The 1153433-nt window shown below is 37.8% G+C and overlaps 22 protein-coding genes, 2 long non-coding RNA genes and 1 other non-coding gene across 38 annotated transcripts in view; 10 read left to right on the top strand and 15 right to left on the bottom strand.

Annotated features, from left to right (window-relative positions):
• The window catches only part of LOC125232870 (lysM and putative peptidoglycan-binding domain-containing protein 2), a 37150-nt gene extending 1325 nt beyond the window's left edge, over positions 1-35825 (top strand). The window contains exons 3-5 of one of the 2 annotated variants that reach the window (XM_048138683.1): positions 30736-30883; positions 31031-31104; positions 35470-35825. In XM_048138683.1, the coding sequence (XP_047994640.1) occupies positions 30736-30883; positions 31031-31087 (205 nt within the window). In that variant the 3' untranslated portion in view covers positions 31088-31104; positions 35470-35825. Of the gene's footprint in view, positions 1-30735; positions 30958-31030; positions 31105-35469 lie in introns of both variants that reach the window. The other variant, XM_048138682.1, reaches the window with a different exon arrangement.
• On the bottom strand, positions 1497-3699 carry LOC125232868. Its single transcript, XM_048138680.1, has 2 exons — positions 2613-3699; positions 1497-2049 (listed from the first exon to the last, which is right to left on the bottom strand). Exons 1-2 carry the CDS (start codon positions 3451-3453, stop codon positions 1634-1636), a joined length of 1257 nt encoding a protein of 418 aa, XP_047994637.1. The 5' UTR covers positions 3454-3699; the 3' UTR covers positions 1497-1633.
• A 6697-nt stretch (positions 35826-42522) lies between the features above and the next one.
• LOC125232867 lies at positions 42523-81237 on the bottom strand. Of its 5 annotated transcripts, XM_048138678.1 has the most exons (19): positions 80455-80617; positions 70951-71087; positions 65889-66093; positions 64195-64359; positions 63459-63652; positions 62613-62709; positions 62169-62417; positions 61637-61817; positions 56378-56483; positions 55626-55798; positions 54661-54815; positions 54168-54368; positions 53641-53785; positions 53205-53406; positions 52544-52679; positions 46392-46518; positions 45311-45446; positions 44623-44749; positions 44210-44350 (listed from the first exon to the last, which is right to left on the bottom strand). In XM_048138678.1, exons 1-18 carry the CDS (start codon positions 80590-80592, stop codon positions 44668-44670), a joined length of 2829 nt encoding a protein of 942 aa, XP_047994635.1. In that variant the 5' UTR covers positions 80593-80617; the 3' UTR covers positions 44210-44350; positions 44623-44667. The 5 variants fall into 5 exon arrangements, with proteins under 5 accessions (XP_047994634.1, XP_047994633.1, XP_047994632.1 ...); XM_048138677.1 differs by lacking the exons at positions 44623-44749; positions 80455-80617 and adding an exon at positions 81163-81237 and having other exon boundaries at positions 42523-44350; XM_048138676.1 differs by lacking the exon at positions 44623-44749 and having other exon boundaries at positions 42523-44350; positions 55626-55753.
• A 252-nt stretch (positions 81238-81489) lies between these two features.
• On the bottom strand, positions 81490-639459 carry LOC125232731 (fibropellin-1-like). The gene is made up of 9 exons (XM_048138489.1): positions 639300-639459; positions 343677-344043; positions 98500-98699; positions 97265-97366; positions 94033-94115; positions 89319-89396; positions 88641-88717; positions 82992-83056; positions 81490-81682 (listed from the first exon to the last, which is right to left on the bottom strand). Coding segments are annotated over exons 1-9 (1167 nt in total). The 5' UTR covers positions 639302-639459.
• On the top strand, positions 202648-212451 carry LOC125232874. The gene is made up of 3 exons (XR_007177800.1): positions 202648-203015; positions 203270-203449; positions 212104-212451. It is a non-coding gene; the product is annotated as an uncharacterized LOC125232874 (long non-coding RNA).
• Positions 295848-295921, bottom strand: Trnas-cga. The gene has a single exon. It is a non-coding gene; the product is annotated as a tRNA-Ser (tRNA).
• On the bottom strand, positions 371618-372316 carry LOC125232875. Its single transcript, XR_007177801.1, has 2 exons — positions 372252-372316; positions 371618-371794 (listed from the first exon to the last, which is right to left on the bottom strand). It is a non-coding gene; the product is annotated as an uncharacterized LOC125232875 (long non-coding RNA).
• Positions 528743-589066, bottom strand: LOC125232732. The gene is made up of 3 exons (XM_048138490.1): positions 588728-589066; positions 587594-588644; positions 528743-528756 (listed from the first exon to the last, which is right to left on the bottom strand). Exons 1-3 carry the CDS (start codon positions 589064-589066, stop codon positions 528743-528745), a joined length of 1404 nt encoding a protein of 467 aa, XP_047994447.1.
• A 37592-nt stretch (positions 639460-677051) lies between the features above and the next one.
• On the bottom strand, positions 677052-683161 carry LOC125232695 (mucin-2-like). 2 transcript variants are annotated; one of them, XM_048138450.1, is made up of 2 exons: positions 682981-683161; positions 677052-678847 (listed from the first exon to the last, which is right to left on the bottom strand). In XM_048138450.1, exons 1-2 carry the CDS (start codon positions 683003-683005, stop codon positions 677310-677312), a joined length of 1563 nt encoding a protein of 520 aa, XP_047994407.1. In that variant the 5' UTR covers positions 683006-683161; the 3' UTR covers positions 677052-677309. The 2 variants fall into 2 exon arrangements, with proteins under 2 accessions (XP_047994407.1, XP_047994408.1); XM_048138451.1 differs by lacking the exon at positions 682981-683161 and adding an exon at positions 679811-679948.
• A 1281-nt stretch (positions 683162-684442) lies between these two features.
• On the bottom strand, positions 684443-686351 carry LOC125232807 (39S ribosomal protein L40, mitochondrial). Its single transcript, XM_048138588.1, has 5 exons — positions 686230-686351; positions 686058-686147; positions 685785-685955; positions 685046-685244; positions 684443-684603 (listed from the first exon to the last, which is right to left on the bottom strand). Exons 1-5 carry the CDS (start codon positions 686262-686264, stop codon positions 684487-684489), a joined length of 612 nt encoding a protein of 203 aa, XP_047994545.1. The 5' UTR covers positions 686265-686351; the 3' UTR covers positions 684443-684486.
• A 12437-nt stretch (positions 686352-698788) lies between these two features.
• Positions 698789-706225, top strand: LOC125232608 (glucose-dependent insulinotropic receptor-like). Of its 2 annotated transcripts, XM_048138339.1 has the most exons (5): positions 698789-699483; positions 700787-700921; positions 702014-702163; positions 702610-702696; positions 705368-706225. In XM_048138339.1, exons 1-5 carry the CDS (start codon positions 699213-699215, stop codon positions 706126-706128), a joined length of 1404 nt encoding a protein of 467 aa, XP_047994296.1. In that variant the 5' UTR covers positions 698789-699212; the 3' UTR covers positions 706129-706225. The 2 variants fall into 2 exon arrangements, with proteins under 2 accessions (XP_047994296.1, XP_047994297.1); XM_048138340.1 differs by lacking the exon at positions 702610-702696.
• Positions 706226-706670: 445 nt separating this feature from the next.
• LOC125232609 (carboxypeptidase B-like) lies at positions 706671-710165 on the top strand. The gene is made up of 6 exons (XM_048138341.1): positions 706671-706819; positions 707177-707386; positions 707726-707825; positions 708339-708650; positions 709160-709430; positions 709795-710165. Exons 1-6 carry the CDS (start codon positions 706749-706751, stop codon positions 710100-710102), a joined length of 1272 nt encoding a protein of 423 aa, XP_047994298.1. The 5' UTR covers positions 706671-706748; the 3' UTR covers positions 710103-710165.
• A 1422-nt stretch (positions 710166-711587) lies between these two features.
• Positions 711588-759717, top strand: LOC125232351 (autophagy-related protein 2 homolog A). Of its 3 annotated transcripts, none has more exons than XM_048137980.1 (40): positions 711588-711867; positions 712290-712373; positions 712983-714292; positions 715049-715217; positions 715564-715704; positions 717024-717126; positions 717549-718133; positions 718568-718722; positions 719646-719801; positions 719942-720027; positions 720285-720439; positions 720749-720924; positions 721385-721502; positions 722175-722339; positions 723776-723950; positions 724400-724500; positions 725011-725216; positions 726210-726333; positions 726849-726997; positions 727487-727668; positions 728480-728630; positions 729869-730053; positions 730499-730683; positions 731137-731398; positions 732365-732554; positions 732888-732989; positions 733313-733563; positions 734175-734383; positions 734845-734979; positions 735307-735499; positions 735895-736062; positions 736545-736704; positions 737214-737381; positions 737869-738040; positions 738600-738746; positions 738893-739020; positions 748628-748782; positions 749545-749709; positions 756119-756325; positions 757082-759717. In XM_048137980.1, exons 3-39 carry the CDS (start codon positions 714125-714127, stop codon positions 756317-756319), a joined length of 6441 nt encoding a protein of 2146 aa, XP_047993937.1. In that variant the 5' UTR covers positions 711588-711867; positions 712290-712373; positions 712983-714124; the 3' UTR covers positions 756320-756325; positions 757082-759717. The 3 variants fall into 3 exon arrangements, with proteins under 3 accessions (XP_047993937.1, XP_047993935.1, XP_047993936.1); XM_048137978.1 differs by having other exon boundaries at positions 711589-711867; positions 732882-732989; XM_048137979.1 differs by having other exon boundaries at positions 711589-711867; positions 719649-719801; positions 732882-732989.
• A 225-nt stretch (positions 759718-759942) lies between these two features.
• LOC125232618 (28S ribosomal protein S5, mitochondrial) lies at positions 759943-762934 on the bottom strand. Its single transcript, XM_048138358.1, has 7 exons — positions 762685-762934; positions 762385-762604; positions 762001-762134; positions 761828-761922; positions 761543-761678; positions 760593-760792; positions 759943-760351 (listed from the first exon to the last, which is right to left on the bottom strand). The coding sequence occupies exons 1-7, from the start codon at positions 762836-762838 to the stop codon at positions 759995-759997; spliced, it is 1296 nt and encodes a 431-aa protein (XP_047994315.1). The 5' UTR covers positions 762839-762934; the 3' UTR covers positions 759943-759994.
• Positions 762935-763073: 139 nt separating this feature from the next.
• LOC125232619 (zinc finger protein-like 1) lies at positions 763074-766977 on the top strand. The gene is made up of 6 exons (XM_048138359.1): positions 763074-763331; positions 763563-763674; positions 764054-764247; positions 765714-765921; positions 766181-766301; positions 766624-766977. The coding sequence occupies exons 1-6, from the start codon at positions 763230-763232 to the stop codon at positions 766805-766807; spliced, it is 921 nt and encodes a 306-aa protein (XP_047994316.1). The 5' UTR covers positions 763074-763229; the 3' UTR covers positions 766808-766977.
• A 5-nt stretch (positions 766978-766982) lies between these two features.
• On the bottom strand, positions 766983-769075 carry LOC125232616 (tubulin--tyrosine ligase-like protein 12). The gene has a single exon (XM_048138357.1). The coding sequence runs from the start codon at positions 768909-768911 to the stop codon at positions 767070-767072; it is 1842 nt and encodes a 613-aa protein (XP_047994314.1). The 5' UTR covers positions 768912-769075; the 3' UTR covers positions 766983-767069.
• A 1951-nt stretch (positions 769076-771026) lies between these two features.
• LOC125232382 (DDB1- and CUL4-associated factor 5) lies at positions 771027-813516 on the bottom strand. Its single transcript, XM_048138023.1, has 15 exons — positions 813237-813516; positions 812342-812499; positions 811777-811936; positions 811025-811154; positions 810783-810945; positions 810108-810231; positions 809807-809925; positions 809561-809686; positions 808861-809065; positions 775256-775364; positions 774617-774740; positions 773106-773237; positions 772324-772432; positions 772089-772184; positions 771027-771970 (listed from the first exon to the last, which is right to left on the bottom strand). Exons 1-15 carry the CDS (start codon positions 813424-813426, stop codon positions 771315-771317), a joined length of 2601 nt encoding a protein of 866 aa, XP_047993980.1. The 5' UTR covers positions 813427-813516; the 3' UTR covers positions 771027-771314.
• A 283-nt stretch (positions 813517-813799) lies between these two features.
• LOC125232911 (RRP15-like protein) lies at positions 813800-818912 on the top strand. The gene is made up of 5 exons (XM_048138747.1): positions 813800-813834; positions 816477-816595; positions 816672-817030; positions 817508-817827; positions 818806-818912. Exons 2-5 carry the CDS (start codon positions 816550-816552, stop codon positions 818864-818866), a joined length of 786 nt encoding a protein of 261 aa, XP_047994704.1. The 5' UTR covers positions 813800-813834; positions 816477-816549; the 3' UTR covers positions 818867-818912.
• Positions 818913-818986: 74 nt separating this feature from the next.
• Positions 818987-821861, bottom strand: LOC125232910 (RAB6A-GEF complex partner protein 2). The gene is made up of 6 exons (XM_048138746.1): positions 821537-821861; positions 821240-821445; positions 820704-820984; positions 820168-820320; positions 819726-819912; positions 818987-819641 (listed from the first exon to the last, which is right to left on the bottom strand). Exons 1-6 carry the CDS (start codon positions 821656-821658, stop codon positions 819433-819435), a joined length of 1158 nt encoding a protein of 385 aa, XP_047994703.1. The 5' UTR covers positions 821659-821861; the 3' UTR covers positions 818987-819432.
• Positions 821862-824439: 2578 nt separating this feature from the next.
• LOC125232628 lies at positions 824440-829555 on the top strand. 2 transcript variants are annotated; one of them, XM_048138374.1, is made up of 8 exons: positions 824440-824596; positions 824671-824853; positions 824973-825203; positions 825912-826052; positions 827046-827166; positions 827234-827378; positions 827457-827513; positions 827771-829555. In XM_048138374.1, exons 1-8 carry the CDS (start codon positions 824483-824485, stop codon positions 829362-829364), a joined length of 2586 nt encoding a protein of 861 aa, XP_047994331.1. In that variant the 5' UTR covers positions 824440-824482; the 3' UTR covers positions 829365-829555. The 2 variants fall into 2 exon arrangements, with proteins under 2 accessions (XP_047994331.1, XP_047994332.1); XM_048138375.1 differs by having other exon boundaries at positions 827046-827151.
• A 4804-nt stretch (positions 829556-834359) lies between these two features.
• Positions 834360-854604, bottom strand: LOC125232733 (F-box only protein 11). Its single transcript, XM_048138492.1, has 14 exons — positions 854224-854604; positions 851293-851533; positions 850465-850632; positions 849761-849965; positions 848608-848950; positions 842190-842308; positions 841340-841477; positions 840464-840790; positions 839785-839979; positions 839048-839353; positions 838415-838595; positions 836849-836996; positions 836556-836654; positions 834360-836128 (listed from the first exon to the last, which is right to left on the bottom strand). Exons 1-14 carry the CDS (start codon positions 854318-854320, stop codon positions 835999-836001), a joined length of 2697 nt encoding a protein of 898 aa, XP_047994449.1. The 5' UTR covers positions 854321-854604; the 3' UTR covers positions 834360-835998.
• Positions 854605-855008: 404 nt separating this feature from the next.
• Positions 855009-860973, top strand: LOC125232520 (CAAX prenyl protease 2). Its single transcript, XM_048138221.1, has 6 exons — positions 855009-855205; positions 855280-855524; positions 855656-855823; positions 857712-857780; positions 858312-858374; positions 858473-860973. The coding sequence occupies exons 1-6, from the start codon at positions 855090-855092 to the stop codon at positions 858673-858675; spliced, it is 864 nt and encodes a 287-aa protein (XP_047994178.1). The 5' UTR covers positions 855009-855089; the 3' UTR covers positions 858676-860973.
• Positions 860974-863124: 2151 nt separating this feature from the next.
• LOC125232465 (BTB/POZ domain-containing protein KCTD3) lies at positions 863125-887372 on the bottom strand. The gene is made up of 13 exons (XM_048138144.1): positions 887216-887372; positions 886244-886557; positions 883087-883246; positions 881834-881910; positions 881596-881689; positions 880813-881030; positions 872616-872828; positions 871125-871241; positions 869784-869923; positions 867832-868006; positions 867143-867239; positions 866591-866778; positions 863125-865715 (listed from the first exon to the last, which is right to left on the bottom strand). The coding sequence occupies exons 1-13, from the start codon at positions 887260-887262 to the stop codon at positions 865579-865581; spliced, it is 1977 nt and encodes a 658-aa protein (XP_047994101.1). The 5' UTR covers positions 887263-887372; the 3' UTR covers positions 863125-865578.
• Positions 887373-887844: 472 nt separating this feature from the next.
• LOC125232607 (dolichyl-diphosphooligosaccharide--protein glycosyltransferase subunit STT3B) lies at positions 887845-909721 on the top strand. Of its 4 annotated transcripts, XM_048138334.1 has the most exons (16): positions 887845-888132; positions 888213-888431; positions 888647-888890; positions 890237-890435; positions 893123-893220; positions 893609-893682; positions 895328-895506; positions 896797-896981; positions 901086-901276; positions 901917-902019; positions 902421-902663; positions 903425-903522; positions 904564-904692; positions 906012-906096; positions 907643-907672; positions 908311-909721. In XM_048138334.1, exons 1-16 carry the CDS (start codon positions 887951-887953, stop codon positions 908386-908388), a joined length of 2337 nt encoding a protein of 778 aa, XP_047994291.1. In that variant the 5' UTR covers positions 887845-887950; the 3' UTR covers positions 908389-909721. The 4 variants fall into 4 exon arrangements, with proteins under 4 accessions (XP_047994291.1, XP_047994295.1, XP_047994292.1 ...); XM_048138338.1 differs by lacking the exon at positions 893609-893682 and having other exon boundaries at positions 893123-893294; XM_048138335.1 differs by lacking the exon at positions 907643-907672.
• Positions 909722-912991: 3270 nt separating this feature from the next.
• The window catches only part of LOC125232734 (mucin-12), a 321469-nt gene continuing 81027 nt past the window's right edge, over positions 912992-1153433 (bottom strand). The window contains exons 3-22 of the mRNA XM_048138493.1: positions 1148990-1149044; positions 1063736-1063961; positions 1012901-1013005; positions 990427-990575; positions 958006-958124; positions 953165-953295; positions 952156-952200; positions 949554-949660; positions 946428-946580; positions 922944-923156; positions 922638-922767; positions 922268-922527; positions 921596-922171; positions 921276-921512; positions 920453-920654; positions 919738-919923; positions 918801-919039; positions 918078-918194; positions 917926-917993; positions 912992-917151 (exon numbers count right to left, since the gene is read on the bottom strand). Coding sequence (XP_047994450.1) covers positions 916983-917151; positions 917926-917993; positions 918078-918194; positions 918801-919039; positions 919738-919923; positions 920453-920654; positions 921276-921512; positions 921596-922171; positions 922268-922527; positions 922638-922767; positions 922944-923156; positions 946428-946580; positions 949554-949660; positions 952156-952200; positions 953165-953295; positions 958006-958124; positions 990427-990575; positions 1012901-1013005; positions 1063736-1063961; positions 1148990-1149007 — 3450 coding nt within the window. The 5' untranslated portion in view covers positions 1149008-1149044 and the 3' untranslated portion in view covers positions 912992-916982. The remainder of the gene's footprint in view (positions 917152-917925; positions 917994-918077; positions 918195-918800; positions 919040-919737; positions 919924-920452; positions 920655-921275; positions 921513-921595; positions 922172-922267; positions 922528-922637; positions 922768-922943; positions 923157-946427; positions 946581-949553; positions 949661-952155; positions 952201-953164; positions 953296-958005; positions 958125-990426; positions 990576-1012900; positions 1013006-1063735; positions 1063962-1148989; positions 1149045-1153433) is intronic.

The raw sequence follows: 1153433 nt of genomic DNA on the forward strand, positions 1-1153433 counted from the left end.
AGGGCTCCCACTTTGTGGTAACCTTGGCCCACAAGTCATTCGGCATGTGGTAAACATGGTTACTTCAGCCCCACTTTAAGTTGGCTGCTTTCTGAGCAACATCAAAAGTAAAAAATATATTAAAATTTCCTCCAATCATCATGCTCCTTGTGTTATCCCAGCATTTGCCACGGCTCATGGGAGCCTGGGGTCCACTTTGACAACTAATCCCAAGTTTTGGCGTAGGCACTAGTTTTTACGAAAGCTACTGCCATCTGACCTTCCAACCCTAAGGGTAAACTAGACCTTATTGGAATTAGTCCAGTTTCCTCACAATGTTTTCCTTCACTGAAAAGCGACTGGCGAATATCAAATGACAATTATTAAAATATTCTGCAATATAACAAGTAATTCTTCTACTTCAACTTAACTCTGTAATATATTACATAGTGCTTGTGTAAATAATTCAGAACTACTCTGATACCGCAGTGTGTAGGTGCTGATAACAGCTTTATTTGACTTTTGGCGGCTATTTACACTGCAAGATAATTTTATCTAACTGCCTAGTATTACCAAACACATTATTAAAATAAATTGTGTTCGCACATTCACTTACACTATTTATGTTAGGATGGAAAATTAATTATGTCAAATTTTCCTTTTTTCATTAAAGTTTTTATTGCCAACTTTTGACAAGCAACTAAAACTCTACTATCTATCTATTAAGCCCCTTTTTTTGAATTCGAGTATATTTCTTAATTCAATGTGCCACTTGACAAAGGCCTTCTCTAGCTCGTTTCATTGTCTGGTCTGGCAGACAGATCTCTCATGTTTGTTCCCGCTGTGAGTTTGAGTCCCCATCTTGTTCAAGGTTTCTTTTGGCCCCTTTTTTCTGAATTAGAGTATATCTCTTATTTCAATGTGCCACTTGACAAAGGCCTCCTCTAGCTCTTTCCATTGTCTGGTCTGGTCTGTCTCTCCAGTTTGTTCCTGCTGTGAGTTTGAGTTCCCATCATGTTCAAGGTTTCTTTTGGCCCCGTGTGCAACCTCTAGGTTACTAACTAAAACTTAACTAGTAAGTAATTCTAACAAACCATAACACAATTACTTTGCATTATTGTCTTATCATCTTCACAATGATTTGCTTTATATCAATTAATAAACCAAGGCTAATTATAATTTACAGTTTATGGTAATTGAAAGCCCACATAAAATCATATGGGCTCTGTATCACATATGAGTCTTTATGAATTAGGTAGGTCAATTAATTAAGTAGGCTTTTTATAATATCCTATTCACAATCAAATTATCTTCATAAACTCGTCTCCCTTTTCTAGCTGTTAAAGTTAGTGTTTACATGATATCTTGCTGCGATAGTTGTGCAGGATTCGGTGGTCTCCAGGGTCCATTCAATGAAGACGTTTATTTTATAATTTTAAATATACGTTTATTACGTAAAATGACTCGATATAAATATAAATATTAAATGCAACGAGTAAGGTGTTAATCGCGCCGTATAGAGATGCGAATGGACGCCACAGAATGAGCGCGGAGAGGGGCTGCGCGGGAGTTGCAGTCATAGCGCCGCTAGATGTCGCTACGTGATGCGTGAACATGCCCCCGGCCTTGGGAGCACCAGCTCCCAAAATGGTCTTCATTCGTTGTGGTCTGCCGGCTCGGATAGCAGCGGGCAGATCTTTGAAAAGCTGCGTCGTATCGTCCCTGTCGCCGTGAGTATGTCGGCGACACGGTTCACGCCGTCGCCTCCGGGATATAGACGCGTGACTCGGCCTAACCGCCATTTGAGAGGAGGCAGGTTATCGTCTTTGATTAGGACGAGGCTGTTTAAGGCTATGTCGTCCTTCTTCGTCTTCCACTTGGTTCGTCGCTGGAGTTCCGCAACGTACTCCTTGGCCCACCGACGCCAAAAGTGTTGACGGAGGGCTTCGACCCTGGCGTAGCGAGACAGGCGGGATGGCTCCTCGTCCGTCAGGTCCTCGCTGGCAGGGCAGGTCAGCGGCCGACCAATTAGGAAATGAGCAGGCGTGAGTGGGTTTAGGTCAGTAGGATCTGTGGACAAGGGTGAAATGGGCCGGGAATTCATAATGGCTTCGGTCTGTATTAAAAACGAGTTGAATTCCTGGTAAGTTAGCCTAGCATTACCTACTACCCGTTTTAAATGGAATTTACACCCTTTTATTCCCGCTTCCCATAATCCACCGAAATGGGGGGAATAGGGGGGGATGAAACTGAATTTAATGCCATCATTAGCAGCAAAATCGACTATTTCCTTCGAATTATTATTTAAAAATGTGGAAAATTCTTTTTCAGCCCCGACAAAACATTTTCCATTATCGGAATAAATTATATGAGGCTTTCCTCGTCTACTAATAAAACGTTTAAGCGCTAATAAATAATCTTCAGTGGAAAGACTCGTAACAAGTTCCAAATGAACGGCTCGTGTGACCATACATATGAACAAACAAATATACGATTTAATCAGCTGAGCTCCTCTCCCTTTCGATTAAGTATGAAAATTGGCCCGCCATAATCAACAGCTGTGCGAATAAATGGAAAACCAGGCTCTAAACGATCTAGAATAAGATTACCCATGATAGGACTAAGTACTTTACCTTTCATTCGAATACAGGTAACGCATTCTCGAACGATTTTCCTTGCCAAATTTCGCGCACCTAACGGCCACCAACATTCACGCAAAGTAGATAAGAGTAGCTGCGGTCCGCCGTGCAGCAGCCGCTTGTGTTCATATTTGAATAACAACACCGTCAACCTATGTTTACTGCACAATAACACGGGATGTTTTTTGTTATAATCGAAACTTGTTGAATTACACAATCTACCACCGACTCTAATCACTTGTAACTTATAACGATCGTCTAAAAACACGTTAAGACCGGAGATACGATTATATTGTTTACTATTCGTCTTAAGCGGTTTATTTTTAAGTAAACAATCATACACGTCCGGAAATGATTGCATCTGTGCGAATCTAACTAGCATACGCCGTGATGCCTCCAACTCGTCCACTGATAGCGGACCGGTTTGGCGGAGTTGTTTACGCTCAGAGTTAGTGCGTGAGTTTAATATAAAGCGGAGTACATATGCACCGATCCGAATTAATTTTAAGTAAGATGAACATTTGTCGAAATTAAATAATTCATTTTGCTGAGTGCAAACTAAACTCACCGCGGTCGATCGTAACTCGGGCAAATCTGCGATAGTCGTATTTTGACTTATATTGTCATTAATAAAATTCGAATTTGAGTCATGCAAAAATGTGGGACCGTTCCACCATAAATTGCAATCAATTAAGTTATCTAAAGAAACGCCTCTAGACAATAAATCACTAGGATTTTCTTCGCTTCTCACATGGAACCATGTCGCATTACCGGTTAAATCGTTTATTTGTGTAACACGGTTTTGAACGAAAGGCTTCAGTAGATGCGGAGACATACCTAACCACGAAATCACTATAGTTGAGTCACTCCAGAAGTAAACTTTAGTGAACACTAACCTTAAGGAATCTGTTATTTTCTTATAAAGCTTAGCAGCAACGAGCGCGCCTGACAGTTCAAGTTTTGGAATCGTCAACGATTTCAGGGGTGAGACTTTGCTTTTCGCACACAATAATCTGACAGTGACATCTGACCCTTCATCATACGTCCGAATATAAGCGCACGCGCCGTATGCATGCAACGATGCATCTGAGAAAAGGGATCATCCACATATTACGTCACACCAAATTTCAGGTTTTTGGACCCCTCCCCCCCCCATGTCACGCTTTTTTGTATCCCTTTAACAGGGATTGTCACATTTAGTATGACCCCCCCCCTCCCCCTTACACTGTGACGTAATATATGGATGACGCCAAATATGCAATTCCGTGTGTGCAGTGTGCACGCCCCTTACATGACGCGGAATTCGTAAATCGTTTAAACGGCTTAATGTATTTATGAAATTGTTCCACATCGATGTAATGTCATCAGGGACCGGAGTGTCCCAATCAATACGACTTAACCACAATTTTTGTAGTAAAATTTTGGAAATGATCACCGCTGGCGATAGAAGGCCTAACGGATCGTAAATCTGTGAAATAATCGATAACATTATTCGTTTATTTAAAAATGACGTGTTAGGTAAGGGATCGATTTTTGTGGTATAATACAATTCATCGCGTGTATTATCCCAACCTACCCCTAAGGTTTTGTTCTGGGTGTGCTCGCCTACAAAATGCTCCCGGGACTTTTCCTGCGGAACGTCACAATTAAAGGTCCATTTACGTAAAGGAAAGCATCCTGATTGCAGAACGTTATACGTTTTCTGACATATGTCAAGTAAATTCTGAAAATCATCATCTCCCGTAATTAAATCGTCTACGAATATATCTTGGTTAATGACGCGCGCGATGACGTCATCACCACATTCCAACGCTAACTGTCGTATACAGCGTTGACTTAAATATGGCGCACTAGTTTGCCCATATGTAACCGTATTGAGTTCATAAACGTGTAATGGATCGGTAGGTTTTTCACGCCAGAGAATCATTTGCAAGGATCTCTGATCTGGTTGGATCAAAACCTGCCGAAACATTTTCTCCACGTCAGCACAAGCAACGTATTTGTATTGACGGAAACGCAACAAAATAGCAAATATATCGTTTTGAAGTGCTGGACCCGGCAGCTGTATGCTATTTAACGATTTATTTGTGGTAGTGGGGGCCGCCCCACTATACACGACGCGCAATTTTGTAGTGGCACTCCCCTCCCTAAAGACACCATGGTGGGGATGGAAGTAATTTGGAGTACCATAATCGGCGACACGAGTCATGTGACCCATATTTTCGTATTCTCGCATGAAGTCACAGTATAAACGTTTATATTCCGGCAAACGCTCTAATTTACGTTCTAAGGATAAAAACCGATTTTTCGCTAACGTATAAGAATCGCCCAACGTATCAGCTGATTCTCTTAGCGGCATTCGGACGGAGAACCGACCGTCCTCTTCACGTTTAGTCGTATTGATAAAAAGTTCCTCACATTTCTGCTCGTCAGATGTAAGAACATTATCTACCTGAGGAATATCCTCAATCTCCCAAAACCGTTTAAGTTGAGAGTCAATCGATTGGATAAAATAACAATGGACTTGATTATTAATGCGCAAGTTCCGTTTATTAATCGGACCAGATACCAACCAACCGAATTTCGAATTTATTAAGTACGGCCCTGTCGGTAATCGAATCCTTTCACCGTCTAAAAGATCCCAAAATATTTCAGAACCGATAAGTATATCGATCTCTGAAGGCACGTTAAAATTGGGATCGGCTAACTGAACATTGTCAGGAACACGTATAATATCTAAATCGATGTAAGTCGAGGGCAAACTGGCTGTTACGCGCTTCAAGACAAAACACGATAAAGACATGGAATAATCCGAATTTTTAGACCTAATAGTTACGTCACATAACTGATTTGTCTGTGTAACTATTTCACCAACACCGGTGAGTTGAACAGTGGACTGTATAGGTTTAACGTTTAATTTATTACGTAACGCTTCAGTTATAAAACAATGTTCGCTCCCATTGTCTAAAAACGCACGACACGTATGGAACTGATTGTTCGCATCGGCTACTTCTATTAACGCAGTAGTAAGTAGGCGCTGGGGAACGAACCGACTACTTTCCGCGCTGTCTACGCACTCAGCTGTAGGCGCGCGGTCAGCTGATACACAATAGCTATGAGAAGATGTACTCGGCACTGATAACGGCGCGCTGTGTGCAGGCGCACTCGACGGCCTCACGCACACATCGTCATTGCCAGTGCTATCGATATGCAATAAACTATTATGTTTTTGTTGACATTGTTTGCACGGACCGAATATACATTCATTTAAGGAATGTCCATCGCGTAAACAATTTTTACATAAGGTTTTATTTTGAATTAAATTTAACCTATCTTGGACAGATAAATTTAAAAACTTAGCACACGTATAAAGTGCATGATTTTCGTTACACATCGCGCAGTTTCGGAAACGTTTATTATTGAACGGCTTTGATTTATTAGTATTAACAGTAGCAGAGACACAACTAACTATTTGTGTAGGTTTATTGGACGTGTAATTAGGCTTAGTACTAACCGCGGTCGGTGCCTTAGAATGATTCGAGTTTATCATTTCTAACGTATCCGCCCGGTTTCTGAGAAACGATAAGAGATCTTCCAGCTTAAGTTTCTTAGACTCATTATTGATCGACTTATCCGAGATAGACCCTATGTGAGATTCCCACTTACGCTCCGTGGTCGTATCGAGTTTTGACACTATTAAATGAATAATTAACGTATCCCACGAATCGGTAGGTTCATCTAACGTTTTTAAAGCGCGTAAATTACGTAACACGGTGTCTATAAGTTTACGTATCTGAGTCGATGATTCTTGTTTTAAGGCTGAAATATTAAACAACGATTTAATATGATTATGTACTAAAAGCCTAGGGTTATGAAAGCGAATCTCAAGCAATTCCCATGCTTGAATGTAGTTGGCCGCCGTGAATTCTAACGCACTAATTACTTGTAACGCACTACCACTTAACGACGATCGAAGGTAATGAAACTTTTGAATCGCGTCGAGATCAGAGTGTTTATGTATCATTGTTTCATAAGAATGTTTAAATTCGAGCCAACGATCATACGAACCGTCGAATGAGGGCAATTTGATTTCGGGTAGTTTAATTTTTTTTTTTTTAATCTTATTTTTGTCGAGGCTTTGGACACTCTGGGTGAACATGTCAGCCTCATGGGTGCTTACAAATCTCCCTACTGAAGGGAGAGATCTATAAAGTGGTATACACTGATTGCCTTGTCTGACATTGGCTCTGCCAACCAGCAATTGATCTGTCCATTGTGCATGGAGCCCGAGCCACCAAAAATTCTATTCCTCAAGTCCAAGTTCCGGACACAGTCCAACAACACATGAGACAGGTCATCAGTCTTCTGGCAGTCTAAACACAGTGAGGATGGCTTAACACCCATCATACACAGAAACTTGTTTGTAGGAATGTGCCCAGACCGGACTCGGAAAGCTGAGACTAACACTTTTCTAGCGAGATTGGCAGAGTCAAACCAGGGAATCCATAAGGGTCTAGCTTGAATAGTTCTGTACCAGATTCCTACACCCTTTGACAGCGATTGTTCTCCAAAATGGTATTCCCATTTTTGTAAACTCCTTTTTTTAATACTGGGAATTACTTCACTTGAGTATGGTTTAGAATCTAGTACAGAACCATCCATTACAGCGGTCTTAGCAAGCTTATCTACATTCTCGTTTCCGGCTAGACCTATGTGGGAAGGAATCCACTGTAATCTGACCACCCTATCATTGCAAGCAAACTCATTAATCAACTGGAGAGCTTCATATGCAATAGGCATGCCTCTTTGTCCATGAACACAACGGTTAAGGTGTTGAAGTGCACTCTTTGAGTCAGATAGTATTACAACGGGAGTACTATTAGCTAGATTATTTGCATAAGACAACGCCTCTTTAATAGCTACAAGTTCAGCTCGCATAATGCACGCGTCATCATGCAGCTTCCACATGAGTGAAACATTGCACTGAGGATCAAACAGAGCTGCTCCAACACCCTGTACACATCTCGAACCATCAGTGTATAATTTATAGAATTGATCATACTGCTCAGTAAGCATTCTCAATGTAGAATTTTTCAACGCCTCATTCTGATGGTGCCGTTTAGGAACATCAATATAATCAATTCTATCAATCACACATGACCTAATGTCGATCGAGGATACCCACGTATTCAGAGAGTACATATCCAATTTGTCAGAGTGATGTACAGGTAGATGATTCCATTCATCATATATGTTTGCCAACAAAGGAAAATTTGTATCACTAAATAGACTTCGTTTAGTCAAAATGTTCTGTAACGCTAATATAATGGGGCAACTTGTTTTAGATCTTATTCTTAGTAAAAATCTACAACCTAACCAATATCGCCGCACAGACAAGGGAGGAATGGAGAGTTCACTTTCCATAGCTATAATAGGCGTGCTACGTATGAAGCCTCCGCACACGCGTAAAGCTCTGTTTTGTAAAATATCAAGTTTCTTCAAATGAGAGAAGGCACAGCTTCCATAAATGAAACTACCATAGTCCAGACGACTTCTTAAGAGCGATATATAAAGGCGCCTAAGATGTTTAGGGTGAACTCCCCAAGACCTGCCCGCTAGAACCTTTAAAATATTAATATGTTTGTAATTTCTTTCACAAAGCTCCTTTATATGAAGCCCCCATCTCAGAGATGAATCAAGCCATAATCCTAAATACTTAACTCTACGAACAACCTCGAGAGGCTTGCCATTAACAACTATATTAACATTAACATCTTTTCGTGATCTTTTAAAAACACATGTTTTTGATTTAGTCTCAGATAGATGTAAGCCTACTTTTTCTAAACAATCAACCAAACATTCAATAGAAAGTTGAAGAGCATTAACTGTATCTAAAGTCCGCCCATTATCTACTGTTTTATACAATACAAAATCATCAGCGTATTGTGAAATACAAACATTATTAATACTATTACCTATCTTCCTAGTTGCAATATTAAATAAGAGAGGCGATATGGGATCTCCTTGGGCTAATCCTTGGTGTGTATGTCTAATTAAAAGGTTATCTTTACAATTTTGAAGAATTCTACAGCGTCTATCAGAAAGAAAATTCCATAAATATTTACATATCCTTTCACCTATGCCTACACTTTGTAAAATGTCAATTAATGAGCTTATATTTATGTTGTTATATGCATTATCAATGTCGATAAAACAAGCAACAGTAGGTTGTTTTTTAGAAAATCCTTGCTGAATATCAGTAGTAAGCAAAACTAAATTATCTAAACAAGACTGGGACCGTCTAAAACCAGTGGATGAGCTGGGAAGGAGACCTCGACTTTCAACGAACCATTCAATTCTCTTCATAAGTATCAGATGTAAGATTTTACACGGACAAGACATTAAAGAAATCGGACGTAATGAAGATGATAATCCAGGGTCCCTCCCCGGTTTAAGTATAGGAACTATTTGAATATCTCTCCACTGATCCGGGACAACACCAGTCTGCATTATGAGATTAAATATTTTTAACAACATTAATTTACCATTGTTTGAAAGGTTATAAATCATAGAATAGGAAATGTTATCAACGCCTGGGGAAGTATCCTTCTTTTTTAAACAGTTTAGTAATTCAGTGAGAGAAATTGGAATTTCTAAAACAGAAGTTTGTCCACAAGAAAAAGACGGGTCTGGTTCAGCAACACTATCCGGGGTTAATGATCGAAGCAAAATTCTAGCGTTGTCTGGGTCAACTCCAGCGCGGCCTGCAGAGTTTCCCTTCATCCACCTCATTTTCCTCCACATGTTGGTAGCCGATGATTCTTGGTCGATGCTAGTGCAGAAGTCTTTCCACGCCTTCGAGCTAGCTTTTTTAATGAGCTCATTGGCTTTTGACACCTTAGTTTGCCAGCAAGAAAGATTTAATGGAGTGGGATTACGTCGCAGCTTTGCCAGGGCGAGACGTCTTTCTGCTACTGCTTTGGATATTTCTGGGTTCCAATAATGTTTAGGTCTAAATTTTGATGAAGGGTCCTCACTTATTTTGATCCAAGGAATATGTTTATCAGCTAGTGATTGGATGTTATTCAAAAATAAATCATAACTAGTTTGAACATCATCACACACTGAAGTATCAAACACTATTTCTGCTTCTTTATTGTACTCCACCCAATTAGCCTCCTTATAGTTCCTCTTCTTGATAAAATTTTTAGAGCGCATATATCCACAGTTCATCTTTACTATCACGTGATCACTGCCTAAATTTTCATTACATGTTTGCCAGGTAACATTAGTAGCAATGTCTGTTGAAGCGAATGAGATGTCAGGTGAAGAAGTCTGCAGACTGCCATTAACCCATTTAATGCGAGTGTGCGAACCGTCGTTCAGGCATACAAAATCATTTTCAAACATAGCTTTGTAGACAGATTCTCCTCTTCGGTCAGACTTAGATGACCATAGCGCATGATGAGCATTCATATCACCTATGATTAAACATTCTGACTTAACAAAACTGAAGATCGAGTCCCAATCATGTTGATTAGTAGATGTGGAAGGAGGGCAATATATCGATATAATATGTTTAAGGCCAGGAATATTAAATATTTCAATAATCATTACTTGCATGTCACAATTAGTTATATTGTAAGGCCTATGTGAGAATTTTATTGATCTATGTATGATGGCACACAAGCCGCCATAAGAATCGTGCCTGTCTGCTCTTACTACGTTATAACCACTAAACTTTAGAATAGTTTGAGTAGAAAGCCAGGTCTCACTTACAAAAGCCATATGGATTTTATTTTGTAATAATAAAAGTTCAAAGTCACGAGCTTTAGGTTTTAAACTGTTAGCATTCCATTGGTATATACTTATCAAATCCTTTTGGGCGTTACTATCCATTATTTTGATTTTCAAATAGCTTTAACAACATCTCTATAGTGAAAAATTTCTGAACATACTTCTTAACCTCACTCCAGATAAATTCCATAAATAGCTTTACTTTATTTTCAAGATCTCCCTCGCTTGCAATTGCTTCTTTTATCTTGTCTAGAAATCTATCAATTAATGACTTTCTTTCTTTGCGAGTCCTTCGAGATTGCTGAACTGGGGCTGCGTCATTTGAAGGAACAATACTTTCTGTATCAGATGATTCATCAACACTCATATTATATTTCTCCTTTCTTCTCGATTTACGTTGTTTTTTGTCACTTAGCTTTTTATTTTTGCTTTCAATTTTCTTCTTCTGAGGTGCACTTTCTTCTATTTCTATCTCAGGGTGCTCTCCTTCCAAATGTATGTTACTGACACCAGAAGCTCCAGCACATACATTTCTATAAGCGGAATTCAAGGATTCCCCGGTTGAATTCGGTAGCGAGGCTTGACTAGCCTGGAAGACACTAGTTATAACAGTCTTCTGTTTTTTTCTTCGTTAATTTTCTGTAAAGCTACTTTATATGTGCAACTATTTACTCCCATGAATATGCGAATGGATCTCTCTCTGAGGAACGCGGGACATAAACTTTTCATCAAAGATAAATGGTTTCCCTTGCAGTTCACACATTGGAACTTCTTTGTTTCACAATTTTCGTGTTTTTCTCCGCATTTAGGACAGATTTGTGCCTTGGATGGACAAAACTTACTGACATGCCCAAAGCGCCAACATCTCGAACACTGCGTAACCGGGTACTTATACGAGTCTACCGCCATTCGACATCCATACGCCTTAACATAAGGGGGCAGAACTGACCCTCGAAAGCAAATACGCACGGTTTCACTTTTTACCCACTTGCCTTGCCCATCTCTTTTATTTAATCGTTTGACGGCTAAGATCTCTGCATCTGAATCACACACTAAAATATCTTTGAGGTCCTTTTCATCAACATCAAAGTCTATGTCTCTGACTACCCCGTAGCAGAATGGCAACTCATTAGTATTTCTACAAATCCAATCATCTTTCTTCGCAACGTCACTTTCCAAAAATTTGCTTGCGTTAATGTCGCTATCAAATCTGATCAGTAATTTGTACGGACTTTTATAAATTACTCTTAAGACGCCCTGCACATTATGACTCGATAAAAACTTTGCAAACCCCAGCTGTTTCGGGAGCACTTCTTTGGAGTTAACGGAAATCTCATAGACAATATCGTCGGACTTTGGCTGAGGGCTAATCGAAGGGGGTGAGCGACGTACATCTCTACGTTTATTCCTAGATACGACCGTATAACCCTCATCATCCTCATCACCCCTATCTCCGTCTCTAATCGTCTCTTATCGCCTCGAAGCTCCGCAGCGTCTATCTCGCGCTCCTGAGCGTGATTGTTACCGTAACTCATATCTCCGTCATCCCACTGCAAGTCCATCTCCCCATCTCCGCGAAGGGAGCCCTCGGAGCCCAAAATAACCTTCCTGATTGATTCTGGGGACATCCCAGCCGGCCCGGGGCCGGGGTTCTCCTCCCGATCACTCATATTCAAAAATGAGGGTAGTTTTAAAAACCCCTCCACGAATATAAACCACGAATTAACTTAGTTTTTCACGTATTATCAATACTAAAGACATTATAATCACTTTGTACACACTCAGAGTTGTATCACTCGCTGTAAATCACTAAAAATCGGTATTACAAACAAGTAAACAAAGGAATGCGTCCGAACGTAATGGCAGCGCACGCCAGACTCAAACGAATTTTTGATTAAGGATGCATAATTTGAAAGAGATCTTACAGAAGTTTAAATCCGATATACAATGCAGTTATGTATGTTTAGTATTTTTACTAGGGTCTTATTTATGTCACTGTTTGATAACGTGATTTGTTTGGTTGTAAAGTTTACACGTAAAGCTTAAACAACCTTATTAATCAATAATACTTTATTTAATAATCAATAATATAATAAGACATAGCTATCCTATCCCTAACAAACTTCGTTTCGTTGCGTGGATGAATACATACTTAGTATTAAGTTAAGTACCTACCATATTTGATTGAGTTAACTATGCGTGAACCTTATAGCAACGGGATAGGGTCCAATAAAGGTAGGTTTTAAAGTGTGTTGTTGTTGGTATTTATTATGCTATTTTATCCTTGGAATACTACTGGATCCATATTTGTAGCTTTCGTGTGATTCATCATAATTATATGATAACTGCATGAAGTATTAAAACTAGGAACAAACAACAATTCTAAATAATTATTTGCGAATATATATCAATTACTTACTAGCTTTTGCCCGCGGCTTCGCTCGCGTTAGAAAGAGAAAAAAGTAGCCTATGTCACTCTCCATCCCTTCAACTATCTCCACTTAAAAAATCACGTCAATTCGTCGCTCCGTTTTGCCGTGAAAGACGGACAAACAAACAGACACACACACTTTCCCATTTATAATATTAGTATGGATTAGTATGGATATAGTAAGTATATTTATTTATATTTGCATTTATTTATATTTATGTATTTTATGAAGTTAATCAGTTGTTTTCGATTATTCTACCATTGTCATTTTTCCTTCTCCTTGCACCATTTTTACATGTCTCTGTTTAGCTCGATGGTTGACTGGTAGAGAATGCCATTAGGCATTAAGTCCGCCATTTGTACATTTTTGTTTTATTTGTGCAATAAAGTTTAAATAAATAAATTCTGTCAACTATAAAATGTGTTGTGTTTAGATCTTGAACACCAAGCTCGCTTAGCTACGCTGCTGACTGTATCACTCACTATATAGTATAAAACAAATTCGATTCCTGCTGTCTTTCCCTATGTATATCTTTAAAACTACGCAACGGCTGATTCGGTTTTTTAATACATACATACATATATGTATCCCATGAAGGGGTAGGCAGAGCACATGAAACTACTCAAGTTTCAGTGCCACTCTTGGCAAATAAGGGGTTGACAGAAAAAGAAACTGTGACATTGCAATGACAGGTTGCCAGCCTCTCGCCTACGCCACAATTTAACCCATATCCCACAGTCGCCTTCTACGACACCCGCGGGAAGAAAGGGGGTGGTGAAATTCTTAACCCATCGGGCGGGCGATTTAATAGATAGAGAAATTCATTTATGTACAGTCGAGTTCATTAATATGTGTACATTTCTTCACCTTAAATCGTTGCAATAAGGTGAAAAAAGTACATATATTTATGAACTTGACTGTACTAATTGACCCTGCGAAACCGGCGGGTCATAGTCATAATCAGGGACCGGAACCGCTTACCATAACCGGGGTTTTTCATAGGCTTATTTTAGAAGTTGTTTTAAAAACCCCAACCATAATGGTAACCTTTTGTAAGGGTGACTGTTTGATAGGGTAAGCCTATCTGATACAGTTAACTTAAATAACCTCTAACGAAAACCAAACCCAGTCTTAAAGGTTACCCTATCATTTTAATTATTAAACCGTTTAAGCAACTTTAATCTCTGCGCACATTGAAATTCAACTTATTATTGAATAACCATAGCGAGTACAAGCTCATACGTATCGTCTCTAAACAAGTTTATGTCGATTCAAATAACGTAGTTTTATGTCGATTCAAACAATATTGGACTTTAAAACCTTACACTAAAATTTAAAACATAACTGACCTGAATTATCATAGTGTGTTTTGACATTGAATGCATTCGTAGCGCGCGCCGGGTCGTTCTATTGTTTATCTATCTTACCTGTGCGTTTCCGAACAAGCTTTTTAAAGATCAACCTTTTGTTTGGCCGTCGGACCATCTCACCAAAGACGCTCATACTCGAGAGCAAATTTTAGTAAAGAACTAACTAAAAAAAATATTGTAAAAGAACAAAGCAAATAATTATATCGATATCTTACGATTAGATAATTGAAAACATCTTCTCAATTGGGCTTTGTTAAAAATGTCAAAATAGCTATTTATGCAACAAGTGCGGAAAGTAGGTGATTTCTGATGAGTGTCATATAAGCCGATACGAGTCGGAATTTCGGAAATCATCTTTGCGCACATGTTTCAAAGTTTTCAAACAATGCTTTACTTTGCATTGTGCGAGTAAATAAAAAAACATAATAAGACAAAATACTTTAGTAATTATTAAAATTAAAAGTTATGTTAGTACAATTTTCGAATTTGAAAGACATTGGTTTTATGGGACTTATAATAGTAAAGTTCAAAATAAAATAAAAAATTGAATTTTAAAAAGCACTAGTGCGGAAAAGTATTACTTTCCACACGATTTTTATGGGACTGATAGTGAAGTTAAAGTTAAGTTTAACTTCACTATCAGTCCCAGTCATCAGTTAAGTTAAAGTTAAAAGCAAAATAAAAAAAAATGTTAAAAGCACCAGTGAATATTGTGGAAAAGTACCTACTTCTTTCCGCACAATTTTGCTTCATAGAAAACGCACTTTTCGAGCACATACATTCTAATAGCTATTTTTATGGGACTAATAGTGAAGTTCAAAATTTAAAGAAAAATGAAAAGTAAAAAGCACTAGTGCGGAAAAGTACTTTCCGCACGATTTTGCTTCATAGAAAACGCACTTTTCGAGCACATACAGTGCTATTTTTATGGGACTGATAGAGAAGTAACAAATTAAAAAAAAGTAAAAAGCACTAGTACGGAAAAGTACTACTTTCCGCACGATTTTTCTGGGATAGACAGTGAAGTTCAAAATTTAAAAAAAAATTAAAAGTAAAAAGCACTAGTGACTAGTGCGGAAAAGTAGGTACTACTATCCGCACAATTTTGCTTCATAGAATACGCACTTTTCAAACACATACATTGTAATAGCTATTTTTATGGGACTGATAGTGAAGTCCTAAATAAAATAAAAAATTAAAAGTAAAAAGTACCAGTGCCGAAAAGTACTCTACTTTCCGCACGATCTTACTTTATAGAAAACGCACTTTTGTAATAGCTATTTTTATGGGACTGATAGTGAAGTTCAAAATTAAAAGTAAAAAACACTAGTGCGGAAAAGTACTACTTTCCGCACGATTTTCCGGGGACGGATAGTGAAGTTCAAAATGTAAAAAAAAAGAAAAGTAAAAAGCACTAGTGTGGAAAAGTATTACTTTCCGCACGATTTTGTTTCATAGGAAACGCACTTCTCGAGCACACATACATTATAATAGCTATTTTTATGAGACTCATAGCGAAGTTCATAATAAAAAAAAAATTAAAGTAAAAAGCACTAGTTTGAAAAAGTACTACTTTCTACACGATTTTTCTGGGACGTATAGTAAAGTTCAAAATTTAAAAACATTTGAAAAGTAAAAAGCGCTAGTGCGGAAAAGTACTACTTTCCGCACAATGTTGCTACATATAAATCGCACTTTCCGAGCACATACATTATAATAGCTATTTTTACGGGACTGATAGCGAAGTTCATAATTTAAAAAAAAAGTAAAAAACCCTAGTGCGAAAATGTACAACTTTCCGAACGATTTTTCTGGGACGGATGGTGGCCTTCAAAATTTAAATAAAATTGGAATGTAAAAAACACTAGTGCGGAAAAGTACTACTTTCCGCATGATTTTGTTTTATAGAAAACGCACTTTTCGAGCACATACATTGTTATAGCTATTTTTATGGGAGTGATGGTGAAGTTCAAAATTTAAAGTAAAAAGAACTAGTGTGGAAAAGTACTACTTTAAAAGTACCTACTACTTGCTGCACGATTTTGCTTCGTAAAAAACGTACTTTTTGAGCACATGCATTGTAAACGCACTTTTTGAGCACATGCATTGTTATAGTTATTTTTATGAGACTGATAGTGAAGTTCAAAATAAATAAAAATTAAAAGTAAAAAACCGGCCAAGAGCGTGTCGGGCCACGCTCAGTGTAGGGTTCCGTAGTTTTCCGTATTTTTCTCAAAAACTACTGAACCTATCAAGTTCAAAACAATTTTCCTAGAAAGTTTTTATAAAGTTCTACATTTGTGATTTTTTCATATTTTTTAAACATATGGTTCAAAAGTTAGAGGGGGGAAGCATTTTTTTCCTTTAGGAGCGATTATTTCCAAAAATATTAATATTATCAAAAAACGATCTTAGTAAACCCTTATTCATTTTTAAATACCTATCTAAAAACATATCATACGTTGGGGTTGGAATAAAAAAAAATTCAGCCCCCACTTTACATGTAGGGGGGGTACCCCAATAAAACATTTTTTTCCATTTTTTATTTTTGAACTTTGTTGGCGTGATTAATATACATATTGGTACCAAATTTCACCTGTCTAGTGCTAACGGTTACTGAGATTATCCGCGGACGGACGGACGGACGGACGGACCGACGGACCGACGGACGGACGGACGGACGGACGGACGGACGGACAGACAGACAGACATGGCGAAACTATAAGGGTTCCTAGTTGACTACGGAACCCTAAAAGTAGGTACAAAACCTTGCTTGCTGTAAAAACCTACTTCATTTTATTCCCTTATAATATACTGATGAGTACGAGTAGGTCAATAATTGTACTATCAAATACAGAAACTAAATGACGTACATGTCAAATGGTAATAACTACGCAAATTCGAGTGCATGCAACTGAGACAAGCTCTATCTATAGCAAACCAGTTTCAATGTAGAAAGACAACAAGGAACGGATAAAGCTTACCATAACTCAATGAAAACAGGTTTTAAAAACCCTATCGCGATAGGGTTTCGGAGTTAACTTAGTTAGTAGTTATGGTAACCTCATAGTAACAGATTCAATAAGCTTACCGTTTTAAAAGGTTACCTTTAAAAAAGCTTACCGTTTTATTTAGTAAGAAAATTGATTGGGTAAGCAAATTGATGAAGTTAAGCCTAAAAAGGGGTTTTCCGGTCCCTGGTCATAATAGATTATGTAGGTACTTTCTGAGACTCCAATAAAACACTGATAACCGGTGCGGGTGCCGACTACTGCGCCAAGTTTACTTCAGTGAGTTGGCGCCTTATCAAATACCTTGAACGGGCCAGTCAATAATCCAATAGGTCATTTTTAACTTGCGAACTTACTATTAGAGCTGGTTAAAGGGTTGATCTTCGTGCAACTCATTTTTAACCCCAGACGCAAAAACGACGGGGTGTTATAAGTTTGACCTGTCTGTCTGTGTGTGTGTCTGTCTGTGGCATCGTAACTCCCGAACGGATGAACCGATTTAGATTTAGTTTTTTGTCTGAAAGCTGAGTTAGTCGGGAGTGTTCTTAGCCATGTTTCATGAAGATCGGTCCACTACGTCGCGGTCGGGGGCTTTTTCAAAATTTTTATTTTGTGGTTAGGTTATTGATGCTTTATAGTCAGAGATCGGAAAAATTTGCGACATTGCTCGCAATAATGTGGACATGTCTCCAAAATAAATCAAATAATTAATCATTTAATCAATTTCTTACTTGACATATAATTTGATTCCTAGTCAATAAATACAAAAGTTTGTTAAAGTGTAGATTTATTTAACTAGTTCGTCTAGTTCTCTAGATATAAAACCTCCGTGGATTCACTTTTTCTTAATATATATATTTTGACATTGATAGTATTCAAATTACAGTCGTATTTGTCGTACCTACCTAAATTACGTACGTACCATACCTAATCGGCAGCAAATTTAAAAAATGGCATTTTCTTTACTGGTGAGTACCTAATATCGCCAGTTTAAAAACGAATTAAGCTTAGTGGCGAAAATTGAATTTAATATAATACGACGTGAAAATGGTACGTATGCGTATTTACCTATACTATATATATGGATGTAAATTCAAACAACTATGCAGATACTAAATCCCGATTTTGAGGTTATCGCCCACAACTTAGAACAGAAAATAACTCTGAATTATACTGGAATAATATTCCTATTAAAGTACTTAAAGTTTGCCCCATTAACATCAGTGCATTGCGAGCGGAGTTTTTCAGCACTTAAGTACTGCTGACTGCTGAAATTTGGAAAAAATACTGATTATTTTCTTTAATAAATCTATATTTTTACAACACACTTTTGTATTTATTGACTAGGAATCAAATTATATGTCAAGTAAGAAATTGATTAAATGATTAATTATTTGATTAATTTTGGAGACATGTCCACATTATTGCGAGCAATGTCTCAAATTTTTCCGATCTCTGTTTATAGTAGACCTCTACACAAAACAGGTCTAAATATGCAAGCATGTGTCAACACTTAATATACCACCGCGAGCTATACTGATATTTCTAACTGTGATTGTCTATAACCACAAAATTAAAATTTTGAAAAAACCCCCGACCGCGACATCATAGACCGATTTTCATGAAACATGGCTAAGAAACACTCCCGACTAACTCAGCTTTCAGACAAAAAAAACTAAATCTAAATCGGTTCATCCGTTCGGGAGCTACGATGCCACAGACAGACAGGCTAACAGACAGACAGACAGACAGACACACACACACAGACAGTCACGTCAAACTTGTAACACCCCGTCGTTTTTGCGTCGGGGGTTAAAAATGAACTGGCAAAAAGCTACGATAGTTACTATTTCATACTTTTACACACAAGAGTGTTTTTGATTGCAAGAAAAAACTTTCAGATAAAAAATGGCAACGCACCCATTCAAGATACCAAATAAGCATTTAAGTAAATAACCACTTTGTTGCACAGAGTGACGAGAGGTCGTTAACATGTCGGTCTCGTCACGTGATAAACTAAATCATCTTTGTTGACGTTGCTTCATGCAGACTTCTATTGTTACTCGTTAGACAGATAACCAGATAATAAGATAAGAGCGTACTGCGTTGCATGGCTAAGTAGGTATGTATTTAATGCACGACCGCTCTGGCCTAGCGCGTAGTGACCCTGCATGCTACGCCTCGGTCCCTGGTTCGAATCCCAGTACCTAAAGGCATTTATTTGTGTGATTAGCACAGATATTATAGTAAGTATTTAGTAGTGTGTATATTATATAAATCGTTGTCTGAGTACCTGCAACACGAGCCTTGAGCTTTACCGTGGGACTCGGTCAATCTGTGTAAGAATGTCCTATAATATTTATTTATTTACTAGCGTTTGCCCGCGGCTTCGCTCGCGTTAGAAAGAGACAAAAAGTAGCCTATGTCACTCTCCATCCCTTCAACTATCTCCACCTAAAAATCACGTCAATTCGTCGCTCCGTTTTGCCGTGAAAGACGGACAAACAAACAGACACACACACTTTCCCATTTATAATATTAATAAGTAAGTATTTATTGTGTCAAACGTGTCATAGTGACTTTTCTTAATCTGTGAAAGACATTTATTAGTTTAGTTTTCAAGAAAAAAATGCATTCGTCGTTTTTGTTAGTTGCTAAACTTGCTATTAGTGTGTATATACAGGGTATTAGCAACATAGATCTACGGCATCGCAACAGCAAAGTAGGTATAGGTACATACGTTGCTTTGGAAACACGCTTGTTAGAAAATGTATGGAAAATACCTAAACAGGTGTCGGAATAAGGTATTACCAATACCAACGCCTCGCCTAAGTTGACACGCGCTTCCTCCACTAAGCTAGCTCTAGATACGTATAGCTTATTATTATCACGCTTCTGTGCAGGTACATGTTTGATAATGTATAATGTCTATGATTTTAATGACAAGGACACTTAGGACAGTCAGATGGAGTTCCCCGAGTAATTATTGTAAATATTTAATTAAATGTGAGTGTGTTTAGTAAAACAGCCCACTTTGTCGGTTACCATTAAGGCGAGATTTACTTGTATCTTTATATTAATAAACTGACAAAGCGGCTTTGTAGTAGACGTGTGCGCCGATTATAAAACGATCGGCGGCGGCGTTTGCCAAAAAATCGGCGGCGGCGGCGTATTTTCGGCGTGAAATTGGCGTGACCGTGATTTTATGTTTCTTATATAAAAATCATTTATTTGTTATTATTCTTGAAATATTGATCAATACAGGTGTACTACGTATATTTTTATATAAACTATGAGTTAAATAACACATGGAAATGAACACGGAATAGGAAAAAATACTTTCGAGTAGGTATACGCTAATAATTATCCTTTGCTGGCACAAAACCTTTTTTGATCAATGTTGCCTTTCATTTAAGGATTCCTTCTTTAAATGTTCATGAATCTACAAGCAACTCTTTCATTATGATGAGCTTAGTGATGATAATGGGAAACCTGTAAATTGGGTCTCTCAATTAAGTTTTCCATTGGCACTGTAAGAAGATTCATATCATCAACATAACAGCGACTACTTTGCAGAATGTTACACTACTTCTCTTCTACTGCTACTGAACGATATTATTATATACTAGCTTTTGCCCGCGGCTTCGCTCGCGTTAGAAAGAGACAAAAAGTAGCCTACGTCACTCTCCATCCCTTCAACTATCTCCACTTAAAAAATCACGACAATTCGTTGCTCCGTTTTGCCGTGAAAGACGGATAAACAAACAGACACACACACTTTCCCATTTATAATATTAGTATGGATTATAACCCTAAGGGCTACCAGTAATCCAGCATGAATGTAGTTTGAACCGAACATTTAATTTCAACCTTTATGCTTGTATTTGCGAAATGATTTGGAGGTCAGGGAAAAACTTGGCACCAAGAAAAAAATCAAAAAGTATTTAAAAAATAATATGATTTCTTGGGTTGACCACATCCATGACAGCAAAGATCGATTCCCGGTAGTGATTTTAAGGCAACTTAAAATTATCACTTTAGACTTTTCATTACAAGTATAGTACCTGGCCTCCATCCCAGTGATTGCTAATGAGAGATGTCAGAGATATCTTCATGCTCTAGCTGACCTTAATTTATCCGGCCCAAAATCGTAAATGCGGAAAAATCCATATTTTTTTCACATTGCGTGCCCTACCCACATATTCCAGAATGGCGAAGGGGGTCGGGAATAAATTTAGTTATTGTGATTCAGATTAACTGGAAAGTTGCACCACAATGTTACCATATACAACATTCATAATTTGCTTTTGCTAGGGCGATGTGAAAACGACAAAGACAAAGTTACGTCGCTGTCCAAATTCTAAGTATCTATCCGACAATCCAAAGCGGAGTTCCTCATAAAGCCAATGGCGCATAACGTCACATATTTAGAGGCGCAATTTTGTATGAGTCAAAGGAGCATAGAAGGATAATAAGCGTGACGATGAGAGAACATCAAAACACTTGGAAACCTAAAGGCATGTAGTGGCAAAACACCTAAATGGGCAATGGGCATCCCGACCTGAAAACAAAGAAAAAATTTCGCGCTCGCTACGCTCGCGTTTTGTATTTTCCATTTCATCAATTTTTATTCCCTTTATTTTTCGTTAAAGTTTCATGAAATTTAAGATTTTTTTGGAAAGTTTCCGCAACTTGCACATAACTATTCTGCTCTGATAGACTAGGTACTCCATTTTGTTTCCTATGTTATGTACATAATAACTACCTACTATCAGCCCCAGGGACGTATAAAAGGGGAAAAAATTTCACGCTCGCTGCGCTCGCGATTTTTTTTTCTGCCGTAGATTACCCAAGGGCGCCGAAACTCAAACTCGCTCTACTCTGATAGAGTGCACTGGTATAACCAAAAGTAAATGGCGATAACTACCAAACTACAGATTTCGTTAATTTTAGTTTTATAAAACCAGAAATTAAAGTTTGATAGTTAACATAAAGATAAAAAAAAAACCGTAGGTATAAAAGTATGAACTGCCTTGCAAATTTTACTATTTCGTAGAAAACAAACATATTCCAGAAAAAAAAAATCTGTGACAGACGGACAGACAGACGCACGAGTGATCGAGTGATAGTAAAAACTTATTTTTTTTCAGGTTTTTTTTTTTCAAGACAAAAAATTTGGTCAGGGAAATTTTCTTAAATGGTCATGGAAAGTCAGGGAAAAGTCAGGGAATTTTTTTTGGGTTTAGTAGTGGACACCCTGAAAGCGATTTATTCCATATTAACCTGGGTCATTGTTTTAAAGCCATTTGATATGTTTTGTTTTTCTTTTGATTCACTTGCAAAAATAACAAATTTTGTAGTGAATGCAAAATTAATTCTGAGAGAGTGGAGTGATTTAAAGATATTTTCGAACTCCCTTCTCTTCTAGTTAACTACTGTTTTGTGGTGGTGCCTAGTCGAGTATACGCTTTAGTAATAGAGGCGCGTGTTCCGGTATTTATGAGCACCTTGCCTTTCTGATGGCAAATGTACCTAACTACGAGTACTACTACATATTGTTATCTATAAAGTAAGACAAACTTGAACTTCTCTGCAATCTTCACTAAAATTCAAACTATTTTAATAATACTCCCAACCCAACTCCCAAACTTATCGTGTCGTAAATCGATTGCGATAAAAAAATAATAACATTCTCCTCGGACACGGGATGCGGTTATCATAAAAACTGTTTGCGAAACGCCACTGGACTTAGTTAAAGTTTGTTGAACCCATCTCACGTGCTTCTATTGTTTGCCTTTTTAATACCGGCCAGATCTTTTTAATCGCTTAGAAATAGACCGACGCGTTCCGTTGCTGAAAAAACATAGACTTTGGACTCGGAATGGTGACATTGGTGGCCGCAGATGATATGACATGACTTAGTTTCATACCTTCACATAAATTGTTAATTATTTACTTAGATGACATTTTGCATTTCTAATTTTTACGAGTATATCCGATTATAATTATTTCACATGATAGTCGGAATTATAATATCTATACTTACCTATATTTTTATAAAGATGTAGATCGCTAATATTTTATTAATAAAATTTGCTCCTTTATCCTCTGTGGCGAGGCAGGCATCGCGTAATAAACGATGTAACGTCAGGCCGTCCTTTTCGCACTATTTGTAAGTGCGATAGGGACGCACTGATGCGATGAAGTTTATTGAATCTACGCTCGCAGAATCGGGTGTCCTACTGTCTGTCATCGTTCAATATTTTCTGGTCACAATTCACATAAACATTTTGGCAAGCCACAGCTGAAAGGATTTTCAAATCATCAGTTGATTATGTGGTTGCATTGTGCCATTGCCATAATTATACACATAGAATGACAAAGCGTGTGTGAATAGTTCAACACGCTGGTTTTATTATCTGCCCGTTATCAGGATCGTGATGTGGTGCACGTTAATTTATCGCTAGATCGTCAGCTCATTACACAAATCGAATGTCTCATATTCATACGGCTGATAAGGGTTTATGTAATAATGAATCTATAATACCCATTTATTCAAATTAAGAAAGCGTGTATTTAGCGTTCATGGCAAGAAAAAATATTATAACGGAAAGGAAAAATACTACACGGTGCTCATGAGGAAGCGCTAACATTTTAACACTGTATTTCTAATTTAATTTAAAGAAAAAAAAATGTCACTTAAACTTTTTTGAAATCACCTTATTTCAGAGTAATTATTAGTAAAAAAAACAGTGTGACTTTCTGTGATACATTACGACTGACAGTCACATCGATTCAGGTGGACCCTAATATGAGACCATATGATAATAATCCTATCAATAATATAAACTTGTCCTTCTATGAGAAAAATACATACATACATATAATCACGCCTGTATCCAAGCATTAAGATTGGCATAGCATAACTCAGCTTTCAGACAAAAAAAACTAAATCTAAATCGGTTCACCCGTTCGGGAGCTACGATGCCACAGACAGACACACACACAGACAGACAAGCAGACAGACAGACAGACAGACAGACAGACAGACAGACAGACAGACGGACAGACAGACACGTCAAACTTATAACAAGGTTCAAGTGTTTGTGTATGTGATTTTAATGTTAACCAAATGGGTCTTTTGTTACCTGATGTAATAAATAAATTAAATTAAATTAAATTATAACACCCCTTCGTTTTTGCGTCGGGGGTTAAAAAACAAAAGCAGTAATTAATCATAATCATTGACATTTTTGTCTTAGCGACAGTCGTAGGCTACCTTTTGTTTTCACAGACACTGTTTTTCGTTTACTGTAAATAATATAACCTAACCACAAAATTAAAATTTTGAAAAAACCCCCGACCGCGACATAGTGGACCGATTTTCATGAAACATGGCTAAGAACACTCCCGACTAACTCAGCTTTCAAACAAAAAAAACTAAATCGAAATCGGTTCACCCGTTCGGGAGCTACGGTGCCACAGACAGACACACACACAGACAAACAGACAGACAGACAGACAGACAGACAGACAGACAGACAGACAGACAGACAGACAGACAGACAGACAGACGGACAGACAGACACGTCAAACTTATAACACCCCTTCGTTTTTGCGTCGGGGGTTAAAAATAATTCCTACTTAATAATATGACCGTAGTCGATTATAGTGGGCGTCATTCGTCACGCCATCCTAACATCTAGGGATTCATCTGTATGAATGCCTGTGCATTTAAACCGCTGTATTATCTAGCCTAGCCAAATTAATGGCGGAGACGGTACTAATGTAAATGTAGGTCAGCCGAGGGGGCGTCGCTAGTCCGTGCCAACCGACGCTAGGTTCAAATGTCATATGACGTTTGTAAAGATTGCATTTAAAGTTTAGACAACATGTACATAAGTCAAATAATCAATCAAAATACGGTTGTACTCACGTTATTATATCGCTATTGCTGCGACATGTTTATGTTGGTGTTGATTATTTGAATATGTCTCACGAAAGTTAACGTGTATATGTACATAAATCATTTTTTTTTCTTCCCAATGATTTTTTTCGGTGTGAAATAAGACTGCTACAATGCCATTTTAGGTACTGAAGAGCTTTTTTTACTGACTCATCGAGACAATGCAAAAATCCCAAACACAAGTAGATTGAAATAATTAATTGAAATACGGTTGTACTCACGTTATTATATCGCTATTGCTGTCTATGTCTGCGGAGTTTAGCCGTCGAAAAGGAACCTTTAGGCATGGAAAGTCACATGAAAAGTTGTCGTAACTTAATAATAGATGGCGCTGCATTCGAAAATCTTGACTGATAACTCTATACCATACTATTCAATATACTCTATGGTGAGTACAACCGTATTTCAATTAATTATTTGAATATGTCTCACGAAAGTTTAACGTGTACAAGTAGATTGCGTTGTTTTATCTCAGTTCCCAGGATATCCTGTATTTATTCTTGAGATTTCATCATTATATTGTACTGTCACCCGATTTAACATGTATTCGAAACTCATCTCCATCGGCAATCGGGAAATAAAATTAAATAAGTCAAATATAACATGCGTTACTCCCAGCTCGGTCATCAGTGGATTTCGCTTTTTCTGTAGTGTATGGGATTTATTTCAGATTGTCCTTTCTATGTTTTGACTAAAAAAGAAGTTACTTATTTCATAAAATCTTCCTTGGGTTTACCGGAAGCTGTCACGCACACGGGTAAAAGTTTGATCATTTAAGGCCATTATGGAAATGCGTATTTGTTACATATATATTTGGATTTTATCGCTCAACCTCGAGTATTATACATATTATATTTAGTTGGTCTGTACGATCATTGTTGTAGATAAGTTGGGTTGAAGGGCAATTAATATAAGAAAATTGCGCGCAAATAAGTATATGAATTTAAGAATTATCTGTAGTAAACTAATTTGAAAATTGCCGACTATATAGCTGACTTTATAGAGATGCTCTGAGCTGAGCGAGGATCAGTACACCATTGATTGTTTCATTCACAAAGACTCGTGGTCTGGTTTGTAATATCTAAATTTGCACTTCATTGTCAATGGTACGATCTTTATGACATCACATCAAATATGTAAGTGCCATGTATTATGCGTAAAGATGTATTTGACTTAAAGTAATGTTCATAATTTTATTTCGGTACGAGATTTTAAGAAGCGTTCATTTTAATATAAACAGGATGTTCCCTGACATTGATTGATAAGTAAACACTCTGATTATGATTGTAAACGAAGAGCTCTCAACTCCCAACCTTGCCGGAAAGCTCTTGAAATATTTCTGGAGTTCACTTTAGGGATAATTTGAATAACATTTCGATGATTCCTGAAATAATTTAATTTTGGACTTCCGAGTCATGCGTGTTGATGTTGAACCAATATATTTCAATAGTTGGGGGCCACTGGATTTTTTGTGAATACTAAGCTTTATAAGTTGTACGAAGAAGTTTTTACTCGTAGCTTTCAAACTAAGGGAACCCAGAGATCAGTACACTGGCCGGTATCAGCCTCTAAGCCATTGGCCACTGAAAAGCCGGACGATAAAGGTCGGTCAGTTCGGCGCTATCACTTTTTGCTATTAACTGCTGACTGTTCGTTATTGTCTGCCAAAGTACCTAATGCCCACTGGACTCCTTTACCTTTTTCAATTAACCGACAAGCTGAAGTCCGGCCAACTTAATCCGTGGCCTACAGATTAAGTAGTATGAAAACTTGGTTGCAAATATTTGTTAGATACTTTGATGTCATGGATCTGCTAATATGTATTTCATTTATAAATCTAACATTTAAAAGTATCGCGTTTTGAACACAAACATTATTGTAATTGGGTCTATTGTGAATTTATAAGTAAATACTTATCTTTACGAGAAAACATCAAACAAGTTACCAAACCAGACCATTAGTTACGTCTATATTAATGCCATATTGCTCGGACACAAATACATTTAAGACGATACAGGAGGGGTCAATTCTCCATACAAACGCTCTCGACTTTTTGCTCCCGGGTTTTTGAAGATAGAGAGACAGATTATTATTATTTTTATCTGTGTCGGACCGTTTTGATTTTTATTTGATATTCTTATTTTCAAAGACGCTAAAGTCCATCAAAAATTTCCAAAAACGGCCTTATTGAATATGGCGCAAAAAAATAACATTCAAAATTGGTAACAATTAGCCAAAAAAACTAAACGGTCCGATACAGATTATTTCATTGTTATTCAGATTCTCAATTTTCGTTACGATTGATTGAGTTTTGAAGGGGGAAACAGTCGAGAGCGGAACCTCGATTTTAAAGATTTTTTCGCAATATCTTTTATTCTTTTAACTGAGTTTTTCTGAATGGACATTTTTTTTGATAAATCTAGTTAATAACACTAGTATATTTAACTAATTCCGAAATTGAAAGGGGGACTCCTTTCCATTCGCTCCTGTAGCGTCTGAAGTATGAATAACATTATGTACACATTTCGTTTGCTTCGTCATAACGAGCGAGGTAGGTATAAACAAATACTTCCGATTATATGTAACAAGTCTGTAGTTGTAAGCAAACGAAATCACGAGGTCTTGACGTCACTCTGCCGTAACAGCTGAAATATAACTCGAACGCGGACAAACTGAACGTATTGACATTATGTTATTAATTGTTAATATATCATCGCTTAAATAAAGAACAGAAAAGGTATTATCTCTGAAGCATACGTGTACAATGGCGGAAACTGATCGTTTACCTTAAACGATTCAATTTCCAACCTTAGTCTATAGTTAGTAGAGTGGAAGTAAGCTTTTGTTACCTGCAGCGGACGTCGTGAATGGAAAATTTGCCATTTGTATGGGGTTCGCTAAAAATACTTTATTTGTCCGCCACTTTAATGTATTCCTTCAGACCCTTCTTGTGAATTAATAATTGTCCTTAATGCGAAGGAGGAGCATTTTAACCTGTAAACATACAGCTTCACGAGGAAAAACATTGGACTATGTATATCCCTTTTATAACACATTCTACCTAACCAGAGATATTGGTACAATGTGTATACCTTCGTATACGAAGCTATTAAGTGGGCTATTGGTATGACTCATGCGTTGGGTGACTTGCGGAATATTGTTAATAATATGGGGTTAACTCTCTCGACGCTTCTACTAAGTACTAGGGCTTGCAATATCGGACGATTTTCAATTCCGGAACTGGTTTTCGAGATTGGACTTCAGTTCCGGAATTCCGGAACTAGTTCCGGAATTGAACAATTTTTTTTTGTTTTGTTTTCTAGTGGATTTCTGATGAAATAATACAATTTTAAATTGAAATTTATTATTAATCGACGTTTAAGACAATAACTCCGTACCTGAAAGGCATATAACACTGCAATTTTCATTTTAGCAATTTTACAGGAGAGTCCATCTTGTATCAAAATCGGTCTTGCGAAGTATTTCGCACAACAGCAAACGATACAAACGAGGTTTTAGTGCCAGATTTGTGATAGTAGTTAACATTAAAGTAAATATATTTAGCATTATTATTTAATAGTATTTGACACGTCATTCAGTAATAAAAACTACATATTTTAGAGAAAACTAAATAAAACTACCCCAAATACAGTGTTTTCCTTCTGAACTTATTTCATATTTGAGGATTTACAGCAATATGGACGAGGACAATTAATCTAATAAAAACAAAGGTTTTAAATGCATATGCATCGATTGTCCACCGAAATAATGTAAAAGTAATAATTTACAATAATGGCACAACGTCTTATTCACATAAATGTAATAAAATAAATATTGAATTACCTGTATCAGACTCGAGGCCCAAAAAGTCAGACTTCCTGATTTATACCTAGAGGTACATGTACATGTACACCTTGAATTTTTGTAAATATATACTTATAGTATACTTTTCATATCCACCATTTTCCATACATTGCAGTAAAGTCCACCAGTTTAGTAAAATATGCACACGTCCTTGTTAAAAGTGTATAAGTAACTACGACGTTATGCTTGTGAATGAATGTAATACCAAATATTACGATTTGCATCTGAATTTAAGTTCGCAAAACCAGAAAGTGACAATGGTTAATATTAGCGGGTTAACATTTTAAATTACACTATCTCGCTCTAACTAGCCCCTTTGGCCATAAAATAGGGTACTACCTGAGTCCGAGCGGTGTCTAACTTATGAATTTACATATTTCTTATATATTCTGTGGTAATTTTGTAAAATAACCGGGCTGATATTACACGTTTACATCTAAAAATGTATATTTTTTCGATTCCGGAATTTTCGAGATTATGTGTTTCAATTCCGGAACTGTAATATCGGAAAAATTGTCCGAAATTCCGGAATTTCGAGATTCCGGAATTCCGGAATGCAAGCCCTACTAAGTACATATGCTTTTTTTTAAATAAAAAAACCGGCCAAGAGCGTGTCGGGCCACGCTCAGTGTAGGGTTCCGTAGTTTTTCGTTTTTTCTCAAAAACTACTGAACCTATCAAGTTCTAAATAATTTTCCTAGAAAGTTTTTATAAAGTTCTAATTTTGTGATTTTTTTCATATTTTTTAAACATATGGTTCAAAAGTTAGAGGGGGGGGACGCACTTTTTTTTCCTTTAGGAGCGATTATTTCCGAAAATATTAATATTATCAAAAAACGATCTTAGTAAACCCGTATTAATTTTTAAATACCTATCCAACAATATATCACACGTTGAGGTTGGAATGAAAAAAAATATCAGCCCCCACTTTACATGTAGAGGGGGTACCCTAATAAAATATTTTTTTCCATTTTTTATTTTTGCACTTTGTTGGCGTGATTGATATACATATTGGTACCAAATTTCAGCTTTCTAGTGCTAACGGTTACTGAGATTATCCGCGGACGGACGGACGGACGGACGGACGGACGGACAGACAGACATGGCGAAACTATAAGGGTTCCTAGTTGACTACGGAACCCTAAAAATGAAGCATAACGAAATGAAATTGACTTTAGTATACAAAAGATTTGGTTATAGAATGATTTAATTTTTTAATGATATTACCTAAATAAATACTTATCACTTTTTCGATAAAAAAAATCCTTCCATTGACCTAAATAGGAAAGAACTGAAGGATAAAATAAGTAACCCAATGCGATACGATTAAATTACATCCTGATGATAGGGAATTTTATATTTATACCTTTGAGCAGTGTTTCCTCATGTAACATCATACGTATTTCAGATCAATAAGCGAAAATTCAAATTCGATGAAGTTCTGCCGGCGAACTGTTGCAATTTATACTCTTCGATCTAAAATGAAGTATGTAGTTCGTTAAGCCTTTATAAGGCAGAGGGAATCTATTTCCCGGTGTGTCTAAGAAAAAAATATTAAAGTGTTGTCAGAAATTCTTTTGAATTAAATATTGAGGGTTCAATTATTTCTGACATAAGGACTTTTCAGTACAGTCCATATAAAAATAGTTTCTAACTATACCACCTATCACTTTCCAGATTCGTGAAGGAGCTTGAAGATGGTTTCGTGCGGCACCGGCCGACGGCGCGACTGCGTCAGTCGGCGTCGCTCGGCGCCTCGAGTTCCTACAACGAGATCATCCCGCCGCCGCTGCCGCCGCCGCCGCAGCTGACGCAGGGGCGCAGGGTCGACACGTCACTGAAGAGGCTGGAGAGAACGCACGACGACCTGTTCCAGTTGTAGCGGTCGAGACAGCGCAGGTAACTGTTAGTGTTTAGCTTGTACAGCGAGATCATCCCGCCGCCGCCGCCGCAGCTGACGCAGGGCCGCAGGGTCGACACGTCACTGAAGAGGCTGGAGAGAACGCACGACGACCTGTTCCAGTTGTAGCGGTCGAGACAGCGCAGGTAACTGTTAGTGTTTAGCTTGTACAACGAGATCATCCCGCCGCCTAATATGGAATTACTATGAAATACTGAGGAGTGACGTTCTCTTTGACTTATTAAATAGAAATTACGTTTAAACATAACCACTGTCCATATTTTTCTTCTAATTATGTGGTGCTTTATTTCGTACACTGCATAAAACATTTTAAAAGTATAGGAAACTAGTTTATTGTCAGGTCTGAATTTTCCCATCGATTGCTAGAAGCGGTCACGTTGGTGACGTCATCATTTCTCCAAACAACTTAGTTGAAGACGATATTGTGATGTCCTTTAGCAATGAGTCATATATTTGCGACGCGCGATCTGATATCGGCTATAAGTTAATTTGTAAACACACTACTGTTCTTTTTTGTAAACAATGGCCCTTCAATTTCAACAGTGTTTGTCTGTTTTTACATTTGGAATGACTTGCTATAGATATTAGATGTAGAATTTTTTATACGAGAGCGACGTGATGAAACCATAATATGAATATCTGCAATTCTGCATACCTGCTAAACCTAGATAGGTATGTACAGCCGTGAACACTGGGCAAGGAGCCAGAAAAATCTGGACACGCCTCTATTGTCAAGGCGTTAAGTATGATTCGATACTTTTGAGCCTTTCTGCAGCTCCGATATGTAAGGTGTTAACAAATTAGTCACGGATATTTTAAGGGACGTTAATTAACATCAAAACAATTAACTTTCACTAAAAATTTCAACATAATTTTCATATGATTTTTTGTTTTCATTTACCGAACAAAAAAAAAACATTTATTTTCTAAATAACCACCCCCTATCATGTAATTACCTGTCAAGATGATTAACACTGTCTGTCATGTCTCGTTAACAGTGTCTAAAGACGTCTCATTTAATTATCTTATTCACAGGGTGTTTTAACGTTGCAAATTTGTTTCCTAGTTTTCTCCAAAAAACATAATAGTAAGGCGGCGGAATTGAAAAAAGTCGTCTAGTTTTGAAGTTGATGTGACTGGAGAGTATACTGCTGACAAGTGGTATCGTTGTGATCGGTATACTTTACTGAGTACGAAATAATGACTTGTCGCATTCTCAGACTGTGGGGGGGTTAACTATGACGTCACAAAGATCGCGGTCCCGGGTTTCAATTTTTTGCCAATTTGTCTAGAACCCTTTATCCAATTTTAAAAAATGGGGTGTCGACTGAAAGCGTATAACATCCTGATTATGATTTCTTATATGTGAAAAGTATAGTTTTGTTAGTTATTTTTTAATTAACAATAATGCAAAAAATACTTTTACTTTTTACTTACTTTTACTTTTACTACTCAAAAAGGCAATGAAAACGGCCACTTAGCTAAAAAATATGTTATGTAAATCATTTAGCTACATTATTAAGCTATCTGTTGCTTTTAAAATTTCTACGATCGGATAATAAATAATCAAACTACAAGAACATACCTGTAGGCGGGGAGTACCGCTTGACACGCGTTCCCATACATTCGGCGTCTACCAAATTACACCTCGCGCAAAATTCGTTTCAAGCAGATATACCTCTAATCTTATTCATCGTAACCTATCAATATTGATATCATTTGAAAGTACAATTAAAGACCTTTAAGAAACAATGTCAACCATTTTCTTAAAATCAATAATCGCCAGTCTACGGTGGTTACAAAAAAAAAAGCGGGGATGCAATTTGACTGGTTCCCTAGGTTCGATACCCTAGACGAGTTTAAAAGGGGAGGTAAAGGTGACATATGGGTTGTTCTCTGGCCTGAAAGCTGCACAGGGGGCCAGAGGAGGAAAAACTAGGGTTTAAGTTTAGTTTTAAGTTAGTTTTTCTTTTATTTGTTGATTTTATTGTGTTTAATATTTTTGTAATTTTATCAAGAATACACGCTGGTTTTTTTTGTCAAAATGCCCTTTTTTATGAGAAATGCGATGAATTTCATGGCATTTTCCGATAGAGACTAAAATTTACTTTCAAATAAGGTCACATAGTCATACTTTTACTTATATAATATTAGGGTAATAGCCCCGGCGGAGTAGTGCAAGCGGGACAGCAGTGTAGCAATCCACTGGTTCCTCAGTGCCACACATAGTCTTACGAGGGTCCCTGAGCGCCTTGCTCTCTAATATGTGGGTCAACCAAATACTGCTTCAACGCAAACGATTGAGATGTGTGATTTTTTTGATACTGAGTGTATTTGCAGGAGCTGCATGTACTTAACAAGTGTATCCCAACAACTATTTCATATTTATAACGCATTATTAATAATAAATATGCTCTTAATGTTATCTTGACTTCTGTTGAATAATTATGTTTTGAGAAAAGTGGCTAAAAGTGATGATTATAATTACTAAAACATTATAGGTAACTTCATTTTAGTGATTTAATGTGTATAACGACCGAAGTCCAATCGTTTTGATTTTACGATTACTTTTTAATACCTACTGGGTCAAAAAACCGCACCTTTAAGTCGTTTTTCAAATGGTATTACTTGGTATTACCCTTAATATTATATAAGTAAAAGTATGACTATGTGGCCTTATTTGAAAGTTAATTTTAGTCTCTATCGGAAAATGCCATGAAATTCATCACATTTCTCATAAAAAAGGGAATTTTCAGCAAAAGAAACCAACGTGTATAGGGATAAAATTACAAAAAAATAAACACAATAAAATCAACAAATAAAAGAAAAAATAACTTAAAACTAAACTTAAACCCTAGTTTTTTCTCCCCTGACCTTCTGTGTAGCTTTTAGGCCAGAGAACAACCCATATGTCACCTTTACCTCCCCTTTTAAACTCGTCTAGGGTATCAAACCTAGGAAACCAGTCAAATTGCATACCCACTTTTTTCCTTTGTAACCACCGCAGACTGGCGATTATTGATTTTAAGAAAATGATTGACATTGTTTCTTAAAGTACTTTAATTGTACTTTCAAATGATACCAATATTGATAGGTTACGATGAATAAGATTAGAGGTATATCTGCTTGAAACGAATTTTGCGCGAGGTGTAATTTGGTAGACGCCGAATGTATGGGAACGCGTGTCAAGCGGTACTCCCCGCCTACAGGTATGTGCTTGTAGTTTGCTTATTTATTATCCGATCGTAGAAATTTCAAAAGCAACAGATAGCTTAATAATGTAGTTAAATGATTTATATAACATATTTTTTAGCTAAGTGGCCGTTTTCATTGCCTTTTTGAGTCACAAAAATCAAAAAAGAGAGTAAAAAAAAAGTATTTTTTGCATTATTGTTAATTAAAAAATAACTAACAAAACTATACTTTTCACATATAAGAAATCATAATCAGGATGTTATACGCTTTCAGTCGACACCCCATTTTTAGGGTTCCGTAGCCAAAATGGCAAAAACGGAACCCTTATAGTTTCGTCATGTCCGTCTGTCCGTCTGTCCGTCTGTCCGTCTGTCCGTCTGTCACAGCCGATTTACTCGGAAACTATAAGTACTACAGTGATGAAATTTGATGGGAATATGTGTTGTATGAACCGCTACAAAATTATGACACTAAATAGTAAAAAAGAATTGGGGGTGGGGCCCCCATACATGTAACTGAGGGATGAAAATTTTTTTTTCGATGTACATACCCGTGTGGGGTATCAATGGAAAGGTCTTTTAAAATGATATAAAGTTTTCTAAAAAACATTTTTCTTAAAGTGAACGGTTTTTGAGATATCAGCTCTCAAAGTCGTAAAAAGTATGTCCCCCCCCTCTATTTTTATAACTACGGGGTATAAAATTCTAAAAAAAATAGAGGTGATGCATGCTAATTAACTCTTTCAACGATTTTTGGTTTGATCAAAGTATCTCTTATAGTTTTTGAGATAGGTTGATTTAACTGTAATTTTGGCAGGTGTATAAATTGACATAATAAGTTTATTATATTTGCTGCTACGGAACCCTTTGTGCGCGAGCCCGACTCGCACTTGGCCGGTTTTTCAAAATTGGATAAGGGGTTCTAGACAAATTGGCAAAAAATTGAAACCCGGGACCGCGATCTTTGTGACGTCATAGTTAACCCCCCCACAGTCTGAGAATGCGACAAGTCATTATTTCGTACTCAGTAAAGTCTACCGATCACAACGATACCACTTGTCAGCAGTATACTCTCCAGTCACATCAACTTTTTCCGAGACCCTCTCGCCGCTCTACTATAACAAAACCTATGATATTATACATAATTATACTCCAGGAGCGGAGTACCATCAGCCGTAAAAATATCCTTGACTAATTTGTTAACACCTTATATAGTTGACTGTATTACACTATTATGTAAAAACCTACAACCGTCCACAATTCTACCCATAAAGTATATCTTCATATATTTTCCAGATATGCGCGTTTCCAATGAGCCAGCGTCACGCCGTCCCGCGGCGTCGCGTGACGTCATCGTTGAGCGTCACGAACATGCTCGGTGAGTTGCACGTGTCAACGTCGAGTGATATTAGATATAACGAATAATATCAAATTATGATCTGTTACATAATGGACGTTGTGAGTTACGGACTATTGTGATGTGGCGTTCTGTATGCTTCAGCACGTTCATTATCAGCAGGGCCCGTAACATTCATGCCGATGACATCAATTTGACGTCACGCTGCATAAAGGTGATTCAAATAATTTTATTGTAATAATTAATCATTATTCATCAATCAATTTAATCATGTACAAATGACTTCAAAAGTGGGATACTCATACGTGAAATAATTAATACCTACTTGATACGTGAAACGAAAAGGAAACAATTTTGTTTTGTTTTTATAATTTATTGAAATATGGTAACAAAACTATTTAAGAAACGGTATGTATAAAAATAAACAAATAATTTAATTTACTATTCACGTATCAAGTAGGTATTAATTATTTTACGTATGAATAAATTAGTATTGAGTCATGATTAAAATGATTGATTTATAATGATTAATTATTAAATAAAACTCTTGAATCACCTATATGCAGCGTGACGTCATATATATGTCATCAGCATGAAAGTTACGGGCCCTGATTATCAGCGATGTACGATGTAACTTATACATTTTACTGTAAAAAATCCATCTGATGTTTTACGATACGACATCGTAACCCGGAAAATACCCTAATTTGCGTAACGAAATAGATTTGGATTATTTAAAAGTGAAGTTTATGAATACCTACTTCATAAATTTACTTACCTATTATGATTTTCATTAATACGTTACGATAAGACCTTCGCAAAATGTTTTATATTTAATTATTTATACTATTTACATGTAAGTTATATTCGTGTATTCTTAGGAAATACCTGTCCTATAGTAACATTTTCTATGGACACTGAATTAAAGTTGAGATTAAGCATAAAATGTGAATGATAATAAGTTGTGATTTGTGATCATTTGTATTTTTATTCAGTTTAGGTTTGTGAGAGACTCTTTGTTTTAAACGAAATTTGATATCTTATCGGGTTCAAGAGAAATGCATCATTATTTTTTATTCTAAAGTTGACAGGGTCCCATTTTTTATCACTTCTAGCCATATAGTCAATACGCAGTGTGACATTCATTACACATTCATACTTATGAATAAAATTACATTATCAAGTAATATGAAAAAAATATTGTGATGCTACAGCCATTTAATGATTCACGCCGAAGTTCTATTACCTATTTACAGAAATGTTAACCCACATTAACCGAAGATGAAGCATAACAAGTGTTTTTTTTAAATTTGTTTATATACTTAAAGTACCCATACTATGGTACTTCTTAAATGACCAGTAACAAAATAAAACTTGTATATTGTAAAAAAAAACTGGTTTTCAACAAGTGATAATTTACCTAGCTATGATTATTTAGTATTTTATTATATGCCTGCGCACTCCGTCAGTTAACGTAAATATATAATATAGTTACATATATTATATTCAATAACGGGTAGTTTTATGTAACCTACATATAATATCTAAAGTCCCACAACATTTTGTTTAATAATTGTTGTATTATATTGTAAATGTTATTACACTGTTAAATGTACATATTTATTAACTGTACTGTAAATAGTAAATGTGAAATCATAAACTCTATTCATACGAGGCAGGAGATATTATGTTCAATTTCGCAAGGAAATTTCAGAAAGTTCTTGAAAACATTTTAATAATGTACAGTACTGCTCAAAAGTTTAAGTTCATCCTTTGATTTCGATACAAATCGATGTTAAACGTAAGTAAATTGTTTCTGAAACAAATTTCGAACTGCGAAAAACTATTGCTCCAAAGCAGTAAATTGTACTGAAAACAAGGAGTGAACCATTGAACTACTATGTACTACGTACTAGAAATGACAACTCGAACATATTCTGTGCGCCGACTGGCAGCGGCGGCAGCGCGAGGCGCATGCGCGTGAAGCGAACCGTGTCATAGAGTAAGACTTGACCACCTAGACGCGACACTTTTAGTGTAGACCTTTGTTTTATACTTTGTGTGTGAAATACTAAGTAGTTTATTTTTAGCACTATTGTACATTGTGTTATATTTAATTTCTACTCAGTGAAATAAAAATAAGTAATTGTTTTTTTCATAAATTTTAATTTCCTTTGAATAAAATTAGTTTTGTAAGTTTCTGTCGCTCAGAATAATAATCGCGCCATTCACCTTGTTTTACCTCCCTTAAACACCGGTTGCATTAAATACTTTAATACTATTTCAGTTTTGGTGTCACTATTTTTCGTCAATAATGAGAATTATAATTCAGTAATAATTCAAAATCATGCTTATTGTATAATATTATCGACTAAAATTCGTATTAGAACCGTGTAATATTCAAAACTATAAATTGAAATAAATATTTTTATATTATATATTGAAAACAGAATATGATCACAATTATTATACCTTATTACCTACATGTCATGTCTGCGCGATTCATCTATGATTCCAGTTGTCAAAATGGCGGCCATAGCATCGCGTTTAAGGAGCCCGTCCCTTCATTATAATAATTACTTAAATTAAGTTAGATCAAAATAGCTTGTCTACTAACCGATGAAATGTGACACCGTCACTTTTATTAGATTTTCTCGTATGACTTCAACAGTATCTTATAGCACAGGAAGGCATTTTTTCATTTTATTTGTGTGCAGTCAGAGACAACCTCCTCCCACCACGCGCAGAGACTGACTGAGGCAACATAAGTCCACTGGACTTATGCTTGTGGCGCAAACTTTTTGTTCGCCGTGTCCTCTCTAGTACATTATACCTCAATGGGAGTGAACAAAATTTTTTGACCGGTAGTGTAGTTGACTGCAAAGACGTAGGCAAAACTCCAAACATCATATTTCCATTGTCAATAATACCTATAAATCTTTTTTTTGTTATACAGTATGGAATAGCTAAGGGTAATGAACTCTTTACTGTAAACACTGTCATGTCTATCATTAGATTCAGTCGAAAATTACCCTAACTGTTGAATAATAGGCTAGTTTCCTGTAATTAAAACAAAATATTTTATGCAGTGCACGAAATAAAGCACCCCGAAAAAAGAAGAAATATATGAACAATAGTTATGTTTAAACATAATTTATATTTAATAAGTCAAAGAGAAAGATATAAAGTAAATGAGTTGACCGTGACGTCACTCCTCAGTATTTCATAGTAATTCCATATTACCAAATTATTTTGACAGTTCTTAAAAAGAAGCTGATTTAACTAGTAGGAAACTAGCCTATTATAAAATGAAGTAGGAATACATTTCAGGTACGATGCCTTCTCATACGCGAGGGTAATAGTGTTTTAGTTTCCATAAGATTTTATAAAGATACTCGTAAAAAGTATACATAGGTATGTATAGAAAGTTATTAACATTAATAGAAAAGAAATGAAGTACTGAATAGATAACTAATATAAGAGATACCCACTTCCAATTATGGCTTGGAATGCTGTCTGGATTGTGTTAACTTTTATAATTATCAATGTGATGTAAGATGTAACAAGTAGGTAATATACTTCGCAGTCGTTATTAGTGTACTAGTTATTATGACAGCCAATGTCCATGCTTACTCGTTACTTTCATTTATAATAACATAGTTTTTATTAAAGTTTAGCCTACTGTGGGTAGTGACAATTTATAGAACGAGATAATATTTTAATTTCATATCACATTTTGTTAAAATTGTATCCAAAACTGCAGGAATGCTGAGAACCTAAAACACAACTGTAATTAATCTCTATCGAGTGTCTTACATAAAGTAATGATAACAATTCAGTTGCAGTTATTTATCCGCGTAACGGTTAGATATTAGATAGAAATGTAGGTATTTAAATAAATATATAGGTATGTTATACACGTTGTATGCAATAAGGCACTAAACTTTGGTGTGATTTACATTAGATGTCTTTAGTGAAAATAATTGTACGTATGAGTGTTTGTATATATGATGTTGTGGCTATATGTTCACGAGTTATGTACATTTTTGTTTATTATTATTTTATGTATGCATATCACTATATATTAACCCCTTAAATTGCTAAATTTATTAATACTTACATATAAGCATTCATGCATGCACTGATTATTAATTACCTAATAGATGTTTTATCATGAAATAGTATTTTTAAATAAATTATGTGGCAGTGACGAAGTGTAGATACAGTTACGATATATATCCGTGCACGAAACGTACCTTCAAGCTTTTTGGGGCTCAAACATCTTAGTGGGTGGGTCCGATATAAATACCTACAGTGCTGTTATAATATCTAGAAAATAAGTCTAGATCTTACATAAATCAATTGACAATATAAACTCCGATTTTAATCAAAAACTTCAAATATTTATGTAAAAAAGCGAGGATAACATTTGTTACAAAGTTATTCAAGCCAAAGATAATATATATTTCCCTAGTTAGCTAATGCAGGACAGCAAAATAATGTATGAACGTGCCTAGTACATTTATATCAACTTGTACCTAGTTACACCTAAACTGCCTGATATTTATTGTCACAAGCCACAAAATACCTTTAGTATTCAAATAATCGAAAGGTAATGTTTTAAAACGAAATATGTAAATAACATATACTTACCAAGGATTTGATTCATTTCGGTATTGGCATTTTTATAGCTAAGATTTTAGTGGAATTGTAATTTTGATTCAAAGATTCTGCTTGCCTCTCACTCAGCAGCAATATACCCGGGTGGTTTTGGAGTGTTAATCCAGAATAGCAACGATGAGCTCACACTAAACAGTTTTCCTCAAACACGAAATTCTCCGGCGTGATGTATATTTTGTCAAACATGGCTATTTTAATACATTTTTGACATTTGGTAATAGTTACAGTATTGTCTGAAGAAGTTATTAAATTTGTCCTTATTAGGACATTTGCGGACATTTGCTTTTGAAAGGGAACCATCTCAAACGCGTAGTTCTCTCAATATTAAAGGTCAATGTGGGTAAACAGTGTATTAGGGAAGATCATCTACAAACTCTATATTATAGAGCACCCTTATTTTCTGACTGGTTCTGAGGTACCTAAACACGGGTAAGGTAGGTCTTGCCAAATGACGGTTTTCCCGACACTAAAATTATAAGCCAGTTTTCGCCACATTGCCTTATTCACTTTTTTGTATTCACTTGCGCTGTTTGGATATTGTGTGTTTCGATGTGTGTGCAAGTCTTGAAATTTCAGTGCCTTGTGATAGTAATAACTTCCAGCTTATTGTAGTGTGTAGCAGCTAATTATCCATAAATTATAAACAATATCATTTTGTTTATTAAAGTATTTTGTTGTCTATGAATTCGCTCTCAACTGTGTTTCCTTTCGAAGCAGAGTTCCACTTTGCCGTTGACATAAGGATTAAGGACGCTTTGGGAGGTTATTCGTATAAAGTTTCAAGCCTTTGTCTTAACTTTGACACATGATTTTCTTATGTAAAATACCAGAGTAAAATTCTGAGCATAATGTCAATTTGATAGAGGGTCGTAATCATTATTGTATTTACAGTAAACGGCGATAAAGAATGCACATCGGTTTTTCGTCTTCGTAGAGCGTTGTCTCTTTCTTGCTTATGTCACGTTAATTGTCTCTTTCCAAAGGCCGATGTGCATTCTTTATCGCCGCTTACCGTACATACTGCTCATTTATATGGCCTCTTAGAGTCTAGGTGGTCACTTGTTCTTGAATCCGCCTCCTAGATGTCTGGAACACGGAACTATGTTCTAAAATATGAATAGTCATGTTTGTATTCCTACTTCTATAAAAAATAGTGTCCAAGTAAGTTATTCACAAAATTTTGTTAATGCACAATCCGAAGTTAATATAATATTGTTAAATTAGTAAGGAAATGTAAAAAATCGATGTATTTATTAATGACGAACAATGTTATAAGTTTTATTTGCCTGGTAATATAATTTAGCTATTGTTTGTAAATTGTATCTGCTTACGTTAATTTATGCTAGTTGAGCTTTAAATAAAACATATTTTATTACACGTTTTATAAGAGTTTTATTGCCACAAGCCTCGAAAAACCTTCCAATAAAACAACAAAATTGTATTGTATTGTTTGTAAATTGTATCTGCTTACGTTAATTTATGCTAGTTGAGCTTTAAATAAAACATATTTTATTACACGTTTTATAAGAGTTTTATTGCCACAAGCCTCGAAAAACCTTCCAATAAAACAACAAAATTCAGTTGTAAAAAATTTATTGTAAATAAAAATATATTGTATGTACCCAATTTAACATAAAATATAATTCGTTTAGATATCTTAAATTACCTATTCTACTTTAAACACATTTATTAAGTAATTGATGTACGTATCTATATTTACAACGAAGAGATAAGGTACAATTGTTGAATTGTATAAGACCTATTAAGAATTAAGTAATTTATAATATCATCACATTAATCAAGGTGGGTGATCAACAATAACATAATTGGAATAACTAATTTAAGATTAGTGTTGTGCACGAAAATCACATAAAATACCACAGAAAGTAAAACATAAGTTATTAAATGGGTGACACAAAACATGAATTGTTTACAATTATGCTAGCTACATTAGACACACACGTCTTTAAATTAAGATAAAACTTTGATACGAAATTCATATGTTAAAATTATTATTATAATTCGGCAAGTTTGCATGGGATTATAAAGCTAATTTAGCTTTATACTGGGATAAGGGCAAGATAATGATGATGAGCTTTTTATTTTTTTAGGGCTATCAACTAAATGAACATTATTTCAGTTAGGCCGACATTCTTGCATGCGACTTATATTGACCGGGATATAGACCGTGATTACCTTTTTGATTTTTATCGAGCTCCCGATATTTCGACGCAAATCAAAAAGGTAATCACGGTCTATATCCCGGTCAATATAAGTCTAATGAAAATAACCGTGAATCATTCAAAACTCTTATTCTTGCATGCGTCAAGTACATTAGACCGACAGCCCAGACAGGAGGGACAACTTACCTACATGTTCATTCCCCTCTACCCATGACAAGTATAAAACTATTATTATAAAAAACTCAGTCGGGAAGGAAAAATTACATTCTACTTTTGTTGGCTTTCTTCTGTTTTTGGATTCACCAACACGTAGCGTTCATCAGGCTACATCTCCCCTAAGCAGTTATCGCCCAGGAAATACGACTAACGAAATAATATTACACGTAACATTTTAGGACGATTGGGCTTATATAATTTAAGTAAAATAGTCGATAAGTTAAAACAATTAGCGTTAAATACAACCTAAAAATGATGTTCACATCCTTCTCTTGTGATTACGTATCAAAATGATAAATTCGCGTAAGTACATCCTAAATTATTATAATTTTATCACATTCGTTATAATGATATATCTACTCATATAAATAGGTATATATTAAATTAAATACTGACACGGAAAATTATTAAATATGGTCTTTTATAAAGCTAAATTGTGTAAGTAATTGTATAAATAACCCATTTGAGATTACTGATCACAATATGTTTAAATTATGCTAACATCCTTATCGTACACTTTAGAATTTGACTAGTTACATACTTGATCGCTTATTATAAAAAGACGCACTGAGAGCTCCAAACTATCGTAGCTATGCTTCGAAAGCTGAACCAGATGGCACTAAATGGATCCATATACGAAGTACTTGTTCACAGTGAATTGTGAAATAGTGACAGCGCAATCTGATTAAGCTATCAAAAGCCATGCCAGCGCAAGCGCGGATCCAGCTTCGTGCCCAGGCCCCAGGGGGGGGTCACGTGGTCTATTTGTATGGCCAACCTAGGCTCCAGAGGAGGTCATGACCCCCCCCCCCCTGGATCCGCGCATGTGCCAGCGATACATAACCTCACTTCTCCTCCTATTATTCACCTCTTTGGGCCTTCTGATACTTATTCGTTTACACTCCCGGGTTCTGTATAAATACCAAGTTTACAAAAAAGAATAATATAAATCGCATGCACAATGTTTCATGAATCATGATACAACTCTGTTTATTGATACAACTTTATTTATAAAACACTTTTAATATGTACACATTATCCTAGTGGCATGTTGCACCCCTGTTTCCATGTTATTCGTTTACTTACATGGCTAAAAGTCTACCGCCTAACGACTCACTCCGTACCCTACGTGGGGGCCTCCTCGATTTGGTCAAGTATTACATTAACGCTAGCGTCCTGTGTTCTATTTAATAAAAAATCCAAATCATCAGATATCTTATTCAACATTCGGTCCGTCTCGGGGGAATCGTAGGCTTTATTCCACTCTCTGTTCACCTGCTCGATGTCGGACTTGGACTTCGGCTCGTCCTTCAACACTTCCATGGAGGGGAGGGATATACTGGACGTGAATTCTTGATTTTTACTAGATTTTTTTAGGCAGCTCTTGATAGGCGGGGAGGGTATTTTGGAGACGTCCGGGTTGGACTGAACACAGAGGGTGCAGTTCTCTTTGGCGGTGTCGAATCGTTTTTCGGTGTAGGGCTCGAAGTCGACGGAGCAGGTGAGGAGGGGAGCGGGGGGGTCCTGCGGCGGGAGGGACGCGGCGTCGAGCACGCCGAGCTCCAGGCACACGCGCGCCAGGTACTCGGACTGCCCCTGCGCGTGCGCGGCGTGCGGCGCGCGCGGGATGAGGTCGCACACGGCGCGCGAGTGTCGCTCGTAGCGGTGCGGGCTCAGCACCGTCTCCTTGTACTCCACGCAGCGCACGATGTCTGCGCGGCTGTCCGGAATCGACTGCCGCCTGTCACATGCAAACATCACTTGAGTGGACTAGTAAAGTTTACTCCAGAGATTAAAATATGAAAAATTATTTGAAAAAAGGGGTGATCAAACACAATGAACATAATTAAGGTGTTAATGCATGAATTAGGAATATCAACAGGATCTGCAAATGTACGTGGATAAGGTTACATCGTCAGTAGGTATAATTCAGAGCGGGATTTTCTGTTAGGCACAAAAGCATGGAATGCCATCGGGCTGTGATCGGAAGGTGGATTAGGTTGAGCTACTCACTAGAAGACGACCGCTGCAACGCCCAATCGCAGATATATTCATTTCTTAGCGACGGGCCGGTTGCAAGAGATATCGGGATGTGGAACTCTTAGAGGGAGGTCTTTGCTCAGCGGTAAGATGACGCAGGCTAAGTAAACAAAATAAAGTAATTTCAACAAAAACTCCACTAGTAATTATGATGAAATCAATGTTAAGAAAATAAAACATGATGTTGAAAGCTATAACTAGAATGATAGTTAAATTAGAACAACAATTGTATCACAAATGATGTAATTGCAGGTGCCTGTAGAGGCTAAGGTTGCTGAGCTGATGTTACCTCAGGCTCCCCAAATGAACCAAAACTAGGCATTATTTAATACCGATTTACGGCTATCTAAGAGAATATTGAAAACTGACATTGCTCGAACTGCTGTTAAGATTCAAAGGGTTATCATATGCTTCTAAGTCTAGTCCAATGTCTCACTTCGTCGCTTCCATAACGACTTGCTTGTAATTTACATGTGTACGAAAAGTCTGTCGTCCGGATGCTTCCTTCTAGCAAGCGACAAAGTGGGACTTTTTGTTTATAGGCATATGACCAGGGACGGGTCCATGCACCATTCCAAGTGCTTAGGTGTTTAAATTTAGGCTTGTCAAGTGACACATGTTGAATATGTTAATAAAAGTAGTGTAGATACTCGTATCGTACCGGTGCAGTCTCGTAGGCGTGTCTAGGCCGGGCGCGGGCGCGCGCCAGTACCCGCCGGGCGACGAGGGCGTCGGCGAAGACTCTAAAGTCCCCACACCGCCGCGGCTCTCTACCTCTCCCCCTTGTTTTATATACACTGGAAGAGAAAAGATCACGTAAAAATACATTTATTGATTTTTAAGAGACTAGACAAGTCAATAAATATCCATACTTAACACTTTCGCTACCAAGAACCCGACTGTCGGGTACACCGCTCGTAGAAGCGTAGCCGATTACATGGGTTTCCCCGTATGTAGCGAAAATGTCGTAGCGCCGCGTAGAGCCCGGTTTCGAAAGTGTTAATATTGTAATGGGAAAGTGTTTAGTCCGTCTTTCACGGCAAAACGGAGCGACGAATTGACGTGATTTTTTAAGTGCGAGATAGTTGAAAGGATGGAGAGTGACATACGCTACTTTTTTCACTTTCTAACCGGACAACCGGTCTGGGGCAGTCGGTAGCGACCCTGCCTGCTGCGCCGCGGTCCCGGGTTCGAATCCCGGTAAGGGCATTTATTTGTGTGATGAACACAGATATTTGTTCCTGAGTCATGGATGTTTTCTATGTATATAAGTATTTATATATTATATATATCGTTGTCTGAGTACCCACAACACAAGCCTTCTTGAGCTTACCGTGGGCCTCAGTCAATCTGTGTAAGAATGTCCTATAATATTTATTTATTTATTTAACCCCCTTCCCTAAAATAGGGGATGGAAGTTTGTGTGGAGCATGCCGCAATTTCGTAGGTATATTACGGCTCAGCCACGACATTGGTCTAAGCGCGACAGCGGTGAGCGGCGGCCATACATTGGAGCGAGACACAGCGATGGGGATTTCATTCGCACGTATGGCTGCCGCTCACCGCTGCCGCGCTTAGACCAATGTCGTGGCTGGGCCGTTATAAGGCCTTGGTCGTTCACAACCGCCATGGATTCGTCGTGCGAGTCGTGCGACTCGTCCGCCATATCTCTGCATGGCGTGTTAGTAAATGTTCGAGAGCGGTCGTTGTAAAATAGATTGTGTCCTGTATTAGATACTTACAACTAAGCGACGTGTCGCCGGCGGGCGAATCTTGCCATTCCCGCGGCTCGCTCATGGAGAGTGCTCGCCTTACTGACCGTAGACACTCCTCGTCTCGGATTACGTAACATATTAACATAGCTACGCCCTGGAACAGAAAAAAAAAGACTATTTTATTAAACTTTTGACCGCTTCTAATTTTACACCTAGCCTTGCTCGTATCGCCGCCGCCGGTAGTAGGTACGGAATCTTATTTATTAGACTTCGGCGAAATAAGCTGTTTTATATATCGGACTACGGCGGATAAAGGGTTAATAAAAATCAACATCACTTAAATAAATAAGTATTATTTGTGCCGTTTGTATATCCGAGGTCTTATATAGAGAGAGTACGTCGTAGACGTCGCATCGGACCGATAGATGGCGCCATCGTTCGTTGTAAGTCGCTCCGGCGTCACACCGCCGCGATGTTGGTAGTCCCGTTTTCCCCACCTGCAACATAAGGCTCCTACGCGCCCCGGCCCGCCACCAGCCACCCTCATTGTTTCGTCGAACGCCGAAGTGACCGGTTGTCGCGTATTCCGTTCGAACATTTTTACAGCATGGTGTCTCGAAATTAATCTTTTAGTTTCTATTTCCTTGTTACTCCTGGTCAAACCAGAGTTATTCGTGTTTTTATTTAAAAAGTGGCTTATAACGTTTCGGAATTATGAAATTTTTCAATTTCAATTTTCACCGTCAATTCTTTCTTCCCTTTTAATTTACGCTCGTTCTTCTTGAATAATGAGATATATTATGCCTCGCTAGCGATCATTATTCGTCTTTCGGGGTTCTCACGATAGAAATGAACGAGCGGTGCTTTATGATTCTACCCACTTTTTTGTAAGAAAGTTCCATGCTGCAAAAATCGTTACCGTTAATCAGTTTTCTTTTTAAACTATTCGCATTTCCGAGACTAAAGTAGGAAGTGTTATCCGCGTATTAAAAGTTTCGCGCGAGAATATAAGCGGTAACGTAGGTAAGTTGCTCCGCCGGGGACCACGTGCTCCGGGGACCACGTGCTTCGCGACCGCGGGCTGCGCGACCTGCGGGCTGCGGCGGCGGCGGCGGCGGCGGAGGGCGCGGTGGAGGAATACCGCGCTCCAAAGAGGTTTGAATTTCTCCGACGAATGGGTGAGCAGATTCATATTATTTTAGAAAGAACATGTTCGGTTTCCGATTCGGTGCGGAGGCCCCAAGCCACGTGTCGGCGCCGGAACTTACTGTAGCGCTGCGATAGCGCCACTGACCGCGGCAGTGTTGTCCGCCGCGTCGGCGCCGCCGAAGTTGCGTAGAAGTTGCCTCCTCGTTAACGATGGCCATCTCTGCGGTGCCGCTGAACAACGTTGTGGCCGCCACATAGGCGTCGCGTGCGACGCTGTAAGTATGTCTGCTGCTGCCCCGACGCGAGCGCCGCGCCGTTAGTGATCTGTCGTCAATATGCAGGCTATCAGCGCGGCCACCTTCTGCCCCCGCCACAACGCCGCGAGCCTGCTGAAGCTGTCCACCAATATCGCTGGCCGCCACGCTTATGCTGGCGCCTCGATGGTGATGCAGAGCGTGCGTCTGCCTTGACAACGCCGAGAGCCTGCTGAAGCTGTCCACCAATATCGCTGGCCGCCACGCTTATGCTGGCGCCTCGATGGTGATGCAGAGCGTGCGTCTGCCTTGACAACGCCGAGAGCCTGCTGAAGCTGTCCACCAATATCGCTGGCCGCCACGCTTATGCTGGCGCCTCGATGGTGATGCAGAGCGTTCGTCTGCCGTGACAACGCCGCGATCCTGCTGAAGCTGTCCACCAGTATCGCTGGCCGCCACGCTTATGCTGGCGCCTCGATGGTGATGCAGAGCGTGCGTCTGCCTTGACAACGCCGAGAGCCTGCTGAAGCTGTCCACCAATATCGCTGGCCGCCACGCTTATGCTGGCGCCTCGATGGTGATGCAGAGCGTTCGTCTGCCATGACAACGCCGCGATCCTGCTGAAGCTGTCCACCAGTATCGCTGGCCGCCACGCTTATGCTGGCGCCTCGATGGTGATGCAGAGCGTGCGTCTGCCTTGACAACGCCGCGAGCCTGCTGAAGCTGTCCACCAATATCGCTGGCCGCCACGCTTATGCTGGCGCCTCGATGGTGATGCAGAGCGTTCGTCTGCCGTGACAACGCCGCGATCCTGCTGACTGTCCACCAGTATCGCTGGCCGCCACGGTTATGCTGGCGCCTCGATGGTAATGCAGAGCGTGCGTCAGCCCTGACAACGCCGCGATCCTGCTGTAGCTGTCCACCAGTATCGCTGGCCGCCACGCTTATGCTGGCGCCTCGATGGTGATGCAACGAGCTCATCTGCCGTGACAACGCCGCGATCCTGCTGAAGCTGTCCACCAGTATCGCTGGCCGCCACGCTTATGCTGGCGCCTCGATGGTGATGCAGCGCGCTCATCTGCCGTGAAAACGCCGCGACCCTGCTGAAGCTGTCCACCAGTATCGCTGGCCGCCACGCTTATGCTGGCGCCTCGATGGTGATGCAGAGCGTTCGTCTGCCGTGACAAGCCTCAGTGGTGATGCGGAGCGTAATACTGTTAACCGCTGCACAGGCGTCGCAATCCTTCTGCTGCGTCTGCCGTGACATCGCCGCAAGCTACTTGAAGTTTTCCACCGGTGTCGTCGGCCGACACGCTGATGCTGGCGCCTTGATGTCGCCTCGATCGCACGAGGTAAGATTGCAGACGCGGCGACCTTCATCGCGCCACCGAGCGCAATACTGCGGCTGCCGCGAAGGCGTCGCTAATTTTCCTGCCGAGTCTGCCGTGACGACGCCGCGAACTCTGTTGATGCTGTTCACCGATGTAGCTGACTGTCATGCTGGCGCCGGTGCCTCCCGCGCTGACGGCGGTGACCTCGAGAGGGCCACCGAGCACGATACTGCGTGACGCGACAGGGGCATCGAAGACGCCTTTCGAGCTGACGACGGCCGTCTCAATCTCACCGCCGAACGTAACATCGTCTGCTGCAGTGACAAGCTGGTAAGATTGCTGATGTGGTCCCTTGGTACTGCTAAACGCCGCTATCAGCTGACATCCCGTACACTATGGTATCCACTCTTCTCTTTCCAGTTCCCGTGAAGTACTTCGACAGTATTTACACTCTATTTTGACCAATGACTCCTCCGTCGCCGAAGTGAGAACAGATAAATTCTAAAGATGCTACGTCCTAACGTGGCTTGGCCACCCATAGTTGAACGAGGTAAGACGTCAATAACCGGACGAGGAGCCGCACTGCTGCGAGGGTGTCCTGACGATGTTCGCGAGCTATCTAATCGGAGAGGCGCCTCGCGAGACGACCCTGTGATTCCTGTACGTCGCTCATTGTGTAGTTCAAAGACATCGTAAAGGTTTGCGGAATTAAAAAAAAAAAAAAACTCTTTCAGAATGTCCAGATCTGAATTCGAGCCAGCGTGCTGCATCCTGAGCGTGCGTCTGTTTACCGGGCGGACACCAAAACCGATCGGTAATCTGGCCGCGGGGGTTCCAAGTACACGACGATTTCCCGGAGGCTTGTGGCGCCCCCTGTCCATTCGAGAGATTAACTTATTCGCCGAGCCTCTAATAAACAAATTGGGAAAAATAAACCCGCTTCGCCTTAGTGAACTTGAGATTCCAGCTCAAAGCGAAAGGGGCCAGGAACTCAGGAGGACTTCAGTAGTTATCATCTGGCTCGACTATACTGAATTAATATAGAGCTTGATTCGATCGTAGAACCTGATTTCATCAATTTCACAACTTTCGTAGTCTACAGAGGGAGGTTGGTTTCCAGCATTACCTCGTACAGCTGCCGATAGCTGTAGGCCAATCGCTCCTGTTTTGCTTGCATTTGCAGCCCGATAAGACCTTAAATAATCGGAATATTGTACAAAGTAAAGCTCTTCCGATGGAAAATAATCTTCAACAGGCGGTGGCGCTGGCGACTGAAGTGACATGCAGCCGGATTAAGGTTCGCATAGCACTATATGCTATGCACAGTTCGGTTGTATGTTATGTTATGCTGTACGATGGCAGGACTACATCTCTTCGGTTACGAGTAACTACGACAGTAACTGCTGACTCCAACAGACTGTCGTACGAGGTCAGTATGCACCCCTGGGAGCCAAGTAAGTGACCTTCGGTGACCTCGCCTTCTTCTGCTTCGCCCGTCATCGTACCTCTTCGTCTGCGAGAGCCCTGCATTACGCCGTACAACGGTACGTATTAAGCCTCCGCCACACATAAAGCGCATTCCGCTTCGCTAACGCTACGCTATCAGCGCGCTGAATGCGCGCGCATTCCGCTCGCGTCCCGCGCGCGTTGCGCTCGCAATCCGCGCTCGTTAGTTCCCGCTAGTGCCCACTGGGCGCAACGCCAGCGTTTGTGCGGTGCACCGCCATTATTGCGCTCCGCCTACGCTCTCAAAGCGCGCATGTGTGGCGGTGTTTTAATTCACCCCTTGACCTGCTACCACGACGTGTTCAGCAACCACCAGCGATGCGACACGGACGTCACCTCTCAGTCTACACTGTCGACCTTCATTGCACGAAGTAGAAATCCGTCGCATCGGGTTTTGGATTAGGTAATGGATTACCCTAAGAGTCAATGACTGACTTGAAGAAATCGACTGATACCTCCGTCCAGTGTAGTAGCAATCGACAGCGCTCGTACTTTTCATCTTCTAGGCTAGTTTTACCGAGCGATCAGTATCCTCAAATGCCCTCACTAAAAAGAGTTCAGAGTTCAGGAGTCTCGCTTGTAACCGCGCTCGCTTGACGCGAAATAGTCTGATCGAAAATACCAGTATCGTAACAAATAGCCCTCGGGCGCGTGAGTGATGACCTTTTTCTGTGTTTGATATGGACGTAAGACGTTGGACTTTAAATAGTCATATCAAAGCTAATATTGATTTAGATAATTTTTACGAAGGGTTGACAAAAACAGTATCAATTACGTTACCCTGCTACAGTACAGATAGTTACACTACTTTTACAGTTAATTTCCACACTTTGTGTCTGAAATTGGGTTTATAATAACCTGATAAAATAACGTGTCTGTTAATAATAAAAGTGTATCTAAGGTTTTTGTATCTTGTTCAAGTCAGCCTCGCCTACAATGTATAATAATGTCATTTCTCTAACTATTCGCTGACTAAAGCTAAACGTCATCACGAAAATCTCTTTAGGCGTTTCTGGCACCGAGATATTCGCGGATCGAAGGCGATTTCGACTGATACATCTGTCAAATCGGTTCAACAACCGATTCACTTATTCTTCTATGCTATGCCAATAGGGCTACCAAAGGCTTGCGCGCCAGCTGACTCGCCACCAGGAGATAATAAACAGGTCTCTATATAAGACCTCGGATATACAAACGGCACAAATAATATAAAAATTTTACCTTCCAATAAAATTGTTATTATTTTGCCTGGTATATCCGAGGTCTGAGTGATGCCTTCCTGGTAGGCTTAATATACCGTCGGCACTTCTCCTCAACAATGAGGGTGGCTGGTGGCGGGCCGGGGCGCGTAGGAGCCTTATGTTGCAGGTGGGGAAAACGGGACTACCAACATCGCGGCGGTGTGACGCCGGAGCGACTTACAACGAACGATGGCGCCATCTATCGGTCCGATGCGACGTCTACGACGTACTCTCTCTATATAAGACCTCGGATATACCAGGCAAAATAATAACAATTTTATTGGAAGGTAAAATTTTTATATTATAAGGGCAGATTTTCCCTACATATGCTAATTTTTCGCGAGTGTTGAAATTACGCGTCAAAAACTTACACAACACACAATTTCTCATGTGATTCACGGTGGTCATGATCCTTCAGCTCTTGAGAAAAGTTAAATAAAGAAGTTTTTTATGTTTCAAATCTTATTGCAATGAAATAAAGTGAGTGTGGCAAGTACAAACTCAGAGGTAGACAGGGGAGGAATAGGCTAATTTTTTATAGACTAACCCCGTATTCATAAACCTTCGCTAAACTTGTCAAACCGATAAAGTTCGTTTGTCCCTTTCCGATGTATTGGTGTGATATAAAGGGACAAACGAACTTTATTGGCTTGATAACTTAACGTTTATAAATACGGGTAAGAAGAATCGGTACGTACATTGGCAAGAGCCGCGGCAGAAAGCGCAGCAACGTGCGAAATGCGGCGCTCGCCCGGCTGCGCGTACGCCACGCCCGCCGCCTGCGCCGCTGAAGTGGTTAACAGCAACGCTAGCGTGTGACGAACCACGCGCGTCCTGAAATAAAGCACACATTTTTCAGTAATAAGTAAATAGAGATCGGACAACTGCGCGTAATTCTAATAATATAAGGTTCATTATTCAGAAAACGTTATACCTACATAATGACGCCGAACTGTTCGATCTCTAGTAATAAAGGAAGAAGAAGCATAAAAACGTTTGGTGGTGCAAGATATGAAACTATATTCTGCCTATACCTAGCTGTTATACAAGTATGTATAATAGGTGCCGGTGACATTTCACGTGAAACAGGTAAAATAAGAGTATCCTACGTTAAGTAGGCAGACTGCCGCGCCACGCCGGGCACACAGCTTGCATTGCCATGCACAGTTATACAGTCATGCCACATCTTAACCACACGACGAAGTGAAAATAGTACTGACCGGCAGCGGCAGCGCGAGGCATAATAAATTAATAAAGCAAGCAGCGCACAACCGGCCGCGCACACAGCTTGCGCCGCCGCACCCAGTTGTCATGGCGCGCCACCTCTTATCCACATAATGAAGGCAAACAAGTACTGACCGGTCAGCGAGGTAGCTCCGTCGCTCCGCAGGAACCTTATGCGTGATAGTGCGTAACCGCAACGCTGCGCACACAGCCAGCGCCAGGCACAGCAAAGCGAGTAACGCGCAACCGGCCGCGCATACAGCCTGTGCCGCCGCGCCTAGTTGTAAAGGCGCGCCACCCCATAATCGCGCTGTCAGCCACGCTAGAGTGCACACGCCTGGAAATATAAATAATTAAGGTAAGGAGTATTTTTCGTAATATTTAACTCCTCATGCGGCAGATGCTTTGAATGGGATGTTCTAATCCAACTCGTGCGTGCGACGCAAGTCAAATTTACGATGTAAAACTTGCTGAGCCGAAGATACACGCCGCACAGCGAGAAATTTTCAGATATTGTTATGTCACTTCATAATGTCTATACGGATGAAATTCAATGTTCAAGATGGATTACCTGCTAGTAGTCCCACGGACGGCGCGCGTTGCTGACGGCCGGCCAACTCGGCTTGCAGCAGCAGCGGCTGTGCGCACAGCGCGGCGCAGCCGGCACACCAGCACGCCGCGCACACCCATCCCAATGCGCCTGGGCAGGCTTCCTCCTGAAAAAGGTATATGTTTAAATCTCGCGCCTTGTCATTAAAAGGAACTGGCAAAAATAAAACGAAAGCAGATTCTGATTCTGACAAGAGCGCTGCTAGGAGTGCCTTCACCAGGCAGCCGTGTCTTCCTTTTTGAAACTAGCCCCAGTGTGCGTGGCCGAATGCGCAAACGCTCACGATAATATACGCTGAATAGATACGCTGTTTCGTAGCTATCTATTTCTATCGCTCTTGCGTATTTGCGCGACAGAGCTAGACTGCATTCCTGTCGGCGTCTGGCGTCGACGATTGCCATTCGGCTACGCCGGCCGGACTTGTAGTGCTCCCGGCGAGATCAACTGTGATCTTCACTATGCCACGGAGATCTCCATTAAATACGAACCTCTCTGGTATCGCACTCGAGCAGCGTTAATAGCGCTGCGGAATGTGTTCCAGCTGTTGCTGCCTTGAGCAGCACGGGCAGCCGCGCCTTCCTTCCCGATGCTAGTCCTAATACTTGTAGTGCTGCCGCTACCAAGCACATGGCGCCACCGAGGCCGACTGTGATCTTCACTATGCCACGGAGATCTTTCTCAACGTCAGTCTGAAATTGATAGAAGGGAAAAAGTCATAAAAATTAGCTGCTTTTCTTTTATGACAAGCAAAAGGAGTAAAAGGACACAACAGCCATGATGAATGAGTCTAAATTCTGATGCATTAAGTAATATTTGACCAGTGAGCATCAGCTCACTCTCTCATCATCGAGCATCAGCTTACGATTAACGCGCGTCCGCCGCGCGTTTTATCAAAAACGAGGAGTGTATTGAGGGCGGACGCGCGTTAATCGTCCGCTGATAGAGATGTTGCTGGTCTTGAAGAAAATAAGGGTTACTTACTAGAGTAGACCTAGCGACCGTGAACAAGGCGTAAGTGCCCAGCCCTCGACAGCGGCACGTCACATGCGTGGGCTCGGTGACTCGCACCTCGCACGCTTTTGTGCTCCAAGCGCGTGGCTCTTCTATCGTGCGTACGCCGCAGGCCAGCTTCGATGCTGATAAAGAAAACGGAAAGTTAAGTAAATTTAAAGCGTTTGTGGTTTCGGAGAAACTTGGCTGTGTAAAAATTATGCGATTATATTAGGTTGATCTTGGAAACATCAGAGATCAACTTCATCAAAACAAAGATAAATATTAGCAAAAGGATCGAGTATTACCTACAGAGAGTTACTGTCAAAGTAAAACGTGTAATCACAGTGCATAGACTGCCATCTCTCGACACAAGCTTAAAACTTTTGAACCTCAGTTTTGACAATTTGGCCCATATTATTAGCTTGATATGTGTTAAAATGTCAAATATTAATATTAGCGCCATCTAGCCGAGCGTCCCCCGAAGGTGTATCGCCATCTAGGTCTCCGTACCTTTTTCTGTATGGTTTTGAGGTACGTATTTTCTTAGAATTTATCTGTCTATACGAAGTTACATATGGCTTTGATATTAGCTATCGATTCTAGACCAGGATCCCTGCCAAGCCAATAAAATAATCTCTCTCTTGTATCTGCTTACAGTGCTTACTAATATGAGATAGTTAAGGGTCCATTTCAACGGTACGAGAACTTGCATTCGAGTTTTATTACATTACGGTATTTGACGGCTGTGCAAAATTGTTTGTAACCTCAACATCCCGCAATGTAAATAAAATCGCATGCGAATTCACAAGCCGCGTAAATCAGGCCTTACGGTTGTGTTCCGGTCTCTACGAAGCGTATCGCACTCCATTTCTGTCACACTCTTGACAGCAGACGCGCTACGTCAGCCTTAGACACCCCTCGAGACATGATAATGACATTCCTGCCTGACTCACCGACGGCACTGTAGTTGTGCACATGCGTGAAGAGCAGCGTGACGGTGACGGGCGACGCGCGGTCGACGCCGGCGCCCCACAGCTGCGTCTGCGCCGACGCCACGAGGAACTCCATCTCGCGGCCGCTCCTACAAGTAGACCCGCTACAACTGCGCCCGGACACCGAGTTATTACTAGTAAATCATAAAAAAAATAATGTAATTATCAATTAAAATGCAACATGCAACATAAAAAATTAATATGTAAGGTATGATTTGTAGGTATAATTTGTAACAACGTGTATAAATAATCAAGATAGGCATCAACGAAAACGTAAACGAAGTCTTAGAACATTGAGAAGACTATGGTTACCTCCTCTCCTATACCAAAGAGTTAAGGATAGTTAGTTCAGGTTCAGTGCCGGTTGGAGCTCCTAGCGATTAATTTTCTGTGGAAAGCTTAACGTGATCACCGGGTAGACTGACATAAGTGACATAGAAAATTAAGCGTTGCAAGTTCCGGCTCTGATTCTTTATTAAAATCTGTTTGTGTAGACTCAAGACTAGTCGTTAAAAAAAAACAAAAGTCAAGGTTTTGCGTCACACACCTACTCGAGCTGTTAAATTTATGGTAGGTACTTACAAGGTTTTAATTTTTTAATAATTCATTAAAAACTTTATTCCTTAAACCAATAAGTAGGTAGGTATCAAATAACTCTTTGGTATTTTAGGTTCGTATATTGTAATAAAATGTTAGGTATAACTACAACTTACTTGAATTCAATAGATCTGCCCAACGAAGGCAGTCGAGTGCCAAGGTTGTGATATTGAATTGCTATAACCGACGCATTCCCGTTCCTTTCCGCCAGCTCTACGCCAACTGAAATAAAAAATTAATAGTTTAAAAAACACTATAAAACACGCTTTTATAAATGCACGTAAAAGCTAAAAATAAATTATGGATCGTTCAAAATGTCTCTATTTGTGAGCTGAAGCTTAAAAACTATGTGCTTTTAATTATAATATTTGATTGTAAAAGCGTGGGGCGCTGGAACAGGAAAGACGTTTTGTATAACTTGCTGATAAATCAAATTATGCTATGTTACGGGAAGGAGGTTACACAGATTGACGCGCTAACTGGAGTTGCAGCATGACTAGTAGGTTCTACATTAAACAGTCAAATTAATTAAAAGTCAGTGTTCAAAGTAGGTACCAGTTTGTCGAACTCAGACAAAATATGCGCTAGTAGCGAGGAGAGTCGAGGTCGACAGTCACCGACACTTAGAACGCCGCTTTTTTTCCGGTAATCAAAGTACAAAAGGGGAAAGTGTCTACAGTGACAGGATGCAGAGTTCTTGTTCGTGGACGAGATATCTTTGGTTCTTTTTGGTAACCCTTAGGCGGCATATGTAAACGTTATGTTCTTATGCAACTTCATTCGCCAGGAAGTTCGGATTAGTATTTGTTTACAAGAAAGACTTTCCTGTTCCAGCGCCCCACGCTTTTACAATCAAATATTATAATTAAAAGCACATAGTTTTTAAGCTTCAGCTCACAAATAGAGACATTTTGAACGATCCATAATTTATTTTTAGCTTTTACGTGCATTTATAAAAGCGTGTTTTATAGTGTTTTTTAAACTATTAATTTATTTTATACTTTTTAGTAATTAATAATGAAATACTTTTAACATTTATACATAAATTTATTTCAAGTAGGCGGATTTTACATGCCATTTGTGGCTTAACGTGTACTTATTGCTAATTGCTACTTAATAATAACCAGCGGCTACCTTCTTATTACGGTATTATCATAAAAATGTTTATACCTAGTAAGTTATCCGTAAAAGATAGACCCCTTTTATTTGCTCTTAAGGGTCACAGGAAAACCATTACCCAACTTATTTTAAATACAACGTTGATCTTTCTTTTATGCGGGGGGCTTCGCCCCCCGAGTCCCCCTTTGTTTGCTCTGAAAGGTCACAAGAAAACGCTAACCCAACTTATTTTAAATACTACGTTAATCTTTCTTTTATGCGGGGGGCTTCGCCCCCCGAGCCTCCCTTTGTTTGCTCTTAAAGGTCACAAGAAAACGCTAACTCAACTTATTCTAAATACTACGTTAATCTTTCTTTCATGCGGGGGGCTTCGCCCCCCGAGGCCCCCTTTTCTTTACTCTTAAGGATCACAAGAAAACTTTTTTTTTGTTTTTTTTTTCGTGGGAAATGCGTTTACGCATACCGCCGGGTCTGAGGTGGTGGGCGACCCGGTCGGTTATATGGGGCTCGAGGCTGTAAAGAGTCCCCCCTACCCACTAAACCCCACGGTGTCCATCCGCGGCCCCGCAGCGGCCATCCTGGATCAGAATCCCTCGCAGGTCGGGCCATGAGCCGACCGGTCCTCACTGTGGGAGCGCTTCCTGGACACAAGGGTCGCACTCTCCAACTCGAGAGCCAGCGTATTGGGCGGGGGCGCTCTCATGCATCCCTCGCCCGCTGGCTGTCTTTAGGGTGGCAGGTTCCGCTCGTGAGCGGCACGTCTGCGACCTATGCATCACAAGAAAACCTTAACCCAACTTATTTTAAATACAAAGTTGATCTTTCTTTTATGCAGGGGGCTTCGCCCCCCGAGCGCCCCTTTGTTTGCTCTGAAAGGTCACAAGAAAACGCTATCCCAACTTATTTTAAATACTACGTTAATCTTTCTTTTATGCGGGGGGCTTCGCCCCCCAAGCCCCCCTTTGTTTGCTCTTAAAGCTCACAAGAAAACGCTAACCCAACTGATCTTAAATACTACGTTGATCTTTCTTTCATGCGGGGGGCTTCGCCCCCCGAGCCCCCCTTTGTTTGCTCTTAAAGCTCACAAGAAAACGCTAACCCAACTGATCTTAAATACTATGTTGATCTTTCTTTCATGCGGGGGCTTCGTCCCCGAGCCCCCTTTGTTTGCTCTTAAAGGTCACAAGAAAACGCTAACCCAACTTATTCTAAATACTACGTTGATCTTTCTTTCATGCGGGGCTTCGCCCCCGAGCCCCCTTTGTTTGCTCTTAAAGATCACAAGAAAACGCTAACCCAACTTATTCTAAATACTACGTTGATCTTTCTTTCATGCGGGGGGCTTCGCCCCCGAGCCCCCTTTGTTTGCTCTTAAAGGTCACAAGAAAACGCTAACCCAACTGATCTAAAATACTACACTGATCTTTCTTTCATGCGGGGGCTTCGCCCCCGAGCCCCCTTTGTTTGCTCTTAAAGCTCACAAGAAAACGCTAACCCAACTGATCTTAAATACTACGTTGATCTTTCTTTCATGCGGGGGCTTCGTCCCCCGAGCCCCCCTTTGTTTGCTCTTAAAGGTCACAAGAAAACGCTAACCCAACTTATTTTAAATACAACGTTGATATTTCTTTTATGCGGCGGGCTTCGCCCCCCGAGACCCCCTTTGTTTGCTCTTAAAGGTCACAAGAAAACGCTAACCCAACTTATCTTAAATACTACGTTGATCTTTCCTTCATGCGGGGGGCTTCGCCCCCCGAGCCCCCCTTTGTTTGCTCTTAAAGCTCACAAGAAAACGCTAACCCAACTGATCTTAAATACTACGTTGATCTTTCTTTCATGCGGGGGGCTTCGCCCCCCTAGCCCCCCTTTGTTTGCTCTTAAAGCTCACAAGAAAACGCTAACCCAACTGATCTTAAATACTATGTTGATCTTTCTTTCATGCGGGGGCTTCGTCCCCGAGCCCCCTTTGTTTGCTCTTAAAGGTCACAAGAAAACGCTAACCCAACTTATTCTAAATACTACGTTGATCTTTCTTTCATGCGGGGGCTTCGCCCCCGAGCCCCCTTTGTTTGCTCTTAAAGATCACAAGAAAACGCTAACCCAACTTATTCTAAATACTACGTTGATCTTTCTTTCATGCGGGGGCTTCGCCCCGAGCCCCCTTTGTTTGCTCTTAAAGGTCACAAGAAAACGCTAACCCAACTGATCTAAAATACTACACTGATCTTTCTTTCATGCGGGGGGCTTCGCCCCCCGAGCCCCCCTTTGTTTGCTCTTAAAGCTCACAAGAAAACGCTAACCCAACTGATCTTAAATACTACGTTGATCTTTCTTTCATGCGGGGGGCTTCGTCCCCCGAGCCCCCCTTTGTTTGCTCTTAAAGGTCACAAGAAAACGCTAACCCAACTTATTTTAAATACAACGTTGATATTTCTTTTATGCGGCGGGCTTCGCCCCCCGAGACCCCCTTTGTTTACTCTGAAAGGTCACAAGAAAACGCTTACTCAACTTATCTTAAATACTACGTTGATCTTTCCTTCATGCGGGGGGCTTCGCCCCCCGAGCCCCCCTTTGTTTGCTCTTAAAGGTCACAAGAAAACGCTAACCCAACTTATCTTAAATACTACGTTGATCTTTCTTTCATGCGGGGGCTTCGCCCCCGAGCCCCCCTTTGTTTGCTCTGAAAGGTCACAAGAAAACGCTATCCCAACTTATTTTAAATACTACGTTAATCTTTCTTTTATGCGGGGGCTTCGCCCCCGAGCCCCCTTTGTTTGCTCTTAAAGGTCACAAGAAAACGCTAACCCAACTTATCTTAAATACTACGTTGATCTTTCTTTCATGCGGGGGCTTCGCCCCGAGCCCCCTTTGTTTGCTCTGAAAGGTCACAAGAAAACGCTATCCCTACTTATTCTAAATACTACGTTGATCTTTCTTTCATGCGGGGGCTTCGCCCCCGAGCCCCCCTTTTCTTTGCTCTTAAGGATCACAAGAAAACCTTAACCCAACTTATTTTAAATACAACGTTTATCTTTCTTTCTTGCGGGGGGCTTCGCCCCCCGAGCCCCCCTTTGTTTGTTCTGAAAGGTCACAAGAAAACGCTAACCCAACTTTTTTTAAATACTACGTTGATCTTTCTTTTATGCTTCCCCCTCGAGCCCCCCCCCCCCCCTTTTTCTGTTCTTATCTTCCGGCACCATCATCAGGCCTTGAAACCTAATCGTAGTCATAGTTCATTACAAGACTTTTCTAAGAAGCCCAAAAACAGCTATGATACGATGTTCCATCATGTAGTTCCAGTTCATATCTTCCGACTCCATCATCAGACCTTGAAACCTAATCGTAGTCAAAGTTCATTACAAGACTTTTCTAAGAAGCCCAAAAACAGCTATGATACGATGTTCCATCATGTAGTTCCAGTTCATATCTTCCGGCTCCATCATCAGACCTTGAAACCTAATCGTAGTCAAAGTTCATTACAAGACTTTTCTAAGAAGCCCAAAAACAGCTATGACACGATGTTCCATCATGTAGTTCCAGCTCATATCTTCCGGCTCCATCATCAGACCTTGAAACCTAATTGTAGTCAAAGTTCGTTACAAGACTTTCCTAAGAAGCCCAAAAACAGCTATGATACGATGTTCCATCATGTAGTTCCAGTTCATATCTTCCGGCTCCATCATCAGACCTTGAAACCTAATCGTAGTCAAAGTTCATTACAAGAGTTTTCTAAGAAACCCAAAAACAGCTATGATACGATGTTCCATCATGTAGTTCCAGTTCATATCTTTCGGCTTCATCATCAGACCTTGAAACCTAATTGTAGTCAAAGTTCATTACAAGACTTTTCTAAGAAACCCAAAAACGGCTATGATACCATGTTCCATCATGTAGTTCCAGTTCATATCTTCCGACTCCATCATCAGATCAGCTCAACAGTACCATATTATTGTATTGTCATCGGAACTACATATAGCTGCCAATTTTCATTACGCTACGATCCTTGGAAGATGGTTAAATTAGCCTCCGCAGATTCCATTACATAGTTAGTTACATACACGACGACCTAATAAAAGCGTGTTAAAAATAATGTTAAGTGCCTTTTAGCTCCCTAAAAAATTGGAAGAATACAACATACTTAGATTTTTCAATTTTCCCCGCGTCCAACATTCGTCCCTGGTTATCGTAGTCTGTTGTCATGCTTACTCGTACAAGAATTACAAATACATTGTATACTGAGATAATAGTATAAATACCTGAAGCGAGTAGCCATTCCTCCGTACCGCTGCGCTCCGCATGCATCTTGAAATGCGCCGCATTATCTTCCAAAACGGGCTTAGTTTTCACGGAGAAATGATCGAAATGGTGGAGATGCAGGTCGTGATTGTCTCGCATGCCTGCAGCGTCTGCGATGGCGTTTTGAAGCTCGTATATTTTCTGGAATACAATGGTTAAGACGATTTAAATGCGGTAAGTGCGGTGTCTGCTGGTTTTAATGCAGAGTTTGAACTGAACAGGGTACTTATAACCTGTGTTGAGTTAAGAATAGGGCATGTCTTTGTTGAATGACATCGTTTACGGACAAAAATATTTTCGTAAGCCGTTATAGAGATCGGCGATTGCCTTGTCTGCATTCAAAATAACACTTTAAGTTCTCGCGCTTTGTACACATATTTTAAGTCACATACAGGTCGAACGCGATTAATTAACATTATTTTACCAAAAAGAGAATCAGATTTCAAAAACCTTCACTATCGTTACATGCCGGATGTACTGCGTTGAACTTACCTCTTCATCTAAAAAAGTATCTGGATGCTTCAAAAGCGTATCGTATATCTTCAGCAAATGTGGCACGCTCTCCGTTCGGTCCCTCGGCTTGCCGGCGGCAGAGAGCAGGTAGTACAGCATTTGTCGGGAGTGCTGCAAGGGGAGGGTGCCTTCGCCTGGGTGGGAGGGGAGGGAGCGGAGCACCGCCCCGTACTGGCGAGCTACATCGGACACGTTTTCCCAGGAGTAGCCGTGGTATATCAGGCTGAACTGAAATCAATATATGGGTTATAGTTATAACAAAATAATCGCAGACGATCTATAGTGTAACATTCAACATTCGAGAAGCGCATTTTCTGGTAACTTAATAGGCCGAAGACTTAGACAGAAACCAATGAAATTATTTTGTATTCAGTATACAAAATGTTGAAAGTTTTTATAATATCGTCTATTAAGAAATCATACCTGTTCGTAAATGTTCTTCAATGAATCGGCAACACACCCGGAGAAGTCAGGCAATAGCCATTTTACTCCATGCTGGCCAGCCTTTGGCTCGCAAAATCTGTAACAACCAAGACATACCTAATTGAAGTTCTTACCTTACCTACGCACTTAGTTAGGTACAAGAAGCTTAGTTACACTGAATATAATAGGCAACTTTTATTTGGACCTGTCCTGTCGTTTAAAATGGTTAATAAGTAAAATAAAAGTGCAAACAGCATCTTTAAAAAGTTGTATAAAATTTTCTCGCGACAATTAATGTGTTTGTTGCTTGCGCTCAGTTGGAAACAAGCCAGGTTAATATAAAATCACACAAAAATTTCAACTTAAAACACAAACTAAAGTAGGCAAACCGTGCGTTGTTAGAAAACATCTTGCGATTCAAAGTCAACAAGTTAACTTTTGAGTTTTCTATATAATTTTTCGTATTTTTAGATTTCTACCTCAATTTTTTTTAAATACCGTCTGACAGCTTACCCGCCCAGCTTAAAAATACTGGACTCTAGTGATTCTGCCTGCTTATCAGTCATCACTGTATGTCCGGGCAGAGGAAATTTATGCGACCGAAGTGCTCATAGGCTAGCGCTGTCCCTTGGGCTTCACCGCTTTGTCATTCGGATGCATATGGATCTTCAATGTATATCGAATACTGCAGGACTAGCGCATGATTGGCGCGAGATTTTGCTAATACAATTAGAAAAAAGACGTATCGCGCTAATACGGAAGAGCGATTGATATATTTATTGTAGCTAGAATAACGATGTGGTAAGCGTTTGTGCACTTGGCTGCGTAACCTGCTAGTTTATTTACCTAGTAGTTTCCCCGCTATGCCCAGGCGGGCACACGGCCGAGGCGTGCGCCCCCGGGGCGGTCCTCGGCCATCGCAGCCCGTGAGAAGCCTCCGCCTCGCAGGCCTCGTCACTTGGACTCAGCACCCACATGGTGACTCCTTTGGAATTGGTCCCTGCTACCGATGATACTTGGCAGTTATATTGGCCCGATTTCTGAAAGGTAACTTGTGGTAAGAAAATGTAACGCACGAATAATTTCAAAAAGACTCATTCGAAATAAAATAATTATTCGTAACTATATGTTAAATATTCTTTATTTCAGGTGGAGAATCAGACAGCCGAAATTTATTGGAATATTTAAAAAAGAAAATCGTAGCTTATTTCTAGTAACGGTAATTTTATCACGAATTTTGATAGATATTAGACGGTTAATACAGTCGTTCTGACAAAATTAACTAAAAACATATTTTTTTTACTAAATATACCTAAACATTTAAGATCAATAGTATCAATACGGATAAGTGTGTCAGGCGAAGTATCTCAAACTTTCAAATTTTGCCTGTTTAAATAATGATCAGTGATTATTGAAAGTTCATTACCACTCAACACGACCATCAAAGTGTATGAAGTCGTATTAAACACCTGTAACAATAAGTAGAAAGAAGCAAGACACACTCCACTCCTACCTCACCTCTGGATAGCACACTTACCCAAATTGGCCTTACCTATTTCCAAAACTAGTTTTGTCAGCTCACCTGAACATCGTAAAGCTTGAGCACGCTGCCGGCCGGGTAAAGGTCTTCCCAGACCTCGCGACCGGGCACCATGGGCAGCAGATTCTTGCCCAGAGCCCAGCTGAAGCCGAGAACTCCGTGCATTCGCCCCGCCACGGCCAGGCAAGTTATGCTCACGTTATCACCCTTAGAAAGAGAAAAATATCAATTTAACTATTAAAAGAACTCGTTTTGTCTCATTTGCATGAGAATTTAAAGAACGTAGCGTCTGTTCTAACCAGACATCGGTCAGTTGGGCGTCATTTGTATGACGATTTCGGAATAATGAACCTTATGTTGTTAGAATGACGCCCAGGGTACGTAGCCGAATGGCATTAACGCTCACGAAACGAAACGCTCGTAGATATCTATATCTATAGCTCATGCGTATTGGCACGATAGAGCCAGACTATCTTTCGCGGCGTTCCGTTTTTGTTTCGCGTTGCAGAAATGCCATTCGGCTACGGCACCAGTTGTCCGATCTCTGGTCCTGATGCACGCTAAATTCGAATTTCGAACGTTCCAAAGGCCATAGAATGTAGATAGACTACAACCGAACTGTTGCACTACAACGTCGATGTGCAGTCGACTCAATAACGCTCGATAATAAAGTGCAACTGCCAACTTGTAAATAAATAAACGAATATCCATTTGTGTCATTTTTAAAAGTGGTAAGTACATCGTAGAAGCGCTCCTGCGAATGAGGCGGGGAAACCATAGAGTATATTGAATAGTATGGTATAGAGTTATCAGTCAAGATTTTCGAATGCAGCGCCATCTATTATTAAGTTACGACAACTTTTCATGTGACTTTTCATGCCTAAAGGTTACTTTTAAAACATAAAGCATGTGGACCCTTTAAACATGGAACGCCACATTTTTATGACGGGAATTCTAATTAGGTCATTCATCAATCAGTCACATTAATAAATTTTTGAACGCTAACCTTTTTGCCAAAAAAGAGGACATTATTAATATTTACAATTTAATACATGTGATTAGTTAATTACTGTAATTAGCCATAGAATGCCGTTCGCTAGTTTGCGGGTGGTACAGCGACGTCTAGCGAAAATTTTGGACATCGAAAAATACTTATACATTTTACGAAAACAAGTCATTACCCAGTTTGCGGACGTAACAGTGACATCTAGCGAACAACTTGCACTACGGCATATAATTGATTTTCACGCCCTCCATCGTTAATTTTCCTAAACATATCGAAAGTACATGGGATTTACTATTTCCTTTGACTGAAAACACCGTGGGGAAAACCATTCATTCGGCCATTACATCCTTACAAAGTTAAACAAAAGAAGGACTCAATTCAAAATCAACGGACGAAGTCCGGCTCGAATCTAACTAAAGAGGAAATGGAATCCATTAGGTGATTAGAATTAATTAATCTATTACTTAGAAGTTAGCAACAGTCACATGAATCAACAGTCATTTATCACCTTAGATACAGCACTTATACGAGTTTTATGTTTCTACCGTGAGTTTATGATTGACGTTTAAAAAATTTACTCAACATCATTAACGTCACGAAAAATGACATTAATTGTAACATCCCCATACTTCCATACTTAATATTATAAATGGGAAAGTGTGTGTGTATGCTTGTTTGTCCGTCTTTCACAGCAAAACGGAGCGACGAATTGACGTGATTTTTAGTATACCTTATTAACAGTAAGTGCAGTAGGCAGTAGCCTGATATCAGGTGGCTTCAGCACGTGCAGCTCTAACGCTCGGCACCGCCTGCGCCCAGCGTCATCTGCAGAACACGACCAGCGGCCGCTGTCAGGAGTTTTTGCCTCTGTGATGCCCAGTACCGACATGCGACGCCCTAACGCGTCCTCAGCTACCGTTCTGGTCCAAATGTCCCTGGAAAATATCATAGAATTATTTTGATTGCCAATCTTAGGTATAGGCAAGATAAGTAAGAATGCGAGTAATACAAAATTATAACCACAAATTATAATAAGTTTTTTTGCAAAAAATTCATTTTTGGCACAAGCTTTTATCGCCGACTGTACCTCTTTCTCCATCATCAGATCGGCTCCATGATACCATAATATTGCATTGTCACGTGATTTACATATGTGTGCAAAATTTCAGCTCAATCGGAAACCGGGAAGTGGGTCAAATTTAGCTTCTACGTTTTGACCCAAATTAACATACTAACAAGGCAAGTAGAATAAAAGCTTGTAATAAAAAGGGGGAGTGTCGGTATCAGCGTGTGATTTTTAGGGTTCCGTACCAAAAAGGTACAACAGGCCCCGTAGCCGAATGGCATTTCTCCGACGCCAAACGAAAGCGATACGCCGCTGGCTCTGTCGCGCCAATACGCAAGCGCGATAGAGATAGATATCTACTAGCGCTTCGTTTCGTGAGCGTTTCGTGAGCGATTGTGCCATTCGGCTAGCCACCCAGGAACCCTTATGGTGCGACTCTGTCCGTCTGTCTGTCCGTCTGTCACATTCCTAAATATCTCGAGAACTACTAATGCTATCAACTTGAAATTTGGAATAGTTGTGAACATTGTAAACCTCTACAAATAGAAAGTATAATTTTTTTAAATATATTAATTTTAATTGTAGAAAATGGCCAAAATGAAAGGGGGCAAACTGTAAATTTCAAGTTACTAGGTCAAGTGGGGTATCGTTGGAAAGAGCTCAAATTGAACGTAAATAAACTATTTTTTATAATTTTTTTGTTGTGGAAAAAAAAAGAATTTTGAAGGAAAATGTAAAAAAAAAATACCGTTCCCCCCTTATCTCCGAAGTTTACCAACGAAAAATTATGAAAATTTTAGTAAACATTGGTTTTATGCTATATATTACAGGAAAAATATAATCGTGTTTGTATTTTGAATACTTTTTTTTTAATTCACAAAAAACTTTTCAGATTTTTACTTTCAATTTACCCACCCTTGCGGATATATATCGTACTTAAAATTAATACGAGATGTTACGTAAACCATCTTCTGTCCAATAAAGTAAAAACTGTTTAAATCGGTTAACATTATAAAGAATTATCCCTGAAAAACCAGGTCGCGCAAATTAGTTAGCAAATTGACCGGGAGATGGCGCTATATACTATAATACTCATTAGTGCCTATACTTTTGTCTTCTAGTCAAGTCATTAGAGTTATATGAATATATGAGATTATTTTTACTAGGTAGTTTGAAAGAAAGTTTGTACGGAACCCTCGGTGGGCGAGTCCGACTCGCACTTGGCCGGTTTTTTTTATTATAGACCTCGCGGGTTCTCATCATTTAGTTTTTAGGAAATGTTATTTGATATTTGCCAGACGCTTTTCGGTGATGGAGCACGTCGTAAGGAAACCGGACGGAAATGATTGAAAGGTCACATCGCTTTAATAAAAACAACTGCCTGTAATTCTTAAGATTTCTTGCTAAGCGTGGGATCCGGTTCCTATAAGTTGTTGTAAATAAAAAGAAAAAAAAAAACTTCTAAAACTATCTACAAAACAAGCGTGCGTTGAGATCAAAAATTGTATTCCTTTTGTAAAGTTTGTATCCTATATTATATTTTATATAACTCCGTATAGACAGATAGTCTAAGAAAAAAACGTACCTCAGTACCATACAGAAAAAGGTACGGTGGCCTAGATGGCATTACACCTTTGGGGTACGCTCACCTAGATGGCGCTAATATTAATATTTGACATTTTAAAACATATCAAGCTAAGAATATGCCAAATTGTCAAAACTGGTTCAAAAGTTAAGCCTGTGCCAAGAGATGGCAGTCTATGCACTGTGATTACACATTTCACTTCGACAGTAGATCCTACCGACTGCGCCATGTCAACATACGTTTTATGGGTGTTGTGGACTAGAAACGTAAGGAAGGTCATCCAGACCCAAGTCTGGACTAATAAAAAAATGTTCTGGCTAGGATACGCAAGGAAAATGAAAAGGCTATATTTTAAAATGTGCTGCATAAATGAATTCGGGGAAACAATAGAATGCTCGTCCTTTTATTAACGCTTGTCTTATTTTAAGTTTTCAGAATTCGGTTTATTGTTGAGTATCGTATTCATTAATAAAGAGCCTCATCAAGGCAAGGCAAAAGCTTTCATCATATTACCGCATCTAGAGGTAGGTATAGTCATAAATTAAATATAACAAGATCATACCATCCCATACATTAAAATGCGACCGCCTACGAACGCGCTTACACTCCACCACACATAGATGGCGCCACAAAAAATGCCTCGTTGCCACCGATTATTTGTAGATTGGCATTAAGTGTCAATTCCGAGCCGTAAATCTATGTCAAAAGTGACACTTAACGCCATCTACAAGTATAATCGAAAGCTACAAGACGTAGCACGTAAGCTAGAAGGTGGAGTGTAAGCGCGGTCTAAGGCGGTCGCATTTTAATGTATGGGATGGTATGATCTTGTTATATTTAATTTATGGTATAGTCAACATCACAGCTGTGACTACAGAAAAAGTGATAAAAATATGTATACAGAACTTTATTACCTGTACATTGAGGTGTGTATAGATATTTTTGGCACTTTGTCTGTAGTCACAGCTGTGTTGTTGACTGTAATAATGTAATAAATTAATATTCTTATTTGACGTAGTTCGCATCAAGCCGACGGTTTTTCGGGGAACTGTGCCAAAACATTATGTTTAAATATAATATACAGATTACTTAAGCGAAAACGGGCATCCTTAAGTGTCTAATTAAGTAATTCTAATTCCTTAATTTTCCGCTCATTGTGAATGTAGAGAGTCGTTGTGAGTATAAATGTTACAAGCGAGCTACGAAATGGAATTTCCTGCTACGCAACACGGCGTAGCAAAAGTAGAACCGAATGTATGTAAATAATTATGTATTGTTTTTCATTTTCTGGCATCGGTAGAACAGTCAAGTGCAAAAATGGTATCGAAAACGCTCTTATTACTTAGGACAGATGCTATGGGACAGGTTTTTGAGTAAGATGTGTACACCCAAATTTTTACACTCCAGATCCAAGGCCAGAACCTTTTCACAATAAACGCCCGAGTAACATATAAGCCAAATAAAGCACGGTGTCAATAAGACATGGTTCTAGAGAGGCCTGATCAAATTACTTAACCGTACATAAAATTGCTTTAAACGAGACCTCATGCTATTACCTAATTCATGGAAAACGCTTACGAATATTCTGTTAAAATTACAAATAAGTAACTGGTGTTAGTGGCATCTAAATTTAACTCGTATGCCGCTCCATATGTGATGATGTATTTTATCATATAAAAAGCTTCATTAAAATCTTATACTTTTAAACGAGCAATTCTTGTATATTTATTTATTTATATATACCGACGATCTCGGAAACCGCTCTAACGATTTCGCTGAAATTTGTTATGTGGGGGTTTTCGGGGGTAAAAAATCGATCTAGCGTAGCCTTAGATCCCGGAAAACGCGAATTTTCGGTTTTTCTTTCACGTTAGTAAACGTAAAATATGGTCGTTAATTTCGCCGCGCGCGCATCGATTCCGCTTAGCTCAGTCGTACGAGGTCGGTCTAATGTACGCAGATAGATCGTTGGTGTCAGGGTTTCGAATCCCGGCCAGAAATTAAGTTTTTGTTTTTTGTCTTTTTTTTGTTTTTGTATTTATAAGAGTTTTTTTTTAATCTAAAGACGTGATATATTAAAATAGAACCGAGCAAAGCTCGGTCGCCCAGATATTTTAAATAATTTCTAATATATCAGTACCTACGAGTAGGAACTATATAAATCATCTATTCTGCGGTGTCTATGATTCTGTGTACGCACTTAGCATATGTATTTATAATTTTGCAGTAAATTAGCTGGAGACAACATTTCCATATGTAATTAAAATTCTCGCTTTGACATTTGCAAATGAAACTACGTGAATAGGTCTTAGAGATGAGATAACAACATTAAGTTTATGAGGCTCATCACAAAACAAGTATGAGTAGGTAATTACCATTTTATAACACTTAAATAAATACTCATTATACACCGTGTTTTTGTTGTTTTCCGTTAAATTCGACACGTAGCTAGGTTCATTATCAGAAACCACCCTGTAGGTATATCAGTTTTAGTTAAATTCGCAAAAAAAAACTTTTTCATCATTTTCATACATAATAAATGAATTTATTAGTGTGAATCCCTTCAGAATAACATTCAAGTTAGTGTCAAGTGATTGACGGCACACGTGTTCAGTAATTATCTTTATTTTTTTAATAACTCGATAACCGTAAGAGTTAAGACCCTAGTTTTTTAGAGAAATTAATTGTATTTGATCTAAAAAACCTTCCCTTAAAGTTAACGGACTTCAATAAAAACAGGGTGTATACATACTGTATACTTGTCAGTATCATTCATTACTGACAATATGTAACGTTTTTGATTTTTGTAGGTAAACTTTGACTCAGGCAATGTTTTATTGCCATATATCATATTAATAGAAACTTTACACATATCTAAATAATTGGGAATCACAACACAACACAAATCTTGGGATTAGTTGTCAAAGCGGACCCCAGGCTCCCATGAGCCTTGGCAAATGCCGGGATAACGCAAGGAGGATGATGATGACACATATCTAAATAATTATCTTATCTCATCCCGTGCTTAGACTGCATATTTTCAATTGTTACCATTTCTGAATACGTTGACGTGTAACTGTATTCTTGTTGAATAAATTATTTGTATTAAAATTATCTTATTGCTGTAACATATCAATTTACCTGGTAGTTCCATTGAAGTTGACTTTGACGCCGTCTTTGTACCAAGTGAAGGCAATGTCAGGGGATCCGTAGGCCATACAGCTGAGGATGAACTCCGAACCCTCCCATACTTCGGGCCGCTGGTTCATTATTAAAGCCTGCAACAATATAGTATATTTTAAATTCAATAATCCCTTGTTTATTTAATTATGTAAAGTGTAGGCAATATTAATACTATAATACTTGCAGGTTAACCACGAAATCGGGATTAACTATTGTTTCAAACATTTTGTTAAATCGGTCGCTGGCAGTTGACGGATCCGAAATTCTAACCAGGTTTAATTTTTGATGTTTACTAAATTCGCCAGCCATCCGAAAACGAAATAGGTACAAATAGGCTACTAGTCAAATCAGCTTCTTTTTAAGAACTGTCAAAATGAATTTGAACGACTTGCTAATATAAAATTTATATGAAATCGAATTGAGTGACGTCACGGTCAACTCAGTTACTTTATATATTTCTACCAGACTTATCAAATAGAAATTGGATTTAAAAATAATTTCTGTCCATGTTTTTCTGATGCTTTATTTCATTCATGGTATAAAATATATTATTTTAACTACAGTCAGGTTCCCTATTGTTTATTAAAAACACTTCAACTAAACGCATGAAAAGCCACGAGGCTATTTCCTTTCATTATTTAAGTTTCCGTTGGAGTTTTCTCTTTTAAAAGATTGTCACGTCTTTTGGTTAGTCCCCGTACAGATGAACAAGTTGCGGAAAACTTCCTGAAACTTGGAAATATTCTCGGAAAGGCCCCGGATGTCAATGTTGTCTGGGAAAAATAGTTTCGCGATCTTGGATTAAAAGTTTAAACTTGTAGCATAAAATAGCTAAAGGTTTTCCAATACTAGTATTAAAGTATAACCTGTAGAATAGGAACATAATTTACCTAGGTAAATTGCTAGCAATGGGAATAGTATTTTATGCAACAGGCGTTTAAAGTAGGTCAAAATAGACGAGGGGCGTGGGTAACAATTTGAGGCGAAGCCGAAAATAGTTATTAAGACGCCACGAGTATTTTTTGACTCAGTTAAACACCGTTTCATACAATACTTTTTCTACGACCATGCACTTAGTTTTTAATAGTTTTCTTGAATAACTTTCGTGAAATTCACACTGTTTCCTGTATTTTAACGCAAAGGTTTGCACTGTCAGCTCAGCTGCCCAAAGCCTTTGGGGAATAGACTTATGTAGGGTTTTAAAGATTTTATGCACGACCCTGTAAATGACGAATAACAGTTCGGGAGTAGAAAAAAAATATAAAAGCCTTAGTATGAAAGGTGATGTATGTAGGTGCAGCAAAGAGCCTACTATTATACTAATAATGTAAGTACATGTAGATATGAGTGCTATTATCCTCCCTGTTTATTTCCTCAATCATAATTTAAATAATAAGGTATCCACCGCGTCTTCACACAGGCTTACATTATTCCTCATTTACATTTCGCACAAAACAAGCTCATAATAATAATGTTCGCCGAGAAAGCGTGAATTTACGTGCCCATTTAAAAGGTTAGAGGGAGAAGATGTTACTCCACTATTAGTATAATAAGGAAGGTGCTAAGTCAGGGTAACGAGAAGTAGCCGCTGCTAAGAATGGCTGGCTGGCGAAACGCCAACTATTGCTAGAAAATGCACATTTCAAATAATTAAACTTTGCCCGACAGCAATGAACCTAAGTCAGCTACTAGATTTTAATTAGACAGAATTTTAAACGCTTATTTTCGCTTGGAATCAAAAGAAATATCGGTTCAGTTAATCGGCTCAGTGATTTCTTATTGATGTGCACGCAATCTCGAGATTAGTTTCTGCTGATTACAGAAATGCTATGCTAGCATAATTACGCTAGTAGATACATGTAGCATTGTAGCATGGTTCAATTACGTGTTCAGACATGCAGAACGAGTGCATCTTCGATCTTTAAAATCATATTTTGATTTGCTATTTTATTGGATTACTCAACCAATGTGGGGGTGCATCTTAAAATAATTACATCATGAATTCACTTACATGAGAATAGGCGAGACGAATAAAAAAAACTAATTAGTCACTCAGTTAGATTATCAAAGTATTTTAGACACGTATTTTTTTTCTAGTAAACGATAAATGACGACGGTACAGTGCGTTGAAATTTCGCGTGACGTCACGCCTAGGTACAATTTTTACTTAGAAGTGACGTCACAAGCCACTCCGGAACTTTGATGCTCTATATCTTTGTATTTTTTCATTAATTAGAAAGCAAAAAATATACGTTCAGTATGTTTGGATGATCTAACTGACGGACTGAACAGAATGCCATTTTTTGTATATGAGTATGTATATGAAGTTAGTGTTAGCTTGCAGTATCTAACAATGAAGTTAAACACTTGCGAGCAATATCTAATTTTTAAACTTTTAACGTGTTTCGTTCCAAAGATTGCGCGTTGAGATAACACTCCAAGGAAGCTGTATTGTTTATGAATTCCTTTACGACTTCTGGTACAAAGTTATTTATTATATTTCAAATGTATTTAATTAGGCGCGAGATCCGAGAGCTCACATTAATGTTCAAACTTTGAATCAAAAACCTACCTAGTGACCACAAAAGAGCCTGAGTGCTCGTTAAAATAATAACATGTATTCCCCTTTCGAAATTACCCGAGCATTTCTGTCATTCGGAATTACCCTAATGCACCTTAATTCATAAACTGAAATAGATATCATACTCGTTTGCGGGCCCTTAGAGTTGGTCAAAGGCGCCTAGCGTTATCTTTAACATACACCGTGTACATCTACACACGTTGAGATACATAGAGATAAGATACATACGTCGGGTACCACGGCGGGCGGGGTGGTCTAGTGGTAAGAACGTTAGCCGCGTAATCCGAAGACCCGGGTTCGATTCCCGGCTCGGCCACCAGTAGGCCTTGTCGTTTTTTCTTTCGTGTATGATATCTATTTCAGTTTATAATTTATTTATAGTAGCGGGACTACTTGAAAAACAACAAATCAAAAAAACGTTTAATAAAATAATTTGATTTGTTCCCGGTTGTAAGTATTAATTCCTATTTTAAATACATACACAATACACATTAGATGACAAGATGACCCAGTAATGCGTTAGTTCTTCTTCTTCCTAGCGTTATACCGGCCTCGGCTATTGAGCGCCAGAGGTCCGCTTTGGCAACTAATCTCAAAATTTGACTTATAACTACACTAGTTTTTAACCCCCGACGCAAAAACGACGGGGTGTTATAAGTTTGACGTGTCTGTCTGTCTGGTTTTTTTTTGTCTGAAAGCTAAGTTAGTCGGGAGTGTTCTTAGCTATGTTTCATGAAAATCGGTCTACTATGTCGCAGTCGGGGGTTTTTTCAAAGTGTAAACTATGCCTTATTACTTAGGATTAGTCCGGTTTCATCACCAAAAAGCGACTGACAAATATCATATTACATTTCGGACATAAGTTCCGATAATCTCATTCCTATGAGCCGGGGGTTTGAAGGCTTTGTCAGTTATAACTAAATATAGTAGTCTATCTCCGTCTGTTTAGAAATCCACTTTCGATGTTCCAATCTAATCCAGGTTAAACAAGCTTACCGTGCTCGTAGCGGGTACCGCTTGTTTGTTGAGCTGTTTGTGTTAGCTCAAATTTAACTTTTGTTTGAAGATGGACTACTCTAACTCAGTCTACTCTGGTGATGCGCTCATCGCGTTGAAGACAAATGTAATTACTTGAACATGCCTTACTGGGGACGAGTCTTACATCACTGATGTCATACGTCCTGAGGAGTATGTGTACAGACAGCATTAATGGTAGCGGATAAAATACCGCACAAAAGTATCTGACATCATGAATAACTGTTTTAAATATAGATGAATAGTCCTCAGTCGGAAATGTCAAATAAAAAAAAAAACGTGTAGCGTGAATAATCCTCCTTCCTCTTCTACTTGCTACTATTATGGGGAAATATGTAATTACAGATTCATAATATGATCTCTTATTTTCCAAAAAATATGTAAGGTGCATTAGGGTAACTCCGAAAGTCGTCTAATTTATAAAGTCGCACAAAAATCACCATTATTTCCTTCATATCAAGATTCCCCTTACGGAATTACCAGAGCATTTCCGTCATTCGGAATTACCCTAATGCACCTTATTTCAGAACAGTAGTCAATATCACTCTGAGAGTCACTTGCAGATCTCTCTTTATTAACCTACGCAATCTAACATCACCATCTTTGTACATACTGTTATTCGACCCAAGAGTTTATGGAAGGCAGAAAAACATAATATTAACTTACTTATTAGGTTATCTTTTACTTAGTTGAACCCTACTTTACAATATGTATCATCATCCTCCTTGCGTTATCCCGGCATTTGCCACGGCTCATGGGAGCCTGGGGTCCGCTTTGACAACTAATCCCAAGATTTGGTGTAGGCACTAGTTTTTACGAAAGCGACTGCCATCTGACCTTCCAACCCGACGGGTAAACTAGACCTTATTGGAATTAGTCCGGTTTCCTCACGATGTTTTCCTTCACCGAAAAGCGACTGGCAAATATCAAATGACATTTCGCACATAAATACACACACAAAAAAACACGGTAAGCACAATTTAGCTACAAATATCGATCTTATGTGCATAAATATAAGTTTCTTAGTTAAGTTCTAGGTAGTATATCCTAGTTATAATAAGAACATTGTTATACCCCACCGGGGCCATGTGAAACTTTTTATATGTACATGTAACACCTATTACATACCATGGTTCCCAATAAAGGTTTACTGGCTTTAGTTATTTTTCTTTTGTATAGACACACATCTCTTTTCTTTTAGCGATTACAGTATGGTAGTTACTTCTCAAGCGTTATTTGATACGGTACTTTGCTGACTGTACAGAAATTAGTGACACATACACAATAGACACAAAGAGGAGATATTACTCAGTTCATAACAATGGGTACAAACGTACTGATGGCCGCGCTAACATTGAAATATCTAAGTATATCTAAGTTATCTGCCTCTCGCTAGAATAAAAAATAGTTATTTGTTTTACAAAGGGGCTAACTTGTTGTTTAACCGCACGTGCCAATATTGATACCCGAGCAAGCAAAAGATTACAATATTGAACCGCGAGCGTAGCTAGTCGAACAAAAAGTGGAATCTTGAGCGTTGCAAGGGTTTCAAGGCACGAAGGTTAAACAAACTTTGCCCCGAGTGAAACACAAAATTTTTCACCACACCAACACGAACAAAATACTGACTATAAAACATCAAAGTAAATCAAATCCATCAATTTATTCAATAAAGAATCAAAAACATCATACATACATACATACATACAATCACGCCTGTATCCCATAAAGGGGTAGGCGGAACACATGAAACTACTAAAGCTTCAGTGCCACTCTTGGCAAATAAGGGGTTGAAAGAAAACGAAACTGTGACATTGCAGTGACAGGTTGTCAGCCTTTCGCATACGCCACAATTTAACCCGTTTTTTATCAAAAACATCATTTATAGGTAAATTCTACCAGCCACATTAAGACATCAAGTTAAAATTTGTATGAAATTACTTTGCACTCTAGTGGATACAGTGCAATTTTGCTATCTGTTTTCGAATAGCAAAGAGAGCCTTTACCAGTTGGGGTGGTGAAAAATATATTTTGTGCTCCAAAAACCCGACGCAGAGTCGGACTAAACGATTTTGATCGCTTCGTGTTATACGTAATAGCTATAGGATTATAATTACGACTATTTTCCCAATTTTTGGATGACAACCAAACTTCACACAGTACAGGTCAATTCACAAGAGCTGGCACGAATGGAACGAATGTTTGAATGAAAATATGCATGTGTGTGACAGATTAACCAATAAAATGGTGGCTCTTGACAGTTACGACTGTATACCAATACAGGTGTCACTCACACAATCAAAGTTTCGTTCGTTCCATTCGTGCCAGCTCTTGTGAATTGACCTGTACCTAATGGCACCATACTGAGCGGTTGGTCAGTATTAAGCGGAGTCATATAAACGGATTCTACTGTATACTGAATAGATGTATGCAGGTGACAGCCAATCAATGTATTGTCATGTTTCAGATTAGCTTGTTATTACAACTACGAGATGTCCCATTGTGTTGATAACTAACATACATCCCAATAATCTCTTGCTAGTGTGGCGGGCCATTAGCGGAGATGATGGACACAGTATTATCCCACATTGTTCGGTTACAATAGTGTTCTTAGAATATACAGCGTGAAATAAAAAGGACTGTTAAAACTTTGCATAGCGACTTTTGGGGTCATAATGAACAACTTTTATTATAGCCATTACGGGACCAATGCTGAAATCGCAAAAAAAAAATGGTTGTTCCATAGAAATGAACGCCATCATGACGCGCCATCAGTCGAAATGTATGAAACCGCCAAATTTTTTTTCCGATTTCAGAATTGGTGCCATAATAAAAGTTGTTCATTATGACCCCAAAAATCACCATGCAAAGTTTGAATGGTCCTTTTGTTATTTCACCGTGTAGAATACAACAGACGTAAGCAGGATTAACTCACACTTAGTTAGGTATCATAATGATAAAATTGTCGCTATTAATAATAGGTCCGGTTTTTTATCCATAGCCCAGTATTTAGTCCATCACTTTCATCAAAATAGACCAGTTCATTTTAGATTCCATTAACTCTCAAATAGTCCTTACACCTGGCGGGTGTTGCCTATGCGTGCGTCCCATGATACGGGCAAGGGCAACATCCGCTCGGTGTACCCCTTACATTTCATTAAAGTGTCGAAAGGGCCTCTACGCGTTGGCTTCGGCCCCGCGCACGCCTCCCAAAGGTCCGGAACACCATTGTTCCGTGATGGGAGAGACATACAAAGGTTAATATGTATTAATCAGGTGCAGCACATAATAGTTTTCCATCGTATTTTCTCAGAAACGTTCGTATTTGTCGTGCTAGTTCGGTCAACGTCAGTACCTACTTGAAACTGAGTTTCCGTGAAAATACCAAGGAAAAACACTTCGCACACATCTGTACGTATTTACTTTATATACTTTTAAGAAAAAAATATGATACCGTGGAAAAGCGATACTCTTTCCGCAATAGTATTCGTATTTTCACGTATAAATACATATATAAAGAGGCGTGAGTGCAGGTACTGTAATTTGTGTTTAAGCTACTAATAAAAACTTTTATTTTCAGCAAAGTCAAACAACCGCAAGTTTCTTCTTTTGTTTACTTTTTGCAGTAAGAGTTTCTCTACAATTAAGGTCACCGTAAAAGACTTAGAACAACAATAACAACGCTATGAACATAAACAGTTACAAGCAGACATCGTCTAAGCTGAAAGCTAAGGTACTTGCGTCTTTCCCTCCTAATACTTGGGTGAATATTCTTGGTACCTAACTGATCATATCATGGAATATTATAATACTTCTAAATGACGTACAGAGCATATGAAACTGCTTAAGCTTCAGTGCCACTTTTGGCAAAGAAAACATACTGATGGTGATGATATTGCAGTGATAGGTAGCTAGCCCATCGCACACACCCATATCCCATAGTCGACTTCTACGAGTTCAACGACACTCACGGGAAAATAGAAATCTGCTATTAAAAGGACTTGATTTAGCGATTTGCGTCCAGTGTGTACTTTACTGCCGTAACGTGTCACGCTGTACCATTCCCAGTGTTAAAACAGCCCATTTTCAAAATGGCACCTCGTAAAAGATCACATTAGAAACGATCTAAGTTCCCTCGAAGACTATTTCCGAGGAAAAGTTGGACCATTTCTTGTGTTGGTAGCTTAATTTGCAGCAAAGTTTGGGGCTTGGGCCATCGATTAAGAAAGGCACTACTTAGACGACGTGGCTGCTTAAAAGTATGTACGTATACAGTTTTTAGGGTTCCGTACTTCAAAAAGGAAAAACGGAACCCTTACAGGATCACTCGTGCGTCTGTCTGTCCGTCTGTCACAGCCAATTTTCTCCGAAACTATTGAACCGATTATTTTGAAATTTACACACACACATATGTAAACCTGTGACTCAAAGACATACCTACATGTAATTTAAATTAAGAAAATTTAAATATAGGGGCCACCTTTGTGGGGTAAAAGTGAAAATTAACAATCAACGTTTTTTGAACTATATTGTGGAACGAGTTTGAATATTACACATAAATTCATTTCTGTTTTAATTGTTCAAAGTCTCGATTATTCGCAAGAATGACTTAAGTTCCTTCAAAAAAGGAGGCACGTAAGCCCTTCTTGTGGTGTGCGGAACACTTGCAACGCGAGTACAACTCGCACTTGGCCGGTTTTTTACAACACAGTTGATATAGAATTGAGTAGTCAATACCACTTGATTCCCAATTTCTCTCACTCGTATTAAACTAGCATTTCACCATTTGGCATAGATTTGCCATTGGCGAATTCGAGCGCTCAGAATTCAACGACAAATAAAACACATTTTTAAATAATCAATGTTAAACCTTCCAAATCGTTCTTGATCTAAAATCGTTTAAGCATTATGATAATGAGAACGTTTCGACGATAACGTCGAAAGATCATAAGATTGATGTTAAAATTCACCGACCGCCGATCATCAAAATTCGGGCTGCGCGGGTGAAATTACGGCGGGTCTTTGGCCTTTACTTAATTTATATAAATTCTGACGGCGAAATTTAGAATTCTGTTTAAAGAATTTAGTTATCTCATTTGAGTTTATAAATAACGGTTTGAAGCTTTGAAATTAGGTAACTACCTAAGTATTCACTAAGCCGACCTTTTCACACAGCGTTGTTGTGATGTCCTCCGCTACTTTTATAAAGAACTTTAAATGTAAAAGTCTTAAAATTGTATTAATCATAATGGGGTCGGCCCGGTTGAGCTGAGGCCCTGTCATATATCGCGGTATCCCTTTCGAAGGTTTTGAAAGGCTTTGATAACCAAACCCATTGCTAGCTAAAATCCATTCATTTGGCGCTTTATAAGACGGGTAAGCCCTTTCTTAAGGGGTAACCCCTTGAATGGGTATTGATTAATCGTTAAAGAAAGCTCATTTTATTAAAAAAAAATTGCTTAGTTTTTAAACTGAAGACAGAATTCCAACGCGTTGACAGCACCGAATTAGGAAGGGGTTGCCCATTTGTTTAAGCGGTGTCCCGTAACGGTATTTAATGGGTCATCAATGTCATCATCCTTAGTGCGTTTTCACATTATCCGATCCGATATCGGATGTCGGACCGATATCCCATACATTACAGGCGCCATTTTGGATTTTTTTTATTGAAATCCTTCCGACATCCGATATCGGATCGGATAATGTGAAAACGGACTTACGGGATAAGGGTGACTCATTCCCGTTTTGACAGTTTAAACCCTATTAGAACTCACGTTCCCGCCTGTTCCCCACATGCTCAGCGCCATCTATGCAAACCTTTAACAGTTGTTAACCCTAGAACTCACGTGTAGTGTCAACGCGGGTTGCATGTCGAAGTTGAGTAGACGCAGGCGGCCGGCGCGTGACCTGGCCCCTGCTAGACCTGCCAGCGCGGCTTTAACCGCACCCGCTTCGCGCCGCGCGCCCCACACGCTCAGCGCCATCTATGCACACCTTTAACAGTTGCTAACCCTAGAACTCACGTGTAGTGTTAACGCGGGTTGCATGTCGAAGTTCAGTAGACGCAGGCGGCCGGCGCGTGACCTGGCCCCTGCTAGACCTGCTAGCGCGGCTTTGACCGCACCCGCTTCGCGCCGCGCGCCCCACACGCTCAGCGCCATCTATGCACACCTTTAACAGTTGCTAACCCTAGAACTCACGTGTAGTGTTAACGCGGGTTGCATGTCGAAGTTCAGTAGACGCAGGCGGCCGGCGCGTGACCTGGCCCCTGATAGACCTGCCAGCGCGGCTTTAACCGCACCCGCTTAACGCCGCGCGCCCCACACGCTCAGCGCCATCTATGCACACCTTTAACAGTTGTTAACCCTAGAACTCACGTGTAGTGTCATCGCGGGTTGCATGTCGAAGTTGAGTAGACGCAGGCGGCCGGCGCGTGACCTGGCCCCTGCTAGACCTGCCAGCGCGGCTTTGACCGCACCCGCCTCGCGCCGCGCACGCCACACGCCCAGCGCCATCTATGCAAACCTTTAACAGTTGCTAACCCTAGAACTCACGTGTAGTGTCAACGCGGGTTGCATGTCGAAGTTCAGTAGACGCAGGCGGCCGGCGCGTGACCTGGCCCCTGCTAAACCTGCAAGCGCGGCTTTGACCGCACCCGCCTCGCGCCGCGCACCCCACACGCTCAGCGCCATCTATGCACACCTTTAACAGTTGCTAACCCTAGAACTCACGTGTAGTGTTAACGCGGGTTGCATGTCGAAGTTCAGTAGACGCAGGCGGCCGGCGCGTGACCTGGCCCCTGCTAGACCTGCTAGCGCGGCTTTGACCGCACCCGCTTCGCGCCGCGCGCCCCACACGCTCAGCGCCATCTATGCACACCTTTAACAGTTGCTAACCCTAGAACTCACGTGTAGTGTCAACGCGGGTTGCATGTCGAAGTTCAGTAGATGCAGGCGGCCGGCGCGTGACCTGGCCCCTGCTAGACCTGCTAGCGCGGCTTTGACCGCACCCGCTTCGCGCCGCGCGCCCCACACGCGAAGCCACACAGTGCGTGCGCCGGTTGAGTCCGCGGAACTGAAATCATAGTGTTAATGTTAATATTAGGAGAACACCATAACTCGGAAAACATATAAAAACTAAAACTGCGGGATTTTCCAGATATGATAGCTATATAATTTCTACGTATGATAGCAAAGGTCTGGCAAAAGCTGTATTTTTTCAGGAATAGAAACTGCAGTACTGTAGGTACTTACTACGTGTACCGTGACGTTGATGATGCTGATTTAGTTTTAATGTTGTATTAAAAAAAAGTGGTCCATTCCATTTTAACCCTTAAATGCATGGTGATGTATATATGCGTCATATATTTGATGGCCCGTGGCTCGATATGTAGCTATCCAAAACCTCATTTATTGCTTAATTATTATTCATTATTTATTATTATTTAATATACAACTAAATAAATTAAATAATATAATGATTTACTATTTATTATTTAAGGATTAAGATGAAATGGCGGAAATGTGTGAAAAAACAGGACGATGGCGATTTTTAGTATGTGATTTAGGCAGATTTTTTCGGAGTTAGTAATTAGTTTATGTTTAAACATTTTATCATAAAGGTTTCACAAATAGTGTACCTTTTTAATAGTAGTCATTATTTATTTTTAAATAAAACTTACCAATTACGATATATTTGTATAAATAAGATTTGGCCTATTTAACTTCTAACACTGATTTTGTATAAAAATCGATCTTAAATATTTTTTTTATTATTTTTCCCAGAGTCAGAGAACCATTGTCTATCACATATATTAATATCTCGTTAAAATAAAAATTCATGCATTTAAGGGTTACTCGGTAATTCTTTAAAAAATAATCTAAAATAAAATAAGATTACTTTAGACTATTTTATTGGCTTCCTCATGAATTTACGACATAAAAGCTTTTCAATGTAGTTAAGCGAATATCTTTTTTAATTACGCTTAATTGACTTAATTAATACCCTTGAAGAAACGAAATTGTGAAACGGAATTCCTATTAGAAGCATCCGCATTAATATGGACAGGAAGAGACGTTTGTTGTTAAATGTACAGACGCCATCAGATATATCGGGGCGGCAAGGTGCTCATAAATATCTGAACATGCCTAAATTCTCGAGGCGATAGATATTTTTGCGCGCCTCGGCCGTTTAGATGTAGCTGATGGCGTTCATGGCAGGACCTCAAGACGGTTTCATTCTCGACCGAGTAAGGATTGGAATCCTGCCAAGGCCTTGTGTTTGAACATGTCCTTTGCATTTAATTAAAATTGGGATTCAAATTAAGCAGCTTTGTGCCCGAAATTTCATTAACATTGTATCTTTGTAATAGAATAGCACTTACCTTATATTTAAAATCTCAATTTCGGCTTCCAGGGTGATATTTGATAGTTTCAAGTGGCTCGTTATCTGAAAATATATCGAGGTAGTATCATTTGCTTAATAGATTGTAAACATAGATTAAAATGAACAAGTATTAGAGGACATCTAAACGTATCCACCTAGTCCTAAACTAAGGAAAACTTATTCTTTACTCATTTCAGTTTTTAAAATTAAATGGCTTCAGACCATTGGGACTATTTTGCCAGTGTCAAGGTAATATGAGCTAATATTAATTAGTGATTTTGGTACGGTAAGTAAGTACGGTGAATTAGCACTTGTAAATTGATAGCCAGACTTTACAAGAGTACCTCCGCCTTACAGAAGACCGCAGCCAAATAGCACTAGACCCTACTCATAGTGTTGTGTTCCTGCCGGTGAGTAAGGCTGCCAGAGCTCAACGAGGGTGCGGTGTGCTGATGACAGGAGGACTTACGGAACTAACTTGTTCCGTCTATTGTCCTTTGAGTCGTCGGCAACCCGAACCCTCCTTGGAACTTGTACACTCCTTTTTGCTGTGTACTTAACACAGCAAAAGGGAGTGTACAAGTTTCTAATGGGGTGGCAACGCGCATGTGACACTGTTTGAGTTGCAGGCGTCCATAGGTTACGGTGACCGCTTTACATCAGGCGGACCGTATACTTGTTTGTCACCGACGTAGTATAAAAAAAAGAGCACGTGGACTACCGGCCGTTGACGACAAAAAAGTGGCTAAACGCGTTTCGAGATTAATTCTTCATCAGTTTCTCACTACCACATTAGTTTACTGCCAATGAGCAATAGAAAAAGGAATTATTCACGAGGCGATACCACTAAGATGGCGCTCGAACCGGAAGTCCTATTCTTTACTCATTGGTATGGTTGTTACGAACGACAGACACATAATATAAAAATATGCATTTCGTCACTATTTAAAAAAAATACTTGTATCTTCGTCTGTCAATGAAAAGAACATTGTAGTAAGTATGTATGGAATGCATATAGACTTACTGCGTTTTAACTTTGAGGAGTAGCGCGAGATACGAGATTTTTTCAAAGTAGTGACGATATGTAGGTACAAGTCCGCGTCTGTAGAATTAATTTATCATTCAGAAATATTTGTAAAATAAACACTTCTCACGAACGTTATAGTGTACATGAATGTTAAATTACAATTTATGTGACTTGATATAAATTTTATTTGTAAAACCGTAAATAAGCGCATAAAATACATAGATACATACATATAATCACGCTTGTATCCCATAAAGGGGTAGGCAGAGCATATGAACTACTAAGTTTCAGTGCCACTCTGGGCAAAAAGGGGTTGAAAGAAATCCAAATTGTGACATTGCAGTGAAAGTCGCCAGCCTCTCGCCTACGCCACAATTTAACCCACGCATAAAATAAAACGTTATTTAATAATCGGTTTATAAAATTACAAGGCTTGAGTGCATATTTATTGAAGCATAATAAACAGAACATATTTTCAAAAGGAATCAATGAGCCAATTGCCCTTGAATGAACCAAGAAAGTTTTTTGAAGAACAGCCAAATGCGAAACAAAATAACAATGCTGATTTGCATGAGCCATAAAACCGTTCAAGGGCAGAGGGAATCCTCCGAGCAATTTACTTGTGAAATTCAGAGGGCGAGAACGGCCGTCCGGTCGATGCGGAATGATTTGCAAGCTAACTCTACGATTTACTGTGTTTCCTGCATATTATTTATTAAATGTGCCTATTTCACTACTGGTCAAATCAGTTTCTTTTTATCACTACCTACTAAGGACTTTATATGAAACATTAGACCATTACCAAAGAGGATCGAGTATTATAGAGGGTTACTGTCAAAGTAAAATGTGAAATCACAGTGCATCAGACTGCCATCTCTTGACACAGGCTAAAAACTTTTGAACCTCAGTTTTGACAATTTGGCCCATATTCTTAGTTTGAAGTGCGTTAAAATGTTATTATTATTATTAGCGCCATCTAGCTGAGCGTACTCCAAAGGTGTAATGCCATCTAGGCCACCGTACCTTTTTCTGTATGGTACTGAGGTACGTTTTTAGGGTTCCGTAGTCAACTAGGAACCCTTATAGTTTCGCCATGTCTGTCTGTCCGTCCGTCCGTCCGTCCGTCCGTCCGTCCGTCCGCGGATAATCTCAGTAACCGTTAGCACTAGAAAGCTGAAATTTGGTACCAATATGTATATTAATCACGCCAACAAAGTGCAAAAATAAAAAATGGAAAAAAATGTTTTATTAGGGTACCCCCCCTACATGTAAAGTGGGGGCTGATATTTTTTTTCATTCCAATCCCAACGTGTGATATATTGTTGGATAGGTATTTAAAAATGAATAAGGATTTACTAAGATCGTTTTTTGATAATATTAGTATTTTCGGAAATAATCGCTCCTAAAGGAAAAAAAAAGTGCGTCCCCCCCCTCTAACTTTTGAACCATATGTTTAAAAAATATGAAAAAAATCACAAAAGTAGAACTTCATAAAGACTTTCTAGGAAAATTGTTTTGAACTTGATAGATTTTGTAGTTTTTGAGAAAAATACGGAAAACTACGGAACCCTACACTGAGCGTGGCCCGACACGCTCTTGGCCGGTTTTTTTCTTAGACTTTATCTGTCTATACGGAGTTATGTATGTCTTTGACCATTACACAATAACGTCACCGTCAAATTATTTTCTCTACACATACTTACTTATTTTTATTATACAGGTTGGCCTAAAAATACGTTGACAAACGTTTGTATTATTATTTTTCTGTTTTTACACGAATGATTGTCCTGCAAATTAAAATGTGAAACCTTAATAATTTTTGACCAAATAAATCAGATCGTTTTCAAAATATCCTCCTTTGGCTTAGAAGTACAAATGCAAATATTAGAACAAAAAATTACCGATATACCGCTGCACCTCTAGTATGGCATTCGTCTGACTTATTGCACGTATAGCTTGTAAAATATCTTAATTTTTGTAATCAATAATCGGGCTAGGGCTTTCAGATTATATAGATTATCACTACATAGTATAAAACAAAGTCGCTTTCTTTGTCCCTATGTCCCTATGTCCTTATGTATGCTTAAATCTTTAAAACTACGCAACGGATTTTAATGTGGTTTTTTTTAATAGATAGAGTGATTCTAGAGGAAGGTTTACATGTAGGTATAGTACCCGTGCGAAGCCGGGGCGGGTCGCTAGTTATTTATAGTTTTAAGTTGAAATTACCTGTTAAGTAGGCTGAAACGTATCGAGTTTATGAATTTGGAAAAAATATCTTTTCACAATTTTATTGGTCTTCGATATTTTGGTTTATTTCAACATTTCCCTATTCTTTGTCAATGTAATTTTGGGCCGACCTGTATATTTATGTAGACACATATATCTTTTTGTTTAGCGGTTACAGAACTTTTGAAGCGTTGTTCGATCCGCCACTTTCAATGCTGACTGTACTATCAGCCGCAAAAGTGCATGGAGAAATTATGAATGAATTCATTGATAAATTCACCATGCACTTTTGCAGCTGATAGTACTCTGTTGTGTAATGGTGTTACCAATTTACTCTCCACGTTTAAAAATAAATCTGTAACGGATAAAGTACATAGGTACAAAAATTAATGTTAAATTTGATCAGAACCGCAATGCAATCGAACGTGACAGAACGTGACCTATAAGTAAATAAATTAAATGAGTGATGCAGCTTTGTGTTAGACATTCCAATGAATATGTATGTCCATGTAACGTGGAGTGCACACATCAATTTCATTTAAAGTAATCGGATATGAATAAATGCGTGCAAATGCACATTGATTTATGTTCAAATTATCATTCATTAAGGGCACATCGCCGTTTAACGTTAATATTTGGAATAATGGAAAGTGTGTAAGGTGAAAGTGGTAGTGCTCGACCCGTTAATTCCCAAAATATGACACATTTATTTGGCAACGGCTTCGCACGGGTGTTATATAGGTAGATAGATAGATAGATAGAATACTTTTTATTGGCACACCTCAGCAAGAGATACAGAAAAAAGATACAGCGGAGACAAAGCAAATGATTATAAATAGAGGCAGACAACAGGCGGTCTTATCGCTAAAGAGCGATCTCTACCAGACAACCTTTGGGTAGCGGAAATAAAAAAAACATAATCAGAAAGAGTAGGTGCTTCGAAATGAAAAATCATACTTATTCTAATTTCCAACACACAAATTGAATAAACATACACATATAAGAGAATATAAATAGACTTACATAAACATACTTAAATAGTAATATACAGCAAGACAGATATATAGTAACAAACCAACAATATACAGCAATCATACCAACCACAGAGTAAAAATAGCAATACGATCACTAAGGGAGAGATAAATAATGTTCTTTAAGCATTTTTTTAAAAACAGAAATAGATTGAGCCCGTCTAATGCCCGGAGGTAGAGAGTTCCAGAGTCGAACAGCTTTGAAAGTAAAAGAGGAGTTGTAAAATTTTGAAGAAGAAGATGGGACAGACAAAAGTAGACTGCGGGACAACCTTACAGAATTAAGGTAACTAAAACGCGCCTTGAGATACTGGGGAGTTGTAGGAAGAAATAAAATGCAATACAAGAGGGACAAGATATGAAGGTTACGACGATAGCGAATAGGGAGCCACTTGAGCTGTGAGCGAAAGTGAGAAACATGGTCATACTTGCGTAACCCAAATATGAACCGAATGCAAATATTTTGGATGCGCTCAAGTTTATTTAGTTGGTCCTCCGTTAGGTCAAGATATGAAACGTCAGCATAGTCTATGATTGGGAGAAGGAGAGTTTGGGCAAGCGCAATTTTGGTCGGAATAGGTAGAAAATTTCGCAGTCTCCTGAGGGAACATGCTGAAACAATCATCCTCCTGCTTACTTCGCCTTAGGTATATGTAAATCTCCCTCTTGAATCACTATATCTCTTTAAAATAAGGACAGACATACTTCAAGTAGTGGAATGCTTTGTTTTATATCATGTAGTGATAATTTAAAATTGCAAGTGGCATCTTTCGAGACACTGTCGAGCACTGGTACCTACTTTTTAACCCCCGACGCAAAAACGACGGGGTGTTATACCTAAGTCTGTCTGTCTCCCGAACGGGTGAACCGATTTCGATTTAGTTTTTTTTGTTTGTAAGCTGAGTTAGTCGGGAGTGTTCTTAGCCATGTTTCATGAAAATCGGTCCACTATGTCGCGGTCGGGGGTTTTTTCAAAATTTTAATTTTGTGGTTAGGTAAGCATTTTACCATAAGCATTTTGTAAGTTTTGTATAACCATATAATTATGTATAAGTCTATAGGTATTTTAAAAGCATTTTTAACCCCCGACGCAAAAACGACGGGGTGTTAGAAGTTTGAAGTGTCTGTCTGTCTGTCTGTTTGTCTGGCTGTGTGTGTGTCTGTCTGTGGCATCGTAGCTCCCGAACGGATGAACCGATTTAGATTTAGTTGTTTTTGTCTGAACGCTGAGTTAGTCGGGAGTGTTCTTAGCCATGTATCATGAAAATCGGTCCACTATGTCGCGGTCGGGGGTTTTTTCAAAATTTTAATTTTGTGGTTATTAGGTTAGTTACAATGCAGCTATGAAAAGAAATAGTACCTGTTTAACTATTTCTTGAGATATGTCACTATCCGTTTGGTCCGCAATTTGCAGTTTTGTTTCAAATCTCGCCAAATCTGAAATAAAGATTAATTTTATACTAATTTATATTAGGCACATACATAGGCACACACATATAAAGTTGTAATTATTTAAGTTATATAACCGAGCTCATATAACCCGGTAACCTTCAAATCTAGGGTGAACAGGGTACGTAGTCGAATGGCACAAACGCTCACGAAACGAAACGCTCGTAGATATCTATCGATCTTGCGTATTGGCGCGACAGAGCCAGACTACCTTTCGCGGCGTTTCGTTTTAGTTTCGCGTCGCAGAAATGCCATTCAGCTACGGTACCAGACATCTTCTGGGCGAGCTCACTCCATCGTAGGCCACATCTCTGCCTTTTGCTAGTCTGTGGCAATATTTATAAAAAAAATCCAAGAATACTAACTGCCTAAGCTGTCACCTTAGCCTAACTCTTGCAACTCCAGAGATGTTACGTACGCAGCCGGTGCATTGCTTTACTTAGGTACCTACATAAGTAGGTACACAGCTATACTACAGGGTCAAAGATCACATCGTTATCTCATTTTTAATTCAGTATACTAAACTTTACAACTTTACAAATGTATTCAGGCCTCAGTGTAACTAAAAAATGGAGAAAATATTTCTTACTGGAATCCGAGTCCTTGGGATCGCAATCGCAGTTCCGACCCTCTTTACAGCTCTCTGAGCATTCTTCTATTCCGCACACTGTAAAAAAGCAATTTCAGGTTAAAGAAAATAGGTTAATGTTTTGGAGATAGGTAGTAGAAACGTAGGTCGGGTGTTGGTTACATAATATCCTTAATTTTAAAACAACATCTGAATACGCTCGCGCGGCCATACATAACACAGCGCGCATTGTGCTTTGAAAACGCTCGCAATCTGCTCCGTCCGGCGCACCGCCATCATTGCGCTACGCTAACGCTGCTCTTTCAAAACGCGGATGTGTGAACGAGCTTTAAGAGTTCGACACGAGACAGAGGCCGAATATTTTTTATGCTGTAAGAAAACTCGCCCCTTTCCTCTTTGCAGCACATCGTATAAGATAATTAACGAAGTGTTAAAATGTTTAATCGTCTTCGCAGTTCACTTCGGCATTGCACCTGTTGGCGCACCTAGCAGAGTTATGATATCGCAGTTTCAACTAGTGCAAGGAGTTCATTATTTTAGCACTGTGCTTGTTTTTCGGATACAGTTAACGCTGACTTTTTACGTTAAGCATCCAAAATGGCTGAAACATAACCCTTAGTTTCGTCATGTCCATTGTCCGTCTATCAGTATGTAAGTAACAGTCAGTTTGTATACTTGGAAACAATGGAAACTGTAAAAATATATTTAAATATATAAATAAATATTAGGGACACCTTACACAGATCAACTTAGCCCCAAACTAAGCAAAGCTTGTACTATGGGTGCTAAGCGACGATATACATACTTAAATAAATAAATACGTCCAATGGACGCTGCTTAACCCATCATATTATTGATGTTAGAGGCCATTGATGATGATGCCTTATATAGGTATATAGAAAACATCCATGACTCAGGAAAAAATATCTGTGCTCATCACACAAATAAACAAAATTAACAAACATTATATTATAAGTTTTATATAACAAAAGTGTATTAAAAAAAATCAAGAGGAAAATGGGGACTGATTTTGTATGGAGAAGGCTGCCACTATCCTCTGTGCAGCACAGCGTACAAGACAATGAACGAAGTGTTAAAATGGTTAATCGTCTTCGTTCACTTCGGCATTGCACCTGTTGGCGCACCTAGGACAGTTATGATATCGCAGTTTCAACTAGTGCAAGGAGTTCATTATTTTAGCACTGTGCTTGTTTTTCGGATACAGTTAACGCTGACTTTTTACGTTAAGCATCCAAAATGGCTGAAACATAACCCTTAGTTTCGTCATGTTCATTGTCCGTCTATCAGTATGTAAGTAACAGTCAGTTTGTATACTTGGAAACAATGGAAACTGTAAAATAATATTTAAATATATAAATAAATATTAGGGACACCTTACACAGATCAACTTAGCCCCAAACTAAGCAAAGCTTGTACTATGGGTGCTAAGCGACGATATACATACTTAAATAAATAAATACGTCTAATGGACGCTGCTTAACCCATCATATTATTGATGTTAGAGGCCATTGATGAGGATGCCTTATATAGGTACATAGAAAACATCCATGACTCAGGAAAAAATATCTGTGCTCATCACACAAATAAACAAAATGAACAAACATTATAAGTTTTATATAACAAAAGTGTATTAAAAAAAATCAAGAGGAAAATGGGGACTGACTTTGTATGGAGAAGGCTGCCACTATCCTCTGTGCAGCACAAGACAATGAACGAAGTGTTAAAATGGTTAATCGTCTTCGTTCACTTCGGCATTGCACCTGTTGGCGCACCTAGGAGAGTTATGATATCGCAGTTTCAACTAGTGCAAGGAGTTCATTATTTTAGCACTGTGCCTTGTTTGCTTTGGGATTCGTTTGGTGCTGACTTTTTGTTTTTTGGCACCAGGAAAGAAAACTGAAAATTGTGGCCACGGTTTGACACAACCTTAATGTGAGCATTCACTGGGCATTACACAATGAACGAGATTTTTTTTTATGTTTTGTAATATGCCTTTTATACAGTGTGTTACCACCACCCGGACCTTTGAAAAAAAAAACAATAATAATACAGCCGTTTAGCAATCGTTTGCGCATATTTAAGCAAATCATAGTTATTTAAATTAACTGAAAAAAGATTTTCCCGAATTCCCAACATTCAATGTAACGCGTGCACTTCTTAATTGTCATTACTCACATCGCTCATACTTATGAGCTGGCATTGCCCTCACTTGACAAGTGTGTGTGCTATACATTGCTGGCAATAAAAAATTGTTAGATCCAAACTATTATAAATGGGAAAGTGTGTGTGTCTGTTTGTTTGTCCGTCTTTCACGGTTAAACGGAGCGACGGATTGACATGATTTTTTAAGTGGTGATAGTTGAAGGGATGGAAAGTGACATAGGCTACTTTTTTTCTCTTCCTAACCCCCCACTTCTCTAAAATGGGGGGTGGAAGTTTGTATGGAGCATTCCGCGGTTGTCCAATTTAACGCGGGCAAAGCTGCGGGCATAAGCTAGTACTAGTAGCTTATAAAGTAATTTTTTTTAATTATTAAGTAAATTCAGGGCGACACAGACGCCTATGGAAGGACCTAGTCTCAATCAGGATGACATGACGTCACGATCCTCATCACTGAGGAAACGACTAAAGAAGAAGGAGAAGAAATTAAGGGCATGGTTAAGTTAAATACCTATGTAAGATTACGTTTTAAAAAAGCCCACTTGTTGGTAACATACTGTATAATATTGTACATTAGAGCAACCTTGTAGGCTTGTAGGTTCGTGTTTTAAATGTATATACATTCTTTAGGTCTCAATTTGACGACCGGTCTGGCGCAGTTGGTAGTGGCCCTGCCTGCTAAGCCGCGGTCCTGGGTTTGAATCCCGGTAAGGGCAATTATTTGTGTGATGAACACAGATATTTGTTCCTGAGTCATGGATGTTTTCTATGTATATAAGTATGTAAATATGTATATAAGTAAGTATATCGTCGCCTAGCACCCATAGTACAAGCTTTGCTTGGGGCTAGGTTGATCTGTGTAAGCTGTCCCCCAATATTTAAAAAAAAAAAGATAACTGTCAAATATGTGATCACTGATCTTACAAAGTCCGCTAGACAAAAAAGTTACATGTAGACAGTACGCCTAACTATAAATATCATCAAGTACTAGTACATAATTTACACTATATAGGTAAGTATCTTGCAGGTTTACGAGTACCTAGATAGTGAATATATAGTCACCAATTAGAATCCATCCATGAACTACCTGCAGTGCTACATAAACAAGGATGAAAATAAAAATATAGTTTAATAAACAGCAGCTTTATATTAACAATGTTTTGTTCCACAAACGCGAAACCCCAGCTGCGATCTCAGTAATTTATGAAGGGTCGTGCGGTTATTTTTGAGCGGCACTTGGCAAAAAGTACACAGAGTTAGAAACCACACAAGTGGAACCGTTAACGAGAACAAATTGTTTTATAGCTGTAAGCCTGTAAGCTTTGTTTGCCTATAACACGGAGGAAAGAGTAGGGCTGCCAATGTTGCCATAATCATTGTCTTTCGACTTTCACGAGGTCTTTTATTTCGTACTTGATTAAAAAAATGTATTTTTACATTTTATCTTTTTCTGTACGAGTATAAGGTGGTTCAAGTAAATAAAAATCTGAAATAATTACTTAAGTATCGAATCTTCTACGTGATTTAGTAACTAGTCAAGCATTATTAATTTAATTATTTATTGATAAAATACAAAGTAACTTAGGTATATGCTAATCTTAGAAGGCACGAAATACAGTGGTTACAAATGAGCATGCATGTTTAATTATTTACCTATACTACCCAATATATACATCCATACTAATATTATAAATGGGAAAGTGGTTGTAGTAGTAGTAGTAAACACTTTATTGTACAGAACAAATTACATGTACAGAGAATAATTATAACGGTTATGTACAAAGGCGAGCTTATCCCTTTAAGGGATCTCTTCCAGCTAACCTTAGAATAACTGAGAGAGGAAAATAGATGATAGACAAACAACTAAAGTGCATCGTGTGCAAAGTGTGTGTGTCTGTTTGTTTGTCCGTCTTTCACGGCAAAACGGAGCGACAAATGGACGTGATTTTATGTGGAGATAGTTGAAGGGATGGAGAGTGACATAGGCTACTTTTGGTCTCTTTCTAACGCGAGCAAAGCCGCGGGAAAAAGCTAGTACTTCTATAAAGTAAAGTCGTTCACCCATATTATTGTATTTTTTTTTACAAGAAAGCGCCAATCATTGGATGTGGCTAAATTATATTATAATTTAATATAATATACATATATGAAATTTACATTACTAATGAGTAAATCCACACTGAGAGAAAATACAACCAGTTTTCATGTTCGTTCAACAAGTTTTTTGGTTAAAATAGCGCCTACGTGCTCTTTGGTTCAAACAACAAGCTACTTGTCATTTGAATCGGCAATATATTTGAATCAACAAGTCGATTTTATACGTTTGGCTGATTCAAACGGATAAACCGCAACAAGTCGAACTTGTTAAATTCACAATGCAAATTTCTCTCAGTGCATGTTCATTGAAAAGCCTAACGGGGCGTGTAAATGCGCTTACTTGTGACAACCCTTCAGAAGAATCGGTGTAGGTTAACCACAAATTCTGTTGAGGAACATATAATTAATTGTACCCACAATGTAGGGTAACACATACCTGGTGCGGAATTTTGAGATTCACAAAAATCGCCGGTGAAGCCCGGCGTACACGCGCAGCTTACTGCAGCCGGCCCCATTTGACTGCGGACATATAGTATTAAATATATTATAAGAACATAATAGTAAACAAAAAAAAAAAACACAAATCTATTAACAAATTATAACTAGGGAGGAGCCCGGAATGTAATCGAAAAAATATTAAAACATCCATCTGCAGGGCATGCTTATCACTTATAGACGTGGATAAGACACCTGCCACTCTCACACTGACATACGTGACGGATACTTTATCTTTTACCACGTAGATGTAAACGTGAAACTCACCACGTAGATGAGTAATAAAATTGCAAGCATCATAGGGCCGCTGGGCTCTCGGCCTACTAGTAAACTGAATTAAAAACCAATCATGCCCAAATAAACCGATTATATCTCAAAATAATACAATTATTTCTCAAGCCCCGACTGCTATATTCACAATTAGTTGCATAAAATATCGAAAATAATAATACGCATCGCAAATGTTTAGGTACATACTTAATTACGAGTTTACGAGTTCGTGTTATATTTTCAACACGAATGAGACTTGGTTTTACATCTACATAAAAAGAAGAGCAGCAACAATGATTTAAATCTCGGACGCGTAGGTTTTGAGCTGCAATCTTTTGCAGGCGCGTGTAGGTATACTCAGGGTACGTAGCCGAATGGCACAAACGCTCACGAAACGAAACGCTCGAAGACATCTAATCTATCTCTATCGCTCTTGCGTATTGGCAAGACAGAGCCAGACTATCTGTCGCGGCGTTTCGTTTTTGGTTCGTGTCGCAAAAATGCCATTCGGCTACGGCACCTGGCCCCGTAGCCGAATGGCATTTCTCCGACGCCAAACGAAAGCGATACGCCGCTGGCTCTGTCGCGCCAATCCGCAAGCGCGATAGAGATAGATATCTACTAGCGCTTCGTTTCGTGAGCGTTTCGTGAGCGATTGTGCCATTCGGCTAGCCACCCAGGCCCCGTAGCCGAATGGCATTTCTCCGACGCCAAACGAAAGCGATACGCCGCTGGCTCTGTCGCGCCAATACGCAAGCGCGATAGAGATAGATATCTACTAGCGCTTCGTTTCGTGAGCGTTTCGTGAGCGATTGTGCCATTCGGCTAGCCACTCTGTTTATGTTGTAAGCATAGATTTAGAATTGTTAAACTAGATTGTGGAATTACATTTTTTACCATACTAAATTGAACCTTATTACTGAGACAGAAAGGTGATCGTATCAGACTAGCGAAAACGGTCCACATGAGAGGGCATTGTTTGGGCTGGTGTCCCTCTCGCACGTGTACGTGGTCTAATGGAATGGTAAAGTAGCGTGGTAGGAGTTGTACATTACATATGTACATCACTGGCATAAATATGTGATGATTTATGGTTTCTATACCTTGTCACATTAACGTCTTGTTTGAAATATTATACGAAATTGTCAAACGATTAAAAGCGTTAAGATACAGAAATCATCTCTTATTTATGCCGGTGACTGTACTACATCTACATCCAAGGATTGCCCAAACGACATACAGCTGCATAACATATTTTTTAAGGCATACAAGCCATACAACATTACTGGAGAACTTAGCTTTGCCTTTTCTATTACAAAGAGAGAAAAATATTTGGCAGCTCAATTGGTTAAGAGTAGTTAGTTGCCCTGTGTGCAAAATAAAAAAAATAACGTTGGTTCCAGAAGCGTATTTTTTCTTCAGTCCTCGCTGGGCTAAGCCATGTACTTGCTCGTAGTTTACTATAAAAATTTGTTGTCTAAGCGAAATTTATAGCGTCAGATCTAAATAGAGAATTTTGATTGGTATTTCGTAATACCTTTGTTCCGGCTGTTGTACGGGTTTGTACCTTTATTTAATTACTTGAGGTCGGTAAGACAAAATTGATAAACTGAATTAACATTGTTAATGAGGTTACCATAGTAGTAGTATTTTTATCTGTATATTACCTGACTTTATAACTTCTTATATTATTTTATTGTTATATTCAAACTAGGATTTCGATATATTTTAAAGAGTTGGCAAATAATTATAATTTCATTATTTTGATGCCAATAAATCAAAGATTTTATAATTAAAAAATACCCTTAATTGGGTATTAGTAGATTTAGTAGAAACTTTGAAACTTGACTGGTATCCCCAATGTATAACAGTGATGACGTCACTGAATAATGTTGACATTGTCAGTAAGTGCGAGAGGGACACCAGCCCAAACAATGACCTCTCATGTGGACACACTTTTTGACCTAACTACTCATTCTGGTTTAACTGTAATTCTGTGGTTGTAAGTAAATAATGTGAAGGCATAATTTTATTGCGTCTCTTGTGTTTGCTCGTTGAAGTCGAATTTTATTGATATTAAGAATCGTTAATCAATAGCCTCAAGTAAGATTTAAAGCATCACGTAAGACTTACCTACGTGATGCTTTTAGTGGTTTTAGTGTGATATTAATTAGTAACATTTAAGTTTTGAATCATATAATAATCAAGGGTAAGAATTATAATTCGACTCAAGTAATTAACTGATAGCCAAGTTTACAATAAGTAAAACATAGGTACAGTCAAGTGTAAAAATATGGGTGCGTACAACTTATCAAAAATATGTCCCATAGCACTTTATGTTGGCGGAATAAGGTCTCGGTACATATTTTTGAGCGGATACAATCGATACGTATTTTTGCACTTGACTGTACATAATATTATGATCAAGTTTGCAAAGTTTTCCTCTCATACTGACGTAGGTATCGTACTCCGACAAACAAACAACAAAACGACAACCGCCTGACAAATTCTACAGTTCGATTACTCAACTCGCTACGTTTAATAACATCCAACTCAATTATTCATTGTCAGTTGAACAATTGGCAAAACTCAAGCAACGCTCGGAGACGCCGCTATGAAGTTCTCCGGCGTTGACGCCCCCGAGACTCAGCATAAAATGTAGTCTAAATAGGACGGAACCACTTCAGAATAATATGCATTTAACTTGTAACGAGCGAAAGTTTCTCAACAAATATCGAGGTTCCCGCGAAATAGCGCCGCGGTCCGCGCGGAATTCGTTATACTGAGGAAATTGCACAACATTAAAGGAAACGAGCGACCGCTTCTCGTTTAAATGAATGCAGTGAGAAAACGGAAATGTATAATTCAGGGCACCGAGACAGTAGTTATTAAATGTATGTTACCTGCAGGTTCCGCCGTTTTTGCACATGTTGGTCCGCGGGCAGAGGGGGCCGACACCGCAGTCCGCACCGGAGTAGCCCTCGAAACACGCGCAGAAAAACTCCCTGCCGAGCGGAAAATATTGCGAGCTGAGCAATAAATTTGGTAAAATACCCGCGTTGAAATGCCCGCTGCGACGCGATATGAGAGAGCACATTTTAACCGTGCACGAATTTGTAAACAGTGAATGATGCCACTATATTCCCGCCACTAGATCAGGGTGCGTGTCATCGGCTCGTGGCCGTTTTGTTCGGCTTCGCACTAAATTTTCACACTCTATTGATCGCGATAATAGGTTTTCGAGTGGGAATTTCGCTGAAATATTTGTATCCTTTAAAACTGCCGATTTATTCCAGTGATTTTATGCCTACCTACTGCGAAAAATATTGACCTATTTTTTCATCCCTGATATGCCATTTAGGAAAAGTATTTATCGGGTTTGTAACTGTCTATAACATAATTATACTTCAAACACGAAAAAACAGATTACGGCTTACGGCTACTCGTAACTTAATATCTAGGAATTAAGATGGTTACTCTCATTTCAAGAAACTGGAGTCAGAGTTAGCTTCTCAATTAATTATCTCTCAGCTCGTCTGCTTCATTTTCAGAATAGTGTTATTAGAGCAAGTGCTTCTGGCAACTTATACAATCGGTTAGTAGGATTATCCTATTAGTTATCTTGAACTAAATTACTTTAACTTCAGTACTGCTAAACTTCAGAATGGTTTTATTTCTGTCTCCATTCATCGACTCACGCACAATTTTTTTCAGCAACTCTCATGGCCAACAGAGCTCTGTGACAAATTTAATTTAATTATTTTAAAATTAACATACAATTTCTTTGTATAAACAGTGATATTACTTAATCTACCAACATGATAAGTTATGTTATGTCCATATTATGGAGAGCACTCTCTTATGGGAGGAACAGTTGTAAAAGTACCGAACTATAAATAACAGTTGCAGACGAGGTCAGATTGTCTTAGACCAACTTGTACCAATCTCTTAACCCAGGGTTAGAGGGCTAACCCTCCATTTTCGTTGGTGCAAGTGGCCCATATTGGTCATGGCTTGGATAGCAATGTCTTAGCGCAGTTAGCAAAGGAGCAGGCCAAGCGGCTCGGCGAATCCATGAGTGGTGTATGCCACATGATTCAATATTGGATCCGAACACCGACAGAGGTAACCAGCTCACCTGTAGTCATGACTCGCGTAGCAGTGCCCAAGAAGACGGCACTCGATAGCGCTGCAGGAGTGTGGTCCCGGCGAGTCTGCAGGGCCACGTATGGCGTATGTCATGTTGAACCCGAACACAGACAGCAGCCCTAGAGCCCGCAGCTGCGTTCCCTCCAGCCTGTTCAGCTTAAGCTCCACTACGAGGACTGGGCTGTTGATCTGAAACAAAAATAAGTTTTGGTTATTATTTATTTTATCCAACATCTTATAGATTCTACGATGTACAAATGTTAGCGCGATGTAGGATATTATCCGGTTGTAACAGCGCTATCTACCAGGATATTGGGTAAACTCATCAAAGTTTTTTTTTTTTGATATGGGTTTCACTGAGCCGGCGGTTAAACGCCCTTTGCTCGATAATTGGGCTGGGCTCCTATGCACACAAATAGGGCTAAAACAACAGTTTTAACATCTTATAGATTCTACGATGCACAAACGTTAGCGCGATGTAGGATATTCTCCGGTTGTAACAGCGCCATCTACCAGGATATTGGGTAAACTCATCAAAGTGGAACAATTTTTAACATCTTATAGTTTGTACGATGCACAAACGTTAGCGCGATGTAGGATATTCTCCGGTTGTAACAGCGCCATCTACCAGGATATAGGGCAAACTCATCATAGTACTACAACAATTTTAACATCTTATAGATTCTACGATACACAAACGTTAGCGCGATGTAGGATATTCTCCGGTTGTAACAGCGTCATCTTCCAGGATATTGGGTAAACCCATCAAAATACAACAATTTTAACATGGTAAGTAAGAAAGGAGGAGGAAAAATACAGAATGGAAGAATAGAAAACTCATTAACCCTTCGAGTCCCAGCGACATCATATGATGTCAGTAAAATATAAGTAAATACATATAGATGCTTGGGGCTCGAAGGGTTAAAGTATAAGTTTAACATCTTATAGATTCTACGATGTACAAACGTTAGCGCGATGTAGGATAATCTCCGGTTGTAACAGCGCCATCTACCAGGATATTGGGTAAACTCATCGAAGTAGAACAATTTTTAAAATCTTGTAGTTTAACTACGATGCACGCACAAACGTTAGCGCGATGTAGGATATTCTCCAGATGTAACAACGCCATCTACCAGGATATTTTATAAACTCATCAAAGTATAAGCCAACTTCCTATTCTTCTAAAACCAGTGACATAAAGTTAATTCCTCGTGTATAGGGCAAAAAATTGTGTTTCACTCGTTGGCAAAATTTGCTTATCTTTTGTGCCTTGAAACCTTCGTAACTCGCAACGCTCAAGAACTTTCACTTTTCGAACTCGCTACGCTCGGGCATCATTTGAACATATATTAGCACTAGATGTTAAACAACTAACCCTTGTAAAACAAATAACTATTATTAATATTGTGTGACAATCATGGCGTAGGGATGTGACGACCCCATCGCCCATTGGTTTTACCAGTGCAATCAGTCAACGCAGGGCAGCTTGTGGCGAGCTGTTGGGGAACAGCGACCCCACGTACCTGAGTGCTCCTGGGGAGTTCTGTTACCCGTAAGGCGGGTGGGTGGGACAGTACTCTCTACCTCTGGCTTGCCTTGGCTGGCCGTCCAGAGTGGATTCGTTAGGGCTACATGCCCCAGGGGTGGAAGTGAAAATTTGCATAAGACGCGAGTTGGTACAGTGGCTTAACAGCCACTGGGCAGAAAGCGGTGTACACCTCTCGACACCCTTGAGTTCTCACACCGGTGTTGCCCTTGAGCCATCTTGGATGTCGCTTTTTGTGGGGGCCCATCTTGTGGGGACGAGTCACCGTCTGCCGGAAATAAAATTGGATACCGTTTTATTAGGCAGGCGTCCGGTTTTTTATCCATAGCCCAGTATTTAGTCCATCACTTTCATCAAAATAAACCAGTTCATTTTAGATTCCATTAACTCTCAAATAGTCCTTACACCCTGGCGGGTGTTGCCTCTGCGTGTGTCCCATGATACGGGCAAGGGCAACATCCGCTCGGTGTACCCCTTACATTTCATTAAAGTGTCGAAAGGGCCTCTACGCGTTGGCTTCGGCCCCGCGCACGCCTCCCAAAGGTCCGGAATACCATTGTTCCGTGATGGGAAAGACATACAAAATATTATGATTGTCACACAATAAATGCTTATCGAGTACTAATTAGATGAACAATAAAGATCACGTAGCGAATAAAGAACTCAACAAAACACTGTTTGTGTAAAATACACATGAGAGACACGAAAGTTTTCCGTTCCTTCCTTATTCAAATCAGAGCTTTCCGGTAAGCTTCAGCACTAAGAAAGTAAGGGAACATAAGTCCGCGCCGGACTCTAAGAAATGTGCTGTCGAATTATTTATGAAGTTATTCCTTCAGCTGTCTCCTGGCGACTTCTCAACTAAGAATTACGGACTTCCAAGTAAATGGGATTTGGCCGTCATCCAAAAACACAAATTATTGTTTTTTCTTTCCCTCCGCTAGCTGTAAGGCGAGCTGTATAAGTAGCTTCGTTAGTAGAATAATGTGACGTAACGAGTTACCATTTACGTCGCTTCTGTCGACACTGTTCCGCTTTTATGTTTTTTCCTGTGATTGTAAGGGAGCGACTGTCATTTCATCCAACCTAAGGAAAATAAAATGAAAAATCGTCCCATTTGCCGTTTATGATTTTATTAGGAGGGACGTGAAAGAGCCGGTTTCTTTCTTTAATTGAGGTAAAATCTGCGTTGTAAAAAATGACAACTGGTTTTGAAGTTAATTGTATTACGAAATTAATGAAAATATTACGCAAAGGCTGTCAAGGCGTCAACGCTTTTAGTTTCCCACGCTACCTGCGCCCTGCGCATAACTAAGTAGGTACTCGTAATTTTGATAATTTTGATTTCGTAAAAAGCGGTCAACAACTCTAGCAGTATATCAATACATTCAGCAAATCTTACAGATACTTGACTCAAAACAATATGCCATAGGAATATTACTCGATATGATAAAGGCATACGATAAAGTGCAATATAATATCCTGCTATCAAAATTGTATGGTATAGGAATACGTGGAAATGCGCACAAATGGCTTGCGACATATTTACGGAACAGAGAACAACTTGTAGAGCTGGAGCATTTTGATTTCGAATCGGGTGAAATAAAAAACATACAGTCCGACTTAAGAACAACAAACGCATCAATACCGCAGGGAAGTGTTATCGGTTGTCTCCTTTTTCTAGTTTATATCAACGACTTACCAAAAATCATTGAAAATCATTGCGTACTTTTTGCCGACGATATCTCTATCTTAACACCTTATAACAACACTTCCGACCTAAATTCTGAAATAAACAACATCTTAACAAAAGTAACCAAGTGGCTAACCGACCACAACTTAGAAATAAACTTTTCAAAAACTAAACTTATGTCATTTCATCCACATCAAAAAGATCCCCTAAACATATCATACAGCTATAATAATACCCCATTGGAAGTTGTTGATGAATTTACATTACTCGGGATAGTAAATAGATAAGCACATCTGCTGGAAACCACATATAAAAAATATTAAGAGTAAAATATCAAAATTTGTTTACGCCTTGAAAGAAATTAAAAAAACGACCGACTTCACAACTGCACTTCAGACCTATTACTCATATGCCTATAACTGGTTAAGCTACGGTGTAATTTTATGGGCAAATAGTACGGACGCACCGAGCCTATTTATTCTTCAAAAAAAACTTACCCGAATTTTAGTTAATGATCAAGAAATGAACAGCTGCAAACCCTACTTTAGAGAACATAATATTCTAACTCTTCCTTCTATTTATATTCTAGAAATGTGCAAATTCGTTAGGAACTACCCCGGACTATATACTAAACGGGAAGATGTAACAAAAAACCGTTCTATGCGTTACAAAAACAGACTTTTACTTCCAGCGTCAAAATTGAAGATGTTTTCAACTGGTCCCTTTGTCATGTCAATAAAAATATATAATAAATTGCCAGACAAAATAAAAGAGGAAACTACTGAAACAGCGTTTCTCCGCAAACTGAAAAATTTACTAATTAGCAAATGTTATTATACTTTAAATGAATATTTAAATGATGAATTTAGCGATATTTAGAAATATTATAGCAATGTACAAATTTATACTTAAGTCTAATTATAAGTGCCTTTCTCACTATATCTTGCTGCGCCCAACAGGGTACATAATGCGATCTGTATAAATATTATATGCCAACTGTGTAACCATTATGTGCAATAAATGATTGAGTATTGAGATTGAGTATTGAGTATAATTGGATTGAACAATTCCAATAGGATAATCCGGGTTCTATTTCTATTCCGGGTTCTATTTCTAACAGTAGACGTAATCATTAGATCAAATTAATCCTTATACAGGGTGAAATCGGATACGTGACCAGAAGTGGCATGACATAATCGAGCAATTAAGTGAGATTCCAATAACATACTCGTAGGTTAGCAGATGATTAGATGCAGTATGCTTAATTTTATAATTTGCATCATCAACTAATATTATGTAAACAGTTTGGTACTTCTACAATAAAATATACGATTGTTCACCTCACCGATATATATGCCTCAAGTGTCGACAGCGTTAGTGGCATAACTATAGGAGGGTGAGACTTTCAATTGGGAGGAATCTGATTTTAAAATAGGGCAACCAAAATTTGGGAAACAACTAAGAACAAAATTAGCATTTGTGTCTTGTTACTATTAATAAATTTCTAATTACGTCTCGTTACATTTTGGAAACAGATATATTATTATTCAAAATACCCAGATCCAGAATTAAAAAAAGGTGAACTAAAAAAACATGACCTTCGTAGATTCATTGTGGGATTTCGTACATTCACAATCAGATCAATGTTTTTATTAAGATTGATGTAAAGTTTCACATGCATAATATTTAGTGGAAGCTTTTAAACATGTACTGCTTCAATAACGTCACGCGTCATCTAAAGGTGCAAGTCTATTTACAAAACTATATAAAACCCAATGGGCTTGTTACTGGTAAAAGTGGTAACTCTCTGTGAAAAATTGAGTAACGCATTTGAACGCTCCAATCGCGACAGCACGGTGGCTTAATTTATCAAAGAAAATTGACAGTGGCATTGTCTGTTTCTGCAACTTGCATTTTACAATAGGGAAAATTACCTACGGCAATATTCTGTCGACAGAGTGCAGCACGGGTGTGTAATGATTGGTATAACTTTTTTTCATATAGTAACATTTGATATAACAACATTTGGTATATATTTAAAGGATATAATCACTCATTTGACATAATTAACATTTGGTATAACCACAAAATATCTACTTTTATTTTGTATAATCTTTATTTCGTATAACACTTATTTATAATAACCGTTATATGGTATAACTATCTATTGATATACGACTAGTATAATATAACTAGCAAACAGTATAAAACATTTCATGAGCTAATTTTATTCTTTTTTGAAGGGATCACAGTTCTAACCTAACCTAACCTACTTTTCTGATAGCAGTACATATGTTTAAGGGTCACAGTTCTAACCTAACCTATTTTTCTGGTAGCAGCGCGTTGTGTGTAGGGATCACAGTTCTAACCTAATTTACTTTTCTGGTAAATGATGGATTTAATTTATTGTACAATTTTTTTTTGTTCTAACTGTGTTTAGAAAGAATTTGTGTTATATAATTTATTTATTATAGGAAATAACCATTATACTCAAAGTATGTTATGATAAATGTTATTCGAAAAAATGATCATTATATTAAATAAGAATTATACAATTTGTTAGTATATTATTTGTTTATTATGTTTTAATAATTATATGAAATGGTCGGCACTGAAGCTTTAGTAGTTTCATGTGCTCTGCCTACCCCTTTATCGGATACAGGCGTGATTGTATGTATGTATGTATGTATGTATGAAATGGTCGTTATAACGACTAAAATTATATCAAAAAAAGTTATATCGATCGATACGCACCCGTGCAGCACTAACACACATACTAAACCATGGAAAAACTCTTACTACTTTTACATACAGTTTTTTGGTAGCTTAAACAGTTTTTTGAGACATTTTCGCTATGAAAATGACGCATCAAATAACTTTGCTTTTAAAAAAATCACTTTGCTTTTAAAAAATCTACCGTGAACCACGTTCAATATGTTGTTTTTCTTTTGGCACATTTTTCATGTTCAAATTTACTTGTGCGACAAAGGGACAGCTCGTTGAACACGATTCTCATTAGTATCCTGATAATTTGCTTTCTCTGTGTCGACTTTTAAATATGTACATAATAGAATATATAGCACAACTTTATTTTTCACAACAGGAATAATGAGAGCGCTTAAATTACTCAAAAGGGTAAGAAGAGCAAGTGATAAGTTACGCTGCATGTGCCATGCTCGCATATCATCGAGTCAAAGTAGTTGCTATAATTACCAAAGTTACCGCAAGTCGCGATGACGCAGCTTATGCCTAAGCAAGATGCCGAAACAATTTGTACGAATTATCCTCTTTGGTGTACATAATGGCGTAAGCCCGGCGATTCCTTTATTGCGAAGTGCGTACCCATATGAAATTATCCGATTTAGTTTAGGCTGGTAAACTTGAGAGGCTTACGAAGTTTATCCGATATAAGTGGGTGGTAAAATATTTCCAGCGTGTAATAGATATTTATAAGTGAATAAATGGGACAATCTGTAAAAATCAATCCAAATAGTTTCAGAGTACCTAAGCTAATGAGCTTTTTTATACTAAGGTTTTTTTATACTATAATTAAATTATACAATTTAGTCACAAATTACTGTCGATCTCGATTTCTTTCGACAAAAAAATTAATTGACAGCCAAGCTGTGGCCAAGCTTATATCATATTATATATGTACAAGTACGTTAAAGTAGGTTTTGTACATACATAAGTAAAACATTTTGTACATTTTTGTCATCCTGATCTACTAAGTTATAAATATTTAATCGGGGTCGAAATAATTTCTCTATTCTACTATACCTAGATTTCACAGAAACTGTTACTAAAATTATAATTAATGTATGTTATGCTGCAGTACACTTTTTAGGTCGAAAGCCGATGAGAAAATTGCGAAAGCTCCGTGTTGAAGCCAAGTCCAAGGTAAGGATTAAGATAATATTGTGCAAAAATGGTTGGGCTTACGTTGAAAGAGGACGACCTGTGAAATCGCCTTTTAATACAAATGTTGGCCTGATTTTCCTCCCTGAACATCAAACATTATTGCAAATGTTTTGAAATAATGTTATTATTGTGGTGACGGGTGAAGAATTTCACCACCCCCTTTCTTCCCGTGGGTGTCGTAGAAGTCGACTGTGGGACATGGGTTAAATTGTGGCGTAGGCGAGAGGCTGGCAACCTGTCACTGCAATGTCACAATTTGGATTTCTTTCAACCCCTTTTTGTCAAGAGTGGCACTGAAACTTAGTAGTTCAAGTGCTTTGCCTACCCCTTTATGGGATACAGGCAGCGATTGTTAATATACCTAGATGTCTAAAGAGTTTGTTTACAAAAAGAATATGCCGTACTGTTTTGTAATATCATGTGCTAGTCGTTCCAACAAATACGGAGAAAAATATGGGATTAAGTTTCATGTCTAATTTGGCGAGGATTATAAATATCATAATTATTTCGATTTATTTTGTACGAGCTATTTTTGTATGGGGATGATGTTATGCAATATTTTTAATAGCCATTGGTATTTAAAAACTTTCATTTTTGTATAATTTTATTCGGAGCGTTTCTCCCCGGCACTGTTTTACTAATTAAATGCCTACAATATGCCGGTAGATATTACTAAATTCTCATTTCTATGCTACTGGCATAAGTCAATTTTTTATTCCAATGCCAGCGGTATAGGGATATGAAGTTTTTAAACACATCTGCCAAGCAAGTGTGGTTGCGCGATAAATGATAAAACATCTGACCGTCCCCCCTAAATATATAGTGCGATAGGGACGGCCAGATGTTTTATTATTTATCGCGCCACCATGCTTGCCTGCCTGCTGTGTGGCCGACATAGGCCAGTAAACTTGTTTAAACACATGTACGTGTCAGTGGCATAGGAGTTCGATTATTTTGATCACAGACCTTGTGTCACCGGCATAGTGGTTTAAATGGCCAATCTGAACACATTCGTGGACACGTATGGTATAGCATACGCGTAGTCATTTGTTTCTTTTGGTCTATGATAGATGACGTGACTATTAAGCGTCCCTGAACGTGTTAATTTAGAAGGTTGTAGAATAGAAATAGACGTGACCTGTGGTCCGGTGTCAGTACGGCGTATTATGATTTTGGAAGCACTTTTCGGCTGACATTTTGTTTGAAAGTAGTGTTCTATGTTATTATCTTTCGGTGGCGACATCTAAGTAATTACATATTTAAGGGCCGGTTTTTCAGTCGCCAGATAAATATATCTACCAGATAAAGCTATCACTATCCTTTTCATCACACGTGTAAATGACAATGACAGCTAACATTTATCTGTCAGATATTATTTATCTGGCGATTGAAAAACCAGCCCTAAAAAGGTAAAATTTATAAAATGAAAGCCTGCGTTGAACACCTGTTACCAATAGATGGCAATTGACAACAACCTGAACGTGACTATACATTGATATACAGATATAAATTGAATTTATCTAGCCATAAAAATACTTATTATAGCGGAATACGTATACGACATAATTAATATTTTCATATGTAGGTTGTTACTTCATAACAACAAATTAATTATGTAGTTATTTTTTAATTTGCATAAAATTAAAATTATTTTTGCTTGGTTCTTTAATGTATGACATAAACTCATCCCTTTTCGTGTCAAATTTTAGTCAAATATGAACCGCGAATTCTTAGCTGCCAGTACGTACAGCAAGAAGGTTATTAGCCGAATAAAATCGCTGATTGGTAGTTAGTGACATTATATGCATTTCGGCTACACTTATCTGTGTGCATTAGTATAAAAGAGATGACTATTGTTTTGTTTACCAGTTTTGATTACAGGGCCTGTAAACGTATTGTCTTGTGTAAATGTAGGCGTAAATGTGTATGTGTGCTAAACGGTGCCAAGAATTTGAACGGTAATGTTCTTAAAGGCGGCTTCCATGTTTATCTTACTTCGTTGGATACAGGAGTGATTATATTTATGTATGTATGTATTGTATGTATGTTATGTATAACAACTGTAATAATAAAAACAAACCTTTGACTAGCCAGCTTGGAATCACTTGTACAGTCATGTCTAGGTCTACTAAATTGTCTGATAATGAAAAAATATGCGTAGGTATAAAGTTGCTCAAAAATATGTCCCACATACGAACTATCGACTATTCCATAATATCAACATCTAAGGAGGAAACGGAGGTCTACGCTTGTGTGTAGAATCTGTCGTCTCCTTTCCTCTTAAGCTGCCAACGATTAACATTCCTCACCTGGAAATGTACCGGTAAGCCCGGCTTAACGTGATTTATAATATTACTAGCCGCAGCTGCGAGGAGTCATTCTTTTTCTATATCAATCAAATAGCAGGTTTCATATGTTTTTTGCTGGAGATATAAGTACCTACCTAAATTGTACAATATATGGTATGGAACGTTTAGTCTACTTGAGAGCTGATACAAATGGATTGAAACATGAATTTCCAACCCAGAGAGCTAACTAAGCCTTATTGGGATTAGGCTGTTCACCAAAAAGCGACCGGTTAATATCATATGCCATTTCGTATCCCAAAAACTCATTGGTAAAAGTTGGAGATGAAATTGCAACTGATTGAACGGATTGAAAGTCACACACTATTGTGCTTACGTGAGATTAGTATTATTATATTATATTAAAGCGAGAGATAACATACACTAGAGAATTTTCAGCGGGTACCACGGCGGTCGAGGTGGCGTAGAGGTAATCACGTCAGCCGCGATAGCTGGAGGCCCAGGTTCGATTCCCGGCTTCGCCATGAATGGAATCAGTCGCTTTTTCTTTGGTATATGATATCTATTTCAGTTTATAAGGAAAAGCAAGGTCAAAAAACAATCAACCTTACCCCAAAAAAGATTAGCACAGCAAACAACCGGGGTGCTTCAAATGTGAATTATATTCGAAGCCAAATGAAGCGCCGGCACGATAATGGCCGAAAGCGGTCTGACGCGAAATTGCGGCTCCTCTTTGCATTTATAGCACCGAAAATGAAAGATCGCGGATGAAAAATAGAAGGTGAATACCCGGGAGTTAGCTTTGCGTGGACTGCTGGAGTTATTAGATTCCAATACCAGAATTATATTGAAATAATAGTGTTTCCAGAACATTCAGTGGTTTCAGTTTTATCTTTCAGCTTCTTTCAAGGGAATGTGGTAAATAAATGGAAGCCTGACCTGAGCGAAATTTTAAAAGAATATATAGGTAATTATATTATGCAATCTAATTATAGTTAAAAGACACATGTTTAAAAACCTATATCTTGCTATGGGTGTTCAGCACACATACATCATATAAATTTTAGGCCCAAAATCAAATTTACTGAACATTATTCTTTAACGACACGTTAGCTAAGGCCAGTGCGGGCAAGACCGGTATTTGAAATAAAACTCGACAGTTAAAGTAGTCCGGAGTAATCCGCATCGTCCTAACAAATATTATATTATTTTTACAAAGCTGTTATAATACTTTATCTTGTATCTTAACTTTATTAGCTCTAATAGATCAGATATATAGAATAGAATTTAGGCTTTGTGAGGACAACTAAAAACAGCAATAAGTAAATGTCCAATGTCAAAATGAAAAGCAAGAGATTACGCAACTTTTGTAGCCCGGGGCTCGTCTCGTAGTTCCAGAAAAGGTTAATAATGTTTCACCTCCGTCTACTACTTGTATTAATTAAGGTAGTATTTAATTAACAAGCGTCCGTTCCGGCGGCTGACATAGCACTTCCTGACCTTTGGCTAAATTCGGAAACATTATTTCCACTCAAAATGTTTCACCCGTATTTTTCTTTTACTTCTTAATTCTTTACTTCTTACGAAGCACGCCAAGGTGTTTGGTGGAAAGAAGGATTGTAGGTAATACAGATATCAAACTTCAGAATAGAACGGAATTATTATTGAAGATCAGAAAATGAAACATTCTTGAAATATTATTGATTATAAACTGAAATAAATGTCATATACAAAGAAAAAATGACCAAGGCCTCCAAGTGTCCGATGCTGGATTCGAACCAGCGTACTCCGTTATAGCCACGGATGCTTCAAACCACTCGGCCAACCGGTCACGGCGGCAAGGGTCGAAATTTTCAAGTATATGACACAATTACCGAAGGCTTAAGGCGCCCCCTGCCATCTCTGAGGTAGAACCGGAACTAGTTCGACCTCCTAACTGAATCAAACCATGTGATTACGAGTTAGCGAAGAGAGATGGCGCCACCATATAGTTAAATAATAGTAGTGTGTCTACTAAAAACACAAATTAAAATATTTCCTATGAAATAATTTAATTTGGTCTTAGAGTGATATTATTGATTTTCTTTTAAACGAATGTTAGGTATACACCTCTCTAATATGCTCAAGGATAAATGATCTACATATTGCTTATACCTGGGTACATTATATATATTTAATTCTATATTTATAGTTTGTATGTAAGTTTATATTATAAGCTATATGTGTATGTGTACTTGTGTATTATATATTATATATATAGTATAATATATATCTTTTCTATGGAATTAGTTACATGGGTAATTTGATTTGTGTTTCATGCCACATCTCTAAATTTACAATCCTGCACTATCTAAAGTTTCTGTTTGATGCAATGGTTGACTGGTAGAGAATGCCTTAAGGCATTAAGTCCGCCATTTGTACAATTTTGAGTAGTGCAATAAAGTTTAAATAAATAATAAATAAATACTTTTAAGCTTTTACATGCGTAGACTTACATAAGCATAACACATTAATTAGGTTCTTATATGTCAGTAATTTGGAATTTGGATCAATTCTGTTAAATTGTTACCTTTAGCCAAATCAATCTATGTAACAAAAATAGAATAGAATAGAAATCATTTTTTCAGGCAACACATCAATAGGTACAAAATTCTATTCAATATACTCTATGGGTAAAAATAACACATAGGATAAAAAGTTGCACAAAGTAAAAAGTAGTGATAACGATGTGAGGCCTAAAATGGTCTCCGCACAGCATTGCAGCTGACACGGCTAGCGTCGTCAACGGCGCTGGTTTTCTGTGGAGTCAGATGACGGATGGATACCAGAATTTCCAATTTAAGTTTCATGAGTCAATCATAAATACAGTATTACAATATAGGACACATTTAACCACGTTTGCATCCCGCGGCCACGACACGAAATTATATAGAGGCAGTTTTTGTGTGCGCTTCGCAATGGCTATTCATTACTGCGCCCGCTTTGCGGATGTTAACGAGCGTGCACAAATACGAAACGCTTCATTTTCATAAAGAATTAAAACGCTTCAGCTGAGCTTTCGGGGCTGCGATAACCGGGCTGTACTAACGACCTGGCGGACTTTAATATCCTACTTTTATCTTATTCGGTGATCCTTAATATATACGCCGGTTGAAATATTTACCTAAAAACGCACAGTATAATTTATAGGTAATGCTAAGGTTAGCTAGGTTAATTTTACCCGTTTGAAACTTTTACCACCCCTTTTCCTCCCGTGTATTAGTGTTTCATTTTTCGAATCATTCGCTTGCTTGGGTATCTATAATTAGCACGAGCGGTTAAACATCAACTTTGCCCCGTTGTGAAACAATTAACTATTTTTTTTTCAACCCCTTAATTGCTATGAGTGGAGTGGCTCTGAAACGTGTTTCATGTGTTCTGCTTACCGTTTTGGGTAAGTTTATGTTATGTTTTATTTAAATATACTATAATATGTCTCGGCAGTTTATTGTTTTCTTTTTCCAACAGACCAATCGAAGCAGTTTTTTCCTGCGACTCTGACAAAATGAAAGAATTGTTTTGCAAATTAATTCGTGAAGCAATTTTAGAGGGTCTCAAAACTCCAGTTTTCCACGAAATTGAGTTTGTTGTCACTTTACTGACAATAAAACTTTTTAAAACGTGCGACTTTTAAATTGAAACCCAAACGAACGTAAATTCTTATTGTACAGTTTTACGTGTAAGAGCCGGATTAAGAAGAAAACTTTATGTAGAGAAAAATTATCGTAACCATATTTCATAAATTATTTTTACACATGAAATGGCAAGATACTTGAATTTGAGAATCGTATAGTTACGAGGAATAAGTGATTCGTCAAAAAATACCAAATTTTGGTATACCTACGCTTTCCTCTCTGACTGGACTGCTATAGCATCAAAGCAATTTTTACAAACCCAAAAAAATTACTCAAGATTTTTTTATTACAGCTTTTTTACGGCCATTTTTGTCCACAAGAGAGGAAAAGTATTTGAAAAAAAAAAAAAAATTGTTTCTTTAGCATGCTGAAGTGAGTGTTTTGAATTTTACTTATCTAATACGCGCTGGTACTGTTTGTTCATACTACGTCCTTGGGTTTACAGTTAACATCTAGTTTCCTCGTGTTGGCGTGGTAACGAAAATGTGTGTTCGCTCAGTGGTAAAATTTATTTCTCTTGCATTGAAACCATTGCGCTTTTTAGGGTTCCGTAGCCAAAATGGCAAAAACGGAACCCTTATAGTTTCGTCATGTCCGTCTGTCCGTCTGTCCGTCTGTCCGTCTGTCCGTCTGTCACAGCCGATTTACTCGGAAACTATAAGTACTACGGTGATGAAATTTGATGGGAATATGTGTTGTATGAACCGCTACAAAATTATGACACTAAATAGTAAAAAAAAGAATTGGGGGTGGGGCCCCCATACATGTAACTGAGGGATGAAAATTTTTTTTCGATGTACATACCCGTGTGGGGTATCAATGGAAAGGTCTTTTAAAATGATATAAAGTTTTCTAAAAAACATTTTTCTTAAAGTGAACGGTTTTTGAGATATCAGCTCTCAAAGTCGTAAAAAGTATGTCCCCCCCCCTCTATTTTTATAACTACGGGGTATAAAATTCTAAAAAAAATAGAGGTGATGCATGCTAATTAACTCTTTCAACGATTTTTGGTTTGATCAAAGTATCTCTTATAGTTTTTGAGATAGGTTGATTTAACTGTAATTTTGGTTAAGTTATTGGTTTATTATATTTGCTGCTACGGAACCCTTTGTGCGCGAGCCCGACTCGCACTTGGCCGGTTTTTCAAATATAGTTTTCTGTGTACGAGTAGCTCAGTAGCAACTATAATATAAAGTGCATTAGGGTAATCCCGAATGACAGAAATGCTCGAGTAATTTCGAAAGGGGAACCTTGATATTATGGAAATAATGGTGATTTTTATGCGACTTTCGTAATTACCCTAATGCACCTTACTTTGTTTAAGTATAATCGCAGAAAATTTGTACCTTTTGGATTTCGTAACGAAACTGAAAAGTAACGAAAGTGATGAATTTTGTAACGAAACTGATAAAATAAAAGCGTCCTGGCAGGCAATTATGGTCGCGCGATAAATGATAAAACATCTGGCCGTCCCTATCGCACTTACTAATAGTGCGATAGGGACGGCCTGATATTTTATCGTCTATCGCGCGACCATGCTACCCGTGCTGACTATGAAATAAATCAATATGGAAAAAAAATAATTCTCAGTTTCGTGACGTAACGAAATTATTAATTATCGAACCAACTATGTCACGCTCTGTGTTCTATCAACCAAACTTATTAAAAGTAAATGAACAAGATCCAAGTTAAATAAATGTCTGAGCCGAGATTACCCAAATTGAATTCTACGACAAACAAGCTTTCTCAGTTATTAGAAAATATTTATGCTTATTCACTCTGAGATGAAGAGTCTAGAACTCTAGATCTAATTTGATTCACTGCCAAGTTCTGAGCTGCATGTGATTTGATTAAAATTCAAAATTGAATGAAAGGTATACTTTTAGAACTAAGTATATGAAACTTAATTAAAATAGTTTGGTCAAATAATAAGTTATTTTAGATAGTTGCCTTCATTAGTGTGTGTCCTTAGTGTTGTTAGGTAATATAGCAAAAAATTCACTCTAATGATTCTGTTTTTGTTAATGAATAATGTTGAAAGTATTTTGGTATCTGGTATACTAGTCTGCCTATTTACCTATAATTTGTATATTTTTAATTAGGGTTGTGCCTGCTCGTTCACTGAAAAGATCGCTCCCAACTAGAACGATCTCCGAAGTGTATTAGTTCGTTCTTTTAGGACATTTAGTACAGTAGTACACCGAGAGAGCGAGAGACAAATTGTCCATAATGGCGTACAGTAACGCTCGCTCGTAATAGCCGAGAGTTGATCGGCCGTTTTCGCGCGCTCTCAGTCCGAGTCAGTCGGTTTGAGTTCGGTTGCGGTTGGATCACACGGATCGCTTTGCTGTCATTGTCATTGTCACTCCTTGACTCTTCGCTCCTTTCGCTCCCATTCTGTTGCGCGTGTGTGAGTGTACTAAATGTACTAGAGAGCAGAATCATTTGGGAGTAGTTCGGTCTAGTTCAGTGCAGGGAATCGTGTCTTTTGTACTTAATAGTACAAAAGACACTTAATAGTACTAATGTACATGTCCTACACAAGCCTATTTTTAATGTTAAAGGGCAAAGGGTGAATATCGCTGTATTAAAAGACGGAATCATCTTTGAAACAAACGCTATTACTAATATATCTTAAGTGTTATGTTATTACCTAAACTACAAATAATATTATATGAGCTATGTCTGAAATAAACAAATTTTTATTTTATTTTATAACTAAAGGCAAAGTTTAACGTCTATATTTTGACACCAATTTTATATTGCTTGTAATATTATAATATTTATAATAAATTGGTGCGAGTGAGACATACTGCAATGTTAACAATTCAAAGGCAGATTTGAAAAACTAGAATGCCGTTCACCATGTAAGTGCACTGGCAAAATGCTGATTGTATAAAACTGACGGTTGCTGGCCCGACGCCAGACACCGCTTGTTATATCCACGGTTCACTGAGCCCGTCCCTGTTCACAACCAATATAAATGTGACCACGATATCCATTACAAGTATAAGTAGACAGGGATCACATGTGTTCTGGTTTTGTGATGCTCTCTGGAAGGAATTACAGACTGGTTAATCTATGCCCCGTTGCCTCACATTTAAACTCGTGTTGAGGCTTGTATGTCGAATATACTCCTTGGCTATGAGTAGCCGCTCTGATTCCGGAAAATGGTAAATATATCTGGAAAATATTATTCCAAATGGAAATTCAGTACAGAAATATTCTTGTTTTGTTTTCAGAAACAACAGAAAGGTCTTTAATGGTTCAAGTTCAATGAGTGTCTAGGCATGTCACTGTCATTCATACATGTCATTCATATAGAGAGAGAATAAACTATCATCTTCTCGCTCTCACGTATGAAATTATTTATCTGTGTAATGCAAGTGCAATGGAACTACTAGGGTGGCACCACCTTTAAGAGTGCCTCCTCATTAACATCGTTTACTGCTTCGTCCACACATGCCTACGAGTAGTAAGAGTATACGAACACCCTTTAAGTATGAACAACCATAATATTATCTCGATATTTACTTTATAACAAAAAAGAGATTTGAGAGAGAGAGAGAGAGAGAGAGAGAGAGAGAGAGAGTGAGAGAGAGAGAGAGAGAGAGAGTTAAGAACGCCCTTTCCCGGCTTTCCCTATTACGTAGTCTTAGTAAATTCGGGCATTTTCCAAGTAAATTCCAAGTATTTTAATTTACTTTATATTTATAACACCCTAGACGTTCCTTTTTCAAAGAGAGCTTTGCCAAACTTATCTTATCTTTTATCTCATCAAAGTGAAGCTGGCTGAAAATTTCTGTAAATTACGTCCCAATCGACCTCATAATCGGAGCTGCGGGCTTTAAAAGGTCTTTTATTGTTTCTACTCTCGCAAATAATTTAACAAATTGACCCCAAATTATTTAACTGAACAAATGAATGAACGAGAACACGGTGAGGCGAAGTGTGATAATCGGATTTAGAGTAAATCGGTTGATTAAAAACATTTTCGTTGGTTGGGTAAACTTCATTTGCTATCGACCATCATTCGATGCGATTCGAAACAAATTGTGTAAAGAAAAATTTAGCTGTGTGCTATTATTAGTTCATAAAAATAAATAAATAATTTAGAAAGAAGCGTTCATAGGTAGTATCTTTGTAAAAATAAATATGAATTTAGATAGTTTCCACTTTTTACGCGTGTCTAATATACCTAAAACATTTGACGAATAACTAAGCCATTTTTTTCAAAGTTGTCCATGTCCACCCCACTTTTTTTATAACATATTTTTTTACGCGATTCATACTCAGAATCGCGAGGTCTTTCGATCCTGATAGGAGAAAAAAAATGTCCCAAGATTTCCATATATTTTTCAGACCTTCCATACCGTTACCGCCATACAAAATGTACGAAAAAATGGTAACGGAATGGGAAAAAAACCTTAGGACACTTTTTTTCTCCTATTAGGATTGAAAGAGCTCGCGATTCTGAGTGGAAACCACATAAAAAATTCCAAATACAAAAAAAGTGGCGTGGACAACTTTGAAAAAATGGCCCAACTAATAAGTGGTGTTGGAACACTTTTCACTTTTCAGTCCGGTTTGCTATCCTTCCAACCCTAAAGAACTAAATTTAGATTTTACGGGCTGACAATGAAGAACGGCCGTTAATTATGTAAAAGGTAACTAAGAGGGTAAGGGTAAGCTACATTACGTAAGGTTTTGTAGGTCTAGAACTTTGGTACTAGTTATTCTACGCGTTTACGTAATGTCGAACTACATATGTAATTGCGTAGTTATACGCCCACGCAGTACCTACGTATTTTAGAATATACTTAACATACCGATGTCAATATATAATTTGGGGTTACGAAAAGTTTCGTGATCCTGCTGTTAAATGTCGAGGAGAATTTTTAGCAAGGTACAGCGGGACAATTTCGATTCGCAATTGCAACTACACACACACTATTACTGTCACAATTTGGATTTCTTTCAACCCCATTTTTGGCACTGAAACTTAGTAGTCCATGTGCTCTGCCTACCCCTTTATGGGATGCAGGCGTGATTATATATATACGTATGTATGTAATTGCAACTAATCCATTTTTTCCTTGTTTGCATTATTACATAGAGTGTCCAGGCCAACCGGTTATATTTATGGCACGCGTGTTTAGTGGATACATGTGGAACTTAACTTAAATACCTAGGAGATCCTCTGAACTTACATAAGCTAAGTAAATACGCAGCCGACTGGGTGAAAAACTTAGATATTAACTTGTAACAAAAAATTCTAATCGATGTCATACGAAAAAAAAAGTCGAGATTGCTCCGCTGTACCTCAAATAATAGCTAAATTGTATGCAATTCCGTGCTCTCACTCGTTATGCTTTTTTCAGATTATGAATTCTTCAGATTGATCTGATTCAGACTGTGTAAGGTCGGCCTTAGTCCGTTTTCACATTATCCGATCCGGCATCGGATGTAGGAAGGATTTCAAAGGAAAAAAAATCAAAGATGGCGGTCCTACATACGATATCGGATCGGATAATGTGAAAACGCATTTACGCTATCCAGTTGGCCTAGCACATGATTGCCGCGAGAGTATGCCGCCGCGAGATAGACTACTTGTCCTTATGTCATTAATACAGTTAGAAGAAGACCTGTGATCTATCTCGCGGCGACATACTCTCGCGGCAATCATGTGCTAGACCTACAGTAACGTAATTCTAAAACGTCAAAGATTGGTGTAAGCGGCTCTAGAACTTCTCTAAAACAGTGTGTGAGTACGTGTGTGTTGTGTGTGCATGTGTGTGCTCCATCGTACAGAGTGTCCAACACATGTCGCCGCCAACAAATTAGCTAATTACGTTTTAACAGGTTTCGGGACGGAAGCGTTTCCCCTTTAAGAGGATACGGTAGCGAAAATGCTAAAATGGAAAGGAGCCCCCTTTCAACTTGGGAATTTTAGTTAAATATACAAGTGTTATTAACTAGATTTATCGAAAAAAAATTGTCCATTAAGAACAACTCAGTCAAAAGATATTTCAAAAAAATCTTTAAAATCGAGGTTCCGCTCTCGACTCTTTCCTCCTTCAAAACTTAATCAATCGGAACGAAATTTGAGAATCTGAATAACAATGAAATAATCTATGTCGGACCGTTTAGCTTTTTTGGTTAATTGTTACCATTCATGAGTATCACACCTTTTTTTGCGCCACAATGAAAAAGGCCGTTTTTGGAAATTTTTGATTGGCTCTAGAGTCTTTAAAAAGCAGAATATCAAAAAAATCAAAACGGTCCGACACAGATAAAAATAATAACAATCTGTATTGAAAAAATCATTGCTCTATCTTCAAAAACCAGAGAGGAAATAGTCGAGAGCGTTTGTATGGAGAATTGACCCCTACCGTATCGTCTTAACACCGCAGATTGAATCCGCGTTAAGTAAAGAATTAAACTTTGCTTACGTGTGTCATAGGGTAAACAGGGGCTGGTAATTGATGGTAAACTCCGAGAAACGTGTAATGACGGCTTTTATTTTGAATCAATTATGGACAGTCTTCGCTGTCCGGAGGTTTTCTGGAGGCTTATAATATAAATCTACTTATTGTTTACTGTTGCCTAGATCTGTTTATATTGTGGTAACGACGCGGGTAAAAATACGTGATCCTGAAACCGCTCTTAGCTTTTACATTTACGAGTATTTATGTCATTTAGTTTATGCTATGATTTATTAAATTAAATTGTCTTTTTGTATACCTAAAGAATACCTAAAATATTAAATTTACAACTTATACTTAGTCGATAGGAACCTATGTGATAACATAGGTTTTAGGTCAGTAGGTACTTCATCACCGATAAAAACCACAAATTCTAAGAATATCGAAGTTCAGACACAAACATTTACTTAGGTACACTTCTCAATACATTTTCAATCTCCCAACATAAACATCTTTACATTTACATCGGAGATAATCGTTGGCCGGGCTCTCGACGAAGTAAGTAGTTGGCCAAATGGAATTGGAATAATCAAGGCGGCCAAAGTAGCCCCCAATATTGGATTAAGTAATCAATTCGCTCATTTCGCGGTGAATAACGATATAAAGGAAAACAAATAAAAAACGGGGAGGTATTAGAAATTCAAATCAGTGGATGGAATTGTGTGAGTATTTGTTTGATTTGATAGCCTGTTTAAATATATCGCGAGTTGATGATGAAAGACTGTGTAGGCTTTTGTTTAACAAGTTGTATTTGTCATGCTACTCCAGTCAACCTCAAAGCCTCTATCTTGAGACATGGATCATTATCAATATTAAATTATTTTTTTCCCCTCACTAGCTCGGAAACACGTGTTTTATCCTTTAATACCAGCGGGTAAAAACGCATTTTATCCACTAGTGGGTAAAGTAATTTGACCTTGAATACAGTCAAATTAACTGCTTTAAAATTGATAAAAGTAGGTGAATCTAGTAATGGAGATGATTTACCACCTGTGGAAGTACTGGAAGCAGTGATAAACGCATTTTTTGCGTCGTAGTTTCCTCGCTATAGTGAGGGGAAAAGTTTTGTGTTACACTCGGGTGCAAATGTATTTTACTTCTCGTGTATTGAAAAAGTCGCTAAGTTCAGGATTCTATTCTTGAAACACTCGCTTCGCTCGTGGTTCAACTATAGAAACCTTTCACTAGCTCGTTTTTCAATTCCACACTCGGCGTTAAAATACAACTTTGCCGGCCCTTGTATAACAAATAACTATTACCTGAATCTTGCATTAAAAAATAAACTTTATAGCGTTCGAGTTTGTTCTTTCAAAGTTAGCAAGTTAGCAAGTTAATCTTAAGATTTTAGTTTCAAAGTTTCATTTTTCTATTTAGTTAGGAACCCACTCCCATTTAATCTTAAAGTCAAACGGGACTCAATATAGGTACAGTCGAGTTCAAAAACATATCTATACAAGCCTACATGCATAATGATACATGTATCTGACAATGACAATAAGGCTGTAAATACACATATGTCGTCACTAATTAAAGGTGTTGAATTTACACTAATATTCAAAGTCTACACATATGTATCCCATAAACACACACCTACATACAGCTTGGCAAAAAAAAAGTAGAAATACATCGTAGACATCGTAGTGCAGTTACGTTTTCTCATATTGTTATTGATTTGAATGGGACGCCGCAGCTACAATAATGACATTTTTTAAATAAATGAATAAATACTATAGGACAATCTTCCACTCCAAGTCCCACGGTAAGCTCAAGAAGGCTTGTGTTGTGGGTACTTAGACACAATATACAAATACTCCAAATCTAATCCTAATCCAAATAAATCTAATTCTCAATTCCTTAATAATATTCTTAATTTCTACTCTCTTTTGCCACACTGTAGTTACTACAATACATTTATCTCTTCATTGACACAAAAAGATAATAGTTTTTTTCAAACTATTGATGACTTGGAATGGTTTGTACGTTAAAGATGTTTGTGAACTCGACTGTACATCGGGAAGTTGGTCGTAAAGCCGCTGGTTTGCGGGTGCCATCTTAAAACTGCGGCCATCGGTCTTAATCCAAAGCTTAAAATGTTTCTCCGCGATGCTCAAATTTGTATCGCTAAAGATATTTTCACTTGCCTTTTTGTACGAGATTAGGGATTTGAATCTTAAACGATCCATTTAAGAATGTTATTTCTCTTTTGTAATATAAAGGAGCTTTGTTAAATCTTAAGTCCTAGTATTTTTTGGGATTTAAAGCACTTGTCAATACCACACGTCAACGGAAAACAACCGTGGGTATCTTTTTCTTGCTTTGTAACTAGTGAAGAACGGTAGTCGCGTGAACTAATCTATTTAATTTGTAAGATAACGCAACGTCTGCGAGGACCTTTATTTAAATGTGTTAATCTAGTGAGAAGCATTCAGAGTGGGGCCTATTCACTCACGCCTAGCGACGCCACTGGAGAATAGCGTTGAGAGATATAATCTTTAATCATACACACATAATCTCAAGCCTGTATTCCCCAAACAGGTAAGAAAAGCACATAAAACTGCTGGTTCAGTGCCACTCGTAGTAATTAAAGGGTTGAAAGAAGACGAAATCGTCAAATTGCAGTGACAGGTTGCCACTACTATTGAACAGTGAACGAATAAAACTGAACCATATCCGACAGAAGACTTCTAAATTGACGACCGTCGACCGGTCTGGCTCAGTCGGTATTGACCCTGCCTGCTAAGCCGCGGTCCTGGGTTCGAATCCCTCGATGTTTTCTATGTATATACGTATGTAATTATCTACCTAAGAATGTATATTGTCGCTTAGCACCCATAATACAAGCTTTGCTTAGTTTAGGTCTAAGTTCTGTGTAAGGTGTCCCCAATATTTAATTTTATTTATTTATTTAAATAGGACTGCCAGGGTACAAAATGGGGTGAATTTTTTAAACCGTCGTAGGGCTAGAATAAAATAGCGTTCAATTTTAGCTAGCGTAAATCATTAATAAATATTCCAGCTTTCTTTTCCACTGAAAAGTTCAGAATATAATCGAAATTTCTATAATAATGCTTATATATTTTTAAATTAAAAATTAATAGGTTTCAGAAATGTATTTCTCGACCGAATGGCTTGGAACCACTTCACTCGCAATAGTTGCAATTCGCAAGGCGCCCTAGAGAGTTGGCAGTTGCCAATGAATAGAACCGTTTCTCGGCGCCACTTTTCAATAATACATAGGTGTTTTATTGGAACTGAGAAGTTAACTTGACATGAACTCCGATACTAGAGTACAGGTAAGAGTTGTTGAAGTATAAAATATAAATCGGTCAAGTATTCGTCATAGTTTGGAGTTGAAATTGTACATATTGTTGTGAAAATATACCTATGACTTAATTTCAAACTGATATACAAGACAGCGCTGGAATATGAATTAATTATCCTAAATTGATTTCAACATTTTTTAATTTGTTGCTATAAAATGAATAGAATAATAATGGTGTTATTAATAAATAAAAAAGCCTGAATTAACTATTAATACGACTTTACCTATCATATTTCATTATGTATTTTTATAAAATTATATTATACATACATACAATCACGCCTGTATCCCATAAAGGGGTAGGCAGAGCACATGCACTACTCAAGTTTCAGTGCCACTCTTGGCAAAAAGGGGTTGAAAGAAAACGAAAATTGTGACATTGCAGTGACAGGTTGCCAGCCTCTCGCCTACGCCACAATTTAACCCCTATCCCACTGTCGACTTCTACGACACCCACGGGAAGAAAGGGGGTGGTGAAATTTCTTAACCCGTCACCACACGGGCATATATATGTATATATTATATTATAATATTTTAACTAAAACAGGCGTAATTATTTAATGAATAAGGGGGCAGGTGTTTTAGGCAAAAGGGTAGGCTAACTTACAGGTCAATTCACAAGAGCTGGCACGAATGGAACGAATGTTTGAATGAAAATATGCATGTGTGTGACAGATTAACCAATAAAATGGTGGCTCTTGACAGTTACGACTGTATACCAATACAGGTGTCACTCACACAATCAAAGTTTCGTTCGTTCCATTCGTGCCAGCTCTTGTGAATTGACCTGTACATGGGTACTAACTTTGTTACAAATACAAGCTGGACGTGAGATTGACATGTCCTTAACGCTTAGGTATATTACTTTAGCTAATTAAACTGATTATGATTAAGCCATGAAAACACTGGTCTGTAAATAATAATTATGTATAGTTGACTTATTGCTTATTGGACATATATTATGGCATACGTGTTTCGTGGACACATAATCACCTATTTTACTTGAAATTATTTCGGTCAATTCAAATTACAGACAGGATATCCGCAATTTCCTAAAATAAAACAGTGAACCAAGAAGTGTTTACACAATGTAAAACGCCCTTGTACCCTTGGAGATGGAGAAGTTGTTTGTGTTTATATTTCAGGACAGGTTCGGTGTAAAGCAATTAAGTCTTTTCCCTTTAGGTAAATATTTGAGGTGTACTTACCTCGCTGCCTCTTCAGGAATAAGTCTACAAGAATGATCTATTCAAGGGTAAGAGTTTTGAATGATTCACGGTTAGTTTCATAAGACTTACATTATGTTGACATGGAGAGTGACAAAGGGGCTAACGCACAAACTACAGCTGTTTGTCAATAAGTCCCTCCGGTCGATCCTCCGTATCTTCTGGCCGAAGACCATAAGGAATGAGGATTTGTGGAGTGTATGCCGACAACCTCCGATCGCACAGGAAGTGGCTCAGCGGAAATGGAGATGGATCGGTCATACCCTTCGAAGAGGAGCTACCACCAGCGCCAGTATCGCGTTTGAGTGGCGGCCTCAAGGAGGAAAGCGAGCCAGCAAACGCCCCGTACACACCTGGAGGCGGAGTGTTGAGAATGAGCTGAGGGAATATGGACTGAGCTGGAACGAGGCCAAGGCGGTGGCTCAAGATAGAAAGGCGTGGAAGGCACGTGACACCCATTGAGTTGCAGGCGTCCATAGGTTACGGTGACCGCTTTCCATCAGGCGGGCTGTATACCTGTTTGCCACCGACGTGGTATAAAAAAAAAACCGGCCAAGAGCGTGTCGGGCCACGCTCAGTGTAGGGTTCCGTAGTTTTCCGTATTTTTCTCAAAAACTACTAAACTTATCAAGTTCAAAACAATTTTCCTAGAAAGTCCTTATAAAGTTCTACTTTTGTGATTTTTTTCATATTTTTTAAACATACGGTTCAAAAGTTAGAGGGGGGGGGACGCACTTTTTTTTCCTTTGGGAGCGATTATTTCCGAAAATACAAATATTATCAAAAAACCATCTTAGTAAACCCTTATTCATTTTTAAATACCTATCCAACAATATATCACACGTTGGGGTTGGAATGAAAAAAAATATCAGCCCCCACTTTACATGTAGGGGGGGTACCCTAATAAAACATTTTTTTCCAGTTTTTATTTTTGCACTTTGTTGGCGTGATTGAAATACATATTGGTACCAAATTTCAGCTTTCTAGTGCTAACGGTTACTGAGATTATCCGCGGACGGACGGACGGACGGACGGACAGACGGACGGACGGACGGACGGACGGACAGACAGACATGGCGAAACTATAAGGGTTCCTAGTTAACTACGGAACCCTAAAAAGGATCTTGTGGAGGCCCTATGCACCTATGGGGTGCCCTAGGACGATCAACAACAACAACAACATTATGTTGACCGGGATGTAGACCTTTTTATTTTTGGTTGAGCTCCCGCGACTACGATGCATGTAACTGCGTCAAAATATCAAAAACGACAAAAAAAAGAAAATAGTTATCATTGTCTACATAAAAGTTTCTTACAGAGCACTTGCATCGTTAAAAGTGACCTTAGTAAATTGATTTTCATGAGTGCATGACTAGGTATGTGACTAACATGAGTTTTTAATATCTAAACATGCACATGCACTACTAATAATTCTAGTAAGTAACAGGTAGCTGGTATTATTTATTGCTTCTAAAATAAATAACTTGCCTAAGCGTATTCTAAAAAATGCAGGCGTATCAAACGATGTTAGGTAAACATTTGGACATAAAAATTACAAACTCTACTTCAATTCATTTTGTCCCGAAAATGTTACTAGGTAAAATACCTACAGATTTAAACGATTGCGAAGTTAAATTTTTATTGTGTTTTAGTTTGCATTTCCCCGAAATTCGTAACAATGGGCCATTTTACTTCGTTTGAAGCTGTAATATGCCCAAAAAACTAGTATCGTACGTTCCAATCTAAAAAGTTCCTGTTTCTGCAAAATTACGGTTATTATTTCTACCTATCTTCCTATAGGTATATGAATATTTACCCCAAACGTTTAAAATAATCCTAGAGTAAACTACAAACCAAATTCAGAAAGCCAGCCAAATTGTCCAAATCTCTGGAAACTTGTTTATCTCGCTCATAACTCCTTTTTAGGGTTCCGTAGTCAACTAGGAACCCTTATAGTTTCGCCATGTCTGTCTGTCCGTCCGTCCGTCCGTCCGTCCGTCCGTCCGTCCGTCCGTCCGTCCGCGGATAATCTCAGTAACCGTAAGCACTAGAAAGCTGAAATTTGGTACCCATACGTATATCAATCACGCCAACAAAGTGCAAAAATAAAAAAACCGGTCAAGAGCGTGTCGGGCCACGCTCAGTGTAGGGTTCCGTAGTTTTCCGTATTTTTCTCAAAAACTACTAAACCTATCAAGTTCAAAACAATTTTCCTAGAAAGTTTATATAAAGTTCTACTTTTGTGATTTTTTTCACATTTTTTAAACATATGGTTCAAAAGTTAGAGGGGGGGGGACGCACTTTTTTTTCCTTTAGGAGCGATTATTTCCGAAAATATTAATATTATCAAAAAACGATCTTAGGAAACCCTTATTTATTTTTAAATACCTATCCAACAATATATCACACGTTGGGGTTGGAATGAAAAAAAATATCAGCCCCCACTTTACATGTAGGGGGGGTACCCTAATAAAACATTTTTTTCCATTTTTTATTTTTGCACTTTGTTGGCGTGATTGATATACATATTGGTACAAAATTTCAGCTTTCTAGTGCTTACGGTTACTGAGATTATCCGCGGACGGACGGACGGACGGACGGACGGACGGACGGACAGACAGACATGGCGAAACTATAAGGGTTCCTAGTTGACTACGGAACCCTAAAAATGGAAAAAAAATGTTTTATTAGGGTACCCCCCCTACATCTAAAGTGGGGGCTGATATTTTTTTTCATTCCAACCCCAACGTGTGATATATCGTTGGATAGGTATTTAAAAATGAATAAGGGTTTACTAAAACCGTTTTTTGATAATATTAATATTTTCGGAAATAATCGCTCCTAAAGGAAAAAAAGTGCGTCCCCCCCTCTAACTTTTGAACCATATGTTTAAAAAATATGAAAAAAATCACAAAAATAGAACTTTATAAAGACTTTCTAAGAAAATTGTTTTGAACTTGATAGGTTCAGTAGTTTTTGAGAAAAATACGAAAAACTACGGAACCCTACACTGAGCGTGGCCCGACACGCTCTTGGCCGGTTTTTTTACTCCTTAAACGTGACAAGGGCAGGACTAGTTTCAGATGCGTACCATTTTCAGCCACGGAGTGTTTAAGTATTTAAGACTTAAGTGGGTCTAAGCTTGCTCCGACTGGCCTCTCAGGAACCAGGTAGCACGGATTATGCGAGAGTGAGATGTTAGTGTACCTTAACACCGTAACTGATGTAACATGGAGTGTTTCCGAAAATGTATAGATCAATATACACCGTGTTTTTTTTTTGTTTTCCGATAAATTCGACACGTAGCTAGATTCATTATCAGGAACCAACCTGTATATCACTTTTAGTTAAATTCGCAAAAAAATTTTTTTTATCATTTTCATACATAAGAAAAGAATTTATTAGTGTGAGAGACTCTTAAGGTGGCTCGCTTTCAATACAAAAAACATCTACCATTTATTTAGTCACCGCACACTACAACTAAATAAAAATATGCGCATACATCTACTATACATTATCCATCGTCGCAGTATTGAACGAAATACATTGTTTCATACAGAAATCATGGACAAATCCATGTGAATTTTTTATTAATTTTACGTAAATGTGCGTGCCAAATTGTGTGTACAGACACAGAGCCGTCATATTTCGCGCATTTTTAGTTGACATTGTCATCAGTGACACTTGGCTCTTGACAAGTAATTATTTAAAGATATTGGTTTACTTAACTCAAGCAGACTCAGAAATAATGACGCATTTTGTCAATAAAGATACATATCGTGTATTTCGACACTGCTAGTGTAAATCGAAATGGCGTCTCGGTCAAACGCATTGACTATGAAGCAGAAGATCTCGAGTTCCATTCCGGAGTCTTTTTTTAATCATTTGAACTTTTTTTGGATTTATTAAGTTTTTTTTTTATATTTTTAATAGGATAAATGTTCTATTAAAAACCGGCCAAGAGCGTGTCGGGCCACGCTCAGTGTAGGGTTCCGTAGTTTTCCGTATTTTTCTCAAAAACTACTGAACCTATCAAGTTCAAAACAATTTTCCTAGAAAGTCTTTATAAAGTTCTACTTTTGTGATTTTTTTCATATTTTTTAAACATATGGTTCAAAAGTTAGAGGGGGGGGACGCACTTTTTTTTCCTTTAGGAGCGATTATTTCCGAAAATATTAATATTATCAAAAAACGATTTTAGTAAACCCTTATTCATTTTTAAATACCTATCCAACAATATATCACACGTTGGGGTTGGAATGAAAAAAATATCAGCCCCCACTTTACATGTAGGGGGGGTACCCTAATAAAACATTTTTTTCCATTTTTTATTTTTGCACTTTGTTGGCGTTATTGATATACGTATTGGTACCAAATTTCAGCTTTCTAGTGCTTACGGTTACTGAGATTATCCGCGGACGGACGGACGGACGGACGGACGGACGGACGGACGGACGGACGGACGGACGGACGGACGGACGGACGGACAGACAGACATGGCGAAACTATAAGGGTTCCTTAGTTGACTACGGAACCCTAAAAAAGACTCTTACTATATTTCTTTACTATTTTTTATTTTCATACAAAAATACAACACAATCTTTATTGTGCCTTTGTTGATAAAATAAAATATTACACGTCAGATCAGGTACATACATAGGTCATAATGTGGGCATAGTATTAGTAATGTGCTGACTTCCTTACATTTACTGAGCTAGTTGACCTATGTTATTGTTGTGTGAATGTTTTTCTTCAACAACTAAATAGTTATATATATGAATATGTATGTAGGTATGTGGGTAGCTTTTGCACATTGTAATTTTTCCTCAGTCACCCGTTGAGCTCAGAGACCACGAACGCTGTAGTGTTCGAAACGTAGGTATGAATTGTAAATTCATTATACACGATTTAATCCGTTTTCATAGTTTTTATTTCATGAGTAACTATCGCGGTAACTGAAGACAATATTAACTAAATGGTTACAAATAATAATTATCATCAATATAATCTGGTCCAGGCAGGCCATTATGGTCGCGCGATAAATGATAAAACATCTGGCCGTCCCTATAATCGCACTTACTAATAGTGCGAGAGGGACGGCCTGATATTTTATCGTCTATCGCGCGACCATGCTAGCCGTGCTGTACTAGCTTTTGCCCGCGGCTTCGCTTGCGTTAGAAAGAGACAAAAGTAGCATATGTCACTCTCCATCCCTTCAACTATCTCCACTTAAAAAACATGTCAATCCGTCGCTTCGTTTGGCCGTGAAAGACGGACAAACAAACAAACAAACACACATTATCTTTGGTGAAACAACGAATTCTTCCACTTCAGATTATAGAGTAACCAGCTTTTCCCATTTATAATAAACTAGGTTTTGACCGCGGCTTCGCTCCCGTAAGAAAGAGACAAAAGGTAGCCTATGTCACTCTCCATCCCTTCAACTAAATCCCCTTAAATAATCACGTCAATTCGTCGCCCCGGTTTTGCCGTGAAAGACGGACAAACAAACAGACACACACCCATTCTTATTTGTAATTTTAGTATGGATTTGACATTATTATTTATATTTAAATAATTATATTCGTATAGCCTAATTTCGTCGGTAACAGCGTGTTATATAATGGCGTCGTTGGTGAACAGTCGCCTGTCACGCCGTGAAACTGCGTTCGAGTTCGAATCCCGGGATTCTATAAACTTTTTGTATTTTTTTTGGATATAAATTTCGTATTTTTTATTGACCGAGCAAGAATGGAGAGCCGAAGGTATCAATTTTATCTTAGAGAACATATTGATTTTTTTATTGTCATTTTGATTTTCTATTTATTAAGTTGAGATATAAAACACAACTTTTAATACCCTCGCTAAATATAATATATTCTCGAAATTACTCCTTAGATAAAAAAAGTCCACTTGAGTTTTTAAAGCACTACGATACTCAGTTAACTATTGCATTTTCATTTACTAATTTAAGATTTCAAAAGCGATTTGAATACCCTTGCTCCATCGAAAATAAACAATTAGAAAAAAAAATCATTCGAATCGTACTTTAGAAACTAAAATTTATCTATACTTTTTGGAATTTTTTAAAATATCAGATTAGGATAATTATGTTAGAAATTCTGAGTTCGACGAACCCAAAAATTATTACCATGTAAGAGAATAGGTTTTTAATATTTTTTGTGGAAAACGCTCAGTACATATACATTTATGTATAAATAATAAAACAAAAAATAGTGTCTCATAGTGTTGTGTTCCTGCCGGTGAGTAAGGCTGCCAGAGCTCAACGAGGGTGCGGGGTGCTGACGACGGGAGGACTTACGGAACTAATTTGTTCCGTCTATTGTCCTTTGAGTCGTCGGCAACCCAAACCCTCCTTTGAACTTGTACACTCTCTAATGGGGCGGCAACGCGCATGCGACACTCTTTGAGTTGCAGGCGTCCATAGGTTACGATGACCGCTTTCCATCAGGCGGACCGTATGCTTGTTTGCCACCGATGTAGTATTAAAAAAAAAAGAGAAAAAGTCCTGGATTCGAACCCAGTACTTCCATGCAAATCATGCGATAACACGTATTTACCGCAAGGCTATTTAAACAAGCTGTCGCCGCGTGAAATTATCGACTAGAAAGAATACAAAAACACTATTTTTATGTGTGAGTGGTACTTAAAAATAGTGTAAAATAGTAAATTTATCTACATTAAGGGGATTAACGTTACAATGAGAAGTTGAATGTATGTTGTAATACGTCAATTTTAATATTAAATGTTCGCGAAGCATAATTGAAAGTATATAAATGCCTGTACGACTCCACAAAAAAATAAGACCGGTAATTTGCAGATTAACGCCATCTAACGCAGCCTGAGCTTCGGGTAACCTAGGCGAGCCACCTTAAGAATAACATTCAAGTTAGTGTCAAGTGATTGACGGACGACGGCACATGTCAAAATAAATAACATTAGGAAGTGGTAAAGGCTGTCACACACGTGTTCAGTAATTATTTTTATTTTTTTAATAACTAGGTCACCGTAAGATTTAAGGCGCTAGTTTCTTAGAGAAATTAATTGTATTTGATCTAAAGAACCTTCCCTTAAACGGAATTCAATGAAAATAGGGTGTATATATACTTTTATTGTTTGATTATGATTAATATAGAGATTTGTAGTTGCAAATAATGTAAACAAACCAATTTACTCTACAATATGTCGTACCTAAAATACGCACATAATCTGTATCCATACTTAGGCCGTTTTCACATTATACGATCCGATATCGGATGTCGGAAGGATTTCAATGGAAAAAATCCAAGATGGCAACTGTAATGGCTGTAATATGGGATATCGGATCGCATAATGTGAAAACGCGCTAATATTATAAATGGGAAAGTGTGTGTGTCTTTTTATTTGTACGTCTTTCACGGCTAAATTGAGCGACGAATTGTCGTGATTTTTTAAGTGGAGATAATTTCTTTATTTCTTTATTTCATTGTAGTCATGTGCATGATACAGTAGGTGTTACAAGTATATATAGGTAGGTACATGACGCCCTGTAAGGACACACAAATTGAAGGGACGGAGAGTGACATAGGCTACTTTTTGTCTCTTTCTAACGCGGGCAAAGGCTAGTTTATAATATATCAAAAATGTTTTACCAATTTGTTTCTCCATACATTCGTAGACCACCTTATGAACTGTTTATAATATTCGTGAGTTACGACGATAGGAATGTTGGTACCTAAGACACAAAGATATGAATATTATCCAGAAGACTGGTCTGATGACTTTAAAATCCAATACCCCGCAATAAAAGACAGGCCGCCACTACAAAGTCTCTTCCGTCAATTTGGCTGCAGAAATAAATTGCTTGGGCAAGTGCAAGCGGCAGTAAGTCCGTGCTAGACCGGTATTAGACGGGGATTGTGCCCGCAGGCCGCAACAACTGTATACTTGTAGGTAAAAGTGCAGCTTTGTGACTGTTCGCTTGTTTTTGGACTCTGGTCAACGATTATCATCCTCCTTGCGTCATCCCGGCATTTGCCACGGCTCATGGGAGCCTGGGGTCCGCTTCGACAACTAATCCCAGAATTTGGCGTAGGCACTAGTTTTTACGAAAGCGACTGCCATCTGACCTTCCAACCCGAAGGGTAAACTAGACCGTATTGGAATTAATCCGGTTTCCTCACGATGTTTTCCGTCACCGAAAAGCGACTGGCAAATATCAAATTACATTACGCACCACACCGCTAGGCTACCAGCGCTTCTGGTCAACGATATTAATTTAAATAGATTAGGCATCTCGTACGATGCCGGTCGAGCATTTTCTCAGCAACTCAACGACAATTCCACTGTGCGACGTGTGACCGCATTTTCAAAACCAAGGATGGGTTTGCGAGCCACATCAGAGCACTATTATCCGAACAATAATTGTTGAAGGAGTCGCTTTTGTCAGATATGTCAAGGATATATGAATACTGTGCAAGCCGCGACACGATTATACGTGCTTAGCGTCAATCAAAGATTTTGACGGATCACCATTTGTGGACTCTTATATGTATGTAGCAAGTCTTTACGAAGTAGGTATACAGGTATGTCTATGACTTTAGACATTAGTTAGTCAAGTAATTTCCAGTAACTACTTTTGAATCAGAAAATGCACTTTTGTGGAATTTCTATGTGGATGTACTCGTATTTTGTCATCCGTGCTACTTAGTAATATAATTCTTATCTTAGGTTGACTGGAAGAGATCCCATTAAGGGATGTGTCTCTTTTGTTTTCTTTATGTACAATAAAGCTTATAAATACGTACATAACGTTGAAAAAGATCTCCCAGGCGGTTTATACTAAAAACAAAACACAAAACAGACTTGTGATGATTTATGTAGGAGTAAAATAGTTATGAATTCGGCCAAATCAAATTGTTTGCATATAGATGAACGAGAAATAGGGTGAAAATGAATATTTTCCAATTCTAGTTTCATTGCGCTTTTATTCATTTTTGTTTTATTTACGAGGTGGTGCGATGAAGGGTGACGTGAATTTCTGTACGTGAATTTTCGTTCTCCCGTCTCGAATTCCGCTACTCACAACACAGCTAGTTTGCAAGAATGCATGGTAATTAACTGTAAATCTAGGCGTTAACATTTCAGAAATAGTCTGAATTCATGCCACGTTAGAGTCAGGCCAAGTTAAGTTGCAACGACGTCGTAAATTCACCGGAGTTTGACGTTTAAAATAACAATATCTGGGCAACCGAGCTTCGCTCGGTTCTGTTTCGTATCCTTGACATGTGTCGCCATCTAGTTCAAAAATGAATAGTACCTACATCGAGCGAAAGAATTCTCAGCCTTAACAACACAACTACTCCACACGAGATGGCGCGCATTTCGCCACAAAAACTCAAATAGTGTATTTTCTATTCGTTTTAGCCTTGACCTGTGTCGCCATCTAGTGTTTGCAATAAATAGTACTTACATCGACCGAAAGAATTCTGTCTTAACAGTATAACTACTGCACACGAGATGGCGCGCGAAGAAAAACGCATGAAAACTCGAAAATTCGCGTTTTCCGGGACCTAAGGATAAGTTAGACCGATTTTTCACCCCCAAAAACCCCCACATAACAAATTTCTGCGAAATCGTTAGAGCGGTTTCCGAGATCGTCAGTGTAAATAAATATATATATAAATAAATAAATAAATAAATAAATAAATATACAAGAATTGCTCGTTTAAAAGTATAAGATATATGTGTACCGGCGAGGTTGTCTAAATTACTCAAAATCGCTTATAACTTTCCTTGGTATGACTAACTATACGCGTATCATCGCCCTTGCGTTATCCCAGCATTTGCCACGGCTCATGGGAGCCTGGGATCCGCTGTGACAACTAATCCCAAGATTTGACCTAGGCACTAGTTTTACGAAAGCGACTGCCATCTGACCTTCCAACCCAAAGGGTAATTAGGCCTTATTGGAATTAGTCCGGTTTCCTCACGATGTTTTCCTTCACCGAAAAGCGACTGGCAAAAAATATCAAATGACATTAAGCACATAAGTTCGGAAACTCATTGGTAGGAGCCGGGATTCGAACCCGCGACCTCCGGATTGAATTAAGTCACACGCTCTTACCGCTAGGCCACCAGCGTTTATTGTTGTCCAGTCTTTTTATTGACTCTAGTATTTGAAATATACCTAAACTCCACGTGCGGCTGAAAGCCAAAACGGTACGCTAGGTATTTTCTAACATCAAAGCTAGCTCTTTTTGCTAGAAATGTACAGTCAGCGACAAAAGTATTAATACATCCGAAGTGCTAGAAATATGTACTGTACACGACCTTAATATACAGGAAATATATGCCTGTGTATACCAGTGGCGGGGCGTGAAAATTTTCGTTGGTAAAGCCGGAGGGGTTTTGGCATCTGTTTTGAATGGACTTATACAGATACTAAAGAATTTTAGGGAACCCGTTGGGAATCGAGTTGTATCGACGCTCCGCCACTGGTGTATACATCATTTTGCACTCTGGCTGTAAACGTTTGTTGGTGACTGTACTCACCAAGAAAATGCCGACGGCTCAAAGTCAAAACATACCTATAGCATGAAAATAAATTCTATAGCTATTTTGTTATGATTTATGATGTGATAGGCATACGTTGATAAAATACTAAATATATTCTAAAAGTCTTGATAAATTGATATCGTTAACAGCCGAGCGGCGACAAATAACAATTTCGTGCATCTATGTACCTACTAGCTTAAGAACCTATCCGGTGTCTAAAATCCGAGCGCTCGACGTTCTTAATAAAGCTCCATGTAAATAAGGATTAAAATCCTTTTATCTCTCGCTCGATAAGCGTCAAGCAGCACAATACGCTGATAATATTCCCAAATTTCTACATCGTCTCTTACCAATGGAAATCCAGCCTTGTTCTAACAGTATCAAGTTTAAATATTCCGTTAATATTCAGTCATTAAACTGAGGTTGCTACAGTTACATAGGTAGACATTGTGATGCTTTGAAAAGTTACGGAATAAGAAAGGCTTGGTTAGGGAAGAGATTTTCGCGAAGCTCAATTACAAGGGGTCACGTGGGAAATCGGGGGAATCGTGGAACATATAAAATGTCACCGACGGGAGCGCCTATTCTGTTAGCGGCAAATTAGAATTACAAGCGTCACTTTGATTCTTAAGACGACTGAACAGTTCGTTATTAAGTAATTTTCTGTCGCATATAGTTTAGTTTTATAGTATCTATTGCAGGTACACTGAGATGCGCAGAAATTGCATGGAGAAATTATAAATAAATTCACTTTTGCAGCTCACTATAGAAAAGACTGTACCCGGCGGGGTCTAACAAGTAATTCATTGATAATATTACTATTAATTTAAAAATAGTTTAGTAATACCTAATCAATTATGTGAAAATACCATTGGACCTTATTAAAAGAAAAAAAAAAACTTGTTATAAAACACGTAATGGTATCCATTTTATTTGTACAAAATAGACTTGGCTATGTTAGTCGTGACCCAAATGTACAAGACTCATGGCGTAGTGACCGGAATAATATACAATTTTTCCTTCTTATCACGCCCGTTTAAACTCGAGTTTACCCTTTCAATCTGAGCGCCATTTTATATTGACAACTTTGCAAAAGCCTATGGAGCTGCTAGGAATTTGAAATGTGTAGGTACAGTCAACCAATTTGAACCATAGGCCACTGTAGAACCTTTGCACAGTAAATGTAAATGTGACTTCTTATGGCAAATAGAACACGGTTTAAAAGAGACAGGGTTCTAGAGTGGCCTAGGATTCAAATTGGTTGACCGTACATATAGTCCGACTAAAAAGAGTAGAATTTGAAAAGTGGCAACATCGTAGTGTCATCCCTTTCAATTCAATACGTGTGAGTGAAGGGGACGACACTACGATGGTGTTTTAATTTCTAGTCGTTTTGGTCCAGGCTGTAGTTACACATGTTACCAAAAATTTTATTATTATTACAAGCCTATATTGTGTCCCACTGCTGGGCAAAGGCCTCCCCCTTAGATTTCCACTCGTCCCGGTTCTGGGCGATCTCCGGCCAGTTGTTGAGATACACGTCCAGGTCATCCCGCCATCTCCGCCTGGGCCTGCCAGATCCTCGTCCGTTTTGCGGCATCCATAATACCATCCGTTACCAAAAATACCAAGTAAAATAAATAGACAAAAAATGTTTAGACAAACTAATTGCCCGCCCAAAGATGTTAAGTACATAATATATTGTACAGTCCTTGATAATAGTTATTTGTTATACAAGGGGGCAAAGTTGTATTTTAACGCCGAGTGTGGAATTGTTGATTTGAATAGTTGAACCACGAGCGAAGCGAGTGGTTCGAGAAAAGAATCCTGAACTTGCGAGTTTTTTAACACACGAGAAGTAAAACACATTTGCACCCGAGTGTCACACAAAACTTTTCCCGTCACTATAGCGAGGAAAATACAACGCAAAAAATGCGTTTATCACTGCTTCTAGTAGTTCCACAGGTGGTAAATCATCTTTATTACTAGATTCACCTACTTTTACCAATTTTAAAGCAGTTTATTTGACTTTATTCAAGGTTAAATTACTTTACCCACTAGTGGATAAAATGCGTTTTTACCCGTTGGTATTAAAGGACAAAACACGTGTTTCCGAGCTAGTGAGGGGAAAAGATACTTATTATTATTTCATGCCTATGTTTAACTCGGTTTGTTTGTAATTACCTATACCTATATATTCGGGTAATTCAAATTACAGGCCCATATTCGATTGAGCTGAACTTCTCATACATAGGTAATCATGTAAGTTGTTGGGCGATACGACGATCAGCGACAATGAATAAACGACAAAGGACTACTCCTTTGAATTGTCAAAATTGTTCTGTAATTAAACAATGTCAACAATGTGTTCTGGTTTCTTAGAATCATCCCGATTAGGAATAGTTGCCTTATTATAAATTAAATTCGGAAACGTGACATATTGTTAACGTGGAAGAGATCGCTCTTTAGCGATAAGACCGCCTCTTGTTTTACCTCTTAATTTGTTGTTTATACTTGCTATGTTGTTTCGTGTATTGAGGTGTGCAATAAAGAGTATTTGTATATTGTTAACGTTTCGGTAAACCCTATTTGTGTTGGATTTTGAACAGCACTCAGCGCTGAATAAATGTTTAAATACGAAGTAATGGGAGAAAGATATCATAGGTACCTAATATAATAGCTAATAGCAAGGATTATTCATATAGGATTTACATACCTCATACTAAGACTCGTACCTCGATTTTTTAGCGCCACCTATTAAATACTATCATTAACTAAACTGATGATGCCTATAAATTTATTTTTTTCGAAATGTGTATTGACGTGATATCATGATTAAAATAAAGAAATATGTAATTTGTTCTTATAAAACATAAAAACACGCAAAAATATTTGGGGAAAATATGATTTTGACCACTTTCAGGCTGCGAAAAGCGCCATCTAGTTTTAAGCCTAAAAGGCCCATACATTTCAGTGGTGCGCTTTTTTGTATGGGCTGTGTCAGGCCAGTATTAAATCGTATTTGTTAATAGCTGGTATTAATTCTCAAAATGTTGCCTACTACAGTGTCTGTTGTTCAGCAACTACCTATCAACTTATTTTTTAATGCGACAATTAAATTTAAATACATATTTTTGATAAGTTACTGATAACAGGAGATTGATACAAGCTCACTTAAGCACAATCATAACAGACGAGTACAAAATTGACGAGGCAGCGCAGTTGCCATGGAAGAAGAAACCAACTTCCTTGCTGAGATAAGGAAAACATAAATATACACACATACGTGTGAATGAAGATAGTTATGTATGTATGTTTGTATCGTGTGTTACTATTTACTACGGAGCCAATTTTGTTTATTGAGGTGACTCAGTAAAGTTTGGTTATTTGAGGTGAATGAGATGACATGACCTTAAACGAATACTTACTACATTTTGATATGTTCTTTAGCAAAACTCAGAAATCTTGTCAAGTATTCAGGTGTAAAAAGAAATCAAACTTTCTTTTGATTGCATAATAGGCAAATTTCCTACTAGTCAAATCAGCTTCTTTTTAAGAATTGTCAAAACGATTTGCTAATATAGAATTACATACTATGAAATACTGAGGAGTGACATCTTTCTCTTCGACTTATTAAATAGAAATTATGTTTAAAAATAACTAATGTCCATATTTTTCTTCTAATTATGTGGTGTTTCATTTCACGCACTGCATAAAATATTTTATTTTAAGTGTAGGAAACTAGCCTATTATGATTGACTTTGAGTTTGCTGCAACAAAATATGAACTTAATCTAAAGTGAGCTTTCGTAAGAGAACATGATGAATTTTACTTTTTGGCTTATTCATTTCATATAAGGGCATTTTCAGAAATAGGGACCCAAAATCAGTGACAGTTGTTAACAAAAAATAACTCTAATTATGTCAATTTTGTGACGACAATTAAGAATAAAATTTGTCTAAAAACCAAATTTGTTCATGTCCTAAAAGTAGATTATTGCTTATAGTTTATGTAATTAACACAAAATAAGTATTTTTATTGAAATTTCATGCTTAATTGTCCTCACAAAACTGACATAGACTTAATTTTTGTTAACAACTTTCACTAATTTTGTGTCCCAATTTTTGAAAATGCCCATAATTATATATACATGAACATATTTACATATATAATAAAAGAAACTAAGACTAAACTTAAAAGCTAGCTAATGTCTAAAATAGGCCCTTGCGGCATTGTACCAAGGATACTGGCGTCATTTCCTCGATGTATCGCAATGCTGATACGTTGTGCGAGGAAGCCGCCAGCTTCGGTCATTACATGAAGTTGTATAGATATTGCCTCAGCAGTATCACGGAAGCTGAAGTTTTCGCCCAATTTACGGTATCTACCTGAGACAGGCTTGTGCGACGGTATCCAAAGGCTTATTCGGCACACAACTGCAAAGAAAATTGTACGTGGTTCTCTATATCATTCCCAGTCACTTGCTATTTAGTATGTAAATATCACTGTTTAAAGACCGGAAAATATGAGACACCAAGTAAAGCTCTCCAAATAAGATCGTGCCAGATATATTTGCGGCCTTCGTTTTATAATATAGTATTATTGCTGGACTGCCTGAATACTATATTTATTGATGTTAAATTCCCTATTTATAATAGGTAATATAAAATACTAACTTATTTACTCATCATCATCCTCATTGCGTTATCCCGGCATTTGCCACGCTTATTTACTATGTTATTTAATTTGTATTTATCCATACTAATATTATAAATGGGAAAGTGTTTGTGTCTGTTTGTTTGTCCGTCTTTCACGGCAAAACGGAGCGACGAATTGACGTGATTTTTTAAGTGGAGATAGTTGAAGGTTTTTATTTAGTTATTATTTTCCATTTTAAACTGCAATTAGTTATACACGCCCCATTTCATTTCCAAAAACTAAATAACTCTCCACTTTTCCGAAATTGGGACCACACAATCAAAATAAAATAATGGGTTTAGGTACTGACGATTCGCCAAAAAACGCCATTTCACAGCGCCAATTCCCAAATTATCATTTCCCAAATAAACGTTTGGCAAAACAACTTATCGCAAATTGACATTTAGCAAAACTTTTTTGGCAAGTATTTGTTTCCCAAAATATTTACTTGGTCAAATCTTATTTTACCAAATATTATTTAGTCAAATGTATTGTTAGGCAAAATTTCCATTTCCCAATATATTGGCGCACTAGAAATTTGTTTGTTGATTTTATACTTTGTGTCCAAGATTTGTGTGAAATAATGTGTATGTCGTTGTCGTACTTTTTTTTCCTCCTGCTGCAAATGTCAAGGATGACATTTTCACTTACATGTCCGGATACATTTTATTAAAAAGAAACCTGACGTTTTCAAGACCATTATGTTCTATTAATTTTTAATTACATTAAAAAGTCATTTCCGGTTTGCTCACTGTCAACCTAACACGCTCCTCCTCGCTTCGCTCGTCGTCGCACCTAAACTGACTCTGTCACACACGAGTTTTCTATTACAATACTAATAAAATTATTACATTACATTTATGCCTTATAATATTTATTGTCAAACGTGGTTTTGCATGGTATAATTTGAAGAAACATTTTTTGACAAAAAAAATAGTTGACAAAATAATTTAGTCCAGTAATTAATTTGACAAAAATAAAGGTGAGCAAACTTTTCTTGTCCAGCTGAAGCACTTGGGAATAAAACAGTAAAAAAGTTTGGGAAATTATAATTTGACAGATTTTAAGTTTGTCAAATGTTAATATGGGTAGTTGGCAAAATTTGTTTGAGAAATGAAATTTGACAAAAAAATCTTCGGTAAATTGAAATGCAAATGCCTAAATATTTTCGAAATTTGTGATGTGATATTTTGACCAAACATGTTTTTGGGATATAAGTTTTGCCATTAAAAACTTTTGCGAAATAAAGTTTTGTCTAAATAAAATTTGACTAAGTAAAATTGTGCCAAATGATAATTTGACCAAACAAATTCATTGCGAAACATACCTTTGCCAAACAATAATTTGGGAAATGAAACTTTTGCGATATGATTATTGGGAAATGAAATTTGATGAAACGTTTTTCGGCGAAACGGCAGGACACCAAAATAATGGTATGTCCATGAGTATAAAACCGGTACAGAATAGGCCCTCGGGGCTCTACGTACTACCTTCCATGTAGGCTTGTGTCGTTCACGAACTATGAACTGTTAGGAATAAAATCCCATCAATGACCGAAATGAACTGAATCTTTCCGTGGTCTGTGAATCGGTCTTTGCTCATTTAGTTCAGTATAGGATCGGCGAGCGCGAGCGGTTTGGATCGAGAGAACGAATGTGACTGCGCCGACCGAGAGCGAGAGCTACTTAGCAGAGCAACAAAAAAAGTCAAGTTTTCATATTAAACTTCGGTTACTTACAACCTTTCGGCCCGGAAAGTTTCTATCTGTAGACTATTCGTATCATTTTGACACTATTCGGTCCCATTCGTTCTGATCTTTCTGACCGCAGTGGTCGCTGGTCTGGCTGAACTAAATGAGCAAAAGACCTAAAAGAGCGAACTAGTTCGTGGGAGCGATTGAACGAGATCGGAGCGCTCCGATCAACGAACGAAACGGCACAAGCCTACTTCCATGCAAATATGAGCTGACTAGAATTAACATACGAATTACAAATATAACTGATTCTAGACAACATTCCCCTTATGTACACATACATACATGAATTCTCATGTGTGCGTGCGAGTATTGACTCGCGACAGCTAGCGAGTACCTAAGTTCATTGTTAATTATGTTTCCATTCCAAGCTAAACCTAAACAAAATTGCAATGTAAACAAAATCAACCCCCAAAAGGCTAGGTAAACCAGTTGAAGGGTAAATTGAAAGATTAAAAACCGGTCAAGTGCAAGTCGGACTCGCTCACCGAGGGTTCCGTACAAAAAATAAAATAAAATAAAATAAAAACATTTATTGCAGACCACTGATCCATAGAATATATTAGTAACAATTTTAACTTACAAACTATGTTAGTAGATTCATAATAATTATCATACACGCTCACAAGAAAACCCACACACATTACACACACACACACACTCTTACTTAGCCTTGCCGATGGCAACTTCCACCCAGTATTTAATTATGGGGCAGTCGTAGTTCCCAGACAGTACTCTGAGGAGGCTATTGCTGCTGCCACGCACTCGCCTAAGCAACGATCCAACACGCTTGCGTCTGATTGCGAAAAAGTCGTCAGTTCGCACTTCGGCAAACATGCCGGACGCACTACAATGCTTCGGCAGCCGCAAGAGCATCCTCAGAATATTGTTATACTGCACTCTCAGTGCGTTATATGCCCTCTGGGTAAACGCTACCCACAGGCTGCAAGTGTAGAACGTTTGACAGTAGGCTTTAAAAAGCGTCAACTTGACCTGTTCATTACACTTTGCAAACCTGCGGGCAAGCATATTGCCACGCACTGCACAAACTTTCAATAGTTGAATCATCAAAATGTTATTCATAGAACTCTACGTGTCTACAGACAGGACTAAATCCCTCAAGACTTGATTTCCCACATAACAAGTAATATTTTAATATACAATTTTATTGTTGAACAACGTCCAAATAAAATCAAGACTATTCGACTTCAATAGTTTACGACTTACGACATGTCGCAAGGACGCTCCAACCGACCTCATTATATCAGGAAAAACGCGATGTAGGAAATGAGCGTTCAACGTACAGCGACATCTATCGGCAAATTGAGTAAAATAATGCGCGCGAGCTAGTATGACCGCTTTTAACCATTTTGTCTCTATTTGAAAGCAGGTAATTTCATTGCTATTTTGTTAGTAATACAATAAACAACCGCAAGGGTGTTTAAATTGAAAGTGTAAATCTGAAAGGTTTTTTATAAAAAAAAAAGTTTTCAAGATACGTGTACCATTTTATTTTTCCTGTAATATTCATTATAATAACCATGTTTGGTGAAAATTAAAATAAAAAAAAATTATGTTAGTAAACTTCGGAGATAAGGGAAAAATGTTTTTTGAAGGAAATTGAAAAATACCGCCCTTTTTCAATTTCCTTCAAAAAACATTTTTTTCCACGACCAAAAAATTATAAGAAATAGTTTTGATATGTAAAGTTTGAGCTCTTTCTAACGATACCCCACTTGACCTAGTTACTTGAAATTTACAGTTTGCCCCCTTATCATTTTGGCCATTTTCTGTAATTAATATTAATAATTTAAAAAAAAAATACTTTCAATTTGTAGAGGTTAACTATGTTCATAAGTATTCCAAATTTCAAATCGATAGCCTAAGTAGTTCTCGAGATATTTAATAATGTGACAGACAGACAGACAGACAGACGGACAGAGCGGCGCCTAAGGGTTCCTTTTGTACCTTTTTGGTACGGAACCCTAAAAATGACCAAATAAGGAGTTTAAATACAGCAGGTTGGTGAGTAACAGATCCCCGCTTGGTTTAGTGTTTGGTTGGTTAACCTACAAATTTTGTAAGTACCCAAAAATTTACAAATTATTTGTTTACGTTTTTTAGCTCGCTATACATAAAAAGTGTGTGTTATGATGTCGAAGTTATCTATAAATTGATTTGGCAAAGCAAACGGACTCGCAACAAAATTCATGGTTATCTCGGTTTTGGCGTTTGGTGATTGATTGTGCGGAGGGCCCGCGTTATGATAAGTTATATTTAAAGTGTGAGTATTAGTAAGCACGCTCGAGTTTCTCGAGACATTAAAGTCTCGAGTTTTTTTTGCTGTCATGAAATTAGTAGATTATGTTATGTCTCCAGGTGCCGTAGCCGAATGGTATTTCTCCGATGCGAAACGAAAACGAAACGCCGCAAAAGGTAGTCTGGCACTGTCGCGCCAATACGCAAGAGCGATAGAGATAGATACTTATCTACGAGCGTTTCGTTTCGTGAGCGTTTGTGCCATTCGGCTACGCACCCTGGGAGCTAAATTATAGATATAGGCTGAGGGCGTACTTACGTTGAATCCTATCATAATCTAAGCCAAGGATCATATTCATATTCATTTATTCATAAAACTAATAATTTTACATGTCAAAGTTAAAGTTAAATTATCATAATTAGGGTCCTTTTATAGAATTTCAAGAATAAAGTGGGATTCTACAATTGAATCCTGAGCGTAGTGAGGGATTCGAGCATATTTTCCACTGAAATGCCACTTTGATCCAACCAGGCCCCGTAGCCGAATGGCATTTCTCCGACGCCAAACGAAAGCGATACGCCGCTGGCTCTGTCGCGCCAATACGCAAGCGCGATAGAGATAGATATCTACTAGCGCTTCGTTTCGTGAGCGTTTCGTGAGCGATTGTGCCATTCGGCTAGCCACCCAGGCAAGAAAGAAACAGAAAACAAAAAAATGTTTCAGAATGGTGAGACCACAATGAGGAGGCACACTCAAAGGTTATGACAGATGGCGCCACCCTATTAGTCCATGCGTGAGAGCGAGAAGATGATATGTGTTTTCTCTCTCTCAGATATGAATGACAGTGACATGCTGAGACACTTGCACAGGCGCCGCCTGACGGGATAAAATGTCAGTGTGCCTCCTCATTTCAAAAGCTTACAGAAGCTCATTTTAAATTACGAATATCACACCAAGAAACAGCAAATACTTAGTCTGTTTAACATAAAAATAACATGGAAATCGAAAATACGCTCCTTACTATTTCAATGTTTCAACCTTCCACTTATCTTATCGCTAACGACTCGAGCAACTCGAGTTTCGCTAGTCACATCTCGAACTGCACGGTTATCGTTCGTCCCATCTCTACGAGGGGTCATCAATAACGCTGAGATCAAGCAAACAGCGCTTGATAGAGTTGTCATCGAGGCTGCGCGATGAAAGGTAAAGGATTTGGCGTGAGTAATGCGATCTGTTGACTCAGCAACACTGGTCGCCAAAGGAAGATATGAGTACAAGCTTTTGCCCGCGGCTTCGAAAATTGAAAATTGCGGAATGCTCCATACAAACTTCCACCCCCCCCCCTCATTTTAGGGAAGTAGCGTGTTAGAAAGAGACAAAAAGTAGCCTATGTAGTGATATAGGCCGAGAGTGATCCATCCCTTCAAGTATCTTCACTTAAAAAAAATACGTCGATTTGTCGCTCCGTTTTGCCGTGAAAGACGGATAACAAACAGATACACACACCACACACCACACACTTTCCCGTTTATAATATTAATATGAGTATGAGTAGTTTTTCAATATTTCTAAGCTAGTTTTAGATTCTTTCACGCTTTCTGTTTTGGTCCGGTGGCGGTTACAACAATTCCGTTTTTTGATATGCACATACACATGCATACAAAATCACGCCTGTATTGCCAAAAGAGGTAGGCAGAGCAAATGAAACTGCTCATGTTTCAGTGCAACTCGTCCACGGTACAATTTAAATGTATGTACTTTATCGCCACTCGTTTCAATGTTCCTCGTTTTCTTTTCTGTCAATGGTTCTGTGCAATAGATGCGAACAAAATCATGTTTTAAATTTGATATGATGCCTCGACTAGAAACTAGAATGCCTTTTTTCATAAGTTAAATTTCATACAGCAACAGCATGCTCAGAATACGCAGGTGGATAATAAACCTGCATTATGAAACTGCTGCATTGTTAAATACGATATTCCTGAACAGTGATTATAGCGTACACGTACCTACAGATATACATGTATATAATATGCTACGTGGTGCAGCATTAATATAATACGTCAGAAACCTAACTTCCTAGCATATTCGACTAGATACTGATATATAAATACCTATAGGTATGTACATTATTTTTGTCTAAATAAATAACAAACTTTCCAAATAAAATATTTGCGTATTGAAACTACGAAAACTGAATAGTTAATTTAAATCTAAATTAGGTCCTTGAGGTTGAGGCGTTTTACATACCAAGGCTTAGGCCTCTCGGAATTTCCTCTGTTAGATGAAATATAATCTGAACTGTTTTGATATAAGTACAAGTTATTCGAGAGATCGGGTCAAATTATATTTTCTCAACCATATATAAAATAAGTACTGGATTTCCAAAAACAGACGTAAAATGTACATTAATAAATAAATAATACATAAATATTGGGGGTCATCTTACACAGATCAACCTAGCCTCAAACTAAGCAAAGCTTGTACTATGGGTGCTAGGTGACGATACCTATACAGAAAACATTTGCTTTTCAGAAAAAAATATCTGTGCTCATCACACAAATACGAGTAAATGCTCTTACGGGGATTCGAACCCAGGACCGCGGCGTAGCAGGCAGGGTCAGGCGACGATATATAGGCGAAATAGCTACGAGTATAATACTTACATTTAGCAGTTACCTCAGCACCCGTTTTACTAACGGTCTCTAACCGTTTTCGTTAATAGACTAGCTTTGCCTAACCTAGCACTTTCGTACCTGTACAGCTGTACAGTGTACACCCAAGTACTAATAAGCGGAGTCTCCAGTTTTCCAGCACTATCGAGCCATTACGGCCTGGCTGTTTCCATTACGGGCCATTGTCCCTCACGGAGGCACTGGCAGCTTTGTGTATTGTCTGTAGTGCTGTCCGCCTTTAGGTACGGTTCTCTGAAAACAAACACCCGCAGTGATGAGCACTGGACCGCAGATTGCTAAATTGGGAATTTGCTATTCCATGCTTTTTGCTTTCTTTTCTTTTTACCTGACTATTGTATAGATGTATAACCTGTAGAAATAAACGTGAACGTTGCTACTTCAAGTTTTGATACTATTCCTAGACCGTTTGAAGTTTTGATCATTTAATTGCAAGTGTCAACACTTTTTTACAACAAATATCAAACCAGATATCAACACATAACCACACATAACCTTAAATTTAGTACTCAACTGTGAACTAAAGAGGTAGAAATTTTCAAATACTTATAATATGTCTATGATCAATCTGTGATGTTCTCAAGTGTCATTAATCTTTGGTCATCATTAGTGGGTCATTATTAACATTCTGTCATGGTTCTGTCATCCTTGTTAGTAAATTGCACAATTCAATGGTTATTTTTATTTTGTGACTGATAAATATGTATAAATAAGCAGTTCCGCTATTTTACTCCTAATTAATGATATTTTTGGGAAATTATTTATGTGTTCCACAACGGTTGCTCTATTCTTTTTCATATTTGCGTTATGTGAAGCCAAGCAACCACTGAATGAAAACAAGTATCTTTCTTCCCTGAAAGGCACAGCGTATAGAAACCATGCGTTAATCCGTGGTGTCCCCAAAGATTTCGATGATTTAGCGATATTTAAGACATTTGAAAAATTTTACAACGTCACATTTTGGAAGAAACCAACTTTGGTTGATAATCCAGTGGAGTTTAGTGTAAGTCCTGGTGACTTAGGTGAACTCTACAGGAACACAGCGAGACAGCCTATTCGTCTCACGACGTTGACGAGAAATATACAAAGGTATTTATTATAATAAAATAATGTAGGTAATAAAGGTAGGTGTAGGACCTGTGTGGTGACGGGTTAAGAACTTCACCACCCCCTTTCTTCCCGTGGGTGTCGTAGAAGGCGACTGTGGGATATGGGTTAAATTGTGGCGTAGGCGAGAGGCTGGCAACCTGTCACTGCAATGTCACAGTTTCGTTTTCTTTCAACCCCTTATTTGCCAAGAGTGGCACTGAAGCTTTAGTAGCTTCATGTGTTCTGCCTACCCCTTTATGGGATACAGGCGTGATTGTATGTATGTATGTAAATGTAGGTGCTTTTACTAAGAGCTACGTATTTATGAACATCATCGGCTCGTTAAATACCATTTATGTTTTGCAGGGTTCGTAGCAAAATACACAAACGCTTATGATTATATCGATATCGTAGCTAGCTAGCGTTCTTCCGTAGTAGCGAGACCGAGCCCTAGACTGGGTTTCGATTGGCGCCCAGCGTCAACAACTGTCATTTCGGCTAAACCGGCAGTGCGGTTCTACAAAGTAGCCGTGGGCAACCAATTGTCCAGAGCACAACTCGGTATACGAGCGTAAGTCTCTGCTTAGATTTAAAGGCTCAATGCTGCTTGTGAGTTTGGGAACATTCTCGATTCATACAGCGTGTCTTTGACTACGATAGACACGACTTTGTAAGAAATATCTATTCTCCCCTGCTCGTAACGTTGTCACCCCAGTCCCGTACTAGATATTGCTGTTCCAGTGAGTTCGATAAACAAACGGTGCGGCCATATATCAGAGGAACTATAGAGTCATTCAATTGGCACACTTACTACCGCCTTGACGACATCTACGATTGGCTAAAGGACCTAAGAGACCGATATCCGGACGAAGTCCGACTGCGTACTATTGGGAAGAGTTATGAGAACCGGACGATATTGGCCGTCAAGCTTGCGTTGAGGGGATCTATAAGGAGGTAACAATATTTTTTCTTGCTCTTGTAGGATCTTGTTAGTGAAGTGGGCTACCTAATGATTCTCCGACAATTTTTTAGCCGATTATTGATTCGCCGACAACGATTCGCCGAATGCCATTTAGCCGAATAATCAAACTATCGCTGTCACTTTTGGTCGAATAACGTTACGTAGAATCTTGGTTCGCATACAGTTCAGTTCGCTTCTGTGCAAATTATCCGAACTATTATTGGACATTTTTCATTTAGCAAAGTATGTTATTTAGTAGTATGTTCGTTTAGGCCACGTTTAGTCGAATAACGTTTCACATTTTATACATTGTTAAAATATTTTCGGACGAATAAATTATCGCTGTTGTAAAAAAATTACGCACTTAATAGACACTTTTTTTCTTACGTACATACATACATATAATCACGCCTGTAGCCCATAAAGGGGTAGCTAGAGCACATTAACTACTAAGTTTCAGTGCCACTCTTGGCAAAAAGTACTTAGTTGAAAGAAGTCCAGATTGTGACATTGCAGTGGCAACGCCACAATTTAACCCATACCCCACAGTCGACTTCTACGACACCCACGGGAAGAAGGGGGGGGGGGGTTAAACAATGTATAAAGTGTAATTCTTTTCGTTGCGGGAATAATTTACATATACTGGCAACATTATGTTCTTGAAAAAATTTTATGAGTTGAAAACAACAATACATAATAATTTGCTACAATTACTCCTTAGAATCAGAACATGATGAGTAATATAAATAAGTAAATGAAATAAATGTGAATTAATGTTATAAACGATCTAATAACCAGATTTTTGAATCCGCAGAACACTTTGTACGCAAATTCCAGGCTCCAGTAACTCACAAAAAAAAATGATCACTCGACCTATTGTGTTTCGACAAATTTTGTGTCGGCCAATTTTTACAATTACTAAATGATTATTCGTCGAAAAGTAAATCAGCGTATCAAATTTCTGCCTACCGACTCCGTTTACGAACGAATATTATGCGAAATGAGAATCTTCCAATCGTTATTCGGCCATAACAGACGTCGGCGAATCGTTGTCGGCGTAACGAAAATCGGCGTATTTTATTTCGGAATATCAATCGGGCACCAGTGAAGTGACATCTAGGTGCGATTTTCTTTGGCTTTTTCCTTGACTTGGTCCATGTATGTCCTTCTTGTATTTCCTCTCTTCTATCTTTTTGCAACTTTATATTATATGAAGGTCTTGATTTTGGTCGCGTTGTAACAGGTAACCCTTGGTTTCTTGCAGATCCAAGGTTATAGTCGAAGGGGGTTGTCATGGTAACGAGTGGATATCTCCAGCGTTTGTAACCTACATGTTAAATACATTGCTGAATATGAAAAAGTATGAAAACGATGAATTGGAGACTATCGCCCTCATGTATTCCTGGGTTTTCATCCCTGTGATGAACCCAGACGGATATGAGTACGCGCATATAACAGTGAGTATGTAATTATTTGTAAAAGCGTTCCTATAGTTCTTAAAATAGTAAAGTTGTAATATGTAGTAAATAATTAAAAATATAAGACTTAATGTCCGACCGGCCTGGCTCAGTCGGTAGTGACCCTGCCTGCCGCAGTCCTGGGTTTGTATCCCGGTAAGGGTATTTATTTGTGTGATGAGCACAGATATTTGTTCCTGAGTCAAGGATGTTTTATTTATTTATTTATTTATTTCAACTTTATTGCACAAATTATCAATAAAAAGTACAAATGGCGGACTTAACGCCTTAAGGCATTCTCTCGATGTTTTCTATGTATATAAGTATGTATTCATCTATTTAAGTATGTATATCGTCGCGTAGCTGTGCTTAGTTTGGGGCTAAGTTGATCTGTGTAAGGTGTCCCCAATATTTATTTATTTATTTATTTTATTTTGTAAAGAGCGTACCTGTAGTTCTTAAAATAGTGAAATTGTAATAGGTAATTAAAAATATAAGACTTAATATTCTAAATATTGTACTTTGTATGGAAAATCGACCGCTCTCTTAATTGATCTTCTTTTTAGGATCGATTGTGGAGAAAGAATCGCCGTGGCGACGGCGTTGATTTAAACAGGAATTTTGGTATAGGTTTCGGAGGTAAGTAAAGCTAGCTTTAACTTATAAAACGATAATCTTATGTTGCCTTTACACCATCGGCAATGATGGTACAGTCACCTGCATAAATAAGTGATGGTTTCTGTATCTTGTCACTTTTAATCGTTTGATATTTCAAACACGACGTTAATGTGACAAGGTATAGAAATCATCACATTATTATGCCAGTGACTGTACAGCATAGACTGGGCGTCGATTCTATAGTCTGAGTACATGAACAATCATGGCCGCAAAATTCTTAGATGTCTCCTGCGCTCCATTGTCAGAATGATGAGCAACTATAGGCCATCAAACGCTTTACATAATAGGGATCGGGTTCGTCCATCACGGTCAAAGGTGTAAAGGAACCATAAATATGTTTTATTTTTATTTATAGCGTCATAATATAAAGCCTATCCAGCGGGCCTGTGTGTGGCCTGTGTGTAAGGTTTTATATGACTAGTGTGATATAAAACCTTACACGTCATTGCGTCTTCTTCCCACCCTTTAGTAAGTGTGAAAAAAAAACGCACCGATAAGCTGTATCACAGTAGTGTGTCACACTAGACCCACAGGAATATAATTTCATAACCTTTAAGTTGGTTTGCATTTTCTGATTTGTATTTTTTTTCCTCTACTAAACAGCTCACTGTCCAGACATGTCAATGACTAGAAGCCGCGAGTACTGTGGCGAAAATCCTTTCTCTGAGCCAGAAACAGAAGCCGTGTCTGTGTTTATAAAAGAAAGCGATAACTTGGAGTATTACCTGTCATTCCACTCCTTCGGACAGAATATTATTTTGCCTTACTCTTTAAGTATAGAGCATAAAGAGAACTATGATTTAGTGGTAAGTTACTAGTATTATGTTATGATATAGTTTGAATGTGCTTAAATTTTATTGGCGCTTTTTTGCATGGGAGCTAAAAAGAGCTGACGATCATTTTATTTAAATCTTTTCTGCTTGAGTAATACCTTAGAAAAATAAATAAATAGCATATAGTCCACATGTTCCGCTTTGGATTTTAGTTAACACAATAACTGCACATCAGAATTATAAAATGTTTGTTTAATAAGAAAATTATCTTTATGTGAACAAACAATTTTAAAGGTGGTAGTAATATATTTCAGTGCTAAATTTTTCACTAAGCGGGATCCCTACAAAAGTTTAACAAATAAGGACCACCCTAACATATATGAATATTAGATTTTTGATAAGGGAACGAAAACAAAGCTATTCAAATCCCCTCCTGTCTGCATCTTTTGGCAAACGAAGATACCACATATAGATAGAATGCAGGGAAATTATCGCACTACTAGAAAATTCTGTTATTTTCAGAACAAGAAGGCCCAGGCTGTTGCAAATCGAATATATGATAAACATGATATAACGTATAATGTTGGCAATAATTACGAGGTGGAGGGTACGTTGGGACCCAAAATTAGTGACATCTGTTAACAAAAATTAACTCGATGTCAGTTTTGTGACGACAATTAAGAATAAAATTTGTATAAAAATCAGCTTTTTTCATGTTCTAAATGTAAATTATTTCTTATAGTTCACATAATGAAAATACTCAAAACCAATATTTTTATTGAAATTTCATGCTTAATTGGACGGTGTTATGGAATAGCGAACTAAGCGCCAAAATCCGAAAAAAAAGTTATGAATGCAGTTCGGATATAAATGTGATAATCTATAGTATTGATTATTTCTTTGTTGAAAAATCATGCTTACAGCCTTATTTTAAGGGGTAGAATCAAGCGACACGTTAAAATTTGTATGGCCCTGTGTACTAACTCGTTACGTAAAAACGAATTGAACGCCAAATTTACTTTTACAAATTATAATAAGCGTATATTCTAAATCGCAAAATCGAGTTAAACGCCATAAAGATGTTATTAATTCGTTTTGGTTTAAAGTTTTGATGATTTATAAACGCAATATCGATTTAACCGCCCTATTGGTGTCGTTTAATTCGTTGTTACATATTTGAAATTGCAGGATATTTCGCTTAATGAGAACTAAGTATCAAGAGGTTTTGTTATATCATAATATCTTATGTGTGTAATCCTGGCTAGTACTAATGAATTATTATTAGTTACAATGCCAATTTTGCCATATATGCTGATTTTTTTGACATTTATTAAAAAAAGTTGATTGCAGAACAAAACTAAATTGTTAGACGGATTAGTCCTAATCATTGTGGAGGAAAACATTGTTGTTAATTTATTTACAATAGCACTATTTACTCAAATATATGGAATTTTATTTTATTCCAGTATTCACTTTACCTCTAACAATTTGCATTAAAGAATCAAGCGACAAAATATGTCTCATAGTACGCTACGGCGAAATAAATTAACCTCATCGCAGTATTAGTTCAATAAAGAATCAAGCGGAAAAACGTTAATAACTTCGAAACTTGAATAGGTATGGTGTTATTTTTTTTATCAATTTAAATTATGAACACTTTTATAGGTTCAATGTCAAAATTAACTTTTTTGCTTTATAAATGAACTTACAACAACTGATTCAAATTTCAAATCTTTCTAGCTCATTTTCTCGATTTCAACTAACTGTCGCTTGATCGCTTATTCCATAACACTGTCCAATTGTCGTCACAAAACTGACATTGAGTTAATTTTTGTTAACAACTTTCACTAACGGGTCCCAATTTTTGAAAATGCTCGTAGATGTAAAATAATTATTTTAACGTGTATAAAATGGTTGCGAAGGTGTACATTTATGCACTTATCTGAGTAGTGTATGTAGTATGTCATATATTATTAGGTTATTATTAAATATATTTTGTTGTTTTTTATTAATCTTTATTATTTATGCTTTTAACTTGTAATTTATTCTCGAGGATACCTGGCATCGGGAACAAGCAGCGACTGGGTAAAGAGAGCTTTGAACATACCGTGAGTGTTAAGCCAATGTTTACTAACAGAACGTATAGTAGATTAAACAAACAATTACAAACTCGTTGTTCCCCGACATATGTTAGATTTTCTGCAGTGAAAGCTGTTCTTTGTATAAGTAAAGCTGATGCTGTTCTAAAAACAGCAAATTTTTTGTACTGGGGCGTTTTGCCTCATGTTTTTTAAATAACACAAATAAAGATAAAGATCCCTTTCACTAAAGATGTTCATTATTTTTGGCAAAGAGGATCGAGTATTATAGAGAGTTACTGTCAAAGTAAAATGTGTAATCTTAGTGCATAGACTGCCATCTCTCGACACAGGCTTAAAACTTTTGAACCTCAGTTTTGACAATTTGGCCCATATTGTTAGCTTGATATGTGTTAAAATGTCAAATATTAATATTTATTTATTATTTATTTATTTAAACTTTATTGCACAGTAAAAAAAATGTACAAAAGGCGAACTTAATGCCAGAAGGCATTCTCTACCAGCTAACCTTTGGGCCAAACAGAGATCTATAAGAGCTTAATAGGTGCAGGAAATGTCGCAATGACGAGAAATGGAATACCTACTAAATAACCATAAATGATTAATAATAATATTAGCGCCATCTAGCCGAGCGTTCCCCAAAGGTGTAACGCCATCTAGGCCACCGTACCTCTTTCTATATGGCTTTGTGGTACGTTTTTTTCTTAGACTTTATCCGTCTATACGGAGTACATATGTCTTTGTTTTTGGTAAGTTTATATATGAATGAATCCACCGGACTTAATCGCGGAACACTTAGGTATAGATACGTTTATATTCTCCTCGACGTTTTGGCACGACACTATCTCTCTGGTGACAAGCAGGCTAGCGGGGAGTTGTAAATATCAACATTCAACATCTTCTAACTAACTGTAGGTGAGCAATACCCGTTAAGTTTGTACATTTGGATCACGTCTCCGATTTGGATAAAAATTGGTAGGCTGATAGAGTCCATGATGCTGAGCAAGATCCACTAGGTTTCCCAAAATGTCCACAAAAAAGGAAGGTTTCATACAAACTACATAGGACATTTTGGGAAACCCAGTGGATCTTGCGCAGCATCATGAACTCTATCAGCCTACCAATTTTTATCAAAATCGGAGACGTATTGCTCAGGTACAGTCACCGGCATAAATAAGTGATGATAATAAATTATCTGTACCTTATCGCTTTAAATCGTTTGACAATTTCGTATGATATTTAAAACAAGACGTTAATGTGACAAGGTATAGAAATCATCACATATTTATGCCGGTGACTGTACGAGGTGTTTAGGGAAATTTCCATACAAAAAAATTTGTTAGTGCTAAATTCGGTAACAGGCGGTTGGGTGCAACCGATCCTTAGTCCTGAGACAAAAAGTAGCCTATGTCACTCTCCATCCCTTCAAGTACCTATCTCCTCTTAAAAAATCACGACAATTCGTCGCTCTGGTTTGCCGTGAAAGACGGACAAACAAACAGACACTCACACTTTCCCATTTATAATATTAGTATGGATTATGATTTATAAATGAATTCTGAAGCTTTTTACAATTCGCTATAACATGACAGGCACTAACAGTGTAATAAATACAAACCTGTGCAATTCCCGAAAAGTTTGTACATTTGGATCACGTCTCCGATTTTGATAAAAATTGGTAGGCTGATAAAGTCCGTTATGATGAGCAAGATCCACTAGGTTTCCCAAAATGTCCTTTGTAGTTTATATGAAACCTTCCTTTTTTGTTACCAGATTTCTATACATTTTCGGTAACAAAAAAGGAAAGTTTCATACAATCAACCTAGGATTTTGGGAAACCTAGTGGATCTAGCTCAGCATCATGGACTCTATCAGTCCACCAATTTACAAATCGGAGACGTGATCCAAATGTACAAACTTATCGGGAATTGCTGACCTATGTTTCAGTTACGTGGTGACCATTCAACTTCCCGACACGGGCGTCCACGGCTACGCATTGCCCTCCGACCAGATCCTTCCCTCCTGCCAGGCGGCAATGGACGGGTTGCTGCTGTTTTTCGATCCGGAGACAGAGAAATACTTCAGAAGCGGCAATATAAATGCGCAAGAGAATCTTATTTGTGTCACAGTTATCGTTCTTTGTAACGTGTACCTTTTTTTCATGTACAAAGCCCATTATTTTTACTTGAACGTCATGTAATTATATGTTGCTTTATGAAACATGTAAATTATGTGTTGGTTCATTTTACAATTATTTTCTCACTTTAAGTCCCGTTATAGAAACACCGATTACAATATAGATACATTTATTGAACGCCTCAACATAATGTACCTGTACAAAAGAAGGAACTCATTCATGATGATGATGATAATGTGATCCTGTAATCCCTCACTAGGGACATAGGGCTGGCTCTTAGAAGAATCTTCCACTTTTCACGATCCTATATATGTAAAAAAAATCTGTAGCCCTAGTTTTCTGACCTGGTTTCCTGTTCTAATATCTCAAAGTTCATCTGTAGTGTTATGTACACTCCTACAGTATATTGTTCCCCGAATACACCATCCTCATACATTCCATCACGCAAATATTCTACAAATCTCCACAAGTGTGGATACTATGGACAAAAGAATATAATACTGCCGTAGAACACTCTGGAACCATTTTCGTTCGTTGACATTCCTGCGTGTTGGTCTTTTAGTACCGTTTCCCAAAAACATCCCAATTCGTAACTGGCTTCAAATTGGGACTTTCTCATTAACGATTTGTAACCACGTTTGGTAACCGGCTTCGAAACGGGTCCCGTGTTGTAGCTGGTTACAAAATGAGACTAAATCATTACCGATTCGTAGCCATGGTTGGCAACCGTCATAAATACACGATTAATTCGAATAATGCTGGTTCGCTCTGTCCGTATATACACCGTCCTAGCTTTGATTTGGTAGAAACTCCGATCGGTAAATCGGGCCCAATACGTAACCAGCTACATATAGGGAATTTTGTATTCCCGTTCTGTAGCCAGTTACAAAACTTAGTTACCAAACAGCACTACTCTGGCCCAATACGTAACAGGCTACAAAATGGGAATCAAGATCAAAGAGTAGTATAATATATATATCAAGATTCCCGCTTTGTAGCCGGTTACGAAATTTTGACTACCAAACGGTACTAAACCGTTTTCAAAGTAAATCACGTGCTTTTATTTGCAAACTTCTTTAAGTAAAAAATAAATAAATACAAACGCATAATGTCTATGTACTTATGACAGCGTCAAATTGCGTGTAAATTAGAAGGTTGAGAAAGTTTGTTTAGAAATTAATATTTTTTTTCCTTTGTGTTTCGTACGTTCCTAAAATTAATACGTGATGTATCTTACAACTGCTTTCTACTTTACTTTCTTATTCATTATAGAATGCTACAGCAAATCTTATAGAAATCATGCGTTGCTCCGTACCATTCCTTATGATGAATCGGAGTTGATATTTTATAAGACACTGGAGAAGACCTATAATGTTACGTGGTGGAAGGAACCTACGCAAGTTCAGAGTACGGTGGAGTTTAGCATTGGCCCTCGGAACTTAGCTCAGCTGTACAGAGATACGGAGAAGATGAGCGTTCGCTTCATTATTGTAATCAGGGATTTGCAGGGGTACGCTAACGGATATGTTTACCTGGCCGTATATTATCAATATCTACCTAATTAACTCTTGTTTATCAACGTCTCAGAATATAGCAATCTAATAGTAGTTATATTTGCTCAGCTATCGTAACCTACCTAATTTGTTTAAAAAGGAGTTGGACCCCTTTACTCGCCCCTAGACCTACCCCTTACCCTTACCCTTGGCCCCTTTACACCCTACTCATAGTGTCGTCTTCCTGTCGGTGAGTAAGGCTGCCAGAGCTCAACGAAGGTGCGGTGTGCTGGAGACGGAAGGACATACGTACGGAACTAATTTGTTCCGTCTATTGTCCTTTGAGTCGTCGGCAACCGGAACCCTCCTTAGAACTTGTACACTCCTTTTTGCTGTGTACCTACTTAACACACACTCCTTGTGTACAACTTTATAATAGCTCCTTGAATTGCAGGCGTCCTTAGGTTACGGTGACCGCTTTCCATCAGACGGACCGTATGCTTGTTTCCACCAACGCAGTTAAAAAACTTGATATTGAATTTGATGTGATTAGCAATGAAAGTATTAATATTGTGCTTGTTCCTTTCAGTGCCTTCGATAAACAGAAGGCCGCTCCATACTTCAGGCGTAACATGCAATCCTTCAACTGGCACAGCTACTATCGTTTCGACGACATCAATTCGTGGCTCAAAGACATCAGTGCGCACCACCCCGACGAGGTGCAGCTAGGTCGCGTGGGACTCACCCACGAAAACAGAATCATTTATTCTGCAAGACTCACGTTAAAGGGGTCTAAAAGAAGGTAAAGTAATGCAAATTATGAACTGTCTAAAGCTACCCTAGAAAACCGGAGCTGGACTACTTATTACTGATTTCAAAATTGTAATTAATTGAAAAATTATACATTTAACTAGGCCATATTTTTTTTTATATTGGGTCCTGTATTATTCCCAAATTTACTTAATCTTTACTCTTTTTTTATCTCTTTCTTTCTTTGACTGGTACAGAATGCCATGTAGCATTAAGTCCGCCTTTTGTAACTGTATATTTTTACTGTGCAATAAAGTTTAAATAAATAAATAAATAAATCTTTGGACATTCATTTGGAACACTTTTTTTGCGAGTAGCAATCAAATATTAACTTTAAATTATAAAATGTAAATATATAAATAGATGAAGGTACATATAAACTATAAGAAAATACATACGTACATACATACATATAATCACGCCTGTATCCCATGAAGGGGTAGGCAGAGCACATGAAACTACTCAAGTTTCAGTGCCACTCTAGGCAAATAAGGGGTTGAGAGAAAACGAACCTGGGACATTGCAGTGACAGGTTGCCAGCCTCTCGCCTACGCTACCATTTAACCCATATCCCACAGTCGCCTTCTACGACACCCACGGGAAGAAAGGGGGTGGTGAAATTCTTAACCCGTCACCACACGGGAAAGAAAATACAACTCTAAAACTGAAATATAAAAACGAAATTATATTTGCACTATTCACTTATAATTGTTCATACTACATCATCGTATTTATATTGTACTTTCATAAGGTGTTTTGCAAATATTTTAAACGGGTTACTCACGTTTTAATTATGTCGGAATAACTCGCTTAAAATATTGTAAATATGTTTTGAGTCTCATGGGAATTTTATAGTTAGTTAAAATCAAATAAGTGTGCTTTATTTTTTTTATTTGTCGTTTAATATTGGTACATATTTACAGATCCAAAGTGATAGTGGAAGGAGGTTGCCATGCACGAGAGTGGCTATCACCAGCAGCAGTAACTTACCTTTTATACACATTATTGAACGCCAAGAGATATAACGACCCTGAGCTGGAACATATCGCCAATACGTACATTTGGATTTTTATCCCTGTCATGAACCCAGATGGATATGAATATAGTCATACAACGGTAAATATTAGCATTAGAGATGGGCCGAATATTCGGTAAATATTCGGTATTCGGCATATTCGCCAAGTTTTTCAATGTTCGTATTCGGCCGAATAATTCGGTTGCATTGCCGAATATTTACCGAATAAACAAAGTAAATAACTAATGAGGATCTCACGTATTCCGTTGGATAATAAGCTCCTTTTTTAGTAGCTTTCTAAAGAACTAATAAAAAGAGATAATTAATTACCCATGCGTCAAAATGTAAATACAATTGTTTTGTAAAAAAGTTAAAAAACCGTAGTTTGAGAGTTGAGAAGAGTTCAGAGTTGTTTTAACTAACTTTTATTTATCCACTAAAGCATAATTAATAAGCACATCGTTGTAGTAACATATGTAACCATTATGTCAATCATTTAATAGTTTTAACTTAACATCCGCGCTTAACAGCCGCTTTAAAAATATGGCGTAACCGAATATTCGGCCGAATGTTCGGTTCGGTAAGAGCTGAACCGAATGTTCGGCCGAATATTCGTATTCGGCAAAGTCCATATTCGGCCCATCTCTAATTAGCATATTATTATACAAGGAATGCCAATGTGGCGACCCGGATCAGACAGTACACCACATTGTCTTTGAGTGCCCCATCACCAAATTTAGCGGAGAATTGGCAGATCTTAAGACCTTGTCGACGACTGCAATCGAGTATCTGCAGTCTGACTTTTTAAACATTTAAAAGTAGAGAAACGATATATGCCATACGATAAATAAATAAATAAGGGCAGACAATAGGAAATTCGCCGCGGGTATATACGAGAGAACGACACGATTATTTTGACTTAATAATATTGCATAATATTGTCTACGGTTACCACGATAGTTACTCATGAAATAAAACTGTATGTCACCCGTTGACCACAAATGCTGTAAAGTGTTCGAAATATCGGGATAAATTGTAAATTCATTATACGCGATATAATCCGTTTCCATAGTTTTATTTCATGATTATTTCATATTCATGGTATTTGTGATCAGTTTAGTTAAACCACTGTTTTGTTGTAACTATTATAGATTTTCATGCTGATTTCAGGATCGTTTATGGAGAAAAAATCGCCGTCCTGGCGGTGGAGTTGACTTAAATCGAAACTACGGTATTGCATTTGGAAGTAAGCATCATTCATTGTTTAACGCAAGTATTCATTATTTCAGTAGTACCTAATATATATTAGAGTCGACATAGTTTTTTATCTTAATCGACTTATGCCTCGGTCGTATATAATATACATATATCTACTTATGTTTGAAAGTGTTCGGATGTGGTCCTTCTCAGCCACGCGGCGCGTAGCGGGTACATGTTGGTGGGCGAAAATGACCACTTCCGAATATTTTCGAACTTAGCATAAAGTTTTTTAGGTTTAGAAAGAACAACCTAGGCCTTATAAAAAAAGTATTTTTAGGGTTCCGTAGTCAACTAGGAACCCTTATAGGTTCGCCATGTCTGTCTGTCCGTCCGTCCGCGGATAATCTCAGTAACCGTTAGCACTAGAAAGCTGAAATTTGGTACCAACATGTATATGAATCACGCCGACAAAGTGGTAAAATAAAAAGTGGAAAAAATGTTTTGTTAGGGTACATGTAAAGTGGGGAATGATTTTTTTTTTCCATTCTAACCCCAACGTGTGATATATTGTTGGATAGGTATTTAAAAAAGAATAAGGGTTTACTAAAATCGTTTTTTGTTAATATTAATACTTTTGGAAATAATCGCTCCTAAAGGAAAAAAAGTGCGTCCCCCCCCTCTAACTTTTGAACCATATGTTTAAAAAATATGTAAAAAATCGCAAAAGTAGAACTTTATTAAGACTTTCTAGGAAAATTATTTTGAACTTGATAGGTTCAGTAGTTTTTGAGAAAAATACGGAAAACTACGGAACCCTACACTGAGCGTGGCCCGACACGCTCTTGGCCGGTTTTTTAAGTATTAAATTAATATAATTTGTAATACTAACAATAAAACAAGTAAGCAAGTAAGTAAGTAAAGTAGGTAAGTAAGTAAGAAAGTGTAAGTGTTCTTTACATATCCCGCACCTTTTTTGGTCTTCTCTGTTTGGCCTAAAGGTTGACATTAAGTCCGCCTTTTGTAACTGTATATTTTTACTGTGCAATAAAGTTTAAATAAATAAATAAATAAAACCCTTCCAGCTCACGGTTCAAGCAGACATCCAAGCAGCGACAAATATTGTGGCGACGATGCTTTTTCCGAACCCGAGACAGCTTCAATGGCAATGTTAGCGAGAGAACATAGACATAAATTAGAGTACTACTTCTCCTTCCACTCATATGGCCAGTTTTTGATCATACCTTACACGCATTTGAAAGAACACGAGGACAATTTTGACCAAGTGGTAAGCTACTTTTCATTCATTCATTTCATGACGACCGGCCTATAGAGCACAAGCCCCGGATCCGCCAGACCTTTCTAATTTTCTCAAGGATGAAAGTTGGGGATAATGTAGAGTAAAAAATGGCCGTCGGGCCGAACTAGCTAATATGCAGATATTAAACGTCGATACGAAAAGAACTATACATTATCCTATAGTTTAATCCTTGAGAAAATGAGGTCTGGCGGCTCTGGGTTCCTCTAGTGGTAGTACTAGTGGTAACCCTGCCTGTTAAGATAATGGTCCCAGTAAGGACATTTATTTGAGTGATAAGAGATATTTGATCTTGAGTCATGGGTGTTTTCTATGTATACTAATATCATTGTCTGATTATCCACAACACAAGCTTTCTTGAGCATAAGGCCGTGTTCACATGATCCGATCCGATATCGGATGTCGGAAGGATTTCAATGGCAAAAATCCAAGATGGCGCATGTAATGTAGGTATGGGATATCAGTCCGACATCCGATATCGGATCGGATAATGTGAAAACGCACTAATGTGGGACTTAGTAAATTCAGTCCTAAAATATCTGTTTATTGTTCATTTATTTCGTCCTTTCATGGATAGAGTGTTGTGAGTTTTATTTACCTATATTTGAGTTGATAGTTTTTGGGTTTTAAAGGTATAATATAGTAATGACATTTTTTTAGAAACATTTGACAGATAAAGCAATTGAGCGAATGAAGAGGAATCACGGGGTTGTGTATAAATCTGGCACTTGCCACGAAACCATAGGCAAGTAATATACAATATTAACAATCATTTTAACAATAGGTATTTCAACTAAACCAAAGAGGATAGAGTATTATAGAGAGTTACTGTCAAAGTAAAATGTGTACCTAATCACAGTGCATAGACTACCATTTCTCGATACAAGCTTAGAACTTTTAAAAATACATTTTGTCAATTTGGAACATAGTCTTAGCTTGATATGTGTTAAAATGTCAAATACTGATATTAGCGCCATCTAGCCGAGCCTCCCCCAAAGGTGTAACGACATCTACGCCACCGTACCTTTTCTTCTATTAAGCTAGGAACATACTACGCGGACGTCCGTCGTAAATCGACCGCGACCGCGACCGATCAGTGTGCACGGAACAAAACATCCAGCGAGCCAGATTTCGATCGGACGTCCATGCGCTCAAGGCCACGTCCACGTCCGTCGACCGATAGTTTGCACGGTTATATGTAATTTCATTGTCCAGATTCCCGTCCGCGGTCGATTTACGACGGACGTCCGCGTAGTATGTTCCTAGCTTTATGGTTCTGATGTACGTTTTTTTTCTTAGACTGTAGTTGTCCGGAGGAAACATATAATATATGATGAGTATATTATACTCTGTCAAACAAGTCTGTCAGTAAATAAGAACAAAGAAAACTATAGGTATCCTTTTCTCTAGCACCCTAAAGAAAAGGATGCATATAGTTTTCTTTGTTCTTATTTACTGAAAGACTTGTTTGACAGAGTATATAATTCCGTATAGGAATTATACAGCGTGTGTATTCCATACGGGCGAATATCTTAGTAACGATTAGTATCGGACCTAAGAAGCCTAACTACTTGTTTTTTTTTTAATAGATGAAATACTTTTTTTCATATATAATAATTCAGCACGCAATGTATTACGTCCACATCAATTAGCGTACCTACCTAAACGTCACTACGACATGACGTTTATGTCAACGTATGAAGTTGGACGGAGTACATTGCTGCTTGGTCAGATTTAAAAAAATAATTACTCTTAATTAAAAACACTTTTTAACAAAATGATTATTGTACACGATTCGTATGATCAGATACTATAACTGGATACATTATTCGCCCGTATGGAATCCACACGCTGTATATGTTTTTGACTAAACTAAAAAATATTTTTTTAGGATACTTAGCTTCTGGAACGAGTAGCGACTGGGTGAAAAAAGCTTTAAATGTTTCGTAAGTATGCAAGTTCATACCTATTATTTTGCTTTACCTGTCAGTGCACTTTATTTCAGGGAAATTCCTCTCCGAATTACGATGTATTTTGAAATTATTTATTTAGATAAAAAGTTAATCGTAATCTTTGAGATCTGCTTTTACATCGCTGTATGCGTTAAGTGTCAATTCCGTAGTTTTTTGGTTCACAAGCCATTTCGCCATACAACAGGACGTAGTTAAGCAAAAACGTTCGCGATTAAGGCCCGATTTTAAATATATCATCCATAGTAATATTATAACAAGAACATATAAATAAGGTTCAAAGACACTGCCGTCGTGAGACGAAGTAGGTACGCAAACGCATGTTAGTTGTAAGTTGCATTGTGGTTTGTGGTAAACAACTTAATTAAGGTAAAATATGTTTGAGAGCGCACTATTCGCCAACAAACTGGTTCCAGTTTGGCGAAAAGAAAAAAAAGTAATACATTAGTGTAGTAATAAATAAATAAATAAATATAAATGGGAGTGTGTGTGTGTTTGTTTGTTTGTCTTGTCCGTCTTTCACGGCAAAACGGAGCGATGAATTAACGTGATTTTTTAAGTTGAAGGGATGGAGAGTGACATTGACTACTGTTTGTCTCTTTCTAAGGCGAGCGAAGCCGCGGGAAAAAGCTAGTGTGTAGTAATCGTGAAATTTGAAACCAGTGTTTGGCTTTATTACAGTTATGTTATGACAATTGAGCTCCCCGACACGGGGTCCCACGGTTACGCGCTGCCGCCGGGGCGGATCATGCCCGCCTGCCAGGCGATCCTAGACGGCCTGCTAGAGGTCCTCGAGCCACAGACTAAAAGATTCCTGAGATTTCACGAGAGCGCCGCATGGAAAAGTAGACTGTGTGTTAAAGTTATATTTTTTGGTAATGTGTTTGTGTATATTATGAGACGCGCAGTAAATGGTTTGTATTAAAACTTTACGCTGTTTTTATTTTTGTTAGCTAGTTTTGACGAAATAAGATCAGTTTTTGTCTCTCTTGAAAGTGAAAGTAAGTAATTACTTTTAAAACTTAGTTTGGCTGCCAATAATGACCCTTAACTGGAAATTACCGTCTAATGCGAACCCCATAACTTAATAATGTAAAAAATTTCAAGGTGAGTACAGTTTGCGTGGGACCAATGAGTCCGCTCCACGTAGGCAAATTTCAACGTTCGTTCATTTCTAGTTTCGAAATACATTACATAATATACGCCCACATAGATGTATGGGATGGTCAATGAAGTTATAGAGGGAAATACTTGGAACACAGATTTTTACTGCGTAACATTGCTCTGAATAGGTAGAAAAACATTCCGTATTTCAAAAATTGCACAGATATCCCAAAGTTACTGAGTCAAAAACTGTATTCCAAGCATTTCCCTCTAAAGCCCCAGGTTCGGTTTTCATAGGAAAATTCAGGATCGACTGCAGCCATACTTGTCGAAATACTCATGATGTTTGGTTTACGATAATTTGAGGATAAAAGTTTATTTTTTGTTATCAATTTGGCATTTTATATAAAAAAAACTAAGTGAAACTCAGATTCAAGAGCCCAAAAAACAAGGGACAAAAAATGGTCCCAAAATTTTCTATTATTTTGCATACTTACTTTCCACTTTGTAACCGCTGTACAAAATGTTTAAAAAATGGTAACGTAACGTAACGAAATGGAAAAATTAAATTTGCGACAGTTTTTTTTACCTATTACGATCGAAACACGGACTCGTGATTCTGAGTAGGAAAAACATTAACCCTTAAATGCATGGTGATGCATCATATATTTGATGGCCCGTGGCTCGATATGTAGCTATCCAAAATCACATTTAGTACTTAGTTATTATTCATTATTTATTATGCAATTAAATGAAGTAAATAATATAATGATTTACTATTTATTATTTAAGGATTAAGATGAAATGGCGGAAAAGTGTGAAAAAACAGGACGATGGCGATTTTTAGTATGTGAATTAGGCTGATTTTTTCGGAGTTAGTAATTAGTTTATGTTTAAACATTTTATCATAAAGGTTTCACAAATAGTGTACCTTTTTAATACTAGTAATTTTTTTTAAGTAAAACTTACCAATTACGATATATTTAAATAAATAAAATTTGGCCTATTTAACTTCTAACACTGATTTAGTATAAAAATCGATCTTAATTTTTTTTTTATTATTTATCCCAGAGTTAGAAAACCATTTTCTATCACATATATTGATATCTCATTAAAAGGAAAATTCATGCATTTAAGGGTTAAATTTACCTATTAAGGAAAAAAAAAGTTTTTGAATCTTTTTTCGCGAGAATGCCCATCGCAGTGATCTCTTCGTTGATCGTTGGCGCGATAGAGCCAGTCGAGTATCGTTCGCCACGAAGCGTTCACTTTTGTACGGTTGGCTAAATAAATAGAAGGCCAGCGACGCCAGCGTGCGTAGCCGAATGCACAAACGCTTACGATAATATCTGTTTCGTAGCTATCTATCTCTATAGCTCTTGTGTATTGGCGCGACAGACCTAGACTGCATTTCTGTCGGCGTATGGCGTCGACGATTGCCATTCAGCTACGCCGGCTGTTAGGGTAGATTCGTTGCCAAGCCGGACCCAAGGCCCATGAGTCATGGCCATAAGCGGGAAAACGCAAGGAAGATGATGATGTAGAGAAAAGATAAGTATAAATTTATGATAAAACTAGCTTTTTCCACGGCTTCGCTCGCGTTATATTCGAAAATGGGTTAGAAAGAGACAAAAAGTAGCCTATGTCACTCTCCATCCCTTCAACTATCTCTACTTAAAAAATCACGCCAATTCGCCGCACCGTTTCGGCGTGAAAGAGGGACAAACAAATTGACACACACACTTTCCCATTTATAATATTAGTATGGATATAAAGTTAGATCACACTTTACTCGTACCTATGGCTAGATTTTCTGCAGAGAGATTACTTTTTACATCGATAATTCGATACTTGATCGGTACTAAACGATTATAATTATAAGATACTCTATGTCATAAAACAAAACATATCTTTGGCAATTACAAACTATTTCTAAGAACTATTTGATGGCTGTCATGTTATGTCAAAACCAGAGTATTTGTATCGTTTTGCTTGTGATAAATGATAATTTATTTTAATTTGAATATAATTTCCTTTATAAAGTCAAAGCCAGATTGAAAAAAATACTGTATTGTAAGTAGGTAAGTGATACAATTTAATGTTATAGATATATAATAATTATTTGTAGTGATTGGACAATATTTGCTCCGCAAGCATCTTCTGACAGAAGAATTCAAATAATGTTCACCATCAACGTATATATAATTATATATATTAGTCTATCTTTATATAAATTTATATAAGTATTAGTATTCAACCTTAGTTTTGTAGGGCCTGGCCGGACTGCCATGGTAAAATCGCCCCTGGCTAAATATGAAATATTGATATGCAGGATTATTCGTATTATTACTACATGTACTACTACTGAATATTATGCCTCAAACTATTTCCGTTTATGAAAAAAATTAAAAAAAAGAAATTTTGATTTTTATTTTTTTCTTTAAAACCGCGTATCCGATTGACTTGTTCTTTGGATATTTTATAGATATATTAGGGATACATCAATTAAAAAAAAATGAACTTCCTGACTTTTTGTTAAGCATTTTTTTTTTTTTTTTAATTTATGTTTTAAATAAATTTTTTTTACCACATACGAGTTAGCGACACCTACTATATTTTCATATAATAATCGCGATTTTATACTCTATTACATATATTTTTATCAAAAATATTAGTTTGGATCAACAATGTCAAAATAACTTATTTATGTATTATTACCCTTTAGTACTTAGTACGTTGCTCCTGGAAAGTGATGTATGAAAATTTTGGCATAATTAATGGAAGATTTTTTTTTAATTGGGATATGTACATTATAGGCCGAAGTTATTTTTCATCAACCCTCCCTACCCCTCCCCCTCTGCGTCACCCCTTTACCCTCCCTTAAAGAGCCCAAAATGCAGTTTTTCTAAATTATTGACAAAACCGTTGAAGATACAGAAAAAACGTGTAGCAACGAAATAATCCTTAATAAATTTACTACAAATCTCTCATTAACACTTTAGTGCTAGCTCTTATAGTTTTCGCGTGATCCGTCACGAAAGTTGGTCCTTGCTGCAATTTTCTTTAAAGAATATTAAAGTGTTCTCCCAAAATGCTTACGAAATCGTCGAAATTTGTTTGATACGACTAAAATATTGTAAACTCATGACTATAATTAAATTAAGGGGATAAATCACTACCATGGATGGGACTTGAACTCACGGCTTCTGAATAGAAACTCGAGGGCTCTACCAACTGAGCCACCAAAAGCTCATCTCTAGTTAGCGAATCTTTCAGCTTTCTACTATATGAATCAATGGTACCCCTAGCGTTATTTATCTATCATATCTATCAATCTAGAGGCCGTGAGTTCAAGTCCCGCCCATGGTAGTGATTTTTTCCCCTGAAATTAATTCTTGAGTTTATAATATTTTAGTACTATCAAACCGATGATTTCGTAAACATATAAGGAGAAAACTTTTCATTCATTAAAGAAAATTGAAGAAAGGAGCAACTTTCGTGACGGATTGCGCGAAAACTATAAGTGCTAGCACTAAAGTGTTTATGAGAGATTTGTAGTAAATTTATTAAGGATTACTTCGTTCCTACACGCTTTTTCTGTATCTTAATCGGTTTTGTCAGAAATCGAGAAAAATCGCATTTTCGGCTCTTTAAGGGGGGTAGATGGGTGACGCAGAGGGGAGGGGTGGGGAGGGTTGATGAAAAATAACTTCGGCCTATAATGTACATATCACAATTTAAAAAAAATCTTCCATTAATTATGCCAAAATTTTCATACATCACTTTCCAGGAGCAACGTACTAAGTACTAAAGGGTAATAATACATAAATAACTTATTTTGACATTGTTGATCCAAACTAATATTTTTGATAAAAATATATGTAATAGAGTATAAAATCGCGATTATTATATGAAAATATAGTAGGTGTCGCTAACTCGTATGTGGTAAAAAAAAAAATTTTAAACATAAATTTAAAAAAAAATGTACTTAACAAAAAGTCAGGAAGTTAATTTTTTTTTAATTGATGTATCCTTAATATATCTATAAAATATCCAAAGAACAAGTTAATCGGATACGCGGTTTTAAAGAAAAAAATAAAAAACAAAATTTCTTTTTTTTTATTTTTTTCATAAACGGAAATAGTTTGAGGCATAATATTCAGTAGTAGTACATGTAGTAACAATACGAATAATCCTGCATATCAATATTTCATATTTAGCCAGGGGCGATTTTACCATGGCAGTCCGGCCAGGCCCTTTATGTTTGATGTCACGATTACATTTGTCTCTGTTAGCTATTATTTCTCCTGCATCAACATATAAGTATATGTCTCTATTTAACCCAATGGTTGACTGGTAGAGAATGCCTCTTGGCATTAAGTCCGCCATTTGTACATGTTTCTTTGGTTGTGCAATAAAGTTTAAATGAATAAATAAATAAATATTCGTGGCAGATTAAAAACAAAGTGCAGTGCAGTGTTGGATTTTTATACTACAAATACTAGTACCTACGGAAAAATAAATATTTAATGGGTGAAATTTATACAAAATATTTTATACACCACAACGTTATGTATTATTGTACATAATTATTTACGTACTTAAAGTGAGCGAAAACGAACATCCAGGACTAAGTGACTAAATTTAACGAGCTACTAGCGAAAGGCTTAAGTAAAAACACATTTGTTTATATGTACAAATAGTTAGCTTCTAAATAGCATCCATACTAATATTATAAATGGGAAAGTGTGTGTGTCTGTTTGTTTGTCCGTCTTTCACGGCAAAACGGAGCGATGAATTGACGTGAGTTTTAAAGTGGAGATAGTTGAAGGGATGGAGAGTGACATAGGCTACCTCTTGTCTCTTTCTAACGCGAGCGTCGCGCGCAAAAGCTAGTACTTTATAAAATAATCTAGTCGCATAACAAAACAAGGAATTAAAATTTTAAATCAGTAAAGTTACAGAAATATTTTTTTATTTTCAAATATGAGTCGCCGTGGATTTGGAGAGCGGCCAACTGGAGACATGCATTAAACTTGCATACAACCACTGACAGCTCGCTCTTGCACTCACATAAATAATGCCACGTCCACCATCGCTAGGGGCGCCACGACTGGTTTAGTAATAGAAATAAGTTTTTTTCCTCAAAAAAAATATTTTTGGCACAAGCTTTTATCGCCGACTGTACTTTTCTTTCAACAGCCATCTACGGCTCTCCGAGACGTTTCTAAAAACCCCTTACTCGATGGCGATACGACGTTTCATAACAGAGTTCCTATGACCACCTTTCTGCTTCATCGTCAGATCAGCTCCATGATACCATAATATTGCATGGCCACATGATTTACATATGTGTGCAAAATTTCAGCTCAATCGGAAACCGGGAAGTTGGTCAAATTTAGCTTCTACGTTTTGACGCACACTAACATACTAACAAGGCAAGTTGAATGAAAGCTTGTAAAAATATCTAACTGAAATAAATATTATATGTGCAGAGAAAATACGACCAAAGCCTCCAGGCCCCGTAGCCGAATGGCATTTCTCCGACGCCAAACGAAAGCGATACGCCGCTGGCTCTGTCGCGCCAATACGCAAGCGCGATAGAGATAGATATCTACTAGCGCTTCGTTTCGTGAGCGTTTCGTGAGCGATTGTGCCATTCGGCTAGCCACCCAGAACTAATTCAAACCAGCGCGTCGCCGTCCAAGCAAGAAAAATTCCAAGGATAGTCAAATTAGTCAATTCTATTCAATTCACCGAAGGATTCCCAAAATCTTGTGGCGCTTGCTGTCCATACCTAAGGTAGAATTAATTTGCTTTGTTCCTAAAATAATATAAAAAATAAACCGATACAGCGTAATACCATCTTCTTCTCTTCAACCTTGCCCTCTGCCGCATTGTCTTTCACTGACTCTGTGTGAGCCCTCTCGCTACACTACTCCGATAACTCTGGGTCCTGAAACGGCGGCACCTATTCGATTTAGGGCGACCATTATTCCTTTTGCCTGGGACTTTGCATATGATGTAAACCATGTGAGCGTGCGTAGCCGAATGCACAAACGCTCACGAAACGAAACGCTCGCAGATATCTATCTCTATCGCTCTTGCGTATTGGCGTGACAGAGCCAGACTACCTTTCGCGGCGTTTCGTTTTCGTTTCGCGTCGTAGAAATGCCATTCGGCTACGGGGCCAGGCCTCCTAAAGATATGCTCTATCCAATACCATTTGCGAATTGTGTCTATTTGTGTCACCCGAATGCAAGGAGATTCTACAGTCCGGTTATTCTGTTATTACTTGATTCGGGGCCTTTAGACAAGTCCTTTATGCTTGCGTATCGTAGTTATTTCTCTCTAACGCTCTTGTTTATTTGTGCGACATAGCATTTGAGTACCGTTCGCCATGGATCCTGAGCAAATGGCCACGTGTCCACGACTCCCTTTGTGATATCAGAGTAGGATGGACGGCTTGGACGATCTTTGACTCATTGCGTCTACAGTAGTCTCTTACTGCCTCATCTTAGTCCTCACGACACAGGCTTGACCTAGTGTGAAGACTACTGTTAAACTAATATATTGTAATGTATAATAATTTGTATCTCAAACCCACTTGTGTAAATCTTGCTTGCTCCAATTGTCAATAAAGAAATTTTGTATTTTTTTTGTATTATTCAGTATAGATCCGGTATCGTGTTTGATACAACTTGTTGAAAAAAATATTTGGCGACCGCATTAGGTGAACGACGCAGTGTCATTTCGCCTTAAATCTTAAAATAATTTCACGTCTGTCCCACTTTGGAATAACCGGAATCATATTCCATTCCGATTCCTCAACTTTGAAAGCAGGATTGTTATACAATTATACCGATTTTGTTTCAGCCGGTATAAAATTTTTTGCTGTCGAGATACAGCCCTATTCGTGGGATATGTGCTCGCAGAAATGATATCCGTTAAAAAGCGGGTTACGCGAGTTGACGCGCTAGACAAACGAGAATTCGATTTACCAGAGAAAGAACCGTTCTTTTTTACATGTTAACTTATTTTACAGCCGTTCTTGCACTTCGTAACATTCATGAATGGATACTACATTTATCCGTTTAAATTGGTTTAACTCTTTTGTTATTTATTTCTTCGCAAATGTTAAATGTAAATTCTAGTAACGAAGTGTACATCAAAAACTTACAAACATTAATATAATTATCAAAAGTGGAATAGAAGTAAGTAAAGGGTCTTATTCTAATTCTTATGACTCTCTAAAAGCACAGTATAATAAAGAGTACTATCTTACAGTATGGCCACTCCCGCTCCCCGCTGAAACTGCCGCCCGCCTCTCGGTTACCTCACTGTTACCGTATGTCAAAAACGCGAACAGGCAACTTGTCATATTTCACTCATACAAGCATAGTACGCGTTCACCTCACCTATACGAGCTTAGACTGTGTGCTAGGAACGCGCCTCTTTCATGTATTTGATCGCCAGTGAAGGCCGCCGAGGTGTGAAGCATTATACAGTCTCTAAAAATTGCCATTATGACACTATGTTACGATGTCGACATTTGGGATTAAATTAATCACTTACGAAAACAAACGAGAAACAAACTAGAAAGCTTTATTAGTTAATAACTAAATTTTCTGTCAACAGTGCACTGGATATGTACCTAACAGTAAATGTTCTAATTTATTTAACCATGTGCTAAAATATAATTCCAATTCCGGACTAGTATGCATTACGATAATGAAAGCTCCGCGGTTAAGGGTCTCGGAAGATATCAGAGGGCCAACCGCGAAAACATTTTGCAGTCATCTTTCTCTTTCACTCCAATTAAGGCTTACATAATGTAGCATTACATTTAGAATACAGGATAGCATTCATCGAGATAAGGGAAAAGTGTGGACTGAATGAAGATGTAGTGACAAAAATTTTGAAAGGCTGCTAAAGAGTGTTTGAATGACTTTCTCTGATCAACCCGGGGAAACTCAAAGCAAGGCTAGATTAAGGGTAACTTAAAGCGAGCTTTTAGAGGAATGTTATGAAATTGAAATAAGCGGAAATTTGCGGCCTACCCTCTGGGAAACGGGCGTAATATGTGTATGTATGTGCAAGCAACAAAAACTTGATTATCGGCTAGATCGCATTAATATATAAGTAAATATTTGACAATTTTAACACATATCGAGTATTTGAATCAAATTGTAAAAAACTGAGTTTAAACAGCAGTTCTCTGAAAGCTTGTATAAAAATTAAGGAAAAAGTTAAAGCATTTGTTTTTATTTTGTTACCAAGATTTATTTCATGAATTGAGATTTTAGTAAGTTTTATTGCGTCATCAAGGTTCTCTAGTATCTATATTTTCTTAATTATAACAATTATCCTGTTTATATCTTACGAAAGCCGACTTAGGGCATCAAACCGGCATCAAACCGTCTGTCACCGTTAAAGTGTTCGTAAAATTTTATTGTATGGGAAGTTCCATAGACGTCTGCTGTGTCAAATGTGGTTGTTGCAACTGGCCCTTATATTACTAAATGCTGGTAACAAAATAGGATCAATTAAAATTTTAAATAGTTTAAGTTAAGTTTAAGTTAGTTTAAAATAGTTTAAGTTAAGTTTTAATCCTGTCCACAAAAATACAAAAAAACATGCAAAAACTAAGTGGTAACAAGAGAAGTACAAATTTAGAAGGGAAGGGAACACTCGATTCTCATTGATATGTGTATTTGTAAGTATTGTGGTAGTGAAAGATACTTGTAATTCACTAAGTTCGGTATTCGCGGTAAGCCCCTAGTAAGTTCCAGGTATCTATACGTGTTCGAATTGATTCCAGCACTCGGCCCGCCCCGGCGAGATATGCATGGTAATTAATATTCATTACGGCTAAGCTCAGACTGGTTGGAATAGTTCACATGTAAGACGGTGAACCGTGGAATAGAACTGAGCGAGCAGTGAAAACATAAGACACGTTTAATTAAGGAATTTGGTGTCATCGTGATATTAATTTAAGTACGTCGCCCTAAGAAAAATATCTTACGTGAAATACCTCACCTACACTTTACTGAAGAATCATTAGTTATCTTTGCCTTAATTTGCTGCTGTGTATATTATGTTACGTATATATGTATGTGTGTATGCTTTTATGTATGTATTAATACTTATATGTGTATATTTGTGTAAATGATATTTTATTTTTACTATTGGTGTATATAATTATTTAACTTAGTGTATGTGTAATTTTCCTATTCCTTTAATTATTTCTTGCACAACCATTTTCAAAATGTCTATTCTTTATTTCCTGCTACCCTAAGGTTGTCTGGTAGAGATCGCTTACAGCGATAAGACCGCCTGTTGCTACCTATATATGTTTAATGTCTGCTATTTGAAATCTGTTATCCTTGTGGTGCAATAAAGAATATTTTTTTACTTACTTACTTACTTAGTTACCTCTGTAGTCGTGAAATACCCAGTAGGTATAACCAAGGACGATTTATAAAGAATTAACAAACTTCATACCTCAATCGACCCTCCATTTGTTATTGCCATCATACAAAATTCTTTTTCTCAAAATGTATAATTTAACACATCAACATGTACATCATGATATCAAAATGAAGAAATATGTCGTTTGTTCTTAAAATAAATTAAAAAGACGCAAAAATATTAGTAAACATTTAATTTTTCCCACTTCCAGGCTGTGAAACAGCGCCATCTAGTTTTATCCATGAATCGTGGGCCATTTCAGAGGTACATTTTGTTGTATGAGATTGTCAGTCCCGGTATATATTGTTATGGTCAAACTTTAACATGTTTCAGTCAATAAATATTGAGGTTAAAAGTAAGATATTTATAAAATGTAAGTGTCATATAAAATGAAGACTTTATATTTGATATTATATTTAAGTTCACACCAGACCTAGAAATACCACTTTAATGTACACAAAAAGATTTCGTAGCGAAGTAAAAGTTGGAAACAATGCTACAAGCTACGACGTAGCACTCGTAGCAACGTGCACTTGAACATTTAAAAACGTAGGTTCGTACTAATATACAGGATTTACAAATATTATAAGTTATATTATATATTATTTATAGTACGTTATAATTTTATCGAGAAATAGGGGCAAACTGATTACGTGATTATTGATTAGGCACAGGACTTTTCGTAGACTTTCTGCAACAAAATAAAACTCCCTGAAAATTAAAACTTGTGGCACGTGCCAAGAAAAAAAATGCAATTTATCTTCTTCCTACGCAGCTAATTCTATTTATGGAACTAAATATTAAATATTAGGTATAGGACATTCTTACACAGATTGACTTAGTCCCACGGTAAGCACAAGAAGGCTTGTGTTGTGGGTACTCAGACAACGATATATACATATAATATACAAATACTTATACATAGAAAACATCCATGACTCAGGAACAAATATCTGTGCTCATCACACAAATAAATGGCCTTACCGGGATTCGAACCCGGGACCGCGGCTTAGCAGGCAGGGTCACTACCCGCTAGGCCCGACCTGTCGTCGAAAGTTAAAGTTGCAATATTAACATGAGACGATGTTACTCGCTCTACGCATTTGTTTCCTGTCCAGCGCCCACCGACTAAAGAATTAGGCCTTTTCAGAAATTGAGACTCAATTTTTGAAAATGCCTATTTGTACACGTAATAGCCACTGTACCAACCGTTTGTTGATGTAGACAGCCTCCTGGCCAGTCTTGATCCGTCCTAAGAAGCCCAGTAATAAACAGACGCTGTCTTAATGGGAATACCCGAATGAAGGGCAGCGTTTGAATTCGTACAGGAGCCGCTACCATGTGTTTGTGTTGTTCTAGAATACCTACGAAAACGTTAACTCAACTTTTTCAAAAAAGAGTAGAACTTAAAAAGTGGCAACATAGCCCATCCATTTCTTATTTTTGCATTTTTTAAATTGATTGATGATTAAAATTGATTGTGGACAAACCAAACAGCGCCTCCAAACGGCGGTTACTTGAACCAAACTCTCTCTCTGTTTCTTTAAGAATAAGCCTCCGTAGCTTTACGTGTTCTAATCTGTTCCTGTCATTTCCTATTTTACTTCTGTCCCTGTTTTAGTTCTGTATGTTCCTTTTCTATTCTATTTTTATCCTGGTTATTTCTTTACTTTCCTTCAAATATGACATAGGTTCATTTTCTGCGACGTACACACTATGCACTATCGAGTCACGTATTCTAAAAATTGTAAGACTTATAGTAGAAGCTATGATAAGCTTGTATCCTATGCCCTTCACTTAATTAAGATTTCAAGTGCTCATTTTGATATCATGAGATATAAAGTTATTTAGTTGATTTATATTAATTTAGCATTTAGTTTTATTATCATTGCTTCTAAACTTACTTTTATTAGCAGAACTACCTAATTATTTGCTTATTAATATTTAAATAGCTTTTTCAATAACATCTCTGAAAGTAACGCAAAAAGATTGTATTTCAAGACTTTATTCCCGTCAGTTTAGTCAAACAAATTTCTCTCTCTCTATATATATATATATATATATACAACTTTCCAGTATTCAAAGCTGTACAAAAATAAACATTTACTTTGAAATATTTCAAACGATGAACAAATAACATCAAGTTCCCAAAACCGAATGTGTTTGCTTCGCCGATGTGTCCACAAGGTTGAATGTGCTTCAAATATTTCCATACGCGAAATCAAATGTGATGGGATTATTAATTACCCTAGTTTGTGTTTAATGTTTACCAAAGTACGTAATTCGGATTGAATTTAGATGAATCCCCAGTTTATTGTAGTTTATCAAATGTAGTGTGGATTTAAACCGTCTGTGTTATCTAATGCTTATTACATAATTGTAGTAAAACATATTGACATATCTTGTCAAAAAAGTGCAGGCCGTTTTTCGAGACATGCGTCGCTTAATGACATTATCCGTCGGTCCCTTGCAACCATCAATGTGCCTGCTCTCCTTGAGCCGACTGGCATAATCAGAGATGATGGCAAGAGGCCTGATGGAGTGTCCTTGGTCCCTTGGAGTATGGGTCCATGTTAGTGTGGGATGCTACCTGCGTAGACACATTGGCACCGTCTCACCTCTAACGGACCAAGATAAAAGCGGGCGCAGCGGCAGAAAGTGCCGAAATTTTGAAACGTAATAAATACAAAAGTCTTGGCAAAGAATACCTTTTTGTACCCTTTGGTGTAGAAACTCTAGGTCCATGGGGCCCCAGCGCGAACAAGTTGTTCACAGAAATCGCGAAGCGTCTGGTTGAGGTAACTGGTGACCGAAGAGCTGGCGACTTCCTCGCTCAACGTATCAGCATTGCGATACAGCGAGGAAATGTCGCCAGTATCCTTGGTACAATGCCTCAAGGGCCTATTTTAGACATTAGCTAGCTTTTAAGTTTAGTCTTAGTTTCTTATATAATTATGTAAATATGTTCATGTAAATAAAGAGTTATGTCATTGTAGTAAATAAACGTCATTAATACGAGTAAATTGTATTTACATTCCCTGTAGGCATTTCCATGATCAATGTGATATGTATTTCATGCTTTTACCTCTTGCCGCGATTTTGTCCACGTAGAATTAGTAGTATTATCACTATACCTAGATATTTTTCTGGCACGAACGAAGTGACACTAGTCACTTCCTTCCTATATTTAGTTCATCGATAACTTACATAATAATAATAATGTGCCATTAATTATGCTTGCATTTATGTGTGTGTTTTATACAAATGTCACATGTTTGAAAATGAATGGACAATAATAACAAAACGAACCATATTTTAATAGTTTACATAATTTCTTACATGACTATTCAAGATATTATTAGGGGTAATTAATAACCTTATGTAAGGCTATATATCGATAAAAGAATTGTCGATGTTTTTATTTTGTCAAGCACTAACAACTTGACGTTCGTGCCAGAATAATATCTAGGTATAATTATATCTTTTATAATAAATTAAATCTTTTGCTATGTTACATAAAAAGAGTACTTAAATATACTTTCATCCGGATCGGAGAGGGTTTTCTGAACTCGTTTTGTCGCCAGGCGGTGCTACTGAGGCGTCAGATATTTCTGACAGCAATCATCAAAATGCACCAATCATATTAAATCGACATGTGATTATGTGATCGGTGAATTTTGAAGTTTTCTGTCAGAAAGACTTGGCGCCTTAGAAGCGCCGGCTGGATAAAAACACTGGAGAAAAACCTCATTCGAACGAATATTTGTAATAGGTATGAATTAAAAGGTGTCTCAGTGGCAAAAGGGACGAATCTTCAAACTAAACGTTAGACAAAATCAGGACAAGTTCTAATCAGTCAGAGAATTTTGCTATTCATCCTTTCGCAGCAACGACAAGAAATACAAATTGGGTATCAAAATCGTAAAACACAATAAATTGAAGCCAAATTAGACATTGCCTGTCATCATAACCAATTCAAATATTTCAAATACACAGTAATCCTTCGAGACCATTGAAACCTTTACATTTCCAGCAGGAATATTCTCAAGAACATAACGTCTTAAACGACTATAGAGTCTTCAGATTCATTAGCGTTGATCTTTTGGAGGACGTCCTGTCACGTCTTCCTTGCAGCGGAATTAAACCTGCTGATTTTACCTTCGCCTCTCAAAGCAGTTATTTGGTATGCAACAGAATTCCGAGCGGCAATTTTTCAATCAAAGGAACGCGATGAGTATTGAAATGAGTATTTGTACTTGCTCCAAAATACTTGGTTGGTTTACTTTAAATTTGAACATTAAGTAGTTATATGCTTTAGGTAGCGACTTAAAGGAAGGAAGGTCTGAAGAAACAGTTACTTAAATCCAATAGCGATAAGTAAAACATTTCAAACTTAACTCAAATGCAGAACGTTATAATAATTCGCATTATCTTTTTAAATAGCTACTGTTTTAATCACTTTGATATTATGATAAAGCATATCATACACATCCACCACGCAATCGGATCGGATAGGACTAAAGTATTAAAGCTCGACTTTTTATCAACCTTGCATAAATGAAATTGATGAATTTCGCGTACTCCCTACTAGTCCCTACCTATACAATCCATACTAATATTATAAATGGGAAAGTGTGTGTGTCTGTTTGTTTGTCCGTCCTTCACGGCAAAACGGAGCGGCGGATTGACGTGATTTTTTTAAGTGGAGATAGTTGAAGGGATTGAGAGTGACATAGGCTACTTTTTGTCTCTTTCTAACGCGAGCGAAGCCGCGGGCAAAAGCTAGTAGTATATAGTTTTAAAAATTCGTTAGTACCCAATACCCATTGTCGCATATAGGTTAAGTTATGTCTCTATTTTTATTCTTTGTCGTGTTTTATTTTGCTTTTGTGTTGTATTTTTGTGCCTGTTGTATTGTCTTTTGTGTGTCTTAGCATGTACTAATAAAACTACCCCTGCATGCTACTAATTTTAATAATATAGAATAAGTTAATCATAAAAACTAACACTGTATCATGATTGGTTATTTGGATTAATAAATACATTCGCGATGTGTAGCGCGCGAAGTGAAAGGGGCGGAGCTACACGGCATGGAGGGGCGCGCTGTTACATAAGCACCCACGCCGCCTCCGCTCCCTCATTCCGCTCACTACGCTCACGAGCATAACATCTTAACATGTCTTTACCTTACTAACCCTGGTAGCCCTGGTAACCCTGGTAGCCTTGGTATTGGTAGCATGGTAATTGGTACGAGGTTCCGGTCAGCGCGTCTACAAGCTTCTACGCCGGTCAACGAGCGCAGTCCTGCACTCCACAGTGGTCCTTCGAGAGCCGGATCAGAAAAAAGAAACAAGTACGCGCTGACGCCTTGAGGTTGTCCCACCTCGGCTCAGTATCCTCACCTTACCTTTACCAGCTTGCTGGTCGGATCGTGCTGCGTTGTAGGCTCGTCCTCCGCTCACGTATCCTGGCAACTTTAGTTGCATGCGTCACATGGTGACGTCATCACGCCGCTTTCGAACGTAATAGGCATTGCACCTCGCCATTACGGGAGATTCGGCGCATCGTGGGATCTACGCTTAGGGGTGTCGACGCTGCGTTCTGTAGCGTCCGCACATAGGCGATAGGTAGGTCAGTGATAGTTAGGGACCCCCGCGTGTGCTAAAAAGAAGACAGCAAGAGTACGAGAAGAAAAAGATGTCCGAAGCAGGAAGAAACCTTCGTCCCCGCAATAAACCGGGCACGGCTGCCCCCGCGTCGTCAAATCCGACTCCGTCGTCGGGTCTCACCACCTCGGCGGAGACAAATACGTGGAGCAAAGGCACCGGCGGCAACCCAGACGAAGAGCGTATAGTCAGTGATAGCGAATCCGTAGAATTCGACCACACGGTTAGGAGTCGTGAAGGCACATTGGTCGGGCAACCAATCGCGAGTAAAAGCCGCGCCGCGCCCGCGAAAGGTAGTCGCGCCGCGTCCGCGAAAGGTAGTCGCGCCGCGTCCGCGAAAGGTAGTTGCGCCGCGTCGCAAAGGGATAGTAAGTTAGCAGTTCTAATGGCCGAGCTCGAAGTTCGTAAAGCCGCCTTGGTTGTTGCTCAGAGGCAGAACGAAACCGCACAGATTAAGTTGCAGATTGCGCAATGTGAAGCGCAATCTGACTGTGCGAGCGTTTCGTCGGCTGCTCACGAGCGCACCAAGAGTTGGGTAGAACGACAGGCTAGGCATACGGAGCTCGCGAAAACCGAGAATGTCATTCCCGCGCCGACTAGCAAAATGGAAGTTAAGCCCGAGCGTCCTAAACCGTACGGTAGTCATTTCGCGCCGATAGTCCACAAACCTCCTGAGTTGCCTAGCTTCGACGGCAACGTAACAGAATGGATAGCTTTCCGCGCGGAATTCAACGACACTTCGCCTATGTTCAGTGACGTAAACAACGTGAGTAGGATTAGGCGTGCTCTCAAAGGAGACGCACGAACGGCAGTGAAATCGATTATGTATACTGTTCAAGACCCGCGAGTGATAATGGACGCGTTAGAGCGTCAGTTCGGCGATCCGGACGAAATAGTGTTAACCGAATTGCATAGTGTTAAGCGTATGCCACGTTTGGCAGAAGACAATAGTAACATTGCGTCGTTCGCCGCGCACGTAGCAAACGCCGTGGCTACAATAAAATCACTCGGGCAGGACAAGTATCTACACGCGCCGGAATTGGTCAATAAAATAGTTGACAAATTAAGTTTAATAGTGCGATATGAGTGGTCGAAATACAGACGTGCTAATCCCAGTTCCCCAGACCTCGTCGCGGTCTCTGAGTTTTTAAACGAGATTAGCATAGCCGCGAAGCGCATTATCCGTAAACCGACGCATAAACTGAGAACCGCCGTGCATACGGTTTTATATGAGCACGAGCCTAGGGCATCTGGGCGTCGAGCCCCCGAATACACGCGCGATATCAGTACCGGTTCGGAAGAATCTCGCGACGCACGTCCGCGTACGTACGATAGAAAAAGTCATGCTAAAGTAAACCCGCCTATAGTAGCTCAAGTGAAGCACCGCGAACATAAAAAAAAACCCGTGGTCGCTTCATCGAAGCCTAAGACGTACAACTCCACCCCCGTCGCGCAAAGTCACGCTTGCGCCATATGCGCTAGTAGTGAGCACAAAAACGTGTCGTGCCCTAAGCTTATCGCGGCCTCGGTGGCAGAACGTTGGGAATTAGTTAGGAGCTCGAAGCTCTGCTTTAGGTGTTTAGACTTGACTCACCGTCGACCTGTTAAATGCAAATACGTCGCGTGTGGTGTAAACCAATGCGAAGCGGGTCATCATAAGTTACTACACGGACTGAGCGCGGTCGCCCCCGCGAACGGTAGTAATAGGACGGGAGCAATTAATACTATCTCGTGCGCGCACACGTATTTAAAAGTCATTCCTGTAGAGGTATCTGGGCCGTTAGGCACAGTGCAAACCCTCGCGCTACTAGACGAAGGCGCGGAAATGACGTTAATTTTACACGAAACCGCTGATAAAATCGCACCACGGGTCAGAGGTCAACCTCTCGACATCACGGGCGTAGGCGGTGTAGTGAGCGATCAAGATTCGTATACTATGCAGGTCGCTATTCGAGGCTTTTGTAGTCGTCATATGGAAATCATGGAGGCCGTTACGATTAGTACGTTCGGAGTAGGCGTGCAATGCGTTCCGCGTAGTACGGTCGACAAGTGCGATCACTTGAAGGAAATCGCAGACGAGCTGTGGTATCCGCCCGCGAAGCCTACTATTTTGATAGGACAGGATAATTGGCATCTAATTATCACGCGGCAGATTATTAGCGGACCGCCACATCTTCCCGTAGCTAGTCTCACGCGATTAGGCTGGGTTTTGCACGGACCAGATAAGACGACCCGCGCCGCGGTACATTTCGTAGGGCACGCTAGGCCTAAGACCGCGGACGACGAAGCCGTCGAATTAATGAAGCAGCATTTCGATATCGAGGCGTTAGGCGTGTCAAAGCAGCTGCCTAGGGCCGACCCGGATCAACGCGCGTTAGATATTTTAAGGGCAACGTGCGAAAAGATACCGGGGAGAATAGGTATCGAGCGGGACTATTATGGCGGAGCGATGACGAAACTCTCCCAGACAATCGCGCGCAGGCGTTAAAACGGTTATATAGTTTAGAACGAAAATTAGACCGCGACGCGAATCTTAAAGCCGAGTATTCGAAGCACATGAACAATTTGCTAGAGAAAGGCTACGCGGAGAAAATGGACTCGCCCCCGCCCCCCGACTCGCCCCGGGCATGGTATCTCGCGCATTTCCCGGTTTTTCATCCGCAACGTGGAAAAATGCGTCTAGTTTGGGACGCAGCGGCTATGGCCTACGGCAGGTCATTAAATAGCGCGTTACTGGCCGGGCCAGACTTGTTAGAGTCGCTATTCGGAGTATTGGTTCGCTTCCGCGAGGGAAAAATCGCGGTAATAGCGGACGTTAAAGAAATGTTTCTCCAGATCGAGATTGTGGAACAGGATCGGGACGCTTTACGTTTCGTTTTTAGGGGGGAGGACCGCGACGGACCGCCGCAGGAATATAGAATGAAAAGGCTAATATTCGGCTCAGCGTCGTCACCTACCACCGCGCTGTATGTAAAAAACGAAAACGCGAAAGAACATAGTGCAGAGTTTCCGATCGCTGCGGAGAAAACGATCAAAAATACGTATATGGATGACATGTTGATAGCACTCGACATGAGCGAACAGGAAGCTAGGCGCGTTGTGAACGATGTTTACGAACTGAACATGCGCGCGTCGTTTGAACTTCGAGGTTTCGCGTCGAATCATCCGGAGGTAATCGCGGACGTAGTCAACAGTAAGGAGGAGACTACGGTCATAGGCGCTAGCGATAGCGAACGCACGCTAGGCTTAAAGTGGAATCATAAACGCGATACGTTAGGGTTTAACGTGAATTTTAGGAACACGCCCGAAAACGTACTCGACGGCCGCGAATTACCCACAAAAAGGCAGGTCACGAGTAGTGCGATGTCCATATTCGACCCCATAGGTTACATTAGCCCCATATCAGTGCTAGGTAAAGCGTTAATGCAAGAGATATGGCGCACTGGGATCGGTTGGGACACGCCCATTCCCGTTACGCTCGCGCCCGCCTGGCGTTCGTTTATAGAAAACGTACAGCAGTTAAAACAGCTCGAAATTCCTAGACACGTACCCGCGTACAACCGCGAAGCGCACATGCATGTATTTTGCGACGCTAGTGAAAAATATACGCCGCGGCCGTGTATCTGGTTAGCATAACGCCCGAGGGAGAGCGTACGTCCGCGTTAGTAGCCGCAAAGGCCCGCGTCGCGCCTCTTCGCGTAGTTAGCATTCCACGAATGGAATTACAGAGCTGTGTGCTAGCCACGCGTCTAGCAGATACGATAATAAAAGAGTCGGACTACGTAATTAAGGAAAAATATTTTTGGTCAGACTCGAAGACGGCACTCGCTTGGATTCGCTCAGACCCGCGTAAATATAAGACGTACGTCGCTCATAGGTTAGCTGAGATAGAAAACACTACCACCCCCGCTAACTGGCGATGGGTGCCTAGTGCCGCTAACGTAGCGGACGACGCCACTCGGGGCGTCCCGGCGCATTTTGGGGCCGACCACCGGTGGTTCGTTGGGCCAGAATTCATACGGAAAAGCGAGTCTTATTGGCCGGTAGAAAAAACGCTCGCGCCTGTCGCAGACACGGGCGAAGAGCGCGCAGCGAAAGTAGTTTGCTCGCTAGGCGTTACTAGGAAAACGTTCGACTACCTACCAGATATAAATAGGTTTCCGCGTTTTAAACGTTTAGTTAGAGTCACTGCTCTCGTTCTGGTTGCCGCTGAGGCTTTCAAAGCCTTATTGCTCAAAAAGAAAACGGAAACAGAAATGAACAATGAACATATCAGACTGGCGGAGATATTGCTCATTCGTCGGAGTCAGCACGCGTCATTCCCGGAGGAAATTAAGTTGCTGGAAACTGGGCGCGCGCTACCTAAGAAATCACCGCTGCACAAGGTCGCTGTGAAGCTGGATAAAAACGGGATCATCACTCTGAACGCGAGGATCGACAAAGACGTCCACATCCCAGTGCTGCACGCGAAGGAAGATTTCACGAATTTGCTGATATATCATTTTCACGCTCTGTACAATCACGGCAACCACTCAACCGTCATTAACGAGCTGAAACAGAGATATTATATTATCGGGCTGCGCGGCACAATACGATATATTACAAACAAGTGCCAATGGTGTCGGACCTATAAAGGGACTACCCTCAAAGTTCCCGTAGGCGACTTACCAGCAGAGAGGCTCCAGGCGAATCAACCGCCATTCACTGCCGCCGCCGTCGATTTGTTCGGCCCGATGAATATTACAATAGGCCGCCGCCGCGAAAAGAGATGGGGAGTGTTGTTCACTTGCCTCACAACTCGAGCTGTACATCTAGAGCTTGCCGCCTCCTTATCGGCATCCTCCATGATACTATCACTAAGAAGAATGATAGCTCGACGCGGCGCGCCTACAGTTCTGTACTCGGACAACGCCACTAACTTTTACGGCGCCGAGAGAGAACTAGCGGAAGCTAAGAGAACACTGCCTGACAGCCTGAAGCCCTTCCTGTCCGAACGCGAGATGACCTGGAAGAAGATTCCACCTGGAAACCCCTCAGCAGGCGGCGCGTGGGAGCGCCTGGTGGGCAGTGTTAAGACCGCTTTAAAAGTGACACTGAAAGAAAGAGCTCCTCATGAAGAAGTTCTGCACACGCTGTTGCTAGAAGCCGAGCATATAGTCAACTCGAGACCGCTGACGCCAGTGAACCCAGACCTCGACGACGAAGCTCTGACGCCGAACCACTTTCTCATCGGCCGTTCGAGCGCCCTGTCGCCGCTAGGCGTGTTCACCGACTCCGTGTTGACCCTATCGTCATGGAAAACAGCTCAGAACTTGGCCGATCACTTTTGGAGGCGCTGGATAAAGGAATACCGGCCCAGCTTACTCCCTCGGTCGAGCGCTCATCAGCAGGTGCACAAGCTACACGAAGGAGACATAGTGATAGTGGCCGACGGCTCTATGCCCCGCGGAACTTGGCCTAGAGGTGTAATCACACAACTCTTTCCCGGCCCTGATGGCCACGTAAGAGTAGCCATAGTTCGTACCCGCGCAGGAGAAGTACGTCGCCCAGTTTCCAGGCTTATTCCCATATGCTCTGTCCACTCAGACGGTGTTAGCACACGCGGGGGAGATTGTCGCATATAGGTTAAGTTATGTCTCTATTTTTATTCTTTGTCGTGTTTTATTTTGCTTTTGTGTTGTATTTTTGTGCCTGTTGTATTGTCTTTTGTGTGTCTTAGCATGTACTAATAAAACTACCCCTGCATGCTACTAATTTTAATAATATAGAATAAGTTAATCATAAAAACTAACACTGTATCATGATTGGTTATTTGGATTAATAAATACATTCGCGATGTGTAGCGCGCGAAGTGAAAGGGGCGGAGCTACACGGCATGGAGGGGCGCGCTGTTACATAAGCACCCACGCCGCCTCCGCTCCCTCATTCCGCTCACTACGCTCACGAGCATAACATCTTAACATGTCTTTACCTTACTAACCCTGGTAGCCCTGGTAACCCTGGTAGCCTTGGTATTGGTAGCATGGTAATTGGTACGAGGTTCCGGTCAGCGCGTCTACAAGCTTCTACGCCGGTCAACGAGCGCAGTCCTGCACTCCACACCCATATATCCTGGTTTGCAATACGTAAAGTATTTATACTAGCGAGTAACGTATCTACTCATACTCGACCGGCAAGCAAAGATACGATTAAGTCAATATACCAGGGGGGTTACCATGACGTGCTAAAGCCATTCAGTTTAGGTTGAGAGAGAGGAACGGAGCTATGTAACTGCTATAGCTGTGTCCCTTTCTCTCAACCTAAACTGAACGTCTTTAGTACGTCATGGTAAGCCCCCAGTAAGCGGATTGGAGTATATCCCGCGGGATCGGATGTGATTAAAAGCTTATGCCTATCAACTGCGACCCGCATGACGATTGAAAAACGCGAATGCACATGCCAGGGTACGTAGACTAAACGCTCACGATAATATCTGTTTCGTAGCTATCTATCTTTATCGCTCATGCGTATTGGCGCGACAGAGCCAGACTGCCTTTCTGTCGGCGTCTGGCGTCGACGATTGCCATTCAGCTACGCCGGCAGGGGTGGAGAATGAGAGAGTTATCAGTTGGAAAAATTGGCAGGAACATAAGTATCAAATCATGGTGAGTGTTAGTCAGTTCGTTACAAATCTTAAAATACATAGGCTTAATAGGGGCTCGTTTAGATATTGTCATCATCCTCCTTGCGTTATCCCGGCACTTTGCCGCAGCTCATGGGAGCCTGGGGTCCGCTGTGTCTACTAATCCCAATATTTGGCGTAGGCACTAGTTTTACGAAAGCGACTGCCATCTGACCTTTCAACCCAAAGGGTAACTAGGCCTTATTGGAACCAGTCCGGTCTCCTCACGATGTTTTTCTTCACCGAAAAGCGACTGGCAAATATCCAATGATATTTCGCACATAAGTTCCGAAAAACTCATTGGTACGAGCCGGGGTTCGAACCCGCGACAATAAAGGGCAATAAAATATCATTGCAAAACCTAGTTGTATAGGGAACTTGACTGTAGTTAAAATATTTTATACCATGCACGAAATAAAGCATCAGATAATTATAAGAAAAACATGGATAGAAGTTAATTTTAAATCCAATTTCTATTTAATGAGTCAGGTAGAAATCTAGAAATATATAAAGTAACTGAGTTGACCATGACGTCACTCAATTCGATTTCATATAAATTCCATATTAGCAAGTCATTCAAATTCGTTTTGACAGTTCTTAAAAAGAAGCTGATTTAACTAGGAGGCAAGTAGCCTATTATTTCTGTGGAAACTTATTTTTAGTCACGTATCGTATGACGTCCGGTCTGGCTCAGTCGGTAGTGACCCTGCCTGCTAAGCCGCGGTCCTGGGTTCGAATCCCGGTAAGGGCATTTATTTGTATGATGAGCACAGATATTTTTTCCTGAGTCATGGATGTTTTCTATGTATATAAGTATGTATTTATCTATTTAAGTATGTATATCGTCGCTTAGCACCCATAGTACAAGCATTGCTTAGTTTGGGGCTAAATTGATCTGTGTACCTTACACCTACGTCCTTAATATTTATTATTTATTTTTTATTATTATCCATCTTTTCGTTTGTACATAAAAACGAGTAGTACAACAAAAAAATAAAACACTTAAAATAGCCTATTAACTATTAGTATTATATCATATCAATTCACAGGAGAAATAGTTTTCGGATATCAAATGCTCGATATTGAGGCATATTTGCGTTGTAACCAGAAAATGTGTGCAGTGATTTGACCAATGGACTGTCTCGGCCCGTCTCTGCCGCTGTCGCGGCGGGTGGTTACGGTTCAAGAGAATCGTCATGGAAAACGTTTGGTCGTTTGACATCTAACTAGCCTCGTAGTGACGTATTGGAAGCTTGCACTGTGATTGACTTTATGCTAGTGTTAGGTTAGGTTAGGTTAGGTTAGGTTAGGTTAGGTTAGGTTAGGTTAGGTTAGGTTAGTCCGTCCATTAATTTCATTACATACGTGACGTGTTTTTGAGGAATTTTGACGCTCCTTCCCCTTTGCGAATTATGAGTAATTATGTTGAATTTTATGCGTTTAATATTTATAACAAAACCAGCGCTGATAGCCTAGCGGTAAAAGTTTCAATCCGGAGGTCGCGGGTTCGAAAACCCTCGTCTCGTACCAATGACTTTTTCGGAATTTATTGTGCGAAATGTTATTTGATATTTGCCAGTGGCTTTTCGGTGAAGAAAAACATCGTGAGGAAACCGGATTAATTCACATAAGGCCTAGTTACCATTCGGGTTGGAAGGTCAGATGGCAGTTGCTTTCGTAAAGCTAGTGCCTACGCCAAATCTGGGGATTAGTTGTCAAAGCGGACCTCAGGCTCCCATGAGCCGTGGCAAATGCCGAAATAACGCAAGGAGGATGAGGATGATTTATAACAAAACAATTTCCTGGGTCTTTCCAATCACAGAAACCTTTGCCAACCAACCAACCGAAACTAACAAGTAGAGGCTCTTTTGATACTTAAATGCCGGTAAACCGTAAAATGTCGGTGTAAACCGAGCGGATGCTGCCCTTGCTCGTGTCATGGGACGTGACGTACAGAGAGGCAGCACGCGCCAAGGTGTAAAATGAACTAGACTATTATAACTTTTATGAAATGTAATACTCGTAGCTGCCTTGCCCGTGTTATGGACGCACACAGAGGCAGCAGCCGTCAGGGTGTAAAAATCACTATTATATTAAAGCAATGGGTCTAAAGACAACGGAAACGTATTAATAGAGAGATATGTATGTCACTCAAACCTGAGTAAATAATTTAATATTTCAAACGCAGTCCTCCAACCTCTCTCATGCCTAATATTTTTTGAGATCCGAACCCTGCCCTCTTAGTGATGCTTGAAGGAATAATATTGGGTTGGCACAAAAGTAATGAGACACTTGGTTTGCGTTTTATATTTTTTATTATTATTACAATACAAAAAGCTTAGTCGATGATGTAATCACCATTAGCATCTATGACTTCTTGCCAACGATCCAGCAAAGTTTGGATGCCTTTCGCCCAGAACTCTGATGGCTGTGCCTCGAAAAAGTTGTTCAACTCCACCTGTACATCATGGAAATCATTGAATTGTTTACCCCGCAAATGACGTTTCAGGGCTCTAAACAAATGAAAGTCTGATGGTGCGAGGTCTGAAGAATAAGGTGGGTGGGGTATCATCTCCGAGCCTAAGTTTTGCAGCTGTTGGCGAACGGTAGATGCGACATGAGGTCGAGCGTTATCATGTAGTAAAATTACAATGGCTCGTCTTCGTCGTTTTTTCTTGATAGCAGAAGATAGTTCGGTGAGCTGTGTTGAATATTTGTTAGCGTTTACAGTTTTATTGTGTAATAGTTCATGAAACAGCATGCCTTGCGAGTCCCAGAAACAACAAAGCAAAACTTTTAAGCGGTTCTTTTGACTCAGCTTCGGTTGAGTTGGTGGCGTTTCTTCTCGAGGCAGCCAAAAAGCACGACGTGTATCGTTCTCATAATAAATTCATGATTCATCTCCAGTAACCAGATCAGTCAAAAACTCTTTACGTCGGGGTCGCAGCAAAAGTGATTGACAGATGGCGACACGGACTGCACGACTGGCGTCGGTAAGGATGTACGGTACCCATCGAGCCAAAACTTTTCGATACCCAAGCTCATGCAGATGGTATTCCACAGCGTGGTGACTGCAGTTAAGTGTTTCCGCTAATTCACGAGTAGTAGCATCAGGATTCGACTGTAGTTCGCGGCGTAAATCGTCATCATTGAATGCAGGTGGTCGCCCTGAGCGTGACTGACTTTCAAGGCTCCTGTCTCCTGATTTAAAACGGTCAAACCATCTGGACACCGTGGCATGGCTTGTACTTCCAGCGCCCAATGCAGTGTTGATATTGTCAGCCGCAGCCCGCGCACTGTGGCCTAACAAGTACTCGTATAAGTAAAGTGTTCGAACTTGTCGCTCGTCCATTTTATTTCAATCTAACTAAACCAATCACGAGGGCGGCTTTATATACCCTCACATTAGAAGTACCTAGAATGTTCTACAACATACTAGAATATTATCGAAAACAATTAACTTAAGAAAGGAAATATATAGAGTTTTGTAGAGTGTGTCATTACTTTTGTGCCAATGCCAACCCAATACATTAAATATAACCTTACTTTATATTGCCCTTCCTCTAGTACTTACCTACTTATTATTTATTTTCCTGTTCCAATCGATAAACTATTCATTTATGATAGATAAATGAATAAAAGTCTATTTGGCTTACATCACATATTATAAACATATATTCTGTCGATTCGGGCTGTAATTTGATGGCAACAAAGCCTTCCCGCCTCGGTTCGTCTACAATGGCAATAATTCGGCCCGACGCCCATACAATTTCTTCGTAGAGAGCCCACATTGTTCGCCGTCGAAATCAATTACTTATACACAAACGTATGTAATAAGCTCGTTTATTGTTATGTACCAATTTAGTATATATGTATTAATAAGACGGGTCTACTAAACATGATATATGTATTAGTTTGGTCTACTGTACCAAAGAGAATCGAGTATATAGAGAATTACTATCAAAGTAATATGTAAATACCTAGTCAGTGCACAGACTGACATCTCTCGACACAGTATAACATAGTTTTGACAATTTGGCTCATATTCTTACAGATGTAGTAAGTGCGAAAAGGGTTTCCTTCGTTTTTTTCCGGAAATATTCGTATTTGTCATGCTAGTTCAGTCAATGTCAGTATATCTTGTACTGAGACTGACTGAAATAGCATGACACGTTCGTACGTTTCCATAACAATACGAAGGCAAATCTGTAATTTGATATGTGTTAAATTTGTCAATTATTAATACGAGCATTAGCGCCATTTAACCGCGAATCAACCACAGGTGTAACGCCATCTAGATGACCATACATTAGGTTTTGTTTTAGACTGTTGCAGAGTTTGCCTGTAGGTGTTATTAGTGGAAATTCCATTCGAAAATATATGTGACGCAATAAAACGTAAACGTATCGGTGAGCCTTATTTTGTATCGAATGTTGAAGAGCGCGAAAAGAGGAACGTTTTGAAAACAACTACCTACGCAGACTACTTGCCGTCAGGTAATTCATTATGTACCTATACGCTTCGACATCGATTCGACGTAGCCTAGGTACACAAAATCAGTGGCTCCCCTGATGTAATGTTGCTTATATCTATGGAAAGCGATGACTGCTTCCCATCAGGCGGCTCGTCTGCTGGTTTGCTGCCTATATCATATAAAATAAGAGGTATTTCGAGATAAAAATACCAACATTTGTATTCAAAATACGAAGCAAGATATTTAATGATCATCAGTCTCTATTACCGAAGTGAAGAATAGGTAATTTCACGTGGGTAATGTAATGGCCCGACGACATGACATCTCGAGACATTATTTTATTCACAAGATACATATCTGCCTATTAAATTGCTTCCTTTGAAACAATACCCTGAATCCATCATCATTATTATGACATACTTACATGGAGACAGCGTCACGCTCGCTATTTTCAATTTTCAACGATTAAGAATACGATAGACGCGACAGTTGCTCACAGGTTAGTTTTTTCATTATGATTATTAATAAGTAACGCATCGCAAGTAACAGGTTATTAATTTGCGATATTTATTCGTTTGTAGTGAGTATACCTAGATATTTGCCGTGGCACTGGATCTTGAGTAGTTTTATGTGCTCTGCCTACCCCGTTTAGGGAATATAGACTTTAATTTATGTGTATAACATTATACACTGGTCAAAAAGAGAAATAAAAAAACAAAGTGTGATGTAAAGCTGCATTTTTGGTATGTTATTTGGGGTCCTTGGGGGAATGTAGGACTATATTTTGCAAGCAAAAAAATGGTGTGCTAACTTGGTAATTTAAAAAAAAAGTAAAAAAATCAGTCTTTTTTTGGTTTCTGCCGTTTTATTAAAAAAACTATGCATTTTTGGTCAAAAGTTGCTTTGTAATGTTGAAAGCGCATTAAATTCCAAACAGTTTGACATCTTTTTTATCAATGTCCGTCAAATATTTTTTGAGATATGAAGCGTCAAAAGAAGACCATTTTTCCCCTTTCTATGAAAATATTCGTTTTGCTAATATTTTGAGACAGATATCAGCAAAACAACTCAGGCTATTACATAAATTGTAAAATAAAAATGTAGAAAATTTCACTAGCTTTCATTTAAGACCAAAAGAGTGCGAGTTATTTAAAAAAATAGGATTATATCATAAGTCTAGTATAACTGGATCAGAAATAATCGGTGGATGGTAATGGCCAAATGGGATAGTTTACATATATTTACAAGAGGCGTAGCGGAGAACGAATTATTATTATTTGGGGGCTGTTATAGTATTACTCAGATACATATTTGCGTATATCAAATCAACATTCATTTAGTAAGTTAAGTTTACGGTCAGAAAGACCTCAGGATCGCCGCTTGGCGGAAAAAAATATTTACGAGTAGAAAACCCTCATTAATTGAATCAGATTGTTCCGAAATTGTTCTTGTACCATAGAGGAATAAGTAAGGGAAGAGTTGTAACTCCATACATCAGTAAATGCGAGTTATTTGTAGTGACATCTATCGTCATTCACTCGTCAATCACGCGCCAACTAGCGTAAATTATCAGTACTGCTACTCGACACACAGTGCGATGAAAACCCGATCTAGGTGGACAATATTATTTAAGCCTCAAAACCGACTCTAGTAGGTCATATTATGATGTCAAAATAGAAATTAAATGAAAGAAATTACAAATTCACATTAAAATTAAAAAACCAGTATAAGCTGACCTATTGGTACTAAGAATTACTACACGCGTGAAGGCCAATTTATATTGGTCATTATTTTAGGCAGTACAAATGTAGTTTTTGACACACATTTTATATTCATATTATTTTTCACAGCACTATGAAGTAAATAAAACAACACTAATAATTTATGCGGTTTATTAGGTAAGTACCTTACTCTGAATCGCTAAAACTAGGCAAATTAACGTCACGTAAACTGTCTTCATTTCGTACTTTTCTAATTAAGTCCAAAATTGTGGAATAAGATAAGCTAATAGAAGCTGCCATTTTCTTTTTTATTTCGGTGGCCACTGCAGGTGTTTGGGTAACAGATTTTATTATATTTGCTGCGTCACGATGACCAGATAACCTCGTAGATATTACGTCGGCAGCAATTCCTAATTCTTTGTCATTACAAGATTGCACTAAGTGTTCTACGCGTCTTTTTTTGGTTTTAAATGAAGCATCATTAAAATCGATTCTTGGCCGACCAGGTCCAGAAGTCTGGGGAGGATCACATCCAAATGAAGACGTAGAAGGTTGTATATAATATTGAATTGTAAACTTAAGCTCTTCACTAGTTAGCCATCCAACACCTAATGGTAGTGCTTCGAATACTTCTTGTTTTCTCTCGCAAGCAACCCACTTTTCTAATAATTTCCCAGAAATACGAGCTATATTTCTCTTGACATTTCTTAGTGAATCTGGCGTGACTCTGCTCAAATCAAATTTAATTGAAAAATAATCGAAAAGACGGTTAATTTTATCCTTTTTAGCGTGTCTTAACCATTCTTCATAAAACTCCCTCCTAGGTACGGATAGTTCGATCTCTAAAAAAAAGTCAGACTCGCATCAGATCGCAGTTTCTATCATGCATCAAACGAAAGAACATTAAAAACTCTATCATTAAAAAAAAATCCAGCCCGGGGGCAAGGGGGGGGGGCATCCTTTTCCTTGTCTATGAAACACGAAACTCATGCAAAAAAATTGGAATTTTTTACGTTAAAGTTGATTTTTATTGGCAAAGGAATATCCGTTTTTAACAATTAATATTTTAAAATGTAGTCCTTACCATTTACTTCACGATCCATGACTAAAAGTAGCACGATCTGATTGATACTTATTATAAAATATTGATAAGCGAAGAGCAGTAAAACGCACGATTTCACTATCGATGTCAGTGTTTCGGTTCGCTTCGACATTATTTATTAATTTTATGAGGGTAGTAGGACAAAACTATTACTGGAATCATTCCTTCTAGGATGTTGGCTATCGCTATAGCCACCACAGATAATGAAATAGCGTGACCCTTTTTGTCCACCTAGATCGGGGTTTCATCGCACTGTGCGACACTAGGTGCCGACAGTATTGCGACCGCCAAAAATGTAATATTAAAACAGTTTACACCTTATATTATAAGCTGAAGTAATTGAAAGCAAAGTACTGATTAATACTATTGTAATATTAGCTAAAAATTGTTAAGCAATAGACTTTTTGTTCGTCGTGACGTCTATTGACAAGTAGCAGTACTGATAATTTACGCTAGTTGGCGCGTAATTGACGAGTGAATGACGATAGATGTCACTACATATAACGCGCATTTACTGATGTATGGAGTTACAACTCTTCCCTTACTTATTTCCTCTATGCTTGTACGGACTGGTTTTTAAAGCATATCACTGAGGGCCAATAACATCGATGTAATCTCACGAGCGTTGTCGTGGACGTGCCTGAATCATAGTATTCTCCGTTTAACGAAATATCAGTACATAGTACTTATGTGTTGTATTGCACGCGCAGGTCTCTCACCGCCGCGCAGGTGTAGTCGGACCATAACTCGACAGTATACACGCTTGTACAAAAACTGAGGAACAGCTGTCTTTTTACGCTGTCACTACATTTGGCGAATCTTCTAGCCAACATGTTTGCCCTTACTGCGGTGGCTCGCCTGTGCCTTTCTATGTCCTCCTGGTCTTTTAAACTGGACAACAAGATGTGGCCAAGATATTTGACTTCGTGTACTCTCCGCAATTGAACTCCATCAAGCAAAAGAGGTGGTACATGCGTGGGCATATGTGCTGCCTCCATGAGCATAAATTCAGACTTGTCCGGATTGTATCTCATGTTATGCTGGCTGGGCGTATCTCTCGCATTCTGCAAGTAACTTACGCATAGCTCCCACAGATGGTGCTAGTAGGACCATATCGTCTCCATATGCGATGTGATTTATCATTTGCCCATTGATGGAGCAGCCAACCTCGGTACTGGTCAAAGCCTGCGACAGCCCATCCATGTACACGCTGAAGAGAGCCGGAGACATACTGCCTCTTTGTCTCACGCCACAGATTAGCCCGCTGGCTGTGGACAGAGTTGACTTCCATCTTACTACGTTCTTCTGCTGGGAATACCACTTCTCCAGTATCTTAATAATTGGCGTGGGCGCTTTCCGTTCCCGTACTTTATTCCACAGCAATTGATGGTCAAATACAACTCAAGTGGACTTTCTATCACTACAGGAGTTGTGCCATCAAGATGCAGGACCAGGACCCTCAAAAAGGAAAAAGTAAAATGTAACTAATTCTGTTTTATCTTTCTAATTTACTAAACTTCAAAATTTTACTGTATTTTATTTCTTCATTAGTAATAGTCAAATCGATGCAAAGTTAGCTGAGACAATTTTTTCAGATAAACGTATATCAAAGAAAGTTAGATCGAATAGATAGCACTTTCAACCTAAAACTTTTAGCGTAAACTATTTTACCTTAACCAATTTACCAGACTCTTGGCTTCTCTATTTATAGATTTTTTTTTGTTTACCAAAGTAACTATTCGTCTTACTGACCTTTATTTGCACTAAAACTAAAGCAAAATAAATTTTATACAATGTTATATTGCAATATATATCATATCATGAAGTATTTTGCAGATATTTGTCTAAAAATATTGGCAAAACGCTACATTTTATAAATGCGTCAAAAATTAACCTTTTTTGACGCTTCTTATCTCGAAAACTATTTGACGGACATTGATAAAAAAGATGTCAAACTGTTTGAAATTTAATGCGCTTTCAACATTACAAAGCAACTTTTGACCAAAAACACATAGTTTTTTAATAAAAAAATAAAAACCAAAAACAGTCGGATTTTTTTACTTTTTTTTTTAAATTACGAAGTTAGCACACTTTTTTTTTTGCTTGCAAAATATAGTCTAACATTCCCCCAAGGACTCCAAATAACATACCAAAAATCCAGCTTTACATCACACTTTGTGTTTTTAGCCGATTTTCATGTAAGATTTGACCGGTGTATTAATGTTTATACAAATATCACATGTTTGAAAATAAATGGACAATAATAATAAAACGAACAATATTTTAATAATTTGCATAAGCTCTTACATTATTATTCAAGATTTTAGAGGTTATTAAAGCATTTGACTACGTTGACCACAAAATACTACTGGACAAATTGTATTTATACGGTGTTAGAGGCAATGTGTACAATCTGATTAAATCATACCTTACAGGTCGAACACAGCGCACTAATATAACAAGAATATCTACTCACACTAAAACCGAATTAGACTTTCTCTCTGATGAAAAAACAGTTGCGCACGGAGTGCCACAAGGTAGTATTTTGGGCCCCTTACTTTTTCTAGTATACATAAATGACCTTCCAGGAGCTATCATACATCCGACAGTCCTGTATGCGGATGATTTCACGGTAGTGCTTACACAAAAAAATCAAATAATTAGCTGCCTTGAATCAATAGTACATTGGCTAGAGAAAAATAACTTGAAAATTAATTTGCAAAAAACCACAATAATGAGTTTTAGCCAAAGAAAAACGGAGGATAGCGCTACTGTAGTATTTAAAGATACAAACATCTCAATCACACATAGTACTAAGTTCTTAGGACTACTCATAGACGATAAAATGAATTGGGCGACTCATACTGATAGTCTCTGTAACAAACTAATGAAATATTCGTATACCCTATATATGCTTAGTAAAACTGTAAATCGCGATGCTGTTATGTCTGCCTATCACGGCTATGTATCTTCTGCACTACGATACGGTATCATTTTCTGGGGGAACTCTAGCCAAGCCGACGATGTTCTCAAAGCACAAAAACGATGCGTAAGATCGATCTGTAAGTTGAGATATAATGCCAGCTGCCGACCACACTTTAAGCAACTACACCTACTAACTGTGCCTGCTTTATACATTTTAGAGACAGTATTGTTTGTACGAAAAAATTTACACCTTTACACACGTGTTGCAAGCGTAAGACATTGTGATAAACTTTACCCTGTTCCTGGCAAATCAGCTCTTTTCCAGAAGAGCATTTTCTCAATGGCGCCGAAAATCTATAACGGTTTGCCTAAATCATTAAGGTTGGTAAATGATGAAGTCGTTTTTAAGAAATTGTTAATTAAGTTTTTGCATGAGCACTGTTTTTATTCAATGAAGGAATTTTTTAATATTAAGGAATGACTTTTATGACAACGATTATTCAAATTAATTACTTGATATAATATTACCTAATTTAATTATTTATTTTGACCTCAGATAATTTTATAACTTTAATTTTGTATTGTAAATATGATGTAAATAGTTTTGTAAATATTAATGTTTTAATTTAGGTAGGTATTTTTATAATTTGCATGCCATATGGGTCAATGCACTGATACCATGTATATATTTCCACCATTATACTATGATGTACGTGCTAAAATGCAAATAAAAGTTTTGAAGTTTGAAGTTTGAAGTTTATTATTAGGGGTAATTATTAAGCTTATGTAAGACTATTTTATCGATAAAAGGATTGTTGATGTATTTATTTTGTCAAGAACTTACAACTTGACGTTCGTGCCAGAAAAAAACATCTAGGTATAGAAGTGAGATAGAAAGTTCTGGTTTCCTTTGCCAATTAATAATATACGTACCTACATGTTATACGTATGTACATACATACATACATTCACACCTGCAACTGCATTCTTAATAGGGCACATGAAGTTGCTTAAGTTTCATTACCATTCTTAGCAATTATCAGATAGAAACCGAAGTTGTGATATCGCGTGGCAGGTTGCCAGCTCACGCCCACATCACAATTGAACCCCAGAGTCGACTTCAACGACACCCATGAGAGGAAAGGGGGCTGTGAAATTCTTAGCCCGTTACAAAAAATAGTAAAAATTTCAAATAATTCTACGTTAGCTACAGCAATTTCTTTTATAATTTTCGCGAAAAAATAATCAAAAACTTTGTTTTTCTAAAATAGGTAGGTAAATTCAATGTTTTTTCTACTCACAATTACGAGCCCTTTTCATCCTACTAGGCGGAAAAAAGCGTCTCAAATTTATTTTTTCCACTTCGTTACCATTTTTCAAACACTTTGTACAGCGGTAACAAAGTGGAAAGTATGCAAAATAATCATTTTGGGACCATTTTCTTGTCTCTTGTTTTTTGTCCTAGATCGAAAGGTCTCGTGATTCTGAGTAAGCAAAACATAAAATTTACCTACCTTATAAGAAGAAAATTTTTTGGTGATTGTTCTCGCGAAGAAGATATTGAATCTAGCCTGAATTTCATCTACGCTGTCATAATATTTCAGTTGCCATTCGAGACGCGGCGAAAATTGCACTCCAATGTGAATTGAATAGGAGTAAAATAAATAAGACTTAAGGTTCCATATCGTGTGGTGCAGCTGACTCGACTACCTGGCTACGAGTTCCTACTGAACACCGAGCTCTCGTCTTCAAGCATAGGTACGGTCAACCAATTCGAATCATGGGCCACTCTAGAACCCTGTCTTATTGACACCGTGCATTATTGGCCATAAAGGTTCAACCACCACCTTGCATGGCTAACTTTCCAATGACCATGTGCGAAGAGAGTAAGTTTCTAGGGTTCCTGATCGACAATACTCTAAATTGGAAGTGCCATGTAGACAATCTTTGTGATCGGTTGGGTGGTGCGTCGTTTGCGTTGAGAAAACTGAGGCCTCTTATTTCGGCAGAAGCCTTAAAGCAGGTGTACTTTGCGCATTTCCATTCTATCATGGCATACGGCTCACTGCTCTGGGGCAATTCTACTGATGCAAAAAGAGTCCTTATAATGCAGAAACGCGCAATACGTACACTTGCCGGTGTAAAAGACAGGTACCCTTGTAGAGAGCTCTTCGGTTCTCAACGTATAATGACGCACTACTCACAATATCTGTTCGACGTACTGCTGTATGTTAGACATAATATATCCCAATTTGCACGCATAGACTTTCCGGGCAAACAGCTTCGATCTACAGGCCGTCTGAGAACAGTCCCCCGTCGCATGGCACTTTCAAGAAAGAACCCTCGAGTCATAAAAGTCACTTTTGACGTTGACTGTGAAAAGGTTCTACAGTGACCTAGGATTCAAATTGGTTGACTGTAGCAATAGCCTTTTCACAATAGTGACAATTGTACCCAACAGTGGCACTCGCCGTTCATTAACTGAGTCGACGCTGAGTAACAATGTTACTTATCAACCCAGAAATACCACAGGCTTGTCATTGTTAAGACATTGACGCTTCTTAACAATGATAATACCCGCTAAACACCTGTGGGCTATTCCACCGTGGTATTAGCCCACAGGTGTTTAGCGGGCATTATGGAAATTATGTCAGATTGATAATGATAATGCTATAACATATAGATAATGCTTTCTTAAATGATGCGATAACACCGATAACCCAAAATGAATTTTGTACTCCAAGATAAGACACGCCACTTTGCTCGGTTTTGAGCGGTATCGCGCTAGCTTTCTCCAACGCTTGAGCTCACGGAGGTCTACCTCCATTCTATCCGCACATATTGATTATAATGAAATGAACTAAAAAACCGATTAGGTAGGGAGGGCGGATAATATTATTATCAAAATCACTAAATAACATCATTTTGAAATTGAATCTTAGGCCTGATTTAGACGGCGTGCTAACTGGCACGTGATTTTAGTTACATTGCTGGCTGTTGAGGTTACATACAAATTATGCACATCCATCAAATACCGCAATGTAATAAAACTCGTATGCGAGTTCTCGTACCGTCTAATTGGGCCCTTAGTTTGATTGACTTTTTTCCTTGTTAGTACAGTACATTTTGGGTGCGGGAATGAATTCGTGTATCTCTGTTTATAGTTACTTGAATTAATTTACACAAAATTAAACTACGTAACTGTCTCCAAATGTACCTAGAAATGGTAAAATAACATCTGTCTTTTATTGTTTTCACCATGTTTGGGCTAGTATAAATCATTCCAGCTCCCAAAAAAAAAAAAATGACATAGTTACTTGGTTTTCATTTGTGATTACTGACGTTACGTTTTGTAATTATTATAATATTTTCTATTGTAGAGTTGAACAGAAAGAATGTTTTTGTACAATCGAGTTCATAAATATGTGTAGGTACATTTCTTCAGCTTAACTGGATGCAATAAGGTGAAAAAATGCGCACATATTTATGAACTCGACTGTACAATGTGTACATACCTACCGATAAATATGATGGTCATCAGTAAGAATAAATGCATGCTCGTCTTTTCAAAATTGACCTTATTATATTTTTTTACCCAGGTCTCAGGTGGATAGTGCACACTGTGGCGGCGAATCTGCGTCAGCTTTAAGTCAGTGACTGGCAGTAGGCTGCGCAAGATCGGGACAGGTGGCGTGCTCTCATTTCGGAGGCCAAGATTCACTTTGGATCACTGAGCTAAAACAGTAAGTTATTTTTCCCCTCACTAGCTCGGAAACACGTGTTTTGTCCTTTAATACCAGCGGGTAAAAACGCATTTTATCCACTTGTGGGTAAAGTAATTTGACCTTGAATAAAGTCAAATGAACTGCTTTAAAATTGATAAAAGTAGGTGAATCTAGTAATAAAGATGATTTACCACCTGTGGAACTACTGGAAGCAGTGATAAACGCATTTTTTGCGTTGTAGTTTCCTCGCTATAGTGAGGGGAAAAGTTTTGTGTTACACTCGGGTGCAAATGTATTTTACTTCTCGTGTGTTAAAAAACTCGCAAGTTCAAGATTCTATTCTCGAACCACTCGCTTCGCTCGTGGTTCAACTATAGAATCCTTTCACTTGCTCGTTTTTAAATTCCACACTCGGCGTTAAACTACAACTTTGCCCCCTTGTATAACAAATAACTATTTTTTTCTAGAGTTGAACACATGGCTAGCATCGGGAACAACAGTCCTTGAGGCCAGGCTGATTTATTGCTTTAAACATTGGTCGGGTGCACTTTGCATACATTGTGATCTACTTAAAGATATGTGAGCTTCTATTATTAATGCGATGGTACTTGGAATATTCTCCAACACCTGTGGGAATAGTTCTATTAAAAATCGTTTTACATGATTATTTACTGTTCAGAAACGTGTACTGAAAGAAATATAAAAAAATAAGTAAGGATAGAGTGCTCAATAACGATAATTAACAAAGATTGTCTGAGTCCCACGGTAAGCTTAAGAAGGCTTGGGTTGCGGTCAATCTATGAGATCATCGAACCAAAACCATCATTATATTTGACATTTAGTAGGTATTATTACTTAAAAAAAGTAACTAAATTGTGTTGCACTGCGGCGCAACGGCCTACCCTTTCTTCCTCCACTCATCACGGTTTGATGCCTGCTCTCGCCTGTAAAATACGAGGTCGTCCCGCCATCTCTTTATTATTCTACCTCTGCCCCGGCTAATTTACGGTAACCATTCAGTACCTATTATAGTTACTTTGTCTCACCGTTCCGGGTGCATTCGGCAAACATGCCCTGTCCAATCTCACTTGAGCTTGGCTGCCATTTAATTTCAGAAAATGTTTTAAGTTATTTTAATTTTGATAATAGTTTCTGTACAACTTACAGCAGACCTGACGCAAATGACTCCGGTCATGTTGAGTTTCTAATATTATTTTGTGATTAGTCTAAAAAAATACAGTCTGTATTAGAATAGTATTACCAAAAAATATTTACCGTTGCTTACTAAACCCTATCTGATATTGACTGCACGCACGCTCTGTATATATACGAGTAGGTATATTGATTACTTTAAAAGTCCCACAGGTTTTACATAGCTTTCATTTAAAAAAAACTCGTTGTAATGGACAAAGTTCGCTGAATGGCAATATGTTGATAGAAAGCAACTGTGGTGATGTGTTTTTGTTAAATTCAAAGTCCATTTTGATTATTATGTTTAGGTATAGTTATCAAGTACCTATGTGATTCAACGTAGTAATATTATTATATTAAATTACTAAATTAAACACAGGTTCTTAATCTATGTTCCTGGAATTTAAAGGAAGAATTTGTGTGTGGAAAATCCGTGAGGATCGAACATACGAGTATTAAAAATATTTTTGGGTTCGTTAATCATTAAAAAGATTCTCGGAAATGGATCGAAACATGCCGAGCGTTATTTTGATCTAAAAATCCGCTAAAAAGTTCCGCGAGTAATCCGCTTAAAATATTTTAAGAACATTTATTTGTGTGATGTAAACCGATATTTGTTTATATTATGATTTGTGGCACTTTTATATGTATGCCTATACTGGGCGACGACATTATTATTTTATTAAATTATATACCTCATGGTACAAACTAGCTATGTTTATTTTGGATCTAAGCTGATAGGTCCCCCGATGCGGCTATTTTTCTTGTTCTAATGCAAAGTATTAAAATATGGAAGAAAATACTAAGTCTAAACCCGATGTGACATCGATATTTACATTTAATTTCTTTTTAAACTTATGTACCACAATTGCAGTTCTGGACTAAAGTTAAAAGGTTTACGGCAACTTTATTCACTGCTGGTATTTACAGTAACTTTTCCAAACTGTTGCTGGTCTTTGGCGAAAAATATGCACCTGCACTTAAGTACCTCGGCTTCGTGTTACATAAAATGGAATATTTATAGTTGTAAGCCATTTTTTTAAACATAACACAGGCATTATGGAAAATCAATGGCGGGCTTACCCCAGTGTAAACGCTATAGCTATAGATGTGTATTTTCTGGGAATGATTTTGAAGGGTTTGATGAATTACCTGAAAAAAAAAACAATACAATATTAGCAGGCATATTATATTTCGACACTATGAAAAATAAATCGAAGCGTGGGCTCCTGATAAAACCTGTTATGTCGTTCATTAAACCAGTATCGCGTACATATTTTATGTACGGTTCAGCACGGTATAATTTATCAATTTATTTAAGATTTTATATACTGTGCAAGAATATGCAAGAATAAGAAAGAATACTAACTGTCACTGTCGCACTAATATGGAAGCGATAGAGATAAACAAAGCATTTCGTTGTCGAAGCGATAGCGATTGTGAGTCTAGTGACCCGGCCCGTTCATACAGGTAACATCGAGAGACGCCGTTAACGCAAATAGAGGCATATAAATTATAAACCAATATCCGCTCCAGTGCAAGGAGACTGCACAAAACAACAATAAATTTGAAAGATATGGCCGGAATTTTCACGCGGATAAATTTGGAATGGGAGGTTGAACAATATGCGATGTATTTTAGTGCGGGACCACAATGGCGGGTGAATATTGGGAGTTCCGCTGGCGTACGTTAGCACTTGTGTACGTGCGCCATATTGCCGTGTGTTCTGGTGAGCTGTTCCTTCCGTCAATGGATAATTGGAAAGCTATTCTGTACTTAATAGTTATGCAACGCCTAGCTGTATTCATGGTATATGTTGCTGATATTTCGAAGCAGTAATGTAACGTAACTTTGAATTAACACGTTAATACTTGGTTTAAACTCAATTTCAAAACTTTTATTTCTGCCAATAAATTACAGGTGCTACTATTATTCGTTGCTGATTTTGTGGACTTTCTATGTTCGAGTCAAAGTAGTTTCAACGTCTGCTAACGTATGATATTCCATAACATTACGTGTACTTTTTGTGACAGCCTGCGCTATCCTCTACTTTACGGAGGCTGCATAGCGAATTGAAAGATAAATGTGTATTCACTGTACATTGGCAGTTTTATTGTAACATTATTTGGTCTCCTTATAAAAAAAAATACTGCAATAGTACATTACGATACAAGTGCGTAAAAAAGGAAGTTCGATAAGAGTGGCGATAAATTAAAACACGACCGAAGGGAGTGTTTTAAATCGACAAGAGTTACGAATTTCCTTTTCGCACGTGTGTCGTACGACGTTTTTCAGTACAGATGAGCCTCCGAAGTTTCGACCTGGCATATAATGAACCACTTCTCGCACTAGTGCGTAAAAAAACACCATCTGTACTGAAAAATATAATACGCAGTATAAGTATGTCGCTTCAATAATAAAACGTCCAGGTTGTACTTAATAGTACATAATAGTTTCCTATCCTCGAAGACAATGTGTCGCGTACCACTCCAACAGGGCGACCGCGGGGTGAGGTGACAGCGGGGAGCAGCCATCTTCGGGATGGACTTGCTTACTAGCCACCGCGGCCATGACTCGGCTCTTTACATTTATGTATACTTTTTATAATTAAAATCATAGTAACAATTCTTTGGAGTTCATATTCAAGCATCCACAACCCGGATAGCCCCTCAACATTGGTCTTCGAGCCTCCAAATCAAGAATCAGCGAGTAACTACGAATTAACTGTCCAGCCAACGTGTCCGTGCATCGCCATTGTCACAGCGCAGTTAACGATTCGAAATTACAAGCTAATTACGTCGAGTTCGCCGCAAGAAACAAGATAAGTCCACTAAAAATACCTACTACAAGAAGGGATCTACAAGCCTATATGGACGGATTTAAGGAAACGCAAGCCCAGGATTACTAGAAACCAGCTAAGTTCCCAATCAACTCCCTTTCTTACATTAGTGCCTACTTAGGTATCATACCTACTATAGAAACTAGATTACAAACTAAATCTTAACTTAACTTCATAACAAACAGTGTATTTAATATAAATCCTCATAAGGCGCAGCTATAGATATCTACTTAGCCATCGTTATCTAGTGCCAGCTGCAGCTAACGGTAAAAAATCACATGTTTACGCCGTCAGTACTAGTTGCCGGCTTATCGAAATAACAAGTAAATTAAATCAAATTCAGTGCCTATTGTGATTAAAGTGCAGTTATCTCAATATTTAGTGCATAAAACAAGTACATTACGTGTTTTTTCAACAGATATACTAGTACACAAAGATATTAGGACCTAACGAGTACATAGTGCTAATTATCTTAACTAAAACTACGAATTACAAGTAAGTGTTGTTTACATTCATTTCCTGTTGGTTGTTTTGCATTGCAGTGTCGTTTTTAAACGTAAAAAATGACTGAAGCCATTCTAAAAGAAAATATTAAGCGTCGTGGTACCTGTAAGGCTCAGTTGACTAACTTTAATACCTATTTGAGTGAATTACCAGAAAAATTAACTCCTCATCAAAGGTTTGAGCTCGAGCTGCGTATTTCGAGGTTGGAATTAGTGTTTAACGACTTCCATGACGTGCAATTACAGATCGAATGTGCCCATGAAGAAGCTGCCGAGCAATACTCCCAGCGGAATACTTTCGAGGCAACGTACTACAGCAGCATCGCTCGCGCCCAGCTCCTGCTGAGCGAGGCGGAGGGTCCTGCAGGCAGGAGTAGTAAGTCACCACCAGCCGATATGCAGGTGACGGATATGAAGCGCACAAAGGTAAAATTGCCTGAAATCAATCTAAGTAAGTTTGATGGTACGTACAGTCAATGGTTGGAGTTTCGTGACATGTATGAATCTATGATCCATAATGATACTAGCTTATCCGATATTACGAAGTTTCATTACCTACGATCTTACTTAGAAGGCAGTGCTTTACTAGTTATTAAATCGATCGAATTTAGTGCTTCGAACTATCAAATCGCATGGGAGCTTGTGTGTGACAGGTACAATAACAAACGTTTACTCATTTCTAATCACGTTAAAGCGTTATTTAACGTATTTTCCGTACAAAAAGATACAGCCTTTCAGTTACGCAGGTTAATTGATACTTTCATAAAAAACCTAAAGTCCTTACAAATATTACAAGAACCAGTTGATAAGTGGGACACATTATTGACTTATATCGTGTGTACCAAGCTCGACAGCCAAACATTATTTGAGTGGGAAAAATACAAATTAACGTTAGAGGGCGATTCTAACACATTTGACGACTTAGTCAAATTTGTTAGGATGCGAGCCGATTTACTAGAAACTATCGAGCAAAGAAATGTTAGACAAGAGAAGCCGCGAGCCTTGGTCACTTATGATTCGCCTACTAAGACGAATACTATTAATAACAATACTAAATCGTGTCCCGTATGCAATTCGAGCGTTCACAATATTTATAATTGCAAAGCGTTTCTAGATTTGAGTGCACAAGATAGGGAGGACAAGGCCCTGGGTTTAAATTTGTGCCTCAATTGTTTACGTCACGGGCATCCTACTAAAAAATGTCGTTTGAGCCCGTGCAGAGTTTGCAGGAAAAAACACAACACTATTTTGCATACAACTAAACCGTCTGCGAGCGATAACAGTGTACCTAGTACGAGTACCGCGGTACCTAGCACCAGCGGCATCGCACTGCCTGCGACGGCCGCGGCCCCTCCCCCTGCGCCCGCGCCGGTAGTGGGGACGTTTATCGACAAAAAGAGGCCAAACCTTCTTTTTCTTGACCAAAGCATGAAACTTGGCACAGTTGTTCCTTATATCAAAATAAGCCGATTAAGATCGGGAGCCTTCGGGAGCCTCCCCCTGGGGCTCGGGAGGGGGTCAAAGTACCGCTTCACCCGGCTTGCTTTGAAAAATTCTAACATAGCCCGTTTAGTTCATAGGTCATGTTTGGTATCGTTTTCGAGTAAATCAATAACGTAGAATTCATTTTTGGTACTAAAATTATGATTTAATGGTAAATAAAATAAAAAAAAATTAAAGTTTGAAATTTTCATCTACGATTTACAAATTCAAGTCATCATAAATGTCAAACTGTTTGCTTTTTCTACAAATAAAAAATATGATATGAAAGCCTATTTAATATAGGTTATGAATAATATAACTTTTACCCACCTTTACTAACGTTAAGTTTCATAAAAAAAACTTTAAGCCGCGCGGCGTCGGGACGCCGCGAGCGTAATTTTAAAATACCTTTATTTTAAAAAACTCTATTGGAACCCGTTTAGCTATTAGGTCATATTTAGTACCGTTTTCGAGTAAATTAATAACCTAGAATTTAGTTTTGGTACTAAAATGACCATTTAATGTTTTAACATAAAAATAAAAATAAATCATTTTCTGTGAGTTGCAAATTCAAGTCACGATAAATGTCAAACGGTTTGCTTTTTCTATAAATATAAAAATATGATATTAAAGCCTATTCACAAAGGATAGTACGCGTTCACCTACGCGAGCTTAGACTGTCTGCGGGGAACGCGCCTCTTTCATATATTTGATCGCCAGTGTCAGAGGTGTGTTAATGCATAAATAGAAAAAGATTCATTATTATTGACGTGTCGACAACGGCAACACTCGGGTCGGACCACACGATCTAAAGACCGACTGTACCTGTTATTTATTCATTGTAGTGAATCCTGAAAGAAATTTATATAATAGTATTTTATACAATCGTGATATAATACAAAACTTTTCAGTCGAGTACCATGTGTAGTACGGTACGAGAGTGAAAAGCTTAATTATATCACTATTGTATACAATACTTTTTCTACGAGTCATCATCTTCATCATCAATGGACGGAAATATCACCATTCATGCAAGTTAAAATTAATGTCAATAGAGTCGTTCACCGTTGTATCAACATCGAATTACCTAGCAACCAATTGTTTGTAATAACCGTCTCTGATTGGCCGATAACGCGATAGATAAAAAAAATGTGTTTCAGATGCAGGAAAATTTGCCAGGTATCGCAAATTAGTATAGAAATTGTATGAAGTTCTATTTTTGAAATTATTATAGTTAACTAAAGTCAATTATAATGAGCTTATTATAATTGAGTCGGAACTGCCATAGAGTATCCAACACTGAAAAGTTAGCACTTATAGTTTAGTCTGTGGTGTCCTAATTGACAGATTACTCATACTCATACTCATACTATACATTCCCTTCACAAAAACATAGCTGGGTACATATGGAACTGCATAAAAAAGGCTCTACCCTCTTTATGCAGTTGCATCGGTTTTTGCAACCTGATTTACATTTACATCTTGTAACTTCTAAGCATATACTGGCCACTTCAGTGTTGTCTGACCAGTGTGGTACCCATTCGTCTCCTTCTTCCTTCCATCCCCAAGAAGACGGACTTGGCAAATTTTGGTGTGGCACCAACGCCAACGCCTGACTCCAAACAAGAACGCCCTGAGTCCCATTTCTCAAAACTGAAAGTTACAAGTTACAAGCGGAAGTCTCTTTCCAACTTGTCATATTAGACATTGACAACCAGTTGAAAACTGTAACTTGTAGCTTCGAGAAATGGGCCCCTGGTACACTGTGCGCAGTATATGCTGATCCAAGGCAGCCTCTGAAGGAGGTATGTTCTCCAATTGTCGATCTTTGTTGGTACCTAAAGAGGTAGGTACTTCGACCACTCATTCACCGTTGCGCAACGACTTGGTCTGAAACAATATGTGCATTATCATTTTAGAGTCTACAACTATCAAATTACAACTTTTTGGTGGATCACGTAACCTTCAGTATTACCCACTTACGTTACGTATCATAGAAAATTATTACAAACTTTAGTAGAATCTGATTTGCCTCTGATATTGCTCCATCTTGTAATAGTTTGACACCTTGAGTGGCCTGGCTAAGCTTCAAAGCCAAAAGAAAACGTTTCTAGATTAAACATAGTATGGGATAGGTACGATAAACGCAGCTTGAAACGATCAACAAGGGAGAAACATGGCCACCCAAGGCTTCAAACTATTACGAGATGGAGCAATATCATAGATAGGCTAATCAGATTCTACTAAAGTTTGTAATTATTTTGTATGATAGGTAAGTGTGTAATAGTGAAGGTGATCCACCAAAATGTTGTAATTTGATAGTTGCAGAATCTGTTTAAATAAAATGACAATGCACATATTGTTTCAGATCAAGGGTCCTTACGCAACAGTGAATGAGTGCTGGAAGAACCTCTTTACTAGAAAAGATTACACTTGGAGAACATACCTCCTTCCGAGGCTGCCTTACTTCATCATATACTGCCATTTGTCTAAGACTGGGGCTAAAGACATGCCAACCACACCCTTGCTGCCGACGCATTAGGACACCACGGACTCCACTGTCAGTCTATTGCTGGCCGAATTTTGTGACACACTGCACTTAACGATTTAATCCGCAAGGCTCTCGGCACAGCGAACATGCCGACAACCCTCGAACCTGTCGGCTTGTCAGCAGCAGACGGAAAGCGGCCTGATGGTTGCTTGCTTTTGCCTTGGTTTCTGGGACGACCCTTGGCGTGGGGCGTGACCTGTGTGGATACCTTGGCTCCGTCCAACGTCTAACGCTCGGCCCAGAAACCAGAGACTGCTGCTGCAAAACGCCCAGTTTAAACGCGCAATTATGCATTTTAAAAAACAACTACATATTTGCGGCAATTGCATTTGAAACATTTGGACCATGGTCATCAGACACCAAGCAGTTCGTGAAGGAAGTTTCCACCAAACTTGTCTGGGTGTTTGGTGACATAAGAGAAAAAGCAAACGGTTGACATTTTTGTTGACTTGAATTTGCAAATTATAGATGATTTTTTTTTAATTTATTTACAATTAAATTATAATTGTAGTACCAAAAATAAATTCTTTGTTATTAATTTACTCGAAAACTATATCAAACATGACCTAATAGCTAAACCGGGTCTAATAGAGTTTTTAAAATAGAGGTATTTTAAAATTACGCTCGCGGCGTCCCGACGCCGCGCGTCTTAAAGTAATTTTTTAGTGGAACTTAACGTTTGTGAAGGTGAATAAAAGTTATATTTTTTATAATCTATATTAAATAGGCTTTCTTATCATATTTTTTATTTATAGAAAAAGCAAACAGTTTGTCATTTATGATGACTTGAATTTGTAAATCATGGATGAAAATTTCAAATTTTTAAATTTTTTTTAATTTTACTTACCATTAAATTATAATTTTAGTACCAAAAATGAATTCTACGTTATTGATTTACTCTAAAACGATATCAAACATGACCTAATAGCTAAACGGGGTCTAATAGAGTTTCTAAAATAAAGGCATTTTAAAATTACGCTCGCGGCGTACCGACGCCGCGCGTCTTAAAGTATTTTTTTTGTGGAACTTAACGTTAGTAAAGGTGGATAAAAGTTATATTTTTTATAATCTATATTAAATAGGCTATCATGTCATATTTTTTATTTATAGAAAAAGCAAACAGTTTGTCATTTATGATGACTTGAATTTGTAAATCATGGATGAAAATTTCAAATTTTTTAATTTTTTTTATTTTATTTACCATTAAATGATAATTTTAGTACTGAAAACGAATTCTACGTTATTGATTTACTCGAAAACGATACCAAACATGACCTATTAACTAAACGGGGTAAGTTAGAATTTTTCAAACCAAGCCGGGTGAAGCGGTACTTTGACCCCCCCTCCCGGACCACAGGGGGGAGGCTCCCGAAGGCTCCCGATCTTAATCGGCTTATTTTGATATAAGGAACAACTGTGCCAAGTTTCATGCTTTGGTCAAAAAATTTAAGGTTTTTCAATAAACTCCCCAACTACGGCCGCGCCCGCGCCGGCCGCGCCCGCGCCTGCTGGCCGGGCGGGCGGCGCGGCCGGCGCGTCTGCGCCGGTCGGACTTGTTTGCGCCGAGGACGAGGAGCCGGAAGGGGTATTGACGACCGCTATAGTTGACGTGCGAGCTGCAAACTCTAATATTTATCCCGTGCGTATTATGCTTGATTGTGGTAGTACTTCTAATTTTATTACTGAAAGGTTGTGCAAACAGTTGAATTTGGAAACAAAAGACGTTTTTATTTCAATTACAGGACTAAACGAACATGAATCTATTTTAAATAAAACTTGCACGGTTGACATAAAATCAAAATACAATGATTAATCCATGGAACTAAAATGTACCGTCATACCTGTAATAACTAGGCCCTGGCCATGCGAACCTATTGACTTTGAAGCCTTCAATATACCCAAAAACATCACGTTGGCAGATCCCACTTTTTACGAAAAATCAAATATTGACCTTTTACTAGGAAACAAGGTGTTTTGGGGTTTATTGGGCTCAGAACAAATCGAATTAGATAATACAAATTTAATTTTGCATGAAACCAAATTTGGTTGGGTTCTAGGCGGTTCAGTACCAGGCATGGCGGACATATGCGGGTTTGCACACGCACAAACTATTACAAATGTACAATTACAAGATAAAAATAACATGGAAAACTGCACTATACAAAAACAATTAGCGCGCTTTTGGGAACTAGATTCTATAAAAAATGATTTTACCTCCTTGAGTGTCGAAGAAATGGAATGTGAACAAAGTTTTGTACAAAACACGACACGTTTACCTGACGGTCGATTTTTACTTACCATTCCACTCAAGGAGTCGCCTAGCCTATTAGGTGATAGCTACTGTTTAGCAAAACAAAGATTTCTTTCTTTAGAAAATAAATTACAAAGAGATCCTATTTTAAAACAATCGTACACAAAGTTTATTCATGAATATATACAATTAGGTCACATGAGTGAATCACATTACGATAGGTCGCAAATTACCTATTTTGCGCCACATTTTGCCGTGTTGAAAAGCGACAGTATTACTAGCAAGTTAAGAGTCGTTTTTGACTGTTCAGCAAAGTCGTCATCTGGCTATTCCTTTAATGATTTGCAGAAAGTAGGCCCTACTATACAAGATGATTTGTTTTCAATTTTAATGCGTTTTAGACAACATGACGTGGCCTTGACTGCAGATGTGGCTAAAATGTACCGCCAGTGCAACGTCGTTGAATCACAACGGCCTCTGCAACAAATATTGTGGAGGGACGACCCCTCCCAGCCTATAAAAACATTTCAATTAAATACCGTGACTTATGGTACATCGTCAGCGGCTTTCTTGGCCGTCCGCTGTTTGCGGCAATTATCGATTGAATGCGATGATCCCGTTATTAAAGAAATTATAGCTAGGGACTTTTACGTTGATGACCTTATATCCGGGTGCTCCTCAACAGAGAGCGCCACTAGGATCTACACAAAACTTACAGAAACCTTGAATAGTGCTTGTTTTCCACTTCGAAAATGGAGATCAAACGACACTAGCGTGCTCCAAAATATAGCTAATGACAAGACTGATGGCGCCGAAGGAAACCTGGACCTATGTCCTGAGCATAGTTCCAAGGTTTTAGGCATTACATGGAACAGCGTATCCGATAACTTGTGCATCACAACCAATGTAGACCTGAAAGGCTCTGTCACTAAGCGAAACATTTTGTCAACTATTTCTAAAATATTTGACCCTTTGGGTCTAGTAGCACCTACTATTTTAGAAGCCAAGGTCATGATGCAGAAGTTGTGGTTGCACCAGTTGTCGTGGGACACAGCTGTCCCTGACGAGATACGAGATGTTTGGCAAGCATTTGTACTTACGTTGCACAATCTTAACGAAGTACAAGTCCCCAGACACGCTATTTGTCACGGTCCTGTCAATTTACAACTACATATTTTCGTAGATGCGTCTGAAGCAGCCTATGGCGCTTGCGCATACGTGCGCTCCGTGAACGAGAACAACGAAGTAGCTGTCAACTTGCTGTGCTCAAAGGGGAAAGTGGCCCCACTAAAACCACTAACTACCCCTCGATTGGAATTATGCGCAGCCCTACAAGGTTCTAGGTTGCTAGACAAAATTTTGAATTCTATGAGACTACAATTTGACAGCTGCTTTCTGTGGTCTGACTCAACTATTGTACTAGGTTGGTTGAGTATGCATCCAAGTAAGTTGCAAACATTTATTCGTAACAGAATTGCCGAGATACAGTCCACTTGTGCTAACCATACTTGGAGACATGTTCCAACCAACGAAAATCCCGCAGACCACATTTCACGTGGATTGACAGCCAACGAAATAGTGCACAACAAGTTATGGTGGAACGGTCCACAATTTTTATCACAGCCAGAGCACGCATGGCCTCAACTAAAATTAAAATTAAATACTAATAACTTACCAGAAGTTAAAACTCAAAACACATGCCTGGTAGTCAATTCTGGCACTGATGAGCCGTTTCCCTTCAGTAAATTCTCAGACTTGAAGCGCATGCAACGTATCTTTGCTTACATGGCGCGATTCATTCATAACGCGCGCTTTAAGAATGATAAGAGAAGCGGCCCACTCAGCGCTGAGGAATTAGACTATGCGCTAAAAAAGTTAATACTAATATCACAAAAGGAATCGTTTCCTACAGAATATGACAAGTTAAAATCGGGAACTTCCATTAAAAAATCTACGATTTCGTCACTGAACCCGTACATAGACACAAACGACCTTGACTTAATTAGGGTAGGTGGCAGATTGTCGAATTCGGATTACGAATATGATAAGGTTCATCCGATTCTACTAAGCAAAAATCATCGTATAACTAAATTGTTATTCGAATGTCAACACAAAGCTCTCATGCACGCCGGTCCCCAGCACTTGCTTTATTCAATCAGGGAACGGTATTGGCCTATTGGGGGCGCGGTATCGCGAGGTCGATTTCACACCAATGTGTGACTTGCCGTCGTTTTGGTGGTCGTACCGTAACTCCAATCATGGGCAACCTACCCAAACAAAGACTTCAACCGGGCTCTCCTTTTTAGAAGTCAATGTTGACTACGCGGGGCCTGTAATGATGGCCAATCGCAGAGGGCGTGGTTGTCGTCTCATAAAGGCCTACATTTGTATCTTTGTGTGCTGCAAAACCAAGGCCATACATATCGAGCTGGTGGGCGACCTGAGCACAGCTAACTTTATTGCCGCTCTCAAGAGGTTTATTGCTCGCAGAGGGAAACCTTTAGATATTTTTTGCGACAATGGCTCAAATTTTGTAGGCGCTGCTAATGAGCTCAAATCTTTTATTGCACAAAATGCTACTCACATTTCTGACGCTATAACCTCAGAATCAATAAATTTTCATTTTTTGCCTCCACATGCGCCACACTTCGGTGGATTACACGAAGCCGGTGTTCGCTCTATAAAACATCATTTACGCCGCGTACTAGGATCGGCTAATCTAGTTTATGAGGATTTGTATTCAACACTGACTTACATTGAGGCACTTTTAAATTCCCGACCCTTGACCCCACTTAGCTCGGACCAAAATGACTTATTGCCACTCACACCTGGCCACTTCATCATCGGGCGAAGTATGACGGCGATCCCAGAAGAAGACCTTACTTCACGCACCAGATTAGTGGACAGATACCAGAAGATTCAACAGCTTCGCCAGCACTTCTGGGCACGTTGGCAACTAGAATATATAAGTGAGCTTCAGATCCGAACTAAATGGAGGCAGTCGACGAACGGGCAACTAGAGATTGGGACCCTCGTCGTTATCAAAGATAAGCAACAACCTCCAATAAAATGGCTCCTAGGGAGAATACAACGAGTCTTCCCAGGGCGCGACGGCGTTACCAGAGTCGCAGAGATTCAAACTACCACTGGATTGCTGCGCAGAGACTTTACCAAGATCTGCCCCTTACCCGTGGACACTACAGTTGAAGACGACACTTCAAGGTCCGCCGGCACGTCGCGTACCACTCCAACAGGGCGACCGCGGGGTGAGGTGACAGCGGGGAGCAGCCATCTTCGGGATGGACTTGCTTACTAGCCACCGCGGCCATGACTCGGCTCTTTACATTTATGTATACTTTTTATAATTAAAATCATAGTAACAATTCTTTGGAGTTCATATTCAAGCATCCACAACCCGGATAGCCCCTCAACACAATGTGTGAGAGTCCCTCGGGCAAGTTCCCGCGCACGTATTGTACACAAGAAGCGAAGTTTGGTTCCTGACTGGAACACAAACATCGGCCTTTAATCCGAAATCGATCAGTCTGGCAAAGACCGGTTAACTTCTAGTTAACTCTCAATAATGATTTGTTGTTCGTCAAACAAGAAATAAACACGCCGAGGCTGTTAGACCAAAGCCTACACTAAAATTATACCCACGGCAAGTAAAGTGAAGAGGGGAAAGGTGACCAGTGAATCAATTATTGAAGCCAACAGAAGTATCATTGAGCAGCAGCAGTGATATTAACGAATGTCGCGTAATTGACTTATTGTATAGCATACCTATCATTGACAGTTTGCTGAGACGTGAGTATTTTCGTGACCGCAGCTGCGAGGTAAAAAAAAATTAAAATACATCGTAGTCTGCTCTTAAACTTTTATTATAAACCGTGTTTTTATTGAATTCCGTTAAGTTCGGCATATAGTTAGGTCCATAATAGGAAATAGAATAGCATAGTTAGATTTTTTTAATTTGTAAGTTTTTTATGAAAAGTACCATACACCTGCGATAGATGTTACATCAATTGCTGTTAAGAGACAGGCTTTGTGTGAGTGTGAGTTAATTGTAAAGCCCCATTTCTCAACAGCAATTGAAGTAACATGTTTCGCAGTTGTATGTTTTTTTTTTTAGAAAAAAATACAAATTTAAGAAATCTAACTATGTCATTCTGTTTCCTATAATGGACCTAACTATATGTCGAAGTTAACGGAATTCAATAAAACACGGTGTATTTAAAATGTCAATTGCATATTTCCAAGACGTATCTTCTTTAACATTTTTTACAATAATTTCTAAATTTATCGAATGAAAATCACACATAATACAGTTTATCCAGACAGGTGTCCAACAGTCTGCTATTCAGCACAGGAGTATTCAAACAATGTCGCGCCTAGTGCATTCAGATTGAACTTCCTATTGCATGAACGGGGTCACAGATCTATAACAATTTCAATTTCAATTCCGTATCCGTCGTTAGGTACATAGCGGGGCAAAGCCATTCAACTGAAACATTGATATCTAATATGTCGTAAATGCCATAATAATTATTGTCAATTAGAATTGAACCTTGCATCTCCTTGGAAGATGCGACGAGTTATTTTGCAAAGATATTCTTTATATGTGTAAATAGTGCCCCTTAACACGTTTACGGGCGGCTAGTGACGTCATCTGTCATAGATCAAAGGAAACAAATGACTACGTCTACGACATACATGTCCACGAATGTGGTAACATGTTTCGCTGTTTTATGTCATAAATATTCCTTGATGCATGTATATCTGTCGGCCTAGACAAGGCGATAATTGACGCTACGTGGCGATTGAAATGCCGTCTCCCTCTATCGCGCCAGGCCCCGTAGCCGAATGGTATTTCTACGACGCGAAACGAACACGAAACGCCGCGAAAGTCTGTCTCTGTCGCGCCAATACGCAAGAGCGATAGAGATAGATATAGATTTCGTTTCGTGAGCGTTTCGCTCGGCTACGCACGCAGTATAGAAGACCAATAAGGAGAGCTAGCAACGAAGGTTTAGGAAGCGTAAACGATTGTGATTGGCTAGGTACCCTGCTGTATTTTTTAACCCCCGACGCAAAAACGAAGGGGTGTTATAAGTATGACGTGTATGTCTGTCTGTCTGTTTTTTTTTTTATAGAGGTAGAAAAATACAACGTATCGTCAGGCTTACGCCCGGTATGTCGGACTCAGGTGTTCAATACCGACTAAAAAACCTCCTCTTTCTCCGGCCTCTGTTTTCCCCGCGGCATCCACCGTTAGGCATTACTTCGTGGGGAGAGGATCAAGCTCTTGGCTCTACCTTCATGTATTCGAAGTCGCTGCTTCCTTCCTCCGTGCTCTCTGTCTTTCGGTAGTGCGTAGGTCCAGAAGTACGTTAGTTACAAAAGTGTTCGTCGCATCCCAGGCAGTTTTTGATGACACCATTGCTCTGTCTGTCTGTCTGTCTGTTTGTCTGTCTGTCTGCGTGTGTGTCTGTCTGTGGCATCGTAGCTCTCGAACGGGTGAACCGATTTAGATTTCGTTTTTTTTGTCTGAAAGCTGAGTTAGTCGGGAGTGTTCTTAGCCATGTTTCATGAAAAATTATTGTGCATAAATCTTTGTTAGATTCCATACAGTTTCAAATCTTACCTACTTAAAAATTTCAATGTTTCATGCTATATTTAATCTTGAAATTACATTCAATTTTAATAGATAACTAGGTACTAAAAATACCCAGATGGCCTAAGAGATAACCACCATGTGGGATGTCAAGTTGGCGATAATTGTCCTGGTAATCGTTTCAGATAATTCAGATCACGATGTAAAATATATAAATAGAAAAGATAGATAATGATATAATTGCAGAAACATTTATTGTTTATAGATAACTAGTTTTCGCCAGCGGCTTCGCTCGCTATAAATTCGAAAATTGCGGAATGTTCAATACAAACTTCCACCCTACATTTTAGGGAGGTGGGGAGTTAGAAAGAGGCAAAAAGTAGCCTATGTCACTCTCCATCCCTTCAACTATCTCCACTCAAAAAAATCACGTCGATTCGTCGCTTCGTTTAGCCGTGAATGACGGACAAACAAACAGACACACACACTTTTCCATTTATAGTATTAGTATGGATTAATAGGTAACTGTGGAATGAATTGTCGCCTGCGGTATTTCCGGACCGATGCGACCTTCAAATCTTCAAGAAAAGAGCGTACACCTATCTTAAAGGCCGGCAACGCACCTCCAACACCTCTGGTGTTTCGGGTGTCCATGGGCGGCGGTGATCGCTTACCATCAGGCAACCTGTCTGCTCGTTTGCCTCCTATCCCATAAAAAAAATTGAATTATTATTAGAAAGAAAGAAAAATATTTTATTTGCAAGCACACATCAACATAAAAAAATACCAACAAACAACAAAATAAAGCTCAAGCTCAGCATTGAGTCTGCAACGGTGATTTTCAGCTTGCTCCTTGTTGGTGAAAACCGACCATATTCACATAATATACAATTAATTAGATTTCTAATAAACGAGGAGTAGGTATTCAATAGTCTGGAATACTCGTATAAGTTTTGAAAAGTTTTACCCCCTAAAATGTACTTTATAAATTTCAATGAATATTAAATTCGCAACACCTCCGCGATCCTGACATTGAAAAAGTTCAAATTGATTTTAGATTAAAATCGTTTAAGCTCTGATGAAAGAATAATAAATTAATGATTATACGACTTAAATTTTACTGTGTAAATTTTGAACTTTTGTAATCAGAAATCTCTTTTAATTATTATTAAAACCTTTCTTTATTCATTATTCGACGATATTTTAAGTACGTACAGAATTATTTTCCGCCCCCGTGATTTCATCAGCCCCTTTCCTCCTGTGGGTGTCGTAAAGATCAACTGTGGGATATGGGTTAAATTGTGGTGTGGGCATTGAGATGGCAACCTGTCACTGTAACTTGTTTCTTTTGTCCCTTTAATTGCTGTAAGTGGCACTGAAACTTGAGCAGTTCTATGTGCTATGCCTACCCCTTTGGGAATACAGACGCGATTCATATGTAGAATCGCTTTTACCCGTAATTTTTGGCTGAAATCAAGTTAATATTGGTATGAATTTGTTAACGCACTTATGCTACAACAAACTTCTCAACCCAACTGTAAGTTAACAATCGATTTGGCTGCTAACATTGAATGGTTTAAATATTACCTATTTGCAGATAAAATAAACACATATTTCACAATTAATAATGGTAATTATAATAACGCGCAGAGAGGGCTTTCTAGAGTGAAGTTTAACATAAGGTAAAGGTGAAGATGGTAAAGTATTGAAATGTGAATATTATATTAAACATCAAAATCCGGTTTGTGCCTTTGCTTACTTAACAGATTTTCACTCGGTACCATAATATTTGTTAAAAGTCTTTTATTTTATTCAAATTTCAGCAATCAGTTCTTTTATGCCATGAAAATTTTACTGCTCTCTGCGAATCCGAATGTATTATAAAAATCTCTCTGCGGTAGAAACCCAGGCATTTTAAATGTTCCTGAATTTAATATGTCGGTTGTACAGTGGGAAAAAATGCTCATAATATATTGTCTGTATGCCTAACAAAAACAGCTTAGAAAGTTGTACGAAAACATAGCATATTTGAAAATTAATTAGTTTTAGCCAATGATTTATGAATATGAATTTTATGGGTTAGTAAATGATATGATCACAAAATAATCCCATTAGGTCCATATAGATGGTTTCTTTGGCCCACATTGTTGTCTAGACACGACTTTTAATTTATGGTTTGACTACAAGTCTGAACGTTATTGATATGCATTAAAAGTAAATAGTTTCCGTTAGATATATGACAATAAAATTGAAAACAAGGGTCCGTTTAAAATTTATTTATATAAGTGGTTAAAAATATTCCGGGCTTAGGCAGGGAAATTGCACGACAGAACGTAATGTAAGTGATGAAATACGCGCCTGTTTTATTTAATGCAATGCATGCATTATTATAACATTTTAATAGTTCAATTTCTTAATATAGTATATTATATAACGGTAACGTTATGAAGACTATAAAAGTTGAGTACCGCGGTTAGGCCACGAAGGCTTGCCGAGTGGCCTAAGTAAGGTACGAGACTTTTATAGCCTTCATAATGTTACGATTGTATACTATACTTTTTCTACGACAGCCACATACATACTTATTCAAGAATAATAAAATGGGTTAGTTACTTACTTCATATAATGAATGGGAATATTTGTGTGGATCGTCGTAGCATTGAGTATTCTGTCCACAAAATGTTGATGGTGAGATATTGTTGCACAATTCTTCAAAATATGCCAACAATGCGATTTCAGAGAAAGTTGAAACATTTTTTTGCAATTTCCATGTCATAAAACAATCATAACATTTTTGCTACGCTGTATCCGACTTTTCAGGTAACAAATTGTCAGTCACTTTGAGCGCCATAGCCTCAATTTCTTGGGGAGTATATTGTTTACCAGAATCACTCATAATTACTTAAGTTTTTGCACAACGTCGACTTAAAATAAAGTATAAAACACTAAAATAGTTCAAATATTTTTTAAAAAGTTTACAAATGCGGGAACCAATAATGCACAGCCAGAGAATGCTCAACCCAAGAATTTACGACCCAGGAATTGGCGTCCATGATGTACGAGAGTTCTTGGGCCGTGAATTGATGGGTTGGGCATTCTCGGGCTGTACACGTTTGGTCCGGGCGATAATTCGAAGCCATTTTTTTTACAGGGCGGCAGTATTGTACGACCCCGTAATTCGCGTCCAAAAAAGTGGACGCCGATTTTGGGCTGTACATTTCTGGGTCGTACATTAACCGAACTCTTCATGCCATAGACAAGGGAAATAGAAAATAAGCCGGTTTTCAATTACGAAAAATGTGGTTGCGTTCAAGAATATTTAAATGTCAAATGTAAAATTATTTGATAAACTTATGATTTTTACCTTTGTTTTGCAATATCTAATATGTAAAACGCATTTCAGTTTATTTTTTCATCTTGATTTAAATTATGAACCTAAATATTATATTATTTATTAAGAGTTATTTATTATTGCAAATGAAAACATACCTGATAAATGGAAGTTGTACTTTTAAAAATAAACTTACAGAACTCCTATATTCATATGAATACTGCTCAGCAGTTATCATATGAACCTATAGACAAATAGACTTTTCTATCGTTACTCAAATGAACTTAATTTGGATACCGCTGACAATAATCTAATTGACAGATTTAAGTGCTGGAGTAGAAAAAATTATTTATGTCATCAATGTCATCATCATAAATAAATACCATGATTATGAAATGTATTATACAATATAAAATTTGAAACGAAATTACGATTCAGTTATTTACAAATATTAAGAACCTCCGCGTCACAAACAAATGAAATAGTCACACCAAAACACGCAATGTACAAGCAGTAGTACCTAGTCACTTACGTTACATTTACTAGGAAATACATGTTATATAACCCGGATAAAATTTCAATTTCCTGGTAGTTAAATGCTAAGTTCAGTGTACTATTTCCCACTGTCCCAGATTTGGGATTGGTACGCAGCACAGCGTCCCTGGAGTCGCGACATGCGGCTAATTTACGACGTCATAACTAACTCAAGGCCGACGGGTCTCTGTATCGCTATTTGAGCCTTATTAGGCCCCCGTTTGGCCACTATATACATTTATCTTATTTACTCGTACTGGCATTAGTGTAGGTTGACAAGACAAATTGTATAAAATATATAAAATACATACATACCATACCTGTATCCCATAAAAGGGTAGGCAATGAAACTACGCAAGTTTCAGTGCCACTCTTGGCAATGAAGGGGTTGAAAGAAGACATCCATGGGAAGAAATGGGGTGGTGAAATTCGTAACCCACAAATATGTGGCATCCTCTACTGTTACGCCCACTATAGCTATTCTATGGCTCAAATAATATACTTATAATAATGTATGGATCCAATTTATGAGTGTGCACGGCAAAAGTCCCACTTGGTCGATTGTTATAAAATAGCTTTGTCAGTTTATTCATATAAAGATACAAGTGAATCTCGCCTTAATGATAACCGACAAAGTGGGACGTTTTACTAAACACACTCACATTTTGTGATATGGGTATTTTATTAAGGGTCACTTGTACCATCGTAAATGGAGGGTTAACCCAAATTTAACCCACCATTTTATATGGGATTTGACAGTCGACAGATCACTAACCTTGAGTTAAGCGGGTGGTGCAAGTGGCCCTTAGGTATACTATTATGGGCTTTTAATATGAAAATATGTTTTTTTAACTGCCTTAAACAACGAGAATAACCTAATTTCATTCTTTGCATCAAATAAACCTCCAGACCAAGACAGCTTTAACTATTGCCAATATACGCAGTAGCAATTTCACACGTCGTCTTTTCGCGAAAAGAAAACCCCAGTCTCTTTTAATCCTTATTCATGTGGGATCAAAGTGTATAATGGCTGAAACGTGGGCTTTATTTTTGCTAAATTCACATTCTCTCTGGATCATAAAACGAGTTTACTGCCGAAGGACAGGCCGTCGCTGCCCACTAAATGATTGTCAGATGGCAATAAAACGAGAGAAATAAGTAACGCGCTAGGGAAACAGTAAACACGTTGGTAAGGCCCTGTTATTTCATTTGTCGAAACATTGTTACGTGGGTATTTTATTGAGAGATTTTCGCGGAAACGATTCGTTTAACGAAATAACATCGACAGGTAAATTAAATAATTATATTTATGATTCTGATGTCTCAATTCTACACAGATTGAATCTAATATCAAAAACATATGTAACTCCGTATAGACATATAAAACTTTGGTTGATTCTGGGTTAGATGGCGCTAATATTAATAATTTGACAATTTTAACACATATCAAGTTAAAGGATATGGACTAAATATGGTCCAAATTGTCAAAACTGAGATTCAAAAGTTTTAATCCTGTGTTGAGAGATGGCAGTCTATGCACTGTGACTACACCTTTTTACTTTAACAGTAATTTTCTATGTGTATAAATCGATCCTCTTTGCTAATATCTAAGAAAGATATAGGTAAGAGTTTTCAATGATTCACGGTTATTTTCCGTGATCATGATGCATGCAACTGCGTCGAAATATCGGGAGCTCGACAAAAATCAAAAAGGTAATCACGGTCTATATCCCGGTCAATATAAGTCTAATGAAGATATAGGTAGTTGAATTTATAAATCGTTGTCATGTATTCGACTTCATCATCATTTTTGTCATGTGTCACGTCAGCCGCGTTAGCTGGAGACCCGGGTTCTATTCCCGGCTTCGCCACCAGTAGGCTTGATCGCTTTTTATTTAGTGTATGGTATCTATTTCAGTTTGCTCATTTCATTATACGCATTTATATCATTTTAAGAAAAACTCAAACAAAAACACGGCAAAAAAGCTACTTTGTCTTCGTTAAAACTGTAATGTAATAATGAAAGGCATCCTGACTAAAAATCTCTTATCAAAATCCACCCGCCGGTCTTAAATATCCTTGCCTGTCGAATAAACCATTTAATTCAGTTACAAATATTGCGTTTAAAGCGTTCGCGTTTTCGCGTTCTCGTTTATACTTAAGGCTGTATGTAGACTAAACGCGAGCGCGGTGCGGAGAGCGGCGCCGCAGGCGGAATCTGTCAGTTTAATCGCTGTTGTCTAAAACAGGTCCATTCAAGTCTCTGTAAGTCTGTACTCGTTGGTTACACTACGGTGTTTTCAGTCAAAGGATAAAGTAATTCCGATGTACTTAGGATATGTTTAGGAAAGTCAACGATAGAGGGCGTGCAAAACAATTATAATGCCGTAGTGCAAGTTGTTCGTTAGATGTCACTGTTACCCGCAAACTGGCTAACAGCTTGTTGTCGTAAAATGTATAAGTACTCTGGTCAGTTTTATTTATGTACAAGTTTTCGCTAGATGTCGTTCTACCACCCGCAAACTAGCGAACGACTTTCTACGGTTAATTAAATATAATTAAATTGTAAATTTTATTATTATCATCTTATTTCGGCAAATAAGTTTGCGTTCAAATAGTAACCTATTATTCATGTGACTGATGGTTGGTATGTGGCGTTCCATGTTTAAAGGGTCCATGCTTTATGTGCTATAAGGTACCTTTAGGCATTGAAAGTCAAGTCAAGTCAAAGTTGTCGTAAATTAATAATAGATGGCGCTGCATTCGAAAACCTTGACTGATAACTCTATACCATACAATTCAATTATACTCTATGGGTTACGCTTTCTGGGGCCCATTTCTCAAAACTGTAAGTTACAAGTTACAAGCGGAAGTCTCTTTCCAACTTGTCATATTAGACATTGACAACCACTTGTAAATTGTACCTTGTAGCTTCGAGAAATGGGCCCCAGATCGTGCCGCGCGAATACCGCTTGCCACTTTCGCGCTTGCAAACAGGCCGCAGCCTAAAACCATTTCCGAGCTTAAGTAAACATTTTATTATATTTTCGACATGTTGAAAATACATATTCGTATTACGTATGCATTTAGGTAATTAGTGTCGTTTCTGGCGAAACTAAAACGAAAGTTTTGGTCATATTCGAGACTGCAACCAAAACTTATGGCCACAAGTTATGAAGTGAAGTGCATCAGAACACGTCAGTTTGTATATGCATATTGCTTGCCATACTGTTCTTTGAAAGTACCTATAAGCTTTTCATACAATCGCATGATCTTTCAAATGACGAGTTCTAAATGGAAATTGCTGGCAAATTGGGCTTTGCTGCGATACAACTTGCTAATTAAGTGGGTTGCTGGTGATGTCATTTTGATTCATGCGTCTAGATCAGATTAATAGTCCACCATTAATAGGACTTAATGAGTTCACGATATGGACTTATAGAATAAAATAGAATAATGAATTATTCGTAGGCAATAAACAACTTTCGAGACATACAGATAAAATATGAAGAGCCACGAAATGGCCTCACCTCAGCATATGCTGGCGACTTCCAGCGCTGGTCTTATGTGTTTAGAACTTATTCATCACAGTGCTACTTCTGTTTCGATGTGAATTTAATTTTTTTTTTCTTAATTCAAAACAAGTACAGTCAACCAATTGGAACCTCTTCTACAGTGACATAGTTCTACAGTGGCCTAGCACTGTAGATGATGTTATAAATCATATTGTATGAGATCTCTTACTGCTTGTCATTTTGAGATGTTTGTAAAGTGGCCTAGGTTTCCAATTGGTTGACTGTACCTACGCTTGAGAACAGCATGAAACACTATAAAAATCAATAAACTAATAAAGTTATATAAGTATGAAAAAACTATCTTAAGGTATTTTGGCAGCATCTTTTAAATAGGCTGACTTGACTGAGCTGATAAACCAACTTACAAATTGTGTACAAATATTAATTCAATCAAAAATATTCCTATAAGTGAAAGTGCAAAATAAAACAGCATCTTTAAGAATAACACTCCTTAGTCCTTATGTTCACACTTACTTTACATATTTACAGGTAAAAAAAAAAGTGACAAGTATCTTTGCATCTCCAATTTGTTGATTGATTTGATTGCATTTAATAAATTCAATACACAGTAATATTATCATTATACAGATTTAAACATTTCTTGCCGACGAGCACTAAAATTCTACTCATGCAGGCTCTTGTGCTTCCAATCGTTGATTATAGTGATGTGTGCCTTACTAATCTTTCACAAGGACTCTTAGACAGGTTAGATAGACTTCTAAATAGTTGCATAAGGTTTATCTTTGGCCTCCGCAAGTACGATCATATCTCCATCTATCGCCGGAAACTTAATTGGTTCCGAATACGGGACAGCAGGAGCGTCAGAGTGCTGTGTATGCTGTACAGTATACTAAATGACCCAGCAATACCTGAGTACCTGCGGTCTAAATTTCAGTTTGTCACCGCACAGCCGGGCCGTGAGCTCCGTTCCTCCCGGAAACTCATTTTGTCAGTGCCTCTCTATCGCTCCGGATCTATGTCCAACTCTTTCACTATGCATGCGATTCGTCTTTGGAACGATCTCCCTCTGGACATAAGGCAAAGTCAGACCAAGTCTCTGTTTAAGATCAAGTTGCGCAGACATCTTTTAGAAAAGTCTCATAACTAAGAGTCGTAATAATTATAAGGCAGATATATATATTTATTTATGTATATATAATGTTATATGTATACGTATGTATATTTATGTGTATTTGTAAGTAGGTATCTATATTATTTTAAGTATGTATATATTTTTAATATATATAATAGTAATAGTAGTTATTTAGTAGGTAGTCCATTTCTCGTCATTGCGACATTTCCTGCAAAGCTCTTATAGATCTCTGTTTGGCCCAAAGGTAAGCTGGTAGAGAATGCCTTCTGGCATTAAGTTCGCCTTTTGTACATTTTTTTACAGTGAAATAAAGTTTAAATAAATAATATTGAGCGATCAACACTTTCACATTGTTCATATTTCTCTGTGGATCTGTAGATATATTTGATTTTCAATGGATGCTTATTAGATCCCGGAAGACATAGCTCATAATGAAGTTAAGTCACGCGGCGCGCTCCAGCTTTAAATAAGGTTCCCCCATAAATATTTTCTAAGATAATACGTACACGTATTTTGTACAGTGATAAATTTTATTGGTAAAGTTAGTTGCACCGCAGCCCGCAGAGGAATAAATTTAACATTTATTCAGCACGCGTTCTGCCACGAAAGTGAAACTTCGGCTTGAGATAAAACTTAGTAAGTCAAAAATTAATGTTTTGAGGTTTTTCGTCTGTGCCAGCCTGGGTGTTGCTTGGCTATAGAATGTCTTTTCATCACAGAAAAAGTATAATACTAGGTTACTGTACCTAAACTTATTTTTTTATTATTTATTAGCCAGGTTCATTGCTCGATTCAGGATTTTTTTAAATCGGGCTATACATCAATTCAAACATAAAAATCGACGGTATCTTTTGATAAAAGTTATCTAGTGTGTCATACACTACTCCTTCACAATATTAAGAACTAGCTTTTGCCTGTGGCTTCGCTTGCGTTAGAAAGAGACAAAAAGTAGCCTATGTCACTCTCCATCCCTTCAACTATCTCCACTTAAGAAATAACGTCAATTCGTCGCTCCGTTTTGCCGTGATAGACGGACAACCAAACAGACACACACACTTTCCCATTTAAAATATTAGTATGGATTGATTACTGAATAATGATTAGGTAACTTAAATTATCCATAAGGTTGTCTGGTAGAGACCGCTTACAGCGATAAGACCGCCTGTTGCTACCTGTATGTTAAATGTAATTCTGTTATTTGTAAATCTGTTATCTTTGTGGTCCAATAAAGAATATTTACATATACTTATTATCTCAAATATATGGCATTATACATCAACATCGCCTGCGTGCGTAGCCGAATGCAAAAACGCTCACAAAACGCTCGCAAAATGAAATGCTCGTAGATATCTATCTCTATCGCTCTTGTGTATTGACGCGACGGAGTCAGACTACCTTTCGCGGCGTTTTGTTTTCGTTTCGCGTCGTAGAAACACCATTCGGCTACGGGGCCGGGAGTGTGTACTCTCCCTTCATCCTATTAAATTAGGAAAATAATTGTTATTCAGTTATACCGCAGGACCAAAACTTGTTCGGCTTCAAATTCATTGTTTTGTTATGACTCTAAATTTAACTCCTGTATTGTTATTTACTAACTTTTAATACGTTGAATTAATTTGGTCGAGTTGAATAAATCTAGAGTTGTTTTATGGCGGACTCGTGTCTCTGAATAGAATTGCTCGTGTTGTTTGTGGCGTCTGTCATATTTATTAACGTGCGAGTGATTTACTGTGAGAATGGGTCTTTTAGTATTATTATTTGTTTATGTATCTACACCACAGATTATTAATAAGTTACTAACGTAACAGATACTTCACTTGCCCGCAAACACGACACGACAAATACCTACGTTTTATTGAACTAATACTAATAAGTTACAACGTAAAACTCAGAAGAACAGTAGGTACGTGCCACGCGACTACACAGGCGGGCGCCTCCTGGCGCCTCTCGGCCACTTGTTACCTCGAGGCAACTGCTAGCTGGCGAGCGAGTGACGTAGGCCTGTCTACACTGTGAAATACTGGTCAGCTTTCAATCCAGTTTAGCTTTCAAACTAATAAATAAAATAAAAATAATAAAATAAAAATCATTTATTCATGTACCAAAAATAGCAGTTATAAACAGGCCATAAACTATATTAACACAAAAATAGGCTTCACCATGTCCGTGCCTGAACTAGGGAGATCCTGTATCTCAGGCAGAAAAAATAACTTACAAACTAAAACAGGAAAATTATTTGATAATATCATGTGCATTGCATAGGTATTCAACTAAAAAATAAATAAGTTACATTACAGATTTATAAATAGAGTAGGTACCTACTTAAAACTATCATAATTCTAAAAGTACAGCAAAAAAAGATGGTAAGCCATATGTAACACTTATTGCTTATTAGCATTTTAATGAGTCAACAGTTGCACTTTATCGCATCAGCGTAAGGATACATAGGTAGGTGTATTTATTTGTAAACATTAAGTATAATACCTGATTTAAACGGCGTGCGAAGTCGCATGTGATTTTAGTTACATTGCGGGCTGTTGAGGTTAAATACAATTTTGCACAGCAATCAATACCGAATTGTAAAACTCGTATGCGAGTTCTCGTACCGACTAAATGGGCCCTAAATTGTGGAAGACGAGGAGACGTGTTAGAGTTATTCAAGTAATCTCACAGAGCTTAGTCAAATTTGTTTGCAGACTAAACAGCAGGTCATTCTGTGGTGTCGTGAATACCTGTGCTAACTCGGAGTATGTGATAGCGATGAATAAGATATCGATAATGTCAATTTCAATTTATTTCATTTGCTTATTGAAAAGTTTTTGATTAGGTACTATAAAGAGGTTATATATCTCATATTATATGTCATCGTGTATGGAAATATCCGTTAGCTATCTATGTAATTGCAATGAAAAATATTATGAAAGGTGTATTTTACTTAGATAAAAAAATAATAATGCACGCTTTAATTTATTTACATTACTTGCTTATTTTTTATATTTTCGCATTCAAATGATTTAAGTATACTCAAGGTACAGCTAGGTAAAAAATAAAAGAAATGGTTTATATTTTTTAAATCTGAATGTGCCTCCGAATCGATTACACGCATATTGGAAGCCATTTTATGTTGAAAATATTTTTTTAAGATCATCCGAGTATTTGTATTGGAAGAAAGGATGAAATCTCGTCAGTACAAACAGCCGGGAGGCTTCCGCGAGATTCAGAGGACTTGTTAAATTGAAAAAGCAATATTTATTACCAATATTCTTTTTGAGGATTATGTACCTGATATAAATATGATGTAGAACTATAATATTAATAATCCATACTAATATTATAAATGGGAAAGTGTGTGTGTCTGTTTGTTTGTCCGTCTTTCATGACAAAACGGAGCGACAAATTGACGTGATTTTTTAAGTGCACTTAAATAGAAATTCCATACAATAAATATCATAAACTAAGCAATTAAAAAGAAAACGAAAAATCTAAGTCTAAAGAGGGCCCCTGAGGCATAGTGCCCAGGATGCTGGCAGCATTTCCTCGCTGAATTACAATACTTATACGTTGAGCGAGGAAGCTGCCAGCTCTTTTGTCCCCCGTAGTATCAGTCAGCCGCTTCGCCAAGTCTTTGTATAAAATCTGGGCGCCAATTTTTTAGTTCCTATTTTTATTGGTTTACTACATTAAGCCGTAAATGATGACAACCATCACTATTCGAATTTTTTTCTTATTGAATTTATCTTGTTTTTCTCTTTATGGATCTCGTTTAATAAAGTTTCTTAATAATACCTATAAATAAATGATTTCTACTTGAACGAAATAATTACATTTTAACTATAAAACTCCCGTGAGACTCATACATATTTAAAAATAAAATTAATTAATTTAATATTTAGCAAGCGCCCGCAGTATGCGTCGCGCTCTCGACATGTAAAGGCGGGGTGTCGCTACTCTTGAGAAAGGCTCTCGAAATTGAGCCGAAACATGTCGAACGCTATATCGACTTAATATGTGAGTAACCCGCTTAAAATATTTTTAAATATAGAAATAATTACATATTTTCATTGAAAAAATAAATACATTTACAGCGACTCTCATTTTTTAAAGTAAGCTAGGCCACGTTGTAAGGTCCATTCTGAGCATCCGTCCTAGTACCAGAAGACTTCATAATAATTCACGAACCCAACTTTTTCGTTCGTTCAGTTCAGTTCGTACATTGAGGATGCCTGTAACAAGTATCGTCTATACTGTAAAAGATTTTAGGTTCCTAATTTTCACCACCCTCTTTCATCCCGATGGGCTAGCAACCTGTCACTTCAATATCACATTTTCGTTATCTTTTAATTACTATTAGTGGTACTGTAGCTTAAGCATTTTCATTATGTGCTCTGCATTCAACAGTCCCTTTTTAGGGTTCCGTAGTCAACTAACCCTTATAGTTTCGCCATGTCTATCTGTTAGGACCAGAAAGCTCTGGTACCAATATGTATATCAATCACGCCGACAAAGTGCAAAAAAATGTTTTATTAGGGTACCCCCCCCCCTAAACCTAAAGTAGGGAGTATTTTTTTTTCATTTCAACCCTAACATGTGATATATATCACTTTATATAAGAGATAGATATCACTTTTTCTTTCCTCATATTTTCGGAAATAATTGCTCTTTGAAAAAATGTGTCCCCCCCCCTCTAACTTTTGAACCACAACTTTAAAAAATATGAATAAAATCTCAAAAGTAAACCTTTATAAAGACTTTTTAGGAAAATTATTTTGAACTTGATAGATTGTACAGTTTTTGAAAAAAAATACGGTAAACTACGGAACCCTACACTGAGCGTGGCCCGACACGCTCTTGGCCGGTTTTTTAGGCTTTATCTTCTATTTCTATTATGGGACACAGGCGTGATTATATGTATGTATGTATGTATGTATCTTCTATTTTGTTCAGTCGACAATGCGATGTTGTGTTTATTAGAATATAACAATAGTAGAAAAATACTTGTTGAAATTCCGAAGTCTCCATAAACCTGATAAAAATAAAACTTCATAATGAATAACTATTCCGAGATTATTTTACCGCGATACATTCGCGAACATTCTTTTGTTTGTCGCGTGGTGGGGCGAACAATGGCGTGAAACTTTAATTGGGTTCATAGCGACGACGCCGCTAAGTTTTCACAGGAAACTCGTTATCCGATCCGCGCTTCATAAAACGCGGTATGGTTCAAAAAATACATTTAACGTTACGTAACGAGATATAGTAATCTGTGTTGAGTTTGATTATAATTTTTATTTTAGTGAGTGCATTGTGTGAAGTAAAGCAAACATATTTGAAATGTGTGTCGTAAATAGTACATGCTATTAGGTATGTGTTGTTTGTCATTGCATGTTGATTTTGTATTGCATTTGTGAGGCTAAAATACGTATGATACCACTTTGTGTACGGGTATGTACGGGTTTGTGTACGGGTGTATTTAGAGGTGTAGATTATAAATTATATATATATTTTTTATATTTTGCTACTTACTTAAAGATTTGATGATACATTATGAATCTAATTAATTCCACTTAAGTAATACTAATATTACCTACTTATGATCTAACATAATATTTATTGACATCTTTTTAATCCGCTACAGGAGCGAAAATGCTAAAATGGAAAGGAGCCCCTTCTTCTTCTTTCGATTGGGAATTTCAGTTAAATATACTAGTGTTATTAACTAGATTTTATCGAAAAAAAGATTGTCCATTCAGAATAACTGAGTTAAAAGATATTGCGAAAAAATCTTTAAAATCGAGGTTCCGCTCTCGACTGTTTCCTCCTTCAAAACTTAATCAATCGTAACGGAGAATCTGAATAACAATGAAATAATCTGTGTAGGGCCGTTTAGTTTTTTTTGGCTAATTGGCACCAATTTTGAATACCACACCTTTTTTTGCGTCAAAATCAATAAGGCTGTTGTTGGAAATTTTTGATGGGCTCTAGCGTCTTTAAAAATAGGAATACCACCAAAAATTCAAAACGGTTCGATACAGATAAAAATGATAATAATCTGTGTTGAAAAAAATGCTCTATCTTCAAAAACCAGGGAGGAAATGGTCGAGAACGTTTGTATACAGAATTGACCCCTCCTGTATAGTCTTAAATAGATTGTGTCATTCGGGTGAACGCACTCTACTAGCTTATATCGTCATGTTGAGTTTGTTTTGACAACTCTGCACGTCATTGTGACTGACAATAATAGTACATTACATCAGAGGCCGGGAAAATGAGGATTTCCGGCCAAGTGGGTATATACGGCCGAGCGAGCGTGCGAGCGAGGCCGGATAGGGATACGAGGCCGGGAATCCGTTTTCACGCCGAGGCATGTATAGTGCTTTTCTCAAACATACAATGAAATAAAAAAAAATGCTCTAAAGGACAATATTTTATAAAAAAAAGTTACTTTGCAGGCCTAGGCCTAAAAAATAATATGAAATCCCTTTACAGTTCTCTCGAGTTGTTGCGCCCAAAACGCGATACTTCCCAGCCCATTTTAAGGAACGTAAAGACAATATTTCATTGCATGTTTGAGAAAAGTATAATTATCACAAAGGAATCTCATCGAGTGTGCGTGATCTCCACAACTTGGCTATGATGATCCCAGGATGAAAAAGAAACGTTTCGTATAGTAAATGAGTTGTAGGGCAAGTTTTCGTAGCGGCTTGTTATTAGTTAGAGTATTTGTTAGCTGGAATCTGGCAGATGAAGCAATTTTACTCTTCTACTTCCTAAAGTAAGGATGGCAGGATAAGTAGGATGAATATGTATTTTTAGTTTATTTATACTGTCAATATTATATGACTGTATTGTAGCAAGTAGAGAGCAAATCAGGGTACTTAGCCGAATGGCACTAACGCTCACGATACGAAACGCTCGTAGATATCTATATCTATTGCTCTTGCGTATTGGCGCGACAGAGCCAGACTACCTTTCGCGGCGTTTCGTTTTCGTTTCGCGTCGTAGAAATATGCCATTCGGCTACGGGGCCGGATTTCATGTCAAAATTTGTTTGATTGATGATTTATCTTATTGAATAATATTTAGCGCTGATACCACGCAGATACAGACGGACTGCTACACAACGCAACTAAACATTTTATGGGAACTACACGCCGACGTTGCAGTTTGTCTGTAACCCTTAAAAAAAAATATAGTACAGATGGTGTTTTTTTTACGCACTAGTGCGAGAAGTTCATTATATGCCACGTCGAAATTTCGGAGGGCTATCTGTACTGAAAAACGTCGTACGATACACGTGCGAAAAGGAAATTCGTAGCTCCCTTCGGTCGTGTTTTAATTTATCGCCACTCGTTTTGAACTTCCTTTTGTTACGCACTTGTATCATAAATTGTACTATTATAAAGGAAAGTTAATTGCATAGGATTATTACTATTCTGAATGACAGTAAACTTTTTTGCGTGTATTATTTTAAGCTAGGCGTCCACATGTCCGTATCGTACTCATCGGACGCATCGCTTCGCATTGGCTAGTCTGTGGCCAAGAGTAAGCCCATTTATAATTTAAAAAAAAATCATTCACATATTGTGGTACGTGCGACACGGAGCGCAGCAGTGGACGCACTTGTGTGACGTTCTTTAAAAAATTAAGTATATGCTTCATATTCTTCATAAACTACCAGCAACACGGAATTAGTAGAATCAACATTCAAGCTTATCGCGTATTGCATATTTAAACCGATTGAAAGATAATTGTATCACCACACGCGACACAAAATGTGTCTGCACTAAACCGGGTTTCACACTAAGGTAAAAATTTCTCATTAACGGTTTTTTAACTTTGCCTCAGTCTGTAGCATGCGGGCATTTGCGGCGTTGCTCCTCCAAGTGTGAAATGCAATTTTTAGCCGGTCGTCGATCACGGGCTGGGCAGCTAACTGCATGCCGATGCAGCGAAATGCATCCCGGTTAAAGTGTACATACGAGAACCTATGTTACCCTATTAATGCATTTTTAGTGCAAAACGTTTTCCGTATCCCATCAATGGAAACCAATTTTCAAAGTTAAAAAGTAAGTTCTCTGTGGAAATTAGCATTGAAACGGATTTTTCAGACGATTATTCTTAAAGTGCTATGTAGAAAAAATTGTGATTAAGTAATATTAGTGATGACTAGTTTATACCTGACCACAAAATTAAAATTTTGAAAAAACCCCCGACATAACTAGTGGACCGATTTTCATGAAACAAAGCTAAGAACACTCCCGACTAATTCAGCTTTCAAACTAAAAAAACTAAATCTAAATCGGTTCATCCGTTCGGGAGCTACGATGCCATAGACAGACAGACAAATAGAGAGACAGACAGACAGACACGTCAAACTTATAACACGTCGTCGTTTTTGCGTCGAGGATTAAAAATGAACATGAATGACATAAAAAAACATGTTTTATATACAAATACAGCAAAAATGAGTTAATTAATGTTAGCTTAGGCAGTTTTTATTCAAATATTTCATAATACTTTCATTCTAACGTTTTTTACATTCTAAACTTTGTATGGTAATATTTGATTTGTGTGTGGCATGGCATGTGCCTTAGGCTTATTCCTGGTAGGATACTAATCAATTTGCAATCAAAACATGTTGTTTTCCCTTAACATTGTTGAGTTTGTAGTATTATGATAATTACCTAGTGGTAGGTACGTGGAGGTTGGACACCTACATAAAATGGTTAAATACATTACAAGTAACTTTACTAGGATAGGCACCTTCAATTTTTTATTCCGGATAAGTAAAGGTATTAATAATTTTTAAGAAAAAAAAAAACCGTCGCCTTTCGGGTTCTGGTGAAAGCTACTTGCGAATGTTGGATTATGTAGAAATGTGTAAGTATTTTTTAAAACTGCTTTTAATGCTTTAATTATTAGATGGAAACACAAATGAATATACGTATAACGTTAAGGTTTGAGGAGTTTCCTCAATTCCTCATGAATCCGATTATATTATAAGAAATCGAAGCTTGACAAACTTTGACTTCAAAACATATGCTTAACAAACATAACTAAATAAATGTCACTGTTCTGAACTTAAATGCATGCTTTTCTTACAAACATACCAAAGTCACTATGAGTGTGCCGTTCAGGTTTGAGGAGTTTGGTTCTGGCCATCATCAGCAGTTCCACTGCACCAAATGTCACTGTTCTGGACGAAAGTGCATGCTGTTCTTATAAAAATACCAAAGTCACTATAAGTATGCCGTTCAGATTTGAGGAGTTCGGTTCTGACCATCATCAGAAATTCCACTGCACCAAATGTCACTGTTCTGGATGAAAGTGCATGCTGTTCTTATAAAAATGGCAAAGTCACTATAAGCGTGCCGTTCAGATTTGAGGAGTTTGGTTCTGGCCATCATCAGCAGTTCCACTGCACCAAATGTCACTGTTCTGAACGAAAGTGCATGATGTTCTTATAAAAATACCAAAGTCACTATAAGCGTGCCGTTCAGATTTGAGGAGTTCGGTTCTGACCATCATCAGAAATTCCACTGCACCAAATGTCACTGTTCTGGACGAAAGTGCATGCTGTTCTTATAAAAATGGCAAAGTCACTATAAGCGTGCCGTTCAGATTTGAGGAGTTTGGTTCTGGCCATCATCAGCAGTTCCACTGCACCAAATGTCACTGTTCTGGACGAAAGTGCATGCTGTTCTTATAAAAATACCAAAGTCACTATAAGCGTGCCGTTCAGATTTGAGGAGTTCGGTTCTGACCATCATCAGAAATTCCACTGCACCAAATGTCACTGTTCTGTACGAAAGTGCATGCTGTTCGTATAAAAATACCCAAGTCACTATAAGCGTGCCGTTCAGATTTGAAGAGTTCCGTTCTGGCCATCATCAGCAGTTCCACTGCACCAAATGTCACTGTTCCGTACCTAAATGCATGCTGTTCCTTTATTAACACAAAAATCACCATATGTATGCCTTTCAGATTTGAGGAGTTCCCTCGATTTCTCCAGGATCCCATCATCAGAACTGGGTTCTGAGAAAAATGGGACCAATCTGTATGTATATACATTCAATCAAAAAAAAAATTTTCAAAATCGGTCCAGGAACGACGGAGATATCGAGGAACAAACATAAAAAATAAAAAAAAATAAAAACATACAGACGACTTGATAACCGTCCTTCTTGAGATATTAGGCGACGGTTAAAAAACTAAGAAGTACGCTGACTCAATAAACCATTCAACTGATATGGGAATGAAATTGTGGTCTCCATGATATACTTTCAATCATTTCGTTGAACTTCGCAATAAGTTGATAAATCAAACAATTTCGAGTAAGTATAATAATTTTCGGCGAATATTTTTAGCCCTCCCTCGTTATTAAACGTTTTCCTAAGCGGGCTCACTGTTTGTAAGAAGTTATTTAATACTCGCTACTCAGAACTGTGTTATTTGTTAACCAATTTCAAATGGCTTTTATTTTTATTGAAATCATAAGTACCTAATTAATTACAATTACATTGTTTCTGCCCGATTGAATTTGTAGTTGTTCGATCTACTTAAGATACGGTACTGTTCTATTAGTGTCAAAACGAGTAGTGTGATTTCTTCAACATAACCTTCTTACTAATTATCAGTGTTAAAATTAAACTGGCAAATTTTGAAACCGGTCGTCAGGAGGATAAAACGTAATTTTTGACATTGAGTAACTTATATTTTTTGTGCATGGGGAGTTTTCCACCTTGCAATTACTTATTCCTCAGTTACTATTGACTGCAAAGGTTTTCAAATGTCAGGACGTATTACTAATTACTACTAATTGATAATGAAAACACACCTCGGACACTGGCGATCAAATATATGAAAGAAGCGCGTTCCTAGCTCACAGTCTAAGCTCGTGTAGGTGAAGGCGTACTATGCTTGTATGAGTGAATTATGACAGGTCGACTGTTCGCTTTTTTGACAGGCGGTAACTGTGAGGTAACCGAGAGGGGGTGGGCGGCACTTTCAGCGGGGAGCGGGAGTGACCATACTGTACGATAGTACTCTTTATTATACTAAATAAATAATAATAAATAAATAAATATTATAGGACATTCTTACACAGATTGACTGAGGCCCACGGTAAGCTCAAGAAGGCTTGTGTTGTGATACTGTGATGAAAATTAACTGTAATCAGTTTCCATAATGTGAAATCGTGATTTCTCCGTAATTTAATATTCCATAGATGCATTATCATATTCCCAAGCTCGGTAGTCCCACGTCAGCTGCGCTTCCGGCCCTGGCGGGTAATTAAGAAGCCTGTAAATGCAACATGCTCGCGGAATAATCCGGCACGTTAGCCATCAGTTTCACGCGCGGCTACGGCTGCGAATTATGGCTACACAATGAACTTCCAAACTAGCGCCTTTTGTTTATGTGACTATTAGGTGCTTGGTTTTGACGCTATGGCTTGGTTCTGACGCTATTGCTTGCGTTGACGCTATTAGGAAAGTGATGGAGCGCATTGTTCAGATTTCCTTCTCAGTCACTCTTATTCCGTTTCAGCCAACTAAAGCACCATTCTAAATTTACGGAAGTATACATTCTGAGGTGTTCCACTTGCGCTATGATATGGTGGGGTTCTTCCAGAAGCAGGTATTTAGAGTTCTCAAAGATCGGCAACGTATAAGTGTGGCTCCGCTGATGTTGCTTATGTCCATGGGCGGTGATGACTGCTTCCCATCAGGCGGCTTGTCTGCTCGTTTGCTGCCTATATATATAGTATATATAAAAGTACAGTAAATCCCCGGTAAAGCAGAATTTCTCTCAGAAAGTAAAGTTTCACGGTAATTAATGTCATTGTCATTATTTATAATGATGTTGTTCTCGTTGGCACTTCCGGTTGATTATTCGACTTCTGAAAACCAGCTAAATGTACAGATAATAATATTATATTGAAATATTAAAATTCAACCTATATTCAGGGAAACATTAAGTTCGAATATAAAGTGTATAATCGGATTAAATCGGTATTGATTTTATTTATCCAGTTAGCAAACCATTATTTTATTATATTGCATGCTCCATTTCCATGTACTAAAATTAAAATAAAAGGAAATTAATATTTAATATGATCTTCGGTTAGCGCAATAGGTCATTAGCTAGGTACTCGTGAGATAAAACCGTGGAAACGGATTATATTGCGTACCTATAATGAATGACACATTACGACATTTCGATTTTTATATTATAAATCGGCTTAATTTAATTTGAAATTTAGTTAGGTTGGAGTTTGATGATTTGATAAATATAAATAAATATAAATAATTATAATACCTCTATAATATAATACAGATACTGTACTGTATGGGTACGTACAAGTATTGTTTATACCTAATGATTCGTAATGAAATAAATATCATGAGTTAAACACAATAATGTTTTTTTTTAAATTTATTTTGTTATAAATAAATAGATAATAAATAAATAAATACATTTTGTTATAAGAAAATAGACTTACAGTAAAGTTTTAATCTGCCAAACTGCACAGCATTTTGTTGGCAGAAAACTTATTCTACCCTTGAACAACTTCTTTTGTATTTCATATAATGATAATGATAAAATAATACGTAATTTAAACATGCAAGTATGTCCTACCCAAGGTATCCAAGCACTAATCTTATAAAAGCAAAACTAAACAAACAACTTTAATCAGGTATTCTGTTGGGTTCGAAGTAAAAAAAGAATTTTTCACCTCACTAGCTCGGAAAGGACTTTTTTATTCTTTAAAAACAGATAGCAAAATCGCATTTTATCCACAAGAGTGCAAAGAATATTTGAAATCCGAACGTGTCATTAATTACTTTTTTAAATATAAATTCTTGTAAAGGCATCTCCCAGACGGGACAATTTTCTCCCTGTGCTTAAATTGTCTTAACAAATCATGTGATGAGAACGAATAATTTCATATAGAATTGTATCCGACTAAAAACACTAAATTCAAACAATTTTATAACATGATTTTATCATAAAACACTTGAAATCGTGCAAAAAATTGTATTTTTGACTTTTCCACTGTACTTATTCAGAACGCACCTTAAGTAACATTGCAATCTCAAAACGCGTGAAACGGAACGCACCCAAATAGATTTTTTCACCACACCAACTGGTAAAGGCTTTCTTTGCTATCCAAAAACAGATAGCAAAATTGCATTTTATCCACAAGGGGGCAAAGTAATTTCATACAAATTTTAACTCGATGTATTAATCTGGCTGCTAGATTTTACCTATTAATGATGATTTTGAATCATAAATATTGAATAAATTGATGGATTTGATTTATTTTGATGTTTTATAGTCAGTATTTTGTTCGTGTTGGTGTGGTGAAAAATTTTGTGTTTCACTCGGTGGCAAAGTTTGTTTAACCTTCGTGCCTTGATACCCTCGCAACGCTCAAGATTCCACTTTTTGTTCGACTAGCTACGCTCGCGGTTCAATATTGGAATCTTTCGCTTGCTCAGGTATCAATATTGGCACGTGCGGTTAAACAGCTACTTTGCCCCCTTGTAAAACAAATAACTATTCTTCTTGATTCTTAATTTGAAACTTTTGTGGTGTCGGTGGGTGCATAGTGGAAATTGTAATAAACGCAAATTAACTTATTTCTGTGCAATTATGTTCCAGTTATTTTTAACCCCCGACGCAAAAACGAAGGGGTGTTATAAGTTTGACGTGTCTGTCTGTGTGTATGTCTGTCTGTCTGTTTGTCTGTCTGTCTGTCTGTCTGTCTGTCTGTCTGTGTGTGTGTGTGTGTGTGTGTGTGTGTGTGTGTGTCTGACTATGGCATTGTAGCTCTCGAACGGATGAACCGATTTTGATTTAGTTTTTTTGTCTGAAAGCTGAGTTAGTCGGGAGTGTTCTTAGCCATGTTTCATTAAAATCGGTCCACTATATCGCGGTCGGGGGTTTTTTCAAAATTTTAATTTTGTGGTTATATTGCGTGTTTCCTCGGTTTAGTGAGGTGAAAAGTTATGTGTTACACACGGGATGCAAAGTTATTTTACCTCGTGTGTATTGCAACACTCTCTACGCTCAGGATTCTATTTTTGAACTACTCGCTTCGCTCAGGATTCTATTTTCGAACCACTCGCTTCGCTCGTGGTTCAACCATAGAATCCATTCGCTAGCTCGTAGTTCAACCCTAGAATCCATTCGCTAGTTCGTGTTGCAATTCCACACTCGGTTAAAATACAACTTTGCTCCCTTGTATAACAAATAACTATTGAATCTTTTTTTGTAAACACCACTTTTGACATGTTTTTGCACGATCTTAACTGATCTGGTACTTTATTTAGAATCGTGGGCACTAAGTATTTTCGAGTACGTTTTCCATAATAGTTACAGACTTTAGGTACAAACAATCTGCGATGAAATATCGTAGAATTATAAGGAATAAATTTCATTTCATTAAGTTTGTTTCTTTTATTGTAATTATTTAATCTGACTTATCATCTTACTAAATCAATTTTGACTAAGGTACAGCGGGGCAAATCCCGACAGCGGGGCAAATGTAACTAGTCCATTTTTTAAATTATTACACTATTTAGTTGAGTCTACATGTATCCACTGAACACGCGTGCCGTATAACGTAACCAGTGGACACTCTAATTAATAATGCAAACATTGTAAAACATGAAAAAAATGGATCAGTTGCATTTGCCCTCCAGTCGAAATTGTCCCGCCGTACCTTACTAAAGCTTTGTGTGTTCTATCCATGGTGATGAATAATGTTTGTTTACTGATATTAATCAGGCGTCCGGTCTGGTCTAGCGCGTAGTGATCCTGCCTGCTAAGCCGCAGTCCTGGGTTCGAATCCCGGTAAGGGCATTTATTTATTTATTTAAACTTTATAGCACAAAACATACCTACACAAAAATGTACAAATGGCGGACTTAATGCCAAAAGGCATTCTCTATCAAAATGAAATAACCAACATTCTAGAGGCCCCAACTACATTCATGAACGTAGTTCTAAGGCTATTTCAAATGACAGGGGAGGACAGTTTTCACTCCCTTGTTGCGATAAATAAAGGAGATAGTGTCCCGTCTGCATTATCGTGCGAAGTAACAAGGTGCGAGTCTCACCTCGTTTGCGTAGTCTATGTTATCGGGATTGTGTCAATCTACAAATGAGACAGGTCTTCGCATATTTGCGGAACCATTATTGTGTGCAAAAATAGTGCTTTAGTTTTGCTAGTACCTACTAATCAGTTTTCTGATTTGATTTGCTTTGTTTTGTTCGAAGTTTTTATTCAAATATAGTAATTGTTTTCGAATTAAATGAAATTGCTCTGACATATGTACAGACAGATGGATTTTTGTCATTTTTACTACAAAACGGTCAATAGGGTTTTAGTTAGCATAATAAAATTAATATACTACGACAAAATCCACTCTTATCTTTGAAATGTCAATACGGTTTGTTACTATGGAATTCATATGAAATACAATGCAGTGACGTCATAGTAGTGACTGTCGATTGTTTCATACAATTTATAAAATGTATCTAAAATTAAACGCTGCAATATTTTATTAATCTTCTAGTGCCTTATTTCATATTTGGTGTGAAATTATTTATTTTTAGTCAAATACTCTATTTTGCACAAGCAGACATATCTACGTCGTCGGAATTCCTCTGAAATCCTCCGTTTTGTTTGTATTTCAGTTGGCTACTGCTATTAGCTCTGTGTTGTTTGTACGTGTGTTGACTACATAGTCAATTATAGTGTACGTCCTTGTTTAGCTGTATCATGCTAACATTTCTCGGTAACTAGGAACTTATCTGGTTCGGGAGTATTCACTTGTGCATTGACGCTTGCAGTTTATGTTTCTAAAAATGAAATAAATATGCCAAAAAAATAAAACTTGACGAAAGTAACGCATATAACATTAACTGTGTTCATCCTTTTGGTCTCTGTGTGTTTTTTTCTAGTGGGTACTAGATATGGGGATATAGCATAATAGGGGTAAAGGGTTAAAGAGCATTTTCAGAATTTGGGACCCCCCAATTAGCGTAAATTACAGTAAACAGTTGTACAAAAATTAACTCAATCAGTTTAGTGACGATAATTATTAAGTATGAAATTCAAATAAAAATATTATTTTATTTTTGTTTTAATTACATAAACTTTAAGCGATAATCTATATTGAGGATGTGAAAAAAGTAAATTTTTAGACAGATTTTATGCTTAATTATCGTCACAAAACTGACAGCGAGTTAATTCTTGTTAACAACTTATGCTAATTGGGTGGACCCAAATTCTGAAAATGTCCTAAAACACAATAATATAACAAGTAGAATGGTAACCTTCTTTAGTAACCTTTTACTTAGTAGCCCTTTCCAAGTTCCCTTGGCAGATCGTGAGTTCTTTTGACAAGCGGTTTGCGATTGGCTATATTTCAGTCAGTTACAGTTCAGGCAGGTAAGCACGGGCGCGTGATAAACGATAAAATACCAGGCCGTCCCTATCGAACTTATAAATGGTGCGAAAAGGACAAAACAAGCTCGAGTTTAGCAGCCGTATACCAAAAATATGTTAGGAGAAAAATCGATCAATAAATACGCTAACATGGAGATATTATTTATACCACATATCTATAAGATTGATGTCATAAATAAAATTGTGTCTTTGTTCAGTACGTTATATTAATTGCACTCTATTAGGTTCTTAATTGGCTAATTTTGCCAAATAGCGTAATTTCTGAGCACAAAAGAAGCTTACTAAGTAAATAAACTTCTCAAAGTGACCCAAACTTGCTCGAAACGTACTAGAAACTCCTCGAATATATTTAAAACCCGCCATCCGTCACGGGGCGGTCGCCGTCGTCCACCATCTCTCACAAGCGTTAACATTTGTTTCCATCCCCTTGCAGCATCGGTGTAAATCGCCCATTCTTATTCGAAAGGGGCCCCTACCCGTTATATGGACTTTTGTATGGGCATGCCTTCCTTTGCGTAAGAATGGGCTTTGTTCCTATTTTGTGTATTTTGCGAGCCTTGTTTCTAAATGACCGAGACGTTTTGTAGCACTTACTAATTTTCAGATTGTACTGATCCACACACACTTGTAGCTGGACGCTCCTATTGCGCAATACACGCGCATCATTTCAATGGTTGTGTACATGCGAACGATAAGCGAGCGCGATCGCGCACGCACACAACGATAAATAGCGGGAACGCCTCGCCTCGTTTCCGAGAAAAATGTCTCACTGAGTGAATCGTTTTGTACACCGTTCATTGCGGCGCAAAACACTACACTGTTTACAATATGTTCCTTGTGTAGCCGCAATGTATAATTAACGTTTTAAAGCACAAGCAAACGTAAGGTTACATGGTACAACTCGGAGTATTACGTTGAATTCGTGTTTTATGTGAAATAAAAGGAAATAAATAGTATTTACCTATGAAATGTTATCCTATCGGCTTGGAAATTATTCAGGTCACTGCGATGTTTGCAAGTTATTATTGCACACTTCGGCATTTTGGATAAAACTCGTTTTTCGTCGGTGAACAGCGCGCGTGTACACTCGATGACAGCGGACGGCGAACTGGCGGCGGTGTAGGCCCAATGGGCCTACATCTGCGACCAGGCCGCGCGCGCCTCTCTATAGAATTTTTTCCTCTGAGCGCACAGGCCTATTTTTATAGTGCTGATAGGATGATGTCGAAAATGGCTCGAAGATTTTAAGTCGTTCAAATATGAAGCATACAAACAGTACCTAAGGTCACCGGAATTTTTGCGTCTGATCGGGTTAAATGCGTCTTTTTAAGATACATTCTTAACGGAACATTTTAGAACTATTGCAACTGTTTTTGTTCGAAGTATGGTCACCAAATTTGTATTTGGCTATTATAGTTCTAATAATTAATATTCCATTAAGAAAATATCTTCAAAAGATGCAATTACTCTTTCAGACGCAAGTATTTATCCCTGTTGATCTTAGTCAGTTAAATAAAAAATCAGTTTTAACCTAAATACCACACTGATAAAGGAACAACTACTCACTTCTTCAACCAGACATAACAAACAGCATACCCACCTAATTTGCAAACCCAGCTAGTAACGACCCCAATAAACTCATGATGAATGTTGCGGTAACCCCATTTTGTCAGGGCAAGTAAGCCTGTTCCGATTGGTGAAAGTTTTCAGGAATTAAGCTAAGTCTATCCTATTATCATAATAACGTTAAAGGCATCTTGGTTGTTGATCCACGTATATTTTCGGGACGTACGAGGACTTAGGCATTAAAATTCTAAACTTTTCTTTTCTAACTACCTTAACTGTAGCCTATAATTATGGCGTCTATGGTGATTAAGACTAGTGATAATAACTTAAAGAACTCCGTAAACAATGCTTTCACTTTTACATTTTCATAACATATCGCTTAGTCTACGGGCAGGGCCACTACTTTAATTCACACTTGAAGTACTCGTAGAGTTCTTATTTAATAAATGCATTAGTAACTTAATGTTAATAATCCATATGTTTAAATATAAACATATAGATTTTTTCCTTTTTTATTGTGGAACTTACCACTTTATAAATCGCAAATTATAAATGTAGACACCTTGGATTGCCGGTCCAATGCGTTACCAATTGCGCCAGCCGACAATCCGTCCATGACTGCGAATTTAACCATTGCGACTGTGATGCACGACTAAAGGTATAAGTAACTTCATAGGTAATGCCAGAAATGATAAAGTACAAAGCGATGCCTTTCACTCATTAAAGCAGCAAACACTCACGTCTCAGAATAGCTTATAATTTTTCACTTCCACGCATACGTTCTCGTTTTCAATTAGTGCGCCGTGAGTTATGGACCTGGGCGGTACAATTTGTTTCCCACCGCCTCCAGCTCCGTTTTTAATTTTAAATGCTACCCTTTACTTTTAATACAACATTCCCCTGGAATTATTTATAAAGAAAACAAGAACATCGCTTCCTAGCAAATTCCGAGCTGCTTTCTTGCTACTTAACCAGTTTCAAACGAAGGTAATGGTTGCTTACCGAAGATGATAAGTAAATCTACCCCATTCTAATTGGTATATTTATTATTTTGAAACATTATTCAAGAAGGCAACTTTCTTATACAATATTTATATGTCTCATAATTTGCTGGCCATACATTGTGAAACGCCGTGGACCCTCAAAAACGATTTGTCAGAGAGAAATTGAATAAAAAACGCTTCATTTTGCTTATCACAAAATTTTAAACTGCAAATTCGTCTTAAATCAATTAATTAAGGTTCCTCAACCTTTAAATGCATAGTGATGTACATATGCATCATGCATTTTTTACTCTATTGACAGCACATCAAAATTCAAATTCGAATAAATCTTTGTCAAGGCCATGCATTTAAGGGTTATTCAAAAGAGCTAATCGTTGTAGATGGTATACCTACGGAATGTGATATTCCACGCCAAAAAGGTCCTCATCATTTGCAATGCGGACGAATTTGTGTTAACATTTCAGTTGTACAAAGTCCTTATTGCCAAGGACCGCCACAAATATCTGCGAGCAATTGTAGTGTTTTGAGGTGAAGCCATTCTGTCGGATTACCTTCCCAGCCTAGCAGAAATGACAACCGTTGACGCTGCGTGGCGATCGACACGCCGTCCTCTGTCACGCCACTACATAAGAGTGATAGGGAAAGCTAGCTACTCGTACGATACGCTTACGAAACGTGACGTTGTTACCCTGATTTGTAAGATTTTGCCTTTGTCGGTCGCTTCGGGGAATAACCGTATAAATAAACCCACGAGATAGCCTATGGCGTATGAATATTGTTTCTTTTTGTTAGGTTTTATTGTTTAGTGGAACGACCGAAATTTTATCGCCATGATATCTGAAATGAGGGTATTTTTTGTGTATATTGGGTTTCATGAAGGTTCGTAACGGTATCAAAATTAGGTATTTCATTTTTTTTAAAGTACATGAGAAAAGAGCAAGTTACAATATTGATATTTTTACTGAATTTATTACCTTAGTTTGACTCTAATTAATGCAAAATAAAATAAAACTATGGAAACGGATTAAATCGCCTATAATTAATTTAAAATTCATCACGACGACGATGACGATGTCAAGCACCGTCGGCAAAGGTCTGCAGTCTCTGAACATGTCATGGATAAAGTCAATCATGCTATAAAGTTTGACAAGCCTGAGAGTTCTTGCTAAGGAGAAGCGATATATACCCAGAATGTTGCGAGAGGCCATTGAGATCAAGAAATATCCAAACATTAATAGAGAGGATGGCTTTACTTTACCACCGGCTTGGGATCCAGTAGTACATCTGATAATGGAACAAGCACGACGATGGCTGTGAGGCATTTGTTTTGTATGGTGTTGGACATTTGCAGTTTGTTTTTGTCAATTTTGTGTAGATTAATAGGTTAATTATTTTTTAACATAGTAATGGTAAATTTTTTGAATATTGTATAACTAGCTTTATTAATAGTGTCTGAACCTGCCTTAAAAATCTATATTATTTGTGGTCATGGTTCGTTAATATTTCTTGTGTGTGGGTAGCTTTTGCAAATTTTAATTTTTCCTCAGTCACCCGTTGACCACGAACGCTGTAAAGAGTTCGAAACGTCGGGATGAATTTTAAATTCATTATACGCGATTTAATCCGTTTCCATAGTTTTATTTCATGAGTAACTATCGCGGTAACCGAAGACAATATAATGCAAAGATGTATGATAATGACATTAATGACAAGATGACAATCGACGTGTAGGGTAAACTCGCCTCATTCGGCGACACGCATAATTCGGTGAAACAGCCAAAAATCGTCTTTCGGAATAGTGCTTCAAAGCTTGTATCACCGAATTAGGCGTGTCACCGGATAAGGCGAGTTTAACCTACTTTCGGTAGCAAACATCATTCCAATACATCCGTGGCCACACAGCTAATAAAATATTCGAGTATATAAACCGGCAGAAACGAAACCCCATTTTCATCATTTAAATAGTTCTCCATCCGTCAACCTGTCAAGATCTCTTTTAGGCGACAATGACCGCCGGCCACACGTCTTGTCAGCCGGGAGTTTACAGTTGAATCATTGTCAGGATATTTCAGCAGGGCGATTCCATGCTTGGCGCGACAGTACCTCACTCGCGAGATAGACTACCCGTCCTTTTTTACCTGTACCACTTAGAGCGAGACGGGTGGAGTGTGGAAAGATGTCGTGTCCATCATGTGATTGCCCTGCAGCTGTCCTAATCCGCGGGCTGTTGTCACTGCGGTCGCTGGGCGCGAGTGATAGGGCGACGTTAGCTTATGACAATACGAGCACCGCAATTACATTTCCGTTTAATTTTACCTTTCCCTGGACTACACTAGTGGTACTAGGGGCCCGTTTCTCGAAAGGTCCAAGCCTTGTATTACAAGTGCGCGAATTGTCAAATCGTATGGGTTGTCATGGAAACACACTTGTAATAAGAACATCATGCATTTAAGTTCAGAACAGTAACATTTGATGCAGTGGAACTGCTGACGATGATCAGAACGGAACTCCTTAACAACGCATAGCTCTTGTTAGATTTCTGAACGTATCAAATGCATGCTGTTCTTTTAAAAATACCAAAGTCACTAAAAGTATACATACATACATACATACAATCACGCCTGTATCCCATGGAGGGGTAGGCAGAGCACATGAAACTACTGAAGTTTCAGTGCCACTTTTGGCAAATAAGGGGTTGACAGAAAACGAAACTGTGACATTGCAGTGACAGGTTGCCAGCCTCTCGCCTACGCCACAATTTAACCCATATCCCACAGTCGCCTTCTACGACACCCACACCGACACTAAAAGTATGCCGTTCTGATTTAAGGATTGAGGAACTCCTCTCTCATGCATGATGTTATTATAAAAATACCAAAGTCATAATAAGTGTGCCGTTCAGATTGGAGGAGTTCCGTTCTGGTAATCATCAGCAGTTACACTGCACGAAATTTCACTGTTCTGAACGTAAATGCATGATGTTCTTATAAAAATACCAAAGTCATAAGTGTGTGCCGTTCAGATTTGAAGAGTTCCGTTCTGATCACCATCAGCAGTTGAAATGCACCAAATGTCACTGTTCTGAACGTAAATGCATGCTGTTCTTATAAAAACACAAAAATCACTAAATCTATGCCTTTAAGATTTGAGGAGATCCCTTGACTTCTCCAGGATCCCATCATCAGAACTGGGTTTTGGGCTAACCTGTCCTATTTTTTTTATTTTTTTTAATAAATAAATATATTTATTTGCTGTAAATGTAGTACTAGCTAATTTTTCTTAAGTTATAACAATAATTTTATTTTTCAATTCTTAACGATAAAACAGAGGGAGAAATGAAGACAGTAAGCTAGGCCCACCATAAATAAATCAAATATCGTTTAGCAACTTAGGTGCAACATGAAAAACAAAATTAAAATTCATAAAGATACGTCTATAAAAGGAGATTAAACATTAAAATTAGAAAAGAGATATTCAAGTAAATTAGAAGGTATAAAGAATGTCAGAGTTTTTAGATGTCAATAGGTACAAAAATTCAGATTAATCAATTTAAAACACCCGACTTGGTGCCAATGGGACCATCTCGGGTATAACCCGTTCGATTAAAAACAAAATTTGAAAATCGGTTCACGAGTCTCGGAGATATCGAGTAACATACATACAAAAAAAAAACCTTCAGTCGAATTGAGAACCTTCTCCTTTTTTTGAAGTCGGTTAAAAAAACATTATTTTGTTATAAAATCGTTATTTTTGTATGAAAAGGTGCAACGATTTTTTCAGAAACGATTAACACGTCCCTACATTACACGGAAATGATATACGATTTGCCCTAGCCTAGTCGCTAAGAGCAAGAAGAAGTATTGCATAGATTTCATCGAGGGAACCGGCCCCTTCCCCTTCTCTTTGTGGGGAGTAGTCACGTGCGATTTCATGACTATTGGGCTAAATCGGATCAGTTTGACCCAAGGAACAATTTTGCCAAGCAGCATCGCCACAGGCAAAAAAGCCAAGTCGCTGGCCTTACTTATCCTACTGGTCACCATTCACCAAACACAAATATGGCAAAGGGAAAATGAGCATAGTTTGAAAATTATAAGTTCTAGCTATATACTTCTAAAGACAATATTGTAGAGAATTTTATAGAGAATATATATAGGTTTTGATGAAAATATAAAAAAAACTGAATACAGGGATACAAAAGTGGGGGGAAGGAGGGGAAATATTGACACCTCGGCGTGTTTCTACTTCTATTTTTTCTTATAACCCTATAAACTATACATGCCAAGTTTCATGCTTTCTGCCAGACGCGACTATACATTCATACTAATTCTCCGTTTCTGCCCCGCACTAACAGTAATTCCGTATTAGCAAATCGTTTTGACAGTTCATATAAAAGCTGATTTGACTACTAGGAAACTAGCCTATTACATCTGGGGCTTGGACTGCATGCACAGTGATCTGCAAAAGTGCATGGCGAGTTTCATTCATAATTTATGTGTACAGTCAACCAATTGGAACCCTAGGCCACTCTACACCCATGTCAAAATGACGAGCAGTAAGAGATTTCTTACAATCTGATTTATAACGTCACTATGACATAGTTCTACAGTGGCCTAGGATTCCAATTGGTTGACTGTACATATATATATATATATATATATATAGTACACTGTAGATTTTTGCCATAATAGATTCGTAGATTTTAAAAGATGTATTAATATTTTCGTTTTTATTTCCATATTAAAGTCAATTTTTAATACTACTGAGTATTGCGGCTTTTTGAGCAGGGTTTGACAAGTATTGGTGATTCTAGGTGGCGATGTTGTACGAAGAATGGGGCTTGGTAAGTACCTAACTAGCTTTTTCTTATTATAAGCAAGGACGATTATAAAGGACCAGCAGAGTCCATATTAAATACCGTACCCCGTTGGCAGCCGTAAATCTATGTCGCTAGATGTCACTAAGAGTGTCATTTGAATAAAAATGTCGTTTTTTTTTAAAAATACGCACGCGGTAGTTCAACGGCATTACAAGTGATACAGTGAAAAGTATATAGATGACGCTAGGGGCCCGTGTCATGTTTCAGTCCCTGTTTACAACGCAAGCCATCGTTCTTATTTTGAATTATGACAATCATGCAAAAGAGTACCATACTGTCAAACTTTCTATCTCTTTCATTTTGAGCGTGACGTCAATGATTAGTAATATTACTTTCAATATATTTAAAATTTAGATTTTAATGAGGCCATTTCGAACGGTGTTTATGATAGATATCATGTTGACAATCAATCTCCTGACCGTCTCGCTCACACCAATCCTATCCTATATTTGAACGAGTGTGACCGAAACAGTTGAGTATTATTGAAGATTTTTGAATGTCTAAAATCTTATTGGTAGTTGTCGAAAACCCGCTTTTTCCATAAAGTGTTGGCGCGACGTCATCGTCAAGTGGGTGATGGTGATAGGCGTACGAGCAAGTACGCGTTGGATGGTCGACTACTATGCGCGGCGGTTTTTACGCGTACTTACGGTGACACACAATCGAAAAAGGTCGTCGAGCCATAAGTACACATACTTGTTCGTATCGTACGTCTACGAGTATCATCCACTTCAGACTGCGTTTCGATCGGCGTTTAGCGTCAATGATTATCAGCTCGGCTTCATGGCTTTACGAACCTTAGCTCGGACCATCGAATATGAAACTTATAAACTTCTTTATACACAAGGGTATAAAGAAGTTTATAACCAGGTGCTCCATGACACCATTGCACCAATCTGTCGCCAGCACCGCTACACTTCAACGGCCAGGTCACACAACATCCATACTTCCATACTAAATTATAAATGGGAAAGTGTGTGTGTCTGTTTATTTGTCCATCTTTCACGGCAAAACGGAGCGACGTATTGACGTGATTTTGTGGAGATAGTTGAAGGGATGGAAAGTGACATAGGCTACTTTTTGTCTCTTTTTATATCCCCCCACTTCCTTAGAATGGAGGATGGAAGTTTGTGGAGAGATTTTAGAATTTAACGCGAGCGAAGTCGCGGGCAAAGGCTAGTTAACTATAATAATAAAGAAATCGCAGTAAGGAACTTTATGTAGATTTCATTACTTTTTAGAGATAAACAAGCAGCTCCATCGAGACGGCTATTTTTTACAGAATGTTTTTGGTGGGATATACATAGGAATAGGTATATAACACTAACAAGGTATCTATTGTCTTAGTCCGTTTTCACATTATCCGATCCGATATCGGATGTCGGAAGGATTTAAATGGAAAAAATCCAAGATAGCGCCTGTAATGTATGGGGTATCAGTCCTACATCCGATATCGGATCGGATAATGTGAAAACGCATTTAGTCTCATTAATTATTACTTATGTCAGAGTTTCACTAATTTTTTTTTTTATTCATTTATTATCTCAGTTTAGGTTTATACGATTACCAAACGAGTAGTATACGAGTAGAAAATATATTACCAAAACAATACAAACTATCATTAATTTATTATAAAAACGTAGTCCAAAGTGCCACACCTAGTCGGCCAGTGCATGGCCTACGCTGCCGATGGTTAGGGTGCTCGGAGTGACATACAAGAAACGCTGAACTATCCGCGTTCTGTCCAAGACGAAGCCTGACCGACGAAGCTAGCAAGTCTCTCTACATGTTAGCTGAAATACTGTCAAACCGTTCACTGTGATTACTCAGATTATTATAAGCAAAATGATCTTCGAATGAACTTTCTGGACAATTGAGATGCATGGGCGCAGTCGAAACCAGCTCGCCCCTTCAGCCGTGTCCCGTTGAAAATCGGAAAGATTCTTTTCCTTAGCACATTTAATGTTTACAAATTGGATTCGCCTTCTGTCACCTAAACTGGTAAATTTATGTATGAGGTCATTGGTCATACAATTATTAATTTATACAGTTATTAATTCTGTATCTCTACTCGCATTGCTGCTGCGATTCTAAAATATATAATATCCATATTATGAATATTCAATAAATCATACAATGACATTTGTGATGTGACATGGATGTCACATCTGTTGGCACAATGATTGCGTTTTGTTGAACGTATTTGAGCTCAACATATAGGTTTATTATCACTAAGTATATTATATTAATGAACAACGAAACGGATGTGACATTTTCCTAGTCCACCAACGTCATCTAGTCATTTTATTTGGCAATAATTAGACAACATGCGAACAAACTTAGCCAGCGAAGCGATCACAACTACGTCGAGGCCGACCAAAAAATATAATTTGTAAAAATTGTGTTTTGAGCCAATATTTCGATATTAAAATAAAGTTTTTTGATAGTTATTCATAGTATAATATAAAAACAAGTAAAAATATGGGTGAAAATATGTTTTTTTCCACTCCCGGGTTACGAAACAACGCCATCTAGTTTTAAAGCAAAAATGGTCCTTGTTATAAGTAAGCGATTTGCGTAAATACAATTGAGGTAATTTTTCACGAAATTGGGTACGCATAACATCATACTTTTTTGTATGGGCTATATCAGTCTAGTATTAAATGGTCCTTGCCTCGCATTCACCAGGCACAATGCCAGTACTGACACCATTTTTAGTGCCCGTATTTCACTACTTTAAGAAGTAATCATCATCATTTTATCAATTCAGCCATTAATGGCCCACTGCTGAGCATAGGCCTCCTTTCGTGTACGCCACTTCTCCCGGTCCTGGGCTAATCTCATCCAGAAGTGCCACAGTTTTTCATTCACCCATCGAGCCAACGGATGCCAGGCGCTTCTTACATCCGATAGCAGCCACCATTCGGTCAACATTTTGGTCCACCTGCCATCACTTTAAGAAGTAATATACAGTAAATCAATGCTTAGAACTAATATTGTCTTTACATTAACGCGTGGTTATATAGCGTGTATATCACAGATGTCATATATATACCATAGATCAAGCAAACGTAAGTATCTACTCAGCGTGTCAAATGAACTCAGTGAAATCCACTGAGTTGTCCGTCTTTACTCGCAGCTTGCAGCTTTCGGGCGTCAATTTTTGTAAGTTGAAGTCAACCAAAACATAAAAATGCCTCGTTACGTGATATTCAATTGCAACAACACAAAAATTATGAACAATCAAGAGCCTGAGACATATTTAAAATTACAGGCAAGAATCAACTTCAGTACAAAATTTGACACGCTCGGCCCCTATACAAATATATGAATTTGTTTCTTCTATCTAAATTAAGTTCTGTGGTGTATATTGACATTCTTCCACCCCCTTACTTTATCAGCGTATAAACATCCAAATTCATCACTGTAAACATAAACACACCAATTTAATTAAAATCTCCCGTCAACTTCCCGTGACAGGATCACATTACGCAACGCCGTTTGCGAGCCAAGTTTGCCAACCACTCGCAATCGCATCCCATCACAATGGCAAAGTTACGGAGACTTGGCGCAAAGTTGCCCGGTTATAATAGATACAGAAGTTGGCTCGGACGTGACGTGACTGGCGTATCGTCAGATCGTCAAGCCGTCTGTTTATCCCGAGTCTAGCTCGCAGTGTATTATCGCGGTTTGGCCCACTTACAGAGAGGCCGCTTTATGTTGATATAGCTACTGGAAAATACTGAAACTGTGCGTATCTGTGCTTTATACGGATTGCATCTTAAATGTACGTAATTGTGCAATGCCTATCGCGTTTGAATTTGCCACTATACTCTGGCAAACAAGTCTGTCAGTAAATAAGAACAAAGAAAACTATATGCATCCTTTTCTTTAAGGTGCTAGATTTGAGATTGTTTGACAGAGTTTAGATGCGCTGTTGGCGCGTGAGGTCCAAAAAACTACTACTACTACTTGGCCGGCTTCGTGACATAAATTATATATTTTCTTAATTTACCTGTTGAAAAGTGATCTTGTTCGTAAAATTATCGCAAATATGGATTATTTGACGATGAATGTGAACGCTTTGAAAGCGGAATTAAGAAAACGAGGCGCAAAAATATGATGATAAGTGATTGATAATTAATAACTAGATATTATTCCCCTTTCTTCCCGTGGGTCTCGTAGAAGTCGACTGTGGGATATGGGTTAAATTGTGGCGTAGGCGAGAGGCGGCGTCGATCTATAAATCGCCTTTAATTTAGACCTTACTCAACAGTGGCGCCAACTGGTGAGCAAAAAAACGATAGTCCCCATTGCAAGGTATTGAATTAGATCCTAAAGATCTCCTGTTTCCTATGGTATAGTTATTGTATGGATTTATTCGAATAAGGTGCCTTTTTTGGCACGCTGTGTGGGACTCGCCGTGTAACCGTGATTGGAAAACAGTTGAAAAGTTATAATTTTAGGTAGAGGTAAAAATAAAACAAGAATATTCCATCAACATTTTTAGAAAATTCCTCTACTTCAGTTCGGTATATTTATGGTTTTGGTTAGATAAGATAAGACAGAGGAAACCCAGAGACTAGAAAGTCTGGGTACCTAGCCAACATCACTGTCGTTTACGCTAATATCGTTACCGTTTTATCATAGCTAGTTCTCTTATCTCTCTTCCGTATTTTGTCGCGATAGAACTTGCTACGATAACGCTATTAGCGTTCCTAATCGCTTGTAACTTTAGCTAGCTAAGGGGTATTTAGATACCCTGTGTGCGTAGCGGAATGCATAAACGCTAAAATCGTTCTGTATCGCTCTTACGTATTGGCGCGACAGAGTCAGACTGCATTTCTGTCGACGTCTGGCGTCGACGATTGCCATTCGGCTACGCCGCTTGTTATCGCATTGGCGGATTCTCTGATCGTAGTCACTTCCCCCTATGAAACATTGAAATCAGCTACGAGCGTAGTGCTACGAAACCGTTGTCAGCGAATGCGTTATGCTACGTCAGTTGCTTCGTAGCACTTTGTCAATGCAGATCGCATAAACCAGTGATGCCTGTATAGGGTTGCAAAAAAACGTTTTTTTTTCTGGCTTGAAAAAAAAACAGTCTTTTTTTCTGGATTATGTTTTTTTTTAAGTACGAAATCTCAAAATTAATACTTTTATACGGTTTTTTAGACTTAATGTTACCTATTAAACAAATTTAATCAAATAATTTTAATTTCTGGTCTTATAAAAGTAACATTTACGAAATCTGTAGTTGGTAGTTATCACTATTTACTGTTGGCAGCACCACCACCTATCCGCGCTGCACGCTGCATCGGGGATTTCCCAATAAACGTTTGTAGAGGTATACTGAATGTTAATCGAATTAAAATGTACGTTATTGTCATTGAAACACGTTACAACTCACGAAAAATCGTTATTGTTGAATTATTTGTTCATCTGAAAAAAAAAAACCATATTTAGAAAGAAAAACAAGGGTGCTCGGTTTTTCATGTTTTTTTTCATAATTCTGAAAAAAAAAGCATTTGCTTTTTTTTCTATTTGCAACCCTATGCCTGTAGCAATGCTACAGAGATGTAAAGCTCGTTTCCTAGGATACCGAGTTTCCGAGTACGAAGTATGGAAATGGCCGTTATATGACATGGCTATTCTAGAAAATCAGACCTGTTGACTGTTGACCAGACCAAACCAGGCTGTTAAGCCATACTATAGAATCTAGGCCAGTGTCAAAAGTGACGTTTTTGGTTCAAGAACAAAAAGTGGGTAAAGGACTAATATGTTACTAAAACATTTTAGGGAGTGAAAACTCATTCTTAGTTGAAATCATACTTTCTAAAAATAGGTTAAGTAGTTGTTTTTTTTATAGTCTTGTTATGCAGAGAGGAAATGACCCCTGAGTTTTATGGCTTATCTACTTCTACTTTTATTTTACACGAATTTTACACGTTGAGTGGAAGCAGCGAGGGGGGTCTTTGCCCAGCAGTGGGACACTAAATCAGGCATCACCATAGCAACTGGTAAGGGCTTTCTTATCTTAGGCTTATTCAAGACAAATTGACATTTAAATGATGAGTTTAAATCATAAATGTAAAAAAAAGACGAATTAGATTTAACCGGATCTTTTACAAATAATATTTTCCTCCTGTTGGTCTGGTGAATAGATATGTTTGTGTTCCTGCGTGCCCTGAAACCCTAGCAACGCTCAAATTTCCACATTCTGTACCACTCGTTACGCTCACATTTCAATATTGGAATAATTCTCTTGCTCGGGTATCAATATTCGCACGTGTGGGGTTAACAAGTTTGCCCCCTTGAAAAACAAATAACTACCTCTATGTATACGTATTAACTACATTGAAACATGAACATGTAAATTGAAGATTAGCCTTAAGTTCAATAGAGTTTGACCCAATTCTATAGTAGGATAATACGGACTTAAGTTTAGTCCCTTCGATGAACACAATAAAAGTTTCGACAGAGATATTAAGCCTATTGTTATCAACAATTCCTGCAATCTAGACAAAGGCTTTAGGTGACTGAACGTGATTGTCTTTGACCCAAACTTCTTCTGATATCTGTGTTTGGAAGATATGATTATTTATTTAAGTACAGTCGACTACAAAGAGATGTATCCACTTTTTCACCTTATTGAATTGTAATGAGGTGAAAAAGTGGATACATCTCTTTGTAGTCGACTGTACATAGTACGGTCCTACGCGTTCAGATGTTTCGGAGCGGCCAAATTTTGGCTGGAAATTTCCAGTGTCGAGATACTTTTGAACAGCTCGGCCGCTCATATCGTCGACTATATATTATATGGCTACTACGGACTTATTATTCGGTTTTTGAATATGCTATAGAGTTGGCTGCCGGCCACCAAACTTTTATTATTTAGTATGTAGTCGTTCGGGTTGGTTTATTTAATTAATCGATAGTTTTATTATTTACTTATATTATCAAAAGATTGATTTTTTATGTACTTGGGCATTTTCAGAATTTGGGACACCCCAATTAGGTTTCGTGACGATAATAATTAAGCATGCAATTTCTATAAAAATATTATGTTTGTGTTAATAACATAATCTTTAAGTGATAATCTACATTAATAATGTGAAAAAAGTAAATTATTAGACAGATTTTATGCTTGACTGTCGTTACAAAACTGACAGCGAGTTAATTTTTGTTAACAACTTTCGTTAATTGGGCTGTCCCAAATTCTGAAAATTCCCACTTACAATAATGTAAACCCACTCTGCTATTTGTTGTTATAATGAAATTACTGTAGTTTTCACTAGATTTTGATTAGATATTGTATTTAGATACAAATTTAAAGTTATTAAAGAGAAAATTAGATTTAATGTTGTGATCGACAAGTCGTAATAAAAACGAACCAATAAAGATTATATCAGCAATTCCCGTCAACTGTATACTTTTAATTTTGATGCTTTCCTTTACATACTGGTTCAAGTTTCCCACCAAGTCTCCCGGACTCCCCCTAACTTTTAATTAGGTAGTTGTTGCAGTTGCTTGTCGGTTTTTAGGGTTCCGTAGTCAACTAGGAACCCTTATAGTTTCGCCATGTCTTTCCGTCCGTGCGCGGATAATCTCTGTGATCGTTAGCATTAGAAAGCTGAAATTTGGTATCAATATGTATAATTGTGTATCTCAACCACGCCGACAAAGTGGTAAAATAAAAAGTGGAAAAAATGTTTACCTACATGTAAAGTGGGGACTGATTTTTTGTTTTCATTCCAACCCCAACGTGTGCTATATTGTTGGATAGGTATTTAAAAATGAATAGGGGTTTGCTAAAATCTTTTTTTGTAGAAATTAGTATTTTCGGTAATAATCCCTCCTAAAATAAAATAAAGTGCCCCCCCCCCCTCTAACTTTTAAACCATAATTATGTTTAAAAAATATGAAAAAAACACAAAAGTAAGAACTTTATAAAGACTTTCTAGGAAAATTGTTTTGAACTGGATAGGTTGAGTAGTTTTTGAGAAAAATACGGGAAAATACGGAACCCTTACACTGAGCGTGGCCCGACACGCTCTTGGCCGGTTTTTTTAATTGGTACATCATCCTATTTTGTATCCACAAACCATTATTATAGCAAAAGCTGTTCTATCGTGAGCGTCAGAATGGCGGGTGTACATCAAGCAATCCTGGTGTGGTATACGTCAGGAGTTAGTGCTAGCAATGTGCCAAATGTGCGCCAAAATTCGAGCAATGTGCTCTTTGAACTCCAGAGATATTTAAGAAATTAATGACACCCGCCATTCTGACGTCAGGTTGGCGGGTGTACTTCCAGTTCTAGCTAATGGCTGCTTACTCGAGGGTGAAAGTACTGCCTAAGGTTAGTGCTCGCAATGTGCTTCCACATGTATGAAACACACACTAATTCAGAGAGCCGTTGAAGAGTAATATGGGATTGAATAAATATATCTATAACGCCTGCTGAAATAAAATAGCAATGTTCATTGCCTGCAATGCAGCATTAACATTCAGGCGCTTTTCACAAAAAAGTGATACTTATAGATATATTTATTCAATCCCATATTACTCTTCAACGGCTCTCTGAATTAGTGTGTGTTTCATACATGTGGAAGCACATTGCTAGCACTAACCTTAGGCAGTACTTTCACCCTCGAGTAAGCAGCCATTAGCTAGAACTGGAAGTACACCCGCCAACCTGACGTCAGAATGGCGGGTGTCATTAATTTCTTAAATATTTCTGGAGTTCAAAGAGCACATTGCTCAAATTTTGGCGCACATTTGGCACATTGCTAGCACTAACTCCTGACGTATACGACACCAGGATTGCTTGATGTACACCCGCCATTCTGACGCTCACGTTCTATCAGCTACAATTATTTGTACTGAATAGTTGACAAGGCTACTTACACAAATGCGGCTTTCATCATTACGTAGTAATAGTGGTCGAAACTGGCCAACGTTTTGCGGCCGCAGAATACTGATGCGCCAGGCAATCCGGCTCTATTCATCATAATATGGCTACCGATTATGGGGCGTTGGCACATGCCATTAATACTAATAAATAAATAAATATAAATAAATATTGGGGACACCTTACACAGATCAACTTAGCCCCAAACTAAGCAAAGCTTGTACTATGGGTGCAAAGCGACGATATACATACTTAAATATATAAATACATACTTTTATACATAGAAAACATCCATGACCCAGGAACAAATATCTGTGCTCATCACACAAATACATGCCCTTACCGGGATACGAACCCAGGACCGAGCATAGGACCAGCATCATAGGTTGATGAAGTATTAATATTACATTATGTTATCACTTATCATACATGTAAATAACACTGTTCGGTTTCGATGTTGGTGCCGCCCTTCCTCACATAGATTAAAATCAATATTTTATAGATATTTTATATACCCACTTTTTCTGTGTAATTTTGTCCTATAAAAGCTGTTGAGTTTCATAATACATTATGTTATAACAGAAAATGTGTAATATATTGAAAAAGAAATAAAATGATGCCACAAAGTAATTTAATGTGAAACGCCAATCGTTCAGAATCATGACAATTAAAATTATAATTTTTGTAGTTATGCTCTCTATATACCATACTACGAGTACTTCAACCAATTTACACAAAATCTTAATAAAAAATATACCTAAGCCTCCCGAAAGTATTACTCTATTTATTTATATTATGTAGGTGAAATAGGCTATAGTTCCCTATACTTAAAATAATAGTTATTTGTTTTACAAGGGGGCAAAATAGTTGTTTAACCGCACGTGCCACTATTGATACCCGAGCAAGCGAAAGATTCCAAAAAGTGGAATCTTGAGCGTTGCGAGGGTTTCAAGGCACGAAGGTTAAACAAACTTTGCCACCGAGTGAAACACAATTTTTTTCACCACGCCAACACGAACAAAATATTGACTATAAAACATTAAATTAAATCAAATCCATCACTTTATTCAATATTTATGGTTCAAAATCATCATTTATAGGTAAATTCTACTAGCCATCAAGTTACAATTTGTATGGAATTATTTTGCACTCTTGTGGGTAAAATGCAATTTTGCTACCTGTTTTCGAATAGCAAAGTAAGCCGTTACCAGTTGGTGTGGTGAAATAGTACATTACGATACAAGTGCGTAAAAAAGGAAGTTCGAAACGAGTGGCGATAAATTAAAACACGACCGAAGGGAGTGTTATCGACACGAGTTACGAATTTCCTTTTCGCACGTGTATCGTACGACGTTTTTCAGTACAGATGGCCATCCGAAGTTTCGACCTGACATATAATGAACCACTTCTCGCACTAGTGCGTAAAAAAAACACCATCTGTACTGAAAAATATTGCCTATATAATATAAATATAAACTCATGCCGATTTAAAACACTCCCTTCGGTCGTGTTTTAATTTATCGCCACTCGTTTCGAACTTCCTTTTTTACGCACTTGTATCGTAATGTACTATTATGCAGTGCACGAAATAAAGCACCACATAATTCGAAGAAAAATATGACAAATGTGAAGATGTGAATTATTTGTTTTGCTTTTATAAACTCTGTTATCACTAGTTTTTGTAAATATAAATAAAGTATTGTAATAGAAAAAAAAAATATGGACAGTAGTTATGTTTAAACATAATTTCTATTTAATAAGTCAAAGAGAAAGATAAAAAGTAAATAAATTGACCATGACGTCACTCCTCAGTATTTCATAGTAATATTAGCAAATCGTTTTCACAGTTCTTAAAAAGAAGTTGATTTGACTAGTAGGAAACTAGCCTATAGTGACAATGCTAATGATGATAGAGATATAGGAGTATCATAGTAATTTATATGCATGCTACTTGAAATAGTAGGCACTAATAGTTTAGAACCAAAACGTATGCAATTTTCCAGCTCACTGTACGTTTGTTGTAATTAACATAACGTCGGAAATTATTATGAAACTAAGAATATTATCTTCTTCTAATACTACTTTCCGCTGCTGTGAACTTCTAACAAGTTGTAGTTGATTTCAATCCTAGCGAATATATTGTATGTTTCGCTCAGAGTGCGCGATGATTTGAGATATTCAAATGCGTGTCGGGTGTGCTCTTTAAATTCATACAAAGAAGAAGATTATTCCGCGTATTTCTATTTTACGGAAGAGTTTTTACTCAACTTGCTTGTACAACTTTAATATAGCTGCAATGGACTGTTCTAACGAACTGTTCTAAAAATTGGAATTTATTTTCGGGCTTTACGGTAGAAATATGCTATAAAAATGTAATCAGGTTAAGATCTCGTGATTATGGTTGCCAAACCATATTTTATTGAAACATCTTCTTATCTTTGTCAAATGTTTAGGATTGTTTTATTTTAGCAAACTAAATATTATAATGTAGACGATCATACATAAACTTTTTGATGTTACTGCAGGTACAGTGAATACTCGTATTAGATACCTACCTAATAGTAGAGGATGAAGGAACGCACTAAAAGTGTCTGACATCCTTTATGTAAAGATATATTTCAAACTATTTATGTAAAGATCTGTACAGTTCACCATCAGAAGTATCACAGTCTTAACATTCTGTATAAAATAAAAATTGACGCACATTTCCTTTCACTTAGAGGTTACAAATTGAAATTACACATCTGAAGTGTTTGATTGGCTTTTTTGATGCTGACAGTACTCTAGTTTAATCCGTCTTCTTTCTGAACATGATATCTTGAGGTTGTTGTCTCACCGTTGAATTTGGGCAATGTGGGTATGCGGAAAAGTATGTAAACACAAACAACGAGTATGGTGTTCATGGTAATGCGTTATTATGAGGATGTGTTAGTTTAGGTTAGTTGAGTTTACTAGCGTATCTTGCTTATACGTCGACCATGTTTATTTTAAGTCTTAACTAAGCTACTTATTTATTTTTCTGTTTTTGTGTCAAATACATCCTGTCTGGGTTTCTTCTAGTTTGAGTTGGTGTACTTAACTGATTCATCTGGTTATGTGAGCATTTTCTGCAGTTACTTATATATTTTTAGCGTTTGTTTATTGTTTTTAGCTATTTCTAAAATAGTAAGAGACCGATCTCAAGAAATCCATAGGTACTAATATTATAAATGTTAAAGTGTGTGTGTCTGTTTGTTTGTCCGTTTTTCACGGCAAAACGGAGCGACGAATTGACATGATTTTTAAGTGGAGATAGTTGAAGGGTTGGAAAGTGACATAGGCTACTTTTTGTCTCTTTCTAACGCGAGCGAAGCCGCGGGCAAAAGCTATATATTTTGCGGGGAATGTTACCGGCACTAGATTTGATAATCCAAGTCAACCAAGAAACCTAGCAGCAATATTTATTATTAATAGAATAATCTTTATTGGCACACCTCAGCAGTGGAGAGAAAACAAATGATTAGAAATATATGCAGACTTCGGCCTCCCCAGAATTAAATATTCCAAATGTCCATCCTTTTCATCCAGTAAATACTAAATTCACGCGAGTAAAGCTGATTCGAATGGATCCAGTTGATTCACTAAAGCCGTTTCATTGTCGGCAAATCTAGCTCGCTGAAGTGCAAACGAACTATTAGGTACAGCTGTTTTGACATTCAAATCACGCAATCGTCGCGGTCAGATAGAAAATGGAGCGCCATTGTATGCTTTCGAATATCTTTTAACATCGCTATTTTTGAAAAGGCATTTTTCTTCTCCGCTTGGAAGGAACAAAGTGACAGTTTTTCACTCTAAAAGGTAAGAAAAGTACGTACAACCTAGGTAGGGTAACCATGTTTTGACCATAATAACACAGGATTTAAGAAAACAATGTTATTAATGATTACTAACTAGTTTAACAACACGCCACGTAACTTAGTGTTTAGCAGTAGGAAGACGAGTTTGAAAAACATGTTTTGTATAACGTTCATTGAAACACCCTATATATATTGATTTAAACTAAGACGATTTGCACTAATAATTTTAGAACTAAACAGGACTTATGTAATTGCGTAACCACTTACATTTATGTTTGATCCGACGTTTCGAACATCACATTATGTTCGTGGTCACGGGTACACTGGCGAGAAATTGTATATTATAATATTTCGCTGTTATAATATTTTGAGCAAAATTATAAATAGCCCAAATGAAATTTCGCAATATGGCGTGTAGTCAATGTAGTCAGGCTTTACAAATACTTATATATATAGAAAACATCTATCCAAATAAATAAAATAGTGACACAACTAAATAAGCTTTCTAAATTACCTAGACCACTCAAAAAGCTTTCTGGCCTAATCGTGGCACTCTATCGGAAAGTTATTTATTTTACTTAACTATTCTTTTACTTTATTATTTTAGAGTTACCCTCATGTTACTTCATTTGATCCTATAATCGGATAATAGAGTAACACTTAAACCTGCCTACCGTAAGTTGTTATAGCGGATTACAACAGTCAACGCTATTATGAACATTAATTAATCGGCTCGTTGAACTTTGCCGATGAAAACCCTCCCATGTAAAATAACATTCTAACTTAGAATGTAAATTTAAATATTTGCCAAATGTTGGGTATAATAGCAAACGGAAACATATATTGAAAATAAATATTTATATGTCAACTTTCTATACATTAGGTATATAATTGTATAATAATATGCGTATGAGAACTTGGGACTAATCACTAAGTAGACATTTCGTGATTCACACAACGGTTAAGTTAGTGGCGCTTATATTAAAAATTGCAAATGAAAATATTTCACTATACATGACGCGGGAATGATAATTTGTACGATATCAATTAGGTTTAGTATAATTAACTTAAAAAAAATGATTAAAGTAATTCATTCTTCTTCTTCTCTGTTAACCTCTGCTGGGGTGTAGGGCTCGAATCATATTTCTTCATTTACTCCGGTCTTGGGCAGTTTGGGTAACCTCCTCCCAACACATCCCTAACACGCTGAGCTTCATTAATTCATTACTTAAGTTTTAAATTACTGAATGAAAAAGTGTTATAGTACCTACTAAAAAAGTAGAAAATAATTTGACATAGACAAATAATCCCTACAAAAAAATCTGTGCATACGGATCATCGTTCACCACGTTAAGTATACAGTAGCGCTTATTTACTATGCTTTATTTTATGTAAAAAAAAAGAGTAGTCACATAAGTGGTACGGTACTGTTTGTTGGCCTGCTACCATTGCATCAAAGTACCTGAAAAGAAAAGAAACATTAAAATTTGTCAGGGGAAATTTTCTGTTAGCATGCTTAGAAATAACCTTTAGACCTAATATCCGGCCTACGGCTGAAATGGGCCACCCAGTGGTAGCCAGAGGCAACTGAAATATTACCTACGTAATTTAAAGTACTTAGATCACACTATAAAGTATTTTTTGCAAACATTCTTAAACGGCATTTCATATTATTTTTGCATTTGACTTTAGACAATAGTCTAACAATTTTCTCAACGTTAAGTTGTCGCTCAAATCGAGAGGTATGGCTATGGAAGAAAAGGGTGGAGGCCTTTGCCCAGCAGTGGGAGACAATAGGCTAATCCATACTAATATTATAAATGGGAAAGTGTGTGTGCCTGTTTGTTTGTCCTTCTTTCACGGCAAAACGGAGCGACGAATTGACGTGATTTTTTAAGTGGAGATAGTTGAAGGGATGGAGAGTGACATAGGCTACTTTTTGTCTCTTTATAACCTCCCACTTCCCTAAAATAGGGGATAGAAGTTTGTATAGAGCATTCTGCAATTTAACGTGAGCGAAGCCGCGGGCAAAAGCTAATAGGCTCATAAATCTCATAATAATAGTATTTAGATAGGTATTTAAGCTGTTTGTTTCCATCAATTACTGTATCTTGGGTTTATTGGAATTAGAGTACTGAGTTGTCAGTAAACGAAGAAAACTTATCTCGAAACCATAAAGAAAAATGTATGGTCTTAAGGGTCACCCCACATCTAGCGTCTCGCGAGCGTCGCGTCGGGCCAACTGTATGGAAAAAGACGTCGCGTCGACGCGACGTCGACGCGGCGTCAGGCTTTGCCCATACAGTTGGCCCGTCGCGACGCTCGCGAGATGCTAGATGTGGGGGGACCCTAAATAGCGCCATATCGTCACTACTTTGAAAAAATCTCGTATCTCACGCTGCTCCTCAAAGTTAAAACGCAGTAAGTCTATATGCATTCCATACATACTTACTACAATTTTCTTTTCATTGACAGACGAAGATACAAGTTTTTTTAAAAGTAGTGACGATATCTTTTTGGTTGAAGCTCAGTTAGATGGCGGTAATCTTATACTTTTAAACGAGCAATTCTTGTATATTTATTTATTTATTTATATATACCGACGATCTCGGAAACCGCTCTAACGATTTCGCTGAAATTTGTTATGTGGGGGTTTTCGGGGGTGAAAAATCGATCTAGCGTAGCCTTAGATCCCGGAAAACGCGAATTTTCGAGTTTTCATGAGTTTTTCTTTCGCGTTAGTAAACGTAAAATATGGTCGTTAATTTCGCCGCGCGCGCATCGATTCCGCTTAGCTCAGTCGTACGAGGTCGGTCTAATGTACGCAGATAGATCGTAAGTGTCAGGGTTTCGAATCCCGGCCAGAAATTAAGTTTTTGTTTTTTGTCATTTTTTTTTGTTTTTGTATTTATAAGAGTTTTTTTTATCTAAAGACGTGATATATTAAAATAGAACCGAGCGAAACTCGGTCGCCCAGATATTATTCATATTAAGTATAACGATTTTAATATATATCAGATAAATGGTTCAAGTTGTCAAAACTGGAGGTTCTAATGTCTTAACCCTGTGTCAAGAGATGGAAGTGCACTTTACAAAAAAATTTACTTTTACAAAAATCTTCTATCCATTCCTTTTTATTTGAATATTTATCTGTGGCATGGTAGAGAAAAAAAAATGTTTACATCATAACATTCAGCTCTTTTTATTACAAGATTAAACTATATACAAAAGCTCAAATTGACAATGGAATAGTGGGATTGCAGTGAATGAAACTTTAGTTTGTTCAGAGTTTTGGCTGAATCAGAATTCAGAAGTAACACGCTTCGGTTCTGGCCTGAAGGATAGTTAGAAGCTATTTTCATCCTTTTGTACTGGACCGAGTTTTATCCCGTTAGGCTTTTAGAGTCAGTCAGTAACTAGAGCAGTTAAAAAACTATTGTGTAAATTTTACAAAATTTTAAATGATTTTCAAAGAACGTTTGATGTTGAAAATCGGTAATTTAAGTATATGTTATTTTTATTTAAATGAGTCGAACACGATTATAATTACATTAGGATAAAAGTGAAACAATGTTAATTGATCACGTTTAATCGTAAGTGTATTCTATTATGGGTATAAAACGAGAGAATTTAAAATTTTATGTTGCTATTTCTAGTGTTATGTTGTTATTTGACGACCGGTTTGGCCTAGTCGTTAGTGACCCTGCCTGCTACGCCGCGGTCCCGGGTTCGAATCCCGGTAAGGGCATTTATTTGTGTGATGAGCACAGATATTTGTTCCTGAGTCATGGATGTTTTCTATGTATTTAAGTATTTGTGAGTGTCACTCACGTCCCACTTTGTCGATTGCTATAAAGCCGGTTTGTCAGTTTATTCATATCAAGATACAAGTAAATCTCGCCTTAATGGTAGCTGACAAAGTGGGACGTTTTACTAAACACACTCACATTTGTATATGTATTATGTATATCGTTGTCTGAGTACCCATAACACAAGCCTTCTTGAGCTTACCGTGGGACAGTCAATCTGTGTAAGAATGTCCTATAATATTTATTTATTTATTTCTACGATTTCTCAACAATTAATTGATTTTACTATTTTTGTTATCCTCAATAAGTGTAGTGTGACATAAGCTATTTATAATATAATTTAAACGTCGACAAGTTCACTTCTAGATGGGACATGCAATAAATCAAGTCATTGGTTTTCCATGAATAAATTATTCCATGTTAGATCAAAAAACCTTCAAGTCAGCGAGGAAGTTAGCTCTGGGAGTTAGTGCCTTTATAAAGGTACGTGTAATACTATATTGACATCACAAGGGAGCAAAATTACTTATCTATGGCTAGGGCGCACACATTGAACCTTAAACGGAGCAAGGGATTCTATAATTGAATTGAATTTGCCTGTGTGGTGACGGGTTAAGAATTTCACCACCCCCTTCCTTCCCGTGGGTGTCGTAGAAGGCGACTATGGGATATGGGTTAAATTGTGGCGTAGGCGAGAGGCTGGGAACCTGTCACTGCAATGTCACAGTTTCGCTTTCTTTCAACCCCTTATTTGCCAAGAGTGGCACTAAAGCTTTAGTAGTTTCATGTGTTCTGCCTATCCCTTTATGGGATACAGGCGTGATTGTATGTATGTAATCTTTAGTGTAATGAGGATAAAACACGCCTAAAAGCACACAACGCAATCATAAAGCAGTCAATTCACTTTACGCTAATTTCTACTACCTTACTCTAATTACGGAAGATAGACCCTTAGGGTGCCTTAAAGTTGTACCTCCTGAATGTTTTGTGAATCTTTGGTTATTAAAACCGACGGCCACGGCATGCAAATGTGGACCAGACCCAGCTCAACCCCCATCCAGCTCCAATTTTATTATTATGGCCACATCACCCAGCGAACCTTCTTTCACATGCAAATCTAGCCATTATACAGTATCCTTAAAGTCCATAACGGACGTTTCATGTTATAGTCCCATTCTAACATGAAGGTTCATCGTTTTGTATAAATAAGCGAGTAAAGAGGGCGTGTACGAAAAAAAATCATAAATTCGTTTCTCGGTCATATCCGTAACGAGATCTGAGGGAAATGTGCTAACCGCATATACCGCCTAGCCGAAGGAATGGACTCTCTAAAAAAGGACTTTGTGGACGTAAAAACGGCTCACTCGTGAATCGTCCTTTATCTCAAAAGAGCCCAGTTAGAGTTAAAACTCGGAGGTGGGGCACCTTTTTGCGCGGGGTTTACACTGATATGTACCTAAGCCCCGCACCCCGTTCATCAAAAGGGGGGCATTTAAATCAATTTACAAAGAGTTCCTTATTTATGATCCATACTAATAATATAAATGGGAAAGTCTGTGTGTCTGTTTGTTTGTCCGTCTTTCACGGCAAAACGGAGCGACGAATTGACGTGATTTTTTAAGTGGAGATAGTTGAAGGGATGGAGAGTGACATAGGCTACTTTTTGTCTCTTTCTAACGCGAGCGAAGCCGCGGGCAAAAGCTAGTATTAAATAAATGTGTTATTTAAATTAAAAAAATAGTTTCAATGGGTCCATTGATATAACTTACGTATACCTACAATCTCTCAAGGTTCAGTCACACAGTTCTAACAAGCATAAGCATCTGATGTTATATTTACTTCTACTGTCGTACTACACAAGTAAATGTAGGTAATTATTATTTTATTTAAAAATTTCCAGCTGATCTATTTACTTGTCAAGTTGTCACAATTTTATACTCTTTTGTTTATTTAGGTACTAAGTATCCAATTCATAATTTTATGTTCAGATCCAAAATAAACTCTAAATTTAACACCCGAAAGTCGTAAATCAACACTCGCTGTAAAAGGGCCACTCCATAAATAACGTGGGCCTTTCAGAGGACAATGTACTGTAGCTATTGCTCCCCGGGGGTACGGTTTTAAGAATGCGTCATTGTTGGGTGGAATGACGCTGTTGGGATCTTGGGTCAGTTAATGCGAATGATGCCCAGGTGCCTTTGATGCTTTTAAATCTTTTGATATGGTTCTTTAGGCGTTTCATTATGCATGAGGTGATCGCTGTTGAATGGTACGGTGGATTTTCTTTGGTAAACATTTACCTGAAAATTTGACTTGCTAGTGAAAATAATTGAAACAGGCATTTTATGTAGAAAATTCGTAGGATATTTAGTACATATTGGGATTTTTTTAAAGGAAAAATAGACGCTTACAAATTGTTTTGTTTCATTAGGCTACCATAAAATCATAAAAGTAAAAATACATACCACGTTAGTAACACAGATACTCACTAGGTGTCGCTACGTGACAATATACCATACCCATGGGTGTTGTGGATACCTGCAAAAATGTAAAAAAATAGGTATGGTAGCCTACACGGGTTTAGCCAAAGTCTAGCCTTGCATGCTGTATGATTTGAACATGAAACAAAACAATTTGTAAGCTTCTATTTTTCCTTTAAAAAAATCCCAATAAATATGTACTAAATATCCTACGAATTGTCTACATAAAATGCCTGTTTCAATTATTTTCACTACCATATTTTCCGACAGAAATTCTGTGCAGCGCAACCAAAGAGTTCTGGTAAAAACTGTTAGTTTCGGTAAGAACAAAACGCATTTTCACGTCAGTTTTCCCCAAAAATTACTAGCGAAGTAAGAGAAGCGTGTTCGTTATAGTTTCACCGCGTCTAATGTGGTATAAGTATACTTTACCGAAAAAAAATTTTTGATCAAATTAATTCATGAACGAAGTTGTCCAAAATATGTTTTCACAACACGCATAAAACACAAATGAAGTAATTAATTAATATCACATTAATCACCGAGGACAATAAACTCGTAAATTACAGCAGCATATAACTGTCAAACGCAGAGCCAATATCTTCATCACAAACTCCAACTAATACGCAGATACCGTGGCAACTGTGACAAAGATGGCTCAAGTTGACACGGAGCGATATGAAGCCGAGTGTACCCTTGTCATGTGACGTCACTCATACGGCAGACGTGTCATCCCCATCGCATACCGAGCTCTGGAAGGTATTAGGCTTAAATTAACCAGTTATGTTTGGACACCTTGAGATTAGATACATCTAAGCGCTGTAGGATCATCCGATTGGTTTTGAAAGCGAGACAAAAACTCGACAAGCGATTGGAATCCCCTCGCAGATCACTCTGACAAACGAGCGGATCTAACTTGCTGGAATATTCAATAATATGGATTGCATGGATAAACAATGTAAGCTAATTTGATTAAAACCGGACAAGTTAAAACGACAAATAATTTTTGGGACAGGCTGGCTGTTAATTACAACTTTGAGACAGATGTCAAAACATTACCTTGACAAATTCCTACGGATGGACAAATTTAAACAAAACAACTTAATGCACTGGCAAGACATAAACATCTCCCCATCCATCATCACCATCATCTTACCTTTTTTGTTTTCAATCATCGAACTGGTAAATGATGTACCTACGGCATTCCAACTTAATGTACACAAACTATATGAATATTATTAAGTATATAGTGTTTCAGTGTTTAGGAATAAGGCCTAGTTACCCTTCGGATTGGAAGGTCAGATGGCAGTCGCTTTCGTAAAACTAGTGTCTACGCCAAATCTTGGGATTAGTTGTCAAAGCGGACCCCAGGCTCCCATGAGCCGTGGCAAATGCCAGGATAACGCAAGAAGGATGATGATATGTTTAGAAATAATACTTATACTTCGACGAAATAATGCCCCATTTTTTAACTAAACTATTGTAGTTTGACTATAAAACTTCCGTGAGACTCAGACATATTAAAAATAGTACATTACGATAGGCCTATACCCGAACAGGGGCCATGTCTTAGGGTCCCCCCACATCTAGCGTCTCGCGAACGTCGTCGCCTCTCCAACGCCCGCGCGGCGTCGACGCCGCGCTCCCGCAGCGCCGACGCGACGTTGCGGCGCCTCTCGAACGTCGACGTCGCAGTGGCGTCCGCGCGGCGTCGACGTCGCAGTGGCGTCGACGCCGCGCCAACGCCGCGCACGCGCAGCGCCGCCGCGATGCCAGCGGCTACCAACGTCCAGCTAGGGCTTCCAAAACCGGGATCCCAGTATCTCGGGATTTTTGGGGTAGATTTCAAAACCGATATTTAATTTTGTAATCGGAATCCCGGTATTTTTAGTAACTAACTAATCAAAAACCTTAAATTTCTGCATCATGACGGTCGCTAGACGCGTAAATATTGCTTTTTGCTCTCGTTTCTTCGACACATTCTCTGTTTAGTGTTTTTACAATATTTCTATGAAATGACAGTTTTTCCGATGAAGAGGAAGCAATACGTCAAACGTAGTTGATACAACACAGGCCACAGACCCTCTGTAAACAAGTTGATGCACCTACATTATAGAAATAACTTTTCAAAAAATTTGTTAAGGCATACGAACTAACGTATAAGCTACTTTTGATTTACTGCCACTGACGTCGAGGAGGCGCGGCGCTAACGCGGCGTCGACGCCGCGCGGACGTCACTGCGACGTCGACGTTCGAGAGGCGCCGCAACGTCGCGTCGGCGCTGCGGAAGCGCGGCGGCGACGCCGCGCGGGCGTTGGAGAGGCGACGACGTTCGCGAGACGCTAGATGTGGGGGGACCCATAACCACGTTTTTAGATTGAAATATTTACAGATTGTTAAAACTTATTTTAAGTAATGGAAATAAAGGCTATGTTATGTTATGTTATGTACATTACGATACAAGTGCGTAAAAAAGGAAGTTCGAAACGAGTGGCGATAAATTAAAACACGACCGAAGGGAGTGTTTTAAATCGACACGAGTTAGGAATTTCCTTTTCGCACGAGTGTCGTACGACGTTTTTCAGTACAGATGAGCCTCCGAAGTTTCGACCTGGCATATAATGAACCACTTCTCGCACTAGTGCGTAAAAAAACACCATTTGTACTGAAATAGTACATTACGATACAAGTGCGTAAAAATGGAAGTTCGAAACGAGTGGCGATAAATTAAAACACGAAAAAAATATTTTCAGTACAGATGGTGTTTATTTTACGCACTAGTGCGAGAAGTGGTTCATTATTTGGTTTGACGACCGGTCTGGCGCAGTCGGTAGTGACCCTGCCTGCTACGCCGCGGTCCCGGGTTCGAATCCCGGTAAGGGCATTTATTTGTGTGATGAGCACAGATATTTCTTCCTGAGTCATGGATGTTTTCTATGTATATAAGTATTTATATATTATATATATCGTTGTCTGAGTACCCACAACACAAGCCTTCTTGAGCTTACCGTGGGCCTCAGTCAATCTGTGTAAGAATGTCCTATAATATTTATTTATTTATTTATTTATTTATATAACAGGTCGAAACTTCGGAGGCTCATCTGTACTGAAAAACGTCGTACGATACACGTGCGAAAAGGAAATTCGCAACTCGTGTCGATTTAAAACACTCCCTTCGATCGTGTTTTAATTTATCGCCACTCGTTTCGGACTTCCTTTTTTACGCACTTGTATCGTAATGTACTATTTTAGCGGGTTACTCACGTATTAAATCGATATAACGCTCGACATGTTTCGTTTCATTTTCTGGAGGACCTATTTAATAAACTATAATATTATTAATTAGTATTTTTAAATTAGTTTTACATGTACCGAGGTCTTTTGAATAAACTTGAGAATTGTAAAAAAAAAAGTATAATAAATTATAGACTCAAAAATATAAATGAAACTTGACCAATAATGTAAAGAATCGATCGCTATAAAGTTTTCTTAATTCAACGGACTAAAAATAAAAAAGGTATATGATTCAAAGATCAACCAAAGTATCTAGTTAATTTTCTTTACATCCGGGCAGCTGGCATCTGTTTATTAAAACAAGGGCAATTTTGATATTGCCTCAGAGTCCTCTATTAATCTGGGAATATCCTTTGATGTAGAAGTACTGTAGTGCAGAGATGAACAAAAACGATTGAAACGTAGCGCCGGTGTATCGGAAAAGTTTTATTAAGAGAAGGCATACACATCCCTGCTTGAGCGACTGTCGTTATTGAAATATGTGAGCCAGAGGAGCTCAATAGCTCGAATTTCAATTTTAATATTAAGCCCAGACTTTGATCTGGGCGTATTATTAAACAATGTTTTAATAAAACACGCGGCGCGTGTATAATCTTGTATAAATTTGGTAAGATGTTTATAAAAATAGGTTTTTAATACAATCTTAAATATAAACCAAATTTTGTACTCATATTACAACTATGTTTTAGTACATTCTTAATTATGACGTGCCTACTAAACCTTAACCTTGCTAGGGACAAGGTTGACAAAAAATCCTCAATTCAATCTTCATCGTCATTGTGCAGTACTGAAAAAGATGTTGAATATTGATCCTATAATATTAAAATTGTTATAAAAAAATGTGCGTGCCTAAATCTGTTTAATTTGTCGAAAACGTATTGACATACTATAAAAACATTCTTAAAATTAATCAAACCGCCTTCGTACATACAAAGCGGACCAGTTCAGTTCATAACTGACTATAAATAAGTTCTCGCCAATCATCTCAGCTAATCGCTGAGATAATCTAATTCACTAATTAAATTATTTTTAAACGCGTTAATGAAATAATTGCCCGTATAAATTAATAACAAGAAGGCTAAGCTAAATTAGGCTAAGTAAGCGAGATTAAGCGATAATAGCTAAATTTACTTTTCCTATAAAAGTTATACGAGTTACGTCTTTTTGTTAGACCAGAGTTACACATTTCTTTGATTGCGGACTATACAGCGCGTAAACGTAATAAGGGCGATAAATGAAACCAGGCGTATAATTCAATATTGTTATCATTAATTAAGAGGTGTTTTTGATTTACTCTTAATTTTCACCCCATAATGAATTTTTGAAAAAAATCTCAGCAGCAATGTACTGTAAACGTGGTTGCGATGACAATCAATGACAACTGTCAACGAGCGTTTAACGGGAGTGTGTTTGCATTACGTTGCGGGCCAAATTAATTTGTATGAATAAAAAAAATATTTCAATTTTAAGTAAAAGTTATCTAATTACATTTTATACGTCCTATACTCACCACCGTTAAGAGGTTCGCCCGTATAAGTTTACACCCTGTAGAGGTTACGAATACGAATGGATCGTGTAAATGGGCCTTTAAAGTTTTGTGAGTTCGAAAGTTGGGTTTATAGTTAAATTTGGGTTCCGTAATGAAGGTCCGGGCACCGTGAGACCGGATGGCTCTGGACCGCGCTTTTGTCTCCGGCCACTCAACGGAATGTTCCGTTTTAATGACTTATGGCCCTTTCCCTGAGAACTGAATGTGCGGCACAAAACGCTTAAAGAGCAGGGTGGCTAGCCGAATGGCACAATCGCTCACGAAACGCTCACGAAACGAAGCGCTAGTAGATATCTATCTCTATCGCGCTTGCGTATTGGCGCGACAGAGCCAGCGGCGTATCGCTTTCGTTTGGCGTCGGAGAAATGCCATTCGGCTACGGGGCCTGAAGTGTGCGAAACAGAAGCTGCCTCGTATATGAACGTTCCATGTGTGCAAAAGTGACAGACAAATGCGAAAACGTGACCATTTTAATAATCGGAATTTTAAATATAAAAGTTGTGTTTAAATTATAGGATACAGTGAGTGATTTCCATGTCATTAAATTGTTAGAATAGCAAATAATTCACGTAATCCATACTAATATTATAAATGGGAAAGTGTGTGTGTCTGTTTGTTTGTCCGTCTTTTACGGCAAAACGGAGCGACGAATTGACGTGATTTTTTAGGTGGAGATAGTTGAAGAGATGGAGAGTGACATAGGCTACTTTTTGTCTCTTTCTAACGCGAGCGAAGCCGCGGGCAAAAGCTAGTAATATATAATTTTCTGATTTTAGTAGTTCCAGTAAGGCCCACTTGCACCAACCACTTAACTCAGAGTTAGTGGGCTGTCATCTGTCAAATTCCATATAAAATGGAGAAAACGAAAATGGACTCCATTTTCGTTGGTTCAAGTGGCCCTAAGACAAGTAAATATATAGTACCTATATTCCCAGGAGACTATTGGCCTCGTTAAAGTTGATAAATAGTGACCTTGCCTACTAAGCCGATGGTCTTGGGTGTGAATCCTTGTAAGGAATTTCTTTGTGTGACGAGGATATATTTGTTTCTGAGTCATAGATATATCCTATGTACTAAAATATTTGTATATTATGTACACATATATCGTTGTCTGAGCACCCACAGCGTAAAGTCTTCTTGAGCTTACCGTAGGACTTAGGCAGTCTGTGCAAGGATGACCTATAAATAAGTTTATTATTGATTTATAAATTACCTATTATTTCCCAAAAACACATTTGTGCATACAGTATTTTTTTGGCATCTAAAAATGTATTGCTTGTAAAAATTCTAAATTCACCCAATGACAAGAACCACAGACATACAGTAGCTGAAAATAATCTATCACAATTTTTCGGACACATTTGCATTTGCATGATTATTTCATTAATTTTAAGAAACGGCTATTGCGATATCGATGAAATTTTCAATATAGGTGATGAATAATATTATTTGGGCAACTTCAGGTTCATTTTTAAAACAATTCGTATGCCCGAGTAAAATAATGATGTGGTGTAATTTTCATACCAACGACTTCTGAGATTGATAAATCCATCCATCTAGATATTATAATTATTTTTAGTAGGAATCGCTATTTTGTGTTTTTAAATAAGAAGTTCAATATTAGTAACAGTCGTAGTATACGATCGGTGTATGTAAAGTCTAATCCGCATCAGGCTCTCATGGCTGCCCACTGCCCACGGGCCACGTGCAGTGGGTCCTTAGTGCATTTTCACATTATCCGATCCGATATCGGATGTCGTATCGATATCCCATACATTACAGGCGCCATCTTGGATTGTTTCATTGAAATCCTTCCGACATCCGATATCGGATCGGATAATATGAAAACGGAGAGACTCGTAAGTATTCAAATACGTATTTGTAATGATGATCCAATAGTCGTATACTTGATATAAAAGTCTAATTTTAAGAATATTAATATAAACAGTATATGATATATTTTTTCCGCTACTGTAGTTAACAGTAGTAGATATGGCAACGGATAGTAGATGGGGCGGATACCGGATATCGGAATATTTTGATGAAGACAAAAATTGTAGCTTTGATAGATAGATCGCATTAAGTAATTTTCCATTTTGAACTCGAAAGCAATTTCCTGAGTTTTGATTGGCATTTAGTAGGGTCAGTAAAATACGAAGTTTTTCGTTAAACATCTGACGAAGTACGTCATCTGGCCTCTCCAACTAATTTAAAAGTCGGTTTTTGGAGCAAAATTGAAAAGTGAAAGTTGAAAATACTTTTTTAAAAGTGGAATATTACTGGTTGCCAGTTTCTACACAGTATCTATGAGGAAGATATTACGAATCGTTTTTAATAAAATGGTATTATATTTGATGTAAGTAAAGTGAGTAAATATTTTTTATTGTACCACAAAGATAACCTGGGCACCTTTGCACCTGAGAGGGTCCGGAATGAGTTTTGTGAATAGGGTTATATTTTATAATAATGTTAGTTTTAATAGTATTATGTTAATTAGTATTTTTTTAAGATAGTTTTACATGTACCGATGTCTTTTGAATAAAGTTGTTTATTTATTTTAAGATAACATATTTACAAATACCAGAATGACATGAAACATACAGGTAGCCACAGGCGGACTTATCGCTGTAAGCGATCTCTACCAGACAACCTTAGGGTAGCAGGAAATAAAGAATAGAAATTATGAAAATTATGCATTTACCTAATAATACCTTTTATTTTTTTAAATAATCGATGGAATCAGGCGTTACTTTGCGGAAATCCATGTTAATCGTAAACTAGAACTTTCCTTTGCTAATCCGCGAATAGATAACGTGCAAGTCAATCAGTGCTAACCTGTTATAATTACTTGCGTATTTTTTACATGCAATTAATTTTTCCACCCTCCCACCGCAAAAATAAAAATAAATACGCAAATAAATATAACAACTCACCACCAAAAATACAAAACTCAACACGTGTTTCGCCTCTCTACGAGGCATCCTCAGGAGCTGATGTTGACGGTCCGAAGTCCCGCAACTGAATGATCGTCCCCAGAATGGTCGGCCATATTTATACTTTGTCCACCCCCCCCTACCAAGCAAGTTAGATGGAAAAATTCGTAATAACGGCGATGACGCAACATTCAACTGCTCATTAAGGATTACCCCCCTATTGTTGTACCTAATTATCTCCAACTGTTTGTTTGAGTTTTGTATTTTTGGTGGTGGGTTGTTATATTTATTTGCGTATTTATTTTTATTTTTGCGGTGGGAGGGTGGGAAAATTAATTGCATGTAAAAAATACGCAAGTAATTATAACAGGTTAGCATTGATTGACTTGCACGTTATCTATTCGCGGATTAGCAAAGGAAAGTTCTAGTTTACGATTTTATTTTTTTATCAGATATGGCTTCATTGTTTACATGAATAAATAATTTAATGGAAATTATGTTTTGTTTTAAAACTGCTAGTTTATTAGAATTGATTATTATTTATGAAAATGGATAAAGCGCGTAGTCACTAATACAAATACCTACTTATATTAATTTTATTTTCCAGAGATTAGCTCAAAAAACGTTACGGAATTTATAAATAAACGTAACCTAAAGTCATTTACCTACCTTTAGTCTAATACTAATAATTCAATACAAGTAGATAAGGTGCACGGTCCAATTTCGACTGGGGGGCCATTTCAACTAATCGAAATATTTTCCATGTAAATATTACACACTACTTTAAAGCGCGGAAAATGTTTCGATTACCTATATGAAATTGTCCAGGAGGGCGATTTTTGAATCTCGTATACGGGATTTTGTCACTAAAATATCGGTTGAAAACGGTGACTTGCCTATTATTTTCAGTGACAATTTTCTGAATTCAAACGCGTGAGACTCAAAAATCGGCCCGCAGGTGCATCTTAATTCTTAGTAGTGTCTTCAGATATATCTACTTATATTTTAACAGTCGTTATATTGTTTAACCAATCCCCACAAAAAGTGCTCTAAAACGGAACCCCCAATAGTTAGCATAATCATAAAGCAGTGTATACGTAAGTGACAGCCGCAAGAGCGTCTTGGCACCGGCCGCCGGAAGCCGCGCGGGCCTCCAGAATGCGCGCACTTAAACTTCATGCTGGCTGCTTTTATACTTCTGCCACATTATGCTCCTCGCGCTGCCGCGATGTTGTCCTGTCCGGCCACATACTGCCCTACTCGCGCGATTATCGCACTAGGTTGTTGCCGGCCCTTTGACTCGCGCCAAAAAACCGACAAAATAGGGAGCGGTGGGCATGACGAGGAGCATGACGAGCGGCATGACGAGTAGCGCGGCCACACTATGCCTCTGCCTACTTCCCTCGCTACTTCCCACGCCGCTCGTCGAGTGTGCCTGCTGCTACTTCTATGAGGTTTGACGTTTAATACGATAGGCACTCGATAATATAAACGTTACGATACATTTACATGTAATTTTTGGTTTCATTTATTACTTCAATAACATTTAATATCAAAACAATAAAAACATTAAAACTAAACCATCCATCGTAGGCCACGTCTTTGCCTTTGTATAGATAAACGACTTGTTTATTGCCTTACTAAATTAGCCTTGCCTTACTCTTATATTTCTTTGACTTTCCGGGTAGGCATAATTTTGAAGTTACATATTTTAGACAATAAAACTACAAATTGAACGCGTTTTAAGTGCATTAGTAGTACTAGACAGGAATAACGATTATTAAATTACTACATTACATACATAATGCACGAATAATCTGACTGCCCCTATTTTATTTTAATTTTTTGCGGAACCATATTTAACTCGATGTTCGAGTTCGAAACACGAATCAAGTTTATTGTTAACTATTTAGTGTTCGTCCTAGGAATATCTATTTATTGAAGAACAATTGATTAAGGATGAAAAACTAGTATATCTTCGGAGGTGTAAGAAGCGTAGATATATAAATACAAAAGTTAAGTTCAGCAAACGGATTTCTCAGATAGACGGTCTTCCCGACACTGACTTTACTCGTAAATCGTTGTAGCTATTATTTCAACTACCAAGAGAACTGGTGGAAATGGGTAGTAAACCCAAAAGTATTTTAAAATAAATACATATATACGTACCTTTGTATATAAGTATGATACAGACGTATACTTCAAATGTAGAACTGATGTTTCTTTCGAATGTTCTCATATTCTTGGGACAGGTTTTGAATTTTATTTTATAAATAAGAAAACATTAAGACGGAAATATCTTTGCAAGCTTCTAAACTTTGATTAACTTTGTTTACTTTAATTTGGTTTACCAAATTTTACTTGTACTTTTGGTAACCCATGACATTTGGCAGAATCACGGAGAAATTTAAGTAAATATGTATTAGTACAACCGGATCTATCTCTAATAACAACAAGGATATAAAATTATAAAATAAGGGTCGGTGCCTGAAAACATTAAGGAAGTTTAGGGGAGTTGAAATTATAAATGGTAGACCTCTTAACATTAAGGTGGCAAAGTCTGGAAATTGTTAGAAAAAATGTGAGTAAGATAACAAAAGTTAATTAAATATGCTAATATTTCACCATTTGTTATGTGCATTAATATACCTAATGTACATTACCCACAGATCTCCCAGCACAGTAATAAAAAAACTTATAACAAAACTCCATCCTACAATAAACGAGATTTTTAGTATGCCTTAGTTTGGTCCCTCTCTTTTCTACCAGAAAATAAATCATTCTCTATGGCTCTCTGTGTCACACCTCGTGCACATTTCTTCCTAGATATATATTCAATTTACCCTTTTAGGATACGAAGAAATATTCCCGGAATGGGTCGAATACGGTTTTATCACTTAAAAATGCGAAAGCTACTGGCCCAGAGATAAGCCTGGGCAGACCTCGGCATCATTAGCTAGTATGGTGTAAGTTCAACTCGCTTGTTACAAACTTAAGTCGTTTTAAAACACGTATGTCCGTATCAGGTAATCTTTATTAAATATGGACCCAGCGAACGAATTACCCTGCATGAAATTTATTATTCACGTCCTGTAAAGGATTAACATCCTTTTAAGGCCGTATCTTGCTTTACTTTAGCGTAAATGGTTCAGCCGGTTGGACCGTTTTGCGGCACGTGCATTGTAAACTTTCGTGTGTAATCTTTCACATAGTAGGTACTAAATTGGGAAATTAATTATTATTGAAAATGTATCATCTCAAAGTTATGGACAAATTCCTCGTGTTGTTGTTGATAGTTAAGTAACATATAAAAATCTAAAAGTCAGTCAAAGTCAGTAGAAAATGAAAGAGATATTCTAAATAATGTGTTCATGAATAATCTAGAGGAAACCTCAAGCTGAGCAATATTCGTTTGGCAAATTTTGAGAACAACTAATGTCTTGATTTTATTACAGTGTGTCCAGTAGATCACTCTAGTTAATAATGTAAACATGTAGAATATTTCGACTACCTAGTTGAAATAACCCCATAGGCCCCTGTGCCTCAGATGCTTCTCCTAATCAAAATCCATGTAAACAACTTGCACCAATTATCTCACAATGCAGAAAGATCAACTAGCGTGTCTGCAAGCTAACTTGTTTAACTTTTGATCGAGTACGCCTCATAAGTACATGTTGATTACGAGGTTACGTATCCCATTAAACTTTGTTATATGAAATAACTTATCTTGTACACGATGAGCTACGCAAAACTTAGTTATTACACGGAACGGACAAGAACTTACTAAGCATTGATTAATATAAGTCAGGATATTGGTGCTAACTCATACGTAGGTACTAGATAGAACTTGCTTGGAAGGTCAAATTAGTACTTTGTTTCTACCCGTACACATATAACTCACTGTTTGATTGATTCTGGAATAAATTAATATGGCTTCTTTATCGTCACTTGTATTACATTATTATACAGATACTTTTATCTAAATTGTTGTATATTTTTTGTGGAAATCGAATAGGTATGTAAATAGTCTAAAATATTTACAACGATCTTAACAAAAAACTTTCACCGCAAGGAAGTCTTATTTTACACTCCATCGCCAGCTGCAGCGAATAAAGTGCCTGTCACTTTTGATAATAAAAATTGGGACATTTCTCGTTCAGTTGAACGAAGATTTCTTTAATGTAAAATACCCTATAATGGACGGTGATGCCATTATGGACAAAAAAACACAAATCCTTAAAAATAAGTATCTAAAATTAGTTTCTAAAAACTGACGGCAATGTAACATAAACTAGAGTTGTAGAGCTATTTAATTTTGAAGTTTCAATTAATTCGGTTATTTCTGAAGGATTTGGCGGCAAGGTAAAATTTACAAGTTTACTGAAAAAAATATCAAGACGAATTCTTGATGTTGCTAAGAGAGTTGTGTTCATGTATAAATTCATAAAAAAATAATACTCGGTGTAAACTTGAATGAGTTTTACTTACCGCATTAAGCATGAAACAAGGTATAAAACATACTAATTTGTTGCTCGAAATATATAAAGAAATAGCGTTATTTTGCGAGTGTCCATTACTGGAACCGGAAAACTGCGTACCTCCTATGATGGATAAGGAACAATTTAGAAAACCAAAATTTACAAGAAACAATCCTATGTTAAAATAACCCAAACTAATTTTATTTATGGCATATAAAATTGACTCATTCAGTATCAGTTGGCTTTAAAAGTAAAATTTTAAACTTATTTCACTGTCCATAATGGGGGATCCATTACTGGAGAACTGCCGTCCATAATTGGAGAAAAAACACCTACTTAGTTTTAATTTGTTAACTATGAAGAAACCAATAGGAGTATCTATTCTGCAATACGCTTGAAATGTAAAAGAAGGATAGGACATTCAAGATTTAATACGCTTAGCGGTAGAATTTTTATATTTGTCAGTGAAATATCAAAAACAGGCGAATATTTTTCTTAAACTGTCCATGATTGGGTCCGTTACCTTAGGAGCATTTACCTGTTTCAGAATCCGACCGCTAGTAAGCTATTTATGACTATTGCTTTGCTTCTAGTTTAATAAGTTCGTCCATATCATTATTCTGTTTATATTCCGTTGTCAGACAACCAACTCACAGTACAGTACAAGAAACTCAAATAAAATAACTAAATAAGTGTTCATATAAATCTCGTTCAAATTCGTCGAAAACTATGACATAATTTCCATAATCCCTATATAATCTTATCTCATTATTCTCATTAACATGTCAGGTAATTGTAATGTATATCTGATATGCTATTGCATAATAATCCGAACTACGTCGCATACGCAATGCAATAATGCTAATTGAATAAAGTCACACTAATCCCATATATTCTCAATGCAATAAAAGTATAGAGGGAAAGAGTCTTCTTTCACTTCTCATGAAACGTCTAATGGAATTAGGTCCGGGATACATTCATGTCGCGGGATAAACGCAGTTTCGTATTTGGAGCGCATTTCTGCCCTTTTATTGGACTATGCAGAGATTCATGCATGTTTACAACCGTAGGTACACTCCAATCAATTAGGAGAGTAGTTTTTAGTATAGTAGCAGTCACAAAATTGCTTTCAATCTAAGAATTTGGTTAGAAATAGTAAATTCGTATACGCTTGCATATACATCACGTGAGACAGTATATACGATTGTGTTTATAAGTAGGTAGGTACAAGACAGTGCGTACGATGCGGTACGTAATTGATGGATTTGATTTATTTTGATGTTTTATAGTCAGTATTTTGTTCGTGTTGGCGTGTTGAAAAATGTTGTGTTTCACTCGGTGGCAAAGTTTGTTTAACCTTCGTGCCGTGATACCCTCGCAATCCTCAAGATTCTTTCGCTTGCTCGGGCATCAATATTGGCTCGTGCGGTTAATCAACAACTTTGCCCCCTTGTAAAGTAAAACAACTATTTTGGTCCACGGTGAAATGGATAGAACAAGAGATTTGATTATAATCGTGTGAGCCGTCTTCACTGAATTCACAGACAGAGTGTGGTTACCATGAGTTTTTAATACGTTGTTTGAAATCGTAAAAATCACGAATTTTGTAATAGGTAGTATGTTATTTTTGGTTCTATTATAGTAACCGTTTACTTTCTCTAAATAATGAATGTAATTTTCCTTGACGTTTATAATTACATATGTATTATCAAGTAATGCATAAAACTCATGGTAGCCCCATTCAATTGAGTAGTCTGTAGGTAATTGTAATATTCTAGACTACATGTTTCATAAGTTTTCAGTTCATAATATATGGTATTTTTTCTTCGAAACTGAAATAGTATTTTATGCAACAGGCGTTTAAAGGAGGTCAAAAAATTGGGGCGAAGCCGAAAATTGTTATTAAGACGCCACGAGTATTTTTGACTCAGTTAAACACCGTTGCATACAATACTTTTTCTACGACCATGCACTTACTTTTTAATAGTTTTCTAGAATAACTTTCGTGAAATTCGCACTGTTCCCTGTATTTTGACTTGTCCTCTGTAATGATCCTGCACTCGGGTGGGTGCGCAGGACGCCGGGCGGGGGCGGGCATCTTTTATGTAGGGTTTTAACGATCTCTATGCACGACCCTGTAAATGACGAATAACAGTTCGGGAGTAGAAAAAACGTTTTATGATACACGTGTGAAGAGAGAGAATTCGTAGCTCGTGTCAATTCCACGTGTATAGTTTGTGTTTTAATTTATAGCCACTCGTTTTGATTTTCCTCTTTTCCGCTTGCTTGTATCGTAATGTACTATTACTGTCGTTAGCGCTCGTCGTTGACCGGTCTAGTATTATAATTCGATTGTGCATGGCGGACGCTTTTGTCAGCGCAATAAGCCGAGTGGTCGTTTTCCTAAAAGCCTATAGAAGTTGTGGTTATTCGACCCGTTATGTTATTGCGGTAAGCTTAAATCGAGATTTAAAATGTACCAGCATAATAGTATGTAACTAAAATGTTAAAGAGACATCTATTATGAAATTCTAAAATCAATAAATGTTCTATTTATTTACATCTAAATTTGCACACCTATTTAAACTAAGATTAGTCATATATCTTGCTTAAATGTAAAATAGGCCCTGAAGACATTGGCATTTTACATAAGCGATGTTCTATTCTATTGTAATATTTTAATACAGTGATATTTTATATATATGTTTGTATAGTTTATATGTAAATAAAAATTAAATAATTCACATATCAATTCAAACACCCCATATAACTAATTGAAATAAAAATAACTTACTAATGTAATTGCTTACATACCTAACTATTTAATTATTATCAGTAAGTATTCTCTTCGTTTTAAAAATACTGGACTTCTCGTAATATTTTGGTTCCCGCTTAGTAGATACGAATTTCCGAGAGGTCATAAATTAATACGTCGTCGGCTAATCCCGCTAACAGCTACTTCTGACTGAGTCACAGTAGATGATGTTAAACAGTACGATGTGGGATAATTTATATTTTCTTCATTTATAAAAGTATCGTATTAAATCTTGAATGACTTTATGTGAATGATCACTTCGGAAAGACAAGAATGACTGTGACAAACCGAAGCGAGCAGACAATAACTTAAACTTGAGAAAGTAAACTACAACTTTTAAAATAAATCTCGTTTATTATGGCTGTCTATTATAAGTAAAACGGCACGTGTTACTTACCTGGATAAAATGATGCGTTTTATTTAACCGGTCATTGATTAAATTAGGATACTATATAAAAAATATAATATTAAAAACAAAATCCTTGCAAATGCGTAGAGTACCAAATACGGTTACCTACTGAGTGTCGGAGGTTTACATTGCAAAACCAGAATTGAGAGAGAAGCATAAAATTTAGTATTTAGAACCGCAATCGTATAATATTTTAGGCATCTATATATTGATATTTATATATCCATCGTTGGCCACGTCTTTGCCTTTGGCTAGTCTGAGGCCAAGAGTAAGCCCATGTTTAGTATAAAAAAAAAACATTATTTTATATGTTTTAGTCCATGAATACTATTAATAATCTGTGTAGTGCTATCACTGTCACTGAATGTAATATCAGTGCGACTGAGCGACTCGGTGACGGACGTTTTTATAGCGCATCCAATTGTGACAACAATGGCGCCACGGTTTCGTGCAAGCGCTTGCTTTTTCAGCCGACTGTAGCAGATGGTATTTGCTTATTATTTATGGTTTACTTCATTTAAACAATACAATAATCTAATCACAAACACGAGGTTTCTTTAGGGGCGAAATGAGTATTTAACGGAAATGTTAGAAACGTCGAACTTTAAATATGCGTCAAGATATGTCAATAACAGCTCTAATAATGTATTGATTGGATATTCTAAAATTAAGTTTAATCTCTATCGTATTTAAACTAATTTTCGACAGAGGTTATCATAATTAAAGAATGAACCGCGCCGTGAGTTATATGGCGACTTAAGTCAATAGTTAGGTGTTTAGAGTTACTGTCTACAATGTGTGTAATGCTATTACTATCACGGTCACTGAATGTAATGTGACTGACTGATGCGGTGACGGACGCTTTTATAGCGCACAACAATGACGCCGCGGTTTCGTGAGAGCGCTTGCTTTTTCAGCCGACAGTGGCAGACGGGGATTTTGACGAATGTGGTTGAGTATTTGTTTTAATTATTTATGGTTTCGTTCATTTATACTGTATGAGAATTAAGTCACAAACAAGCAAGGCTTTTTCAATGGGTGAAATTAATGGTTGCAAATGGAAATCTTTAGGAAACTAACGGCGCGATGCTAATTTCAATATGTTTATATGCGACAAAAAGGAGCCTACAATATGGATTATCTCTTCTTTTCACTTATTACATGGAAATTTATTTTGTCGATTTTCAGTTCATCGAGAACATGCAAACAAACAGACACAGAGGCAGGCGCGACGGGCAGTTTATCTTATAAGGTGTAGCGATAGAAATAAAAATAATTGAACAATTTTTGTCCAATTGCAATTGCAACTATTACTTTCAAATAGTGTGTGGCAGGTCTAGTGGATTTACCAAAAGTTTTAGATTTGTTAATGGACAATTGCAATGTTCCACAAAAAGCATTCTCCCATTTTTTACCTAAAATAAAATCTATTTTTCGAGCGGTCGAATATTCTGGTAAAGTGTCGACGAGTCGGGCTGTAAAATTTTATGCGATCGCAAATTGTCCCATTTTGGTCTCTAACGTCCAACGACTAAATGCCGGCTATCCGACTATTGAATAAAATGTAGAATTTATGCCTCCGGTGTGGGAGTGCAATGGACTAGTGGTGTAGTGCCTTATAAAAAACGAGCCAATTTTTATATCCGATTTGGGGTCACGGGATTTATTGCGTCGAAATTGCCGAAGACAAATGCTGCGGGTCAGGTCGATTTCGAGACTCAACAAGTTTAGTATTGCTTGGCTGGGTCATTCGATGTCTATCACTGCGAAAGGTAAATTTAATGTTGAATAATTTTATTTTAATGTCATTTAAATTGGGTTTGTAAAAAAAAAACAATATTATTTATACACCTAATTACAAATAACTACTACTTTTTTAAAGTCTGGCGAGTTTTATGAATTACTCGTAAAGTAACAAAAGATTGTAAAATATTTTACAATTTTTGTTTAACTATCACCTTTAAGAAATTTGAAATCAGCCAGTAGGCTACCTAACTAAATAACTTTTCGTACAACTATATGCTTAAACTTTTTACGGCTTAACTAGCGAAATGTTGTTCGTGAATCATTAGCAAGACATGTTCTGACGAGGGACGTCATTCGACATTTCTGAAATGTATGTTTCAGACATACAACAGATATTAAGTTTATTATAAACATGGAAAGTAGACTACTTGAAATGAATATATAATATTACATGAAAGTAATTCGGGATATCTATATCTACTGGACCCTCATCATTAAAATCTATGTACAGAATGTGCATAAATATACCTACCTACAGTTTAATAATTAAAGTAATCATACACCGGTTTTACATTCTTATAATTCATACAAAGTTATACAATAAGCAATAATAATACCTAAAAATCGCTTTGTCCTTAATCTAAGACGCTTAATTTTAAAAATATTAAGAGAAATAAAATACGTTTAGCAAGATTTATGAACAGGGAATGGCAGTTTCGTATTAAACGAGAACGTTTTAGTCCCGACTCTAATTGAAAATGGTCGAAAGACGTGTGCGCCATAAGAAATAGCCTTAAATGTGCTGTGTTCAAAGAAAGTTAGTCCAAGGCAAGAGATGCGGCAAAATTATGATTTTAGAATACAGCAATCTCTGTTTTCCTCTTTAAGTCTACACAGTTTGGACTTGTTAACCTTTAAGCTTTGATATTAAAGAAAAAAATCGAACCCGCATCAACCGCAGACAGGACGGCCGCTCTTAAGTCGATACGATACAGGACAATTCTCCATACAAACGCTCTCGACTATTTCCTCCCTGGTTTTTGAAGATATAGCAATGGTTTTTTCAACACAGATTATTATTATTATTTTTGTCTGTGTCGGACCGTTTTGATTTTTTTGCTATTTTTATTTTAAAAGACGCTAAAGCCAATCAAACATTTCTAAAAACAGCCTTTTTCAATATGGCTTAAAAAACTCAAGATCGGTAACAATTAGCCAGAAAATCTAAACGGTCCGACACAGATTATTTCATTGTTATTCATATTCTCAAATTTCGTTTCGTTTAAATAAGTTTTGAAGGAGTAAACAGTCGAGAGCAGAACCTCGATTTTAAAGATTTTTTCGCAATATCTTTTAACTGAGTTGTTCTTAATGGACATTCTTTTTTCGATAAATCTAGTTAATAACACTAGTATATTTAACTGAAATTCCCAAATTGAAAGGGGGATTCCTTTCCATTTTAGCATTTTCGCTCCCGTAGCGTCTAAACCAATTGACCTACGGAAGCTGTGCGGGACTCTAGCTAATGTTTCCATTTCTTTCTGTGTGCATAAACACCTTTGGGGTGATATAGAGACATTGAAAATCAAGCGTGGTTTTAACCTTTAGTTAAATTATTTGTTATATTAATGGTAATATAAATGATTAATTATTTAAGAGTTTTAAGATGGCTTGTGAAATCCAAGTAAAATATCTCTCAAATCACATAGTAAACAGTAGAATCTTATTTCTCATGGCTTGAGACCTCAGGGACCCCTGACAAGCGCTGACCCGCGTCACACGCACACGACACAAAATATATCGTGCCGCTACAAATCCGTACCTATAGAAAACGACTAACATTCTCGACTAAAAGGTGACGTTTCTAGAGCAATTACACGTCCACGAGTATGCAAACTATTTCGAGGTTTGGCGTAGGTATTTATTCTGAATTTTTCTTTATATAATACCACTATTATTTTATGCAACTGGCGTTTAAGTGAGGTAAAAAAAGACGAGTGGCGTGAGTAACAATTAGAGGCGAAGCCGAAAATTGTAAATAAAGACGCCACGAGTATTTTTTGACTCAGTTAAACACCGTTGCATACAATACTTTTTCTACGACCATGCACTTACTTTTTAATAGTTTTCTAAATAGAATCACTTTCGTGAAATTCTCACTGTTTCCTGTATTTTGACTTGTCGGCCTCCCCTTTGCTCCTGCCTCACTCTGTCGCTCGCACTCCCCCGCGCCGCCGCCAGCCCCCGGCGCCCCGCGCACCCACGCTATATCCCTTAAAGGCTTCCTAACAATGCTTTAAGAGCTATATCGTATCCGTGGGTGCGCGGGGCGCAGAGCCCCGGCTGACATCTTTTATGTAGGGTTTTAAAGATCTATGCAATACACTGTAAATGACGTATAACACTACGGGAGTAGAAAAAACATCTTATCCTTTAGCTTCCTTAGCTATTTATGATATGTATGTATACATACAAGCTATTTACAATTTAATTTCATACAGCGATTTGAATAGTATTAAAAATAAGTGCTCCACCGTAGACCGCATCATCACTTTATACCATCAGGTGTATTTTACGCACTAGTGCGAGAAGTTATTAATTTTTTGTCAGGTCGAAACTTCGGAGGGCCATCTGTACTGAAAAACGTCGTACGATAGGTACACGTGCGAAAAGGAAATTTGTAACTCGTGTCGATTTAAACTCCATTCGGTCGTGTTTTAATTTATCGCCACTCGTTGCAAACTTCCATTTTTTCGCACTTGTTTCGTAATGTACTATTTTATTGCCACCGATGAAACACAACATTTTTCACCTTCCCAACACGTGTTAAATATTAACTGTAAAACATGAAACTAAATCAAATACATCAATTGAATTATCATTTATGATTCAAAATCATCATATTATAAACGTTATATCTACCAGTCAGCTTTAAGCATTGAAGTTAACATTCGTATTTCGTAGATATGAAATTACTTTACACTCTTGTGGATAAAATGCAATATCCTCATCAGTTTCCAAAGTATCAATAGAGCCTTTACCAGAGGTGTGGTGAACGTTACATTCACAGCTTTCTTTTTGTTTTCTCGGCATTATTTGAACGAGTAAATAAGTCTTACTCCGCGCGTTAGTGCCGGTTTTATCGGCAATAACTTCTCAATCGGCGGTTCTGTACTCTATTCCCGGCGGGGGGCTGATAATTTCCACGGACAAAGTATTATGTGATGTAGCAATACAGTAGAAGAGCTTAAGCAGTACTTGAACGTAATTTAAGAGTGTCCGGTAGTTATCTACCGAGATACTGAAAAAGTAAGCATGGACTTGTCTCTTTCATGGACACTGTGAAAAAAAATATTAAAATTTCTTATCAATTCAGAATAAAAACTTATCAAATAAATCATCTTCCTTGCGTTATCCCGGCATTTTCCACGGCTCATGGGAGCCTGGGGTCCACTTTGACAACTAATCCCAAGATTTGGCGTAGGCACTAGTTTTACGAAAGCGACTGCCATCTGACCTTCCAACCCGAAGGGTAACTAGGCCTTATTGGAATTAGTCCGGTTTCCCCACGATGTTTTCCTTCACCGAAAAGCGACTGGCAAATATCAAATGATATTTCGCACATAAGTTTCGAAATACTCATTGGGGTACGAGCCGGGGTTCGAACCCGCGACCTCCGGATCGTAAGTCGCACGCTCTTACCTCTAGGCCACCAGCGCTTATTAGATAAAAAAAAACTTATCAAATAAATATATGTATATATTTATATTCTTTATAAAAATTAAGGAGGACCTGTATCTGTAAGAGAACGGTTACTTTACTAAAACTAAAATTAAAATCACCCCTAACGTTCTCGCTATAGAGTTACGTATTTAAAACTCATGTTAGCCACGCTGTTTTCTATAATCATATTTTACACCACGTAATAAGTTAGCTGTTTCGTAAATCTGTATCGTACGTCCCCGCTGCGAGGAATTTAGAACTTCATCCAGTTATTGCTCTCTAGTTTATGAAGTTCCCAGGCTACTCAACCGGGTGCTTTATATAAAATCAGGCTACGGAAAACCTCAGGTGAATGGAGGAAACGTATGAAATTACAGCTAAATAAATTATAGATGTTTAATAGTAGACTTTGATTTGAATTTTACCTGCTGCAAATTTTATACGAGCTAGACAGTATTTTATTAATATGTTTCCTTACCTAATAACCAAGAGTAGTAAATTCAGAAATTATATATGATTATGTACGTTCCTACACCTTCTAATTAATTGTACACACCTTCCCTCACCTCCTAACCTAACCTTCCTTCACATTCTAATTATTGTTGTTGTTGTGTATTGTTGTTGTGTTGTTGTTGTATTCTAAGTAATTGTACATCTCTAATTAATTGTAGTAGAGTTATACTTTAGTTAGAACTTAGAATTAGTAGTACTTATCAATTGTAATTTCAATTCAATTTTAAATATTTTCTAAATATGTACACGTGACGTGTAAAAGTGCCCCTGTGACCTACTTGCTGAATAAATTATTTTGATTTTGATTTTAATAGTTTTTTTATAACTGTTTGATTGAAATGGAAATAACCCACTGTATCCTCTAAATACATTTTTTCTAGTTAAAAATCCGATTGATCCGTAAACTTATTTAAATTTAGATGGTCGCTAGCGGTCGCTATCGGGCTCAAAATTACCACTTTTTCTGATTTGTAGTCTGCCTCTTTTGTACTCGTGTGATGTTCATATCCGTGGCAACATCTCTTTCGCACACTTCAGTTGTCTTTGTGTAAGCGAAATTATGTCTGTGGAAAAACAAGAGAGAAGCTAAATTTTCATTTAAAAAATGTAACGAGGACAAAAGGGCCCTGTTATTTTCTGGTTAATACCAATATGGGAATAGACTTATCTAAAGAATCTAGCTTGTATGGGGTTAATTATATTAAAAAAAAACCGGCCAAGTGCGAGTCGGTTTCGCCCACCGAGGGTTCTGTACAAACTTTCAATAGTTGAATCATCAATATAATTCTACAGACTTGACTAGATCCCTCAAGACTCAATGTCCCTCATAACAAGTAATATTTAATATACAATTTTATTTAGACAACGTCTAAAGAAAATCAAGACAATTTGAATTCAATAGTTTATGACATATCGTAAGGACGCTCCTGACTCGACCTTAAAATCTTAAAACCGCGATGTAGGTAATGAGCATTCATCCTACAGCGACATCTATCGGCAACTTGAAGTGATTATATGCAGTGACGTCAATGTCATCGGAATGAAAGTTACGGGCCTTGATGATAAACAATAAAGCTAGCATATTAAACGGCCATGTGTGATAGCGAGGCTGGTAGCGAACGAGTTATACGGGCTACCTAAATGCCGCCAATTGAAACTTTTCTTGTTTTGCGGAGTTTGCGCGGGAAAAGTTGTTCGGCATTCCATGCCCCGCGGTCAGGGGCTATAACACGTATAGGTATGCCCTTATACCACGGAACTGCTATTTTAAATTGAAACCTGCGTATTATAAAGTAACCGATATAGCCCTCCAAATCGCTAAACTTAAGTGGCAGTGGGCGGGGCACATTGCACGTAGAACCGATGGCCGTTGGGGCGGAAAGGTTCTCGAGTGGCGACCGCGTACCGGAAGGCGAAGCGTGGGTAGGCTCCCAACAAGGTGGACTGATGACCTGGTGAAGGTCACAGGAGTCCGCTGGATGCGGGTGGCGCAAGACAGGTCATTGTGGCAATCTTTGGGGGAGGCCTATGTCCAGCAGTGGACGTCTTTCGGCTGATATGATGATGATGATGATGATGATGTATTATAATCTACAACCACAATACAAGCCTTCTTGAGCTTACCGTGGGGCTCAGTCAATCTGTGTAAAAATGTCCTATATATAAAATGTCTACCTACTATGTACAAGGTGCCTGACCGATATAAGGCCCACCTTATTTATTTTAAACACAAAAATAAAACTATGGAAACGGATTAAATCGCGTATAATGAATTTAAAATACATCCCGACGTTTCGAACTCTTTACAGCGTTCGTGGTCAACGGGTGACTGAGGAAAAATTAAAATGTGCAAAAGCTACCCACATAGTTTCCATAGTTTTATTTCATGAGTAACTATCGCGGTAACCGAAGACAATATTACAAAAATAAACTTAATTTTTTTTGAGAAAACGACAGCAATATTGTTTAAACTAAATATCGACAGTATTAATTCTAATAACATCTTTGGCTTACAAAACAATATTTGATATTAATACATAATTGTCACGGTTTTTGTAAAAAAAACGTATCTTTTAAAAATGGGCTTTGTTAGGCACCGGGCCTTGTAAATGTATTTTGTTGTGTTATACCGTTGTAACGTTGTCTGAGTACCCTCAACACAAGCCTTCTTGAGATTACCGTGCGACTTAGTCAATATGTGTACAAGGATGTCCGGAAATTAAATTATTTCTATAAACAATTCCTTGGGTAGATGTAGCTTAGATAATAAGCTAATTTATAATCTTTTCAGTGTTTTCAGCTTTTTTTCTACTAATTTAATCTGGTTTACCAGGTTGTAATATAGGGAGAGAATATTTGAATTATTATTGAATTTTCTGATAGATAAATATCAGCAGTCCGTGTTTGTATTTTAAAGTAAAATTAACTAATTTCACTAAATATTGTTCCTTTAGTCATCTAAATGATTCTCAAATAAACTTCTTATATTTTTACCTTGGTTACTACAAACGTATCAAAACCAACTCAGTCAAACAACACACAAACCAGTCATATACATTTCTAGATTTTTATTCCGATTTGCACTCCCTTTGTCACCAAAATATGGCCCGCCCAAACAACAGGCTATTCATACAGCCCCAAAGGCAGCGACAGTCAACAATAGTGTCAGTTCATTAAAAGAGCAGTCCGCACGCCCCAACGCTTTCCATCAACGACGTGCCGGCAAGTGCCAGCTAGGTCCAATTGCTAGCGAATCAGCCGCCAACTTTTTACTCCGCCGGTAAAATATTAGAATGTTTTTTAAAAGCAGACCAAAGATTCGCCTCCTCTCTTTTGTATGGAACAATGGAACTAAGCACAATACCTGGTATCGTACCGGGATTTATACGTAAACGAAAAGTTTCAAAATAAATTGCTTGTTAAAAGTGAACGTTAAAAATGCAGAACGAATTCTTGAAAAACGTTGTCTGCAATATTGCTCGTAGCAAATTAGCCCTGTAGCTTTTATAAGTATTTTATAATATGTATTATATTTAAAGCTTTTCTACAGATACGTTTCTAAAAGGAGCATACATAGTGGAATTCATTTTTAGTAAATTAAACATTGTGTTGGGATGGTTAACTAGCACGTGTAGTCGTGTATTGAAACCGATTATATTGTATACATATTTCCCCACAAAACAATTAATAGGTCCCTTAAATTGTACGTAGACGTATCTATTCTCATATTAAAGTACCTACTACTAATGTTACTATCATGTAGATACAGTAATAATACTGAGGATTATAAAGGATATGTAGCCAGTGGGTGGGAATAATGTAGACACGATATCATTTTAAAAACGAGTATTTTTAACCCCCGACGCAAAAACGAAGGGGTGTTATAAGTTTGACGTGTCTGTCTGTCTGTCTGTCTGTCTGTCTGTCTGTCTGTCTGTCTGTCTGTCTGTCTGTCTGTCTGTCTGTCTGTCTGTTTGTCTGTGTGTGTGTCTGTCTGTGGCATCGTAGCTCTCGAACGGATGAACCGATTTTGATTTAGTTTTTTTTGTTTGAAAGCTGAATTAGTCGGGAGTGTTCTTAGCCATGTTTGATGGTAATCGGTCCACTATGTCGGAGGTTTTTCAAAATTTTAATTAGTTTTTTTTTTTAATAAAAAAAAATTACAATGGTATGTGGCTGATTCTTAGCGGCCCGAAATGTATTACAAAAACACCTAAATACTATTTTTTTCAGCCTTCTAGCTCAAAAAATAAAGATTTTACACCCGGGTTAGATTTTTTGAAAAAAATTTTATCCAAATCGGTCCAAAAAATGTCTAAATATACGGAAATATAAAATTCGTGTGGCACTATTGTGCCACCGAAAGCCCAAATCTGAAGTCCATTTTGGTCTATCTCTTATCGTTTCCGAGATATAACGTCTTGAAAGTACGAAATGTACTAAACTTCTACTATTTGTTTGTGAAATCGTTGCTATCACATTCCATCAGGCGCTCATGACTAAATTGTATGGAAGAGTCGAAATCCGACTCGCACTTGACCAATTATCGTAGAAAGTTGTGTTTCGACGTAAAACGATGAGGTGTTATAAGTTTGACGTGTCTATCTGTCTGTGTGTGTGTGTGTGTGTGTGTGTGTGTGTGTGTGTGTGTGTGTGTGTGTGTGTGTGTGTGTGTGTGTGTGTGTGTGTATGTGTGTGTCTGTCTGTGGCATCGCATCGTGTCGTAGCTCCTGAACGGATCTACCGATTTTGATTAATTTTTTTGTTTATAAAAGGTGAATTAGTCGAGTGTTTTTATTTATATTAGCTGTAGGTGAGGGCCTTTCTTCCCGTGGGAGAAGGCGACTGTGGGATGTGGGTTAAATTGTGGCGTAGGCGAGAGGCTGGCAACCTGTCACTGCAATGTCACAGTTTCGTTTTCTTTCAACCCCTTATTTGCCAACAGTGGCACTGAAACCTGAGTAGTTTCATGTGCTCTGCCTACCCCTTCATGGGACACAGGCGTGATTGTATGTATATGTAGCTGTAGGTGATGGCCGCTGGTCCAAGATGGTCGCCGCCACAAAAAAAAATATTTATTTATTATGGATTACAGAGGCAAGCATGATCGCGCGATAAATGATAAAACCAGCAGGGTTAGCACATGATTGCCGCGAGAGTATGTCACCGCGAGATAGACTACCGGTTCTTATGTCATTAATACAATTACGACAAAGACGTGTCATCTCATCTATCTCGCGGCGACATACTCTCGCGGCAATCATGTGCTAGGCCTAAAGGGGCGGCTCATTCTGCGATTCTATCGCCGCGCTACATGTATATGGCGGCGGCCGCGAGTTTCGCGGCCCGTTCACTGGTGACGACCTTCACGCGGCGCAATAGAATTCTATGTCGGCTGCTCGCGTGCGGTCTGTTTGTTAATTATGTAGGTAAGAATTTAGAATGGCGGCATTTTATGAACATCAAAGGAGTGAGCCTTCAGTATTTGTACTATTATATTCTGTGATATTCGTACTATTAGTAAGTGCGAAAAGGACGGCCTGGCGCGACCATGCTATCGGTGTTGATTTTTAACCGCCGCCTCAAATCTCAAAGGAAGGGGTTCTCAATTCGTCTGTATTTTATTTTTTTATGTTTGTTCCTCGATATCTCCGTCGCTACTGGACCGATTTTGAATTTTTTTTTTGATAGTATATGAATACAGATTGGTCCCATTTTTCTCAGAACCCAGTTCTGATGATGGGATCCTGGAGAAATCGAGAGAACTCCTCAAATCTGAAAGGCATACATATGGTGATTTTTGTGTTTTTAAAGGAATGGCATGCATTTACTTACGGAACAGTGACATTTGGTGCAGTGGAACTGCTGATGATGGTCAGAACGGAACTCCTCAAATCTGAACGGCACGCTTATAGTGACTTTGGTATTTTTATAAGATCAGCATGCCCTTACGTCCAGAACAGTGACATTTGGTGCACTGGAACTTCTGATGATGGTCAGATCGGAACTCCTCAAATTTGAACGGCACGCTTATAGTGACTTTGGTATTTTTATAAGAACAGCATGCACTTACGTCCAGATCAGTGACATTTGGTGCAGTGGAACTCCTGATGTTGATCAGAACGGAACTCCTCAGATCTGAACGGCACGCTTATAGTGACTTTAGTATTTTTATAAAAACAGCATGCACTTACCTCTAGAACATCTTGAACGTAAAAAATGTAGGTAAGTACTTAACATACAATTCGGTACTTGAATTCCAAAACACATTATATGACAAAAGAAAGAGCCCCCTACAAAAAGAAAGAAATAAAAACCTTAAATTATAAATTTAAAAAACCCCCGACACAAAAAAAGGTGAATTAAATAAAAAATTAAATAAAAAAAGGGTGAAAAAAACTAAAAGTGCGAGCTTTCAAAAAGTAATAAAATAACTAAATAAGTAGCTCTAGGAATACCTACCTTCCTACTTACGAAATACCTACCTTCTTCTTCTTAGGAATATCTACCTACCTTCTACCTTCTTACGAAATACGTAAGATGAAAACCTAACTACGAAATTCTTGAACGTAAAAATTTTGGTACTTAAACATAAAATTACTTGAATTCTTAAACACAAGAAATATGACAAAATAAATTATTAATTATTATTCTCTTTATTGATTTCCATTATTAATTAATGGTAAAGTGTTGTCGCGTCGGGGGACCGCTCTTTGCCTGTCTAACTTGAAACTTAAAAACTAAATATTTACACAGCTAAACTAACTTAATAAATGTTTAACAAAAAATTCACTAGGTACATACATTAAACTAACTACCTGAACATGAACAATGTAACTATACAACCAAAATGTCAAAGGAAGTATTAGAATTACAAGTAACGTATATGTTTACAACCAAACAAACTAGATAAGTGCTGAGCAAAAATTTCAACACCCAATCTTAAAATAAGACTCTAAAGACTGCATCGGAAACACAACCGTCAACGACGTCTGCCCTCGCGCTAATATTGAGAGCGGTCCCCCGACGCGACAACACTTTACCATTAATTAATAATGGAAATCAATAAAGAGAATAATAATTAATAATTTATTTTGTCATATTTCTTGTGTTTAAGAATTCAAGTAATTTTATGTTTAAGTACCAAAATTTTTACGTTCAAGAATTTCGTAGTTAGGTTTTCATCTTACGTATTTCGTAAGAAGGTAGAAGGTAGGTAGATATTCCTAAGAAGAAGAAGGTAGGTATTTCGTAAGTAGGAAGGTAGGTATTCCTAGAGCTACTTATTTAGTTATTTTATTACTTTTTGAAAGCTCGCACTTTTAGTTTTTTTCACCCTTTTTTTATTTAATTTTTAATTTAATTCACCTTTTTTGATTTTGGATATGAACATAGAAATAATTTGTCCTTAATAAGTTTTCGTGTAGAAATAACCATGTGGAGCTCAAACAATAAAAAAAAATTTTTTTTGGACCACCCTATTGTATATTTGTTTAAATATTGATGTTATAAAGTAAGCGCTATTATTCTATTTAAACTGCTGTTACCAGATCAAAGTAAAGTCAAACTTACTTGAAAATTACACGAATGAAGGCATTTTTATAAAGCTTTCAAGCATGCTAGGAAACACGTATATAACACGTGCCAGAAAATCATTATTATACAACTGAATTACTTTGTATACATACAGCGCGTAAACGTAATAAGGGCGATAAATGAAACCAGGCGTATAATTCAATATTGTTATCATTAATTAAGAGGTGTTTCTGATTTACTCTTAATTTTCACCCCATAATGAATTTTTGAAAAAAATCTCAGCAGCAATGTACTGTAAATGTGGTTGCGATGACAATCAATGACAACTGTCAACGAGCGTTTAACGGGAGTGTGTTTGCATTACGTTGCGGGCCGAATTAATTTGTATGGATAAAAAAATATTTCAATTTTAAGTAAAAGTTATCTAATTACATTTTATACGTCCTATACTCACCACCGTTAAGAGGTTCGCCCGTATTAGGTTTATACCCTGTATAATCAATAAAGATAAGTCATAAGTGTTAAGAAAATATCACGTTCAATAAATGTAACAATTTTCTCACGTTCAACCAATATAAAACTACTTACTGTTATTTTGTCCGTGCGTCGAGTGCGGTCAGACAAGCGGCTTCAAGTTTAATTGGAACGAACTATATTTGCCAAGTCATGTGTGCTTCAAAGGAAATTTAGTGGAAAACTAATTATACACATTCTAGTCGCTGAGGTTCACTGAGGCCAATTTTAACTTTTAATCCTGTACCAAAAATGAGAAATATTAATATAACGAGCGTGCATTTCGTTCGTCTTGTTTTATTAGCGGATAGGCTATAAATTAAGAAGAGCGAGCCAAACGTATGACCAAAATTAGGTAATACTTCATTATAAACTGAAATAGATACCATACACTAAAGAAAAAGCGATCAAGCCCACTGGTGGCGAAGCCGGGAATCGAACCCGGGTCTCCAGCTATCGCGGCTGACGTGTTCGACCGCTACACCACCCCGACCGCCGAGGTACCCGTCGAAATGTCTCTAGTGTATGTTATCTCTGAAGGCTAGGCGCCTTTGACCAACTCTAAGGGCGAGCAATTTGTGCTTGCACCTCCTATATGAATCCTTTTGCAGGATTACGATATAGCGAGAGAGATGGTGCTGCCATCTATCGATGTAGGGAACAAATCAAATTATTTAAAAAAAAAAAATTAATAAAAATGAAAATGAGAACGTGGAAATGAGAGCGTTAAGAAGCATGGCTGGTGTAAAGTTGAGTGATAGGATCAGAAATAGCGTGATAAGAGAGAAGTGTGGAGTGGATGTAGATGTGGTGACAAAGATTGAGATGGGTATGTTAAGGTGGTTTGGGCATGTAGAGAGGATGGATGAGAGGAGATTAACGAAGAAAGTATATGAAAAAGGAGTGAAAGGGTCAGTTGGTAGTGGAAGACCTAGGCGAACTTTTCTTGATCAAATCGGGGAAATATTGCAAAAAGGCCAGGTCAGAAGTACTCGAAACCGACGAGCGTGTATGAGAAACGTTATGAAAGTGTGTGAAGCGAAAGTGGTTTGTCAGGATCGTAGTAAATGGAAATCCGTGATCTCTGCCTACCCCTCTGGGAAACAGGCGTGATTGTATGTATGTATGTATGTATGTATGTAAAAATTTAATGAAATAATTTGATTTGTTCCCTACATTAATACTTCATTGTTACAAAACATTGTAGTAGCAAAATAAATATGTGGTCTATCTATTTTTCACGATCACGATCACAACACAATGCCCCCAAGTCGTATTGTGCCCGTAGGATGACTTGCAAATAAAAAGTTTCATACTTAAAAAGCTTTTACAATACCGAAGGTGAAACTTCAGGATACAGTTTAAAATACATCAGGCGAGCTATTCGTGAAATCCCTTTGCAGATACAAAGCCGGTCAAGCCTTAATACCTCTACTTTCTCCAAGAGGGCGCACTGTAGGAGAAAATATACGTCAGTTAGATCCTTCTTTACAAAGAGTTGGTACCTATTTCGTTTGTATTGGCCTCGGAGCTAAACCCTCCTACGCGACGGATGTCTCGATTTTATTCGGACGCTCTGTGAGAATGCCTTTCGTATCCCATTTCTCTTTTTCGAGAAACATTCTCAGGAGATTGAAAACACAATTGTGTTTCAGATACGCGTTGCACATACGTGTGAAATGATTCCCTTTGGCGAGTTTAAAATATTTACAGACAAATGTGTTGTTGCTTGTTTGTATAAATGAAAACAAATCCATATTTGTTTTTACATCCATATGCATATAACAGCCATCAGCAGTTTATCAATGACTTTCTTTCTTTTATATAATACACGTAATGGTACTTCTTCGTTTGACTCTAACGCAAGTTCCATTATAACTTACTTCTGGTTTAGCTTCCTTAACTTTGGTTTCATATTTTTTTCTGCTGTACGCTTTTTTATATCTTTTATTCGATTTTTTCTTTCATCCGATTTTTTCGCAACATTCAGATCCGTATTTGCTTTCCAAGGTTTATTCCGCGAGAAACTTTTCAGGATTGCTTTGGCTGACGTTTGATCATGCAAATTATTGCTGGCTATATAAATTTATAGGAGGCGAAGTTGTTAAATATGAGGGCGGACATCTACATCGAGCCAACTTACAAAGTAAGACAGTTCGGAATAGTAATTTATGGCCTGCTCTTCGATATCCAGTTGGATTGTCCCGTTTACTCTTGGGTTTAAGCTGTGACCCGCTAAATTGATGCGCGGATTCTTACAAAACTGGTTTATGTCAGTGGTTTACTGGTTTAAGTTTAGAGGCTACATTAAATGTAAATCTTGAAGACGGAAATGGCATAGTATATTTTCTGTATAAGTATGAAAGTAACACGGCTATGTTTAAGTTGCAATTGTTGCAACTCCTCTGAGCAAGTCGAAAAGTACCTACGCGAATATCATTTAGTTACTTTACTGCAGTTTTATGATAGGTCGTGCCATGGGTCAATTTCATTTTGTAGGAAAATGATGAACGTGATATTAAACTACCACAGCTTGCCATAAATTCACCGCCCATAAATGCACTATCAGGAATAAATTACAGCTTAAAATCCTAAGCTATAAGTGCGGTGTTATTCATTTAATATCTGTGGCGTCACGGCGCGTCAGTGAAAATTAAAACACTTTGTAGTTTTAATTAATACCAAAAATAAATGTAAATTATATAAATCAACGTAGTGCTATTAATATGCCCGAGTATGTTTAAGCCACAGAACCCTAAACAAGTCGCGCTCAAGTTTACCGCCGGCTATGAAACTTTTCTTTTATCTTCTTTATTTAGTTTCAGTACAGCATGTCCTATCATTTATTTATTGTTGCTTTTAACTTCCGCCTTCTAAGGATGACCGCTTTCTGTATAGAAATAGATTTCACAAGGGTTTGTCAAGGGACCTTTAAGTTTAAATTAGTAGTTTGTAAGCGACATTTTATGTCTGTCGCTCTCACAGGGGAAGATACCGTAAACTCTTTGCGTTTGTTACAAAGTTTTTGTATCCACGAGCTTTGTTGCATGCAAATATATTAATTATTTCAATTTAACTATTTACCTACGTTGACATGTCATTACTTAAATTAATGCGCTGTGAAATGTTAAATGTTATGTCATTTACGATATTCGATATATTAAATGAGTTTTTCGGAACTGCGTGCGTATCCGAACGTACAAACGCCCACGAAACGAAACGCTCATAGAGATATAACTCTATCGCTCTTGCGTATTGGCGCGACAGAGCCAGACTACCTTTTGCGGCGTTTCGTTTTCGTTTCGCGTCGTAGACATGCCATTCGGCTACGGGGCCGGATATACAAATGATATTGAGTTTACCTTGTGGACCAGAAGGTCAGAGGGCAGTCAGTTTCGTATAGATTTGTGCCTAATGTGCCAATTCTAAGGATCAATGGCCAAGTGAACCGGGGTTCCCAGAGCCGTATAAAACCGGGATGACACAAGGGTGACGATGATTTTTCATGAAGGTACCCCTAATTACCTTCAATTTCAATTTATTGCATCAAATTAACACTTATAGTTGAACCTTACGTGCTAATTAGTTTTGTATTTCTTAAGATCTAACATGCAATATACGAAACAGTGACGTGAAATAGTTCATCAATGAAATAAATATTAAATTCAATTTCAATAAAACACATTAGGTACATTCGAATTTAGATGTCATTTAAATTAAACAGATTCTGAGAATAAAATTAATAATTGATATAAATGTAAAGGAAATGAAATAAATTGATTAAATGCATAGCAATATAATTTCGTTCGGAAAAGTCAAAATATTCAAATAAAAGTAATTGAAAATAAAATAAAATAAAAACAAAAGTTCATTCGAATTATATCAAAATAGCGGAAAATGTCCGAGTGGTCACAATCATTAATTCAAAGAGTTAAATTTTTATACTTCTCCATGCCATACTTTCCTATTAAACATAGGCGTCTGATCAAACTTTACAGAATGATATCATAGTACATTACAGCAGAGGCCGGGAAAATGAGGATTTCCGGCCAAGTGGGTATGATTTCCGGCCGGTTAGGGATACGAAGCCGGGAATCCGTTTTCACGCCGAGGCATGTATAGTGCTTTTCTCAAACATACAATGAAATAAAAAAAATGCTCTAAAGGACAATATTTTATAAAAAAAAGTTACTTTGCAGGCCTATGCCTGAAAAATAATATGAAATCCCTTGACAGTCCTCTCGAGTTGTTGCGCCCAAAAAGCGATACTTCCCAGCCCATTTTAAGGAACGTAAAGACAATATTTCATTGCATGTTTGAGAAAAGTATATTTGCACTTCAACATTGTATTTACCTGCTTAGCGAGTAGCTAAGTTACTGGGAACTAATGGGATGAAAGCCATTTAGCCGAGTTCGTTAGTGAACCTTATCTTCTTGCATAACATTGCCTTCCTCCGTCGACTATCACTTAAATACTTAGTCGTCTTTGATCTTGTAGTGTTTGTTCATTCCACACTTTGTCGGAGAATATCAGTGTGCGTAGCCGAATGGACAAACGCTCACGAAACGCTCACGATAATATATTTTTCGTAGTTAAGTATCTATCTCTATCACTCTTGCGTATTGGCGCGACAGAGCCAGACTACCTATCTGCGGCGTTTCGCGTCGCAGAAATACCATTCGGCTACGTGGAGGAGAACCATTTTCGGGATATGTTCGCCTAATATAGGTTTTAAGGTTCGGTAGCTGAAATGACAGTGTTATGTAACGGAAAACCTTTAGTCTCGTTACGTCAGTATGTCACAGCAAATTACTCGGAAACTATAAGATATACCTATTTTAACGATGAAACGTAAGCGTGTTTTATACGCCGCATAATGAAATATGTATGTCATTTCAGGTAGAGACACGTAATTTACGTCAAAATAAGCGCTGGTGGCCTAACGGTAAGAACGTGTGACTTTCAATCCGGAGGTCGCGGGTTCGAACCCCGGCTCGTACCAATTAGTTTTACGGAACTTATGCCAATCGCTTTTCGGTTAAGGAAAACATCGTGAGGAAACCGGACTAATTCCAATAAAACCTAGTTGCCCTTTGGGTTGGAAGGTCATACGGCAGTCGCTTTCGTAAAACTAGTTCCTACGCCAAATCTTGTCACAGGACCCCAGGCTCCCATGAGCCGCGGCAAATGCCGGAATAACGCAAGGAGGATGAGGTATTGTACATTTTGAGGGACAACGCACATGTTAAATAAATCCACTTGGATTCCTATTTATATGACGAGGGTTAATAAATACAGGAATTTAATCCATAGCTACATGAGTTTATAATTCCGCCGGACGACCGATCTGGCGCAGTCGGTAGTGACCCTGCCTGTTGCGCCGCGGTCCCGGGTTCGAATCCCGGTAAAGGCATTTCTTTGTGTGATGAGCACAGATATTTGTTCCTGAGTCATGGATGTTTTCTATGTATATAAGTATTTATATATTATATATATCGTTGTCTGAGTACCCACAAGTCCCACAACACAAGCCTTCTTGAGCTTACCGTGGGCTTCAGTCAATCTGTGTAAGAATGTCCTATAATATTTATTTATTTAATTACTACTTACTGTGATAAGATAAGATAAACGCTGAGCGGACGAAACCGCGTATAAATCAACTTCAGAACTTTACTGCATAACAAGTATTAAAAACTTAGCGATGCTTCAGCTTGAAAGAGTCTTTTATTCCATTTAAAAGCCAGGACTTATTTGTAGCTGTAGTATAAACTTAGTTACTTCGGACACTTTCATAATGAAATTAATGAGCATGGTCAAGTTTTCTTGATGAAAATTCCATTTTAAAATAACATTATCATTACCTACTCTTTCCAAACATAAATTAGTGGTATTTTCTAGGCTGGAATTGATTTTTAAAAGTTTACTGGAAAGATATTTAGGTACTTAATGTAAGATCATTTTATGAGATTTTTCACAATAGGCTACTTGACCCTTTTTCAAAGTATATCTTATATTATTAATTACTGTCTAATTAAACGAAAAAAAAATAGTACCATATTTTATTACGACTTAAAAAGCCGCAAAAAATTATTTAAAGTTTACTTTTACGTGATCAGGCAAAAACAACATCAGCCATATTAATCTATACAATATCTATGACATGACGTCAGTATATTTAGAAAAAAATATTTCACATTGTCACACCCGTCAACGACTATGAATTTTAATACAATAGAGGTTGCTTCTATGGAGATCAGATTACTACCTATAATTTCCATAGTTGATCTGAATTATGTGACGTCACTCAATTGGCCAACACCGTTTTCAGAGTCCATAATTTAAAAAAAAACATACACACATCTTTAATTAAAAATACGCAGTCATCACGCACTTTTAATGCCCGCAAGCTATATATATATATTGATTTCTTAAGTCAAATACTACAGAAAACAATAACTTGATGTGCTAAATTCGATACGAGTCTGTAGCCTATTCTCGGCTAGATGGCGTTTACGCTCAGCTTTATCTTCCTGATAATGAAACCGAGTTTATTTGCCGACTTTGCTTATTTGTAGGGGTTAAGCATTTTATGTACCTACCTACAATATTGTGATAGTATGCATCAATAAAATTAAGTATTCGGTATTCAAATGCTTAGCCCGATTATAGCTAAAGTTCAAAGCTTGTTGATTCAAAATATTATGTTGTTCATAAAATATGTACTTACGAAAAATATACCTTTAAATAGAATTAGTAACATGCGTATCTTGTTAGCACCTAGGTACTTAACAAATAAAATAAAACGGACAAATTTGTAAAATACATCATGTGGACAAAGATTATTGAATGAATTGAGCAATTGAAATATGCCTATTTGAGCAAATAAGTGTACTTAATCGTTTCACTACTAAATTTCCTTCAATATCTAGCCTCTGAACCCATAAAACGTGTTTTATTACACACGACTGGCAAATTGTTAAATGATTCGTGTATAAAATAGTCAAACATACTCATAAAAGCGGAGATTTCTTTCAGAACGGTCGTTTCATGCACGGAAGGTGCCACTTTAGCGTATCATAAAACTCCTACCGACAGCATTTTCTCATGCGTCAGGAACTCGTTGCGTCCTGCCTACTTTGTGATCTTTTTGCTATGGAGCAGGAATTCCCATCCTTACTGTTTTTGCGATTAAGTAGGTAATGAATCCGGGACGTGTGTTAGCTATTACCTGAAAAAAAAAGAAAGTATAAAATCATATGACGATTCTAATCTGATAATTATACATATTCTTGTCTTTCACTAAGACTCGTGCTTTGATTCTTAGAATAATAGATTAGGTATTTATATGTATTACTTTATAATTAGGTGCGATCTATAAATAAGTACCTGTGGCCTTTTTCACAACAGTGACAATCGCCTGACAGTGACACTTCGCCTTTCAACAAGGAAATATTAACGCTGAGTAACAATGTTACTAGTTTATCAACCCAGACATAGGCACAGAATTGTCAGTGTCAAGTTGTTAATGTCACTGTTGTGGAGTAGCCCACTGATGGACAAAACAGAAACGGATGTTGCAATAAAATGTGTCTATCATAATATTTAAGACGATCGTATGTCAACTGTCAACTGATTATATTATACTTTCAGTAGGTAATTGGATTCTGACTATCCTAGATTCCTATCAAAACCAAAATAAGCCGGATAAAGGATCTGTCTGTAATGAGATTGATTCTCGAGAATCGGAAACCTACAAAGTGCTATTAAACAGTAACTACCGCTTACTAAGTTAGGGCCTTACTGTATCGGGATACCTAGAATACTTAATCAATATACGGTTGTACTAACATTATTATAATAAAAAAAAAAAAAAAAAAATGGTTTATTTATCGCGACGGACGGAGTCTAGCCGCCAGAAGTACTTATGCCTGAGGACTGTGACGATGGGCCTCCTAAATGACTCGAAACATGTCGCAAAAGTCGCGATTTCTTTCCATTTATTGTAAACTAGCTTTTTCGTAGGGGGTCAGAAAGAGACAAAAGGTAGCCTATATCACTCTCCATCCCTTCAACTATCTCCACTTAAAAAAATCATGTCAATACATCGCTTTGTTTTACCGTGAAAGAAGGACAAACAAACAGACACACACTTTCCCATTTATAATATAAATATATATGTATAATATATATTAATATATTAAGTATGGATAACAGCGTGCGTAGCCGAATGGCATAAACGCTCACGAAACGAAACGCTCGTAGATATTTATCTCTATCGCCCTTGCGTATTGGCGCGACAGAGCCAGACTACTTTATTTCGCGGCATTTCGTTTTCGTTTCGCGTCGTAGAAATGCCATTTGGCTACGAGACCAGGAATACGAGCAAGAAAAACAATTGTGACGTTACATAAAAACATAGTCTACCCTAATAAAAAAGCAGTATGAAATATTGAATCGCTTATTTTGTTATCTAGATAATCGAATCTTTCAAAACCGTTCCTAAGCCAGTTATAATATTAATACGAAACCTTAACTTACCTACCGGCATTCTACTTAGCCTGCGGTAAAATTTCATTACCGTCCGAGCAAGGCGGGCCGGTTAACAAGTTTATTATTAACCTGACTGCCGTCACGGTGGCTTTTTTTCTTTCTTCATTTCCCCTTGGAAATAGAGGAATCTTCGCTGTTTGCTAAGACAATTGGAAGTTTCTGTCAACGGTGAAGTTTGTTTGATGCGCCTGGCCTCTAGTCATAGTTATAAATAATCTTAATTACTATACCTTACCGCGGTTGTTTTATGAGATTATTGCGATGGATCAAAGGAATAAGGTAGGGCAAATGACACAATGACATAAGGTACAGCGGGGCAAATCCCGACTGTTGGGCAATTGTGACTGATCCATTTTTTCCCTTATTAGACTATTAGGTTCAGTTGCACATGTATCCACTGAAAGGCGTGCCATATATAGCCCAGCAATTCCCGTCAATTTTGTACAATGCCACTTCAGCAAATTTTAATTGATCCTATTTTGTTACCAACATTTAGTGATATAATTCGACTTTCGTAAGATATATACAGGATAATTGTTATAATTAAGAAAATATAGATACTAGAGAACCTTAATGACGAAATAAAACTTAATAAAATCTCAATTCATCAACAAAATCTTGGTAACAAAATAGGAATTAATAAAAACAAATTTAACTTTTCCTTTAATTTTTGTACAAAGTTGACGGGAATTGCTGAGCCAGTGAACACTCTAATTAATAATGCAAAGATTGGGAAAAAAGAAACATGGGAAAAATGGATCAATTTTCTTTGCCCCCCCCCCCCCCCCCCAGTCGAAATGGCCCCGCTGTACCTTATTGTAATTTTTCATAATTCAAAAGAGCGTATGTTCAGGTATTACGAGAGATTAGCAGCAGTTTCTTTAAAATTGCTTTTTTTTAGACTTTCATACGCAGACTCACGCTTGTATGGAAATTTATTTCTGAAATAAATGATATTTAGTTTAATTTAATTTAATTTCTAAAAAGGGTAGTCAGAACACATGAAACTTTCAGTGCCACTCATAAATTATGAACTTGAAAGGAAACGAAATTGTGGCATTGCAGTGACATCTTCTTCTTCTTCTTCGTCGAAACCTCATGACTGAGGGTCGTGACCACCATAAGTCGCTGTACGTTGCAGTGCTCTCCACTCAGGACGATCTTTTGCCTTCCTAAAGGAGGATTGTAGTGACATAGTTGCCAGCCCATCGCCCACGCCATAAATTTAATGAACATTTTCACAGTTGACTTTTAAGACACCCACAAGAGGAAAAGGGGTTGTGAAGTTCGAAAGCGCGTCGGACTTAATTAAAAACAAAATAATCAAAGAAAATAATTCCAAAAATAAACGTACGCATTTTTAAACATAATCCATACTAATATTATAAATGGGAAAGTGTGTGTGTCTGTTTGTTTGTCCGTCTTTCACGGCAAAACGGAGTGACGTATTGACGTGATTTTTTAAGTGGAGATAGTTGAAGGGATGGAGAGTGACATAGGCTACTTTTTGTCTTTTTCTAACGCGAGCAAAGCCGCGGGCAAAGGCTAGTTATGTTTATAAACAAAATAACGTGCCAATATTCCAATAAATGTCTGGAAACATTTTACGTAGCAGCCACTTCATAATCATGAACTGTTATAGGGATGTCTTTCCCATCACGGAACAATGGTATTCCGGACCTTTGGGAGGCGTGCGCGGGGCCGAAGCCAACACGTAGAGGCCCTTTTGACACTTTAATGAAATGTAAGGGGTACACCGAGCGGATGTTGCCCTTGCCCGTATCATGGGACACACGCAGAGGCAACACCCGCCAGGGTGTAAGGACTATTTGAGAGTTAATGGAATCTAAAATGAACTGGTCTATTTTGATGAAAGTGATGGACTAAATACTGGGCTATGGATAAAAAACCGGACGCCTGCCTAATAAAACGGTATCCAATTTTATTTCCGGCAGACGGTGACTCGTCCCCACAAGATGGGCCCCCACAAAAAGCGACATCCAAGATGGCTCAAGGGCAACACCGGTGTGAGAACTCAAGGGTGTCGAGAGGTGTACACCGCTTTCTGCCCAGTGGCTGTGAAGCCACTGCACCAACTCGCGTCTTATGCAAATTTTCACTTCCACCCCTCGGGCATGTAGCCCTAACGACTCCACTCTGGACGGCCAGCCAAGGCAAGCCAGAGGTAGAGAGTACTGTCCCACCCACCCGCCTTACGGGTAACAGAACTCCCCAGGAGCACTCGGGTACGTGGGGTCGCTGTTCCCCAACAGCTCGCCACAAGCTGCCCTGCGTTGACTGATTGCACTGGTAAAACCAATGGGCGATGGGGTCGTCACATCCCTACGCCTTTATAGGGATTATTATTATATCATTCGACGGGTATAATTTGAGGTAATAGGGAATTCGATAATTATTTAAGTGTCGTTAAACTGCTCGAAAATATTGAAAAACGTAAATTAGTGGAAAATTATTTATTGATAACAAGGCCTGTTAACTCTCTTAGTAAGATAAGACACCTTGTAATGCGCATGTAGTAATCGATTGCTAATCCGTGTATACCAGGAATAAAATTTTTTTTTTTTCTCCTAACTGTTATTACTTAAGTCCGGCCTCCCGGCTTTAGTTAATAACCTTCTTTGTGCAACCTATTTCTAGCTTTCTGTTCACTGATATTTTGATGATATGTGTCTATGTCGATATATGAAAATTTATTGAAAATTGTTATTATCGCTGTGTATTTCTTTTCATGTGAAAATTATAATAGGAGTTCACAGCAAATCTGTAAATTCCACATTATTACACAATACAATGTATCAATGGTTGTTGAAGGTTCGCTTCGCTGAGGAAGTGTCATGCTAATCTAGCTAGAACTAAAACTGTGAAGGAAATAGTAAATTAGCAATGGAAGATTCATGGGAGATGTAGTTAAGCTTTCACGTGAAACGTGTAGTGTTGCGGAAAGTTCTATTTCGTTATTTGTATTAGCGAAATATTTTGCTTAATACTCTTTAAATAAAGTGGCAGATTATAACGTTCGGTGCTTCGGTGTATGTCTAACTAAAACATGTATTTATGAATAATGAAACATGTAAACATAAATAATTTGCCTTTTATTTCATTACAGCAAACACTAAAGTAACCCACAAATTATGTTTATCGATAGAATTAGGTCTGATTTAGACGGCGTGCGAACTCGCATGCGATTCTAGTTACATTGCGGGCTGTTGAGGTTACATACAATTTTGCACATCCATCAAAAACCGCAATGTAATAAAACTCGTATGCCAGTTCTCGTACCGTCTAAATGGGCCCTTAGTGGTAGGCTTGTGTCGTTCACGAACTATGAACTGTTAGGAATAAAATCCCATCAATGACCGAAATGAACTGAATCTTTCCGTGGTCTGAGAATCGGTCTTTGCTCATTTAGTTCAGTATAGGATCGGCGAGCGCGAGCGGTTTGGATCGAGAACGAATGTGTGACTGCGTCGACCGAGAGCGAGAGCTATTTAGCAGAGCAACAAAAAAAGTCAAGTTTTCATATTAAACTTCGGTTACTTACAACCTTTCGGCCCGGAATGTTACTATCTGTGGACTATTCGTATCATTTTGACACTATTCGGTCCCATTCGTTCTGATCTTTCCGACCGCAGTGGTCGCTGGTCTGGCTGAACTAAATGAGCAAAAGACCTAAAAGAGCGAACTAGTTCGTGGGAGCGATTGAACGAGATCGGCGCGCTCCGATCAACGAACGAAACGGCACAAGCCTACTTAGTGGCGGAACCACGGGCGGATCCAGCTTCGTGTCCAGGGAGGGGTCACATGGTGATTTGTACCAAGGCGTGTATCGTGCGTAAAAAAGGAAGTTCGAAACGAGTGGCGATAAATTAAAACACGACCGGAGTGTTTTAAATCGACACGAGTTAAGAATGTCCTTTTCGCACGTGATCGTACGTCGTTTTTCAGTACAGGCCCCGTAGCCGAATGGCATTTCTCCGACGCCAAACGAAAGCGATACGCCGCTGGCTCTGTCGCGCCAATACGCAAGCGCGATAGAGATAGATATCTACTAGCGCTTCGTTTCGTGAGCGTTTGTGCCATTCGGCTAGCCACCCAGATGAGCCTCTGAAGTTTCGACCTGGCATATAATGAACCACTTCTCCCACTAGTGCGTAAAAAAAAAACACCAGCTGTACTGAAAAAAATATTTTTATAATCTAAATTTATTTTTCATTTCTCATACATAAATCTTGCTTAATAAACTACAGGGTTTATAAGCCTTCTGATTGTTTCTCATAAAGAGCAATCTTACGGCATCCTATAGTGCAGCGTCGTACTTTTGCTATAATGGGATACTTATCGTGCTTGGCCGAGGCATTACATTGTCATATTTATGTTAATATACCCAAGCTGCGTCCAAGTCCCGGCAAGTATAACTTTTTCATATCCCCTATTGCTATGTGTTGGTGCAATTGGCAAGAGTCGGGGTGGCTTGAATACTACGTGTATTGTCGCAAAATCGCCTCAAGACATTAGACACAAAACGCCAATTACGTAAGGAAAGACCTAAGCCCTCCTACGTGTATACATACAACACGGCTGGTCAAATATATATATATATATATATTGTATTGTACTATCTACTCTCGCACTATGGAATTTTATGAAGTTGGAAGGTTTCTTTTTTATCAAATTCTATTGATGTGATGTTGATTGATATGCTCCTTACTTTAGCCCGTTCTCACCAGTGCTATGGCGTCACATAGCACATTTCTATTGGAAAGGCATCCTTTGGACAAGCGAGATGATACTTTTTAGTGTCTTTTGACACTTCCTTAACGCTCCCAAGTTCCAAAAAAGTTCAAGTTGATTCATATATTTTTTTGGTAAAAACATACTCTATTTCTCCGCATTTAGGTAAAACAAGTAGAATATATAGGTATATTAAGAGCGGCAGGTTCACAAAGTGTCCACTTACAAGCAAGTGGATGCTATTCTAGAAAATACCCAGTACCATTCCAGGAAATTCGAACTACGCTTTTGCGACGGTTAGCGGCGATTATACAATTTTTAGTTCACCCGCTCAACCGCTGCTTCAGCAATAACCCTAAGCTTCATCATTATCAATTTAACTTTTAATTGCCCCTTGCTGAACATAGTGAGAATAGGCTTCTCTTCGTGTAGTTCTTTTATCCCGGTCCTGGGCTACACTCGTCCAAAAGTGCGTCGCAATTTTACGGATGTTGATCACCCTACGAGCCAATTTTACAGCAGGGCTAGCATATTATTGGTGACACAGATCAACGTAGATCACACATCTTTTTTCTAATTGTAGTAATGACAGTCATAAGGATGAGTTCCTAGTCTATGTCGCTGCGACATAATCTCGCATGAATCTTGTACTAGCTTTACTACCCTGGGTCATATACAGATCACTCGAGTACAGGTCTGAGATATAAAAGAAAAATCTTTTGCTCTAACAATTTAACCCGATAATTTCCCGCTATTGCCACTCTTTTGAACCGTCGTCGTTCTCGGCCGTATCCCCCGGGGGCGCGGATGTTGAATTTTAAATGGAAAACTTAAATACGGCAATCGGAAACTTTCAAACAATAAGTAATGGATACTCTCTTAGTTTCAACCAACTTCTGGCAGTATGCGTAGTGGATATACATATATTTTCATTTTATTTGCTGCGGTCCGCGACTTTATCTCTCTATAAGTAGCAGTGAAATAATTTAAATAACAATTCGCAATGAAATTATATATCAAATTAATATCAAGCTAAGCTTTTTAAAGTTTGAATGTTAGTTGGTCTGTCTGTGTAAATGTCCGTAGTTCATTTTTATAATTTGGTGACCAGGCAGGCAATTATGGTCGCGCGATAAATGATAAAACATCTGGCCGTCCCTATCGCACTTACTGATAGTGCGATAGGGACGGCCTGACATTTTATCGTCTATCGCGCGACCATGCTACCCGTGCAGGTAGGCAATCATGGTCACGCGATAAATGATATTAACCTCAGGCCGTCCTTTTCCCACCATTTGTAAGTGCGATAGGGACGCACCGATGCGATAAAATTCATCGACCTAGTGTGCTACGCCCGCTGTATGTAAAGTTATTTATGATGAATCCCATAGAAATCAAACTACAGAGAGTGAAAACCAATAAAAGTGTTTAGTGCTGCGTGTATCAATTTAACGAATGAACTCCTTAAGTATTTCAAAACTATAATAAGTAATATTTAATTTACAAAAATAACATTTTTTGATACACAAATATTTATAACAGTCTGAGACCCAACTAGGCCGAGTAACTAAACTTCGTTCAAACAGATTTTGATGTAGTTTTCACTTAATTTTACTTTATGGATATTTCTGATTCCGTTGGCTGAAAGTTAAATAATTAGCTAGCAGAAGTTTCCAGAACGGTAGTTAAATATATAACGATAACTTAGGCCGAATAATTAACGAATAAGTAAATATCTTCGGATAGTTTTTAAGTGGTTATTAACACTTCCTCCATGTAGTGTAAATTAAATGCGAAAATGTAACATAAACCTCATTTTAGTATGGGTTTATTAACAGTACTACCCTATGTGGGATGCTTTAGGAACGGAGCATCATCAATATCATCATAGATAGATAGATAGATAGATAGATTTTTTTCATTCCAGCCCCAACGTGTGATATATTGTTGGATAGGTATTTAAAAATGAATAAGGGTTTACTAAGATCGTTTTTTGATAATATTAATATCTTCGGAAATAATCGCTCCTAAAGGAAAAAAAAGTGCGTCCCTCCCCCTCTAACTTTTGAACCATATATGTTTAAAAAATATGAAAAAAATCATAAAAGTAGAACATTATAAGGACTTTCTAGGAAAATTGTTTTAACTTGTTAGGTTTAGTAGTTTTTGAGAAAAATACGGAAAACTACGGAACCCTACACTGAGCGTGGCCCGACACGCTCTTGGCCGGTTTTTTAGGGTTCCGTAGTCAACTAGGAACCCTTATAGTTTCGCCATGTCTGTCTGTCCGTCCGTCCGTCCGTCCGCGGATAATCTCAGTAACCGTTAGCACTAGAAAGCTGAAATTTGGTACCAATATGTATATCAATCATGCCAACAAAGTGCAAAAATAAAAAATGGAAAAAAATGTATTATTAGGGTACCCCCCCCCCTACATGTAAAATGGGGGCTGATATTTTTTTCATTCCAACCTCAACGTGTGATATATTGTTGGATAGGTATTTAAAAATTAATAAGGGTTTACAAAGATCGTTTTTTGATAATATTAATATTTTCGGAAATAATCGCTCCTAAAGGAAAAAAAAGTGCGTCCCCCCCCTCTAACTTTTGAACCATAAGTTTAAAAAATATGAAAAAAATCACGAAAGTAGAACTTTATGAAGACTTTCTAGGAAAATTATTTTGAAATTGATAGGTTCAGTAGTTTTTGAGAAAAATACGGAAAACTACGGAACCCTACACTGAGCGTGGCCCGACACGCTCTTGGCCAGTTTTTTATTTAGGGATTCGCCACACGGTACGTTCGCGGCTGAAGATTGTAATCTTTCGCTTGCTTGTGTTTCAAAGGATCAATACCTATATCGGCACAACAACTTTGCTCCTTGTAAAACAAATAAAATATTACTTTATATCGCTAAGATGAAAAAAAGAACAAGTGTTTTTATCACCAAGCACCTATTTATTGGCGTATGGCGTACCGCCCTCCGGAAAAGAACCAAAATTGTTTTTCCTTGTTTGGGAAACTAGATAAATCATAGTTTTTCTTGTTCCTCGGCAACCCATTAGAGGAGCAACAGAACTTTCTTCATGTGGCTCTTATAAAACAAGAAGTTGTTGACTTGGCGACGTGAATGTTAACTGACAAATGTTTTCAACCTAATTAAGAGGACTCTCAAATGCAGTAAGAAAACTAACTTATATAATTATACTTTATATTTTAAAAAAATCTGTTGGCATAGTGAATAAAAACACTTGTATAACTTTATAATCATATCAAATACCTATTAAATATAACAGGGCAAAGTTGAAGTTGTAGGTATATTTCTTATAAACGGCATTATCACCACTCGATTAGAACAATGTTAATAAGATGTCTTAACGAGTTGTTTTTTTTTTTAATCTGGCCAGTGATTGACCTTAGTCGCACCTGATGGAAAGTGACGACAAGGTCGAGGTTGTAGCTCACTGGTTCAGTAATAGCCTATTCACTCTTGACTTGAATTCATCCAGATTGTATTCGCCCGGGAATACCATTTCGTTTTGGATTAAGTGTCTATTTTGGCATTGTTTGATTAATAAGATGTCAGTGTGTTGTCTTAGAAATATTGTTTAATCGGGCAGTAATTGCGTAAGACAAGTCCAACCATTTTCCTTGTTGATTTCTATACGTTCATCACAAAAACAATACGTGTTATAAAAGGGTACAACGCGTCACAAACAACAAATATTGCAATGTAACAACAACGCAAACGACAACACAAATAAAAACAATAAATCGCTGTCGACGTCGCCAGTATTGAAGGATTTTGTTTGTAGTGGCGATGCGAACGTGACAATCAAGTTATAAGCCCTTCGGTCCAATTCGAATATTAAAATACGTGAAATCTTAGATCTAGATACGATATCGGTATTTTCAAAGCGACGTTTCTTATTTGAAGAAAAATAATTTTTGATACTGACAATATTTCCGAAAGATATCGTGTCTAGAGCTAATATATGAGAGATTTTGGAGTTCGAATTGAGCCGCAAGTTCAGTCAATACAAGTTAAATTCCAAACTTAGTTAGGCAGGTTACGATGGAATTATAGCAATAGACGTGGGAGCTGACCCAAATAATAATTTTCCGATTGATCAATTTGATAGTTTGCCTTATAGGTATTTGTATACGAGTAGTTCATACGTTCGTGGATATGTCAGATACTGGTGTGCTTATGTAGCTTTTCAAGTAAGACGGTTAGATCGAAAATACTTTATTAACAAACGTGACTTGAAAAAAAAAATACTGCCCTTTTAAAAAAAAAACGAATGTTATTACTTACATACATACATACATACAATCACGCCTGTATCCAATGGAGGGGTAGGCAGAGCACATGAAACTACTCAAGTTTCAGTGCCACTTTTGGCAAATAAGGGGTTGACAGAAAACGAAACTGTGACATTACTTGATACTTTATTGAATGTTTTGTTTTTTAAAAAACAAATATCATAAATCTCTTTAATTTTTCTTTTAAGTTTTAACGTTTAAAGCTTAAATGTTAATATTCCTGATAAAAACTTTATAAACTCTGTACGTAAATATTAACTAGAAGTAACCTGATCAATCATATTTAACTTTGTTATTTAATGAAAAGTTAAATTTGAAAATAAATCTGAATGTTACTCAATTCTTTACTGTGAATACAATATGAAACAGCAACAAAAACCTTTATAGATAAAGAGTATTCGCAACCTAAAAGAATAATGGGCTATTGTTTCATTTGTTGGGAGATCAGTGTCATCCTCGGCTAACATAACACGTACAACGGACGTTACCACAACTGTATGATATACATTATTAATAAAGATTTTTTTTCTAGCCTATAATTGTGTCTCACTGCTGGGCAAAGGTCTTCCCTTTCTTCCGCCACCCATCACGATTTGCCGCCTGCTCCGGCCAGTCGCTGCAAAATGCATCAAGGTCATTTCGCCATATTTTCTTTGGCCTACCTCTGCCCCGGCTAATCGGTGGTGTCCAGTCGGTAGCCAATTTGGCCCACCGCTCTGGACACATTCGGCGAAAAAGAAAAATAGACAATAAAAATATTCATCGTAGATTGAAGGAGTAATATTCGTAAACCGTCCACATCTATTAACGTATGTACAGTAAACGGCCGTAAAAAATGCACATTGCACATGCAAAATGCACATCGGTTTTTCGTCTTCGTAGAGCGTTGTCTCTTTCTTGCTTATGTGACGTTAATTGGCTCTTTCCAAAGACCGTTATGCATTCTTTATGGCCGTTTATTTTACTTACTACAACATTATACCCGTGTAGTCAAGCGTTAAAAATTTCACAACCCCCAGTCGTAGAAGTCGACTGTAATGTAAAGTATAGGTACATTTATCGTGTGGGCGATATAGTACGTTTATCCCACGCTTTCTATTCCACTTTTTATTTAGTTATTTAGGAAAAACTAATGAGCAAACGAGCTCAAGAACTTTTACCACTAACTCCGAGCATGTTTGCAACATCGCAGCCTGTAGAAGTTTTATAAAACCTTACTCGATAGCTTAAACGGTCACGGATGATAATGTTTGTTATTTTTTGTTCGGCACCGATAGCATGGTCGCGCGATAAACGATAAAACATCAGGCGGTCCCTATCGCACTTACAAGTAATTGCCTGTCTGGTAAGTACAGCTTTTGGGGAGCTATTCACATACACTATACAATTTATGTCATTTTCCGTGACTTCTTTACTCTATCGAATAAAGTATTCTAAAACTACTGGCTCAGTCTGCGTGCTATTTGGTTGGAGCGAAAAATTAACTAACTTTTATGTGTGTTACATACAACCTTTACGAGCATCTGAATGTAATCTTGTTTTCAGAGGGTTGTATCTTGGGTAGTTCCTGTGATTGCAGTTACCAGTCAATGCAAATAAGTAAACAATTTATTAAAGAAAGATGATATTGATGATAGACCGAGCTAAGTCGAAGTTAAAGATACTGGCGGTTAAGATTGCGGTTAAATACGATACGCTTACGAAGTGTAAGCAATTGTGACGTTGGCTAGGTAGGCCCCTTTAGTTTCTGTCGTTTTAAACTACCTACCGTTTTTCTTAAGCAAAAAAGGCCTGTAAATTGTTTTCCGGAATTCATAAAACTCCCGCAGTTTCCGAGTTTTGTGCCTGCAAATTTAGCTTCCGCGTTAAGTAACTTTGTTTTACATTTTATTTATTTTCCTACTGTTTGAGGACTTTCGTCTTTTTTTAAGAGCTGGTAAATTATATATCTTTGGTAAAAGCAAAGACATATATAACTCCGTATAGATAAAATCTAAGAAAAAAACGTACCTCAGTACCATACAGAGAAAGGAACGGTGGGCTAGATGGCATTACACCTTTGGGGTACGCTCAGCCAGGTGGCGCTAATATTAATATTTGACATTTTCACACATATCGAGCTAAGAATAAGGCACAAATAGTCAAAACTTAGGTTCAAAAGTTTTAAGCCTGTGTCAAGAGATGGCAGTCTATGCACTGTGATTACACATTTTGCTCCGACAGTAACTCTGTATAATACTCGATCCTCTTTGGTAAAAATATTGTTTTTATAGTAAAGTCAAAAAGGAAAGGTTTCCTTGTATTTTTGTTAATGGTATAATAGGTTTCGTGGGGTGTCGAAACTGGGCGAGTTGAGTTTTTCTCTTACTCACTACTTTAATTAAAAGAAACACTCGGAGCGGCCCTTAACCTTAAGATATTATTACCTATAAAGGAAGCTAACCAAAAGTAGGGAGCTTTGGCGACTCGTCTCTCAGTTTTAAAAATGTAAACAGATAATTTCAGAACTGTTTCAAATATTATTAAACATTCTAAGGGCTTATTATGTACAAGGAGGTATACGAAAATTATATAGCCTAATTATATTTTTAACATTATTTATTAGATATCCACTAGTAGGTACTAGTAAATCTTGGGATTAGTTGTCAAAGCGGACCCCAGGCTCCCATGAGCCGTGGCAAATGCCGGGATAACGCAAGGAGGATGATGAATTGATGATTATGATCCATTAGTAGGTACTAGACTATTAGAACACATTTTTACGATTTGTAACAGGGTAAAGTCACATCTCGGACACTGGCGATCAAATATATGAAAGAGGCGCGTTCCTAGCACACATTCTAAGCTCGTATAGGTGAACGCGTACCATGCTTGTATGAGTGAGATATGACAGGTCGACTGTTCGCATTTTTGACAGGCGGTAACTGTGAGGTAACCGAGAGGGGGTGGGCGGCACTCTCAGCGGGGAGCAGGAGTGGCCATACTGTACGATAGTACTCTTTATTATACTGTGGTTAAGTAGAAAAATAAATATGCGATTACCAAAGTTGGTTAAAATTATTTTTTCATGTCTTCAGAGAAATACGCTGTTTTTAAACCTTTCGGTTTTCCCATGACTTAACATACACTGAACAAGTGAACACTGAAGTAAAATTATTTACGACTAGCCACCCGCCCCGGCTTTGCACGGGTACTATACCTACATGTAAACCTTCCTCGGAAATCACTCTATCGATTAAAAAAAACCGCATCAAAATCCGTTGCGTAGTTTTAAAGATTTAAGCATACATAGGGACATAGGGACAGAGAAAGCGACTTTGTTTTATACTATGTAGTGATAGTGATGATGATGAACATAATTGTATAAATTTTCTGACGCGATTCTAGAAACTTGAACACAGTAAAAAGAAATCTGATAAAGTTACAGTAAACTGCTATAATAATCAAGCAAATTTTCTAAAACATTGTACTATACCTATTCTCATGGGCATGGTACAACGTTTCAATTTTGTAAATTATTTCTGAACTTCGCGAGAACTTTCGTTTGAGAAATTAAAACTTTTAGTGAAGCCAGACTTTTTAATATAATCTTGTATATTTTCTTTATTGCTTTATTTGTTTTCGTCTGATTGTTAAATCTTAGTCGTCAAATTAAATACCTGTCAGTGTCATGTGAACACGAAACTATCAAATATTTTGTGTTTCATATTAATTAATTTCGATTGAATAATTTTGGTGTTGTTTTATATGAATTACAGGTTTAACATTGTCGTTTACAGATGTAGTTATGGCATACAATAATAATGTTGGATAAAATTCAATAAAATGATGCTCATGAGTAATGTAAACTTTTCGATTTATCACAAATTTCAGTTAAGCAGGTAATAAAAAAACATATTACAAGAAAATTAATACATAGGTATTTTGTTTTACGATTAAATAACTTCTATAAAAGGTAAATGCGAGCAAAAAGGCCCACACAATGAATTTAAAATTAATAAATCAAAACAAATTATTATTGTAACGAAATAGTTATTTGTTATACAAGGGGGCAAAGTTGTATTTTAACGCCGAGTGTGGAATTGAAAAACGAGCAAGTGAAAGGATTCTATAGTTGAACCACGAGCGAAGCGAGTGGTTCGAGAATAGAATCCTGAACTTGCGAGTTTTTTAACACACGAGAAGTAAAATACATTTGCACCCGAGTGTAACACGAAACTTTTCCCCTCACTGTAGCGAGGAAACTACAACGCAAAAAATGCGTTTATCACTGCTTCCAGTAGTTCCACAGGTGGTAAATCATCTTTATTACTAGATTTACCTACTTTAATCAATTTTAAAGCAGTTAATTTGACTTTATTCAAGGTCAAATTACTTTACCCACTAGTGGAAAAAATGCGTTTTTACCCGCTGGTATTAAAGGACAAAACACGTGTTTCCGAGCTAGTGAGGGGAAAATTATCTTACTTAAAATGTACTTACTTACCTACTAATTATTGTGTATGAATTCACCTGACATCCGAAAAATGCTTCACTATTCCATCCATTTCAAGTCATTTATCTGAACACCGTCATAAATTTATAACAGCGCTCAAAAGCCCTGAGGATATTTCCATAATTGGTCGAAGCATCGCGACGTATGAATGCGAGAAGTGATAGGAATTTCCATGTCAATGCTTCTCGTGCCCTTTGCAGTGACTTCAAACGAACGCGTGGCGGTGACAAACGGGAAAAGTCCTATTCGAACTTACAGTTGACTTAAATATTATTAAATCAACGTGTACATAAATGATTGGGGGATAGATGATGCTACGCGAGTGATAAGATCCGTAACAGATTTTAAATGTAAACAGAGCTTGATATTATGGAGTTTTGACTTCCGGTTCGAGCGCCATCTTAGCGGTCTCGTGTCGTGAATAATTTCTGATAGCTTACTATGCGGTAAACTAATGCTGTATTAGTGAGAAGCTGATAAAGAATAAAATTAATCTCGAAACGCGTTTAGCCACTTTTTTGTAAAAAATTAGCTATCAATTTACAAGTGCTAACTCACCGTACACTGTTGTACTTACCAAACGTCGTCATTGGCAAAATCCACCTCGGAAAAAAGACCGAGGAGTAAAAGCCATTAATAAAAATAAAATAAAATTATGGAGTTTTCCAAATAAAAACTTACTGTATTTATACATAATCAACAGGTTTCTTTTAAGATGTTATGATAAGTAGATATCATTAATAAAAACTGGCCTAAAAGTGTCTGGCCAATGGCCATGCGCAAATTACGCAATGCGGTTTACAATGATATCCATGCGTAAATATAGTTTTTTTGCGTAATATCAAAAACCGATCTGTCGATTTTATTCGCCATTAGTTTTCCTTGAAAACTTTTCCCTTGTTTTATTTCCATTTATAACACACAAACGTCACAAACTACTCACACCACAAATTATTAAAGGTTTAACTGAAATTCTGCTACGAAATTTTTTTTTTATTTCGTTATAAACAAAGAAAAATTACAACAAAGTTTTGTACTTATCTGCCAAACTGCACAGCAGTTTGTTGGCAGAAAATTATTCTACCCTCCACCATTTATGTTGAACCACTTATTTTGTATTTCATACGATGATAAAAAAGTATGTAATTTAAACATTTCAATAATGCTTAAATCAATTTTACTCAAAAACCCGACGTTGCTTTTCCTTGTTTGGTAAAAACAATTGCCAAAATGTTAGGTAACATAATTGAATTTAATTGCGTCGTAACAAATTCAAATTCTTTTTTCAATCTTGATATTAAATTTGTCCCTGCCAAGAGAACAATTATAGCTTCCTACTGAATACGTTTAATTTCTCGCAAACACGTTGAGCGCGGAACGTGACAGGAATGGACTTTGGAAATCCGCGTGATATTACACTCTAAGCTCGGTTCCTGTTACCTCGTATTAAGCTAGTTATTTAATAATTTTCATTGAAAGAACTTCAAAAGCACTACTTAGACGGCTACCTAGAAATAACGAGTTTATAGATGTTAAACTTTCATGAGACATATTCATATATTTAATCAATATACGGTTGTACTCACGTTATTATATCGCGAAATATTTCGGGTCATTCAGGAGACCCGTCCTCAGGCATACAACGCACACACACACACACACACACACAGGTTATTATGTCGCAACAGTTTTAATAAAAATTAGTTAGTACCTAATAATAAGCATCCACTAAAATAGTAACTACAGCGAAAACAGTTAAATAATAAAACACAAGAGCAATGACCGATGTTAAGCATAAAATAATGTATCGAAGTTTAACACGGAAAATTCTGTTAAGCATTATTTTATTTTTCAACCGCAAACTGCAGTGTGCCGTCTGATTTTGACTACTGCAACTAAAAATAATAGTTGCTTCATCGATTCAGTTGTGAAAAGTTTATTGATGTTAGGGTAAAGCGCTCGCGAGCGTCATTTCTTGCAGGAGAATTTGTATTTGCCTAATGCAAGACAGTGTTTTTACCCCCTTGGCACATAAGGATACTGGGGCCCCTATGACCATAGCAATAGGCCCCCCTATACTATGGTGAAACAGGTCACAGCACAGCAAGCGTTTGACAAACTTACACAGGTAGGTACACTTTCATACATCATCCTTCGATTTGGGGTAGCTACTTACCGACGTTCTTTAAATACTAAACATAACGTGTTCTTAATTTACATTAACAATTGTTACCCCGCTGTTACAAAAGCATCTCGGTCTAAAAGCATCCGAGAAGTCGCCAAATGTCGCCAGAGTTTGCATTTTTAACGCGTGCAGACCAAGGCATTACGGCGCATACATTATGCACACATGGACTTGCCAGTCACTAGACTCCAGTAGCTCAGTCGGGCCTGACTGAATACAAAGTGGGGGTGACTTGCTGTTACTCGCTTTAACTTACATTTTACGCCTTCAGTGTTTGCGAATGGTTGTTATAAATATTTATCGGTAGTAAATTAAGTATACAGCACTGGTTGTTAATATTATGCAGTACGTTAGGATTTTTTACAATATGGATACAAAGTGAAATGGAAAAAAAATGCTACTTGGGGACGTTTCCTTATGAGAAATATGCGTTTAAATTGGAACTAGGAAAAAAATACAATTTTTAATATTTTCCGATTTCGCTGTACCCGTGTAAGCTGAAAACTCGGGTTCGATAATTCGTTAACTGGCTCGGCCACCGGTACACTTGGTCGCATATTTTTTAGTATATGGTATAAATTTCAGCAAAGAGGATCGTATAGACTTACTGTCAAACTAAAACGTGTAATCACAGTGCAAAGACTGCCATCTTTGTACACAAGCTTAAAACTTTTGAACCTCAGTTTTGACAATTTGGCCCATATTGTTAGTTTGATGTTAAAATGTCAAATAGAGCCATCTAGCCGAGCGTTCTCCAAAGGTGCAGTGCCATCTAGGCCACCGTACCTTTTTCTCTATGGCTTTGAGGTACGTTTTTTTCTTAGACTTTATCCGACTATACGGAGTTACATATTTATGTCTTTGATTTCAGTTAATGATGTGCGTTGAAATTATTAAGCAGTACCGGTATCTTCTAGATTATATAAACCAAAGGTTTGGCGTCATCTAAACCAGTATTAATAGCCTTCATGTTTCCTATCAATATCATTTACTTGTGCATAATATGAAAAAAATCATCAAAATTAAAAGCGAGGCAATTTTGTTCAAACGAAACTGTTAAATACCCACGTTTTTCACTTTGTGAATGAACAGTTTTAGGTTTAATTATTCTTGAAGTTGGCCTTTATTGTTTAGCCTATGTATTTTTTATTTCATTTATTGAATTCATAAATCGGTGAATGGGCTGTTATATCTGACAGACATAAATGATTAAAATAAGTACTAGAATAACTTTTTGATGTTTTAGACTACGTTTTTCAATAGCGTACATGTCATGGAAAATTGCATTTATTGTATGGACAGCTCTACACACACTGGTCGAACGCAATTAATTAACATTATTTTACCTTTTTTTCAATGTTTCGGCCAGGTTGCACTGGTCGTGGTCGTGCTTGGAAAAAAAGGTAAAATTATGTTAACTAATCGCGTTCAACTTTTGTGTGACTTTAAATATGCGTACAAAGCGCTAGAACTTCGTGTTATATAATCTAATAACGAATACCTACGACAAAATGTTACAAATAAATAGTAGAATTGTGAGTGTTATCCAGCTTTACGCATTTAATATAAATTGAATCAAAATTCAATTTGTAAATTAGCGGGATGCGTGAGTGGGTGTTAATCTATAATTTCTGATCTAAATTCGACATGCATACATTAGTACACATTAATGAATTATTAACTAGTCACTGATAAAGTCGCAGTTAAACCAAAGCATTTAACATCAGTTGACTTTTGTTACACGGAACTTTTGTTTTTGTTAGCAAACGCTAGTAAAGGTGTACCCTTGTTTCGCCGACAAACTTTTCATCGAATATCATTTCATCGACAACAAACCATCGAAAGTTTAGTTCGAGTAAAATTGTTTCGAGTAATTTTGTTTCAACTACTATTTATTTAAAAATTTCTTAGTTATTATAAACACGATTCAACTAATATTTTTTCATCGCTGATTCGTTTCAAAGTACTTCAAATAACAGAACTACAAAACATCGCAATTCATTTATTCGACGTATTATTACAAAACTTTATCATTTGTACTAGAAATTTAAACATGTTTTTATTCTAGGAAACTTCAAAATTGTCGATTTTATTATGGCACATAAATACGTCTATAATAAAACTATGATCATTGGCTTACATCCTATGTTAGAGTAGGTTTAGGTTAGGTTAGAACTGTAACCCTACACTACGACAAATGGCTTTAAAGTAAGTAGGTTTAGGTTAGGTTAGAACTTTGACCACACACAAAAACAAACAGCTTATACAGTAGGTTTAGGTTAGGTTAAACCTGCAATCACAAAGAAGCAAACATATTACAGAGTAGGTCTAGGTTAGGTTAGAACTGCGACCACACAAAAATAAACAGTTTACGGATTAGGTTTAGGTTAGGTTAGAACTGTGATCACACAGAAACAAACGGCTTACAGAGTAGGTTTAGGTTAGGTTAGAACTGCGACCCTACACAACAACGAACCGCTTTTAAAGTAGGTTTAGGTTAGGTTATAATTGTGACCAGACACAAAAACAAACAGTCTTCAAATTGTACGATTTTAGAAAAATTCACATTGGAAATAATATTATGCCTAATAAATGGTATTTAATGTAAAACAGAACGAAATGAAAAAACACGAAACGAAACACCACGATGTAAAGTATACTCGGAATAACTTATCTACGAAATAAAAGTCTACGGTTTGATTTTACTTGTATCGATTATTCTACGATATGAACTGTCGATGAAATGAAATTATTTGAAACGTTGTCTTTGAAATAATATTCGAACAAGTGTCTGTCGGCGATTCAAAGGTTCGGTCGGAGAGGCTTACATTTTAATTAAGAATAAAAACCGATATTCAACTCGATTTATGTATAATCTCGCATTTAAATAATACACTGTCTGTCGCAACAGCGCAGTGGTTTTAACAGCGTATTCCAAATCACTTTAAAAGGCTAAAATATTATATACCTAATTGGTTATGGATTCAGCCTAGAGTCAGAGTTATTAACATTATAAAATATATTTTTTTTTGCTATTTCTCAGCACATACTAGGTTTTTGACATCGATGATGCGATTATAAGACATATTCTAATTATTCTAAAAGACATGTTTTAAGAATAAGAAATCATTTTATGCGCAAGTTTAAAATTTTTTACATTAAAATTAGAAGTTTGTTATTACAGAAATTTCCGTAAACTCATAAAAAAATATCTTACTTTCGACCACAGAAATGCTCAGTTAAATATTTTAGGCTCCTCGGGTCACACCGTGTATCACAGACGTGATAGTTTCCTTTTTATGTATATACCAAAAGGGTTTATTCGAAAGCATTCAGTTTGTCGCTTCGTATTAAAGAGGCCTTTGATGTTTGCTGGCTCGCGGCGTTCGGCGGCCCGACTGTAGAACAAGCTACTCGTTTAGATTTCAACAGATCTGAAGAAACAAGCAGTTAAGCCTCCGCCACACATGAGCGTTTTTGAGAGCGTGGCGTGAGCGGGGCGCGGCGCTGGCGGTACGATCTCATCGCGCCCCGCTCACGACACGCTCTCAAAAGTCTTAAAACGCTCATGTGTGGCGGAGGCTTTATAGTAAATGTTCTACTTGGTACAAGGAATTCGTACAGCAAAATATACGCAGGAGGAAAATTGGAGAATGCTGCTTTATTTAAAAATGCTTAAGTTTTTTTCCTCTTAATATGCCCAATGCCCGCTAATACAAAATATATTTAAAAAAAATCTATTATTTATTATTTTTCAGCGTTCGGAATACGCGTATTATATTGTACTATTTCATAGATTACGATTGCTTAAAACAACTTTGTACACTGTGCACCGACCACTAAGACAATCATCGAGCTGGCATTGAGTCGTGTTCATAACCAGAACAAATTGTTTGTCTATGTTTTCCTCCATCTTGCTTACTCGCAATTTTTTTTATGAAATATGCAGCAAACGAGTAGACGAGCCGCCTGATGGGAAACAGTCATGGCCGCCCATGGACATAAGCAACATCAGGGGAGTCACTTATGCGTTGCCGACCTTTGAGAACCCTAAGTAAATACCTGCATCTTAAAGAAGTGAGGTGTTCCCCTTTTGCTGTGACATGGGGGTCATAGCAAAAGGGGAACACCTCAGAAGGTAGCTCATTTCACAACTTGCATGTTCTGGGCAAAAACGAGCGAGAGGCCGATTCTTCTTCATATTTTACAAATCTGGCCACATTTCACTTAAACTTAAACTTAAATAAATCACTGATTATATCAAGCTTCCTCAGGACACGGAATTTGTAAACGCCAACTCATCTGTTTCAGCCGAATCCCCGTCTCTATCCACAGAGAACTCCTGAACATTTCCGATAACAAACTAACATCTAGACAACAAATTAGCTCTCGCTCCAAAACCGTGCTCTAAACTTGTAAACTCAAGCTTTGTATAACGACAAGGTACATAGCCGACGTCACAACCGCTTACGCTTAAGCGTATAGTAGCTGACCTCTCTCTAGCGCTCTTGTGTAGTGACGCATCTGAGCCAGACTCCGTTTCGATTTCCACGTAGCGTAACTATAGCGTCACTTTGGCTAGATCGGTAGATTACAAAATGTTGATCATGTGCTCATAAAGTGGAAGTTTCTGAACACTACACTTTTCCGCTTTCAGATTTAAGCTACGCTGAGCAAAGACAGATGGATAACTTTACAACTTTGGCTATATTTACAGAGTACTCGATAGGGCTTGCTCCACACTTTGCAATTAGTCTTTGAGTTATGCGCGAGTTTAGTAAAGTTGAAGCGAAGTTCACACAAAATCGGATTAAGATGTGTTGTAGAAAGATGAAGAATGCATTTTCTAATTCAACATGAAGCACATTTTAGAATAGTTCTCCTTGTGGTGCTATTCTTTGTTAATACCTAATGTTCGCTTAGCACTCAGCTTCACTTCTTTTGTGTGTTTATTCCTTTTGGTTTATAGAAGATCTTACTTGCTTAGTGTTTCATTGCTTAAGGCTCATCTAAACAACTCAATAGCAACAACAGTTAGGTAACTGTGAGTTTTAATTTTTGACTACTCGGTACTCGATATGTGTGTTACGTTTGTCCAATCCCTATCAGGATTTATAATACGTAAGCCTTCGTTATAATACCTATATCATGCCTGAGCATTTCTTTTTTATTTTGATTTTTTTAGGGAATTTTAGGTCAATTGTAATCAGAATCACGAGTACTTTCAATCTCACTGGGAGACAAAAAGTGTCCCAGAATTTCCATACATTTTTGTTACTTTCCTCTTTTGTTACCCCAAACAACATGTATGGAAAATGGTAACAAAATAAGAAACAATCGTATGGGTCAATTTTTTTTACTACTAGGATTGAAAAAGCTTGTGATTCTGAGTGGAAGTACCATATACATTTTTTAAATATCACATTTCATAAAAGTGGCGAAAAAAAAAATAGCTCGCATATGAATAATACCTATTGCTTACAATTTAAATTCAAAGTAACAAACGTTAAGGCGATCTCTTTAAAAGTCACTCCAGCTCTGTTTCCTATTCTTAGCCCGCCGTAAAGAGTCACTAGGACGGGTGTTATCTCGAATCTCGCTGTGCAGCCTCTCGTCGATCGACAACTGGACTTGAATACGATTACGGATTCTTTCTACAAAGCGTTTTGTAGTTGTTTCCTTTGGATTTATACCTTATAAATAATGAATATCGTCTAAGCTTTGTAGATCTCAAAATATTTTATTTAAAGTCACCAGACCCGTCTAGTGTGAAATCAAATGTGTAAATTAACATGACCCATTCCCCGGTTATCCAACTATAACTAGTTAAGCAAAACTTTCAGGCCAATCCATGGGTTTTGATATTTCGCAATTTGCATGCATTGCAGACGTTATCAAATATCCACTTTATAGTACGGATGAGGAAGATACCCATAATAACTCAGTTAAATAGCGCGTGGGACAAAATCCTTTGAATACTAGCCGTATTTAGAAAAGTACCTATGAGTGCAATAGTTATTTCCTATACAAAGTAAAAAAGAAGGGCAAGTATGTTAGGTAAATTTAAAGTGTTTTGAACGCGAATTACCTATTCTAAACGCTGATATACTAATAATAAGGCTTACAACTTAATTTAACTCAGTATTTTTTTCGCTGTATTTCAATATTGATACGTCCTAACTGCGGGGAAGTCGCCACGTGTATTGTACAAAGTTTTACAGCACCTACATAAATTACGGCCCTTTAAATTTTCCACATCATACGTATGGCTAAAATTTAGCCAAAATTATTTTACTTTGAGTAAGCTTCTGGTTAATACCTTAATACCTATGTGTTTACCTGAAACTGCGTTTCTTGACCTCCATAATTATGTTAAGCTGCTCGTTAATGCCTGTTCCCAGAAAATACACAGTGAGTAAAACCTAACAAATCATATCGATAACAAACTGAGATTAAATTCAAAACAACAGACATAATTCATAAACAGAAATAACAATAGGTTATTTATTTCGCACCAAGCATGAAAGAATCAGAAAATAAAATTAATATAAACATAGAAAGCAATTAGTTTTAGATAAACATTTTATTTTATAAATAGTACAGAATTATAAAGAATAAACCCCCCTTATTCATAAATGTACACTAAAGTTATCAGCCGATAAAGTTTGTTTGTCCCTTTCCGACGTATTGGTGTTTTAGAAAGGGATAAACAAACTCTATCGGCTTGATAACTTTAGTGAACGTTTATGAGTAAGGGGGTAAGTAATTAAGTAACTTAACGGTCACATCCGTAATGTTATTGCATTGGACGTATTTCGTATAAATAATAGTAACGAAAAAAGAGCGGATTTGAATGGTAGTCAAGCTTTCGCAGCATTTATCCTTATTATTTTATTTCATTACTAGCTTTTGCCCGCGGCTTCGCACGCGTTAGAAAGAGACAAAAAGTAGCCTATGTCACTCTCCATCCCTTCAACTATCTCCACTTAAAATATCACGTCAATTCGTCGCTCCGTTAGGCCGTGAAAGACGGACAAACAGACACACACACTTTCCCATTTATAATATTAGTATGGATACTGTAGGCTGCGAAACTGAAAAGTATCTTATAGGCTATGTTAAGGTATGTGCAAGTATCTGATATGGATTTTATGTCGATTTTCATTAGTCTGTTATCTTCAAAGAGGCTATAAATTGAAATATAAACCCTCAGTGAAAAGCCCAGGGGCCTCGTCACTTAACTCAATTTCTCTTCTTTTATGCAATGAAATAGGCACTACTTAACTTGTCAAATTGTTATTATTTCCGTACATCAAAATTATTTTGGAATCTGAAACCATCTACCGACAGGGTTTCAGGTTCTTTATTTTGGTAGTATGTTTTGCTTATAAAAGAACACTTGTTTTTTTATTTGTTTTATTTGTACAAAGCCCATTCAAAAAAGCGCACCCCTGAAATGTATGGAACTTTTAGGCTTAAAACTAGATGGCGCTATTTCACAGCCTGGAAATGGCCAAAATCATATTTTACCCAAATATTTTTGTGTGTTTTTATTTTTTATAAGAACAAATGACATGCTTCTTTATTTTGATATCATGATATCACGGCAATATACATTGTGAAAAAAATAAAATTGTAGGCATCATCAGTGTAGTTATGATAGTATTTAATAGATGGCGCTAAAAATGGAGGTACGATTCTAAGTACGAAGATTGTAAAACCTATTGATATTATGATTATTAATTAATATTGCCAATAAACTTCAGCAATTTCATATGGTATGCCTACTCCCATTGGGCATAAATTCGTTAGTTAATGTGTATAGGTATGTAACCTAATGTTACACAATATAAATGAATTTCGTGGCTTGTAAATATTCTTCTATATTATTATTTTTTAGTAATAAATGGGCTCACTCGTGAGTGCCATGGCCACAGACTAGCCGAGGCAAAGATGTGGCCTAAGATGCAGCGAGCTTGCCCAGAAGGTGTCCATACAGGCATCCTTTATTATTGCTAGTTTTAAGTACAACACTAAATTTTTCTGGGCTACATAATTACAAAATCGTTGTTTTACGGTGAGAAATAAGGATCAACATTTACGAGAAATAGACGCGCTAAATGTGAATTTAAAGGGGTTCGATGGAATCGACCTTTTTGATGACATCGGGTACATGTATATTACCGGGAAGGGTGCAAACAATGGGCACACGTCAGCCCGGAGCACTGAAACTTGACTGATGGCAGTTGTAGCACAGAATATATAATAGTACAAGTACAGAAGGCCCACTGCTTTGATGTTCAAGAAATGCCGCCCTTTTAAATGCCTACAAAATTCTAACAAAGAAACGAGCCGCACGTGCGCAGCGTCGGACGATAGGGTTGCCTATGGATTAAAAAGAATTAATACTCAGATAAAATGTTATTCTATTAAGCCTTGGGTACTTTTTAGATACAGTATATACAGTATTTATATATTTTTGTTTGGGCCCCAACATCACAAGCCTTATTGAATTTTTCCGTGGGACTTAATCATTAGTAGATCTGTGTAAGATTGTCCTATTTTATCCATGATGTCTATTTAACTAAGCATTATTAGCCATTCCACATGCGGACATCGCATATGAACCTTAAAAAAAACTCGCGACGTAAAGCAACAATAGAAAGTGTGAACGTGCGTTCCGTGAGAACGCGCGCCAACCCTGATTAGGCCGCGAACTCGCGGCCGCCGGCATGTACTTGTAGCGCGGCGATAGAATCGCGGAGTGAGCCGCCCCTGGTTGTAGTCAATATCCCGATCGGGCGATTCCGGTTCGGTTCGGCTAGTATTGCTCCGTAGCAATTATTAATGTTAATACAACTGGAGCTGGACATAACTTTGCGTGCGTTACCCACAAATAAGATAATTACTTGATTTTTGATAACCCTAGTCGAAAGGGATAGTGCTATGCATTAGAAAGGGACTACGCATTCATCGATTCAATCGGTCGGTAATCTTTCAATTTTTTCGCCTGGCAGACTGTGCGTTAAGATCCGCAACTACCGCAGTTACATTTTAAACAAAATCGCATCAGTCTAAGATGTGTTTTAAATCGTTTAGGTCATCATCATCATCGATTGCCTCTAAGAGTGAATGTACTAAACTTAATCCATCAATAATATGATGGATTAAGTTTAGTACATTCACTTAATATAACACAGCAACTAAGCACATTTAGCATATTAGACATTAATCCTCTTTGGTATTAAATAATATTAGCATGAACATGTATCCTACGTAAACAACTTACAATAAGCGTTCAGAGTACACAATTTTGGGCTCTGACTCTGTACTTAATATCTTCGTAGTTCAATAGGCTCTCGTTTATCAATATAAATGAAAATAAAAATGTATTTAAGGCACGCCAGTTTGCTGTCTCACGGCTCAGCCAGCCTAGCCGAGTTAACAATAGTTAACGCTACCACAGTATAAACCAGTAATAAGTGTAATAACTCTTCTAACAAACGTACGCCGCGCGGGGTGCACACAAGCGCGTCGTGTACGTACGCAGCACATGCAAGCGGATTTGGATATACGTGGATAACAATAATATGCATAATGATATTTTTCGTGTTTTCTAACCGATATAATGTGGTATTATTGTACTAATAATTATAGTTAATAGTATTAAATAACACACTGCATCCCACTGGCTTTATGTCTTACTCTTTTCGCGTGCATGTAGCGCGCCTTTGGAACGGCCTTCCTCTACATATTTTAATGCTCCAAATAAGTTCGCTTTTAAGAAATCTGTACGTTCTTTCTTTGCTGGTAGAATGAAGGATTCCTAGTTGTTTTTATATATGTATGTGTGTATGTATTTTTAGAAATATATATTTAGGTTTAGTAGTATCGTATACATAGTAATATAGTATAGTATATAATTATAGTAATATCACCGCCCACAATATCTCTGCTTTGCCTAAAGGTTGACTGGTAGAGAATGCTGTCTGGCATTAAGTCCGCCTTTTGTACTATAAGTTTTTCTTTCTTTGTGTACAATAAAGATTAAATAAATAAATAAATAAATAACAACATCTTACTTTGGACGATGTCGAATAACATTTATAGTAATTTTGTTCAACCACGTGCCGAATCGTTTTTCGCGAAAATGCCCAGCTACCATACCTTTACGAAGCGTAGGTAAACCATCGTGACGTTGGCTAGGCACCTGCTGTCTCAGGGCTCAGACTGTTGCCGAATAACAATTTTATATTTTATTACTCTAGTGACGAGTCTGCGCTCAAAAAATTGTTTGCATATAAATTTATTTTCCCTTAGGTGATTCATTGTGAAACTGTTTTAGACATTTCTGTAAACATTTTCAAGCACTATAAAATGGGAATGTTTTCAACCACAATTTGCATATAATTACTGAGTTATTTAGGGTTCACTTACCTTCGGTTGGATGGCGACAAGTGTATATTTGAATTTTCGTAACATTTCGTAAATTACCATGCTTAGGTAATTTCATATTTTCATAGATCGCAAACAAAACTCATCATTAACCTCTTTGCGTTATCCCGGCATTTGCCACGGCTCATTGGAGCCGCTTTGACAACTAATCCCAAGATTTGGCGTAGGCACTAGTTTTTACGAAAGCGACTGCCATCTGGCCTTCTAACCCGAAGGGTAAACTAGACCTTATTGGAATTAGTCCGGTTTCCTCACGATGTTTTCCTTCACCGAAAAGCGACTGGCAAATATCAAATGAGATTTCGCACATAAATTCCGAAAAACTTATTGGTGCGAGCCGGGGTTCGAACCCGCGACCTCCGGAACGAAAGTCGCACCGCTACTGCTAGGCTACCAGCGCTTCAAACTCATATTAATACTTAATAGGGGAGACAGGGGCTTGTTTTAACAAAATTTAAACATCTGATCATATCTCCTTAAGTTATAAACTTAACGTTAATATTTTTGTCCCTATATGACAGGAATTTATTCACCTTTCATATTTAAATACAAAATACCCCTCGATTTGCTTGGTTTTGCAAGTAGACGCGATTTTTTTTAAAAAGTCGGCGGTTAATATTTACCCCGTTTTTGGGGCAAATATTAACAATGAAGGGGTAAAAATTAACATTTGATGTGACATTTGGTTTGCTGTTTAAAGTTAGGTTTTTTTTTAAATAAAACAGTGTGTTATGTTTATAATCATTATTTTAATGTTCTGTTCTCATATTAATAACTCAAAAATGCAAATAAAATGAGACTTCCTCTTAGAAAATAATTAATATTTCTACCAAAAGTTAATCAATCAGTCTTACAAAAGTTTAATTTTGTAACATTGTTACAATATGTCTCTTAGGTCCACTTGCACCAACCACTTAACTCAGGGTTAGTGGGCTGTCATCTGTCAAATTCCATATAAAATGGGGGGTTAACCCTCGGGTTAACCCACCATTTTCGTTGGTGCAAGTGGCCCTTAATATCACAAGTAGTGCTTAAAATTAAACAGTCAAGTTATTCTTAAATATTAATCTGACTCATGGATCAATATTACCTAACCATTTAAAGTTCTAACATACCATATGAGTACCTATGCTTTATAAGTAAAAACAAAACATATATTGAGATCATATCTCACTCAAACTTAGGTACATTCTAACTAATTTTTGTATAATCAGTTTAAACTGATGACACAATAATAACAACATAATAATATACTAATAGTAATAACATAATAATAACCGGTTAATACTTACCCCCACATTCTGTTAGTACTTGCCCCATAGGCACTTTTTACACAAAATAAATTATAAAAAAATAACTACGCATAAATTTGACAAAACAACAAGATGATGTATTGGTTCATTAAATAAACTATTTATGCATAATAATCCGGAATCAGTAAACAAATTAATTAAAACTCAAATCAAAAAAATCGTAACGTAAAAATGAACACTCACCTGCGTTTTTGACCCCATGTACCACAACTTCACAACGCGGCGGCCAGTGGGCAACTGACGAGTCGCGACACGTTCGCGAGTCTCACGCGAAGTTATAACCTTGAAATTGGTACCCTGTCGTGTATAGTTTAGGAGCTAGATGCTTGTTAATACCTACCCCCGTTAAAACAAGCCCCTGTCTCCCCTACCTACATATTTAAATACATAGTATTCATACACTACGGGCATCGGCGTAGGTATATTAGCAAATTAAAGCCACGTGAATTGACTGCACAATTAAATTTCCGATATCCGTTCATTCGATGTATGGTCAACCAATTTGAATCCTAGGCCAGTATAGAACCCTGTCTTATTGATACCTTGCTTTATTTTCCTTAGAAATCCCTTTAACGTTTGCTGTGAAAGGGTTCTACAGTGGCTTAGGATCTAAATGGGTTGACTGTACATACTGCGTGTACTTACTCCGTATTAGTTAGGTACACTCTATTACGTATTCATTACACTATTGCGTTCAAGAGCCGTCATTTAAGGGAAATGTGTACAAATGATCGCTTGAGGTAAAATTATCCCCTGTCGTTTTAAAATTAGCTTGCATTTATCCCAATTACTTGGGGTCGGCGCAGCATGTCTTTTTCTTCCATACCTCTGTATTGGACGTCATCTGATGAGATGAGTCATTATATATTCAAATGACAGATGAGTCCTTTGCATTCGTTTCATAGCATCTCTCACATAGTCCATCCACCTTTTCTTCGGCTTTCCTCTCCCACTTCCTTCCTATGTGTATTGTGCCATCTACACCGTGTCCAATAAGTTTGAATACAGCACAAATAGCCAATAAAACAAAATGAACAAATAGTTCCTACATTATTATTATATTTTATGAATGGCACTCTTATTTACTACATTCACAACAAATGTTTTGGAATAACTCCAGCATTAACTTGTTTACCAGCCTCAAACGCTTCTCAAACGGATCACACGCGGCACGCACCGTTTTCTTCACATTTCATCCCAAATACTCTCAATAATCTTTTTGAAATGATCTAGGTTTATGATTTTATAAAAATTTAGTCTTCAAAGCATGTATGACCATACAAAGTAGTCTAATACGCCTAAACCTGGAGGCCTGGGTGGCCACTCATGTTTCGGATAAAAAACTGCCAAATTAGTCTGAAACTACGCTAGAATACCATTTGCCGAATGTGCTGGAGGTGCGTCTTGTTGGGACACATGATACTCATTCCCAAGCATCCTTTTTAACTTTAAGGCATTTTTTTCTCCAAAACCTTGGTTTTAAAGAAAAAAACGTTGATTTTAACGCTTTTATCTGTAAGTACTGAAGGTAGTTTACCTCGCTTACATACTGCATCCCACACCTGGGCCGATGGTGAGCTCTGGAACCTAGGCACATTTTTCTAGTTGCCCGGAACGTTATCTATCCTCGGTACCCATAATAGTTTATTTTGGACACGTGGCGTCTGTTTTATCACATACAGATTCTGCTTATAAAAAATAACTCGTCACCTGCGTGCCGAGCAAGTATTTTGTTGGCACTTTACCTCTTTGTTTTTCTTAGACACTTCGGAAATTTCATGAACTTTGTGCTTGTATTTTATTAAAAGGAATATACTCCTCAGTTTAAATAAGAATTTGATGGCCTGTGATCCCTATATCTTTAGAACTGAGGTAAAATGTGAGTATTCGGACTTATTGGACACGGTGTATGTAAATATAATAATAAAATAACGCCTGCCCCATGACCACATCAGATGACTCATTTTATACACGTCTTGTCGATGTACTCTCCTGTATCTACAGATAAAATGATAGATACATTTTTGGCTGTAGTATGGATATGATTGAGATAAATAGTCATGTTAGTCTAAGTACTGTTCTGGTACCCAAAGGTATAATAACAGTACAAAGGTAAAACATAGATGAAAAAACTTATTTAATAAAAATAATATGATTTCTTTTCAAGATCCTAATATCAGGTTCAGAACAGACTATCGATATTTATAATAAAACTTGGCGGTCGTTAAAAAATATCTTATTATTATCGTGAAAGGTGATTGAGATTCTGAGCACGTTTTACCGGGCCCGCGAGCCCTAACTGAGGCAAAAAGACCGCCCGCAGAATGCCGAAGGAATGCGTAATACCGGGAACTTTTCGAATAGACACGCGATACTGTCCTCGAGTATTACCGGTATTATAGAATATGGATTACTGCTAATTGGTTTTGTATCGGTACTTGAATAATTAATTAATATTACTATTCATTCGCTAAACGGAATTATTGAATTGGTCATCCGATATTTTCATTTTGTGCTATCAATTATATTATACTAGCTTTTGCCCGCAGCTTCGCTCGCTTTAAATTCGAAAATTGTGGAATGCTCCATACAAACTTCCACCCCCCATTTTAGAGAAGTGGGGGTTATAAAGAGACAAAAGGTAGCCTATGTCACTCTCCACCCCTTCTACTATCTCCACTTGAAAAATCACGTCAATTCGTCGCTCCGTTTTGCCGTGAAAGACGAACAAACAAACAGACACACATACTTTCCCATTTATGATATTAGTATGGATCTATGGATTATATCCAATATGCGTCCATGAATGTCCTTATCGTATACCTATTGTAATTATACATATATTGTCTATTTATTTTATTTAAATACTTATTCACTGCATACGTTTAAGAAATGTAAACCTAAGCTTTATCAGTCGAAAGTGAGGCTAAAAGGCTAAGCATTGAAATTCGTCTATCAATTCGTATTCACTGTTGCAACAGCGTTGTTCAAAGCTGGTTTTCATAGTCTCGGGTGAAATCCTATCAACGCTCGCTGAACGGTCGGCGCGGTACCTATACCTACCCATCTGCCCGTGCTATTGATAAACGTCAGGGCGTAAAACACGCCAGACTTAATCTCAGCATTCAAATATTGACGATGCCTGTGCAAAATATCGGCTAGCTAGCCCGATAGAATAAAACACAGTCCATCTGCGTGACGTTTGCAAATGATTGAACCAGTCTTTTTCGACATGTTCGTATTTGAATAACAATTTTAGAAACAATAGTTTCCGTATTTGTTTTAGTTATTTGGATGACAATGACATCAAACTCTGTTATGCGTTTTTCATTAATATCGTTCTGTTTTATCGATCTAGGCTACATAAACTTGGTCAATAACTGAGGTTTAAATTAAAAACTCTCTGCAGTCAGATTAGCAAGGCAGGGAACAGACTGTTACTGCGACACAGTCATGATCAACTCACGCATACTCCTACCATTTATATCTCCAAAATATGTAATGTCCAAAATATGTAAATATGTAACCGTATATTATACCTATTATAAATTATTATATTTTTTTATTTATAATTCTAGAGAATGCCTGAAGGCGTTAAGTCCGCCAATTTTACTTTTTTTTGTGTGCAATAAAGTTTAAAATACTGGTCTCGCCGGAAGAGGCGGGACCATTTCGTGGTAAACATGACATATTTTAGTTTCTTATCTTATTTTTTTTTTGTAATTATGAATTACTTATGTAAATAATGTATGTGTTTACCATGAATAAACTATTGAATCTGAATCTGAATCTAAAATAAAAAAATAATTCTCATAATTATCATGCCATTGTATGACGTCATTGTAAACGTTTTATTGACGTAGCTTTATTCATTATAAAAGAAAATGTTGGATTTGAATTTTGATCGAGCCTACTCTACCTACATATACCTTTCTACTATAGTTACATCAGAAAAATCTACAAAGAAATCTACTAAGACACTTTAAGCTTCGTGCAAGAATTTTGCCAAGCAATATAAAGAGAATGTACTAAACACTTCCCCAACGGAAACCTCCGCAGACTACATCGAAATAAAACGCTTAGGTCCCACTGAAATTTGCCAGTGCAAAAGAAAAGCGTAGACCACCAAAGAGCCGTTCAAGTCGTAAATGCCCTAGAAGCCTACATTCCGGGCATTAATATCCTATTCGACCGATGTTATGCTTTCCCACTTCCTGGAGAGCTTCCTCCCTTTTTCCCAGGCCCTCGTTGTGGGAAATTACCAATGCTCTGTGCATTTCTCAATTATTTTTGTAATAGCCTTGTTTTCCTCTTGGAGTCCTGCAATATTGATATGGATTCTATGTTCCCGCTTGTTTCCAGTTCAATTTATACGAGAGATTTTCTTTTAAATCTATTATGGGTGGACGACCGGTCTGGCCTAGCGCGTACTGACCCTGCCTGCTAAGCCGCGGTCCCGGGTTCGAATCCCGGTAAGGGCATTTATTTTTGTGATGAGGATGAGCAGAGATATTTGTTACTGAGTCACGGATGTTTTCTATGTATATAAGTATGTATTTATCTATTTAAGTAAGTATATCGTCGCCTAGCACCCATAGTACAAGCTTTGCTTAACTAGTTTGGGGCTAGGTTAATCTGTGTAAGGTGTCCCCCAATACTATTTATTTATTGCCTGGTGTTCACTTTTCATTGCATTTATTGGAGTAAATACCTATTTGGTATCTTATGTTGTTGTAGTTAAATTAACAATTCTAAGGTTAAACTAGTCATTACATTAATTATAAAAATCTAGAAAGACATGATTAAAAAATTTTAATGGAGGACAGATTTTTATCCGGATATGGTGAAACGAAAAGGGATCCTAGTATAGTATTTTTCTGCTTTGCCCAAAGGGACTTGTAGATATAGAGAATGCCTTATGGCTTTAAGTTCGTCTATTGTCATTGTGTTTCTTTTTTTTAAGAAATATTTATTTGGAACTTTATTTAAACAGCGGTAATGAACAAGTTTTAAAGAGAGAAATGCGTAATATTCATCATGTGTTTCATTGCCTTGAACTACTCGGATTAAAATTTTGTAACATTGTCTGTTTTTGCATATAGGTTTTTTGTTTAAAATAAAAAAAATACGTTTATAAAATATGGTGGTTATGTCGGTGTAAAATTGGGGTCACAATCTCTCATAGAAAAATTAAGTTATGACTTTTGGTTCGTAACTAAAACGTAAAAAAACTGGCTTTCTGGAAAGAAAATAATTTGGACTGAAATGTAAGTTGAAAGCCTTTTCTAGGACCCTGTATACGTAATGGTAATTATGCCTCCACTTCCGAGTTTATGAAAGCCTTGATGCTATTCATAACATCCCATTTTTGCTGTCTTAAAAACGCGGGCAACTTTAATTTTCCGCCCATGTGCGTGACTTTTTATAAACTAATTTTCATTGAAATTGATATTCAAAAAATGGTACCTACTTTCTTAGTAATTGAAAAAATGTTCCCTTCTATAAATGAGACAGTATTTTGCATATAGTAATTAAAAAAGCAAGTTTCGAATTCTAAGTACTTAAAATATTGTTGCGTAGTTTCACAATATCATATTTCAAGCTGTTGCATTATAAATGCATGGAAAAATATTGCAAAAGTTGGTGCTGGGAACAATTTATATACAAAGAAAATTGCGGCGGAAGATAAAGCAGCGGATGTGATGTTTACAAAATCGCTGTTGAAGTCAACTGTAATGAATACCTCCTCCCTCTTCTAGTCATCCCCAACCTTAAGTTAGGATTTTACAATTTATGTTTATAAAAGTTTACTATAGTTAACTATACACATCAGGAACAATAAAAAATATTTAGAAAACAAAGTATTTAATGTTTCAAATAGTAAGCCTAGTAATTTAACAATTTATCTTACAACTTCAAATTCATATTGTATTTATTTAAACTTTAAAACCGAAATAAATTACACATATGAAAGAAAAAGTGACCAAGTCCTCTGGTGCCTGAGGACTTGGTCACTTTTTCTTTCATATGTGTAATTTATTTCGGTTTTAATTTATATACATAGTAGTGTGACTACTTTAAGACAGCACAAGTTGAAATATTTTCAATAGATTATAATTTAACTTGTGTTCATTAGTATTTAAACTTTATTGCACAATTGGAAAAAAAAGTACAAATGGCGGACTTAATGCCTTAAGGAATTTTCTACCAGTCAACCATAGGGCCAAACAGAAATTCGCGAATGTGGGTGCAGTGAGAAATATAAATTTAGAAAGCATGACAACTATTGACAAGTATAGCAATAATTTTTACAATCGATATAATACGTTCATATCATTACACATATACATACTTATACACAAATATAAATACAAATATACATACAAATAATATATTATAAACATTCATCATCAATGGCCTACAACATCAATAATATGATGGGTTAAGCAGCGTCCATTAGATTGCGGCACTTCCGCAAGTGGCTAGTGAGCCCAATGCGAGAGCGGCAGCCGCGACCGCAAAGCTGACAGGAGAATGTGGCCGTGTCCAGTGACATAGGTTGGTTAGCGCGCTGGTGTCTTAATTCTCGCCTAGAGTGAAGAAGGTCAAACCATGCTTGGTCGTGTGCAACTACTCCTTCACCCAGGGTCTTCCTCCAGTGGTCGCGGTCCTCCGCCTCCATTTCCCAGTCGATAGGATTGATCCGGAAGGACAACATATCACGCTTCGCACTGTCCTTAAAACGAAGCATGGGTCGCCCAACCGATCGTTTAGCATACGCTACTTCGCTCAGGAGAGTCTTACGTGGCAAACGAGAGGGCTCCATCCTGTGCACGTGCCCCAACCAGCGTAGCCGTCTCTGTTTCAAGACTGCTGTAATACTAGGTAAACGTGCGATGCTAAGTACCCTCTCGTTTGTGACTCGATCCTTCCACGTGATGTTCATGATTCTCCGCAGGCAACGCATGTGAAAGTTGTTCAATTTCCGTTCCTGCTTGGCATACGACGTCCAAGTCTCAGCACCGTACAAGAGTATGGACAAGATACATGTCTGGTAAACAATCATTTTTGTATTCATGGTTAGATGTTTATTGTCCCATACTCTTGCACAGAGCCTCCCAAACATAGTGGATGCCTTGCCGATGCGAATATTAATCTCCGCGTCCAGCGAGAGATTATTGGCCACGGTTGATCCTAGGTAACAGAAATTTTCTACAACTTCCAGAGGCAGATCATCCAACTGTATTGCTGGGTCTCGATTCATGCCTTGTGCCATGACGACAGTTTTTTTGGCATTAATCGACATGGAAAACAATTTGCAAGCTGCGTTAAATTTATCTACCATACTCTGAAGCTCCTCCGGTGACGTAGCAACGAAGGCGGCGTCGTCAGCAAATAGCAAACTGTCAACATACAAATCCTCACGGTATTTTTTGGATTTTAAAAGTGAAATGTTAAACAGTTTACCATCTGACCTGGTGTGCAGATGTATGCCTTGAGTGGTATCCCCAAAGGCAACTTTCAGGAGTACGGAGAAAAAGATTCCAAACAATGTTGGCGCCAACACACAGCCCTGCCTTACTCCTCTACGCATTTCAAAGGGAGCCGACGTGTTACGGTTGTATACAACAGAGCCTTTCATACCCAGGTGAAAGAGTCGGATTAGGTGTAAGAGTTTTTGAGGACAGCCAATACTTTGTAGCACTGCATACAATCCTTCTCTACTCACCGTATCAAAGGCTTTGTTTAAGTCGACAAATGCAACCAGAAAAGGAGTTTTCTGCTCTCTACATTTCTCTTGGAGCTGACGCAACGAGAAAATCATGTCAGTGGTTGAGCGGTTTGCACGAAAACCACACTGAGACTCAGGATACACGCGATCTGCTAGTTTCTGTAGACGGGCCAGGATGATACGGCCTAGCAATTTACCAACAATGCTCAACAAAGAGATACCGCGGTATGAGTTACAGTTGCCGCGGTCACCCTTTCCTTTGTAAAGTGTTATAATGTTGGCATCGCGCATATCCTGGGGTATAAATTCCTCGTTCCAGCACTTAACGAAAAAATTGAAAAGGAAAGGAGCCACACATTTCAATTTAACAATTTCAGCGAGAGTACCATCACTACCCGGGCTTTTACCCACCTTTAGTTGGTTGACAGCGAATTGGAACTCGGCAATGGTAGGAATAACATCAAGTTCACTCCATATGGGCAATTTTGGTAATGAGAGAATTGCATCTTGATGTATTCCAACGGGTTCGGAGTAGAGTTGCGTGTAGTGTTCCACCCAGCGATCAAGTTGACGGTCTGGGTCGAGTATGACAGTACCGTCTGCCTGCTTGAGAAGAGCTGATTTTAAAGGAACAGGACCCAAAGCTTTCTTTATGCCCGAATAAACGCCAGCGAAATTCCCCGTAGCTGCACTTGCTTGTATACTTTTGCATAATTCAAGAAAATAATTGTTAGCAAAGTAGCGGGTATTCCGCTGCAGAACGGATTTGGCTTCGGCTAACTTGTCACGCGTTCCGTCGTTAGGACTAAGGCGATGGCGCAGTGCTGCATCTCGTTTGGCGTCCAGAAATGGCTGAAGATGTTCAATATTTTCTTGGAACCAGTCGTGTTTTGATGGTTTGACGTAACCGAACGCCTCTGCTGCAGTATCAGTGAGAAGACCTTTTAATTTAGTCCACTCCTGACTGGCGTTCATGTCTGTATTCCAAGAAGATTTTTGCTTGCGTACAAGTTCGCTGTAGGATTCAACCATTTCTATCGACCTGGATGTTGGCACCTTTAACTTCTTACGACCTGCGGTACGAGATGAATGAATTTTTTGGCAGTAAATGCGGCTTTAGTTATTACAAGAGAATGGTCTGTGTCGCAATCTGCGGAATGGAATGAGCGTGTGTGGAGTATATCAGAAAGATCTTTTTTGCGGCTAAGAATGACGTCCAACTGGTGCCAGTGACCGGATCGTGGGTGTTTCCACGAGACTTTGCGCATAAATTTGCCCTTGAAGTAGGTATTAGTGACACAGAGCAAATTTTGAGAACAGAACTCCAGTAAACGCTGTCCATTCTCGTTAATGTTGCCAACGCCGTGACAGCCCATGCATTCTGGCCAAAATGTGTGTGATTGGCCTACTCGAGCATTAAAGTCACCCAAGATCAGTAGGCGGTCTCCTTTGCGAACTTGACGGACAGTTTCTTCTAGTTGTTCGTAGAAACGATCTTTTGATTCCGGAGAGGAGGTAAGTGTTGGGGCGTAGGCAGCGATTAATGTAATAAAGCCGCTATTCGTGTTAATGCGACATATCATAATGCGCTCTGATATACCTCTGGGGGTTTCTATGGCATGTAGCAGCTCATTCTTTATTGCAAAGCCAACTCCGTGTTGTCGTGACTCGGCGGAATCTCTTCCCTTCCAGTAAAATGTGTAATTTGATTCGCGTAGGGACCCCTCATCAGGCAATCGTGTCTCTTGCAATGAAGCTATCTCCACATTCAACCTTGACAATTCTGCGTCTATAACTGCGGTTTTACGAAGATTTTGCTCGTAATTTAAGCTTCCATCGGTGGTCGGAAAGCCTGTCCTCATTGTACGGACATTCCATGTTCCCAGGCGCATGGATTGGCGAATTTGGCTTGGTTTGTTGGTTTTCTTGATAGCAGGTGAGATGATTAACGGCACCAACTATCTAGCTAAGCTATTGCTCCTACCACCCATTAGAAGCAAGTTAGTACCGAGACGGACAAGTACCTAACTGGCCGGGGGCTGCCCAGCTTAAAGCGGGCGATAACTTGTCAATGGGCCTTCGATGGACCCTCCCACTGTCGAGAGTGACCCCTGGCGTCCGCACTAACGCCTATTTGTTTGGACTTAGCACCGGTAACTGCCACTCTCCGTGTTGTTTTCCACTCAGCAAGCTAAAGTGGGTGAAGTGACCTCTCCACGGACGCTACGTCGCCTGGGACGCAATTAAGTAATGCGGGCATGCCCAAAACCCACATCACTCTCTCGACCTTGCCGACTGAACCCACAGGAAAGACATAGTCAGTACGTGTGGAGCTGGTTCGGTTGCAGGTGCATAACAGCTGGCACCGAGCCGGGTTTGTTCCAAGTTTTCCTTCTCTGTAGCTATCTCTTCCGTTAATCAGCAGGAGGACCACGAGCAGGCGAGACTAGTTGGGACACCAAGATGTAATTTGTGTCCCCCCTCCCAAGATAATATAATACCATATGTATAATAAACATTATACATATGGTATTATATTATCACATCTTGTACAAATTTGGTACACATTAGTAAAGTTTTAGTAATAACATCGATAACTTTGAATGAAAAGTATTTTGACTTAGCTTTTATAACTCAACGTGAAAGTTTATTCGGAGTTATTTTAATAACTCTTTACTGTCGCACCTTTGTCACTAAAATAAAGCCAATAAACCTTTTTGCAGAGATTGACACCTGTCAATGTCTAAATCCTTATTGTTATGGCTTGACTGGTTTAATCCACACATCTAGTAATTAAGATGATTTACCACCTGTGGAACTACTGGAAGCAGTGATAAACGCATTTTTTTGCGTTGTAGTTTCCTCGCTATAGTGAGGGGAAAAGTTTTGTGTTACACTCGGGTGCAAATGTATTTTACTTCTCGTGTGTTAAAAAACTCGCAAGTTCAGGATTCTATTCTCGAACCACTCGCTTCGTTCGTGGTTCAACTATAGAATCCTTTCACTTGCTCGTTTTTCAATTCCACACTCGGCGTTAAAATACAACTTTGCCCCCTTGTATAACAAATAACTATTACAACGTATGAGTGAAAAAGAACACTTGGTAGTCACCAGGGGACCGATTTTTGAATCTCGAACGCATGAATTCGTCGTTCGAAAGTCACGCAAGCATTACGTCGTTTTCCACAGACTTTCGAACGGCGAATTCATGCGTTCGAGATTCAAAAATCAGTCCCCAGAGCCGAGCTTTTTGCCATCCTCTTTCCTTCCGTGCGTGTCGTAAAAGTTACGTGTCGTAGTAGTAGTAAGTGGGATCTAGGTTCCGGACGGATCTGTCTCTAAGCATACGAGGGGTTAAGAATACAGGCGTGAGTTCATGCATGTGTGTGTATTCGAAGTGCATCATTAACATACGCATCTCGTTTTCCTGTACACATCTCAGAGTAAATAATCTCGCGATATATTCTCATTGCGGCCGTACAGTCAGCGATAAACTCGTTACGTTGAAAAATTACACTAATGTAGTACCATATTAACGCCCCTTCCACGGGCCCTTAACCCCAAGACACCGTTATTTCCCCGCCTCATAATAAAGATCAATGTCGTACTTTGCAGGATAACATATTTGTCCTACCAGGGGCCTACCGCGAACACAAAAATGTATAAATTGCTCTTTAAAAGCGTATTTTAGAGATATATCTGTAAAACTGTACCAGCAATTTGTGCAATTAGGCGCTTGCGGTAGGGTCAAAACTTATACAGATTACATGATAGTATATTACCTAATTAGCTAATTGGTCTCCCCTAGTAAGTCCCCTAGCCTACCGTAAGAAACCGAAAGGAAGGTGTTGCGATAAGTGAATTTACTTGCGTGATAAACAAATATTCGTTCGCAAGTTATGACACCCATGGGTGTCATGACTCAAGTTTCTATTTATTTATACTACAACTACTTAGGTCGACCGTAGATCTGTGTAATATGTTTGTTTATGTGTTTATTTTATTCGAAAATATATTATGGAAAATGTACCTAGGCTAGGTACTGCCAGTAAATTCTAATTAACACAAGTCAAATTATATTCTATTGAAAATATTTCAACTTGTGCTATCTTAAAGTAGTCACACTACTATATGTATTTAAATTAAAACAAAAATAAATTACCTACACATATGAAAGAAAAAGTGACCAAGGCCTCCATTGCGTGAGGCTGTAACCGAACCAGCGTACTTTGCAATCGCGGGAGATGCCTGTTTCCGCTCGGCCACCCAAGTCACAGCTGCTGAGGTCGAAATTATCTCTCATATGAGTAATCTATACAAGGACTCGTAGCGCCCTCTGACCATCCCTAGGGTAGAACGGTACGGTTCTTGCCCCCCATGTGAACCAAACTCAATTTAATTTACTACAGTAAATGTTATCTACTTAAGAGAAGACTTACCTGAAGCCATTTCACCCTGGTGATGTTCTCCTCCGTCACCGTAAACGCTCGCCTCTCCCCGGCCTTGTACGACTCATCGTAGTACAGGTACTCCGTGAACGTCAGCCCAGTAGTCGTGTACTGCTGCGTGAAGTATATCGATATAGTCCCCGTGTCGTTCAACCGCTCGATCACCCACTTGCACTTGATCGGCGTCGCGAAGGCGTTGGGGAAGTTCGGAGTATGAATGACGCCCGAGGAACCTATTAGCCCTCGAATGTGTCCCCCGCATGTTTGAGGGCCTTGGTGTTCTCGGTCTTTTTCGGAGTAGACGGTGGGTACTAGAGAGCTGATGAGTATGATGCTGAGGAGTCGGTTGATGGTTAGCCTGAAACAAGAGAAACACGATATAAGCACACCTCGGACACTGGCGATCAAGTATATGAAAGAGGCGCGTTCCTTAGCACACAATCTAAGTAATCCCGTGTAGGTGAATGCGTACTATGCTTGTAAGAGTGAAATATTACAGGTCGACGGTTCGCGTTTTTGACAGGCGGTAACTGTGAGGTAACCGAGAGGGGGTGAGCGGCACTTTTAGCGGGGAGCGGGAGTGGCCATAATGTGTGATATAAGTTTCCTAGCCGGTGAAGCATATTTATTATGAAACAGCAGCATATTTATTATGAGCAGTTCATAATAAAAAGTTTTACAAAAACGCCAAAAGCCCATGAATAATAAGCACCTCGTTCTTACCAATTCAAAACCGTAGCAGAATCATTTCCCCGTTAAGTACATCTGTTCTACGTTAATATTTAAACGCCCAAGGGGCCTTTCCTTCATATTCTACTGAAACTATAGATATACTGAAACCTAAGTATTTCGTACCTTTTAAGTTGACAGCGACTTTGACAGCCCCGCGCCGTGCAAATGTTATTTTTAGACATCAAAAATCTGACTGATTGAAATTATACCCTTGGATAGGCGGGGCGAGCCAACTTGGCTTAATGTGATAAACTTGATTCAACGTGTGTCAATTAATGGGACAGTGTCAAGCACTGTTATGAGTAGTTAGGCTGATTTGAAGAAATCTTGTCCACAGATTAAATATATACCTACAAAAAATCTTATAGGTATGCTTTTTAAGTAGGCAATTGTATTTAAGATCGAGATACTGTATGCCTCAATTGGAATAATGTATAGTCATTCTTCCGTACGTAGTCAATAACAAATATGTGCTCGGGAGAACAATTCGATAGAAACTTTAAGCCTAACGACCCATATTTTACTAAACGCTAGACGGCCGTCAGATCCTTTGCCAAATTGTTACAAATTGAATCAATGTCTACGGAATACGTGCACTAAACGGTTTGATTATTTTGTGACTCCGTTGTAGGATATTGTTGTTTACTTTGTGTTACGTAAAACTACAGAAGCTTAAATGTTTCAAATGGAGGCAGTAGATATACAGGGTGGAAAAATCGAATGCCACATGGATGGCAACTACCTTAAATATTGTAAATAGCACATTTTGTGTAAGGGAGACTTTCCTTTGTTTAAAAAAAAAAAAAAAATTCTGCATTTAAGGATTTATGAAAAATCACTTGCCTCAGTCGGGACTCGAACCGGTCAAATGTGACAAAAAATAACGTGCCAAATAATGTGCCAAATTTCCATGGCCTTACGTTATTCTGATTGTATTTGTTATTTAGAGAAAAATGAACCTTATCAGTAACCCTTTCAATCTGCATCATAAAATACGGCACGTTATTTATTATATATTTACAATATTTAAGGTAGTTGCCATTGATGTGGCATTCGATTTTTCCACACTGTATAATGGACGTTGTTTAAGGAAAATAATTCAATCCACAAAAAATACAATTTACTTGAAACTTTCCCAAACTTTATGAAAAAAACCGTCCAAGAGCGTGTCGGGCCACGCTCAGTGTAGGGTTCCGTAGTTTTTCGTATTTTTCTCAAAAACTACTGAAGTTATCAAGTTCAAAACAATTTTCCTAGAAAGTCTTTATAAAGTTCTACTTTTGTGATTTTTTTCATATTTTTTAAACATATGGTTCAAAAGTTAGAGGGGGTGGACGCACTTTTTTTTCCTTTAGGAGCGATTATTTCCGAAAATATTAATATTATCAAAAAACGATCTTAGTAAAACCTTATTCATTTTTAAATACCTATCCAACAATATATCACACGTTGGGGTTGGAATGAAAAAAAATATCAGCCCCCACTTTACATGTAGGGGGGGTACCCTAATAAAACATTTTTTTCCATTTTTTATTTTTGCACTTTGTTGGCGTGATTGATATACATATTGGTACTGGGTGGACGGACGGACTGACGGACTGACGGACAGACAGACATGGCGAAACTATAAGGGTTCCTAGTTGACTACGGAACCCTAAAAAGGTCATTCATTTCATTTGTTATTTTTAGAGGATGGGTTATTTTTGCTAAATTGTCCCATTGTAACTGTATCTACACTATAATTTGTAAAATAAATGTCCCATTGTAACTGTATCTACAGAGAAGTAAGTACAGTAAACTTAATTAAATTATTTTCAAGCAGAAACGTCTGCAGACGATATAAATTTATTACAATTTTAAAGCTGACCTTTAGCGTCATATTTTAGTTTTAAGTATTATGTTGTACTTACTCGTAACTTCCCAGAATCTGTCATCGCAATAGAATATTTGTAAAATGTATCGTTTGATTTTAGAAGATTATTTTTTCATCTTGGCTAAACACCTAAATATAACTTGCAACTCTATTCACTTAAAATGTTGACACTAGCCGGTTACCAGGTAGTTAAACTAACAAGGGACATACCCACAAAAGTAAATTCCAACTTCATATTTCACACACAAAAACTTTTCAGCGGCTCAGTTTACAAATAAGTATTGTACAGCGGGGCAAATCTGGACTGGGGGACAATTGTACCTAATCCACTTTTTCGATTATTACACTATTGAGTTCAACATGTATCCACTGAACACGCCTACCATATATATCCGGTGGACACTCTATTTAATAATGCAAACATTGTAAAACATGGAAAAAAATGGACCGGTTACATTTGCCCCCCCGTCGAGATTTGGCGTGCTGTACCTTAAGTAGAAACACGCAACCGACCGACATGCATGCTCGCGTAATAAACGATAAGTAGGTATAACGTCAGGCCGTCCTTTTTTCACTATTTGTAAGTGCGATAGGGACGCACCGATGCGGTAAAACTTTATCGAACTAGTGTGCTGCGCCCGCTGGTTTCCAAATCTGCGTAAAACAAATAACAGTCGGCAAGGAGTTGTTCGTAATCTAAGCAAATAAATTGGTAGTTTCGTTCGAGTCTGATTACCTTGGCGCGGTGAACCGCTGCGGTGTGGTTTCATTAGCGCTCGCGGTTGCCTATCCTTAGGTGTGCCTACACCCTCGGAGTGGCGGTAAGAATAATGTATGGTTTTAGTATAGTACAGGTTTATTCTAGTTAAAAGCGTAGTTAAAATCAAATTCTAGAAATTACTTTGGTATTCCGGGACCCCCTTTACGGGATTAGCACTTGAATTGATTAGCACTTGATTCACTTGAGCACTTGGCTCGTTCACTATTCGTGGATTAGCAAAGTAATTTTTGGAATTTGATTATCCATTCCCGCATAGCCTGCTCCATCGATCTAATAAAAATGTTAAAAATATACGTAGTTACTATAAAACAAAAAGTTCAAAAACCGTAACACATTCCTAAAAATCTTTATTTTTCAAACGTAACCTAAAGTATAACAAGCAGTTTCTAAATAGTGAGAGTTTTGAATGATTCACGGTTATTTTCATTAGACTTGTATTGACCGGTCTATATACCGTGATTACCTTTTTGATTTTTGTGGAGCTCTCGATATTTCGACGAAGTTACATGCATATTTTTTGTGATCATGATGTGATTTCTGCCATTTTGCCATTGAATACAGGTTGACAGCGTAATGTAAATATAGGGCCATACTAACCTAATCTGATACCCTAGCCACGATTTTAATTCCTGGCTTTACTCACAAAGCCCAAATAGCGCAATATGCATCCAAGTCACTCGCCATCATGTTAAGTCCCTGCCAGGTGGCTTGGGTTTGACGAAGGTGCTGCCCTTCCCTTTTGGCCATTGTTTGTTTCAATATTATTTGTAATATCTGGACAAAGGATGATCTATATTTATACTTGTAGCATAATAGTAACTACTGGGTGCCATTGGCAAGTGAAGTCAAGAAGACACCAAAATTACCATCGATTCGTTAGAATCTGCTTCCAAACTACGCTCTAATGACGTAATCCTGAAAGTTTCTTATCCAACTTCGTCAGAAATCACTAGAGATGCAACGAATAGTTGTTTGGCCGGATACCGGATACCAAATATTCGGCCCAACCATCGGCCGAATATTCGGTATCCGGCCGCCGAATATTCGGACAGCAGAATTTTACCTATAATACCTACAATTTAAGCAGGGAGCGGGCGCGTCGTGCAAGTTTTGACTTGTTTCGTAGTAGTGAACTTCGCGCGGAGTCCGTTTTTGTTTAAATGTTTATTTTTTAATAATAAAGTTTTGTAAATGTTTTTTTTTTACATTGAATATGTCTACCCCAAAATCATTCAATCAAAAATAGCACATCCGGTATCCGGCCGGATAGGACGTCATCATCCGGTATCCGGCCGAATATTAAAATAAGGGCCGAATAGGCCGGATACCGAATAGTAACCGAATATTCGGTGCATCTCTAGAAATCACATTACATAGTTTAGCTTGGTGCTCGGCGTTTCAACAAACGTTGAACTGCGGAATCGTGGGGAACCCTAACAAAGCCCCGAAGGCGTTTTCATATTGGACGCAGAGTTCAGGCCGTGTTATGAACTGTTCGTCCATAGTAAGCTCACATGGTTATGGAGAAATGTGTAACGTTATAGTGTGTTAATGTATGTAAGTTGATCACAGTATAGCTAATGATATACTTAGCTATATTTCTATTGGCAGAAGGGGGAAAATTCCTTCATGGGGAGGCATAGAATGTGACAGACAGAAATGCAGTCAAATGCTTTTGATCTGAAACATTAATAATATATCTTATATTAAAGTAGTTAATGGCATACCTATACATTACTACTAAAAATAAAATAATAATCAAAAGATATTCTATATAATAGTATATTTTTTAGATAGGTATGGTTCTAGTTTTTATCTTATTAAAGAAACATGTAGTTAAATAAGGTTTATTATATTTTAATGATTTGTAAATACTTGTATTAACTTCTTAACTTAAGTATTACAATATCGTTATTATGTTGCGTCGTTAAGTGAGTAAGAACATAGTTTTCCTGGTACTTCAGTTATTCAAAGACTGTAGTAAAATGTAATAAATGGAATGCGAATGTCAATATAAGTGATGACATCACATAGACGTGATTCACGTGACAACTGCTGGCACTTTTTCACTGCAATATCTTTTCAATATTTCCTGACCTGTAAGCACGTAAAGTGAATAAAATTTTGGAACTTAGTTTTTGCGCCATTTTTTTTCACAATCTCCTTGTGAAGGGAATTTTAACATTTAGAATATTGATTGTTAGTTTCTTTTGTCTTATTCTAAATGAATAAAAAAAAATACAATACTCACTACAGTGACAAATGGACTCACACAAAATAACACTTACATTTTTTTCAGAATTAGAGCGGCGTAGCTTTATTTGACGTTCATATGCTCATTGTAATATGCCTACTTGAAAAATAAATATTTCTTTTTCTATTTGTCATAATTATTTACCATTATTAAATGGTACCAAATGCTAATAGAATTAAGCGTCTACATCAAATAGTAAATCAGTTAAAATAGTTAACAGATTTTGACGAACGCTATCGGTCTGTGGGTTTTTTGGAACCGTTTCTTTTTTCGAATAACTAATTCACCGATTACCTTTCGGCGAACTCGTAATCTATGGAATATAAATATATAACGTACTTATTTTAATATTATTATTTATTTATCTTATTATTTGTACTTATAGCTTTGTGTATGTCAACACGCAATAAATGCGTTTTCAGTATTGTTTTTGATACCTGAAACAAAGCCAACATTACATGTGCAGTGTTAGCGCTTACCTCCCTGTAATAATACTGGCGTCGTCGAGTGTAAACAGTTTTAGTTTCTTTTTATTCTTGGGTCGTCTTCTTCAAAGGAAATATTTTTCTAAAGTTATTTGTTCTATGTAACGAGTTTTATTTAGCAGAGCGAGTCAGAGTAAGAGTGCATAATTTTCTCTGCGAATATTACTTCTTTGTATATCTAGTTAGCGCACTTCATTATGATTGACATTATTTTCTGACTATTCATAATTAAACTCATTTGGCTTGATATATCAATGTTGCATATGAAAACAATAAGAAGAAAGACTCATATTAAATAGTATTTATAATTCAAGAGGCTTTATGTTTATTAACCTTCATTTTGTTCTACGAGCAATGAACACGACTATTTCATTGTATACTTTTATCGAAACTATGTCAGCCATTACTCACTCCAACCCACTGCACCCACAAATGCACCTAACTTCACAACAAAACTGAAGCCCGCCCTCGGCCCATTTGTCTGTAGAACAATGTGGATAATTTAAGCAGATACGCGGCCGGAAAAATATGCAGGCTGCAACGAAATCTCACGTTCCTGCTATATTGCACTTCATAGAGAGCCGGAAAATAAAATATATTTCGCGTTAATATATTGTGCACCATTTTAATGTTGAGAGATATTCAAAATTGTACGCTTTTATGTGTGACATTTTTTGGTTCGGGATTCTACTGTGATAGTTTTAACCAAGTTTTAACGAATAATTGCTTCTCTGCTAACGGGAAGTCACATTCTGATTGTGCGATAAAACAACTACCTATTATTATTTTTTTCATAAATCTCTGAAACCTTTTCAACGTTTGATTTTTTTAGTTATAATTTATTTCGGCAAAGTATACTCTAGAAAAACTTGAATAATCAGTTAAAAATTAGATAACTAAGATTAAAAGCTTTTTTTTTACTGTAACATATGTACTTCTAAAAAATACACACTGTACCGAACTGTTACAATACCTACATCCTTCTCTCCAAAGAAACTCAATTTACTGATGGCTCGGTTACACACATTAGAAATGCAATGTGATTTAGAGTACTCACTGGTCCTAATGGTTGGTCCATAGTTGTATTCGTATTTTAAAGTATCAACTGAGACATTAAAGTATTGGTTGCACAGATAGTGCACTCACATTTTGTGGATTTATCTAAATTTTCTCGCATCACATTTCTCGCATTTTTGTCACAGTTTCGTTTTCTTTCAACCCCTTATTTGCCAAGAGTGGCACTGAAGCTTTAGCAGTTTCATGTGTTCTGCCTACCCCTTTATGGGATACAGGCGTGATTGTATGTATGTTTCTCGCATTCTGAAGTCATTTGTATCGCATTTAAGTGTTAACAATTTAATTGGTTTATCAGTACATTAATTCTGCGACCTCTGCGTACCTACATGAAATTATCAAATAATATTTAAGCTAAAGGAGGGAAAACATACAAAAAAATAATTAAATATATGTTATCTTGGAGTCGGGAATTAGTTACTAACATTCCCGATAAGTACTAGTGGTAATAAATTTTGACATAGGTTTTTTTTATTGAAACTTACTTTTTACAATGTGTTGCTTGACACTTTTTGGCATCTATCAAGAAAAATCATCTTGATTAGTTTGTTTTTTAAGTATAAAACTTGGCGAAATCCGTTTAAGTTTATACGATATCTTAGTCTTGAAATGTGATCAGGAGTACGCTCTTGAAATTGTTCGGTTTCCTCATGTCACACTGTATATAAATCGAAATAGTGGTTGTTGGCACAAAATGACTGAATAGCAAGCTCATTTCGATGCCCGTACCTGCTCGCCAGTGCTGTTGGTTTAGGATCGCTGTTTTGATACGGCGATTGTTTTCGAGAGCATGCGTTTGGCAGGTTTGCATAAACATCGGTTAGCTTCCGTTCCATAAAAATTGTTAGTTGAGGATTTATATTGGTCTGGTTGTATCCTCTATTGGTTGGGGTCTGTGAAATATCAATGTGAATTTGCAGCACGTGTTCGCGTAAAGTTTTTAATTTGAAATTATGTTCGCACTACAGTATACCTACACAAAATTGACAATAATGACAAACATAATTGTACTTACACATGTTTTGTAAAATTTTAGTCCCAATTACTTATTCTTTATTTACGTGAACATATTTACATAATTATATAAGAAACTAAGACTAAACTTAAAAGCTAGCTAAAGTCTAAAATATGCCCGTTAGTTAGGACGAATTATCTGCCAAGTGGGTCATGAATCAGTTGGTTCGATAGTACCAAGGATACTGGCGACATTTCCTTGCTGTATCGCAATGCTGATACGTTGTGCGAGGAAGTCGCCAGTTCAATCATTCATTAATTTTAGTAGTTCTTAATCATTTATGTGACTGTGTATGTAGCTCACCATTTATTTAGTATTAATGTTAAAACAGATACCTCATACAATTTAAATTTCCTCATAAACAAAAAAAATACTGGCAATCGGCTGACGGTCGAGGGACTCCAAGCACAATTTTTTACGTTGTGCCAGGGGCGGCTCACTCCGCGATTCTATCGCCGCGCTACAAGTACATGCTAGCGGCCGCGAGTTCGCGGCCTAATCAGGGGTGGCGCGCATTCTCATGGAACACGTTCGCACATTCTAATTGTTACTTTACGTCGCGAGTTTCTTTAAGTTTCATATGCGATGTCCGCGTGTGGAATGGCTAATAAAGCTTAGTTAAATAGACATCATGAATAAAATAGCACAATCTTACATAGATCTACTATTGATTGAGTCGCACGGAAAAGTTCAATAAGGCTTGTGATGTTGGGACTTAAACAAAAATATATAAATACTGTATATATACCTAGAAAGTACCCAAGACATGAATATAATAGTATAACATTTTATCCAAATATTAATTCGTTTTAATCTATAGGCAACCCTATCGTCCAACACTGCGCACGTGCGGCTCGTTTCTTTGTTAGAATTTTGTAGGCATTTAAAAAAGCGGCATTTCGTGAACATCAAAGCAGTGGGCCTTCTGTACTTGTACTATTATATATTCTGTGGTTGTGCGAGGAAGTCGCTAGTTCTTCATTCATTTTAGTAGTTCTTAATCGTTTATGTGACTGTGTTATATGTAGCTCACCATTTATTTAGTATTAATGATAAAACAGATACCTCATACAATTTAAACTTCCTCATAAACAAAAAAAAAATACTGGCAATCGGTTGACGGTCGAGGGACTCCACGCATATTTTTTTAAATATTTTATGATTATTTTGTATTTATGACGCATTTTATGTCTTCAATTATTACATGATGTGTCTACATTATATTTTTCATTATCAAAGCAATTAAGTTTAATGAGTTTACTGCAAGCTTGTGAGCGACAATGTGGTACCCTAGTAGGTAAACTTTGACTGTATTTTTTTCGTAGAGCTATTTTGAATTTAAACTATTTTTTTGCTATTTCGAGTTAAGTAATTAACAAAATCAGGTATATCTCGGAATCCAAAAGCGACAACGTGGTAACCTAGCCATGAAAACGACACAAATGGTAGCAAGGTAATAATCTCTAAGCGACATAAGCGTCGCTGGTACTTACCTTTACCCGTAAGTTCCGTAACAAATAATCTTACAAAGTAGCTAAAAGTCTTGTCAGCTCATATTTTCTTAAGCAGGATCTCAACTAACTCAGCAGAAAGTTCAATCTTGAACTATTAATGTGGACCTTAGATAGTCTGAACAGTTTCAGGCTGCAACTTTGTGGATCCCATTTATCTTCCTACCAATTCACGAAGAGTTTCGAGTTAAATTGAACTAGAAATCTGTTTGCAAATCAGTATGCTGTTCGCACTCTATGAAGGTAACGAGTAGTTGAAACATTTAGTGTTCATAAATGATGAAGTATGGGTATGTTAAGTGTTATGTAAAACTACAGGTTGTTTCAATGAACGTAATACAAAATAAGTGATTCCGGCTCCGACGAAGAATATACTGCATGCATCTAGGTCTTAAAATTCTACGTAATTAAATTTTGCTAATTTTCTAACAAAATAAATCAATTCTCTCATTGTGACGTCATGGCACGTCAGTTATCAAGGTGTTGATTATTGTGACAGGTAACATGTCAGAATGCATTTTATTCATAAAATATCAGTCTAGATATGCTGCCGCTCTGTCGGTCTGTTTACAATTAAAAACCAATGATTAAGTAATTATTGGACACATTACTAGCTAACCGCTCATTACTAAGTTGAATTAAAACCAGAGTTTTTTTTATTATTATTATTATTATTATTTCGTTTTAGACAGGCAGCTGATGCTGGTACGTCTAAATCATAGTTCACTTTGCACGATTTCACTACTTAGATAGTTTGTCTAGTCTATTTTTAAATTGACACATTTTTATTTGATTGTCTATTTTTATTTTTATTCACAGTAAATAATTCTTGGTATGTACAGTACAGTTACAGCGGCTACGGCACAGTTAAAGGATAATTCAGGAAGAAAAATTGAAATTAAACATATGAAATAAATTAATATCCATATAGCGACCTAAAATTTATCACGCAAGCACGAAAAGTAAATATTGTATAAACAGGTCCTGTGCTGACGCAAATTACAAAGTGTCACCATGGTACATTACATCGTGGCTTTAAGTGGTAGGTACACCTTTACCACGGGCCTATCTCCCTTCTATATTCACCCGTAACGGCGAAGCGGCGGCAATACGTGTCAACAATGATACAGGTCAACTGGAAGTTACATATTGGACAGTTCACCGCTACATGGGAATTTATGTATAGTTAGTAGGGTAGTTCAAAAAATATGTTTTTTTTTTTTTCTGTTTCCACAGGGCTTTTTTTACTGGACATAGCGACCCCTATGATTTGACGACTTTTAAGTTTTCATATAAAATTTCAACATTTTGGTACACAATAGTAAAAAATCTAGAGCATATAGAAAATAGGCATTTTATCTTCGATGATAACATATTATTGGACTTTATTTTTTGTGCGATGTTGATGGACTAGGTTGAACCTGTAGCCTGAAAAGTCAACAATAAACTGTTTTTAGCCAATTTTTGTGCATTTTTTAGCATTTTGATGTCTAAAAACACTAAATGTCACTTGAATTCCAAAATAAGTCTTGCTTGCATTGCTCCGGTCATATTTGCTGATTTTACAAATTGAAAATTTTCGACTTCCATACTAAATGGGCTCCTATTTGCAAATCATAGCAACCGCTAAATGAGCCAATAAGAAGCAAATTTTTGGTACATATCATTTTTGATCATAATGGAACAAGAAAAAACCTGTGGAGCGAAAATAAAAAACCTTTTTTTTCTCCATACATTCGTGAACCACCCTAATAGTTAAGTATATGACTAGCATTTTACCACAACCTATGAATAAGTAAAACGACACATATAATTATACAATCGAGATAGTAAAAAAGCGTTGGTGCAAACGGCTCATTGAAATATTTTAGTGGAATTTTTCTACGAAACATCATTTTTGATAATCGCTTTTCGGCGAAGGAAAATAATCTTGAAAGATGCCGTTGGCCGGAAATCTAAATATAACTTAGTTTACCCTCTGAGTGGGCAGGTCGGATGGCAGTCTCTTTCGTAAAACTGGTGCTTACGTTAATTTCTGGAATTCGTTTATAACTGGATCTCAGGGTCCAATGAGAGACGCCTAAATGCTGAGATAACACACGGAAGAAGATATTGTCTACTATACTAAGTAATGAATCGCATATCTATCACACTTGATATTATTTTAATTTTCACCCATTTGATCTACAATTGTAAGAGTAATTATTTATTAATGCCTTATATTTTGATTTATCTTACTGTTATTTATGATGAAAGTATTAAAGAATATCAATTGACTCATACTAGTCACTGGTTTCCGCCATGTTGGATTGTTATAAAAATGGCGGACATACGGTGACGGTGGCCAGTTCGAGTACAGACGAGTTGTAGTGAAGAAGTCTTGAATTATTTATTGTAAATTGGTTGTTAATATGTTTGTTATAAGCGAATAAAGTAAAGTGATGGTACAAGTAATAGTTTTCATCATCAACCCGGTAATGTCCCCAACAGGTCAGAAATGGGACGAAACAAGAATCTGTAAAGATTTTTGCCACGCCACACGAACGTAAGGTTTTCTTTCCTTTGGTTTTTTTTTTGTGGAAGTACCATTATCTTACTTTACGATACGTGCACTGAAATTGTTATGGTAAGTGAGACATTTATTTTTCTTTCTTTGGCGTTGTAGAACTGGTTTGATAATCTACCGTCATGACTATATTGCAAAATCTGATGGAATAAAATAATTGTGGTAAATTATATCAATAGATCAATAATACGCATAAAACAAAAGTATAATTCATAAAACGTGCAGTAGTCATTCACTTCTCATTATTTAACATTATTGTTAAAAAAAAAGATGTCATCATTACATTTACTTACCCTCAGTACTGTGTATTATTAAAAGTTATAACGATTTCTTATTTTTATGAATCCAAAATGGAACACAACTTGTTCAGAAAATTGCATATTATTTTACACATTAAGCGCTACGATATGCTGCAGCGGTCAATTTGTGACAGTATGCCTTTAAGAAATCGTGGAGTTATGAGTAAACTGGCACTTTGTCAATAGGAATAAACTCTTGATTAAACGATTTTTCCTTTGTATTAGCAATGCCTCGAGTTGTTAAAAACGGCTAACAAAATTTTGCTTCAAATTCACATCTCGGTTTTTGAAAAGTGGTGACATTTATTATACCAGTAAGAAAATAATCATGGGTCAAATACTTGTTACTTAATTATGATACATATTCGAACTTATCAGATTATACAGATCTGGAATACAATTTAAAATAAATATTGAATTATATAAGCTGTGTAAAAATATGTAATCATAAAATATTCTAATATTGCAATTTCTTGAGTCAAGGGACACAATATTGGTAAAAAAAAATATGTAGGTATACATATAATGACATGTTGATTTTAGTTCAAATTGAAAATTATAATACAGGGTTACTTGATATTTGATGCGTTAAGTACGATATTGATCATAGTATTTTTAATGTATACAAAAGTCATTTCCATCTGACACGTGGCATAATGCCGGACCGTGCCCAAATCCTGGACTAAGTTTTTAAATACTTTGTGTGAATCGAATCCATTACATTAATCGTTAAATCGAAGTTGTGTCACTGTCATTCAATTCTGTCACTGAATTTAAAATTTAATGAAATTAACTTTATTGTATTAAAAGGCCGGATTGTAATATCCATCTGTTTTAATAATGTGACTTCTTATTGTAAAAAGGAAGTCTTAAGCTTAACCGTAACTAGAAAATTAAAGTTTTGCTATGTTTAATCTGATTGGCAAGAACATGATTGAATGTTACCATATAACGTTAATTTCCAATCAAACTAAGTTCTAAATCTTCATCTGTGAAGCATATGTTGTACGTCAAGTCGTTTTAAAAAACATGTTTATCGTTATAGCAGTGGTATCGTTACAGCAGTTGTCAATCTATAACAACAATCTAATAATATGATCGTTATCATTTCTTTTAAAAAAGTTTGGTCACCTCTGGTTGTTCGTGAAATCATTTTCGGATATACGAGTAGTAACTCGTTATAAAACAAAAATGATTTTCCTTATATGATCAATCATCATTAGTATAAATCTCAAATATTTTAACTGTGTTATAGATTTTACAAAGTTTAATTCCATGAAAATTGAAGTGCTTGGTCTCCTCTTGCTTGTTGACGGCAGGCAAAAGGTTACATTTATTATTACTATTCTACAATGGCCAGTGATGGCGCAAGTATCTGATCAATGTATATCAAATCATTCTTCGTATATTACCATGATGATCATGGGTATGTATTCGATGGGAAATCGACAACTAATGTATAATGCTGTGAATTTAATCAATGATATCATTGTTTGTTTCTGAAATAACACTAATTCAATATTAATTGCGATGATGATTTATATATTGCAATGGTGATAATTCAGGCAAATGAGATGACATCACTTCACAATTGGAGTCATATGTCTTCATATGTAGTCATATGTAGAGTCATATGTAGATGTCATACGTATAGTCATATGTAGAGTCATATGTAGAGTCACATGTAGAGTCATATGTAGAGTCATATGTAGAGTCATATGTAGAGTCATATGTAGAGTCAGATGTAGAGTCAGATGTAGAGTCAGATGTAGAGTCAGATGTAGAGTCAGATGTAGAGTCAGATGTAGAGTCAGATGTAGAGTCAGATGTAGAGTCAGATGTAGAGTCAGATGTAGAGTCAGATGTAGAGTCAGATGTAGAGTCAGATGTAGAGTCAGATGTAGAGTCAGATGTAGAGTCAGATGTAGAGTCAGATGTAGAGTCAGATGTAGAGTCAGATGTAGAGTCAGATGTAGAGTCAGATGTAGAGTCAGATGTAGAGTCAGATGTAGAGTCAGATGTAGAGTCAGATGTAGAGTCAGATGTAGAGTCAGATGTAGAGTCAGTCATTATCAAGAGTTATATTAATAGGTGTATTAATCATGTCGGTCAATATGTAGAGTTGGTCAAAATCATGTAAAAGAACGGTCAATATGTAGAGTTGGTGATACTCATGTAACAGAACGGTCAATATGTCGAGTTGGTCATAATCATGTAAAAGAACGGTCAATATGTAAGTTGGTCATAATCATGTAAAAGAACGGTTAATATGTAGAGTTGGTCATGATCAATTGATCATGTAATAAGTAATAACGCGTGAATAATAAAATTCGTCCGTAGTTACAGTACACTTTTTGTACGTTTGACTATTTTGATCACAGTACAAGGTATAATATGTAGATTTGGTCATAACTCATAATCACGTAATAAGTAATAACGCGTGAATAATAAAATATTTTGATCGTAGTACAAGGTATACAATTAACGCTATTATGGTACTTATTGGTAGATATCAACAAGGAGGATACCTATGGCACAATGTAACATGTATCTTATGGAATCAATGTTTGATGCACGTGGACGGACGTGTTAGTGTAAAGCACGTGGATGAACGTGCGAGTCTTTTAAGCGCGTGGATGGACGTGCGAGTATTTTAAGCGCGTGGATGAACGTGCGACTTTTGAAGCGCGTAGATGTACGTGCGAAGCTTTTAATTTTAATACACGTTGATGAACGTGCTAACGTTTAATTTTAATCTTAATAAATAATACATTAAACAATAATATAAGTAGTAGAATTCTTACTGATATAAGCAATCGATTCAAAATAATCAACCAAAAATAATATTCTAATATTTCATTACACGCCTTACGTTAACAATCGGGATATGTAGTTGGGAAAACTTAAATAAAATGTTAATCAATTACAGATAATTTGAGGCGCAATGCCATGTTCATGAGTGCTTTTATTATTTGAGTTAAAAATTTTACTATGTTCATAAATACCTACAAAAGCATCTAAAAAAAAAATTGTTTTATCAATGACATTATGAGAGTATATGCGTTATGTGATTTTAGTAACACGGAAAACCAACCTATTATTAGACGGACACGTAATCTCGCTTGCCCGTATTATATAAAAATTATTACCTTAATGATATGATAGATCATTTTGTTGACTTCCAATGAAAAAAAGATCTTCGTAAGTTCGATATTATTCAAGGCGATATAATGTGTTATTTAATTTAAAAAAAATAAAGGGTAACTATATATAATATTAATTGAACACAAGTACATCGCTATAATGCATGCATAAATTCTGGTCTCATGGCTTATAATATATATGCAGTTCTTGGTTTTTCTTCAGAAAGCTTAAATCGCTCAAACTACATTGCGATGATGTTTCATAAAGCGGTTATTAATTAGTTTTATTCACATTATACCGCGAATATCGCTGCATTAGATAAGTTTTGATTTATTTATTTCATTAATATAAAAGTACACTTCAATCTTTAATAATTTATATTATGATCGACAATGTCAAACATTACAATTATGGCGACTTTTTGATTGGTTAAGTAAATACATTTTTTTTCTGTTTTGGCTACCCGTATCTAGTTATTTATGTGTAATATAACCTTGGGTGCTCATTCTCAAAAATAAAGTAACAAAGAACATTATGTTTTAAATTATTATGCTTGAATCAGAAGTAACAATAAATTTGAATAACATACGCAACTTATACTTATTACTTAGCATATTTTGTTGGTGATATATTTGGTACATACTAAAAGTCAAGTACATATACCTCGTATCGGTTATGAAGAGACCTATCCAAGTATCTGTTATGACTCTTTGTAAGACAAATATTCTGCGATATACTTACATTCGTTAAGAATAATATAAAAGGTTCAATGTATAAACCCATTTCATAGATATCAGGAATAAAATTAAAATTTAGAAACCCAACATAATATTCATTGTCTAAATTCGCAATAGCCTTTCATGGAAAATAAAGTTATACTTGATGTATATGTGGATAGACCTCTTGATAATTATATGAAAAGCCCACAGCTTGAAAGCAGTACGAATAATGATTATTCATATACCTTATCTATGTCATTGCAGCCACATTGCTTATGTATATAATATCTAACGGCTGTCGCTATAATAAATAGCAATTCGAATAGCAATAGAAACATGTGACAATCATATTAACTTGTTGACAAAAATGAATTTCAAAAGTTCTTTGACAAAACCTTATTTTTACTACACCGTGTTTCACTTAACACTAAAAACCTGAAAACAGTTTGTTCAGAATCGAGAGTAGAATCGATTGAGCTATATCTTGATGGGGGTAATATTTTTATTTAAATTAGTATTATTAGTTATTTTTTTACGTGCCCATTCTATTGTACTCGTAATACAACATTGTGTATATCGCATTGCTAGAGGTTGCTTACTTTTTTTTTTTAGTATTTAGGGGTATTAATACTGGCTGGTTACATGGACGATTATTTTTTCCGCTACTAGTTTGACGTTGTTTGTCAGTTCAATCTTAATGTTTATCATAAGACATAACAAATTCAACTCTTACCTAATTACAACCTTGTCATTTTGAATATTGAGTTTATTTGCTTACTGCGATTACCTGTCCAATTTGAAGTTTACTGTGACAAAGCTTTAAAGTGTTTTACAGTGACATCTTAGCTGTCTATTGGTAAACCTTATGTCGTTGCAGTAACGTACACAAATAAATAGTCTTATGGTTTATGATGGTAGTTAGCAATTATTTTATTGACTGTAGAGCTAAAAGTCAAGTAGAGCTGTACATAAATCTAAAAATTCAATTTAAAAAAAAGTAACCATCAGAATAAAAGATGAATACTCTAGATGAGTTTAAAAAAATAAAAATCAGTTGGGGTGTCTGAGGTTTTGAGTGATACCGGAAACATCGTGTATAATCAGAAATACAGATCAATTTAATTCCACTTATATGGGCCTATAACCTAAATAAAATAACTTGGAATTAACTTACATTAATTATATCCCCAATATATAAAGAAGTTTTCTATTTCGACATACTATTGCATCAATCTTAACTAGAACCTAAAAAAAGTAATAATGATAACAGAATAAAAAAAAATAAAGACGTACACCGTGAACCATAGTCGTATTTGCGATGGTGCTTAAATAGTTGTTAAATATAATATGTATAATACGTTACAAATGGTAAATAAATATTTAGGCACGATATTTCATTAATCACGGATTATTTGAGTATTTAAAGATTCTGCAGATGTGTATACTGCATAAATCAGAAAAATCTTAAATATAATTACTCAGTATAGCGATATATTAATAAGTGACGACAATAATTTATTTAATCATCACATTGGCATCACGACTATCAATACATTGTGACTTATTAAATTGATTACCGAACCATAATAATTTTACCATAATTTCGAAGACAGTCGAAATTTTATGTTTCTAAAGAAAGTGTTGCAAGTTTCAGATCAAGGACCCAGGAGCGTCCAGGTGAAAGGGCCAGGGTCTGGTATTCATTTACCACCCAGGAGTGCCCAGGTGAGAGGGTCGGGGTGTAGATTCACTTCCGACCCAGGAGTGCCCAGGAGAGAGGGTCAGGGTAAAGATACCTCTTTCGATCGTCGACTGAGTCCTTAAATGCTGGCATGGTATGCGAGCTTGCGTCTGGCGGCGCAATATCCAGCGTCCATGATGAGCAGCTGCGGCAGCAGGCTGACAGAGCTTGGGTGGCCCATGATGCTATTGCCCCGTAGCGGCACGGGAATTCCGTTCAATCATGTGATGAGGTGGTGATATCATAAAATCGTGTAAATATGTTCTTTTTGCTTATGTTTCGCGAGTGAAGTGTGCAGTGAAGTGTTGCATTGTTTACTGAAATATGTTTATAACTTGTGAATGCCTTCTAATTAATTTAATCATCATAATTTAATTGGATGTAATGAATTCAATTGGATGTAATGAATTTAATTAAATGTAATGAATTTAATTGGATCGCAATAATTTAAATCGAAGTAAATCTTATTCATATATTTATTTTTCACAGGCCTATGTCTGATTAATGCTCTTTCTTTACACTTGATAAGGTTTATAGAAATATTTAAAAATCCATTTTTAGTATACGTAAGTTATAGTTTTATTATAATTGAGAATTACTTTTCCATAAATAAATAATATTTTGCTAATATCAGTCTTACAGCATATCGTAATTATGTGGTAAAGGTATCGGTATGAAGTGTTATATGTTTTGTATTTCTATTGTTTAAGAATTATTTCAAATGCATATTATACTACACTTTTTTTGTTGTATAAACTGGTATTGTCTTTCTTTTGAATTATTTCACATTAAGCTTTGGCGAAGGGTCTCGCCTCGAACAGGATGGCCGAGCTGTAAGAGTAATTATTTATTAATGCCTTATATTTTGATTTATCTTACTGTTATTTATGATGAAAGTATTAAAGAATATCAATTGACTCATACTAGTCACTGGTTTCCGCCATGTTGGATTGTTATAAAAATGGCGGACATACGGTGACGGTGGCCAGTTCGAGTACAGACGAGTTGTAGTGAAGAAGTCTTGAATTATTTATTGTAAATTGGTTGTTAATATGTTTGTTATAAGCGAATAAAGTAAAGTGATGGTACAAGTAATAGTTTTCATCATCAACCCGGTAATGTCCCCAACACAATGTATCTATCCTTTATTTCCATCAAGCATGGTGGCATTATAGATGGGGAAAGATCAGCTTCCGTAAAACTGTCCAATATTGCCCGGGAGAATGAATGTCGCTATTCATCACAATATCTATCAAGAGCCAAACGGGACTGCTGTAAACTGTTAGAGTTGTGAGAAATATTATTGAATTTTTGTAGTAGAATGGATATAAGGTACAGCGGGGCAAATTCCGACTGGTGGGCAATTGTAACTGATCCATTTTTTCCCTTATTACACTATTAAGTAAAGTTCCACATGTATCCACTGAACACGTGTGCCATATATAACCAGTGGACACTCTAATTAATAATACAAACATCATTAAACATGGCCCAAGTCGAAATTGTCCCGCTTTACCTAAGGTCTAGTTTTTTTTTTGGAAAGTCGTATAATTTCATTTCATGGACAATTGCTCATTTTTGACAGGTTTTGGTACTTTTGTAATAGAATTGTAGTCTGTATACCTAGTTACAAAATTAAAAACTGGAACTCAATTTATTGTTTCTGAGACACACAGACGTTTTTTTTAAATTAATAGTTATCAGTAAAGTAACGTTTAGCCACTTCCAGTAAAATGCAATAGTGAAATCATGTAGAAGGAGGCCTCATATTTATTTACCCCGACAGCGGCATGCGAGTGACGTACAAAGTTAGGCACCATCACTTGATTCACTGCGGATATTCTTGACGCAAATAATTCAACTTTGTGATATTAAGAAACGTTCGAAGTGACTTTGAAAAAATAATGTCAGAATAAACTTTGAGTGTGGAACTAGTTAAGGGGATAAAAGTTTCATTAATACATTGTTACGGCACAGTTTTAGTTATCATAATACGAATAAGGTGCAGGGAGCAATCCTAACTGAAAACACACTAGGTTGCATTTATTAAGAGTGCAAGATATAGAAGTGTCTTTGAAAGAGAAGTAAGAGTAGAAAAGTGATTTCAAGTTAAAAGGAGTATGAAAGTTTGTATCGAGTCGGGATCAAATTTCGTTTGAAGTAATATCAATATCAGGAAATAAATCTACGCGAAGTAATGGGCGACAGCTTATAGAATATGTTTGCATATCTCTCAAATGAAATGATTTTAAATACCCAGAACAAAATGACAGTAAATGCTGTACAGTATGTATATAAATGAGTGATATTTACATTGTTTTATTAAACTTCACGGATTTGGATCCCATTAAAAAAAAAGAGATTTTAAGCAAAAGCCATTTCTGCTATGTAAATACATAATGCTACTTCTAGTTCCGACAGATAATTCCTATTAGGGTCTCGTCTTGTCCAAGCCGTATCTCTTATTTAATAGCTTGCTCTTCTAAAGAAATAAGTTAAGCAATAACAAAAACCGGCCAAGAGCGTGTCGGGCCACGCTCAGTGTAGGGTTCCGTAGTTTTCCGTATTTTTCTCAAAAACTACTGAACCTATCAAGTTCAAAATAATTTTCCTAGAAAGTCTTTATAAAGTTCTACTTTTGTGATTTTTTTCATATTTTTTAAACATATGGTTCAAAAGTTAGAGGGGGGGGGACGCACTTTTTTTTCCTTTAGGAGCGATTATTTCCGAAAATATAAATATTATCAAAAAACGATCTTAGCAAACCCTTATTCATTTTTAAATACCTATCCAACAATATATCACACGTTAGGGTTGGAATGAAAAAAAAAATCAGCCCCCACTTTACATGTAGGGGGGTACCTAATAAAACATTTTTTTCCATTTTTATTTTTGCACTTTGTCGGCGTGATTCATATACATATTGGTACCAAATTTCAGGTTTCTAGTGCTAACGGTTACTGAGATTATCCGCGGACGGACGGACGGACGGACGGACGGACGGACGGACGGACGGACGGACGGACGGACAGACAGACATGGCGAAACTATAAGGGTTCCTAGTTGACTACGGAACCCTAAAAATTGTCCATACTCGAAACAAAATGAATGCGGTAAAATATGTTAGAAGCTTTTATTCTTACAAAATTTTATATTACCGTTGGATATTTCATTCGTCCCGAACTATATGACAGCGAAGAATTGTAGACAACAATAATAAAACAAGTTATTTGCCAGTGGGGGCGCATTGAAATGATATATTGTTATTACGAACAAAGAAATAATCACCATTTATTTTTTAAGACCGACTCGTTGAACATTCATGTTGCATATTGGGACATTGGGAGGCATAGGGTGTTTGGTTTTGTTAGCGAATTTCAACATATGATATAGGTGGATTAAAACAATCCGTATAAAAACGAAATTTATTTTCCAAAAGGTTCCAAATCACACCATACAATTATATAATCTCACGCTTTGTATTCCCAAACGGGCTAGGAAGAGAACACAAAATTGATCAAGTATCAGTGTCACTCTTGGCTAATAAAGGGTTTAAAGAAAAATAAATTCAGATATTGCAGTGACAGGTTGCCAGCCCAGCTCTTTCATTCATTACAATGAAACCTATACCCCACAGTCGACTTTACGCCAGCCATGGAAGAAAAAAGATTATGCTAAAATGCTTAACCCCTCACCACATAGGACCAAATATACTTACAAAAGAAACGCCCATGACTCAGAAACAAATGTCTACGCTCATCACACAAATAAATGTCCATAACCCGAGACAGGCGGCCTAACAGGCAGGATCACTATCCACTAGGCTAATAGTCCTGTCGTCAAAGAAAGAAAGTAAGGACCGCAAATGCCTTGAAATCCAGGAAATATCTCAAGCATATGTAACTTTTCTATTACACTGTATTTTATTATTCCTTCAGCAATGTCGCCATCTAAGAAAAGCGGAAAACGTAAAATGTATGTAGACATACACGGGCATAAATCTTAACTCTATTACTCTCTCGGGATAACAATATGCAGACCCGGAGAATAATGTAGAACACGGCATAGAAATGTTGCAAGTTTCACCAACTTCTGCGTCACACGTGTGTGTAAAAAAAATAAACTTTAGTACTGTGGCCGGTTTTGTTAAATTACCTACTTAAATAATATACGTATACTCTTATTGCAATTTTTATAATAACTTTGCGTGCGTCCAGTGACACATTGAGACGGACAAGGGCATCATCCGCTCGGTGTACCCCTCACATTTCATTAGTGTGTGTGTGTAAAAAATTGTAGACAGCAGTTGCCTATTTTTTTTAGATACAAGTTTTGTTTTATCAAATCGCACAATAGTATGTACTAAGATTAGCTAAGTCGATCGTCACTACCGTGACATCATTAGATTATATTATGTTTCATATAAATTCCATTGTAAAGTATCCTTTTGACAGTGACCAATTAAATCAGAGCCTTTATTTAAAGGCTCTGATTTAATTGGTTATCAAATAAATATTACATGCGTTAACATTCATGACTCAGGAACAAATATTTGTACAAATGAATGCTTCATATGGGAGGGTACTAGGTCACGAGGCCAGAGCGGTATCCAAAATACAACACATTGGAAAACAGTATGCAGCAAAGAATTGATTGAATAGCCTATTTCCCGAAGGCCAATAACACTGATATGGCCAATTAAGAGGGAATTGGTCAATTTGTTTTGGACATCATTGTAACTGCCCATCTGTCATGCGAGCCGTGAAAAAGTTCTGACATCAATCAACGACATCGTACAATTATTGGGGTTCCGTTCTTCAAATTGTAAGAAAACTTCTTGATATTAATCAAAATATATGTAGTCGCCAATATATTATACCCAATAAACTCTTAAAATGTATATATGTATGAAAGTAAATATAGTAGACTGACAAAATGGCAGACAATATATTATTTCCTTTTTGATACGACCTAAAGCAAAAGCATGACTTTAAAGGACGTCTCGGTGGATTTTTGTGTCTTTGAAAAGTTGCAATTACTTTGTAGGTACCTAATTCCTTGGTTTCAGCTGTTATACTATTATGTATGTGTGTACATTTAAATTTGTAGGTATGTATGCTTTATTATTCATAAAAGAAACAAAAGAGATACAGTTACAGAGTCAATAACATACGAAGTAACGATGAAGCTATGTTCAAAAGAACCCAACAGAAATAATAAGAAATGTGACTTGCTTGATGATTTTATAATCACTATGCAACGGAATACCCTAGACGAAGTATCTAGCCTGTATAAACATTTTTTGGTATCTTAAGAAATTGTTTAATATTAGGTATCCTCTTGGTAGTTTACTAACTTAACTCATCATCTACACGGTTGTGTACTTTTTTTTATACCACGTCGGTGGCAATTGTATGTAAAAAACATAAAAACACTTACAAAAAACTTGGTATTTAAGTATGTACCTACAACATAATAGCGAGACAAAGCCCAAGCAACAGCGGGCAGTGTCTAAGCTGACGCACATTGTTCAATACATGTTCATATTACATATATTATAAGTAAGACCAAAAACATCCATGCATTCACGATTCAAATCATTAATATCGTCCACGGTTATATGGTTTTTTGCTTTGAAATTACGGCGATACACCCAAAAAGTGCATTTACAACGACATCAGCGATGTCAAACCCCGGTCCACAAAATAAGGTCTGTTAGAAGAAAAAGCATTTGAAATATTGGCGTCTGGAAGGAAATAAATCAGTGACCGTGTATTTGTACTTATCTTACACTTTTTGGGGAAAATACAAACGTATTTTTGGTGCGTTTCCTTGGCTTTTTTTGGAAAAGCAAAGGTGATCTTTCATTTTAAAAATAGATGAAAGAATGTGTCGGCGATCAAAATCACAAATTTTAAGGAAAATACCTCTATATATAGTGTTTATTTTATTTAGAGATAATTTTATTATTTATGTACACAAAAGGCACCCTTTCTTAATTTTGATATAACTAAAAACAATATCGCGTTTTACGGAATTTGTGTCACTTAATAAAAATATTTTTCTCAAAAGTAAGTAAGTAATAAATATTGATACTGTGACGCCTAATCCCAGTGACGAAAGGCTACGCGACGTCTTGATGTGATAAGTAAATAAGTCTTATAATATAAAAGTCATGTGTTACAAAACAGGAAAGTAATCATAGGAATTATTTGTTGTTTTTTACATTGCTATTCCGATATTATACGATATGTTGGTTTAATAACTTTTGAAGAATGTGTATAGTTACTTACTAGTAGTAATAACAGATAAATCACACAGGTTGCCAAATGTACTTTATTTCTTGCTATTGAATATTGGAAGTAGGAATTCATTTCTCCGCTCCTCCATACATTACGGGCGGATAACCTGGGTGGCTAGCCGAATGGCACAATCGCTCACGAAACGCTCACGAAACGAAGCGCTAGTTTATCTCTATCGCGCTTGCGTATTGGCGCGACAGAGCCAGCGGCGTATCGCTTTCGTTTGGCGTCGGAGAAATGCCATTCGGCTACGGGGCCTGATCAACCATTCAGGCCGTTTGTATCATGCGAATGTGTATATGTATAGAAGAAACTCTAGAAATTGTATGTCTGAATATAGTTACCTATTTACATTATGTACGAGCGTTGTTAGTTACATTACGCTATGATTAACGATTATGTATACAATTTATAAATTAGGTAATTATACACTTGACTAAATGCAATAACGTGAAGTCAAATTAATAAATTGAATAACGTGCTTTCCCTTTACGTTTTGGTTTATTGTCGAGCTCCCGATATTTCGACACAGTTATATTTTATATAAAAGTCTGATGAAACTATTATGTATGAGTCCTCGTTACTTGAAATAAATGAATTTTAATTTTTTTTTTAATTAACCGTGAATTTGCTAAAATTCTCTATGGAATTCAACAGAATACGGGATTACACAGGTTAAGTACCGGTAAACATACCTATATGAGTAAATAAGTCTGGCTCAGAATAAGCTGGGCTCACACACAAATATTTTACCATTCATATGCCTACTACAAATATATGCAAATGAAGGGTGACTTCCCAATATCTTTAAAAAGAAAGCTCATGGACATGTGCATTCTCCCCATCCTGACCTACGGAGCACAGACTTGGTCTTTGACAAAAGTTCAGAAATCCGCCCTCAAGGTCTGTCAGCGTGCCATGGAGCGTAGTATACTCGGCGTGAAGTTGACCGATCGCCTCAGAAACACTGTACTACGCTCCAAAACACGGATAACTGACGTAGCTGAAACAGCCGCCAAGCTTAAGTGGGACTGGGCAGGGCACGTTTGTCGTATGCCGGATGACATGTGGGCTAAAGCGACAACCAATTGGGTCCCACCAAATCGAACCCGGGGTCGCGGAAAGCCTCGACGGCGTTGGCGAGATGACCTTGACGCTTTTGATGAGAACTGGTGGGAAACGGGTCAGGACCGGGATACGTGGAAAGCGAAGAGGGAGGCCTTTGCCCGGCAGTGGGACACTCTAGGCTCATATAAATAATAATAATGCCTACTACACAAGGATTTTTATTTAATTGTAGTAATTTTCATTAACCATTGCCACTGTCATGTTGCACATGCACAAGATACATTATGGTATTTTAAGAATACGTTAAACTCATTAAGTTTCAAGGAGAAAGTACAACTTTTTATAGATTTTTGATAATTAAATTAATATGCGAGTAATACGGACAGGAGAAGTAATTTTAAAAATGGAGTTCGATTCGTCATTAGAGCTGAGAATTCCTAAAAAAGCATTGTACCATCCATCTTTAGCTGTGTAAACTCGAGGTTTCCCTTGGGGCGTCAAATGTGATCCATTCTTCCTTCGTATAGGGCAATCTCCGGAGGCGGCAAACACAGGATCAAGTTTTCACTTTGCCTTCGCATTTCGCAGTACCGTGAGATTCCTTTGCCTCCTTAAAATTAATGGCATGAAAATGCTTTAGTAGGAATGGGAGCCTGAGCTTCCTTTTACGCTTTAGCGTAACATTGCCAGGGTACCTAGCAAACGTTAGAATCACTTTCGCTTCGTAAGCGTGTCGTAGCTAGGTCTCCCTATCGCCCTACTGCGCACGACAGAGCCATACTGCGTTTCGGTCGTTACGTAGCCTCAACGATTGTCACTTCGCGTAAGCCAGCAGGCAAGAGCTGGACGATTTTAATTAAGTTTATTAACTATTTAGCACTCCGGCTGCATAATAAACAGGACGTTTGGAAACATACTAGAATATTTACGTAACTAATGCGGAAATTTAGTGCAACTGCAACAAAATCGACTAGGACAACCTCTAGTTATTGTTACAATGTTCTATCTCTTTTGAACTAAAACTCATGTAGACAACGTGATATCATCATCATTGTGATTGTCATCATCTGAATTTTAACTGCACTCGGACAACTGCGCTCTTCCGAATTTTGGGCAACTGCACACAATTCGCAAGAGCGATAGATAGATATATACAAAACCAAATTGACTACGCACTTTGTTTAGGAAAGTTATACCGTGTCTTAAGAAACAAAGAAATTTCCTGAAAACCCGAGACACAAGTGTACAAGTACCAAAACATAACGAAGAAAACAATGAAAATGTGATATCCAATCCAAGATTCATAATATTTATTCCCGAAATTAACAATTATTTTTCTTGTTATTGACAGAAAGGTAAACACTTATTATGTTTACCTATTTGATCATCTCATGTACTCGTGTTCTTACTCTTTCATACACCTAGAAGTCAAATTTAGGTAAATAGGAAGGTACAGTCAGCACCAAAAGTATCAGATCAACCAATGTTTCAGAAGTACCTAACTACAAATCTGTAACCGCTAAACAAAAAGAGATATATGTGTCTACAAATGCAAATAAAAATTTGCCTATGTTTAGAAAAGTTATTCAGGTTGTCAGATACTTTTGGTGCGTTGTTTTATCCGGTACTATTAATGCTGACTATATCTGATGAGTATTAGTTGCCTGTGAAAAAGTTCAGTCAGCTCAGCTATAAGGAAAACACACAGATTGCACTAAAAATATTTGTTTGCCAAAAACTTATATAAATACTATTCACAGTAGATCAATATTCAGTGTCTTTATTTAATAAATATTCAATTTCACAAAGCCTTTTTAGACGCCGACGCTCCGGGCTACTGAAATCGATTCCGGGAATCGTTTTGAGAGTTGATTTCAAACATTACAATAAATAAGTAAGTAGGTATTAAATAATTATACACATTTCGGCAGTTCAAATGGTAGGCAACAGTAGGAATTCAATTATTTTCTTAGAATGAGCCTATTTTGTATTGGCGTTAATTTGACGTGAAAAAAATAGAAAACTAGAGGTAAGGTGGATGTACCACTGCTCGACAGGTTAAGGGAAAATATTTATGTGTTTCGTGATATTACGATAATTTACCCATCTATACAAAACATATCCATCTTTTTTGGGAGATGTGACCTTTAACTTTGTTAAATGCAATTAGTTTCATACAGTGATAATATAAAAAAATCTCAAAATTAAATAAAACATAAGTCAATACGCTTGTCCGAATAACTGACAGGTGCTTTTGCTGGCAGTCCTAATAGATGACATCTAAGTATGATTCAGGAAAAACAGTAAAAAACAAGTGTTTTGGGTTAAAATTTACTACAAAATTAAATAATTTAATAAAAAAAACGTATTCTGTTGATAACATTTACTTTTTACGTGTTACATTTATGTAATAAAATATGTAATTTACATTTATGTAATTTCTTTGCTGCCGAGGCGATGGACGAACCCCTTAACACATCTTCTATGGCCTTTTCTAAGTCTTCTTGAGAATATCTCTTCCACTGACCTTTATCAGGCGGCATTTCTGAAAATATACCCAAAGTTTTGTGAAAAATTACATGTCAAGCACTACCCAAAGAAATTATACAGATTTCACTACATTTAACGAGAAAACATATCAATAAAACCGTAAAAGATATACAAAAAACTGTCTATGTGCATGTAATTTGTTTTTTTCAGTAAAGTTAATGTGACTTACAGAAAAATATGCTGATAATATGAAACTGTAAACGATTCGTTTTGGCTACTTTAATCGTGATATCTGAAAAAACGGCTCGACAAACATTGGGACTTGGAAAATAACGTAACAGTCCCAATAAATGCCAGCCGTGTCGAGTTTTAGACTTGCGACGGTTTTCAGTCCTAATAAATGACACGCTTGTTTATCACAGTAACAATGAACGAAATCGACATTTAATTACTTAAATATCTTCCCGCACATTCTAGCACCAACACAATTATAGAATATGTTCACAACTTACCGTGAAAGTATTTCAAATAAGTCAGCAAATACGAGCAAAGCTTTACCAAATCGCTAACAAAATTGAGAGATTGATTGCTCATGACAATGTCATCACATATATTATTCATTAATTGAAAAAAGTTTCTATATTTTATAATATGGCGTATGAAATGTGAAGGCTACAAACATTTCTCATCTAATAAATCTAATTGCGATGAATGTAACGGTAATTTTATCTTATTAATCGCTATTTAAACCATGGGTGACGAGTACTAGTACCGCGTCGAGCACTAGTACATCCACCTTACTGCCGGTGGTTTCTTTGTCAAAAACCTCGGTAAGTAATTGAAATACGGAACGTTCATAAAATATTTCTATTAATAATTAATATTTAACATGATTGTGTTTTTAGTAACGCACCACTTGTTTCCAAGTCTTGTATAAAGTGTTTAAACCGAATTAAATCAAATCAAGTTAGGTTTGACATAGTCACTTAAGATTTACTAAATAACTTTCATTATTTTAATGGAAAATAAATCTGAATCCCGACCACATAGAATTACATACAATTCATCTATTCTTACCTTACATATAAACTATTTCTAATCATGTGTGTGTAATGTTGATAAAGATTTATTTAACTGGATTGCAAATATACGTGTTTATTACTATAAATTATACACGAGCCACACACGCAAGAATCAAATTATGAACTTATCAGATCATTTCATATTCGTGAGAGAAATCTTTCTTATCTTATAGCTCATAAATTGGGATTGTTTGTCAAACCACCGAAATTCAGAATATGAGTTCATATTGAGATTGATGGTACTATGTAATCTTGGTTTGACCTGCAACTAAGGCCGTTCGGAAATGTTTATCTCTGCAACACAAGAGCATGCCATTTGCGGTCTTGAGCATTACATCGCGCTAGCTGTCACCGACGCTGAGCACACGGAGGTCAACCTCCACTCTATCCACCTAACGGTATTTCGGGTGCCCCATAGTACACCTACAGCGTCAACGTCCATTTGGTCTATCCAAGTAAGCCCTAACTACCTAACTACCTTGACTAACTTGAGGATGGAACCTGGGATCTCCTGCATCATAGGCAATCAATTGACCGAGAGGCCATTTCGACTTACAAGCCCTAATTGACTGTGCGATCTTCATCTAACCTTTCAAGGTAGCTAACAAAAGATGATACAGTGCAGTCTAAAAGTGATTGTGTGGCAGTCGTGCACGAACGTCGCACGGTCGAGTAGACCGCAGAAAGGCTGACTACACAACAGCGTGTCAGTCGCTTTCGTCTCTCCGCAACGGATATTCGTGACATCACGACACATCCGTTGCGGCCGGCATGTAAACAAACAGTAGGTTTAGTAGGCAGTAAACTCTTTATTACTCTCAAGTGGGAATGGGCCGGTCATATTTGTCGCAGAGATGACGATCGATGGGGCCGGCAAGTATTGCTGTGGAGACCTAGACTGGGAAGCCGAGATGACGGGAAACCACGAGCCAGATGGTCGGACCATATCAAAAAGACGGCAGGGCCGACCTGGCACAGAACCGCCGCTTATAGAACAGAATGGAAATCCATGAAAGAGGCATATTATGTTCAGCAGTGGACGCAAATATGCTGAGAAGAAACTCTTAATTACTACGACTTAAAGCAACCACTTCAAGTATACATGGGTTAGGAATCTAAAACGAAATTAGGTTTATGAAATGAAACAGTTAGGTATAGGCAAGGTTGAATATCAACCAAATCTCCTGGGATAAAGCAAACATGTGATAACTACCTACATGCATTCAGAACCATCTTAATGTATTAAGACGATTTACAGCTTTCAAAGGAATCTAATTTGACGAAATATTTTTTTTTACATTGTGTTATCACCGATTGAAAACCGTTTTAAAACAACAACAAAATATTGATAACAATCTCCAGAATATTTTGAAATATTTTTATATCTTCCCATTTTGTTTGTAAGAGCGCTGTACTCGGTGCTGTCCGCAAGTATCGAGTGTCCCTCCGGAGTACGACGTATCTTCGATGGCAGTAAGCTTTCAAAGAGCGGGCGTCAGTAACTATACTTATTAAATATGTCATCCTTGTTGCAAAGTGTATGTCCTTGATAAAACATTTATTTATCGCATGCCATTATTTGAGGTATTTCTTTCCCATCACTTTAATCATATTGTAGGGGTACAACGAGCAGATATTGCCCTTGCCCTTGTCATGGGACGCACGCAGAAGCAGCACCTGCCAGGGTGTAAGGTCTATTTGTGAATGTGTTTAGTAAAACGTCCCACTTTGTTGCTTGCCGTAAATCTGACAAAACTGACTTTATAGCAATCGACAAAGTGGGACGTTTTACTAAACACACACACATTTAAGAGTTAATTGAATCAATCATTACTGGAAAAGCGATGGACTAGGGTATAAAATAATAAATAAAATAAAAAAGCCTTTTATTATAATTGCAAGTAGGTATTACATTTTTTTTTACATTAATTTTAGTTTAATTATGCTGATGCATTAGACCCTTAATGGGTGAAGGCCTCCTCCATCGATTTCCACATGTCCCTATCTTGGGCAATTTGGATCCAGTTTGGGCCAACAGATGTTTAATGTCTTCGTCCCATCTTGTGTATGGTCTGCCGCTGCTACGTTTGCCTAGAGGGCCACACCATCTTGTGACTTCCGCTGTCCACCTGTCATCCGTGAGTCGTGCCACATGGCCAGCCCATCTGGGACCGATTTTTGAACCTCACGGCGTTCGAATTCAGAAAATTGTCACCGAAATTGCCTACTATTTTCAGTGACAATTTTCTGAATTCGAACGCCGTGAGATTCAAAAATCGGCCCCCAGAATTTTAAACTTTTTGCATAGCTCAGGGCATCTATATTTTTCGTTATGCTTCTTATTTTTGTATGTCGCATTTTCTGTGTTTTTTTTTTTTAGAATACTGCGTTCCATGGCCCTTTGACGAGTAATTATTTTGTTAGAAGATTTATTCGTGAGTTTTCAAGATTGACTCCCGTACGTTAGGCATGGCAGTATGCATGAGTCCATTTGGATCTTTTTTTTCATGCTGGCTATATAAGTAGACATGTTGCTCTTTAGTATTTCCTTGAAGCTCCAGAACTTGTTTCAGGCCAGTCTTGATCTTCTTTCTATCTCTAGCTCGTTGTTGTTACTATTGAAACTAATTTGCTTTCCCAGATACAGATAGATATACTCTTCTACGTACTCCACTGGGTTATTTCCAAGAGTTATGGTGTCCTTGATGCTGTTAGTCATTATTTTTGTTGTTTGGACTAGGGTATAAGATAAAAAAAACCAGACGGCTGACACACGGTGACTCCCTTCACAAGATAAATAAATAAATAAATATTGGAGACATCTTACACAGATCAACTTAGCCCCAAACAAAGCAAAGCTTGTATTATGGGTGCTAAGCGACGATATACATACTTAAATATATATAAATACATACTTATATACATAGAAAACATCCATGACTCACATCATACACATAGTACACACAAACAGCGCCATCTATGATGGCTCAAGGGCATTTATAATTGCTGGGTGATAATTTAATGCAGACGACAATTATGATCTGTAGGTACACACCGCATTCGCCTCTGATTGCTCAGGTAGGCGAATAGAGTGACCGTAGATTACTTGCACAGCTCTCAGCTTGGTAACAGTGCGATACGCATATTTGTATCATGTAGGTACGACTAAAAATATTTAATAAATTACGAATAAGTATAATACAAAACGATATAAGTGTTAAGGTTTACAAAATATATAAGATTTATTCTGCGAGTCAGGACTTCATATCATTTATGTAATCCATACTAATATTATAAATGGGAAAGTGTGTGTGTCTGTTTGTTTGTCCGTCTTTCACGGCAAATCGGAGCAACGATTAACGTGATTTTTTAAATGGAGATAGTTGAAGGGATGGAGAGTGAAGTGACATATTCTACTGTTTGTCTCTTTCTAACCCCCCATTTCTCTAAAACGGGGGGTGGAAGTTTGTATGGAGCATTCCGCAATTTTCAAATTTAACGCGAGCGAAGCCGCGGGCATAAGCTAGTTTATAATAGATGTAATGTATAGATCTAGTGCAAAATGTTTTTCCATCGTATTTTAACGGAAACGCACGAATGTGTGATGCTAAATACTTTAGCCAAACTCAGTATTTTAGTATTGACGTAGACTGACTGAAATACCATGACATTTACGAATGTTTCCGAGATAAGACATATAATAAATAAATAAATATTGGGGACACCTTACACAGATCAACTTAGCCCCAAACTATGTAAGCAAAATTTTGTACTATGGGTGCTAAGCGACGATATACATACTTAAAAAATATATGACTATAACAGGAACACGTATCTGTGCTCATCACACAAATAAATGCCCTTATCGGGATTCGAACCCAGGACCGCGGCTCAGCAGGCAGGGTCACTACCGACTGAGCCAGACCGGTCGTAATGGAAAACTATTATGCAATACATCTGTAACATAATCACTTTTACATGCGGCTGACAATTGGCCATCAGTCACACTAATTTACTAAAGATCTGAGCTTTAGTTCAGACGCTTTGGTTAATAAATCTAGATCAATTTTATCATATCACCTAAGATCACTAGTAGGTCTAAATTTAATTTGGTATACTGTGCTTGGACAAATACAATGTGGCGACCACAACTGTGGCTGTCTTGTACTGTATATCAAGCGTGGTCTAATCATGGATTAAATAGTGACGCTACTGGTGTTTACTTCAGTCAACACATACAGTCGCTTCCACTTACATTTACTCACTTACATGGACAATAATATCTTTAAATTTGTTTTTTATCATGCAGAAACGTCTGCGAGCGATATTACATATTTTTAAATTAAAGGAAAAATGTAAAAATTCACACCTCCGGCAGGACTCGAACCTGCGACCTTTGGCCTTGCCGGGGCATCCGTGGCGCAGTTGGAAGCGCGATGGCCCCGGCAAGGCCAGAGGTCGCAGGTTCGAGTCCTGCCGGAGGTGTGAATTTTTCCATTTTTCCTTTAATTTAAAAATAAATAATATCTAAACACGCTCTATTCACTCTAATGCTTATATAATAGGCAGGCTTATATAGCAGGCAATAGGGAGTTCAGGCAGGCAAGCATGGTCCCTATCGCACTTACAAATAGTGCCAGATGTTTTATCTTTTTTTTTTTTTTATTCTTACACAGATTGACTGAGGCCCACGGTAAGCTCAAGAAGGCTTGTGTTGTGGGTACTCAGACAACGATATATATAATATACAAATACTTATATACATAGAAAACATCCATGACTCAGGAACAAATATCTGTGCTCATCACACAAATAAATGCCCTTACCGAGATTCGAACCCGGGACCGCGGCGCAGCAGGCAGGGTCACTACCGACTGCGCCAGACCGGTCGTCATTTAACGCGTAACCATACTTGCCTGCCTCGGGTTAAGTGTAAAGATGTAACTGAATGCGACTAATGTTACGTCAAAATTTCTGAATAACTTATGTCAACCGTAAAGTGCGTGTTCACATTATCCGATCCGATATCAGATGTATGACCGATATCCCATACATTACAGGCGCCGTCTTGGATTTTTTCCATTCAAATCTTTCTGACATCCGATATCGGATGGGATAATGTGAAAATAGACTTAAGTGGACGACCTTTCTCTGCACAAAAGAAGTCCCCATTTACCCCTGGATATTGTAATAAGTTTTGCTTTGGTTTGACATTTTTGTCAATAGACTGTCATACATATTAGACGTTTCCAAAAATGATTTCGATTTTTTCTATACATAAGCAAAGATAATGGATATAGTAGATGGATCCATCCCATACATTAAAATGCGACCGCCTAAGAACGAGCATACACTACACCACACATAGATGGCGCCGCAAAAAAATGCCTTGTTGCCATCGATTATTTGTAGATTGGCGTTAATTGTCACTTTCGAGCCATAAATCTATGTCAAAAGTGACACTTAACGCCATCTACAAGTATAATCGAAAGTTACAAGACATTTTTTTGGTGGCGACATCTATGCGTGGTGTACCTAGTGTATGCGCGTTCTTAGGTGGTCACATTTTAATGTATGGGATGGTATGATCTTCTTATAAGTATTTAATTTATGACATAAGTCACAACTTGTGATTCAGGTTACTAGGTATAAATAACCTAACCACAAAATTAAAATTTTGAAAAAAACCCCGATATAGTTGTATACATAGCTGGGTGGCTAGCCGAATGGCACAATCGCTCACGAAACGCTCACGAAACGAAGCGCTAGTAGATATCTATCTCTATCGCGCTTGCGTATTGGCGCGACAGAGCCAGCGGCGTATCGCTTTCGTTTGGCGTCGGAGAAATGCCATTCGGCTACGGGGCCAGGGCACCGTTAATCAAATAGTTAACTTCGATAATCGCTAATCCGTTACTATAAAAGTTAACTTCGTTAATCGTTAAAGCGATACATTTCAACAAATTTAACGGAAGTTAAAGTTAATCGATAATCCGTTAATCGTGATAAAAAATAATTTTACTGTAGCTATATAGTTGCATCAGTTATCAACTACTAAGTTTTTGGGTAAGTTTATTATGTTATTGTAAAAGACCGAAGATCGTCAAAATCTCTTGAAAAATCCCAGCTGCCAATTGGTAAAAGCGAAATATTTATAAATATTGTTCACTTTGGACTTATATCGACGTTGTTTTGGCAAGTCCAAGGTTTTACCTTGGAGCCGTAGGTATTGGGTAGGTTCCTCGGATTAAGACACCTCTAATCGAAGTTGTGATCCACGGTAACTTGGTAGATAGCGCGGCACGCTGAACTCTGGCTCTGGCTTGATGCGTCGGTTGCGCGATTTATGTGCCATACGTTGTGCCTGATGATTTACATTCTGTTTCGCAGTTAGTGATGGGTGCAGTAGGACTAATAAACTTTAGCAGGTCTCGAACAAGTGATCCAAAGGCACCAATTGATATGTAGACTGTGAATTTTCGGGAAAATCCTAGGTTTCGCCGTACTCCGGGCTTTTACAGGTAGCGGTCAGAGCAAGTTTTACTCGGCGCGTGCGGAACTGGATTAACGATTAACGGACTCGAAGAAATGTAACGGAAGTTAACGAATCCGTTAACATTTTTTAAAGTTAACTTAAAAGTTAATCCGTTAACCAAAATGTTAACTTCGTTAATTAACGATTAACGGATTAACGAGTTAATGCCCAGCTATGGTTGTATATTGTTAATACCATGTACCTGAATTATTTCTTAACAATATTAATTATTGGAATCCAGCCGTTCAGAGAAAATCTCAATATCAAGAATCTTCGCGTTTACTTTTCCGACTCCCAAAGTAAATTTGTGCTATCCCTGGCCAGGCAGATGAATAATATACTCCTTGATTAATTCCAGCCTTTGATATGGGTCCAAGAAGTGTTGAATGCTGAAATGAAGCGGAACTTTGCAACAGCCATTTAATGGGGCAGTAAATAACATAAACACAGCTTGTTTGCAGTCAGTTTAAAGTATCTCGACTGGCGGGTACTTTCAAGAAATGGAAATTTTATCCATGTTTCACATTATTTACTAGAGTTCCGATAATGTCCAGTGGACACGTAATTAACAATGTAAAACATGAAAAAAAAAAACCGGCCAAGAGCGTGTCGGGCCACGCTCAGTGTAGGGTTCCGTTTTCTCAAAAACTACTGAACCTATCAAGTTCAAAACAATTTTCCTAGAAAGTCTTTATAAAGTTCTACTTTTGTGATTTTTTTCATATTTTTTAAACATATGGTTCAAAAGTTAGAGGGGAGAGGACGCACTTTTTTTTCCTTTAGGAGCGATTATTTCAGAAAATATTAATATTATCAAAAAACGATCTTAGTAAACCCTTATTCATTTTTAAATACCTATCCAACAATATATCATACGTTGGGGTTGGAATGAAAAAAAATATCGGCCCCCACTTTACATGTAGGGGGGTACCCTAATAAAACTTTTTTTCCATTTTTTATTTTTGCACTTTGTTGGCGTGATTGATATACATATTGTTACCAAATTTTAGCTTTCTAGTGCTTACGGTTACTGAGATTATCCGCGGACGGACGGACGGACGGACAGACAGACATGTCGAAACTATAAGGGTTCCTAGTTGACTACGGAACCCTAAAAATTACCCCCAAGTTGAGTTGCGAACCAAATACCAAACGAACACCTCTTATATACAACCTAACCACAAATTAAAATTTTGAAAACACCCCCAACATAGTGGACCGATTTTCATGAAACTTGGCTAATGAACACTCCCGACTAACTCAGCTTTCAACAAAAAAAAAATTAAATCTAAATCGGTTCATCCGTTCGGGAGCTACGATGCCACAGACAGACATACACACAGACAGAAAGACACGTCAAACTTAGTACACCCCGTCGTTTTTGCGTCGGGGATTAAAATTTGATTCATAATAATATTTTTTTGATACATTTGTATGTATATGTAATTGTTAGCGTATGTATTATATCTTACGTGAACCTATACTATACCTATACTTATAAAGGAGGATGGGCAGTTTTGTATGGACACTGGCCTAAAAACCAATAATGACAAATCATATGTCATTTGAAAGGTTTTTCATATTCTACAAATTTTTGTATGGCGGGAAATCTTAATTCGCTGTGTGAAACAAGTTATGGCAAAAAAAAAAACATTCCATCAATAAGTATTTTTTTACTGTTATAGGGTTTTTGTTCTGTACAACGGTTTTTAAACGTGTTATCATATAAATAAACATAAGAAAACAACTAAATATCGATATGCCATCAAATAATGACCACTATTTTTCAAGCAAAAGGTTCATCAATTATGAGCCGTGTTAAGTGCCCAGCTGGAGGAATAAATAGTTCGTGTCTTCCTGCACCAAGGTACCAAACTATTTATTATTTTTTATTATTATTTATTATTTAAACTATTTTTATGCAGCGATAACTTTTTTCACACAAAGATTTGGGATTACCTGTCATAGTAAAAGTTTTAGAACTTAGAATAAGCTATCCAGTGACATATCGCATGTCCTTATTGGTCAATAGGCCAATTAGCCCACCCTCCTTTACGTGTGGAGGAAATTAACGTATAAGTCTTCTAATTTTTTTTATACCACGTCGGTGGCAAACAGGTATACGGCCAGCCTGATGGAAAGCGGTCACCGTAACCTATGGACGCCTGCAACTCAAGAAAACATTTTTGAAGTCTATAAAAAAGGCCACATTTTAGCAGAGTTTGTCATTGTACAACCCAGAAACAAATCGGTATAAAGACCAACTTTTTTTTTTTTTTTTTATACTACGTCGGTGGCAAACAAGTATACGGCCCGCCTGATGTAAAGCGGTCACCGTAACCTATGGACGCCTGCAACTCAAACAGTGTCACATGCGCGTTGCCACCCCATTAGAAACTTGTACATTCCCTTTTGCTGTGTTAAGTACACAGCAAAAAGGAGTGTACAAGTTCTAAGGAGGGTTCGGGTTGCCGACGACTCAAAGGACAATAAACGGAACAAGTTAGTTCCGTAAGTCCTCCCGTCATCAGCACACCGCACCCTCGTTGAGCTCTGGCAGCCTTACTCACCGGCAGGAACACAACTTTATTTATATTTATGTGGTTATTAATTTTCAATACATAAGTACAAAAGCTGATATTACCAAGGCCGTTTTTTTTATAAAAAGTACAAGAAAGTGCGTTGGTACCGGCATTAATTTTAGCTATTCTCAGAAATCGTGAGGCAATTCTAATAGTGCTGATCTATACACGTGGAGTAGGCAAAGTAGGTACTGTCTTACCTAAGCTAACATTATTATGAAGATCGTTTATATTTGGTTGAATATACCAACTTGTGTCTGTGTACCTAATCTATTTATCTATGTCAGCCTTTACAGGATCGCGTTCACTAAGTAAGTTCTCGGAATCGAATCTCAGTAATGCTTTCTGCATTTATTATGAAACTGGGTACATTGGCAACGCATATAATTGAATTTACCATTCATAGTAAATGTATAGAATGCGATTTTTTGCGATTCGATTCGGCGAGGCTAGTGGACGCTAGCCTTAAAGCGCCTCGTATCCTCGGACATAGTTCATAGTTAAGAGCGCTATGACAAAATATGGCGATATATTGTAAAATTCGCAATATTCAACGATAAAATTGTACATTTTACCCATACTAAAAGACAGTAAAAGTACTTGTTTCAGTTAGAACATGTTATTAACCGTAGGTTAAACAAAAAACATATGAAAGAAAAAGCTTATTCAATTGGTAATGATTTTTTTTCTGATGCCCGTTTAGGAAAAACCGCGTGAAGCACTGATTTCGGAGCTCTTACTATGTACAATTTGATAAGCTCACTCTCATAAATGCGGTAAATTTAAGTTCCTAATATCTTGTACTTTAGGCCCATTAAACAATATTTATCATTTAATCCTTTGAAATTGAGAAATTGAGAGTAAAACGAACTCAATTTTGTCTTGAAAATATATCGAAACAAGTGATCATTTCTCCGAAAATCTACATGTTATCGAAGTTATTTTAGTATATAAATAATCTGCACAATCTGCTTAAATTTCTGTTTTCCAGTTGTCGTTATAATATTTTATAATGATTTTTTGCCAATTTTTTGAAAACTAGCCTTCCTGTCGCTATTTTACCGGCGACGGACGCCTGCGATTTCAGTGCCGCGTCGGAGCTCGTGGAGGTCAGACGTATGTCGCTTCGCTCTCCGAGTTTTCATCGCGAATGTCGAGAATATTTATCGTTGTGTGGGTCGGACACCTTGTTTATACACGGGCTATCCTCGCATTGTGTGTGTGTAAACAGCGACCAACGAATTTGATCCTAGATCCGTAAATATTTGCTTTTGTAATATTTTGTTATGTTTGAATGTTAAAGTATATTACAACGTTATGATGATAAATATGTGAAAATTACAATACGGTCAAGATGATAAGACACATCAAGATGGTACTCGGGATCTGATGATGGAGCCAGAAGGTGGTCACCAGTACCAGTGAACCATGTAAGTAAACCACCTCGTGTTTAGGCTCGTTGGGTTCGTCTCAACAAGAGCTTTGACAAGAGGTGGTACTCAGGGTCTGATGATGGAGCCAGATGGTGGTCACCAGTACCAATGAACCATATGACTATACCACTTCGTGTTTGGGGTCATTGGGTTCGTCTCAACAATACCTTTGACAGGAGGTGGTACTGTAAGAGAGTCGGCCTATCAGTGGAGAGCATCCAAACATTTAAACAACGCTTTGAATCAATATTTTTTTATATTTTAGGAGCTAAGTACAACCGTTCACTCTCAATCGCTGCTTCTATATGAATGCCCCTTTGAAGTGTCTGTTTTCCTTGACGTTCTTATACTGTTCCAATTTTAAATCAGGGACTGCCAGTCAGCGACCATGACTGCTGTAAAAGGTTTCATTCTGAATGCGAAACCTCTTACATATCCCTCCCCCTTATGTTAGAAGCAGCCATTGTTCACAATACTACACCCTATCCTATCCTATTCTACCCTAACTACCGGTTGGCCCTACCTAAGCCAGGCCCCCCTACACACAAAAAAATCTCCTAACACCCAATAGTGACAGCCTCATTCAAGGTAGCCAACATCTAACGCTCTTTGCGTGGTTGCCTAGTCCACGGTTGAGACCGCCATAATTTGGATAGTTGGACTATAGCCAAGGTCCTCGCAAATTAGTCAGATATGGACTATGGTTAGGAAAACCAATGGCAAAAACCTAACCCCTGCCCATCGACTAAACCCTTTTATTTTGAACTTTCTGACAGCTAATTGTCTGTGGCCATGACTAGATGACATTGACATGACAGCTGTTAGCAAATTCTCCTAACTTCAAGTAAAAAAACAAGGCAAAACGTTTATTTCACATGAAAAAACATAATAAATTTTGAAGATGCCGATTCTTGTTGGCGGTGGCGTTGAAGTGGGGGCTTCTCATGGCCGCCAATCTTCCCGCCGCGCCGGTTGCGAAGTGAAGTGGAGCCCGAAGGGCTCATGAAGATTGCTACAGCTGTAGTGTGCTGCACGTTGGTGATGACGACGAAGTGGGGGTTGCATATGACCGCCAGCCATCCCGCCACACCGTGAGCAGCTGGATCATCTGGTCATCTAGTCGGCCTTGTCTTGATACATGTAAAAGAAATGTGTATGAACGTTGTTCTTTGTAGTCAGGAAATTATAAGGGTGTTGTGACATATTACTCTATAACTTTAAACGATTGTATCTATTTATTAAATATTTACAGTTTGGGGTGTGTTTTATTCCACAGTTTACATATTTTCATATAACTTAACCTTATTGGTAGCTATAGGAAAACATTATGGAATAAATAAGCCTATCAAATAGTTTTTATTCTAATATAAACATTGCATAAATAATACATGTTATATATTGCGCCAAAATAATTAGTTCTATGTGGTTATTTACAAATAATTATCCTTTTTAATATTAGGGATAGGCAAATGACATTTTCTGTCACAAGTCGTTTTTCCTTTGAAATAATGTACATTTTAGTTCACAAATCACAATTATTCCGTAAGTTCTACAATATAATGTATAATTAAAAGATTGAAACTAACTTTACGTTGCCTATCTAATGTAACCTACATATCTAGGAAGATTTACTGCATATGTGTATGATTAAGTATATAGGTATGATGGAGCTGATGTTCACGCAATTTGCGTCGACGCCCATGGTCACCGAAGAGGAGTCGTAGAGTTTCTTGAACAACACAATCTTGAGCGCCCGTTGCTCTGTTGAATGTCTCGCATTCCATTTTTACGTCAATTCTGCACAGCTATATTTTAACTACGGAATGGGTGATAATGAGTATTAGATAATAAGAAATATATCACCCGGAATAGCTCTTCGTATTGGCGACGATGGTCACTTTGTTTTCCTTCTTCTTAAAGCGCGTTTGGCTTATCGCTTGGCATGTGCTTCCTCGCGCTGTGAGGTCGGGGTTCGTTGTCTGAAAACTCTGAAACCGAAACTAGGGGAAACTTTCAGACGTTAGTGCCTCCACCATGTAAGAGAGTCGGCCTATCAGTGGAGAGCATCCAAACATTTAAACAACGCTTTGAATCAATATTTTTTTATATTTTAGGAGCTAAGTACAACCGTTCACTCTCAATCGCTGCTTCTATATGAATGCCCCTTTGAAGTGTCTGTTTTCCTATGTAAGAGAGTCGGCCTATCAGTGGAGAGCATCCAAACATTTAAACAACGCTTTGAATCAATATTTTTTTATATTTTAGGAGCTAAGTACAACCGTTCACTCTCAATCGCTGCTTCTATATGAATGCCCCTTTGAAGTGTCTGTTTTCCTTGACGTTCTTATACTGTTCCAATTTTAAATCAGGGACTGCCAGTCAGCGACCATGACTGCTGTAAAAGGTTTCATTCTGAATGCGAAACCTCTTACAGTACTCAGGGTCTGATGATGGAGCCAGATGGTGGTCACCAGTACCAATGAACCATATGACTAAACCACTTCGTGTATAGGCTCAATGGGATCGTCTCAATAAGATCTTTGACAAGAGGTGGTACTCAGGGTCTGATAATGGAGCCAGATGGTGGTCACCAGTACCGATGAACCATGGAACTAAACCAATTCGTGTTTAGGCTCATTGGAATCGTCTCAATAAGATCTTTGACAAGAGGTGGTACTCAGGATCTGATGATGGAGACAGATGGTGGTCACCAGTACCAATGAACCATGGAACTGAGCCACTTCGTGTGTAGGCTCGTTGGACTCGTTTCAACAAGACCTTTGACAAGAGGTGGTACTCAGGGTCTGATGATGGAGACAGATGGTGGTCACCAGTACCAGTGAACCATGTAAGTAAACCACCTCGTGTTTAGGCTCGTTGGGTTCGTCTCAACAAGACCTTTGACAAGAGGTGGTACTCAGGATCTGATGATGGAGCCAGATGGTGGTCACCAGTACCAATGAACCATATGACTATACCACTTCGTGTTTGGGGTCATTGGGTTCGTCTCAACAATACCTTTGACAGGAGGTGGTACTCAGGGTCTGATGATGGAGCCAGATGGTGGTCACCAGTACCAATGAACCATATGACTAAACTACTTCGTGTATAGGCTCAATGGGATCGTCTCAATAAGATCTTTGACAAGAGGTGGTACTCAGGGTCTGATAATGGAGCCAGATGGTGGTCACCAAAAAATCAACTCGCATATGTGAATAACATAAAAAAACACGAAGTGGTTAGTCATATGGTTCATTGGTATTGGTGACCACCATCTGGCTCCATCATCAGACCCTAAGTACCACCTTTTATCAAAGGTCTTGTTGAGACGAACCCAACGAGCATAAACACGAAGTCGTTTAGTCACATGGTTCATTAGTACCTGGTGACCACCATCTGGCTCCATCATCAGACCCTGAGTACCACCTTGAAGTAATTAGAATTGTATTTGACATATTTTATCATCATATTAATATATACTTGTTCAGTACAGATAGTGTTTTTTTTACGCACTAGTGCGAGAAGTGGTTCATTATATGCCAGGTCGAAACTTTGAAGGCTCATCTGTACTGAAAAACGTCGTACGATACACGTGCAAAAAGGAAATTCGTAACTCGTGTCGATTTCAAACACTCCCTTCGGTCGTGTTTTAATTTATCGCCACTCGTTTCGAACTTCCTTTTTTACGCACTTGTATCGTAATGTACTATTTCAGTACAGATGGTGTTTTTTTTACGCACTAGTGCGAGAAGTGGTTCATTATATGCCAGGTCGAAACTTCGGAGGGTCATCTGTACTGAAAAACGTCGTACGATACGCGTGCAAAAAGGAAATTCGTAACTCGTGTCGATTTAAAACACTCCCTTCGGTCGTGTTTTAATTTATCGCCACTCGTTTCGAACTTCCTTTTTTACGCACTTGTATCGTAATGTACTATACTCTAATACTTATCATATAACAAAAGCAAATATTTGGGATGGGATCTACTTAAATATAATCATAGTTTATAATTATTACTTTAAATTTTAAATAAATTTTAACATAATTAATATTATTTTGCGCTATATTCTAGTATTTTCGTACAAAATAATGTTTATTAGAAATCAAAAGTTTATATCGAGATAGTAGATTGTGGTTGTTATCAAAATTCCATAGGAAGGATCAAGATTGTTTTGCCCATTATTGTAGTGCGAGCGAGTGATAAGACGTGCTAGAAAGGGTCGGCATATTGGGCTCGCGCGGCGGGTAAAATACCTAATTTCGCCCGACGCCGAAATGTTATAACGCTCTTAATTAGTTCATATCCAGTTCTCGCCAGTTTTGCATATCTAATAGGAGAATCGAAATTTACTTAAAACTTTTTTTTCTTCATCGCTAAGAAAGCAGATGTCGTCCTTATTCTTGCCCTACATTCTCACGGCAGTATAATGGCAAATTATTCCCAAGGGTAATTTTATTAATGATAGTTAGTTAAAGTTCACTGACCTCAATGACTACTATCGCGATCCCTTATAACCTCTAGTTTACTTCGCAAACCTGACAGAGCTGGCCGCTATTGAAAATTTATTTTCAAGGTATGCAAACGAAATTTTTTTAGTCTAGGGTGCAGAGTTAAGTAACAAAAACCTTTAAGGAGGCGCACAGCAACAGATAGCAAGAAAAGCTACACGGACCATGGGCAGGGTTTGTGATAATTTATCAGGCTCTGCATAGTCTGCGTTTTGCACAAAACAGCGATAATTTAATTGAGCTATTCGGGTGACTTATCTCAGTTAGGCTGCAAGGCACTAGAAACGTGTTTAGAATAATACCGTATTTTGTATAAGGTTTTTAGTAATTTGTATTATCCTGTACGTTTTTATTAACACGAGAAGATAAGTGATATTTTCAAGTAAAAGGTACCACATTGTCGAAGGAAGGAGAACGGATATATCATTTTTGAAGTCTATAAAAAAGGCCTCATTTTAGCAATTGACGGCTTTTCCTCTAGTTTGTCATTGTACAGCCCAGAAATAAATCGGTATAAAGACCAACTTTATTTATATTTATGTAGTTATTAATTTTCAATATATCAGTACAAAAACGGATATTACCAAGGCCGTTTTTCTATAAAAAGTACAAGAAAGTGCGTTGGTACCGGCATTAATTTTAGCTATTCTCAGAAATTGTGAGGCAATTCATCTACACGTGGAGTAGGCAAAGTAGGTACTGTCTTACCTAAGCTAACATTATCATGAAGATCGTTTATATTTGGTTGAATATACCCTTGTGTCTGTGTATCTAATCTATTTATCTATGTCAGCCTTTACAGGATCATGAATACTAATAAGTTACTACGTAAAACTCAGAAGAATAGTAGGCACGTGCCACGTGACTACACAGGCGGGCGCTTGGCGCCCCTCGGCTACTTGTTCATTCGAATGAACGGCTAGCGTGTAGGTAAATACTTAACGCGCGACTGCGAGCGAGTGACGTAGGCCTGCCCACACACACTCGTAGATGGGCGTTTCTATTGGGCCTTTGCGTAATACAGGCGCATCATTTCGTGTACATGTGTCAGTTTGAGCACATGCAAACGACCAGCGAGTCTTGTCACGACACAACGACAACTGTATGCTAAGTGAGTTTAGAATTGCGACACGTCCGCCGGCGCCTTTTCTGCTCTCTAGTACCATACACTGTGAGGGTGCAACAAACAATAATTTTCTCTCTTTCACACAAGTCTATGGGTCAACTGTTTTTGTGAAAAAGTAGCTTGTAAAAAATATGTATCATCTTAAATCTTTTAGGGTCATTAAACTAGTCCTATTTGAGCGGACCTTTTATTTAAGTACGTTTGGAGAACATGATATTGTCTCTGAATGAATATTAAACAATTCTCTTTTAGGTAGAAGCCCGAACCTTCTTATGTTATTCATGATGTACCTAATAGTTAACAAACATTTTGTTCTTATGAATCATCAGTCAGATCATGTATGTATAATATACAGGATGAAATCAAATTGGTAATACAAAATAATATTTTCTGAATCTATTCATGACTACGATCAACTTTTACTTTGGGACATATCGAATTCGGCAGAAAAAAAGTGCAAATGTATGGAGAAATGGATACATATTAATGAATCACAGTAAAAGTTGGTTTCATAATTTGTACCGAGATGTAGATTTTGAAGTGATGATTGTTTTCGAAGACGGTCCCGTAGTAAAAGTTGGCTGTGGTCATGAGTAGATCCATCAGAAAATATTATTGTGTATTACCAATTTGATTTCAACCTGTATAATACAGCTATTTAAGCCACTTATTATTTAGTAGTAGGTACATATACCTAGGTGTAGTAAGAAAGATAAAACATTCACGGGACATAAAATATTGAGGTATTAGAAATACCTTTTATACTTTGTCACACAAATTCAAATCATAAATATTTTTGATGCTCCCAAACAAAACACTATTCTATAATCAGATGCCATTTTTCTCTACTATTTGATATTACCTCCAGCTCAATTATATGGCTTCAAAACAGCACGCTTCTCTAAAATTAACTGGATCAGAGCCCGATTTGTATGCAAATCTATATCGAAATGATTTATCTAAACGAGATCGTGTTAAAATGTTATTTGCTGTCGATAAATTATTTGATAAATTGCAAATGGCCGACTCGCTGGCGGGAATTTGATTTCCTTACTCGTTACAGCGTTGGTATGCTGGAAATCGTGCAACCTGACTTACAGACTGCAGAGAATAAATCAATCTTCGAGCAGAATATACCTGTCTGCCATATGCCTCATGTGAGAGCCTGCTTTAAGGCCCATTTATACGATGCGAGAACTCGCATCGCATGCGAGTTTCATTACCATGGGGTATTTTATTGGTCTGCTGAATGTAATACATATTATGTAACTTCAACAGTTCGCTATGTAACTGAAATCACGTTCGACTATAAATGGGTCATTGTCGTCATTGACAAGAAATGAGATGCAAATCCTAAATCAGAAGAATCCCCACTTTTGATATGGGAATTTTTATATAAAAATAAATACTCATCGCACTGACAACAGTACCTCGTAAAAATAACGCGATAATGACAACTAAGGTGAAAAATATTGCGTAAAACTCGCGTTCGCGCGCGGCGCGTTCTCTAAAATAAAGATTTCGTACTACCTTTTCAGTTGAAAATCCAATCTGTATGTGATATAGTGAACGTACCGAGTGCTACTTTTTCTGCAGTTATTTTTCATTGGTGATGATTTACGTGAGCTCCTGTCATTTGTTACACAGACCTTACAAGTGAACGAGTAGTGTTAACTATTCTATGACGTCACAATCGGTTGCGCTTGGTAAGCGTTTCTTAGCTAGTTCATATCGCTTTTCTGTAGTGACATGACTGAGCCAGGGGGCAGATTTTTGAGTCTCACGCATTCGAATTCAGAAAATTGTCACTGAAAATAATAAGCAAGTCACCGGTTTCAACCGGTATTTTAGTGACAAAATCCCGTATGTGAGATTCAAAAATTGTCCCCCTGGTCGCGTCGATGGTCACGTAGCGTCAACGATTGTCGCCGATACATCTCGTTATGCTGCATCAACACATTACAGGGTTGGGCAGGTTAACTGTCCTAGTTTAAAAGTGGTATAAAAATTTAAACACACGATAATGTGACAAATAGTGCTATGATTTTTATTTATAACATTCTATATTTTAATTTCCTATGCTACATACTATATTTTCTTTTCTTTAACTTGAATAATTTTAGGCATTTTGTTGTAGAAGGAGTTTGACCCGGCACGCTCGACCTCATCTGCTATGACATGCCATTAACGACTACCCGACCCCAGAATATACAAATTTTTAGCCTTTTGCCATCTCAATAAAACCACAGAATATATAATAGTACAAGTACAGAAGGCCCACTGCTTTGAAGTTCACGAAATGCCGCCTTTTTAAATGCCTACAAAATGATTACAAAGAAACGAGCCGCACGTGCGCAGCGTCGGACGTTAGGGTTGCCTATGGATTAAAAAAATTAATACTCAAATAAAATGTTATATATTCAAGTCTTGGGTACTTTCTAGGTATATATACAGTATTTATATATTTTTGTTTAAGTCCCAACATCACAAGCCTGATTGAACGTTTCCGTGGGGCATAAATGACATAATCAATAGTAGATCTGTGTAAGATTGTCCTATTTTATTCATGATGTTTATTTAACTAAGCATTATTAGCCATTCCACACGCGGATATCGCATATGAACCTTTAAAGAAACTCGCGTCGTATAGTAACAATAGAAAGTGCGAACGTGCGTTCCGTGAGAATGCGAGCCACCCCTGATTAGGCCGCGAACTCGCGGCCGCCCGCATGTACTTGTAGCGCGGCGATGAAATCGCGGAGTGAGCCGCCCCTGATAAAACTATGCATCTATTTGTATATGAATATATTAATAGTTATCATTAGACTTATATTGACCGGGATATAGACCGTGATTACCTTTTTGATTTTTGTCGAGCTCCCGATATTTCGACGCAGTTGCATGCATCATGATCACGGAAAACTGACGAAGGCGGGTGGATGTTAAAGTTGTATAGACAGCGCGCGATCTACCCTCCTTCGCGCGCGTCGGCTGCGTTCACTTTCAGCGTTACCACTGGTCGCGTTCACACTCGATGGTCTGTCCAAACACACTACACTCACAGTGTCACTACGTTTGTTCAATTCTGACTTCACCGGTTTTTTACACAAACAAATCACTGGATTCCATACATTAGATAGTTTGAAGCCATCCTCACGATTGAAATTTTTATATTTGTGAATCTCAATGGCTTCTCTTACCAATCTCGGTATGTAGTGGCGTTCCGTCGAAATTACCTTAGGACTATGCAACTCGATCCAATGATTTGCACCCGACTCAATGAGATGTTGAGCAATAGCAGACTTGCGAGTATCGTTCTTTTTGACTGCAGCAATGTGTTCTTTAATTCTGCAGACAATAGTGCGCTTGGTCTGCCCTATGTAAGAACTACCACAACTGCACTCAACTTTGTACACACCAGGTTTTTCCAGAGGAAAATTGTCCTTAGGTGACCGCAAGAACTGTGCAATTTTCCTGTGTGGGGTGAAGATAGTTTTTACAGAGTAATTGAGAGATTGGAAATATCGGGAGCTCGACAAAAATCAAAAAGGTAATCACGGTCTATAGACCGGATATATCCCGGTCAATATAAGTCTAATGAAAATAACCGTGAATCATTCAAAACTCTTAATAGTTATCGGTTGCGTGAAGATGCGTAGCGTACTTTACAAGATAAAATATCAGCCTAAAAATTTCGACGAAAATGGCACTTTTCCTCATGAAGATATGCTCTGACCGAGTTTCTCTTTTGAATACGTTTGTGGCTAAAATATCTTCGTTTCTATTCCTTAATATAACTGCACCATACCTACTCAACATCAGTCTGACATTTGTTGAACTCCTGAAATTGAAATGCATTTTCTTAGGAAAATGGCCATCGTGCCGCGTAAATAGCGTTTTGTATATGCCCTTATATTTTCTAAAGAAACAGCGTACATACATAAATTATCCTTTCTATTCAGGTCCTTTAGTTCATGGTTATTTTTCAGTATGCAAAACGTTGTCCCCTCTTCATTTATATTATGTTATTGAATATTTTATAATTTTAGGCACAATTTTGTATGAATCGCCCATGACTATTTGTAGTTACTTTACTGACACAACCATCCATCCAATTCCTATAAAATGGTTACTTTATTTCACAAGTGAAAGACTCCTATAAACGATTTTTGGTATGCAGTATCAAAGCAGTACCGGATATTTTTTTTTTCAGTTAGTTGAATATCTCGTTCAATCCGCAATGTTCGCAGTTAAGTTTTCCTGTTATAAAAGAATAATAAAACAAACTGTAACGGGATTAAATTGACGATTTAAAATGATAGACATGGAATAAAAATCAGTTATATTTAAATAGATATCGACATGTATTACAATAGGACACTTATTGTGCCCAACCCTATATAAGAGTTTTGAATGGTTCACGGTTATTTTCATTAGACATGGGATATAGACCGTGATTACCTTTTTGATTTTTTGATTTCGCGAATCTTTGCGAATTTTTGAAATCGCGCGCTGTCTACGCAACTTTGACATCCTCCCGCCTTCTTCAGTTTTACGTGATCATGATGCATGCAACTGCGTCAAAATATCAAGAGCTCGAGAAAAATCAAAAAGGTAATCACAGTCTAGGTATATCCTGGTCAATTAAGTCTAACACAATATGTGCCATTTGGCAACCATTCATGGCGTCACTCTCATTTTTTCGGGATAGTGAGAGATACCATCATGAATATTTACCAAAATCTAATATGGTGATAACAGAATTGGGACACATTATTCTTTCCATTATATATTGAATAAAAAAAGATTTGGCGAACAAAAAATTTTTTTTTAACATTTTTGTTTTTCGGCGTGCCGATTCTGAAGTAACATATTGACACAAATTATAGGTACTTATAATGAGTTGGTATTACTTTAAACAAACAGGTTGGTAAGTCCCAAGGTTTTTCAATCATCGCATTATAAATGTTCTAAACAAAATAACTTTAACCAACATTCTCCTACCAAAAGTAAAAGTCACTTTGAAAGTCATTTGGTTAGTTAACAGAGACATCAACGTTACGCCGCAAAAATCTATGTAACTTCCCATACATTTTTTTGCGAAAGCTTTAATGGTTGCAACCGACCTCAAGTTTTTATAATATGTTTTCTAAGTGCCTTTTTAAAACAACTTTCCTATTACCTACCTAGAAACTAAAACTAAACTGTATTTCAACATAAACACGATGAAAACTACCGTGAAATATATGCTAAGAGTACAAAAGGTACTTTTCCTCTCAGAACTTTGTGCATAGCTAAACACAGGACGGTGTGATCGAAAGCTGAATGTAGTACGCAAACTGGATTACGTGCTTTGAAATGACTTGAGGATAGGCTTTGATTGAATGAATGAGTGAATAAAGCTTTATTATATTCCATACAGATAATTTTTACATAAATAATTTGAGTTTTTTTTTAACTAACATGCTATATTGTACATAACAAAAAATTACGTTAATTAAATTTATTGATAAGTATTAATTATTATATTTTTTTAGAGAAAATCATTCGATTATAAATTAGTAACACATTTGAATAACAGCATGCAACATATTTTATTTATATTATATGTGATATTTCAATTGGCTATGTATTTTGTTATAGGTCAACATTATAATTATGTATATGCTAATTGTTATTCTTTTTAATATGTGTGGACCCCTTTCGGGTAAAAGCCTCCTCCAAAACGTCCAGGTTGCTCTATCCTTTGCTACCTCTAACCAGCCTTTGCCCGCCACTGCCTCTATTTCGTCGGCCCACCTAGCGCGTGGGCGGGCTCTCGCTCTAGTGCCTCTAGGCCCGGTCCACTCTACTGCTCTTTTGGTCCACCTATCGTCGTTGTATCTTGCTACATGATCGGCCCCCTTCCATTTTCTCTGCAGGCAAAATGTTAGAGCGTCGCAAAGCTTGGTTTTATTACATATGTCCGTGTTCTTGACTTTGTCCTTTAATTTTATATTTAGGTAGCTTCTTTTCATTCTCCTCTGTGTAGTCTGGATTTTATTTTGGGTCTTTCCATCTTAAGTCCAAGTTTGACAGCCATAGGGATATTATTAGATTTAAGTACTTCTTTATGTGACCAATACTTCTTCCACGTTATGGTTATTCTTCTGTCCACTTCTTCTGCATTTCTCTCTTTTTTAAACGAGATTTGTCTGCCCAGATAGACGTAGCTTTCTACATATTACGTAGACGCGTTATGAAGTAATTAAATAAATTGCGAATTTAGCGCGGGTCGGCCGCGTTGGCGATTTGACACGATGGATCTCTCCAAACCGAGTCAACCCATTGTGAACGAGTTCCTCGCCTTCCTGCAGCTAAAACACAAGCTGTTGCGGGAAGGAAAGATGGATGCGGCTGCTGCTATGCAGATAAGTTCTCGTGCGTCGAGTTTTACCATCGAGGACATCTGCCAAGCGAAGCAAGTGCTGTGCCAGTCCCTGGGGATCGTCGGCACATATGTACCTCACCGGAGAGGTGATGAAACCGGGGAGAAGACCCTTCAAGATATTAAGAAGATCCTGAAGGAGAATGAAGACCGGATTCCGGAGTTTTTAGCGACGGATACCATCCTGACATCGCGTGAGCCGGATCAAGTCGACGTTCGCTGCTTGGAAAAGGAAATCGTGGCCCTTAAATCAAGTTTAGCGGAAGTTAAAATTAAGTTTGAAGCGAGCCTGACAACAATAGCCGAATTACGCAACGAAATTGCTACTTGGCGGAATGCCCCAATTCGGACGGCTGATTCAAATATTAATATGGACATAAATCGGCCTGACACAAGTGTTCGGTCGGTCAGTCTGCGCAATGCTGACACGGTAAAAAGTGCAGCACGTGTCGCCGCTCCGCGCGCGCCCCCCCTACGCGCGCGCCCGCCCCCGGTAAACTCGACACTACGTCAGCGTGCTTATGCTGATGTTGTGGGTCAGCCTCGAACAGCTGACCGGGTCAAGGCACCTACTAAGGTGCGTGATGAACGGGCCCCACTCAAGAAGTCCTCCAGCGTCAGTGTGGATAAGGAGGGATTCACACTGGTGGAAAGAAAAAACAAGACTCGTAGGGCGCCTTGAAAGACTGTGTGTGGCACTGCAGAGCCGGTTAATTCTGGTCTACGGGTCGCAACACCGAGTAGGGCGCTGTATGTGTCTCGCCTGCACTACTCCGCTGTGGCAGACGAGGTGGTGGACTACGTTCGCCGGAAGACTGGCTACACGCTGAGGGTGCAACAGCTGCAGTCGCGTCACTACGTGCACTTCAGCTCGTTCGTTGTGCGCGTGCCGCGGCCGCTGCAGTACACCATCGCGAGCGCAGACTTCTGGCCGAAAGGTGTGGTTTTTCGGCGGTTCCGGGGCAACCTGCCGAATCCTACACCGGGGCAAACGACGCAACGGAGCCACGCTGTTACGTCATCGCCCAAATCAATTGTTTAGTTGTAAACTTTTATTGTTTGTTTTTCTTCATGTCCTTATTTACTTACTGTTTTTTATTATTTAAGTTTCATGACGCATTGGATTTATCTGTAATGTCATTGAAATATGCTTTAAAATAAATAAATAAATAAATATTCAACAGACATGTTGTTTATCACTATTCGGGCTTGAAAATGGTTAGTAATGATTTTTGTCTTTTTTAGATTCATTTCCAGCCCAATTTTTGTACTAGCTCTATGTAATTAAGTCGTTAATCATAAGCTGTAATTGATCCGAGCTCTCTGAGAAAAGAATTATATCATCGGCAAACCTGAGGTGACTTAGATAATTTTCGTTCAAGTTAATGGCTAGGCTAGACCATGGTAGGTTTTGCATAATATGTTGAAGTAACAGTTTCGGAGAGATTGGATCGCCTTGTCTGACGCCTCTATTTATGCTGATTGTTTTTCCTGTTCTGTCCAGTCTAACTCTGCTAGTGCTGTTGGTATAGATGTTTTTTAGAATATTAATATACTTTTCGTTTATATTCAGTGTTCTCAGTGCTTCCCAAATGGCGTTGTGAGATATAGAGTGAAATGCTTTTTTATAATCAATTAAAGCTAGATATAAAGGTCTACGGAACTCTAGGTATTTCTCTATCATCAGATTTACTACTTGAATATGATCTGTTGTGTTGTATCCACTTCTGAAACCGGCCTGTTCAATGGGTTGGTGTGCGTCAATGTTCGGGCAAATTCTTGTAAGCACTCAGGATGCAAATAATTTGTATAGGCATGGCATGAGGCTTATCGGTCGGTAATTCTCTATGTCTGCTGGGTCGCCTTTTTTGTATAGCAAGGTGATTTCTGATTTTGTCCATAAGTGTGGCACAGTTTCTTCGGTTAATATTTTATTAAAAAGGATCGTGATAGGTGTTAATAAAAGTGTTTTGCCAAATTTTATACATTCATTCGTGATACCATCTGGCCCTGGGCTTTTTTCTGACTTGAGTTTATTTATATGTTTCAGGATTTCAACTTCAGAGAATTTCTCAATGTTTGATGAATTCTTGCATTGCGTTTCAACAGTGGATGATGGTGACGACTCTGGTTGACTATAAAGTTTTGTATAGAAGTCCTATTGTATAGAAGTAGCTATATTTATAATGTTTAGTCGAGAACTAGTTTTTGTAGTGATGGTATCCATTTCTTTGTTTTGTTTAATTCTTTGTAGGCTTTTTTCGTCGATCTCGATTTGTCTAAGTGTCTCTATGGTAAGAGTTCGGTGTAAGTCAAAAAAGGCTTTGATTACTGTTTTCTTTATCAGAAACAGAAAGATACAAGGGTAGTGGAAGACCTAAGAAAAGATGGACGGACTGTGTGAAGAATGATATGAGAGTGAAAGGTTTAATATGGAAATGACGGCTGATTAGAGAGGAATGGAAGACGATCTGCTGCGCCGACCCAAAACAATGGGAAAAGGGCAAGTAAATGATGATGATTGATGATGAAACACACAGGTAGGTACATAAGTTCACGTACGTTAATTATTTCCAAAAGCATTTTTCTCGATTTGAGCCGACCCCACCTAAAGTAGGATGAAGCAAGGATGAAGAAGAAAAGGCTTTTCTAGCCATAAATTATGTTTATAAATATCCGATTCGAAGGACCAAAAATTTGAGGATGCGGAAGAACTTACTGAATAAGGTGATCTGTTTCGCCCCTTGACCGAGTGTCTTCACTGGTTTGGTTTTACATTATTTGATTGGGATCCCTGTAGTAATTTTCTTTATTCTTCTTATTGTATCGAGGTTCCTGTTTTTTTTATACAGTATTTTCTTTATTTTGAATTATAATATTCTCAATATGTACGTGATCAGTTTTCTTTCTATATTGACTTTGACTTATATGCCACTTCAATTTTTATTTTTACACCTTGTCGAAAACACCTAACAAGGAGATCAGAATCCGTCAGAATATATTTTACAAAAGAGTTTTGAATTGAGGTGCAAACAGTCCCCTAATACAAGCTTCTGAAAACGCATAGGACCGGATCGATTAGCATAAAAAAAGTTGTCAAGGTGAGCTCATTCTCGCACCCTGTAATATATTCATAGAACTGCGTCAAATTATTTTAAAATTATATCTTCATCCACTTACAGTTCAGCGACTGATAATTTATGCTTACTCGCTTGGGAAACTTGTTAGCTTAACCTTCTTAAATTTCAGACAAATACCCTCAAAGACCCTCAAACGAACTGAATAAATCATATCCCTTATTTATGTATCCAACAAACTTTCTCTGGAATTTATTTACATTGAAAATTTTTCGACAGAAAGAAATTGCTCCACGTCTCTATATTTTTTATTTCAACTAACTTAAAAAAATTAAGTTGTTATTTTTGTTGGTTGATCTTTCAACAATTTGAATTCGTGATTTTCAATATAGTTAGGTATTTATATACCTATAGGTAAACTTATACCGCATAGTTAATATTTATTTATACCTATATATACCTATGAATAACAAATAATTAAAACTATTATAGACACCAGTTAAAACTTAAAAATAAATGACTACCTATGTTACATTCCCATTTCCGGCTCTCACCGGACCCAAAAGTGCCAAAGATGCGTTATAGCCGCATTGCACAGCCGGCGATATTTGTTGGACCAGGGGGCCGATTTTTGAGTCTCACTGTCACTAAAATACCGGTTGGAAACGATGAATTGCCTACTATTTTCAGTCAAAATTTTCTGAATTCGAACGCCGTGAGACTCAAAAATCGGCCCCCTGGCCACATATAGCCGAATGGCATTTCAACGACGCGAAACGAAAACGAAACGCCACGAAAGGTAGTCTGGCTCTGCCGTGCCAATACGCAAGAGCGATAGAGATAGATATCTACAAGCGTTTCGTTTTTTGAGCGTTTCGTGAGCATTTGTACCATTCGGCTACGGGGCCAGGTAAGAGCTAGCACGGGGGTCGTTGCTCTCTGTCTCGTAAACGCCGCCCCAAAGCTCCAATTAGTACCTCCACACACCAAGGCCCTGCCGTTTCAATGGCGACCGGAACAAAATCGTAATCCGATGCCAAGTTGAAACTGAAATAAATTGAAAATTAACCGATGAGTCGATGATTTTGATTTATAAAAATAAAAAATAAGAATAGTTTAATTACAAGAAATATTCTGAATAACATTGGTCAATAACCTGCGGCTCCACAGTAGGCTAAGCCTGGGATGCCATCTTTCATAACATCTAGAAAGAGATATTCATGTATTAATTATCCGTTAATGTTCATATTAAATACATCACTAAGCTTTAACGCTTGAACTTAGTTCATAAAAGATTTAACAAATACTCATTAACGGTGACTATTAAACGTGGCTTTGTGATTCAACGTGATGATAATATAACGTTAATTAAGTCTAGACTTCGAGTAGGTAAACAAGTATTTTAATTTAGATTTTCGATTTCAAGTGTTATAAGAGATATTTACTTAATAATTTTTATTCCCAATAAAAATATAGGTATTACGACCCGGCCACGACATTGGTCTAAGTTAACTGCTTAAATTGAACCATGGTTACCGAATACTACCTATGTAGTTATCACAGAGCCACCTTGAAGAAGCTAGTTCAGATTACGTTGGTGGAGAGTTGGTAGGGCTGGGTAGTAGGGAGGACGACATCTGGAAATTGCGGGTTACAACTGGATGAGACTAGCTCAGGACCGGGACAAGTGGCGTACTATAAGAGAGGTATTGCTTAGCAGTGGGCGATAGAGGGCTGATATGATAATGATGGCAATGATGGATAGTGAGAGTATTTGTGTCTTTGCATGTCTAAAAGGTATACGCTGCAAAGCGCACATAAATCCATAATCTTTGGTACATTTTTACGAATCATTATGACATTTCTAAAAAGACACCGAGTCGTCTATAGTAGAAAAAATCGCAGTTTGTAACAACAACAATAAAGCACTAAATACACCTGCGTAAAATAAAGCGTGTCACGCAAAGTTACTGTTCCGCTAATCAAATTGTCAACGCAAGACAGCGAAATCGCGACAGCTATAAAGATAACTCGAGGAAAGAGCAAACATTACACTGTGTTGCGACCGGCTTTATACCTACCCTCTTTATCTGTCAAAACTTTCGTTTAGGAATAAAAAGGGATAAAACAATTTAAATTTGTTTCACGAATAAGTTGTAAATATAAAACTTGTCGACTTGAACGTTGAGTCATTGCTGTTACTAAATCAGCTTTAGTATTTGTCATAAGTTTTTGTAGAAAATAATTTACCTAACCGAAACGAAATAATACAATTTGTCTTTTTTATGGTTTTAGGTACCTAAATGTTAGTCGAAAATAGGTTTCATGCTGGCTGTAACCTAATTACCTACTCAGATTTTTAGATCAAAGTGATAGCCGTCGCTGAGCTTAGGCAAACTTAATGCGTACTCAATATACCCATCCTGTTTGATGTCCACTTATTTTCTTAAAAAGCATTAGCATACCTACTGGTTAAAATTTCAATAATGTAAACTTAATTAATTAACTTCAAAAATATTATAATATTACAGGTAATGTGCGTTAAAAATTACTGATGGCGACGCGGTGAGCGACGGGCATTAATATCTCATTTCATTCTAGAAACATAAGACATGGGTACCTAGTACCTACTTGGGTAGGTTTATAATTATTAGTCGACTAAATTAGTCGTAAGTTTAGTAGATTACTATTAAGATTGCTGCCTGTCTTAATGAAAGCTTGTGTTTTATTTCGAAGGTTAGATTGAATCTTTATATATACTCGACATAATCGACCTCCTCCGAACTCCATCAATCTTGAGTCAAAATACGGCACACCCGTGCTTTAACGGACCATTAAATTTGATAAGTGGGCCAATCAAAATTTATATGTAACTCGCGTACCTATAGCACATTCTATAAAGGCAATATAATTTTAGTAGATAAGGTTATATATCAATTTCAAAAAATATTTAATAAAATAATTTGATTTGTTCCCTAGTTGTATAGATGGCAGCACCATCTCTCTAGCTATACCGCAATCCTGTAAAGGATTCGTATAGGAGGTGCAAGCACACTTTGCTGGGCCTTAGAATTGGTCAAAGGCGCCTAGAGCTTTATCAGAGAAATTTCGCCGAGTACCACGGCGGGCGGGTGGCCTATTGGTAAGGACGTTAGCCGCGTAAGTTGAAGACCCGGGTTCGATTCCCGCCTCGGCCTCCAGTGGGCCTTGTCGTTTTTTCTTTCGTGTATGATATCTATTTCAGTTTATAATTTCAAAACTCTTAGAAGAATAATTATGATATTTAGAAAATTGCAAAGTTAACAGAGTATTTATTTATTATTGGAATGAAAACTGAAGGAGCTTTTTTCAGTAAGTACCAAAATATTAATTAATGCCATTGGGAATTTTCACGAAAAAATATTGTAAACCTTTTTTTACCAAAATAGGTGAATTTAATGTTTTTCCTACTCAGAATCACGAGCCCTTTTTCGATCCTACTAGGTAAAAAAAGCGTCCTAAATATATTTTTTCCACTTCGTTACCATTTTTCAAATACTTTGTACAGCGGTTACAAAGTGGAAAGTATGCAAAATAATAGAAAATTTTGGGACCATTTTTTTGTCTCTTGTTTTTTGTTCTAGTTCGAAAGGGCTTGTGATTCTGAGTAGAAAAAACATAAAATTTACCTACCTTAAAAAAAATATTTTTGGTGATTGTTCTCGCGAAAATGGCCCATTGTAATTGCAGTTCCAGGACAAAAACCGTAAGTTTCATGATTATTTTCTGAATATTCGTCCTTTAGAGAATGAAATGGGTCACAATTCGCAACGCTACGGAGTGAAAGAGCCAGCACGTGCATCATAATAGTGGCTTTTACGCAACAAATACTCCGGTCCTTTCTGAGGCTAAAAGTCTAAAAATGCCTTATCTCAGCCGCACATAAACCTCCTGCGAATCGAATTTCAATAGAGATCGTAAAAGCTTTCTTCACAGAATCGATTTGTGTCCTTACTCAACTATAAAGACGAACCAACATAAAATGAAAAGGTTCCTGATCTACATCGCGCTGCATAAACAACTCACGGCTCAATTTGTTTTATACCCTTTAAAGATCTATGTCGTAAAAGTCAGCTGAGTCTCCGAGAGATCACAAGTTGACTTGTGTTCCATAGTAACGACCCTTATTTGCTATATTATAAAAATACCAAATCTGTCTTTTTATTTTGAGCTTATTCCACCATCCCCATTCTACCAGGACTTTTAGACGCACAGCCGGTTTCCACCCTCACTTGGTAAATATGCCACTAATTCGCACGTAGCACTTTGCTTCTTCTTTTCTTACACGCACTGCCAAGGAGTAGAACCCATGCAGCAACTTTCAAATCAGTGAATAGGGCGAGCTCGTCCATTCTATCGTAGGTCACGTCTTTGCCTCGGCTAGTCTGTGGTCCTGAGTAAGTCCATTTATAATAATACCTATTAAAAGAATGATAGCAAAGGTGTAGCAAAGCTTAGCGTTCCATTTATGAATATGCAACCTTAACAATAAGTAATAGGTATCTAATAGGCAATTTGAGCTTCTATTATGAGAGCTACACAGCGCGTCGCATAATACGGTATAATTTATACTATAAATCACGGTAAGATTAAATAAGTGTCTGGAGCCGACAGATGTGTCGTATTGCCGTCGTGACTTGCGTCCTGAGCAGAAATTAGCAAATGTTAGACATATCTGGCTATATTTAAGTAAGATATAATTTATTCGATAGGTAATTTTATTTATTACACACGTTATTGCACGAGTAAAATAAAATCTGGTGCTTTTTGTGCTCGTAAACTAGAACATTCCTTTGCTTTTTGTGCTTATTTGTCATTGTCATGTGACAAATAAATATTTACCTGGTTTCTCTTTTATTGATGACCAAAGTATTTTATAGAACTAGAACAATAAATTTACGAGTTTCTAAGGTAATATACAATCATAAAAATACCTATCAATAAAATTATTATGGACGTTCATAAACTTTACCATTACTTTAGCAAACAACAATAAAATAAATTTGAATGATAAATTCGTTTAGTAGTAAAAACAATAAAAGAGGTTTATAAGGACTAGGTTTAAAAATCCAGAGTCATCATTTGCTTACCCTCGATCCCAATAACTTCTATCTGTCGCTATCGGACGTGATCTCATTCTTCACTTGCATTCGTTTCATATCATATCTCACCCGAAGAATGGTGGATGGACTCCTTTTCTTCGGTTTTCCTCTCTCATTTCCTCCCTGGGTTAAATTGTGGCGTAGGCGAGAGGCTGGCAACCTGTCACTGCAATGTCACAGTTTCGTTTTCTTTCAACCCCTTATTTGCCAAGAGTGGCACTGAAACCTGAGTAGTTTCATGTGTTCTGCCTACCCCTTCATGGGACATAGGCGTGATTGTATGTATGTATGTATGTACTTCATCCCTCCCCATTCATTCGTATCTAATACTTGTCTCATAACATAATTTTCATCCTTCCGTACCACATGACCATCTTGCGCTAAGCGGGACTTTTTATGTTACGGGTTTAAAAATCTATAGTCTGATAAAAATTATATATACGGCCAAATAAAGGTAAGGTCAACATTCGGCTACCGTGAAAACATAATATTTACATAAGTGCTCACTATATCCATGAATAAAATGCCTCGAAATGTCTGATTTTCATGTGATGTTTTAAGACGTAAATAATATGGCTTATCTACTAAATAATATTGTTTTTGTTATAAATTGCTTGTTTTTGTAAAGCTTGTAGTATGCCAATATAGAAATACCTGAATAATATATTATCTTCACTAACGCCCACGTCACCTACGGCTTGCTTTACATTTACATAATAAGTGTTCTTTTGGGCAATAAAGTTTAAATAAATAAATAAATACTAATTTCCACAAGCTTTCCAGTAAAATAATTCTTCCTGTGACAATTTATCTTAACAGACATTTTTTATCACGTCTATTCCTCTAGAAATATAACGTCAAGCTAATAAAAATAAGACAACATAATTCAGCTATTGACTTTTAAATTAAGGCCAACCAAAAGAGACTTGAAAGAAACTGTCATCGGCGCCATGATTCGACGAGGGAGGTATAAGTACCTTTTTACATAAACATCTCTTCAATTTCACGCGGTGCTCTCACCAGTGAAGTGACAATCGTTGAAGCTACAGCAATCAAAACGCAGTCCGGCTCTGTCACGCCACTTCTGAAGAGGGATAGGGACGGCTAGTTACAGATACGCTTACGAAGCGTAAGTGATTGTGACGTTGGCTAAGTACCCAGGCTCTCGGCATTTCCCTCAAACATGACAGACCCATATCACGTTGAAACAGACAAATTGAGGCTTTTATCGAATATTTTGACCGAATGGAATGAAATATGGAAGGTCAATAAAAATATATTGCGTCACATATAGAGAGGTTTTCCTCTGTTTTCTTTTACTGTTATTAAAATATGCATTGAGCATTGCGAGGTTAATACCGAATGATACCTAAATGTTTTCTATAAATACATTATTACTTTATTTGTAGGTGCGGTCTTGTAAAAAACATGTTGGCAAAATTACTGAAAGTTATAATTTTATTTTAAGAGTATAAAGAAACGGTCTGTGTATTTTTGAATACGCTTTAAAGGACTTACAGCTTTTGAAACAGGAAATCAATATCTTAAAATATTTTTTCTACTCCCGTACTGTTATTCGTGAGTTACAAGGTCGTGCATAGAACTTTAAAACCCTACATAAAAGATGTCAGGACAAGTCTATCTAGTCTATACCCTGAAAACATTTAGTAGCAGTAGCACGATATAGCTGTTACAGTTCAGTAAATACATTGCTACCAACTTAACAAACCAATTCGCAGAGTCGAGACTCCTTCGTTTTCTGCTGCGTTCATTGGCGACGCGTCGAATCGCATTCAAATGTATGAGAACTCGATTCAACTCGGCTCGATTCGTCTTAGTGGCCAGGCTTCAAAGAACCATACCATAGACAGTTTTATTTTCATGTTTGCACTCAAACTGCATATTAAAAATGGTAGGCGGTCCACTAGATAACTAAAGATGACTGAAAGTAGGTATTTGTTGATTTATAATTTTCTTTCAAAATAAGTGCTTGGTCGTAGAAAGTATTGTATGCAACGGTGTTTAACTGAGTCAAAAATGCTCGTGGCGTCTTTATTAACAATTTTCGGCTTCGCCTCAAATTGTTACCCACGCCACTCACCTTTTTTGACCTCTTTTAACCACCAGTTGCATAAAATACTATTATTATAGGAAGCAACAAAATGAAACCTATACTATTTTTATTAAAAAATTACAATTTTAATGTCGAGTTATAGCTTGAAATTCTTGAAAAGTTGCCACTGTAAGAGCACGTTTCGCCAATGAGACACTACGTGACTCGTGGTCAGTGGACGTCGCCTTCACGAATGTGACTGCTCTTATATACCTCAAAATACCTACATTATATACTTCATTTTACCTTAGAAAATCCAACGACTATGAAATTCATTTTAGCAGACCCCCGTGCTAATAAAATCACAATTTCTGTAATAAAGGAAAAAAATGTCGCCCGAAGCGGAATTTTTTCAATTTTTCTTTTTTAAGGTAGATCCATATCAAATATCACTTTTGCAAACTTTGGCCATTACCGTAGGTAAGTTATGGAACACTTATAGATGTCGGATCCCATCGGCTTGTCTCATTTGGAGCTGAGTAGGACGTCGGAACTGAACGTAAAATGCGGTTGACTAATCCAATGGACACGTTGATGCGACGCATATAATCTACTTCTTAATTTTAGTTGTCTTTCACTTTTTTTGTTTTTGATCCTTTCTCCTTTTCTTAAGGATTTTCTGGAATTAATCCCATTCAGGGACAAACTCGCCTTTTGCACATATACCTACTCATAAATATGTTTATTTCGTTTTATATTACTTATTCTGTGTAAATTGTTTCAGTGCAATGAAGTGACATACACACCTAAAAATTATATATCAAAACTTGTAAAATTTGAAGGTAGTTTCCTCTTGCGGTGACGGGTTTATAATTTTTCTAGGTTAGGAGCCTGTTATTGAAATTTTAGCAGTTTCATGTACTATGCGTCAGTTTATAATTATAACTGTATTTATGTATGTTGTTATAGTGTGCAATAAAATGGCAATACACACGTACAACTTATATGTATATAAAAGCTCGTAAAAAAGTAGGCGGGCAATGTAATAATGGGCATATATTTTTCCCCAACCAAATGCCTGTTCTTAACCACGTTTAGCTCGCTCACATCATGTCCCTAACAACGGAATGTTATTACACTATCTCGCTAGGCACTGATTGATGCGGGGCTGGCCTATTGTTCGCAAGACCTGTATAAACGGGAGTTACAACGTGATTTATTCAGAGTCTGAAGCTTATCAGTTTGCCTGTTCGACGTTTGGTTGAATGGGAATGACGGTTGGCTTTTCAAAAGTGGCAGATGCGACACACTGTTAAGTGACTTTTTTATGTAAACAGTTTTGTCATAATAATGAATTCATGTCATTATGTTGAAATTGAAGGGAAATATTGCAAAAAGGCCAGGTCAGAAGTACTCGAAACCGACGAGCGTGTATGAGAAACGTTATGAAAGTGTGTGAAGCGAAAGTGGTTTGTCAGGATCGTAGTAAATGGAAATCCGTGATCTCTGCCTACCCCTCTGGGAAACAGGCGTGATTGTATGTATGTACAAATAAAATGACACTTGGACAACCCACCACGAGTCATTCCAGGTGCAAAGGACTTCATACTCTAACTGCATTGCCGTGTTGGATCGCCACGCCATCGACCGTCTGCACTAGGAACGACCCGGTGGAGCGGAGTTTCCAGCCGGCGCTCCTAAAAGCGACTCCCTAGTTCCAAAAAGAAGGACCGGGCCTCCGAATACCAACTACTAATACCAACTCCGAATACCATCTATTCGTAAAGTATATTATCTGAGTATCCAAAATACTAGCCTTCTTGTGCTTACCAAGGGTAAACCCCACGGTTTCCCAACTCCATTGACTAAGATCACTGATCACCTATGGTCAATCTGTGTAAGAATGTCCTATAATATTATTTATTTAATAGCGTAACTCGAACGACTCAGTTGATGAGATTGGTATTTCAGATACGTATTTATACCTTGGGAAACTTCTTTGCATCAGCTTAATAAGCAATTTATTTTTCTAACAGAAAGTCTGAGAGAACATACTACTTCGGCCCGGATATTACTGAACTAGGAACTTATTTCCAAGAAAATGAATGAGTAGTTATACTGACTTTAGTTAATAGTAATATCTGGGCGACCGAGCGTAGCTCGGTTCTATTTTTAACCCCCGACGCAAAAACGACAGGGCGATAAGTTTGACGTGTCCGTCTGTCCGTCTGTCCGTCTGTCCGTCTGTCCGTCTGTCCGTCTGTCCGTCCGTCCGTCCGTCCGTCTGTCCGTACGTCCGTCGGTCCGTCGGTCCGTCCGTCCGTCCGTCCGTCCGTCCGTCCATCCGTCCGTCCGTCTGTCCGTCTGTCCGTCTGTCCATCTGTCCGTCTGTCCGTCTGTCCGTCTGTCTGTCTGTCTGTGTGTCTGTGTGTCTGTCTGTGTGTCTGTCTGTGGCATCGTAGGTCCCGAACGGATGAACCGATTTGGATTTAGTTTTTTTTTGTCGGGAGTGTTCTTAGCCACGTTTCATGAAAATCGGTCTACTACGGTCGGGGGTTTTTTCAAAATTTTAATTTTGTGCTTAGGATATATTATGTCGTCTTTAGAAAAAAAAAACTCTTACAAATACAAAAAAAAAGCTTTATTTCTGGCCGGGATTCGAAATCCTGACACCCGCCGCGATGTGCTTGCGAACATTAGACCGACCTCTTACGACTCAGCTACGCTCAGCCGATGCGCGGTCGGCGAAATTAACGACCATATTTTGCGTTTACTAACGCGAAATAAAAACGCATGAAAACTCGAAAATTTGCGTTTTCCGGGACCTCAGACTAAGCTAGATCGATTTTTCACCTCCGAAAACCCCCACATAACAAATTTAAGCGAAATCGTTAGAGCGGTTTCCGAGATCGTCGATATGTATTGTAAGAATTGCTCGTTTAAAGGTATAAGATTTTAATCATATAGTTTCGATTTTTTATACCTACTTACATTAGTTTTTTTATGCGTTTAGTGTAATGAAACTCATGGACGTGGTGACAGCGGACATGTAAGAGAACAATCTCACACCTTAGGATGACGAACACCGGGCAAAGTGGAGAAGATTGAGCAGGAAAACGTACCTACATGAGGCCATGAAGCACCTTTTAATCTTGATTTTTAACCGCCGACGCAAAAACGACGGGGTGTTATAAGTTTGACGTGTCTGTCTGTCTGTCTGTGTGTGTGTCTGTCTGTGGCATCGTAGCTCCCGAACGGATGAACCGGTTTAGATTTTTTTGTCTGAAAGCTGAGTTAGTCGGGAGTGTTCTTAGCCATGTTTCTTGAAAATCGGTCTACTATGTCGCGGTCGGGGGTTTTTTCAAAATTTTAATTGTGTGGTTAAGTTATTAATTGTTGTGTCAGGACCATACTACAATTTTGAACTTCAATGAATTTTAGATGGGTAATATGGGCAAAATGTTAAATTGACCTAGACTAAAAGTTAAATTGGCCAAAATAACGATGTAATACATATTTCCAATTGTAGCGGGGGTGCGCGCGGGGAGAGAAGGGAAAGCCGAAATGACGTGAGAGGTGTGTATTATGTACAATAACACGTACGATACAAGCTTATAACTCAGAACGAAGACGAGTTCCCCAGCCAGTTAGAGAGAGAGAGAGAACTGGAGCGGAAGCACGTTTAGGATAGTCCTCAATAATAGCGCGTACGCGTAGTTCCCAGAGGGAAGCAGGGGGCTATTATGTCGGAATTTGTATTCCTATGATTCGATACATAGCAAGTCTCAAGCGGCGAGCCTAACCAAATCGGGAAAAATCTTAACACCGCGATCTACGAATTCTATGGGATCTTGACAGCGCCATCTAGCGGGTTTTTTGGTAACTAAATCGGTGTCGCCGCTCGGCGCTGGCTGGTGTAGTTTTTTGGTGGTGTTACACAATCTAATAATCTTATTACCGTTTACCTATTAAACCTAGGCGAACAATGTTGCAAATATTCGTTAACATAATTGCTTACAAGCTAGCTAATTTAGATCAGCCCCGGATTTCCTGTGCAATTAATCTAGCTTGTTACATTGCGCGCTGCGTGATGCACTATGTGCTAACGATGCATGCGAGGCCCGCGATGTATCGAGCTGCAATCCATCAGCTAAGAGCCAGGCGATCCCGTTGGGAGACAAATTGCCGATGTGTGTCGCTTATGCCTGCTGTAGCGTTGTATCGATAGGACTTTTATGGATGTTTATTGCTTGTAATTGTGATATTTAAACATAGAATAACTTGTTATATTATTTGTTGTTGACTTAAAGTGCCTTAACAATATAAAAACTTAATAACAATATAAAATACATCAATCATAATTAAGAATAAGCCATGAAGCATTCTCTGCCTGTCAACAAAGGTTTAAGCCAAAGATACACTAGGGGACAAATGTCCCACGACATGTGTCGGCGACATGTCAAGCGAAGCCGGCCGATTTCGCCTGACATATCTGGCGACATCGCGCGACTTATATCCGCAGCGATGTCTAACGAAGTCGTGCGACTTCGCCTGACATATCTGGCGACATCGCGCGACACCCGATGTCACTGCCCACACGTGTCGCGCGATGTTGCCAGACATATCGAGCGAAGTCCGGCAACGTCGCGTTACATCACCCGATGTCACTGGCGACACGTGTCGCGCGATGTCGCCAGACATGTCGAGCGAAGTCTGACAACGTCGCGCTACTTCACCCGACGTCGCTGGCGACACGTGTCGTGGGACATTAAATTTGTCCCCTAGTGTATCCTTGGCTTTACATTTACGATTATCATTCAAAATGTGTTTGATTATCTATGACTAGATTTGAATACCTAGGCGATAAATGATTAACAGCTTCAAAGGTTTATTTGAATAATTTTTTTAAATTATATTTTATAACAGCCAATACTAATAAATACAGAAAAGGCTTGGCTACATGACTAAAGGGTCCTTATGTTTCGAATGGATTAATGTATGTAAGAATATGGTATGAAAACGCATAACGCAACGCAAACGCTTACTATCTGTGGCCCAAACTACAAGTACACTGCAATTTTTTTTCGCTGGTTATTTAGTGCATGCTAAGATTTTCTTACTTGTTTTAACTAACCGCTTACACGTTGGTAAGTTGTAGCAAAAACTGTGTACGATTACACATAACTAGTAGATACGTGACAAAGCATCTAATCTTAAAAAAGTCTACCCAGAAGCATTGAGTTTATTGCGCAGTACATCCGTGCCTGTAAAACTGGGACAAACTATGAATAAGAAATGAATTACTTTGGTTTTGATATCTAAAATATTCTACACTCCGTGGCGTTTCGCGTGAGCGGAGTCTGAACGTGCTCGTTACAGTAGGTATCTCTTATTTTTATCCGTGTAAGCAGAACCGAAAGAAAATTATTGTTTTTGCGGACTATAGGTATATTATTATCTCAGAAGGAAGTGTACTTGTTTCTGATCTAGTAAAGTGCTTAAAGCTCGGCCACACATGCGCATTTTGGGAGCCTAGGAGGAGCGTTAGCGTAGCGCAATGATATCGGAGCGCAATGAGTCTTCTACGATGGATTTGAGATGCATCGTAACTTTTATTTATAGAAATTATCGTTGTTTTACTAAACACTTAGTTTGTCCGTTATTCCGGGATACAATTTTGGCATGGCTTTAAATCCGGGAGTCGTTGTACGTAATTACGGAATATCTTTAAAGTCCACGTTGTTAAAGCATATGTAAAAATATGAATTAAATATATTGTTTACATAAATATATAATGCACATATCGTTTTGATAGATGCTTATACAGAGTGTATTTTTTATAATTGGCAATGTTTTGATGAGCTGGGATGGGATGGCAAATATGATATTATTACGGCAGTCAAAACAAAGGCTATATTAAAAGACAAACAAGATGTTTTCTTAGAATATTGGAAGATTATATAAGAATTATACTCATAACATCGAAATAAATAACCTTTGTGCTTTAATTTTATGAAATAAAACAAAAATGTCGATGCCACACTCCAATATTTTTCACGTATTCCTCAACAAGTATGCATTTCTAACTCAATAAAATTATGAGATTAAAATCTAAAAAATATATGTACCGTAATTACGTCACTATAATGTGTAATCTTTATGTATTTACATCAAATATATGAATATAAATACTAAACCATAAATAGCAATAAAACATAAAAACCGTGCGTGTGCGTGTGCGTGTGCGTGTGTAATATTAAGATCTAAGTTTATTATTTATTACTAAAAATTATAGAGAGACTTAATGCTGTTAGGAAAAGTTTAAACTAAAGTATTTTGCATAAAAGCGGGTTTATTTTTGAATCTGCTGTATAATATAATTTCAGTGGATTTATACGAAATTTTATCAAACGGATTCAGGCGTCCAACGAAACATAATTATTATACAATAAAACAATTAGGTTAAATTCCCAATAATTGGAATTTTAACCCAATAATCCCCCTGTCAATAACTGGTCACCTAGGACTAAAAATGAACACTGTATGTATGTATACCTATTTGTAAACATGCATAACGTGGTCAATAATAGAAATTTCATGCATAACGTGGTCAATAATAGAAATTTCATGTAAAAACGCACTTTGTTTACAGACCAACATAATTATGTGTTAGTATACGGTGGCCATATATTATATTAGATGTCAATCGTTTACTGGCAATTTACTCCAAGTACGTAATTGTTAAGAATTACCTTTGTAATATTTTCCATTTTATTTTGCTAAGTATAACGCATAGACAAGGCGTATTGGCGTGGTGTGGCAGTCTGCGTCGGGATACCATCGGCATCGGGCGAGCTCAATGAAAATGCTCCTCGTTACGGAGCGAAACACGTCGATCTATATTCGACAATTTTACGTGAGTGACCCGATTTTACATGTTTAATATGTCAGTGTCGCACGGTAGCTTTGTTATTAAAAGACGTACAGTTTACTTATTGTATTGTGTAACTGCCACTAGGTACTAAGTACCTAAGTCATGTCATGACAGCGTGGATGCGCTAGCCTAATATATTGCCATATTACACTTCTCAGTAAATTGTCCAAATTAATGGTCTACTCTCCGCAAGTGATGCATCAATGGGGAAGCGACGGCATTCAAGAGCGGTACATATTATCGTTAAGGGGCTTATACCGCGCCATTCACGATGTCGCGTGCTTTAACTCGTATTATTAAGTTATACAATGTTGGATTTAATACTTCTGACGTCATCGGCAATGACACGGCTAAACTTGCTTATTGTATTTTTAAATAAGTGACTAATACGAGAAATGCACTCTACTTTTGTACAATCCCAGAGTATGTATATCCATAATTAGTTTAACTATATTATGTTTTACAGACATTAAATAATAATTATAGATACGGACCCGTTAAAGTGGGACTTTAAAAACCAAGTTTTTCATTACCTTTATAATTCTATTCGTATAGAACATTGTGTAGATTTTAATTAAATAAATCGTGTTAGTGTCAAAACTATAATCAAAATTTTCTATTGGATATCGCATAACGATGAAAGTATTAAAAGGGGAGCCGTCGCTTATTCCTATAAGTATGTACCGTAGAATTGACTCAGATTATTAATAACTTTCGAAATGGCGTGACTTCAAACTATTTATTAATGTACGTACACAATCCTGAATTGTTACAAAAAGCATCTGGCCAAGCTCTCTGGAACAGCTCGCCGCAAAGATCCATTAACTAGACGTCTTGAGACCATTCTTCGCAGACCCCGCCTTTTGCGTCACATCTCGCCGCTTGGCGGGATTCATACAAAATGTTCAAATGCGCTCTGGGGCTAATTGTTACACTGTTTCTTTGGATCAAAGACTCTTTGTTGTATTTCTTGGAAGCTTACTAAGGAATCTGCCACGTCTTATAGCAAATAAACACTGCTACAGTTTATTGATTCCCAGTAAGCTATCGGGAGATATTTTTAAATATCTTCAACACTTGCAACACCTGAGTTATATAAATAATATAAAAAATAGACATAAATTATAGGATATTCTTACACAGATTGACTAAGTCCCACGGTAAGCTAATTTTTTTTTGTGTTGTGGGTTCTCACTACTAAGACAACGATGTGTAAAAGTGTACATTGTAATAAGCCTACAAAAAATGGAATAGAAACTTTAAGAGAAACCCTAGGGTTATAGTTTTCATTTTACCTTATTCCAGCTAATAGCAATATCTGAGTCCGAGTTGAAACCCTTTGTTCCATTAGGTTATACACTATACAGGGGTTACAGTTTTACCGCAAAAGGATTTTCAATCATATTTTAGAAGAAATACTAAGAACGTGTACAGTGAGTACAAGAAGGATTGACAATGACTGAAGAGGCTTGACAAATACGAACGTTTCCGAGAAAATAGGATGGGAACACTACATCTGTAAACAGTCGCATAGTCGCAAAGAGAATGGATATGTCTGCTTTCGTGAAACAATCTCAGAACGATGGGACAGATCCCTCAGCGTGGTAATGGGCTGACTAAGATCGAAAACTGTAATTTCTATAATCCACAAGCATGTGTATCCATGATTCGCGCCATAAATGTAACTCCTTCAAAAACTTCTTCGGCCTAAACGACGGCGCAGCCCTACCCAATCCTTCCTCTACCTGACATAGTCACTGATAATAGTCCCTGTCTTGTGTGATACCTATGTATTGTCTGTTTGTAACTATCTTTTTGTAAATAAATGATTATTTTTAACTGTATTATTATTAAAGTGGAATTTGTAGTTATAATGGGTATTTATTGCCATCGTTCAGCACAGGATTAAAACTTTTTGATCATCAGTTTTGATAATTTGTCCAATTTTCTTTACCTGACCCTTTAGCACAACTTGCCTTGTCGCGCGCGAGTCCACACGTCAAGCGCGACTTCAAGTATGGACTCGCGCGCGACAAGGCAAGTTGTGCTAGAGGGGCTGATATGTCTTAAAATAGTAAAATATACAGGGTTGGGCAGATTAACTGTCCTGTTGTAATACATGTCATTATCTATTTAAATAAAACTGATTTTTATTCCCTGTGTATCATTTTAAATCGACAATTTAATCCCCTTCACGGATTCTAAAAGACACTTCCATTACAGTCTGTTCAATAATTTTTATAACAAAATTGAAAAGTATTACAGTTGGAAAATTTGACAGCGAACATTGCGGATTGGGCGAGATATTCAACTAACTGAAAAAAGTTAATATCCAGTATTATTGCTTTGATATTGTACTTATATACCAAAAATCGTTTATAGGAGTCTTTTTCTTCTGAAATAAAGTAAAGATTTTGTAGGAATTGGATGGTTTGTGTCAGTAAAGCAGCTAGGTACAAATAACCATGGGCGATTTATACAAAATTGTGCTTAAAATTATAAAATATTCAATAACATAATATAATTGAAGAGGGGACAACATTTTGCATACTGGAAAATAACCGTGAACTAAGGGACCTAAACATAAAGGATAATTTATGTATGTAGGTACGCTGTTTCTTTAAAAATTGTGAGGACTAGATACAAAATGCTATTTACGCGGCACGTTGAACATTTTGCAAAGAAAATGCACTTCAATTTCAGGAGTTCAACAAATGTCAGACTGATGTTGAGTATGGTGTTATATTAAGGGATAAAAACGAAGATATTTTAGCCATACATTTATTCAAAAGAGAAACTCAGTCAGACCACATCTTCATGAGGAAAAGTGCCATTTTCGTCGAAATTTTTAGGCTGATATTTTACCTTGAATGAAACGTACGCTACGCATCTTTAGGTAACTGATAACTATTAATATTTTCATAGAAAAATAAATGCAAAATTTTATTGAGATGCTAAAAGGCTTTTGGCATTTATTTTGGGGTCGGGTAGTCAAGTATTGCATGACTTAGCAGATGAGGTCGTGCGTGCCGGGTCAAACTCTTTCTACAGCAAATTGCCTAAAATTATGCAAGTTAAAGAAAAGCAAATAAAATATATTACATAACACATTAAAATATAGACTGTTATAAATATAAATCATAGCACTACTTTTCACATTATAGTGTTTTTAAAATTTTATACCACTTTTTAACTAGGACAGTTATTCTGCCCAACCCTGTAATTAGTGTCACCGTCTAACCGATACCTAATATACCTAATTGATGCCCCTTTTTAGGGTTCCGTAGTCAACTAGGAACCCTTATAGTTTCGCCATGTCTGTCTGTCCGTCCGTCCGTCCGTCCGTCCGTCCGTCCGTCCGTCCGTCCGTCCGCGGATAATCTCAGTAACCGTTAGCACTAGAAAGCTGAAATTTGGTACCAATATGTAAATCAATCACGCCAACAAAGTGCAAAAATAAAAAATGGAAAAAAATGTTTTATTAGGGTACCCCCCCTACATGTAAAGTGGGGGCTGATATTTTTTTTCAATCCAACCCCAACGTGTGATATATTGTTGGATAGGTATTTAAAAATGAATAAGGGTTTACTAAGATCGTTTTTTGATAATATTAATATTTTCGGAAATAATCGCTCTTAAAGGAAAAAAAAAGTGCGTCCCCCCTCTAACTTTTGAACCATATGTTTAAAAATATGAAAAAAATCACAAAAGTAGAACTTTATAAATACTTTCTAGGAAAATTGTTTTGAACTTGATAGGTTTAGTAGTTTTTTAGAAAAATACGGAAAACTACGGAACCCTACACTGAGCGTGGCCCGACACGCTCTTGGCCGGTTTTTAGACTATTTATCTTACACAGAGTTAAAATTATCTTTGGTGTAACTTTAGTTCAATATCAATCTCGCTTTAAAACAGCATTCCAAGGACGATTTTCCCTCATATAATATCCTGGAATATGTTTGTCTAGTAGGCCTCGCTAACGCCCCGGTACCATTTACATAATTCAACCATTCAGATACCTAAATAAACATATTACCTCCAGCTTTGGTACCGACACGGTCTTAATACACATTTCCCTTTATTTGCGCACGGATCATTGTGGTACGGTTAATACAGGTGCAATGAACATCTAAGAAACCAACTTCATTTTACTTGATGGAATGTGATAGTGATATTCTTTTTTTCTTGACTAGGAATGTCGTTACGCTATTCTATTATGAGTAACGTAACCCTTTGCACGGTGCGAGAACTCGCATCCGAGTTTAATTACATCAAAGATCATAAGTATTAACATTATGCGCCCAACCCGGGTGTCATGTACTGACTACCTCCTACTAACACCTTCTGTAATGCATATGACTTTAATGTTAAATAAATAAAATGGAATACATATATAACTTCTATAGACAAGTCTAAGAAAAAACCGAACCTCGAAACAGTCAAGAAAAGTATCGTCTAAATCAACACATTTTTTTACTCTCGGCTAGATGGCGCTAGCTTGATAGGAGCCAAATCACGCATCTTCATAATGGTGCTCCCACACTGTCTGTTATAAATATTATATAACACGGTGTGACGTTCTTAACAGCCAGTGTAGGACCACCAGAAGATTGATATTACGGCCATTACACTATGATCGTAACATGTTTCAAATTACAAAGAAGCCGTCTTTTTTTAAGAGCGAGTAAAGCACGATTGACGGTCTTTAATAACGTGTCATGTTACTCGTCGTAGGCAACCTAGTTAAGGCTCAGTGCTCAGAGAGGGGTGGGGTCTTAAGCACACATTACTTATGTTCTAAAAATATTAGCTTTAGCCTTGGCTAGTCTGTGGCCAAGAGTAAGCTCATTTATAATTAAAAATAATACCTTATTTATTTTATTTATTAAAAATACACACAAAAGTTAACAGTATTTCACCAAAGCACTTATGTGGTAATATAATTATGTACATGTTAAATTGGCATAAATAAAAGCAAACACACTTAAAAGAAATTTGCATTCACAGATTGATTATACATAAATATGTTCGATAATTTTATTTTCTTTCTTTTGATCTTTATTTGTTTTTAATTTACCGAATAAAATAACCGGAAAATATTACCTTTTCAAATAAATTTCACATGCGGCGCGTTCATTAAGTTTTCTGTGAAAACAACGACTTGTATGTACTGCGTTTATCAATATTATGAAATATACTCCGTTACCCAAAGTGTTTAAACCAGAAATCTTTGCCTGGCAGATAGAACGTAACTATAGATTTATTATACCTATAACTACGAATTACTAAAACATTACTTTGAAGCAGCTTCCATTATAGTTAAATTACCTACGTTTGTAACGAATATGAGCGGTAACCGATTCATAAGTACTTCGTTAAACTCTATATAACGAGGGCTCTTACCTACATACCCGGAACGTCATCGATGGTCATTTTCCTATTGTGCGACTCAGTCCTTTGTTCAAACAAGCCACTTTTGATTCCAAAGAGAAAATTAAGTACTTTTTACTTTTGCTTCACTTCACTTATTATTTGGTTTAAGTGGGGCGCTCAAACAAACTATGAAAGGTATAAATTTATTTCGGAGTGTAAAATTAGAGCGTTAAGGAGAAACTAGATCGTTTTGGTAAGTAAAGTGTAAACTTTGATATTACTTAGGTCTTAGGCCGTTTTCACATTATCCGATCCGATATCGGGTGTCGGACCGACATCCTACATCCTATAAACGCTTCCGATAGTGTCGGATGTCGGTACGATAAAACGCTTTGTTCCAAATCAATGAAGTATAATTTTGTATCAAAAAATATTTTTAAAAAGTTTTATATTTAATAATTATAAGCACTATATTTCAAATATTTTATTGTAAAATTAAAATAACGAGCATAAAAATACTCAAGAGTGGCAAGTGAAATAAATACTTATAATTTTACATTTAACTATATCTACTTAAAGATGAAAACATTAGTATCCGCAATTCGGACCGATGAATTACAATCTTTTTTTTTTTCAACAAAAATTAATCATTAACAGCAGCTGTTTAATAGACGCCATTTTTGTCACGCACACTACTACAAACGTAAATCTACATTATATACACACACACACAAATATTATCGGCCGACAGCTGGCGGCTGGCGGGGGGGTCCGGCATGCCAAAAATGTCGGAAGCGTCCTGCCGATATCGGCAGTTCGATGGTGCCTCGGACAAAAACTGTTGTAGGAGAGTGCCATCTGCATTAAATCCGCAATTTTTGCATTTTATATCGTTTTTTTAGTAATAATGATCTATTAAATACATAAATAAAGACCTGGAAGCGCATAAAACTTACATTTTACATCCTTCCTACATCCGATATCGGATCGGATAATGTGAAAACGGCCTACTTCGTTTTGTATTCCGTTTTGTTAGACATTTTATGAATTAATTTATTGATCAAAGTGAGGGCTTACGGTTGATTTTCATAATGGTGATGGCGTTTTTATAAAATGTAACTTACGGCCGAGACAGCCAGGGAAGGGAGGCGCATGAACTCTTCCGAGAGATCGGAAAGCGCCTGGGATAAAACAAAAGATCCCCGTTCTGAGTCATGGCTTGTCCAACATGTCTCCATCGCCATACAGCGGGGTAACGCTGCTAGCGTGATAGGCGCCTTTGGACCCAGCATGGCACAGAACGGGTTCTTTTAGGTTTATAAGTATACTAGCTTTTGCCCGCGGCTTCGCTCGCATTAGAAAGAGACAAAATGTAGCCTATGTCACTCTTCATCCCTTCAACTGTCTCCACTTAAAAAATCGCGTCAATTCGTCGCTCCGTTTTGCTGTGAAAGACAGATAAACAAACAGACATACACACTTTCCCATTTATAATATTAGTATGGTTATTGGTTATAGTTTATAAGCTGAAATAGAGACCATACACTAAATAAAAAGTGATCAAGCCCACTATATATGGTTCATTTTTTAATTTTATAATTGTATGTGAACTTGCACGTGAATGCAATAAAATATATATAATTAAAAAAATAACTTACTAATTATTATGCAGTTAACTGCGCACATAAAATAATAGCAACCTTATTTTTTATTTTAGTGCTTCACCTTCTAAAGACCAAACACTTGATTTTTTTTTTTTAAGGAACGAATATCACGAGTATCGTCTAAGAAGTTAAAAGAGAAATTCCTCATAGAGGTATTTATATTTTTTACATCCATTTTATGTAATAAAATATTTTTTAACACTAGTCTGGCTACTTCATCTTTAAAAAATATAGCTATCACGAATTATAAACAAAGCAAATTCAAAGATAATTTAATAGTATCACTATAACAACAGCAACAAAGGTATACTCGGCCCACAATGCAACTGAAGTGCATTGGAGTCACTGAACAATTCACTAGGGACCTGTGCCGTGTTGTTTGCTGGCTGAAATCAACTTAATTCACTTTACTTTATTTCAAGAGGCAAAACAAGAAGATAATATCTTATTGCGTTGTATTTCTAGTTAATAACAACTGATTAAAAAAACGTTTTCTCAAACATGCAATGAAATATTGTCTTTACGTTCCTTAAAATGGGCTGGGAAGTATCGCTTTTTGGGCGCAACAACTCGAGAGGACTGTAAAGGGATTTCATATTATTTTTCAGGCCTAGGCCTGCAAAGTAACTTTTATTTATAAAATATTGTCCTTTAGAGCATTTTTTTTTTATTTCATTGTATGTTTGAGAAAAGCACTATACATGCCTCGGCGTGAAAACGTGAATCCCACTATATACACCCACCCACTACCCACCACCCAAACCACTACCCACCCATATATACCCACTTGGCCGGAAATCCTCATTTTCCCGGCCTCTGATGTAATGTACTAATAATTTACAATACTAAGCATACATTATTGCAGAGGCCGGGAAACGGCCTTTTGTGGATGAGACTCATCCACAATGCGAATTCGTGTGAATTGCAATTTTCGCTGAGGCAAATAGAGTAGTTCCTCAAAACATGTTACCCGTTTTCTTGTCATCAATTGTTATTTTAGATAATTTGATAACATACTTCAGTTTCTAAGATCATCACGCAATACCTTAGTCTGGATACATTTTATCTGTAGTTGTGACATTTAGAGTCATTTGCACCTCTAATAGTACATTACTACAGAGGCCGGGACAAAGGGGGTTGCCGGCCGAAGACATATAGACGGCCGGATAGGTCTGAGGCGGGCAACCCCATTTCCCGCCGAGGTATGTATATAATAGTGCATTTCTCAAACATGGTATGAAATAAATAAAGTCTACTGAAAATAGTAACTTTGGATGGCTGTATCTCCTAAACGGTGCATCGTAGCGCAAAAATAATCGAATTTTCGTTCCACTTTGATACCCCGTATACGCTTATAAAACAACAAAAAGTTAAAAAAAAATTAAAAAAAAACGAAAAATTTTTTTTTTGTATGAAAACGCACCCAAAATCAAATATTGTCTAGGGCCCGTACCAGTTGCAGTCGGCACGTCTATAAAGCCCCTTATAGTTTTTTTTAATTGGCTAAATACCTGGATGTTATGTCACAATTATCTGTGTTTGGAAATTAAAAAAGAGGACTTTGCCGGCCTTGGCCTGCAAGGTTTGTATGAAATTCCATTATCTATCAATCGTCCTAGCCGCACCTGCAACGTCATACTTCGCTGCCAATTATAAGGCACATAACATCAATATTTCATACCATGTTTGAGAAAAGTAATTTTAGACTTTTTTTGTATTTGTACTTTTTATATTTAGTGTAGTTCTTAGTTGTAATTCGACATTTAGATGATTTAGAGACCTTGTACATCTCTAATTAATTCTAGTAGAGTTATACTTTAGTTTGAACTTAGAATTAGTAGTACTATTCAGTTGTAATTTCAATTTAATTTTAAATATTTTCTAAATATGTACATGTGACGTGTAAAAGTGCCCCTGTGGCCTATTTGCTAAATAAATTATTTTGATTTGATTTGATTTTGGATATGTCGTTAAAAGGTAAAAACTTAAAAAGACAATCCAGTAAAATTATTTCGTTTACTATAACAGAATTGTTGTTGTTTTTTGTTTGTTTTTTATTTGACTATAAAAACAGAACTTCCTATTCTAGTTTTGCAACAATAAAATAGGTAAACATTTCCGAGTGTATCGGAAGTAAAAAGCATTCCTTGCTCAGATTTGTGGCATGTATATAAATAAAATAGCGCCCGTAATTTCACATAAACCATCTTATATCAATACAAGCAAGCCTGTATCAAATAACACAGGTAGCATCAAAGTCAAGTTATCGGTAAATTTAGGCCAAGATAGAATATTTAACCCCGTCGAGAACGAAATTCAACCGACGGCCAAGTTTTCAATCCCACGGGATCAGAACTCCTTAACTCGAGATTCCGCCCCTTGACCGCTGCCACGGCATTCGGTTTTCCTTACAGGTGTTATGGACTAAACCTCTTTGAATTACTTCTAAGTAGAACCAACTTTTCAACTTGGAATTAATTGGCCGTCGTCGACTTTCACGGTCTAGTTTCAAGGAAAGTTCAATCCTCTTTGATGTCACATTTTTCATTTTTCACCGAACACTAGGTACCTATTTTTAATACGTAATGCGAATTAAATTTTTAAAATTTATTTGCATTGCAATCAATGGCGAATACCCTAATCCCGAAAATTTTACCAATGTCTAAACATCTACAACAAATAAGTATACATTCATAACTAAGGACAAAATATTTTATTTCATGATGTCAATTTAATGGACCTTCAATGTTAAAAAAAAAACACAAATATAATAATCAGCGTTGCAAACATATGTTATTTATATTATTTATTCATATAGCGCAGTGAAGTATAAATTACCTGTTCAAAATATTTCAAACGTCACAGATTCATTTCATGAGAAATATACCTTAAATTTTATTTTCAGCTATGATGTATTTTTTTGCTAAGTTTTAAGTCAGCTAAATAAATAGACATTTATTTTATCTATTATTGTATACTTTATTGTATATTTAGTACTGAGACTGTCTGATGAAGAAAATGTCTAATTTCCCATGCATCGTAGGTACCTTGTCTGCGTCACGGAACCCAATGTCATATTTGTAAGTTGTAACGCCTTATAATATTTTGTTAAATCAAATAAGTTTTAGCATGCACCCTACAAGGTCACCGAGCCTTACTAGGACTATTTAAGATTGGCAGATATTTTTTTCAGTTAATCGAATATGTAATATAATACGACTAGGGAACAAATCAAATTATTTTGTTGAATATTTTTTTTTGATTTGTTCTTTTTTCCAAGTAGTCACACTACTATACAGGGTGTCCCAAGACCATGGGACATGAAGGGAAAGTACCTAAAATATCACAGATAGGATATATTGCTGAAAGAAGACTTTATTTTATTTTTAAAACTTGGTAAAACTGCATTCAAAAAAAAATTTTTTTTTTTTTTTTTTTTTAATGTATGGACAAATTTTAAGGCTAAGGAGTCTGCCATGTAAAATGTTAAAATTCATGGTCTTCCTTTTATCTCCGACACTATGTTATTTAGAGAAAGATAATCTTTATGATGAAGCCTATCGATCGGTATGACAAAATTACAGGATGTTTTTTTTTTCTCGTGTAGCGGGTTTGATTCCCGGTTTAACCATGTAATTATTTAAAAATCTATGAATGGAGTTTTACTTAGTTTTAAAAATAAAATAAAGTCTTCTTGTAGCAAAATACCCTATCTACGATATTTAAGGTACTTTCCGTTCATGTCCCATAGTCTTGGGACACCCTGTATATAAATTATAAATTCAAATAGATATCATACACGAAAGAAAAAACGACAAGGCCCACTGGTGGCCGAGCCGGGAATCGAACCCGGGTCTTCGGGTCGGGTTAGCCGCGTAAGCTGAAGACCCGGGTTCGATTCCCGGCTCGGCCACCAGTGGGCCTTGTCGTTTTTTCTTTCGTGTATGATATCTATTTGAATTTATAATGTAATATAATAATTAAGTAATAGATTCATTTATCAAAAAAAAAATGTTTATTAATAGAATATGGCTGACAGTATTTTACATACGACTCGAATTTTTGTTCATTGCTTTCGTGAGGTACAGTCAGCCAAAAAAGTGGTTTAACCACTTTTCGATCGTATGTGTTTGAAATAGAGTCGAAAAGTGGTAAACCACTTTCTTGGCTGACTGTACCTTATGCTTGTAAAAGCAGTAAGTAGTAATACACTTTATTGTACAAAAATAAGAATACATAATAACAGGAAAGAAAAAGGACACACACATTTGTACAAAGGCGAACGTATCTCATTAAGGGATTTCTTCCAGTTAACCTTAGAGCAGTTAAAGGAGAATTGGAGACGGTAGACTTTCCTAAGCTAAGCCTATACCTAACCTACAAACTATGCTTGCTTGTATAATGTACACACTTACCTAACGTAATCTAGCTACACCCACTGGATCGCGCTAATTTACCCTATTCCTCTACCCAATTAGCTCGAAATATTTTGAACTAATTTCTTAGCAGGTGCAATTAATGTGAAGTTAATTAATTCTCCTTCTATTCCAGCCCTTCGCGTTTGAAATTCAGTTGTGTTTATGAAACATAGTGCCTTGTAATTATACAGATAATTATAACCCGGACCTTAAACTAATACGGTTTGCGTTTTACTAAAAACACGTTTAGGTACAGCATGATTATAATTTTCATGGTTTATCTGTTTGTCACAACAAATCTGTTGATATACCTATCAATAAATAAATAATCAAAATACCATTTTATTTGTTGAAAAGATACGCCAACGAGTCATTAAATGTGCTCAACAGGTGCTTAAGTTGAGCAAAAAAATCTTAAGTAGTAACAACATGTGCCTCTCCCTTACTGGTGAAATATGAAATATCATAGAGGAACAAATTAACTTGCTCTTATAAGTGCACACGGCTGCCAATCATTTCGATAAGTATTTATACGTCGTGTACGATTTAAAGGTTGAACACGCCAAAAATGGGGCACACTTAAATGTTTATTATAAAAAAAATATAATAAATAAATAAAAGATGTTTGATTCAAATATGAGCAAATTTAATGTATTTTTCTCAAACATGGTATGAAATATTGATGTTATGTGCCTTATAATTGGCAGCGAAGTATGACGTTGCAGGTGCGGCTAGGACGATTGATAGATAATGGAATTTCATACAAACCTTGCAGGCCAAGGCCGGCAAAGTCCTTTTTTTTAATTTCCAAACACAGATAATTGTGACATAACATCCAGGTATTTAGCCAATTAAAAAAAAAACTATAAGGGGCTTTATAGACGTGCCGACTGCAACTGGTACGGGCCCTAGGCAATATTTGATTTTGGGTGCGTTTTCATACAAAAAAAAATATTTTTCGTTTTTTTTTTGAATTTTTTTTAACTTTTGTTTTTTTATAAGCGTATACGGGGAATCAAAGGGGAACGAAAATTCGATTATTTTTGCGCTACGACGCACCGTTTAGGAGATACAGCCATCCAAAGTTACTATTTTCAGTAGACTTTATTTATTTCATACCATGTTTGAGAAAAGCACTATACATACCTCGGCGGGAAATGGGGTTGCCCGCCTCAGACCTATCCTATGTCTATATGTCTTCGGCCGGCAACCCCCTTTGTCCCGGCCTCTGTAGTAATGTACTATTAAATGCAAACCATAATTAGTCAAGGTTTCTCGACGAATAAGCCCTCGATCGTAGTTTTCTTCGAACACGACTCATAAGGGCCTGGCCACATGGGCGCGTTGCGGCGACGCACCGCAAAAATTCTGCGTTGCGTTGCCGCGCCGCCAGTTTTTGCGGCAGGAAATCTGCGGCGCGGCACCGCGACGCAAGAACTCGCGGTGCGTCGACGCACCGCAAAAACTCGCGGCGCGGCACCGCAACGCAGAATTTTTGCGGCGCGTCGCCGCGCCGCCAAAACTGGCGGTGTGTCACCGCTGCTCGCAATTGTGAACTGTTGTGTTCGAATTAAATTTCGTGTCGTTTATATTTAACCCTTCTTTACTTGGTGATGGATTTTTTTCCAAGCATCACAAACATTGAATCAATAGTAGATTTAGTACAGTTTTTCACGATAAAATACTAAGCAATATTCGAATTTTTCAATATGCTATTAAAAATCATCTTTTTTTAGTTACGTTGTTTCATATTAAAAAAATGTTAATATATTTTTTTCATTATTTTTCCAGTTCTCAGCATATTGTTCGAATTAAATTTCGTGTCGTTTATATTTAACCCTTCTTTACTTGGTGATGGATTTTTTTCCAAGCATCACAAACATTGAATCAATAGTAGATTTAGTACAGTTTTTCACGATAAAATACTAAGCAATATTCGAATTTTTCAATATGCTATTAAAAATCATCTTTTTTTAGTTACGTTGTTTCATAATTAAGGGTTTATTGACATTTATGGAGTGCCTCTCTAATATAAATTTCTGCAATGGGTACATCGATGGGTAGATTTAAATAATAACATTTTTAACCCCCGACGCAAAAAACGAAGGGGTGTTATAAGTTTGACGTGTCTGTCTGTCTGTCTGTCTATCTGTCTGTCTGTCTGTTTGTCTGTCTGTCTGTCTGTCTGTGTGTGTTTGTCTGTCTGTGGCATCGTAGCTCCCAAACGGATGAACCGATTTAGATTGATTTTTTTTGTCTGAAAGCTGAGTTAGTCGGGAGTGTTCTTAGCCATGTTTCATGAAAATCGGTACACTATGTCGGGGTCGGGGTTTTTTTTTTCAAAATTTAATGAAATAAATAATTTTATGACTTTTATGTAATTCCCAAAAGATTTGACAATTTGTAAATACATAGGTAAAGAAAATATTCGTTCTAATTCTATCTGAATATGACGATAGGTACCTACGTTAAAAATAGAAGAATTCGTGAAAATAAAATTACGCACTATTATGGACTATGGACGGAAATCTGGCAGGATTTTGGAGTCAACCTCAGGTCTGCAAGCTGGCAGCTGGGGAGCGGGGCTAAATCGACAATCGATTATATTTTTAAGACGATACAGGACGGTTCAATTTCCATACCAACGCTCTCGACTATTTCCTCCCTGGTTTTTGAAGGTAGACTGATTTTTTCAACACAGATTATTCTATAAATTGAAATAGACATCATACACGAAATAAAAAACGACAAGGCCCAAGGCAACAATTAGTGCTTGCACCTCCTATCTCCTTTGCAGCATTACGATATAGCGAAAGACTATTTTTAACCCCCGACGCGAAAACGAAGGGGTGTTATAAGTTTGACGTGTCTGTCTGTCTATTTGTCTGTTTGTCTGTCTGTGTGTGTGTGTGTCTGTGGCAACGTAGTTCCCGAACGGATGAACCGATTTAAATTTAGTTTTTTTGTCTGAAAGCTGAGTTAGTCGGGAGTGTTCTTAGCCATGTTTCATGAAAATCGGTCCACTATGTCGCGGTCGGGAGTTTTTTCAAAATTTTAATTTTGTTGTTAGGTTATTAAATAACAAACCAAAAAAATATTCAATAAAATAATTTGATTTGTTCCCAGTCAGATTGTTATTAATTATTAATCTTATCTGTGTTGGAACGTTTCGATATTTTTATTTTTAAAGACGCTCGGGTCAATCAAAAATTTCCAAAAACGGCCGTTTTCATTATGGCGCAAAAAAAGTGATACTCAAGATTGGTAACAATTAGCCAAAAAACCTAAACGGTACGACATAGATTTGATGAAAAACGCGTGGCCTGTGCCTTTAAAAAAGTAAAACAGAAAAACGTACGTCGTTTTCGTACGTGTTTTCGCTACGATCAATATGCAAATGAATAATTTAGTAGGCAAGTTTTATTTAAATCGATTAAATCGTATCGTCGTGGCTTGCAGCTAAAAATAATGTTCAACTGGAAAAACCTAGGTACGTTTTTTCGCTAGAATCTACATTTTAGTAGGAAAATTTCTTAAAAATAGATTAAAATTAAACTGGTACAGATTTTTTTAATTATCCCGTTATAGTGCCCTATTGCTGGGCAAAGGCCTTTCCCCTTGATTTCCTTAACTCCCTCTGGTGTTATTTTTCCGGCCATGCAGTCACTCATAAAGGCGTCCAAGTCGTCTCACCATGCATGCGACAGACCAGACGTGGCATGCACAAATACACTTCAGCATGGCGGTTTTCTTCCCTACTTACTTTAATATGTCATTTCTGTCGTAGATCAATTTTAGCTGTAGACCACCTTTAACGACTAACTTACGAAAAACTAAAAAATGTTTACAACATGTCGGTGTGTACCTTAAACAAACCATGAAAAAAAAAACCGCCTCCTAAAAATAAGCGCGTTAGAAAACACGGAGAAAAAAGAAAAAATAATTTTACATTGCAATAATATTGATGATTAGATTTCCTACCTAAACCTTTGAAATCAGATTTCTTAAGACGATACGATACAGGTCAGTTCTCCATACACACGCTCTCGACTATTTCCTCCTTGGTTTTTGAAGATAGAGCAATGATTTTTTCGATACAGATTATTATTATTTTTATCTGAGTCGGACTGTTTTGATATTTTTTGCTATTCTTATTTTAAAAGATGCTAGATCCAATGAAAAATTTCTAAAAACGGCATTTTTCAATATGGCTCGAAAAAGGGATACTCAAGATCGGTAACAATTGTCCAAAAAATCTAAACGGTCCGACACAGATTATTTCATTTTTATTCAGATTCTCAAATTTCGTTCCGTTTAAATAAGTTTTGAAGGAGGAAAAGAGAGCGGAACCTCGATTTCAAAGATTTTTTCGCAATATCTTTTAACTGAGTTGTTCTTAATGGTTTTTTTTTCGATAAATCTAGTTAATACAACTAGTATATTTAACTAAAATTCCCAAATTGAAAGGGGGACTCCTTTCCATTTTAGCATTTTCGGTCCCGTAGCGTCTTAATGTATTGCAATAATCAAAACATCCAAATTATAGACTAATCAATTATTTTTGTTAGTAATTAAATTCCGTTAGGCCGTTTTCACATTATCCGATCCGATATCGGATGTCGTAAGGATTTCAATGGAAAAAATACAAGATGGCGCCTGTAATGTATGGGATATCGGTCCTACATCCGATATCGGATCGGATAATGTGAAAACGCACTTACGATTCATTAAGTTTTGAAGGAGGAAACAGTCGAGAGCGGAACCTCGATTATAAAGATTTTTTTCGCAATATCTTTTAACTGAGTTGTTCTGAATGGACAATTTTTTTTGATAAATCTAGTTAATAACACTAGTATATTTAACTTAAATTCCCAAATTGAAAGGGCTCCCTTTCCTTTCCATTTTCGCTCCTGTAGCGTCTTAAATACCTAAAAGTACTTAAACACCTAAAAGTACTTAAATACCTAAAAGAACAACCAGCGCATCGTGTCATCACGCACGCACACAATGGTAGCTTAGCTAACAACTGCGACACGGCCGGCCGCCGCGGCACGTTGCCGTATCGTGCAAATGCCACATTGAGCGGTGTAGGGTTGCCAACCGTAGGTAGTATACACAAAGACAGGAAAAATGCTCTGAGGAAAATGATATGATATATAGTCACAGATGTCATATATACCATAGATCAAGCAAACGTATCTACTTAGCGTGTCAAATGAACTCAGTGAAATCCACTGAGTTGTCCGTCTTTACTCGCAGCTTGCAGCTTTCGGGCGTCAATTTTTAGGGTTCCGTAGCCAACTAGGAACCCTTATAGTTTCGCCATGTCTGTCTGTCTGTCCGTCCGTCCGTCCGTCCGTCCGTCCGTCCGCGGATAACCTCAGTAACCGTAAGCACTAGAAAGCTGAAATTTGGTACCAATATGTATATCAATCACACCAACAAAGTGCAAAAATAAGGTATTTAAAAATGAATAAGGGTTTACTAAGATCGGTTTTTGATAATATTAATATCTTCGGGAATAATCGCTCCTAAAGGAAAAAAGAGTGCGTCCCCCCCCTCTAACTTTTGAACCATATGTTTAAAAAATATGAAAAAAATTACAAAAGTAGAACTTTATAAAGACTTTCTAGGAAAATTGTTTTGAACTTGATAGGTTCAGTAGTTTTTGAGAAAAATACGAAAAACTACGGAACCCTACACTGAGCGTGGCCCGACACGCTCTTGGCCGGTTTTGTAAGTTGAAGTCAACCAAAACATAAAAAATGCCTCGTTACGTGATATTCAATTGCAACAACACAAAAATTATGAACAATCAAGAGCCTGAGACATATTTAAAATTACAGGCAAAAATCAACTTCAGTACAAAATTTGACACGCTCGGCCCCTATACAAATATATGAATTTGTTTCTTCTATCTAAATTAAGTTCTGTGTATATAGTATTGTAAGTAATATATTATTTTGGTTAAGCGTACTGTAATTATTTTTAATTTCTGTACCATTTTTTTTGTAGGTACTGTACTGCACACAATTACACCATCATATTTAAAATAGACACCTAACTTAGATAAGTACTCGACACCGATAGCAATAAGAAGCTGCAGGGCAATCATGGTCGCGTGATAAATGATAAAACATCGGGCCGTCCCTATCGCACTTACAAATAGTGCGATAGGGACGGCCTGATATTTTTATCATTTATCGCGCGACCATAATTGCCTGCCTGCTGTCTATAAGGCTGTCCTTTCGTCCTTCGTCCACATTAGAGATGGGCCGAATATTCGGTAAATATTCGGTATTCGGCATATTTAGTTAATTCCAGCATCTCCAGAGGTCCGACAGGTTTTCTAAATATATATTGTTTTTTTTATTCGAGGTGAGATTTTAAAGACCAGTTCTTCGAAACTTGCTAATTGCTATTGTCATTCTGAAATATTCTTTGAACTTCACTTCACTTGTCTTTAATGCCGCATATTTCCTTTCAAAATGAGTTCCGTCATTATTCATTTTATATATATATGGGTTGACCCAGCATCTTCTTTTCGTCTCCTTTTTTTTTAAGCGCCTCCGTAATACGAGCAAGAGCAAGTTCTGCACTGTGTATAGTAAAAGTTATCGAGGCGCGGCGACGCACCGCCAGTTTTGGCGGCGCGGCGACGCGCCGCAAAAATTCTGCGTTGCGGTGCCGCGCCGCGTGTTTTTGCGGTGCGTCGCCGCACCGCGAGTTCTTGCGTCGCGGTGCCGCGCCGCAGATTTCCTGCCGCAAAAACTGGCGGCGCGGCAACGCAACGCAGAATTTTTGCGGTGCGTCGCCGCAACGCGCCCATGTGGCCAGGCCCTAAGAGTTTGCACCATCACGTCAGGATACCTCTTTGTCGCCAGGTCCACAGTTTTCGCCGCTCCTCCGCGGAATTAACCTCCCCGCCTCTCTTTTTAAGAAACCCTTTCATTATACTCCAATATTCCTCGATAGGCCGGAGTTCTAGGCAATTTAGTGGATAGCTATATTTCGGTACCACGGCTACACCATTTGCTTTGTGCCACTCCATGACAGGTTTGGCGTAGTAACACCTGGCAAGGTCTGGCCAAGATAAAGGCCAGGAGTGGTGTTTCTTAATAAACGGAAGTAATCGCTTTTGTAAGCACTTTTTTTGATAGATGCTGCCCTTTATTGTTCCGGTAGTGACAAAAGAGCAGCTTCTTTTCCCGCAACTGCTATATGCCTGCCAAAGTAGGTATTTTTTTTGGAAACTTAGATCTTTTTTTATTTGACAGTCTTTGGGAGCCTCTGTGCTACTTTTGCTAGTATAAAACTCTTGGCCAGGGATTTCTTAGAAATCGGATTTTATGTAAGTTTCACCATCCATCAGAACGCAGTCAAATTTTGTTAATAAATTTTCGTATAGTTTCTCAATCGAGTTTCTGCTGCTGATTTCTGTCTTATATTCCGATCTGGTGCCATTTTGTGCTTTAAAACTTCTTAGCCCTGCTCTACGTTTCACCTTTTGAACATACGATTGGGACATCTTTACTTTTTAGCCACGTCACGAGGTAACATCATACAATTTGAAGCAAATATCCTTAAGATACGTTCCTTCTTTTTTTTATCCTTTATACTCTGCAACCCACCAATTCCTGGCTTTCGTTCTAAAGTTAGGCGTTCCCGAAACCTTTTCAATACGCAACAAACAGTGGATTGTGGAAATTTTAATCTTTTACCCACATCCCTGTAGCTGAGTTTTGGATTTTTTGTGTTTTCGTGCAAAATAAGTTCACGTTGTTTCAGTTGCCTGTTCGATATCGCTACATATATAAATCTTTCACAAAAGTAACTGATATATTTAAAAACTATACTTTTTTACGATTTATTTGGCATCAAAAAAAATTCTATACTTTTATTATAACGAAGCAGCAAATGAATTTAATATGCCTCAGTTTTGGCGTGTTCAACCTTTATTTCGCAAGATCCGCTGTGAAAGAAAGAACTTATATTTTTCGGTTCGGTCAATGGCAAGCTTTTATTATTTCGTATACGGGAAACATGTGCCATTTTAAAGCTATACCATTCACTATAAGTAACATTAAAAACACAGCCTGTTAGAGAATCTGTTATTTAGTCATTATCCGTCCGCTATTGTTCTTTATTTGTTACATCCTGAAATAAAAAAAATAAAAAAGGACCAAGTACTTCAGGCGTATGAGCATGGTCTCGCTATAAATAATAAAATATTAGGCCGTCCCTACCGCACTTACAAATACCTAGTGCAATAGGGACGGCCTGATGTTTTATCATAATTTATCGCGCGACTATGCTTGCCTGCCAGGATCACTTAAACTTATGTACAGATGTAGTGCACAAGGCTTTCCTTCATAATTTTTCGTGAATGTTCTTAGTTTTCATACTAGTTCAGTCAATGTCAGTACATCATGACACGTTCGTACGTCTCCGTGACAATACAAAGGCAAATCTTTTCGCAGTACATCTGTAAGCAGTTGCAATATTATTTGCGCATTGGACGTCGCTGACGTCAAGTAATCGGAGCATTCCCCCGCCGAATGAGGGTATAAGAATGAGGGTCAAGAATGTGATTGGTTTCATGGCACAGTTGGCACCGAGTGTTACAAACAGCGGTGACGATGTGTTTCTGCGAGTAAGGTTTATTTGAGTTAGTAGGAAATGAATAAACAAATAATCGGGTTCTGATTTTTCAACCCTCATTCACTTTTGTACAGTTAAGTGTATCAATATTGGTGTACACAAGTTGGTCAAAAATATGTCACATAGCTATTAATTCGTCAACATAAGAGCTATGAGGCATATTTTGACCAACTTTTGTATGTCCATATTTTTACACTTACTTGAGTATACACGTGGTGTACACTTAATCGTCTGGAATAGCAGTCCAAAAAATCGTAGCAAAGTAGCAAGATCAGGTGTCGCTGCCGGAGCCGAATGGCATTTCTGCGACGCGAAACGAAAACGAAACGCCGCGAAAGGTAGTCTGGCTCTGTCGCGCCAATACGCAAGAGCGATAGAGATAGATATCTACGAGCGTTTCGTTTCGTGAGCGTTTGTGCCATTCGGCGGGGCCAGAGAACGAAAAGTTTGTGTCAGACTATTACATAGATTATTTTGGTTTGGAAGTATAATTATAATTAAAGATCGTTATCAAGGTGCACTTTTCGTGGCAAATGGTACGGTTGGCAAAAAAAAACAAATACTTACAATTATACTTTAAATACATATTCACTTTGTTCTTAACTACAAAATAAATGCTTTCCTTCTTAGGATTATACCTCTACGGTACAGTCAAGTGTAAAAATACGTATCGAAATAATCGTCTCATAAATATGGTACTACGCTCTTATTACACCGGACTAAGATGCTATAGGACATATTTTTGAGTAAGATGTGTACACCCATATTTTTACACTTGACTGTACAAAGCTTTTTCCAACCAACTATATATTTTTAAAACAATATACGTCAAATTATGTCGTTATATTATATTATTTTAATCCAAATAATCAAATGCACTCTAGATACAACTATCTAAAATTGTTATTCAAGTAGTTCAAGTCAAAAGTAATGCGCGAAGCCAAATCTGTTGAACAAATTTTAGTTATTTATTCAATGTATTTTAGATAAGTAATTATAAATATGTATATATTTCATAATTTGTCAAGTATATGGGCCATTTTTATTTTCAAAGTTGTCCCCACTTTTTTTTGGATTTGGAAATTTGTATGTGGTTTTCACTTAGAATCGCGAGCTCTTTCAATTATAATAGTAGAAAAAAGTGTCCCCAATTTTTTTTTCCATTCCGTTACCATTTTTTTATACATTTTGTATGGCGGTAACGGAATGGAAGGTTCGAAAAAATGTATGGAAATGGGACTTGGGACATTTTTTTTCTCCTATCAGGATCGAATAAGAGCTTGCGATTCTGAGTATTAATCGCGTAAAAAATACCCATGTTACAGAATAAGTGGGGTGGACAACTTTGAAAAAAATGGTCCATATAATGTTTCAAATACTTGTGTATTTGTTTTTTGTCAACCATACTCTGCCACCGATACAGCACGCTGATAACGATCTTTAATTATAATATACCAGATAATTAGTGCAAATAGACTTATTTCCTGTAGTATTGCTTATAGTTGTCACTGGTAAAATGAAATTGCGTGGATAGAATTGAATACATCGAGAGATACTTTCTTACTTAAAACTTAAGTACATTATGATAGCCAAATAGGGAACTTGACTGTTCACAAAAAAAAAATTATTCCTTGCACGAAATAAAGCATCAGATAAGAAAAACATGGACTGAAGTTATTTTGTAATCCAATTTATATTTAATAGTCAAGTATAATCAATAGTCAGGTGTAGTCAATTTATATTTAATAGTCAGGTAAGTAGAGATAAGAAAAACATGGACTGAAGTTATTATTAAATACTCTCAGTTATTGTTTTATTTTATTAGCAAAAACACATACAAAATATACAACAAAAACCTCAGACATCATAAATACAATTAAAACTCAACCTAAAATTAAAACTAAATATAAAATACCTCCCCTAATTCGCCTCCCTCTGGCATGGTCACCAGGACACTCGCAGCGTTTCCTCTCTGCGCCGCCAGACTCAGTTTAATGAGTCAGGTAGAAACATATAAAGTAACTGAGTTGACCGTGACGTCACTCAATTCGATTTCATTTTAATTCCATATTAGCAAGTCGTCCAAATTCGTTTTGACAGTTCTTAAAAAGAAGCTGCCGGTCTATCATGCTTCCAATTTTATCACTTATCCACGCGGATAAGACAACTGTCACTCTCACGGGTCTATATTAATTCGCATAACTGAATACTCCTAATATGAATTGGCATACCGTTTATTACGCATAATGTTTAACCTTTAAGCGGGCGCGTGGTGTCCAATTGACCGCACACAACACATTTTTGTTCCAAGTATCGTTACTTTTTATGGCATGAACTTCCTATTCCTAATAGCTTGTCTTTGTTTAATTGTTCTTAAAATAAACTGCTTACGTCCCTTCCTGGAACCCCCTGTGGGGCACAATTTGTAATTGTTTTAATGTCGGCGCAGACGTCGAAAGAACGCCACGCGCCAGTCGTTTAAAAGGCGACGCGCGACGCACAATGCGAGGTATTCTTGTTTGCAATATCATTCAATAAAGCTTGTAATCGAATCGAAAGTAAGTAAATCTTCGACCTGAATGCTGCATACGACCTGCATTAGTGAATCTAACCAACTAAAAAGAAAAAAGTGCGTACTAGTGTTTTTTCTTATAAAAATGACTTGTCGGCCGTTATGTGATAGTGCAATACTGGCGCAAATCGAACTAGAAGATAATGTTGTAAAGGTGTGAACTGTGCCCTACAAACTCACGCGACATTTATTTGAAAATTTGCAATGTTATCTTGACGAAAAAACTGATTCTGAAGAATATTTTGATGTTAATTATTTGATCTCGTAAAGCCAAATTAATTTGTTATTTTACTTATTTGCTTTTTATTGCTGCGGCTTGATGACGGACAAAGATATTTTATAGAATTTTATTTAGAGGTGTTGTGTCGCCAAAGTTACTTTCTAATTCGAAGAAAATCCGAGGTGCCCATGTCCGTTAATTTTATTATTAGTTTTCATCCAAGTTATAGTTTTTTTTTTAACTTATTGAGTCCTTATAATAAATGTATCTATGTACAAAAAAATAAATTAGTATTAATTAATTTGTGTTTTAAATCGCTAAAATATCCCATCGGTCTTTAAGGTTACGCGCGACCGCTGCCATTATATCTGGCCGCGCGCCCGCTTGAAGGTTAATACGCATATCATTATTTCGCATAACAGATTTCGTATAATGCTAATGCGCATAATGTAAATTGTTATAACGATGAATTGGTATAAGTATAATAAGCATTACTTTGTTTCGTAGAATGTTTAAATGGCATACAAGAAAACACTTATGAAAAACGAAAAAACTTAATAAGTAATGTATAAATAAAATAAAGACTCCTTAACTCAAATAATCCTTTTAATTTAAGATTAGCAGATAAGTTCATAAATGCATGTATGTTTCTTAAAAATAAACAGTTTTTTTTAATAATGCAAACATTGTAAAACATGGAAAAAGTTGACCAGTTAAATTTGCCCCCGACTCGAGATTTGCCCCGCTGTACCTTACTTACCCCTATTTTTTTCATGCTTAATAAGTGAAACAGTATAAAATTAAACACTCAAAATCGAGCGCTCGATATTGGAAAATCAGCCTCTGATTTATCCAATCGCTTTCTCCATACAGTTGTATGGCAATTCATTTTAGGATAATTAAAGTTATACGAAATAATAGTATGCAAATTTCAATTATGCAGATTCATTGTTATGCGAAATAAGAATTATGCATTTTTAATATTATGCTTATTCAATGTTATGAACAATTATGTTATGCCAAATCTGTTATGCGAATTCAAATTATGCGAATTAATGATAGGCGAAATAGAGGGCACCCCACTCTCACACTGACACACTTGCCAAAGCGTGACGGATGCTTTATCCACGTGGATAAATGATAAAATTGGAAGCATGATACGCCGGCTGATTTGACTAGGAGGCAAGTGGCCTATAGATCACTTGTTTTTTATACTTTGACACACAACATTATTTTATTATTTCCTGGGACTTTATTGTTATTCATTCTAACTTCTTGTTTCACAAACAGCATTAAGTAATTTGTTTTTCTCTAGAAATATTATAGCCAGCACTTCCTGAAAAGGAAATTTAATTACTTGACTAAATTTAGTCGACTCACTGTACTGTACTGTACTGTACTGTGACTACACCAGCCAGCAGTTACTGCTGCAAGGACGCAGAGGCGCTGGTCCTAACAGAGAGGGAGGGACGGGAGGCTCCTCGAGCTTGCTCAAATGCACGTACCGGCACGATACAGGCCGCCGGTCAGAGGCGTATGCTGGGTGTGCTAACAACCTCCGTCCTGGTGAACCTGTACCGATTCAGGACGCGCCTTCGGGCCTACTCGTGTATTCCGCCCGTCGTCTGCCGCCCTGGCATGTCCGGCTGACCCTCCTGCCCGAGACACCGGTGAGCCAATAATACGGGTGGGGAATGTGGGGCGTTTGCAGTCAGGATGGGGATCGACGGGAGTAGAAGAACCAGACCGAATACTAGCATCGTGCCCAGTGTAGGGAAGATGGATAGATATGTGTGTAAATATATACGAAGGGATGGCGACTGCGGTTAAACTGTTTCCCGGTTTTTTTTTTAATGTTGAGATTGATTGTTTGTATCCAAAGCCATTGTAGTTGAGTTTTCTGTAACTCCGACGAACCCATATTATCCCTCTTTCTCGTAATTCTTCCAAGGAGTCTCCCTGAGTGTAGTAAATACTTGTCGATTGCCACAACACATAACTATATGGTAACTAAATAAATTACACTGAAAATTCAGTAAATATTTTCACTCTAATAACTGCTTTCGCTGTAAGATAAAACTGAGGCAATATAACACGATTTTAGTCTAGTATTTATTTTTATTTTTATTGACAGTACTACTTTCTTCGACCGGCTATGCAGCCTCACGTCATTCTTGGTGATATGAAGAGACAGGGTATATAATATCTGCGAAGAGGGTTCCGCTGCTCTGCTGAGCATTCTTGGGATACTGGGTTATTTTTCTGTTTATAGTTTCGTTTCATGTCATTCTTTCAGGACCCGGTGTATTTCTTCTTGTTCTTGGCAGACGACGAACACGGGAGGTAGCAGAAAGAACAATTTGAGTGTCCTTCATCTATGAGTAGACTTGGCGACATAAGAGTTCCAGTAACTTGTATCTACTGTTGGCTAAGTGCAGCGTAATGTTGGTGGTTGTAGTTGTAGACCGCTAACAGTTCGAAAATTTGCCATGAACGGTGATGACGCGTCCGCTGATGTGATAGATGAATGACGTTTTGAAGCGCAGTTCCTCTTGAAAAAACAGTTTCTTCTAGTTCGTGGACGACAACCAAGTTTTAAGTCCTTACTTTCATGATTCATTCAACCACTACACATTAGACACTCGTGCACAAGTTCGCTTAAAGAAAGCACAATAATAAAACAACGATAGATTACGTGGTATTAGTCACTCAAAATAACTTAATAATCACCTTACAGCTACTGTTTCGTCACATTCACATGTACCACACCCCAAGACACTCGATCTCGGCCATGTGTCGTTTTAGGTACCTAGAACTTAGAGAGTAAATATAAATACATTTTTGGGGCTGGTTTAGCCTGCTCTGGCAAAAATAGTTATTTGTTATACAAGGGGGCAAAGTTGTATTTTAACGCCGAGTGTGGAATTGAAAAACGAGCAAGTGAAAGGATTCTATAGTTGAACCACGAGCGAAGCGAGTGGTTCGAGAATAGAATCCTGAACTTGCGAGTTTTTTAACACACGAGAAGTAAAATACATTTGCACCCGAGTGTAACACAAAACTTTTCCCCTCACTATTAGCGAGGAAACTACAACGCAAAAAAATGCGTTTATCACTGCTTCCAGTAGTTCCACAGGTGGTAAATCATCTTAATTACTAGATTCACCTACTTTTATCAATTTTAAAGCAGTTAATTTGACTTTATTCAAGGTCAAATTACTTTACCCACTAGTGGATAAAATGCGTTTTTACCCGCTGGTATTAAAAGACAAAACACGTGTTTCCGAGCTAGTGAGGGGAAAAAGCTATTTATACAATAAAGCTATGTTATTTTTCTAGTAGGTAGCGTGGGTTCGACTGCCATATGGTCCGATGGGCCTTTTGTCTTAGTCATAAATTTGCGTCTGCAGAGATTTGAAGAGACATTTGGATGACCCTATTCTCAATAGAGTATTGCGTTTATCTTTTATGACACTTGACCGTGTTTGGCCGAATAGCGGTGGCTGGAGGCCAGATGTGTGCAATGTGCACGCCTTTACGAGGAAACTGTCTTGTTTTTTTTTTTTAAAGTAATTTATCCTTTTCTTTACTGGGTAGTTATTGGCTTTTTATGAGTTGGGATTGCAATATGTTATGTTGTCAAAGTTACCCTGATTATTCCAGAGAAAAATCCTCTTTTTTGGTTCTCAAATAATTTTGTCTTATATTTCCGGCTAGCAATGTATCTTCGGGGAATTAATGGGTTGAGTAAGTACCTAAAGGGGTGTTATGTACATATGACTTTATAATGTGAACTTAGTATGTACATTATTATATGTTTTTCGAACTATGATATTTCGTTGCAGTCCTTCGTTATAACGGTACTAATAATATGATAATATATATTATTTAGCGCAAAGAAATAGTAGACTAAATGTTTTGCAACTGGCCAACTAAACATCGCTATCGGAATTGAGACCAACGTGCCTTCTTAAGTCTACGTTCCTGTGATCCTATCTAGTGTGTACCGTAACTTTCATTCTAGGGACACAATTAACTAATATAAACTACTACGTAGCTTGCTTTTGATACCCAGGCTATCGAGGTTGCGTTATGGAGATGCAGTTGAGTTGAGGCTAGGTACCTCGTATGTGACCTGTCTTCCCTACCTATAAAGAATGTTATAGAAACGTCGTGGCTATCACTCAATGGCTCTGCGAGTCAACCCCTTAATTCAAATTGATCAAATGAGGCGTTATTTAATGTAACTTAAGATTAGATTAATTAGGACTATAAGATTAATTTAAATATAACTGAAATGGGCCGCGTGACCGGCTCTTTCAAGTAAATGTCATATATGTATAACCGCGTCTTGAGCCGATGCGGGGCTCTAGATTTGAAATCTAAGTTAAACTAACGGGCGTGTGATTAGATTGGTGTGACATGTATGCTTTGTGGTGTGCTTATTAAATAGTAAAAATATGGTCATAGTATATAATTTAGGCACAGTGTGTAGTATAAGATTAAAATAGGCATATATAATTGCAATCCCCTGATGATAAAAGAGTATTAACGTGACCGCAGCTTTGAGTCCCCGTGCTGACTCATGGGGGATATGAGTACCTAGGTGCGTTGGAGGCTTAACCAACTCTTAAGTTTGGTTCCCAAAACCAAACATAGTCCAAACGATATACTTTGGAGCACCGGTATTAGCACTAAGGCTTTACAGAGATGGAACGAGCTCACCAATTTGGTCGCGGTGAAGGTGTGGGTGACAGCTGGGCTGAGCTGCCGCTGCTCCTCGACGTTGGGTCGTAGACACCGGGCCCGGGTTAGGCGAGGGCGAGAGCCACCGGCACTGGCACCCGCTTGGCTTGAGTCGCTATTTAGTACACCTAAACATTATTTGATCTAACACTGTCTCTAAAACTGTTTGCAACTGTCACTGTAAGTATGTACACACACTTCACACTCGTAAACTCATACTGCGGATTGTCTTTGTGGTTGCTGCTGGGTGTTTTTGGTCTCTCACTGTCTCTAGAAGTTGGATAAATATTAAAACACACGGCACACTCGTGACGCGAAAACTACAAACAACATAAACACACTAGGTATAGGAACGGATCGTAGGCCGCGGTCAGTCGGTTACCACCCGTAGAGTCGTCGCGGGCTCTTTTGTTTTGACCGGAGTTTTACAACCCTTGAGGGACAATTGCGCTCGCAGGGATGCGTCCGTTCACCACGGCGTCCCAAACGAGACTCCTCAAATTTAATTACTTGACTAAATTTAGTCGACTCAATGTTTTTATTCCGGCCACAATTCCCCGCCAAGACGCAGAAGATACACAATGAGAAAGTCATTCATCAACATTATCTCGGTAGCATGGAACTTGGCTTTAAGTTGCCAACAGTCTATGTTTTATATTCCCATTTCTAAAGTCCAGCTACGGCGGTCAAGCAAACCAGTGGCCGTATCATGGTCGTGTTTTTGTGCTTTGTCATATTAGCATGTGTTACTTTCACACTTACATACTTGTTAGAACGTGACAGGATAATGGTCACAAATGACAGCCGTCCATCTTAGCCCTGGTAGTATAATGGTTACCTCAAAATTCTTACACCGGACATGTACCAACCGTCCATAAAATACTTTGTAATAAAATTGACGAATCTTTTTGTTACCTGGAACTGTTAAAAGATCTAGGTGAGCAAGCACACTTGATAAGACTTTGGATATCGTCTGTATCGCATACGATACTGAATAAAATATAATAGAATTTATTCGTGAACACAAGATTAATTACACATTACAACACAAACGGAAAGGAATGATGTGCCACGAAATGGCCTCAGCTCATACTGCATTCATAGAGAAAAATATATTAAACATAATATAACCTTATCTAAATAATCTTTCATCAAGAATACCATATACTGAAAGAGATGGATACACCTACTGTAGGTACTCCATCTTCAAACAGTACCGTGGTACATACCGGTTTTTCTCTTCAACATTATGAAAATTATAGGAATATTTGGTGAGCAACTGACTATCAGTCTTATACGAGGCACACGTCACAAATTTAAACCTGCAGCGAAACTGTTGGGTTTTGATAACGGAGCAGCCATTCCCAACTTCAGCTAATTGAGCTAATGAATGCGAAGATGTGAATTATTTGTTTTGTTTTTATGATCTGTCTACTCTGTTATCACTAGTTTTTATCAGTTTTATATTGTCATAATGGAAAAGTAGTGCGATGATGACTATACATAACCTTCATCTATGGCTTCTACAATGTATGGTTGCATGTTTTCAGTAATGGAGGCTTATGCGATATGGCAATTAAGAGAATATTGACCGTATAAGGGATCAAAAAGGGCCAAATGGGATTTCGGCGTCCGGCTCGCAAACTATTGTTATCGCTTCTCAATTATGTACAAATAGAATGGATTAGGGCTTGTTTTAATTGCCTGGGTTCGAAATTGTCAATGATAAAAAAACAATTACATTAGTCCCTTTATTAAATTTATACTTGTCAGATTTCAATAAAACTGGGTAACTTTTAAGCAGGAATTTAATTTCCCCTTGAGTTACGAGAATACCATAATATTGTTCTGACTCAGAAGCAGAAACCCCTTTTAAAGTGATATTTGCTAAATGAACGACTGCTCTTTTCCTTGTTTAAAATCGTATGGCGTCAAATTAGTTCCAACACACAACATCCGATAAACAAAACCTACAACAAAATAAAGCCAGTCCATTAATACTCGAATTAATGTTATGAAAGTCAAAACACATCATGACATGTGTACGGATAAACATGTCGCGCGATTGCGGCGTCGGTATTCCAGGGGCTGCAGCCAAGAATACAACTGTTGAAGGCCCGTAGCGTATCGTAGTTGGGCCATTTTTCTTTCAAAGTTATCCCCTCCTACTTTTTTTTTGGATTTGGAAATTTTTATGTGGTTTCCACTCAGAATCGCGAGCTCTTTCAATTCTAATAGGAGAAAAAAAGTGTCCCAAGAATTTTTTCCCATTCTGTTACCATTTTTTCATACATTTTGTATGGCATGTGTACCTAAATGCATTTCCCCAACGTAAAAAAAAGGGGCTTATACGCTCATATTCCTCGGACCGATATCCCATATACTACAGCCGCCATCTTTGATTTTTGCCTTTGAAATTCTTCCTACATCCGATATCGGATCGGATAATGTGAAAACGCACTTGAACTTACTGCAGCAGAGCCAGTTGCGTTTGGCAGCGAATGTCAACTGTTGTCTCAAATTACTACTAAATAAATAAAACTAAATTATAACTAAATAACTACTTAAAAACAAACCTATAATAAATAATACTAATTAAATAATTAGTAAATAATAAAAATAGAACCCAATTATGCCGCCCACCCCCTCTCGGTTACCTCACTGTTACCACCTGTCGAAAACGCGAACAGTCGACCTGTCATATCTTACTCATATTAGTATTTGATAGATGTTTTTTCTTTTTATAATTGGGTTCTATTTTTATTATTTTCTAATTATTTAATTAGTATTATTTATTACGAATATAAATTTATTGATAAGTAGTTATTTAGTTATAATTTAGTTTTATTTATTTGTAAGATTTTAATCTAAATGTTTTTAGTATGTTTTAATGACTGTGATGAATTTAAATTTTAAATAATTTTATTAATAAACTGTAGTCTTGGCTACAGGCCGTGAGAGCTCGACGCTATAATTGCATTCCGTGAAGTGCATCGAGAAATCACGCCGCACTGCCTCGAACGCGTAAGGAACGTAAAAGTACGTCTCGGAGTGAGACTTCGTATGATTAAGACAGGAACCAATTATATTGCCTTAAGTTCTCAGAGCGCGCAAATTATTGTTATTTTAAGTGTAATGATATTTTTTTCTTGATTTCTTATCGATTTGACGAAGAAAAAGCGATTGATTTCATCAGAAACTTGTCTTGTATCACTAACAGATCTAATTCATCAATTAATTAAGTTAAGCTGACATTTCAATTAGAGTAAAGCGTCTCACAAACTAAACTTTCCGTTTTTTATAAACTTACAAATACTGCTACAAGTTTTGCTACGAAATTATTACAAACTGGTTACGTCGTAGCAACTTTCGTAGCACATACAAATTTGGTGGCCAACTCAACGCAACAGTTTTATGTGCTGTGCCTACCACTGCACCTTTTGAAAACAGGCGTCGATTTACTTTATGTATTTTTCTTCTATTATTTCCCTGTACAGTCAACCAATCTGAATCCTAGGCCACTGTAGAACCCTTTCACAGTAAAAGTCAAACTGACTTCTATAGCAAATAAAGCACGGTCTCAATACGACAGGGTTCTAGAGTGGCCTAGGATTCTAATTGGTTGACTGTACGTTTATTTCCTATAATTTGTTTTCAGTGTTTGATTTTATAAATCCTCTCTAAGTACTAGGAGGATTAGTATTTATCCTCTCTAAATAAATAGAGCAGTATACCTAATGCCAATATAGAAGAGTTTGGCCTAAATACCTAAATCCGGAGCAAAGTTACCCTTCTAATAGAAATGTGTACATTGGCCTCGTAATCTAGCTTTGGCTAAAGTAAATGGCTGTATTTGATTAGTATCAAAAGCTGGCGAACCAACGTATATGTTACGAGTATGTGGTTTACGGAGCAGTTACCTTATATATAAAGGGATACATTAAATGGGATACATGAACGGTTTTAGAGTATACTTTATACAATTGTACCTATCTTATAACTTCAAGTACAGTTTTAGGCATCTGATTAGACCTACAAAATACCTAGAGGAACCCATGCTACTCATTCATTTATCATCAATAATAATAATTTGACAAAACTACTCGTCCTATATGCATTCTGGATATAGCAGGTAGGATAAATTTAGGCAACCATAATATCGAAAAGCCTAAATAATCTCACGTGGTTCCTCCTTTATCCACAATTCTTTACAGAAATACGCCTTCCAAAGGAAATCATTGTATTGCCAGGCTCAGAAGGCTTCTCATAAAATGCTACTCAGTTACCAGATTTTATTCAAACGTTTTCGTACGCGCAGAAAATATTTTTACAATAAATAATATGAAAACGTCTCATACTTCTCCGACTGAATTCCAAGGTAGCCTAGAAACGAAAAATGTGCTATTTTCAATAAATATCGGTGAACTTTTGAAACACCTTTCACATCAGTCATTTTAACTACTACAATAAAGTTTAGTTATTCTAACATACACACAGATAGGTCAACTCACGCGTCTATTCCGAAAAGGGATAGGCAGAGCACATGCTCAAGATTCAGTGCCACTGTTCGCAATTAAATGGTTCAAAGAAAAATAAATTGTGACATTACAGTGACAGGTTGCCAACCCATCGCCTACACCACAATAGAACCCACCCTTAACAAGTGACGTAATGTAAACGCGCCCTTGACAAGTGACGTAATAAGTGTTGTGTGCAATCCTGCTTTTGACAAAAGTAACATAGTGGGTAGCTCCGATCTCGCCACGGTGACGTCGCCCGCGCCGCCGACCCCCCCTGCGCCTGTCCTCAGCAGCCGCGCGCACCGAGCAAGCGCCCGCAGTATGCGTCGCGCTCTCGACATGTAAAGGCGGGGTGTCGCTACTCTTGAGAAAGGCTCTCGAAATTGAGCCGAAACATGTCGAACGCTATATCGACTTAATACGTGAGTAACCCGCTTAAAATATTTTTTAAATATGTATGAGTCTAACGGGAGTTTTATAGTTAAAAGAACCCAGTCTGTCCACGGTCGACTTCTGCGACACCGACATAAGATACCAACCCCCAGTGGGTGGTGAAATTCTCAACCCATCACCACACAGGATCTTTCTAATACTTGTAGGTATTTCCTAAAATCGACTGCGAATACCTACGCGTAAAAAGTCTGTGCTCCTTTTATCTGACTACATTAGAAGGATATTTTATTTATGTGGGTCGGGACCCCTGTCCTTCGCAGAACCGATTAAGGTGATCCAAGTATTCGTTATTGCTGGCCTGTAGAGTTTCGTATGTTATATTATTACAGAAGGTCAAGTTTATCGTTCTTAAGTTGTATAAGCTAAGAAATGTGACTTTTTTTGTATACTACGCAGTAAACCGTGTCGGTGATTCGCATGTTTACACAGACAAAGAAATTTCGAGACTAAATGGGAAGCCAGATACAAGTAGCAAGCACTCTTACGAGTACATATAATATCGTTTACGTATTCTGTTTTACGTGATACAGCGCAACGGGTGTGAGCTAGTCCGATAGTTTTTCAGGTTATGGATTATTAAGATTCAATTTTGAAAAAAAAAAAAACCCGACATAGTGGACCGATTTCCATCAAACATGGCTCAGCAGTTCTCGAAAAGTTTGTACAAAAATTAAGGAAAAAGTTAAATTTGTTTTTATTAATTCCTATTTTGTTACCAAAATTTTGTTGATGAATTGAGATTTTATTTAGTTTTATTTCGTCATTAAGGTTCTCTAGTATCTATATTTTCTTAATTATAACAATTAACCTGTATATATCTTACGAAAGTCGACTTATATTACTAAATGTTGGTAACGAAATAGGATCAATTAAAATTTGCTGATGTGGCTATGTACAAAGTTGCCGGGAACTGCTCGGCTAATAATCAGTGATCGGAACTATGGGAGCAAAACTTTAACATAACTTGCCAAGTGGACATTTTAGAGTACTTACAGCGATGAAAATATTAATATCCTTGTAGTAATGTATTAGAAATCTTGGATTCAGGTATAGAATCAAATTTAACACTGATCTGAAAATAATAATCTTGGTTTTATTTTAATTTTATGTCAGCTCTAATGTTTTGTTAGTTTTGCTCCCATAGTTCCGATCACTGCTAATAATACTCCCGACTAATTCAGGAGGGTCATGTGTACTGTAAAACGTTGCACAACTTTACTGGTACTCGTGTGAATAGGTATGTTATTTTATATTTTGATTCAATACTGGTTTTTTTTTGCTAGCCTGTACCTAATGGTGTCCCACTGCTGGGCAAAGGCCTCTCCCTTGACCTCCATGACTCCCAGTTTAGTGCCTCTTCCGGCCAGTGCAATACTGTTACTTGTATTTAATTGTTATCTATCTTTTGGTATATGTAAAAGAGTAGCTTTTTCTCTTATTCTTTTATAGAACAATTATAATCTACGGAATCCTTCGCTAACACGTCATTTTCAAAAGTTTCAAAACTCGCTTTATCTCTGTCTCGGTCTTCACATCTTACTGCTGGAAAACATTTTTATGAAGTAATCGGTTTTTTAGCTATATTAGAAATTCATGCAACATAGCCTCTACGATGACTCTATAATGTTTTAGAATACGTTACAGGATAGCGTAAATGTCACGGGAAATGTAGGTAAATGTTGGTTGTAATATAAATACAACAGCTGGAAGTCGCCAGCAATATGCTGAGGTGAGGCCATTTCGTGGCACTTTATTACTATTCTATGTCAGTGTAAAATTGTTTACTATCTGTGTGCTTTCGAATAAAAAATATTCTATTCTATTTTATTTAACAGGCCCCGTAGCCGAATGGCATTTTTGCGAAGCGAAACGCCACCGAAACGCCGCAGAAAGGTAGCCTGGCTTTGACGCGCCAATATGCAAGAGCTATAGAGATAGATAGCTACGAAAGAGATATTATCGTGAGCGTTTTGTGAGCGTTTGTGCATTCGGCTACGCACACAGGTCCTTTTTGTTATTGAACTTTTATTTTGTAATTACATTGAATATTACTGCGATGCGCCTGACGTTGCAAGCTCCGTAGCGTATATTAAGTCATCTCTTTCTCTCTCTATGTTGCATTAATACGGAAGAACGATAGGGAAAGATAACTACAATACGTAACGGAACGTGTACATACGATTGGCCCCTTGTCTACGCGCTAAGGAGTTAGTACTATACTTCCTGCTCTTCTTTAGATTATTATTATTCTGTCTTATGATTATGACTAGTCTGTACATGTATGTATAATTGTATAGTATGGATAATGAGGCGGTAGGTATATATAATTTATTTTGTGCCTCCCCTCCCTCCGTTGTTGTTAGTATATTTGTATACTGTTAATAAATTTAAATAAATAAGTATAACGTTGGTAAAAATAATTCCTTGTAAGACTGAACATGACACTGCGGGCAACCAATTGCACGCAACCAATTTCAGTTCAACACAAAAACGTGATTCCTGTAACAGTAAATTGGCAGCACTTAATGTCTTAAGTGATTTAAATCACCGCGCCGCAAACGCTTTGCGAGCGCAATCACTGCGAATGAGTTACTTAGCATTGTAAGACAAAGAAAGTCCACTACTAACAAGTAGACTAATTGAGATGACCTTGTTATGAGTATGATCAAAAACATATATAACTCCGTATAGACCGATAAAGTCTAAGAAAAAAACGTACCTCAGTACCATACAGAAAAAGGTACGGTGGCCTAGATGGCATTACACCTTTGGGGTACGCTCAGCTAGATGGTGCTAATATTAATATTTGATTTAACACATATAGCTAAGAATATGGACCAAATTGTCAAAACATAGGTTCAAAAGTTTTAAGCCTGTGTCAAGAGATGGCAGTATATGCACTGTGATTACACATTTTACTTCGACAGTAACTCTCTATAATACTCGATCCTCTTTGGTATGACTAAATTTATCGTAAGTGTGTCATAAACTTGATTAAATAGTAAATCACATAATGCCAAATTTATTAACATAATATTAAAAATGAAATAAACCAGTTGGTAACCGGGTTGGTGACGGGTGGTATTCGTAAAGACGTTTGCCGCGTAAGCTCTAGCCTCTGCCGTCGATGGACTTGGTGACGTTTTCTTTAACGTATGCCTTTCCAACCGAATAAGTGCTTTTTCACATTATCCGATCCGATATCGGATGTCGGACCGATATCCTATACATTACAGGCGCCATTTTGGATTTGTTCTATTGAAATTTTATTCTTCCGACATCCGATATCGGATCGGATAATGTGCAAACGGTCTATTTAGAGGTTTGCTAAATAAATTTTGAATTTTAATAACATATGTTAATATTGACAATTATATGTTAACAACCCGCTAAAAACCTCACGATCGTATCAGCTCGGGTGTAAAAGGGTATGATATGTGTTTCATAAATTAAAAACTAAAATTGCTCCCAATGAAAATACGTCTAAATGAGCAACGGCAACAGGCCAAAGATACAAGCATCATTCACTATTTTGACGCGCAACTAGGACGTATTTTAAAAATTCCAGCCTTGTTCAGGTTTCCAGTGGTATCAATTCATGTTATGAATCATATCGGAAACACTTTGTAAAAAAATACCTAATACGTTACTTTGTTAATCAAAACACATACGCATAGTGATTTTCCCTTCAATTTAATTTAATTTTGGATATTATATGAATGAACTGCTTCATATGTATTCTGTAGCATAGCTCGCATCAAAGGAGCCTCAGTAACAGTTCTGTGCCGTCACGGGATTTTTCAGTGCCTCTTTGGTTTTGTCCGCTGCCGCTTTGCAATGGTAATCTTAGACGCTTTTTCTCACGTAAGCGGCATTTTTATGAATATGGATCGGTTTATGCTAGTTTTCATTGCATTCATCTTTTCATTTGCACCGCTAAGGTTTAAGGTTCAGTTGTATCAACCTAATTATATCATGGTTTGTTAAGTAGTAATTTTTTTTTAATATTTGGTTTTTACTTGTTTTGTTTAGGATATGAAGAAATGATAAGTTTAAATACTGATAATCAAAAACCTAGAAGATTTCTTTGCTAATCCGCGAATAGATAACGTGCTAGACAATAGTCAATCTGTGCTAAAAAATCAGGCCTGATTCCATCGATTATTTCAAATTTATAATTTGATTATGAATTACTAATACTAGTCTATAAAAAAACTGGCCATGGCTTTATTTTAAAACTCTTCCCTTGAAACCAATGATCCGTAAATTAATCTAACATGCCTTTATACAGATATCGAATAATATCGATATAACTGACATCAAACGTATATTCAATATTCTTACACAATAAATAAACACACGTTGGATCCAAATGGTAATATAACTTTACATAACAAACAAAACCTTATATGTTGCTGGTGATTGATGATATCAAGGGTCCACGGCAAAAACAGCACTCTCTGAGCGGCTACGAAAAAATGGACCCAGATTCGTGTCATTTCATATCAAGGTTAGCGAAGCTCATTTTCTATTTCTACTGGATTAGATTCGTCTTTTCTATGAAATATTGCTGATATTGTGATAACTCATTTAGCCATTTAGCTATTTCATGTAGTCCGTAGTCAATCAACAAAGTTAAAGTATAATTTTTTTCATTAAATGACACAAGGAAGTTTTCAGGATAATAATATGTGTACCTATTTACACATTTTCACTTGACGAATCTCATGACTTCATGAGCCAAAAGTCGTACAGATGAAAGATATATTTTTAAACAAGCAGGTAATTCAATTGAGCATGCCTAGTAAGCAATCATGCGTAATCGGTATCGCAGGCTTCATCGGTTCATTAACGCCTATGCGAATCTGGTTCAAAACGTGATACACGTGGGTAATCCCATGTGTATGCATATTGCATAATAACATAGCTGGGGATAGTTAATGATGAGTCACTTAAATTGAAATCTGCCGTTAATATGGCGTTGATAAGTGATACGCGGTTCGGGAGATTTAGCATCCACTGTGCTCAAAATGTACTACTTACATATTTTCAATCAAAAGAGTACTTATTAAATATTTAATTTAGTTACACAACAAGTTAAACATGTAGTAGAAGGCTTTGAAGCGAATAAAGCTTTACTATTTATAAACCGTGTGCGAAATCTTGTTTTACCATTGTTACCCGGCAATAGGATTAACTACGAAAAAACGAAACAAAAAGGTCCGAATCGAAGAGCAACAAAAACTTGAAAGCCAATTCTAATTGTATTTTACACATATCTTTAAACATTGAATGATGTCATTCGGATATCTTGCATTTCGCTTGCACTTAATCGTAGCTAAATTGGTGTGGGCAAGACGCACGATGTCTCAATGACATCTTTCTGCTATCGTTCTGATGTCGATGCACGTTTGGATTGGCCTATCGGGCAATTACACAGCCGCGTTTGTGGACATCGCTCGTACCAGTTGGTTACACTAAACGAACTACAATTTATTGCTCCATTTAGCAAAGCTATTGTTTGTACCTTTGACATACTTACAACGGTATTTTCAAATGTGGGACCATGGCAGCCATTCCAAGACAAGTTGGCAATGATATCCTCGATGGTAAACATGCTACATATTTAAAACATAAAGCTTCGATGGAACAGGCACAGGCAGGCTATCAAAGTTGTTGCCAACACTTCTTAGTCTGACACTAACTGTATTTTACATTCGTAAAAATTTAACATTAATCTGAGAAACATTTTTGTATGTACATACTTACTAATACATAGATATTTATCGGACAAGATTTACAAAATACCATTGTTTTTACTCCCTTTCTATAACCGACATTGTACATTGTACGTAAACAAAGGTTGAAGATGAAAGTAGCCCGAACACGACTTAGCCCGCTTACCTGAAACAAAACAGAAAATAATTATCACACCGATATGCAAATTAAATGGCAATTAAAATGTAAGTGGTAAATAATGTTGCGCCTTTGAAAAGTTCAGGGAAGGGTTCGCATTTAAGAAGTTGCGACCCAGATGCCGCGTCTATTTAATTGACTTTATGTTTGAGTTCCTTCTGAGCGTAATTAATGACCACGCTTGGCAAAGTTGCTTCAACCTCTAAATAGATTTTAGGGAAGGCTGTAAGACGTGGGAGCTAGCGAGAGTGGCGAGGGCAGAGGTCGGGACAGTAATGAGTTCCTTAGAACGCTACTGCATGAGGTAGAGCCGTGAAGCTTCGGCGCTGATTCATTTAGTGAGCGTTGAAACATTATGCTAAAATAAATATTTCGATTATTACTTACTCGGACTTAAAATACCTATACTATATATTGGGTTGGTAAGAAAGTAATGAGCGAATCATAACCAATATTGTAATTTTTATTTAATTTATTATTTTAATCATTTATCAAAAATATAACGGCCTTCGTTATCTACTACTTGTCTCCATCGTTCTGGTAAAGAATGAATAGCATCGGCGAAGAAGTTCTTAGGTTTAGATTAAAAAAACTCAGCTATGTACTGTCGTAGATGGGCTTGATCATCGAACTTTTTTTCATTCAAGGCATTGCTTAGCGATCTGAACTATGCGTAATCCGTAGGTGCCAAGTCTGGAGAGTACGGTGGATGAGGTATCACTTTCCAACCTAGCTCCAATAGCTTTAGCCGAGTCACTTTTGCAATGTGTGGGCGAGCATTGTCGTGTAAGAAAAAAACTTTAGCATGCTGTGGACGATTCTGACAGATTTTTTGGTTTAAATTTTCAAGCTGATCACAGTATACTGATGCGGTAACAGTCATTCCACTTGGTAGGAGTTCCCAGTGAATAATACCATGAATATCCCACCAAACGGACAGCATAACTTTTTTCGGGTGAGGCTCTGTTTTTGGTGCCTCTACTCCTTTTTCGTTTGGAGCTAGCCACTGACGCTTGCGTGTATGATTTATATATAAGACCCATTTTTCATCTCCAGTGATAAGATGGTCCAACTAGTTGAATGTGCGGCGAAAAGACAGAAGTTGTATGCAGATATCGGCACGGCGGTTTAGTTGATCTCTATCAAGTTCGTGCGGTATCCAAACACTGTATTTGTAGTTTTTTCCCAACTCGTGTAAATGTGTTTCTATGGTGACATGAGAGCAGCCTAACTCGGTAGCAAGAGTACGACTCGTTAGCCTCGGATCTCCTTCAATTAAGGTTTTTAATTTGGCTACATCAATCTTCACCGGTCGACCAGACTTAGGTTGATCTGATAATGAAAAGTCGCCACTACGAAACCGCTGGAACCATCGTTTCGCCGTGGCCTCAGACACAACTTCAGGAGCAACACGCTGACATATATTACGCACTGCTTCGGCGGCTGAATGGCCAGACTGAAATTCATATAGTAAGCAATGCCTTACATGCACTTTTAATTCGTCCATTTTCTTCCTTATATTAGCTCGGCGACAGCTAGTGAATGACTGACGAGAAACTGTGCGACTCGCCCTTTATATACTTTCGACCATAGAAGATTCTAGAACTCTCTCAAAAATTTTATGTGGATTTCAATCGATCGCTCATTACTTTTTTACCAACCCAATATTTCATATATTCTTGGTATTCTAAAAAACCTTTCATTCTTTAAACTTTGACCAAGACACACCAAGACAATCTTAATGAGTGCATGCATTTCTGGAGTGAAAGGCCAGATACTTATCAATTTCATAAATAAAAACTAAAAGCAATGTTAATCATCTATGATTGGAATGAGATCTCAAAGCGAACCTTAGACTTCATCCACATGGAATTTTACAATTTTTTTTCACTCTTTGATGTTTGCTCAGATATTCAATAATTCTATACTCGAAATTTGTAAGCTATCTAGTATCTACACGAATCGACACGTTTATACGCCTATTTTAAACTTAATTTCATAAAATAAAACCATGATGTACTATTAATAAGTTACTTACAAAATAATTTCTTAACTTGTACGCGTTCCTAAATGTTTCTTATAAATTTTAAATGTGGGAGTACCTATTGAAATGCGAAAACACGGAGTAATTAAACTTATTTTAAGGAGCATCAATTAATAATCCAAACTTATTTATTAATTAAAATGCTACGAAAATCTTTGAAGAAAAGAAAATTCGCTAATTTGGTTTGTGTTTGGACTTAAATTGTTTACATAAGTATTCTAAAAGCATTTGCGTTAAGTAATGTATATTTATTAAGTAAATATTTAGTACTTTCTGCAAGAACTATGTAGGTATATTGTATAATTATGACCGCCATCTGGCCATCCAAATTAGAGGAGAAACTAGACTTTATTGAGATAAATTCAGTGTATATTTAAATCATTATATATGTAGATTTAAATTCGCATGCTTGTACCGCCGCTAGCCCGAGAAGCTTGGATTAACACTATCTTCGAGGACCATGTGACACCGAAGACTGAACTGTAGCACTGAAGAGCCCGACTTCTCTCATGAACAGGTGCCGTCAGAAACTTAATCACTAATATTAGTGTAGATAGACCCACAAACCCCTATACGAAGACTACATAGAAAGACGTTTAGGATAGCCACCCCCAAAAAATATGTGACTAAAATGTTAACGCCTCCGTTTTTTATTTTCCTATGAAACAAAATATTACCTATTCCAAGCTCCGTTTGAACGTAAATAAAAAACACTTTAGGCAAAAATACTTAGCATAAACTTTTTAATTATTCCGTTTGAGTTAATACTACAGTGGCACGTAAAAGTTTTTATTAGGCCGTTGGTTTTTACGCTGCGGGGACGGTGCTTGTGTCGAGAGCTCAAATATATACAAATGTAACATTAAATATTAATGTTAAGCACTTAAGTATGTTTTAACATAAATTTTACTGCGAACGCATTCCAACAAAATGTATTAAAAGCTAGATTGTTTTCAGTCATAGTGTAGATTGATTACCTATTTATATGTACACAAAACAAGAAATAAATGATGCATATTTATGGCCATTTACGCTTAAACTGATAACGAGCCGATTCGAGACGTAGGAAAATAGAGTAGACCTTTATTATGAGTTTATTTTCAATAATTTTCACCATCATTCTACGCAACAAAGGTCATACGCAGATAGAATAAAGCCTCCGCCACACATAAAGCGTTTTGATAGCGTAGTGTTAGCGGAGCGCAATGATAGCGGTGCACCGGACGAACTTTGGCGTTCCGATCGCCAGCCGCGCGCATTCCGCTCGCAATCCGCGCTCGTTAGTAGTTCCCACCGGCGTCCGCTGGGCGCAACGCCAGCTATCATTGCGCTCCGCTAACGCTCCGCCAACGCTCTCGAAACGCGCATGTGTGGCCGAGCTTTAAATATACATATACCTATAGATAGGTAAAAGCAGTCAAGAACCTGCAGTTTTTGTATTAAACAATGGCTCATACAAGTGTCTTTAACATAGTGACTTTAATGCACTCAAACTCAGACGTTGACTGCAGAATTTGCATTATTCCTTGACGCACGGATGAAGATTTAAAGCTTTTAGTTTCTCAGTTTACTGCTTAGGCGAGAGTTCTAACACAGTTCTAAACAGACTTCTCTATCACTACACCTTATAAAACAAAGTCCTGAGTCTGTGTGTCTGTGTGTTTGTTTGAATGTTCTTAATAATCACTACCTCTGCACTTTACAGAACCAGCGTGCATAGCCTAATGCACAAACGATCACGAATCGAAACGTTTGTAGATACAAGGACGTATATAAGGGGGGGGGGGGATTTCAGGGGGTTCAAACCCCCCCCTTAGGCAGGGCCGGATTAAGGGTAGAGCGAGTGGAGCGGCCGCTCTAGGCGCCACATGGTAAGGGGGCGCCAAAATCGAGAATATGGAAAAATCCATACAAATAATTATACGTTGCGTGGGCGCGCATATACCACAAAATGGCGAGAGGATTCGGAAATTAATCCACCTATTGAAAATCTAGATTTGTAATTCAGATTAAGTGGAAAGTTGCACCATATTGCCATTCATAAGGGCGCTGTTGCTAGGGCGCCGTAAAAGGAGGATTCTAGCCCTTGACGAACCACATTGTGCGGCGAATGGCAAAGTTACGTCGCTATCCAAATGCAAAAATATGAGTCTACCCGATAGTCCAAAGCGGAGTTCCTCATAAAGCCAAAGACGCAAAACGTCTCAGGGAGGCGCAATTTTGTGAGTCGCAGCAGATGGTGCTCAGATCACTTAGTGACCGGCCACACCAGAGCGTCGCGTGTCTCGGGGCGCGCAACGGACGTCCGCGCTACGCCACCTGAGTGTAATTCAAAAAACGTCTCCTCAGTACATTTTGTATAGGAAGGACGTAAGACGCGCCCCAGGTGGCGTGGCGGCGGCGTGGCGCGCGCCGCGCCGCTTGGCGGACGTCCGTTGCGCGCCCCGAGACACGCGACGCTCTGATGTGACGCTATTGTCAGTTAACTAATTTTAAGAAGAAAAATAAGAAGAAAAGTTTTATCATTATTAATTAAATGTTCGAGACCTCTTTTTATCCGGTTGAGTTCATGACCCGGACCCCCCCCCCCCCCCCCTTAGACTTTCTATATATACGTGCTTGTGTAGATATCTATCTCTATCGCTGTTGCGCATTGGCGCGACAGAGCCAGACTACCTTTCGCGGCGTTTCGTTTTCGTTTCGCGTCGCAGAAATGCCATTCGGCTACGGCACCTGGTGTTTCGCCGCTTCCGTCTGTGTGTTTGTTTGTTTCTTTGTTTATATGTTTGCGATGAACTGAAAGACTTCCAGTTTTTACCTACATATGAAAAGGATGATTCGCGAGGAAGGTTAAGGCCTACAGTTTGTTAAGGTTTAGTGTGAATTGGTTGAACCATAATGACAACACGTATTTAAGTCGGAAAGAATCAAGCTGGCCAAAAACTTAAACGAAAACGCTCTTCTAGCCGCTTGTAATTATATCATGTACTTATGGTGAAATTGACTTGTCTACAAAAAAGTCTGCGATGGCACCTTTAAAAAAACTTACTAAATCCATGTTCATTCTTTTCTCTCAGTGCAAAGTCGGGTCGGGTCGCTAGTAAATACACAAACAAAACTGCGGAAATGTCTCGGCATGTTCACACGAGCGAAGTCTGTTAACCTCTTTGCAGCACTTAATTTCAAAGAGAGTTCCCACCCGAAACTACCTGAAAGCTGCGAACACGTGCATATAATTATGCTGTGCTGTGTGTTTAGTGCATTCAAGAGCAAGTCACACGTAGGTACATAATTAACTGTCAAATTTCGCATTTCTCGTGCCTTCGATTTTTTTAAAGAGGACAGACAGGAGAGACAAAAATTTGTTGTACAGTTACCTTTTTCTTTTTTTCGAATTTTCAATATGTGTCATGGCCACGGGCAAGTAAAGATAGCGATATAAATAACTCGAGGTCTACCTTATGACTGCGTTTTATATATTGCATAAATAATCTATGGACTGCGAGGCTCTTTAAAGTTTTGCTTTCAATTTTAAGCCGTAGCTATAAATAATTGCGTGTTCAATGAAAACGTCAGCCTAAGACGTATAACTTCGCTAAACCCTAATACATAACAGAAAAACCGTGATACAAAGCGCAACAATACAAGAGCAATTTTCGAGTTTAGCCCACCACAAGAGCATAAATCAGTCTAGGAGTGAAAAAGCACGGGAAGAATTCACGATGTGAAACGAATTGCTGAATGGTCAGTCGAGAAGGTTCTGCAATTCGAGCGTGTTCTTTTTGTTAACTTTATTTATTATCGGGTTTATTAATATTGAAGATTTTTTAAATATACATGTGAAAGAAGGACACGCCCATATAACCATAATCGGTCGCCGTTCCTACGCAAATCCTCCTATTTTGTGTACACACAGGTCTTCGGGTCTCAATGCTTAGTCGCAGTACGGTCGACGTTTAGTCGCGGCGACCCAAATGGGGACGATTGGTAACAGGCACAAATGGTCACAGAAGTGACAGAAGTGTGCACTACGCGTGCACACATTGTTACCGTTTGGCGACTACTTTCCCAAAATCATTCGTTCATTTCATTCTTTTCAAATGGCGACTGTCAGAGACGTCAAAGTAAAAAAGAAATAAAATCATTTGACATTAAAATGTAATGGCGTAAGAATTTGTTAAAGATAAATATTGTTTGCATTTGTAATATAATGTGGGCTAATTACCATGGCCAATTAAATTGCTCGAGTGATTTCATAAAATAAGTCTAAATTTATCAACGCGCCATCAATTTACCTCAGTTTAACCAGTAATAATATTATTGACTACTCGGTGTTTGCGTGTTATGTATATTGATTGGTGAAGTTTTAGTGCTCCGGTGCATATACTATACTGAAATAATAAAAATAATGCCTAGAAAACCAATAAAGTTGTTAAAATATGGATTAAGACGGTAATATTCCATGTAAAAAACAGTCGCCAAACGGTCACCAAACGGTCGACAACCGGTCGCAAAATGGTCGCAGCGTACACGCGTGACCGAAAGCAGTGAATATTTATTATATTTTCAAAATGGCTTCTTGTATTAATTTTTTCCAGGTATCCTCAAACTTTATAAACAATTAAATATGCCGTCGTACTCAGTTGCCCTCACTAAAGAAGATTAAAAAAAATTGTAACTTGCGTACCGAGCTGCTGGGTTGTAAAGGATCGGGGATCATATTATTATGGTCTTCTATAGAGCAACTAGTATTTTGCGGCATTTCACAATTGACACTTGTTGAAGTAGTCTTCATTAATATTACTATCAACATTCATTTCAGCGATCTGTACTTCTTTTGTCAAGATTTTTGTATAGATAAGTGTCTACAAATTTGTAATGTTAAAGAGACATAAATAAAACGTAGTAGAGTAAATAATGTGTTTTTTTTGTAACCCAAACAAAATACTTGTAGATACGAGTGCGGAAAAGAGGAAAATCGATACGAGTAGCGATAAATTAATACACGTACGAAGGGAGTGTTTTAAATCGACACGAGTTGTGAATGTCCTTTTCGCACGTGTATCGTACGACGATTTTCAGTACCTAAATCTAAGCTAAGAGTTTCGACCAGACAAGAAATGAATCATTGCTTGATTTGCTCGCACTACTGCGTTAAAAAAAGCAGCATCTGTACTGAAAAAAACTATCATTGCGCAACAGAAATTCTATTAATATCACAGTAAATACTCTATTTCATTTGATTCCTACTTTTATTGTGTAAACTTTATATATTTTTTAATTCTTATTGATAAAAATGAAGTGTAGTGTTGCTTTACACTGTAAAGCAACACTACACTTCATTTTTATCAATAAGAATTAAAAAATATATATTTAATACATTAAGTAACTATAAAGTAAATCGCGTATAATGAATTTTAAATTCATTATACGCGATTTAATCCGTTTCCATAGTTTTATTTCATAACTATAAAGTGCTTATCTATTTGTATTATCATTCTGCACTTTTCTTAACTTTCCCACATTTCTATAAAATGTCGAAGAGTGTTTAAATGGTCGTCGTCGTTTATTATTATTTAATTCGCTCATATTTAAATGATTCAAAGCAACCAGTCCACAACTTCACAAGACAGTTTGAGAAACCTTCGTATTTCAGATTGTCATTTGCGGATACAGTGGTTTAGGAGCAGTTCGGTAATCAGACCTACACATGTGTGTACAAATTCTGTCAATGTCACTGTCAGAAACCGTTCTGACAGTGACAATGACAGCCACAAATTCGTCCACATGTTGTTACCGTTATGTGTGCAAACGTCGACTAATAAAGTGTCGTTAAAAGTCATTCTGACAGTGACATTGACAGCCACAAATTCGTACACATTTTGTTACCGTAACGAGTGCACACGACGACTACATTTTGTTATTGTATCAATACGGTCGCATTGTTTGCACGACGTTACCACGCGTTATGTCACATTTGACAGTTAGTTACTGATTTGAAGATTTTGCGACTGAAATGGTTGTATGGGCGCTGTAGAAGAAATATATACATTGCGCCGACTATACAAATGACAGGGGCAAGGGCAAACAAAATGGTGATGATACGAGATTTCAACTATCACGAATATTAGACATATTTAAAATTGAAAACGGGACTTAATCACGTATAATTAATTTTGCTCTGAGACTACGGGATAATGCCGTCATTGGAACATCGGAGGTTACTTAGTGTTAGAAACATAGTTATACTTAATTAAGTCCCGTTTGCTATTTTAAATAAATACCTATAGTGCTACTTTTTGCATAGCTACGTACATATTTACCCCTCAGATTTTGTTTATTTAGGTATTCAATTTCATTCAAATTTATACGGTATCTTTGGTAACAAATACCAATAAATAAAATATTTATACAATTTGTTGCATAATAGTAATTTATACAATCGTGATATAATACAAAGCTTTTCAGTCGAGTACCATGTTTAGGCCACGAAGCTTGCTGAGTGGCCTAATAGTACGGTACGAGAGTGAAAAGCTTAATTATATCACTATTTTCATGATAACTACAAAACTTTTGCATTTATATTGTTTGCGTCCTTTTAAACTTATTCATAAAATCCACCCTTACAAATCTATTTGTGAGAAATAACATTCAAAGCACTATTTGTCCATTAAAATGGACAAGAGAGCTCAGATGAAGTTATAATCTATTCGATTAAAATTGTTTGAATAGCAAAGAGGGCCAATTAGGAATTGAAACCGAGAGGCTCGTTATAAATTTAAATCGCTGAAATGTTCGGTGGAGAAGGAAATATTTGACTCATCTATATATAGATGGTGAAATGAAATTTCAAAGGATAAATATTAAGTCGCGTTTAGTACAAAACGCTCCTAATTTTGGATTATTTACTTTCCTTTATGTTACTAATTTGTGTCTCTTAATTTATAAATTATAATGATCAAGGTGAATAATATTTAATTTAGCATATTAAGCTCACATAACATTTACTTAAGTAGAGCAATGTCTGATATCTTCTTAATTTTATGTACCAACATTCATTTGTAAAAGGTACCTGGAGACTCTGAAATAGACTGAATTTTAAATACTTTTTCAGTACAGATGGTGTTTTTTATACCCACTAGTGCGAGAAGTGGTTCATTATATGCCAGGTCGAAACTTTGAAGGCTCATCTGTACTGAAAAACTTCGTACGATACACGTGCGAAAAGGAAATTCGTAACTCGTGCCTTTTTTACGCACTTGTATCGTAATGTACTATAAAACGTTTGCCGGGAAAAACAAAATACATTTCTTAGAATGAAGACAATTTTTTCTACGGACGGACGGACGGTTTTCTACGGAATAAACAAGAGTAAAATCAAATTTCACTATTTGGCTTGTGCGTGACTGCAACTCTGCCTGGCGAATATTATGTTGGCAGATGACAAACATTATGACGCTCTCGTTTCTTGGAATATCATAATATTTTACCCGCGTCGTGTGCTGTATTCAGCCCATCACAAAGCAGCAGAACTCACAACACACCTACTTATTATAAATACGTACAGTCAGCCAAACTACTTATTAGCTTCATTACATAGTACATAACAAAGTCGCTTTTGATAGTTTTTAATGACTCACGATTATTTTCATATCTTTCAAAAACCGGCCAAGAGCGTGTCGGGCCACGCTCAGTGTAGGGTTCCGTAGTTTTCCGTATTTTTCTCAAAAACTACTGAACCTATCAAGTTCAAAACAATTTTCCTAGAAAGTATTTATAAAGTTCTACTTTTGTGATTTTTTTTTCATATTTTTTAAACATATGGTTCAAAAGTTAGAGGGGGGGGACGCACTTTTTTTTCCTTTAGGAGCGATTATTTCCGAGAATATTAATATTATCAAAAAACGATCTTAGTAAACCCTTATTCATTTTTTATTACCTATCCAACAATATATCACACGTTGGGTTTGGAAAAAAAAAAATATCAGCCCCCACTTTACATGTAGGGGTGGTACCCTAATAAAACGTTTTTTTCCATTTTTTATTTTTGCACTTTGTTGGCGTGATTAATATACATATTGGTACCAAATTTCAGCTTTCTAGTGCTAACGGTTACTGAGATTATCCGCGGACGGACGGACGGACAGACAGACATGGCGAAACTATAAGGGTTCCTAGTTGACTACGGAACCCTAAAAAGGTAATAATGGTCTATATCCCGGCCAATATAAGTCTAAAGTCGCTTTTCACCGTCGGTCCTCAATTTTTCTGCCATTGGTCCAAATTTTAGAAATCTAGTTCGCGCATTATCTTATCCCCGGGTAGGGAGGGAGGTAAATCCGGATAAGCAAATAATACAATAAATGGGTTCGTTTGCTGTAAGTGACAATTTCCTAGTTCCGGGTAGCGCCGCGTTATTGCGGGTTAGGGACTTATTCAATTCCATTATAACAGATTAGTTTACTCTGTGGCATTATTGTGTATGAAGACATGTTCTTTATAAACTTTATTTCACTTTATTTTTTTTTCTTTAACGTTAACTTTTGTGGTCTCGTGGCTGTCGTGAGAGTTTACGACTAAGTCATAATTAATATAACTCTTAATGTTTTACTAACTTCCATTCAGAATTGGTCACGCTTTTTCATATTCTTTAAAACTTTGGTCACACCTCGGACACTGGCGATCAAATATATGAGAGGCGCGTTCCTAGCAAACAGTCTAAGCTCGTGTAGGTGAACGCTGAATATGCTCGTATGGGTGAAATATGACAGGTCGACTGTTCGCGATTTTGGCAGGCGGTAAATGTGAGGTAACCGAGAGGCACCCCGGGCGGCACTTTCAGCGGGCGGGAGTGGCCATACTGTACGATTGTACTCTTTATTATACTGTGCTTTAGTACTCGATACGTAGGCCAATTGTACTCAGAATCAGGAGTACTTTCAATCTCACTGGGAGACAAAAAGTGTTTCAGAATTTCCATACATTTTTGTTACCCCCTACAACATGTACGGAAAATGGTAACAAAATAAGAGAATCGTATGGGACAATTTTCTTAACTACTAGGATTGAAAAAACTAGTGATTCTGAGTAGAAATAGCATTTTTTTTAAATCAAAAATATCATATTTCATAAAAGTGACGAAAAAAAAGAGATGCTCAAGTATAGGCTTCTGTATGTTTGTGTTAATCATATGGAGTCTAATAAAATTATTCCCAACGGCCACTACTAGCTTGGCGGCTGACATTAAATTAGATTACGTGTATTTTTAACAATCATTTCATAACAATCATCTCTTTGATGAATGCTGCCAATCAAATAGCAATGTGACGAATTTAACATTCGAAATGTAAAAACAACATTGTATTGGTATGTAGTTCTTCTCCACTGCCGGCCTATCCGAATTACAGTCAGACGTTAGACACCGATCAAAACACAGTCTAGCTTTGTCGCGCCAATATGGAAGAGCCATAATGATAGCTATGGTAACGTTATTATCGTAAGCGTTTGTACATTTGACTACGTATACTCTGGGTGCGTAGTCAAATAGCAATCATCGCCAGAAATGCAGTCTTGTTCTGTCGCGCCAATGTAGAGCGATAGGGATAGATAGCTACAAAATGATGAAAGATGTTATCTCGACTCTTGGCTGCCAATAGTTTCGTCTGTGAAATGTAATAATTCCACCAATGGTCTTAAGCTTCCCAAGGGATGCGGTCAGTTCTAATCTTAACAGTCTCTCCCTTCGATAAATCCGAATGTTAATGATTTATTGATAACGATAACTAAGTAAATTTTCGGATCAAAGTATACATAACAAGCTTAAACTTATAACTAGACGTTTTAAACTTATAGAGTCAATGAAAGTGAAACTTTCGTGAGACATATTTAAAATACTAATAAGGAGAGTTCTGCATGGAGCATGGAGTGTAGCCACCGCGAGCACTCATGTCATACCTGATGAAGAATCGCCAATTGATTCAAAATATGTCGTCAATAGAGATAAAAGAAACGTACCTATGCGAAACCATGCTTTTCCGTATTTAGAATACATTTTCTTTTTTATTACTTAGAGTAAATTATAATCAGCAGTTCGAGATCCTAAGCCAATAAAATAAATAAATCATAGTATAGTAGGTAATTATATTGTCTTTCGGAAATCTGTACTTATAAATATTTGTTTGCGCGACAGTAATAATTAAATTATGTCCCAAGAATAAAAATAAAGTCATCGCAATCTATCCGCGGCTACAATAAATAAGTTTATCGATGTATCCAGACGATTAGTTAATTCCAGTCTCGCAGTTGCCAAATAGTCTGTCTCCGCACCCACCGTCTCAGGACCTCTAGCCAAAATTACAATCGGAGACGCTATGGGGCAAATGATACGCAACTGGCTCCGTCGCACCAATACGGAAGAGCGATAGCAGTGGTCGGACACTGCGAGGGCGATTCTGGTATCGTTTGGTCACACCTCGGACAATGGCGATCAAGTATTTGGGCATTTTCAGAATTTGGGACCCAAAATTAGCGTAAGCAAAACTTAACACAGCAAAAGGGAATGTACAAGCTTCTAATGGGGTGGCAACGCGCATGTGCCACTATTTGAGTTGCAGGCATTCATAGGTTACGGTGACCGCTTTCCATCAGGCGGACCGTATGCTTCTTTGCCACCGACGTAGTACAAAAAAAAGTTGTTAACAAAACTTAACTCGCTGTCAGTTTTGTGACGACAATTAAGCATAAAATTTGTCTAAAAATGATTTTTTTTTCACGTTCTGAATGTAGATTATCGCTTAAAGTTTATGTAATTAACACAAAAACAATAATTATTTTTATTGAAATTTCATGCTTAATTCTCGTCACAAAACTGACATCGAGTTAATTTTTGTTAACAACTTACGCTAATTTTGGGTCCCAAATCCTTGATTTTGACAACACTAAGTATTCGAAAGGCATACTTAGTACATTAGAAAGGAACACAATTCGACTCAACTGCTATCCAATTTTTATACGGTAGTATTATTAAGTAGCGATAGGAGATAAATACGATACGATACGGTGCGCCAACGATTGTACTCTTGGCTAAAGGGCGAGATAGCGCATTGGCGTCTCTCCAGCTACTAACTTGGAGCCTAAACGCTCCAATGGCCTGGGTGGCCGCTAACAATTTTCTAATGAGAATTTTCCGTGGGAAATAGTTTTAAGCGAGGTTTAAGATTTAATAGGTTAGAAGATAAAAGAAATGAACGAGTTATACAGACTATACCTTTTTTTTTCTATTTAACTATGTATTTTCATCTTGCTCGAAATATTATCTCAGTGATAATAGACTTCGTATATGTCTACGTATTTATGCTTTAACACTTTGCTTAGTTAATGTTTATGCTAATGTCACAAGTAGTCAAACTGTTTGTGGTCCGAATGACCCCAAACCGCGTTAAAAAGCACATTCCTAAATGAATACCGATGTAATCTAAACCACACTGGGAATAAAAGTGCAAAACTGATTTGAAACAGATTTTTGTTCTGAAATTCGGATTCAGTCGAAAACAGAACCCCTCAGGATTGAGTCCCTCGTGATTAATTGTAGGAACTTCATAATTAATCCCATTAATTAACAATGGAGATCAATCTGTCACAATGAATGTTCAGAATAACGTTATTTCACTGAGTTCAGTTTGTTTGTTACGATGACGCGACACCAACCAGTGATGAAGAGCAGATTGTTATTTGTTATGTAGATAATTGGCTTTTCCTCGAGGGATTTAATTAGGACCCTTCTTTTAATTGACAGGACGGTAAGGATATTTTTTTTTATTATTTATTATATGTCGGATGCATCCGGAGAGATGAGCCAAGGTAGTGACCGAATGGGCGCCACAAATTGCCAGAGGCCGAGGTAGACGAAAGAGGAGTGGCGGAAAGACCTGGACTCATTCTGTGGCGGCTGGCGAGAGCATGCACAGAGCCGTGACGAGTGGCGGAAAACAGGGGAGGCCTTTACCCAGCAGTGGGACACATTATAGGCTATATAAAAAATATTTTGAATGCAATCAGTCACAAATTACATCGAAATAAATATAAAGTAAAAGAATATTCTTGGTAACAAAATTAAGCTGATTTTGAAAAACCCTGTCCCTGTCGATGACGAAGATTCCAAAGCTCGACTAGATTGGGGTGTGTTAGTGCGTTTTCACACTATCCGATCACGTAGGAAGGATTTCAAAAGCAAAAATCACAGATAGCGGCTTAAATATAAGGGATATCCATCCTAGATCCGATATCGGATCGGATAATGTGAAACCGCAATTAAGGTCGGCAACACGCAAGTACCAGTTCTGAAGAATGCTTTACTATCAGGCGGGTCCTAAACTTATTTGCTAACGACGGCGAAGTTTAAAACAAAACAAAAGGCATGCTCATAGAGCACACATACACTTTGTATGTTACATGTAAGTACACCTGAGGTGTATATCTCATCAATCAATCTTTGATTGTATTAAATATTCTTATTCTAATAAAAATATGTAGGCAAACAATTCTTATATATATTTTCCTCTATACATATGTAATGTGAGGTGGCCAAGAAATGCTATCTCACTCAAGCATTTGAGAGTGCTTGAGCATGAAGTGCCTACATATGTACTATATTTCATTAGCAAGCGGCAGCGAGTATTTTATAAGAGCTTTATTTTATATGCACATGTCACAATCTTCAAGCTACTAGAGTGGGTGTCCCTCAGAATAACCGTGCGCTAGTTCTTGAGATTTTTTTTTTTACGTTAAGGTAGGTATACATATTTCGTTATCCGTAATTAGCCCTTACTCTATTAAATTTATATATTGAATTTTTAAACGATAACGTTGTTAGCTGCCAAATTAATCAATGTGTGAAACTAAGAATTTCAAAATCCATATTACTACAGATTGAGATGCGTTAATTGCGTACGGGTAAAATCCTAAAACTGCTGTATTTATACAAGGACTATTATGTACTTACAGACGTTGTTTGTGTTCTAAATTAAATAATAACATTTACAGACATATTAACCATGTGTAAATCTAAATATATAAAAGAAGAAGCTGACTGACTGACTGACTGACTGACTGACTGACTGACTGACTGACTGACATATCAACGCACAGCCGAAACCGCTGGTCCTAGAGATTTCAAATTTGGCAGGTAGGTTCCTTATATAGTGTAGAGGAGCACTAAGAAAGGATTTTCCAAAATTCACCTCCTAAGGGGGTCGAATGGGGGTTCAAAGTTTGTATGGGGAAACAAGATTAGTTTGACTATTTTATTCGAAACTTCACAGGAAGATTCCTTAAGACATATGATTGAATACGTGTTTCAGGTTTTTTGAAAATTTAACCCCTAAAAGGGTGAAAAGGGGGTGATAAAGTAAAAAAATCAATATGGGTATCGTTTTTATGGTTTATCGGGTCGCTGATCACGATAAATACAACGTTTTAAAAATCTAATGAGGCGGAAGTGAAATATCATCTCCTCTGTTGTGGTGCAAAAGGGTTTAAATATCAAAAAAATAATGACTGACGGACATATCAAAGCACAGCCGAAACCACTGGTCCTAGAGATTTTAAATTTGGCACGTAGGTTCCTTATGTAGTGTAGAGGAGCGCTAAGAAAGGATTTTCCAAAATTCACCTCCTAAGGGGGTCACATGGGGGTTCAAAGTTTGTATGGGGAAACAAGATTAGTTTGACTATTTTATTCGAAACTTCACAGGAAGATTCCTTAAGACATATGACTTAATACGTGTTTCAGATTTTTTGAAAATTTTACCCCTAAAAGGGTCAAAAGGGGTTAATAAAGTCAAAAAACCAATATGGGTATCGTTTTTATGGTTTATCGGGTCGCTGATCACGATAAATACAACGTTTTTTAAATCTAACGAGGCGGAAGTGAAATACCTTCTCCCCTGTTGTGGTGCAATGGGGTTTAAATATAAAAAAATATATAGACTGACGGACATATCAACGCACAGCTGAAACCGCTGGTCCTAGAGATGTCAAATTTGGCACGTTGGTTCCTTATATAGTGTAAAGGAGCACTAAGAAAGGATTTTTCAAAATTCGCCTCCTAACGGGGTCAAATGGGGGTTCAAAGTTTGTATGGGGAAACAAGATTAGTTTGACTATTTTATTCGAAACTTCACAGGAAGATTCCTTAAGACATATGATTGAATACGTGTTTCAAGTTTTTTAAAAATGTACCATTTAAAAGGGTGAAAAGGGGTGATAATGTCAAAAAACCAATATGGGTATCGTTTTTATGGTTTATCGGGTCGCTGATCACGATAAATACAACGTTTTTAAAATCTGACGTGGCGGAAGTGAAATACCTTTTCCCCTGTTGTGGTGCAATGGGGTTTAAATATCGAAAATAGCCATATGGATTTCTTTTTTATGTTTACTTCTGGTTCAAGAGATTTCAAATTACACGTAAGTTCCTTAGAAGAGCACTAAGAAAGGATTTTTCAAAATTCACCGCCTAACATGATAATTTGACAGGGACAGGAACAGGGACGGGGCGGGGCGGGGCGGGACGGGACGAGACGGGAGGGGACGAGCCGGAACAGGGATAAGGGTAGGGATAGGGATAGGTATAGTAATAGGGATAGGGATAGGGATAGGGATAGGGATAGGGATAGGGATAGGGATAGGGATAGGGATAGGGATAGGGATAGGGATAGGGATAGGGATAGGGATAGGGATAGGGATAGGGATAGGGATAGGGATAGGGATAGGGATAGGGATAGGGATAGGGATAGGGATAGGGATAGGGATAGGGATAGGGATAGGGATAGGGATAGGGATAGGGATAGGGATAGGGATAGGATAGGGATAGGGATAGGGATAGGGATAGGGATAGGGATAGGGATAGGGATAGGGATAGGGATAGGGATAGGGCTAGGGATAGGGATAGGGATAGGGATAGGGATAGGGATAGGGATAGGGATAGGGATAGGGATAGGGATAGGGATAGGGATAGGGATAGGGATAGAAATAGGGATAGGGGAGGGACGGGGACGGGGAATATATATGGTAAGCGTGTTCAGTGGATACATGTAGAAGTATAATGCCCCGCTGCACCTTAATCGAAATAATTGCGGACAAATGTACCTACATAGAAACCTACGGATCCAAATGAAAATCTTATTTTTTGTAAACGTTTGAATAAGAATACTTTTATTACGCGGGCGAAGCCGCGGGTAAAAGCTAGTAATCTATATTTTACTACAAATGCAGCAGCAGATATTGTTTACATGCTAATAAACCCCTATTAAACTCAACACCGAAACTGCGCACAAATACCATAATTAAAGCCAGTAAATTTGAAATCATAATCAAGCTCAATTTTCCGCTCGGCGCCCCACCGTGCGCACACGCTGTGCGGACGTCCACGTCCGGTTGCCGCAACCAATTTGCCGATATTTGAGACTCCCTGCTAATAGAAGTGAGGTCCGACCCTTATTTGAATAATTTCCATTACGTACGTTTAGGGTCCTTATGTTGATTTAAAATTAATAGCTCAAATATTTATGTTAAGGTTTGATTGTTTTATATGGAGCGTGAAGTGGGGTAATTATTTGTACTGTTCTCAAGCTTATAATGTGGCTTTTTAACATGTTTTTTTCTATGAATATACGAGCACGTTTCATCTTTTTTCTTAGTAAGGACACACTTTGTCGTCTAAAATACTCATTAAAAGGCTGTGGATTCAAAATAGCCCCCCGACTACCCAAATAACCCCAAATACCCCCTCTTAGTAGCCCAAAATAACCCCTCAAATGCCTAGTACCGTATCCGTCAGAGACAATTTGGACTTTGTTTGAAAATTCTAACGTTAGACGATCTTTTGCTGTAAATAGCCTATTGTAAGACCTTGTGTAACACATGATTACAAATGCAATAAATGAATTATTAATTATGAATTATGAATTATTAATTCCTTAGAAAATTTTGGACATCGGCATTCTACGGGTTGATTAGATTTACCGTACAGGAATATCCTTGGATTTAGCTTTATTTAGTTGTCTATAGGGATTGCAATCCGGTCCGGCGGATCCGGTAATCCGGCCGGATCCGGTGCCTTTTTCATGCCACCGGATCCGGTGAAAATCGCCGGATCCGGTACCGGATCCGGTAATGTAACACGATATGTTAAAATAGTGCAAAAAAAATAATTTTACGGCAACATTTGAACGTCGCTCAACTGATGATTGCAATCCGGTCTGATTTCCAATCAAAAAATATTTTAGTACGTATGTTCTTTGCATTAGAAGGCGGTTTGGAAATCAAATAATGTGCTCAAGTAACGCGTTACACTTTCCGTTTTGGAACCCGTAGTGAAATCTGTGGGATTGTTTGTTGGGATACATAATGTGGAGTGGTGAAGAGTGACAAAGAGCCATGGTCTGAGGTCGATCCTTCGCGTTTTCTGGCCAGACACTATCCAAAATCGAGACCTATGGAGTATATAGCAGCTAACTGCAATACAAAAAGGAACATGGATGGCACACTATTCAAAGAGGGGAACGAATGAAGTCGAGAATGCAAGTCGTGGCTCCGAGCGCCCTGGAAACTCATGGAAGCGGTCCGTTGAGGATGGACTACGAGCGACCGGGTCGAGCTGGAGCGAGACCACAAGGATAGCTGAAGATAGGAAGGCGTGGCGCAAGCTCGTGAAGGCCCTTTGCACCTCTGTGCTGACGTAGGACTTCAAGAACAACAACATGTTTTCAGCATAATATGAGAAGTATGAGAGCATATTGCTACGAGAATAATAAAATTCAAAGCTTAAAAATGAACATTTATAAAAGGTAACCAGTAAGATTGTTGATTCAGCAATAGCAAATAATACTAAGGTCAATTACTCTTGCTGGCTTTAATTTAGTTAACTGTAGTTTTTCTTAACCGATACTGGATATTTTTATAGAGACTGAGAAAAGGTTAACGCTGACTTTTAATAGTTATGCTTAATATTTTATGATTGTGATACTTTTTTTTGTTCTTCTTTTCATGTGAGTAAAGTTAACTGTAAAATAACACAATAAAGGTTTTTTTTAATACTGATCTCATAACGCATGTATGTTTTTGTAGGTATGTTATAATGTGCGCTCTTTATCGTATCTTAAAAGCTCTATAGGTATTACTATAGAGCTTTTTAACTAATTTAACATTAACATTTAACATTTAACATTGGACAAAATTAATTTAACATTAACATTTAACATTGGACAAAAATCTACAATGGAGTCCTCATATAAAGAAACTAGCAAGCAAATTAAGTTCAGCCGCATACGCCGTTAGGAGAATCAGGCAACTGACTAATGTTGAGACAGCTCGCCTAGTGTATCATAGTTATTTTCACAGTGTAATGTCATACGGTATTCTGGTTTGGGGCAAAGCAGCTGACATACAGACTATCTTTGTATTACAAAAGAGAGCCATTCGTTCTATTTACAACTTAGGAACACGTGAATCAGTAAGAGAACTCTTCAAAGAAATTAATATCTTAACTGTAGCTTCCCAATACATTTATGATAGTATAATTTATGTTGTTAAGAATTTAGACTGTTTCACTAAGAATTCTGATATCCATAATTATAACACTAGAAACAAAAATAAGCTTGCCATAAAGAAGTTTCGTGTCCGTAAAGTACAGAAGTCATTTGTTGGGCAATGCATTCATTTTTATAATAAGTTACCTGACACTGCTTTGAGATTACCCCTCCCAGCTCTTAAGAACTACTTAAAAAAATCATTGATGTTAAAGGCTTATTACAGAGTCGAGGACTATTTGACAGACAAACATGCATGGCCCGAACCAGAAACTACAAAAAACGAATAGCAATTAAAATAATTGTATTATGTATAGAGGACACAGTTCAGATAAGAAAGCACATCAAATATTTTATATTTTATGTTGTGTAGGTAAATTACATATTTAATGATATTGAGATTCATATTATCTTTTTCTTCTATGACAATTTGATATGTTTTCTCTGAAGAAGAACGACGTATTATTAAGCAATAATATAATTTATTGAAATTGATTTCCATAGAGTACCTAGTCTGTTCATATTCTTTGATGAATACTTTTGCATGTTAAATTATATGTTGTTATTTAATGCATGTTAATTATAAGATGTAATGTTTTAAAAAGAAGTTGCCCGCCGAGTTTCTTGCCGGTCCCATAGTGGATACCCCCCTCCCAACTGAGGGGGGACTGAAATCTTCTCGAGGCTGAGGCGTAGGGTTAGAGCCGGCGTAGCTTTATTTGACGTTCATATGCGCATTGTAATATGCCTACTTGAAAAATAAATATTTCATTTTCATTTCATTTTCATTTCATTTTCATTTCATTTTCATTTCATTTTCATTTACTGTAAAACGTTACACTAATAATAATTTTCTTATCCTATCAAAGTTTCAAAAGAACGAAATAATTTGATTTGCGATTGATTATTAATAGGAAAATTTTACTTGTTAACTGGTAAACAAGTTGATTTCTAAGCCTTTATACTGTTAGTTTATTAATCGTGATGCAAAATACCATCATACTTGTCATATTATGGTGAAAACATGCAAAAAAAGGCACTCTTTGGGTACTTTTAGTCCTCAAGGCCAATCCGGCCGGATCCGGCCGGATCCGGCCGGATCCGCCGGATTGGGGCCGAAATCCGGCCGTATCCGGCCGGATTGGGAATCAGACCGGATTGCAATCCCTAGTTGTCTATAAAGAAAATAAAGGTTTGAAAATAGCACCGTAATTAACCTGAACGATCTAAAGAAGGTACTCGTACTATAATTATCATCAGTGCAATACAAAAAATAGCAAAAAATCGTTTTCAGAATAAGAATCGCTTAAGTTTCGTAAGCGTTTCGTAGTAGATAGTAGTAGCTCTCCCTATCACTCTCCTGTAGTGATGCGACAGAGCGAGATTCCATTTCGATCGACCCACAATAAACAAAAATATACGGACCATTAGAAATCACCTTTTCTTATAAAAAGTATTCCCTATTTTTCTTACTCGATAAAAATAAACGTTTGATGTTTTCTCCTTCCAAAATTACAAGCCATATTTGAATTTGTATTGGTAATAATGACACGGAAATTGTTAATTATATAACGCTGAATTAATGACGATAACAAAGGCTGACAGAGCTGTATTTACTACCTTCTGTAGATTATTGCTTATTGGAAATTGCAGGCCTTTCCAAAAGCATTAATTAAGCTACTTCAAAGTCATTGCGACTCCAATAGTAACTTTTTTGGCCTCTGTATCACAATATTCACAATTACGTGCTGCGTAGATGGCATTAACCTATGCGTATTTACCTAGTACAATCCTATGTAAGGTACAGCGGGCCAAATCTCGACTGGGGGGCAAATGTAACCGGTCCATTTTTTCCATGTTTTACAATGTTTGCAGTACTTATTAAATAGTGTCCACCGGTTGTATATGGTAGGCGTGTTCAGTGCATACATATACATAAAACTCAAAATATAAATAGATATATACTCAAAAAATATATGTATACTCTCGAGATTTACGGGCATTTTCAGAATTTGAGACCCCCCAATTAGCGTAAGTTGTTAACAAAAATTAACTCGCTGTCAGTTTTGTGACGACAATTAAACATAAATTCTGTCTATAAGTTTACTTTTTTTTTACATTCTGAATGTAGACTATCGCTTAAAGTTGATGTAATTAACACAAAAACAATATTTTTATAGAAATTTCATGCTTCATTATCATCAAAAAACTGACATTGAGTTAATTTTTGTTAACAACTTACGCTAATTGGGGGGTCCCAAATTCTAAAAATGCCCCTACATATTATTTATTGACATAAAAATATAATGTACCTAAAGGTAAAAAGCTAGGTACACATATTGATTTAAACTAACACGATCTTCACTCATATTATTAAATTAAAACGGGACTTAACCGCGTAAAATTTACGTTTTATATTTAACCCGACGTTTCGGACATGACATTACGTCCGTGGTCACGGGTAGACTGGCTGGGAGTTGTATCAACATCTTCTAGCTGTACGAGTTTTTCGAACTACCCGCACTTGATTGTCATCAGTCACTTTTACGCTAGGGTTGCCACTCTGCCTACATATAACACTCACGACATCCGATGGTATGGGACGGGAAGTTTTCTCACGTTTACACTTGCTAATCACTGGATTCCACGAAGATGAAATCCCTTGCCCTTCATTTAAAATGAAAATTAAATTTAATTTCAATCAATCGAGAGCGGAACCTCGATCTAAAAGATTTTTTCGCAATATCTTTTAACTGAGATGTTCTGAATGGACATTTTTTTTTCGTTAAGTCTGGTTTATAACACTAGTATATTTAACTAAAATTCCAAAATAAAAAGGGGGGTTCCTTTCCATTTAAGCGTTTTCGTTCCTGTAGCGTCTTAAAAGAAATTAATATTAAAGTATGACGTCTAATGAAAAAACACGTTAAAATTCCTTAGTCTTTTGCTACTCGTAGTACTACAAAGGTTCGGTTGTTAATTGAAATACAAATTCCTGTTAACTACTCAGCATTTGATTCACTGATCCTTTGTTCGCTAAATAAATATCGCATCGCTTATACCTTTGTCAGTACTGTAATGTTCGTATAATGGGGTTTGCAAAATTATTCCGATTATTTCGTCCGCGTGGGAGTTAAATTGATCTGCTCATGCATTACCTAACAAGTTATTGTTAGTAATAAACTTTATTTGTTTGTTGTATGTATATAATCCTCTTATATTAGGGCCCGTGTGGTGACGGGTTAAGAATTTCACCACCCCCTTCCTTCCCGTGGGTGTCGTAGAAGGCGACTGTGGGATGTGGGTTAAATTGTGGCGTAGGCGAGAGGCTGGCAACCTGTCACTGCAATGTCACTATTTCGTTTTCTTTCAACCCCTTATTTGCCAAGAGTGGCACTGAAGCTTTAGTAGTTTCATGTGTTCTGCCTACCCTTTTATGGGATACAGGCGTGATTGTATGTATGTATGTATGTATGTATGTATGTATGTAGGTAGTGTAGAATACATATTTGTGATACTATTTCTGACTTTAACACCCGAAATTCAGGCCCGTTACGCTTTTGGCTCTAGTTACATCATATTCCTCCTCGCGTTATCCCGGCATTCGCCACAGCTCGTGAGAGTCTGGGGTCCAAATTTGGCGTAGATACTAGTTTTACGAAAGCGACTGCCATCTGACCTTCCAACCCGAAGGGTAACTAGACTATTGGGATTAATCCGGTTTCCTCGCGATTGGCTCTATTTAGTTATGGATCAGATATCAGTGTGAAAAGGACGTGTTTTTACAAGAAACCGTCATTGCTTGCGCTTGCGGTCACGCGTTAAGTACCTATAGTACCTACCCGCTAGCAGTTGCCTCGAGGTAACAAGTGGCCGAGCGGCGCCACGCGCCCGCCAGTGTGGTCACGTGGCACGTACTATCAGCTAAGCAACTAAAGTACATGGCGAATTTATCAATGAATTTATTCATAATTTCTTCATGCAATTTGCAGCTCACTGTACGTCCTATTCTTCTGGATTTTACGTGGTAACTTATTAGTACATATTAGTTAAATAAAGCGTAAGTATTTGTCGTTTTGCGTGCAAGTGAAGGATCTGTTACGTTAGTAACTTGTTAATGATCTGTGCTGGTACACACACATATGACTATCCTCAGTGCCAGCGCGTGCTACGCGGCACAAGCGTAGCCGATAACATAGTGTTATGACCTTATGACATATTTGTTAAGCGAAAAGCGCCCACAAACAAAAAAGTCGATATCGAGTCATTATTAAAATCTCATTTGTTGAATCACACACATCGCGTCAAAGCATTTGATTCAGTTCCCAATTTATCGACCCTTGCTCTGGGGATTATGATTGGATTTTGAAATTGGCCACTATATTCAGCAGTAGGTACATTCTATCTCGGAAAATTACGGTGTTCAACTTGTATAATCACAATCCGGTTTAACGGGAGCAAAAATACCCTTACATTTTTTTAATAGTTACAGCAGAAAATCGACTTGAACTAAACGTTATTGTTAAGTCGAAACCGGTTTTTCACACAAACGTTTTTTGCTCACTGGATATTGACGTAATTTTTTTTATATGTATATTATATTGTTACAGACGAAAACTTAAAACATTGTTACAGATTTTGATGATTTTGTTTGATTTTTGCATGTTTTGTTTATTCTAAAATATCTATAAAACGGATAAGTACAATGTTTGAACTCATAACGTAATAATATCATTAAGAGTTCTAAACAAAAGAATACCAACTTACTCGTGTCCAATGGAGAAACTTATTTTATTCACGCACTATTATTTAACATCCAACTAAATACAATGTTATATACTCGTAATATAATTATATTATTTGTAATGTATTTCATATTGGTATCATACACTCGTTTATACTTAACTACTGGAAGCCACAAATTGAAAATGCCACAGTTGCATTTACATTCATATATGTCGTTTTTAGCTGGTATCTTGATATATCAACTGACTCTATATCAACTGACTATAGAGTCAGAAAAGTTTTAAATGCCTTTATCCGCAAAAGGAAATGTAATTTATAACAACATTACTAGTTTTAAACTGCCACATTACGTTAAGTAACGTAAATAACCTGTAGCAAAATTCGATTTTGTGAACACAAAACACTTCAAACAACTTCTAAAATCACAATTTACTTTTAATCTCAAAATGGCACTAAAATTTCAACTCGAATATTTCCTCCTAAATTCGGTCGCTCGAAACAATCAGCATCGAAAAATCTCCATACACTATCCCATTCAATTAACCCCGCCTTGCGGAGAGCTACGTTCTGTATAATAAAACTGCCTTTGCCGCGGTCAAGCCTTTGTTTAATTTCCGGGGCAGTAATTGCCGAGAAGTTCCCGGGGTCGTAAAATGCGGGATCGGATTCGCACGACAATTGAGGGATACGAGAGCTTGAGGGGCCCAGGCTCTCTAGCCAAGTGCACCTTTGACACTCCTTAAGGTATCGTACTTATCACTCTCTATCGCTCTTCTGTATTATCGCGTTGGAATCAATTGCGTATTGTTCGCTACTGAGCGTCAAAGATGCCACGTTTGGCTAGAGACCCAGGGATGTAGGATTTAGGTATTATGTAAACATGAGTGGTAATTGAACAACGCGGTCCAGTCGCCCGCGGTTTCCTGTGGGTAAATGAATTTGAGTTAACTATTGTGAACGGGCCGTAGGGCAACCGTTTGAAAGGTTGGAACCGATATCCGGCGGTTGTGCTACTCAATAAGATACATCATAGCAATGGATGACTTTGAGTTGTAATGTGCTTTCATTCACAAACAGGCTGGTGGGCGAACAAGGGTTATATAATAAATAAATAAATAAATAAATAAATAAATAAATAAATAAATAAATAAATAAATATTATAGGACATTCTTACACATATTGACTGAGGCCCACGGTATGCTTAAGAAGGCTTGTGTTGTGGGTACTCAGACAACGATATATATAATATATAAATACTTATATACATATAAAACATCCATGACTCAGGAACAAATATCTGTGCTCATCACACAAATAAATGCCCTTACCGGGATTCGAACCCGGGACCGCGGCGTAGCAGGCAGGGTCACTACCGACTGCGCCAGACCGGTCATCAATATTGATCAAATATTTAATTAATAGACAATAAAGTATAAGATAAGTGAATGTAAAATATTTACAACAATGTATTTCTTAAATAAATTAAAATATGAACAGTCGACTACAAAGAGATGTATCCATTTTTTTCATCTTATTAGAATGCAATAAGATGAAAAATTGGATACACCTCTTTGTAGTCGAATGTACATATAACCATAGGAATAGGGTGTCAAAGAACTGTCAAATGTTTAATATCACACGTGCGACGAAAAGGAACAATTTCAAGTATAATTGAGAAATCGGAAATTAATAAATTATACATCTCATTGGTTTTAACGCCTATTGCAGACGATTTATGGTGTAATATTCGAGAAGCACCTTTTCTGATGACGTATTAGAATGGCGCTCTCGTATCAAAAGCAGCGTCAAAGACTTTGAAGACGCCCGTCTCATTGAGCTTGATACGAAGCGTCAGATACGGAAATCTCGGCCGAAACCCTCCTATAATTACACCTACAATGGTTCTGGTCAACTTTACTGCCCCACGTGCGACAGAATTTTCAAGACCAAGTTCGGCTTTGCAAGCCATATCCGAGCACACGCTCGTAACGTAAGTAGCTAGGGTCGCCGTTGCCGATTACGGCATGGATAGCTATAGACCGATGCGAGACCGAAATAGTCTACCGCAGAACTGACAAGAGAAGTTTGCGGAAATCGGCGCTGAAACACCTTGACGTCGCTTCCGTCTCTTATCAGCGAGTGCAGCAAACCTTGACTCATCACAAATTTTGCGATCCTCCACAATGCATTTGCTCCACTCCGTTCGTTGTTCTATTATATATACTGATTATGTAAATTTGCATTACTAACGTTTTAATCGAAATGGAAATCACCCACTGTATCCTCTAAATACATCGTTTTGTACCGAAAAGTCTGATTAATCCGATAACTTAAATTGAGATGGCCGCTGGCAGCCGCTATCGAAGTCAAATATGGTCGCGATTTCTGATTTGGTCAGTCTCTTTTGCACTCATGGAATGTTCATATAAGTGACAGCTTCTCTTTAGAATTAGAATACTTCAGCTGTTTCTTAACATTTAACCCCTCGTATGTTTAGACACGGATCCGTGCGTGGGAATTTGGGTCACTATTTCAATGATCAAAATTGACAGGCCGCATACGAGGGGTTAAGAAATGATACTTACAGCTGTGTGCAAAATAATAGCAAAATAAGAAAATTAAAACTATGCTAAGGGAAAACAATAATTTAAAATCAATGAGGAGGCACACTCAAAGGTTATGACAGATGGCGCCACCCTATGGCATACGTGAGAGCGAGAAGATGATATGTTTTCTCTCTCTCACACATATGAATGACAGTGACATGCCTAGACACTTGCACAAGCGCCGCCTGGCGGGATAAAATTTCAGTGTGCCTCCTCATTAATTTGGAATTTCCTTTATTATTGTTTTACTTGAGTAGGTACTTTATTGTTTTCCCTTAGTTTTTATTTTCTTATTGACTGCTATTATTTTGCACACAGCTGTAGGTCAGTTTGTATAACTGACCGATATTATTTGTTTGCTAAAAAACCTTTTTCTCTGTTTACAGTCGTGTAACTTTATATTTTTTGGTGTTCAACTGACTCTCACCGAAACTGAATGAATAGTGAATATCACGTCAAAAAAATAAAGCAAATATTACAGGTACGAGGATTTAAGCAATTGGTTCCGTTCGAACAAATTCAGTGATATTATAAATTCCCTCACGATACGTCCACAACTCCACACGGGAGCCGTATGCAAAGCTAAATTGGTTTTTCCCTTTGGCTTTTTGCTCACGCCGGATGCTTTTTTTCGATTGCATCGTAAATATCGGCGGTTTTGAATGAAATTCATGAAAAGGTGAGCACAGCTTATGTTAGCCCGTTTGTGTTATTACTTTTCGGTTGAAGTGCGTGTTGTATCGGTATGCGATACACGCAAATAGTTAACATTCTGGTTTTAGTAAACGAACACTGCAATAGTTAAAATAGTCCATAGATATACAGCAGAATATAAGTACATGAATTGAATTATTTAAGTGCTTAAATACCGTTCACCTCATATTTGGAGTTTGGACATGAATTTTAAGTAATATTACGTTTATCTAAATTACAGTTTATGATACTTACTTTTATTTCATTATTGAGGTCGCGGGTTCAAACCCCGGTTCAAACTAATAAGTTTTTCGAAACTTATGTGCGAAATGTCATTTGATATTTTCCAGTCGCTTTTCGGTGAAGGAAAATGTGGTGAGGAAACCGGACTAATTCCAATAAGGCCTTAGTTACCTTTCGGGTTGGAAGATCTGATGGCATTCGCTTTCGTAAAACTTAGTGCCTATGCCAAATCTTGGGAGTAGTTACCAAAGCGGACCCCAGGCTCCCATGAGCCGTGGCAAATGCCGGGATAACGCAACAAGTATGATGATGATACTTTCATTTTATTTCTACTTTTGAGACTACTCTAAATATGTGTAGTCAGTGATAATTGTTAATCGTTTATTTAAATTAAAAGTTGTTATAATATATAATCAACATAAATTAAAACATAACATCAAAATAATCTTATAAGTAGGTGACATCTCTGCCCGCCAATTTATATTACTTCAGGGAAATAGGTAAGGTCTTACCGCTTCCTGATAATTGTCGTAACCGGCTTTTATCGCCTCATATAGGGGAGAGAAACGAATGTGATAATAAAACAACTTGTATTTAATATTTATCTTATTAGAATTTATCATTTAACCTAAATACTTACTTAAATATATTACTCATATGCTATTAATTAATGAGTTTACAACATTCAGTCATAGTTTCCGTGTTATACAATTCAATTTTATCATCCCTAGTTACAAAAGAACACGGTAAAATTACAATTATGGGCCATATTTTATTTAGTTTTGGACGTAAACTTAAATAATCTATGACAACAGGCCAAAATATATTATTGTATGTATAGCAATGTATGTACAGAAAATTAGTAATTAAAACAAATAGCTACTTCAAACAACGCGATAGACAAACTACATTTATAATCAACTTGGCTCATTGTAAATAACCCGACACCCTCGGAACTTGTTCCGAACTGCAAGTTTCAGCGTTCTCTCGAGCCTTTCTTGAGGTTCTTACGGATTGTGTAAACAGAAGCCTTCATTGAAGAAGTTGGCTTTAGGAATACCAAAGAAAGAATTTAAATCCAGTCAGAGGATGACGTCGGAAGGAAAATGGAACAACCATAAGTTTTCATAAAAATCTAATTATTTCCTAGAATCGAGTCATCGATACTAAACTGGGATCCCCTGCAAAAGTAGATTAAATATATTTGAGTATATAATGAATGAAGAGAATATTTTCATATTTGCCGTTTTCAGCTCGCGCGTAAAATATTGCCTCTTGTGAAATTACCAACATAAGCTCATTTATTGGTTTGATTATTCAAACTTTATGTATATATATGTACTAACCCATACAAAAAAGTTTGATTAGACTTATATTGACCGGGATATAGACCGTGATTACCTTTAATAATAAAATAAACTTTTTAACAAAAAATAAAACCGCCTTCAAAAATAAGCGCGTTACAAAACACGGAGAAACTAAAAAGCCAAAAATAATAAACCTTTCAATTCAGATTTCTTATCGTATTGCAATAAGCTAAACATCCAAATTATAAACAAATCAATTATTTTTGTAGTCGGTACCAGACCTGTTCGTCGCCTTGCTATTGCCTGTTTGCCCCACCCAACCATACACAGGCTGGTACCGACTCCAAAAATAATTGATTTGTTTATAATTTGGATGTTTAGCTTATTGCAATACGATAAGAAATCTGAATTGAAAGGTTTATTATTTTTGGCTTTTTAGTTTCTCCGTGTTTTGTAACGCGCTTATTTTTGAAGGCGGTTTTATTTTTTGTTAAAAAGTTTATTTATTTGTTGATTTTTAGTGGTTCCTAGTGATATTATATGTATCAGTCCGAATACATGTACAGTAGTGAAAGAATTATCCTTTAACTCCTAACCATTGATGAGTTGACCTTCCATCATCAGCTCAGTTGATTTTTAGTGGTTCCTAGTGATATTATATGTATCAGTCCGAATACATGTACAGTAGTGAAAGAATTATCCTTAAACTCCTAACCATTGAGGAGTTGACCTTCCATCATCAGCTCAGCCACATAAAATTATTACCATCAGACGTATATACTGGTGTACCTTTGAAAAATAGACTAAAAACATTACATGTGCCTATAACATTTGAAGAGTTCCCTCGATTTCTCCAGGATCCCATCATCAGACCCTGACTTGGTGCCAATGGGACCATCTCGGGGTTATACCGGTTCGATCAAAAAAAAAATTTTGAAATTCGGTCCACGATTCTCGGAGATATCGAGTAACATACATACAAAAAAATAATAAAAAAAAAAAAAACATTCAGTCGAATTGAGAACCTCCTCCTTTTTTGAAGTCGGTTAAAAATTTAATTGTCAATATAAGTCTAATGAAAATAACCGTGAATCATTCAAAACTCTTAAAAAGTTTGATGTTGAAGAGTAGGTACATGTTGCAACTGTTTTACATACGTATACTTCCTTCCTCCTTCCTTTTTCCTTTTGTCATGTAATTAAATGCGAACCTCAACTTTTGATGCTGGCTGTACGCTTCTCATAAAAATGTAAACTTTAAATGTCTCAAGAGATATTTATCTATCTGCCGGTTGTATTGGAATGGAATTTTGTTACGACTACTAATCATCATCCTCCTTGTGTTATCCCACGCATTTTCCTCGGCTCATGGGAGCATGGGGTTCGCTCTGACAACTAATTCCAAGATTTGGCGTAGGCACTATTTTTACGAAAGCGACTGCCATCTGACCTTCCAAACCCGAAGGGTAACTAGGCCTTATTGGAGTTAGTCCGGTTTCCTCACGATGTTTTCCTTCACCGAAAAGCGACTGGCAAATATCAAATGACATTTCGCACATATGTTCCGAAAAACCCATTGGTACGAGCCGGGGTTCGAACCCGCAACCTCCGGATCGAAAGTCGCACGCTCTTACCGCTAGGCCACCAGCGCTTTTGTTACGACTACTAATAATCTAAATAAAATGTATTTTGTTTTTATGCTCATTTTGTCTTTGTCCCGCGAAATTTGAAACATCTACTTCGGATATGTTTGCGGGTATTATCATAATAATTATAAATAAAAACCTTATTCCTACATTCAGCACTTTCGTAAGCCTAGGTATATATTTTCAAATCATATTAAAAAAACCAAGGGCGGCTCACTCCGTGATTCTTTCGAGCTACAAGGCCTACAAGTACCTATACAGTGGCCCATACAGTGTCCCTTCGCGCCGAGTTCTATCAGGGGCGGCTCACTCCGCGATTTTATCGCCGAGCTACAAGTATATGCAGGCGGCCGCGAGTTCGCGGCCTACTCAGGGGTGGCGCGCGTTCTCACGGAACGCACATTCGCACTTTCTAATGTTACTTTATGTCGCGAGGTGTTTTTAGGTTCATAAGCGATGTCTAATAAAATAAATACCATAGATAATTCTTGCACAGATCTACAATTGATTAAGTCCCCCGGAAAAGTTGAATAAGGCTTGTGATGTTGGAACTTAAACAAAAATATATAAATATTGTACATATACTTTAAAAGTACCCAAGATTTGAATATAATAGTATAACATTTTATCTGAGTATTAATTCGTTTTAATACATAATTATATAACCCTATAGCCGGTCGCCACGCACGTGCGGCTCATTTCTTTGTAAGAATTTTGTAGGCATTTAAAAAGGCGGCATTTCGGGAACATCAAACCAGAAAGCGTTCTGTATTTGTACTATTATTTATATTCTGTGGTTCTATTACGACTCAATGTCGGCTGCTCGGGATACGGTCCGCTTGTAAATATATGGGTAAGAATCATGAAAGGCGCCATTGTGTGAACATCAAAGCAGTGAGCCTTTTGTACTTGTACAATTATGTATACTGTGATAAAACGGCTATTAGGTTATTTATATTTACGCCAGTGCGTTAGGAAAAAACACGCGGAGACGCCCCATTGCCCGGCCAAACACCCGAAAAGCCACTGACGCGTTGGGCTCAATTATTCCGGGAACGGTTGGATCGAATGCTGGCGGCCTAGCTGAATGACAATCGTTGACGCTAGACGCCGATCGAAACGCAGTCTGGCTCTGTCACGCCAATACGGAAGCGTGATAAGGATAGCTAGCTACGATGAAAATATTATCGTAAGCGTTTGTGCATTTAGTTACGTATACCCTGAGCCGTTCACGGCGTTTGCCCTGACGATTACCGAATTCTCGAAGGGTCACTGATGCCTTAGACAAATAATTAGGCGCAGAGTGCTCACTTAATATGTATAGCAGCATTACACTTACTACAATGTAACCATGTAGTTTTTTCTTTATTTTTCCATACCAGTATTAAATGAGGAGTGTCTTTTCAAAGGGACTTATTTCTATAAATCAACAAGGGTTATTTCTCTAGGAAGACATAGATAAAAATAACCTCTGTTGACGTATAGAAATAAGTCCTTTTGAATAGACGCTACTTAAATGCAGATCGAATTACCACAAACACTTTAAACCGATTTTTCTCAAAACTTTTTTTTAGGCGTACTTTGACACTTAGAACTCGTACATCTCTAACATCTCTTATTAATCATAGTAGCTTTGTACTTTGTATAATTTATTGAAATTAATTTCCATAGACTACCTATAGTCTGTTTTTTTTTTGATGAATACTTTTGCATGTTAAATCTTATCTCGTTTTTTAATGCATGTTAATTATAAGATGTAATGTTTTGAAAAGTGGCCCGCCGAGTTTCTTGCCGGTCCCACAGTGGATACTCCCCTCCAACTGAGGGGAGACTGAAATCTTCTCGAGGCTGAGGCGTAGGTTTAGAGCCGGCGTAGCTTTATTTGACGTTCATATATTATGCGCATTGTAATATGCCTACTTGGAAATAGTTATTTGTTATACAAGGGGGCAAAGTTGTATTTTAACGCCGAGTGTGGAATTGAAAAACGAGCAAGTGAAAGGATTCTACAGTTGAACCACGAGCGAAGCGAGTGGTTCGAGAATAGAATGCTGAACTTGCGAGTTTTTTAACACACGAGAAGTAAAATACATTTGCTCCCGAGTGTAACACAAAACTTTTCCCCTCACTATAGCGAGGAAACTACCTACAACGCAAAAAATGCGTTTATCACTGCTTCCAGTAGTTCCACAGGTGGTAAATCATCTTTATTACTAGATTCACCTACTTTTATCAATTTTAAAGCAATTAATTTGACTTTATTCAAGGTCAAATTACTTTACCCACTAGTGGATAAAATGCGTTTTTACCCGCTGGTATTAAAGGACAAAACACGTGTTTCCGAGTAGGGCTTCCAAATACCGGACATTCTCCAATACCGGTATTCATTCCGGTATTGGCGATTTCAATACCGGGATCCCGGGATCCCGGTATTGAAATCAGGAAAATATAAAAACCAAGTAATTTGCTTAAAATAACAAATTTTATTCAAAATCTCGTTTGTTAATTTTCATGCGTATTATACTACAGCAGAATCTTGCTAATCCGACTTACAATTCTTACAAATGGGTCAAATCGATTACATTTCCAACTTAAAAAGTTTCGATTTTGACCCAAAACGGTTTTTCAAACTTATGTGGCCAAGTCGGCTCAACTTTTATTGTTTTTAAGTATACCTACATAGTTCAAACGGCTACGCCCTGTGCTCTTTATTTTTGTTGTGAGTGGGACTGAGGACGCAGTATAAAATCAAGCGGGAAAGAGCGCCAGATCTGTACTCAGGTGATTCTGTAAGTTAGATATCGCCTCCAGATCGGACATTTTGCAAGAAGATGCGGCCATAGCAAACCATGTTTTTTGCCAAATCGTTCTCTTTAAGCTCGTGCGGAATAGAACCTTTTACATTTTAATAATAACAGGCCTTTGCATCTATAACAGACGATTCAAGCAGCATCCTTGCGATTCGTGGCCGTATAGCCCAATTCAAGAGAGGATCCCTCGTCCGCACACACGGCAGGTGTATGCTCCCCCAGATGGGCGGGGGTTAGAGGCCTGCTCGTGACGCCTCATGCGTTTATCATTCAAGGAGAAAAACCAGGCATTGGCGTGCTTGGATTGACCGTCATGGATAACACGGCGCCACGTGGGTCGGTTCTCGGCCAGTCGTTGCCACTGGTTGCATGGAATATCAAATGTGACTATGTCACGCTTCACGCAATCTTTAAAGCGCAGCATTGGCCGTCCGACCGGTCTCTTTGCATCTGCAACCTCTTCCAGCAGGATTTGACGCGGCAAACGAGTCCGCTCCATTCGATACACATGCCCGAGCCACCTCAGTCGCCTCTTCTTTAATATGGCTATGATACTAGGAAGCTGTGTCTCATTCATGCAGTGTTACATTTTATAGTCGGTGTTCATGGTATAATTGTACTGTAGATTTAACTATAATATCAGTATCACTTTATTAAATAATAAGCATTAAGAGCATTTCTCGATTACACACAGTCTATAGTTTCATCATTGACTTTTGAAATTAGAACATGAGATGATTTTTTTAAACACATTGTAATCAATATCTATGGTACAATTTAGTGGTATTTTTGTTTTTCGTGGCGCTAGAGGCGCTAAAGCACTAATAAAATAAATCCACCAAATCATTCAATAATTAGCCAAGAATCCGCACGAAGCGCTTTGCTTCTTCTTTTCTTATGCGCACTGCCAAGGAGTGGAATTCCTTGCCGGCGGCTATATTTCCGAGCTCATATAACCCGGCAACCTTCAAATCAAGAGTGAACAGGCATCTTCTGGGCGAGCTCACTCCATCGATATATTTATGAGAATATTATGTATGTACATAAAAACATTTGTAATTTTAAGAAAAACTGTGATGTACATAATATAAATACTAGAAATAAACATAAACTCGCGGTGCCCTTCACACGGCTCTGTAAAATTAAAAAATCATTCATGGGTAATTGTGTTCGATTTTATAATAAACTTCCGAATCATATTACTGACTTGTCAATTAATAAATTTAAGAATCATGTAAAGCGTGTACTCATTTCCAAAGCTTATTATACAACACAAGACTACATGAATGATAAAACAACGTGGGATTAATTGTTATTCGAAATGGTTTCTTATTTTTACGTTTATTATTATTATTATTGTTGATGAAATTAATATTGTATTTTTTTGGACATTGGATTTTTCCTAGAAATATTCTAGACATGTATTTTTATATATACATATACCTAATTATATATTTTTTGTTTAACGATTATTTTTATATGAAATTGTATATTATAGACTCAATATTATTATGAACAATAATTTACAACAATAAATTGCTCTGATAATTAGGTTAGATTAAGATCATAATATATATGTAATGAACTATTCATAAGAGCTTGTAACTAGGCCTACATGAATAAAGATATTTTGAATTGAATTGAATTGAATCGTAGGCCACGTCTTTGACTCTGCTTTGGCTAGTCTGTGGCCAAGAGTAAGCCCATTTATAAAAAAAAAGCTAAATTGTCCGACATAGATTATTAAAAATCACATTAAGAAATAATCTATGGAATCACACATTACTTTGCGGAAATCCATGATAATCAAAATCAAAAAGATTACTTCGCGGAATAGGAACACTTCATTTACGTATAAGAAAAGTAATTTTCCTCATTTTGATAGTTGAGTAGTGAGTTCCCTATTTCGTTACTATCGGGAATGTTACGGCAAAGTTTTCAGCTAGAGTTCAACACACTAACGCACACGTACAACAGTGAAAATAGAGTAGCTACGGTATACGTTAGTTCGTTTGCATTAACCAATATAGATGCATCAAGGCGATTTGTTTACAGAGGATCTATGGCCTATTACAACTACGTTTGACGTGTTGCTTTTCTGTCACACTTACGTGCGAAGTCACAAGTGCGACAAATGTGTCAAAAACTGTTCGCGGCAGACCCTCCTCAATGAATGCTTTTGACGCGTAACTTTAATTCTTTATCTGGGTAATCATCGAAAAAACTATCATTTTCATACAAATCTTGCAAAAACACCAAACAGAGAATGTGTCAAATCGAGAAAAGAGAGCAACAAGCAAGATTTACGCGTGTAGTGACCATCATGATGCAGAAATTTTACGTTTTTGATGAGTAATTTACGTTAATTTGGCATAATTTGTTAGTTTTTAAAAATACCGGGATCCCGGTATTGCTAAATTAAATACCGGTATTGAAATGGGCCCAAAAAAAGGCGGGATCCCGGGATCCCGAGATACCGGGATCCCGGTATTGGAAGCCCTATTTCCGAGCTAGTGAGGGGAAAAATAAATATTTCATTATTTCATTTCATTTCAACTATGTTTTTTGAGTTACAGTAGATAGGTGTGACATGGCAGCTTTGCCCTGCTCACAAAAGCTTTTGAAGTTTGCCGTAGTACCCATTAACATCGTTTGATAAATAAAAAAGGTAGCTTGAATGAATGAAAGGTAGCTTGAGGGAATGTACAAGTTTCTGATGGGGTGGCAACGCGCATGTGACACTCTTTGAGTTGCAGGCGTCCATAGGTTACGGTGACCGCTTTCCATCAGGCGGACCGTATGCTTGTTTGCCACCGACGTAGTATTAAAAAAAAAAAAGCTTAATAATATCAAGGTAAATACAACATACGTCCAATACGAGGTTTCTTCTTTATTACTATATGAATTATTATATATTGAACGATATCATATAAGTATCGCCTTTGAGGTTTATAATAACAACAAAAACATCTGCTGGTTTTCATCTTAAAAATTGGTTCGTAAAAAGATAAAAATATTGATTTCTGGATACATCATGTACAATTGTACATTTATCATGTTCAATGTATAAATAGATGTCTACTTATATAAAAGTTGTTCGATTTAGACTATAGAGCCTTATGGATTAACCTTATTTGTATCCTTTGAAACTTAATGAGCCTCGTTATTTCAGTTAAATTATGAAAAATAAGATCAAGTAACTCAATTATACTATTTTAATTTTGCTGTAGTCTAGTCAACAGTGCATCACCTTTTGTAAGCAAGAGAAAGGGGTTTGCCCAACCGTGGGAAGTATAGCCTTATTATTTTATCCAATTCGCTGCTACCCCTAGCGAAAATAAATAAATTCATAAAGTATCATCACACAAATTACAGTAAAGTCTAAACTTCTAAAGTCATATTTGTTTATCCTCCTAATCTTAGCTTTTTTTTACAAAATATCAAAACAAAAAAGCTTAGCAACGACGTCACCCTTAATCCACGGAAGCCTCGTGAAAAATTTACGAATTACTCTCCCCGACAAATTGCTTACGCTTATTTCCTGTTGAAAATCAGAATCAGAATTAATTACTGTACTCTGTGTAACGAATTGTATTTGCCGAGTGGAGCTAGAATTATTTAAGCGACATAGCGCAGTATAAACACAATCAGCCTGATATCAATGCTTACATAATATATGTATACGCACCCATTTATTTTTTTATTTCAGTCATGGCAAACCACCCCTGAGATGGAAATATGACACCTGCCAACAAGCTGGCGAGAACTGGTTGCAGATGGCAATATTGGCAATGGACCGACAGGCATGGAGAAATGGAGAGGAGGCTATGTCCGAAGACGGGCGCTGTAAAGGCTGCTATAGACAGATAGATAGAATTAAATAATCGAATATCGTTCGAATCCCGGTAAGGGCATTTATTTTGTATGATGAGCACAGATGTTTGTTCCTGAGTCATGGATGTTTTCTATGTATAAAAGTATGTATTTATCTATTTAAGTATGTATAATTGTATATCGTCGCTTAGCACCCATAGTACAAGCTTTGCTTAGTTTGGGGCTAAGTTGATCTGTGTAAGGTGTCCCCAATATTTATTATTATATATTTCCTTTATTTATTTTGCTTCTTAGGTTAAGCTTTTTATAATATGAATATAAAAGTAAAATACAAAAACACATACAAAACAATATAAAAAACATATAAACACATTATAAAAAACTTAACCTAGGGTGCCGCCAGCAGCGGGGCAGGGCCCAAGCTGCCGGTGGTTAGGGCTGCAGAGAGAGGAACCGTCGGACTATCCGCGCCGTGTCCAAGATCACCGCCTTCTGCATCTGGCCCTTGATCCAGCCACCTAGCGAGAGTCTCTTAAGATGTTGGTCGAGACTCTTCGCTATGAGACCGTTCGCTGAAACGACTATCGGAACAATGATCGTTGAATCAACATCCCACATGGCGGTTATCTCGTGAGCCAAGTCTAGGTACTTACTGGACTTGTCCTCCTCGGCTTTCACGAGATTCTCATCATGGGGGATGGTGATGTCAACGAGCACGGCCCGGCGTTGCGGTCGATCTATTATCACAATGTCAGGCTTATTGGCTACAATAGTCCTGTCAGTGATAATAGATCGATCCCAATAGAGCGTGGCACGACCATTGTCAAGAACTGGCGCAGGCAAGTACTTGTAGTACGGTACTTCGCGGTCCACAAGGCCGTATTGAAGAGCAAGTTGCTGGTGAATAATCCTGGCTACGAGATTATGTCTGTGCAGGTACTCGCCGTTAGCAAGATGAGAACAACCGGAAATAATATGCCTGAGTGACTCTCCGGGACGGCGGCATGCCCGACAAATGTCGACCGTACCGTCCTTCAGGATATATTTCCGGTAGTTGTTCGTCATCATGACTTCGTCCGCAATTGCACAGGCAAAACCCTCGGTTTCTCCGAAGAGGTCCCCGAATCGTAACCAGTTCACCGATGCGAGCAGGTCTACATCGGGTCCCGTAAGGGCCTTGTAGAACCGCCCGTGTAGCTGCTTGCTCTCCCATACCGCCTTGCGGTCCGCAGTACTTAGTACCACAGGTTTGCGCCAGTTCTCTTTCGCCAAGGAGAGCGGCGTGAGGTTTCCGTCAACTGCCACCACATCACGATGCATCCCACACTCGTTGTTAAGGAAGTAATTCCTGAGATTGTACACCTCACGGTTGTGGAGATCTTTGGCGTTTAGGAAGCCTCGACCTCCGCACTTCCGTGGGATGTACAATCTCATAACAGACGAGCGCGGGTGTAACATACGATGTGTGGTAAGCAGTGAACGGACCCTCCGATCCAGGGCGTCCAGCTCAGTCTGGGTCCACCGTAGTATGCCAAAGGAGTATGTGAGTAGAGGCATTACCCAGGCGTTAAAGGCGCGCACTTTGTTGCCTCCTGAAAAAAGACTGTTAAGGACTTTTGTGAGCCGACTGAAGAAGCGCTCCTTCACCGACCGTCTAATGCCAACATCCTCAATACCCAACGACTGTGACATACCAAGGTACTTATAGGTTTCTGATTCAGAGATAGATCTGAACGACATCGTCTCAGAAAGTTGTAAATTTTCTGAATTTACAACCTCCCCCCGCTGTACATGCATAACCGCATACTTATCGACACCAAACTCCATTCTGATGGCGGTACTGAAAACTTCTGTGGTTTTCAATAGCACCATCAGGTCTTGGGTGTTCGGTGCAAATAGTTTGAGATCGTCCATGTACAGAAGGTGAGAGATGACTTCACCCTCTCTCCGAAGCCGGCAACCTAGCCCAGAATCCTTCAGGAGCGTGCTGAGGGGATTCAGAGCTAGGCAGAACCATAATGGACTCAAACTGTCACCCTGGAATATTCCTCGCTCAATCTTTATGAAGTCCTGCGGGCCAGGGGGGTCATCCCTGCCTCCTGGTTGACGAAGGACTGTGGTCCACTGCCTCATACATGCAGCCAGGAGGGATATTAATGCATCAAGTTTATACAGCTCCAATACCCTTCTCAGCCATGAATGAGGCACCGAATCATAGGCCTTCTTATAGTCAATCCAAGCGGCCGAGATGGCTCCCCTGTTCCGCCGAACTTGTTGGCAGATGGTCATGTCTATGAGGAGGAGCTCTTTAGTACCACGGGACCCAACCCTACATCCATTTTGAGCGGGAGCCAGAATGTTGTTAGCGACAATATGCGCGTTAATTTTTGCTCTCAAAATGGATGTAAGGAGCTTGTAAAGTGTAGGCAAGCACGTAATGGGTCTGTAGTTTTTTGCTTCCGTGGTACTGCCGGACTTATAGAGCAGGAAAGTAACACCAGTTGTTAGGGAAGGTGGGAGAGAACCAAGATCGAGGGCTTGTTGAAATTGCGTTGCCAAACGCGAGTGCGAGCATCGAAACCATTTTAGCCAGAAGTTGTGCAATCCGTCCGGTCCAGGACTTTTCCAGTTCTGGGCCGTACGGGTAGCACAACTTACGTCGTCGGGGCTGATGGTGATAGCCCCCATAGGCTCGATGTTCTCGCACTCACGTTCGACAACGGTCATCCACTCGCCCTCCGTGTGCTCAACGGGCACCGACCAGATGCTACGCCAGAAATCAGACATGGCAGTAGCATCCGGTAGCCGCACGTCGGACACACGAGGGTCGGTTTCCTCCCACCCTCGGTATACTTTCCTTTGGTCGCTTTGAAAAAGACGATTCTGCTGGAATCGGTCCACACGCTTTCTGTAGCGGCGAATACGGCTTGCCCATGCATAGACTTTCTGCTTATTATATATTATTATTATTATTTGATGGTGCTCTCACACTGGGCTCTTATATAATATTTATACTTATAACATGCAGTGTGGGAGCACCGTTAGGTTTGGAATGAATTAAGCACAATAAATACTGCTTACACTAATCCACTAAAGTTACGTACCTACTCGAGAAGATTCAAACTTATTTTGGACTCCGCATCAGCAGATTTGAAACATCTAATTTAATAAAACAAAACCTAAAATGCTGCGCAAACATTACTTATAAATTATCTAAAAGCTACAACAACATTCGTATCAAAAGCATCACGTCTTTTCCGTTGCCTTTTCGCACTTTTTGGTATGACATAAATGAACTCGAGTAGAAGCAAACGTTAACTTCGCATTTTCACCTTTACCAGTTTGTTTGCTATCCATACTAATATTATAAATAGGAAAGTGTGTGTGTCTGTTTGTTTGTTCGTCTTTCACGGCAAAACGGAGCGACAAATTGACGTGATTTTTTAAGCGGAGATAGTTGAAGGGATGGAGAGTGAGATAGGCTATTTGTTGTCTCTTTCTAACGCGAGCAAAGCCACGGGCAAAAGCTAGTATTCTATATTTGAATAACAAGGTAACTGAGAAAAAATAAACATACTTTCACACATCGCAAAAAGCAAACCTGGCGCTTGTTTGGAGACAATAACACATGACAATATGACACCCACTATGTGATACAGAGTTCATAATAACGAAAGAATTCCAATTAACCCTCGAATATAATTTGTTTTATCGAACAACGGGATCTGTACTCTCTTTGGTTGAAGAACATTTGTATCCTGATGATCCAGTACTGTGAGCTCTTTAAAAATGCAGAGAAGTGAGTGAGCGAAACAAGAAATTGGACGAAAGGTTTAGACTAAAGCAGTTCAGGGTATGTACCCGAATGACACAAACGTTCTCGACACTCTCACTGTTATACCTATTTCGTACCATGAAACCTCTTCGGCTGGTTAAGAAAGAATTGTATGTCATGTCCTACTTGTCACACTGTCATTCAATTCAAATATTTTAAACATTAAGTACCTATGTCATTATTTATACAGAAGAACGAATACACAAAACTCACGAAACGAGACGCTCGTAGATATCTATTTATCTCTATCGCTCTTGCGTATTGGCACGACAGAGCCAGACTACCTTTCGTGGCGTTTCGTTTTCGCTTCGCGTTGCAGAAATGCCATTCGGCTACGGCACCAGTTTATGTTGAGAGAAAGAGACAGTGCTATATCAGTTATATATCCCTTACCCCCGACTCCATGGCCATACAGCGGGTTGACCCCTCGTATGCGGCCCGTCAATTTTGATCACTAAAATACTGACCTTGACATGTAAAACAATAGATATAAATTCCCACGCACGGATCCGTGTCTAAGCATACGAGGGGTTAACGCTGCAGTGCTGGTGTGATGGGGGCCTCCAGCTGGCACAGAATGGGTTTCATTAGGCTAATAGTTAAACACTTAAATTAAGATTTAATTTTATTTCAAATTTCAAAATAAATACAATAAAAAAACCTAAATTAAAACTAAACCCAAAACCCATACAATAAAAACAAAATACGAGTAGATCGTGATCAGCAGCGCAGGCTTCGTTAAGTGGGCAAATCAAATTAGCTACAGGCTTTGTCAACTATATAAAAACGAAATAATCCGAAACAGGCTTTGTCAAACTTAAACACTAAATAACCTAGGGTATGGTGCCACCCCGGACCGCAGCTTCCCAAAAAGTTCCCATAACACTGGCCGCGTTACCCCGTTGAACAGCCAGGGAAATTTGTTGGACCAGGTACGATCCGCAACGAAGATCGCAACCCCTGCCTCTAAGCCTCCGACCCAATTCCCACACAAACTCCTTAGCCTCCGCACCCCAAGGCTAAGATTACATAATGCGAAATATTATAAAAATGAAAGAAGCAGAAAGGAATTGTAGCAAGTGGAAATTTGTGGGTCCAGCCTTCGTCTCCGGGAAACAGGCGTGACTTAGGTAGGTACGTACTTTTGTGTGTTAGTTTCAATTATAATGCAAGTGACTCTTTCAAGTGATCGTTATTCCAGTATATTTTGCTCATAGGTACATTCTTCATGGAAGTGAGAAGTAGACACTAACTCAGCGCGAGAGAGACAGACTGACCACTTTTGAAATGTGGACGTGGAGAAGTATAGAAAGGATAAGCTGGAAAGACAGAAAAACAAATAAACAAGTATTGGAGCAAGTCGGGGAGAAGAGATCTCTGCTAATAACAATTGAAAAGAGAAGGGGAAACATGATGGGGGCCCTGATACGGCACGATACTTACATAAAATCAATAATCGAAGGGCGAATAGAAAAGAGGAGAGGCAGGGGAAGACCGAGGCGTGCGTTTTTAGACCAACTTAAAGAGAAGACCAACGTAGTGACGTATCAGGACCTCAAAAAAGCGGCAGAGAAAAGAACGGAATGGCGCTTACTCCACAGACAAGAGCCTGGCTCTTAAATAATATGATAATGATGATGATATACTTTAACTAGATCATATTAAGCGAATACTCGCTAGAAGATAGGAATACAAAGCCAGAAGTGATAGTTCATTAACTCTGCGTCGATCCGATACTGTGTAGCGTCAACAAAATAATTGCAAGCGAATGATTTTGCAACCAATATAAAAGCGTGTAAATCATTTTTATTGGCGCGCCGTTTATAGTACCTATTGCGTATGGCAAGTTTAGTTAATCGTATGAGATTTATGAATATGGCGTGTTTTGACTAGCGTAAATATTGGGACTAAGAGGCTAAATGAATTTAAAGTTATTAATTAACTCATTTTATCATACGTATAAACATTAATTAAATGTCACATACAAAGAAAAAGTGACCAAGGCCTCCAAGTGTTCCGAGCTGGAATCGAACAAGCATACTCCGTTTACCGGACGGATGCCTGAACCACCGGCCAACGGTACACGAAAGCACGGGTCGGAATTTGTATATGACATTTATTTAAGACGATACTGTAGGGGTCAATTCTCCATACAAACGCTCTCGACTATTTCCTCCCTGGTTTTTGAAGATAGAGCAATGATTTTTTCAACACAGATTGTTATTATTTTTATCTGTGTCGGACCGTTTTGATTTTTTTGATATTCTGCTTTTTAAAGATTCTAGAGCCAATCAAAAATTTCCAAAAACGGCCTTTTTCATTGTGGCGCAAAAAAAGGTGTGATACTCAAAATTGGTAACAATTAACCAAAAAAGCTAAACGGTCCGACATAGATTATTTCATTGTTATTCAGATTCTCAAATTTCGTTCCAATTGATTAAGTTTTGAAGGAGGAAAGAGTCGAGAGCGGAACCTCGATTTTAAGGATTTTTTTGAAATATCTTTTGACTGAGTTGTTCTTAATGGACAATTTTTTTTCGATAAATCTAGTTAATGACACTTGTATATTTAACTAAAATTCCCAAGTTGAAAGGGGGGCTCCTTTCCATTTTAGCATTTTCGCTACCGTATCCTCTTAATGTTTATAACATAATAAGTACTGTGACTACCTAAAAATACAAGTCATAATAATTTCTATGAAAATAATTTAATTTGTTCTTAAGAGTACCTATCATACGTAAGGTAACGAACCCAATCATGGACAGTTTAAGAAAAAATTTCGTCTGTTTTTGATATTTCACTGATAAGTGTAAAAATTCTACCGCTAAGCGTGTTAAATCTTGAATGACCTATCCTTCTTTCACATTTCTAGCGTATTGCAGAATAGATTTTCCTATTGGTTTCTTCATAGTTAACAAATTAAAACTAGGTGTTTTTTCTCCAATTATGGACGGCTGTTCTCCAGTAATGGATCCCCCATTATGGACAGTGAAATACATACATACATACATACATACAATCACGCCTGTATCCCATAAAGGGGTAGGCAGAACACATGAAACTACTAAAGCTTCAGTGCCACTCTTGGCAAATAAGGGGTTGAAAGAAAACCCAGTAATGGATCCCCCATTATGGACAGTGAAATAAGTATAAAATTTTACTTTTAAAGCCAATTGATACTCAATGAGTCAATTTTATATACCATAAATAAGATTAGTTTGGGTTATTTTAACATAGGATTGTTTCTTTTAAATTTTGGTTTTGTAAATTGTTCCTTATCCATCATAGGAGGTACGCAGTTTTTCGGGTCCAGTAATGGACACTCGCAAAATAACGCTATTTCTTTATATCTTTGGAGCAACAAACTAGTATGTTTTATACCTTATCTCATGCTTAATGCAACAAGTAAAACTCATTCAAGTTTACACCGAGTATTATTTTTTTATTATTTTATACATGAACTCAACTCTCTTAGCAACATTACTAAGAATTCGTCTTGATATTTTTTTCAGTAAACTGGTGAATTTTATCTTGTCGCCAAATCCTTCAGAAATAACCGAATTGATTGAAACTTCAAAATTAAACAACTCTATAACTCTAGTTTATGGTACATAGCCGTCAGTTTTTAGAAACTAATTTTAGATACTTATTTTTAAGGATTTGTGTTTTTTTGTCCATAATGGCATCACCGTCCATTATGGGGTATTTTACCTTATAGTTACTAAAACGTTAGTTTCCTTTATGTATAAGGACATTCTGATTTTTTTATTCTCCTTTGAAGTCATCACCATCATCAAGAGGAATGTAAAAATTGTCGAAATATGTACAAATATGTGTAAATAATATCACGTTTATCTAAGAAGTCAAGCTCCATTCTATCATTTTGCCTAGCTAACATCACTGCCTTATTTTAAATATTTTCCTTTCCATATTATAAAATATTTGAATTTTATCATACGTCGTCGGTACAATATGCTGTTCGATATTTACGAGTACGAGTATACAAAGATACAAGACCCAAAGAAGCTTACGAACCCAATTCAAAGTTTGAGACTTGGCAAATATTAGCTCCAGATATGATATGGATGTAATATACATATACAGTGTGTTACCACCACCCGGACCTTCATTAAAACCAATAATAATACAGTCTTTTAGCAATCGTTTGCGCATACCAGCAAATCATAGTTGCTTAGATTAACTTTTTTTTTAATTATTAGTTAAATTAAGGGCATCGTTAAGTTAAATAACTATGTAAGATTACGTTCCTTTAAAAAAGAGCCCACTTGTTGGTAACACACTGTATGACAATGTCAGAAGTGACAGTTTAGTTTGAAGGAGCGTCGAATTTGTAGACAGATTGCTTTGCGAGACAGTTTTTATTATATCTTCCAAGTCCAAGCATGTATACATTAATATAGATAAGCTTTAGACAGACATATAAATTGACATTTCAACATACAATCTTAAAAATGATAAAACTACTAAAATAAACAGCGTGTAATTAAAAAGGGGCACGACTCAGCATAATGTTTAAATTCTTTCAAAGCCATTGTATTTTATGCATCCATGTTGCAACCTAGATACCTAGTTAACTCCACGTTCATATTTCATTCAGGTCCATTATTTTGCTGTCGGTACAGCGGCGACGCGAAAACATATCAGAGTGTAAATCTTAATTGAACCGGATGACGCTCGCTCATCACACTCTAAGTTCTAACTCATCATCGCAAACTTTGGTAAGAACACTGGATTTTATAGTACTTAAATTGTGTTTTAATTTCGTAGAGGTAAACCTGTGTTTAATCCTGGTAGAGTTTGTAAGACATTTGTCATTTATCACGGATTACCTACAAATGAAACGCCTTGTGGTGACGGAGTAAGAATTTCACCACCCCTTTTCTTTGCTCGGATGTCATAGAAGTCGATTGGGGGATTTGGATCCAAATCCGTTTGCGGTGTGAGCTATGGACTAGCAACCTCTCACTACCGCATCACAATTGCGTTTTCTTTTAACCCCTGAACTGCTAAGAGTGACACTTAAACTTGAGCAGTTTCATGTGCTCTGCCGACCCCTTATGGGAATACAGGCGTGAGTTTATATTATTAGTATGTATACATGAAACTTGTCTAATCATCAAATTATGGGAATACGAGTTCAATCTAATTTTTTTTACGTTCCAATTCTGTTTGCAATGCCATCAGGAATATAGTAAATATTTTTTGTGCATTTCTAATAAAAATATTCGGTGCGGTACTTATTTTTAGTCTCAATTCAATCAGAATATATTGAAATATTTTTTGTTAGTAAAATATGCGTGCAATTAAAATAATAGTCGTACGACCCCAATCCAAAGTTGCTTACGTCACAACGCCAAAACAATTTTATTGACGAAGTTTGTTTTACGGGTAGCGAATGTATATAGTTCGCTATAATTCCGCTGGAGAATTTTACGGCCTCTGGCTACACCCCAGATTACAACCCTCTAGCCAAAATTACAATCATTAAGAATACGTGGCGAACGCTATAATACGCTTCTGGCTCTATCGCACTAGTACTGAAAATCGATAGAGAGAGAGATATAACTACAATATGCCATGGAATGTCAACGGTTGTCCTCTTGGCTACAAACTGTACACGAACTCAGATAACGTATCGTTGTAGTTGAAAGTACAGTTTTGCTTCAAACAATGTAAACCCACCGCAATAGTGAAGGCCATATGATCCGGGATAGATTTGATATGTGTAGCTTTCCTGTAGAGAAGGATCCATTTGCTTCATACCTTTTATACTTATATAATAATTTCTGTCGTAGTTTCATAGAGAAAAGACCTTACATAACTTGAAACTTAAGAACTCTTTTGTTGTGAAGGTACTTTAGTTTCGAGCAAGGTACCTAATTTGCAAGCAACACCTGCTGGAAAGCAAACGAATCGAGGGTTATGAAACAAACCCGTCCCTGGCCCCGTAGCCGAATGGCATTTCTCCGACGCCAAACGAAAGCGATACGCCGCTGGCTCTGTCGCGCCAATACGCAAGCGCGATAGAGATAGATATCTACTAGCGCTTCGTTTCGTGAGCGTTTCGTGAGCGATTGTGCCATTCGGCTAGCCACCCAGGCCCCGTAGCCGAATGGCATTTCTCCGACGCCAAACGAAAGCGATACGCCGCTGGCTCTGTCGCGCCAATACGCAAGCGCGATAGAGATAGATATCTACCAGCGCTTCGTTTCGTGAGCGTTTCGTGAGCGATTGTGCCATTCGGCTAGCCACCCAGATGTAGTTTCGGCATAATAGGCTAGTTTCCTGTCAAACGATTTGCTAATATGGAATTACTATGAAATACTGAGGAGTGACGTCACGGTCAATTCATTTACTTTATATCTTTCTCTTTAAGTTATTAATAGAAATTATGTTTAAACATAACTACTGACCATAGTCTTCTTCTAATTGTGTGGTGCCTTATTTCGTGCACTTCATAAAATATTTTATTTTAAGTATAGGTAACTAGCCTATTCATTCTAATGATACCTAGTTAAAAATTGTAATATTTTACGTAAATGCAGAGGCTAGTTTCCTATAGTTAAAATAAAATATTTCATGCAGTGCACGAAATAAAACACCACATAATTAGAAGAAAAATATGGACAGTACTTATGTTTAAACATAATTTCTATTTAATAAGTCAAAGAGAAAGATATAAAGTAAATGAATTGACTGTGACGTCACTCCTCAGTATTTCATAGTAAATCAATATTAGCAAATCGTTTTGACAGTTCTTAAAAAGAAGCTGATTTGACTAGTAGGAATCTAGCCTTCTGCCCATAAAAAGGTGCTAAACGTCAAAAAGCAAGTTACAAATCATCTCTCTGAATAAATTATTTTTATCTTGCGGCTAACCGCATCAACATTAACGTCTCCAAGACAACTATAAAACTGGACTAGTTGACCACGTGACCACATTACTTCCTTAATTGCTCGTATAGGCCGCAGGGAGACCCTAAAATGTTGTGAATTACCCCGCACTAAGTGTTATTCAGTTATTTACGATATGGTTTGCCCACCCTACCCATTAACGCGGTCTCGTTAGTCCTGCAAACAAAATCTGTGAATATTTAACATGTTTGCATACAAGGATTAGAAAATAGTCCGTTATGATACAAGTACGTAAAGGGGAAATTGGAAACGAGTGACGATAAATTAATAATTCAAATCGACAAGAGTTACTAATTCCCTCTTCGCACATGTATCGTAAGTACGACATTTTTCAGTAGTCCTCTGATGTTTCGACTTGATAAGAAATGTACTACTTTGCGAACTAGTGCGTGAAAAAACACCACATGTACAGAAAAAGATTGCAAATCACTTAAATGTAAGTACATTTTCAGAACACTGCTTTTTTTACGCTCCAGTGCGAGAAGTGGTTAGTCAGGCCGAAACTTCGGAGGGCCATATGATACCGAAAAACGTCGTACGATACAAGTACGAAAAGGAAACTTCTTTTTTCGGCACTTGTATCGTAATGAACTATTTCGCATGACCATTTCAGAAAGTGAGTTTCCATCCGGATCGAAGTTATTTATTTACCTCTACCAGCTGTCCCTATTAGTGCGACAGGGAGATGTACCTAAGTACGATACGCTAATACTTACCTACAGAGAGCGAATGATTGGCAACTTGTCTACGCGCCCTGGAGTTTCCTTGTTTCATCCATATTATAATATGTTCCACGTGTTTAGTTCCTATCACGTGTTTCAGATTTATTCGGTGTGATATTAAATATAGTTATAATTGTACCGTTCGGTCGGTCCCTTCGCACATATAATCCTGCTGTAGGTACTGTATGTACTGGGTTAGCACATGATTGGTGCGAGAGTATCTCGCCGCGAGATAGACTACCCGTCCTTATGTCATTAATACGATTAGAAGAAGACGTGTGATCTATCTAGCGGTGACAACACCAATCGCACCAATTATGTGCGAAGAGTGCTGTGTGCATTTAATTTATATCGATATTCCGTATTACTTAGTACTAGTCTTGAGTTTTTATTATAGGACTTTATTATTTAGGAAGTACATACTCGTATCTACTTACTACAGAAGACATAGAATATTTATTCAATTAATTAATACTTAAAAAAAAAAACAATCGTTTATGAACATAACCTACTTACAAAATAAAACTTAAAGAAATAAACTAAAACTACCTAAAAATAGAACTTAAAATAATAAACTAAAACTACCTAAAAATAGAACTTAAAATAATAAACTAAAACTACCTAAAAATAAAACCTAAAATAATAAACCTTGCCCACGTGGCAAGGTACCCATCACGCAGGCAGCATTCCCGCGCTGTATTGCGATTGCAATCTTTTGCGCGAGAAAACTGCCCGCGCGAGGGTTAGTTTGTTTGCTACTGAGCGTTAGCGATTGACGACTTTTTTACGAGCCAGATGCACTATGTGTCACTTTGTGTTACGACGCATCTGACCGCGACAGCACCTGGGCCCGTAGCCGAATGACATTTCTGCGACGCGAAACGCCACTGAAACGCCGCAGAAATGTAGTCTAGCTATGTCGCGCCAATACGCAAGAGCGATAGAGATAGATAGCTACGAAAGAGACATTATCGTGAGCATTTCGTGAGCGTTTGTGCATTCGGCTACGCACACTGAAAAGACACCTGTCAGTATTACGTAATCTGTTTGTCAACATGTATGCATTGCGGTCGAGCGACGCCGTGTGTTTATGCGTGGTCGCTTCAGACAACATGTAGTACATCAGTCACCGGCAATCATATCGCACAAAAAGAAGCCTGCGTAAATAAAGATAAAGATAAATTTATATCATAGAAAAATGTCTAATATTAAAACAATCACAATACTCTTAAATAATGCTTAAACTGACATGCTCTTGTAACTCTATAAATAAGAATGTGTTAGATATTTTTGCGTCTTTCTTTTTGTTCGATATTTTTGCCAGTGACTGTACAAGGAAACAGCAATCAATACTATTACAGGATTTGTTAGATGGGCTTCCCAAACGCTTTAATTCCTTGCAGCTAATTTTCTTTTCGCATTTTTTCCCGAAAGCGATTATCCTAGTCCATATTTTCTTCGGCAGCTTATTTTTACAGTCGCTTAGCTTCTGTTTCCGATATTTTTTTGGTCCGAATTTGAACCTGCAGGTTATTTGTGAATTCTTTTTTTTTTCTTTGTTTTGTTTTTTCCGTGTGTTTTTTTTTATCCGTAGCTATATTTCTTAGTAGTTTTTTCCCCACTGTTGTATTGTTACCGTGTGTTTTTTTTTATCCGTGGCTGTATTTCTTAATAGTTTTTTCCCACTGTCGTATTTTTTCCTATTGGGTACCTTGTTGTTTGTAAACCGATTGACGTACTGATAAGATATAGTTATTTGTTATACAAGGGGGCAAAGTTGTATTTTAACGCCGAGTGTGGAATTGAAAAACGAGCAAGTGAAAGGATTCTATAGTTGAACCACGAGCGAAGCGAGTGGTTCGAGAATAGAATCCTGAACTTGCGAGTTTTTTAACACACGAGAAGTAAAATACATTTGCACCCGAGTGTAACACAATTTTTTTCCCCTCACTATAGCGAGGAAACTACAACGCAAAAAATGCGTTTATCACTGCTTCCAGTAATTCCACAGGTGGTAAATCATCTTTATTACTAGATTCACCTACTTTTATCAATTTTAAAGCAGTTAATTTGACTTTATTCAAGGTCAAATTTATTTACCCACTAATGGATAAAATGCGTTTTTACCCGCTGGTATTAAAGGACAAAACACGTGTTTCCGAGCTAGTGAGGGGAAAAATCATTGACTCAACTAGTCACCAAAAAGCTGGCACTTCCTCGCACAAAGTACGTATTGTTAACGGTCATGAATAATGAGCTTTCGTGAAAGTATAGGTTAGGTTAAAACTGCGACCCCCTGGGAAATGAAACTGCTTGGAAAGTAGGTCAGGTTAGAACTGTGACCCCCCTGAAAAATGAAACTACTATCAGAAAGTAGGTTAGGTTAGGATAGAACTGTGACCCCCACAAAATGAAACTGCTTGGAAAGTAGGCTAGATTAGGTTAGAACTGTGACCCCCTGGAAAAGGAAACTACTTGGAAAGTAGGTTAGGTTAGGTTAGAACTGTGACCCCCTACAAAATGAAACTGCTTGGAAAGTAGGTTAGGTTAGAACTATGACCCCCCACAAAATGAAACTGCTATCAGCATAGATTTAGAATTATTAAACTAGATTGTGGAATCACATTTTTTGCCATACTAAATTGAACCTTATCACTGAGACAGAAAGGTGATCGTATCAGACTAGCGAAAACGGTCCACATGAGAGGGCATTGTTTGGGCTGGTGTCCCTCTCGCACGTGTGGCCAGTGTTAATGAGGTTACCATAGTAGTAGTATTTTTATCTGTATATTACCTGACTTTATAACTTCTTATATTATTTTAGTGTTATATTCAAACTAGGGTTTCGATATATTTCAAAGAATTGGAAAATAATTATAATGTAATTATTTTGATGCCAATAAATCAAAGATTTGTATAATTAAAAAATATGTTCAAATGGGTATTAGTAGATTTGGTAGTAACTTTGAAAATTGACTGGTATCCCCAATGTATGACAGTGATGACGTCACTGAATAATGTTGACATTGTCAGTAAGTGCGAGAGGGACACCAGCCCAAACAATGACCTCTCATGTGGACACACTTTTTGACCTAACTACTCATTCTGGTTTAACTGTAATTCTGTGGCTATCAGAAGATAGGTTAGGTTAGGTTAGACATGTGACCCCTCTAGAAAATGAAACTGATATCAGAAAGTAGCAGAGATGTTAAAAAATAGGTAGTGCAATGTATTTAAATACAAAATGCAAATACTTTGGTTTTATACCTATTTCAAATAAAAATACAAAATAGTTTTACAAAAAGGTATTTGAAATACAAAATGGAAAATAGGTATTTTCAAAATACCTTTATTCAAATAAAATACTTTTTTGACGTAAGGTAAAGCTTTTATTTTAAAGATGTGTTTAAAACACAGAATCACTAGAGAGCCCAGAAACCTGGCTCCTTCCTGGCTCTATAAAATTAACACGACAAAAAGTGAAGCCAAAACGGACTGTATCCATGTCTTTTACCTAATATTATAAAAATCGAATGAAAGAGTTACATTACATGTATGAAATATGAAAAAAAAAACCTAAAATAATAGTACTTAATATTAATTAAGCATACATTACAGCTGTATTAGGTATATGGATTTTCCCCGATTTTTCGATGTTCACGGTCAGGGTGCTTTGGGATCTTGCAAAAATCGCTTACTATTTATTGAACCTTAATTAATATACGAACCACTATGTTGGCAGCACTGAAAATAAGTGTGTTTTTGTAAAACATTAAATTAAGCCCTTCCGAACGTGTTGTCCCGGTCACCTACATAACTTAGGCAGACAAAGAAAAAATAGAATACGCGCTCGGTACCATCTATCTTACGTCAAAAAGTGACAAAAAGCATTTTGTATTTTGAAGTGGTAGAAAATGCTAAATACTTGTACTAAAAAGTATTTCAAATAAAACCCAAATAATTTTCGATAAAAGTATTTAAATACCAAATACAAAATAGGTATTTTGTATTTTTATTTGAAATGCTTTTATTTCAAATCGTTAACATCTCTGGAAAGTAGGTAGAAAATGTAACTGATATCAGGATAATTTTCTTGTGGCGTTTGAATATTCTATTAAATAATATTAGTGCACTGAATCATATTATTCAGTTAATTAATATAGCAATAATTGCTTATGGTGTTTGGATATTCTACTAAACCATATTATTGACTGAGAGCCCAGAGCCGCCAGACCTTGCTCATTTTCTCAAGGATGAAACTTTGGGATAATGTAGAGTTCGTATCGACGTTTAACGTCTGCATATTACCTAGTTCAGCTCATTTTTTTGCTATAAGTTTTTTTTTAACACTAACTTTGCCTAAATTCTCAAGGCTGATTTTTATATGTGTTAGAAAAGACTGTAAGGATTTGATAATTATCATTTACTGACCATTTCCGCCGGTCGTAACTTTTACCAGACACTTGAAAGTCTCTCTAACTTACCCTAATTTTCTCAAGCTACGGCCGGCGCAAATGGTTAGTAAATAATGATTATCAATTGCTATTACATATATTTTCTAACACATATATAAAAATCAACCTTGAGAATTTAAGGAAAGTTAGTGTTTTTCAAGAAAACATTATAGAAAAAAAATGGCCGACTGGCCGAATTAGGTAATATGCAGACATTAAACGTCGATACGAACTCTACATTATCCCAAAGTTTCATCCTTGAGAAAATGAGGAAGGTCTGGCGGCTCTGGGCTCTTAGTCCATTAGGGTAAACATAAACAACCAGTAGGTATGTCATACAATTTTTATGGAAAACAAATCATTCGGGCAAATTAAATTCAGGCAAGTTTGATTCGGGCATATGAATAATTATTATGTTATACATACAGAGTGTATTTTGATAGCGTGTCAGTAAGGGCAGCAATGAGATTCCGTGAAAATGGTCTAAGGAGACCTTCCATCGATTTCTAATTGATGAGAAATGGCATTTACAGATTTTGGAAAAAACATACAGAGTGCGAGAAAAAGGGCATACAATTTTTTTTTTTACTCCAATCGATCTCATTCCTATTCAGGATCGAAAGCTTGTATGGGACAAAAAAAATTCCGGCTAGAAAAGTCACAAATCGCGAATAACATTTCCCATACAATTTGTATGATATTTTTTTATTCACATGGTGTTTTTTAATGCCAATCGATTCCATTCCCATTCATATGGGAAAAGTTATTCGCGATTTGTGACTTTTCTAGCCGGAATTTTTATTGGTCCCATACAAGATTTTGATCCTGTATAGGAATGGAATCGATTGCCGTCAAAATATTTTTTTTGCCAAAAATGCCCTTTTTCTCTCACCCTGTATGTTTTTTCCAAAATCTGTAAATGGCATTTTTCACCAATTTGAAATCGAGGGAAGGTCTCTTTAGACCATTTTCACGTAGGACCACGGGATCTTATAGCTGCCCTTATTAACCCGCTATCAAAATACACCCTGTATAACTGACGGACAAACAATAGACAATCATGAATTTATATGTATTATTCAAACGTGTTCACACAATTTCAAGAGATTTGGTAACTACTTGCAACGGCAGTGAGTGAAATTCGTAATTTGAGTTTTTTTCTTTTAAGTCCGACTTACGCTTGACTGTAAATTTCTAATAGGTTTTCCTGTAATCTATAGATTGAATGATATCTCGTGTATCTGTTTTACGCTAAGTAGTTTCGGAGATAAGGGGGGAAATGGTATTTTCTTAAATTACTACAAAATTTGACTTGACTAAAAATTATTTAAAAAAAATATATTTGAAAATATATAAAAAGCTCTTTCATATGTAACATAATATAGCAAAAAAATTGCTACAGGAAAATATGCTAGGTATACAGTAATAAACCGAATAGGGAAAACCAAGTTTGTAAACAAATACGAGCATGTTAAAAATAGTTTTAGGGAAATAATGCAAGAAAAAATATACTAAAAAATAATAAAACGAATGTGAAAAAATCCGTTTGTGAACAAATGCGATCATAGAAGTCGCTACCGAGAAATAGTAATAGGTACAGGGGAATTAAAAAAGTGGGAAATTTTGCGACTGTGAATAATGGCGAAAAGAAAATTAGCTGCAAGGAATAACTGCGTTTGGGAAGCCCATCTAACAAATCCCATTTTACGATTACTCCCGACCACTTCCGATTTCACCCGAAAACCGAAGGCCCTTGATATCTTACGGGCTGTATGTACCTTAACATGCTGTCCAGAACCATTGCCGTGAGTTTTTGACGTGTTAGAATACAGAAATAGTGCATTACGAATTAGGCCGTTTTCACATTATCCGATCCGATATCAGATGTCGGAAGGATTTCAATAGAAAAAATCCAAGATGGCGCCTGTAATGTATGGGTTATCGGTCTGACATCCGATATCGGATCGGATAATGTGAAAACGCACTTACGATACTAGTGCGGAAAAAAGGAAATTATTTTTTGCACATTTTTAAGTACAGATGGCCCTCCGAAGTTTCGACCTGACATATAATGAACCACTTCTCGCACTAGTGCGTAAAAACCATCTGTACTGAAAATATTTATGGAGAACTAAGAGCTATTTATGGAGAAGTAAGAAACAAAAATTGCATACATTTTCCGTATTTACGTTTACGGTATCGCGAAACACACACAGCCCGCAGGAGTATATATAGGCTTTGTAGCAATATTACAAACAGGATTCACGTAGAATCAGGTTTCACCTGTTTCCGAAAACCATAACACATGATCGTATGTCAATGAGAATCGAGTATACGAATATTTGACGACCGGTCTGGCGCAGTCGGTAGTGGCCCTGCCTGCTACACCGCGGTCCCGGGTTCGAATCCCGGTAAGGGCATTTATTTGTGTGATGAACACTGATATTTGTTCCTGAGTCATGGATGTTTTCTATGTATATAAGTATTTATATATTATATATATCATTGCCTGAGTACCCACAACACAAGCCTTCTTGAGCTTACCGTGGGCCTCAGTCAATCTGTGTAAGAATGTCCTATAATATTAAAAAAAAAAAAAAAAAAAAATACGCATTGTGCTATATTTCACATTATTTTGAACGGTTTCTGGTAGAGCATTGTTATGCAGATGTGTCTCGCTGGTACCGAATCTCAAGATATCCTGAGCCTCTACTACGATTTTTTCATTTATGTTCTTTTTTGAGGTTGAGTCAACGTCAATATTTCTTTGTTGAACAGGTTATGAAAGGCGAAGTGTCACTGTCGGGCGACAATTGACACTATGGTCACATCTCGGACACTGGCGATCAAATATATGATAGAAGCGCGTTCCTAGCACACATTCTAAGCTCGTGTACATGACTTACCGTACGTACCATGCTTGTATGAGTGAAATATGACAGGTCGACTGTTCGCATTTTTGACAGGCGGTAACTGTAAGGTAACCGAGAGTGCGCGGCACTTTCAGCGGGGAGAGGGAGTGGCCATACTGTACGATAGTACTCTTTATTATACTGTGCTATGGTGAAACAAGCCACAGGAGGAGATACCGGGATGATAATATATGGACGTGTATCTGAGCAGCTGGCCAGAGGTCGCTAATAACCGGGACGAGTGGAAATTTGACGGGGTGGTATTTTTGGTTTCTAGTAAAAACCATAGAGTATATTGAATAGTATGGTTTCGAGTTATCAGATTTTCGAATGCAGCGCCATCTATTATTAAGTTACGACAACTTTTCATGTGACTCTCCAAGCCTAAAGATTCCTAATGGCACATAAAGTATGTGGACCCTTTAAACATGGAACGCCTCATATCTATGGAGGGATTTTTAAATAGGTTGGATGTAATCATTCATCAAACAGGCACATAAATAACTATTTCTACACGGACTTATTTGCCAGATAACATGCATGGCATTAATAAAATTTACAATTTGATTACATATAACAAACCATAGAATGTCATTCGCTAGTTTGCAGGTGGTACAGCGACATCTAGCGAAAAATTTGGACATCAAAAAATACTTATACATTTTACGACAACAAGTCATTACCCAGTTTGCGGGGGTAACAGTGACATCTAGCGAACAACTTGCACTAAGGCATATTGTTTTTCACGCCTATCGTTGAGTTTCCTAAACATATCCTAAGTACATCGGATTTACTATTTCCTTTGACTGAAAACACCGTATAAGAAACCGTTTGGACGCGCATTGTTCTCTTTCTTTATTCAATTTAATGTAAATTTCTGTGACGTTTACTCTATCGAGTTACATGTTTTAAATCAATACCTAACTCGTGGTAGTCGTCTGAAGTGGGTAACGCAATACCATGTTCGTATTCTCGCCTCGAATCGGAAAACGATTGCCTGGACTTTTTACGATTGCCAAACCAAATTAGATATCCGAAATATCTGCGAAAACAGTATTTAGAACACGCTTGAATGCTTTTTATTTGACGTGAATAAACAAACAGTCAATATTTTATTCCAAAAATTCAGTAGTAATATACTTAGGTATATAAGGGATGTTGCGTCTGATCTCATTTTTATAAAGAAACTGAAGTGTTTCCTAACCCAGAAAGCATTTTATTCGATTAAAGAATTCATGGAAGGGTAGTTCCTATTGTTATCTTACACCCTGACGTATTGGAATATAGCTACAATAAGAAATGTTCAATGTTTAAAATGATAACTAATTTTATTTTTAAATTTTACTGTACACATTTCTGACATACCTACTAATACTAATTATTATTGTTTAATTCCTAAGTACTATGAATGTGTGAAACCATGACAATGTATGATTAATACATATAAAGAATATGAATATGAATATTGCATAATGGGCATATTTTTATTTTGTTGTCGATTTCACTTTTTTATTTCTGGAAATTTTTGCACTTTTTCTGCTCAGAATCATGAGTCGATTCTAATAGGAGACAAAAAATGTCCCAAAATTTCCATACATTTTGTTGCCTTCTTCTGAGTTACGATCAAACAAGTTCTATGAGAAATTGTGGGTGCGTATCGATCGATATAACTTTTTTTGATATATTTTTAGTCGTTATAACGATCATTTGATATAATTATTGAATCATATAACAACAAATAATAAACTAACAAATTGTATAATTCTTATTTAATATAGTGATCATTTTTTCGAAAAACATTTATTATAACATACTTTGAGTATAATGCTTATCTTATACTTTTAAACGAGCAATTCTTGTATATTTATTTATTTATTTATTTATTTATATATTTATTTATTTACACTGACGATCTCGGAAACCGCTCTAACGATTTCGCAGAAATTTGTTATGTGGGGGTTTTTGGGGGTGAAAAATCGGTCTAACTTATCCTTAGGTCATTTTTCGAGTTTTCATGCGTTTTTCTTCGCGCGCCATCTCGTGTGCAGTAGTTGTACTGTTAAGACAGAATTCTTTTGGTCGATGTAAGTACTATTTATTGCAAGCACTAGATGGCGACACAAGTCAAGGCTAAAACGAATTGAAAATACACTATTTGAGTTTTTGTGGCGAAATGCGCGCCATCTCGTGTGGAGTAGTTGTGTTGTTAAGGCTGAGAATTCTTTCGCTCGATGTAGGTACTTTTCATTTTTGAACTAGATGGCGACACATGTCAAGGATACGAACAGAACCGAGCGAAGCTCGGTTGCCCAGATATTTTCCGATAATGATGTGAGACATTTTTTTCTCATTCGGAATCGAAAGAGCTCGTGGTTCTGAGCAGAAAACGTAAAAAAAATCCCACATTTGAAAAAAAGATAAAACAGACAAGAAAATAAAAATCTTCCCTAATATGCTCTATATTAAATAAATAAGTCGCTTTTCGGTGGAGGAAAACATCGTGAGGAAACCGGACTAATTCCAATAAGGTCTAGTTTACCCTTCGGGTTGGAAGGTCGGATGGCAGTCGCTTTCGTAAAACTAGTGCCTACGCCAAATCTTGGGATTAGTTGTCAATGCGGACCCCAGGCTCCCATGAGCCGTGGCACATGCCGGGATAACGCAAGGAGGATGATGATGCTCTTAAATAAATACTACCGCAATTTCGTTTTCTTTCATCCGTGGCACTGAAACTTCAGCAGTTTCATGTGCTTTTCCTATCTATTACAGGCGTCAGTCTATGTGTGTCCGTAAATAATAGATTTCATTTTGATGACTATATAATAAAATCAATAATTAACTACGAACAGAATAGTACATTACGATACAAGTGCGTAAAAAAGGAAGTTCGAAACGAGTGGCGATAAATTAAAACACGACCGAAGGGAGTGTTTTAAATCGACACGAGTTACGAATTTCCTTTTCGCACGTGTATCGTACGACGTTTTTCAGTACAGATGAGCCTCCGAAGTTTCGACCTGGCTTATAATGAACCACTTCTCGCACTAGTGCGTAAAAAAGACACCATCTGTACTGAAAAGATAATATTTAATTCATTGTTACAATTCGTTTAAGTAAAGTTATTGTTTAATTTGATTCAATTGAAACTCGAGTTAAACACGAAAGTCAAATGAATTAGACATCAAAGTTCTCTTTATTTTAGCTTTCGATAAAATGACATTTGTTGCCAAAGTAATGTACTTTGATCGAGAGTTTAAACTAAGTACGTAATTGAAGAAACTTGTACGAGAGAAGCGAGCCATGAATGATCTCTCTGAGCATCTGTCACTGGTAACTTGATGTTTGTGATTCAGTAATTATCTACGCTTGTCTGCCTAAAGGGGCTTGAGTCGGATTTGCTAGGTATTTTGAGGGACCTTGTATACTATAAAGGTATATTTCAGGATGGAGGATACAGCAGGATATATGAAGACTTCAAAGTATGAAATTGTCTCAGTTTAGGTATTAGATTTAGTAAAATATTCAAGTATACGGAGACGGTTGTATCTACTATGTTAATATGTCACGATTGGCGACATGTTTCGGTTGATTCTTGTAATGCAATTATTGATTCTACAATTATTGTCTCTTGAGCATTTCTTTTTCTTTTTGCCAATAAAAAAAATTATTTATATTCTTATTTATTTATTTTTATTCTTAGGCCTTGTAGTAAGTTACACACGACGTTTCTCATCACACTAGCAAAATAAAATATGTAAAACAAAAACAAAATGTAACTGTGGTACTTATTAATAAAAACAAATCTTTAACTTCCCAGGGAAAAATCTTTTTATATAACTGTATGCCTGCGTACAACTGTACACTTGGCAAGTGACTTGCTCAGCAAGTGTCACTTGCTGAGCAAGTCTGATGAATAAAAAAATATGTTACCGTGCAATGAATGTTTAAATAGTCAAGCCACTTTTTAATAACGAACGGCAGTTATACAACATTCTAATAGTAGGTTTAAGTGTTCTACGAGAATCGATAGATCATGAATATTTGCTGGTACATAATACCTCGGGTATTAAAGCAATCATTGGCTCCGAAGCTATTCCTAAGCCTTTATGTACTACGCAGTCACAAAAATATTCAATACAACGCTCTCTTTTTCGCACTCTCAGTTACTGAACGGGCAAGAAAGAGACAAGTATTTGTTAAGATTTTCAGCCACCAAATGGCAATTTATCGTAAAAGCAAGGGCGCTATTAATAATTCTTATGAAATAAATCCTACGCAGTCTTTATCAACTCCGCGCTGTGCGTGAAAGAAAATAAAATAGGGTAATTTATTAGTGATTTTCACGAAGTCGTTGTTTAATTGTCAGCTTTGAAAAGTACGACATTTTTAATGCGTCATATTTTTTTACTAAACACAAAACATGTTACCACCGTGATCAAAGTGATTTGTTCGCCGAGACCTGAATACCTACTAGAACTATATTTTTTAATCATCACGAATTTACTTAACACGAGTCAAATTATATTCTATTGAAAATATTTCGACTAGTGCTATCTTAAAGTAGTGACACTATTATACATATAAATTAAAACCGAAATAAATTACACATATGAAAGAAAAACACTCACTGTTGGTCATTTTTTCTTTCATATGTGTAATTTATTTCGGTTTTAATATTATATTCCTCGGTAATAAATAAATCTGATTTCGCCGAAATTTGCAAGCTTCCATAACGTCATGTTTCGTTTGCTATGAATGAAGAAATTACACAAGCAAGGGAAGGTAATACAACATCAAAGGTAAAAGTTTGCAAAGTGGAAAAACGCCGACGCTCATAGCGGTAGAACCGTAGACATAGAAAAGAATATAGACGGTTGGTTTAGAAGAAGGATCGAAATAACCTTTTGCCATCCTGTACACCCTCATGAAACATAACATATACAGAAAGACATAAGATCCCCCACGCTACTCGGTGAATCAGTACCATGGTACCGCTTTTCACTCTCCGATATGAAAATTATATGAATTTTTCGAGAACTCACTGGCTATCAGTCATATTACCTATTGTCGAAAAATGGTGTTATGATGACGTCACAATTCCGTCATCTAGGGGTGTACAATCTATGGATGGAACCAGGTCAGACGGCTGGGAGTCGAGTCGCGGCCGAACGCTGAAATTTTGGCTACTTCCTTTCAAAACCTCCTATCCTACTTTATTGGAAAAGCGAAAAGTAACCTTAACAGTGAAGGTATTGGGGTTAAACGTGTTAAAACAATTATTAAAGAAGATGCTGTTTTATGAGCAGAATAGATTTGAAAACCGAATATTACATGGACAGACGTAGCAATATTCCATAAATAATGTTTGTGCAGTACAGTAATTGTTTAATTTAGTTTATTTATCTGCCAATACAATGTACACAATTAACTAATTTATTTATTCCTTGAATCTTTATTGCACAAAAGAAAAAATCTTACAGTACAAGTTGCAATTAATGCTTTAAGGCATTCACTACCAGTCAATCTCGAGGCTAAGTAGAGAGATTTAATTACTAATTTGAGGACCTATTTATTGGTGGCATGAAAATGAAAATCTCATTACAGGACATTACCTACATAGATGTTGCAAGTCGGGATTAGGATAGACGCTAAAGCTTTATTTAATAATTTATAAATTTATTGCTGTTTTAGTAACGGCCAGTACTAACTGTCCGATTTCATGAATCCGTTATTTAGTAGCAACATAACTCATATAAATTGCTTATTCTCATTCTCATGGTCTATATAGTATGTCAACAGCATATAACTTGTGTTTATGGTCTCGTAAAGCAAGCTTAGGACGTAATAGTGTGTCGTCACTTCGAGTCCTCGAGGCTAAACTGAGTTATTTAGTCACATATAGGTCGAACGCGATTAATTAACATTATTTTACCTTTTTTCCACAACGTTTTGGCCAGGTTGCACTGGCCGTGGTCCCGGAAGACTGACGTCCCAGCAAAGTGTCACCGGAGACGTAAACACCACAAAACTACCCGATATTAGTTTATATAAATGTCCGGGGTAGACAAATAAATATAATCTACCCACTTTTAGTTAATGTTTATTTCCCACCGCACGACACACAGCACTCACAACATCCGCGCACTGGCCGGAACGTTGGGAAAAAAATGAAATGAAATATTTTATTTCAGATAGGTGTCTATATTTAAACAAAATATTAGTGGATCAAAACAATGAAAATAAAAATTAAAAAATTATAAAATAAAACATCTTACGCTAGTGTTAATAGAAAACATAATGCTCATTGGATCTAACATGCATTGACATCCAATGAGTAATAAGAGGGCTATCAACCCTTTCTGCGATCACCCTCAGAAGAGTGTTGGTGCTGTCCACAACAACAAAGGTAAAATATTGTTAATTAATCGCGTTCGACCTGTATATGACTTAAAATATGTGTACAAAGCGCGAGAACTTAACTTGTTACATTCCAAACTGAGTTGTTGTGTAAAACCGCATTCTGAAACAATGCGATCACTTCGCTTATTTAGTGTTGCACTATAAAACCGCTCTTTTGTGGGGATAGCTTCAAATTTATTTTCACCACCCTCTTTCTTCCCGTGAGTGTCTTAGAAGTCGATTGTGGGTAACCCATATCCTACAATCGACTAGTGAACCTATCACTGCAATATAAGAATTTAGTATTGTTTCAACCCTCTATATGCTAAAAATGGCACTAAAAGTTGAGAAATTTCATCATCATCAGCGTACTCTTTTTTGAGAACTCAGGCGCTTTTGTCTTGTGCTCTAGTGATGAATTGTAGTTTATATGACATGAGCCTTCATTTATATAATATGTAGATTAATAAGATATTGTTTGCAAAAGTCTACCATATTTAATATCGATATCGAGTAGCGTATTTATTGAGGTTAATAGGCACCTAATTCTCTTCAATACATACGAGTAGATTATCTTTTAATTTATTACTAATAGCCTATCTGGTGTCCCACTGCTGGGCAAAGGCCTCCCCCATGGATCTCCATCTGTCACGGTATTAAGCAATCTCTGGCCAGTCGTCATGATATGCGTCTAGGTCATCCCGCCATCTCCGCCGGGTCTGCCAGATCCTCGCCCGTCTTGCGGCACCCAAATCGTGGAAATTTTTGCCCACCTCTGTGGGTGCATGCGACAGACATGGCCGGCCCAGTCCCATTTAAGCATGGCGGTCTTAACCCCAACATCAGTAATGCCTGTTTTGGAGCGCAGCGTAGAGTTGCGGATATCTTTTAATATACTATTATAAACCACAAGTACATGGATTGCTTACGAATTCATAAAAGTTTCAAAATTATGCATGAATAAAAGACTCGAACTCAATTTGACGGTTACTCAAACATACAGGTCCCAAAAATTAATTAAGTTTTACGGTGTGATAAAATTTTATTATTACATACAACAAATGATAATGTAACTCCGTATGCGATGAATAAAGCCTAGGACAACAAATTGCCTCAAGAAAAAACACCAAAATATCTCAAGAAAAAACACTTGGCGCTACAACTGTGGCAGATCGTCGGTAAGATAGTGACCCTGATTATTTATTTAACAATTTTAGACATACCTATCAGGTAAAGAGATACCAATGGGTCAAATTGTCAAAATTGATATACTAAAACTTTTAGCCTTGTTTCAAATGGTGGTAATAAATGAACTGTGATTGGGTTTTTCTTTGGTTTCACCACGTGCGTAGGAAATAACCCACCCTAACTAAAAGTCCAACAACCAGGCCCCGTAGCCGAATGGCATTTCTCCGACGCCAAACGAAAGCGATACGCCGCTGGCTCTGTCGCGCCAATACGCAAGCGCGATAGAGATAGATATCTACTAACGCTTCGTTTCGTGAGCGTTTCGTGAGCGATTGTGCCATTCGGCTAGCCACCCTGGTCTGGCAATCGCACTGTCTTCTGACCTCACGGTTCTAATACGCTATACAATAAATACAATACAATACAATACAATACTCTTTATTGCACACCTCACATAGTTTACAAGTAATACACAAGAAACAAAACAAATTAAACAGAGGTAACAACAGGCGGTCTTATCGCTGAAGAGCGATCTCTTCCAGACAACCTTTGGGTACTGGAGTTTATATAATCAGAATATATGGTAGGTGGCTCTAAAAATATGAGAAGTAGAATTTAAATACAACCAAACAACACAAAACACTCATTCAAATAGACATACATAAATAAGTATAACCATAAACATACATAAACATACACACATAAATATATATATAAAAAGGTTTATATTCATAGAGAAACAAACAACTCTAAAATCTAAGGAAGGGAAAGATAGTATTCTTTAAGGTTTGATTTAAACGAGGCAATAGATTGAGAACGTCTTAACTCAACAGGGAGAGAGTTCCACAGTCGAATAGCTTGGAAAGTAAATGAACGATTATAAAATTAAATACTGAAATAAAATAAAAACACAGTCAATATCCTCTATACTCATTCTCTTTACCCACTCATATTGTATTCAGTTTAACGATGAAAAATATCTTCGCGCACAGATGGGACCCGCGGGAGAGGAATTACCGCCGCTGTTCCTTGGGGTTACCAAATCTTATACAAACATCCGCTAGGTGTCGGTAAATATGTGTGTAGCAATAAATATGGATTGGTTTTGATCGGCTTTAGATTACACAGTTCTATGCAAAGTATGTATAAAAAAAACCGGCCAAGAGCGTGTCGGGCCACGCTCAGTGTAGGGTTCCGTAGTTTTCCATATTTTTCTCAAAAACTACTGAACCTATCAAGTTCAAAACAATTTTCCTAGAAAGTGTTTATAAAGTTCTACTTTTGTGATGTTTTTCATATTTTTAAACATATGGTTCAAAAGTTAGAGGTGGGGGGACGCACTTTTTTTTCCTTTAGAAGCGATTATTTCCAAAAATATTTATATTATCAAAAAACCATCTTAGTAAACCCTTATTCATTTTTAAATACCTATCCAACAATATATCACACGTTGGGGTTGGAATGAAAAAAAAATATCAGCCCCCACTTTACATGTAGGGGGGGTACCCTAATAAAACATTTTTTTCAATTTTTTATTTTTGCACTTTGTTGGCGTGATTGATATACATATTTGTACCAAATTTCAGCTTTCTAGTGCTTACGGTTACTGAGATTATCCGCGGACGGACGGACGGACGGACAGACAGACATGGCGAAACTATAAGGGTTCCTAATTGACTACGGAACCCTAAAAAGTATTACTAGTTTTTGCCCGAGGCTTCGCTCACGTTAGAAAGAGACAAAAAGTAGCCTATGTCACTCTCCATCCCTTCAACTATCTGAACTTAAAAAATCACGACAATTCGTAGCACCGTTTTGCCGTGAAGGACGAACAAACAAACAGACAAACACACTTTCCATTTTATAATATTAGTATGGATTAATGCTTCGTCGTGGTAAACGAGCATACGGCCCGTCTGGTGGTAAGCAATCAGCAGCAAACAGAGGCGTAATATTTATGCGCGTTGCCACCCTGTCTCCGTACCTTAGCCTGGATTCTTGTAACTGTAGGTACTCAGTCGCAGGGACACAATTCACATAATATTATGTGTTTATTGTTCAGGCCCTTTTTTTACAATAAGTAAAACTAAAGTTATTTCAATCCAATATTAGAAATAATCCTTCGAAATAATGTTTTATTTTTGTAACAAAAAATTTTAACCTTGAAAATAACAGTTTCGTATTTATTTTACGATGAAACTAAGCTTCACATTTAAATTCCAGTGATTAGCGACGATTTGTTTAACTAACCAAACGGATGTCAATCGAATTATAATGAATACGAGATTAAAATAAACGTTGTACCTATGTATTAAGTCGATACAGGAGGGGTCAATTCTCCATACAAACGCTCTCGACTATTTCCTCCCTGGTTTTTGATGATAGAGCAATGATTTTTTCAGCACAGATTATTATTATTTTTATCTGTGTGGGACCGTTTTGATTTTTTGATATTATTTATGATATTTCTTATTTTTAAAAACGCTAAAGCCCATCAAAAATTTTCAAAAACGGCCTTATTGATTATGGCGCAAAAAAAGACGTGGTATTCAAAATTGGTAATAATTAGCCAAAAAAACTAAACAGTCCGACACAGATTATTTCATTGTTATTCAGATTGTCAAATTTCGTTACGATTCATTAAGTTTTGAAGGAGGAAACAATCGAGAGCGGAACCTCGATTTTAAAGATTTTTTCGCAATATCTTTTAACTGAGTTGTTCTGAATGGACAAATGTTTCGATAAATCTGGTTAATAACACGAGTATATATGTAACTGAAATTCCCAGATTAAAAGGGGCTGCTCCTTTCCAATTTTTTCTTTTAATTACGCGCTTCGATTTTGGACCAGGCGGTCTAGCACATCTTCTCGCGCGCGAGTCCATACATCTAGCGCGATTAGAAGTAGAACGCAACGCACCAAACGCAAGTTACTCTTCACATATAATGATCCCAAAATAATCGTTTAAAGGAAACATCTTTGCCCAATTAAAATAATAATAGGTAGGTACTTAATTCAGTCGGCAATTAAATTTAAACAGGAACCGTACCTTTTTAGAGCCATGAGCGTATAAACAGGACTGTCTTTAGAACACTCCATTCATTGTCATAATCCAAGCAATTAGTATTTTGCTATTTTCGCTTGAGAAAAGGAGGCTTTGTTTAGTTGAGAGGTTTTAAATAGATTAGCAAGGCATGAGCGAAAAATTTTACTGATTTCTTTAGGTGTCCTGTAGGTACCCAAGTTTAAAATTACTCGAAAGCGATTAAAAACTTTGATAAAGCCATTGTTTCTTCTACAAACAAAACACAACAAGCAGCTGCATTTTATTTCATTCAAGTTCAACCTAATTCCACTAAGCACTGGTTACCAATCCCCGTCCATAAACAAGCCTGGTCATATTTTATTAAGACTTAAAGTACCCTCATACGAAGTATTCGGTCCTCCGGCGTGGAAGCCGGAAAAATGGTCCCCTCTATATCACATGGGACAATTTAGAGTTGCCGAACTAAATTTATATCATTGCTCATTGAATATTTGGAATACCTATCTGCTTTTATGTAGTTTAAAACGAGACAAGTTTTACAGATTGTTTTGTTGAAAAGAAGTATTTGTTCAAAAGTAAAAACCAATTTGAGTCTGTCGTTCTTTAGCCTTAATTGGTCATCATAAGGAGTCTATTTCCCATGCTATTTTAAACTTTATCTAGGTATCTTTATCTATCTTCGAGACTGGACCGGCATTCCAGTAAGTCGCAGATTCGAGTTCTGCCGAAGGTGTGATTTTTCAATTTTTTCATTAATTTAAAATGATCTTTGACATGTTTCAAAATTAACTAGTTTCTGATATCCTTATGCCTAATTGAGGGTTAACACAGGGTGTATACACACCCTGAGAGGTCGACCGTACTGGATACGATGTAATAGTATGGGGTTATCAAGGGCCTCCGGAGGTGGTGGTTTTGTATTTTGTATTTAGTGGTATGCGTAATTCATTTTTCCCCTTAAACAAAAAAAGTGTATACGCACTGTTCAAAGACCTCCTCCTCCTCCTGTTCTGTTTTCGAGGTCCATCGCTCAACTGGTAAAGAGCTATGCACGAATTTCAGAAATTGCGGGTACAAGTCCCGACGGAAGCGTAATTTTTTAAATTTTTCCTTTTAATATAAAATATGTCAACGACAAAACAGTATATTTCATTGCAATAAACTGCTATTATAAAATTAATAATCGTTAAATACCTACTCGTAACCACCAAATTAGGTACAAACTTGAACATTGAATATGACCACTGAAACGATACATCTACAGAGCAAATCATATTGTACACAATACCTATACGATTCAGTATTTGCGAAACGTAATTTCATTCGCACGATGTAAACGGGCGTGAAATGGGTCGGAACAAATATCGGCAAATTATTATACGTTTAGAGCATTTTCAAGCACCGCTGCAAGCTAAAAGGCGCTTTCACCTTAATGTAGAACAAGTTGGATAGTTTCAAATACAGTCCTTTTAGTTTTTTTTTACTTTACTAATAGGCAACTTGACCCTTTTTTAGGGTTCCGTAGTCAACTAGGAACCCTTATAGTTTCGCCATTTCCGTCCGTCCGTCCGTCCGCGGATAATCTCAGTAACCGTAAGCACTAGAAAGCTGAAATTTGGTACTAATATGTATATCAATCACGCCAACAAAGTGCAAAAATAAAAAATGGAAAAAAATGTTTTATTAGGGTACCCCCCCTACATGTAAAGTGGGGGCTGATATTTTTTTTCATTCCAACCTCAACGTGTGATATATTGTTAGATAGGTATTTAAAAATAAATAAGGGTTTACTAAGATCGTTTTTTGATAATATTAATATTTTCGGAAATAATCGCTCCTAAAGGAAAAAAAAGTGCGTCCCCCCCCCTCTAACTTTTGAACCATATGTTTAAAAAATATGAAAAAAATCACAAAAGTAGAACTTTATAAAGACTTTCTAGGAAAATTGTTTTTAACTTGATAGGTTCAGTAGTTTTTGAGAAAAATACGAAAAACTACGGAACCCTACACTGAGCGTGGCCCGACACGCTCTTGGCCGGTTTTTAAGTCTATTTTATATTATTTATTACTGTCCAATTAACCGAAAAAAATACTACCATATTTTATTACGACTTGAAAACCACAAAAACACATTTATAAAATTTACTTTAACTTAATTAGGCACAAACATCATTAGCCATGTTAATCTATAGATTGTCTTGCGCATGACGTAAATCGAATTGAGCACAATTTTGTCTGACATTTAAGTTATGAGGCATAAAGTTCATCATGTCAGTGATAGACTCGGCATGAAGTTAAGTTAGGTTCTATGACTTCACTACACGTCTGACAGCGTTTTCGGTGGCCAAAGTTAAAATAAATATTACACACATTTTTAATCGAAAATACGTAGCCACCATACACTTTTAATACTCAAAATCTAATAAAAATTGGTTTCTTATGTCAAATAGTACAGGAAACAATAATTTCTTGTGCCAAATTCGATAAGAGTCACTAGACTCAATACTGACTCAGACTACTAAGCCTATTGAGTATCACAAATAGGAGTATGTTCCCATATTTGAGACAAAAAATATATTTGTTAGGATTAATAATATGTATGTAGCTATAGTTGTAGCGTATACCCTGTTTACGCCGTGTTATTATATCTATAAGTACCTACATAGTTATGTATGCATGTATAGCGCACCCTGCGCACCAATAAACTTCAGTTAGCTACCGACCGTGTGCGTGTATCATTCTCCGAGTCCTAACCTCAAACCTAACAGTGACGACGATGGCTAAAATTTCGGTTGGCGTGTTAAGCACATTTAACCACGAAACTCACGATTGGGTTATTTATAAAGATCGGTTGGAACAGTGGTTCGTCGCGAATGACATTGCAGGAGAAACAGAGGACGACAAGTCAGCGGGCGCAAAACGGCGTGCCATACTCCTCAGCAGCTTAGCCGAATGCACGTATAAGCTGTTAAGAGATCTTGCTTTGCCAAAGGAACTGGGGAACCTCAGCTACGCTGATGTCGTGCTTTTGTTGGATGGCCACTTCAAACCAAAAATATGTGGATTTGCTGAGCGTAATAGCTTCTACAGCGCCATGCAGTCCGCTAATGAAACCTTCTCGGATTGGGCGGCCAGAGTACGAGGGTTGGCACTACATTGTGGTTTCTCGGCATCGACGCTCGACGATACCCTTCGTGACCGATTTGTTTTAGGCATGGTTCAGGGACCAGAACGAGACAAGCTCTTCACTGAGGCGATGTCTAGCCTCACGTTTTCCAGCGCTTTGCAAACGGCGGAAAATGTTCGAAGCGCCCGAAAAGGCGCACGTGCTGGCGCAACCGGGGCCTCGGGCTCCAGCGCCGCCGACAACGAGCTTGGCGTATACAAGATGGCGGCCAGCAGGGCGCCCGCCTCGGCAGGCGCGCGGCTCACCGGATCTACTGGCGCCTCGTGCACAATCTGCGGCTACCGTGGACATTCGGCATCAGATTGCAGATTTGCTAACTCAATTTGTGATAAGTGCGGTTCTAAAGAGCATCTTAAACGCGTGTGTCGTAAAAAGTTACCAAACAAAAAAATTAATTTTGTCGAATGTTGCTTGGACAGTGGTGATGAAGAAGGTAAGCATCTTCTATTCAATATTCGCACTTATAAGGGTGAACCTATGCGAGAACATGTTTTAGTTAATGAGATGCGTATTAATTTCGAAATAGATACGGGATCAGGCATTACGGCCGTGTCAGATAAGTTTTATTTTAAACATTTTGCATCCATACCGTGGTCCAAGCCCCCCACGATATTGAGAAGTTACGACGACAAAATTATCGAAACTTTAGGTGTGTTAAGGCTACCATTTCATTACAACAACCAAACAAATGATATAGACATTTATGTTGTAAAGAATGGAGGTGATCCAATATTAGGTCGCGACTTTGTATCTGCATTTAATTTACAGATGTGCCCAATTCCTAAAAATGATTTGCATTCAGTCGATAAAGTAGGTAACGACACCGATTTAGTAGGTATGTTCAGTGGCCAATATCCGCACTTGTTCTCAGATAAGTTGGGATGTTGTAAGGATGTAGTAAGTAGTACATCTTAACCTAAAACCGGACAGCAAACCGGTTTATTTCAAAGCGCGACCGCTTCCTTTTGCTATTCGTGACAAAGTGGAATCAGAACTGAACCGTCTTGTTCAGTTAGGTATTTTACAGCCAGTAACGTATTCGGAATATGCTAGCCCTATTGTGCCAGTCTTAAAACAAAGTGGCAAAGTACGCATTTGTGCAGACTTTTCGGTATCAATTAATAAGCAACTTTTAATAGACAAATACCCGTTACCCCGTATAGAGGAGTTATTCTCAAAGCTACACGGCGGTCAACAATTCTCAAAGTTAGATCTTTCAAATGCATACAATCAGTTGCGGTTAAGTGAAGACTCGCAAAAGTACACTTGTATTAACACGCATAAGGACTTATTTACCTACTCGCGGCTTGTATTTGGACTGGCCAGTGCGCCCGCCATATTTCAACGTTCCTTAGAAACCATTCTCGCGGGCCTCGAAGTATGTATTTTTTTGGATGACATTCTGGTAACTGGTCGTAATAGGGCGGAGCACTTGCAGCGGTTAAATGAAGTGTTCAAAAGGCTACAGGAAGCTGGGTTGGTGTTACAAAAAGACAAGTGTTCATTCTTCCAAGATTCAGTTTCGTATTTAGGTTACGATATTGATAAAAATGGCTTACATAAATCGCCAGATAAGGTAAAAGCCATACTTGAAGCGAAAATTCCACAAAACATATCCGAGTTAAAATCTTTTTTAGGTTTAGTAAACTATTACAGACATTTTGTGAAAAACGCATCATCAATTTTAAGTCCTTTACATACACTTTTACAGAAAAATACGAAATGGTCTTGGACGAGCGAACACGATGATGCGGTGTCTAACATAAAACATCAACTGGCTTCAGATGTCACATTAGCGCATTTTAATCCAAAAGCGAAGTTATTTTTAACAGTAGACGCGTCCCCTACAGGCTTGGGGGCCATTTTGAGCCTTATTAATGATAATGGGATCGAGCAACCCATATCATTTATGTCAAGGTCGTTAACGAATGCTGAAAAGAGGTATAGTCAGATTAGCAAAGAAGCGACAAGCATCGTTTTCGGAATACGTAAGTTCCATCATTATTTGTACGGCCGTGATGAGCCGTTTGTACTTAGGACCGATCACAAACCTCTTCTCAGCATTTTCCGGCCAGATAAGGGAGTTCCGGAAGTGTCGGCCAACCGCCTGCAGCGGTATGCTTTATTTTTATCAGCATACAATTACAAAATTGAATATGTTACCAGTGCGCGAAACACAGCTGATTTCCTCAGTCGTTCAGTGAGCGCGAGCGAGACCAATGTCATTGACGCCACCGCGAGCGAGCGAGATGAGGTAATTGACCGAGCCTCCTATCTCCAATTCATAACGGACGGCGATGTACCTATATCTATAGATAGTGTTTACGAAGCGACGCGCACTGATAACATACTCTCACAGGTGACAAATTACGTAATGAACGGTTGGCCTAATAAAGTAAGGGATTGCAAATTGCAACCTTATTATATATGTCGTTTAGAGTTATCTGTTGAACGAGGTTGTGTAGTTAGAGGTTCTAGGTTGGTCATTCCTGAAACTCTTCAAAATAAAATTATTGATGAGTTACACAGGGGCCACTTAGGTATGAATAAAATGAAGGCAGAGGCTCGACTGCGGTTTTGGTGGCCCGGCATGGCGGCCGACATCGAGCGGCGCGCGGCCGGCTGCGCGCAGTGCGTGAGCGTGCGCCCCGCGCCGCCGCGCGCGCCGCTCGCGCCCTGGCCATATCCACCAGAAGCGTTCCATCGCGTTCATATGGACATTTTGGGCCCTGCGCATGGGAAATACTTCCTAATCATTGTAGACGCACACTCTAAATGGGTGGAGTGTTTCGATGTATCAGTATCGTACAGTAGTCGCGTAATAATTGAGAAAGTTTGCGAAACTATGTCTAGATTTGGTATTTTCCGCAACATTTAATAATTGCACAGATAACGGTACTTCGTTTGTATCTAAGGAATTTGAGCACTTCTGTAGAATAAATGGTATAGAACACATCACCACTCCCACTTATAGACCAGCCAGCAATGGTCAAGCGGAGATTTATTGTAAGCAGCTTAAACTAGCATTAAATAAAATAATATCTTCTGGCACACACTTACGTAATATTAACGTGAAAATACAAGAGTACTTATTTATGTACAGAAATTCAAAACACACATCAACAAACATGTCTCCCGCAGAGGTTCTCTTTGGGCGTAAATTGCGAAGTCGTTTAGACTGGTTACAGCTGGCGCAGCCGTCCTCATCACCACTGTCTGACGCAGCGATCGCTGATAACGTGTCGCGCCAACAGGCCTTGCAGACTAAATATTACGATGGTAACAGAAGTGTCCAATTTTGTATCGGTGAAACTGTGTTAGTTAAAGTTTATAAAAATCAAAAATCATACTGGACAATAGGAGTTGTAATTAAACAAATAGGTAAAACCATGTATATTGTGAAATTAGACAATAACAAAACGCTAAAAAAACATATTGATCAATTACAAAAGTATAAAGGGGAGGAGATAAGTGAAGAACGATCCGTGGCAGAACGAACACCCCCTCCAGCTCTTTGATTGAAGATCATGAGAACGAGCCTGACATGTTACAGGCTCTCCTATGGCCACCGTCAGGTCTCCAGCAGGCAACTCCAGCACCCGAACCGGGCCCTCCGCGAGAACGCCAAGAAGCGCAACCATCAGGCACTGCTCAACGGGAATCCTCGCCACCTCTTGATTCACTTACTACCGGCGGCAGTGACACTGACGGCCGTGCGACGTCAGGAACTGACGAGCCAGCCAGGTTGCCCTCGCCGACGCCGACGCCAGGACAGAGCCTGACGGACGGTTCGGCTCCGCAGGAAGATGTTCAGGCCGATACCGAGCCAGAAATATCCCACGTAAATACGAGGCCTCGGAGACCCTTTAATTTTGGCGATTACTTTTGAATTTAGTGTAAGGGAATGTTAGGATTAATAATATGTATGTAGCTATAGTTGTAGCGTATACCCTGTTTACGCCGTGTTATTATATCTATAAGTACCTACATAGTTATGTATGCATGTATAGCGCACCCTGCGCACCAATATACTTCAGTTAGCTACCGACCGTGTGCGTGTATCATTCTCCGAGTCCTAACCTCAAACCTAACAATATTGTAAATAATTGTAGATCTTCTTCTTGTTTACAGTTTAGGTAAGTACCTTTTTTTAACGACACGATGTCTTATAACAAAATCTTTGATCAAATTCGCGGAATAATTCACAAAATGTACCGATATTGCAAGTTGATTTTCTAAAGGAGTGATTTTGAAAACAATACCATCGACTCCTTAGTCAGAATCAGTCAATACGATAAATAATGCAGAAATAAATTTGATTCCTTGTATTCTTTGTGAGGTAAGTCACAAAGGAGAATTTGTTTCTTGTCGAGTTGACTTCGCCACGCGTTGATTGAAAACTTTTTCAATCATCGCGTGACAGTTGATGTAGCAGACTTTAGTCAAAACGATAAGAAAAAGAAGTAAAGTTTTATTTTATATGAATGGTAACATCTGTCAAAGAAATGGTTTAACAAACAATTACACATCTTGATTAACAACTACAAATTAACAAATTTTGATAGATACAAATTCTTGATTTATTTTATAGAAGTCCAAGAAACAAAACACCCCTAAAAACTTTTGAAATGATAGATGAGCTCGGCAGTGATAGGTTTCTAGACCTTTACCCCTACTATAATTGAGACTTCTATGATACGGGAAGAAATTCTTAGCCCTCGGGCCTCGACACACAGGCTTACTCATGTCATCATTTTAATAAAAGATTCAAATCGGATCTAGATTAGAATAAATATACCTATTTATCTAAGTAACGCTTGAGTGTCAACATTTCTTCTAATAAAGCCATTACATATTTTATGTGATTTATTACCATTACGAGTAGGTACATTTTTCAACAATTCAGCCTTTTCGAGATTGCACAAGCTGTGTTCAAACGGTAAAAAAATATATATTTATTATTTATTCAAATGCTGGCTAATGTATAGTAAAAACATCACGTTCTGCAGGGCAATCATGGTCGCGCGATAAATGATAAAACATCGGGCCGTCCCTATCGCACTTACAAATAGTGTGATAGGGACGGCCTGATGTTTTATCATTTATCGAGCGACCATAATTGCCCGCCTGCACTAATATCATTTAATATATAGTATCTAGTATATACCAATGTAACATGGATCTACTTCATAACAAAACAGGTCAAAAAATATCAGAATACGGCCGTCCTGTAAGCCTTTTGCACTGGTGACGGGACTGATTGGTTCGCGAGCTCGAGTCGATAGCCGCTATTTGCTCTGATTTCTGGATGGAGGCCAGACTCCACTGCCAGCCACTAAGTGCGTCGTGAGATTTTACCATGCTTCTTATAAAACTAATCACTTGAAAAGCTCTTTGACGTTCAATTGCTTTTGGTGAGAGGGTACCGCATTGGCAGTTTCTATTGTTTTTGTCTGCGAAGTTAATTCCACAAATTCGATTTAACTGAGTCACTTAAAATATATCGGAAACTTAAGTGTATAAACTTTTGGGTTTGTTACCTTAATATCTACCTATACGTAATTTCTTAAACGCCTGGGTCATATAATGGAGATCATAATATGGCTCGCACTGGCAAAAACTTTTCAGATCAGACAGCGTGATATGTTCAATTATCAATGAAATATTATTTATTCAAATAGGCTTACGATAAGCACTTTTCAATAGTTAACAGTGTACAATTTTCATCTTAGTCAACAATGTACAATTATCATCTTGAAAATTCTGTAAGTGCAAAAAGGACTTTACTGACGCAATATACCATATCGCACTAGCGATAGCGTTCTAGGCCCGCCAATGTAGATCCAAGCCTTAGCCTTATACTCGCCCTTTCTCTACAAGCCCTAGTCAAAGTATGCGACTTGGTATTTTCGTTACTACACGAACTAACTACCTATTTATTGTATTTGCAGAAAAATAGTGAACAGTGTAAGCTAGCATGGCAACCCAACCAATGTTACGATAGCTCAGTACCGTAGGCAACACAAATTTCGCATTGATAAAACTTTTTAAGCTCTTTTAAAATAGCATAGAAAACTTAAAAGTCTGGTTATTCAGCACTATACTCGGCCGATCTTATTTAATACAACATTTTACCCTAAACAACTGAGTGTTAAAGTTTACGAGTTTTGGAGTAGGTCCAGTAGACCCCCATATCGGCTGCCAAGCAGTTCCCTTCGTAAAGTTGTCAAATTTTAAAATACAAGCCAAAATGACACGGAATCTATTTTATGAAAGTGCGGCCGCGCGTATCTTGGAAAGCTCTTTGTAACTTAGCCACGTATTTAGGAGAATATAGAACCAGCCTGACCCAGTATTATAGTTAGTTTAAGGATGTCTAGCAAGCTAGACTCTTTGGAGTTTTCCTTTGTCTTCTGTAAAGCTAGCTTAATATATACGTTGGATATATACAGAGTTGCATTTTTTTATGTACTTTTACGTATTTTCCCCAATTTTATATATTTTTCCCCTCACTAGCTCGGAAACACGTGTTTTGTCCTTTAATACCAGCGGGTAAAAACGCATTTTATCCACTAGTGGGTAAAGTAATTTGACCTTGAATAAAGTCAAATTAACTGCTTTAAAATTGATAAAAGTAGGTAAATCTAGTAATAAAGATGATTTACCACCTGTGGAACTACTGGAAGCAGTGATAAACGCATTTTTTGCGTTATAGTTTCCTCGCTATAGTGAGGGGAAAAGTTTTGTGTTACACTCGGGTGCAAATGTATTTTACTTCTCGTGTGTTAAAAAACTCGCAAGTTCAGGATTCTATTCTCGAACAGTGGTTCGAGAATAGAATCCTGAACTTGCACCTGAACAGTGGTGGTGGGCGAAGCGAGTGCGCTTCGCTCGTGGTTCAACTATAGAATCCTTTCACTTGCTCGTTTTTAAATTCCACACTCGGCGTTAAAATACAACTTTGCCCCCTTGTATAACAAATAACTATTCCTTTCGTAACGATAACAACGTAGTAGCGAAGCCAATCGTTAGCAATTATTATAATTAATTGTCTACCAACAAATATAGAAAGTCAACTCGAATATTAGACAGGATGAAATAAAATAAAAGTATGAGAACGGATTTTACCGCGTATAATGAATTTATAATACATCCCGAAGTTTCGAACTTTTTACAGCGTTCATTGGTCACCGGGAGACAAGTTTTATTTCATGAGTAACTATCGCGCTTACCGAAGACAATAATTATTATGAGGATGAAATAGTTAAAAAAGAGAATGTTTACGTACTCTGACTTGTAAAAAATCCAAACAACTTGCCGTGCGCGTTAATGTGTGTAATTAACTTAAGTCGTCTGCCGGAAACATTATGATTTCTTACCTGAAACAAGATAAAGCACACAGTTAATTAAAACTTTGCACGCGTCTTCATGTAAATATTAGACTTTCTGTTGTATGTATTGGGTTGGTAAGAAAGTAATGAGCGAATCATAACCAATATTGTAATTTTTATTTAATTTATTATTTTAATCATTTATCAAAAATATAACGGCCTTCGTTATCTACTACTTGTCTCCATCGTTCTGGTAAAGAATGAATAGCATCGGCGAAGAAGTTCTTAGGTTTAGATTAAAAAAACTCAGCTATGTACTGTCGTAGATGGGCTTGATCATCGAACTTTTTTTCATTCAAGGCATTGCTTAGCGATCTGAACAATGCGTAATCCGTAGGTGCCAAGTCTGGAGAGTACGGTGAATGAGGTATCACTTTCCAACCTAGCTCCAATAGCTTTAGCCGAGTTACTTTTGCAATGTGTGGGCGAGCATTGTCGTGTAAGAAAAAAACTTTAGCATTCTGTGGACGATTCTGACAGATTTTTTGGTTTAAATTTTCAAGCTGATTACAGTATACTGATGCGGTAACAGTCATTCCACTTGGTAGGAGTTCCCAGTGAATAATACCATGAATATCCCACATCCCACCAAACGGACAGCATAACTTTTTTCGGGTGAGGCTCTGTTTTTGGTGCCTCTATTCCTTTTTCGTTTGGAGCTAGCCACTGACGTTTGCGTGTGTGATTTATATATAAGACCCATTTTTCATCTCCAGTGATAAGATGGTCCAACCAGTTGAATTTGCGGCGAAAAGACAGAAGTTGTATGCAGATATCGGCACGGCGGTTTAGTTGATCTCTATCAAGTTCGTGCGGTATCCAAACACTGTATTTGTAGTTTTTTCCCAACTCGTGTAAATGTGTTTCTATGGTGACATGAGAGCAGCCTAACTCGGTAGCAAGAGTACGACTCGTTAGCCTCGGATCTCCTTCAATTAAGGTTTTTAATTTGGCTACATCAATCTTCACCGGTCGACCAGACTTAGGTTGATCTGATAATGAAAAGTCGCCACTACGAAACCGCTGGAACCATCGTTTCGCCGTGGCCTCAGACACAACTTCAGGAGCAACACGCTGACATATATTACGCACTGCTTCGGCGGCTGAATGGCCAGACTGAAATTCATATAGTAAGCAATGCCTTACATGCACTTTTAATTCGTCCATTTTCTTCCTTATATTAGCTCGGCGACAGCTAGTGAATGACTGACGAGAAACTGTGCGACTCGCCCTTTATATACTTTCGACCATAGAAGATTCTAGAACTCTCTCAAAAATTTTATGTGGAATTCAATCGATCGCTCATTACTTTCTTACCAACCCAATATTATACATGTGCGGGTATCAACCGTTACATACATAACAGGGAATTATAAACATCAACAATATCAACATGTACTTGCTTAGTTACGAAATAGTACATTTCGTTATAAGTGCGAGAAGTGGCAAATCTCGGGACGAGTGAAGAATGACATTCTCGCACGTGTGACGAACGACGTTTTTTAATACAGTTGCGAAAAAACACTACTACAACGAAATAAAACAATCCGAACTATCAATTTTCGCATGGACATTGACGGATTAATTTGACAATTCAAAGGCGTATTTATGAAGCTTTTAAACTTGCGTGCATATTTTCGAGTTTGCTAATCATCTAAGATAATTTATTTCATTGAGTACCATAAAAACATAAACATTTACGATTTGGGACGATTGTTTAATGTACAACTACCTACATTTTAATTTAATCGATCCATTTATGCCCCGACGTATTGCAAATAACGTAAAATAATTATGACAAATCGCGTAACATATTGAGGTTTTTGAACGTGCATTAAGTTAAAACATGGTAGACGCCTCTACTTTGACAGTAGAAGACTCGTTTCGTTCCAATCATGTTCTGTTTACACGACTCATTATGACCGGTTTTTTCAAAGTATAAACCATTTTCATAAATTTTGTTTAGTATGACTAAAAGTAAACAATTACATATGAAATATGAACGTTTTAAATATTAATCACTTAGTAGTATGTTTGTAGTTTTATTCCGTCGTAGTAAACTAGACTTATATGAAAACAGCTCGGTAAGTAGTCGTAAAATGGAACGTATACTTTTTACGCACTAGTTCGTAAAATACAACTTCTCGCACGCTAAACAGCCAAAAAACGGGCACTTTTTGAGCAACTGTATTAAAAATGTATTTTTGTTTACGTGGGGTCGAAACTCGTTCATAAAGGATCGTTATTGTGCACGAGAGAATTTCAACCATTTTTAAACAAGAAACCAAACTTATTAGGGAGCTTTTTTTATAGCCTAATATAATGTGTCCCACTGCTGGGCAGGAAGCACAAAGAAGGAAACTATTTAATAAATAAATATTAATAATTTCCCATAGTTATTTGTATACGCATAACAAGGTCATCTAATACTATAAAAGCAACAGGATGATTAAACTGGCTGAAATATTTTTGCAAATAACCTTAACCCCCTTTTAGTCGGTTCAAGAACGATTGTTTTTTGCTGTATTTTTGAGCAACCGATCGGTTTCACTTTACTTTCTTTGTACTTACCTACCTAGTTGGCAATGTACTAGTACCAGATTCAAGTTATTGAGCCGTCAAAACATTCTAAATTATTTAATATTATGATATAAATAAATCAAATCAAATCGAGCATCTTATTTCTACGTCACATCTTGTTTCATTTCATTCTGTATTCGAGTCGTCCTTCTACTTAGCGAACTTTTCTCTGTCGTGATTTTATCTCCACATAATATTTTCATTTCCCGAAAGAGTCTTCGTCCAGCGTCGTTCTCTCACAACGGCTGCTTGGTCGACTAAAAAGATACACGATATAAAACTTCACCCTTTCTATAAGTTTATGGAGATCTTCCATTATTTACATTCCCTGGGCTTTTAAAAGAAACATTAATTTTAAAGAAAAGTAATTTCTCTATAGCTGTGGGTAGGTACGCGCTTTTAAGCGGCTTTGTAAAGAAATAATGAACTCATCAAAAAGTTTTTTAAAGTTATGCTACTGTCTATCAGTATCGTTTATTATATAAATAAATAAAAAAGGGAAAGTGATTGATTCTAGCCGTGAACAGCTAAACGAGCAGAGTGTCCCCCAAGGAAGGATTTCTAACCCTGAGGACACTCTTTGCTTAATAATAGTTCTCGATATTTTTCTCGAATTATTTAGCATAATATAAAGTGTTCAGGATATTACTTAAGTCTCATATTTCCCACAAATATTATTGCAATTTTAGACCGCTCAGGCAGGCAATTATGGTCGCGCGATAAATGATAAAACATCTGGCCGTCCCTATCGCACTTACTAATAGTGCGATAGGGACGGCCTGATATTTTATCGTCTATCGCGCGACCATGCTACCCGTGCAGATCGCACTATTTTCTATATAATGTACACAAACTCCCTGAAGGCACGCGCCTCCATTTCCGATCGGAACTCGTCATCACCGACACCGCGGCACCGATTTGTGAAACTTGGTCTGCGATCTGTATGACCTGATTGAAAATAGTTTATCAGACTCACAACATATGTAAATTACATATAGGTATCTACTACCTACTACCTGTGTTAGCCACCTTCGTTGCCACAATATATTTGAGTATAGCCTAAGGCACTGGTCCCACCACTAGCTAGTAAAGCGATGAGCTATCGGCTATTTATGCGACAAAAGATAGTCGTTGCCGTGTAAACAAAAGAAAGAGATGTATTATAGCTGAGCGATGAACTATAAAATAGTCAATAGCTCAGCTATAATACATCTCTTTCTTTTGTTTACACGGCAACGACTATCTTTTGTCGCACAAATAGCCGATAACTCATAGTTTGCTAGCTCGCCGTGGGACCAGTGCCTTAGTATGTTTTTTTTTTTAATAATTGATGAGGTAATAAAATTAGAATGATGCATGCAATCCAAATTTGGTTATTGCTAAAGCTTTAAGGAAGAGATGCATTAAAGGGATAAGCTCGCCTTTGCACATAGCCATTATAATTATTCACTGTACTCGTAATTTGACAGATCTCAACGGAAGACAAAATGCTGAGGGGATACCTTTTCAGTGACGTTATTACAATACCTATTAATGTGTATCATAGACGTAAGGAATATTGTTCACGTCCTGAATAAAATTATTTTCTTTCTTTCTTTCTTTCTAATTTGTTCTGTGCAATAAAGTGTTTACTACTACTACTACTACTAAGTAGGCATCCATACTAATATTATAAATGGGAAAGTGTGTGTGTGTGTGTGTGTGTGTCTGTTTGTTTGTTCGTCTTTCACGGCAAAACGGAGCGACGAAATGACGTGGAGTGGAAGTGGATAGGCGAGCGAAGCCGCAGGCAAAAGCTAGTAATAAATAAAAATAACAAGCATTTAAACGCTTCATAAAATGTATCCGTTAAAACGAGCTAAGTCTAAAAAGTTAAGTGTGTTTGTTTTAAACTCTTTAGAGCTAACTTATGAATGTTAAAATAGAGAGATAACGCAAAATGTATGTACTTAACTGTGGTTTTTGTAACTATCGGGGGCGCTGTTCACTTTCTCCATACAATTAATATCTTTTTCCGGGACTTTCAGCTATCAATGAACGTATTCTAAAACATCAATAACTTATAGGGATAGAGCAATCGTCTATAACAGGTATACACAAAAATACTATACGCAATGAACTATATTATATATGACCTTCTCCGATACTTAAACCAATCTTTCAATGCGTATGGGTCAATTTTCCTTCGATTTTATCAGCAAAGCTTTAACCTGTGACTGGCAGAATGGCCGTGGTTTTTCAATTCGGCGCCGGGCCCCAAAAAAGAGTCATTTGGAGAGTTCTTTATTATCTTGAGCGATCCAGGACATCTCTCAGCCATTAATAATGAGCGAGGGACAGGAGGCTTTCGGCTGCACGACAAATTTCCTGAACGACTTGGAACACCTCATTATTTTCAATGAAGACGCGAATTTGCGTTTATCTTGCTGTCAAGTAGAGTACGTTTTGAATAGTGTAGTTGCTGCCACTTTGAGACTCGTTCTTTGACGGGAATTTTCTTTGATTAAAATGACTAGGTATTTTTTTTTTACGTATTACCGACTGATTGTATTCTAACGCAAGAGTAAATACATGCCTAAAATTGTATTCTATAGCCTCGTGAGATCCAGGGCAATAATACCAATAAAATAAAATAAAAATGTTGTGCTTTTGAATTCAGAACTTTCTTTAGCATGCTATGTTTTTAGGGTTCCGTACCAAAAAGGTACAACAGGAACCCTTATGGTGCGACTCTGTCCGTCTGTCTGTCCGTCTGTCACATTCCTAAATATCTCGAGAACTACTAATGCTATCAACTTGAAATTTGGAATAGTTATGAACATTGTAAACCTCTACAAATAGAAAGTATATTTTTTTAAATATATTAATTTTAATTGTAGAAAATGGCCAAAATGAAAGGGGGGCAAACTGTAAATTTCAAGTTACTAGGTCAAGTGGGGTATCGTTGGAAAGAGCTCAAATTGAACGTAAATAAGCTATTTTTTATAATTTTTTTGTTGTGGAAAAAAAAAGAATTTTGAAGGAAAATGTAAAAAAAAAATACCGTTCCCCCCCCTTATCTCCGAAGTTTACCAACGAAAAATTATGAAAATTTTAGTAAACATTGGTTTTATGCTAAATATTACAGGAAAAATATAATCGTGTTTGTATTTTTAATACTTTTTTTTTAATTCACAAAAAACTTTTCAGATTTTTACTTTCAATTTACCCACCCTTGCGGATGTATATCGTACTTCAAATTAATACGAGATGTTACGTAAACCATCTTCTGTCCAATAAAGTAAAAACTGTTTAAATCGGTTAACATTATAAAGAATTATCCCTAAAAAACCAAGTCGCGCAAATTACTTAGCAAATTGACCGGGAGATGGCGCTATACACAATAATACTCATTAGTGCCTATACTTTTGTCTTCTAGTCATTAGAGTTATATGAAAATATGAGATTATTTTTACTAGGTAGTTTGAAAGAAAGTTTGTACGGAACCCTCGGTGGGCGAGTCCGACTCGCACTTGGCCGGTTTTTTTTTTGAATAAGGGGCGACTTATATATTACTATAGGACCTAAATCAATGAATGAGGTGATGAAAAAATATTAACGTAATTATAGGCGGCTGCGTCAGCTTAAGTCAATGCCTGGCAAGAGGCTGCGCAGGATCGAATCAGTGGCGTGCTCTCCTTTTAGAGATCAAGTTTCACTTTGGATCACTGAGCCAAAATATAGTTAGTTAGTTATAGCCTACAGCGATTTAGTTATTACTAAATCTCCAAACATTATTACTGTTATAAACGCAGCTTCTATTTTAGAGCCGTTTTAGGTACGTACTATAATAACACGCTTTAAAATGACACGAGTATATCGAATATCAAGCAAAGGTAGTTTTGCATTCCGCGCACGTTTCCCGCCTCAAACTATTTGCGAAAACGTTTTAAAGCAAAGACAGACGGCGGTCAATTTAGTGCGTTGCTTGTTAGCTCACCGGTTTAATTTAGTTTACTTTTAGATACAGAAACTGGTCACCTAATTTACGTATTATGTTTCACTAGCTTTTTCCCGCGGCTTCGCCCGCGTCGTAGTCTATTTTCCCATACAAATTTTGGACCTCCATTTCACCCCCTTAGGAGTTGAATTTTGAAAAATCCTTTTTTCGTGCTCCTCTACTTCTTCTAAAGACCCTTCGTCAAATTTGGAATCTCTAGTTTCGGCTGTGATTTTATATGTCAATGATTCAGTTTGTTCTTTTATATATTTAGATAGAAGATAAGTAGATAGTTGGGTGACAGATAGATACTGATCATAAACTAGGTTCAGGAAAACGTCTGTCAGTTTAATATCATAACCATAATTTAAATCCAGTTTATAAATCACAATATTCACAGGCTTATAGTCGTAAAAGGCCATATAGTTTGAGATTCACATACGTAAATTCATTCATGCACCACACTGTTAAAACACCAAGATCTTATTGTGTTGCCAAATCTAACGAATTCATTCCTTAGCAGAATGACGAAGCAAATCGCTTCATACGAGCAAATGTTATGCGGACAACGCAAGGGTATCTTCCCACGCAACGCCAACGTTTGAAATTGGAACGATGGAATAAATTCATGCGATTGCTGCTCTCTGATTCGCACTCTCTAGTGTGTATGTGTGTGTGTAGGTACCCTTGAGCTTTTAATGTGTTACTCGATATAGAACGTCAAGGAAATTGTATGTAATTTTTGTTATTCTTGGTTCTTGTAAGTTATGTAAGTAACCTTTTGAGAAAGCTCAGTTTCTCAATTTGAAGTAAATAAATACCGCAAAACAAGCAATTTTTTTTACAACGAAATTTTTTCATGATTTTATTTCATCTTTCAAATATTTTGTCACTGATTCTTTGGTTGTATTTAAGTAAGTTTAATAAATATTAATTTAATACATACATGCATACAGAACTTTATCTTTATTTGATTTTTTAAACATATGTACTTATATCTAGTACCCTGACTCTGTGTTTTCGAGCTTTTGTGTCGCCTACCTATAGAAAAGCTGTGTTAACGCTCTTTCAAGTACAAAATAAAAATACGCAGCAATTGCTATAAAAATTCTCACCCCAGATGGAGCGGTCTGTTCATTAGTCTCCATTAGTTAGGAATCCTTTGTTCTTTCCGGCCAATATAAACACTCATTTTTTGTAACCTTCTGTAAAAAGTCTAGATAAGTAATTAACTACAGCGTGTCTGAGGCTAAGAGAATCGCTCGAAAATGAGCCTTTTTTGGTGTTTTATAAAAAAGGAAAATAAATTTGAACTATGTAGGTACTAATGTATGTACTACGCGTGTAATGTGTAATGTAAATCTAATACGGGCGAATCTTTTAACGATGCTTAGTATAGGATATAAGAACTGTACCTACAATAATTAATCTTTTAAATAGGTACCTACTTAGAACTAAAATTAAAATTTGATTTAAAGGTAGGTACAATATAAGTCAGCCCGCAATGTAATCCAAACACAGTTGAATGTTGATTTCGATTGAAATCAGACATTTCCCTCACAATTAAATTTATTCCTGCTTACAATGATCAAATAAATAAATGATTGCTCACACCGGTTATAAAACTATAAGTAATAATTATTTTTATTGATTGCTGTAGAATGCTGGTCTGGGACATAAAAATAGAAATTCACTGTTGACCGCAACCGCAATGGAAATCAAAACTTTTTATAGCTACGATTAGTTGTAACGAGACTGAAGCGAAACCTGGGAAACGAATGGAAGGTGCAAAAAACGCAAATAATAAAATATGTTCTCGTTAGCGAGTTCACTCAACAAGAGTTTCATAATTGAATGCAATAACTGTAAATAGGACAACTTTGAAGAAACAATGGTATAATGATTATGTAATTAGTCATAGTTTTACAAAATAATTTTACTTTTTAAAAGAGAAAAGGGGACCGCGGTATCGTGACGTCACCTAACAGCTTTTCTTTACATTTCCTCATTTTTATTTAATTTAATCTCAATATTCAAAAATTTAAATGCATTAGTAGTGTAGATGGTTCCTATAAAAAGCCACACGAAAACGATCATAATTTAGAAAACTACTACCAGAATATCTTTGTCAATAAATATATAATATACAATAAGTCTCTAATTCACGCCAATATTATTGAGCTTCATTTAAAATAATTATGTAAATCTTGTTGTTGAACTTTTTATAACAATTAGGTAATATAATAATTCACTCACTTGTCAAAAACTTCACAAGTGCCCATCTCCAACCAATCCAAGCATAGCGTAACCATAAGTCATTCCAAAATCTTTTTTTCATAGGTTTTTTTTAAAATAATGTATTCCTAAACTGGTGTTATTGTGATCGAACGTAGGAGTCGTAGGATCATGTTCTTTTATAACTTACCTAATATTTTCTCCGACTCAATCATGTAGAGCTACGCATCGAAAGAGCTTTAAGCCGTCCTTAAAGAATTTCATATCCCTCTCCTCACATTTCCATACTTAACATATCTCAGTAGGTGTATTAAGTTGCCGACCTCATTTCGGCTCGCATTCTTTTGAGGCGTAGGTTCCCTCAAAGTATTTTAATTAGAAAGGCATGTACTTTCGTCAGTAACCACCACAGTAGCTTGGTACGGTTAGCATCAAAAGTACCTAGCGGATAAAATAACGCAACACACGTATTTGACATCTTGGCAGGCAAGTATGTTCGCGCGATAAATGATAAAACATCTGGCTGTCCCTATCACACTTACAAATAGATGTTTCATCATTTATCGCGCGACCATACTTGCCTGCATAAACAACTTTTCTAAATATAGATAACTAGCTTTCGCCCGCAGCTTCACACGCATTAAGTTCAAAAATTGCGGAATGCTCCATAAAAACTTCCACCCCCCATTTCAGGGACTTGGGGGGTTAGAAAGAGACAAAAAGTAGTCTATGTCACTCTCCATGTCTTTGACTATATCCACTTAAAAAATCACGTCAATTCGTCGCTCCGTTTTGCCGTGAAAGATGGACAAACAAATAGACACACACACTTTCCCACTTATAATATTAGTATGGATTCTGTACAGTTCGCAGCCTACACCTGCGCCTACGCCTGTATTACACCTGTCATTACAATATAAAGCTACATTTTCACTTAGTGTACTTATCAGTTCTGAGCGAGCATTCGTTCGTTCGTGCGCATATAAAAACACTTGACTTCCATACTTTTATCGGTGCACAAACGAACGGATGCTCGCTCAGAACTGTTCAGAACACTAAGTGAAAACGCAGCTTAACATATTAATTTTCTTTAAACCTTTTAATTGCCAAGAGTAGCACTGAAACTTATGCAGTTTCATGTGCGTGTGTTTAATTTTTATGTCTTTATTTAGCGATTACAAAATGCTGATCCGCCACTTTTGGTGCTGACTGTACCTAATGAAAAATGAACTACAGAAGCGAGAAGCCACTGAACGAGTTAACTTACATAATATTCAAAGAGAAAATAGTTTCAGAAAATGTTTTCCTGAAGATTTTAGCATTTTTTGTACACTTCCTGGGACGATTAAGTTAAGCTGCTAATACCCAAAGGATGGAATTTAAAAAAATGTCTGGAAAATATTGAGATTGTGGAAAGTTTTTAATTTGAAAATAGCTGTTTTATTAATAATATTTACATGTAGACACTCGTATTACTTAAATCACAAATGATAGTAATCTTATAGATAACTTTAGTCGTTTTAGTTGCTTAATTTACATGTAAGTATTTAAATGATAGTAATCTTATAGATAACTTTAGTCGTTTTAGTTACTTAATTTACATGTAAGTATTTATTTGTATGTATTTACATGTAATAAGTAGAAATAAATACACTAAAATATTTACTTTTTTTACCTACAGCAAGCTGTACGAAGTACATTTTATAATATTATTATTATTTGTTTCTCCGTCTTTAAACTCTCGGGTCTTATTATTAGCCCACATTGTCCCACTGTTCTTAAGTGGGATATTTTATAATATGTAGTTAAAAAAACATATTTGCCTAATAAGAATTTACCTACTTGTCTAACACCATATTAATTTTAATCAATGCAGCCAGTAATCCGTAAATTAATAGGAAATTGCATAGGTATGGTCAAAGCGATAACCTAACTTACTGCAGTGGCGTGGTGGATCCAGAGTTTATGGTAGAGCTTAAGAAAAGTAGGTACTTGAATTAGTACAATTCCCCTTCTGACCGAAACCTATTCAGATTCCGATTTTGAATTTGGGACTTTTTGCATTTCTACTGAAATCCAAAACTTGATATTAATTTAATTGTACTTATAGTCTTCGAGGTTTTAGTAAATAAATCGTAACTGTATTAATTATTCACCTTTAGAAACGACTACCTGCTGCTACTCGGTCAAAAGCACAAGCAATAGGTGTAGCATAAAACACCTTTCAAAAATCATCTTTAACTTCCGTCAAACCTAAGTAACCGGAGATTACTTAATCTCCGACCACAAAAACAAAAGAACCCTAGGAATAAAATGGCGTAATTTACAAAATAAAAACATCACCAGACTCCGCGTAACCTTAGCTTTTTGACGGGACTTAACAAGCCTCCCAGACGTACGCCGCATTGTTGCATTAAAAGAAAATCTCGCGTTAATTAAAATTCTCCAAGACGAGCGCCTATAACCCTCCCACCGCCTGCTCCCGCGGCGCCAACTCAAATATCTGAACCCCGCACTCATTCCTGTGGCCCTGGTAGGGGTGAACACTTGCTAATTTGTACTAGGGCTTTAAAAAGCAAAAATACTGAACGCAGAGAAAAGTCAATGTTTGGTAACATTGACTTTTCTCTGCGTTTAGTATTTTTGCTGTTTAACAAGTTTTTTAGATCTCCCCAACAAGACAGTTCTGGAGATTTTCAAGCTTAGATTAGCACGAATAAATTACAATTCAATCCGGCAATCTTTTCTCTTGGAACTACCCGTCATGGCAACTGTCATTAACGTTATTACTTACAAACTTAAAATCAGATTAATTTAACTATGATTTATTTGTTATTTGATATGAAACTCCAAGCCCTAAACATTAAATAAATGTCATATACAAAGAAAAAGTGACCAAAGCCTCCAGTGCTCCGAGCTGGAATCGAACCAGCGTACTCCGCTTACCGGGCGAATGCCAGAACCACTCGGCTATCGGTCCACGAAAGCAAGGGTCGAAATTTCTAAGTATATGACATTTCCGAAGGCTCGTGGCGCCCTCTGGCCATCCCTGAGGTAGAACAGTATGGTTCGACCTCCTAGCCGAATCAACTCAGGTGATTACAAGCTAGCTGTTCTACCTCAGGGATGGCCAGAGGGCGCCACGAGCCTTCGGAAATGTCATATACTTAGAAATTTCGACCCTTGCTTTCGTGGACCGATAGCCGAGTGGTTCTGGCATTCGCCCGGTAAGCGGAGTACGCTGGTTCGATTCCAGCTCGGAGCACTGGAGGCTTTGGTCACTTTTTCTTTGTATATGACATTTATTTAATGTTTAGAACATAATAGTAGTGTTACTACTTAAAATAACAAGTTAAAATATTTTCTATGAAAGTAATTTAATTTGTTCTTAGACTCCAAGCCCTAATTAATTTGCGCAGCTAAACAGTGCGTTTACATTTGTGAAAGTTGATTTTACCTACTCAAAGGCTATGGAAGTAACTCAAAAGGTAAAAATCGTATTTGCGATGAATATTTTAAAATAGCGTAATTGTTCCTTGAAAGAATTGGCAGTTGTTTGCTTGTTATATTCTGGGCTTGACAGTTTGACGTTTCAAATATGAATATTTCACTGTTTCCGATTTCGCAAGATTCTGCTTAACCTTTAGTAATCTTCAACTGTTACTGGTCTATGGAACTTGTTCTGTAGATGTTTTTTACATTAATCTTTGACAATATTTTCATTAAAAAAATTGTGCAAGCTTTATATTTTACAATACCATTAGGAAACCCAGGTGGGTTGTGACAGGGGCGAGTTGTGACAAAGTCAATTTTGGCAACTTATTAACCATCAGCAAGTTCGCAATAGCGCACGTTTGCAAGCCCAAAACTTGAATTAATAATCCTGTTAGGCCCACTTGCACCAACCATTTAACTCAGGGTTAGTGGGCCCTTATCTGTCAAATTCCATATAAAATGGTCTGCTAATCCTCGGGTTGGGTATGGAGGGTCCATTTTCGTTGGCGCAAGTGGCCCTTAGTGCCAAGTGCCTAGTTAATGTCAAGTCACCAAAAATCGACGTTGTCACAACTCTCCTCTGTCACAACTCACCTCGGTCTTTCCTAAACATTCTTCAACAAACAGCTATCAGACATTTTACTGATCAAATAACATGATACAAAAGTATTTACATACTTCGAGTATTTCCGATCCGTATACTCAAGCCATTAGTATAAAAAACAGGGTCGCCTTAACATTCACCCCACCCGGAATTTGCATTCATTGCGTCGCAAAACTTTTCGCAATGTGTGCTCTGGATTTTTCTACGGCCTACTTAAATACCTTACATTTAATATTTTGTACTTGGCAGACACAGAGAAGCAAAAGAGGGAAGGGAAGAATATGTAACTACGTTCGAGATAAGTAAAGCAAAGTGTAATAAGTGTAATTGCAAAGAAATCATCGCTCAATTGAAAGAAAGAAAATAATTTATTCAGGATGTTAACAAGATTCCTTATGTCTATTTATGATACACATTTATTAATAGGTATTGATATTAACGTCACTGAAAAGGTCTCCCCAGCATTTTGTCAAGTTACCTACCAGGTATTTTGCCGCTGGTCTTCCGTGGATTTGCTTGGACCTGTCCAAGCGATCACGTCAGTACATATATTAAAACCAAAAAATCGTAACTAGTTCTTTCTATCGCCTAAATTCGGTAGAGCAATAGAGTGAGCTAGCTAACGATACACTAACGAAGCTTTTTTAAGCGGTTGTGACGTTGTCTCGGTACCCAGGGTGGCCACTTGGCCAGGGTGCATATACAAGTTTCCAATCGGTAACGCTCCGTAGCATATTAATATCATAGTTATTTTATTTTTCTATCGCTCATCCATATCTTCATAATCTTCAGGACAGAGTCAGTTGAGTTTTGATCGCCACTTAGTGTCAACGACTGTTTCGGATAGGTCGTCTAGTTTAGCCGCCTGTTATGTACATTTAGGTTATATGGAGAACTAGCTTTTGCCCCCGGCTTCGCTCGAGTTAGAAAGAGACAAAAAGTAGCCTATGTCACTCTCCATCCCCTCAACTATCTACCTACTTAAAAAATCACGTCAGTTCGTGGCTCGGTTTTGTCGTGAAAGACGGATAAACAAATAGACACACACTTTCCCATTTATAATATTAGTATGGATAAACGATTCTCGTGCAATCTATTATATAAACATTCGTTGCTTTCTTTTTATCAATAAAACGAATGATAAAACTTTATAAGAACAACATTAGCACAAATGCGGAGCGGCGATGTCGTCTTGCTCTAATTACTCGTAAAAGTCGTAAATCATATTAAGTACAATGAATAAAAACAAGTTATCTATTTATTTGTGATCTTCCATTACATTTTTCTGCGAAATTGCATGGAGAATTTATGAATGAATTCATTCGTAAATTTGCCATGTACTTATGCAACTCACTGTACTTGGTTAAAGCTCAAAATATAAGCATACCTACCTAGCGTAAGGCCATTTGTAGTTTCTATAGACACTCTAAAAGTTTACTAAGCACAGCGATTGTGCCTATATGAGTTCGTTGACTAAGCAGGATTATTATAAGGCAAACAAGGTGTATCATTAAATCATTACGTCTCATGCACATACATTGCTTTCGTGAATCACTTCAATCAATAAATCCAACAATCATTAACAATTAATTAATCGAAAAACAAAGTTAAAACGTTCATTTACAAGTGTAAGCCTCACAAAAACCTAAAACAATACGGCAGTAATTCAGTTAGTTCATTTGCATTCCGCACGGACCCGCAACGCTTGTGCTGGCTCGCACTGTTCGCTTCGCACCCTAACTCTCAAATTAGTTTCGTTTTACACTCACCAATTCTACAATGGTTACAATTAAACTTTTTTCAATAGTATGTAGTTTTTATACAGACATAACGAACGTATTCAGGCGAAATGTGCAATTAGAATGTGCAATAAAAAGTAAAGACCTCTAATGCAAATTTAATGCGAGTACATATGGCTATTCAGTTTTTTGTTTCCGATGTAGGTAGTTCTTGTATTTAAAATTTCAATTATAATTTTCTGTGTTATAAAATAGAAAAAATAAGAAGTTATTATTTTAATAATACATGCATATACACAAATAACAAAAACAAATAAACATTACTGAATTGATATTATTTATTATAAAGTAGCAAAAATTGCACGAGAGTTTTTCACACGCTTTAAAGCCGTAAGTAGACAATCGAGAACGGACAAAAGGACTCCATGATTAAGCCGAATCTCTTATTATCGCGGACATAACGAAGGTTTTGTCCTCGCTACGATTGTGCCACCTCGTTCAGCCTTCGGCTATAAGTGGGGTTCCATATCTAAAGGGCCCTCTGCTTCCTGTGTGGCATACGGGAGAAAGAATCTTTTTATAGTTTTAATTTAATTTCATAATGTATTTCTAACAGTTAACAAAGGGTTAGTACGTACCTAATTGGAAACATTTGACCCTAAAACTTATCCTAAAAAGCTACCACTGTAGGTTATAGGGAAATGAAGTTTTGTACAGTAGCATTAACGGACAATCAGGCCTGTCAGTTATCATGACATTGCGACTATCGCGCCCCTGGCGCACCAAAAATGAAGAGTTTTTGTTGGATTTTTTTTGATAGAAAGGACCTTATTGCTGTTGAGGAATACGGACCTTTCAGACGTGGTAAGCCACATATCTCGCCCTTCAGAAAATCGTTTTGGCGACGTCGATAACAATCCGGCTGGTTCGTGTTTTTCCTGCACGCGTCGCTAAGGAGACAATCGCTTATGCTACGACAACGAAACGTATCTATCATTCTTTCATGTAGCGTGACAGTTAGTAACTTATTAGTAACCGTGGTGACAGTGACAGTTACGTTTCGTCCGCTAGTTCACGATTTGCATGTTGGCTAAAATGTTCGAAATCTGTCTAATCAATTCGGGGCATGGGCAGTGCCTTTATTTTAGAATAGTAATTTCATGTGCATCTGAAATTTGTAGGTTGAATAGAAAATTTATTATCTAACCACTATGTTCATGGCATAATTACCTATTCTTAATAGTTTCTTAGGTGTTACATTAGAATGTAACAGATGGAGTCCTTTGAACGAAACCCCGTTGTTACAAAAGTTGCCGTTGACCATTATTTGAGCAATATCACGGTAAATGACGTTACCAGCGCGATATTGCTTCATATGGGACAAATTGCCAGTGGCTTTATTCGACATGCACATCAAATTTTGCATCATTGAAAAACAAAATTTATATTTAGCATTTTGGTTGACTGAAAGAGAATGTGTTTAGGCATTAAGGACGCGGCAGACGCCATTTGTATTTCTTTCTTTATAGTACAGTTACATAGCATAAAATTAAAATAGTAGAAATAAAAAAAGTAAAAAAAACACCTAAAACAGTTGATTTTATCAAGTCTTGATTCGATTAACTGTAGAACCGAAACGCATCGATTTAATTGCGCTCCCATGGTTTTCAATTAATTTCTATATACTATTTTTTTAATGACATTGTTAGATAATTTAGATTTGTAGAATACTAGCCATATGTTTAAGTTATTTATTATTATGTAATTGCGTACTAACAACAATGATCTCAGTTGGTCCAAATGAAATTGAAATTGAAAAGAAAAAACAAACTTGTCTCCTGAGGATTACTGATCTCTAATTTTAATGGGTCATTATAGCAAGTTGATTAGTAACGAATTATTTCAACATCAACTAAAAATCAACACGAAAGTTGGCATGTCGAATAAAGCCCCAACAAAGTACGGTACGGCAATTACAGTTACGGTTCCCGGTAATACTGTCAGCCATGTTCCTGTAAAGCGATTTCGTCGTGTTTGTCAACTTTTGCAGTATATGACTGCACACATTGAGCAATTTTAGAAGGACAGAGAAAGCGATTAAATCAGATTAGAAACTAAATATTAGAGAAACAGTTTCTTTATAAGGTGTCACATAATCTTTGGATAGTCATCTTATTGAAGTGTATAAAATCCTGAATGGACACTATGACCTCGAAGACTTCAAATCTGTACTTAAAAGAGACACTAATACCCGACTGAGAGGGCACCACTTAAAGCTACAAAAACTCTGCATGTCAAACAACAACCCACATACCTAGACACTTCTTTGCTAACAGAGTAGTCAGCTAGTCACGCCTTGGCACAAGCTACCAGAGGAAGTAGTCTCAGCACCCAACATCAACAGTTTTAAGAACAAATTAGACAAACATAATAATACGAGATAAACCTAGGAAAAGATATCAGGATACAGGCCATATCAGTTGTTTTTTCAACTGCCTGCCTGAATTAAATAAATAAATAAATAAAATAATATTTATGACACGGGACGGAGACGATGTGTACATACACATCGTCTCCGTCCCGCCCCGTTTCGTTCTAGCCCCGGTAACCCATAATTCTACATTTTCACCATTTTTCTTCCTTCTTCCGTCAATGTTGAGGATCGCGACCACAAGTAGTGTGTCTCCATTGAACGCGGTCATAAGCCATGTAGACTCCACGGTATAGGCTGCCGCCAGTCGACTTCTTCACACAGTCAGACCATCTCTTACCATTTTCACCATAATCACACGACGAAAATGTAGACTGCGTTTTGACATTATAAACTGACTACGTTTAATAATTTCATGGGTGTATTTATTACAGTATATGTTTCCCAGTTTATTCAGTAATTTGCATATTACGCGGTATTACGCGTGTCACAATCGCGACTCGGAGTTCCGCAGCGCAGAAATATCGCAGCCTAATCACTGGCTTGAGAAGTCGCTTTAAATTATACGCATACATTTATAAAACGTAAATGAAGTACGATATATTCTCCCGCCAATTAATTAACATAATTTACACAAGCGATTTTATGCTAAATTCTAAGAAGGTTGTTCATATTTCTACGTTTTCATACGATTATTTCCGCTAGGATCATGCGATATTCTCATTAAAAATAACTTATTTCCATTGGAATAAAACTAATAACATTTTACTATCACTACTTTGCAAAGGTATTAATAAACTTTTCCCAACATTGTGCCATGGCTTATAAGAGCTGGGGGGTCTGATTTGGCAACTGAACCCCAATTTTTTGCGTAAGTAGTCTTTAGTTTTATGAAAGCAATTGCCCTTTGATCTTCCATACCAAATAGCAAACTAGGCCTAATCCGGTTTCAAATAAGTTCTCAATAACGCACCAGGATTTGATCCCTTCCGTAGAGACCTCCGTATTCGTGTTCTCTTAGCGGTAGGGCACCAACACTTCTTAATAAACTTATTTTGTTACTTAAGAGGCCTAAATCTTAACTGCTATAAGAAAACAGAATCTCAAGATGGTCGCCTGAAGGCTAGGCGTGTTTTGAAACATTTTACACGAGCCCAACTCAAAACAATAAGGAAAAGTTTGTTTTACTCCATTTTCCCACAGAACCTCGACTTAAACCTCCTCGGTGTTCTCGTCATTCCATCAATTCTGTTTCATTTATTCAGTTGTCAAATTCTATTTCCTTTATTCATTTGAATATCAACTTATAATTTGTCCCGTACTTATACAAATAAAAGTACAAAGTAATTGTGTAAGAGAGAGGACCTCCGATGCTCGTGCGGGCTCGTACTGTGCAAAGGTTGTCCATTGCCATCCAACGTGGCAATGAGGCAAGTTTGATGGGCACCTTTGCACCCGATACAGCTCATGGAGGTCTTTTTGATTAGTTTATATATTTTAATTTAGTTTGTTATCCGAATGTCAGATTTCTGTATGAGTATATTAATATTTTCATGTCTGCATTAAATAATATCAATTTAGTACTTGTTTTGATAAAGTATTGCACCTACACTACCTACAGTGCCGATCAATAAATTTATTCCATTTGCCGCTTCTACGGTGGACACTGGACAGCCACAAAATATACGCCATGGAAGCGGGTTGAACGGCCTGTGCTGAGGCTCATTATAAATAGATTTCATTGGCCGCGCTTCATATTCGCAAGTCGACTGAATAGATGCAATTTATAAATGCGGTCGCATCATGCGACTAACCCAATGCAACGGAAATAATCTAGTTAATTTAGGACGAATGCGGTCACTGCTAAAATATGTTGTAAATTCAATTGGATTGCTCCGTATATTGTGATGTTTACTGTTAGGCACTGGTCCCACCGCGAGCTAGTAAGCTATGAGCTATCGGCTATAAAAACGAACAAAAGATAAGCACTCCCGTGCAAATAAAAGAGACACGGCGATGTTTATAGTTACTCGCCCAGCGGTGAGCTATCAATATCGCCGTGTCTCTTTTATTTGCACGGGAGTGCTTATCTTTTGTTCGTTTTTATAGCCGATAGCTCATAGCTTACTAGCTCGCGGTGGGACCAGTGCCTTAGTATACTGCTCATAATGATCGTAACTCAGCAGGTTTTCACGTAAGTATTTATTAAATTATAAAATAATTAATAATATAAAATTTAATTGTGTTGCTACAAAAACGACTACAACTCCTTGTTAAACAGATAGATCTTTATGAAGCGAGATTGAAACATTTTTTCAGTGAGAAGTGGCTCATTATACTATGTCAGGTCGAAGCTTCGGATCCCATCTGTACTGAAAAACGTCGTACGGAACAAGTGCGAAAAGGAAATTCGTAACTCCCTTCGATCGTGTTTTAATTTATCGCCTCTTGCTTCGAACTTACTTTTTTGCGCACTTGTATATTGTGATTCTGTGTATGTTTGTTGACTTCGCAAACTCCTATGATACCGCGATTTCGAAAAATTTAATAAGTAAATTAAATGAGTTGATAAAAAAGATATCATCAAGCCTGTTCGAAAACAATCTTGAGGATTAATTTTTATATGTTCTCGATTTTTAAATGCTAATGAAGCAAAAACATTTACAATGGCAAAGGCACTACAAATGTTTACATTATTCACTTAACACTTTCGAAACCGGGCTCTACGCGGCGCTACGACATTTTCGCTACATACGGGTTTCCCCATGTAATCGGCTACGCTTCTACGAGCGGTGTGCCCGACAGTCGGGTTCTTGGTAGCGAAAGTGTTAACAGATCTTCATAAAAATTACAGTTAAACAATATAGTATAATGTATGCAGTCATCAATGTCACCATGTTATTTATGAAAACTGTGCAGGAACTATACTTACCTACAAGTGGACAGTTCGACACCTAATATCAAAAAGTATGTTAACACATAAGAACAAAGTTAATACATAGATAATATTTTATATTCATTAGACTTATATTGACCGGGATATAGACCGTGATTACCTTTTTTTGATTTTTGTCGAGCTCCCGATATTTCGACGCAGTTGCATGCATCATGATCACGGAAAACTGACGAAGGCGGAGAATTTCCGTGATCATGATGCATGCAACTGCGTCGAAATATCGGGAGCTCGACAAAAATCAAAAAGGTAATCACGGTCTATATCCCGGTCAATATAAGTCTAATGAAAATAACCGTGAATCATTCAAAACTCTTATTTTATATTCATTATCTGAAAACTGTTTGTATTGAAATTGTTACAAGTCGACGCCGAATGTTAAATAGTATGAGCTTGTGAGCTCATCAACATCATCTTAAAAATGTTTTATGTTTGTCTGCACTCGCGGCACTCGGTCACATTAGCATTTAGCCGCGGCATGCCTTTTGGTGTCAACTATATTTAACCCATTACCTTGAGACCTGACCTTATACAAGCGGCCCTACACAAATAGTACACAAATAGATACTCATAACGATCTGTTATTGAAATTAATAGTTACGAAGACAGGGGACTAATCATAGTAACGTAGTCCTAATATTCTTCCTATTATTCGAAAAACTGCGGGGCATTTGCCAGAACCGCGATAAGTGGCGTACACGAAGGGAGGCCTATGCTCAGCAGTGTGCGATTAATGGTTAGAATGATGATGATGATGATGAATATTCTTCCCTGGATATTAACATTATGAAATATATTTGTTACACGATTTGGTATTTTTGATCATAGCATTCCAGCTAATTATGCGCCATTTTTATAGTCCAGGCAGACAAGCATTGGTCGTTGTCGCGTGACCATGCTTGACTGCCAGGTCTTTCCACCATCTCAGTTCTGGCTTACCTCGGGTAACTCACTACTAATTTTATTTTGAGAAGTAGGAGTTTATCACATGCTGGAATATAAACTGTAATAGATATTGTATACATAAGAATAGACGAAATTGACAAATTACTCCGAAAGTTGTTATTAGGTGGCTACAAATCTAAGTCTATCTATTAATATTTTCAGTTATATAAATATAATAAATAAATAAATAAATATTGGGGACACCTTACACAGAACAACTTAGCCCCAAACTAAGCAAAGCTTGTACTATTGGTGCTAAGCGACGATATACATACTTAAATATATAAATACATACTTATATACATAGAAAACATCCATGACTCAGGGACAAATATCTGTGCTCATCACACAAATAAATGCCCTTACCGGGATTCGAACTCAGGACCGCGGCTCAGCAGGCAGGGTCACTACCGACTGAGCCAGACCGGTCGTCATCAATCATCAGTTGTTAACAATTCTACAATATTTCTATTAATTTAATTTATTTAATTTTAATTAATATTCTGTAATGTTGGTGTGTAAAAGTGCCCCTGTGGCATATTTGCTGAATAAATGATTTACATACACAAAGCTCTTAATGAATATGAAATTTTGGATGCCGTCCCATTTCATGTTTTTTTTTTCATATTTCATTTAGACGTTTTTTATAACATTTCTTTTCACTGACGTGAATAATATTAGAATTCTAAGAAGAAAAATATAAAAATTCAAATAACTTTATTTATACATTGGTATGGAGCCCTTCTTGAAAATAGCTTGTCAAAGTATAATTCATCAAACAATTTTCACTCAATATTGAGAGACGTACTATCCATATTCGAACGAGGGGATCATTAACAAAATTAAAAAAAAAAAGTTGTTCCATAAATTGTTTTTTCCGTGGAATATTTCAGTTTTATTGCGCGAAGTTTCCGACTAACGATGTTTTCGGCAGATCTCCCCATCGACTTGAATTTTTCGTACCCTTTGCATAAATCTTTTGCACACTTTTACGGCGTTAAAATGTGAAGAACAAAATCGAAAATCTCACACTATATTATCAATTCAAAACAACTTGTATTTTATTTTACCAGAACCAAATACAAATTCCAAATACATTAGACAATCTTAACATTTCCACGTTCAATCTTCCTTGTTGTTCATGCAATAGCGAGAATCATTGCGAGCGCGAACAAGAGCTTGAATACATAATACAACGAACTTTCTTTTGAGATTATCCTTCTCAAGTTCTCATAAAATGTCTCAATCGAGGCATTCCGTTTTAAAATTCGAAACACTACTGAATCGGTAACAGAGTGTTGGCAGTCCAGCCGGCCTAGGCGAAATGACAACCGTCGACAATACGTGGCGATCGAATCGTAGTCTGGCTCTATCGCGGCATTTCAGAAGGGCGATATTAGAGCTAGGTACGATACACTTACGAAGCGTAAGCGATTGTAATATTGGCTAGGTAACTAGTCCTATTCAACCGTTTCAAAGTCGGAACTGATCAGGAAAATGTTGTTTCCAGTTTCTTTTGACGAAGTTTTTGAGCAAATGAATTTAGAAGCCGGATGCGATGTTCAAAGTCAAAACTTTAATGCCTTTTATCGGGATCTTCATTTGATAAGATTTCTGCTCCATTTCACATCGAGTTTTAATTAAAGTATACGTGCTGCTTAGTATTTATGATCCATGCGAGCTATTTTCCACGTTGTATTTAACATTTTTGTAAAACTTGAATGTAAGGAATGGAATTACATTTTATTTAATTGATACTTACTGTTTGAGCTACCGCCTTTAGAATTTTTCATCCGTATTATTCGCATGTTTTTATTTAAAGATTCCTACAGGAAAAAAACCTCTTTAGGTATATGTTTAGAAAGCAGGCTTTAGGGACGTCGCAACACCACAGGCAATCAATCAAAACGAACTTGGCTGAGAAGTCTTTGAGGAATTACCTAAGTATATCTGTCAAATCAATTTTACGTTCAACGGAACCTTTTTAGGGTTCCGTAGTCAACTAGGAACCCTTATAGTTTCGCCATGTCTGTCTGTCCGTCCGTCCGTCCGTCCGTCCGTCCGTCCGTCCGTCCGTCCGTCCGTCCGTCCGCGGATAATCTCAGTAACCGTTAGCACTAGAAAGCTGAAATTTGGTACCAATATGTATATTAATCACGCCAACAAAGTGCAAAAATAAAAAATGGAAAAAAATGTTTTATTAGGGTACCCCCCCTACATGTAAAGTGGGGGCTGATATTTTTTTTCATTCCAACCCCAAAGTGTGATATATTGTTGGATAGGTATTTAAAAATGAATAAGGGTTTATTAAGATCGTTTTTTGATAATATTAATATTTTCGGAAATAATCGCTCCTAAAGGAAAATAAAATGCGTCCCCCCCCCTCTCACTTTTGAACCATATGTTTAAAAAATATGAAAAAAATCACAAAAGTAGAACATTATAAGGACTTTCTAGGAAAATTGTTTTGAACTTGATAGGTTCAGTAGTTTTTGAGAAAAATACGGAAAACTACGGAACCCTACACTGAGCGTGGCCCGACACGCTCTTGGCCGGTTTTTATTAGATTAAAACTGAGATATGCATCTCACTTCACCTACAGCATACCTACCAATATAATATGCAGTTTCCAGTTCAGGATTTCGGCGATAGCACTATATTGCCGTCTTGCTCAATTCAAGCTTGAGCAATTAATTCCCAATTGAGATCTCATTACGCTGCAGTTCAGTTCCTAATTATTGCGATAAGGGAGAAACACGTACGATGCACCTACACAACAGGGTGCGTAGCCGAATGGCACAAACGCTCACGAAACGAAACGCTCGTAGATATCTATCTCTATCGCTCTTGCGTATTGGCGCGACAGAGCCAGACCAACTTTCGCGGGGCCCGACACGCTCTTGGCCGGTTTTATTTGTTATTATTTTAGGAATTCAATAAATATTTAAGACTTAATCAAAAATACAAGTATCAGCCTAGGACAGTCATTTCCCACATTTAAATTAATTCTAAGCTTGATAGCATCAATTGTAGACGTTACTACTTGTTAAAAACTTTTCGTAGTTTTAGGGTTTCGTACCTCAGAATGGGAAGCGGAACGCTTATAGCATCACCCGTGCGTCTGTCTGGCTGTACGTGACAGTCAATCTAAACTTAATACAACTAGTGGCTCTATGATTTTAATTCTCAATATTAATCAAGCAAATCAATTTCTTTCGATTAAGGAAATAGAAAAAGGCCCGCGGCACCTTATTTTTTCGCACACTACTTATTTTAGGAGAGAGAGTGTAGGTTGCAAAACTTATTGAGTACGATCTGCATGTCCGCTTCACACAATACTACTAAGGGTTGATATAACACGCTGCATTTATTACATTTTGACACGTATGTTTGCCAAACAAAAATGTGTTGTTCTGGCTACGCATACAGTTCCCTTGTTAATAAATATTGAAATATTGCAATGACAAATGTCTCATCTGTGCCAAAATAAACTCGTTATAGAAGACGTTGACATTTTACATTCGCACATTTTACAACATTTGCCGAGTGAGCTTATAATTTAAATTAAATAATGTATACAGTGTTTGTTTGACTTCTCTGTTATTTTATGTTACATATTGCTCAGCGGTTATCACCATAGCGTTAAAATAGAGACACGAGAAAATAATTTAAGAGTCAGCGAACCTAGCCGCCGGCGTCGTGAAATTTCAAATGTTTTTGTTATTGTGTATATTTTGTTAGTCTTCAACGCAAGACCGGCTTGCGTTGCAGGCCATGCAGAATACCCAAGACCTTTAATTATTATTTTTTATTCAAACTTTAGGTATTCCAAATTGTATGCTGGTTTTACCCCACTGACCTGTATGTTTACGTAAATGTTTATAGGTACTGATTGTGAGACTGGAGGCTGACTGGAGATACGACCGAAAGGCATGACATGATCTGGTGTCGGAGCCCAAGACGTTGTGTCGCCGTAAGAACTCATTTATATGCGGCGAAATTTTTTTTTTAATGATAAAGGCAGCAAACGAACAGTCTAGCCGCCTGATAGGAAGCAGCAATCGCCGCCCATGGACATAAAGCAACATCAGGGGAGCCACTTATGCGTTGCCCACCTCTGGTAACGCTGAATACCTGCTTCTTGAAGAACCGCATGTCATAGCGCAAGGGAAACACCTCAGAAGGTAGCTCCTTCCGCGACTTACGCATTCAAATAAAAAAATACATTGATTGATTGATGGGTAAAAACGAGCATGTCAAAAAAGTGAGGATAATACATATACTTATAAATAAATATTGGAACACCTTAAACAAATCAACTTAGCCCCAAACTAAGCAAAGCTTATGCTATGGGTGCTAACTGACGATATACATACTTAAATAGTTAAGTACATACTTATATAACTACATAGAAAACGTCCATGACTCAGGAACAAATATCTGTGCTAATCACACAAATAATTGCCCTTAACGGGATTCGAACCCAGGACCGCGGTTCAACAGGCAGGGTCACTACCGACTAAGCCAGACCGGTCGTCATGGATGATCGTCGAGGATGAATAGAAAACGCATACAAGTTTTATTACATTGTGGTGTTAGTTTTGTGTACTGAATAAAATTATTTGACACCGCAATAGTCCACCATGTAACTAAAATCGCATGCGAGATGTCGCGCCGTCTGAAATAGCCTTAATAAGTAATGTTTGCTTTTCTTACTTATATAGAATCAGGTCTTATGGTGAATTTACTGCTTATGAATTGTAATAACGGTTATTATTTGCAGTTAAAGGTTTATTGCTCGCTTAGAGCACGATAAAGCGCTATACTATGTATGTGTTTATTAGTGATACAAAGTAAGATTCGGCTGTCACATCAAAGTAAAAGGCCCAGGGTGGCTAGCCGAATGGCACAATCGCTCACGAAACGCTCACGAAACGAAGCGCTAGTAGATATCTATCTCTATCGCGCTTGCGTATTGGCGCGACAGAGCCAGCGGCGTATCGCTTTCGTTTGGCGTCGGAGAAATGCCATTCGGCTACGGGGCCTACGCTATTTTGTATTTTGAGAACGTTGTGCCGACATTGCTTAATTAATATTGTTAAATTGTTCCTTATTACTAAACGAGAAAAACTTGGATAGACACGTGCACAAAAATAATACGATCAAAGAGAGTAAATCGGCACGAGTTCCGAATTACCTATTATTAGTTCTTAGGGAAAAATTTTTTCATAACATTTGACGGTTACTTTGTAAAATGAAATATGAAATCAAAATTAAATACAATTTAATTAAAGAGAAGTCGATTACAACTATAATATTTATATTCTATTAATTAATAATTTATTTTTTGCCCGTGTGGTGACGGGTTAAGAATTTCACCACCCCCTTTCTTCCCGTGTGGTCGTTGAAGGCAACTGTGGGATATGGGTTAAATTGTGGCGTAGGGGAGAGGTTGGCAACCTGTCACTGCAATGTCACAGTTTAATTTGCTTTCAACCCCTTATTTGCCAAGAGTGGCACTGAAACGAGTAGTTTAATGTGCTCTGCCTACCCCTTCATGGGATACAGGCGTGATTGTACGTACGTATGTATATTATTTTCTAGATAAGTAATGCGCATTATCGCACTAGTGCGGTAATGTAGCACCATAGATATATAATGTAGGTACTATAAAAACACAATACGATACAAATTTGGAAAAGAGGAAGTGCGAAACTAGTGGCGATAAAATTAAAACACGACCGAACGGAGCGAGTTACGAATTTCCTGTTCGCACGTGTATCGTTCGACGTTTTTACATTATGCTATGGCCTTTTAAGTTTTAACATAACAAGTAATGTGCTACTTTGCAGACTAATGCGGGAAAAATCACCATATTAAGTATGTACACTGAGAGAAAATACAACCAGTTTTCATGTTCGTTCAACAAGTTTTTTGGTTAAAATAGCGCCTACGTGCTCTTTGGTTCAAACAACAAGCTACTTGTCATTTGAATCAGCAATATATTTGAATCAACAAGTCGATTTTATAAAAACAACCTGACACATATTGTTTTAAACATACGTTTGGCTGATTCAAACGGATAAACCGCAACAAGTCGAACTTGTTAAATTCACAATGCAAATTTCTCTCAGTGTACTGTAAACTGATTCGCGGTTATTTTCATTACAGACTTATATTGACCGGGATATAGACTGTGATTAGGAACCTTTTTATTTTTTGTCGAGCTCCCGATATTTCGACGCAGTTGCATGCATCATGATCACGGAAAACTGAAGAAGGCGGCTGGCGGGCGGATATCAAAATTGCGTAGACAAAGTCAAAAAGGTAATCAGTAATCACGATTTATATTATTATATCCCGCTCAATATAAGTCTACTTACAGGCGTCCATAGGTTGCGGTAACCGCTTTCCATCAGGCGCGGTATATAAAAAAAAACTTTATTTCAGTGTTATAAAATAAAATAAATTTAAAATAAATTTAAAAATAGAAAAAATAAAAAAATAATTAAAAAACCTTTTATTTCTGGTAATAAATAACTTATTATAATCTAACATTCCTGTTATGTTACACCAGAACCCTCATTTTGAGGTATAGGCCTCTTCCAGCTGGCTCCATTTGATGCGGTCTTGGGCTACCCATATCCAGTTGATCTCTGCTACCTTAACCAACTCGTCTTTCCAACGTGCTTGGCCGGCTCCTTATTTTTTTCCATCTGGACCCCTCCAAGCCAGCTCTTCAGTGTTATATCGAGGTATTAAATTTGAAGCGACACAAGTCACACATGCTACAAACAGTGAAACTGTGAGGAAAGTTTGGCAATTTACATTTAAAAGGATGCGTCCGCACTCGTTAGCTCGCGCGAACAAAATGTAGTCGAAATTAACGACATTAGCAGTTAAACATTCGTAGTTTCGCATTTACATTTTCGGTCATTAAGGCATTACCGTGTGTGCCATTGGAAATCTAATGCAAATTGTGTAACTCGAAACTATCGCATGGGATAAGGGACAAAGTGCTGTGGTAACTTTAAATGGTAAGTTGAAATATAGGTGATGTTCCGATTCCCGCGTCAAAGTCGTGCTGCTGTCTGAAATTGACATTTGCGTTCATAATAAAGTCGACAGTAGTGAGGCAAATGGTGTATCTGCGGTCGAGAATCGAACTGATACTTTTGGCTTACAACTATTACCCGATATAAGTACCTACCTATGTATATTCATAGTACTTACTTATCAATGATTTAAAAAATAATTATCTGATGTATAACGATAAACGATGAGATGTGCCTCCTTACAACAATTATAATCAGCATCAAGAGTTTTGAATGATTCACGGTTATTTTCATTAGACTTATATTGACCGGGATATAGACCGTGATTACCTTTTTGATTTTTGTCGAGCTCGACAAAAATAATATCCATTTTCATGATAACTAATGAATTATGGAGTTACTTTTATCTTGGAATATAATCACTTCATGTTTTAATGCATGAATACCATGTTTTCATTTCAAAGAATTTCTCATTTATGAGAAAATGTGTAATTTCATAATAATAAATGTTGATATGACACGCTCTTGAACAATTCATACATTACGATAACTCACGCATTGTTGTTATTCACATCTTATAGTACAGTCGAGTTCGTTTAAAAGACGTGAATAAAAATATCTGTACGATTTTACAATATTTTTGTTTACGTAAATGTGTACGGAATCGAATGCGCAGTTTTCTTGTGTCGATCAAAAAGCACAAAGGAGCTGATTAAGATACTCTTCACACAAACACAAACGTCGACACGCTAATGGCGTGTTCAAAGCGTTAGCATGGATTGTCAAACATTACAATCTCTTTGGGGGCTCGCACAAAAATCAGTGCGTGTATTTTTCGCGATATGCAGATTCGCGACGCGCAACTCGCAGCCCATCAGCCGAATCTGTTACTGCGGCTAGTGATGGGCAACTCAAGCATAGAATCGATAACATTTTTATATGTAGGAGTATATTTATGATAAGAGTTTTAAATGATTCACGGTTAGTTTCATAAGACTTATATTGACCGGGATAAAAACCGTGATTACCTTTTTGATTTTTATTGAGGTCCCGATTTTTCGACACAATTGCATGCATCCTGATCACGGGAAACTGAAGACGGTGAGTGGATGTAAAAAAGGTAATCACGGTTTATTTATATCCCGGTCAATATAAGTCATATTTATGACGTTGTACATCACATCCCCATTCTCATGGGTGCCGTAGAAGTTAACTGTGGGACCATATTAGTTCAGTTATGGTTTAGGCAGGCTAGCAACCTGTCACAATAATATCACGATTCCGTTTTCTTTAAACACTTTCTTTCAAGTGGTCTACCTACCCCTTATGTAAGTAGGTACATGATAATGATTAACTGATAAAGATGATACATGTAGTAAAGAAAAAGTGGAGACCCCTGAAACCCATAATTTGTCAATAAGTAAATGTACCTATATATTATTTTTTTTTTTTACTTTCAGGTATTTTACTAATATCATAGATATCATGTTTTGACATTAATTTCGACATCGTTAAATAAAATCCGCTACACTACTCTCATTCCAATTTACATATTAATTCAGCGACCAGTCTGTGTCAATTTTTTTAACCCATTCAACTCATAATCATTATTTCCCATCCCTATTCGCAAATGCTGGCCTAGCAAAATGAATGCTGCTACATTTCTACACTTTATGGGCAAAAGCCACCGTAAATGCTACGTTAAGCCTCAAACATGTTTTTTTATCTGTTGATACACACATATTTACTACAAAAAGTAAGTATACTTCATCAAAATAATATCAAAATCAGTAAAAAAAACCGGCCAAGTGCGAGTCGGACTCGCCCACCGAGGGTTCCGTACAAACTTTCAATGGTTAAAATAACCATACTACTCATACTCATATTCATTTATTCATTCAACGCCATTTTACACGTCAAGATTTGATTTAAAAAAATAATATTCATACAACAATAATACTTCTTAGAGAATAAATAGACAGAAGATTGAAATTACAAAAAGTTAGGCAATATTCACATAAAAAATGCACAAAAATATTTTTCTAATTAGGTAATAAAAAAATTGTCATAAGTGTAGAACGGGTGCTCGACCAGCCAATTTTTTAAGCGATAGGTAGTTAAAATTCGACACACTAGGCGCTTCAACCACATATTGCGGCAATTTATTATAGACGGCAGGGTCCATCACATGTGTTAATTTGACCGTAAATTGGATTTCGCCAATTTACGGTCGATACCTACTAACTTTCCGGCATTTCGAATGTTGTACTTGGAACACATGTTCTTAGTTTTGTCACAGAATATATGTATAATAGTACAAGTACAGAAGGCTCACTCCTTTGATGTTCACAAAATGACGCTATTCTAAATTCTTACCTACATTAACAAACGGACCGCACGCGAGCAGCCAACATTGAATTTTTCCCCTCACTAGCTCGGAAACACGTGTTTTGTCCTTTAATACCAGCGGGTAAGAACGCATTTTATCCACTAGTGCTTTAAAATTGATAAAAGTAGGTGAATCTAGTAATAAAGATCATTTACCACCTGTGGAACTACTGGAAGCAGTGATAAAAGAAAATCTTGTTTTAAGGCATTCTCTACTATGTTGATCTTTCTTTTATGCGGGGGGCTTCGCCCCCCGAGCCCTCCTTTATATGCTCTTGAGGGTCTCAAGAAAACCCTATCCCAACTTATTTTAAATACTACGTTGATCTTTCTTTTATGCGGGGGGCTTCGCCCTCGAGCCCCCCTTATTCATGCTCTTCAGGGTCACAAGAAAACCCTATCCCAACTTACTTTAAATACTACGTTGATGTTTATTTTATGCGGAGGGCTTCGCCCCCGAGCCCCCTTTATTTCCTCTTAAGGGTCTCAAGAAAACCCTATCCCAACTTATTTTAAATACTATGTTGATCTTTTTTTTGTGGGGAGCTTCGCCCCCGAGCCCCTCTTTACTTGCTCTTAAGGGTCACAAGAAAACCCTATCCCAATTTATTTTAAATACTACGTTGATCTTTTTTTTTGCGGGGGCTTCGCCCCCGAGCCCCCCTTTATTTCCTCTGGAGGGTCACAAGAAAACCTTAACCCAACTTATTTTAAATACTACGTTGATCAGTCTTTTTTGTGGGGGGCTTCGATCGCCCCTGAGCCCCCCTTTACTTGCTCTTAAGGGTCTCAAGAAAACCCTATCCCAACTTATTTTAAATACTGCCTTGATCTTTTTAGTAGTTCCAGTTTTCATATCTTCCGGCTCCATCATCAGACCTTGAAACCTAATCGTAGTCAAAGTTCATTACAAGACTTTTCTAAGAAACGCAAAAACAGCTATGATACGATGTTACATCATGTAGTTCCAGTTCATATCTTCCGGCTTCATCATCAGACCTTGAAACCTTATCGTAGACAAAGTTCATTTCAAGACTTTTCTAAGAAACCCAAAAACTGCTATGATACGATGTTCCATCATGTAGTTCCAGTTCATATCTTCCGGCTCCATCATCAGACCTTGAAACCTAATCGTAGTCAAAGTTCATTACAAGACTTTTCTAAGAAACCCAAAAACAGCTATGATACGATGTTCCATCATGTAGTTCCAGTTCATATCTTCCGGCTCCATCATCAGATCAGTTCAACAGTACCATATTATTGTACTGTCATCAGAACTACATACAGCTGCCAATTATCATTACGCTACGATCCTTGGAAGATGGTTAAATTAGCCTCCGTAGATTCCATTACATAGTTACATACACGACGACCTAATAAAAGCGTGTTAATATTAATATTAGCGCCATCTAGCTGAGCCCTTCTTCTGTGTGGTACTGAGGTAAGTACGTTTTATTCTTAGACTTTATCTGTCTATACGGAGTTATATATGTCTTTGACTAGAAGTATAGGTACTCTAATGAGTATTATTGTATTTAGCGCCGTCTCTCGGCAAAATTTACTAAGTAATTTACGCGACTTGAGACTTGTGCGAAAGTCACATGAAAAGTTGTCGAAACTAATAATAGATGGCGCTGCATTTAAATTTCTTGACTGATAACTCTAATACTAAATTGAATATACTCTAAGGTAGAGCAGAGTCTAATACCTCCGCTTTACAAAAGACCGCAATCAAGTAGCACTAGACTTTACTCATTGTTGTGTTCCTGCCGGTGAGTAAGGCAGCCAGAGCTCAACGAGGGTGCGGTACTCCTTCCTTCCTTCCCCCTCCTTCCTTCGGTCCTTTGAGTCGTCGGCACCCAGGCCCCTTCTAAGTACAGGTTTGTACAAGTTTCTAATGAGTCGAGTCGGCAACGCACATGTGCCACTCCTTGAGTGGCAGGCGTCCATATGTAACAGTCACCGCTTTCCATCAGGCGGACCGTATGCATGTTTGCCACCTACGTGGTACAAAAAAAAAACTATCGACGAATTCATCTTAAACATTAAAAACTAAATCAAAATCGATTGATTCGTTCGGGAGCTATGATGCCAGACAGACATGTCAAGCGTCAAACCTATTATTATTATAATATTTTTGCGTTGGTGGTTAAAAACAAGAAACCTCCTTCAAAACTATAATAAAACACAACTTTCTATGAAAATCGGTAAAGTGCGAGTCGGATTTCGACATTTCCATACAAAAATGTCATGAGCGCCTGACGACATGTGATGGCAACGTGTACACTAGATTTGTACTTTAAAGATTTTGCGTATATTTTGGAAACTATAAGAGATAGAGCAAATAGACTTCAGATTTTGGTTGTCGGTGGCACAATTTTTTTGTTTTCGTATATATACACCATTTTTTGGACCTATTAGGGCAATATTATGGTCAGTGCAGTTCTAAACAGTCGTAAGCGCCTCTTTTTTAGTAGGAACTTAAGTCATTTTGGCAAATGCTTAAAATTTTTAACAATTTCTAAACAGAAATGAATTTCTTTCTACCTGTCCATGGCGCTCACAAAATTTCAAAACATTTAGTAAGTACTTGCAGCGGCAGTGAGTGAAAAATCTCAATTTGAGTTTTTTTCACTTAACTCCGACTTACGCTTGACTGTAGATTTCCAATAGGTTTTCCTGTAATCTACAGGTAGAGGGCTATCTCGTGTATTTTTTTGAAAATTTTACGCTAAGTAGTTTCGGAGATAAGGGGGGGGGGGGAATGGTCATTTTTTGCTTATTTTCTTAAATTACTTCTAAATTACCAAAATAAAAACTATAAAAAAAATTTATTTCAGATGCTTATAAAATGCTCTTTCATTTGATATGTAGCACAATATAGTTCTAATAACTTAGATTTTTAATTTTCAATTTTACCCCCCAAAAGTGGCCCCTATGATTAAATTTCGTTTAATTTCATTTAATTATATTACATGTCCGTCTTTGGGCCACTTGTTTACATACGTGTGCCAAATTTCAAGTAAATCGGTCTAGTAGTTTCGGAGAAATCGGCTGTGACAGAGGGACAGACAGACACGCGAGTGATCCTATAAGGGTTCCGTTTTTCCTCTTTGAGGTACGGAACCCTAAAAAATAAGATTCGAAGAGGACTCTTTAGCGGTTGCTGTACCGGATGACATTGTAATATTGTGTTTAGGTAATATAATTCTAAAAAAATCTACTTTAACCGTATCACTGCAGGCACTGTCACTGTAAAAAGTGTAAAATAAGTGATGGGTTGAGATATTCCAATCATGACATAATGCGACGGCAAACGTCATCACGAAGGACTTGATGATTGATGATGATGTGCATCTAAGCAACCACAATACTCATAACGCCACAACACAAGAGTAATGAAGCATCAGTTGCCATCCGGAAATCACTTGCTCTAAATTACTCACATAGTCGTAGCCCCTACAGAAATACCGTGCTTTAATTAGATTAAAAGATATAGGTATCTCCCGAAAGTTAACTCTCAGCGTTGCACCACTTATTGTACCTTTTTATAAAAGTAGTTCTTAGATTGTATATTTTTTATCTCACAAATAACAACGATCGCATAACTCCCCCTACGCATCAGAAAGCTTACAAGAAACAAATAAAACAGGAAAAATACTCCTGCCTCATGTCATAAAATTTAAAGACGAGCATACACGATTTTTGCATAATCCAGGGGGGTATTGCTTGGCGCATTCTTATAAGTGAAGGCGTCCTTAAGGCAAACAAGCTGTCATGATTGATGGCCGTGTTTATGGTGCGTTACGCTATAAAGTTGTTCAGCGCACAGCTGTTCGGGGTCCAACGGGAGCACTGGGTACGGTGGATATCTAGACAAAATTCACAATCGGTTGTGCTTCATAAGCGTTTCGTAGCTAGCCTCTCCTTATCACTCTTCTGTAGTGGTGTAGTGCTTTTCGATCGCCACGTAGCGTCAATGATTGCCACTCCGGCTAGGCTGGCTGGTATCACCTACCGCACCTTATGAGAAATCTAACGTGCTTAAATAAGTACTTTCTTAGGGTTTGGGTACAGTTCATTATTGATCGTCGCAGTTCATTTATTGATCGTCGCTAAAAACTTGAAAAGTTATGATCCAAACTGGGCATGTTCTAAAGTGTACTGACTTTAGTCTAGTCGTTATTTTCGCACTGATAAATTTTCCTGAGTCATCGTGTTGAGGTTCCCATAAACAGAAAATAACTCGTTTTCAAGTCATTCGCTGATTAGTGGAACCTCAACACGGATACACGGATGAACAGTAAACGCAGAGACAACTTAATTTGCAACTGAAAACTATTTTTGTTTCAAATGCTGGATAATATTCTATGCCAATATAAAAATGTGTTTGTGTTTATTCGACTAACTGTTGTTTAAGCTGTACCACCGGTGCGGCGTCGCCAGAGACGCATTTTAGTCGCACGGTAAATATGTGTCTTATTTATTACTAAAGGATTAGATGAAGATAAAGGATAGCAGTGGTAGAATGTATCTTAAAGTCAACACACGGCAACGATTGTTTACATGTTATAAAGAAATGAAATGGCACTGCTTTTCTTAAATATTGGTGCATCACAAATATAAGTGTATGAAATAAACTATAAACATCTTCTCTTTATCTGACTTATGTGGGAAAACAATACTTATCAGCAGAATACTCTTACTTGGTCAGTAAATATAATACAAATGACCATTGTATTATGACCATGACTGGCAGAAGGGCATCCCTTTGGCCGTGGTGACATATAGCTGATATTTACTACTTGATGATCATAATATTAATTGGTATATTTTATTTGCTTCTGATTAGCAGAAACGTCTGCAATCGATGCCACTTAGGCTTAGAATAAATTTAAAAGTGGAAAATGTCTGCCTTGGGTGAGACCCCAAGGCACCCAAGGCAGGCATTTTCCACTTTTAAAATGCCATAAATTTGTGGAAATAATTCACCTGGCGCCGTAGCCGAATGGCATTTCTACGACGCGAAACGAAAACGAAACACCGCGAAAGTTAGTCTGGCTCTGTCGCGCCAATACGCAAGAGTGATAGAGATAGGTATCTACGAGCGTTCGTGCATTCGGCTATGCACGCTGTATTGCAATATATTTTTATGAAATAAATAAATCTAAATCTATAATTACAGTCGTCGTCACACATGAATTCGACGCTTCGCACTTCGCAACGGCTTGCTACGCCTCTTGGGACTAATATATTTAGCCTAGAAAACGTATGTCCTATAACTCTAATATAAATTATCTCCGTGGCTCTTAGCAGTTCACAGACTGAATTTAAAATCAGGCCCATGCAAAACACGTCCAAGTACTTAATTCAGGGGCTCTTCTTTATGAGCGAACACGCCCCTGTGGGCCATTCTGCCCGCCCGCGGAATTGAGTACGTTCCCTTTAATATTAACTACAGTCCCACGAAACAGACTGTCCATTTGTAGAACAAGCGTGGAACGTTTTATGAGTGCCTATGTAATAGATATATGTATAGCTGTTTTCTTAATGAATGAGCTCGCTAGTATATGGAAAAGACAATACTTAAAAGTATATTGTTATTTAACAACGAGATGTTTTTTTTTCTGAGTTGATGCGGCTTAGGACTTTTCGTAGCAAGCCGTGGTTCTAAAATCCTTGGAGCCGCCATTATGTGAAATTTTAGAATTCAAAAGCAAAAAAAAAATTTGCAAATTTGCCAAGAGTGGCCCTGAAGCTTAAGTAATTTTATGTGCTCTGCCTACCCCTTTATGGGATACAGGCGTGATTGTATGTATGTTTGTATGTAAAAGCAAATTGCCTGTATTCAGAAATTTTATTCACATTCAAATTTAGATCGTTTTATTCACAAGAAAGAATTATATTTGCAATTGGAGTTTATCGATCAGTCATTTGTTTCGTTTCAAATATCGAACGTATTAAAAGTGAACTGACAGTCAATCACTAGTTGATGTTACCTCTTACCCGAATTTAGGCTTCACTTGGATCTAGATAAAGTTATTTGTGCAACTGTACATAATTAAGCATTAATTAATTATTATTTAAAAAAAAAGCGCTGGTGGCCTAGCGGTAAGAGCGTGCGACTTTCAATCTGGAGGTCGCGAGTTCGAATCCCGGCTCGTACCAATGAGTTTTTAGGAACTTATGTGCGAAATGTCATTTGATTTGATAGTCGCTTTTCGGCGAAGGAAAACATCGTTAGGAAACCGGACTAATTCCAATAAGGCCTAGTTACCCTTCGAGTTGGAAGGTCAGATGGCAGTCGCTTTCGTAAAAACTAGTGCCTACGCCAAATCTTGTGATTAGTTGTCAAAGCGGACCCCAGGCTCTTATGAGCCGTGGCAAATTCCGGGATGACGCAAGGAGGATGATGACATAATTAAGCATTAAACACTAGTGTTGTTTTATGAAACGAGCCGAAAGCCGCGTCTGTTTGTTTTAATAATGAATGTTTTAATACCAAATTATGTCCTCATTATGCACTGTCACATAAATAACTATTCCCTTTATCCAGAATTGTCATTAAAACATTCAGAGTGTCCCCGCGCTAATGCTAGTTTGAATTAACGCGTTAACGTCGTTAACTAGTTACGGGGTGATAATGCGATAAGTTGCGCGATAAATTTGATGCATCGCCTGGGTTTATGGCTACAGGCGGATGGTTAATTGACACGGCTTACCGTAGATTTTCATTAAAACTATTATTTTAGTGATAACATTTCATACCTAAGTTAATTATAGGCATTACAGACATCGATCAAAATATAAGACTATGAAATACCATGTACACCCTGTTTTTATTGAATTCCGTTAACTTTAAGGGAAGGTTCTTTAGATCAAATACAATTAATTTTTTGGTATTATTATATAGGATTATAATAAAATGTACTAATAAATAGTTATTAGTTAAAATGAACTACGTTCGATTGAAATGAACTAGGTAACGTTGTGACAGTATGTATAAATATTTATATTTAATATGACATCATACTGTTGCACTTTGACTTTGACTTCGAAAAATTTTCATATGTCGACTCCACGGATTTTAGAACCACGGTATGCCATAAAAAGTCCTAAGCCTAAATAACTTCTTACACGCTTACATAAAAGAAGATTCGTTTATTGCCACAACACTGAGCGAACACAAAAATATAAGTAAAATCTATCTATTTTCTAACACGTGTGATGACGGGTTAAAAATTTCACCCCCCTTTTTCCTCACGTGAGTGTCGTAGAAATCGACTTCGGGACATGGGCATATCAAAGCCTCCTAAGTAAACTGAGACAAGTGCAAAATCATGATTTTACAGGAGAGCCGTTCAAAGTAACATTAACTAACGTAAGTATTTGTTCACGTAATAACATAAAAAATCGGATTTGTTTTAACGAAATCAATGAGAGTACTTGATCCAGTGTACGAGTATTTTAGCGTAGGTACTTGGTCCGGTATTCGTCAAGTAAAAAACTTTTTTTACGTTAAAATTTGATTTAAAGTAGAATGTTACGATTTATTTATTATAAAAACTTTTAAAAGTTAGGATATACTCGTAATTTTAACTTAGGCCTTTATTAGCATTTTTTACCTCGTTTCCGAGGCATGTTGGTTAGTTGTATCAGTATTCCACACTTTTTTTACCTCCCTCCATGTTAACTGCACGACGTACAGTGGTGAAAGTGACTTGTCTCAGTAAACACTGTTCAATGTTAAAAAAATATGTCTTTATTTACATGAACATATTTACATAATTATATAAGAAACTAAGACTAAACTTAAAAGCTAGCTAATGTCTAAAATAGGCCCTTGAGGCATTGTGCCAAGGATACTGGCGACATTTCCTCGCTGTATCGCAATGCTGATACGTTGAGCGAGGAAGTCGCCAGCTCTTCGGTCACCAGTTACCTCAACCAGACGCTTCGCGATTTCTGTGAACAACTTGTTCGCGCTGGGGCCCCATGGACCTAGAGTTTCTACACCAAAGGGTACAAAAAGGTATTCTTTGCCAAGACTTTTGTATTTATTACGTTTCAAAATTTCGGCACTTTCTGCCGCTGCGCCCGCTTTTATCTTGGTCCGTTGGAGGTGAGACGGTGCCAATGTGTCTACGCAGGTAGCATCCCACACTAACATTCGTCCCATACTCCAAGGGACCAAGGACACTCCATCAGGCCTCTTGCCATCATCTCTGATTATGCCAGTCGGCTCAAGGAGAGCAGGCACATTGATGGTTGCAAGGGACCGACGGATAATGTCATTAAGCGACGCATGTCTCGAAAAACGGCCTGCACTTTTTTGACAAGATAATCCATGGTGTCCCAGTCGGTCCACGTCCGTGCCACAAGAGCATATGTGTGGCGTACACACCGAAACCCCAAGTCGCAGGCCAATCGCCAGTCTAAGGGAGGTCGGATCCAAGAAAGTACCAGTGTTTGGTGAGGGATGGGCATGTAGCCAGTAACCGGCTTCCCGGGCTCCGACCGCCAAAAGCCTCGCGTGTTCTGGACCTGTGAAGTTGTTTAGAAGAGTATTGTAAGCTAAATCACAATAAATATTATCCCAACTCCTTTGTGATTTTGGATTGTCTGGAAAGTTTTTGCCTGGGCAGGCAATTTTGAAAGCATTTCTGGCATCCTCAAAGCCCGCAATCTCATAGTTTGTGGGCAAAGCCCTTAAGATATTTCCTATGAGATTTGACGCGCCATGAGTAGATGCCAAAAAGGCTGGGGAAGCGACACTGGTAATTTTGCGAATACCTAAACCACCAAACCGAATAGGAAGGGATGCTTGAGACCAGGAGGCCTCACTCAGATGAATATTTAGGATTGTCTCTAAACTAATTTTGATTAAATCATCTATGGGTGACAGTAAATTTTGATGTTTCCAGAAAGGACAGCAACGGAGCACATATGTAAATTTAGGGACAAAAAGACAGAATTTAAGAATTACGAGAGCATAATGAGGGCTAATTTCGAGTAACCGATCAGTGTGACTTTTGAATTTAGATATGGAATTAGAAACGTAACCGGGAAAAGATTCTTCAAATACGGGAGAACCCAGGAGGCTAAGGGAATACTTGTCTACTATTTTGATATTGGGGGCCAGAACGTCAAATTTTGGTTTAAAATCAGTGAACGTATAAGAAGGCTTTTGAATAAAAAGTTCACATTTGCTGAAATTCAGCTCTAGACCAATAAGTTCGAAACTGCTTTTTATGTAAGACAAATCAGAAAGTACAGTATTCACGTCGCCTCCTAGGGTACCGTCATCTAAATACCAAACATTGAATTTTGATTTTAAGTTTTTAATTATTGGATTTATCGCCAAACTGAAAATAGCTGGGCCGAGAGGGTCACCTTGCTGACAGCCAACTTCAGATGAAATTTCGTGTGTCTTATAATATGTTAGTTGCATCAGTATACGTCACTTTATTTCCAAAACTAATGGGAATTTAAGCAAGAAATTTCCGAGGAAGGTATTATTATGCTGTTGGCGATGTGAGCTAACAAAGTAACAACCTGTCACAGCAATATAACAATTTCGTTTCCTTTCAACTTTCAACCCGTAATTTGCTAAGGGTGGCACTGAAACCTGATCAGTTCCATGAGCTCTGCGTTCATGTATAATATTTCATACCCAAGTTAATGGCATAATAATGACTTTACTCAAATATTAGGACGTTGAAATAACAAATAGGAATTCCTCTTATCTACTCTTCCTACAAAAACCGAAGTTTGCCAGCTGTTCAGGGTCGAATCGCGTTGTCCCTCCCTTCGCTCTATTATTTAGGCTTGTCAATAATCATTTTGGTAATTAACAAGTCTACAGAGTGGGGCCTGTAACAAAGGCGAAGAATTGAACTCTAGGCTATTCTCCTTATACTGATCAACATTTGTTCGACGACTTTTAAAAATAACTTGTATTTTGATTTTTATCACCTTTGAAAGTTTTTTCTAAGAGGTAATGTATTGCGATTTCTGTTAAGTCTAAAGTGTGACAGACAACGTCAATGACAACAATAATGGCGTACATTGAAGCTAATATTTATTTTGTATGAAAAATTAAAAATTTAAAGACTTCATAATTTTTAAAAGTCACTGAACAAATGTTGATCAGTATAAGGAGAATAGCCTACAGTTCAATTCTTCGCCTTTGTTACAGGTCCCACTCTGTATAGCACACGTAGGTAAAGTACCATCAAGTTGATTCAAACCTATAATTATTGTTACGTAGCAATGCAGCCGAACGTTGCCGGAATCACCCGATCGGGAGAGTATCTTAACACTGCTATAAGCCGGCAGTTTTCTAGTTTTCGCATAGTCCCGTGAAAGTTCATGTCAGGCCGCCGTTTTATTGATTCTCGATTCGGTTGAGTGCCACTTGAAGGGTTAAAAGCGGTATTCACAAACACTTGTCAAGTATAACAAGCCCTTTATATTTTATAGTTTGTCCTTATCAATCATTTACTTTGTGTTTGTGGGAAAGGTATAATATTGAACAGCGGTTTGTTTATTCAATATTTAGATAATCAAGACATACTTCACATTATTTTGAAGACATTTTCATTTTTACATTTTCTTAGTTTACTTTGGCGCAAAATCTTTCGAACCTAGCTACAGAAGGAATGATAGAAATGCTTTATATGAATTCTCATTCCATGAAACATAGAAAAGAATAGAATAATATATTTATTGCAGAAACCATCTACAACACAACCACTAACCAGCAACAAAGTTTTCAAGAAATATAATCAAATGACCTCTCCAGAAACCCATTCCTTAAACAATGTAAATTTGCGTAGTAACGCAGAGATTACGTCGAAACCAGGATTTGCGGTTATAGAATTAATATTACATTGCCCATAAGAACTTCTACTCTAGTAAGAATGCTCCATTTTGCCGATTTACATAAATTTGTATAATAAAGGTAAATTTTCCTGTTACGTAGACAACATTTACATAATTCCGTTAAATCGAATTTAAGAGCGTGGATTATTTTGTCCATTACAAGATTAACTTGAATGCAATAATTGAATTATTTGCAATGTTTCCGCGTATCTTTATAAATTGAAAACACAATTTATCATTGTTTAAAAATAAATTAACAGTAAAACGGTTCTGTAGAGAATAAATATGTAATTATTCTAGAATGTAATTGTTTGTAATACTACCGAAGGTAGTGTTTTAAAACGACACGAGTTATGAATTTCCTATTTGCACTTGTATCGTGTGTGTGTCTGACGATTTCCGAAGTTTTGGTCTTTTGAAGTTTCGACATATGCATTAGGCACATAAAGTTGGTACCACTTATCGGAAAATACAATATTTTATACGTGAACCTTCATAGCGAGCGAACTTGACCCTTAGTCGCGTTTCTCAGTGGGGGGACGACAATCTGGTCAAGTTCAATGCCACCAAAACGCAGGCGTGTCTGTTTTCGGCAAAACGGAGTCCGTTCGATCTGACTCCTTACTTTCCGGGGTGCATCTGTACCTATTACCGGCAGCCTAGAACTCCTCGATGTGGAGTTGAGTTCAGTCCTCAACTTTGGCACCTTCATTGAGTCTAAAGCACAAACTACGGCCAGAAAGCTGGGCATCCTAAATAAGGTGAAGCGATACTTCACACCTGGACAGCTTCTAAAACTCTATAAAGCCCAAGTCCGATCCTGTATGGAGTATTGCAGCCACCTGTGGGACGGCTCAGCCAAAAACCAACTCGCTGCTTTGGACTCAGTGGAGCGCAGAGCCAGGAGGATGATTGGCGACAAGAAGCTAACGGCCAAGCTACAGTCTTTGGCCCATCGGCGGAAAGTCGCTAGTCTGTCGGTGTTTTACAGGTTGCACTTCGGGGAGTGTGCTCAAGAGCTACACGAACTTATTCCACCGTCCCCATTCTACCATCGGACTCTTAGACGCACGGCCGGTCTCCATCCTTACTTGGTGGATATTCCACGAATCCGCACGAAGCGCTTTGCTTCTTCTTTTCTTATGCCCACTGCCAAGGAGTGGAATTCCTTGCCGGCGGCTATATTTCCGAGCTCATATAACCCGGCAACCTTCAAATCAAGAGTGAACAGGCATCTTCTGGGCGAGCTCACTCCATCGTAGGCCACGTCTTTGCCTTTGGCTAGTCTGTGGTCAAGAGTAAGCCCATTTATAATAATAAAAAAAAAATATTTTATTTATTCTTATAAAGCTATAAGCTAATATACTTACATACGTACCAATTTAGTGCTTTCTGGTGTGTGGGACTATAGCTAAAGCTAAAGTAAAGACCGGACTAAATTCTTTATAGTATAACTCTGAAAACTATATAAAACACGTAATACATTTTAAGTATTTCATTACTGCACATTATAGGGATCTCTAAATTATACTTGAACGGATAAAAGGAAATTATTAACCAAACTTAATTTATTACTATTGATTAAAGTGAATTAATAGCCAACCCTTTGTCAATCGCAATTGTCAAATTCGTGTACAAAACAAAGTTGAATTGCCTTACGTTACGAATAATGACTACTGAAGGTATCGTCTTAGATTTGATCGTCCTTTTCGTATCCTGTCAAGCATGCTATTAAGTTATATTTTCTGATTATAAAACTGTTTAATTGTAGAAAATAATCATACTGTGTAATTGTAAAGGCCGACATCATCGCTAAGAGATAAAGGGCTTTTTACCCTAATAAAAATACAAAATTTTTTAAATTCGTCCCATTCTGATTTTGTCACCTATTCTGCATTCACTGTCGTCAGTAGTCTTTGATAGTATTGAGTGTTTGCCTTTATCTTAATTCGTTTCAGTCGTTAGTGATGAATGGGTGACGAAAGAAGATTGGGTCGAATTACAGAACTTGACTGAAACCGAATTAAACGTTCTAAAACGCTAACCTATTGAAGATAATGTTGATGTACCTAACTGTTGAAAGCTGCACTCAGGGTATTTACTTACGTTAGTAACTTATTCTTAAAAATGAATATGAAAATGAAATATTTATTTTTCAAATAGGCCTATTACAATGCGCATATTAATCTGTGGCATTACATCGATCAAGCCACAAGGCCATAAAGATTACTCACAATCAACTTTTCAAAGATGTTGAATTTGAATACAGCACAATTAATACGTAAAGTACGTATGTATTTGGGGTTTTATTACAGCATCCGCCCCCAAGGACGGAATTTTTAATTTATTCCCGTCTCAAGATTTCACGTCTAGCCAGAAAGGCGAATTCCGAAATAAAAGTCAGAATCCAATTTAATCCAAATTTGTAGATAGGTTTGGTTTATTAAATTTTTATCTTTGAGCCGGATTATAGGGCACACGACTTAAAAGACTCAAATTATAAATTATTACGTATTATTAGTAAGCATTCTGCCTTCTTTTTAGAGTTCCGTAAGGTAAGCTACGCTGTCTGGCCGACCGTTTGTCCATATGTCTGACAGTACCTAAGCTCTATCTCAAAAAGGGCAATAGGTATATATACGATAGATAGATATAGATAGATATACAACTGTTCAAAGTCAGTTGGTATAGTTAAATTAAAATGGAAATCACGAAATAACAACGAATCATTTGATATTATGTATAATTTATGAATTATGCCTACTTATATTACTTATATATAAGAGTACGGGGTGTATTTCTTTTAGTTAAGTTAAATTATGGTAATTCATTAAAATAAATAAAATTAAAGGGCTCCCTTAAAAGGCCTTTTATTGTGTCTCTATTGAAGGCCACAGCAACACATATGACTTACTTAGATTTAAATTAACAAATTTTGAAAAAATCTGCTACATAGTACGGAACCATCGGGGCCGACTCGACTCTGTCTTTTTCTGGGCCGGTTTTTCATTCATTCATTTAAATTCTTGTGATATTGTATTTACCTGGAACAAAAAATACACATGTAAGACATAGTCATTTAATAAACATACATATTGAACATGAACATCTCTCAACCTATAAGCACAAGGTTACGAGTATTGGGTAGGTATGTTACATCTTTTGTACAACGCAAATATTACAAAAAAGGTGCTAATATACATCAACAAATTACAAAAGCAAGCAATGTATTATAATATGTAGTACCTACATATTATAATACATTGAGGACAATGAAGATCTACTGTTTTATAAGCACTATGTAAAACAACATTACATAGTGCTTATAAAACAGTAGATCTTCATTGTCCTCATTCCAATGTTATAATGTGGCTTCGAATTAACTTAACCTAAAAATTAACCTATGTACTTTTCTAGTGGGGAGAGAAGCCTTAAACGTGTACCCCTCCAAAAACAAATAAGTGGCCCGCAACGGCAGGTGATACAACCTTATCATCCGTATTATCCGGATCGGTTGTCAATAAAGAAAATATGGGTAGGGAATATATAGGTAATTATAGATATAACGTATCTGCTATTTGTCTTATTTTAGGCAAAACATACGTAACAATATGATCGAGTTCATAAATATGTATACATTTCTTTACCGTAAGTGCATTTTCACATTATCCGATCCGATATTGGATTAGATGTCGGAAGGATTTCAATGGAAAAAATTAAATATGGCGCCTGTAATGTATGGAATATCGGTCCTACATCCAATATCGGATCGGATAATTTGAAAACGCACTCTCGTTGCAATAAGGTGAAAAAATGTACATATATTTTATGAACTTGACCGTAACTCATGTCGATTAGTCTAAATAAAATTAGCATGTCAATTAATGAAACAGTACCCTAATATTTTTATGCATTGTCCTGTAGCCTTTAAAATAATTCATGATCACTAAAGAGAGAGAGAGAAGCATATTGATTTATCGGCAACTAAGCATTTTTATCTACTTAACAGGTGGCGTCAAAAAAATTCCTTGAATGTTGTGTAATCACATTCCTTTCTTCTGTCTTAACTCTTAATCATCTCCATTTATAAACGACAAGTTCGTGACCGGACTTGCTTATTCATCTTATTACAATTGTTTACCTACTGATTCTGTCTCAACTCGCTACACGTGGAGGTGTTTGCTTTGGATCCTGTGTCATTACCATATCTGCGCCGTATTCCACTCAGCCCATTGAGATATCTGCAAATATGTGTGTTGTGTGCTACCCCTTCCTTCCACAGCCGTGGAAAATAGTACTCTATACCGTGGGAATCAAGTACTATATTCTCTGTGTACACAGTCGAGTATCGAAATAATTATTACAAGAGCGTATTCGGACAGATCGAGATGAAGACAGAAATGGGTTAATTACCATTAATGTAACGGCACTGACTCGGGCAACTCTCGTTAGTGTTAAGCGGGCGTATTAGTCCGTGATGTGACGCGATAATGCTTGGACAATACAATAGTATAGTCAGCAATAGTGGGATGAAACAATACTGCAGTCATAAAGTATTCCTTCTTCCTCTTACCCTTATGTGGGGTCGGTACTTGTTTTCTCTTTCATTCTCCCCTTCTAAAAATAGAAATATTTCTTCTTCTAGATACCTACTTTAGTAGGTATCTGTCACTTTTGAATACTTTCCCAAATAGAGACAGATACCTTTATGTCTATAGTTTACGTACAAAAGTATTTATCATAATGTCATATTGTCACTACTTTTAAAAAACTTGTATCTTCGTCTGTCAATGAAAAGAAAATTGTAGTAAGTATGTATGGAATGCATATAGACTTACTGCGTTTTAACTTTGAGGAGCAGCGTGAGATACGAGATTTTTTAAAAGTAGTGACGATAGGTTGTTCTTAATACCTATGTTGGTGAGTTTTTACTAGAATGAATTCTTGTCGCCTTGTTTGACCCGCTACTTTTTATGCAGAGTAACACTGATGGTGATGACTTCGGGGTCATACGATAGTACTCTTTACATTGTACACCAATGTCATGTTCCAGAGTCTAGGCATTTCCTTTCGACGATGTAGCTCGAACCCAAGTAAGTACCTCTATACACTAAGAGCAAAAATGATGACGTAACGTGGCTGTATTGTCTATAGTCGTAAACTCTCGGAAGGAAATAAAACAATGAGCATTATTGTAACTTTACCTACTTCAATGTTTATTCTTAAACAAAGTCAGTATACCACCTACAACTACATATATGTATGTTACGAAGTACTTAAGTATGTATATTGAAAAGACAAAATGAATAAAACTGTAAACATCCCATGGGCTGTCCCGTACAAATGCATTGAGTAAGTAAGTATAATATTTCGTGTGTTGCGATTTTTTTTCGGAAGTTAATGCAGGTAAATTTTCTGTATATAATTAATTATATTCTGCACAATGCCTTAGATCAAGATACTCTTACACGGGACAACGGTAGACTATTTCTCAACTGCCGAAGAAGTACTAAGTATCGTTATTATTTACAAAATATATAACTTGACATTTTTAGGTATAACAAGAAAACAAGTAATTATAATTATCGTAAACAAGCAAACACAAATTACTTAACTTTGTTCCATTTCCTATTTCCGTAAACAGTAAATACACTTTTTTTAGTAAATTAGAGATGAAAGCGGAGTTGTTTAAGCAAAGTTATTTTGGAAACTGTTGCTCAGTGAAAATTATTGATGGAGAAATAAGGTACTTGTACCTACACTTTTTAATAAACATTGTGACTGAATCTCAAAATAAGCATTTATATTTAGCCTTCATGATTACACCGTGTTTCACTTAACACTAAAAACCTGAAAACCGTTTGTTCAGAATCGAGAGTAGAATCGATTGAGCTATATCTTGATGGGGGTAATATTTTTATTTAAATTAGTATGATTAGTTATTTTTTACGCGCCTATTCTATTGTATTCGTAATACAACATTGTGTATATCGCATTGCTAGAGGTTGTTTACCTTTTTCAGTATTTGGGAGTATTAATACTGGCTGGTTACTTGGACGATTATTTTTTCCGCTACAAGTTTGACGTTGTTTGTCAGTTTAATCTTAATGTTTATCATAAGTCATAACAAATTAAACTCGTACGTAATTACAACCTTGTCATTTTGAATATTGGATTTAAATTTGCTTACTGCAATTACCTGTCCAATCTGAAATTGACTGTGACAAAGCTTTAAAGCGTGCTTTAAAGTGTTTTACAGTGACATCTTAGCTGTCTATTGGTAAACCTTATGTCGTTGCAGTAACGTACACAAATAAATAGTTTTATGGTTTATGATGGTAGTTAGCAATTATTTTATTGAGTGTAGAGCTAAAAGTCAAGTAGAGCTGTTCAGAAAATTAAAAATTCAATTTAAAAAAAAGTAACCATCAGATTAAAAGATGGATGCTCTAGATGAGTTTAAAAAAATAAAAATCAGTTGGGGTGTCTGAGGTTTTTTAGTGATACCGGAAACACGTTGTATATTATTCTTAAACAAGTTAATACTTATTGTAATTCCTAAGTCTAAATCTATAAAAATACCAACCTAATAGGCTAATAACAGCTTATTTACTACGCGCGGAGTTGCGAATTCGCTGTTCTAATGGCACTTAAATATTCTTTGTGCCAATTTCTACTTTTTTGAGCATTTTAAAGATCAGAACGACAGAATAATTATATTATATAGGTACCTTCCTTCTTTAGAATTAAGTATTTACAAGAACTGAGCAGGAGAGAAAAACATCCGGAAAAGCAAAAGTATTTTTGGCCACGCTGAAATGAAGACCTTCGCCAACAGTTGGTCATTCAAAAAAAATCATTATACGCGAATATGCGAATAGGCGCGCTCAAGAATATAGTGCGTATCCAAGATGGCAATTATTCGCCCCGTGGCTAACAGTACGGTTGTCCCTCACTATCATCCTTCCACATAAATGCTACATAAGCTTTGGCGTTTCGGTCGCTACGGAAAGTAGGCGATTGACATCTTGGCTAGACACCTTTTGCTGTGGGTGTGTGAATGGGTACGACAGCTTGTAATTTATTAATGAGATAGTTGGAAGTTCTAAAGTTGCAGATATTTTAATACTTGCCTGAAAGTTGATAAATTATGGCACGCTTATATTGCTTATGTTGCATCACATTACTAATTAGTTATGTTTGTAGCTTGGTGATTCATACGTAGATAATTTGAGTTATCTGACTGTGCACACAAAATTACGCGTGTCAATGCTGCTATTCTATATACGGTTGTTATGTAATAAGACAGCATTAGATTTTTAGATATCGTTTTTAATTTAATGATTCCCAGCAAGCTGCAAAACTTATTCGTACCAATATGTACCTATTGTATAGGTTATAATTAATAATGTGTTAAAGTCAAGTGGTATAAGTAGGTAATCCGAGCTGCTAGCCTTGAAAATCGCAGTTCAATGTAAAAGAACTTAGCTTCCCTTGGCTCGCTCGTTCGATAAACACAAAAATAGGTCATTTTGTTTTCGTTCCTTGCCAAAATATTTCGTGTTGCCTCAACGCCTTCGTTCGTGCACAAGAGCTTCCTCTTGTGCCCGGTAGTGTACAGTCGAGGTCATGAATATATGTACATTTTTCCGCCTTATTCCAATAGGTTAAGGTGCAGAAATGTACACATACTTATGAACTCGACTGTACATAGGCTTATTTACGATTTATTTTCTTACTATCACACACAAATAGGTTGAATGATGTTTAACATCCGGTTTAGATGCACAGTATACAGCCTGTAAACATAATACGTTCGATAAATGAAACCAGGCATATAGTTTTCTTATTAACTGGGACGTGTTTTTGACTTAATCTTAATTTTTACACCATAACGTTTTTTTTTAATTTCCCAGCAGCAATGTAACTGCAAACGTGGTTACGTTGACAATCAATGACAACAACTGTCAACGAGCGTTTAACGCGAGTGTGTAAATGCCTATAAATATCATTCAAAAAAATAGTTGAAATTGTACACTGGACTTCATCAAGAATGGATGATGTTACATAAGTTTTACTTAATTATGAAGGTGACGGGTGACGCGTCCCCTTAAAACCATAATCATATATTCACCAAGATATTACGGGTTGGCCCACCTACGGCATGTCTTCCGGGTGAATGTATTAGACTACTCTATTAGAGGAGTGTACCAAACTCCGTTAACACAATAGTAACATTGGGACCCATGTCACGTACCTACCCCAAGTCGCATCTTGCTTATCGGTATTCTCTATAGAGTAGGTATAGATTAGTAGAAATTGATAGTCCGGCAAATTCATGTCCAATGAGGACCAATTAATACATTTTATAAATTACTTTCTTATATGCCTGTGTGGTGACGGGTTAAGAATTTCACCACCCCCTTTTTTCCCGTGGGTGTCGTAGAAGTCGACTGTGGGATATGGGATAAATTGCGGAAAGAAAGTCACATAATGTTTAGCTCTTTCCAAGCGGACTCTAAAAATAAAATAATTGAGATTAAATATACACTACTATAATACACGTCCCACATCTGGGCAAGTGGGCACATGCCTCCTCTCACGCATGAGATCAGACTCTATTAAAACTGAGAAATTATTTCGACAGTTATTTAATCATATTCAGTAACTTAGTAATAAGATCACTGCCTAGAGAAAAGTTTCAAAAGTTTCTCAGTGTTCGATCAGGATTCTTTAGAATAAAGATAAAAAGATCTCATCGGACAATCATTGGATTATACAAACTTAAGTTTCGAGTAGTTTTTTAAAAACGTTGTTGGCTTTATTTACTAGGGTACTCAATTAGGGATAGTTTTTTCCTGTAACTTTCTTCCTAGCGCCCGCTGAAGCGGAATTGAATTTCGTTTTGACTTTTTTTCCAAAACTTTATGCCCGCCGGGTGCCGATTTGAAATTCCCAATGCTTTCGGCTCCTACGAAAATATCGAAGGAGCGAAGTTTTAACTACCAAATTCAAGTTTGCCTTACGATTTAATAAATGCGGTCAATTTACTGCTAATAGTTATCATTAAATACAAAAACTTATTAAGTTGTTTCTACAAAATTGATTGACCTAAATATTCAACACCATGAATTCCTTAAATTTTTATTTTAAATAAATAAATCGTCACTACTTTTAAAAAATCTCGTATCTCACGCTGCTCCTCAAGGTTAAAACGCAGTAAGTCTATGTGCATTCCATACATACTTACTACAATTTTCTTTTCATTGACAGACGAAGATACACATTTTTTTTAAAGTAGTGACGAAATTATTATGCCTTTTGAAAGCTGAAACTGTATATAAGAATAACATATTCATTTAAACTTTATTTCAATAAAAAAAATGTACGAATGGCGGACTTAATGCCTAATGGCATTCTCTACCAGCCAACCATCAGTCATTTAAGAAGTTGTACCTAACTCATTAAATTTGTAGCAACAAAAAGATGGTTACCTCTTGCGTCACAAGGCAAAGTTCACTAGATCAAATTAGATACAATAACAACTCAGAAATCGTAGGTATTTCATCTTCCAATAGGTAAGTCAGTCCTGGCCCCGTAGCCAAATGGCATTTCCGCGACGCGAAACGAAAACGAAACGCCGCGAAAGGTGGTTAGGCCCCGTAGCCGAATGGCATTTCTCCGACGCCAAACGAAAGCGATACGCCGCTGGCTCTGTCGCGCCAATACGCAAGCGCGATAGAGATAGATATACTAGCGCTTCGTTTCGTGAGCGTTTCGTGAGCGATTGTGCCATTCGGCTAGCCACCCTGGCTCTGTCACGCCAATACGCAAGAGCGATAGAGATAGATATCTACGAGTGTTTCGTTTCGTGAGCGTTTGTGCCATTCGGCTACGCACCCTGTTGTGTAGGTGCATCGTACGTGTTTCTCCCTAATCGCAATAATTAGGAACTGAACTGCAGCGTAATGAGATCTCAATTAGGAATTAATTGCTCAAGCTTGAATTGAGCAAGACGGCAATATAGTGCTATCGCCGAAATCCTGAACTGGAAACTGCATATTATATTGGTAGGTACGCTGTAGGTGAATTGAGAAGCATATCTCAGTTTTAGTCTAATAAAAACCGGCCAAGAGCGTGTCGGGCCACGCTCAGTGTAGGGTTCCGTAGTTTTCCGTATTTTTCTCAAAAACTACTGAACCTATCAAGTTCAAATCAATTTTCCTAGAAAGTCTTTATAAAGTTCTACTTTTGTGATTTTTTTCATATTTTTTATTTAAACATATGGTTCAAAAGTTAGAGGGGGGACATACACTTTTTTTTCCTTTAGGAGCGATTATTTCCGAAAATATTAATATTATCAAAAAACGATTATAGTAAACCCTTATTCATTTTTAAATACCTATCCAACAATATATCACACGTTGGGGTTGGAATGAAAAAAAAATCAGTCCCCACTTTACATGTAGCCCCAATGCAAGCAATGTAAAGTGGGGACTGATTTTTTTTTCATTACTATGCCCTAACAAAACATTTTTTTCCACTTTTTATTTTACCACTTTGTCGGCGTGATTGATATCCATATTGGTACCAAATTTCAGTTTTCTAGTGCTCACGGTTACTGAGATTATCCACGGACGGACGGACGGACGGACGTTACGTAGTTGACTACGGTACCCTAAAAAAAGAGTGTTGCCGGTAATTAAAACTGTCGTCGTCTCTTCCAAATCAATATGTGTGAGAAAACGGGACAAGTTGATGCCACTTTTAAAATTATACCGCTTTTTGCCACGCTTAAAAGCTTAATAAAAGCTGTGTATATGTACGAGTATATACACCGTGTTTTTTTTTTTGTTTTCCGTCAAGTACGACACGTTGTTAAATTCATTATCAGCAACCATCCTGTATATCACTTCTAGTAAAATTCGAAAAAAAAAATTTCATCGTTTTCATACATAATAAATGAATTAATCAGTGTGAGAGACCCTTTAGGATAACACTCAAGTTAGTGTCAAGTGATTGACGACACGTCAAAACAAATAACCTTAGGAAGTGGTAAAGGATGTCACACACGTGTTCAGTAGGTAAATATTTTTATTTTTTTAATAACTCGGTAACCGTAAGAGTTAATGCGCTAGTCTCATAGAGAAATTAATTGTATTTGATCTTGTAGATGCGGCAGGGTAAATAATATGCACTGAATAACTTGAATGTAGTGCGGTTTATTATTTACTACACATCAACAAAATATTATAGGAGAAATGAGATTAATAACATTGAGAAGAAAATTAAATATATCTATCTGTTTGACATGGATAAAAGTCAACAACGGTATCCTAGATACCGTAAGAACCGACTGCGCCTGCGGGCGGCTATCTATATAATAAAAAGGTCGGTCTGTCCGCGAGTAATAAAATTTAAATGTAGACTAAAATTTTGATACATTATTTGTTGTGCCGAATTACTTAACTACGGAAATTTACAAAAGGTTATTATAAAAATACAAATTATATACAAGAGGTAAATTCCGACCCCACATTCTAAAGAACCTTCCCTTAAAGTTTACGGAATGCAATAAAAACACGATATAATATTATATACTACAAAGTTAAATTAATATTTGAATATGTTAATTTCAGGATGGTAACAGAGATTACTCGAAATAAATGAAACATTTCAACTTTGATACACTCGAAGCGTACCGCGTGACAGAACGTCGATTAAATCAACGTTGATTGTAAGCAAACAAAAACAATAATTAAATGCTATCTATTACCGAGGGAAATTCAACCGCCTGGTAAATCATTAATAAATATTGCCTCGTCGAGCAGCATCTCGTTCATCAATAATCAGATAAAATTATATGCGAATGGTAGTATACGGCGCACCTGAACCGCGACCCAAACAATCCATACTAATATTATAAATGGGGAAGTGTGTGTGTCTGTTTGTTTATCCGTCTTTAACGGCAAAACAGAGCGACAAATTAACGTGATTTTTTGGAGGGATGGAGAGTGACATAGGCTACTTTTTAGGGTTCCGTAGTCAACTAGGAACCCTTATAGTTTCGCCATGTCTGTCTGTCCGTCCGTCCGTCCGTCCGTCCGTCCGTCCGTCCGTCCGTCCGTCCGTCCGTCCGTCCGTCCGTCCGTCCGTCCGTCCGTCCGTCCGTCCGTCCGTCCGCGGATAATCTCAGTAACCGTTAGCACTAGAAAGCTGAAATTTGGTACCAATATGTATATCAGTCACGCCGACAAAGTGCAAAAATAAAAAATGGAAAAAAATGTTTTATTAGGGTACCCCCCTTACATGTAAAGTGGGGGGCTGATTTTTTTTTCATTCCAACCCTAACGTGTGATATATTGTTGGATAGGTATTTAAAAATAAATAAGGGTTTGCTAAGATCGTTTTTTGATAATATTTATATTTTCGGAAATAATCGCTCCTAAAGAAAAAAAAAAGTGCGTCCCCCCCCTCTAACTTTTGAACCATATGTTTAAAAAATATGAAAAAAATTACAAAAGTAGAACTTTATAAAGACTTTCTAGGAAAATTGTTTTGAACTTGATAGGTTCAGTAGTTTTTGAGAAAAATACGGAAAACTACGGAACCCTACACTGAGCGTGGCCCGACACGCTCTTGGCCGGTTTTTGTTTCTTTCTAACGCGAGCGAAGCCGCGGGCAAAAGCTAGTTTCATATAAACGACAAACAAAAGATATGCCGGCCTATTATGCTTCCAATTTTATCACTTACGCCGTGTCTTGCGTGGGCGACCGTCGCGCGACCGTCGCCGTCGCGTCTCATACTTCCATATCGATAAGGTTTGATTTCGTATGCGTCGCATCGCCATAAGACATCTGTCACTCTCACACTGACCCACGTGCCAAAGCGTGACGGATACTTTATCCACATAGATAAGTGATAAAATTGGAACCATAATACGCCGGCTGGAACGGCTTGTATTTTTTTGCTATTTTTGAATGTATTTTCACATAAAAAGTAAATGTTTTTCGTAACACAGGCACTTAAAATGAGTACAAATCCTCATTTTCGAAGGGCCTTCTCACTTTTTGACATCGATCAAAGAGGATAGTGACTCATAATGCTCCATAATGGCATCAACGCCGTTAAAAAGGCCTTTTGTACTGAGTAACAATACGATTTTTTTTTTCAATTGGTAATAACTCTGAAACTAGGCGATATCCAGAAAAGTTTATACCTATGACATAATAGTCTCTAAATGTGGTCAGGAATACACTGTTAAAATGTTTCGGGTTATTCAGGCCCACGGTGTATAGAAGTTGATTAGTTTGAAGAGTACAAGCTACAGTAAAAAAAATTGCGTGTATTGCAGGCCACACCCGTTATACAATTACAATTTTTCCGGTTCCCCGGGGACACATTATCTTTGATTTCTAACTCAATAAAAAAACCTACAGGAATTAATACAGGTGAGTGATTCTCAATGAGCTGTATAAATACATGAAACTCGTTCCACTTTGCTCCGGTCCCTGTATAAAATTACTGTTTTGTCCGATACATTTGTCTCTAATTGTGAAATTCTGTATCGAAATGCCGAACGCAAATTTATAATGAAAATGAAAATGAAATGAAAATGAAATATTTATTTTTCAAGTAGGCATATTACAATGCGCATATGAACGTCAAATAAAGCTACGCCGGCTCTAACCCTACGCCTCAGCCTCGAGAAGATTTCAGTCCCCCCTCAGTTGGGAGGGGGGTATCCACTATGGGACCGGCAAGAAACTCGGCGGGCAACTTCTTTTCAAAACATTACATCTTATAATTAACATGCATTAAATAACAACATACAATTTAACATGCAAAAGTATTCATCAAAGAATATGAACAGACTAGGTACTCTATGGAAATCAATTTCAATAAATTATATTATTGCTTAATAATACGTCGTTCTTCTTCAGAGAAAACATATCAAATTGTCATAGAAGAAAAAGATAATATGAATCTCAATATCATTAAATATGTAATTTACCTACACAACATAAAATATAAACGTATACGTTTTGGACATTTGTTTTCGTTTCTGTACCTAAGAGTACTGTATTTGACTGTACCTATTTCATTTTGAAATCTGACTACAGGCGGTTTAGCACAACTTTCGTTGTCGCGCGCGAGTCCATACATCAAGCGCGACGTCAAGCAAGTATCGACACTATCGACTCGTGGGCGAAAGCGCAAGTTGTAGGTACTAGACCGCCAGATATTGATTTGTTTTATTAGGGCAATTTGCACATTCCAAGATTAGCTAATTTTTAAAATCAGTTATTTAAACTATGTTAACATAGTTACACATTTTCTGTTTCGGGTGTCCATGGGCGGCAGTGATCGCTTACCATCAAGCGACCTGTCTGCTCGTCTTCTATTTCATACAAAAAGTGAGATAAGCGGCAAACGAGCAGACATGTCAAGTGTTCACCGACGCCCATGGACACCCAAAACACCAGAACGGTTGGCACGCTCTTTTCTTCCTTACAACAGCCTATATCTGCCCGTTGATATATGTAAGTACATCTTTATGTATTTCAATTGCACTCTGTCTTTACTAGCTATGTTTTACCAATAAGGCGAGTGACTGCAATAAACTTGGCAATAAATACTGTTGTTAACGTCTGTTTTAATAGACTATGTTTAAACGACTACGTATACGTATGGCGAAAAAAGGATACCATAAAACGTTACAGTACAGCAGTAAAACTACTATGCAGCAATGAAATAGTTATTTGTTATACAAGAGTGAAAAGTTGTATTTTAACGCCGAGTGTGGAATTGAAACACACGAGAAGTAAAAATACATTTGCACCCGAGTGTAACACAAAACTTTTCTCCTCACTATAGCGAGGAAACTACAACGCAAAAAATGCGTTTATCACTGCTTCCAGTAATTCCACAGGTGGTAAATCATCTTCATTACTAGATTCACCTACTTTTATCAATTTTAAAGCAGTTAATTTGACTATATTCAAGGTCAAATTACTTTACCCACTAGTGGATAAAATGCGTTTTACCCGCCGGTATTAAAGGATAAAACACGTGTTTCCGAGCTAGTGAGGGGAAAACTAAATTACAACACATTTTTAATCGCTTAGTGTAAGGCCTGAGTGCACGCTCATATCGGCGCGCATGTCAAACAATCGAAGCTCATACAATGCTCACAAGTGTCCTGAGTCGACGCAATCGTAGGGTGGACGCGTGCTCGCCCGCCTCGCTGCACGCCCCGCCGAACGCTCCGCTCCGAGTGTTTACTGTGAGGCCTGGCCCCGTAGCCGAATGGCATTTCTCCGACGCCAAACGAAAGCGATACGCCGCTGGCTCTGTCGCGCCAATACGCAAGCGCGATAGAGATAGATATCTACTAGCGCTTCGTTTCGTGAGCGTTTCGTGAGCGATTGTGCCATTCGGCTAGCCACCCTGGGGTCCGTTTCTCGAAAGGTACAAGCCTTGTATTACAAGTTCGCGAACTGTCAATTCGTATGGGTTGTCATGGAAACACACTTTTAATACAAGGCTTGTACCTTTCGAGAAACGGGCCCCTGAGTCTCGGTGCGGAGCGTTTGGCGCCCAATATAAGCGTGCACTCAGGCCCTAGACTTAATACTCGAGCGAACACTTGGTGTTCTTTTCTTTTTTTCCGCAGACAACTAATCACTTATCGAGACTATGTAACAACCCCCAGCACAATGACCTTCTTAAACGCATCATCAGATCAGCATCATATCATCATCAAACCCGAAAATCAGAAAGTACTTAGGTCAAACTTAACTTCCATGATTTAACCCACACTAACCTTTTTTTTTGTTTGTTTAGGGGGGGGGAAATGCAATTACGCATACCACTTGGGTCCGTCCCCACACCCAAGTGGTGGTTGGGTGCGGGGACGGACCCAAGTGGTTATGTGGGACTCCTTGTTAAGGGCTAATGAGGTCTCAAGTCTACCCACTAAACGACCCCCCAAACCCACACTAACCTACTTTACTCTAACAGGGCAATTTATTTGTTTTCTCACCTTACTTTAAAATTACTTTTCACATTTCTTTATTTATTTAACTGTAACGTGATCTGGGTACCGGCAGAATATCAGTGCCTCACTCGAAAGGGTGAAGCGTATAGCTGAGTCGGAACCCTTTTGTTTTTGCTGCAATGCACACAGTGTTGGTAAGTAAGCATTTTTTTTTATGTTGTGTACGTAATTTTAAGTCAAATGTATGTTTTTTTTTGTGTTTCTGTGTTGCATTTGTAATTGTGTGTTATTGCAGCATTCAAATAAAGCTTTCATCATCATCATCATCATCATCATCATTTATATAAAACCTTATAACAATGCAAGGTCGATGTTTGTCAGACCTTTTCCCATTTGAAATGAAATGGAAAGAGGATTATTATCGCTTGATTTAAACACTTACCCATTTTATGTTTAAAAACCATTGATTTGGAGCTAATGCTTTTGGCTATTTTATTTAGAGCGACGCATTTTTCACTAGGGATTAAATGTACTGCGATAACGTTTAGCGCTGCGGTACCCACGCATTAATGCCACAGCACGGGTCTTTTCCCGTTTGCACGTCATGATATATATGCTGTTAAAATGTAACCAACAAACAAACAGGTACATTCTAACTTACTTCTGATATGGAATGACATCTAAGTGATGTCATTTTGCTGGCTAGTGCAATGTGTGGTACCCGATATATTCCACGACTCTTCTCTATCGAAACAGACTATGTCATGTATCTCGCTAATAGTTGTTTTTGCTTGAATTGATCCGAGAGACGCGGGACAACTGTACAAAATGATTCAAAATATTCTGTTTATACCTACTTTCATATTGACCGGACTGTCTATTTATTTATTTATATGCACGAATTTCAAAACCCATGAAAAATTAAAAACATACAGTAGGAAAAAAATCTTAATAGTTTTTAAGTTTCCTATTCTACAACACGTAGTTCTGATAAGAAATAGGTAATGGTCGTGATAGGTATGCCAAAGTTGGATAAGATAAGATAAGATAAGATAAAGTTTATTGGTAACATACAGGTACACGTCAATTACATTATAAATCAATACAATATAAATTATTCCAGGTATCACAAACAGTACAATAGTAATGTTTTTTTTTTTAATACAATTTTCAATAAGTACTTAATCGAAATTAGTTAATGTTTGTAGTATTACAAGGTCAGTGGCAGTTGCATAATTTCGTTATAAGTATAAAAGGTTTTAGAGATCAGCCACGATTCAAGTCTATTTTTAAAGGTTCGGGGAGACGATGCATGTCTTATGTTTTCTGGGAGGCGGTTGTATATCGCAGGGCCGGAGACGTATACAGAGTGTTCCGACTTTGAGAGTTTATGAAGCGGTGGCACTAGACGGTCTTTATGTGCATTGCTTCGTAAGTTATGAGAGGCCACTATGCCTTTACGTTTAAATGCATTAATATGTTTGTAGGTAAAGGTAGCAATTTGAAGGATAACCAGGCTTGGTAGTGTTAAAATACGAAGGTCTTTGAAGTGGTCGCGAGCTGATTCGTCACTGCGAATACCAACAATGCCTCGCACAGCACGCTTCTGCATTCGAAAGGCACGGTCGAAATCCGCCGCACGACCCCATAGCTCAGTGCCGTATGAAAGTATCGAATGCACGGTGGCGAAATAACATGATCTGACCACGTATCTGCTGGCCGTCGAAGCAAGGCGTCGCAGTGCGTAGCATGCTTGACCTAGTCGCGCACATAAGGCATCGATGTGGTCCCGCCAACACAATGAGCTGTCCAGTACAAAGCCGAGTAGTTTGGTCGTCATGACTTGCTGAATGTTGGTGTTCCCTTCGTGGATCTTGAGGTCAGAGCTAGGGTGGCCATTTAGGCTTACTCGTAGAAAGCAGGTTTTTTCTGTATTCAACGATAAACCGTTTTGCGCAAACCAAATATACAATTTATGTACGGTGTCATTCAGGGCCTCTTCCAGTAGTTGTTCGTTCGGGGCTGTGGTCACTACGGTCACATCGTCAGCGTACATAAACACTTCGGTACCTTCAAGGGCACCCGGTAAGTCGTTAAGAAGTACTGTGAACAGTGTATTCGACAGACAGGAGCCCTGTGGGACCCCCATTATGCTACGTTGCTCTGCAGACCGTACTCTCCCTCGATCCCCCACCACTGTCTGGGTTCTGTTCCTCATAAAGGACACTAGGACCTTGAGCGCGGGTCCACGGAAGCCATAGTGATCCAGCTTGGCCTCGACGAGATTGTGGTCAGCAGTATCGAAGGCGCGCAACAGGTCGCAGCACAGCACGGCCGCCAGCCGCCCGGCCTCACGCGCCCTCATCACGGCCCAGATTACCTCGCGCACCAAGTCCGTCGAGTTGCAACCTCTTTGGTACGCGTACTGCCGATCCGATATCACGTTTTGAGATAGCCAGAAGGACAATAAGCGCTGGTTGAGACCGACTTCCATTACTTTACTCAAAGCTGGTACTAAAGAGATTGGACGGTACGACTTACCAGCACTTTTTTGTCCCTTCCCTTTATACAAGGGCGCTATCTTCACCTTTTAAGAGGTTCCGGGTAAGTGCCATTTTTAATGCAAATGTTAAACAGATACGATAACGGATGGCTAATAATCGGACTAACAAACTTAAGAATGCTCGGTGACAGTTCGTATATATCCTGGCTATTTTTTGGCGCTATTTCAACCTGCATTATTTTCGCTACTTCACCAGGGGTAAACGGTTGAAATCGTATCGAGCGGTCCAGCGGCGGTGCCCGGGCGCCGAGCGCGGCCAGCGCGGCGCGCACGTCGGCGCGCGGCGCGCCGCACGCCGCCGCCGCGCCCACGAACTCCGCGTTCAGCGCGTCCGCCACCTCCTGCTTGCTCGTCACCGGGACACCGTTACACACCTTTATCAATTCGGTGAAGTCTAAAGGTTCGCTAGGTTTTCTAGCGAGCTCCCTGTTTATCACGTTCCACATCGACTTACTTTTGTTATCATTGTTGTTAATTAGATTGTCATAATACTCCGTGCGTTTAGATTTAAGTTTCTCGCTATAAGTAATTAATAAGTTTTCCGCAAAACATGATAACTTAACTGAGTCCGGAAATTTATTTTTTAGGTCCATTACGTCAAAAAGTAGGCACTTAGTGGTAAAATAAAATGTCGGTATCGACCCACGAGTTAACTCTCATATTAAACTTACTCTTCTTCATTGGAAAGCAAATATTAAATTTGCAAGTGTATAAGAGCGTCGAGGCAGTATCTCGGGCTCGCATGACACCGTCTTTTTTATACCGGTTACCTGTGCACAGTGGTCACTGAGGAACGTTATCGCTCTGTGCACGGACACACGGTCGCGGCAGATGTTATGGTACGCGTGATCTAAAAGTGTCGATGACGTCGGGGTAATGCGAGTGGGGAAATTAACCTGTTGAATAAAATTATTTGCGTCTATAATGTCTATTAACGATTTTTTGTAATTTGAGTCGTTTAACAGATCTATGTTTATGTCGCCGACTACAAGCGCGAAGTGACCATTATCGTTTATCTTGGTCAATAAATCTTCGAATAACTTGAGGAAGACTGAGTGACTGGTTTTGTTTGAGTGATAGATCCCGATTATTAATAAATTTTCATCTACTAGACTAATAGCACTCACTTCAAACAATTGCTGCTGCGACATATCGGAGTACTCTGCTACATGGACAGCTCGAATACCCTGTTTAACGAATATACAACTGCCTCCGTGTTCAATAGTTGGCCTACAATAGTGTGACACTAAATTATAATTATTTAAGCTAACAGACGTGATCTCATAATCACGGAGCCAATGCTCGGTAATAACTAGTACGTCACATTTTAACTCGTTTGTTAATAAAACTTCGAGCTTCTTCGTTTTATTGCCGAGGCTCATGATATTCTGATGACAAACGGTTAGCGTCGGTGTAGCCGTCCTTGGTGTTCGTGTGTCTCGGGGCGGCGGCGGCGCGGGGGCTACGGGTCGCGCGGGGCGAGCGCCTCGCTCGCCCGGCGCTCGGCCGAAACCACTCGCTAACTTCCACGCCGGCCGGCCAGTTCTCAGCTGTCATAAAATAGTCAAAACAGCTGACGGGAACACTTACGGCGAAAGATGCATAGTGGTTATGCTTCAATTTCAGTTTTTCTACGTGGTAGTTTGCATAATTTTTTTCTTAAGCATGTACGACGTGACTGCCTCAGGAGTAGTATTTGTTTTAAAGAAGCAAAAAGTGTGAATTTTTTTACTTCGCTCTGTGGTCTCGAGTTCGTTATCTATAGGCCCCGTACCCGTGACTGCAGTTCTCTTTACCGGGCGTTTGTTGCGTTTTTTATTACTAGCTATCTTCCATGGCTCCATACTGAATGTGTCAGTGCCATCAGTGGATACCTCGGCTTCTCCAGGTGTATAGTGGTGTGTTGCCGCAGGCGGGTCATTCTGCAAGCTGCAGGTGTTGTCAATAACAGCTGTAAGAGTGGGAATATTTACATCGGCGGCGGGGGCGCGGGGTACCGGCTCGGTGGTATCGCTGCTGGCGGGGGCGGCGGGGGGAGGTAGCTTTGCCGAGTGCGCAGGCGCAGCGCTTGCTTTCGTCGTTGGAGCCGGCGCCGCGGGCAGAGATACCCTCTTCGTTGGTTTCGATTAGTTTTTCGGAATTCATGTGCGAAATGTCATTTGATATTTGCCAGTCGTTTTTCGGTGAAGGAAAACATCGTGAGGAAATCGGACTAATTCCAATAAGGTCTAGTTTACCCTTCGGGTTGGAAGGTCAGATGGCAGTCGCTTTCGTAAAAACTAGTGCCTACGCCAAATCTGGGATTAGTTGTCAAAGCGGACCCCAGGCTCCCATGAGCCGTGGCAAATGCCGGGATAACGCAAGGAGGATGATTGCAAGCTTTCTGATTATAATTAATTAGAGATGGATTTTAATATAATTTTAATATAATATACCTCGGGCTATTTTCTAAAATTTTTATTTTTGGGTTGATATTGTCATGTAGGTAATTTCAGCTTATGCTGGTTAGGTTTATGCAAGTCGTGGAGTATCCTAATATCAGGATTCAGGATACAATTGTTAGTATAAATAGGTAAATATTCTAAATATGCATATAATCATAAAACGATATTTATAAGCATAAGTATTTTTAGTTAAGGCTTTTTTTTTGACATGTATTTTAAATACTATTAATTTAAAAAGTGATACAACAAATTTAAATTACATTCTTTAAGCATAAGTAATTAAAATATACTGCAAGTTTCAAACATACAATACAATACCCAACCGGAGGTCCCTAGACTATTATCTTCCGGGGTCCTAAGTAAACAACAATCTATTTGAGCAAACACAAGGAACAATTTTATTTAAATCAGTACAATCTCAGTTGTAACCAATTATTAACATAAAGTACCACCACCAAGAGTTTTTGACATTTAGAATACGTTACGCATGTAATCTGTGGGCCATTTGGGGGCGCCGTCCACTTTCTCCATACAATGATTGTTATTTTCCGTAATTTTAAGCTATATCGAGTAACGTTCTTATTAAAGACATTCTATGTGTGCAAAAACGGTGTCTCTATTAAAAAAATATATATTTATTAACAATTATTTATATATATATTAAGAAAAGATTTAAAATTGAATTGAAATTATAATTGATAATACAATTTTAAGTTCTAACAAAAGTATAACTCTACTGCAATTAATAACAGATGTATAAGATCTATAAATGTGAGTGTGCACGGGAAAACGTCCCACTTTGTCGATTGCTATAAAGCCGCTTTGTCAGTTTATTCATATAAAGCTACAAGTAAATCGCGCCTTAATGTTAACCGACAAAGTGGGACGTTTTACTAAACACACTCACAGATGTCGAATTAGTACAACTAAGAATTACAATTACTTTAGAGGTGCAAATGACTCTAAATGTCACAACTAAAGATGAAATCTGATGAGCTTAATCTAATTCTCCTTAGAGATGTACAGGGTCTCCAAGAGTTAAAATCATATGATTAAAATATTCACTTATAGAAAAGAAACATACGAGAACCGATCAAAGTGTCCTAATGTAATATAAATCAGAATTAAAGTTACTTATTATAGCCCCAGTAAGCTTAAACAGACCGGTCTTCATAGACAGCACCCGTTAAGAGGATACGGTAGCGCAAAAGCTAAAATGGAAAGGAGCCCTCCTTTCAACTTGGGAATTTCAGTTAAATATACAAGATATAGATTTATAGAAAAAGAATTGTCCATTAAGAACAACTCAGTCAAAACATATTTCAAGAAAATCTTTAAAATCGAGGTCCCGCTCTCGACTCTTTCCTCCTTCAAAACTTAATCAATCGGAACGAAATTTGAGAATCTGAATAACAATGAAATAATCTATGTCGGACCGTTTAGCTTTTTTGGTTAATTGTTACCAATCTTGAGTATCACACCTTTTTTGCGCCACAATGAAAATGGCCGTTTTTGGAAATTTTTGATTGGCTGTAGCGTCTATAAAAAGCAGAATATCAAAAAAATCAAAACGGTCCAACACAGATAAAAATAATAACAATCTGTGTTGAAAAAATCATTGCTCTATCTTCAAAAACCAGGGAGGAAATAGTCGAGAGCGTTTGTATGGAGAATTGACCCCTACCGTATCGTCTTAACGAGTACGACGTGTATCTCAGCATATTGGTTTCCATAAAGTCTTAAGTCATAATCTATAGTTTGTCCACATTTTCGTTAGTCATAAATGTCATAATTTGGTTTTTCTCAGAAATGCGTAACTTTTCAGGATTGTCATAAGTAAAACAAACCTAACCTAATCTTAAAGAAAGCCCTAAAAAGTTATGATAATCTGGCAATCAGCACATTATGACTTTCAATCATTATGTCAAACAAAGGGATCCGGGGAAAACGAGACGACGACACGACGATGACTTTTTAATGTCTATAGTATTTTTCACCTTAGATGAGTTCGGAGACACTTCCAAAAATTCTGATTTACCTACGCATACTATGTTCGCAAAATATTTTTGAAAAAATTATACTTTGACGAAAAATAATAATAAATGTTTGAAAACTATACTTTTTTAAATATATTGCATTAATCGTAAACTAGAACTTTCCTTTGCTAATCCGCGAATAGGTAACGTGCAAGTCAATCAGTGCTAACCTGTTATAATTACTTGCGTATTTTTTACATGCAATTAATTTTCCCACCCTCCCAACGCAAAAATAAAAATAAATACGCAAATAAATATAACAACCCACCACCAAAAATACAAAACTCGACACGTGTTTCGCCTCTCTACGAGGCATCCTCAGGAGCTGATGTTGACGGTCCGAAGTCCCGCAACTGACTGATCGTCCCCAGAATGGTCGGCCATATTTATACTTTGTCCACCCCCCCTACCAAGCAAGTTAGATGGAAAAATTCGTAATAACGGCGATGACGCAACATTCAACTGCTCATTAAGGATTAACCCCCTATTGTTGTACCTAATTATCTCCAACTGTTCTAGAACCCCCAAACGCAGCCCTTTCTCACATACATGTAAAACATCAAAAGAATGATTCTCTGATACAGTATGGTCACTCTCTATCAAATGCTTTGCAAAATTGGATCTCTCTGGATGGTTGTGCCTGTATGATGCCATATGCTCCTTATACCTAGTAGTGAAATTGCGGCCCGTTTGGCCCACGTACACTTTGTTACAAACATCACAGCTCAACTTATAAACCCCGATTTTTTCCCTTTTTCGATCCTATCTTTGCCGTTACAAAGCTTGGAGTGCAAAGTGTTATTTGTCCTAAAGGCCACAGGAATGCCGTTTGACTTCAAAATCTTATAAATGTCCTCTGACACTTTGCCAACATAAGTAATGCTCGCTTGACACCTCTTAACCGGTTCAGAAGGACGTGCCGCATACAACATATTGTTAACCATAACCATTCGCTTCTTTCTGATGATGCCATCAACGATTGATTTATCATAACCGTTCGAAACTGCCAAGTGGTAAATATTGTCCAATTCGGCTCGATAGTGTTCTTCAGAAAGAGGCACAGACAACATCCTATGCACATAACAGTGAAAAGCGGCCAACCTATGCTGCCAAGGGTGTGTAGAAGAAGCTGGTATAACTGTATCAGTATGTGTAGGCTTGCGGTAAATTTGAAATTGATGGCCATTATTAACTCTAGTAATGGTCAAATCTAGAAAATTCAATGACTTGTCTTGCTCTAGTTCCTTCTTAAACTTGATCTTTGGATGTTTACTATTAAGCCCAGTAACAAATTCATCCAGCAGGTCCATACTCCCCGTCCAACAAATAATCAAATCATCTACGTATCTGAAGTAATACAATATATTATCATTCCCTGCAATATGCTGGTTCTCAAAGTGGTCCATAAAGATATCCGCCATTAAAGGACTCAGTGGAGAACCCATGGCTAAACCATCACTTTGCAAATAATACTGTCCCCCGAATCTAAAATAATTATGTTTCATACATATAGCAGTTAGATCTATCAACTCATCTACCTCCCCTGGATGTAAACGTTGCTTTTCAAAAAGGTCCCTTAGAATATCTAAAGTCTCCCCATACGGCACATTCGTAAACAAACTATCTACATCCAACGAAAGCAAGACAGCATTATCTGGAATAATAATATCTTTGATCTTTTCTATTAACTGCAAACTATTCCTCAAACAAAACTTCGGCCGGAACTGAGACTTTTCTCTAATAATGTGATTCAACCTCTTAGCTAGATTATAAGTTGGTGCACCCAAATATGAGACCACTGGACGAACTGGAATGTTATCCTTATGAATCTTAGGTAGCCCATAAAGAATAGGAGCTCGTGGATTCATTGGCACAACCATGCTCTTCTGATGTTCAGTTTCAAAAACAAACATAGAGTTCTTAATTGCCTGTCTCAGATCTTTCTGGAATCCTGGAGTTGGGTCTCTCCGCAAACTCGAAAAGCCATCACCTTGAATCAGATCAAGAACTTTCTGATTATAACTTCCTTTCTCCATAATAACAATGCAATTTCCTTTGTCTGCTTTCGAAACTACCAAATCATTTTCTCGCACTTTCTGTTGAATAGTTCTCAGTGCCAAACCATCAGAACTAAATCCACCACCCTGTGCCGGAACAGTACTCTTAATAACATTGGCCACCATGGTCTTGGTATCTAAATCACCACGGCCCCGCACTATCGCAACCTCTGAATCCACAGCCAAATTCTCTAACGTCCCCTGAGTTATTTTTGGCTGGAAATTATATTTCAACCCTTTTCCTAAAAGCTCTACTTCATTCTCCGAAAACTCCACATCAGTTAAATTTTTCACACGAGGATGGAAGTCATGGTGAGGTGTTGGTTCCGTTTCCCTACCCCTCAAAAACGAACTCGAACTCGACTCCGTTAACCTACGCAATTTGTTTAGCTGAGTAGTATACATCTCATGTGCAAGTTCAGAAGCAAAGTATCTCGCCTTTTGGTCTAGGATATCAAACTCGAGATTATGCAACTTAAATGAGAGTTCAGAATACAACACTTTAAGATGCAGTTTCAAATTATCTCTAACCGAAAACCAATGGCGAGATTCTTCGTTCAACCAAATTCTCTGAGCCCTACTAACAGCCAACTTAGCAGCCCTCGAATTGCTACTACAACGCAACTGGTCTCATATTTGGGTGCACCAACTTATAATCTAGCTAAGAGGTTGAATCACATTATTAGAGAAAAGTCTCAGTTCCGGCCAAAGTTTTGTTTGAGGAATAGTTTGCAGTTAATAGAAAAGATCAAAGATATTATTATTCCAGATAATGCTGTCTTGCTTTCGTTGGATGTAGATAGTTTGTTTACGAATGTGCCGTATGGGGAGACTTTAGATATTCTAAGGGACCTTTTTGAAAAGCAACGTTTACATCCAGGGGAGGTAGATGAGTTGATAGATCTAACTGCTATATGTATGAAACATAATTATTTTAGATTCGGGGGACAGTATTATTTGCAAAGTGATGGTTTAGCCATGGGTTCTCCACTGAGTCCTTTAATGGCGGATATCTTTATGGACCACTTTGAGAACCAGCATATTGCAGGGAATGATAATATATTGTATTACTTCAGATACGTAGATGATTTGATTATTTGTTGGACGGGGAGTATGGACCTGCTGGATGAATTTGTTACTGGGCTTAATAGTAAACATCCAAAGATCAAGTTTAAGAAGGAACTAGAGCAAGACAAGTCATTGAATTTTCTAGATTTGACCATTACTAGAGTTAATAATGGCCATCAATTTCAAATTTACCGCAAGCCTACACATACTGATACAGTTATACCAGCTTCTTCCACACACCCTTGGCAGCATAGGTTGGCCGCTTTTCACTGTTATGTGCATAGGATGTTGTCTGTGCCTCTTTCTGAAGAACACTATCGAGCCGAATTGGACAATATTTACCACTTGGCAGTTTCGAACGGTTATGATAAATCAATCGTTGATGGCATCATCAGAAAGAAGCGAATGGTTATGGTTAACAATATGTTGTATGCGGCACGTCCTTCTGAACCGGTTAAGAGGTGTCAAGCGAGCATTACTTATGTTGGCAAAGTGTCAGAGGACATTTATAAGATTTTGAAGTCAAACGGCATTCCTGTGGCCTTTAGGACAAATAACACTTTGCACTCCAAGCTTTGTAACGGCAAAGATAGGATCGAAAAAGGGAAAAAATCGGGGGTTTATAAGTTGAGCTGTGATGTTTGTAACAAAGTGTACGTGGGCCAAACGGGCCGCAATTTCACTACTAGGTATAAGGAGCATATGGCATCATACAGGCACAACCATCCAGAGAGATCCAATTTTGCAAAGCATTTGATAGAGAGTGACCATACTGTATCAGAGAATCATTCTTTTGATGTTTTACATGTATGTGAGAAAGGGCTGCGTTTGGGGGTTCTAGAACAGTTGGAGATAATTAGGTACAACAATAGGGGGTTAATCCTTAATGAGCAGTTGAATGTTGCGTCATCGCCGTTATTACGAATTTTTCCATCTAACTTGCTTGGTAGGGGGGGGGTGGACAAAGTATAAATATGGCCGACCATTCTGGGGACGATCAGTCAGTTGCGGGACTTCGGACCGTCAACATCAGCTCCTGAGGATGCCTCGTAGAGAGGCGAAACACGTGTCGAGTTTTGTATTTTTGGTGGTGGGTTGTTATATTTATTTGCGTATTTATTTTTATTTTTGCGGTGGGAAAATTAATTGCATGTAAAAAATACGCAAGTAATTATAACAGGTTAGCACTGATTGACTTGCACGTTATCTATTCGCGGATTAGCAAAGGAAAGTTCTAGTTTACGATTAACATGGATTTCCGCAAAGTAACGCCTGATTCCATCGATTATATATTGCATTATCAGTGCTTATTGAATAGATTCCATCGAATACGAGAAAAAAATGATGTTAAGTAGGTACTTTTAAATAAACAATGTATGAAACGGATCATCCGCCCTTAGTACCAATTTTCCATTTCATGCATTGCGTTATTTAAAAATAATATTATTTTTCTCCCATATTTGATGAAATTTAGTTAATAAATAGATCTTCATAATGCAATATAATAAATTTTCACCACACCAACTGGTAACGGCTCTCTTTGCTATTCGAAAACAGATAGCAAAATTGCATTTTATCCACATGAGTGCAAAGTAATTTCATACAAATTTTAACTTGATGTCTTAAGCTGGCTGGTAGATTTTACCTATAAATGATAATTTTGAATCATAAATATTGAATAAATTGATGGATTTGATTTAGTTTGATGTTTTATAGCCAGTAGGTATTTTGTTGGTGTTGGTGTACTAAGTGAAAAATTTTGAGTTTCACTCGGTGGCAAAGAGGATACGGTAGCGAAAATGCTAAAATGGAAAGGAGCCGCCCTTTCAACTTGGAAATTTTAGTTAAATATACAAGTGTTATTAACTAGATTTATCGAAAAAAAATTGTCCATTAAGAACAACTCAGTCAAAAGATATTTCAAAAAAATCTTTAAAATCGAGGTTCCGCTCTCAACTCTTTCCTCCTTCAAAACTTAATCAATCGGAACGAAATTTGAGAATCTGAATAACAATGAAATAAATATATGTTAGCTTTTTTGGTTAATTGTTACCAATCTTGAGTACCACACCTTTTTTTGCGCCACAATGAAAAAGGCCGTTTTTGGAATTTTTTTATTGGCTCTAGAGTCTTTAAAAAGCAGAATATCAAAAAAATCAAAACGATCCGACACAGATAAAAATAATAACAATCTGTGTTGATAAACTCATTGCTCTATCTTCAAAAACCAGGGAGGAAATAGTCGAGAACGTTTGTATGGAGAATTGACACCTACCGTATCGTCTTAACCTTCGTGCCTTGAAACCCTCGCCACGCTCAAGATTCCACTTTTTGAACCACTCGCTATGCTCGCGGTTCAATACTAGAATCTTTCGCTTGGTCGGGTATCAATATTGGCACGTGCGGTTAAACAACAACTTTGCCTCCTTGTAAAACAAATAAAATAACTATTAGTTCGCAAGAATATTTAGCGAACATAGTATGCGTAATTCAGAATTTTTGGAAGTGTCACCGAACTCATCTACGGTGAAAAATATATAGGTACTCCTTTTGCCAGTACTTTTGCTAGCACATGATTGAGGCGAGAGTATGTCGCCGCGAGATAGATGACATGTCTTCTTCTAAATGTATTAATGACCCAGTCTATCTCGCGGCGACATACTCTCGCGGCAATCATGTGTTAGGCCTACAGGCTAGGTATGTAGTACTAGTTTGAATAATTGAGTTACACGTTTCCTTTTACGGTGTCCGATCTTAGAATGTATACGTCTGAGATGGTCTCTGCTGCAGTAATCACTTGTTTGCATGTGAATGGAGTCACACGTGCGATGCTGTGTGTGTGACATTGGATATAATAATAACATACACGTGGTTCTAAATCTGGCGAGTTGCAACGGCTCGCGTGAAATACGGACAACATTATTAAATATTGTTACAGCTGATAAAGCTACGTTTTGAACGATACACGGTGGCTGGCAGACCCGGTACAGTGAGCTGCAAAATTTAATGCAGAAATAATGAATGAATTTATTGGTAAATTCGCCATGTACTTTTGCAGCTGATAGTACCATCAGTTTTCGACGTTTTAGAATAAGTGCGTTACTTAAAAGCATAAATATGACGGAAAATTACATTTTTAATACAGTTGCTCAAAAAGTGCCCGTTTTTTGGCTGTTTAGCGTGCGAGAAGTTGTATTTTACGAACTAGTGCGTAAAAAGTATATACGTTCCATTTTACGACTACTTACGGAGCTGTTTTCATATTAGTCTAGTTTACTAAGACAGAATAAAACTATAAACACACTATTAAGTGATTAATATTTAAAACGTTAATATTTCGTATGTAATTGTTTACTTTTAGTCATATTAAACATAATTTATAAAATGGTTTATACTTTGAAAAATCGGTCATAATGAGTCGTGTAAACAGAACATGATTGGAACGAAACGCGTCTTCCACTGTCAAAGTAGAGGCGTCTACCATGTTTTAACTTAATGCACGTTCAAAAACCTCAATATGTTACGCGATTTGTCATAATTATTTTACGTTATTTGCAATACGTCGGGGCAAAAATGGATCGATTAAATTAAGATGTAGTTGTACATTAAACAATCGTCCCAAATCGTAAATGTTTATGTTTTTATGGCACCCAATGAAATAAATTATTTTAGATGAATAGCAAACTCGAAAATATGCACGCAAGTTTAAAAGCTTCAAAAATACGCCTTTGAATTGTCAAATAATCCGTCAATGTCCATGGGAAAATTGATAGTTCGAATTGTTTTATTTCGTTGTAAGTAGTAGTGTTTTTTCGCAACTGTATTAAAAAACGTCGTTCGTCACACGTGCGAGAATGTCATTCTTCTCGCACTTATAACGAAATGTACTATTTTAGTATGGAAATTGTTAACAACGATTCTTTACAATGGGTGTATAATTGTAGGTTCTACGGTTACTTACTACATAAATAGAATTAAAAATACAAAATTATAATTTTCCATTCATTATCTAAGCTTAGCTGAAAGAGCTCCCTTACAGGAATGAGGTCATCTTCGCACTTAAATATAATGTACATTTTGTGTATTTTATACTACAAAAAAAATAATACTGCTAGGTAGGGTAAACTCGCCTCATTCGGTGACACGCCTAATACCACAGAATATATAATAGTACACTAATACGGTGATACAAGCTTTGAAGCACTATTCCGAAAGACGATTGTTTTACCGAATTAGGCGTGTCACCGAATGAGGCGAGTTTATCCCAAGTACATACTCTTTGTTACGCAGTTGAACCCTACACCTCTTCGTCTAAATTTTTCATTCTAGTGCATCCATCCATCCAACCTGTGTGTGAGCCGAGCAGTCCTCAATCACCACATATTTCCCAGAAGGCAACAAACACGGCGAACAATGGAGAGGCTAGGTGAGCCGTGCCATTAGTAAAGGTACTATTCTAAATCTAAATATATATAACTCAGCAACAAAAAACTAAATCTAAATCGGTTCATCCGTTCGGGAGCTACGATGCCACAGGCAGACACACACACACAGACAGATAGACAGACAGACAAATAGACAGACACGTCAAACTTATAACACCCCGTCGTTTTTGCTTCGGGGGTTAAAAACTGACTGACTGACTGACGTTGATATGTCAGTCAGTCATCAGATATATCAATGCACAGCCGAAACCGCCGATCCTATATATTCCAAATTTAACACGTAGGTTTCTTATAAGGTGTAAAGGAGCACTAAGAAAGGATTTTTCAAAATTCACCCCCTAAGGTGGTGAAATAGGGGTCCAGAGTTTGTATGGGAAAACAAGTTTAGTTTGAATATTTTATTCGAAACATCACATGGCCATTCCTAAACAGCATTCCAATCAAGCAAAAACTTTTTGATATGTTTTCAGATAAAAAGCGTATGAAAAAAACGTAGTAAAAAATGTAGTAAGCGTAGTTCCTGTTAGCTTGCTTTTGTGCGCGATCTAATAATGTATTGTATTCGTTTTAGGTAATTCAGTTAATCTTGAACAGTAAATACGCGCAGAAAATAAAGCTGTGTTTATTTTGTACTCCGAACCACGGTGTTTTCAGTCAAAGGAAATAGTAAATCCCATGTACTTAGGATATGTTTAGGAAACTCAAGAGCGTGAAAAACAATTATACGCCGTAGTGCAAGTTGTTCGCTAGATGTCACTGTTACCTCCGCGAACTGGCTAACGACTTGTTGACGTAAAATGTAAGTATTTTTAATGTTCTAATTTTTCGCTAGATGTCGCTGTACCACTTGCAAACTAGCGAACAACATTCTTTGGTTAATTATATATAATTAAATGGTAAATTTTATTATTTTCATCTTTTTTGGCAAGTAAGTCCGTGTGGTAATCGTTATTTAAGTGACTGATTGGTGGATGATTAAACCAAACCTATTTAAAAATCCCGCCGTAAATAAGTAGCGTTCTATTTTTAAAGGGTCCACATGCTTCATATGTTATAAAGAACCTTTAGGACTGGAAAGCCACATGAAAAGTTGTCGTAACTTAATAATAGATGGTGCTGCATTCGAAAATCTTGATTAATATCTCTATACCATACTATTCAATAATTACACTCTATGCTCCGAACATCCTCCACGCCTATTTGTGCATGATACCTCTTTTTTTGCTGTAGCTGTGTTGGTTTCTCAATAAGTACTAATGTACAGTGACAGGCAAAAGTGTATGGCGAATTTATTAATACGTTCGTTTCATAATTTGAAGAAATTATGAAACGAACTTATTAATAAATTTTGCAGCTCGCTGTACCTACCTTACAACAACACTGGCGCTTTGGTACATCGTGGCGACGCATAATATTGGATCGTCTTCGTCCATTTCATAACATACATACATTCATACAATCACGCCTGTATCCCATAAAGGGGTAGGCAGAACACATGAAACTACTAAAGCTTCAGTGCCACTCTTGGCAAATAAGGAGTTGAAAGAAAACGAAACTGTGACATTGCAGTGACAGGTTGCCAGCTTCTCGCCTACGCCACAATTTAACCCATATCCCATAGTCGCCTTCTACGACACCCACGGGAAGAAAGGGGGTGGTGAAATTCTTAACCCGTCACCACACAGGCATAACTTATATTCATAATAGCGAAAGCGCCAACCATTATAGGGTTCCTTTACCAAAGGAACGCCACAGGTGGAGCCATGTGAGCAGACTTATCAGTGAATCTACTTCCAGATTTTGAAGTGGGACACTTTCGTGTAACTAAATTCTTAAAACGAGATACTTAGTACAGTCAATACAATATAGTCGAATTAAGAAGTATTATTTAAGTACGGTATCATTCTTTTTTTAAGGAATTGTTACAGAAAGTATGATGCTGACTGTACAGTACCTATGTCAGATTATTGAAACAACGCGAAGTTTAAGAATGTCAACAACTGTCTCGTAATTTTATATTCCCTAATTTAGTTTATATTTTATTCTTTTTTGATGCGATTCGCTATGCTTTGTTTATAATAATTATTTTGTTATGTAACATTACAACTGTTTACAGCTATTACTCGTAGCAGCAATAAAATTAAATTTCACGTGCCTCACGTACCGCGCTACCTGGAAATGTACAACATTTACTAATATCAAATACCAAGAATTAAAATACACGAACTATAACTAAAATTTTGAACCAATATCCAAAATTGCAGATTTGTTCATACTCATAGACTATTAATTAATTGTTACTACGAACCGCAAATATTGTATTTTAACTATAAACATATATTATATTATTTTTGGATTAAAAGTCACCTTGATTGAAATGTACATATTAGGTACCCATACAGTACTATATAGGTACAGTTACATTTTGTTTCATAGTGATTACACTTTTACAATGTAAAATGTGTAATCACATTGCATAGACTGCCATGTCTCGACACAAGCTTAAAACTTTTGAATATGGAGATTAGAAATATAAAGAGCGAAAGCTTTAAGTATCAGATGTGCATATATAAAATCATAGATAGGTGGCGCAGCAAACGCTGCTGCATAAGGGTTTGACAATTTCTTAGCCTTTTCGGTAGTGACCCCGCCTACGGAGCAAGAGGTCCCGGGTTCAAATCCTGATGAGACCTTTTTTATTTTTTTCTACAAATATTTTTCTTGAATAATTTTTTTTTGTCCAAAAATATTTTGTTTTGTTACAACTTTTCGAAATTTCATTCGCAAGACTTACAACATTACCTAAGAATCCTAAGATGGGGCAAACAATGTAAAAGGGCTTAAGTTAACATTTGTATGAATAAAATAATAAATAAACACAAATAAAATACACAAAAAGAAAATTAATGTATAAAAAAAACAAAAAGCAAAAATATCGCTGTCAGAATCGAACCCGAGAACATCTGCGTACGAAGCCAGCGCACTACCACGGGACTACGTCTTGACTTGCTCAGTCTGATGAAATCAACCTAGAGAAAAGAATGTCTAATGTCATGTCACATCCCTGATCATTGAGCGAGACATGCGCTCCAAGTGGAGAGATTTGTAACTGCAATTACAAGGCCTCAGCCGGTCATTTTTGCGATTGTTGTGCTCTATTCTCCCTGCTTTTGAACCTCAATTTTGACAATTTGGCCCATATTGTTAGCATGATATGTGTTAAAATGTCAAATATTAATATTAGCGCCATCTAGCCGAGCGTTCCCCAAAGGTATAACGCCATATAGGCCACCGTACCTTTTTCTCTAGTTGAGGTTCGTTTTTTTCTTAGACTTTATCCGTATATACGGAGTTATATGTCTTTGCAATAATATAGTTTATATAAGCTACATGATCTCACCCCAGAAGATGCTGAAAATCGGGAAAAGTGGAGATTGAGCCGGAAAGCAGCACTTGGCTGGCAAACGAATGTAAAAGTTTCAAACCTTTTTGTTGGCAACGTGCGTGACAAAGTAGAGCTGATTACCACAAATACGAGTACATGTCATCTTATGGACATGTGCGACGTTTCGCTAGCGGCGGCCATTAGACTTAATTTAGCACAATTAAATTGAATTATTTAATAATATATGGAAAAGACGATAAATGGGGGCAGCACCAGTCGTGCACGTAATAGGCCGTCTCTATTTGTAACTTACAAATTGTGACTTAAGTTATCACGTTAAACAGGTAGATACTCAGTAGTGTAAACAAATATATTTGCAATTTAGTCTGTAAACAAAGTACTTCAGGTTATTGTCGGTCATGTGAGTAACATCATGTATGTACTACAGGATGATTCAGGAGACGTGATCAAACTAGTGTATTTAGTAAGTAAGAAGCAACTGTTTGTACTAGTATTTTTGAGATTAACGTTAGTTTAAACTTCACTGGTCATAAGTATTAATTTATTTACAAATTTTTGGTCACCCTTCAATATTACTTATATACTTCCGTCAAGTCATGGTTGCTGTTTACCATCAGGCGGGCCGTATGCTTGTTTGGCACCGACGTAGTATAAAGACATTTCATTAATCCGGCAACCTTCAAATCAAGACTGAACAGGCATCTTCTGTGCGAGCTCACTCCATCGTAGGCCACGTCTTTGCCTTTGGCTAGTCTGTGGCCAAGACTAAGCCTATTTTATTATAATAAAAAATATATATTAAGCACTGCTAAAAGCAGCTTTATGTTTATTAATTGATTGTTGTACGATGTCCATAATTAAAGATAATTTGACGATTTGATTAATTTTGACGAGCGATCTGGCGCAGTCGGTAGTGACCCTGCCTGCTCGATGGTCGTGGATTCGAAGCCCGTCTCTTGAATCACTCTGTACAACGCCACATGCAAAGTGTACTATTTATAATTGATACCGTACGTTTGCATTCCATTTATGTGTCATGCAATTTATTGATACAAACTCATTGAAACCCTGCAGCTGGATAACTAACCTTATGCCTCATTAAAAAAATCTTAGTGGAAACGGATAGTCTGAGTGGAAATTTCCACGACTCATTTCTTTTCTATCCGCAGAGACTCTAATGCTCAGGTTTTCTAGGATAACAACGCTGTCATACAATGTGTAAATCTAATATGGGCGAATGTATTATCGGTGGTTAGTTATAGTTAAGACATAATAAATTTAATTATTTAACTTTTATTCAAAATTGAAATTTAGATTTCATCCATAGAAAATAATTCGGCCGGCAATGTAATTTATGTAATGCAAACACACTCGCGTTAAACACTTGTTGACATTTAGTTACTTGTTGCATATCGCAGTAATGTCATTAACTGTCATCGCAAATATGTTTACAGTACATTGCAGGTGAGAAAAAATAAAAAATATTATCAAGAGCCTGCGATGTCCCATGTGCAAAGGCCTCCCCCCGTTTTTTCCATTCCTCCCGGTTTTGTGCAGTCCTCGGCCATTCTTTCAAAAAGGAGTCCAACTCGTTCCGCCATCGCATACGTGGTCTGCCGGGTCCCCGTTTTGGCCTGGGTTGTCACTCTATGGTAATCTTGGCCCATAGCTCGTTCGGCATTCGGGAGACATGACCGGCCCAGTCCCACTTCAGCTTTGCCGCTTTCCGAACTCTGTCTACCTACTATTTTTGTTTTGGAGCGCAGCGTGGTGGTCCGGATACGATCCATTAACTTTACACCTTATTTGCTGCGCTCCATAGCTCGCTGACGAACCCCGACTTTGGATTGGACCTCTGACTCGCAGTCAAAGACCAAGCTTGTGCACTATTAATTATGGATTAATTATGGACCAAATCGCATCAGGCAAGCGCAATGTAGGACGCCCACTCCTCCGCTTTAAGGACTGTGTAAAGCGCGATATGGTAGCTTTTAACATAGATTTTAACTCGTGGGAAGACCTAGCAGCAAACCGCGTCGAGTGGAGGGCCAGCCTTTTAAGAGGTCGTGAAACCCATGACAGGTCCTGGTTTCAAAACTTAGCTCGAAAACGGGCAATAAGGCATAACGAGGATCGCGCTCGTGTAGAGATAGAGACTAATTCTAGTTTTATTTGTGACAGATGTGGTAGGTTATGCAGATCACGCATCGGGTTATATAGCCACAAGCGCCGCTGTCCCTAGATCTGAGACGCTGCTTAAATCATCTGTAAAGATGTACAAGGCCTGATGATGAATTATGGAGTGAAAATTAAGAGTCACTTAAAAATACATATTAATTAATGATAACACTAATGAATCCTATGTCTGGTTTAATTTATCGCCCGTGTCAGGCCTACATACTGTATATCGGCCGTTTCCATACTTTGTACTAGTATCTGATATATCGCTATCCTAGGAAACCAGAACTTAAATAATATTAGATTTGAACTAAATGAATACTAAAATATGCTACTGATGAATAAACAAAAGCAAAAATTTGAATGCAACTTCAATGTTCTTTTTCAAAAAATATTGGTTTAGAACACATATTTGCTAAATGCGGAAAACATGTTATTTCGCAGTATTTTCACACGGAAAACATGTTATTTCGCAGCGATCCAATAAAATACCTACTAATATTCATAGTGACATCAAAAGCCACTATAATTTACTTTCATTTTTTTTTCAAAACATATCGTCACTACTTTTTTCATAATTACTTTCCTGTTTCTGTTTCCTTAACCAAAATTATCCTCAAAGATACCTATTATGGAGGTTGTGTTTCAGCCTACGTAAACATGGAAAAGTAATATCATTTTAATGATATCATAATTTCTTTCAACCTGATAATTGCTAGAACCATAGATTAAATATAAGAAGATCATGCGACCGCTCAAATGCGACCGCCTAAGAACGCGCATAGACTACACCACACATAGATGGCGCCACAAAAAAATGTCTTGTAGCTTTCGATTAATACTTGTAGATGGCGTTAAGTGTCACTTTTGACATAGATTTATGGCTCGAAAGTGACATTTAACGCCAATCTACAAATAATCGATGGCAACAAGGAATTTTCTTGTGGCGCCATCTATGTGTGGTGTAGTATATGCGCGTTCTTAGGCCGTTTTCACATTATCCGATCCGATATCGGATGTAGGACCGACATCCTACACCCGATAAACGCTTCCGATAGTGTCGGATGTCGGTCCGATAAAACGCATTGTTCCAAATCAATGAAGTATGATTTTGTATCAAAAAATATTTTTAATTTTTTTTATATTTAATAATTATACGCACTACATTTCAAATTTTTTATTGTAAAATTTAAATAACGATCATAAAAATACTCAAGAGTAGCAGCTAAAATAAATAATTTAACTATTATCTACTAAAAGATGAAAAAAATAGTATCCGCAATTACAATCTTTTTTTTTTTCAACAGAAATTCATCATTAACAGCCTGTTTAATAGACGCCATTTTTGTCACGCACACTACTACAAACGTATACCTACATTATATACGCACACATACAAATATTATCGGCCGACAGCTGGCGGGGGGTCCGGCATGCCAAAAATGTCGGAAGCGTCCTGCCGCTATCGGCAGTTCGATGGTGCCTCGGACAAAAATTGTCGTAAGATAGTGCCATCTGGATTAAATCCGCAATTGTTGCGTTTTATATCGTTTTTTAGTAATAATGATCTATCAAATACATAAATAAAGACCTGGAAGCGCATAAATCTTACATTTTACATCCTTCCTACATCCGATATCGGATCGGATAATGTGAAAACGACCTTAGGCGGTCGCATTTGAATGTATGGGATGGTATGATCTTCTTATATTTAATCTATGCTAGAACTTGTGCCGTGCAAATTTTACAATAATTACTTACATTCTAACATGCATCTGTTCTATAAATATTTACATCGGTGCGTCCCTATCGCACTTACAGATAGTGCGAAAAGGACAGCCTGACGTTGTATCGTTTATCACGCGACCGTGAGGCAGACAAGCCTGATTTAAGTCAGTTAACTATGTATAAGTTACTAGACTGTGAACTGTATTGTATAATTTGTATATCTTCGCGACATGCTTAGAAAATACATAAGTTACGCATACTTACTTAAATAGATATTCAAAACATTAGCATAGCCCAGTCACGATGTTCTTAATCGCCAAAGAGAAATAAAATATAAATTATAGTAGATACCGTTCGTAAGAACTTCAGCGTATTTAATGTAACTAGAAAAGTGTTTGTTTTGGCCGCCAGTTATTGGCCTGCGCACTTTATGAATGTAGCTACTACGTAATTGGATATAGGTAATACTTGCCGAGTCGAGGTAGGTCATGGGCCTAAAGCCTCCGCTACACGTAAAGCGTTTTGATAGCTTAGCGTTAGCGAAGCGAAATGCGCGCGCATTTCGCTCGCAATCCGCGCTCGCTTGTCAGCGTCCGGCGCACCGCTATCATTGCGCTACGTATGTGTGGCCGAGCTTTAATAGCAGATACAAGACACGAGTCATTCATAGATAAAGGTATCACTATATTCACTGTATAACTATTTAAATATGTCGGTTAATTTATTTATCTTGACTTAAGTGTATACAGTTGAGTGCCGATTTAAAACATTAAAAGGTTAACTTATATGCTTTAATACATACTTTTTTTTAATACCACGTCAGTGGCAAACAGGTATACGGCCCACCCGATGGGAAGCGCTCACCGTAACCTATGGACGCCTGCAACTCAAGTGGTGTCACATGCGCGTTGCTGACCCATTAGAAACTTGTACACTCCTTTTTTGAAGAACCCCATACTGTAGTTCATCGGGAATACCTCGACAGGGAGCTCACTTATATTTAATACAAGCTCGCATGTTAGGTATACAGCTTTTAAAATGTTTAAAAGAGATTTCGTTTACCTCTCAGTCAATAACTTTGTTATTTAGCTAACAAAAAAATAAAACGTTTGTGAAACTTGATCTCTGAATCTACTAAAACCATCTGGAAAATTGAAAACTCCGTCTGTGTATAAAACTTAAGCGCTGTCCAACAATATAGTTTAGGTATAATATTATGCTGAAGAGAATAAACTGAGCTACTTAAGTTTGTTAAACCACCCTATTGTAGCATCTCCCCATCTTCTATATCGGCGTTAGTACAAGTTTGAGTAGCCAGAACTTGGTTCTGTTCAATTTCGTTGCGTGAAATAAATGCAACTGTTTTTAGTCTAGACGAAAAGTTGCTTAAGATATACAATTAAGTGAAAATAGGCAATTTAGAGCCATTAGTATTCTACGCTGTGCTGAACTGAAAAAGTAATAATAAGAAATACTTAATTATCTTAGTAATTTAGAAGACTTCAAAGCAGTTGATAAACTTTCGGGTATTGATGACACTGGTATTATTAAAAACTCTGTTTAAACAAAGAGTCGTGATTGACACCTATATACTTTCGAATAAATAAATATTATGGGACATTCTTAGACAGATTTTAAGCCTGGAAAGCTGGTTTTTACGTACATTATTACGTACTTTTCATACTGCCTCAAAAGCACTATCGTGTGCGCCTATACCACCGCAAATTGATGACGTCACGCACACGCTCAAGTCGATCACTTGATCAGCCGATTCGAGCGATTTTTTTTTACTGTAATGCACCGCCGCCGCGCGCTCGATGTCCACAATTTAAGTGTTTTGGATCACGTACCTACAGTGTACAGTGCGATTAAAATCAGTTAACGATTCGGCTTTTACCCTTCGGCTTCGGCTCTTATCGGGATCGCATAAGTGCGAGCAAGATAGATATAAAACCCGAATCGTTAACTGATGTTAATCGTACTGTATCATCTATTCACCTAAAATATTCTATGTTATAAATGACACCCTGTAATGATAGTCGTATCACAGTCGTATGCTTTATTTAAAGTTACTAATTATAAATCCACGAATAGTCACCATTAGCAGTATTTCGGTAAGTATTCCACTCGCTCTGCGGTCATTTCCGCAAAACGTTAATCCGCACTTACGCAAGCGTTTGATCCAAGTTTATCAGATAATCCCAAGTTAACGAACTTAGTCGTCGTTATGCGTTCAATACGTGTATTTTGTTTCTTTCTGTAATGAGCGAAGTTGGAACATGTTTGTTGATGAGGACGTAATTAGTTTGTTTTTTGGAAAAGTTTGTTTTTAGGAAAATAATAGTTGTGCCGTTTGGAGATTTCGTGCCAAGTGGAGTCCATATGTACAGGGCATAAATATGTGATGATTTCTATACCTTGTCACATTTACGTCTTATTTGAAATGTCATACGATATTGTCAAACGATTAAAAGCAACAAGGTATAGAAATCATCACTCACTTATGCCGGTGACTGTACATGACTGTTCAGACTTCCTATTTTTTATGCCAATATGTTTTGATTTACATTGTTATGTATAATTGACATAATTTTAGTTGTTTGTCGCGCTTATAGGTACATTACAATACAATACTGTTTATTGCACACCTCACATTCGTTTACAGGTAACAACAGGCGGCAATATCACTTAAGTACATACTCTTCCAGACAACCTTTGTACATAATGTTCATTGCATCTTAGAATAAATTGTAAGGAGAGCTAAAAATCAAAAGATCATAACACAAGCTATTACAAGTAGCTGAACAAATGTTCATCCTGTAATGCGCTGCACAATATTGTTTTGTTTTAATAAAAACAAAAGAAGCAAATACACTATAAAAGGTCACTTTCATAAACTGTCTAGAATATCACACAAATCAACTAGTAGGTAACTATTACTAACGCCGTGTCTTGCGTGGGCGACGGTCGCGCGACCGTCGGCGTCGCGTCTCATACTTCCATATCGATAAGGTTTGATTTCGTATGCGTCGCATCGCCGTCGCGCGACCATCGCGCGACCGTCGCCCACGCAAGCCACGGCGTAAGGGCCGGTTGAATCAAACCATCTGTCACCGTTAAAGCCTTCGTTAAATTTTATTGTATGGGAAGTTCTATAGACGTCTGCTGCGTGACGATGATGTGTCTGTCAAATGTGGTTGATCCAACTGGCCCTAAGATACGTAGTGCGGTCCATGAGTTCTTAGCCTCTCATAGAAATAATATAGATGATCGGCTGATACTTTAATGACATGTTCAGACAAGTCTTGTAGTATTTACTGTGTTGAGTTTCAACTTGTTACGATTGCTATTTTATTTGCGAGACAACTTAATTAGAGTGTTGTCGAGTAGTTTTTGAAAATGTCTAAAATCGAATATCGCGCCGTAATAAAGTTTTTAACTAAAGAAGGTGTAACGCCAACGCAAATAAAATACGGTGACTCCTGCCCATCTTACGCAACAATAAAGAACTGGTCTAAACTGTTTCGTTGGGGGAGGGAATCTTTGGAAGATGACCCACGTGAAGGAGGCCCCGTTATGGCGACTACTACAGAAAATATTCATTTTGTGGAAAATATTGTTCTAAGTGATCGTCGACTAAAAACAAAGGAAATTGCAGCACAGACTGGGCTTTCGAAAACAAGTGTTCTTAGGATCCTTCACAACCATTTAAACATGACAAAAATTAGTGCAAGATGGGTACCGCGGATTCTTAGTGTGGTTCAGAAGCAGCGACGTGTTGAGTGTTGTGAAGAATTTTTAGAACTTTGCCGTGAAGACCAGAAAGCAGTTATACAATCCATTGTTACGGGTGACGAAACTATGATACTTTACTATGATCCAACATCCAAAAGGGATTCAATGGAGTGGCACAGAAAGGGAGTACCGGCACCAAAAAAAGCTAAGGTCACTCAAAGCAGTAAGAAACTCATGGCTACAATTTTTTGGGATTGCGAAGGAATTCTCCTTATTGATTTCAAGGAACGTAATACCGTGGTAAACTCAGCGTACTATAGCGAGTTATTACGCCAGTTGCGTCAGAAAATTCTTGAAAAACGGCGAGGGAAGATGAGTCGAGGGGTGCGATTACTGCACGACAACTCTCCAGTCCACACGGCTGCGGTTTCGAAGGCCACTATTAAGGAATGTGGGTTCACTGAGATTAATCACCCGCCCTATAGTCCTGACCTGGCCCCCTCAGACTAATTTTTGTTTTCAAAATTGAAATCAGATCTAAGAGAAAAAAGATTTAATAATGATGAAGAAATTAAGCAGGCTGTTTGCGACCATTTTGAGGGGAAGGATTCGGTCTATTTTTATAGCGGCATAGAAGCATTAATTAAACGTTCTGAAAAATGTGTTGCAATAAAGGGAGAATATATTGAAAAATAATACGAGTTTCTTTTAATTTCCATTTCTCCTTCTATGTTAGGCTAAAAACTCATGGACCGCACTACGTAGGTACTAAAATAACTGTGCAAGTACGACAGCGACGTAAAAAGTACAATAGAATAGAAAGCATAAGATATGAAGAAGTAAATTCAATATATTATATGCTTTCTAATCATAACTTTGCATACTTAACTATAACTTTTATTACCTAGAAGCGTCCGCTTTTAGTATTTATTTGTTACCTATTATAGAAGATTGCCTTTCAATTCTTTAATAGTATTAGTAATTACACAATATTGACTCGACCAACCAGAATAATTATACATCCTAGTTTCGTAGTGCATATAAGCAAAAACAAAGTAAGACACAAAAACACTGGTATAGAAATTAATATTCCACGTAAATCATTTATGTAGATGACCATTTTACAAGGTATTACTTTCAGAATAAGAGCTTTGGATCGCTAAAATTCTCATTATACTGAATTTGAAAGTATCTAGCGGAAGCTCGCCCTTTCTCAAAAAGTATATAACTCCTTAATTACGTCTTTCGTCGACGTTTTGCTTCGACAGAGAAGGTATTTTCAGCAAAATTGTGTTTTGCCAACCCTATCCTCGTGTTTTGGTAATTTACTGGAAAATGAAATTGATTTCTCATAGGCTTGTGTCGTTCACGAACTATGAACTGTTAGGAATAAAATCCCATCAATGACCGAAATGAACTGAATCTTTCCGTGGTCTGAGAATCGGTCTTTGCTCATTTAGTTCAGTATAGGATCGGCGAGCGCGAGCGGTTTGGATCGAGAACGAATGTGTGACTGCGCCGACCGAGAGCAAGAGCTACTTAGCAGAGCAACAAAAAAAGTCAAGTTTTCATATTAAATTTCGGTTACTTACAACCTTTCGGCCCGGAATGTTACTATCTGTGGACTATTTGTATAATTTTGACACTATTCGGTCCCATTCGTTCTGATCTTTCCGACCGCAGTGGTCGCTGGTCTGGCTGAACTAAATGAGCAAAAGACCTAAAAGAGCGAACTAGTTCATGGGAGCGATTGAACGAGATCGGAGCGCTCCGATCAACGAACGAACGGCACAAGCCTAATTTCTCATTTCGCATGAATGTTCTGTCAAGATGCTTATTGGATTATGTCTCAGTGATGTTCGTAGCGGAAAATTTGGCTTTAGGTTGGCAACGAATTGAATACAAACATTTTCATTTAAGGGCTTTTTGGACCCTAGCTGTACGCGCACTGAATTTAGATAGGTATTGTAGATAATTCGCTGAGCCAATAGGTTTTTTTTTTCACCAACAAATTGTTTATTGTGTTAATTTACCAATTATACTTATGTATTACACTTATTGCGATTTGACGACCGGTCTGGCTCAGTCGGTAGTGACCCTGCCTGCTGAGCCGCGGTCCTGGGTTCGAGTCCCGGTAAGGGCATTTATTTGTGTGATGAGCACAGATATTTGTTCCTGAGTCATGATGTTTTCTATGTATATAAGTATGTGTTTTCTATGTATCTATGTAAGTATGTATATCGTCGCTTAGCACCCATAGTACAAGCTTTGCTTAGTTTGGGGCTAGGTTGATCTGTGTAAGGTGTCCCCAATATTTATTTATTTATTATTTATTATTGCTTGATTATGTTTCATTCTTTGTTGCTCAAACCTTAAGTGTACGAGTAAATCACCAAAAATATTTACAACGGTTGAGTTAGGCAATACGGACCCTCGTGCCGGCAGCTTTCTCGCACAAAGAATTGCTATTGCAATACAGCACGGGAATACTGCCTGCGTGATGGGCACCCTGCCGAGGGGCCAGGGGCTAGAGGGTGGTTTTTAGATTTTTATTTTTTAGATAAGTATTGTTTAGGTTTTTCTCTTCTTAATAGTATATCTAACACATATTTATATTATTAACTTATGCCCTATTTAATTTTAATGATTAAATTTACTAATAAAATTTACACCATATTCTAGACATTCTAGCCGTCTGAGTAATTTAATAATTCATCTAATCATAGCGTGTCTCTACAAACATAAATGCAGAAAATAATAGTTATTCACACTATTCCAAATGCACTGATGTAATATTCATGAATCATGCCCATCAAAACTAAATATTTTCTTTTAATGACACTTCTTATTACCACTAATGATTTTTCGGCGAGCTAAATAAAATTTGTGGACACAACAGCTTGCTATGTTTTAGAAAATGGGAAAATTTTCAGTTTAGAAGACATTAGAACTTTTTAAATAAAAAAACTAGTTATTTGTGTGTTTGGAGCAGTAGAGTAAATCAAGCGAAATATGAAGTCGACCGTTCGGCAGTGTTCGGGAAGCGTCCGGGTTACGCACGGAAGTTACACGCTTCGCAGAATTCCAATAAACAAGAAAGAAAATATAGCTTTTTCTCATCTCATGATGACCAAACAATTAAAGCGGAAAATGTTACTGGGAAAACATTTTACCATGAAAACCCGTTTTAAGTGAAAACACATTTCCCCTAGTCAATAACAGGTTTAAATTGCTAAGAAAATTAGCCACCGTAGTTTAAAAGGCACAATATAAGATATAAAATATCGATTTTTAAACTTTATTCAATAAAACTTCTTTCCATTTTGTCAAAAATACTAAGCGATCGAAAGATACGTACGACAACGAGCGAAGAGAGGAGGTGCGTGTTTGGTTGAAAGTCAACATACAGCGTGCAAGAAGCGTGCAAGCGTCCTAATTGTATTTAAGATTTTCGTTACTTTTTAAAAGCACAATAGTCACCATAACTTGTCATTATTTAGAGGTAGGTTTCCTATGAGGGTATATTAAAATAAGTTATATATGTATATAATGTATCGCTTAACTTAAACGACTATGATTAGAAACGCAGATATACTCGATTACTCGCATATTCATTGTTAAAATATAAAAAGAAATCAATTACTTAATTTTGATATCGATAAATAAAATCACGCACAAAAACTAGACATGCCAACATTTTTCATCGTTGTGAGTGCTAGCTTTTGTCAGGCTGACAAAAAATGAGTGAGAGAAAATTGATTTTGGCCCCAACCCTGCATTATGGCATCAATTGCGTCGGTTGTCTCAACAGCCTGCCGCGCGGCTCCATTCAATTACGTGTCCATTCACGTCATATCAGCCATGTGAGAATAAATACACGGTGTCACATGAGGGTACCAAAAGATTTTAACTACGCATTTCAGAGGGCAAAATAAAGATAAAATGTTACGACGTCAAGCGAATTTCGACAAAAAGTATATTAATAATCGCTCCTAAAGTAAAAAAAATGTGTCCCCCCCTCTAACTTTTGAATTATAAGTTTAAAAAATACGAAAAAAATCACAAAAGTAGAACTTTATAAAGACTTTCTAGGAAAATTATTTTGAACTTGATAGGTTAAACAGTTTTTGAAAAAAATACGGGAAACTACGGAACCTTACAGTGAGCGTGGCCCGACAAGCTCTTGGCCGGTTTTTTTTTATTGCTTATAACTCTTCAGAGGTAGTAAAGTTTATATGAAGTTTTACTCTTATAATATTATGAGGAATATGGTGTAAGAATTATTCGGTTTCCTCATGTTACACCGTGTATACAACATATGTATTAATTAAAACAGGTTTTACGTGTAGATATTGTCCTTCTTGTGATACTATTAAAACTGGAGTGAGTAGTTATTAAGAAATTGATTAAATCCATGCAGAATCAAAGAACATTAAGCAGGCCAGTCCACGATGCAGGCAAATAATTTGTTCAATATTATCATTAGGTAATAGACTACAGACTTAGTTAGGTACCTAGGTTATAAGGTAAGTAGTTCAGACGCAATGCATGGGTTTTCCTTCACCTACATTATCTGTGCCTACGAAGTATTACTTATACACCGTGTTTTTATTGTTTTCCGTTAAATTCGACACGCAGTTAGGTTCATCATCAGGAACCAACCTGTATATCGCTTTTCGTGAAATTCGAAAAAAAAATGTTTTTGTATACATAATAAATGAATTAATTAGTGTGAGAGGACCTTAATCATAATATTAAAGTCAGTGTCAAGTGTCTGACGGCAAATGTCAAAACAAATAACATAAGGAAGTGGTAAAGGATGCCACACACTTGTTCAGTTTTTTTTTTTAATAATTAGATAACCGTAAGAGTTAGAACGCTAGTTTCTTAGAGAAATTAATTGTATTTGACCTAAAGAACCTTCCCTTAAAGTTAACGGAATTTAATAAAAACAGGGTGTATATTGGACTTGTATTGACCGAGATATACAGGGTGGGGCCTGTAACAAAAGCAAAAAATTAAACTGTAGTCTATACTCCTTAAACTGATCAACATTTGTTCAGTGACTTTTAAAAATTATGAAGTCTTTAAATTTTCAATTTTTCATACAAAATAAATATTAGCTTCAATGTACGCCATTATTATTGTCATTGACGTTGTCTGTCACACTTTAGACTTAACAGAATTCGCAATACATTACCTCTTAGAAAAAACTTTCAAGGGTGATAAAAATCAAAATACAAGTTATTTTTAAAAGTCGCTGAACAAATGTTGATCAGTATAAGGAGAATAGCCTACAGTTTAATTTTTTGCTTTTGTTACAGGCCCCACTCTGTAGACCCAGATTACCTTGTTTTAATCAATATAAGTCTTATAAAACTAACCGTGAATCACTCAAAACTCTTATAAATTGTTAAACAATCAGAATCCAAAAGCTTTGAGCAATAGAAAAGAGTCGAGAGAAAAATTGCAACAGTGATTGCCTGCCGAATACCGAGTATGGTATGTAGTAGTTAGTATGCTAATCCATCTTCCTGGATACTGGACGAATTCAGGCTGGCTCGTGACGGAGTGACAAACCGATTGGATAAATCAGCAGATTCTATCGCGATGCAAATGCATTCCATATGTGGCTATCTATAAGAAAAGGGTATTTATGTTTCAAATGCAAAAAGGAGCTTTTTCATTTGAATACTCAACAAAATTCGTCCTTATGAAGGACCCTTTTTGGAACGCCATATATAACATAGCACAACTTGATAACCTTGCTAAATTATTACAATGTGACAATCATAAACGTGCTGTCACGTTGTGTGTTGTTAATATTAAATACAGCTACATAGGTAAAACATTGTATTACAACAGGAGGACGCTAAATAGTAGTTTTTAAATAAACTTTACCCGAATTTGAATCCAGAGCAGATGCCATGAAAAACAATCAAACGGTTCATCAAATACTTCTATACTATTTATTTGTATTTGCAAGGAAAAACTTCAAAAACCAAAACTGCTAAAGTTAACTAGTTTAACAACATTAACCATATCTAATGTTTAATTATTTCTCAATGTATAATTTTAGTATTTAAATAAGTACTACATATAATACTGTCTTCTATTATGGCAAATAAATTTTATATGGTAAATAAATTTTTAAACACGCTTGTCTAAACTGAAATAAATGTCATATAGAAAGAAATAAAGACCAAGTGTAAGCCGGATTCGAACCAGCGCCCTCCGTTTTCGAACTACGCTGGTTCGAATCTAGCTTTGGACACCTTGGAGGCCTTGGTCATTTTGTCTTTGTATATGACATTTATTTATTTGTTTCAGTGTTCACATCTAATGAGATAAAACTTTTGAACACACTCGTTAGCCAAATCTTTTGCTGCAAGTGCTGCAACTACTTACCGCAAGTTTCGCGCGGCGCGCTACATCTTAATGTACATAAGTTCTTCTCAAAATGTCTTGCTGGTGCTTTTTAACAAAGTACAATTAGCATTAGAAGTAGCGGATCGAATAACGCTTCAGAAGTGTAGACACTTGAAACTTTTAGTAAAAAATTTAGACAACTTTGAACATGACAGGGGACTATCACCCTCAACGCAACCGATTTTCATATTACAGGAAGTCCTCTCTGGATATCGTGGAAGATATTTTGCACAATTTGCTGTATTTTACCTTACATACTAGCATATTGGCTACGTTTGATTTATTTTAAATTTAAATGGTCATCGAGATTAGAGTGTATAAAATATTTGTTTCGCTCATAATTTAAACAAAACATGGAAAATTATTTGCAGAATAAAACAATGAAGGTATGTGCCATTCAACGTCATACTTTGAGAATTTATCTACTCCCCAAATTTTTTTTTAGTTACACTTCACTACATAGTATAAAACAAAGTCGCTTTCTCTGTCCCTATGTCCCTATGTATGCTTAAATCTTTAAAACTACGTAACGGATTTTGATGCGGTTTTTTTTAATAGATAGAGTGATTCTAGGGGAAGGTTTACATGTAGGTACAGTACCCGTGCGAATCCGGGGCGGGTTGCTAGTTCTTTATAAAATAAGCATGCATACGTCTTTAACTGTCAGTTTCCGCTGCATAGACGGTATAGCAATTCGATTTATTATCCAGTGTAACTACCTAAAAATACAGGGTAAAGTAAGACTTTTATGACTTGTGAGCATCGCGCAAGAAATTACTAGCTGTAAACTTTATTACATTCTACATCTCAGCTCAAGCGTGTAAAATACGCTCTCTCGCTCGCAACCACATAAAATGATGAGACAAAAACTGGCAAGCCGGACAATACGCATTTACCAAGTTTTGTTGCTCTATACAATGAAACGTAAAGCAAATTTCACAGCACAGAAAGTCCATTCCCTTTACCACCTCGGGTTTTATGGTTCACAGGAACCCGACTAGAATATGGTGTAGCAACTTGCAACATTACCTTAGAACTTTTGTGATTTATCTAAGGCCTTCGACTGTGTTTGTCATGAAACATTGATCAGGAAACTACATTATTATGGAGTCAGAGGATCAGCACTAGATTTACTCAAGTCCTACTTAAATGGTAGAATACAAAGGGTAGATGTCAATGGACAGAGATCAACTGGGTCATTGGTCTCTATGGGTGTACCACAGGGATCAATATTGGGGCCTTTCCTGTTCCTTATCTACATAAATGACTTGCCATTCCTTGTAAAGACCCACCATGATATAGTATTGTTTGCAGACGACACCTCACTTATTTTCAAACTCAAACGACAGCAACAAGCTCACAGTGATGTAAACAATGCTATCTCTAAAGTAGTGAACTGGTTCAATGCTAATAATTTATTATTAAATGAAAAAAAGACTAAATGTATTAAGTTTGTCACTAATAGTAACGTAAGGAATGAGCAAACAAGTGTCGTTGTGAAGGATGAGGAATTAGAACTGGTAGATAGTACAGTTTTTCTTGGTATAACTTTAGATTCTAAACTTCAGTGGGGTCCCCATATTGTTAACCTCTCGAATAGACTTAGTTCTGCAGCTTTTGCAGTGAGCAAGATCCGTCAGTTAACAGACGTGAAAACAGCTCGATTAGTTTATTTTAGTTACTTTCACAGCATTATGTCATATGTTATTTTACTTTGGGGCAGTGCTTCAGAGATAAATACCATATTTATTCTGCAGAAGAGGGCTATTCGAGCAATATATAAAATGAACCATAGAGACTCACTTAGAGATAAATTTAAGGACATTAATATAATGACAGTGCATTGTCAATATATTTATGAGAATATTATGTATGTACATAAAAACATTTGTAATTTTAAGAAAAACTGTGATGTACATAATATAAATACTAGAAATAAACATAAACTCGCGGTGCCCTTCACACGGCTCTGTAAAATTAAAAAATCATTCATGGGTAATTGTGTTCGATTTTATAATAAACTTCCGAATCATATTACTGACTTGTCAATTAATAAATTTAAGAATCATGTAAAGCGTGTACTCATTTCCAAAGCTTATTATACAACACAAGACTACATGAATGATAAAACAACGTGGGATTAATTGTTATTCGAAATGGTTTCTTATTTTTACGTTTATTATTATTGTTGGTGAAATTAATATTGTATTTTTTGGACATTGGATTTTTCCTAGAAATATTCTAGACATGTATTTTTATATATACATATACCTAATTACATATTTTTTGTTTAACGATTATTTTTATATGAAATTGTATATTATAGACTCAATATTATTATGAACAATAATTTACAACAATAAATTGCTCTGATAATTAGGTTAGATTAAGATCATAATATATATGTAATGAACTATTCATAAGAGCTTGTAACTAGGCCTACATGAATAAAGATATTTTGAATTGAAATTGAATTGAATTAGTAGCTAAAGGGAAAATAACATAATAGTGTTTAACGTAATTGCTCGTAACAAGTGTCAAGAAAATATTTACGACTCGAGTCAAGTGCAAAAGCGTACCTATATTTTTTTATATAATTATGAGCTTTGAGTATCCACTGCTGGACAAAAGTTTTTTTATGTTCACAACTAAATAGGTACAAGACAGTCTTGCTACTCTTGGTTCCTTCGCTCCAGCAAGTACCTACGTATCAAGGAAATTGTCTTTTTTTTTTACATTTTTTTACAACATAATATCAGGCCGTTTCCACTTGGACCCATACTCCTTTCTATACAAATACTTTTTTTACCTATACTACATTGGTGAAAAAATATCGAGTGGTCTAGTAGTAAGCGGTCACCATTTTGGTCACAAAAATTGTTTCATTGCATATTATAACACTGGTAGTTAGCTATTTTGTCTATGTACATCATCATCCTCCTTGCGTTATCCCGGCATTTGCCACGGCTCATGGGAGCCTGGGGTCCGCTTTGACAACTAATCCCAAAATTTGGCGTAGGCACCAGTTTTTACGAAAGCGACTGCCATCTGACCTTCCAACCCGACGGGTAACTAGGCCTTATTGGAATTAGTCCGGTTTCCTCACGATGTTTTCCTTCACCGAAAAGCGACTGGCAAATATCAAATGACATTTCGCACATAAGTTTCGAAAAACTCATTGGTACGAGCCGGGGTTCGAACCCGCGACCTCCGGATCGTAAATCGCACGCTCTTACCGCTAGGCCACCAGCGCTACAAGATTTTGTCTATGTACATACATAAACTAAATTTTTTTAACTTCATGTGTCAAACTGTCAAGTATGTGTTATAAAATATTGGACAAATAATTTATTATAAAACCGGTTTTACTCGTTTGTATAAAGTTTTAAATGTTATTTAGAACCCGTCTAAAAATATACAACGAAAACCCACAATAAAATCCGGAAACAAATAATTGATGCCAGAAATTGTTCGCATATATACGTCAGCCCACAGATTTATCGAGAAGTGGGTGCCTCATCGCCTCGAAGAACCTTGTTAAGCTGACTATTTTTCTGAATCGGATACCAGAGCATACCAGAGGCCGAAAATAGCCTGGCATCCGCAAAGAGGTTCCACATGCGCCCGGGGGCTGCGCCCTCTATGAGTGACAGTGCTGTCATTATGTCATCCCGCCTTTCAGTTTTTTCTATTGTAAACATTGTGTTTTAGTGAAATATTTAGTATGGTTTATTGTTATTTATCGTAAGTTTTAGTGTTTAATTGTTAATAATTTTAAGCCTGTGTGGATGCAGACCAATACAGTAGCCACTGGCAGCACGTCGTTACAAGCGTTTCCTTGCGATCAGTGCGACAAATCGTTCTCTACAACCCGTGGTCTAAACATTCATATAGGAAAATGCCACAAAATTGTAAATCCGCCTATCACCGCCACATGTCCACCCATAGTGGGACCCCAAACCAGCCCTCTAACACCTGACCACGATGTAAATAACTTCCTCCTCCACCTCAGCTATCTCAAAAATAATTTTCCTGTTATCAAAAGAATACCGCGTGGAGCAAGGATCACCGTAGCTAGTCGATTAACCGACGTTATCAATACCTGCGTAGAAAGCAATAGCACTGATTCTTGGAAAAACTTTCTAACCTTTTCATTTTCCACTCTCCATGCGACTTCAGATAATAGACGACTATCACTGACACAAAAAATAAAGAACAACTGTGCCCACCCCTTAATCACCACCCTTCTGTTAATCACCAAAACAGCTATTCATCATACCGTTCTAGCAACAATTTAAAAAAGACTGTTGAGGGAAAAGCAAGCGATGGCGACCTTAAAGGAGCCGCACGCTTGCTTTTTTCAACCGACGTGCTGTCTGTGGACTCACCTGAGACTCTATCGGCTTTGCGCGACAAGCACCCGTCTGGCCCAGCAACTCCATACTTTTTAGATCCGCCTACAGAACCTAATGTGTGTCTTCAAGTACAAGAAAAAGACACAGTAAATGCAATTTTCACATTCAAAACGGGCTCGGCAGCAGGTCTCGATGGAATTTCTCCACAACACTTAAAAGACCTAACCTCACACTGCGTCGGCGATACTGGCAAACGCCTCGTTATCGCTCTTACTAAATTAACCAACTTCATGCTGTCTGGAAAAGTAAACCCCCTCTTTGTACCCATTATTTATGGCGCAAATCTTATTGCCCTTACGAAAAAAGATGGGGGTATTAGGCCCATTGCTGTTGGTTCAACTTTTAGGCGTTTAACATCCAAAATTTCTGTGCGACATATACTTACAAAATTACAAAAAGAATTCGAACCTGTACAACTCGGCTTTGGGACTAGGGGTGGGTGTGAAGCGGCAGTACATGCTCTCCGCACCTGCCTTATCAATGACCAGTGTGAGGTAGTGCTTAAACTGGATGTCAAAAATGCATTTAACTCGCTCAATAGGGACGCCCTGCTTGCAGAAGTCAATAACCACACTCCAGAACTTTACAACTATTTATTAAATTGCTACGCAAATCCCTCAAAATTGATATACAAAACCCATGAACTCTCCTCTGAAGTAGGCTGCCAGCAGGGCGACCCTCTCGGACCAGCCGTTTTTAGCCTAGCCATAAATCCTATTATTCAAAATCTAAATTCAAAATTTAACGTATGGTACTTAGATGACGGTACCCTAGGAGGTGATGCTAACACGGTATTGGCTGACCTATTGGAAATAAAAAATAAATTTCAACGAATTGGACTTGAATTAAATTCTGATAAATGCGAATTATATCTCACCAGTTTTAATCCCGACACCATTCAAAAATTTCAGGCAATTACGCCTAACATTAAATTTGTCAACAAGGACTCACTAAACCTCCTAGGGTCACCCATCTTCGAAGAAGCTATTCCTAACATCATTACAAACGCGACTTCCAAATTCAAAAACTGCGCCGATCGCTTACTCGAGATAAATTCTCATTCCGCTCTGACTATTTTAAAATTCTGCCTATTTGTACCTAAATTTACCTATTTGCTTCGCTGCTGCCCTTTTTGGAAGCATCAAAATTTATTATCACCTATTGACGACCTCATTAGATCCTCCTTAGAGTCAATTTTAAACATTCAGCTCAGCGAGCATTCCTGGAACCAGGCGTCCCTTCCCATCAGATTCGGCGGGTTGGGTACGCGCAAAATTTCTAGTGTTGCTTTGCCGGCGTTTCTATCATCCGTCTACGGCACTTCCGCCCTCGTGGGTAAAATATTAAGGGCTTGCCCTTTAAACTACGAGACGGCGTGCCTGACGGACGCTAGAAACGCTTGGCTGACGGCTTGTCCGAGCCAAAATTTACCTGAAAAATTACATATCCAACGTTGCTGGGACGACCCTATTTGTAAAATTACTTTTGACGAACTCCTTTCCAGTTCCAGTACCACTGCCAAAACGCGGGCGCGGCTGTTCGCAGCCGCTGAAAAGGAATCCGGTCAGTGGCTGCACGCTTACCCCTCCCCTCCCAGTGGTACCTACCTTGAGCCTGATACCCTGCGCCTAGCCGTGAGCCTCAGGCTCAGAGTAAAGGTCTGCACCCCTCATAGGTGCCCCTGCGGCACAACCGTCGACGAGCTTGGACACCATGGCCTTTCTTGTCAACTGAGTGCCGGTCGCCTCTTCAGACACTCTGCGCTGAATGACATTATACGCCGGTCTCTTGCTACCGTCAACGCGCCGGCCATCCTTGAACCAAACGGCGTTTCGAGGGACGATGGCAAGAGACCGGACGGTATGACCCTAGTTCCTTGGAAGATGGGACGGGTGCTAGTCTGGGACGCCACATGCGTCGATACACTGGCACCTTCCCATCTTCCAAGAACCTCAAACAGGGCTGGGGCAGCTGCGGAGGCGGCTGAAATAAAAAAGATGACAAAATATCGGGGTCTCGGACACCAATACCATTTTAGGGCAGTTGGCGTCGAGACCCTAGGGCCATGGGGTCCAAGCGCCCGTGAGGTTTTTAAAGAGCTGAGCGCAAAGCTCAAAGAAACTACCGGTGACCAGAGAGCTGGCAGCTTTCTCTCGCAACGCATTAGCATTGCTATTCAGCGAGGGAATGCTGCCAGCATCTTTGGCACCATTCCGCGGGGGCCATATTTAGACGTATTTTAGTTTATTTTTAGTTTAGTTTAGTTTTTAATTTAATTTTAAGTTGTTTTTTATTGTTATTTTTAGAGTTAGATATGTATTATTTATTTGTTACTTAAGTTTTATGTCTAATAAAAATATACTTTAGTCATAAGTCAATTGTTAAGTTTATTTTAATTATTATGTTTGGTTCCCGGCCGTACTGATCTGAAAATACCCGAGCATGGTCTTATGCTGAGTGGAGATTCGTGTTATCATTAGTTTGGCTATCATTAGTGACGTTAAATAATGCTGCCTTCCTATTTTCTGTATCGGTTCGGGAAAGAACTGAATGGAGGCCAAATTCGGTACATTTTTAACATAAAATGCTATATGTAATGTTATTTTTAGTTTGTTTTATGATACGTTAGCCTAATGTTGAAGCAAAACAATTGTTTAGTGATTTTTGGTGCGCCATGAAATATGTGCCTATAAACAAATTTAAAAATTTTCAAAATCTGCGCTGCAACCTGCAATTTCTCATATAGCTGTTCAAACAAGTTTTGCTAAAAAAAAGTGCTTAATTTAAATCAGGGATGTAACGGAGCTCTGCTTCTGCTTCCGTTTCTGCAGAACTTCCGTTTTGTTTTGCACATCCGCTTCTGTTTCGGTTCTGTTATTTTTCAAACGGAAGTTATAACGGATGTCGGAACCTAGCGCGACGGTGGGACATGAGCGGCGTACATCAAAGACCAACAGGTCTATACCTGTCATTCGCTCATTTCTCTGCTTGCCACGTGCTGCGATACTAAACGCTAAGGCGGAAGGCCAAGCCAGTTCTTAAATTCTTAGTTAGTAAACAGTAAACACCTAAAAGTTGTAGGTAATTAGGTTGTAGGTAGTTTTGATTTATGTTAAACCTATGTGGTATTTTTTCTTTTCGTTTTTAACATCCATAAGTTCCGCTTCTGGTTCCGGTTCCGCTTCTGCTTCCGTTAAACTAAATTCAAAACTTCTGCTTCCGCTTTCGGTTCCGTTAATAACACTTCCGTTACATCCCTGATTTAAATCATTTAATAATTCGCGCCTACATTTTTTAAATTTTCCACATTTTTGTGACTGTTCCCGCTTGACAGAGTTCTTCGAGATCACGTTTTTCTTTAAATCCAATAATTACCAATTACTCAATGAACAATGTGATGTGTTCCAACTGATCAATTCAGTAGGCCACATTTCGTGGACGCTTGAATATCTGTTTCAACATGAATCGAGTACGTTGCCGGTTGGCTGACTGCCTTGATGCAATTAGATGACACAGGGTGTGTATGCGAGAATGCATCTACACACGCATAATACATACGTACCTGTATATGTATATAATATATCGTACCTGCTGTCTGGCGAGACTTGACGCGGAAGTAAATGTTACGAATAGCGGTGTGACTTGTTTGTTTACCAATAAACCTGTGTTCATATAGATCGTGTCATTCACGAAGACGCTCATCTTGACTTGTGATATCGTGTTATGAGAAGCCATTGTAAATGACACGGACCACGGACTTTATGATTCGTTAAATATATTAGCTCTAGAATGATATGGATAGCGTGCGTAGCCGAATGGCACAAACGCTCACGAAACTAAATGCTCGTGGATATCTATCTCTATCGCGCTTGCGTATTGGCACGACAGAGCCAGACTACCTTTCGCGGCGTTTCGTTTTCGTTTCGCGTCGTAGAAATGCCATTCGGCTACGGGGCCAAATATGTCCGACTGTCCGTATCAATCAAGGATTGTTTATCTAGGATTTACAGTCATCATACTAAGAATAGTACCTCCATTTTTAGCTTCACCTATTAAATAGCTACTATCATAACTACAAATACACAAGAAGGTACAATCAGCAGCAGAAGTGGCTAAGCGGGCGAGCAGGTGTTCACAATCTTGAGGCGACGTTATTGTTAAGGGAATAGATAAGGGCCAGTTACATCAATTAGAGTTTACTGACGAGTCAACGTTACGAAACAGAATTCTATGGAAATTCCTATACAAAAACAAATGGCGAACGCTAAATCGGTCACAGACAGTTTGGTGCAACCGACCCTAAGAGGGTGGCAAAGTCAATTTAATACCTCGCCCGCTTACCAACTTCTCCTGCTGACTATACCAAGTTATCTTAATTAGGCTAATAGATTACAGTTAGTAAGTTTCGATAATGAGTGTCTCATAGGCCTCGAGCAAGGACCAATATGTAGGAATAATCTCCTGAGTGCACTCGATTAGCCATAATCAAAACATGTCGGGTCACTGGTGATATAGGTGCCGCAATAATCTATTGGATAAAATTAACTCCTATCCTAACTTACAGTATAGTGAAAATCGTGTAACTTTAAATCAATATAAAATTAGCTGACCCTCGATATTTTCTCCGTTTAGTCAGGTTGGCTAAATGTTACTGAAGATTTAAATTCAATACAGATAAATGTTTTACCCACATCCATCGAGCCAACTGTATGGTAAAACCTGACGCCACGTCGACGCCGCGTCGGTCAGGCTTTGCCATATTCTGCGTCTTTTTCCTTACAGTTGGCCCGACGCTACACTCGCGAGACACTAGTGGTCTCTTAACGTGAGTACATCCGTATATTTATTTAAAAGTATGAGGATTAACATTGTATGGAAGAGTTGTCGACCGCGACCCCGGTCTTCTAAGATAATCTTCTAAATCTGAATAAAGAGCTCACCATAATCAACGTTGGCGGTTACTTAGACAAATCGTTTGTGGGTAATTAAACTTGCCACAAAAATAATTAAGTAACTCCAAAACTTCTTTATTCCATCATTCATTTCACAAGTTGAGCCGCAGAAAATGTCGCGGCTCAAATTAAAAAAGTTTCGCTGTAGGGTAGGTTGTCTTTTAAAATGTCCTAATTTTACGAAGATGGAGATTTCGGATAAAGATTTCGTGCAAATAGCCCGAAGATACGTAATCTATATTTTTTATAAATTTAGATTTAAATAGTCGGTAGATTTATATAGACCGTAGATAGATTTATATGTACCTAACTAAGTCCTTACTTAGTTAGGTACATCAGGTACATGTATTTACAGCGCCATCGTAATTTTAAATGAATGATTATGATTACACAGCGTCGTTTAATTGGTGAAGAATGAATAACAAATAATTAATTTAGTTTGCTTTTTGAATAAATCAATCTTGCGACACTGTTTTATATTTACTTGTGATGCCTCAATAGGCTAGTTTCCTATACTTACAATAAAATATTTTATGCAGTGCACGAAATAAAGCACCACATAATTAGAAGAAAAATATGGACAGTAGTTATTTTTAAACATAATTTCTATTTAATAAGTCAAAGAGAAAGATATAAAGTAAATGAATTGACCGTGACGTCAATCCTCAGTATTTCATAGTAATTCCATATTAGCAAACCGTTTTGACAGTTCATAAAAAGAAGCTGATTTGACTAGTAGGAAACTAGCCTATTCACGCTATTTGACACGTGATTGTCGCTAGATGTCACTTAACTATGCCTATACAAATAACCCGCATTTACTGATGTATGGAGTTACAAATCTTCCCTTACTTATTCCTCTATGCTTGTGGTGACAGTATTAATTAATCATTTATTGTGGTTTTAATACGCTACTTATATAAATACTGACACTTCTTATTCTTTTTGGTTTTTCTTTTACAAAAAATATATAGAAATTCTTTGCTAATTAAATTACTGCATTGGCAAATAAAAGAAGAACGTTTACGACGTTACTTATCCTTTTTAAATACTTAAGTACTTAATTTATTTTAAAAGGAACGTTCGTATCTCCATACAGACATATTTTTTTTATAGTCCTCATTGTAGTCCATACTTAGGTGTTATGAAAAACTACATTATGGGAAATGTTTTCTACGTAATTTGAAGTAAACGTTCGAATTATTTCGACTATTTTTTAATATAAAAATTGGAAGCAAATGCTATTTTTCATATAAAATGCTCCGAACATCCGCAACAAAAAGCGATTTCGCGATAAAATGCAAATGAATGAGACATAGTTACATGATGCAATGCAACCTACGTTACGAACTGATGCAGATACCCGACTGTATGCATCACAAACAAGAGAGCAAGGTTACTCATAATAATAGAACGCCATCAAAATACCACCTACACAACCCGATTAGTTGACTCAAAACAATAACTCAACGTACATTGCCGTCACTCTTCTAATACAACAATCTAAATCAATAGAAAAACACGCATTGGACACCGGTACTGAAGAAACAATATTTTATTTAACAGTAAATAAGTGTTATCGAATTGAGTGATACGATATTGCGCATTCAAGGTTCGTTCTGATACAACTGCAGTGTAATGGTCGCCATTCATTCTGCAGCAATAGGGATAAACAAGATGAATGTGACCGAAATGGGAACTTGTGTCCTACATAAAGAGCGTTCATGAATTACGTGAGAGATTTTTGGAACTCCTCCCCTTTTTTGTGACATATTATGAGATTTGTCTCGACTCCCTCCATACCCCCATAATATCGTGATTTTTTTCTAGTTCATATAAGTATATAACAAACTCAATTTCCTCTCTTATTTTTATTAACAATTATACCTTAAGACGACGAAGAAGAACCGAACTTTTAATACCTACATCAACACTTTCATATTCACGGATCTTAATATGTACAACAAATGCGTTAGCGTGTAATATGAATTACTCTCAATTTACGCACTATTTATTATCAAAAAAAAAACGCGAATTACGCGATATTTGGCGAAACTCTCCCTCTGCCCGCGCAAGGTTCTGTGACATTCAGCTTGACCTACCTCATCTCCCCCTAAAACCCTTACGTAATTAATGGACGCCCCCAAAGGTTATACTTTAATGTAAATTAACTCGACAACTAGGTCTGCTCTCTGTTACTAGGTAATCGTTAATTATTGGAAATTATATTGGTTTTCCAATCAGCATAACGGAACGACCACTTGTTGATGCTGTATTTGACGTATTTAATGCGAACAATAGAGAGTAGTTCCTCTTTGACGTATTAAGCTTCGCAGTTAAAGTACTAATGATTACATGTGCAAATTATAAATTGAAATCAATTCACTATACGTAAATTGCCATAATAATGTTCGCAACACTGAGTTAATTTATAGGAATAGGATTATACTATAATCCTATTCCTTTCGCCGACTAATCGCCGACTACAAAAGTGGCCGTATAGTCGGCTTTCCCGACTAGTCGGCGACTAGTCGGTACATCCCTAGATTATAGTTTTGGTTTACCTGGATGGATACCTATTATAATAATGTTTGGGTGCGAATCCCGGTAAGTGCATGTCTTGTGTGTTAAGCACAGATTTAAATTATATGTGACATTATCTAGGTAAATGGACCTTATTGTTGATGTACAAATACCGCAAAATATTATGTCGCCGCGGGATGTAAGCGCCATCGACAATTAGGTCCCTTTACCCAGATAATGTCATGTGTAAAACCATAATGAACGAATTTCAAATAATCCCCAGAATTACGTCTTAGTGTATGAATATTTTTCTGTTTTATGTTTAGTAAATTAGTCTCTATTTTTTCTTATTTATCCATTAGGTACACTTCTAACAAAGGGAATGCGTGAGAATGAATGGCCTGTGTTTGTTGCCAAGACATGAAACAACTACGTACAAGACAATGTTTCAGGAAACTTTATATTTAGACGATCATTAGAGCTACATATCTACATAAAATATTATTTATTTGTTAGCCTGTTGTGTCCCACTGCTGGGCAAACTCAGTTTCATCTTCCATGTAAGCATAAAATGTCAAGTGCGGTTTAACGTGCCACTTTTTTACCCATTGGTATTATTTGGTATCGCATACAATCTGGCTAGCAATAGTATAAATCAATAAGTAGCAACATCGTAGTGCCGTCCCTTTCAAATCAATACGTGTGAGAAAACGAGACGACAGAAGGATGTTGCCACTTTTTTTAATTTTTTTTTGTTTGTTATTGGTATACACATACATAAACAAAAGAACTAGTAAAAAGCTAAATAATGAAAATGTGTAGTCTCACTCCGATTTCATTTGTGTCTGTTTTAATTTCCTGCTGCACACTTTCCGTCTTCTAATACGAAAGGTTATGAAAAGATATAGTTTTATCTTGTTTTTTTTTTTATTTTACGCCTCATTGTTTGACATTGACATGATGCCAACATCTACTTTTCATCATCGCACCGCTCGCCATCGACATCGAAAGGGCGCTCATTCACACATCTTACGGCCCAGCCACGAGCACGACATTGGTCTAAGCGCGGCAGCGGTGAGCGGCAGGCATACGTGCGAATGAGAAGTCCCATCGCTGTGTCTCGCTCCAATGTATGGCCGCCGCTCACCGCTGTTGCGCTTAGACCAATGTCGTGGCTGAGCCGTTACAGCCAATGGTCCCGCACCGTGCGGTTTCAGAGGAACTTCCTCCCACGGATGCTCCGGCTGTGGAATGAGCTCCCTGCCGAGGTATTCCCGGTGAACTACAGCATGGGGTTCTTCAAAAAAGGAGTGTACAAGTTTCTAATGGGTGGACAACGCGCATGTGATACGCCTTGAGTTGCAGGCGTCCATAGGTTACGGTGACCGCTTTCCATCAGGCAGACCGTGTACTTGTTTGCCACTGTGGTATAAAAAAAATCATATTCTGACGCCATTTGACATTGATCGTACTCATAGTGTATTGAAACGACAGTTATTATACCTATAGTGGATTACGTTGTCAGGAAATTTAACACTGCTCATCGAACGCTCAATCCCTGTGGCCTATTTTGATTCACTAACATACAAGCCAATTCTTATTCACACTAATATCATTAGGACATAAAAAGGATATCATTATTTTGCATTTCGCTCATGCGTACCCGTAGCTGTGTTGACGCGGGCGAGACTCTAAATGATATCTAAAGAGATCTTTAAGAAATACTATGATCTTTAAGATATACTAGGTACTCTGATATGTGTCCGTAAGATTTGTTCTGATATTTGACTGCGTTGATCTGTTTTCATGATTGACGCACAAATAATACTCGTAGACGTAATACAAAACAAATATACTGATATGATCGGAATTTTCTATTATTAACAATGGTAAATTGTTATTATTCAACACCAAGGTCCAAGACCGACTTTGTTGTAGTCAAAGGTTAATTATGTGCATATCTTGCGAGCTAGGATCATGTACCAGAGCGCGTAAACAAGATACCAATGGTTCATGATGGCTATAATTCTACGAAGCGTTAACGAGTAGCATACTGTCTAAGAACCCAATGCACGATCATTTCGAACTACTACGTATTTATTTATTTATTTAATCAAAAGTAACACATCATCACAGTTTACACTAAGACACTGTGAAACTACAAAATACAAACGATAAATAATACAAAAATTATACAATTAAACATTATATTTGGGCGACGACGTAACAGCGTGGCTCCGTATATACGTATATTAATAAATAATAACGAAAAAATTTAATGTAAGCGCATTTTAGAACGACTTTTCATAGGTTACCAACATTGAAAATACCTGGCTGCTATTTTAGAATTATCTCGTGCGGGGGCGGTTGTAACCAGTGATGCCTTTTTAGGGTTCCGTACCAAAAAGGTACAACAGGAACCCTTATGGTGCGACTCTGTCCGTCTGTCACATTGTTAAATATCTCGAGAACTACTTATGCTATCGATATGAAATTTGAAATAGTTATAAACATTGTGAACCTCTACATTCTACAAGTTGAAAGTATTTTTTTTTAAATTAATTAATATAAATGATAGAAAATGGCCAAAATGAAAGGGGGGCAAACTGAAAATTTCAAGTAACTAGGTCAAGTGGGATATCGTTAGAAAGAGCTCAAATTTTACATATCAAAACTATTTTTTATATTTTTTGGTTGTAGAAAAAAAATGTTTTGTGAAGGAAAATGTAAAAAAAAAATACCGTCCTTCCCCCTTATCTCCGAAGTTTACCAACATAAATTTATGAAATTTTCACCAAATATGGCTATTATAATGAATATTACAGGAAAAATAAAATCGTACACGTATCTTGAAAACTTTTTTTTTTATTTATAAAAAACCTTTCAGATTTACATTTTCAATTTCAACACCCATGCGGGTGTTTATTGTACCTGTATTTTTTAACAAAATAACAATGAAATTACCTCCTTTCAAATAGAGGCAAAATGGTTAAAATCGGTTCACGCAATAAACAATTATTCCATAAAAATCATCTTCCATACTAGCTCGCGCGCATTAGTTTACTCAATTTGCCGATAGATGCTCATTTCCTACATCGCGTTTTTCCTGATATAATGAGGTCGGTTCAGGAGCGTCCTTGCGACATGTCGTAAGTCGTAAACTAGTGAAGTCGAATAGTCTTGATTTTATTTGGACGTTGTCTAACAATAAAATTGTATATTCAAATATTACTTGTTATGTGGGAAATTGAGTCTTGAGGGATTTAGTCAAATCTGTAGAGTTATATGAATAACATTTTGATGATTCAACTATTGAAAGTTTGTACGGAACCCTCGGTGAGCGAGTCCGACTCGCACTTGACCGGTTTTTTTAAAAGGGTTTGCCAAAATATACTTACTCGAATGCTTCACGTTGAGAAAGGTAAGATACTTGATACTTTTCGTCATACCGCAAGGCGAAATAAGACAGCATATAGGTATTTTATAAGTAAATAATTCTAGGGCCTCTATACAATTGCCATAGGTCATGGTGTATTTTTTGGACAGTGAGTGCCCTCACTCTCCTCACAGATCCTTTCAGATCCGGTCCTACTTGAAAACGGCCTTAGAAGACCTTTTCTCGATTTCCATTAATGAAGATTGGCGTTTACAGATCTTGAAAAAACTATGCAGCAGCAAAAATAAAGTATTTTGACAAGGATTTTTAGAGAATATAGAATGTTGTCATACAATTAATATGCAAAATAAATTTTGCAGTCAGCAAAAATAAAGTATTTTGACAAGGATTTTTAGAGAATATAGAATGTTGTCATACAATTAATATGAAAAAACCGATATATTTTTACTATAAACTGGGTGGCTAGCCGAATGGCACAATCGCTCACGAAACGCTCACGAAACGAAGCGCTAGTAGATATCTATCTCTATCGCGCTTGCGTATTGGCGCGACAGAGCCAGCGGCGTATCGCTTTCGTTTGGCGTCGGAGAAATGCCATTCGGCTACGGGGCCTGAGTTCAATACTAGTGATCAACGAATCTATAAGTTGCGAATTCACTAGTGTACGTAATAGGCAACGATAAAGGTAAATAAGTACTATAAGTAGGTAGGTACTCCGTGGTCATAGTAGCAAATAAATATCTTGTAATTTCACAGGCTAGGGGAAAAGAACAATCGCTTGAACAATTTTCCACACTCACTATAAGTCTCTGAATCTGAATGCATCATCGTAGCCTTGAACTTATTCCACAGTTCCATATACACCGTGTTTTTTTTTGTTTTCCGTTAAATTCGACACGTTGTTAGGTTCATTATAAGGAACCACCCTGTATATCACTTTTAGTTAAATTCGCAAAAAAATTTTTTTCATCATTTTCATACATAATAAATGAATTTATTAGTGTGAAAGACCCTTATGAATAACATTCGAGTTAGTGTCAAGCGATTGACGGCACATGTCAAAACAAATAACATTACGAGTAGGAATTGGTAAAGGCTGTCACACACGTGTTCAGTAATTATCTTTTCCCCTCACTAGCTCGGAAACACGTGTTTTGTCCTTCAATACCAGCGGGTAAAAACGCATTTTATCCACTAGTGGGTAAAGTAATTTGAACTTGAATAAAGTCAAATTAACTGCTTTAAAATTGATAAAAGTAGGTGAATCTAGTAATAAAGATGATTTATCACCTGTGTAACTACTGGAAGCAGTGATAAACGCATTTTTTGCGTTGTAGTTTCCTCGCTATAGTGAGGGGAAAAGTTTTGTGTTACACTCGGGTGCAAATGTATTTTACTTCTCGTGTGTTAAAAAACTCGCAAGTTCAGGATTCTATTCTCGAACCACTCGCTTCGCTCGTGGTTCAACTATAGAATCCTTTCACTTGCTCGTTTTTCAATTCCACACTCGGCGTTAAAATACAACTTTGCCCCCTTGTATAACAAATAACTATTATTTTTTTAATAACTCGGTAACCGCAAGAGTTAAGACGCTAGTTTCGTAGAGAAATTAATTGTATGTGATGTAAAGAATCTTCCCTTAAAGTTAACGGAATTGAATAAAAACAGGGTGTTTGCATTAGTATTGTTTGCTCGTGCAATGTCAGTCTATTTATTTATTTATTTATTTATTAAGGAGATAACACAGAAGACATACATGGCATGAACATAAAAAGTCTTAAAATAACAAAAATCCTTATAGACACAGATGCTTCCATATACGTATCTCACGAAGAACATATGAAAGAATAACACTTAACTTTAAACTTAAAAACTAACATGCGGTTCACAAGTTACAAGCAAGAGAGACTTCTGTAAATGTGCTTAATTAAAACTAATTTAGCTAGTAGGGAATAACAAAAAAGCTTTGCTAGATATTTGTATTACTGCTTTTATACAAATTTGTTACTGCTGTCTTGAACTGGGCGCGGGACTTTGAGAATAAGTCAATCTCGAGAAGAGACTTATTGTAGTAGTCGCACAGTCTGTAGATAGGTGCACGTTTTCCGGCGTTGGTCTTGGTCTTCGGAAGACCGAAGAGGTGAGTGGACCGCGTTAGCTTGGTAGGAGCTCGAAAGTATATTTTAGACAAAAGACTTGGACAGTCCAAGTCGCCTGTGCATATGTCACGCAGCATAACTGCGTAGTCGTAAGTAGTAATGTCTTGCCAAACAGGATGGAGTATTATACGTAGAATCTTAAAGTCAAAATAAATTGTGAAGATACCGTGGATAGTTTACTACCATATTTCTACACAGGATTGATACTTTTAGAACCTGAGTTAAAAAATTATACATATTTATAAAGTACCTCGTAACGCCCACCATACAAAAATGTAGCTAGAGAATTTTGATCCTAGTAGTTGAGTTTCATTTGTTCGATAAATTTTAGAGACTAAAGAAATGCTACTTTATTTATTAACAGAGTAAAATTCCATTGAACGGTGAACTTTATTTATTTAACACAAAATCATATAAACTAGTAAGAACTAAAACAATAACATGAAAACTAAAATTAAACCTATAAATAAAATTAAATAACAAACTAAAACTTACCTACAAAAATACCCCTAAGTTATAACGAGAAAACCCCTTCCAATAGGTCGGCCTGCGGCATGGACCCCATGGACCCCATTAAACTAAAATGTACATCTCGTGTAATCATTCGTTTTGTCTCCACTGTATCTTTTGCTGAAGTGTGCCAATAAAGAGTATTCTGTCTATCTATCTATCTATCTCGTACATTGAGCGGCAAGAGGTTAAAATTGTAAATATGTTTTAATTATTCTCGCCATCTAACCGACTGAAGCCAAAGGTGCCAACTAAACAAGCAATATTTAAGCATGTTTTTTAGTTTATTTATCCTTTACGGAGTATGTCTGTGTCTCTGGTAATTTTATGTCTCTTGCATACCATTGTAACAATATAGACGTCGCAATATTGAAGGTGGTCAGAGACCACAGGCAGTCATAAAACTTGGCAATAAATCAACGAGTACGGCAATTACCTACCTATTATGCTCATGTCATAATTTAATATTGATAATTCATTGTATTTTGACACTTCCCTGATTTGTATTTGCTAAAGGTATTCTTTGGCTTACTCCTATTTAAATAAAAAGACCATTCAATTATAAGTAGGTACTTAATAAAAATAAATTTATTAAATAAATAAAAAGTTACTATTATGTACAATCTTAAACAAAAAAAATTCAAAAAATAAACCTAAAGTACATATAAAAAAATAAATAAAACTAAATTAAAATATATAAACTAATCAAAAAGACAGGTTGGTACTTACTTCAATATGGTGGGTGATCGTAATTTACTCTACGTCATTTTAACAAAACAAACTAATGTATTCATTTACAAGTTTTTTACTTTTATTTCCAGTTTATATGACCTTAAGTGACTCAAAAATTAAAAGAAAGACGCAACGCAGTTTGTTTACTGCATTATTATGACCGACGTATGTCAAAGGCATTCATAATACCTACAAGTTTTAAACGTAATAAATACAAGAGCTGAGGTAAAATCGGTACCTAACGTGTACCATATGGCATTAAAATTCTAAATAGGCCCAACGCGTACAAGTTTTACAGAAATCCTTACAAGTTTTTTTACAGAAATTCTGATGCATCTGATTGACGTAACTGGTGACTTACAATGCATAACGTATCAGCATTGCGATACAGCGAGGAAATGTCGCCAGCTTCCTGGTTTGTTATAAATAAATTTAATCTATCTATTGCTATTGAGGTATTAGGGCCTAGGAGTACCACGTTTAACGGATCGTTGTAAATTTTCATATATTTAGAGTCACAAAGTTGTCATTTAAATAAAATACTCAATAATATTCTAGTTTTCGAAACTTTATTAAACAACAAGACATTTTCAGGTAGAAGGTATCAAAATATTCACACGGGAAACAATTATTGGCAAAGTCACGACTGAATTAGTGATACTCCTATATTGGTATAAGTAGTTATTATAGGTACTTTATTATTGAAAGTAACCGTGTGACAAAATGTAACCCAATAAAGCCGGTACTCTTGTGCGAATCACGGGACCGATAAAATTAAACCAATTTGCAATCATGGTTGCACCCCGTTATCAGGACTTAACGTTTAACTACAAATAAATGTCACAAATATATTTACGCGCAAATACCTATATTAATTTTAATTTTTATACAATCAGAGTTTGGCTGGCGAGATGTCGCTCGACCGCGTAAAGTGGAGTGCTCTTGTGTTGGAGGACTTGGAGGCTCACATTGGGTAGTCGCGCCAACAAAGTAAGAGTTTTTCACATTGATATTGATAGAACTGAAAAACATGATAGAATTGAAAAAAAACTAGATTCCCAGTAACTGGAACTCGAAAATTTGTGGAAAACGGCGCTAGAACCTGTTTCTAGCGCCGTTTTCCACAAATTTTCGAGTGACGAAACCGTGCGCTCGAAATTCAGAAGTCGAAGCCAGTTCGCTGTACCTAGTGGTTAGACACTACAACATTTATGTAGTAAAAGTATACTAGATGAGTAAGTAATACAAGTATGTATGCACTTCTATTGCAGGCTATACCGCTAGGCACGATTGTTTCTTAGGTCACAAGCTAGCCATGAAATCGCACCGTGCGAATTTCACAAAACAGGGGTCGTGTCCCATGTCTCGTCTATTTCCTCTATAACTAGGGCAAGTTGTATATATCATTTTTAATTTAGGGACTATATATAGTGATATTAGTGATAAACTCTCTTGTACTATAAAAACTTCGTATGAGATTTGGGGGTAGGTAGTGCGGCAAATCTAACAACATATAATTAAGTTAGGGCACTGTAGGTCTATTAATACATCATGTATTTTCACATTATTGTTTGTGTGACTGTTTGTTGCCTAAATAATTAAAAAAAAAAATATCAGCAGAAGTGAAGAAAAGGCTGAAAAATTCTGAAATTATATTTAATAAATTAAATTTTTTTAAATTTTGAAAATATGAAGAGGAATTAGTTTTCATAAATAAATAATCTTACTTTCGAAAGGGTGGGAATGAAAAAAACCGCATCCAAATAAATCTAGACCTTAGTCATAGTGTTGAATTGGTGCCGGTCAGTAAGGTTGCCGAAGCTCAACGTGGGGGGTCGCCAACGCGCATTGTAACCCTACATGTGTTTGCTGCTTCTGACCTACTATTTTAAAAATGACCATCCTAAATATGTTTCTACATACCTACCCCCATGATCCGTTATACTGACCCAACGGAAACAGATACTTAGCTCCTTTTATGTAGGTATGTAATAATACATTTTTTGTCACCTAATACTTACCTACACAAATTAAAATTCAAAACATTTCATAATGTTCACGATAATATGAAAACTATCTACTAAAGTTTAATTGTAACCTACGTGATATCGAGTTCAGACATTTGTTGTTACTTAGTTGTTTTATATAGGTAAGTCAGTATTAAACTTATTCATCCAAGCTATGTTAAGACGTAGGTGGAAGATTTCCGAGAAAATCCCAATATTATTGCGTGAGTCGGTATGTACATGTAGGCAAATAGTACATCTTACTCGGGCTCATAAGTCTCAGAACTAAGAACCCATTGCTCCAATAAATCAACAAAACACAGATGCAGTTTCGTTCTGATAAATGTCGCCTCTGTAATTAAATGTTAATTACCGGCTAACCATGAACATATTACCACCATTAACAAATCAATTAACTTTATACTCGTAAAGCCTACCCTCGTTCAGAATAAAACTCACATTTTAGCGCAGTGTAGCAGCAAACCTCCAGCCGAAACACGAACCACTTTCAACACTCACAAATCACACTTCGGATAAAATACACCACTCATCGTATTACGAATACACTCGCGTGCGCGAGACAGGCCGGCGCGGAGACAACCGCCAGCTACGACTGACGCCGGGGTACTGAAGTGTTCAGTTCGCAAAGTACGGAAAATGGGAAAAACGACAATCGCCTATCCCATCCCTTTTCCACCACTTAACGGTCTTGCACCTCGACGAACTTGACGCGCGAATTATCTCCCTTCATCGAAATTAAATTACTTATAAGTTGAAGCGGTTGAGGTTTAACGTTCAACAATACCGCTATTCGCCGTATTGTTATTCAATAATTTTAGGCGTTATACTCTACCGTGTCTGAACAATGCTTCAAGAGTAAGATGGCATTATGCGATATGATACCGATCAGTCAGTGTCAAACATGAAGTTTATTCAAACAAAAACATCATATTTGACATCAACATTATGCGATCCACATATCGTATGTAGTTCTAATATTTGATGTATATTATAGTGCGAATCATACCGATCGTTTTAAGATAGTTACTATGTTTTTCCCCTCACTAGCTCGGAAACACGTGTTTTGTCCTTTAATACCAGCGGGTAAAAACGCATTTTATTCACAAGTGGGTAAAGTAATTTGACCTGGAATAAAGTCAAATTAACTGCTTTAAAATTGATAAAAGTAGGTGAATCTAGTAATAAAGATGATTTACCACCTGTGGAACTACTGGAAGCAGTGATCAACGCATTTTTTGCGTTGTAGTTTCCTCGCTATAGTGAGGGGAAAAGTGTTGTGTTACACTCGGGTGCAAATGTATTTTACTTCTCGTGTGTTAAAAAAGGTTCAACTATAGAATCCTTTCACTTGCTCGTTTTTCAATTCCACACTCGGCGTTAAAATACAACTTTGCCCCCTTGTATAACAAATAACTATTATCCTGCTGATCAGTTTTAAGCATTTCCGTAAACTAAAATAACTACAACTCATACCTACAAAGTCAACTAATACAAGGTTAAGATGCCTATTTGTACATTTTATAGAAGGTGTCTATGTTACACAGACTACATGCAAGCGCTAACATTTTGAATTTTAAAACCGCAAGTAGGTTCGTAATTTAAAAATGTAAACCTAGTTAATATAACTTTAATGTAGTTTGTTACTTTTAACTAGGTACAAAACTATTAACATTAAAAAATAAACTTGCGGTATTTATTTAGTCTTCACCACGTTGCGAATTTTAGTGGTCCTAGGCTCCTACCTAATACCGCCGGCCACGATTTTGCGCGACATGCTTCGGCGGCGCCAACTATTAAGACGATACAGGAGGGGTCAATTATCCATACAAACGCTCGAAGATAGAGCAATGATTTTTTCAACACATATTACTATTGTTTTCATCTGTTTCGGGCCGTTTTGATTTTTTTGATATTTTTATTTTTAAAGACGCTAGAGTCAATCAAAAATTTCCAAAAACGGCCTTTTTCATTATGGCGCAAAAAAAGGTGTGATACTCAAGATTGGTAACAAGTAGCCAAAAAAACTAAACGGTCCAACACAGATTATTTCATTGTTGTTCAGATTCTCAAATTTCGTTACGATTGATTATGTTTTGAAGGAGGAAACAGTCGAGAGCGGAACCTCGATTTTAAAGATTTTTTCGTAATATCTTTTAACTGAGTTGTTCTTAATGGACAATTTTTTTTTCGATAAATCTAGCTAATAACACTAGTATATTTAACTAAAATTCCCAATTTGAAAGGCTTTCCATTTTAGCATTTTCGCTCCTGTAGCGTCTTAAGTATTTATTTTATAGATAATGACGGTCAAGGGACGCATTCTGTCCCGACTGACAATGTTTTCTGCTTCTCTTATTCTCTTGAGCAACTCAAAAAATATAAATATAGTAATTACTACCCTAACGTGTTTCTCTGGCAATTATTTTTACTGTTAAAATTAAAATACACGTGTAAAATTTGTAAAAATACTCAATTAGAAAGAGGAAATAAATCATTTTAAATTTTAGATTAATTACCTTATACTTCAAAGAACTCAAAATCACAATAGTACATTATTATCGCGGATGGGAAGTACTGTAGCTACTTGCAGGCTGAGGATTCGTTTAATTAAATCCGAAGCCACCAAGTAGCCTTCCAGCCGAGTTATATACATCTAGTACTTTTCTCAACATATACAGGATATAGTTGTTAATTTTAGACCGGCAACTATTTAATAAATGTAACAGAAATTAAAAAAATTAAACTTGATATTGAAAGTACATACCTACTATTTTTAAATTATTAATACCAACTGATCAAAAACACATTAATGACCAACTTATTTTTTAAATCAAAGCAGAAATATTAAAAATATTATGTTTAAAACTTTAAATTACTTATTATTTATTTTACTTATTTTTTATTTATTTAAATACCTACTCCGTTTGTCCACTACATTTGTTCTCGAAGGCTTAACGTCGTAAGAAAGAATCTTAACTTATTAGTTAATTTTTATATTTATTTTTATATTCAAAATTAATATTTATTATTGAAATTTAAAATAATAAAACTATAGTTTAATAATTATTGATATGGAGATAAAATGTGTTAAACAATGTATTAATCAATCATTACAATGATTAAATATTATAAATCTACTTAGTCTTTCAACGAATGGCGTACTAAAAGGTAATAATGTAATTTTATATATTGGGTAACGTACCTACTTTCGATATCAGTTGAATTTTTCTGATAGGTATCTGCTTTATTTACAGAATTGGTCGAGTTATCCCGATAGTTAGTCCCGAAATCAAGACTGTAATGCTTTAATTTTTTTTAGTTACTATAATATAAACCATGCACTTCGCCTTCTAATTTTTGCCCCGGAAATCCTCCCTTAACAGAGCAAATATTATTTCACGTTCATTGATGAAAATATGATATTAGGCCACAAGAGCTCTTTTATTCCTTTTTTCTTTGATTCGTAACATGATTAAACAATAATAATATTTAAATTTTTAAAATATAAAACACATTAAGATATAAATACAACGGGATTGTTCAACTAAAGAATCTGTCCCCAAAACGTGAACTAGAAAAATTTACTGGTTCATCTTTTAGGTTGGATTCCAATAAATGAATCTTGCATCAAATTAGTTCGTTTAATTCATTAATATTGTGTCCAAAACATGAACCAAATAAATTGATTCGTTCAAGTTTTAGGTAGCGGTTTAAAAAATGAATTTTTTTTTGATATTTTTTAAACGATTGCTGTTTTTAAATATTGTACCTAAACCATTTTATATTAATACCTATGCATGTACAATAGGGGAAAAGTTGAACTGTTTCCTACAAATGCTACTTTTGTTCCCACCTGTTCATCTATTGGAATTACATCTTTCATATATTGGGCACATTATACTGCCTTTATGCTGGTTCATCTATTGGGGTCAAATCGTTCAGAGATAGGGCACTCTGTTCAACTACTGAGAATTTTAGGTATAATCATATTTATAAAATTACTGAATCATAATACGAGACCCGAAAGTAGCTTCTTATAAACTCAATTAAATGCTGTCTTCTTCTTCTTCTTCAACCTAGCGTTTTCCCGGCCTAGCGCCAGGGTCCGCTTTCCTGCTCAGCCTTCTCCACTTTGCCCGGTCTTCGGCATCCTGAGGTGAAAGATTGTTCTCTTCCATGTCCGCTGTCACGACGTCCAGCCAGCGCTTCTTAGGCCTACCGCGGCCGCGTGACCTAGGGCCTTGGACGATGAGGTTGAGGCATCTGTTTCCGACGTAGTCTACCGGTCTGCGGCGTATGTGGCCATACCATCGGAGGCGACTTTCCTGCAGCTTATCCGCCACGTCACGGATTCCGAGGCTGCCACGGATGTGTTCGTTACGTATGCGATCTAGTCGCGTAACGCCACACATCCACCGCAACATCTTCATCTCTGTGACGTGAAGCTGCTGGACATGCCTTCCGAGAGCAGGCCAGGTCTCGCTACCATACAGTAAGACTGGTCGGATGATGCTCTTGTACACAAGACCCTTAAGCTTCACCGGTATCCTGGGGTCGCAGAGGACACCGGTTACTTCTCGCCATTTTGCCCAAGCAGCGCTAATTCGGGCCTGGACGTCGTGATCGATTTCGCCTGATTCGTGCAGCACAGACCCAAGGTATTTGAATTTATCTGTTTTCAGAACAGATTCGCCTCCTACCGTTATGGGGTCGGGGTCTGTGCCGCCACATGCCATGTACTCGGTCTTCGCAACATTTAGTTTCAGACCGCCGTCCTCTAGCGCACCCTTCCATTGGTTCACTTTGTGCTCCAGTTTCTGTTTGTCCTCATCTGTCAGTGCAATGTCGTCAGCATACATCATAAGCCATGGAGATGGTTCATGGACTTTTGCTGAAACTACGTCTAGCACTACACTGAACAGAAAAGGACTCAGGGCTGAGCCTTGGTGAACACCAACTGTGATCGGGAATGGGTGAGTGTCGCCAACGGCGGTCCTCACTATGGATTCCGAGTTGTGGTACATGTCTCGGATAATGTCAATATAGGTTTGTGGCACATTCTTCTCCTTCAAAGCCCACCAGATTACCTGTCGAGGTACGCAGTCAAAAGCCTTCTGTAGATCCAGAAAAGCCATATGCAATGGCGTTTTCTTTTCCCTGTAGGCCTCGACTAGCATTCTTAGGGCAAAGATGGGATCTATAGTACCACAGCCAGGACGAAACCCATACTGACACTCCGAGACTGTGCACTCTTGCCGGAGCCTAGAATCGATGACGCGTTCGAAGAGTTTCATGGTGTGACTCATGACCTTAATACCTCGGTAGCTTCCACAGTCCTGTACACTACCTTTGCCTTTATAAATTGGTGTTATAATGCTCAATCTCCATGAGTTGGGCATTTTGCGGCTGGTGAGGATGCGGTTAAAAAGGTCAGTAAGTATGATCACACCACGAGGACCCATCGATTTCCACGCTTCAATCGGTATGTCGTCAGGACCCACGGCTTTTCTGTTCTTCATGTTGCGAAGGCAATTTCGCACCTCGTCTGGTGTAATAGGGGCAACAAGTCCAAGATTGGGGGCAGTTCTGGAGGAGACACATTTGCGTGTTGCGTATTCAGCAACTCGTTAAAGTAGCTACGCCACCTCTCCTTAACCCGGAATGCGTCGCAAACCAAAGTACCGTGGGTGTCAGTGATACACAAACATTTGGTTATGTCTTGTGTAGACTTCTCCCGAGCCTTTTCCAGGCGAAAGATGGACTTTTGGCCCTCTTTGGTCTCCAATGTGTCATACAATGGTGACAATTGGTCTTGCCGGGCTTTGGCAACGGCTCGCTTTGCGGCAGATTTAGCTGCTTTATATGATTCGAGGTCTTCAGGAGACTCAGTCTCTTGCCACTTTTTAAAAAGTGTCTTCTTATCCCGAACCGCCTTCTGCACTGAGTCATTCCACCACCACGTCTCCTTGTCGATGACGCGGCCTCCCTTGGACGTGCCGAGCACCCGTTTACCCAGGGCGCCGACTGCTGACTGAATCTCAGAGTACTGACTATCAGCGGACTTTTCCTCACTTGAGCGTAAGTCTAAACTTAAAGAAGCTTCGTGGAAGTCATCCCCTTTTGGTCCAGTCAGCATCCACCACCTAGTTCTGGGTCTACGTCGCTCGGGTACTTTCTTCTTTGGCATTACCAGCATGTCCATGACAAGGATGCGGTGTTGCGATGTGAGGCTTTCGCCTGGAATAACCTTGCAGTTAGACACTTTGCCGATTTGGCTCCTTCTTATGAGCAGGTAGTCTATCTGGGTGGAATGTGACCCACTCTTGTAGGTTACGAGATGCTCAGGTTTCTTTTGGAAGAAAGTGTTCACGACAGCCAGATCTGATACGAGGCAGGTGCTGAGAATTGAATCTCCCTCTGCGTTCGTACGACCGTAGCCGTAGCCTCCGTGGACACGTTCAAACCCCCTTGAGTCCTCACCTACATGCCCGTTCAAGTCGTGGAGACTATGCTCCACGATTATGCTCTCTGAGTTCGGAATGCAACGCAGAACGTCCTCTAACTTATCCCAGAAGGCCTCTTTCTCTGATTGCTGGCAACCGACCTGGGGGGTATAGGCACTGATAAGATGTGTAACAACACCTTCTATCAGTAGCTTCACCCGAATGAGTCGATCACTCAACCTATCGACTTCAAGGAGACCTTTCTGAAACTCTTCAGACAGTACTACCGCTACGCCATTCCTCCCTGAAGGAGACCCGGTGTAAATCAGCTTATACCCTTGGCCGATTTCACGTGACTTGTTCCCCTTCCAACGAGTCTCTTGCAGAAATGCTGCATGCACCCTGCGTTTCATCAGGTGCAGGCTGTATCACATAAAAAATTAACATTGTTGAAAATGAGTTACATCATATAGAAAAAAAAATTAAAAGTTAGGAAATTCGCTTAACTGTTCGTCTTTTGGTGATTTCACACTACTCAATAAAACAAATTACGAAGGTAAGATTGACGTACGGAATTCCAAAATAAGCACTCTTCGTTTATTTGTTATTGTAAATAAATTCCAAACGAAGCTTACACGTGGAATGGAAATGTTTTCCGTCAACAAAGCTACAGTGAACAGTGTGTGCGAATAAACTCCTTCTTTTGATATTTCTTTATTATTTTTGTTTCACTGATACAATTATTAATATTGCAAAAACGGTGTATTAGGAATATTAGGATATTAAGTAACACTGACTAGTTAACTACCGATAAAGTTTAAAAAAAAATGTTTACTGGAATAGTTTACACTGGTATATTAGTGGTAACAATATTTTTATCTATTTAAAAAATATAACAACTAGTTCAATCGGCTCACATTATATTTTATTAACTAAGTAGGTAACAGCAACACAAAATAAACAATACTAGTTCATGAGTTTCATGACCATCAAACTAAGGGAATTCTTATTTTTGTCATAAAGTAAGGGAAATATGTACTTAAGTAACGGACCCAGTCATGGACAGTTTAAGATAAAATTTTGCCTATTTTTGATATTTCACTGATACGTGTAAAATTCTACCGCTAAGCGTGTCACTTAAAACTTGAGTGTCTTATCCTTCTTTTACATTTCAAGCGTATTGCAGAATTGATACTCCTACTGGTTTCTTCATAGTTAACAAATTAAAATGAGGTGTTTTTTCTCCAATCATGGACGGCAGTTCTCCAGTAATGGATCCCCCATTATGGACAGTGAAATATGTTTAAAATTTTGCTTTTAAAGCCAACTGATACTCAATGAGTCAATTTTATATACCCCAAATAAAATTAGTTTCAGTTAGGTATTTTAAAATAGGATTATTTCTTGTAAATTTTGGTTTCGCAAATTGTTTCTTGTCCATCATAGAAGGTACGCAGTTATCGAGTTCCAGTTACGGACATTCGCAAAATAACACTACTTATTTCTTTATATTTTTGGAGCAACATACTAAGTATGTTTTATATACCTTATCTCATGCAGTAAGTAAAACTCACTCAAGTTTACACCGAGTATTATTTTTTTATTATTTTATACATGAACTCGACTCTCTTAGCAACATTATTAAGAATTCGTCCTGATATTTTTTTCAGTTAACTGATGAATTTCATTCTGCCGCCAAATCCTTCAGAAATAACCGAATGAAATGAAACTTCAAAATTAAGCAGCTCTATGACTCTAGTTTATGGTACATTGCCGTCAATTTTTAGAAACTAATTTTGAATACTTATTTTTAAGGATTTTTGTTTTTTTGTCCATAATGGTATCACCGTCCATTATAGGGATTTTACATTATGTGAGTTTTGTGCTAAAGTTTCTAAAAACATTTTTCAGGTTTATATGTATAGGTATGTACATATTAGTTTAATACCTAGAGGTGAACTGGAAGAAATCTTTCTAAGGGATAAGTTCACCTTTATACCTTTTTAAATTTATTTCTTATTATACTCAATATTTGTTAAGTAACTATCCATAATTTCTGCCGACTACATACGTAGCAAAATACTTGTCACATTACTTTTTTGATTGCCTGAAAGCGTAACGATTTTTATCACGTCATTTTTAAAATATGTGGAGTTTTATCGGTAACCTGAAATCCTTTTAATTAGATGATTATAAGGATTGACCCATCGATCACTAAATCTAACGTCGCCAAATCTCTCAGGAAATCTCGCTTAGCTTGGGATCGCCATTCAATGGAGTTATATCGGATATCAATTCTGGTTAAAATATATGTTACCTCTATAGCAAATATACCTAGATACCTACATAAATAAAGTATAAGAAAAAAACGTACCGCGGAAGCATCAAGATAAAGATATATATGCTCGATTAATTGGCGGCAGGATTTTGCGTATGTACCGACACTGATTAGGTAGATACATTTTTAAAAAAACATTTGATCAGTAATAATGTTATTTGGGTGATAGTTATTGTCTAAACTGATGGTTCTAAAATGTTTAACGGTCTGGCTCAGTCGGTAGTGACCCTGCCTGCTAAGCCGCGGTCCTGGGTTCGAATCCCGGTAAGGGCATTTATTTGTGTGATGAGCACAGATATTTGTTCCTGAGTCATGGATGTTTTCTACGTATATAAGTATGTATTTACCTATTTAAGTATGTATATCGTCGCTTAGCACCCATAGTACAAGCTTTGCTTAGTTTGGGGCTAAGTTGATCTGTGTAAGGTGTCCCCAATATTTATTATTTATTTATTTATTTATTAAATTATGTGTCGAGAAATGGCAGTACGTAAATGCACTATGGCTACTAATGTTACTTTTACAATAATCCTATCACTTCAAGAAAATGACAAAAAAAAAGAAAATTGAAGGATTATAGACACATAATTTTTGATATTTAATTTCTACTAATTCATGCCACATTGTAAGTCAACCTCGGGTAAAAAAAAAACACAGTTACATGATACCTTAAATTAAATTTTCGCCAAACTGTGAGACAGTTTGTTGGCGTAGCGCTCAATTAAACTTTAAACTACATTAGATTAGGTACTTTACACTAAGATTAAGATAACAACATTGAAGTAGGTATATATATAGCAATTGTCAGTCTACGATAACAGAAACTTTTTTTATGAAGGTAGATAAATTATTAAGTGTACAACATGGGGCTTAAAACCCGTTATAGTTGGTAGGTTTATACTACAGCAATAGGCTCAGCTGAGCATTCGTGAATGCTATCATGAGATCATGGCTTGCATAGACTGTACGCCATAATAGAATACGCTTCAATACATACAACCCAATGCCGGCTCTAATTCACTAAACACCTAATTCACTAAAATAGCGGGCCAAGTTTCACCCGTCCGTAGGAATTAAATACCACTATTCCTGACCCCTGCCACGTGACCCGTGGGTAGTAAATGTGCAAAAACCTAGCAACCGTATTGTCTTCCGATCTCAAGGTTCTAATTCCATGCAATAAGATAGATAAATAAAAATTAAAATAATATAACAATAAAATAACTTTCAAGACATACTTAAACGGGCAAATACTACGTCATTAGAAAAAAAACTAGTTGACTACGGAACCCTAAAATGGGAAATCCAATTCAGCATGGGACGAAAACATACATACATTTTTATACTTCCCCTTTTTGTACGTGATATCAAATCAGGCTATGAGCATGAAACTAAGCGGAAACACATACAGTTTCTTTAAATATATTATTATTATTTGTCTTTTCCAGTTCTCGGGACCATGGGGTCCCGGACTTTTGGTAGGCGTGCATGGGGCCGAAGCCAACAGCGCAGAGGCCCTTTAAAACAGTTTAATATAAAGTAAAAGCGGTCAATGCTCATAGCTATGGAACAATATCAACTTAATGATTACAAAAGACCAATAAATCATAAAATTCAAACAAGAAGCGTTACCAAGGAATCAAGTCATCGCAGATTGTTAGTACCTAAAGTCTGTAACTATTATGGAAAACGTACTCGAAAATACTTAGTGCCCACGATTCTAAATAAAGTACCAGATCAGTTAAGATCGTGCAAAAACATGTCAAAGGTGGTGTATAAAAAAACATTTAAAAAAATTTATTTACTCCAAACCCAACATTAAAGTTGTTGTCGTTGATTATTTTTACTTTTATATGATTAGGATTCTTGGATACCTTGGGTAGGACATACTTGCATGTTTAAATTACATACTTTTTTATCATTGTATGAAATACAAAATAAGTGGTTCAACATAAATGGTGGAGGGTAGAATAATTTTCTGCCAACAAACTGCTGTGCAGTTTGGCAGATAAGTACAAAACTTTGTTGTAATATTTCATTGTTTATAACGAAATAAAAAAAATAAAAAATGTGACACTAGTCGGCGATTGTCCCTGTCCGCACTATAGAATGCACCCAAGGAAAAGCCCCGGTTAGTGTAAAACTATTGCAATGAAAAGAAACAAATTATACTGGGCTATTGGGTTGAAATGTTAGTGTGCTAGTGACCGGTCTATGGCACCTGCCTTGATCATATGTTTTAAAAACACGAAAAAATAGGCAGGCGGTGACTCGCCAACTCACTATATGGGTCCCCGAAAACGGCCGCTCGCACGGAGGGACAAGGGGACAACATAGCGTTAGCGGCTCAGGGTGTGGAGAGGTGTGCGCCGCTTTCTACCCAGTCTGTACGAAACAGCCACTGTGCCAACTCGCGTCTTATGCATATTTCACTTCCACCCTGCGAGCATATAGCTCTGGCACCCCACTCTGGACGGCCGGTTAAGGCAAGCCAGAGGTGAGAATCCTGCGGCCCCTGCTCAGTGTTCACTCCAGCCGGCCAGTGAAGGCAAGCCGGAGGGAGGGGCCTGACCGAGTCTCGGGGGCATGGGACCCAAGGGACGCCACTTCCCATTCAGCTCGCCACAAGCTGCCCTGGGGGCTTATTTACACGTTGGGCGCCAGTGCTACGGTTGACGGCGAGATAGAATAAAACAAACGAGTTAAAATAAAGAACTGGTTTATTCTCGCCGTAACTCCGCGTGAGCACACGAACAAAGGTCGTTAGGTGTGGGTTCGTAAGGCCGATACTGATTTTGCTCCGAGGTCAGGTCCACCACGCAAGTACTCCCCTGAAGCTGCTGGTGTCGTTGCGGGCTGAAGACGGAACGCGCCGAGGGACGTCAGCCGCTCCGCTCCGGATCTGCCGGAACTTGTGTAGAGGTTCCGGAACCGTCGTAACCCGGCCTGGGCTGTAGTTCCAGCCGTAATATGGCTCCCCAATTGGGGATTTAAACACTAAATACAAACGTTACTTGGTACTAAACGAGCACTAAGACGTATTAGGAATTAAATAAATTTAAAATCACGCCGGCTACATGTATAGTCGCGAGCTTTGAGCAAAGCGAACGTGCGCCGGCGCCGATGTCTCAATCTGTCTGCCCCGAGCTGTGAAGCCGCGCGGGTGCGGTGGAGTAAGGCGCGGGGCGGGGAGCGCCACCGGCCGGTTTTACAACGAAGGAATGTCGCGCAAGGTAAAGTGCGCAATGCATAGGTCAGGATCAGGATGCAATTATAACTTAAATATTACGATTTGAATGTATCGCTTTTAATTATTCGTATCTAGTATAAGCAGGTAAGTGTTTCTTATGAATTAATTACGTTTATATTGGAATGTAAGTTAGCTATGAATCAATAAAACTTCTTAATATATATGTAACCTAGGTTACGTAACGTATTTACGTTACAATTATTATTATTTGGAGCCCGTCGTGTCCCACTGCTGGGCAAAGGCCTTCCCCCAATTTTTCCACTGATCTCTATCCAGTGCTATGTCTGACCATTCCTCCAAGAAGGAGTCCAGTTCATCCCTCCATCGCCGGCGGGGTCTGCCGGATCCCCGATCAGAGTTTTCGGGCTCCCACACTGTAATGAGTTTGGCCCAAAACTCAATAGGCATTCGGCAGACGTGACCAGCCCAGTCCCATTTTAACTTGGCCGCCTTGCGAGCTACATCGTCGATTTGAATTTTAGATCGTAGCGTGGTGTTCCGGACTCGATCCACCAATTTGACACCTAGTATGCTACGCTCCATGGCGCGTTGGCAAACCCCGAGTTTGGACTTCTGAGCTTTAGTCAAAGACCAAGTCTGTGCACCGTAGGTCAGAATAGGGAGTATGCATATGTCCATGAGCTTCCGTTTGAGTGTCATCGGAAGATTACCTTTCATAAGATGTTTCATGGACCAATAGCTCCTCCAGGCGTTTTCAATTCGTCTTTCGATCTCTTTTTCTTGACGTGCCTGGAGGGAAATCAATTGGCCCAAATAAATGTACTCATTGACATATGCAACATGTTCTCCATTTACCTCTATCCTACGTGGTGTGCTATTAGTCATTAGCTTGGTCTTTGACATATTCATCTTCAGTCCATGAATCTCGAGGCTCGCAGTGCTTAGTTCTTCAAGCATTTCTTGTAACTCGGAAGCGGTTGAGGAGAAAACGACTATGTCATCAGCGAACCGTAGATTGGTTAATCTGCGTTCTCCGACGACGAGTCCCTTCTCTCCCCAACTAGGCGCAAGTTTTCCGAAGACGTGTTCCAGAGTGCTGGTAAAGAGTTTCGGCGATTGTGGGTATCCTTGCTTAACTCCTCTCTCTATTTTGAAGGAAGGGCCAGATGATTGCAGTTTAATGGCGGCGGTACTATTTCTGTATATGTTGCTCAAGAGATTAATGTAAGGTGGATCTGTTTCTTGGTCTAACAGGGCAGTAAAAATGGATTCGTGTGTGATTAAATATATATTTTATAAATTACCTACAAAGCTTTTATCAATACAGTGCCATCAATATAGTCAGCCAGCGTAGACGAGGGTAGTCTGCATTGTGCTGCTTACCACATTGAACACATAAATCAGAATCCTACTTTATTACCATAGACTAAGGAAGCATGACAATACAGCCATAGAGATCGTTTCTGTACCGTTCCGATACCGGAACTTGAGTAGGATCACAACCCCGATAAGGTGTAGGCAATGCAGTATCTTAACTAGGCAATACCTTAGTATGTATAATAGGTGTTACATGTTTATAAAGTTTTACGTGGGCCCCGTGGGGTGTGGCAAAGTCCTTATAACTAGGATATACAATGTAGAACTTAACCTTGCATAGGTACTTACTTACATAACAATATATTAGCACGATACCAAATATGTCATTTACGGATTACTTAGATACTATTTTATTTACACCCTATATATATAGAAATCAACTCAGTAATGCCTCAGATATTATATGTTTTAAAAGAATTCGTACGCCGCGTTAAATAGTGTATCAGGCGACCGATTTGACCACTCTAATTCGTGTTTTTCGTTCAAAATGTATGTATACGTATGTACTTAATACTTAATAAAGATACCTACGAGTACATAGCCAATACAAGCATTATACTCGTATAAAGATTCTCACTCTCTGCTGTCGCTCATATTTAAATAGCAATTCATAGTTTCCGCAGATTTTAAAGTTACGAAATCGAGCGCACGTATTTCAAAACTGAAAATCAAATCCAGATTCGCTTACTCAATAATATACTGACAACTTACATTGTTGTCGGAAGTATTCCCTGTGAAGATGAAATATGTTATGGGTATTAAGGGGGTCCGATCATTTCGTGGGTGCTTATGCTTAGTAACCAGGTACGGTGTAGTGGATTTTCCTCCACGTGTAAGATTACGAACCTAGTAATAGAATTCTTAAGGAAAACATAGAAATAGGAAAAAGGAAACTTGTATTTTCTATTGAGTTCCTTTGCTATTCTCCAATTTACAGGTTCCGAAAAAATAGAATAAGTAGTTACCCACTCTTATATACACAGAACAGGAACGAGAAAAATTCAATGAAGCCTTGAAGCAGAAATCACCCAATCTAGCAGCTTCTTTGCCAGTCTTAAAGAATCCGCTGGTACGTTTCACTGGCATTACCCCTGATTTGACTAACGATCAAGTAGTAGAAGCGGTATCAAAACAAAACAAAAAGTTAGCCGATAACATAACAAAACAAGACTTTATCCTGAAACCCATTCGCACCACCGCAGGGCGCTCCGGTACGACAAGAAACATCATCATGGAAACTAGCCCCGCCCTATGGAGCGCGCTCATCAACACAAAAGTTAAGATTGGATACCTACAAGTCTTAGTCTTAGACCAGTCACCGGTGTATCAATGCTTTAAATGCCTAGGATACAATCACAAGGCAGTCAATTGCCCCAACTTAACCAACTGCGGCTTTTGTTCAGAAAAACATGATACCAGAAGCTGCCCAAATAGAAATAACATTCCAAATTGCGTCAACTGCTGTCAAAAATATGACACAACAAGCTGTCACCCAGCATACAGCCAGGACTGCCCTGAGTGGAGGAAAGCAGATAAATTAGCGCGAATGACCATTAGATACTGCTAAAGGCACTCAACGGTATAGTCCAGTGAATAACAACACTCCGCAACCCACTTCAAACAACAGAATAAAGTTTCTACAAGCCAACCTGGGTAGAGGATATGCGGCAACACATGAATTCAAGCAATATCTCACCTCACAAAATTACGACATAGGGTTCATCACGGAACCATACGTGGGAAAAGACAACATTCTAAAGGCTATAAGCGGCTACAACCTATATCAAACTCCATCAACCGGCAACAGAGTAAAAGCATGTATAGCTATCAAAAGTAACATTGGAGCCTCTCTTGGTCTCACTCAGCATTGTACCAGCAACCTATGTACAGTACAGTTAAACTTACGGAATTCCAAAATTCTACTCACAAGCGTATACATCGAACCTGATGAAGACGTATCTAACACTCTTCTACATCTGGAATTATACTTACAAACAAACAGGAATGCCAAACATATCATTTGCGGCGACTTTAATGGCTGGCACACAACATGGGGATCTACCAGGAATAACCAAAGAGGAATAGACATTTTTGACCTCACCATAGCAAACGATCTCAACGTATGCAACACCGATTCAGAGCCCACTTTCGAAAATTCATCTCAAGGACAAATCAGATCATCAATCATCGACCTCACTCTCGCAGCAGGAAATATCACAAATCGTATTCAAAACTGGAAAATTAACCACGACGTGACACCCTCATCTGACCACCACGCTATTGAATTCTCATACTACCTAGAAAATGAAACACCACGAAGAAATAAAACGAAAACCACCTATAGATACAATACCGATTCCACAGACTGGCAAATTGTGACCACCAAAATAAAGGAAGAAATGATATCAGCAGGTCTGGAAGACCCCGACTTAGATAATTTGGATGCAAACAAAATAAATGAATATATTAAAAATCTTAGCCACGTTATCTCACGAGCCTGCGATATAACCATCAGAAGAAAATCAAATCACACGAAAGCAATATGGTGGACGGAAGACCTCACCAAATTGAAAAAGAGGGTTATTCACTTGCATCACCGCACACAAGACCTAAAAAGAGGCAATAAAAATCTAGACAACATAATCAAAGAACAACAAGAAGCTAGAATCGAATATGTTACGGCTATTCACAAAACATCATCAGAACACTTCCGTAATTTCTGTTCAAATCAAAGTCATGAACATGTTTGGACTCTTACTAATAAACTTCTCAAAGATATTCCCCAGCCGCAACCCACAACAACTTTAAAAATATCACCAACCGAATACACTAAGACAAGTCAGGAATCAGCTGAAGCCCTCATGAATAAGCCCTCAAGAATCTTTCTGCGTCGCGCCTTTGCTCTGAGCGGACGTGCTGTTGTTCGGTTGCATTTATTCATTTAATTTTGTAAATAGTTTTATTTTAAAATTGCTTTCCGTTTTCTCGGTCCCTCCTTGTCTGTCCTAGGCTTGACCCCATAAGGGTCGGCGGCCATATTGCCTGGTGTCGGACTTCCTACTCTTGCGCAAGTGTGATGTGTGAAATCGTCATAGATACCTACCAGTGACAGACAGTGTTAAGTGTTCGCGGTGACTTTTTGTATCAACGGGAATATTTTTATTTTTGTATCTTCGTGGGATTTGAACCCGGGCTCGCTGCGTCGCAGCCGAGCGCGCTACCGCGGAGCCACGGACGGTTGAGCACCCGCGGTCGAATTTAGCATACACCTCTAGTCACAACCAAGCGGTCCCTGCATTTTGAACTTTAACGCATAATACAAAGAGTCGATTTGCAAAAATGAAGTGCGAGGGATGCAATAGCGATGTTGCGCTGGATGCTTCGTTACAGTGCACGAACTGCGGCAAATACTACTGCCTAATTTGCCTTAATGTGTCACCAGAGCAGTCAAAGGAGTATATAGTTAAGATCAAAAGCTCGTGGCTTTGCTCATGTTGCACGTCAGTAACTAATCGTCGACGGAGAAACGATTGCACGCCGGTGAGCAGAGCCGTGTTTTCTTCAAGCCAGGGCCCTAGGTATGGAGAAAATATAGATGATTCTATTATGTCATTGGACGGAACCTTAGATGATTCAAAACTGACAATGTATGCACACGGCAACAGCGAGATAGTAAATAGGGATCTGCTCGTGACTCCGCCTAACACGCTCCTGTCGTCACCAAGTTCCTCCTCCCTACCACCTCAGCATGGCGAGATATTGAATAGTATCCTCGCTAAGGTAAACGCGCTGCAAACCCAGCTTGCGGCCATACAAGGAATACAAGCTGACATGAATCAGATTAAAGCGGATGTGGCAGACATGAAGAAGTCCCTTGACACAAGACTGGATGAAATGGCAAGTAGAGTTGAGAGTATCGAATCTAGAGTCACGGGTTTAGAAAAATGCACCGCTGAGGTGGAGAATTTAAAACTAAGCGTAACAAACATTGTGTCAGAATTGCGTAGCAATGAACAGTGGGTTAGGAGGTCGAACATCCAGATTAATGGAGTGCCTGAAGGCAAGAGCGAAAATCTGTACAATGTTTTGAACTCATTAGCGACATTGAGCGGCTATCCTCTTAATGTGGCGACGGATGTTGATTTTGTGACCCGCGTCGCTGTGAAGAACGACACTGATACCAGGAAACCAAAACCCATCATAGTAAAACTGCAGGCTCGCTATAAAAAAGATGACTTTTTATCTTCCCTGCGTAAGCTGAAGGATCTTAGAGCGAAGGACTTGGGTTTTACTAATAACGACTCACGTATATACATCAATGATCATCTGTCCGGATTCAACAAATACTTACTTAGACAGGCTCAGCTTAGAAAAGCCGAAAAACAGTATAAGTACTGTTGGGTTCGAAACTGTACGGTAATGGTGCGAAAGACAGATAATTCCCCAATTATTTATATAACCAGTGAAGAGGCTTTAAACAAAATTACATAAGGGTCACCCCTCCTGTACCTATAGGTCTAATACTTGTAACTTTTGCATCATATATGTTTAGAATGAGTTTATATTGCAGAAACGAATCTGTTATATTAGTATTTCTATTTTATATTATTAATTTTGTTTTAGTAGTGCCTTGTTTGCAAAATGTAACTGATTATATTATACCAAATAAAAAAAATAATCTGTTGGGATTTTCGCTAGTACATATTTTATCAGGGGACCGAATTTTACCTAAGAAGATTTCTCATAATATTTATATTATCACCCATAATTGCTCAAATGTCTCTTAGTTTTTACTACCAAAACGCTCGAGGTCTCAGGACAAAAACTATTGAATTTCTACGAAATTTGATAAAATATAATTACGACTTCATATGCATTACCGAAACGTGGCTTGTGCCAGGTATATTTGATTCGGAGCTATTTGATTCGAGGTACAACGTTTATAGAACAGACCGTGACTGCGTGAAGCTGGGGGTGACGCGGGGGGGCGGTACGCTGGTAGCGGTGCGCCGCGAGCTTCGGGCCGCACCATGCCCCGTAGTGACACTGCCAGACGCCGATATCACAGGTCTCGATATTACGTTCACTCAGGGGCCGTTATCAAAAAAACTTAGATTATTTACCTGTTACTTCCCTCAAGGTAGAGAGCAAAAGGACTCCCAATCAACATTTTTCGAATATTTATCCGATTTGCATGTTAATTTCTCTGACGATATATTTCTAGTTTTGGGCGACTTTAACATCGGAGATGCTGTATGGAGTCGTCCTGATGGGATATCGTATGGTCTTAATTTGGAAAATCCTCATTTTAACGTTCTCACTAGTCAATTATCCGCACTTTTGTGTTTCTGTAGTTGGCGACAATATAATCACATCCCTAATAAAAATGGCCGTCATTTAGACTTAGTCCTCTCTAACCGCCAGTGTAACGTAGCTAGTGTGGATCCTCTTGTTCCAATAGATACCCATCACCCAGTCTTCGGTGTTAAGATTGATATTGGCTCGACTGGGTGTCATTTAAAGCCAGCTCCAAGAAAAATTCGTCGTTTTTTTGCTGCCGACTACACAATTATTAACTCTAAATTATGTGAAATTGATTGGGAGACTCATCTAGCAACTGGTGATATCGATAGTTCCGTTGATTGCTTTTATTCAACAGTAAATAAGATAATACACGAATTAGTTCCTTCCAAAACCGTCACAAAAAGTAGTTTTCCTTCCTGGTATTCACAGAAACTAATCACCTTAGTGAAGAAAAAAAATAAAGTACATAAAAAATGGAAGATTTACGGGAGGCTAACTGACTACAATGACTTTTCAAATTTACGCAAAAAAATCAAAAGCGAAGAAATTTCTTGCTATAACATATTTATTTCACGGGCCGAAAGTAATATAAAAAAAAATTCAAAATCGTTTTGGTCGTTTATTAAGTCAAAAAAAGATAGTAGCAGTATCCCCGATACCGTCTATTTAGATAATGACACGGCAAATGATGGACTTAGCACGGCTAACTTATTTAACAAATTTTTTCACTCTGTATTCGAACCGATGCAGTCTCCTACATCTAGTGTCAATAGTCCTCAAACCTGTATCATCAATAACATTCGAATCAACGTTCCTTTAGTGGAAAAATACCTTAAAAATTTGAATGAGTCAAAAGGGAGCGGCCCTGATGAGATTCATCCGGTATTTTTGAAACGCTGCAGCAGGTCACTCGCATTACCTGTATGTTTACTTTACAGTATGTCTCTTAGATCTGGATCCTTGCCGAGGGTTTGGAAGAAGTCTATTGTTGTACCCATTTATAAAAACGGAGATAAACATAACATTAGGAACTATCGTGGCATCTCTAAGTTATCAGTACTCCCAAAACTTTTAGAAAAAATAATTTATGACACACTATACCCAACAGTAAGGCCTATGTTGATAGCGCAGCAGCATGGTTTTATTGATAAGCGTTCAACTGAATCAAATTTATGTGAGCTACTTGACTATGTCTTAAATGCAATGAACAACAACTCTCAAGTAGACGCAGTCTATACAGATTATTCAAAGGCTTTCGATAAAATCTCGCATTCTGTGTTATTACATAAACTTGAAAACTTCGGTATTCATGGAGACTTGTTACGTTGGCTTACGTCATACTTGCGTGACAGAACTCAGGCTGTTACCATTAAAGGATACACCTCTAGTTTCATCCCTATCACATCTGGAGTACCTCAAGGCTCTCATTTAGGACCACTTTTGTTCAATATATATATTAATGATGTTATTCAATGTTTTTCTCACTCCAAAGTACTACTTTATGCGGATGATACAAAAATTTATACTGTAGTGAAATCCGAAACTGACTGCCTAAATTTGCAGAATGATCTCAATAGATTAAATAATTATTGTATGTCCAATCATCTTCATTTAAACATAGATAAATGTTCGATTATTACTTTTACGCGAAAGCCTAATCCTATTAAGTTTAATTATAATGTAGGTAACCAGAATTTAACTAGAGTCACTGAGATAAAAGATTTAGGTGTATATTTGGATAGTGAAGTTCAATTGGTAACTCACATTAATAAAATAACTTCTAAAGCCTATAAAATGCTTGGTTTTATTTTTAGGCAAAGTAAAGATTTTAAAAGTCCTACAACGTTATGTCTTCTTTTTAATGCGTTTGTAAGGCCGCACTTAGAATATGCATCAACAGTCTGGAATCCTCACTTTTTAGTCCATATTAGCTCAATAGAGAAAATTCAAAAAAAGTTTATCAATCGTCTGAAATATAAATTCAAAACTTCGAAACTTAGTATGGATACCCTACAAGTAAGAAGAGAGAAGAGAGATATAACGTTTTTGTACAAACTATTAAATAATTTAATTGATTCGGAATACCTAGTCAGCAAAATATCATTAAGATGTCCTAGTTCTCGAACACGGTCCACTGGCTTGTTATCCGTTCCATTTAGTACAAAAAGGTACGTGAACAATAAGTTTTTGGCACGAGTCTGTAAAACATACAATGATAAATATTCCCAAATTGATTTATTTCAGCTTAATTATAACAGATTTGTTTCTGTCATCAAACAGTTTAGATTAGAAAATAATGTTAATAATAGGTAGTGTTTTCTTTCTTTCTCCCCACTTTTAATTTTTTTTTATTTTTTACTTTGATAAACCTAAACAAAATTTTGTCATGCATGTTATTAGTTGTTAATCAATCATTAACACCTGTTTGTCCTGCTAGATTGTAATATATAAGTACAGTGCACTACTGATGTACAACTTTCTAAATAGGTATAGTTTTTCAGAGCAAAGGAATTGTGTGTTAGCTTATAAGTGGAAACTGTTTTGGCTCATGATTTATTGACTATGTTTAACTTTTTGTATTATTATATGCTGTTTGTTTCCCAAATAAAGAAAATAAAAATAAAGAAAATAAAAAAAATAAGTTCTTCCCCGACGACAACAACTTAAAAGATAATTACCAACAACAGACCCTCAGAACTTTGATAATCTCCCCTCCAAACGATAATAATGATAGTTATTTCACACAAGAAGAGATAACAGAAACGAGTAAATCAATGAATTCGAAAAAAGCTCCAGGAATCGACCACCTCACACCTGACATATGTTATCATTTCATCGATACATACCCCACGCTCTTCACCCGACTCCTCAATCGCTGTCTACGACTTTGCTACTTTCCAAAATACTGGAAAACTGCATTTATTAAGACTATCCCGAAGCCTAACAAATCCGATTATGCCGACGTCGCCTCCTACAGACCCATCGGCTTACTTAACGTTTTTGGTAAAATTTATGAGAAACTGATAGCAAAAAGATTAACGCATCATATGCATACTACTAATACAGCAAACCCAAAACAATATGGCTTCAAAGAGCAAAAATCAACTACAGATGCAATAATCCACGCAATCGACATCATGAAACAAGCTAAATCTCAAAAAAGTTAGTGGTTGCCATATCACTTGACATCCAAGGCGCATTCGATCATGCCTGGTGGCCTGCACTATTTATACGGCTAAAACACATAAATTGTCCGGCAAACATCTACAAAGTTATACAAAGTTACTGCTCAGAACGCACAATATATCTCAACTACGCTGATGCAACCTCCACCAAAACACAAAACCGAGGCTGCGTTCAAGGATCAGTACTTGGACCTATTATATGGAACCTTATTATGGACAGCCTGCTAGATACATACCTCCCAGATGGCAACTACATCCAGGCCTATGCCGACGATATTCTCCTCATCTGCACAGCCCGAGACAAACAACAATTACAAACTAACGCAAACCGTATCTTGCAACTCATATCACGTTGGGGCTCGGAAAATTACCTTAAATTCGGACCAGAAAAAACACAAATGATCACCTGCACCCCTAAAGCTAAGACATGCACACTTTTTATGGATAACATAGCTCTACAATTTTCGAACAAGTTAAAACTGCTTGGAGTAGTAATTGATGAAAAGTTTAAATTTACCAGTCACTGCGAGTATGTCATTAAAAAGGCGCAGAAGTTATTCGGCAAACTATGCCATTTTATTCGCCCTACATGGGGTGTTCACTCCGCCAATATATCTATAATCTATGAACACGTAATTGAACCCACTATAACGTATGCCGCGGAGATTTGGAGTAGCGCGACTAAATATAAAAAAGTTACCAACGCCCTACTCAGCCTACAAAGAGGGTTTGCTATCAAAATTATCCGAGGCTTCCGTACGCTCCCTACCATCGCCTCCATAGCCTTAGCAGATCTCACCCCACTTCATCTGAAAGTCAAAGAAATTGCAGAAATTAACCAAACCAAACGCACCGGAATCAGCAAACACCTAGACTCAGATATTACTCTAGATATGAAAATACATCCAGCAAAATTACTTCACCCGTCCCAAAGAATATCATTAGAGATAAGTAAAGTGAACAACACTGAGGACCTCGAGATCTATAATACTACAGACATGCATCACATTTACACCGATGGTAGCAAACACGACGGCGGAGTTGGCGCAGCATTTGTCATATACTATCCAGACGGCAAGAGAAATGTCAAGCAGATAAAACTACATGAACTTTGCACGGCCTTCCAGGCAGAATGTATTGCTATAAAGGCAGCCTGCGAAACATCCCTAGAATTGAAACTTCAAAATATAACCATCTTCTCCGACTCCATGGCAGCTCTTCAAGAAATCACTAACAGAAGCAGCACCAACCACACCGTTAACAAAATCCACAAGACAATTAAACTGTTACAACAAACTGGCTCCATATCTTTCTGCTGGATCAAAGCACACGTGGGAATCGCAGGAAATGAGGATGCTGATAGAGAAGCGAAAATCTCTGCCACCCTTAATAAGACTCCTGACTTCGACCGGATCCCCATATCTCACATAAAACGCCTTTGCCGAACAGAGACCAAAGAAACTCACAAAAACATATATATTAGCTCTACCACCGGACTACACTTAAAAAACTGGCTACCAACATTAGACGACATCCAAAATCTCAGAAATAAGATCACGCTATCATTCCACCTCACCCAAATTCTCACCGGCCACGGCTATCACAAAACGTACCTCCATCGCTTCAATATCACCCCCGACGACCTATGTCCATGCGACCAAACCACCCCACAATCCATAGATCATCTCCTCAGATATTGCCCTAAATTTATGAACCCACGTCTCGACCACGAAATCATCTGCCAAAACCTCAAAATTGACCCTTATAACCTTTTGGAAATCATTACAAAAAACTCAACTTTGGAATCATTCTGTAAATTTATCACTTATATAGTTAACAAACTCAAAAAATTCAACGGTACATAACTCATTATCACTCATTTATTCATCATTTTCATCACTTACATTATTCCACAAATTTCATTAACTAATACAAACAGATCATCTATACATACGGGGAAAAAAAAAAAAAAAAAAAAAAAAGAATCATTGAATTCAGCCGCCCGTATCATTCGCGGGGACTGGACTCGAAAGTCACAGATCATTAAAAAAAAAAAAAAACTCTTATATAATTTAGATAATAAATACAGATATTTTTTTCCTGACTTCGGTACCTACCTAATTAATTTTGGCTATTAATAATTCAACGAGGTTAATCAAATAATAAGTACCTACCTACTTTGAACTAACTAACCAGGGGGTTAACGGTTACTAAACTCTGAAGGTACACACCCCAAAAACAGAATTAAGAACACTTTCAGACAACCTTTATTACTTAACCTCGTAGTATTACCCTACCCTACCGTACCCGAGGCCAATTCTGATTTAAAAAAGTATTTAAAATTTAAAGCTGCAGACGATGTTATGACACGAGTCGCTGACGTGATCCATGAAATTCGTGAGATAACTTACATATGGTCGCGCGCGCGCACGCACTGCTCAACTCCGTGCTAGAAGCATACCCGGAGTGTGATTTGTTCGCTAGTGCAATTGGACGATTGATGATTGAATGTAAGAAGGTGATTGAGATTTGAGAGAGAGATGCCTGTAAGTAGTATCACTATTAATTAAGATAATTTTGTAAAATATACTTGTGTACTGGATGTATAAGTATTATCGATAACAATTTGTGCCGCTGTGGCCTTAGCTGTTAAGGTACAATTGTATACTGTAAGTAAATAAATAAATAAATAAATAAATAAATAAATATGGTATAATGTTATGACCTCCCACGCTCGCTAATACTTCGTGCTCGCCTGCCTGCGTAAGCAGTCTTTTTTTTTATGGGTTAGGAGGCAAACGAGCAGACAGGTCGCCTGATGGTAAGCGATGGTCAAAACGATGCGATGGTCATGGTCGCGTCAAAACACAATTAATGTCTGGACGAATTGATAAACCCGAATAGGCCCCCACCTAATACTCGTACATAATTATATATTACTTCCACGTAACCGTAATTCAGCAAAGTTGCTTATCTGCAAGATTACCGAGCATCGAGAAATTTACGGCTCAGCCACGACATTGGTCTAAGCGCGGCAGCGGTGAGCGGCGGCCATACATTAGGGTCCCCCCACATCTAGCGTCTCGCGAGCGTCGCGTCGGGCCAACTGTATGGGCAAAGCCTGACGCCGCGTCGACGTCGCGTCGACGCGACGTCTTTTTCCATACAGTTGGCCCGACGCGACGCTCGCGAGACGCTAGATGTGGGGGGACCCTTAGAGCGAGACACAGCGATGGGACTTTTCATTCGCACGTATGCCTGCCGCTCACCGCTGTCGCGCTTAGACCAATGTCGTGGCTGGGCCGTTAACATAGCACCCGCTCACGATTGAAAAGACAGAACATATGAGCGTTTTTGAACATTTACAGTAACGTCATAATAAGTAGGTACCGATTATAAGGAAATAAATCTACGAAAAAACAAGATAAGTGTGTATGTTCTAATTTTTGTAGATTCTTTAAATTTACGTAAATATTCCACCGACTGTTACAACTTTGTCAAAACTGAAATCCTGTATGTAATTAAGTTTTAATCCTGTAGCGAGAGATGGAAGTAAATGCACTGTCACTACCTTGTTTTGAACATAACATAAACAATAAACATTTTTATTTATATTCACAAATTCAACAATTAGACTAATTATGTCGACACAGAATTCGAGAGAACAATTATTATGTTTTCTCCTTTAACACTAGGCGAAGCCTGTGCCGTAGGAAACCAGCTTATCCAAGTTTCAAATTTGGTGCAAGAATTGATAAAGAATATTAGATTTATCTATATATACCTATACAGTACACCTAAAGAGTGGTCCAGTAAAAAAGTAGCAGTGAATGATCAGGTTATATTTTTTTTATCCTTTGCTAATTATGAGGCAGATATTTTTTTAGTAATCTGTATGTAATATACTATAAAATAGAAATAAAATCATATTGGGAAATATGAGGTTGTGGTTGGTGGAGGTGAGGTTGAGGAATGGAATGTATGTACATATGTGTGAGGGTGTTTGTGTGCGTGTGTGTGTGAGTCATAATCGTCCATATCCATTATCTTCTTACTCAGAACCTGCTTCGCCTTAACGCGAGTCAATAAGGAAGCTAACGCGTTTTGTTAACATCTTGGATTTGAATCGGATCAGCTTGCCGGTCACGCGTCGCGCACCAGAATCCGAAGGCGTAATCTAATATAATTACAGGCTTCGGTAAATACGTTTATAATATCTCGGCCTTTGTCACTTGAACTTTGACCTATTTACCGAATGGTTTAACCGGAAGATCAGCGCTGGAAGTCGCCAGCAATATGCTGAGGTTAAACCATTTCGTGGCACCTTCTCGTTTTTATGTGTTCCTATTTGCAATATTTTTCTCTTTTGTGTGTTTACGAATAAAATTTATTCTATTCTATTCTATTTCATTTTACTTATTTTTATAATATAATGATTATTGACAACTATACCAGGCGCGGAATGTCATAATCTACCCGGTGGCAAACACGATATGGCCCGCCTGATGATAAGCAGTCATATATTGTAGCACAGCAACATCAGTAACTCCGTCGGTGTTACATGCATGGCAACCTATAAAAATCTGTATACCTATTCCTTTTTTGAGACTCATCCTAGACCCTTGGGAAATAATCGGCAGGGAGCTCATTCAACAGCCGGAGCTTCGCGAGAAAAAACCCATAGTAATATTTTATTCTGTGTGTGTTTTAAAACAGTATATATATAAGAGTTATATATAAAGATTTTTTCTAAAATAATTCTGAACAAGATTGAAGAACACATCCTGTTTAAGTACAGAAACTAAGTTTTCGGACGAAAGTGTTACTGATAACGGCTATCCCAGAGACTAAATTACAAAGACAGTTCGCTGATCCCTTATCAGATTACCTCTCATTTTTTACCCTAACGAAGGCAAACACAAGGTTTTTTGCCATTCGCAATCAACAAGCGTATTTAATTTAATTTGGGTTCCTTCCCGTTCACTTAAGTGTCCCTTTCTGGGTCTGCAGACCTCCTTAAGAAAAAAAATAAGCAAAAGCAAATGAGACAACGTATCTAAAGCAGGAAAATATTCTCGGTATACACATACTCGTAATTTAATGCTTTCAATACCATGCACCCTGTACCGCTAAGCCGGTCTTTCTTACGTGAAGTCTTAGCGATAATATGGCTTGTTGTGGCTTTAGTGTACGTAAGGTGTTCCTGTCTAGACCACATAAACATTGCTGAAGCCAGCAGCCTCCACCGCCGTCCATCATCAGTGTGAGCGTCGTAACCTAACCCGTTTGTATGTGTTTCTAAACTAGCTAAAATTTCTCATTATATTTCAGGGCCGGATTCCCTCTAGACCTATTTGGTATTGGCCTAGAAAACGGTCTTAGGGGCACTTTCAGAATTTGGGACCCAAAATTAGCGTAAGTTGAAACTCAGAAATTAACACGCTGTCAGTATTGTGATGACAATTAAGCATAAAATTTGTCTAAAAATTAACTTTTTTTCTTTCTGGATGTAGATTACCGCTTAATGTTTACGTAGCTAACACAAAAACGATATTTTTATTGAAATTTCATGCTTAATTATCGTCACAAAACTGAGAGCTAATTGAGCATGAAATTTCAATAAAAATATCGCGACTAATTCTGGGTCCCAAATTCTGAAAATGCCCTTAGGTAGGGCTTAGGTGTTAAGTGTGACAAGGAGTCCCGATAAATTTAGGGATCTTTTTTTTTTAATTTATTTACTCAACACAAAGTTTTAAGTTTAAGTTTTTAGAACTCTACATGTCATACTGCCTCGCGCATAGGGGCATCTAAAAAAGGGCAGGTCCGGATTTAGAGACCTACCTCTAACTGAGCCTGCTCTTTTTATAATACAATTATTTGTTAAATGAGGGACCACTTAAAGTTTAACTACGGGCAGGCATTAGAAGCAAGCACTCACAACACTATTAATAAATGCCAGCGACATTCGTTATGCATGCAGGTATGTAATTACTCCCTCGTTTGAATCGTCGGATGTGCGCTCCGTTCTAGTGTTGCTGAAATACCACGATATCGTTAATAGATATTATACAAAAGCATTTATGTCATTAAGAGCGCTATATTGCGGCCTACATTAGTAATAGTACTGTTCCCGGTATTGTAGCGTTAAATATTATAATCATTTATGTCATTTAGTATGACGGGACTTAGAGCGCTTAACGCTTATGTCGAGACACGTCGCGTGGCTTTTATAATATGTATATTGTTAGGTTGTAATTATGTATGTTTATTGAATGTCTAATATCTTTAATAACAGTTATTTGTTTTACAAACGGGCAAAGTTGTTATGTATTTTAACTCGGAATATTTTAATTTTAATTATCGAGCAAGCGACAATTCAAAATTGAATCATGGTCGTTGCAACTTGGGTCTCAAGAATGTCGCGATTATTTTATTACTTTCACAGGAAAATAATAACTGGAAAACACTATACATCCAACTGCACTACATATACAAAACCATACAAATATAAAAAAAAACTCTTCGAAACTAATGTAAGTACCCAGTGTTCGCGTGAAAACAATTCAAAAATTTCATCATATTTGGTACTTTGCCATTGTATGCCATTCTTAAAATTTGGTGTCCAAATTCTACAATGAATATTTAAAAATTAAGACTTCTCATCGGAGAAGTATAAAGGAAGCCTTTAAAAAAATAACAAGTAGTAATGCTAAAATAACTGGGTTCAAATAAGGAAAGCATATACAAGAAACTCCACACGTGCATTGACTTTGTAATGCCGCATTCGCAATTTCCAAACCAAGCTCCATATGGTGGTCTGGGTACATTATGGAGGAACATTTAACAAGTTTCATTTTTAAAAACCGGCCAAGTGCGAGTCGGGCTCGCGCACAAAGGGTTCCGTAGCAGCAAATATAATTAAATCAACCTATCTCAAAAACTATAAGAGATACTTTGATCAAACCAAAAATCGTTGAAAGAGTTAATTAGCATGCATCACCTCTATTTTTTTTAGAATTTTATACCCCGTAGTTATAAAAATAGAGGGGGGGGGACATACTTTTTACGACTTTGAGAGCTGATATCTCAAAAACCGTTCACTTTAAGAAAAATGTTTTTTAGAAAACTTTATATCATTTTAAAAGACCTTTCCATTGATACCCCACACGGGTATGTACATCGAAAAAAAAATTTTCATCCCTCAGTTACATGTATGGGGGCCCCACCCCCAATTCTTTTTTTTACTATTTAGTGTCATAATTTTGTAGCGGTTCATACAACACATATTCCCATCAAATTTCATCACTGTAGTACTTATAGTTTCCGAGTAAATCGGCTGTGACAGACGGACAGACGGACAGACGGACAGACGGACAGACGGACATGACGAAACTATAAGGGTTCCGTTTTTGCCATTTTGGCTACGGAACCCTAAAAACCGGCCAAGAGCGTGTCGGGCCACGCTCAGTGTAGGGTTCCGTAGTTTTCCGTATTTTTCTCAAAAACTTCTGAACCTATCAAGTTCAAAATAATTTTCCTAGAAAGTCTTTAAGTATAAAGTTCTACTTTTGTGATTTTTTTCATATTTTTTAAACATATGGTTCAAAAGTTAGAGGGGGGGACGCACTTTTATTTCCTTTAGGAACGATTATTTCCGAAAATATTATAATAATATCAAAAAACGATCTTAGTAAACCCTTATTCATTTTTAAATACCTATCTAACAATATATCACACGTTGGAGTTGGAATGAAAAAAAATATTCGCCGTCACTTTACATGTGGGGGGGGGTACCCTATTAAAACATTTTTTTCCATTTTTTATTTTTGCACTTTGTTGGCGTGATTAATATACATATTGGTACCAAATTTGAGCTTTCTAGTGCTAACGGTTACTGAGATTATCCGCGGACGGGCGGACGGGCGGACGGACGGACGGACGGACGGACGGACGGACAGACAGACATGGCGAAACTATAAGGGTTCCTAGTTGACTACGGAACCCTAAAAATAGCATGCGATACTTTAACTACCATTTAAATGTAGACCGTTTCTGATTTTACGATTAGTTTAAAACACCAAATTGTTTTGATACGATCTTGAAGGTCGCTCACGCTGATTGGTGGGCACTGTACACAAAATGCAATCGCAGTAGTATGTTTGGCATCTCACACACTCCCTTATTGGTAATCATAGTGTAATTCTAATTTATAACAAAGTTTATCTATCCTCGCGAACTTAAAATATCTCATATATCATAGGCATCTCTGTTCAGCAAGCACCATAGTATAATGATTTGTAATAATGTGATTTGGCTTCGAAAATGCGCCTTTACTTATTTAGTATCGATATCGAATGCAATATATTCAGTGCAATTCTCGCGCCTCTAGTTTTCTGTGAGATAGTTGGAAAGAGCTGCACTTAGGTCATAAATCCGGGCCTTTTAGCCACTTTAATTAAAATATTTACTTGGCATCTATGTCTTGTTCGCTCGGTGTGTACGATTCCGCGATCCAATTTAAAGAGAAATATTTTTGGTATTATGGCTTGCTCGAATGTATCTGCTTTCATGTCTTACTGGAGAAAGAAACGGAAACGGTGAGTAATCTTATACCTACAAATGACAAAATTATTACAATAAAGAACAGAATAGCCTATATCATCTACAGTTTTATGAACTCGTAAAGAGAAAACATTTCAGTGTTATCAGAGCCTTAAATAAATGATGAGCACCACCTGAGAACATCGCCGATCGAAATACAAGCGAGTTTATCTAATATTCACCCCTTATTGGCTACCCATCATACATAACCCAAACATCTTACTTCATCCCAAAAGTAGATACCAACGTTACCAAGCTTTTTTACGGCTTTCTATCAAAATAATAACTTGGCAGTTTTATTAAAGCTAAAATATCCAGTCATCGCCTGATTGTAAACAAAATTAATTATAGATGCAAGATCACCCTTTTATTTTTTACAACATAAGATGCATCGATTATCGCCCTTCTTTTATTAGAGGTAAGAAAAAAATGAATGCATATTTAATAACGAGTGTATTTTTTTAAATTTGGGAGGGTATTGTTGAAGGTAAATGGTATCATCTTCTTTTGAAATTTGCAAATTGCTTGTTGTAAATTGCTCGAACGAGAAAAATGCAAAAATTGCGAGTCACGTCGTTGAATGAATAATCGAAGTAGACTAATTGTTTAGTGAGATGCAGGAAATTGGGAGCATTGTGTAGGCACGGGTACCTACTAATTACTATGAAAATTAATAGAGCCGTGATCCAGTTACCCCGGCGCCCCCGCTAATTGCGAACCTAAGTGTGAAGTGTCTGGCATGCTGCGATGCACTTTTGTGACACTTGCGCTTCCCTTTTGAATGCATGAGGAGTTTTAATGATTTATTCGTGCTGTAGTTACATAGCGAGTGTTTTGTTTTATTGCTTGCTGTATTATATGGTTTTTGTAGACCAGCAATAATTATATATTTCTTTAAGGTTGTGGTATGAGTGATAAAACTATGGGATAATTAGGTAGGTATATAACTGTTTACTACAATCCTTGTCATATTTCCCATATCGGTATTCAATTCAGACAAAATTTATCGAAAATTAGCGAGTTGGCTGTAGATAACTGTTTGCACCATTTTGTGGCCAATAACGTGACAGTTATGTGATCCTGTTGAGTACGTATGGATTGCGATTATTTTACGATTATCTTATAACACCGTATCGTAAAAGTACGAGCAGACGAACCGCCTGTTGTGAAGCAGTCACCACCGTCCATGGACATAAGCAACATCAGTACTTGTAGGTTTAGGATATTTGACTTGTGATAATGCCATATTTGTAGGTATTGTCCCAGATTTGTAAGAACCTCTTTTTGACACATGACAGCGACCACAAAACGTAAACTCGAGCAACCTAATGAAATTTTAAATATCCTGTAATAATATTTTAAAAAATCAAGTACTTAAAAACAATATTTCGCTTACTTTAAACATAATACATATAACGCATGTTACATTTTTGCGGATCTGCGTTAGTGAGTATTTTACGATATTAATTTATCACTAATTTATCACACAGGATTTACTTATTAATGTCATCATTCATTTTTATTTTTAAACTAGTGCTGTGGCAGAGTCTGTCATTTCCATTCAAATGACATTTCACTAAGTTGATAGAAATCGTATATTTGTTTAAGCACCTCCTTGTACATAGGGCCAAATCGATTCAAACAATTCGAAATTAATCGTTAGATTTGGCAAACGATACGTCTTAGCCACATCGCAACATACTTCAAAACAAATGTGTCAAAAATGTGAACTTACAAATCTGGGACAATAGGTACTTGTATTATTTAACTGTGTAAGGTGTGCTTAGTATTATATTAAGGTTACGCCTGCCAACGACCCATCAAAACATTACATATTAACAAAGAATAATTTCCAAGTTTAGTCTATGCGTACACACGCCCGCCCCTTCATTTAGACAAACAATTTGCGAGATATTCCTCCCAATTAGTATTCCCAGAGGGGAGTGATCTCCAAAGTGGAACGAAAAATGCTCGTTAGCGAGTTATTGGCGAGTGATACAGGGTATTTACGTTTAGCAGTATAATGTAGCAATCACCGCACTTTACTGTTACTTATACATTCTAGCCTATGTATGTGTAGATAGACTTTTGCTGTTGGAAAAAAAAATGTAGATCCACATATGAGAGAGACACAGTTTCGCCATACTTACATTGTTTTGATATACTCGTAGCTCAAACGGTTTGGGCAGCGTTTTTGATTACTAGTAAAGCTCTCAGCCAGCGGAATTTTGTCCGACTTTATTAGCAAATATTGACATATTTCAACCAATTCACATAAAATCTCAACAAATGATATACCTATACTTACCTTCCTCAAGAATCACTCTATTCATTGATGAAAACCGCATGAAAATCCGTTCGGTAGTTTTTGAGCGAGGTTTTATCGCGAACACACACACAGACAGACGCGGCTAGCGACTTTGTCGTGTTGAAGGTGTTGTAGAGATTTGACAAATTTGCAGGTCATCGTGAATGTCGATCTTTCATAATAATGCATACCAAATCGCTTTGATTACTCGGGATTGATAGAAATTGTAAAGTTACTCACGTGCGTGCCTCTTGTAGTTAGGAACATTGGAGACCCTTCGTAAAGTAAGTGAACGCTGATAACATTCCTGCCACGTTCTCGATTACAAACCACAATCACTGCAAAGGGTTTCGCAGGAGTACTTGAAGCAAACTCTGAGCCTTGGCGCTATTACCAGCGCTTACTATCGCTGAAGAGCATTCGACTCGTAAACTATTCTCAATTCTGTCCACCAGCGGGCAAACAGTTGTGGGATTCTTCCTCAAGTAATGTCCACTCGGCTTCGTAACCAATTATTCTCGACACGATTCGAACTTTGAGATGCATCAAAAAGTGTCTCTGCATACGATATGGATCGGATTCAAGTGTCCAAAAATAACATTTCTTCCAGCAATTTGTCGCTTTTGTCATGCCACTTACTTTCTATGCTACATTTTGATCACTCATTTGTGAGTACCAGAGGAATGCATAGAATATAAGGTATACTATATTAGTGTCAAACTAGTAGTAGCCGTTCTCCGTTAGTGTAACCAAGGTGTAACTGAACAACTACAGTAAGTAATCGGATATACTTATACATAAAGCTCTGACGTCGGCTAGCTTTAGAAATACTTGTCCTGCAAAGTTTACGGAGACCCTTTCAAGAGCCGTACTCATTACCCATAGTAAAAGTTTTCTTAGATTAGATTTTTCAATACAGTCACGAAGCATTTGCGATTTATTTATTTATTTATTTAGGTTAGGTTTATCGTATTTCAAAAAGATTCGAGTCACTTAGGATATTATAAATATTCGGAACCATGATTATATTTCGATAAAATATGCAGATGGCCTCATTGCAATTTGCAGGTGGCCATTATGTTTTTACGCTCCATTCGGAGTCAAGTTTTTTTTTAATTTATAAAGACCCTTGTCTCAGTTTGTTTTTTACATATATAAATACCTACCCTGTAAAATACATTTTAGGAAATTTGCGTAGCTACTCTCTTTATTTTAAGACTGACATTCGAGCACGAAATGAAAATACTAATAGAAATAGAAATAGAAATCTTTATTTCTTAGAATATGGTACATACAGAGATGGTCAAGTTACAATTGGTGCGACATATTCTGCCTACATCGGCGTAGAAATATTACAATTTATTAATAACTAAGGAACTCGTTAACTGAATAAAAACACATGTCTAATAACCAACCAAACATTTTCCTCTGGAAGTTATTTAAATCTGTTATTGATGCAATGTCTTTAGGAATCTTGTTATACAATTTGATTGCCATAATATATAAATTTTTACTATATATGCTTAATCTATGTCTAGGAACGTATAGTTTATGTGGATACCTGCCAGTAGTCTTATTATGAATAACATCATGTAGTGGAAACAGATCTGGATGTTTCCTCACAAATGTGACAACTTCATATATATATAAGCAGGGCAGGGGAAGAATTTTTAGTTCTTTAAATATTTGCCTACAGTGGGCTAAATATTGAGCGCCTGATACAGCTCTAATACATTTTTTTTTGCGTAATGAATGCTCTCTGATCTACTGAGTTGCCCCAAATTATCAGTCCGTATCGTAAAATCGACGATACATATCCATGATATGCGGAGAGTGCAGCCTCTTTAGATGATATAATTCTAAGCCTTCAACAACAGGTATTGCAACATGCTTGCTGGCCATGCTTGCAGTCTAGTACCCAGGTATCAAAAGTAAATACGGGGGTAGGAGATAACTGGCTATCAAGCACTACATGGCTGGCGCGATGACCTAAAATGAGTCTTGACCAACACAACGGCACATCGCATATACATACATGCTCGGTACCGCTCCAGACTATGCGCGCGAATCACGCCGCGACGCCGCGAACGCGAGTGTGGAAATTTCTACGTATCGAATCCACACTCGCGTTGACGGGGTGATTCGCGCGCATAGTCTGGAGTGGGCTCAAGAAATTGATTTTCTTTAGAAACTTGTCTGTTTCTTGAGTTGTCTGTTTAGAAAAACGTCTATGACCGACAGCCTGCGGCTCGAGTTACACTTGCCTACTTTCCAAACGGTCTCCAAATCACTGTAAACCTTTCATAAAAAGCTATTCACATCATCTCCGCGACATCAATGGCACTCACTTGACCCAGTAAACGTGGACATTCAGTCCTCGTGTATAGCTGGGCCTAACCTCAAAGGCGCGGTATAAACATTTCATGGAACTGACACACTCCTCGTTGCAGAAGCAGTGGGACGTCTATTCCAAAACTAGATGTATGTGAGTCCTTTAACGCGAGTGTATTGATATAACTATTTATACATCTTCGGTTCAATGAACACTACCTACTAATAACGAAGATCTCACATGTTAATAAGTACAAGAGAGACGTACAAACGTCGAATAGACCAGAAATAGATAATAGTTAAAAAGTTAGAGTGTGATTCATAATTAAATTAGAGTTGTTCTCACTGAAGCGAACACATGATAATTAAGTTGTAGGTACTTAAGTAAATATCGAATTTCTACTTGAATCAGATCAATACCATGTTGAATGATGCGAGCGTTAATTAAGCTGACGAACTACTAGTTGACATGGTGTATATTGTCTGTGCAAAATTCCGTTAATTAACTCCAATGTGTATTTAAAGCAACTTTATTAATATAAGAGGGCACCTTAAGACGCTTGCGACTTTCAATTTGGGAATTTCAGTTAAATATACTAGTGTCATTACTTAACTAGATTTATCGAAAAAAAAATGTCCATTAAGAACAACTCAGTTAAAACATATTGCGAAAAAATCTTTAAAATCGGGGTTCCGCTCTCGGCTGTTTCCTACTTCAAAACTTATTTAAACGAAACTAAATTTGAGAATCTGAATAATAATGAAATACTCTGTGTCGGACCGTTTTGATTTTTTGGCTAATTGTTACCGATCTTGACTATCACACCTTTTTTTGAGCCATATTGAAAAAGGCCGTTTTTAGAATTTTTGATTGGCTCTAGCGTCTTTTAAAATAAAAATAGCAAAAAAATCAAAACGGTCCGACACAGATAAAAATAATAATAATCTGTGTTGAAAAACTCATTGCTCTATCTTCAAAAACCAGGGAGGAAATAGTCGAGAGCGTTTGTATGGAGAATTCACCTGTATCGTATCGTCTTATTTGATTGATAATTACAATTTTAACTTATTGTGTTTTCATGTGTAAATGTTGACATTATGTTTTATATATTACAATAAAGATTTTCCGATTTTAACTTATTTTTTGAAGATAATTATTTTGCTGCAAGACCGTTTTGCTACGAATCCCTGATTCGATTTGCCAAAACGGACGTTTCGTGTTGATGTGGATAAAACCGCAAATCGTTGAATAGGTACAATCACCTGTCAAAACTAGATACTTATATTTACTATCCACAAATTATGTGATAGGTAAGTGTGACATCCAAACCAAACTAATATAAACCGTACTTATACCTAGTAAGTAGTAATAAAAACAAAGTTGATTTACCTATGTTACAAATGTTACAATATTTTTTCAATTGATTGTACCTAAGCTGCCTATACAGTTGACCGAAAGAAGCTTTGATATTAATCAACATTAGATGATAGGTATCCTCACTGTAGATTATAAAATGTCGCGACACGGTTAAAAGTTTCGAATAAAATCCCTGTCCTAAATTCAAGAGTTACCCCATTTCCTGGGACATTTGGCGCTGAATCTTTTAAAGAAAAACCGCGATGCAATCATTTCAAACGGCATAATTGCGGATGTAGGCTGCGCTCGCGGCTCAAAGTGAAACTTTTAATTATAACGCTCTTACGTACAGTCCTCGCTCAATATTTCACTGACAAAGTACCTAAATGTCTTCACTGTGCGAGTTAACATCTTCTCACCCCGTTGGAAATAAAGTCGTTTTTCATTTCAGATATTTCTGGTGTCTCCGCTCTGGTAGTGCTGACTGTACTTTGAATTATGCCAGGAGACATTTTTCCGCCTATTTTATTTAAAATTAAAAAGCCGAGCTGCTATCGCGTTGCGAGCGGGCTTCTGTTTTGCGTTTTTTTTCTAGTTTGAAACTGATTGTTTCATTTGATTTGAATGTTTTCCAATTTGAGTGGTGTTATTTATCACGCATAGGTACACACTTTACATTAACAGTAACTCTCTATAATACTCCATCCTCTTTGATCAATATATTGACCGGGATATAGATATAGGACACTCAATCAATACATAACCTAACTTCCCATAAAATAAAAAGTTCTTGACTTCTCAGGGCATGTTTAAAGACAATTACGGGCCGCGACGTTGCGGCTGCCGGGTGTACGAAAGAAGCGCCTTATTTGACAGGATACATTTCTACTAGCTCGTACAGTAAATGTTGGAGTTGTGCCTTTGTAAGCGTTTTTCTTACATTTAGCAGTGACAATTTGTAGGGGAAGGTTGCGATCATTCAACCAGCGCTTTGATTGGACCACTTCAATATTTCAAAATCGAATCGTGCTAGATGAAATCCAGTAAGGTACAAGGTGATCTTAGGCCTCACCTTGGGCCACCCCGTAACCTCAGTCGCGCCTCGCTTCCCGGAAAAGAGTGACGCGTCCAAGTGTGTTTCGAGCGCTGTTGATGTCAAGAATTAAAACTTCTCAAAGTAGTTTAATATTTTGACATAAAATCTATGAATTATAAGAGAAGCGGAGTTAAGCGGTCCAATGATAGCAACCTTCCCCTATAATGTATTCACTCCACTCTGTCGCGCCAATACGCAAGAGCGATAGAGATAGATATCTACGAGCGTTCCGTTTCGTGAGCGTTTGTGCCATTCGGCTACGTATTACCCAGGGCACAAACTACTTTCGTAGTGTAAGGTAATGTGGACATAACACTTGCACGGTGACATATGCGTAATTACTATCAATAAAAGCACTGTCTCGTTGAGCTAGCATTTACCTACTTACAATGGCATGATAAAACAAACCCGACTCTGTATCATGTGTTCAGAGCTTAAATTTTACTGTATCAAAATACTTATTATGATGGTACATACCTAAATAATTGTATTTACTACATTATTTCGGCAAACACAAATAATGATTATTTGTTGCCCTTATGCGAGGGGACAAATCGACTTTGTCCTTGATTTTTCATGTATAAAAATAACGGTTTTACGCAGTACATACACTTCAAATAAAATCAACTGTTAAATTTTTAAATTTTGGTTTATTCCACAAATAACTTACATAAGTATTATGAATAAAAAATAACCTATTTGATATAAGTACATTAGTATCTCAACCCAATCCCACATCCACCGGGTATCATTGGGTGCACTATATATAATGATAATCGTCGGTTAGTTTGACATTACTTGGTTTAGATTTTGTTTTAAAGGGCATCTGCGCGGTTATCGGTCCCACGCACGCCTCCTAGTCCGGAACTCCATGGTCCCGAGATGTTGAAAAGACTAATAATAAGGAATACTCGCCGTCTTAGGAGTTTTCCGTCGGTGAGTCCTTTGCCTTTTCCTTTTTGTTGTAGTAAGAACTTTTATTGTAGTAGTCGTAGTTGTGGGTTTAGTAGTTGGAACGGTAGTTGTCGTAGTTGGAGGTTTGGTAGTTGTAGTGGCAGCTGTCATAGTTGAGGGTTTAGTAGTCGTAGTGGTAGTTGTCGTAGTTGTGGGTGTAGTAGTTGTAGTGGTAGTTGTCGTAGGTGTGGGTTTGGTAGTTGTCGTAGTTGTGGGTTTAGTAGTTGTAGTCGTCGTAGTTGTGGGTTTGGTAGTTGTAGTCGTCGTAGTTGTCGGTTTGGTAGTTGTAGTCGTAGTTGTAGTAGTTGTGGGTTTGGTAGTTGTTGTAGTTGTGGGTTTGGTAGTGGTTGTAGTTGTGGGTTTGGTAGTTGTAGTAGTTGGGGGTTTAGTAGTTGTAGTAGTTGGGGGTTTAGTAGTTGTAGTTATCGGTTTGGTAGTTGTAGTAGTTGTGGGTTTGGTAGTGGTCGTAGTTGTGGATTTGGTAGTTGTTGTAGTTATGGGTTTGGTAGTTGTCGTAGTTGTAGGTTTGGTAGTTGTTGTAGTAGTTGTCGTAGTTGTGGGTTTAGTAGTTGTAGTTGTCGAAGTTGTCGGTTTGGTAGTTGTAGTAGTAGTTGTCGTAGTTGTGGGTTTGGTAGTTGTTGTAGTGATAGGAGTAGTAGATATTTTAGTTGTAGGTTTGGTAGTGGTTGTAGTGATAGGAGTAGTAGTTGTTTTTGTCGTGGGTTTGATAGTAGTTTTTGTGGTAATAGCGGCAATTGTTTTAGTAGGTTTGACATTTGAAGTACTGGCAGAAGTGGCAGTTGTTGAAGGTGTCGTAGCAGTTGTTTTGGTAGCAATTATGATATTAGCTTTAGTAGTTTGAATCGCATATATTTGAGCTGTAGTGGACGTATGTGTTATTTTAATTAAATTATTAGTGGGATTTATAGTATCTTCGGTAGAGGGTACAGCAGTTGACTTGGATGTATTGTTATTAGTAAAGTTTCTATTAAGATCAATGGAAGTCAAGGTAGAAGTTACATGGTGCTTATGCTTAATTTTATGGTGTAAAATAATTTTACTGTTAACATGAGTATCTACCCCTGTACTGTAAACAATATTTTTAGTCGTTTTTGTACTTCGAGTATGCACAGGTAAAGGATTCTTAATATTTCGAGTGGTTGTCGTCTCAGTTTTTTTCTTCAGGTAAGATGGCAAAGTCTTAGGAATTATACTGTGTCCAGTAAAAGCTAGCCGCTCTCTGCTGCTGTAAATAAAATTCTCAGTAGTAGCCTTAATTTTCGTTCGGCTGCCATTATCTTCTGCACGTTTAATCATAATTTGTCTTAATATTCCAAGTGGAAGCCAATGGCTCGGTACTTCTGCTTCTATAGGATTTTTAAGATATATAATTGGATCCTGTGCGGCGTTATGCCGCCTGGCGTCTTCACTGTACACTGATGCATATTTCCATGCCAACAGCAGGATTGTTATTAGCACTGAAAAAGTTAAATTTGTTGTTTATGATGCTGACATTTAGCTGTTGAAATACTTAAAAAAGTAAGCATTCTACTTAATATGTATTATAGTAAATAGTTAAATACCTACACATGCACTAATCTTATAATCTTTTCTTCCTCGCACTTTTTGGGCAATTCCACGTAACTGTAATGTAAGTGACCAGTGACCACTTCATTGCATGTTTTTTTATTTATGATGCAAATTGAAATCTTAATTTATCTCTAGATAAGCCTACTTTTAATCCTTAGATATATTGATATTTAAATTAGCACCATGAATAAAAAAAGATGCAAATAATTGGTCACTTACATTACTCTGTTACATGGAATTACCCTTTTTAACTTTAAAGAGCAGCCTGCTTTTTTAATACACTAGCTTCGAAGTAGGTAATAGATTCAGCTATAATGGCATAATGGCTCGCTGTACAGCACAGTGAGCTTCAAACTTGCATATAAATACTTATTAAAGAACACATTTTATAAAATGGTCATATTTTTGTATGGATTTGGGTAAACTTTTGATTTTATTGAGTTGGGTAAGGTCAATACGGTTAAGTGTATGATAAGGAGAAGTGTGTATGGCCTTCACATTCAGCCTGTTTAAACCAATGATCAGTGTTTATTGAGAGTTCACACGTTTACAACTAATCGTGAGTAGCAAGTAGCAAAAGTATGAACTCGCAGAAAACACCTGTGGCAATGAGTAAAACGGTCAAATGTGATGACCAGACACAGTTCTCCTTGTGACACACTTACCCGTATTGACCTTCCCTACTTGTTGGAGCGCTAGTAGCTATTTACACTTTTATTTAGATACATAATTACGGGCGTAATGCGTAAACTTAATGAAACTATACCTATGTATGCATTATGCAAATTGATACTACATTACCTACGTACGTTTATGTTGCAGGTATTTCATTAAAGAATTATTTAACTTACTGTCAAGTTATGCACGCCAACATAACATCTATTTTTTTCAATATGTAAATAATTTGTCATTCGCAGAACACTTTTCTATTACTATCATCATCAAACCGATTCACATACCTATCTAAAAACTTCGACGGTAAGTTGATATGAACAATTAAACATTCTTGATGGCAGCGAAGCAGAAAAATCAATTTAAGGCTGTAATGGTTTTTATGGGCATGGCTACAAAGTCAAATGATGATTTGTTAGATACTCGCACATATTGCACGTACGCGAGTAGATGTACAAGTTCTCAAAATTTTCGTACATTGCTGGAAATATTCATGAGAAAATTCTCATGCAACTAGCGATTGAAAACATTCTCTTTAAGATTAGGTATAATTGTTATTGATGCACGCTATTGTCTATTGACGACCTACGCAATGTTCTCAACAGTTGACGATCGCGTCATTTGATGTTTGAGTTACACACTGGCGATTATTAACTCAGCAAGTACCATAGAAATTGTCCCTAAATATTGTCAATAAATATGCCAAAAAAATTTCCAAGAACTTTTCACTAAAACATTCGCCATTTTGATATTTATCTTGTCTTCGGGTCATTGCTATGTAATGTACCTATGCACAATAAAAATCGAAACGACATAGGTACTTAGGTACCTATGACACTGCAAAGTTGAAAAAGTCTCCCATGTTTATACCACTCTTGTACATTAAAAAATGCATTTTGCAAAATATGCCCTTCTCGATTAACGCATTCACTACAATACATCATGCATGACCAGTGTTTTTTTTTAATTTAAGCAACAGGAGCGAAAGAGTTAAAATGGAAAGGAGCCCCCCGTTATAAAATTAATCATTTAAGTTAAAGTAGTCCAACTTTTCTATCTTGAGCCACCGCCTTGGCCTCGTTCCAACTCAGTCCGAACTCCCGCAACTCGTTCTCTACGCTCCGCCTGTGTGTACCTACGGGGCGTTTGCGGGCTCGCTTTCCTCCTTGAGGCCGCCACTCAAACGCGATACTGGCGCTGGTGGTAGCTCCTCTTCGAAGGGTATGACCATTTCCATCTCCATTTCCGCTGAGCCACTTCCTGTGCGATCGGAGGTTGTCGGCATTCACTCCACAAATCCTCATTTCTTATGGTCTTCGGCCAGAAGATACGGAGGATCGACCGGAGGGACTTATTGACAAACACCTGAAGTTTGTGCGTTAGCCCCTTTGCTCGTTTTGCTTTGCTTTTTAAGGCGGTGGCTCAAGATAGAAAGGCGTGGAAGGATCTTGTGGAGGCCCTATGCACCTATGGGGTGCCCTAGGACGTTCAACAACAACAACAGTCCAACTTTTATTTTAAACGGAGTGACATGATAGGCTATCATAACCATAACTAAAAACAAACAGTTAATTTAGAGGTATAGGTATGCAGTTTATTCGTGTTTATACCATACGCATTCTATTAAATTATTTTGATCTTGAGATGACGTTAAAAAATCCAGTTTAATTTTTTTTTGTGTATATTTATTTTCATATTCAAACTCTCCAAGAGAAAATGGTGGTCTTGTACTGGTCTTTAACCTGCTATTCTTTTTGTTTGTAGTTTTAGTTCCTGCATGTCTTCTTTCTTTTTTTTTAGTCGATGTAGTGAAAATTTTGACAACCGTACTTAGTATATTTTCATTTTCTATAAGTACAGTCAACCAATTCGGCGCCACCGTCTATCTAAACTGTTTTACATGTTTTTTACATGCTTTTGATGCGGTTGTCGTAAGTATTATTTATTCTGTGGCGTTGTATCCGAATTTGACGTTTAGAAACAAATGACTCGAGCATTGCAGGCTTAGGTAGGGGAATTACCATGAAATTCCATTACATATCATCCTCACTCAGCGAATCAGATACGAAGTACTTCCCGACCTAATTTGAAGTACCTACGTCATGACAACATTTCATTACAAGTTTGAGAAAAAGAATTTCTTGGCTGCGTTGAAGTCATGGTAATAAAAGCAATGACATTTATCTTAGAAGATGCAAAAGATTTTCTTGTCGTATCCGTAGTTCTTGTGCCACAAATGTTAACTTTCGTTGTAGTAAGCATACAAGTATAACTTGATGCTTTTTTTTAATAAGTATTGGTACCCAGGTAATCTTAGGTTTGGTAAATTAAAGTTCAGTACAAATTGTATCTACAATTACTATCCTAGTAGGTACAATTTAAATTTGATTAAGTGATTATGATTAGGTACCTTTATTTTGTACACATTCTTATTCTTGTCTAGCACAATCGATTAGTAATCTAAAAAATACTGAATCTACTGCGGTTTTATCTATTCAGTTTCCGTTCACGTTATCCTTTGCACGATTTAGAATTATCGTCCTTAATTTGCTTCGTGAAATAAAAAGGCATGTTATATTAGCTTCTACAAGATTTACAACTATAACAGTAGGTTCTTTTGTGGTTTCATGTAATTTTATTCTCAGGTCGACCATATCGCTTTGTGTCAAACAGTCTCTCGTTAAATCTTTTAGGTCATTCGCAGTGAAATTTCCTTTTCCACGTTGTTTAATTACCTCTTTTAATGAACTACGTCTAATCCAGCGACAAGGCAGTTGGGATTCAACAGGATTGTCTACATACACAACTACTCAGGGTCGGTCTGTTGACTTTCTTTAATTGTTTTATTTCTAACATTTAACATTTTAGTATATGTATATTCCTCTGAATCTGTGATGTATGCATCATCAATATTTTTCTTCTTTTTCGCTGTATTAAGAATCTATTTTCTAACTGGTATTGTCATAATAGTCATTTAGCACATTTAGCTGGGGCCCTTCAATGTACCTACAATGACAACGATTACAACGAACATGCATATAAAAGAGTCATGTAGATTTTCACTGAAAAGTGATAAATATATAGGTATTCATTAAACAAACAACAATATTAAGTCTCGTGCGGCCGCAGGACCAAGAGGAGCTGTACCTACAGCGATTGTCAAGATCATGTCAAAACCAAATCCGTGCCTTATCAAGTATAGGTACAATTTCGAGAATCGGCTCCACTTCTTTCTACTCGATTCATAATAAAATGTTGTAGCTGATTGTATTTAACGTGATTGTCCAAAATATCTAAGTAGGTATGGAGACTACATTGCACGTATAATTCAAGTTGAAGACTAACTTACTGTCCAGATATTTATCTGTAAACATTCACACCATCACTAAATATTTGGTAATTTGTAAGACCATTGCTAACGTAGTATTTTCGATGCATAGTTTATTATGATTAACAAAATGTGAAAGAACATTATATAAAGGACTGGGTATAGTAAGAAACACAATGTTGCATAAATATACATTCGATAGAAGCGTACGATTGAATTGTGGAATGCCGATGAAATTATGGAAACATTTCGTGGTCACTGAAGCAAAGAAATCGATTTAATCCTTGAAAGACTTTTATGTTTAAAAGCTCCTTTGACATCCGCAATTAATGGTATTGGCATTGAAGCGCTTTTCTCCCGTCTTCCGGTTCTTTCATGTGTTTACAGCGATTAATTAACAAACCAACATCGCAGGTATTATTGATAAGCAGTGATCGGGGATTTGGATGGTGAAATTGGTGAATGACCTCAATCATTCATTATGCTAGTATGGATATGCCGCGGGATTCCTTACCAGTGATAAGGAATCCTACGCGACAATTTTAAAATTGAAGACCCATTTTACAAATCATTAATAATATTATGTATTAAATAAATGTAGGCACTCGCCCTTAACCTTATTACTGGCCTAAATAGGAATAGCTGAGAAATTTTAGAAGGCATTTAATTTTGATTAGTTCGATCGGTTCTCAGAAATGATACGAAATTAAACCCCATCGCACTGGAATGGAAAAATCAGATGAAAATATGATAGGGATGGATTTTTTTTTAATATTCCCTCTACCTTAATTAGCACATTTATCGCTAATCTAAGTTCGTATTAGCGCTACATCATAAGGTTTCCCGGTGTGCAGTGAAAATAAAAAACGCAAAACGACATGGTGTCATTAATAGTGCTAAATGATCTAAGTTATATTATAAGACTTATAAGACAACAGTGTCGTAAATTACGTATACGACTTCCAGGAATTACTTGCTAAAAAACATTAAAAAACTTGTAATAAAAAAAAAAAAATTAAAATTTAATCTGTTTATTTCTAAGAAACGTACATGCATTTATAATATACTTAACTGCTAATCTTAAATTGAAAAGATTATTTAAGTTAAGGAGTCTAGTTACATATGAATTGTTCTTTATTTTATTTATACAAAATCATTAATTGAATACAGGCGATACAAGCGTGATAGTATGTATGTATGTATGTATTAATTGAATAACTTGTGGACCTCTGAAATGTATTTGTTGTACTTAACACAGCAAAAGGGAGTGTACAAGTTTCTAATTGGGTTGGCAACGCGCATGTGACACTTCTTGAGTTGCAGGCGTCCATAGGTTACGGTGACCGCTTTCACTATCAGGCGGACCGTATGCTTGTTTGCCACCGACGTAGTATAATAAAAAAAATACCGTACAATATGTGTTTGATAAACCGTCATGTTGGTACGGACTTATTAATATGAGACACGCAAATAAAAAACTCAGTGACTATAACAATATTTTATTAACATCTATCAATAAATTTTTTCCTAATTGTCCCACTTCTTCGACACATCGATGTACTCGCCATCGGGAGAGTCGTAGCCCTTGATGGGTGGAGTCGCCACGGGACCCTTCACTGAGTAGGGGATAAGCTGCAGATCGGGCTGAAATAAATAAATAGAAATGAATTAATTCTTTTCGATATCCATATGTCAACAAGCATAGAAGATATTTTGGATTATGACAAAAATAATTAAGATGGCACTTCTAGTTTCACGCTGAAGCTACTAAGGCTCGAAAGTATCTCGAAAGGTCAAAGGAGCTATGATGGGGACCATTTGATGTGAATGAAACAAAAAAAAAGTTGTCATGTCTCAAAGATTTATATATAGATGTCGCCATCATATCTTGTCACTGGCTGACTATCAGACTTGACTTAAGGTCCAGGACTAAAATTCAGAGAAAAAAAAGCAAGAGATTGACTCTTGAAAAGCCAAGGTATGATAGCACTATCTGCAAAGTATTTCGTCTGGCCAACACCAATAGAATTCATGCAATCTGTTACTTTCTTTTAATTATTTTTTAAGCCTAAAAAGCAGTTCTCACCATAATTGCTTCATCATACAGTTCCTCAGAAACTTCATACAACTTATCCAGAGCTCTCCGTTGAGACGCCATAATCCTATCAATTTGGGCGACTGTTGCAATGTACTCCTCACGTTTGTACCTGGCCCAGTCCTTTTGGAGCAGGGCTCGAGCTTCTACTTCTTCTGTAGTCAACTTTGGCTCTGGGCGCTTTCTTTTTCTGAAAAAATCAAGGCGATTAGTATTGTATAGTATCAAGTATGTCATTGAGGCTCCAATCTAACAAAATCGGGAATCATAAATGCTCTAAGGCCTCTAGGGCAGCCCTGAATAAAAATCTAGGTATTTCTAAATTAAATATCATTCCCTACAATTTATACAAAAATATTACTACAAGTAACAATAGCTTTGAAATATATTAAATACTTACCATGATGCAAAAAACAATTAACTTTATATGCAGGATCACTACCAACTAGGCTAATAGCCATTTATTGAATTAAAGATTAGTCTTCATATTAATGAAGAAAAGTAAGATTTAAAAAAAAGTTTCTTGGGCAGTAGTGTGTGGACCTACAAAACCACTGCGAATAGTGTGAATTATAGTAACAGAGTTTCTTCGTTTTCAGAATTTTATTGTCTTTCCCACTGCGGGAATGCATGTGAAGAGATGGTAATAATAAATACTGCATTCAATGAATTAAAACTTACTTTGTTAGCAAACTTCCAGTCTACACAAAACAAAATTATCAATGCTTACTTTAATTGATCCATGAGATGTAATGGTACTTCTAACTCATCAATAGGTTTAAGCTGTCTCGCATTTTTCTCTAGCCTGCGGATCTGCTTTTCTAACTTTTTACGCCGACGTTCTTCACGAGCCTTTACAATAGCCGGATCGATTTTTTTCTTTTTCTTCATTGGTTCCGCACTAGAAAGACATGATAAAAGTTTAGTTGTAGATAGACCAAAGGATGTGTAAGCCCTTGTCCTGCCCACAAAGGTGGACAAGGCTTTGCTACTGTGAACTTACCATAAGTAATCAGTTACTTTGAATTGAATGGCTGCTGTTGTGGAAATATTTCGAGTTAGCTGTACCTTAGCCACTGGACATATCGACAATCTGAAAAATAACTCTGGTTAAGAATATGACTGTAAACAACAGGATTTTATAGTAAATCGTAACTGAATGAGTAAATGTGCACCTTGAGAATTGTCTTAAAATTGACAAATTAAACATTGTTTCAAGTAAAGTCTAAGAACTGGTGGTTTTTAGTATAAATAATCTAAGTAAATTACACTGCAAATACAGAATAGAGGTTAGATTAGATCTGTCAAAGAAATGTCATCATGACAGCACATAATTGGCATATAACATTCCAGTTTGTTCGAGATAAGTACAAAAACGCTTTCAATGTTGCGGACGCAAAAATAAATATACTCTGGCACAACAATCATGTCAGTAGAGAAAGGCGGCCAATTTAAAAAATACTGGCACTTCAGTCTACGAGCCATTTCAGTCACAAAAAATTTCAAAAATAATAAAAGTAGACGCAAATGTTTCAGTTTTCCCGTAGGTAGTCCATAATCAATTAATCAGACCCACTACGTGTAACTGCTGCGTGCATGGGATGTCTCTAAAGTTGACCAAGAAAAGTGATTGATTTTAAACAACACTCTAGCTATGGTTGAAGTGAAAAAAAAACGCTACTTTAAATGTGGGAAAGGCAGGTACATTAAATATATAAAAATTTTACCTTCCAATAAAATTGTTATTATTTTGCCTGGTATATCCGAGGTCTTATATAGAGAGAGTACGTCGTAGACGTCGCATCGGACCGATAGATGGCGCCATCGTTCGTTGTAAGTCGCTCCGGCGTCACACCGCCGCGATGTTGGTAGTCCCGTTTTCCCCACCTGCAACACAAGGCTCCTACGCGCCCCGGCCCGCCACCAGCCACCCTCATTGTTGAGGAGAAGTGCCGACGGTATATTAAGCCTACCAGGAAGGCATCACTCAGACCTCGGATATACCAGGCAAAATAATAACAATTTTATTGGAAGGTAAAATTTTTATATTATTTGTGCCGTTTGTATATCCGAGGTCTTATATAGAGACCTGTTTATTATCTCCTGGTGGCGAGTCAGCTGGCGCGCAAGCCTTTGGTAGCCCTATTGGCATAGCATAGAAGAATAAGTGAATCTGTTGTTGAACCGATTTGACAGATGTATCAGTCGAAATCGCCTTCGATCCGCGAATATCTCGGTGCCAGAAACGCCTAAAGAGATTTTCGTGATGACGTTTAGCTTTAGTCAGCGAATAGTTAGAGAAATGACATTATTATACATTGTAGGCGAGGCTGACTTGAACAAGATACAAAAACCTTAGATACACTTTTATTATTAACAGACACGTTATTTTATCAGGTTATTATAAACCCAATTTCAGACACAAAGTGTGGAAATTAACTGTAAAAGTAGTGTAACTATCTGTACTGTAGCAGGGTAACGTAATTGATACTGCTTTTGTCAACCCTTCGTAAAAATTATCTAAATCAATATTAGCTTTGATATGACTATTTAAAGTCCAACGTCTTACGTCCATATCAAACACAGAAAAAGGTCATCACTCACGCGCCCGAGGGCTATTTGTTACGATACTGGTATTTTCGATCAGACTATTTCGCGTCAAGCGAGCGCGGTTACAAGCGAGACTCCTGAACTCTGAACTCTTTTTAGTGAGGGCATTTGAGGATACTGATCGCTCGGTAAAACTAGCCTAGAAGATGAAAAGTACGAGCGCTGTCGATTGCTACTACACTGGACGGAGGTATCAGTCGATTTCTTCAAGTCAGTCATTGACTCTTAGGGTAATCCATTACCTAATCCAAAACCCGATGCGACGGATTTCTACTTCGTGCAATGAAGGTCGACAGTGTAGACTGAGAGGTGACGTCCGTGTCGCATCGCTGGTGGTTGCTGAACACGTCGTGGTAGCAGGTCAAGGGGTGAATTAAAACACCGCCACACATGCGCGCTTTGAGAGCGTAGGCGGAGCGCAATAATGGCGGTGCACCGCACAAACGCTGGCGTTGCGCCCAGTGGGCACTAGCGGGAACTAACGAGCGCGGATTGCGAGCGCAACGCGCGCGGGACGCGAGCGGAATGCGCGCGCATTCAGCGCGCTGATAGCGTAGCGTTAGCGAAGAGGAATGCGCTTTATGTGTGGCGGAGGCTTAATACGTACCGTTGTACGGCGTAATGCAGGGCTCTCGCAGACGAAGAGGTACGATGACGGGCGAAGCAGAAGAAGGCGAGGTCACCGAAGGTCACTTACTTGGCTCCCAGGGGGTGCATACTGACCTCGTACGACAGTCTGTTGGAGTCAGCAGTTACTGTCGTAGTTACTCGTAACCGAAGAGATGTAGTCCTGCCATCGTACAGCATAACATAACATACAACCGAACTGTGCATAGCATATAGTGCTATGCGAACCTTAATCCGGCTGCATGTCACTTCAGTCGCCAGCGCCACCGCCTGTTGAAGATTATTTTCCATCGGAAGAGCTTTACTTTGTACAATATTCCGATTATTTAAGGTCTTATCGGGCTGCAAATGCAAGCAAAACAGGAGCGATTGGCCTACAGCTATCGGCAGCTGTACGAGGTAATGCTGGAAACCAACCTCCCTCTGTAGACTACGAAAGTTGTGAAATTGATGAAATCAGGTTCTACGATTGAATCAAGCTCTATATTAATTCAGTATAGTCGAGCCAGATGATAACTACTGAAGTCCTCCTGAGTTCCTGGCCCCTTTCGCTTTGAGCTGGAATCTCAAGTTCACTAAGGCGAAGCGGGTTTATTTTTCCCAATTTGTTTATTAGAGGCTCGGCGAATAAGTTAATCTCTCGAATGGACAGGGGGCGCCACAAGCCTCCGGGAAATCGTCGTGTACTTGGAACCCCCGCGGCCAGATTACCGATCGGTTTTGGTGTCCGCCCGGTAAACAGACGCACGCTCAGGATGCAGCACGCTGGCTCGAATTCAGATCTGGACATTCTGAAAGAGTTTTTTTTTTTTTTTTTTAATTCCGCAAACCTTTACAATGTCTTTGACCTACACAATGAGCGACGTACAGGAATCACAGGGTCGTCTCGCGAGGCGCCTCTCCGATTAGATAGCTCGCGAACATCGTCAGGACACCCTCGCAGCAGTGCGGCTCCTCGTCCGGTTATTGACGTCTTACCTCGTTCAACTATGGGTGGCCAAGCCACGTTAGGACGTAGCATCTTTAGAATTTATCTGTTCTCACTTCGGCGACGGAGGAGTCATTGGTCAAAATAGAGTGTAAATACTGTCGAAGTACTTCACGGGAACTGGAAAGAGAAGAGTGGATACCATAGTGTACGGGATGTCAGCTGATAGCGGCGCCCGGCGTCACATTGGAGGGCAGTATCAGCCTGGTCAGCAACAGAGTCTGCAACGATACCGTAGCAGACGGAGCCCGGATATGGTCGTGGCACCATTGTAGGGGAAGACAGTGCTCGCGGTGAGCGTGACATCTTAGGCGCGACGGGCGTTATCAGCGTGGCGGCTAGCAGTACCAAGGGACCACATCAGCAATCTTACCAGCTTGTCACTGCAGCAGACGATGTTACGTTCGGCGGTGAGATTGAGACGGCCGTCGTCAGCTCGAAAGGCGTCTTCGATGCCCCTGTCGCGTCACGCAGTATCGTGCTCGGTGGCCCTCTCGAGGTCGCCGCCGTCAGCGCGGGAGGCACCGGCGCCAGCATGACAGTCAGCTACATCGGTGAACAGCATCAACAGAGTTCGCGGCGTCGTCACGGCAGACGCGGCAGGAAAATTAGCGACGCCTTCGCGGCAGCCGCAGTATTGCGCTCGGTGGCGCGATGAAGGTCGCCGCGTCTGCAATCTTACCTCGTGCGATCGAGGCGACATCAAGGCGCCAGCATCAGCGTGTCGGCCGACGACACCGGTGGAAAACTTCAAGTAGCTTGCGGCGATGTCACGGCAGACGCAGCAGAAGGATTGCGACGCCTGTGCAGCGGTTAACAGTATTACGCTCCGCATCACCACTGAGGCTTGTCACGGCAGACGAACGCTCTGCATCACCATCGAGGCGCCAGCATAAGCGTGGCGGCCAGCGATACTGGTGGACAGCTTCAGCAGGGTCGCGGCGTTTTCACGGCAGATGAGCGCGCTGCATCACCATCGAGGCGCCAGCATAAGCGTGGCGGCCAGCGATACTGGTGGACAGCTTCAGCAGGATCGCGGCGTTGTCACGGCAGATGAGCTCGCTGCATCACCATCGAGGCGCCAGCATAAGCGTGGCGGCCAGCGATACTGGTGGACAGCTACAGCAGGATCGCGGCGTTGTCAGGGCTGACGCACGCTCTGCATTACCATCGAGGCGCCAGCATAACCGTGGCGGCCAGCGATACTGGTGGACAGTCAGCAGGATCGCGGCGTTGTCACGGCAGACGAACGCTCTGCATCACCATCGAGGCGCCAGCATAAGCGTGGCGGCCAGCGATATTGGTGGACAGCTTCAGCAGGCTCGCGGCGTTGTCAAGGCAGACGCACGCTCTGCATCACCATCGAGGCGCCAGCATAAGCGTGGCGGCCAGCGATACTGGTGGACAGCTTCAGCAGGATCGCGGCGTTGTCATGGCAGACGAACGCTCTGCATCACCATCGAGGCGCCAGCATAAGCGTGGCGGCCAGCGATATTGGTGGACAGCTTCAGCAGGCTCTCGGCGTTGTCAAGGCAGACGCACGCTCTGCATCACCATCGTTGTAGGCGGGAGCAGAAGGTGGCCGCGCTGGTAGCCTGCATATTGACGACAGATCACTAACGGCGCGGCGCTCGCGTCGGGGCAGCAGCAGACATACTTACAGCGTCGCACGCGACGCCTATGTGGCGGCCACAACGTTGTTCGGCGGCACCGCAGAGATGGCCATCGTTAACGAGGAGGCAACTTCTACGCAACTTCGGCGGCGCCGACGCGGCGGACAACACTGCCGCGGTCAGTGGCGCTATCGCAGCGCTACAGTAAGTTCCGGCGCCGACACGTGGTTTGGGGCCTCCGCACCGAATCGGAAACCGAACATGTTCTTTCTAAAATAATATGAATCTGCTCACCCATTCGTCGGAGAAATTCAAACCTCCTTGGAGCGCGGTATTCCTCCACCGCGCCCTCCGCCGCCGCCGCCGCCGCCGCAGCCCGCAGGTCGCGCAGCCCGCGGTCGCGAAGCACGTGGTCCCCGGAGCACGTGGTCCCCGGCGGAGCAACTTACCTACGTTACCGCTTATATTCTCGCGCGAAACTTTTAATACGCGGATAACACTTCCTACTTTAGTCTCGGAAATGCGAATAGTTTAAAAAGAAAACTGATTAACGGTAACGATTTTTGCAGCATGGAACTTTCTTACAAAAAAGTGGGTAGAATCATAAAGCACCGCTCGTTCATTTCTATCGTGAGAACCCCGAAAGACGAATAATGATCGCTAGCGAGGCATAATATATCTCATTATTCAAGAAGAACGAGCGTAAATTAAAAGGGAAGAAAGAATTGACGGTGAAAATTGAAATTGAAAAATTTCATAATTCCGAAACGTTATAAGCCACTTTTTAAATAAAAACACGAATAACTCTGGTTTGACCAGGAGTAACAAGGAAATAGAAACTAAAAGATTAATTTCGAGACACCATGCTGTAAAAATGTTCGAACGGAATACGCGACAACCGGTCACTTCGGCGTTCGACGAAACAATGAGGGTGGCTGGTGGCGGGCCGGGGCGCGTAGGAGCCTTGTGTTGCAGGTGGGGAAAACGGGACTACCAACATCGCGGCGGTGTGACGCCGGAGCGACTTACAACGAACGATGGCGCCATCTATCGGTCCGATGCGACGTCTACGACGTACTCTCTCTATATAAGACCTCGGATATACAAACGGCACAAATAATAACTTTTTTTTTGTTTTTGTTATGTCTACCTATGCTTACCTAAAGAAGGGATGTTTGGCCTGCTGACTTTTATAGATAGGTACCTATTACATACGTTACATACTACTTAGCAAATTGCAGATTTTCAGAGCTAACTATGATGACAAAGCCTCGGAAGGACTGTCAGACATGACGAAACCACAAGGGCTCCCATTTGACTTCGAAGCCATAAAATGAATGTTTGAGTAAGCATTAAGGAAATTTCCGGGTTGAAAGAGGTTTTCGAGTAGGTAATAATTCTAATACTTGATTAAGATAGCGATCAATATTATAATGGGAGCTAAGAACAATCATTAGATTTAGTGCCTACTACGTTTTGTGACCTACACTACTAGCATGTGCTCTATATGTATAGCTACTACTATAAAAAGTAGTAGTTAATAGTACTTAATCAGTAGTAGAATAAGTATTAGTTGGTGACTAACTTTGCACGTTCTTCATGATTGTCATACCTAAAGACTGTATCGTTAAGTATGAGGACAACTTTGAGTAGCCGTATTTATTTGCTATTATATTTTTTTCTTAAAACAAGACATAGGCTTAATAAGGCACATAATAAGGTTCACATTTTGTCCTAGAAACTCGACGTAAAGCAAGTGGTTTAGACAGTATTGACTTAATCCTCCCGAGTAACAATTACGATTCCGGACAAATGCTACTAGAAAATTCACAAAGTGCGTAAAAAACGATACGATTGCGAAAAAAAATTGTACTGTGTGAACCTCAACGACATATGATCCACAAAGCAGAATATCTGGACATAGTCTAGCCATAGTTATTTTTAAGAAATAAAGTTCAGGGTGTCATACTTTCTAGCGGTGACATGGTATCGTATGGAATCCAAAGCTACATCAAAAAATTGTACGAAAATTGTTCTAAATTGTACGCTAATTTAAAAAAAAAGTACTAAACGCATTTACAAGAAAACAATGATGAATATGTCACCGCTAGAGAGCATACTTTCTGGCGGGCGCTATCACTCTAAAAAAAATTAGGTTGTTCCTATCAATATTTTGATAGTCGTAGTCAAGCATCTTGATTCCATACGAGCCTGATAAGATCTTAGACAAATCAAATAAGGTAATTTTGATTGCTCTTACTTTTGCAACGTAACTGAATCGATTAAGATCTTGTTCAATAATTTCATGAAAAAGAATTATGCTAACTAAAATACCTTAGTAAGTTCAACTAAGGATTGAATCAACCTATGTTACATAGTTATGCCTAACAAGTTTATAATTGATTCAAGGTGTACAATGGTTAGGAATAACAAAACACCTAAGTAATTAGTTCAATCATACATTCCCTTGTTGTTTTTAGTAATCAGCTTTATTTGAATTATATAAGATCGTAATTGTAGTGATTAACTTAACGTCAACTAAGAGAAAACTGCTCTTAGTTGGTCTTCATTTTTTAGAGTGATCTATTTCTCTATGTAACAGTCCAGTTTTCAGCTTTTTTATGAATCAGAAAAAATGTACGAAAATTGTACTAAGCTGTCCGATACTTTAAAAAAAAATAACTACGCGTATTTACAAGAAAACAATTATTTATATGTCACCGCTAGGAAGCAAACTTTCTGGCGGGCGCTATCTATTTCACTGTGTGACAGTCCAGTTATCAGCTTTTTTATGAATCAGAAAAAATGTACGAGAATTGTACTAAACTGACCGATACTTAAAAAAAAAAACTACACGTATTTACAAGAAAACAAAATGATGTATATGTCACCGCTAGGAAGCATACTTTCTGGCGGGCGCTATATATTTCACTATGTAACAGTCCAGTTTTCAACTTTCTTGTAAATCAGAAAATATGTACGAGAATTGTTCTAAATTACACGACAATCTTAAAAAATGTTCTTCACATATTTGCAAGAAATTTGACCACGCCAACTGGTACGGTCAGCTACGAGTACTGTACTCGTAGTACATAAGGTAAATATATTTACCTGTATTCAATTTTGACCTGCGTTCTTCCCAAGTAATAAGTTTCGATATGTATAGATATTTATAAACGAGACTGTAAAGGCTCATTTGATTCTTCGAAAACAGATAGCAAAATTGCGTTTTATCCACAAGAGTGCAAAGTAATTTCATACAAATTTTAACTTGATATCTGCTGGCTGATAAAATTTACCTGTGTATAAATGATGATTTTGAATCATAAATTATGAATAAGTAAATTGATGGATTCCATTTAGGCCGCCTTTACACCTGTAAGTTACTTACGTAAATCTTTGGTTTATAAGCGACTGATGGTTCCATTTACACCTATGAAAAACTTATCGTAAGTTTTGCTTACGGAAGTTTTGTGGTTTTCAACTTACTAAATGGCTACATTGTTCCAAGCAAGCAAAGTTGAAATGAAAAAAAAAAACGGCCGCCGTAGTTCGTAAGGCCAAAACTTATCAGTTTATTTCGATAAGCTATAGCTATATATATATTTACCTTGTGTACTCGTAGCTGACCGTACCAGTTGGCGTGGTGAAATTTCTTGTAAATATGTAAAGAACATTTTTTTAAGATTGTCGTGTAATTTAGAAAAATTCTCGTACATATTTTCTGATTTACAAGAAAGTTGAAAACTGGACTGTTACATAGTGAAATAGATAGCGCCCGCCAGAAAGTATGCTTCCTAGCGGTGACATATACATCATTGTTTTCTTGTAAATACGTGTAGTTATTTTTTTTTAAGTATCGGTCAGTTTAGTACAATTCTCGTACATTTTTTCTGATTCATAAAAAAGCTGAAAATTGGACTGTTACACAGTGAAATAGATAGCGCCCGCCAGAAAGTTTGCTTCCTACCGGTGACATATAAATTATTGTTTTCTTGTAAATACGCGTAGTTATTTTTTTCCCTTTTTAACCCTTAAATGCATGATTTTTTTTTTAACTAGAAATTAATAATGTGATAGACAATGGTTTTCTGACTCTAGGAAAAATAATAAAAAAATATTTAACATCGATTTTAATACTAAATCAGTATTAGAAGTAAAATAGGCTAAATCTTACTTATATAAATATATAATTACTAGTAAAATTTATAAGAAAACTTTTACTACTATTAAAAAGGTACACTATTTGAGAAACCCCTATGATAAAATTATTAAACATAAAATAGTTACTAACTCTGAAAAAATCTGCCTGAATCATGTACTAAAAATCACCATCATCCAGTTTTTTCACACTTTTCCGCAATATTTTCTTAAATAAAAACATTATTTCCAACCATTTAAAAAAAAATGGCGGAAAAGTGTAAAAAAACTGGATGATGATCCTACAGATATAAGAAAAATAAATAAAAAAGTCCAGCTTATATTTTGGCTAGTTTATTAAAAAATACATGCATTGTAGCCAAATGGCAACAATATGCATTTAAGGGTTAAAGTATCGGACAGCTTAGTACAATTCTCGTACATTTTTTCTGATTCATAAAAAAGCTGAAAACTGGACTGTTACATAGTGAAATAGATAGCGCCCGCCAGAAAGTATGCTCTCTAGCGGTGACATATTGATCATTGTTTTCTTGTAAATGCGTTTAGTACTTTTTTTTTAAATTAGCGTACAATTTAGAACAATTTTCGTACAATTTTTTGATGTGGCTTTGGATTCCATACGATACCATGTCACCGCTAGAAAGTATGACACAGTTCAGGATCTGTGTATGGCGGCCATTTAGAGAATGTGGCATGGTGCTTCCTCTAACTCCGACTTTGATGTCGAATTTAACTATCATACACTGTTTATATCGATTTGGTTTAGGCACTGTTCAAACACCGTGAATGTCAATTAGACTTTGGCCTATGGCTAATTTTTTTATCTGTTTCTCTCATGGGGGCGTCCATTAATCGCGTCATACTGCATAGGGGGGGAGGGGGTCATGAAAAAATCACCAAATATCACCATGGGGGGTGGGGGGGTTAGGAACATATCACGTGTATTTTTTTGTTACACTAACGTAAAGAAAAAATCATATTTCTGAGCTATTTTTATATCAACTTTTACAGTCAGAAGTTGCGTTGTGCAGTGCAAAGAGAACAGAATAGAATAGAATATAATTTATTCGTGAACACAGTCAAGATTAATTACACATTACAACACAAACAGAACGGAATGAAGTGCCACGAAATGGCCTCATCTCAGCGTGTTGCTGGTGACTTCCAGCGCTGATCTTCCGATGTGACCATCAAGGGAGAAAAAAAGAGCTGTGTGCAGTGTGTTATTTTTACTTCTCAAAGATTTTTTTAGTTTGCCCTCATGACGTGTACACGTGACGTGACAGTCGGTTATAGACGGTCAACCTAATCATAGCACTGAAAAAAGGCGGCAAATTTGACAAATGTAGAGCTCACCGGCCAACTGTCTTCAAAACACGCGTGCCTTCCTAAACCTTGACGTTGGCGGAATCATAGACGAGCCATAACACTTAAAAACCGGCCAAGTGTGAGTTGGACTCGTGTTGTAAGGGTTCCTTACATCACAAGAAGAGCTTAAGCGCCTTCTGGAGGCGCTAAGTCATTATTGTAAAGAAAATAATAATATTTTGAACAATTTATAAACAACCGGCCAAGAGCGTGTCGGGCCACGCTCAGTGTAGGGTTCCGTAGTTTTCCGTATTTTTCTCAAAAACTACTTAAAGTTCTACTTTTGTGATTTTTTCATATTTTTTAAACATATGGTTCAAAAGTTAGAGGGGGGGGGACACTTTTTTTTCCTTTAGGAGCGATTATTTCCGAAAATATTAATATTAACAAAAAACGATTTTAGTAAACCCTTATTCATTTTTAAATACCTATCCAACAATATATCACACGTTGGGGTTGGAATGAAAAAAAAAATCAGTCCCCACTTTACGTGTAGGGGGGGTACCCTTACAAAACATTTTTTTCCACTTTTTTTTTATTTTACCACTTTGTTGGCGTGATTGATATACATATTGGTACCAAATTTCAGCTTTCTAGTGCTAACGGTCACTGAGATTATCCGCGGACGGACGGACGGACGGACGGACGGACAGACAGACAGACATGGCGAAACTATAAGGGTTCCTAGTTGACTACGGAACCCTAAAAAGACGAAACAAAAATGAATGTACATGTAATATTCAAACGCACTCAACAGTCAACACTTTCAAAAGATTTGGTAACTCGTCCTTGCAGCCCCAGTGAGTGAAATTCGTAATTTGAGTTTTTTTTCTTTTAAGTCCAATTTAATGGTCATTTTTGTCTGTTTTCTTAAATTACTTGACTGAAAATTATTAAAAACATAATTACATTTTTAAATACGTATAAGGGCCATTTTTTTTCAAAGTTGTCCACCCCACTTTTTTTGTAACATGGGTATTTTTTACGCGATTTATATTCAGAATCGCGAGGTCTTTTGATCGTGATAGGAGAAAAAAATGTCCCAAGATTTCCATATTTTTTTAGACCTTCCATTCCGTTGCCGCCATACAAAATGTATGAAAAACTGGTAACGGAATAGGGAAAAACCTTGGGACACTTTTTTACTCCTATTAGGATTGAAAGAGCTCGCGATTCTGAGTGTAAAGCACATAAATTATTCCAAATAAAAAAAAAGTGGGGTGGACAACTTTGAAAAAAAAAATGGCCCAATTAACGCTCTTTCATTTGATATGTAACACGCTAAAAAACTATTTCAAAAAACTTTGATTTCTAATTTTCACTTTTACCCCCCAAAAGTGTATATAGTTGTTTTTTTTATTTTATTTAAATTACATGCCCGTCTTTGGGTCACAAGTTTACATATTATGTGTGCCAAACAAGTTAATCGGTTCAGTAGTTTCGGTTCAGTGGTTTCCTTTTTGAGGTACGGAACCTTAAAAATGAGGGGGCGAAGGTTTAATTCTCATAGAAAATTTGAATTTCGCGCCAAGATTTGGTTGATTCGTGGGTTGGAAAAAAGTCTACTTGAGTTGCCAAAAAATTACACGTCATATTGGCCAGGGGGGGAGGGGGTCCTGAAAATATCACCAAAGATCACCATGGGGGAGGGGGGGGTCTAAAATAAGCCAAAAACGTATGACGCGATTAATGGACGCCCCCCATCCTGCTTGCATCAAAAATTTACGACAATCCGGAACGTTGCTCAAAATAGCGTTTTTTTTAATTATATAAATTGACCGCATTTATTCTGCAAGTACCCAATTGAAAAACCATGAAGAGGACTCTTAAAGAATATATTTTGGGCATTTTGGCAGCATATTAACCTTTGTTTGTTGAAATCGTGCAAACAGTCATTGAAATATTCTCAAATTAAGCCAGATAGGGGTTGTCCGAAATTTATTTGCTAGACCTTAATGAAAGTACCATAAAGTCTCTAAAATAAAATAAAAATTAGACCTTCTTATATCAAATAGTGCTTACCAATACCTTCAGATCATACTCTCGGAACATAATAATATAAAATTATGCACATGTCAACATTTAGACGAGGTTTGTTTTGTCCTTATACTTATCGATACAGTCCTTATCTTATTTAGATCTTAATATGTGAATTAAGGTAAAGTACCTACCTAATCTTCTACAAAATTTTATTTGTACAATAGCATCAAAATTTGTATTCAAAGCAAGACACTAAAGCGCGCTCATTACAGTAATTGGCAATAACAAGCAACAACTATGTGGGTAACAGCTTTAAAAGTGTATAACTAAACTACCTACCATCATAAAGAAAATCATTGTTTGTAAGGTCCCATAAGTCGTTTTTACCGAGAATACGCGAACAGGCCTTCCATAATTTTATGAAATCGCGTATCATTTATACTAATGGCGATATTATTCAAACGCACGAGTCACCATAGCGGTCACAAATAAGACAGCCATAGGAAAGGTTCGCTCGCCATAGTTAAGTAATGCGGAAACTCAGAAGAAATCATAACAATCTCCTGCGCTGCCTGCGGATCCACAAATATGTAAATCATCTCATTAAAATAAACAAAACTCCAAAAGCAAGCTTTATCCTCGTTCCTTGAGATGCGGAATATTTGGCATACACTCATTCGTTAGCCAGTTACCGGTATTGACATGCGCGTCCAGCGGGCCATTATACGATCTAAAAAGATAAATTGTGAAGCGGTACTAGAGATTCTGATTCATAATTCTAAAGCGCCAAGACAGTGTTTACATACAAGTTATGGAGAACCAAACAGCGTCACCTGTTATGGAATTAGTGACAAATGAGACTCTCATAAAGCAAGTGGCCAACTTCTTCAATGTTAGTGTAGCGAATGTGACAAACCAAAGTGTAGTGCAGCAAGAGACACTCTTCGATTTGTACGAAGCCTACAGGACGCAGGAAAAGGAGCAATTGACCGCGTACAAAACTGTGGCATATGTGGTCGGGACATTGATAATCTTAAGTAACTTAATTGTTGTTGTATCCAGTGGCCTCATACTTCGACGAGGTACGTCTTCGATATGTTTTCTATTTGAGCACTTAGAATCGCCAAGGCCATTGTATGGAGTCATGCATTAATTTATTTCAACATAATTTTAAATCCAAGATCAAGTTTGACAGGGTATCGGTAATGGGTAACCGTTACTAATATTTTAGTCAAATAAACCTTATGAGGTGACATGTAGACATTTACCTACTTCTGTTACTTATATCACTGACACACGTTCAGCCTAATCGAACTAATAGTTTAGGTCAACTGTACTTAATGAAATTCTTTTGAAGTGACATATTTACCTGGATCGCTTGTTTAGGTATATGTATTTCTCTAGGTATGTATGAAAGTGACGTCTTCATGACGACTTGTTATGTGAAATATACAAAAAATCTTGTAAGTAATTATACAAAATCTTTTAACCGTATAATTTTGAACATTTCTGTTTTTTTAGGTTTTTTCCTGATTTTATTATTTAATTCAAAAGAGAAAGTGGCCTCGTAATTTAATGCCGCCTGTCCACATCGAGATACTGTAAACCAATAACGTGTAAATTATACAATAATACGTATTATACATAGGAACTGTTCTCTTCGCGTCTCATTCTTACTCGTCACTTCTCTTCCTTCCCCGATTGAGTCGGTATTACGCCGAGACTCTGGGTAAGGGCTAGAAGCTCTCGTCGAATGTACCTATGTGTATCTACTGCCGGTACCAGAAGAAAAAGCTTAATTATGTAGAAAATAAAAGGTAGCCCTTCAAAAGCACCCTTGCTAGCCTAGGCTGCCGGCCGCCTTCACTGCGGCCCATCCCAAACGGTATATTACTTATCGGACTAGCGATCGCAAGTAGACTACAGCCGGTATCGATAAAGATGGTCTACTCCATATTATTATTGAACACATATCCCGCAAACGACGATGAACGACCGCCCTACGCGGTGGGGCGAGACCCGAATTAGCGTCGGAAGCAAGAAACCTAGCTAAGCTTCTCATACCCTTCCAGACGGGGTAGTATCTGACCGACCGATGACGACCGGTCTGGCGCAGTCGGTAGTGACCCTGCCTGCTGCGCCGCGGTCCCGGGTTCGAATCCCGGTAAGGGCATTTATTCGTGTGATGAGCACAGATATTTGTTCCTGAGTCATGGATGTTTTCTATGTATATAAGTATTTATATATTAAATATATCGTTGTCTGAGTATACCCACAACACAAGCCTTCTTGAGCTTACCGTGGGCCTCAGTCAATCTGTGTAAGAATGTCCTATAATATTTATTTATTTATTTACCTACTAAAAACATCCTAAATCATTTCCAGGCCAGCAGCCCAAGAGCACCTACCTCCTGCTAGGAAATGTGTCGCTGGCAGACACGATCATTGGCGCGGCCATCATCTTTGGGTCTGTGATCGACAACTCCGTCGCTTCCAATCCACTGTGCATATTTCAAATTGGTAAGTCTACGTGCGTTTTCACACTATCCGATCCGATATCGGATGTCGGACCGATATCCCGTATATTTACGCCGCCATCTTTGTTTTTTCCCTTTGAAATCCTTCCTACTTCCGATATCGGATCGGATAATTTGAAAACGTACTAAGGCTGCGGTAATAAGTATACATATAATAAGCTAATATACCTATAACAAGATAATGTTATATACCTATAATAATATAGTATATAAAAATCAACATCATATAAAAATATAGACGGGCGAATGATTTTCATACAAGTTGTAATTTGTATAACCGGCAATATTTTCTGGGGATGATAAGCTGGCTAGTAGACTATGTAAATATTTTATAAAACAACAAATATCTTATTTCGTTCAATTTTACGTACTTTTTACCCACTCCATTCTGTTTGAAAAACACTAACGAGTGCGCACACACTGCCGCATATAGTGGTGCTAAAAGCTATGCTTTTTTTCTAATGGCATTTAAGGGTAATGATAACGAAATAAAGATTAAAATAACTGGGCGTTTCTGATTAATTATCTGGCTCTAGAAATTTCAATTTGAGTATTCCCAAAAACAAGTAAATGCAAAATATCATTCTAAAAATCAATACATACTTACAATACAATATCAGTTTATTTAATTAAATATAAATATAAGTTACCTACTTATCAAACTATTCAAAAGATTTGTTTGCTACAAAAACAGAACCGACAAGATTCTGACGTCAGTAATTAAATTCACTAACATGATTAAGCAGCAATCGTTTGTTAATCAACAATGATAAGTGTTTATTTTCTTCTGAACATGTTTGATGAGCAAACTGGCTAGTAGGTTGTAGCTACTTACCTACATATTAATATTTCTAATTCAAAATAGCGTGAATAAAATGAGTATTAATTGATACATATCGTATATAAAAATTTATTATTTACTTTGTAAACCTACATAATGTTTTGCACCCAACATCTAATACATTAATATAGTCCGGGAGCCCAAGAAAGTTTTATGCTGCTGGAATTGTACTTATGAATTTTCGCTAAAATTTGATTTTTAAGTGTCACTTACCATAGCCGTTTACATTTCCAGGTATGATCGTATGCCCAGCGATAGTGTCCATATTCAGCGTCGGACTGATAGCCGTGGACCGCTATTTCTACATACTACATGGCTTATACTACCAAAGATACTTTAATACTACAAGGGTCAGAATTGCCATTGCTATTATTTGGATGATTGGTAAGACATACATATATTCCTTATATATGCTCAACTTTTAAATTGATAGGATTTTTTTAGAACTGAGCAAGCTTATCTAAACTCAATCCCTTCTTTGTGTACTTTGAATGTTCCTCTTGTATGCTTCGTAGACCAGACTAGTATATACCAAGCTGCAAAATTTACAAGGACACATTAGGACATTAATTTATGATAGGGTAGTTTTTCACAACTGCAATTGGATTGACAAATTATAATTATGTGAAAATTCAATCATAAAATTTTCATAAATTTTTGCTGCGGGGTAATCTAATGCATACCTAGTGCATACCTTCACCTGTAGATATATCTTCTATATGACATGTGTCATGTGTGTATGTCTGTATGATAAGTAATTCATGCTTTTCGTATTTGTGTTGTGTATATGTTGTCTGTTACTTTAACGCAGAGTGTCTAACATTTTACAGGTCTCATCCTCGGATTTATGCCGGTCACTGGATGGGTCAATAACGAGCTAATATATACTAGATGTTACTACCACGCACTCTTCCCTGGTGAACTCATACTTTTCAACGCCTCCTTAAGTTTAATAACTATAGTACTTGTCACTATACTTTATTCTATTATACTAGTACGTGCTCTTAAAAACGTTAGAGAGATAAAGGCAACTCAAAAATCCGTTAAGTTTAATTCAGACTTACATGAGACACCAAAGTTAAGAATATATCGAGGAAATACTAACCTCAACAGAACTTTCCCTACAAACCCTAAGAAAACCTCAATGAGACGGTGCGCGTCTTTTAGTGCTTTATGTGATAACTCAAAGAAAATGACATTTACAAGAAACTCTGAAAAATCTAAAAGTATTGGTGATCTAAATGATGATAATTTTAATGGCACGGATGGCAATTCTGATAATAACAACTTAGAAAATAGCAAAGAAATCCTTAGAAGCCAATATGAAGACTCCAAATTAAGTGTTTTTACTATTGAATCTAACTATTCCATAGCAAGTATCCCATCTTCAAGTTCAAAGTCAAAACGATATACAAGTAAATCAATATTAAATAAATTGTGTAAGGAGAAACCCCCACCAAAGCCAAAAGAAGCTAACAAATGGAGAGCTATAACAGTAGTTATGCTCACTAATGGCAGTTTACTATTCACTTGGCTCCCTTTTTTTGTAACGGTCACTTGTTTTGTACTCTGTGAAGACAAATTGACAAACCCTAGGTGTATGCAGTATAGAATTGCGCTCGGTGGTGTTATCCCTACCTTAGCATTTTTAAACAGCATATTAAATCCACTTATTTACGCATGGTGGCATAAAGGTTTCCAAAAAACAGTGCGTACTATGGTCAAGAAATATTGGAACATCAACAGTTCTTTTTTATCTGCTTCTAGCTGCACAGCTAAATAAAGCATAATCATTGCGCAATGATTGTGTCTAAAACGGAGAGCTAAGCCGATAGATATATTATTCATTCTCCTATATCCTATCCATGACGAAAAATATGACATTACTTAGAGCAGTGTTTTTCAAACTTTATGGTGCCACGGCCCATTATGACCTCTCAAATTTTTTCGCGACCCCCATACCTCGTTTCTAATAGTACCTATAACTTACTGCTGAAAGATGTAATAAATTTTATTACATCTTTCAGCACATCGAATCGAATCGAATTTACAAATTTTATAAATAAAAGTTGTAAATTCGATCAAATCTTCGCAAACTCGTCTATTGCGAATAGTACCTATGCGTAGATATGGGTGTACTTTATCACTTATCACTCAGGGGTGAGATGGCTTTCGAGAGGAAGGGTTTTGACACGCGTTATAGAGCTTCAATCAGAATTATTAATGTTTTTACAATATTGTTGCTGATTATGTTACGATATTGAAAGTAGCATATCTTGCCGGTATCTTTGACCACTTAAATGTTATGATCGTAAGTCTGCAAAGAAAGGGACGAAAGCATAATTAGAGAAAAAGATAAAGTTAACGGATTTCTAGCAAAAATTGAGTTGTGGACTACATTTTTACACAGCATGCAGTTTGCGTATGCGTATGCAGTTTGATTATTTCCCTTGCATGGCTAAAATCATTCAAGAAATATCATCAGATATGGTGGAGAGCTTGCAATGTTTAAAAAACCAACTCCAAAGTTATTTCTCAACTGAAACATTGATTGGTGATGGAAAGTTGGATTTTGAATATTTTTTTTAATATTAAGTCCGTTGAGCTGGCCGATCTCAACGCCTCGGTGAAAGAAGCACCATTTCAATTGATGCGTTCTAGGTTAAAAGAATGGCTATATTTAGTAAAAGAAGCCCTTAAAGTTTTGATCCCATTTGCTACTTCATATTTATGCGAGTTGACGTTTTCAACAAATAAACACAATTTATTTATTTATCATAAAATTAGTTTTTTAAGGTTAACCTTTTAATTTTCAAGAATTTGACTTTTTTAAGTTAAAAAAAACATAACCAGTTTATCTTAAAGCTGAACTTCGCGACCCCCTTGGATAGATGCCGCGACCCCCCTGGGGGTCGCGACCCACACTTTGAAAAACACTGACTTAGAGTATTCATTTTAATATATTGTTTAATGACAGTTCTCTCTGTAGATGTGATAACCTATTTAGATATATAGTTTATGTGTCGATGGTGAACCCGTTTGTTTTTCCCTACGTTGCGTAGTAATGGTAAGATTATCTGCTTTATTGTACGAGTATACTCCTCATCGTAGCCCTTAATTGGTTGCAAGACTGTTAGTCGCGAACTCCGTACTTGCCCGATTTCGTTTACCAAAATATAACCTGCTGTTTTTACAATTGGTTGATGGAGATTAATCTAGCCACGTCTGTTTTTTTTTAATTAAGGAGAAAATGGAAAAAAGATCTTCAATAAGTATGTATACGAAATTCAGACTTTCATGGAACTCAATTCCAGAAGGATTTGAACTCAAATCGTCACTTTACACTGGACAATCATTATTTAGTAGACTTAATAATACCATTTACTTTTTACCTACACAACGCAATATAAACTATATTTTCCAGGAAGTCACTAATTATACCTAGGCGTTAACATAGTCATAATACAAGCTGCTTTGTACATACCTAAAATCTGGTAGTTTCTTCACTGCACTATGTTGCTGTTTATCATCTAACATACGATGTAAAATTAAAGTTCGTGTAAAGACTATTATAACAACATTTTACAGGAATATTTGTCGCGAGCTTACCAGCTATGGGTTGGACAGGCCAGACTTTCACCAACTATAGATGCTGGTATGTTGCGCTATTCCCGAGAGCCCTGCTGATCATCCTCTCTGTCGTTGTACTATCAGTCATCATTATGGTATGCATTTTGTATTTTCTTATTCTACACAGTGCTGTAAAAACTGTAGATAGAATCAGAGAAATTAAAGAAAGCTACAATTACAATATTGCTTTTGTCAACAAAGCTTTCGAAACGACTGAAGCTGAAGACAGCAGCTCCAGCAACGTTGACGAAATATCGAAAACGACGGTCACTATAACAATATCTAAAGAAACTATAACACAAAAGACTCGGGACTCTATGGAAATGCATGAACTAAAGAAGAAAAATGTAGAAGAAAACAGAATTGGAAATAAGTTAAAACAGAGATTTGAAGCGATCTCTAGTTACTACAGAAAAGCGAAGGCAGTTGATTCGCACCCGAGCAAGTTGAAAGCTGTCAAGACTGTGCTATTGGTTACAGCTTGCTTTGTTGGAACTTGGGCTCCATATTATGTATCAATAATTGTTTATGTGAAATGTGATATTATGACCAACGGGTACGACTGCATTCCTCTAGAATTATTAACATTAGGACCATTATATTTATTAGGAGTAAGCAATTGTCTATTAGACCCAATAATTTATGCGTGGAGACATTCTGGATTTAAACAAACCCTTAGGAATATGTATTGGAAATATGTATTAAGAAATTTTAAATAAGTATACATTCAGAAGATGATGATATTTGAATGAGCCTAGTGTAAGAATAACAAGCACAGAGTGCTTTAAATAGTTCAATAAATTACTTATTACAAAACATGATTGTTTGCTTTACATAGTTGTCGCCATGTCACCACCGCAAACCATGCTATCACCACATGCATTTATTACTTTTACCAATTTACAGTTGGTATCAAGTCTAATCCAAAGATAATGTGGTATAGGTACACCGGTAAGAATCCGGGAGCCGTAGAGGGGATTTCTGTATGTCCGTGAGAGAGAAGAAAGAAAATTTGATTTTTCAAAGTTCTAAAAATAAGTCTCTAGAATTGTACCAGAAATCTGTATTTTTCTCACGAAATACCTACATTACCTACTATAACATGTTACCCCCTATTTTGTTTAATAAAAGTAAGTCCTTTATGATTGTGATTTGTGGTGATACGATACGACTTTATTAACAACCGGATAAGTATAAAGGTCGATAAAAAGCCAATAACTGTGAATTATCTAATTTAAAGAAGTTATCATGAATGTCATAAAAGTGCTATCATAAAATCCCTAAAATATGTCAAAAATAAATTACTAATGGCTGCGTAACAGTAGTCTGCTTGGGTAGAATGAAGCGAGTGGTCATCTGTTTCTTTGCCTTCCTGGCATTGGCCTACGGCCGCCATGAGAAATATGAAGGGTAAGATGTTTTTAAACATTTTGACATAAATACAGGATGTACATTTTATAACGTGCAATATTTAAGAATATGATTATGTAGCTGATACAAAACCCACAATAAAAAAGATTATCTTGTTTTTATGCAAAATTTTCCTGAATTTCCTTAAATTAGGTACCTATCTACACTAAGCGCGCGGCGGCGTGTGCTTGCGCTGTCAGAAAAGTCTAGGTAAAATTTCCCGAAATTTGATATTTCATGTTTTTTTTTTCATAACCAGCCCATCAGACAATATTGCCGGTTATAAAAATGACACCCTGTATATTGCTATTTTATATCTAGTAAGTAGTTATTATATTAACTATGAACGGATTTCAGACACCAACTGTTCCAATTATCAGGGCCGGCCAGGGAAATAGGATCTCTTGAGGGCAAGTTGGATATCCTCTCAGCGAAACCAGCCGCGCGCGTGGAATCGAACCAGCTACAAGCTTTAGTGCGACTGTCGCCGGAAGTGAAACAACAATGGTTGCGATACTTCGACGAAAGGCAGATCACGTATAAGAAAGTGGTTGATAATTTAGCTGAGTAAGTGCTTGAGATGAATCAATGAAATTAATCCTTCTACCTCTAGACTTTTTGTACCCACCAACTAATCTTAGTTTTAAAAAATTCTCAATCTTTTTTTCTATGCCTAATGTAAAAAAATTAAATCTGAACCCTGCATAGCTTGAATAATGGTACAGATTACTTATCTAATTTTATTTTCTTATTCTTTGCTGTATTATATTAGAAGGCATCGAACCTCAAGGATCGCTTTAGGACCTTAACAAGTTATAATTAAAATATTCTAAGGATTGTCTTAAAATTATAACATTCTACTTAGGTATAATAAAAGGTTTTTACAAAAAATATAATATTTCACAGAGCTTTCCGTGATGAAGACTCTCAAATTGAAGCTGCTAGAGAATCAGCCAAACGTAGTGGGCGAAACATCGGCTGGGATACTTACTACAGGCACCAAGAGGTTTGTTTATTTTGTTTAAGGAATTGGAACCTTGGCTACTTATAGGCATTATATATTTTGAATAAAATTTAACCAAAGAAGCATGTATAAATGGCGGTCTTAATGCCAAAAGGCATTCTCTACCAGTCAACCATTGGGTTAAACAGAGACATATAATTATGTTGGTGCAAGAGAAATAATAGCTAACAGAGACAAATATAATCGTGACATCAAATATAAAACAAAACTAAGGTTGAATACTAATCCTTATATAAATTTATATAATGATAGACTAATATATATAATTACATATATATGATGGTGAACATTATTTGAATTCGTCTGTCAGAAGATGCTTGCGGAGCAGTCGTTTGAAAACGAGTGAAAATTTGTAAACTTAACTTAATTGCTGCCATATCCACTTATCGTCGCATATCATATTAAGGAAGGAGAGCACCCAAATATGTAGCCTATTTCGTTTTTCTATACGTTTTAATCTGTCCAATTATATTTGTATACCTACTTACTTTGCAGATCAACGACCATTTGGACGCACTAGCAGCACAGTATCCCAATTTGGTAACCGTAATCAACCCCGCGCTCAGTTACGAAGGCCGACAGATCAAATACGTGAGAATCTCGACCACACGCTTCGAGGACCTGCGAAAACCCGTTATTATCATCGATGCCATGGTCCATGCCAGGGAATGGGTTACTACTCCAGTAGCTCTCTACATCATCAACCAGTTAGTGGTTGATGCCGTAGACAGCCAATTGACCCAGGATATAGATTGGATTATTATTCCGCTGGCTAACCCTGACGGATACGAGTACACACATGATGAGGTAAGATCCGATAACCTTTGCCCTTAAAGCTTTTGTAAGAACATGAGTTTGCAAGTTTTTTTCTATAAAAAGCTGCTATTCACGTTTATCCATCGTTTATGTACATAATGTATAATCACTTGAAAACAAACGACATGATCAAATACTAGTAGGTGAGTACGTGATGTGTTATTGTACCTACTTACATGTAGTAGATATACACGAGTGCACGTCACTGTCTCGTACGTCATCTTTAAAGTTACGACGATAGATTTTAGAAATAGAGATGACAGCAGGGTGTTGTCTTTTTGGGCATGTCGAAAACTATTAAGGCAAGCATTTCACGAGATAACAATCGTTACTAGGTACAAATATTTTCGTTTGACTGTTAACGATCTACGTCTAGGCTACGGCAACACCGTTTTACACACAGTTTAATACATCACATGTTATTAGACTTCAGACTCGTTCTCAAGTGTTAATTAGTACATTTCATAGAATCAAATCTATTTTCTATTTCTATTGCCTAGGATCGTCTTTGGCGCAAGACCCGATCCAAATCTCACCCCGGAAGCGACCAATGCCCTGGCGTTGATGGCAATCGTAACTTTGACCACTACTGGGGCACCTCGGAGTCCAGCGCTAACCCCTGCAGCATCATCTATGAAGGCCCTTCTGCTTTCTCTGAGCCTGAGATTCGAGTGATCAGAGATGTGGTTAATCAGCATTTGGAGCGGGCTGCTATGTACATTTCGCTACACAGCTACGGCAATATGTTCCTTTACGCGTGGGGAAATAACGGTAAGAATGTAAATACTTACCCCCTTATTCATAAACGTTCACTAAAGTTATCAAGCCGATAAAGTTCGTTTGTCCCTTTCCGACGTGAACGTGACTTAACTTTAGTGAACGTTTATGAATCATAATCATAATCATATAATATCGTTTATTGCACCATTGAATAAGTGGGTTAGTTTTAAAACAGTCAAATTACAGTCAAATGCTACAACGCGCAAGACACCTTTCTCAATATTTTCAAAACTGTTTGGCCGGTCGGTCGCTGCCCCCACCTAATGGTTCTCGTAATTTGATCTTCTATGGATTTATCCCCCTATTTGCAGATTTTTTTCTCTGTGACACGGTCTGACAATATCAAATGTTTCAGGTACTCTTCCTTCCAACGGCCTAGCGCTCCATCTTGCCGGTGTGACCATGGCAACAGCTATAGACTCTTTGGCGTTAGACAACGCCCCCCGCTACGTAGTTGGCAACGCCGCCCAAGTCCTATACTTCACGAGCGGTACCTCACGTGACTGGACCCGGGCCGTCGGTATCCCTCTGACATATACTCTGGAACTGCCCGGCTATGAATACTTGTTTGAAGTGCCTGCTCAGTACGTCGAGCAGATTGTCAAGGAAACCTGGGCTGGTATAGCGGCAGGAGCGCATTACGTCAGATCGATCTTTGGTTAATCGCGGTTCTAGTTTTTCTACCTACCCACATGTACTTAATAAACTTCCCGTTTTTCGGTTTTATGTTTGATTTTTATAACTGTACTAAGTTAGTTTCAAACCTACTGGTGGAAGATGACGCTGAAAGCGCCTTTAACCATAAAATAACAATATAGTACCGTCACTACCTAATATAGGTTTATGGTTTGTTATCTTTACCACTAAGTATAGTGTTTAGTGTGTAGTTGGCGTAGGACTTTATACTACTAGAGGAACCATAGAACGTTGTATTGTACTTAGTAAATCCAAACAATTGCCATTCAATTAGTTAGCTATAAATTACCCTCAAGTACACAAATATATCTCGTTATAACTAACATCTAATTGTGAATTATTGTTGTAGCTAGTATCACCCATAATATTCACTATTTAATTATTATGTCCTACGTGTAGGTATTTATAGGTACCTAATTTATGTTACATCTGCCACTTCAGTCGTAAAACAAGGAACTGAGTAGGTAACGCAAACAACACACTTGTAGTTCCAAGTAACAACAGTCTCTAGGAAATCTATATAACAATAGACCATAGGAACCCAGTTAGAAACTTGAGTTTCTAATTCACAAGACAGACATCAGCAGCAGACTTGTGTGTTAAAGCATAGGTATCTTGGCCTGGTGCAAAAAATTGTATATCTATTTTTAGTAAGATATCTAAAATTAGTTAGTTAGTAAATATATATTTCTATTCAGAGCACTCATATTTGAGTCTGGTTATTTGTATTTAATCTAACTTGAGCCGGTTCGTTAACTACATCAAAGAGTAAGGAGACCAAAGAGGCACGCCAGAGACACACTAGCGACATGAATCGCGATGTTGCCACTGTTGCCAGACCTGCATGCGCGGATCCAGGGGGGGGGTCATGGGGGTCATGACCCCCCCCCCCTGGAGCCTAAGTTGGCCATACAAATAGACCACGTGACCCCCCCTGGGGCCCCGGGCCTTTATCACGTGACCCCCCCCTGGGCACGAAGCGGGATCCGCGCTTGCAGACCTGTCGAGCAAAGCGAAGCCCGCAATATACACTGCGCCCGACTGCGTTGGCGAAACGTGTGGGGAAAATCTGTCAAGATTGTAAGTAGCTTGTCGAATTTAAGTGTGCAACAGGTAACAGGGACGAAAAAACTATGAAGGCGCTAGATACTATGAAGTGTGCGGATGGGAGGAATGTCCCGCGTCGCCTGCGAATAATTTATACTTTGTCAAACAAGTCTGTCAGTAAATAAGAACAAAGAAAACTATAGGTATCCTTTTTTCTAGCACCATAAAGAAAAGGATGCATATAGTTTTCTTAGTTCTTATTTACTGACAGACTTGTTTGACAGAGTATAATTTATATTGTAAAGTAGGGATAGTTTTTAAGTTTACTAACAAATCTATGGGATTTAACCTGCAATAAAAAAAAATCATTTTTCAGTTTTTCAATAAGAGGGCCACATATGAATTTATCAATGATCAAACTAATGTCAGTGTGTCTCTGACTTTATTATGACTGTATGTAGGTATCTGACGAGGCGATGCAGTTGATTTGCGAATACTAGCTTTCCTTGACCACGTCATTCAGTCTTCGATGTGCGTTGCGCTAACATACGTGTTAAAATGGTACATAGAACCATAGTATTATTAGTTTTAATTACCATCACATGGCAAATTAATTTCGATAGAACTATCATAGCCGTGCATTTTCCTCATTATAAAATTCTGCTGTCCCTTGGAGATTGCAAAAGTAATGTATAAAATGATTTCTTCCCAGTCAAATATGTTCACAAAACTTGTTTTGGGTACGGTGGCAGCTGTCATCAATGGTATTTGTGGGGGTGTACATGGGCGGCAGTGATCGCTTACCGTGACCTGTATGCTCTTTTGAATTCCTCCTCTAGAAAAAACTATGAAATCACCATTATATTTTTTTTCTAAATTGAATGGATATGACAGCTATAACCGTATCAAAGCTTTGAAAAAACTAATTATATGTACCTCGCTGTGATATTGAACTAAATATGATAATTGATGTTTTATTATTTATTTACATAGCCAGTTCATCACATTAGATATATCCAGAAAATATTGCCGGGTATAAAAATTACAGACTGTATAGGTACCTAAATGTATAACAACAGTAACATAAAATTTATTTTTGTTAAATAGAACGAGTGCTGTATTCTGAACAACAAATCTGGGCCACTGTCAAATTGAACAGAGTTTTGGACATATACTACCTAAGCAACGATAGTAAGTATTTATCCTAATCAGCGATTGTTAATAATAGTTTAAGAAAGAATGTAGTCATTAGAAAAAGGGGCATAATTAAAAGAATAGGCCACAGACAGAGGAATCATATAGGTCGGTTAGCAAAATTGCATTTTATCCACAAGAGTGCAAAGTACTTTCATACAAATAACTTATAACTTAATTGTATGTTTAAGAAATGATTATTTAGAATGGTAAATATTGAATTAAATAAATTGATGGGTTTGATTCAAGGTCAATTTACTTTACCCACTAGTGGATAAAAATGATGGTTTGATTTATTTTTTTTTATACCACGCCGGTGGCAAACAAGGATACGGAAAGCGGTGACGGGTGACCGTAACCTATGGACGCCTGCAACTCAAGGAGTGTCACGTGCGCGTTAGTTTCATGTTTTACTGTTACTTAGTTTTTTGGTCGTATTGGTGTGGTGAAAAATTGTGTGTTTCACTCGGTGGCAAAGTTTGTTTAACCTTCGTGCCTTGAAACTCTCGCAACGCTCAAGATTGCACTTCTCCCTTTTCCACTGATAAACTAAGTGTCGGGAGAAAACGTTACTATTCTTACTTATTGGAGCTTCTCTAATTTCAGGTTCCCTGGTTTCTAGAGTAGAAATAAATTTGATACTCAACAATACTGAATTTATAGCATTAGCCTACAATGATGTAGGATTGAAAGAATTTAGCGCCAATATTTTATTTCCAATACATAGCAGTGCAACTTTTTATAGTCTAGAAATATTTACTTGCTCTGGGTTTAAACATATAGACAATGGTAAAGAAGACTTAGAAGCACAGGACGAGAAAATGGAAGATATTGATAGCTTGATAATACCGTTCTACGTCAAGAAAACGCCTGGCCTGTGAGGGCAGTTAGGCCTCGTCCTGAAAAACATTATACAATACATGTCATTCAGTCTTGCACGAATCAAATGGAAGTGAGACAGACAGTTTGCATTTTTTCTGTAGACAAGTTTAGCATTTTTGAATGTCACGCCCTGTCGCGCCTATGGAGATTATAGGTACCCTTATCCCGTATGTACCTGCGATTGCAGCGCGACCTATCTTTTCTTTTATATGTGCACATTGGATACTTAAATCTTTCGCTCCTTAGCTATAATCTCCTTAGTCGCGCCTTTTCTACAGATAAGTTGAGTATGTTGCATCATAAAATAAAGTATATCAAGCTTTCACTAGATCATCACTAGAATAAAGCGGCAAATTTAGAAAATGTAGGTTGGCAATCGTTTCATAGAAAATTTGAATTTCGCGCCTAATTCTAGTGATACACTTGTCTAACCGGCTATAACATAATATATGGAATATAAGGATAAATTGTGTTTACTAGACTATATTTCTACAAGTTCTTATTTATTGTATGTCTCCAACGTTTTAACCAGTGTCTTAAACAGCACTATGAAAATTGTCAAGTGTCAATTTGTCAAAACCCAAAAAAATAAATTTTGTAGTTTACTCGTATTTACTGGTGTTTTATTGTGCATAATATTACGCGCAAATGAGTTTTTAGCTTTCGCAATAATTAATCATTAAAAGCAGAATGTAACAGCCTACAAGTTCTTTTTTTTATTGTTAACTCATTTTAGAAGAGTGAATCGGAACGTTATGTTTATTTACGTTCTCAAGACAATCACACGCAAAATCACAATAGTCATTACGCACAAAAGTTCATTGAGCGAAAATTCGTAGTGTGATGTACATACCGAAGCCCTAAAGATGCGGTGGTATCTGCCGGGGACTGAAAGCATAAAGAAGAGGGCCTGCAGATATCTGCTACAGCGTTATTTGGGCAATTTTCTGGAAGAAAAACTAACTCTTGATCAGCTGAGTGTCGATCTATACAATGGTACAGGAACCGTGTGCGACGTTAGCCTTGACTGCGAGGTAAATATTTCCTTTATCTCTAAGCAATTTTACTTGTATCTACGTTTTTTAGACTACTACAAGGCTATTTTTAAATTACCAGCCCATGAAATGTTGGTGCGCAATAAGCGAAATCAACACGTGCTCTAATTTCAACAAAGAACTTTAGCACTGATTTGAGGAAAAATAAAACAACATGCTTTTAAATTGCTTTGTTCTGCAAATATTTGATGCCACACATAATTGACATTTTTATGAGACAATTTACTTATCATTATCAATTTAACAGAAACTGTAAGATTGTGTATTTTTAATTGTGGTTGTTATGTCTGAATGCACATATCTTAGCCACTTGAAAAAGTGTCACGCCCCTTTTATCTGGCATAGAAGTATCTTAGTACTGATACTGGTACATTTGAGACAAACCACTGAAAAAATACATTACTGTTATCTACTTGCAATATCTTTCAGGATAAATTTTAATAAACGGCCAATATATTGCGATAGTTACTCATGAAATAAAATCTACATTATTTGTGGTCATGGATCATTAATATTTCTTGTATGTGGTTAGCTTTTACACATTGCAATTTTTCCTCAGACTATGAATGCTGTAAAGTGTCCGAAACGTCGGGATGAATTATAAATTCATTATACGCAATTTAAACAGCCAATATGTTTAAATAAATCATCCATTATTTATTGTATTTAAAATAAAACTAAGCTTAAACCATACTGTACTTCTTCTCATAATCTTGTATTATTTAACCAATATAGGCAATCAATGAGCTGGGCGACTCACAAAATTGGCCCCTTGAAATTGTTGATGGCCAGATGCAAAAGATAACTGTGACAATTCCATGGTCGACATTACTCACTGATGACTCCATTGTTGAGGTCAATGGCTTGTCACTCACAGTGCAACCGAAAGTGCCTGCGGAGCCAGGTATTGTATTATTCAATCATGATTTTTATGGAAGTTTTCATTCCTCAATTAAGACACATAAATATTCAAGAAATTAGGTACTTGTACATTTACGTGTTTCCTGTAGCACTAAAGCAGATTATTAACATATCTTCAATTGCAACCTATATTCCTAAAAAAAACTGCATATGAAAAAAAATATAGTAAGAATAAATAATATTACATGTGGCAATTTTTTTCCTATTATTTGTGCCTTATAAAGGGATAAGATAGGTTTTATTCCTGTCTATAAAGCATGACACCAAGTAATACATATTAAATGAAAGTGGATGCAATCTACATTTTCAACGGAATTTGTTTCTGATAGCATCCACAATGCTGGAGTCCATGTGGTCCTCCATGTCCTCGTCCATGCAGCTGGCTGAAGAATGTCTCCGCAAGGAGGCGGCTCCCACGGAAACCAACCCTGTTGAAGGAATAGAGATGTTCGCTCATGCCATAGATTCAAGTAAGTACAATTATAGTTGAATGAACACAACAAGCAATCAACAACCCACCTATTTCAAGCTGTGTCTGCGTACTATACATACATAGTAAATTATTCTATGATAACTTTGTTACAAATTGTGTTTCCATGTTGTTGTCTCATTGCTATTTTCAGAGTGGTCGATTCGGCCAATATACATAGACTTTGGACATGATGTTAAAAGATCCAAGTACCTATTTGGCCTAGCAGTCTTCAGAATTAAAAATAAATTATGGATGTACCTACACCTCAATGATGATGGTCAATTGACAGTTATATTAAGTATTTTGATATAACTAACGTATGGACATGTGGTGGCATTCTGGACAGAGCGGGCAATGTTGTTATTATCTACTAACTATTTGTGATTGAATGAATAAATTAAAAAATTATATGATATTTTTATTTTCAAATCTATTTCTCTTGCTCTCTCACATTCAAAGACCGTATCGTGAATTGAAAAGACACCTAAAACTTAGTCTAAATTTTGACATGATTGTAATTTTGGATTATTATGTTCCGAGACTATGACCTGAGAGCATTTTGTTAAGCAGTATCTGATACAAGAAGGTCTGTTTTTATATTATTTTAGGGAGTTTATGGTGCTTTTAATATTGTCTAGCAAATGTATTACGGACAAGCAACTCTGTTGTAAAAAAAGTGTAATATTTTTGTTTTAGACAAATCATTTAATCGTTATTCATTTAGACATAAAATGTATCTAGGTGAATCCATTGCGGCCTGTTCAGAATGCCACCACATGTCCGTAGACTAGGTATAACTAACAAGTAATATTTTATTTTGATAACAATATGAAACACATTTGAAGTGTAGTTATAAATAACTTCAGTAAATTTAGCTGTTTTGCACTGTGTATAATTTAATTATTTCAGTGATTTTATTCACACTACATTTTAAACTGAAACAAAACAATCAATAACATGAAAAGGTCACCCATCCAAAGTTCATTAATGTTGCTCGAACTAGACTAATTTAAAATTCAATGTTGATATATAAATACACCCATAACCCCTGGATCCTGGATCGTCTGAGGCATCCAGATTGTGGGACACTGGGGTTTTAAGAACTTCTAGACTGAGGGTTCCACTGTTTTAAAACGAATACAGATTTGCCATTAAATATGAAACAAACAATAGTTATGTTTTCTAATACTGCTAAAACTACATTACTGTACTTTTTCCTTGTGATCAGTAATTAAATTAACCATGGTAACTTTATGTCATCGGGTAGGTCCTTTGGCTGTTAAGTAATAAACTAATTTCATATTTTCATCTTTGCAGTTTTGAGTCGCGTAAAAATCCGTTTTGTCAACACGAAGATAAGATTAGAACATGTTCCCAAGAACGGAAATAGAGGAATTGCCATAGAAATACACATAGAGAAGTGAGTATATTAGTTCCTTTGGTATGTCATTGATTCATTCATATTCTTTATTGCAAACTTCCTCATCGGTAATGACCTTCACACATGATTAAAACACGCGTGCCTACTAGACTATCAGCTGATAACCTTGTAATATATGTCACTCTAATGATAATATTATGCCAAAATCCGCCAATTCATTTTTAAATAAGCACAACACTTTGACCGCCAAAGACGTCCACAGACAGACACGAATACAGTATAACAGCGACCTTCATGCATAGCAATAAGGTATACAATGGCGCGTTCATGTATAGGTAATTTTCAAGGGTTAGTGTTTAGATTATGTATGTCAAGTCATATTATTGTACCCATTATATTGGTACTCAGTACAATAATATAATTGTTACTCAGTAAACAACTAGGTTTAAATGGAATTCCAGGATCGACTACTATGACGAAGCAGGAAATGAGCCCACTCCAGAAGTAACTGACCCAGAAAAAACGAAAACCTACATTGTAGCCACATACTCAAACAAAAAAATCAAATTCGAAGGTGTCACGCTATACACGGACGAATTCCCGTCCAAACTACGAACAATGGCCAGGAGCCTTGTTCTAGAAAAATCTGTCTCCTCACAAGCAGATAAGGCTGAAAGCCAAGCAGAAGCTATGGACCCGAACCAAAGCGTGATCTCAGATGTTTTCTACGAAACTAGAAGCGTCATATCCACTATAGACACGGATCCTATCAAAGAACTAATAGAAGAAGTGACAACTCATCCGGAACTGTCTAGGGAAGCTACGCCAGAAGAGAGGGCTAACCAACCAGAACCTATATTATTCGCTAAATTGACCGGTCAACAAGAATTATCTCTAAAAATGAAGCATTCAGAGGAAGTGGAAGGGCCTATGGTGGAACTCAAGATGTTGTTAGGATCTTTTATTGTTTTTATATCTCCTAGGCAGCTGCATACGTTGATAGAACTAGTCAATGCACTGAATCAACCAGATTTAGAAGATAGAAGGTAAGTCATTCCTAATAGCAATTAAACAAACATATTTTTTATTACGCACATTACTTAGCTTCTTAATCTACTACTTAATGAGGTCTTATTTTCTAATGAGATAATTTAGTACAATAATCGTCAACCATGTTTACTGTGACCATGACATTAATTTATAATCATGTAACGAGTTCTATGTTCAAATTTAAGTTTGAGCTCAACATGCAAGATTTCTAAGAACAAATTAATTATTTTTCATGAGAAAAATGGAAACCCTCTTTTGAAGGATGTTTTTTGACCCAAGATCTATTCGATAAATCTCCTCAATTACTTGCGAAAGCCATAGAGTTCATAATTGATAAATGTTGATAATCGCTACGACCTTTTTTATAGCACCTCGAAGACGAGCTCAGTTGTTAAAACACAAGACTACATTATAATTTGTGTTATTCCAGTAATGTGCCACTCCGACCAAGTGGCAGTAACTTGCAGTGCAAGCCGATGCGGCCGGCTGACTTCCAGCTGATAGAAGCTCAGCTGCTGGGTAACTTTGAGAAGGACAACGTCAAGCCGAGAAGTGGCATGTACGGCTGGTCTGGACCTAGCTTCGGTAAGAACATTTATTCTAGCAATGTGCCAATTTATCCGTGGCAGTAACTTGCAGTGTAAGCCGATGCCGGTTGTCTTCCTGCTGATAGAAGCTCAGCTGCTGGGTTACTTTAAGAAGAACAACGCGAAATCGAGAACTGGCATGTACGGCTGGTTCGGGCTAAGTTTCAGTAAGAAGACATTGTTTAAGCAAATAAAAAAATCTGTTTCGGCAACCGGTCTGGCGTAGTCGGTTCGGTAGTGACCCTGCCTGCTAAGCCGCGGTCCTGAGTTCGAATGCCGGTAAGGGCATTTATTTGTGTTATGAACGCAGATATTTGTTCCTGATTCATGGATGTTTTCTATTCTATGTATAAAAGTATGTATTTCAGCCATAATACAAGCTTTGCTTAGTTTGGGGCTAGGTTGATTTGTGTCCCCCAATATTTATTTATTTATTTAGTTCATGGTAACAATGACAGGGCAATAACTCTTTTACTCTACTTTATCTCTAGGTGAGTTGATGTACGCTAAACATGTAAACAAATCAATTTAATAATGAACTCTAATGTGGCACTTTATTGTCAACACCGTAATTTGTGCTTGAGATGTCGATTATCTTAAAATAGGCAAACAGATGAGTGAGATAACATCAAGTTCAATGGACAAATGCACCGCCACTGAATCTTTTACATTCTAAAATCCAATACTACTACTTGGCTGGCATGATAATCCAAAATAAGTCTAGCCTTCCAACATAAGAGCACACCGCTTCACTGGGTCTAGAGCCCTATCGCGCCATCTATCGCCAACGCCAATCTCATGGAGATCTACCTCCACTCTATCCTCCCAACATTTAGGACGACCAACAGGAAAGCATCCATTTGGTCGATTGCAGTAAGCCCTTTTACTCCCCGACTTTAAATAAACCTTATTCCGCTGCAGAAGAAAGTGATCCAGAAGGTGACAACTTCCATCCCATGACGTCACCCGGCCAAATGGCCGAGAGTTTCTCGTCTTCAGTAAGCTCTATGAGCGCAAGTATGACGTCCAGCGTCAACATCCCTACGGTGCAGCCACGAATTAAGAGGAACAAGAAAGGTAATTGATTTGATTTTCAACTTAGGAAATAAAAATTTGATTTCTTTTTCTTTGGTACAATAATTTAGTGATCAGTGAATTTTCGTACGTGTGAAATTGAACTATAACGGTAGATTTTAAGGTATTATTTTTGCTTCCAGTGCCACACATTGATGGTGATCCAACAGCCGAAGTGTCACACATGAGTTTTAGGGTTGCCTCGCTGTCCTGTGTACTTTTACACAAGGTTCGTACAAATTCTAATATGAATTATTTAAAAAAAAATGTCATTAGCTAGGTCCACACAGAGCAATTTGCACACGCGTCGCTCGCGCGGCAAATGTTCAGTGTAGACGTGCCTCGGTCGAGGCAGCACTCACGATTTGCTCGCCTCTACATAGCGCTCTGTATGGACCCGGCTTATCTAAAACAAACAGGCATCGATCGGAAGTTTTAAGAATGACAATAATAACCAGTGACTAAGAAAAAAAAAAATATTTTCAGGATATACTAGTCCCAGCTCCACTAGGTTCTGACTGTATATCTCCGGTCAGCGCGAGCAAAATGCAAGAGATATCAAATAAGTTCTTCGAGACTTTACAAGATATCCCTGTGACCAATAAGGCCATTCAAGATGCTGCTGGCAGAAATCATTTAAGGTAAATTTAAGGTTCTCCCAGTATGTTACTATTGGTGGGAACCTGTAATTGGCTTTTGCTGTTGGTTCTCCGAACAATAATAAATAAATAATAAAAACATGTGACTTCTCTCCCGGCGTTTATTTATTACGCTTAGCATTCTCAGTTTAAGTAAAATAATAGTATTTATATGCGATAATTCAATGTAATGGAATGCTTAGTAAAGGGACCTATAATAAACTACATGAAATAACATAATAATTGTGTTGTCTCTGTTGCATCCACGCAGAAAAAAACTTTGATTACTTTATTTACTATTTTCCTGCTCAGGCTCATGGCCTCAGAGATGACTTTAGACGGAAGCGAAAAGGTCACGACGCGAGGCAGTCAAACTGTGTGCGAAGCGGCTATACACCAACTATTGATACAAGAATGCCTGTATTACCAGCCAGAAGGTGGGACTACGGAGTCGGAGTGCTTTAACCTGCTGAGGTTTGAAGCTAAAGGTATGTTTAGTCTAGAAGCTAAAACGTAGACTGTGTATGGAGAGTACCTACATACACTAACCACTGATACAAGAATGTCTATACTACCAATCAGAAAGAGGCAGTAGAGAGTCTGATTTGAAGCGAAAGGTGAGTCAAGTCTGGTTGACCTCGTGCATAGTTTGAATGTATCCAAATGTTACATTAGAACTCTTCTACATTCAGAATATCATCTTAAAAACTCTCCCATTGTATCCACTCTCCATATCCTATTTCAGTTAAAACTGCACACATTTTTTATTTAGTTTTGATTTAAAAATAATTTGAAACCGTCTCACGATTTTTAAGTTACTAAGAATCAGTTTTTGATATAGATATGTCCATTGCTCGTCATAGGAATACTTGATTGATATGGATTGGTTGAGAGATTATTGTTTTTAAGTACATAATGAAGTAACATTTTTCGTGCCAATGTCAACAGACGATGAAGACGCCAAAGCGCCGCCGAGGCCCAACATCAGGATCAACCTGAAACAGACCTCCAAATACACGAGGGTCGCTGGAGAAAAGAAGCTCGTCTATCCCACCACCGATGTCGTGTAAGTCCACCATTTTAATGTTTACCTGTTGCGTCTAATGATTTTCTTTGCTTTTCAATAAACGACATTAAAAAAAGTCTTAAGCTACGCCATATAAAAAGAAACTGTCGACGCGAGAAGTATAGTTATTGCTTTCCTATTCATTATTATTCAAATAATAATCTCTGTATGAAACTGTCGTGTTTTTGGTTTGGCTCTATACTATTCATGTACATTCTTTCTGGGGCAGTGTTTGCCATAATCCTGGATAGACAAATTCTTTATAGATTAGTCATTCCCTGATACATGCGAGTAGGCGCAGGTGGCCAATAATTATAGATGACTTACTCATATGAATAACTTTCATACAGTTGTTTGGTGAGTAAGTCATGCAATGAGGAGGCACACTGACATTTTATCCCGTCAGGCGGCGCCTGTGCAAGTGCCCAGGCATGTCACTGTCAGTATATGTCTGAGAAAGAAAAAATATATAATCTTCTCGCTCTTACGTATGAAATTATTTATCTGTGCAATGGACTAATAGGGTGGCGCCATCTGTCATAACCTTTGAGTGTGCCTCCTCATTATTTTATTCATAGATCGCTATTTACGAAGAGGGTTTAACCTAATTATAGTCCGCAAACAACCTCAATATAAACTTGGAACTTCACTCACAATTTTTTTTCTTTACAGAGTAAAATGTCTGCCATGCTACATAGACGTGGAACTGACGATTATAGAACGAATGTCGGCGACGTTCTTCAACGGACCCTCAAATACCACTTCACCACCGCCGAACAACGTGCAGAATCAGTTTAACTGCACTCTTCACTGCCCGGACCTTAGCGCTACATTAAGGTATGCTGATCCATCCATAGAAAGAATTAACATTAACAAACACATTATTTAATTCTTTAACGACCATTTCTCAAAACTGAATGTTGCAAGTTAGAAGCGGAATATCTTTCCAACTTGTCATATTAGACATTGACTGCCACTTGTAAATTGTAACTTCGAAAAATGGGCCCCTGACCACACTCCCGTACTACAAAAGAATCAGTTCTACTGTACAGTCAACCACTTGGAACCCTAGGCCACTCTACAACCATGTCAAAATGACAAAACGTAAGCGATTTCTTAATTAAAACACTGATTTAAACTTTCACGATTATTACACATCATTATTTTTAAAATCGGGACTTAATCGCGTATAACTACATATTAAACTGACCTCCAACGTTTCAAGGACGGCGTTGTCCCCGTGGTCTCGGAGAAGACTACACAGTAAGACTAGACAGTAGAAAAGTGCGTGAAGCCATTGAAATCAAAAAACATCGCAATTTCAATCGGGACGAAGGTTTTAGGATCTCATCCACATGGAATCCTGTCATTAATAGGTGTAAGCCGAAAATAATATCGACAGTCGTTAAATCGAATATCGTCAGTGTTGTATGTCGACAGAGTAACATCCCTAGTGCGCAAACAGTTCAAGTTGATAATCAAAACCAAGTGCGGGTAGTTCGAAAAACTCGCGCGGCTGTCAGAAGGTGTTGATGTCATTTCAAGCCAGTCTTCTCCGAGACCACGGGGACAACGCCGTCCTTGAAACGTTGGAGGTCAGTTTAATATGTAGTTATACGCGATTAAGTCCCGATTTTAAAAATAATGATTTCTTAATTTTTAGTACTGAACAAATTTTGGTCAAAAGATAAATAATTTTAGTATAAGTACCGCCTACAGTTTATTTTTTTGCTTTTGTCACAACCACTCGCAGCATGAATACTTCGCGTAAATGTGACCCAAATCCATACTAATATTATAAATGGGAAAGTGTGTGTGTCTGTTTGTTTGTCCGTCTTTCACGGCAAAACGGAGCGACGAATTGATGTCACTTTTTAAGTGGAGATAATTGAAGGGATGGAGAGTGACACAGGCTACTTTTTGTCTCTTTCTAACGCGAGCGAAGCCGCGGGCAAAAGCTAGTAGTTCATATTTAACAATCTTAACCAAGAACCCGCCTGGGGCCCATTTCTCGAATGATATTAGACCAATAATATTAGTCCACGAACTGTCAAATCGTATGGGTTGCCATGACAACACTAATATTATTAGACTAATAACTTTCGAGAAATGGGTCCCTGGTGGGCACTCGTGAACTTTGCTCAGATGCCGGAGAATCCGCTTAGTGGGTTCTCGTCATACACGCGGGCGGGCGGTCGTAAATTACAACCGTTTTCTGGCGTAGTGCGCCATTTTTTGTCTGTTACTGAATGTGTTAACACTTTCTGTCTCAGGTTCCCAATAGTAGACCTGCGGCCCGGCGTCAGCCGCGAAGTTCGCCGCGTGCGACCAGACTTCCTCGTATTCAAGTTCCAGAAAGTGAACATAAACTCGCAGCAAACGCCGAGCGGTCGCCCGCAGCCGACCGCTGTCACTGTTAAAGCTACGAGCCTAGATCTGTACTATCATGTAAGTATACTTTACCCAATAGTAGACCTCCGACCAGAATTGAAAGTTCAAAAGATCATAAGTATTTTAAATTGTTGTACGATATGCATGTAAAGAAGCAATTCACAATTCGTACGTACAATCACGCCTGTTTGCCATAAAGGGGTAGGCAGAGCACATGAAACTACTAAAATTTCAGAGCCACTCATGGCAATTAGGGGGTTAAAAGAAAAAGAAATTGTGACGTTGTAGTGTCAGGTTGCCAGCCTCTCGCCTACGCCACAATTTAACCCATATCCCACAGTCCATATTCACAATTCGTTTCCATTTAAAACCCTTTAGAATTTTCCCTTTTCCTCATTGTATCGTTGATGATTTTCGTATCGAAAACTGTCCGACCCTTTAAATGTATTTCATCTTTAGAAACCCATTCGTAGTCATATTTTAATAACATCGTATTCTTGTTTTAGGAAAACGAAACATCTTCAGGCACTCACATAGCCAAAACTACTATGGATGACGCATTTGCTGGAGATGTCCTAAAAGGCGATATCACAGCGCCATTGCCCATGTAATTTTATTTTAATACTATCTTACATTAAACATAAAACATATTTATTCAACTTTACAAATTCATATTCATACACACAACACAATATTAAATTAAAAAACTGTACACAGTGAATTTGAAAAACTAACTTTTGTGCCTTAGCAATAGTTGGCGTGATTACTACACTAGGCAATGCCTGACCCGTAGGAAATCAAATCACCACCGAGTTACAATTACAGGCGCGAATTGCTACAGAAAGAGTAGTAAGTTCTAAGTTAAAACTAAAACATTAAAATATAAATAGTTTTACAATAATTATATTATAATTAATAGATATATCATTATTTTCTGCAAGTTATATAGATACTAAATATTGAAAGCCCGTACACACGTTTACTCTATCGCTATTGGTGACATCTTTCGAATTTAAAGGGGATCCTTCCTCTGGTATGCATGTTAAAGGGCGGTTCGCACAGCATACACATTTTATCGTGAACGTGACTTCGATAAAATACTAATTTTATTTTCCAGGATCACCCTAACTTTTAAACCAAGTAAAGCGCCAAAGGGTCCATTCGACTCGCTCCACGAAGAGCCAGCGTTCGAGCCTGTTAGCTCCAACCCTATGACCACTTCCATGTACATCATGAACAACTTGCACAGCTCGCAGCCGAGCCCGTTTAGCGCTAAGAAGACTGCCCATCAGAGCTTTACGAAACACGAGGGTAGTCCGCACGGTAAGAGACATTCAAGAAAATAACGTACTTACAACTCCGCTACTGTTGTGGAATGTCCACGGGAGGCGGGTAGGCTTACCACCGGCAGATCCGTCTGCTCGTTTCGTATAATTAAAAAAAAACATAATTCAGAGGCGTTGGTAACCTCATTTCAACTTGCCAATTTGGTATGAACAAAAAGCTTTAGCTTAGTTGGCCAACTCCTATTAAACGACGTTAGCGGACGTTTCCGCTTGTTCAAAATTGATTTAGCATGGGTTAGCATATTGTTACTGGTGAATTCTCAATACGACTTGTGTGTGGAATGAAAAGATTTGAAAATAAGCCGGTTTTTAATTACGAAAAATGTGGTTGCGTTCAAGAATATTTAAATGTCGAATGTAAAATTATTTGATAAACTTATGATTTTTACCTTTGTTTTGCAATATGAAATATGTAAAACGCATTTCAATTTACTTTTTCATCTTGATTTAAATTATGAACCTAAATATTATATTATTTATTAAAAGTTACTTATTATTGCAAATGAAAACATACTTGATAAATGGAAGTTGTGCTTTTAAAAAAAAATTAACAGAACTCCTATATATATAGACAAATAGACTTTCTTATCGTTACTCAAATGAACTCAATTTGGATACCGCTGACAATAATCTAATTGACAGATTTAAGTGCTGGAGTAGAAAAAGAGAGTTAACAGGCCTTGCTCCGGTGCCACTACGTGATGTAATCGTATGTCGGTAGATGTCGCTATACACCACCCTAAAGGTGTGTGTGCATAAAGAATGGAATGGAAAGGAATGAAAAGATTTGCGAAGTCCGGCGGTGGCTTCCGTAGCTCAATTGGTTAAGAGCGGCCGCCTAGACTGCGGCTGATGCGGGTCCCGCCGGAAGCGTAAATTTTTCCATCTTTTCCTTTAATTTAAAAACTTATCCTATGCTAGTATTCGATTTCAAGTAAAATTTATGGAATTAAATTTTAAATGTATACAGGTCAAGATGAAGAATTAATAGTTCCCGGAAATGAGGAGGAGATGAATGAATTCAGTAACAGTGCCGTAGAACACTCTTCCATCCATCTGGACTTCAATCTGCCCATACTCAGTCTACAACTCGAGTGAGTACTCTGCGACTCGATTGATTGCATGAGATAACCCTGTTTGACTGTTATTGTTTTGATATTTGACTGTGATATTTTAATTAAGTAGTGTAACTATATTATTAATATATTTGTATGCCAATAGGCACGACATAGTGATACTGAAAACAATTATTGAACATCTTGTAACTTACCTATGTTGAACAAATAAATCTTTGAATCTTGAATCTTGAGTATGGATAATAAAGAAACGATTGCGTATATTATAACTACAACAAAATAGGGAACGTACTCGTAACATCTTACATTATGCAATATTTTGCGAAGGGGCCTCGGGGCTTCCGAGACTGCTGTAGATGTCATATTACGCCTGCAGAGAAATTATCTGAAAAAAGTTATTTTTATACTAAATGAGTGGAAGGTTATAAGACCCTTAATCAGGACTTAAATGTTCCTTACATGATCTGTCTAGTAGTCAACGAAGATTAAATGTTATGTTAAATGTATTAGGTAAAACAACATTTTTATTTCAGGTCAAAGCAGCTGTACGAGATAATTTACAACCGGATCAACTCTGATCTGTTGTTGTGGGAGCCTCAGATCATAGATCCGTTTGAGATCAGTCCTCTTATGTACGGGACTATATACCCAGCTTTCGGGATGTGCAAAGGATCTGGATATGGTAACTATCATATTTTTATTAATATTTATTGAAATAATTGTGGACTTTATTTATTTGGTTAAAACCAAGACGATTGCGTAGCTCATTGGTTATTATTCAATGGTATTTACTTGGAAGTTTGTGTGATTCTTGTGCGTTAGGTGTGGTATAAATACTAGTTGTAGTTATTCCATTGTTTTTATTCCATTTCTAATACATATTCAAACGTCGGAATCATGAAAACAGCCGGCGTATCATGATGCCAATTTTATCACTTATCCACGTGGATAAAGCATCCGTCACGCTTTACCAAGTATGTCAGTGTGAGAGTGACAGATGTCTTATCCACGTGGATAAGTGATAAAATTGGCAGCATGATACGCCGGCAGGCTATAAATAATAAGTTACAACACTGCGAAGACGCCATTTATTCATTACTTTAGACACGTCCCGTCCCTTTCTCATCATGCACAAGAAATGGCGCCCAAGTAATAATTCAAAACTTTTTAGAATCTGACTCTGGCAGCTCATCGTCTGAAGAAGAAAACTTATACTATTCAACTTACGACAGCAAACTAAAGAAGGGTCTTGGCGTTAACAAGCCCAGTCTGTACGAAAAGAAGGAGACGCACAACTTCTGTCTCACTTTCAACGTCGGGAAAGGACTGCTTACTATTTACGCTCCAGTGCGGGTAAGTCAACTAGTCAAGATGAAATACATTTATCATAACTATCTGGTAGGGTGTCTAAGAGGAACTTTTATGACTGATACATTTTTCTATAAATTTGCTATAAGTGTTGCAACACTGAATTAACACGGTATCGCATTCTATAAGTTGCTTTACTCGAAAAATTAATGATGAATTGATAAAGTCAAGTATCCTGCTTAAAGTGGCTGTCTCAAAAGGAGCGTTCCATGGGCTGTACCGTACAAACACATTACATTTGTGTGTAGCGATTTTTTTCTGCGCGTAGTGGCTCAGCCACGACATTGGCCTAAGCGCGACAGCGGTGAGCGGCGGCCATACATTGGAGCGAGACACAGCGATGGGACTTTTCATTCGCACGTATGGCTGCCGCTCACCGCTGTCGCGCTTAGACCAATGTCGTGGCTAGGCCGTAAAGCTGGCGATTATTTTTGTGTAAATGATTCTGCACAATACATTAGAAAAAGATCCTCTTAGGCCTGATTTAGACGGCGTGCGAACTCGCATGCGATTTTAGTTACATTGCGGGTTGTTGAGGTTACATACAATTTTGCACAGCCATCAAATACCGCAATGTAATAAAACTCGTATGCGAGTTCTCGTACCGTCTAAATGGGCCCTTACTCGCGTACTATTTAATGGAATGCTCCAAAAGGTCAATCTGAAAGCTGTTTTAGATATTTACGGGCTTCAATTCCTATAATTTTTTTTATTGTATTCTCACGGTTTCTCAATGAAAAAAAAAACGCTTATCTTTTATATTCAATATAAAATACCAATTTCTCTGCATTTTCAGGATGCCAATAAACGGGTAGTCCCTGGTCAGATGGGTGAATTGGTACTTGAAGCCCACAAGCTGACCATGTGCGAAGTGAGCGGCCTCAATGGACAGCCCAAATCTGCTCAGCTGTGCTTGCGCGCTGGGAAGGTTACACTCTATCACGAAGGTAAGAAGGTCTATGATTATGTTAGGTTTCACAACGATGTGTCGATAAAGGTTCGCCTAGATCGAACGAACGTGCGTGTTTGCAACAAACATGCAACTAACTTACTGACTGTCGCATGTTACCGTTGTATGTTGTGCATTGCGCCGCAGTCACCAGATCTGGGCGTATCTTTAAACGATTGTAACGGATATTACAATAGTACATTACGATACAAGTGCGTAAAAAAGGAAGTTCGAAACGAGTGCCGATAAATTAAAACACGACCGAAGGGAGTGTTTTAAATCGACACGACTTACGAATTTCCTTTTTGCACGTGTATCGTACGACGTTTTTCAGTACAGATGAGCCTTTAAAGTTTCGACCTGGCATATAATGAACCACTTCTCGCACTAGTGCGTAAAAAAACACCATCTGTACTGAAAAATGTCTTTTCTCAAACATACATACATACATACAATCACGCCTGTATCCCATAAAGGGGTAGGCAGAGCACATGAAACTACTAAAGCTTTAGTGCCACTCTTGGCAAATAAGGGGTTGAAAGAAAGCGAAACTGTGACATTGCAGTGACAGGTTGCCAGCCTCTCGCCTACGCCACAATTTAACCCAAATCCCATTGTCGTCTTCTACGACACCCACGCAAACATGCAATGAAATATTGTCTTTACGTTCCTTAAAATGGGCTGGGAAGTATCGCTTTTTGGGCGCAACAACTCGAGAGGACTGTAAAGGGATTTCATATTATTTTTTAGGCCTAGGCCTGCAAAGTAACTTTTTTTTATAAAATATTGTCCTTTAGAGCATTTTTTTTTATTTCATTGTATGTTTGAGAAAAGCACTATACATGCCTCGGCGTGAAAACGGCCTCGTATCCCTATCCGTATATACCCACTTGGCCGGAAATCCTCATTTTCCCGGCCTCTGATGTAATGTACTATTTCTTCATTATCTGCAAACCCCACCCCTCACTTAGTCTCCTTACTAGTGTTTGGAGATGAGAAATTTGTTTTTGGACAAGGCTCTTGTTTATCCTCTCTATGGAATGAGAATCTGTTTAAGGTCATCCCAGGATTCTCCCTATTGAAGGTTTTATGCTTGTTGAAAAAATGGCCTTATAACAGAAAATTCTCATGTCCGATCACGATAAGGTAATATGCCTTTAAACCTAAACATGTCTACGTATGATGTATCAAATTTATTTTTATTTTCCATTAATATTATATTTTTGTCATCATCAGCTCTCTTGACAATCCCGTCTGAAAAGCCAGGCCACAGAGTATACGGCAAGGCACTGCCTCCACACCTCAAGAGCACCATCTACCCGTCCGGCAAGGGAGTCATCATCAAAGACCGGCATCCGAATAAGGACATGTTCTCTATGGCGCTCAAGGTGGAGCCTGATTCTGAAACACCTGGATTGAAGGTAAAGAAGTATTAATAATTTTCATGTCTGTGCATTTTATGTGATGAAATATCGGTCTATAAACACACAAATGAAACAGTCTATATGTAATCTCAATTCTCCTGATGGGTGACTCCACGTAAAAGTAACGTGAGTCACGACTTCATTGAGGGTCTATTTGAACTACAGCTGCAAATGAAAGGATCTATGAATATATCGGGAAAGTAACACTTATTTAGAGATAGATTATCACTTGAACTTGCATCGTGAATAAATGGAGAATGCCATAAAATCGTGACTCGTGTTACTCTTGCCGCGGATTGACCTTGATTTTAATTTATATTAATCCTGAAATTGAGTGTTAAATAGTTTCAGGCTCATTTTCTTCAAAATTATTGGATAAAGTGTAGAAATAACCGTGACTTCCCGGCGCAATATAACTTATTAATTTTCTTTTTTTATCTAGACGATCTGCATAGCCTTGGGCTTAGAGCAAGCGACATTACGTCACCGAGGCGACAAAGGGATAGCATGGCTGTCCCAGCTGATGGATGTCCTCGATGTATTGGACTATCCCGTGCCTGGATACACGCCAGCCACTGTTCTGTCAGAGCTACACGTGCACATATCTGACTGCGCTGTGGACTACAGGTAAAGATATATACGGCCTGAGATTTAATTCTGGAATATCAGGTTCCTTTTGCCAAAAATATCAACTGACGCGCTACGGCTCCATATTATCAACCTTCACTGTTCACGATGACGTCGATGATAGATGACTCACAATAAGCATGGCGTTAAAAGGCTTAAAATAACGCTTATAATCAGAGATCGGACAACTGGACGTCATTCAAACAACATAAGGTTCATTACGTAAACGTCATACAAATGAGTCAAATGACGCCCAACTGTCCGATCTCGGCTTATAATATAACTATGATTTGGCGACCTGTCTGTGTCTTAAGCGTTGTTGTGAAATCGATAGTTAAGGGTTCAAATCCTACTAGGGGCATTTATTTTATTGATAGCACGGATTTCTACTTAGAAAAAGGGTTTTTTTTTTAATATAAAATTGTGTCCTATAATTAATTATTCAATTTTCAGACCACTCTACCTGCCAATCCGCACCGTTGTGACCCTCGGCAACTTCAGCGTATCAAGCAACATAATCCCCGAAACGAACACATCTAGTTTACGCTTCCTCGCTCAAGAATGCACCCTGTTCCTGGCTCACGTGAACGTCAAACCTAATACTCATATACCGCAAGACGATGACAAGTTACCTGATATACATAAAGACTACGTTTGTGTGGTCGATGTTGGACTGTTTGAGCTGTCTTTGAGGATGGAGGATAAAGTCAACAGTGTAAGTACTTTTCTGCTGTAGATTTAAATAAACACATCTTCATGTGAACGTCAAACCTAATACTCTTATACCGCAAGTCAGTGACAAGTTACCTGATATACATAAAGACTACGTTTGTGTGGTCGATGTTGGATTGTTTGGGCTGTCTTTGAGGATGGAGGATAAAGTCAACAGTGTAAGTACTTTTATCTACTGTAGATTTAAATAAACACATCTTCATGTGAACGTCAAACCTAATACTCTTATACCGCAAGTCAGTGACAAGTTACCTAATATACATAAAGACTACGTTTGTGTGGTCGATGTTGGATTGTTTGAGCTGTCTTTGAGGATGGAGGATAAAGTCAACAGTGTAAGTACTTTTTCTGCTGTAGATTTAAATAGACACATCTTCATGTGAACGTCAAACCTAATAATCTTATACCGCAAGTCAGTGACAAGTTACCTGATATACATAAAGACTACGTTTGTGTGGTCGATGTTGGACTGTTTGAGCTGTCTTTACGGATGGATGATAAAGTCAACAGTGTAAGTACTTTTGTCTACTGTAGATTTAAATAAACACGTCTAGTCTACGCTTCCTCGCTCAAGGATGTACCTTGTTCATCACATATGGACGTCAACAGTGTAAGTACTTTATTCTGTACATCAGCTAGATATAATATGACGAAGCGAATGCGTCTAGTCTACGCTTTCTCCCTCAAAAATGCATCTTGTTGTGCATGCATATAAATATACTCAAATCATATAAAACACGAGCAATTTTAAATTTCTAAAAATATAAAAATTCTTAAATCTCTTTAAAAATAAAAGCTCAAATCATATAAAACACGAGCAATTTTAAATTTCTGCTGATTGTGTACAGTACAGTAATAGCAAATTATTTTTTACGATTGTGCTTTCTTTTCTACGAGAACACGCCTGTGTTTTCATTATACGGATTGTGACCAAAATTCCTTGTTGTAGTCCAAAGAACAACCTCAAGTTGACCTCAGCGCATCGAACAACATGGTTACCCTATACACTTGCTGGGACTCTGCCTCAGCGCTGTGTCGGCTGCTGACGTACGCGGCGGCCGACGGCGACTCGCAGCCGCCTTTCGACCGCTCCTCGAGACACACCAGCATCTGCTCCGACCAGCCCGAGCCTCTAGTCGGTGAGTCACTTACTCCACATAAGACATGGTCACCCTATACACATACTACGTTTCTGCGACGGTACTTTACTGTGCAACTATGAAAATTTGTCACTAGTCGCCTTATACACATGCTAAGTCTCAGTTGTGCTCAGTTAGTCAAAAAGTTAAAGAAAATTATATTTTCAATTCATTCAAAGGTTGTCACTAAAGTACGAAGGCATGGCTACCCTTTAACCTGCCGGAACGTTAGCGTTCATATCTTGTACACTTTCAAAGTAGAACAAAAAAAGTTTTGAACATACATTTTGTCAGACCGTTTGTTTCAACGTAACCATTTTGTTTAAGGACTAGAAGATAGACCGATAGAAGAAATCCGAGAACTGTCGCCGAGCGAAATACAACAGGTCAACGATATGATGGCAGAAGCGATGAAAGAAAGTCCAAACGATACGCGTAAGTACAACTCAGTAATAAACTTAATCATCATCATTCGCTTGTCTTTATCCCATTTACTTGAGGTCAGCGCAGCATGTCTTTTTCTTCCATATATTATCTCTCACACAGTCCATCCCTTTTTTCTTCAGTTTATCTTGTAAACCACTTATTTTTTCTATCATAAATGTATTTTAATAAAGGAAGCAATTTGTCTTTTAGACGATTAAATACACAGGTCACATACTAATTACTATACAAGGAACATTTTGCACGATCCAGGCAAATATCTAATGTTTTTATTGACTGTCGCTGCTTTTCTTACATCACTTACGTTTTTGCAGTCGATGACGACGAGCTCCACAGTTCAACAGAGAAAGAAGGCGTCGAGATATTCTTCTTCCCGGACGAGTCCAACTCCAAACGGCCCTTGGACCTTCTAGAAGAATGTGATGCCAAGTCTTTAGACTCTGAAGATTTCCGACCAGTGGAGGAAGCGCAAGAAGCTAAACCGACTATTGTGCAAGTAGCTAAAGAGTTGGGCGACCCGACTTCCACGCCTAAAACTACACCAAAGAAACCTAAACGGAAAAAGGTAAGAATATATCTTTTTAAACTTCCTTTCCGCAACGAATCCTACTCCAAACATCCACTAGACCTTCAAGAAGAGGATCGGAAAAAAGTAAGCAGATGTGTCTTTTCAAGTATTCTCCTTCCCCAATGAAAGGGTTCTTGACCTTCTGGAAGAATGTGATATCAAGTCTCGCTTAGCGCTCATCTCACTTTCAACTTGCTCACAACTCTTTAGTGTGATGCGGCCCTTGTGTATATTGGCATAATACGATGGTTAACAATGTTAACATTGATTTATAATCATCTTAGTTTATAACAATTATAACCACACTAGCTTTCGTCCCCGGCTTCGCTCGCGTTAAATTCGAAAATTGCGGAATGCTCCATATAAACTTCCACCCCCCATTTTAGGGAAGTGGGGGGTTAGAAAGTGACAAAAAGTAGCCTATGTCGCTCTACGTCCTTTCAACTATCTCTACTTAAAAAATCACGTCAATTCATCGCTTCGTTTTGCCATGAAAGACGGACAAACCAATAGACACACATACTTTCCCATTTATAATATTAGTATGGATGGGTATTTTTAGGCTACAAAAATTACTTGAATTTATTTGGCCATAATTTGTCCTTTAGGTGAAATCCGGCGGCGACGGCAGCAACACCGACGACGAATACTGCATCATCGAATCTCAGCCGTACTGCGAGGACAATGATCTGGACGAGCCGGTCGTCAACTGGATCGGCCCCGGACAAGTGTACATGTTCGAGAACCACTTCACCGTCCCTGCGGCCCGTAGCGACGTGCTGAAGGCGCCTAAGAGCTTCCCGCTACCCGTTTTAAGGTCAGTCAATACAAAAATATGAAATTTGCACAGAATCTCAGCCCTACTGCGAGGACAATGACCTGGCAGGCAAGTATAGTCGCGCGATAAACGATAAAACATCTGGCCGTCCCTATCGCACTATTTCTAAGTGCAATAGGGACGGCCAGATGTTTTATCATTTATCGCGCGACCATACTTGCTTGCCAGGACGAGCCGGTCGTCAACTGAATCGGGCCCGGACAAGTTGGCCTGCGGCCCGTAGCGACGTACTGAAGGCACCGAAAAGTTTCCCGTTTCCAGTGTTAAGGTCAGTCTACAGTAATTCCTGTTACAGCACTGCGAGAACAATCTTTCTGATCGTCAACTAGATAAGTCTCAAACTCTTCTACATGTTATTGAAACACCACCAGTTTTCGAGTAGGATCAATTGAGTTTCTTATTAAAATAGATAATTATCTAATAATTATATTTGTTAACAGATATACGCTATGCGAGATGAGCGTGACTTGGAACATGTTCGGTGGAAGCGACTTCAAAACTACCGGCGACCCACCGCCCTCCAAAAAGACGGTCACCATTGATGACGCCAAGCAGGGATCACCAACGCCTTCCAAGTAAGACATTTATTTATAACGCTATTATCTTCGTGTAAAAAGCACTATATAATTAGAGCAAAAAAGTACAATACAAAATATTCCATTTTTGTAATAAACTTGCTTCATGAGTTAGTATTTCTTTGCCTAAGTTCAAATGTGACTTTTCTGCTGGCATTATCATCATAATTCATTGCACTAGTGTAGCATAAGAAGCAGTTGTTTGTCTTAAGCCATTCGTCGCATGGCGACCCGGCCAGAATGATAACACTGTATTCAATATGTTCCTCTTATAAATATTTTGCTATAATAAACACAGATCTCATTATATTTGTATTTTCTTAACAGGCGCACTAAAGACTATGAACCGTACGAGGCCGGGCGTGCAATCACGGCCGCTTACCGCCAAGGAGTCAGTTGGTCGTCAGGTTCAGAACGAGTGTTACCACGCATAAGCATGCCCCAGAAACGGAAAGAACTCAAGACGAGGGGCGGCAGACATAGGGACCACCATACTTGTGTCAAACTGTGTCTTACCAAGGTACGTAGATTATAACTATAAGTAATTAGGGGGGGGGGTCACGTGGTCTAATTGTATGGCCAACCTAGGCTCCTTGGGGGGGGGGGGGGGGGGGGGATCCGCGCATGAAGCATGACACGGAAAAATCTCAAGTCAAAGAGTGAGAGACATAGGGACCACCATACTTGTGTCAAACAGTCTTACTAAAGGTAGATCATGATGAGGATACTTTTAAGAAATTTATATAATTTATAAAATTTATAAATTTATAATCACCTATTAATATTACACATTTAAACATAGAATAGAATAAACATTTATTCGTGAACACAGGCAAGACAAAATACACATAATAACAACAAGACAGAAAGGAATGAAGTGCCACGAAATGGCTTACACATAGCATTTTGTTCCAGGTCAAATTCCAACACGAAACATACCCCAGCAGTGGCACACACGCGTCGCGACAAACACTAGCCATTAGCAAGATCGAAGTGCTCGACAGATTAGTCTGCAGCGACATCAACAAGCTGCTTAGCCAATACAAGCTCAAGGACGAACCGGAGCGAAGCAACGCGCATATGGTGAGTGATAAGTACCTTAAAATCAAATAGCTGGTCAAAAAAAACAGCAAGACATTTGTCAAAACGAATTTGAACGACTTGCTAGTATGGAATTTATATGAAATCGAATTTAGTGACATCCCGGTCAACTCAGTTACTTTATATATTTCTACCTGACTTATTAAATATAAATTGGATTTAAAAGCAACTTCTGTCCGTGTTTTTCTTATAATTATCTGATGCTTTATTTCGTGCATGGTATAAAATATTTTAACTACAGTCAAGTTCCCTATACAGCGACATAACGGGACGCGGCAGACGCTCAATAATTGACTGACGATGGAACCTTTCTACTGAGCATTTGGTCAAGTACTGATTTTAAATTCCACATTATTATCTATATATTAGCCGCCGCTGATATATTGGACGGTGGTCTATTCTCGTTTTATTTGCCTGTATTGCAATTCACCTGACAGATTACTAACCAACCCATTTATTCCCAGTTGGTGATAAAGGCTGTGCACATGAGACCAGACCCAGCGTTATCAGCGCACGAGTGCTGTCTCAAAGTATCACTGCTGCCGCTACGATTTAACCTGGATCAAGACACGCTGGCTTTCCTCGTCGGATTCTTCTCGAAACTTGGCACGGATGAAAACAATGGTAACCACTCATTCTCATATGGGTGAATCCACTTTTTCTTGCCTTTTATTGCCATGGTTACGGTTCCCTGAGTCACGCTGGTTTTATGCAAAATTATGCTACTTTAAACTATGCAAACATGCATTTTTATGGTGTTAACAAGCCCTTTCCTTAATTTGCCAGCTACAAACATGGACTACATGCATGCTTGCATAATTTCAGTAGCATAATTTTGCATAAAACAGCGTGACTCAAGGGACCGTAACCATGGCAAAAACATACGTACACAGTTAAGTTACCAGTTGCACCTACCACATTTAGCGAATCGATCGCTACATTTTAAAACTTTGCTTGGTCATATCGCCCTGTTCTTTAATACCTGCGGTCCAAAATTATCTATCTGCATGCAATTTCTAGAAATAAACTTCGGAAATGTTTTAATGACGACGATTGTGAATACATGTGTAACATATTTTAATTATTCAATCAAACTTCGATTTCTACTATATCAGATATATTTGTTCGTATAGATGACGACACAAAGAGCATAAGCGGCCTATCAACAGACTCGAGTAGCTCACGGCAGACCACACCAACACACCGACCTCCAGTGATGAGCATAGCCAGCCACTTAAAGGACCCGCCACCAACACCGACTTCATTAGGAGACGCTGATGCTTTGAGCCTCAACGAGACTGGTACGAATATACATTGTATAGCTATCAAAATAGAAATCCGCCAGCCGAGTCCAGTGTTATTTACATGGCCTTTGAACTTTGCTGCGACATCAGTCTTCCGTGACCACGGCCAGTACAACCTAGCCGAAACATGGGAAAAGGTAAAATAATGGTAATTAATCGCGTTTAACCTTTGATTGACTTGAAATATGTGTTTGACCCACTAGAAGGACCTGCTACCATCATTCTATTGCCATTATTCCATTCACTAAATGGTCGGCGTATATTTTCTTCTATACCTCTCTATCGCCGGTCATCTACCAATAAGCACTTATTTGGCAGAATTGCCGATGCGTTTACCAATAGAACTAGTCAGATTGTAAGATATACGATTACAGTTCATTTCGGGCCAAAATTCTAACATTCATCCAGATTAAAAATGTATTTCTTCTTCTAGTAAAAAAGCTGTAAATTGAACCAAACGCTTTACTAAAATTTAAATTCTCAGTGATCCGAGACGACGAACCTCTCATGGAGCCGTACGAAGCCGAGCGCCTTGTCTCCGAAAACCTTATACAACTGGAAGAGGACTTTAACCGACTGGGCGTCAGTCAGGAGAACCCCACCACTAAAGTGGCCGTGGATCTGGAGCCGGTTGACGACTCGCCGATTTACTTCAGGTATGTTGGACATTTAGTGAATTGGCGAGACGACTAAAAAAACTAATTAGCCCGTCAGTTATATTATCAAAGAATTTTAGACACGTATTTTTTCTCCTTTCCCGTAAACGAAAAATGACGGCGGTACAGTGCGTTGAAGTTTCGCGTGACGTTACGCCTAGGTACAATTTTTACTTAGAATTACGTCACAAGCCCCTACTCTGGAACTTTGATGCTCTATATCTTTGTATTTTTTCATTAATTAAAAAAGCGAAAAATGTGTGTTCAGTATTTTTGGACGATCTAACTGACGGACTAAACAGAATGCCATATTTATATGTAGTCGTCAACCCTATTAGCGATTGGTGGTGGTATAATATTCCAACATTTAGTTGCGCGGTACCGAAAACTCCCTTTAAAAGTGGAATATCAGTGATGGGGAACCTAACACTATCGCTCATGAATGCTCCACCCTCGTTCATGGGGAGTACACAGTATTGATACGTTTATTGCAGCATCAGGTCGAGGTCTCTTTAGGTAATACCGGACAAAGATCAACCATCTGTACTTGTTTCCACAGGAGAGTAGTGTTCTCACCCGAGGTCCCGATCCGGTTAGACTACGTCGGCAAGCGCGTGGACCTGTCCGCGGGGCCGGTGGCCGGGCTGCTCATGGGGCTGGGGCAACTCAACTGTTCCGAGCTCACACTCAAGAGGCTCGACTACAAGTGAGTCGTCATTTATGTTCGCATTTCTATGTAAAGCCTGACCAGAAATATGTAGGTGTAATGTTTTCATTTTGTATCTACTTCCTCATTTGTATCATATCAGAATTACCAAAGCCATGTTATTTGATTTTTTTTGTTTGTTTTAGACTTGGGTTGCTTGGCCTTGAGAAGCTAGTACAATGGGCCTTACACGAGTGGCTGTCAGATATCAAGCGGCACCAACTCCCCGGCCTACTGGGCGGCATTGGGCCCATGCACTCGCTGCTGCAGTTAAGTAAGTAATTGAACCTCTTTTTTTTTAAATATCTACTACATTATTTGAAGATATAGTTATCACATGATCTCGGCTTCATTTTACGAGTTGATAACGTATCTAGAAATTGAAATACTTAGCCTATAGCTATTATACCACCGCCCTTGTACTAATTGGTTTTGTTACTAATTTCATATGAATAAAATTTTCCACATTCACAAAAGTTACATTATTAAGGGCCGGTTGCGTCACACCGTCTGTACGAGCCGTACACCTTAGATGATATGATTCTTGATGGTTGATTGTAGTCTTGATAGAAACACTGATTTTGATACACTTATAAATTTATTGATAACCAAGGTATATTGAGTACTAGCTAGGAGCACGTATAAACGTAAACTAATGCATAAATCGATGTATGGCGTAATCGCAAATACAGCAATTAAAATAAAGTCATAATTATATTAATTTTAATGCTGACGCGAGAAATGTGCGATGCTTGCATTGTACATATTCCCGGCCAAGAGATGAGAGATTGATAAAAGATGCTGATACATTATTCTTATATAAATCTGATCATTACAGTGAAATGAATTGAAATATTAGAATCAAACAAATGAAATAGAATTTAAGTTGCAAGGAATTATTTGATAGAAGTAAATCCCCTAAACATGGAAATGTTTGTAGAGTTAAGCGCAGTCGCCGCGACGCGATGATCTTGTCTCTCAGGGGGTTGTCCATTGTGGTGGTGCTCGGTCGCTGATGGGATAGAGCTGCGCGATGTGATGGACATCGAGGTTGGTCTGCGGCCGCTCTCCCGGGGGGCGGCGGCGGCGGCGAACGGAGGGGTAAGGCGCGCGACGAGTTGCCGTCGACGAATCTATATTACCGCACGTACAGCGCTGCTAACACTGCGACAATGCCCATGACCACGTAGATTACTGTGTAATGATGAATGTCGTGGTAGTTGATTCTGTCTGATAGGGCTCCCTCGTTCTTCATATGTTCAATTTGATCTCTGATAACCTTGAAATATTTGTCGTTGTTTTCAAGAGCTGTTGCTTCGCCTTGCAAGACTGGTACTGTTAGGTTTATAACGTTGTTGATGGAAGGCACGTCGAACTTAACAACGTTTGATTGTGTTTTGATTTCGTTCGAGAGTTTCTTCTGGGGAAATATAGTAAAGGCGTCTCCATTCAACACGCACTCTGTTCGAAGGGTTATGATTCCTGCCTTGTTCAAATGCTCAGCCTTGACCTCCTGTCCGCATATGATTCTCGCAGTACATTCGTCACAACAAAAGTATAGGTATGTATTCATAGTGCTTAGTTCCGTCCATATGTTTCGACAAGTGTCAGAGTCAGCTGAACACTCGTTCGACATTTGATCGGCGATGCAGAGGTGTGAGTCAGACTTTAGTTGATAAATTGGACCTTGTAGCGTACAAATGAGAGTATATGAATCGTAGTGCGAGCATTTATTTACAGTTTCATCCAACATAGGTATATACGATTCTTTTTTGATGTTTATAGCCACTTGTTTTGCTATGGGTCGTATTTTGATCATATTTTTTCCAACTTGACGTGGGATTGATATTAATCTGAAGAGTTCATACACATCTTGAAAAACTAAGGGAATCTTGATTTCGAAGATAAGGTACTGACGGGTCATTCTTGTTCGCACTTTCATTAATTGATATAGTTTGTGTAGATCAGTGTTGATGTTCTCGCAGGGTAGAGTCAAATCCTTTGGCATCTGCCCGGCTATGATGTTCAGCTCATCTTTCAACTGTTGTGGTGTCAAGAGATGCACGTTAAATTTGCCATAAATTACGTTAGCAATGGTGTCCAATAAAGTGTCTTGTATGCTCTTCAGGTTCACGAGTATGTTGTTAGCGATGATTGATGATACGGTGATTTCATTTATGTGGGTTGATTCTTGCATTTCAGTTGCCTGCTTGTTAAGGCTCTTCTCGATGTTGTTTATGTGTTGATTGAACGTTTTATGCTGATTTTGCATTGATGTTTCAACTCTTTTCAGTAAGTTAGCTTCCGCCTCGATAACCGAAGTTTGATTCCTCCATAATTGTGCTAAATGTTTCTCATTAGCTCTGGTCAGGTCGATGTCCTTCTGATATTGTTCGGCAAACTGTTCATCGAGCACGCCGAACAGGCTGTGAGCGACGTTACCGACGCCGTTGAAGAAGGCCCTTCTCTGTCGTGGGGACTCGACGCGTTGACCGAGAAGCATGCTGTCGTAGTATTTTAGTTCCGAAAGGGCGTGGCGCAGTTGAGTTAGGACGATGTTGCACTGTTGTTTATTTTCGAGGGCGTGACACATATTTTCCAAGTGTCTGATGTATTTGGAAAATAGTTCTGATCCTTCCCAGTACGGATTGATGTCATAATAAACTACAAGTTTCCACTCGTCTCGGGCCAGCTTCATGTTCGTTATTTTATCAAAATAAATGCCTTGTCCCTCTTTGAAATGTGATACGCTATGATTGCATTGTGCCGGTGATATAATTAACATAAACAGCATAAGCGCCATAGTGATGTAATTGATGAGTTTTGATCTTGTTTTCCTTTGTTTTGTTTGTTTTGCTGGGGGCGCGACCGACGAGGGCAACGTGTCTTCTTTCTGTACTTCTTTGGTTGATGATGATGATTCGTTTTCTGATACTGGCAGTTTAGACAGTTTGATAATGGGCCTTTTGATTATTGAATTTTTTGTCTTCACTGAGGCGACACGGACAAGTCCATCCTTTCCTTCGTGGACTTCTGATACCCTGCCAAGGGCCCACTTGCCAGCAGGTAAGTTTGCGTCGTGGATGATTACGACGTCGCCGATCTCAATGTTTGGCTTGAGTTGTGTCCATTTACAGCGTGATTGTAGCTGACACAGGTATTCAGTTTGCCATTTCTTCCATATATCTTGGAATATTTTCTGTGTTAGGCGCCACCGAGTGCGTTCGTCCCTTTCTGTTTCAACGATGTGGAGAGTCGGCCCGCTCGATAAAAAGTGTGCCGGCGTGATGTAATCCAAATCGTCAGGGTCTTCGGTCAATGCGCACAGGGGACGTGCGCTTAAACAACCTTCTATCTGTGCCAATAGAGTCGAAAATTCTTCGAAGGTTAGATGTTGTTCTCCCAGCACTCGGTGAAGATGATGTTTGAGACTCTTCACCGCTGATTCCCACAGGCCTCCTGCGCTGGGCCAAGAAGGAGCGTTGAAGTGCCAGCTGATGTTCATATCGCTGATGGCGTTGAAGAATGATTCATCAAGCGAAGTAGTGATCTCTTCATATTCTCTTCTGATTGCTTTGTTGGCTTTAGTAAAATTTGTGCCATTGTCACTGAAGATGTGACGTGGTGCTCCACGCCGGGCGGACATCCTCCGTAGAGCGGCCAGAAATGATTCCGAGCTTAGGTCTGAAACTAGCTCTAAGTGCACTGCCTTTGTCGCCATGCAAACAAACACAGCAATGTAGCCTTTAGTCGTTTTGATGCCGCGACCTTTGCTTGCCTTCACTGATACGTAACCCGTATAGTCAACACCGGTGTTAAAAAACGGCCTTGATGGATTTGATCTCGACTCAGGTAAGTCTCCCATGAGTTGTGATTGCTTTGGGGGTTTCTGCTTGAGGCATGTTATGCAACGACGGAGGCGATTTTTTGTAGCTCTATTACCTCCTATGATCCAGACTGATTCTCTTAGCTTCGAGTGAGTGAGTTTGGCAGTTCCGTGCAAAGTAGCTTTATGTGCTTGATCTATAAGCAACTCGGTCAAACGACCTCTATGTGGAATGATAAGAGGATGCTTCATTTCCCAGCTGATGTGTGCGTTGTGAAGGCGTCCTCGAACGCGTAGCATTCCATTTTGATCCAGGAAAGGTCTTAATTTCACAATATTGCTTTTTAAATGCACTGATTGATTTGTTTTCAAATTTATTATTTCATTTGAAAACTCTCTTTCTTGCACGTACTTGATGATTCTATTTTTAGCTGTGTTTAACTCGTCAGCTGTTAGGTAACTCGAGCTTTGCTGACGCCGCGAAGCCACTCGTAGTATCCAGGCGAGTACGCGGGTGCAATGAGTCATGTTGCTATGCTTACATATTAATTCATTGATAATATCGCCGTCTGTTTGTTGACATGTTACCGCGTGGCTTTGTTTTGATATTTTAACCTCTTGATCCGTAGTGAACGTGGGCCTTTCTTGATTTTCACTGTATGATGACAGCCAGTTTGGTCCATTCCACCAAAGATGGTGTTTTAATAACTGCTGGGCCGTGATTCCGCGACTAGCGCAGTCGGCCGGGTTTTCTTCGGACTTGACGTAGTTCCAACAAGTCGGTGGTATGATTTTTGTAATTTTCGTAACTCGGTTAGCTATAAATGGCTTCCACTTGCTAGGTTCGCCGTTTAGCCAGCCCAAAACTGCTGTACTGTCAGACCAGCAGACCATTTTGATTTGGTTTTCTGACAGAGATAGCTTGACCTTCTCCATGAGGGCTGATAGAAGTAGAGCTGAACACAGTTCTAGTCTCGGCAAGGACACAGCTTTTTTCGACGGTACAAGTCTTGATTTTGCTGCTATCAGTACCGGCGGCGGCGGCGTTGCTTTTTTGTCGTCGGTGGAGATAACACGGCAGTAGATTGCACATGCGTATGCTTTAGTTGATGAGTCACAATAACCGTGTAGTTCGATTTCTTGATTCTTGCAGGTATTTAGCCAACGCGGGATTTTGATATCTTTGATAACTTGGAGGTCTTGTGAAATTGTGAACCATTCTTTCTTGATATTTTGGGGTATTTGATCGTTCCATCCGATGTCATTTGATATGACATTTTGAAACAGTAACTTCAGTTTCGTGGTTACTGGTGACAGCCATCCCAGAGGGTCAAATACTCGTGCTATATTCGACAGCAACTCTCTCTTCGTCATTGTGATTGATGTTTGAGTTGGGAGTGGTGCAATTTTTAGTTGGAAACTGAATACATCTTCCTGAGGATGCCAGCGTAGACCCAGCGTTTTCGTTGTTTCTTGATCTTTAAATTCGAACGTTTCTTGCTGATCTTGAGTCCTACTAGCTCCTTGCAGTAGTTCGGGCGTGTTTGATGCCCATTTGCGAAGATTAAATCCTCCTGATTTTAATAAATTGATCAAATCTTGTTTCATTTTCTTCGCTGATTCGAGATCGTGACAGCCGTGTAGCAGGTCATCCATGTAAAAACTCTCTTCAACGACTTTAGCCGCTTGAGGATAGTTGTGGCGTTCGTCGTTGGCCAGCTGTCTTAAAGTCATCATAGCTAACCATGGAGCAGCCTTGGTGCCATATGTTGTTGTTGTTAGAGCGTATTCACGGAACCTTTGATGTTCATTGTCTCTCCATATGATTTTCTGATATTTTTGATCTTGAATGTTCATACCAATCATTCTAAACATTTTTTCAATGTCTGCCACGTACGCCACCTTATATTGTCTCCACTTGATGATGAGTGACAATAAGTCGTGTTGTAAATTGGGTCCGCTGTACATGATGTCGTTCAGACTTGTCCCATTTGACGTTTTGGCAGACGCATTGAAGACCACCCTATGAGATGTAGTTGCTGATTCAGGTCTTTTCACGCAATGATGTGGCAAAAAGCACTCCTGTGTCGAGTTGGGTGGCCCGTCGACTTCGTCTGTACATTCGCGCATGTGGCCTAAACTAATGTATTCTTGTATAAACTTCTTGTACTCCTTTTCGATATTTTGATCCTTTCGAAATTTCATCTCGAGTTGCCTGAACTGTGCTATGGCTATGTTCTTTGAGTATCCAAGCGCATCTTCCTTCTCTGGCTTCAACGGCAATCGAACAACATATCTTCCGTCCTCTTGTCGAAAAGTAGTTTCGCGGTAGAAGTCTACACAATGTTGATCTTCTGATGACAAATTTGATGTTTCATTGATGTCTTCAATGGTCCAAAAGCGCGAGATATCACTCATGTTGTTGACGATGGTGCAGCCTTGTTGATACGATGGCAATGGGACCTTTCCGTTAATGATATACCCGAGTTTCGTTTTCTGGGCTACGGGGAGGTCATCGTCTTTTACTATGGTTCCATTTTGGACGAATTTGGCGTAGATTTCTGTTCCTAATATGATATCAATCTGTCGGCTGATGTTGTAATCCGGATCTGCCAATGGTAGTCCTCTTAAATATGACAAATCGGGCTTGACGAAGGTTTGATTCGGCAGTGGCAGAGTGAGTTTATTCATGATAAATAACTCGGCGTCAAATTGAAAGTCACAATGCAGTGATGACAAAGTGACGTTTATAACGCCGTTACAGGAGTTTCCATTAATTCCGAGACCGTACATAGTGTCGTCACAGCTTTCCCGGGGTATTTGGAGAAGTTGAGCCGCAGTCTCCGTGATCAATGACATCTGTGCTCCAGGATCAATAAACGCCCTCAAAGTGTGATACTTTCCATCTACTGCCCTTACTTTGATGAGGGCGGTAGGTAATAAAACTTCTATATTTTTTCTACATTCTTGCGTAATACTTGCAACAGTTTTGCGCTTATTAAGTGGGTCGGAAGTCTCTTGTTTCTGACTGTAGGCATCATGCACGAGCGTGTTATGTCGTTCATGACACGTGCGGCATCGACTCGTTGAAAAACATTCCTTATCGTAATGATTATAAAGGCAATTTTTGCATAGATTCAATCTTGCTATAGTGCTTCGTTTGCTTTCTGGTCTTGCACTTTGAAATGTTTCGCAATTAAATATGCCATGATTTTTATTACAAACTGGGCAATGTTTTCTTTGATAATAACTTGATTTAACATCATTTGATTTATTTTGTGATAATGATGAATCTTTTATGCCCATAAATGATTTGTAATAAGGTTTTCTTGGTGCTTCTGATTGCTGAGATGTTTTTGGTGTATCCAACTTGCGGCGGCTCGCTTCATATGATGTAAATTTCATTTCTAGAAAATCTAGGAAGTCCTTTAAGGTCGGCAAGTCACGTGGGTTCTTCAATGATTCGACGTACTCCGTATGACTTTCCGGGTCCAATTTTTGTGATAGAATATGGACGATAAGGGGATCCCATGACACGATGTCCACGCCTAGGTTCCTGATGGCGTTTAGGCACTCGTTGGTGGTGTCATGTAGGCGCTTGATTTGTTGATATGATTGTTGTTGCATTGTTGATAGCGAAAGCAGGTTGTTGAGGTGTGCGGTGAAAATTAGTTTCGTGTTGTTGTACCTGTGATTTAGGATATCCCAACAGGTTTCATAGTTTTCTGAGCTGATGTTCAGATGTTGAATGAGTTTTTCAGCTTCACCTTTAACCTTATTTTTCAAAAATTGCATCTTCTGTGCATTAGACATCGAGTGGTTATGATGTATGGCTTCATTAAATAAATCCTTGAATGAAACCCACTGTTGATAGTTTCCACTAAAGGGTGGGATGTCCATGACGGGGGTTGATTTTTCACGGTGGACCATGGACCATATTTTGGAATTGATAGATTTTTTCATATCGAGGAATTTCTTCTCATATTTGCAAAACGTTTGATTATAAGTTTCGTCGTCTTCGAAAAGTTCACTGTCGATGTCCCAGTGAAGAGTGTCAATAGTTGTCCAACGAGACTGAACTGATTTAAGTAAATCTTCCAATTCCCACTTTTCATTTACTGTGGAGAGGTCGATGTAGTGTAGAGTACGTGCGAAGGCCTTGAAGTTGCTCTGTTGCTTTCTCATCTTTTCTGACAACTTGGCAGCATCGACGCTTGGTTTTTCGGTGATATTGAAAATAGGTGCAATTGCGAAAGCAGAATTGATTGTAGCCTGGGTGGCCGACCTTTCTTGATCTACAGATTGATGGGTAGGGACGGCGCGGCTTTGAAGATCCGATGGCCCAGGTTGCTTTTCTTCATTTTTGGTTCTTTCTTCAGCCCAGTTGGGCATCTCTGACGAAGGGAGTGGTGAACGTTCTGTTGGTTTCGGTGAAATTGGTCTCGGTCTCGGTGATAAGGCAGCCTTTTGAACTGTATCCAAATGATCAAGCAATACAGACCGAGCTGATTCGTAGAAGGATTTGGTTTTGATGTATGTTTTTTCGGCAAAAGGAGTGCAGTCCTCGTTCTGGAATTCTAATAACCTTGCATGATTGCTTTGAAACTCTTGCCAGAACCCGTCGAGGCCAGCCAACTTGTTATTGATGTTAGACATAGTCCGACGGCTTGGACTATCTTTCTTGTAGTTCTCAAATAGCCTGTTCATATTGGCCATGAGCTGATTTTGATCACTGCAAATCGCTTCCATTTCCTTGTCTAAACTCATCTTGATTTATTGATATGTAGTAGAGTAGATTGATAATTTGATAGTGAGTATTAATCAAAATATTTGACAATACTGTGGCCACTGATGTATGATATTGATATTGATTACCTTGGTTAACTGATTAAAAATTGATGATAATTTGATAATAGCTGCAGCACTATAATGATGATTTTACAAGTTCGAGATTCCTCTTACTTGAATTGATAGTAGACGTCTTCTGTTGATCTTGATATCTTCGATGATGAACTGATTTTTTCTATGACAATGAATATAGTCAGGCTTTGATGATTCACTACGCCTGTTTCATCCGCACGGTGAGACCCGCTTGTGGGAGGCCGATTGGACGAAATCACTGTCACAGTCACTGATGGCTTCGAAGGACCATTAAGATGTACGAGCCGTACACCTTAGATGATATGATTCTTGATGGTTGATTGTAGTCTTGATAGAAACACTGATTTTGATACACTTATAAATTTATTGATAACCAAGGTATATTGAGTACTAGCTAGGAGCACGTATAAACGTAAACTAATGCATAAATCGATGTATGGCGTAATCGCAAATACAGCAATTAAAATAAAGTCATAATTATATTAATTTTAATGCTGACGCGAGAAATGTGCGATGCTTGCATTGTACACCGTCTGTCTCCGTTAAAGCGATCGTAAAATTATATAGTATGGGAAGTTCCATAGACGTCTGCTGCGTGACGATGATGTGTCTGTCAAATGTGGTTGATGCAACTGGCCCTTAGAGAGCCGAGATAAAAGCTGAAACTTTCACATTCTGCTTGTAGATAAATCTAAAAACGTCGCGTGAACGCTGGTTCGATAGTTCTAGCGCAATCATAGAGCTGTAACTTGCTGTAACACCTCGGACACGGGCGATCAAATATATGAAAGAGGCGCGTTCCTAACACACATTCTAAGCTCGTGTAGGTGAACGCGTACCATGCTTGTATGAGTGAGATATGACAGGTCGACTGTTCGCGTTTTTGACAGGCGGTAACTATGAGGTAACCGAGAGAAAAATATGGACATTGGTTATTTTTAAACATAATTCGTATTTAATAAATCAAAGAGAAAGATATAAAGAATTGACCGTGACGTCACTCCTCAGTATTTCATAGTAATTCCATATTAGCAAGTCGTTTTGACAGTTCTTAAAAAGAAGCCGATTTGACTAGTAGGAAACTAGCCTATTTCCTAGCGCGGCAAAGGGACAATGTAGACGTGCCTCGGCATGCAGTGCGTATATACCAGACTGTAATTTGTTTTTTTTTTAGTAACCGGTATTCGCGACTTGGTGTGGCTGCCCGTGGAGCAGTGGCGGCGCGACGGGCGCCTCGTGCACGGGCTGCGGCGCGGCGCCGCGTCCTTCACCGCGCGCACCGCCGTCGCCGCGCTCGACATCACCACCAGGCTGCTGCAGCTCATTCAGGTACATGTAATCTGCTTTCATTTAGGACCCACCCCAGGTTGAATATCGTCAGGGGCGGCTCCAGACGTCACGCTACAAGTACATGCCGGCGGCCGCTAGTTCGCCCGTTCAGTGGTGACCTTCGCGCCGCGCAATAGAAGTCAATGTCGGCTGCTCGCGAGTGGTCCGTTTGTTAATGTAGGCAAGAATTTAGAATGGCGGCATTTTGTGAACATCAAAGGAGTGAGCCTTCTGTACTTGTACTATTATGTATTCTGTGATATCGTGTAGAAAACTTTCGCTATTTATAGGCAATATTTGAACGCTGTCAATGGCATAATGTTTACCTTCGACAACCTTACGTTTCGTTCTTCACATTAAATTATTGTCTTGACTAAAACTGACACGAGACATATCGAAAATCGTAGTGATAGCTTTTTGCAAAGAGGTAATCGTTTCAAGGGTCGATTAGATATGACATTTTATGGCTGAACTCGACATCCAACATTATTGCACTAAAGATTCAATTTTTGCATTATGAATGGTCACAAATTTAAGCTCGTCACTATACTACTGGTATGTCTTACGTCCACGTTACCACCACCGAAGAGGCAGCTGACGTCTACGAGGATCCATTACACATCGCCTTTACAAGTTTTCGGCCGGGAGCCGATGTGTCATGGCTCATGGAGCCTCTAGTCTTTCAACGAATATTTATGATCTAGTAAAATTTTGACATTTTCAATTGCATTTATCTTCACGAAAGTTGTTTCGTTTTCTCAGGCGACGGCGGAAACAGCTTTCGACCTGTTAACGCCAGCGCCGACGCTACAACTCGCGCCGGCGTATGAGCGGCGTGAGCGACGGCGCCGTCGACGCCGAGATCCCGCGCGGTTACCGCAGGACATCCGCCAGGGCGTGGCCACCGCATATCACACCGTCAAGGAGGTAAGATTACGGGGTAACACTCGCAATAGCAGGCGTACGAACGAAATGTCGCTGAATTGCTTGATTTCAAGTCGAAGCAATCCCAAAGTCACACACAGCTTGGACAGATCATCCCAAAAGAGTTGTAACTCGAAAAGAAAACAAGTTTACACATACTTAAAATACAAACAGGACTTAATCGCGTAAAACTAGGTATTTAGTCTGCTCAGAGACCTCGGGGACAATGCCGTCCTTGAAACGTCGGAGGTCGGTTTAAAAACATAGTTTTACGCGGTTAAGTCCCGTTTGTAATTTTAAGTTCATGTTTTTTTTTATAAACCTCTTTTGTGTCCCACTGGCAAAGGCCTCCCCTTGTTTTCTCCACTAGACCGTGTTGTCGGCGTTTTCCCACCATTTTGGGTAGAATTCGTCCAGGTCGTCTCGCCATCTTCTTTTTGGTCTGCCTGAACCCCGGCCTGCCCCGTCTATGGTGTTTCGCGGGTCCCAGTCTGTAATCATTTAGGCCCACCTTTTATTGTTCATGTTATGTTTCATGTTATTAGTATTTTTTAATTAAATTGTAAATTTTAGTAACCTACTTTTGCCATTGCTTATATTGTTCTATTCATTTTTGTGCGATTAGTTTTTCCAGCTAAGGTTGTAGGTTTTCAAACTTGTTTTGAAAATCCCTAAAGAAACAATTAAACATTAAACATTTCATTGACGACCGGTCTGGCGCAGTCGGTAGTGACCCTGCCTGCTACGCCGCGGTTCCGGGTTCGAATCCCGGTAAGGGCATTTATTTGTGTGATGAGCACAGGATATTTGTTCCTGAGTCATGAATGTTTTCTATGTATATTAAGTATTTATATATTATTTGTGCCGTTTGTATATCCGAGGTCTTTATAGAGAGAGTACGTCGTAGACGTCGCATCGGACCGATAGATGGCGCCATCGTTCGTTGTAAGTCGCTCCGGCGTCTCACCGCCGCGATGTTGGTAGTCCCGTTTTTCCCCACCTGCAACACAAGGCCCCCCCGCGCCCCGACTCGCCACCAGCCACCCTCATTGTTTCGTCGAACGCCGAAGTGACCGGTTGTCGCGTATTCCGTTCGAACATTTTTACAGCATGGTGTCTCGAAATTAATCTTTTAGTTTCTATTTCCTTGTTATTTCTGGTCAAACCAGAGTTATTCGTGTTTTTATTAAAAAAGTGGCTTATAACGTTTCGGAATTATGAAATTTTTCAATTTCATCCGTCAATTCTTTCTTCCCTTTTAATTTGCGCTCGTTCGTCTTGAATAATGAGATATATTATGCCTCGCTAGCGATCATTATTCGTCTTTCGGGGTTCTCACTATAGAAATGAACGAGCGGTGCTTTATGATTCTACCCACTTTTTTGTAAGAAAGTTCCATGCTGCAAAAATCGTTACCGTTAATCAGTTTTCTTTTAAACTATTCGCATTTCCGAGACTAAAGTAGGAAGTGTTATCCGCGTATTAAAAGTTTCGCGCGAGAATATAAGCGGTAACGTAGGTAAGTTGCTCCGCCGGGGACCACGTGCTCCGGGGACCACGTGCTTCGCGACCGCGGGCTGCGCGACCTGCGGGCTGCGGCGGCGGCGGCGGCGGCGGCGGGCGCGGTGGAGGAATACCGCGCTCCAAGGAGGTTTGAATTTCTCCGACGAATGGGTGAGCAGATTCATATTATTTTAGAAAGAATATGTTCGGTTTCCGATTCGGTGCGGAGGCCCCAAGCCACGTGTCGGCGCCGAAACTTACTGTAGCGCTGCGATAGCGCCGCTGACCGCGGCAGTGTTGTCCGCCGCGTCGGCGCCGCCGAGGTTGCGTAGATGGCCATCTCTGCGGTGCCGCCGAACAACGTTGTGGCCGCCGCATAGGCGCCGCGTGCGACGCTGTAAGTATGTCTGCTGCTGCCCCGACGCGAGCGCCGCGCCGTTAGTGATCAGTCGTCAATACGCAGGCTACCAGCGCGGCCACCTTCTGCCCCCGCCACAACGCCGCGAGCCTGCTGAAGCTGTCCACCAGTATCGCTGGCCGCCACGCTTATGCTGGCGCCTCGATGGTGATGCAGAGCGTTCGTCTGCCGTGACAACGCCGCGATCCTGCTGAAGCTGTCCACCAGTATCGCTGGCCGCCACGCTTATGCTGGCGCCTCGATGGTGATGCAGAGCGTTCGTCTGCCGTGACAACGCCGCGATCCTGCTGAAGCTGTCCACCAGTATCGCTGGCCGCCACGCTTATGCTGGCGCCTCGATGGTGACGATGCAGAGCGTTCGTCTGCCGTGACAACGCCGCGATCCTGCTGAAGCTGTCCACCAGTATCGCTGGCCGCCACGCTTATGCTGGCGCCTCGATGGTGATGCAGAGCGTGCGTCTGCCTTGACAACGCCGCGAGCCTGCTGAAGCTGTCCACCAATATCGCTGGCCGCCACGCTTATGCTGGCGCCTCGATGGTGATGCAGAGCGTTCGTCTGCCGTGACAACGCCGCGATCCTGCTGACTGTCCACCTGCTGTAGCTGTCCACCAGTATCGCTGGCCGCCACGCTTATGCTGGCGCCTCGATGGTGATGCAGCGAGCTCATCTGCCGTGACAACGCCGCGATCCTGCTGAAGCTGTCCACCAGTATCGCTGGCCGCCACGCTTATGCTGGCGCCTCGATGGTGATGTAGAGCGTTCATATGCCGTGACAACGACGCGAGACGCGACCCTGCCGAAGCTGTCCACCAGTATTGCTGGCCGCCACGCTTATGCTGGCGCCTCAGTGGTGATGCGGAGCGTAATACTGTTAACCGCTGCACAGGCGTCGCAATCCTTCTGCTGCGTCTGCCGTGACAACGCCGCAAGCTACTTGAAGTTTTCCACCGGTGTCGTCGGCCGACACGCTCATGCTGGCGCCTTGATGTCGCCTCGATCGCACGAGGTAAGATTGCAGACGCGGCGACCTTCATCGCGCCACCGAGCGCAATACTGCGGCTGCCGCGAAGGCGTCGCTAATTTTCCTGCCGCGTTTGCCGTGACGACGCCGCGAACTCTGTTGATGCTGTTCACCGATGTAGCTGACTGCCACGCTGGCGCCGGTGCCTCCCGCGCTGACGGCGGCGACCTCGAGAGGGCCACCGAGCACGATACTGCGCGACGCGACAGGGCATCGAGACGCCTTTCGAGCTGACGACGGCTGTCTCAATCTCACCGCCGAACATAACAGCGTCTGCTGCAGTGACAAGCTGGTAAGATTGCTGATGTGGGCCCTTGGTGCTGCTAGCCGCCACGCTGATAACGCCCGTCGCGCCTAAGATGTCACGCTCACCGCGAACACTGTCTTCCCCTACAATGGTGCCACGACCACGACTATCCAGGCTCCGTCTGCTACGGTATCGTTGCAGACTCTGTTGCTGACCAGGCTGATACTACCCTCCAACGTGACGCCGGGCGCCGCTATCAGCTGACATCCCGTACACTATGGTATCCACTCTTCTCTTTCCAGTTCCCGTGAAGTACGACTGTATTTACACTCTATTTTGACCAAGGACTCCTCCGTCGCCGAAGTGAGAACAGATAAATTCTTAAGATGCTACGTCCTAACGTGGTTTGGAGACCCATAGTTGAACGAGGTAAGACGTCAATAACCGGACGAGGAGCCGCACTGCTGCGAGGGTGTCCTGACGATGTTCGCGAGCTATCTAATCGGAGAGGCGCCTCGCGAGAAGACCCTGTGATTCCTGTACATCGCTCATTGTGTAGGTCAAAGACATCGTAAAGGTTTGCGGAATTAAAAAAAAATCCCTTTCAGAATGTCCAGATCTGAATTCGAGCCAGCGTCCTGCATCCTGAGCGTGCGTCTGTTTACCGGGCGGACACCAAAACCGATCGGCAATCTGGCCGCGGGGGTTCCAAGTACACGACGATTTCCCGGAGGCTTGTGGCGCCCCCTGTCCATTCGAGAGATTAACTTATTCGCCGAGCCTCTAATAAACAAATTGGGAAAAATAAACCTGCTTCGCCTTAGTGAACTTCAGATTCCAGCTCAAAGCGAAAGGGGCCAGGAACTCAGGAGTACTTCAGTAGTTATCATCTGGCTCGACTATACTCAATTAATATAGTGCTTGATTCGATCGTAGAACCTGATTTCATAAATTTCACAACTTTCGTGGTCTACAGAGGAAGGTTGCACCGCTGCAGTTTCCAGCATTACCTCGTACAGCTGCCGATAGCTGTAGGCCAATCGCCCCTGTTTTGCTTGCATCTGCAGCCCGATAAGACCTTCAATAATCGGAACATTGTACGAAGTAAAGCTCTTCCGATGGAGAATAATCTTCAACAGGCGGTGGCGCTGGCGACTGAAGTGACATGCAGCCGGCTTAAGGTTCGCATAGCACTATATGCTATGCACAGTTCAGTTGTATGTTATGTTATGCTGTACGATGGCAGGACTACATCTCTTCTGTTACGAGTAACTACGACAGTAACTGCTGACTCCAACAGACTGTCGTACGAGGTCAGTATGCACCCCCTGGGAGCCAAGTAAGTGACCTTCGGTGACCTCGCCTTCTTCTGCTTCGCCCGTCATCGTACCTCTTCGTCTGCGAGAGCCCTGCATTACGCCGTACAACGGTACGTATTAAGCCTCCGCCACACATAAAGCGCATTCCGCTTCGCTATCAGCGCGCTGAATGCGCGTGCATTCCGCTCGCGTCCCGCGCGCGTTGCGCTCGCTATCAGCGCTCGTTCGTTCCCGCTAGCGCCCACTGGGCGCAACGCCAGCGTTAGTGCGGTGCACCGCCATTATTGCGCTCCGCCTACGCTCTTAAAGCGCGCATGTGTGGCGGTGTTAAATTCACCCCTTGACGTGTTCAGCAACCACCAGCGATGCGACACTGACGTCTCCACCTCTCAGTCTACTCTATCGACCTTCATTGCACGAAGTAGAAATCCGTCGCATCGGGTTTTGGATTAGGTAATGGATTACCCTAAGAGTCAATGACTGACTTAAAGAAATCGACTGATACCTCCGTCCAGTGTAGTAGCAATCGACAGCGCTCGTACTTTTCATCTTCTAGGCTAGTCTTACCGAGCGATCGGTATCCTCAAATGCCCTCACTAAAAAGAGTTCAGAGTTCAGGAGTCTCGCTTGCAACCGCGCTCGCTTGACGCGAAATAGTCTGATCGAAAATACCAGTATTGTAACAAATAGCCCTTGGGCACGTGAGTGATGACCTTTTTCTGTGTTTGATATGGACGTAAGACGTTGGACTTTAAATAGTTATATCAAAGCTAATATTGATTTAGATAATTTTTACGAAGGGTTGACAAAAGCAGTATCAATTACGTTACCCTGCTACAGTACAGATAGTTACACTACTTTTACAGTTAATTTCCACACTTTGTGTCTGAAATTGGGTTTATAACCTGATAAAATAACGTGTCTGTTAATAATAATAGTGTATCTAAGGTTTTTTGTATCTTGTTCAAGTCAGCCTCGCCTACATCTTTTTTTTTTTTTTTTTTTTGGTTTTGATCTGCGATGTATAATAATGTCATTTCTCTAACTATTCGCTGACTAAAGCTAAACGTCATCACGAAAATCTCTTTATGCGTTTCTGGCACCGAGATATTCGCGGATCGAAGGCTATTTCGACTGATACATCTGTCAAATCGGTTCAACTGATTCACTTATTCTTCTATGCTATGCCAATAGGGCTACCAAAGGCTTGCGCGCCAGCTGACTCGCCACCAGGAGATAATAAACAGGGGGGTTACCATGACGTACTAAAGACGTTCAGTTTAGGTTGAGAGAAAGGGACACAGCTATAGCAGTTACATAGCTCCGTCCCTCTCTCTCAACCTAAACTGAACGGCTTTAGCACGTCATGGTAACCCCCCAGGTCTCTATAAAGACCTCGGATATACAAACGGCACAAATAATATAAAAATTTTACCTTCCAATAAAATTTGTATTATTTTGCCTGGTATATCCGAGGTCTGAGTGATGCCTTCCTGGTAGGCTTAATATACCGTCGGCACTTCTCCTCAACAATGAGGGTGGCTGGTGGCGAGTCGGGGCGCGGGGGGGGCCTTGTGTTGCAGGTGGGGAAAAACGGGACTACCAACATCGCGGCGGTGAGACGCCGGAGCGACTTACAACGAACGATGGCGCCATCTATCGGTCCGATGCGACGTCTACGACGTACTCTCTCTATAAAGACCTCGGATATACCAGGCAAAATAATACAAATTTTATTGGAAGGTAAAATTTTTATATTATATATATATCGTTTTCTGAGTACCCACAACACAAGCCTTTTTGAGCTTACCGTGGGCCTCGGTCAATAGCTGTGTAAGAATGTCCTATAATATATTTATTTATTTAACATTTAAACTTTCTTAAAACCATTTTGTGTATGTAGGGCTTCGCAGAAACAGCAGCGACCATGGCGCTAGCCGCGCGCTGCGAGAGCGGCGTGGGCGTGTTGCGGCACCTGCCCGGCGCCGCCGTGGCGCCGCTGGCGCTGGCGGCCGGCGGCGCCGCCGACGTGCTGGGCGGCGTGCGCGCCTCGCTCGCGCCGCACGCGCGGAAGGACAGCGCCGACAAGTGGCGCGCGCACTGACACCAGGTCTGTACCACGTGCACCCTCATGGAATCATCTCGATCCTGATGCGCCCTCACAAAGAGGGGAAAACGCTGGAGCACACTCCAGCGGGTTGGTCAAAATTTCCCTCTCACCAGGCCCCGTAGCCGAATGGCATTTCTACAACCTCTGTCGTACCTATACGCAAGAGCGATAGAGATAGATATCGACGAGCGTTTCGTATCGTGAGCGTTTGTGCATTCGGCTACGCACCCAGGAGAATGAAACGAACGGCGACATACACACATGGTTCGTAAACGCATTCTCACTCCATCAAATAAAAAGCTTGTATCGACCACTAATCGTTACGGTACATCCACACGTTTGGTACAAAGCGGCAAATCAAAGCACGAACGTGTGGAAAGCCGTTTTCCCGTTGTTGTGTGCCTGTTGGTGTTTGTGAGTGATCGGCATCATTTTTTCACAAATCACAGGGGTGTTCGACAAACTGGCACATTCGCCAAGCGTAGACATGGCTACTTATAACCTAATATGGGTGCATTTCGACAAAGTTAACAACGGCGCTCCTCTTACGATAGGCGTGACGTTCAACTCTTTGAACGAAGATGATGCAAAAATGAAAATGGTGCTGTGAAATTACTTCTCTAAAAATATTATTATAATTCTGATGTGATTATTTGGACTGTGAACCCGAGTCTTAAACTGTACTGTAATATGTATACTTTACAAATCTCTCAAAGCGTAACTTATAACAATATTCAATATTACCTTCTTTTACAGAACCACGATGTCACACACGATGAGTAGCTTCAATGAAGATAAAATTCAGCTAAACCTTATACTGGTAAACTACAGTGCAGAAACTCTAACAATATGCTCATTTTTATTTACAATCAACATAATATCACACCCATTTGTGTTCAAAATTCTAAACATTTTAAACGTTCCTACCATTCGCCTCCTTTCATAATGTTGTATGTAACGTTTCAAGCACTCTTAAAAGGGTGGATAAATTAATTTTAAACAATTCAAGGTACTACTATTAATTATTGTAAAAAAATCACCAAAAAACAAAGTTTTGATACGATGTATTTTTGTAGTCATTATCATTCATTTGTGATTAATGGAAATACTATTATTATGTCAAGTTTTTACTGGACTTACTAAACGAACACATAAACGATGTATACTCGTAGTTGTAGACAACATCGTCAACCTGATTGGTGTAAAATACAGCCATACTATACATTGTACTATTGTCGTTCTCATTAAATCGAATATATTAGAAACACATATGCTCTACTTAGGTCTTGCATGAAAACCGCTTTTTGTGTTTTTAGCGTTCTGTCTAAGACTTCGGTTTTACTGACACGAAGAACAATAAACTGAGACTCCCAAGGTCTCGACTTTGTTTTCTTGTTCATCCCTTTTCCGCTCTGTGACAGTAAAACCGTAGCCTAAAGATAGCAGCTTAAAATTCGTAGCTTAGTATTTGTAGATTAAACATGCGCAACTTGTGCAAGAACACATTTAAATTATACTATTGATAGTAATCTTCCCTACATTTAGTTTTCAAATTTTTAGATGTAAACATTTTCAAATATATGGTGCTTAATCTTAGTAGTAGTAGCATTTAGAGCATTTAGATGCTTTTATGTTTTTATTTTAATTTGTTGATGTAAATATTTTTCAAATTTTTGGAACTGCAGTTCGACCGTCATAAAGAAAATTATATGTATAAATAGTTAATATAATTTTCGTTATGGCGACAGGATTTGGTGCCATGACATGATGTTGTAAATACAAGCGCGTAGAAATTTTGATTTTAAATTACAAGTTAGTGTCGATTTTTAAGTAAAAAAAACTTTGATATTCGTCCCATTCGGCAGAAAAAAAACTAGGTAAGCTAGTGACATTAACGTTCCAAGAAATTAAATAAAGACCAATCGAACATGCTGTTCTTTTTCAAATCTACACTATTAGGTACAAAGAGGACCCTAGGCTCCCATGAGCCGTGGCAAATGCCGGGATATCGCAAGGAGGATGATGATGATGATGATGATACTAATATGTACCAAGGTTTTTTTCTGTCATATAGGACTATGATATTTTTAGCCAAGTTTTTATGATGATTCTAAACTTTTGTACTCATAGAAGATAATGTTCTATTTCAGTAGTTATCTAACGCGCTTGCATTTTACAAACCTATAAGAATTATACATTATTGTATCTTAGTTATGTGATATAAAACTTGTAAAATTACCGAAATTGCAAACTCAATCAAATGCGACTGGCTTATTATGGCGTAAAAGTAGTCAAACCAAGCTAAGTTGACAACGAAATTGATGCCACAGAATGCGCAAGGGATATTTTAAACGTGTAACTTATATGAAATTATATGACGTTTAGATAATTCGTGTATTGTCCTATCAAAATCGTTGCACACTTAAGTTGGTCTGATTCTAAACATGTTCGCGTCAAAAATGCCATTAATATCATCATTGTCCATCTAGTGAAATTCGTATCCAATTAAATTGTTCTTATTGGTTACTAGAATTTTTTTTAAGTAGGAATTATTTCTAGGAATTATTTGATTGGTTAGGGGCGGGGGGCGGGGCCAGACTGGAGGACTATGCATTTTTAACGCGAAAGAACTATATTATCCTGTACAACATTTTCAAATATTAGGCATGTATTATACACCTTAAATAACTTCGAGTTTATATTGTAACATCCCTTTAAACGTTACCTATAATAAAATGTATCCACATCTCTCTCATGGATTGAGTAATGAGTATCATTTGCATAAAACAAACTACTCAATCATTGCTGAAAAAAGTTTATCGGGATGGTATAATGCAAACTGACATTTTTATCAAACTGACAAATAGTTGTGGTTCATGGAGCTAATAGCAACATACAATATCTGTCACAACTTAGGTATTTTTATTTTAATTACCTTAAGATGTGGAGCAGATTGCCCTGAGGTAGGTTAAACTAGATTTATTTTAATGCACGAAAAGGACCGATGTTGCCACTAGAACCGTAATACGACGAGTTGGACAATCATACAAGCCAGAAAATGTTTTTAAAAAATTGCATGTAGAGCGCCACCTGCCAATTTGCTCCGCATTGGCTGTCTGAGAATATGTAGAGTAAGAATTTCACCATCATCATTTGTTGACCTCTTGGGGTGATCTGCTTGACATTGTTTAAAGTTTAGATTTTATAATGAATTCATAGATTCTTAGTTCTTGTGACATTTATAAACGTGTGATCCTCTGGTAGAAAACTAAGATTTTATTCCAATAGAAATATTTTATTTTGTTTTTATCCTCAATTGACAGATTTCAAGTTTTATGTTAGATTATTCATCAAGTCAGTCTTTATAGAGAATAAATAAAATTGACACTTTATAGGATGTTTTATTTCAAAATTTAACCTGCATAAGTAACAAGACGTGGATTAAAGTTGGAAACCTCTTAACAAAATAAGGACTCAAACCTAATTTACATTAGGCGTTAGCCTTATTCTTGACATAATTTAAATGATTTTTTTTTTAAAGAAACTGATAAGCTACAACTGAAGTCACCAATCATCGTAAATACTTATTTACTCACGTCGATAAATAAAACAGAACATCAACTATAAACTTTTATTGAATACTAAATTACATTACGGCCTAAAACTAAACTAAGATGCTTCCTCAGTCTTTTCTTCCGGATACTTATCAGTGAGGAAACTCTTCACCTCTCCATATTCCACCTTCAAGTTCTTCCTGATTTTCTCATGATTCCTAAACTTTTCATATTTCTTGAGGTATATTTCGTAGTGAGGCATTGTTTCGTAGAATCGCGGGAATTTCTTTTTCCTCAGAATAATTCTGTCATTCATGACATACTGGTTGAAGTCTAAGGTTTCGTCTTGAGGTATCTTCTCTTTGGTCCGCACTTCACTGGGGCTTGCTATCACTTTCGGGTAGAATTCATTTTCTTCGCGGTACTCAACTAGGTGAAGTTTCTTTTCTTCTGCCAGTTGTTGATGTGTTCTCTGAAAAATAGAAGTATATTTCAAATTCGAAACTATTTATTTGTTAAACAATGTATGTAGAACAGTACGAAGGCGGATCCAGGGGCGGGGGCACGAAGCTGGATCCGCGCTTGTCGCCACTTGACACAGAAATAGCTACAAATAACACATAGCACGCAATTTGAAACTAAATCGATTGATATAATCGTTTTGAACTTTGTAATAATTGTAATCGTAAAGTCTACACCTGTTTTAAACAAACCTGTTGAAGTAGCCCAATGAAGAAGGCCTTTACGATGTGCTGTAGGTTGTTAGAGCCTTCAACCTTTGCTCTAATATCCTTGATGCCAATAGCCTCACAGATTTCCTTGATGGCCCTGTGACAACTAAGCCCGTAGCCTTTATTTTTCTTCTGAACAAATATCTTGGTCTTACCAAATGCCGTGTAGAAATCGTGGAAGACTGAAATAAAATTAATAAATTATTAAGTAATTTAGTATAGTCTGTCCACTATTCTAAGGTCAAGTACCTACCTACGCCATGTGATAGTAATGTATAGCAAACTCAACGTTAGGCAATAGGTATATGCTTATCTATCCACCAAAACAATTTTTCAGTAGAACTTGAACTATTAACAGTCATTTTTCATCAACAAAGAAAAAAACCGGCCAAGAGCGTGTCGGGCCACGCTCAGTGTAGGGTTCCGTAGTTTTCCGTATTTTTCTCAAAAACTACTGAACCTATCAAGTTCAAAACCATTTTCCTAGAAAGTTTTTATATAGTTCTACTTTTGAAATTTTTTTCATATTTTTTAAATATATGGTTCAAAAGTTAGAGGGGGGGACGCACTTTTTTTTCCTTTAGGAGCGATTATTTCCGAAAATATTAATACTATCAAAAACGATCTTAGTAAACCCTTATTCATTTTTAAATACCTATCCAACAATATATCACACCTTGGGGTTGGAATGAAAAAAAATATCAGCCCCCACTTTATATGTAGGGGAGGTACCCTAGTAAAACATTTTTTCTATTTTTTATTTTTGCACTTTGTTGGCGTGATTGATATACATATTGGTACCAAATTTCAGCTTTCTAGTGCTTACGGTTACTGAGATTACCCGCGGACGGACGGACAGACAGACATGGCGAAACTATAAGGGTTCCTAGTTGACTACGGAACCCTAAAAAGGTGATGTGAATTAAACTTACTTGTGTGTCCATTGTAAATTTCAAAATGCATTAGTTTCTGTCCAGCTCGATTCCTGGCTTTCCTCAGGGCAGCAGATGCCTCTTTTGATCTTCCAAAACCAAATCCAGCCAGTCCTTGCTTATTGCCAGTCACCACCTAAAAAAATTAAATTAGACTTAAGTCAAAACGTTTTTAAAAAAAATTAAATTCTAATGCAATCATATTGGGAGTTTATTGATTAAAACACTCATACTTTCCATTTGTCACCCAGTAGGATAGCACTATAACTATAAAGATTTACAAACCATCGCCTGGTAGTTTCTAGTACGGCCAAGACTTCCTTTCATAATGAGTAGTGAGCGAAGCTGGAGCACTTTGGTGTCAAAACCAACAAATTCATCTGGAAAAAGATGAAATAAATCAGTAAATTCTAATCTTGTATTAAGACAATAAATTTATAGCATTGCATACAACATACCTTCACCAATTGGGTCAGGGGGTCCAATACTTCTGCCTGGCATGCGGGTGCCAGACCAACCTCTCTCAATGGGGCTAAGTTTTAGGCGACGGAACTTAGTCATGGAATCACGAAGCTTGATAAGTTTATCCATCCTGAAATGGGGTAATGTTAAATGTAGAAGAATCAAAGAGAAAGAAAAAATAAATTGATAAACCATGAATTTATTTATTGCCTTTCAGGATATCAGGTGCTGTAATAGCTAACTTTATAATTTACCAACTTAACATTGTAAGGTGACCCGCACATGGCACATTTCACAACTCATCTCTTCCTAAATAGACTCTAAATTTAATTAAAGAGACTCGATCTTTTATACAATGGCACAATTGTGCTAAAATTCACCTTTCAGGATCATCAGGCAGGCGTTGCTGTTTCAGAAGTTCTCTCCCACGAATGACCGGGGCAGACAGACCAGGCCACAACATGTTGATCTTGCCCACACCAATCACCTGACCGCGATTCAGATCACGGATCCTGATGCGCCCCGCGCCTTTACCTCGACCCTTTTTGGCACCAGGGTTACTTACTGAAGTTACTGACTTCCATAACTTCTCTGCAGGCACTATAAACAAAAACACAAACTGATTTATGATACTTGATTAATAAAATATTCAAAAAGGTAAAACTTTGTATTAAACTTACATTTGTTGAAGAAATTTACACAAACAACTGATGTAGTGCCCAGGTTCCTTTTGAGGTTAGCAGCGGCATTATTAACTAATAGCGGCGCTGGTTTGGAAAGTAAGCTTATGGGCTTACTTAAAATACTTCCCAAAGTAAGTAATCTAGTAGTCATGATTGCTGTTTCTCTTAAAAGACTTTGTTTATTTTATATAATAAAAGCCATAGCCTGCATATTAGCAGGCTGATGGCTGACAAAAGTGACAGTCGGTTTTGACGTATTTAGGGCGGTTTTGCAATCGTAACTTTGGGGTCGGTTTTGGATATTCGGGACAGCACTAGCTTGGCCAAGTCTTTGGGTTGAATTTTATTGCCAAGTGTTATTTTTAAATTAGAACGCAACATTACTTTGACATTTGTTTTACGTGGCCGCTACTTCCAGCTGAGGTGCAGCATTTTGTTTGTCTTCAAAAGGATTTTACAGATAACTTTTATAGTGTTTAATATTACCAACTGTACCTTATGAAAATTATTAATAAACTCATTACCAAAGGCAAAAGTAAATCATGGGTCTCTGCAAATGTCCAAAGCGACGAGTTACAAATCAGTTTTGTTTTGAACACAGAGTAAATGTTTGTGAATATTGTATGGTCACGAATCATCCGAAGGTAATTTACTATATTCTATTAATGATTATTACAAAAGATACTTCAGCTAGCACAATGTGCTATTTATGCTTTTACACAGCGTTTCTTATTTAAGGAAATCTGTATTATTAGCTACTGTAGTATTATTGGAAATATTTATCGTTTTTTTAGCCGGATAACGATTGAAGAAACAAAGTAATTCCTACTTAGACTTCATGTGTTCCTAACTTTATAGTACAATTTCCATTTCAGTGCATAATTCAATCATACCTGCAGTGGCTACAAGACAGTGACTACAATCCAATCTGTGAAATTTGCACAAATAGCTTAAGTGAGGGAGAGTGTATTCGACTCACTTGTTACCGTAAGTATTTTCTATTAATAGAAAGTAACTTAATCAAATCTCTTGTAGTGTAGTTAACACAGTTCTTTACAGAACAGACCAAAACCCATATTGAAGAATTGAAATCAAACAACAATGTTATCAAACATTGTTGTTTGATTTCAATTCTTCAATAGACTTGCTTGGTTCCATTTTGGAAATTTAAGTAAATTTAGCAATGAACAAGAAATCACATAAGGACCCATATGGTTATAGTTGGCATAATACATATTTTATTACATAATTTTCTACTTATCAATGAAAGTATATAGAAGATATTATCATTAGGGATGGTTGTTGATTTAGTTGTAGTGTTTGATCCCATTATTTATCTACCTATATTTTAATAAACTTTTTCTAGATGTATTCCACTGGGCTTGCACAGAGGCTCGATTCCGAGCACTCCCTCGAACCACAGCCCCTGCAGGCTACCAATGTCCATCATGTGCTACACCAGTATTCCCACCTCAGAACCTGGTATCCCCGGTGGCAGATGTGCTGAGAGAAAAACTGGCTGGAGTCAACTGGGCCAGGGCAGGGCTTGGTCTACCATTGGTAAATCATATTTTTTAAAGAATTAACTTTAACTAATACTTAGTAACCTGGTGTTTTTTTATTGAACTAACTTGGTCATTGTTCCTTTATCCTGTGTTATGGTTTTCATCCCAATAAAAAATTATAATGAAATGTTGGCTTAGTTAGCAAATTGGTTAAATCTCTTTCTTAGATCATATCACTCATCATATGGCATGTAAAGTGAAAATATGAAATACCTTTTATTCAACTGAACCATTATAATCAAGTCTGCCATTAACGGCCGTTTGTTCAAACAATTGATCATTGTTTGAACTTATAAACAATGTGTCACTTGTTTGCTTACTCATATTATATCATATTGGCAAATATGAATAAAGAATTTGTAACTATAATAAACTTAGAGGAATTATATGTGGGTAGTCCATGTCTGAAGAGTCCTTAGCCTTGCAGTACAAATGTTACTAGCTGTCAGTAGAGTTGAATTTATAACAACCATATATGGAACAGTATGTGGTAAGGGAGCACCTGCAATAAGGAAGAATTTTATTAAAATTACAGATAAAACATAATGATCATACTCGATGCATATAAGAATCATCTAACCAACATATTGTGTCCAAGGACTTCAACTAGAAGGTTCAGAATAGGCTAGTTTCCTACTAGTCAAATCAGCTTCTTTTTAAGAACTGTCAAAACGATTTGCTAATATGGAATTACTATGAAATACTGAGGAGTGACGTCACGGTCAATTTAGGTACTTTATATCTTTCTCTTTGATGTTAAATATAAATTATGTTTAATAATATAATAATAATAAGTATTTATTGGTCTTAAATCACTTAACAACTATTTTACAATAGAATAGTTAAACGATACACAAAATCATGAGACTTTGATACTTGCAATAGGAGAACCTGTGCTACAAGTATCAATTTCTTCCAAATGTCTAAAACATTATGTAATAAGATACATTATTAGTTGCCAATACAAAAGTTAGAAATTAAAGAAAAATAAGCCAAAGTAAAAGTAACAGTAATATACAAGCGAGTGCGTGTTTGCGTGCGTGCGTGCGTGCGTGCGTGCGTGTGTGTGTGTGTGTGTGTGTGTGTGTGTGTGTGTGTGTGTGTGTGTGTGTGTGTGTGTGTGTGCGCGTGTGCGTGTGCATGTGCGTGTGCGTGTGCGTGTGTGTGTGTGTGTTTAAGCATAACTACTGTTCATATTTTTCTTCTAATTATGTAGTGGTTTATTTCGTCCACTACTTAAAATATTTTGAGTGTAGGAAACTAGCCTATTCTTTATATCTGATGAATACCATTAAAAAAACTATATTGGACAGGCCTACATATCGAAGCATTTCAGTCTCTGAAGACGTCCATATCTCGAGAAAAGTCACGTCACGTGCAAGCGAAACACCTCTTTATAGATACAATGTCAATGTTTATTATAACGTAAAGGCAATCTAGCTATATCACTACTCTTCACAGCTTTCAGAAGACCAAGACTTAAAAGCCGCAGTCCGACGCAGCCAGTCACCTGAGTTCTATGCCAGTGCCGACTCGCAGCGCGGCACGCCGGTCGGAGCCAGCGACGATGAATCTGCGCGCAACAACGGCAACCAACATTCCATAGTGCAGATACCTGACGAACACATGTACGACCACTCTTCGGTCAAGAGGAGTGACAGTTTACAAGGTAACTTTTTATAACATGGTGGCAAATAAGCATTTTTTTAAATAGCCTATAAGGTGTCCCACTGCTTGGCCTTTGCCCTCCCTATTATTTAATTATTACAAATTGGGCGACAGAGACAGTTGCGTTTCGTTCGCCGAGGCGTAAACGGTTGTGACGTTGGCTAGACGACAGTCATATACCTCTCACTCTCCTTGATACACCCTGTAATAGGTTTGTAAATGGGTACAGAATATATAGCATGTTTCTTGCGTACTTACAGGTGGTCAAGCTCCGCGAAAAGGATTTAAGGTCATAGATAACGCGAAACCATCGACGTTCGACCATGACGAGAATAAGTACAAGCAGAAATCAACCTTTGCCTGGATCAGCCGGTGGTGGAAGTACGTATAAAATTGTAATATCACGGCATAGTTATTTAAATATATCACCACCAACACCATTTACGATGTGCTTCGAATTTCTATAACAAACGTAAAAATTTGGCAAATTCAAACAGATCTACTGAACTATGCAAAATAAACTAGAGGTGGCTACAAACACAGCGTGGAATACCTAATTTTTTGTAGTCGTAGTTTATAAATTCTAGCATATATTTATTTACTTTCACTTGCGTCCTAAGTCCTAAGCAACACCAACCACTTAATTACGACCTCATTTGAGCATCTGAAAATGGGTTATTAATACTATTATTTCTGTCATCAGAAATACTCTGCCATCATCGCGGGTACGAAGAGCCGGAGGCATCTACCGCCGCTACTGGATCCTCCTGTTCGTTATCATTGCCGTAGTCATAGTATTACTAGTGCTCAGCCACAGATCTGTTGACGAGGAAAACCCCTTCGGATTCATTCAGGACGAGGACCACAGGATTCTTCAGAAAAACTGACTTAGTAGAAGCAATACAATTTCAAACATAGCAAAAGCTATACTATTTATATTATGTATAAAGTGAAGCAATCTTATAGTGATATATAATTACTAATAAATCATACACTAATTTAATATCTGGAGATGCTCTACAGAAACTTTTACCTAAATAAAAATTATTAAATAAAATCAGATTTGTTTAAGTAATTTATTATAAACATAATAACAAAAGGTATACAGATATAATACTTTGAGCCCATTACAATTTGGTTACGTAAGTGTTACATTATTTTAATGCATGTGCTTGCTTCTTTGTTCAGGAATAAAACTGAGAATATGTCATTATAGAAATCGGGATAGTACTCGCAGGCACGGCGACAGTCCGGCATCCAATTCATTTCCAATAGTTTTGGTTGTATGACTTTTTCAGACCCTTTCGTCTCCCAACTTAGCATTATATCAGCTGCATATAAAGCCCTTGATTGGGGACTCTCAGCAACACCACAAGGTGCTTCTTTACTAGTTGCTGCAGCAAATAGCTCAGCAAACATCTTGAAAATTGACTGTTCAACTTCATCCCAGTTGTAATCCCCATATTGACTGGCCCAAGCAGTCTTAAAGTCTGCACACAGCATTCTGTGCAAAGTTGCATTTTCATTGTAGTTCATTACAGTGAAGTGTTGTTCATAATCCTCAAAGTTGCTCAGAGCAAATGATTTGTTGGAAAATCTGAGGAAAAAGTTGCTATACACATAGACACTTGTAGGATTGACAGATTTCAACAAGACAACATATCTGATGTCAAATTTCACTTGACCAATCTCAGGCCTTTCAAATAATACAGGACTTTCTAAGTATTTTTGAGCTATTTTTGGTCCACTCAAAGGTAACCGGCACAGGAAATCTAAATTATCAGTTATGTAAGTGTCTAATCCTCTTGCAAGGTTGTATGGTTTGCAAATCCAGTGATTGTCCATTCCTGCCAACTTCCTTTGCATATAGCATGCAACCAAGTTTGATAATTCTGTCTTCATGTTGAATGTGGTTGGCAACCATGCCGGCTGTGTGTCAAATTTGTCTTTAGATGCTGAATCTTTCTTGGCTGCTCTTCTTGAAACAATAGCCAAAAGATCTTTTACTGTCAGGACATATTCAAAAGGAAACTGGTTAACAAATTTTGTAGGAAATGATTCACTTAATTCTTTGAAGCTTTTGAAATGTGTCGTGTACCACAGGACATCAGCATCATCTTCGTTGTTAACAATTTCGAATGCAGAATCTGTCAAGTACTGATTTATAAATGTGTATTCAGAGAAGACTTTTAACTGATCACCATGTTGGATATTTTTTAGTAATTCAAGGTTTGGCAGAGTCTCTGCAATATGTCCCTCCAGGAAATAATTCTGCTCTGGCTCCTTCTGAGAAAAGTCATCATGAAAGTGTTCATAATGTTTCCAAGGAATCAGCATTGCCTCTCTTTGTAGAGGATCTGAGTATGCTCCCTCTACAAAATTTCTTGTAATAGAATCACCTTCTTCCACATTTTCAATAGGGAAGAGCAAAGTGAAAGTTATTTGCTCAGGCACAAATATAAATGGCACCGCCCTAAAGTTAGGATTATCTGAATGTGTAATCCCAGATCCTAGTTCGTCTAACACATACCAAAGAGGCACCCTCTCTTCAACCGAGAACTCACTTCCTCCAATAGCATATGTGTGTGCATACTTCCAGACATTTTCTGAAACTTTTTCAATCTTCTCTTCATCAGAATCACCCTTTATTTGCATAAGAAAGCACATTCTATCTAACAGTCCTGGTACATTTCTTAAACAGTTTTGAACATTGTTTGCCTTAAAAGTCCAGGCATGATCAATCAAGTAAATATGAGTCGGATCTGATCTTTCAATGTCGCATAGTGCTACAACGGCCCAGAGCGGATCGTACCTTTTCTTCTCAGAGTCTTCGTAATCGATTTGTACCAATTGGAATGTGGAGCCGGAGTCAAACATTTGATCATATAACTTCTTGCAAAGAACGGGCCAAAAGTGCTCAGGAACGCCTGACAAAACCAACTGAGGTTTGTGCATTGCTATAAATGTGTTATACTTTGATACTCCGTCCATTTTGGAAGAGAATAAAAAAGAAAAACGATGAAATTTATATTCAATGTACTGATTTTCTTAGGTTATTTCGTTCAATATAAACCTAACCTAGCGTCAAGTGTCACTGTCAAACGTCAAAAGACGGATGCGTTCAGAAAAACGTGTGTAAATGCGATCCACCCTGCAATGAGGAGGCAGTAGCTGTGCAAGCAGGCAAGTATGGTCGCGCGATAAATGATAAAACATTAGGCCGTCCCTATCGCACTACTTGTAAAGGCGATAGGGACGGCCAGATATTTCATCATTTATCGCGCGACCATGCTTGCCTGCCAAGTGTCTAGGCATGCCACTGTCATTCATATGTGAGAGAGAAAAACATATCATCTTCTCGCTCTCACGTATGGACTAATAGGGTGGCGCCATCTGACCTTTGAGTGTGCCTCCTCATTGTGTCGCTTAACTTCAAACTCTGGTAAATCTGAAAAAGAATCAACCTTACAACACAATGGATTTACCTGAGTTTGAAGTTAAGCGACACAATTTATTTCTTGATGTTTTAGACCATTAAACCTCGGTCACACATGCGCGTTTCGAGAGCGTAGGCGGAGCGCATTGATAGCGGTGCGCTCATATGAGTAGGATGGTAATGATAGGTCTGTGGGTGCGCCGGACGAACGCTGGCGTTGCGCCCAGCGGATGCCGGCGGGAACTAACCAGCGCGGATTGCGAGCGGAACGCCGCGCACCGCTATCATTGCGTCTGCTATCAAAACGCTTTATGTGTGGTGGAGGCTTTAGACCGCAAAATGTAAAATACGGCATGTTTCAAGCAAAGCAAGGTACGCAACTTTCAAATTGTTTACAACTTGCAAGACACTACTAGAAATTAAACTCCTACGAAATGAATAGAATTCAAAATAAAATATTGGCTCTTTAAAATCAGTCCCCATGGATTACGCAAAAACTTTGTTGTCTTATTTAGGTGTAACAGATATTAGGCAAGGTGCAAGGGCGCCGAATACCCAACAGTAGCTAAAACAAAGTTTATTCACGACATCTCTAGTTTTTGTCGTTATGACTAAAAAAAAAAACGTAAGTCTTTTTAATTAATATGATATATTCACCAGATTGGTCTAACGCTATTAACCATTTTAAAGAACATGATGGCTCTTAACGACTATTTAGGTAATAATAATAGTGATCACAATACCTTTAATAATAAACTATTCAAAAAGGAAACTGATTAGATACACATTTGTGGCACTCGATTTCACACGAGTTAGGCCTTGATCTCCGATTGACGCCGTACGCTACATGCGTCATATTATATTGTTCAGGAAATCAAAAGGCGTCAACCGGAACACAAAGACAACGCGCCCGCTGGCGATCAGTCCGGCAGACGATAGCGGCTCGTCTGTTCCACGGCGCTCTTATTTTTTATTCTGACAGGCCTCGTCCGGCAGACTGATCATCTGTGGACGCCTTTAGAATAGAACAATCCACATCCACGCGACGACTTCACTGCCAACATACACTACACTCTCGTACGTGGCTTTAAGGCTGCCTATTCACAAACCATAGCGAGGTGCTGACCAAGATAAAAATCAACCAATAGCAAAGAGAAGCAGACCTCTATTGGAATTCTTTTATTGGTGGATTTTTATCTCACTGACCACTCCACTCCAATGGTCAGCCTTAAGGAACATCGCGTACTCCGAATCAAGTCAGTCTCAACAAAATCGCTGTAAAGTCGTCGCGTCTGATGTCTTATCATGTAACAAGAAACTACGCAGACACATTTATGAATCACCCACTTGAGGGGCCCAAGGAGAAAACTGTAAGCTCCATTTTCCAAATTCTATTTGGTCTAGCATTAATATTTTTCTCACCTAAAACAATTTGTATAATCAAATTTTCCATTTGTCGGTTGTGCCAAAGTTTCAATTATAAAGTTCTCACTATTAGTGATCATAAAAGGATAAAAATAACAACTTTTTAGCGTCTTTTTGACATTGATTAGATCGAATCAACTAAATTATCTGTCCAAATTATTTCATTATTTATTATTTTTTATTATTTTATTTATTTTTATTATTTTTTATTATTTATTTTATTATTATTTATTTGTTCTTATGAACTTATTCAGTCTGTTTAGAAAAGAAAATATACGTACGTAGTCGCAAACATTTCAATAATAGTAAAGAGATCATGCTTAGTTATGTATGACTGAAAACCAATTTTATCTCTTTTTCCATCATTCATTCAAAATTTTAATCAAAGTAATAATATCCCAATAGCTTTTAAAGTACTTACGCCCTAATCAGGAAACGGGCGTTTATTGACTTCTTCTCCAAAATCCCTAAACTTTCCATGGGCCAACACCATTTCTCTTCCGGGCTCCTAATAAAATCTTATAACATTTATATTAATTAGAATCAGACTCCATATGGTTTCTATAGTTGCGGCGGGCCTTTTTGACTCGCTGCCGGAGCTTGAGCGCCTGCCAGTCTTGGTCGTCGGAGACGTCGCCGGGCGGGGGCTGCGAGCGCCGCGAGCTGCTGCCCGCCGCCGTGCCCACGCCGCTGTCCGGCGTCCCCAGCGAGCCCGGCGCCGGCCACATGCTGCCTTCGGTACTGCAGCTGCTCTCTAACTCACTCTCGTTCGTCTCGTTCATCAGCCGCGCTATAGTCCTGTTGTTGTACTCGGGGACCGCCTGGTCTTTTGGCGGGGGCGACTCGCTGGAATCTGTCCTTTTCAAGCTACGTCCGGTCCGCCTGCCTTTTCGGGTCCTGTGCCTGGTTTCGGAGGGCGGGGGGGTGGAGTCCGACTCGGGGGGCTCGACTATGAGCGAGTCGCGGGTCTCGTCCTCGTTGTACTGCGCCATGTATTCCTCCATCCTCTGGTAGTTTCCCATGTTGTACGGTCCGGGGGTGGTGAAGTCGAGGGCGAGGTGGAAGTTCTGTATGCGCTGCGAGGGGGGCCCGTCGCAGATGCTGCCGGGGGATGAGGAGCCGCTGCCCGATTGGTCGTCGGAGTCGGCCGCTACCCTGAACATTGCCGGTGTGCTTTCGCCTCTGTAGCCTGTGAAGAGTAGCAGATAATGTAATACAAGGTGGGAGTGGACGGCAGACGGAAAAACGACATCACAGTACATGGGAAACTATTGATTAGCAGCGGAAGATATTATTTTATTGCTTACCTGTACTTGTGCTAGGTAAAGTCATCGAGTCGAGGCCATCCAGATAGTCAGCTCTACTTGAAAGTGGAATGCCGTTATCGCTCTCGTGAGTGAATCCTAAAAAACAGAGTGACATATTTAATCATAGTTAGCTCATTATAGTCACTATTTTTACTTTATTAATCAGACTTTCACCTACAAAGATAACTAACTGTCTTTTCGATAAAAAAAGTAAGGTATTACACAGTAAACTTACCACTACTTCTTAAATTCATAACAGATTTTCTGAAACTGGTATTTGTAGCTTTAGTTTTCCTTTTCGATGCTCTGGACAGGTTCATTCTTCTGCGTAGCGGCCGGAGATTCTGAAAAGCGGCAAACTTAGTAATGGAGATCTAAATAGTAATTTATTGTTGTTTTCTATTGATATCTCATGAAATAGTATGAAACGTAGACGCTTTCTTACATTACTCTGTGGTGGATCTGCAGTTCACACATTGTTCCTTGCAAATCAAATCAAAAGAGCATCCATCAACCATTTGAAGAAGCATCAATAGTCTACAAGGTTAGGTATGTCGCAGAACATGTAAGTGATATTACTGATAGTAGCAAGAGACTAGTGAGCCATGCCATGCACTTGGCGTGAAACAAAAGTCGATGGAGGAACCTAGTTTTAAAAAATAACATGATTTCATAATTCTCAATGTCGAGGGAATAAGAAGTCACCAGTCCATCGGTGCGGTAGAGCGGTCCCGACTTGTCTTTTTTTTTATACCACCGGTGGTAAACAAGCTTACGGTCCGCCTGATGGAAAGCGGACTGGATGAAGCGGATTGTCTGGTCTCATCGAGGCCACGAGGCCACGAGGGTCGCTGAAGATAGAAAGGCGTGGCGCGAGCTTGTGAAGGCCCTTTGCACCTCTGGGGTGCCTTAGGACTACTACATCGTGGTCAATGGACGGCAGGTCGCGAGCGCCGCCACTACAGGCTCGCGGGTTGTTGTATAAGAACTAGTCTGGAAGAAGAATGCAGGCCTCACCCGTCCATCGGTGCGGTAGAGCGGGCGCGGCTCGTCCTCATCGTGCTCACTAGATGGCGGGTCGCGGCGCGCCGCCGCCGCCGCCGCCGGCCCGGCGCGGGCGCAGCGCAAAGCGCGCGAGCGAGGACCGTTCTGGAACAGGTCGCATTGTGACTATGTTGTCTTTTCGAAACCACAACCAGGCAGGCAAACATAGTCACGCGATAAATGATAAAACAGGGCGGCCTGATGTTTCATAATTTATCGCGCGCAGGGCTCGGATACCGGTAAAATTTTCAAACCGTTATCATGTACTTGCGGCAAAATCTTTAAATTTCGTTTTCGATCGACAAACCGCTATTTTTAAACCGGTTTTTAGGGGAACGCTTTCATAAAGGTTTCGTTGATGAACCGGTTGAGAACAAAATAAACCGGTTTCTTCCGCAGCATGATAGATAATACTGTTCTGACCAAACAAAACAGTCGCTGCGTGAACGTAGGTATTTAGGTCTCGCCGCTCGTCGAATAAACCGGTTTATATCGGTTAAAATAGAGTTCTCATAACGTTCGCGTTCTTTACAAACTTCGGAGTAAAATCGAAATAAACCGGTTTAAACCGGTAAAAAATAAACCGGTTCCGAGCCTTGATCGCGCGACCATGCTTGCCTGCCAGGTCGCAGAATAATGTAGACTGTACAATATTGGTGTCTGGATAAAATCTTGATTATTTCCACAACACAACACTTGTATCCAACTCTACTCTTCACTACACCGTCTCGAGGAGTCAAGTCTAACGCAGTTTTCCTTTTTCGCTAGTGCAAATTATTTTATTTTATTCGGAAAACCAACAGCTTAATCAATCAATCAATCAATCAAAATATTCTTTATTCAAATAGGCTTACAATAAGCACTTTTAAATTTTCAACAATGTACAATATTCATCTTATTCTAAATATCAGAGCAATTTATTGGTACAATAAACAATATTGTTTTAAAATTACATTGAATTAATAAAATGATATCAATCTAAATTGTATAAAAAAAATACTAGTCTAAAAACTTCTAGAATAAATTCTAAATGTCAAAAAATAAATTGTATAAAAATACATTGAATTATCAATATCATCATTAATAACCTATATAATTAATTGTTTTCAGCAATACTTGTAGCCCACGGTGTTTCATCATTCATGTAGTCTTGTGTGCTATAGTAGGCTTTAGAGATCAGTATACGCTTTACATAATGTTTAAATCGATTAAAAGACAGTTCAGTGATGGCATTAGGAAGTTTGTTATAAAATCTTACACAATTACCCATGAATGGATTTTTTAATTTTATGGAGCCGAGTGAAGGGCACTGCAAGCTTATGCTTATTTCTAGTGTTTATATTATGTACTTAAGATCTAAGACTAAGTTAGCAAAAATGTGTATCTGAAAAGTCAATTACAGGTTTCCACAAATAGGATGTGAAGGTAATTTACAGGTTAGAAACATCTTCAGCAGCAACATCCAACGGTAATTTGTAATTTACCTCTAGGCCTCTCGGGGCGCGTCGCGAAGACCCGCTTGACCTCTGTTTGCCCTTGGCGCTGACGCGGGTTGGCAACATCTTGAATTTGCTGAGCAACGCCCGACGGTCCAAGTGCTTGCTGCGTCTGTAGCATAGTTATCATCGCTTCAGCTTCCTTGCGACTATATACCTATATGCATTGATAAAGTAATTAAGCAGTTAGCGTTTGAAGCGTACAGAACTGCTTTTTGAAATTTAGAGCATTAAACAGGTTAAAGAAGATCACTATAAAACTTATTGCTTCGGCTGCCGAAGTAGTTTATAAAGTTTTTTGTAATGGCTTACTTTAGTCAAATTTCACCGCTGATAAGGTACAATAGGTTTGATAGATAGCTTAGATAGGGCCTGAATGGCAAACTGAAATAGGAGCCTGAGACACCTTAAGGACGTCAAGAACTCAATACGAGACAAGACAATAGTGTCCACGTCCACGTTTAACTATATGCCTGGAGAGTTTAAGATGGAATATTTCAGATAAATATCTGTTGTCTGATGACCAGAAATACCATCGAACTGTAGAAAAACTTAGACTCACAGAACTATATTAAATACTGTCGACGTGGACTTTGAATAGAAAATGTTTTCACTTAAATCACTTACCTGACTGCGCCTCTCTTCTGTGCTTCCCGGGAGTTCTTTGGGTAGCGGGACGCTACCAACCGCGCCAGCCTGTTTGGACCTCTTTGACTGCGGTTCGCGCTGTTGCCAACTGAAAATAAAACAATCTTATAAAGTTTGGTTATAATGGCATGAAGTCCGCTCTGTCCGCTAGTGTTTGTAATCCGAGTGATGAGCCGCTTCTTTTTTTTTTTATGAAATAGGCAGCAAACGAGCAGACGAGCCGCCTGATGGTAAGCAGTCATCGCCGCCCATGGACATAAGAAGACTAAATTCTCGTTGAGAGACTTTATTATACTATATCATAGAGTATGTTGGAAAGAAAAGAGTCGTGGAATGTATGGTGCCCTATACATTATGTGACCCTGCAGTTACGGTTTAAAAAACGGTTTTTTTCTGGCTTGAATTTTTTTTCCTGGGTATGTTTTTTTCTAAATTACGATGCGAAATTTCAAAATTTGCAAAGCAATTAATATAAAAATTTTACCTTCCAATAAAATTGTTATTATTTTGCCTGGTATATCCGAGGTCTTATATAGAGAGAGCACGTCGTAGACGTCGCATCGGACCGATAGATGGCGCCATCGTTCGTTGCAAGTCGCTCCGGCGTCACACCGCCGCGATGTTGGTAGTCCCGTTTTCCCCACCTGCAACATAAGGCTCCTACGCGCCCCCACCCGCCACCAGCCACCCTCATTGTTGAGGAGAAGTGCCGACGGTATATTAAGCCTACCAGGAAGGCATCACTCAGACCTCGGATATACCAGGCAAAATAATAACAATTTTATTGGAAGGTAAAATTTTTATATTATTTGTGCCGTTTGTATATCCGAGGTCTTATATAGAGACCTGTTTATTATCTCCTGGTGGCGAGTCAGCTGGCGCGCAAGCCTTTGGTAGCCCTATTGGCATAGCATAGAAGAATAAGTGAATCGGTTGTTGAACCGATTTAACAGATGTATCAGTCGAAATCGCCTTCGATCCGCGAATATCTCGGTGCCAGAAACGCCTAAAGAGATTTTCGTGATGACGTTTAGCTTTAGTCAGCGAATAGTTAGAGAAATGACATTATTATACATTGTAGGCGAGGCTGACTTGAACAAGATAAAAAAAAAAAAAAAAAAAACCTTAGATACACTTTTATTATTAACAGACACGTTATTTTATCAGGTTATTATAAACCCAATTTCAGTTACAAAGTGTGGAAATTAACTGTAAAAGTAGTGTAACTATCTGTACTGTAGCAGGGTAACGTAATTGATACTGCTTTTGTCAACCCTTTGTAAAAATTATCTAAATCAATATTAGCTTTGATATGACTATTTAAAGTCCAACGTCTTACGTCCATATCAAACACAGAAAAAGGTCATCACTCACGCGCCCGAGGGCTATTTGTTACGATACTGGTATTTTCGATCAGACTATTTCGCGTCAAGCGAGCGCGGTTACAAGCGAGACTCCTGAACTCTGAACTCTTTTTAGTGAGGGCATTTGAGGATACTGATCGCTCGGTAAAACTAGCCTAGAAGATGAAAAGTACGAGCGCTGTCGATTGCTACTACACTGGACGGAGGTATCAGTCGATTTCTTCAAGTCAGTCATTGACTCTTAGGGTAATCCATTACCTAATCCAAAACCCGATGCGACGTATTTCTACTTCGTGCAATGAAGGTCGACAGTGTAGACTGAGAGGTGACGTCCGTGTCGCATCGCTGGTGGTTGCTGAACACGTCGTGGTAGCAGGTCAAGGAGTGAATTAAAACACCGCCACACATGCGCGCTTTGAGAGCGTAGGCGGAGCGCAATAATGGCGGTGCACCGCACAAACGCTGGCGTTGCGCCCAGTGGGCACTAGCGGGAACTAACGAGCGCGGATTGCGAGCGCAACGCGCGCGGGACGCGAGCGGAATGCGCGCGCATTCAGCGCGCTGATAGCGTAGCGTTAGCGAAGCGGAATGCGCTTTATGTGTGGCGGAGGCTTAATACGTACCGTTGTACGGCGTAATGCAGGGCTCTCGCAGACGAAGAGGTACGATGACGGGCGAAGCAGAAGAAGGCGAGGTCACCGAAGGTCACTTACTTGGCTCCCAGGGGGTGCATACTGACCTCGTACGACAGTCTGTTGGAGTCAGCAGTTACTGTCGTAGTTACTCGTAACAGAAGAGATGTAGTCCTGCCATCGTACAGCATAACATAACATACAACCGAACTGTGCATAGCATATAGTGCTATGCGAACCTTAATCCGGCTGCATGTCACTTCAGTCGCCAGCGCCACCGCCTGTTGAAGATTATTTTCCATCGGAAGAGCTTTACTTTGTACAATATTCCGATTATTGAAGGTCTTATCGGGCTGCAAATGCAAGCAAAACAGGAGCGATTGGCCTACAGCTATCGGCAGCTGTACGAGGTAATGCTGGAAACTGCAGCGGTGCAACCTTCCTCTGTAGACTACGAAAGTTGTGAAATTGATGAAATCAGGTTCTACGATCGAATCAAGCACTATATTAATTCAGTATAGTCGAGCCAGATGATAACTACTGAAGTCCTCCTGAGTTCCTGGCCCCTTTCGCTTTGAGCTGGAATCTCAAGTTCACTAAGGCGAAGCGGGTTTATTTTTCCCAATTTGTTTATTAGAGGCTCGGCGAATAAGTTAATCTCTCGAATGGACAGGAAGCGCCACAAGCCTCCGGGAAATCGTCGTGTACTTGGAACCCCCGCGGCCAGATTACCGATCGGTTTTGGTGTCCGCCCGGTAAACAGACGCACGCTCAGGATGCAGCACGCTGGCTCGAATTCAGATCTGGACATTCTGAAAGAGTTTTTTTTTTTTAAATTCCGCAAACCTTTACGATGTCTTTGACCTACACAATGAGCGACATACAGGAATCACAGGGTCGTCTCGCGAGGCGCCTCTCTGATTAGATAGCTCGCGAACATCTTCAGGACACCCTCGCAGCAGTGCGGCTCCTCGTCCGGTTATTGACGTCTTACCTCGTTCAACTATGGGTGGCCAAGCCACGTTAGGACGTAGCATCTTTAGAATTTATCTGTTCTCACTTCGGCGACGGAGGAGTCATTGGTCAAAATAGAGTGTAAATACTGTCGAAGTACTTCACGGGAACTGGAAAGAGAAGAGTGGATACCATAGTGTACGGGATGTCAGCTGATAGCGGCGCCCGGCGTCACATTGGAGCAGGGATCGGAACCCGTTCCCAAATACCATTTGATATCGTTCTTAAACCGTTACCTATAAATTTTGTTCAATGGGAACAAAATAATTTCGGTTACGGTTCTTATATCGTTCCCTAAAAGAACGGTTCATTATAAATTTTGTTCAGTGGGAACAAAATAATTTCGGTTTCGGTTCTTATTTCGTTCCCTCAAAGAACGGTTCCTTACAGTAACGTTTAAATGAACGAACAGAATTTTAGCGTTCCTAAAACCAATATTATTTCGTTCCGAGCCGCGCGGGAGTAGGTATAGCGACTGTAGCGAGCGCCGGAGCCGAGCGTTTTCGCCGACGCACGAGCCGCCTTTCGCTGTCTCTTTTTCACACGAAGTTCATTTATATTTCTGTTTCGGTTAGCCGGCCGGCCGCGGCCGGCAATGAAGGTGAAGGTAGGTTGTTTGTTTTGTTTACTTCATTTACTTGAGTTGCAACTTTCGGCGTATAAACAGTGAACGTGCAGTGTAGTTGGGGAGTTTATTGCAAAACCTAAAATTTTTTGACCAAAGCATGAAACTTGGCACAGTTGTTCCTTATATCAAAATAAGCCGATTAAGATAGGGAGCCTTCGGGAGCCTCCCCCCTGGGGCCCGGGAGGGGGGGTCAAAGTACCGCTTCACCCGGCTTGGTTTGAAAAATTCTAACTTACCCCGTTTAGTTAATAGGTCATGTTTGGTATCGTTTTCGAGTAAATCAATAACGTAGAATTCGTTTTTAGTACTAAAATTATAATTTAATGGTAAATAAAATAAAATAAAATAAAAAAAATGAAATTTTCATCCATGATTTACAAATTCAAGTCATCATAAATGACAAACTGTTTGCTTTTACTATAAATAAAAAATATGATATGAAAGCTTATTTAATATAGATTATAAAAAATATAACTTTTATCCACATTTACAAACGTTAAGTTCCACAAAAAAATTACTTTAAGACGCGCGGCGTCGAGACGCCGCGAGCGTAATTTTAAAATGCCTCTATTTTAAAAACTCTATTAGACCCCGTTTAGCTATTAGGTCATGTTTGATATAGTTTTCGAGTAAATGAATAACAAAGAATTTATTTTTGGTACTATAATTATAATTTAATGGTAAATAAATTAAAAAAAAATATTCATTTATGATTTGCAAACTCAAGTCAACAAAAATGTCAACTGTTTGCTTTTTCTTTAAATAAAAAATATGATGTAAAAGCCTATGCATATGTCACCAAACACCAAGACAAGTTTGGTGGAAACTTTCTTCACGAACTGCTTGGTGTCTGATGACCATGGTCCAAATGTTTCAAATGCAATTGCCGCAAATATGTAGTTGTTTTTTAAAAATGCATATTTGCGCGTTTAAACTGGGCGTTTTGCAGCAGCAGTCCCTGTGTTAAGGAACCCTAATCTCACGGGCATCCGAGGGGAATGCACCGCGCGCGGGACGCAGCCGCATCTAATTTGCATGTCACTCTTCGCCGTTCGCTGTCAACGCGCGCTCACATACTCACCCTTTCTTAATTTCAAAATGGTGTAATTAAGCAATAAGTTAATTATATAATTATCAACCTGCATGTATTGAAGAAATCTAAGTAAAAATTATTCAAAGTTCATCTGCCTACGTTATTTATATCTACATCTTCAAATCATCACCAGTATCCTGCATTCAAAACCAAAAAGCAATTGACGCCAAAGTCTACATGGTCCTTCATCGAGCCGAATATACAAGAATCAAGCCCTAAGTGAGATATCCAGGACGTTTGAACCAGCTGAGCCGAAGAGTCAACACATTTACCTACCTAAAGTGCAATCATCACACAAGAAATTTGCAATTATACAAAGGATTGGTCGAAATCAAAGTGAAATTTAAAGTTTAAGGCCGAAACGAGTGGTTAAGAGTGAGTTCTTTCCAAATTGTTACCATTAAGGCGTTAAATAGGTATGTAAACCATTTATTTCTACCAATTACAATTATTTAGTGCAAATAAAAGTAAAACTTAGCGTTAGGTAGGTACGTATACGTATGCAAAACATTTAATACATTACTGCATACTATTACATACATTTTTCATTAAAAATGAAACATTAAAATCGTAATTCATTAATATATCGTGCAAATAATTCATAACTTTAAAATCATTAGTTGTTTATCGCATAGTTGCATAGGTAGTTATCTCCAGGAGCACTGTTACTAGCCGGCCGGCGGCCGCAGCTGAGCGAGTTTCGACTTAATGCGCGTTGCATTTTTGCGTAAACAAGTGACGTAACCATGAACTCATTAGGAATTTAATGCGAAATGAAATGAAATTGGATTTGTTTACATGTTTAAGACTTATACAAAGTATTTTAATGAATCAAATTATATACATTTTATTATCATATTGAAATCAATTCATTTATACAATTCAATTCATATATACAATTTATATACAAGTTAATTGCAATTCACATACAATTTTAAGATCATTTATTTAAGGTTTTATACAAGTAACGGAATTTATCCTATATTCCCATAGCCCTACACAATGTCGGACTTAAAAGATTTAATACGTAAGCGTGGTGCAGTTAAGGGGAGGCTAACCAATTTCATCAATTATGTTGAAAAATTAGATTCGTTGTCGTCATTACAAGTGATTGAATTACAAGCGCGTTTAAGTAGAATGGACGCACTTTATGCACAATTCGAGGAAATTCAATCTGAAATTGATATTTTAGTTGATGAAAATGATTTGGCCGTTCACTCCGCCGCCCGCACAGAGTTTGAAGATTTATTTTACGCGAATATTGCCCTTGCGCAGGAGATCTTAAACGCCAATAAACCTGTCAAAAATGATGATAACGATAATTCTTCCAGTGCCTCGTACGTTTCAGGTGAGGAGCATGCACGCTCGAGTACCAAGGTGGGACACACAAGTACTCGTGGAATTAAATTACCGACGATCCAGATCCCAAAGTTCAGCGGTCAGTACGAGGAGTGGTTAGAGTTTCACGATTTGTTCGTGTCCTTGATACATGAACACACGGCGATCTCGGATATACAGAAGTTTCATTACTTAAGGGCATCCCTGGAGGGAGCCGCTGCGCAGGTAATCAAATCCATAGAGTTTTCAGCTCGTAACTATAGAATTGCGTGGGATTTGTTGTGCGACAGGTTTGACAATAAGCGTATACTAATTCAAAATCATATTCAAGCGCTGTTCTCTTTAGAACAAAACAAAAAAGAATCATATCAATCAATTCGTAAAATAATAGACACTTTTACTAAAAACTTAAGAGCCTTAGAGACTCTAGGAGAGCCCACCACTTCATGGGACACTCTCATCATTTATATTATGAGTACAAAATTAGATTCAAGGACATTGAGGGAATGGGAAGAGCATAAATCCGATTTAAAAGGTATTAAGTTACACGATTTCATGACATTCTTAAAAAACAGAGCCGATTTACTTGAAACGTTACACATGAGTAATAACAACACAAACACAAGTGTCAGCGCCAGAGCTGACCGACACAAATCTGCCGAGTACGTCAAGAGTCTCGCAGCAGTCACTGGTTCACCAGAACCAAAATATACAACATATAGATACAGCTGCCCCTTGTGCAAGCAAAATCATCGCATTTATAGGTGTGAGCAGTTTCTAGGACAACCTGTCAACGAGAGAGCAGAATCGGTTAAGAGGCTCAAGTTATGTGAAAACTGCCTCCGCCCCGGTCATCAGGCTCGCGTTTGCAGATTGGGCCCATGCATGAAATGCTCACAAAAACACAATTCAGTACTTCATACAGATACAGAGTCTGGATCATCTGAGCCATCAGTCGTGGGTGCGACAGCACACTCCTTCAAGCCAACAGGGCGAGGCGTACTCTCAACTGCCGTGATCCATATGTACGACAAGGACAACCACCGCCATGAAGTAAGAGCCTTTATTGATAATGGTAGCGAGTCTTGCTTCATGACGGATTCCTTGTTACGTAAATTGCAAATTAAACATACAGATTTACAATCATCCATTACTGGGTTGAATGAACAACTCTTGTCACACATCACTAAAACGTGCAATGCAACAATCGAATCGAGAACTAGCCAATTTAAAGCCGAACTAACATTCTACGTTGTTCCAAAAATTGTGACTCTAAAATCACCTGTACCTAAACTAAATATACCTAAACATGTGATACTGGCAGACCCAGAATACGACAACCCGTCGGACATAGATATTCTATTGGGCTCTGAAATATTCTGGGAGCTGCTTGAACAGGATCAAATTAGTTTGGGTACCGGTTATCCAATATTACAAAACACAAAGCTCGGTTACATAGTTGGTGGGCCTACCAGAGGGCTCAATCACAAAAATACACATTCAGTTGAACCTATGCATTGTAATCTGATCGCGAACAATACAGTACAAGAACAATTAGCTAAATTCTGGTGTCTTGAGGAGGTGTCGGACAGCTCAAAGCAAGTGTATTCTGTAGAAGAGCGTTTATGTGAACAGAATTTCGTGGAGAACTTTACTCGAATGCCAGATGGGCGATTCTCCGTCGCGGTCCCTCTCAAGAAACCAGAGTCTTGCTTAGGTGACTCATTCAATCGTGCTAAACAGTGCTTCCTATCGCTTGAGCGTAGGCTAGACAAACAACCACTGTTAAAACAAATGTACACAGACTTTATGTCTGAATATATAGAATTAGGACACATGTCTGAGGCGAAATCAGATGACACAAAAACAAACACACATCCATATTATTTGCCACATCATGGTATTTTACGCGAAAGCTCTACTACGAAGCTTCGTGCTGTCTTCAATGGCAGTGCTGCCACAACATCGGGAGTTTCATACAATGACCTCCAAATGGTCGGACCCACGATACAGAGCGATTTATTATCGATTCTTTTGCGATTCAGACACTATCCATACGTCTTGACCGGGGACATCGAAAAGATGTACCGGCAAGTTTTAGTTCATGACAATCAAAGACATTTACAACAAATTATATGGCGTGATGATCCCACTAAAGAATTAAAAATATACAGATTGAATACAGTCACGTATGGGACAGCATCAGCGCCATTTCTTGCCATCAGGTGCTTGAAACAACTTGCATTAGAATGTTCAGATCCACAATTAGCCCAAATTATTAGTGACGACTTTTATGTCGACGATTTGGTCACAGGTGCTCACACAAAGGAGCAATTGATAAAAATAAAAGAAGGCGTTTGCAAAGTTCTGTCCACAGGTTGTTTCAATCTCCGCAAAATCAGATCCAATATAGAACTCTCTCAGTCAGATTCATGTCAGACATTGAACCTCGGCGACCAAGGGTCATCAAATTCATCAAACACCCTGGGCCTGGGTTGGTCACCACGTGATGACACATTATATTATTCAATAAAGCAAACCGTTAAGCAAAATCCAACCAAACGGTCAATTCTGTCCGCCATAGGACAGATATATGATCCGCTTGGCCTTTTAAGCGTATGCGTCATTCAAGCTAAAATCATGTTACAGAAACTTTGGTTATTAAAATGTAATTGGGACGATCCTTTACCTTCAAATATTGTAAATTTATGGCACAAGTTTCAATCTGATTTACATCATGTACTTGATTTAAAAATTCCGCGCTGTGTCATCAATGGCGATCCAAATAGTGTGATTGAAATTCACACTTTTTGTGATTCGTCTCAGGACGCATACGGCTCATGCTTGTACGTTAGGTCGGAATGTAACGGACAAGTGGAGATTAACTTGCTATGTGCAAAAAGTAAGGTCACGCCTTTAAAACCTACTACAATTCCGCGTTTAGAATTGTGCGGTGCCCTTGTTGCTGCACGTCTGACTGAGAAAGTACTCAAATCCATTCGTCTGCCAGTGAAAAGATGCGTTCTCTGGACTGACTCATCTATCGTTTTAGGTTGGCTCCAAACTCAGCCTAATAAATTAAAACAATTCGTTAAAAATCGTGTTGCTGAAGTTCAAGAGCTCACTGCTAATCACGAATGGCGCCATGTGCCAACAGCTCTGAATCCAGCAGACATGTTATCTCGCGGAGTGAACATGTCAGAATTACCCAATTTGTCCATGTGGTGGAATGGACCAGATTTTCTAAAAGAAGATGAATCTAATTGGCCTACAAGTAACTTCGTAAAAAACAATTTCGAAATCCCAGAAATGGTAACAGCTACAGCAGTCTCTTTAGATTTAAATAACGATTTAATTGATTATAAAAGATTTTCTAAATTACTAAAACTGAAAAGAGTACTTGCATATGCATTGCGTTTCATTTATAATTGTAAAAACAAAATTAATAAAAAATCTGGACCACTCACCACAATTGAACTACAAAATTCATTCACTTTACTCTTAAAATGGTCTCAAAGGCAATCATTTCAAGAATACGATCAGTTAGTCAAAAAACAACCATTATCTAATAAAAACAAACTTCTATCTTTATCCCCATTCATTGATGAAGCAGAGTTAATCAGAGTAGGCGGCAGATTAAACAATTCACAATTTCAATTCAACAAAAAACACCCAGTATTGCTTTCAGCTAAACACACATTGACACGTCTTATTTTCGTTGAAGAACATATTCGTTTATTGCATGCTGGACCCCAATTGTTGTTATCATCAATTAAAGATGAGTTTTGGCCCATTGGCGGTCGCAATTTAGCCAGATCTGTCGCACACAAATGCCTGAGGTGTTTCAAGCTACGGGCTCAAACAGTCAGCCCTATAATGGGTCATTTACCTGAGCAGCGCCTCAATCCAGGTTATGTTTTCCAAACCACGGGTGTAGATTACGCGGGACCACTTCTCGCTGCTGACCGTAGAGGACGTGGATGCAAACTTATAAAGGTCTATGTCGTAGTGTTTGTGTGTTTCACCACAAAATGTCTGCACCTCGAGTTGGTCACAAGTTTGACAAAGGAGGCATACATTGCTGCCTTACACAGGTTTATTGCGCGTCGCGGAAAACCTGCCACCATTTTCTCAGACAATGGCACTCAGTTCGTCGGGGCCAAAAATGAACTTAACGCATTTCTAAAACAAAACTCGTCCTCCATTTCTGAGTTTATGGCGAATGAATTCGTTGCTTTTAAATTCATTCCAGCCTACGCACCACATTTTGGAGGGCTATGGGAGGCTGGAGTTAAGTCTTTTAAATACCATTTAACTAGAGTTGTAGGCGATTCCCACCTCACGTTTGAGGAACTTTACACGGTTCTAGTCAAAATTGAAGCTACGCTTAACTCACGACCTCTATCACCAATGTCTTCAGATCCTTCTGATCTTCATCCATTAACGCCAGGTCACTTTTTGGTCGGACGTCCTCTTACCGCTCTGCCAGTTCCTCCACTAGAGAACATAAATCCGACCAGACTACAGCGATGGGATCGCATTGAGCAAATCCACCAGCACTTCTGGACGAGATGGCATAAGGAATACGTCTCTGAGTTGCAGCAAAAAACAAAATGGAGGTCATGCAAAGGACACCTCGACACAGGAACGATGGTCATCGTTAAAGAAGACGCTGTTCCACCTTTAAAATGGAGTCTTGGACGTATCGTGCGTGTTCATCCAGGAATCGACGGAGTATCCAGAGTCGCCGATATCCAAACAAGTCGAGGCATCATTAGAAGAGCCTTCAATCGTATCTGCCCTCTTCCACTAGATGACGATCCTGTTGAAAGCAGGACTTTCAACGCCGGGGGGCATGTTAAGGAACCCTAATCTCACGGGCATCCGAGGGGAATGCACCGCGCGCGGGACGCAGCCGCATCTAATTTGCATGTCACTCTTCGCCGTTCGCTGTCAACGCGCGCTCACATACTCACCCTTTCTTAATTTCAAAATGGTGTAATTAAGCAATAAGTTAATTATATAATTATCAACCTGCATGTATTGAAGAAATCTAAGTAAAAATTATTCAAAGTTCATCTGCCTACGTTATTTATATCTACATCTTCAAATCATCACCAGTATCCTGCATTCAAAACCAAAAAGCAATTGACGCCAAAGTCTACACCCTGGTTTCTGGGCCGAGCGTTAGACGTTGGACGGAGCCAAGGTATCCACACAGGTCACGCCCCACGCCAAGGGTCGTCCCAGAAACCAAGGCAAAAGCGAGCAACCATCAGGCCGCTTACCGTCTGCTGCTGACAAGCCGACAGGTTCGAGGGTTATCGGTATGTTCGATGTGCCGAGAGTCTTGCGGATTAAATCGTTGTGCAGCGTGTCACAAAATTCGGCCAGCACTAGACTGGCAGTGGAGTCCGTGGTGTCCTAATGCGTCGGCAACAAGGGTGTGGTTGGCATGTCTTTATCCCCAGTCTTAGACAAATGGCAGTATATGATGAAGTAAGGCAGCCTCGGAAGGAGGTATGTTCTCCAAGTGTCGATATTTTCTAGTAAAGAGGTTCTTCCGGCATTCATTCGCAACAGCGTAAGGACCCTTGATCTGAAACAATATGTGCATTGTCATTTTATTTAAACAGATTCTGCAACTATCAAATTACAACATTTTGGTGGATCACGTACCTAACCTTCACTATTACACACTTACCTATCATACAAAATAATTACAAACTTTAGTAGAATCTGATTAGCCTATCTATGATATTGCTCCATCTCGTAATAGTTTGAAGCCTTGGGTGGCCATGTTTCTCCCTTGTTGATCGTTTCAAGCTGCGTTTATCGTACCTATCCCATACTATGTCTAATCTAGAAACTTTTTCTTTTGGCTTTGTAGCTTAGCCAGGCCACCCAAGGTGTCAAACTATTACAAGATGGAGCAATATCAGAGGCAAATCAGATTCTACTAAAGTTTGTAATAATTTTGGGCATATAATTAACCGGGCAACTAAAATATTAAACGGGAAGTTATTTTTGAGGCCCCATTTTAGTCGCCAAACTATTATTTTTGATACCCATTTCTATGGTTATTCAGTCGCCCGGTTAAATACGTGCCATAATTTTGTATGATACGTAACGTAAGTGGGTAATACTGAAGGTTACGTGATCCACCAAAAAGTTGTAATTTGATAGTTGTAGAATCTAAAATGATAATGCACATATTGTTTCAGACCAAGTCGTTGCGCAACGGTGAATGAGTGGTCGAAGTACCTACCTCTTTAGGTACCAGAAAAGATCGACAATTGGAGAACATACCTCCTTCAGAGGCTGCCTATCAGCATATACTGCGCACAGTGTACCAGGGGCCCATTTCTCGAAGCTACAAGTTACAATTTACAAGTGGTTTTCAATGTCTAATATGACAAGTTGGAAAGAGACTTCCGCTTGTAACTTGTAACTTTCAGTTTTGAGAAATGGGACTCAGGGCGTTCTTGTTTGGAGTCAGGCGTTGGTGCCACACCAAAATTTGCCAAGTCCGTCTTCTTGGGGATGGAAGGAAGAAGGAGACGAATGGGTACCACACTGGTCAGACAACACTGAAGTGGCCAGTATATGCTTAGAAGTTACAAGATGTTAATGTAAATCAGGTTGCAAAAACCGATGCAACTGCAAAAAGAGGGTAGAGCCCTCTTTATGCAGTTGCATATGTACCCAGCTATGTCTCTGTGAAGGGAATGTATAGTGTAATGTCACGCTATTACACTATATACATCGGGTTGGCTCGCCAATACACACCGCACGTCCGTGCTCCATCGCACTCGGACACCGACTGCCATATGTACTCGAGACACCTATATACTACATCCCTTTCTTGTTTTAATTTTTTTTTTTTTTATAAATATTTAAATAATAGGTCAATTTAGTTTTAATTCAAATACTTGCCATGCTGTGCCGTGTATCTTTTTTTTTTTTCTTTTTAATGAACTACGTTTCTTCTAATTGTCTGCCCACTTTCGTCATTCCTAACTTGATCATCTCCGTCTTTACCACTTAGTACTGTATGTGAAGTAGTTATAATTAGGGATTAATTTTCTATCTTTAGTCATATGTTTAGGACATTCCGGTCTGAGGGTTGACTCAGAGCGGACGCTGCACCACCACCTGCAGTGTATACTCAAACATACTTGTGTGTTTTATTAACTACAATTCCTAGATGTCAGACTCACTCCTTCTTCTTTAAATCTGTTACCTTTTTCAATTCAGACTGTTTTGAAAACTAGATTAGTACATTTTTTTTTTTTATATACATATATGATTGTTTTTTTTTCTTTCTTCAATAGCATACAATATAATTGTACAATGCAAGCATCGCACATTTCTCGCGTCAGCATTAAAATTAATATAATTATGACTTGATTAGAATTGCTTTGCATTGCTTGATTGCATTTGCATGCATTTAGTTATGTTTTATTGCAAATAAATAATGATTGATTGATTGATTGATCGCTGTATTTGCGATTACGCTATACATCGATTTATGCATTAGTTTATGTTTATACGTGCTCCTAGCTAGTACTCAGTATACCTTGGTTATCAATAAATTTATAAGTGTATCAAAAATCAGTGTTTCTATCAAGACTACCATCAACCATCAAGAATCATATCATCTAAGGTGTACGGCTCGTACAATAATATTTCACTAATTTCATACCTTTTCATGATTTACATTATTATTTTTTTTTTTTTTTTTAATAGGTCGCTTGTCAGGCGTCTAATGTATATTAGGTAATTATTGATGATAACATTGATAACTGATTGTATCGGCCCTATACTTCATTATATGCACCTATTATTGCTAGTAACTAGTAAATAGTACATATAAGTATTTAGTTATAGAACCTAATGTATCTGGAGCCTCGTCTGCCGACAAACCATACTCTGGTTTGGCAGAAGATAAATTTAGTTATAGGTTTAGTTTTTGAATAAACATTTATTTCATTTTATTTCATTTTTCATTTCATCTAATGCAATTCATAATACTTACGGATATTATAATGTTTAGTTAGATCTACTCATAAATTTAATTATAAATTGCAGTGCATAGTTATTAAAACTTTTACTGTCTACTGTTTTTTTTTCTGGATCGAAAGGGCTCGTGATTCATTGCATTGTAATACATAGAGATACTATATAGAATATGCATTAAAATCCTATTCAGGGTCACGTATCCACTTTATCGTTTTATTGATTTTGTTTCATCATGATCAGATTTCTTTCTCGTAGATACTTTGTACCACACAAAGTAATCAACGATTAATTTTCTAAAATAGATAGCTGTTCATATACTATTTAAGAAGTGCTTACCCAATTGACCCAATTATACTAACATCCGATTTATATCTACACAGTATGTATATATTTTAGATAACACTTTTCTTTTAAAGTATTTTATCAACATCTTTTTTTTTATTATTATTATCTCTTTATCTATCTTAAGATCTTAACTCTTAGGCTAGGCTATTTTATAATATGATTATTAAAGAAATTACAAAACCACTTTTTTTTTTTTTTTGGCTGATTGGCTATTGACCATATTAGTCACACCCGATGGAAGGTGAAGATATAGTCGAAGATAGAGCTCACCGATTCAGTAATACTTAGCATATTCACTTTTATCTTAAAGAGACCGAGGTCGTATTTTTCTGGGAACATCTATGGTGGGAGTGCATTCCATTCCTTTGATAAAATATTATCTAAATTATTACCCAAATATTATCTCCTTCATTTACTTTCTTTGCGCTGTTAACCGAACAAATCAGCATGCCCATTTACAAGGCATCAAGTCATACTGAAATTGACCGGAGTAACAGGAGTAACAGAATACTTATACAGCTCACCGAACTACGAGGTAACTACCTCGTAGTAGGTAAGCACAGTGTTTCTCCTCAGGTACCACGATTTGAATTTGTTTTTGCAGCTGTGTCTTTAAATTCCTTCAGGAGATGTTATAATTATCTTGACAGACTCAGCGTTTATTTATGTGTCACACGGAGAGAAAAACAACTAGATTTAATGTTCGTTCAATATTTCTATTTTTTTTTTTTTGTTAAAATTGCGCCTACGTGTTCTTTCATTCCAACTACAAGTTTGATGTTGTTAAGTGTAGTTACACTTCCTTCTACATTTTTTTTTTTTTTACCACGTCGGTGGCAAACAGTTATAGGGCCTCCTAATTGAAAGCGGTCACCGTAACCTATGGACGCCTGCAACTCAAGGGGTGTCACATGCGCGTCGTCGACCCATTAGAAACTTGTATACTCCTTTTTTTTTTAGAACCCCATACTGTAGTTCATCGGGGAATACCTTGACATAGCTCATTCCACAGCCGGAGCGTTCGTGGGAGGAAATATTATTGTTTTTTTTTTTTTTTTTTTTTTTTTTTGAACCAATCTTTTATTTAAACCAACAAGTCGATTTTGTAAAAGCACATGTCACATATTGATTTAAACATATGTTTGGCTGATTCAATAAAATATATTTTAACAAGTTTGACCTTGTTGTTTGGTTCGTACAAATTCGACTTGTATCATCAATATTGTGATTTATTCCCTTTACTAAAATACTATTGTTTCAAACAGATAAACACGCAACAAGACGAGTTTGTTAGATTCACAAGGCAAATTTCTCTCAGTTGTACCCTTAACTTCACATCCGTCTATCAATCCATTTATATATAGAATAGAATCATGTTCCCTAACTTCTAAATAATGTGCATTGTAAGTAGTTAGGTACCTAGATAATTGACGTGAAGCATTGAAATCTGTGATTATTTAACATTTTACAATCACTACAGACAAAGCTGATTCAGCCGCTGATTGTTGTCCTTTTGTTCATTTTCTTGACCAGACGAAATAAGGTCACTAGTGAGATTTATTTTATAAATTTACAAACTTAGGTTACTAGTTCGCTTGGAAAATCTTATACAAATTTAATATGTATTCACGAAAGAGACCACATTTCAATATCCTCCCGTGAAATTACGCAAACAAGTTCAGCATTTTTATTTCTTATTTTTTTTTCTATATTAGTTCAATAGAGGCTCACAGATCCATTAGTTTATTTGTTTTAACTGGACACCTGACTTGTATGAGATTCACCTACATGAATCTCTGCAGTATGTACCTATTACCCTAACTGATAACGAGTACCTTCAGTACCAATATATTTTTATAATGATTTTCAACTGACGTAGATTGTCTTTGAAAATCTATCATAGATCAACTTAAATAGGCATGTCTTTCTCTTGAGGTCACCCATACTGACAAAGCCTTGTTGACGGTAAGCAGAGTTAGCAACTTCTTTTTTTTTCCGTGTTGTTGAAATGTATCAAGCGTTCGCTTAATTTTATTCAATTCAGCTGCACCACTACGTGTTTTTTTTTTTTTTATATACAATGCAATGTCAAACCAATGAACTGTCTTTATTTATTTATTTTTTTTCACTCTTTTCACTCTGATTGACGTTAGCGGCATCTAGGTATATAAAGAGTGCTCTTTTCCAGCGCTACCACCGAACTCCTACTGATGTAGGATCACCTTCGCTGTCAAATGCCTCCAACGACAATTAAGAAGCCATACTGGACTTTCTTGGGGCAACCTGTACCCAATCAATTTAATGATTCTAACTAACACAAGTCAAAATATATTATATTGAAAATATTTCAACTTATGCTATCTCAAAGTACTCAGTCATTGTACTTGAGTGTTTTACTGGGGTAGTTGTCTCAGACTCTCAGGCACTGGATGCCTTGGTATTTTTTTCTTTCATATGTGTAATTTATTTCGGTTTCAATTTAATGATATTTATTGACCGACGTCAATCTACTATTATGACAATTGAAGGCTCAGATAGCATTTATCATCTGATCTAAGCGTCATTTAAGCGCACGTTCAACCAGTATAACCGTAATTTACTTCGTGTTTAGGTTATTATCATTAAGCTCATATTTGCAACAATTCAATGTTCAGTTTTTTTTTTTTTTTTTTTTTTTTTTTTTTTTTTTTTTTTTTTTTAATTGCTGTTTAACTATGTTTACAACAATTTAATGACCAGATAAATATATCTGCCTTAACCAAGGTAAGTATTTGTTTTTTTTTTCATTTATTTTACATGACAATTAAATGTCCAGATTCAGTAATCTGCTGGTTCCACATATATCTATATTTATCCTCGTAAGGCTAAAGTCATGTCAAATTAATGACCAGATACATTTTATCTGCTTTGAATGAGCCGTGCACACTGTACAGGTCAGGTCATTGTTATTCTGTTACCAGTAGGTTTTTTTTCCATGACAATTTAATGTCCAGATTCGGTAATCTGCTGTATTAACTAGCTTAATAACCAGAATTTCTGTTATGACAATTAAATGTCCAGATTCTGTAATCTGCTGTTTCCAAATTCGCAATTTAATGCCTTATTTTCAGCCACAAATGGCATAAAATTTCATAGTATTTAGATGCCATTTAAATGGTCAATACTAAACAATACAATTGAATGTACAGAGTGCACCTCCATGTGCTGTTTCCAAATTCGCAATTTAATGCCTTATTTTCAGCCACAAATGGCATAAAATTTCATAGTACTTAGGTGCCAATTAAATGTTCGATACAATTGAATGTACAGAGTTGCATATCCGTTTAATGCCTCTTTTTTTTTCTGCCGACTTTACTGACAAAGTAATTTAATACTTAAATGGATTTCTTTATTTATTATAAGTAGGTCTATTTAGCACTTAATGTGAACCCATCTAGTTTTCTGGTTTTTAAGTAATTAAATACTCAGATAAAACTGCTCGAAATCGGCGTTAGGAATGTCGTATTACGTAAAATTACGTAAGTCAATCCGCGACAAGAGTATTAGTCACGATTTTATGGCATGTTCAATCAATTCAAAAGATTCACGTTCAAGTGATAATCTATCTCTAAATAAGTGTTACTTTCCCGACATATGCATAGATCCTTTCATTTGCAGCTGTAGTTCAAATAACCACTTAATGAAGTCGTGACTTACGTTACTTTTACGTAAATTCACCCCTGTAAGGAAGTATACTTAGGTAAGTATTTATCTAGTTTGTTTTGGTTTTCACCTTACTCTCAAACATCGACTAATGCTACCATAGGACATTTAAGTGTGATGGTTGTACAACATTTTATCATTCAAGTAAATGCCTTATTTAGGTAAATAGCTTAACCATTCATAAATTTAGCAACATCACATAATTTTGTGTATTAAACCAACCAACAGGTAGATGGTAACTTCACTAATTAAAAATAAATATAATTTCTTTTGGTTGGACGGAAATTATTGTAATGATTCCGGGCTGTGATTTATGTAAATAATAAATCAATTTTATAAACCCACTACACATAAACTCAAATAACATTTTGGTACCTAAAAACATTTGGCAATCTAGGTAGGTAACCAAACCGTTTACTAGGTAGGTAGGAGCCACACACCGATACCTGTATGTATAGGCATGACAATCTAGGAAGGCTGGCCGTATGTTGTCAATTGCCTCAAACATTTTATTAATTGCATCGTTCGGTTACCTGCTTAAGGTTTATATTCGCACGGTTGAAAGAAATAACATTTCATTTATTTTTATTTGGTTTTGACTTAATTCTTGAAAAACTGCCGTTATAATCATTTCGCTTTGTAGTATTTAATGAACACTTTCATTTAGCTTCATTACGTTCCGAAACTACTAAGAATGCCAGTAATTTAAAACGGCAGGTAACCAAACCTGTTTACAAAAAGATAACGGTGCATCATGGCGCATCGTTACTCGATTTTATAGGTTATGTTACTTATGTTTCTATCCCATCTTTTCCGAATACTAGATTCACGTGGTAAGTACTTGCTTTTATCCTCGTCGCCACTTGTAATGTCACGCTATTACACTATATACATCGGGTTGGCTCGCCAATACACACCGCACGTCCGTGCTCCATCGCACTCGGACACCGACTGCCATATGTACTCGAGACACCTATATACTACATATAGTATGAGTAATATGTCAATTAGGACACCACAAACTAAACTATAAGTGCTAACTTTTCAGTGTTGGATACTCTATGGCAGTTCCGACTCAATTATAATAAGCTCATTATAATTGACTTTAGTTAACTATAATAATTTCAAAAATAGAACTTCATACAATTTCTATACTAATTTGCAGTACCTGGCGAATTTTCCTGCATCTGAAACACATTTTTTTTATCTGTCGCGTTGTCGGCCAATCAGATACGGTTATTACAAACAATTGGTTGCTAGGTAATTCGATGTTGATACAACGGTGAAAGACTGTATTGACATTAATTTTAACTTGCATGAATGATGATATTTCCGTCCATTGATGATGAAGATGATGACTCGTAGAAAAAGTATTGTATACAATAGTGATATAATTAAACTTTTCACTCTCGTACCGTACTACACATGGTACTCGACTGAAAAGTTTTGTATTATATCACGATTGTATAAAATACTATTATATAAATTTCTTTCAGGATTCACTACAATGAATAAATAACAGGTACAGTCGGTCTTTAGAGTGTGTGGTCCGACCCGAGTGTTGCCGTTGTCGACACCGGAGTCCATAATAATGAATCTTTTTCTATTTATGCATTAATGTGTGCTGACACTGGAGATCAAATATATGAAAGAGGCGCGTTCCCCGCACACAGTCTAAGCTCGCGTAGGTGAACGCGTACTATCCTTTGTGAATAGGCTTTAATATCATATTTTTATATTTATAGAAAAAGCAAACCGTTTGACATTTATGGTGACTTGAATTTGTAACTCACAGAAGAAAATATTTTTTTTAATTTCATTTAACATTAAATGGTCATTTTAGTACCAAAACTAAATTCTACGTTATTTATTTACTCGAAAACGATACTAAACATGACCTAATAGCTAAACGGGTTCTAATAGAGTTTTTTAAAATAAAGGCATTTTAAAATTACGCTCGCGGCGTCCCGACGCCGCGCGGCTTAAAGTTTTTTTTATGAAACCTAACGTTAGTAAAGGTGGGTAAAAGTTATATTTTTCATAATCTATATTAAATAGGCTTTCATATCATATTTTTTATTTGTAGAAAAAGCAAACAGTTTGACATTTATGATGACTTGAATTTGTAAATCATAGATAAAAATTTCAAACTTTTCATTTTTTTTATTTTATTTACCATTAAATTATAATTTTAGTACCAAAAATGAATTCTACGTTATTGATTTACTCGAAAACGATACCAAACATGACCTATGAACTAAACGGGGTATGTTAGAATTTTTCAAAGCAAGCCGGGTGAAGCGGTACTTTGACCCCCCCCTCCCGAGCCCCAGGGGGGAGGCTCCTGAAGGCTCCCGATTTTAATCGGCTTATTTTGATATAAGGAACAACTGTGCCAAGTTTCATGCTTTGGTCAAAAAAAAAGGTTTTGCCTCTTTTTGTCGATAAACGTCCCCACTAAGTGATAGTGTATGCTGGATATTGAAACTATTGAAAGTGATAACGTGAACATAATAACATTAAGATGGGAAGGAAGAAACAGTATAGAATATACACCATGTATATGTATGACGAGGCTACAAAAAAATCATAATGTTTAATGGAAAACTGTGACATAAACATAAGTTTGTTATTTTTTACTTTGAGCTATTGAGCTAGGTTTGGATAACTTTACATTAATATTAAATAATAACTTGTCAATGTTAACCTGATAAACATAACAGTCCCAAACTATGTGTACGTTGTACGTAATTTGTGTATGCTTATAGCGTAACTAGCGAATAAGTGTAGGTACATATACAACCTTGGAGGACTACACATTTATTTTATTGTCACCATACCAACTGGTAAAGGCTCTCTTGATTTTCTTTCTTTCTTCTTTCAGAGCTTGTGTATGTTTTTAAAGGTTTCATTTTGTAAGTCTTTCTTCTTCGATGTCAATATTAGAGATGTGTTTCATCACTCATCAGGACAGGAATGACACACTTTTATATGAACTAGGTATAAATATACGTATCGTTTTTAGGGTTCCCTAGTAAACAATAGACGGCCAAGCAAATTTTGTCACTAAAAAGGGCGGCAAATTTTAAAATTGTAGAGCTCACCGGCCAATTGTCTTCATAAAGCCTGTCTACTTAAAGTTTCACGTTAACGGAATCATTAAAGGATTAAGACGATACAGGAGGCAAGCACGAATTCAGATTTTTAGGTCTTTATCGCCGTCGCGCTGACGGGGGCGGAACCCACAGCGAGGCCCTGTATAGTTGTGTGTGCGCATGGCGCACGCACACAGACGCGTACGCCGGCGGCGCAAGTACTCGCGCTCGAGCCGACCGACCGGCCAGTGTTGCCAGATGGGTTTGACGTTCCGTTACGCACACTTCTTAAAAATAGTACGCCAGTTCAAATTTGGGTACACGAAAATGACAAAAATCAAAATGTATAGTCTACCAAGAAATACATAACTCATGATAAAAAAAAAACAATATCTTTTCATACAGAGATTGCAAAGAAAGTAATACAGCCATTTGTGTTTGTTTTTAGTAAAAGGTACCACTTTATCGATAAGGTTAGTTTATAGACGAATCTTTATGGCATTAGCGCCTTGTCGGCAACCGGAAAAACGGTAAGGCTCCTCTACATGTTCGCGCAAAATGGGCCTACAAACGGGACGCAGCTTTTTTTAGAGGAGGACGCAGCAGTTAGAGGGAGTTCGCAATACTGATATCTCGCTCTGTTATATAGCTGCGTCCCGTATGTTGGCCTGTGCTGGGCTAATATGAAGAGGGGCACGTACGTTTTACTAGAACAAACACATATTATATATGGCCGCTGTACACACATGGCCAACAGTTCCACCAACCCCTTGGCCATGTGTGTAGAGGGCTACTTGGCCGTAAGTTAGCAGTTGGCGCTTGCGCTTGCCGGCCAACCGATTCGTGTCGGTTTTTTGTCCACACATCAAAGGATCTTGGCGCCAATGGCCAACTGCGTTTACACGTTGGCGCTTCATTCAGTTGCTCGTCAGCCGTCAGAGAGGACAGTAGTGAAATATTTACGAAAATAATAAGTTTATCTATGCCAATAATAGTGTAGATTTTAGGAAATAAAATAACCTTGCAAATGTTTAATGTATTTCCTAAAAAAGATAAATGTTCTTATCAGAATATTCAAAAAATTGTTAATATTTCAAATAATTTAATTTTACTACGGGGTTATTATTTTTTAATCAATTTTTTCTGACAACGTCTATGACCTAGAATTTTCTAGACTTTTCCATTCCACGTCCATCTTTCATGAAGAGCCAATGCCAAGTGATTGGTTCGCCAATGTGTAAACAGCGGCTCTTATCTTGGCCAAGGGGTTTCACAAAGGGCTGGTGGAACCGTTGGCCATGTGTGTACAGGGGCCATAAAACACATTTATGATCGACTTTTGTTCGGCGTTATTAGTTCATATCATATATTTCTATGTAGATGGCTTTTAAGCAATAAAAATGCAATAAAACCACTTTTCCTTGAGGTGAAAACTATATGAATCCATATTACCTCCATATCCATAGTAAGGTAAAATACCCCATAATGGACGGTGATGCCATTATGGACAAAAAAATACAAATTCTTAAAAATAAGTATCTAAAATAAGTTTCTAAAAACTGACGGCTATGTACCATAAACTAGAGTGGTAGAGCTGTTTAATTTTGAAGTTTCAATTGATTCGGTTATTTCTGAAGGATTTGGAGACAAGATAAAATTCACCAGTTTACTGAAAAAAATATCAAGACGAATTCTTAGTACTTAATGTTGCTAAGAGAGATGAGTTCATGTATAAAATAATAAAAAAATAACGCACGGTGTAATCTTGAATGCGTTTTACTTACTGCATTAAGCATGAGATAAGGTATAAAATATACTAGTTTGTTGCTCCAAAGATATAAAGAAATGACGTTATTTTGCGAGTGTCCATTACTGGACCCGAAAAACTGCCTACCTCCTATGATGGACAAGGAACAATTTACAAAACCAAAATTTACAAGAAACAATCCTATGTTAAAATAACCCAAACTAATTTTATTTATGGTGTATAAAATTGACTCATTGCGTATCAGTTGGCTTTAAAAGTAAGATTTTAAACTTATTTCACTGTCCATAATGGGGGATCCATTACTGGAGAACTGCCGTCCATAATTGGAGAAAAAACACCTAGTTTTAATTTGTTAACTATGAAGAAACCAATAGGAGTATCTATTCTGCAATACGCTTGAAATGTAGAAGAAGGATAGGACATTCAAGATTTAACACGCTTGGCGGTAGAATTTTTACATTTATCAGTGAAATATCAAAAACAGGCGAATTTTGTTCTTAAACTGTCCATGATTGGGTCCGTCACCTTACATGTATTACGCGGTGAAAATTTTCTTTGTTTCTCCGCAGATAACATCGACCTAATTACCTATATTAATGCATACAATTGATCCTTTCTTGATGGATGAAACTAAAACTCACTTTCAAATTATTCAAGAAAACAAGCCGTAAGCCCGGTAAGCCGCCAAAGAAAAGAAAACGACTTTATGCCGCCTATGGCACATACAATCATAATATAATCACCGTATAGACAACCTAAATCAAACCGTAAGGTGTAAGGAACATGTTCCATATTGCCTTGACTAATCGATTAGATTTGATGATACTTTAACGTCATTAACGTCAACTTCACTTGATTTCATCTTGATTTGTGTCATATTTGTGTATTGCCGCACTTGGATGCACAGTACAGATAATCTATAGAAGTATGGGTGCGTTCCTAAATAATATTAATCGGAAAAGTTAAAATGATTTGTTTTTTTCAAGGGGAGTAGTAGGTAACAGTTGATAAATTATAAAATAGTACGCAAAACGGCTGATGAGTACGCGGGTACACACGACGGTGAAATAGTACGCCGTGCGTACCGATGCGTACCCATATGGCAACGCTGCGACCGGCGCCCGCAATCGCTCTCTATCTATATTTTTCTAGTTTTGGACTTTTGATTTGCGTATAGTTTTGGACTCCGTGAAGTATACTCGTACTGATTTGAATAGAATGCAAATTTGTCATATTTTAGGTATTCTAAATATTATTCCTTACCTTATACATAATGTAATTATCTTAAAAGGAATCATGATACCGAAATAAAGTTATTCGGTATGTAAAAAACTAAAGCCTTTTCGATGTCCCTGCAAGCATATAGCTCTGGAACCCCACTCTGGACGGCCGGTTAAGGCAAACAAGTAGGTTCTTATTATTTAGGATTATACCGTTTGATAACATATGTACGACGCCGACGATATGAAAAATACTAAATGTCGCTCATATGATATGTTATTTTATATTTATGTAATTTTGACTAAATTTGATTTTAATCAATTTAGATAATCTGATTGAGATATGTGATCTGATTGAGATATTACGTAATACTGATGATATTTACATCGAATATGTCGTATGTTAGACCAGCTTCTCCCTGTTTAGATATCAGATTGCATTGACGAGGTTTTCATTGCCGATTTATTCAAATGCTAAATGCTTCACTGCTACTGTGGATTCAGCGATCCAAAAAGAACATTGGAATTTTCCAAACACCATTCAGCCTTGTTCTTTCTCACTTCCTATCTTTCATGTGCATGAGATCATTAACAAATATTCATGACAAAATAGATTAGTAGTGGTCATTCAAGGAGTAATATTTAATATTATTAATATTAATCGCTTTAATAACGTAAATGTATCAATTTTATCTTAAAACTCAACGTTTTTCACATGATTTTCTTAAATAATGCAATGGTATTTTTGTCTTAAACAATATTCGATTTATTCGTTTTATCCGAACTTCAACGTACAAAAAATCCGGATTTTAAAATTGGCGGATATCCGGATAAAACGAATATCCGGATTGCAAGCCCTAGTAGAACTGGAACTAATTAAGTACTATGGACAGGGACCTTTATTCTGAAAACGTCATAATTACTATTAGCAAGGATGATTCATATAGGATTGATAATGTTCATACTAAGAATCTTACCTGAATTTTTTAGCGCCACCTATTAAATAGTATCATAACTACACTGATGATGCCTACAAATATCTTTTCTAGGGTTCCGTAGTCAACTAGGAACCCTTATCGCCATGTCTGTCTGTCCGTCCGTCCGTCCGCGGATAATCTCAGTGACCGTTAGCACTAGAAAGCTGAAATTTGGTGTCAATATGTATATCAATCACGCCAACAAAGTGCAAAAATAAAAAGTGGAAAAAAATATTTTATTAGGGTGCCCGCCCCCCTACACGTAAAATGGGGAGAGATTTTTTTTTATTTCAACCCTGACGTGTGATATACCTATTGTTGGATAGGTATTAAAAAATGAATAGGGGTTTACTACTAACATTTTTTGATATTGTTAATTTTTTCGGAAATAATCGCTCGGAAATGTATGGGACATTTCAGGGGTAAACTTTTTTGTATGGGCTTTGTCAGTCCCGGTATATATCGTCCTTGCTATTAGGCAACTACTGAAATAATATTTGTGTGCTCTAATTCAATGTGCACCTCTAACGACTCTTACGCAGTGGCCATTGAGGCCAATCAATTAAAGGTGAGGAAACAGTCTCAGCTGTTGCCATTAGATTTCGTGAAAATAACATTGATCGCGTTGGATATGGTAAGTATGATTAAGAAACTAAAGCCTGACCAGAAATATATAACTATTGTCAGGATTGCGCTGTTATTCTGATGTATGGAGTGACAGTTCAGTATAGTATGATGACTATGAAGAAAATAGTTTTAATGAAATTCCGCTACATGGCGCGTAGTCATATATTTCTGGTCAGGCTTTACATGTGTATAAAATAAAACAAAACTTATGAATCTTATGATATAATCTTTCCAGTAATTGCCTATATGTTTCCAGTAATTGCCACAAAAAAATTGTTAAAGTTAGTGGTATTCCCAGTAGTTACTAGGAGTAAAAGCTGGGAAAAATAACATTGTAGTTACCACTGGTAACAACTTAGTGGTAACTCTAACTAGTGAAATAACCCTTATTTTATAACGATATTTCACTAACGAATGTACCAAAATATAATTGACTTTTACACTGAAGCTATAATTATGATAGAGTACACATAATCTTGATACACATTTAATAATATTTTTCTATTGTATTTTCGAGATCTTCTAAACAAGCCAGTAAATTCTCTTCGGGAACTTGTTCTAACTTTTTTCTTATAATGACTGCAACTATATTACGCTTGCATGAATAAGGGCACATGGCGTCCGGTTCCGGTTCACTATAAATAGTATAAATGGATTGCATGGGTTGTGCTCTCTCAAGGACTGCATCTTGGTCCTTAAAAACATTTAAAAACATATCACTATTACAAATTCACACAGATTAAGTAACACACATATTTATACAAATTAGTGCAGATTACATTTTATACAGCTTTCTCACACTATAAGCACTTACATCCACCTCAAGGTCATCAGAATCGCTTGGATATGGGGTAGTTTTTTCTCTATATATATATATATATTTTTTTTTTTTAAGACTAGATCTTCATCATCTATGTCAAAGCTTTTATCTGCAATAAAAATATTTTATTTATTTTGCATACTTACATTTCTAGATAATTATTACAATAAGTTACAATCTTTTGAGAATTGGGCCCTTGGTGTATCTACATGGAATACACAACTGTAGTTGGCGAGTGTATTAGTGTCTACACTGTCTACGGACGACCAAACCGACCAAGGTCAACAAGAGCGGGAGAGCTACGTCAACCGGGGTGGCTTTAGAAAAATTTGGGGTTACTTTGATGGTATTTGAACGGCTTTAAAATTAACATCATTCATTATTTACTGAAACTGATGTTCATGTAACTAGTAGCTGGATAATAGATCAATAAATATTCTTGTAAATCTACCATAGAAAATCGCGAATTTACTTACAGTATGACTTTAAAACTAAATTTTCAAAGTCACCCCTGCATTTTAAAGCCACCCCGGTTGACCGTATAAGGCTTTCTCATTTTTTACAAATAACAGCGTCCCTAACTGACCTATGTCGGTACGGTCACCTGTAAGTATCTACTTTAGGAGTGACACCGAATAGGGCTTGTAATCCGGATATCCGCTGATTTTGAAATTCGGATAATTTACACGTTAAAATCCGGATAAAACGAATAATTCGAATATTGTGAATGACAAAAATACCATTGCAATTTTTAAGAAACTCATTTGGAAAACAAATTTTAAAGTAAAATTAACACATTCACGATATTAAAGCGATTTATATCAAAAATTACTCCTTGAGTGGTACTACTACCTTATTTAATAAGTAAATAAATAATAAATAAATATTGGGGGACATCTTACATAGATCAACCTAGCCCCAAACTAAGCAAAGCTTGTACTATGGGTGCTAGGCGACGATATAAATACATACTTATATAGATAAATACATACTTATATACACAGAAAACATCCATGACTCAGGAACAAATATCTATGCTCATCACACAAATAAATGCCCTTACCGGGATTCGAACCCGGGACCGCGGCTTAGCAGGCAGGGTTTTTTTCATGAATATTTGTGGATAATCTCATGTATATCAGTTTAACTCAATCAATCAAGTGACACTGAGTACCGTATCAAACGCTGCACTTTCATTATTGTTAGCATCCGAGTACATTATAAATAAATAAATAAATAAATAAATTGCTAACAGAACCAAATCTGTTCAAATTTTCTGACAAAAAGAAGTCTTCTATGTATCCCGCGGCGGAAGACCTGTTTAGTATTGAACTGCAGAACAAGATGAAGTAGTTAAGCAGATACGCTTTTACATTTTATCCTTTCAAAATAGGTTGCAAGTGTTGCAACACCAAAACTTTTTCGCTGTATACGTAACGTAAAGCCCTCTGGCTAAGAACGTCTACCCGAGAGTCCCAAGTGTAACTGGAATGGAGTCACGAAGTCATCAAAGATAAGAGGTGAAAATTATTAGAGAGAATGATCATTCAGCCTTGTTATTTAACAAAGCTAAATGGTGTTTGTAATATGTCATAGTTCTTTTTGCATTTGAATAAATCGGCAATGAAAACCTCGTAAATGCAATCTGATATCTAAACAAGGAGTAGGTCTAAAAAAGGTAATATTCGATCTAAACGATCACAACATGACGTTTTGCCTCATATGGCAATCAGATTATGTCTCTAGCATTAAAATTCATTAATATCAAATATTAGTCAAAATTACATAAAAATAAAATCATATATCTTAATTATCTTATGAGCAACTGAAGTCATTTCATAAAAAAGGCAAGAATGAAATAACTAAGTAACCTAACCTAACATTAAGGTTACGAACAACAGCTGAAGCCTGATTATAAAACAACAATTTCCTACGGCGTTTTTTTCGTATCTTAGTACATAATTATGTTACTAAATATGAGATTTATTAAATAAAATAAAAAATATTCGAAATATCCGTTTTATCCGAATATCCGAATTTTCAAATATCGAGTCGAATCATCCGGATTTCGAATTGGACGGATAATTGCAAGCCCTAACACCGAACCACTGGGCAGAGTTTCAGTATTTAGGTTTATGAAGGTTTAGTATAGGTAAGTAAATTTTACTCAGTGGCTCATTCTGTGCATCAATCAAGTCATAAATATCATCATTAGTGCCCCTTTCACTCGCAGCAGTATAAGAACATTGGATGAATTGGGATTCTTCGAGTTCTGGGACACGGGAGTCTTGAATACTAAAAACAATTTATTTTTGTGACTAATTGCACATTGTCTTATCTTTAATTGTGACGTTTTTAGACTAAAGGTCCATTGTTGATAGTAGCTGATGTAATTTCTATGGTAATTGACTATCTACAGTACCAACAATGAGAGTCCTTTTAATTTAAAACGTCACAATTAATGGGAAAGTAGTGTATATTACACACACACACACACACACACACACACACACACACGCACGCACGCACACACACACACACACACACACACACACACACACACACACACACACACACACACATATATATATATATATATATATATATATATATATATATATATATATATATATATATATATATATATATATATATAGAAATGAAATATATGAATATATGTAGAAATGTAGTCTGGCTGTGAGCGTTTGTGCATTCAACTACGCACACAGATGAGATGACCGTACCAAGGTCAAATAAGGACGCTGCTATTTGTTAGAAATGTTAGAATGAGAAAGTTATTTAACTCTCACGCTCTTGCTAATAGCGGCGTCGCGTCCTTATTTGACCTTGAAAGGTACGGCCATTGCAACAGAACCGCTTTGCTCGGAAGTCCATCTCACAAAAGTGCTTACAGATGGGATGACCGTACCAAACCAAGGTCAAATAAGGACGCTGATGTTTGTTAGAATGAGAAAGTTATTCAGCTCTCTCGCTCTTGCTAATAGCGGCGTCACGTCCTTATTTGACCTTGGACTGTACGATTGCCTGTAAATAAATAAATACTTAAGCGTCGTGACATTACTTAAATTTTAAAATCGGTAAAATTGAAAGCACTAAATTAAAAAAAAAAAACAAACTTACTTCATTGTGGTTGTGGTGCAGAATGTTTTCGAGGTATTTGTTTCGTTCGACGCCACGTTTACTCACCGCTAGACTCAAATCAAAGAAGTTACTAAAGTGATGGCCGTGGCCGACACCGCTTGCGCATGGTTCCCCCCCACTGTTCGTTCAAATTCTTGGAAATAGAAAAACCGAAATAATTTCGTTCCTGCGAACTGTTCTTTAAAGAACGTATCATTTAATTCCGTTCTTCGGAACGGTTCTCACTCATAAACCGAAATAATTCCGTTCCCGCGAACTGTTCTTTAAAGAACGTATCATTTAATTCTGTTCTTCGGAACAGTTCTCACTCATAAACGTTCGTTCACTGAACGAAAAAGAATACCGGTTAATGGAACCAGAAACGCTAACATAAAGTTCTCGAGTCAACGTACGGAACCGTTCCGAAAAAAATACCGGTATCCGATCCCTGCATTGGAGGGCAGTATCAGCCTGGTTAGCAACAGAGTCTGCAACGATACCGTAGCAGACGGAGCCCGGATATGGTCGTGGCACCATTGTAGGGGAAGACAGTGCTCGCGGTGAGCGTGACATCTTAGGCGCGACGGACGTTATCAGCGTGGCGGCTAGCAGTACCAAGGGACCACATCAGCAATCTTACCAGCTTGTCACTGCAGCAGACGATGTTACGTTCGGCGGTGAGATTGAGACGGCCGTCGTCAGCTCGAAAGGCGTCTTCGATGCCCCTGTCGCGTCACGCAGTATCGTGTTCGGTGGCCCTCTCGAGGTCGCCGCCGTCAGCGCGGGAGGCACCGGCGCCAGCATGACAGTCAGCTACATCGGTGAACAGCATCAACAGAGTTCGCGGCGTCGTCACGGCAGACGCGGCAGGAAAATTAGCGACGCCTTCGCGGCAGCCGCAGTATTGCGCTCGGTGGCGCGATGAAGGTCGCCGCGTCTGCAATCTTACCTCGTGCGATCGAGGCGACATCAAGGCACCAGCATCAGCGTGTCGGCCGACGACACCGGTGGAAAACTTCAAGTAGCTTGCGGCGATGTCACGGCAGACGCAGCAGAAGGATTGCGACGCCTGTGCAGCGGTTAACAGTATTACGCTCCGCATCACCACTGAGGCTTGTCACGGCAGACGAACGCTCTGCATCACCATCGAGGCGCCAGCATAAGCGTGGCGGCCAGCGATACTGGTGGACAGCTTCAGCAGGGTCGCGGCGTTTTCACGGCAGATGAGCGCGCTGCATCACCATCGAGGCGCCAGCATAAGTGTGGCGGCCAGCGATACTGGTGGACAGCTTCAACAGGATCGCGGCGTTGTCACGGCAGATGAGCTCGCTGCATCACCATCGAGGCGCCAGCATAAGCGTGGCGGCCAGCGATACTGGTGGGCAGCAGCAGGATCGCGGCGTTGTCAGGGCTGACGAACGCTCTGCATCACCATCGAGGCGCCAGCATAAGCGTGGCGGCCAGCGATATTGGTGGACAGCTTCAGCAGGCTCGCGGCGTTGTCAAGGCAGACGCACGCTCTGCATCACCATCGAGGCGCCAGCATAAGCGTGGCGGCCAGCGATACTGGTGGACAGCTTCAGCAGGATCGCGGCGTTGTCATGGCAGACGAACGCTCTGCATCACCATCGAGGCGCCAGCATAAGCGTGGCGGCCAGCGATATTGGTGGACAGCTTCAGCAGGCTCTCGGCGTTGTCAAGGCAGACGCACGCTCTGCATCACCATCGAGGCGCCAGCATAAGCGTGGCGGCCAGCGATACTGGTGGACAGCTTCAGCAGGATCGCGGCGTTGTCACGGCAGACGAACGCTCTGCATCACCATCGAGGCGCCAGCATAAGCGTGGCGGCCAGCGATATTGGTGGACAGCTTCAACAGGATCGCGGCGTTGTCACGGCAGACGAACGCTCTGCATCACCATCGAGGCGCCAGCATAAGCGTGGCGGCCAGCGATATTGGTGGACAGCTTCAGCAGGCTCGCCGCGTTGTGGCGGGGGCAGAAGGTGGCCGCGCTGGTAGCCTGCATATTGACGACAGATCACTAACGGCGCGGCGCTCGCGTCGGGGCAGCAGCAGACATACTTACAGCGTCGCACGCGACGCCTATGTGGCGGCCACAACGTTGTTCGGCGGCACCGCAGAGATGGCCATCGTTAACGAGGAGGCAACTTCTACGCAACTTCGGCGGCGCCGACGCGGCGGACAACACTGCCGCGGTCAGTGGCGCTATCGCAGCGCTACAGTAAGTTTCGGCGCCGACACGTGTCCGCCGTCCTCCGCACCGAATCGGAAACCGAACATGTTCTTTCTAAAATAATATGAAGCTGCTCACCCATTCGTCGGAGAAATTCAAACCTCCTTGGAGCGCGGTATTCCTCCACCGCGCCCTCCGCCGCCGCCGCCGCAGCCCGCAGGTCGCGCAGCCCGCGGTCGCGAAGCACGTGGTCCCCGGAGCACGTGGTCCCCGGCGGAGCAACTTACCTACGTTACCGCTTATATTCTCGCGCGAAACTTTTAATACGCGGATAACACTTCCTACTTTAGTCTCGGAAATGCGAATTTTAAAAAGAAAACTGATTAACGGTAACGATTTTTGCAGCATGGAACTTTCTTACAAAAAAAGTGGGTAGAATCATAAAGCACCGCTCGTTCATTTCTATCGTGAGAACCCCGAAAGACGAATAATGATCGCTAGCGAGGCATAATATATCTCATTATTCAAGACGAACGAGCGTAAATTAAAAGGGAAGAAAGAATTGACGGATGAAATTGAAAAATTTCATAATTCCGAAATGTTATAAGCCACTTTTTAAATAAAAACACGAATAACTCTGGTTTGACCAGAAGTAACAAGGAAATAGAAACTAAAAGATTAATTTCGAGACACCATGCTGTAAAAATGTTCGAACGGAATACGCGACAACCGGTCACTTCGGCGTTCGACGAAACAATGTGGGTGGCTGGTGGCGGGTGGGGGCGCGTAGGAGCCTTATGTTGCAGGTGGGGAAAACGGGACTACCAACATCGCGGCGGTGTGACGCCGGAGCGACTTGCAACGAACGATGGCGCCATCTATCGGTCCGATGCGACGTCTACGACGTGCTCTCTCTATATAAGACCTCGGATATACAAACGGCACAAATAATACTTTTATACTGTTATTTAGACTTTATGTTAACTATTCAACGAATTTAATTTCATTCCTGGTTTTATAAAACTAACATTTACGAAATCTGTAGTTGATAGGTATCGCTATTTACTTTTGGCAACACCACCTTCTCTCCACGCTTCACGCCGCATTGGCGATTCTCCAATAAACGTTAGTATACTGAATGTTTATCGAATTAAAATGTACGTTATTATAAACTGAAATAGATACCATACACTAAAGAAAAAGCGATCAAGCCCACTGGTGGCGAAGCCGGGAATCGAACCCGGGTCTCCAGCTATGCTGACGTGCTCAAACCATTACACCACCCCGACCGCCCACATCATCTCCTACATCGATGTGAGTTGTTATTGAAACATTATAAATCACGAAAAACCGTTATTGTTTTATTATTTGTTCATCTGAAAAACTCTACACAACCCCCTAACTCTGCTCTTTCCGCACAGACTAGCTAATGCTCGGACGCTATGAACGGAGTCAATACTCCGTATTGTGGGCGGCAACACGAGAGCCATGAAGTCCGCTAATAGATGCGCCTCGTCCTCACAGGAATCCGAGTGGTGAGCCGCTTCCGAAGACTCGGAACTCTCACTGAAAGACTTTATTACCATAGCATTGAATGAGACTCACTTCGTATCTTAGGCGGCAACACGAGAGGCATGAAGTCCGCAAGCATATGCGCCTCGTCCTCACAGGAATCCGAGTGGTGAGCCGCATCCGAAGACTCGGAACTCTCGCCGAGACACTCAAGCTCGCGTTGCACTAGCGAATCGAAGAACGCCATCATTCGGGGGTCTTCGCTCGTTGATTGGTCCGCGTAGTTGTGTGGTATATACTGGGAAGTAGAAAAGAAAAATGCTTATACATTAACGGAAAGGTATCGCAATCTACAGGTATTGTTTTAACAAATAGATGTTTAAAATTACATGATGTGCCCGTGTGTGTGTTCTACCTATGCGTCGCCTAAATTTAGACGCTATAAAAATCTTGAATTAACTTCTATGTTGTATCGGTCACCTGATAAAGGCCGGTGCCCAGGGCTGGGTCACAACCATCGTCTTCAGCGTTTTTTTTGTCGAGTGTACCTCGGTTTACCCGAAATGGACTCTGATCGCATAAATAAATTCTAGTAATAAACATCCATACTAATATTATAAATGGGAAAGTGTGTGTGTCTGTTTGTTTGTCCGTCTTTCACGGCAAAACGGAGCGATGGATAGGCGTATTGTTTTGAGTGGAGATAGATGAAGGGATGGAGAGTGACATAGACTACTTTTTGTCTCTTTCTAATGCGATCGAAGCCGCGGGCAAAAGCTAGTAAATAATATACCTGTCCATTGTGGTGCATGAGCGTCACGTAGTCATCTTGGCCGTAGATCTCTCGCGGGTTGTCCGAGCCTGTGGCGCCCTGCAGTAAATCGCCGCGCATTTCAGGGTACTCCATTGTCGACCACAGCTGATTATTGGGAGAATGAAATTATAGTGTATGTAGTTGAATTGAATCGTTAGAAAGTACCTAATTGGATTTTATTGTAATGGAATATATTAGATATGAAATATAAATAGTCTATAATACCTTGATGATTTTCTCCACTCCGGACGAGGCGATGAGAGAGTACTGAGGGTTGTACCGCACTTGATTCACGATCGAGCGATGCCCATACAGCACTATATGCGGATTCTCCACCATCACATCTGGTAATAAAATAGATTTGAGTAATCACATTCTTGACAAAATATAAACGATTTAAAGTAATAATAGAAGAATAACAGATGAAAGGTCAAAATTATTAGATCTTAGATGACTTAAAACTGCTAAGTGTGATAAGTAGACCAATTGTAAGCAATTTATTGATTTTTATGTGTTTTTTCTTTACCTTCACACCCAGGTTCAGGAACTTTCCACATGTAAAGGTTAAAATCATCGGACCCGGATAGCACATATTTGTCACCCTCGCCTGCGAAGCTGCAGCTCTTCATTGTGCAGGAGTTGTAGTAGTCCTGTAAAAATACTACATTTCAATACCAAAGTGGATATAAGATACGCTTAGTCCACTCGGAATACTATTTAACCGTTCTGCAACGCCGATTTGTTGTGGGTGAACTTAGTACTATGGCCAGATATAAAACATCACAATGTGGTAGACGGTAGACCTCTGCATGCGCGTTTCGTAACAAAAGATTGCCGGAGCTATTGAACCGCTCTGAAATCCCGTTTTGTTGTGGGTCTTAATAGTAACGTAACACAGTATATCTATATATCACCTGATTGTACGAGTATTATAGGGACAATTTATGCGTTGTCAGCGATAACCGTATTTCCGGAAGGCCCTAACGCTCTTAGCTCCAATCGATCACTCGTTAGCTGTCTCTGGATCATGAACAATCCAGGTTTTTAATTTTGTAAATCCCATTTGTTATCCCAGATAGACATTTTCAGAAGAATAATGTATCGTATTTCCAACAGCGAATACCGACGGCACTACAAACCGCTAGAACAATTTATTCTGTTAAAGGTGGTTGTAAAGCTTAGAGTAGGTTTTTGTACACACCTGGTGAAAAAACTCTGCACGAGGCTCTTGCTCGTACAAAGCGTACAGCACTGGTGGCAGCCGCCGCCGTAGTGCTAGCACGTGCGTGCCGGCTTTATTGAAGCGGACCGACATGCTGTTCTGGTAAGGGCTGTTGTTGTTGCCGGAATAGCGGATCAACGGGCTGTAACGAAAATTTTAGTACAAATTTTCGCAAAGCGAAATGAAATTGTAATTTCGTTAACGTAATCAATTCTACTAACCGTTTCGGCGACTTGAGATCCCATAGTGCCACGCCATCTCGAGCGTTTGCCGACACAAGTATCTCTTTCTGCGTAGGGTGGAACATTACTCCGTGGAAGGCTTTCCTGCTGCGCGATATCACCAATGACTCTAGAATAAATTATATTCATGTACACTGTGAGCCTGAATAACCCGAATGATTTTAACCACGTATTTTTGATGTAAAAACAAACAAATAATATTATATGACTTTTGTCAGTTTTGGAGACAAAAAAAATGTATTTTTTTTACTATTTTTGAATGTATTTTCACATAAAGAGTAAATTTTATTCATAATACTGGCACTTAAAATGAGTTTTAAAGTATTTTTTCTAAAAACCTCATTTCTTACTTCTCACTTTTTGACATCTATCAATAAGGATAGTGCCTGCCTGAGGCACCAGAGGCCTTGGTCACTTTTTCTTTCATGTGTAATTTATTTCGGTTTTAATTTATATATATAGTGGTGTGACTACTTTAAGATAGCACAAGTTGAAATATTTTCAATAGATTAACTTGTGTTAATTAGAACTGATACTAGGCGATATCCAGAAAAGTTTATGACATTATAGTCTCTAAATATGGTCAGGAATACACTGTTAAAATCTTTCAAGTTGTTCAGGCCCATGGTGTATATTACATGAAAATAAGAGATAGAAATCAGACATAGACATATTACGATTTTTTTTAAATTGGGCTTTAATAATCAGGGCTTGCTATTAATAAGTCTTACCATGAACAGACTGCCTAGTGTCAAAGAGCAGAAGTCTGCCATCGTTGCCTGCCGTGGAGACCACACGGTCATTGTATGGGTCGATACTGAGGCAGCATACGGCACGCTGGTGGTTTAACACTTCTACGGGACGCTTGCTCTCCACGTCATGTGCAATTACCTTGAAAATAGTTATGATACATAATATGATTAGTTAAATGTACTTTTGCTTGGCAAATAGAAAATTCCGGAGAATGTGCAGCAATACTTTAGGCAAATAACTGCTACCCTAGGAGTTTTTATTTTACAAATTAAACCAAGTCAGACACAGATCATAAGACTTAATAATCTACCATTGTTCAGTAGAAATTTTCTCAAAATTGGCTGGTGTAAGAGGATCTTTATCTAAGGCATTGTGCAGCATGTACAGAAACATTATCGCCTGCTTTAAATGCAAAAAAAAAAAAACTAAACACCAAATATGTATTTGTAAGGGACAGAACATGCAATGTTCCATTGTGACCTGGTTCATTCATAGTGTTACAAGGTTAAGGAATATAGACTTTTTTCTTATTTATGATCTTACCATATCATCATTGCCTCCAGAGTAAATCTTCTTTGAATCATCAGTTATACCAAGACAAAAGATGTTAGATTGATGGATGGACTTCATGGCCTCAGGCTGGCCTCGATCCACAATGGCCTGCCCAAATTGCCATAGCATTACCCTCCTGTCATCACCACCTGGCAAGATGCAAGTGTAAAGATTTTGTAGTATACAGACAGTGTTCCCTAGCCAATGGCACATTAGTGTTGGGGTAGTTAGAACCAGTATACATAATATTGTAACAATGTGTAGTTAGTAGTTGCAAAGAAATCAATAAAGATTAGGTATTTACTTTGGAGCAGCCTATATGTATTATTGCCTAGTAAATTATTATTCTTATTAGCTTCTTAATGGAAATATTAATTTCAAAACTAAAAAATAAGTGACTATGTATTTGTGATATAGACTTAGTAAAGTTTTCAGTTGTTTAGTATGATGTATAACAAAGCATGCTGCCTATCAAATCAAGTTGAGTATATATAGCAATACTTAATGTATGTATATCATAAGAAACGCAAAAACAATGGAAAATAAAATATTGAACCGTGTTTTAGCAAAATACGGCACACAAATAGCTAAGGCGCCATTGGCTGGTGTTTGTAAACAATCTTACAAGTAGGTATCTAGAGAAGAGGCTAGTCAAGACTTTTTATAGCATAAAGTAAAAATAAGATTTCTATAGAACCTAAGTTACCTTATTTGATATTAAAAGTAACTTAGATCCACCCATGAATTTGGATAGTTCATTTTCATACTTCTTTAGGAAAACCGCAGACGCCATTATTATGAAAACTTAAACATATAAACACATAAGTTAATAGATTATATAGCAATAAAATATTTAGAAACTGCATAATATAATAAAAATATTTACCCGATACAAGTAATTCGCCATTACTGGAAAACTCGATAGCATTTACACATCCAAAATGGCACTTTAAATCCTTCCGATACAGGTTCTTCGCTGCACTCAATCTGTTTTCAAACAACGTAGCCTTAAGATCGGTCACTATTCCATATTCCCTTTTCTGGATATATGGTAACGGGTTAGCCTTATTTGCCATTTTGAGATTTTACACCACCATTTTCTTATTATTCACGAAATCCAAAAAACTTTGTCCTGCGTCGACAGTCAGCTGTAGAATATTTTTAAAAACATCGTAACGTTTCGTTACACGCTTCCACATGAAACAAATCAATACAATAGTGTTGTGTAATTTCAGATAATTTTGAAGAAATTATAATTAAATATGTTTTTTCTTTTCGATAATGAATATTGTTTGCATTCAATATAATTATCTAGAATACGATAGTTAAAATTCCTACAATATAAAATGCTTATATGCAGAGACCAAGCCGATACTCGTAGGCTCAACGGAAAGTACATTTTGTAACATGGCAACGTCAATTCAAACGTCATGGACGTCAAGTGTCACTGTCAAAACAGCGTGTTGATTTGCTTTGGTGTAGAACACGTGAACAGCGTTGCCATATGGGTACGCATCGGTACGCACGGCGTACTATTTCACCGTCGTGTGTACCCGCGTACTCATCAGCCGTTTTGCGTACTATTTTATAATTTATCAACTGTTACCTACTACTCCCCTTGAAAAAAACAAATCATTTTAACTTTTCCGATTAATATTATTTAGGAACGCACCCATACTTCTATAGATTATCTGTACTGTGCATCCAAGTGCGGCAATACACAAATATGACACAAATCAAGATGAAATCAAGTGAAGTTGACGTTAATGACGTTAAAGTATCATCAAATCTAATCGATTAGTCAAGGCAATATGGAACATGTTCCTTACACCTTACGGTTTGATTTAGGTTGTCTATACGGTGATTATATTATGATTGTATGTGCCATAGGCGGCATAAAGTCGTTTTCTTTTCTTTGGCGGCTTACCGGGCTTACGGCTTGTTTTCTTGAATAATTTGAAAGTGAGTTTTAGTTTCATCCATCAAGAAAGGATCAATTGTATGCATTAATATAGGTAATTAGGTCGATGTTATCTGCGGAGAAACAAAGAAAATTTTCACCGCGTAATACATGTAAGGTGACGGACCCAATCATGGACAGTTTAAGAACAAAATTCGCCTGTTTTTGATATTTCACTGATAAATGTAAAAATTCTACCGCCAAGCGTGTTAAATCTTGAATGTCCTATCCTTCTTCTACATTTCAAGCGTATTGCAGAATAGATACTCCTATTGGTTTCTTCATAGTTAACAAATTAAAACTAGGTGTTTTTTCTCCAATTATGGACGGCAGTTCTCCAGTAATGGATCCCCCATTATGGACAGTGAAATAAGTTTAAAATCTTACTTTTAAAGCCAACTGATACGCAATGAGTCAATTTTATACACCATAAATAAAATTAGTTTGGGTTATTTTAACATAGGATTGTTTCTTGTAAATTTTGGTTTTGTAAATTGTTCCTTGTCCATCATAGGAGGTAGGCAGTTTTTCGGGTCCAGTAATGGACACTCGCAAAATAACGTCATTTCTTTATATCTTTGGAGCAACAAACTAGTATATTTTATACCTTATCTCATGCTTAATGCAGTAAGTAAAACGCATTCAAGATTACACCGTGCGTTATTTTTTTATTATTTTATACATGAACTCATCTCTCTTAGCAACATTAAGTACTAAGAATTCGTCTTGATATTTTTTTCAGTAAACTGGTGAATTTTATCTTGTCTCCAAATCCTTCAGAAATAACCGAATCAATTGAAACTTCAAAATTAAACAGCTCTACCACTCTAGTTTATGGTACATAGCCGTCAGTTTTTAGAAACTTATTTTAGATACTTATTTTTAAGAATTTGTATTTTTTTGTCCATAATGGCATCACCGTCCATTATGGGGTATTTTACCTTACTATGGATATGGAGGTAATATGGATTCATATAGTTTTCACCTCAAGGAAAAGTGGTTTTATTGCATTTTTATTGCTTAAAAGCCATCTACATAGAAATATATGATATGAACTAATAACGCCGAACAAAAGTCGATCATAAATGTGTTTTATGGCCCCTGTACACACATGGCCAACGGTTCCACCAGCCCTTTGTGAAACCCCTTGGCCAAGATAAGAGCCGCTGTTTACACATTGGCGAACCAATCACTTGGCATTGGCTCTTCATGAAAGATGGACGTGGAATGGAAAAGTCTAGAAAATTCTAGGTCATAGACGTTGTCAGAAAAAATTGATTAAAAAATAATAACCCCGTAGTAAAATTAAATTATTTGAAATATTAACAATTTTTTGAATATTCTGATAAGAACATTTATCTTTTTTAGGAAATACATTAAACATTTGCAAGGTTATTTTATTTCCTAAAATCTACACTATTATTGGCATAGATAAACTTATTATTTTCGTAAATATTTCACTACTGTCCTCTCTGACGGCTGACGAGCAACTGAATGAAGCGCCAACGTGTAAACGCAGTTGGCCATTGGCGCCAAGATCCTTTGATGTGTGGACAAAAAACCGACACGAATCGGTTGGCCGGCAAGCGCAAGCGCCAACTGCTAACTTACGGCCAAGTAGCCCTCTACACACATGGCCAAGGGGGTTGGTGGAACTGTTGGCCATGTGTGTACAGCGGCCATATATAATATGTGTTTGTTCTAGTAAAACGTACGTGCCCCTCTTCATATTAGCCCAGCACAGGCCAACATACGGGACGCAGCTATATAACAGAGCGAGATATCAGTATTGCGAACTCCCTCTAACTGCTGCGTCCTCCTCTAAAAAAAGCTGCGTCCCGTTTGTAGGCCCATTTTGCGCGAACATGTAGAGGAGCCTTACCGTTTTTCCGGTTGCCGACAAGGCGCTAATGCCATAAAGATTCGTCTATAAACTAACCTTATCGATAAAGTGGTACCTTTTACTAAAAACAAACACAAATGGCTGTATTACTTTCTTTGCAATCTCTGTATGAAAAGATATTGTTTTTTTTTTATCATGAGTTATGTATTTCTTGGTAGACTATACATTTTGATTTTTGTCATTTTCGTGTACCCAAATTTGAACTGGCGTACTATTTTTAAGAAGTGTGCGTAACGGAACGTCAAACCCATCTGGCAACACTGCACGTGAAATATAATATTTATTTCTTCAGTTTTTATAAGAGTACTGTAAATATTTATACTCCATTCATGTGCAATGGTGGTAGCTCCCGAAATGTCTAAGCCAGTACTAAAAGTTTCAGGTAATTCTCCACACTTATAATAATATTTCATAAGGACGACAATAATTTAACTATGATTTTCGTAATAATATTTTAGTGTCCGACGATGATTCAAGTGATGCTGCGTCAGAAGGGTCAGAGAATGAAGAGGGGATGGAAATTGAAGCATCAGGTGACGAAAGTGGCAACTCTGCCTCCGGGGAAGACAACAGTGAAGATGAAGATACTGTAATGACCAACAAAGGATGGGGCGATTCCATATCAAAGATTCTTAGCGCCACTAAACCTAAAAATAAGAAGACTTTGGTATTATCTAGAGCTAAGAAGTATTCTGCAGTGGAAAAGGTTGAAAAGGAAGAAAAACCAGCTTTTGAGGTGATTGGGGAAACTAAAGAAGAAAAGCCAGTGCTTAAGAAAGAAGATCCAGATGCTTCCGAACCAGCACCTAAAAAGAAAGCAAGTAGAAATATTAATAATAGATTTAACACTTATTGTCTTAACTCCTTGTATGTAAGTAAGTAAGTAATTTATTTGCATAAAATAGTGTACAGTAAGATGGTCAAAAGGTACAATTTCGTTCAACTATTTTGCCTATAAAAGGCGTGCAAATATGATTGAACTAATCTAGTATCAATTAATCTATATAGCTTAACAATTAACATCCATATCATACATTAATATGCTTAGACACACACAGGAACATCCATACTTAATATTATAAATGGGAAAGTATGTCAGTTTATTTGTCCATCTTTCATGGCAAAACGGAGCGATGAATTGACATGATTATTTAATGGAGATAGTTGAAGGGATGGAGAGTAACATAAGCTACTTTTTGTCTCTTCCTAACACGAGCAAAGCCATGGGCAAAAGCTATTTATAAATAAAATTAACCATTTAGCAGAAATATTCTAACAAAGTTTTTTTTAACAGAAAAATGAAAAGCCCTCAATAAGAGTAAAACCCAACATATTAGAAAAAGATAGAGAAAGATTATTAAACAAGATAGCAACAAAGGGTGTTGTGCAACTGTTTAATGCAGTAAGAAACCAACAGAAGACTTTAGATAAAGAAATGGATAGGAGCGATCTATCTGAAGCTAAGAAGGAGAAAATCTTAAAGAAATTTGACAAAAGAGCCTTTTTGGATACTCTCATGGGACAGACAAAGTCGGTAGTTGTGGATCAGGAGACTAAAGCCCCTAAGAATGAGGTGAAAACTGAGGAAGAGAAACCTCGGTGGAATGCATTAAGGTATGTTAATATTTCTGAATGACTTGTATGTTATGAACCTTAACATAACATAATGCACGAAGTACAGTGCCAGATCTATACTTTTTTTGAGGGACCAAAAAAATATTTAATTTTCAGTACAGTTGGTGCTTTTTTTACGCACTAGTACGAGAAGTGGTTCATTATACGCCAGGGTCGCCAGGTCGACTTCGGAGGGCCATCTGTACTGAAAGACGTCGTATAATACACGTGCGAAAAGGAAATTCGCAACTCGTGTTGATTTAAAACACTCCCTTCGGTCGTGTTTTACTTTATCGCCACTCGTTTCGAACTTCCTTTTTTACGCACTTGTATCCTTGTATCGTAATGTACTATTTTGCACACACAATAGGCCATGGCACGCAAGATCTGGCTCTGACAAAGTATTACATTGTACTTTTCCATGAACATTAGTTAACATTTTTGGTAGTGAATGGGTAAAGTAGTTCTTTACAAAATATTTTTAACCGCCGACGCAAAAACGACGGGGTGTTATAAGTTTGACGTGTCTGTCTGTGTATGTGTCTGTTTGTCTGTCTGTCTGTGGCATTGTAGCTCCCGAACGGATGAACCGATTTCGATTTAGTTTTTTTTGTTTGAAAGCTGAATTAGTCAGGAGTGTTCTTAGCCATGTTTTATGAAAATCGGTCCACTATGTCGCGGTCGGGGGTTTTTCAAAATTTTAATTTTTGAAAGTGCCTTATGGTTCTTCCTTATACCGTCGTGTTAAAACTTTAAACAGCCTTATCCATACTAATATTATAAATGGGAAAGTGTGTGTGTCTGTTTGTTTGTCTGTCATTCACGGCAAAACAGAGCGACGAATTGACGTGATTTTTTAAGTGGAGATAGTTGAAGGGATGGAAAGTGACATAGGCTACTTTTTGTCTCTTTCTAACGCGAGCGAAGCCGCGGGCAAAAACTAGTATTCTATAAAAAATTGGACAATTTTTTTTACAGGGATGACTTCATGATGGGTGCCAAGATGAAAGATTGGGACAAAGAGTCTGTGGACGAATAATTTAATATGTTAATTGTAAATACATTAATAAATAATCTTAAATTTATTTCTTATTGTCTAATTTAAATACCATTCAATATACATACATACATACAATCACGCCTGTATCCCATAAAGGGGTAGGCAGAACACATGAAACTACTAAAGCTTCAGTGTCACTCTTGGCAAATAAGGGGTTGAAAGCCACCATTCAATATGTACAATTATATTTATGTTTATAAAAATGAATATTTAACTTTTAAAACAAATGGAATTTTGTATTAGCACTACCTGTGGGCTATTTCACCATAGTGACATTGGCACTTGACACTGATAATTCCTTGCTTATTCCTGCTGGCGTATTATGCTTCCATTATTATCACTTATCCACATGGATAAGACGTCTGTCACTCTCACACTGACATACTTGCCAAAGCGTGAGGATACTTTATCCACATAGATGTGATAAAATTGGAAGCGCAATACATCGCTATTTCCTTGTTGACCAACAATGAATGGTGAAGACATTTGTCACTGTGGTGAATCAGGCCACTGTACTCTTGTTTCATATTATATTTGATTAATGATTATTTTATGTACATTGTGTAAGCATCATTGCCCACCACATGCTGTGTGATCTGTTTAGGCAAAGTAGAATATATTTTGACAGGAAGATTCCACACCATAGTTTCAATGGGGACATTTAAGGGTGCGTTCCAGTCCTTGTCTTCAGGGTTGGGAAGTAGTTTTTCATTTGTAGTCACGAACTCGAAGTGAAGACGCCATTTTAGTGTTACTGTAAGATGAAAAACAGATTATAAATTATTGTAAAATACATTTTCTTCATTTGGGATGTTAGTAAGATAATACTGTAACTAACCTTCATCCACTTCAAAAGCAGGAGTAATGTGCAATGGAATGGGTAGTATTAACTCGGAATGAGTGAGCCCTAAGGTGACCTCATGATACCTTGCCACAGTCATTGATCTGCTGCTGGTATCTTTATTGTTATTGGCTTTAGCTGGTGACGATTTTACTATTTCTTCGGGTTGTAGAGACACTGATACCTAGAAAAACAAAAAAACTAAAAAGTAGCAATACACAGTCTAAAAACTTTGTTCTGAGACAAATTATTATTGAAATTTTTTTGAGACAATAAGTACATTCATATCAGATTAAATAGTTGGAATTTAATATAATGAAATCTTCTAAAAATAAAGATTTTTCAAAACATAAACTAATAAGAGAGCAACTGGTCTCTCTTCTCATTTTTTTTTTCAATTAGCTATTGAATATATTATATTTGATGTATAGCTATTTACCTGCATACAAGTAACAGTTCCAACCGAGAAATCAAAAGTCCCAACAATATCTTCACCCAATTTGTAAGCCGACTTGAACAGACAGAATCTTCCCACTTTACCTCTTGAGTTGGTTATCATGTATGAATTAGGACTTCTCCGGGCTGTGAGATTCTGTAGAAAATAAATACATGCTGTGTATTATTGAGTAGTCTCTATGACTCTCCAGGGTTACCATCTTGTTTGCATTAATATCATTTTTTGTCACTGTTCATAGCAATGTTTTTATACATTTAAATTTATTTTATAATTACTGTGAAATGTAATACATAAATAAATAGCAATGTGAGGTCCTCTTGGTAACTAAGATAAAAAAGACTGGTAATATTAATAGGCCAGAGTATCTGTTTCATTGATTAAGACACCTTTTATGACTTCTTTCTGTTCATTTTTTCATTAAGTCAACACTTTCATGTAGATATGTCATTGTATGAAGTTTAGAAACATATATGCAGATATAATTATCATTGTGTAAAATTTAGAAAAATAAAGTATACCTGTAAAACTTGCAAAGCCATAGTCAGTGGAGTCTCTACTTTCCTCTCTTCAGAGAATGGGTTTGTTGGCTGCAGCTCCTCAGTCGTCTCATTCCCACACAGTGCAGCGAGGTCTTGCATGTTCATTATTGGACTAATCGGCAGCACTCGGAACGGTATTCGGACCATTTTGATGTGAGAGCCCACTTTTTGAGTGGCAATCGTGACTTTGTAGGAGTATTTCACTGATGTGCCGCGGTAAGATGGTGGTGCTTCAATCGGTAATGATTCTCTGTACCAAACTAGAACAAAGATATTTTTAAATAGCTAGCTTTAGTAGCAAAACCAGGAATCAATAAAATAATAAAAATTTAAGGGACTTAGTTTCTACAAAAGCAAATGATTTAAGTATTTTTAATAAATGAGTGAAACTGGTAATTCTATGTTTCTTTATCTTTTTGGAAAAAAAAAATCAAAGATTCAAATAGCACTTCAGTATATACATTTTTAGATTTGAATGCTAGCTGTTTGGCTTATTCATTAAACATGTTACTTACATGTCTTAGTCTCTCCAAGGGGAATAGTCAAGTCGCAGAATAATATCTTTGGCTTGGTATGAAATATCACGTCACCAATGTCACATGAAGTCACTTCCAATGATGTAGTCTTCTCAACAGTAGGTGTTTTTTCAGCTGTGACCCCAGAAGTGGAATAAAAACAGTGAATCTGTGCCGAACCCCATGCTAAGTTCTCCAAAATATCACTGTAAAAATCATGTAAGAATTATAGAGAATTAAAACACAAAAGACAGAGTTGATTTGAATTGTAGGGTTTTTAGTTAGTTTTTACTTTACCTGTGGCTTTGGGAATTTCTGTGTTCTGGTTGTGTTGTGTGACAAAATGTGATACAACACTCTAGGGCTTCTCCAGCTAAGTAAACTGTGCCAGTTGTTAACTTGGCTGAAAGCTCAATCATTTTTCTTTAGTCAGCTTTTTCCATGTATCTTAATATCTTAACTTTTGTTGGGTATGTATACCAATAGAATTGAATTTACGTTAATTTACCTGTATAATAGGTTTGTATTTGTACCTGCTATTAAGGTAAAGTAAATAAAAATAGAGTAAATTCAAATTCGATATTCCCAATAGAGACAGCAAAATGTTGACGTTTCTTGCATGTTTGACAACCACAGATGACAGATGAATGAAGAAGAGTTGCCATAATAATGTTGGTTTATTCCCTTGACAACTGAATTAGTACATTACACAAAACACGACCGAAGTATCGCGCCGCTAGTATAGAGGGCGCCTTACGAATTTCCTTTTCGCACATGTACAGTCAGACAAAAAAGTGGTTTACCACTTTTCGACCTTATGTGTTTGAAAATGAGTCGAAAAGTGGTAAACCACTTTCTTGGCTGACTGTACTTATCGTACGATGTTTTTCAGTACAGATGGCCCTCCGAAGTTTCGATATGACAAGAAATTTACCACTTCTCGCACTAGTGCATAAATCATCTCTGGCAGTAGTCTTGATTGTAAAATTTTGGCTTCCCACAGACAGTCTTAAAAATTCATAATCTTAAAAAAAAATTGTATGCAAATTGACACTGACAGATCTGTCAGTGTCTTGTCAGTGTCAGTTTGAACTGTCAGATTGCATACACATTTTTTTTAAGATTATGAATTTTTAAGACTGTCTGTGGCAAGCCTTAGGCCGGCAACAGACAGCCTTAAATTTCATAGGCCGGCAACAGACGAGTCTTAATTTTCATAATCTTAAAAAAAAATTGTATGCAAACTGACACTGACAGATCTGTGATTATGAATTTTTAAGACTGTCTGTTGCCGGCCATAATCTTAAAAAATCATAATCTTATAAAATCAGACCGACTACCTTGCCACACACATTCTTAAAATTTAGATTATTCGTAATCTGTCAGATCAATCTGAAAAAAATCATAATCTTAAAAAATAAGACTGTGTGTGGACAGTTGCGAAATTGTATGGAAATCCGTGCACTCGAACTGATTGCATAAGATTATGAAATTTAAGGCCGGCAACAGACAGTCTTAAAAATTCATAATCTTAAAAAAAACATGTATGCAAACTGACAGTTAAAACTGACACTGACAGACTGTCTGTTGCCGGCCTATGACTGTCTGCTTAAAAGGCTTTCGTTACAGTACAGATTGTATTTTTTGGCGAATTTTCCCTTAACTCTAGCGTTGTTGCCGGATTATTACAGTAGGGCAAAATATATTTTTTCTTTTAAATTACTCCATTTGATAATTAACAAAAGAGGTCGAGATATAACAGAAAGGACGCTTCCTTACAAACAAAATCTATTTTTGCAAGCACCTAGAACTCATTGTCAGTCAACACTGTACACTTCTAAATAAAATATAGTACTCTATTATATAATAAATTTACTTATTTTAACTTAGGTACATGTTAAAACCTAAAATTATATAAAAAATGTTAATTCGTCGTTATCTTAATTACTTTTAATTAACTCTGTAATTGTATCACATGGTGGGCTGCAAGATACAGGCCTAGCCTAGTTTGCAGTCCACCGGATATTGCCTGCGTGTAAAACTTTGTGTTTTTATTTAATTAATAAATTTACTTTACTTTGCTTTACTTCTGGGTTGAAACTTGTATCTTATGCAAGTTATGCATGGTACTATTAAAGAAACTAAATACAATTACTATTAACTTAAGATTTCCAAAAATCTAGTATCTTTTTCATCTGTGATACGCGCAAACGGGCTTCAAGTTGTGATAAACCTAATAATTGCTAAGTTGCAATCGACAGATCGCGATCGTTTTTGACCACTTCCTTGACTTCAAGAGGTAGTATGACCAAGCTAATTCAAGCAACTAGAATACAAGTAGACTTACCAAATGTTGGCATTAAAAAAAGGCCCGAAATGCAAATTTTTACTGTTATCGCTCCTTGATCATTCCGCTAGCGTCAGAAGCTTGGCCGGTGAACCCTACATTTTTAAAAATTTTCGCCTTTTTCTAGTGCCAAGATTTGGTTGACCGTCGATAATACCTACTGTAATGGGAAAAACTTCAAAGTGGTAACACTCATTTCGTTCAGAAATAAATAAAAATTAGTGATTTTTATATATTTTTTATTACAAAAAAGATAAATAATGGATAAAGCTAGGAACACACTACGCGGACGTCCGTCGTGAATCAACCGCGGACGGGAATCTGGACAATGGAAATACACATAACCGTGCAAACTATCGGTCGACGGACGCGGACGTGGCCTTGAGCGCACGGACGTCCGATCGAAATCTGGCTCTCTGGATGTTTTGTTCCGTGCACACTGATAGGTCGCGGTCGCGGTCGTTTTACGACGGACGTCCGCGTAGTATGTTCTAGCTTTAATGAATACATATAATTACATCAAATAATGTAAACGAAATGTAATGGTTTTGTAAAAAAATACTAAAAAATGTTCTATTAAAATGACAATACAATAATATGAGCAAATCCTAAACGAAAAATATCCATTTTACGCTGCATGCAATTTGTCTTTTTGTTTGATTTAATAACGAATTGTAAATTTCTCACTTATTTTACTAAAAAAAAAAACTACTAATGACTTATTTTTTACTAAAAATTTAATTTAAATTCATTATGACATTTTATTAAATTTTTTTAGTATTTTCTGGAGTGTAGCTGTTGCTGTTTTTCAACATCGTAAAATGGAACGTTTAGTAACGAATATGATCGTTTGAAATAATCGTTGAAATTGTGATAAATTTGTTTAAATAAACAAAATGATTATATCAGATGGGATTAATCATACTAAATTACAGTCAATAATAGTTGGTGAACTGAAGAAAGCTGGATTAAAGCATAGGCTAAAGAAAATCATATTGAAAAATGTCAAGGTACAGTCGTGTTCCAATAGTAATTATATTACAATAATGAGTCTTGTTTTATTGTCTCGCATATTTATTTACAGGATCACAAAACGGTTTTCGGAGCTCCTTTGGCAAAAGTGCCATCGGGCAGTGTTATATGCTGTGGGAGTAATTTATGTGTACCGCTAGTGGTTAACGAAATGTCAGCAGTTCTTCGTACTAACGCCCATATCGAAGGCTTGTTTCGTAAAGCGGGGTCTCAAACTCGACAAAAGGATATAAAGGTAAACCATTAACTCAATTTTTACTCTGTCGTGTTGCACGATAATGAAAATTTTTAGGTTTTCAATCTTAATTAACTGAAAAGCTTCTAAAAAGTATATATTTGTTTATGGTATTCCAGCGACTGTTAGACGCCGGTGGATGTGTATCAGAAGGTCATCACCCGGTTGATGTGGCGAGTGTACTGAAGCTGTACCTGCGATGTTTACCTGAACCGCTGATCAGTGCAGAAGTGCAAGACTTACTCCTACGTTGTAGGGTCACCGCTGGTGATGATGCCTTGAAACCACTTCTGCACACATTGCTGCTATTACCCGTACTACATGTACATTTACTGCATTACATTATGGAGGTAGGTATATTTTTTTAGTGGTTTAATTTTCACCTCCTCTTGTACAAGTACAAGTGTGTTGTTTTAGTACAAGGTAAAATATCTCTATGATCTATGATTGAATATTTCAATCAAAGGTTTATGAAACTGCTACAAGCAGTTTATTTTATTCTTTACAAGATAGAATTGCATTTGGTTTGTGGTAAAAAGCCTTTGTAATTGAAGTTTTCAGTTACAAAGAATACATTAAGTTGGTCTCACATCAACTGCCACTTCACTTCAGTCCTTTGACATAGACATCCTCTATACCTTTCTATTTTATTTTCATTACTATGTTGATATTAATTTCTTATTACTCTACTGAAGTAATTTACAGTTACTAATGGACCCCCATTAGTAATTTAGTAGAGGCATTTTTTTAATGGACCCTCATAATCAAGATTTGACATTTGTGGCCTACCCTCAGCTATTTTATTGACTTGGGCTTGATAAGCTTCTGCAATTCTTCCTTAGAGGCTTCATGACACCCAAGGGCAGTGGTTGGCAAGTTTTTTATTAGGCTAAAACTTGAAGGAATTTCAGGTAGGCAAGATTTACACTAAAAATGTGTTTTCCAGATCAGATACCTGGCTAGATCACATCTGTACCATACTTTGCCTATTCTTGTGCAAGGGGGTTAAACCTTAAGGTGAATATTGGTCTACTGTTAAAGTTTACCTACTGTTTCAGCTGCTCAACTACATTGCATCAAGGCACAAAGAGAACTTGATGGATTCTTCAAATCTGGCAATAGTGATGGCTCCCAGCATTATGCCGTTACCTGCTGCCTCGTCTGCTCAGAGATTGGAGCATCATGTTGCTTTAGTCAAGGTGAATACTTCACGTTATCACACAAATAAAAAAAAACACGATCCAGTTCTCCTATAGATGGCTGAATCAACTTTTCTTTCCCAGCAAAATTTCGCATACTTCGACTACATGTGATCAGAAATTTTAATTGGGATTTAGTCTAATTAATGTATACTTATTATATTAAAGACAAATATACTAGCTACGCAATACAACATGTAATTATAGGATTTCCTATTTTATAACTTTGTTTCGAGCAGTGACCCAGTGGACATAGCTGTCCCTCACTTTTGTATGAAAAAAGTGTCTCTTCCACTGGGTCACATATTGTTTTAATTAAAAATGAATCGTTTTTAAATTTTTCCCTAATCGGTACATACCGATATACATGAAATAAGGATCTTTATTCACGTTGGTAAGATTAAAAATCACAAAAGTAGACCTAATAATAAGTAAGGGTAATTCTTGCAAAAAGCAAGAAAAAGTTGATTCACCCAGATATATATTAGACACATAGTTTGAGCACTGTTGTAAAGCAATGGCAAATGACCAATATTGTACATATGCCATGCATGGGCCGCAAACCGCAATGGTGCATGATGTGTGGATCCTCCTCTTGTCCTCATTTATATTAATTAAGGTCACCATGGTCGAGTGTTGCTGTCTCTCGTGTTTGGGCTATTAACATATTCACCCCCTTATTTATAAACATACTCTAAAGTTGTCAAGCCGATAAAGTTTGTTTGTCCTTTTCTATCACACCAATACGTTGGAAAGGGACAAACGAACTTTATCGGCTTGATAACTTAGTACGTTTATGAATGAGGGGGTAAATGTTTATCATATACACATATTAAGTTGTAACTAACCATGAAAACCAGCTACACTCATTGGCCTTACCTTTTTTGTCTGAAGCACCACTCGGGTCCATGATTTTTCAACAGGTTTTACTTACTTTAACTCCTCATATTTGTAATTTAAGCTTCTTTTCAAACTGGATGTTTTTATTTTCAGATATTTATAGAGAACTCGCAACACATTGGTCTTTTGACTGACGACCTTATGTCACAGTTAGATGATGACACAGAATCGCATTTAGCAAGAAGAAAGAAGAGACGAAGTGGGTCCCTTAATCGTAAGTTTATACATTAATAAAAAAATATACTAATTATAACAAAATTCTAAAATGTTTTCTGTTTCAGGCATGTTGAGTGGACTGCGTAAGATGGTGTCCGGAGGAGTGAATACGCCAGCTACCGTGTGTGAGAATGGGAAGACTCCTATATTGAGCAAGTCTGCGTCCAAACGGAAATTTGATAGCTATGAGGGACTTTCAGCTAAAACCAAGTGAGTTTTCTTTATGATGGTATAAAATAACATGAAAATATTTTGAACAGATTTTAACGAATATTTTTTATATTACAGAAAAGAGATAAAGAAGAATCTCCCCCAGAAAGAACTATCGTTTACGCCAATGAAAATGTAAGTAACAAACACAACTTAAAATGTACGCATGTACTTAACGTGCGTACATTTTAAATAGTGCAGTGTACTTAAAATTACTAATCTACCTTTTGTGGAGCATGCCACACTGCATTCCGAACGGTTAAATGAGATTTCGCTTTATGCGCGTTGCGCGCACAGCGTTTTCTTGGTCAGACTTCGAAACAACGTGCGAATTGAATCCTGGCTCTGGACTGTAAAATACGACTTTAATAATGAACTTGTTTAATTAACAGGGGCATCACCGAAAGGAAGAGAATAAGGCTGAGTCTAATGGATGCAAGAAGCACCCCAATAATTAATTCCGATATGAAAACCTCCGAAACGAGCGCAAGCAGTGAAGACCTGCTCACTTCCTCTGAACGCTTGTTCAGTGCTCACGACACCATCGACCTTTCACCAGACCAGAAACCCGACAAAGACTATGTCAGGATATCTAAACAGGAATATGAAGAAATCAAAAGTCGAGTATCCGCCATAGAAAACAGACTGTCCAGAGAATTCACTGATGTCATACCGAGAGTCGAGCCGTTGCAACAAGTACAGAGTGTCTATGAGCAAACTTTGGAGGAAGTGGCGATGCTTAACTGTCCAACGTCAGATCATTTAGCGAGACGTTTAAGTAAGGAATTAAAAATACGACCCAATGAACAGGCCAAGGTGATTAGATCTCCGAGCGCCCGGAAAATCGGCTCTATACGACGCCGATCTAAAGAAAATATTCCAAAAATCGTTAGGCATAAGTCGTGGAACGCTTCTGTGGCGTCACAAGCTAGTCAAAACGCGGATAGATTTTATCCTTACGTGGGGCTAATTCGTCGAGACCGTACCAGTACGGCCAAACCAGACTTAGCTGCACCAAAGACACCAAAGTCTAATGAGAGCAATGCCTCATTATCTGATAAATCGCTCACTGATTCTAGTCAAAAGTATCAGTTGCGGAAACGAATCAGCCTGAACTCTGACTATAATTTAGATAAATCTTTTAACAGAGATGCAATGCGCAGATCTCTGAACGTTACTATTAACACCTGGGACGCAACAGCGTCAGACAACTCTACAAACAACACCCTGAATTCAACTGAGAAGTCAAATACCTCAATGAATCAATCAGGCGTTTACCAAAATGTTACTGTACGAAATACAAAAAAAACCACAAAGAGTCCATCGAATTCGCAACAGAAGTGGCGGAGTGCCGCAGCTTTCTTTATGGACAAGACGGGCGAGATGGACAGCGCAGGTCTCTCTGGGAGGCCATCGGTTAATAAACTCAGGAAACAGAATGCCGGAGCAGTTTTGGCCAAGGCTAAACTCTTTGAATCTGGGTCTGACAAGTCATCAGGGCGTAGCGATAAAAGTTCCCATTCTGGATTTGCAAGAAGACCTCGGGTCAATGTCAACCAAGTGAATAAGCAGCCGAAGTTAATAGCTCATGTTAGACCTAAAGTTCAAACGAGTGTAACTGAAACTTCTGCTCCTGGCATTCCTGTTCGAACTTACCGAAATGTAGATGCTCCTCCAAACGTGCCTCCGAAATCTCATCGACAATATGGGGCCCAAAGTAAAGACACAGTTGATACTTTTCATTTGAGTAGAAAGACTACACCACCTATTAGAAAAGTATCCCCGCAACCATTACCCGGAAAAACCACCCCTTTTATGACACCTGCCTTGAGGAAGCCACTTTGTACACCAAGGAGTTTAAGGACGCCTACATGTTCAAGCGATCTCAGAAAAGCGAATACGCCCCTCAAAGCGATTCACATATCGCCTAGAAGACGGTCTCCCCGTCAAAAACTGTTGCGAGCGTATACTCAACAAGCGAACTGATTAAAGTTTTACATTTATTTTTATTGCATTAGTATTAATCAATCAATAGGTATTGTATAATTTTATTTTGCACGAAAGAAATTTGTACTTAATAATCATAAGGTTTAGGATATAAATGATGATTAAATGAATCAAGTGGCCATGTGTAAATACATATACAAAAGTCTAATAGATAATTTGTTTTGATTGAGTGTTCTTGTTTTATTTCATTTCTCATCTAGGTATTTTTGTAAAAACTAAATAGACTAGTACATTACGATACGTGCACGTGTATAGTGCGTAAAAAAGTAAGTTCGAAAAGAGTGGCGATAAATTAAAACATGACCGAAGGGAGTGGAATGGAATTTCTTTTTCCCCTCACTAGCTCGGAAATACGTGTTTTGTCCTTTAATATTAGCGGGTAAAAACGCATTTTATCCACTAGTGGGTAAAGTGATTTGACCTTGAATAAAGTCAAATTAACTGCTTTAAAATTGATAAAAGTAGGTGAATCTAGTAATAAAGATGATTTACCACCTGTGGAACTATTGGAAGCAGTGATAAACCCATTTTTTGCGTTGTAGTTTCCTCGCTATAGTGAGGGGAAAAGTTTTGTGTTACACTCGGGTACAAATGTATTTTACTTCTCGTGTGTTAAAAAACTCGCAAGTTCAGGATTCTATTCTCGAACCACTCGCTTCGCTCGTGGTTCAACTATAGAATCCTTTCACTTGCTCGTTTTTCAATTCCACACTCGGCGTTAAAATACAACTTTGCCCCCTTGTATAACAAATAACTATTTCGCACGTGTATCGTACGACGTTTTTCAGTACAGATGGCCATCCGAAGTTTCGACCTGACATATAATAAGAATAGTTGAATGTAATTGACATATAAGTATTATTAATAAGAAATTATTACAATAGGTACATTTGCCCTGTGGCACCACACTAGGCTAAGCCTGTCACGTGGCAGCCAAAACCACTTCTCGCACTAGTGCGTAAAAAAACACCTGCAGTAAAAAAGGAAGTTCGAAACGAGTGGCGATAAATTAAAACACGACCGAAGGGAGTGTTTTAAATCGACATGAGTTGCGAATTTCCTTTTCGCACATGTATCGTACGACGTTTTTCAGTACAGATAGCCCTCCGAAGTTTCGACCTGGCGTATAATGAACCACTTCTCGCACTAGTGCGTAAAAAACATCTGTACTGAAATAGTATTTTATACAATCGTGATATAATACAAAGCTTTTCAGTCGAGTACCATGTTTAGGCCACGAAGCTTGCTGAGTGGCCTAATAGTACGGTACGAGAGTGAAAAGCTTAATTGTATCACTATTGTATACAAAACTTTTTCTACGAGTCATCATCTTCATCATCAATGGACGGAAATATCATCATTCATGCAAGTTAAAATTAATGTTATGAGTCGTTCACCGTTGTATCAACATCGAATTACCTAGCAACCAATTGTTTGTAATAACTGTCTCTGATTGGCCGATAACGCGACAGATAAAAAAAAATGTGTTTCAGATGCAGGAAAATTTGCCAGGTATCGCAAATTAAACTCTGTCGTTTTACATTGAACTACTATGTACTACGTACTAGAAATGACAACTCGAACATATTCTGTGCGCCGACCGGCAGCGGCGGCAGCGCGAGGCGCATGCGCGTGAAGCGAACCGTGTCATAGAGTAAGACTTGACCACCTAGACGCGACACTTTTAGTGTAGACCTTTGTTTTATACTTTGTGTGTGAAATACTAAGTAGTTTACTTTTAGCACTATTATACATTGTGTTATATTTAATTTCTACTCAGTGAAATAAAAATAAGTAATTGTTTTTTTCATAAATTTTAATTTCCTTTGAATAAAATTAGTTTTGTAAGTTTCTGTCGCTCAGAATAATAATCGCGCCATTCACCTTGTTTTACCTCCCTTAAACACCGGTTGCATTAAATACTATTTCAGTTTTTGTGTCACTATTTTTCGTCAATAATGAGAATTATAATTCAAAATCATGCTTATTGTATAATATTATCGACTAAAATTCGTATTAGAACCGTGTAATATTCAAAACTATAAATTGAAATAAATATTTTTATATTATATATTGAAAACAGAATATGATCACAATTATTATACCTTATTACCTACATGTCATGTCTGCGCGATTCATCTATGATTCCAGTTGTCAAAATGGCGGCCATAGCATCGCGTTTAAGGAGCCCGTCCCTTCATTATAATAATTACTTAAATTAAGTTAGATCAAAATAGCTTGTCTACTAACCGATGAAATGTGACACCGTCACTTTTATTAGATTTTCTCGTATGGCTTCAACAGTATCTTATAGCACAGGAAGGCATTTTTTCATTTTATTTGTGTGCAGTCAGAGACAACCTCCTCCCACCACGCGCAGAGACTGACTGAGGCAACATAAGTCCACTGGTCTTATGTTCGTGGCGCAAACTTTTTGTTCGCCGTGTCCTCTCTAGTACATTATTGGCAGGGTGCAAAGCGGGTGGAGGGGGTAGCTAAAACGATCACAGCGCTCACTACGGCCAAAATTGACATCTTAGTCGCTGACTTGCGCTGTCAAATCCATATTGCAGTAAACATTTTCATGTCGTTTTTGAGATAAATTTAATACGGGCCCAGTAAAATTTGTTATGGCGAATTGTAATAACTCCAAGAAAAGTAGCGACTAAATTCTAGCTATTTCCAAGACCGTGGTGGAAACGAAACCACCGTTTAAGTGAATAGTTGCCGTAAGAAGAAAAGTGTCGTCCAATCTCTGAAGTTTTACTTAAAGTGCGTAATCATTTGATACAAGTATTGAATTGAATTTACGGTGAATTTATAGTGCAAATTTTATTGGAGGTAGAAAAGCCGACGTGGAAGCCAATCCCAGTTATGTTCGAAAATCATTTTATTTGTTTCCTCATCTGTGCTCCTGTTTACAAATCGAAACGGATTGACGAAAATGCGTAAATATCGAGGTTTCAATGGGAAGAAGGAACACAAGAACAATAGAAGCAGAAGCAGTCCATCCACTGAAGGCTTATCACATTTTAAATAAAATTCCAGAGAACTTATTTCATCGCATTCATGATTGTATTTGATGTGATATCTGGTAAACCTCCAATATTTTCAAGTAAATGAAACAAGTTTTTGTAATGTATAATATTATAATTAAACATTATTATAGCTAGTTTGTTTTTATTTTACAATAAACTCTGTACCCTGCAATGATATTTATATGTAATACCTATAGTTAGCCTATGAAAATGACAGGATAGCAGTGAACTGATCAACTATTTCAAAAGCCAAGGATTTATTTATACTTTATTGCACATAGGTATAAATGGTGGAATAATGTCTTCAATCTGTAGAAAATGCCCAGCTAGCACCAATTTATTGCCTTTATTCATCGTTTCAGGTTGGAAAATGATTTCGTGAGCGATGGCACGAAACCCCGTTTTAGTCACCAGTTTGTTAATTTCTCACTGAAAACAACGATTTTAATGTTATTGGCGATAATGTTGTAACCACCATCGTCCAAAATTGTCTAATGTAGTAAAATAGCACAAGATTTCATTAATTTTTTCACAATGTTTACTTACTTCTCGCTTGACAGCGGTTACAATATTGTCACTGTCACGTGGCGTTGTCGTCGCGCACGGTCCCAATACCTCAATGGGTACCGAGGATAGATAACGTTCCGGGCAACTAGAAAAATGTGCCTAGGTTCCAGAGCTCACCATCGGCCCGGGTGTGGGATGCAGTATGTAAGCGAGGTAAACTACCTTCAGTACTTACAGATAAAAGCGTTAAAATCAACGTTTTTTTCTTTAAAATCAAGGTTTTGGAGAAAAAATGCCTTAAAGTTAAAAAGGATGCTTGGGAATGAGTATCATGTGTCCCAACAAGACGCACCTCCAGCACATTCGGCAAATGGTATTCTAGCGTAGTTTCAGACTAATTTGGCAGTTTTTTATCCGAAACATGAGTGGCCACCCAGGCCTCCAGGTTTAGGCGTATTAGACTATTTTGTATGGTCATACATGCTTTGAAGACTAAATTTTTATAAAATCATAAACCTAGATCATTTCAAAAAGGTTATCGAGAGTATTTGGGATGAAATGTGAAGAAAACTGTGCGTGCCGCGTGTGATCCGTTTGAGGCTGGTAAACAAGTTAAAGCTGGAGTTATTCCAAAACATTTGTTGTGAATGTAGTAAATAAGAGTGCCATTCATAAAATATAATAGTAATGTAAGTAACTATTTGTTCATTTTGTTTTATTGGCTATTTGTGCTGTATTCAAACTTATTGGACACGGTGTATAGTTTAATCTGTGGTGTCCTAATTGAAATATTACAGTCGACAAGTAGAAAAACGGAATTTATAGTCGTCTAATTCGTATATCATACGCGCCAATAGAATTTCAAATTTACCTTTCCGATGTAATGTTTGTACTTTCGAGAGATGCTACGATATAGAGACGACCCTTGGTAAGGGTTTCTTGTCCAACTGTAAAAGGCTTCTCAGTTATAAAACCCCCTTTGTATTTCGGCAGGGTTGCATAACTGCATTTGTATATTGACGAAATAATAAGAATCGATTATTCTTGCATTTATTACTTTTTTAGGCTGTAGCGTGCTTTGCCTCGCTATATTGTTGTCATTAGTGAGTTTGCTTCACTCAAGAGATGTCCCTATAGAACTCGATCAGTAAGGGCCCTATAAGTATGGCTACACTACACTTAACCCTTCTCCAGGGTGTTATTCCACCACAGGGAATAGTTTCTTTCCCGTCTGTCCTCGCCGGCACAAATGGGAATGCAACTAAACACCTTTTCCAGGCATAATATGACCCTAAATAATTTCTACTTTAGCATTCCAATTCAAGGTTCAAATTAGATTGTTAAATTTTTTCGGAAAAACTACATAAGATGGGTGCAGCCTGGAAAAGCCTTATAAAGGGGAAATGCAAAAGTAAATAAAATGCAAATTTATAATATTATATGATGTATATCACGGCTTTTACAGTGGTATCTTCATGTATAAACAAAATATCCAGATTTTAATTCAATAAATTAAGATCATACTGACAATTCAATAAATAACAATTTTTCACATTCAATTATATAAAGCATCAGCGCCACAATAATTTTGATGTTACATATAATAATAATGTCATAGTTCTGTAGTGGGGACCAACTAAATTATTTTCACTTACATATTTAGCGATGATCACAGATTGAGGATTATAAAAAAGCAGATTCAGAACATACCGTGCTATGGAGAGACGATTTAACAATTCGAAATTTGCAATAGTGATTACTGAGTAATTTAGATTTTCATTATAGCTTACCGGCTAACTTATCACTATCAGCACTCTAGCCGCTCACGTTCGGCTTTCCCAGTTCCTAACATTGCTTCTCGATCGATATCAATACCAAATTTAAATTAACAATATAATAAAATATCAATTGTACCTAAGATCTTTTCCATTTAAATACGCACATTCGTTCTTTTAATTCGCATCCTAATTATACATTAGCGGGCGCGAGCCTGCGCTGCAGAGGCCCGCGCGCAACGCGGCGGCTCCGCTCTGAGCATACGACGACCTAACCATAATTAAACATACATGTTGTGATCAATAATAAAAATATAATGATACAAATACATTAATTACTACGTTTCGATTATTGTGTGACATAAATATTTACAAAGCGCATTAGGAGCGCCGAAATAGTTAGGCGAGGCAGACTCCTAATGGAGAGATTAAAATGGCGCCGCGCCTCCGGCCGCGACCGCGGCTGTACCCCAAACAATACTTACATATCTTTATTAACTAAAGCTCCCGCCACCGGGCCAGGAGAGCCGAGGTATAAATGCCCCCAAATCAAACATAATAAGTGTCGTCAATTCAATAAAAATGTGGACAGCAAATATTACGAAACGCTATCCTGACGTCCGCAGTCGCCGGATCGAGAACCAAATCTTGGTAGCTACTAAATAATAATACAAGGATTGTCCATCTTCTAAGGACTTTTGGACTATACATAAGGTATAATATTTTACATGGCATTTTCAAAACACAGTCATCCCTGCTATTGAACTCGTCCATTATTCGAAACAAAAAATGGTAGCTTGTAAACAAAGTGCTAAACACAAATCATAATTGTTAAGAAAAATCGATTAAGCGATCAAAAATTTAGAATGAGCACTAAAAATAATATTCCTCATGATTATGAAACTATAGTAGACATTATAATGTAAACACGGCTACCGGTACATCTTATAAAACGAATAACATTATTCTAATATATCAATGTGATTTTCGAGATTATGGTACGATTACAATTTGGGAATGCATGATACTACTCGACAAAATACATAATTATTAAGTACAGATGATTAAAAAAATGCCCCTACATATACAGACAGCGTAACGTCGAAATACCAGCAATCGTTCAACTAGTGCCTAATTATTTAAACAGGTTTACACGAATGCGAATCGGGGGCGCGTGGGACGCGCCCTACAAATATAGCGACTCACGACATGACATGTACAACGTGAAGATTTAGGTAATAAAAATAATCGTCCTCGCTAGAGTACAGCGCTAGAGGAGACACAGCGGCGCGCTCAGTTCACCATGAGCGTGTGCGACTCCATGGGCGCGGCCGAGTCGTACAGCGTGTCCGTGTCCTGCGTCGGCTCGCCCTGCAGCTGGCACTGGTTCGACAGCGTGCCCGCGCCGCAGTCGCAGAAAAATCTGCACACAGAACACAAGCTTTAGTGCATGTCTATGTCAGATCATTATGAGACTTATCGAGATTATCATCATGGACAGACAGATTTAAGCAGGGAAATCTCGATAAGTCAACGTGGAACTGTTATTTGCTACCGTCCTTGTGGCAGTTGTAAATTAAGGAGACATGTCGGCACCAACGATTAATGAAATGCGCCATTTTACTCGTTTTCGCGTAAGGTCATTGAACCCTGCGTTGTGATCAATTTCCCGACCTTTCGACCTTCTACGTCCTTTGCGGTGTGGAGCGCGATATGGGAGCTGTCGAATTTGATGGTGACTCTTGTCAGAAGGTCGCTACAGGTCATGATGGATGGAAGGTGCTATATATAGACATTGTGTGGATTTGTGAAATTAGCGTATAGAAAAATCATCAATGTAATAAACTGACCTGTCATGGCGTATGAATTCAACGTCATGTCCCTGATGGCACGTTTTGATGCAATTGACACAAATGGCATTGCGGTCTGTCGTGTTGCAAGTCTGGCATCTGAAACAAAATTCACAGATTATTTATTAGTTGTGATAACCCTATATGGCATTTGAAATGAGAATGTATAGAATAGAAATAAGAGGTTCACATAATAAGTTCATAACAGCCGCCTCGCGCTGAAATAGACTCTACTTTCTTGTGATCAAGACCTCTATCATTTAGAAGTAATCACTTAAATCAGTATAAGTTACCTATAGAAATCGTGCATGGGGAAGGACGTGTACGACGATATCTTGTACAAGCACTGGCCGCCGCCGACCGCCTTCTCCACAGCGTCTTGATTGCTAAATATTTTGTTGCCTCGTATTAACGGCGACACGCCCGATGCTAGACAAAGGCCTGGAACAATGTTACTTTATTACAAACAAGAACTAGAAGTACAACGTAGTGCTATCTAAAATTACTTAACAAGTACGAAATTTCTTAGAAACACTTGGACGATCGTATTAAAATAATAGAACCATATTGTGTCAACTTGCATATTACGTGTAGTCATGTCTTGTTTATGTTTAAATTGCTAAAAGACAAAGAGTATCCTCCTCTATTTACATATTTCATGTTCTAGCCCTTAGGTATACCGTGAATCTCGTAACTTTAGAACTTTGTTACAAAAATCCGTGTTACTTGTATTGAATCTTTTAGAAACCACGTCTATCGTGTACAGCGCCTCATCGTGAAGAATGCAGAAGGTAGATATTAGGATGTAATCTCGCGCTTCAGCTGCATTTCTATACAGCAAATGGCTGCACCCAACCTGATTGTCAGATCATTATGACCAAACGAAAGAAAAACTGTTGGTCCTTACTAATTTTTATAAATGGGAAAGTGTGTGTGTGTGTCTGTTTGTTTGTCCGTCTTTCACGGCAAAACGGAGCGACGAATTGACGTAATTTTTTAAGTGGAGATAGTTGAAGGGGAGTGACATAGGCTACTTTTTGTCTCTTTCTGACCCCCTCACTTCTCTAAATTGGGGGGTGAAAGCACAGTATAAGGATAAATCAGTAGTTAATCTCCGGCAGCGGCGACGCGGTCGTTACTACTGCGCAAGGTCACGCAGGGTTGTACCTGTGCTACTGTCCTACTCGTAGTAACTGTGTATGGCGCTATGCTAGTACCAACGCTCTTTCTACCTTTTTATCTAATAAAGATTCAAGTACGTGTTTGTTTCTTAAATACTGACGAAATCGTATTTACATAAAAGGTTTGAATAGATGTTTGCACAATATTTAAGTAGGTACCAAACTTTCGAGCTAGATAGATCGCAGCATCTACCTAAATGTCGTTACAGATAAATCCTTATTGATTTTAATGTGTCATTCTAGCTTTAAATCTCACTTTTACGCCATTTACGTAAGCAATAATGTACCTAACACTGCAAAAATATAACAAACACTTACTTTTCTGGGTGTCTAGGAATTCTAAAGAACATTCTGACATTTCCGCATTTTGAGAACTGTTCTCCATACACCCATAAACACTACAGTAACGAAAATATGTCTTCGGTGCTGACGTCATTTTCTCCCGAACTCAACACGTCAACACAGCGCGCGAACGCGGCCCCGACTGTCCAGCCCAATACTTACCAGTTTCGCATGTATTCGGTGCATATGGAGAGTAGTTTTCGACACACCGCGCGGAGTGAAGTTTGTTAGAAGAGTTATTACTGCTTTATACTGTGGTGAAAGTTTGTATGGAGCATTCCGAAATTTAACGCGAGCGAAGCCGCGGGTAAAAGCTAGTAAATAAATAAAACTTACCTCCAAATCTATTATTAAAGATCTGATTGTGCTCGAGCGTGGCGGTGGCGTTGTTGGTGATCTCGACGCCGGCCGCGAGCCCGTCGAAGATGCGGTTGCGCCGCAGCACCGGGTGGCTCTGAGTTGAGATCAGCACGCCCGCTTGCGCGTTGCGAAATATATCGTTCTCCTCCAACACTCCCTGTTCACGAAAACAAATAGTTATTGATTGATTTTGTTGTGCATTCAAATTTATACCATGACAAAACTAAAATAGGATAAAATACATATTAATTAATTTCAAATGTTGCCTGGACTAGACACGTCTACATGGGTCATTTGTCCCGCGACGCTTCTCGCTCTGTGTGGACTAGTTGCTTTTTAGATGGGTACGTAAATAACAGCAACACATAGGGAAAACTACTACAATGTATACCTTTACTGCGATACGTTCCGAACAGTTGTGATTTTAGCGTTGCTTACTCAGTTTTGTTTGTTTTAGGAAGATTCGAATTAATGAAGGATATCGTAAATGTTAGAGACTCACACGAATTATGCGTTCTGATTTTACGAGTGTATCCGAAACATTTTTTTTTCTCAGCAACATGTAATATGTGACCATTGTTAAATTTATGGAAGATAACCGGGACTCACCTTTCCTCCATTAAAAATACAAATTCCTCCATCGCGCCCATCAAAAATCTTATTTCTCTTGAGCGTCGGGTTGGAGTCAGTCTTAATCCACACACCCGCCATGGCGTTATCGAATATCTCGTTCTGCTCGAGCAGCCCCAGGCCGCCATTGTAGACAAGGACGCCGCCGTTCTGGCCGCCCCAGATCTTGTTGCCGCGGATGACGGGGTTGCTCCCGGTCCGGATCTGGACGCCGGAGTATAGGTGGTTGAAGATGTCGTTGTCTTCTAGCTTTCCGTGGCCGTTGTCGTAGAAATATACGCCGACCTGTTAGAAAGACAGATATTAGTAAGGCAATATTATTAGATGCGTGCCACTAATTTAGTGAATTTAAAAACCAATTTGATAAGCCATCGTCTGCTGTCCCTGTCGAATTACATACATTTTCTCAAAGTTTTTTTTCTGGTAACACTATATGTTTATTTTCTATCCGCCCATCGCCCACACCACAATTGACCTACACACTACGACGCCAACGGTGGGAAAGGGGGTGGTGAAATTCTTAGCCCGTCACACGGCATCAAGGAAGGGCATAGGTATGAAGTTCATAGAAAAATTCGTTAGTCTAGAAAAATCCTTCCTCATATGTTCGAAACTTTCAGTGTGCCTCTTCAGAGCCTTCTCGAAAGTTTGAGAGCTCCGTGTCGATTCGAGTCTGCAAAACCCTACGCTTGCGAGCACGGTTGTGAGATCGTTACCTGCTTGCCGGAGTGTATGCGGTTGCGGCGCAGCACGGGCGTGGAGCCGGTGGTGATCCAGACGCCGGCGAGCGTGTTGGCGTACACCTCGTTCTCCTCGATGAGCCCCTGGCCCTTCTCGTGCACGTAGATGCCGCCGTGCTGCCCGTGGTGGATCTTGTTGTGCCGGACTATCGGGTCGCTGTTTGTGCGGATCTAAAAATAAAACTTAGATTAGTATTGTATTTACATATAACCTTCACGAGTTAAAATAGAGATACATAAATACAAAATTGGACGCCTGAAATTGTTCAAGTTTCCGTGCCACTTTTAGTAACTATTGAATTGAAAGAAACAGAATGTGTAATTTTTGCAGTAACAGGTTGCTAACCCATTCCTCGTATCACAATGGAACCCGAATCCCAGAGTAAAGTGAGCATACCAATGGTCATTTTCATTTGTATTATTATGTATCTTTGATGTCCAATATAACTAATATACCTACTTCATCAAGTTTGGCTAGCAATTAAGATTTACATTTTAAAATAAATGTATACATATCGCGCTATTCCCGGAGACGTGTGTCAGTCAAAATTGCCGTGACATTTAAAGTTGAGATTTGTCAAGTTCTCGCGTCATCATAAACAACACAACACGACCTAAAAGCGAGAATCACAACGAAAATAAGCGTCCAACTAACCTGAATACCCGCCAAAGCATTTCCATAAATATTATTGTGCTCGATGAGCCCGCGGCCCTCGCCGAATATATACACGCCGCCCTGGTGGCCGTTGTAAATCTCGTTGCGACGGATGGTGGGGTTGCTGTTGGAGGTGATCCACACGCCCGCGAAGTTGTTGGAGTGTATCTTGTTGTCGATGAACTGGCCGAGGCCAGACTCGTGCACGTAGATGCCCCCGGTCTGGCCGTGGTGGATCTCGCAGTGCACTACGGTGGGGTTGGCGCCGGCTTTCACTTCGAAACCGGCGATTCTGTTGTTGTGGATGTCGTTTGCTTCAAAGTAGCCCTGAAATTTTTAAAATTGTTAGCATTTGGCAAATGAGTCTGATATACATACTCCGGCAGTCTCAAAAGCTACTAATTAAAAGTGTTTTTTTTTAGCATTTGCAACACATTTGTAAACATCAAGAGTGCTCCTTAAGACCTGCAGTTCACAAACTTGACACCAGAATATACCGCTAACGCTAACTTTCATATTTTATTCTCAATTGAAGTTCGTGGCCGAAAGTCCTGGCTCAAATGCCGACGAACGTGTTGCGCGAGATCTCGTTGTCCTAGCATTATAAGTTACACAAACGGGTATAGATAATATCAACACTTGCCAATCCATTTTCAAATGTGAATATACCGACGTCACGACTAGTATGTGGTTGTGGCGGATGATGGGGTTAGCAAAGTTGTTGACCCAGATGCCGGCCCAGCGCGTTGCGCGTTATCTCGTTGTCCCGGTAGGCGCCCTGCGCGTAATCCGTGACGTAGAGGCCGACGTTCTCGCAGTGCTATCACCAGGTTGGCGACCGCTAGCTTACTTATACAAATGTGTAGTCTCACTCACCAGTCCATTCTCAAACGTGAATATACCGACGTCACGCCCGTGGTGTATGTGGTTGCGGCGCATGATAGGGTTGGCAAAGTTCTTGACCCAGATGCCAGCGAGCGCGTTGCGCGATATCTCGTTGTCCTGGTAGGCGCCCTTTTTTTTTTTTTTTTTTTTTGAAGTTTCATCTGCCATCGGCTTTCTTAGCCATAATCAGATTGTATGGTACTATTAATAACATTTTCCCGGTGGTGGTCCATTAACCACCATTCCTTTTTTGTGGAGAGAGGGGGCGTTATTCTCTCTGGTCTAGTTCCAAGATCTTCCACCTTTTGAGTCTTGTGTTGTTACTGTTTTCATTTAGTAGGTCTCTAGCAAGTTCATTTTCATGGATTGTGAGTCTTTCCTTGTATTTCCTTGAGAAGCTATTTACTTCCTCTTTAATGGTTGGTATATGAAGGTAATCATGTATTTCTTTATTTCGGGCAAACCAGGGTGCACAAGATATTGTTCTGAGAATAATATTCTGGAATCTTTGGAGGATCTCGAGGTTAGAGTTGCTGGCTGATCCCCAGAGCTGAATACCGTACGTCCATATAGGTTTTATGATACATTTGTAAACCAGAAGTTTGTTGCTAAGTGTCAGAGGAGACTGTCTTCCAATTAGCCATAGTAACCGTTTATATTGTATGTTAGCTTCATTCTTCTTTGCTTTGATGTGGTTGGCCCATGTAAGTCTCCTATCCAGGTGTAGGCCTAGGTATTTAACACAGCATTCGCTGGGTAGAGTCTCTCCTCGTAGAGTTACGGGCGGGCAGTCTCCTTTTCGTAGGGTGAATGTTATTTGGAGTGACTTGGTTGTACTTGCCTTGATTCTCCATTTGTCGAGCCACTGGTCGATTTTGTGCAGCTGTATTTGCAGTTTTTGTGACGCTACAGCGGGATCTTTATCAGCGGCAAGGCACGCTGTATCGTCAGCATATGTTGCTGTGACAACGTCTTCAGTACATGGAAGATCTGCGGTATATATTGAGTACAACACAGGTCCAAGGACAGAACCTTGAGGAACAGAAGCGTTTATGTCATAGAGTTCAGAGTATTCGTCATTAAATTTAACCTGGAACTTTCTCTCCTGTATGTAAGATCTTAAAATCATATAGAATGAGTTAGGAAGTAAGTTTTTCAGTTTAAATAGGAGCCCCTTGTGCCAGACGCGGTCAAATGCTTGCTGTATGTCAAGAAAAGCAGCAGCGCAATATTCTTTACGCTCTAAGGATTGTCTTATCTTTGCTACTACACGGTGTACTTGCTCAACTGTCGAGTGATTTTGTCGGAAACCAAATTGGTGATCAGGTATTATGTTATGCTCTTCCAGTACTGGTTTTAACCTACACAGCAGTATTTTCTCAAAAGTTTTGGATAATATGGGCAGTAGGCTGATGGGTCTGTATGAGCTTGGTTCCGTTGGAGGTTTCCCGGGCTTTGGTACCATGCATATCTGGGAGACTTTCCAGAGCTTTGGGAAGTAGTGTAATCTTAGAATGGCGTTGAATAGCATGGTGAGAAATACCACTGGTTTCTTTGTAAGGTGTCTAAGTATCTCAGCTGTTATCAGGTCAAACCCTGGTGCCTTCGCTTTTCCTAGGTTTCTGATCACTCGGTAGAGTTCTCTGGGTGTAACAGGTTTCAGAGGTAGTGATAATTGTTGATCGCTGTTTAATCTAGCATCAACCTCTTTTTCAAAGTCTTGCATTGTTGATGCATTTGGTGTAAAGACCTGACTAAGATGCTGTGCAAATAGTTCAGCCTTTTCTTCAGGCTTCTTTGCCCAGGTTCCACTCTGTGATTTTATAGGGGGCACCGTTTGTTTCGGTTGCTTAAACTGCTTAGTTATTTTCCATAAGGAATAATTGTCTTTTTTTGTGGATGACAAAGAACTCAACTTTTGGTGGAATGTTTGATTTTCATGATCCTTAATTATAGCTTTTAGTTCTCTGGCAGCTCGATTAAATGCAGTTTTGTCCTCCCTGTATCTACTTGTTTGCCATCTTCTTCTTAGTTGTCTTTTCTCTTTAACCTTGTTTCTAATTTCTAGGGATATCATTTTTGTGGAGTTAGTAGTCTTGGTGCATGGAGTTGAGTGCCAGGCAGCTTCTTGTATTTTGTTTGTTATATAGAAGGTTGCCTCATCGATATCTTCTTCAGTCTTTAGCCTGGCTCTTAAGTTTATATGGTTATCTAGATGTTCAGTAAAAGCAGTCCAGTTTGTTCTATGGTTACATAATGCTAATGGGTGTTCTCTATGTATTATGTTGGCACTAAATGTTCCAATGACTGGTGAGTGATCAGAGGAACTGTCATAGCAGCTGCCAATATGAAAATATGTATCAGAAAAGCCCTTGATGATGAAGAAGTCTAATAAGTCTGGAACTTTATTTGTGTCAGTAGGCCAATATGTTGGTTCTCCGGTTGATAAGGTTATAAGTTTCAGGTTGTCGATACATTTTTTCAGTTCGCGACCCCGGGTGGTTACCAGACGGGAACCCCAATGTGTATGCTTACTGTTCCAGTCACCTCCGGTGATGAACCTTTTGCCTAAAGTCTTGAAATAATTCCTAAACATTTCTTCCTTAATAGAGAACTTGGGAGGGCAATACACTGCACTTATATTTATTTCTCCAATTCTATCCTGTACAGTTATAGTGGTACTTTGAAGGTAGTTTTCTTTATATTCACTATGCATATAGTGCTTAATACTGCTCTTGATTATTATTGCTGTTCCCCCATGGGAGGTCCCATCAGGGTGATCTGTATTATAAACATTGTAATTTTGTAATATGAATTGTTTTTTATTGTTCAGATGTGTCTCAGATACCAGCATAATATCTATTTTATTTGTTTCAAGTATGAGTTCCATTTCTTTTTTATTGGACAATAACCCGTTTACATTCCATGTAGCAATTCTAAGATCTATTACGGTAACTTATTGATAAGCGTTGTTATTAGTGATACAAGAGCTCCTACTTGTGTCACGAGTTGGTCAATTTTTTCTGCTTGTTTGTTTAGTGTCTGTAATAACATGGCTTGGTTTTCAGTATGGTATGTATTAGCATTAGTTTTTAACTCATTGAGTTTGTTTGGCTGTGGCTTTCTTGAGTCCACTTTGTTTTTCAGCTTTGGCTGTTTTTTAAGGGCATCACTATATTTGTATTCCATTGCTCCTGAAGATTCTGTTCTGAGGTTTGTCTCTTGTGGTGTGGTGATTTGGCTTGTTGTATGATGGTGTAATTCAATGTCTTGGGCTTGTTGGACTTGTATAGTTTGAGCTGCATTCGAGTTAGGGATGTCCTCAAGGTGAGTTTCGCTTTGTTTTTCTCTAGTTTGTTTTGTTTTTATTTTTCTACGTAAAATTTCCCGATACACTTTGCAGCCTTTGTAACTTGCCGGGTGGGACCCTCGGCAGAAGTAACATGTAGCAGGAATTTTCTTGTCTTTTTTACATTCTGTTGTATTGTGAGCACCAGCACATTTACAACACACATAAGGGCGCATGCAGTAATTTTTTGTATGACCATACTGCTGGCATCTTGTGCACTGGGGTATATCGGTTACTCTCCTTGGGTCTTCTATTTTGACGCGTTGGTTGTAAATGTATTGTATTTCTTTAGCGAGTTTATTATTTTCATTTGGGTCTAGGTTTACAAAAAACACATTATAGGGTTCTTTTGTGTTTTTGTTACGGGCATTGATGATTTCTCCCATGACCCGGTTACCTGTATTTTCTATGGCTTCTATAATAGCTTCCTTCGGGGTAGTGTGGTGAAGGTTTTTGATGACTATTTTTGTCCATCTTTCCCCCTTGGGCTTAAAAGTGTGACCAATAAGTCCCTTGGCACGGATGTGGTCAATTAGTTTTTTGTATATTGGCACAGTTTTGGTGGAAATTATCATTTCATCCCTTGAAACTATTTTGTATGTATAATCTTCTTTTTTCATTACTTCTAGCAGGCACTTTGTAAGCTCCTCCACGTTTTCAATTCCATATAAGTAAGTTGAGGGTGGCTTGTTTGGCGCATTTAATGATTCAGCAGCTTCTTGCTTTTCTGTTTCTCTGTCTTGAGACTTATCAAGGTCTAGCAGCTGGAAACTGTTTTCAATGGGTGTATGAGTTGATACTGGTTGATTAATTTGAGTCTGGACATTACTTTTTGTTTTTTGTATCTTGTGGGTAGGCAAGTTTTGATCAGGAGAGCGAAGTCTTTTTTGACCTGGGGCTCTCTGCCAGGGAACTGTAATGACGTCTACTGGTTCCATTGCGGAGGACTCCGCTCGGCTAGACTCGTACGTGTTTTCATCTGCATTCTGGTGGTTTTGGTTTGTCTTAGGAGGAATTTGGCTTGACCCCTCCGATTTTCCTTTTGTTTCCGATGTGTGATTGTTTGGCTGGCTGGCGCTAGGGCCCTCCGAATTGCACATTTGTCTAGGATTCGCGTGAAATAATCCTTTATGGAAAACTTGTTGAACGAGCGGTTTATTTTGGCGCATGTTTTTGGTTTCACTGTTTTCACTGTTTTCTTTTGAGTTTCCCCCCATCTCTTAGATGAATCTGATTAAATAGTACACTTATTATCCATTTTCAATTTGTATTTGGCCGAACATTATGAATGAATTAAGTTTTCACAAGAGTTTGAATTGTTTTGAGGTTAGGTTGCACTATGAGATTTTGACCGTTAATATCAGTATTGTTTCGCACTTATTTCTAGATATCACTTTTATAGGACACTTAAGAGTTATTTTTCTAACACTTAATCACTTATTTTTTGTAATATTTCACGCTACTAGGTCTATTAGTTTTTAAAAAACACGAATAAAAAATATCGAATTAGTTCGCAAATTGTAAATGACGCGGTTGCGTTCCGTTTCACTCTGTGTGGCTGGGGTTAGTAGGATGTCCAAGCAAGTCATAGAATCGTGATAATTGTTATTAGAACAAATTATCAAAATATAAGATAACATTTAAAATATTTTATGAAAAAATATTGTCCTGAAATCGTAGAGTTGAAAGTAGATATAAAATAAAATTAGAGAATGAGCCGAAAATTAGTTTGATTTATTTACAAATGGAAAATATTTTAATTCACAAATCGGAATATAATTTGATAAATTATAAAACCTAGATTGAGTGTAGTGTAGTTTAATTTTAATAATCTTCATTTTTAGACAATAATGCTGCAACTATGAAATTAGGAATTGTGAAGAAGTGATTATAGTAAAAAAAAAACAGTATGTCGAGTCCCTCCACGCGGAAGAAGTGAAACTTCGTATACATTACCACAATACACTTTCAAAAGAGGTGAAATATCTAGGCATAATCCTCGACGACAAACTCAACTGGAGTAAACACCTAGAACAAAAACTAAGCAAAGCAACAGTGGCTTTCTGGCAATGCCGAAGGATGGTGGGCAAGAAATGGGGTCTTGCTCCCCACATCATACTGTGGCTATACAAAATGGTAATAATGCCGATGATCAGCTATGGTGCTATTGTATGGTGGCCCCGCACCAAGCAAACTACGGCAATAGACAAGCTGAATAAAACACAACGACTAGCATGTGTAGCAACAACGGGATGTATGAGAACTACTCCGACAGCAGCTTTAGAAATAATGCTAGGACTCTTACCCCTACACATATATATACAAAAGGAAGCTGCAGCTACAGTCCTCCGACTGAAAGACCTAACCCTATGGACAAAACTCAACTCAACGCACAAAATAGTATATGGCGACATGATCTCAAAACTGCCGATGCTAGAAGCGCCAGTAGACAAAATACCAAAAACCACGATCTTCTGCAAAAAGTACACGACACTGCTAACAGAAGATCCAAAAGAAGGACTAAACCAAACAAATCTAAGAATATTTACAGACGGATCAAAAACAAAAGAGGGAACAGGGTGTGGAGTCTTCTCAGAAGATCTAAACATACACATTTCCAAGCCCCTAGGTGAACACAGCACGGTATTCCAAGCCGAATGTGTAGGAATAATAGAAGCTTGCAATGCCATAAAGAGACGACAGGTAAAACATGGAAACATACTGATACTATCAGACAGCAAATCAGTGCTTCAGGCACTAGACAGCCCAAAACTCACCTCGAAACTAATACTAGAATGTCATCAAAGACTCACGGAAGTGTGCGAAGAGGACAACAAAGTAACAATACAATGGATAAAGGGGCACAGTGGATCAAGAGGGAATGATGCAGCGGATGAACTGGCCCGAGAAGGATCAGCCACACCGGCATATGGCCCTGAACCCATCATACCCCTACCAGTAACGCATAGGAAAAACCAACTTAGTCAACACTACAAACAGCTACACAACAAATACTGGGTAGAGTTAGACACATGTAGACAAACCAAGGAAATTCTTGCTGAACCTAATACAAAACTCACAAAAATCCTACTCAGAACACCCAGACAGCAACTGCGCAAACTAGTAGGATTGATGACAGGACACAACACACTGAACAAACACCTCAATAACATAGGTATAACCGATAGCCCCATGTGCAGAGCGTGCATGGAAGCAGAAGAAACCACCAAACACTTTCTTCTAGAGTGTAAACAGGTAGAAGTATATAGCAACAAGTATCTAGGTACGCCAAACACACTGAAAGAGGTATTTAGCAACCTGAAAACACTGCTAGGATTTGTAGAGGAGCTGGGGTGGTTGGAGTAGTGCTACCCCGTCTATTTCACGCAAAATAGGCACAATGGATGTCGACTTGCGGAAAATGCCCAATACAACTAACTAACTAACTAACATTACCACAAATATATTTTGTCAAGTGACCATCACGTTATTGCGTTTATTACAGTCCATTTTTTTACTGTTTTAAATATTTTACATTGCTATTTGTTCAAATTATTAAAAAATAAACAAACTCATTTTGCACTCGATCTAAATATAAAACACATTCCAATTAATTTCTGTTCTGTCGCCAACTGAGTGAATAAGTGAATGAATGGAACGAGTGAGTTGCGATTAACGCAACGACACTGACAGAACGTTACGCGCAGAGCGAGTCGGCATTTCACGCAACGTAACACTGGTACGCGCTGTCAGTCGGAAATCGCATTAAAAGTTTCACTTAAAAAAAATGAATATGATTCAAATACCAACATATTCTTACGATTTTTTGGGTAATGTATAATATTTACCATGAATTCTTAGTTGTAACACCATCCGTGTCGACGTGCCACCGTTTATTAGTGTTTATGAATTCGGGTAAACCGGTGTAGGTGTCGCCGGGCACTCGAGTCCCAGGTGGGCAGTATGATAATCTCACCGATGAGCTGCACATCAGTGTCGATGGCGAGGCACTCCTCCTGGTAGAGGCCGGCGTGCACGAAGACGAGCGCGGGCGCGGGCTGCGCGGCGCGGCGACAGGCGCAGGCGGCGCCCGCGCCCGCGCCGCACGCGCACGCCGCGCCGCACGCCGCGCCGCCCGCCGCACCGCCCCCGCCCCCGCCCCCGCCCCCGCCCGCGGCCGCCGCGCCCGGCGAGCTGCCGCTGCTGCTCGTGGCCGTCGACCCGCCGCGCTCCTCCACGTATTCCAGAGCGGCCTAAATCAACAATTTCACATTACAATATTCATTACAGACGAGCGTACCCACTTTGTGTTGTAAACAAAACGCAGAACGCGAATAGCACATGATACGACTCTATGGACGTTTTGCATTGCGCTTTAATGAGTCATCCAAAATATCTCTAAGAATTCTCTTATTTTTTTAGGAGTAAACTTTTCTCTTAAAATACCTATTTAATATATCAGGTTGACCGAATCGAAGACCGATTTTCGGAAATCGATCCTACAAAGTATCTTCAGTCCGGTCCCACTAAAAGCCTCAAAACCCTCCTTTAAAAACACTAACCATGTTCAAAAATAGTACATTACATCAGAGGCCGGGAAAATGAGGATTTCCGGCCAAGTGGGTATATACGGCCGAGCGAGCGTGCGAGCGAAGCCGGATAGGGATACGAGGCCGGGAATCCGTTTTCACGCCGAGGCATGTATAGTGCTTTTCTCAAACATACAATGAAATAAAAAAAAATGCTCTAAAGGACAATATTTTATAAAAAAAAGTTACTTTGCAGGCCTAGGCCTAAAAAATAATATGAAATCCCTTTACAGTCCTCTCGAGTTGTTACGCCCAAAAAGCGATACTTCCCAGCCCATTTTAAGAAACGTAAAGACAATATTTCATTGCATGTTTGAGAAAGTAGTATTAAAATGCTTGATCTTCAAGTCCTTCTTACGTCGCACATGAATGCCATAGTATAGCCGCCTGAAGCTCCTTCCACGGCACGGGTTGTCGGCGTCGAATCCACAATTCTCACTATGACCATGTTACTTAGAAAGATAGGAAACTTACTCTAATAGTATTAAAATGCTTAATCCTCGAGTCCTTCTTGGGACGGAAGTTGGGTCGCACGTGAATGCCGTAATATAGCTGCCTGAAGCTCTCCTTCCACGGGTTGTCGGCATCGCACTCATCAGCCGTCATGAACTCGAACTGGCACGGTGCGGTGTGCATCAATGGCATGTCGTATTCAAACACCGATTGGTAGAGGCTTTTCCTGTGAACCAATGTTTATGGTTAGGTTTTTGCAATGTTTTAATGTGGTGCTTGGTACTAAGTTATATTTTTTCCAATTTCCTAAATATTACTGTTTTTTACGTAAATCAAAATATAGCAACCTAATATGTTTACACACTGTTCACCGTTCTCTATAGTGAGACAAAGCTGTATTCTGCAGTTATAATGCCTATTGTCTGTCAAACACAGCTTGTCAGTATGGAAGAACAAAAAAAAGTAAATTTTTTTAGATATTACTTTCTTTTAGGCGCTATTAGCATGACAAAGATATGTTTATCTCTGTCTGTGTTTGACAGTCCCTGGCCTAACTGCAGTTTGCAAAATTGTAAAGACTGTAAACCCTGTATGGTAGGTACTAAAAGAAAGGTAGATTACAAGTTTATTCTACAACAGCGTCAGCAGTTTTACCCTGTTTGAATTAGTGCATAAGCGGGTTTCCTTTGTAATAAAGAGCTTCTATAATAATTGGTCTAACTTACCATAGCTCAGTATCATTTGCGATGGTGTTGAATCTCTTGCAGACCTGCGCCACGCGGCACAGATCGCGCTCGGTGAGGTGCGACAGGATACACAGAAGCACCTCATCGGGCAACTCATACTGAAGGTACTGAGATACGTTGCATACGTCCACGCCTTGAGACAGCGATCTAGAACAAATATTTCTGTTTAGCCAATAAGGTAAATAAAATGATATCAGCACATTTACTTTACTAATGATCTGCCTTAGGTATGAATGACATTACTTCTTAGTATTGATGATGACTATAGCTTGCTCTAGAATAAGGTAATAAAGATACTAGAGTGCATTTTACAAACATTCTAAGTGCCTATAACAATAATGTTTACAGTTCATAGAAATTGATTAGCAAACTAGGAAAACTTTTAATGTGTCTGACTTTCTTAAATTGAAATGAATAACTAAAGATAATATTTAACACTTTACATTTGTTTAGTGTACAGTAATCTACAAAGATATGTTACTCCCTGACTTCATCATAATCATAACCTGCAAAAAACTGCTTTGCTCTTTTAATAGCCTTACAAATAGGATTGTTATATTATAACAGGTGATTGAACACACCAAAATCCTCATAAAGGTTGAATGAAAGTTAAATGCTGTTTTTGTAATTTACATCACTATAACGTATTCCACACAAATCTCGTCTTTCTAACACAGAATAGTGCCAAAATGCCTCTTTCTATAGTAGAGCGAGGAGCGACCGGTAACTACTGCTAGTTCTAGTCACCAATATTAGTGATGGCCGCGGCCGCCGGAGTGCGCCGCGTCAGGTAGAAGACAGACTTACGTCCTAGGCCTCTTTCTGGCCGGCAGCGAGCAAGCGCCTGATGGGCCGGGCTCGTGGTAGGCGGGCGGGCTCTTGCGGCGCAGGTCGTAGGGGCTGTGGTGGCCGGCGGTGGTGGCGGGCGCGGCGGCGGGCACGGGCGGGGAGCCGCCGCCGCCGCTGCCGCTCGGGCCCGCGCACGCCGTGGCCGCCATGGCGCTGCCGGTCACGTTGTTGGGGCACGGCACTGACTCACATGGCTCCGCTGGAAATAGAAGGCTGTCAGGAAATGCCAACTGACAAAAATGATTGCCTGCATTTAGTTTTTTCTAAATTGTAATTTTTTTAAGTAATTAAATCGTTTGATATTAGAAAATTTGTATTAATTACATTTTAATTATTCCTAATTTGTACTATAATAATAAAAGTTCCATGAAGTGGCTGTCCTCCTTCCTAGTGAGCCTATGAAAACTTTATAGCAATTCACAAAATGTTGCAGACTCAAATATTGTTCAAAATATAATTATGATTCATTGAATTTACATTGAAAAACATGTTTTCTTCAATTAGTTTTATTTTAAAACAAAGAAAACAATATACATACATAGTCTTGCTTGTCATAGTATTTGTGGAAAACCTGTTTATGAACACAACCAAATGGAAAATAGCTAGAAACTTATTCAGGATTTTTGTTCCTACTGGTATATGTTTTTAAGAAATTATAACCATTATGAAAAAGTAATTAGACAAAATTAATTACTATGCTAAGTCTTATTATTTTTATAAATTGAATACAAAATAGTATCAAGACAATAGGCTAGTTTCCTTCTAGTCAAATCAGCTTCTTTTTAAGAACTGTCAAAACGATTTGCTAGTATGGAATTACTATGAAATACTGAAGAATGACATCATGGTCTATTCATTTACTTTATATCTTCCTCTTTGACTTATTAAATAGAAATTATGTTAAAACATAACTACCGTCCATATTTATCTTCTAATTATGTGGTGCTTTATTTTGTGCACTGCATAAAATATTTTATTAGAAGTAGGTATAGGAAACTAGCCTATTTCAAGATCTCATAAACTTGTCCCAGTTACAATAATCTAATTTTCTACATACATACATACAGTCACGCCTGTATCCCATAAAGGGGTAGGCAGAGCACATGAAACTACTAAAGTCTCAGTGCCACTCTTGGCAATTAAGGGGTTAAAAGAAAACGAAAATTGTGACATTGCAGTGACAGGTTGCCAGCCTCTCGCCTACGCCACAATTTTAACCCAAATCTCACAGTCGACTTCTACGACACCCACGGGAAGACAGGGGGTGGTGAAATTCTTAACCCGTCACCACACAGGTAAATATTTTCTGTACCTTTTAATCCCTTAATTTTGCAGATTATTCTTACCCATATAAATCTTAGAACAAGTTTTTTATACTATTTGCATATTTTCAGTTTTAATTGCATCACATATAAATGTCCCCATACATCACCCCGTGTGGTGACAGGTTAAGAATTTCACCACCCCCTTTCTTCCCGTCGTAGAAGTCGACTGTGGCATATGGGCCGTTTGTACTGTATGCCTACCATCTCCAATTCTCCTTCAATTGCTCAAAGATTAACTGGAAGAGATCCCTTAGAGGGATAAGTTCGCCTTTGTACTAGTGATAAGCTCTTTTTATTGTGTGTTGTATTATTTTCTGGTAAAATAAAATGTTTTACTACTACTACTACATATGGGTTAAATTGTGGCGATTCTAATCTCAGATTGACTCCATGATTCCTGTTTGTCTCAAGTTGTCAACAAAGAGAAATCCTCAAGGAAATGCTGGTGTTCTCTTTGATCATCCCATTTGTTTATAGTTAAGCTCCTAAATTTGTGTCTTCACCACCCAATCTTCATTTGTCACTTTCATCCATGTGCGGATCCAGGGGGGGGGGGTCATGGGGGTCATGACCCCCCCTGGAGCCTAGGTTGGCCATACAAATAGACCACGTGACCCCCCCCCCTGGGCACGAAGCTGGATCCGCGCTTGCTTTCATCAGTAGTTGTTTTGGATCATACAAGTTGTTTGCTTTTTTCTTATTCGGTCGGGTTTCATCCAAAATGATACTGAACTTTTTGGACAATCCAAGTTGATTTGCAATCTAGGGAAGTCTAGACCTTAGGTCTTGTAGTAACTATTAGCAACTCTTAAAGGCTGTTTAGCACAGTACACAGCATGATAATTTGCAAATCTAGTAGTTGGGCAGAGTACAATGTATTACTAACAAATGTCTTTTTTAATCACTTCATTTAATGGTTTCATTGACACATAAAACTAAATAAACATGCGGATATAAACATACTTATCACTATTTGCAGTATCTTATCACTTGGGTCCAAGAAAATACAAAGTAAATACAATATGTAAATAAAATTAGTATGGTACCCAAATGCCTCAATCCAGATGGAAGAATACATGATTATGAATAAATGAAAACAGCCTATATGTTTTCGTTTAGTATGCAAATAGAAAAATGTAGTTCCGTAATTTGCTCAACATAGGCTGGTTTTAGAAAACAGCTGTTTCATCATGTGTGCAAAATAAGTTTTCGACTACCAAATCAATACTCATATTGCGCAAAATGTCACTGAAATGCGCTATTCAATATCATCGACAGATATTCGTACATTGAAACTTAAGAATTAGCATGCCAATCAACAGACGGGAACAATGACCAACGATTTAAATATTTTCAGCGAGACACCGTGAGAGATTTTCGCACAATTGCAAAATATAGAAAAATGACTAGCGCTAGCAGAATTCGTTGGTATCTTCGTGGCACACATTAACACTCGAGTACCAATAGTTTTAACAATGTTATGAAACCTAGCTCATTTGTGAAAATGTCGATAATGACCCGTTCATACGGATTGAGGCGACATCGGCCGACCCGGATTACTTACTCGATTGTGTCCTAGAAGGCAACGGGATTCGATGTCCGCCTTTTCTTCGCGATCTGCGAACGTAAGAACGCGAAGAGGAAAACGAGGCACTAGGCATTATTCCTTTTAATACTTATTTTCACTAGAATTCAGCACTAAACAAAGGAGACACCCGCACCAACACCGTCGGCCATTTTCTGTTTAGATTAGATTGGTAAAACGAAACGGGAAATAGAGATTACACCACATCAGTGACTGCTAAACTAATGTATTTAAGATTTACAAACAAAACACTAATCACTGATACTAAAATGATAACTGTTAACTCATAAAAATCATTATTTAAATGAATTATACTAAAAATCCGCTCTACCCTAGACGAGCTACGGGCGACTCGACTCTCCTCTGAGCAAAATATGGCGGATTTAAAGATGGCGGCTTGACACTACCGCCATCTTTATTGTAAAAAAAGAAAACTAGACTTGTTTCTTTTTTCTATGCATTCAAAATAAACAATTATTGTTTATAAAAACACTTATTGGTACGCAAAGTACAACGTTTTTAATTTGCTTAAGTTTTTTATACAATAATAAAAAAAAATCAAATTTAATTTCAAGAGAATTTCAAAATGAGGGATCTACTACAAATAATTTTAAGATTGCACATTGTCATATTATCTTTGTCGCTCGATACAAAACTGACAGAGACGGAGGAAAATTTCTAGAAATACACGATATGCCCCTTTCCAACTGTCAAATAATGAAAAAAAAAAAAGCTCAAGTTGAAAATCAACACAGACAGAACAGAACACTTTTTACAGGTTTTCCTTTTCTTTTCTTGCTATTTTTATATTACACTAAAAGGGAAATTATATAAAGACCTGTACCATGTCTTCAATAGAATTTTTAGAACAAAATTCCTGTACTTTTTCTGTGCTGGCTTGCATTTTTCTAACGTTCTCATATGTCGCTAGTTTATACGTTTGGAAGACCAAATTGAGCAGGTAAGTGACCACCTGGGTATTATTGGCATACACATTCTTTAAAGGTTCGTTATAAGGTATTTATCTTCTTTCAGAGACCATCCTTCGACGATAAAACGAAGGTTTTTCAGTGTATCATGCATGATGCTTCTGGCACCTTTCTTCACTCAATATTTTTTAACTGAAGAGACTAGAACGCGCGGGGATGTATATGAACACTTGGGGCTTCGTACTTCAGGGCTTATCAGTGCCTCTATCTTGCCTTTACTTCTAACAGCTATTTTATTTTTGGGACCTCTGACTATGCAATTTTTATCAGGCATCTGGAAACTATATGCAGGTAAATATTGACTTTTTTTTCTTTGCAGTTCTAAAAATCGACTGTCCATCCATAAAGTAAATTTTTGTTCTATGCAAATCCTATGGGAAACAATAATGAATACAAAAATAACTTTAATTTTGTACTTCCAGAACCTGTATACTGGGTATCCAGCTGGCAGGACTGGGTATGGGTGAGGAACCATTTCATGGCGCCACTGAGTGAAGAGTGGGTCTTCCGTGCCTGCATGATGCCACTATTGCTGCAATGCGTGAACCCTTTGACTGCTGTTTTCATAGGCCCATTGCTTTTTGGTGTTGGTGAGTTTTATTATAATCAAACGGAATTCTTCATAGCAAAAATCAAACTGTCAAAGGGATTGACTTAACTGTTTTATCGACTTATCGATAAATATTTGTCACTTAACGAAACAAAGTTAAAGTAATGAAATCAGGCTTTTGGATATAGGTGCAAAGTTTTTGGGTTTTCTTTAGAATTTTTCAGTATAACAAATTTTAACCATTTTAAAAACAAATACTGCTTTGTTTGAATTATGAAAGTTTCCAATTAGATTTGCTTGATAAATGATGACTTTATTTGAAAAACAAACAAGATTGAATTAAATTGTAATTAATATGTTTATTATAAGATACATTGAATATTGAGTCCCACAATGGTAAGCTTGAGAACTGGCCTTTTGCTAGATTTCAGATATATGAAATGCTCTAAAACATAAAAAAAAGAAATATTAAAATCCATTCTAATATTATAAATGGAAAAGTGTGTGGGTCTGTTTGTTTGTCCGTCTTTCACGACAAAACGGAGCGACGGATTGATGTGATTTTTTGAGTGGAGATAGTTGAAGGGATGGAGAGTGACATAGCCTACTTTTTGTCTCTTTCTAACACCCAACTTCCCTAAAATGGAATTTTGTATGGAGCATGCAGAATATTTGGATTTAACGCGAGCGAAACCGCGGGCAAAAGCTAATAGAATAGTATAATAATTTAACTGAACTTATATAATTAAACTCCTCTTACTCATACATTAGATTCTTTTGAAGAACTGTTACTTGGTTGAAAATAAAATGGACGGTGTTATGGAATAGCGAACTAAGCGCCAAAATCCGAAAAAAAAGTTATGAATGCAGTTCGGATATAAATGTGATAATCTATAGTATTGATTATTTCTTTGTTGAAAAATCATGCTTACAGCCTTATTTTAAGGGGTAGAATCAAGCGACACGTTAAAATTTGTATGGCCCTGTGTACTAAGTCGTTACGTAAAAACGAATTGAACGCCAAATTTACTTTTACAAATTATAATAAGCGTATATTCTAAATCGCAAAATCGAGTTAAACGCCATAAAGATGTTATTAATTCGTTTTGGTTTAAAGTTTTGATGATTTATAAACGCAATATCGATTTAACCGCCCTATTGGTGTCGTTTAATTCGTTGTTACATATTTGAAATTGCAGGATATTTCGCTTAATGAGAACTAAGTATCAAGAGGTTTTGTTATATCATAATATATTATGTGTGTAATCCTGGCTAGTACTAATGAATTATTATTAGTTACAATGCCAATTTTGCCATATATGCTGATTTTTTTGACATTTATTAAAGAAAGTTGATTGCAGAACAAAACTAAATTGTTAGACGGATTAGTCCTAATCATTGTGGAGGAAAACATTGTTGTTAATTAATTTACAATAGCACTATTTACTCAAATATATGGAATTTTATTTTATTCCAGTATTCACTTTACCTCTAACAATTTGCATTAAAGAATCAAGCGACAAAATATGTCTCATAGTACGCTACGGCGAAATAAATTAACCTCATCGCAGTATTAGTTCAATAAAGAATCAAGCGGAAAAACGTTAATAACTTCGAAACTTGAATAGGTATGGTGTTATTTTTTTTATCAATTTAAATTATGAACACTTTTATAGGTTCAATGTCAAAATTAACTTTTTTGCTTTATAAATGAACTTACAACAACTGATTCAAATTTCAAATCTTTCTAGCTCATTTTCTCGATTTCAACTAACTGTCGCTTGATCGCTTATTCCATAACACTGTCCAAATGAGAATTATATTTTTTTTTATTCTATGCTATAGTTATTATTTAAAGCTGCACCAGCACATTGTTATGCTAATGACACAATCAAGCAGATTGTTTAAGTTTGAATAATAATTTTCAGCTCACTTCCACCACATGTTTGAGCAGCTGAAGGCCGGGTTTGAGTTTAAAACGGCATTGATGATCTCAAGTGAGTATTAGGGTCCCCCCACATCTAGCGTCTCGCGAGCGTAGCGTCGGGCCAACTGTATGGCAAAGCCTGACGCCGCATCGGCGCGACGTCGACGCAACGTCGACGCGGCGTCTTTTTCCATACAGTATCCCTTATTTCTTCCGGAAAATCTGATTAATCATAAAAGTTGGTAATATAAATCCATTTATGATGACACCCAGAATTGTTCAATGTAATTTTTAATGGCATGTCAATAGGGACCAAAACATGCGTCTTAATGAAACAGTTTTAATGTTGTAATAACTCTATGGAAACTGATTATATTGTGTATAATAAGTTTCCATAGAGAATTCGAAAAAATTTACGATTCATCCTGACGTCTTTACAACGTTCATGGTGGGTGACACTGTAAAGTGTTCGAAACGTTGGGATGAATAGTAGTAAATTCATTATACACAATATAATCAGTTTCTATAGTTCTAATTTGAATAGAGGCAAAGACAGAGACAAAAAGAGAGACGAAACATAATTCCAATTTTCTTTTTCCAGCTTTCCAGTTCATGTATACAAGTTTGTTTGGGGCATATTCTGCATACCTTTTTGTCAGAACTGGTAAGTTTGTGGTTTTAGAATTACTTACCTATAACATATTTTACCAGCTTTTATAATACTTGCCTAGCTAGGTTTTAACTCTTTTTTTTTTCTTTCAGGTCATTTCATGGCTCCTCTGGTCGCGCACATGTTCTGCAATCACATGGGCTTCCCCAATTTCGGTGAGATCTCTCAGTTCCCCCCTCTACAACGAATCACGATCATGTTCAATTTTCTACTAGGCTTCGTCTTATGGTGCTACCTGCTCACACCTTTGACCAGCCCTGATATCTACGACAACAGATTGTACTATGAAACGTGAATGGATGTTACTTCGTAAGTAGTTCATTCTCAGTTTCTGTATTACTATGATAAGTATTCGGAGGTGGGATATTAGCGAAACGAGTTGTTATATCTGTGTTATGTAAAATGTGTTCGTTATTTTGATTTTTTTTTAATAATTTGACCGCTTGTAAGGGCGCTATCACATTAGCGGGAGCGCACTCCGCTTTTATAAACTCGCCAGTGTGATAGCGCCCTAAAGTTCGTAATAATAGGGTAAACTGTCCTTTTATTGGCCACTTATTAAACTTGTGTCAGGAACTTTAGCAAAATCCGAAACTCAATCATATAATAAAATTCATGAATAGGTATTTTGCCAATTAAATAAACAAGTTTAAAAGTTGTCAATCTACAGGAAAATTATAACAAGTGTTTCAGATTACTTGTTAAATTATAACGAAAAACAGTGATTTCCGAATGTTTTGTTCTTGTTATATTTTATTTTATTTGAAATGTTACTTTTGACAGCATTTTGTAACTACTTGTCCGTTTGTATAGTTTTAGTTAGAGACAATTATTACTGTAACAAGTGACTAATTTTTGCATTATAACAAGCTAGATACATAAATTCAAAATATTGCTCATTAGATGATTAACACATTGTTATAAATTTCACATTATACTTACTTAGTTTTAAGATCGAATTTATGCAGCTTAAATCACAACCTTGCTCATGGTTTATAGAATAGGTACCCAAGCCTACCATTTCAAACCTGCCCTTATATAAATTAAACAGTCATTCTGTGTATAGTGTAGGTATATACGCGTTTTTTACTAGCCTATGAGAGTATTCTACTGCTGGGCAAAGCCACTCTCCACTCTCTTTAGTCACTCTTTACAAAATATAACGAAACATCTTCGGTCTGGGCCATGTCTGTCTACACTATGTGAAATTGGCAGTCTTATTGAATCATGCCCACATCAAAAATGCCGTTTTTGGACCGCATTCCAGTACAAAAGTCAAAACGTTGTCATGTCACTTAATAAAATCTATTAGATGTGTGATTTTGTCACTATTTTGGCGCGGTGTGTAATGTTGAACAAGTTTGCGGTAGTAGGCGTGTATAAAAAAATAGCAAGAAAATATCGTGAGAATTCTTTTACACAGTAGTGTTAGTGTATGCTAGCACTTACTTAATAAGTATTTTTACCTTTTATCCGTACCATATTATATTTGTATCCTCTTTGGGAATAATTTTCATATAAAGTCATTGCAAATACCATGCACAGTAAGCTAGGTCCGTTTCGATTTTTGTGCACGCATGATGGCTGGTGATCACTAGAATAGAAGTTAGGGTGACGAAATAAGTAAAGTGAGTTGAACTTGTTCTAGAGATCATGCAGGCAAGCATGGTCGCGCGATAAATGATAAACGCACTATTTGTAAGTTCGATAGGGACGGTCTGATATTTTATCATATATCGCGCGACCATGCCTGCCTGCCAGTTCACTTTATATTTTATCACTTCTTCACCCTTACTAGAACTATTACTGTCCTAATGTAGTTATGATGTGGGATTTAAAAGTTTAAGTGCGTACTAAGTTTAAGGAAGTTTTCCGTTTAACCTTTTGAACGCCATCCGCCAAACCCTAGAACGCCATGTAGACGCTATCATTGGCAGTCTGGCACTTAAGCAGGAAAATAAAAACCGCTTTACTTTGACAATGTAACGTACATCATAGTACATGGCGTCACGAGGTATATTGAATTAGTATGTTTGGCGCTACGGGTACGACTTTTAACGACGCCTTTCATGGCGTTCAAAAGGTTAAAAGAAGGGTAGGGGGTTGAGACACGAGGTTTCGTCAGAAATACCTTATTTTTTTTCGAATTTCAGATTCTTACAAACTTCCGGTTTAGTTTTTTGGCTCATCTCAATCCCTTATTGCACTTGCCTAGTTATATTTTGTTTGTGCCATAGACTAGCCCACAACTTTGCAGGGTCACTTGAAATGTTTCTATTTAGGTTATTGTTTCAGTATATTTAACTTGTTCTAGTCTAACTCGCGTTTCTAATTATTAATTAAGTAACTTATGGCTACAAGTGTGCGCTTTCATGTACCAACTTGCGTTTTTTGTACAAACTCACTCGTTTGCGCTTTCATGTACAAACTCAAGTTATTTTAAAGAACCCTAGTATCATACGGTATTAGTACACGTCAAAGACATATATGTATAACTCCGTATAGACAGTTAAAGTCTAAGAAAAAAACGTACCTCAGTACCATACAGAAAAAGGTACGGCGGTGGCCTAGATGGCATTACACCTTTGGGGTACGCTCAGCGAGATGGCGCTAATATTAATATTTGACATTTTAACACATATCAAGCTAAGAATATGGGCCAAATTGTCAAAACTGAGGTTCAAAAGTTTTAAGCCTGTGTCAAGCAGCCATCTCAATCAATCATCAATCAGCCATCTGGCAGTCTATTGATTACACATTTTATTTTGACAGTAACTCTCTATAATACTCGATCCTCTTTGGTACACGTACATACGGCAAACCCGCTGCGTGCTCGCCTCATTCTTAACTAAGATAAGACCCTACACTGTGGCCCTTTAGCAAATAACAGTAACATGTCAGGCACGTTGCCGAAATAATATGCCAATACTACGATTCTTTAAACAATATTTTTTTAATTCAGACTGTTCCGACAACTGATGTTATGAATAAATTAATTCAATACTTTGTATTAATTTAAACTGCACATATACAAGAAATAAAACTATGGAAACGGATTAAATCGCGTATAATGAATAATTTAAATACGCGTATTTTAAATTCATTATACGCGATTTAATCCGTTTCCATAGTTTTATTTCATGAGTAACTATCGCGGTAACCGAAGACAATATTATGCACATATACAAGTCATATATTTGTTCCTGAGTCATGGACCTTTCCCATGTATATAAGTATTTGTATATTATATATATCTTTGTCCGAGTACCTGCAACACAAGCCATCTTGAGCTTACCGTGGGACAGTAAATTTGTGTAAGTATGTCCTATAATATTTATTTATTTATATAGTTATATATAGACTGGACAGAGTCTAATAAATACCTAGACCTAGCTTTTTAGGTCTTAACGTAAGGCTATATTTTTCTCAGCAAGGTACACCTATTTTTCCCATAGTAATTTTCAAACAGCTTGAAAACGGTGACAGCTGTAATTTTAATATTAATTACACACACACTAATTAACCCTTTTAATTTTAACCCTTTCGACGCCGTGTCAAACACAAGCGGTGTCACTCAGACCACGTCGCTAGTGTTCAAATTCAATTTGAACTTGCGTTGTGGCGTTGTACCTGTGGTGCATATATACGTTGTTGGCGTGAAAAAGGTTAAAGTTATAAATTTGTATCTAGATGACAAGTGTCACCGCATGCTTTTAATCAACTGTAAAAAATGTTCTATTATAACCAATGAGTTATTTTTAGTAGAAATGTAAGGAAAATAGCATCCTGAGTCCTGGAATGATAATTTTATTTCAATTGATTGGTTGGGAGTCGACAGCCTACCACAGGTTTTTTACTATTTGTAATTCTATGATTATAATATTATAACCTACCGTATCTAAAGCTGATGATGATGATGAAGAATGTCAATCTTAATACCTACAGTGAATTAATTAATGTAATTTAACTACCTAGTCATTTTAAAAATGTCGATATTAATATTTTTAATATATAATTGATGTTTCCGAATGTAAATATAGTTAGTTAAAATTCTAGATATCACCCAATTCATATTAAGTAATGACACACATTTTGTCAGATTTAATGTAGACGTAAGCCATGGATTTCATGAAGACGATTAAGTCCAAAATTAAAAAAGAAGTTGACACTTTCACAGTCCAGTGTTCCATTTATGGGTCAGAACATGAACACATGACGAACGATCGTTACACGCTCGTGTCCCATATATGGGTCACTAAGATACAGCAACCACGCCTAAACAAAGCCAATTTTTTATTCACCTTTCTTTTGGTTTTAGTTTTAAAACAATTAGCAGCATTCAGAAAGATATTGAACATAGAGTTCTTGATAATTACAGTTTTGGCTGGCGTGTATGGTCGTATTGGTGTTAGATACATTTCGCCTTCGCTACATGTGGTCTAAACGTGCTAAAATGCAGTTTCGGAAAATTGCTGTTCTGAAATCACTCTTAGTGACCCATATATCTTGAGACTTACAAGAAAACTTGTACATTTTGTAAGGGTAACTGTAAACGATGTTTTTATTACGAAGTTTTAATGTGCAACAATATGATCAAATTAATATTGTATTTATAAATACCACACTGTACATTTTTAAATTAAAATAAATCTGTTTCTTTTATAGTCCCGTGTATTAATTAATTTTGATGTTGGTTTATGTGAAAGAATATTTCAAGCCATAGAGTTCTAAATATAAACACAAGTATAAAACAATTAATTTATTTGATTTTATACATAATAACTGAGTTTACACTTGTATAAAATAAGCCTTAAAACACTGTACGTGTGCCGATTTCGTTAAATGACAGCAAAAACTCACTAGCTTCGATGTGTTTACATGTTTGATTTTTGAAATTAGTCAGTTTTGATTGTCACCTGACGAAATGCGGGTAGACCTTAGAGCTACCACGAACATACAAATAAATTATTTCCATCATTTGAATGTCGGGCACAATAATTAAATAAATAAAACTACCGAATCTGGGCATCTCTATTTTTTTTAAATATAGAATTACCACCCCGAAAAAAGGGCTACAATAATGTACCTATATATGATTTTGAATATACGCTGTTAAGAGCAGGCCTGTTGGTGAAAGAGAATGTATGTATTGGGTACCGTACATTTGACAATTTCTTCTCTTTCCGCACATACCTACTCTTATTACGTAGGAAGTGGGATGCATTCATATTTACGTTTAAATTATTCAAAGTTTTGAGACTAAGTAGGGCAATTACAATACGTTAAAAAAAAAAAAATAGCAACCCTCTCAACATTAGGTAGTGCCCCAAAATGTTGTTCCCTAACAAAGTAATACACAATTCTATACTAATATAGCCATATAACAACAAATATTTAAACAATTACACATTATTTTAATCATATACTTTTGTCATACTATACTCCCAACTTTAACATACCTATTTACAATAGTTAAAACATAAATATTCAAAAATAATATATTCATATATTTTTCTGTTTAAAAATTTGATTTTGTATGATTGAGCTTACAAATGAAATCAGTCTTTACAGGCCATCTAGACGCCAAAATGTTTCTGGCATCAGATGGAACTATTCAAGCGTTCTTTCCTATAGACCCATTTCACAATCGATTGACTGACGATCGTGTGACTGCGTTTACATTGTATTAACAACTGCTAGCAACCCGTCAGGGCGTAGCCACTGTTCGTAGTCGCCTTTCGTACGGCGTTTCTCATGTCACATCGGCTATCGGCAAAGCTAGTAGAGCGTAATTTAATGCAATGTGTAAATGGGGCCTTATTCAGTAATATGCGTACACTAGCAAATTCTATTATATAAGCGCATAGCCTATGAAAATTATTTAGATATTTCTTTTCAGAGTAGCACGTTCAAGTCTTATATTGCCAATTAATCCAATTATACATTAAAAGCCACATCGTCTAAATATTTCAAACAAGCTGCTCCATCATTTTTAAGCAAAAAGGAAATATCATACTAATATTATAAATGGGAAAGTGTGTGTGTCTGTTTGTTTGTCCGTCTTTCACGGCAAAACGGAGCGACGAATTGACGTGATTTTTTAGGTGGAGATAGTTGAAGGGATGGAGAGTGACATAGGCTACTTTTTGTCTTTTTCTAACACGAGCGAAGCCGCGGGCAAAAGCTAGTGCCCTATATTTCAAAGTCATAATAAAAGTCCCGGCGTGTTGGATTTGGTTTAAAAGGGATGATCTCCGAGATCTTAAAGGAAAGCAAAACCTAGCTTTATAAGCACTTATAATATTTAAGAGTTCAATCAATGAGAAATATGTCAAATATGATGATGACATGTCATGATGAAGATTATCATGTCACCCAAGAGATGTGTCACATTCATCACCCACATAAGATAAACTTGTTCCTCAATATAACGGCGTAGGTATATTGGTGTATTCACAAGGTAAGAGCAACCTTCAGTCTACATGTCCTAGCTAAGGGTCCTCCCAAATCTAGGGTCTCGCGAGCGTAGCGTCGGGCCAACTGTATGGCAAAGCCTGACGCCGCGTCGGCGCGACGTCGACGTAGCGTCTTTTTCCATACAGTTGGCCCGACGCTACGCTCGCGAGACGCTAGATGTGGGGGGACCCTAAAATGTAAAGCTGCAAGGAACGTACGTCGCTATGATCACGAGCACAAGCCAGAAAGAGCTAATAGGACTTTTTATTCATTTTTGATTTATGTACAATATATCAATACCACGGCGCTTTTAGAATAAATTATACAATTCTGTAAGTTACTTTTTGCTATTCCAAAGCGATTATCACTAAGAATGATGTAAAAATTTCACAAGGCAGAAAATTGCATACTCGACCAGTCGAGGAGAAATTATTATGTACCATTGCACAACACCTCTCCAACTTAAGCCCTTACCCTTATGCACGGGCAACCTCATCGGCGCTCCGTCTATAAAATCTAAATAAAAGCCCGCGTCGCTTCGCATTGCCGGCGCAAATGCAGTCTGAAAAAGCGCTTCACACACCTTATTTCACTAACTAATGACGCATCAATACGCAGAAGTGAGACCTTAGCTGTGTTTAACGTCCCTACAGCTGCTTCTATGTCAATAAGTAAGGTGTGGGAAGAAGCATCAAGTCGGTAGTATCAAGTCCCAAAGCCTGGCTAGTGCCCCGCAGAAGGCTCACGGTATCGGTCGATTGGGCGACGGCGGCAGTAGCTGTGGCGCCGGCGTGGCGTCCAGATCACACGCTGATAGGAGACGCACCAGCTCGTCGGCTGTTGGTCCGCCGTCGGGGATCGGGGAGTCGTCACCTTCCGCTGAAAAGAATTTACTATTAGAATGGCTTCAAAATAAATTGATATATTGCCACTGGCAAACGAGAGCCCCGGGCCTTATCCCATCGTATGCTTATATGCACGGATCCGTGCGTAAAATTAGGTCATCTTTTTGCATTTTTTTCTGGAATTATTATTTTTGCTCTACATGGCATAGCCGAGGTTGGGACCCACGATTTTTTACCCGATACACGAGGGGTTAAAGTGTTTCGTCATATTATTACATTATTATGTTATGTAACGCCACCATCCCAAAATCGAAGGTCGTCAAGCCTGATGGGAACGAAGTCATAATAAACCCGATATTCGGCACAGTCTTTTAAATTGGTTATACGCAAATATTTTTGGTTTATTTAGTTGCCCGTGTGGTGACGGGTTAAGAATTTCACCACCCCCTTTCTTCCCGTGGGTGTCGTAGAAGGCGACTGTGGGATACCTATGGGTTAAATTGTGGCGTAGGCGAGAGGCTGGCAACCTGTCACTGCAATGTCACAGTTTCGTTTTCTTTCAATCCCTTATTTGCCAAGAGTGGCACTGAAACGAGTAGTTTCATGTGCTCTGCCTACCCCTTCATGGGATACAGGCGTGATTGTATGTATGTTAGTTGACACACTGACATTGATAAAATGACCAAGGCCTTCAGGGTTCAAAGCTGGAATCAGCAGCGTCCTCTGTTTATGCGATGACTGATGCCAAGAACGCTCGACCACCCACTGTGGCAAGGCCTAAATTTCCAAGTATGTAAATGCAATTTACCGATTCGTGATCGCTGACTTGGCCATCTCATGTCTAGTGACGCTGAGGTCAACATCAGAAAGCTACATGTTTCTAAATACTGTGAAGTGAAGTAATCTCACCACTACTGCTGCCGACTGAGATCGCCGGCTTGGCCGCTTTATCAATAGCGGCGGTGAGGTCCCACATCTGAGCGGCGCCCGAGCGGTGCCCGCACAGGAGTAATCGACGCGGTCGCAATGCGCCCTCGCACTCCGCTACGGTGAAGCATGATACCGCCGAACCGTCCACTGAGCGGATGGTGCATACCCTGTGGATAAAATATAATTTTAGTGACTAGCTAGACATCAGTGGCGTAGCGTCGATACAACTCGATTCCCAACGGGTTCCCTAAGATTCTGCAGTATCTGTAGAAGTCCATACAAAACAGATCCCAAAAACCCCTCCGGCTTTACCAACAAAAATTTTCACGCGTCGCCACTGCTAGACATTGAATAACGATTAGAAAATCGACGGCAGGAAACATATTGGAAAGTTTACAACACAATTTTATAACAACATGGAAAGAATGGATACCGTTCTGTACCTACTAAGAGACTTGAATACGATTTGTTAACGTTATCCAGAACGTCATTAAATCGGGCGTCAGAAAAAGTGAGATCCATACTCCATACCTTTTTCCATTGGACGCTAAACGCACGTATAGCGTGTCCGTATCAGGAACCACTTTTTGGATGAAAATCTGTTCCTCATCCTGTTCGCCGTATGGTCCTGCGAAAAAAAAATCTATTTTCACAAGATATTGAAAAACTACCTATTAGAAAAAGATAATATTAAATTGTTAAATATTACTAACAATGAGGTTACTGGTTAGTAACAGTTTTACTAAGTTACATTCTCCCAAAATGTACAAAGGTGTACAAAAACCTAAACTGTTTAATCAGTGCATAAACGCGTGCGATATAACTACATAAGCTGTTAATCGGGACGCATGGCAAGGAAGTGAAGCAGTGGAATCATGGGCACACGTTGGGTAGACAGAATAACGTCTGTGACAAAGACCACATTGCAGGCTAGCATGCACCGGGCCCAAAATCGAGTGGCGTGGAGACAACTGGTGAAAAGTGTCCACATTCGTCACGTTCCTCAGCCATGAGGATACGACAAAGAAGAGAAGCTGTTAATATATTAATATTACCAATATCATTACACGGTTGATCAGTAGGCCCATCTAGAGTCATCACGATAAAGCTGGCTTCACTCGTAATCCCTCTCGGTTTAGGCTGACGCGTTCCCCATATCGCGTTGAAGAGACTAACTACAGCGTCCTTAATGAAGGTTAGTGTAACATGCGTGAAAGTACCGCAGTCGTTGTGAGGCTGGGCTGTCGGGGCTTCTAACGCGAGCACTTTGAAGGCGGCCTTGGGCGTGGTGCCGGGCTGTGTGGAGATCATGCCGCGGAAACGGGTCACGCGCCAGGAGCGCACGTGGTTGTATTCGCTGCACACGGATATTAAGTAGTTTTCGGATAGGGACACCTGAAAAAGACAAGTTGGCCAGTGTTAGGGCCCATTTAGAACTCACATAAGAATGTGCTGTGCAAAATTGTATGTAACCTCAACAGCCCGCAATGTAACTAAAATAGCATGCGAGTTCGCACGCCGTTTAAATCAGGCCTAGTAGTCTTCTTCTTCAACCTAGCGTTTTCCCGGCCTAGCGCCAGGGTCCGCTTTCCTGCTCACCCTTCTCCACTTTGCCCGGTCTTCGGCATCCTGAGGTGAGAGATTGTTCTCTTCCATGTCCGCTGTCACGACGTCCAGCCAGCGCTTCTTAGGCCTACCGCGGCCGCGTGACCTAGGGCCTTGGACGGTGAGGTTGAGGCATCTGTTTCCGACGTAGTCTACCGGTCTGCGGCATATGTGGCCATACCATCGGAGGCGACTTTCCTGCAGCTTATCCGACACGTCACGGATTCCGAGGCTGCCACGGATGTGTTCGTTACGTATGCGATCTAGTCGCGTAACGCCACGCGTAACAGACTCAGATCCCGGATGCCGACATATTTGCGGACAAATTAGGCAAGTTCGTTAGGTATGCTATGTTGGCTTTTAACATAAATTTTTATTAAATGTTGTATTTGTTTGATTTTATATTTATTTGATTTATTATTTGTTGATTTTATTTCGTGTCTCGTGTCTGGTTTTCGATATGCAATTTTTTTATTTTGTTTAATAATATGTGTGTTTTACCATATAAGTGTTTTGGTTGTATTACACTGTAAGCTTATATGTGAAATAAACGAAATTGAAATCCACCGCAACATCTTCATCTCTGTGACGTGAAGCTGCTGGACATGCCTTCCGAGACCAGGCCTAGTAGTACGTAGTTTATTTTGCGGTAAGCTAATGGTGTAGTAGCCAATGAGATTTGGGATATCTGTGTCGTAAACAAAACACTTGAAGATGACGCTGTTAGATAATTTTTAAGAAAAAAAAAACGCCTTCCTTTGGGGTTTTGGTGATAAATACTTTCAAATGTTGGATTTATGTTATCAATTCGTCTGTATATTTTTTAATGTTTGTTATTCGATATCTCCGTCATTTCTGAACTAATTTTGAAATCTGGATGATTCTGAAGTACTTACAGATGATAATGATTATCAAAACGGAACTCTAACCAGGAGCGGCTCACTCTTCATCAGCAGTTCCACTGCACCAAATGTCACTGTTCTGGACGTAAGTGCACATGCTATTCTTATAAAAATACCAAAGTCACTATAAGTGTGCCGTTCAGATTTGAAGAGTTCCGTTCTAACCATCATCAGCAGTTCCACTGCACCAAATGTCACTGTTCTGGACGTAAGTGTAAGCTGTTCTTATAAAAATACCAAAGTCACTATAAGTGTGCCGTTCAGATTTGAGGAGTTCCATTCTGACCATCATCAGGAGTTCCACTGCACCAAATGTCACTGTTCCGTACGTAAATGCATGCTGTTCCTTTAAAAACACAAAAATCACCATATGTATGCCTTTCAGATTTGAGGAGTTCCCTCGATTTCTCCAGGATCCCATCATCAGAACTGGGTTCTGAGAAAAATGGGACCAATCTGTATGCATATACATTCAATCAAAAAAAAAAAAAAAATCAAAATCGGTCCAGTAACGACGGAGATATCGAGGAACATACATTAAAAAAAAACAAAAAAAAATACAGACGAATTGAAAACCCCTTCCTTTGAGATTTGGCAGGCGGTTAAAAAAGGGTTCCAAGAGCAGTATTCCAGTCTTCTGAATGAGTTTCTATAGTGTTCGTTACCTTGGTGATAGTGCTCTGGTGAACAGTGAAGGTCTGGAAGAGCTGCGGGCCGTGACCCACGGTTTCTGGATGTTGCACTATAACCCGTACGGAGCCGTATCGAGTACCATACGCTATTTCAATCCAGTTTCCGCACAAATCTAGACAAATAATGCAGTGTTATTTTGTTGATAACCAAAAGAGTAAAATTTAATCTCAAAATCACCCCAGACAAAAAAAAGGAAAAACTGCATATGTTGCCAACGGCTGGCGACGTCATTCGATGATTTCATAGCACTATTAACAATGAAATAAAAGCATACAACGACTTGACGTTGACGATTTTAAGTTGATTTTATTTTTTTAAAATATTTTTTTTTTAAATAGTACATTTCGATACAAGTGCGAAAAAGAGGAAGTTCGAAACGAGTGGCGATAGATTAAAACACTCCCTTCGGTCGATCGACACGAGTTACGAATTTCCTCTTCGCACGTGTATCGTACGACGTTTTTCAGTACAGATGGCCCTCCGAAGTTTCGACCTGGCATATAATGAACCACTTCTCGAACTAGTGCGTAAAAAACACCATCTGTACTGAAATAGTATTTTATACAATCGTGATATAATACAAAGCTTTTCAGTCGAGTACCATGTTTAGGCCACGAAGCTTGCTGAGTGGCCTAATAGTACGGTACGAGAGTGAAAAGCTTAATTATATCACTATTGTATACAATACTTTTTCTACGAGTCATCATCTTCATCATCAATGGACGGAAATATCATCATTCATGCAAGTTAAAATTAATGTTAATAGCGTCGTTCACCGTTGTATCAACATCGAATTACCTAGCAACCAATTGTTTGTAATAACCGTCTCTGATTGGCCGACAACGCGACAGATAAAAAAAATGTGTTTCAGATGCAGAAAAATTTGCCAGGTATCGCAAATTAGTATAGAAATTGTATGAAGTTCTATTTTTGAAATTATTACAGTTAACTAAAGTCAACTATAATGAGATTATTATAGTTGAGTCGGAACTGCCATAGGGTATCCAACACTGAAAAAATAGCACTTATAGTTTAGTCTCTGGTGTCCTAATTGACGGATTACAGTCGACGAGTAGAAAAAGTATTGTATGCAACGGTGCTTAACTGAGTCAAGAAATACTCGTGGCGTCTTTATTAACAATTTTCGGTTTCGCCTGAAATTGTTACCCACGCCACTCGTCTTTTTTGACCTACTTTAAACGTCTGTTGCATAAAATACTATTTTAAATTAAGTAACTCCATGATTCAGCGCTATTAGAAACAGTTTTAAACATAAGTATCAGTTTTTTTTTTCAATTTATTATTATACATACTGGTCTTAGGGGTGAGGTACACTGATATGGCTGTAATGGGTTCTTGATTGGGGTCCTTATACAACTGAGTGACAAGGAGATCATTGTCCTTCATTCGTAACGGGAACTTTTGCATGTCTGTAGACAAAATTAGAATACATAAACATGATGTGAAAATAGTAGAACTTAGACTTAGGTAATGATATCGAATATAATAAGAGATGTTTGATGCACGCTCATAACACACATAACCACTCGTATGCTTAGACACGAATCCGTGCGCGGGAATTTTAATCTATTCTATTAAAAATTGACAGGCCGCATACGAGGGGTTAACTCCTGTCAATTTTGATCATTGAAATAGTGACCTTGACATTTAAACAATAGATTAAAATTCCCGCGCACGGATCCGTGTCTAAGCATACGGTTAAACGTGCTCATATGCAATATTGACACAGTGTGTGGCTTTTGTCGAACGTTGCCAAACAGCGCACGGCGAACAAACTTGTTAGGGACCGGCCACATCTAAGAGACGCATGTCCTGAGGTGCGGAACGGACGTCCGCGCCACGCCGCCTGAATGTAATTCAAAAAACGTCTCCTCAGTACATTTTGTACAGGAAGGACGTAAGACGCGCCCCCAGGCGGCGCGGCGCGCGCCACGCCACCGCCACGCCGCCTGGGGCGCGTCTTACGTCCTTTCTATACAAAATGTACTGAGGAGACGTTTTTTGAATTACATTCAGGCGACGTGGCGGAGACGTCCGTTGCGCGCCCCGAGACACGCGACGCTTAAGTGGGAACGCTGCCTTACGTTTACACACACAAAGCCGCATTCGGCGGCTTGGCACTAAAGATTTTTTTTTTTTTCACTTAAACCACAGAATATATAATAGTACAAGTACAGAAGGCCCACTGCTTTGATGTTCACGAAATGCCGCCTTTTTAAATGCCTACAAAATTCTAACAAAGAAACAAGCCGCACGTGCGCAGCATCGGATGATAGGGTTGCCTATGATATTAAAACGAATTAATTCTCAGATAAAATGTTATATTATACTATATATCCAAGTCTTGGATACTTCCTAGGTATATAATACAGTATTTATATATTTTTGTTTAAGCCTTTAGCATCACAAGCCTTACTGAACTTTTCCGTGGGACTTAATCAATAAGATCTGTGTAAGATTGTCCTATTTTATTCATGACGTCTATTTAACTAAGCATTATTAGCCATTCCACACGTGGACATCGCATATGAACCTTAAAAAAAACTCGCGGCGTAATGTAACAATAGAAAGTGCGAACGTGCGTTCCGTGAGAACGCGCGCCACCCCTGATTAGGCCGCGAACTCGCGGCCGCCAGCATGTACTTGTAGCGTGGCGATGGAATCGCGGAGTGAGCCGCCCCTGCTTACACGTGATTCGTGTCACCAATATAATTGGCGGCATCTAAATATGTAGATAGTTTATGCCGCATTATGCAGGGGAACCTATGTTAATGGTAGCTTACCTATGTAGTTAATGGCACCGGTGTTAGTCCCTAGTAGCAGGAACGAGCCGGCGGTGTCGTGTGTGCTAAGATGTGCCACGTCCTGTGTCTGCCAGTGTTGTGTACTGGTGTGCCATACGCCGGCCTTGCTTCTGGCGCCCGCTCCGCTCAGAGCCACTAGTTGAGGTCCGACGAATAGTAGGTGTTCCACGCGGACGCCTAGGTTGAATGTGCCTGATGGAAAATTAATACAGTGTTATATGATTATCAAATGGTCAACAACTCAACAACACAAACATTTGTGCTGCGAAACATACATTTTCATCATACTATTATTCGAGTTTGGTAATATCCTCGTAAGACCCAATGTACATTAGTTGTTGAAATCTAATCTGAATCTTTCATAAGTAGCATTTCTTTTGTTTCATTGGTTTTTGAAACAAACGAAATATCTTACCAATGTAGGTATACTTATAGAACAAGGTTCAAATTAAAAATAGGAAAACTAACTATGGTAAGAAAGCGAGTGAGGCTATGAAAATCCAATTAATTTCACTCGATAAAACCCTCCGCACAGGTTCGCTATTTATGTAGAGAATGCCCAGTCTCACCACTCACAAGCGGACCGCACGCTATGCCAAATATGACGTCATGTCATACTCACTACCCGGTAGTTTAGTGCTGCTGGCATTTGCCCCGCCGACAGTCTTGGCGTTCAACGCTATTCTATTATCAAATGAAACTTACCAACTAACGTCCTCCGAACAGGCTCGCTATGCGTAGAGAACGCCCACAATCTCACTAAGTCCCCACTCGCTATGCCCAACATGACGTCAGTCCCAGTAGTATTAGTCCCACTGGCCTTGCCCCGCCGCCCGTCTTGGCGTTCAACGCTATTCTATTATCAAATGAAACTTACCAACTAAAGTCCTCCTAACAGGCTCGCTATGCGTTGAAAACGCCCACAATCTCACTAGAGTTCCGCTCGCTATGCCCAACATGACGTCAGTCCCAGTAGTATTAGTCCCACTGGTCCTGCCCCGCCGCCCGTCTTGGCGTTCAACGCTATAATAGTGACAATGAAACTTACCAACTAAAGTCCTCCTAACAGGCTCGCTATGCGTTGAAAACGCCCACAATCTCACTATATAGTGGTCCGCTCGCTATGCCCAACATGACGTCAGTTCCTGTAGTATTAGTCCCGCTGACCGTCGATCCGCCGCCCGTCTTGGCGTTCAACGCTATTCTATTATCAAATGTGTAGGGGGGGGTAGCTACGCAGGTTCAGGTGTGCGATGCTGAGCAAGCAATGTCTATTCCCTCAAGTCTATCATACCACGTCCCCGTCGTCCATGACACTGCCGCCGCGGGTCATGGACGAACCCGTCTCACTTGTGGGACGGGTCGTACACCCTGGAAATGCTGGTGGTCGGTCGGGCGTCGCACATTTACATCTACCCCGGACCACCAGTAGCCAAGTATGAAGGCGAGGTCACAACCCGCAAGGACCTGAAAGCCCAAGCGGGTTGTGACAAACATTGGAGCATTCCGTACGACATGGCTAGTAATCTGACCTTGGTCTAATTGCTTGCCACGTCTCAGGGATCTCCCGGTTCCGCTTATGGTGTAGGTGACTTAAGCGGACTACACTCACCTACCTGCGCTTGTCCTGCGCAGTCGAACGCCGTGAGCCAGGATGCAGGAGTCCTGGGGGCCGAGGACTACAGGGGTCGGGGTTAGTTATCCCCTTTAGACCAATATGCCCTTTTCGGTCTGAATTTCAGGCAAAACGGTTGCCCTGCAGCTGGCCACTGCAGGGTAATGGACACGCGTCCCGTACGGTCGAGGTGGTACGGTCCGCATGGCAAGGGGTGGGGAGGGGCGTCCTCTGGGAGGATGCCAGGGGCTCGGCCATGCTGAGGGGGCAAGGGCACGTGGACGCACTGGGGGAGATGGGATCGTCTCTCCCAGCCACGTGTCTGCAGCTCCTGATGTCGCGCATGAGTCTCACCTCTACACTCCTATACCTCTTGGGTAATCCTGGTGTCCTAAGTGACATCCCCAAAGGTGCGGGCTCCATGGAGGGTGGGAAGCCCGGGAGGTGAAAATTTAATACAAACTAAAAATGGAAAACACAAGATCCACAACCCTTACACTGGAGGGAGACGGCGCGGCTTCGGCTGCACCGGGTACCTCCCAACTACACAACACAACACAAGGAGATGGGGCGGTCTCGACAGCCCCTCCCTCCTCAACACGCGCCTATAGGGAGGCTCACGCAACCCAAATAGGCGCTTCCACACACGGCGATGGGACTGTTCCTACAGCACCGCCACACAATACACACCAGGAGGGCGCTACTTCGGCAGCAGCCCCACACACTACACACCGTGGCGGCGCCGCCCCGGCACAGCCGCCACACAAGGGACAGTCCGCACCGGGTGGGAGGGCCTCTGGGAAACCAAAGACCCGTAAGCCCGGGGCGTGGACGCCCAAACACACAGGCTCGACACCACAGCGTGCTCAGCCCCTACTACCAACACCGGGGACATCAACGGGTGCCATTCCGACGGGGGGGAAACCCCCTGGATCGGGAAAGCGCACCCAGCCCCCACTTGTTTCGGCGGGGACATCCACGGGTGCCATTCCGAAGGGGGGGAAACCCCCTGGATCGGGAAAGTGTACCCAGCCCCCACTCGCTTCGGCAGGGACTTCCGCGGGTGCCATTCCTACGGGGAACATACCCTCCGTTATGGAAAAGTGTACCCGCCCCCTGCTCCCAACACCGGGGACATCGATGGCTATCGTTCCGATAGGAGGGAAACCCCCAAGCGCGGAACAGACCCCAGCGATGGCACCGGTCCTAGACCCCATCTCCGCCCAACTGGAGGCTGGTTGGACGCTCCACGTGTCCAGGAAGGAAAGGAAGCGGAAACCCGGTAAACGGGAAGTACCTCCTATTCCACAGCCCCCGCCTGCTGCAGCTCCGGCCAGGCCGAAGAAGCTCAGCAGGAAACAGCGGCGGAGACTGAAACAAGGCCTTACGGCCCAAAACGCCCCAGCGCCACAGCAAAGCGCCCCTGGGGAAGGTGAGGCGCAGGCTGCCGGCCGCGCCCCCCATGGGTAGAAGGGCAAAAGGAACAAGGACCGAAGGGGGAGTAACCAGGAGGCCCGTTCATCTGCCAAGAGAGCTCGTCTGGATGAGACCACATCTCCCAGAAACGAGCCCAAGAGGCGGAGGACCGGACCAGGCGGAGTAACCCCCCGAGCGGATTACGCCGAGGCAGTGAAGGCCGACCTGCTGGTGGCGGTGACTAACGCCACCACGGGACACCTGAGCCAAGAGCAGTCGGATGAGGTCCAAAAACAGCTCCTAGGCCTAATGTCTATGGAGGCTAGACAGCCGACAGAAAACCTGCCCGCGGGCCCAATCTTCAGGGGCAAGCCGACCTACGGCGATGGATCCCTAAGGTTGTGGTGCGAGGACCAGGCTACACTGGATTGGCTGAGGCGCAGCGCGGCCACCATCACCCTCGACGACGGGGTGAAAGTGGTAATTAAGCGCCAGAGCGACATACCCAAACGTGTACGCTGCGGCATTCTGTTCCCGGGCGTCTATGATGACTTCGGTGAGGTAGGCCGATTCCTACGCTATCAGAACCCGTGGGCAGAAGTAGACCGCTGGCTTCTCAACCGGCGAGAGGTGCAGGGGACGGAAACGTTCGCTGTCGTCAGTGTGCCGGAGACAGTCGTACAGCCCCTGGTGGAACACGGGCGCCGGCTCGGCTTTATGCTGGGGTCGGTGTACGTGAAGTTCCAAGGACCACGGGGTAAATTCGGGGAGCAACCGCCCTCTAAAACCATCGCCGTCACCAGCGGCGAAGATACCACACCCGCCGAGCCAATGGACATCGCCAAGCCAGTACCCGAGGACGTAGTCCCGGTACAAGAGATGAAGAGTCCGGCGCGTTCCCCAGCGGTCTCGGAGGAGGGCGAGGAAGTACTTCTTCGCAGCTCCTCGGAGAGTGAAGGGGAATGCGCTCAAGGGCTAAAAAAGTTGGCCATTGGCACGGAGGAAGGAGAACCGGTGTCGGGGGAGGAACCGATGTCGGAGGGGGAGGGTGAACCGGCCCACGGAGCTCCCTTCGATAAGTGGTAAATTCCTCCAAGCCAACCTCCACCACAGCGAAACGGCAACGGCTCAGATCCGGAAGTGGTTGGAGGACAACACTACAGCCGTAATTCTGATCCAGGAGCCGTGGGTCAGAAGAGGCACCGTCTGCGGTCTCCGCAACCTAGGAGGTAAGCTAACAGTCTACGCGGGCCCGGATAACCCCCGGGCCTGCATATACACAACTAATAACATACATGCGCATCCTCTAATGAGCTTCTGTTCTAGAGACCTGTGCGCCATAAAGCTGCACGGGGCGCAAAACTCCAGCCTGAAGGAGATGGTCGTGGCCTCCGTGTACATGCCGGAAGCGGATGACCCACCACCACACGACCTGACAAGGCTAGTCAATTACTGTGAAGAGGAGGGGCTAGAGCTCATCGTGGCAACCGACTCTAACGCACACCACCCCCTATGGGGCATGACAACAGGTAATGAAAGAGGTAAGAAACTAGTCGAGTACCTGTTCACTACAAATCTCAATATTCTCAACACAGGTTCAGAACCTACATTCGTCAATAAACGAAGCAGGACAATTATTGACCTGACACTGGCGACTGAAGAAGCATCGAAATTCATCGCGGGCTGGCATGTGTCAAAGGAGATGTCTTGCTCGGACCACAGGTGGATTCGATTTGATATTCAGGTAGAGACAATCACAACAGTGCCTAGAAGGAATCCACGGAAGACGAACCGTGAACTCTACACACTGCGCCTGAACACAGCTCTGGCGCAGCAGGGAGATACCCACAAAATAGAGGGCACTGCGGTGATAGAAGAACAGGTAAGCATTTTCACGAACACAATTCTGGAATGCTACCATCAAACATGTCCCCTATCCACCCCACCGGCAACTAAAAGGAACAAAAACAAGAACAACTGGTGGGGGCCTGAACTGGAGAGACTCAGGGGTAAGATGAGGAGGCAATACAACAGAGCTATGAACACGTGCAATGACGAGGACTGGGATAACTACAGGTCCACGAAAGCCACGTACAAAAAACGCCTCAGATACAGAAGCACCAACTCGTGGCGTAAGTTCTGTACAGAAATCGAGAGCACAATGCAGGCTAACAGGGTAAGGAAGGTCCTCTCCAATAACTCCGCCATAACCTTAGGATCCCTGCGAAAGCCGGACAACTCCCTCACCACCTCGCCTGAAGAAGCGGAACTAGTTCTAGTGCGCACACACTTCCCGGATTGTGTGATCTCGCACATGACTAGTTGGGATGAGGTTGAGACCACTCCGACGGAGGACGAGTGGCAACAGACTGACGAGGTAATAAACCCGCAACGCACGCAATGGGCCATTAACAGCTTTGACTCCTTCAAATCACCGGGTAAGGACGAGATCTTCCCTGCTCTGCTTAAGTGGGGCGGGGAAGCACTCACTATAAAGCTAACCAACATCCTACGCGCCTGCTTGGCCCACACGTACGTGCCGAAACAATGGAGAGAGGTCAAAGTCATCTTCATACCAAAACCAGGTAAAAGCGACTACTCGGATCCGAAAGCATTTAGGCCCATCAGCCTAACCTCTTTTTTGCTGAAAACACTGGAGAGGTTGTGCGACAGGTATCTGAGAGAGAGGGTGCTAAACATCGTGCCCCTTCACCCTAATCAACATGCCTACAGCCCTGGCAAATCTACGGAATCAGCACTCCACGCAGTGGTGAGCAAGATTGAAGTAGCGATCAAAAGCAGGTCCATGTGCCTAGGAACCTTCATAGACATAGAAGGGGCCTTCGACAAGACCAGATTCAGCAGCATAACTGCAGCACTAGTGAGACATGGAGTAAGTACAATCATGACCACATGGATAAATAACATGCTGAGCCAAAGGGTCATCACACTCGGGACAGGCGAGGCACAACAAGCACTAGTGGCAAAAGGATGCCCTCAAGGTGGCGTCCTCTCACCACTGTTATGGAATCTAGTGGTGAACGACCTGATCTCCACACTAAACAACAATCACTACTACACGATCGGCTACGCTGACGACATAGTGATACTAACGAGCGGCAACCACACAGGTACAGTATGTGATGTCACACGCTCCGCACTTGCCATCGTGGAACGCTGGTGCGCCGACAACGAACTCACCGTCAATCCTAACAAGACTGAGCTGGTAATGTTCACCAACAAACGCAACTTGGGGAACTTTCGCCTTCCCAGGCTGTTCAATACAGAACTCCAATTATCAACAGAGGTAAAGTATCTAGGGGTAGTACTTGACAATAAACTAAATTGGAGTAACCACCTAAACAGTAAGATAGAAAAAGCTACAGTCGTATTCTGGCAATGCCGTAGAATGATAGGCAGAACCTGGGGACTAACCCCTAATATAACTCTATGGCTTTACCAGGCAGTAATCCGACCAATAATAAGCTACGGTGCTATAGTATGGTGGCCACGCACCAATTTATCCACTGTTGAAGCTAAACTACAACGACTTCAGAGGTTGGCCTGTATGGCGACCACGGGCTGCATGAGAACCACTCCAACCGCGGCCTTGGAAGCCATCCTGGGCCTGCCGCCGCTGCACCTCCACATACAACAAGAAGCGCTAGCTGCGGCGGTACGTCTAAAAAAGTCCAATCTCTGGAGACCACCTAGGGTACCTCACACCGAAATCCTCTATGAGGCGATAGGTAAGGCACCGCTAATAGAGGCGGTAACCGATAAGATACCGAAGCAATTCGTCTTCGACAAGAAATACAAAATACAATTACACGAAGAACCCCGTGAAGGACTTAACCCAAGGGAGCTGAGAATCTTCACGGATGGATCAAAAACAAGGTCAGGCACTGGCTCTGGAGTATTCTCAGAGGACCTCAACATACACATCTCGACACCACTAGGTGCCCACAACACAGTCTTCCAGGCAGAATGTATGGGCATCATAATGGCAGCACATGCGATCGTCTCAAGGGAGGTACGTGACTACCCCATCCGTATACTCTCCGATAGTAGGTCAGTACTACAAGCTCTACAAAGTTATACCTTTACTTCAGGGCTAATCTACGAATGTCACAGAACTCTGACAGAGGTATGCACCACCAACAGCGTAACTCTTCAGTGGATTAAAGGACACAGCAACTCGCGAGGTAACGATGGAGCCGACATCCTAGCGCGTAGAGGCTCCGAAATGAAGGTGGCAGGACCGGAGCCCATACTACCATTACCTTATGCTTGGCTTCGAAACATGCTGCGTTACAACACCAAGGTAAAACACCAACAATACTGGTCTAACCTAGGCACCTGCAGACAGGCAAAGGAAGCACTCCCGACAATCACCCCCGGATTGTCAAAAAAGGTGAGGCAACTAAAAAGGCCACAGCTCCGACTTTTAGTGGGGGCCATAACTGGCCATGCCCCTTTCAACAAACACTTATTCACCCTGGGTGTTACAGACAGCCCCTCTGCAGAGCGTGCACGGAGGCAGAGGAAACAGCCGCTCACGTCATTCTCGAATGTCCAGGGGTGGCAGAATACCGGGCACAACACCTCGGGTCGCCGGGGTGTCTCCCAGAAGTCGTCGGCAACATAAAGGGTCTGCTAGGCTTTCTGGTAGAGCTGGGTTGGCAGGAATAGTGCCGCAACCCATCACGCAAAATAGGCGCAAATTATGACGTCGAGTTGCGGAAACCGAGCCCGCGTATACCTATAACCTATATAACCTATTATCAAATGAAACTTACCAACTAAAGTCCTCCTAACAGGCTCGCTATGCGTTGAAAACGCCCACAATCTCACTAGTGGTCCGCTCGCTATGCCCAACATGACGTCAGTTCCTGTAGTATTAGTCCCGCTGACCGTCGATCCGCCGCCCGTCTTGGCGTTCAACGCTATTCTATTATCAAATGAAACTTACCAACTAAAGTCCTCCTAACAGGCTCGCTATGCGTTGAAAACGCCCACAATCTCACTAGAGTTCCACTCGCTATGCCCAACATGACGTCAGTTCCAGTAGTATTAGCCCCGCTGGCGGTTGCCCCGCCACCAGTCTTGGCGTTCAACGCTATTCTAGTACCAAATGAAACTTACCTACTAAAGTCCTCCTAACAGGCTCGCTATGCGTAGAAAACGCCCACAATCTCACTAGAGGTCCACTCGCTATGCCCAACATGACGTCAGTCCCAGTAGTATTAGTTCCGCTGGCGGTTGCACCGCCGCCCGTCTTGGCGTTCAACGCTATCCTCTCTATCACGGAGTCTTGGACGGGCGATTGGAATACGACGTACCAACCGCAGGAGTCTGTCAATCTGGTGATAAGTGATAGAATGTCAGATGAAGAAATACAATATTCTATTAAACTAGAAGTTGATGGTATACAAAGGTGCTAAGCGAATACTGTATTGCCGACTGTACCTAAAATAAACTACACATCATTCCGTGAAGAAATATTCTGTGAATTATTTTCTGTTTTTTACAAGTTTTTATTTAACTTGTAATGTAAGTAAGTATTGTATGTATTATATTTACTTTGAAGCAAATACCTTTAAGAGATTGAGCTCAAATTTTCCATACATGAGTAAATTACGTGACAATGGAATATTATAGTATCATGGAGCCGATCTGATGATGGAGCAGAAAGGTGGCCATGTGAACTCCTCTAATGAAATCGTATCCTCATCGAGTAACGGGTTTTTGGAAATGTCTCGGAGAGCAGTAGATGACTGTTGAAAGAAAAGTACAGTCGGCGACAAAAGCTTGTCTCAAAAAGGAATTTTTTGCAAAAAAAAAACTTATTTCGACACAAAACGATGTTTTAATTGATAACATTTATCAATTTGAAATAAATAAAAAAGCGCCATTTAAGACAGGTACCTGTATCCAGTAACGAAGTGTGTGTATGCAACCGCGATCCAATTATGGTGTGCCTTAATAATTTGAACTTTCATGCTATCTGACCACGCGTTTACTGAAAAAGACGTACGAAATTATTTACTACGAATCTCATTTTTTACATCTCTGTTTAGTAGGGCTAGTTGGTAGAGAATACCTTTTAGCGTTAAGTCCGCCATTTGTACATTTTTAAATATATCAAATTTGCATTGAAACTTACGTTCCGGCGGACGTATTCCTTTGTAACAATCTGCATTGCCTAAAGAAGCGGCTCTGGAATGTCCACGACCACATCGACTGAAAACAATATGTAAATTTAGTTTCAAATATATTTTTTAACACATTACCGGTCCGTGCCAATGCCACGTTCAGTCATTCATCCATAAGTGAGAGCGAGAATGAGATATCTTTTTCTCGCTCTCACAATCTCTTCCGGTAATGCTTTAGAGGAACTTGTATGGCGTTTTATGCCTTCAAAGGTCCTTGGAATTCATATGCAATATGGAGGAATGTCTGTTGTAGTTACAGAAAATATACGTCATTATTCCTTGAAGTATAGGGACGCTTATATATTGGAAAGACACATATTTACAAAGCAATTGCATAGACTAGTAGACGCAAAGGAAATGAGACTGTTGTTTTAGCAAACATCCTGTCTATTCAGACCTAACAATAACTGTATTGCTATGCTACCTACATCATGTTTGAAGTCCTCAAACAGATTTTTGCTCTATAAGTTAATAAGTACATAATTTAGTATTATGCTATGCCGGTTTTTATAATGCAAATATTTTTTTTTTTAGTTTTTTAGGTCTTTGTTTAACTTTTTGGACCGGTATCAACGATCTGTATTTGTATGGAAACTGTGCAGTTAGCGTACATTTTAGGAAGAGGGATTATTCATGTTTATTATATCGTTTTTGAATTTATTGTTTATTAATGAGCATCATCTTTTTCTTTTTATAGGAAACAAAATGTAAGCACGTAGCTTTTTTTTTTCATATAAAAATAATGAGATAGGAGTCAAATGAACAAAGATGTCGCCTGATGGTAAGCGATCACCGCGGCCCATACACACCTAAAACGTCAGATGGCTTGGTAGTGTGTTGCCGGAAGGTAGTGTGTTGGTAGAAGGTTAACAGTTAATTCCACAATTTTTAATTAATAAAAAAATAAAAAAATTGGGAACACCTTACACAGATCAACCTAGCCCCAAACTAAGCAAAGTTTGTACTATGGGTGCTAAGCGACGATATACGTTCTTTAATAGATAAACACATACTTATATACATAGAAAACATCCATGACTCGGAAACAAATATCTGTGCTCATCACACAAATAAATGCCCTTGCCGGGATTCGAACCGCGGCTTAGCAGGCAGGGTCACTATCCACTGTGCCAGACCGGTCGTCAAATTATAGATTATTTATCCAAGTTGGTCCTCAATATTATTATTCAGAGTTTATATTTACCTCAGTTGGTCTTGCGAAGGTATCCTGACCACAGTCCTCAGGTCCAAGGAAGAGTTTCTTGAATGCGTCCTATTACAAGGTGCATCCGCGTTCGATGCGGTGGAGTTCTTTCTAGAACAACCATTGCTATTCCTACTGTTGCTGGCCAGTGGTGTGCTTACTGCAAATGAATTAGAATATTTAATTTATTATACATAGAATACTTATACTCGCGCCGATTTCGCAAGGGGTGTGTCATAATAGTGGGTAAGGTCAATACGGATAAGTGTGTCCTAAGTATGGATACGTAAATGTAGGTATTTATGTATTATGTACGCATGCATTCCAATATTATGGTTTTCTTTTCATATATTGGAATGCATACATAATACATAGATATTTCTTATTGTAAGAAGGTACTGTCATCTAAAGTATTAAGAAGAGCATTTATAGTTCAAATACACAGGGTGACTAATATACAGTTATTTTCAATAACTGGTTATCTTTTGATAAGGATGAATTAATTTTTGCTGATATCTTATAGGTAAACAAATAACTTCTTTTCATGTATTGCATTGCAAAAAAAAGAATAAAATAATTATTGATAATGTCTGTGTATTTAAGTAAGTCTGTGTATGTAACACTAACAACCCAAACAAATATGTAATAAGGAGGTCCTTTGAGGAATTTTGTAGGTACAGATTAGTCTTGTTTACACATGACATGACCAGGGTGTCCACTACTAAATCCAAAAAAAAAATCCCTGACATTTCCCTGACTTTCCATGACCATTTAAGAAAATTTCCCTGACCAAATTTTCATTCTATGATGATATTTTTACCACGGTTGCAAAAAAAACAGTTTTTTTTGTCTTAAAAAAAAACCCGAAGAAAAAGCAGTTTTTTTAGAGTTCCGTTCCTCAAAAAGGAAAAACGGAACCCTTATAGTACTCGTACGTCTGTCTGTCCGTCTGTTACAGCCAATTATTTTCTGGGCTATGTTTGTTTTCTAAAGTACGAAATATAAACATTTGCAAGGGAGTGCATACTTTTATAGTAACTATTTTATTTTATGTTAACTATTAAACTTAGCTGTACCAGTGCCGGCCCATGCACTCTCAATCAGGGCATCAGGGTAGAGCGAGTTTGAGTTTCGGCGCCTTTGCATGCAAAAAAAAAATCGCGAGCGCAGCGAGCGCGAAATTTTTTCCCCAGTTTATACGTCCCGTAGTAGTTATTTTGTACATACTTAACTTAGCAAACAAAATGGAGTACCTAGTCTATCAGAGCAGAGTCAGGAAAGCAGGCTTAAAATGAAAACGAGATTTCAAGCGTAATGTGAGCGCGAAGTATTGACTACGTTACAAAAATATACTACATATCTAGAAATATTAAACGCGAGCGAAGCGAGCGCGAAATTTCTTAACAAATAAAATGGAGTAGGTACCTAGTCTATCAGAGCAGAGTCAGGAAAGCAGGCTTGAAATGAAAACGAGATTTCAAGCGTAATGTGAGCGCGAAGTATTGACTAAGTTATAAAAATATATTACATGCCTAGAATTATTAAATGCGAGCGAAGCGAGCGCAAAATTTTTCTCTGTGGTCAGCGTCGGGATGCCCATTTAGGTGTTTTGCCACTACATGCCTTTAGGTTTCCAAGTGGTCATCGTCACGCTAACTATCCTCCTATGCTCCTTTGACTAATACAAAATTGCGCATCTATGTGACGTTTTGCGCCATAGGCTTTATGAGGAACTCAGCTTTGGATTGTCGGATCGGATAGATATTTAGAATTTGGACAGCGACGTAACGTAATTTTGTCTTTGTCGTTTTCACGTCGCCCTAGCAAAAGCACCTACCTTATGAATGTTGTACATGGTGACATTGTGGTGCAACTTTTCAGTTAATCTGAATCTATTTTGGAATATGAGAGTGGGGAACGCAAAGTAAAAAAAAACCTGGAAAATTCCGCATTTACGATCATGGGCCGGATAAATTAAGGTTAATCATGAAGATATCCCCCTTAGTAATCACTAGGATGGAGGCCAGAGGGCCGATTTTTGAGTCTCACTGAAAATTAATAGGCAAGTCGCCGTTTTCAACCGGTATTTTAGTGACAAAATCCCGTATGCGAGATTAAAAAATCGCCCTCCAGGTATGTACTATATTTTTCATAAAAAGTCTAAAGAGACAATTTTAAGTTGCCTTAAAATCACTACCGGGAATCCGTCTTTGCTGTCATGGATGTGGCCAACTCAAGAAATCATATTATTTTTTCAATACTTTTAGATTTTTTTTCTTGGTGCCAAATCTTTTCCAGACCTCCAAATAATTTCCCTGACTTTCCCTGACTTTCCATGACCACTATGAGCTTCCCTGACTTTTCCCTGACTTTCCCTGACTTTCCAGAAAGTGGACAACCTGATGACTCATATGCAAGGCTAAATATATTTTGGTAATCTAAAGTATTCGTAATTTTCATTAATGATAACACAAAAACACCATTATGGATTAGATAAAAAATATCAAGGATTCATAATATAGCAGATATGAGATCAGTAGATACAAATTAGTAAGTACTTATTCCTTCCCAATTTTGTAATTTAATTATTTTTTGTGATGTAATTTAAAAAGCGTCTCCTCAGTACATTTTGTATAGGAAAGACGTAAGACGCGCCCCCAGGCGGCGTGGCGAGCGCCAAGCGACACGTCGCCTGGGGCGCGCCATGCGACGTCCCTTGCACGTCCTTCCTATACAAAATGTACTGAGGAGACGTTTATAAAATTACATTCAGGAGGCGTGGCGCTGACGTCCGTTTCACGTCGTCAGACATGCTTCTCTTGAGTGGGGACGGTCCCGGAAGATTTTTGTAGGCATCTTAAAATTACAAGTAGATACCAGTGGCCTGTTTCTTGAAAGGTACAAGCCTTGTATTATAAGTGTGTTGTTGAGAAACGGGCCCCAGATGGCAGAAATAAACAAGTTTGAAGGCCTAGATTCTTAGTAGGTCCAGCCATACTAGAGATACTTCTCTACCTAACATGGGAAATTTCCCATTAAGACCTAAGGCCTCCTACATGTATAATTAAAACTCAGTCGGTCAACTAACCCAGTTAAAAAGGTTTAAGAAACAAGCTTATAATTTTTTACACATCCCCATAGTAAAATCTTTACTTACAAGGTGGTGGTAGGTATCCGTAGAAGAGTACATCTCCACACGAAGAATGATTCATCTCATCACATAGAGCCAGTCTCCTGCTAAGGGGAGTGATGCCAAAGTAGTCACATTCATGTCTGAGAGTTCTAATATTGACATTATTCAGGTCTATGTCTCTTGTTCGGAGGAAATTTAAGATTAGTCCAAACAGGTTAGGGTCTCGGTCTATAAATATAGCACCGGTTTCATCTCTTACTGTGGGTATGCGCCCGCTGAGTAGGGCTGTGAAAAATGTGTCCGGTACCCATGTCAGTGTGTGCCAGGATGTAGCAAATCTGAAATGTGGTTGATAATTATTGCATATTACTATAATATTGCACCATTAGAAGTATACCGACCTAGCTCAGTAGGAAATTGTACACCAGTATAATTCTAAAGGTGCAATATCAGTTTTTATTATATCACTTTTTTAATTTATTCAATGTCATAAAGCCATACTTCATAAAACTATAAAAAAAAGTAAGCCAGTAAGATGCTATAAAAAAAAAATATTTAATACAGAAAGTTTCCACATCGCAATTAAGTGAAAATTACTGGGGACCAGCTAAAATGTTTATTTAAAGAGGGCTTTGAAATTAAATTATTCCAATCACATTAATTGTACCTGAAGGAGCACTCAATACTAAATAACTATAGAGATATAATATAGTTGTAAATATAAAGTGATACAGTGAGTCACTGTAATATTGTTAACCGGCTCTAAGAGGCTCGGTAAGAGGGTAACTAATTAACTGTTTCTAATGTGTGTGAAAGCCTACATATGCATTGCAGCCATTTGTAACTTTCACGTGGATAGTCTTAGTTCAATTACTTAGAATATATAATAGGAATAACATCATGTAATCATGGATAGTTAATAAATGTGACATCTATTCGAATCTAGACGAAAGAGTCACATTCTAGTCTGAACAAATAAACAAAATTAGAACTTACTTTGTCCCGCCGACATTCAAGTTAACTATTTCTTGATAATTTGTCATTTAAGTAATATTCTTAGCACAATGCCTGGTAGTATCTATATACGTGGATAGTGCAATATTTCAACTTTCTAAATGAACTGAATCATAATTTTCAGGTCTCCCGTCAACAAACAAACCCTAATCAAAGTAATATAGGTAAATGAACTGTCAACGTCATGTCAAATAAGTTTTGATTAGGGTTCTGTGATGAACATATCAAGATACGATGACACAATTTTGTAAGGTACTTACTTAGATTTCTACAATGTTATTGATAACAAGTACATGAAATATGTTGGATATAATAATATTTGTAAATATCTCTCATTTGCAACTAAAACAATGCCAATAAATAGTAGTATTTTGACTAATTTGTACTACAGAACCCATCAACAAAAATAGATTCGCTCATGGCTCGAGGTTTTATTTAAGCCTGGTCGACACACTTGAAGTTTTCTTGATAAAGCGGCCTTACACTTTCAATTCTCTACGTCTTTATCGGTTTTTCAAAAACTTGACCACTATTGTTTTACTAAATATAAAACTTGGCCTTCTGAACGCATCCATATTATTTTAGTTCTGGCAACTTTCTAAAGAGAGACGTGTCGTGTCAGTCGGCTGAAAGTCAATTTTTCACAAAATCGAATTGCTGGAACTAATGTATGAAAAGACATTTCTATAATAGTTTGCGGTGTTTTACGATAAGAAGATGCCGGCCGTAAGCTCCGCGAAGTCGGCTAACGGCTCCAATAAGGGGTTGTTTAATAACACGACCGGCTTCAGTACACTTATCACTGTTACGGTTCTCACGTTGGCTTGGCTGGCCGGGTTTGCCTCTCGGCTTTTCGCTGTTATACGGTTTGAGAGTATTATTCACGAGTTTGACCCATGGTAAGATAAAGTAAATTTTATTTGTAACCTATTCTGTGTTTCGCCCCCTCCCTTCGTTCTAAACGATGTACGTGTTCTAGGTTCAACTACCGATCTACGGCTTATATGGTACAGCACGGGTTTTACAATTTTTTAAATTGGTTTGACGAGCGAGCATGGTACCCCTTGGGGCGTATTGTCGGCGGTACCGTGTACCCGGGTCTCATGATCACTTCTGGGACCATACACTGGATCCTGCACACATTGAATATCCCAATTCACATCAGAGATATTTGTGTGTTTCTAGCTCCGGTTTTCAGGTATGTTTTCTTATTTACTTATGTTGATCATACTCTACTGAAATTAAAAAGTATCTACTCTTTTAAATGCTGGTTTCTTAAATTTTTTATGACAAATAAAAATCAAATATCTTTCTTATTAGAAATAAATATTGTTTTAAAGTAAACAAGAACTTGTTATATTTCCAATATTATATTTATTGCTGTGATTATATGCAGTCAATTGTTTTCAACAGTGGCCTGACAGCCATAGCAACATATCTGCTAACATCAGAGCTATGGTCCCGCGGGGCGGGTCTATTTGCTGCCTGCTTCATTGCCATAATCCCTGGATACAGCAGTCGCTCCGTAGCTGGAAGCTATGATAATGAAGGAATTGCCATCTTTGCTCTGCAGTTCACTTATTATCTGTGGCTGAAGAGTGTGAAGAGTGGATCTGTCTTTTGGTCTATCTGCACTGCTCTTTCTTACTTTTACATGGTAAGTTGGGGCCTTATGCTCTTGGGCTTCAAAGACAAGTACAAGTTATCCAAGCTAAAAATATTATTTCAAATATATGACGTGTTCATTATTAGAACTACCATTTATTTAAAAAAAAATTACTTTAACTTTTAAATTTTTATCAAATTAGTTCAATTAACAAAACCAAAAAGGGCACCAACTCAACAAACATACTATCAATATAATTATAGACTTTCTGACGAGAGTCAGTGGAAGTTATGACCTATTTGATTCTCAATCCTCCAATTGAGACATGTAAATTGGTAGATATGTCAGAGGAAGCAATTAACCAATCAAATTCTGAGCTAGAGCTCTCTAGTGGTACAATTTATGAATAACTGTGTTGTTTAAATGATACCTTAATTGAATCTCGCAATTGGTAATTTAATTTTATGACATTGACATAATATAATTATGAAATTCTTGTCCTTTATCAGTTTTACGAATTCATGCAATGCCCTTTTAGAGTGGTTTTGTATAGATATGTTTTAGTATTTTTATGTATTTTGTTGTCATAAAATGTATTAGTATTTTTATCCATCTTATCGTATATTTTTTCATGACAGTCACCTCATTTACTCTCATAAAGTTAGCAAATAAGAAAAATTAACACTGCATTTGTGCCAAAATAAAAACAAATATGAGTGCAATACTATTTAGACAGATAAAGCAAATCTATAAAATACTCTTATAGCCTTGTTGTGTCAATGAGTCTTTTGTCAGCAACTGGATGGACGCTGTATTTAACCGGGAGGATTGGAAGTTTTAGGGACCATCCACACTCATGCATGACTCGGTGCGCGCAACGGACGTCTCCGCCACGCCGCCTGAATGTAATTAAAAAACGTCTCCTCAGTACATTTTGTATAGGAAGGACGTAAGACGCGCTCACAGGCGGCGCGGCGCGCGCCACGCCACCGCCATGCCGCCTGACACGCGACGCTTAAGTGGGAACGCTGCCTAACGGCTCAGCCCCGACATTGGTCTAAGCACGACAGCGGTGAGCGGCGGGCATACATTAGAGCGAGACACAGCGATGGGACTTTTCATTCGCATGTATGGCTGCCGCTCACCACTGTCTCACTTAGACCAATGTCGTGGCTGAGCCGTAAGGGCCTTTGCCCAGCAATGGGCCCCCTTATAGGTTATTATTATTATAAAAATAAGCCTTGTATCTGTACAACAACATGAGTAAATGTTTACATGTTTCACATGTAAAATGTTTTGGTTACTGAATAAAAACAAATGTTCCCATATACCATATTACAAGCTGAAAGAAATCCTAAAAGTATAAATCAGTAGTTTACATTCCTTATATTTTCCAGGTATCAGCATGGGGCGGTTACGTCTTCATTATCAACCTGATTCCCCTGCACGTGTTTGTGCTGCTCATCATGGGCCGGTTCTCGCAGAGACTGTTTGTGAGCTACTCCGTCTTCTACATAGTTGGTCTGCTCATGTCTATGCAGATACCGTTTGTTGGCTTCCAGCCTATAAGGACTAGTGAACATATGGCTGCTTCAGGTGAGACTTCATATTCATATTCATTTATTGCTTTTCCATGGTATTACAATAGATGGTCTTAAGTTAGGACAATCATGGACCCTATTAGGGTGTGGCAATATTTCAAGTCTTAAAATTATACTAAGATACATGAACACAACATAATAATAATGAAGTAATAAAACATACTTATACCATCACTGCAAGGGTTCTGGCTAACTATCCATAAACTTCTTTTGAGCCTTAATCACCATTGATCACTGCATCCCTGTCTGATGATTTTTGCAACATTGTGTTAGGAGCGGTTGAGCCGACCAACGTTTTTCCGCCTATGTACAAGCCTATCGCTGCTCGTCACTACTTGCCGTGTAAGTCTTAAATAGACACAAAAAGGAAAGTCTCTCAGCGTTCAATTTAGTCATAATTTTCATTATAAACATTGATACATAGGCAAATCAAGTGGAAGCTTTCTGAAAGGTTTCGGGCGGGAGTTGCGGCATCTTGCATAAGTATGCCTAATAAAAATATGAAAGAAGAAGTCCTAAAGAGGGAATATTTTTGCACATGTAATCCATACTATATTAATATTATAAATGGGAAAGTGTGGGTGACTGTTTGTTTGTCCGTCTTTCACGGAAAAACGGAGCGACGAATTGACATGATTTTTAACCGACTTCAAAAAAGGAGGAGGTTCTCAATTCGACTGAATTTTTTATTTTATTTTTTATTTTTTTTTTATTTTTTTTTTTATTTTTTTTTTATTTTTTTTTGTATGTATGTTACTCGATATCTCCGAGGATCGTGGACCGATTTTCAAAATTTTTTTTTTGATCGAACGGGTATAACCCGAGATGTTCCCATTGGCACCAAGTCGGGGTCTGATGATGGGATCTTGGAGAAATCGAGGGAACTCTTCAAATGTTATAGGTACATGTAATGTTCTTAGTGTATTTTTCAAAGGTACACCAGTATTTACGCCTGATGGTAATAATTTTATGTGGCTGAGCTGATGATGGAAGGTCAACTCCTCAACGGTTAGGAGTTAAAGGATAATTCTTTCACTACTGTACATATATTCGGACTGATACATATAATATCACTAGGAACCACTAAAAATCAACAAATAAATTAACTTTTTAACAAAAAATAAAACCGCCTTCAAAAAAAGCGTGTTACAAAACACGGAGAAACTAAAAAGCCAAAAATAATAAACCTTCGAATTCAGATTTCTTATCGGATTGCAATAATCTAAACATCCAAATTATAAACAAATCAATTATTTTTGGAGTCGGGGCCAGCCTGCGTATGGTTGGGTGGGGCAAACAGGAAATAGCAAGGCGACGAACAGGTCTGGTACCGACTACAAAAATAATTGATTTGTTTATAATTTGGATGTTTAGATTATTGCAATCCGATAAGAAATCTGAATTCGAAGGTTTATTATTTTTGGCTTTTTAGTTTCTCCGTGTTTTGTAACACGCTTTTTTTAAGTGGAGATAGTTGAAAGGATGGAGAGTGACATAGGCTACTTTTTGTCTCTTTCTAACCCCCCACTTTCCTAAAGGGGTGGAAGTTCGTTAGCATTCCATTCCACCAGCGAAGCCGCCAGCTAAAACTAGTTTTTGTTATAAAAATTAAACTAAGGCTTTACAATGTTTGCAAGCATAACTTTTACTTATGTGAAATAGAAAAATGACTGAGTTTTAAAGTTATTCTCATGGTTTTTAACAGGAAAAAGTATGCATGTACACATAGCGACTATGATAAGGTCCCATAGATTTACGGTTGTTCAAACTAGCCATTACCCTTATCACAGACTGTATGTGTGTTATGTGAAATTGGCTGCCATAAATGTTAGTTACGCATAAGTAATTTATCTACATACACATCTGTTTTACTATTGAACATGCTTATTATTTTACGGCCTTGGGCGTTCTGCTATTATATAAAGTAATATGCGTGTTGAAATCGTAACTGATATCAATATGAGTGAAGCAATAAATTAGATTAATTTCATACTGAACACAACAAATTCTTACAAGAACAACCTGTAACTACAATTAAGTATTCTTGCAAATAAATTATATTGATTGATTGATTGATTGACTGATATAATGCTTATTAGCAATTTTAGAATATTATATTAGTTATAAGAATAAAATACTCCTTTTTGTTAATATTACAAAAAACTTGCCAAAAGCGTTTCGAACTCGCGCCCTGAGGATTCCGCATCATAATAATGTTGTTATTTCCTCAAGTGCCTCTCACGCGTGACCCTTATATGTACATAGTTTTTCTATAATATGCACATCTAGGACTATACTATTTCACAATTGTTAGTGCAGTAGTTTCTGAGGTATAATGGTACATTACGATACAAGTGCGTAAAAAAAGAAAGGGAGTGTTTTTAGTCGACACGAGTTACAAATTTCCTTTTCTCACGTGTATCGTACGACGTTTTTCAGTACAGATGAGCCTCCGAAGTTTTGACCTGACAAAAAATTAACCACTTCTCGCACTAGTGCGTAAAAAACACCATCTGTACTGAAAAATTGGTTATTTGGTGCCTTTTTTCTTTAAATTAAGTATAAAACTGCTTGCTATAGAAGAAATAAATCTGTGATGTTTGAAATAGGCCTTTGTGTGGTTCGGAAAACTAAAAAAAAATGAATGTGCTCTCATGTTCTAAGCTACCGTTAATTTTGTAGGAGTATTCGCCCTTATGATGGCTGTGGGCGCTCTCAAGTACCTGCACAACCTGAGTCCCAAGGGCCAGTTCAAGCAGCTCCTGATAGTCGGCGGGCTGGTCGCGGCAGCGCTAGTGTTCTTGGCCGTGGTAGCGCTGACCTATATGGGCGTTATCGCGCCGTGGAGCGGACGGTAAGATTATCTTGATTTGTACTGTTATAACTTGGAGTTATTGCTGTGTATGAACTATCGTCGTCGTTGTTATTTGTGTTAGAATACGTAGTATAGAATATGTTAGATAAAACTAATAAATTAATTTACTGGTCTTCAAGTAAGGTAAAACCACAGAATTTATAATAGTACAAGTACAGAAGGCTCACTCCTTTGATGTTCACAAAATGGCTCCATTCTAACCACACGCGAGCAGCCGACATTGAGTTCTATTGCGCCGAGCGAAGGTCGTCACCAAGGGCCAGTTCAAGCAGCTCCTGATAGTCGGCGGGCTGGTCGCGGCAGCGCTAGTGTTCTTGGCCGTGGTAGCGCTGACCTATATGGGCGTTATCGCGCCGTGGAGCGGACGGTAAGATTATCTTGATTTGTACTGTTATAGCTTGGAGTTATTGCTGTGTATGAACTATCGTCGTCGTTGTTATTTGTGTTAGAATACGTAGTATAGAATATGTTAGATAAAACTAATAAATTAATTTACTGGTCCTCAAGTAAGGTAAAACCACAGAATTTATAATAGTACAAGTACAGAAGGCTCACTCCTTTGATGTTCACAAAATGGCTCCATTCTAACCACACGCGAGCAGCCGACATTGAGTTCTATTGCGCCGAGCGAAGGTCGTCACCACCGAATGGGCCGCGAAATCGCGGCCGTCGGCATATACGTGGCGACAGAATCGCGGAGTGAGCCGCCCCTGGTAAAACTACTATTGATTGACGCTGCATTAGTACTTATATTTGTCATGGATACTATATCAAACTAGAGGTTACGTTTTTGCAACTTATGTTTTTACACGACTCCCCATGTTGAATACTAGTGCAGCGTCGAGCACTAGTACTTCTACTTTAGGACTAAGTCACTCTGTCGCACTAAAAAAAAAACAAAAAACACGGTTCATTTATGCAATAATAGGCGTTGCATTTACTGCATACCATCTTACGTCAGATAATTACCATACCATACATGATTATTGTTTTGCGCGGTAAACAAACGCGCGCTTATTGTGAGAGATAACCAACGCGCAACCGAGTCGCATTCTAGCTAGGTTCTCATGTATTTCATGTATTTCTCATGTCTAAAAATGTTTGCATTGCTTTTTACCTTTCATCTGGCAATTTCCTGCTCCCGGAATACCTGAATAATGGGAACATATGTTTGACCAAGTTTTGTACGCCCATATTTATACAGATGACTGTACTCTTAAATAATTTATCTAATTATTATTTTTTATTTTATTTTATTTTTTTATTATAAATGGGCTTACTCTTGACCACAGACTAGCCAAAGGCAAAGACGTGGCCTACGATGGAGTGAGCTCGCCCAGAAGATGCCTGTTCTCTTATTATACCTTTAAACGAGCAATTCTTGTATATATATATATATATATATATCTATTTATGTGGGGGTTTTCGGGGGTGAAAAATCGATCTAACTTAGCCTTAGGTCCCCGAAAACGCGAATTTTTGAGTTCTCATGCCTTTTTCTTTCGCTTTACTAAACGCAAACTATGGTCGCTAATAATTTCGTCGTCCGCGCATCGACGGCACGTAGCTCAGTCGTAAGAGTGTCGGTTTAATATTCGCTGCAGGCACATCGCCGGGTTTCGAATCCCGGCTAGAAGTAAAGTTTTTTGTATTTATAAGAGTTTTTTTTATCGAAAGACGTGATATAATAAAATAGTACCGATCGAAGCTCGGTCGCCCAGATTGTATATTATAAATAAAATAAATAAATATTGGGGGACACCTTACACAGATCAAACCTAGCCCCAAACTAAGCAAAGCTTGTACTATGGGTGTTAGGCGACGATATACATACTATAGATAAATACATTATGTATGTATTTTTTTCGCTGCAGGCACATCGCTGGTGTCAGGGTTTCGAATCCCGGCTAGAAAAGTTTTTTGTATTTATAAGATTTTTTTATATCTAAAGACGTGATATAATAAAATAGACTCTCACTAATAAGAATAATGTTTAACATGTATGATATTAGGTTCTACTCGCTATGGGACACCGGCTACGCCAAGATCCACATCCCGATCATAGCCTCCGTCTCCGAGCACCAGCCGACCACTTGGTCCTCCTTCTTCTTCGACCTCCATGTACTGGTGTGCACCTTCCCTGTGGGCTTGTGGTATTGCATCAAGAATGTCAACGATGAGAGAGTTTTTGGTGAGTCAATTTATTTATTCAGAAAACTCACCGCTCAGGTAACCTCTCTGCTTTTCCTAGAAGCTCGGCCACACATGCGCGTTTTGATAGCGTAGGTGGAGCGGTAGCGGAGCGTCAGCGGAGCGCAACGATAGCGGTGCGCCGGACGAACGCTGGCGATCCGCTCAGCGGACGCCGGCGGGAACTAACGAGCGCGGATAGCGAGCGGAATGCGCGCGGATTGCGAGCGTAACGCCATCGTTCCGCCGGCGCACCGCTATCATTGCGCTCCACTGACTCTACGCTATCAAAACGCTTTATGTGTGGCGGAGGCTTAAAGGTTGACTGGTTTTCTTTTGTGCAAAAAAGGTTAAATAGATAAATGAATAAAACCAACACAGTATACACGAAGGAATGCAATGTTTTTATCTTATGCTAATGTACATATTGTATATTTTTATTTATAATATGACCTTGGTAAATTACAGGTTTTCCTGTGTAACTTGTATTCTATATTATTGATAATGCTTGACTTCTCTTAGACCTTGTTATTGATAAGTTTAAATGTGTGACCTTAAACGTAATATTCCTATGAAAAAGGTTTATGATGGCATCTTCAATCATTTTCATTGACGTCAGTCCATCTTATGCGGACTTTATAATTTACACAAACCTACAATAACGGATTTTACACATTAATTAATAGGCATTTATATATAGCTAGTTAAGTTTTAATCAGTTTTTCTCACAGTTTGTGACGAATCGTCATTTCAATGCATTAACCTATTTTCTTAATTACGTTTAATAATATTTTATCAAAGATAACAATGGAAATTTCAATTAAAATAATTGCTGTGAAGTTATTTTTCGTTCCATTACTGTAACACATTTTTGGTACTCAATTTACCTACTTTTAAAGGCTTAGTTACCGTTCGGGTTGAAAGGTCAGATGGCAGTCGCTTTCGTAAAACTAGTGCCTACGCCAAATCTTGGGATTAGTTATCAAAGCGGACCTAGGCTGCAATGAGCCGTGGCAATTTCTGGGATAACGCATGAAGGATGATAATGATAATTTACCTACCTTTGAGATATCAGTATCATGGAACTAATTATACGAAAAAAAAAAACTTAAAGGCGCCTTTTTTATCTGAAACATACAAAACTAAAAATGACTTAATTGTTTCGTACAGAATTGTTGCCATGTTTAGCATTTTACATTAAAGACGTTACAAAATGGCGCCCTCTTTTATTTCTCCCTTTTTATATCACACTGTAGGTAGTTCGTTCCTTGATACAACATTTCGTTTCCAGTGGCGCTGTACGCCCTTAGCGCCGTATACTTCGCCGGCGTCATGGTACGCCTCATGCTGACTCTGACCCCCGTCGTGTGCGTCCTGGCTGGCATCGCGTTCTCTATACTACTGGACCTCGTGCTTCGTGAGGACGAGCTGCCAGCAGCGCCCTCTGACTCGGATGAGAAGAACCTTTACGACAAGGTGAGGGTTTAGTGGCGCTGTATACTCCGTTAGTGTCACTGATGCTACTGACTCTGTGGTGTGACTCCTGGCATCGCGTTCTCTATACTCCTGGATCTCGTTTTGCGAGAGAACGAGCTGCCTGCAGCGCCCTCTGACTCGGATGAGAAGAACCTCTACGACAAGGTATTTTGATAATAAAAACGCGCAGAAATCTCACAGAAAAATCTTTCATAGCAGTCACAGGGATACTATTTGTAAGTGCGATAGGGACGCACCTATGCGATAAAGTTTATCCAACTAGTGTGTTACGCCCGCTGGGGACAAATGACTGGCGACTTGACATGTCTGCTAGTGTGTGTCGAAGTAAATTAAATATACCGAGATTTGTAGAGCTATGACACGTCGTGAGTTACCCCCAAACGATTTTATTTGTTATAAGGAAATATATACAAGTTTCGAATAAATAAAAGATGGGAGTTGCTGGTATAAGAGTTACTAATCCTATTATATTGCACGTTTTCCACGGTTATTTCCATTCTACGGTTTAAACGTACGGTGAAATTTCAAATTATGTAGCAAGTTTAAACACTACTTCAAGCATTAGACACATGTTCCTACTCGTTGTATATGTTTTACATTTACGATTATTTACATGTAAGGTTTCGAACTAACATGGTGATATGATATAAACCATTGGAAGTTGGACATTTGTCATGCTCATGAACATTTGTTTTTATGACTCCAACATTTTGGCATGCCATGTTTACAGATTAACTGACAGTATAGTCAATGAGAATCAAGTAGAAATTGACTGTCATAGTAAAATGTGTAGTCATAGTGACTGCCGTCTCTCGACACAGGGTTAAAATATCATTTGATTCCTGTAATTGTCGTGTGTTAACATTTTCAAATATTACTCGTAATATTAGCGCCAAATATAGCTGAAAATCAACCAAAGGTTCGCCACCTGAACCAGAATAAATCGTCACTACTTTGAAAAAATCTTGTATCTCACGCTGCTCCTCAAAGTTAAAACGCAGTAAGTCTATATGCATTCCATACATACTTACTACAATTTTCTTTTCATTGACAGACGAAGATACAGGTTTTAAAAAAAGTAGGGACGAAATGTTTCTTTATGGCTTCAAGGTACTTTTTTCTTACACTTTGTCTTTTACGGAGGTTTAACTGTCTTTGGTATGGTAAATATTCAGTAGTATTTTTATAGTATAATATTATTGTTTACGCCTTGCGTCTTATGAAAGACCGAACTGACAGATATCCTACAGAGAATATACCAACTAAAATGGAAATGAGCACTTATTGTCATGTAGCAGTGGCGGCGCGCTCATACAATCCAATTCCCACCGAGTTGCCCTAGATGTTCCGCAACAAATACCAAAGTTACAAACCACCATTGAAATAAAAAAATATACTTATAATAGTTATAATTAAAACATTACGTATTGCCTCACAAATAATAACACCATTTGCTTAAATTCAAATATGTACCTAAAATTATCAGGCGCGCGAAAGCGAAGTGAAGCTACTTATGCCTAAGCTTTCATATTCATTCATGGTCACTCCACACAGATACAAAAATCACGCACACGCTGATAAAGACAGCCCGCTCAACTAAACTCCAAAGCAACTCGGCTTCTTATCGAGTTATTCATTTGAATAAAAACCGTAAACAATGCGTTATAAGGTTTATATTTGAAAACACGCACATACACATTCACAAAGTCCGCGCGTGTGAGTGTTTGCCTATCGCGAACTCCTATGTACGTAATTTGGGCGCAACTATCTCTTTTACTCTACTCATAGCAGGATTGAGATGACAGAGAAGGGTGACCGCCATTTGCGAACACATAGACAGCCAAGCGCACAACATTCGATTGCTCGCACTTGTTCATTTGAATTTAAAGCTTCGAGTGAAACAAATAAGATTGATATTACAGTGTAATAATTGCATGCTAAATATTGCCATACTAAAATTATAAATGTATTAATGGGTAAAATTTTATTGTGTTTTGTTATCGCACATATATTTATTTTAAATAAAAGCCTTTAAATATTGATAGTTTCTATTAAAAAACCGAGAATCTTATTTAATTTAAGTTTAGTAATGTGATAATGAACGTTTCTTCAGATATACTTTGTTTGTATGAAAAGGTTTTTAACTTCGTGGGTGAAAATGGAATAATATCACTGCAACACTTGTGTCCCGCTTGTTACCGAGGCTTCGTGTACTTTCAAATGTTTTGTGTTATTCTCTTTCTCTCAGTTTTTTTATTAACTTGCTCATTACGTGCAATATATACTCGTATCAGTGAAATTTAAATGATTTGGAGTGTTTCGGTGTCGTGTTTTAGTGACAGTGCAAGCCAGAGTTTCAAGGTTAGATACTACCTGTTTTTAAGAGATAGTTAGGACTTTCTTTGGTTTGTTTAGTAATGGCAGCGTTAATTCATTTTGACTGTTAATTGTATAATAGATTACTTACTAAATGAATCAACACTTCTTTCGACGCAAACATTCGAAATAAAGAAATGTATTGTCACGCGAGGCCGTGATCGTCCAGAGTTAAATATGAGTTATAAGCGGAGAGATGGCTTTTTTAAGCGTTTTCATAGCGGACTGTATGATAAATGCACTTGGGTGGGCGCCTAAGGTACCTAATATTAAGGTAAGTTGCGTTTTTTAGGGTTCCGTAGTCAACTAGGAACCCTTATAGTTTCGCCATATCTGTCTGTCCGTCCGTCCGTCCGTCCGCGGATAATCTCAGTAACCGTTAGCACTAGAAAGCTGAAATTATTATTATGTATATCAATCACGCCGACAAAGTGGTAAAATAAAAAGAGGAAAAAAATGTTTTGTTAGGGTACCCCCCCCCCTACATGTAAAGTGGGGACTGATTTTTTTTTTCATTCCAACCCCAACGTGTAATATATTGTTGGATAGGTATTTAAAAATGAATAAGGGTTTACTAAAATAATTTTTTGATAAGATTAATATTTTCGGAAATAATCGCTCTTAAAGGAAAAATAAGTGTGTCCCCCCCTCTAACTTTTGAACCATATGTTTAAAAAATATGAAAAAAAATCACAAAAGTAGAAGTTTATAAAGACTTTCTAGGAAAATTGTTTTGAACTTGATAGGTTCAGTAGTTTTTGAGAAAAATACGGAAAACTACGGAACCCTACACTGAGCGTGGCCCGACACGCTCTTGGCCGGTTTTTATTTTTTGCTCTGTGTTGCCTTCCAAATATATTCACGCGCCGCCACTGTCATGTAGTAAATTATTTTCCGATATTAACAGCGTATTACGGTGTTTTATTGCGATTTCAATTGTGTTTCTGATAGTGTGTGATTGCGGATAAGTTCTGCTTGTTCTAACAGATCTGTTTTGCCGTGAAAGACAAACAAACAGACACACACACTTTCCCATTTATAGTATTAGTATATGGATGGTTGAATGGGATGTTCAGTATTATTATGAGGATTCGTTCTAAAATATGAATAGAATTTTGTTAAAGTACCGTGCCGCGGTGACCTAGTTTGGACAGGTTCTACGTTCTTCATGTTTTTGTATTTTTTCAATAGTTTATTTTAGTTTGATAACCATTGAAATAAACATGCCACGGACGCATACACACGCATACGACGCATACATATGCGTTTACCGTCATACTAGTTTGTTTCCCTGGCAGTGAATGCGTTAAAAGTCTGTAGGTTTCAAGGTTGTTATAGCTTTAGCTTCATAAATAGTCCCTTTGTTCCTTATAGTTTGTCAATGTCCGCTATTTGTTCCCGGTTGTAGAGTTTGTTGTTTTAGCCAAACTGTACCTACAGAGTCGGGTGATCTAGTGGTAAGGACGTTGGTCACGTATATTGAAGACTCGGGTTCTATTTCCGGCTCGGCTGCCGGTAAACTTATACTACGTCGGTGGCAAACAAGCATACGGTCCGCCTGATGGAAAGCGGTCACCTATGGACGCCTGCAACTCCAAGGAGTGTCATGTGCGCGTTGCCAACCCAAACTTAGTCTCTTCTTCAGTGTAGGCTATCTAATTTAATTTGTACCTATAGGGTTATTCTAATATTTTTCTCTCTTATCAGGCGGGCAAGCTAAAGAAGCGAACACTTGAGCCCACTCCCCCAGCTGACTCCGGGCTGGGAATGAATGTTCGTTCTGGGACCCTGATCGCTTTCATGATCCTGCTGATGCTGTTCTCCGTGCACTGCACTTGGGCCACGTCCAACGCCTACTCCAGCCCCAGCATCGTGCTAGCCAGTTACGGGAACGACGGGTATGTTATGTTATATACTTGTTAATACATCAAATTATGAAATAAAACTATGGAAACGGATTGTTGATGGATTATACGCGACATAGTTTTATTTCATGATTAACTATCGCGGTAACCGAAGACTATATTATATACATCAAATTACTTAAAAATATTTTCTATTAAGTATGTGAATTTCCGGGGAGGAAATTTGGGACACTTCGCTTGTGAGGTTTGTTCAGCTTAAGGTTCTCCAAACCCAAAGCCAAGTCAAACACGGCCTACCAAGCATTCCAATACGGCCCAAGACGCCTGACTAATGCAAGGGAATCGGTCGTGGCAATTACGCGGCGCAAGAAAACTGAGATGCTTAAACAAGTTTGGAGACCCCCCATCATAAACCCTTTCGAAGACAAACATTTAGGACCACTTGCACCACCCGCTTAACTCAAGGTTAGTGGGCTGTCAGCTGTCAAATTCCATACAAAATGGTGGGTTAACCTCGGGTTAACCTACCATTTTCGGTGGTGCAAGTGACCCTTACTTATCACGTTCACACTCAATCGAAGTTCTCCTTTTTCGACGTCGTCTTCGATGTTTTAAGGAAGTTTCATTGCTATTTTTGTTTAACATTGTTATCTATTTATTTTTATTTCTTTAGGTCTCGCAAAATCCTGGACGATTTCCGCGAAGCTTACGGCTGGCTGTCACAGAACACCGCGGAAGACGCGAGAGTCATGTCTTGGTGGGATTACGGTTACCAGGTATTTATTACTTTAATTTATCAACTTTAAACATAATTTTTTGTAGGATATATAATAAATCGGATGAATTAAAATAGAATATATAATTTATTTCAGTATAAACAAAACACACAAAACACAGTTATACATACACAGAGATATTTTTTTTTATAATTACGTATTTTAAGTCTTAAATCGTTTCACGCCGTATATGAAAAACATCATTAGGAAATCGCGTTGGCAAACCGGCGCAGTCTGAACTCGCTAACTCGCCAGCGCGAGGTCCCGATGATGGTCCTCGGTATGGAACTAAACATGTCGAGGAATTTACTACTTAAAATATTTGAGTGGCCCGTTCTCAATGAAGTGTTGTTATTAATATATTTCTAGCATTGGTTTTCTAATAATATTTCGATCTTTAGATAGCAGGCATGGGCAACAGAACAACCATAGTCGACAACAACACGTGGAACAACTCGCACATCGCGCTCGTGGGCAAGGCGATGGCAAGCAACGAGAGCGCCGCCTACGAGATAATGACCATGCTGGACGTCGATTACGTCCTCGTGATCTTCGGCGGCGCCATCGGATACTCCGGCGATGATATCAACAAGTTTATATGGATGGTCCGGATCGCTGAAGGAGAGCATCCTAAGGATATTCATGTACGTCTGTTGTATTTAGTATAACCAGAGATCGGTCAATAGGGCGTCATTTATTAATAATAGGCGGAATAATTCATCTAATGTTGTTAGAAATGACGCCAAGAGTAAAATCATCACTTATTCTTCGTTCGCTTGCTGTTATCCTAGTCATTTGGTGTCGGCGTCGGCGCAGCATGTCTTCTTCCATACCTCTATCGTCCGTCATCTAATCACACACTTGCTTTCGTTTCATATCATCTTGCACACGGATTGGATGAACTCCACCTTGTCCTCTGTTTTCCTTTCCTGTTCCTTTGACATTCATTCGTAATAGGTACAGTCGCCATCAGATATATTGGAGCGCCCAAGGTACTCAAAAATATCTGAACACGCCTCTAACGCCATGGCAATACAGGCGTGTTCAGATATTTGTGAGCACCTCGGGCGCTCCTATATATCTGGTGGCGACTGTACCTTTCCCGTCACATTGACTTTCATCCCTTCGCATCATATGCCTTCGCCCATACCATGCTAGTATTGCTAGTACATTCACTGATTATAATCATATTTAAATCTAAGTGAAATAACTATCTAATAAAATTATTACATTCACGATGTAACTTGTCGACGGCGCTTCTTATCGCTTCTAGTGCAAAAGTGCCCATAATACTTACGGCTTATTAATTACTCCGTATTTTATGGGTGGTATGTTGATATGTACTTTCTTATTTGTATTCATACAAGGTGTTCTATGAAGATTGTAACTTTCTTTAATGTTTCAGGAGGCAGACTATTTTACGGAGAGAGGGGAATACAGAATAGATTCTGAAGCATCGAAAACTATGATAAATAGTTTAATGTACAAGTTATCATATTATAGGTAAGTTTTTTGTCACTTTGAAACTATAAGGTATGTTTAAATTAAGAATTTAATTCTAAATATTCTCAACATCGAGAGATAGAAGTGAGATCGGTTTTAGAATATTTTCTATATATCTAGGACACATTTTTATATTGAACGAAAAGGTAAGGTGGGACGAGACTAACATTTGTAGGGAATCCTTATACTGTTAGCCTTGCCCCGAGTAAAATAAACTATGTGAGTCTTACTACATAGACCTTATAATTTAATTGAAATCCACCTAGGATCTTACCCTACATCCGTTTTGGCCGAGTGTTGTATCGGCTGAGTTACAATCCATATTTATTATTTATTTATTTCACTTGGTGGTTATATTAGCATTATTAGCCCACCTATCCTGATGCATGCGGCAGACGTGGCCTGCCCAGTCCACTTCAGCCTGGCGGTCTTTTCCCCTACGTTAGCTATGCGAGTATTTGAGCGCAGCGTAGTGTTTCTGGATGCCGACAAAGAAGCGGGGACGTGGCAGGCCTAGGCGAAGATGGCGGGACGACTTGACACTTTTATGAGTGGCTGGCCGGAAAAAGCACACCAGAGGGAGTTGGGGAAATCAAGGAGAGAGGCCTTTGTCCAGCAGTGGGACACTATAACGGGCTAATAGAAAAAATATTTATTTCAACATTATAAAATAAGCGCCGTGTGGTGACGGGTTAAGAATTTCACCACCCCCTTTCTTCCTGTGGGTGTCGTAGAAGTCGACTGTGAGATATGGGTTAAATTGTGGCGTAGTCGAGAGGCTGGCAACCTGTCACTGTAACGTTACAATTTGGATTTCTTTCAACCCCTTTTTGCCAGGAGTGGCACTGAAACGTATTCATGTGATCTGCCTACCCCTTTATGGGATACAGGCGGATATGTATGTTTGTATAAAAAAAATAAAAATTGGGGATAGAACGAAAACTTTGCTTCTAAGTTTCGAAGCTTTTTCAAGTGTTTCTATGACCTCGGCCACAGTTTTGAGCTAGGTTATATGGTGTAACGTGTAATGTATTGTATCAGGTACGACAGCGGCGGCAGCCCGCCTGGCTACGACCGCACGCGCGGCGCGCTGCCCGGCCACCGCGGCTTCCGGCTCACCTACCTCGAGGAGGCCTACACCACCGAGCACTGGCTCGTCAGGATATACAGGTACACACAACCCGGGAAACTAACCATCGGATAACAACCCGATATAGTACATTACGACCTTTTGACGACCAGTCTGGCGCTGTCGGTAGTGTCCCTGCCTGCTACGCCGCGGTCCCGGGTTCGAATCCCGGTAAGGGCATTTATTTGTGTGATGAGCACAGATATTTGTTTTCTATGTATATAAGTATTTATATATATTGTATATATCGTTGTCTGAGTACCCACAACACAAGTCTTCTTGAGCTTACCGTGGGCCTCAGTCAATCTGTGTAAGAATGTCCTATAATATTACGATACAAGTGCGAAAAAAGGAAGTTCGAAACGAGTGGCGATAAATTAAAACACGACCGAAGGGAGTGTTTTGAATCGACACGAGTTACAAATTTCCTTTTCGCAGGAAAAGGAAAGTCAGAAAAGGAAATTCGTAACTCGTGTCGACTTAAAACCCCCTTCTCTTCTTAAAACCTGCTCCTTACTTCTTCTTAAAACTCCCTCCAGTCATGTTTTAATTTATCGCCGCTCGTTTCGGATGCCCTTTTTTCCGCACTTTTGTACTTTTTCAGTACCGATGGTGTTTTTTTTACGCACTAGTGCGAGTATAGTGGTTCAGTTCTGGTCAGGGCCAAACTTCGGAGGGCCATCTGTACTGAAAAACGTCGTACGATACACATGCCAAATGCTCTTTTTAGCACTTATATCGTAATGTACTATTTTGGTCAGGTATGACTCCGGTCAACTACCACACCAGTTTCTTACCTAAACTTATTTTCGTAACCTACGCCATCAGTAATGTTTTAAAATGATGTATGGCGTCTTTTCGCATTTCAGGACCACAAAATACAATTACTGTTTTGTTTAACAAATATTTTCTTTTTTTTGTAGATATCTAATTCTGAAAGAATTCTACATTTTGCATGATACAAATTTACATCTATAGCCTGTCAACCAAATTTTGGCAGTAGCAATGTACATCAAACTAAAGTATGGTATCCCTATGAAACGAACAAAAACCAGCAATGCACGTCGAACAGCCACAGATATTTTTTTTCAAGGGACTCCCTCCTTCCTTACGAATTAGATAATGTATTAAAAAGGGACGGATATGTGCTAGTCATTTCTCTTTTTGGTAGGTTGGAGATTTCCACAGATAAGATACAAATGACACGCGAATTTCCACCGATTTTCAAAACTATTAGTGTTGCTAGCCCGCGATTTTTCAAATTTGCCGCCTTTTTCTAGTGACAAGATTTGGTTGACGGTCTATATAACTGACTTGTCGGTAGTAATGTAATTTAACCCATTTGTGTCTTTGTCACCAGGGTTAAAAAACCGGACGAGTTCAATCGTCCGCGGCTGCCGTTGGCGAAGAGAACCATTTCTACATCCAGTGGTTTGTCCAAAAAGGTAGGCTCTTTTAAAACTGATATCCCTTCAAAAAGACTACACTGTTCAGTTTTTAGCCCAAATTTGAACTTAAATCTAGGCTATTTCTACTAGAGTTTAGCAAGAAATGAGATATAAAATCGTTTTTAACGAATACCAAACCTGATATGACTATATACCCTTACACAATCTTTTGAACCCTTACGTTTTAATAGAGTCCAGACGAAACTTCAATTAGACCGTACCGAAAATTCAGTTTCGATGCGGCTGAAGGTGTCGTTAATTTTTGACTGATCCGTCGATCAAAACCAACTAAAACCGAGACGTCAGTCCGATTACACTACACATTACCTACTTGATATGGTAGTTGGATTGACTGATTGATCAAAATTATTCAAAATGATCAATGGTAGTATGCCGTAGCCCAAAGCGATGTGTTTCTTTTGTGTGTCACGTCACAATCATAATTCATCAGATCTGTAGACTCGTCACACTGTGATAAACTGACTCTTATAGTCGCTGGCACAGTGAATTTAATAAACATAATATTCCTGTGTTTCTTTTTCGTCAATCAATTATGCACTGTTCCCACCAAAAACGAGTAAGCGATGAGATATCAGCGATAGAAACGAACAAAAAGATAGTCCCCCCCCGTGTAAATAAAAGAGAGAGCGAGCGATTTTATATTTATTGTTAAAACCGAAATAAATTACACATATGAAAGAAAAAGTGATCAAGGCCTCTGGTGCCTGAGGCATCTGCCACGATTGCAGAGTACGCTGGTTCGTTTCCAACCTCAGGCACCAGAGGTTTTTTTTTGATATGTGTAATTTATTTCGGTTTTAATTTATATATATAGTGGTGTGACTACTTTAGATAGCACAGGTTGAAATATTTATAGTTATAAAAGCATTGTTGTATTGGACCCGCAGAGCATTTAGCGAACGCTGAGTATATCTTGTCCATAGGCTACAGGTATACATCGATGTACAGTACGATCTAAACAGTGTTATTTTTACTTGGGCTGTACATCGTTGAAACCTGCGCGATATCATATTCGCTCTCATTGCCAATGCTCTGCGTTCCCTTTCGATGTCGGCATCATCACGCAGGTCTTCGGTTACCAAATGCCCAAGGTATTTGAAAGACGACACCCTCTTCAGTATCTGCCCATTCAATAAAATAGGAGGGACATACGTTGGGCACTTGCCACCCGCTTTAAAAACCATATACTCGCTTTTGAGCGCATTATATTTTAAATTGTGCTGGAGAGCGTACGTCTCACAAATGTCTAAAAGGATATTCAGACCCCCGACCGAGGGGCTCAGCAACACCATGTCGTCAGCATTTAACTTGTGTTAATTAGAATATTTATTGTTATCCGCGACGAACTATAACTCGCTCGCGCTACCATCGCGTTTCTTATTTAAACGGGAGCGACTATCTTTTGTTCGTCTCTGTCACTCACTTTTGGTGGGGGCCAGTTGCCTTACCTGTAGTATTTTGTAATGCTATAATTTTATAGTTATCGTGATTTGTATCCTAAGCTCGATTTCCATTGTTATAGCAACCGCTATCAGTAGGAGAGTCGGACACGGTACCGTATAGTACTTTTTAGACGTCCATGTTGTGTTGTTACTGATGCTGTACTGTGCATGTTTTACTTTATTCGTTGTAATTATTGTTTTATTTGTGGTTAAAAATAGAAAGCTTAATGTTTCTGTTCTACAGCAGTAATAAGCGTTAGATTTAGGATTGCCTCATTAGCTTTCATCAAGATGTTTTTTCTTGAATAGCCACTACCAGTATTTGTTACACATCGTTTCATTTTAAATGTATGCTACATAGCACCGTTGTTCTGTTTAGTCATGTGATTCTTCAAGAGAGTTGTGCGTTGTTGTTTTATGCTATAGACTCAATTTTCAACTGTTGCGATCACGTATTATATGAAAAATTACAACGTGCTACCTTACCTCTATATTCCGACGCTCGCATATGTTTATAACTGCATTTTGGTTTTTCAATGAAATAAATAAGTGTCTTAAGCAGATGTAGTAGACAATACATTTGTACAAACCTTACTCTCTTGATATAAATGTTTGCACTTTTGTCAGTGACTCATAAACGCACTGCATGAATAGTCATTAGCAGCTTTTTTTTGTATTTACGTGGCATTAAAAGGGCTATCGTGTTTTGATGCTTCGCACTTGGTTGACTTACCATTGTTTCTTGCAGACTTCACGAAGAAGAAAAGGTCTCCTAAAGAATAAGCCCACGGTCGTGAAGGGCAAGAAGATCGGCCGACTGGAGTGACGCGGCCCTCGCCACACGAGCACGTGACTCCGCATCAGTGGTAATCTTGCATCCTCTATATCGTCTTGCAGTCCCTTTAACTTTAATATTTACGTACAAGTGATTATTGAACAGCCCATATCGAGATTACTTTTATTAAAATGTCACGTTGTATAATTATGTTTGGGTATGCCAAAATTCTCGAGAGCTCGGTTCTTGCATTTTATATTTAACCTTTTAACCACTTCACCAAGATTTCTCGCTGGTACGAAGTTTAGTCTTACTTTATACATATACATATAAATAGTAGAATTTAGACTACGACGAAATGAACTGGAAATTGTATGTCTTATAGATCAGATGAATAGGTATGGTTAAAAGGTTAAATATATTTAGAATTTGTTTGGTTATCAGTCTATCTAAAATCGGTAAATCGGTATAACTAAGTTTAATGTTTTTGAATTTGAAATTATGGTCTTATTTGTCTCACAACGGAAATATTATATATGCAATATTTATTTTTATCTACCTTTCCTTGTTTTCAAAGACAATAAGTATGTTCACCAATAATGTAAATTGTAATGTATTGTATAATGTTCAACGGTCTAGTTGTATAATAAAAGAGATAGATAGGTAGGTTCAATAATTTGTTACTGAGATTAGAAGCAAAGACATTTTAGACTAACTCTAATAACTTTATCATTTTGGGCTAGTTAGTATAGTATAGTTCCTTATGTAATGCGGATTGCGAGAGGGACGTTATATCGATTGTTTTGAGGCCATACTACGCGAGCTGAATATGCAACTATCCACACAAAAAAATGCCATTTAAAATCTACTGAACTCGTTTTCTTATTATTATTATGGACTGATCGGCGATTGACCCTAGTCACACCTGATGTAAAATGAAGACAGTCTAAGATGGAACTCGCCGATTCAGTAATAGCCTATTCACTATATTTTGAAACAGAGATGTATTTGCGATTTCAGTGTTCGTTCTTTTGACCGTTACGAATTGAACTACAGTTAAATAGTAATTTTTAACCATCGCGAATATCGTGAGGTGTCTTTAGTGATTGCCGTACACCCGCGAAAGATGTTTATCTATATCTATAGACTTACTTAATAAAGCACCCAATCGTCTTATTTCTCTGCCAATTATGTACAATGTACATACACTGTACAACGTACATTGTACATTGACATATCAGTTGTACAAATTGAACGTGTTGTTACAAGCTTTTATTCAACTTGCCTTTTTAGTATGTTAGTGTGCGTCAAAACGTAGACGCTATAGACCGTCAACCAAATCTTGTCACTAGAAAAAGGCGGCAAATTTGAAAAATCGCGGGCTAGCAACACTAGTTTTGAAAATCGGTGGAAATTCGCGTGTCATTTGTATCTTATCTGTGGAAATCTCCACCCTACCAAAAAGAGAAATAACTAGCACATATCCGTCCCTTTTTAATACATTATCTAATTCGTAAGGAAGGAGCGAGCCCCTTGAAAAAAAAATATCTGTGGCTGTTCGACGTACATTGCTGGTTTTTGTTCGTTTCATAGGGATACCATACTTTAGTTTGATGTACATTGCTACTGCCAAAATTTGGTTGACAGGCTATAAATTTGACCGACTTCCCGGTTTCCGATTGAGCTGAAATTTTGCACACATATGTAAATCACGTGACCATGCAATTTTATGGTATCATGGAGCTGATCTGATGATGGAACAGAAAGGTGGCCATAGAAACACTGTCATGAAGCGTCGTATCCTCATCGAGTAAGGGGTTTTTAGAAACGTCTCGGAGAACAGTAGATGACTGTTGAAAGAAGGGTACAGTTGGCGATAAAGCTTGTGCCAAAAATGAATTTTTTGCAAAAAAAACTTATTGAACTGTATATATTTTTGATATTCTCTCTCTCTATCTTACTTACTTCTTAATTTCACTAATATAAAATAATCATAACCGCATTGTAATAGGCGATGTTTCTACGTTTTCGTCACACATATTTAGCTCGTGCAGTAACACCTCAAAAGACACGTGACGGAGTATTCTGCGAGTGCCACGGGATCTTACCACTGATGAAGCTGTTTGACTGACACCAATTATCTATTTACTTAGTCCATTAGAAAAAATATTTCTTAATATTTAATTATTTCGTTTATATATATGATTTCGGCACTGGGTGCATATGTGGCGTTTTCAAGGCACGATGTGGTAAATGGGTATTATATGTTTGAGGTTCTAAAAGCACTTGGTGCTAAAACTGCATTTATTCAATTGAGAGGACCAGGGGCCCATTTCTCGAAGCTACAAGTTACAATCGGTACTCAATGTCTAATATGACAAGTTGGAAAGAGACTTCCGCTTGTAACTTGTAACTTTCAGTTTTGAGATATGGGCCCCAAATGGCTGATAGAAGAGGGATTCAAATATCAAAAAGAAATCAGAAAGAACATAAAGGATGTAACAATATACTAATTTTGAGTATTACGTATGACCCTCTTGACTTTGCTACTGCCATATTTTGGGTTTACAAGTTATATATTTATTAAATGACTTATGAATATTTTTGAGGTGTGTTTGTTTAAACTGTTTACAATCACATCGTGTCGCGTCCGATCTGTGCACTGAACGACCGATAAGTGCACGTGTGAACATATCCTTAGATCAGTCTTATTTGTTTTGTAGTTGTAATAAACTACAAGAGGCACGGACTCAGAGGGCAAGAGTCCGATCGTACAGTGATGTTTATTACGAATCGCTCATGTTATGTTCCCAGTTGAATTTCGACGCCCTTTGGTCGATCTTGGATATAATTTTATTCGGAGTTGAAATCAAAAATAAGCATATTGTGAATCTTCACAGTACAGTGCGCTATATTTGGATCACGAAGAAACGAATTCCTCAAGTCCGTGTCCCATTTGTAGGTCACTGAGGATCTTTATACACATACCGATCTGGGGCCCATTTCTCGAAGCTACAAGTTGCAATTTACAACGTGGTTGTCAATGTAGCTTCGAGAAATGGGCCCCAGGTCGGATATTGATTGAAGTAATTTGCTGTTCTTTTATGGGCTGTCAAGGTGTTAAACATACTGTGAACGAGACGTAACATCGGACGCTTTGAAAACTTAACGATCTATAGTGAGAACGTCATCACTGTCATCAGTTCAAAATAAATTATGTATTTATGTCTGTCATTACCAGAGATCGGATTTTTGTGCGTCATCTCATACTAAAAGTCATTAAAATGACGTCAGTCATTAGTGACTGACGTCATTTTAATGACAAATTTGCGACATTCTTAGGAATGTCGCAAATTTGTCCGATCTCTGGTCATTACTAAGAACGTCCATTTGTAATATTTATAATGATCGATAAATAGTTTAGTGTTTATTATAATTAGTGTTCGACTTGTTTAATTCCTGGTTGCGATGCTTTTTTGTTTTGCTAGGCTACTCCTCACTTCGGTACTATCACTCCAGTTATTATGCACTAAACTTCACACTTATTCAAAACTATTGTTACTATTTGTTGTCTACCAAAGTATGAATATGATAAGTTGATAAGAATAACTTATGGTTATCTATAAGTTTGTAATCTGGTTTCTGTACTGTACTACTAATATCATTTATTTGGTGGTCGCTTTCGGGGCCTTAAGTGAGAGGTGTTATTTTGATTTTATTGTTGCACGACACTATTGTTTTCGTATTGTGACAGAGTTTTATCGATCTGTAGGAGAGATATCTAGTGCTCTACTATGTTTTTAATAAACTGATGGAGACGATTTGTTGTTTCACTTCTTATTTTCCTACAAAAACCTCCGTTTGTGAATCATTTTTTTTATGTCGAAATCTAGTCAAAGGTCCCCTCTTTGTCGCTTATCAGTTGTCATAGGGACGGGATTGCTTGTATCTTTAAATTAATATCATGTCAAAGCAACCCTATCGTAGCGACAAATGGGACCTTTGCCCGGGAACGACACATTGGCCCTTAACCCGTCGTCTGTTTCTGTCAAAAAATTGTCATAAAATAATTAACTTTGACATACATTTTTAAAGTCCAACGCCATATGTTAGGATCCTTATCAAACACAGACGAAGGGTTAACCCCTCGTATGCTTAAACACGGATCCGGGCGTGGGAATTTTAATCTATTGTTTTAAATAACAAGGTCACTATTTCAACGATCAAAATTGACAGGCCGCATACGAGGGGTTAATGCATGAAAAACATATTATTTAAACTTGTACGGCTATGACATGACATAAGGTTCAAGTCAAGACCGAATGTAGGATGTAGGTAAGTACGCTGCTTGAACCACACTGGTGTATAGCACACATTAGGGCCTATTTGGACGGTACGAGAACTCGCATACGCGTTTTATTACATTGCGGTATTTGATGGCTGTGCAAAATTGTATGTACCCTCAACAGCCCGCAATGTAACCAAAATCGCTTGCGAATTCGCACGCCGTCTAAATCAGGCCTTACTTGCTGCATCAACTTCTTACTTACGTGAACTAGGGCTACACTACATAAATGGCAGCGTTGCACATAGCGTCGTTGTTCCTTATACATGGGTATATGTGTTGGATATAAAGAATAAAAACAAATTGACAAAACCTTCACCATATATTTATTAATAAAGACAATCTAAAAGATCACTTAATAGTTCATTGTCTTAAAAAATTAGTTACCCTAATAAATTTATCAATATATATAATAGAATTTTATTTTATTACTTATTGTTTCAAGGATATGCGAAATTGTGAAAAGTCGCTCAGCAGGGAGGGACAGGGCTGGAGCTTACTCATCGTTGTTCTTTACGTTACGATCATCACATTGAATATAACAATGAATCTAGTTATACGTAGTACACTTACATCTTCGAATACCTATTTAATCTAAATGCTTAATAAAGGTTAACGACCTAAGTGACTACGCGAAGAATTGTGCTAATCTAAAAACGTGTCTACAAATGTTAAATAGTAGTTCAAAGACTTTTGTAATTTACAGAACGTTCAAAATCACAACACAGAGTGTAATATCAATTATCGTGCAGTTGGCACGTGGGTTCCCCTACGGTATTATATGGTACACGGGTACGTATTATGAGCACGGCGCGGCGCCGCGGCCGACGCGTCGGGCTGCGTGTGAGGCGGTGCCCAGCGCACCGGCCGCGCCGCCACGAGCCTTACACTCTTTATTCGATACAAAATTAGAAGAATATATATTCATTTAGACTTATAAAATATTTACTATAGTAACATTTCACTTTTTTTTTGTTTTTGACACAAATACTGAAATACATTTACAATGCGTACCGCATTCGGGACCATAGAAAACAAGTAGTCAGATAGAACAATTACTAAGCGATTATACATTGTAGGAGTCCATTAAACTAAGAAAACATTTAGTGACACTAACATATATTTGGTAGTTGAACGCGAGCGCCGTTAGTCTGTCCGTTCGGTCGCTGTGCAGCAGTGTCTTGTATAATTAGGTGCCTATTTCTTCATCTAAGCTACATCAACAAATTGACTTGACAACGTTTTTGTTTTACTTGATTGCTACTATGCCTGATGCAGCTAATACTAAGAGGCTCGGTGGAAATCGCTAGACAGGGAAGCGGTGGTCGGCATGTCTTTCAAACGTTCCTTCCTAGGCCTGTGTTTATTAATATTTAAATATAATTTCTAGAATATATTTTCGATAAACCGATAACGATTTGTTAGTAAAGATGAAACCAAACCGACCCACCCGCCTGGCACCCTGCGCGCGCAGGGTGGAGGTGGATCGTACAAATAAATGCAAATTTCCAGTGCTTATTCTTTGTGTCTGTTCAAAAATAACAGAAAACAAAAATAATTATTATACTAAAATAAAATGGTAAGGCACTTCTATATTTAAGTTGAAATAATATAGTTCAATTCTCGTCCTTATAATTTAATCTAAAGTAGACTTAGCGAAGTTGTTTGAATAGTTTGAGTACGCGCGGCGCTGCGCGAGTGCGCGGCCGCGATGGCGAGTTCGCGGCGCGAAATGTAAAGCTACACCCTGACTAGTATGACGAGTTGCACGTGGAATGGGTTAGTGATTCGGCGACGATGACTAACAGTAACAAATCATAATAAACATAGAATATAATCTTATATTTTTGTGAAATTAACGCATAGACTTCTTACTAGAGAGTACCTTTCAGTCTTAATAGCTAAGAGTATTGTTAAATTATCTCTGGAGGGACTTTGTCTTCAATAAATTGTAATTTTATGTAGTAGACCTATCTCCGGTACGATAAATTTAATTTGAAAAAATATTAATTATTTACATAATAGCAAGTTTTATGAGTTAGTTTGTTTTATGAAAATAATACTCTGAATGCCGACAAATAAAGAATATTTCGTAGCGTACTCTGTTCTATCCGATAGCACTAGTCGTGAATAATTGAATCCTCTCGCTATTATAAAATAACCGGCATATATTCATAGCGCTCTCGAAGTATTTATTCATTTACATCTGGGGTTTTACTTAAAGCCTCACCTTAGTCTAAAACAACAATTCTCTGATGTGATTCTACGTTGATCATTCAACACTCTGTCCTAGATATACATAATTAATCTAATTTTGGCATACTTATTAAGTCTAGTCGCAAATATTTTTGGCAAATGTTTGGCATACATTACAGAACGTAAGTGAGGGCAGACAACCGCCCAGTTACGAGTTTGTTCGTTACACAACCAAATGATCACGAGCGAGTGATGCAGTATAATGTAATACAGACTGAGCTAATGCGACGGCGAGACCTACGCGCACACCGCGCACATAAACAAACTCTAGAGGCGCCCTCTGGCCACTTCAGGTACTCATGGAAGGAAAATGAATATCCAGTAAACTTTCAGAAGAATAAATTCATATCTCAATGTTTGTTTCGGGACTAATCCCACAGTAAATTACTTCCAAGAATCGAGTTACAATCATAATACTGACAGCGTTACACGCCGTTGATTTACTCCATAATGTTAAATGTTAATCTAAACAACGAAGTGTTAATAATATCAATAAATAATTCGAAGGTATTAACATGTCTTTTATAAGGAATATTGCCCCAAAATGAATATTGAGTCGGTTGTTAAAAGTACTTTCGGAAGACAAGAGTAAGTCGATCGAGGAGGTCACAACCGCAAAATATTACGTTAGAGGAGCCGTCGCGGGCCGCGGGTCGGCGCCGCGCGGCCGCGAGTGACATCGATTACAGTACGAGTACAGTAGGCTTGAGCAACCACATTATTGCCCGATTTGTACATTCCTTCAAACGATACAGTACAGATCTCTGAAACAACAATACATATCACAACACGGATCTACACGTATAATATAGAATTACATTACATTAATTTATAGAAAATATTACTACAATCAAAAATTAACTATTCAAGTATTAAATAATACCATATTTAGAACAATCAATAAGGAACTATTTAATAAGTTATCAACATAAAATATAGAACATTTGAGCATTTCAATAATATTTGTGTAAAAAAATATTAGTATCCCTCCATTATTTTGTTTTGTTCTGTGAACGAGCAAGTGGAATGAACAGATACCAGGCGCGCGGGCAGGCACAGCGTGCTCGAGCCGAGCGCCTGCGATCTCTCCTCTGCATGTTCATCGCCCAATTACAAGACACATATTCACATTTTAAAAATATCATCAACATTATTTTCAATTAAAAATCAAACTAATATTATATATTTTAAATCTAAATATGGGTCCATGTTGGGTGATGGGCATATCGGCACGGATGCTGAATTGATACAGTTCTCTTATCCTCATCTAAACCTGAGTGGCGTGAGACTTAAGTGCGCTTAGTGATGTCTAACGACTAGAACAAAACTTAAACGAATGACTAAGAATAAATAACAACGAGATGAGCAAACAAGCAAACGTAATTTAATGAGCTGAGCTCGCAATGAAATGAAACGATCGAGTAAGACGAGGTAGTGTAGTTACTACACTATTAGTATCACACTCGAAGTTGTAATACTTTTATAGTTAGTTCCATTATCATTCAAATAGAGCTCGGCGGCGCCGGCCCTAGCGGCGTCCGCGCCGAGCGGTTATATCTCTATGTACAACATCACACTTGCAAAGTCACATTTAGAAGTCGTAGTGTTATAAAAACTTTACGAAGAACTATCTATCTATGTATCAATCGTTATACAAAATATCTTTCTGCGATCTCTTCAAGCTTAGTATTACGAGAATTTCGAATAATTAGTAGTTTTATTAATCTAATCGTTCAGTTTACCCAAGCTAACTCTTCTCTAGCTACTAGCCACTACGTCGCTCTCAACTAGATCACTTTTTAATTTATCTATAATTCTATTTAATTTGTAAGTATTATAATAAATGCTTAAACATTCAGCATTTTGTCGTCGGGGCGCGCTCGGCAACCTCTCGGCACATGCACTCGAGGCGCGCAGGCCGGGTGCTCGCGGCGAGTGTCGTGCGGAGCACTGAGCGCTGAGCGCGGACACTGAGCGCGGACACTGAGCGCTGAGCGCGGACACTGAGCGACGCGAGTTAGTCGCCGGGAGTGACAAGGGTCGGTTACAGTGAGTGCGCGGGCGGTTTGCATTGGTAATCAGCAGTCGCGTGCCGCTCGTCGGATCGCTCGACCTTTTCATAAGGCTTTTCGAGTTTCGGCCGTTTCGGCTCGGCGTCGAGTGGCCGGTGCGACTTCATGTGTGCGCTACGACTTTTTACTTTGTTAAATACTCTGAAACATAACAGGGTACACTATTAGAGACGGCAAAAGAAGATGGGAGAAAAATGGAAAAACAAAAACGTGAAGCGGTGATGCGGAAAAGCAAAGCCGGAAGCGTTAGTCTTACAAAATAACTTATATACATACACTGTTAATACACGAAAGCCTCAAATATAATACCTAACATTATTAAGATAAATAAAATATGTAGGTATTTATGTTCTATTTTTTCCTACGCGATGGACATACATTCTGTAGTTTTTTATATTATGTAATAAAAATACATTTATCATTTGTTATATACAAAGATCGATGTTATATCTTTCTGAATACAAGTATGACTAAACAACTAAATGTACTATAGGTATAATAAACAATATTTTATGTATGTATAATGTTGAAGTTACGCAAACATTAATTCGACATGCATGCAACCAACATCGATAACACCGCAAATGCCCGGCTAACCCCATCGTCACCGGGCTCGGCTAACTTAACTAACATAACATCATTCACCAAGTTAGTTAACTACACATTTGTAAAAACTATCGATTAAATTCTTAACTCGTGCACAAAAGGCAATTTAGGTGAAACATAGATCTCGAACCGATCGAATAGGGCACAGGTCGGTTCAGTCGTTTGAGTACGAAACTTTATAAAACGTCGTAAATACGTCCGAGGCGAAAGGTTTAGGTTAAGAAGGGGTAAGGTTCCACGTAAATTGCGTTTGCGCGTGTGTGTGTCTCGGAAGCGGTGGCGGTGGCGGTGGCGGCGGTCCGGACTTACTTCCCGCAGATCTTGCAGGGGAACTCCTCCGCGTCCGCGGGCGCGGGCGAGGCGGCGGCCGGCGGACCCTGCGCGGACAACTCTCACTTTAACACACTTCACTCCTCACCGATTTTGAACACTAATGGGGACGCGATTTTGGCGGTGCTTACTTGTGTGGACGACTGTTCCATGTTCCAGCTTCTCAAGTACAGCATCTTGTAGTCTTTGGTAACTTTCTTCCAGAAATAGTAGAACTGTACGCACTGCTTCGAGTCTTTGGTTCTTATCTGAAAGTAATAAATGTTTGTTTAGGTAAGTTAATGCGTGATCTACAAAACATGTGATCTACAATGTCATAGCCTATCACGTAGCGTTACGACCGTAGCTCACTGGTGTTACGATGCTACGCCGTAGCTGTAGCATTTTTTGTGTGTAGCTACGGTTTCTTCGTAGAGACCTCGGTCAAACTCGTTTAATAATAGAGTGAGTAATAAAGAATATTTGTATTGTATTATGTCCCGCGCTGGAATCGAACCAGCGTCCTCCGTTTACCGGACCGATACCTAGACCGCTCGGCCATGGGGTCATCAAAGCAAGGGTTGAAAATTCCAAGTAGGTATAATTAAGTAATTCAGCAATCATCTTATATACGCCCGGTGGTCTTGTCCCGTGCCAAGGTGAAGCTAGTTCTAAATGAAAAAATACGGTAGTGATTAGATTTACCAGCTGCGAAATTCTGTAAAAGTCCTAGTGCCTCAGGCTGGCCAGGAACGCTTCCACCTCATCAGGCGACCAGCACGACTCGTGCTGCGCGGGCGCGGCGGGACGCGACACGAGGCGCAGCGTCACGGCGCGATTAGCGATACTACAGTAACTTTATTGTCAAGACTTACCAGCTGCGAAATCCTGTAGAAGTCCTTATCATAGTGCCTCAGGCCGGCCAGGAAGGCTTCCACCTCGTCGGGCGCCCAGCGCGACTCGTGCTGCGCGGGCGCGGCGGGGCGCGACATGAGGCGCAGCGTGGCGGCGCGGATGTCGCCGCCGCACTCGCCCAGCACTTGCAGCGCAAACTCGCGCGTGTGCCCGCCCACGGGCATAGCCGCGCACATGGCCAGCTCCATGAACATGCGCACTGGAATTATTAATATTTTAATCGTTAATTATTATCTTAGGTAGAGAGAGAGAGAGAGAAGAAGATACGGCCGAACGAGATGCTCTTATAGAAAGTTTATAATATGCTTAGTATGTTGTGAGGAATCTTAAAACGTGTTTTCATTTCGTCGCATTGTGTATCATGCGTGCGTATGTTTTGTTTTTCACGGGCGCACGCGAACGGTACGTTTATATAAAATAGGTAATAAGTAGTATGATTAATGATTATTATTTATAACACAAGAAATATACAAAATAGGACATTTCTGGTGCCGTAGCCGATTGGCATTTCTACGACGCGAAACGAAAACGAAACGCCGCGAATGTTAGTTTGGCTCTGCCGCGACGATATTACGCAAGAGCTATATAGATAGATATCTACGAGCGTTTCGTTTTGTGAGCGTTTGTGCCATTCGGCTACGTACCCTGGTATGTGTTTCATATTCCTACCATATCAACATAAGTACCAATGATAAATGGTCAGGAACATTGTTGGCTAGCCAACCCCGGATTGATGCCAGGGTCTCACAGCAGCTGTTTGGAAGCTCGATGCAGGCTTATCAGGTCGTTGTATATCTCCGGTATGTCTGCTTGGTGGTCTTGCCCGATGTTGATCATTGGATGCTGCGTCTTCTCTACATAACAATTTATATTTACATGATGTTAGTGATATTTTACCTTCATTATCATCAAGAGCATCATTGATGCCAGGATCCCACAGCAGCTGTTCCGAAGCTCGATGCAGGTCTATCCGATCGTTGCACATCTCCGGTATGTCTGCTTGGTGGTCTTGCCCGATGTTGATCATCGGCTGAGGTGGCTCTTCGAGCTGCGTCAGCATGTCGGTTTCCATACTTGGAAGACCTGAAATTAAGTGTGACGTGACAATGTTAATCAAGCGTCAATCGGATGGGAATTGACAATATTTATCTGTGAAATATAAATAAACAAGGAAGGACACAGACTGACTTGGGAAGATTAATGTTGGTTTTTAAGTTCGACTTTTAAGACTAAAATATTTAGAGAACCGCACAGCAAGTAAAAGAAATTTAAAATTCCATAGCTACTCGTAATGCATAAACTTCGGATCCAAATTTAGTTACTAGAGCGAGAAACCTATAAATAAAAGACAACTGAACAGTCGTGGTAAAATAAATATAATTGTATTAAGTGTAATTTACCAGCTGTAAGCTCAACAAAAAGTCCAGGGCCTTCTCTGTCCAGCGGCAACAGCGGCTGCGGCGTGTTACGGCACTTACGGCGTTTACGGCGTTATTCGAGCTTAGAAACACTGCTGTGACTGTCTAGCCTTATTCTAAGCTTGAGCTGGAGAGATACCACTGAAATAAGCGGCGCTAAAAATAAGTAAAATGTGCTAATATGGATAATTTACCAGCTGTAAGCTCAACAAAGAGCCCAGGGCCTTCTCTGTCCGGCGGCAACAGCGGCTGCGGCGTGTAGTGGCTGAGGTGTCGCCGCATGCGGGTGCGGTACGGGCCTGCGGGCGACGCGCGCCGCTTGCGACGCTGCGGAGACGCGGGCACGCTGCTCGGGCTTAGGAACACGGCTGGCACTGTCTGGCCTTCTATGCAAACCTGGAAATAAGTGTGTGATTGGCCAGTAGAAACAAATAAAGTAGTAGGTATACCTACCTATTATTCAAATAAAGTTGTATTAAACTAGATTATTTTATCAACATATCAAAACAAATTATATTTATTCAGCTAGAAATACAATAAAAATATATTACACACAGTTACGTTTTGTTCATTTGAACTCATATTTCCCGAATGTTTTATATAGGTCAATTGTACTTTAATTATAGTCGAGTATTTAGTAGTCAATAAATCGTACTATAAGAGTTTTGAATGATTCACGGTTATTTTCATTAGACTTATATTGACCGGGATATAGACCGTGATTACCTTTTTGATTTTTGTCGAGCTCCCGATATTTCGACGCAGTTGCATGCATCATGATCACGGAAAAAGGTAATCACGGTCTATATCCCGGCCAATATAAGTCTAAATCGTACTATGTCTGGAAAAAGGTGGTGTTTTGACGAATTATCATTTTATTTTGGAACTACGAAATACCACTTGATCACAATCGCGACACATGATCGTTGGGTTGATGGAAAACATTCTTACAAATATAGATAGGAGGCTGTAAGCGTAAGTAACCCAAGAATGCACATAGGTTTGTTTGCAAAGTACCTGAAGAGAACTCGCTTCATGCTGCCATTGATGCACGGCGTTCGTTAACGATGATGTCGATGGCAGGCGACTATATCGACGCGGAGGCCTCTGGTTCGAGAAGTCTCGCGGACTGCTTGATAAGAGCGGGTCTTCAGAGTTGAGCATAATACGGCGTGACATGGGCGATGGTTCCAAAGAGTATGCATCAAGCGATCTACACTCTTCGGGTAACACTTCTTCTAGAGCTTCTTCCACCTAAAATAAAAACAATTATTTAAATATGGGTATGATTAATTAAGTATGCAGTTTTAGACCTATTTTTAAACGAAAACAATTACCTCTTCTTGACTTGACATTGTTGCCGTAAAAAAAGCAGCTGACAAAGGCGATGATACTCGTGGCACTGTATGCGCTGGCGAATGAGCATCATGAGAGGCAGGTGGTGTCGGGTATGCTAACCCAGGCGACGGCTCCGGTTGCGTAGAGTAGCTCCCGCCAGGAGATGTCGCCGTGTAGGCTAGGCCAGGGGAATCTCCCGTAGAGTAGGATAGGCCTGGGGAGTTCGCCGTATAGCCAATACCCGGTGACGGCACTGGCGAGCCGCCGTGACAAGCACCGAAATCCGCTAAAGATTCAGGGAGTGGCGAGTTCAACACGGCGGCAAGGCGTCGACTCGACGGAAAAGTAACCGGCGATCTTTCTCTTATTGACGCGGCTACCGTCGCATAGTCCTCTAACGACGCCAGTTCTTCTAACTGTTCTGGTGTCGTTGTAAATTGGAAAGTGTCCTCGTTTAACGCGGGCGAGAAGTAGCCATCGTCTGAATTGAAAGAAACTCCGAACAGTTCGGGTCGAAAAGTGAACTCCTGCTGCGGTGATGATTGCCCCGGATCCGACGTCGAACGTTTCACAACCTAAAGGGCAAATATTTTTTGTTAAATTTCCAGAATTTCGGTTTCAGATTATTAACTTGTAAATAAGCAATTTCACATTCAATAACGCGGGCCGACCTTTGAGTTGCCTCGTTTCAGTAGCTCGATGAGGGTGGAGTCTCTCTGCGCGGTGGTGGTGGTGGTGGTAGTGTTGGAGGCGGCAGTGGTAGCGGGCGCGGGCGCGGGCGCGGGCGGGGCGCGCGGCGGCACGAACTGCGCGGCGGCGGCGGCGGCGGCGGCGGGCGAGGCGGGCGACGCCGCGGACCGCGCGAGCGCCAGCGGCGGCGGGGCGGGCGTCGCGAACCCCGCGCCCCCGCTCGCTGTGTCCGTACCGGCACCTACAATCAGACGTGCCAATTAGCCGTGGTTACTTTTAATTGGCTGCGGTTGTCGCAACAATATTTGCAATGCTTACTTTTGAAATTGGACCGATATATTTTATTTTTACCTGGGGAGATTGTTATTGCGCCTCGCCGGCTGATTATTTTCTCTTCTATAAGGGCTCGCACGGATACGGACGCAGTTTGTAGTGGTGGTCCTGTAGATTCTTTTTTATCCAATTTTTTACTATCCGAGTCCTGAAAATAAGATAAATCCTTACTACCTATCACTCTTCCAATTAAGTTTAAAGTATTTAAAGCTGTAAAATGATGTATAGAAACATTAGAAACAATGTTTCAATTTTGGAAACGGATAAATGATAGAATCTATAATTTCTAAATGTAAATTAGTGTGATAAAAATTATATAGGTACCTTCTTAAAGTATCCGCCATGTAATCTCATATGGCCATTGAGAGCGGGTATATTTTTGAACTTCCGATGGCACAAGTTGCACTCGACGGGCTTGACCTCTCCGCGCGCCGCGGCCGCGCCCGCGCCCGCGCCCGCTCCCGCTCCGCTCACCGCCCCGCCGCCGCTCCCGCCCGCACTCGCCGCGCTGCCACATTTCTGACTCCCCTGCTGCGCCTGTCAATTTAACGATGACTTCACAAAAGTTCAAAAGACTTCCCAACTTATTACGTACTTTGTAATTTTAAGGTATAAACTTTCAATCTACGGTAGCTCGTAAATATTCTAAGTTAATTAATGGATTTTGATGGACTTTGCTCCCGTAATCTCCTTCGGTTTTAAAGGAAATTAGTAATTATAGATTCGAGCATTTCGAGTGAAGTTAAGTATTTTTCCTGTTCGCGGAATCTGTTTTTCATGTTTCAGTGAGGTGTTATATTTATTAGTAATATTTCCCACCAAAGCGGTGTCGGCGGACGCAGTGCAGTTATTCATTCAGCTAGAATTTTAATTAGTTGCGGATTTCCGTCGCACCGCGCCGCCATATCCGCCGCACAGTGAGAACTTTAACGCCATTGTGGAGGCGCCGGCAAAAATCCATCATTAGTATCTCATAAAATATTCCCCGATATTACTGCGCATTACAGTTCACAGTCAGAGGAAGACAGGCTTAACAACGGAGCGCAGGGCTGCCACCGAAACTTTACGCAGCCCTATTGTCGACACCTACGAAGACAATAACCTCCAAACGATACCCTCGGCACAGTTTAAGCAGCTTGGCAGGTGAACAACAACGAATGCCAAACGACTTTCACTTGATTCCCTTAAAACCCATAAGGGCTTTGAAAAGTTAAAAGAGAAAAGATAAATAAGTAGATTAAGTAGACGGGTGATAAATACGAACAGAAGTCGATAGGATAAGTTTTATGTAACTTTAAAATTGCCTTGAATGTTTTAAACAGTCGGTAACTCGCTTAGTGGAATATCAATATTCTCTTTGATCGCGGCGTCCGTAGATTTAAGAGTGTGCACAAGTGCTGCGGACAGCTTTATATTCACACTTACTTACCGACTTTAATATTAAAAGCCAGCTTTTAAACTTTTAGGTTTTTATGCGAGCAATACTTAAAAAAAGTGTTTGATGCTATTAAACTACCACACAAAGAACTTAACAAACTCCTTCTTACAAACGAACGAAGATACTGTGGAGCGTCCTCTATTTGTACGTAACACTCGAACGAAAAAATAATGATTAAATGTATTTACCCCAGGGAAATACATGTGTCGTAATAATAAATAATGATTGCCACATGTAAACGTACTTTTGCGTAGGTAAACGCATGCTCAACAACTCCCTGAGCCGCCTGAGTAGCAACATAATGTCCCCGCATACGCGATAAGGGCTTGTCTGCCAGATAGGCGTTTTTGCCAGTTGACTAATACGCTTTCCGGGGACACATGTTAAAACTGGGTGGGGTGCGTAATTTATCTGATTTGAAGGTTTTTTCGGCGCGCCAACCCTAACGGCGCTATTAGAGCTGCTCGTTAGGTTAATGTGCGGTAGGTGAGCAGCTGTTGGGTAGCGCTACCAGGAGCGTTTTTCCCATACATCATCCGTGTACCGCACTCGTGTTTGTTTCGGTGCAACTTTTAACAAATGGTTGTGGGTTGCGCGATTGCTTGCATATGCAAGTTGTAAATCTAAGCTGTGTGTTCGGAATGCGACAGTTGCAAGCTTAAAGTTTGCAATGTCCGCCGCGAGACCGCGGCCTGCCCCGGTCACAGTTAAACCTACCTACATGGATTTGCATGAATTGATTTATGATGCCTATAAATTTAAAGCGATATATTTTGGTTGCGCGCAGGTAAAAGTGTGTGTCCATAACGATCTTGAATACCATTTTATTTAAATGTATAATTTTATCTCAATAGTGTAAGTAGTCCCTAATTTTAAACTTTAGAATCGGCTACGACGTAGCGCTACGAAATGATACTAAAGTACTAGACTTGTTAAACCAAATAAAAAAAAAATAGTGACGACATACCTTCGGGGGTGGTTTTATAAACGTGTGTGTTTGAAACAACTGCGTTATCCAATTGTCCATAGTTACACCACTAGTATCATCACTTTACAACAGCACTAAAACACCATAATAAGGCAGAGTTGTTTATCCCACGGTATTCCGCCATGGAATGATATGGTCCAGTATGGGAAAGATATCGTGGAGATGACCCCCCGATATTCGACCTCGCGAATCGTAAGATAAAGTGACCCGTCGAATCGACGAACAAAAGCGATGCGCCACTATAGAATAACATTTGCATAATATTAGTTCGATGCTGACCGTGTTATTATTAATCGGTTACTTATTTAAACAGGTACAAATAATTGCAACAAATTATGAGGTTTACCATAAAATATTGGTAACTAACGTTAAAATCATTACCTACAAATGCCAATACTAATAATTAGTGAAAATTATTTAGTTTTAATATGCCAGTCAGCAAAATTTATTAATTTACACTAATTAGGTAAGTACCTACATTAATCAGCAAAGCTTTGAGGCTGGTAACATAAGTACTTTCTGTTTATAATAAAATAGTATTGATTAATTTTGGAGTTGCAAACCCATTTATATTGTATGAACCGGTTCTTCTGTTTAAACTCATATACATTGTTAGATGTCTGCCTCAGTACCGGTAAAGGCTGTCTAGTACAGAACAGTTTATGAATAAGTACAAATATAACTTTGTTAGATATCACTAAGGTTCAAAATAATGCCTAAGTACCTTCTAGGCATTATTGTGAACCTTTGAATTGACTATAAAACAAGAAACCCATTGAACAAAACTGTTTATTAGCGTAAGCCTTACAAACCAAGTCTCATACAATTTCAAGTGCTCCACTGCCCGAGGGAAATATCTTAAATTGGAACAAAGCACGGATGTGACCATGAGATAAATTTCAGTTGGATAGTGTCAAGTTAAAAATGCATGTTCATGTTCGTGTAGCGAACTAATGCCATCTTTTAGGTGAATAAACTTCATAAATAGAAGCCTTACAGAAGACCACAGCCAAATAGCACTAGACCCTACTCATAGTGTTGTGTTCCTGCCAGTGAGTAAGGCTGCCAGAGCTCAACGAGGATGCGTTGGTCTATTGTCCTTTGAGTCGTCGGCAACCCAAACCCTCCTTAGAACTTGTACACTCATTTTTGCTGTGTACTTAACACAGCAAAAATTAGTGTACTTACAAGTTTCTAATGGGTTGGCAACGCGCACGCGACACTTTTTGAGTTGCAGGCGTCCATAGGTGACGGTGACCGCTTTCCATCAGGCGGACCGTATGCTTGTTTGCCACCGACGTTGTATAAAAAAAAAATAGGATCGAGGCACGGAAGTGGCCATGAAAAATGTATTTTGCAGGATATAAAGTTTCATTCGCAGTGTGTGAATTGAATTATGGTAACGCAAAAATGTAAAAGACAGCCTACTTAAGCTTCACATTTGAAGATGGAGAATTAAAGTTCATTTAAAAGGACTGAATAACATGAAATACCTTATGTACATAGGCTCTTTTGATTACAGCGCTGTGTATGGCCACGTGGCGACTTATGGAGGTCACAGGTCGCATGCGTTAGAGAAAAGGTCAAACTGCTTAGAATTTTAAATGGGGCGTTTGGTATGCAGTGCATACGTGGTCATCATTTGAATTTATAAATAAGTCATGCGTTATCGATCTTAATACATGAAGGGTTAAACGTATCAATACCTAATCAATTGTCCAGATGTACCAAATAATAGTTACCAGGTTTGTGTACTTATCATTGTTATTTACAAGCTTGCACGTTTTGCAACTACGAGTAGGCATTACCTACAGACTAGTGATCCGACAAGTGAAACGTTAGAAAAACATTACCTAACCTATTAGTACAAAATCTTTCTCTCTTTTTAAATTTAATTCAAATTATGCATCAAGTTTTGTGGAGGGTTAAGAATTTCACCACTGCTGATTCTATCCTCCTTTGGATTTCGCAGAAGTCGACTGTGAGATATGGGTTCAATTGTGGTGTGGGCGATGGGCTACCAGTTTTTTTTTCAACCCTTTAATTTAAGAATGGCATTGAAACATAAGCAGTTTCTGGTAATTATTATATATAGAGGTATATCGTTGTCTGAGAGATTTATAATAACATACCCATTCTGCTATTAGTAAGTGGCGAGTTAAGTAAAGATGACGGACCGAGACTGCGAGAGTCACGTAACGGCGGTAGGCACACGTGCTCAATTATGCATCGCGACGTTTACCCGCTCACGCGCCACCTGCGCCGTTGTCACCCTACGATATTAATGGATGGGCCCAGCACCCCTCGCGAACATTTCAACTAGTTTAAGACGCATTAATCCTTTTTACTAATTTATTTTTAGGGTTCCGTAGTCAACTAAACCCTTCTAGTTTCGCCATGCCTGTCTGTCCATCCGTCCGTCCGCGGATAATCTCAGTGACCGGTAGCACTAGAATGCTGAAATTTGGTACCAATATTATGTATATCAATCACGCCGACAAAGTGGTAAATTAAAAAGTGGAAAAAAAATCTGGGTACCCCCCCCTACACGTAAGGTGGGGACTGATTTTTTTTTCATTTCAACCCTAACGTGTGATATATTGTCGGATAGGTATCTAAAAATGAATAGGGGTTTACGAAAATAATTTTTTGATATTGTCCATATTTTCGGATATAATCGCTCCAAAAGTAAAAAAAAAGAATGTGTCCCTCCCCCTCTAACTTTTGAACCATAAGTTTAAAAAATATTTAAAAAATCACAAAAGTAGAACTTTATAAAAACTTTCTAGGAAAATTATTTTGAACTTGATAGGTTAACCTCGTAAGGCCCAATGTACATTACAATGTACATATTGTTGCAATCTAATTTGAATCTTTCATGCACCAAATAAAGTAGAACTTCCAATGATACATTGATTCTTGAAACAAACGAAATTCGTACCAATTTACATACTGAACAAGGTTCAAATTCAAAATGGGAAAACTAACTATGGTGGGCCTTAAGAGGTTAAACAGTTTTTGAAAAAAATAAGGGAAACTACGGAACCCTACACTGAGCGTGGTCCGATACGCTCTTGGCCGATTTTTATTAGACTTGTGCCGTTTCGTTCGTTGATCGGAGCGCTCCGATCTCGTTCAATCGCTCCCACGAACTAGTTCGCTCTTTTAGGTCTTTTGCTCATTTAGTTCAGACAGATCAGTGACCACTGCGGTCGGAAAGATCAGAACGAATGGGACCAAATAGTGTCAAAAAGATATGAATAGTCAACAGATAGTAACATTCCGGGCCGAAAGGTTGTAAGTAACCGAAGTTTAATATGAAAACTTGACTTTTTTTTGTTGCTCTGCTAAGTAGCTCTCGCTCTCGGTCGGCGCAGTCACACACTCGTTCTTGATCCAAACCGCTCGCGTTCGCCGATCCTATACTGAACTAAATGAGCAAAGACCGATTCTCAGAGCACGGAAAGATTCAGTTCATTTCGGTCATTGATGGGATTTTATTCCTAACAGTTCACAGTTACGGTTAAAGATTATTTATTCCCATAAGAATTACAAATTCACTTACATGAGAATATCTTACTACTTAACTTAATTCTAGTTCAACGCACAGTGCTTAATTAAGTTATTCCTTAAATAACAATTCAATATTTAATATAAAATCGACACATATGTAGGTAATTTTAAAAAGCGACATGCGAACAAGTTTAGTTGTTGTGCAGCGGCTCAGCGACGAGCGCTCGGCGATAAGGCGCCGGCGTACATTAACGTATCATTGTGATGGATGCGGCATCGGCAGAGTGAGCGTACAAACTTTAAATTTTTTGGTTACTTATTTTAAATTGATTATGGTTACATATAAATGTTCATTTAAAGTTTTACTTCTTTATTATATTTCGCGTGCATATTTTTTTTTTTTTTTTTTTTTTAATTAATCGTATACTTAATGTAACAATAATTTAAATTTAATAAAATGTAGTTTTTAGTATATTTGAGGCTAGTATTTTTATATTGTTAATTTCTTATTAAATTTTTAATATGTATATATTACGCAATTAATTCTTTTTTAGGCGTAACGGGCCTATATATATAAATATATATCTAGCATGCTTTGATAAATATTCATATACTTATAAATTGTTGTAAATTCAACAAGCTTATTTATGTAAGTATATTGATTTAATATTCGTGGTAGTAAAATTTTAAGTAGTAATCTATTTTATGTTTAGGTGTGTTTGTGTTTTGACTTAGTTTGAATGTTATATTTATTGCAATTTTTTTTATATGTTTTTTTTTATATATTTTTTAATTTTTTTTTAGTTTAATTTTTTGTTTTATCTGGTGTAAAGGGCCAATATTTAATAACTAATTAATATCTTACATGCTTCTATAAATAAACTTATTGAGTAAGGTAACATAGTGATAATTTAATATTTGTGGTAGCTTTAAATGTTTATTTATTTAGGTAATAATACTATTTGGCATAAAGTTTATAATTTTAATAGGGTAAATCATTTAACAAGTTTTACATTATTTATTATGTGGTACTTTAGGTATTTTTTGAAACGGTTAATGGATTCTAATTCTCGAATGTCTCTTGGTAACTTGTTATATATTTGAGCCCCTTCACAGACTAAACTTCTCTTTCCGTAGGTGGACCTGTGTTGAAGTAAGACTAGATTATTTGCATTTCGAAGTTTTATCCTTTGAAATTGGTTTTTTTTTACGAACGATATTTGTGTATGTATCCGTTTTTCTAAAATTTTTCGTATTAGTAGACAAGTTAGGTAAATATATGTTTGGGTGACATTCATTATTTTAGTTTCAGTATAAATTTTTTCAGTAGATGTGAGGTAATTATAGTGAAATAAGGTTTTAACTAGTTTGTTTTGAGCTATTTGGATTTTATTTAAATTCGTTTTAGCGGCGGTGCCCCACACCTCAATTAAGTAGTCAATATGTGGCTTAGCTAGGGAGTTGTAGATGAGGAATTTAACTTTACGTGGTAAACATCGTGCAATATTTCGGAGGGCCCCCGTCAGTGACGAAAGTTTAGCTTTAGTTTTTTCTATATGCGGTTTCCACGTCAATTGAGAATCCAGGATCAGGCCCAGATATTTTTCGTGTGGTTTGCGGTTAATGACTTGCCCATTTATTGTCGGTGGAGAAAAATCGTTAATTTTTTTATTAATTGCAGAGAAAATTACAAAGTTTGTTTTGGAGATGTTTATGGTAAGTAGATTAGACTGAAACCAATCATTTAAAATATGTAAATCGTTTTGTACATTTATCATGATTTCTTCAATACATGTTGCACTGTAAAAGATGCTCGTATCATCGGCATAAAGCGTCAAGTCGCCTTTCAGTCCGATGTCTTGGATATTATTAATATAAATCAAGAATAAAAGCGGGCCCAGAATCGAGCCTTGTGGGACACCACAATTGACGGGTCTGGGGCCGCTCTTATCCATGCCTATTTTTACAATTTGAAAACGATTTTCAAGGTAGCTCTTAAGAATGTCGTGTGCTTTGTCTACAATTCCCGCATTGTTTAACTTTTTTAATAATATGTCATGGCTCACTGTATCGAACGCCTTCCTGAGGTCTATAAATATTCCAAGAACAATTTGTTTTTGATCAATCTTAATTTTTATTTTAGTGACAAGGTCTATTGTGGCAGATAGGGTATTAGATTTTGGTCGGAAACCGTATTGTTTCTGCGATATAAAATTTTTAGCTTCTAAAAATTTATCGAGACGTGAATAAATAATTTTTTCGTATATTTTTGATACGGTTGAGAGTACAGAGACAGGTCGGTAATTTCCCGGTTCTGACTTTTTACCTGATTTATAAATTGGAGTAACTTTTGCCATTTTTAAACTGTCAGGGAAGGTACCGTTTTCTATGTTTTTGTTTATACACCGTGTAAGTTCAGGGATTATTATTGGCGAGATACATTTTAAAGATTTAGCAGTAATTTCATCTAGACCGGAACTAGTATTCGTTTTTAGATTGTGTATTATTTTTTGAATTTCATCTTCAGTAGTGGGTTTTAGGTATCTGAGTTTATCGCCATTGCCAACATCGCAGAATTGTGTTTGCACAGGTGGAATTTGACTTGCTAAAGAGATGCCAATTGTAGAAAAATAAAGATTAAATTCTTCGCAGATGTCCTTCGGGTCCTTAACAATTCTTGAGTTTACGTCTAGTTGGCCTGGATTTACGTTATCTTTTATTTTGTTGTTAGAGAGATTGCCAATCAGGTTCCACATCTTCAATGGTTTATCCGTACATTCTTTAAAAGCCTTGTGATAATAAATGTTTTTTGCTGTTTGTATATTTTCTGATACCATCTTTCTCTCTGCCTGTACTTTCTTTAGAGTTTCCTCCGTATTATTTCTCTTGTATTCCTGCCATAGTTTATTCCTGTGATCTATTGCATTTATGATATCCTTATTTATCCACTCTTGTCTCGGTGGGTTCAAAGTCTTAAGTTTTGTAATTCTACTTTTTTGTAAGCATGTTAGTAATTTGACCTCGAATATATCATAAACGCAGTTCTCATTGGTTTTGTTTTCTTCTATAGTTCTGTATAATTTTTCGTAATTTAGTGCTTTATACTCTATTACTTTCTTTGCAGGTGGCTGGTATTGTTTAATCTCGAGGTAAATTTGTTTATGATCGGCCATTGATGAATCTATTAGTGTTAAGTGAAAGTCGTTTTGCTTTAGGTTTGTGCATACATGATCCAGAATTGTGTTCGTCGTAGGCGTCTGTCTTGTACTGTGTTCTTGATCTATTTTATTTAAGATTGTGATGTCATTTTCTTTTAGTGTTTGCTTGTAATCTTTAGTCACACTTTTTGGATGTAAGATGTCATAGTTGAAGTCGCCAAATATCAAGACTCGTTTTCTAGATCTAAGCTGACGAGAGTATTCCTCGAGAAACGATTCTGAGTTTGTTCGTTCTGGTTTATATATCGTACCAATGTCCAAGGAAAATTTTTCTATATGAACCCAGACAAAGTGGTTTTCATTAATGCAGCATTCCTCGATCAAATTATGTTTCAATGTGTTCTGTACATAAATTGAAACTCCTCCACCTCTGCCAGTGTGTCTGTAGTTGTAGTAATGCGAGTAACCTGTAAGATGTAGTCTCTTGGCTTCTTCTTCATCCTTTATCCATGTCTCTGTGAGTGCAATTATATGAATAGTAGTGTCAAACGATTCAATTATGCATTTCAACTCATCAAATTTACCCGGCTTGACTATGCTTCGAACATTCGCATAGAAACATTTCAGAGACTTTTTACTCAATTTTATTTCAGTGTAAGAGGTAGCTATTTGGTACGAAATACGACCGCCCGACGGGATCAGCACTTCCCTGCTGCTGTCTTCGTGTGGACGGTCGGATTGGATTTTTTGGCTGTGACTCTAGAATTCTTGGGGCTCCCTTTACATAACCAATTCGTAAATTTGTCTCGCCATTAGAAATGCGTCGCTGTAGTTCTTTTTGAAGGTTTTCGAGTACTTTACGTTGTTGTGGGGTTTGGTCCGAGTATATTTTAATATTATTTAGCTTCACTTTGCTCTTGTTTCTCAGTATATATGTTACTGTATCCTCTAACGCAAAACATACTTTTATAGGGCGCGGTTTGTTTTCCTGCGGTTTCCCTAAGCGAAAATACTGCTTAGGTTCAGGACAGTCACTGAATATCGATTTGGTAACTTTTACTATTTCATTATAGTCGTATTCAGCATTTGCTGGTAAAGTAAGGTCAGGTTCCGGAATGCCTGCTATAACTATATTTTTTGCTCGTAAATTGCGTTCCCGGCATTCCGCGATCAGGTTTTCATAAGAAATTTGAGGATCAGATGGCTCTATTTGTTGAGATGTTTTTAGTCCATTAAAATCTGTCTCTAGAAGTCCAAGTCTTGATTCAGTAACATTCATGGATGTCTGCAGGCTGTTTAACTGGTCTTTCATGTTATTTTGCTCAATAATTACGTTGTCTATGCTGTTACGTATGTCAGTAACTTGATTTTTTATATTACTCACATTATCACAGAGTTGGTTCATCCTCTCTGTCTGCGCTATATTATTAGTGCTTAATAAATGCATCATGTCCGACATTTGTTTTTTCAGTTCCGCAAGGTCTGAGAGGATGTGATCATTTTCGCTTGAGAGTTTGCGTTTGTTGCGGAAGGTGATTTGTGCATTATCTTGTTCTGAGGAGAAGGCCAAGTTTGGTTGCGATCCACTAAGCCCCGCGCCGCTGACCGTAATGCCGCCTCCAGGCGGGGTGCGTTGTAGAGTGCTCATAGCTCCGTGGTCACTACGTCACTGCACAGCGCGCACTTGTATTCATGCAGCGGAAAGGACGTAAACACCGCGTACGTAGTTAACTTAAAAGTATTGTTACTGATAGATGCACAAGGTTGAGAATAGATTGCCGATAAATTCATGTATTTTTTTAAATAAATTGTGACGCGTCTGCACTGTGCGCGTAACTGGACGAGAGTTCGTGAACGACACAAGCCTAATTTTTATTATTTAACAGGTATCATACCTATAACCTACGGTTAATATTTTCACGTATGTTTTTAACACATGCGTCGCACGAATAGACATATTGGTACACTGATATTCAGAATGTATAAACGACTTTGATTGAATACTTCTTACAGCACTTTTTTGCTAATTTTGTATTTTTTTACTTAGTTTTATAACTCGCTTGCGTCTTTGTCACCCTACATTATTAATGGATGGGCCCAGCACCCCTCGCGAACATTTCAACTAGTTTAAGACGCAATTAATCCTTTTTACTAGTTTATTTTTTTATGATACCTGTACCTGTAACCCACTGTAACTGTGTGTATAGGTAGCTACGGTTTTTATTTTCAACTCTTTTTTTATTAAAATTGTCGCATGAATGATATTCAGAATAAAGGTATTTAATAATTAACATTTAATACTTCTTACAGCAGTTTTTCTATACCTACCTTGTCTTGATAATGGTCAGGAATCAAATATACCTATTTTTAACCCCCGACGCAAAAACGACGGGGTGTTATAAGTTTGACGTGTCTGTCTGTCTGTCTGTCTGTCTGTCTGTCTGTCTGTCTGTCTGTCTGTCTGTCTGTCTCTCTGTCTGTTTGTCTGTGTGTGTGTCTGTCTGTGGCATCGTAGCTCTCGAACGGATGAACCGATTTTGATTAAGTTTTTTTTGTTTGAAAGCTGAATTAGTCGGGAGTGTTCTTAGCCATGTTTGATGGTAATCGGTCCACTATGTCGGAGGTTATTCAAAATTTTAATTAGTTTTTTTTTTAATAAAAAAAAATTACAATGGTATGTGGCTGATTCTTAGCGGCCCGAAATGTATTACAAAAACACCTAAATACAATTTTTTTCAGCCTTCTAGCTCAAAAAATAAAGATTTTACACCGGGTTAGATTTTTTTGAAAAAAAAAATTATCCAAATCGGTCCAAAAAATGTCTATATATACGAAAATATAAAATTCGTGTGGCACTATTGTGCCACCGAAAGCCCAAATCTGAAGTCCATTTTGGTCTATCTCTTATCGTTTCCGAGATATAACGTCTTGAAAGTACGAAATGTACTAAACTTCTACTATTTGTTTGTGAAATCGTTGCTATCACATTCCATCAGGCGCTCATGACTAAATTGTATGGAAGAGTCGAAATCCGACTCGCACTTGACCAATTATCGTAGAAAGTTGTGTTTCGACGTAAAACGATGAGGTGTTATAAGTTTGACGTGTCTATCTGTCTCTGTGTGTGTGTGTGTGTGTGTGTGTGTGTGTGTGTGTGTGTGTGTGTGTGTGTGTGTGTGTGTGTGTGTGTGTGTGTGTGTGTGTGTGTGTGTGTGTATGTGTGTGTCTGTCTGTGGCATCGCATCGTGTCGTAGCTCCTGAACGGATCTACCGATTTTGATTTATTTTTTTGTTTATAAAAGGTGAATTAGTCGAGTGTTTTTTATTTATATTAGCTGTAGGTGAGGGCCTTTCTTCCCGTGGGAGAAGGCGACTGTGGGATGTGGGTTAAATTGTGGCGTAGGCGAGAGGCTGGCAACCTGTCACTGCAATGTCACAGTTTCGTTTTCTTTCAACCCCTTATTTGCCAACAGTGGCACTGAAACCTGAGTAGTTTCATGTGCTCTGCCTACCCCTTCATGGGACACAGGCGTGATTGTATGTATATGTAGCTGTAGGTGATGGCCGCTGGTCCAAGATGGTCGCCGCCACAAAAAAAAATATTTATTTATTATGGATTACAGAGGCAAGCCTGATCGCGCGATAAATGATAAAACCAGCAGGGTTAGCACATGATTGCCGCGAGAGTATGTCACCGCGAGATAGACTACCGGTTCTTATGTCATTAATACAATTACGACAAAGACGTGTGATCTCATCTATCTCGCGGCGACATACTCTCGCGGCAATCATGTGCTAGGCCTAAAGGGGCGGCTCATTCTGCGATTCTATCGCCGCGCTACATGTATATGGCGGCGGCCGCGATTCGCGGCCCGTTCACTGGTGACGACCTTCACGCGGCGCAATAGAATTCTATGTCGGCTGCTCGCGTGCGGTCTGTTTGTTAATGTAGGTAAGAATTTAGAATGGCGGCATTTTATGAACATCAAAGGAGTGAGCCTTCAGTATTTGTACTATTATATTCTGTGATATTCGTACTATTAGTAAGTGCGAAAAGGATGGCCTGGCGCGACCATGCTATCGGTGCTGATTTTTAACCGCCGCCTCAAATCTCAAAGGAAGGGGTTCTCAATTCGTCTGTATTTTATTTTTTATGTTTGTTCCTCGATATCTCCGTCGCTACTGGACCGATTTTGAATTTTTTTTTGATAGTATATGAATACAGATTGGTCCCATTTTTCTCAGAACCCAGTTCTGATGATGGGATCCTGGAGAAATCGAGAGAACTGCTCAAATCTGAAAGGCATACATATGGTGATTTTTGTGTTTTTAAAGGAATGGCATGCATTTACTTACGGAACAGTGACATTTGGAGCAGTGGAACTGCTGATGATGGTCAGAACGGAACTCCTCAAATCTGAACGGCACGCTTATAGTGACTTTGGTATTTTTATAAGATCAGCATGCCCTTACGTCCAGAACAGTGACATTTGGTGCACTGGAACTTCTGATGATGGTCAGAACGGAACTCCTCAAATTTGAACGGCACGCTTATAGTGACTTTGGTATTTTTATAAGAACAGCATGCACTTACGTCCAGAACAGTGACATTTGGTGCAGTGGAACTCCTGATGTTGGTCAGAACGGAACTCCTCAGATCTGAACGGCACGCTTATAGTGACTTTAGTATTTTTATAAAAACAGCATGCACCTCTAGAACATCTTGAACGTAAAAAATGTAGGTAAGTAGGTACTTAACATACAATTCGGTACTTGAATTCCAAAACATAAGAAATATGACAAAAGAAAGAGCCCCCTACAAAAATAAAGAAATAAAAACCTTAAATTATAAATTTAAAAAACCCCCGACACAAAAAAAAGGTGAATTAAATTAAAAATTAAATAAAAAAGGGTGAAAAAAACTAAAAGTGCGAGCTTTCAAAAAGTAATAAAATAACTAAATAAGTAGCTCTAGGAATACCTACCTTCCTTCTTACGAAATACCTACCTTCTTCTTCTTAGGAATATCTACCTACCTTCTACCTTCTTACGAAATACGTAAGATGAAAACCTAACTACGAAATTCTTGAACGTAAAAATTTTGGTACTTAAACATAAAATTACTTGAATTCTTAAACACAAGAAATATGACAAAATAAATTATTAATTATTATTCTCTTTATTGATTTCCATTATTAATTAATGGTAAAGTGTTGTCGCGTCGGGGGACCGCTCTTTGCCTGTCTAACTTGAAACTTAAAAACTAAATATTTACACAGCTAAACTAACTTAATAAATGTTTAACAAAAAATTCACTAGGTACATACATTAAACTAACTACCTGAACATGAACAATGTAACTATACAACCAAAATGTCAAAGGAAGTATTAGAATTACAAGTAACGTATATGTTTACAACCAAACAAACTAGATAAGTGCTGAGCAAAAATTTCAACACCCAATCTTAAAATAAGACTCTAAAGACTGCATCGGAAACACAACCGTCAACGACGTCTGCCCTCGCGCTAATATTGAGAGCGGTCCCCCGACGCGACAACACTTTACCATTAATTAATAATGGAAATCAATAAAGAGAATAATAATTAATAATTTATTTTGTCATATTTCTTGTGTTTAAGAATTCAAGTAATTTTATGTTTAAGTACCAAAATTTTTACGTTCAAGAATTTCGTAGTTAGGTTTTCATCTTACGTATTTCGTAAGAAGGTAGAAGGTAGGTAGATATTCCTAAGAAGAAGAAGGTAGGTATTTCGTAAGAAGGAAGGTAGGTATTCCTAGAGCTACTTATTTAGTTATTTTATTACTTTTTGAAAGCTCGCACTTTTAGTTTTTTTCACCCTTTTTTATTTAATTTTTAATTTAATTCACCTTTTTTTTGTGTCGGGGGTTTTTTAAATTTATAATTTAATTAGTTTTTAAAAGTCGCCTACGTCGTTGTCACCTTAAATTATTTTATTACAAGTGGTTGCCAAGTAATTCGATGGTGATACAAAGGTGAACGACGTTATTAATATTAATTTTAACTTGAATGATGATATTTTTTGTCCATTGATGATGAAGATGATGACTCATAGAAAAAGCATTGTATTCAATAGTGATATAATTAAACTTTTCACTCTCGTACCGTACTATTAGGCCACTCAACAAGCTTCGTGGCCTAAACATGGTACTCGACTGAAAAGCTTTGTATTAATTATATCACGATTGTATATAACCTAACCACAAAATTAAAATTTTGAAAAAACCCCCGACTGCGACATAGTTGACCGATTTTCATGAAACATGGCTAAGAACACTCCCGACTAACTCAGCTTTCAGACAAAAAAAACTAAATCTAAATCGGTTCATCCGTTCGGGAGCTACGATGCCACAGACAGACACACACACAGACAAACAGACAGACAGACAGACAGACGGACAGACAGACAGACAGACACGTCAAACTTATAACACCCCTTCGTTTTTGCGTCGGGGTTTAAAAATACTATTTACCAATTTATTTTTTTATGATACCAAAAATGTGTTATACAACATAGTTTTCTTTTTCTTACTGTCACAGAATTATACTAAGTCACAAAGAACTTATAACAGTTCTAACTTTATTTTTATTCCGTTGAAAAGTATGAAATAGCACAAATATTCACGAATGTGACAGTTGAAAAGAATCGAATTTAAAGCAGAGTTTAGTTTTGCGGAGCGACGGCGGCACAAAGAGACGCGAATCTCTCTCCGAACTTCTAACAAATATTTGTGAGGCATCCTCCGCTGGAAAGGCGCATACGTTTTGGAACTGTAAACGTTCATACGATCTTACGGATTTGAGATAAAATGTAGCGATGACCAAAGGGATAAAACGCGATGTGACCATTTTCATAAATGCATACATAGGAGGCCAATTCGAAAGAATACAGGTCTACGTATGGGTACAGATTTTTTTTTTATTTTGACTCTAAGCTTTAACCAAAACTCCGTGTACATGTATTTTAAAAACAGTTTCTAATGAGTTTCAGACTGGTCAGATTTTGGTAGGAAAATATTAGTCAGCTTTTACACGAAAAATGTTTGCGGCTAATGGTGGAGATACCGTTATTTTTAAAAACCTGTGATCTTAATAATACAGTCGACATAATATCTAGTTCTTAAAGAATAGGCAGTCATAATTGAAAGAAATTAAAATTTGTATAAACAAGTCAATAAAAAGAAACGAGCCAGTTAATTAACTAGCAGTTCTTTAAAGGAACAATGTTAAAAGCGACTTCAATTCCATTTCCTCAAGTGGCCTAGTAGCAAAACACTAGATAATAAAGAAAGGAATCTTATATTCCGAGCGGGCGCCGCGACGAGGTGAGAAGTCGCTCCACGGACGTCAAATACAATTTGTGCGGCGAGAATTGCGGGGCCAGTCCTGGGCCTTGTTCGACTCACACTCACTGTCAACAAGTAGTCAAAATCATACAGAATCATAGTTACGCCTGATTCTCAGAGGGATAGGCAGAGATAACAGATTTCCATTTGCTTCGATCCTGGCAAACCTCTCGCTTCACTCACTTTCATAACGTTCCTCATACATGCTCGTCGGTTTCGGGTACTTCTGACCTGGGTGCGTAGCCGAATGGCACAAACGCTCACGAAACGAAACGCTCGTAGATAACTATCTCTATCGCTCGTGCGTATTGGCGCGACAGAGCCAGACTACCTTTCGCGGCGTTTCGTTTTCGGTCCGCGTCACAGAAATGCCATTCAGCTACGGCACCTGAATGGCACAAACGCTCACGAAACGCTCACGAAACGAAACGCTCGTAGTGGCACGACAGAGCCAGACTACCTTTCGCGGCGTTCCATTTTCGTTTCGCGCCGTAGAAAAGCCATTCGGCTATGGGGCCTGACCTTTTTGCGATATTTCCCCGATTTGGCCGAGAAAAGTTAGCACTTCCAACTGATCTTTTCACTCTTTTTTATAGACTGTTAATTTTCTCTCATTCAGCTCATTTTATAATCAACAGGATAATTTCTATCGGATATTGATTCTATCAAGATTGATTCAGTCAATTATGAAACAAACGTATTAAATAAAAAAAGTTATAAAAAAAAATTGTTTTATTACTACTAGGTATACGGTTTAAAATAGTTTGATTTGATTGTAACACTCGTGATCTAACTGTCGATTGCAAATGTTTAATTTCGGCAGGTGATTGTACGTATCCGACAAGTTGTAATTTTATCGACATCTAAGGAGAATCAACACAAAACGTCAGATTTGTCAAGTCGAATAAAGGCCCTGCTTATACTGACCGGGAAACTTTCATTAAGAATATTCCAATATTGGCGCAATATCTGGGTATTGAAAGTTGACTTTGAGAGTGGAGAAAGATCTAATGAAATACAAATAGAGTACGAAACCTGTTTAAATAGAGCCAATGAGGTAATCGAAGTAGCAGGAATAGATGGAACGTATATTTGAAATACAAATTTTACCTGATATTTACTCCAATGCGCATGTGTGTTTCTATTAGTAATTTATGCTGCAGGGGAAACTTTTTATTGTGTTAATTCTTGTTAGTATAGATAATACGGCGGTGTTACTATTTACCCGTAAACATCGGACAATACTAAACACATGTTCCAATCTACAACCTGTTTTTATTGAATTAAGGGAATGTTCTTTAGATCAAATAAAATTAATTTCTCTAAGAAACTAGCGTCTTAACTCTTACGGTTATCGAGTTATTAAAAAAATAAAGATAATTACTGAACACGTGTGTGACAGCCTTTACCAATTCCTAATGTTATTTGTTTTGACATGTGCCGTCAAATCAGTTGACACTAACTGGAATTTTATTCTTAAGGGTCACACTAATAAATTCATTTATTATGTATGAAAATGACGAAAAATTTTTTTTGCGATTTTAACTAAAAGTGATATACAGGGTGGTTCCTGATAATGAACCTAGCTACGTGTTGAATTTAACGGAAAACAAAAAAAACACGGTGTATAGAGATCAGAAGTTTTCAAGTCTAGTCGTTTAACAACACCACCTACGCGTAATTTATAAAGAACCGTTTATATTGCATAAAATTCGTACATACATACATACATACAATCACGCCTGTATCCCATGAAGGGGTAGGCAGAGCACATGAAACCACTCAAGTTTCAGTAAAATAAAATTCGTAATCTTTTCAAAACCCATACTTAGTAGAAAAAATAAAACAAAAAGGTAGATATTTAGCTCATAAAGCACACATTTCACGGGCAAGTCAATTTAAACACCGTTAACATTTTAATCCAGCATACAAAGTAAAACCCAGCAATATTTCGATGTAAACGAAACGAGCGTTCACAGCCACATGTATTAATCCCCCAAGGCACATGACAACAAATGACGTAGAGACACAAATTCACCACATATTGAATTCAATAATAAAGTCGCACAAAGCGACAACTGATTTCAAAGGAATTCCGCTGTCAATACATGGCGAACAAAACCTGTTCGGAGGTTGTAATTATGAGCTTATGTTTGTCGGGGCTATATTGCTTCCTGCAGGTGACGTCAAATCAGAGCCCGATCAAACTGAGTGCTTTTAATAAAGCCAGCCGCCGCGCTCCGCTGCCCATTTAACACTGATCCCCCGCAATTTCCCCCCCTAATGAAATCACCAGTCATATTAATTCATGTTCACGAAAACGGGGCTCTCGTGCCGCTGGTAATGCGTGTAAATAGACTAGCGATGGACTGCCGTAGTTATGTGCATGTTAAATTAATATTGTGCGCGTGTTAATCAAATAGGGATGAAATGAAAATGTTAGCTTCAAAGAGTGTACATAATTTACATTTGCAGGCAACTTTATATATATTTAAAGTCTAGGTTCCGTAAAATTACATAAATTACCCAACAGAAATATATTTTTCTGACGACTGTACCTAAATATTAGTTTGCAATGTATAGTTGACTGCACAAAGTCATTTGGGAATATATACGCGTAGTAGTTTGGTGGCAATCACTCGCTCTGAATTAGATTTGGGCGAGGGAGAGAGGCGTACAACGTACATTCCTGGCAATTAAAAATAAACTGCCTGAATTATGACTCAAATCAACTTGCTTATTAAGTAGTACAACTAACAACTCAAAACACTACAACTGTAGAAGATACATTAGTAATAAAATGTTAGCTAAAGCACCGTTGCTCTTTTTATATTCAAATAATTACCATCGTTGCAATTAGCGAGGCATGTTTCCAGTCTCGCAACTGTTCTGCCATTACTAGAAAATAATTGTCCATTATTATAAAACGAGGGGCAAAATGCGAGCAGAATTATTAATACTCTAGCATTGAGAGAAAACAATAAAACGGGCCGTGGGAACGGGTCTGCGGATTCTTATGTTAATACCGATACATCGCGGATTGGTCAGCGCGAAACGTCCACCGAATTAAATCGCCCATTCATCAGCCTTTGTAAGGGTTTAATAATTCAACCGAGCGCGGCCCTCGTACTACGCACTCCGAATTACCCTTCGGACATCTCGGGTATTGCACTGGCTGTAAATAAAAGTGGATTATTATGTTATCGCTGAGGGATTGTGGTACGGGGCGGGTCGCGAAACTGGGCTCATCGTGGGAGCCGGTGCGTGCACCTGTCCCGTAGACGTGTTGCGAATAGAAGGGAGTCTGCTCGCTGAATAGCTATCAAACTAGAATAGATAATATGTTTATCGCGGGAGAACTTGTTGAAGATTCGAATGTGGGAAAGGTTTTAGAATAGGGAGGAGAATTAATTTTACGATGCGAAGTTCTTATACATAATTACATCGTAAGTCAATGGAATCCATACTAATATTATAAATGGGAAAGTGTGTGTGTCTGTTTGTTTGTCCGTCTTTCATGGCAAAACGGATCGACGAATTCACGTGATTTTCGTTTTTCGTGACGCAACGGAGCCACGCTGTTACGTCGTCACCTAAATCTAGTTAAATTATTTTGTGTATTCTTTTTTTGTACGTGTTTCTTTTTTCTTTGTTTTTATACTGTTTTTTTTTTAGTTTCACAGTGCTTTGGTTTTTACTGTTATGCTGTGTAACTTATTTGAATAATAAATAAATAAATAATAATTATAAATATTTTTTTAAGTGGAGATATTTGAAGGGATGGAGAGTGACGTAGGCTACCTTTTGTCTCTTTCTAACCCCCCACTTCCTTAAATGGGGGGGGGTGGAAATTTGTATGGAGCATTCCGCAATTTCCGAATTTAATGTGAGCGAAGTCGAAGGGCAAAAGCTAGTGATTTGCAAAATAGGCAACAAAAGCATTTAAAGAAGATTTTGGTGTTGATACTGTTGATATTTGATTTCTTCGTCTTCTAATGCATATGCACCTTACGAAGTTTAAATCATAAAACGTGTGTGCCCTATTTGTACATTCGACCTTTTTTGGACATACTTATTCACAGTATTTGTAATTTTACGAATTTTTGCTGTGCCGTAGTGTCATTGAAAACCTTTGGCTGATTGTTACGGTTGTGTGCATTATAATATTTTTACAACACAGAGTAATAGTAAAAGCAATTTTTAATTGATTACTTTATTAGACAGGACCCAATCTAAAATCTTAAGCATATACCTAAATAATAGAATAACATAACAAAAAATAAAATTGAAAAAACCCCCGACCGCGACATACTGGACCGATTTTTATGAAACATGGCTAAGAACACTCCCGAAGTCCCGACTAACTCAGCTTTCAAATAGAAAAAATAACTAAATCGAAATTGGTTCAGCCGTTCGGGAGCTACGATGCCACAGACAGACAGATAGAGAAACAGACAGACAGAAAAACAGACAGACAGACAGACAGACACGTCAAACTTATAACACCCCGTCGTTTTTGCGTCGGGGGTTAAAAAGAAGGAAACCGCAGTTACAACAAAGTACACATTGAGTCAGTGATATTCTTAGTAGCATTCACAAGTGCTGCGTTGGCGTAACAACGGCTGCGTAGCCAAAGGGGAGTTTCATCAAGTCAACTTGCAGCCGCTACGGCGCTACGGGCGTAGGAGTTTACTCAGCCGCTACGCTCCCGCTGACGTAGCTAAGCTACGTTTGATAGTACAACCACAGAGCGCAGATTGCAAACATCTACCTCCTTACTTTTGTTGATTATGTATTACAGTAGTTACAGTAAAATTAAGATGTCAGTTTTAGTCTTGTTCATGTTTTTAGAAGCGACATTCAGATGCTTTCTATCTTTTCACATTCGATATTGCTGTTATATTCTACTCGTATATCGATTTGTAGTGAATATTATGTCTGTGAAACTACCTAATAATGATGTAGGTAAGAAAACTTCTGGAGGATTCGTTTCAGTTGTAAATCTCATACATTTAAATAGTCGTAAGCTCGTCACTTTAGCATCGGCCTGTAGTTATTATTTAAATAAATGTTTTAACATAACCTAACCACAAAATTAAAATTTTGAAAAAACTCCCGACCGCGACATAGTGGACCGATTTTCATGAAACATGGCTAAGAACACTCCTGACTAACTCAGCTTTCAAACCAAAAAAAAAACTAAATCCAACTTGGTTCATCCTTTTGGGAGCTATGATGCCACAGACAGGCACACACAGACAGACACGTCAAACTTATAACACCCCGTCGTTTTTGCGTCGGGACTTAAAAATGAAATGGTTCATTACATTCATGGGTACATTGATAAAATATACGAAATCTTTAAAATATCGGAAACTACACTGGTTCACTACTACTTTATCAAAACAAATGGCTTACAAAACTTAAGCACAACAGAATTGATAGCTTCCTCTTTTTCGGGGAAAAACACGATTTAGTAACGACAGAATCCTCAGAAAACATGAAATAATGAGTAGCGCTGCAGGGCAAGCCACTAATTTAGCCAAGCATTTCCTCTTCCGTTCTAATATCACAAAAGTTGACCTACATTTACGAGTATTTCGGCTAATTTATTTCATATTATTCAGGGAAAATGGCGCAGAGAATTGTACGGTTGTAAGATTATTTATAGTATAGTGCCTTCATTATAACTGACATCGGAGAGGCGGCTTGTTTAGGATGGATGCATTAAATAATAGTGATAGCTGATAAACTGAAGCACAATTTCACCCCGATAAGTATACTGGAGAAATCAGATTAGTTTGTAAATAAAAAGAAATGGCATATTTAGTGATTTGGCCGAATATTGTAAACTGTTCGGTCTACAATTACAGCATGAGGGAATAGTCAAATTTACATTGATAATATTGATATTTCATTGTTTTCATTCTTGAATCGGAAGTTTTTATTAAAAATATATATATATTTTAACCTCTAACTACTACTAACGAGTAATCAATTTAAAAATTGTTATTATTTGGAGACGCTTCTTCACAATAAACGTGCCTGAAAAAGTTTTAAGGAATGTTTGCAGTGCCGAATTGCAACTCAAGATTCGGACCTTCGTCCGAATGTTGACGAAATCCTCAATTAATTAAAATAAAGTCAGAGTGAAGGACAGAACTCTGATCGTAACAACTCTACTGAGCACTCGGATAACTCTCGAAAAAAAAAACATTATACCTCTATTAACGATTGAATTGTTTTTCGTTGGAAGCTTACTTTAGTAACTCGTAAATAAAACAATTGAATATATCCATAAATAAATTGATTAATTCCGAAGCTGCAAATACTTCAATAGCAAAGCTATATGAAGAGCCCGAGAATATCGGGATAGTAATAAAACCCTCTCGTTACGTTGCGTCTGTCCGTGTTTGAATGCATGCTCCATGTTTCGGTAACAAAGCGAGTGTTCTGTTACCGATGAAAAACCGTTCGTTGGGGTTTGCTTTGGCGATTCTATACGCTGTGCCAGTCAGAGTTATTTATTTTTATCAACCTTCAGGAGCAGGCTCCATTATTTACAAAATCTGATGGAATACGAGTATTTTGTAGTCTTTATGGCTATATTTAGGCAATAGAAAGCAGTTGTAAGGTCAGTGGCAATGTTTTAAGTCTATTGTTAATGTAATGCACTGCTCCTTATTTTTGTACTCATTAGTGCCCCAAAACGAAGACCGTACGTATGCTCTCTGATACATGTCGCGCACGTGACTAAATACGTCTGATTTATAACCATGACATTTATCTCACGGTTAAGAAATTTAGATTTGCGTAAAGTAAAATTCCATACCCCCATGCGGAATTTATTCTCTCTATATTACTCTGCCTAGTCCCTATCACTCTTCTGTAGTGGCGCGACAGAGCCAGACTTCGTTACGATCGCCACGTAGCTCGTAAAAATAGTGTCAACGATTGTTTGTACCTACAATATTTTAGCATGTAACATGTCCATTTGAATTCTGTGAGTACTCTTAAACTTTGTGACATAAGTATTATAATTTAACAGTAGTTGGAGTTGGCGTTGTACTATATCGTTTGTACTTGTAAATATGTAGTCGTAAGTCAAATTTCTAGTCAATAAGAAAAATTTGCATGCCTACACCCTCGGCCATCAGAATAATGCATGTTTACCACATTTCTTGCAAATAAAATATTTTATTTCATTTCATTTAGGGCTTGGTCGGCAGATAAACTTACGGTAGTTGTATTTATGTTTGATCGGCGCCGCTCCGGCTGCTCCTAGAATGTTCTGACCTGGAGTGGCTGGACTGTGGAAACTTACGGTAGTCGTTTTAGGCTTGGTCGGAGGCTTAGTGAGCTTGGTCCGTGATGGGGGTGTCGGCGGCGCGGGCGGCGTGCCCGGCGGGCTGCTGTCGCTGCCGCCCCGGCTACCGCTCCGGCTGCTCGTCGACTTCTCCGACCCGGAGTTGCTTGACTGCGAAAAGAGTAGTTTATATCAGTTAACTTCTGTGACATATGTGGGTAGTTTAGTAATTAGGCGCCGACTGATTGTGGGTAGGTTTATATTTTCTCTCTCAGCTAATAAATCTTGTATGGAACGGACGTGTTCTTTGGTGGCTCTTCATCAGCGCTGATCTTCGGCTGGGAGCATATCTTACTCTCTCTATATATTTGTGCAATCATAAAGTAACATTTATTGCCAAACACCAATTCAAATTGACACAATACTTGGTCCAAAATTGTCTTGAATAGTGTTATTGATAGACAAAAATGTCAATAGTCATCTAATATAATAACAGATTTTTTCTTTTATTTTCTTTAATTTATCAACTTATAAGTTCATTCGGTGAGGACATGGCACACGGTGAACAAAAATGGTAGCAGTGCTGTGCGCAAGTGCGAGCCAAACATGCAGTCTGTGACCAATCGCGCGCGTAATGCAAGCTCATCAACAAATCGCTTTGTAGCGTTCCACCAAGGCGCAAAGCGAGAATATTCAGTCGAAATTGTATAAATTTGCCTTATTTTTATTTTTGTAACCTTTGCTCGCAACAGTCGCAACATTATAATGGCATTGACGTCGTAAAGGTAAAAAATAAATAAAGAAAGTTTTAAAATTATAGCATGCAAATAGAATAGAAGAATAGAGTGGGAGGCATTAGCGGCGAGCATATCTAATTTATCTACACCAATAACAGTGAGTTATAATGAAAAACTTATTAGAACTAGAAATTTACTGTACCAGAGTATGGTAGACAGTTAACTGAGTTTCGAATGTCCATTTCGTTTGTTATACGTGTTGAAATATGTATTATTTAAAGTCATTAAAAGTTGGTTCCGTTTGATGAATAAAAAGATGAATAACACGTTCTATTATGAGTTCACATTAATGCCAACTGTGCGACATAAATTGACAATTGTCTACTGCCAACGTATATTTTTAACGTTTTTAATGGCACCATAAACATTTAAGCGTTAGCCTAACGTGACCTAACCAAACATAAAATTACTTATATCCATCCGAGTTGGATTCTAATTAATTTTCCTAAACAAAGTCAGGAGTTATTAAACTCTCAAAATTAAAAAGTAATCCATTGCTTTGTTTAAAATAAATTTACAAAGGACTTAATGTACCTACTGGCATTACCTATCAATCAATCAATCAATCAATTTATTTTGCAATAATAAGGGTTTGATTACAGATATTATTCAAAGTGAAGGTACTCCTTAATTAGCCATTCTTCATAGCATGCAAAATATTCACAACTATTTACATATGTACAAATCTTAACTAAACCATGATATTAATTAATCTTTTTTTGGCTCGTCTTAATAATTTTACCATTTTATGTTGGTAATTGGGAGCTCCGTTTTATAAGTGCTTCAGCCTGTTTAGTCATAGTTAATAAATAAGAAAGAACCGAAAACAATTTTTCCCCTCACTAGCCCGGAAACACGTGTTTTGTCCTTTAATACCAGCGGGTAAAAACGCATTTTATCCACTAGTGGGTAAAGTAATTTGACCTTGAATAAAGTCAAATTAACTGCTTTAAAATTGATAAAAGTAGGTGAATCTGTAATATAGATGATTTACTTATCTGTGGAACTATTGGAAGCAATGATAAACGCATTTTTTGCGTTATAGTTTCCTCGCTATAGTGAGGGGAAAAGTTTTGTGTTACACTCGGGTGCAAATGTATTTTACTTCTCGTGTGTTAAAAAACTCGCAAGTTCAGGATTCTATTCTCGAACCACTCGCTTCGCTCGTGGTTCAACTATAGAATCCTTGCACTTGCTCGTTTTTCAATTCCACACTCGGCGTTAAAATACAACTTTGCCCCCTTGTATAACAAATAACTATTATTCTCGAAGTAGGTATTGTGCCGAATAAGTGCTATTATTAATCATACACAATTTAGATGTCACTGACCTTTTCGTGTCAAGTGACTTATTTTAATGGTTAAAAAAAAAATGCTACTGCCAGTTAAAGTTCAGTATCATATCGGTGTGACATTTAAAATCATTGTTCTAATCGGGCCCTAGGGCATCGAAACTTTACTAAATATCTCATTGTGAAAATCCTGTTTTCATTTGCGCTCAGCGAAGGGTGATAAGCATTTGAAATCCACTCATTGGACGTACCTTTCCTGGCAAAACGCTCTCGTAAAATGAAAAGAGCGCACGACGCGGATTTGGGGTAATTGGTTAATTAATAAGGGTGGCAGAGTTTTTACACATCGTCCCTGGAAGTGTGCCAGCCGTAATCTACTTACGTCCTCGGAGGTTCGCGTTTTAAAAGGTGCAGCAGATGCACGGTTTCATACTGCGCTCGAGATAAGCTTAGCGACACTATTCACGTATGAAACTTGGGCACTTAAATCGTAACTTAGTTTTAATCTTGGTACTTAAGGCTCGGGTGAGTGTGGGTTTCGCTTAATTTACATAATTGGTGCCTACGAGCATACTGAATCGACATCTCTGTCAGGTAGGTGAGGAAAATTAAGTCTGAATTTTTTATAAAAACTTTCTGATTTTATCGAAACGGAGAGCGAAGTTTTTTGCAGGGAAATGTCTTCTCACTCATTACGTAAAAAATACAATCTAAAATGCCGATATTGACATATCTTGCACTTCGATTTTATGTACGAACGAGTCACTCTAGGAGGAAAAAACCTCCAGCACGGGTAGCATGGTCGCGCGATAGACGATAAAATATCAGGCCGTCCCTATCGCATTATTAGTACGTGCGATAGGGACGGCCAGATGTTTTATCATTTATCGCGCGACCATAATTGCCTGCCAGGTGTTGCTCGATGTTAAATACAAGATACTCCAAGGTCAATACTCGACCCATAATGATGAGAAGCAAATGCTTCCGCTAATGGGAAACAGCCAGGTAAAAGAAGAAGAGAGTAAATACAATGAAAGGAATTGTCAGGTAACTTACGTCCGAATGCGGCGGGTTGCTTCTCGGTGGTGACGCTGGCGACGCCAGCCGCTGGGAGGCAGACTCGCGCTCGACGCTCGGTACGCTTGGGGCAGTGGTGTTTGTACCTGCAATCAATTGTCAGTGTTAACAAACAAAGCACGTACCTAATAAGTATATTTCATAAATGTGACGTTATCTGGGTAAAGGGACCTTATTGTCGATGGCGCTTATGGCGTTATGAATTATGAACGATGTTCGTATACAAATAGGACACCGCGGGACGTAAGCGGCAACGACAATAAGGTCCCTTTACCCAGATAACGGCACAAATGATTAAAATTGTGTACTTTTAAGATACAATGGTACCTAACGCACAATCCCTATCTAAGCATAATCCCACAATACATTAAAAAACTTCAACCAATTTTGGAAATCTGCTAGACCCAAACAGTTTCCGCCTAGCAGTCGGTCTGAGACTTGGGGCAAAGCTCGTCGAACCGCACTTGTGCGTTTGTGGAGCTATGGTTGATCGTTTGGGTCACCACGGCCTCTCATGCACCAAAAGTGCAGGCCGCCTGTCTCGCCATGCCTGCCTCAATGATATAATCCGTCGGGCCTTAGTCAGCGTCAACGTGCCAGCTACATTAGAACCTAACGGCTTGGCTCGTGACGACGGCAAGAGGCCCGATGGGTTGACCCTCGTGCCATGGGAACAGGGACGGCCTCTCATATGGGACGCAACTTGCGTAGACACCCTCGCGCCGTCCCACCTCGTCACGACGTCGGTAAAGGCAGGCAGTGCGGCCGCTGCAGCGGAGGCTGCAAAACGTCGTAAATACGCATCTCTTGGCGATAGTTACGTTTTTGCAGCCTTTGCTGTGGAAACTTTGGGTCCATGGGGGCCGGAGGCATTAAAATTATTTCAAAGGCTGAAATATCTTCTAATTAAAACCACTGGTGACCGTAAGGCTGGCTCGTTCCTCGCTCAGCGCATTGGCATCGCCATCCAGCGAGGAAACGCAGCCAGTCTTATGGGCACATTAGGTACTGGCAGCGACTTGGGAGACATCTGTAGGTACAGTGTAGTCCCCCTAGGTTAAGTTAGGTTTAGTTTAGTTCAAATTTGTTTCTATTATCTTGATGTTTATACTTATAAGACCTGACTTATTAAAGAAATATAGTAAAAGAATACATTAAAAAGCTATACAAAGACAGAAATAAACATTTCTATTGTTTACAGATATGGTAGTGGTAGGGCCTCTGGGTATACAAGATATAATTATGACAACACTTGTTCAAAATATTTCGAATTTCCATTTGTATGAAATTGCAACCAAATTCAACCAACCATTTCTTAAATTTCAACGCAATTATGTTATTCAAGTTGTGCACAGTATGGGAACTATGTATGTATTCACACGTCATCTGGCTTGCGTAGATTATACAGCATCCAGTTAGTCTCACCGGGAGATTGCACCTTGATTGCTCGGCGCCTTGTGCACACAACATCCATGCATTAATATACGTATGCCTTCACATTAATCTTGTGTAACCAATGTACCTAACCATGCACTGACCTTAACCTTACGATATGCCACCAAGTTACCGTCTTGGTAGCATATCGTAAGGGGTTCCCCTTGTTTTGGCATCATTTTAATATCAAGAATTATTTTTGGCATAATCTATATTGGCATAATTCACCTTTCGCATAATCTGTTATGGCATAGTATAGTTACGCATAATTTGTCTAGGCATATTTTTATTTGTCCGAATATATTTCATGCATAAAGGTTACTCGCCGAATAGTTTTTAAACATAAATTACTTCTGCATAACATGGTTTAGTCGAAATTTACCACGTAGAATTTTTATCATAGGTAATACTACTATATTAATGTTGCAGTTCTAACCTAACCTAACCGAAATTCTTGACAAAATGTATTTGTTGAGGTCGCAGTTCTAACCTAACCAAACCGACTCTCTACACAGTATTTAGTATGGGTATTCTGATTTTAAGAAATATGCCAAATATATATATGCGATACAATTTTATTCATAAAAACAATCGGCGTAAACAAAATTATGCGAACTTATTTTCGGACAGTAATATTCGCATTGTTTTAGATTAGGACAAATAAATTTTCTGCCAAATTAACATTCGGCGAAAATCGATTATGCGAAGTCTGTTATGCGAAAATCGTTTCGGACAATTAAAGTTATGCCAAATACCCATCGTAAGGTGGTGTACGGAGCCCGATGATCATTTAAGGTGGTGTACGGAAATGTTAGAATAATTACTAGTCGACAGTAGGATCTATAGGTATAGATTCCATTGTGGTGTAGGCTAGCAACCTGACACTGCAAGATCACGATTTCGTTTTCTTTCAACCTCTTGATTTGCTAAGAGTGGCACTAAAACTTGGGCAGTTACATGTGCTCTGCCCACCCCTTTCGGGTGAGTTTTATGAATTTCTATTGCATTTAAAGATGAATGAAGTAGGCATGTAGATTGTAGGTTATAATCTGGGTAACGACATAAGGAGTTATAATTATGACAAGCGCCAATATTCGTTTGAAAGTGTAAAATGCCTTGTCTAATAAAGCGGTGATGAGTTACTTACGATTTTTTACTGCTGACTGCGTTGATTCACTCGATGGTGAGGTTTCTGTCAAAGAGTAATAAATACTATCAATATTACATACCTACTTAGGTGCTAGTTATTCTAGATAGTTACTACTCGTAGTACTATTTTGTGTTGATACATAGAAACTATACGAGTTTCACCACACAAATAAATGACCTTACCGGGTTTCGAACCCAGGACCATCAGCGTAGCAGGCAGGTCACTACCCACTAGTCCAGGTCGGTCAATTTCTAGATACTTCTAAATACCCGTGTGGTGACGGGTTAAAAATTTCACTACACAAAGTACCCACTTTCCTCCCGTGGGTGTCGTAGAAGTCGACTCTGGGAGCTGGGATGGGTCGGAAACCTGTCACTGTATTACAGTTTCGTTTTCTTTCAACACCTTCTTAAATAGCTGCCAAGAGTGGCACTGACATTTTCATGTGCTCTGATGACCCTAAACTAAACAGGCGTGCGTTTGTATGTATATGTCGCAGTAAGATAGATAAAGCCGTTATATAGTTATAACCCTAGGAATATAATTATACGTCGTAACATAGTTAAACGAAAGCGATTAATTGCTATCTTACTAGGAATATAACTATAATACGTTACTAGTTTAGTTATATAGTTATATGACTGGATTCAGTTTAGTAAAACGATTGTAGGCAGGAGTGCGGCGCGGCGGTGCGGCGGAGGTATAGTTATAACCCTAGGGATATAATTATATGCCGTAACATAGCTAAACAAAAGCGATTCATAACCTCCGCCTATACCTCCGTCGCACCGCCGCACTCCTGCCTACAATCATTTCACTAAACTGAATCCTGTCATATAACTATATGACTAAACTAGTTTAGTATTATAGTTATATTCCTAGTAAGATAGCAATTAATCGCTTTCGTTTAACTATGTTACGACGTATAATTATATTCCTAGGGTTATAACTATATAACGGCTTTATCTATCTTACTGCGACATATATATGTAAGTAAAGATCGTACTTGAGCCCGACGGTTGGTGATGGTTTTCGGTGTGCCGGCGCAGCGATCTCGCGTCGCAATACGACTTGCCGCACCCGTCCGCTTTGCATTCGTACGGCTTCTTGTTTCGGTGCGTTAGCATGTGCCCGTTCCTGAAACAAAGGTATAAAATATTATATAATCGTATCGTATATGAATATTGAAGATACCTCAGGCCCCTTCAAGATGGTGTGTTCGAATTACTGCACCCATGCAATTAAAACTGCACGAATCCATACGCTTGGCGACATGATGTACCTATTGTCAGAGGGCGTAGCCGAATGGCATTTCTGCGACGCGAAACGCCACCAAAACGGCGGCGCAGAAACGTAGCCTGGCTCTGTCGCGCTAATACGCAAGAGCGACAGAGATAGATAACTACGAAAGAGATATTATCGTGAGCGTTTGTGGATTCGGCTACGCAGGATCCCCAGAATTGAAGGAACGACTAAAGAAGAAGAATACATACCTATTAATATTGATAAGCGTATACCTAAGTACCCGTAGGTTACGGGCTAAGAATTTCACCACCCCTAAATAAAGGCGTGAATGTAGGTATGTATGTATACCTAACTGATACCTATATCAGGCAGGCAATCATGGTTGCGCGATAAATTATAAAACAGCTGGCCGTCCCTATCGCACTATTCGTAAGTGGGTTGTCTATTGTTTGCCCGACAGTCATTTAACATAATATTCATTTGCCCGAATCTAACTTGCCTGAATTTCATTTGCCCGGATGATTTGTTTACCATAAAAATCATATGACATACTCGTTGTTTATCCGAATATTACCTTCTATAATCATACAATGCCATACTATTTGTTAGCCATATTATTAAGTGCAATAATATGGTTTCATACAATATTCAAACGCCATAAGCAATTATTGCCATATTAATTGTTGCCCATATTATTACCTAACCTACTTTCTGATAGCAGTTTCATTTTCCAGGGGTCACAGTTCTAACCTAACCTAACCTACTTTTCCAGCAGTTTCATTCTTCAGGGGGTCACAGTTCTAACCTAACCTAACCTACTTTCTGATAGCAGTTTCATTTTCCAGGGGTCGCAGTTCTAACCTAACCTAACCTACTGTCTGATAGTATTTTCATTTTCCGGGGGTCACAGTTCTAACCTAACCTAACCTACTTTTCAAGCAGTTTCCTTTTCCAGAGGTTCACAGTTCTAACCTAACCTAACCTACTTTCTGATAGCAGTTTCATTTTCCAGGGGTCACAGTTCTAACCTAACCTAACCTACTTTCTGATAGCAGTTTCATTCTCTAGTCCTTCTAGTACCTATTATAGTAGTTTTCGATTCTGCCAAAGCACATTATGGAAATTGACTTTTCTGGACGCTAATTTGTATGATAAATGATGGTATGGAATGTGGTAATTACGGATTTCGATGATTCTGACAAATGACATTATGGAAACTGACTTTATGGGAAACAAAGTTTCTGGCACTAGATTAATATAGTAAACAATGATTATGGCATAAGATGTTATGAGAAACAATATTATGATTGTTGAATGGGATGGCAAATAAAATTATGGCAAATGAAATTCTGGCAAATGGGGGTATCCCTTCGTAAGTGCGATAGGGACGGCCCGATGTTTTATCGTTTATCGCGCGACCATGATTGCCCTACAGGTTTATGTTATATTTATATCTCAACTCAATCCGATATTATTTAGGTACTAGTATGATTCATTTTGTTATACCTACACAAACATACTTTTTAATAAAAATAGCTCAGACCCGTGTTATTGTCGTGGGTGCATAATAAATCCGATTACAAAATTCTCGTGAAACTCCGATAAGTATAAATATTTTTTTAACTGTAACAACTTTTGTACAAATACGCAAAGAATATTTATTTTGTTTTATTTATGTATTGAGTTCTCGGCAAACAAAAAAGTCATGAATGCTAAAAGTGTCGAAACTTTAAATAAAGCTCTTTGAAGATTTCTCAAGGGAAAATATAGAAAAGTACGAACTATCGATTTGTCGATTTGGCTTCGGATACGAGTTTCATTTACATTACAGTAATTGATGGATATGGAATAAACTTTGTATTTAGGTAACAAAGTTGGACTTCATTCAGTTAGTATTCTAAATATACCTATACAAGTATCGCCTACTTTCTGAAATGTGGGCACGTGGGCAAATCTACATAAATAAATAAAGACATAATAAATAGAGAAAAGGAATACTTTAAGGTACTGATGTGCCGACGGAAAGTTTTCAAAATTCTGAAATTTTCACATAGGAAAACTTCGGAAACTTTCCATACTTTGTATGGACAATTGTATAGATGGAAACTTTCCATTTCATATAAATTTAAATTCCCTTTCTTTTTCATGAAAGTTTCGTGAATTTTTCAAGAAATTTAAGATTTTTTTGGAAAGTTTCCGCAGCTTGCACATCACTACTTTAAAGACGTTACTAAGGACACCCGGTCCGTAGATTCTTAGCTATACATTGTACAAGATGCAACGACGTTGCTACTCGTAGAGTAAACAAGGTAGGTAGATGTCCTCATCTTACATACGTGGTCTCACGTACAGTCTCAGGCATATTTCGTCATCCTCCTTGCGTAATCCCAGCATTTGCCACGGCTCATGGGAGCCTGGGGTCCGCATTGACACTGGTCTTCACGAAAACGACTGCCATCTGACTTTCCAACCCAAAGGGTTACTAGACTTTATTGGGATTGGGGTATTCAGTCATACTATGCTTTAGTAATAGATAACCACTTTTAAAATATAAATTCTTAGCTTATCACATCAGTTACACTGTTTGCTTATACAAAATCACGATACTGATAATGCCACACATCTACGGAGCGCAGGGCTACTTAATCGCCCGAGCGTCGCGCATGAATATTAATGGGCACCTCTGCCATGCGTGTTATTGACATAATGTGCTCCCGACCTAGTTGCTTTAAGATGTTTGGGGCAAACACAATGTTATGGAAGTTTGTCGTCGACACTTTTAGGGGAACTTTGTAGCTTTGTAATTGAAATTATTCGGCATTCTCAAAAATATGTTTGCTATGTGATCCATATACACAATGTGTGAAAGAGTCATGGAAACGACACAAGTGACACAATCGAAAATATATTCTCAGAGAATAAAAAATAAAAAGTGTCTATAATTGTAAAATGTACCTACTCGTATTCGTATATTGAACATTCTGCTTAATTCTACACGATATCTTAAAGAGTAACCCCCTCATTCATAATCGTACTCTAAAGTTATCACGCTGATAAAGTTCGTTTGTCCCTTTCCGACGTATTAGTGTGATAGAAAAGGACAAAGAACTTTATCGGCTTGAGAGTACGTTTATAAGGGATAAGACGGGAGTAACCTTGTGTATTTCAAATAACTAATGTTTGTTATCTAATTAATATGTACCTAACTAAATTACATGTCGTGTAGAGGTGCATATTAAATATTGTGTTGGTGCACTTAAGTACTTAGTATTAGCATGTAGAAACAGGATTTGTCACTACCGTGTTTATAATGCATAATGCTATGTGGTTAGACTTATATTGACCGGGATATATACCGTGATTACCTTTTTGATTTTTGCAGAATTAAAGAACACATTGCTGCAGTCAAAAATAACGATACTCGCAAGTCTGCTATTGCTCAACATCTGATTGAGTCGGGTGCAAATCATTGGATCGAGTTGCATAGTCCTAAGGTAATTTCGACGGAACGCCACTACATACCGAGATTGGTAAGAGAAGCCATTGAGATTCACAAATATAAAAATTTCAATCGTGAGGATGGCTTCAAACTATCTAATGTATGGAATCCAGTGATTGGTTTGTGTAAAAAACCGGTGAAGTCAGAATTGAACAAACGTAGTGACACTGTGAGTGTAGTGTGTTTGGACAGACCATCGAGTGTGAATGCGACCAGTGGTAACGCTGAAAGTGAACGCAGCCGACGCGCGCGAAGGAGGGTAGATCGCGCGCTGTCTATGCAACTTTAACATCCACCCGCCTTCGTCAGTTTTCCGTGATCATGATGCATGCAACTGCGTCGAAATATCGGGAGCTCGACAAAAATCAAAAAGGTAATCACGGTCTATATCCCGGTCAATATAAGTCTAATGAAAATAACCGTGAATCATTCAAAACTCTTATGCTATGTGGTGTTTATCAGCGCTACCCAAACAATTATGTTGGTAAATAGGCTTCCTCCGTCAAGTTTCATAGCCAGTTTTTAGTGGCCTAGTAACAATGTACTACGTACGATTTTATACTCGTAATGAATATTCGGACTAGGACACAGGACATTAATCAGTCTACTAGCATTAAAAAAAGATTGAGATGCATTTTATGACAGGCGAAAAATGTTAGTTATAGTTAAATGTGTAGATAGCGAGAAAGATACTTAAAAAAACCTTCACAAGAGTTCTATTCTTTTCAGTGCAATTATTAATCATTAGCGTGTCTCTCCTCTGCCTTCTTTTTGCCTGATACGACACGCTGTTAAGTTTTTTTACGGTCATGGGAGCGTAAAAAAGCGTAGGTAAGGTCAATACGGATAAGTGTGTCATAAGGAGAAGTCACCTTTTTACTCATTGTCACGGGTGTTTTTGCGAGTTCATACTTTTGCTACTTACTACTCAAGATTAATGGTAAACGTATGTACTCAGGCCAAACACACTTTCCCTTATGACACACTTATCCGTATTGACCTTACTCGTAGCTCTTCCCTTCTTTCTTCTCAAAAGGAGTAAGTGAAAAATTAAAAACATTGAAGAATGGTGTTATAGAGGTAGAATAAGAGAGGGTACTTACAGATGGTCCTGCCGCTTAAAGGCCTTCGCACACGTGATGCACACATACTTGCGCTCGTCGCTGTGCGTCAGTTTGTGTTTGGCGAGTGCCGACGCGTTTCCGAAGATCTTGTTGCATACCTGCGACAATGGTACAGATCAATATTAATCCACAATGTCATTTCAAGAGGTCTAGATCAGTGACATGCGGTCAAACAATTTGAATCCTACGCCACTCTAGATTATTGACACCGTGCTTCATTTGCCATAGAAAACACTTTGTCGTTTACCGTGAAAAGGTTGTACAATGGCTTAGGTTCAAATTGATTAACTGCACACGGAGACACGCGCCTAGGCTTGTAATATTGTTTTTATGGCTACGTTTGACAAATCTGTGTATCATCTTCGATGCCACAATTTGTAAAATTTACTTTAGTTCTACTTTTTGAGATCTCTTTCCTTTATCATTGCAAATCGTTCTGCAATTTAAAACGTATTCTCTCTAAATGGAACTATTACACATGTAACGGTGTTATACGTTACGTTGCCGAACTTACACAATATTATGCTATACTGGGCGTACTCGTACGTAACCCCAATTCTGCTGCCGATACCAAACTACGAAGATAAGCAACCACCACTAGCCCAAACATAGATGCAAACTACTAAACTCATAACTATATGTGTATTTATTTATTTATTAATTATTTATATATTATTTGCCCATTGTCTTTATGGTACCATGTTGTACAAATTGCGGAATTTGTTACCCTCTTCAAGTTTTCTCTCTCATTTACTCAAAGGTTAACTGGAAGAGATCCCTCAAAGGGATAAGTTCGCCTTTGTACTTCACATCTTAATGTATGCGTTTGTTTTTAAATGTGTTTTTGTACAATAAAGAGTTACTACTACTAAGTACTACTACTCATAACATCGTTACAACAATGAGAGCTCGTTGTTGAGTTGACCCTAATCCCATGTTTGCCTCTCATCTAATTAGAGGACCTTTCGTCTCCTAATCCTATTTTTATTTCGGACCTCGGGCCCTCTCTAGGGCGTACTTATCGATGGCGGGCCCGGGCCATTGTTTAATGCCCTACCCTAATATACATAATACAGTGAAACTTATATGTACGTACAGTTTGAGCCGTTCAGTTTTATAGTTATTTGGTGTCTTTGTTTGTGGTTTGGCACATATTTTGTGTTAACAATTAAGTACCTACGTCTTTACACCGTTTTTTTGTAGGTTAGGTTTGTGGTGTTTTCGTCTTCTTTCAACCCCTATTTGCCAAGAGTGGCACTGAAACTTGAGTAGTTCATGTGCTCTGCCTACCCTTTCATAGGATACAGGCGTGATTGTATGTATGTATGTATGTAGGTTTGTGGTTGTTTTCAATGCCAACTTCGCTGATAAAAAATGGACAATTTAAGTATGTCACAAAGATCATTGTATTTTTGGTATCTGTGAGCCTAAATAATGGTAAATATATAATTAAGTCAGTAATTTTCAACTTCTACTGTGATTGTAATTAGACAATTTACTCAGGCATTCGGCATATAATACTGCAATATATTATACTGTCGAAAATATACGCAGACGCCGCTCTGTAATTAGCTGATTACGAGCGACATGATCAGATGAGTAGTTGATTTAATTACAGCACGGCCCTGGGAATACATCGCTGACTTTAATTAAAGCCTTATGCATCAAAGACGATTAAAATTAAACTTCAGAAGGTATGTTCTACAAGACAATAGGCAATACACATACACAAAAAGTTACAGTAAACTCACTATCAAAAAGTAAACTACATATCATATACAGTCAGCAGCAGAAGTTCGGTAGCGGGCAAGGTGTTCACAATGATCCTAACACGCTCTTATTGTCTTAAAAATAAGATCGTGTCAAGTTCATTTTGAACACCTTGCCCGCTACGCTACTTCTGCTGCTGACTGTACATAGTAAACTCATTCTACGACTAGTTACCAGTGTGCGTAAGCCATTCGGCAAAAATGCTCATGATAATAATATCTCTTTCGTAGCGATCTATCTCTATCGCTCTTCTGTATTGGCGCGACAGAGCCAGACTACCTTTCTGCGGCGTTTCGATTTCGTTTCGCGTCGCAGAAATGCCATTCGGCTACGGGGCTACCTAGGTAACGTCCTGATTGCTTAGGTACCGGAAGCGTGTCGTAGCTAAAGTAAAATCCACAATCCTACGGACTAAATTGACAAATACTGACAGGTAAAGTGTTACCAGGAACAGCGAAATAAAAATAGTGAAGGGTATATATCGATAACAATATATCGACAAGTTGTAAAGTGCACATAACAGACTAGTTTAGTTTCAAATAAGAGGTACAAATTTTGGTTTGTTAGATTTTCGAGGTAGTGGATGGATAACATGCATTTTATCCACTAGTTTTAAAGCATAAAAAGGTTTCCGAGCCTGTAGGTGTAGCAGAGTGTGTATCCGCCTTAAGACGTGGTGTGTAACGCGCCCTTAAGAATCTCTAGCTGTCAATCATGACATCTTACCCCGTCTCTTGGATCTAGACCGTCATACAGATAACATGTCACTCCTCACGAAATGTATTAATTATAATTAAAATAAGTTAGTTTTCCAATTAATAAACACATCATTGAAGACCTCATCAATTGTTTTATTGAAGAACATTACATTTGTTCCCGAGACGGGTGATGATGAATAGGAATATTAAAACTAAAGCTATTGTTAATCATAAATATTTAGAGCCAACGCTGAATAGTAATGTAGACTATCAATTCCAAAAGTCACTTAATAGAAACATTAAGTATTACAATAGTACGAGTAAATTTAAAAGAGTTTTTATATGGGACAAGATGTGTGGTTTAAAAAAGAGCCTAATACTAATATATGGTTAAAAGGGAAGATTTGTAAATGTAACGGCTTTAGGTCTTACAATATTTTAGATATGAACAATGTGGAATACACACGAACATCATTTCATATTCGACCTCGTGTCGCGTAGCGCAGCTTTGTGTTCCACCGGAGTCTGTACTGTTGGCTGAAGGCGCAACATTCATGGTTATTTTTATTTTTAATGTAAAAGGGGGAGAAAAGTGATTCATATGTACTAGTAGTATTAAGAAAATATAGTTAACGTTATTAATTTTAGAAAGTATATTACAATGTTGTAAAACAATTTATAAATATTACCATAGAGACTGAAAATAGTGAAAGTACAAATATATAGAAATAAAGTAATTCTGTTTAATTGTTTGAAGACTGATTTGTGTAGAGATGTTTAACTGTAGTATTAATAAGATAGAGCTAACTTTATTCATTTAGAAAGTATAACAGCAATTTTGTATAACGAATTATAAGTAATCATTCTGTTTCATTGTAAGATAAAGAAATTTCAATTTAAAAGGGGAAGGTGTAGCAGAGTGTGTATCCGCCTTAAGACGTGGTGTGTAACGCGCCCTTAAGAATCTCTAGCTGTCAATCATGACATCTTACCCCGTCTCTTGGATCTAGACCGTCATACAGATAACATGTCACTCCTCACGAAATGTATTAATTATAATTAAAATAAGTTAGTTTTCCAATTAATAAACACATCATTGAAGACCTCATCAATTGTTTTATTGAAGAACATTACAGTAGGTAAAAAAGAAAATACCCTGTTCGACGATAACTTTACTAGGCTTTATTATAAAATATTATTCATTCCCAGCCGGTGTATTATGCTTCCAATTTTATCACATGTGGATAAAGTACCCGTCACGCTTTGGCAAGTATATCATAAAAATTTATATAATTTTCATATAATATTATTGCTGGTTTGAAATTAAAATTTTATCTCTAATTAGGGGTCTACAGACCTTTTGATCTGTCGAAATCACTAAAAAAGTTGGCAGGTATATTGATTAGCCGATCAAATTGCCTATTTGATTGTCCTGTCTGGGTGCACCTTAAACCTACGATGTAATAATATTTTTTATATCGATGAAAACGACACTGGCCAAACTGTGGCAACATTTGTTCACACTTACTTGTCAATTTGGTCCGTAGGTTTGTGGATTTTACTTTAGCTTTCCCTATCGCTCTTCTGTAGTGGCGCGACAGAGCCACACTGCGTTTCGTTCGACACGTGTCGTCAACGATTGTCACTTCGGCTAGGCCTTACCTATATCCTACTGTTGACGCTCCATGAATACGCAGCTGTACGGAATCTGGATTATCTAATTAAAATATTTGTCAATAATTAAAATATTTAATACTTATACACTTAATCTCTGAGCATGAGCTGCATGAGCAATCCATATTAGGTTTAAAGAATCTTTATTACTCATAAGAATTTTACAATTCACTTAAATGAGTACTATATACAAATAATTTATCTTGACGATTACAAATGTTTAATTTGTTATAACATTAAAGTGCAAATTTATAATCTAAACTTAAAACTAAATAGACATTTGCGTTTATAATTGCGGGTACATAGAGATTTTATTTCGCCCGCGGCACTTCTTAGTCAGTTACCATGCGCAGAATCATTATGCTTCGCGAGCGCAGGCGCGAGCTCTCAGATAACCAGGGTGGCTAGCCGAATGGCACAATCGCTCACGAAACGCTCACGAAACGAAGCGCTAGTAGATATCTATCTCTATCGCGCTTGCGTATTGGCGCGACAGAGCCAGCGGCGTATCGCTTTCGTTTGGCGTCGGAGAAATGCCATTCGGCTACGGGGCCAGAGCCGCAGGACGCGGATGCGTTACGATTACGCCAATCGGGAATATGGTAAATGCGAACACAGGCGCGCGCCCGCGCTCCGCAAGCGATCAGAATATTACTATAGCGATAACAACTAAGTCAAAACACAGCTTAAAAACAGCGGATGCACTTATAAATAAACATGCTGTATTCTGTAATTATATGTTTGCATTATATGTTTCAGTGCATATTTTAAATCATAATTTAAAATAAGCTATTTTAGTCAATAGCCCACTTTTCAATATTTTATTAATATTGAGGCATAGTTATTAAATTATATATATAGATTATAGTAATTAATATTATCGAGCCGTTTAACATTTATAATTTGACATTTTAATTATTGTACATTTATGTTATTACTTATGTATTTGTAGTAGTTAGATTATTATGTTTATTTTTTTGTATTAAAGCTATTTAAGACATGCTGCTTAAGTAATTTTTTAAAAGTTGTATTAGATGTAGCATTCTTTATGGTATCCGGTAGCTTATTATATAAATTGGCACCTTCATAGAGTAAGCTATTTTTTCCGTAATTAGTGCGGGGGGTCCGGAGTATTAGGTTGTTAGCGTTTCTTAATTTCATTTTTTGGACATTGTGTTTCTTAGTAAATGTTATTTGTATATGAAGGTCCTTACGCATAATTTTACGAATTAGAAGACAAGTGTAATATATATAGGTCTGAGTGATATTCATTATTTTGGTCTCTTTATAGATTTGAGATGTAGGTGTTAAATGGTTGTATTTAAATAGAACTTTTACTAACTTGTTTTGTGACCTCTGTATACTGTTTATATATGTAGCTGCAGCTGAGCCCCATATTTCGATAAGGTAGTCTATATGGGGTTTTACCAGAGAGTTATAGATTGTATAGCAAATTTGTTTCGGAAGACATCGGGCTATGCCACGTAAAGCTCCAGTCAGTGAGGTTATTTTAGTTCGAATTTTTTCAACGTGGGTTTTCCAAGTAAGTTGCTTATCAAGTATAAGGCCCAAGTATTTTTCATGGTCAACTCTATTTATGCTTTGGTTGTTTATCTTTAAGGTTTCGCTAAATTGTAGTTTCTTGTTTTTAGGAGCAAATATTATATAATTTGTTTTGTTAACATTAATGGTAAGTAGATTCGTTTGGAACCAGCTATTTAATGTATTTAAATCAGACTGTGCTTCGTTAATCAAATCCTGAATAGAATGGCCAAAATAGAAAAGACTGGTGTCGTCAGCATATAAGGTTATATCACCCCTAAGGCCAATTTCGTGAATGTTGTTTATGTATACAAGGAAAAGCAATGGTCCTAAAATTGACCCTTGAGGGACGCCACATGTTACTGGTAAGGGTTTGCTTTCACTCTGACCAATTTTTACTATTTGTTTCCGATTTGAGAGGTAAGACTCGAACATTTTATAGGCGGTGCCTTTGACACCTATGTCTGCCAGTTTTTGGAGGAGTATTTTATGGCTAACGGTGTCAAAGGCTTTTTTTAAATCAATAAAAATCCCTAGCGCTACTTTCTTTTGGTCTATTGCAACCTTAATCTTTGTGACTAAATCTACCGTTGCTGTAAGAGTGTTTGATTGAGGCCGGAAACCGTACTGTTTATCATACAGGAAATTTATTGACTTAAGGTAACTTTCAAAACGGCATCGAATTATAGTCTCCATAACTTTAGATGGAATGGGCAGCACCGAAATTGGTCTATAGTTTCCAGGGTCTACTTTAGTACCGGATTTATGTATGGGTGTTACTTTAGCGACCTTGAGACTATCAGGAAAGGTGCCAAGTTTTAAGCATTTATTGAGGCAACCTGCTAACTCATTAACAATATGGCTTTGTATACATTTTATAGCTTTAGTAGTAACTCCGTCTAGTCCCGAACTAGTGTTAGTATTAAGTTTATTTATAGTTTTATTTATTTCAGTGATCGTAACTGGCCCGAATTCACAGAGCTCATTATTAGGTGCGTAAGAGATTTTGAAGTATAAATCTGATCTTCGTTATTCGTTATTTTGTTAGCTAATACTTTTCCTATAGTAGAGAAATAGTCATTGAAGGAATCACATATATCACTTGGATCAGTCACACTGCCTGCTTCAGTCTGTAGCATTTTTGGTACCTGCTCGTTCTTAAGTTTATTTTTGGATAAGCTATTAATCAAAGTCCACATTTTAGAAGAGTTCCCTTTACAATCACTAAATGCGTTGTGGTAATATTCGTTTTTTGCCTTCTGTATTTTTCTTGTAACTTCGTTCCTTTTTTTGATAAATTCTTCTTTCGTTTTTTCGTTGCTTAAGTTATTTTTATGTTCACGCCATAACACATTTCGCTCATTTATTCCTTTGAGTATATCCCTATTTATCCAGTCCTGTCTGGGTGGGTTTAGTATCTTTGTTTTTTTAGTTTTACAGGTTTGTATGCTGGTAAGTATTCTTTCTTCCAAAATGGTGTACTCGTTACTTTCATTTGTCTTCTTATTCTTACTAATTGTTTCGTAAAGTTTTTTGTAATCGATGGCATCATAGGTTATCTTCTCTGGTAAACCCGGCTTACAGTTTGTGATTTCTAAGTATATTTGCTTGTGATCCGACATCGGTGACTCAATTATAGTCATATGAAATGCATTTTGAGGTAAGTTGGTACATATATGATCTATTATGGAGCTATTCGAAGCAGTTTCTCGTGTAGCGTACTTCTTATCTATTTTATTTAATATTCTGTAGCCATTTTCTTCTACTACTTGTCTATACTCATTAGTGATTCGATCTGAATCCAATAAATTCAAGTTGAGATCGCCGAAAATAATACTTCTTTTTGCTGTTAATAGCTCATTGGTAAGATTATCGAAGAATGATGTAGTATTTACGCGTTCCGGTTTTCTATATACTGCTCCTATATTTAATGCGGTTTTTTCAAGGTTAATCTGAAGAAAGTGGTTTCCATTTAGTTCTCTATCTTTCACATGGCTGTGTTTGAGGTTGTTGTGTGCAAAAATAGAAACACCACCACCTCTTGCACCCGTCCTGTAGTTATAATAGTGAGTATAACCTGGTATTTGTATGATTTTTATATCATCCTCAGTTTTTATCCATGTCTCTGTTAGTATGATGAGATGTATGATACAGTGAAATGATTTAATGACACATATTAGCTCGTCTAGCTTACCAGGTTTCACGATGCTTCGAGCATTCGCATATAGGCACTTTATAGAATTCTTGTTAGGTGTTATGGATTCGTAATTATCTGTTTTCTGGTGCGTTACATTACTTTTAGCTATTAATTCAGGGGTTCGGATGCCTGAGGCACAATTAGTTGGAATGGTGTTCAGTTTTTTGATAAATTTTCGATGATTTTAGGCACTCCCTTTATGTATTTAATGACTAAGTTCGATTCACCCATTGCAATCCTGTCTGAAATTTCTTTCTTAAGTTTTTTGAAGTAAAGCTGCTGCTCCTTGGTCTGATCACAGTATATTTTAATAGTGTCATCATCTAGCTTACCTTTATTTCGTAGGATGCTTAGAGCATATTCTTTTGATGGAAAACATACCTTCAACGGTCGAGTTTTATCTGGCTTGTACTTACCAAGCCTCGTTGTTTCTACTTGTTGATCGAAATCTGGCAAGATTTTGTTAATAATCAGAAGCGCTTCCCCTAGATCTTGCGATGACCTTTCGGTGTGGGTGGTAGCTGATGGCTCAGAGATCCCTTCAATTATAATATTCTTCTGTCTTATAAATCGCTCTTGGACTTCTGCAATCACTTCTTCTCGAGAACCTTTGGATGTATCTTGTTCTGTGCACTTGTGGGCTTGCTGAAGCTGTAAGACATTTTTTTCTACAACATTTAATTTGTCTTGTGTAATATCATTCTGTATTTTAAGGTTAGAGACTTCTGTTTTAATGCTGTTTTGGTCAACTGTTAGCTTTTCTATTGCTGTTTGGTTGGATTTTAGTTCGTCTCTAATTGTTGTGATATCACGAGACATCTTATCTATAGTTTCGGTTTGCTTGTCACTAGTTTTTTTAGCATTTTTCATAAGCTCCACCATTTCAGCCATCTGTTTGCGTATTTCTGTAAGCTCATTCATTATTTGGTCATCATCGTGTGTGTGTTTTCGCTTGAGGCAGCGCGGTGTGTTCTTTACATTTTCAGCCTGTCCTGGTTCTGTATCCAATGTATCCAAGGCCGTATTCGAGCCACTTAGACTACTTCCGTCTGGAGAGCGTAGAGTTTTCATCCTCTCGGTAGCTTCAGTGGACTCGCTGAATAGTTGTTCTGTGTAATTAAACATATTCAGAGTTAAAAGACAAGAAATTTTGACCTCACGTTTATGTCGATATAAGGATAATATTTTAACGACCCAATCTGAAGTTTAAGATATGTTAAATATTTGCTTTAGATTTATAAGTCCAATAGGCTACCAGCAACGAACGCTACTTGACTACTCCGTAGCTCGTAGCAACAGTTTTCCGTTACGTAATGTAAATTTAATACTGTTTTTGTAGGCTCATTGTAATCTACTTAGCTTGAATCTAGAACCTCAGCTAAGTATAAAATGGGTACAATTGGATTTCCAGTTACTACAATACGCAATGGGAAATTCTAATGTTATTTGGAATCACTTACAGTGGAAACTTTACAGCGCGCACAAGTTTTTTTTTTTCAGAAGAGTTGGACGCCAACTTGCGCTCATTCTGGGACCATAGAAAATCGCTAACGCTCCATGGTAAACTGTCTATATAGCGAGAGAGAGATAGATAGAGAGAGAAAGAGAGAGAGAGAGAATCCAAAGTGACAATCAGGACGCCACGTGGAGTTCAAAACGCAATATGGCTCTGTCGCGCCACTGCTGAAGATCAAGGTTAGCTACGATACGCTTACGAAACGTAAGCGATTGTGACGTTGGCTAGGTACTCTGATCCGACCCGACGCCACCATTATCTGCGCAATGTTATTATTCGCTACATTTGAATATTTTACTAGGGACCCAAGAGTTTTTCGCTAACGTGTCCTTTGTCAGATATTTCTTTTGCACAAATTTCGGCCTTTCATTTAAATATGGGACGAAAGGTCAAGGCAGCTTAGTGCTCTATAAAGAATATAAGTATACAAGTATAATCTCACATCTCATAGTATACCTACCTCACCGCTGTCAGTAAAGTTACTAAGTAAGTATGTAACATATTATAAAATCACAAAATTGCGGTTAATTTTATGATGTGTTTGCAACTTTATTAATTTTTACGTAAACTGTACGTTTATAGGTATGTAAGTACTGTATTTTAATAATGTAGGTACTTACCTTAATATTAGACAGATATATTGATGTATAGGTTTCAGCGCTAACCACGACAACTCCTTTGACATAGGAACAAGAAATGATTAAACTTTAGACTCCAGGTAGAAAATGAGTCTAACTGAATAAAATTAGTCATGCAAGAAGACAAGGACTGAACGAGAAATTTCAGCAAAGAGCGGAGACGAACAACTTGCTAGTAAAACTGCTATGTCCTAGATATACATCTACGAAACAAAATTTAATTAGCTTTCCGTCATAGAGACAGTTGAGACGGCTTCGCTCAAACATCACAGAGCTATGTTAATTTTAAATGCTCAGTTACCTAAACATTGCAAAGGTTATTTCTCAGACAATTGTTAAATTAGTATTACTTAAGAGGAAAGGTACGAGGGTCATGCCAAAAGAAGTTAGATACTCCATGGTCATTTGATTGATACTGGCCAGTTATACACCAATGTAAAGGTAGGTTATCTGCTTATAAATTTAAAAATGGAACACTTGGAAATTCTTAGGATTCCTTTTTTAATTATTTTTTTTCTAAATAATTTTGGCGGGAATTTTCCGCAACAATGGAGCTTACTCGACGTGATTTTCGTGTTATGATATATTATGACTTTAAAAAAGGTTTAACACCTCAAGAGTGTTTTGAACTTTTAGTCTCGACTTTTGGAGAGTTTGCGTGTTCACGTGCAACTGTTTTCAATTGGTTTGCTGAATTTAAAAGAGGACGGGAGAGCTTTGAAGATGAGGCGAAGACCGGACGGCCGCCAACCGCAGTCACTGAAGAAAATGTAAAGACTGTGGAAAAAAATATTCGTGCGAACCGACGAATTACATATGTAGAGCTCGAGCGTGAACTGGGCATTGGATCAGCAGCATTGCAAACTATAATTCATAGTAAACTGTCTCTTCATACGAGTAAGCGTTGTTCAAGATGGGTGCCGCACAAGCTCACCGATTTACAGAAAGACCGTCGCGTGGATTGGTGCAAATTTATGATAGATAAATTCGACGCAGGCGAGAACAAAAACGTATATGATATACTTACAGGTGACGAAACATGGCTATATAACTACGATCCCGAAACAAAGCGACAGTCCACAGTATGGTGTTTTGAAGATGAGCCGACGCCAACAAAATGTCGCCGAACCCGAAGCACACAAAAACAAATGGTTGCCTCATTTTTCTGCAAGACGGGACATATTGCTACAATAGTGCTAGAAGATCAAAAGACAGTTAATTCAGAATGGTATGTGACAGTTTGTGCCCCAAGAGTACTGTCAGCTTGGTGTGACAAGCGGCCGAAGTCAGGAACCCGGCGCCTGCTCTGGCACCACGACAACGCTGCCCCGCACACTTCCGCTAGAACACTTGACTATTTCAGCTCAAAAAACGTGACTATTCTGCTCACCCCCCATATTCCCCTGACCTATCCCCCTGTGATTTTTATCTTTTTCCTAAAATTCAAGAAAAATTAAAAGGAAGGCGATTTGAGAACAAAGAAGATGCGTTGGCTGCGTATAATTACGAAATTTCTGAGGTGTCTAAAGAAGAGTGGTCATCGGTATTTTCTAAGTGGTTTAGACGGATGAAAACGTGTATACGTGTTCACGGTGAATACTTCGAAAAAATAGATAGCTGTAATAAAGAATAAAGTATGTAAATTTTGAGTATCTAATTTCTTTTGGCATGACCCTCGTAGATGTCATTTTCTATTCAAGATGGTCTGGATGGATGATGGATGGTCTTTATGGAAAATATATTTATGTAATCTGACGTATATTATCTACCTACCTACACTGAGAGAAACTTGCATTGTGAATTTAACAAGTTCGATTTATTGCGGGTTTATCGTTTGAAACAAAAGTATTGAATAAATCACAATATTGATGATACAAGTCGAATAACAATGTCAAACTTGTTAAAAAATATTTGATTAAATCAGCCAAATGTACGTTTAAAACAATATGTGGTATGTTGCTTTTACAAAATCAACTTGTTAATTCAAATATATTGTTGATTCAAATAACGAGTACCTTGTAGAATGTATTAATTACAATCTACATAACTTGTTGTTTGAACCAAAGAGCACGTAGGCGCTATTTTAACCAAAAAACTTGTTGAACGAACATTGTTTTATTTTCTCTCAGTGTAGTACCAATGTAGGTATGTATGCCTTTCTTTACCTTTACGTTGGCCCTTTTTAGATATTTAGATAATCTAAATATTTTAAAATAATAATCATTATTGTAAAATATTAAGAGCGAAAACCTATTCAACAAAATTATAGAATTTTAAATGCTCTAAATAAAACTTCGAAAAAACCAAACGCTCCGTTTGTCGTAGTTGTGGTTGATATAAAAGTAGTACAAAACTATTCCTTTTCAACAATGACGATTTAATACGGGACTGGTAAAGCCCGTACAAAAATGCGTACCCGTGAAATGTATGGGTTTTTTAGGCTTAAAACTAGATGGCGCTGTTCAGCAGCCTGGAAGTGGCCAAAATTATTAGGAAGTGGCAAATATTGTTGCGTGTTTTAATGTTTTAAATAAGAACAAATGACTGACTCCTTTATTTTAATATCATGATATCACGTCAATACACATTTAAAAAAAAAATTGTTGGCATCATCAGTGTAGTTATTAGGTAGGTATAGTATTTAATAGATGGCGCTAAAAAATTGAGGTACGATTCTTAGTGTGAAGATTGTAAATCCTATATAAACCATCCTTGATTTTCAATAAGTTTTATGTAGTTAACTTTCATACCTATTCATATTCATTTATTCATAAAATTAAAAATTTTACATGTCAAAGTTAAAGTTAAATCCAGTCTTTCCAGGGAAGGGAACTTTTTATATATCCTCGCGTACATTTACCAATTGGTCTGAGGGACACTGTAATTTTTGGTACTTAAGCATTAGCACAGGAATAGGTACACGAAATTGTATAAATTGCTTGTCTAGCAAAACGTTGGATCGTTCAGTATCAATCGAAAGCAAGTGACATCTAAGGATATCTCAGGGTTTCTCCCGAGGAGCCCTTGAGTTATCTCGGCCGGATCAATATTTACGGGCCGGCATCGTTTTATGGCGAATAAACTTAGAACGATGGGTTTCCTGAGTATCGCCGGATTTGGACATCAATCTTATAGCAAATTCCTTGTTACGGTTTATAAAATAGTTTTTTTTATGTTACTTTTTATGTTTACTTATTGACAATTTTAAGGTTCGATTATGTTTTAACACGATTGCCCAAAAATGTAGCGTATTGTTTTCTGCATTTGTGTTTTTATTTAGTGAGTTTCTTTATGTAAAGCGGTAATCTCATACTAATCACTACGTAGTAATTAATATTAAGTATTAGTAGTTTAGGTACATGGTACGTGGTAGTACTCTATGGGCCATTATGACCATGTATGTAAATTAAGATAAATAAATACTCTAATTCAAAATTGAAGCAAAATAATGTTATCGTGAAGAATTAAACTTTGTACTCGTTATGTTTTTGCCTACAAGTAAACTCTACTAAATCTACTCAATGCACGTCATAATCAAATGTTTTAACGAAATGGCGAGGAAACTGGGCTTAAGTGCTTACTTTAAACTTAGTCGAACAAAGGGAGAGAGACAAGCTTTTTATGTGGCAGGTTTTCGTGCACATTTTCATAAGTTAGTACGAGTGACCTGAATTCTTGGGCCGTGACCCACATCTGGAATGCACGCAGAAATCGGGTCGAGTGGAATCCCTCGTAGCGTTCTGCAATTATATGCGTTTGACGAGTAAGCATATTTCGTTTTGCTTATTGACTTTCCGGGTTAAATGTAACATGAAACACATGTGAAAAGATTCGAAGTATGTCTGGTTTATGGAAAAGTCTTAAAGAAGACAAACGTTACGAATATATATCTCATAATCATATAAATAGGTTCGGGTTGTAAGGTCAGATGGCAGTCGCTTTCGTAAAAACTAGTGTCTACGCCAAATCTTGGGATTCGTTGTCAAAGCGGACCCCAAGTTCCCATGAGCCGTGGGAAATGCCGGGATAACGCAAGGACGATGATGATGAATCATGTAAATAGGTTATGTTATATTTTGTTTATAGAAAGCATTTGCTTCCAACAAAAGGGCAATATTTTAAGCTTCGCTTGAATCGAGAGGTTGGAGTGCCTCAAGGATGATCGGAGGCTAAGCCCCGCGCTCGAGTTTTGTGCACGCATCCAATTTTCAGATGAGTAATGTTTTACACCTTGGCGACACAGACAGCTGTACCTTATGATGGACAAATTATAGTAAATATGTGCGATATATCGTGTTTTAATGCAATTCGATGGTGCAATTGATATATTTAAGAATTACTGAAATATAGAAACGTGTTTATAGTTCTAGGTTAGTTAACGTTATTATGCTCTGTACTTTTAGGTACATATTTAAGTAATGTAAGAAATAAACAAATGACTTATACATTTTCGAGTAGTTACAAGTTACAACTTTTGTCGCCTAACCAACCAAATACAAAAACCAAGCGGGGATCTATCACTGATCGACCTGTCTTACTGATGTGCCGACGGAAAGTTTCCAAAATTCTGAAATTTTCACATAGGAATACTTCGGAAACTTTCCATACTTTGTATGGACAATTGTAGGGATGGAAACTTTTCATTTCATAAATTTAAATTCAATTATTTTTCGTGAAAGTTTCGTAAATTTTTCAAGACATTTAAGATTTTTTTGGAAAGTTTCCGCAACTTTCACATCACCAAGTCCTGTCTTTATTAACCTTTTTATTTGGTCATATTTTGATTAACCTTCAACTGGTATAAAGAGCCCTTTGAGGGTAGATTTTTTTACATTTATTTAAAAAAACACCTAAAGATACGAATGATAGCAGTTAACCTACTAGCTAGGTTTTAGCTGATGACGCAGAGCAGATGTATGTACAGTCAACCAATTGGAACCCTAGGCCACTCTACAACCATGTCAAAATGACAAGCAGTAAGAGATTTCTTACAATCTGATTATAACGTCACTGTGACATAGTTCTACAGTGGCCTAGGGTTCCAATTGGTTGACTGTACCCAATTAGAAGCAAGACTCTTTTTAACCCTGCTAATTTCCGACGGCGTAAAGAAGCCAGAAACTATTTAAAAGCTGAAACAAGTTTCCTAATTGCATTTATTAACTTCACTTTAAACTTATTTATGACGCTTTTTATTTAAAAAAAAAAACTCTTTCTCTGAGTAATGTAATGAATTCGATTAAAATCATTTTCCTTTGTTGCAGTATTTCTTCTGAACAACAGAAAAAATATCGCTACTCACCAATATTCTTTGAACAAAGGTCTTAACTATTAACTACTTTCTAGAATACACTGTGGTTTATTACACAAGAAATTAATATTTAAGGCTAACATTAAAAGAAAGAGGAAGTGCCACAAAATGCTGGCGACTTCTAGCACTGATCTTCCGATGAGATCATGATGACGATTTTTAACTGACTTCTTTTTAAAGTCTACTTATGGGTAACAACCCATCTTATCTTATCTTGAACAACTAAATAATAAGGACCTAATAAATAATCTAAAAAGATATCTAAGGTTGTGACTGGTGTATAATGACTTCAGCAGTTCTCGAAAAGTTTGTACAAAAATTAAGAAAAAAGTTAAATTTGTTTTTATTAATTCCTATTTTGTTACCAAGATTTTGGTTGATGAATTGGGATTTTATTAAGTTTTATTTCGTCATTAAGGTTCTCTAGTATCGATATTTTCTTAATTATAACAATTATCCTGTATATATCTTACGAAAGTCGACTTATATTACTAATGTTGGTAACAAAATAGGATCAATTAAAATTTGCTGACGTGGCTATGTACAAAGTCGCCGGGAACTGCTCACTTAATGAGAGACCTTAAAACACGAGTGTTGCATACCTAAAGACCATGTGACTTTAATAAGTTTTCTGCAATATGTACAGACATGCAATATGCATATCAAAACTAGTGATTGACTGTCAGTTCACTTTTAAAACGTTCGATATTTGAAACAAAACAACGGTGATTTCCATCATCGAAATGTGATTATTTCTGTTTATTAACCCCCGACGCAAAAACGAAGGGATGTTATAAGTTTGACGTGTCTGTCTGTGTGTATGTCTGTCTGTCTGTCTGTTTGTCTGTCTGTCTGTCTGTCTCTCTGTGTGTGTGTCTGTCTGTGGCATCGTGGCTCTCGAACGGATGAACCGATTTTGATTTAGTATTTTTTGTCTGAAAGCTGAGTTAGTCGGGAGTGTTCTTAGCCATGTTTCATGAAAATCGGTCCACTAGGTCGCGGTCGGGGTTTTTTCAAAATTTTAATTTTGTGGTTAGGTTATTGAATGTTCTTTTATTTAAATATATGTACAGATGTAGTGCGAAAAGATTTGCCTTCGTATTGTTACGGAAACGTACGAACGTGTCATGCTATTTCAGTCAGTTTCAGTATAAGATGTACTGACATTGACTGAACTAGCATGACAAATACGAACGTTTCCGAAAAATACGAAGGAAACCCTTTTCGCACTATATCTGTAATTAGATTATTGGTCACCGATATCGTAAAGTAAAAATTACGCCGCAGATGGTTCGAATCTTACTGTGTTCACCTATACTAATTTAAGTTGTGATTTGCATGTAAGATTGTAAACTTGCCATACGATAAATAAATAAATACGCCGCAGATACAAATTTCTTAATATAAGGTCATTAGCTTTTCGCTCCCAAGCATATTTCAGGGAATTTATGACTTGGATGTTGTAGACAAAATACATTCAAAGCTCAGGCAGTGCGGTGTGTGACCTTTATAAACATATTTCAGGATTGTGGTTTGGACCACCAATGCGAAATAAATTAGCCGAATCTCATACAATATAATTTATTTTACTGGATGGACGGAGTACAATAAACATAGAGAGCCGACTACGCCATCATTTACATGTGTTTGACACTGCCATTTAATTATCTGTTTCATTTCGGGCAAAGCCAGATATACACGGATTTAATGGCGAAAATTACTTGTTTTATGCCGGTATTGCTCATCGCATGTACAGTTTCTAGTAAATAACTATTTGTAGAACCAAATTGTGATGATAAATCAACTTGGATTATATTTTCAGTTAATTTACATATTTAAGTATATATCATTCCATTATCTACCGCCAAAAGTTTACCTGGTTACAAGATCATGCTCTTGTTATTAATTATTATTATTACTTTTACTTGACGTTACATACATAATATAATTCGTTGAAATAATTAAAAAAATGATTGAATCGATATTTTATCTAGTTCGGTATGATGTATAAAGCAAACGTGTATATTAACAACAATGTGGGTAAGTAATTTAAAGTAATAATATTACTACTAGGCCTATTAGTCAATTCAGTTTTCACAAATTAATTACATCGGCCTGAGCTTGACATTACATACAACACAACTACATTATTGCTTAAAATTGTGTTCGTTTGAAATGTATTCATATAACGTTTGTGGATTTCTATAGTGAGGGGTTCTATTCATCTGTAATTAAATTAACAAGAATTTCAAATAATAACTTTCTTATAAACTGAAATAGATATACCATACGCAAAAGAAAAAGTGAAAACATTATTTGCATGTATAAAATACGCAAGTAAGTATGGGTTAGCACTGGAATCCGCAACAAAGTAATCGTCTTGATTTTGATCATGGATTTCCGCAAAGTATCGCCCGATTCCATCGATTATAATAGGTACTTGCTATTAAAGAACCATACGTTGCATTTAGCATCAAGCTATTTGGCTCAAAGCTCAGTTTACATTTATATTACGACTGAAGCTAGCATTACTAGGTCTGCTAGGCTGTCCTTGGCAGTTATCGCAGACTTGAAAGTCTTGAAACCGTGTCTGAGCGAGGCAATCCGGGCTCTCGTTTCCATAGTGCCGTGAGGGCTAATTGGAGCCGTCTCCTCAAACTGGCATGATACCTATCTACTTGGAAGCGCTAAATTAACTACATATTACGTACGAACTGAAATACCTATATTGAGTTTTCTTGGTTTATTTTGGTACCCGCTTAGGTATAAATATAAATACTTCTTCCATAGACACTGCTGCTATTATGTTCAATAAAATATGGCTTTTGCATCTCTCATACACATACGAGTAAGTACGAGTGAAATGAACAATATTTAAATGCCACAAGTTAGTTATTCTGATATGAGTTTCGAATTTTCCTATGAAACGTGCACATTGAATAATCCCTGTACAGTAATTAGGTACTGTTACTGCAGAGGACACTTTACATCTGAATTCCTGTATTTTATCAATATTTAATAATAAGTAGGGGCGATCGGCGCTGGCGGCGCTTCGCTGTAGGAATGCGAATGAGACCTCTCAATGTGATTAATTCGAACAGTGCAGGGCTGTTATTCTGTTTACCCATCGAGTACAGATGAGTGTTCGCTTCAAGAAAAGAAGTATACTTCGGGCAGAGATCTGCCAGCACAGATAGAGATCAGATTATACTGGTTTGGTAAAGAAGAACGTTTTGCGGGTAGTTGGGAAAACAGTTCCGGAGCGGCCTGCCCCCGAAACACAGTCACGTCGCGCAAAGTTATCTTGTTCTTAGTTTATTTCAGCGACGGTTTATTTGCAGAAACTATTGACCATTCATATTAAGCTTGATTTTTAATTTAGATATATATTTGTGTCACTATATTTTTAATTTTATAACTTAATAGCATAGAAGCGCTAGAACTGATGAGACTGTTTTTTATGGTGACAAACGATTTAATGTTATGGAAATACACAGGACACACCTAATATGTAGAATATATATTTAACAAAAAGTTAGTTACTTACCTATCAAACTACTTTGCAAATAAAATGTGACACAAAGGACCCTTTAAGTAAAATGAGTGTGTTTCCCGTTAGGCATGAAACGTTAAAATGTACACTTCACTAAGTTAATCTTGTATCTTTCTATCAACCAACTCCTAAGAATACATCAGAGAAGAGATACGTAGCTACAGGTACACACATCAGGTAACGACGATTTCGTCCACACATACATCTCTAATGAACCTATTCGACGTCAAATCCAATGACTAATCAAGAAAATTGGACAAAAAGATTCTCCCAGACCAATCGTTGACCTAAATCTGGGTGTCGGCGGAATTTCCTTTTGTGTTTTCATCTCGCAGTCTCTGAGGCGACGGCGGTGTTCCCTTGTTATTTTCCTGTGGGTCCCCATTGTCTGCATGGCGGATAGTTACAAAAACAAGTTGTTAGTCATTAGTCAATCTCGTTTCAGAAGATTACGAATCAAAACGATTTGCTTGCGTTTTAGGTTTATCATGAAAGCACCATAAGAACAAGGAGCTTCAATCGTAGCAGTTTTCAATCAATAACTACGCGCGTGACTTGACTTTGAAATGAAATGAAATGAAATGAAATGAAATGAAATGAAATGAAATGAAATGAAATGAAATGAAATGAAATATTTATTTTCCAAGTAGGCATATTACAATGCGCTTATGAACGTCAAATAAAACTACGCCGGCTCTAACCCTACGCCTCAGCCTCGAGAAGATTTCAGTCCCCCCTCAGTTGGAGGAGGGTATCCACTATGGGACCGGCAAGAAACTCGGCGGGCCACTTCTTTTCAAAACATTACATCTTATATTTAACATGCATTAAAAAAAACAAGATACAATTTAATAAGCAAAAGTATTCATAAAAAAAAATATTAACACAAGAAATTATACAAAGTACAAAGCTATTATGATTATTAATAAGAGATGTTAGAGATGTATAGAGTCTCTAAGTGTCAAAGTACATCTAAAAAAATTATACATGAAGAAAAAAACCGAATAACTAAAATAACTTTAGAGTTGTAAAAGACTCTTGTTGTCTTAAGCAAAGGAAAAAAAAATATATGTATACTTAATCTACTTTTTTCCTTGGAGATGTATATGGTCTCCAAGAGTCAGAAAGAAAAAATAAACAAACAAGGACCGAACAGAGTGCCTCAACGTAATCTCATTCAAAATTAATGTTACATAGAATAGCATAGCCCCTATTAGCTGAAACAGACCGGTCTTCACAAACAGCACCCGTTCACGAATATGGCGCGCATCTCAGCCATCGCCTCCCTCAACCTTCATTCGGGAAGGTGGCGACCCGATCAACGACGTCACCGTAAGCAAAGACTTTTTAGCGAGCATGACATGTTCAAGCTGTCCGGGCTGTATTAAATATTCCAATAATAAGTGAATACGGTATACTGTAACAGAACAAGCATCTATGACGAGGAAATGGACTCGTTATTACATATAAAACTTACGGCGAATCAACTTTTCCTTGACCAATTTTTTGGTGCATATTTCCTTCGGGATTTCATTGAATATTTTAACAAATAATATCTGCGAAGCTTTATCACATGTTTAGTTACGTCATCACTCATAAAATTCACTATTATTTGATGCACAACTTATTGGAAAAAGCTTATTTACAAACTATATTCACATGGATGGATTGTTGACATTGACAATCTGATCTGACAAACGAATGACGTTCCGATATTGCGTCTTGGTTCTAATTACAAGTCAGAGAGGTAATAATCACTAATATTGATTATTATACTTCCTGAATATATCATTCAATGTAACAATTAGGAACAAATGTGATCTTTCATTGCGAAGTTACTTACTAAATTGATTTAAACAATCTTTCACAAAATAATATTTACGTAAAAATATTTACGAAACACTCCACTATTGGACTACATAGGTAACAATATCAATAGCTCTGTCTCTCTCTAAAACACGTGCAAGCATGCAGATGTTACTACTGATAGGTAAACGATTATTTGCTGAGAGAACATGGACGTTAAATGTATAGGGTGTACGGCTTAGTAAACAAACCAGTCTCCATTATGTCCCCAGTAGGTCTCCAGTCTCCATTATGTCTCTGTTGTGTCTCCGGTATGTCTCCAGTCCCCAGTATGTCTCTGTTATGTCTCCATTATGTCTCTGTTGTGTCTCCGGTATGTCTCCAGTCCCCAGTATGTCTCTGTTATGTCTCCATTGTGTCTCTGTTATGTCTCCATTATGTCTCCAGTCTCCAGTATGTCTCTGTTATGTCTCTGTTAAGTCTCCAGTATGTCTCCAGTCTCCATTATGTCCCCAGTCTCTGTTGTGTCTCTATTAGATACTATAAAAGGGTCGGAGCGAGCCGACGCGCGTCATTCTTAAAATATTTACAAGACTAACAGTGTCTCTGGCTTTCGTGTGTTACTGGTGAGTGAAGTTGTTCTGCTATTATTTCTCTGTTTGTTTTTACTTGGAAATTATTCTAAGTGATTGTAAACTTTGAAATTGTGTCTTTGTTTGATTGTGCGGGGACAATATCGTCGTACAGTTGGACTTGGACCTATGGTGGAATTGCTTTACTGTCAGTTGTGGGGTTATTTTAGTGTTCTATTTATAGTGTAGTGTTACATTTAAATTAATGAGTATAGTGAAGTTTTCTGTGCTTTGTTTCTTGAGTGCCGTCAAGCAATACAAAGACTGGGTCGATGTATGGCTGGTGCTTGGAGATAAGTCTGTGTTTGGTTTTGTAGGGAGTAATTCTTGCAAAACTAAGCGTAGATTATAGCACGTAAAGGAAACTTCATTCGTTTGTTTAGTTGGTCAGTAAAATTGAATTTAGTAATTTTCTATGGGGTTATTTTGTGAAAGTTATAAGCCAGATCATTGTTTGTGACAGACTGTTGTCCGGCTAAGCGCTTTATACCTTGCGGCTGTTAAACATAAGGCGTTTAGGAGTCTTTTTGTTCCAAGTGGAGGGCTTGGGCGTCTTTATTTACTTACAAAAGGCGTACTTTCTCACCGGTCTCAAAGAGTCCAACTGTTAGATTGAAGTGAGGACTTTCACGATTGACGAAAGGCATTAGGAGTAATCCTTGCTCACTGAAGTCGGCAGTATTTGAGGCTGGGGTCCTATATATATATATATTTATTTACTCGGTGCTCTAGTCCATGCTGGCGTTGGTCGCTGGGGATTTCGGTTGTGATTGATCCATATCTAAGTAAAGTTTGGTCGCAGCTGGGTCTCCCATGTGGCTGGTACTGGTGTGTCCTAGAATACTGGATATATACGCGGATAGGGCGATCTACTCTCTGCTACCCTAGCCCGCGGGCAAAAGCAGAGGGGGGGATCAGAACTCAAGCCTATAGGTTGCCTATCTCAGCTTCGCTGGCTGAACTGTACAGCTTATGGTAGGGATACACTTGTGCATATTCTGAACATTAGATCTATGGTAAGTGATGGTCTGTGTTTCAGATATGTTAGAGTAGGGAAAACAATAGGATTAGGGTAGAGTCACACACTATTTCTATGAAAGTAGAGTTCTGTTATGATTGGTCTTAAATTATAATTGGTCAACGTGTATTGTGGAGAAATAATTTAACTACTACTACTTATATGGATTAAATGGACTTTAAATGTGGTGTTTACTATCTTAAAATATGTGGTAAAACTGGTAATTTATAAAAACTCTTATTACTTAATTTATTTGAGTGAAATTAATAATTGTGGTAGCAATTTCTGATTCTTCATGTAGCATCGAGCCAGTGAGTGTTGCTAACTAGTTTTTCAAGGTAAATTCTATCAAGTTGGTTAGGGAAACAAACTGTCTTTTGGAATAAAAAGCATAGGTTTGTTATAGGGCCCAGTGGCATGCGAGCGCCGTCCACTGATGACAAGTCAAAAGCTTCAAGGAGTTACTAGACTTATTTACTTCGTTCTCAGTGGTAGCAACTACTCGGAGCCTTGATGATACATTAGAAGGATCGAGAAGTTATGGTCTATTAGCAGTATTGGGGAAAAGGGGGTTTAGCTAGGGGAAAAGAAACAAAATAAAAGGGGGGTTAGTTAGTAGATAGATAGCCCTTCTGGCTTGGCATAGGACTCTCAATAAAGCAGTTTGATTGAGATTAAGGATCCTATTCCGCAACGCAAGTTCGTACCCAAGCCAGGATCACTAATAGAGCGTAGCGGTTGTTTTCCAAAATAATTTTTAATATTTATTTCATGTATGTTTCACTCACTAACTTTTATTTTAAAATTTCTTCATTACGTCATTAATTTTCTCTCTCATAACTTTCTAGGCCTAAATCTGATATAATACTCTTCTATAACACTATATTATTATGCTACAATAACCTTTATTCTTCTTTAAAATATAAATAAATAAAATTTTAAAAATTAGTCAAAAATACAGCTGATACTCATTAAAGGATCTAGGTTATCGCGGTTCACATCGAAGGGTTCTACTTATTCACACTAGACGATCACAAGGCCAAATTTACGGGGTAAGTTTAAAGGGGGGTTAGCTATAATGTTGGTTAGTCAAGTAAGTAAGTAAATAAATAAGGTGAGCGGGAGGTTTTAGTTACAATACCTAGATGTAAGACACAACATTCCGTGCTTGTATGTTACATAGTTTAAATTGACTTAATTGAAAACAAGATCTTGGGAGATGTAAAAGGTCCCCACAGTCAATTATAATTAATGGGATATAATAAAAAATAAAAATTTGGAGGTGTAAAGGTTCTCCAAGTGTCAAAAGAACTAGAAATAGAAAAAAAAATGCGTATGAAATACAAATTTCACGTCAAGAGACTGTTAAGCTAGCAATCTCCAACTAATTCTACAGAATACATAACTAGTATGTACTCAACAAGTCAATATATATATATACCAAATTATAATTATACAATAATAAGGATCAATAATTTAAACAGCCAGTAGCAACAGCGCCTTAAGCATGACACAATGTCTCCCGGGACACTGCTAGCAAAACTATGACAGATTTGGAGCCTGGATAGTCGGCCATGGTGTAGTATCTCCCAGGTAATCATCAATTTTGTAGTACCCCTTTTTGAGAAATGCACTTTTTATGTACTTCTTGAATGAAGTAAAGGGCAGATCCCATGCCTCTAAGGGTACCTTATTATAAAATGTTACACAGTTTCCCAGGAACGATTTCTTCACTTTCTGTAGACGAAACTTGGAAACCGCTAGCTTATGTTTGTTCCGTGTATTATAACTATGAATATCTGACAGTTTCTTAAAGGACTCTACATATATTCTATATTCTATATTCTTATGAGTTGTCATTTAGAAATGAGCTTTTACAAGGTTTATTTTTTTTTATTTTTTTTTTACAAGGTAGGTAAATACAACATTTTAGTAATAGGGGTATATGTTCACTGTGTTCAGGAGTTATATCTAACATCCTGATGTTAAAATAACTACGGATAGGAATATTAATTCCAAAACATAGTAGAATTTACATTGGCAAATTATTACGAACATCATTACCATTGAACATCATTACCATTGCAGTTTGAACACTGCCATAGCTTTGGTATTTAAGTAGGAGTGAATTCCAAATAAGTAAGACTAGATATAACAATATAACAATGGGAATCTGTGGAGTGCCCCCCGGCAAGGGTTGCGTTGCTATTTGCCAGCATTTGCGGCGACGCTTTTCAAAACCGGCGCCCTGACATTTGTCACTGCCGCTTCGGCTTTTGTCTTTTCTTTAGACATTTTTCTCTAGTGAGACAGAACAAAGTTCATTTTTTAAGTTGTTTATTGTTATAACTTGCCTCAGTTATGAAAATATTTATCACTTAAAGTTCTTGTGTTTTGTACTCATATTTAAAGTCACTCACAGGTCGAACGCGATTAATTAACTTTTTTTTCTGACATTTCCTGGCCGAAACGTCGTAAAAAGTAAATAATCGCGTTCTGCTTATGATTGGTTTGCTCAAGGAATAAGTACATGTATATCGTAGGAAAGAATGTGATAAATAGTTACCATGCCTATTCGTCGCAGTGTGCCTATACAACAATAGAACAGCAATTTTCTTTGTTTAACTAACCATTCAGCGTGTTTTCGTTCCGATGGGACATAAAACTGACCTTTTTTCTTTTACGGTCGTTCGGACAATCGTCGAAATATAATGTGAATTTGTCAGGAGATTGATATATCTGGTCGGAGAAAATCCAACACCTCGAGGATTGGATAAAGTTTACCTTTTTAGGAAAACAAGGGGGTCCCGAGGGAGGCTGGGATTACGCAGGGCTGCTCACGTGCGTATTCCAGTTCTGTTGCGGGATAAACGCGATCCGTGTAAAGCTTAACAATAAAACGGCTCTACTCTACAAACTTTACCTAGAATGTCCTTCTTTTTTTTATAAAGGGTCCTTTTTGGAGGGATTTATTGGATGGTACCGTCATCAATCACACACGTAAACAAGCTCGGTTAAGTTAACAGGTGATTTCATCTGTGTCAGCCGCCGATGCCGAGCGGTCATTGTTAATGTGACGACGGTCCTCTATCCATTACGCTCGCATCCTTCTTATTTTTAATCATTTGTTTTATGACATTAAGATTCACTTAATATGTCCCGGCAGAAAAATACAGACGAAATATTTTGATAAGTATATTGATTGAATCACAAATAAACACTTTAATTTGAATAAAATCTTGGAAACCCTTATACGAGTATGTCATTCAAAACTTTATCTCCTAGTTCCATTGTAGAATCTTTTAATTTTACAAGAGCTTAAACCGAATTTTTAAATCTAACCTTGTTGTTTCCTCGCAAACATTGTAGGTACAAGGAATATATATCATAACAGCTTTGAAAATTATTTACCTACCTACTAAAAACTTGAGTAAGATGTTCAGCTTGCAGTTAGGGGTTGCTTTCTATGCTCATAATCTAATGTAAGTACTGCAACAAACAAAGCTTAACTTTAAAAGCACTCAGAAATGCATGTATCCACTACGTTAGATCGCTATCACTAAGACGTTTTCAAGAGAGCGCAAAGTTTACTAGCAAGTGTCTATTGAAGCAAGTATAAGTTTTATTCGTAAAACTTGGTAGGTGGAAATATGTAATGTTAGTATACGTAGGGGCTTATCGCTGGCTGGCAGCCACCCAAACGCCGGCAAGGCTCAGGGCTGGCTTTGCGTTCGACCACGGCTCAAGTCCGGTTAACTTAATGCCTCGGGCTAGCAGCACATATGTATCCACACCTAACTTTATAAATACATAAACTTGCCGTTGCAGGTAATTTGTACACTTTGATCCAGTTTGGCTGTTGGTAACAGCTACGTTTTTATACTAAATTGTTTCGAATGTTAGAAAGTATTTACGTTACTTTGTGCCTACGCACAGACACATTTAATAATAGATAAGTTTATTTATGTAAAGCTGTGTCAGACTCGGAGATACGAGCGGGGCCAAAACTCTTTTTGGAATTCATCATCTCTCCCTCGCAGCAGTAAGCAAAACAGAGCTCGAAGTACATCGTAAACAATAAAGTTACAACAAGTAAAATAACATTAGGCATTCGCAGAGCGTTTGGCTCTTCGAGTTTTCGAGTCACGAATCGTTAAATGAAATAAGAATCCGTCATAATTTGTCCGATAAAATGGCGAGATAAGAGAGCACGAAGTTTTATTAACGGCTGTAAGAGATTCACGGTGTAATGGATTTATTCGGTCGGGTACTAATTAATTTCAATCTGTTCCCGCTCCAGTAGGCGTATAATGTGGACATTAGCCGGTGCGAATATCCACATGGGGTATTTGGATGGAATTATAAAGAAAGTATCTGAAGGAGCATTTTTGCGGATCTTCTTAATTGCTTGATTAATTATTAGTAGCGCTGCGAGATGGGGTTAAAACGAGACGAGGGTCGCTCGAAGATCCGCAGCGTACGACATCAATAAGCTTTAATTGGCAAGAACCATCAGGGCTATTAGCTCGCCCCAATTACTCATATCACTCGATCTGCCCTCCCAGCTAATGCCCGATTCTAATTGTACACGCGATCAATGAAAAACTCCTGTAACCTGATTCATTTCCACGATACAAAAAGAGTTTACAGTTTTTGTAATAGTTTTATTTTATGGTTTAAAAGTCAGTGTTTTAGTTTTGTTATAAATAGTACATAATAATTGAGGTGGTAATTGAAATAGCAGTCACTTCATGATTAAAATTTAAACTAACAATTTTCAACAATAAATAAAATCAAAAAGAGCACCAAAGTAAACAATTTATTTTCCTTTCTTTTATTCAATTTAAATCAACAACAGTGTATCAGTACAAGTGTCGGAACGTTCCTAATTTACAGTAGTGCACTTTGCTTTCAGGAATTAGAAATAAGGGATAGAAGGGAGGGCCGTGGCGGCGCGTCGTCGCCATCCCATCTTTCGATCCCTCTGACCTACAAACACACTTTCAGATTTCCCTCCATTGGACCCTTAAATGAGATATGGATGTAAATAAATGTGATCGAATTGATTTTGTTTCAAGGATAAATGCAATTTAGCTAAAATCATTAGGTACCATTAAATAATTACACCACGTGAAATACCTATATTTTAGTACATTAATAAAATTGATTTTAGCCTAGTTACGACGAGTCTGTCCTAGTCGGTAGTCACCTTGCCTAATACCATATAGATAATACCATAAAGAACATTTATTTGTGTGATAAACGTCACACAAATAAATGTCATGAGTCCTGTTAGGTTATTTATGTATTTATTTACATAAGTATGCATATCGTCGCCTAGTTCCTATAGTTATAAGCTTTGTCTATTTAGTTTGGGGATAGGTGTTACTAATCCGTGTAAGATGTAGGGTACCTACATTACTGGGTGTACCTCAATAAATAAAATCTGTTAGATAACTCAGATATACTTAAGTAAAAACATCGGCTGTGTGTGCAATTGTGTCAAATAATTATTATGTATTTTCTTTATACGGACTTGTAAATCATAAGCGTGTTCGAGAACACAGCAGTTTTTTATTGTTATGGACAGGTAGTTTTTGCAGCGCAAGTATTGGGAACGTGCCAAAAAAGAATTCGTCCATACCAAATGTGGGCTCCGCTTAATAAATCATAGTTGGCTCGGAGTACAACTTCATTGGCCAGTAAACTGTTCCGATGGATAGAACATTTCACCTAGTCTATATTACTTGCTTGTTTATTGATACCTAGAACTGAGTGGCTAACATGAGTTAACAAAACGTTAGTCGATAGCGTAATCGTCACGGATAATGACATTCATTATGTGTGAACAGTGCCCCCAACTTCCTGGAAACCAAAATTAGGTACCTAAGTACATTTTCCGTAAAATCTACACTGTCAAATATAAATAACGTAACCTAAAACACTGACTCACGGTTGAGGCTCTTTAAGCTTCATAGCTGTAATTGTAGATAAATTGACCCTCATACATATAACTTTTTTCCTTATAGCTGTCAAATATGTAGGTACATTATGTATAGGTACATACTTAATTGTATTTATTAGCCTAGCTTTAAAGTTGCATGATAGCTATAATATATAATTGTAATCTTTTAATACCTCTAATAAATCACTTTTTCCCCTCACTAGCTCGGAAACACGTGTTTTGTCCTTTAATACCAGCGGGTAAAAACGCATTTTATCCACTAGTGGGTAAAGTAATTTGACCTTGAATAAAGTCAAATTAACTGCTTTAAAATTGATAAAAGCAGATGAATCTAGTAATAAAGATGATTTACCACCTGTGGAACTACTGGAAGCAGTGATAAACGCATTTTTAACCGACTTCAAAAAAGGAGGAGGTTCTCAATTCGACTGAATGTTTTTTTTTTTTTTATTTTTTTTTTTTGTATGTATGTTATTCGATATCTCCGAGAATCGTGGACCGATTTTCAAAATTTTTTTTTTGATCGAACCGGTATAACCCCGAGATGGTCCCATTGGCACCAAGTCAGGGTCTGATGATGGGATCCTGGAGAAATCGAGGGAACTCTTCAAATGTTATAGGCACATGTAATGTTTTTAGTCTATTTTTCAAAGGTACACTAGTATCTACGTCTGATGGTAATAATTTTATGTGGCTGAGCTGATGATGGAAGGTCAACTCCTCAATGGTTAGGAGTTTAAGGATAATTCTTTCACTACTGTACATGTATTCGGACTGATACATATAATATCACTAGGAACCACTAAAAATCAACAAATAAATAAACTTTTTAACAAAAAATAAAACCGCCTTCAAAAATAAGCGCGTTACAAAACACGGAGAAACTAAAAAGCCAAAAATAATAAACCTTTCAATTCAGATTTCTTATCGTATTGAAATAAGCTAAACATCCAAATTATAAACAAATCAATTATTTTTGGAGTCGGTACCAGCCTGTGTATGGTTGGGTGGGGCAAACAGGCAATAGCAAGGCGACGAACAGGTCTGGTACCGACTACAAAAATAATTGATTTGTTTATAATTTGGATGTTTAGCTTATTGCAATACGATAAGAAATCTGAATTGAAAGGTTTATTATTTTTGGCTTTTTAGTTTCTCCGTGTTTTGTAACGCGCTTATTTTTGAAGGCGGTTTTATTTGCCGTTTAGTTTCCTCGCTATAGTGAGGGGAAAAGTTTTGTGTTACACTCGGGTGCAAATGTATTTTACTTCTCGTGTGTTAAAAAACTCGCAAGGTCAGGATTCTATTCTCGAACCACTCGCTTCGCTCGTGGTTCAACTATGGAATCCTTTCACTTGCTCGTTTTTCAATTCCATACTCGGCGTTAAAATACAACTTTGCCCCCTTGTATAACAAATAACTATTATTTTTTTTTACAAATTGTCATAAGAATTTGTTACTTCTATTTTTCTATTTGTGCCCTCTATAATATTATTCAGCCTATGTAATATTACAGAGACTCGCGTGACTCGATAGGGGGGATCGGAAATGAAACACTCACCGCCTTTTAGTGTTTGTATTACCTCTTCCTACCGCTTCACCGTTTTCTCCGCCTCGGTTAAATACTATTCGATGGAAGAAAAACACCCTGTTGATGATCGGACCTTTATTTTTGTGAACATCAAAAGATTAGATAGGCCGTATGGCCAGAATTCTTACTGTGTTCAATAACAACCAAAGAGAATTGATTATATACATTATATAAAAGTAATATTTGTAGGTAGTCGTAGTAACATTGACTGCTATCTCTCGTCACAAACAATTAGAATCTCAGTTTTGACAATTTGATCCATGGTTAAAAACACCTAGGTACGTGATATTAGGTACTAAACTGTGCCAGTGTTCAACACGCTAATGTCCAATCCAATAGATGACACACTTCTGCGACAATTATGGCTACTGACACACTGCCGAGCAACACTTTTACTTCAGTTAATAGTTTTATACATATTGCATATACGCGATGGTGTTTTTTCAGTGTTAACTTTGTATGACATTTTGGTATCGCAGATAAAAAATAGTTAATTTTATATTAAGAACACCAGGTTAAGCGCTAAAAACATAATAAATCTAGTACACAGTATGTTTTCGGTTGTTGTCTGATAGGCAGATCCATTGAAGTAAAGTTAAGAGTAGTTGAAGTCGGTGGCGTTATTGTTCGGTTCGTGAGTGGCAATTAGGAGCGTTTACAATGCCAGCCTACATCGGTAAATATTTACCCAGACTTTAACTATGTGAAAATTATTCGGCTAACCTTTTACATAATAACCGTAATAAGGAGTAAGAGCACATTTAAAAGGGAAATTACTGTATTGGTTGCGACACGCGGTCTCTTTTAAATTAATTCCAAGATTGATAGCATCGTTGGTAGACGTTTTTGCTTGTTTAAATTTAAATTTAAATTTAATTTAATGCAAATCTAACTATTAAGGGTCGGTTGCACCCACAAACATCTGCTGCGTGACGATGATGTGTCTGTTAAATGTGGTTTATGCAACTGGCCCTTAGTCTCCATAATATTGGTCATATAGGTAGATATTTCATGTTACATTTTAAAATATATATTCCTACTAGTAGATTTGTTGTATATTGCCTTGATTATAATATCAATGATATTATAGGTTGTGCGTTGCTAACATGGAACCACACTTCCTCGTAGAAACTAGAAAGAACTCGAGAATAAATACGATATTATAGGTACCTATAGACATTGAGTTGGATATACAGAAAATTGAGTTGATTATTAAGACCTTGAAAGTATCGAGACACCGTCTGAATCAACAAAATATGTTTAATGAATAATAAATATTAACTTGTTTAGGATTTATTAAAACATATACCTAATCCTGATCGAGAAAGTAAATATGTCGTTAGTTGTCGCAATGAATGAAACCACTTAGGCGTCCAGTGAGCTTGCAGTCTCCCTTGTAACGTTAGAAGACAAATAGAAACAATCGTCTCGGTTCATCGGGCGCTATGGGCGGAAACTAACCGGAACAACGCGTGAATCGTTGACAAGCCATGAATTACAGCTATTATTATTTTAATTTAGAACTAGTATGAAAAGTTTGCGCTCCGTAACGAACGAGGCTTAACTGTAGCAAAAATATAGATGAGTGATGGAGAGATACAAAACGTTTCATTATCGTGGCACAAACGATTGCATCATACAATGTGTCTTTAAAGCGAGTAATGTGAAAACAATATCAAACTGAGATTTTGTTTTTTTTCGAATAAGTTTTTGAATAGTGGTGTAATAGGAGCATTCCATTCCAAAAAAAACGGAACACACAAAAAAATCTTGTAGGGGACAGACCGTGGAATGCTCCAGTGATAGGAACACGTAGTAGGTAATATAATAACTCCATCGAACCTATTCATCATTCAAATATCCATTTTGACGCTGACATATCCGAAACATATCGTGTCTATTGCCAACACCAAATTGCCAATTCGATAAGCAGTCGATAATTGGCACTACGCTATATTTCAAACGTCATGTTAGATATCTTAGCGTTGCAATGGTCTTTGATCTTACTTGGCATTGCTGCGGGCCCTGTCGGTTGGGCGAGCACGGCTTGGGGCGCAATTTGACTAGCCTTGCTACCGTCAATGACACCGCTGCGTCGCTGTTCGTGACGCTATACTGACGCTATACTCTAAACGCCAACCGTGCAATGTATCTCACGTCTGGAGTTGCTATGGTCTATGTTCTTACTTGGCATTGCTGCGGGCCCTGTCGGTTGGGCGAGCACGGCTTGGGGCGCACTTTGACTAGCCCTGCTACCGCCAGCAATTATACCGCCGCGTCACTGTTCGTGACACTATACTCTAAACGTGTCTATGTCTGGTCTATGTTCTTACATGGCATTGGCTTGGCGAGCGCGGCTCGGGGCGTACGTTGTTGACGGGGCGTGAGCTCTCCAACCTCGCTGTCGCGACGCTGTTCGTGACGCTATACTCTAAACGTCAACCATGCAATGTATCTCCGCTTAGGGATGTTAAGGTCTGAGATCTTACTTGGCATTGCTGCGGCCCCTGTCGGTTGGGCGAGCAGGGCTTGGGGCGCACTTTCTTGACGGTGGGCGAGCGCTCGAGCCCCGCCACCGCCACCGACACCGTCGCGACGCTGTTCGTGACGCCCGATGATGTGGACGACGTCGTGCATTCTGGAACAATACCAATTTTATTTAGTTTACAAACACATGGAAAACTAGGAAGCTAACAAAAATCTAAAATAGAATTACACAGTTAAAATAAAATTACACATTACAAGTTCTCTCTTTTTAAATATGGTAAAAAGCTCATTTTTATTCTGGAGGGGGTGATAAGTCCGGCATCCGGCACTTTAAATCGGGCTCTGTGATGATGATTATTAGGTAAACGTGGGTAATACAAACTCCTTAAATAGGTATATGACTGTAAATACATGTAAGAGCAATTGGTAGTTTAATACAATTTATTATGTAACCAACTTTTTATGAAGATTAAAAATCCATCGCGGATGATCGATCGATATAGAAATCTACACTTCAAATTAGCTTCACTCATCAAATCGTTTGATCTCTTGTCGCTCGCATACCAATACCATATACTTAGACATGATTAGTCCCTGTGTACGAACCAGACGATAAACCATGGTTTTATTGACTAGATTTTTAATGAAGAGTAATATACGGACCGTGCTAGTATTGGCTCTTAAGCAAATAAACCCTTTGGCAATGTTATTGCGTCAGGCAGCCACAGTTATTACTCCGATATCAGCGTTATTGGGACATAATTTCTGTGCCCTTAATTTCAGGCGTTCGATATTAATTTAGAGAGGACCGAATGCAAACAAAGCTAGGAACAAAAGGGTGAGAAAATACAAACAGAGCGATTTAATCGTACGCCTGTAAATTTAAGACTTACTTTCGTTTCAGACAGTCCGGGAAAAATCGCCGAGTAATGAAACTGAAGATCAAGATTGTTTGAGTTAGCAAGCGACCAGTTCAGGGAACATTTAATTGTAGTGGGTTGTTTTATTTAATTTTCGGTTAAAATTAACGAGTGTTTTTCAGAATTCAATCAATATTTTCAGTTTATCAGTTTCTTTATTTCTTTATTAACTATTTAACTGCTTTGTGACATCGAGCCTCACAAATGCCGCATTGTCCAGTCGCCTTCGGTTACATTTACACACTTTCACGAACATTTATCTTTTATTATATCTACCTAAGCTGAAAAGTAGGTACCTATGTTCGATATATTATTTTAATGATATAAAAATGATGTATTTCTTCTATTTTAATAACATAAAAAGTACTTAGCGGCTGAAAAACTGGTTTTGGTTCTTAACTATAAACTTTTTCTGTGTAAAATAGCAGCGATATTTATTATATATGAGAGGATGGATTTTTGCCACCGTTGTTACTGTTGTGCCGACGGAAAGTTTCCGAAATTCTGAAATTTTCACATAGAAAAACTTCGGAAACTTTCCATACTTTGTATGTACAATTGTATGGATGAATTAATCAAGAAATTTAAGATTTTTTTGGAACATTTCCGCAACTTGCACATCACTAGTTGTGTTGTACAGACGAAATTTAAAAATGTATTTTTACTCGTAATACTCACTATATTACTTATAGCATAGGTATACATATTCGGTTCGGTTCTAGAATACACTACTCGTGTTTCATGGCGGTTAATCACTTTTAGTTAGGTATTACACATTTCCACAATAAATCAGTAAAAGGATGAGTTAATTCAATACACTGGTGACAATGGCGATCGGGAGTCCAGATTGCGAATCCCATCCCTACGCTAAAGACAATAGCCGATTGCACCGCAGCTAAGACACAAAGGAAGTCATATCCTGGCCTTAATCATTGTAAGGCTTGTAAGCAGTCAGGGACGATCTGTGTCGAGACGGGCCCAGTGAGCCTCAGGGCTAGATATGTATCGGGCACAATAACGCGGGGCGCATTCGGGGCGACAAATCAAACAAGGGTATAGCGGCCCGTATTGATCGGAACATTGATTCGGAGGCCTTGGGCCGTGACGGGATGTTCTTTGTCACTCCTCGGCCACCATTAGTTTGTTTATTTTGTGCAGACCGCACATCCGTCTCAGCTGGCCGATACTCCTAATGGAACGTAGAAAAATGATGTCCGATCTCTTAGAGGCCCGACGAGGGAGAGTAAGTAACAAAGTAGCCGATTTTGAGCCTTCCACGTGATGAATAGGTAATGTCGTTGAAGAAAAAAGATTTCACGAACGGAGGCACTCAACGATAACATCGCTCGGACGATTTATGTCGGCCTTAGGGAGTAGGTACTCGACAAGAACCATCTTTGCTACCTTTCATTTCAAATATATATCTGTCAGCTCACCAGCTATGTAGATTTAAAGTTCTGGCTTTAGCTAACAAATTTAATAAAATATATTCTTTATTAAGTAAATTCATTAATAATTTTATTTACGATTGCATTAACAATTTCATATAAGATTCATCAATCCAAATAATGCTTCAATACCTATAATGTTGTTGTTAGCAAATGTGTTGCGATTGTGCTTATTTTACCTCTAATGTTCATTTGTAAAATGCTTATTCAATATACCTATACCTACATGATGGGCGGCGGTTTCTAATCTGCCTGCAACTAATAATTATTTAATTAAGCAACATTGGTACCTGGGTGGCTAGCCGAATGGCACAATCGCTCACGAAACGCTCACGAAACGAAGCGCTAGTAGATATCTATCTCTATCGCGCTTGCGTATTGGCGCGACAGAGCCAGCGGCGTATCGCTTTCGTTTGGCGTCGGAGAAATGCCATTCGGCTACGGGGCCAGGTTACTATTACTATATGTTTGATACATCTGCCAGCAAGACCCGACAGTGACAAAATGTACGTTTCTTTTCGAAGAACCTCTTTCTTAACCTGTCAATACCATCAGAACAGGCCTCTAGGGTTCAGTCGTGGTAGTTTTTCCCTACGAGGCCGGAGCGCCGAGACTGCTCCCGCGGGGCCCTTGTTCCGACGCCGATAAGTTTCGTCGACGTTCATTATCGATGTGTTAAGACCCGTTTTTGCTGTGAGCTTATCATATCAAAAATAGACTTGTATTTTTATCGTTTGTTGCGATTTTGAACATACTCGTGAAATATGGAGAGAACCTATCGTAATAATATTACGATATTATATCGAAATTATTGACTACTCGATTTTTAATTGGGACAATGTTGACAGAATAATTTAATTTCTGCTTTATCTTTGTATTTGCAGTGTATTTGTAATTTGTCAAAATATAATTAATCTCGCTACATCATAGGCCACGTCTTCGCCTCGAATAGTCTGTGGCGGTGAGAAAGACCATTTATATATTTTTTTAAAGCTTGAATCTTTTCGAAATAATTTATAATTATATTAAAACCAAAATATGTCTTACTATTTTTTATTTACTTACCATTTATTTATAGTCTATACATTGATATCATGATAGTTTTCGTATCATTCGATAAGGTAGGGTTGCATTTCCGTGTAGTAACCCAATTAACGCGAGGGTCGAAAGGCTCTGACCGTAAGTGTTTGCATCTTGTTTGGCCCTATTACGTCTAATTGATTTACTACTATAGCTAGCTACTGTGCTATCAAACTGAGTCTCTAACCATTCTGCAAAGTAATCGTTAGAAGATTATACAGTGTGTATTTTTGATATTACCGCGTACTTTATACAGACTAAGGTTTTAGTCTTAAGAACCCATACAACAAGTAATTATAAGTTTGGTCTTAACTACCTGAGCGTAATTAATAAAAAAAATACTGAGCAGCAATGTATTACGTGCCCCTATTTGACATCGAACTAATTAACAGTTCTTACGTCAAGTCAGCTAAGTATGACGTATTGAACAAAAATAAAGTAGCAATACGTAGCGTGCTGAATTATTTTGTATGAAAAAATGAAATTAGTTTTTTAATTAAATCATATGAAAATATGTTCCGTAGGGCTTATACTAATAACCCTTTCTATATGCGGTAATATCAAAAATACACACTGTATATGTTCGCTATCTCCATACAATGAACGTAATTTTCCATGACTTTTACACTAGATCGAGTAACTTATTTAAGAACGTCAAAAATTAATGGCTAAGGCTCTGGACTGATGAGAGATCATTGAATTATTTGTTTAAGAGAATTAATAAAGGTACTTGATCCATCTTGCTTGTAATTGGAACTACGATTTTTTTTAAAATTCAGTGATCTTTATGCAAATTTAATCTTGATAGACGAAAAGGACACTAAATCATTAAGTTCATTCAATTAAAGTATCTAGTTAAGAATCATTATTTTATTCGTTTCATTTAACGGAGCGATATAGAGGTATATAATATAATATTGAGTAAATGTTTTATTTCTAAATCTGACTCGAAATCCAGAGTACCAAGCAATGTCACAATCGCTTACGCTCATTTCGATAGCGTAGCTGGGTCTGTCGCGCTAATACAGAAGAGGATAAAGATACCTAATAGCTACTATAAACACGTGAGCGTACATTATGTGAATCTGATGTTGGATTACCGCAATAAAGTTTCCAATTGTAGATTGTAAAATTCCATCAATAAATGGAGGTACAACTTGTCATAAAAGCAGACAAAAGAAGTGAATAAGCGTCGAGATTGGAGCATTATTCATAACCGTGACCCACGCGGCATGCGGGGCCGCGGGGAACTGATGCACGCCGCGGACACAGAATACTGAACAATAACTAAAGTGGGAACTGATGAAATCGAACCATTTGGATGGTTTTCACAACACATAGATGAACAATCCTTTTTATTTTGTTTAGTGTAACTCACAGTAGCCATAATTATGTGTTATGTGTTATGGCGCTATATGTTGTTATCGCACTAATGCGATAATTAGCACATTACGCAACTATGTCAAAAATTCAAAATATTTATGCTATTAAATACTAAGTATCACGTGTGCGTAGATAGTGTACTCAGTGTTCGTAGGTAATCTATCTGCTCTACGGTTGTAGCAGTGGAGGCGCTAGTTCTACGGCCGTAGTCCGTAGTAAACATTATGAAATCACAATCACTGCTGAGCTACGCTCGTAGCGCTACGTCGTGGCTGATAACATGGATTTCCCCGTATGTAGCGAAGCGTGTCGTAATTAGGTACATATGCAGTGCGAAAAGATTTGACTTCGTATTGTTACGGAAACGTACGAACGTGTCATGCTAATTCAGTCAGTCTCAGTACAAGATGTACTGACATTGACTGAACTAGCATGACAAATACGAAAGTTTCCGGAAAAATACGAAGGAAACCCTTTTCGCATTACATCTGTACTATGTAGGCCTGGTGCCGTAACCGAATGGCACAAATGCTCACGAAACGAAACGGTCGTAGATATCTATCTCTATCGCTCTTGCGTATTGGTGCGACGAGTCAGACTACCTTTCGCGGCGTTTCGTTTTCGTTTCGCGTGGCAGAAATGCCATTCGGCTACGGCACCTGGTGATTGAATGTATTAACGAAGTTTATATTTATATTTGTATACACTTTAATACATATCTCTCTCAGTTTCAATACAAGCAAAGTACTGAGTAGCTACAAAAGCATACGAAGAAAGAAAATAACTTTAAGTACTGAGGTAACGGCGGGCATTATTACGCGGCCGGATTTAATTATTCAATGTAACGGCTCGTATTTTTACTACGAAATACAGTTTAACCACATAATGTGCCTACGTTTTTATAAACAACACTTACTTATATATAATTTACCATAATAAACATAATTTCAGTAAAATTATTATAGGTACTTATAAGTAAAGACATCAGTAATTATTTTCGAAGTTTTAGAGTAGGTTACTCGATAGTATAGTCATGGAAAATGACATTCATTGCACGGTGAAAGGGAATCATCCCAAAAGTTACTAGAACCAAAACTTCCATACATTTTCCGTGATGTTTACGATTCGAGTATATTGTATTGTAAAATGGCAAAACTCATGATAACTCCGTACGTTACACTGTAAATACGAAGTTCAAATAGTCATGCAGTTCTGTATAGGTTGAAATTATCCCAACTTTACCCTGTATCACAACTTTTCAATAACTCATTTACCGAATCACGATAACATTCCCAATTCTGTTTGACGGAACAGTTACAAACCAAAGCCCATAACATAAACAACATATCTATTGTACGTATCACGAATGAGTTTCGTTAACTCGGTTTGCAGGATGGTAGAATTTAATTACATTAGCAGTCGTAGAAAGTTCTGGTTACCTAGCCAACGTCACATTCGTTTACTCCTCCTCTTCTTATTGGTTTTCTGTAGTGGTGCGACAGAGGGAGAGTGCGTTTTGCTCGCCTCGCAGCGTCCCGATTGTCACTCTGGCTAGGCCGGCAGGGCAAGGGGCCCGCGGTAAGTTCGTGCGAAATTGTAACTCCAGCGAGCGTGACATGTCGCAGGATTCATTTACTAATGTGTGACTGGGACGTCAGTGTGTGCTATTTTGTAACTCAAATTTGTGCCTTTTGGAAGTTGAAGAACCTAAGTTGTGGCCGTTGTGACGTGCGCTGAGTAAGTTACAGGTGGGCAAACTCGACTGGGGATGACTTCAATTAATAATATTTTTTATGTTTTTGATTATTATATAACTACCAGATATTAGGTAACCAGAGTGCCATGATGATGTGTCTACGGTCGCTCGGTATATAGCACGTGTGTTGAGTGGACGTGAATGATTTTAAGTATGTACTATATGTACTATTTCGATTAGTTGATATTATTATATTACCTGCTAGTCAGACTTGTTCCCCTGTACAGTCAAGTGTAGAAATTTTGGTGTAAAAAAGTCGATCAAAGCTATGATAGAGCTCTTATCTCGACATATTAAGACATACTACGCTAGCTCAGGGACCCGAAGTGGATTTTGACCTCCGACACTAGACTTTTCCGGACTTTAACTGGTTTTATACATTGTCTGGGTATTTAAAAAGTTGTTCGTATCGATTTCGAACATATAATTATTATAAATCTTTTTGAACCTTCAGTTCTGAAACATTTTTCCGCTTTCCGAATACTTTACCTACAAGGGATTGAAATAACTCAAGCGAACATTGCGGCGTGCAGAAGTACCCACTACGTACAGCTAACGTCTCAAACTTTAACGACTCGTTTCCCTTTATCCATTGACGATTGAACTTTTTATGCGCGAAACATTTTGACGGAGTTTCGATGCGTAAGAGAGTGGTTTTATTAGAAAAGCGCCGCGGGAAATTTAGATGTCGCCGAGAACTCAAACTTTTGCGACAAGGTCCGCCGAGTGCAAGGTTGCGTTACTCTCGCTGTAGGCCTTTTGTGTCATTTTCTAAGTTTGAATACATTTTTTTTTGTTTGATATCTAGTAATTAATTAATTATCCTAAGCAATCGTGGAGTTGGATGAAATGTGTAAAAAAGATGAGGTAGAATAAAAACAGGATGACGAAATTGTACCATCATAGAGTGACTATAGCAATACCCTGTATATCGTATTATCCTATATAATTAGTGATAATTAGTCATGTATTTGTGTCTATAATTTGCTTCAATAAACAAAGAAATAAACGTGTAAATAGCACGTAATTGGCACTGGCCTAAATGTTATTCTTGCCATCTTTTGAGTTCAACAATGAGAAATAAATGTCATAGTAGACACTTGCTTGTAGATTAGTATTATTGTCATAAAATATAAACAGAAAAGGTTGTTCAAATCGTTTCTCCAGGCACGAAGTGTCTCGAGGCAAGGGACCGGCACAAAACAATTATTCGCTTCATTTCATTTCGCGCCCGCACGTCCTGCGCTGCACACGCGAATATAAACAATATTCTTTGCTTTATTATTTCAGGAATAAAATAACTGTATAAATTTTTATATTTAATCTGCCATTCGAGGTAAATAAAGGAAATTCCGGACAAACTCATTTATGTAAGACTGGTATGTGTTTATAGGTACTTGATGTGTATTTTCACTTATATGTGTATTACGCTCGACACATATTACGCTATACATGACAGATACTGCGCCAATATCTAAAAAGTAAGAACTTTTAAAACAAAACCAAAACCTAAATTTACTACCTAACTAAGTAAAAGATTTAAAACTAAACTATGATCGCAGAGAGTTTTTACGAGTCTTTAGTGTTTAAAAGCAAGTTAGTGAGAAACTTCATCTGCGGAACACCAGCTTTACCACAGTCTTGGCAAAATAGCGCAATTAAGCGAAGGCTCTGCCGCCTATTTACGTCTACGTGTACGGCGCGTTATATCACAGCAATTTGCACACATTCACACTCACAAATTATGTGTGCAATATTACTTACCGCCTTTCGAATGAAACGAATTTTTTGCACACGTCGCGTTTTATTCAACGAATAAATTAAATTAATCTCGACCAAGGATGATTTATATAGGATTGACAATATTCATACTAAGAATCGTACCTCAATTTTTTAGCGCCACCTATTAAATATGATCATAACTACACTGATGTTGCCTACAAATTTTCAAAATGTGTATTGACGTGATATCATGATATTAAAATAAAGATATAAGTCATTTGTTCTTATAAAAAATAAAAACACGCAAGAATATTTGAGGAAAATATGTTTTTTGCCACTTTCAGGCTGCGAAACAACGCCATCTAGTTTTATCCCTAAAAGGTCCGGTCCATGGACCACCATGGGTACACTCTTTGTATGGGCTTTGTCAGTCCCGGTATACTTATATGTAGTGCGAGATTTTAAACCACATATTTAAAAAAAAAACTGAGAGAAGTGTGGTCTATAAATGTCAAGAATAATTTGCCCCACTGTTTTCGTTCGAGTAGTTCTAATAGTTAAAGTGAATTTGCAACCAGTTATAATTGTCGTTAGTAAAATCTGCAAAAAATATTATTATTATTTTCAGGCATGCAACGTCACCACATAAGCGACGTAAGTACCTACCTTGTTCTGAAGGCTTCTCGGATTTACATTTTAAAAATATTCCTTTGACTGTAAAACTGATTCGGCATATCTCCAAATAGAAGACAAGGTAATATTTGAATTGACGTTTTTCAATTGTCACGCGCAGTTATTTGCATAAAACAACGAACGCGACAACATAGTTAATTGAATTCAGCGCGCGTCGGCTAAGCCCCACGCGTATGCTCGAGTACGAGTACGAGGCTTATTCTTCGAACTCTGCTGACACGCGGCTTACCGTCGCGGAGCATTGTTGCAAATACTTTAACAGATTTTTTTGAAAATAGTATTTATAATATATAATAAATATACATGTATGGGGCCACAGCGGACCCCAGGCTCCAATAAGCGGCGTCGACTACCGGGATACCGCAAGGAGGATAATCATTAAGAAATAAAATAAATGTGACGTATACGAATCTGGGACAACAACCCGCAGCTCTGCTACACTTGCGTTAGAGAGATACTTTCCGAGACTTATTTGAAGCCCGCATAGACATATTATAAGGACAAGTCGACAAATGGTTGCGGCGTCAAAATCGCTTTGATTGACGCCATGAGCGCTTATTTGTGTCGGAACTTGCGCAGTATAGTTAACCTTCGACCAGCTTCGTATGAAATATCTGTTGTCTAATGTGATGTTTGCGAATATTTCTACCATATTATTTATTTGCTTTGAGAGTGAAATCTAAAAGAAAGCTGCCAGAGTTCAAAACATATTGGAATTTCACCAACAACGATGTTCTATCCCATTTTAAGCACTTATTTCAGAACTCAACAATTAAAAATCTTTTGAGTTGTTGTTGCGAATATTTTGAATTTTCTGTGCAGTTTATCTACAGAAAGACGATTCAGCGTAAGTAAATCAAGAGTGGCACTTTAGCGGTCTGATATTCGCATCAATCTTGCCGGTTAAATTTATTCAGACTTGTTTATTCTCGAGTGGCTTCCTTGGATTGTCTATCACTCCGGTGTTTTAGATGATAAAATCAAACACGACACATGTAATGATGTAACAGAACAAGCGTCTAAGACGAGGAAAATGACTCGTTATTACATATAAAACTTACGGTGAATCAACTTATCCTTGACCAACTTTTTGGTGCATATTTCCTTTGGGATTTCATTGGATATTTTGACAAATAATATCTTTGAAGCTTTATCACATGTTTAGTCACGTCTTCACTCATAAAATTCACTGTTATTTGATGCAAAACAGGTTGAAAAAAACATATTTATCAACAAACTACGTTCACATGGACGAAATACTGACACTGACAGTTTTTCGACTGCGTAGCGTTCCGATATTATGTCTTGATTTCAACCACAGGTCATGAAAGTTGATAATGATTAGTAGTATACTTTCTGGATGTGTTTAATGTAGCATTTAGAAACAAAAATGATATTTTACTGCGTATTTGATCTACAAAACTAACTAAAACCCTTTAACAAAAAAAATATCTGCATACCTATACTAACCGCAATACATAACTCTTCGTCGCTAACTAGGTATCAATAAAATTATTCCTATATCACTTTGGAACACGTGCAGTCATGCAGATGTTACTATTGAGAAGCAAAAACGTACGTGCTGAGCTGTCTTGGACATTAATGCCTAAGGCGTACGACTTAGTAAACAAAACAGTTATGACCTTTTTCTTATGCATGTAATTTAGCGGCTATCCATTGTTACTTGTCGCTCTTTTGTAGCCGTTTTGTCGCTCTTTTGTCGCTCTTTTGTCGCTCAATTGTCGCTCAATTGTCGCTCAATTGTCGCTTTTTTGTCGCCAAATTCTGTCGCCATTTGAATCTATAAAAGGGTCGGAGGGAGCCGACGCGCGTCATTCTTAAAATATCTACAAGACTAACAGTGTCTCTGGCTTTCGTGTGTTACTGGTGAGTGAAGTTGTTCTGCTATTATTTCTCTGTTTGTTTTTACTTGGAAATTATTCTAAGTGATTGTAAACTTTGAAATTGTGTCTCTGTTTGATTGTGCGGGGACAATATCGTCGTACAGTTGAACCTAGACCTGTGGTGGAATTGCTTTACTGTCAGTTGTGGGGTTATTTTAGTGTTCTATTTATAGTGTAGTGTTACATTTAAATTAATGTGTATAGTGAAGTTTTCTGTGCTTTGTTTCTTGAGTGCCGTCAAGCAATACAAAGACTGGGTCGATGTATGGCTGGTGCTTGGAGATAAGTCTGTGTTTGGTTTTGTAGGGAGTAATTCTTGCAAAACTAAGCGTAGATTATAGCACGTAAAGGAAACTTCATTCGTTTGTTTAGTTGGTCGGTGAAATTGAATTTAGTAATTTTCCATGGGGTTATTTTGTGAAAGTTATAAGCCAGATCATTGTTTGTGACAGACTGTTGTCCGGCTAAGCGCTTTATACCTTGCGGCTGTTAAACATAAGGCGTTTAGGAGTCTTTTTGTTCCAAGTGGAGGGCTTGGGCGTCTTTATTTACTTACAAAAGGCGTACTTTCTCACCGGTCTCAAAGAGTCCAACTGTTAGATGGAAGTGAGGACTTTCACGATTGACGAAAGACATTAGGAGTAATCCTTGCTCACTGAAGTCGGCAGTATTTGAGGCTGGGGTCCTATATATATATATATTTATTTACTCGGTGCTCTAGTCCATGCTGGCGTTGGTCGCTGGGGATTTCGGTTGTGATCGATCCACATCTAAGTAAAGTTGATCGCAGCTGGGTCTCTTATGTGGCTGGTACTGGTGTGTCCTAGAATACTGGATATATACACGGATAGGGCGATCTACTCTCTGCTACCCTAGCCCGCGGGCAAAAGCAGAGGGGGGGATCTGACCGACACAAGCCTATAGGTTGCCTATCTCAGCTTCGCTGGCTGAACTGTACAGTTCTAGTAGGGATACACTTGTACATATTCTGAACACAAGATCTATGGTAAGTGAGGGTCTGTGTTTCAGATATGTTAGAGTAGGGAAAACAATAGGATTAGGGTAGAGTCACACACTATTTCTATGAAAGTAGAGTTCTGTTATGATTGGTCTTAAATTATAATTGGTCAACGTGTATTGTGGAGAAATAATTTAACTACTACTACTTATATGGTTTAAATGGACTTTAAATGTGGTGTTTACTATCTTAAAATATGTGGTAAAACTGGTAATTTATAAAAACTCTTATTACTTAATTTATTTGAGTGAAATTAATAATTGTGGTAGCAATTTCTGATTCTTCATGTAGCATCGAGCCAGTGAGTGTTGCTAACTAGTTTTTCAAGGTAAATTCTATCAAGTTGGTTAGGGAAACAAACTATTCTTTGGAATAAAAAGCATAGGTTTGTTATAGGGCCCAGTGGCATGCGAGCGCCGTCCACTGATGACAAGTCAAAAGCTTCAACGAGTTACTAGACTTATTTACTTCGTTCTCAGTGGTAGCAACTACTCGGAGCCTTGATGATACATTAGAAGGATCGAGAAGTTATGGTCTATTAGCAGTATTGGGGAAAAGGGGGGTTTAGCTAGGGGAAAAGGAACAAAATAAAAGGGGGGTTAGTTAGTAGATAGATAGCCCTTCTGGCTTGGCATAGGACTCTCAATAAAGCAGTTTGATTGAGATTAAGGATCCTATTCCGCAACGCAAGTTCGTACCCAAGCCAGGATCACTAATAGAGCGTAGCGGTTGTTTTCCAAAATAATTTTTAATATTTATTTCATGTATGTTTCACTCACTAACTTTTATTTTAAAATTTCTTCATTACGTCATTAATTTTCTCACATATAACTTTCTAGGCCTAAATCTGATAAAATACTCTTCTATAACACTATATTATTATGCTACAATAACCTTTATTCTTCTTTAAAATATAAATAAATAAAATTTTAAAAATTAGTCAAAAATACAGCTGATACTCATTAAAGGATCTAGGTTATCGCGGTTCACATCGAAGGGTTCTACTTATTCACGCTAGACGATCACAAGGCCAAATTTACGGGGTATATTTAAAGGGGGGTTAGCTATACTGTTGGTTAGTCAAGTAAGTAAGTAAATAAGTAAGGGGAAGCGGAGGTTTAGTTACAATGAGCAGACATCGTAAATTATTCTAGCAATTTCGGCACAGCATGGTAGAAAGGAGATTATATCAACATTTTCTAGGTTATCAAGATTATCAATTAAGGTCCATATTACTGTGATTAATCCTAATTAACTATTCCAGCTTAAGCTAGATTTGCTAGCACCGAAATTGTTAGAAAATTTATGATGTCTATTAAAGAGTCACAAAACTGTAATATATATTTCTGTATACATACGAGGGGTGATCCAAAAGTAATGATAATCAGTATGAAAGACACATAAAATGTTTAATAAAATAATTTATTTTTCTACGTAATCTCCTTCCAAGTCTACACACTTGGACCATCGTTTCTCCAGACTACGAATTCCTTTAAAAAAAAAATCTTTTTCTTGACCCTCCAAAAATGCCTCCACAGCGGCCATTACCTCGCCATCATTCAAAAATTTGTTGCCTCTAAGATCTTCCTTCAGCCGTGGAAAGAGATAAAAGTCGCTGGGGGCTAGGTCTGGCGAATATGGGGGTGTTCCAGCAATTCGAACCCTGAATCACGGATGGCAGCCATCGCAACACCGGCCTTGTGGGGCGGTGCGTTGTCCTGGTGAAACAGGATGCCAGCTCGAAGTTTACCCCGCCGCTTTTCTTTGATTGCCTCTCTCAATCTGCGTATTTGGTCAGCGTAGTAGGAGCCCGTAATAGTGGTTCCCTTTTCCAGGTATTCGATCATTATGACTCCCTCAGCATCCCAAAACACTGAAGCCATGACCTTACCAGCGGAGCTTGCTACCTTGAATTTCTTCGGTGTAGGGGACGACGCTCGCTTCCAGGTCATGGATTGCTGTTTGGTCTCAGGATCGAAATGATGGATCCAAGACTCGTCCATGGTTACAAACCGACGCAAAAATGTTTCGGGATCAGTTTGAAATTTTTCAAGATTAGACTTCGAAATCTCACAACGTATTTTCTTTTGTTCAGCCGTTAACATTCTAGGCACCCAACGAGCGGAGACTTTTTTCATATGTAATTCATCAGTTAAGATTCTTTGAATGCTGCCATACGAGATGCCTGTGAGCTCAACTAGATGCCTGATAGTCATCCTTCTATCTGTTAAAACGAGATCATTAATTTTTTTACGTTTTCTCCAGTAAGGGCGACAGATGGACGGCCTTCGCGGTGTTCATCTTGAGTGGATGTTCTTCCCAAGTTAAACTCCTTTGACCAGCGTGCCACTGTAGAATACGGCGGAGCGGACTCCCCCAGTGTTCCCACTAATTCAGCGTATATATCTTTAGTACACATTTTTTTCAAACAGAAGTATTTAATAACCGCTCTCACCTCAGTTTTCTCCATTTTTGCGATATTGTTCCGACTGCTCGTGAAAAAACAAATGCAACTCTCTGACAGATACATATTTTTTATTTTTATTTTTTTTTATTTACTAAGGAGTCTTTGTGGACAGTAACGGCATACCTATTTATTTTAATCCGATGCAAAAAGTATTCAGTTATCATTACTTTTGGATCACCCCTCGTATAAATGGAGTATGTACTTATTCTTGTACATTTTTATTGTAATTTGAAATAAGCTGATACCTATAAAATTCAAATTTCTAGATGAGACTCGATACTAGGACTAGGACATAAACTCACAGATGCTGTAAAGCAGGTACACTCAACACTTTTTGTGCCTAATTATTTAATATAGTGACGAAATTCGAAACGAAAATATTGAAAGAACAATGGATTCTACAATAAGTATATAAATGTACTTACATTGCTTAAATTATGCACAAAAGTAAGTAAAATAAGACTAAGTACATATTTTAGTTGTTTTTAGATTGCACATGTTCTTGTAGGTTTCATCCGATTTTATAATTCTCATAATGCTTGAAACGTTGCATTGCAGCAAAGTAAACAATAAAACTGAGTCAAATAAATCCAGGAAGCCGCGTAAGCCGTGGGATTGTGTTATCTCTTATATGTGCAACTTTGAAATCTGTAGGGCAAGCAACGTAGCTGGTTAATTCCACGAAATCTGCGCTGTCGTGTTGTTCTCGAGAGTTCTCGCGAAACGCGATAAATTTACCAACACACGTGACAATCCTGATAAATAACCTAACCCCGCTAAGCGGTAAACCTCGTACGAGTGACGCGAACATTGGTTTAGTTAGTGTCGCTTTTATTAAGTAAATCAAATTGTTTCCATTTTAATCCTGGGTTGATGTCCATTTTGCGGATTTAATTAGTGATAGTGGTAATTAATTAGTATTAAACCTAACAACAATATTAACTAAAAACCAGAACATGTTTACTAATAATTCATTTAATTTTAAAACATGGTAACATTTTGAATAACGTAAATAAAGCAAACATTTGAAGCAGTATCTTGTGTCTCGTCACCTACGTACATCGTCAACATCTGTGCCTGAAAATTTATGACTGCAATTTGCAGACACCACTTTTGGCACTTAGAAAGTTCGTTGTAACGTGAAGGATATGCAAGGTGTCGCTTATATAGGTGTGCTGCTTGGTAAACAATTCCGTGGCCAGTTTAAAACATAAGGTTATTTAAGTAGTTATACGAATACATGAATATTGTTGTTTAAAATGTCATTATTATAGGTAGTTGTAATTTCAGTTCAACTATACTTGTTAAGAAACGAGGAAATAGAGGGAAAGTCACCAAGATCGTTACGCTATAGTTCTCCTGAAGTTTCTAAAGCCCTAAATATATTTCCATCCCTTGCGTTCGTATGATAATGAAGAGCCCGCGGCGGTAATTGGCGACAGTCTCCTGATGGATCGCAGTCGCTTCCTTGTTTGCACACTACAATTATGTTTTGATGTGGAGTTAAAGTTTCATTGCTTTGACGCATGGGACTCGTGTTTGTCGTATCGATGGGTATACAAACATATATATGTCTATATAGCGGAGTTAAAACTTGACTCCCACACAACTGATAATCAACAAATAGGTGACTGAGGTAATTACTCAAAGCTCTTTAATAACTAATATAATCAGTGTTTTGGGTACATCGGACCAATATTGTATGGCAGGCACTTGATTACGCAGACTTTAATCAATATGATTTGTACAATAAAATTATTGACTGGCTGGCTGAGGTATTTTTATTTACAGATAGTTTAATATTAACTTTACAACAGTAAATACAATGCCTCGTCAGTGATGAAAGTTTGATCTATATAAATAGGAGTGTATTCATAATATTGCATTTCACGTTCCAAAAGGCCATATAGTAGTGGCGTAAGTTGCTGAGAGATGGGACAGTGGCCTCATAAAGCACTGGTCCTCTCTCCACTTATCTCTAGTACCTAAGTTAGTTATTTAAGATTAGTTTTAAGTTAACCATAGTTTTTAGGTTAAGTTATACGAGTACTAACAAAATATGGACCTTGTATGTCTGAAATAAATGCATTTTTCTTTTATTTTTTTTAAAGGAGATACTATGCATGTGCAAGATTTATTAGTAATTATAGTAACTTCTGAAGCATGAATGAAGACGCATTCACATTGTATTCAGAGACGTTACAGTGCGTTTACATTATCCGTCTAATAATTATGGAGGTAAATACCCGTCTGTCGTGCTTGCAAGTACCTATACTTGCGCTCAAGAGAGAAGCTTTCAGTGGATGCCTTATTCGCGAGATGACATTGAGCTTTGCGCAAGCTTTTTGATGCATACTTAAGCACAATAAAACGCTTGTAATAATGTAACTTCTAAAAGCATTTTCTATTTTGAGAGATAAAATATAACTTCTACCTACAACCCGTAGGAATACGAAAAAACAGGGCCCTTTTGTTTACGTATTTACATTGTAAACACGTCACGTCAATCAACAAAAAAACTCTTATAACTTGGTGAATAAAAATGAAATAAAGCCATTATGGGATAAAATTATCAACTCATTAACTCTAAGTATAACTCAAATATGTACGTATTTGGGGTATGTATGTACTGATGTCCATGCTGGGAGCCTCCTACAACCTCCTGGGGGTATTATAAATTATTTTATTATATTTTTTTATGACTGCGTACATTTTGAAACTTAATCCAAAAGTGAAAACAGTTTTACAAGGGTTAATCTGCCAAAGCGACTGATTGCCTACGAGTGGACCTTTGGGCTTTGACTCAAGTCCCTTGAGCCTTGTCGACTCTTTTGCTATGCAAAGGACTGTCTGAAATTACATCAAAATAAGTATGCTTTTCAGTTTTGCGACTGATTGGCACAAGATTCACCATTGAGGGAACATGAAAATAAGACATGATATGTCCATGAAATTAAATAGATAAAAAAATAACCAACTGTTTAGAATATATAACTTACTACTTATTCGAGTCGTATAATTTAAATTTATTTGTAATTTAACCTGTTTTATGTTTCCTTGTATAATAAATTGTCTCACTTAAAATAAATAATACTAATTATATGACTATCAACTAGGTTATGAAGCCAACGATTAGACTATAGTTTTCACTCATTAAACCGACTTGAGTAGGTGCATAGCATGTATGTACCTATACATGTATATATTAAAATTGTCTAAGCAGTAATTTTTCGGGCCCACACAGCGAGGCAAAGTCGTCGCGCAATAAATATCCAATGTAGACTTGCCTTAGCCGAGGCAGGTCGTTCGGTCGAGCAAAATGCACGCACTGCCTCAGTTGAGGCACGTCTACATGGCACGTTTACCGCGCGAGAAAATTGCCGCGCGGCGTGCCTCGCTCTGCGTGGACCCGGCTAATCATAAAATTATCCATCAGAATTTCCAAATTGGCTAAGATCGCAAGGTTGTACACAATGTACAGACGTTATTAGCTTCAAACGCGTGCTCTGCATTGTGCAAGTGGTTGACATAACGAGCGTCTCCGCCTCCAGCCTCATCTGCTAATGCACTGTATTTCAATTATTTTATTAACGTTTTCTCTCGAGTGTATTTCGTTTGCTCACTCATTCAATTAATGTAACATTCGCGTATTTGCGCCTGAGTAGGTCCAATTTAACGATTCATTACATTGAAAATGTTTTTCTTTATTCAATATAACTTGTAAATAAATATTATTGTAGGGCATTCTTAAACAGACTGACTGAGTCCTACGGTAAGCTCAAAACGGCTTGTCTGGTGTTTAAAATACTTAAACTAAGGTACAGCGGGGCAAATCTCGACTGGGGGGGGGGGGGCAAATGTAACTGGTCTATTTTTGCCATGTTTTACAATATTTGCATTATGCATATATGGTAGGCGTGTTCAGTGGATACACATAGAATTCAACATCATAGTGTAATAGGGGAAAAAATGTATTAGTTACAATGACCCCCCCCCCAAAGGAGATTAGCCCCGCTGTACCTTATAGACATATATTACTTCGTAAGATTATACTTCGCTAGCCTTTAAGTGCCCTGTGCGCGGCATTTTCCATTATGTGAAATTGTAGTAAATTTTCTAAAATAATAAAACATTTTTTTTTCTTTATTCGGAACTGTTACTAAACAATGATGTTTTTTGCCGCTATAAAAGTCATAAACCTTGTAGATCATAACAGGCTAATTGAAAATAGAAAATGGCTCCTAATAATGAATGAGTACGAGTACGTCTGCGGGAAGGATTCAATAAAATGACAAGCTCCATTAGAGGTAATGGATTGTCACAGTAATGCCGTTAATCATTGTCGCTCGTGGCCTAATTCTGGCCTAATGCTGGCCTCGAATAAATCTACTTTACATCACAATGGTGGTATATAAATGTGGGAATTTACGCATTGAATCCTTCCATCATACATTTCAGAGGTACACCAGAAGAGATACAATGATCAAGATATACTTAGATGCCTTAGATGGTGAGAAAAAAGTGTTTTGTTTGTCTAAAACTTAGTTTGAAATGGTTTATGACTAACAAAGTTCCAGTTTCCCTATAGGTATGAATAAAAAACACGCATATCAGATTGCATTTGTATGCACTATGTAGAAAGGCTTAGAACATCTTTACATCCTCGATCACGCGATCGTAGCGATACAATACGTATTTATACCGTACGACTAAGTATTTACGTAATTTCTTACGTATCTTTCGCATTCGGCGGTAACTGAAAAACGCTGTAACTGATTATGTTTAAAATAATTGAGGAAAAATTACTGGAAGATATTTGGTATATGTATGAAACGTCGTGAGGCTTCATATAACTGAGCAGTCGTCCTGCCAACCAACGTTCCAAAGCTGTTTCAAGCGCCAAGCATGTTCATTTGGGGTGAACATATTTCCTGCTCAGAACGTGGGAGGTGCAAGTGACAAATATGCCGGGTGTGCTAAGGTGAATTGCTTCTATCTACCTCCAGAGCTGTCATTTGCATCGCTGCCTTGTTACACTCGCCTCAGATTAACCAGTATAATTGGTCCTTTTGATTCATAACAGTTGATAATAGTCGGAGATCCATTAATTTTATTAGAAAAGCCTAAGCAACTGCCCGCCTGTGATTGGTAAGCGATCTGTTAACGTCCGTTTTCGGTCTGCTTTTGAGAGCCACACTGTAGATGTAACTCCTACAGCAACGTGTAACGTTTTTATGATTACACAACAAACATGTTTATGAATTTCCTCATGCTTCATTGGGTTGACAGATACATTTTTAGTATCAGCTATAGAACTAATTTAGGATACATATTTGCAAGGATAGTAATCTCCTATTGTATAAACATCTGAATTCAACAAAGTAACCATGAACTGGCGGTCAAAATTATAAATTTTTCAACATAATTTGGTTTTCGACATTCGGTTTCCCGTTTGAACTGCATTCGAAAATCAGGCATAAAATCATGACCAATCTTCAAGCATTGAATGCATCGCTCGCCACTTGTTTTATTCCGCTCATGTTGCAGCACTGACAAAGAGCATTGTGGCACACGAGCCTTTCGGAGGAAACAAGCCGGCGGCGTGTGACAGGGCACATTAGTCAGCAGACACTAGCGTTTCATAGCTGCCTCGGGCCGATATTCGGCGCGGGCTCGGGCCTCGGGCGGGTGTCGGGTTGATCTGCGAAGTGGTGTTGGCAGATGTAGGTCGACGGTTGAATTTAACAAAGCACGTACTTTATTGATGGCTTTTGGCGGTGCGAGACGAAACGCGTTTTAACGTATTCTATTTCATTGTTACAGGTAACATTATAGTACTTGTGTTTTTATGTACATATTTAAATGCATATACAATTATATAAATGTCATATAACAGTTAAGACAATACTGGAAATTTAAAAAAACTTCCCTGCATATATGTTATTCTTTATTCACTTGTTATGTTTAACCCGTTATGTTCTAGCGCGACTCTCTCTCTATGTATATGCTGCTGTAATATCATTAGGTATGCGGTGTTTTTACTTACCCGCATATTCATAAATGTACACTAAAGTTATCAAGCCGATAAAGTTCGTTTGTCCCTTTCCGACGTATCGGTGTGATAGAAAGGGATAAACGAACTTTATCGGCTTGATAACTTTAATGTACGTTTATGAATAAGGGGATTAGAATCTACATAAGTACGATTTGCTTTACGCACTTAGGTCCCACATTCAACTCGTGTAACAACTTTGTAGGAGCGTCATAAAAAGTTGTATAACCCATCCGGCACACGCGTGTGTAAAGCCCTAAATAACCCGAGATTGCAGATGCAGATGACAAATAGAGCTCGCGGGACTGTCACCTATTTAAACAAACTGATGGCATCGCCTCCGGGACTTTTAGGGCTAAACGCTGCCAACTCATAACTCCGCCCGGCCACAAAGGTTTATACTAACTTTGTAAATATATTAATTAATCTGTTAACATCTAAATTAAACCCAATTGTGCAATATTTGGTGCCAGTGATTATTTATGTATGTTGGACAAAGCGTAATATATACATTTATTGCTTGCTTAATAAACACAATTTTAATTGAAATGCAAGCTCGGATTAGTCAGCAATATAGTTACATAAGCTAACAGATTTATTTATAAACTTTGTGTTGCATTTGAACACTATGCAATTTATTGACAATGTTTGTTTTGGATAGCTTTAAATCCCCGGTAAAACTTTTCATATCAGCAAAATTCAGTTTTACGATTGAAACTTAATCCCACAGCGTATTAATTACTAAATATTGGTTACTATACAAATACATAGATAGATTCTTTAATATCCAATATACGAATGATAAGAACTCCGTTGGATGATGCACAAATGCCTAAAGAATCTTGGGCAGTATCTTTAAAGATTCTGAGTTATTTATGGTGACCTCGGCAATCGTTTCAAGAGTTCTTATGTGGTTCATCAGGCCAAACTTGCATGTAAATACTCTTTTCATTCAGTGCAGTTTGCAGTGCAGGATTGACCACAGCCGTATTGTACTTGTAGAGCTTAGATTTTTTTTATTAAGACATATATAATACATAAAACTATAACATTATAGTACAACACAAAATTGACTCTATCATTGTATAATATTAGTAAGCACACAACCTAAACACAATCCTCGTAAAACGTGAAGTCCAAACATTCAAGTTAAAAGTCCAGTTGACTTAGAAGATGCAATTACTACTTAAAAGTGTTAGTTTGATGATGATTCCTGGTTAAATAGTATCAATATACTTATATCAACCGGGATACCTAGACCGATTAGGTATACCTTTTTGCTTTTTGTCGAGCTCCCGATATTGCAATGAATATAGTTAAAGCTATGGTATCACCCATGTGTTGCCCTTGACCATGATGCATATTGTAACTGTTTCTAAATACCGAAAATACCGATGTAGTTTGACAATAAACAAAAAGGTAATTATGGTCTATATCCTAGTCTCGTGTTAGTTTAGTATCAACACTATCACCCAACAGCTGTGAGAGAGGAACGCTATCAAAAGTTCGAGTCCTAGTACTTCTAGTACACTAAATTACTTAGAGTTTTAGTTAATAATGAAATAGAGTTCAAACAAACAAAAACCTAGGCAGGTTATGTACAGATGGCAATGCACGAAGTGTTAGTATCACTATCCCCCAGCTTACTATTATCATGATCGGGGAGGGAAAGGCTATCAGAAGCGTCGGAGGCAAGTTCGAGTTCTAGCAGGGGCGGCTCACTCCGCGATCCTTTCACCGCGCTACAAGTACATGCCGGCGGCCGCGAGTTCGCGGTCCATTCACTGGCGACGACCTTCGCGCGGCGCAATAGAATTCAATGTCGACTGCACGCGTGCTGTCCGTTTGTTAATGTAGGTAAGAATTTAGAATGGCGGCGTTTTGTGAACATCAAAGGAGTGAGCCTTCTGTACTTGTACTATTATATATTCTGTGGTTCTAGTTAAAATAGGGTTGAAACAAACAAGTTAGAAACCCAGGTTGGGCACAGATGGCAATGCTCAAAGTGTTAGTGTCACTACCACCCAGCTTACCATTATCATGATCGGGGAGGGGGAGGCTATCAGAAGCGTCGGAGGCCAGTCCGAGCTCCGGCGACGCCGCTCCCAATAGGGCACTTAGCTCGTCGTGATCCCCATCTGACCAAATTAAAATATAATTTACAATGTTACTACAACTTAGTATATAAAACATATTGAAAATTTTACCCATTGTGTAGCTCAGTTATAAAAGTGTTTTTGGACTATTTTTTTTTTCAAAGTTGTCCACCCCACTTTTTTGTAGCATGGGTATTTTTTACGCGATTTATATTCAGAATCGCGAGGTCTTTCGATCCTGATAGGAGAAAAAAAATGTTCTAAGATTTTCATATACTTTTCAAACCTTCCATTCCGATACTGCCATATAAAATGTATGAAAAAATGGTAACGGAATGGAAAAAACCTTGGGACTTTTTTTTCTCCTATTAGGATTGAAAGAGTTCGCCATTCTGAGTGGAAACCACATTAAAATTTCCAAGTCCAATAAAAGTGGGGGAACAACTTTGAAAAAATAGCCCTTTTGAATATTTGAGATTTTCTGACAGAACTAATCAAATACCTACTTCAATTTTACATGTCAAAATTACATATTATGTATGTGTATAATAGCTATTCACAATGGACGCCAAAAGGGAGTGTGACACCTACGAGAAGTTTCAAGATACTAGTGCACCCTTGCACACACACACACACACACACACACACACACACACACACACACACAGACACAAACTTGCACACTTGCACATGTCAAAAGTATGAAAATGTTTATTGCAATTCAAAATTAATAATATTTTTGAAAAATTCTTATGATAATATCGTTTATCAAAAATGCATTAGAAGTGCCTACCTACTCTCGTTCAAAATGCTCAAATATACAATCCAGGTATGTAAGCATTTTTCATATTTATATTAAAATATTAAGCCTTATTAACCATAATAAGTACCAATAATATTTTAGAAATACTAAATAAGTTTCCTAAAACCAAACTTTGAACTCAGATAGGTATGTATTGTATAACAAGCGTAATATGTGAGTATTATGATTTGTACAATGTTGTTATTTTATTTACTCTCCGTACAGCCTGTTCAACTGTAAACAACTAATATCAACTGATCGAATAAACAATTTTCTTTACATCACTTTGCCTGGGAATTTATTCAATTAATTACTTAACGGGCTCAGTTACAAAGGTATTTGAAATATATATGGTTTGAAGTAGCTGTGATATTTTTTGTAATTTATATTTATATATTACAACATTAGGTTTTAAACTCAGGTTACAAGAAGCTCCAAAGAACTGTGATTAATTAGGCTGTAAAGTTTAGTAGTTTCGCTAATGTTAAGTCCAATGAGTGATGCGTCTAGTTCAGCTATATTGAAGGTTGTTTTGTTAAGTTTTTGTCAACAACAAAACACAAAAAAGTATACATACATATCAATCTTTATTTTTTATCCTACATTAGAAAAAATAAGTTTTAAATCATTTTAAATTTTAATTTCATTGTTTCTCACTATTTTCTAATCAGAAATACATCTAGTAATGATGTAACCATTGTTGTATTGTTTTGTTTTATTTTGTCTTAAAACTTTAAGTGCTTGTTACCAATTAGTAATTTTTACCTCTATTGTTTTTTGTTTTTCTTTTTATATGTAAGAAGTTATGATATTATTTTAATTGATACCTAAGTCTGGGACATCTTCTCCACGGGACAGGCATCTGCCTAGTGTGGAGGTCAGTTTAATTGTATACATGACTGTATTTTCTTGGAAATAAACAAAATTTATTTATTTTGCTTCCAGTAGATGTGAGTCATTCATTAAGTATTATAATTGTTATGGCTCATATCTACAGAGCATAACATAAACACAGAATATTTATGTACGTAAGTACTGTACGTACTGTTTACTAACATTCCTACTCGCGTTACACTAAACCAACATTTACGCTAATATCGCATATGCTTTTAAGCACGCATATTTACTACCCGGTCATGTTACACATTAAATATTGCTCCGTTATAAACAACTATTTCACCAGCGCAAACCAAACTCATCCCTTAATCCGCATAATTAATCACTTTTAATCTCATTGCTATGTCAAGGCAATCTATGTTTGCGCACATATGTATCCAGCATATATGTACGGCGATATTCTCTCTGTGCCCAGAAATGGTTGCCTTCAAAGCAATAGGGAATACTCCGTTGCATTCATAGAATCATGTTTCATAGTAAGGAGATTGGATTATATAGGTACGTAGGTGTATTCATAGAGGCAAGCGTAAGAACGAGCTCTATTTGAGTGGTTACTAATCGCATCAATGAGCTTCAAGGGGCAGGAAGGCTTACTAAAGTAGGGAACGAATGTTCGTTTTATTCCTTTAGGGAGGTTTGGTCACAAAATGGGTATTGCAAGGTTCTAAAAACGGCTTTTAACATATGGCGGGCAAGTCACGATATTAATTTAGAATATAATAGCTGTGTCTCTAATGTAATCCGGTAGGGTATGTGTATACAATAAATATCATATGTACCTATGTTGATTAAAAAATTAATAAGTTTCCATAGCAAAAAAATAATGAGGTTAGTGTGAGAGTAGAACTAGGTCAATTTGTGTATGATTGCCGTTGAGGTATATGTTACGTATTGCTCCATAATCGCAATCATGTATCGATGGTGATTGTGTCAAATTTATGTGGTTGTGTCGATGCAGTGTATACACACAAATATGAATAAATATCTATAAACTATATATTATATTTAAACAACTTGTTGTGTAAGTACTGTGCGATCCAAACCAACCTAGGTAAGATGTATGTACACAAATAACAAATATTACTCAGGAACTAGTGACTATGTTGATCTCACAAATACATGTTTACCAGGATTCGAACCCATGGCCATAGGCTTCGCAGGCTGCATCATAATCTACTATGCTAAACTGACCTTCAAACCAAATAGTGTTTATTCAGTGGTTTTTTATTACGTATCGGAGATCAACAAAAAATATTTTATTGTGCTATGTGATTTTTATTTTTCCAAATAAATCATATTCATTTATGAACTTTTTAAGGTAACGGCGGCTATCAACGCGGGTATCGAAATCGACGTCCATTACCGCCGCATTTGCAAATACGCATTTTATAGGCAAACCGACCAATTTCTTAAAAAAAGTTACTTACACAAAGGAAGCCTGTTTAGTTGACTAACGCACATATAGGCGATAGAGAGTGTGAATGAAAGAAGACGCTCGCTATTTGACAGTTTTTGCCACGGGGCCGCGAGAAGAGGTTGTGTCATACTGACGTGTGACGCTAAACATAAGTGAACTCCAATCTCATTTAGTAGTTTACATAATAATTATGGCAAACAGGTGAAAGTTATGCATTTCAAATTATTGTTTATAGTTTTCTACATGATTTCTGAGTACTTTTTACGTATTGTTTAGCCTGGAAATGTGTTTAAAGTGGAAATTAAAAGACAGCGGTGAAAGGCGCCATTTCGTGAGTAGATTCTATTACTGTGGTATACCACGGTAATAGTTAAAGTAGTGATATTAGTTCTTTTTGCTTTATTTTAAGTATATGTGATCAGTTATATAATGTCTTACAGTTGTTTCAATCTTGATCTATTCACGCTATCAAAGAACTATTTACGCGGTATGAAAATTATTCAACAAAACCTTAATTTTTAGCAAAAACTTCATGACTGATTTCGTAGTTTCTATGAAAACCGTTAATTTGTCAATTTTTTTAAACATTGACATAAAGTCTGATGCTTACTTACCAGTTATGTAAACTTGGTTTTAATATAAGGTTGCAATATTTTATTTTGATTTGTAATGAAAATACATCTGTATGACTTTGTTTTTATGGGTCGGAATTAGATTTTATAATACTCCAATTTATGCCTATTACCGATGGTACGATCAGATAACCCTCGGTAATAGAATATATAAGAATCTATTACCGATCCATGCAATATTTGTTTGGGTCGGTAATGGGTTCCTATAGAAGTATCTATTACCGAGCGACATATTAGTCTTGTATCAAAATATGACATTTAGTGTACCGTAAGTACAGATTTCTTAGGTGAAACTGAGTCTTCTGTGGGTATTCATAAAGGAGGATAGTATAGGTATATGTATTTGTCATAATTTGTATATTCAACCGTCGGTATTAAGCTCCGAATTTTGAGATGGGTTTCTATTTACCGATGGCAGAAAAACACTGTCATTCATACCCTCGGTAATGAAATCTCAATTCGCGTTAATAGAACTGCAACCTGTTCATTACCACGGTAATAGAAAATTTAGGTATGTTGGCTTCAATAATCATTTTATGACATATAATAAACTAAAATGATCCTAAAACTCTTCAAAACTAATAGTTCAATAAATACTCTTCCATAAAAAAAATATTTGTGGTCGTTAATGAGCTTTGATACCCTTAATTTTTTGGTATCTTTTGAAATCTGCCTAAGTACCACGTTAATAGGCGCCATTACCTTATTTTGATATTAAATGAAATAGTCTATATACAGGCATTGTAGGTATGTAAAGTTAAGATGGCGTCGTCAATGATATCCACGAGTACACTCGTAACCAAAATAAGGAAATGTCACCAGCGAGTGGTTACAAAAGCTTTCTTACTCTCCCGCTAAAGAGCTTGCGACTTTGAATCTCTATAAATTATTTATGACATTTGAGCAATTCCCTTGTTCGCTGCCGTGGCTCCTTCCTAATTATTTAAGACTCGAGTAGCTCTTTGGTGTGATCCTTGACTACCTATTAACGTAATACCAGTTTTACAGGATTTGCTTAATTGGAGGCTCAATTTAGAAATAGAATAGCTCACGGCGAGAGCGCAATAGATTATGCAATATTTTTATTTCTCAGTATTTATTTTCCTTCTTAGGCTAGGTATTTTACAATATGTATATAAAAATAAAATACAAAAACATTTAGAAAACAATATAAAAACATATAAACATATTATAAAAAACCTAACCTAGGGTGTCGCCAGCAGCGGGACAGGGCCCAAGCTGCCGGTGGTTAGGGCTGCAGAGAGAGGAACCGTCGGGCTATCCGCGCCGTGTCCAAGATCACCGCCTTCTGCATCTGGCCCACCTAGCGAGTCTCTTAAGATGTTGGTCGAGACTCTTCGCTATGAGACCGTTCGCTGAAACGACTATCGGAACAATGATCGTTGATTCAACATCCCACATGGCGGTTATCTCGTGAGCCAAGTCTAGGTACTTACTGGACTTGTCCTTCTCGGCTTTCACGAGATTCTCATCATGGGGGATGGTGATGTCAACGACCACTGCCTGGCGTTGCGGTCGATCTATTATCACAATGTCAGGCTTATTGGCTACAATAGTCTTGTCAGTAATAATAGATCGATCCCAATAGAGCGTGGCACGGCCATTTTCGAGAACTGGCGCAGGGTACGTAGCCGAATGGCACAAACGCTCACGAAACGAAACGCTCGTCTAGATAACTATCTCTATCGCTCTTGCGTATTAGCGTGACAGAGCCAGACTACCTTTCCCGGCGTTTCGTTTTCGTTTCGCGTCGCAGAAATGCCATTCGGCTACGGCACCAGGTATTGTTTATTATTATTAACGTGTAACCTATAAATGGAAATGTTTATTGATACATATTAGTACTATAAACACTTTGAAGCTGTTCAGTTGTCGATAAGGGTCATCTAATAATGGCAGCGATGTTACATAATACATTAATTGTTAAATTAATTTACGCTACCTATTTGTGACCTCGTACGAATATTTACAGAATGAACAAGCAGTGCTTATGTAGTACGAGTATTGTCGTCGTATTGACAAAAATAAACCTATGATAATTTTAATTAATGTACCTACCTAGAGACAATATGGATTGGATTTGGATTCGATCTCTATGGATCGAATTCATATTCTAAAAATGAAAAATTTGAATATGCCTCTCTGTTCTTTATTGAAGACGCGGATTAGTGTAATCGTTGGCTGTATAACTTTGTACAAGGCCAATATTAATTACAGCACGAGCCAACAAACCCCATCGCGCTGGTGAAGCCACTCTGCCAATTTATTCAGCTTAATTAAATGACAGTAAGTAAATAGCGGGTACAAATTGAAAGTGGTGCCGTATTGTGTTCGCCGAGCACTGCGAACAGCGACTGTGTGAGCCGTTAGCCAAACATACAATCGTTGATGCTCCACAGCGTATCGTGGTTATCTTTCTCTATCCCTCTTCCGTGTTGGTGCGACAAAATCAGTCGCGTATCGTCCGCCACGGAGCGCCAACGCTTATACTCTTGGCTACATGCTCTGTTCGACTTGCTGCCCAACTTTTAGGCAGTAAGTCAGCCCGAGCGCGATATTACTTCATTTGCAACTTTATGACCTCGCATTTCCCTTCGGCGGTCGCGCGAATGCCCCGCTTCTTCTCTTGGTTATTTTATGAAAAAACTCTCAGGCAGTTTCCTTAAAATTATTATCTCAAGAAGCCTCCCGTCCTTTGTCCCAGATATAGTGGCGAAAAATAAGCAGAGGAATACAAAAATAAGTGGCTGCTGGTGTACTTTTTGTCAAATAAAACATTGACGATATATTTAATTAGCTGTTCGTCTCTTTATTTCAGACAGATTGTTGACAATAACTTAAGAAGGGCGCGAACACAAATAACGGCAGAGAATAGATGTATGTAACGTTTGTTAGCCCGTACCGGCTTTGCTTGCGTTAGAAAGAGACAAAAACCGGCCAAGAGCGTGTCGGGCCACGTATTTTTCTCAAAAACTACTGAACCTATCAAGTTCAAAATAATTTTCCTAGAAAGTCTTTATAAAGTTCTACTTTTGTGATTTTTTTCATATTTTTTAAACATATGGTTCAAAAGTTAGAGGGGGGGGGCGCACTTTTTTTTCCTTTAGGAGCGATTATTTCCGAAAATATTAATATTATCAAAAAACGATCTTAGTAAACCCTTATTCATTTTTAAATACCTATCCAACAATATATCACACGTTGGGTTTGGAATGAAAAAAATATCAGCCCCCACTTTACATGTAGGGGGGGTACCCTAATAAAACATTTTTTCCCTTTTTTATTTTTGCACTTTGTTGGCGTGAATGATATACATATTGGTACCAAATTTCATCTTTCTAGTGCTTACGGTTACTGAGATTATCCGCGGACGGACGGACAGACAGACATGGCGAAACTATAAGGGTTCCTAGTTGACTACGGAACCCTAAAAAGTAGCCTATGTCACTCTCCATCCCCTCAACTATCTCTCCTTAAAAATCACGTCAAATCGTCGCTCCGTTTTGCCGTGAAAGACGAACAAACAGACACACACACTTTCCCATTTATAATATTAGTATGGATTGCAGGTATGCATTGCATGTATAGACAATAAAACTTTATATTATAGTGGAGTGTCGGATGAACTCTCGGAGTGGAGTAGCCTTTCAGTTACTTACCCCTCTGCCAAAAAACTTGAACAAATGTTCATAAAGTCACGTAAATACAATTTCACAATCGATTCATGCTCATTCACAGAATCGCCACGACACATATCACTGGTAATTAAAAATGCCCGCTTGTGCTGTGAACACTTGTAATAAGCGCTCAAATACCTCAAGTTTGCAAAAAGATGGCATAATATTCCATTTGTAAGTAATTTTAATATTGTTATATTACTGTTTTTATTATATAAATGATAATATTTTTGTCATACGTCATCGAATATCGATTTATGTGATCGAATGCAATCGATTTGAAATTTGTTGGTGGGTAGAAATTACGTCACGAACACTCCCCACGAGACTTCGATTTTTTGCTGTTTAAGAAGTTACCTAATGTGGTTTACAATAGGGTCGATATTTATATATCAATATATTCATAAAAAGACGCACTCCCCACGAGACTTCATTTATATATTTTGTAAGAATTAACCTAATTTCAATTAGAATAGAGCATATATTATAATAATATTGACAAGGATAATAAAATTGAAAATTAGAAAAATCATTTGACCGAGACTTTGTCGTAGAGATGTGGGCATGGTCGATGAAATACCAACTATCGATAAAAAAGTATGATTTGCAAACCTTGATCACACAATTCATTTGAAATATATTTGCAATTTTCCGAAAGAGAATGATTTGAGTTTTATTACATGTACTTAATAAACTTTACACTTTGAACCAGTATTGAAAACAGTTAATGAAGACTAAACCATTTCTAGTTTATTTATTTAACCAAGTTTGTCTATAATGATTTAGTACCACCAACCGCAGTAAACGTTGTTGATTAGTTTAGTTAGTCTGGAAAAATAAATTAATGTTTTGTCAAAATGTCAAATATTTCTTTACCTATTAATCCTATTATCCATCGCTAGTCCACCCGCGTGATACCTACTACCCAGGATTGTCATTAGTGAATCTTAATATGATTATAATAGTGCCAAACATTAAACAGATCTAGAAAAAACAACGACATCATTAAAATTATAATTTGCTTCATTAATTATTATCGACTTCAGTTATCGATGCCTGCCTCATCCCTATAGTTTGAGACACACACGTGCGCATTTAGTGTCCGTATACACTGTGTTTCTACGAAGTATTTCCATGTGTGATATGTCTGTGTGCATCATAATGAGCATGTGTTATTTTTTTATCATAATGTGCGTGTGTATTGACAATAATATTTTTTGCATTTGTGAGTACTCCTTTACATGTGTTATTTCCTCACCTCCCGCGAATCTTGGCAGAATTATTTGTACGTAGACGCAACATGAAGGCTACTCCAGTCTATATTTCCTCCGAGGATGAACTGCTATAATTCTTGACAATAATATTTCTAAAGCGGATATAAAATTACTGCATAATATACGAAAGTAGATAGTAAAAAGTTAAGCGTTTCATATTTTCCATCGGATGACTTTAATATAAAGTCCGTTCACATCTTTGTTTTGTGTCAGTATTAAAATGGTGATAAAACTGTGAGGTGGCCATAAAATTCCTAATTGTGCGGCGCGGCCTCACGTGAGGGTTGCCAGATCCTCGAAAATGATCCCTATACCCACCGGAGGATATATTTATTAAAGGTAATGATTTTGGGACTTTGGTCGAGAAAAGAAAAAAAATGAAACTAAAGTTTTTTTTTAACTAAAATAAATCATTCACAATCTTGAGGTACAATCTCAAGATTGTGAATGATGTTTACGGTATACTTTTATTTTCAAACACGTTAAATTGATGAATAACAAACTTTGTTATAGTTAACCATGTGTAGCTTTTACTTTCATACGTTTAACAATTTTTTATTATTTCCAAGCGACGCAGCAGAAACATATTTGTTGTTTCTGCAAAGTGGTTTTTGGGAGTTTTTTTATCGATAGTCGGAAGGACGAAAATCGGGAGAATGCCGGTAAATCTTGACCATCTGGCAACCCTTCACGTCTACGGGCTGCATCGAGCAACTTCATTGAAACTTGCCTCTTTATATAAACGTCAGCTATTTCAAATTAATGGTACTTCTTTTATGCGCAGTTCTTTATAAGCTTTAGAACTTCAACTTAAACGTTGCACTAAAATGGTGGTTGATGTCTTATTTTGCAAGTTTGTGTTCAAGCTGCACTTAGAAATCTTAGAATACTTACAAGCCAAATCAAGTTTTGATATTGGCTTGTATTATAACACTCTTAAGTCAATGGTGACAACACTATTGTGTTGTTACTTATTATTATGGATATTAAATATTATAGTCGTCGCCGTCGTTTTAATTGATTTGGGTAAAATATTAAAGTAAAATTATATTAGGTATACCCATAGCTTTTCAGCAATCTTTAATCAAGTGCTTGTGCTTGGATTAAGTTAAATATATCTTGTATTGCACTCACATTGCACTGAAGACATTCTAAAGCGTATTCTATTAGATATATTGTATTTTGTGTTAACTAAGTTAATTTTCCATAACTAATTTTCAATTTCATCCACACAATAACTAACTATTTACGTTTGTGAATAAACAGTACATTGGAAGCAAGTTTAAATTCCCCTTAAGCCCCAAGCAGAAGTTGGGATGTAGTTTTAATGCGTGTAAATGTACAGGCGATTTAGGCCCCAATATAAGGGAGTCGCCATCAAATATATCGGGGCGGGCAAAGTGCTCACAAATATCGGAACACGTATAGACGGTGTAACATGAGGAAACCGAGAGATTTTATTGGGTTGGTAAGAAAGTAATGAGCGATCGATTGAATTCCACATAAAATTTTTGAGAGAGTTCTAGAATCTTCTATGGTCGAAAGTATATAAGGGCGAGTCGCACAGTTTCTCGTCAGTCATTCACTAGCTGTCGCCGAGCCACTGTCACTAGCCGTGTAAGGAAGAAAATGGACGAATTAAAAGTGCATGTAAGGCATTGCTTACTATATGAATTTCAGTCTGGCCCTTCAGCCGCCGAAGCAGTGCGTAATATATGTCAGCGTGTTGCTCCTGAAGTTGTGTCTGAGGCCACGGCGAAACGATGGTTCCAGCGGTTTCGTAGTGGCGACTTTTCATTATCAGATCAACCTAAGTCTGGTCGACCGGTGAAGATTGATGTAGCCAAATTAAAAAAAACCTTAATTGAAGGAGATCCGAGGCTAACGAGTCGTACTCTTGCTACCGAGTTAGGCTGCTCTCATGTCACCATAGAAACACATTTACACGAGTTGGGAAAAAACTACAAATACAGTGTTTGGATACCGCACGAACTTGATAGAGATCAACTAAACCGCCGTGCCGATATCTGCATACAACTTCTGTCTTTTCGCCGCACATTCAACTGGTTGGACCATCTTATCACTGGAGATGAAAAATGGGTTTTATATATAAATCACACACGCAAACGTCAGTGGCTAGCTCCAAACGAAAAAGGAATAGAGGCACCAAAAACAGAGCCTCATCCGAAAAAAGTTATGCTGTCCGTTTGGTGGGATATTCATGGTATTATTCACTGGGAACTCCTACCAAGTGGAATGCCTGTTACCGCATCAGTATACTGTAATCAGCTTGAAAATTTAGGTAAACCAAAAAATCTGTCAGAATCGTCCACAGCATGCTAAAGTTTTTTTCTTACACGACAATGCTCGCCCACACATTGCAAAAGTGACTCGGCTAAAGCTATTGGAGCTAGGTTGGAAAGTGATACCTCATCCACCGTACTCTCCAGACTTGGCACCTACGGATTACGCATTGTTCAGATCGCTAAGCAATGCCTTGAATGAAAAAAAGTTCGATGATCAAGCCCATCTACGACAGTACATAGCTGAGTTTTTTTAATCTAACCCTAAGAACTTCTTCGCCGATGCTATTCATTCTTTACCAGAACGATGGAGACAAGTAGTAGATAACGAAGGCCGTTATATTTTTGATAAATGATTAAAATAATAAATTAAATAAAAATTACAATATTGGTTATGATTCGCTCATTACTTTCTTACCAACCCAATAATTACCTACGCATTTCTGACGGCAAACTAAAGATAAAATGTTATATGACGTCATGCAAATTACGCCAAAAAAAACATATATTTTTTGGGATTTTTTTTAGTTTTTTTTGGATGTACTTTCACACAAAAAGTAAATGTTCGTAAAACTGGCACTCAAAATGAATTTTTTTTTCTAAAAAAATACTTTTTTGCAATGAGACTCTAGTTACTTTTTGAAATCTATCAACGAGGATAGTTAATAGATTCTGTCCGATAACGGCCTCATCGACACTAAAATAGCGGTTTGTTCTGAGAATTAATAAGTAAGTAATTGTATTTTTTTTAACCCTTAATTTGGCAGTAACTCTGATGACATTAATTATCAAATTTTACTACATATATTGAACCTGTTTTTTAAAGCTTCCGAAAAATATTTAAAAAAATCTAGATTTATTAGTTTTGGAAAAAAAGTATGTCCGCCACAGCGGACTCTGCCAAATATTGGGATACATTAATATGTCCGCTGAGGCGGACATTGCCAAACATACGGTCATTTAAAATAAACAAGTATTTCATAACATATATTTATTTTAAAAATTTACAAATATAATAATTTTAAATGAAAATCAAATTGACACATATTTAAAGTCACTAATAAGTCAAATATCATTATATTGCCTTTTTTCCGACTTTTCGGCCAGTTTGCACTGGCCGTGGTCACGAAAACTGATGTGACAGTGATGTCTCAGCAAAATGTCGTCGAAGATGTAAACAACACAAAACTACCCGATATTACTTTATATTAATGTTCGGGGTAGACAAAAAAATTATAAATTTTTATCTACCCGTTTTTGTTTAAGTAATGTTTATTGCCCACCGCACGACACGTAACATTCACAATATCCGCGCACTACTTATACCTATAAGTGACTAAATTTTTACTGCTTGGTCCAGCAAAACACGCTGTTGGATTAAATAAAAAATTTAAGCATGCAAGGCCACCAAAAACCAAAATTAATGAAGAAAATAAAATAATAATTGGTTAGAACACGTGTCACCACAACATTGGCAAAGTCCGCTACGGCGGACAAATCGTATTTAGTATATATTTGGCACTGTCCGGTGCGGCGGACAACTTGTTTAGATGATGATTATGAGTATTAGAAATAGAGAAATACATTGAAAACATAACCACATGCCACTATTATATTTCCTCGCTTCATTGTTCGATATAATTATTAAGTTTACATTATTGTAGTTTATTTAATCTACTGGCAACATATTGCACGCTTATTTTAGAGATTTATAAAAAATAAGTATTTCAATTGCCTCTAAACCCCACCCTCAGGTCGGTGTCAACCGGCGGTGGCAACCTCATTATTTTTTCGTGCACGGCAACAGACGCACGCGTCCACTGCACTATCTTTTGATACTAAGTTTATCTTGGTCGTTGGCAATGCCAAAGCGTAAAACGCACTGACCAAGAAAAACAGTGGACTAGTATTTTTATCATCATCTACGGATGATCACACAACGCGTACTTTTAACAAGACGCGAGCCTGGGGTTGACCGTGAGTCAACACGAAGGCATAACTCATGTAAGACATGGTGATTCTATTACGAACACATGTTGATATGAACATTAGTTACTGAATGTTATCCGCGAGATAACACTAAGTAAGACGCGCATTCGCGCATATGGGTGAAATCTACACCGAGAGAAATTTGCATTGTGAATTCAACAAGTTCGACTTGTTGCGGTTTATCCGTTTGAATCAGCCAAACGTATGTTTAAAACAATATGTGTCAAGTTGTTTTTATAAAATCGACTTGTTGATTCAAATATATTGCCGATTCAAATGACAAGTAGCTTGTTGTCTGAACCAAAGAGCACGTAGGTGCTATTTTAACCAAAAAATTTGTTGAACGAACATGAAACTGGTTAAAACCGAAATAAATTACACATATGAAAGAAAAAGTGACCAAGTCCTCTGGTGCCTGAGGCAGCCTCAGGCACCAGAGGACTTGGTCACTTTTTCTTTCATATGTGTAATTTATTTCGGTTTTAATTTATATACATAGTAGTGTGACTACTTTAAGACAGCACAAGTTGAAATATTTTCAATAGATTATAATTTAACTTGTGTTCATTAGAATGAAACTGGTTGTATTTTCTCTCAGTGTACCTACCCACAATTTTGGTACTATTTTTATTTTAGTTTTTATAAAACTAAATTATGGCTTGGTTTTTGTTCTGTTCAGAAAGCACCGTTGCTTTCTCGAACAAGAAGTCACGGAGACCGAAATGGTACATTCCGGACAACCAACTCGATTACCAGGACTCGAATTCTCCATACATCGAGAATGTTCCGGAGATCTTACCTGAAGACGCAACACCCTGCGGGTACGGCGCCAGGCTCAACTCCTGAAAATTCAGCTCCAAAAGTACCTGATTTGGACCCAGACCTGGTTACCGCGTTTAGGTGAGGCTATATACCGACCATACACCCATATTTGGGGAAAAATTCACGGTAACTTAGCCTCCCCCTGGTTATCATTAGTCCGCAAGGGTTTACCAAAGATTTGAAGGATAAGATATTAAAAGAATACCTTATCTCCGAAAATTGTACGTTTTTTTAAGCATTTAGATGCTTCATGCAGAAATTTCTGCGGCCATTACAGCCATGCTGTTTGTGGCAGCTGCCAGTTGGGTGTAGGCATTACAGCCATAAACCGAGCTATTACTGTTCTATTGACGTCTGATGATATATAAGATCACTGCTACCAAGCTGTTAAGCGACAGTTGTCGCATCTTATCAGACTTGCATTATTGCAAAACCCAAGCACGTACAAGGCTTGTCACACCCAGGTTATAAAACCCTTCTTGACCATAATTCAAGATGCGGGCGATTTACTCTATGGAAGTAAACTCCCGGAAAAAATAAAAGCCTCAAAAGTAATTGAGAAACAATGGCTACAGATAAAAAAGTCTGTATATTCGGGAAAGAGCAACACGGCTCCATCAACTTCGACAACAACGTCGGCGCGCAACCAATACCAGTTTCAGGGAAACGGGTCAGGCCTTCCTCGTTACCAGTCGAAAACGGCGGGGGGGGGAGCCCAGAGAAGGACAGCAGTCAACCAACCCCGAACCCTCCAGCCAGACCAGCAGGCCAGGGCAAGCCCCGTGCCACTCCTCAACAATGAGTCAGTTACCTCACGCTGGTAAAATAAAATATTTTTTATGATTGCTGGTCAAAAATAACATCAAATGAAGTTATTTTAGATTCGCTTAAAAACGGTTGCTCGGTAACTTTTGAACGTCCGGTTTTTCAAGACGTTGTACCCCAAATAAATTGGGCAAGTAGTGAAAAAGCCGTTATGGAGGTACGTCCAAAATTTAATTCAGCTGGATGCAGTTGTCCCTTGCATCCCACAGCATGACCAGTTTATTTCGAGAACGTTTTTGTCACAAAAATGTAATGACACCAAACGTTTTATTCCAAATCTCGAAAAGCTGAACAAATTTATTCCTAGAGAACATTTCAAAATGGAAAACCACAGACCAACTGTTAAGCTTATACTTACTAACAGGTAGCTTCATGGCTACAGTTGATTTGAAGGAAGCTTACCCACTGATTCTTATTGCGAGACAGTGCCGCAAATATCTGAGCGTCCATTTTGAAGATGAAAACCCTAGTTTATTAACTTAAATGAATTTACGGCTTTGTCTTATGGTCTTTTTTAGCGCGGTATTTTATGTGTCGGGTACTCTTATGTAGAGTGTTTACGAAACGTAAACGTTAACCTACTAGAATGCTTGTGCTTTGTCATAAACTATACTAATAGGACATTAAAACCGCGACAGGTTTGTCGAGACTTAGGTTTTATGTTCAACTCAGTCGATTTTTTTACCTACGGGAAAAACGAGAGAAAAATCGACGTGATGGTTAGAAAATCTCTGTCACTACACTCTTGTTCCGTTAGAGAATTATCTCAACTGATCGGAGTACTTATTGACGCATGCCCTGCAGCTAAATTTGGGTGGCTATATACTAAAATTCTAGAACGCCAAAAATTTCTAGCCTTGCAACGCGACCCAAACTATAGTAAGAAAATTAAATTACCGAAACTAATATTAAATGATCCGAACTGGGGGATGAATATTATATTCTCTTGCACACGGAGCGTCGAGATTCGAGATCCGAGGAAAAAGCTTTCCACATAAACCAATTGGAAATGTTAGCAGTATGTTTACCTCTTAATATTTCTTTAATGACCGTCGTTGTGACTGTTTTATATTAATTCGTATAGACAATACGAAAGCTATAACTGATATAAGCGATGAAAATCGCATGGGCAACGTTAAATTTCGAAATTTGACCGAACCTTTCAGACGGATTTGGCAGTGGTGCGAAGAAGCTAAACCTTTGGTTTTTTTGCATCGTATATAAATATTAAATATACGAAAAACAATATAGAAGTAGACCGGGTATCACGAAATGTGAATCTCGATACTGAATGGGAACTATCTCATGAAGCGTTTATACTGCTACGCATAATGTATACTGCTGGTGAGCCTGATATTGATCTTTTCTCTTCTCGCTCCAATGCCAAATGTACACTTACTTATCATGGTGGAAAGACCCAGATGCATCAGCTGTAGATGCTTTTACACTAGACTTTTACAGTTTTCCTCCATTGCCGATCATTTTAAAATCTTTAAAAAAAGATAATTTCTGGCAATCCCAAGCGTAGTTTCCTTTGTTAATGTCACTAGTAAAATCCGATATTATTTACATGAGCCCCGAAGAACATAAGGTCTGTTCTGATCACAGCACCAGGAATCCGTTCCACAAGCGCCTTCTCCTGGGTGCAGCGGTGCTCTCCGGTAAAGGTTATCTGAGGAAACTTCATGTGATCGCATCTATTTCTAAAAATACCATTCAGTAATATAACGTTTCGTTTAAACGTGGTTTAAACTATGGTGGACATTTTGATCACAACTCGATCAAAACCTTTTTAGTAGTTCGATTAAGTTGATTCTAAGATTTTTAACGGACCAGTTTAACGCAGGATCGTCATATTATGGATCCATAAACAATCATAAGGTCAGCATTATCCCTGTTTCTCAGGACAAAAAAAAAAAAAAAAAAAAAAAAAGAACATGTTAAACGTTTGTTAAAACGCACATTTAAAATGAGACCTATTTTTCCAAAATATAATTACTCTTGGGATCCAAGAATAGTATTGGATTACATTGATGAATGGTATCCAAATACGACTATAGAGCAGATTACCTAGGTACTAAAAAGCTTGTCGTATTATTGGCATTATGCACTGCCCATCGCGTGCCAACATTCTTACTGATTAAATGAGTGAATATACACTACCCAAATGGGGTAAAAATTATCGTGTCAGATATAACCATCTGCCCCGACATACTTATACTGTTCCTTTCGTACCTTAAAGAAACGTGTCACGCGACTTCGGTCCTTCGCGAGTATCTTACTCTAACAAGCGATAAAAGGGCCTCCGAACTCAGAACACCTCTTATTAACTGCGAAGCGCCCTCACAGGGACGCGATGGCACAGTCAATAAGCAGGTGGATAAAACAAGTACTAGCGGAGATCGGGATGGACGTGGCAACATTTAGTGCACACAGGCACTCGCCATGCTACCACGTCTACTGCCGTTTCGGCAGGGGTCAATGTTTGACATTATCAAAAAAACTGCGGGTTGGACCTCAACCTCGCAAATATTTCCTAAATTCTGCCATCGTCAAATAGTTGACCTATTTGCAAGATCAGTTTGCTATAATTAATTATGAACTGTGTTACTGAATAAGACTGATCTTGTGTATAAATTACATAACTATGTAATTGCTAGTTGTTTAGTAATAATTATGCAACAAAATTGAATGATAAATATTTAATTTTGTTTTCACAATTGCCATACGCAAAACTTTGTCTCTAAACAACTACAATAATGTAAACTTAATAATTATATCGAACAATGAAGCGAGGAAATATAATATATGATCAAACGAGCTTCGCAAGCGAAGTTCGATCGATATTAAGTATATGACTCGCTTCATTGGAAGATATAATTACCCTCCCTCCCGATACACCCAGATTCCAAAGTTTTGCTTGGAATAATCTCTGAAAATAATGAGGTTGCCACCGCCGGTTGACACCGACCTGAGGGTGGGGTTTAGAGGCAATTGAAATACTTATTTTTTATAAATCTCTAAAATAAGCGTGCAATATGTTGCCAGTAGATTAAATAAACTACAATAATGTAAACTTAATAATTATATCTTCCAATGAAGCGAGTCATATAATATCGATCGAACTTCGCTTGCGAAGCTCGTTTGATCATATATTATGTAATGTATTTTATTATTTATACAACAGAAATACCCCGTTCCTACAAAAAAACAAAAGAAAAACGCATAAATACTTTGCTAAAAACAGTTGACTTCTGATGCGGTGTCATCTTGACGAGCAACTGTCAAACGAGTGTTGACAGTGCTCAAATAGTATTTTTCTATCAAGCATGTATCATCAAAGCGTCGATTTCCATATGTTAAATTAAATAAAATTCTACCTAAAATGCGAAATATTTTTTTTTATCAGTTGTCCGTCCCAGCGGACAAAATCAAATTAAGGGTTAATGCTTATAACTCTGAAAGTAGGCCAAATCCAGAAAACTTTATCTTTTTCTAATATGATGAGGAATAGGCTGTTAAAATTATTCGGTTTCCTCAAGTTACGCCGTGTATTAATAGAGGCGTGTCCCGATATTTGTGAACACCTTGCCCGCTCCGATGTCTCTGACGGCCACTGTATAATGGAGACAAAACTACAGCGAAGCTTGTTCAATACTTCGGCAGAATCCGATTACAATGTTTTACTCAATGTTTATATTAGGTCTGTAAGTGGAATTGTTCTATTAATAATAAATAGCTATCCTTAAAGGAAATAGTTATTTGTTATACAAGGGAGCAAAGTTGTATTTTAACCGAGTGTGGAATTGCAACACGAACTAGCGAATGGATTCTAGGGTTGAACTACGAGCTAGCGAATGGATTCTCGCTTCGCTCGTGGTTCAACCATATATTTAATATAATCCTGAGCGTAGAGAGTGTTGCAATACACACGAGGTAAAATAGCTTTGCATCCCGTGTGTAACACATAACTTTTCACCTCACTAAAGCGAGGAAACACGCAATAAAAACAACTTGAACATAATTGCACAGAAATAAGTCAATTTGCGTTTATTACAATTTCCACGATGCACCGACCGACACCACAAAAGTTTCAAATTAAGAATCAAGAAGAAAATTCTATTTGGGTGCGTTCCGTTTCACGCGTTTTGAGATTGCAATGTTACTTAAGGTGCGTTCTGAATAAGTACAATGGAAGAGTCAAAAATACAATTTCTTGTACGATTTCAAGTGTTTTATGGTAAAATCATGTTATAAAATTGTTTGAATTTAATGTTTTTGGTCGGATACAATTCGATATGAAATTATTTTTACGTTCGCATCACATGATTTGTTAAGACAATTTAAGCACAGGGAGAAAATTGTCCTGTCTGGGACATGTCTTTAAAGCCTGACAAGATTTTATTTGACCCTGAAAGAGTGTCGCTACAAACCGCTTTCATATGGCAATAATGTGCGGACGTCATATATAATGGGGACAGCGTGTACTGGTTTCGCTTTAATATTTGTAGAAAATGAAAACAGGGTTTTAGAGAATCAAAGTTTAATAAGCAAGGTTTAAATACTCGCTACTTGTTTCCGCACAGCCTAAAATCCATGAATCTTGTGCCTTTATCGAAGTCGTCGATGTTTATTTTCTTTTTGCGTGGGACCTTGTTTTATACTGGTGTCAATGATGTAACGGCCTTCTTATTTCTATAAATATTTTTCACGGCAGAGCTACAGACACCTTAAATAAGAACAAAAAATAAATTAAGCTAAATTGAAACCAAATAATCAGTACAGGACAACCGCACTATAAATTGTCAGTACCGGACATGTCAACAAACGATTTCGGAACATTGTTATCGAAATACTGTGAAATCCTTCATCCTTTTTTGTTGTTAGTAAATTATCACCTTAAGTATAATTATTTTCACTTTTTTAAATATTATTTTGGGCAAATTTGCGATGAAACCGTTAGAAAATTGAAAATATTTACTTCTCGTTTACATCACTGACATTCAATGACTTTTGACGACGGGTGTCAAATATTAATCCTTGCCAGTAAAATAAATTAGTTCAGCTGAAAATCCGCAACGTGGCGAGGGTCAAATAAAAACTTGTCAGGCTATACAAGAAATTATATTTAAAAAAAGTAACTAATGACACGTTCGGATTTCAAATATTCTTTGCACTCTTGTCGATAAAATGCGATTTTGCTATCTGTTTTTAAAGAATAAAAAAGTCCTTTCCGAGCTAGTGAGGTGAAAAATAACATATTTACCTAGTTACATAACAATTTTGGTTTCCAAAAATATCAAACGAAAAATAATGATTCACCAATCGTTAACCAAATAATCTTAAATTAGCTGAGTTATCTTATTGCATGCAATAAATAAGGCGTGTTATTCAAAAGACGAATTTTTGAATCAAAATAATTGTTTGTGACAATTAAATTGTTCTTGAATAGGTATTTAAGATATGCGTAATTTATAAATATGATCTATATATTTTTATTTGTACATATATTAACTTGTAACTTTCAATATGAATTAAGTAATAAGTAAGTAAGTAAGTAAGTAAACACTTTATTGTACAGGAAAATAATACAGCACATAATATTTAAAATAAAAAGTTTCAGTACAAAGGCGAACTTATCCCTTTAAGGGATCTCTTCCAGTTAACCTTTGAGCATTTGAGGGAGAGTTTGAGACGGTAGACATCCACATAATACAAAAACTACAAAATAATAACAATATTTTTCATTCCTTAGTCTAACACGCAGTATATATTAATAAATATATAAATAATCAATAAATATTTAATATATATAAAATATATATATACTACTTACAAAACCGCATACAATCCCTGTCTCAGTTTTCGTCCGATAGCCACAGTTTCTTTAGATTCGCCTTCAGCGATGCGACCGATTGACACTGTCGAAGAGGAGGTGGTAAAGTATTCCACAGTTTGACCGAGTACACCGTAAACGAATTATTATATGACCGATGTTTGTGGGGTGGGATACCTAGAGTGAGATTCGCACTGGAACGAAGCCGAAGCCGAAGTAATACATATGTATCTTCGTTATTAGTATATGTATCTTCGTTATTAGGCGAACAATTGAAGAACTGCGCATAAAACTGGGTCGTTAAGTACAATTTGATTCAAAAACACAAAATATTGTTATAAAACTTATCAGATGAATTGCTAATCTACCTGACTACCTGAAAAGCTATGTTCTTTCTAATTTACCTGACTACCTTCTGCGTCATATATTTAACTGCGAATGAAAGTTACGGCCAAATTACTGCGTCGCATAAATACTCTGACCCTCGTTGCCATCTCATTTAGTTTTAAAGCCAAAGTACCTGCGGCAGACAATTATGACATCTGATAGCGCTCCAAAGACTTTTTTTTAAGAATCGCTCCAGGTAAGATGATGATAAGACGAGATAATTATTTTATGGATTTTAATGAGGTTATAATGATAGCTTTCGTAATTATCTCCTTCATTAAACTTTGCTTTTCGGGATCCCAAGGTAAAAAAATAAGGTAACATTACTTTGAGCTCAATTAATTAGTTATGTAAAACAGATGTAGGTTGAATTTTGTAAATAAATAATATACGGTAGAAAAATAAATATCGTATGTACCTATTTATTGTTAGTAAATCTCGATGTAAATAAGTAGAAAAAAAACTCAAAATAAAAGGATTTAAATGTTTTGACCTTAAAGTAGGTAGGTTGTCTGGAAGAGATCGGTCTTAAGCGATAAGACCGCCTGTTGTTACCTCTGTTTATTGTTTTTTGTTTCTCGTGCATTACTTGTAAACTATGTGAGATGTGCAATAAAGAGTATTGTATTGTATTGTAAACTACAATATATAGTTGATAAACATAATTATTTAACCTTTAAAGGAATTTAACCCATTATTTGTACAAAAATATTACTCTGCCTTAATATGTCTGCTAAATTGGAGAATCAGGCTGTAATGTCACTCTATTACACTATATACATCGGGTTGGCTCGCCAATACACACCGCACGTCCGTGCTCCATCGCACTCGGACACCGACTGCCATATGTACTCGAGACACCTATACACTACATCCCTTTCTTGTTTTAATTTTTTTTTATAAATATTTAAATAATAGGTCAATTTAGTTTTCATTCAAATACTTGCCATGCTGTGCCGTGTATCTTTTTTTTCTTTTTAATGAACTACGTTTCTTCTAATTGTCTGCCCACTTTCGTCATTCCTAACTTGATCATCTCCGTCTTTACCACTTAGTACTGTATGTGAAGTAGTTATAACTAGGGATTAATTTTCTATCTTTAGTCATATGTTTAGGACATTCCGGTCTGAGGGTTGACTCAGAGCGGACGCTGCACTACCACCTGCAGTGTATACTCAAACATACTTGTGTGTTTTATTAACTACAATTCCTAGATGTCAGTCTCACTCCTTCTTCTTTAAATCTGTTACCTTTTTCAATTCAGACTGTTTTGAAAACTAGATTAGTAAATTTTTTTTTTATACATATATGATTTTTTTTTCTTTCTTCAATAGCATACAATATAATTGTACAATGCAAGCATCGCACATTTCTCGCGTCAGCATTAAAATTAATATAATTATGACTTGATTAGAATTGCTTTGCATTGCTTGATTGCATTTGCATGCATTTAGTTATGTTTTATTGCAAATAAATAATGATTGATTGATTGATTGATCGCTGTATTTGCGATTACGCTATACATCGATTTATGCATTAGTTTATGTTTATACGTGCTCCTAGCTAGTACTCAGTATACCTTGGTTATCAATAAATTTATAAGTGTATCAAAAATCAGTGTTTCTATCAAGACTACCATCAACCATCAAGAATCATATCATCTAAGGTGTACGGCTCGTACAGTAATATTTCACTAATTTCATACCTTTTCATGATTTACATTATTATTATTTTTTTTAATAGGTCGCTTGTCAGGCGTCTAATGTATATTAGGTAATTATTGATGATAACATTGATAAATGATTGTATCGGCCCTATACTTCATTATATGCACCTATTATTGCTAGTAACTAGTAAATAGTACATATAAGTATTTAGTTATAGAACCTAATGTATCTGGAGCCTCGTCTGCCGACAAACCATACTCTGGTTTGGCAGAAGATAAATTTAGTTGTAGGTTTAGTTTTTGAATAAACATTTATTTCATTTTATTTCATTTTTCATTTCATCTAGTGCAATTCATAATACTTACGGATATTATAATGTTTAGTTAGATCTACTCATAAATTTAATTATAAATTGCAGTGCATAGTTATTAAAACTTTTACTGTCTACTGTTTTTTTTTCTGGATCGAAAGGGCTCGTGATTCATTGCATTGTAATACATAGAGATACTATATTATAGAATATGCATTAAAATCCTATTCAGGGTCACGTATCCACTTTATCGTTTTATTGATTTTGTTTCATCATGATCAGCTTTCTTTCTCGTAGATACTTTGTACCACACAAAGTAATCAACGATTAATTTTCTAAAATAGATAGCTGTTCATATACTATTTAAGAAGTGCTTACCCAATTGACCCAATTATACTAACATCCGATTTATATCTACACAGTATGTATATATTTTAGATAACACTTTTCTTTTAAAGTATTTTATCAACATCTTTTTTTTTATTATTATTATCTCTTTATCTATCTTAAGATCTTAACTCTTAGGCTAGGCTATTTTATAATATGATTATTAAAGAAATTACAAAACCACTTTTTTTTTTTGGCTGATTGGCGATTGACCATAGTCACACCCGATGGAAGGTGAAGATATAGTCGAAGATGGAGCTCACCGATTCAGTAATACTTAGCATATTCACTTTTATCTTAAAGAGACCGAGGTCGTATTTTTCTGGGAACATCTATGGTGGGAGTGCATCCCATTCCTTTGATAAAATATTATCTAAATTATTACCCAAATATTATCTCCTTCATTTACTTTCTTTGCGCTGTTAACCGAACAAATCAGCATGCCCATTTACAAGGCATCAAGTCATACTGAAATTGACCGGAGTAACAGGAGTAACAGAATACTTATACAGCTCACCGAACTACGAGGTAACTACCTCGTAGTAGGTAAGCACAGTGTTTCTCCCCAGGTACCACGATTTGAATTTGTTTTTGCAGCTGTGTCTTTAAATTCCTTCAGGAGATGTTATATCTTGACAGACTCAGCGTTTATTTATGTGTCACACGGAGAGAAAAACAACTAGATTTAATGTTCGTTCAACATTTCTATTTTTTTTTTGTTAAAATTGCGCCTACGTGTTCTTTCATTCCAACTACAAGTTTGATGTTGTTAAGTGTAGTTACACTTCCTTCTACATTTTTTTTTATACCACGTCGGTGGCAAACAGTTATAGGGCCTCCTAATTGAAAGCGGTCACCGTAACCTATGGACGCCTGCAACTCAAGGGGTGTCACATGCGCGTCGTCGACCCATTAGAAACTTGTATACTCCCTTTTTTTTTTTAGAACCCCATACTGTAGTTCATCGGGGAATACCTTGACATAGCTCATTCCACAGCCGGAGCGTTCGTGGGAGGAAATATTATTGTTTTTTTTTTTTTTTTTTGAACCAATCTTTTATTTAAACCAACAAGTCGATTTTGTAAAAGCACATGTCACATATTGATTTAAACATATGTTTGGCTGATTCAATAAAATATATTTTAACAAGTTTGACCTTGTTGTTTGGTTCGTACAAATTCGATTTGTATCATCAATATTGTGATTTATTCCCTTTACTAAAATACTATTGTTTCAAACAGATAAACACGCAACAAGACGAGTTCACAAGGCAAATTTCTCTCAGTTGTACCCTTAACTTCACATCCCTCTATCAATCCATTTATATATAGAATAGAATCATGTTCCCTAACTTCTAAATAATGTGCATTGTAAGTAGTTAGGTACCTAGATAATTGACGTGAAGCATTGAAATCTGTGATTATTTAACATTTTACAATCACTACAGACAAAGCTGATTCAGCCGCTGATTGTTGTCCTTTTGTTCATTTTCTTGACCAGACGAAATAAGGTCACTAGTGAGATTTATTTTATAAATTTACAAACTTAGGTTACTAGTTCGCTTGGAAAATCTTATACAAATTTAATATGTATTCACGAAAGAGAGACCACATTTCAATATCTTCCCGTGAAATTACGCAAACAAGTTCAGCATTTTTATTTCTTATTTTTTTTCTATATTAGTTCAATAGAGGCTCACAGATCCATTAGTTTATTTGTTTTAACTGGACACCTGACTTGTATGAGATTCACCTACATGAATCTCTGCAGTATGTACCTATTACCCTAACTGATAAAGAGTACCTTCAGTACCAATATATTTTTGTAATGATTTTCAACTGACGTAGATTGTCTTTGAAAATCTATCATAGATCAACTTAAATAGGCATGTCTTTCTCTTGAGGTCACCCATACTGACAAAGCCTTGTTGACGGTAAGCAGAGTTAGCAACTTCTTTTTTTTTCCGCGTTGTTGAAATGTATCAAGCGTTCGCTTAATTTTATTCAATTCAGCTGCACCACTACGTGTTTTTTTTATATACAATGCAATGTCAAACCAATGAACTGTCTTTATTTATTTATTTTTTTCACTCTTTTCACTCTGATTGACGTTAGCGGCATCTAGGTATATAAAGAGTGCTCTTTTCCAGCGCTCCCACCGAACTCCTACTGATGTAGGATCACCTTCGCTGTCAAATGCCTCCAACGACAATTAAGAAGCCATACTGGACTTTCTTGGGGCAACCTGTACCCAATCAATTTAATGATTCTAACTAACACAAGTCAAAATATATTATATTGAAAATATTTCAACTTATGCTATCTCAAAGTACTCAGTCATTGTACTTGAGTGTTTTACTGGGGTAGTTGTCTCAGACTCTCAGGCACTGGATGCCTTGGTATTTTTTTCTTTCATATGTGTAATTTATTTCGGTTTCAATTTAATGATATTTATTGACCGACGTCAATCTACTATTATGACAATTGAAGGCTCAGATAGCATTTATCATCTGATCTAAGCGTCATTTAAGCGCACGTTCAACCAGTATAACCGTAATTTACTTCGTGTTTAGGTTATTATCATTAAGCTCATATTTGCAACAATTCAATGTTCAGTTTTTTTTTTTTTTTTTTTTTTAATTGCTGTTTAACTATGTTTACAACAATTTAATGACCAGATAAATATATCTGTCTTAACCAAGGTAAGTATGTTTTTTTTTTCATTTATTTTACACGACAATTAAATGTCCGGATTCAGTAATCTGCTGGTTCCACATATATCTATATTTATCCTCGTAAGGCTAAAGTCATGTCAAATTAATGACCAGATACATTTTATCTGCTTTGAATGAGCCGTGCACACTGTACAGGTCAGATCATTGTTATTCTGTTACCAGTAGGTTTTTTTTTCCATGACAATTTAATGTCCAGATTCGTTAATCTGCTGTATTAACTAGCTTAATAACCAGAATTTCTGTTATCCAATTCACACACATGACAATTAAATGTCCAGATTCTGTAATCTGCTGTTTCCAAATTCGCAATTTAATGCCTTATTTTCAGCCACAAATGGCATAAAATTTCATAGTATTTAGATGCCAATTAAATGTTCGATACAATTGAATGTACAGAGTTGCATATCCGTTTAATGCCTCTTTTTTTTCTTTAAGTTAACGTAATCCAATAACAACGGGGTGTATATTTCTTTATTTATTATAAGTAGGTATATTTAGCACTTAATGTGAACCCATCTAGTTTTCTGGTTTTTAAGTAATTAAATACTCAGATAAAACTGCTCGAAATCGGCGTTAGGAATGTTTACGTAAGTCAATCCGCGACAAGAGTATTAGTCACGATTTTATGGCATGTTCAATCAATTCAAAAGATTCACGTTCAAGTGATAATCTATCTCTAAATAAGTGTTACTTTCCCGACATATGCATAGATCCTTTCATTTGCAGCTGTAGTTCAAATAACCACTTAATGAAGTCGTGACTTACGTTACTTTTACGTAAATTCACCCCTGTAAGGAAGTATACTTAGGTAAGTATTTATCTAGTTTGTTTTGGTTTTCACCTTACTCTCAAACATCGACTAATGCTACCATAGGACATTTAAGTGTGATGGTTGTACAACATTTTATCATTCAAGTAAATGCCTTATTTAGGTAAATAGCTTAACCATTCATAAATTTAGCAACATCACATAATTTTGTGTATTAAACCAACCAACAGGTAGATGGTAACTTCACTAATTAAAAATAAATATCATTTCTTTTGGTTGGACGGAAATTATTGTAATGATTCCGGGCTGTGATTTATGTAAATAATAAATCAATTTTATAAACCCACTATACATAAATTCAAATAACATTTTGGTACCTAAAAACATTTGGCAATCTAGGTAGGTAACCAAACCGTTTACTAGGTAGGTAGGAGCCACACACCGACACCTGTATAGGCATGACAATCTAGGAAGGCTGGCCGTATGTTGTCAATTGCCTCAAACATTTTATTAATTGCATCGTTCGGTTACCTGCTTAAGGTTTATATTCGCACGGTTGAAAGAAATAACATTTCATTTATTTTTATTTGGTTTTGACTTAATTCTTGAAAAACTGCCGTTATAATCATTTCGCTTTGTAGTATTTAATGAACACTTTCATTTAGCTTCATTACGTTCCGAAACTACTAAGAATGCCAGTAATTTAAAACGGCAGGTAACCAAACCTGTTTACAAAAAGATAACGGTGTATCATGGCGCATCGTTACTCGATTTTATAGGTTATGTTACTTATGTTTCTATCCCATCTTTTCCGAATACTAGATTCACGTGGTAAGTACTTGCTTTTATCCTCGTCGCCACTTGTAATGTCACTCTATTACACTATATACATCGGGTTGGCTCGCCAATACACACCGCACGTCCGTGCTCCATCGCACTCGGACACCGACTGCCATATGTACTCGAGACACCTATACACTACACAGGCCATTGGAATTTTAGCCAGAATCAGTGTATTGCAATTATTCAGGTTTCGGAATTTTCAGGATTGTCGAATATTAGTTTTGATTAAGGCAAAAGCTCCTCGTATTTCGCTTACAAATGATTTCTCTAATTTCGGAGTAAACTTACTGGCAGTGTTTACTTAGTGAAATACTTGTTTGAACTAACTATCATAGCTCAAACAAGCCGATACCTATCTATTTCAAATATTTCGGAGGAGTAGGTAACTCTTATTAAGTTCATATTTCATGCCTCTTACACCACACAGAATTCTTAATTATTTTTTAAATTACTTTCCAGGTTACTTTTCAGAAATTAAGAAAGATATTTGGTAATGATTCACAATGAATAAGTATACCAACTATACTTCGTTTCTTTTAAGATTAGAATTATCTGTCAAACGGGTAAACAAAGAAGCAGTGGTCGTAGACCTTCCTTCATCGATTTCGGCCGATACCACTGATTTCTTGGAACTTATGTACATAGTATTATAAGTTATAAGTTCCAAGAAAATTATTATGATCAAAGAACTATGGAATATGTAACACCTAAAATTTGTAACAAATACCCTCTTTTACTGGAGAAAAATAAATTAAAAATAGGCAGTCTCAAGACAAAACTTAAAGAAATAATGTTAAATAATCACCATAGCAGTCTTCGTTAGCCTCAGTAATTCTAATTAACAAGTTATACAACCTGTTTTTATTGATATCCGTTAACCTATTGTATTGTGTTTACTCTTACTTATACTATAGCATATTACTTATAGTGAAATATAATAGATACATATACAAGAGCGCACCGCCAACAAACTGTTATACAGTTTGGCGATAATTTGTAACTTTAGACTTTAAGGTTTTTCTTTTCTCAATAAATTAAAAAAAAAAAAAAAAAAAAAAAGAAATCAGTGGTATCAGCCGAAATCGAAGAAGGAAGGTCTACGACCACTGCTTCTTTGTTTACCCGTTTGACAGATAATTCTAATCTTAAAAGAAACGAAGTATAGTAATAAATAAATATCAGTGGCCCATTTCTCAAAACTGAAAGTTACAAGTTACAAGCCGAAGTCTCTTTCCAACTTGTCATATTAGACATTGACTGCCGCTTGTAAATTGTAACTTGTAGCTTCGAGAAATGGGCCCCAGGTATGTGGCATTGTGCGTTGAGAATTGGCATTGTCTGTCACAAAAACATACGCTTAAATACTTAATATGAATGGTCGCTCAATAACTCTACTTATTGGTAATAATTATTATTCTCCATAATTCGTAGAAAAGCTGACAAAAGGAGGGCAGCATATAATAAGCAATTAATTCATCCAAAGAATCCGGTGTCATCTGCTGTCACCCTGCTAAATAAGTAATAAATATACAGGGTGTATTTTGATAGCGGGTCAGTAAGGGCAGCTATGAGATCCCGTAGTCCTACGTGAAAATGGTCTAAAGGGACCATCCATCGATTTCAAATTGATGAAAAATGGCATTTACAGATTTTGGAAAAAACATACAGGGTGCGAGAAAAAGGGCATTTTTAACAAACTTTGATTTGTGACTTTTCTAGCCGGAATTTTCTTTGGTCCCATACAAGCTTTTTTTTGATCCTGGATAAGAATGGGATCGATTGGCTTTAAAAAAAAAGTTTGTCAAAAATGCCCTTTTTCTCGCACCCGATGTTTTTTCCAAAATCTGTAAATAAATGCCATTTTTCATCAATTTGAAATCAATGGATGGTTCCCTTAGACCATTTTCACGTAGGACTACGGGATCTCATAGCTGCCCTTATTGACCCGCTATCAAAATACACCCTGTATACTTATTTATTGAAACGTGTGCGTCGTTTCTATGAAAATATGACAAATTAAATTAAGTTAGGATCCAATATTCATAAAGTATTCCTAGCCAGGTTCTGAGATAGCTAATCCGCAACTTTATGCACGCGTAAATTTTGCGAGGAAGACCGAGGCCGAGGTGGCTAGTGCTTATAAATTGAGAGAACACTAAGGTGCGCTCCCCTCCGCTGTATACATCGGTTAAGTGAGGTCACGGCCCTCCACACTTTGTCAAAATAGGGGTTACCATGACGTACCGAAGCAAATTCAGATTAGGTTGAGTAAAAAGGTCAGATATATAGCAGTTATATGCTTCTGTCCCTTTCTCGAACTGAAATGCTTTAGTACTGCATGGTTGTTCCGCCATGCCGGCATCTGGCACCGATATACTGCAACCTTTATTAACAAAGTTATATGAGGGTTCATGTTTGTCGTAAAATTTAATACACCAAAACAGGCCCGTGCGAATTTATGCGGGTCCGATTGTGACTCTGCTTGCTAATGTCATTGGCTAGATACTTCTGATTTAAGAGTCACGTGCTCTTTTGGTACACTGTGCCTAATATTAAGGCTCCTAAATTAATGTTATGGTTAAATAAATAAATAAATAAAATAATAAATAAATATTGGGGACACCTTACACAGATCAACTTAGCCCCAAACTAAGCAAAGCTTGTACTATGGGTGCTAAGCGACGGTATACATACTTAAATAGATAAATACATCTAAATATATAAAAGAAGAAGCTGACTGACTGACATATCAACGCACAGCCGAAACCGCTGGTCCTAGAGATTTCAAATTTGGCACGTAGGTTCCTTATATAGTGTAGAGGAGCACTAAGAAAGGATTTTCCAAAATTCACCTCCTAAGGGGGTCAAATGGGGGTTCAAAGTTTGTATGGGGAAACAAGATTAGTTTGACTATTTTATTCGAAACTTCACAGGAATATTCCTTAAGACATATGACTTAATACGTGTTTCAGGTTTTTTGAAAATTTTACCCCTAAAAGGGTCAAAAGGGGTTAATAAAGTCAAAAAACCAATATGGGTATCGTTTTTATGGTTTATCGGGTCGCTGATCACGATAAATACAATGTTTTTTAAATCTAACGAGGCGGAAGTGAAATACCTTCTCCCCTGTTGTGGTGCAATGGGGTTTAAATATCAAAAAAATATATATAGACTGACGGACATATCAACGCACAGCTGAAACCGCTGGTCCTAGAGATGTCAAATTTGGCACGTTGGTTCCTTATATAGTGTAAAGGAGCACTAAGAAAGGATTTTTCAAAATTCGCCTCCTAAGGGGGTCAAATGGGGGTTCAAAGTTTGTATGGGGAAACAATGTTAGTTTCACTGTTTTATGCGAAACTTCACAGGAAGATTCCTTAAGACATATAATTGAATACGTGTTTCAGGTTTTTTGAAAATTTAACCCCTAAAAGGGTGAAAAGGGGGTGATAAAGTAAAAAAATCAATATGGGTATCGTTTTTATGGTTTATCAGGTGTCTGATCACGATAAATACAACGTTTTTAAAATCTAACGAGGCAGAAGTGAAATATTATCCCCTGTTGTGGTGCAAAGGGGTTTAAATATCAAAAAAATATATTGACTGACGGACATATCAAAGCACAGCCGAAACCACTGGTCCTAGAGATTTTAAATTTGGCAAGTAGGTTCCTTATATAGTGTAGAGGAGCACTAAGAAAGGATTTTCCAAAATTCACCTCCTAAGGGGGTCACATGGGGGTTCAAAGTTTGTATGGGGAAACAAGATTAGTTTGACTATTTTATTCGAAACTTCACAAGAAGATTCCTTAAGACATATGACTTAATACGTGTTTCAGGTTTTTTGAAAATTTTACCCCTAAAAGGGTCAAAAGGGGTTAATAAAGTCAAAAAACCAATATGGGTATCGTTTTTATGGTTTATCGGGTCGCTGATCACGATAAATACAACGTTTTTTAAATCTAACGAGGCGGAAGTGAAATACCTTCTCCCCTGTTGTGGTGCACGGGGACGGGGACGGGGACGGGGACGGGGACGGGGACGGGGACGGGGACGGGGACGGGGACGGGGACGGGGACGGGGACGGGGACGGGGACGGGGACGGGGACGGGGACGGGGACGGGGACGGGGACGGGGACGGGGACGGGGACGGGGACGGGGACGGGGACGGGGACGGGGACGGGGACGGGGGGGACGGGGACGGGGACGGGGACGGGGACGGGGACGGGGACGGGGACGGGGACGGGGACGGGGACGGGGACGGGGACGGGGACGGGGATGGGGACGGGGACGGGGACGGGGACGGGGAATATATATGGTAAGCGTGTTCAGTGGATACATGTAGAAGTATAATGCCCCGCTGCACCTTAATCGAAATAATTGCGGACAAATGTACCTACATAGAAACCTACGGATCCAAATGAAAATCTTATTTTTTGTAAACGTTTGAATAAGAATACTTTTATTACGCGGGCGAAGCCGCGGGTAAAAGCTAGTACTTATATACATAGAAAACATCCATGACTAAGGAACAAATATCTGTGCTCATCACACAAATAAATGCCCTTACCGGGATTCGAACCCGGGACCGCGTATACCGCGTATATACATTTTAGGTATGGAATAGGAATGTTTGGTTGTCAGCATGGACCATATATGCCTATCGGAAACATATGGAGACCTGAACAATAATCACAACACGAGTAATGGTAATGGTACTGCCATATCGCATTCGAGATGTTATGTTTAGCATAAAGAGGATTTGAATACACAATATACACATAGAAGTGATGTTTACGCGATACACGTAAGATTTATGGAACGACAAGACAGAATACGCCAAATACGCATACACCATAAAGTATTGCAGTGAACGTTGTGAATAAATGAAATTAAAGTTAAATTATACTTTTCAACCCCCGACACAAAAACGACGGGGTGTTATATAAGTTTGACGTATGTGTCTGTCTGTCCGTTTATCGGTTTGTCTGTCTGTCTGTCTCTCTGTGTGTGTGTTTGTCTGAGGCATCGTAGCTCCCGAACGGATGAACCGATTTATATTTAGTTTTTTTTGTTTGAAAGCTGAGTTAGTCGGGAGTTTTCTTAGCCATGTTTCATGAAACTGTCGGGGGTTTTTTCAAAATTTTAATTTTGTGTTAGGTTATTAACAAAACTGACTGTAGCTGCTATCTCTGATCTCCATTTGTCAATAATTTTTCAATTTAAATTGTTATAATTCAAACGCAGGTCTAACCCGTTGTTACTTTACTTTATACTCGTTGTTACCAATGTTACCATACGATACTTTAAATTTACAAATAAGTAATAGTTAGTTTTAAAATACTAACAAATAAAATAAAATTGTAGGTAAATTCATAAATTTCATCATTGAGTTTTACTATAAAATGACTCTACAGTCAATCCATCAATCTGTTTAACAAAATTTGTAGGTTTTTTTTTGTAGGAATGTTGTATGAAAGTTACAAATTACAATGTGTAAAATCGTGAAGGTTTAAACCAGCATTTCAACAATAGAACTGGACACGGCGCGTATTAGTACGTCGGTTCCTCTGTCTGCCGCCCCGACCGTCATTCATCCCCAGTTAAGTATTTTTTTTAATAATGTTTTTATATTTTTTTGTAAGTGTCTTTAATTATATTCTATTTTTATAAACATATTGTAAAAATCCTAACCCGGAGATTAAACATGAATAAAGAAAACAATATTATGAAAATCTCAAAGAAAACACTTTTAAGAATCTCTTTTTGGACATGTGGCATCGTATGAGGTGGATGAAAGGCCATAAACGGTCCAGAGTCATTGCACCTGAAGAGAGAAAGATCGATCTATTGCGCTCTCTTACGCCAGACTTCGTTCGACCCGAGACACCGTCACTTACCTCTGTGAACCTACATCTAGAGGTGGAATTTTCGCTAGAAGAGTTAGAAAGATGTCTAAAAAATAGGAAGTCTGCACCAGGTTTAGATGGAATAACTTATGAGGTGTTACACAATCTGCCGTCTAATGCCGTACTATTCTTATTAAAAATATATAACTTAATTTTCACCTCAGGTGAGGTGCCCAGCCAGTGGCGAGACATTCAAGTAGTACCTATCCCCAAGCAAGGTCACGCCAATGATGAGAATATCTCAAAGCTAAGACCTGTTTCGCTCATATCTTGTGTGTGTAAGATATTTCATTCAATGTTAGCAAGGCGCCTGGAATGGTTTATAGAGAAAAACCAGATTTTATCTCGTAATACCGTGGGCTTTAGGAAGGGCCAATCTTGCATGGACTGCTTGGCTCGTTTGGTGTCTTACATACAAGTCGGATTTGCAAAAAACATCTGCACTATAGCTTGCTTTTTAGATATTGAAGGCGCATATAACAATGTGTTGGTTGCAGAAGTGGTCAAAATCCTAGATAGTCTAGGAGTCGGGGCCAAGATTTGTAAATATTTATGGGCCTTTTTGAGCGAGAGACATCTCATTTTACAAGACCCAGATACCGGCCTTTCTATGGTGCGGTGGACCGACAAGGGCTTGGCACAAGGTGATCCACTATCACCTCTTTTATTTAACATTGCTACTCATCAAATTTGTAGAGACATAGTCAACGTTTCAATATCTCAATATGCAGACGACTTTGTGTTATATGTCAGACAAAAAAATCTAAATGATGGTGTTTGTTTGATGCAAGACAGCTTGAACAACATGCTAAATGTTTTGGACAGTTTAGGTTTAGAAGTCTCAGCTAGCAAGTCAAAACTTTGCATTTTTAGCAAAGGTGATAAAAAGTTTTCAATAAGTCTATCAGTTCGAGGACATGATCTATGCTTTGATAAGACTCTTAAGTATTTAGGTATATGGTTGGACCGGAACCTGTTATGGGGAAAACACATTAATTATATAGTCGAAAAAACTCAACGATTCCTCAGTATTCTGAAAACTTTAGCAGGTGCGGCTTGGGGAATACACCTAAGCACCTACGGAGATTGTACATCGCCTTGATTAGGAGCAGGTTGGATTATGCCAGTGCCCTCTTCCATAATAGCGCCAAGAAACACACATATAAATTAGAAACAGTTCAAAATCAAGCTATGAGGATAGTCGGAGGTTTTATTAGGTCCACACCTATCCACGTCATGGAATGTGAACTTTGCATTGTACCGTTGAATCTCCGCAGATGGTTCCTTGCCAATAGATTTTGTCTGAAATCACTGTCATGGTCAAACAACGCCACTGTTGATGTAATTGAAGAGCTGGGAGTTTCGTGTCAACGGGGTTACTGGACCAAGACAAGAAAAAAACCATTGCTTGCTGAAGTGATTGGGGAGATTTCTGAGGAGCGTATCCACTCGTCAGTTATTCTGCCGATGTTTCAACTAGATGTTTGGGTGTCGAAAATTAAGTTAGACGAAGTGTTGTACAGCACTCTAGAATCTGTTGTTGATGCAAAGCGCACATATTTTACAAATGCTCTCTATATTGAAGTGACTCGGGAATTAAATGAAAAATACACTAATTATAATAGACTATTCACCGACGCATCGAAGTGCAATGATAAAATCGGCGCCGCCATTTTCGACCCATTGTGTGCCACAAAAATGCAATTCAAAATCTCGGCTGGAGTTTCTATAATGACCGCGGAACTTAGTGCGATTTATCAAGCCTTATTACATATCGAAAATCTAAATTATCCTAGAGTTGTTGTCCTCACAGACAGCAAAAGTTCCATCCAACATTTATCCCGGTGTGCCTCTGGCGACCATCAGGGTCTCCCGCTAGCTTACAAAATTTTGAAACAAATTATAATATTACAAAGTTCTAGAATATGTTTAAAAATACAGTGGATCCCGTCGCACATCGGGTTGAAGGGGAACGAGGAGGCTGACCGCTTGGCCGCGACGGCTGCTTCTGAGGGGACTAGGTTTGATATTGTCCCTGCCGCCTCAGAGGTAATCGCCCGGTACAGGGGAAAAATGTATGATTACTGGAAGGAATATTTTAATGTAAAGTCCCAAGTGAAGGGCATCTGGTACAGGACCATACAGCGTGAGCCTCCTCGAATCCCCTGGTGGGAAGTTGGCTCATTGAAGCGACTAGATATTGTTCGGGCACACAGACTTCGGTCCGGACACATTCCAATGAATAAGTTTGCACATCTGATGAGGAAATCCGATTCGCCCAACTGTGAAGTTTGTGGAACTGTTGAGGATGTGCATCACTTCCTTATGGAGTGTGTCCGGACTCGAGCGAAGAGAATGCAGATCTTTGAGCTCCACGGATACACGATGACCGACATAGGGGTGTTCCAAACAATTCTCGCGGAACCCCTGTCAAAGACTGCTGAATTTGTATATAGTTTCTTTTATAGATAAATATACAAATTCGGTTGTTTTTTTTTTTTACCTACTTTTGTTTTGACTTATTTTTTATAATGAGTTTGTATATTTATTGTTGATAATATGAAGTGGCCTAACGGAGCCGACATAGTCCCATGGACCAAGGCTCCTAAATATATCTAAAAAAAAAAACAGATTAAAAAAAAAAAAAAAAAGAATCTCTTTTTAGTTATCAATAGCTGGGAACAGCTAGAATATACGGCGGAAGGTTCACCCTCGCCCCAGAGAAGAACAATTCGCCTAAGTGATAATTCATCTTTCTAAGTGCTGTTTCCCCGATACTGAATAAAATATGCGAAACTACCTTTTACTCATATACATTTTGTGAATGTCCAGATAAAAAATCATACTGTTATTTTTTTGCTTATCAAATCTTTGCCTTTTTATATTGGTAAACAGTAAATAGGTACGTTAAAGGTTCTTAATAAGAGTAAACAAATGATAATTCGCTTCTGTTGGCACCACATAATTAGAAGAAAAATATGGACAGTTGTTATGTTTTTAACATAATTTTTATTTAATAAGTCAAAAAGAAAGATATAAAGTAAATGAATTGACCATGACGTCAATCCTCAGTATTTCATAGTAATTCCATATAGCAAATCGTTTTGACAGTTCTTAAAAAGAAGCTGATTTGACTAGTAGGAAATTAGCCTATTTAAATCGCTAGTAGTGGAGATATTATTGAACGAATTTCACGAAATCGAATGGCCGAGATTCAAAAATCAGCCCCCGGTATTACAGTAAAACTTGTATTGGTTTCAATATGGCCATCATGAGTTTTTAACAAGTTACTCCAAAGCGCCAACGTCACGACGATGACATTCATTGTATGAAGAAAGTGTATTACTAACGAGAGTAAGTTAAATCGCGACGGCTTGCCGGAGCGATTTAAAGACTCGAGTTAGTAATATTCATACTCCCCGAGTTACACACAATGTTTTTCATCACACTCGCAATGTAAAAAATATGTAAACAGATGTAAAAAAAGTTAAGTACGGTACGAGAAATTTCATTATTCCCTTGGGAGAACGATTTTTCTATAACTCACGCCCCGCCTGCGTGCAATAGCTTATTTAAAGTGCGGGTGTGATGAAAATAAATATTATAGGACATTTTTACAAAGATTGACTGAGGCCCACGGTGAGCTCAAGAAGGCTTGTGTTGTGGGTACTCAGACAACGATACATATAATATATAAATACTTAATACACAGAAAACATCCATGACTCAGGAATATCTATGCTCATCACACAAATAAATGCCCTTACCGGGATTCGAACCCGGGACCGCGGCGTAGCAGGCAGGGTCACTACCGACTGCGCCAGACCGGTCGTCATGGTATTTAGCCACACAGAGCACAATTCGGGTTTAACTAACATGATTTGTCATCGTACCTAAGTACTGAAATAGATTTCGACAGAAATCAAATGTTTATAAAAGTGTACGAGTTTGGGCCCTTGGCAACAAACTTATTAGCTCCAACAGGATAATGGATAAACGCCGTCGGCTAATAATAGCGCTCGGTCTATACACACCTCAATCATTCATTACCATTGAGGCTTTTGTTACTCCCCTACTTTCGAGACAGTGGATCCCAAAAGTTCCCAACGGATTGAAAATCCCCTGGCTTACGTGACTCGCGTATAACTATACTAATTTAAACATATCTACGTAGTCATAACGTATGAAATGGTGGACTCATTACGTTCGCGATGATGGAATATGTAAGCCCGAAAGAATTATTGCGTTATTTTTTTTAATGCGTTTATGAAACTAGGGAACAAATCAAATTATTTTATAGAATATTTTTTGATTTGTTCTTTTTCTAAGTAGTCACACTACTATATATAAATTATAAATTGAAATAGATATCATACCCACCTACACCTACGTCTGCAGTATAGCGTTATATGGAAGTGAGACGTGGACACTAACTCAGCGCGAGAGAGACAGACTGAAGGCTTTTGAAATGTGGACGTGGAGAAGAATGGAAGGTATAAGCTGGAAAGAGAGAAAAACAAATGAACAAGTATTGGAGCAAGTCGGAGAGAAGAGATCTCTGCTAACAATAATTGAAAATAGAAGGGGAAACATGTTGGGGCACCTGATACGGCACGATACTTACATAAAATCAATAATCGAAGGGCGAATAGAAAAGAGGAGAGGCAAGGGAAGACCGAGGCGTGCGTTTTTAGACCAACATAAAGAGAAGACCAACGTAGTGACGTATCAGGACCTCAAAAAAGCGGCAGAGAAAAGAACGGAATGGCGATTACTCCACAGACAAGAGCCTGGCTCTTAAATAATATGATGATGAGATATCATACACGAAAGAAAAAACGGCAAGGCCCACTGGTGGCCGAGCCGGGAATCGAACCCGGGTCTTCAGCTTACGCGGCTAACGTCTTTACCACTAGACCACACGCCCGCCTACATTCGTCTTTATTATATAATTATAACAATAGCCTGAAAATATCGCTTCAAATATTCTAAATCAATAAGAGTTAAATTATGTTTATTCTCACAGAGAGCGGTCAAATCAGCTGAAAAGTTTATATAAATGATTCCAGCAAATGTACACGGGAGGGATAATGAACTCGTTTGCCGTATGTTATTTAAATACTAGGACCCGCTAATGGAATCTGGCTTACCTATTTATATCCCTAAAACGGATTTTGCGATAGACGCACATATACATTTAAAAGTGTTTTACAAATATATTAATTGTTAACAGGTATTTGGCGAATAGGTTTACCTTTATGGGTAAATGTATTACGGATTTTTTTTAAGAAATGTAAAGTTTTGATATCTACATACATTCTGTTATAGGCTACTGACTCATATTGAATTTGGCACAATAGATGATTGTCTTCTGTACCGTTACCATGGGCTGCCCAAGTGAGAGCCGTATTACTTTACTCAGAAAGTAAGTGAGTTTACGTTTGTTTACAATATATTGTGCCTAACTTCACGCCAAAGAAGCTGCTTCTATCCCTTTCTAAGTTTATCAATAAACGGAGAAAGAACTATAGGCGAATGCTACGCCTCTGGTGTTTACGCGATGGAACTAAAATCATAAGTAAATGTAATTTACCTTTCAAAATCTGTCAATATAGGGTCTACTGCAAATTTCGAAACATACGCACTGAGGGATTCTTCCTCTTTCACTTTATACTGATAAGAGTAAAAGAGACGCATGTCCACATTTCGATAACTTCGGTATTCGGTAGTAGGCCTCAAACTATAGGCCAAGTCATTCTGACGTGACATTTCTGTCAAGTTGTACAAAAATCACACGGAATTTTCACGATTATATTTGCAGTTTTAAATAAAATTATGACTAACATATTGCATTAATTTATAATATTACGTGAAATTCAAGATTAGCTAAAATTGAATAAAAAGATAAACCAGTGAACAAATCAAATAAGGTAACGAGTTATTTTTGGCCATCATATTGTACTATTTACAATTGAGATTATTATATTGCTCAAAGCAGTTTTTGGTTTCAGAAAGATGACGGAAGCTATGATTGAAATCAATATTTCCGAACAAACCCGTATGGTATTCAGTCAACATGGAAGATGGTTCAATTGATATTAATACTGTGGCACTGTGGCAGTTACGCTACTCAAAACCTTAGGGCAGCAGAGGGGAGCAGTACCAATTTATAGGTGTTTTTGTTCCGCGATGCACTTAATGGTATTATTGGCCATGATCATCACAGGTATATGTATAGAAGTGCTCCAATAAAGGAAAAAACCTCAACTCCAAAAATAATCCTGTTACTAAAATAAAGTATTTCATTAATTGACTTTGTTTATTTGTGATGTTCTCGATTAGTAAAGAAATAGAAATATTTTTTACAGAGAAAGGGTACATAGCATCTTATATAGAATTAGCTTTTGCCCGCGGTTTCGCTCGCGTACTAAAATAATTCTTATTCAAACATATACAAATAATAAAATTTTCATTTGGATCCGTAGGTTTCTATGCAGACGTTTGTCTGCGTTTTTTTCGATTACTCATATTACTATTGTTTTTAAAAAAGAAATGCTTGCAGTGGTTGTACAAATGTTACACAGCGACCACAGCGTAGGTAGTAGTTGGTAGTAGCACAGTATAAAGCAGTAATAACTCTTCTAACAAACTTCACTCCGCGCGGTGTGTCGAAAACTACTCTCCATATGCACCGAATACATGCGAAACTGGTAAGTATTGGGCTGGACAGTCGGGGCCGCGTTCGCGCGCTGTGTTGACGTGTTGAGTTCGGGAGAAAATGACGTCAGCACCGAAGACATATTTTCGTTACTGTAGTGCTTATGGGTGTATGGAGAAAAGTTCTCAAAATGCGGAAATGTCAGAATGTTCTTTAGAATTCCTAGACACCCAGAAAAGTAAGTGGTTGTTATATTTTTGCAGTGTTAGGTACATTATTGCTTACGTAAATGGCGTAAAAGTGAGATTTAAAGCTAGAATGACACATTAAAATCAATAAGGATTTATCTGTAACGACATTTAGGTAGATGCTGCGATCTATCTAGCTCGAAAGTTTGGTACCTACTTAAATATTGTGCAAACATCTATTCAAACATTTTATGTAAATACGATTTCGTCAGTATTTAAGAAACAAACACGTACTTGAATCTTTATTAGATAAAAAAGTAGAAAGAGCGTTGGTACTAGCATAGCGCCATACACAGTTACTACGAGTAGGACAGTAGCACAGGTACAACCCTGCGTGACCTTGCGCGGTAGTAACGACCGCGTCGCCGCTGCCGGAGATTAACTACTGATTTATCCTTATACTGTGGTAGTAGGTACGAGTAGGTATGTATTCTATATACACTGAGGAAACTACATATCGTATACAACAGAACTCACATAGCTCCGTATCTCGGCACTATTGTCGGTGGGTAAAAAGTACTTTCTCGCATTATCGCTTACAATTACCGATTGCCGACCGATTACCCCTATCCCTATCCCTAACCCTACCCCTATCCCTATTCCTATTAGCGTTTGCTCCCGGGAAATACCGGTACCGAAAGTACCGGGAATTCCCGGGATTTTCAGCCAAGCAAAGAACCGGGAAATGAACTTGAAGGCTGTTATAAACCCTATAATTTATGAATTTATTATGCACACTATTGGCGCTTTGTAAATAATTTGTAATTGTTCAAAAATACTTCTTTTCATTCATAAAACATTGTATTGTGTAGTTACTAAATAGTCATAAGTTTAGCATTTCAATATGTGCAATATTACTTTTATGATTTACAAAGTAATTGTTATTCCTGTAATTGTTTCTTCTGCTGTATGTTGTATTAAATATTGTATGTTTGCGCTGATGGCCAAGTTGCCAATGCTCCCAATAAATTAAAAAACCGGCCAAGAGCGTGTCGGGCCACGCTCAGTGTAGGGTTCCGTAGTTTTCCGTATTTTTCTCAAAAACTACTGAACCTATCAAGATCAAAATAATTTTCCTAGAAAGTATTTATAAAGTTCTACTTTTGTGATTTTTTTCATATTTTTTGAACATATGGTTCAAAAGTTAGAGGGGGGGGGACGCACTTTTTTTTCCTTTAGGAGCGATTATTTCCGAAAATATTAATATTATCAAAAAACGATCTTAGCAAACCCTTATTCATTTTTAAATACCTATCCAACAATATATCACACGTTGGGGTTGGAATGAAAAAAAATAACAGCCCCCACTTTACATGTAGGGGGGGTACCCTAATAAAACATTTTTTTCCATTTTTTATTTTTGCACTTTATTGGCGTGATTGATATACATATTGGTACCAAATTTCAGCTTTCTAGTGCTAACGGTTACTGAGATTATCCGCGGACGGACGGACGGACGGACGGACGGACGGACGGACGGACGGACAGACAGACATGGCGAAACTATAAGGGTTCCTAGTTGACTACGGAACCCTAAAAAAAATAGCTTTGTCAATTTGACACAAGGACTTAGCTGAAATGTCAATCGTTGACGCTAAACCATGGACTTTAAATCTATGCGCTAAACGCCGATCGAAATTCAGTCTAGCTCTGTCATGTCAATACTAAAAGTGATAGAGATAAGTAGCTAAGCTACGATAACGATGTTATCATAATCGTTTGTGCATTTGGCTACGTGCCCTGCCAAAAAATTAGATACAATTTTTACTTGTTTCAAAATGCTTTTTCTACTCACTTTTGTATCAAATTATAATCTTCATATACACCCCATAATGGCCTAATCGCCTTCAAAAGTTCTATACCTTACCTTAGACTTTGTCGTTACCTATGTCGATGTCGTTGTAATTGATGTTTGATATGTACGTAAACGCTGAATTTTAGGTTTTTAGTTTTCGTTTCACGTCAATTTATTAAATACTTAGCCTGTTACTCAAGAATATTACAAAATAAACAAAGTCACAGAATGAAATACTTTATTTCAGTAATAGGATAATTTTTTTGAAGTTTTTCCTTTGGTTCACTTCTAATATATACCCACGAGTTATGGTGACTATAAGTACAAGTATTGTGTATTGAGGAACTAACATGCCCATGAATTGGTACTGTCTGCTGCTGTAGGTAATCAGTTGATTCTTAACTGCCTCATTCATTATCAATTTGAACAATCTTCTACGTTGGGTTTGCTGAATACCAATCGGCTGGCATGGAAATATTGTTTTCAATAATATCTTCTTTTTCTGAAAGCAACCAATATAATCATCTCAACTGTAGCTAAACAGTACAAAATGATGAATAATAAACCTAATTCATTACCTTTGTAAAAGTATCAAGCACTGGTTTCATCACTGGTTTATCTTTTTATCGAACTACTGACTAACTGCTACATTTAAGCTGTTCTTTAATTTCACGTAATATTATACATTAATACATATTAGTCATAATTGCATTTAAAATTGCAAATATAATCGTGAAAATGTTGTGGGATTGTTATTATAATTTGACAGTAATGACACATCAGAGTGAATTGGTGGTTTACTTTTACGTTAGTGACTGTCATGATTACTCACGTAAAGTATTGAGTTTTCACTAGAGACTGTCAAATTGTTCTGGTTCTATTGACTTCATACAATCAGAAAGAGAGCGCCTTAGCTGTAAAGTTAGGAACGTATTAAAAACTCGGAGTAAACACGTTAATAACTTATGGTACCGATGAAAATTTTAGTACGTGAGCGTTTCCGCTTGGAGCGCTGTTCAGTTTTTCCATACATTTTCCGTAACTCTCACTGAAAACGTAACGTATTTTTTCACTTAAAAAAGTCATGGTAAGGCTACTGTAGTATTTGACATAAGAAAAACAATATTTATAGATTTTGAGTATTAAAAGTGTATGATGACTACGTATTTTCGATTAAAAATGTGTGTAATTTTTTATTTCATTTGGCCACTAAAAACGCTGTCAGCGATGAAGTGACGTCATCGAATTCGAACCTTACTGCATGTCAAAACAATTACTGACATATTGAACTTTATGCCTTCATACTTAAAAAGTCAGAAAATATTGTTTTCGAGTAGAATGACCTGATTGCACAGAAAATCTATACCTAAGTAGATTAACATGACTGTGCTGTTTTCGCCTGATTACGTAAAAGTATATTTAAAAATATTTTTTGCTGTATGTGGTAATATTTTATTTCGGTTAATTGGACAGTACTTAATCATATAGGACAGACTTTCAAAAAGGGTCAAGTAGCCTATTAACTTGATAATTATTTAGTTCTTATTACTTTACCGCGCTCGTACCTTACCTATAAATAAACATAAACGATAGGCGGTTACAAATCTATCTATCCATCTACATACAGGTAATACCTACTCGTACATATATGTACCAACAATGAGTGTGGATGGAGGAAGCGGGAGAGGAAAGCCGATGAAAAGGTGGATGGACTGCGTGAGATACGATATGAAACGAATGCAAGTGACTGATGAGATGACGTCCGATAGACATGTATGGAAGAAAGAGACATGCTGCGCCGACCCCAAGTAATTGGGATAAGGGCAAGCGAATGATGATGATGATAAGTACCCACAATGTAGAAGCTAAGCTAGTTCATCATACCGACCGGTCTGGCTCAGTCGGTAGTGACCCTGCACGCTGAGCCGCGGTTCTGGGTTCGAATCCCGGTCAAGGGCATTTATTTGTGTGATGAGCACAGATATTTGTTTCTGAGTCATGGATGTTTTCTATGTATTTATCTATTTAAGTATGTATATCGTCGCCTAGCACTCATAGTACAAGCTTTGCTTAGTTTGGGGCTAAGTTGTTCTGTGTAAGGTGTCCCCAATATTTATTATTATAAATAATAATAAATAAATAAATATTATAGGACATTCTTACACAGATTGACTGAGGCCCACGGTAAGCTCAAGAAGGCTTGTGTTGTGGGTACTCAGACAACGATATATAAATAATATATAAATACTTATATACGTAGAAAACATCCATGACTACTATTATTATTATTTTATGTTAGTACCTACGGACAGTATGCAACTTAAGTACCAATACCAACGTCGCCATGCGAGCTGTACCTATAGAAATGTGGATACTTATGTTAGGTTAGGTTAGTATACAGTCACCTGCAATAATTTGTTGCATACCTAACGAAGGCCGCAAAAGTATCTGAAACGATTTTATTTATAGAGCTATACGACATATTTTGCAACCTTCAGAGAAAAACACGACAGCTATGCAGGTTAAGTAATGGCTACCATTTTTTTTTTTTTTTTTTTTATGGGATAGGAGGCAAACGAGCAGACAGGTCGCCTGATGGTAAGCGATCACCGCCGCCCATGGACACCCGAAACACCAACATTTATGGCTGTATTAAAACAATTCCTCTGAGATGCCACAATGATACTATACTAAAATTACAGTGTCAAAAGAACCAGGGGCTCCACACGGTTTTCATTGATTTTTGACAAGGTTTGAATTGAAACTTCTAAGTATGAACCACAGATAGAATTATATGACAAACTGCCACCGGTTCTTCAATGTTTTCGACGACCGGTCTGGCTCAGTCGGTAGTGACTCTGCCTGCTAAGCCGCGGTCCTGGGTTCGAATCTCGGTAAGGGCATTTATTTGTGTGATGAGCATAGATATTTGTTCCTGAGTCATGGATGTTTTCTATGTATATGTATGTATTTATCTATTTAAGTATGTATATCGTCGCTTAGCACCCATAGTACAAGCTTTGCTTAGTTTGGGGCTAAGTTGATCTGTGTAAGGTGTCCACAATATTTATTTATTTATTTATTTTTATCTCTATTCGTAAGAGCCATATTTTGAAAAATGAAGTAGGTAGGTACTTATTTTTTATGATTATTTTTAACATGGTCTAAAAACACTTTTTGCGAAATTTGATTTTAGTATAGGGACATACATATTATACATGAAATCAACATGTTTGGATTTAACTTTCACTCTTCTAAAACTTCAAGAGAGATTTTAATTTTAAACTGATTCAAACAAAAACTATGACCAAAAAACCAGTTATTGCGCCTAAAATTGTTCAACTTTGATGCCAAATATCACAGAAGCAATGAGATTTGGAGTAACTATGAGATACTATTTTACTAAAATACGATGTTGTTAATATGTTAAGCTTTAGAAATTATCATAATATCAACGGATTCTAATCGGTCATCGCAGGTGCAAGGTGGCGCAGGTCATCCCCTTAATGACAGAAACGTCCCAGTAATTATGGCAGTACTGTAGCTCTGTGAGACTATACCAAAGTTGGTGTTGCTCACACGTGCCAATAATTAAAGCAAGTTCGGCCTGACCAGTCACATTAGAGGACATGTTAGACAACGTTCGTATTATATTTATATAAAGTGGTCGTCATCGAAACCGACGAACAGGACTAACCTAACTTGGATAGAATATGGATACCTAACTTCTATAATGCAATTTAGTCTTACAATCTAAAAAGAGACATTAGCATCGTCCGTTTAACCATCTCTAATTCAATTAAGGAGCGTTCGAAGCTCGTTTGCATGAGTTTGCATTTTTAAGCGAGATTGAGGCGCTTTTCAAGTGAATTTTGACAAGTTGACGTCGCGCCGTGCTAGCGGCACCCGGAGGGCAAACTGTAATGAAGAATAATTTGACTGGACTACTGCGACTCGAATGCTAGCTGCATTTTTAATAAATACTTTTTAGATTACTCTCGTAAAAATGCCAATTTGTGATTTTTTCAAGTTAGCATGTCGCTTACCATGTTGACGGAATTTTCTCGTATTTTTATTATTTATCTATTATTTTGAAAACAAACGGATTTTTAATATGTAAGATTTTTTTTATGCTTAAGCGACAATGTGGTACCTATTTTAAAACGGGTCATTTTTTGTAACGAGGCAGTGTCGGTGACAAATTATAAAGCATAATCAACGTTATTTGAATTTTATTAAAAATATGCTGAAAGAATTTGGGTAGGGACTACATTTCATAAATTTCGTTTAACGTAGCTTCATAAATTAATGCCTGTTATTAACATTAAGTCGGAAATCATACCAATGAAAGCAAGTTAAATATTTTTCAGTACAGATGGTGTTTTTTTTACGCACTAGTGCGAGAAGTGGTTCATTATATGCCAGGTCGAAACTTCGGAGGGTCATCTGTACTGAAAAACGTCGTACGATACGCGTGCAAAAAGGAAATTCGTAACTCGTGTCGATTTAAAACACTCCCTTCGGTCGTGTTTTAATTTATCGCCACTCGTTTCGAACTTCCTTTTTTACGCACTTGTATCGTAATGTACTATTGATTGTTTAGTACGGTTGTTTATTGTATAATAAAATACAAGTCACACACATAATTATCACAAATAGCTTGTATTTTATTATGTAATCCAGCCCATATTGAGATATTTTTAATAGACTACATTCGAAAGAATTATTTCATATTACCTACGAGTACCTACATATTATTTATTACCGTATTCAAACAATGCTTCTACATGAGCTGTAAATAATTTCACTGAAGTACTTTTTTTTTGTAATACTACGTCGGTGGCAAACAAGCATACAGTCTGCCTTATGGAAAGCGGTCACCGTAACTTATGAACGACTGCAACTCAAGGAGTGTCACATGCGCGTTGCCAACCCATTAGAAACTTGTACACAATGTACACTCCCTTTTGCTGTGTTAAGTACACAGCAAAAAAGAGCCAAAATATGATGCCAAAGTACAGATATACAGATATACAGACTTTATTGGTAAATATAAAATATACATATTACACGTCATAGCCTTAAAACTAGTTAAAACAATTACACTGAATTCGTCCATTTTAAATGAAATTTGAAATTGAATTTTGAGTGAAATTTCTTCATACAAAATGTGATTTTTGACACTGACATATCCCATGCCTCGTAACTGCTACGAGCATACCAGCTACGACGTAGCGTAAAACCACACCTCGGACACTGGCGATCAACTATATGAAAGGGACGCGTTCCTACGCACACAGTCTAAGCTCGTGTAGGTGAACGCTTACTATGCTTGTATGAGAGATATTACAGGTCGACTGGTCGTGTTTTTGACAGGTAACTGTGAGGTAACCGAGAGCGGGTGGGCGGCAGTTTCAGCGGGGAGCGGGAGTGGCCATACTGTACGATAGTACTGTTTATTACACTGCGGTAAAATAGTAAATAGTTGCTTACTGTCAGCTACAGGCTGGTATTTAATTTGAAAGATGTCATCAGACTATTCTCAAACGTGACAACAATCAAATACGTGAAAATCTTCAAGGTCCTTTAATTAAAAGTTGGTAAATCTATTGATGATTTACATATGTAAAATATACAATAAACACAAATAGAACGAAATGTATTAATAAAGTTCAATGATATTTTCTGAATTATTTGTAAAACATGGAATCAATTAAAACAATTTTACTACACGGAAGTCACTCCTCAATAAATGGAAATATTATATTGCAAATAAGTAATTTACGTTATTAAATATTCTCGATATTACAATTTGCTAGTATAGAACTGTAATTAAATGGAAAATCATTTTATTTTGTTTCCTCGTGTTTTATTTTTTCTAATTAATTATTTTAGATTTATTTTATATGTTTGTAAATGTAAGCAGTTGTTATTAAATATATTCTTCATTTTACTCATAACATGTTTTTAATTCTGTCGGATCCAATTAAATGATTTTCAGGGATTATTTTACATTATGCTGGAAATTTATATGCATAATAAGCACACATGACGTAGATATGTCAAACATATGTATAAAAAGCCACTAAGTTCAATATTTACATAAAAATATTGCATCAATCATTGTATAATAAAGGAATCCGTGACAGCCAAAACGCATTTAATTAAATTGTCAGTGTGACCACATATAATACTAGTATATATACCCAAACTTATACAAATGTTGGGCACTGTCCTAATATAACACGCTAAAATAAATATATGAGTGGCAAATGTAGCTTAGGAATGGATTTCGGGTTGAAAACTTTATGAAACCATGCATAAAGTTTGATGGAAAACCTAGTTTGTAGAAAGGAAATCACTAGATCTAAATGTCTGCGATAGCGATGCGATGTCCATCCCCAGCGAGGCTTGGAGGCAGTTTCGAATGCAAAATTCGATATTTGAATTTCAAAATACTCGACAACGTCCGGGCCGTTACGGTAAAAACTGCAGTGGGACTATTTTGATACTTAATGTTATTAGCTCGCGGTTTTATGCGTTAGACGCAGCGCAAACGTGCGATCACGAGATGTATGAAAACGGAAAAAGCGTTTACCGTAGTGTTACGTTATTTCCCCTGAATCTCGTGGAACGTATATAATTAACCTTACGTAAATCAAGTAAAACCTCCACGCTTTAATTTTTTTTTATCGATTAACTTTTTTTTGTATGAATGTTGGGAAAATTTTGCCAGACCGACATATATCTCATATTATTAATATTAAATTATCATAAAAGCATCAATTAGAACAGTTAATATTTATTTACTTAATAACTTCCATATGTGACAGTAAAAATAAGTACTGCTAATTGTAGGTTAGTCTAAAAAGGAGGCGTTTCATATTGAACATGCAAAGCAAATAATAAACTTCTATTCTGTACGATAACGAGTCATCGGACCTGAGCAGCAATCTGGCGTACTGCGATTTTCTCCATTGTCTAGCAGCCGTGTCGCAGAATACCTCTTATGATTCGTTCCGGCATTCAAATAAAATAAGAGCGCGGAAGTGACGCCGGAGCGTCTATTGGCTATACTTTTCATGAATACTGCAATCGGAACTTGGCTGACACACTTTTGAGCACTTATTCTACCGAAAGTACTTACTCGTTTTTAGAATACGTAAACATAGATAAAAATGCAAAATGCTCATGAATTTTAATATAGAAAAATATTCCTACTAGTTTATTAAAATTGTAATAAAACTAAAATCTTCCATATACAATACAGATTGGATTTGTCAGTGTCAAAGTGAATTTGGTTGAAGGAAAGACATATTTGAGAATTAAATATTCGATTCAGACTTGAATGGATACCTAAATCACGCATTTCGCAAAATCTACAAAGAAAAAGCGCTGTCGACATACATTATTCAATTGGTTAGGTATGTATAATTGTTTAAGGTTGATTATGTATAAAAATATTTATAATCTGAAAAAGAAATAACCTTATACCAGAATGGATTTACCTGAGTTTGAGGTTAAGCGACACATGTGTGGTTTGACAGATTAGCCAAAGGCAAAGATGTGGCCTACGATGGAGTGAGCTCGCCCAGAAGATGCCTGTGTGCGTAGCCGAATGCACAAACGCTCACGATAATGTCTCTTTCGTATCTATCTCTATCGCGCTTGCATATTGGAGCGACAGAGCCAGACTGCATTTCTGCGGCTACGAGGCCAGTTCACCCTAGATTTGAAAGTTGCCGGGTTATATTCATGAGCTCGGAAATATAGCCGCCGGCAAGGAATTCTACTCCTTGGCAGTGCGCATAAGAAAAGAATATATATTTTTTTCTTATACTGACATCAATCTTGTACTGAGATATTATTTAAAGCGACTTAGTAAACAATAAATAATTGCCTTGTCATTAAGTCGGTCATTGGTACAATATTTTATTGGGTAATGAAATTTCAACAAAAATATTTTACACTAAATTGTTAGCCTAAAACCTAACCTATATTTTTTCAAATCTTAGTGAAGAAACACAATCTCGATCAAATGTATACAAAGGTTTTAAAACCGTTCATACACCATTTAGCCCGGCTCCGGCGGAGCCTATCTCCTCGCGCCTCCGCCATAAAAGAAACTACTATGCGCAATTTCACAGTTGTAGGTTCCGAAGATAAAAATATAATGGAAGCGGCTCAGGAGGCTTTGGCGGGCTACGAATGTTTACTTTTATTTTAAGGTTTATAGTGTAAAGGCCTGGGAGACCTTTTCAATCTTAGATAAATTAGTTTTCTGTTTTGGTTACGAGACAGTTTAGTTAAGTAAGTAGATAGTTTTTGTCTGTGAATGGGTAGGTATCGAGTTTTTATTCCAGAAAATCGTGGCAGGCTATGAAAGCCGGTCGTCATGGGGACTGACCCGTTCTCCAGATGTAGACAACTGTAGACTCACCTATATCAGCCGCGACGGCCGCGTGCAGCAGGTCAGTGAGCAGCTCGGGCTCGTGGCAGGCTATAGTGAGCCGGTCGTCATGGAAACTGACCCGCCCTCCAGTTGTAGACAACTGTAGAGTGTAGACTCACCTATATCAGCCGCGCCGGCCGCGTGCAGTAGATCAGCGAGTAACTCAGGCTCGTGGCAGGCTATCGCGAGCCGGTCGTCGTGGAGACTGAGCCGCGCGCCCTCCAGCTCGCCGGGCGCCGCCTCTCGCAGCTGCAGCGCCACGGCGCCCTCGCCGCCGACCGCGGCGCTGTACATCAGCACCGCGCGCGGCGAGAACGTCGGCAGCGGCAGCCGTGTTGTTGCCACCTGAAGACAATACAAACAATATACGTAAATACAAATCTTCCTCCTACCCTTATCCCACGTTATGTGGGGTCGGTACAACATGTCTTCCTCTTCCATTCTCCGCTATCTTTCGTCATCTCAACACTCACATCTTTCTTTCTCATATCCTCTTTCACATAATCCATCCAAAATATAAATGATTTATTGAAATAGATATTGGTACTGTGGTTACTCGTAAATATTAACTTATTAGGAAAAAGGTACTTAAGGTCAATACGGATAAGTGTCTCATAAGTGAAGTATTTCGGTTGAAACAATGATTGAGTGTTTATTGAGAGTTCATATGTTTACTGTTAGTAATAGTGAGTAGCATGTAGCAAAAGTATGAAATCCAAAAAAAAAACACCTGTGAGAATGAGTAAAAAGGCCAAATGTAAAGGCCAGACATATTTCCCCTTATTAGTCTTATTAAGTTTTACGCACTTATCCGTATTGACCTTACCTATACACCCTGTTTTTATTGAATTCCGTTAACTTTAAGGGAAGGTTCTTTAGATCAAATACAATTATTTTTTCTAAGAAACTAGCGTCTTAACTCTTACGGTTATCGAGTTATTAAACAAATAAAGATAATTACTGAACACGTGTGTGACAGCCTTTATTAATTCCTAATGTTATTTGTTCTGACATGTGCAGTCAATCACTTGACGCTAACTTGAATGTTATTCTTAAGGGTCTCTCACACTACTAAATTCATTTATTATGTATGAAAATGATGAAAATTTTTTTTTGCAAATTTGACTAAAAGTGATATACAGATTGGTTCCTGATAATGAACCTAGCTACGTGTCGAATTTAACGGAAAACAAAAAAAAAACGGTGTATGCATGTAGTTATCATGTGGGGCAAAGCTTGCGACTTCACCTCGAAAAACACCATGGAAGCACGAACGCTGACGTCTTGAATTGTTTAGGCATGGGTGTCCTATTTTATGGTATATGTAGGTGCGTTGTACAAAGATTAGATGCCGACTGTTGACGTGCAAAGAAGACCACAACATAATCGTATGTAGTAAGGCATTCCGATATCAAATTTACTTTTTCAAGCCCTACCCTAGGTCTATTTTATTTATATTATTATATTATTAATATTTGTACATGGATTTCTAATATCTCCAGTAATTTCTCCAGTAATTTCGCTGGCTTGGTTGAAGTCTTAGTGGCTCAGTTGGCAGAGCGTTGGAGTATCGATCCAAAGGCCGTGAGTTCAAGTCTCACCCAAGGCAGACATTTTCCACTTTTAAATTTATTCTAAGCCTAGTGGCATCGATTGCAGACGTTTCTGCTATTCAGAAGTTAAAATCTCCAGTAATTATAAATAAAAAATAAAATAAATATTGGGGACACCTTACACAGATCAACTTAGCCCCAAACTAAGCAAAGCTTGTACTATGGGTGCTAAGCGACGATATAATACTTAGATAGATAAATACTCAGGAACAAATATCTGTGCTCATCACACCGGCATTCGAACCCAGGACCGCGGCTTAGCAGGCAGTGTCACTACCGACTGAGGTAAACCGGTCGTCAAAATTTATGGCAGCATTTATGGTTTATTTAATAAACCCTATCTACGATCATAGATTTAATTAAACTAATTACTTTTACTAAGCGAGTTAGCTTCTGAATCTGCGCTCAGATCTTCCAAATAATGTACCTAATATACTTAGAAAAAAACGATGCAATCTGTCATCGTTCGCTAGTTAACAATATTCCATTAGGGAGCGCCCTGGGCTGATTTAATCGCGTTATAATGTACCTACGGAGGCTCGAGCGCTCGACAAAGCCTTCGATAATTACTTGCAAGCAACTATTTATTTGCCACAACGTTAGCACGGTAATGGCACAATTAGCGAATATTGTTAGGCGCTGAGATAATGGATTTGATTGTGCTGAAACTGTTTTAGTCAAATGATTATTGTTTAGTTGGGAACAAGGACGATATGATACCGGGACAGACAAAGCCTATACAAAAAAGCTATACCCCTGAAATGTAAGGGCCTTTAGGATTAAAACTAGATAGCGCTGTTTCACAGCCTGGAAGTGGTCAAAATCATATTTTTCCAAAATATTTTTGCGTGTTTTTTTTTTGAGGAACAAATGACATGCTTCTTTATTGATACTTTGTTATAATATATGTGGTAAGGTTTTTGCACGTACTTTTCCACATTTTCAACTACATAAATGCATACTTTTCAAGATACTCATTAATAAGGGTAGGTAATTTTTGGTTATTTTTAAATCTTCAATAAGCGAGCAGATTTTATTTTTAAAACTTTAATTGATCGTCGGTCACGTCCTTTGAGAGCTTTAAGTTACGAATCAGGAGACGCTAGTGTGAGCTGGCTCTAAGACTTTGGTTCTACGAGGTTTTGAAGATGTTTTTGCTACGCAATGTTTCCAGGTAAATTTCACATTTCAAATTATGATTATTATAGTTTAAATGAATAATAAATTAAATTAAAACATGAATAACACCGAAGCCTTGAACCACCAAGCAGTGATTACCAGTCGTATTTAGGCGATTAGCAGTCAACGAGGGATAATCGCTGCGTGATCAACAGCGCTACCTGCCGGCCGGTGGGATCGGCCCTAATGCCACGTAGATTTACAACCCAATTGCTACTTTACTTAACATTGGATTAAAATTTTAATTAGTTGAGGGATTATACTTTAATTATTTGATGTATATCTATTTTAGCCTAAATACAGACTGAAATAAAAATACAAAATTGAATTGCTCTATATCTGTCAGAGATATTTTTTTTTTCTAATAAAAAAGTAGGAACACGTTTTTCGATTACCTACTATAAGATCATTGATTGAACACATAATACTAACATATAAACGCCTGTAATTCCAAGAAAAAAGGTACGATGGCCACAATACAGATGAACCAATAGGCCAATGCCCCGACTTCTACAACACGACACGCTAAGAAGGGGTAACTGAAATTCTTCTCAGCCCACAGAGTATACCACATAAAATGTCACCAATTACATTTCTGCTAGGTACGTTATCACTTACAATCTCGAAAGCATGAATTATTATTAGCATTTTCAACTTACACAAAGATACGAGTATGCGAAGAGGACATTTAATGAAATGTGAATCAGTGCGTCGAAACGAAATAAGCTATAAACCCATCCCAGATAACGAGCCAACTACAACACACAATGCAAACAAAAGGTAATATTAGCTACAAAATATGATTTCTCAGTTTGTTACGAAAAGCCGGCAAAGAAACATGATGTGCATGCTTTGTTGCCTGTTCACCGAAAAGTATAATTATAGCGAAACAACCACGGGAAAAGGAAAACTGAAACGGGCGACGGAGCTGCAAGGAAAGTCGTATAAGCCGATTCATTAGAGTCGGCGTTTGGAAGCGAAGGATTATTCTGCCATGTATGTACGAGCGGTGCAATATGTTTATTAAATTATACGTTAAGATACCGATTTTGTAAAGCTTATTAAATGTTTACACGACTGTTGATACGAAAAGAATTGTGAGTGACGTATGGCGCCGCATGACTTTCACCCCGTCACGCATTTTACAAAGAAACTTGATAGACACTGAGGTAACGTTAGATTATGGAAAGAAAAAAGTCGTAGAATGTATGGAGACTTAGGTACATTTTGTGCGCAGACTCTATAACAACTTGTAACAGAAATGCAGTTTTCATCATCCGAATTTCACCTCTAAATGTCAAACAAACATTTTTTTTTCACAGGAGAAGTATGTATTCACATTGCGATAGTAGACTTTTGCTACTTTGTACGTAAAAGTAATCACAGCACGGCAAATGCTAAAATAACAAAGCATTTATAAAATTATCTCCGTATTCGCTTTAACCAATTTTGGGTGATTAATCTCACAACGCAGACTTGTTATCAAAACCTACCCTCATTAGCCACTTAGCCCAAACATGATAGTCATTACGCCCGGTTATGCCGGCGTCACGCACTGCCTCGAATGCTCGTTACCACGCTTTGATGACCCGCTATAAGGGGGTTATTGCTGGTTTTTGCACGCCTCTACAGTGTGACAACGGCTTGCTTTGTTACGCGTAGGAGTTATGTTCTTATGACTTACAGATCAGTCTCAGGTGAACTAAGAGTCACATTTTGTCCTTACAGATAAGTGTCAAGGAATGTTTACACAGGTCATCGCCACACACTGACGTGACGCGACGTGCGATGAGAACAAGAGTACATAGTTACACACTACAACATCGTAATCACGTATATTATGCTATTCATGGACACACGTTATGGTGCATTTGCTTAAATATATTTTTTATTTGATAAATATAAGGAAGGCACAGGGTATAACAAAATTCTTCCTCACCGCCTATATTCTTAAAGAGTAATATAACTTTCGTTGAAAATCAAATTTGTTTACATCACAATAAATTTCTGGCACGTGTAACAATATTATATTCCCATTTTAGTATAAATGCAAATAACTAAATATCGCAGTAATAGTCGGTATATTTGAAATCTTGGAATAATGTCATATATATTTCAGAAATGGAGCGATCTACCTATGCTGGTATCAGGTAAATGGAAACGTTCCAGGCATGGTTCGCACCGTCGTAGGCCACATTACGCTAACTGCTTCAAGCAACAGTCGCTGAATTTACTTACGTTTGTAGAGAGCCTAAAAACAAAGGACTGATTACCACAATCACTCACGCAATACCTTCAACAATGCGCGCCATAACACGTGATATGAACAAACGAGCCCCGTGCGATCGCACATCGCATGACTCGAGAGAGATTAGTTTGCGTTCTTGACCCCATTTAGGCAGGCGGTGATATTTCCCTTTCAAGTGGCAATCCGCGCTCACGGCAGGGACTGCAATAAGGGCTCATTTCGGTTTGAAGAAGGCAAGCTAGCGTGTCGTCATGGCAATCATTCCTTTTGATAAGTATTACTATCACGGGGCAGAAATATTAGCGGTGGAAATATTTTACAAGGCTAAAAGCCCAACAATATTATATTTGGTAACGTCCTTGTAATTTTCATTCCAAAATGTACTTTTTCTAACAATTTCATTAAGTTCCCGAGGACTTACGTAGGAATTTAACTACGGAAAGTACCGAAATTCAACAGTTTCTACCGACAATCGCTCTTAGGCGAAATTACGGAAAATAGTGTAGAAACTTAAATAAAGGATGAAGTTAACTCGAATGCCGGGTCGACATTGTACTGTCATTTACTACATACCTCCGTTCCCTGGCACTTTCCCGCTCAGCGAGTTGTGAACAGTGAAAGTGTTAAATTGGAGCTAACAAGAGTTGCGGAGACTAGTGCGGAGCGCGTTCTATTAATTACAGAAGATCGCAATTTTAATCAGAGAACGGCCCTCGTGAGACCAAAACAATTAGGATTAACGCAGAATTTTGTAAACGCTTTATTTATCATCTGTTTTAACTAATCCTTATTCAAATGAATTTGTTATTGTTAAAAACTATATTTGGGTTGTGTTGAAATATAGACGATAGAAGTGGCGAAAAGAAAAAACTCAAAACGAGTGACACTATTGAAATTACGACCGAAGGAAATGTTTTTAATCGACACGATTTGTGGATTACATTTTGCCACGTATTGTATCCATACAAAGTTTTTCAGTACATATGACCCTTTTAAGTTTCGACATAGGTACATAAACACATAGGCAAGTAAAATACCTACAACTTTGCTCGTTAGTGCAGAAGTAGCACAATAAGTACATATTTATCTTTCAAGCATTTTTATCGCAATAAAAAGTGATGTAATTTAAAAACCAAATCTGATTTAATATCAACTAAAATTTCGAATATGTGAATATCAGTTTGTTGGAAAAGGCCGTCACGTTAGGCTCAGGCGCCACATTCGCGCCGGTATCTGTTTATTTACGGTCAGCCGGGGATAATCGGCCTGTAATCAGTCCCGCGAGACCGACCAGGCCTGTAATTGTGCACTAATCATCACTTCACTTCCTAATTACAGTGCCGAGCCCGAAGCTACTCCTACGCCTCTGGGAACGTGGCAACTACTCTGGAATTAGTTGAAAGATAGACCTTTTTCTGCTGTTCTACGTAGGTACTTACAGTTTTGCGTCAAAATATGTACTTGCAATTATGCGTTAAAAACCTGGCAGGCAAGCATGGTCGCGCGATAAATGATAAAACATCAGGCCGTCCCTATTGAACTTACAAATAGTGCGATAGGGACGGCCTGATGTTTTATCATTTATCGCGCGACCATACTTGCCAGCCTGTTATTCTTATTTAATAGAGATATGTCATGGACACCAAGTTGAAGTGGGATATGCAAAACTGAAATAGTCAAGTTTTAATCGAGATGTGAAAGAATGATTTTGGCAAATTGAAGTACAAATAAACGTCTAGTAAATTAGGTACCTATTTTAACTCTCATCTCGTTTCTTTTTGAACCAGGCTCCGTATAAACGATGCCCGTGGTCCTTTACTTGTTTCGAGAATTATTCCATTGTCTTCAAACTGTAACAAACTTGACAGTTAATTTAAAACCGAATAAAAAATCTTTACAAATTCTTTAATTTCAAAAACTCATTTCTGTGGGATGAAACCCTTCTTTAAGAGCGTTCGGGTTACAAAGGAGCCTTACAAAATAATTCGTCTCAAGTAAATCTCCAATTGAAATTCAATTTGAGGAAAACTTTTACGAATGAACTTATATTTATTTTCCCGGGTTTACGCGTCGTAAATAAATCTGCGAGAAAAATGAATCGTTAAAATCCTCATCTGGGCATAAAAAACACGCTGATATTTTTTATGGGCAGTAAAACTTGTATGTGGAATTGTAAGCCGAGTGAGCAGCTTACAGCTTTCCTGCAATTCCAAGTATCTTGGATTCCGTGGATTTCATATTTATTATGCTGCAATTGTATAGTTGCAGGTGTCAATATAGGGAAAATTAGTACCTAAGGTATACTACTTCCATATTGCCAAGAAACTTTTAATTTTGCATAGTCAACATTGTATTGTATTGTAGTCAGACATTGTATTGTTCTCACATACTGCACCTCATCTAGAGAAAATGCTACAAGACCTTAGCGCGGCAAGTCTTGAAGTCGGACTCAAAATGAACAGGGCAAAAACCCAGTTAATGACCAATGGTATGAAACATAGGGTCACGGTAGATGGGCAGGATCTACAATATGTCGACCAATACACATACCTGGGCCAGATAGCATCCTTCGAGGACAGGCAATCCAAGGAAATTGATCAACGCATCAAGAATGCCTGGAAGAGCTTCTGGTCCATGAAGGCGTTAATGAAGGGTAACCTTCCAATTGCGCTAAAACGCAGACTTCTCGACATGTGTATCCTGCCTATCCTAACCTATGGCGCCCAAACTTGGTCATTGACAGAAGCCCAAAAGTCCCGACTCAAGATTTGCCAGCGAGCAATGGAGCGCAGCATACTTGGAGTCCGTAGAATCGATCGGATAAGGAACACGGAGCTGCGCTCCAAAACAGGTATCACAGATGTTGGTGTGAAGGCAGCCAAGCTGAAAGGGGATTGGGCGGGACACGTCTGTCGAATGCATCCGGAGAGATGGGCCAAGGTAGCGACCGAATGGGTGCCACAAATTACCAGAGGCCGAGGTAGACCAAAGATGAGATGGCGGAAAGACCTGGACTCATTTTGTGGCGGCTGGCGAGAGCATGCACAGAGCCGTGACGAGTGGCGGAAAACAGGGGAGGCCTTTGCCCAGCAGTGGGACACACTATAGGCTATTATAAAAAAAAAAAAGTCAAAACTCTAACATGTTCCCAAAACACATAGCGTACACGATTAAACATAATCTTTTTAAACGGCTGGTTGTTCTTTTAAGAATTCACATTAAAAACATTAGTCAGACAGTAACGAAAATAATCTAAATTTCAATCTACCTACTTTGAAACAAGAGAAATGCTTATAAACTAGATTACACACCCACTAACTAGAGAATACATTTACGTAAACAAAACTATCTTCCCGCACACTTGCTCTCAATTCTCCCCTTTCCGCTCCACGCTGTGATTATCTAACTCGTCAATCAAAGCGCCCATAGCAACCGCGTGTATCACATACATACCTACACATATATTATATGTATGTATATGTACTAGTAATTTATTAGATATTAGGTAACACACAAACAGTCGGTTTATTATGATCGCTTATTGATCTATGTTGTACAAACACATATTTCTATAGGCCCACCCTAACTTAGAGCATAAAGCAGTTCATAAAACATAGGAAGGTAGCCGAATTCTAATTAAACACTAGTTATTTTTTTATCAGAAGGATTAGAAAAAAAATTGTAATTAGTTACTAACTTCCTTATAAGCATTCTGAAAGAAAGGACTGAAAAGACGAAAGTAGTTAAGAGAAAAGCATAGAATTACATAGGTAGTATCTCAGCTATATAGTATCTATTGTTATGATCAAGTACGTACCTGATTTGTGTTCGTATTCTCACAGTTGATTTGACATAATAAAATCAAAAAAGGCGTTGAGGGGTGAACAATTTCCTAGAACAATCTTTCAAAAATAAAACTATATTTCAAGGCCCTATACTCTCAATAATAAAATAAAACTGTAAATATAAAAGCAGGATGAATAAACCTATTTCGTTCATAAAACACAAAATACATAAAGCTCTCTGAATCAACAATACCCGGAATTATTTACTACATAAAAGCTTGTAGGGAACATAAAAAAAATGAACCTGTATTTCTGATTAATTGGAAACCTACAATATCGATTTTGTATTACTGCGGTACTGTAATATTAACATCAATATTATACGTTATTCATTTTCCAGCATGTATTTTTGATGGAGCCTCGAGGAAAATGTACTGAATGGGCGAGTTCTCGGGCGGTGTTTGACGGGGAGGCTTGTGATGTTGAGTAAAATACCGTAGAGGACATAGCCAAGTTGTATATTAGGCAAATTTTGACGTTGGCGTGAATCAATGTGATCATACCTATTAAAAATATGTTTGACATCTGAAGTTTCAAAATATCTTTTTAAATAATTTTTTTTTATCTATTGATATTATATACTTGCATTCGTAATGAAGCGGTCAATAGCAAAATCTATGGAGATATTCGAGTCAAGTCGCGTCTTTCAATAATACGCGTGACATTGATTTGTATTGTCAAAGTTACAACGTACCTGCCTGTATTCTCAAAAAGGGTAGGAAACTGCTCAAGTCTCATTGCCATTCTGAGCCATTACGGGTTTGATAGAAAACGAAATCAACCATCGTCTACACCAAAATTGAAATATTCCGCTGTCGGTTGTATGTACGTCATGCGAAGCGCTGGTGGCCTAGCGGTAAGAGCGTGCGACTTTCGATCTGGAGGTCGCGGGTTCGAACCCGGCTCGTACCAATGAGGTTTTCTGAACGTATTGTGCGAAATGTCATTTGATATTTGCCAGTCGCTTTTCGGTGAAGGAAAAATATCGTGAGGAATTCTAATTCCAATAAGGCCAAGTTACCTTTTCGGTTGGAAGGTCAGATGGCTGTCGCTTTCGTAAAAACTAGTGCCTACGCTAAATCTTGGGATCAGTTGTCAAAGCGGACCCCAGGCTCCCATGAACCGTGGCAAATGCCGGGATAACGCAAGGAGGATGATGGTGGTTGCATGTACGTCATCGGGAAAAAAGTTAATGGTGAAATAGTTAGCTCATTACCACATGGGGAAAAACAGCTAAAAAGGTGCCATATAAATTACACGAACTTATGAGCAAAGAACCGCACAATAACGGTAACTGTATCTAAGCTAGAACACACGCGAGCAACCGCCGCCCTCGCCCGCAGTGGCTTTGCGTGGCGATTAATTGAAGCTTACTGTATTGATTTTGTATTACAGTAAGCTTTAGAGCTTACCAATAATAGATGCAGCCGCTGCTCATTTATTCAAATGCCATAATGTTCATACGGTAGGTGTATTATTTTATTTTTGTTAAGAGAACCTTTCAAAATCCACGGTTTTCCGATTTCATACAGTAGTCTTGGGTAAATGTGATTACTCAGTGACATCTAAATGTCAATTGCTTTGCAGGCCCCGTAGCCGAATGGCATTTCTCCGACGCCAAACGAAAGCGATACGCCGCTGGCTCTGTCGCGCCAATACGCAAGCGCGATAGAGATAGATATCTACTAGCGCTTCGTTTCGTGAGCGTTTCGTGAGCGATTGTGCCATTCGGCTAGCCACCCAGTACTGTCCCTAGAGAACGCTTTAAGGCCGGCAACAGACAGTCTTAAATTTCATAATCTTAAAAAATCATAATCTTATGAAATCAGATCGAGTGCACGGATTCCCATACAATTTCGCAACTGTCCACACACAGGCTTTTTTTTTAAGATTATGATTTTTTCTCTCCTCCTAGCCCATAAAAAAAAAATTAAGACTGTCTGTTGCCGGCCTAAGCGTTGGGCAGAATAATGGTTCAAAATTGGGTTAAATGGCCCGTAAGAAGAATTTCGCGCTAAATTGCTCATCACTTGTCTAATTGTGACGTTCTTCAGTAAAGGTACCTCATTGTCGCTTGCCACAGGGACGAAATATACTCGTATTTGTATACGAAGTGCATGTTAATGTGCCCTTATGCTCAAGCAACTAATACCTTTTCTATTTTATTTCACTGACTAACCCACTGAATACATACGTAACCATTTAGGTTTACTAAGTAGATATTCAATTTCTCGTCTTGTTATGTTTCTTGCACCTATTAGCTCTTATTGATCTCTGTTTGGCCCAAAGGTTAGCTGGTAGAGAATGCCTTCTGGCATTAAGTTCGCCTTTTGTGTTTTTTTTACTGTGCAATAAAGTTTAAATAAATAAATGGTTACCGGCTCAAATCAGGGTTTTTACTAAGATAAAAATTAAATGTATCTGCATAATTTTAGTTAGAAAATGTTTACTAGGTAAGCGCTGATTTAGGTGAAATTATTTCCTAAATGCTTGCATCGTAAATAGCACGAAAAGTTCCAAACATCGGTTAATTGGTGCTCTTGTTTTTGCTCAATGTTGCTGGCAAAAACTTCTGTAAACGAGTCCCGGTCTACACTTTATTAACGTGTGTATAGGTATTTTAAGTACAGTCAGCAAAGTTATTAGCTTAACATCATTGCACACGAATATCGTATGCAGGTGTGCTAAGATAAAGGCTCATTGAGAAGGCACGTGAATTTGCATGCTATTTTAGTTACCTACATTGCGAACTGAAGGTTACGAGTACATATAAATAGGCACACCAATCAAATACCAAATCCAAATCATTTATTTGTCAAGCATAGTATGTACGTCAACAGTAGGTCTCAAATGTATAAAATAGATATCACTATGTTTCGCCACATGGCTTACAAATACAGTGTAGCTACAGAGAACGTGTAGCTTGCATTTATAATAAAATGCAATAGAACTCGCACGCACATTCTCACACCGTATAATTGTTCCCTAATGGATTTTCTGACTTGTATATTAAAAAAGAAATATCAATCATAAAAACTGTATTCAAAACACCGGATTTCTATAAAAACAAATGGTAAATCATGGCAAATTTGAGTGTGTTCACGCAACACAATAACTCAAAGAAACGCCGCCATAACTGTCGCGGGCATTGTTCCCGTGATTCACGCGCCGAAATGATGTTTCCCTCACGGTGCCCGTTCTAATGGCGGATATTTTCCTGGGTACGTAGCCAAATGAACAAACGCTCAAGATAATATCTGTTTCGTAGCTATCTATCTCTGTCGCTCTTGCGTATCGGCGCGACAGAGCCAGACTGCATTTCTGTCGGCGTCTGGCGTCGACGATTGCCATTCGAGTCACGCAGAGGCAGAAGTTTATGCCGCGATGGGTTATTAAGTCAAAAGTATGCTGTGATAGTTATGTAGTTATAACTGTTGTGTTATCGGTTATATTGTTGATTGTCTCAGCTAGAATTAATTTAAGAGTGGAAATTTACTGCTTCCAGTGTTTTTTCCACTCTTCGTACAACCCGGACCAATTTTTCCTATTTTATTTCTATAAGATTTTCCAACCCGAATATATAATTTTTACTTGTTTAGGTACTAGTATTAGGTACGCCGGGACTTACGAGGTAAGTTATACAAAATTAATCAATACAAATAATATTTATTATCTATTAAAGAACTTGTGTTGAGTACCAATTTGTCTTCTTGTGAACCGACAAAAGGGTTACATTTAGTCATAAACACGTTTGACTTTTATCAAATGTGTAAAAATAAAAAGTTCTTCTGCATTGAGCATAAGGACCCCTTTGCTATGGACAAGCACATTTTAACATAGCACTCACCTACGCATATTCTAAGGTCCTCAGTAGTAAATCCAAACTAGGAATTGAATGTAACTGCCCTCCTGACGGGTCCGGGTGATAATGCTGGATTTACGAAGTGCCCTCTCTTATCCGACCCGAGTGCTTCGTAAATTTTTAATTTCATTGTTTCTACATATTACTGGTATAACGACAATGTGTTACTTTTAGTTAGCGTAGCAGTGCATTTTTGCAGTCAATTTAAGGATTTCTGGCTTCTGTTCGGTTAATACAGATCCTACATTTGGTATATGTATTCGGCCATTTCAATAACAACATCTGGAATTGTAGTTAGCTATGATATGGATGGTTTTACATCAAGTATAATTTTTGGTAACGAAAATTATATACCTAAAGTAAATTTAGGCTTTGTCGCAAGGGCAGAAATTCAATTGTCGTTTTGAATATAGACCCCCCGAGTAGACACTAGAAACCCAGAGTCTATTTGAATTGCCTATGTAAGCAAACCTACTTATTAAGGTAGGTTATAGGTTATAGGTATACGCGGGCTCGGTTTCCGCAACTCGACGTCATAATTTGCGCCTATTTTGCGTGATGGGTTACGGCACTATTCCTGCCAACCCAGCTCTACCAGAAAGCGCCTAGCAGACCCTTTATGTTGCCGACGACTTCTGGGAGACACCCCGGCGACCCGAGGTGTTGTGCCCGGTACTCTGCCACCCCTGGACATTCGAGAATGACGTGAGCGGCTGTTTCCTCTGCCTCCGTGCACGCTCTGCAGAGGGGGCTGTCTGTAACACCCAGGGTAAATAAGTGTTTGTTGAAAGGGGCATGGCCAGTTGTGGCCCCCACTAAGAGTCGGAGCTGTGGCCTTTTTAGTTGCCTCACCTTTTTTGACAATCCGGGGGTGATTGTCGGGAGGGCTTCCTTTGCCTGTCTACAGGTGCCTAGGTTAGACCAGTATTGTTGGTGTTTTACCTTGAGTGGTGTTGTAACGCAGCATGTTTCGAAGCCAAGCATAAGGTAATGGTAGTATGGGCTCCGGTCCTGCCACCTTCATTTCGGAGCCTCTACGCGCTAGGATGTCGGCTCCATCGTTACCTCGCGAGTTGCTGTGTCCTTTAATCCACTGAAGAGTTACGCTGTTGGTGGTGCATACCTCTGTCAGAGTTCTGTGACATTCGTAGATTAGCCCTGAAGTAAAGGTATAACTTTGTAGAGCTTGTAGTACTGACCTACTATCGGAGAGTATACGGATGGGGTAGTCACGTACCTCCCTTGAGACGATCGCATGTGCTGCCATTATGATGCCCATACATTCTGCCTGGAAGACTGTGTTGTGGGCACCTAGTGGTGTCGAGATGTGTATGTTGAGGTCCTCTGAGAATACCCCAGAGCCAGTGCCTGACCTTGTTTTGGATCCATCCGTGAAGATTCTCAGCTCCCTTGGGTTAAGTCCTTCACGGGGTTCTTCGTGTAATTGTATTTTGTATTTCTTGTCGAAGATGAATTGCTTCGGTATCTTATCTGTTACCGCCTCTATTAGCGGTGCCTTACCTATCGCCTCATAGAGGATTTCGGTGTGAGGTACCCTAGGTGGTCTCCAGAGATTGGACTTTTTTAGACGTACCGCCGCAGCTAGCGCTTCTTGTTGTATGTGGAGGTGCAGCGGCGGCAGGCCAAGGATGGCTTCCAAGGCCGCGGTTGGAGTGGTTCTCATGCAGCCCGTGGTCGCCATACAGGCCAACCTCTGAAGTCGTTGTAGTTTAGCTTCAACAGTGGATAAATTGGTGCTGGTAACTTATTAAGGTATTACGTGCTTAATTAGGCTTCCATTCAATCGTTTTTAGTAAATAAAGAATTCTGACGAGTACTGCCTACAGGGTTTTGAGTTAATGTGTATTCAGGAATAAAACTGTCGTCATAACACTCATAACAAATATGGGTCAAGGGAGACGTTTTTTTTTCTGGATTTTTCATGTAAAATAAAAACACCAATATACCTTGAGAATCCGAGGCCAAAGTTGAGTCGCTCCGTTAATGAAGGGCCTACTTAATGTATTTAGGGCTCATTAAATTTGTTCTCCGTCTTAATTAACATGGCCGACTAGGACTGACAACGACTTTATGCTTTTACGGAGGTACCTATTTACTTTGGCTTTGAGTTCAAAAAAGTACCTATTACTAATAAAAACGTAACGGTGTGCTTAGGTACATACACCGGGTTTTTATTGAATTCCGTTAACTTCCGCATATAGTTAGGTCCATTATAAGAATCAAAACGGCATAGTTAGTTTTCTTCAATTTGTATTTATTTTTCTAAAAAAAACCATACATCTGCCATAGATGTTAACTTCAGTTGCTGTTGAGAAACGGGCTTTACAATTATCTCACACTAAGTAAGTGTCAAAACTATGATCTGTCAATCGCATAGCGAACACACAAAGCCCGTTTCTTAATAGCAATTGATGTATGGTATTTTTCAGAAAAAAGTTACGAATTAAAAATTTAATCATCTTCTGTTTCCTATAATCAATCTAACTATGTTGAAAAGTTAACGGAACTCAATAAAAGCACGGTGTATATTACCTAAGCACTTGTTAATTGTAATGTTTTAGTTGTAACTAAGTACCAAAATAGTTCAGTATCAGTACCTCACTCATAACTATTTTTTTTATTATACGTTCGCTTAACCTAAAGCCTCTTAAATGGAGAATATCGATCGACAAAACCAAAAACGTTTTCATGTATAATTTCACTTGCATCGTGAATTTTTTGTATAAAACCGCACCAAGTAAAAAAGCTTTATGGAGATAGTATGTTATATCTACTAACTGATGAGTCGTTATTATCTTTGTAGTAAACTTTCTTGCAATAGTAGTAAAATAATGAGATTGAAAATAAAATATTATATAACCATTCAACGTTGACAGGAAAATGCCTAAGGCGTATTGGGAATTCTGTATGGTTCATTTAAGCTACATGATTACGACTAATGCTATCAGAATCTGTTATTTTATTCATGTTACGAGTATATCAGCAGTATGTCAATGAACTCAGCAAAAGACTGTTTCATCTTGGTCGAATAAAAGACATATAATATACATAATTATATTATATAACTTCATATAGACAAATAAAGTCTGAGGAGCTGTCCAAGCGCTTCATAGATGCATCTAGTGACCAGAGCTATCCAGCGGGCCAGTGCGGTCAGCCAGCCTTCTGTATTTTTTTATACGTTTTTAGAAAATAAAACCGCCTTCAAAAATAAGCGCGTTACAAAACACGGAGAAACTAAAAAGCCAAAAATAATAAACCTTTCAATTCAGATTTCTTATCGTATTGCAATAAGCTAAACATCCAAATTATAAACAAATCAATTATTTTTGTAGTCGGTACCAGACCAGCCTGTTCGTCGCCTTGCTATTGCCTGTTTACCCCACCCAACCATACACAGGCTGGTACCGACTCCAAAAATAATTGATTTGTTTATAATTTGGATGTTTAGCTTATTGCAATACGATAAGAAATCTGAATTGAAAGGTTTATTATTTTTGGCTTTTTAGTTTCTCCGTGTTTTGTAACGCGCTTATTTTTGAAGGCGGTTTTATTTTTTGTTAAAAAGTTTATTTATTTGTTCATTTTTAGTGGTTCCTAGTGATATTATATGTATCCGTCCGAATACATGTACAGTAGTGAAAGAATTATCCTTTAACTCCTAACCATTGAGGAGTTGACCTTCCATCATCAGCTCAGCCACATAAAATTATTACCATTAGACGTAAATACTGGTGTACCTTTGAAAAATAGACTAAAAACATTACATGTGCCTATAACATTTGAAGAGTTCCCTCGATTTCTCCAGGATCCCATCATCAGACCCTGACTTGGTGCCAATGGGACCATCTCGGGGTTATACCGGTTCGATCAAAAAAAAATTTTGAAAATCGGTCCACGATTCTCGGAGATATCGAGTAACATACATACAAAAAAAAAATAAAAAAAAAATAAAAAAAAAAACATTCAGTCGAATTGAGAACCTCCTCCTTTTTTGAAGTCGGTTAAAAAAGTATTTATTTATAAGTTTTTGTTATGTTGTTGATTGTTTTATGAAAGTATATACAATTATTTATTGGACAAAAATAACACTAAATATTTTACAACCCATTATCTGCAACGCAGGCTTCGTCATGAGGTTACAGCCATAAATCAGCAACAGGCGTCGTCCTTACACACAAACAATAAAGCTATCCGCAACAGGCTTCGTCATTTACCCATATGTGGGTTATTGCAACAACAACATACGCGCAAACTAACTAGGACCCGCCCGAGTCGTACCGGGCCCAAAGGTTCCCATCACACTAGCAGCATTTCCACGCTGTATAGCCAATGAAATCCCCTGCACCAGATACGACCCGGAACGCGGATCGCAGCCCCTATCCCTAAGTCGGCGACCATTTCCCTAACAAAGGCTTTAGCCTCAGTTCCCCAGGGTCCCGCCGTCTCCACAGCAAGTGGCACAAATTTGTACATTGCTTCCAGGGCGCTGTACTTTGCGTGCTTGAGTAAATAAATTCATTTCAATAAAGTCGCACGGTGACTATAATTTTACTTTGAATTTTGAAATAAATAAATTACGAATGTATGAATTGTGACGTTTATGATGGAAACTTTGACAGTTAAAAGCAGAGAAACATTCTTCTCAGGCATAGTGGTCGTCAAAAATTAAGCCATCCTCTCATTCGAAAATTTGAATGGTACCAATTTCAAATTACTTAATTATATTAATTTTTGTAGTTGTCTTAACCCTTAATTTGGCAGACATAGAAACATTAAAAATACCGTTTTTTTTTGTTGAATACTATTTTTATGGGTCATAAGGAGCCCCGAAAAAATAATGAAAAAAATCATAATCTTTCAGTTTTTCAGGAAAATTATGTTCGGTGTGGCGAACACTGCCAGCTAATCAAGAATTAAAAGTGTGAAATAATTTGCTGTATAAATGTTAAGAAACATACAAATTTTTCGTAGAAAATGAACATAAAAGTATTGTCTACACTTTGTGTGCCCTTTTTGTACTTTGTCCCTAAACTAGACCTCCTTCGTAATGTTGACACCGAATATCCGATACTCTTGGACACGGTAAGGGGAATGTCCTGGAATTTAGGCGCTATGTTATGTCAAATGGGGTTTTATATGCGGAAAATGTGCAAAACTTCTTACTGGGGTTCAACTAGACGAGATTATGTTTACTCAACTCGGATACCTGCTCAAGAGAGGCATCGATTTGAGACACAAGTTGCATTCTGCTTTCCAAAACCTGCTCACGATAGGCATTTGCACGACCTGTGTACTGGCTATCATCTGTGCTGTCATCCGCATAGCAATATATATTGCTAGTTTCTAGCTTATCATTGATATGAAGGATGAACAGGGTCGGTGATAGGATAGATCCTTGGGGTACACCTCCGTTAATGGGCCGGATTTATGAGTATTGATCGTCGATGAAAATTGAAATGCTTCACCCAGGTAGAAAGCTGGCGACCCACGTGCAAAGCCTTTCTGGGAGCCCGTACGAGGGTAGCTTGGGGAGATGTGTCTTATGATAAACTCTATCAAAAATCTTAGGTAGCGATATCTAGGCTAACTGCCAGTACCTCTCCCTTGTTCTCAATGGCGGTGGCCCAACTATAAGTATACCAAAAGATCACCATCGCCACGACCATGGCGGAAGCCGTATTGCCGGTCACTATAATCTGGTGTTCTTCAGGTACGCCAAGAGCTGATTATTAACCACTTACTTCATTGCCTTGGAGAGAAGAGAGGTTCTCTCATCTGGGCCTCAATGGGCCGTCGGTGTGTTAGGGTTTGTGCGATCACCCTTCTTTGCGGTTGGATGGACTGAAGCAGTCTTTCAGGATGACGAGCATTTACCTGAGCAGTATGAATGCCAAAAAACGCGAATTAAAACTGGGGATAAGCTCCGCAGCGCACGTTTTCAGCACAATAGCTGGAATACCCTCAGGCCCATTGGACTTATTGACACCGAGGGCAAAAAGTGCATGCCTAACTACACTTTGAGTGAAGCGAACCTCGGATGAGAGTATTGAGAATTTTTTACTTGGATGAATGATAATGGATGAATCTACTCTTAGAAAGTATTTTTGGGTAAGAGGGAAAAAGAAAAGGGGTCTGAATCCTCGCTGTAGGACCTTCCTGATACACATCCATCGCGGTTCAACACGGTAACGCGGCGAGAACAGGGATAGGTACTTTTGCATCGGGATGTGCGTAATTAGGTTAGAGTTAGCTAATCATTTTTTTTTATTTAGACGTCATATTAATGTAATTTAATTTACTTTTGTGCTCTTTTGTGAAATAAAAATTTGCTATAAGGTCCACCGATAAGTTGGCAATGTTCGTCACACCGAACATGCAACCCTGGAATTCAAACACTGCGTAGCTGGCGGTGTTCGCCACACCGAACATGCAACAAACCTACTATTTCACTGTGAAGATGGCAGTGTTCGGTACCACGAACATGACTTTTTAAGTGTCACTGTCACTAAATTAAGACTTACACTAAACTAGAAACTCTTTAGTACGATTAATTACCTCATTGGTAACCAATAAATGTCGTTTTTATTAATGTGGCACCATAAAAATCTAATAAAATGTCATAAATAACTTGATGATACTTCGCGGTTGCCGTCTAGCCGCGATTTTGCGTGCACTGCTGACATACGAATATTGTGACAGTAATGAATTAATTTTCTACCAATTAAAACAATACAATGCTACAATTTGAGTCGAAAGAAATATAAAAAAAGACGAAAATGTGACCAGTAGATTTTTTTGAAATGTATGTTCGCCACAGCGAACACTGTCCAATTAAGGGTTAAAGCGGGTGCTTATTTAAGTTATTAAAACTAGCATAGCTCTAAAAACAGCATTGAATTCAAACGGAATAAATTTGCGAAATCCTATCGGGAAAAGAATAGTGCGCCTAAATTTACGGGCCAGGGGAGGGCAGTAAAGCCTCGTTTGGTTGAGCTATGTCCCATTCGAGGGCGTATTACTCGTATATAAATATTACTACACATGGAATTCTATTTGCCAGGTTTGAAAGGATTTTTGCGTTGGGCTAGTTTCAGCATTATTAAACAAAAAGGTAAAAATAATGTTAATTAATCGCGTTCGACCTGTGTGTGACTTTAAATATTATTAAACAACTACATAAATTTGTTTGTGGATTAGGTATTATATATCTTGAAAACCGTAAAAAGTTTTAAGATTTTGTATGTAAGTGAATAGTTTATTATGATTTAATTATTTTCAACATCTAGTAACATCAGCTCATTATTATTTTGTATGTGTTTCTCATCACGAAAACCATTGGGTATAACCGAACCTTTGGGAGGCGCGCGGTGAGCCGAAGCCAACACATTAAAAGAAACTTAATTAAAAGTAGTAAGGAGTAGACCGAACGAATGTATAATATTGGCTGTGTCATGGTGTGCACGCAGAGGCAGCACCCGCTAAGCTGTAAAGACTATTTGCGAGTTGATGGAACCTAAAATGAACTAGGAGGAATGAAAGTGATGGAGTAAATACTGGGCTAAATATGAGTTAAAAAACTGGACGCCTGGCTAATATAAAATTGTATTCCTAGACAATAATTTATTAAAAAACGATTCGAAAGATAATACTTAGTGATGTTGGAGGCAGCGGAATGTCGGTTTAAATCTTGGTGTCCCAACTTACCTGAAAAAAGAAAACGACGTTGTATTAGTTTATTTATATTTTATCACAATCAATACATTTTATATTAGCTACAGAAGTATGTTGAATGAAAAACATGATTCCTTAGGTAAGTATATACCTTTACAAGGACAATTGATAATATGACGTGATAAATTAATACACTAAAATGGACCTATTTTAACTCTTCAAAGGAGATTGGGCACTTTTGTATGGGGGGTGTCCCAAGAGTGTATACGGATTAGACATATCTTGTTTGAAAGGTCTTAACTGTCTTTGCTATCCAATATACAGAGTGGGGCCTGTAACAAAGGCGAATAATTGAACTGTAGGCTATTCTCCTTATACTGATCAACATTTGTTCAGTGACTTTTAAAAATTATGAAGTCTTTAAATTTTTAATTTTTCATACAAAATAAATATTAGCTTCAATGTACGCCATTATTGTTGTCATTGACGTTGTCTGTCACACTTTAGACTTAACAGAATTCGCAATACATTACCTCTTAAAAAAAACTTTCAAGGGTGATAAAAATCAAAATACAAGTTATTTTTAAAAGTCGCCGAACAAATATTGATCAGTATAAGGAGAATAGCCTAGAGTTCAATTCTTCGCCTGTGTTACAGGCCCCACTCTGTAGACGTACATAATAATTAGACGTATATAGTAAAACTCCAATCTCAATTATCAATATGCGTTTTCGTTCTTAATCCCCTCCCCCTCGCACCGACAACGCGGCCACAGGACGGCAATATACCACCGATAAAATTTCCATTTACGACGCACCCTGAAAAATCGTGTGACTAAAACATTTCAGCTGACCTTGATTTTATATTCCGGGAAGGTTTTGTCAGGGCCATTTATTATCCGTCGCCAAAGACCGGCAGATGAGTATCATATCCATCAAGTGTAGCCGCCATTATAATTTCAAATGATTTACTTTCACACCGAAAGGGACTTAAATGCTTGCAGCACGAGCGGCCGTGGCATAATGGGCCCTGTTCTTCATTATAAATTGCGCGATTATAAAGAGGGATGGACAGCACTCGTTTTCTATTGTTAAGTAAAAAATGCGAGTTTTTGAAATGAAAGTGCAAAGTCAAATTTCAATTCATACATTAAATTAGTACCTACTTAACAATATATTTACGAGTAACTTGAAGGAACAGTGTGGGTAGTCGAATGCACAAACACTCTCGGTAATATCTCTTTCGTAGCTATCTATTTCTATCGCTCTCGCGTATTGGCGCGACAGAGCCAGACTACATTTCTGCGGCGTTTCGGTGGCGTTTCGCGTCGCAGAAATGCCATTCGGCTACGGGGCCAGAGCCTCTAACACAATAAGTTTGACATAGATGATTTAAAATTCGTTATTCGATAGTCACGGAAAATGGCATTAATAGCATGTGAACCTCCAAAAGGTTTCTCAACAAAAAATTAAAATCACATAAAATGTAAGCTAATAACCTATTCTAAAAGGTCAAACTTTCATAGCAAAGGCTCTGGCATGGAGTTTGCTAAAAATGTTATACTATACATTATAGTAGAGTTATTTTTATCGAATATACGCTATATTCCCACGTTATAGTTTGCGGTTATAATAAAGTAGTTAGTTTCAGCCGCAGCTGTGTATTGAATAAGTTAAACTGGCGAAAGTTGGCGAAGTTACGTTAGTTAGTGCAAATGGCTGTCTCCATCTTATTAGGATGCACAGCTAGTCCGAAGATTGCCGTTCGGCAACTTAAGCGATGTCTGCGGTACATTGACTAGCGGGTTGTTCCATTGTTTAAACTTACTCGTAGATCAAAGTCATAGTTTATTTCAATCGATAACTTACGTTTGTAGATAAAGTTAAAGTAGTCTACACTGCTTGTCACGGTTTAAACATATCAAAGTTTGCAATACCTACATTCAAATAAGTTGGCGCTGTTCACAGGAAGTGGCCAAAATCATATCAAATATTTTTGCGTGTTTTTATTTTTCATAAGAACAACTGGCATGCTTTTTTTATTAATATCACAATATCACGTTAGTACAAATAAAAAAAAATTGTAAGCATCATCAGTGTAGTTATGATAGTATTTAATAGATGGTGCTCAAAAAATGAGGTACGATTCTTAGTATGAAGACAGTAAATCCTATATAAATAATCCTTGATAACGCGGTGCGACAAGGACAGCGCGATGGCGCGATGGAGCGCTGTACCTGTCACACCATGTTATATATCATTTATAACAGCCCAGTGTGGGAGCACCGTTAAAAAAATTGTTCGTCAGTTTGTGGAGTAGAGCCTTGTAGCCTTGCCTTCATTTATTTCATTTAGGTATCATGCAAAACAATGAACACTCTAAATATTTAAAGGAAAATGAAATTTATTTATTTTTATTTGTATTATTGTATTTTTAAATTGTTACCTGTCGTGATTGTTTCACTGGATGGCCTCATCGGAGGACCAGCGCTGGAAGTCGCCAGCAACATGCTGAGATGAGACCATTTCGTGGCACTTTCCTCTGTTAGCCTTTTGTGTGGATGTATGATTACTTGTTTGTGTGTCGTTAATTTTTGTGTATATTATATTGTTATCGTTGTTGTTAAGTGCTTAGGAATAAAAATATTTCTATTCTATTCTATTCTTTCTGAATTATCAATATCTATATACTTATCAAAATCACTACACAAACATGTTAATTTTCGTAGAGTTATAAGAAATTACCGAATCCGACATACTACATTTAGGTAAGGCATAAATAGAACAAGAATTATCCAATTTGTATGTAGGGCAGAAATGGTGAATGGATATTTTTAGGTATACCTAATTATCAAAACGTATATTAATTGTAAAAAAATATAGCCCGACGTGAATAAGCAAACTGATATTAAGTGTCCACGATATATAGCGACTGACAAGGTTTTTTTAATAAACGAAAAGACCCGGTTTAAGAAATGTCAGCTCTGCCTAGTGTTGGTTTAGCGGCCGGCGGCCCTGCCCCGCAGGCCGCATTCATCTTATTAAATTGCTCCATTAAAACGGCCGTAAGCGCTAGCGATTTAACTCCAGAACCACCTAGAGGCCGTTTAAAGTATGTTTTCTTTTAATATTTCCATTTGGCTTCCAAGGCGTTGATTATTAGCTTTGTCTTTTATATTAATAGGCTAAGACTTAAATAATACCTCTTTATCTTTCAATCCCTACGAAAAACATATAAAAAATACAATGAAAGAGCTTGTACTGTACCGAAGCAACCTTTCAATGCGAATTGAAAAAATAAAGTTTCTCTCAGAGCTGTCTCGCATTTTACATCCAATCAAAAACGTTTAGAAGTTATCCTTTGCTAGGCTTGAAAAGGCCAGAGCTTAAGGTTTTGTGTCGCGAAATACGAACGAAATGCAGCATCTTCGCTTTGTGCTAAGGCAAATGATGAAATTCAGTTTACGACAATGCTTCACAAATGTTGCCATTGATATATTTAATAATGGAGATCTTAACTTGATAACATTTTAAACATGGCTCGGTTTTACCTCGTTTGCTTTTGTGAGCGTAAGTTGATAAAATTCGTTTGGGTGGTTTGTCGTCCCTTTTGCACCTTATTAGTATCATAAAATATATTTGAACAAGTAAGCTTTTGCATTATTGATGCTTTACGCTACATGTAGGCACGTTACATAGAGGTTTTTATCTGCCACTCGGCTCACAACAGCTGATTTTTATCCCTAGCGCCCCTGGAAAGGATCCAAAAAACTTTGGCGTAAACATGACAACGTCTTTTCAATGGAATGGTAAACCAGGGAGCGACAAAGGATATGAAACTGACGCAGCACTTTGGGCATGAAAATTGTGGAAGTAGGCCGCGGGGGAGAAATCGTTGAAAAACATTACCAATAATTTGATAAGGTAAAAAATTTAAATAAGTAATAATTACAGTTGCACTTTCATGTACAACTTAGGTAAGACTGTTGTACGTATATAAAGAGCAATGTAACTTTTTTATGTAATAAATAACAATAAACAAACATTGAAAGCTTAGGTATATGTCGTAACTGGTGCGTTTTCGTTGCGGGTTGAATAATTTAATATAGTTAATAATAAAAAAGTTAACTTATTTAAACAAATTTATGTGAATATACTTCTTTGGCTCTATACTAACCAACGTTTTATTTATTACGGTATATCTCTTGAATTTCCACAAGATAAGCAAAGTTAAGGATGCTGTTACTTATTTTAGGAAGCACGGGGTTCCGGCGGATATTGCCTTGGCAGACAGTCGCGTATCAATAACTTTGAGACAGCGCGCCGAATATTATCCCGCATACATAAGATGTATTCTGTCAATACAATCAGGGCCTTTGTGTCAGTGAAAGTAAAGGACTGTTTTATGCATTAATTTCAGCAGTCAGAGATAGTCGATTTGTAGCAGACGTGAACGAATTCGAAAAGAAAGAACCAATTTAAAAAAAAAAAAGAAAACTCCCTTGTAATAATTTGTCACGTAAGGCCGTGACAGGTCACGCTAAGCATCTGAGCAGGGGGATTATAGGAAAACCTTATAAATAATTAATTACGTTGGAATACTCTTTGTTTGCCGCCGCGTATCTCCCTGTGAAGTGTAAGTCTATTTTAGTAACATTCGAAAGAAAACAAGGAAAAACAATTTGGAAATCATAAGGAAAATTATTGCTTTTTAAATTGAAGAGTAAAAGAACATTTTTCCTGTTCATTTTATTATGAAAATGTTCGATACAGTATTATATGTACTTACGGTCCACTACTTATTCTTCCCCTAAAAATATACGTCTTAACAAAATAAGTTATCTAATATTGATTGATACAGTGTTAAAGTAGGCAAATCCCCAAAGCTCAGATTTCTTTGAAACTTAGAAATTCAATGGCAATTTTCTTTGTCATATTTTGTGCAGCGGATATAGTGTCCGAGTACACAGTACACATACAACTCGGAGACTATAAGAGACAATCAGCAGCGGCTGGTCTATACAAGCCGATTCCCACCGGCTTGCCTAAAATTGATTACTAGTAAAGTACCTAATGTTAAGGTAGGTTTCTTTTTGCTGTGTTGCCTAGCAGAAATTTTCACCAGCCGCCACTGAGAGACATATACACCTCATCAATATTTAGGGAAGGATTTAATGTACGTACAAGCGGCTTTTAAGTTTTCTTAGGAATAAACATTAAAAAGTCCACTCAGCGCCATTTACTCAATCATTTTCGGTACACACCGGGGCACTCATATTATCACTGTTAACAGCTACGACATACTTCAACGATCGTAGCTCATAGTGGAGTTTTCTATTTGTTGTCACTGTTTTTATACAGGTACAAAATTTAATTCTCATGTTATCAGTAGTGCGTGCACTGAATATATAATTTGCTAAATCCTTTCAGAGTTACTTAAGTAGCTACTAATTAATTTAATTCAATATACTATAAAATCTTAATCATGGCTTCGGTAACACCTTTTAAGGTGCGCAGCAAATAAATAACCGGTATCGCTTTTATAATTATTCATCGTACGGTGCTATAAAAATAAAACTTTGTCGATTTGTCTAAACATCATGAATATATAAGTAGGCGGCGGGCCACGCGCCCTCGCCCGATCAGGGGGAAATATTAAACGTTTAGCTCTCTTGACCCGAACTTGGGGACGCAAGTTTTTAAAGTGTTGCGCGATTTGGATATTACTTTATTAATAGCTATCTATTACCTTCCAAATCTAAATTTGTTTAATTATCACTATATATATTACATAAATATGTATCTAAAATGAAAACACGGGGAGTTTTCGTAATTGTTAGTTATACTTGATTGAAGTTGTTTTGGTACTTTGGCGCAAACTTTGTAAGCCGACATACAAAGCGAGCTCATGCAAATTATAAGTTGCTGTTATTAAAATCCAAGAGGTGAACATATACCGGGTGTTTTGTTGCAGGATCAATAAAATTAACCTATAGGCTACACTCCTCAAAGTGACCGAACATTCTTCAACTATTTTTAAAACAACTTTTAAAGTTTAGTCTAAGATGCATGAAAATAGTGCAAGTTTTAAAGCACGGCGACCAAAGTCGAACACACTGATGAAACCGTACATTGAAAATAATATTTAACTTTTACTTACTCTAAGAAAGAAAACATGAAGAAAGAATTTATTATTATTTTATTTATTCCTCGTACGGTCGTTTGTTTAAAAGTAGTTAAATTTAATTCATATCGTACGAGAAGTTAATATTTACAAGGATAATATTATTTAACTTTTTGCTTCTGTTACAGAAAACATCCTGTATGTATGTAAATCAGGCGCTATACTTACTCTAATGCTACTTATTTCACGCAAAGAATTTTAATTAAAAGGCTAGTTTCTTATAAACTGGATGGTTCACACACATTCGTTTCTGTTATAGATCACACACAAGCAGTGTGTGTTAGTAGTATGTTATTGGAATAGATGGCCGACCGCCACAGGTGCGCAGACGACTAAGTAATGGATTCGCGTACTCGCGACGAGATTAAACACAGCCTCTGGCTACAGACAATACCTAACTCTGCTATGCTCTTATAAGTAGGCTCTAAGCAGGGTAGATAAGGGAAGACTGAACTACATAGTCAATGATAAAATCTAAATCATGTCTACTTATACGAATCTGAGACAATAATGAAATGCCTCAAATAGCTAGCACCTTCTTAAGCTGGTAGCTAGCAACAAAATACGTAAGGTATCTAATTACCTAATACAGATTTGAATTGCTCGTATATCAGATTTCCTAAAACACAATATTTTTAATCAAATTTAATTAAAATACATTGCGAGTATGTAGCTGGCAGCGTCGACTATCTCTTTCGTCTTACCGTGCCTTAGAATGTCCAAAGAAGCCTCTGCTTATAAGACAAATTGGTATTTTATATCACAGAAAGTATGTGATATTGAAATATTGCTTTGAAGGTAGTGAAATAAAGCGTGCAGAGATTTTATATTGCTGTACGCGGTTAGGTGACTCCAGTATGAGGGGACTATTTTGGCTCAGTGATCCAAAATTAATGTTGGCCTTCAAAACAACAGCGGTGCCACCTGTCCCGATCCTGCGCAACTTCCTGTCAGTTGATGACGTTCATTTAAAGCAGATACGCCGCCACACCAAGCGAGCCAAGGTTAAAACCACTATCGCTTCGACAATGAAACGTTTTGTCTCTATTTATCACTGGTTTGAAGGTGGCAATTCGATCGCCACGGAGCTTGAGCAATCGTCACTGTGGCTAGGCCATCCCACTGGACGGCGGCTAGTTCTTGGTCTTCCCGAGAACGTTCTCTTGACAGCTCAATTACTCTATAATTACTTAATTAGCTTAGCACTACCGAATATACAATTTATGTATACAATGCAGGTTTTCGATAATAAATCATGAGAAAAGTCGAACAAATCATGTTGGCAGCAATGTTAACGACAGAAAATATCACGCATTTTCTGATGTCTGGTAATGTTTACCTTGAATTCACAGCGCCGTCAAACAAGTTTTTTCAACCCATTCATAAAAGAACTCAAAAGCGCGACAAATGAAGAGCAGACAAAATTACTTCATAACAATATCGCATATTGGCGGCGGCGGGCTTATTCGCGAGTGTACCGCGCGTCTCATTTCCTGCGTTATTTTGCGATACGCGTATCACGAAATAAACTCTTCCAGCGACTGCCTATCACTTCCGCATCAACGCATTCATACCTACTCCTTGTAAGCTCGTTTATACTACCTACCGAAATCACACAGCTTTTCCGAGGGTATTTTCACTACGTGAGTATATGGTGAAGCTAAATAAGATACACATGATGCCTTGCCTATATTAGACTTCACTCTTTATTAAATTTATAGTAAAAAGACAGTCCGTGTTATCGTATTGCAACATTCTATTTTATGGTGAAATGATATACAAATGAATAGAAGTAGAATCGTGTAGCAAAAACGGCATATTACGTACAGTTAATTAATAACGCCAAGATACGAGGAAAATACTTAAATAAAAATATGAGAGGTTTCTATGATTGTATCCAATTTCATACGAGTATTTAGCGTACCTACACTAGAAACTGTGTATAATTTGTATTTGTATGAGACCGTTAATTTAAATAGTTGAATTAAATATATATTTATTACCATAAGTTCCAAATATTGCAACTCGTAGGTATCATAAAAATGAAAATTTACTGTTAAGTAGGTATACAAAAATCCTTTAATGCCAAAGTATTCATCGATTTTTCAGAAAATTTTAAATCTTTTTGCAGTTTTAAGATCTAAGAATGATTCCTCGTGAAAGTTTTACGTTTAAGTAAATATTTTTTACCAGTAAGTAGGTGTTCATTAGAGACCGTTACGAGCAGCTGTAGTTCATCCCCATGTATTTATAATTACCTTTGTTAATGAGTAACGTACACGTTACTGAACTTGCGTGCGTTTGGCGTTGCTTTTAATTAAAAACTTTCGTCCGTTAGTAAATTAATGCTGGATTAAAATTTTCGACGGTCACATTCGTGTGCAAAAATAAACGTGATTTATTTTTAATAAAATTCCATATTATACACTGATTTATACTTTCACGATTCACATAATTATTTTTAAATCGGGACTTAATCGCGTATGACTACTTACAAAATAAATTAGACTGGCCTCCAACGTTTCAGGAACGGCGTTGTCCCCGTGGTGTAAGCGGAAAATAATATCGACAGTCTAAATCGAATATCGTCATTGTTGTGTGTCGACAGAGTAACATCCCTAGTGCGCAAACAGTTCAAGTTGAGAATCAAGACCAAGTGTGGGTAGTTCGAAAAACTCGCGCGACAGTCAGAAGGCGTTGATGTCATTTCAAGCCAGTTTTCTCCGAGACCACGGGGACAACGCTGTCCCTGAAACGTTGGAGGTCAATTTAATCTGTAGTCATACATTTAAAAATAATTACATAATTAAGTAAGTATTATAATAACATTAATAACTTACTATTTTCATAAATATGACCTTGTAACAAAATATGGCATGACAATTACATTTTTTATTGTGATTTATGATAATCACTGATGTTGTTCCTCACTTATTTATAAGTAAAACGTGTTTACATGGTGTACATAATTCTAACGGCGTACGTATTCTTGATCACATTTCAAGACTAAAATGTCATAAATTATAAACTTTTTTGCTTTTCCTCTAGTTTTGGAGTTATTACAATAAAAAAAAGAAAAAAAAATATTATGTATTAGTGATATTTGATAGCTTTGCTTGTGGCATAGTACAACTATCCTTCTTGATGTAGATGTCAAAAAGTCTAAATCTAAGTTAAACCCCAGTGTATTGAAAGACTAAAAGGCAATTTTAAACAAACTCTCAATTTACTTTCATTAGAAACAATATCTTAGTTAAATAAAACTATTCATTGGAGCGAACTGTAATTAAATTAGTTCAGTTTATTAAATCTGTAAACTAATGATCACACCGAGTGAGTTACCTATTCCTTGCTGTTGAGTAAGGTACTTACTCAATATACAGTGTTGACTCGCATGACTATCAATTATTGATTGCAGAATGCATTTTGGAGGTAACTCGGTCTTATTCTTTATTGTTATATTTTTGGTAGGCAAAAACCTTAAGTACCTTCTATTAATATTTTGGTAGAATATACATTCACAAATCCGTGACTTTTAGGAATAACGTTAACGATAGAGTGTGCTCTGAATGTTAATCAACAAAGCAGTTGTAGGGCAGCCCCGGCGGGGCCGGCCCTACCGGATAATTGATATTCAGTAAATATTGACGGATAAAATAAACCGAAAATTGAGTTTCCAAAACCGGCCTAAATTAATTTGCAAGTTCATAACAGCGGCAGCGTCGCGTCGACGTAAAATTTTATTAAAGGCGCATTCCGGACCGGATCGTCGGCATATTTGTCGGATTGTGTTTCAGTTCTAGTTTAAAATTGGTCGTGACACAATGGAAACGTGGCGGCATTGTGTAACGATAGAATTCATTTACTTACTCAAGATAAAACAAATATTTTATCCTCCATCCATCAACATACAAATAATGTGAATTTTATTTTTTAAATTCGGTTACGTCTGTGTTTGATTTGCTAAAATTGTTTACTAGGTACTTCGTACATTGAAAAAATAAACCGTTTTGATGAATTGTTGTGGCAAACTTTATAAATCTACGATTCTTTTGTTTAACGGAAAATGCATAGAAATAAAAATACGCAGAATATAAGTACGAGTACTATTAGGTATAACACATATTTATTATATTTACAATGTTTTTGCAGCAGTCCGTGGAACGAATGCTTTTCATTTTTCATACGCTGCGCAGATAATTAATATCGCTTGAAATTCAATACCGAATTGCAATCAAACAAAATATTTCATTCAAAGGACCATACAGATGAGTGATTTATTTTGCAATAGAAGTTTAAATTTAATTTAAAATCGTACGAATATACCTACTGTACACAGCCGCAGGCGAGGTGCATTACAATTACACTTTCATAGCCTTTCCCAGAATGAACGAGTGTTCGAGCCTGAAACTGTTTTAATCTCTTGTTCTGAACTGTTATGGATAAGTACCTAAATATCAAACAAATTAAAAAAAAACTGATTGATTTTTCTGGAAGTTTCTAATTTAGAACCTACCTAGTTATTGGTGGGTTCTTAAAATCTACAGACGTCACAACAGTGTCTGCAAGTATAGTTTGCGTAGTCCGTTAAAGCAAATAGTAGGTACCTACAAGGAACCCTTCGACCATAGATTGATCATTTATAACAGACACCGCATACGAGAATACAGAGCTATCGAAATATCGATAAGTACAAAGATTTTTTTTTTCAAGATAATTTATCTACATTTTAAGTTACATATTTCGTTTAGGTGTGCATTTTACTATATTTTTTGTAGTTCTAAGGATGACTTAAAACATACTCGGACGAAAAAATATAATTAAATCATGAATAAAAAGTTTCCTACTTTGAAAGTATTAGTTTAATGACTTGGCAAAACCTACCTACATGTTTTTCTATACAACAATAAGCTTTCTTAACACAGTAGGTATTAAGCAAAGTGCCTCGTTAAAAACTGCCTACACTATTTACTGAAAATAAATTTATATCGTTATAGTATTTTTTCTACTCCCGTGTTGTTATTCGTCATTACTACAGGGTCGAGCATAGATCGTTAAAACCCTACATAAAAGATGCCCGCCCCCGCCCGGCGTCCCGCGCACCCGCGCATACGATATAGCTCTTAAAGCATTGTTAGGTAGCCTTTAAGGGATATAGCGTGGGTGCGCGGGGCGCCGGGGGTTGCGGCGGCGCGGGGGAGTGCGAGCGACAGGGTGAGTGCAGGATCATTACAGAGGACAAGTCAAAATACAGGGAACAGTGCGAATTTCACGAAAGTTATTTTAGAAAACTATTAAAAAGTAAGTGCATGGTCGTAGAAAAAGTATTGTATGCAACGGTGTTTAACTGAGTCAAAAAATACTCGTGGCGTCTTAATAACAATTTTCGGCTTCGCCTCAAATTGTTAACCACGCCACTCGTCTTTTTTGATCTCCTTTAAACGCCTGTTGCATAAAATACTATTATGATACCGATGTTTAAGAGAGGTTATAATAAAAAAAACCGGCCAAGTGCGAGTCGGACTCGCGCACCGAGGGTTCCGTACAAACCTTATGAGGAAATGGGTAGTAAGGTTAAAATTATTTAAAAAAAATATATTATGTTATGTAACTAAAAATTTATGGTTTTCGTAATTTTTCCTTTATCTATGCTATAAGACGTTGCTTCGTACCAAATTTCAAGATTCTGAGTTCACGGGAAGCACCCTGTAGGTTTTGATTCCCTTGCAAGTGTCGAAAATTTGCGGCATAAACGGCTTTATCTTTTGATTGCGTTGGCTTAGAAGTTTGATTTTTTCACAGCTTCAAGGGACAGTAGACCTGAGTAATTGATATAAATTTCAGCTTCATACCTCCACGCGTTCCTGAGAAAAAGGGTATTGACAGACGGACGGACGGACAGACGGACAACAAAGTGATCCTATAAGGGTTCCGTTTTTTCCTTTTGAGGTACGGAACCCTAATGACGAGCGGCGTTGGTGACAATTTGGAACAAAGCCGAAAATTGTTCATTAAAACGCCACTAAGTAGTATCATTTGACTCAAATAACGTTCTTGAAAGACACACTGTTTACTGGATTTAGACACAAAGTTTGACAGTTTGCTCTTTGTTTTATACATATGTCTTTCTTACATCGGATATTCATTATGTAATCTTTGTCCGGGCATTATTCACACAAATTCAATGTCGGGCGAGTTGCTTCGAAGATCTAAAGTGCTCTTTCCGGACTTGCAGTTGGTTTAGAACTGCTACTGGACAGTTCAGGCAATACGTATGCTTTTGTGGGCGTGTGAGTCGAAGGTTGTATACTACATAAATATCTGTCTTAGCCTACCATGAGTTAAAACGTTATATAATACGCGAGACACTGACATATTAATCATGTAAAATCGGGTAACTCACGTAAAATTGTCGAAGATCGCTCCTCGTTACGGAGCGAAACAATGTCGAGCGATCTTCGACAATTTTACATCAGTTGCCCGATTTTAAATGTTTAAGACGATACAGGAGGGGTCAATTCTCCATACAAACGCTCTTGACTATTTCCTCCCTGGTTTTTGAAGATAGAGCAATGATTTTTTTCAACCCAGATTATTATTATTTTTATCTGTGTCGGACCGTTTTGATTTTTTTGATATTTTTATTTTTAAAGACGCTAAAGCCCATCAAAAATTCCCAAAAATGGCCTTATTGATTATGGCGCAAAAAAGGTGTGGTATTCAAAATTGGTGGCAATTAGCCAAAAAAACTAAACGGTCCGACACAGATTATTTCATTGTTATTTGGATTCTCCAATTTCGTTACGATTGATTAAGTTTTGAAGGAGGAAACAGTCGAGAGCGGAACCTCGATTTTAAACATTTTTTCGCAATATCTTTTAACTGAGTTGTTCTTAATAGACATTTTTTTTCGATAAACCTAAGTTAATGACACTAGTATATTCAACTAGAATTCCCTAATTAGAAGGAGGGTTCCTTTCCATTTTACCATTTTCGTCCTGTATCGTCTTAACAGAATATGTTACCTGATGTGGTAAGAGTAAGTAACAGTTCGGAGGCGCACTTCACTTTCTCCATACAATAAGTGTCGTTTTCAGTGACGTTTACGATAGATATTAACATATTTAATGCTCATAGTAGTCACTCTGTTTATTGCAGAGCAAATGAATGAAACTTTTGTATATGTACATAAATCGGATAAATTTATATTTTTTACACACACAGCTGTTCTAGTACAATTCAAAATAAGTGAAAAATACTTAATATTTACTTTAAACTTTTCATTGTTTATTGTTTAACGAGTGAAGTGCATCGCAGACTTCCACAAAGATATTTATGAATTATAAAATGAATTGAGCTTTAAAATTTACCCTGAATACGGCGTATAACATTTTATTTAGTTCAGCTATTTAAATAACTATTTGAACTAAAAACGTTTTAAAATCTATTTATATTATACCAAGGCCTTGATATGAAAAATCGTTACAGTGGAAACGATTGAAGGCTCAAACGAACTCAAAAAATCTTAATACGGTTGACGATCTATTTTTATATCGTGAATCCCTTCACTCAAACATCAAATAAACGTGTTAGACGCCGACAGCGTCGGCGACAGAACGTTTGACGTTGATCGACGTTGCCAATCGTTAACTCTATTATACGGGAGGGAGTTTCTTCGATTGATGCAGAACATGAGAATAGGGATGTTGACGTATTTTATGCAGCACTATCTTAGTTATGGAAATCCCTTATTCATAAAAAGAGGTCCGAGTTAGCTAAATTATGTTTTATACTCATAAACGTATACTCGTAAGTCATACAGTCATGCACAGTTAAAAGACAAACGACTATAAGGTAAATCAGGCGTGTAAAGTGTTTATGAATATGTGGTTTTAAAATACGAGCTCTGTCTGACTGACGAAGCTCTATATATATTTTTCAAAAAATATATTTACTTTTTGTTGCGTAGGGGAGATCCGCTATGAAACGGACATTTAACTTTTAATCAAGATTACATACTGTAGTTAAAAACTTAGGAACTTGTTAACTATCCTTATAAATTCCGGATATACTATAGTATAATGTAGTGTATTAACAACACCATATTTACTGAAACTTCAGTTTTAGTGAAGAAAATCTATATTTGATTTATCTCATTTATGTCCGTTTCATAACGCATGTAGCATTGAATCGGACAGTGGGTGTCTTGAAACGGACAAGGAACCAATGCTTTACTTTGAGGCACATAAATACTCAATGTTTCACAAAGTTACTGCTTTTACATAATGATAATTATTTTAATAAAGCAATTACGACAGGAATATGTTCTCTTCCATTTTTTAAAGATATCGATAGTGTCCGTTTCTTAACCCGTCCGTTTCATAGCGGATTCCCCCTACGAGTATGTCAACGGTCAACGGTAGGTACACGAATTCTATTAAACAACATAGTTGTCCACTCTGAGAATGCTGGCTAAGTAAAACTTAGTTCATAATAGTAACCCACTACTATTTGAACACTTTGTGTAGCTATCTAACATACCAATTGTATTTCCGCATTGCAAGACTGCACTCCAAACTTTATATAGTCTAACTCAGACAAAATTGCGCGACCTCAAGCCAAGTTTGGCTCTTAAACCGAAAGCACTTACATTTGCGTCTTAATTCGTAACATTTAATAGCGCAGGTAAGTTTAAACAGGTCATAAAACACGTCGTTCAAACGTTGCACAGTGCATTTATTCAGGGCCATTCAGCGCAGTTCCATTTGCCATTTATCTTCGAGGGCCATTACGGCCGAAACTTAGATACGGATCCAAGACTAAAGGCCATCGCACACGTGATGTTTCAATACCGACAATTTCGATTCCATGTTCGGTAGAACTATGACTCTGTAGGTTAGGGTGAGCTGTGTTACACGGCCCGAGAATAAAAATAAAAGTTATTTTGAGCAGCCTTTTTTCTAAGATCTTTATTACTTCATTTACATCTTTTTATGATAATTCATTACACATTTTTAAACTTGAGCGTTTCATATTGCGAGCGATACTTGTATTACAAGTAGTTGGAAGCTTCCAGAAATGTGATGTCATTACCGCGGGTTTACGCGTATGTAAAGTAATTCCCATTGAAACTCGCTCTCTCCACTAACATAGCAGATAGGTTAGAACACTAGCCCAAATACCCGCGGCAAACTCATGGTAAGGGTGCACGGATTAGAACGTTGCAGTGTGCGCCGTGCTTAACCTGTGGGAACGTTCGAGTTGCAGGTCCCGCCGTTATTAGCCTGTTCTAAAGCAAGTAATAAATCTCTCTATTTATCAGGATATTACTATGTAGGTCGTTTCAAAGCGCACTCGCTGACGGTTCTCGTTTTATGATAGGTAATAGTTATAATGTGTTCGTTGATATGGACGTAATTACCTACCCAATAGAAGAGTACGTAGCGAACCCACGCAGCGTGCTTGGGTAAAAATAATATTTTATCATTTGCTTACCCTTAACCCAATTAGGGTAGACGTAGAATGTCTTTTTCTTCCGTATTTCTCTATCAAATGTCATCTCATCATTTACTTGCATACGCTTCATATCAAAGTATAGAATGTATATTTTCTTTCATTTGTAGGCATCCATACTAATATTATAAATGGGAAAGTGTGTGTGTCTGTTTGTTTGTCCGTCTTTCACGGCAAAACGGAGCGACCAATTGACGTGATTTTTTAAGTGGAGATAGTTGGAGGGATGGAGAGTGACATAGGCTACTTTTTGTCTCTTTCTAACGCGAGCGAAGCCGCGGTAAAAAGCTAGTATACATATAAATGCATGACACGGTACGGATACCTTTTATAGTTGTACTTATTAGTGTTGTCATTAATATCTTATCCTAAAAAAATGGTCAAGAATTTAAAGACCGGGTAGATTTATCAAGGAAACGTAATGAGGAGTAAAATATCGATAAAACTCGCGAAGAGATTTATCGACTAAGACAAACTCACTCGCATTCGTCTCAATTATCGAGACAGGCCATCTGTCAATCACTCTCCCGACGGAGTGATTCGTTACCGATTTCATTTGAAAGAAAAGTAGCAAGAATAAACTTACAGGTGCATGTCAAAATTTCCATTGGCGTAATTCCTTAACATCGCTACGCAATAGCCATTGGAATAGTCTGTAGCAAGACCGTTTCCCATACAAAAATACATTCCGAATCCGATGCAAGTGCGGAAAATAGGAAGTCCAAAACGAGCTGCGATTAAATCACAACCAAATGGAGTTTTGACCTGACAAGAAATGAACCAATCTCGCACTAGTGCGTAAGAAAAGCACCATGTGTAGGTACTGAAAATACAGTTACATCCAATTTACAGAAATATGCGTGTCGGATTGTATATCGGATACCATAAAAACTACAGCGAATTTAAGATTTTTCAGACAAATCTTGTTTTTAGGGTTCCGTAGTCAACTAGGAACCCTTATAGTTTCGCCATGTCTGTCTGTCCGTCCGTCCGTCCGTCCGTCCGTCCGTCCGTCCGTCCGTCCGTCCGTCCGTCCGTCCGTCCGTCCGTCCGTCCGTCCGTCCGCGGATAATCTCAGTAACCGTTAGCACTAGAAAGCTGAAATTTGGTACCAATATGTATATCAATCACGCCAACAAAGTGCAAAAATAAAAAATGGAAAAAAATGTTTTATTAGGGTACCCCCCCTACATGTAAACTGGGGGCTGATATTTTTTTTCATTCCAACCCCAACGTGTGATATATTGTTCGATAGGTATTGAAAAATGAATAAGGGTTTGCTAAGATTGTTTTTTGATAATAATAATATTTTCGGAAATAATCGCTCCGAAAGGAAAAAAAAGTGCGTCCCCCCCCCTCTAACTTTTGAACCATATGTTTAAAAAATATGAAAAAAATCACAAAAGTAGAACTTTATAAATACTTTCTAGGAAAATTGTTTTGAACTTGATAGGTTCAGTAGTTTTTGAGAAAAATACGGAAAACTACGGAACCCTACACTGAGCGTGGCCCGACACGCTCTTGGCCGGTTTTTTTTGTACATTTTAGGTATAAGGTGAAATAAAATACGTAAATAAATTTCCCTTGATATGCCTCAAATCTTAGTATTTGTAAAGGTTTACTACAAACCAATAAGTATTCATTTCATGTAATTTTTGTAAGCGTGAACATAAAATTATTGTAATAAACACTTTATTTACTCACCAAAGCCTTTTGAACACCAAAAACATTCATTAAAAATAAAAAGCTTATTATCGCAGTAACTTGTTTATAGAGGACTTTTCGAGTTATGATTAATGCATATTTCATATCGGCCCAATAAATAATGTAGGGCGGTTGAGAGGCCAGCAAAAAAACGTAGAACTTCGTTGACCATAACTCACGAAATTTAATCATGAGGCGAACAACTTGGCCGAAGTTCCACGCCTCTGAACTCAGTGACGCGCTTACAGCCCGCTATAAGTGCTAAAACGGACAAGGTTTTCGTCCATCTCGGGCAGATGCGCTAGGGTTTAGACCCTCAATATTACTATTTTTTAGTAAGTAAAATAACAAATACTCGAGAAGAGAGGCTAAAGGTTCGCTTTGAATTTTGTGATAGGTCAAAAATCTTGGCACGATATGTGTGTCGTTGTTTCTCAAAAACGTCACTTTAGATTCTGAGTTTTCACATCCGATCCATGTAATATCTAGAGCAGCTTTATACGTACTTAAGTAAATAAAAGTCGTATGTTTGAGAGTGATTTGTGAAACATCCCACACAGTAAAATTTGTGAAGGTTTTGACGGTCGCAGACAGTTTTGGTGCAACCCACACGAAGGAGAAAATGTACACGAGGTATAAAGGCAGGAAATTAGGAAGTAATAAAGGATGTGGTGTACCGCGCAATTTTTGCGACAAATGATATGTCCAAGGTGTGGGTATATTAGAGTTATTATTTTACTGAATCTTGTAAGGTACAGCGGGGCAAATCTCGACTGGGGGGCAAATGTTACTGGTCCATTTTTTCCATGTTTTAGAATGTTTGCATTATTAAATAGAGTGTCCACCGGTTATAATATATGGTAGGTGTGTTCAGTGGATACATGCAGGACTCAACATCATAGTGTAATAATGGAAAAAAAATATTATTTACAATTGCCCCCCAGTCAAGATTTGAACCGCTGTACCTTAACTCTGTTTAAATTTTGCTTCTCAGTTGCAAGTAACTGAAAAGCACACTTTCAAAATTATAATTATAGCATAATCGAGCTCACGGATGATCAATTTGAAAGTTAAGACCACAAGGTTATTTCTTATCATCACCAACCTCCAGTTATAGCTAAAATTCGCAGGATCTCATCAAATTCCTCCCAAACCACTTTCCATATCTCGGCGTGACATAAACCTCCGCATGATTTCGTAGGATTTTGCAAAATAATCGTAAAACTGAGTCGGTTTCCATTGCGGGAACTTTGTAAGGTGTAACCGGTCGTAAAACTAGGATATTTACGATCCCAGCCGCCTTGGCGGATATGGCGAGGCATCGGCCCGGCGACCGCACCTGCACATACGTGCTATAAAATATATGTGCTATTATGGTGTTTAACACTGTTTTTATTTGGAAGTGAAATTTTCAAACTATTAGAGCATTATCGGAAATTGATTTTTAGAACGTGCAAATATTTTTTTTAAATATTCATTCACGGACACTCTAAGAAAAAATTTTTATTTGTATTTTTAAGTAGTCACACTACATTGTAATCTTCATCCCACTACTAATATGTCGGACAGAGGACGCTGGTTCGATTCTAGGTCGGGACACTTGAAGGCCTTGGTCACTTTTTCCTTGTATATAGAATAGAATAGAATAATGTTTATTCAGGCAACACACATTATTGCATTACATAATAACAAATAAAGTACAAAGAAACAATTATAAAATCTAGAAGAAGAAAACAATACAAACAGATGAAAAGAATATGTGAAGCTGAAATGGTCTTCACTCAGCAATGCAGTTGGCACGACTAGGCGTTGCCAACGGCGCTGGTATTCTGTGGAGCCAGCGAGGAGTGCGGGACGGCGTATATGACATTTATTTCAAGTATAATTCACGGAATTTCTGTGGTCCGTCGCTGTAGCAATTACAACCACTATTTTTATTTTATAATAATCTATAAATATGTCCACGTGACATATTGCTCTAATCCACCACAAACTTCAAACACTCAGTAACCGTCGAGATATCGCAGATTCCGTCTTACTCTATAAAATTATGCGCAATGTATTAGATGTCCCCTCACTACTAACTACTACCTACACCAAATACAGCTCAGAGTTCCCCGTAGACGTCAGCGCCACTGTCAGAAGAAAAGGTTATTCTCGATTCCCAACAGTAGAACGTGTTATGCACAAAATTTGTTCATAAGATGTGCCTGCAAACTTTTTAACGAAAATGACAAGCTCTCTAACATATATATAAGGTCCTAATTTATTAGTTGCAGATATTTTAACACATGATACTTTACATTAAAATAATTAACTTTTCCCCTCACTAGCTCGGAAACACGTGTTTTGTCCTTTAATACCAGCGGGTAAAAACGCATTTTATCCACTAGTGGATAAAGTAATTTGACCTTGAATATAGCCAAATTTTCTGCCTTAAAAATTGATAAAAGTGGGGTTATCTAGTGATGAAGATGTTTTACCACCTGTGGAACTACTGGAAGCAGTGATTAAACGCGTTTTTTGCGTTGTGCTTTCCTCGCTATAGTGAGGGGAAAAGTTTTGTGTTACACACGGGTGCAAATGTATTTTACTTCTCGTGTGTTAAAAAACTCGCAAGTTCAGGATTCTATTCTCGAACCACTCGCTTCGCTTGTGGTTCAACTATAGAATCCTTTCACTTGCTCGTTTTTCAATTCCACACTCGGCGTTAAAATACAACTTTGCCCCCTTGTATAACAAATAACTATTAAATATAAGTTAAGAAATCTTTTCATGTAACTTTTTTGATTTCATTTTCCTAACAAAAAAATTAATTATAATTTCGTCTAAAAAAAATCATCATGTGCATTATCACATGTCTCAATAACACTGTCTGTCATGTCAACAATTGTTTGTTGTAAATGTCGTAAAGGTTCGGCGGGAAAACTGCACATGTCATTGAAGTGGCCAGTTACAGTTAAGTGGTACGTAAAAGAGGTACTAGAATCTGTTCAATGAGTTTTCATTTAATAATCACATAAACAGGGTGTTTTTATGTAGCAAATTTGTTTTTCCGTTTTCTCCAAAAAAACATCGTAAAAGCTATAATGTTTCACGGTTTAATATACTCCAGAGACCGAGTACTATCAGCTGTAAAAATATCTGCATCTAATAAATTAGGACCTTATATATTCACTTGTTCCATTAATACTTTAAAACGTGCTTTTGTTTAGGTAATAATGCATCTTTTCCTTTCCACTCAAATGTTTAGTTTTGGATAAGTAACATTTAAAAAACAGACTGTGATTTTATGTAACAAATGAAACTCTAGGTCTAAACTTTAACAATATTGTATAAGTACTGTTTGTAAACGACTGTATGTTTATAAGATATAATGAATAAAAATAAATATTGCCAAGTTTTAAAAAAGGTACTCAGCAAGTCAGCATTTAATATATATAAACTCTTTTGTTACCTACCATGAAAATATAAAAATATGTTCCGGTATATTTGGCGCTTTGGCAATCGCAGTATATTCAATGCTAATTGTACTTATGCTACCTAGTTATAATTAAATTTATTGAAACTAAATACAAATTAATTTAGTCACTATTGTCTACATAGTTAAAGACTTTCTAACCCAAATTTGAAATGGTTAGATTAGTTTCAAAGTTACTCTCTGGACTGCAATTCCAGTTCCAGTTCAATTGGTAAACTTTAAGTGGCAAGAAAGGACCAGCGGCTAGCGAAACAAAATTAATATGAAATAGAATATATCAACTTGCAGAAATTATTCAACCCGAGTGTTTGAGGTGTTGAGAGATCTGCACTAATAAGTACAGCGGCAAATTCTCGGCTGTATTTAAATTCAGGGTTAGATCTAAGTCATTACGAAATGAGACGTGAGAGGGAAATGAAGTAGGGCCTGTGGGCCCGAGGCGACCTGACCTAACCCTACGAGCAATGCTTAGAATTTGCAATTAAAATAAGATTACTAAAACAACATTTTTAACGCAGATTTTTTCTTAGTGAAAAAACGCGTATTTTAATTTTTTTTTGTCAAGATGACAAATTTTCGCAGATGAATTAAACGGAACGCAATCAGTCCTTTTTGCATCAATATTTAAGAGTGATAGAGAGATGAAAACATTTAGTTACGTTTTCTGTAAACGTTTTTCATTATAACTCTTCAGACGTATGTAGAACATGCGTATCATAAAATATTCTAATCTCGTTGACGTCCTCTCTAATGTTAATTAGTAAGATTTAGAACTGTTAATAAGTTATACACGCTCCATTCGCGAGAACTATCTAGTTTTTTCTGAGTCAGAATGAAAACATGAAAAACTAATACTTTTTGTACCTACGTGGTGTGTCCCGTAATGAATTGGCCTGAACTAGATACTATTAGTTATGCTAGCGAAATGAAACTATTATTACTTTTCAGTAGAGTCATTTTTAATGTAAAACAGCTTTAAATGTATTTGAATAAGCACCTCTTCTCACTTATAGAAGTAGCATGAAGTTTGGTCTTCAAAATGACCGAAAACTGCCGCCTCCAGGGGTTTATCGTGGATTTTATTTTTTCTAGCTGGTCCTATTTATGGTTTGGGAATAAAAAGTAGTGTCTGGAAGACGTATCCGTAATTTAAGTGATGGTCAACCTCAGTGAATCCGTACTCGCGAATTATAGCTTAAACCATCAAAATTTCCACTTGTTCTTCTTTTTGAACAGTCGATAGAAGCTTGGACTCCCATCTTGCACTGACCTTACTCATGTGAAGATAATCTTGAATGATGTGGTGGATGGTATCCTTGGAAAGCCCTAAGCTTGCTGCTATTTCTCTGGTCTTTAGAAGTTGATTACCTAAAATTTTCCCTTGGACACCGGTTGATGTTATCAGGAGTGAGGCTCTCCGCTGGAAATTTATCCCATCCTAGACCTTTGATAGCTTCCCGACCGAATCGAAATAGATCACATAGTTGTTTATGGTGCTATTCTAAGCAGAAGAGTTACTAAATGCGTCATCTAAAGCACATTTGATTTGAGTAAGAAATAACCCTTCATTAAGCAGGAATATTATAACGATTCGGTACGCAATTTTCGACTATGTTAAAAATCTTGCCACCACCTTGACTTTCTTTAAATCTGTAAATATCGCATACAAGAAAACAGAATTCCGTTTAAAAACTACTGATGAGACGTGCTATGTAACACGTCATGATATGTCGCACAGAAGTAGGTTAGGCCATCAGGTAATAAAATATGGGACAGCCTAGCTGGTATATGTATTTTTCATATTTTGTTGATATTTACTGAATTGTACCTATGCCTTTTAAAATTAAGCGCTTGGCATTAATTTCCCCGTTGTCCGAGGCTATATGTCAGGCCGAAAGTCCAATCAAATACAAATCAATTTGCGTTCATTGCAATTACCTATTCGTATGGACTGCTTTGACGGATTCCACTCGCGATTTAATTATTTAACATCCATGATATTGACCTCTGCGGCGCTATCATAAGCGAAAATGTATAGAAAAGACAAATTTTATTTGACTGCTTGCGATTGCACATTAATTATTATTTAGGTGCGTGAATGTCCGAAAATTAAGCAAATATTTTTTTCTAGGTCTGAGAAAATTGACTGGCTTGAATTTATGATCATGTACCAAGCCCTACACGTACGGTAATACATATGTATTAATCAAATTTATACAAGATGAACAATGCGATCTGTCGACATGCAGCAAGTTAGACCACTTTACAAAGTTGCTAGTGAATTTGAGACCCTAACTTGTTCAAAATTCACCGGAGAGCTTGGCGATTAAAATTAGTGTGGTACAAGCGAGTCCGAATAGGATCTCTCCTTGTTCGCTAACAATATTGGAAGTAGGTACCTAATTTATATTGATAGCCGTATACCTACATAAATTAGTACCACGTTGCTTTTACTAAAGACCATCAATTCACAAAAGATTTCAATACCTAATTATCACATTTATGTATTTTGTAAATCCCACCTAACACATACATACATGATAATATGTATTTATAAAAAATGACGGACGTAATTTTAATACCTAATTTGAATAAATGTTACGCTAATATTTGAATTATATTTTTAACCTTTAAATATATTTTCACAATATTATGAAACTACGCAATAATTATGTTAATTAATCATAAACCAACAAGGTCAAATACGGGTAAGGGTACCATACTTTAGTTAGTATATGAATGAGAATGAGAGAGAGATCTCATTCTCATTCATTTAGTTAGTCACTGACTGCACCTTATCAAAATACCTGCGTGCGTAATTCCTATGTAGGTACCCAAAAAAATGCTAAAGAAATACTCATCTATTGGCCACCTATGCTCATATCATCTACTAAATATAGTAACTACTTACCTACAAAAATGTGTTTGTATCAAAAATACACGTGTAGGAAAAAAAGCAATTACAGGTATTGGAATGGTATATTCCATGACAAGCTTCCGTTTTATTTATCCATACATTACATCACCAAATTTTCCGTTGGCATGTCTCGTAAAGGAAAACATGTCTGGTATCGTAAATACAAAATCAATAACCACGTAAAGGGTGTACTGGATTACATTGTATTGAAATTCTATGTAAGTGTAGGTATATGTAGCTACAGCGGGGTAACAATAGATGGTTCGGTTGGTTTATCAGTACCCTTGGCTCATACAGTTGCGACTGACAAAACATTGGCCTTCGGTTGATTAGACAGCATTCAGCGGGGAGACTCCGCTCGTCTAATCAAGCGTATTGACTAATACCTTTATAGCAGAGCCACTGACAGTCACGTGACTCACGTGCGATGGTGCCCCTGCGAAGTTTTGCGAGTCCTAATATCTTAACATGGACCCTATTGTTCACATATGAGAAATGTAGATGAAAAAGTTAAGAAACTACTCCAGTAATACAGCTTGATAAGGGGGTCAAATATTTAAACTGTACCTAAACAATCAAAATTTCACGTAAACGATGTAGTGAGTATTTACACTTGTAGTTGATATCCTATGGCTACTAATTTAATTGTTTTAAAATTGAAATTTTTATCTTAGTCAGTTGGTAATTAAAATATGGCGATGGATCGATGCAAAACATTTCGCAATCGCCCAAGAGCCACAGTTAGCTCTTTGCTTTTATTTCTCTCGCTTTCCATCAGGTGGACCGTATACCTATTTGCCACCGACGTGAGATAAAAAAGAAACATAAGTTTACCGGACAATCGGAACGGTAAATGAAGATTACTGGGAGGATCATTTTGGACAAAATATCGGAAGATAAGGAAATCATTCACGTCTTACATAAGCAGACGGGCACAGACTTACCTTTTTAGGGTTCCGTAGTCAACTAGGAACCCTTATAGTTTCGCCATGTCTGTCTGTCCGTCCGTCCGTCCGTCCGTCCGTCCGCGGATAATCTCAGTAACCGTTAGCACTAGAAAGCTGAAATTTGGTACCAATATGTACATCAATCACGCCAACAAAGTGCAAAAATAAAAAATGGAAAAAAATGTTTTATTAGGGTACCCCCTACATGTAAAGTGGGGCTGATATTTTTTTAAATTCCAACCCCAACGTGTGATATATTGTTGGATAGGTATTGAAAAATGAATAAGGGTTTACTAAGATCGTTTTTTGATGATATTAATATTTTCGGAAATAATCGCTCCTAAAGGAAAAAAAGTGCGTCCCCCCCCCCCCCCCCTCTAACTTTTGAACCATATGTTTAAAAAATATGAAAAAAATCACAAAAGTAGAACTTTATAAAGACTTTCTAGGAAAATTGTTTTGAACTTGATGGGTTTAGTAGTTTTTGAGAAAAATACGAAAAACTACGGAACCCTACACTGAGCGTGGCCCGACACGCTCTTGGCCGGTTTTTTTTAAGTAGAAAACTGCCTACATACTTGTTGAACTCGAGATACGGTATTTTTTATATGTTATATATTAGATACTTATACTAATATATCAGGTTATACTATTCTTTTAATATTCTACTCCTCTTGTCTAATTCTACAATACTACAATACTAATGAAAACGATAGTATTTTTCATTAGTATAAAAAAGTAAATCTTTTTCATTTATTAGGTATCGGTTTTGGTGTAAAAGTTGAATTTTACGTAATCTGATATTTTATATGCTTGTATGTATTGCCTTTACAAACATTTTATACTCAAAAGCGGAGTAAAAAATTAAAAGCGTTCTCTTTTTTTTACAGGAAACATGAAAACTAAAACATTTTATTTGGTCCCGAAACGAACATAAAATAAAACTAAACGAATATGAATGTATATTTAAATATGTATGAGTCTCACGGGAGTTTTATAGTTAGAATATGAATGTATCTCCCATCAAAGCGGTTTTTAGTTTCAGGCTCACGTTTTTCCCAAATATGATATCATAGGTGCGCAAAATATGAACATACAAAAACTGTAAAAATGATACGGGGACTGAGACTGACTGAAAATATCCGAAGCATTTAATAAAACGTAATATAATTAGGTTACTAAGTATTTCAGTGTCCAAAAGAAAACGTCTTGAATCGTATAATAAACAAAATACTTCCATGTTGTAAAATACAATCAAACATAGGTCTATATTCTAATAACTACAAAAATCGTTATCGAACTCCAAACACCAGATGAATTCACGAGTTCGAAATCGAAAGTGACAAATTCGCTAAACGTGAGGAATTGTTGGAGTATTTCAATTGGGGCATTCTGTGTGAACCGGCCCATCTGTATGCCAATTCACGACCTGGCTAGTACACATTTCGGTTTCATTTAAAGGATTGATAATAAGAATTATTTTACATTTAAAAATTAAACTTTAGATAAACAATAAAATAATATTAATATAAATAATATAATATAAAAATTAAAACTAAAGTACCTTAAAAATTTAAATAAAACTAAATTAAAATATAATTATAAACTAATAAAAAAGACCTCCGAACTTTAGATTATTTATTTAAAAATAGGTAATCGTGTGGGGACGGGATAAGAATTTCAGCTCCTCTTTACCTCTCGTACGTGTCGTTAGATGTCGGCTGTAGAATATGAGTTTGTGTTGTGGTGGCCCGATGGGTGTCCCTGTCACTACTACTTTCAACCCCTTAATTGCTAAAAGTGGTACTGGAACTTAAGCAGTTTCATATGTTCTGCTTACCCCTTTTGGGAATACAATATTTACGTATTGGATAAGTATTAAAAATACTGATTTAAACACACGATTTTTAAACATATTTAAAATTGCAAAAGGGACGAGACCACGGGGACAATGCCGTCCTTGAAACGTCGGAGGTCAGTGTTAAAAACATAATAATACGTGATTGAGTCCCGTTTGCAATTTTATGTAAATATAGGTACTTATTAAAAATCTAATGATGTCTGACATAATTGATCACGTAAGTATTACATTAGTTAATATTAGGTGCGTAGGTCTGTGTTTGACCTGACATATAATTACCTACGATTCCAATAAAAGGTGCATCGATTTAAACTTTGTACTGTAACAACATGTTTTCCAACAAAGACTTTTATCGTTTTACTATCCGGGTCATTTATTCTCCATTCTTTTTATTTAGTACTTACACTTAGCTGGGTTTCGCAAGACTTGAAGCGACTCGAAGCTAAACTAGGTACTTGGCTTATTTTGTAGTTTTTGGAAGGAGAACAATGTAGGTAAATGGAATATTTATGTGATAGAAACTACGGCAGGTTACACAGGTTCCGAAAACTTTATTATCATACAAATGCATATTTATTTTTGTATGCATAAATATCTTTTAGAAGATCTTTATAAGAATTAAAGTAAAGATTGCCAAATATTGATGGGCTATTTAACAAGTTCTTCGAATGATATCAGCTGTCTTTTCGAGCTTGAAAAGATTCTACGAATAAGTTAGAGAGCAAAATTTTGTGCTTATTTGTCCTCCCTTTATGCCTCATTATTGTTTTAATTGCTTTATGATAGTTGTAAAGTACGCAATCAATGTGAGGCGATGATCGCACTATTCTTAACATTGTACTTTAATATAATTTAGCGTATGTAAAAATCGCATGGAATAAACTACCTATTGGCTCCGCTTTTAAAATAATACGATGATGCGAATCGTGCCTTAAGACGAAGACGCGATTCGCATATCTCTGCTGCGGACGATGGTACGCCGCGTGTATTTTCGCTTCGCATTTGACGACATGCAACGGCAACGTGATATGCCCCTTACTACATATAGCTAAAATAAAGTCTGTCTAATCTTCATAAGTAAGTTTATCCGTGTGAAAAAACGTATTCCTAGAAACAGCCCAAAGCATAAAATAGCACTCTCAAACTTTCTTTGTGCACGCCACCAAAATTTAACTTTTATTTGCTTAAATCAAAAATACTCATCTCTACACTTTTTCAAGCGCAGAGGGAGAAAATTCTATGTTTTTGTAGCATTTAATCTCGCCGTGGGCGGTGGGGCCGCCCCCCGTCGTTGCTTAGCGATTAAACTCGTCTATACGAGATCGATGGCCCACTGGCAATGTTTGTGTTCTCTCCTTACGATCGACAGTTGTTAGATCATTCTCACCTGTGTTAAGCTGTTGTTTTAAGATAGCAGTTTAAATCTACTATGTACATACTTTTAAAAACGTTTGTTTTATTCAACAGGTCTACAAGAACATGATTGTAGGTATTTAAAGTCAAGTGACGTAGGACTAATATATATAGGTTACTTTACTCGCAACAAAAGTATCACTATGAGGACTCCCTTTAATTGTTACATTTGTCCCAGTGTTTATCTTACCCCACCTTGCCTAAAGTCTCAAAGCGACTTTTCTCACAAAGATATACATTTCTTCCTTCTTATTATTATTTTATGATGTAATAAGCTAGTAGGCACATTTATGATTTCAATAACAAACTCGTAAACAAATCTTAAAAAGATGAATATAAACAGTATCTAAGTTCAAGTACGTAGGTAGGTACGCAACTCTAATATTTATTATAGTATTGCTAAAAATAAATCTACATTTCTTTTTTCATCTTAAATGAAAAATCTCAAAGGTAAAAGTTAGATAATTGTCAGAAAAGTTTCAGTCAATTAGTAGTATTTGTTCCAGTGACATTTATTTACAGAGTGCGCTGCACCAAAGAACAGTACCTACCTACTAACTTGCTAAAAATTAAGTTAAAGTTGGCTTAGTTTCAGTGCATCTGCAACGGTAAATACAGAAAGTAATCGGATGAAGTCAAAGCCGTTCCCGCTTGTTTGCAGCTCGCTAAACCGTTTTTACTTATATCAATATTGAACTTCTGGCAGATTTTTTTATTTTATATGCGAAGCATGGAATCGTTTGCATTCAACTTTTATTACTTATACTTACTCCGACGAAAAAGTGCAAATACACTTTTTACGAACATACCATTTACAATATGTCCCAGTTGTCCCGCAACTTGCTTTACTTGTAGGTACTTATAAATACTTTACATTATATATCTATCACACTGGTATGTTTTACAAAATTTCCACGAATACTGTTTTGTATTCTACAAACTAACTCATCATACATGGGTAATCGTAAAAAATAAATACCATTAGCAAATTTTACTGTTCCACGTGAGTCGAACCGTAAATCAGATACACGTAATCTAAAACAAGCGTCATAGATTTACTTACTCCTCTCGGAAAGACCCTTGCGGGGGCCCGTCACGCACCTCGCTGAGCGTAAACAAAAAAACTGGCCAAGAGCGTGTCGGGCCACGCTCAGTGTAGGGTTCCGTAGTTTTCCGTATTTTTCTCAAAAACTACTGAACCTATCAAGTTCAAAACAATTTTCCTAGAAAGTATTCATAAAGTTCTACTTTTGTGATTTTTTTCATATTTTTTAAACATATGGTTCAAAAGTTAGAGGGGGGGGGGCGACGCACTTTTTTTTCCTTTAGGAGCGATTATTTCCGAAACTATTAATATTATCAAAAAACGATATTAGTAAACCCTTATTCATTTTTTAATACCTATCCAACGATATATCACACGTTGAGGTTGGAATGAAAAAAAAATATCAGCCCCCACTTTACATGTAGGGGGGGTGCCCTAACGAAACATTTTTTTCCACTTTTTATTTTTGCACTTTGTTGGCGTGATTGATATACATATTGCTACCAAATTTCAGCTTTCTAGTGCTAACGGTTACTGAGATTATCCGCGGACGGACGGACGGACGGACGGACGGACGGACGGACGGACGGACGGACGGACGGACGGACAGACAGACATGGCGAAACTATAAAGGTTCCTAGTTGACTACGGAACCCTAAAAAACCACCAACTCGATATCTGGCCGATGTTTGCTTATCTTCTAGGCCTGTAGCCAAGAGCACAATTGTTGACGATCGGAGACGAACTATAAACAGCTGGCTCTGTCGCACAAAGTACAAAGCAATAGAGAGAAATAACTACGATACGCTACGGAGCGTGGCCAATTATATTCTTGGCTATGGACTCTGTTTGTAAAACTTATTGAATAGCACGGCAGACGCTCGCATGCAAACATTCTAATTCGCTTAAGTTCCTCGCATCGTTGTTTGCCTTACGTCTCCGGCAAACGAGAACTTTACCGTACAATATGTAAAGACGTTCCATAGACCTAGAATTTAATTTGTCAAAATTTTACCACATTTTTATAGTAATGTAAGTAAGTACACGTACCTACTACTAGTATAATACTGTGGTAACCCGTGGCCCGTGACTCGTGAGATTTCAAAAGAGCCATCGATTTTCGGGCGAAATCGGACGTAATCATCAAATGGACACTGACTTGTATTATGTCCCGTATTTTCGCTCTAAAAACCCGAGGGTCTTTTGCAAGCCCACGCACTGTAAATATGTGTTAATTTTCTCTATCCCCGTCTTTGATGCTGCAATTGCAATTAAAATAGATGGTAGCGAACACAGAATATATTTGCTATATGGAACGTCAATTTATAATATGGAGTTTCTACCTAGGTGGCCCGGACTTCGTACAAGTGTTTACAGGGACAAGTTTACTGGTCCAGTGTGTTTGTTCCGCTACATTTAACAGATGAAAGGGTAGCTTTCGGAAAGTTACTCCAAGAATAAAGCCTGCACTTTTATGTACCTATTACGCTCTGTTCGTATTATCAATTTATACCAACTAAATAGGTACTTATTTAGTTGGTACTTAATGTTGTTTTCCGATTCAGTATTAGATGCCTGTTTACTTAACTATATGTACAAGTACCTATGCGTTCAGTGGTCAATTACTCACCTGGAGAATAATAAAGAAATAAGAAGGTATTGAACTTTTAATACGTTCTGTTATCAGTTCCACGCGAATAAGTTGCTTCAATGTCCCTTTCAATTACAACAGCCTTCAAAGATAGGTAAATGAAAAGCGGGCTCTGGTTTTAAGACGGTCCCGTGGGATTGAAAAGGGACCCTTCTGCTCCGGTGACAAGGCTGCCTCATTCAGGATAGATGATGGAATATCGGTGTACCCTGGTATTGGGAATTATTTCCCGTAAAGTACGGTCCTGTTTTTGACAGAAATAGGGCAAGGTAATTTACAACGCAACTTTCCTTTATAGATCGCTGCGCCAGATGTGCTTTAGTTCAAATTATACGGCTTTAGTGGTTTAGTTTAGTCGGACTCGTTTTGACCTTTAACAGACACACGAGTAGGTGGTCGGAGAACAGAATTCAAAGAAATATCGCTAAAATTGTGGTAAGCTCATTAATGTATGGGTGAACAGTGAACAAAACATTGTTACAATATAAAAAAGCGAAAAATACTTTGTTCATTGGCAGAAGTAAATGGTAAACTTTTTACATAAAAAGTTTAAGTATGTTGAAGAGGCAACTGGAAGTCAGCAGTGAAAGGATGACGGTTCAAAAGCCGGCTTTGGCCCCACGACAAAGACGACAAATTTCCTCGCCATTCACATGGAAGGGTGCCCGTGGTCGCTGTATTGAAAGCTACGCTATTGGAAATTATTTTCTCGAAAGTGAATTTCTGCTATGGACGTAAATAGGTCGCGGTATTTTATACTGGCTACAGTTTTTACAACGTTCTTTTTACCTTTTGTAGTGGGTCGTAGTCGGGAGAACGCTGATTAATGAGGTGTAATAGACGCTCCGCTTGGTTGCGAAAGGAAATTGAGATTTCATTTCCGCATCGGTAACAAGGGCACGACAGTAAACGAGTGTTAGGTACATATCACTTTATGGTCCTTCGTCTGCCGCGATGAGAAATGACGTGGAGCAAAACGACTAAACAGAAACGAGTGGTGTAAGTTCGAGCATTTCTTGTTGCAATTTTCACCGTGTTACGAACGGTCTACACGTAGTCGCTCAGAGTCTGTGCCTCTGACATCTGCTCTTTTATTTCCCAGGACGCCGTATTTTCTTTTACGTTTTCATCCATTGTTTTGTATCGAAGTTTCTTGTTATTCTTTGTAAACGGTTGTCGGGACATGTGAGTATAAAGAAGTAAATATACGAAACGATATCGTTTTAAGCTCTTAGTATTTGTTTCAATGAATAATTTTTATGATGTTAAATAAAAACGGTATTTTTATGAAGCTTCAGATATTTACAGTCTAATTCTCCTTCAAAAACTTTAACGAACTTGTGCGTTTCCAAAGCGGAAAGTCAATAACTAGGGAGGTACATAACTTTTTGTTGGCCTTCAAAGTAATACAAAATTACGTCGACTCTCATTGGATTTGACGCTGAAGCAAATTTAAATGAAGTTTTCATTTTCAAAGTAAATTTAGTAATCGGGATAGGTACTAATTATTCAAGATAGAAATCATAAAATTCTTGTGGCATTTATAAGATGGAAAATTATATTTTTATTTAACAAAATAACAATTTATTTGTTCGTAATATAATAAAGTACCTACACAGACCTCGCCGGCGATGGCGGGATAACTTGGACTCCTTTTTGACAGACTGGCCAGTTTTAGCTCAAGATCGAGAAGAATGGAGAAAGAAGGGGGAGGCCTTTGCCCAGCAGTGGGACACAATAGGCTCATAATAATAATAATAAAACCTACACAGAAAATATCATAATTTTATTATCTGCTTAGAAAGTCTAAAATGGACCATTTTATAATAATAAAATATATAGGTCATTTAATCATTAAAATTAAATAGGGCATAAACTAAATATTACGTTTCCCCAATATGGAAGATGGTTGTTTTTATTGAAAATATATTTCATGAGCATCTTTCGTTTATTGAAAAACGATTAAACTAAAGGAACAACATATTTTGTCGTTTTGTTTTAGGAATAACAAAATAAATTGACTAACTAATAGGTATGTACATACTTCATGTCTGTTGACAATCGCACAGGAGAGAGCATGGGTTGGCGAGCTCTCATGTTTGTATTTTAATTTGCAGTTGTAAATAAAACGTTGTAACTGCAAGTGGGAGCGCTCCAGGAGACGCTGACCGTTCCCATGCTGGGAATTCTAATGCTGCAATAAAATTGTCCACCCGTCTACAGGTAGCCAGTGTAATTATGTAACGAAATTTAGACAATAAGTCTACTGGACAATTTAACTTACAGTTGATATCTTTAGGATATTATGGATATCGTGCGTTTCGCTTGTGCGTGTGGCTAGTTGTGCTGGCGCGAGCGAGATGTGCAATAGCTGGATGATATCATTTAAATGTGGCTGTAAGTTAGAATTGGCCTGTTATATTCAATGTGACCACAATGTAAAATTAAACTTGTAAAAATAACTAGCAAGTATTTTTCGTGATATAATAATATATAAGTAGCCACGTACAATATAAAATTAAATATGTACAAATGACTGATGTGGACGCTAAATACGTGCAAAACTTGCTGTTTCCGAATTGCGAATTTCGACCCTTTATAACACTTTCATATAGGTTGGCCGTCGCAATGTTGCAACATAGGTAAGTATTTGAATTTTTAGTATTGCTTCACTTATAAATGTTATTTTTATGGAAAAATATTATTAAACTCTGCTAAAACCACTTTGTCAATAAATGGAGTCGCTGTTCGTTTTGTTTATTATTTTATTACCTTAGTTTTTCACAGTTTACCGGGAGTACCGAATTAAAATATTTACATTTCAACCCCCTATCTTTCATAGATTAGAAGTGAGATATTAACATTTTCTGTAGCAGAAAAGCCTTTCACATTGAATATTTTTTTTATTTGCCCCTTTACAAAAACCTTTACTACAAAGTAATGGAACTGGTTTGTCAAACAATATTTTCAAAGATAAGTTACTTAGTACATTTTTGCTCATTGAATCAGATTTTGAAAATAAAACAAGTTTGGGATTATTTTTAGGCGAGAATACCCACAACAAAACCTATATACCTACCGGACGCCTACTAGAAAGAGTCCGCAACTGCAAGGTGTAGTACCAACCAACATTTTAGAGTTTTCCTTTCTTCAAGCAGTTTAAATGGAAGGTATCCAAGCCCCTTGTGGCCATTAATCCATCATTGTGTTGAGCTCCGTTGGCTTCTACTTGCCTTTTTACTTCTTTTCTTGTTCTCTACAAGTTTTTAAAGGTAGGTAGATAAGTTCGATAGGTAGGTATGTATTTTTGTTTTTTTTTTAAATGACTACATGATGACTATAGGTTACCCAGGGAAGATGAAGACCCAAAAATATGGCATCATGACCTCGACGCATTTTGCAGTGACTAGCGGGAGCATCTATCAAACAGTAATGAGTGAAGGACGAAAGGCTATAAAAACAACTGAGGGGATTGCGTGTTTATTTGAACTACAGCTGCAAATTAAAGACCTAAATGAATATATCTGGAAAGTAACACTTATTTAGAGATAGATTATCACTTGAACTTGCGTCGTGAATAAATGGAACATGCCATAAAATCGTCACTCATGCTACTCTTGCCGCGGATTGACCCACCTACCGCCTAGTTTAACAAATTCTGTGTTTCTTTTTAAAGTAACCGTTTCAATGGAAACAAAAGATAAGGCAAAACTTAAGATTTCAGTGAGGGATGGTACCGTGGTTAATGGCGCGGAACTACCGGTACGGTTTTTATTATCGTTCCGTTCCATGCAAACCGTGGACCAGTCTCGACACTCTCGTCCAAAGAGTAGTATAATATATATCTCTCGGCCCATACTTTGTTACAGCCTCCGTGAAATGGAACAAACCTTTAGCACGTGGAGTTTTATGACGGCTATAAAATTTCACTTTACATTACGATCTCGAGCCCAATTTTTGTATTTTACATATTTCTTCCGAATAAGCGGGCCGCAGAAATCGTAAAGCTCGGATCGCAGTAAATCGTAAATCGGAATCAAGCAGACAAACATGGTCGCGCGATAAATGATAACACATCAGGCCGTCCCTATCGAACTTACTAATAGTGCGGCTTGATATTTTATCATTTATCGCGCGACCATACCTGCCAGCCTGGAGCCGTTGACGAAAAATAACTTTGGATTCTTATTCCTTTACACATAATTTCCTTTTTGACCGACTGTTGAAAGAACTTTATTTTAAAGATTTATGGTCAAAGGTCATGTGTAACATGCATGGCAATAATACGCATGTATCAAATTGATCAAGCAACATGCAAGTATGAAAATTAATTCTAGATTTATTTTTGCAGTAACAATATAGGTATTTTAAACGTAATTAATCCCTAATATGAGATTTGTCGTTTATCTCACTACAGACTAATAGTGCTTTTGTATTGTGATGTGTAAACATCTATTTACTTATTATACTAAAATATATCCTAAATACTTATACGATGGTTAAGTAGATTAAATTAATTCCACTTAATGATCGGCTCACAATGAGACAAAAGTGTCTTTGATTCACATCACTTTCAAGCATTGAACGTAATCCAGCGGTTGTTTGATCGTTGATGGATCTCTCCGTAATGAAGAGACGGGTTTGCGATTACCTTACGACTCAGGTCAATTCGAACCAACACTGATATCAGATTGTTAATAGCCAAATTGTGTTCCAGTGCTGGACAAAGGCCTCCCCGTTTCTACTATCTCGTAATGGCTTTGTGCATGCCCGCCAGTCGCCATGAAATGGGTCCAAGCCCCGTAGCCGAATGGCATTTCTGCGATGCGACACGTAAACGAATCGCCGCGAAAGGTAGTCTGGCTCTGTCGCGCCAATACACAAGAGCGATAGAGATAGATATCTACGAGCGTTTGGTTTCTTGAGCGTTTCGTGAGCGTTTGTGCCATTCGGCTACGTACCCAGGTCATTTAACCATCTCTTTGTTGGTCTGACTCGGCTTCTGGTAAGCTGTTTCGCTATTTTGTCCCACTGGTATTGTTATGATAGGTATCTAAAATATAGCGCATTTTCAACCCTTTTGGTATTCTTGGTTGTTTGCTTAGTATCAGGCGACCCCTCTGCTAATGCTAGTTCGTCTACTATCTCATTAAAAAATCGTGCGTGCCGTAGCTGTTTTGGCGAGAGCGAGACGCACGATAGTTAAATGATGTCATTGAGATATCGTTTTGCTCGAATGTTAGGATCATTGCCGGTGAGCGCAATCACCGACTGCTGACTAGACGACGAAGTTCTGCGACTGTGGAGCCTCTGCAATGACAGGAAAATAAATTTAATGCCGAAGAAAAGGTTGCCGTGACACGTAGTGTGAATACTAAGCTTATGTTACCTAAAATAGGTCAAAATACTAATCACTGTGTATGTTATAACTAGAAGGATTTAATTTGTCAGGACATATTGCACTTACATTAGCATAATTGGCTAAGGATACAAATCAATGATTTACGTAAATAATTCTCAAATCTATCGGTATCTTTTGCGGTCATCTTACCTTTCTATTAAGTAATGATCTTCGGTTGTTCTATCCTAAATGCGATAATTTGTATTCCGTAGAAAATTATAACACAATTATATGATTTGAAACAGTATAAATAAAACTTGTCTATTAGTTATATAAAGCATTATTTTCTAAAGCAAGTTTTCAACAAATCGTACAAAAGAAGTCGCAGATTCGCAGGCAGGTGGTAAAAGTTCCCCGTTGCGCTCCGTGCCGCAGCGTGCTCCAACTTAAAACAAAATTACTTTTTTATTTAAATTATGCTATTCGTAACAAGCTCCTACGATTGTTTAAGCATTATTTTCTAAAAAACGTGTCATTCACAGTAGCCTTTAACGGCAAGTTAAATAAAAACGGAAACGGAATTCGCTGGCAGGGATAAATCCTGGCGTATCTGAAGGCTTTGAAATCACGGCAATGCTTGCCAGATCCCAGGGCTGCCAACTTCACGAAAAACTTTCGGGAAGTCTTTACAGAGCGCGATTTAAAGGATTATAAATTACCGGCGGCGCTGAAGGAAACTTAATTACGAAGTTCTATTTTTGTTGTTTGCTTTATGTGTGTGTGGGTAACGTCACTAACAGCTAAGCGGTATAATCACTAACTTCGTCGAACTTTTGAGTTAGGCAATTATTTTTTGGCAAACTTTCGTTGCTGGTAGCCCTAGGAACGTGGCTCGCGACAAGTTTATTTATTATTTGACAAATTTTGTAATTAAACTCGATCCCTTTTAAGTGACTGCCTGGGTCTAACATGGAGACTTAAGTTTATTAAACTGCAGTAAATCCAATTGTTTAACTTTATTAAGTAATTTAAAAGTGTGATGGTGTTTGTGACTTGGCAATTTCCGTCCATGTTCGGTGTAGTGATGCTTAATGTAGGTGGCGTTCCGTGCCTAAAAGGTCCTTTAGTATACTTTGGACAAGGACGAACTTTGTTAGAATTTCGAATAAAAATTGATCCAGATGAGTCATGGATTTAAGTATATTCGGCAAGTTTTTCAATGTTCGTATTCGGCCGAATAATTCGGTTGCATTGCCGAATATTTACCGAATAAACAAAGTAAATAACTAATGAAGATCTTACGTATTCCAATGGATAATAAGCTCCTATTTTAGTAGGTTTTTAAGGAACTGCTAAAAAGAGAGAAACCTATACGTCAAAATATTAATACTATTGATTTGTAAAAAAATTAAAAAACCGAAGTTTAAGAGTTGAGATTTGAGAAGAGTTCAGAGTTGTTTTAACTAAGTTTTAGTTATCCACTAAATCATAAAAACTTAGTTCTTAGTAACAAATGTAACCATTATCATACATTTAATAGTTTAAATGAACGTCCCCTTTAAAAATATGGCGTAACCGAATATTCGGCCGAATGTTCGGTTCGGTAAGAGATGAACCGAATGTTCGGCCGAATATTCGTATTCGGCAAAGTCCATATTCGGCCCATCTCTAGATTTAACCTTGTGCTAGATTATAAATATCGACGAATGTGTAACTAGGTTATGTTATCTAACTATATACAACATCTTTCAAGGACAAGTAAAAAGAAACATGACAGAGCAAATTTAATGCAAAACAGATTTGGTGACCTAGCCTGGGGCTAGAGGCCCTCTCTACATATAATCCTGATGAAATCCGCATCTTTCCATTGTTTACGGTAAGACTTACTATGCTTGAGACTTTAGAGGAATACAGATCGATCACTGATAGTTATCATATTACTAAAATATGAATAGGTTCAATTTTGCAAAAAAAAAAACTAAAACGAGTTCGATTTCGATTCAAAAAGAAGTGTGTGAGAAAATCAGGTCAAATATTATTTATGCATTGCATACAATTCAAAATATGTATCAAATAATTTTAACAGTATTGCGTAAACAGAAGTGCAATAGATGGACTGAACGCCCCGCCACGGGTGATCCTAACCATTTCTTCAATGAAAAACGTTGGTCTTCACACCGACAGATCGGTATCGTATCGCGAGATCTATGAAGCATTGTCCGAACCGGGCCGAAAGTTTGTCCCTAACGGTTGCAGGTTCAATACTCGAGGATGTGCACTCGAAACTTTCCCTATAAAGGCTGAGAGATATGTTTTGATATTTCTCCGATAACAAGCAAACTTTTGTCCTTCGACGACCATAAAATGGGGTGTGGCGAGGAGCTTCGCTCCGACCAAGTTCATGAAATATTATGATGGACGGTGATGATGAAATAAATATTTTGTACTATTGAATACAATTATGAAAACAAACATTAGGTGGTTAAGCTTATTATTAAAGGTAGATTTACGAAAATTCGCCATTTGAAAAGCATATTTTCCAATTCGTTGAAGATAATTATATTTTAATTGGCTGTGGCTGTGATAAAAAAAAGATTTAAGTACACCCACCGATACTTATTCTTATTTTTTGGGATTTACACCCCTACACTTATTACTAAGCCTTTGAAAAACCAAGTTATTTTTATTCCCTACTAGCTTTTACCCGCGGCTTCGCTCGCGTTAGAAAGAGACAAAAAGCCTATGTCACTCTCCATCCCTTCAACTATCTCCACTTAAAAAATCACGTCAATTCGTCGCTCCGTTTTGCCGTGAAAGACGGACAAACAAACAGATACACACACTTTCCCATTAAAATAATATTATATTAGTATGGAGTTATCTAACACAAATGTTAGAGCCATACCAAGCAGTGGCAGCGATCTTGACAGCCTCGCCGGTGCAATTGTTATTTTAGACGTCAAACTATTTACGATGAAATTATGACGTTAATTTTTACCCTTTCTCAGGCGGGGTGCTCAAAGATGCTGCCAATGTTGCCAAATTATCATGATCTGACTCTAAACGATTGTCTATAAGGGCAAAAACATAAAAGAACCATGAGCAGAAATATTACTATATTAGGGCAGGCTTTGTAGCTCACATCACATGCTACGAAATGCTACAGCTACGAAGCTGCTACGTTGCGATTCTCGTAGCAACACGCCCACGCCAATGACAGCTAACATAACTGAAATGATTTTACCATTCTAATATCGCTTTGATTTCAGGTGCATATTTGGATTGGCCTGTTAGATCTGGTCCCGTAGCCGAATGGCATTTCTACGGCACGAAACGAAAACGAAACGCCGCGAAAGGTAGTCTGGCTCTGTCGTGCCAAGATACGCAAGAACGATAGACATAAATATCTAGGAGCATTTCGTTTCGTGAGCGTTTGTGCACTCGGTTACGCACGCTGTTAGGAAAGAGAAAAGTAATTAAATATCAATTTCATTGCTAAAATGCGAGTTCTGGTTTAAGATCATAAAATTGTTTTTAGAAAAGGAGAAAATACCCGTTTTAATTAATTGAGAATTTTTAATTCTTCAGATTCCGTACTGGAAAATAAACAAGCCTGAAGCCGAAGACGGTGCTGTCAAATTACACCAGATTAATTTTGATTCATTTTGTGTAGCTTCCACCTGTTCTCAATTTAATTACGGCGAAGTTCCGCTGATAAGTAGGCATCTCATTACACATGATTCCGAGTTCCGAGAGGGATACTAATTAAATTCTTTATATTGGTGTAATTAATAAAGGTGATATGTTACGCGTTTACGTCAGGTTTGTTTTGCGTTTATTAAAATGGATTAATAATATTCATGCACGTATTCGCCGTGTTAAGTAATTAAGGTAATTTCGAAAGTCGTATAAAAACCACCATTATTTCCATCATATCAAGATTTCCCTATCGAAATTACCCGAGCATTTCTGTGATTCGAAATTACCCTAATGCACCTTAATTATAAGTAAATATACTTCTAATAAACATTATAATATTTTCCATTCGATGAAGAGTTGAAATATCATTATATCACCACCCATTTCGATTTGTTAGACCTGCAGCCTTACCACGATCTTTTTAAAAACGATTCAAACGCAGAGCAGTTCAGTTTAGGTGCCTAAACTGAGCGTCTCAATTTGCTACCATGACCTCCAATGTTCAGAGTCGAAACTGAACCGCGTACAAGTGAATGAAAGACCGATATTGTCTCTGGTTCGCAACTGAATCGTGTTGACAAGAAAAGGATGACGCTATAGGAATCGTATAAATCTATCTCGTTTTCCCCTTGTGACGTTTGATCGTTCGAAAACCAGGAACGATTACTAATTTTTAATTTTATTTTATTCTTAAAACTGGAAAAAGAAACATTTAAAATATTTAAATGTAAAATTCACAATAATTACAATGATTTTGTGTAAAATATCGTGTCTTTTTGAACAAAACTATAAATAAATGATAAAAATATATATAATGACATTAATGACAGTTCGTTAAAGCTTATGTTTAGAACATCGCGCCCTTGACTAGTAGGTAATTAATAATAAAGTTTTTATTTATGTATTTGAAGTGCTGTGCTCGGCTATAGAACTCGCAGTGTTTGGATGATATTTTAACAAATACGTAAGTCATTAGTATTTATAGGTAGCTCACTCGTGTCTAAATTTAATGTATATCGCTAAGTTATGCTAGACCTAGTTGATTCCTTAGCCATCCTAGTTCTAGGCATAGTTTGTCGCAAGTGTTAACATGACTCCTTGCATATTATCGACTAAAAAAAGATCAGACTTTTTCTCGCTCTTTTTGATTTGCGTTTTTGCGAAAGTTACGAGATCATAGGGCACTCTAAAAATGTAAAAACGTGTTGTTAGTTGGAATAGTTGGTCCGTAAATATTACTAAACAAAATCATAAAACTTTATATTTTATTATCGAATCGGTAAGGATCGAAAAACCAAAATAATAAATTAATCAGGTGATGAAACTAGCTTTAGTTATATTTTCCATCTCCTACTCCTTATAAAAAACACAAAACTATTTAGTATCGCTAGTGTTACAACAAAGCGATTCAGTATAATGCGGTAAGTGAGTAACTTTTTATGAATCGCTAAATTTGACATTCCTGCGATTCAGTTTAGGCTCAAGTGGCATGTCATGGTACGAAATACACTTGAGATGAGTGAATGAAACGGCTGGGACGCTTATCGCTCGCTCGGTCGAAATTTAATCGCAATAACAATGTCGTGGTAGGAAATAGCGACGCAGTTCAGTTTAGGTCCTAAACTGAATCGCGTTAAGAGATCATGGTAAGGCCCCTGTACCCCAAAAGCATAAAATTGTTGTAGTAATTCACCGAATCGCATTTCACCTCGATCTCATATTTAATTTTCGCATTGTGTCTTAATAGTTTTTTTTTCAAGTGGCTGTAAGTTTTAGTCGCATTTCACCTCGATCGTGCATTTAAATATCGCGTTGTGACTCAATCGTTTATTATTTTAGTCGTTATTAGTTTTAGTCGCATTTCACCTCGACCGTGCATTTAACTTTCGCGTTATGACTCAATCGTTAATTACTTTAGTCGCATTTCACCTCGATCGTGTATTGTATTGGCGACGTGATTCAACGCAACAGTATGAAGATTGAGTAGATTGATGATTCTGTAGACTTGGGTGTAATTCTTAATTTCGGATACTTGGCGTTAAAGAAAGCAAAACAAATGATCTAAGACACAAAGCTGCTTTATTACTCCTTAAAAGAAACCTTAATCATACAAGTACAAAACGTGTTTTAAAAAAATACTTCATTTTAGTGCAAGCATCAAATTAACGTATCAATTTAATTAGAGTCCCAAACAAACATCGATCGCGGCGAAATGCGTCTACGGTAACATACTACACAAAAAATTTAATTCTACAATTTAATTATACTAATGTCAAAAGCTACGCGAAAAAGTCGATCACGGCGAAATGCGTCTACGGTAACATACTATACAAAAAATGTAATACTACAATTTAATTCTACTAATGTCAAAAGCTACACGAAAAAGTGCGTCAAGTAAAAAAATCTAGTGATATCTTTTTCATTCAAGGTGAAATGCGATTCGGTGAATTACTACAACAATTTTATGCTTTTGGGGTACAGGTCTAACAAATCCCCATTTCCTCCCGCGGGTGTCATTAGAAGTTGACTGTGGGTCCTGTGGGATGTAGAGGTTATGTTATATTAACCTGTCATTGCATATTGATCTTCTTTGAACCCCTAAATTGCCAAGAGTGGCACTGAAACTTGAGCAGTTTGAGCAGCTTTGCCTTTTTTTTGACGGACGGACGGACGGCCTTTTGACTAAGATCAAAGTGTGAGCAGGCCCCGTAGCCGAATGGCATTTCTCCGACGCCAAACGAAAACGAAACGCCGCGCCAGTTAGTCCGGCTTTATCGCGCCAATATGCAAGAGCGATAGAGATAGATATCTACTAGCGTTTCGTTTCGTGAGCATTTCGTGAACGTTTGTGCCATTCGGCTACGCACCCAGCTCTGCCTGTCCGTTTGCCAATGTACAGTCAGCATCAAAAGTAGTGGATTAAACAACGCTTCAGAAGTAGCTACCATTTGACGACCGGTCTGGCCTAGCGAGCAGTGACCCTGCCTGCTAAGCCGCGATCGCGGGTTCGAATCCCGGTAAGGGCATTTATTTGTGTGATGAGCACAGATATTTGTTCCTGAGTCATGGATGTTTTCTATGTATCTATATAAGTATTTGTATATTATATATATCGTTGTCTGAGTACCTGCAACACAAGCCTTCTTGAGCTTACCGTGGGACTCAGTCAATCTGTGTAAGAATGTCCTATAATATTGATTGATTATTTATTATTGATTATTGATTTTGGAACCGCTAAACATACAATAGGTACTTAGAAAAAATAATTTGACTTTACCAAGTTTGATCAAAATCTGTCCAGATTTATCTATATTTGTTATTTATGCAGAAGCGACTACGAGCGATATTACATATTTTTAAATTAAAGGAAAAATTGAAAAATTCACACCTCCGGCAGGACTCGAACCTGTGACCTCTGGCCTTGCCGGGGGCCATAAGGCTCCCAACTGCAGGTTCGAGTCGTGCCGGAGGTGTGAATTTTTCCATTTTTCCTTTAATTTAAAAATATGTACCTTTATTTAATAATGTAAATGTGTATTTCGTTGTGTGTATATGTTCACAGAATCAAATGGCAGGAGTAACAATTCGGAAATTCCCACAAGCAATGTGTCGATGCAACACGATCATGGCCCGGGGCTCGGGGGCTTACAAAGGCCGTAGAGGTCCGGTTAATGTAAACTCGGCGCCATATTGGCGGTACAAGTCGCAGTTAAACCACAGATTATGCAGAATGGTTGGGCTGTTGGATAAGCAAATGTTATGTACTCTGCAATAAACAAACGTCACGTGCATTATGATTTACAACGCTTATAACAATAATAATGTACTCATCTCTAAAAAAACACTTAAAACAAACTGGCCGATCTCATTTAGAGTTCATTGGCACTGTAAAAATACTCGAGGAGAAAAATAAATACTTCGTTATTGTTATAAATTCGTACAAGTAATATAAATAGGTAGGTACTGTATGAAATTTTAAGAATTACTTAGCAGATATAATTATTAGGTATCAAAATATAGGCAGGTAACTAACTAAAGTAACGTACAAAATATCTATGCATTATTCTCAAATCTCTCACGAATATAAATAAATTAACATTTTGACTTCATTATCATTACCAAAATTAATTCTTACGAATAATTGTTGCAGGTTTACCTACCTACTATTATTTATTCTGTGGTCGCGGAGAGCGTATCTCATTATTTAGCAGACTTTGTACCAATGTTGCCTTACAATATTAGAGTTTGCACTACGTCTGCCAAAAATTAAACCTTTTTTAACCAAACTACACAAATTAGTCAAAGCAAACAAAATATTTCACTGCATTGCAACAAGTTGAACTCGACACTTTTAAATTTTACGCTTCTGGCAGCTGAATAATTTAAGGACCTCTCTGCCTGAGCACTCGGCCAGTTTTTACTTTAACTTTTTCATGCTACCGTCTTATCAAGATCTACCGCTCTCTACTAGTAGTAGTTTTTTTACTCCCGAATAGAGATACCTACGAATGTTTGTTTATAAAATTCTAAGATTAAATTAGGTACTGTAGACATTAAATGTAGGGTTTAGAATAATTTTAAAGTTGAAAAGTACTGCCTCGGGGGAGACTTGAACTCACGGCATCTGGATCTATATTCCAGCGCTCTGCTAAGTGCTAACTGAGCCACCAAGACTTCACCAAGCCAGCGAAATTTTTCACTTTTGAATTTATTGTTAGCCTATTGACATTGATTGTAGACCTTTCTGATTGTCAAAAGGTTAAAAATTAAATATTGTTGATAATTAAGTATATTTATATGATAATTATTCTACATACAAAAATTCTTGTATATACAGAGTGTAACAAAAATGGTGGTGATCCGTTTAAGGGCGTACTCAGTATCGTATTCTTATCAGGAAAAAGTAGAAGAAAATTTTTTTTTCGCTAAAAAAGTTTTCACTTTTGTATGAGCCGGGCCGCGCGAATCGGTCGAATTTCCATACAAAGATAAAAAAAATTTTTGCGAAAGAAAATTTTTATCCTACTTTTTCCTGATGAGAATACGATACTGAATACGCCCTTAAACGGATCACCACCATTTTTGTTACATCCTGTAGAAAGAATAAAAAACTAAAACTAATCTAAATCTAAAAAATGATGCTGGCTGCGTTACCTCGCTGGACTGCCAAACTGATTCGTTGAGCGAGGTAACTGCCAGCTCTACGGTCGCCAGTAGTATCCCTGAGTCTCTTTGAAAGTTCTCCAAAGATACTCAGGGCGCCCGAACCCCACGGACCCAGGGTCTCGACGCCGAATGGAACGAAACTGTATTCGGCGCCGAGACCGCGGTATTTGCCGGTTTTTACATTTTCGGCCGCCTCTGCAGCAGCTGCCGCCCTCGCAGAAGTTTCGTGGAGATATGCAGGGACTAGCGTGTCATTTTTAAGATTACATTACATCATGAGTGAGTTGGTACATTATGAGTCTTTAAAATAAGTAGATGCACAAACATTTCCTTACACTTCATGTAGTTTGTTTTAATAATCTAACAGTGTTTCTTTCACAAACACCATATTATTAGTTAATTCCTAAACATTTATTATGAATCGGGCTTAAATAGGTAGGTACTCGTAAAATCACTTTCAAGCGATTTGTACGACATTTTACACAACATTTTTGACTAACACCAGTCTACACTGTCAACGAGCTGAGCTACCAAGAGGCACATGAAACACTTGAGAAGTGTTACGTTGCCTCCTTTGTGTAACCCATATCGTGGAAAAGATATCAAATTAGGTACTGTAAGTAGAATGCCGATCTTTATAATCGTAATAGTTTATTCAAAACTTATTTAACCAAATTCTAGGTTCCAGCGATGAACACCAAAACGTGTTTCATATCCAGCTATTTGAAATTCAAATATCCAATCAGTGTTGGCAGCCAATTGGGGTTAGACAGTGGCAATACATTCAAACTACGAGCTATAAAAATGTTATGAAATCGAAACGTTAAATTACAGGAGTATGCTGTTTATTAATAAGATTTAGAACTAATTAAGATCGAGGTTGAGAATTAATGTTAAGATGCCTGATCAGAGTGATCAGTGATCATTTTCATGCAGTAGTTTAAGCAGGTAGTCGCTTTTAGAGGCACTTATCCCTTCTATGTTTAACCGCAAGATGCGGACTGAAGGTCCGACATCTCTAGTCAATTGCGTGGCTGGGCTCACTGAATGTTGACATTTAGTTTAAATTGTATTTTAATGTGTATTCTCTGACATTCATATAACTGCCTGTTTTTTTGTGTATGCCATACGATTAAATAAGTGATCATTTTTCAGTATTGGTTACAATATGTTTTTCACAGTATTTGATATACATATCAAAACTAAACTAACTAACTAAATTAAATACCGTTACAACGGTATTTAATTTAGTTCACTAATAATCACTACAGTGGTGTGATAATCAAATAAATAAGCTGCGTTATCGCTACATAAATATGATCGGTCGAGATTACTAAATTAGCAAAATTGGTTACCGATCACCAATATATTTAGGTGTTTATTTACGTGTTTAATATAATAGCGTGATTACATTGATTACTTAAAAATACAAACAATAATATCAAAAAGTTGTGACGATAGGATGTTTGAATCAGAATACCATAAAATAGTAACACGATGGTAGTCGATGTAGATCTGCACACAATACAAATGTACCTACTTAGATACGGTACGTATGCAACTACACTCACAAAAATTGTCTCTTACCGCAAGATAATGGAACTAAAAATCCTATGATCCATGGGAGAACAAAGGAAAAGTATTTCGGTTGAATGATACCAGATATATTTTTTTAGCCATTGCGTAGGCACGTATGGTTCATCTCGCTGCGCTTGGCACCTCATTTGCCCGATAAAAGGTGGAATTCCAGGGCCTAATGACAGAATTCAAGCCTCAGCCTCACCATTAAAGTGAATGGCAGGGCGGCGTCGGCTTTTTTTATCGTAAACGATTTAACGAAAAACTTGGAAAACTTTTTGAAGACGTTTTACGACTTCAATGTAATGAAGCAAATTCAGCGTGCCTCGGAGCTGTTGACATTGTTCCAGACTTTAAACGGGCCTTTATTGTAACTGTTTATGATTGCTAAATAATATTAAATATTCAAAAGGTCTTTATTTTTTCCATTGTTACGTATTTTATAGACATTACTTAGAAATGTACCTACATTAATCATTAATATTTACCTAATTGGTAATATTTTTGTTTTGTTTTTATTTTGTAAAACCTATTCTTAAAAAATTGGGTTTTGAACATACGAAAAAATAATCTATAGCAAATTCCGGAGATTAAAAAAATCTCAAATGTCGCTGTTGCCAATTCACCTAAGCTCGGATATTCCATCGCATGGCACGCGGCGTGGCGGGACACATCCCTGGCGCACGTCCAAAGGCTCATCTCGGGCCGGCCTGCCACGGCGCCACGGCGACCCGTCCTGTCACGGACGCCACCCGTCCCGTCACGTGGGACATCCTCGGAGCTTCATTCGACTTGCCAAACGTATCGTGTTGATTCTTCGTCGAATACGTACAATCACCTGTCTGTATAATGCACAAGTGTGACAACCAATCCAAACTATTATAAATTTGTTTTTTTATCATGCAGATAGGTACCTATTACATATTTTTAAATTAATGGAAAAATTGAAAAATTCACACCTCCGGCAGGACTCGAACCTGCGACCTCTGGCCTTGCCGGGCCCCGGCAATTTAAAAATATATGAAACTACTAGTATTATAAATTGTATAATTGTGGTATTACACTTACATAATATATTATGTTCAATACAGGGTTATAGACCGTGATTACCTTTTTGATGTATGCCGAGCTCCCGATATTTCCCGGTCAATATACTCGTATGTCTAATGAAAATAACCGTGAATCATTCAAAACTGTAGTAGTAGTTGACTAGCTATTGTTACTTATATTATTTTTAAATTAAATATCTATGTTTTAGGCGTACCTACAGTTTGATGGGGTAGGGGGTGGGGTGAGTATCAAAAAAAACAATTGATGGGAAAATATCCATTGTTTAAAATTTTAAAATGATGCACAAATGGGCAGTTAAGCGTCAAATAAAGCTGTCTCGTTGTCAACCGGACTATATGACTCCAATTAGCTATAAAGCGTGCCTAGCTTCAGATCGTCCGACGCGGCTTGTAAAATTTAAGCGCTCTGTTGATGTTTAAGATCAAACCCGAACCCATAAATTTTACTAGGTAGTTCAGTATTTTAGTTTCCGAAGATTACGACATGAACGGACACGGACTACTAGGTAATAGGCAATTCTGACATGTACCCATGACAACTGTGTATGTTGAGGCTAAATAAATAAATTGAATTTAATCATCATGAAATAAAAATATTATTTATTATTTATTTATTTATTTATTAGTAAAAACATGTTTACATGACATTACAGTAAAACCAATGCGTCACGAAACTTAGATAACAAAAAAGAGAGAAAATAAAGAGAACAATAATAAAAATAAAATTAAACAATGGATTTGGGCGATGACGTCACAGCGTGGCTCCGTTGCGTCGTTTGCCCCGGTATGGGATTTGGCAGGTTGCCCCGGAACCGCCGAAAAACCACACCTTTCGGCCAGAAGTCTGCGCTCGCGATGGTGTCCTGCAGCGGCCGCGGCACGCGCACAACAAAGGAGCTGAAGTGCATGTAGTGACGCGACTGCAGCTGTTGCACCCTCAGCGTGTAGCCAGTCTTCCGGCGAACGTAGTCCACCACCTCGTCGGAAACGGCGGAATAATGCAGACGAGACACGTAGAGCGCCCTACTCGGTGTGGCAATCCGTAGACCAGAATTCACCGGTTCCGCAGAGCCACACATAGTCTTGCGAGCCGCTCTGCGCCTTGGAAAATATGGAAAGGTATTAACAAAAATAGTATATTATATAATGGTAACTTTATGAAGGCTATCATAGTTGAGTTGCCGAGAGGCCTAAGTAAGGTACGAGAGTTACGAGACTTCAAGCCTTCATAATGTTACGGGAGTACATTGTTCATCAGAATCACTCATAGTAATTAATATAAGAGTTAGCACAATAACATCGACCGATAATAAACTACAAAACACTGAAATAGTTTCGACAAAGTTTACAAATTTCCAACAAAACACGCGCTGAACAAGAACAAGATAAATAGAAAATAAGCCGGTTCTCAATTATGAAAAATTTGGTTGCGTTCAAGAATATTTAAATATCGAATGTAAAGTTAGAATAATGATAGAATTATGGTTTTTACCTTTGTTTTGCAATATCTAATATATAAAACGCATTTCAGTCTATTTTTTCATCTTGAATGAATTATTTAAAAAAAGCTAATAATTATAACTGGTCTAGTGAAAAAGGGTATAACCCAAATTGACTCGGTGAAAAAGGTCACAAGTCCGAGGTGGGACTTGTGCCCTTTTTCACAGCAGCAGAGTTCTAGAGCTCAGCAGTTATCATATAAACCTAATAGTCAAATAAATAGACTTTCTTATCGTTACTCAAATGAAGTTAATTTGGATACCGCTGACAATAATCTAATTGACAGATTTAAGTTTTGAATCTCGAACGCATGAATTCGTCGTTCGAAAGTCTGTGGAAAACGACGTCAGCAATTCCCGTCAACTTTGTACAAAAATTAAGGGAAAAGTTAAATTTGTTTTTATTAATTCCTATTTTGTTACCAAGATTTTGTTGATGAATTGAGATTTTATTAAGTTTTATTTCGTCATTAAGGTTCTCTAGTATCTATATTTTCTTAATTATAACAATTATCCTGTATATATCTTACGAAAGTCGAATTATATTACTAAATGTTGGTAACAAAATAGGATCAATTAAAATTTGCTGACGTGGCATTGTACAAAGTTGACGGGAATTGCTGACGTAATGCTACGACTTTCGAACGGCGAATTCATGCGTTCGAGATTCAAAAATCGGTCCCCTGAAGTAGAATAAGTTTTATTTTATTACAAGAATTAATCTATAACAATTGTTTTAGGAAGAATATAAATAAATAAATAAATATTGGGGTACACCTTACACAAATCAACCCAGCCCCAAACTAAGCAAAGCTTGTAATATGGGTGCTAAGCGACGATATACATATTTATATAGGTAAATACATACATATATACATAGAAAACATCCATGACTCAGGAACAAATACCTGCGTTCATCACACAAATAAATGCCCTTACCGGGATTCGAACCCAGGACCGCGGCTTAGCAGGCAGGGTCACTACCGACTGAGCCAGACCGGTCGTCTGACATTACATTACATACATGGTATTTTATAAAAAAGATATGTTAAAAATAATTAAAATATTTTTTAATATATTTTAGCAATGTAATTTTATTTTTGCTAGTAGGCATTTGTTTTAAATTCGAGGAATTACAGAATAATATCAAAAACGTCATAATATCAAGCAAAACTTCGCTGAACATTCCCTTGAAATTTAATTAACTGTAACCCCGTCATTCCACACGCCCTAAAATTTATAGCAATATTAAAATAAACGACACAGAAGAGCGAAAAGGTCATGAATCACATCACTTACACAGCCCTGCCGGTAACCGTTTTAATATATTTGAAATAAGATTGTCAGTATTAAAATTGATAAAATACACCTTGGTGATAATCCTAACTAGCTCTGCAGGTCAATTTCAACTGACACTGATATAATTACGACATCCGAAGGATGTCATTCGGACATCGTGCACTTCACTCGTGTTTGCTGGTAGCTGTAGGTATTGAAATGAAGATACATTATGAATTAATTATATCTTTTGGATATCGTTCTGATGTCAATGTACGTTTGAATTGGCTTGCTAGTAGATTCTACTAGAGAGTAGATAGACAGCTGGTTAGTCTTGTTGAGCTGCACTAATCGCTTAAAGCGTAAAATGATTCTACTTAGACTAAAAACAACCTGAAAGGCATCGAAGTAGTTTAATATATATTGTTGATTAAATTTCACAAGTGTAATCGCATCCTCATCAAATTAATTAATTTAATCATGTGGAATGTACTTTATGAAAATCGTAATCAGAATTACTTTATTGATTGAATAATAATTACATATTATTTTAAAAAGTGGTTTTGGTTTTCATTAAATTAAATAATAGGTACGGAAAGGTAATTACATAACTGTTTTTTATAAAACAAAATATTTCTACATTGTTCAATATTTTTTATTATGTTTACTCTTGTAACGAACGTGTGAATTTCAGTTCGTACCTACTCATTCAATATTTGACAAGTCTTATAGTTACAGGTACCTAGTAATTTGTAATTTTGTATCTAGATAGTATCTGCCCCTAGAGCAATGAATCTACTTCTACATATTATGCGTTCCTTGTAAGTTCCGATACTTGGACAAGTTGTATAATTCTTATTTAATATAATATAATCTAGGTTTGTAAGGGGATGAAAATCCGTAGAGGGGTGGGGGTGCGCGTAGTGAAAGGCGGCGTGTAGCAGACTTAGGCGTTTATTTCCAGTCGGCACTATGCTAAGTACAATAAACCAGGTATCAAAGGCCGTACAGCGTCCTTGAGGACAACAGTCGAGCGCTAAGGGAGCGTACGTTAGATTTAGCCAAATGGTCCACCAAAGTCCCGATACGGTACATAAGGTGTGCACGAATTGACTCCTAACTATTTCTCAAATAAAACATTGTTCAGTACATGAGGTCGTTATCCCAGGAAAAATCTTAATAGCGACAACTAACTTTGAAATGCGCCACAGCACAGCGACATCTATTGAGTTTTGTGTGTAACAGATAAGTTGATCTTAGTACCAACATTGGTGTCTGTTTTTTTACATGTTTGATTACTTATTTACAATCTTTTCATTTACTAGTTACTTCAGTAAAATACACAAGTTACGGGAACGGTGTTCCATGATTTAAATATTTAAACACCGAAGTTCAATATCACAATATTGATACCCGTGGCGCCATCTGTTGACGGACGGCCAAACTAACAATTTGACGAATTTTGTCTTAGAGTTACATATTGACATGGTTACTATAAAATTCTAGGCACCCGTTAACACATGTTGCACTAGGTTTTAGAATTTTAAGTCTACGGGAACACTTGAATATTTGCTAAGTTCACTCGGAAAACCAGTACCGGTGGCGCCATCTAGTAGCGGCCGGTTAAACTAAGCTTGTTTGCACTGAGTTTATACGTTTTTGGTAAATGTTCGCGTTACAGTCTCCCCCTCTGGAACTGCAGTCGACCCGGCGCAGTGACAGGAAAGTCGACGTTGGGTTGTGATCGGTGTGGTAGCACGTCCGCGTTCATTTCCGGTTGCTGGTACAGGGGTAGTCTCTGGGTCTCCCCCTCTACCATAAGACTGTAGGTGCGTTCCGTAGTGTATAGCTACTGCACACTTCGGGCAACTGCTCCTAACAACGCCTGGCGTACCGCACCCATAACACGTGTAGACGGGCGGTGGCGGAGACGGCGCTGGCGCTGCTGTCGCAGTACAGGTAGTGGTTGTGGCTGGTGGCAGCACTTCAACATTCACCGCTTCTCGAGCGGTCGCTTGTAGAGGCAAAGTACGTATTGCGTCGTTAACGGCCATTACTACACGTTGCCGCAAAATCTTCGCTCTTCGTGTCTCGGCAGTCATCAACCTCGCGATGTCACAGCACGGCCTCGAGTTGGGCGCCAGATGTAAGGGGATGAAAATCCGAAGAGGGGTGGGGCGTGCGCGTGAGCGAAGGAAAAGGCGGCGTGTAGCAGTCTTAGGCTTTTATTTCCAGTCGGCACTATGCTAAGTACAATAAACTAGGTATCAAAGGCCGTACAGCGTCCTTGAGGACAGCAGTCGAGCGCTAAGGGAGCGATGATAGATTTAGTCAAATGGTCCACCAAAGTCCCGATACGGTACATAAGGTGTGCACGAATTGACTCCTAACTATTTCTCAAATAAAACATGTTCGCGTTACAGGTTATTAATTATATACGGATATCAAAATATCAAAATGATGATAATTGATGAATATCAAGATGATTTTTAGTTTAAAGCAAGAAAATAAAAATAGTACAAATTAAATCCGAGTTTTGAACTCTTAGGCCCACTTGCACCACCCGCTTAACTCAAGGTTAGTGGGCTCTCAACTATCAAATTCCATATAAAAAGGTGGGTTAGCCTCGGATTAACCCTCTATTTTTGGTATTGCGAGTCATTCTTATAGAAATAAAAGAAAATTCGGTCTGGGACTTACGAGGTTGGCGTGATTCTAATTTTTAAATTAAAAAAAAAAGTCGAGTGTAGCTGATAAACATAGTGTCCTAGATTAAATGACACAATAGGGATCGGATTTGTCATTGTAAGAAGTGACGTATTCGAAGAAACATAATTCCTTTTTCTCCTTGCGTTTTCACGGCATTTGCCACGGCTCATGGATGCCTGGGGTCCGCTCTGACAACTAATTCCAAGATTTGGCGTAGGCACTAGTTTTACGAAAGCGACTGCCATCTGTCCTTCCAACCCGATGGTAACTAGGCCTTATTGGAATTAGTCCGGTTTCCTCACGATGTTTTCCTTCACCGAAAAGCGAAACAATAATAACTATGTTTCGAAGAAACATAATTATCATCTCTAAATCTATTTTTTGACGAATCAGGCCGTCAGGGCGAGTAGATCACATAGCAGCATCGTGATGGCAGTGATGTGCGAATAAAGGCAACATTTTGCTCGCCTTTAGAGATTTCGCTCGCTCTGGTAAAGACCTTAACTACAGAATTTGCCGACCCTTTGCGTGTTTCTTAGCAATTTGATCGTAACCGCTCTCTGGGAACAATGGGGCGATTCCTAATGCGGATCTTTAATACAATGTCGACGGTATTTATGTTAGTCTTATAGACCTACGATTTCTAACTATTCATTTTGTATTAAATTATTTCTCAAAAACAATTGTACTTACCTATTTGGTACCTTAATAAACATACGCGTACGGCCAGTTAGCAGACCCATTCTCAATTTTACGCTAGAAATTCCAAAGAATAGTTAACGAATAAAGGTAATAATGTAAATATTTACCTTTATAGATACCTATTATTTTGATTATATGCATCAAATTAAAAATATAATCAAATCATCAAAAACTCTTACTTTCCTCGACTTTATACTATATCTTATCTAAAATTTGGAGTAACAAAGAGGCCAGTCAGATTAAATTTCCGGCGGGGTCCACTCCGGCCCTAGAATGCCCTTTATTACCCTCTCACAAAAGGCTTTACTGCTGTGCCACTACAATATTACAATCTCATTCATTTCGCGCTTCACGCAACTCCACTATTTACTTTTGTCCACTTTTCAAAGAATTTTAGCGGTTAAAAGTATTTACTTAAATGTAGAATAAAAGGATTGTCTGACTAATATTTACTGATCTCTTTCCTTTTCGTTATTTAAGAATTAGAGTGAAATCCACTTTGAAATCTGATCGATGAATCGTATTCTATATACTTTTTTGTTGTGTGCAGTAACTACTTTCCCGTTCTAATACAAAATTGTAGAGTTTTTCCTCGTAATTGATTGGGGCAATGGAGGCTTAACATTTTTTCTATCGATCGCAAAGTATCAATGCTGATTACGCTAATCCTGCAATCAGCTCTAACGACACGCTCGGCCGAGGGGAGGTTTTCTTCCTTTTCCCAGTTAAAATAAGGGCACTGTGAAGTGTCTCAAGAGCTTCTACCACGACTTTATGAGATTTTAGAATATGTTACTCGATAGCGTGAACCTCACGGAAAATGACATTCATTCATTCTCTCGCTATATTGTAATCCTGTAAAGGATTTATTACACGGTGCAACACGACGAAACCGAAAGATTAATTATGCATTTCTGTGGGCAAAATAAAAGTAAAGTTTTATATGACGTCAAGCAAATTTCGCCTACAAAATTTTTTTGTGTATTTTTTTTGTTTTTTTGAAAGTTTTTATAAATTTTTCTTTAGTGTATGGTATCTAATTCTGACCCCAAACCGTTGCCATTGCGGCGCTGAAGTGTCTAAGTTTGGGACCCACGGCCTGTCTTGCACCAAGAGTGCCGGCCGCACGGCACGCCACGCAAGCCTTAACGACATACTGCGTCGAGCCCTGGTCTCCGCCGGAGCGCCGTCTGTTCTAGAACCTACGGGTCTAGCGCGTGACGACGGAAAGAGACCAGACGGCATGACGCTGGATCCTTGGAAGCTGGGTCGACCCCTCGCCTGGGATGCCACGTGCGTGGATACCGACGCATCGTCCCATCTTGCAGGGACCTCGGTTAGGGCTGGCGCTGCTGCTGATGCGGCCAAGCATCTTAAGCGGCGCAAATATGCAGCCAATTTGAACCCTTTGGCGTAGAGACGCTTGGGCCGTGGGGTCAGGGCGCACACGGCATTTTTAAGGATCTGGCTTATAGACGCTCGTCTTATAGACGCGTCGGGTGATCGGAAGGCTGGGGCTTGCCTTGCCCAGCGCATCGGCATTGCCGTTCAGCGCAGCAATGCTGCCAGCCTTCTGGGCACCCTATCGGTCGGCTCAGATTTAGAAACAATTTTTTATTTGTAGGGTTTTATTTTATAGGTAGTTTTAGTTTAGTTATAGTTTTATTTATAAGTTCATAGTTAAGTTTTTTTTAATGCCCTGATAATTTAGTTTATTTTTTGAATAAATACATTGATTTACAATAAAAAAAAAAGTTTATAATTTATACATTTAATATAATAATTTCATTTGTTCCCTACTTCGAAAACTACATTAATTGTGCGGAGGAATTAAACAGCGCCTTCAAGCGGTTACTTATATAAAAATAATACATACATTTTTCGAGACATTTACTTTATCGGGTAACATTTTATTTATAAAACGTAAGTACGAAAATCATGGTAGAGGTTTAGATCTCCGATTACTCGCGTTACGGGGGACATCTGTGACGTTGCAAAATCCTGCCAAAGGATTATTAGAAACGAGCTGGAACTTGGAATCCTCGTTCCAATTAGGTGTGATTTGGAATAAAAACGAACGAGTAGCTTTGTACTCTTGACTTTATATTATAGAGATTAGTGATTACTACGGTATTATTTCCTAATGCTTTTTAAAATAAGAATATTCCTAGGTATACACGTCTAGAATATTATACTCGTATGTTTGTTTAAATATCCTTTGCGAGAGCCTTAATACTTTGCTGGACACTACGCCAGACACAATGAAAACAACAATAATTTAATAGTATAACGTCAAGAGGCGTTTATTCTCCTCGAAGGTGTTAAAGTCGTCATAAACAAAATACTTGTATTGAAAGTTTAGAAATACATACCGCCTTGTAAGCTAAGCCGTGGTCCTGGGTTTGAATTTATTTGTGCCTTTTTTGTGCGATGAGCTCAAAATTAAATATTTGTTCCGAAGTCATGGATGTTTTCTATGTGTATTTTGTACGAGTATATTATGTATTATCAATGTCTGAGTAGGTACCCACAACACAAATCTTAAGGTTACCGTGGGATTCAGTCAATCTGTGTAAGATTGTCCTATAATATTTATTTATATAAATACCTACATATATATCGCCAGTGTATTTTGTACGAGTATATTATGTATTATCAATGTCTGAGTAGGTACCCACAACACAAATCTTAAGGTTACCGTGGGATTCAGTCAATCTGTGTAAGATTGTCCTATAATATTTATTTATATAAATACCTACATATATATCGCCAGTGTATTTTGTACGAGTATATTATGTATTATCAATGTCTGAGTAGGTACCCACAACACAAATCTTAAGGTTACCGTGGGATTCAGTCAATCTGTGTAAGATTGTCCTATAATATTTATTTATATAAATACCTACATATATAATACGCATTTGGTAGGTCACAAAATCGTGAACTATAAAATTTTACGTCGACCCCAATGATTGTGAACAATGCAGTCCAAATGTCCGGCACTGCGGCCCGCGGCGTCTCGGAGTCTCGGCGAACCTTTAACACTGTCACCTGCACCAAATTGAATCAGGAGATATAGGACGCGAGCAAAATAAATATCTGACTCCGTGGCGACACTGGCAATTGTGAGAATGCGGCGAAATGAAATTTTAAAATTGTGTTTTGGTTTGTATTGAAAACTATAAATGTTAGCCGGCTAGTGATTTATTATTTATAGGAAACGTATGTTTAAATTGATATGCAGGTAAGAACACACTTTTTGAATGGACTTTTTCATGATCCCTTTTCATTAGTAGTAGTAGTAGGTACGTAAAATTGTCGGTGTCTATGTTATGGACCAAGTGATAAATCGGGCACTATACATAATGCCCGGGCATTATGAATAATGCCCATTGTGAGTGGGCAGTTTGATAATAACTATTCAAATAATTAAATTGCCCGGGCATTATACATAATGCCCATCCTCTGTTGGGCAAAGTAATAATAACATATCGAATAGCTGAATTTTGCCCGGGCATTATACATAATGCCCATCCTCTGTTGGGCAAAGTGACAATAACATATCGAATAGCTGAATTTTTCCCGGGCATTATACATAATGCCCATCCTCTGTTGGGCAAAGTAATAATACCATACCGAATAGCCGAATTTTGCCCGGGCATTATACATAATGATATGATAAGAATTGAATGGCTTATTACCTAATTACCTAGATACCTATCTCACAACGTCAAAGATTTTTTTTCTGATTTTGTTTTGTAATCGCTTAAGATGAAGCCTTAAGTGCCTTACTTAATAGACTGTATGAAGATGTACACAGAATTCCCTCGAGAAAATTAACTGTCATCAAATATTCAGCGTCTTGATTTGAATGCAATATCGATATATTGAAACTAAATTATCAGCACTTACTTTAGGAACCAATACCTAGAATTGAGTCGATAAAAGTCGTTAGCTGGCATTGCCGAACTGCAGTCGGTATTCAAATGAGATGTGATTTGGAAGGCGTCCACGGCCGCTCGCAAGCATCTCCCTACCAGTTCCGTACGGCATACCCCGCTGGTCTAAATACTTTAAAATTGGCTTAAAATTGCCGGCAATATTAAAATACAAGGCTCTGGCTTAACTGGGCACGTTATACCTGGGAGAGACCATTGATGAGCCAACTCGCAGTTACGAACCTCAATGGCCGACTATAAAACTCTAAACGAGGCCTTATGGCCGAGAAAAAAATGGTTAGCTTAGCTGAACGGCAGTTTATAGCATCTATGTTACTAAAGTTAACTGAGATCATAAACCTAACAAGAACATGAGACTAACTCCAAATGTTTATTTAATTGCTTTAGTTTTGCATCGATTTACGTTTTAGGTACATTATCTACGTACATTGATGGGGTCTTAATTACATAATCTGACTAACTACAAAAAGCAGCTGACATACAGACTATCTTTGTATTACAAAAGAGAGCCGTTCGTTCTATTTACAACTTAGGAACACGTGAATCAGTAAGAGAACTCTTCAAAGAAATTAATATCTTAACTGTAGCTTCCCAATACATTTATGATAGTATAATTTATGTTGTTAAGAATTTAGACTGTTTCACTAAGAATTCTGATATCCATAATTATAACACTAGAAACAAAAATAAGCTTGCCATAAAGAAGTTTCGTGTCCGTAAAGTACAGAAGTCATTTGTTGGGCAATGCATTCATTTTTATAATAAGTTACCTGACACTGCTTTGAGATTACCCTCCCAGCTCTTAAGAACTACTTAAAAAAATCATTGATGTTAAAGGCTTATTACAGAGTCGAGGACTATTTGACAGACAAACATGCATGGCCCGAACCAGAAACTACAAAAAACGAATAGCAATTAAAATAATTGTATTATGTATAGAGGACACAGTTCAGATAAGAAAGCACATCAAATATTTTATATTTTATGTTGTGTAGGTAAATTACATATTTAATGACATTGAGATTCATATTATCTTTTTCTTCTGTGACAATTTGATATGTTTTCTCTGAAGAAGAACGACGTATTATTAAGCAATAATATAATTTATTGAAATTAATTTCCATAGAGTACCTAGTCTGTTCATATTCTTTGATGAATACTTTTGCAGGTTAAATTGTATCTTGTTATTTAATGCATGTTAGTTATAAGATGTAATGTTTTGAAAAGAAGTTGCCCGCCGAGTTTCTTGCCGGTCCCATAGTGGATACCCCCCTCCCAACTGAGGGGGGACTGAAATCTTCTCGAGGCTGAGGCGTAGGGTTAGAGCCGGCGTAGCTTTATTTGACGTTCATATGCGCATTGTAATATGCCTACTTGAAAAATAAATATTTCATTTTCATTTTCATTTCATTTTCATAATATTTTGAAAACGACTTGTACTCTTAGTGACGATAATGGTAACAAATACACAAGCAATATTTAGTACAGACATATTTTTTTTTTTATACCTGCGTGAGTTTCAAAATTACCAATAAGTACTAGATCTCACTATTTAAATTTTCCCGTGATTTGAAGATAGGATTTGATCATCTAGAGGTTGATTTTTGAATCTCGCATACGGGATTTTGTCACTAAAATACCGGTTGAAAACTATGACTTGCATATTTTTCAATAAAAGGAAAAATGGAAAAAATCACACCTGGATCACACCGGAATCACACCATGCTGGATGTGTGCGAATTTATCCATAGCAGGCCTCCGTGGCGCAGTTGGGAGCGCGATGGCCCCGGCAAGGTCAAAGGTCGCAGGTTCGAGTCCTGTCGGAGGTGTGAATTTTTCCATTTTTCCTTTAATTTAAAAATATGTAATATCGCTCGCAGACGTTTCTGCATGATAAAAAACAAATTTAACGATGACTTGCTTATTATTTTCTCAAAAATCGGCCCGCTAGCTCGACTATTCATATTTATTTGTTATTTTTTGTCTTATAAATGTCTCTGTCACAGATATTGGCTAGACCCCAGGCTCAGGCATCAAATAAGCTGGCTACAATACCTACCCCTGAGTATTTTATTTGAACAGGCCTACAAATTGTCTCTTGTTCTAGGAACGGAGATAGCAGAGGCAAGCAAAGTTCCAAGGCATTACAACGTTCAAGGCTCGAACGTGTCCGTCGTCGGCCGCCGCCGGCATCGGAGCCTATGCCATGATTTTTTAACGTTTTAGAATATTTTAATACTCAACTGCATAAACGAAAGTATACACGGAGTAACATGAGGAAACCGAATAATTTTAACAGCGTATTCCTCGTCATATTAGAAGAGTAAAATGTCATATAAAGTTTTCTGGATTTCGCCTATTTTCAAAGTTATAAGCATTAAAAAAAATAACAATTACTTATTATTTCTCAGAACAAAATGCTGTTTTGATGACGATGATGCCGTATCGGACATAATAAAGTTTTAAAAAAATTAAAATTTTTATTTTAAGTGCTTAAACGGATAAAATTTACTTTTTATGTGTAAATACACCCAAAATAACAAAAAAAAAGATGCACAACAATTTTTTCTCCGAAATAATTTTATTTTTATTTTGCACTCAGAAAACGTAAGTAGTTAAAAATTAAAATCTTTCGGTTTCCTCGTGAGTTATTTTACACCGTGTGTGTAATTTTTGGTTCTACTGAGTAGCTGTTTGGGAGTGCTGTTCACTCTTTGCATGCAATGAAAATTTCAGTGACTTTACGCTATTGAGTAATATTGTCCACGAGTACAACGTCTAAAACTCGTGGTAGGGGCACGGTTCAGTCTACTCTAAATCATGTTACTGCGACGATCTCATTGAGTGAAACATGTTACTTAATTAGGAGTTTCGATCTAACTCTGTAAAGAGAACTTTACGTAGACTTATGTAAGAGTATTTTGGTGTATTAAGTTGACACACTGGAAGAATACAACAGTGATTCTAGTGTTCAGATTTTCAGACTTGTAAAGGTTTTACTAGCTCATTTTTAATCACTTTCGTGACATGTTTAGTTGTACATGCTTGGAAATTGAGACCTAAATATGTAGTAAAATGTGTATTTTATGAAAATACTAGCTTTTTTCCGCGGCTTCGCTCGCGTTAGAAAGAGACAAAAAGTATCATATGTTCTACTACTCTCGATCCCTTCAACTATCTCCACTTAAAAAATTATGTAAATTCGTCACTCCGTTTTGCCGTGAAAGACGGACAAACAAACAGACACACACTTTCCCATTTATGATATTATAATATCTAAATATATAAAAGAAGAAGCTGACTGACTGACTGACATATCAACGCACAGCCGAAACCGCTGGTCCTAGAGATCTCAAATTTGGCACGTAGGTTCCTTATATAGTGTAGAAGAGCACTAAGAAAGGATTTTCCAAAATTCACCTCCTAAGGGGGTCAAATGGGGGTTCAAAGTTTGTATGGGGAAACAAGATTAGTTTGACTATTTTATTCGAAACTTCACAGGAAGATTCCTTAAGACATATGACTGAATACGTGTTTCAGGTTTTTTGAAAATTTAACCCCTAAAAGGGTGAAAATGGGGGTGATAAAGTCAAAAAATCAATATGGGTATCGTTTTTATGGTTTATCGGGTCGCTGATCACGACAAATACAACGTTTTTAAAATCTAACGAGGCGGAAGTGAAATACCTTCTCCCCTGTTGTGGTGCAATGGGGTTTAAATATCAAAAAAATATATAAAAGAAGATATTGACTGACTGACTGACATATCAACGCACAGCCGAAACCGCTGGTCCTAGAGATGTCAAATTTGGTACGTAGGTTCCTTATATAGTGTAGAGGAGCACTAAGAAAGGATTTTTCAAAATTCGCCTCCTAAGGGGTTAAATGGGGGTTCAAAGTTTGTATGGGGAAACAATGTTAGTTTCACTGGTTTATTCGAAACTTCACAAGAGGATCCTAAAAACATATGACTAAAGACGTGTTTCAGGTTTTTTGAAAATTTAACCCCTAAAAGGGAGAAAAGGTGGTGGTAAAGTCAAAAAACTAATATGGGTATCATTTTTAGGGTTTATTGGGTCGCTGATCACGATAAATACAACGTTTTTAAAATCTAACGAGGCGGAAGTGAAATACCTTCTCCCCTGTTGTGGTGCAATGGGGTTTAAATATCAAAAAAATATATAAAAGAAGAAACTGACTGACTGACTGACATATCAACGCACAGCCGAAACTGCTGGTCCTAGAGATTTCAAATTTGGCACATATGTTCCTCATATAGTGTCCTCTACACTAGCATTAAGAAAGGATTTTTCAAAATTCCTCTCCTAAGGGGGTGAAATGGGGGTTCAAATTTTGTATGTGGAAACAAGATTAGTTTGATTATTTTATTCGAAACTTCACAGGAAGATTCCCAAAGACATAGACTAAATACATGTTTCAGGATTATTGAAAGTTTAATCCCTAAAAGGGTGAAAAGGGGGTGATAAAGTCAAAAAAACAATATGGGTATCGTTTTTATGATTAATCGGGTCGCTGATCACGATAAATACAACGCTTTTAAAATCTAACGAGGCGGAAGTGAAATACCTTCTCCCCTGTTGTAGTGCAATGGGGTTTAAATATCAAAAAATATATAAAAGAAGAAACTGACTGACTGACTAACTGACATATCAACACACAGCCGAAACCGCTGGTCCTAGAGATTTCAAATTTGGCACATAGGTTCCTTATATGGCGTAGAGGAGCACTAAGAAAGGATTTTTCAAAATTCTCCTCTTAAAAGGGTGAAATGGGGGTTCAAAGTTTGTATCGGGAAACAAGTTTAGTTTGACTATTTTATTCGAATTTTCACAGGAGGATTCCTAAAGACATGTTTCAGGTTTTTTGAAAATTTGACCCCTAAAGGGGTGCAAAGGGGTAAAGTCAAAAACACAATATGGGTATCGTTTTTATGGTTTATCGGGTCGCTGATCACGATAAATATTTAAAATCGAATGAGGTGGAAAAGAAATTTTCTCCCCTGTTGTTGTGCAATGGGGTTAAAATATCCAAAATAGCCATAAGTATAGGTTTAGTTTTTATCTTTACTTCTGGTTCAAGAGATTTCAAATTGACACGGAAGTTCCTTAGAGGAGCACTAAGAAAGGATTTTTCAAAGTTCACCTCCTAGCATGATAATTTGACAGGGGGGCAGGGACAGGGACAGGGACAGGGACAGGGACACAGGGACAGGGTCAGGGACAGGAATGGGATAGGGTTAGGGTTAGGGATAGGGAAGGGATAGGGGTAGGGGTAGGGGGTAGGGGGTAGGGGTAGGGAAGGGGTAGGGGTAGGGATAGGGATAGGGATAGGGATAGGGATAGGGATAGGGATAGGGATAGGGATAGGGATAGGGATAGGGATAGGGATAGGGATAGGGAAAGGGATAGGGATAGGGATAGGGATAGGTATAGGGATAGGGATAGGGATAGGGATAGGGATAGGGATAGGGATAGGGATAGGGATAGGGATAGGGATAGGGAAAGGGATAGGGATAGGGATATGGAAAGGGATAGGGATAGGGATAGGGATAGGGATAGGGATAGGGATAGGGATAGGGATAGGGATAGGGATAGGGATAGGGATAGGGACAGGGACAGGGACAGGGACAGGGACAGGGACAGGGACAGGGACAGGGACAGGGACAGGGACAGGGACAGGGACAGGGACAGGGACAGGGACAGGGACAGGGACAGGGACAGGGATAGGGATAGGGATAGGGATAGGGATAGGGATAGGGATGCGGATGCGGATGCGGATGCGGATGCGGATGCGGATGCGGATAGGGATAGGGATAGGGATAGGGGACGGGGATAGGGATAGGGATAGGGATAGGGGACGGGGATAGGGATAGGGGAGGGACAGGGGCAGGGACGGGACGGGGACGGAGACGGGGACAAGGATAGAGATAGGGACGGGGATAAGAATAGGGATTGGGGTCGGAATAATCGGTCGGCAATCGATATCTAGGCAGTGTAAAATGCAGGTGGCTCAGTGGGCAGGGATTAGTAAGTATGCATCGGCGAGTATCCTGCATCCGTAATAACTATTACATTCAATGTGCTGTAAGAAGATCGTTGTTTGCTTGCCTTTTATATGTTTACGTTTGCAATAAGTATAAGCAAAATGGAAAAAATTGTAAGCGATAATGCAAGGAAGTACTTTTTACCCTACCGACCATAGCGTCGAGATACTGGCTATGTGGGTTGTATGAAGTTTCCCCAGTATAAATATTTATATAGGTAAAATACATACATATTCGTACCTACTACCTACGCTGTGGTCGCTGTGTAACAATTCTACAATCATTGCAAGAATTTCTTTTAAAACAATAGTAATATGTGTAAGGTACAGTCAGCCAAAAAAGTGGTTTACCACTTTTTGATCAATAGAGTCGAAAAGTGGGAAACCACTTTCATGGCTGACCGTACAGCAAATAGATCAGTTACAATGGCCCCCCCAGTCGAGAATTGCCCCGCTTTACCTTAATCGAAATAATCGCGGACAGATGTACCTACAAAGAAACCTACGGATCCAAATGAAAATCTTATTTTTTGTAAACGTTTCAATAAGAATACTTTTATTACGCGGGCGAAGCCGCGGGTAAAAGCTAGTAATATAATATATAGTATGGCTGTGTCAAATCGTTAATTAGTACAGTTTTGTTTTATTGATTGATTTAATTGGCACTTGACAAGAATACTAATCCTGGGCCAACACTTAAACTTAAAATTGTATTTCTTGAGCAAGAGAAGCCGACTCAAGACAAGACCATTTATTACCGAGTGAAAGCCATAAAAAAAGACCACTTATTAAATTTAAACCTGAATCATTCTCATATTTTTAAATTAAATGAGAAATGGAAAAATTCACACCTCCAGCAGGACCGAACCTGCGACCTCCATTCTCCATTTTTCCTTTAATTTAAAAATATATTAATATCGCTCGCAGACGTTTCTGCATGATAAAAAACAAATTCTGAATAATTCTCATCGATTTTATTTTGTAATAAAAAAAGTTCAGTACCTAGTTAATGAGATTTCCGCGTTCTTCCGGAACTAAAAATCTCCTTAAGTTTAAATCTTTTCATTTTTATTACAATCAGGATTATTCAATAGATTAACCTAGAAAAGTTTCATAATAACCTCTCAGGTTTTACTTATTTAATATGCTTACCGAGTTAACGGCCGCCATCGTCGCTCGGCCACTGCTACCGCTCTCTCAACACATTCTGAAACAAATACAAATTATTTAATAAAGAGTTTTGAATGATTCACGGTTATTTTCATTAAACTTATATTGACCGGGATTTTTGTCGAGCTCCCGATATTTCGACGCAGTTGCATACATCATGATCACGGAAAACTCAACACTGCGTCGAATTATCGGGAGCTCGACAAAAATCAAAAAGGTTATCACCAGGGCCCGCAACTTTCATGCCGATGACATCAATTTAACGTCACGCTGCTTATAGGTGATTCAAATAGTTTTATTTTAATAATTAATCATTATTCATTAATCAATTTTTATCATGTAGAAATGACTTCAAAAGTAAGCTATTCATATGTGGAATAATTAATACCTACTTGATACGTGAAACGAAAAGGAAATTTGTTTTGTTTTAATAATTTATTGAAATATAGTAACAAACATAATTAATAAAATAAATGTAAAAAAATAAACAAATAATTTAATTTACTTTTCACGTATCAGGTAAGTATTCATTATTTCACGTATGAATATATTCGTTTTGAAGTCATGATTAAAATGATTGATGAATAATGATTAATTATTAAATAAAACTCTTGAAACATACTATATGCAGCGTGACGTCAAATTTATGTCATCGGCATAAAAGTTACGGGCCCTGGTTATCACAAAATGCTCCTTGCAAATTAGCAATATTCGTAACTACACCCAGATTGATAAAGTAGTTTTCGAGATATTTAGCAATATGGCAGATGGCCGGGCGGACAGAGTTGCACAATAAGGGTTACTTATGTACTTTTTAGGTATCGATGTACGTTTTTGAAGTATTTTCGTGTGGTGAAAAATATTAAATATTTTATAACTTCATAATTTATATATATTAACCAAAGTTGGGTCCGAACGTGAGTAAATGAATTTCCCTTTGAGAGAGCACTCACTCATTACATGATGCAAGTTTGCGTAATTAACCGCATAAAGTAATAAGAGAAAAACTGTTTACCACGATTTTAATTAAAATCCAGTCGAGTATGAGAAAACTAAATACGAGAGAAACAGAAAGGTTATTAATTACAGCATTTTTCCATCTCTCTTATATGATGAGGCACTTATTACAAATTATGAAAATATTATGGAAGGAAAATATAGCATTTCACATATTAAAGATAAAGATAAAGATAAAGATAAAAGAGATTTATTCATGACGATCACATAACATGTACGGATATGTACAGACATCAAACATAAAATGGCAAAGAACAAAATGACATAAAAGTGTTCATCACGAAATAATGGACCCAACTCAGCATGATGCTGCTAGCCATGTAGCCAGCGCTGATCTTCCGTAGGGCCCATTTGGTGATGCCACGACAGATAACACATTAATTTAAAAACAAAAACAAACATAAAAGTACAATTATTTGAACCCTACAGCCACAGAAATTTATAATAACAATAATTAACAATACAAACTCAAGGATTACAATTACAATAATATTAATATTAAAACAAACAGATAAACAATTATTTTTCTGAACGCAGCAGTTCACTATATCTCTTAAATTACGTTCCAATGTTTTATTTATCATATTGTTCTGAATAAACATAATAGGTCATGACTGTCATGAGCAACCAAAGTTGCTTTAAAAATAAAGCAATAAAAATGGAGTTTCTTTTTTACCTTTGATTACTTATAATATATTAGGAATTCTACAATATATGTGCATACTACATAGTATAAAAAAAATCAAAATAGTTTATTGAACAGAACACTTATTACCTACTAGATTTCTGATACTACACGTCTATCAGACTCCAAACTAGGCTAAGCCTGTATCTTGGTAGTCTGCGAGTACGATTTACAGGTCTTGCAATTTGTTTTACAGAATAGTTAGGAACTACTTATAAACTAGTTTCAAGTGTGTCTGTGTGTGTGTGCGTGTGTGTCATGTGTGTGTGTATGCCTCTGAATACTAGGAGTGAGTATGAAAATTACCCTAATTTTGAAATTGGATTCACTGCCAATAGTAAATGAATAGTCAAAGCAATATCGTAAATGTTCCTCAAGCAGGTCGGCCTTGTTGACAACTCATATGTGCTCTGACTCAATGCAGTTCCCTTCACCATTTAAATGTCACATGTACCATACAAAACAGCATCACATACGACCTTTTTGAACCAGACTTTCAGTCTCCTGTCCCGACTCGCCATACAGTATACGAGAGCATCAATCACCCACAAACAAATGTGCACTCTAATACAATCGCACAGTTCAGAAAATCAATCATCGGCCGTCGCAATAAGATACGTCTCGCGACAAAATAGACTGGATGTGTTCACAGTCAGTGGGGCAAACGTCCAAGTCCATTAATAAAATTGAATCAGACGGACATTCCGTAGCACAATATGCGCACGTGTGGAAATAAATAAAGGAACGAATGCCGAAAAATGAGAAAGGGTTTTGTTTGGGGGCGGAAGCTAGAGGCACTGACGCCAAACTGCCATGATTACACGAGGAAAGCTCTGGAGACCAATTTTATTCTGATAGACATTTTGATATCGAAAATGATGTAATTTCGTTATCATAGCGCGGCAATTGAGAACGTGCTTGACGGTACGAGACGGACATGATTTTGATGCAAGGGACCGACTTTTTAATTTCGAACGCACGAATTCGCCGTTCGAAAGTCTGTTGAAAAAGACGTAATGATATTTTTCCAATTACTGAAGGCAGAAGTATGTTTTTTGGTGTTCATATAGTGTTCTTTGTGCATTTCTATTCACGTCGAAACTTCAAAGGGCCATATGTACAGAAAAACGTCGTACAATACGAATATGAATATTTTGAATGTTATGTACACCCATCTTAAAGGCCGGCAACGCACCTCCAACACCTCTGGTGTTTCGGGTGTCCATGGGCGGCGGTGATCGCTTACCATCAGGCGACCTGTCTGCTCGTTTGCCTCCTATCCCATAAAAAAAAAAAAAAAAAAAAAAAAAAATGGAATATGCCTAATTAAGGAGTAGTTCACTTTGAAAACATCTGTAATCCAACCCTTAATAAAGCCTTATATTAATAAGTTGATTGATTGATTGAATTGAATAGGTACACGTGCAAAGAGAAAATTCGTAACTCGTGTCGATTTGAAACACTCTCTTCGGTCGTATTTTTTATTTATTTATCGCCATTCGTTTCAAAGTCCTCTTTTTCGCACTTTTATCGTATCTAAGGCACTATTATATCATTTATATCACATCAGTGGCAATCAAGAAGACAGCCAGCCTGATTTTTTAAAAGCCCAAAGTAACTCATTTCATGCGAATTTTTATTACAATTAACTTTATTAAGTAATGAAGCAACACGGGGATGGAACTCTTTTGTTTATTTCTAGTACTTTCAATGTAACAAAGACAGTTAAAGTTGTTTCTAACATTGAACTAAAATTCAGACAAGATATTATTTTAATGAAGTTCATAAAGAACGGTTCGCTGAGAAAGTTATGAGTAACATTCTACAACAAATAGCAACCAGGTACAATTTTTAATATGAAAAATTTATAAATAAAGACAAGGCATTTGTCTGGGACTTTTTACTGCCTTGGAAGGAGCTAATAAAGTGACTAGGAACTACAGCGCCGGTGCGACACATTTTTACGATAACATAGATTTTATGCAAGGGTAAGTAAATTTAATATCGCGTTATAAAGCGAGAAGACCCTCGACTGTATAAACCCCTATTGTTATTAAGTAAAACCTAACAACTGTAAAAGGGTTGTTTTAAAGAAGGTACATTTTTAGGTGCCATTTATTTATTATCTTCCAGACTTCATCATTAGCTTATTCATGTTTTTGAATACTTTTTCGATAGCCAAACGTCATGGTCATCACGGAAAATGTATGAACCTATTTATTGGCTCCAGTATGTTACCGCTAAGTAGGTAATGGGAATTGTTCACTTTGTCCAAACAATGAATGTCATTTTAACGGTTTCGAATATATAACGTATTCTAAAATGTCTTAAATTCATGGTCGAGGTTGTGTATATTTTGTGACAGTACATGGCAAAAAAGAATAATATGAAAAAATGAGACATGGTATACATAAACCCGGAATTTTGTGGGACGGAATTTGACGACCGGTCTGGCTCTGAGCCGCGGTCCCAGGTTCGAATCCCGGTAAGGGCATTTATTTGTGTGATGAGCACAGATATTTGTTCCTGAGTCATGGATATTTTCTATGTATATTAGTATGTATTTATCTATTTAAGTATGTATATCGTCGCTTAGCACCCATAGTACAAGCTTTGCTTAGTTTGGGGCTAAGTTGATCTGTGTAAGAGGTGTCCCCCAATATTTATTTATTTTATTTTACGTAATTAATGGACTGACAGTCTGACACCTAAGGTCTCTAATTT

The sequence above is a fragment of the Leguminivora glycinivorella genome, chromosome 13, assembly GCF_023078275.1.
Source record: "Leguminivora glycinivorella isolate SPB_JAAS2020 chromosome 13, LegGlyc_1.1, whole genome shotgun sequence".
Lineage (NCBI taxonomy): Eukaryota > Metazoa > Arthropoda > Insecta > Lepidoptera > Tortricidae > Leguminivora > Leguminivora glycinivorella.

What these genes read in the sequence shown, in the direction of transcription:
- LOC125232616 (XM_048138357.1), bottom strand. Translation starts at nt 768,911, where the DNA reads ATGGACGGAGTATCAAAGTATAACACATTTATAGCAATGCACAAACCT.
- LOC125232608 (XM_048138339.1), top strand. Translation starts at nt 699,213, where the DNA reads ATGGAGAACCAAACAGCGTCACCTGTTATGGAATTAGTGACAAATGAG. An exon ending in TGGCCTCATACTTCGACGAG is followed by an intron (nt 699,484 to 700,786) that starts GTACGTCTTCGA and finishes AATCATTTCCAG; the next exon opens with GCCAGCAGCCCAAGAGCACC. An exon ending in ACTGTGCATATTTCAAATTG is followed by an intron (nt 700,922 to 702,013) that starts GTAAGTCTACGT and finishes TTACATTTCCAG; the next exon opens with GTATGATCGTATGCCCAGCG.
- LOC125232910 (XM_048138746.1), bottom strand. Translation starts at nt 821,658, where the DNA reads ATGATTGAGCTTTCAGCCAAGTTAACAACTGGCACAGTTTACTTAGCT. An exon ending in CCTTGGAGAGACTAAGACAT is followed by an intron (nt 820,985 to 821,239) that starts GTAAGTAACATG and finishes TCTTTGTTCTAG; the next exon opens with TTTGGTACAGAGAATCATTA. An exon ending in TGCTTTTGAAGTGGATGAAG is followed by an intron (nt 819,642 to 819,725) that starts GTTAGTTACAGT and finishes TTCATCTTACAG; the next exon opens with TAACACTAAAATGGCGTCTT.
- LOC125232351 (XM_048137978.1), top strand. Translation starts at nt 714,125, where the DNA reads ATGCGGTGGTATCTGCCGGGGACTGAAAGCATAAAGAAGAGGGCCTGC. An exon ending in ACGTTAGCCTTGACTGCGAG is followed by an intron (nt 714,293 to 715,048) that starts GTAAATATTTCC and finishes TAACCAATATAG; the next exon opens with GCAATCAATGAGCTGGGCGA. An exon ending in TGGAGGATAAAGTCAACAGT is followed by an intron (nt 731,399 to 732,364) that starts GTAAGTACTTTT and finishes TCCTTGTTGTAG; the next exon opens with TCCAAAGAACAACCTCAAGT.
- LOC125232733 (XM_048138492.1), bottom strand. Translation starts at nt 854,320, where the DNA reads ATGCCTAGTGCCTCGTTTTCCTCTTCGCGTTCTTACGTTCGCAGATCG. An exon ending in GCAAATGATACTGAGCTATG is followed by an intron (nt 849,966 to 850,464) that starts GTAAGTTAGACC and finishes ATTGGTTCACAG; the next exon opens with GAAAAGCCTCTACCAATCGG. An exon ending in CCCATGCACGATTTCTATAG is followed by an intron (nt 836,655 to 836,848) that starts GTAACTTATACT and finishes ATTTTGTTTCAG; the next exon opens with ATGCCAGACTTGCAACACGA.
- LOC125232731 (XM_048138489.1), bottom strand. An exon ending in AAAAACGGCGGAACCTGCAG is followed by an intron (nt 94,116 to 97,264) that starts GTAACATACATT and finishes ATATGTCCGCAG; the next exon opens with TCAAATGGGGCCGGCTGCAG. An exon ending in ATTGAGATTTTAAATATAAG is followed by an intron (nt 81,683 to 82,991) that starts GTAAGTGCTATT and finishes CTATGATTTCAG; the next exon opens with TTCCGCGGACTCAACCGGCG.
- LOC125232807 (XM_048138588.1), bottom strand. Translation starts at nt 686,264, where the DNA reads ATGTTTAATTTGTCAATTTTAAGACAATTCTCAAG. An exon ending in AAAGTAACTGATTACTTATG is followed by an intron (nt 685,956 to 686,057) that starts GTAAGTTCACAG and finishes ATGTCTTTCTAG; the next exon opens with TGCGGAACCAATGAAGAAAA. An exon ending in TGTATGATGAAGCAATTATG is followed by an intron (nt 684,604 to 685,045) that starts GTGAGAACTGCT and finishes TATTTATTTCAG; the next exon opens with CCCGATCTGCAGCTTATCCC.
- LOC125232618 (XM_048138358.1), bottom strand. Translation starts at nt 762,838, where the DNA reads ATGACTACTAGATTACTTACTTTGGGAAGTATTTTAAGTAAGCCCATA. An exon ending in TGTAAATTTCTTCAACAAAT is followed by an intron (nt 762,605 to 762,684) that starts GTAAGTTTAATA and finishes TTTTGTTTATAG; the next exon opens with TGCCTGCAGAGAAGTTATGG. An exon ending in AATTTACAATGGACACACAA is followed by an intron (nt 760,793 to 761,542) that starts GTAAGTTTAATT and finishes ATTTTATTTCAG; the next exon opens with TCTTCCACGATTTCTACACG.
- LOC125232619 (XM_048138359.1), top strand. Translation starts at nt 763,230, where the DNA reads ATGGGTCTCTGCAAATGTCCAAAGCGACGAGTTACAAATCAGTTTTGT. An exon ending in TGGTCACGAATCATCCGAAG is followed by an intron (nt 763,332 to 763,562) that starts GTAATTTACTAT and finishes TTTCCATTTCAG; the next exon opens with TGCATAATTCAATCATACCT. An exon ending in GAGGAGTGACAGTTTACAAG is followed by an intron (nt 765,922 to 766,180) that starts GTAACTTTTTAT and finishes GCGTACTTACAG; the next exon opens with GTGGTCAAGCTCCGCGAAAA.
- LOC125232609 (XM_048138341.1), top strand. Translation starts at nt 706,749, where the DNA reads ATGAAGCGAGTGGTCATCTGTTTCTTTGCCTTCCTGGCATTGGCCTAC. An exon ending in CGCCATGAGAAATATGAAGG is followed by an intron (nt 706,820 to 707,176) that starts GTAAGATGTTTT and finishes AACGGATTTCAG; the next exon opens with ACACCAACTGTTCCAATTAT. An exon ending in GTGGTTGATAATTTAGCTGA is followed by an intron (nt 707,387 to 707,725) that starts GTAAGTGCTTGA and finishes AATATTTCACAG; the next exon opens with AGCTTTCCGTGATGAAGACT.
- LOC125232465 (XM_048138144.1), bottom strand. Translation starts at nt 887,262, where the DNA reads ATGACAAATTATCAAGAAATAGTTAACTTGAATGTCGGCGGGACAAA. An exon ending in CCTTCGCAAGACCAACTGAG is followed by an intron (nt 881,911 to 883,086) that starts GTAAATATAAAC and finishes TATTGTTTTCAG; the next exon opens with TCGATGTGGTCGTGGACATT. An exon ending in TGTTAGGAGGACTTTAGTAG is followed by an intron (nt 872,829 to 880,812) that starts GTAAGTTTCATT and finishes ATTTTCCATCAG; the next exon opens with GCACATTCAACCTAGGCGTC.
- LOC125232520 (XM_048138221.1), top strand. Translation starts at nt 855,090, where the DNA reads ATGTCTTCAATAGAATTTTTAGAACAAAATTCCTGTACTTTTTCTGTG. An exon ending in TGGAAGACCAAATTGAGCAG is followed by an intron (nt 855,206 to 855,279) that starts GTAAGTGACCAC and finishes ATCTTCTTTCAG; the next exon opens with AGACCATCCTTCGACGATAA. An exon ending in CATCTGGAAACTATATGCAG is followed by an intron (nt 855,525 to 855,655) that starts GTAAATATTGAC and finishes TTGTACTTCCAG; the next exon opens with AACCTGTATACTGGGTATCC.
- LOC125232732 (XM_048138490.1), bottom strand. Translation starts at nt 589,066, where the DNA reads ATGTGGAACGTGATAAACAGGGAGCTCGCTAGAAAACCTAGCGAACCT. An exon ending in CACCGAGCATTCTTAAGTTT is followed by an intron (nt 588,645 to 588,727) that starts GTTAGTCCGATT and finishes ACCTCTTAAAAG; the next exon opens with GTGAAGATAGCGCCCTTGTA.
- LOC125232607 (XM_048138338.1), top strand. Translation starts at nt 887,951, where the DNA reads ATGCCGGCCGTAAGCTCCGCGAAGTCGGCTAACGGCTCCAATAAGGGG. An exon ending in CAACGATGAGAGAGTTTTTG is followed by an intron (nt 895,507 to 896,796) that starts GTGAGTCAATTT and finishes TTTCGTTTCCAG; the next exon opens with TGGCGCTGTACGCCCTTAGC. An exon ending in GGTGGGATTACGGTTACCAG is followed by an intron (nt 902,020 to 902,420) that starts GTATTTATTACT and finishes TTCGATCTTTAG; the next exon opens with ATAGCAGGCATGGGCAACAG.
- LOC125232628 (XM_048138374.1), top strand. Translation starts at nt 824,483, where the DNA reads ATGATTATATCAGATGGGATTAATCATACTAAATTACAGTCAATAATA. An exon ending in TCATATTGAAAAATGTCAAG is followed by an intron (nt 824,597 to 824,670) that starts GTACAGTCGTGT and finishes ATTTATTTACAG; the next exon opens with GATCACAAAACGGTTTTCGG. An exon ending in TCGTTTACGCCAATGAAAAT is followed by an intron (nt 827,514 to 827,770) that starts GTAAGTAACAAA and finishes TTTAATTAACAG; the next exon opens with GGGCATCACCGAAAGGAAGA.
- LOC125232382 (XM_048138023.1), bottom strand. Translation starts at nt 813,426, where the DNA reads ATGGCAAATAAGGCTAACCCGTTACCATATATCCAGAAAAGGGAATAT. An exon ending in CTGGAGGCAATGATGATATG is followed by an intron (nt 811,937 to 812,341) that starts GTAAGATCATAA and finishes ACTATTTTCAAG; the next exon opens with GTAATTGCACATGACGTGGA. An exon ending in GCGCCCCGAGAGGCCTAGAG is followed by an intron (nt 773,238 to 774,616) that starts GTAAATTACAAA and finishes GACCTGTTCCAG; the next exon opens with AACGGTCCTCGCTCGCGCGC.
- LOC125232868 (XM_048138680.1), bottom strand. Translation starts at nt 3,453, where the DNA reads ATGTCTCCGCATCTACTGAAGCCTTTCGTTCAAAACCGTGTTACACAA. An exon ending in TACCTGTATTCGAATGAAAG is followed by an intron (nt 2,050 to 2,612) that starts GTAAAGTACTTA and finishes CCTTGTCCACAG; the next exon opens with ATCCTACTGACCTAAACCCA.
- LOC125232695 (XM_048138450.1), bottom strand. Translation starts at nt 683,005, where the DNA reads ATGTTTACAGATAAATATCTGGACA. An exon ending in TACAGATAAATATCTGGACA is followed by an intron (nt 678,848 to 682,980) that starts GTAAGTTAGTCT and finishes TAACTTTTTCAG; the next exon opens with TGCTAATAACAATCCTGCTG.
- LOC125232911 (XM_048138747.1), top strand. Translation starts at nt 816,550, where the DNA reads ATGGTGGTAGCTCCCGAAATGTCTAAGCCAGTACTAAAAGTTTCAG. An exon ending in GCCAGTACTAAAAGTTTCAG is followed by an intron (nt 816,596 to 816,671) that starts GTAATTCTCCAC and finishes ATAATATTTTAG; the next exon opens with TGTCCGACGATGATTCAAGT. An exon ending in CCTCGGTGGAATGCATTAAG is followed by an intron (nt 817,828 to 818,805) that starts GTATGTTAATAT and finishes TTTTTTTTACAG; the next exon opens with GGATGACTTCATGATGGGTG.
- LOC125232867 (XM_048138674.1), bottom strand. Translation starts at nt 80,592, where the DNA reads ATGGCGCTGAGCGTGTGGGGCGCGCGGCGCGAAGCGGGTGCGGTTAAA. An exon ending in CATAGCGGGGAAACTACTAG is followed by an intron (nt 62,710 to 63,458) that starts GTAAATAAACTA and finishes TGGTTGTTACAG; the next exon opens with ATTTTGCGAGCCAAAGGCTG. An exon ending in TCGAGTGCGATACCAGAGAG is followed by an intron (nt 53,786 to 54,167) that starts GTTCGTATTTAA and finishes TACCTTTTTCAG; the next exon opens with GAGGAAGCCTGCCCAGGCGC.